The sequence below is a fragment of the Anabrus simplex genome, chromosome 2 (assembly GCF_040414725.1).
Source record: "Anabrus simplex isolate iqAnaSimp1 chromosome 2, ASM4041472v1, whole genome shotgun sequence".
Classification (NCBI taxonomy): Eukaryota; Metazoa; Arthropoda; class Insecta; order Orthoptera; family Tettigoniidae; genus Anabrus; species Anabrus simplex.
Window position 1 is genome coordinate 828414329 of NC_090266.1, and position 1153433 is coordinate 829567761.

The 1153433-nt window shown below is 41.1% G+C and overlaps 2 protein-coding genes across 2 annotated transcripts; one reads left to right on the forward strand and one right to left on the reverse strand.

Annotated features, from left to right (window-relative positions):
- Positions 1-128964: 128964 nt before the first annotated feature.
- On the reverse strand, positions 128965-152624 carry LOC136863124 (synaptic plasticity regulator PANTS). Its single transcript, XM_067139466.2, has 3 exons — positions 152397-152624; positions 146197-146361; positions 128965-129359 (listed from the first exon to the last, which is right to left on the reverse strand). The coding sequence occupies exons 1-3, from the start codon at positions 152445-152447 to the stop codon at positions 129132-129134; spliced, it is 444 nt and encodes a 147-aa protein (XP_066995567.2). The 5' UTR covers positions 152448-152624; the 3' UTR covers positions 128965-129131.
- Positions 152625-201020: 48396 nt separating this feature from the next.
- Positions 201021-730212, forward strand: LOC136863702 (protein phosphatase 1E). The gene is made up of 7 exons (XM_067140060.2): positions 201021-201365; positions 464156-464259; positions 659577-659782; positions 668555-668743; positions 675337-675486; positions 687079-687172; positions 730043-730212. Exons 1-7 carry the CDS (start codon positions 201196-201198, stop codon positions 730210-730212), a joined length of 1083 nt encoding a protein of 360 aa, XP_066996161.1. The 5' UTR covers positions 201021-201195.
- The last annotated feature ends 423221 nt before the right edge of the window (positions 730213-1153433 follow it).

The following is a 1153433-nucleotide window of genomic DNA, read 5'->3' on the forward strand; positions in this document are numbered from 1 at the left end:
ATGAGATTAATTACATGTAAAGTTTGAAAAGGTACCTAAAAAAGACATTAAAATCTGTATGAAACAGTAATCAATTCATTAGTCATTTTTTAAAAATGAAATACCTATCACATTCTTATTTTATTCCAGTACCTAGTATTAAAATTAAGTGATCATTTACTTCAGCCTTCATTTCTAATGAGTGCAGTTGGCCACATTATGTACGAATTTCTCGTGAAGACACGTTCTCCCCTTTCATTTTGAACCTGAGTATTTGTTTACACCAGTCAGAGTCGTGAGCCAACGGATAATGCCCGTTGACTTTGACAGCGCCTTAGAATGTCTTCGAGAGCACTGGCTAGTGTATGTTGCGAGAAATTGATACAGAAGTTGATCAGTCATATTCAATATAAATGCTGGAGTGTATAATGCTGCCAGAAAAAATATTGTGCACTAAATGACTTATAATAACGGATGAGTCAGCGAAAGGGTTCTCGTTGTAGTCACAGGACATTACACAGTTCAATACAGGATGTTTTGAGAGACATATAAGACCTGTCATTACTGTAGGGTGCTCACTATATGCTGTCATTATTATTATTATTTATTTATTTATTTTTTTTTCCTACCGTTTGTTCCCGCACCTTTGGAATCGCGGGTACGAACTGCGTCGCACGTGTGGATTTGGTCCTGTTTACGGCCGGATGCCCTTCCTGACACCAACCCTATAATGGAGGGGCGTAATCACTATTATGTGTTTCTGTGGTGGTTGGTAGTGTGATATGTTGTCTGAATATGATGAGGAGAGTGTTGGGACGGACACATACACCCAGTCCCCGAGCCAGAAGAATTAATCAGAAGCAATTAAAATCCCCGACCCGGCCTGGAATCGAACCCGGGACCCTCTGAACCCAAGGCCAGTACGCTGACTATTCAGCCAACGAGTCAGACTATTATTCATTTATTATTGAAAACTGTAAATACTACAGTACATTAAATAAGTGTGCTAATAGAATTTCTCTGGCGCAGATCGATGTCAACTGAGGTATTTCACAATATTTTCTTCATAATTGGCTGAGAGATTTTGTGCAGTGCTAGTTTTCCTCTGAAAACTGAGGTTATTTCATTCAGAAATACCCAGGAGCTAGTGGGTTCGAACCCCACTGTCTGCAGCCCTGAAGATGGTTTTCCATGGTTTTCCATTTTCACACCTGGCTGTACCTTAAGACCATAGTCTCTTCCTCTACACTCCTAGCCCTTTCCCACCACTTAATTACCATAAAACCTATCAATGCCAGTGCAACGTTAACCAGATTGTGAAAAATTTATTATTATGTAGAAACTCATGTGAGCAGTCCATGCCTAGCCTCATAACCTGAAATTTTTAACTCTCTTTCTTTCAACCGATACATTTCACTCGTGACCGCATATCCAAACTGTATATCGTTGTTGCCGGGATGAAACCTCCTATGTGTTAATATTTTTGGAGATATACTGACCTGCAGCACATATGTTATGAAGAACAAGAATGCCTTGACAACAGTCACACAATATTGGACCTTAGCTGACAGAACCTTACCGGCCAAAGTTCTAAGTTAAAATATTTCACATAGGAGGTTTTGTCCCGGCAACGACGATATGTTCAATCTCATATATTTACGTACTGTATCTGGTTTTCAATTTCATTATTACACACACTTACTCAATTATAACCACTTCTGATCCACTGTCTAAAAAACATCCACCCATCCTCTGAATGTGGTTGTAGTAATCACTAGTGATGGGCAATACTCTCACTTGAGACTCTCGCAAGATTCTCGAGACCGATTCTCCTGTGCTGTGATTTGTGCAACGTCTCAGTAGCTACAAGTGTAAGCTTGATAGTATATCATCAGTGGTTATTGTGCAAAATAGCGTTCTCATATAGAAGCGTGTATGCCGATAAATTTTGTCAAAAGCCTGCACCAGACTGAGTGGCTCAGACAGTTGAGGTGCTGGCTTTCTGACTCCAACTTGGCAGGTTCGATCTTGGCTCAGTCCAGTGGTATTTGAAGGTGCTCAAATACGTCAGCCTCGTCTCAGTAGAGTTGCTGGTACATAAAAGTACTCTTGCGAGGCTAAATTCCGGCACCTCCCCGTCTCCGAAAACTGTAGAAGTAATTGGTGGGACATAAAGCAAATGCCATTATTATTAATATCAAAAGCCTGCTGCGTGAGGTCTGATTCATTCATCTTATACAACCATGAACAATGTTTGGAAACTATGACTAAATATTACAAAATGTATAGGTAATGTTTAGTAGCAGTACCTCAGTGTATTACATAAAACAAAAAATCAAAACCAGACTATACCCTGTAATTGTGTAAATGTTTCAGTTGAAAGAAACCAACAAACATTCAAGATCGACCTTCTTTTCGCTATTACAATGCTGTTGTTTATGCCCTGTTTGATTATGATATTATTTTGCGGCATCAGTGAACGGAACCCAAAAATCGCGTACCGTATGTAAAGAACTGAGGCCAAACTTAGTCCCATACCGTACCACGCTTGGTATAAAAGAAAAATAAATTGTGAATATTGTTAAAACTGTACCACCATACCCAGCCTGTACTCAGTGTAATTTGTTATTAGTACGGTGTCCATAATCCGGGAGTTTTAAGACATAAACCACGGTTTTACTGGGTGTTATGACCAACTTAGTCTTATCTTGAGGAATATTGGGTACAAAAGCATTATTTATTAGTTTACTCATATGAGTTCTCGGATCATATTACAAACAATAGGTTTGACTGCAAACAAGACATAAGCATATGTCATGAACTGCAGGGTGAAAGCCAGACAATGAGGAGATCAATAACATTAATAATGATCTGAGAAACGATATTAGCAGGTAAATGTCTCCCACATGAGACCACATTCCAATATTCTTTATGTTAGATAGAATACGATATTAACACACATGTACTGTACAATAATAATTATGTAATAGAAATCTTTCATTAATTTAACTAATAATAATTTTGTGTGGCTATTTCTAGCCGAATGCAGCCCTTGCAAGGCAGACCCTCCGATGAGGGTGGGCGGCATCTGCCATGTGTAGGTAACTGCGTGTTATTGTGGTGGAGGATAGTGTTGTGTGTGGTGTGTGAGTTGCAGGGATGTTGGGGACAGCATGAACACCCAGTCCCCGAGCCATTGGAATTAATCAGTGAAGGTTAAAATCCCCGACCCGGCCGGGAATCGAACCTGGGACCCTCTGAACCGAAGGCCAGTACACTGACCATTCAGCCAATGAGTTGGACATTAATTTATATGCTCCACACATTTACAATATCTTTGTGCGAGCAAACTGCTCTCTGGAATTAACAAATAATGGTGTGAGCCTCTTCATGACAACACAAATTAACCAGACCATCTCAGACATACAGTTCTCATTTAAAAAATATGTCTTTTTATCAGCTTCCCCCGTAACCTATTTCTGCCTTTATGAACAAGGAGGCTGTGAGCTTGCATCTGGGAGATAGTGGGTTCGAATCCCATTGTCGGCAGCCCTGAAGATGGTTTTCCGTGGTTTCCCATTTTCACACCTTAATTAAGGCCATGGCCGCTTCCAACTCCTAGGCCTTTCCTATCCCATCGTCGCCATAAGACCTATCTATGTCGGTGCGACGTAAAGCAATGAATAAGGAAACTGGTCTTTTAAAATACCTGTTCACTCGAAACTGATGTAGCCAGTATAGAGAAGTATATCCTGGCTCAAACACACAATATGGGGTATCGGTTCTCATTATAGTGCCACTTTTCTAGAGAATTGTCACTGAACATAGGCTTTTCCAATGTTACATTGTATCTCCACAGCAGTATAGGCTGCAGCGTTATGGCTTCTGTTTTTTCTGCTACTATGGCATCATACGATGCCCATACTGAAAAATACATCAGATGATGATGGGTGTGCATTGCTCACTGGCTGAAGTACGTGGAACATGACTCAATTTATTGGTCAGTATAACTGCACACTCTGTCTTCTAATACTCCACTGCCATTGTCGCGTGACGTGCATCCATGAATGGTAACGTATTGAAGCAAGGGTCGAGAATGTTCATGATTGCAAATAGGAGATTGGTTTCAGAGTCACCTACATTTATAGTTATAGATTCCCACAAATCGCTCTCAAATTGCTGTGCTACCTCTGTTTCCAGCCTCCCCTTTACAGTGCCAAACGAAGTTCCATGTTGTTTGTTCTAAAGAACTAAAATGCATCAGCAGAAATACTTCTGGGATGATCCGGCACTTAAAAACACACATCATCATGAAGGGGAATCGTCACAAAGAACACTTCCAGCCCTTTCTGCATCGCAAGAAGCTACACAATTGTGAGGTATCAAGGTAGGTGAATATGCTATCTACAGTTATTAACAAATTTTACAGGGTTATTTACCTAAGATGGCCACCTCAAATAACTCGTGAAACGTTTAAGATACAGACTTTCAGTTTTCGCTTTCATTTGTAGTATTAAGGGGCTCATAGTTGAACCTGCGGTACTTTTCCAAGTTGTCAATATCTACTGAGATAATGGTAATAACTTTTTTTTAATAGAACTACCCTATTTTCTACACCTTGGCTTAAACATACAGTCATTATGAATTCAGCACTGCGATTATCTTGAAAATCTTAGGGTGATGGGATTGGTATAGCTGGAAAAGTGTTTGGATTCATTGTGAGGAGGGGAAGGTGGTTTAGGGGGGGGCTGATCCCGGTCGAGGGCTCATCGGTAGATGAACTGGAATTGGGTAAGTAGTCTATTTTGGGGAAGGGAAAGCTGTCATGGAGGTCTGCGGTGGGGTAGTGGAATGGGAGCCGGAATGGGAGCCGGAATGGGAGCCGGAAGGCATGGCGTGCAGTGCATCGTTCTATGGAAAGAAGGGTGCGATAGAGGTTAGGGATTTGGCTATGGGTGCCCAGGTGGTGAGTCCGTTGGTTATGGGTGATCAGACAAAGGACTTGTTTGTGTGGAGGAGGAGGATTTGAGACCCCACCGTGTGCCATCCAGGTAGCGCACCAGTCGGGCAATGTTGGCCATCTTGGATTTGAGGTGTTGGAAGTGGTGATAGAATTTTAGGTGTTGGTCAAAAAAGATGTCGAGATATTTTAAGGTGAGCTGGGTGTGGATACGGGTGTCCCAGATTTTGAGTTTGAGGTGGTTGGGATTGTGGCAGAGGATTGCTTGGGTTTTATCGGAGTTTAGTTTCAGGTGCCACCGGTCGCACCAGGAGGGGAAGGTGGTATTAAGATAGGTTTCGATGGTTGGACTGAATATAAGGGGACAAGGATAGCTGTATTATCTGCGAACTCTAGGAGTTGGATGGGAGCAGAGGGTTGAGGGATATCTGCTATGAAGAAGATAAAAGATTAACGGGGAGAAAGAGATCCCTGAGGGACTCAGAGTGTGAGTGGGAAGGAGGGGAAGAGTTGGTTGTTTATGGATATCTAGATTGAGCAGTAGGTGAGGTATGAGGATATGAGGCAGATGTAGGAGTAGGGGGAAGGTGAAGAATCAGAGTTTAAAAAGGAGCGCAGAGTTTCAGACAGAGTCGAAGGTGATTAGGAGTGTGGTTAAATTTAGTGGACGTGGTTTGGATGAGACAGAGGAGTTGGTCTTCGGTGCATAGTTTGGGTCGGAAGCCAAAGTGGGAGGGGGGTAGGAAATTGTTGAATTGCAGGTGGGGGGTGGAGGCAGCAGATGAGGCTTTTGGCTAGGACTGTGATCATGTGTATGGGACGGTAGGAGTTGAATTTTGAATGGGGTTTACCATATTTAGGGAATGGGAGCATTGTGGTATGTTTCCAGGAGGTGGGATAGAATCCTGTGTGAAAGATGGTGTAGAGGTCGGCCAGTAGGGTAAAGAGGGTTAACGGAGCATGTGTGATGTGGAGGGAGCGGGTTTTATTGGGTCCGGGGACAGTGTTACGGGATTTAGACTGGACTGGTTGGTGTGATGGGGGGGGTCTAATCAGTGGTGGGAGAGTGTGTGGGTGGTTTGACGGAGTGATTGGTGGGAGGAGGCTTAGGAAATATATAGTGTGGTATTGGTAATGTCGAGTTGGATGGTAAAGCGTTGGGAGAAGTGGCGGGCCAAGATTTCCAGTTTCTCCTCGGTGTTGGCTGGAGGTACACCATGATGGATTATGGGGTATTGGGGGGTGGATTTAGTCCCGATGAGGCTATTGAGCTTTCGCCACCGAACTCGATGGCTGCAGTCGCTTAAGTGCAGCCATTATCCAGTATTCGGGAGATAGTAGGTTCAAACCCCACTGTCGGCAGCCCTAAAGATGGTTTTCTGTAGTTTCCTGTTTTCACACCAGGCAAATGTACCTTAATTAAGGCCACGGCCACTTCCTTCCCACTCCTAACACTTTCCTGTCCCATCGTCGCAATAAGCCCTATCTGTGTCGGTGCGACGTAAAGCAACTTGTAAACGAAAAAGGAGCTTTTGCCAGAATTTGGTGGGATGAACATAGGATTATTCTTCCATCATCCGCTTCTCCCATTATTTTAACGATATGGGTTTGTTTCCAGTGTGCTTTAAATTTTGGTACAGAATTGTATGTTCCTTTAAAATGCAGATGAAAGCGGACTGGAATTCCACATTTGTCTTCTGCCATGTTGAGCACTAAACTATCCGGAAGTCATCGAAGTCTTATATACATAGCACGTGCACGACCTTGATCGGTGACACTGAGTGGCTGGACGTGTGGCCAGGTATAGGGATAAGGGAGCAATCTCTGTCACTAAGGAGGGTTTGGAGATTGTTCATTTCACAGTGGGATCTTAAGGTTAGGTTCAGGTCGGCTAGTAGTGGGAGGTGGGGGAAGGTACCACTCAGGTGTGTTATGAAGCCTAGGGGGAGATGGACATGAGACCGATGGTAGATGGTGACTAGGTGAAGGATCTGGAAGCGGAAGTAAATTGTGATGGCTGAGAGCGGATGTGCGGGTGGCTACTGCAAAGCCCCCTTGGCTTATGTCGAGCGGGTGTTCTGCTCTGTGGATGGTGAAGCCAAGAAGGTAGGCGGATTGATAGGGGCGGAACATTTTGAGTGGTAAGCTGCTGCATCAGAATCCAGCATCTCCACCGCCCTACACTCCCCGTCCCAGCCCAGCCTGCCCCCTGCTTACTCCACCTACAGATACTCTCCCAATCCTTTCTTCGAGAATTCACGACTACCCGGATACCCTACTACCTTTGCCTACACTGAAAATTTTTTAGAACCATTACAAACTACTTGCATTTTGTTCCCCGAATAAGCTACGCCCAGATGGGTATCAAAGACCATTTGCGCTGTCAATTGGATCTATGTCAGGATATAGGGGCGACTGAAGGATAAGACATTCTGAAGTACCATCGCCACAAAGAGGATGATAATTTCAGAACTTGGGGAGAGGAGAATGGAAGAGGAGGCTGGAGTAGGGAGATCTTAGGAGATAACTGGTATGATAGATTCAGGTTGGGAGGATAAGGTGCAGGTTTTCCTTACATTTATAGGAGAAGGCAGGTTAGGGAAGAGCATAATTTAAACATTTTGATGTAGCCTTATTGGAACAAACTGAGGTGGTATGGTCCTGACTACAGATGGCGCATACCTGTTGAATGTAGGGGGTGCCAGGCTGGCACGTGTCACAGCGGATCCTCTGCGGCAGTGCTGAGCGTGACGGCAACACCCATAGATAACAGCACTGTCCCAAAGCAGCACGTACAAGGTGTTCATGTCTTTTGACAGGATCCGTATGAGTGATGTGGGGCCTTTGTGGATGCAGATAATTTTGAATATTTGGTGGCCCTCGAGCTGGAGTTGAGCAGCCACCATATCGTCAGTCCAGTCGCGATCCACACCGTAGGCAACCACGGATATAATTAGTGAAGGTCGAGATGGTTGCGCTGGACGTTGTGCAAGCTTATGGTGGGTGAGATTAGTGGCACGGGCATGAGGCCTAAACTGCTCCACCCTGATGGTCATTACTAGATGATTATAAAAGGATTTTGATGTTATAATAGCCATCCCGGGTATGGTGAAGTTCGAAGTTGTATTTCGTGTAGCTGAGAGTAAACCGTGTGAGAACCTGGTCATCATCATCAATGTCCCACTCCAGTCGCCCGGGTGTGGTTAACAAGCCTCCTCCACTTCTTTCTGTCTTTCCACTTTACCTGCGCCATTACTTCCGCCACATCCAATCCAGCTTCTCTAATGTTCTTCCAAATCTGATCCATCCACCTTCTTCTCGGTTTTCCAACTGGTCTCTTTCCCTTAACTTCTCTTTCCAATTCTCTTCTTGCTACCCGTTCCTTTAGCATTATCTTTACATGTCCGAACCATCTCAGTCTTGCCTTCTGCATGTTCTGTACTAACGGTTTTATATTTAGCTCTTCTCTGATTTTAACCCTCGACTGGCGTTGTGAAAACTTTGGTGTGTAAATGACGTTTTGGGGTCGAAAATGATACCATAGAATGGATGACCTCAAACACCCTTTATTTAAGTTTCAAAAATAAATACATGTCAATTATATTTCCTTATACCTTTTGCATCACCTACAATGAGAAATTAATATCTTTACTGATTATACAATGTGAGATAATGCACAGTTGTTTTACTGTCACCGATTTTAAAAGAAAATCGCACTCCCATGTATTAAACTTAAATGAAAACAAATGTTAAATGTTCATTGCTCCAAAGCAAATTCAAAGGTACATTTAAATATTATAGTATACAAAACTCATAAAACTTTTGAATTTCACAGTCATTTACATCATTTTCACAACCACTTCTGGGTTGGAAGTTTGACAATAATGTTTTGACTTTGTCGTCTCACTTGCCTATTGGGTTCGGTAGCTGACCACTTCTATCTGTTCCTACCAGAGAAAGATGACGGCTGGTTATGGACGTCTAGGTTGTCCATGAAACTTCCCTCTTCGTCTTCCTCACCTTCTTCTTGTTCCGAATCCATGTTGTGCTCGGTATTGTAATCTGGATCATTTTCATCTGAGAGATCGCTGTCGTCACTTCGTTTGGCATCTTCCTCTGAAACACTGCGATCCTAGGATCACACACTGACATGCCAGGGAGAGATGTGGAAGCCATAGCACAGCTTACACGAAGAAAACTTACCAAACACGCACTTCGAATGAAATATGAACATTTACAAAATTTTAAGTCACGACAAACTTTGTAACACAAATGTCGTTGTGGGGTCGTAAATGGCACCACACAATATTTAAATCAAGTTCCTGAGAAAACCAATATTTACTAAACGCTACAACTCCAGATAGTAAGTAACAGCTACAGTGAACGGCGATAGCCAGAACGGAATACGGAGGGAGCACCAGGGTTATACAATGTCACTGGTATCTTTAAAGTCCCCACAACACCAGTCGAGGGTTAATATTTTGAATTCTATCTCTTCTTATCTTTTTAACCGATGTTCTTCAAAATTTTGTTTCTACTGCTTGGATCTTACTATCTTGTCTCTTATTAACCAGCGTCTCTAGTCCATATCTTACAATTGGTATGAAATACTGTTTATATAATGTTAATCTGGTGGATGCTTCTAATATTAGCTTTCGCTGTGTCTATGTACATGAGTTTTACCACATAGAATGGTGCAGCTGGTATGGGTGATGGATGGACTATACTGCATTGGCGTATGTGTGGTCCCGGGGCTGGATTCTTGGCTACTTCAGCGAAGTTGCGTACATGAGCAGGTATGTCAGTTGTAGAAGTGGAAGGAGGTGGTGATCATGGCGGCAGGTGGAAAGGTGACACGATATTCCTTCCAGAGAGATTCAGTTGTTGTTTGATGCCTGACACCAGCGACTCTATGGTATGATCCTGGACGGAGCTCGGTGAGGTATGTGTAGAGCCTGTGGTGGTCGAGGCTGTTTCCCCACACACTTTCCTGCGTTCTCTGTCTGGTACTGGTGATTCCACATATTGTATTCCACGGGCTTGTTTTTGTTGGTCAGTATCCATAGTATTTGGAGAACCTTTCGTAGACCTTGGAGGACCGGGCGAGTTGGCCGTGCTGTTAGGGGCGCGCAGCTGTAAGCTTGCATCCGGGAGATAGTGGGTTTGAGACCCACTGTTGGCATCCCTGAAGATGGTTTTCTGTGGTTTCCCATTTTCACACCAGGCAAATGCTGGGGTTGTACCTTAATTAAAGCCATGGCTGCTTCCTTCCCACTCCTAGGCCTTTCCTATCCCATTGTTGCCACAAGACCTATCTATGTCGGTGCAATGTAAAACAAATTGTTAAAAAAAGAAAACCTTGGAGGTGTTCGGAGCGGTTGACTCACCCGGAGCAATGCAGAATAGTTTCAATGACCCTAGAAGTTTCTCGAAGCTTCCACATGTGAATTGAGAGATACTTGTAGCAGCAATGTACTTCAATGACCAACGGCATATATAATATCGGCTGTATACGGTGAACTACTACTACTAAAATGTTTTCATTCCTCTCCTGAAGGGGGAGGCAGGCCTCTTAGATGGTGACGCCATCTCTCAGGCCGGGTGATTTGTTACGGTGAAGGAGATGCTCAGAGATGTTGAGGGGCTTGGCGGCCGTGGCCTGAACCAGAAACTCTCCTGGCATTCGCCTTGGTGCAGGAGAGTGGAAATCCATGGAATACCATTTTCAGGACATCTGATGGTTGGGGCCAGCCATGAGGTCCAGCCCAGTCCCATCTCTCGAATGCAGAGGCATAGAGCTGTGGTCTCCCCTCTGCTCGGTTGGCCGGTCAGAGTGCAGAGCTGTTGGACCATGAATCAGCCGTGGCCACTTATGGGCAGCGATGGTGAACTACTACTGCTAAAATGTTTTAATTCCTCCCCTGAAGGGGGTGGTATCTTAGACGATGGCACCATCTCTTAGGCCGGGGGATTTGTTATGGTGAAGGAGATGCTCAGAGAAGGTGAGGTGGTTGGCGGCCGTGGCCTATACTAGGAACTGTCCCGGCATTCGCCTTGGAAAAGGAGAGTGGAAAACCACTAAAAACCATTCTGAGGACAGCCGACGGTTGGGGCCAGTCGTGAGGTCCAGCCCTATCCCGTCCCCCGAATGCAGAGGCGTAGAGCCGTGGTCACCCCTCCTCTGCTCGGTTGGCCGGTCAGAGTGCAGAGCTGTTCGACCACGGATCAGCCGTACCCACTCTGCATCTACCGACCTACGGTGAATCAATCAATTAAGAAGTTATTTAAATTGCTATACCGCGTGGGGTAGGCGGTCCATCAGCTGAACGAGTGCGAAGTAGTGCGATTTTAAGTAAAGGGAAGTATGTTTGTACATACATAAGGGGATAAGTAGGATATAGATGTGTCCTGGTGCAGAGATCACCGCAACCCCCAAGTGAGCTCCAGAGCAAGCCCGCACCGCACTTGCCATAGTCTCCCCCCTCCACGCTACACCCCGTTTATTGATCAAATTAAATACATTGTGATACATACATTTACCAGTTGTGGCTGGTGGTATCTGAAGCTGGGTGTTGCACCAAAATTTTCAATGTCGCATTTTTATAGCTTACAGAAATAACAAGTGACTGTATTATCATTAAGTAATGATCTACATTCCTACTAAAACTGAAATATATCTTTCAATTTCAACCCAGGAAATAAGAGGCTAATTATACACTATAACTACAGTTACTCTCAATAATAATGTTTATGGCTTTACGTCCCACTAACGACTTTTTTACAGTTTTTGGAGACGCTGTGGTACCGGAATTTAACCCCGCAGGAGTTCTTTTACATTCCAGTAAATCTACTGACATGAGGCTGATGTACCACCTTCAAATACCACCAGACTGAGCCAGGATCGGACCTGCCACGGTGGGATCAGAAGGTCAGCGCCTCAACCGACTAAGCCACTTAGCTGGCACAGTTACTTTTGCCTAACTTGAATTGAAAATTTCCCCTCTGGTTTTTCATTGAAGCAAGATGTTGGTAATGTTGTGGGTGGTCTGGTATGGCGTGGAAAAGAAATTACTCAGCAAGTTGGTCGCACAGTTAGCATCGCGTAGCTACGAATTTGCATTCGGGAAATAGTGGGTTCGAACACCACTTTCAGAAGCCCTGAAGATGGTTTTCCGTGGTTTCCCATTTTCAAACACGGCAGAGGCTGTCGCCACGGTCGCTTCCTTCCAACTCCTAGCCATTTTCTATACCATCGTTGCTGAAAGACCTATCTGAGTCAGTGCAACGTAAAGCAAAAATCGTAAATTTAAAAAATGGCAATAAAATTACCTTTGTGAGAGGAGAGAAAGTAGAAATGAAGTAATCTCCGCAGAGTGGCGCTATCTAAGGGGGACATTTGGAACTGTTTCTCAATAGGGGACTTACTAGTCCCCTGTAGCTCTCTGAGACCGGTACCGGAGAGCATGCTACCTGATGCTATACAGACGTAGGCTCATCCCTGCTGAAGTACATTGCACCACGCTGTCCACTAGGGAGTTGCTGTAGCTGTCAGCAAATTCATTGGTACGTGCTCTGCTTCTGTTTCTTGCACGTCATCATTCCTTCTTCTGTGTTGTGCTGGTGCTGCACTTCCTTCTTGCGCCAAGGCTTCCAGCTGGGATGACGAGTAGTTCTTTCTCCAACCATCGCCTATGATGAAAGGTCTCTTGCCCCTTATGAACGCTGTAAGGCCCTCTCTTCTTGTTCTCCCCAGGTGGAATCTAAGAACTCTTATCTCCTTTCTTTCTTCAACTCCCAGATCTCTCTGGATCCAAACTTCCGACCCTTTTAAATTCTTGGCATTCCAGAGGATTTGATAGGCTTTCATCCCGGATACCAATTGTACCTTAATAGGCCTATTCCCTTGGGTCCTTCCTATTCTCTGCACGTCACCCACATTGGATTCCGTGCAATTTACTTTCACTCCTGCCGTGAGCACTTCCAACACAGTAGATAGTGACGCCACTTTATCCTCGCTCCTATTCTCTTTAATCCCATATATGAACAGGCATCTGCTATGTTGGGCAACCGTTGACCTGTGGACCTGCATCTCCAGCTCCTGTGTGCACTGCTCCAAGACCAAGAGATGTTCCTTTGCAATTTCTGCATCTTCCTGGTATTTATCCAGGGATTCTTTTATACCTGCCATGTCACACCTTAGGCTATCTTTCATATAAAATTAAAAAGAAAATGTAGAATAGTAAACAGGAAAATCAAAGAGGGTAGGGAGAGTAGAGAAACTAGAAAACAGCTAATGAGGGAACTGAATAGAGTGAAAAAGGAAGCAAAAGAGAATTATATGAATGGCATACTTCAAGAGGGTAATGACCACAAAGGGAAATGGAAAAAGCTGTATTCATATATCAGGAATCAAAAAGGAAAAGGAATCCAAATTCCTACAATGGTGGGAGAAGGGGGTGAACACTATTTAACAGATACTGAGAAAGCAAACCTATTTAGTAGGGAATTTAGAGATTCAGTAGATGATTGTCAAGAGTTGGAAACCGAAACAGAAGATAGAGAGGGAGAGAGACAGAGGGAAACAAGAAGCTTCTCATTCACAAACGAAGATATTTTCAGAGAAATCCAACTGCTTCATCAAGGAAAAGCAGCAGGGAGTGATCAAATTACTGGGGAGGTATTAAAGACAATGGGGTGGTACATAGTGCCTTATTTAAAATTTCTCTTTGACTATGTCATAAATAATAGTGTAATACCAAAGGAATGGAAGGAATCTATAATAATACCAATTTATAAAGGAAAGGGTGATAAAAGGAAACCAGAGAACTACAGACCAATCAGCCTGACCAGTATAGTTTGTAAAATTCTGGAGAGTTTAATATCGAAGTACATCAGAGGGATATGTGATGATAAAAATTGGTTCATGAGGAGCCAGTATGGATTTAGAAAGAAATTTTCTTGTGAGGCACAACTGGTGGGATTTCAGCAGGACATATCAGATCAGTTGGATTCAGGAGGTCAGTTAGATTGCATAGCCATAGATCTTTCCAAAGCCTTTGATAGAGTGGAACATGGAATATTATTAAAGAAATTGGAGGGAATAGGATTGGACGTAAGGGTTACACGTTGGATAAAAGCATTTCTAAATTCAAGGGTTCAGAAAGTCAAAGTAGGAAATAATGTATCGCAGGAAGAGAAAGTTTGGAAGGGAATTGCACAGGGTAGTATAATCGGTCCGTTACTTTTCTTAATATACGCAAATGATTTAGGGAACAATATAACATCAAAAATAAGATTGTATGCAGATGACATAATTGTTTATAGAGAAATAAACAACATTGAGGATTGTTCAGAATTACAAAGGGACCTTGAAAGTATCCAACAATGGGTTGAAGAAAATAATATGAAGGTTAATGGAGGCAAATCAACTGTTACAACTTTTACAAACAGGAGCTTTAAAACTGAATTTGAATATACTTTGGATGAGGTAGTTATCCCAAAAGATGGCAAGTGCAAATACTTAGGTGTGAGATTTGAAAGTAATTTGCACTGGAAGGGTCATATTGATGACATTGTTGGGAAAGCATACAGATCATTACATGTCATAATGAGGCTACTTAAAGGATGCAACAAAGAATTAAAAGAAAAAAGTTACTTGAGTATGGTTCGTCCATTATTGGAATATGCAAACAGTGTTTGGGATCCTCACCAAGAATACCTAATAAAAGAAATAGATAGTGTGCAGAGGAAAGCAGCAAGATTTGTAACAGGGGATTTCAGGAGAAAGAGTAGTGTATCAGAAATGTTAAAGGAACTTGGGTGGGAAACTTTAAGTAAGAGAAGGGAGAAAACTAGACTTACAGGATTATATACAGCCTATACAGGAGAAGAAGCATGGGGAGATATCCGTGAGAGGCTTCAGTTGGAAAATAATTATATCGGCAGGACTGACCACAAATATAAAATTAGAAGGAATTTTAGCAGAAGCGATTGGGGTAAATTTTCATTCATTGGGAAGGGTGTGAAGGAGTGGAACAGTTTACCAGGGGTAGTGTTTGATCCTTTTCCAAAATCTGTACAGATATTCAAGAAGAGAATAAACAGCAACAGAGAAAATAAATGAAATGTTAGAGGGCATTCGACCAGTGCAGGTTATTGTATATAAAAAAATGTGTGTGAATAAATTAATTCCATCCCCTGGTCTAAGGAGTTTGGACAGCCAAAGTAGGGGACTGCCTGTAGGGGTGAAGTACAGTGGGGACTTCGAGGGCCCTGGGACCGCTACGGTAGCTGTGAAGGCCCTTCAGGAACTCTGAAAAGTGGTGGCAAAAGGGGCTCTGGTTAAGACGCAGCAGGTCGTTATGCTACTTAGGATCCAGAACGGGTAAAAAAAAAAAAAAAAAAAAAAAAAAAAAAAAAAAAAAAAAAGTAAATAAATAAATGCAATGTAAATATTAATGTTATACCAGTTGTATAGTATCATTTGAAGTAATTCCACATACTGTATATCAGTTGACTATATTTGTAAGTAGGACAGGATATATTATAAGTAGAATTTTGTAAACAATATAAATTTATTAAGGATGAGCTGTGTGTTTAATAGAAAACATTGTTAGCGTAAATTGTATAATATTGTATTATAGGAAAAAATTTTCTTCTCTTGTTAATTTAATATTTAGTGCTTGACAATAATGTATTTTAGTGTACCATTTGCCACCGAGGTAGACACCTCATTTGCAAATAAAGAGATTTTGATTTGATTTTATTTGATTTGATATCCTGAATGTCCTTATTCTGTGCCATGATGAGCTCCCTCATTGTGTCTGTTTGGTTGACCTCTTTTATCACCACCTTAATCTTTTCGGTATCCTCCCAATTCAGTGGCCCAGGATTGCTTTCCACTCCGCAAATTACTAATAGCACCGCAATCACTCGCTGCCAACACCATTTCAAAGTATTTTACATCACATTTTAGTCCACATACCTGGTACTTTATGCGGTTGTTCCATCGGCCGATGCCCACTCTACTTGGCCTATAGCTACGAAAGAGCTACTTCATATACCACGTCACTCATACCACCTATCCCACCCAAAGCCCTTTCCTTACTTAAACTTTCTCATGACATCTATCACTCATATGTATGAACCCAGGACCCTACAACCTTACGACAACACCATCAGACCATGAGACATGCACGATCTTGTATCAAAGCTACGAAACATAAACAATGGAGAATTTCCTGTTCTGAGCTTTCTAATATGTACGACTCAAGAAAATCTCACCTCACCCCCCTTTGAATGACAAAGAGAAAGCTGATGTATTTGCTCTCCACTGTACCACTATCTTTTCTCCTTCTACTAACCCTTTACATGACCACCCTGATGGACCCACAATATATCAATACTACCAACCTGATCTCCCCCCTTACAACCATCATTTCTCCATTTTCCTACTATTGATTATACACACCCTCTTAATGCTCCTATCACTCCACAACAAATCCTTAATTTTCTCCGACACCATTGTAACACAGCCCCCTGAAGTGATTGTATTACTTATCGTCATCTCCGTGAAGCCTCCATGATCCTTATCAACATCCTATCCACTATTTATATTACTATGCCTTACACCGGTGTTTATTCCAAACAATGCGGTAAAGCAAACATCCTGCTTTTCCTTAAATCCAACAAACTTCCCTCCGACATTTGCTCCTACCAACCTCTCTCTCTCTCTCCTTATAGTATTGTCCAAAATATTTGAAGGTATCTTTTTTTTTGCTATTTGCTTTATGTCGCACTGACACAGATAGGTCTTATGGTGACGATGGGATAGGAAAAGCCTAAGAATGGGAAGGAAGTGGTCGTGGCCTTAATTAAGGTACAGCCGTAGCATTTGCCTGGTGTGAAAATGGGAAACCACGGAAAACCATCTTCAGGGCTGCCGACAGTGGGGTTCGAACCCAGAGAGATCAGAAAAGCTCACAGCCGCGCGCCCATAACCGCACGGCTGTAGGTATCCTTCCCAAGAGAATGTCTAAATACACTGACTGCCAGAGCAAATGCAACACCAAGGAGGAGTGGTTCGAAAGGGATGAAAGTTGGGGAAAAACAGAGACGGCACGGACGAATAATTGATGTTTATTTCAAACCAATATGCAGGTTACACAATGCGCACGGCATCGACTCAGTAGGATGTAGGACCACCGCGAGCGGCGATGCACGCAGAAACACATCGAGGTACAGAGTCAATAAGAGTGCGGATGGTGTCCTGAGGGATGGTTCAGCATTCTCTGTCAACCATTTGCCACAGTTGGTCGTCCGTACGAGGCTGGGGCAGAGTTTGCAAACGGCGTCCAATGAGATCTCACACGTGTTCGATTGGTGAGAGATCCGGAGAGTATGCTGGCCACGGAAGCATCTGTACACCTCGTAGAGCCTGTTGGGAGATGCGAGCAGTGTGTGGGCGGGCATTATCCTGCTGGGCAGCCCCTGAAGGTACGGGAGTGCCACCGGCTGCAGCACATGCTGCACGTAGCGGTGGGCATTTAACGTGCCTTGAATACGCACTAGAGGTGACATGGAATCATACGCAATAGCGCCCCAAACCATGATGCCGCGTTGTCTAGCAGTAGGGCGCTCCACAGTTACTGCCGGATTTGACCTTTCTCCACGCCGACGCCACACTCGTCTGTGGTGACTATCACTGACAGAACAGAAGCGTGACTCATCGGAGAACACGACGTTCCGCCATTCCCTCATCCAAGTCGCTCTAGCCCGGCACCATGCCAGGCGTGCACGTCTATGCTGTGGAGTCAATGGTAGTCTTCTGAGCGGACACCGGGAGTGCAGGCCTCCTTCAACCAATCGACGGGAAATTGTTCTGGTCGATATTGGAACAGCCAGGGTGTCTTGCACATGCTGAAGAATGGCGGTTGACGTGGCGCGGGGCTGCCACCGTTTGGCGGCGGATGCGCCGATCCTCGCGTGCTGACGTCACTCGGGCTGCGCCTGGACCCCTCGCACGTGCCACATGTCCTTGCGCCAACCATCTTCGCCACAGGCGCTGCACCGTGGACACATCCCTATGGGTATCGGCTGCGATTTGACGAAGCGACCAACCTGCCCTTCTCAGCCCGATCACCATACCCCTCGTAAAGTCGTCTGTCTGCTGGAAATGCCTCCGTTGACGGCGGCCTGGCATTCTTAGCTATACATTTGTCCTGTGGCACACGACAACACGTTCTATAATGACTGTCGGCTGAGAAATCACGGTACGAAGTGGGCCATTCGCCAACGCCGTGTCCCATTTATCGTTCGCTATGTGCGCAGCACAGCGACGCATTTCACATCATGAGCATACCTCAGTGACGTCAGTCTACCCTGCAATTGGCATAACGTTCTGACCACTCCTTCTTGGTGTTGCATTTGCTCTGTCAGTCAGTGTACTTATATTCCTTAAACCTCATCCCCTCCTCCCAAACTGGTTTTCAGTCTCATTTTTCCACACAAGATCACCTCTTTCATTTCACCTCCTCTCTTACCACCTACCTTAAACACTCATTGACCTGCTGTTCTGATAAACCTGGATGTTGACAAAGCTTTTGATAGTATGTGGCATCCAGGCCTTTTTTACAAACATTTACTGCTCCCCACTATCATACTTAGTTTCCTTTATAACTACCTTAACTCCTGCTGCGCTGATGTAATTATTCACGGAACCCATTCCTTCACCTTCCCCGTCACCTCTGGACATGCCCAGGGCTCGCCCCTCTCCTATACTCCTTGTTTACGTACGATGTTCCATAATCATGTGCTCGCTTATGCCTGTATCAACATGCTGACGACCTTGCGGTTTTATCCCTATGCCATACCCGTGCTTCCCTTCAATCTAAACTCGAAAAATACCTTAATACCCTACAACTTTGGCTCAACACCTGGCACCTCTCCGTTAATCCTAATAAAACCCAATTCATAGTTTTCTGCTCCAAATCCCACATATGTCGCCCAACCCATAAAATCCAACTAACTATGCATAATACACCTTTCGTTGAAACTAATCAACTAACGTACCTAGAAATCAAATTTCAAAATAACCTTAAATGGAATCTTCACCCCAACAAATCCTAAATATTTACAAATCCTTTATTTGCCCAGTAATCACATATGTTTCCTTGACCTAGATTAATACTCACCCCTTGGACTACTTGAAACTACTTAAATATGATACAGATGTTGATTCCCACAGGGACATGAAATATTTGTCCTGAATGAGTAAATTTATAATACCAATATAATGGTCCGTTATTGGACATTATAAATTTTCCAGCTAACTCATTCTTGGTTGCCTTTGTTTCACCCTCATGTGCTAAGTTGGGCTCATCAGTTGGCATACCGTAATGGCACCACCGATGCCATCTGTGAAGTGTTTGTGATGCCAGTGAAGTTATTATACTCAGGCTCCTTTTCCTCAGCTACCGATTTATTTCATTACATCCAGTGTATTTTATATTTTTCTTATCATCTACGTCATTACAAATCGTTCTTTCTTTAACATTATCGACAGTGTCTCACAGTGTTTTTCTATGTTTTCTTTTTGTTCTTCTTCATTTTTCCATTTCTTTCAGTCACTGATATAGATGGCATTATTGTGATACTTATGTTCTCCTGTTATTATTAAATTTGTTCAGGCACCTGTTATACTCCAACCCAGAAAGTAAATAATCATTGTATATAGGCTACTTTTTATTATGCTACTTATCAGGACTATAACAGCTTGTGAATTTGTTTTGTTTTGTATCCTTATTATTGTATAAACGGTTTTATTTGTTGATTCTATCCTAGTGCCACAGACGAGGCACAAGAGACAGTCGTTTATATTGTGAGAAGCTGTCAGTGTTTATTTGATTGAATGAATGAATGAATGAATATGAATGAATACTGATCTGCATTTAGGGCAGTCGCCCTGGTGGCAGATTCCCTATCTGTTGCTTTCCCAGCCTTTTCCTAAATGATTTCAAAGAAATTGGAAATCCATAGAACGTCTCCCTTGGTAAGTTATTCCAATCCCTAACTCCCCTTCCTATAAATGAATATTTGCCCCAGTTTGTCCTCTTGAATTCCAACTTTATCTTCATATTGTGATCTTTCCTACTTTCATAAACGCCACTCAAACTTATTCGTCTACTAATGTCATTCCATGCCATCTCTCCGCTGACAGCTCGGAACATATCACTTATTGCAGGTTATAAATTTCATATTCTTTGTCCGTATTGAAGATCTACTTGTATTGAATAGGTGGTAATTAAGAAAATTATAAGAATTTGTATCACATACCACTTAGTCAAGCAGCTCTTCTTCTTTCTCTCAATTCTTCCCAACCCAAACTTTGCAACATTTTTGTAACGCTACTCTTTTGTCGGAAATCACCCAGAACAAATTGAGCTGCTTTTCTTTGGATTTTTTCCAGTTCTTGAATCAGGTGATCCTGGTGAGGGTCCCATACACTGGAACCATACTCTAGTTGGGGTCTTACCAGAGACTTATATGCCCTCTTTCCTTGTTGCCAAAGAAGCAGCACAGAGACTTAATTTTGACTTTTTAACAGCTTAACGTTTTATACAAGTGCCATAGAAGAGGCACAGCTACTGCTATCTGTAACCCACTCCTATGTATATATCAGGGGCGGTGCGTGGTATTGTTGTAGTGTTGCGCAACTCCCAATAATTTTACACTTCATTTATCGTCTTTTCTTCTATTGTTTCAGATTAATAAACTTAACATACGTTCGAAAACATGTTAAAATCAACCATCTTTGGTTGTTTGCTGTACTAATGCTTCGCAACGGACCAATAAACACTGCTGGCTTCGAATCTAACTCCGGGGGGGGGGTGCTTTCCTACGGCAACTCCCTAGTGGACAGCGCGGCGCAATTTACTTCAGCAGGGATGAGCCTAAGGTGAGTTGGCTGTGTGGTTAGGGGCGCGCAGCTGTGATCTTGCATCTGGGAGATAGTGGGTTCGAATCCCACTGTCAGCAGCCCTGAAGATGGTTTACCGTGGTTTACCATTTTCACACCAGGCAAATGCTGGGGCTGTACCTTAATTAAGGCCACGGCTGCTTCCTCCCAACTCCTAGCTCTTTCCTATCCTATCGTCGCCATAAGACCTATCTGTGTCGGTGCAACGTAAAGCCACTAGCAAAAAAAAAAAAAAAAAAAAAAAAAAGGAAAATTATAGAAATGTGTTTAATAGTGATGTAATTTTGTATGCCAACAGCTTCTCTGGGTTTATCCGCTCGGAAGAGGTGATACTGTGAAAAATGTGGCCGTTGCTTAGGAAATAGAAAAATTTCATTTAAAATAAAAACTTCGGGGTTATACAGGGAGAGGGAGATATCCAATGGAGCGTGATTGGCTTGGACAGATTAGTGATGGGATAATCAAATAAAATAATCAATTGAGTTTCAAATATCATTCAGTTGTAGTGATGACATAATCAAACACTTTTAATATTTGAATATTCTCCAACCAATTATCTAAATAATCAAATAGTTTTAAAGATCATTCAGTTGTATTGCATAGAATAATCGGATGCATCATAAATAAATTTTTCGATTTCAGTGAGTCGGATGCATAATTGATTGAAATAAGTGAATAGATGAACTCTTATGAAAAACAGAAATATGCCTTTTTTTTCCAAATGTATCTCCAAATGTTGAAAGTAAATGAGTGTATTAACTGTGTTAAAAACATCTGTAAAATAAAGTTCCTTTTTTAAGTAAATGCTGTCTTCTGGTCACACAATGGAACTAAGCCCTAGTATTACAAATTGACAATCAAACAATATAAGGTGTGATTAATTCATCCATATAACATAAAAGATAATCACAGGGTGAGTTCTTTAAGTATAGACAAGTGCTTTAAGTGTCTAGAACTTGTAAAAATATAAGGGAATAATCCTAAAAAATTATTAAATTGAATGAATAAATAAATAGAAAATTGTTTGATTTAAGTACACATTCTGTTCATTGTATCAGGACCCTAATAAGGGCATTTGTAGAGAAAAGGGCAAAGAAAAATTTGAATTTCATTGACTGCAACTTTATTAGACTTGATGAAATATCTTGTACAGAACAAGAAGTCTTGACAACATGACAGGACTTGAAATAACGAGGTTTTACCAAAGCAAAATTTTAATAAAACATATTAGGCTACATGGTGTCCGACTCGTTGGCTGAATGGTCAGCATACTTGCCTTCTGTTCAGAGGGCCCCGGGTTCGATTCCCTCCCGGGTCGGGGTTTTTAATCGCTTCTGATTAATTCTTCTGGCTTGGGGACTGGGTTTTTGTGTCCGTCCCAACACTCTCCTCTTCATATTAGCACAACACACTACACTACCAACAACCACAGAAAAAGGCAATAGTCATTACATCCCTCCATATAGGGTTGGCATCAAGAAGGGTATCCAGCCGTAAAACAGGGCCAAATCCACATGTGCGATGCAGTTTGCACCCGCGGCCGCACAGGTGTGGGAAAAGCGGTAGGAAAAGAATAAGAAGAAGGCTACATGGTAGTTTATTTTACTTGTTATACATTATTGGGGTAATTGGGTCTGGAGGGACTCAGTTACCCCAAAGGGATGGCCCAGTTACCCCTTTTTTGAAAATTTTCTGGGGTAACTGGACCACCCCTGCCAGACAAACAATAAGCTCAGGAATGATTATTATCGTATTTATAGATAAAACAATTCATTATGTTTATGCCTAACTGGTAATAAAGAAAGAGCAGAAGCCCGTAAAACATTAGAAAACACAATGTTGTTTCAGAAAAATTCTTATTAAAAATTTAGGACAAGAAACAAGCAATTTTTTAGCAATACACAGATCAACATATTACATACCATTTAAGGCAAGTTTTTGACATTATATATTTTTTATTCATATGGTTCATGGTGTGGGTTACTGTAGTCACGTCCTAGTTCGTGAACCATGGGCAATGGCTGAGTGGCCTAGTAAGTGGTCCTGAGAGTCGGGATACCAGTCGCTATGGAAAGGGAGTGGGCATCTCGGACATATTCTGAGTCATGACCCTCCATGTGCTCAGGCGGCTAGGACTATACAGTCCACCAGTGGTCCATAACCCGTCAGAGGAGCGATCCTCACTTGGACTCTGTGTAAGTAGGGTAGCATCCTGCTTCATGAATTTACCAAGCTCAGAACATTTTAAGCAAGCCTCGGACATATGGGAGTAATGGAGTCCCACTCCCATTTGACAGGCGAGGGACTCCTTGGAATAAACTTGGCGAAAAAAATGGAATTCGATGGGGAGCTATCAATATTAATGGGGCGTATGGAAGAATGAAAGTAGAACCGGCTGAGTCAGCTAAGAGGATGCATATGGATGTGATAGGAGTAAGTGATATTTGGGTAAGGGGAGATAACGAGGAACAGATAGGAGATTATAAAGTGTACTTGACGGGTGTTAGAAAGGGAAGGGCAGAGTATGGGGTAGGGCTGTTTATCAGGAATACCATTGCGCGCAACATAGTTTCTGTTAGGCACATAAATAAGCGAATGATGTGGGTAGATTTGGCAGTTGGAGGAATTAGGACGAGAATTGTCTCAGTGCATTCACCATGTGAGGGTGCAGATGAGGATGAAGTTGACAAGTTTTATGAACCATTGAGCGACATAGTGGTCAGGGTCAACAGCAAGGATAGAATTGTGCTAATGGGCGATTTCAATACGAGAGTCGGAAATAGAACTGAAGGATACGAAAGGGTGATTGGTAAATGTGGGGAAGATATGGAAGCTAATGGGAATGGGAAGCGTTTGCTAGACTTCTGTGCTAGTATGGGTTTAGCAGTTACAAATACATTCTTCAAGCATAAGGCAATTCCCCGCTACACATGGGAGGCTAGGGGTACCAGATCCATAATAGATTATATCTTAACTGACTTCGAGTTCAGGAAATCTGTTAGGAATGTACGAGTTTTCTGGGGACTTCTCGATGATACAGACCACTGTCTGATCTGTAGTGAGCTAAGTATCTCTAGGCCTAGGGTAGAGAAAGTGAAATCTGTCTGCAAACGAATCAGGGTAGAAAATCTCCAGGACGAGGAAATCAGACAGAAGTACATGGATATGATTAGTGAGAAGTTTCAAACAGTAGACAGTAAGCAGGTTCAGGATATAGAAACAGAGTGGGTGGCATACAGGGATGCTGTAGTAGAAACAGCAAAGGAATGCCTAGGAACTACTGTGTGTAAAGATGGGAAAAGGCAAACATCTTGGTGGAATGATGAAGTGAGAGCAGCTTGTAAATGTAAAAAAAAGGCTTATCAGAAATGGGTCCAAGCAAGGGCCGAGACAGACAGGAATTTGTATATAGATAAAAGAAACAGAGCAAAACAAATAATTGTTGAATCCAAAAAGAAGTCGTGGGAAGATTTTGGTAATAACCTGGAAAGGCTAGGTCAAGCAGCAGGGAAACCTTTCTGGACAGTAATAAAGGATCTTAGGAAGGGAGGGAAATAGGAAATGAACAGTGTTTTGAGTAATTCAGGTGAACTCATTATAGATCCCAGGGAATATTTTGAACATCTTCTCAACGTAAAAGGAAACTCTTCCTGGTGGTGTTGCGAACAGCCAAGCTCATTGGGAGGAGGAAAATGATGTTGGTGAAATTACGTTTGAGGAAGTGGAAAGAACGGTATATAAACTCAATTTTCATAAAGCAGCAGGAATAGATGAAATTAGACCTGAAATGGTGAGTATAGTGGGAAGGCAGGGATGAAAATGCCTCATAGAGTAGTAAGATTAGCATGGATTGTTGTTAGGGTACCTTCAGATTGGACAAAAGCAGTAATTGCATCTATTTATAAGCAAGGGAACAGGAAGGATTGCAACAACTATCGAGGTATCTCATTGATTAGTGTACCAGGCAAAGTATTCACTGGCATCTTGGAAGGGAAGGTGCGATCAGTCGTTGAAAATCAGCGTGGTTTCAGACCACAGAGAGGCTGTCAGGATCAAATATTCAGTATGAACCAGGTAATTGAAAAATGCTACGAGAGGAATAGGCAGGTGTGTTTATGTTTCGTAGATCTAGAGAAAGCATGTGACAGGGTACCGAGGGAAAATATGTTTGCCATATTGGGGGACTATGGAATTAAAGATTGATTATTAAAATCAATCAAAGGTTTTTATGTTGTCAATTGGGCTTCAGTGAGAATTGATGGTAGAATGAGTTCTTGGTTCAGGGTACTTACAGGGGTTAGACAAGGCTGTAATCTTTCACCTTTGTTGTTCGTAGTTTACGTGGATCATCTGCTGAAAGGTATAAAATGGACTGGAGGGATTCAGTTAGGTGGAAATGTAGTAAGCAGTCTGGCCTATGCTGACGACTGGTCTTAATGACAGATTTTGCCCAAAGCCTGCAGTCTAATATCTTGCAACTTGAAAATAGGTGCAATGAGTATGGAATGAAAATCAGCCTTTTGAAGACTAAATTGATGTCAGTAGGTAAGAAATTCAACAGATTGTCAGATTGGTGATACAAAGCTAGAACAGGTCAATAATTTCAAGTATTTAGGTTCTGTGTTCTCCCAGGATGGTCATATATAGAAAGTGAGATCGAATCAAGGTGTAGTGAAGCTAATGCAGTGAGCTCGCAGTTGCGATCAACAGTATTCAGTAAGAAGGAAGTCAGCTCCTGGACGCCGGATGCATCTATCTTTACATCGGTCTATTTTCAGACCAACTTTGCTTTATGGGAGCGAAAGCTGGGTGGATTCAGGATATCTTATTCATAAGTTAGAAGTAACAGACATGAAAGTAGCGAGAATGATTGCTGGTACAAACAGGTGGGAACAATGGCAGAAGGGTACTCGGAATGAGGAGATAAAGGCTACTTTCGGAAGGAACTCGATGGAAGAAACTGTACGCATAAACCAGCTTCGGTGGTGGGGTCATATGAGGCGAATGGAGGAGGATAGGTTACCTAGGAGAATAATGGACTCTGTTATGGAGGCGACGATGGTTAGACTCAGTTTCTAACAATTTAAAGATAAGAAGCATAGAACTAAATGAGGCCACAGCACTTGTTGCAAATAGAGGATTGTGGCGATGTTTAGTAAATTCACAGGGGCTTGCAGACTAAATGCTGAAATGCATAACAGTCTATAATGATAATGTATGTATGTATATAATTTAAAAATCCCAGGCTATGTTCTATAAGATTACTGCAGCAAATGTCTGGGGTAGGTGGACCTATTCTTGTACATTCTATTGATTTAGAAAAAATATTGGTAAGATCAATTTTTTTATTTAAATGCACATTCTGTCCATTGTATCAGGACCCTAATAAGGGCATCTGTAGAAAAAGGGTAAAGAAAAATATCCAAGTAATAACAAAATGTATTATATTTATAACTGTATTCAAAGAAACTTGTTTCTTACCAAGAAATTACAAAAAATTCAAAGAAATTTCAATCGTTTCTTACTATGAAATTACAAAAAATGACAATATAGGACAAAATAAAATAAATAAATTACAAATTAAGTAATTAGACATAAAAAATAAATAAAAGTTTAAACAATTACTATTTGAGTCCTCATACATTAAGGAAAACTTAGTGGATACTAGTTCGATCACTGAGGTTGCTGCAAAAGCAATCGTATCATTAAACTGAGTCGAAATCTTGTTATCAGTTGTGGATGTTTCTGTACGGTGTCAAGCTCTCTAATGTAGAATTCTTTATTGGTTTCTTTGAATTTCATTGACTTCAAATGTCTTTTATTAAAAAAACATGTAGCCTTCATTCTCTTCCTAAACCTTTGCTTCGTATAACCTGAAGCTATTGCAAAACTCACCAGGTTCAAGTGTAATTCTGTCTTCATCCACATACCATACTCTGAGAAGCTTTCAAGATAGTCTTCTTCACTTTCTTGGTTAGCATAAAAATCTCAATCATTTTTACTAGGAGACCCGTAATGAACTTCTTGTGATTTTGAATTTCCTTTTCTTTCCTTTTCTTTCCTTTTTTCTCAGAAATTTTATCTTTTCTTGCTTACCGTACTTAACTGTACTTTTTTTTTTTATTAGACTTGATAAATATCTTGTACGGAATAAGAAGTCTTGACAACATGACAGGACTGGGTATAACAAGGTTTTACCAAAGCAAAATTTTAAAAATCATATAAAGCTACATGGTAGTTTATTTTACTTGTTATACATTATTGGGGTAATTGGGTCCGGAGGGACTCAGTTACCCCAAAGGGATGGCCCAGTTACTTCTTTTCTGAAAATTTTCCGGGGTAATTGGACCACCCCTGCCTGACAAACAACAAGCTCAGGGGTGTATATTATCATATTTATAGATAAAACCATTCATTATGTTTATGCCTAACTGGTAATAAAGAAACAGGGAATTACCAAGAAAGGGCAGAAGCCCGTAAAACATATGAAAACACGACGTTGTTTCAGAAAAAATTCTTATTATAAATTATTGAACCTCTTAGGGCTACAAAATGGCTCCAAATCAAGGTTCTTGAACACTACTAAAGGTTGGGCCCAACGCGAGACGAACTGCTATTGGTTAACGAAATGACATCACCGTAGGAGCAAAGCAGCCGAGCCTTCAACGCGCGACACGCAAATCAGTAGGCAACTCACAACAACAGCAAACATTACATTTTCTTAGAACTAACAGTAGATCAGATGTAAAGATTGCTGCTGTTATAAGATAGAAAGAGAGTACATCATAGGGTAACCTGCCCAGTAATGGACACCCTTAAGGAAATTTTAACTTTAATAATATTTTGCTACTCTCCAGTCATTGTCAGAGATAATTTGATACTTGACTGTGATACCTACTGGCTTCTCTCATCAGTTCTGCTTATCCTTTTCCTCCTCTATATGTAATGTTTTACTGAGTTTACATTATGTGACCGTTCACATCGTAACCTATAGTATGTCATGATACCCAGGAGATGAAATATGCCGTCATTCTACGTCATTCTACGATAAAAATTGTCCAAGTTAGGATTTTTCCACCCGTTCCGGGACACGAATGACAGCACGTTGCTCGGGCGACACAATTCTAGTTGTTGGTAATCAGCAGCGAGGCATCGCAGGAGCGCTTGTACTTGAAGTTTTCTCACTCCAACCGCGAGCGAGATGAAAAGAGACGCGTTATCACGTGACTGAGAACGTAGGTCACTAGCAGAGCTCATGGAGGATATACATCGTAAGAATTAACATTATACCTTAGTTCCCTCATCCATTCACACTGCCAACTCGCCGAATTCAATTGTTTTTCACTAGACAATTAATACAAATCTCACAGTACTCAACGGATAGTCACGTGCTAACATTCTTTTGAATCAGAGAAGTTTACACATAATTATGAAGACGAGAAGTGCTCTACATAATTGAAAGAATGGTAATTAAGCTGTAACAAGGGTGCGCCGTACCGGTAATGATTACCGGTACCAGATGTTGGGTCTTAACCGCGGCAACGAGCTCAAGGATTCCCCTAGCACACGTCACCATCCATCGACAGAGACCAAAGGACGCTCTTAAGATTGCTCGAGAATCCACGAAGCTATTTTAATAAGATTCACTCGGTGAAAATGGGAGTACAGGAGCTACAATTTGATACCCCGTTCGCATTGTTGGATGCGCTTGTGAACGGTTGGCTGTTGAGAGAGCTCTTGCATTATTGTAGTGAAAAGGTAGTTAAAACCTATTAAAATTATTTAAATTTTGTGTGAACGTGTTCCATTTAGTGCTATTTATATATTGCTGTTTAGTGCTTGTTGGTAGAAATTGGGAGTAGTATTATTTATTTGAATTTTATGACAAGTAATTCAATTGGTGTTCAGTAGATTACGTTTTCTAGGTTAAGTAGGCTAGCTAGGTGTACTTTATTTCGAATTTAGATTTAGGAAATACTTTAGGTAATAATATTAACTTTTAACACAATATTTTAAAATATCTGTATGTTCTTTGGTATAATACTTACTAAGGCAGATTACCGTATCATAAGGAGTTGTAACTCATTGTAATTTCCGCCGCTACTTTTCCGGTATTTCGTACAGATATCCGTTCAAACTATCACGAAGGTAATAATTGATTACATTAAATAACACGATACGCTTGTAAACTTCGATTTAAAGAGAAGTTAAAGAGAATTCACGGTAATTTCACTGGATAATTACGGTACTTAACAGTTTTTTGGATTGTTGACGATTGTTGCTACATGCACATGATAGTTGTGTAAATAAATACAAAGTCAGCTGATTCATTATTCTCATAATTTGTAGTCTTAGTTCCCTGTATACTTTGTACTTTTCACCTTCGTTTATTCATCGAGTAGAAGTTAATAATCAAATTCCTATATCCCAATAATATTGCATTTCAAGCCCCCGGCGTGGTTTGGACAGAAATTATAGTAGACAACCTCTTATTCTCAGCATTTAAGGACACTTTTATTCTCCGTCCAGTGTAGTAGGGAAAATAATACTAATCCACCAGCGGTAAAAGTTCATATATCCACATTTCAGCTGAAAATTGTAGTGTAGATACAGTATATTTAGATAGTGCCGTATCTTGCCTGCTATATTCGTGTGTTATCTTTCGTGTGTATCTATTAGAGCGTAGTTCTAATAATAATTTGTCTAAGCATTTAGCTTTGTTGGTAATCTTTGAGTACAGTAGTTCTTGCAAATTTCATTTCTTTTTGTGTTTAGTAGTGACATTCGGTACCGGTATTGTAATTAGGATACGTCTGAAAGTAGTTTAAAAATTACTGTAGTGTACTGTACAGTAGTATACGAGTAGCTTAATATCTTATCAGAATTAGTGTGCTTATTTTATTATTGCAAAATATTTGTGTAGTACTGGTGTAGTACAGGTATCTGTGGAAACTCTTATAAAATTCTGTTGTAATTAGGATAGGCTTAACTGCAGTTTGGAATTGTGTAGTTCTTGTGCATTCCTTTAGATATTCAGTAATTAACAGTAGTTTTTATCCTGTTAGGGGTTGTAGGATAAAAATAGAGTAGTATTGTAGTGTAGTCGTATATTAATTACCTTATTGTTGTGTGATCTTTGAGTACTATCCCAGACAATATATCCCTCCGTTCATTTATTTTTTGCAAATAAGCCATTTTAATTTTATTTTCATTTTTTCCGTAAAGAATGGCTAAGGAGCGCGAGTGTACGAACTGTGGGTGTGGCGAGGCATTGAGGGGTATGAGGGAGGATTTGGAGAGTTTGACGGAGATAATTAGGATTCTCACAGAAGATAGGAAGGAAGATAGGACTCCCTCAAACAATGTACAGGTTACAGTTGGTGTACAAGAGGGAGGGGAAGGAAAGGGGGGGAGTTGTAGAAGACAGGTGGTCTAATGTTCTAAGGGGAAGGAGATTGCACACTAAGGGCTCTATTCAGGATCAGAATTCAGGACAGGTGTGTCTGCGAAATCGGTACGAGTCACTCCAGGTAGAACAACAGAGGGAAGATGAGGGACAGGGAACTGTTGCTGAGATGTGTGGAAGTAGGATGAACGGAAAAGGTAGGAAAGGGAAATGTAGAGTAGAGGATAGGAAAAGACAGATGGAACAGGGTCATGGGAATGAGAAAAGGAGGAGGAAGTAGCTTCTGCAGCTATCAGGAAAGATAGGGCTGACCAGGAGGGGAGGGGATCAAATGAGGTGGGTAGGGTTTTGAGGCTCTGGCCATGGGGGATTCCATCGTTAGACACGTGGGGAATATGTGTGGAGGAAAGGGAACCAGGGTAGAATGTTATCCAGGAATTAGGTTGAGGCAGATGTTGAGGAAAGAAGAAGAGAGGGAGGAGAGGAAGGAGAAGGTAGTAGTGTTTCACGTTGGTACCAAAAACGTAAGGCAAGCTGATATAAGTACCAACATAGTTGAAGATGTGTGGGATCTGGTAAATGCAGCATGGGTGAAGTTTAAGGAACCGAGCTCGATAGCTGCAGTCGCTTATGTGCGACCAATATCCAGTAATCGGCAGATAGTAGGTTCGAGCCCCACTGTCGGCAGCCCTGAATATGGTTTTCCGTGGTTTCCCATTTTCACACCAGGCAAATGCCGGGGCTGTACCTTAATTAAGGCCACGGCCGCTTCTTTCCACTTTCTAGGCCTTTCCTATCCCATCGTCGCCATAAGACCTATCTGTGTCGGTGCGACGTAAAATAAAGCAAAAGAAAGAAGTTTAAGAAAGCGGAGATTGTTATTAGTGGAATAATGTGTAGGAGGGATACTGACTGGAGAGTGATTGGGGATTTAAATGAGACTATGGAGTAGGTATGTGGGAAACTGGGAGTGAAATTTCTAGATCCTAATGGACGGGTAGGAGATAGGGATCTGCACTCAGATGGCCTTCACTTAAACCGCAGCGGTACGTATAAGTTAGGAAATTTGTTTGGAAGGGTAATAGTGAGGTACATTCAGGGAATCGGGGTGGCCTAGGCAGCGGTGATAAGGGAACAGGGAACTGGAAATCAAGTAGGGATGACATAAAATTGTTAGTGTTGAACTGTAGAAGTATTGTAAAGAAAGGAATAGAATTGAGTAATTTAATAGATATGTATTTACCAGATATTGTAATAGGAGTAGAATCATGGCTGATATAATAGATGCAGAAATTTTCTCATGGAACCGGAGTGTGTACCGTAGAGATAGGATAGGAATGGTGGGAGGGGGAGTATTCATTCTGGTGAAAGAAGAATTTGTAAGCTACGGAAAAGTTAAAGATGAGTTACATGAAATTCTAGGTGTAAGGCTCATTTCTAAAGATAATAGGCAACTTGATATATTTGGAGTGTACAGACCGGGAAAGGGTAGCACTGACACGGATTCAGAATTATTTGATAAGATAATCAGCTATGTAGGAAACGACAAGGAAAGAAATGTGATTGTAGCAGGAGATCTGAATTTACCAGATGTCAATTGGGAAAGAAATGCGAACGACAGGAAGCATGACCAACAAATGGCAAATAAGTTAATATGGGAAGGACAGCTGATTCAGAAAGTGATGGAACCAACCAGAGGGAAAAATATCCTGGATGTGGTGCTGATAAAACCAGATGAGTTCTGTAGACAAACTGAAGTAAAAGATGGTATTAGTGATCATGAAGCTGTTTTTGTCGTAGTTAAAAATAAATGTGATAGAGTGGAAGGTCTTAAAAGTAGGACTATTAGGCAGTACCATATGGCTGATAAAAATGTAAACAGACTCTGCGATGTCTTTAAAGAAATTGTTGAGGAATGCGAAAACAGGTTTGTACCTTTAAGGGAGGTAGGGAATGGTAAAAACCCACCTTATTATAATAGAGAAATAAAGAGACTAAGAAGGAGGTGCAGACTGGAAAGAAATAGAGTTAGAAATGGCTGTGGAAGTAAGGAGAAATTGAAGGAACTTACTAGAAAATTGAATCTAGCAAAGAAGGCAGCTAAGGATAACATGATGGCAAGCATAATTGGTAGTTATAGAAATTTTAGTGAAAAATGGAAGGGTATGTATAGGTATTTTAAGGCAGAAACAGGTTCCAAGAAGGACATTCCAGGAATAATTAATGAACAAGGGAAGTGTGTATGTGAGGATCTTCAAAAGGCAGAAATATTCAGTCAGCAGTATGTAAAGATTGTTGGTTACAAGGATAATGTCCAGATAGAGGAGGAGACTAATGCTACAGAAGTATTAACATTTACATATGATAACAATGACATTCACAATAAGATACAAAAGTTGAATACTAGAAAAGCGGCTGGAATTGATAAGATTTCTGGGGATATACTAAAGACAATGGGTTGGGATATAGTACCATATCTGAAGTACTTATTTGATTATTGTTTGGTCGGAGGAGCTATACTAGATGAATGGAGAGTTGCTGTAGTAGCCCCTGTGTATAAAGGAAAGGGTGATAGACATAAAGCTGAAAATTACAGGCCAGTAAGTTTGACGTGCATTGTATGTAAGCTTTGGGAAGGCATTCTTTCTGATTATATTAGACATGATTGTGAAGTTAATAACTGGTTCGATAGAAGGCAGTTCGGTTTTAGGAAAGTTTATTCCACTGAAGCTCAACTTGTAGGATTCCAGCAAGGTATAGCAGATATCGTGGACTCAGGAGGTCAAATGGACTGTATTGCGATTGACCTGTCTAAAGCATTTGATAGGGTGAATCATGGGAGACTACTGGCAAAAATGAGTGCAATTGGACTAGACAAAAGAGTGACTGAATGGGTTGCTATATTTCTAGAAAATAGATCTCAGAGAATTAGAGTAGGTGAAGTTTTATCTGGCCCTGTAATAATTAAGAGGGGAATTCCTCAAGGCAGTATTATTGGACCTTTATATTTTCTTATATATAAATGATGTGAGTAAAGGAGTGGAATCAGAGGTAAGGCTTTTTTCGGATGATGTTAATCTCTATAGAGTAATAAATAAGTTACAAGATTGTGAGCAACTGCAACGTGACCTCAAAAATGTTGTGAGATGGACAGCAGACAATGGTATGTTGATAAACGGGGTTAAAAGTCAGGTTGTGAGTTTCATAAATAGGAAAAGTCCTCTCAGTTTTAATTACTGCGTTGATGGGGTGAAGGTTCCTTTTGGGGATCATTGTAAGTATCTAGGGTTTAATACAAGGAAAGATCTTCATTGGGGTAATCACATAAATGGGATTGTAAATAAAGGGTACAGATCTCTGCACATGGTTATGAGGGTGTTTAGGGTTTGTAGTAAGGATGTAAATGAGAGGGCATATAAATCTGGTAAGACCCCAACTAGAGTATGATTCCAGTGTATGGGGCCCTCACCAGGATTACCTGATTCGAGAACGGGAAAAAATCCAAAGATAAGCAGCTCGAGTTGTTCTGGATGATTTCCGACAAAAGAGAAGCGTTACAAAAATGTTGCAAAGTTTGGGCAAGGAAGAATTGAGAGAAAGAAGGAGAGTTGCTCGACTAAGTAGTATGTTCCGAGCTGTCAGCGGAGAGATGGCGTGGAATGACATTAGTAAACGAATACGTTTGAGTGGCGGTTATAAAAGTAGGAAAGATCACAATATGAAGATAAAGTTGGAATTCAAGAGGACAAACTGGGGCAAATATTCATTTATAGGAAGGTGAGTTAGGGATTAGAATAACTTACCATGGGAGATGTTCAATATATTTCCAATTTCTTGGAATCATTTAGGGAAATGCTAGGAAAACAACAGATAGGGAATCTGCCACCTGGGCGACTGCCCTAAATGCAGATCAGTATTGATTGATTGATTGATTGATTGATTGATTGATTGATTGATTGATTGGTTGATTGGTTGGTTGGTTGGTTGTTACTGTACGTCACGTATTACCGGAGCGCATTTTGAGAAAGAGGCGTGTTTGCTCCCCCTCTGCCAGCTTCAGGGTATCTTGCCTATATATTACGGAGCTGCGAAACAGACATCACCAGTTCATTTTCAGTTCGTTATCAGTTCGTTACCAGTTCGTCGTTACTTGTGTGTGAGTTCTTTGTGCAGGAAACATTCTGAAGTGCGAACAGTACACTACAGTGATATATTAAATTCTGTGATTTTATGTGGAAGTAACCACAGTCTGGTTAAGCTATTTACGTGTACAGTGTAAGGTACAGTGCGCCGCTAATAGATTTAGTAGAAACGGTATGAAACCATGACGATCGTTGTACGTGTGACGAGGAGGTCGTGCATCGAGCCTCATATATGGCTAAACTAGTACGGCCCAATTAACATAAATAGGCAAGTATTTAGCTAAGTGTGTGGAGCGAGTGTATCAGAAACGGACGTGAAATATTTAGGAAAGTGAATGAACGGCCCATTGTCGGCAATGTATAAGGGCAGTGTCTCGTCAGATAAATTCCTAACGCAGTAAAGAGCTCGACCTACGTATGGAGTATGCCTGAATTATTGTTATGTAGTACGAGAGTGTTAACACATTAGTAGCGTATCCAGCGACATTTCTAAGTGAACCAGTGAAACTTCAGGGCCTAGAGTAACTATCAATAAGAAGGATAGGTAGGTGAGGAGGGAATAATGTCAGGCTTCAGAGACATAACCGTCATTAGGCTGGGGTGCTCGTGTCATTGAACAGATCCAACCATATATTTAATCTGTGATGTTTGATATAAACTAACGCATTCACATGAAACAACTTCCCCTCATTTACATAAGGAGTCTACAAGAACGTCGGAGTGAACGAGATATCTAGCTGTCTGTCGGAATTTCGCCCTGTATAGCAGAGAGAATGAGACATCTAGCTGCCTGCTGGAATTTCGCCTTGTATAGTAGAGATCGTCCGGAACTTCGCACGAGATCAAGCCGTCATGTTCGTGACTCACCAGGTGGTCATCAAAGGACTTCACATCGTTGAGGGCGTCATGAAGACCGAGTAAATATATGGGTGTGCCCTCCTGCAAGCTGTGTTCGTGGTCGCTGAAGGATGAGTACATTTTCTACTACTATTATTATTATTGGAATTTCGTATCATAATGTAAATACAAAGGATAAATTTGCATGTAGATGTTACATAGGTCGCTAGTATGCTATTTCAGCGGGTTGACAGCATTTTATTTGATGGGTTTTTATAGGAGATATTTCTTCATAGTTGAGGCAACCATATTTCTTTTCTGCTTATGTATAAGGGTTTATAGTGCATGACGTAGATTTAATAAACTTAGATTAACTAAGTGTGAAGTGTCGTAAAATAATAGGGCGCAAATATTCTGTATAAATGACTCCGATCATCATCGATTCACTACCTAACAGGAGTCATCACAAGCTTTTTCAATTTGTTGATTGGACACTCCATATAATGAGATAGGAAACCCTCGTTTAGAATTGTAAGACGTCGGGGACAACGAACGAGATATGAAATTGGAATATACATTGCATGCCTTTTTGGCTCGGGAGTGCTTGGAATGACTTGACACGTGCAGTAGATTAATCTTCAAGGTGGCTTGTTTTCGGCGTATCGAGGGGAAGGAGACAGCTCATTGTCCAGGCTGTAGCTCGGACTTGGTATTGTGAAATGTAGATGAAGCTCCTTTCGAGTTAAATTGATTAGCGCGAAGTATATGCCGCGGCATAGATAAAATAATTAAGGCCGTAGGTTGATACAAGGTGTAATGAGTCGGGATAAGCCCCCAGGAAAGGAATGATGTATTTCGCTGTGAAGAGACAGGTTTAAAGGGGCCTAGACGGGCCACCCGTTGTGTTTTGGAAGTGAACCAAGTCACAGCTGGCGTGATTTATGATACCCGGCAAAAGGACGAAGACGGGCCGAGCGCTCGCTCTGTTTGTGAAGGGTAGAGGAGTATTATCTGTCGTATTTCCCTCGAAACAATGATTGATGATGATGATTCTTCTTGTTTAAAGGGGCCTAACATCTAGGTCATCGGCCCCGAAACAATGATTCCAAGCTACCATTTATTGTTAACACCGTTGATTAAGCTCCAATGTTCTGAGATGAGCGATCCCACTAGTTCCTTCTTTAACCATTAAAAACGTATAGGGTTACAGGTTAACATATTCCATGTCTCAGGAGACCCAGGTTCATTTCTTGGATACAATGAAAGTTCGTGCTCACTGTTACTACCGACAGATGGATTGAACCTCCTGCAACTACATCTAGTGTATTTAAAGTGCATATGTTTTGTCTATTTATTACAGGAAGTGTAAATTGTATATTCATGAGAAATTGTATGTTTGAAGTCGCTCTATTGTTCGTAAGCAGAATTGCGACGTTGTATATAATGTCATGTTGGGGTATTTGCTGAAATCCTAATGAAACAAGCGTGTGTATTATATCGCATATTCAGCAATGGTTAATTTAGGGAAATGACGTGATACGACCTTCAAATATTTCGAAATGTAGTCATAGAAACATACAATTTACTTCAGTTCATCCGATGTTAGGGCATCGTAACTTGGTATAATTTGAATATATTAATTCTCGACAGATAAACAGAATTATAGCAGGGTATGTCCATACTAATTAAATATGTGTAATCGTGATAGGCAATGCGCAATGTGATAAATGCAAGTGCAGAGTGTAAATAATTCAAGAGGAGACGCCTCTCTAAGATTGAAATAATTGAACGTAGAATGAGGTGTAGAAAGAGACTACCAAACATTTAAAACGTCAAGATCACTCTAAATATTATTTGTAAAGTGTATTGTATGGCATATCCATGTGATTAAGATGTGTTTCACTAGTATAGTAAAGTTGTTATATAAGATATAGTTCATCTTCTCATTAGTAATGAACTAGTATTCCTCAATTAATTAATATTCCCCTACTATAGAAATCATTAGAATATTATCGCCCCATCGGACGGTCCATTCAGACCCGTAATGTTCTACCGACTTAGCTAGCGTACTATTCTAGTAGGGGAGATGAGACTTCGATACCGGCTTGAGTTCGAAGCTCATCGGAAGTGCTCCATTCTAATATATTTATGAGCCACGATATTTTGTTTTTGTACTGAAGCCTTGGACAGGTATAATATCTGTTAAATAAATACAGAAATTATAATAGTGGACACCTTGAAGGCCAATAGTGGACACCCAATTTTGGAGATTGGTTGGGAATGGAGGAAAGTCAACTTTATGAACAATAAATACCACTGATGTTAAAAATTAGAAAAATGAACTTTTATTGACCCTCAAGCTCAAGAAAAATGTCACCTTATCACTACAAAGAATGTTTCACTGACACTCAGTACCTCTGAAGTAATGTCGTCCCCTAACAATTTGGTATGGTTGCACAGTTTTCAAAATTTGACTTATATTTACACATTGAATATCATCAATATCAGGAAAAATGTCAACATTATCAACCTTGGTGGATTTTCTCAAAAATTTTGCAGTTACTAATCCTCCATCTACTTCCACCACCTCTCCGATGAAGACTTTCTTCACGTCCCGTTTATTCTTCTCATTATACACAAATACTGCAACAATGAAATTGCCTTTTACTTCTACAACTCCATTGAAAGTTTGGGAAGATACTACCTCGTCTTCATCCTCACTAATCGTAAGCTCGGAAGCATCAGACTCATCGTACACCGAAAAATTTACATTTTCAACAATCTCCTCAATGATTTTTCTCTTCTTGACCTTAGCTTTTTCTGCCTTCTTATCATCCCTGTCCTGCTTTCCCCTCAGTTTTCTCTTTCTTTATCCACTTTCTCTCGTTCTTTCTTCTCAAGGTAACTAACGAAAGAATCTGATGTAACAACAGAATGTAGACTTAGGCCTAGTATCCTTCTAACTATTTTGTCCTCCTGTTTGGGGTAGAAGAAGCATTTTTAGAAAAGAGATGGAGTTTTAAAGTCTTTGAACCTTGGTTGTTGTTCTCTTTTTTTGATCTCCAGAGGTTGTACTGCAACAATGCTTCTTCCTTTCCTTGCCAATCATTTGGAAAGCACTCATTAAAAGTACTCAGTAGTTCATCGTTGATGTTCTTCTCTAATTCCATCAAGAATAAATCACCTGATAGTTCTTTCTCCAGTTGCTTCTCATTATCTCCACAACATTGAACTTCAATGCATTTCGTGTAGTATATTGCATTTGCATCTATTGGGTAAACTCCACATTGTCTAAAGCCATTAATAATGCCCTCTTTTGTAGCATTTTTGGAAAACCGTGGACGGAAGTTGAGCAAAGGTGTGTCTGGTGACTTCTTGAGGGAAATGCTCATACTTCCACACTTTCACAACTTTCGACCAATCTGTCTTAAGAGGCTTGAACACACTCACATCAGCAGGTTTTAGAATGTGAGTGCTGTTGGGATGGAGACTCTCGAGAATTACTCCCAGACTTCGACGCAGTTCCTTAGTGTGTAAAGTTAGATGCTAGCGGTGTCCATCAATGAACAGAGGAATGGGGGAAGTGACACCTTCCTTCTTTAGAGAGGGGACAAAGTGATTCCCGATGTACTAAAAAAATCTCTCCTGTCATCCAACCCGATGAAGTAGCACCGAATCTCCAAGCTGGAGGATGATTTCGGGCGATGGTACAGGGGATCCGCACATATGGATATAATACCATAGGTGGTACAATCGAACCTGCAGCTGAAAATGTAGCCATTACTGTCAACTGTTCCTTGCTGTTTTTTTTCCACACTCTAAAAATCATTCTTTACCTTTAGTCCAATAACCTTTCCATGCTTTGGGCAAAGAAGAAAGCCCATCTCATCCGCGTTAAGAATACGAGTGGGGTCTTCTAAAATATGAAAATAGCCTTTTTCTTCTTCTTCTTCTTCTTCTAAGTAGACTGCAAGGTCATTGAACCAACTTTTTATTTCTGCCTCTGAGACTTCAGCGCGTGAGCGTGTTAAGGCTTCGGCAGTTTTTTTCCTTTACCTCAGTATACCGAGACAAGAACAACTGCCACCACTTCTGACCAGGAATGTTATCCTTGAACAATTGTTTTGAAGGACGCTTAGGGAGTTCTTTTTCCTTGTCGTCCAGAAATCTTTTCACCGTCATAAACACCATGTGCCGCGTTAAGGGAAACCATTGTTTAGCTAGGTCGAGCATCCATTTCTTTATCTTCGACTCCAACTCTACACCAAGAATTAGATCTGGCCCAATTTTCCTCTTCTCTAGGCTTTCTCTTGATAATTCTCTTATTAAAGTGGACCTGGAGTAAACGAAAAGAACTAGCTTAGTATGTAACTTAACTGTTCAGTTGTTAGGTATCAATATTTATATATTTATTTTCGAACACAACTGGGAATTTCGAATGCTCGGCTGTCCTCCTTCTTCGACATGCCATTTCTCACTGCTTCAATGGCACATTTCAGGTTATACTCTGTGTAGTTGATGAAAACCCTTCCACGATGACGCTTGTTCATTTCTGTTCTGAAGTAAAACTGTGGAAAACGAACAGTATTTAGGAAATGAAAGAGTTTAGCAAGTGTGTCCACTACTGGGATTTGTCTTCCTGAGATGGACACTCCTGTGTCCATTACTGGAATTTTCGCTAAATTAACCTACCAGTAGTGGATACCCTCATAAAAATGCTTCAAAGTCAACACTTTGAAATTTTTAAATGAAAACATGAACATTTATATTATTTTCATGTGGATGCCATGTTCTAAAGCATAACCAAACAAAAATCTAAATGGATGCGATTGGATTTCAGTAATTACTCACCTTAACCTGGAAGACATGAAACACATGCTATCATAAGCTGTCAGCCGTATTTATTCTCCTTCCTGTTGCAGGTGCATCAACTTACTTTATCTAATACCAACATTTCATTTGTAACACGAATGGCAACATACTAACGAACACCTCAAACCAAAATTAGTCATAATATTGATTTTGTGGGCCTTTCTTGCCGGCTTGTGTCCATTACGAGTTAGTTTTCGTTATTTCTATTACGAATAAGGCGAAAATGTCATATGTGAATACCTGACGGTACGCTGACCAACGCTTGAAATTTACTAACTTTTCCAAGTTCCTCTACAGTTTAAGGACGGTTATGCGCTTTCAAATTGTGAACATAAATATTTAGAGATATTTATTGCATAGTGGAATATTTTCCGAATTGGCAGCCAGAAGTAACAATCCCAACCTAAATTTCACCTCGGTTGGTTGCGGATGTTCATAGGAATGTCCGAGTCCTCTTATCTGATAAAATAAATTTTCCAGACAGTCTTGGTTGAATCGAGCAGTTAAAATGTACTTTATGTTGAGAGATTAGAAGTGAGGCCAAATAATGAACGGATTGTTGTCATAAAACATTTCGGAAATGGGACCAAACGACTCGATTTACCAACTCTCATCCGTCCACAGCATGTGTTCAGCTGTCTTAGAATTCCTTCTTGGACTTAATGATCATTACCGTACCCACTTGCGAGCTTTTTCTTATCATTAGGTGTTCTTGCATTGAGGATAATGTGCCATTTCACTGTTATAAGAAGTTCCGTCCGTAAGAAGGACAAAGATGGAGTCCAGGTCTCCGAGAATAATTAACGTCAAAATATCTGATGATACCGCGAGCGAAAGCAAAAGTATTCACCTCAGGCGTTAGAGAAAAGAATTTAGATCCAGAAGGCAGTGAAAAAGAACGAATGTGAAGATTGTTACTAACAATTATTGAGAAAATAAATAAGAAAACGAGATTGAATTGCTACTTCTAAATCAGAGTCGAAGACGGAAAGCAACTACGTCAGAGTTTAAAGAAGGTATCGACAAGAGATCGTTTCAGTGGAAACAAAGAACAGACTTATTGGGAGCTGCGTCGCAAATCAAGCAGAAGATTATTAATTTCGTTCCGCGAACTTTAAGATACGTGGAAAGTCGAGAATAAACTACGACAAGCTTACGTCACGGCAGTCTCTGCTGACGTATTACTCGATATCACCCAAGTTAAAGAATTACAGAAGTGGGGATCCTATAATAACTCCTAGAAAGATAAAGGAGAAAAATCTGTTCATTTCAAATCATAGAATTATACTACCCCAAGAAGATTGTCAAGTAGATCAACTCTTTCAAAAGAAACAATCTTTCGCATTAGACAGATTATCACAGCTGTTCATGATGGCAATGCTAATTGATACTGTTTGCTATGCTATTCCAACTATTCCAGAGATGAGCAAGATGTTCTAAGAAGATGATAGGCCAGACTGCCGAAATGGGTGCCGTCGGATGACGTTGCCTGCCGAGAGATGACTAAGCCCAGAGGAGAATTATGCCAGTATTTCCCATTCACCTAGGGAAGTAAAAGGAGGCGTATCCGTGTGTCCTATCAGCTGGACATATGCCGACGACTGGAGCTGCTGAATTCAGATAAGTCTTACTTTTAAATTAGTGTAGTTATGTTTTTTTATTCATATGTAAGTGTAATATGATTTGTTAATTTGTTCCGTGCGAAATAATGAAGCGACGAAAGTGGTGTATTAAATTAGAGCAAAGGTAGATAGGTAATCTTCGTATATGAATGACAAATCCATAGATAGGTGGCCAATCAGTGATGAAAGCCTACGTTCAAGATATGATCCATGTAGTGTGAAATACTGAGTTTGTTAAGGTGACAGTGAATCATATGCTATGTCAAAAAGAGACTTAGGTATGCGTGTACGTTGGTTATGACCAAAGAATGTCAAGTTAGGAACCAGCAGTAGGATATGCTTGCTAAATAGACAGATGTGTTTACAATAATTTAAGGTTATGACGGAATTAAGGTCATAATGTCGTGAAATATGTCCATGAACCGTGAGTAAAATAATAAAGGCCACGATTGAATGAAGTGGACGCGTATTTATTAAAGGAGACAGAATATAGGTTTGGAAGTATAATAACGATTATTTTAAGAGAAGTTGATATGAGATTGATAATTTTGAATGGTGGTAGTTATTGATTCTTCGCGAATATGAGCACGGTGATGTAGTAGTGGACTTAATGGTTTCAAGTTGAGTTTTTATTAAGTGGAAATGAATATGTAGCATTTATATGTACTATTTCTCTTACGAGCAAGCATGAGAAAGTTCAAGTAGGATTGGAGTGACACCTGTTGGTTAGCGTACATACTTGGTAGTACCAATGAAGTCTCAGTTAGGAGGATGAGCTAAACACATGCACTGTGTCACAGATGTTTTCTAATTCTGATCTATTCTCAGGCGAAAGGAAATGTAGTAACTTCTTAGGCAACATCCTATCACTGATGACTGACTGAAAATCTAGGAATTGTATTTGATGGTCGAGTCTTCGCACAATGCAGACCACATTAGCTAGTATATTTCAGATGAAACTAGTAGAGTAGTCGTTAGAATATAAGTCGCACGTATGTTCAACTTAAAATGATGAGAAGATTCAGATCTTAGAATGGTATGTGGAACTTACTGGTACTTATTGAACCATTTATAAAAATTACATTAATTTAAAAGAGGACTTATCAATATTCACGCAGAAGAAGAAGAGAAATAAGAAGCACGAATATTCAGAATTGTAAACCAGTTATTTGTAGAAATATTAGGGAACTATCCTCCCAAGTTAACATTTATAGGTATTTATTTATATGTTGTGTGAAAGATAGGAATAATTATATGTTAACAGATTAATATGAGCTCCGAGTGAGAGCCAACAGTGCGCTCAAAGACTTCATAGGCAACAGAGAAGAATTCCAATTCATGAGATATGGTTTTAGGCCTAAAATGCGTCCTGAATATCTTGAAACCGCCCTCAATCTACACTTTAGCTTGTAAGGTATCATGTTGTAAATATTTTTCTTTGCTATGGTGCACCCAAATAAGTTTTAATTACTCAAATAAGTTTTAATTACCCAAATAAGTTTTTAATTACCCATACAAGTTTTAATTACCCAAACATATTTAACTTAATTGCTTCAGTCTATTAATTTTTCACTTTATTTCGACTTAATCAGTTCTGTAAAGTCTAAGATGGTGAATTTGACATCTTTGAACTTATAATTTTTAATTGTTAATTGCGAGCTGAATTATAGTAATGTTCAGCTGAATAATTGGTTATACGGATTTCAATAATTTGCCGTATATTACATTCTGTCCTTGATTTTTGGGTCAGTCAAGATTTAAGCACTTAGTGCAATAGATTTCAACAGATTCATTTTAAAGATGACTAACTCAAGTAGCATTTCTTTATAATGCATAGTGGGTGCCGGACGTGTCAATTACCGGCAGATTCAAGATGAACGTTGCTTGCATGTATCTTTACCCGATACTGACATTGCTTCGATTGCTCCTTACGCAGAAATGTGGATGTATTGATTGAAAAGTTGATATGGAGAGAGGCTAAGAGAGGAGGTAAAATGATTGACTATGCGTTCGGGTAGAAGAAATAGATAGATTTAAGAAATTAAGGCCATGTTCGCTAGAAATGGACGAAATAATCAGATGATCATGCAGTTTCCTCTATTAAAAATTATTTAGGGAGGATAGCAAAACGTTCGACATTTGGATTGAGACAAGTATATAATAAACAAGATATGTAAAAATGTAAACAGTTCTTTCAATGTGTTTCGTAGCGTAGAGACTTAGATTTAAGTGGATGAATGCTGCAACATCTTGATAGCGTAAGAAATTCAATAAGCAACGTATGAGGGTTGTTTCTATGTGTGATTTAAGATTTCTTTGGCTCCATATGGTATGTCTTTCTCATATTCGGAACTCATAGCCCAAATGATAGAATTATGTTAGTTGGAAGGATCGTAATTAAGCTGGCCTGGATAAAATGCGTCCTCAGGGAGCCGGGGACGGCGCATTTTAAATTAGCGCCGCAACGTGTTGCAATTCAAGAGAAAGACACCGTGGGAATGTAATAAATGGTCGTCAAGTTTAAGAATTTGACGAACAATGAGGTTGTAATTCAAGAGAAAAACGTCGTGGGACGTCAAGAAAAGAGTCATTAATCACATAGAAACTGACACAATAAGATTGCAAGTGGAGAAAGGTCACTACACATGAGGAATACTATACTATAATGTAAATTAGAACGAAAGGAAATACCGGAGTAACTTAACAGAGGAATGGATACTAGAAATAATAGGAAAATGATCGGGTAGTTAGAGAGAAAACATAGAGATATTGCAGAATTTGGTTTGGATCGAATGAAAGAGTTATCAGCCGACCTAACCGTGGTAAATTGGAGGAGAAGATGATACAGTAAGAGAAGGAACAGAATTAGGGAGAAGAAGTAGTTGATCGAGGCAAGGAAATCAGCAAGATGTGATAGTAGGAGACGAGTTCGTGAACTCAGGATTTGAAGGACTGAGAATTATCTCTTGATTAATAATAATAATAATAATAATAATAGTGTGTTAATATTAGTAGTATGTTAAGGAATGTTGTAGTTTGTAAGAAGTAGATTTTAAGAAATTATATTTTTTTTGAGTTTCTTGCAAGTATTGATTTAGAGTGAGGATTCTCAGGAATTGGAATCGAAGTTAATGGAACGAATATTCATGCTTCTTGACTAGAATGGGAGGCAAGGTCATCTTTAGGTACTTAGGCCTATTTATTTGTTGAATATACACTGACTGACAGTGACAATGCAACACCAAGGAGGAGTGGCTCGAAAGGGATGAAAGTTAGGGAAAAACAGAGACGGCACGGACGAATAATTGATGTTTATTTCAAACTGATATGCAGGTTACACAATGCGCACGGCATCGACTCAGTAGGATGTAGGACCACCGCGAGCGGCGATGCACGCAGAAACACGTTGAGGTACAAAGTCAATAAGAGTGCGGATGGTGTGCTGAGGGATGGTTCTCCATTCTCTGTCAACCATTTGCCACAGTTGGTCGTCCGCACGAGGCTGGGGCAGAGTTTGCAAACGGCGTCCAATGAGATCCCACACGTGTTCGATTGGTGGGAGATCCGGAGAGTACGCTGGCCACGGAAGCATCTGTACACCTCGTAGAGCCTGTTGGGAGATGCGAGCAGTGTGTGGGCGGGCATTATCCTGCTGAAACAGAGCATTGGGCAGCCCCTGAAGGTACGGGAGTGCCACCGGCCGCAGCACATGCTGCACGTAGCGGTGGGCATTTAACGTGCCTTGAATACGCACTAGAGGTGACGTGGAATCATACGCAATAGCGCCCCAAACCATGATGCCGCGTTGTCTAGCGGTAGGGCGCTCCACAGTTACTGCCGGATTTGACCTTTCTCCACGCCGACGCCACACTCGTCTGCGGTGACTATCACTGACAGAACAGAAGCGTGACTCATCGGAGAACACGACGTTCCGCCATTCCCTCATCCAAGTCGCTCTAGCCCGGCACCATGCCAGGCGTGCACGTCTATGCTGTGGAGTCAATGGTAGTCTTCTGAGCGGACGCCGGGAGTGCAGGCCTCCTTCAACCAATCGACGGGAAATTGTTCTGGTCGATATTGGAACAGCCAGGTTGTCTTGCACATGCTGAAGAATGGCGGTTGACGTGGCGTGCGGGGCTGCCACCGCTTGGCGGCGGATGCGCCGATCCTCGCGTGCTGACGTCACTCGGGCTGCGCCTGGACCCCTCGCACGTGCCACATGTCCCTGCGCCAACCATCTTCGCCACAGGCGCTGCACCGTGGACACATCCCTATGGGTATCGGCTGCGATTTGACGAAGCGACCAACCTGCCCTTCTCAGCCCGATCACCATACCCCTCGTAAAGTCGTCTGTCTGCTGGAAATGCCTCCGTTGACGGCGGCCTGGCATTCTTAGCTATACACGTGTCCTGTGGCACACGACAACACGTTCTACAATGACTGTTGGCTGAGAAATCACGGTACGAAGTGGGCCATTCGCCAACGCCGTGTCCCATTTATCGTTCGCTACGTGCGCAGCACAGCGGCGCATTTCACATCATGAGCATACCTCAGTGACGTCAGTCTACCCTGCAATTGGCATAAAGTTCTGACCACTCCTTCTTGGTGTTGCATTTGCTCTGTCAGTCAGTGTACATTTTCTTTCCCGGTGCAGTGTTCAATTCTGGTGTTAAATTGCTGTGTATAAAGCATCCACCTAACTACTCTTTCACTGGTCATCATTGCTTTTAACCCAAAAGTTAGTGCCTTGTGATCCGTTCTGATGATCACGGGGTATCCATAAATAATCCGTCTCCATTCCTGCAGTGCATGTATTATGGCAAGGAGTTCGAGCTCCGTCGTTGTATAATGTAGCTCGTGTTTTCGCAGTTTTCTGCTCGTAAAGGCTAAGTACGTTCGTTTCTTATTCTCCTCTACCTCTTGGTATAAACATGCTCCAACACCAATGTTTGACGCGTCTGCCTGGACAATAAAATCTTTTTCGAAATCAGGGTACCCTAGTTTGATACTTTGCCTAAGCAATTCTTTCATTTTTATGAATGCATTTTCAGTTTCTTCGTTCCATTTACAGCGGTTATTTGCCTTTAACATTTCCTGGAGCGGTGCAGCTATCTCTGTATAACCTCTACAGTGGTCTGAAAAGCATCCAGTCATACCTAGGAATTGTCTTATGTGCTTCACTTTAGAAGGACGTGGGAAATCACAAATTGCTTTGATCTTTACCGGGTTTGGCTTAACTCCTTCGCCGTCTATTATATGTCCAAGAAAAAGCACTTTATTTTGGCAAAATTTTGATTTGGCTAGGTTAATTTTAAATCCGGTTTTCTGCAGGTTACTCAGCAATTTTTCTAATATTTCGCAGTGTTCCTCGAAAGTTGTACTGCCAAATACTAGATCATCGACATAACAGTTGACAAATCCTTTTACTTCATCTGTTAGGTTCTTATCTAAGGCCCTTATCAAAACGGCAGAACTATTCTTCAGACCAAAGGGTAATCTGCAGTAGGCGTACGTTGGTTATCAAACATAAACCCTGTTAGTATCCTTGACTTTTCTTCCAGCACGATGTGATGGAAGTACGATGTCAATCTAAGCTTGAGATGTACTACAGACCTCTAAATTTTTTTATTATATCCTTAATCCTTGGGACCTTATTGTACTCTGGGATAAGTCTTTCATTGAGGACCCTGGCGTCCACACACGGTCTGAGTTTTCCGTTGCTTTTCTTTACTATTACCAGCGGATTTAAGTAAGGTGTGGTTGTCTTTACTATTATTCCGTCAGCCATCATCTCCTGAATAATTTTTCTTACTTCTCTTAAATACCTTTCTGGTACATCGTATAACTTTCCCTTATATGGCGTCCAGTCGTTAACTAATATTTTGTACTTAAAGTTGGGTATTTGACCCGGTTTATTGTCGAAAACCTCGACATGTCTTTTCAAAATTTCAAAGATCTTCCGCTTTTCTGTGGATGATATTGTAGTTTCGGCCATAGTTTTCCAAATTTCGGTTTTCTCTTCCTCCTCCTCTTCGATAGCCATTATCTCTTCGAACCTTTCAATCAGTCTAAATCTATCTCTTGTTCATATATGTCTTTCTTTTGATCTCGGCCTTCCATGATTTCAGGATCAATTTTCTCCACCATAATCTTCAAGTGTTCCCTTTCGTCCGTAATGTTGTTAAGTTGAATGGTTTCTATAGATTGCGTTCCACCACTTTCTGTTACTGGGAACCGGACTTCTCGTTTTTCCATATCAATGGTCATTCGAGTCGTTAACATGAAATCTATACCAAAGATGATATTATATTTTATCCTCTTCATAATCATAAATGGATGTTCAAATTTTTGCTTTCCTATCATGACTGTAACATATGCTTGCAGCTTGCAGTCAACAGATTTATCAGGGATTATTCCTCTTATTTTAATTCCTGATACAGGGATTGTAGGTATGTAGATTCTTTTAGTAAGCTCTTGGAAAAACCTTGATGCCATTACACTAATACTTGCTCCAGAGTCCACCAAGCAATGCAACTTTATGTCGGCCACTGTTACTACAATTACGGGTAAACTAAATTTTGTTCTTTCTTTGCCTCGACCATTTTCGTCAAGCAGATCACCAGGTCGAATATCCCAGTGGTCTACTTGCGCAATTATCCAACTACGAATTTTGTCGAATCTACCATTTCTTTCGCTATATGATATCTCCTCAGTTCTTAGTTGGAAATCGGCTTTTTTTCCTTCAGGTGGCTCCGAATTTCCTACAAATTCAGGAGTATTTGGATTGAGTCTCCCCTCTTCTGCCTTCCTTCGTTTATATGACTGCAATTCGAGGATCTCCGCTCCCTCGATGTCTCCATTTATGTCTTTGTCTTTTATTGCTTCTTCCCATCTGTTGTTATTTCGTCTTTCCTCTCGTAGTTGTATATACCTTCGGTTTTCTTCGTTCCTGCGATAATTATTTTGTCCTCTTTGATTATTAAACCATGTTCTGTTTCTAAAATGCTGTTGGTTCCTACTGCCTCGAAATCTTGGATTACTCGTATAATGTGGATTATGTCTACTACTATTCTGTCCATATTCCGCATTAGAATTTCCACTGCATTGGCAACAACATCTCTTTCTGCCCTTCTCTCTTTGTTCGTCATGGTCCTCTGGTCTATTCTTTGACTTGTGATTTTCCCTATGGTTCGTTTCCTCGGGACTAATGATGTTTATTGCTTCTTCTTGGGCCGTATTCCGTACATTTCTATTCAATGGATATGAGGATGTCATATCGATCTGCCTTAGCTTTCTCTCCATATCGACTGCGGTTTCAACATCTGAGGCTGCTAATAACCTCTGCACCTCCGGTGGGAATTGTCTCGCTTGGTGCTGAGTCTAAGTCCTGAAACCTATGAAACTGAAAAGAAAAATAGTCGCTGTATCGGGTTTGACCCGTTGACGAAAACTTTCTTGCGTAAAGTTCGATTCTTAGTTGTTGTTGAATTTCTGGACTCCAAACTTTTCTTAGGAACGCTGCCTTAAATTCCTCATAGCTGTGGAAAGAATATTTAAAAGCTTGGAACCAGATGTTCGGGTTTCCGTCTAGATGTTTTTCTATCACGCGCAGCTTCTTATCCTCTTGAATTCTACCTTCGCGAAAATGTTCCTCAATATCTCTGAGAAATTGCTTAGGTGATATTTTTGACGTGTTGTCAAAATGCTTTGGGCGATCGTCGTAAGTTTTTATGACGTTTATTATGGTTGGACTTTCATTCTGACTGCTTCCATTTACTAAGTCTATGCTTTGCCTAGTTGGATCCAGTGTTCTTGACGGTGTGGTCTCCCTCTCATTAATCTGAATTTCTATCGCTTTTTGCCTGTCGCTATAATTTGAAATAACGGATTTCGTTGTCTGGTTTTCTATCCTAATTCCTTGCATCTCCTTTCTAATCTGCCTTAATTCCTCTTCCGTTTTCTCCATCTTCTGGTCCGTTTCATTCTTACCGCTCTCGATCCTCTCTTTTAATTCATTAATTTTACCGGCCACCGTGCCAGCAGCCTGATCGAATTTCTCCTCCAATTCGTGATGTCTGACCTTCAATCCTTCCATGCCGCTTGTTATTTCCCTCAATTCGTCCCATTTCTTCTCATTACTGACTTTTAGTTCTCGGAGATTGTTGGTCAGTTTGCTAATCTCCTCATCCTTCAACTTCTTGATGATTTGCTGGCTTTCAGTAACCTGTCCTTTAATCTTGTCCATTTTTTCGTGTATCTGCTTGTTTTTATTTTCCATACTCTGAGTCATTTCGGTTAGCCTATTCTGTATTTCCAACCGAGTTCTTGTATTGTCTTCCTTTATTTCCTCCTGTTTCCTTCTGAGTTCTTCTGTCAATTCTCTCAGTTTATCCTCTTGCTTTCTATTCAGCTCTTGCAATAATTCTTGCTGTTCCTCTTTCCTCTCTTCACGTTGTTTTTGTTGCCACTCTTCCTGCTCCTTTCTTCTTTCTTCACGTTGTTTTTGTTGCCACTCCTCCAGTTTCTCTTCTTGTTCTCTACGGAACTCCTTTATGAATTCTTGCTGTTCTTTTTTCTCTCTGCCCGTCTCCTATCCTTCTCTTCTTCTTGTTTCTTTTCTTTCTCTTCACGTTCTTTCTTCTCCTTCTGTCTTTCTTCCTCCTGTTTCTTCATATATTCTTGAAACCATAACGGTATTCCTTCCTGCCTTTCCTGCGCTCTTTTCATTTCTTCTTCTTGTTCCCTTCTGGTTTGCACTCTTCCCTGAGTTGCCATTATCTCGTCAATTTCAGTAATATTTCGAGTAATTTTCTAATTTCCTAGCCAACTCTAATTTTTTTAAAGTTCTCTAATATCACACAGTATCAATAAATATGTGAAATATTTTTCAATTTCTTATACTAAGATACTCTTAAAGCTAGCAATCAAGTCTTATATACTAAATATTCACTTAGTTTCTCAAATTATTTAAAATATAGACCTTCCTGAAGATTGACATCATCCTACCAGTTGAAGTATGAGCAACTTCCCAACGAAATCATCTCATTTTCCTTTGAATTCATTTCAGAAATAGTTTCCCAAAAAGAAAAATAATTATCCACCATGTGGTATTCATCATTCACTTACATACTAACTATTAATCCAAATATCAAGAATACATTCAATCATATTTTAAAATAAAGAATGAAATGTGAAGACCTACAATCATTTCAATAAAAATATAAAATGTCCTCCTATCACTCCAACTAACAATCTACTTCTGAAAAATATTCCTACTTAAATATCATTTTCTCAGTATTTAATTATTAGCTTCTCATCCGAGCCTATTTTCTTGACAAATCTCCAAGTATCTTCTTCACCAACCGCATGTTGAGCTCTTTTGTTTCCCTCAACGTTTCGCGATATCATTCTCTTTTGACCTCAGCACCGAGTGTCGAAAATAACTGGCTTATTTTTGGATGTCTATTACATTGCAGTCTTCGGTGCCCTTCTCCATCTATCTCTTTATCAACTACTACCTTTCTCTTCAGACCCCCATGTTGGTTCAGCAGTAAGTTATCGGGCTATTTTCTCGGGTCTAACTCTCAATTAAATAATCGTTCCCGCGGTGTCTTTCTCTTCTTGTGCCAGGTTGAGTGACATTTAGATAACTGGCTTATTTTTGGTGACTGATACGTTTCTTTCTCTGGTATCTTTCTCTTTAATCGCCCCACGTTGGAGCGGCAATTAAATACTGCACCCTACGGGACAGAGTGACCACATTATTTTTCCCAACTAGTTAGTTACATATCTCAGGGTATTCATGCCTCCAGAAAAATGGTTAATTTGTTTATGTTTTGGTTTAACGTGCGTTCAAAAAGAAAATAATGACACCATATGCGGTCCGGCATTACGTAATTCAACGCTCAGTAGTGGATTTGCGTACGGAAACTTCAGTCAACCTTTCGACAAACACATCTGCTTAACGAGAACCTTACTCACTAAGTATAACTACAGACTACCACTACAAATGAAAACTCATTCCATTCTAAAATAAATCAATCAAGAAACACATTTATTAAATTATCAAGACTTGCGAAAGAAATGGTTAATGTCAAATATTGCTCATGATCTTCCAATTGTCAACCTAATAAATAAATATTCTAATTCCTAAATCAAATACTCTAAGTCAGCGCTGGCTTATTCCTAACTAAGTTTTCATATCTTAACATTCTGGGTCGCGTATTCCTGAAATGAATTGTTGCTTTGTTTCATCTTCCTATTAAAATTTACATCTGGTCATTTAAGTATACGGTATATCATAGTCTTCTGATCACGGTCAAAATTCGGTATATCAGTAAATTATTCCATCACTCACGGTGATAATTATACACCCTCATCAAAAATACAATCATTACATTGTTCAAATTATCGTGGAAATGAACTGAATATGAATAAAAGTGTTCTGAATACTAATATGAGTGACCTAAGTTACATTGAAAATTATCTGAGTTCGTTGGTGCAGACGACAGTGAAGAAAATGAAATATTGAATGACGCACTAAGCTTCTCGGTCCAATTGCCACTTAAGTATGGCTCCTAACTAAATATTCGCTCTAATAATATTTCAGATTAACGAAGCATCGATGATATCCTACGTAAATCTCAAATAATTTCCCTACTCTAGCTATATAATTTCTTATGTAACGTATTCCAGTTCAATATGCACGTAGCCAATAAGCATTTTTTTCATATATGGGTGTGCAAGTGCCTACATTAAGATATTTCAACACTACGTTACCATACTAGTCACATCCTAGTTTGATCTTCCACGCCATTAGCATTCATACAGAATACGACACAGTCATGCATCCATATACCCATCACCGGTTGTTATAATAGTCAAACCACTTTCACACTTCATTAAAATATGCGTAATTTTATTGTCCATACCTTGCTATAGTTTCCCCCTGGGGTATACTTATATTCCGTAGTCGCTTTACTTGTGCTCCTATATCGCACATTATATATATGTATACGTTTTACTTCCTGTTAATCTGCGCAATAATACATTTAAAGTATCATATATACTTCATTATTTCATTACTAACCTTCGTTTCAACCCATATTTAATTCATTTAACATCTATAATTATCGCGTTTAACTTCCAATATTAATTAAACACAACGATACGTATCACTCCAATAGCGCAGAATTCGTTCCTCAAAACGCATTTTGTCATACAATTTAACATATAACCCCAAATTCAGTATCTATTTTTTAATATAATACCACAGCAAAGAGTATGGTAATTTAACTTAACCAATTCAAACATGCGTCCCTCTGTGACGTAAACTGGGTTTGACTGGTATTACATCATTCATGGATCTTCCTAACTAACCGGGATTCTATGAAACATATGTTACACTACGTCGCACTTTTAAATCGTATTCTTACTTCCTTGGATAAGATGATATAGTAAATACGTTACCAATCTGTCACGAGATATCGTCTTAAATATTTCACACTGCACTTTCTTGTATTCACTGCACACTTAATTATCTCACGTTCAGGCTATTCAGATCTATTGCATATACTGTTAATACTCTACATAAGAAATTATACTACTTAATACTATTACTTAGCTCGCCATTCAATATCTCGGGCCTTAGTTGCTCTTCGGTCTGGTCACAGGCCTTGGATTGAGAACTGGGCAGGTTCTCCATCACTGGTATCTCGGGTAGAGTGACCTCCTCCAGACGGGTCGGGTGGTTTTAACTGCCAGGATGACATCTCCCGCCAGGTTGGTCTATGCCGATTTAGCAAGCCATTATCTGTTCAGGAACACAGTAGACAATATCCATCGATACTGGAAAATGTGAATTCATCATGGTTCTGCGAAGTATATATATATTTTTATAATGATTGCCTCTTTATTTAGGCTATCGTTGCTATTATTTCCACTTAATATAGCTCAATTTCAAGCTCTCGCGACTCAATCAACTTCTTGTTTCCGAAGGATTTTGCGTCTAAGTATTTTGACGACCTTTTCAAAATTTCTGGATTTTATTTCTTCTTTACTGTATTTCAACGTTTATCTCTTCGTTTTCTTCAATATTACCGACCTCTGAGCTTAAAATCCACGTTAGATACTGCAAATCTTGCTTATTTTTAGAGCGATGTTCAGGAAGTCTTATCCTTACGAGGTCATTTTTTAAAGTCAGTTTCTATAATAATCCGATTGACCCTTCTTATTTTTTTAAAACAATTCTATCGATTCTACACCATTGTACACCGCCTTCATAGTGGTAGGTTTAAGTTAGTCATGGCCTTCTGACATATATAAGTATCGATATCCTACTACACATTTCTTTGCCTTGGCTGGCCTCTATCTTCCGTAGGCGCCATTTTGTAATACGTCCAGTAAATGCATCGGGTACAGTATTTCTTTCTCATATTCGGAACTCATAGCCCAAATGATAGAATTATGTTAGTTGGAAGGATCGTAATTAAGCTAGCCTGGATAAAATGCGTCCTCAGGGAGCCGGGGACGGCGCAATATCAAATGAGTCATTTAGAAGCTGGAAGAAGGAAGCAGTATGGTCCTTACCAAGCACAAGGAAGCTGTATGATTAGAAAAAAGCTGGAGGCGAAGTACACTCGCTGGTGCGTCCTTTCTTTTACATTTATGTGTTGCAACGAATTTCAGACTGATCTTCATCTTACCGTGGTCTAACGCAAGCTACTTTTCAATGGTTTGTTTCGTAACAAGGATGTTTTCTGGAAGAGTCAGCCCGTCATCTGTAAAATGATTTCTCATTAGGCATTTCTCTGGATTTCGGGGATTCGGAAAATATGTGTTGGTATGAGTAACATTCAGTTATATCCACACAGCTTGATTTTAACTCCTAGGTCGGATACAATGGCAACAACACAATACCCTGCATCTTCTAGGGAGCATATCACCTTGTGCAGCAAAGCTACTGTCATTTGCAGGTCATATTAAAAAACAATGGTTCTTTCCACGCAGAAAACAGTACGCGAGCCATTGCTACCTGTACAAGTACATTGCTGTGTGGACCAACAATGCGATCTTCCTCTTGGTCATTGCGAACTCTACTGTCGACGTTCATTTTATCAAAAGAGAGTCACACACACGCGCTCAAAACTACAATAGTGTCCAAGAGTTAAGCATAATCACTAAACGAGGCCATACCGCCTGATAGGAATGTCAGACGGATTGCTGAACAAACGTAAGCTCAATCACACACCATATGTCACACAACTTGTCCAAAATAACCGTGTCAGAAAGGTTCGGATAGCTAAGGTACACCTTTGACAACAACTAACAAAACTTGGCAGTGTCTTCCACAACAAAATATGCTGTTAATAGGGTGTATGGTTACCCCCAACGCCACACATCCTCCGCAGCGACGTGGCATGCTCTCCATCAGATGGTCCAAAAGCTCTTTTGGCTTCGATCCCATTCCTCCGAAAGGCCAATGCGAAGGTCTTGGAAGGTCCTTGGTGGAGGCTGACGGCATGCAATTCCCCTCCCCAATGCATCCCATGCATGTTCTATAGGATTCATATCCGCAGACCTCGCTGGCCAGTCCATGCGATGAATGTCTTCCCCAGCCAGAAATTCATCCACGATAGCAGCGCGGTGCGGTCGGTCATTATCGTCCATTAGGAGGAAGTCTGGACCAACTGCACCTCTGAAGAGTCGAATATTTGGCCTCAGTACCTCATCCCTGCATCTCCGAGCATTAACAGTGTTCCTCGGACCACCCATGAAGAAGTGCAGGTCCGTACGGCCATTCAACATGATACCGCTCCACCCCATGACGCCACTACCACAATACTGGGCCCGTTCCACGATGGTCCTGTGGTTGTATCGGCTAGCCGGTTCTCTCCAGATAAATGTGCGACGGGAATCGTTTTGCAAACTGAAGCGGGATTCATCTGTGAAGTGCACACGCCTCCATTCATTCATGGTCCTGTTCCGATGTTGACGGTTCCACAGTGATCGGGCCCGTCTCTGGGCTGGAGTTAGTGGGACGCACACCGCTGGCCGTCGGGCAAACAGCCCTGCTGTTCTGAGCCTCCGGTACACAGTTTGCTGGGAAACAGCAACCTGTGAGACGGCTGCAAGCTCCGCCGACAGTTGTCTTGCAGGTGCACTCCGATTTCGTCGGACGGTTAAGGCCAGATATCGGTCCTGCTGTGGGATGGTTACCCTTGATCGACCTGGTACTGGCCTACGACTAACATCTCCTGTGTCTCTAAATCGTCTCCAAAGCCTGGAAATGATACTTTGTGGCACGTTCAAGGATACGGCGACTTCGGTCTGTGTCTGGGCTGCTTCCAGGCGGCCGAGCATTCTACCCTTCAAAACGAGGTCGAAATGGCGTCGTTCTGCCATTATGTTATCACGTTCACCACGAGGCTATACTCCGCGCATTTTAACAGGGCAAACAAGACTGAGGGAATACGGGGTGCAGGCACTGGCTGTGTTTACCGTGCGGTTACGCCGCTAGTGAAAGCAGGGAACACTCCTTTCCTATACAGAGCGAACACGTAAGGTTGGTACGTGCATATGTCGTGCGATTTGCGGTCTTTTTCCCGTTGCCCTGCTTACTCGTAACTTATGCTTAACTTTTGGACGGCGGTGTAGAAAATTTGACTGTTTGAGCTTTTATTAGTGGGAGTACGTCATTGAGCATTCCTTTTCGGCAGTGGAATGTGCGATTTACCCATCCTTTCATAGTAGATATCCCAGACAAAGGGAATCCTTTATTACGTAAATAAATGTAACATTTGCGGGAAAAAACACGCAATGCTACTGCCTTGCATATATCTTCTCTGGTCCACTTGGTCTGCTTCTTATCATTCATTAACATTTTAAAGTTGAGTCCTGGAAAGCAGTTTCCTCAAAACGCGATTAATTTCACTCTCCACCTTTCTATCTTTTTGACTCGATTTTTCCCATAGCTCTTGTTTTGTTTTCTTCAGTTCTTCATGCAGGTATTTATTCAGGTACTTCATCTGTTTTCAAGATCTTCTTGGAAGGTAAATGCAGTAATTCTGCTCTTAAATCGCGAATATAACTAGCTTCCGTAAAATGCCGCAAACACACGGTAAAAATAGCTACATTGAAGACATCCTTCATTTTACATTTTTATATCCAAACTTTTCGCAGGTCTCAAGCTTTAGGAAATGAATAATACACGATATCTGTTCCTTTCGTCTTTCTGCTGTATGACAGCCAGTTACTGCACATCCATGCATTATTGTCAGTTATTTCGAACAGTCATCATCTGCTATAACACATTTAAGAAATGTTATTCACACTCAAAATTTCGCAGAAAAAGAAAACTTTTGGGTATATACACTACAATGATTCTATGAACACAGAAATTTCACACGCAAATATATACACTACAATGATACTATGAACACACATAAATTTCACACGCAAATATATAGGCCAACACTACAATGAGACTATGAACACAAAATTTCACTCCAGCTACTATTACACTGTTCACGCAACTAACGAAAAGAAAATAAGTTCACTTCGCTGCACGAAACACAGCAACCTCATCAGAGATCTCACAGAAACGAACTACGGTACACACATTACGCAAAATACTGTAGGCCACTATACAAACCAATTGCATTATTCGGAAAGAAATTACACATGGATATTACGTGGAAATCACTGTTTTAAATAAGACAGACAGCGGTAAACAACGAAGTAAGATGCACGCACGGTTGTATGCTGCAGTCATGGTGCTCCTATTATGACGTCACAAGCAGGACTAGGGCTCTCTAAAGACTAGGTATGCTCGCCCGCCATTATGGTTCATTCCTGCACTACGTTGGGAAGGCAGTTGACCGCCCCAGCCTTGTATATCCTTTTTGTTTACTGTTCTCTAAGCCAGAAAATAACGTTAAACTAACATAATGTAAAAATACACATTCTCTGTATTACTCAAACGGTTACTGAACATAAATGTTAGTTATATTTCGTACATGATTGTGTAGTTTTAATCGAGACGGTGATTGTAAAAGCAAAGTCGACAAGTCGTTGATAATTTGCCTTTTAACAAACAAACAAACAAACAAACAAACAAACAAACAAACAAACAAACAAACAAACAAGAATTAGAAAATATAGATTACTAATTTTTTTTTGCAAGCTGATTTACGTCGCACCGACACAGATAAGTCTTATTGCGACGATGGGATAGGTAGGGGTTAGGAGTGGGAAGGAAGCGTCCGTAGCCTTAATTAAGGTACAGCCCCAGTATTCGCCTGGAGTGAAAATGGGAACCACGGAAAACCATCTTCAGGGGTGCCGACAGTGGGGTTGGAACCCACCATCTCCCGAATACTGGATACTGGCCGCACTTAAGCGACTGCAACTATCAAGCTCGGTGAGCTTACTAATAAATCGGTTTATTATTATTATTATTATTATTATTATTATTATTATTATTATTATTATTATTATTATTATTATTATTATTATTATTATTATTATTATTATTATTATTATTATTATTATTATTATTATTATTGATAAGTAGAATAGGTTGTTCGTAACCTATGCGTCTCGGCACCGTCAAATTAAACGATGGACACCGTGGTTTTGATATAGGCCAGACGTCATCACGCATTTGCTCTAGGGAGCCGGTGTTACTTGCACCGCTCTGGACGGCTGTTTGTCACGTGACAAGAGAGAAGTTGACAGGCGGGTTGCATACCGTGGCCGTACTGTACTTGCCGCTTGGAAATGTTACCATATGAACAACAGCTATACTAATAATAATAATAATAATAATAATAATAATAATAATAATAATAATAATAATAATAATAATAATAATAATAATAATAATAAATATAATAATAATTTGGAACAAATCGTCGCCATAAGACCTATCTGTGTCGGCGCGACGTAAAGCCCCTAGCAAAAAAAAATTGGAACATAGATCATGTGAGACGAACAGGACACAGATTACAGAATATATCAGGACAATAAAACTATTCATTGACAAAGAAATATACAGCAGTGTGCAATATGTCCTGAATAAATACGTTTTCACGATTAACTGAAGCTTTGGGACACGTACGTTTACCGAAAGAAATACAATATGTGTGATTTGAAAACATTCTTTGCACTCTCGTTAAAATACATTTCAATATTTGTATGATATTTATGACTATGACAACAAATTAAACACACGAACTGAAACATATCACTGGTGTAATCCTCCTTCACGGGAACTTTGGGCTCGTTTAGATAGTAATGTGTCAATGTTTGGTACTATCATTTGCGTACTGGCAAGTCGCAAAACACATTTCAAGTTTTCGTCGGTGAGCCTACTTCTGTGTCTAGATTTACAAATCTTGATTAATGAAAACATCTGTTCACATAAATAAGTTGATCCGAATATACTTAAAATATGTGCATTAAATTTGTGCAATCTAGTAAATCTTTCCCGTGAAAAACGAACATAAAATTCAGTCAAACTGTGTGTGTATGCAAACTTGGCTTTCATTTGAGTATCGCACAGTAAATTAATTAGATCTAGCTGCAGATCTGGTCTAACAGTTTGCACATCCACTGAGAAGGGTGTAGCGAACACCTGCGGGTCCTCTTCTAATGCCTCAATATCGTGAAACCTACTCTCAAATTCTTCACATAGTGACATTGAAGCCTCTTTATATTCTTCTAATATTTTACCGGAATAGTTTGGAGCTAGACACAACTCTGCAGTCAAAGTGGGAAAATGTGTTATGTCTTCATTCACGAACTGACTTTCCCACAGTAGTACTTTTCGCTTAAGTGCTTTAGCATGGCCAAAGAGGCGAATAATGGTAAAATCCCTACCTTGTAGGGAGAAATTAAGATCATTATGGTGGCTAGTGAGATCTACTAGAAATGCCAAATCTCATACCCATTTTTCATTTTTCAGTTCTTCTAGTGGTTCACTGTGCTTTTCAATGAAGATACCTATTTCTTTCCTCAGAGCGATGTAAAATTTTCCTCTACTTAACCACCGCACGTTCGTATAATACGGAATGTCACCATACTCATTTTCATTGTCGCGAAGAATCTCTTGAAATTCTCTGTGGTTCAGTCCCCTTGATCTGGTAAAGCTAATCGTTTTAGTAACTACATCCACGACAGTTCCATGTTGGATTTGCTTTGGACATAGATTTTCTTGGTGTATAATGCAGTGCACAGGCAGAAGATCATGTTGAATGTTCATTTCTTTTAATTTGTTTTGGAGACGTCCTACCAGACCTGTATTCTTCCCACACATTGCAGCTGCCCCATCTGTTGTTATGGACACTAGTTTTTTCCCATGGAAGGCCGAAACTCTCCACTATCACTTCAAGACTTCCAAATATATCAAAACAGGTTGTGGTATGTTTCATTGGCACTATATCTAAAAGTTCCTCCCTTGCCATAAAGTTAATGTTTACGCCTCTGATAAAAATAGCAAGTTGGTGGTAGTTGTCATTTATATCCGTGCTGTCATCTATCGCCAGTGATATGCTATGGAATTCTTTGTGGTGCTACATAATTGCCTATGAACGTCATTAGCTAGGTCCTTTATTCGTTGCATAATTGTAGAAGAGGATAAGGTAACACATTGAAAATCATCCACTTGTTCTGGACACACTGCCTCAGCTGCCAGAAGTATACACTCCTTCACAAACGCACCTTCACTGAAGGGTCTCAAAGTACGCCATATCTGCAAAGCAATCTTGTAGCTGGCCCGAATAGCAGGTTCACTGGAATGCATATCCTCCTCTTAAAAATAATGAATTACAACATAAGTACATACATAAGTAGATAAGTACCTAAATAAATCATCTCTGAGGAATTATCAAACGTTATAATACAAACGATGAGAGAAACTCACTGTATAAAAAGGGTTGAGTAGGATAATATGAAATATATGTACCTCCTCAAACGTGTTGTTTTTACATTCTTCTCGTAAAGCTGTCCTTTCCCGGCGTTCATATTTATCATACTTGTTGTCATTACACAAGGAATAATGGCGCTGCAGATTTTCTAAAATGTGGTTCAATATTTTATTACATAGTAAACATTTTGCTGTGTAATTTTCTTGAACTATTAAATACTCTTCTTCTCAGGAAGGTTTGAAATTTGTTGGCGTCGACGACCTATGCTGTGCTGAACTCTCTTCCATAGTAAATGCAACATCTACTGACTAAGCTTGAACGCCGTGTGATGCGAGGATAAAGGCGAAACGCACTACTGTCATCTCACATGAGTTCACGCGTATCGTGTCGCAATCTAACCTGTCCATAAATATGTGCTCTACCTTTGCACCACTGGCCTTCAGTGCGTTTTACGTCATGCACTTCCCCTGCTTCTTCCCCTACTTGCTCGCTAAGCTGCTCTCGTTCCTCTAAAGCGGGGACCAAACTGGCTCCGAAGGCATCTTGCTCTCCATTGACGATGCCTGATATAGGCTACTGTCATTCTTAAGTCGTGAAATTAGACGTGGTAATCGGTCAGTGTCGAAGATATATACATTGTGAGATGATTTTGATAACACATGATCTCAGTCGGTATTTCATACTTGCGTAAAACTGACTCAGCACCATTCTCAAAATTGTCAAAATAATAAGAAAAATATTCATGGAACAAAGATAACGCTGAAATGTGATGTATGAAGACGAACACACCCAAGTAACTGTGATGTTTTAAGCTTATATCTTTCTTCTAAAATTGAGTCACTTTCCTTGTTTACCAGTATTTAAAAAAGGACAATCTATGCGCAAAATAAACTTAATTTTTGGTGAGTGGTATGAATCTCATCAGCTTATGCAGTTGTAATGAACAGAGGATTTTAGTTTATTCAACCGAACCTTCATGAAACAAATGTTGTTATAAATTACATTCAGGAAGAAAATAGGAATAGAGTAACAACTTCTATAGCTGTATCTTCTCTCCCAACCTGAAGTATTGCACTGATAATCAGTTACCAGTGACTTGTAAGGGGAGTGACCCACGAGCTGTGGAGAATATTGAACATTTTTTTTACTTTGGCAAAGTTAACAGTAAGTGTACCTGTTATTTTTTTTACAGAGATTCCTCTGGTTTGATGAGAAGTATTATGATTTCTCAACACGACTTACCTTATTAAATTTCAAGGGTTTGAAACATTGGTTAAATTGCTCAGGCAGCACATTTTTAAAAATATATGAAATTTAAGTAATATTTTACAAATTTACTGTCTCCTTTTATTACAGTATTTACAAAACAATAACATTCCATTCCCTGTGTACATTTTAACTCATATATTTTACCTCGTTTCTGTACATTCTTGTTAAAGTCCACAACAGCATAGGATCGAATTTTGAAGAAGTGTCTAACAATTTCTTTTAAATTATAGCATGTTGGAAAACATGCACTGGTACATTTATCATTCAAAATTTTCTCCTTTACAAGATTTGCACCATTTTTTATTATATAATGCTTAAAGTCCCTATAGAAGACCTCACAGTTACAAATTAATTTCGAAACTTCACAATTTGGTTTCTTTAGACCACCCAAATTAAAAAAAATACTAATGTTTCAGAGCTCGACTCAGAAAGCTCATAGTTCAAAAACTGTCTGCATATAGCACAGATCTTGGTTTTCAATAATGTATTTGCTGTACTACCAGCAATGTCAAACGAATTATTTCTGTCATATGAAGTTAGTTTTGACAAATATTGTAATTGTGGTGTTTGGATGTTGAACTCCTGTTGCTGGACTTTAGGGGCAAAACTGAATATTGAATGATCCACCGTGACAGTATTAAGGGCTGTAGTCATGTCAGTGGGAGTTGGATGCAGGTTTAAGACAGCAGTTGAAGTAGAAGGTGTTGTTGATCATGATGATGATGCTTGTTGTTTTAAGGGGCCTAACATCGAAGGTCATCGGCCCCTAATGGAACGAGATGGACGACATGATAAATGATAGTTTAAATTTTAAAATGTATCCACTGACTAGAGTAAAAAAATGGTGAAGAAAAATGAGTATGAGATTAAAACAATCAGTGGATCTAATTCGCAATGCCTTATTTTCTAATAAAATAAGAGAAAATACAGGAAACGAAGGAATAAGGCATTGATTGGTAGTACAGATATATCTACATAATTTACATTAGACGTTAAAATAACACATTAAAATACGCAACACAAACTAAAATGAAATTAATGGGATAAAAGCGCAATTGACACAAAAACACTAGGACAAAGGACATCATTACACACGATAAAACAGACCACTATCCCTCATAAAGCGGATGACGAGATCTGCTGACTGCTCGTCATCTTGCAAGATAAGCGAGATTGTACTCTGGAGGTTAAGACTACGACGCAGATCAACCAGGTCCATACACTCCGTAAGGGTGTATACCACGGTAAGATGATCGCCGCAAGTACACACCCGGAGGGGGTTCTCCTTTCAATAGATGGGAGTGAGTCAGGATACCGTGGCCGATCCTAAGACGACATAATACCACTGCTTCCCTTCGAGAGGCCCAAAGTGATGTCCTCCATACCTTCGTAGTACATTTAACCGCTCTCAGCTTATTTGGAAGAGGAGTGACCTGTCACTCCATCTCTCAATGAGACATAACCAGATGTCTCAGCTGAGAGCGAATATCACTTGCTGGAAACTTGAAAGGCAACCGGGGCAGTGTTACTGCCTCCTTGACAGCCTTATCTGCTAACTCGTTTCCCTCTACACCCATGTGGCTTGGGAGTCACAGAAACGTGTTTCTGGTGCCGGCATCCGAACACCCGGCCAGCAGGTCCTGGATCCGCTGCATTAGAGGATGATGAGGGAAACAGGTATCAATAGACTGTAGCGAACTCAAGGAGTCAGTACACACAAGAAAGTGTCGGCGCTCATCGGACAGTGCGTACCGCAGAGCTTCACAGATAGCATAGAGCTCTGCTGTGTACACACTACAGGCTTCCTGGAAAGAAAAAGAAATCTATCAGTGTCGACAACGAACGCACAGCCCACTTTAGTGTCTGTTCTCGAGCCATCCGTGTAAACGACGACTGAACCAGGATACCGGCCAACAACGGACAGAAGGAGCCTCCGATAAATCGAAGGATCCTTGTCTTCCTTCCGGTCAGTGTGCAGATCCAGGACTATTTCAGGACGTCGTACTATCCACGGAGGTACCCCACTTGGTTGTCTGACAAGGCAAGGAACCGAAGGTACGTGAAACAATCTGTGACTGTTATTCAAGCGTATTCCAACCGGCCGCGTTGCTCGAGGACAAGCAGCGTATAGCAAACTGTTGCCATTTTTGAATACGCAACGATAGCTTGGATGAAGTGGCATCTGTCGCAAATTTGCAGCATACGAAAGGAGCATTTGCTGGCGCCTCAGGTGTAATGGCGGCACGCCAGACTCAGCGAGCAGGCTAGCAAGGGGGCTTGTACGAAAAGCACCCGTCGTCAACCTAACCCCTCTGTGGTGGATGCTGTTCAGCTTCTCAAGGACGCATGGTCTTGCTGAGCCATATGCTGCACTGCTATAGTCTAGCCGGGATAAAATATGTGCCCTATAGGATCGTAGGAGCACCTTGCGGTCAGCACTCCAATGTTAGTGCTGCTAAGAAACTTCATGATATTCAGCTTCCTAGTGCATTGCACTTTTAACTGCCGCACGTGTGGCTCCCACGATAATTTACTATCAAAAAGGAGCCCAAGAAATCGGTAAGTGTCAACTACGGGAAGAACGACATTTCCTAGACTAAGTTCAGGAGGAGGGTGAAGAGTACGTTGACGACAAACTTGGACAACAGAGGACTTTGCGGTGGAAAACCGAAAGCCATGTTCTAAGGTCCACTGCTCCACTCTCCTAATAGCTTGCTGTAATTGTCGCTCTGCGACTGCCATATTGCGCAAACTATAGTACAGAGCAAAATCGTCAACATATAGCGACGGTATTACTGCTGAACCAGCAGCAGCGACAATACCGTTTATGGCAATCGCGAACAGAGTGACACTAAGAATCGATCCCTGTGGGACTCCATTTTCCAAAACGTGGTATTGCGAATATGTCCTCCCTACTCGGACACGGAATAGACGGAGGGACAATAAGTTCGCAATAAATACCGGCAAGTTACCTCGGAATCTTCATTGATGCAGGACTGAAAGGATACCATGTCGCCATGTGGTGTCGTAGGCCTTCTCTTAAGTCAAAGAAAACAGCTACCAAATGCTGTTTGCGGAGAAACGCATCCTGGATAGAGCTCTCCAGGCGTACCAAGTGGTCAGTGGTCGAACGAGCGGTTCGAAAACCGCATTGGTACTCGGACAAGAGTCCTTGTTTCTCCAGACACCACACAAATCGGCGATTTACCATCCTCTCATATAGCTTACACAGGCAGTTTGTAAGACAAATTGGTCAGTAACTTCCTGCATACTTAGGATCTTTGTCAAGCTTAAGGACAGGAATGACTATGCCCTCTCGCCACTGAGACGGAAAATCACCCTCTATCCAGATTCGGTTGAACACACGAAGGAGATATAGTAGACTGTCATCACTAAGGTGTTTCAACATTTGGTTATGGATGTTGTCTGGTCCAGGAGACGTGTCTTTGCAAAGCGCTAAGGCGCTGCGAAGGTCCCTCTCCGTAAAGGGCACGCTGAAGTCCTCTGAAGCTTGAGTGGCAAATCTAAGGTGATGTCGTTCTGCCTCCCGCTTCAGAGCGAGGAAGTCACGATGGTAATTCCCGGAGCCAGATACATCCATAAAATGACTAGCTAGATGGTTAGCAATCGAGAGTGGTTCAGTGACGACACTGCCTGCAATGGAAATTCCCGGTACAGAAGATGATCCTTGGTTACACGAAATACGTCGAAGTCTAGTCCACACTTGAGATGATGCAGTATGTGACGTCACAGACGACACATATCTCTCCCACGAAGCTTTCTTACTTTGGCGAATAAGAACTCGCGCCTTAGCGCGGAGTTTCTTAAATGTTACCATGTGTGCCACAGCAGGCTGCCTACGATAATGTTTATGGGATCGACGGCGCTCTTTGATAGCTGCTGCAATTTCTTCGTTCAGTAGAAGGTGTAGCAGAGGCCATGGAGGCATAATGCAGATCAATAACAGAATGAGAAATGGGTTCAACAATATCAATGGGTGTGTGATACTGATCGATAGAAGTTGAAATTAGTGTAGTAACATCAATGGAATGCAGATTAACGGTAGAAGTTGAAGTGATGTCTGAGGAAGTAGAATTAATTACTGTAGATGCAGAAGAAAATGTAGCACTGTCAATGAAAGAGGGCATAGGTGGTATAGGAAATGAGGCAGAAACTTGTGCAGATGGAATATTTTGTGGTATATGGTCAATTAAGAATGAATCACTGTCACTAAAATAGGAAGATCTCTTTATATCTGAGATAAACTGTTATAAGTTTCAATGCTTTGAGGCACTGTAGTGCAGAGGGACAAGAACCAGCTTTTCTCCTAACTTGTGAGAAAATACACTGACTGACAGAGCAAATGCAACACCAAGAAGGAGTGGTCAGAACTTTATGCCAATTGCAGGGTAGACTGACGTCACTGAGGTATGCTCATGATGTGAAATGCGCCGCTGTGCTGCGCACGTAGCGAACGATAAATGGGACACGGCGTTGGCGAATGGCCCACTTCGTACCGTGATTTCTCAGCCGACAGTCATTGTAGAACGTGTTGTCGTGTGCCACAGGACACGTGTATAGCTAAGAATGCCAGGCCGCCGTCAACGGAGGCATTTCCAGCAGACAGACGACTTTACGAGGGGTATGGTGATCGGGCTGAGAAGGGCAGGTTGGTCGCTTCGTCAAGTCGCAGCCGATACCCATAGGGATGTGTCCACGGTGCAGCGCCTGTGGCGAAGATGGTTGGCGCAGGGACATGTGGCACGTGCGAGGGGTCCAGGCGCAGCCCGAGTGACGTCAGCACGCGAGGATCGGCGCATCCGCCGCCAAGCGGTGGCAGCCCCGCACGCCACGTCAACCGCCATTCTTCAGCATGTGCAAGACACCCTGGCTGTTCCAATATCGCCCAGAACAATTTCCCGTCGATTGGTTGAAGGAGGCCTGCACTCCCGGCGTCCGCTCAGAAGACTACCATTGACTCCACAGCATAGACGTGCACGCCTGGCATGGTGCCGGGCTAGAGCGACTTGGATGAGGGAATGGCGGAACGTCGTGTTCTCCGATGAGTCACGCTTCTGTTCTGTCAGTGATAGTCACCGCAGACGAGTGTGGCGTCGGCGTGGAGAAAGGTCAAATCCGGCAGTAACTGTGGAGCGCCCTACCGCTAGACAACGCGGCATCATGGTTTGGGGCGCTATTGCGTATGATTCCACGTCACCTCTAGTGCGTATTCAAGGCACGTTAAATGCCCACCACTACGTGCAGCATGTGCTGCGGCCGGTGGCACTCCCGTACCTTCAGGGGCTGCCCAATGCTCTGTTTCAGCAGGATAATGCCCGCCCACACACTGCTCGCATCTCCCAACAGGCTCTACGAGGTGTACAGATGCTTCCGTGGCCAGCGTACTCTCCGGATCTCTCACCAATCGAACACGTGTGGGATCTCATTGGACGCCGTTTGCAAACTCTGCCTCAGCCTCGTACGGACGACCAACTGTGGCAAATGGTTGACAGAGAATGGAGAACCATCCCTCAGGACACCATCCGCACTCTTATTGACTCTGTACCTCGACGTGTTTCTGCGTGTATCGCCGCTCGCGGTGGTCCTATATCCTACTGAGTCGATGCCGTGCGCATTGTGTAACCTGCATATCGGTTTGAAATAAACATCAATTATTCTTCCGTGCCGACTCTGTTTTTTCCCCAACTTTCATCCCTTTCGAACCACTCCTCCTTGGTGTTGCATTTGCTCTGTCAGTCAGTGTATTTTCAACAGCATCTTTAGTAAACCTGTGCAGTGGCACAAATTTATATCCTTCATTTAAAAGTTGCTCTGAAATTGAATGCAATGACAATGTTGACATAATCATTCCTGTGTTCATAGGTTTCCAGCCATTACTTACTGAAATATTTTGAAAGACCTCTACAAATCGACTAAGGAATTGAAATTTTACATTTTTGTTTTTACCAGTCTCACCTGCCTTTGCAAATTTCGAGGAACATATTGAAAACCACTGTGCAATTAACTGACAAAAATATGCTATAGTTAATACTTCAGGGGACAACATTTTTAATGTTACAGCCAACTCCAGTGCTGCTGCTGTCTTTACTAAAAATAAGCGAACAGCTGAGCCAACATTCATTTTACTAAAATGACTTGGCTCCACATCAACTCTCTGCAAATGAAGTAATCTAATTTCCTTATTATTAATCAATTTCCAAGTGCCATAGCTGTACAATACATTTTCCAGACACAAAGCTATTCAGAAGCCCTTCATTTCCTACAAGTGACTGAGGGAAATGGAGACCTGCATTTAAAACTGCACTTTTCAAGTTTTTAAGCAGATGGCAAACGTCTGGTACTACAAAAATTTCATTATTATTAATACTGAACTTGACATTCCTTAGACTTTCATTTTGTGTCACATCTACACCAAAAGCAGCACACACAGCTCTGTTGTTACTACCCATATCTGAAGAGATAGAGATAACACAAAGCCCACACAGCTCTGCAAAATGAATAAATCTTTCAATAAGTTGATTTTGTAAAACACCTTTGGTTGAAGGCCCTGTTACTTCACATGCTATTACCTGTTTCCAAGCACTTTTTACACCTCTGAGTAGAACAAGAATAATGTGGTAACCTAAAGACTCAGTATCACCAAGAGTAATGTTACCACGAAATGAATACTCTTGCTTATTAAAATCGATTGACGTACTTATTTCCATTTCATTGATGGGGAGAGTACACACTCTGTCTAATACATCAAGAGCTTGCACTTTGCATCTCAAAGGCTCAAGAAGGTCTTTAACCCGCCATCGGTATCGTTGTTAGGTAGCCCCTAACAAAAACTTTCCTTATTAAGAAAAGTTTTTTGGTTTAAGACTCAAACTTTTCAAACTCCAGGTATTCTCAAATGAGTTTATGAGTCACATGTTTTCCTTCGTTACGCGATGATTCACGCACACGTGTCACGTGGAGGAGTGGGGGACGTGCGTTCTGTCTGGAGTGTTAGTCCGCGCCTCGCTACGATACCGGTCGCGTCACAGGCAGTGTTAGGAGCATTCTAGCCTCGATACCTTTGGCGTCACAGTTTTTGCGCATTCCGTGCTGGTGTAATGTTTTAGTAAACAGTATCACAGTGAAATTATAATGGCTAACAGGCCTAGTGAATCTCTTATTTTGAGCTGGATTGAAGAATCTTGCCCTGGAAATCGTAAAGCCACATCTGTTGAAGACGTGCTTTAGTCGATGTTCTGTCAATTGGTCTCAGAAATTCCATCAAAAATATCTTTGGTCAAGAACTTCCCGTCAGAAATGCGACACCAGCAGCCCCAGGTAAGTATTGCTAACAGTTCTCACTTCTACAATTTTACAAGTATCTAATTGAACACTTTGTAAAACTTCTTTTTATAATTATTACCAAAAAAAGCTATGGTGTTTACTGTATATATTTTCAGACGTTCCCGGGCGGAAACCAAGATGCGCCTACTCCCAGTTCGAAAAAAACGATTTACGTCAGCTCGCTGTGATGCGTGCAAACGCTCAACGTGCAAAGAGCACACTGGACTAACAAAAGTAGTATGCAGTGAATGTTTTTCGCAAGAAGTTGAAAGAAATGCGTGAACAGGACAATGATACAAAATAATGAGGTTTACAAATCATGTTAACGTTTGTTTTGTACTGTAATATGTATTTGTAATGCCAAGGATTTTTATTACTTTTCATAATATTAAGTAATAGTTATGTAAATTTATATAAATAGTTAACATAAAACCAGTCTGTTAAAACAAAATTATAATTACCTTCTAAAAGAACGAAGACAGTGTATGAGTCGAAATTGTAGTAGCAAGTACTTAGGTAATAAACAATTGTGGATATATACAAATATGTAAGTATATATACTAAATAACCAAATACTAGTATAATTTATTCAAACTGCCGAGAGGAGCTCGTATATGAACTAAAATCATATACCAAGCCGATGTTAGGGAGCCCCTATACACGCTACCTCTCGCGTAAGGGCGGACAACGATACCGATGGCGGGTTAAAAATAGCAAACTCTATTCTTAAATGTCTAATTCGTTTAGTGAGTGTGCTTTAAGAAGGGATAGGATAATTTGTGCTATATAAATAACTGTAGCCATGAATACCTAAACTGAACCTAAGCTTTAAACCATAAACAATGGATTCACTGCTCCATGGTGAAGGCGTGTGTTCTAAGGCTGAGATATGTTCATCATTAAGAAATGTCTTCATTAATGCATTTTTCTTATGAAGTTCACTTCTTAATGAGTTGATTGCTGCCTGCAACTCTGCTATTGTAAAACTAGTAGAAGATTCAAAGGCTTCACCATTTGATGAACAGCTGTCTTCATTCTGAAGCTGTTGTTCAGCAACATTCCCCTCTGAATGTTTATTTTGACCCTGTGAAGTCTTCTGAAAGAGAATATAAATGTTATTATAACAAGGAAGCTTATAATGAAACTGAAGTAAAAGTGATCTCACATATCCTCCTTCTGCTACGCATTCTTTCTGTCAGAATAATTAGAGACTGGCTCATTTAAGGCAATCAGGGAAACTACACATTTATAGGCCTATTTATAATTATTTGTTAAACAATACATCTGTGCTAAAATGTATTGGTATACATACCTTATACTGAGACTTTCTGGTAGATAAATGTCTCCTGGGAGGATTTGAGACATGAAACAATGCAGAAATTGCATTGGGCTTCAGTTTTTTCCAACCATCTGCTCTCTTATGTTCCCACAGATTATCTTCAAAGTGTACCTAAAAGGGATAAAACTGCACATGAAGATTATGAATCTAGATCTCTAACTGAAAGTAGCTTGCCCTGGATTTATAGTTAGCATCTCTCATACAAGATAGTAATTTTTTTAATCTATGGATCTACACAGCATAAATCAATATATATAGGCCTAACGTTTACCTTGTTGTTGTACCTACTAGTGCACCAATACCTCCACTATAAACAAACCTATCCAATATTTGATTTTAAGAGTGAAAGCAGAGAAATTCATTGTTTTATGTATTTTTAACTATCCTCTGAATTATCATATTCACTCCGAACTTGATAAAGAAAATTCACTTTTATGAATAAATGTATTATTATTGTTGCTAGAATGAATTGATGTGTCCACTACAATGAAAGATTAATTTGGACTCATTTATAAATAATACTGGAACCTCAGTTGAATCATCTACTACAAAAGGTCATGAACCAAAACTTACAATGGTTTTTCCATCTCCCGACTCATATATTTGTTGTAAAACATTATTGTACTGGTACCTACAATTTTGTAACTGATTTGAAGTACCAATTTTCATTTCCTAGCCCTGATTAAAATTTTCAGTCATGTTACACAGGTACCGGTACCATAAAATCTTAAGTGTAGGCCTATTTATTAACAAAACAAAATCCTCAAACATTTACACCTTACACCTTGCCTACCTCCACATCGAAGCTATCAAGGGCTTATGCTTATTGAGACAATATTTAAAATAACATAGTGGTAGGGTACAAAAATATTTTGATTGATTGATTGATTGATTGATTGATTGATTGATTGATTGATTGATTGATTGATTGATTGATTGATTGATTGATTGATTGATTGATTGATTGATTGATTGATTGATTGATTGATTGATGTTTGTTGTTTAAAGGGGCCTAATATCGAGGTCATCGGCCCCTAATGGTATGAAATGAGACGAAATGAAATGACAACTTAAAACGTCCAAAATTCTCAACTGACCAGAATCCAAAGCGTGAGGACGAAGAATGAATGTATGGACGGATATGAATTTAAAACGATCAGTGGATCCGACCCACAGTGCCTCACATGCACAGAAGCTGGCACAAAACAATAGTATTACTGACCAAGGGACTGCTTCTATAGCACGATGCTGAACTGATTATGCTTACAGTCGAAACGGGTCCAAAATCTAGGTCATCGGTCCCTCATAATGGTATTTATCGCTAGGAAAGTAGAACCATGCTATGTGTAATGTTGTGGTAGGCCTACTAATCAAAAGTAGCATAGACTCGCGGTATTCCACACATTATGGTACTATTCACAGGTGGTGTAATGCGCACATGTAACACACACCTATGGTGTTCCGCACATTGCGGCGCTATTTACAGGCAACTTAATCCTATGGCGTTCTTCACATAAGTGGACTAACCACAGGGACTTGTACTATCCTGTGGAATTCCTCACATAGGGGGAACTGAGCATAGGTAAGGCAGAACCATGGTGTCGCTCATATAGGGGTACGAATCACAGGTACTGTAGGACCCACCTCCTGATTCACACACTGTCGCTACTAATCACAAACCTATTGCGTACCTAACATAGTTGTACTACGCGCAAGTAAATGCGACCCATGGTGTTCCCTGCGTGATAGTACTACTTACAAGTAGTCTCATGGTTCTCATTGGATCATCCCTTGGTCGCCCCTTTTAGTCGCCTCTTACGACAGGCAGGGGATACCGTGGGTGATTCTTCCTCTGCGTCCCCCACCCACAGGGGGATTTTGTGTTTGGTCCGCGAGAGGTATTTTATTTCCCTCAAGTCCGCCGGCAAGCCGGTTAGGACCCCACTATCCGCCACCTGGGACCCGCTACGTGGGAGTATCACCTCTCCCCCTGCTACGCCAGCGTAGTAGGTTCGTGGGAAAAAAATTAATGGAAAAATCTTTACTTAGGTGGACAGAAGTATGACCTTTCTAAGTATGCTATTTATCAGCGTATAATAAAATTTTATTCTGAATTAGGCATATTACGAGCAAGTTTTAGTATTTTTGATTAGGCATTATACCCATGCAGATTGCCTCTCTTCTAAATCTATGCGGCTATTATCGGTAGTTTGCCCTTTTTCATTAGACCAAAGCTGTATCAGAATGTTGATGCATAGGAAGTGATGATTGCTCGTACTGTGTATACTTGAAAAGAATACCGATAACAGAGCTACAGCGCTAAAAAATAAATGACTCTTCTCAGCATTAATCATTAAAGAGGTACAGTACTTCTATCTCAACATTTAATGTGAAATAACTTACCGGTACCTCACAAAGCCTCCAAGTTGATGTTGGTTTCCATCTGCCACGTCTACAGTTTTGAAGCCAGATTACTTTCCTAGAATTTTCAGAAGGGAATGTAAACAACCCGTATCCTGAACTAGACACATTACTAAAATTAGGTGCAGAACAACCACAATTATGTAATAAATATACACACTTATATAGCACTATTCTGTCCAAGCATGTGGTGATTAAAGCAATATGTTCAATGTGATGAAGCGAGCGCTCGTAGGTGAAACTAGAGTTTGATCACATGGCCCATTGCGCATGTATGAACAAAAATGGCGGCTAAACATGCTCATCTTATAGAGCCTCACAATGCAGACGTAACCGTAAACTTAACGACGTAACGTAACCGTAAAATTAACGTAAAATTTGTGGTATTCACAATGGAGGAACGTAACATTAACGTAAAGAGTACACAGCAGCCAATCAAAACACTGCCATATTATTTAGCACGGAACTCGGGTTTTGGACTATCTCGCAGTTTTATATTTCAATACCTTGATGGAATCAAACAACGTGGTAGCGGAATTCATATTACTTCAAACATCTATTGCTTTGCTCCTGGGAAAAGGCGATCTAAACAACGGTGCAGAAAATGGGTTCATCCCTTGAATCAAAGAAGGTTACCGTACCTCAGTGCGATTTCGGTAATTTAATGTAAGAAATGACCTTCATCAGTTCGTTTTGGGCATGTGGATGAAACCTGAACTGTTTGCCTTTCTTACGATTTACTTCCCCTTTTTTAATAAAAAAGAAATGTAAGGTCTCCTTTACCGACATCTATGCCCCTATCTATCACACCCCGATGAGATGTTTGGATCTATTTGTTTGGATGATATCGTTTTCGTAAACTAGTAGTCCGTATAATGTTAAGAAATATCAGGGACACTGTTTTTTTATGACAGGGATTATCTCTCGTCCGTTCGCCAGCGCTGCGAGCTTGTCTCCTGCCATATTCAGCCTTATATTTCATCTTAGATAGGGCTCCATTTTCAATTTGTTTATAACTATACATATTACTATTTCGATCATAAGCATACTGTATGTTTCATTTCGCTGATTTCATTGCTACAGGATATTTATTTCCACCTATAATTTTTCGGTACAGCGTCTTTGTAATTCTTTCTCTAAAGATTGTTTTGAAAGAGAATTACAAGTGTTTCGTCGAAAGAAGTCATTATATCGTGCACAAAATACAATGTTTACCTCTGCTCTGATTGGCTGGTTCTTAAAGTTAACGTAAAATTAACCGCAAGAGCTTGGAGTTTGCAATCCCTTAATTTTACGGACTCGCAGTTAAGTTTACGTCGGCGCATTGTGAATGGTTCCATTAGATAAGATGGCCGCTAACTGCTGAGTTAACGTTAATTTTAAGTTTACGTGACGTTGCGTTTGCGTTGTGAATGAGGCTTTAAGCAGGACGAGTGAAAACTAACATCTACTGCGCAACCTGTCTGGGCCACCCGTGCTCCAAATGAAGTAATGTCTGTTGTTCTAGAGAGAAACAAAGAAAATGAAGGCGTGCCAACCAAAATAATATTATATTTCCCACAAATATGAATAACCTCTGGCCCAGTTACCCCTGGGCCCAGAAACCCCGGACCACCTTACCTACTTTAATTTTATGCCGTCCGGGTCCATGGATAAATGGTTAGCATGATGGCATTTGGTCCAAGCGGTCCCGGGTTCGATTCCCGGTCGGGTCGGGGATGTTAACTTTCATCCTTAATTCCTATGGCTCGGGGAATGGTTGTTTCTGCCGTATTCAGCCTTATACTTCATCTTAGATAGGGCCCCATTTTCAAATATTTTTATAACTATACGTATTAATATTTCGATTATAAGCATACTCTATGTTTCATTTCGCTGGAGGTTTTATGAAGTTTCCAGTGCGTGTATAGTTTCAATCTTCCCCATGAATGTTATTGTGGGATATGTGAAGGTGAAGCTAACGTTCTGATACTGAAGGTATTTGTACAGTGGTATTTATATTTAGTTTATTTTTTCTGTTATACAACACATTTATGTTAAATTTATATTTTTCGGGTGCAATAATTGGTTCTCTAGCTTTGGTATGGTTGAAGGAAATTCAAGAGTATTTTTGTTTATATTTGCAAGCTCTTACAGAGAGTTTTATGCTTTACGATTCTTTTTACAGAAGTATGTGCCTTGTTTTATTGTTTTGGCTAGGCCAGGATTTGTAGCTCTTCCGTCATTTTTATTTTCTCTTTAATACCATGTACCGTTGTTATACAGAAGTGTTTTGACCCAGATACAGGTAGTTTTAAAATTTGTGTTACGCTTCATTAAGTTTCAAGTGCGTGTAAAAGCAAGACCAACTACAATATCTCAGACCTTAACCGACCTATCGAAACTGTCCATAATGGCGGCAGCTCGAGTGCTAGCATGCGTTTGTTTTCATTTGTGTAAGCCGTGTTGTTACCAAATATTTATGGAAATTTGAATATTATTAATCGTACATGATATTTATTTATGGTCTTAAGAAGATTATAGATCCTCTTTCAGTGCCGTAAGAAGCTGTTTGTTTCACAAAGAGCTTATTTTTTCCAACAATGTCGGTGGTGATTAGGTTAATTTTGATTCTCGTGTTCTTCTCCGAAAGTACTTTCTTTATTTTTCGTTACCTATGCAATATGTTTATAGTTCAATGTGCTGTGTGCCTGGATGTAAGTAAGAGCTCAGTGTTTCCGTTTCCAATAGACCTAGTATTAAGGCAAAATTGGGTTAAGAGCATTCGTAAGGAAAACTTCGAAACGAATCATAGGACTAATAATGTTGTGTGCATTAATGATTTTATCATTTTTGAAATCAAATGTATTCTGAGGGAAGACATATACCTATAGATGGTGGTGATCTAATTCCAGTGCCGCGCAAACTTCCGAAGTTAAAACTAATGATGCCTATCCTAGCATTTACCCTTTCAGCCAACGTACCTTATTACAAAGAAAATTAAATCAGTCGCAGAAAGATCCGGAAAATCATGACCAAGATTTATGATTTAGAGACTAAATTAATCTTAAACGGTGGTGCAAGAATGATGTAACTTAATTAATTTTCAACGTTTTACAGTGAACATGCGTAAACTAAACCTAACCCCATTTCCCGTGAGTTAACGTGAGGATTAGGCCTATATTCTTTTTTATATAAAATACAATTATGCCATCAATTCTGACGAGTTTTAAGGTAACGAGTGCTTTACATGGTCAAGTTTATCATACAAATATCGCTTGTACCTACTCAACAATACAGGTGGATTTTGGAGGGTTGAAATTTTGTTGGGGAAATTTGTTTGCGTGTTTTACATAATGGGGTGTGGTTAATGGTGGTGTTACATTGTATTTCATGTAAGGTTAATAATGTACTTTGTTGACATCTATAGATCGTATTTGCTGACCGGAGATTCATATGTGAAATATTTTTATACTCTGTTTCAACCTGATGTTTATACAGTAATTCTCCCTTCATTTTTTCCCCTCTGAAATTTCATTTAGACTTACAATACGCGATAACGCTACTTATGGTGTTTAATTATTCATATTTTGAGTTAGTGAGTTGCATTTCATGAGGTTCGACTTGTGATATTTTCTTTAGGTGACTCGGAATAAACATGCATAACCTTTCCCTCAACCTCTCATATCGCACGCCGATGTCCGCCATGTTTTTTCTGCATTAGGGTCTGATGTAATTGTAGTTGGTCTTGGTAAAAGTTTATAGGGTTTATTTTTGACAGGTTTTTGATAATTTCATTTGAAATTGTATATGATATTTTTTAACATTTCTGTGAATTTGTTTAACAGCATCTTTGATTCTTGGATTCCTCTTTGTTTAAAACTTCATGTATATTTTATAAAGCAATTTATGTTCGGGAAACAAAAGGCAGATATTCACAAAAGTAAAAACATACTTTTTAAATTTTTAGAAGTTAATATTATGTAACATTTTGTAATGTGTTGCTATAACAAGATAATATAATTTTGGAATGATATTCTGCATTATAAGCTGTTTTGAAGTTCAAATTCAACTTTACCTGCTCCAAAAATGGTAGAAGAGTGATTAAAGACTCCGTTTCAGCAAATAGCTTAATATGATAATAGTGGAAACTCCTGCGAGAAACTGGCGACACCGCTTCTGCGTGTCATCTAGCGGTTCGAGAGGCCAACTACTCATGCTACTGCTGTCAGCCGTATATGCCAGAAGTGTCTTATTTGTACTTCAGATAGTTTTGTGCTTGTTAGTATCACGATTTTGGAAATGACAGGAAGATGATTTATTTGTGCTATGTATGGGTGTTTTAATTACAGAAGGCAAAGTGATCGCAAGTCATTTTACAGATTTGCTAACAACAACGTTCTGTGATGTTTACGTGCCTGTATTTTTCTTCTATTTATGAGAACACACTTTATTTAAAATATTGTTATGATTAAACCTATGCTTTTAATCGATTTTTAGGTGTACTCAGTGGGTTGTGAAGAGCAGAAGAGCAGATTTAGATGAAATTCAGAGGACCAAAGGACCAGAACATTTAAATCAAAGCTATGTAGTGTGCTTGGACCACTTCTCAGAAAAGGATTTCAGAAACAAAAATCTCTTAAGCCAAGGGTAGGTATATAATATTATATTTTCTTCTGGTTTTGCTTATGAACTTGCTTGAAGTACAAATATTGCATTTTTCCATCATTATAACTTTTATCACTAGTGAATGCCTGATTATTAAATCTTTATGCTTGTTACAGAATTTGGCCAGGTGCAGTGCCATCACTGATATGCCACAATGTCAAACAGACAAACTTGAGGAGTAGCCCGAAGAAAAGGAAACGAGAGCATGCATCTAACCCAGAAATTTTAGATGAGTTACCGGTACCAACAGAAAGTGCAGTCCAGGAAGATGAAAAAGTGCCCGCAGAAGAGAGACTGAGTAAATGCTGTTCAAACTTAATGTTGAAATATAGGAATTCTCAGAAGTTGCTATCCAAGTACAGTTCAGTGAATAAAAGTTTGAGAAGAAAATTGTCTGTGCTGCAGAAAAATCAGTCAAAGTGTAACTGTGAGAAAAGTGTTATGGATAACAGTGTTCCTCAGATCTTTATAAATTTTCAACTAAATCAAAGGAACCGTAAAGCTCAGGGTCGAAGATATTCAAGTACTGACAGAAATTTTGCCTTAGCTTTGCACTATTGTTCACCAAAGTCATACAAGTCCATGCAAAAGCATTTTTCTTTGCCAAGTACCAGGTCATTAAGAAGCTGGTTACAAAATGCTCAAGTGGAACCTGGAGTAAATAAAATGGTTCTAAGCTTGCTGGAAATAAAAACTAAGAACTTGAGAAGGGAGGAGAAGGTTATTTCACTGGTATTTGATGAAATTTCCATCAAGTCATCACTGTCATATGATCCTCAGAAGGATCAGCTGGAGGGCTATGAAGATTTTCGTGTGGATACTTCTGTACAGACAATCACAGCTCCCATGCGCCCAACAATGTAACCAGGCTATGGTATTCATGATTAAAGGTTTGTACCTCAATTACAAACAAATAATTGGGTACTTCCTAACAAACAATGCTATGGCAGGGCACTACGTCAAAGAGCTGGTACTATTTATTGTCAGTCAACTTCAGGCTGTAGGGTTAGTCCCTAAAGCAGTTGTGTGTGATCAAGGGAGTAATAATATGAATGTTTGGAAACTGTTAGGTGTTACTGTAGAGCAGCCATTCATTGAGGTAAATCATGATAAAATTTATTTTTTTCATGATCCACCTCACTTAATCAAGTCAGTGAGAAACAATCTGAAAAAGTATGACTTTGTTTCTAGTGATAAAAATATGAAGTTGGTCTCACATAAGAGAATTTTAAAACAAGGAATAAAAATGATTCCAAGGTTAGCCCCAAAGTTAACAAAGAGATGTATCACACTTCCCCCTTTTCAAATATGAGGGTATGTTTAGCCACCAGGGTCCTCAGCCATTCTGTAGCTTCTGGAATGACGGTTCATGTGTTATTCAATTCTTTGCAATCAAGTGCTGCAAACACTGCAGATTTTATAGAAATGTGTGATACTTTGTATGATATCTGTAATTCTTCAAGTCTCAGTAGCCCCAAAGAGTACAGGAGACTCTTAAGCAATGACTCAGGGCATATGAAAAAACTGGATGAAATTTGTGATTGTCTAAAACAACTCAAAGTTTTGAACAACCGCAAAGGCAACCCTCTCTGTATTCAGGGTTGGATAGACAATATTTCTGCACTGAAACTATTGTGGTCTGAATTATATAGTGATTATGGTTTTGATTATTTTCTAACAAGGAGGCTCACACAGGACTGCATTGAAAACAATTTTTCCATCATCAGAGCAAGAGGAGGTAACAATGTAACCCCAGAAGCAACAAAATTTTGCAGTGTCATAGGGAGTGTTATGATAAATCAATTGCTCTGTGCTTGTGATGACAGCAATTGTGAATCTGATGTTGCAGACTTTCTACTGACTCATAATGATGTGATGAATTGCAATTTTGATGCTAATGTCACTCAACAGTGTGAGTTAAGTGATCAGGTAACAGATTATGACCATGATATAATACAGGAAAATGCAGACCAATATGTCATGGGCTGGGCATGTAGCAAATTTCCCCATGCTGAGTGTAGGGATGTATTGCCATCTTATGATAATGATTATAGCATGGGAAACTTGCACATAGAAATGAAAAAGTATGACAATTCTAAAATGATGTTTCCGAATATTTATGGGGGAAAGTTAGGTGCTAAAATATCAAGAACATTTGAAGATAGTTTTTGTAAGTTTTGTTAGAAAGCACAGATGGGATTAGAAGAAAATTAACTGACAGTTTTTTGTCATTGAATGAATGTAGTGTAGGCATATGTAACAGCTGTGCAAAATTACTGACTGACAAGTATTTCGAAGTCCTTATAAAGGCATATGTGAATATAACCAATGACCCAACAGTGAAAAATATTGCCTGTAAAAATACCATGTTTAAAACGATATTGCATGTGTGATTTTCTCTTGAAGACTGTAGGCCCTAGTCATAACATGACGATCTAATGTTTTAATTAATTAATTAATTAATGCTAGTTGCTTTACGTCGCACCGACACAGATAGGTCTTGTGGCAACGATGATATAATGTTTTAATTTGATAATACATTTGTTTTATTCCTATCACTGGTTCATTCACATCAACATCAACCTTTTTCCATCCCTATATCACGTTACAAGAATGGCGCAAATGTTTTAAAAACTGTATTTCGTTGGGTTGGAAGTCGAAATATATAGTGTTTGAATAGCGCGTTATGTTAGTGTTCCCTGCGAGCCGCTAGATGGCAGCACTACGTGCTGTCGCCGCTGCTCTGCGTGCTAAGTGAAGAGAGTTTCCACTATTGTCATATTAAGCTATTTGGTTTCAGTGAGTCAAAAAGCCTAGTTTCCAGTACTACGTGACTTTCAATCTTGCGATATATAATATAATGGCGTATGGCCTCCGGAGAGGCCTGGTGCAGGTCTTTTTCTAGTAGACGGCCTTTGAGGCGACCTGCATGTCTGTGAAGATGAGGGCCCTTCCTAGGATGATTTCTAATGTTGAATACACCACACACACCCAGCCCCCGAGCTAATAGAGTTAACCAATTAAGGTTAAAATCACAGATCCGGCCGGGAATCGAACCCGCGACCCTCTGAACCGAAGGCCAGTACGCTTACCATTCAGCCAACGAGTCGGACAATCTTGCGATTATAAGCCACGACTCATCATATTTTACGTGGACTTCGAATAACACCAATATGCAATGACCGGCCATCGAACCAAGTTCATTTTCGTGAGGGGGCAGCGATTACATCACTGAGCTAACACGCTCCCTCAAACAGTAAATTTTAGTCAATTTAGTCAATTTTCTTAACAACGGGACAAATTGTTGATAATTCGATTATTCCTAAGAAACTGTTCATTCGATTGTTTCAGCAGAATCATTCACTCGGTTGGAGCGAATGAATGTTAAAATAACCACTTTTCACTCGATTATTTCGAAAGCATTCACTATGCAATTGCCTCATTCATTCGAATGCAGTTTCGAATGAATAATCGAAAAAATAAACGAATGGAAATAATACTCACTATTCGATTGCCTCATTCTTTCGAATGTAGTTTCAAATGAATAATCGAAACAATAATCGAATGGAAACATTCACTATTCGATAGTCTCATTGATTGAAATGGAGTTTTGGATGAATAATCGAAAAAATCGAATGGAAAAAAGTATTCGCTATTCGATTGCCTCATTTTTCGAATGGAGTTTCGAATGAATAATAGAAAAATAGTCGAATGGAAAAATACTCACTATTCGATTGCGTCATTCATTCGAATGAATAATTGAAAAATAATCGAATGGAAAAATTAATCGAATCATGGAATAAAATAATAGAATAAACGATTGTTTTGTATTCGATTATCCCATCACCAGGACAGATCGAATGTTAGCATAGTATGTCTTAATTACCATTAGCTAATTAAAGGCATTGCATTAAGGGGAAAATGCAAAATGCATCTTGTTCCCCGAATAAGCTACATCCAGATGGATATTAAATACCAATCGCGCTGCCAATTGGATCTGTGTCAGGATATGGGGCGATTGAAGGGTAGGGTGTTCTGAAGTACCATCGCCACGAAGCGAATGATATTTTCAGAACTTGGGTAGATGAGAGTGGAAGAGGAAGCCTAAGTGCGGAGATCTTGAGAGATGACTGGTAGGATAGATTCAGGTTGAGACGATTAGGAGCAGAGAGCAGTGGAGAAGGCGGGGTGGGGAAGAGTACAATTTACACATTTAGGTGTAGCCTTATTGGGACAAACTGAGATGTTATGATCGTAGCGACAGATGGCTCATTCCTGTTGTTTAATGTAGGGTGAACAAGGCGGATGATCATATCTCTAGCACCGGTCTTCGTCTACGGCGGCACCGAGCGTGACGGCTCCACCCGGTAGCGACGCCCGTAGATAGCGGCACCATCCCGAAGCAGCACATCCAAGGTGTTGATATCCTTGGATAAGATCCGGATGAGCAGCACGTCCAAGGTGTTCATGTCTTTTGACAGATTCCGGATGAGTGAAGTGGTTCGTTGCGGATGTGGACGATTTTGAAAATTTGGTGCTGAACGTCCCCCTCATCGTCGGTCCATTCGCGCTCCACACCGTAGGCAGCCACTAACATAATTGGTGAAGGTCGAGATGGTAGCGCTGGACGTCGTGCAGGCTGTTGCTGGGTAAGATTGTTGGCACGGGTGTGAGGCCCAAACTGCTCTACCCCGATGGTCGTCATGAGGTGATTGTAAAATGGCTTCGATGTTTTGATGTTGAAATAGCCATCCCAGGTGCGTTGTAGTTCGAAGTTGTATTCCGTGTGGTTAGGTGTAAACCGTGTGAGAGTCTGGTAGATGCTTCTGGTATTTGCTTTCGCAGGGTCTATGTGCATGAGCTTTACCACATAGAATGTTGCTGTTGGTATGGGTGATAGATGAATGACGCTGCAGTTGCGTATATGTGGTGCCAGGGCTGGATTCTTGGCTACTTCCGCGAAGCTGGGTACATGAGCAGGCATGTAGGTGGTGGAATTGGAAGGTGGTGGTGACCGTCGCGGCAGGTGGAAACGTGCCACGATATTCTTTCCAAAGGGATCCAGTAGTTGTTTGATTCCTGGCACAGGCGACCCGATGAGATTATCCCGGACGGAGAGGACGGAGCGGGGTGAAGTATACGTAGAGCCTCTGGTGGTTGAGGCTGGTTTCCCACAGACTTTGTTGCGTTCTCCGTCCGGTGCTGGCGATTCCACATATTGTATTCCACGGGCTGGTTTCTGTTGCTGAGTGTCCATTCTTGGAGACCATTTCGGAGATCTTGGAGGTGTTCGAAGCTCCCGACTGTGAATATTGGAGAAGAGTCTCGACGATTCTATAAGTTCCTCGAAGCTTCCACACATAGATTTACAGAAATAATCGTAGCAGTGATAACCTGTGATGACCAACGATACATATATATGTAAGGATACGGTGAATCAGCTGGCCCCGCGGTGTAGGGGTAGCGTGCATGCCTCTTACCCGGAGGCCCCGGGTTCGATTCCCGGCCAGGTCAGGGATTTTTACCTGCATCTGAGAGCTGGTTCGAGGTCTACTCAGCCTACGTGATTACAATTGAGGAGCTATCTGACGGTGAGATGGCGGCCCCGGTCTAGAAAGCAAAGACTAACGGCCGAGAGAGTCCGTCGTGCTGACCACACGACACCTCGTAATTTGCAAGCCTTCGGGCTGAGCAGCGGTTGCTTGGTAGGCCATGGCCCTTCGGGGCTGTTGCACCATGGGGTTTGGTTTGGTTTGATATGTGAATCACATATTGGAAATATATTCCCTTATATTTGCTACTCGCTTAAGTTTCTTTGGGTGGGAGGGGGTTGTAACCCCTGATGGTCCTTGGTTGACCCCAGGAGGCCTGGGGGAACCTCGCACTGTCCTTAACAGAACCTCACACCAATTAGGAATCATTCCAGGAGGTGTAACACAACGATGAACCGCTTGGTCCACCTGTCTGCACAATTATTTTTTTAAGCGCCCTAGGGCGCCGTGTCAGTTTCTGGTCCAGGGTCTCTTGTCAAACGATGGTAGAGCTGAGAGAAATATGTCACCAAGTTATTCCCAGGTATCCCACTAGGGCGCTGCTCTGTCCAGGAGCGAGCTGTTGACCTTGGCTGTACCGAGCAAGTTGGCCGTGCGGTTAGGGCCGCGCAGCTGTGAGTTCGCATCCGGGAGATATCGGGTTCGAAAACCATTGTCGACAGCCCTGATGACGGTTTTCCGTGGTTACCCATTTTTACACCAGACAAATGCTGGGGCTGTACCTTAATTCAGGCCACAGGCGCTTCCTTCCCACTCCTAGGCTTTTCCTATCCCATCGTCGCCATAAGACCTATCTGTGTCGTGCGACGTAAAGCCAATTGTAAAAAATTGACCTTAGATGTCATATGATGTTGATTGTAGAGGCTACTACTACCACTACTAAAATGTTATCATTCATCCCTGAAGGGGGCGGCAGGCCTCCTGGTCCGTGAACGCCGTCTCTCAGGCCAGGAAGATGTTCGGAGAAGGTGCGGGAGTTGGCGGCCGTGGCCTATACTAGGAGCTATCCCGGCATTCGTCTTAGTGCAGGAAATAGAAAACCACGGGAAATCATTCTTAGGACAGCCGATTGTGGGGACCAGCCCTTCTCCGTCTCCCGAATGCAGAGGCGTAGAACTACGACCACCCTACCTCTGCTCGGTTTGTCGGTCGGAGGGCAGAGCCGTCGTGCCACGGACCAGCCGTGACCACCTGTAGACGGAAGCCCACTCTGCAACCGCCGACATTGTAGAGGCTATCCATCTATCTATTTAAAATTTGATTCCTCTCCTGAAGGAGGAGGCGGACCACCTAGGAGGGAGCACCTACTCTCTGGCCAAGAGAGTTATGGCGGTTTAAAGATGATGTGCTAGATGTGGGAGAGGGCAAATAGAGATGATACGGGTGGGAGATTGGATTGTGGGCAACTTGGCTAACGAATCTTGAGGTAATATATATTGTTCTGTACTGCACACATTAGACATCAGTGGCAGAACGTTGAAACACCTCAGAGGTGCTCAGTAAGGATTTAGTAAGTCGGAATGACATGACTAAGGATGTGGCATATGACAAAGAAAAACAGAATAAAATTCAAACATTGACATGGTTTATTTAAACATAAGAAAAGTATTATTTTGTCATCCTTTCTAGCTATGATGACGAAAATGATCGTTAATAGAAAATTAATTGTTGCTCTTGCGTTACAGAAAAATAGGTCCAATGAGATAGTACATTGAACTTTTTCCTCTTTCGCCCAAACAAATTCGTAATTACATATTATTTTCGATTGGTATTTAAGCAAACCATATTTTTTATATTCTATTAAATGGAAAAGATCTGGGTTCTCACGATTAAATCTGAAATATCAGAAAAAGAAGAATAATTCAATTGGTAAGAAAATCGTACTAGATCACAATAATTATATTGAAAATATGAATTTACTGTAACTGTTTACATACATAATTTGATGCGATAACGTTATTTTAAAACTGAGTCGACGCAATGGAATAAGTATCTGTTCATTATTCTGTTTATCTCTGGCTTAATTAAATTAAAGAAGTAATTTCAAGTTCTGAAATGTCACTTTAATTGGTCCACTTAAATTAAACAAAATCTAAGCTCTGACAACACCACAGTGCAAATCTAGACGCTGAAATATAGAAAAAATGACGTTGCATAATCCGCAATATAACACATGTGAAACAATGGAAATATATGATGATATCACTATAACTCACACACACCAAAACTACAACTCTAAACCCAACACAACATCTACAATATATATTACAATTTTTACAAAATTAGAGAACACGCAAAATGACCGTTATGCTCAAATACAATCACATATCCGTAGCTTTCCTAGATGAATATCTGCGTCATTTAAACACAAGTAATTGAACCGGGATGAAAGTAATCGAATTCACAGTTGACGTGAATAAACGTGAAAAATCATCAAAGTAACGAAAAGATCGGAGAATTCTGAATATAATATTATTATTGGACACAAGTATACCGAAGTCATAGTCAAAATCGTACACGCGCAGTCTCTGACGTACCCACTCTGCCCACAGATGTGTGAAAAAATTATTTTTCTTTGCTAGTAGCTTTACGTCGCACCGACACAGATAGGTCTTCTGCGACGATGGGACAGGAAAGGGCTAGGAGTGGGAAGGAAGCGGCCGTGGCCTTAATTAAGGTACAGCCCCAGCATTTGCCTGGTGTGAAAATGGGAAACCACGGAAAATCATTTTCAGGGCTGCCGACAGTGGGTTCGAACCTACTATCTCCCGAATACTGGACACTGGCCACACTTAAGCGACTGCAGCTATCGAGCTCGGTGACAAAATTATGACGTGGCAGGTCACCTTGATATTAATATAAATAAATGATATCTCATTGTTTCTCCATAAACAATATCCTATGGGTGCCAGCCTTCAAGCTTATGGCTTGAAAACGATAGTTGATAATTCATAATGATAAAAATAATACGTAATGAGACTCTAAAAACTCCCAGGGGTGAGGTGACGGAACACAAAACATTAAGTACACTAACTTGGAAATGAAGGATCATTAATTATAATTTCAGAAAATACAAATTCAAACAACTATTTACTAGGATGAAAAAGTGACGTAACGGCGTATTAACGGAATCTGAACTTACGGAAGCAAAAGGAAAATTAAATGAAATAAACTCTAAATAAATCAACTGTTGCGCGAAGACTTGCAGTAATTTATGCCATTAACTCACCATTTGTAGACTCTGTTATCTGGATGCCTCGCATCTCAGTTGCCCTGTTTACCGGGCCATGGCGTGGGCAGAGAGGAAGGTGGCCCGGCGCCATGTCCGATCCCCATCCAGGCCCACGCCTTGGCGCACTTGGCCTCATTCTCCGGGATCGGAGGCTGGGTTCGAGGGACCCCAAGGGGGCGGATCGGTGCGGCTGGCCCTAGTGTCTATTGGCATATGGCCCCGGAACCGACAGCGCCCACGCTCGTCAGGCCAGTGCCCGGTCGAACTGATCCCTTGAGAAATGGACTGGCGAGAATATGACTCATGTCTGGTGCATGATACCTTTTCTCAAATTAACACAATCATCTTGACCTATCCAGAAACCACATCCTTGCATGTACTATCTAAAACTGTTCAGGTTTTACATGTAGGCTCTTTCTCTTCCTGCCTACGTGGATTTACCTGACCCTTAATACCACGCCTCAAAACAACGCTACCAACACAAACTCTGGTCTCTGTCTTACACTGGGACATGCAGATACTCCCTGTATAATTTCCCACACCTCACTGCTATCTCCCTTCACCTTAGACATTAATAGCATGACGGAGGCAATGTAGATTAGTGTCTATAGCCACGCGGTGGGAGCGCCTTCGCCCCCCCCCCCCCTCGCACCGAAATGAAAAAGAGACAAAAGTGAGACTTTTCCCACAGTCGAACCTGTACGGTTGACTGCTGGTGGTTGTCAGTGCTACGATACGTGGAAGTTATAGAGTAGAAGTTTTCGATACTGTGCAAAACCCTTACTATATTCCTCTGTCTACGGACTTAGCCGTGCAATTTGCGAGTTCGATATTTTGAATATTTTCAAGTGACTAAAATCTTGTGTATCAGAACTTACACTTCTTACGTTCATAAACTGAGCAGCGATACTTAGTTTTCACGAATAAAACTTTGAAACACTAGTAACTTTCTTAGCATGACAGTGGTAGTCTCCGTGTAAAATATTTCACATTATTTGTGAACTCAGGACATTGTGTGAACGTACAAAGCAGTGACGTGTCCGCCTCGGGTCGGCTTCGCACAGCGAGCATAACCATATATGGTAATGTTCCGATCCATCTGTAAAACGTCTATTTGGAATTAAGATATAATTATTTTTGCTCCGCAAAGGTTGAGGTTATAATAACAGCTGCAAAGTATCGAATTATTGAGCAAATCTACCAAGTACCTTAGGAGTTATAGAAGTGGATTATATCCACGTATCGAGACGCTTCATCGGCTCCAGGTATAAAAGCAAGGCGATCTAGGCTACAGACAGGAAAAGGACGAGCTGACAGTCGTAGTGAAAGGACGTACGTGCCTCTCGCTGCGCTTTCTCTCTCCTTGCCAGGCGCTCTGTACTTTTCAAGCATCAGCCAGGCACTTGTACTTATTAGTACATCTTCGAAGGAGCATTGTCTGAGCTGTAGCACTTTTCAGTGCTCGCTCTTTCTTCTGTTTCAGGATTTCTTACAGGAGGACCAGGATGGAGAAGCCGACCCTACCAGTGAGACTGGTCGACTACGACTACGAGGGAGCCGTCGAGAAGCTACTAGACGCGATCGACACGGTGGATGCCCCTAGCTATGAACGCCCGAGGCTGGCGGTGTTCAACCGGCTGGGGGAGGACGACCACCAGGGGACGCTCCACGTATTCGACAACCTCAATGCGACCGCGGAGTACATCGGAGAGCCACTCCTGCCGATCATCGGCATTATGGTTGCTACCTGGGCGATCATCATTCGCCCTAACGACGCAGCCAGCTTCAAGGTCTACGAGGAGCGCGCGTCCCAGCAGTTCCAGGTTTCCCGGCTACCAGGACTCAGGGAGCACCTGGACGTCTCGGGCTACCAGGAGGCAGCTACGCAGACGGAGCCAAGGACCGAGGACGACGGCGGCACTCCCGAGCGCCGCGACGGCGTGGCCCCAGTTGGAAAGCGGTACTTTACGAAGTACACGCAGACCAACAAGGCCGCCAACCAGGATCGTCGACCACCTACCAAGACGAAGTGGTCGCAGACGCAGGCCTACCAGGAGGGGCCTGTAACCCGTGCGCAAACCAGGAGGGTGCCCGTGATGGTGGATGGCAGCACGGCAGTCGACAAGGACGCCCCTTGGCGTGCTGAGGCCGCCGTCCAGGCCCTGCCAGTCAACATGTCGTTCGAGATGCAGACCTCGATGTGCACCCCACAGGACAGGGAACGCAGTCGAGTGTTAGCACTGACCGACGCCGCCGCCGCCAGCCAGGAGGAAGAAGCAGATGGCAACGCAGCGGAACCACCAGCCACCCCGGGGTCACCAGGTCGGGAGGAGCGCCACCAGGACGAGGCCTTCTCTCCAGCCGAGAAGCAGCCCCAGGGAAGAAGAAGAAGACACCGTACCAGGAAACAGAAGGCGACGCTGGCTCATCAGGAGAGGACCGTCCAGCCGCAACCCAAGTCTGCTCCCAGGACAGCAGCCGACCGAGGAACCAACCCGGAGAGGACCTCAGCGTGTAGCGGCAGTCAGGTGAGAGTAAAACGTCCACCTCAGCAGCTCTTGCAGTGTTTCCGCTGTCTGAGGTGGGGCCACCGTCAGGTCAGCTGTGGGCTCGAGGTGAGGTGCAACCGCTGTGGTGGTGATCACCACTTCACGGCCTGCGCAACACTTAGGGAGGCACCGGTGTGCGCCAACTGCTCGGGGGGCCACCCGGCCTCCCATCACAGTTGCCCTATCTACCGGGCCTTGGCGCGGGCAGAGAGGAAGGAGGCCCGGCGCCATGACCCACCCCCTTCCAGGAGGCCCCCGCCTCGGCGGGCTTGGCCTCATTCTCCGGGATCGGAGACTGGGTACGAGGTACCCCCAAGGAGGTGGAGCCGTGCGACAGGCCCTAGTGGTACTCAACGCATGGCTCCGCAGCCGACAAGGACCGCGCTAAGTCATAGCAGTGCCCAGACGGACTGATCCCCAGACGATGGAATGGCGAGGAATGGGTTTATGATTTGTGCATGTTACCTGTTCCTAACTAACACAACCTCTGGTCTTTTTCCAGCCCACATCCTTGCATGTGCTATCAAATGGTGTCAGGCTTTATATGTAGGCTCTTTCTTCTTTCTGCCTATGTGGTTTTTCCCTGACCCTTCAATACCATACATCAACACCACCTTACCTAACACAAACTCTTGCCGTGGTAGCGAGTCTGACTCGGAAACCGGCAGATACTCCTTGTATCACTTCCCACTCTTCCCTGCTATCTCTTTCTTCTTCTTAGAAATAATAGCATGTCGGAGGCCATGTAGATTGAGTCGATGGTCACGCGGGGGGAGCGGGCTTCGGCCCTCCCCCCCCCCCCGAAAAAAAGCTACAGACGGACAGTAATACTCCACCGTTTCTGCATGTGCGGCAGACCGAAGCTATGCACATCCGGGGCTCAGTATTTCGGCGAGACGATACTCTCACTCTATAGTGCCCGGTTTCCAGTGGAACATATTATTTTTCTTCAGGTTCCATATTAGGACTTTATTTTTCTGTAAGCTTTAATTATGTATGTGGTAAGAGTTACGTAAGTGGATCTGTGGGGTGCTCACAACAACCCAACTAAAACTTGCACTATTCTTTTACAAAGCCCGGAAGGACGTGGGTACGAATCCCCGTCAGGAAGTCGTAAAATTTAACAAACGAGATTTCCACTTCCGGAGGTGCATATGGCCCTGAGGTTCTCTCAGCCTACACCAAAAATGAGTACCAGGTTCATTCCTGGGGCAAAGGCGGCCGGGCGTAGAGCTAACCACTCTACCCCATCACGTGCCGCGGTTAACAATGGTGGAAGGCTTTACCTTCCCATCCTCCAAGGGCCATTATGGCCTGTACGGAGGTGTCTTTGTGTTTATTCTTTTACAAATGTTAATTTAAGACCAAATATACCAAACTCAGTCTTTATTACTACCTTACAAATATGATCATAAGATATTTGGCACCACCGTTATAAAAATAAATACCTTACTGATCTCCAGTCCCAAAGTCATAATATTCTGTTTTCGTACTGCATATGAATTATAAAGCTCAATTCTTCATTACTTCCAGACAATTATTTACAAACACAAATATGTAAAAAAACAAGTTATAGAGCCCCAGAAACAGTATTTCACTTCTTGAAGCTAACACACAAAGAAGTACCCTTCAAAAATTGGCATCCTTTTCGTCACCATCTGAACATGTTTCTTTGTTGCAACAGTCTGCACAGATAGTTTTCATTTGCAGCAGAAAAAATTACTTTTCTTGTCTGATGACCTGGGACATACTCTACACCTTGCCGATGAGCGAGGTTGTTGTTCAGGAGTCATTGCTGCCTCGGGCGGATTGGTTAGTTTTGCTGCCTTTAAACGAATCTCCTTTCGAACAGTAGTCACTGCTGATCGTTTTCCCACTTGGGAACGTACTAGAGCCTAGCCCAACTCCCTCAGGAGCTATCGTCTGGTCAACTTGGATGAATCATTATTGGACATGAAAATTACTTGTGCATTAATGCCTGCAATATCCAGCATGCGAAAAAATACCACCAAAGGCCGAGGATTGGTCCTTCTAGCTACGGACAAATGTTACAGACATTTTGTCCACTGTGTCAACACCTCCTTTAGTAAGGTTGTAGAAGGTTATGATCATTGCCTATTTTAGTTGCCCTGATGAAGGATCAATTTCTGCGCTGTTAGGATGCATGATTGAAATCATTAGAACGTTCCTACCTTTCTTTGGCACGTATGGCATTGCAGTTATTTGGTCATAATAAGCGAAGAGTGTACTGTTTATTTCTCTTTCTTTGATATCAGTGAGTTCCTTGGGGAGTCGAGGTTTGTTTTTTCACTGTACCTACGAGAGAAAGTCTTTCTTCAATCAAATCCTGAGCAAGTTCTGTACTCGTAAACCAATTGTCTACAGTAATATTTTTACCTGTTCCTTGAATCGACTCTAAAGGTCTCAGCACGATGTCTCTGGGCGAATTTGACACTTATAAAGGCCCTTCATGCTGCTTCCCCGCAAAGATTTCCATTGCAGTAGTATACCATGTCCTGGAGTCACACGTCGTTAGTATTTTAATATCACATTTGGCGGGTTTGCTAGGTATGAAATGCCTAAAGGGGCATTTCCCCCGAAAAGGAGCGAGCTGTTCATCGATAGTAACATATTCAGAGAGGGAGTAACAATGTTTACAATTTTCTCTGAAAATTGTGAATACCTCCCTGATGGCTGCTAATTGTCCAATTCACTACGCTGTTTACGATCATGAATGTTGTCAAACCTTAGCTCATCAAAAATGAAACCTGTCCGGTGACATAGCGGTATGGAATATTTCAATCCCTAAGCCACAACTTGAGAAAAGTTCCTCCAAGTTCAGTTTTGCTGCCCGATATGAACCGGCAATAAACAGTAGCCCAATGAAAGAACGTATTTCCATTTCATTTGTCTTCCTGCACTTGCTCTTATTGGTGTAATTTAACTGAATGTTATCAATATAAATATGTGTGCACTCGGTTACAGTACGAATTATAAGATCACTTACGAGTACATTGAAACAATCAAGTGGAGTAGCACAATTCTTTATCATTAATTTTGTACCTGGTAGATGAGTTATTATGTTTTGTTTCCGGGAGCGGACATTACCAGCTGCTGCACTTCTTCCTCATTTAGTTTTCTTGTCCTTCCCTAGCATGTACTTTGGTGTTCTTTTAGTTGATGGCCATAGTATGGAACCCAGAGTTCACCGTAAAGTGATGTCATCAGGCCCATCAGCATCAGACTGTTCACTTTCAGAAATGTGCTCACTAAATATAGGGTTATAAGTTTCACAATCATCAGATTCCCGTAACTCATCAGAATCGTATTCTGAAACCTCATCTAGAAGCTTCCTGATCCGTTCCTGCACTTCATCGAAAGAAGTATTAATTTCACACATTCCCAACACAATACAGAAGCGACAGCTCAATTTGCGAAGTAGAAGCCAACTAGACACGATGTGTAACGTAACTGGGTATGCGGGGTGCTGACAACACCCCAGCCTATGAATGCTATTGTCGGCAATAATGGATACAACTTCAAACAATGCAAATGACGTTATATTACACCAAGTTTATTCAAGAAGGTACTGAGTTCGTCAACAGTGTAGCCAACTTCTGTCAGAAAAAAGTGAATATTACACGTGGGGTGTTCTCAGCACTCCACATACCCGGTTAAAGGAACATATTTTTTCCAAGTGTAACAATTTCTCCGAGCGTTGTGAATTTTCCAAGTGTCATATTGAACTTGTGTTGTCATAATAGACTGTGGGATCATAGAATATTTCTGAGTGCCACATTTGAACTTGTGTTTTCGTAACAATTATGGGAACATAGAATATTAATGTCATGTTTGAACTTCAGATCAAAAATTAGATGGAAGGCTTTTCCGGCATTTGCTCTATTAACCAGCGTTTCGTCTTAGGTCTGACACTAGACTCTTCAGAGTGGGATGTGTCAGACCCTACCCACTGACGCTGGGGTGTATGCAGGTGAACTTATCAGAAGCTTATTTATGAAGCACAGTCTGATAACTGCATACGGGAGATAAAACTCCACAATGGAATTAATGCCCGCCTAGCAATTCCAAATGGAAATTCTAAGTTCCCATGAAGGGAATTAGATTCTTTTCCACCAATAGAGTATATCAAAAATCAGATCAAAAATTAGATGGAAGGCTTTTCCGGCATTTGCTCTATTAACCAGAACTTAGAATTTCCATTTGGAATTGCTAGGCGGGCATTAATTCCATTGTGGAGTTTTATCTCCCGTATGCAGTTATCAGACTGTGCTTCATAAATAAGCTTCTGATAAGTTCACCTGCATACACCCCAGCGTCAGTGGGTAGGGTCTAACACATCCCACTCTGAAGAGCCTAGTGTCAGACCTAAGACGAAACGCTGGTTAATAGAGCAAATGCCGGAAAAGCCTTCCATCTGATTTTTGATATGCTCTATTGGTGGAAAAGAATCTAATTCCCTTCATGGGAACTTAGAATTTCCATTTGGAATTGCTAGGCGGGCATTAATTCCATTGTGGAGTTTTATCTCCCGTATGCAGTTATCAGACTGTGCTTCATAAATAAGCTTCTGATAAGTTCACCTGCATACACCCCAGCGTCAGTGGGTAGGGTCTGACACATCCCACTCTGAAGAGTCTAGTGTCAGACCTAAGACGAAACGCTGGTTAATAGAGCAAATGCCGGAAAAGCCTTCCATCTAATTTTTGATCTGATTTTTGATATGCTCTATTGGTGGAAAAGAATCTAATTCCCTTCATGGGAACTTAGAATTTCCATGTTTGAACTTGTCGTAACGTTCCGAGAGAACAGAATTTTTCACTGCCGCATTTAAGCTTACGCATAGTTCCTACTTCATAATAATTATTCACAGACAATGTTAAACATTCCTCAAGTGCAGTTAAACTTTAATAAATAGACAGTGTTGAACAGTCTTTGCGTGCACGTAATTTCAATAATTATTTACAGACAGTGTAGAACATTCTCCGAGTGCCATTAAATTTGTTTAATAACACCTGCTAATATGTCCTGAACTTGCGCGAACTGCAAATATTACATCCAAAGTTGTGTTCCAATCAAAAAATTTACGAAGCCAGTCAGTTAGGAACAGTGATAATACATGTTAGCGACCTAATAGAATATTTCAGACTGTCGTGCCAATCAGCGGGCTTACGTCGCGAACTTGACATTGCAAATTCGTACATAATTTTCCCAGGTACCGGTATCAATTCGGCTAACATGCAACGTGTGATCAGTTACTCAGTTCAATTGTTTTCTTTTCAAGTGTCAATTCCATGAACCTTTGACATGTGTGATTCAACGAGTTGTTTGAGCCAAAGATTCAAGGGTCACTTTCATTAAAATTTGGCGTATCACACTTACAATGAATCAATGCAGTAATTAAAGCAGGAATTAATTTATTCGACAGTGATACAAGTGAGTTGAATACGATGCGGGGGACTTGTGTGCTCGTCACGCCTCACCACTCACTATTCTCATGCGAGATAGAACCCCGCAACGTGTGCACCTGGAAATTCGAGAACTTCCAGATCCTCCAGAAATTCGAGAAATCCTAGAACGTCGAGAACTTCGCATCAAGGACGGGTGTGGCCCTGTCCAGATCGAGCCCGGTAATCGTCCCGAACTCCGAAGGTTCCAGTCTGCTACAACGCATCAACTCAACTTGTGTACAAGGCGGTGAATTTGTTTCAAATGAACAATAAAACGAGATTTTCAAAATAATATAAATTCAATGAACTAATACCCCCCTCCGTAGCAACTCCAATGCTTACGTACCACCCCTTATAAATATGCCATGCTCTTCAAGCTAGTATCTGCAGCTAGAGACATTTTTCCTGGTACAGTACCTATCCATACACTTCCATTTTTCGCTAAAATTTGTATGACTGCCAATTATGCTTGCCATCATGTTATCCTTTGCTGACTTCTTTGCAGATTCAATTTCCTAGTAAGTTCATCAATTTCTCCTTACTTCCACAGCCATGTCTATTTCTTTCCAGTCTGCACCTCCTTCTTAGTCTCTTTATTTCTCTGTTATAATATAGTGGGTCTTTACCATTCCTTACCAGCTTTAAACGTACAAACCTGTTTTCACATTCTTCAACAGTTGCTTTAAACCCAACACAGAGCCTCTTTACCTTTTTATGTTCCGTTTTCCACCGATTATAATTACTTTTTAAAAACTCCCTCATACCTCCTTTATCAGCCATATGGTACTGCCTAATAGTCCTACTTTTAAGACCTTCCTTTCTATCACATTTATTTTTAACTATAACAAAAACAGCTTCGTGACCACTAATCCCATCTATAACCTCGATTTGTCTATGGAGCGCATCAGGTTTTACCAGCATAACGTCCAGAATATTCTTCCCTCTAGTTGGTTCGATCACTTTCTGAATTAGCTGTCCTTTGATGTAGATGTTGATTCCCATACGGAACCTAAAATATTTGTCCCGAATGAGTAAATTTATAATACCAATATAATGGTCCGTTATTGGACATTATAAATTTTCCAGCTAACTCATTCTTGGTTGCCTGCGTTTCGCCCTCGTGTGCTAAGTTAGGCTCGTCAGTTGGGACTTAGCACACCAACATTCAAATAGCACAAGATAATGTGAGTTATTATATTTATTTATTTTACATTATATATCTTCTTAGCTAATGGTATGTGCTTCCCTTACTGTAAAAGTCACGCGCCGCCACTGCTTCTGAGAGAATCATAATTTTCTCCCTCTAACTCTCCAGCTCCTCCCTCATACACCTTAAAGCTTGCCCAGACCCACAGTTCCTACACTTGCACTCCGTAGCCATTCTTTACTGAATAATGAAAAGAAAAGGAAAATAAGGTAACTTATTCTCAGCAAAATAAAAATGAAAGGAAATAAATATTGTCTGGGATAGTTCACAAAGATCACACGACAATAAAGTAATTAATATCGGCTACTACTACACTATAATACTACCCAGTAATTTTGTTGGAACAAAATATGTACAGGAGCTCTCCTTATTAATTCAGCAATTTCCAAATGGACTCGTCTTGGGTGTCAAAATCAGTAGCCTCATGTTTCCGACAAGATGTTTCATCAGCTGAACGTCTCCCCTTTCGTAGCCATGACTTGACGTATGGTTTTGGGTTAAATATATGCACAGGAGGTCCAACGCTGCTTATGAAAATAAGTCCGCTTGATTTTGCAACCAACAGCCTATTTCTCTTTTCGGTGTGGATCTCACTCATGGTACTGAAATTTCTTTCAGTTTCTGTCGAAGAGTTGGGAATGGTCTGTACAGGCTTGATTAAAGGCATCAGCTCCACTGGAATTGCCTTGGTCTCGACATTCTTTACAAAAGCATTAATGTATCTCCTCTTGTCTGACTTGTGGAATAATTCACAACGGTTGCCAACACACTCATCACCATAGCAGATATCCAAAGTAGAAGTGGAGGACCAATTATTTTTGTATAGTACCTTTGAATCTGGGAAGCGCCGCCGTCGTCGTCCTCGGTACTCGGCTCCGTCTGGGTGGCTGCATCCTTGTGGCTGTCCCAGGCGTCCAGCTTCTCCCTGCGTCCTGGTAGCCGGGCGACCTGGTACAGTAGACCTCGAAGCGGCGTGCGTCCTTAGGGCGGATGACAACCGCCCAGGTAGGGATCACCTCGCCGATGATCTCGGTGATCTTCTCTCCCAGGAACTCAGCGATCACACTAAGGAAATCGATTATGTCGCTCGTTCCCCGGTAGGTGTTCTTCCCCCACCGGTTGTACACCACCAGCGACGGGCGTCGAAAATCGGGGGCGTCCAACAATCTGAGCACCGCTTGTAGCTTCCCCACCGCTCCCTTGTGGTTGTAGTCAGCCGGTCCCGCTGGAACTGATAGTTTCTCCATCCTGGTCCTCCTGTAAGAAATCCTGAAACAGAAGAAAGAGCGAGCACTGAAAAGTGCTACAGCTCAGACAATGCTCCTTCGAAGATGTACTAATAAGTACAAGTGCCTGGCTGATACTTGAAAAGTACAGAGCGCCTGGCAAGGAGAGAGAAAGCGCAGCGAGAGGCACGTACGTCCTTTCACTACGACTGTCAGCTCGTCCTTGTGAGTATACACGGCGAGTCGTTGACCTTATATACCTGTAGCTGGCTGGCTCGCTGCTACAAGCGACGAAAGTGGTTTCATCCCTACCTTAATATCGCCGAAATTACTGAATAGATTGACTTCAAATTTTGGCTACTACCATTTATAAATGCGGGCTTCACACTGGTGTAGCTCATATTCTGTAACTCAAGCCATTTATTAGTTATTAAAATGTTTCTAGACCATTCCATAGGGGTGGGTCTGCAACATATGGCGATTACGTCATTCAGCCGGTTCCTCGTTCCGTAGCATCGTGCTGTCCCTCTCACTCCTGCAGCAAGCAGCGGAGTCGAGAACATTCGTTCGTAAGGCTGTTACAAATGCTAAAGCGTAGCAGTTCTTTAACAAGTAATGAATTATAAATATAATATGCCAGGCCATAAGCATTCCTGGTACAATATTCTCGATTGTATCTTTTGTGCACTCCCGATTTAGATTCCATGATGTGTATAATTTATGGTGTAAACGAATTTTGTTCCAGAATTGGGCCAAATTTCTCCAGAGCTTCCTTCAAACCGAACAAGTGACTGTGCGGACACTTCCGTCCCACTCCTAATCCCTTTCTATCGCATCGTCACCATATAAACAATCTGTGTCAATGCTACGTAAAGTAGATTGTAAATAAAAGTTTCCTTCAAAGCTATAAAAAATTGTGATAGTAATTTTCCATCTCAGCCGCTTTTCCCATGCTATGGTTTTGCTTAAGGCCGGTCTCCACTGATTAACATTTGACACCAACATGTTAAATTTAACATGTTACAATTGACATGTATATTGTGATTGTGTCTTCCCATTGACTTTGCATGTTAACTCAGAATTTTGAGGTTAACACTTTTAACATGTTACCGTGTTTTCCGCTAAGTGGAAAATATGTCAAGTCAATTCATTGTTCGTGAGATGTCGGCACAGCTTCGGCAACTTCCGTGCTGTTTCCATTCCCACAGATAGCCTGAACGACACAAACTACGTACTTCTCGTGAAGTAGGATTATAGTTACAACACTCCGCAATACTCATTATCTTTGTTATAAACTACAAATACAGTACGCGCTCGTATGTCCTTCTCTCTGCGCTATATCGGTACTAAAGTTTATAGTCAGAAATGCAGTGGAGCAAGGAGATTACTCTGGACTTAATGATATAATAGAAAGGCCTTGTTTGTGGGATGTCTCATCAAAGGAATTCAGAGATAAAGCGAAGAAAGCCGATAGTTTTCAGGAACTCGAAATGATCTAAAATTGTTCCCGCAAGTGCATCGAAAAAGATACTAGCGTCCCTCCGCTTCCAGTACGGTACAGTCGAGAATTGTAAAAAGTTCAGAAAAGTCGGGGGTGGCAGCGAAGTTTATACTTCAAAGCTTTTGAAGCAATGAGCAGGATGAGTGAAGGAAATGTGCCTAATAAAACTGCATTTCTAAATCATAACAAGAAGCAACATTGGCAATAACAATGGCCAAATACTCTTCACATTTTGTCTTTTTGCTAGTGGTTTTACGTCGCACCGACACAGATAGGTTTTATGGCGACGATGGGATAGGAAAAGCCTAGGATTTGGAAGGAAGCGACCGTGGCCTTAATTATGGTACAGCCCCAGCATTTGCCTGGTGTGAAAATGGGAAACTATGGAAAACCTTCTTCAAGGCTGCCGGCAGTGGAATTCGAACCCACTATCTCCCAGATACAAGCTCACAGCCGCGTGTCCCTAACTGCACGGCCAACTCGCCCGGTAATCCTCTTCATCTGAGTCCATTGTCCTTGTCTGAAAGTACTAGACACCAAATAAATGTAGGCCTATTGCCACAAATTGATATAATAAACTACCTGTATGTAGAAAAAGGAAGTCAGGTTTAACATGTTTATTAAGTGTGGACACAATGTTAAATGAAACAGTATTCAAGATTTAACGTTTAACATGTTGATGGTGTCACCAGTTAACATTTAAAACTTTTAACATTTAACATATTGTTGTAAAATGTTAATCAGTGGAGACCGGTATTTATGTGGACCTGACCCAGTTCTACGGCCGGTGAATTGATGTACTGAACTATTATATTATATTGCTGTGGTATTTAGTCTTAATGCACGTCTCATTTTTTACAAGCAACACACAACGTTACACTACTACCACCCTGTCCATGAGCCAAACAAATTAACTGGACGTGGCTGAGATTCACAGCCCTCTGAACTGAATGATGCGACGCTGACTTTTCAGCCTAGGAGTCAGACCACCCCAGGCTCAACTGCAGCTTTGCGAATTATCCAGTGTGTACTGATTATTCCACTCCAGTTATTCATTATAATAGAGATGGGCAGTCTAAGACGGGGTCTCGAGATTTCTCTAGAATAATGCAAGCCAAGACCGACTCCAATACACAAACCGTAATATAAAAAATGGCGGCCAAAGTAGCCGGACTGCTGGGACTCGCTAACGCGAAAATATCACGTACACGTTATATTAATGGCGCTAATTTAACATGAAAAATGTAACACCATAGGGAAAACCACTCTTGCAAGTATGAAAACGTTTTGGCAACAACTACCCATCACATATAATCAACCAGAAGCACATGCATTCTACTACAATAAATGGAAAACCCCTAACTAAAAAGGAACAGCAAGCTAATTATTTAGAAATTTCACTTAGAACAGTTTTTGAACGTTAAAAATTAATTATGGTGCAAAATACCTCAATTGTTCATACTCATTACAGATATGAATTCATAACTTGTTGCTTTTTGCTCTGAGGGATTCAAACATGTTAATAACTAGCAAATACTCATACTAATAACAAGAGCAACATTCTGTCTCTCTATAGAGGTGGGATACAGTGGCTTTCTTGATAAGTTTGGAGCCAGTTTTAATATAATACTTTTTTCAGAATGGAATAGGTCTCTAATATCAGATAACTTTGCCTCAACATCTGTGTACTGAAAAGTAGATTGGTTTGCAGTAGAATGTAGCAAGCTTTCTATTTTTGGGGTCTCCTCAGAGTTAACCGGCCCCGTGGTGTAGGGGTAGCGTGCCTGCCCCTTACCCGGAGGCCACGGGTTCGATTCCCGGCAAAGTCTGGGATTTTTACCTGGACCTGAGGGCTGGTTCGAGGTCCACTCAGCCTACGTGATTAGAATTGCAGAGCTATCTGACGGTGAGGTAGCGGCCCCGGTCTCGAAAGCCAAGAATAACGGCCGAGAGGATTCGTCGTGCTGACCACACGACACCTCGTAATCTACAGGCCTTCGGGCTGAGCGGCGGCAGGTAGGCCAAGGCCCTTCAAGGGCTGTAGTGTCAAGGGGTCTGGTTTGGTTTGGTTCTCCTCAGAGTTAGGAATGACAAAATTTGACTGGGTTGGTTTAACCAATTGTTTCAACAAATGTGTCTGGCTCCATGGCTAAATGGTTAGCGTGCTGGCCTTAGGTCACAGGAGTTTCGGGTTCGATTCCCGGCAGGGTCTGGAATTATAACCATAATTGGTTAATTCCACTGCCTCGGGGGCTGGGTGTACGTGTCGTCTCATCATCATTGGTCCGAATCGTTGGCTGAACGGTCAGCGTACTGGCCTTCGGTTCAGAGGGTCCCGGGTTCGATTCCCGGGTGGGTCGGGGATTTTAACCTTAATTGGTTAATTCCAATGGCACGGGGGCTGGGTGTATGTGTTGTTTTCATCATTATTTCATCCTCATCACGACGCGCAGGTCGCCTACGGGTGTCAACTAGAAAACCTGCACCTGGCGAGCCGAACCCGTCCTGGGATATCCCGGCACTAAAAGCCATAGAACATCTCTCTCATCATTTTAGCTTCATCACGACGCGCAGGTCACCTAGGGAGTCAAATCTAAAGACCTGCATCTGGCGAGCCGAACATGTCCTCGGACATTTTTTCAATAAATGCACGCTGTCGAACAGAAGAAACAGAGATTTGGAGGAATTAGCTGGGTTTGGAATGCATGGTTTTAGAGTACCACCATGCCAGAGCTCAAGCATCATGCTATGTTTGTCTGGTATCAAGCAGGCTACATGAAACTGAAGCTCGTTCATTTAAGAGTCAATTACAGTTTTTGCATTCATATTTCTCACAGGGCAACGACCTATTATATCTTTAGTGCCTGAATGTAAAGAGGAAAGCATGAAGGCCTGAACCGTAGTGGCAGTGTCTCCTCCTGGGCCATTTTCAGTCATCGCTATTATTTTCTCTGCTACATAAGTGAGTTTGGAATTGACGTAGATCTCATCCAGCAAAACAGTGATAAATTTTTCATTATCCTTCAGGAGCTAATTTTTCTCTTTAAAATTATTTTTGCATAGGGCCCATACCAGAACTGTTTGGACCTATTTTGTACAAGAATTTTCTTAGATAAACATGGTGAGGTAGTGTTATGTTTGTTCTTCTCAAACATTGAGAAGATGTAAGAAATACCTGTAGCCCATATTAAAAGTTGAGCTGAATATTTAATTTGACAAGCAAAAGCAAGTTCGAACTATTCTAATGCAAATTTGATCTTTCCTGTCCCCTCTACATTCATATCAGCATCGAGTAGGAAGCACTCCTTTGTAACATTTATTAGTGAAGTTACTCTTTCAGAGATGGATACATTTTAGAGGTTACAATTAGCAAAACAACTCACCAGATTTTCCAGCTTGCTCCATCTATCACACTTGTAGGTTTTGTTTCCATTACACTCCAAGATCCAGGCAACCTTTTCCACAGGCAAGCACAGATTCTTGTAAAATACATTTACATCTAAATCACTGGACACTTTGAAGCACATAGACACTGATGGAACATCTCGATATCCATTATCATCTATTTTAATGAAACTAACGTAGGGTTCCTTCACAATCGTCGTGAATGTGTTTACCTGCCTATTCTCAATTTCACATATGGAAGAGTCAAAATTGGAAATAGTATCATATTCACACCGTTCATTAAAATTCTCCACATCTCTCCGTAATATCTGCTGCACACGTTATTCAGGATATTTCCTTCCTTTACTAAGCCTCACTGCTATATATGATGGTTGACTAGGGAAAATTGTGGGGTGAGCATCGTTACTCAGTTTTGGGTATTTTCGAGGAACACGAATCATTGACTTCGAAATTGTCACGGTGTATACTCCTGATCCACTTTCCTGTTAATGTTTTTTTCCTTAGGAAACTTAAACATGGTAGTACCAGACCCATTTGTGTAGTTTGACTTACAACCCGGCACACAGCATGACCGACCCATGTCAAAATAAACACATTCTCGCTGTACTGCGCATATTTACACATTCTAAATGTCCACAGACTCATAAATACACGCCCACTCTTAAATTCTTCAAAGAACCTAACGTTTATCCTCAACTTTCATAAAATAACGCCGACTGAACACGATAACAACAAACCAAACAAACCCACGTTTCCAACAAATCCGGCTACTCAATTCGCCATCTTGGAACGATTGAGAGTAGCATTAAGGTCTGAGTATTGGAGTCGGTCTTGGGCATGCCAAACAAGCACTGTTTCTCGCGAGAGATGTAGAGAGATTTCGAGAGCGTTGTCTCCGCATTTTTCGGCAAGCAGCATGTCGTAGGCCTACAGGTAAACGGAGTTGAATGTTGTTTGTGCCGAGTATGCGAATAACCAAACACGGGCATTCTGTTAATGAACAATGGCTTAGAGATGAGGAAGTCAATTTATATGTACCATCAGGATATGAATCAGTGGCAACTTACTGTAGAAAAAAATTGTACATGGAGGCGCAGGAATTTTTGTAAAAATCAACCTCAATATACATGATACTGCATTAAATCTTGATAGATTTTGTTTAGAACAATCATTTGAGGCAGCTCTCTAATATAAAATTGATAATAATTATTTCTTTATATCGTGCTCCTAATTCAGATGTTAATATTTTCACACAAGGGTGGGAACAATTAACAAAACACTTAGAAAAATACAAGAATTTCAACATTACCTTTATGGGGGAAATTAACATAAACATTCTGTGTATGTATGTATGTATGTATGTATGTTCAGTCTTCAGCCCTAAGGATGGTTGGATCCTCAAAAGCTCTGCCATCAGCTATCATAGATGGCCTAGGCATCACTGAAGAAGCGTACTAGGGAAATGAGGAGTGAGGTAGTTTCCCGTTGCTTTCCTCACCGAGCCAGAAGTTGCTATTACATATCAGTCTGTCAAGCCCACTGAAATGTATGCACCAACCGACTCTATGAGCAACGTTTTGTTCAGTAAAATGGCTGCGCTTAAGTTTTTTAGTTCTTATTTGAGTAAGCATCAACAGCGTGTAGCAGTAAGCGAAAAGGCCTCTAAATGGAAAATGAAACTTAGCGGTGCCCCACAGGGCAGTAACCTAGGGGCCTTACTTTTCTGTATTTATATCAATGACATAAGGTAAATCCGGTACAGACGCCGCTCCGGTGCAGATGTCGCATACACTGTAGACACAGGTTCCCATCGTTAGAGCTATACGGCACTGTATATGGATTTTCGGTTTGTAAGGTGTAGTGATTGTTTAGAATTGAAACACTGGGAAATTTTATATCATGTATTTATTTAAGGTTTTCTGTGGGTGTATGTTTTCTGTATGTGAATTTTGGAATTATTTGATTTTCATATGGCTTCAAGATTGTTTCATTGTCGTGGGAAAAATTGAAGTAAAATGTAAAAATGTTGGCACATACTGTAGTACACGCGCTAGATCGGAATGGGACGATTCCTGAGTTTCCGGTTTCATCATATTGCATTAATTTCGAAGTTTCTGGATACTACGCAATGCTCTTTATCAGCACTAATTACTGGTCCCTAATTGGGTATAATAAAACTTGTTGTGATTGGTGGGTGAAGGAAAAGAACGGACGCTCATTGGTTGTTTTACGATTTCCTAATTTCCGGAGAGAAGCGCTTCGCTAGAGCCAAGCTCTTCCAAGGCGTCTTTGAATCGTGACCACTAAAGGGAGAAGTTGCCTTTTGCAGGTGACGGGTCTTCTAGGCCCCTCCAACAGCTAAGCACTTAGTTGGTTTTCATTTCTCAGGTTATCTTCAAATGCAGTATTCCGTTTAATTTAATTTGCCGGAGCTTACCCGTTTTTCCTTCAAACGCCAAAATTTCAGTAAAATGGCTTAGCCTGCTGGCAATTCATGTCAGAGTTGTGTTAAGAGACAGTTCCCATCCCGTTTCTTGATTTTGTAAAATAGATATTCAACGCCTTTCGATGTAACCGTAAAATGTAAATTTCCCCTTCGGACTGTCTCATTTATCCCGTTTCATCTTGGTGTATTCCCATTTAAGACGGGCACCCTTTCTCAGAAGTGTTTTTGAGGGGTTGCCTCCTAAAGGTGCCCTGCACTAGGATATATATATTATATGTTGTTTCCCGTTCTTACATATTTATGACTGTATAATGTTACTTTCCTTTTTTCCCGTCAGTATTGTTTGATTTAAATGTTTGGCCATGAACAGTGGAATTTGGTGTGAGATGTTCAGACCTAGAGGTTTAAATAACCTAAATTTTACCCTCGGGGTAAATTGTAATCATTTTTAATAACATTTTCGATTTTTAAATGTATTTTGTCTGATTATTTGCGCTCTAATTTGAATATAAATTATGAATTTAAAATCACTATTGATTTCGCTTCTTCAGCGTTGCCAATACCTTTCACCGCCTGGATATGGTTCCCAGCCGCTAGCCAATTATCCTTTCTTAGCCGTCATGTTGGTTAACCTGTTTGTTATCGTTTTCGGTGTTTAATGTGCGTATGGTTTCAATTTCATACATATTATTAACATGTCTCTTTGCGTTAATTAGTGTTGGTGTGTAACAATGTGGTTACACAATGGTAGCAAAAATTATTATTATTATTATTATTATTATTATTATTATTATTATTATTATTATTATTATTATTATTATTATTATTATTATTATTATTATTATAAACTATTACTTGTAACCTTACTTATTCAGGAGGTTACAGAATGAACCACGCTCTGCTACCAAATGTAACGTTGGTTAGAGCGCGTACACAAATAAACAATAATAATAATATTAATAATAATTCAAGAAATCTGTTAAGAATGTGCAGCTATTCCAGAAATTCTTTTGATGATACAGACCACTATCTGATCTGTAATCAATTTAGTATCTCTAGGCTTAGGACAGAGAAAGTGAAATCTGTCTGCAGACGAATAAGGGTAGAAAATCTCCAGGATGAGGAAATTAGACAGAAGTACATGGAATGATTAACGGAGAGTTCCAAACAATAAAGTAATCAAGTTCAGGATATAGAAAGAACGTAGGTGGCAAATAGGGATTCTGTAGTAGAAACAGCACGGGAATGCCTACAAACAACTGTGTGTAAGGATGGGAAAAAGCAAACATCTTGCTGGAATAATGAAGCGAGAGCAGCTGGAAACATAAAAGGAAGGTGAATCAGAAATTCTGAATCCGAGGAATCACGGGAAGATTTCGGTAATAACTTGGAAAAGGTAGGTCCAGGTTAACCTGGATCCGCTCAAGATTTTACTTTTTGATAATCAACTTGTAACTTCTAGCGTAGGATAATGTGCATATGAAGATCCCGGAAAAGCTTTTATTTTATTTATTCGACATGTAACTTCCGAGAAAAGGCCCGTGTCATATATGGCATACTGGGCGGTAGTGCTGTTTCTGTTTCATATACGGGAATTTGGTTGTTGTTATTCCGCATTTGGGTTATTGATAAGCCTTCATCCAATACTTTCTTTTGTAAATAATCAGTATACAAGTTTTTCTTCAATATTTGCATATATTACAAAAATAATGTTTGTCTAGGACTATTAAAAATACTTAGATGTATGATTTTTGGTGCTAGGGATAATTTTATAGGAGTTTTAAATGACCTGAGTTATTAATTGTATGAGCAAATGAATTTGTATTTTAAATAACAATGTTAAAATCTCACGAGCAACCCAAATAACTTATTACATCGTGAGCCAATCAGGTAGTCTGTACGAGGAATTATAACAGCGGTATGTACAAAGATAAGTCACCTGTTCATATGAGTACTGCACTAACGGTGGTGTTCTGAAAGGCAAGTACACACTACTTATTAGCTCTGCGCGTATGATAATCAGTAAAATAGTCTACACATAAACCTACATTGCACTTGGTACACTGGGGTCTAGGCCTAGCAAGGCAATTTTCTGACGTGCATCTTCTTCGCTCCTGGAATTGTAGAAGGCCAGTAATGCATTCCATCGTACCGAAGTTCTTGCACTGCATTATGTCCAAAACAATGAGATTTGCAGATCAAGCGAGCAGCTTTGTAGCGTGTAAGATAAATCCAAACAATTGCTCTTAAAAAATCAAGGTGAGAAATGCCTTCTCCAGATATGTGTTTCAACTGCCATGCATTATGCATTCCTACATCGACGAGCCAGGCAAATATTGCCCACCACCACTTTTTTCCTCATATTCCGACTCGCACATCTGCCAAGTTACGATACATATGATCAGTACCTTCCATACCCATATTGTACTGAGAAATAATGTATGGCTGAGACACTCAGTATTTTCCACCTCTAGCCTGTCCTGTTTTTTCACATAAAAAGATGCCTGTTTTTCAGGGTGTACTCCATAAAATTAAAATTATTATCCACCCAACAGTAAACATGAGCACCTTCCTACAAACTCTTTAGGTAATCATACGTACCCCATTTTTCTTTCTTCATGATTGCAGAAGATTCCAGATTACAATCCTTAGGAAATCAATTTTCTCGAAGTGTGCTCATAGCACTGTATCCCCATGCACCAAGATGTGTTAGTAATCCCATTCCAGTAAAGAGATTATTGAAGTATAATTTGAAAGACAAATTTTTCAGATCCGGTCGAAGATTATCCAGCACTGTTATAAGGGGGGGGGGGGGCTGCGCACTTCGCAAATTCTGCTTCATACTGGGCATTCGCGTTAGGATTTTTTCCTTGGTATACTTCAAAATCTACAAGATATCTATGGCCTTGAAACCAGAATAGGTTTTCTTCTTATAAACTGTTAGCAGGAATGCCTCCTGAAATATGGCACCATACACTCATCATATGATACAGTGCTCCTCAGCTTGAAAGTTCCATAAAACGAGCACGTAGGAGGTCAATCAGAGGTTTCAACTTCCACATTTTGTCGTTGAAATTTGGGCTCGTGTTATCAGCACAGTGAAGGAAACGGCAAATTTCAAGAAACCTGCTTTGACGCATAGCACTTGCCACCACAGAATGGTGCACATCACATACATCCTCCCAATATGATCTCTTTGAAGGAACGGTATTGTATCCAGATAAAATCAAAATTGCAATGAAAACTTTCAATCATACACATTGATTTTAATTTATTTCAAATTTAAAATTTACGTAGATTTAAAAAAACAAGGTATCTGTTTGAGATGTTCTTAAAAAGATAAATATGTAGTGTTTTCACCTAAGCAATGTAACACAGCTGAAGATATTCCAAATGGAATGAAACGTGTACTGTGTATGATTACTTGATTTGCTTAATGCAAATATAAGTATCAGATAGAAATCCTTTTACTGTTATTGTTTCTTTGTAAATAGGATTTGATACGGGAAATGAAGCTGATTTCTTGCAAACATACTTTAGTCGCCTCTAATGACAGGCAGGTGATACCGTGCGTATATTCTTTGCCTGCGTCCCCCACCCAAAAGAGTGTGTGTGCTTGGTCCACGAGAGCTGATTTCGCTCAAGTCTACCGGCAAGCCGGTTAGAAACCCCGTATCTGCCACCTGTGGGATGCACCACGTGGGAGCATCACCTCCCTTCCCTGCTACGCCAGCGTAGTAGGTTCGTGAAGTAGAACGAGACCAAGACGATGATGGTTAGATTCAGTTTCTAATGATTTGAAGATGATAGTTATAAAACTAAACGAGATCCTATAGCCAGTTATAGATAGAGGATTGCTGCAGCCTTTAGTAAATTCACACAGGCTTGCAGACTGAATGTTGAAAGGCACAATGATCTATAAAGGAGTTTGTATGTATGTATGTATGTATCTAGTGTCCCCGATACAGTTGGCGAGTGCCTTCAGTTCAATCTGCAAACGTCTAATATCTGCCGCTAGGAGTGCCTGGCAGTCGTTCAAAGCTACCGCACACCTGTTGTCCTTGTTTTCATTCGCCGGCGATAAATAAAAGAAGAAGACTCAATAGCTGATTGTCATGAATTTAACCGCGCGCGCATTAGGGTGCCTCTTATTTTTCAAAGTTTTAATTTTGCAATGCATAGGTTATTGTTTTATTCATTTGGGCCTAGAACCCCGAATTTTTTTTCCTTATTTGGAACAGTGCAACCTGTGCCGACTCGCACGTAAACATGTCCATACAAGTTGCGTCACAAGAGGGCGCGCGCGCTCATTGTTATTGTCCATTAGTTTTCACTTATCGGGTAGCTAGCACGGATTGTTTTACATTTTGAAGATGTCAGTGGAACTAAGGAGCAATAAAAGAAGTATTTTCTTGGTTGGTGAAGTAAATCACCAAATAACACGCAAAATTACCATCTAATCGTCAAGTTGTCGCAGTTCTATTATTCAACATACGAGAGGTTAAGTTGACTGTTAGTGAAAGCGAAAATCTTGTCATTCAGGAGTGCAATATATTCTGGGAAAAGGCTAGAATACCTACCAGAGCTGTGCTTAATTGTGTTAAGAAGTTAGTGGATCATTATCAGGTCTGGCGAGAACAGCAAAAAGATTCAGAATTTACATAGGCGCCGCGAGCAGAACTTTCAACTTGAATTAGATAATTTATTCGATATCGCACATGGTGATGCTCTTACATACATACATACATACATACATACATTCATTATCATTATAGACTGTTATGCCTTCCAGCGTTCAGTCTGAAAGCCTCTGTGAATTTACTAAACGTCGCCACAATCCTCGATTTGCAACTAGTGTTGTGGCCTCATTTAGTTCTATCTTATCTTTAAATCGTTAGAAACCGAGTATAACCATCGTCGTCTTGGTCTACCTCTACTTCTCTTACCCTCCATAGCAGAGTCCATTATTCTCCTAGGTAACCTATCCTCATCCATTAGCCTCACATAACCCCACCACCGAAGCCGGTTTATGCGTACAGCTTCATCCATCGAGTTCATTCCTAAATTAGCCTTTATCTCATTCCGAGTACCCTCCTGCCATTGTTCCCACCTGTTTGTACCATCAATCATTCTTGCTACTTTCATGTCTGTTACTTCTAACTTATGAATAAGATATCCTGAGTCCACCCAGCTTTCGCTCCCGTAAAGCAAAGTTGGTCTGAAAACAGATCGATGTAAAGATAGTTTCGTCTGGGAGTTCACTTCCTTCTTACAGAATACTGTTGATCGCAGCTGCGAGCTCACTGCATTAGCTTTACGGCACCTTGATTCAATCTCACTTACTATATTACCATCCTGGGAGAACACACAACCTAAATACTTGAAATTATCGACCTGTTCTAACTTTGTATCACCCACCTGACATTCAATTCTGTTGAATTTCTTACCTACTGACATCAATTTAGTCCTCGAGAGGCTAATTTTCATACCATACTCATTGCACCTATTTTCTAGTTCCCAGATATTAGACATTAGGACCAAATCGTCAGCATAGGCCAGACTGCTTACTACATTTCCACCTAATTGAATCCCTCCCTGCCATTTTATACCTTTCAGCAGATGATCCATGTAAACTACGAACAGCAAAGGTGAAAGATTACAGCCTTGTCTAACCCCTGTAAGTACCCTGAACCAAGAACTCATTCTACCAACAATTCTCACTGAAGCCCAATTGTCAACATAAATGCCTTCGATTGCTCTTAATAACCTGCCTTTAATTCCATAGTCCCCCAGTATGGCGAACATCTTTTCCCTCGGTACCCTGTCATAAGATTTCTCTAGATCTACAAAACATAAACACAACTGCATATTCCTCTCGTAGCATTTTTCAATTACCTGGCGCATACTGAAAATCTGATCCTGACAGCCTCTCTGTGGTGTGAAACCACAATGGTTTTCATCCAGTTTCCTCTCAACGACTGATCGCACACTCCCTTCCAAGATGCCAGTGAATACTTTGCCAGGTATACTAATCAATGAGATACCTCGATAGTTGTTGCAATCCTTCTTGTTCCCTTGCTTATAGATAGGTGCAATTACTGCTTTTGCCCAATCTGAAGGTACCTTACCAACACTCCACGCTAATTTTACTACTCTATGAAGCCATTTCATCCCTGCCTTCCCACTATACTCCACCATTTCAGGTCTAATTTCATCTATTCCTGCTGCCTTATGACAATGGAGTTTATTTACCATCCTTTCCACTAACTCAAGCATAATTTCACCAACATCATTTTCCTCCTCCCCATTTGCTTGGCTGTTCACAACACCACCAGGATGATTTCCTTTTACATTGAGAAGTTGTTCAAAATATTCCCTCCACCTCTCCAGTGATTCCCTGGGATCTATTATGAGTTCACCTGAATTACTCAAAACACTGTTCATTTCCTTTTTCCCTCCCTTCCTAAGATTCTTTATTACTGTCCAGAAAGGTTTCCCTGCTGCTTGACCTAGCCTTTCCAAGTTGTTACCAAAATCTTCCCAGGACTTCTTTTTGGATTCAACAACTATTTGTTTTGCTCTGTTTCTTTCATCTACGTACAACTCCCTGTCTGTCTCGGCCCTTGTTTGGAGCCATTTTTGATAAGCCTTCTTTTTACGTTTACAAGCTGCTCTCACTTCATCATTCCACCAAGATGTTCGCCTTTTCCCATCTTTACACACAGTTGTTCCTAGGCATTCCCTTGCTGTTTCTACTACAGCATCCCTGTATGCCACCCATTCACTTTCTATATCCTGAACCTGCTTACTGTCTACTGTTCGAAACTTCTCACTAATCATATCCATGTACTTCCGTCTAATTTGCTCGTCCTGGAGATTTTCTACCCTTATTCGTTTGCACACAGATTTCACTTTCTCTACCCTAGGCCTAGAGATACTTAGTTCACTACAGATCAGATAGTGGTCTGTATCATCGAAAAATCCGCGGAAAACTCGTACATTCCTAACAGATTTCCTGAATTCGAAGTCTGTCAAGATATAGTCTATTATGGATCTGGTACCCCTAGCCTCCCATGTGTAGCGGTGAATAGCCTTATGCTTGAAGAATGTATTCGTAACAGCTAAACCCATACTAGCACAGAAGTCCAGCAAACGCTTCCCATTCCCATTAGCTTCCATATCTTCCCCACATTTACCAATCACCCTTTCGTATCCTTCAGTTCTATTTCCAACTCTCGCATTGAAATCGCCCATTAGCACTATTCTATCCTTGCTGTTGAACCTGACCACGATGTCACTCAATGCTTCATAAAACTTGTCAACTTCATCCTCATTCGCACCCTCACATGGTGAATACACGGACACAATTCTAGTCCTAATTCCTCCAACTGACAAATCTACCCACAACATTCGCTCATTTACGTGCCTAACAGAAACTATGTTCCGTGCAATGGTATTCCTGATAAAGAGCCCTACCCCAGACTCTGCCCTTCCCTTTCTAACACCCGTCAAGTACACTTTATAATCTCCTATCTCTTCCTCGTTATCTCCCCTTACCCGAATATCACTTACTCCTAGCACATCCAGATGCATCCTCTTTGCTGACTCAGCTAGTTCTACTTTCTTTCTTCCATAAGCCCCATTAATATTGATAGCTCCCCATCGAATTCCATTTCGTTCGCCAAGTTGTTTCCAAGGAGTCCCTCGCCTGTCAAATGTGAGTGGGAACCCATTACTCCCATAGGTCCGAGGCTTGCTTAAAATGTTCTGAGCTCGGTAAATTCATGAAGCAGGATGCTGCCCTACTTGCACATAGTCCAAGTGAGGATCTCCCCTCTAACGGGTTATGGACCACCGGTGAATTGTATAGTCCTAGCCGCCTGAGCACAAGGAGGGCCAGGACTCAGAATATGTCCGAATTGCCCACTCCCATTCCATAGTAACTGGTATCCCGACTCTCAGGCCACTTACTGGGCCACTCAGCCGTTGCCCATGGTTCACGAACTAGGACGTGACTACAGCAACCCACCAACATGAACCACGTGATGCTCTTGAAATAATAAAAATCGAAGAAGATAAAATATTTTTCCAAAAGCAAGGTGAGCCGGGGTACCTAGTGGGTGTTGACAAAAAGTTGGCTGAAATTGAAGAAAGGGCCAGGCTGAGAAAACTCGGAGAAGATAAAAAGAGAATAAGGAAATGCCTTCCGCGAGCTCATTGGAATCGACAACTTTACAGACCTTCGATACACATGAAGACGCAGAAGAACAATCTACAAGCTCTGAAGAAAGCCTGGAAGAATCTCTGCCATCCACACCTCAATCTGAAAGTTCTTTAGCTACGTCGACAAGAAGACGAAGAAAAGATTTTATCACATCTAAATTAGTCAACTAAGCATCAGAGATTCTGTTTATATAATTCAGTCTGTAGTAAAAGCACTTGGTCTTAGTTCTAACAATTACCCTATCAACAAAAATTATATTCAACACATTCAAACACAAATGAGAAAAGATAGAGCGGGATCCATTAAATCCGATTTTCAGAATAACGTGCCGGAAGTAGTTACTGTTCATTGGGATGGAAAATTGTCACCTGCTCTGGACGTAAGACGTTCTAAAGAAGAACGCCTACCAATTATTATTTCATATGACGAGGAAGAACAACTTCTTGCTGTTCCGAAGTTAGACAACTCTTCTGGCAAAGAGCAAGGAAAAGCAGTATCAAATGCCCTTCATGACTAGAACCTGGATGATAAAGTACAAATAATGTGCTGTGATACAACAGTATCTAATACAGGACGCTTGAACGGAGCTTATGTGCTTTTAGAGCAAAAGGTAGAAAGAGAGTTTTTATTCTTTCCTTGCCGCCATCATATTTACGAACTGGTGCTCAAACGTGTGTTTGAATCAAAGATCCAACAAATCACTAGCACCGTGCACTGATTTAGTCCAACAACACCTCTGTGAGGCAAATATTGAATTGGTGACGTTTTTTAACAATGAGCTGGCAAAATCGACTGTACGAGATGATTATTGCGAGCTCAGAGCTTGCTATTGTTTTTCTGGGTGGATACATTAAAAATAAATAAAAATCAGATCTCCTGGTGCAATGCATCAAGCACAATGGATGGGAAGAGCTATTTACTCCTTAAAAATGTTTTTACTGCAGTCCCCGTTTAAAATGAGCGCTAAGGACAAACAAGCTTTACAAGATGCTTGTTTATTCATTGTGGCAGTTTACGTGAAGCCCTGGCTTGTATGTAGTTTGGAGATAAAAGCGCCGAATCAAATTTTTTGTTTTTTAAAGACCTCAAAAGGTTACGAGAAAGTTGACAAGTTGATTTCCAATACGGCTTTAAAGAAGTTCAGTCAGCACTTGTGGTAATTGTCAGAGGAAATAGCCATCCTTTCAATTTTTGATGATGAAGTTGTAGAAAACGTAGAAAAAGAAAGCTTTGGTGAGTCCGGAAAGAGATATGTTCCATCGAAAGAAGAGATGTCTGGCTATCTATATGGTACCTAGTAGACTAGTTGTGTTTAATCTGGTATTTAATTTAGAACTTATTTGTTTTGTTTATAGTCACTACGAGTATTTTTGATTTTGTTTCAGAGAAATCGTCGAACGATTTTGTTTCTGTCAAGAGTAACGATTTATTTTCACGACGAACTTCACAGTGGTTTCCTTCAAGAAATTGTATCTTCATGGAAAGACAACGTGGCGTTTGTGGAAGCTAAAAAGAAGGTTTCTACCTTAAAAGCAGTTAATGTCACAGCTGAAAGAGCTGTTAAACTAATGACAGACTTTCATGGTTTGATTACCGCAGATGAACAGAAGCAGTTCTTATTATATTGTGTGCAAGAACATAGAAAAATGTACCCAGACTGTAAAAAAGGGACTTTGAAGATGAAATATCCGACTGAATAGCTATAAAAATTGTATCTTTTTTGTTACTTACAAGAAGAGCATTATGAAAATTCCTGTTTTCATTTATATTTCTCTAAAATTGTTGTTTTGAGTGATCATCTACAACTACATTTAAGAGACACTTTAAGCAGCTATTTCCTAAAACTTTTAGGCCCCGTCGGCATGGGTTAAAATTAATGTAGGAAGTTGAAATTCTGTACTTGGGTAACTAATAGACTAATAAACACAATAACGGGCTATGCATTTCAATAAATGAAAAAAAGAAAGACCTTTTAAGGGACGCCCTAGCACGCGTATGCGCGTACCTAAGGTAAAACTTTTTCACTTTTATGTGTGAATAATTATTTATCTGAAACATTCTAAGTGATGTCTTTGTTAGCCAATCACATATTACTTTTGCCTGAGACGTCAGCTCATAGCTAACGTCAGTAGAAGGTAGTACATTCTTATTCTCACTCGAAATCTTCACGTCGTCTAAGCAAGTTAAGTCTCTTCTCTACAAATGTGTTACCATATTCAGCATGTCAAGAAGAGATCGCAATTCTTTTATCAGTTTCACGTGTACATTTTCACTTTGGAAAATCATTGAGACAGCAATGCAACATGTGTCTTCAACTAAATACATCTAAGGGGACCTGTGAATTCTTCATCATCTGCAGAATGGAAAGGCATCACTTAGACTGAATGGGAAATTCTGAGAAGGGAAAACAGTGAATTCCACATGCTGAAATCAAGACATCCACCATAAACAGACAGCTGTATTTTATTTAGTAGATTTGTAAACTGTTCTCACACGTTTTCTCTTTAGAAGTAGAATTTCTAATACACTGGAGTAACTGTAGATGGTATATTTCTATTTCAAAATTTCCTGTATGGTTGTGGAGTAGTTCCAATTGAGCCTGTGTGTCCCATGTTATCACAGTCTTCTCCTAAGACAATTTCCATCTACGATCGCCCAGAATATAATAAGTATTTAATCGATGTAATAATCGTAATCTGTAATGCTAAACAAGACGATATTTCAGAATTGTGATATTTAGTGGATTTTACTACATCAATCACGATGAAAACCGTGCTGAATTGAGACGTATGTCGACCACGAGGCATCAATTTCTTGAAATTTCTCTGGCAACTTAAAATATGAATAATAATAATAATTCCTAAGGAATAAAAATAGGAGTTCTGGGAATTTTAGCAATTCTAATGAAATAATTATTATTATGCGATGTGCATGTATATCCACTTGTAGTCATGTGATATGCTCATTTTGTGGAATTTTAGGATAGGAATGCACTGCTGGAATAGTATGGGAGGTTAAATAAACTTATTTGCGTGTATTTAGGCAGTGAGCCCGTGATATTGTGGTTACATGTTAGAAATTGTGTATCTTAGTTGCCATTTGACTAAGTATGACGGACATTGCCATGATTTCATTAAAACTAGGATATTTTCTATTTTATGTAACTGATGTGTATCATCATAGGCTGATGGTTTGATTGATTATGATTTATGTAGAAGTGGCATCCTAAATATCAGTCACAATTATCGAGTTGCAAGAGGGATACAAGAATGATTAGTCATCAATTGAGATGTGATCCGTCGGAAAGCATCTAAGAATCAAGACTTAAAAATAAAATATAAAGCATTGCAAATATTGAATTAAATTTTGGGACCCTGTAGTTCGTCAATTTGTAGTTAAGTTATTCTTATTTTGTGCATGTGATCTACAGGTCAACGTTGTGTGATTTTAATGTATTCTTGTATGCCATTTTCTGAAATGATGTGAGTTGTTGCTTCACTGCGGAGTTTGTCCAGCGTTGGATAGGCATATTCTAAAAATGGAGAGAAACATTTGATAGAAGTTACCTTATTTATTTTGTGATAATTATCCTGTACATAATTAATCTACCGGGCGAGTTGGCCATGTGGTTAGGAGCGTGCAGCTGTGAGCTCGCATCCGGGAGATAGTGGGTTCGAACCCCACTGTCAGCAGCCCTGAAGATGGTTTTCTGTGGTTTCCCATTTTTACACCATGCAAATGCTGGGGCTGTATCTTAATTAAGGCCACGGGCACTTCCTTCCCATTCCTAGGCCTTCCCTCTCCCATCGTCGCCATAAAACCTATCTGTGTCGGTGCGACGTAAAGCAAATAGCAAAAAACATAATCAGGGGAGATCAGTGGTGGGGTATAGATGTTTGAACAAGTCAAGCCAAACCAGATAAATTTATAATGGTCAAACAAGTCCAAGTGATAAAATTAAATCACTGGGCAAGTTGGCCATGCGGATAGGGGCGCGCAGCTGTAAGCTTGCTTCCAGGAGATAACGGGTTCGAACCCTATTGTCAGCAGCCCTGAAGATGGTTTTCCGTGGTTTCCCATTTTCACACTAGCAAATGCTGGGGCTGTACCTTAAGTAAGGCCACGGCTGCTTCCTTCCCACTTCTAGGCCTTTCCTATCCCATTGTCACGATAAGATCTATCTGTGTCGGAGCGATGTAAAGCCAAATGTAAAAAAAATTTTAAAAACCTTAATGGCCAAAACAAGTAAAGCCTAACCCAAGTAGAAATTGTAATGGTAATAACAAGTATGACAAGTCAAATTCAGAGGATTTTGTTAGCTGTTATCGTGAATTTATACGCCAATGATTCAAGCTATTTAACTCAAGGAATGAATAGGCTAACTAATTTATAATTCAATACTTCCCAATGATGATTAAATGATGATTAAATCATTAATGAACTAGCTAATGGATAAGTCAGCAAATAAATGAGCATAGGAATGTCAGGTTTAGGAATTAATTAATGAATTCGTTAATCACTCAATGTGAGATTTGCTGTTCCAAACCATGATGTAAAGAATGAGACTAGCAATTCAAACAGATTAATGAATTAAGGCAGAACTACTGTCATTTTGGACTTGTGTCATGTTGAATATCAGCTTCAAGATTAATTGCTAATAAATAGACTCTTCAATATTTACAACAGTTATAAAGGTAACTTAAATCACAGTGAGGCACCAGTTGAATGAGCTAGGAGATCAGAAATCAGTGTATTCTGAGGATTAAGTTCATTGATGTCTGTTGAGAGATTTGTAACATAATGGCTATATGCATAAACGATTTGGGATGGACTGAGATTTGCATCAGCAAGTGAAGACAGAAACTGATATTTAATTTTCCTTCAGAGACAAAGAGCTCATGTTTATTATTTCTTTTTTTTCCATCTTGGTGAGGTTTTATCATGCTCTACTACAATAAAGTTGTAATTTTATTTGTGTCTTGTGCATTTTATTACAAGGATAGGTGTTCCTTGATAATTCCTTTCTTATACGTACGCTCGGACGCCCCTGGTGCGAGTTGCATGAGATTGACTGACTAGTACAGGTCACAATTGCAGAGTTTTCTGACGTTCCCACCTAATCAATACTGCATATGTTGTAAAAATATATATAGAGGAATAAACCACCAATACAGAAAAATGAAACACGACTTGTATGGGCACAGTATGTATGTATGTATTGAAACGGTAACACCCTACGAGCATTCACGTTTCATTCTTTTATTAAGAGAAGCTCGCTAACACCCGGCCGTAAGCATTTAAAACTTGCGCCGAGCGCACAGGCATAATGGGAACTGCGAGCAAGTTCGCGACGTTCCAGAACACCGGCCAAGGACAAGCGACGTCACGCAGAAGGTTCCTTCGTGTTCCATTGCTGCATGAACGAAATATAAGCGAGTCGCCAGCCTGGGGTAAGGCAGAATTTAAGCAGAGAGCCTGCAGTAAAGCAGAAAGAGAGTGTGCGGTATGCGACGGCAGTGTGCTGAAGGCAGAGAGCGGAGTGAGTCGGCAGTAAGCCGTGAGTCAACGAGTGTGTGCAAGTAAGCACGTCGCGACATAATTCGTCTCTCGGTCCGGCTGTATATTTGAATTCGTTTAGAGACTGTGTTCTCGCCAGCTTGAATTCATTTAAAGACTGTGTTCTCACATAAACTGTGCCCGCTTTGAATTCGTTTAAAACTGTGTTCTTGCATTAATCGTGTCAGCCTTGAATTCGTTTAAAGACTGTGTTCTCGCCAGCTTGAATTCATTTAAAGACTGTGTTCTCACATAAACTGTGCCAGCTTTGAATTCGTTTAAAACTGTGTTCTTGCATTAATTGTGCCAGCCTTGAATTCGTTTAAAGACTGTGTTCTCGCCAGCTTGAATTCATTTAAAGACTGTGTTCTCACATAAACTGTGCCAGCTTTGAATTCGTTGAAAACTGTGTTCTTGCATTAATTGTGCCAGCTTTGAATTCGTTTAAAGACTGTGTTCTCGCCAGCTTGAATTCATTTAAAGACTGTGTTCTCACATAAACTGTGCCAGCTTTGAATTCGTTTAAAACTGTGTTCTTGCATTAATTGTGCCAGCTTTGAATTCGTTTAAAGACTGTGTTCTCGCCAGCTTGAATTCATTTAAAGACTGTGTTCTCACATAAACTGTGCCAGCTTTGAATTCGTTTAAAACTGTGTTCTTGCATTAATCGTGTCAGCCTTGAATTCGTTTAAAGACTGTGTTCTCGCCAGCTTGAATTCATTTAAAGACTGTGTTCTCACATAAACTGTGCCAGCTTTGAATTCGTTTAAAACTGTGTTCTTGCATTAATTGTGTCTATCCGTTGAACTGTGTTGCATTATGATCTTAAGTGCCAGTGTTAATCTGAAAATCACGACGTACGGGAATTTGGACTATCATTTATTTCAACAAATGTATTATGCTGGTGGAGTACAGTGCAGAGACTGTACTCGATAAATTTAATTTTCTTTATGAAGTGCTTGATCACCGCACCTCGGAAGGTTCTAGATTGTTTCATTTGCGTATTATTCCAAATACGAACTGTGACTCTAACTTTATCCTTGCTGCAGTGGGAACTGTTTCGGCGTGCTTCGCCATAGGGAAGTGTCACACCAGTACCCCATGACGTCAAATGTGGAAGCTCCACATTTCCCCGTTCCTGCCTCTGGTTCGAGTCATCAACACTAATACAAACACCAACGACGGAAGACAACGCCGACGCCGACCGCAAGACGACGCAGCCGCCGCGGGACAACGTCCTCTTCACGCCCTCAGGGACAAATCTACAATTCAGCTATAAAAGGTGACATAATTATTTGCCTATTTTATTGAATAAACTGAAGGATCCACTTAATCATGAATTTTTCTTTCACTACCCTTCTCTCTTACTCTCTTAGCATGGGCCGTACACGCCTTGTCGTTCCTCATGCTCTCCGATATACTGAAGTACGGGCGTTCCTGTTACAGAGAGAAGGTAGTGAATAGTGGCACCCGTGACGTTGGGGCCAGATTAAAGAGAGTAAAGTGATAAAAATTAACTTTGAAATCAGTGATATCTTAACTTACCAATTCAAATAAAAGTGCATAGTACGTACGTTAATTCCAGTTCAGTGAATATGTTAAAATTTTACGAAGTTCAATTCAATGACTTTGACGAAATTTTAAACTTTTGGCACAGAACTCTGATCAAGTTTATGGCACAAGTGATTATTTTTCTCTTTCTCTTGCTATGTAAAACATTTCAGGCATAATATTCATGCACAGGCTTATATAAATCTTGATATTTATGTTGGTGAAATTTTGAACTTTACCATTGGACAATAATGGTGATATTTAATTTTATGCACAAGTGTTTGATATTTTGTGTTGGTGAAATTTTGAACTTTACCATTGGACAATAATGGTGACATTTAATTTTATGCACAAGTGTTTGATATTTTGTGTTGGTGAAATTTTGAACTTTACCATTGGACAATAATGGTGATTTTACGTATGAGGTGAATGATTGTATTTTCTGCATTTTGTGAAAATAACGACATTAATATGGAAAATATACTAGCTGCCATCGAGGCTTTAAAAATCAGTCTAAATGACAGGATTACGGAAAGTAACACTAATCTCGGGCGTAGGATTGCTGAATCTAATAACACTTTAGGAGCTCAACTTAAAGAATCTAACGCGACCCTGGAAGCCACTAAGGCTAGTATAGGTCAACTTAGGGAGGCTAATGAAGCAACTAATCGTAGTATCACTCAACTTAGGGAGGCTAATGAAGCAACTAATCGTAGTATCACTCAACTAAGGGAAGCTAATGATGCCAACATTGTAAAATGAACAGAATCTGTTGATCAAAAATTTGCGGAAGTTAATAATAATTTGGAACGTAGGCTCAATAGTGCAGGTGCCGAAATTGAAAAAAGATTTAAAGAATCTAACAAAAGAATGGATTCTAAGTTTACGGAAATAAATGAAAGATTAACACGTGACTTAGAAACCATTAAGCAAGACATAAAATCACAAGTGGCGGAGGACTTAAAACTTGCTTTCCCGTCTTCTTCTCAGGAAGTCCTTAAAGAAGTAGAAAGCTTAAAGGAAGAATTTCAAGAGTCCCATGCTCAATTATCTCTTGCGCAAACTAAAATCGCGTCTATTCAAGACAAACTTCATGAATCTGTTAAAAATAATTTCATGAAGTTGGGAAACGAAATTACTCTTCTGAAAAGTCAGCAAGAGGAGGCCGATAAACGTGTCAAGACTCAGTTAGATAATGCTCACACGCAGATTACTCGTATCTGTCGCGATGTAGCAGAAGTCAAGACCGACATAGAGAAGGAGGTCAAGGAAATTGAGAATTCCGTACAGGGGAAAATTAAAACCCTAAAACTTGAACTCCAAGGGGGTATAGAAGCTCTCAACAGCAAAGTATCGCAAATCGAACAGGATGTTTCATCATCTAGCCTTCACAACACTAGTGGAGAATCCATGAATGTTTCCACAATTTTTAAAATAACTGAGGAAAAACCAGCCAAATTTTCGGGAAAAGAGGAGTATACTGCTAAGGAGTTTCTCCTCAACCTCGAAGAATTCTTTCAAGAAAATCACGTTAAGACCGACCGTCGTTTACGAATAGCATCTCGATTGTTAGAAGGCAAGGCGTTAATGTGGTTTACCGCTTTTAAATTCAGTATTAACACTTACGAAGAATTTAAGGAAGCCTTACTTAGACGATTTTGGAGTGCTGAGGCTCAGCACCTGATAAAACTTCAATTATACTCTAGAAAGTATAACACGTCCGTAAATTCCTCGCGATATTCAGATTATCTTATATCTCAGCTTAAAAAGATGCAGTTTTTCGACCCTCCTTTACCGGAGCAAGAACTTATTCAGGTCATAACGCTGCAATTTCCACCAAATGTTCAGGAAATATTGGTGGCAGCAAACGTCCAGGACTTGGAGCAGCTCGATGATGTCCTGAGGAAACTCGATACTGCGCACACTCAGAGCGCAGCAAAAGCAGGTCGAACCAAAGAAACTACAGCCAACTTTACGGAAATGAAAACTCCGGTTCAAGTAAATCCAGAACCGCGAGAAGAAAGAGAAACTCGCCGAGATATTCCGTTTCGGTATAGAAGATCTAGGAATCGCCCCTACGAAGGGAGGGCTAAGTTTCAACCTGGACCTTCATGGAGGCAGGCAGCTAATCAACCCAATGATAATAGGAACTCCCAGCGGGAAGAATTAGAGAAACGTTGGAGAGAGACTACGGAATATGTAAGGAATAAGAACAGGGAAGAGGGCTTACCTGGAGCAGCTTCTTTGGAATACCAGGCAGAGATACAGAGAAGAAATGAGAGAACGGAAATGGATCCAAGAGCTACGGGTACAAAAAAAAAACTTTGTCGAAGCAATAAAGAGACTGCCTGAAAACCCGGAGGGAGGAGAAGTAGTATGTAGCGCACTCATTAACCATTGGTATTTAGAGGATGCAGATTTACTATATGAGGATTCAACACCACGACAGCCTCAGATACAACGCGGCTTACCGATCATTATCATTAAATTAGGCAATATGATTGTCCACTCTCTAGTAGACTCGGGATCGCAAGCCTCACTAATTTCGCAGAAATTAATAGATGTGGCGCAGGAGACGACCTACATCTCCATCTTGCCGGTTGCTCAAGTTAAGGTTAAAGGCATAGTTCCTGACAAAGCTATTAAATGCAAATTCCAAGCGTTTCTTGAGTTAGAAATTGGTGGTGTTAAGTTCCAACATCTATTTTTGATCTTGACGCAAATGAAATTCGACTTAATTCTTGGATCAGACTTTCTCATTCAACATGGGGGAATCATTGATTATCCCGCTAATGTGATTAAATTTTTTCACGTCGAATCTGTAGGGCTACAGTTGGTTACTTATAATGACGTGAAGAATCCGGAATGTGAGACCCCGGTGGGCATAGTAGAAGGCAAGATGAGCGAGGCTCCGCCTGTCGAAGAAAGCGTCCACGAAGAGGGGCGACCCGAGGAAGTGGGACCCGTAGAGTACCAGATGGCGTCCATTATCGATGATGAGTTTAACGAGGACCACTACAACTTCACGCTTTACGCCAATGTAGCTGAAAGCCCAGATTACGATGATGATAAAGTAATAAAGGCAATCCAAGAGCTTTTTAAGAAGTTTCCAGATGTATTTTCTGAGAAACCTGGAGTCATTAAGGGTTTCAAGCACCACTTAGATGTTACTGACACATCACCTTATAAGAAACGGCCTTATCCGATACCCATGAAGTACTTGGAAGAAGCACGGGTCATCATTAAACAGATGGAGAATGATGGAATCATATCAAAATGCGTCACACCTTACATTAATCCTCTGGCTATAGTAAGAAAACCAAATGGTAATCTGCGCATATGCCTCGATGCGAGGGCCTTGAACGATAGGCTTGTGCTAGAATATGACCACCCTCCCCTACTCCGGGATGTAATTAGGAGACATGGACATGGCTTCTTCATATTTTCACATTTTATTGGATGAAGATAGTCGGAAATTTACCGGATTCATCTTTGATAATGTCACTTATGCCTTTACTAGACTCCCTTTTGGCATTAAGAACTCTGGTGCAGTTCTTATCAGAGCCTTAGAGGAACAACTCTCCGATGAAGTAAAGGCAATCACCACCATTTATGTGGACGATATCATCATCGCGTCCGAGTCCCTGGAACAACATGTACGAGATGTTCATAAGGTGTTGGAGGAATTACAGACCAAGAACTTTAAAATTAACGCCAAGAAAAGCCAGTTTTTCAAAACTGAAGTTTTGTTTTTAGGCCATCTTATTGGAGGGAATGGGATCAAGCCCAATCCGGCTAAGATTCAATGTATTCTAGAATTTCCTAAACCCACAAGAATGAAACACATCAGGCAATTCTTAGGCCTCTGCCAGTTCTTCGCGCAGCATTGCCCTAATTTTACTGAAACGGTAGCACCCCTGCAGCAGTTGTTGAGGAAGAACAACAGGTGGAAGTGGACTGATGTCTGCGATAAAGCATTTGTGGCGACAAAACAGCTGTTGAAAGACAATGTTCAACTCGCCTATCCTAATTACGAGCTACCCTTTTATATTGAATGTGACGCCAGCCACGTAGGGATCGGTGCTGCTCTTTTCCAAATTGATCCAAGGGAACCTGAAGTTCGCATCTTTCTCTCGTTCATGAGCCGCAAGTTGAGACCCCATGAAAAGACTTATACGATAACAGAGTTAGAAGCCCTTGCCGTAGTACATTCTCTCATTTACTGGAAGAAAATAATCTTTGGATATCCGGTGATTATTTGCACAGATCATCAAGCTCTGACGTTTATTCTCAAGTCAGACATTACAAGCGAACGGATAACCCGATGGGCGCTGTTTGTACAGCAATTTGATATCACTGTTGTTCACAGGCCCGGAAGGAAAAATATCCTAGCCGACGCATTAAGTCGGAATCCGACAGATGAGGTTTCGATCCATGCGATTGAAGTCATGAATGAGGAAGACGAAGAGTTCTTGCGACGACTAAAGTATCTAGCGCAAGCTCAAGGAAGAGATCCTCTAAGCCATAAGCTGATTCGTTTTTTAAAAGGATTTATCCCTCAAGACGACGACGAGTATCCTCGTATATCTAGGATAGCTCAAAATTTTTGCTACCATGATGGCCTACTTCACAAGTACGTCGACCTCGCTAGAACAACAGATCGTATTTATGCCCCTCCTCGAATAAGGACTGCTATTATATGGCATTGCCATTCCATTTCTGGACACGCCGGTACGGACAAGGTCCTAAACCTGATTAGAGAAAGGTTTACCTGGGAATACTTACGCCGTGACATCCGTAACACCATTAGGACTTGTGATATTTGCCAAAGGATCAAGCCCAATAACAGGCTCCTCCGGGAATATCCACGACCTCTAATACCTGAAAAACCTGGCCAGATCTTCGCAATGGACCTATATGGACCTTTACCCAAGGCGTTACGTGCCAACAGATACATTGTTGTCACCATAGATGCATTTTCTAAATACACTATATTGCTTCCAATTCAGAAGGCAAATACCGGGAACATTCTCCGCAGGATTCGTCGAAACATAATTCCCGAGATGGGCAAGCCGGAATTTCTCTTAACAGACCATGGAAGTCAGTTTACCTCCATGGAATTCCAAGTTGCACTGGAAGAACTTGGGATAAGGCATATCATGAACTCCATCCGACACCCGGAAGCCAACCCAGCCGAACGGGTTATGCGCGAAATTGCCAGATTCTGTAGATTGTATTGTGGACAACAGCATTGGAAGTGGGTTGAAGTTCTGCCCATTATGCAAAGGATCGTCAATACCACCATGCATGAGTCTATTCAGGACATCCCTTTGAGTGTACATAAAGGCCTCACCCCTGACAGACCTTGGGATCGAGTTTTGCCTGATCAACATGACGCAGCAGTGAGCCAACAAGCTCGCATTACCAAGGCACTTCGGCAATTACGACATGCTGCTCAAATCCGAGAAAAGAAGTTACGACATCACAAGTTTCGACAACCCTTACAAGTGGATGACCTAGTATTAATACGCAAGCCTGCAGTTTCACACCCTGACCAGGGAATTTACGCCAAATTTTGTCCCTTGTTCATAGGACCCTTCAGGATACTTACCGCACTAGATAATGGTGCCTACGAAGTAGGAAGGGCAGATAGCGACGTTGAGGGAATCTTCAACTCGGCCAATCTCAAGAAATACTTTACTAGGAGATGAGCGAAAAGAAAATCGCCCAGCAACTTTCTTTTTCCCGAGCAGGGGGGGAGATGAAACGGTAACACCCTACGAGCATTCACGTTTCATTCTTTTATTAAGAGAAGCTCGCTAACACCCGGCCGTAAGCATTTAAAACTTGCGCCGAGCGCACAGGCATAATGGGAACTGCGAGCAAGTTCGCGACGTTCCAGAACACCGGCCAAGGACAAGCGACGTCACGCAGAAGGTTCCTTCGTGTTCCATTGCTGCATGAACGAAATATAAGCGAGTCGCCAGCCTGGGGTAAGGCAGAATTTAAGCAGAGAGCCTGCAGTAAAGCAGAAAGAGAGTGTGCGGTATGCGACGGCAGTGTGCTGAAGGCAGAGAGTGGAGTGAGTCGGCAGTAAGCCGTGAGTCAACGAGTGTGTGCAAGTAAGCACGTCGCGACATAATTCGTCTCTCGGTCCGGCTGTATATTTGAATTCGTTTAGAGACTGTGTTCTCGCCAGCTTGAATTCATTTAAAGACTGTGTTCTCACATAAACTGTGCCCGCTTTGAATTCGTTTAAAACTGTGTTCTTGCATTAATCGTGTCAGCCTTGAATTCGTTTAAAGACTGTGTTCTCGCCAGCTTGAATTCATTTAAAGACTGTGTTCTCACATAAACTGTGCCAGCTTTGAATTCGTTTAAAACTGTGTTCTTGCATTAATTGTGCCAGCCTTGAATTCGTTTAAAGACTGTGTTCTCGCCAGCTTGAATTCATTTAAAGACTGTGTTCTCACATAAACTGTGCCAGCTTTGAATTCGTTTAAAACTGTGTTCTTGCATTAATTGTGCCAGCTTTGAATTCGTTTAAAGACTGTGTTCTCGCCAGCTTGAATTCATTTAAAGACTGTGTTCTCACATAAACTGTGCCAGCTTTGAATTCGTTTAAAACTGTGTTCTTGCATTAATTGTGCCAGCTTTGAATTCGTTTAAAGACTGTGTTCTCGCCAGCTTGAATTCATTTAAAGACTGTGTTCTCACATAAACTGTGCCAGCTTTGAATTCGTTTAAAACTGTGTTCTTGCATTAATCGTGTCAGCCTTGAATTCGTTTAAAGACTGTGTTCTCGCCAGCTTGAATTCATTTAAAGACTGTGTTCTCACATAAACTGTGCCAGCTTTGAATTCGTTTAAAACTGTGTTCTTGCATTAATTGTGTCTATCCGTTGAACTGTGTTGCATTATGATCTTAAGTGCCAGTGTTAATCTGAAAATCACGACGTACGGGAATTTGGACTATCATTTATTTCAACAAATGTATTATGCTGGTGGAGTACAGTGCAGAGACTGTACTCGATAAATTTAATTTTCTTTATGAAGTGCTTGATCACCGCACCTCGGAAGGTTCTAGATTGTTTCATTTGCGTATTATTCCAAATACGAACTGTGACTCTAACTTTATCCTTGCTGCAGTGGGAACTGTTTCGGCGTGCTTCGCCATAGGGAAGTGTCACACCAGTACCCCATGACGTCAAATGTGGAAGCTCCACATTTCCCCGTTCCTGCCTCTGGTTCGAGTCATCAACACTAATACAAACACCAACGACGGAAGACAACGCCGACGCCGACCGCAAGACGACGCAGCCGCCGCGGGACAACGTCCTCTTCACGCCCTCAGGGACAAATCTACAATTCAGCTATAAAAGGTGACATAATTATTTGCCTATTTTATTGAATAAACTGAAGGATCCACTTAATCATGAATTTTTCTTTCACTACCCTTCTCTCTTACTCTCTTAGCATGGGCCGTACACGCCTTGTCGTTCCTCATGCTCTCCGATATACTGAAGTACGGGCGTTCCTGTTACAGTATGTATATAACATAGCATTCTTCCCACAGATATTAACTAGTTTTCAGATAAAAGAAACAAAATCAGACCATAGTGAGAAAACACCCTAACCTTAGCAAAAAATGTGGAAGTTAATGGTGTAGCTACTGAATGTTTGTAGCAAAACTAAATTTGAGGCTTTAATACTCTACAAAATGATTTACCTTTAAAAGTTCAGTCCTGAGAAATGTTTAGAAGCAAAAGTGGCTTTCCCAAAGCCTTGATTTCACAGGTTTTCTTCTAAGGGAAGATCTGAATAGTTAGTGTGCTGGGGAAACCTAGCACAGTTTTGTGCAAAACATAAAACACCTGTTTTAGGCTATTTCTATAAAAACATACCTAATACACATTCACAATAACACCGGTTTTCACGAGTAAAGAAAAATCTCCACCACAGGAAAGCAACCTTGTAACTACTAGTGAGAACTGTTTTCTTAGAAATACATAGGCCTGTCGTCTCCCACGCTCTTTTAAGGTCTATTTACACATATCCATGATGTTTCAGTGCTACATCTGGTTAGTTCTTCAAAATTTCATCAGTGTCAGTGATGAATAGTATTGGTTCTTTGAATATGACTCACGCATCCGCACATCTCGGGCACAATGCCATATTTTTTTGAAACAATATTTCTGCTGTTTTACGGACATATTGAGTCTGGAATTTGTGCATTTTTTAACAAAAATTAAAGACGAACAACTTATTAACTGCTTTGTAATTTTCCTGTTCTTTTTTATTCATTGCAGCTGAAGTACATGGATAGCAGTTTCAAAACTGAAATTTGGAAGAAGAAGGGAAAGAAATTAAAGTAGATATATTACACATAAGTTATATTTTTCATTTCAAAGTACTTAAGCGATTTGAAGAAACTTAACTGGCGACATGTTAAAACAGCATTTAGGCATTCTGACATATTTTTTAAAAATTGTCCTATCATCAATGAGTTAGCTGTACTGGGTAACGAATTCTTCATTCCGTACTCAATGCTCCCGTGCCTCATGTAACGACTTTCATTTCTCCACCTCACGCTGTTCTGCTTTTTATCATCCAGAATTATAGTATGTTCAATCACATGTAAAAAGAAACATCGTACATTCAAGAGAACTGCTGAAATTAAATCTAAATAAAAATGGAAACCTGAAGGACTGTTATATGTTGTATGCCATTTATCCATTTAGCATAGCCATTTTGCTGTAAACTTCACCATCTCATAAAACACCAACTTCAAGAAACTGAAACAATACTGACAACTTTGTGTAGCCATCACCAAGATGTCATAAATGCCATTGGAACTTAACCAACAAGTCATGAAAATGTACAAAGAGATCTCTAAGCATTTACAGAACAGTGAGGAAACCTGCTTTTATTCTGTTGTTTTCAAAAAAGTTTGAAAGGAGCACAATGCAAGTGTGAGAAAGTAGAATACTGTGAGTAAAGATAAGAGTAACTGAACAAGAACGGAAGTATGGAAGCCACAACTTTCTGTAGGGATCTCTGCATTTATTTTAAGCCCATTTTTCTTGCCCCTCTTGACACTTAGGGCTATTTTAGAACTTTATGCTGGTTCACTCAGCAGAACGAACCACCAAGCTTGGCTGGCTAGGGCTCCCTTATGCTCTAACTAAAGAAAGACAAATAACCACCAGTCTGCTCCGTGATTTTGCTCTTAAGAAAATAACAACCAGGAAAATAAGTGGCTTCTTGGTGACGGGATTCGGTGAACCACTGAACCTAACGAGACGCCATCCCTGTAATGAACACAAAATCACTTAAATTTTCATATGAATCCTTTCCAGTTTAATGATTCAGTCCTTAAATTAATATCATACAAACAATAAATTCAACTACAAAAAATGGTTTATCTGCACACACATAAATAAGAGGAAATGTTCTCTGTGATATAAGGCACTAATTATGAAACCACACAAAGAGTCCTCTCAGATGAAGGTCTAGATTTTCCTTCTTTCATTTCTCTTGATTTATAATCTAGATATGAATTTTCGTATGCTTTTTGCATCTTTTCTGGCAGTGGTACATTCCAGTTTTCTGGGGGCTCCTTCCTTTTTTCCCATACATCATTTCTGTAATGGGCACTCAAACGGTTGTAACGTCGCTGCTTTTCACTCTCTATTACTGCCTTCTGCAAAGATTGAAGATTACAAACATAAGTAAAATATACATGAATTTTTACTTCTACAAAAATGGCACAAGAAATCATTTACCTGAAGTCAAACACCATTCAGTTTACATATTGACCGCAGCTTCTAGTGGATTATTGCCTTAGATGGGAAGTACAATATAGCATATGCTAAACAGAAAACTTTTTTGTAAAAACAGAAAATTATTATAAATACTTGAATCAAGACAATAGTCCAGCTATATAAAGAAGCAATAGTTCATGAAACTAACCAAACATGAAAGTTCCAAGAATTCACTGCATTCCCTTCAATTTAATTTAATGGGATGATTAATCCTTTCTCACTCAGCATGCCGATCTATTGGTGCGAGAGGGTATGGCGAGAGCACTCACAGAGCTGATGTATTAGCTTATTTAGCTGTTTTGGTCATTTGTGGCACTGTTGGATTTCAATAGATGATCGAGATGGTAGCTTAAAGCAGTAGGTTTCATTTTACTCAACAGATCGAACCACCAGTCCTACAAAATGTTTTGATTTTCAACAAATGAAATATGTTGACAGGGATGTTTTGTTTTCGTGGTTCAAAGTCTATTTTTGTTTGGCTTGCAAATAGGTTAATTTTAACTTATGATCAGTTTTGTTAAGAGTTTATATCGTTTTGTTGATATTTTGCGTTATCAGATTTCCCCAAACCAAAATGACGTATATTTTTGTTATTCCTATCGTACGGGCATCAGCCTTTTTAATTGCTGGGCCCAGTTCAACGCTGAATGATTCACGAATGCTTGAATATTTAAATGCTTTAAGACAATGGTACAGATTTATTACCAAAAGTGATCTTGTGTGGGAAGTGATGACTGTACTCATGAAGATACATACTCCCACAGTTACAGCTGCTCACAGTGTATAACAGTGAGGATGATGTCATCAGTGAAAGTAATGTGTGCAGTGAATAACTTAGTGTTATACTTCAGGAATGAATTACAGTTGACAAGTCATGCTGATATCAGTTTATTCAGATTAAATGTAATTTTTTTCAGCATTAATAGTAAAATATTCAGACAAAATAATGTGCAATATTTTTGTCATTGAAAACCAATTTTTCATTCTTCAAAGTGTATTTTCCAAAATTCAGTAATTTTTCCATGTTTTCCTGGCCACCTTTCAAGCAAACTAAAGTGGAGAATAGGGTATAGGTCAGGGGAAGATACGGATGAAAGGGGCTGCACCTATGGTGTTATCACATGGAAGGAGAGGGGCAAGGAGGCACACATTACATGCCTCCAGTCAGCACGAGTTACGGCAGTGGTATCGCCAATGCGGAGCTGTCATACTCACTCAGTAGATGTCTTGGTTACATGGGTGCACTTACATAGTCCATTTAAAACAGCATTGAGAGAATTTTATCAGCGTGCCTCGCTATCAAAAACAGGGTATGTGCGTAGTGTGTGCTAATTATTAATTCTTCAATCCCCTTGTACGTTTGTTGGTTTATTCTTACTCGTTACTGGATATTATTCTGTGTACATAGACCTTTGTGCAATGGATCCGAACAAAAACTCACCAGACTGTTACCAGCTGAAAAAGAAGCACAAAATGTTGTGCCCAGCGAGAGAAAAATGATTTTGTCCGTTTATGAGCATTTCCGAGTGAAAACTGCTGCCGACGGGATTACTACTCTTCATGAAACAGCGAGGCAGACAGCTGAGGCAGTGGGAGCTTCATATACAACCATGCTCAAAGTAAAAGCAGATTATAAGAACAGAAAAGGGATGCAGGCCCCTCCAAAGCATAGAGGAACACAAAGGAAAGTAACTTGACTACAGAAGTATGAATTCTTTACTTGAGCGGCAATGAGGAGAAAAGATCACGTGTTGTAAAGGGAGAATGATCTTAACACTAAAAGAAGTGCTACCACTTGTTAATGAGGACGATCTTCCAACGTTCTCTAAAACTACCATGCAGAGACTACTGTTAGATATGGGATTAAAATACATAAGCGAAGGAGACAATTCATTGTTAATTGACAGAAAAGACATTGTCGCTTGGTGTTGTAGGTATTTACGCAGTATTCGCAAGGTAAGGGCCAACGGGAAAACCATAGTTTATAATACCAATATAAATGGTCCGTTATTGGACATAAATTTTCCAGCTAACTCATTCTTGGTTGCCAGCGTTTCACCCTCGTGTGCTAGGGTGGGCTCATCAGTTGGTACCTAGCACACATACCAATACGCTGGCTAGTGCATACCGTGGAGGCCACTGCGTAGGCTAACTGGAGCCACCAGCAGTGCCAATGCACTAAGAGACTTTGTCTCATCAGCAAAAATTGATGCCTGCTTGGCCATCAGATGATATAGATGTTGATTCCCATAGGGAATCTGAAATATTTGTCCTGAATGAGTAAATTTATAATACCAATATAAATGGTCCGGACATGGGCAAACATCGGCCATACAAAGTCCAGGATTTGGGTTGATGCATCTATTAAATCAGCCAAGCAGGCATGGAGGGAGAGCCTCACATCAGGCAGCAAAGTGCCCTCGGGCAGAGGGGGCGTGTATTGCTGATCTATGCAGGGACTAAATGTGGGTTCATGGATGGAACAGAACTTATATTCGTGGGCAAGAAGATAGGTGACTACCATGGGGAACTGTATGGTGACCGGTAGGAAGAATATTTCACAAAGCAATTATTACTGAACATACCGCCTAATTTGGTTATATCCCTAGATAACGCTTCATATCACTCAGTGAAAAACAAGCGTGTGCCCAAAAGTAGTACTATTCTGGCTTGGTTGACAAAGAAAAATATTCCCTGGAAACCTTCTATGAATAAACTTGACTTGTGGAACTACTCGATAAAGTTTGGGCAAATTATAATGCCAACTATTGCATTGATAATCTGCCAGCAGCCTAAAGTCAAGGGGTGTTACACTTTCCTCCATATCACTGTGTACTAAATCCCACATATTACCAGGCGAGTTGGCCGTGCGGTTAGGGGCGCGCACCTGTGAGCTTGCATCTGGGAGATAGTGGGTTCGAACCCCCACTGCCGGCAGCCCTGAAAATGGTTTTCTGTGGTTTCCCATTTTCACATCAGGCAAATGCTGGGGCTGTACCTTAATTAAGGCCATGGCCGCTTCCTTCCCATTCCTAGTCCTTTCCTATCCCATCGTCGCCATAACACCTATCTCTGTCGGTGCGACGTAAAGCAACTAGCAAAAAATGTCCCATATAACTTGTGTGGAGCCAAGTGAAGATATACACTGTGGCTAACAATAAAACTTGCTCAAAGAAGTGGAAGAATTAATGCAAGAGGGAATACGTCAAGTGACTTAGGAACAATGGCAAAATAATGTAGAACACATGAAACACACAGAGAATCGCATGTGGGAAGCCAATGGCCTCACAGAAAGTCTTCACAACAAAACTGACATCAACCTCAATGATGACAGCTCCAGCTGCAGTGACGATACTTCGTGTGCTGACCACGACACTTGATTCCGACTTAGGTGTGCAACCACTTGATACAGATTAATTACTGCTGCATAAGGTTAGCTGACACAGACACTACAACATGCTGCATAATGATATAAACATAGTTTATGTCATTCTAATAATCCGATGAAATAGCAACTCTTCGGCTTATCCTAGCTATATCTGGGGTCACAGCAGGCATCTGAGATCATAGTTTTGGTTTTAGGTGGGGGGTTGAAGACCGGATGCCCTTCCTTAAGCCACGTGATTCTTGAGATGAAAATCTCGACCCAGAATGGACAGGGACTTGAACCTCAGCCTTCTGGGTGGGGAGCCAGCACCTATGTCACGCAGCCAACCACACCCCCAATCCAATAATAATAACAACAACAACATTAAATATTTTTATTTATAAAAATAAGTGGTTCGTGGTGTGGGTTACTGTAATAATAATAATGTTATCTGCTCTACGTCCCACTAACTGTTGTGCATGTTTATCAAGAACTCAAGGGAGACTTCATTAGTTAGTCGGAACATAAAAAATGATGAACTCTTCTCAGAAGAACTCTTAAGGTTTCACATTACTTTTTCCTGCCTGCTGGCTCTTCAGAAATGTATGCGCGTGTGTTTTGTATTCATGAATCATTCAAGATGAATATTTTCGCACTACAAGATATGTGGTTAAGGTTATTTTTAATATATATAACTTTCCCTGTTTTTATCTCCTTGTAAGATATGTATTGTTTAATTTCCTGTTGTGTATGTTTATCAGGAACTCAAGGGAGACTTCATTAGTTAGTCAGATCATAGAAAGAACCATGATCTCTTCTCAGAAGAACTCTTAAGGTTTCACCTTACTTTTCCCTCTTTAGAAGTGTGTGCGCGCGCGTTTTGTATTCAGGAATCATTCAAGGCAAATATTTTCGCACTGCAAGTTATGTGGTTAAGTTTATTTTTAATATGTATAACTTGCCTTCTCAACGATGCATGTGTTTCTACATTCGTCCCTGTTTTCATCTCCTCGTAAGATGTGTATTATTTAATGCAACACCTTGTATTAAAAAACTGGGTTATATGAAGGAGTTATATCATGTTCAAAATCATGCTTTCACGTCTCTGCACAATATTTAAAATAAAAATTTTACCGTTGGTCTTTAGAGCTATTGTTGAGAGTGAAGGTGAATTTCCTGTTATGTATGTTTATCAGGAACTCAAGGGAGACTTCATTAGTTAGTCGGAACATAGAAAAAATGAGGAACTCTTCTCAGAAGAACTCTTAAGGTTTCACTTTACTTTGTCCTGCCTGCTGGCCCTCCAGAAATGTGTGCGCGTGTGTTTCTTTTTTATATTCAGGAATCATTCAAGAAGAACACTTTCGCACTGCAAGATATGTGGTTAAGGTTATTTTTAATATGTATAACTTTTGTTTTCTCAACGATTCATTTGTTTCTATATTCGTCCCTGTTTTTATCTCCTTATAAGATGTGTATTGTTTAATGTAACGCCTTGTGTAATATAAATGCCTACATCTTGCCTGTTTCCCACATTTTGGCTGATGATGACGCAAACACAGCGTCGAAACTAGTTCCAAGTGCAAATACATGTTATAAATAAATATAACATTTCTGTATTGGAAAGGTGGACCGTTTAAGTTTTTTCTAACATCCTTTCTCAGTTCAATACGGACAAAATGAAATTCCTATGTTTAAACTAACTACTTTTACGGTCTTCGGAGATGACCGAGGTGCCGGAATTTAGTCCCGCAGGAGTTCTTTTACGTGCCAGTAAATCTACCAACACGAGACTGTCGTATTTGAGCACCTTCAAATACCACCGGACTGAGCCAGATCGAACCTGCCAAGTTGGGGTTAGAAGGCCAGCGCCTTAACCGTCTGTGCCACTCAAGCCCGGCTGGGTTACTGTAGTCAAGTCCTAGTTCGTGTACCAGTTTGTGAAAGTCGGGATACCAGTTACAATGAAGGGGAGCTGGCATCTCAGACATATCCTGAATCATGGCCATCCTTTTGTTCAGGCAGCTAGGACTACATTATCCACCAGTTGTTCCTAACCTGTTAGAGGAGAGATCATTACTGGGACTATGTTAAGTAGGGTAGCATCCTGCTTCACAGAATTTTCACCGAGAACCCTCAGAGCGTTTTAAGCAAGCCTCGGACCTATGGGAATAATGGAGTCCCACTTCCACTTGACAGGAGAGGGACTCCTTGGAAACAACATGGCAAATGAAATTGAATTTGATGGGGAGCTATCAATATTAACGGGGCTTATGGAAGGAAGAAAGAAAGAACTGGCTGAGTTAGTACAGAGAATGTATCTGGATGTGTTAGGAGATAATGACATTTGGGTCAGGGGAGACAATGAGGAAAAGATAGGAGATTATAAAGTTTTCTTGATGGGTTTTAAAAAGGGAAGAGCAGTATGTGGTGTACGACTGTTTATCAGGAATACTACTGCATGCAACATAGTTTCTGTTAGACGCATAAATGAGTGAATGATGTGGGTAGATGTGGCAGTTGGAGGAATTCGGACAAGAATTGTCTAGGTGTATTCACCATGTGAGGGTATAGATGAGGAGAAAGTTGACAAGTTTTATGAAACAGTGAGCAAAATCATAGTCAGGGTCAACAGCAAGGACAGGATAGTGGTAATGGGCAATTTCAATGCGAGAGTTGGAAACAGAACTGAAAGGATATGTACGGAAGATATGGAAGCTAACAGGAATGGGAAATATTTACTGGACTTCTGTGCTAGTATGGAATTAGCAATACGAATATATTCTTCAAGAATAAGGCTATTCACCACCACATATGGGAGGGTAGGAGCACCAGATCCATAATGGACTAAATCAAAACAGACTAAAAATTCAGGAAATCGGTTAGGAAAGTGCAGATATTCTAGGGATTTTTTGATGAAACAGACCACTATCTGATGTGTAGTGAACTAATCTCCAGGCCTAGGACAGAGAAAGTGAAATCTGTCTACAAACGAATAAGGGCAGAAAATCTCCAGGACGAGGAAATTAGAAGTACATGGATACGATCAGTGAAAAGTTCCAAACACTAGACAGTAAGCAGGTTCAGGATATCGAAAGAGAATGGGCAGCATACAGGGATGCTGCAATAGAAACAGCAAGGGAATGCCTAGGGCAAACTGTGTTTAAAGATGGGAAAATACAAACAACTTCGTGGAATAATGATGAGAGAGCAGTTTGTAAACATAAAAAGAAAATGTATCAGAAATGGTTGCAAACAAGGACTGATTCAGACGGGGAATTGTACGCAGATGAAAGAAACAGAGCAAAACAAATAATTGTTGAATTCAAGAAGAAATCATGGGAAGATTTTGGTAATAACCTGGAAAGGCTAGGTCAAACAGCATGGAAACCTTTCTGGATGGTAATAAAGAATCTTGCAAAGGGAGGGGAAAAAGGAAATGATAGTGTTTTGGGTAAGTCAGTTGAATTCATAATAGATCCCAACAAATCGCTGGAATGGTGGAATGAATATTTTAAAAAAATTCTCAACGTAAAAGGAAATCTTTCTGGTGACGTCGCGAACAACCAAGCTCATGGGGAGGAGAACAATAATGTTGGTGAAATTATGCTTGAGGACGTGGAAGGATGGTAAATAAACTCCGTCATAAAGCAGCAGGAACAGATGAAATTAGACTTGAAATGGTGAAACATAGTAGGAAGGCAGGGATGAAATGGCTTCATAGAGTACTAAGTTTAGGTTGGGATGTTAAAAAGGTACCTTCTGATTGGACAAAAGCAATAATTGCACCTATCTATAAGCATGGGAACAGCAGGAAGGATTGCAACAACTATTGATGTATTTCAGTGATCAGTATACCAGGCAAGGTGTTCACTGGCATATTGGAATGGGGGGTGCGATCAATGGTTGAGAGTAAGTTGGATGAACACCATTGTGGTTTCAGACCACAGATTTTCAGTATGTGCCAGGTAATTGAAAAATGCTATGAGAGGAATATACAGTTATGTTTTGTAGATTTAGAGAAGGCATATGACTGAGTACCGAGGGACTGCCCAACAGGCTGTCTACTATAAAAAGACCTCTGGAGAGGCCACACACCATTATTATTATTATTATTATTGCAAAGCTGTTCATCCAACTTACACACCACCCCCTTGTGTCAACAGCTTGCTGTGTGTTGTGAAGTAGCCTAAAATAGGAATTGATATGATTCAATTACAACCATCCTTCCATATAGTGTTGGCATTAGGAAGGACATCCGGCTGTCAAACAGGGCAGAATCCACATGTGCGACGAACTTCATACCCGAGACCCCAGAGCTGTGGGATAAAGCGATAGGAAAAAAAGCAGCAGCTGATTCAATTACAACATAGAAGTAATTTATTGCACCCCCAGCTTCCAGAGTTCCCATTACTTTCTTGCAGATTCCTTTCATTCATATGCTGGCAGATATTAATGCATATTATTCTGGGCCTTCCTCTTCTTTGTCTCTGTGGATGTATCCATTACATCATCACCATACGACAGTGATCTTCATCCATGTGTAATAATAATAATAATAATAATAATAATAATAATAATAATAATAATAATAATAATAATAATAATAAAGGGTATAGAATAACGTGGAAACTATATCGGCTCCACCAATACCATTATAATTTCTCTACAAGTTGGTGTTTAAAAACCAGCTTTATTATGCCTTAATAGGGAACATTCTCATTTTGGAAACTTGAAAATTCTTACTGAAGAGAAGTCCGTAATTTTCCTTTGCTGTTTTCTTTGTAACACTGCACACTCTACAAATTTCTCTACCATACCGACAGCAACACACACCCCCTCACCAACTTATGACTGTCCTTGAATAAAGCTGTGAAATCTGGCCAGGACTGGACCAACCAGAAAGCCAGGAATTCCCATCTTACACACCATCCCATCCTGTCAACAGCTTGTTGAGTGTTGTGAAGTAGCCTATAGCAGGGATTTTAAACTGCCATGGTACGCAGCTAGTCAGGGTTTTAACTAATTTTAGGTCGTTGAACAAGAATCCATTGTCTGTTTCTATGTATCAAGTCACGCTTTCTCACAATAGGTATATCAAAATAGGGGATAGACTTGAATATTGAAAATAAAAAGTACTGATGAAAGTTGATAACTTTGGAAAATTTTATAAATGTTTTATACTATTTATATTTTTAAATGGTTGAATGTTGTCTTGAATTATTATATACAATGAATAATTATTGAGTATAAAATGACAATTTATGAAATATTTAGCATTTATTGTAATATAATACTGATTTACAAAAAAACGCATGGACAACTCTGAGACAATGACACTTCAGCAATTTATTTTGACAATTCAGTGTGATTTACAAGTGAAAAATATAACTTTATTTGTATCTTTATGAATTTATAAATGTGAATGAAAAAAATAAATGAATTAATGGTCCTATATGTCCCCTTGGAATGAACGCTTGGCTGCTCAGTGCCTGACTGCATCTTGTCTTCTCTTTTCAAACACCAACATTAGTCGGCCATCACTGGTACATCCCACCTCCCCTGGTATCTACTTTCTGCCTCCTTGATATCCTGCTGGAACCTCTCCCATATCTTCACTAACAATGCCAAGATTTTCCGGAAAGTGATCGAGATGAGAATGAAAGAAGTGCAGTTTCAGACTCATTCTACATCCCAACTCTTTCATATGCTCCAACATTTTTCACTAATTTTTCTTACTGTTCATCCTTTACATTTCCTAGGAACTTCGTCATGATGTCTCTCATTGAAATCCATGCAGCAAGTTCCACGTCATTCATCGTCTGTTCGGTTTCTTGTCTTTCAGAAGCTTTCTAATTTGTGGTCCATTAAAAATGCCTTCCTTGACCTTTGCATCTGATAAATGAGGAAAATTGCTTGCAATGTATTTGAAACAGGGACTACTGTTGTCCAAGGCCTTAGCAAACTGCTTCACAATTCCCAGTTTGATGTGTAGCAGTGGCAAAATAATGTTTTGTGGGTCAACTAAGGCAGCATTTGTAACATTTTTTTACACCAGGTGTCAAAACTTCTCTCTTGGGCCTAGCTCTGCTGTCCCATTCACATAAATAACAAGAAAATTTAGTGAAGCCTGCTTGTTGTCCTAATAGAATATCACACACCCTCAAGTCACTACACACATCCTACCTGTGCTCATGATATATGATTTTGTCTAAGACAGTTTGCAATTTGATACAATTTTCTTTTAGTGAAACGGAATGTGCCACAGGAATCAAAGCTAGAATGTTTCCGTTATGAAGTAGCAATCCACAAACAATCTCCATTCTTCCAGATTGTAATCCCTCTCTGGCTGTTCTATCAATCCTGGAATGTGTCAACACTAGGTCAGATCATCTTCCTTCTTGAAATACTTCCTGAACTCCGTATCTCCATGTCTATACCAAGAAGAGGTAGTTCTAGCAGTTCACTTTTTTCCTTCATGAGACCAAGGTTTCATATCAGATTATCAACACCGAGTGTTTAAACAACTGTGGACTTACTGTATGTGTGGTTGGTGAAAAATCCATATCAACTTCCTCGTCATCAGAATTTGAGGACCCCTCAGAGTCAGGTAAACTGGTAGGAGGTGAAGACATTGGAATTTCCAGTCCACGAGGAACACATCTCATCGCAGACTTTAAATTTGGGTATACAGTACTATCCTTCTTTCTCTTATTGAATCCTGCTACTTTACACCGGCAAAAGTAAAAGTTACTGTTATGGTCCTGGGGCTTGTGCCAAACCATCCCTATCCAAACTGGAAGGGCCTTACATTTCCCAATGCTCCACTGTCGTAGGTTTTCCAGGCACGTTTTACAAATTACGTCGGGAGTCCATGACTTGTCCAATTCTCCTAATTTTGCCTTAAAATATGCATAAATATTAACGTTCAACCGATGCAGTTATTGGACTACTCTGTCCCTTCCTAATATAATACTCATACACGTAACAGAATGAGTCTGGCTTATTCACACATCATCTTCTAATTCCTGACACACTTGCCATTTTCACAACGCAACACAATTAAAAAAGGTCAGACTTCCGCCACACTCAGGAAGCAACTGACTATCACAGGACTTCACCGCATTGCCGTGACCACGAGCAAAAAATAAACTCTGTTTTCAGACTAATTCAATGGAGAGGATGAAGTTGGTGGTGGAGGTTTGGATTGACAAACACACGCAACAGTAACAAAGCAAACTGCGGCCACACTAACAACAGCCAATTCGCTGTTATCACGAAGCAGCACATAGCCGCAATGACACATTTTCAGACAGTACATGGCAATTAACACAAAAACCACATGTGTTACAAAAGAAACAATGACATTTCTGATATCAGGAGAACTTATTTAATTAAAATCACTTATCAGATGCTTTGCTGCAAAAAACATGCTACATTGTGAATTTAGAGGTTGCTTATACTTACTGTATATATATATTTTTTTTTTTGCTAGTTGTTTTACGTCGCACCGACACAGATAGGTCTTATGGCGATGATGGGACAGGAAAGGGCTAGGAGTGGGAAGGAAGTGGCCGTGGCCTTAATTAAGGTATAGCCCCAGCATTTGCCTGGTGTGAAAATGGGAAACCACGGAAAACCATTTTCAGGACTGCCGACAGTGGGGTTCGAACCTACTATCTCCCGAATACTGGATACTGGCCACACTTAAGCGACTGCAGCTATCGAGTTCGGTCTTACTGTATATAAGGAGACTACTTAAGTTCAGGTTCCTTCTAGATGAACATTTTTTTTTTTTTTTGGAGGGGGGATGACTTGTACGCATATGAGTGGAATGTTCCGGATAATTTTGAGTTACAGAAACATATTTTATAATTGGGCTTGGTACCGAGCTCGATAGCTGCAGTCGCTTAAGTGCGGCCAGTATCCAGTATTTGGGAGATAGTAGGTTCGAACCCCACTATCGGCAGCCCTGACGATGGTTTTCCGTGGTTTCCCATTTTCACACCAGGAAAATGCTGTACTTTAATTAAGGCCACGGCCGCTTCCTTCCCACTCCTAGCCCTTTCCTGTCCCATCGTTGCCGTAAGACCTATGTGTCGGTGTGACGTAAAGCAACAAGCAAAAAAAAAAAAAAAAAAAAAAAAAAAAAGAAGCCTGAAATCTTTGAGTTATAGAAAATATATAACACGTAAAACATACAAGATTCCGTTGAGAAAGGAAAATCCCATTGAGATATTGATAATTAAAGTTATAGAAGTTTGACTGCATTTCAGTTCCTTCTTCTTGACCTTTTCCTAATTACCTTGGGTCTGCTCTTTGTATGGATTTAACCCAATTTTAATGCCAGATTATTTTTGTGGTGCCAACCCTAAGTGGAGGGATTTATTCATTATTGCTTGTTTCTGTGGTGGTCAGTAATCTGATGTGTTCTATGCAAAGTTACATATTAAGACGAACACAAAGACTCAGCCCCCAAGCCCGAGTAAACCAGACACCGTTAAAATCCCCAATATGGCCGGGAATCGAACCTAGGTGGCTGACTACGCTGACCATTCAGCCAAGGACCTAGACTTGAGTACTCCACAGAATAGAAATTATTTTTTGATTGCTCCTTCACCTTGAATAAACTTACTTAATTAATCAATCCTCTTGTACCTGCTAGAGTCGAGGTTTGGCAGAGAGATTACCATGCTTTCTTGTCTTGCATCCCTGATTGGGCTACTGTCCATCTCAATCCTCTTGATTTCAAACTGTGTGGCCAAACCACAACTGGCTCTCTCGATTATTGATGCTAGGGGTTTAATGCCTAACATTTTCCCGATGGTGGTATTTCTGGCATGATCTCTCCTGGTCTTTTGTTCGACTCACGTCAGGTATCTCATCCCAGCAGCTTGTAGCTCATTTAGATGTCGAGTGCCTTCAGGACTCGATAGTATGTATCGGCACGAAGACTGACTTGTAAACTGCCGGCTTGATCATCTTGGTTACTTACCTCATGTTCACAAAACTGCAGCATAATGAGTGGTAAAGGCTTCCTGCTGCAGGGATGTGGTTATTTAGTTCTACATCCATCTTCCCATCTTCAGAGTGTGTGACTCAAGTACTTGTTCCAGTTCCTTGCCACCTAAGTTCCTGTTCAATTCTCTTGTACTAGACACTTTTACTTTCTCTGTGCTTGTAACCATTCCAATGTTTTTCATTTCCTTGTTCCTAATATAAAAGTTATACTAAAGAGCTCTAGGTGACTTTGCTACGATAGTAACGTTATCTGCAAGTACCAACTCTGTGATGAGACCCAGCTTGAAATTGCTGACTTTAAATTTATTTCTTTGCTTTTCGCATCTCCTCATGATTTAATCCAAAAGGACTATAAACAAGTACGGAGGCAGTTTGTCTCCTTGGCACACACCACCTGTTGTACAAATTCTTCTGACTTTCAGTTGGATGTCCGTATCTCATTTCTGAACCTTTTATTGAAGCTTCTTATTGCTTGTTGAAGAAAACATTTTTTCTCTTTTTGAGGACATGCCACATTACTTTCCATGGTACCCTGTCAAAAGCAGATCTAAGAAGCCAATGTATGTGTCTACTGTGTTGTAAGTTCTGCTCACATATCTGGTGAAGGGTGGAGATCAGGTCTCAAGCTCATATTGAGAAAGGAGAGAGTATCTGGCTTGCACCTAAGGAAACCATAGATAATTGCTTGTCTCAGGAAGTATGTGCGATTAAGAGTTAGGCAGTGAAGCCGCCAAATGGCAAGCCTGGATAAAAATATTCTAGCCACCCTTTGTTCTAGAGAAGTACATTATGGTAACACATTCAAATCACCCCATCACTTACTTCCCACCCAACTAACTGTAACCATAAGAACCATAAGAACACCACCATGTAAGGTTTGTCCTTCAAGATTTTAGCCAATAAAGCAGTATGCCAGTACTCTGCTATTCCAAAAACAACCCAACAAAAATAAGAACAAAGAGAAAGCCAGATTGATACACTGAATACAATTATTTCTTACTTCTATCTTCATGGTGGCATTGCAATCAACAAGAAAACTGATATGTTTGAACAGATGTACTTGTTTTACAATAATAATATTAATGTTATTGGTTTACATCCTACTAACTACTTTTAGAATGTCTGTAAATCTACAAATACAAGGCCGGCATCTTTCAGCACTTTCAAATACCATTGAACTGAACGAGGATCAAACCTGCCATACAACTCTAGTAACATGGACCAGTACTTCTGGTTTTCAAAACAGAAATAGAATCCAGAATTTCATTTGACACTGAGGACCTAAACTGATTTTGGTTCTTTTTCACCAAGCTGAACACACATTCACACTTAGCATTGATGCGCGGTAGAGTAAGAACAGAAAGCATTAGCCTGGATATCCTATCATATTTAGGAACACCATCAGCTCCACGAATGTTCATCAAGCAAGCCCATTTGGTGTCATCTGTCAGATTCTCACCCTGAACAGTAGCACAGTCATCAATCTGAAGAGCTACAAATTGATTTTGAAGCAGATTCATTGCATCCTCAACCGACTCACTGTCCTTTCTCGGCAGCAATGATGGAAATATTTCTATAAAGAATTGAACACAAGAAAACTGGGCATCTTCAATTTTTGAAACATCTGCAACCTTTGCATGTTTCAGTACTTCATCACTGAGAGGGAATTTGTTAATAATATAATCAATAACATGATGTGCAGAAGTAACCCGTGGTAGATGAAAAGAATGTTGATTTATCTCTATCATTAACTTTCTTCACCAAGTTAATGGTCTCAAGGCCAATGACTAGCTCATCATTGTCTCCCTAACTCTCAATAGAATGGTATGGAACTTTTAATAAAAGGGAACTTTTGATCACTTTTGGTTTAACAAATCTGGAAAGCAGCTGCTTTAACAGGTTCGGCATTAGTTCTAGCAGTTTATGAATGTGAGGGGAAGCACTCTGAAGTGTAGAATTAAGATTCTCAAATAAAGGAATGACAGCATACAGGAAGGCACAGCATGCCTTATTTATGCCTGATGACAGAAGCATAAAAAAAATTTCTTCACGATTTTGAATAATGTTCTTATTCTTTAGCAGAGGAGTAACAGATTTTGAGACACATGCAAATCTTTCGGGAGCGACCAATTCTGACGACCCAGTAGCTTTCCTCTTTTCATGGTCTTTGTAACTATCAGGCTCGGCTTTTGGGATAGTAAATAATGTTAAGCTTGTAGTTGATGCAGACTAAGCATTAACAAGCACCTCATATTTAAAGAAACCAAGTAGCGGATCCCATTGCTCTAACAGCCTCTGCATACACCTCCCTAACATTAGCCATCTTGTGCAAACATGTCCCAGTATCTTCTTTGTTTCCTTGTTATGAAGCTCTTGGAATTTCTTAAGGTGTTCCTTCCTCTTACAACTCTTTTCTAAATGATAGAAGATGTATGCTAATTGTTCATCAACTTTATCAGGCATACTGCTTGCACCTTTCTCAGCAGCCAAGTTAATCAAATGGCATGAGCAACCCAGTACAAAGACAGATGTCTGTGCTTCCCTTAAAACAGCAGCAACTCCATTCTTATTTCCAATCACGACTGGAGCATTGTCAGAACAGAACGCTACACAATCTTGAATTGGTATTTTGTAACACTCTAACTGTGAAATTACCAATATTACGTCCTGCTTTGCCACAAAACAGGTGACGGCAATTGGGCAAAACTTAGCATTACTATTATTGCTCCCATCCACAGCTAAAGAAAATGGTTCAATTTGATGTAACCAATGAGTTCACTTCTTGAATCCCTAGCCATTTCTTTCAAAATGTGTGTGGTTTTCGTACGACCACAGCCATATTTTTTTGCAATTTCTGAACCTGGAAAGATTTTCCTAAACAGAGCACCAGCATGATCAGCAGCAGCTAACGGGATATTATGTTAATGTTTAATTGAAGTGAACAAGCACTCCGCTCTTACTATATCAAGGTCGGCTCCAAAAGAGGTAGAAAACTAATTAATTTTCTGACTGCCATCCTTAAATTTTGTATTGGAGATGTGTTTAACAGATTTGATGTGACTTACTAGTTCGGTTCATTCTCCGTGAGAAACGTTTATATCACACGAGCACATGGAACAGAATACGAATGTATTGCCTTTCTGTGATCGTATAAAACAAGGAAATTCAGCAGAGTGTCTGTCTGTTAGGTCATCAGCCCAGAGGCTAGTTGTATCCTCAAATAGCACCACCAAAGGTTATGCGGTTATAAGGAAACCCGAAAAACCAATGGCAGCACCAAAATGAGGCGTACTAGGCAAGATGAGGAGTGAGGTAGTTTGCCATTGCTTTCCTCACTGGGTCAAAAAGTACTATTGCAGCACGACTGACCCTATGAGCAGCACCTTTCATAACACTCAGATGCACTAGTCATGCTCTGAATGTCATTACTCAGCACTACCCATACCCCAGCAACTTCCATATTGTCACAGCCATGGATGTTGACTGGGACTTCGGTGGAAGCTACACTTTACTCTGGCCTGTGCCAGAGTATGCCTCGCAAAAGATTGATAATATTGTTTCCTAGTTGAACTCATTATGAACACCACTAAAAGTACTAAATCGCTTACAAATTCGTCACACAATTCCACGAGTTTCAGAACTACTGCCAATGTTATTCACACCCACACACAAACAAACAAAGCCTTTCAACTAATACGAAGCAAGTCACAGTTACTAAGGTTGTTATATATAAATTAACAGCCTGCTACTTTTCAATGATTTCTTTTCTTCAAAATGACAGCCTGCTACTTGCTTGGGAACATCTCAGTGAATTAAGTAGCAGTTGAGCTCGAACAGGTGATAAAAGCACGGTGATAATCGATAATGTGATTATCGATACATTTACCAGTCAAATTTCAAACACTGCATCTCGTATTACCAGCTACTACCGAAAGTCAAACAAATCCGATTTGACCACAAAAAGCGAAAACAAGCGTGGATATTCAAAATCTGTACAATAACGTTGTTCATCCACACAACCGTAAAACACACTCAAAATCCGTACATTTTACAGAAAAAATGGAATACTTGGCAGGTATGATTCTGGATATGGATCAGATAAAGCATTCCAAGACTTGAATTAAAACAGTTACCCAGAAACTATTTGGAGGAACTGAGGAAAAATATAGAGCAAGACCACACTCAGCTTGTTTGCTATTAAAACCAAAATTCTACACTCAGATATCCAGCTTTCCATCCTATTGCCTGGGCTGTACTAATGAATAGAGTTACTTAACCACAGTCAATGATACAAAGATGGTGCTTATATGGCTAAACTCATTACTTACACAGGATGCTATGCTGCCTTTACTAACACATTGTTCACAATTATTGTAGTCCTTTTTCCACTGTGAACAATCCAGTATTTCACCAAAGATGAAATACTGATGAAAACGTGCTTTGATGCTGGTACAATCTTTATATTCCTCATTGTACATTTCACATGGCCGTATCTGTAATGAAAAATACAATGAAGTTCACTTTTATTACAAAGCACACTGATGATGTAACAAAAGGTGGAGTAAGAATCCTGCAACCAAACAATGTGAGAGAGAGAGAGAGAGAGATTCTGCTGATTCAGAAACATATAAATAAGCAATGACCTGTTAATTGAAAGAAAGTTTTTTTAAAAATGCTCCTTAATGCTAACTACCTTATACCACTTATGTTTCAAAAGAAAAGGGAACATGGATTGATGACGAGAGAGCTTATTTGAAGATGGCTGGTGTAAGATGTGGAGAATATCCTTGTTCTTTTTGTTTTCATGTTTGTCCTTGTCTTCTCTTTCTACTGCTCCCTCTTCTTATGCCAACCTGTCATTGTATTCATTCTGTTATGATTCTCTTTATATGACTTGATTTGACACTGGTTTGTTCCTTCCTAATACAAAAATAATAAATAAATCCCACTGGGATCCTTTTCTCCTTTTTTTTTTTTTTTTTTTTTTTGGTTACATGTTCTAAACTTTTACTATCTGCATTTATCTTTATCTTATGTTTATTCTGTTTTCCTGTGTTTATCCGGCTTTCTTCTTATCCAACACTTCCCACATCAAGATGAAGATCTGTCCTCAATGAGTGGGGACGTCCACCCTCCTAGAAAAGCTGGGAAGCAGAAACGTGCTTGTCAGGGGCTGAGAAGAGTTGTATGCACAGTCATTAAAAAAAAAAAAGGAATCAGCGCATGGCATTGTTTAAGTTCCTTGCAGGTAAACTCTTCACAGAAACATCTTAACCTATAGGCCTAGACATGATGATGTTCATTGTTGCGTATCCACAAAGTTTGTATCTACATGGGAGGGGAATTATATTCTGATAATTAGAATTATGCCAATATCTTTAGTTGAAAAAGATTTTCTATATTTTCTTATTAACCAACATAACAAACTTATCTTGAATTTATTAAAGTACCAAAGATACAGAATAATCAAGGGTAATTGACAAGCTTCGATATTTTCCCGGGATATTAGGCCGCATAACTATAGAAGTATGTGTGCTCACCAGCCTGTGTCATTTTGTCTTGACAACGGCTACAGTAGTATAGCAGAAAAGACGACAGTATTAAAATGTCTATGCGGCCTGGTATCCCCCAAGAAACATCAAAGCACATCGACTGACATCGGCCGTGAAAGCCTGCACCAGTAAAAATGTTTTAAATTTTGAGTGTGAGTTTAGACATTAGTAATATACAGAGAATTTATTTGAATGTTGTCCCAGCTCTGTGAATAAATGCTTAGTATGGTGACCTTCTGCCCAAAGTACACAGAGTTTGATTCTCAGCCGGGTTGGTGATTTTCGTCTTCACTGCATATTTCTGCTGTCTTCAATACCAGATTTCATTCTAGGTCGGGCCCTATCTCACAGACATGCAGGTCACCCATGGGTGTCAACTCTAAAGATCTTCATGTGCCATGGCTATAGAGCCAAGCTCTGCATTCAGGAGACGAGTGGGTTCGAACCCCGTCATCGGCTGTCCTGAGAATAGTTTTCAGTAGCTTCCCATTTCCACTTCCACGCAAATACCAGGACAGTTCTTATTCATAGACCAGGCCACAGCTCATTCCTTCCACTTCCTTACTTAATTCCATTCACCATCACTAATTTCACCTTCATTAGCACATCAACCGAGGTTGGCAACAGGAAGGCCATACATGTCACGTAATTTCATCCCACCTCATTCCTGACCATGCCTCAGGAAACTGGATTGAACTGTACGTAGACATACATACATACATATATTACTTAAATGTTTACGAGTCAATTATTGTCTCTGATCATTTTTCACAAGTAGGGAGCTTAGTAGTCAAACAAAGGACGTTATAAACAATGCCTTCTGTAGAGATTGTAATTTCATTCTTTAATGTTCATATCCATTACATAGTGAAAATTTTACACAGTTAAATCTATTTATCTATTTCACTACGTCTTGTGATGGCAAGAAGAAGTGGGTGGCTACAGGTATATGCAGAGTTAAAAAAAAAAAAGCTACAGTAATCTTGAAAACATTGTAAGAGAAGTGATACAGATTCTATTGAATCACACTCAAAATATTATTTAGAAACGTAGAAACAGCAACTATGCAGATAGAATGAAGCATAGCTGTAAATGGTTGTTTTGGAAGCTACACGGTGTGCGGTGCTTCAGAGCGAGTGAGAAAACCATGAAAGTTTGGTCAATGGGATTAACATTCATGATGAGAAGAATGCAATGTGTAGTTTGACATATTAAAAAAAGTTACTTGGCAATAAATAGGGTCCAAAGGCAGGTTATGCACAACTGAAAAATGTGGTAACATTTAAACCATAAAAGGTGACTTACCAAATTTCTTTACACATAAGTGCTCTGTGTCAAGAATGCAAGATATCAGATGTGAAGATCAGTGGATGCTGCATAAAAATCTGTGTGTGAAATAGTTTTCAAACAGTAGTTTGTCAAAAAAAGTAAATATTTGAGCCAGTAAGTAATTCAAAGAAGTGTAATGTAAATACAAATTGGTCTGACAAGGTACCAAAGGTGACCCCATTCAGTGTCACAGGGGAGCAGAACACTATCCTGATACAGTGATATAGGAATTACTACCATCAGGGTAGTAACATTTCATTTGAAGCCAATGGTTTCCTCTTGGTGTGCAGATTTGTATGTTAATGACTGAAGCCTACTTGCAGCAAAATTTCTGCATAATAAAAAGATAGGCAATTATGTGAGAAGTGAAATTTAAGACATATTTCCATTGAAATTTCCTATGAAGAAGGACTACTTGATGTCAATAGAGCCTATCCTTGTCTTCTCACCACATCAATACAGCTGACTTAACACGATGTGATCAGTTACTAATATCTTCTTGAACTGAATGCTGGGAGCAGTCTATTCCCAAGCACAGTACATCAATGATATGTGTATAGAAGTTGAATCAGAGATAACGCTTCCTGCAGATGATGTTATTCTGTACAGAGTAATAAATAAGTTACAAGATTGTGAGCAACTGCAAAGTGACCTCAATAATGTTGTGAGACAGAGAGTAGGCAATGGTATGATGATAAACGGGGTTTAAAAAGTCAGGTTGTGAGTTTCAAAATTAGGAAAAGTCATCTCAGTTTTACTTACTGCGTTGATGGGGTAAAAGTTCCTTTTGGGGATCATTGTAAGTACCTAGGTCTTAATATAAGCAAAGATCTTCATTGGGATAATCACACAAATATGATTGTAAATAAAGGATATAGATTTCTTTGCACATGGTTATGAGGGTATTTAGGGGTTGTAGTAAGGATGTAAAGGAGAGAGCATATAAGTCTCTGGTAAGACCCCAACTAAAGTATGGTTTCAGGGTATGGGACCCTCACCAGGATTACTTGATTCAAGAACTGGAAAAAATCAAAAGAAAAGCAGCTCGATTTGTTCTGGGTGATTTCTGACAAAAGAGTAGCGTTACAAAATTTGGGCAGGGAAGACTTGGGAGAAAGGAGACTAGCTGCTTGACTGAGTGGTACGTAATACCAATATGAATGGTCCGTTATTGGACATTATAAATTTTCCAGCTAACTCATTCCTGGTTGCCAGCGTTTCGCCCCCGTGTGCTAAGTTGGGCTCATCAGTTGGTACTTGGCACACCCACCAAGACACATGGCTACTGCATACCGTGGAGGCCACTGCATAGGCTACTTGAAGCCACCGGCAGTGCCAATGCACTATGAGAGACTTTGTCTCCTTACCAAAAACTGATGCCTGCTTGGCCATCAGATGATATATACATGTTGATTCCTTATATTGGTATTATAAATTTACTCATTCGGGACAAATATTTCAGGTTCCCTATGGGGATCAACATCTATATCATCTAAGTTGTATGTTCCGAGCAGTCGGTGGAGAGATGGCGTGGAATGACATCATGCCTCATCCCAGCTACAACGCTCTGACTCTGCAGTTACCGTATACATTCTAATCTCTCCACTGCAGTTCACAACACAAACAACTCTATCCTATTTCACCAGACCACCAACAAAAAACAATAACTTCATCCCGAGGTCCCTCATACTTTTTTCCACGGAATAATATCAATTTAGTCTCACCGGCATCTCACACCGATGTCTTCACATAACATTCGAAGCTACAGAAGTCAACTAAAAGAATAAGCGAAAGTTTCAACCCGCAACATATTCCTAATAAGCAATTACCTACAAATAACTGACATCATTGTTGCCATTCAAACGCACTGAATACCCATGAGTCTCCATACACACTGACCAGTCTCCATACCGATCTCGGTGCTGCAACCAGACAACTTTCAGCTTGATGCATATAAAACCTCATTTGGCTATGGAATATTTTTTTACCCCCGGTGATTTTAACTAAGATAAACCACTCTGCATTTTTCTGAAATATCAATGCTACATTCTTCTTCCAACCTTTAAAACAACAAGACGCACTTGGTACTAGATTTTTTTATATCCTTGCTCACCAAGCTGCTCTTGTGTAAATATGTATATAAATTGTAAAATTCTCAACTGTTCAATTGGACAATGTAAATACTGTATAGTTACCAAGCATTGACATTACTTTTTGGTTACAAACATTGACGCCGAGCACTACACCCTTTCTCCCCTGATTGTTATAATGTAAATATTTTTAAAACCTTATTCTCAACTGTTCAATTGGACAATGTAAATACTGTATAGTTACCAACCATTGACATTAATTTTTGGTTACAAACATTGATGCCGAGCACTACACCCTTTCTCCCTTGATTGTTATAATCTAAATATTTTTAAAACTTTATATTTTCCTATGATTGCGTCAACTGTTCTCCAGAGCACCACTGCCGAACTCTACTATTTTAATTTTACACATTGGTGCTGACTTCTCATTCTATAAACCATCACTATTGTACAACTGTTTCTCATACTTAATTTTTGTAATGTGTATTAATAATATGTATTAATCTGTGCATGTCAACTTCTAACCATGTACCTGATTTTTGCCTTGAGGAGATAATTTGACTGACGATGCCCTCAATGAAGGGCGAAACATGTCTCAAGTGGATTCAATAATAAATTCCTAAATTGTATAATTTATATTTATTGAATAGGTGACAAAACAAACCTTTTAGCATCCTACATGACATCAGTAGACGAATAAGTTTGAGTGGTGTCTTTAAAAGTAGGAAAGAACACAATATGAAGATAATGTTTGAATTCAAGAGGACAAAATGGGCCAAATAGCCTATTAATTTATAGGAATAAGTTACTGAGGGAGATCTTCAATAAATTTCCAATTACTTTGCAATCATTTAAGAAAAAGTTAGGAAAACAACAGATAGGGAATCTGCCACCTGGGCAACTGCCCTAAATGCAGATCACTAGTGATTGATTGATTGATTGATTGATTGACTGATTGATTGATTGATTTACAGCAAAGCTAAATACTCTTACAACTACAATAGAATATATTTAATATTGTTAATGCTTTAAGAATTCAGTCATGAAGCGGGTACAGTACCGTGATTGTGCAGACATGAGATTTATGATATGGTACCAGCCACTCATCAGGGAGCTCGATAACATTTAAACTTTTCCGAAGATACCATTCTTCTTTAGCTTCCACAAAAATAGTTCCAAAAATATACTCAATAGAAATGACCTTGTGTTTAGGTCCCGAGCTTCTTTCTTTCAGACATTCACAGCCAAGAGAAATCTCTCATACATGATGACATACATACAATGCTCAAAATCGCTTAACAAACTTATTAGTGCGGTACTATCATAAGGCATTACGGCTACTGTGTGTAGGAATCGGATTGGCTTTATGGAATGAAAATTAATAAATTTGTACGATTGCAAATAAAATAAAAATTGGTCCGGTAATGTGAGAGAAACTAAATTAGCAAATTATTTTGTTAGGTTTTTTTTTTTTTTTTTTTTTTTTTTTTTTAGTACGCTAAATGCCATAGTACAATACCGTGACTGTACACACATATGAGATTTACGATACGGTACCAGCCATTCTTCAGGGAGCTCCATAACCTTAGACTTATCCGAAGATACCATTCTTCTTTAGCTTTCACAAAAATAACTCTACGGGTTAACACTATATGCTCAATAGAATGACCTTGTGTTTAGGTTTCGAGCTTCTTTCTTTTTTTTTTTTTAGGCATTCATAGCCAGGAAAAATCTCTCATTCCCTTCGTTCGTCCAATCGTCAACCACACACCAAACTCTACACAAAATTTGCGGGAGTTAAAGGGACGCAGTGTTGCCAACTCCTAAGTCCAAATTCCCCCCCAGATCACTTCCAAAATCCCTCTAAATGGGACAAAAACCCCCCAAATCATAATTATTATTTTCGTCACCATCATATTGATTAACCCTTTGTTGCCTGAATAGTGAAAAATAATAAGTATACTTGATTTTTTCACCTTATTCTAATGGAATATGTTAAAATAGTAAATGCTAGCACTTTCAAATCATAATTTTAATTTTTGGTATGTTTTTGGGGCCTGGTACTTTTAAGTACCGTCAGGCATATAGGAGGCTTCATATTTGGGTAGATAAGAATGTTCACATTTTGGAATTATATCACATTTATTTTCTCAAAATATTAGTAGAACATGCTTTTCATACCTAAAACTATTACAAAAATGTAAAAGCAAAATTTAAAGCAAATATGTGTAATAAGAGTGAAGTTTCCTAATATTATTGTTCATATGTAGAACATCTTGCAGACATCCTATACAGCTGACACATTATGATACTCTCCAAAGCAGTTTTTTTTCATTGCAGCAAAGAAAAACACTACATGTAGTAAACTTTGAATGCGGTCTTGACTGCACCTTCTTTCCCGAACACACCTCACATCGACCACGGTTTTTTACAAAAACAACAAAATGATTTCCACGATTACTTAGTCTGACATCACTGGGCACAGAATATTCTGTTTTCCTCCTTTTTGGTAGACAAGTTTGCTCTGGTGACTTTGGTGATCTCATATCTCGTGAAAGTTTTCCTGGAAGAGGAATGTCTTTCTGGTTCATCAGTCCTAGGGCCACATTACGCCGGAATGCCATTAGAGGGACTTTTTCATGCAGATTACAGTATATAATGTAGGCATTGACAAATGCTATCTCAATCATTCCCCTAAATAATCTATGCCACCATTTTTGGATCGACGGCCTAACCATATACAGTACGCCTCGAAGTCTGTCAGCATGGTCCACTCCACCCATGTGTGCATTGTAGTCTTGCAAAACAACCGGGCAATCTACAGTAACATTACTTCCATCCTTCTGTTTCCTAGAAACAGTTGTGGCTTCTGTTCTAAGTACCTCGCCATTTACTAGCTACATATCCACACCAATTGCAAATTTCATTAATTTGGGTATTTTATTGCATTACAGAAGCATACTAAGGCCACTTGCAGGTCGAATGTAACAATAGGAGCTAAGAAATAATCAGTCATAATGTCATTTGTTTACAGTGGTAACACTATGACTACACTCCTAAGAATAAAACGATCTCCTGCGTTTTTCATCAATACCAACCTCAAAAATGAAATATCTCTGTTTCAAGAATTAGTTACTTGAAAGACCATGAGGAAAATACAAGGGTAGGATTTACTGAATAATTCCAAAGCCATGAAATATGAGATGGTACTTTAAAGTGCCGTCAGGCAACAAAGGGTTAAACACAATATTTTAAAAAATCTACAGAAATACTACGGTACACAAAAGGATGATTGGAAACATACAAGAAAATTATTAGAAACCCTGCATGCTACTGTTGAAGAGAAAACTACTCACAAGTTTGTCTTTCTTGTATTCCTGCTGAGTGATCCTCAAAATTTGCTCAGATCCTCTAGCACCTCCTCTTTTTCACTCATTTCAACGTTTTTGTAATGATACATGGACTCACTGAACTTTTTAATCACTCGAGGGGATGGTTGAAAACGAGTACAACACATTTTTTCCTTATTAAATAATAACTAGATTCAAGTAGAGAATTTATTAGTTCTAACGATATCCTGTTCCTTAATTTGTTTGTTATAATAGAAAATACTGAAAATGCGCGCTCCATTGTGGCATTTGATACTGGTAACCTTAGCAGCCTAATTGTAAAGTTACCAATATTAGAGAAACGATCATTTCCAGATGCATCTTTATCCTGAAGAACCTCATCCCACAAAGGCGTAGTACTTGATGTGTTGTGCCATTGTTTATCTTGGGAGATTGTTCCACTCTGAGACAATGTCATCTATATTCCCAGCCACTTTAGGACCACTGAAATTGGAGACTAGTTGAAGTGTTTCATGTTTCTTCTGTGATGTTGCTGTGGAAGGATGTAGCACTGCCATCGTCTGTAAAATTGCTATATTTTCTGGTAATCTTTTCTGCAGTTCCTTGCACAAGTCAATTAAGAACTTCTTGCATCTTTCATGAACGTCGTTGCGTTCATCAGGTTTCGGAATTTGCACCGAACATTCAAAATCATATCTTAAATACATACCTGAAGTATGCATCACGTACTTCTCAAAGTCAAAGTATGGGAGATCTACATCCTTCTGCTTTTCCAGCTGAGTGGGTACAACAATTTTTTCAGTACTGATTTAAAGAGTAGAAAGACATCCTTCAGTGCTTTCTCTGCGTCAACTCGCTCACTTTGAAATATCATATTAATCCTGCATATAGCTTTTAACTCAGTTTTGAGGAACACCAGAAGGGCTTTATAGGCTACGTAGAGCAGTCCATTATATTATAAAGTTGTTCAGACATGAAATATTTGTCCTTAATTCTTGCTAAGGAAAATAGCAATTTCAGATCTTGCCATTGTTCCAGAGTTGTTTCAATGGTAGCATATCTCGCGAGCCACCGAGTGCCACAAAGCCCTTGAATCCTTTTGAGGTTGCGATTGTTATTCATTGTTTTAAACAGTTGTTTGTAATGGCCTAGTCTCTTAGGGCTCTAGGAAAACCACTTGCGGGTCTCCCTGATTAGAAACTCCAACTGACAAGGAACAGTTTTAGTAGCTTTCTCGGCACAAACATGAAGAGAATGACATACTTCATGACGATAAGGTCAGGGACAGTGCATTTCAGAAGAGCTGTTACAGAATTATCGATCTCTACCATTACACTTGCACCATTCACCCCAATGCCTACTAAGTTTTCAAGTGTAATGCCATCACTTTCAAGCTATCCTTTCAGTGAATAGTAAATGGTTTCTGCATCACAAGTACCGGTAGTCAGTTACAAAATACAATAAAATGTAGAAACAATGTCTTTTCAACAACATAAATGTACCGTAACATAAAGCTAAGCATCTTTTGAGTTGTAAGATCGGCACTTTCATCAATAATAATAGAGTAAGGGAATTTTCAATTTCGAGAACCAAATTTTCTTGCAGAGAATGACATATAACGTTCTTAATAAGCATGGTGTTTTTTGTTCTATGGATCTTTACACTTTGTAAAGTAGTAGAAGTAGAACACTCTAACAGAGAAATAAGTTCCCCCAGATGATCAACAATCTTAATGGAAGAACGTTGAGCTACATAACCAGCAATTTTAAGTTCCTGCCAATTTCTACAGGTTTGATCTCTTGGCACGATTTTGTAACCCTCTCCATCTGAACTTCATCGCAATGCTTTTTCGTTTTTGCATGATCTAACAAATCCTTTTTATGGGCTGTGAGTGTAGCGTGGAAATATCTGCAGAATGCTTTGGCCAGATGCGTCGGGTGTTAACCATTCTGAAAAGTGATGAAGAGATTTGTTACTCACTAACCATCAAAGATGAAAAAGAACATATTTATAACCTAACCATAACAGCAAAACTGATCCACTGTGTCCGTGTACTGATGAGCGATTTACAAACATCTCAAGACAGCTGTTTATAATGACTTAATTTCTTAGGACTGTAGGAAAATCAGTTGTGGGTTACCAATGACACCTCGTGTCTAGCTAGCAATATTGTACCGTATTTTTAAATGTACACTTTTCTGTTTGAGATGATGACAGAATAAATATCTCATGAGAGCATTTTGTAATGTGGTATTTAACATCTTTTAAGTATACTCAAATTTATTAAATTTCATATATAACTTACCTTACAATACGGGAAATGTTTCCCACGTCTTTGTATACTTCTGTACGTATTTCTTCTTCTATTTGGATGCCATTATATATTACACCGGTACACATTTACAAAAAAGAATACATCACTCCACAGAATTATTAACACATCAAGCAAATAACATTACAACTGCATGAAGAGCACAGTCACAGTGAAAACTGCTTCGAGTTACGCTATCAGACTGTTACATTCACGTACTGCGGGGATTTTCCTCCTACATGACATTTTTTCGACAAAACAGACCAATGAACTATGTGCGAGACCCGAAGTCTCTGATTCCCCTTAACATATACTAATAGGAATAACTGCTGCTGCGGTTATCGAGGAGAAGGAGATACAGAGAGAAAGTGAGAGATATGCATACTTGTAATGTTTTGATGTACCGTATCGGTAGTTTGTAGTTCTTATTAATTGAAAAAATCAGTAGATTTCATATAAATACACCTATCCGCTGGTAGTCAACAGAAATGTAAAAAATAAGGCGGCTGTTTGGTTCATAAAAGAGACAAGAAGAGGGAATCCCGAGGCACGTGAAGGGATCGTACGTTAAGAGCTGCTAGAAGAGAAAATAATGACGTTGCGTGATTAACTGCAGTGTCTGAGACAGGCTGGCCAACAGTGAAAAATTAAACCTCAAGATAAATTTGACACACTAGCGGACCCAAGCATACTACAGCAATGAAATAAATTAAATAAATAATTACAGAAATAAATAAAAAATAAATATGTTATTTGCACAGCCCCTCAAAATTCCTCAAAAAATAATTTTCCCCCTAAAATTCCCCCCGACTCTTTTATCCCCCCAACTTGCCCTCTAGGACGATTAAATCCCCCTAAATTTAGGGGGAAAACCCCCATGTTGGCAACACTGAAGGGACGTACGTAAACAGAGTTACTTTCTCGATGCTCTCAAAGATATGCTTACAATTTCTGAGCTCCTGTTATCCCGGGATATACTGTGTATAGCAACAAGTTGGTATACAGGCATGACAAATAGAAATGAATATTGTGATGACATCTTCTGTGCGCGAATGAAGCCCTGGAATCGCGAGAGTAACAATGATCGGTGGAAAACGGTAAATAAAAATGAAAACAGACTCTGGGATGGGTTTAAAGCAATTGTTGAGGAATGTGAAAACAGCTTTGTACCTTTAAAGATGGTAAGGAATGGTAAAGACCACTTTATTATAATAGAGAAATAAAGAGACTAAGAAAGAGGTGCAGATTGGAAAGAAATAGACTTAGAAATGGTTGAGGAAGTAAGGAGAAATTCAAGGAACTTAGTAGAAAACTGAAGCTAGCAAAGAAGGCAGCTAAAGGCCGGTCTCCACTGATTAACATTTAACAAAAACATGTTAAATGTTAAAAGTGTTAAATGTTAACTGGTGATACCATCAACATGTTAAATGTTAAATGTTAAATACTGTTTCACTTAACATTGTGTCCACACTTAATAAACATGTTAAACTTGACTTCCTTTGTTTATATACAGGTAGTTCTTCATATCAGTTTGTGGTAACATATTCAGGTGGTGTCTTCTATTGTCAGTTTATCATATAAATTTGTGGTAATACATTTAGTTTGTGTCTAGTACTTTCAAACAAGGATAATGGACTCAGATGAAGAGGATTTGGCCTTTGTTATTGCCACTGTTGCTTCTTACAAGATCTTGAGAAGGAAGGGAAGTAGAATGTGGGTACGACAATATCTCAATAAAAGGCACAATGTGGATGACATTCTGAATGAGCTAAAAGTAGAAGACAGGTTCGGTTTTAAAAACTTTCTGAGAATGGCCGAGCGTGATTTTAATGTAGTTTTGGAAAAAATACTTCCTACCATAAGAAAGGAGGACACACAGTTACGAGCAGCTATTCCACCTCACCTACGTCTTGGGATAACTCTGCGTTTCCTAGCCTCAGGAGATTCTTACACGAGCATCATGTATTTGGTGAAAGTGTCCAAGCAACAAATCTCGAAAATTATCTTGAAGTATGCGAAGCAATTATGTCATCTTTAGTGGAAGAACACATGCAGGTAAATTTAACACATTGTTATCATTGTGAATAATTTTATGGAATTTGTATTTAATCAAATACACAACTATCCTTCATTAATTTTTTTGCAACATAATGTAATTTCAGTAGACGGTACCGGCCTTTTGCACACTGCAAATTTTTCTTCTTCGCTTCTTTAATACTCTTCATTATCTCCAGGGCCCTGTTTCTTAAAACTAAATAATAATATTAGAACTCATAAAAATAATTGTTAGTTAACCAAATTCTGGTCCATAAAGATTTACATATGATTAATAAAATATCTTCACTAATAATATTACTTCATTAGTCAGCTGATCCAAATGGAGGTTAGAATCGGTCTGTTGTATATGTTTTTGGTTTGGGCTTGTTACTAGCAGTAGGCTAATGCTTGACTACAACCGACTATTAATCCACATGTTCGAGAGGCTCACTTGATATTTTCGTTATTGTGACTTTGATACACATGAAAATGGATAAAAGAAGTGTAAATAATGTGAGGGAAGTAAGTTTATTTGCGGAAAGTGATTGAGTTAAAACGTCAACTATTCACAGCCTTTTGCACACTATAACCCTCCTTGTTCCTTTTACTTTTTTTAATTTCATGTGCTCTTAAAAATATCTGAGATGGACTAGCAAAATCTTTGTTTACTTTACTACCCCCTGTTGGTGGGGGCGGTAGAATAATAGCGACAGTATCCCCTGCCTGTCGTAAGAGGCGACTAAAAGGTGTCCCAGGGCTCTCAACTTGGGAGCGTGGGTTGGCGAACACGGGGCACTGAAATGAGTCCTGCCATTTCTTCAACTTACTTGTGCCAGGCTCATTTTCATCTTTCTTTCCGACCTCCCTTGTTCAACACTTGTTCTTTTCCGACCCTGACATTATTAGGTTGAGAGGCCAAGAGAGTCTTCCATTTTCACGCCCTTCGTGGCCCTTCCCTTTCTTTGCCCGATACCTTCATTTTCAAAATGTCGGATCCTTTTCATTTTCTATCTGATTAGTGTTATTATAGATGATGGTTGCCTAGTTGTAGCCTACTTCCTCTTAAAATAATAATCATCACCTCCATCGTCTTGGTTTACTTGTGATATAAGCCAAGATTTCAAAGGATACCTGGAGTGTCCGAGTCGAACTGCACTAGAGAAACACAATGATACTGTGTATCACTACTAACCGGTGGAGTGCAATGCGAAGCTGCTATTTCAAGGTTATGCTTCATTCCTTGCAGTGGAACGTTCTATAACCAATCCTATCAAGCAAATACTCAAAAGTTCTGTAATCTAACCTAAATCTCCCATTGTATTCATATGTTTGTTATATGCTAGTACAGGCTGTCTTTGACGTAACATTTATTGAACGGTGAATACCTACACTCGTTGCTTATCACTATTTGAATCAGAATCGAACATTTCGGTGATCTTCACGATGTTATGCCAAAATATTAAAATACCACTCACTTTGGTTTCACTAATAATATTAAATTATCAGTCAAAATACACTCACGGAAATAATCCTAATAATATGAGTAACTTTTATTAGCCATTTTGTCTATGAAACAATTTACTAATATTATTAGGAATATCTACTAATAATTTAGACTCAAAAACTAATTACTAATATTATTGGTTTCTTACTAATAATATTAGTGAAAGATGTTTAATGAAACAGGGCCCAGACCGCCAGAGAGATCTTCATCTTGAGAGTATTTCCTCTTTATTAGACGCCTGACTGCAGTAGACTCTAAAAAAGTTTGAGGATGAGCTACCTCCTCAGTCTCCCTTACTAGATGATCATTACCACTGCAGTGTTCTCCCTAGGGCGTTTTTAATGGGCGAACCGCCCTGCCGTTTCTACACACCGTCCGGCTAGTATAACATAGATATGTGCTCATTACATAATATTAATACTCATTCCTGACACCCGGCAGACAAAAATTTCTGGGGAGAACACTGCACTATCATCACCTACCTCGTCCATTCGAAGAGACTGTTTCCTGCATTATAAAAATAACAACACAATTAATGCAGTTACAGCTATATTTATTATATTTTGTACAGTATATGCATATGATGTCAATATTTGTTTCAGGTAACATTCTCAGAAGAATACTGGTCAGAAAAGGAAAAGGAATTTCGTGAAAAGTTGAATTTTCCTCATTGTGTTGGTGCGATGGATGGAAAACATGTGGTTCTCCAAGCACCAATCAACAGTGGAAGTCTCTACTACAATTACAAGAATCACTTCAGTATTGTTCTCCTAGCACTTGTGAACGCTTCATATAAGTTCATTTTTGTAGACATTGGCTGCCAAGGACGAATTTCTGATGCTGGAGTATTCAGGAATACAACACTATATACGTCACTTGAAAGCAATGGCCTAAACATTCCGCAAGAGAAACCATTACCAGGCAGGCTGAATTCTGTACCGTATGTCATAGTCACCGATGAGGCATTTCCACTGACAAGAAATATCATGAAACCATTTTCCGGAACACATGAGAAAGGATCAAGAGAAAGAATATTCAATTATAGGCTTTCAAGGGCTCGAAATGTTGTGGAAAATGCTTTTGGAATTCTGTCCTCAGTGTTCAGGGTTTTCAGAAAACCTATGGCAGTTTCAGTGAACACTGCAATTTCTGTGGTGATGGCAAGCACAGTCTTGCACAATTTTCTCCGTCGAAGTACTTCGTCAAGGGCAGCGTATTCTCCAACAGGCTCATTTGACTATGAAGATACTGACACTGGTACCATCATTCCTGGAATGTGGAGGAATGAAGGAGGAGTGGAGGGTCTTCGTCCTTTATGAAGGATACCAAGGAGAAATACACTTCCCTCTAAGGAAGTTCGCGAAGAGTTTGCAGACTTCTTCACTACAGAATTAGGGAGTGTGTCTTGGCAGAACAGAACAGGATGACCTGCAAGGTCATAACACAATCAGATCTTTTATATTTCCTAGGTACCCAGCAGTGGCGGTTCGTGACAAATTGCTCTGGCAGGGCTGTGCCGCCATCTCTTTCCCCTCCCCAGTCGGTCCAGTTTTCACTCACGAATACCACAATACTTTTAAATAAATAATAATAACAATAATACGATGACACTGGCTGAATAGAAATCTGCTTGCACTACAATATTAACTACACTACAATCACATTTATGCACACACATTAACAGGCTAACACCTAATGTAATCCCGACTACTATGACACTGCACTGTTACACTGATCACAATCACAAGAGATAACATTCACGAAAACAAATAGAGCACTCCCGAATTTTCTCTCTCTTTGGTCAAATTTCAAAGCATGACAACATATTTAACAATTAGACCACCCTAGAAATTAGTGCCGTCACATTATGGTTACATTTCGAATCTTAATTTTAGCTTCTTAAATGAACTGAATCGTTTAAATAGTCAGTATAATGGAATTCATTGTTTTGTAAAATGTTTTTAAATTAATCTCTAACAACATGGTGGGAAAAAGCCTAGGTACATTGCAAAGTGGTTGGCGGTGTGCAGAGGGCTCCGCTGTTCAGCGCTTGCACCCACCTGCACTCTTCCTTCCCCTGACAAGCCAATATTATCCTCCCAGTCTCCTCTCGCACCCTGCACACTTGTTAACTTGTGGGACCTACTGAGGGCTCTGCCAGACAGACGTAGAGTACACGAACATTTTCTTGATCCCTGAGCTCCATAGTGCTGAATGGGAACTTGGGATCAAGAAAAGGTTCGTGTACTATACACCCGTCTGCACTCTTCCTTCCCCTGACAAGCCAACGCCATCCTTCTGGCTCCTCCTGCACACTTGCAAAGTCTGGGGACCTACTCAGGGCTCTGCTGCCACAGTCCGAGCGCCTCACGATTAAAGAGAAAACATCGTGCTTGCTGGACAGCAGCCACGGTCTGAAAGCCTTTGTAATTTTCTTGAAAATAGAAAAGGAAAATGTTTACAGCCAAAATAATAAAGACAACATCGTAGAACTGAATATCACACCACTTAAGTTTGACTTCGCTACATTTGTCCATCTCTTTATGTAATCAATCACAGAGTGAAATAACATTAAAATATTTTTTTAAAGGAGTCGGGGTGGCGCCAAAAAGCCCTTCATGTACGAACCGCCACTGGTACCCAGTGCATATAAACAGGGGACTTCATCTAACGTTCAGAAAATTACTAATTTAGAAGAAATATTCTCTTCAGATCAGTGAAATCATACGTGATATTGTGTGATTTGAGTGCATAGTGATTGCAAATGAAACTGAATGTAACATAGTACATACATTTAGAACATGTAAGTTATTGCATTATGAGTTTTTTCTTTGTTTTGTTTCTATTTCAAAGATTATGTTTCATTGAGTGCAAGGAACATTTTTACAGCCAATCTGATGCGTATGTGGAATGCTGATGCACTCTTTCTTCAAACATTGATTTCTTGTTCCAAAAATTTCACACATTTTAATGTTATGTATGGAATATTAATAAACTTACCTCAAGAATGATGTTCGTTCGTGTCTTGTTGAGACTATTTCCTCCCCTCACCATACTCATCGCCTTGAACGCAAATCACTTCTAAAGGTACACTTCAATTACAAGTAACTATTCTCATTTTGGCTCCGTATTGATGACGACATATATCACAAATATTAAAATAATTACTTATAGATCCACCTGTGCAATACAATACAATCCACTATTTCATGTGGTTAAAATTTATACAGAATACTTAAATTCATAGGTACATGTTTCACTCTTTTTATGGGCATCATCAGCCTATATCAATCTTAAAGTTATTGGATATGGGATATTTCCAATCTTATAAACTATAGAATAAAATGTTGAACAATGATCTCATAAAATGTTACTGATCAGTATTTTTAACAAACTTTCTGTGCATTGTCCTCATTTTAGATGTTATTGTATAACATTTTATAAGATCATTGTTCAACATTTTATTCTACAGTTTATAAGATTAGAAAGATCCCATATCCAATAACTTTAAGATTGACATAGGCTGATGATGCACATAAAAAGGGTGAAACATGTACCTATGAATTTTAAGTATTATGTATAAATTTTAACCACATGAAATAGTGGATTGTATTGTACTGAACAGGTGGATCTATAAATAATTATTATAATATTTGTGATAAAGGTACACTTCATCTTCACTGCTCCCAGACTAATTGCTTTTTTTGTAATGTTTGTAGTTCCCAGCTATACTGAAAACTTCAGGAGGCAATATTTTTCTCCAAAGTTTCTCAGGAACATTGAAATAGGGACAGCTGGGGTCATGGGCGCCCATATGACAGTTTGTAGGGAGGGGCCCAGACCTGGGGGCATGTAGTATTTTTATTATTTTGGAAGATAAATGGTGACTTGTATTCTGGGGTAGAATAACCTACGGTATACCCTGCGTGTTGGTTGAGCACGGTACTACCACTTCTACGTAATACTGACTTTTAAATAATTTTCTTGAAAGGGAAACACCTGACTACATTAGATTTTTGCCTTTCCCTGAGACCTAGAGGGGGGGGCGCAGCCCCACCTTGCCCCCGAGTATGGGCGCCCTTTTAAATTTTTAAATACTAGGGCACTAAATCTCAAAGTGGAAATTTGGCACAATGTTAAATTGTTGTAATTTGGTACCCACAGTTCATTCCCAGGAAGAAATTGTATTAAAAATCTTAAGCAGACCCTACACGATCAATAAAACTGTCAGTACAGAAAAATATTGACAGTAATACTGACCGCGTGTGGACTGGAATGATGGAATGAAGGCCAGTACTGAAGCAGATCCGGATTTCCTGATCTGCGAGCGTCAGTACTGTCGAGTGGTGGGGATACTGACAGTTATACTGACCGTGTGAGTGCGCTTGTCATTATTTCTGTCAGTATCAACGGAGCAGCGGTGAACGACAAATGCGTTTCTCACCAAGGCCAAGTAGAGGTGCTTGTAGAACCGTCAAGTAGGCCTATTGCAAAAGTTTATGGAGCTATATGAAACGCTGCCAGAATAAACGTATGTACTTAACACAATACTTTACATGTTTCCACAACTGCTGTACTGATGGAAACTGGTGACATTATAGCGGAAAACTTTAAATCTTCAAAATTTATACCAGTTGTAAGATACCTCACTGTCACCGCTAATCTCTCTGCCACCAATAAACAGCACCGCATGTTTGTATTTTGCCTTATTACGAAAGGCTCTACCAATCTTCAAAATTTATACCAGTTGCAAGATACCTCACTGTCACCGCTAATCACTCTGCCACCGATAAACAGCACCGCATGTTTGTATTTTGCGTTATTACAAAAGGCTCTACCATTCGTAGTAATTTTGCAAAAGTACCCTCACGCGTTCGGAGATAGTTCTGATGATCTTCTGCTTCGGTATATTGTGTTTCCCTCAACACTTCATATGAGAATACTCTTCTCTTTTCCTAAACCAATCTTTAACCCATCGTTTACGTTTAAAACTGCGTTTCGTGCAGTACTAATACGATAGCTACAAAATGCCCGTCTTTTACGATCCATTTTGATAGAATACCGCAATTACATGTTATAAATCTCATTCCGCAGTGACGGTTATTGACTTTATTTGTAAAGTGAGAATGCCGCAATGGTAAGCTATGGCACTGGTACTGACCAAAATATTGACAGTAATAATGATCGTGTAAGGTCGCTACAATATTGATGCGTACTGTCAGTATTATTGACTCAGTATTACTGATCAGTAGTACTGACCGTGTAGGGTCTGCTTTATAATTGTTTAGCAATTCCACAGAAACGTTGTCCCACAATTTCCCCTTGGTTTGGGCCAATGTTAGAACAGGCATGGGAAAAAAGAGGGATACAATGTTAACTCAATGACAAATCTTGTTTTGACAGATAACGAGGCAAAAGTAAGATAGAGCTTATGTATATTATTCGACTGATTTTTTAAAACAACCTTTTTACCATAATATTGCACTACTTTTGTTAATTAAACAGATTTTTACTGCTAAAAATTACCTGATACTTGAAGATACAATAATCACGTTCAATTACTTCCAAAACAGAGAAAAATTGAGATAAATAATAACCACTGTCCATACATATAGCTCAATTAAAATATAAGCCAACATTGATATCCTCCAAAAATTCCAAAGAAAAGCAGTTAGATTTGTTCTGGGTATTGCCAACAAAAGAGTAGCAGTGCAAAGTTTGGCCTGGGAAGACTTGGGAGAAGGGAGGTGAGCTGCTCGACTAAGTGGTATGTTCTGAGCTGCCAGTGGAGAGATGGCGTGGAATGACATTAATAAGACGAATAAGTTTAGTGGTGTCTTTAAATGTAGGAAAAATCACAATATTCAAGAGGACAATTTGGGGCAAATATTAGTTTATAGGAAGGAGAGTTAGGGTTTGGAATTACTTGCCAAGGAAGATGTTCGATACAGTCCCAATTTCTTTGCAATCATTTACGAAAGGCTAGGAAAACAAGAGGTAGGGAATCTGCCACCTGGGCGACTGCTCTAAGTGCAGATCAGTAATGATTGAAATACTTCCCATATAAAAAAAACTTCACTCACTGCACATCATCGATATGCAATGCCATAGTGCACGCAATAAAATACAAGTTGGACAAAAAGAACACGCTACTATTATAGTCTACAATATGTCAAAGTAATCCAGTGACCTACTTTTTCTGCATTACATCTATGGCCTCTGTAAATTCATAACAGATACAATCTCCAGTACACACAAATTTAGGTTGTGGCAGTTTCTTAATATTCACATGGCTAATTGTCACATCATCTTCATCAGGTCTGAATATTGAAACACAGCACCTGCATTAATTGATTTTCAGCTTTCTTGCTACTTGAAATTTCATCAAAACAAAACCTGACTTTATCCTATAAATGTCCCCGAATTACCCCCAAAAAGTCCCACAATTGCCCCGAATATGAAAAGAAGAATTTCCTGCTTAATATTGATCCTACAAATATATGGTTTTAGAGGCAATTTCTGAAATGTCTCTTTAAATTTGGATTAAGAGAAATTAATTGTATCTACCACAGATTGTTTCTCAAATTACAAATATTTCTAACAGAAAGCTAATTCTTTTATGCTGAAAACAAATGTTAGTCTCATTATTTTTGCTGCTCATAACATGGTCATTTTAGTCATCTAGTCATTGTCTGCGATCCTTATACGTTCTTATATCATGTACCTTGTAAAAGTATCGCAAGAAACATATCTCAAAAATTATTCCTGAAATATGTGAAGCAATAATATATTTCCTGAAAGAACACATGCAGGTAGGTAACTTACATTTCCACAAATAAATTAATAACTCAGAAAATTTCAACAAACCACATTTATTCATCTTGGTGTTGGTGTTGAACAACATACGTTATTCCACCAGAAAGCTGGCCAATTTTTGCTTCATAAATTAATTTTTGTATGTTAAATTTTAAAGTCTCCCTCACTATGGGGTCATTTATTTGCTTCAACTCCGAAGCAACTAACTCTCCAAATACATCGCACTCATCCCTATTTGCTGTGTGCAACATTGACATGCGACTTTCCTTGACACATTTCAAAGTCTCTATAGCCGTCGCAAGAAATTCGTTCTCACTCTTCCTTTTAACAGGAGGCTTTATAGGGTTGAGTGCGATTGCAGGACTTGAACGGCTCCCTGTTGCCTCGTCCTCGCCTGCTGTCCCCACGGCACTGGCATCATCGTCTTCTTCCAGGGAAATAGACTGAGTGTCCTCTTCCTGTATAATGAAAAGAAACAGAAACTTCATTTCAGTGTACGCCTATTCATTATAATGCAATCTGTACATGTAGTTTTTACCACTTTCTTTCAGGTAGAGTTGAGTGAGGTATACTGGGCCAGAAAGGAATAGGGATATAATAGAGTTTGAGGGATGTTCCATCATTCAACACATTGTAAAATATATCGGATACTGACAGAAAAATCAAAGGAAATAGACTCCAACAGACGCGATGATAGATCAAAATTGGACCAAGGAGCTTCAGGAGCAAAGACATCTGATAACCAGATATGCAATGCACGGTTTCCACCATAAGATTTGCACAACACCACTTCCTGAATAAAGACTGTATGTGCTCTTTGTGTGGGAACAGATGTGAACAATATCACCTCCTTAAGTGCAAAAAAAAAGAACAAAATCTGTGACTCAGTATAGCATAGACTAATATTAGATACACTTTTGAGTGATCCTTATTACTATTATTAAAATACATTATATTTATTGGGCGAAGACCGGTTTCGACTCCCTTGGAGTCATCATCAGTTCTTGTTGAATATCAAATCAAGGGGAATCTGATAACAATCATCATTAGGGTTGCCTACATACAACTCGATTGGTTGACATAAGACATCATAATAAAAAATTAATACACATAATGGCGATTGTCTAAAAACACATCAATGGGTTGCAAACAGGGGCGGTCGTACCTTATGTGCTGAAGTGCTGCAGCACATTGCCTACTTGAAAAATATTATCTACAATCAAATACAGTGCATTGATAGACATCAGCTACAGAATAGGAAATTATTCAACTCCTCTCACAACCAGGTAACTACACGTGCTCTCCACACTGGGTGGCTGTGAGATCACAGGTCAGCGAGAATTTCTAAGCGTTTAGCCAGAAACCAGGAAGTCTGCCTTTTGCGCATGCATGCCCAACTTTTACAATATGCTGTGGAAACAAAGCCAAGACTTCACTTCACAGCGATTCTTTGTTCGACCACAGAGAGGCAGCACTTGCATTACAACCAAAATGAGGACATGGCAGGTGGCACCCTCTTGACACGGCGGTAGTATTTAAGAGGGGATCACTCAAAGCAAATGGGAAAACAAAATACTCTAGAGCTGTTCCTGCCAGGTCTTTTAATACCAAAGGGGATAGAATACTACCAACTTGCCCATTCCATAGTCTCATTTATAAATCGATGAACTATGAAAACTGAACTTTTTATGTTGTCAAAACAAGGACATGATATTGTGATTGTCTTTAATTAAAAATGTCTAGTTTATAAATGTCACTAGAAAAACATAACATGCAATTTTACATTACGACATTGCTGGTTTTATTTCAATGATGTTGGTAACATTGGAAAGTTCTATCACACCAAGTGTTTGAGTTCGTGAATATTTTTCCATTGCAGGTGCAGCTGCGTGTTTCATTATATAGTTTTATATTTTTTTAAATGAGGAATGTGTGTATGTGTTGGGGTTGTCTGCGTGTTTGTTCAGTGTGGAAAACTCAGTGGAGACCCTCTTGAAAACCACATACCGGTATGTTTCTAAATATTTTTATTTTGTGGAGGGGGGGATGGGTTACAGCACACAACTGACTTTCTGCACCAGCCGCCACTATTTTCAAAACATACACCTTGAATTGTAACGTACACATGGTATGCAATACTTGGAACTTAAAAAAGTATTTAGTTCTGGTTTAAACCGTTGTGTGTTCATGGAACACGGAACACTGGAAACATATGCACTGGTTGAAAATATATACAAATCGACATGAAACACATGGTGCTTTAAGAATGTTCTTGGACTTGTTCTTGTTTCTAATTAAAGTGGATGAAATATATACACATTGAAATGAAATGCACACAAAGACATAAACTACTTATTTCACTTTAAAAGTTATTGGTTCTCGTTTAAAAATCTGTCGTGTGTTTGTGGAACACGGGAATACACTTGTTTGTCTTGTTTCAATCGCCCAATAAATTTAATATATTTTACAGTGTGTTGAATGGTGGAACATCCCTCAAACTCTATTCTATTAGTTGTACGTCAACATGGAAATGAAAATCATAACCTACGAAAGGAATACGGATTTCGTGTGAAAAGGAATTTTCCTCATTATGTTGGTGCAATTGATTGGAAACATTAAAAACATCATTAAAAGATCTCTAAAAAATTGACTGAATTTATGACATAAATCATTCTTGTGAAATCATCTTGCGGGCACCTAACATCATGACAAATTCATCATCAATCTCGTAGACACCAGTGATATTATGAACTTTACTGCAGGGTGGCCAAATTTTATAAGTGGGAGTGAATCTAGAGGGAGGGGAGTTGAGGCATACATTAGGCCTATACGATTCACTCCAAAACAACAGATTAAAATTGCACGAAGGCAAACCAACGCCTAGCAGGCAGAAATTACCATACGTTGTAATTGCAGATGAAGCATTTTCATTGAAAAGGAATATTATGACGCCATTTCTGGGTCATTTCACAAGGTGTCTTGAGAAAGAGATTTAATTATAGACTTTCAAGGGCTCATTATATTGTTGAGAATGCCTTCGGAATCCTCTCATCGGTGTTCAGGTTTTTCAGGAAACCTATGTTAGGTGGAGTGGAGCCTGCAATTTCTGTGATTAAGGCAGGTAGGCCTACACTTCTGCACAACTTTCTTAGACGAAGCAGTGCATTAAGTGCTATTATTCTCCAGCAGGGCCATTTGACTTTGAAGATACAGACACCGGTATCGCTATCCGTGGAACGTGGAGAATTGAAAGAGAAGCGGAGGGTCTTATCCGAAAGGTTCGAAGGAAGAACACTTCCTCTGCAAAGGAGGTGGGAGAAGAGTTTGCAGCTTTCTTCAAAACAGGGCAGGAGATGGTAGCTTGGCAAAACAACATATCTTTAGGTTAGGTTAAGTTAAATTATATTTTAGGTTAAGTGAGATTATATTTTTATATACAAGGAATAGTACCTTGACAGAAGAATGGAAGTTAGGTTAAGTGACTAAGTTTTCTGAATACCAGTGCTCTTGCAATTAAGCCTAACAAAATATTTCAAGCAACATTTTACACAAGATATTTCTTGTTCATATTATGATTCAGAAATGCAATCAAACTTACCTCTGGAGAAAGCAGATTGATGCGAGTTTTAGTAGGCACATTTCCACCCCTCATCCTGCTCATTGCTTCAAATGCGAACCACTTTGAAGTATAAACTTCGTCCGCTCCAGCCCCCGATTTCCTACTTTTCTGAACTTTTGCAGTTCTCTACTGTACTGGGAGCGGAGGGACGCTAGTTTTTTTTCAATACACTCGCGGGGACAATTGTACATGATCTCCAGTTCCTGAAAACTGTCGGCTTTCTTGGTTTTGTCTCTGTACTCTTTCGATGAAACATCCCACAAACAAGGCCTTTCTATTATATCGTTGATTAAGTCCAGAGTAATGCCTTTGCTCCACTCCATTTCCGACTATAAATTTTTGTTTAGTGCAGAACAAAGAGACAACGACACACGTGCACGTACTGAATTTGAACAAAGACAATCAGAGCGTTGTAAATCCTACTTCACGTGAAATAGTGAAGCCAAGAGATTGCGAACGAGAAACACGTCGCGTCGTTTGTGCTATCTGTTGGCATGGAAACAGCACGAAAGGTGCCGAAGCTGTACCGAAATCCCACGAACAACGAGTTGACTTAACATGTTTTCCACTTGGAGCGGAAAACACGCCAACATGTTAAAAGTGTTAACCACAACATTCCTAGTTAACATGCAAAGTCAATTGGAAGACACAATCACAATATACATGTCAATTGTAACATGTTAAATTTAACATGTTGGTGTTAAATGTTAATCAGTGGAGACCGGCCTTAAGGATAACATGATGGCAAGCATGATTGGCAGTCATATAAATTTTCGTGAAAAATGGAAGGGTATATATAGATGTGAGGATCTTCAAAAAGCAGAAGTATTCTGTCAGCAGTATGTAAAGATTGTTGGTTACAAGGATAATGACCAGATAGAGGAGGTGACTAATGCCACAGAAGTATTAAAATTTATATACGATAACAATGACATTTACAATAAGATAAAGTTGAAAAATAGAAAAGCAGCTAGAATTGATAAGATTTCTGGTCATATACTAAAGACAATGGGTCGGGGTATAGCACCATATCTGAAGAATTATTTGATTATTGTTTGGTTGAAGGAGCTATACCAAATGAATTTGAGAGTTGCTATAGTAGCCCCTGCGTAAAAAGGAAAGGTTTATAGACATAAAGCTGAAAATTACAGGCCAGTAAGTTTGACATGCGTTGCATGTAAGCTTTGGGAATGTAGTCTTTCTGATTATATTAGACATGTTTGCGAAATTAATAACTGGTTCGATAGATGGCAGTTCGGCTTTAGGAACGGTTATTCCACTGAAGTTCAACTTGTAGGATTCCAGCAAGATAAAGCACATATCTTGGATTCAGGAGGTCAAATGGTCTGTATCGCGATTGAACTGTCTAAATCATTTGATACAGTGGATCATGGGAGACTACTGGCAAAAATAAGTGCAATTGGACTAGACAAAAGAGTGACTGAATGGGTTGCTATATTTCCAGAAAATAGATCTCAGAGACTTAGAGAAGGCGAAGCTTTATCTGACCCTGTATTAATTAAGAGGGGAATTCCTCAAGGCAGTATTATTGATGATGAAGACGAAACATACACCCAGCCCCCGGGCCAGAGAAATTAACCAATGATGGTTAAAATTTCCGACCCTGCCTGGAATCGAACTCGGAACCCCTGTGACCAAAGACCAGCACGCCAACCATTTAGCCATGGAGCCGGACACTTCTGACACTTAGAAATTTTGACGCGAACACATGTACTGCTTAACACGATGATCATCGGGAATCTGCCGGGCAGAGTAACGGACTCGAAGAGATATCCACAGTTGACCCGCACTGTGACAGCTGGGAGTACATGCAGATAATGATTTACGCTAGCCTAGCGAGCGTCTTTTATATCCGGAGGCCGGGCCGTGTGGTGACAAATTCAACAATCGTCTACATTCAATTACTCGGCTATCCTACCGCCGATTTTGGTGAAACGATGATTTCATCAGAATTTTTATGTCATATTCCGTTCTGGAGATAATGAAATGGAAGAAATGGAATGTTCAATGGCTACATCATCTGTCCTTGGCTCTCTGGCAGCGATCGAGTTGCGCGCATAGCCGCTACATCCTTCACCCACGAGCACAGTGGTATTTTTAAACCTCTCGTATGTATAGGTGTTGTTACGAGTAGCGCTAGAAATACTTTGATAGGGAAAGTTGCGGTGACATTCCCGTTCCAGTATGTATGTATGTATGTATGTATGTATGTATGTATGTATGTATGTATGTATGTATGTATGTATGTATGTATTGCCCCCTTCTTACCTGGCTACTCAGCCGGAGAACGAGAGTCTCAGTCGCAGACTGTTCGTTTCTGGCTATGCAAAAATGTTTAAGGGCAGGATTAGCTTAAGGACTAGCGACAATAAGAATAATCACTAAAATAAGGTTTTAACATTCATTAAACTAGCACCCTCCACAAAAACTCAAATGTTAACAAAATCTTGTATTATGTTTTTGGTTTCTTCTCAGCCGGTTTCTTTGAAAATTCGGAATCTCTTCCCCCAAAATCAACGGATATAAATATCTGTAATTATATAGATAAATATTAGCCTACATTGACTGAAATAAATAAATAATAGATTAAATTTTATGATAAGGCCTTCTCTGATTAAATCAGATTATTTTGAAAATTAAATAAATATTTCTTCGACCCAATAATCGACAATAATCGACAAGAATAGGATTAATTCTTTCTATCATTAATGCAAAATATCAAAATAAAATTCTCCTGTCGAAATTCTTTTCACAATATTTTTTCAAATCTTAAATTCATTAATCAGAATATTTTTACAATTATCATCTTAAGATTCTTCCTAAAATTTACATTAATTGTACGCAGCGTCTTTCATTAATATCACCTACGTTGAAAAATTTTAACTATGTAAGGGTTACAACAATGACTTCGTGAGTTCCATCCACGGGCCTGACCCTTGCTTATTCACTTCTTTCTGATACATCAAGCCCTATTCTATCTTATTTTGAAATAAAATTTACTAAAGATTCACATCTCCGTAAGATATAATCGACACAAAATCATGAAAAATCGTTCAAAACACACGCAGTGGGTAAGAGATCAAGTCAAATGTCGTCAAAGAAAATATCACAATTCACAAAATATTGGTAAATCGGACACACCACACTCACACTAGGGCACACGGGAATATTATATAATATTTACAACGAATACTAGTCCTTGATTATTATTTTTAAATTTTAATCTAAATCATGGAAGATTTCAGATGACGGTATCGGCTAAAGAAATACCATTGCGACGAATTGGTATGTGATGACGTCAGGATTATCACTTCAATAATGAAACTAAATTCAACAACGATGTCCAAGAAATGTTAGAGATATAATTCACTCGAAAATATCATACAGAACGCACTTATCGCCGGTTAAAATAAATATTCGCGTCTATGGTCCATGAGTTGCAACATTATTATTATCCTCCTAATACCATGACTATCAATGAACACGTGCTCCAGTTGAAGAAATTATGTTCAGCAACATATTCTCTTCTCCTTAGTCTCAACTAATGGATCCAAAAATCAAACACCTAGTAATTGATCCAGCATCATTTGTTGCTCTGGTAGAGCACCACTTTTCAATTTCTTCGCTCTTATGTTTCCAGTCTCCCACTGTAATACGTCCAACACCATAATCTGAAACCACTTTTTGAAGAGCTTTCCCTTTGTGCAGTCTCTTTAACCCACTCAACTTGTCTTCCACAGAAACAATCACCTCCTTTCCTTTACTCGCCATACTCAAAGAGGATATGCAAACTATAACATCCGCGCCCAACCAATACTACACTGAACAATCCTATCGCATGACTGCCAGAACTTGTCCCACAGTCGCACACTCCACACCGGCTGTCCGAGAATTGCCTCCACCTAAAGTTCAAATTAAGCCTAACAGTGTCAGATAACACGGAATGTCGGATAAGCGAAGGTCGGTTGAGCGAGACTCTACTGTACTCAAATACATCACCCTCGTGTCGGTAGATTTACTGGCACGTAACAGAACTCCTGTGGGACACAACTCCGTCACCTCAGCACCTCCAAAAAAGCATAAAAAGTAGTTAGTGGGACGCAAAACCAATAACATTATTATTATTATTATTATTATTATTATTATTATTATTATTATTATTATTATTATTATTATTATTATTATTATTATTATTATTATTATTATTATTATTATTATTTACAAATTTTCTGAATTCAAAGTCAGTTATGATATAATATTACCTACCCATCTGAAGCACTGAATAGCCTTATGCTTTAACGCTAGAATGACTAAGCTTCTTTTCAGTTTAATCAAACCAGAGCACATCCATTGGACCCTTGTATCATCACGGTATTTTCAGGAGTATCTCACAGCACGTTTTCGATAGCTTTGACTACTAAGACACATATCTGATGAACCAACCTTACCACCACCACCACACCCATAACAAGAACAAGGCAATATATATTCCATTTAGATATAATGCTTCTAATGAAAAAGTGGTCAATTTTAACCGTGATCTCCACTTAGCACTTCTACTGCATTTTATTTTAAACTCCCACGTATTATCTCTAACATCAAGACCAATGTTTCTTGGGACTGTTAATCTAACTATAATTACATCTCCAACAAATTATTGATTGATTCCTAAGTCCACAAATATTACAAGTATAACAACTGTAACAGATACAGTAAACTCAACAATGCAATAAATGCAGAAAACGTGGAAATGATCCGTCAGGATTCGGCCGTATTCCAGGCTCACATCTGCTTAATTAGAGCACACATTAATGTCATATAAGAGCAAACAATATTTACACTCATGACCTTATCTTATCTTTTAACACGAGGTGAAGTTAAATTACACTGGGCAACAAAATTTAAATTTTTGTTTGTTAAATGGAAATGAAAGGGTGTTTCTGGTACACTTTTTTCTGCTGATTTCAAATCTGTTTTTAGAATTTTTCTATCACGCACAGTTTTTGAGTAATTTTCAAAAATTAAAAAATGTTAAAAATTGTCATTCCTACTAAAATTTGTTATCTTAACTTAAATTGAATTTACATGCATTTTAATTTACATACATTTTTTCCTGCTGATTTCAAATCCGTTTTTAGCCAGCATATTTGGACCCCATTTTCCCTGGTAACGGCTTTCAAATTCGACGATGTCTTGATGGAAACGTTCCCCGTGTTCGTCTGAGACAGCGCCGAGATTTTCAGGTAAAAAGTCAACATGCGAGTCCAAGAAGTGTATTTTAAGAGACATATTACATCCCATGTGTTTATAGTTTTGTAGAAGTTCACTAATATGTTCCCTGTAATTCTCTGACCTGTAGTTTCCTAGAAAGTTTGTGACCACCTTCTTAAATAATGACCATGCAGCTAGTTCGTATGTTTTTAACTTGCTTTCAAACACTGTATCTTTCATCAGTTCTTTGATCTGAGGATCAACAAATATGCCTTCCTTTAGTTTAGCTACAGATATTTTTGGAAGTTTGGTTTGGAGAAATTGAAATGCATCCGTACTATGATCAAGTGCTTTTACAAAATTCTTAATCAAACCTAGTTTTATGTGTAATGGGGGCAGTATGATTTTATCAGATGCAACAAGAGGCTGATGAACGACATTTTCCTGTCCTGGAGTAAATGACTGTCTTTTTGGCCAGTTCTCTTTTATATAGTGATTATTTCTATCTCGACTATCCCACTTGCATAAAAAGCAGCAAAATTTCGTATATCCTAACTGCAAACCAAGTAAGAGAGCTACAACTTTCAAATCTGAACATATCTGCCAGGAATACTTTTCATACTGGATAGCGGATAGTACCATTTTCATGTTCTCATATGATTCCTGTAAGTTAGCTGCATGGGCTACAGGAACTGATGGAAATGTATTTCCATTGTTAAGCAGTACCGCTTTCAAACTTTTTTTTGAAGAATCAATGAATAAACGCCATTCTTCTGGATTATGCTGCTGCCCTACTAACTCGAAGAGACCTGTAACATCATTGCAGAAAACTAGTTCTTCCTTTTTAGAAAAAAAGATGCTCAAATTCCTTTTGACGTTGGCGGAAGAAGCAGACTTTGGTATCTTTCTCTATAAGGTTCCAGCCTTTTAGTCTTGAAGCGAGTTATTCTGATTTGGCTTTAGACAAATTAAGATCACGAACCAAATCATTTAGATCTGATTGTGTAAGTAAATGAGGCTCAGAAGAAGCAGCAGAACTTTCTACAAAGGGTTGGTCATCATCCATTTTATCATCACATAACTCTTCACCAACATCAACTTCTTCATCTCCATGCATCAACGATCTATCTAGTGGTGAAGGTATAGGAAGCCCTGGACCATGTAGAACCGGTCTGGTTGCTGATTTCAGAGACGGATATAAAACTGTATGTTTTGACTTTGAAGATATACCAGAGATATTAGTCACACAAAAATAGCAATCGGTCAAATGATCCGTAGGTTCCCTCCACTGCATCGGAATTCCAAAAGGCATATGGCGAGTCCCCTTCATCCATCCAGTCAGTAGAGTTACACATGAAGCACAACATATGTTAGGGGCCCAATTCTAATTCAGATCCATCTTGCAATCAAAATACAACTCATAAGCTTCCTTAATTAAAGTAGTAACACTTCGCCTCTGCGCTTTAAGGGTTAACTCGCCACATATATTACAGAAACTATCTGGTTTATTTTTACAGTTGCGAGGCATTTTTTACACAATAAAATAAAACACTACTGTATATTGAACACAAACTATCTCCTTTCAATAGACTTTGGAAGCACAACTCTATGCAGACAGTCGCATGAAAGAAATCTCTAATTCAACTGACAACTGCAATGTTTTAAAGTTTCTAATTGCTGTGGCAACAATGAATAATATGGAATTATGTACATTTTTAAGAGAATAAAAAGTAAAAAAATATAGTAAGAGTATGATAAACCAACAATTATAACAGTTTATTAATCTTTGTTAATGGTAGCATGCTAACCCGTAAATATGAAAACAAAGATTTGAAATTACAAAAAACTCTGGGTGATGGGGAGTTTCTAGTTTCGTATTCGTAATCAGCACACAAACGTACATAAGAATCACCATAAATTATATTTAACAAAATCATTGTTGACTAGTATTATTATTATTATTATTATTATTATTATTATTATTATTATTATTATTATTATTATTATTATTAATCGTGCGTGGTCACATATCCGCGTATGCTAAAGCTTGATAAAATTATCTGATGACTCTAACACGTTTAAAATCCGTCCAAATATCGCAATATCGTTGACGAAAATTTGACGTAAAGAAACATACTAATATTCTGTCCCACATGACTTTAAATAAATTATTATTTAATTTCAAATTAATTCATAATTATCGGAGAGGTCTATTATTTTTAATATACTCCTATACTGCGGAATTGGGACAGTAAGAATACATTTCGAAGACATCCACGCTGCACTGACTATCTAATAGAGTCCGATACACACTCACACACAATATCAAACTACCTCGCACCAAGGAAAGAAGAAATGAAATATCTAAGTACTGCAACACTAACAGAAATGTATGCAAATGAATAAGGAAGAGTAATGTCTACATTTTATGTACACAGATTTACAGATTTAATTTTAATTAATATGGTACTTAAGTGAATGTTGAAGCTGGATTTTGACCGATGACCTCAGACATGGGACAGATCACCCACCATCGAACTCCGTTCCCTCCATGTCCGAAGTCGCCTCACATTTTAGAACACCATAGCAGCTGCGAGGACAAACATGGAATAACAATGGGCTTCCTTCGGCTGGTATGCTGGCATCTTGAAATTATCTCGAGCTCCACAGAGTCTTCCTCTTCTGTTTCGCGGAATAGAATAAGCTGAAACTAACAAACAAGTCTTAGAATGTGTCCAGAACACACACGCAATGAGATATGTTATGAATTAATACGTACCTTCTCCAATGGTCTTCTAAATTCGTAGATCAAATTTTTATAATAATATGAACTGCCAAATAATCGAATCCAGGAAGGTCTGTTAATTTAGTGTCGGCAGATTTTCCAAGTAGCAGCAAGTCATAAGGAGCAGTCAGAATTGGACGCAGGCTAAGACGATGATGAACAGTAGAATGAGCAGTTCCTTTGGGAAACACCACATTATAATTGTCTTGAGACGAGGGTGTGTTGCCGTAATCGTTTCTAATTGGTCCATAGCTTGCACTCGAGCAGGTGTTATAATTTTATTGGTGGTACAGTTAGATGTAGGACGGCCTTGACATTATCGATCGACTGGGTTTGGAAATCTCCCCCGCCGGTCACGTGGCATACAGCTGGCTATCAGGCGTATAAAAAATATCCAGCTCTCCTCTCTCACCTTGGAAATTCCGGTTCCGAGCTGCTCGCCTCACGGTGATGCTGAACTGGGAAAATTTACACCCTGGCTGGTGAACTAATATTTTAACACCCTGAGATATTAAAATATTCCTTCTTTTACCAATTTTGAAGGGTACATCATGTATTTATGTATGTATGTATGTATGTATGTATGTATGTATGTATGTATGTATGTATGTATGTATGTATGTATGTATGTATGTATGTATGTATGTATGTATGTATGTATGCATTATCCGCACACTTTATGTTGGTGCATTTGTGTACGGGGGTGAGGAGTAAGGAGGGAGCTGTCCCGGTATCGATAGTGCTGCCTGGTGCTGCCAACAGAATGAAAATGAAATCTGAATTGAATCGAGAACATGATCGATCAATATGAAATTTCTAAACCGTTATCATCTTAAGCCAACAACTATGTCACATACACATTATATAACATTATAAAACATTTCTCGATGCGAATCTTGTTCCTACCAAGAATTCTATACTTTGGCTTTGTTGTGTAAACAACAACAGTACTAGTACGTAAAGTGTACGCCAGATGTCGCACAACGATACTTAAGCGATTCATAGTTTGTGTTTCAAAGGTTGCCAGTACGAATCTCAAAGATCGCCGAGGTCGACCGATTCAGCACTAGGGTGTAAATGCACCAAGATAAAGTGTGCGGATAATATGTATGTATGTATGTATGTCTGCCCCTCAGCCCCATTTCTTGATATGGGATAGGGGATAAGGTGAGATGAATTTTTTACGGCCGAATGACCTTCCTGACGCCAACTTTAGTTGAGCAGCAAATTAACATGAAATCAATATTGATGACTGAACCTTGGTAAGGAGGAGGAAGGAATCGGATGTGGTCTATAAATACGAACTTTCACGGAATTTGCCTAAAAGTGAAAATAGGAAACCACAGCAAATCATTCGCAGGACAGCCGATGGCGAAGTTCGAACCCAAGGGTCTTTCGAATGCAGAGTTTGACTCAATAGCCATAGCGCTTTAACAAGCGCCATCACTCCGATCGGTTTGTTATTAGACTGATACTTATAAACGTGAAGATAATTACACATCTGTAAGCTTAAAGGAGCGTTTTCCTAATTTATGGACAACTCTTCTCTAGGAATTGATACGAGAACACTCATCAGAAAATCAAAAGTCTATATGGGACCAATTAAAAATTGTTTGTAATTTATTTTGTTGCAAAGTTCTTGACGTTACATTCCTGCAGAAACCAACTGCGTACAAAGAAGTGATCTTACAGACTGAAAAATGGTAAACTCAAACCAGGGTTAGTCTGCCTTCAACCGGGACGGAAGATGGCCCCTAGCTCCTAGTCGCACGCAAACTTTATCTCGCAAAAATTGTAAATTGCAGGTGATATAGGGCTTGAATTGAGAAATTCATTATTAGATTCGTACTGTAGTGCTTGCAGTGATAAAGACGTTATTAGATTCGTGGTGAAGTTAAACGTGTGCAGTTAACTCAAGTATACTATCAGTATTCTACTGGAAAGCTTTCATAATAGCTCTTAAAACTTTCCCAGGCCAGCCCGCCGCATGCCGCCAGCATAGAGGAACTCGTTAAGTAAGCCGTAGCCGAACAGGTACAGCTCCAGGAACTAAGAGCAGAGTACAAGGAAAATGTCAAACTATTACAAGATCAGCTTCAGGCTAAGGACAGGGAACTTTTGAATATCAAAAGTGACTTTAAAAACAAGCAAGATGAACTAGAGTAATTGCAGCGGCGGCAATGTATCCGTATTTTCGGCATTCCGGAAAAGGAAGGCGAAGATTTTGATGTCATCGCAATAAGCATTGCAAGAGAACTTGGTGTCGACCTTGACGTTCGAGACATTGACAGTAGCCATCGCATTGAAAGACGACTGGGCGCGAAGCCACGACCTCTAATAGTGAAATTTGTTCTCTACCGGAAGCGGAGTGAAATCTTCCACAAGAAAAGGGGGCTTAAGGGAACGGTGGTCGCAGTAAGAGAGGATCTGACTGCAACAAGGCTCGCAGTCCTTAAGGGGGCAACTTCGATGTTTGGTGTACGCCAGGTATGGAGCATTGATGGAGTAATCAACATAAAAGTTGGATCAAATAAGTATAGAGTGTGCACCATGGAATAGTTAAATTAACTAAAGTGATATGCGGGAGAAAGAGTCACAACATTTTTGTGACTTTCTATTGTAGTTTAATTGTAGAGTTATCCTTGCAGTATGTAATAATGTTTAACTTCAATTCTCTATTACAACGTAATTAGTAATATAGTTTACTTCTAATTGCCGTAGTAGTAGATTGGTGTTAGTAGCAGTAAACTGGATCCAGTGCTTTATTTTTGTTGTATTTATTTCCACTTTTATCGTTGCTATATTGCCATTATCGTATTGATCGCTGTAAATTGTTCTTTTCCATTTCCATTATTGTCGTAATCACCTCCAATATAACTGAGAACAACGTTCCCCAGACCTTAGTCCACTATTTTTTTATTTGTGGGGACACTTAAAGGAACATGTTTATAGTACTCCACCCATGGATGTACAAGACCTAATAACTCGCGTGCATGCTGAATCGACAATGGTGTGTTGCGTAGGGTCCGGCAAAGTATGCTCCAGCGAGTGGCGAAGTGTTTGCAAATGCAAGGTGGTCGCTTTGAACATCTGCTGTGAAGTGAACGTTGCTCGTAAGTGTACGTAGCGGCTCTGTGAAGATAAGACTGAACGTCACACGTACACTATGGAATTATTGTGCGTAGCGTAATGGGCAATTCAATGTAGCCTACCTACTGTACTGTATTGTGTTTCCTTGTACCGCATTGGATAGAGATGATGTTACTTTGTCCACTATTATGTTCTATGTATTGGCTTTATTTGTGCCATGGACGAAACAAAGTGGTCGTTTACGTCTGTAAGAAGTTCATGTTATGTTTGAAAGTTTAAATAAAGGTAACTGTAACGGTAAGACAGACCATAGTGTATTGCATAATGGAGGTGTACATTGGATACAATTTGATACATTAACTGAAAAAAATTGGCGCGAATGCGACTCGAACATCGGCGCGTGTTTACAACCGGCATTACCTCGTATCTCTCAGCTAACGAGACAGCTCCGGCAGAGCGCCGAGTTAATGCGACCTGTGCTTGGCCACGCTTCACGCCGTAATAGCGTTGCCAAAGCCTCGTTTCTAAACTCGCATTTCTATTAAACCTATTGGTGGGACTAGTTTTTGCAAGATAAATTTTTGTCGTGAATTTCGATGAGGAACCGCATGCCGACCTCCACGTGCGGCATTTTTGTTTACCCTGTACAAATGCTTTATCAACCTTCTATCTTTCCAATCTATATCAGTATCGTTCAGAATCTTCATCGGCATACACCAGTCAATTCCATCAACTGTTTTTCCCAGTCGACAAAACAAACATATATTTCTCTATTTGCTTCCAAAATCTTTCTGCCGTCATCCGCAGACACCCAATTTCATCTCTGGTCCCTCTTCCTTTCCTGAATCCAAATTGATCTTCTCCTATATTCTTCTCTATTTTCTTTCCTATTCTTCTTAGCACTATTCTGGTCACAGCCTTAGTGATATGAATTATAAAACTAATTGTCCTATAATTCTTACATTGATTGGCGTTGCATTTCTTTGGTAAAGGAACCATTATGGTTTTAGTATGGTAGTATCTGTGTATATGTGTTGTTAACACATTTTATGCCGACTGCGTAATATAAAAGAATGTTGTATTGAATTCATCAAATAGTATATCTTACATTTAACTTTCAGGTAAAGTCATCTCAGACCACAAGGACAAAACCACCCAGTGTACACGTTCCTAAACTCCGGTACTAAAACCAACTGAGCTACCTAAAATATCAAGACATACCACGAAGATGTCATTCGGTAACTTTGGTGTTGGATAATATGCCATCTGGGGAAGATGAGGTCCATTAATAATAAGAGACTATATAGTCCAGTAGGACCCCAAGAGCATACTATGAAAGGAATGTTGTTGGTAAGAGGCCCGGAGGGAGGCCTCGTGATAGTTGGGAAAAGCAAATTTTCAAAGATCTTGCCAAACGTGATGTAAATTGGCAGCAAAAGTAGAACATCGGCTGTGGATGGACGGGACGAACTGGACGAGGCTCGTAAACACCAGCACCCGGCTTGCTGGAGCGGAAAATCTATAATGATGATGATGGTAATACGTGGGGGACCTCGATTTTCTCTTTGCAACTGAACGTCTCCGACCTCCGACGCAACACTTCTTCATTTTTGATCGGCTGGGTGGCTATTCATCCCTACTGTCAGCTCCCCGTCGACCTAATAAAGCATATAGGCCGACTCCGCACTGGAAGTTAGCCTCACCATCATGACCAACACCACCACCACTACCACTCCAACCACGACCTCCGCTTTTACCTTTCTTCCCATTCCTATCACAACTGTTACGTCCTCCCACCCTTCACCGAATGTTACTTCGACACTTCCTCAGCCAGCATATCCTGATCCACCCCGTTTTCTTTACATCCCTCTCCGCTACTTTAATCACTCGCCAACCACCGCCGAAGAAAGCTCTACGACGCCGCCAGCAACGCAGCCACCGCCTCAAGCAGATGCCGCACAACAATCACCATCGCCTCAGCTACAACCTGCCCACAACATCATGTATAGTTGTGTCCTCCGCGGCGTGGATCCCCTCATTTCTGACGGAGACGTCATCCACGAGCTCAACCACGAAGGTATCCCTGTCCTGCGAGCCTTCCGCATCTGTAATTCCTCGGGACCAACATACTTAGTCCGTCTTCATCTGCAAACTGAAGAGGAAGTCCAACGCCTCATCACCAACGGCACACGCCTCTATGGTCGACAACTCACCGTGGAACCTTCCCCCACCCCTCTCAGACCCTCACACACCACACGTCATCGACCCTGAACTGCCCCCCCCCATATCGACCTCTACCACAAGTCAGTCAACCCCTTCCTTCAACGACCACCTTCATCCCATCACCTCTAACAGCTGACCTACTCCGACTTCTCACCACCTCCCAATGTAATATCTCAGCCACGCTTTACCTCTTCATCTCACACATTGGAACTCCAGTTTGAACCTTCACTACTCCCTAACCCACATCTCCTCAGCCAAGAGGCCCTCATCACTTCTCCACCTAATATCAATTCGCATTACCCACCTTCTTTATTTCTCACACCTCCCAGATCTCTTTACTCCTCCCGGCCCGAGAGATCGCGTAACGATCTAGGGGGCCCGTCCCGCCTGATGGTGGGAAATGAAAACTTCTCGACAGACAGACTGATAATGCGTTGGGTAATACATTGTGTTTGTAACTTCTCATGTCACACCGTTCATAATCAACCACATCACTCAACTTCAATTATTTTTACACATTAAGTTCACAGAACTAAAACAGGTCTTCTGCACAAAAGGGAACCAAGTTAATGCATATATTATGTAAGTTTGTGATTAACATGGTATTTCATATTCTTTCATCTTGCAAGGCACTTCACCATCACCAATGAAGAACCATTTGAATAACTCTCGAACAAGCTTCGGATATGCAGGTGCATTCCGAAATGCGGTTGTTTGTAGCGGCGTCAATGTCTCGGCTGGTGACATCCCTTCTTCAAACTCCATTTCCTCCACGGTATAAGTCGGGCAAGTTTTCCGAAGAAAATTGTGCAATACGCAACATGTGAATACTACAACATCTATTCGATCCAACGATAAATTTATACTGCTATGAAAGATCCTGACACGATTAGCCATGATCCCAAAACTGCTTTCTACGATTCTCCTAGCCCTCGATAAACGGTAGTTGTAAATTCTGCGATCCCTTGTTTACGTTTTTCACCATAGGGCTTCAAAAATTCGCTCTCAAAGCAAACACCCCCTCCTTAACGGAAGGATATGGTAAACTATCCCAAATGCCAGAACAAGGCTCTGGATGAGGGATGTTGAACTGGTCCATGTTCAGTTTTTCAAAAAATTCAATGTTTTCAATGCGCCACCATCTGATACCCGGCCGTTAGTGCCAACTTCGCACCAAATAAATTCATAACCATTTTCCCGCTAAAAAAGATTTTATTGGAATTGATTCGAAAATGAACGTTATTGAAGACACCTTAAAGTGTGAGAGATGTGTAATACTGGAAAAAGTCGCTCATCGGCGGGATTCGATCCAGTGATTCCGCGCTTAAGAAGGGGAGCGCTTGCCGCTGCGCCACGAGCTCGTTGTGCGTTTCGTAAACGTAGCTTGCACATAAGCGCACTGGAATATATAATTCATTAATTTCTCGGAAACGGCTGAGAATTAAGCCTTACCACTTGTACCTGCTTTACGCCTGATCATGCCCTACACGAGTACCAAAGGTGGTTCGAATCCATGCGCCATAGGCTCCCCTTGTTAGGGCAGGAAAATGGAAAACCACGGAAAACCATTTTCAGGGCAGTCGGCGGTGGGGACTGGCCGTGAGGCCCATCCCTTTCCCTTCTCCCGAATACAGAGGGGTAGAGCCACGGTAGGGCTGTGTACACCCCTCCTCTGCTCGGTTGGCCTGTCAGAGTGCACAGCTCTTGGACCACGGGCCAGCCATGGCCACTTGTGGGCCGAGATCCACTCTGCATCTACCGACGTCTTCACTTTTTTGGCAGACTTTTTCTCTCTTCGTTTGGATCATGTGTGAGATATACAGGGTGATTTCTTCCACCGGGTACAAACTCTAGGGATGGATCGTGGAGAGGATACGGAACAGAAATGGTCTAATTAACGTATGTCCGGAAATGCATGGTGCCCATGCTAGCGACCATGTATTCAATCATACTTTGTTACAGACACTAAATACGTCCAATACGCGCTGTACCATGCCGCCACAGTCACAGTATCGGTGGTTCCCTCCTAGAGGGTGGTACTGTTCCTCACACGTCATGCCCTAGCGCCCTCTCCTGCTATAGTCATTGGTACCGTTGTGTCCGTGTCACTTCCCGTGCTGACTCAGCGGGTAGTGGATGTGTTACAGCGTTGTGTACAATGGTTCAATAGTCGACTCGAGAGCTTGCCGTCATGGTGTTTACTTATGGCAAGGCAAATGGCAACGAGCGGCGGGCAGCACGGTTTTATCGGGAGAGCTATCCCCGCCGACAACAAACTCAGCATTCAATGTTTGCAACAGTGTTTCGCCGTTTGTCTGATACAGGGGCGTTTAAGGAACCAGGAAAACATGAAGGATGTACCCGCCCTGTTCGGACACTAGACTTGAAGAAAAATGTGATTAATACTCTGGAAGGCGAACGCCGTGTCAATGCCAGGCACTTGGCCTGCCAGTACAGGTTAAGCCAGACGACCGTGTGGAACATTCCCCATGACAATTGTTACTACCTTTATCACGTACAGCGTGTGCAGGGCTTACTAACGACAGACTTTCCATATCGGGAGCGGTTTTGTCACTGGTTTATTCACCAGGCAGCCACGATTCCGGGATTTGTGGAATCCATCCTATTCACAGATGAGGCCACCTTTACGCGGAGTGGTATCTTCAACTTTCATAACAGTCATCTGTGGGATTGTATGCAGAACCCCCATGATATGGTGCCAGCGAGTCATCATCAGCGGTTCAGCCTGAAAATGTGGGCCGGGATAATTGGCGACCGTGTTTTAGGACCAGTCTTCCTTCCACGTCGCCTAACAGGTCGGAACTATCGGTGTTTCTTGCGGGTGACTTTGCTTCCCCTGATGGAAGACGTACTACTGATGATTCACAGGGTTATATGGCTGCTACATGATGGTCCTCCAGCCCACTTCGCCGTGAACGTCCGGACGCATCTCAATCGTGTCTTCCTTGGTCGATGGATCGGACGATGTGGTTCAGTTGCATGGCATGCTCGTTCACCAGATCTCAACCCATGCGATTTATGGTTATGGGGCCATCTCAAAAGTTCCGTATCCTGTCCTCGATCAATCCCTAGAGTATGTACACGGTGGAGAAAATCACCCTGTAGGTAGTTAAGAGAAAATTTCATTTTCCCAACCTACTTCCCAGTTATCTGGGATCGGCCCTAATGTGGATTCAGCCCTGTTTACGGATACCAGATGCCCTTCCTGAAGACAGCGCTGGAAGGGGGATTTATTTGATATTGCGTGTTTCTGTGGTGGTTAGTAATGTGATATATTTATAAGACGATGGAGGTGTATTAGGACGATCACAAAAACCAGGTCTCTGAGCTTGAAGAACTAAACAAACGTGGTTAATATCCTCGGCCCTTCCTTGACATTAATTCGGTGCCCTACGCCAATACAGTGACAATTCAACCTGGGAGCCGGGCTTTCAGACATACTTAGGAGCCTGAAATAAACATTATTAAGGTAAATTTGAATAATTTATAGTAAATAATTCAAATAACCGATGTGTTTTGGTAAACAAAATATTCAGTGTTTAGTCTCAAATTTTCCAGTGTCTTACTAGATTTCATCCAGAATAGTTGTCACACATACATGCTTATAAATAAAAATAATGATTTTTAAACCGTTCGTGGTGGCCACTAAACAGTTACATAATTTTGAAATTTGTAAAACACTTACTTGTGTCAGCCGAATAAAAAAAGGACAATCCCTGACTCAGAAGCAAGAAAAGAAATGAACGCAAAGGTAAACTCTAGTCTGAAGAAAACACAACAGATGAGGGGGTGGGAGAGCACCTTTTTCCTGGCATACATATTGTGCCATTTCACTGTTATAAGAAGTTCCGTCCGTAAGAAGGACAAAGATGGAGCCCAGGTATCTTAGAATAATTAACGTCAAAATGTCTGACCACACCGCAAGCGAAAGTAAAAGTATTCACCTCAGGCGCTAGAGAAAGGAATTTAGATCCAGAAGGCAGTGAAAAAGAACGGTTTTTTTTGCTAGGGGCTTTACGTCGCACCGACACAGATAGGTCTTATGGCGACTGCTGTTACGTATTATGCATGAAAAAGAACGAATGTGAAGATTGTTACTAACAATTACTGAAAAAAATTAGAAAACGAGATTGAATTGCTACTTAAAAATCCGAGTTGAAGACGAAAGCAGCTACGTCAAAGTTTAAAGAGGGTATCAACGAGAGATCAGCTCAGCGGGAACAAAGAACAGACCTATTAGAAGCCACGTCGCAAATTAAGCAGAAGATTAGTAATTTCGTGCCGCGAACTTCAAGATACGTGGAAGGTTGAAAATAAACTACGACAAGCTTACGTCACAGCAGTCTGTCCTGACGTATCACACGATATTACCAAAGTTAAAGAGTTACAGAAGTGGGAATCCTGTAATAACTCCAGGATAGATAGAAGAAAGAAAATCTGTTTGTTTCAAATCATAGAAATATACTACCCCAAGAAGAATATTTGACAAGTAGATCAGCTCTTTCAAAAGAAACAATCTTTCGCATTAGACAGATTATCACAGCTGTTCATGATGGAAATACTAATTGATCTTGTTTGCTATTCTATTCCAACTAGTCCAGAGATGAGCAAGAAGTTCTAAGAAGATGAAAGGCCAGACTGCCCAAATGGGTGCCGTCGGATGACGTTGCCTGCCGAGATGACTAAGCCCGGAGGAGAATTATGCCAATATTTCCCATTCACCTAGGGAAATAAATGGAGGTGTATTCGTATGTCCTGTCAGCTGGACATAAGCCGACGTCTGGAGCTACTGAATTCAGATAAGTCTTACTTTTAAATTAGTGTAGTAATGTTTATATATTCATATGTAAGTGTAATATGATTTGTTAATTGGTTCCGTGCGAAATAATGAAGCGACGAAAGTGGTTTATTGAATTAGAGCAAAGGTGGATAGGTAATCTTCATATATGAATGTCAAATCCATAGATAGGTAGTCAATCAGTGAAGAAAGCCTACGTTCGTGATGTGATCCATGTAGTGTGAAATATTGAGTTCGTTAAGGTGACAGTGAATTGTATGCTATGTCAAAGAGAGATTTAGGTACGTGTGTACATAGGTTATAACCAATGAATGTCAAGTTAGGAACCAGCAGTAGGATATGCTTGCTGAATAAACAAATGTGTTTACGATAGTTGAAGGTTATGACGGAATGAAGGTCATAATATCGTGAAATATGTCCACGAACCGTGATTTAAATAATAAGGGCCACGATTTAAGGAAGTGGACACATATTTAGTAAAGGAGACGGAATATATGTTTGAAAGTATAATAATGATTATTTTAAGAGAAGTTGGTTTGAGATTGATAGTTTAGAATGGTGATAGTTATTGATTCTTCGCGAATGTGAGCACGGTGACGTAGTAATAGACTTAATGGTTTTCATGTTGAGTTTTACTAAAAGGGAAATGAATATTCAGCAATTTCATGTACTATTTCTCTTATGAGCAAGCATAAAAAGTGCAAGTAAGATCGGAGTGACACCTGTTGGTTAGCGTGCACACTTGGTAGTGTCAACGAAATCTCAGTTAGGAGGATGAATTAAGCACATGCACTGTATCACAGTTGTCTTCTAATTTTGATCTATTCTCAGGCGAAAGGAAACATAATAACTTCTTAGGCAACATCCTATCACTGATGACTGAATGAAAATGTGGGAATTATATTTGATGGTCATGTTTTCACACAATGCAGACCACATTAACTAGTATATTTCAGGTGAAATTATTAGAGTAGTCGTTAGAATATCTAATGTCGCACGTATGTTGAACTTAAATGATGAGAAGATTCAGATCTTAGAATGGTATGTGGATCTTACTGGTACTTATTGAACCATTTATAAAAATTACATTGATTTAAAAGAGGACTTATCAATATTCACGCAGAAGAAGAAGAGACAATAAGGAGTATGAATATTCAGAATAGTAAACCAAACCAGTTACTTGTAGAAATATTAGGGAACTATCCTCCCAGGTTGATATTTATAGGTATCTATTGGTACGTTGCAAGAGATAGGAATAACTATATGTCAGTAGATCAATATGAGCTCCGAGGAGAGCTAATAATTAACTCAAAACTTCATAGGCAATAGAGGAAAATTCCAATTCATGAGATATGGTTTTAGGCCTAAAGTGCGTACTGTATATCTTGAAACCACCCTCAGTCTACACTCTAGCTTGTAAGGACTCATGTTGTAAATATTTTTCTTTACTAGGGTGCACCCAGCTAAGTTTTAATCACCCAGCTAAGTTTCAATTACCCAGCTAAGTTTTAATCACCCAGATAAGTTTTAGTTACTCAATATGTTTTAATTACTCATACAAGTTTTAACTACTCAAATATGTTCTAAACTATTTCACAAGTTTTAATTATCCAAACATATCTAACTGAATCGTTTCAATCTATTAATTTTACACTTTATTTCGATTTGATCATTTCTTTGAAGGTCTAAGATGGTGAATTTGACATCTTGGACTCATGATTTTTAAGTTGTTAATTACGGTCTGGATGATAATAATCTTCAGCTGAATAATTGGTTATACGGACTTCAATAATTTGCCGTATATTACATTTTGTCCTTGATTTTTGGGCAACCAAGATTTAAGCACTTAGTGCAATGGATTTCAGTAGATTTAGTTTAAAGGATGACTAAATCGAGCAACATTTCCTTTATAATGCATAGTGGGTGCCGGACGGGTCAATTACCGGCAGAGTCTAGATAAACATCGCTTGCATATATTTTACCCGATACTGACATTTCTTCGATTTCTTCTTACGCCCGAAGTATGGAAGTATTGAGTGAAAGGGTGACATGGAGAAGCTAGAAAAGGAAAGAAAATGATTAATTATGTATTCGAGTAAAAGAAATAGGTAGACCTAAGAAATTAAGGCCATGTTTGCTAGAAAGAACTAAATAGTCAGATGAACATGCAGTTTCCTCTATCAGATTTTTCTTTTAGGGAGGATAGATTAACATTCGACCTTTGGATTGAAACCATTATATAATAAACGAGATATGTAAAAATTTAAACAGTTCTTTCAATGTGTTTCGTAGCGTAGACTTAGATTTAAGTGGATGAATGCTGCAACAACTTGATAGCGTAAGAAATATAATAAGCAACGAATGAAAGTTATTTCTATGTGTAATTTAAGTTTTCTTTGGCTCCGTATGGTATGTCTTTCTCTTATCCGGAACTCACAGCCCAAATGATAGAATTATGTTAGTCGGAAGGATCGTAATTATGCTAGCCTGGATCTTATGCGTCCCCTCAGGGAGCCGGGAACGGCGTAATATTTTAGTTATTTTTTCCACCTAAAGTGTTACCTTAGCAGTAAATAAGTTGGCAAAATGGAGCGAAGATAGTCATCACAAATCTCATGATCGTATTGTTCTAAATGCCAGTTAACCTTTTGATTGTTAATAGTAATAGATTGATCGTGATTTCTCAACTTACTTATTCTAACATTACAACACGCCCGCAAGTGTTATGGAAACAAATTATAAACTATATTTAACCCATAATTCTACCTTGCTGAAATTTCAACTACAAGATGGAGTGCATCCATATTTTTATTGCAAGCTTATCTCGCGTTCAGTGGCATGACAACTCACAGCAGGAGGCCAGCGACCAAACATCGAACGAGGTCGGAACATTTCGGAAGACCTCAAGTAATTGATAATGGAATTCTGGGTTATAACCCTCATTGCGAGAGATTTCGGCACTATCATTACTCATTAACGAGGAAATAAGTAATTAAGAATTTTGAGAATATTTGATGAAGCTAAAGTCCACAGGGTGTAAATGTATTTAATTAGGCTCGGAGAGAAGTTGGCATCCATCTTGGCCGAGAGGAACACACGCTTCAAGGACATGCTGTCAAAATGCGCGGGAACCCTCATGCATGAAATTAATTCATTACGCCCGTTAAGGAAACAGGAAACATCAGGAAATAACACCATCATGAGTGGAAAAATAGGTGGAATCTCTGGGATGAGTCTCGAAGAAATCGGTCCAGTGGTCATCAAATGGAATGATTGCACCACAGTACATAACGTCAAGCAAAACGTCCCTAGAGAATGCATAAATACCCCCCTTCTCAGGCAAGAACGTCAGTCATCATTCAATTATCCGAGAGTGTGAATCTGCGTCAGGTGACATTAAGAAAAAGGCTTAAAGAGGGCCAAATAGACTTGTAGAATCTCTAAAGCCAGTTGGCTTGAGGGATGAAGTGGTAAATGGTGAACGGAGACGAATTAAATATTGTAACATTGTATCCACGATATCCACCCCGGTCGGGGAAGAAAATCATAACTTAACTAATTGTAGAATTCCTGAACTTCTGCGTAGGAAGACAGTAGTTTCATAGATAGCCCTTGTGAATCACTGCGGACGATGCTATTTTGATAATCGGTAAGGGAGGATTGGTGTAATCTGGCGGAGATAAGCTTTTGTCTCACACTCAGTCACATCTGTGAAACACCTGGAGAGGAAGGAGTTGAAGATTCTGCAAACTACATTAGTTGAGTTCTCGACATGAAGCGGGGTGGTTTAATTGTATATGTGTACAGAATAAAATGTATTGTAAAGTGTTATATAAAATAATTAATGTGTTTTGCTTCAAGACGAGTGCAGAACCAGCGAATTTATAAGGTAGTATAGCGAAGAATGTGTCCTGCAATTATGAGAGGCTAAGTCCCGAGGTGGCTGGCGTAAAATGAAGCCAACGACGCAGTTACAGGTCTGCCAAACTTAAGTATCATACTTTGTAGTTAGAAATGTAAATGCTTGTCCCTTTAAAATAATTAATTAATGAATCATAACATCGCGTTGTATACGTGGCGTGTGAAAAATTTAAGTGTTGCGACGACGAGGACATGCCTTGTTGTTATTCTAGTGTGGAGCCGAATCGTCTGTTATTTATGTCAGCGTGCGAGACTTTAAAGTGTGTTTAAATTTCTTTAACAAAATTAAAAGTGAGGTTAAATATTACAATGAAAATCAATGAAATAATGTTCGGGCCGGTAAAAGTTACAGTAATGATAACGATAAATAACCGTTTTGAGTGTGATAAAGTCAAATAACGATGTATCAAAAATCATAATCGTAATAAGTAATAATAATATTATGCACGTCAGGATAAAATTGAAATAAAAATGATGCGTTTAGCAGTTAGGTAAACGAGATTTGCGTTTTATATCGAAATCCAGTGAAATATGAAGTTAGGCATTTTGGGAAATTTAATTTTTTGACACCATGTATTTGTGACATAGAGAATCACAGTGTGCTATTTTGCTCCTGAGGTCAGGAAACATTTCGAGAAGTTAATTATGAGATCATTATAAAGTTGTTTGGTCATGCGATCGCTTGTATTTAAAAAGTTTCAAGCAAGAAGGAAATGGATTGTAATGTAAATGGAATATTATGAGAATAGTTAGGAAGATGTTAAAGCCAGAGTAAGCCTGTATTTTATGATTGATATAGAATATACAGGATGCCGAGGATAAGAAAAAGACTGCGGCAATCCAATAAATCCTGCTTTATTAGGTCCCATGTTCGAGTTCATTTTTGTAGCGAATTTCACTTCATGTGTTAGAGTTTCAGCGAGGATCAGATTATATATCCGGACATTGCGTTAAAGTTTTGATTTCGCCTGGCAGTAAGAATGATGTGTGGATACCATAACGTTGGCTCAACGATAGATTTAGGATGCCGGGTGTATTATATAACTTAAGGATGAGTAGATACTGTAACGTTGGCTCAACGACAGGATTAGGGCGCCATCTGTACATAGTCAAGTCATAAGTTAGGCATTTTTACGAATCGACTTGAACGATGTTGGTGTTTGCAGCAGTGGATACGAATGTGAAATATATTAGCAGGTGCTATTTAGGCCGTGTTTCGGCATAATTCTTACTAGCCGTAAGGTGGTCCCATAACAGCGTTGCATCAGTAGCGGCGTGAATGTAAGGGTTGTCCCACGTGGAAACCTGGCTAATGGAGACTGATCTCTACTACTTAGCCGCGTGAGTAGAACATTTGATGAACATTAGTTTTCTGATTTTCTTTACTTTAAGATTTATTGTTCGGGTGTCCGGTATATTATGATAGTGCTGTGTGTTGACAGTTCATTTATGTAGGATTTACACTACTAATTCGGTTTCGATTCGTCAGCAATTAATATACTTTATTTTCATTTTTCGTTATTCACATTATTTGTGTGAGACGTTGATCTACCAATCACTTGTAGTTTGGTTTAATGGGACAAGTGTAGGTAGACAGATTTATAATTTTATTGTAGTCGTAGTTATAGAAAATTGGAAAGATTTCCTCTTGTTTGTTTTATATTGTGGACTGTATTTTAACGAATTTAACGACGTAACTGTTTCATAACCTAAAACTTGGTTTAGTAAGAACATTTTCAAGTGATTTACACTGACTGACAGAGCAAATGCAACACCAAGAAGGAGTGGTCAGAACTTTATGCCAATTGCAGGGTAGACTGACGTCACTGAGGTATGCTCATGATGTGAAATGCGCCGCTGTGCTGCGCACGTAGCGAACGATAAATGGGACACGGCGTTGGCGAATGGCCCACTTCGTACCGTGATTTCTCAGCCGACAGTCATTGTAGAACGTGTTGTCGTGTGCCACAGGACACATGTATAGCTAAGAATGCCAGGCCGCCGTCAACGGAGGCATTTCCAGCAGACAGACGACTTTACGAGGGGTATGGTGATCGGGCTGAGAAGGGCAGGTTGGTCGCTTCGTCAAATCGCAGCCGATACCCATAGGGATGTGTCCACGGTGCAGCGCCTGTGGCGAAGATGGTTGGCGCAGGGACATGTGGCACGTGCGAGGGGTCCAGGCGCAGCCCGAGTGACGTCAGCACGCGAGGATCGGCGCATCCGCCGCCAAGCGGTGGCAGCCCCGCACGCCACGTCAACCGCCATTCTTCAGCATGTGCAAGACACCCTGGCTGTTCCAATATCGACCAGAACAATTTCCCGTCGATTGGTTGAAGGAGGCCTGCACTCCCGGCGTCCGCTCAGAAGACTACCATTGACTCCACAGCATAGACGTGCACGCCTGGCATGGTGCCGGGCTAGAGCGACTTGGATGAGAGAATGGCGGAACGTCGTGTTCTCCGATGAGTCACGCTTCTGTTCTGTCAGTGATAGTCACCGCAGACGAGCGTGGCGTCGGCGTGGAGAAAGGTCAAATCCGGCAGTAACTGTGGAGCGCCCTACCGCTAGACAACGCGGCATCATGGTTTGGGGCGCTATTGCGTATGATTCCACGTCACCTCTAGTGCGTATTCAAGGCACGTTAAATGCCCACCGCTACGTGCAGCATGTGCTGCGGCCGGTGGCACTCCCGTACCTTCAGGGGCTGCCCAATGCTCTGTTTCAGCAGGATAATGCCCGCCCACACACTGCTCGCATCTCCCAACAGGCTCTACGAGGTGTACAGATGCTTCCGTGGCCAGCGTACTCTCCGGATCTCTCACCAATCGAACACGTGTGGGATCTCATTGGACGCCGTTTGCAAACTCTGCCCCAGCCTCGTACGGACGACCAACTGTGGCAAATGGTTGACAGAGAATGGAGAACCATCCCTCAGGACACCATCCGCACTCTTATTGACTCTGTACCTCGACGTGTTTCTGCGTGCATCGCCGCTCGCGGTGGTCCTACATCCTACTGAGTCGATGCCGTGCGCATTGTGTAACCTGCATATCGGTTTGAAATAAACATCAATTATTCTTCCGTGCCGACTCTGTTTTTTCCCCAACTTTCATCCCTTTCGAACCACTTCTCCTTGGTGTTGCATTTGCTCTGTCAGTCAGTGTATCACTTTTCTTTAACTTCAGTGTTGGCATTTCTTCCAATTGCATACCAGTAATGAATTAATGTTTTTCCTGCATTTCGCAGGTTCTTCCCTCAGATCGATGTAATGTAAGATCCCATCGGATCAAGTGTTGTTGGCTCCTTCTGGACAATCTGTTTGCGGTGATGCATATTCATCATCGAGATTCCTCTGTAACTTAAGGGTGTCAAGAGATGACAATACATGGTGGAATTTTGTTTTTTGATTATGACAATTGCTGTTAACTTGTAATGAACACCATAATTTCAAGTAATATTTCGGAACCTATCCAAAGCCACTGATAGTCGCTTTGGTTCGATTAGAGATCCATTCGGGGATGTTCCAATATCCGATAGGATAGTCGACTGGGGGGTAACCTTAATTAAATTTAAATATGGAATTCTACTTGTTGAAGATCAGATTTTCCACGGATCGAGTGAGTTAACTCTCAGTTTTCGCTTGGATCAATGTTGCCCGATTTTCAGTTTTTTTTTATTCTTTCCGGTTTTTGCTGTACGGGAATGTTACACTACATTTGCATCCTTTGGAAGACAATAATAAACAATCTCAAAATATAACATTTACCACTCACGTTATGCATTACGACTGCGCTAAAGCATATTGAAAAATTTAAGTGATTTTTCATGCCTATTTAATAAATAAATTATCGTGATTTACATTGAATAAATATTTTAGTAAGCACATTTTTGCTCCAATCGTTTGGTCGGTGAAGTGACAAAAAAAACCTCCCAACGAAAACAGTTTTTGTGGTAGTTAAAAATAAATATGAAAGATAGGAAGGTATTAATATTAGGACTATTAGGCAGTACCATATTGCTGATAAAACAGAAATGAGGGAGTTTTTAAAAATTAACTATGATCGGTGGAAAACGGTAAATAAAAATGTAAACAGACTCTAGGATGGGTTTAAAGCAATTGTTGAGGAATGTGAAAATAGGTTTGTACCTACAAATGTGGTAAGGAATGGTAAAGATCCACTATATTATAACAGAGAAGTAAAGAGACTGAGAAGGAGGTGCATGTTGGAAAGAAGTAGAGTTAGAAATGGCTGTAGAAGTAAGGAGAAATTGAAGGAACTTATTAGGAAATTGAATTTAGCAAAGAAGTCAGCTAAGGATAACATGATGGAAAGCATAACTGGTGGTCATTGTCCGACTCGTTGGCTGAACGGTCAGTGTACTGGCCTTCGGTTCAGAGGGTACTGGGTTCGATTCCCGGCCGGGCCGGGTATTTTAACCTTAATTGGTTAATTCCAATGGCACGGGGACTGGGTGTATGTGTTGTCTTCATCATCATTTCATCCTCATCACGACGCGCAGGTCGCCTACAGGAGTCAAATTAAAAGACCTGCACCTGGCGAGCCTACTGTCCATCTCACAACATTATTGAGGTCACTTTGCAGTTGCTCACAATCTTGTAACTTATTTATTACTCTGTATAGAATAACATCATCTGCAAACAGCCTTATCTCCGGCCCGGCCGGGAATCGAACCCAGTACCCGGCACTAAAAGCCATACGACATTTCATTGGTGGTTATACAAATTTCAGTGAAAATTTGGAACGGTATGTATAGGTACTTTAAGGCAGAAGCAGGTTCCAAGAAGGACATTCCAGGAATCATTAATGAGCAAGGGGAGTGTGTATGCGAGGATCTTCAAAAGGCAGAAGTATTCAGTCAGCAGTATGTTGGTTACTAGGATAACGTCCAGATAGAGGAGGTGACTAATACTAAAGAAGTATTAAAATTTACCCAATGACATTTAAGCTACAAAATTTGAAAACTAGAAAAACAGCTGGAATTGATAAAGTTTCGGGGGATATACTAAAGGCAATGGATTGGGATATAGTACCATATTTGAAGTACCGTACTTATTTGATTATAGTTTGCATGAACGAGCTATACCAAATGAATGGAGAGTTGCTATAGTAGCCCCTGTGTATAAAGGAAAGGGTGATAGACATAGGCTAAAGCTGAAAATTACAGGCCAGTCAGTTTGACATGCATTGCATGTATGTTTTGGGAAAGCTTTCTTTCTGATTATATTAGACATGTTTGAGAAATTAATAACTGGTTTGACAGAAGTCAGTTTGGGTTTAGGAACGGTTATTCCACTGAAGCTCAACTTGTAGGCTTCCAGCAAGATATAGCAGATATCCTGGATTCAGGAGGTCAAATGGACTGTATTACGATTGGCCTATCTAAGGCATTTGATAGGATAGATCATGGGAGACTACTAGCAAAAATGAGTGCAATCGGACTAGAAAAAAAGTAATTGAATGGGTGACTATATTTCTAGAAAATAGAACTCAGAGAATTAGAGTACGCGAAGCTTTATTTGACCCTGTAATAATTAAGAGGGGAATTCCTCAAGGCAGTATATTGGACATTTATGGTTTCTTATATATAGTCTATATCAATGATATGTGTAAAGAAGTGGAATCGGAGATAAGGATGTTTGCAGATGATGTTATTGTATACAGAGTAATAAATAAGTTACAAGATTGTGAGCAACTGCAAAGTGACCTCAATAATGTTGTGAGATGGACAGTAGGCAATGGTATGATGATAAAGGGGGTTAAAAGCCAGGTTGTGAGTTTCACAAATAGGAAAAGTCCTCTCAGTTTTAATTACTTCGTTGATGGGGTGAAAGTTCCGTTTGGGGATCATTGCAATACCAAGGAAAGGTCTTTTCTTTGTAAGCTGCTTTACGTCGCACCGACACAGGACTGCCCTTGAGGTGGGATCCCTTGCTGAGTCCGAGGGAAAACCAACCTTGGACGGTAAACGGATTAAGGAAGGTGAAACATATTTTGGCTCTAAGTAACTTTGCAGATTGAAATATGAAAATTATAAACAAATTATCGTCTGTATGCGCAAGTTGTAAATTAATGAAATTCACGTACCTATAATATATAAACAAGAATGAACTATTGAATATGACACGCGAGTGGTATGATTTTTAATAATAACATTTTCATGTTATCGAGTCGCTGTAAAATTTTGTTTAAACGTATCAAACCTGTAAACGTCTCTTATAACAGCTTTAGTGTAATAATAATAATAATAATAATAATAATAATAATAATAATAATAATAATAATAATAATAATAATAATAATAATAACAGTTTCCTCCATTTTTAAATAAATGACAGAACTCTTTATTGACTTAAACTTTGCACTTCACCTAACGCGTTGATTTGTAAATGGTACTGCTCTAAAAGTTTGAACTTATTTTATTCGATTAAATATATTTCGCAACTAAAAATATAGCGTTTTTATTTGCTGATGACCAGACGAGTTGGCCGTGCGGTTAGGGCCGCGCAACTGTGAGCTTGCATCCGGAAGATAGTGGGTTCAAACCCCTCTGTCGGCAGCCCTGGAAATGATTTTCCGTGGTTTCCCATTTTCACACCAGGAAAATGCTGGGACCATTAGGGCCACGGCCGCTTTCTTCCCACTCCCAGGCCTTTCCTATCCTATCGTCGCCATAAGACCTATCTGTGTGCGTGCGACGTAAAACAAATCAAAAAAATACTGATGGTGGTGGTTATTGCTTTAAGAGGGCAACGTCCGCATTCGTAGCGTAATGGTTAGTGCTACTAGCTGCCGTCATCATAGGTCCGAGTTCGATTCCTGGTAGGCCTACTGCCAGAGATTTAAGAATGGCAAGTGTGCTGGTATGAGGATAAAATGACTCGTGTTTCTCACCTCCACTGGGGCTGTGTCTGGAATGAGCTCTACCATCTCGGGACGAGGACAGGAGTTTTGTCCGGCTTCATGGTTAAATGGATAGCATGCTGACCTGCTCCAAGGAGTCAAGGGTTTGACTGCCGCCCAAGTCGAGTTTTTTAACCTCCATTGGTTAATTCTTCTTGTTCGGGGGTTGGGTGTTGGTGCCGTCTTCTGCATTACAATGCATCTTAGGTAGGGACCATCCTTGCAGATGCGCAAGGCGCCTATAGGGCGTCATCACGAAAGACCTGCACCACGCCTCTCTGGAAGCCATACATTATTATTATTATTATTATTATTATTATTATTATTATTATTATTATTATTATTATTATTATTATTATTATTATTATTGGGCATCCAGCCTCTATTAAGACTGATCAGAGGGAAAGTGGTAGATTCCTGACCTTCGAAGAATGAAGGCGTCAGCGAAAGGAAGGGACCGTCCATTAAAGGGGTGGAAGTGAAAGACTCCCTAGGCTTTGGAAACCTAATGACATCGGGGTCGGAAGAGAACAAGTGCCGACCAAGTGTGGTCGGATAGAAAAGATGAGTGTAAGGAGCTTTATAAAAGTACGTGAAAGTAATGCCAGACTCAGCTACGGGAACTGTGGTTGCCAACCCATTCTCCCAAACTGAGAGCCCCAGGTCCCCCTTCTGGTCGCCTCTTACGACAGGCGGAGGATGCCGCGGGTGTATTCTACCACCTCCGTCCACAGGTTTTTTTTTTTTTGCTCCTATAGCTTTTGATTTTGGAGTCCTCCCCCCTCACTCCCGGGGGACAATCACAATTCCCCCCCCCCCACACACACACACACACAAACTCCTGGATACGGCCTTGACGACAATCAAATCAGGGATTAGAAAGGAATAATATTGTACAATGATTTCTTGAAATGTTATGGAGAATGGCTGTTTAAATGATTCGTAATAACAAACTCATTCTATACACTTAAGTACACGAGTGCTGTATTCAATAGACTCAAAATAAGACCGAAGAAAAATTCGATACACTCACTATCTTGATTACGCTTGGTTGAGGAGGGCGGCAAACTCGCTCTGGCGCTGCAAGGATATCAAGTGGTGTTAGTTCCCCTGTTGGGCACTAGGTGGTACTGCATGTATTCACTTCCCAGGCATCCACATTATGAACATCAAAATATAACCAACGATTTCTGTCTTATGTTTGGTTTCTTATAAGTAACACATGATAGGTATTTTGAATGTAATGAAGTAATGTAGAAATACTTCATAGTCTTGGTTCATAGAGCATACTTGTGTGTTTCAGTAGTGCGGTATTAATTTCAAAATGGTATTTTATTTTATGTACTAGTGATTTTGTCTATACTCTGCCCAGCAGGACAGCCTCAGTACTTGGGGGAGTGTTGCAAATCAAGTAAATAACTACATAAATAAAATAAACATAATATAGTGTAGTTAATTTTTGTAAGATTGGTAGTGGTGAATATAAACACTTGCGTCCTCGGTGAGAGCGATGCAGCAGAGCAGTTACTCAACGAGTGTGAGACGAGTCGGGCGTAGCGGGAGTGTGCTGATTGCATTTGTCACTTTGTTATAAATTATCACGTGTGACTTGCCTTAAATATCCTCAGGTGTTTGAGAGCAATCTGAAGCTATTTGACATATTGCTAGGATAAAGTATTTTAGTTTAATTAGTGCTTGACAAAAATCTACGCATTGTTATGCCATGGCAGATACGGGTGATTATTTGGAAGTCTACAAAAGGTTTTTTGATGATTTTGCTGCCACTATAAATCCTGATGATCAGCTACCTGTTAAAGTGGCAGGATATTACCTGTGTGACACCGAATTAGTGGGAGAAATTGTCGACTGGACTCTCCAGTACCTAAATCAAAAGTGAGTAACATATACTGTTTTCTGCTATTTATACAAGTTGTTTTAAATCCGGCATTATCTAAATACACGAGACAGAAGTATGCTTATGTTAATGATTGTTATAGTGTAATTTGGATGCAGTCATTCGCTTCTGAAACGTTTTAACTCGATTCTTAAGACTATAAGAAGTTGTAAGACAATATATCAAGCTGGATATTGTTTGGCTTACAATTTATGATGATGATGATGATGATGATGATGCTTGTTGTTTGAAGTGATATAACAGCTAGGTCAGCGGCCCCAATTTATGTATTAATCCTTGCTTTGTTTTCAGGCTTTAATTTCTCTCAATGCTATACATCCTGCCTCCATTTATTCTTGTAGGATATTTACAGCTGTCTATTCTTCGATGTTTTGTTATTCCTTGTTACGTTAATACTGAACGTAATCGTTGTTGTCGAAATCAATATTGATTATTTAGTAAACATAGTAATAAGAACACATTCACTCCGCGTGGTGCCCATCCTACCGCACGGCTACCGAGTACCGGTATTTATATCTTTGTAAGTGTTGCTCATGTCAATCAGAACGCATGTCATGCTTTGGCATGTTGTTTATGTTTAGCAAATCACATACCATGCCGTTCGCGGCATCTGTCGTAATTGTTATATTTGATAATTCCGCATTGCCGTTTTATATTCAATACTTCCAAGTAATCACTGTGCCGTCATTCGTTAGGAATCATTTCCCATGACTGGTGTTGTCATTCTTATTACTGTGCACATATTGATACCAAATCATCCTTATTTGTATCAAGAATCACGTAAAATATCTCCGCTAAAGTAAAGAACAAACTGTAGATATTTAGGTTTCATTTTTATCGTATGCGCAATAATATGAACTGATAACTTCCGAAGATCGGCCCCGCGGTGTAGGGGTGGCGGCCTGCTCCTTACCCGGAGGCCCCCGGTTCGATTCTCGGCCAGGTCAGGGATTTTTACCTGGATCTGAGGGCTAGTTCGAGGTCCGCTCAGCTTACGTGATTACAGTTGAGGAGCTGTCTGACGGTGACATGACGATCCCGGTCTAGGAAGCCAAGAATAACGGCCGAGAGGATTCGTCGTGGTGATCACATGGCACCTCATAATCGGCAGGCCTTCGGGATGAGCAGCGGCCGATTGGTAGGCCATGGCCCTTCGGGGCTGTTGCGCCATGGGGTTTGGTTTTTTGATAACTTCCGAAATATGGAGGCTCATATTGTCGTAGCGGTTAACGCATATCAACACCTAGATGTGTGATATAAGACGAAATGGAATGCCAGACGCCTGTGGTTCGGATTCCTCATAAAACTGCTAGCACCGCGACTTTCGATTGTAAGAAATAAAATCGCGTGAAACTTCAAATCTACTTACTTTGCTTTCCGTGAAGAATGGTTACATGATCTGTCCGTATGAGGGATGGGAATCACTGTGGATTTTACATTTGTCGAAGTCGTCCTCACAAGGCTCTGTAGTAGCAAATTTGGTGCTAAATTTGTGCTGTTCGGAAGAATTGTCTGTTTAAAATTGCGTTCATACAAATAATTTACCTTTGCTGTTATAACATAGTCTTTACTACTACTACTACTACTACTACTACTACTACTACTACTACTACTACTACACACACACACACACACATAGTCACCCCACCCTTATTGCTCTTTTGATTAAAGACGTCTCAAGTCTCTAATATGAATCAACTTTTTCTCATAAACTTCCACCAAAATCATTTAGGAATTCAAAACATATAGTCCTAAAATGATGATGATGATGATGATGATAATAATAATAATGTTTGTGTCATCAGTCCGTAAACTGGTTTGATGCAGCTTTCCATGCCACCCTATCCTCTGCTAACCTTTTCACTTCTACGTAACTACTACATCTTCTCTAATGTGTCTGTTATATTAATACCTTGGTCTACCCCTTTTTACTGCCTACACTTTCCTCAAAAACTAACAGAACAAGTCCTGGATAAGATGTGTCCTATCATTCTGTCTCTTCTTCTGGTCAAATTTCGTCAGATTATTCTCTCACCAACTCGATTTAATATCTCTCTATTCGTGATTCGATCTACCCATCTTCACCTTCAGCATTCTTCTGTAACACCACATCTCAAAAACTTCTATTCTCTTTCTTTCTGAGCTAGTTGTGACCCATGTTTCACTTCCATACAATGCCACAATCCAGACTAAAGGCTTCAAAAACATCTCTCTATATCAATATTCAAGGCGAGCAAACTTCTTTTCTTAAGAAATGCCTTCCTTGTTTGTGCTTGTCTACATTTTATGTCCTTACTTCTGCCATCATTAGTTATTTTACTACCCAAGTAACAATATTCATCTACTTCCTTTAAGACTTCATTTCCTAATTGCCTGACTTCATTCGACTGCACTCCATTATGTTTGTTTTGGGTTTATTTATTTATTTATTTACCTAGGCATTTATTTATTTTCGTTTACTTCCTTTCCAAGACTGTGTACATACCATTCAGCAATTTTTCCGGATCTTCAGCAGATTCGGATAAAATGATAATAATAATAATAATAATAATAATAATAATAATAATAATAATAATAATAATAATAATAATTCTCTCCTTCCACTCTTTTCTGTTTACCAACACTATCGGAACCTTTTCTGCATGCAACTAGTAACCATGCTGTAGCACAATGAAGTACTGTAAGTAAATTCCAATTCTACTCGTCCTAATCAGGGGCGAAGCGTCAGGGTAGACATACCCTTGATATTTTGTGAACGAAATATTATCTAGTTAATCAATTATTTTTTATAACATTAATTATTTCCACATACATGGCATTATTGTATTCCCCGCTTTACTTATTTTCGTCTCACTTCGCCGGCAATGCTAGGCCTCGCGTCAGTTACACGAAGCACGTAGACGAAAGTAGACGCTGTCCATTCTGTGTATGTTCCCTTCGATTTTCAACGCTTTCAGATTAGAGTTGGGTCGATTCGTGAACGAATCGTTTATTCGAACAACTCATAATAAAGAATCGTGTGAAGCGATTCGCGGTGTGAATGATTAGTCGTTCAAATGAATCGTGGAATTTGGAGTCGCGCGAGTAAGAATGAATCGTCGTTCAAATGATTTGTTGTGAATTTGGAGTCTGTGGTTGTAGCCAACTCTGCACAGAGTTGATAGCGACTATTACCGATCCGTCCCGAAGTTTGCGATGCGAGAGATGAGGGTTATGGTGAAGACATACGTTTCTAACACCTATGACCTCGCCTTCGCGCTGTTTTAACAAAGGTATTTCCGGCCCACAGTACAGGTCACCTACAGTATCTATGACAGAGATGAAACATAAATTTTACATTTTGGCTTCGTAGACTTTCGAGGCCGGAGGTATTGCTGTCATTCAAATTTGAATTCCGGGTTGTTGGACAGCGATTATTTCATAGTCGACTATTCATCATCGTTCCAGATGACTTAATCATTAGCATTAATTATACAGTTGGCAAAAGAAATGAAATTGCGTATGGCTTTTAGTGGCGGGAGTGTCCGAGGACAAATTCGGCTCGCCAGATGTAGTAGGTCTTTTGATTTGACACCTGTATGCGACCTGCGCGTCGTGATGAGGATGAAATGATGAAGAAGACGACACATTCTACACCCAGACCCCGTGCTAGCGGAATAAATGGTTAAAATTCCCGACCCTGCCGGGAATCGAACCCGGGACCCCTCTGATTAAAGGCCAGCACGCTAACCATTTAGCCATGGAGCCGCAGTGGAAATGTGCTGGGCCCATACAGTTGGTAATAAGTTCGATTTCCAAATATTTTGTACGGCTACAAGGTACTGCATTAGAAAAGAGAGAAAATATTAATGCAACTGCATGATAGTGTTTGAGTGAGATGGCCGAATCGCCTGTTAGAGGGTACAACAGAGAACAGGCAGAAGGGGATAACAGTAGAATCGGAACAGTGATGTATGAAAACAATGAGTACGTACTCGTAGGCCTACCTTATGTTGGAAGATTTAGTAGACACATGATGCGAAATATATACTTGGAATTTCACTTAAGTTTATAAATTATAATTGAGGATATGAGGAACACTGTCTTCGATAATTTTGTGGACGTAAGGAGTCATCTCAACAAAAGTGTGAATTTTCCCTTATATGTGCTGCTGTGAATGATTTATTACGTATTTACCTTTTGGGCATAACCTCAGATCAGTCAACTTTTCGTAATTTATTTATTTTCCGAGATGTCAAATATCCACATGTGATAAGTCATTCGCTTGTTGTTTATTGCTCGTGGACAGTGAATATAATTTGCTTCGTAATCCATATCAGCATGGCATTTCATCTACATGTTGACATCAGTGGCATCCGGCAACAGTCTGGCTGCAATCAGGCGAGGTAATGACAGTTCCTACTGTAGACAACCACGTATTAACGGGTGGCTCTTGCCATGCGTTCGGAAGTATCCCGGTCGTACTCCAACGAGGGGACGGCGGGCGGATACATGATGTTCTATGTTTATATCATTTTTGACTCCCTCGATGACGGCAGAAATATTGGAATATACATTGATGGTGTAACATTACGACACGTGTCGATGATTTCCATCCCATCTCTCAGTTTTAGGCCTATTATTTACTGCCCGTGAGCTCACGAAACTTCAAAATGCGTGAGCTACTTATTTATTTTGTATATCCTATTAATTTATAATTTTTGGTGAAATGAAATGGCGTATGGCTTTTAGTGCCGGGAGTGTCCGAGGACATGTTCGGCTCGCCAGGTGCAGGTCTTTCGATTTGACGTCCGTAGGCGACCTACGCGTCATGATGAGGGTGAAATGATGATGAAAACGACACATACACCCAGCCCCCGTGCCAGAGAAATTAACCAATGGTGGTTAAAATTCCTGACCCTGTCGGGAATCGAACCCGGGACCCTTGTGACCAAAGGCCATCACGCTAACCATTTAGCCATGGAGCCGGACATAATTTTTGGTAAAATCCAGCACTACGAATTACGTTGCTTGACAAAATACAATAAATGAATTTCAGTTAGAGATTCAGTATACTTTAATGTTGCTGCTGATATGGTATTTACACAGAGTAATGAGTGACTTGTGAAAAAACATTTCAAACATCTATGGGTCTTTGGAATCGTTCTCCGTCCGGCTTGAACGAGTCGCGGTAAAACTGGAAAAGAATCGTGAACGAATCGTAAGAATCGATTCGTAATGTATGAATGAATCGTTAGAATCGATTTTTGAAAAATAATCGTATTCCCCAACTCTATTTCAGATAAAGCAACACTAACTCTATCTGTAGAAGCTGACTGTGGAACTATGACTTTTCTATAGCGAAGTTTCTCCGCCCAGTAGACAGACTTACCAGCGTCTCTTCTTGCTCTCATTGGCTAGTATTTGGATCTCAGTTGTAAGGGTGTTATTATCGGCTACCATCTCAGACATGCTTTTAGTGTAATTAATTTGAATTTACTTTATTATAAGACACGTCTAAAAATAAAATAATAATATTCAAATACGAAGTATAGCAAACTTACTCCTAATAAATGAATGACAGCATCAAAACTCTTGAAATACAAGCATTTTATTGCCCACCAATATTAGTTACGGTTTTGTAATCTCAACAACTATTGGCTTACGGTCCTTAATAATGAACTCCAGAGTGTGCATATGGAAACAACAAAATTACGTAACTTGATGCTATATATTCCGTTAACGTCAGTTTCTAGTGAACGCGTTAAGAATGCCTCAAACGAATTAAAACCTATTTAAGAAATTCGATGACCAACCAGAGACTGTCTAACTTGAAAACTCTAGCTATAGAGAAGGAACTGCTGTGGCATCTCAGCAAGACGCCTGACTTCAAGACGAGAATAATAGATATATTTGCGGAAATGAAGGACAGGCGGATTGAACTCATTTACAAGAATATTGTTTAAGGTGACTTCTACGAAAATCTATTTATTTCTTCTACATAACAGTAAGATATATAGATATTTTTATTCTAAAAGTATGTTATTTGAGAACCCCCGCTGCCTATTTAGTCTATATTTAAAAATAAAACGAGTGCACGTAGCGTTAAGGTTGTTATAGGGTTTGCCTTTGTTTCAGAGTCATGAATATAATATTGAATTCAGATTTGTATGAGTCGAAAACAAAATTCCATATATAATTTATTAAAATAGTTTAAAATACACTGACTGACAGAGCAAATGCAACACCAAGAAGGAGTGGTCAGAACTTTATGCCAATTGCAGGGTAGACTGACGTCACTGAGGTATGCTCATGATGTGAAATGCGCCGCTGTGCTGCGCACGTAGCGAACGATAAATGGGACACGGCGTTGGCGAATGGCCCACTTCGTACCGTGATTTCTCAGCCGACAGTCATTGTAGAACGTGTTGTCGTGTGCCACAGGACACGTGTATAGCTAAGAATGCCAGGCCGCCGTCAACGGAGGCATTTCCAGCAGACAGACGACTTTACGAGGGGTATGGTGATCGGGCTGAGAAGGGCAGGTTGGTCGCTTCGTCAAATCGCAGCCGATACCCATAGGGATGTGTCCACGGTGTAGTGCCTGTGGCGAAGATGGTTGGCGCAGGGACATGTGGCACGTGCGAGGGGTCCAGGCGCAGCCCGAGTGACGTCAGCACGCGAGGATCGGCGCATCCGCCGCCAAGCGGTGGCAGCCCCGCACGCCACGTCAGCCGCCATTCTTCAGCATGTGCAAGACACCCTGGCTGTTCCAATATCGACCAGAACAATTTCCCTTTCCCGTCGATTGGTTGAAGGAGGCCTGCACTCCCGGCGTCCGCTCAGAAGACTACCATTGACTCCACAGCGTAGACGTGCACGCCTGGCATGGTGCCGGGCTAGAGCGACTTGGATGAGGGAATGGCGGAACGTCGTGTTCTCCGATGAGTCACGCTTCTGTTCCGTCAGTGATAGTCACCGCAGACGAGTGTGGCGTCGGCGTGGAGAAAGGTCAAATCCGGCAGTAACTGTGGAGCGCCCTACCGCTAGACAACGCGGCATCATGGTTTGGGGCGCTATTGCGTATGATTCCACGTCACCTCTAGTGCGTATTCAAGGCACGTTAAATGCCCACCGCTACGTGCAGCATGTGCTGCGGCCGGTGGCACTCCCGTACCTTCAGGGGCTGCCCAATGCTCTGTTTCAGCAGGATAATGCCCGCCCACACACTGCTCGCATCTCCCAACAGGCTCTACGAGGTGTACAGATGCTTCCGTGGCCAGCGTACTCTTCGGATCTCTCACCAATCGAACACGTGTGGGATCTCATTGGACGCCGTTTGCAAACTCTGCCCCAGCCTCGTACGGACGACCAACTGTGGCAAATGGTTGACAGAGAATGGAGAACCATCCCTCAGGACACCATCCGCACTCTTATTGACTCTGTACCTCGACGTGTTTCTGCGTGCATCGCCGCTCGCGGTGGTCCTACATCGTACTGAGTCGATGCCGTGCGCATTGTGTAACCTGCATATCGGTTTGAAATAAACATCAATTATTCGTCCGTGCCGTCTCTGTTTTTTCCCCAACTTTCATCCCTTTCGAACCACTCCTCCTTGGTGTTGCATTGTCACTGTCAGTCAGTGTAGAATAAAATATCTGTCTACCCCCTTACTTAGATCACGCTTCGCCACTGACCCTAATTACATGTAGGTGAACTAGACCCTGCGATTCTTTTTGCAGAATTCCTTGGTGACGTCAATGCAGAAGTCCTCATGTGGTTTCATTTCAACAAGAAGATCCTTTTCTCTATACATCATTCCTAATGCAGAGAGACGATTCTGATTTATAAAGCTCGAGAAGATCGCTGTGGAGACCACTGGTTAATAGGAATTTCTGGATTTGAGCCACAGTCTTATCTTTGAACTGTTCAGAAGTGAACATTGCCCTCAATTCGGACTTAGTCGTACTATATCAAAATATTTCCCGTAGACTTCAATCAATTTACTGAATTGCTCCTTAGGAAAATCGCCAGAAAAAATAAAAATATCTTACACTCAAGCATTTCAGTGAAGGACAAATCTCCTAATGAACAGAAGCGATATTTTAGCTGTGCTAGAATAATATCATGTATTTCCTGGTAAACCCTCCTCTACTCATTTTTAACCGAAAGTGAAGTTTCTTCCTTTCTTCTTTTCATTGGTGGATCAAATGTCTCTTCTGTTCTGTCCCAGACATTAGCAAATCCACTGTTTCGCATTGTTGACATTTCAGTTTGTAATGAATTCATTTCGCTGGTGTAAAATGCGATGTCTAGGGTCTTAGATTGAAGGATGTTGGGCCTATATGTGACACCAGTCAATGAAAACATTTCATTAAAAATATTCAGAACAAAATTGAACTGAAATTCCGTTAACTTCGCAAGAAACCCGCTTGCCTCATTGATTGTAATGCTATCCCAGGTTCCTCCAAAATACTTTCGTAAAGCTCTTGGAGAGGAGCACGATATTCCGCGATGGTCTGTATTAATTCGGCTGGAATAGTTCTACCTTGTTGGAGGTAGATTGGGAAACCTTTTCTTGAGGACACTGTCCAGCAGGTTAGTTCTCTTAGAAGAACTGCTAAAAATGTCGCAAAACCACTCATCGTTGCGATGAACATACGGCATTCTTTCGCGCATGACACGGCTTGAGAAAGAATTAAATTAGGTTTGTGCGCGTAGCAGTGAGTGAATACAGCCTCAGGAACCACTTTTAATTTAGCTTGCACACCATTCAGCTGGCCTGCAAGCACCGTCGCCCCATCGAAAATCTGCGCAACCAATTTTTCACGGCAGTCATAAAGTTATCCAGACACTCAATCGCAAGTCTCGCCAATGCATTCGCTGTCCTATCAGAACTCACATTATAGGAACCAAGCAATCTTTCAACAACATGAACGTATCTGAGAGCCAATCAGTTTTACTGTAAGTTTCTGGATTGAACGCAGGCCGTTTTAGACTCATCCATCGTTAATACATAAAACATCGAACACGAGAAATAGCATAGAAACAACACACAATTAATGCAATCACTAATCAACAAAACACACAATGAATGAACTCCCTAGTCAGCCAATACTCGAGCCCAGGAAGTCCACTGACTTAGCAAATGTCATGGGATAGTCACCTAATAGCGTGTGGGGCCTCCTCTGGCCCTGCGAACTGCAGTGAGACACCGTGGAAGTGAGTCGACAAGTCCCTGGTAGTCCTCTGGCCGCAGCTGACACCAAATCGTTTGCAGAGCGGCCGCCAATGCTGGTCTGTTCGTGGGTGCAGGATCCATGGCACGGAGCCTGCGTTCCAGGACATCCCAGATATGCTCGATAGGGTTCATATCGGGGCTCCTGGGTGGCCATGGCAGTCGTTGGACCTCCGCTGCATTTTCCTGGAACCATTCCCGGGCGACGTGGGAGCGATGTGGCGGCGCGTTATCATCTTGAAACACCGCAGAACCGTCTGGGCGCTGGAAGACCAAAAATGGGTGGAGATGGTCTCCGAGCAGCTCAACATACCGCGTACCATTCAAAGTCTCTTCCAGAATAACTAGGGGGCCCATTCCATACCAGGAAAATGCACCCCAGACCATAACAGAGACACCAGCACCCTGGACCACACCTTCGAGGCAGGCGGGATCCATCGCTTCATGTGGTCTGCGCCATACACGGTGCCTCCCATCGGCATGGTGCAGTTGAAATCGTGATTCGTCCGACCATATCACGTTACGCCATTGTTCCAGTGTCCATCCCTGGTGACTGGTGACAAATGCGCGTCGTTGTGCCTGATGACGTTGGGTTAACATTGGCACCCGTGTGCGGCGCCGGCTCCCATACCCCATAGAACCCATGTTCCTACGGATTGTCCACTGGAAGACGTGTCTAGCACGACCTGTGTTGATTTGTTGTACGGTTGCCCGTCTGTCACTATTGACAATCCGTCTCAGATGTCGCCGGTCACGGTCATCGAGGGTGGCTGGACGGTCAGTCGTTCGTCTGTTGTGGACGGTGACACCCGCATTCAACCATTCACAATACACCCGGACACGGTTGATCGTGTGAAGCCGAATTCCCGCACCACTTCCGAAATCGCACTTCCCATCCGTCGGGCACCGACTACCATACCCCGTTCGAACGGTGTCAGCTCACGACGACGTTCCATGTTACACCTGTCACATGCACAGCCACTGCTCACAAGGTCTCCTATACAACTGCCGCATCATTGCTCCGCTATCCCATGACATTTGCTCAGTCAGTGTATATCACCCCATTTGCACTGGTGACTTTCGTCACGTTGGATTCTCTCTAGGGGTAATCAGTGGTTTCAGGGATTTATACTTTACTTTCGGGCGAAATGTGCATGGGAGCATAAGAATGGGTAACATTAGACTGTGATATTACTATTATTGTGACTATTTATAAACTACTGCATTTTTTCGTTATCAAATAGGTAAAATTAAATATTCTGATGAACTGGCCGATATGGGTTTGAAGGTCACGACAGACACAGAAGCTACTGAAAGGTGGAAGTAGCTAGATCCCCGCGAATGACGAATACGCGATAAGAATTAACTCGTCTGCCATTCAGATCACTTGCGCCCGACGGAAGATAAACATCTAGTGGTCACACCGTGCGAAGACTTCTGCGCCAGTAATGGACAATGGATATATAAATTAATACATTCATTAGGAAATCGTTTTTACTTCGCAATACTTCCCACTCTTTCATGCGGTACGGAATGTTCTCCCCTAAATATTTTAAAATCATTAGCTGACACTTCGCAGGTAATCAGCCTATTAAGTGGTACGAAATGTCCGTGGTATGAAATTTCCTAGAACCCACTAAACTAATAGCATCTCGAATAAAACTGCAGTTGCAACAGATCATCGGACAATGGCTATCGTGTTGGAAATCAGGTCAAAATATTATCTCCAATCTGTTAGTGCTGAGAAACATAATTCTATTACACGGCAAAGCCTCATTAAACCTTCCTCCCACGACACTCGTAAGTTTGGACTACCATAAGGCCTCCGATAGAATAAAACATTCGTATCTATGGTCCACAATGCAAACTTTCGCCTTTCCATCTAAATTGATTGAGTACATTAAAGGACTGTATAGAACAGCCACCAGTCATCTAACTGTGAAAATACCTATACGGAAATCAGTTCGTCAAGGATGTCCCCTCTCTATGCTTCTGTTCATCGTAGCGCTAGAACAAATCTTCACCGAATAAATCAGCGTATAACTGGCCTGACACTCAGTGCACAAAAAGTGACAGTACGAGCGTATGCTGACGACGTTTGTGTTATCTTAACAGAACCATCCGACGAACAGCGAACTCGAAATATAATCCACGAATTTGAGGAAGATTCAGGATCGAAGGTAAATAAGGAAAAGTCCGGAATGCTGCTTCTTGGCCGACATCAATCACCTGTACCTAATAGATCACTGCCCATTGCAACTAAGTTGAAGATCTTAGGAATTCTTTTCCAACAACATTTTAAAGATATGCTAACCGAGAATTGGATGTCGATAACTAATAAAGTTTGCAACACCTTGATGCAGCAGCATATCAGGTTTCTGAATTTCATCCAAAAAGTATGGCATATTAATGTGTGTGCTTTATCCAATATATGGTACTTTGCACAAGTTCTACCTGCAGCAAAACAAATAACACAGCGTAAAGAACTTTGTATAGGCCACTGCCTTTGGAGAGGTTCTCTGTTTTGGGTGAAATGTGATCAGCTGTACTTGCCCATTACACATGGAGGAATAAACCTAATTTGTGTAGAGCTGAAATGCAAGGCTCTGCTGGGAAGAACGATACTTAAATCACTATCAGGGTTGTAAACTCGAACAGAACCGACATTTCTTCAACCTCCTGAGCTGATGTAGAAGTGGTCGACATAATCCCACATGGTGTCAGGATATTTCGTACCACCGACATTCCGTACCACTTGATTTTAGAGGATATTTTGTGCCCTACTTGCGAACGGTTTCCCCGTAATCACCAAATATTTACGCGACGACAAACCGTACCACTTGATGACAGATAGGAATTTCATTTCACGTATTGCGCTAGCGGGCATAATGAGCCTGACAGGCACACTTTAGAAATGAGAGACAAAAGTAATTTACAACATTTGCTGAAGAAAATGTCTATATTAACTTAATAATATTGCCCTTTAAACTATACTTATGCTTACATAAATATTATCATAAGAAAGTCGATTTTTAGTATAAATCCTGAAACAAAGCAGTGCAATAGAAATATAGGCCTATATCGTGTTCGGGCGCGATGTGTCTGACGAGTACAACGATGGATAATATTACTGTTATTGTGAATATTAAAAAACTACTGCATTATTTCATTAGCAAGTAAAATAAAAGATTCTGATGAAATGGCCGATTAGGACTTGAAGGTCACACAGAATTGTGCCCGATGGGAGGTTAACATCAGTAGTGATCGCACCGTGCGGCTTTTATAATTTTGGAATATATTGTAACATGGAGTTGTGCACTACGACTAACGGCGGTTTGTGTGCGCACATGGAGGGATACGCACATAGGATGAAGCGTCAGTCGATGAACGATGTTGTTGCTTGGATTTGTGTAAAGCAACAATCGGACAAATATTGTGCGATTATAAAATCAAGAGGAAATAAAATTATAAGTGGCCCTTCAAGCAGTTGCGTGTGTGGAGTTCCGAACCATGCGCAGCTAGAAGTAAATAAACGGACGCAACTCGTGAAAAAAAAAAAAAGGGTGCGGGAAGAAGAAACACCTATTTCAAACATTCACACCCAGGCTCTCGGCGATCTTCACTACAGAGGTTAGTGTAGTTTCTTATCCTGTAGATTCTTACAGAAATTATCGCTAAAATTTTATATTTTATTTTACAGCACAATACACCCTTAAGAGTAGATATCGTTCTGCATTTGAAATTTGTTATAGCGAAATATTACTCATACATAAAAAATAGTAAGTATAAAGTGAAGATATTAGTTAGGCAATTAGAGTATATAACCTTTTGTAAGACTCATTCAAAGATTAGAACTATTAAAGTTAGTTATCACATATTTATACAGATACTGTATTTGCACTACAACTAGACTAAGCCAAAAATTACTTAAATTACACTAGTAAAGCAGTTTGTGTATAATCTGGATTACTGAAAAATATATGGGGTTATTATTCGTTGTAAGCGAATAACTGGATGAGCCGAAATGGCGATTACCAGTTTTAAAATCTTTGTCATATCGTGTCAATATATAAAAGTTTTTCAGCGTCAACTCTGTGTATGTTTTATAATAATTGTTATAAGTTAATACTTTATTATTATTATTATTATTATTATTATTATTATTATTATTATTATTATTATTATTATTATTATTATTATTGTCTAGTGTTTGCTGATGATATTTCTTCCTTTCTTAATCTATTTACCCTCCAGGGTAAGTATTTCCCTCGGACTCAGCGTGAGATCCAACCTCTACCGCCTCAAGGGCAGAGTCCTGGAGCGTGAGGCTTTGGGTCGGTGATACAACTGGGAAGGGGGGCCAGGTACCTCGCCCAGGCGGCCTCACCTGCTATGCTGAACAGGGGCCTTGTGGGGGATGGGAAGATTGGAAGAGATAGACAAGGAAGAGGGAAGGAAGCGGCCGTGGCCTCAAGTTAGGTACCATTTCGACATTTCCCAGGAGGAGAAGTTGGAAACCATGGAAAACCACTTCGAGGATGGCTGAGGTGGGAATCGAAACCACCTCTACCTCCCGAGGTTGAGTGGATCCCGTTCCTGCCCTAGTACCACTTTTCAAATTTCGTGGCAGAGCCGGGAATCGAACCCGGGCCTCCGGAGATGGCAGCTAATCACACTAACCAGTACACCACAGAGGCGGACTTGCCGATGATATGGCACTAATTGCCAAGGACATATCTGATGCACAGAAAGAGACTGCTATACTGGAAGAGCAGGCAGCAAATGGAGGACTTAAAATTTCGTATGAAAAACTGTTACAAATATCAAAAATACTCCATCTGAATTTACCATTGATATGAATAAAATTGCAAGAGTATAGGAATTTAAGTACTTAGGTGAATGGATACCTGAAAATGGCAATGAAAATAAATCAGTATCTTCAAGAATTCAGAAAATGGAAATTGCTTTTTAACACACAATGAATGTTTATAACAAAACATGCTTGTCCTGAAACAGTAAAATTCGTCATTACTTAACAGTCTTCAAACTTGAAGCTCTTTATGCTTCAGAAACGGACAGTTTACATAATAAAAAATTAAAGGGACAATTATAAATTAAATGAAGGAAATCATGAGAAAAATCTTTGGGCCCAGAATTAAAAATGGGATACACTACCCCAAACCCAAGTCGGAAATAATTTTGAAATATCTAACTTACTGAAAAATGGCGTATGGCTTTTAGTGCCGGGAGTGTCCGAGGACAAGTTTGGCTCGCCAGATGCAGGTCTTTTGATTTGATGTCCGTAGGCGACCTGCGCGTCGTGATGAGGATGAAATAATGACGAAGACGGCACATGCACCCAGCCCCTTGTCAGCGAAATTAGCCAATTATGGTTAAAATTCCCGACCCCGCCGGGAATCGAACCCGGGACCCCTGTGACCAAAGGCCAGCACGCTAACCATTTAGCCATGGAGCTGGACTCTAAACTTACTGATACAATGAGACTGCGACGAATTCAATTTTTAAGCCATTTGGAAAGAATGAATAACACCAGACTTGCTTATCGAATACACATTTTCTGTAAATCACACGTACGAGATCAAAATGTTATAAGCAAGTAGAGAAAGACCTCTCTGTATTAGGATTACCAAATATGCAGGATAGAAATGCAATCAGGAAAACTGTCCAGACAAGGGGATTTGATTAAGATGGGAAGAACAACACGACGTACTTGGTCGGAGAAACAGAAATTACAACAATCGATGAAAATGAAGTATTGGTTAAGGAGGAAAGCTCAACAAATGTTGATTCCGCGTCGTCCTAAGTGACCCAGTTGCGCAGAAGAGGAAGAAGAAGAAGAATAATGACTGTCATTCTTTTATAGGGTACGACTTAGTTGCGAAAATGCCCAGTCAGCATGAGATATAATGCGCAAGGGAACACCAGAGAGCCGAACAACCGCAAAGAAGTGGTTTTCGATGAAGATACCTTAAAGATGGGTGACGGAACTTCTTTTCTGCAGGCCGATGATGGAGAAGAGAACAGAATAATACTTTTCAGTGGTGACAAGGGCAAAGAGATTTTGTAATGTTTTCAAATCTTTTCATGGATGGTACCCTTAAGTGCATTAGTAGGCCTATAGGGTTTTCTTAGAAATACAGCATTCATGCGGATTTTGGGACTAAGGATGAAGAAACTAACGTCAACCCCATTGTGTTTGCCCAACAAGAAGAAAGAAACTTGCATTCGATTGTATCAGTCAATCCGTCAAGCTGTTCCAGAGTGGAATCCAGAAACGGTGAAAGTGGAATATGAAATGGCGGCCATGGCTGCGATTCGAGTAGTTCTACCTTCGGCACATTGAAATGGATGATTTTTTCATATGAAAAAATGTCCTTGGTGCAGAGTACAAGAAATAGGGCTCTCAACTGAGTACTTTGAAAACGACGATATACCGGTACGTCTGCACGTCGGAATGTATGCAGCCCTGGGTTTCTCAAAACCAGAGGATGTTCAAGATGGCTGAGTGGAGATTCACTCTGAAGCCGCAGAGTCTGCTAAGTTAAGTCTGTTTATTACTTCGTTGATAATTGACTGGAGAATCCGGCCTGTCCAATAGAAATGTGGAATTGCCACCAAAGGCGTCATAGGACAACAAATTCTGTCGAGGGCTGGAAAAAAAAAAAAACGTGGTGATGTGTTTGGAAGGAGAGGGAGAAAAGGCCAGCTGCGCCTTCATGAAGTACGAACTGGGCATTGAAAGTTCATTGAGAAAGAAGAAATTATGAACGCCTTGGCAGAATAATGAAGCGGTATGCAGAAAATGGAAACCTGAGATTCTGCTTGAGAGCTCTGTCATGTGTGCAGAACTTGGAATGAAACATACCATGACGAACTTGCTATTCGCTTGGATACAAAAACACTAAAAATTATAAAACATAAGGTACAGTGGACACACTAAGGACATTTTTCAAGTCATATTTTACTGTATTATTATTTGTATATTACATCACTTAAAAAGAAGTATTCTTATAGAGGGGACCATCCTTAACATTAATTTCTTACTTTGCAAACACAACTGCACCATGGAATATATATTTAAATAAAATTTATTCTTGAGGATGAAAATGTATAAATAGTAGACACCGAAAACATTTAGATGTTTAGTTATGGACAGGCTTCTGCGCCGGTAGTGAATACTTTCATTAGAAAATCGTTTTTACTTCCCAATACTTCCCACTCTTTCAAGTGGTACGGAATGTCCTTTCCTAAATATTTTAAAGTAATTAACTGACACTTGGCAGGTAATCAGCCGGTCAAGTAGTACGAAATGTCCGGTGGTACGAAAAGTCCTAGAACCGGCACGCACATCCTGGTTTCCGAACCATCATTGGTATCCCTGGCAGTCTCCCGCAGGACCGAAAAGAAAGAAAAGGATTTAACTCGACGAATAATTTCTACACTTACAGGATTACAGAAACCATTACCGATTGAACAAAAATTCCCTCGAAGAAAATGGAAAATGGTGTGGTCAAGTGCTAACAACAAACAAGTACCAACACAGTGGAGATCGTCATTCTACTTGGTAATTAATGACGTCCAACAACAACACAGCGCTTTCGTCACAACTTGTCTGTAGATAATAAGTGTGGACACTGCGGCAAGCTCGATACCACAGTGTACCGAGTAACATCTTGTCGGGAAGCGCCACCTGTCTGGACATGGACTGTCAATACAGTGCGGAAAATACAAGGTGGTTTGTCTTGGTTATTGAATGAGCAGTTAATGATTGGAGAATTTCAACTGGCGGAAAAATCAGAAGTGAATGCTGTAATTTGGTTGACAGCGGCGGCAGTGTATTGGAATTTGACATCATACGATAAGAGTGGATTTGCATTGGTGGACATTATCAGATCAGTCAACACTGCTCGTTGGGAAATTATTAAGAAAACCGCAATATAGAGAAATTTGAGAAACATTTATTTAATTTCAAATTTTTTATTTTATTTCATGTATTTTACACGGCGTTGTAATGAGAAATGACAACATTGAGATGGATTTGTATTTTTTATTATTCTAATTTTTGTATTATTTCTTTCTTTAAATTTTAGCGTGCAGTTTGTGTTTTATATTAGTCTCAACACTCTTATACAGGTGTGCCTATTGTTTTCACCTCACTACATTTCTTTAAACTGTCGTGTTGTTTTTTTTCTTTTTAATTGATTAATTTGAAATGTGATTTGTAATTTGGAATTTTGGAATTTTGGAAAGGTGAATAAACAAAAAACAAAAAAAAAGAGAAAGGAATGTGGGATGGTGTGTACGAATCCCACAGTCGCGTGGCTGCCCTGAAGGTGGTGGTTTTCCGTGGTTTCTCATTTGCAGACCAGGCAAATATTGGGGCTGTACCTTAAGGACAGGGCTGCTACCCTACCAGCCGAAGACCTATCTGTTTTGGTGTGACATTAAACAGATAGAAAATAATATCGGAAACGGTACAAATTATGATATTATTGCGAGTTGAAACTATTAGTACGAAGTCCGGAACTACTCAGTATGAACGGTTACAGGCCTCTAGGAAGCCAAGTATCCAGCGGAAGGATTATTAGAGCCAGGAAGTGGATGTTAAAAGTCCGACTCATTGGCTGAATGGTCAGCGTTGAGGCCTTCGGTTAAGAGGGTCCGGGTTCGATTCCCGGCCGGGTCGGGGATTTTAATCGTGTTTGATTAATTCTTCTGGCTCAGGGACTGGGTGTTTGTGTTTGTTCCAACACCTCATATTCAGACAACACACTACACTACCAACCACCACAGATACACTCAATAGTGATTACATCCTTCCATATAAAGTTGGCGTCAGGAAGGGCATCCGGCCAAAACCACATGTGCGACACAGTTCGCACCCGCGACCCCACAGGTGTGGGAAAAGCGGTAGAAGAATAAGAAGAGGTGGATGTTAAAAGTATTAGTGGGGAACCGTGCGGTGGGGGAAAAGTTCAACTGTTCAGATCTTAAAAAAAAAGCTACAAGGCTTATCATGAACATAAGTCACCGGGCGAGTTGGCCGTGCGGTTAGGGGCGCTTGCATCCGGGAGGTAGTGGGTTCGAACCTCACTGTCGGCAGCCCTAATGATGGTTTTCCGTGGTTTATCATCTTCACACCAGGCAAATGCTGGGTCTGTACCTTAATTAAGGCCACGGCCGCCTCCTTCCCACTCCTAGTCCTTTCCTATCCCATCGTCGCCGTAAGATTTAAGACCTGTCTGTGTATGTGCGGCGTAAAGGAAATTGGAAACAAATTTTAAAAATAATAAAATATACATTTTGAATGCATGTTCCTTCTTTGACAAGGCTAACAGTTTGCCCATTGATTTGGTATTATCAGATAAAGCATACGCCAACACTCACGCAAAAACAGTTTTTCCTGAAAATCTGTCTTCGAAGATAACGCATAAGATAATTTTCAAGAAAATTTAATTTTAGGCTCACTTAGTGGGCTGTATTTTAATAGGACTAACAGTTCGGGCACCGTATTCACTTTTATGGGTCCTGGACATAGAATTTTTTAAATTTACTTCGCCTCTATTTTACTAGTTGTTTTTCAGATAAGATATCGTAATTATATAATTATGACCTAAATATAATCTGGAATAAATAAGCTTTGTAATGGTGAGATAATTACTGAAATCTGTTGAGTGGCTCCCGAGATTACCCTCCATATACAAGCAAACTCACAGTCCTTCTCCCTTTTTAATATTAATATAGATGTGCTTTAATTTTTCCGATGTCCGGCTCCATGTCTAAATGGTTAGCGCGCTGGCCTTTGGTCCAAGGGGCCCCGAGTTTGATTCCCGGCTGTGTCGGGGATTAAAACACCTTCATTGGTTAACTCCGATGGTTCGGGGCTGGAAGTATGAGCCGTCTTCATCATTAGAATTCATCATAGCTAGGGCCTCATTCTCACAGACGCGCAGGTCTCCTATACGTCGTCAACTCGAAAGACATGCAACAGGCCTCTCTGGAGGCCACATGCTGTTATTATTATTATTATTAATATACGAAGGTCGAGTCATAAGTCATCGCAACAGGAGACAACACGGAAAATCTAAGATATGCATTTGGAAATATAGGGCATGTACTTCAGGAGATTCTCGTACGAAAATGACAGAACACAGGCCATTGGTAAACATTGTTTTATTATGGTATAGACTGCAAATACACAATACTACGTACAAAGGACAGGTCTCCACTGGTTACAGACCTTCGAAATAATCACCCAAGGTTTCCACTGTGCGTTACCATTATCCGTACATCTTTGTCCATGGACACTGAACGGCCTGAGGCGAGGCAAATCGGTAGTTGATGCTCTACCCCTTTGAACATCTCCATCCACCTCGCCACTGTTCTATAGGGCATGGCATGCACACCTAATGCTTCCCGCAGCTCTGCATGGCATTGGCGTGCATTTCTGCCGCGGAGAACTACTATTTTAATATACGATCTTTGCTCCTGCTTGTTGACTTCCATTTTGTGACGTTCTCACTCACGCACTGTACTTAGGGTGCATGCTTAGACCCACACTGTTTTTTACATACACCACCTAGTGGCATCATACGCAAGTACATATCGTTCGTTTCCAAATGCATATCTTAGATTTACCGTGTTGTCTCCTGTTCGCGAGAAAAAAATAGTTGCCATGACTTATGACTCGACCTACGTATATATGCGAATAAGCCCGTTTGGACTACACAAAGTACTTAGAAGCGTGCATTTGTCTTCCTTCGTGCCCATATTTCCTTCATTCTTTTACTGTGGGCTTCCTTTGTGTCTTAAGACCAGGTGGTTCCAGTCTTCTTCTTTGGTCTTTCCCCTTGGTCAGCTTGCCATTTGTGAATTTTGGATGTGACCAAAGGCCAGCAGGCTAACCATTTAGCCATGGAGCCGGACAGTGGCCAGGATGATGCACACCGTTTATTTGCGATGCACATGAAAGTCTCGGTGACGGCATACGACTAGGCAAGTGTGTTAATCTCCTTCCTAGTGTATCTGTGGTGGACATGGGTAGGAGTGCAGAGTTAAGTACGGAGCTTAAGAACACTATACATAACTGCCACTTCAAGGATTTTAATTACGAAAAATTGGACAGCTGGTCAATAGAACACATTCTACGGTGCAATACGTGGTTGATAAATTTAAATAGAAAGGTACTATTAGGAACACTCCAAGGAAACCCAGGAGAAGGTGTTTAACTGAAACGAAAGAACATTTTTTTTTCGGCTGCTAAAGTCAGATTCCAAATTAAGTGCACCAGTATTGATGCAACTCATGGAGGAACGGCCTGGAAAGAAGATCAGCAACTCCACCATCCGGCGGATCCTGTATCGGCATGGGTACTATGGATGAATCCCTTTAAATTAAACCTTTTCGGGTCAGATGGCATCCGCAGAATATGGAGAAAAATTGGTACGGACTATGATTTGGCAAATACACTCCTAACAGTAAAATACGGTGGTGGGTCTGTGATGCTTTGGGGCTGTATGTTAGCCAGAGGTGTGGGTAACATATATTTCATTGACGGAATAATGAATAAGGGGGCTATAATACAATCCTGAGGGCAAACGTGAATAAGAGTGCCGAAAAAATGGGGATGCCACCTGTTCATATGCTCGAGCATGATAATGACCCAAAACACACTGCTGACATTAATAAGACGTGGTTGATCTGGAACATTCCTAAGCAGCTTAGAACGCCTCCACAGTCCCCGGATTTAAATCCCATCGAAGATCTTTATACTACGAGTACGTTAAAGACAAATATCCGCAGGCAACGTGTGCGTACTAAGGAGGAACTTAAAAGTGTGATTCTTCAGTAATGGCAGAAAATCAGCTCTGACATGTGCGAGAAATTAGTGTATTCTATGCGACGACAATGTCAGGCAGTTATAAAGGCTAGGGGACATTCCACTAGACACTAACATGTTCCTGGAACCCTTTATTTTTGTTTACTTCAAGTGTTCAGTTTGCTTGTACGAATAGGAAAGATACAAGCTTCGCTTTTATTAGAAGCTGTATGTTTTGTTAACATGGTTGCAAACAGATATAGTAGATATGTTTTCTGAAGGCTTTGTCGAATATATGTTCAGTGAATACAATCCTTTTCAGTTTATTCTTTTCTGGCAGTGCGTAGAGGTACTAAAGCAAACAGCCCGTACGAATAGAATAGGTACGTACTGTATTGATCAGGCTGATGCAGAATGATATTGTATGGCATGGAAATAAGTTAGTTAGCTCATCTCAAAACATTTCTCCACATTTGGTCTAATATTATTATGTCACCATCATTTTTTCTAGTGATTTAACGTCGAATACAAGTTTACAGCTACGCGAACCGTTTACACCACTATTATTATTATTATTATTATTATTATTATTATTATTATTATTATTATTATTATTATTATTATTATTATCTTGAAGTGCCGGTAGGCCTACTAAGCACACACGGCTGCTGAGATGACACAACGTTTGGAGAAATTTTATAACATGACGATAAACCAATACCCAGATCAGCCACGTTGATGACATGGGAGAAAATCCATTATTTCCCTATGCAATCATTCGTCCTTCTTTATTCAAATCTATACGTATCTGGTTACTGTTAGGTAGAAATAATGTCGAATGGGACAGCGAGAGATAGCAAGGAAAATAGATGTATTAGGTAATAATAATAATAATAATAATAATAATAATAATAATAATAATAATAATAATAATAATAATAATAATAATAATAATAATAATGGTTTCATGCCCTACATATTTTTGTGGAACTTATTCCAATTCATTACTCAGTATGATGTATAAAAAACGCAGCATTTTTTCGGCATAGGCTAAACCGATACAACTTGCTTGGAACTGAAAATTGCCTATTCGTTAGCCTACTGCTGAATGTGTGTAGCCATGAGGACACAGTGTTTGTAACAGTGCGAGTTGGCAGTCGGCATTGTGAACTGATATCCTTTCAGCAGTGTAGTTTACTGGACGTCACAATGGTCCACAAGCACGTTCCTTGGGTCCGCCCAACAAGTGTTTCCATGGGCCTTAAATTGCCTTTCCTGGTCGGATTCGTTACCCTTGTTACAGCACTTAATGTTTACACCTACGCCATACAGCGTCTGCTTACGTCATATCATTAGCACTCTTAGTCTGCAGGTCCAGGGCTTTCGCTTATCATTTAATTCTCACTTTTTTCAGGCCCAAGTATCCTTTCCTCTTTCAGCTGTGTTGCAGAAAGTAGTTTCAATTGTAAATAGTTACTTTATTGACGCACTTCAGGGGCTGTGGATATCATTGGTAATCAAAGTCCCGTGTCTTTGTGTTGTGGATCCTCTCTGATAATTTGTGTCAATTTGGTTCGTGTAGTAAAATGTAACTGTCCTTGAACCTAGAATTAGATAGTGACCAGGGACGTGCAGTGAAGAGTTATCCCAGTTTATCTGTAAAGTGAAAGGTGGCAAAAATCGTACTCAGGGTTGCCATTGGTCATCGTAGCCCAGGATCAAACTCTCTAGCTTTTGCTCTCCTGCCATTTAACTAGTCTCGGCACCACAAGTGTGCCTTTTTTGCAATCTGTGGGAACTTAATTCTCTGGTGGATCGATATTTAGTTTCGTGAGATCTTTCCGCGTTATTAGTTAATATAAAAGTTATCCATGAAATGTATAGCAAAGCAAAGTCACCTCAGTACAGGCCATGAAGGCCCTTGGAGGAGTGGAAGGTAGTAGTGGGGACGGAGCGGTTCGGTTCGGAGCAAGTATTGTGACGTCATTACTCGGTTAAACCGAGTACAGAACCGAGTACAACTTTATAGCGGTAAATTTAAACTTTATGTTGACCTTCTAAGCTACAGTTTAAATTCATAAAGAAGATTATCAATTATTATCAGTGGTACAATGCTCCGTACTATTTATTATTGGTTATTTGCACAATTTTTATAATGTAATATAAATTTAACAGGTAACGTAACAAATAGTTAATTACAACTCTGTGCTTAATATGAGGCATATCAAGTAGACATAAATAAAGAAATAAACATACAAATGAATAAATACATACAATAAATATTAATGCATATGGATAAACGTACCGTATTCCATAATGTGATCATTGACGAAACGAAATCTAGTGCTTTGAAATGTGCCTAAACTCATATAATGTCAAACATTTCATTTATAACTATGTGGTAAGGAGTTAAAAGAAAAATTTGTTAAGGTAACATCAGTAATGGAAATAAGTAAAGTATACAAATGAACCCAATTCTTCATCTTGTGACAAGCATTAAAATCAAGACACAACACTTTGTGCACAGACAGTATGGGAAGTACCATTAGTGTTCTGTATTACATGGAACAGGTGTTATATAGGAGGAATTTCCATTCAGAAATATCAGAGTTTCAGCTCGTTTTGCAGAAAGGGACGGTCTTCGGTCTGAAAGAATTTGTCCAGCACATGAAAACACCTCCTATGCGGGCACAGATGTAGCCGGTACGCTAAGGTAAGCAAGTTCACTTAAGGGTAAATGAATATTGCAATTTCACGATCGCATTGTAATCGAAATCGACTTTCAACCTATTAGGTCGTGTTACGTACATTTAGTACGTGTTGAAGAGATGTTAAGTACAGAAAAAAAGGCCAACCGGAGACCAGTGGGATCCTAACCCACAACCTCTCGACGTTGCGTTGGTAGCTCTACCAATTGAGCTATGGTAGCCTAGTTCTCTTTTGTTCTGTTGGAAAGGATCTAAGTGACAGGTCTGGCTCTATCCTATTATAACTCTCAGTGACTGCATGTCTTCGCATACAAAAGTAGCCAAACTCCTATGAAACTTATTTTTTTCCTGGACTGTCTCATCCAAACGTAAGAATGGAATTACTTTCACGATGTGCAACTGTATTTGTACCATGTCCTTACGATGCGCCCGCTTTATGTGAGTCCATAAATTTGACGTTCCTCCACCTGCACAATAGATTTGATTGCAAATTTTACAAGTAGCGGATTTTCTACCTGGATTGCTAATAAAATACTGCCATGCTTGGGAGGACTGTCATGGCAGTATTGCTTATTTCTATTACATATATCAGTAGACAATATAGCGCAACAACTTTAAACAAATGTATATATTATAAGGAAACACAAATAGAACAGACGTCTCAGTCTGGAGTCCGAACAACAGCGCAGTGGTGTTGCGCAGCGCTATACGGTGTATTCGAGTTGAATCGGTGCTCCGCTGTGACGTCATGTAAACCTGAAGAACCGAGTTACTCTACAGTTCTACTCGCTCCGTCCCCACCACTAGTGGAAGCTAAAGGCTTCCACCATTATTAACCTCGGCACGTGATGGGGTAGAGTGGTTAGCTCTACGCCCGGCCGCCTTTGCCCCCAGGAATTAACCTGGTACTCATTTTTGGTGTAGGCTGAGTGAACCTCAGGGCGATATGCACCTCCGGAAGTGGAAATCTCGTTTCTTAAATTTTACAATTTCCTGACAGGGAGTCGAACCCACGTCCTTCCGGGCGAACCGAGCACGCCTTTACCGCCTCGGCCAGGCAGCCCCTCCATGAAATGTATACTTCATGTAATACTATTAAGACCACGCATGTGTAATACATACACAAGAAAACAAACATTTGCGTTCAGGTCACGGTTAACAACTACAAATTGTACGAACATAACTATGCTCAGAGCGATATATTATGGAGAAAATTATATTTTAACATTGATACTTTCACGGCCCGTACTTGTAAACATGATATTAGGCTTTGGGCTTATGCTGTGTCAAGAAAATAAGGTGAAGTTCTTTACGTTTCGTAGACAACTTTGCTCTGCGTCTTCAGAAGAAAATCTCGACTGTTCACAAGCAAGACTTCTCCAATAATGAAAGTTTGAATTTAAAAACGATTTACCGTTGGTCATAGTAAATTATTGGTCATAGAAATTATAGTTACTTAGGCTAGAACTTATCATAATTCACAGTACTCAGTATACTAAAAGCCCCTAAATTATCACAGTACTGTGTTTACAGTTTGTGTTGAAATAAGGAAGAGTCATATTTTACTTATTCCGAATCAGTGGTGTCAGAACAATCTGATGACATCGAAATATGTATGGTCGGTTCTGTTAACAGTTGTACAATTGGTGGCATCGTTTCGGAGCGTTTAGTCTATGAAATAAATTTGTATTTGTGTCAGCTCTTGACTTTTCTCTTGTAAACAATTCTCGATATTTTCTAGTATCTTTACCCATGCTTCCTGCGCTTCTTCTGATACCTGACCAATCAGTAAAGTACTGCTGGCTACGATATCTGTACCATGGAATAATACTTTATGAACACTTGCGGGCATAGCGTACCAAGATTAACCTCTCAAGTATGATTCTAACGTACCCCGAATGTATTCAGCAAATTTTCAATGTCAGCTGAGAAACCACTATTCAGTTATTTTAATATTACACTAAATCTCTTCATTAGTTCTACATTTACTCCTCTTAGCTCAGCAGATATTTCAGCATTCCGAAAAATCTTTCGTGCTGTATTGCCATCATTCGTGTTGTTTCGGCATATCTATCAATAAATCTGTCCGGAACCATGGCTAAATAGTTAGCGTGCTGGCCTTTGGTCACAGGGGTCCCGGGTTCGATTCCCGGCAGGGTCGGGAATTTTAACCATCATTGGTTAATTTCTCTAGCACGGGGGCTGGATGTATGTTGTCTTCATCGTCATTTCATCACGACGCGCAGGTCGCCTACGGGAGTCAAATCAAAAGACCTGCACCTGGCGAGCCAAACATGTCCTCGGACACTCCCGGCATTAAAAAGCCATACGCCATTTCATCTTATCAATAAACCAAGAGTACTGCAGAACCGTCCGTGTACGCGTTTCTTATTTTCGCTTACTTTCTTTTCTGCACCTCGAGCCTACGCCTTAACATCTGTATGATATAATTATGGAGTATGCAGTCACAGAAACGTATTCAGGAATTAAGGGGCGACAGTCCAAACGTTAATAATAACAATAATAATAATATTGGCTTTACGTCCCACTAACTAAGTTTACGGGTTTCGGAGACTCCGATGTGCCGGAATGTAGTCCCGCAGGAGTTCCTGTATGTGCCAGTAAATATAGCGACACGAGGCTGACATATATGAGCACCTTCAAATACCACCGGACTGAGCTAAGACCGAACCTGCCTAGTTGGGGTCAGAAGGCCAACGCCTCAACAGTCTGAGCCACTCAGCCCGGCTGCAAAAGTTACAATTTGTTTCACGTCGCACCGACACAGATAGGTCTTATGGCGACGATGGGATAGGATGGCCTTGAAGTGGGAAAGAAGCGGCCGTGGCCTTAATTAAGGTACAGCCCCAGCATTTGGCTGTTGTGAAAATGGGAAACCACGCAAAACCATCTTCAGGGCTGCCGACAGTGGGGCTCGAACCCACTATATCCCGGATGCAAACTCACAGCTGCGCGCCCCTAACCACACGGCCATTTCGACCGATTCCAAATGTTAAAGAATGTGGATCTCTTATTTCCTTTCTTGAAATAATTCTTAGAGATGACGGTGCAGGGTTTTGCTAGATTATTGATTTGCGGTCGTTAGTGATACCGTAAATTCGTATAGGCGCTACGGAAATCCTGAATAAACTTTCACCTGTAGACTTCTCGCCCGAAAATATCTGCCGGCACCTACTTTGTTCTGCACAGTCACAGCCCCCCTTAACCACAATAGTTACATTAACATCGGGCAAGGTTCGTAGGCCATCTTCTTGAGCTTTACGAAGCCGTGTTATAGTATGTTGAACATGGGACTGCACTGGAATTTCAGATGACGTTTCTGTGACTGTGCTGTATAACATAGTTGCTTCGATTGTTTGACCTTATTTTACGATGGATAAATATTGTAATTTGCTTGTTGTGCCTGATCACGCTCAGCTTTGTGCTGATTCTTCGAAAGATTCGCATCAAATATTAGAGCCAAATGTTTGATCCGTTGATATTCGCAGGACGCGCGAGGGATAATTCGGGCTTTCTTGTACTTGGTACCGCTTGTGGGAGAAGCATTAGAATATATTTGACGATCGCAGCAGAATCGCTTTTCCTGTCTTTCGTAGTTTGATTGCGATGGGTGCCTGTATCTCCTCAAGACTAGTCGTAAAACGGGGCCAGACTGAAGCACTGTGGACTGCCCAGAAAACAGCAGTGACAGATGCACATCGTGTCTCGGAGTTCAGTTGAGTAGTACTGTTCAGAAAGGAGACATATCCTCTCGTAGTGTGCTGCAGTATCTTCGACAGGGTTTTAAAGTAAGCTTTCGAAGCGTAACTTAACTGCGTCACCCAAATAGTTGCATCATATTATTTATAACAAAAAGTGAGGTTAAAGTAAATTACTTCACGTTATTCCGCGGTTATGTTTGAATAAAGTGCTAGTGTACCTTTTATCCTACTGAAACCAACACGACATGCTTGCGCAAAATTGTTCTTTTTATCGAATGCCTCCTGACACTTCATATCGTGATTCCTTTGACGTGTGGTTGGGGCAATCGTCACTGCACGATTTGAGGTGGTATTAACGTGTGTGATGGATGCATTATATAGGTGTTGCAGAGTTGTCTAAAAGTTCATTAAACAGTTTAAAGCACACTATGGGGATTGCAAACTTGAAGATAAATGGAGTAAAGCAGAAAGATATCGCCAACGTTTGGAGGACAATGCATCATGGCTACAACACGAATTCATTTTTCCTGATATTATGGTGCAATCCGTGCCTGGTTTTCCTCAAGTACTGCAGCAGGTCTATTCCTACTGATTAAGGCATTTAAGTTTTCGTGTTTGCACTCTTGAAGTAAAATCTTTAAACACCTTCTCCGGCCTACCAGATCTGACTGTTCCGGCACATCGGAGTCTCCCAAACCCGTAAACTTAGTTAGTGGGACGTAAAGCCAATATTATTATTATTGTTATTATTTTCTAAATGTAGTCGCTATCACTGCTGGACTGAGATTTTCGGGTCTCATTCGATACAATTATCCGTTCCTGTCGCAGAGAAGTCGTAACGTATTGCTGAAAAATATGGTTCTCGGTCTCTCTTTATTGCGGAAGTATTTAGTTAAAAAGGTATTGGAAACACCTGTTGCATTCCCTTGTTTATCGGTTTAAAGTGACAGACCTTACTAGATGGTTCTCGAAATATTTAACACTAGATGTGTATTTTGTTGATGCATTTCAAACCGTACTAACTTGTATTTTATTTTTTTGAAGCACAGGTGATGGAGAGGGTGTAAAGGTTGCATTTCATATTGGGAACTAAAGATGCAGCGTAATGAAAAGAAAGAAATACACTGCCGAAGAATATGCAGTATCTTGAAGTAAGTTGTCATTGTACACCCACGAGCAGTAGATATTCTCATTCACTTTCCAAGGCTGTTACCCGTCACGTGATGTATTTCCATTCTCGATGTTGCGCTATATGAGCCTTAGCTGGTGAGAGGGACTTGTGTATACAGGGTGAAGCGTAATTCGCGCACTCGGGCGTCGCAGCGCGACTCCTCACATGCCAGCAATAAAAAAATGTGTCTTACAAAATTTCGTCTTGCGAGTATATCCGGCAGAAAAACGACGTTGAAGAGTAGCAATCTGGCAACACTGTAACCACATGTAGGGTAACTACCTTTGTCAGCGGAAGGTAGTCGTACTGTACAGTTGGTCCAGTGGGTAGAGTTTTTGGTTGGCATGCAGGAGGTCGAGTGGTCGATCCTGGGTTGAGGCGTGTGTTTTTTATTTCGTAAATGTAGTCCAGGTGGTATGGAATCTGGCATCTTAATCGTCAACAGCGATTGCAGTGGGTCCTCTAGAAACAATTTGCCCTTACATACTACGATCCTAGAAATGGACGAACAATCGTTTTCATTGGTCAGCTTTAAAAGGTGCCCTTTCCACGTCGTGGGCGTGAATTTATTCGCACCACTTCATCTACTAGATGTGAAACCTGTTTTCTTTGTACCCTCCTCCAATGGTCCCATAGATTAGTACCAACTATTATTCTTGCCTCGTTCGGGTCCATTACATTTCGTTAGGGCCTTACGTTACGTTACGTTGTTTCAGCGTTACAAAATGTTGTAAATGTAGGATACATGTGACCTCAGAAACGGTATCTTACTGTATTACAGTAGGTAATGTCAGATGGAAATTAGCAAATAAAAAATGCGCCTCAACCCAGGATCGACCACTCGACCTCCTGCATGCCAACCAAAAACTCTACCCACTGCACCAACTGTACAGTACGACTATATTCTGCTGACAGAGGTAGTTACCCTACATGTGGTTACAGTGTTGCCAGATTGCTACTCTTCAACGTCCGTTTTCTACCGGATATACTCGCAAGACGAAATTTTGTAAGAGAAATTTTTTTATTGCTGGCATGTGAGGAGTCGCGCTGCGACGCCCGAGTGCGCGAATTACGCTTCACCCTGTATATCAATAAGGCTCATTGCGGTATTATAGGCATCCTATCCTAGTTAACGACCTGCAGGCCTTTGGTAACAGCAAATTACAATGTTACCGGAGTAGCAGATCCTCTTTCTCCCCACCACACCAATAATTTACAAAATATTCCAACTACGATTCTTGTCATATCATTACGACCATCTCATAAGGAGATCTACTAGGACATTGTACATGTAAAACACTTCATTCCGAACTATTAGCTGGGGTGACTGCCATGGCTTTGACAAACGATCCTAGATTTTCATCGCATGTAATCCGAACCACATACATCACACTAGAAAACTGTTCCTATACCGTTCAACACCAAGTCATTGGGTCTTTCTATAAAAGATCCCGGCAATACTACTACAGGATAATATCAGGACTCGCAGTCTGGAATGACGAATACTACCACGAGGCTCTCAGGACTTAAAATACCTGGACCTAACTTACAACATATCCTCAACACAAACCAACCAAACGGTAACGAAGTTGACTTCTCATAACATCCTACTTTAGGAAATACAACATCTTATAGCGGAATGAACGCGTTTCCCGACATATCCATCATACTTTCGACCAGATCAACGATCGAATACTGGACCTACCACTCCCTGACAAGTCCCTCATTATCCATCTTAAACCAGAATTTCTGACACTGTCTTCCTAAATTATATGCTACACTATTAACTACGTGGTGGTAATGACCTTTAACTTTAGGTTCGAGGAAAGAAACATCATACCTTCTCTCATATATACAGAATGCTTTGACATACAAAAAAATAACGCACATGGCGTGACGTAGATTACCCTATTCCCTGAGGCATTTAATATCACAAAATTTCACAAATACTGACATGGGAAACGACTCTGCACATACAGGCAAGAGTAAGTTAAGTAAAATTTATGGGCATAATAAACCCAGTAATGTAAGAGTGGATCCGTCATGCATTTTTCCTAAACCGTTGTGTTAATCTTCCTCTTCTTCTTCTTCTTCTTCTTCTTCTTAATCTGTTTACCCTCCAGGATCGGTTTTTTCCCTCGGACTCAGCGAGGGATCCCACCTCTACCGCCTCAAGGGTAGTGTCTTGGAGCTTCAGACTCTGGATCGGAGGATACAACTGGGGAGGATGACCAGTATCTCGCCCAGGCGGCCGCACCTGCTATGCTGAGCAGGGGCCTTGCGGGGGATGGGAAGATTGGAAGGGATAGACAAGGAAGAGGGAAGGAAGCAGCCGTGGCCTTAAGTGAGGTACCATCCCGGCATTTGCCTGGAGGAGAAGTGGGGAAACCACGGAAAACCACTTCCAGAATGGCTGAGGTGGGAATCGAACCCACCTCTACTCAGTTGACCTCCCGAGGCTGAGTGGACCCCGTTCCAGCCCTCGTACCACTTTTCAAATTTCGTGGCAGAGCCGGGAATCGAACCCGGGCCTCCGGGGGTGGCAGCTAATCACACTAACCACTACACCCCAGAGGCGGACGTTTTGTTAATCGGTAGGTTCTTATCTCTTAATATCCTGCGACGTAGTGCACTGAATTCGCAACAGAACGTTAGCAGCGAAGAGTATTAATATTAGCATTAAAAATTCCCAAGGAAAATGCATTGGGTACGCAGAAATGATCAGAACCTTTACTCGTGAACGGAGTAGAGGCATGAGCGCGTAACTTATTTTTTAAAAAAAATTCCTGTGGCTATTTCTAGCCGGGAGCAGCCCTTGTAAGGCAGACCCTCCGCTGAGGGTGGGCGGTATCAGCCATGTGTAGGTAACTGCGTGTTATTGTGGTGGAGGATAGTGTTACGCGTGGTGTGTGAGTTGCAGGGATGTTGGGGACAGCACAAACACCCAGTCCCCGAGCCAAGGGAATTAACCATTTAAGGTTAAAATCTCCGACCCGGCCAGGAATCGAACCTGGGACCCTCTGGACCAAAGGCCAGCACGCTAACCATTTAGCCATGGAGCCGGACGCGTGACTGATGACAGTACGTTATCGGCTGTTTGCATGTGTGTGTTGTGTAGTTGGCAAGCAATACAGCAGATTGCATTTCATGACTCAATACTGCAGGGGAGGAGAGTGGACAAGCGGGGCATCGGGAAGGAAAATTTTAAAGCATCATTTCCTGTAAGTTAGTAAATTAGTAATGTTCACAGTATGTAGCAAACCAAATCAAACCCCACGGTACAACAGCCCCGAAGGGCCACAGCCTACCAAACGACCACAGCTCAATCCGAAGGCCTGCATATTACGAGGTGTCGTGTGGTCGGCACGACCAATAATTTCGGCCATTATTCTTGGCTTTCTAGACCGTGGCTGCCATCTCACCAGAAGATAATACCGCAATAATTGTAATCACGTAGGCTGAGTAGACCTCGAACTAGCCCTCAAATCCAGTTAAAATTCCCTGACCTCGCCGGGATTTGAACCCGGGTCTCGCTGTAAGAGCCAGGCACGCTACCCCTACAAAGCGGGGCTGGCATCCGCAACATGCACGATACATAAACAATCAACATAAATCTATTATCATTAAACATATCTCCTCAGTGGTGTAAGGACTCTAATGTCGAGCTATAAAGGCACGGTCATTTACGTCAGGAATTGTAAATAAGGTACAGGAGATGTTTTGTATGACTTGTGCTGTATAGAACGCGAACCTTTTCTTGACACCTGAGCTCCCTAGTGCTGAATCGGAACTTGGTATCAAAAGGTTCGCGTACTATACATTTCTGAATAACACCTACCAAAACACAATAATAACGTACGGAACTACGTCGGACTTAGTTTTATTAGCCTACATGTTAAGATACGCTGTTGCAAATTTAGCCTTGAATACTCGTCAAACCGAGCTCGATAGCTGCAGTATTCGGGAGGTAGTAGGTTCGAACCCCACTGTCGGCAGGCCTGAAGATGGTTTTCCGTGGTTTCCCGTTTTCACACCAGGCAAATGCTGGGGCTGTACTTTAATTAAGGCCACGGCCGCTTCCTTCCCACTCCTAGCCCTTTCCTGTCCCATCGTCGCCATAAGACATATCTGTGTCGGTGCGACGTAAAGCAAATAGCAAAAAAGAAATACTCGTCAATACCACAGGACGTGCTTGCAATGTTTACTTTTATTACATGACTTATGTCATTTCAGTAATTGTTTTGCAGAGTGACGAACTTTGACATGCGTAAAATGTACTCTATTTACCGATATGCTTCAAAAAACAAATGCAGTGTGCTTACCGGAAACCGGGAGGAGTCTTAGTACTAGGATTTAAGTTCTGTACGCCCGTCGGCTCAGTATATCTTAGTGCATGATAATCAGAATAAAGACGCTACATTATCCGGGCATGGTGATCAGATGCTGCTCTGTGATAGCCGCCATTACTAGCAAGATTGCATGTGAACGAGAGAGACGTCGGTGTGCTAAGGTAGCACACGGCCCAAGGTTATCAAAACTAGAGAGCTTGGCCAGCCACGCGCTGTATAGGCTAATAAACTGGCGGAAGAAAATATCCAAACACAAAGAAGGGGTTGTGCAAGATTAACGAACGCTGGTAGGCATGTTTATACATTTGAAAGATGACGTTGATTCATATTTACCGCAAATCGCATTAGCGTGGCGCTAGTAGCGGCTCCATGACGTTGCACATCAGGTTTGCTTTAAATACGGGCTGTACAGTGCGAGAGCGTTAGTGGCCTATGAGATTGGACGGAGTGACTGTGAGAGGGTCAAGAATGGCTTTATGATGACGAAGTGGCCAGTATCAACAGCTCACTACGGTTGAACGGGGCTGTATATTAGGGCTACGTGAAGGTGGATTTTTCTTCCACGCTGTTGCAGAACGACTTGGTAGGAATGTCTCCACTGTGCATGCGTCCTAGCAGCAGTGGTTACGTGAAGGTACACTCGCATGAAGACTGGGCTCTGGACGTCCCCGTGGCACCACCGAGAGGGAGGGCCGCCGTATTCGGCGGATGGCTGTGGCGCAGCGGACTGCGTCTGCAACAGCAATTCCAGCGGCAGTTGGCACCACAGTGACGCAACGAACTATTCGAAATCGGTTACTTAAAGGACAGCTCCGAGCCAGACGCCCTGCAGCGTGCATTCCACCCACCCCAAACTACCGCCGCCTGCGACTTCAGCGGTGTTAAGCGAGTGCTCATTGGTGGATGGAATGGAGGTCCGTTTTTTCCGATGAAAGCCGGTTCTGTTTGGTACTAGTGATGGCCGTATATTGGTTAGGAGGCCAGGTGAACGCCTGCATTCCACCTGTCTGCGGAGTCGATACACTGGACCTACACCGGGAGTCCTGGTCTGGGGAGCAATTTCCTATGACAGCAGGAGCACTCTCGTGGTTATCCCACGCACCCTGACTGCAGATGTGTACGTCCGTCTGGTGATTCGACATGTTGTGCTGCCAGTCATGAGCAGCATTCCCGGGGGTATTTTTCAACAGGATAACGCACGCCACCATGCCTCTGTTATAACCCAACGTGTTGTACAGTGTGTCGACATGTTACCTTGGCCTGCTCGATCCTGCGATCTGTCCGCAATCAAGCACGTATGGGACATCATTGGAGGACAACTCCAGCGTCATCCACAACCGGCATTAACCGTCCCTGTATTGACCGACCAAGTGCAACAAGAATGGAACTCTATTCCACAAGTTGACATCCGGCACCTGTACGACAAAATTGCATGCACGTTTGCATGCCTGCATTCAACAGTTAGGCCATTACACCGGTTATTAATGGACCAGCATGGCACATTTGCGATGGCTTTTCTCGCGCGGATATTAACCTTTAGTCTTGTACCTTAAATCAATTAAATATGTTACCTCGACAAATATATTGCCAAATGTTCCGTATTCTACATTCCTTATTTCATCGTGTTTGGATATTTTTTCCCGCCAGTATAATAAAAATAATGTTATTGGCTTTACGTCCCACTAATTACTGTTACGGTTTTCGGAAACGCCGAAGTGTCGGAATATAGTCCCGCAGGAGTTCTTTTCCGTGCTAGTAAATCTACCGACACGGAGCTGACGTGTTTGCGCACCTTCAAATACCACCGGACTGAGCCAAGATCGAAACTGCCAAATTGGGGTCAGAAGGTTAGCGCCTAAACCCTATGAGCCAGTCAGCTCCGCGTTGCAATGGCTAACAGAGAAGTTGCTCACGATTGAACCTACATTTCTTTGTCGATTTTCTGGTGAGTTTTCACTAGGAGGGAATAAATTACCTTAGAGATAGATTTTTGTTTCAAAACACTATGCTCTCTTACAATTTCCGTAACTTATTTTCAGACACCCTGTATGCCAAAAGTCACGAATGTAATTTAGAAAACAAACGAACACTTCCGGAAAACCACAGTGACTTCAGATTTTCTAACTGGTCCACAAGAAAACTTCCCATTCGTGACTCGGACATGAAAAATAAAAGGAATATTTTGATATGGATATAACCATCAGATTTCTCTCCGCTTACGCAGTGACACTGTCCAAACACACGTGTGTCGTTATCCCTGCGGTAGTTTACCCACACGTAAATGGAACATCGGGAATTACACATATTCATACTGCTAAAAACATGGTTAATACACCATGTACACAAATGGAACAATGACAGCAAAACCACATACAGTACTACACTAATGTTCAAAAGTTAAAAATAAGTTACGAGTAAGCAGGGCAACAGGAAATAGACCGCAAATCGCACGCATATGCACTTACCAACCTTACGTATTCACTCTGTATAGGAAATAACTGTTTCCTGTTTTGACTAGCGGCGTAACCGAAGGTAAACACAGCCAGCGCCTGCGCCCCATATTTCCTCAGTCGTGTTTGCCCTGTTGTAGTGTGCGGAGTGTAGCCTCGTGGTGAACATGACAACATAATGGCACAACGACGCCATTTGAATCCCGTTTTGCAGGGTAGAATACTCGGCCGCCTGGAAGCAGGCCAGGCACAGACCGAAGTCGCCGTATCCTTGAATGTGCCACAAAGTGTCATTTCCAGGCTTTGGAGACGATTTCGAGACACAGGAGGTGTTAGTCGTAGGCCAGTACTAGGTCGACCAAGGGTAACCACCCCACAGCAGGACCGATATCTGGCCTTAACCGCCCGACGAAATCGGAGTGCACCTGCAAGACAATTGTCGGCGGAGCTTGCAGCCGTCTCAGGGGTTGCCGTTTCCCGGCAAAATGTGTACCTGAGGCTCAGAAAAGCAGGGCTGTTTGGCCAACGTCTAGCGGTGTGCGTCCCGCTCACTCCAGCACAGAGACGGGCCCGTTTACTGTAGAGCCGTCAACATCAAAACTGGACCATGAATGAATGGAGGCATGTGCTCTTCACAGATGAATCCCGCTTCAGTTTGCAGAACGATTCCCGTCGCACATTCATCTGGAGAGAACCGGGTAGCCGATAAAACCACTGGAACATCGTGGAACGGGACCAGTATGGTGGTGGTGGTGGCGTCATGGTGTGGTGCAGCATCATGTTGAATGGCCGTACGGATCTGCACATCTTCATGGGTGGTCCGAGGAACACCGTCAACGCTCGGAGATAAAGGGATGAGGTACTGAGACCACATGTTCGACTCTTCAGAGGGGCGGTTGGTCCAGACTTCCTCTTAATGGACGATAATGCCCGACCGCACCGCGCTGCTCTGGTGGATGAATATCTGACAGGGGAAGACATTGATCGCATGGACTGGCCAGTGAGGTCCGCGGATCTGAATCCTATAGAACATGCCTGGGATGCATTGGTGAGGCGAATTGCATCCCGCCAGGGTCCACCAAGGACCCTTCAATACCTTTGCATTGCCCTTTCGGAAGAATGGGATCGACTGCCACAAGAGCTCTTGGACCATCTGATAGAGAGCATGCCACGTCGCTGCGAAGCATGTGTGGCTGTTAGGGGTAACCAAACACCCTATTAACAGCATATTTTGTTGTGTAAGACATTGCCAAGTTTTGTTAGTTGTTGTCAGAAGCGTACCTTAGCTATCAGAACCTTTCTGACACTGTTTTTTGGACAAGTTGTGTGACATATGATGTGTGATTCAGCTTCCGTTTGTTCAGCAAACCGTCTGACATTCCTATCAGGCGGTATGGCCTCGTTTAGAGATTATGCTTAGCTTTTGGACACTAGTATACATATTGGTAATCTTAAGTCACAGAACTGGTGTTTAGATTCCTTCCTACATCGTGATTCGCTGGCGATCTCCTTTATTTTAGACCATCATAATCACATCCATGATTTTCATAGAATACATTAGCTCTTCCATGTGGGCTTTCATTTTCGTATTTTCTTGCTTTGACACACTTTTAACAACCTGAAAATAATCACCTGTAAAAAAAAAAGTTCACACGGGATATTCTCCTCCCTTGCTGTACGCTGAGTTGCGTGGCTTCACGTTGGAAATCTCTTGGAACAATCCTAGAAATCAACATGGCCTCCCTGGTTTTATTGGTTCGGGTACCTCCTCCAGGTTTCTCTATTGATGTAACATTGACAACAGGACAGTTTCTTCACTTTTAAATTTTCACATACAAATTATATTCAACTGGCGTGGGAAAATCTGGCCATCACGACTCTGGTACTGAAACCTTTGTGGTTGCCAGATTTTGGCATGTAAACTGCACGGTGCGGCGCGGCGTTAGTCGCGCTATTTACTGTCTGTCTACGACGATGTCATGCAGTGGTTTGACTTGGCGCGCATTTCCAAAAATCCTCCTTCTGCTTAAGTTTGAGACATTAAATTTCACTGGTGATCTGCGAGGCTGACGTATTGGAGCACCTTCAAACACCACCGGACTGAGCCAGGATCGATACCTGCCAAGTTGGGCTCAGATGGCCAGCGTTCTACCGTCCGAGCTACTCAGCCCGCTTCTGGGTGTTCATCCTCTCTGATCAACAACAGTCTACTGCATGTCATATCTGGTCAGTATTTAGGTACAACTCCTGGCTGATTTGTAATTTACCGGGCGAGTTGGCCGTGCGGTTAGGGACGCGCAGCTGTGAGCTTGTATCCGGGAGATAGTGGGTTCGAATCCCACTGTCGGGAGCCCTGAAGATGGTTTTCCATGGTTTCCCATTTTCACACCAGGCAAATGCTGGGGCTGTACCTTAATTAAGGCCACGGCCGCTTCCTTCCAACTCCTAGCCCTTTCTTGTCCCATCGTCGCCATAAGACCTGTCTGTGTCGGTGTGACGTAAAGTCACTAGGAAAAAATTGTAATTTATTGATGTTTCCTATTCACCTTGAAATCAGACCAGTAAAGAATCCTCCTCTCTTGTGGAGTAGGTAGGTGGAGCCTAACAATATGGGCCTGCCAGTAGAAATTCGAGGACCTGTCAGGAAAAAGGAGTAGAGTGCCATGCGCAAGATTTATACAGTACTTGATTTCCATACCTCCTTTGTGTTGGAAATCATGGTGTTAATAGGCACACTGTAAATTTTTATTAGCTTATCGTAGTAATTTTTGGTGTTGCTGGAACCACCTGTGGCTCATTTTGGGGTTTGGCCAGGTGTTTATTCCTGATGCCAGGACATTTTTCAGATAACCTCGCCCGTCTGAGTGGAGAACCAGTAGCTAAGCCTCGCCCTATTAGAATTACATCAAGGAAAATGAATCAAGGCCTTCATAACATAATTTCGTTTGTTGTGCTGTTATCAAGAACTATACTTATTTCGTAATTATTATTTTATTTTTGTCAAAGTGTTACCAATATCTTAGTTGTAGCCATTGGTCTGGTTCGAATTACAGGGTGACTCAACTAGGCTGCTATAATAGTGAAGCTGTAGTAGTTCCAGAGCTCGTTCCATGGTTTATATTTTAAGTAAAGCGAATTCTATTAAACGTTCCCGGACCATTTATGATATATGAAAGGTTCCTTCGATGTTACACTGGAAATATATTACTGAATTAATGTCAGAAATGCACTCCAAGCTTTCTCTAAGAACACAGATTTTAAGAAAAATTAAAATTTACGGTGTAGAAACAATATAAAAAGATGCTCATATATAATAGGCTGTCAGTGAAATTTGATCTTTGAGGACTGAATGGGAGTGTTTACTTTCTTTCGAAGTCTCGTGAAGGATAATATTTCAAACATTGAAACCAATCATTTTTGAACAAAATATGGGTGAAAATTAGTTGGCGTTACGTTGTAAAGTGGACCTTCCTAGTATAAAGTTGCTGGTTTACGTACCATTTGTACTTGCAAACATTGTGTAATTGACTTTTCCTTGAAAATCGGACTGAATCATACCTCCTATTCACATGGTAAACAAAAGGTGAAAAGGTTACCGACTCCACAGTAATGTGTCATTTTTTCATTCCACATTTTTATTTATTAACCTTTCCAAAATTACAAATTACAAATCAAATTTCAAATCAGTCATCAATTAAAAACAAGAACCAACATGACAGTTGAAAGAAATGTAGTGAGCTGAAAACCATGAGCACGGCTGTATAAGAGTGTTGAGACTAATATAAAACACAAAGTGAACTTTATAATTTACAGAAAGAAATAAAAAATAGAATAATAATCGTTTGAAAAAATACAAAGCCAGCTCATTGTTGTCAATTCTCATTACATCACCGTGTAAAATAAATAAAATAAAATAAAAACATTATTTAAAAATGAAATAAATGTTTCGCAAATGTCTCTATATTGCGGTTTTTTACCATTTCCCATCGAGCAGTCTTGATTGAGATGATAAAGTCCACACCGAACTCGATAGCTGAAGTGCGGCCAGTATCCAGTAATCGGGAGATGGTGGGTTCGAACCCCACTGTCGGCATCCCTGAAGATGGTTTTCCGTGGTTTCCCATTTTCACACCAGGCAAATGCTGGGGCTGTACCTTAATTAAGGCCACGGCCAATTCCTTCCCATTCCTAGGCCTTTCCTATCCCATCGTCGCCATAAGACTATCTGTGTCGGTGCGACGTAAAGCAAATAGCAGATAAAGTCCACTAACGTCCGTCCACTCCTATCGTATAACGTCAAATTCCAATGCACTGCCGCCACTTTCAACCAAGTTGCAACATTCACTTTTCATTTTTCCGCCAGTTGAAGTTCTCCAATCATTAACTGCTCATTCGATAACGAAGACAGACCTCCTTGTATTTTCCACACTGTATTGACAGTCCATGTCCAGACAGGTGGCGCTTCCCGACAAGATGTTACTCGGTACACTGTGGTATCGAGCTTGCCGCAGTGTCCACACTTATTTTCTTCAGACAAGTTGTGACGAAAGCGCTGTGTTGCTGTTGGAACGATGTCGTTAATTACCGAGTAGACTGATGATATCCACTGTGTTGGTACTTGTTTGTTGTTAGCATTTGACCACACCATTTACCTTGAGGGAATTTTTGTTCTCTGTAATCCTTTCAGCAGGTAAGTGTAGACATTCTTCGTCGAATGAAATTCTTTTCTTTCTTTTCGGTCCTGCGGGAGATTGTCAAGTATACCAATGATGGTTCGAAAGCAGGATGTGTGTGCCTATGTCGACCACCTCTTATATCAGGCTCAGGAGGTTGAAAAATTGTCAGTTCTGTTCGAGTTTGCAACCCTGATAGTGATTTAAGTATCGGCAAGTACAGCTGATCACGTCTCACCTGATTCAGAGAACCTCTCCCAAGATAGTGGCTTATACAAAGTTCTATACAATTTTTTTTTTTTTTTTTTGTGCAGGTAGCTTAGTACCATATTCTGGATAAAGCAAACACATTAATATGTCATACTTTTTGGATGAAATTCAGAGACGTAATATGCTGCAGCATTAAGGTGTTTGTAACTTTATTAGTTATCGACGTCTAATTATCGGTCAGCGTATTTTAAAAATTTTGTTGGAAAACAATTCCTAAGATCTTCAACTTAGTTACAATGGGCAGTGATCTATTAGGCGCAGGTAATTGATGTAGGCCAAAAAGCAGCATTTCGGACTTTTTCTTATTTTCCTTCGATCCTGAATCTTCCTCAAATTCGTGGATTATATTTAGAGTTCGCTGTTCCTCGATTTGTTCTGTTAGGATAATACAAACATCGTCAGCATACGCTCGTACTGTCACTTTTTGTGCACTGAGTGTCAGGCCAGTTATACATTGATTTATTCGGTGAAGAAATGGTTCTAGCTCTACGATGAACAGGCGCATAGAGAGGTGACATCCTTGACGAACTAATTTCCGTATAGGTATTTTCACAGCTAGATGTCCATTTATAATGGTTGTGATGTTTGGGACATCACTGTACATTTTTAATTATTGAACTATATATTTAATTGATAAGATGTATATATTTAATCACTGATAGGTCATTTTAAAATTAATATGTATATATAGGGTTTTTATCATCCATTTCAATCATCATTTCATTTCTTTGTATCGCGGCTATAACGTATTCTGAACGAACAAATTATTGGGTAAAGTATTTCAACATCACGCATATTTATAACTTGCAGTAAATTTTCCAATAGCCGTTGTGAGGTGACCAGAGTCAGCAGGCTAATTTCAGCCCAGTTCCAGGAAAAGTACGTCATCGAGGTTACGAGAGACCTTACCCTCTCCACCTCATGAAAAGACAGTTGATACATTATTAACACCCACTTTTCAAACTCGGCTTGAGGACACTTTATTTCAGCGGGAAAGTTCAGCCTATGTGAATGAACGTAATGAAGCAACGTGATGGATGCACAGCTATACATCGGAGAAGGGATGAGACCTCGAATCTTACTGGACCATGTGATATGGATGTTGGAAGGAGACTTGTGAACCGATAAATACCACCGACAAGGGCTGGAGAGGACATTCATTCGGACAGCCGGACTTTCTCATTTATATACTTATTCATTCTACGTCTACACATCGGAGAAGATTTTAACTTAGTTCACTTCGCATCTGAGTATATTCTACTCAAAAGTTACTCTCATTGGGACTTGTTATCTCAATGACGAGAGGTAGTCAACGGGAGACCGGTTCTGATTGGTATAGGGGAGCAGAGCTTTTATTATGAGTTTAGCTACGCTACTTTTCCGTAATAAGGAAGAATATAAGTGTATTCTCTCCATGAACATAACCCATGGTGGTTTTGCACTTAAAATTAGGACTCATTACGACTTTATGTAAGGAGTACAATAGGAAGTGTTAAAGACAGGAAATGTGGATGTAGGACTGGAATCTAACAACAGATGAGGCAGCCTGTACGAGAAATCCACCCATCTTCAGCTTCAAGACAACAGAGTCTACATTTGGTGAGCTTATGGCATAAGTTACTGCAAGTCTTCGCGCAACAGTTCATTTTCTTAGAGTTAATTTCATTCACTTTTTCTTTTGCTTCCGTAAGTTCAGATTTCGTTAATACGCTGTTACGTCACGTTTTTCATCTTAATAAATAGCAATTTTAATTTGTATTTTATGAAATGATTATTAATGATCCTTAAATTCCAAGTAAGTGTACTTAATGATTTGTGTTCCGTTCACCCCACCCCTGGGAGTTTTTTGAGTCTCATTACGTATTTTTATTTATTATTATTATTATTAATTATCTACTTTTGTTTTCAAGCCATAAGCTTGAAGACTGGCGCCCTTGGGATACTGTTTCTGGAGAAACAATGACATATCATTTATTTATTTTAATATTAAAGTGACCCGCCACGTTATAAATTTGTCATACATCTGTGGGCAAAGTGGGTACGTCACATGGTTCTTGAGGTGGCTGTTCTATACAGTCCTTTAATGCACTCAATCAATTTAGATGGAAAGGCGAAAGTTTGCATTGTGGATACAGATGTTTTATTCTGTCGAAGGCCTTATGGAAGTCCAAGCTTACGAGTGTCGGGGGAGGAAGGTTCGATGAGGCTTTGTCGTGTTAAAGAATTATGTTTCTCAGCACTAACAGATTGGAGATAATATTTTGACCTGATGATCCACACGTTGTCATTGTCCGATGATCTGTTGCAACTGCAGTTTTATTCTAGATGCTATTATTTTATTGAATATGTTGTAATCTGTATTTAGAAAGGTGATCGGCCTGAAGTCTTCCATTCCTAGAGGTCTTGTGGTTTTGGGAATTCAAATAATAATTCCGGACGTGAAATCTTCCGTTAAAATGTGTGGCCTCTGTAGTATCTCTTGGTACACTTTCAACAGGTCTTCCTCTATTATGTCCCACATTATTTTGTAGAATTCATAAATTATTCCATCTGGTCGTGGAGAGCGATGACGCTGTGCATGGGCAAGTGCAGAGAGTATTTCCTCCCAGGTAATATCTGCAATGAAACTTGATCCATCTTCTTTATTCATTGTGGTAGACCGTGCTGTTGGATGCTGTAAAAGTGCTGATTAAGGTGTGGGTCGTCATTGAATAGGGGTAGGCCTTCATATCCGACTTAATGTGACCATGCTCATCCCGCAGTTTAGTAATTGCTTTTTTCTTCCCTTTAGGTCTTTCAGTCAAAATGTGAAATAGTGATGAACGCTCTTCTTCAAATACTGAAGGTACTTTTGCACGGATGGGTGCCCCTTTCAAATGATTCTCTTGAATATTTAATGATTGTGTGTTTGATTTCTTTCATTTCATTAGTGACATTCTCTCCACTGGCTCGCTGTCGTTGAAGCTGTTATAAAACTTCATAATAAAAATTCAAATATTTTTCTTTTCCTTTGCCCGTTGTTTGGAAATCTTTTGAAAAAATCGTTTAATTTCTGGTTTAACAGTATGAGTCTACCATGTCACGTGATAACGGTATTTAGAACGTTTACTACGCAATTTCAGCCATAGGGTTCGAAAATCATTTTTAACATCTTGGTCGTACAAGAGGGACGCATTAAGTTTCCAGTATCCATGCCCATGTGGACGTGGTCGTACTGTTGTTGAGTAAGCGAAGATGAGAGCATATGGTCACTGAATGACACCGGTATAACCCCAGAACTGTGTAGCCTATTTATCATCTCTCGTCATATATATGCCCTATCGATTTTGGAAGCTGACCCGGCCTGGTAGAATGTAAATTGGACGTCTGTTCCATGTTTAAGTTCCCATACGTCATGTAAGTGCAATCTCTCAACAAGGATTTTTAGGCTGCGACAGTTACTGAAATGTCGTGTGATCGCGCGGATTTATTACACAGTTAAAATCACCGGCCAAAGTTATGCACACAATATCTGATGTCATCTTCATATAATCGCTCTCTGTCAAGACGCCCTTGGGAACCTGATGGAGCATAAACATTAATCAAAAGTGTCCTCACATTTCACAGCAATAAGTCTACCATTGGGATGAAACTCCGCTTCGGAAACAGTCAGCACTGCTCTATATATTATAGCCGTACCTCTAAGTGAGAGACCAACATTTACTTAATATTCGTATCCCGACAACCAGTCTAAGTTTGGTTCAGTAACTTCTTGAAGAAATAGGATGTCTATGTCATGAACCCTGAGAAAATCCTGGAGGAGAGCTCTCGTTGTCGGACTTTTGACGCCGTCTATATTCTATACTGAGAGTCAACTCAAGACCTTAGCGGTCCCTTTGATGTTAGTCAGTCTTCTGGTTGGTAAAAAGGCTTCCGCAGCGACAAATAGTTCCCTAGGTTTGTTACTTGTTCCTGAAGTCAGGAGCTTTCTTCAGTTTGGTTAGATATTCTGGTTAACTGACTCGATGAATTAAAATTTTTGCCCTGTATAAATATGGAAAATATATCACAGGTTGTATGTTATTCGGGTTCGTTACCAACTCTTATATTTCATACGTAGATGGCTATGAATAGTTATTGTTCTCAGTGGTGTATGTAGCAAAATAATAATAATTTAATATGATATTGATTATCTTATTGCACTGTGTACTTAGTAAGCTTTGTTCGAGTTCATTCCATTGCTGACAAGTTCGCATAATATGTGCGACGTTGAAGATGGATCCAAGAAAACTGTTGGCAGTACTGGCTGCAACAGCGTGTTCAATATTCATAATGGCTGCCAGCTGTGAGCAAGACGTGTGTGATGCTGTGACGCTTGAGTCCCCTGTGAAATACTTTAAAGCTAACAAAAGTGGAGAAAAATAAAGAAGAAAATCTAAACCAAATTGTTTTAAACGTTTACAGTAGCCTGCGAGATTAGAATCCACTGTGGACTATGGAAGACGTGAAAAAGACCGCGCAGCTGATCGGCGTTTCTGTGTACAGTGTTTACGCCGCTCGCTTGGAATTTAAACTCCACGGAAAATCCAAGTCTCCAGCGAAAGATCGATGTGTCAGCTCAGCACTCGCCGTAAATAAAACAGGAAGGGCCTTAACACGGTATGGGAACGGGATCCTTGGCGTATTCGATGATGATGATGATGATGATGATAATAATAATAATAATAATAATAATAATAATAATAATAATAATAATGTGTACTTTATATTCGTAACCGCCTTCTACCTGCAGAAATGTTGTCATGAGAATCATGAGTTCGTTTTTACCTTCCGAATGACAAGACTATTTACAACATTCCTGGAAGCATTGTATTTTGCAATCCCACTCACGGGTGGGCGGAATCGTATACTTATGTTAAGTCTCCATGTGCCTCACACAAATCGCATTATGAAATAAAAATAAACCTTGCTTCTCTTGCCTCGGTATTCGTCAGTAATCTGTAGGTTTTACATGGTCAATAAAGGAATAAATAGGTATGGTACGTAATCAAAGTACGGCTATGTGAAAGGAAGTGATTTCGTTTGATGCTTCACTATTTCAGAATGAAGTACTATACTTGTCAGATGGACGTACGGCGTTAATGATAAGCTGGTTGTGGCGGAGATGGAGAACAGTGATGAGACGGGAAGGGGGAACAGAGGACGTGCTCACATGCGGAAGGATACTTTTCCTAAGCTCTTGACTTGAATTTCAGTATAGGTGGTGACACAATGTAGGAGAGTCATCTGTAGAAACAAGGGGAGATTCAGAGTAATTGTAGTAAAACTCATCCTGGTAAGAGGATTTGATTAATCTGATCTGGTCAATACACTTTCACTCATACACTGGTGTCCACTTTCTGTTATAGAAGCCGACTGCGTAAGATGTTAAGCTTTTGGGTGATGTACGGTTTTGATTCGTCACGTGCAACGTATTTGTTGACAACTTTCATCTGTAAGTTGTGAGGGTCCTTGTTACTGCCTGTCGTATTCGGGGTAGTCTTGTCACCTGCTAGCGAGGTCACTGCACTTTCACTAACACTCGGTCCTGTTGTTGTGTTAGGATCAATTACAAGGTCAGGAATGGGAGAATTTTCCGAATCTGGTGTAAACTCCATGTCTTCACTGCGCAAGAAGCAGACTTCGTTTGTTTGTTGTCTGTGATTGGATGGTTTTAAAAATCCGGGTGTGTATACTGTTTTATTAATTGAGTGTCTCCTGTTGTTATATGGGTGTCTTCCTGTTATTCCATATCCTCAGACCATATTTTTCTTGGCATTGGTGTATTTACTGCATGTTTCATTCTAACTGGATTCTCTTCGGCTGCCGCCTTATTTAGTCTCCTGTGGTGTCTGAATGTTTCCCCCCTTCTCAAAGTTGTCACTACAAAATTTCATGATTGTTTCTCCCGTACTACGAGGTAATGAAGTGTCCTCTATGCTGTCGGCTGGTTGGGAGGTTTCTTGAAAGTCGTGTTGTTGTTTATGCGAAGTGTGACATAATCTCTAATGCGGTTGAGTATTCAGGCGAGAGAGCTCCGACTTCTGCATCTGATGTGTTGCTTAGTGTACTGCTCCCTTCAGACTCGGCCACTGCAGAGCTGTATGTTTGTTTTCTACTCAGCGTGGGACAGGCTTTCCTATTGCGACAGTCTATTTGTAGGTGTGTTGTTTCATTGCAATAGAAACATGATTTTGATTGTCCTTCGTACGATAGTAGAATCCTACAATCATTCAGCATAAGCTGAGACGGGATAGGGTACTTAATTTCTATTTCTACAATTCGTATGCCGTTACTTACATCGGCGAATTCGTAGGCTTCATTCCACTGTTCATCCTAGATGTCTTTGACGCTCCTTATGTAGAGAGAGCTCGTAAAACGCGATCGTTGCTTCTTTCTGGAGGGAGGTTGAATACACGTACTCGTTTAGTTAAAGTGTCCGCTGCCGAAATCGTTACTTTATTGGTACCACCATTAGCTTTACGAAAAATTTTCACTCCTTCGTGACGTGCTAGGTTTTCATAAAGAGTCACATATACTAGTTTTATATACACACCATTTTCCCCGTTATTTAACTGTATTGCAAATACTTGGTCTCTGTTAAGTTTTAGTTCGTGACTAATCCAACGATGGATTTCTAAAGGCGAAGGCCTATTAATCTTGTCTTCGAAAATATATTTTATGGCGTTTTTCCTGATACTTGCCATGATTTTACATACAATTTTCCAAAGATACACAAAATATATATTAGGAACACACACACTCGCATTATGCGACAACCACACAGTACCTACACGCCGCTTGCCGTGTTACTTCGGCCGAGGTTACGCACGAACTGGCGTAATGGGTATTCCTTCACTTGCGTAATTCGGGCAATGAACATGTCAGTGTGGAGGGATATTTACTCCAGAGGTCCAGTGATTCATTTTTCGAGATTCGGTTATTGCTTATATTCAACTCCTTAGAACTGTGTGTGTTATGAAGCGGTCTGATAATATGCGGTATTATGATGTTCGTAGTAGCGTATACAATACGTCAGAAGGTGTGTTTAGATGTACATATGGCCGTAGGATTGGAGTAGGCACCCCATAATTAAATAACATGCAGTTCCAGTACTTTCCGACAAGTGTGAGTGTAAGTTCAGGAAGAACAACGCCGAGGACAGTGTGACCCGGGGCACTTCACTTTAGGGCCTATACTACGACTGTTAGATAAACAGCCAGATGTGTAGGCGCGCGGCTGTGAGCTTGCATCCGGGAAATAGTAAGTTCGAATCCCACTATCGGCAGCCCTGAAGATGGTTTTCCGTGGTTTCCCATTTTCACACCAGGCAAATGCTGGGACTGTACCTTAATTAAGGCCACGGCCGCTTCCTTCCAACTCCTAGGCCTTTCCTATCCCATCGTCGCCATAAGACCTATCTGTGTCGGTGCGACGTAAAGCCGCTAGCAAAAAAAAAAAAAAAAAGATATGTAGACTGCAGTTTTGCAAACTAGAAGTTTATTTTCTTGCATACATATTTGTGCGGAAGATGTAACATTTTGTCCGCCTCTGTGGTGTAGTGGTTAGTGTGATTAGCTGCCACCCCCGGAGACCCGGGTTCGATTCCCGGCTCTGCCACGACATTTGAAAAGTGGTACGAGGGCTGGAACGGGGTTCACTCAGCCTCGGAAGGTCAACTGAGTAGAGGTGGGTTCGATTTCCACCTCAGCCATCCTGGACGTGGTTTTCCGTGGTTTCCCACTTCTCCTCCAGACAAATGCCGGGATGGTACCTAACTTAAGGCCACGACCGCTTCCTTCCGTCTTCCTTGGCTATCCCTTCCAATCTTCCCATCCCTCCACAAGGCCCCTCTTTAGCAGAGCAGGTGAGGCCGCCTTGGGGAGGTACTGGTCCTCCTTCTCATTTGTATTCCCCCGACCAAATGTCTCACGCCCTTGAGGCGGTAGAGGTGGGATCCCTCGCTGAGTCCGAGGGAAAAACCGACCCTGGAGGGTAAACAGATAAAAAAGAAGAAGAAGAAGGCATAGGCAGTGACATTTTGTTTTCCTCCTCTGTCTGAACTTAGGTCGACACATTGTTGAGTAACTAAGTAGGTCGACTATTTGTACTCTGTAAACTCTCTTAAATGCAGATTTGATCAATGATCTTGTATTTTCCCTCCGTCTTGTTGAGAAAAGCTCAGTTGTTAGTGACTTACCCATTTGCCTTTCCTCAGTTGGTGAAACTACAGTTGCTTGCTGCGAATGAGTCACTATATGAACGTATTACTCACGTAGCGTTTAGGAGTGACCTCTTTAGAAAGGGCAGCTGTCAGCTGTGGCCATCAGCTGCCCCCTGGTGCTTTAAATATCTTTTCGCTTCAGAAACTCTTGCTGATGCTCCCTATTGTGGACTGATAGGTACATTATGCCTAAAGAAGTGTGACCAGATTTACAACATTAAAAAAGGCACTAATTATAGCCGATATGAATCGGCGTCTTATCAACACATTAAGCTACTAAACGTTTATACAGAGTGATTCAAAGTGTTGAGCAGAAACTGAAATAGCATATAGAAGGTTGGAAATAGGAATGTAGAGTCTAGAGTCTACCCCCATTATCCAATTGTTTTACCTTCGTACCCCCGAAGTACGAAGTATATTGCGATTATACCAGAAATAACAAATGATTGTTGCTGGTTGCCAGACAATATTAACTATAATAATAATAATAATAATAATAATGATAATAATGTTATTTGTTTTATGTCCCACTAACTACTCTTTTACGGTTTTCGGAGACGCCGAGGTGCCGGAATTTAGTCCTGCAGGAGTTCTTTTACGTGCCAGTAAATCTACCGACACGAGGCTGACGTATTTGAGCACCTTCAAATACCACCGGACTGAGCCAGGATCGAACCTGCCAAGTTGGGGTCAGAAGGCCAGCGCCTTAACCGTCTGAGCCACTCAGCCCGGCAACTATAATTATTATCATCATCATTATCATCATCTTCCGCAGCTTGTCCCGGGTCCCTGCACGCACTGAGGCACGAACGAGGTATGGCCGGGGATTTAAGGTAGCATGCCCTTTCTGACACTAAGTGAAAATCCCACTCCAGCAACACCAGGAATGAAACAACTATCACAGGGATGACAGGCGAGCAGCTAAGTCGCTACACCACCCTGTTCCCCAGTAATAACAAGAAATAACAAAAAATTAAAAAAGAGTTATGCAGCATAAGTAAGCATTTTTATAAACTTAATAAATGGGAGCTACAAACTGACACACATTTTTTTGCAATTGGCTTAACGTCGCACCGACACAGATACTGTAGGTCTTACAGCGACGATGGGATAGGAAAGACCTAGGAGTGGGAAGGAAGCGGCCGTGGTCTTAATTAAAGTACAGCCCCAGCATTTACCTGGTGTGAAAATGGGAAACCACGGAAAACCATCTTCAGGGCTGCCGACCGTGGGGCTCGAACCCACTATCTCCCGGATGCAAGTTCACAGCTGCGCGCTCCTAACCGCACGGCCAATTCGCCCGGTTACACATGTTTTAGAATGAGTAGTTCGGAAAGGGAGCTCTGTGTAAGTAGACGAGAACACTAAATCGGAACAAGATTTTATTGAAAATGAGCAGCTTCAACTTATTTCTGAAGTGCTCACTGAAAACGGTTAGAAGCTGCGATAAATTTGCGCATCCCTTGAGACGACCACACTTAGAATACCACTGGTCTAGGACTTTATCTTTGTTATTATGTGGTCCATGGTGTGGGTTACTGTACTCACGTCCTACTTCGTGAAAAAAGGGGGCAACGGCTGAGTGGCCTAGTAAGTGGTCCTGTGATTCGGGATACCAGTTGCTATGCAATATATTGGGCATCTCGGACATACTGTGAGACATGGCCCTCCTTGTACTCAGGCGTCTATGTCTGTACAATCCACCGGTTGTCCCTAACCCGTTAGAGGAGAGATTCTCACTGGGACTTCGTGTAGGTAGAGTACCATCCTGCTGCACAGAATTTATCGAGCTCTGAATATTTTAAGTAAGCCTCAGAGCTATGGGAGTAATGGAATCCCACTTCCATTTGACAGGCGAGTGACTCCTTGGAATCAACTTGGCAAACGAAATGGAATTCGATGGGGAACTATCAATATTTATGGGGCTTATGAAACAAAGAAAGAAAGAAATAAATAAAGAGGAATTGGCTGATTCGGCAAAGATGATGCGTCTGTGTGTGTTAGGCGTTAATGATCTTCGGATAAGAGGACATAACTAAGAAGTGATAGGACATTATAATAACGGGTGTTAGAAAAGGAAGGACTGATTGTGGGGTAAGACTGTTCATCAGGAATACTATTGTTCGCAACATACTGTAGTTTGTTACGCACGTAAATGAGCGATTGATTTGGGTAGATTTAGCAGTTGGAGGAATTAGCACGAGAATTGTATCAATGTATTCACCTTTTCTTTTCCTTTTTTTTTACAATTTGCCTTTACGTCGCACCGACACAGATAGGTCTTATGGTGACGATTGTTTAGGAAAGGCCTAAGAATGGGAAAGAAGCGCTCGTGGCCTTAATTAAAATATTAGCCCCAGCATTTGCCTGGTGTGAAAATGGGAAACCACGGAAAACCATCTTCAAGATTACCGACAGTGGGGTTCGAACCCACTATCTCCCGGATGCAAGCTCACAGCTGCGCGCCCCTAACCGCACGGCCAACTGGCTCGGTAGTATATTCACCATGTGAGGGTGCAGATGAAGATAAAGTTGACAAGTTTTATGAAGCACTAAGTGACATCGTAGTCAGGGTCAACAGCAAGGATAGGATAGTGCTAATGGGCGATTTCTATGCGAGAGTTGCGAATAGATCTGAAGGACATGAGAAGGCGATGGGTAAATACGGGGAGGATATTGAAGATAATCGAAATGAGAAGCGTTTACTTTACTTCTGTGCTACTATGGGATTAGCAGTTAAGAATACATTATTTGAGCACAAGGTTATTCACCGCTACACATGGGAGGGTAGGGACTCCAAATTCATAACAGACAATATTATAACTGACGTTGAATTCAGGAAATCTGTTAGGAATGTTCGGATATTCAGGGGATTTTTTGATGATGCAGACCACTCTCATCTGTAGTGGACTCAGTATATGTAGGCCTAGGAATGAGAAAGTGAAATCTGTCTGCAGACGAATAAGGGTAGAAAATCTCCGGGACGAGGAAATTAGACGGAAGTACAAGGGTATGATTCGTGAAAAGTTCCAAACAATAGGCAGTAAGGAGGTTCACGATATAGAAAGAGATTAGGTGGCATATAAGGATGCTGTAGTAGAAACTGAGTGTAAAGATGGGGAAAAAAGCGAATGTCCTGGTAGAATGGTGAAGTGAGGGCAACTTGTAAACGTAAACGTAAGGTGTATCAGAAATAGCTCATAATAAGGACTGATGCATGATGATGATGATGATGATGATGATGATGATGATGATGATGATGATGATGCTTGTTATTTAAAGGGCCTAACATCTAAGGTCATCGGCCCAAAGTACTGGTGCAGACTGGAAATTATACGTAGATGAAAGAAACAGAGCGAAACAAATAATTGTTGAATCCAAGACGAAGTCATGGGAAGATTTCGGTAATAATCTGGAAAGGATGTCATGTGGCGGGGAAACCTTTGTGGACAGTAATAAAGAATCTGAGAAAGGGAGGGAAAGAGGAAATGAATAGTGTTTTGGGGTAAATCATGTGAACTCATTGTAGATCCTAGGCAATTACTGGATAGGTGGAAGGAATATTGAAAAATCCTCTCAACACAAAAAGATTTTTTCTGGGGACGTCGCGAACAAGCGAGCTCGCGGGGAGGACAATTATATTAGTGAAATTACGCTTGAGGAAGTGGAAAGGATGATAAAAACTCCTTCGTCATAAAGTTGCAGGAATAGATTAAATTAGATCTGAAATGGTGAAATGTAGTGGGAAGGCAGGGATGAAATGGCTTCATTGAGTAATACTATTAGCATGGAATGTTACTAAGGTGCGTTCTGATTGGACGAAAGCAGTAATTGCACTTATCTATAAGCAGGGGGACAGGAATGTTCGTGAACTATCGGGGATATTTCATTTTATCAGTATACCAGGCAAGGTGCTCGTCTACCTTGGCCATGTGCAGATATTCTTCTTGGCATCGATTCCACAGGAGGAAGAAAAACCTGTCGAGAGATTCTAACCCATGTCGTATGAGTAGCTACTCACAGCTTCCTGCTATTTGTAGGTGCATGGTCTTGGGTGAGAATGGATCTCATCATCACGTCCCATAAATGTCCGACAGAGTTCATGTCAGGCGAAAGAGGTGGCTGCAGCAGTTGTTGAAACTCTGCAGAACGCACCTTGAACTTATTATGGACAACTGGAGCCCGATGACCCTGTGCATTATCCTACTGGAATATATCGTCGTTGTTGGGGTACGTGAAGTCCATGAAGGACTGCAAATAGTCACTAAGCAGTTCAAAGTAGCAGTCACGGATCAATGACCTGCTCAGGTGGATGGGCGAATCCAGCTCATGCCACGTGAACACATTCCACACCTTTATGGAGCCTGTATGGGCTGGGCTTTTTCTTTGACAACTGGGGTCTTGGGCGTAATAGGGCCTGCGCCATATCCGAACCCTACCATCAGCGCGAAACAACTGGAACAGTGACTCACCGGGCCGAGTTACATGTCGCCAGCCCTCCAGGGTCCAATTAGCAATGTCCCGCCCCATGTGAGACGCTGTGCCCGGTGCCGTGGGATTAACAAGGTTACTTGGTTGGTCTTCTCTTTCCATATCCCACTGACGTTAAATAATACTGCACTGACCTTATGGATGTGCGTCTGGTACCTCGTGCATTGTAAGGAGATGTGATTTGAGCCAGCGTGGCCTGTCTGTCACCACGGAAAATTCTAGCCAGGCGCTACTAATCGCGATAATTAAGCATCCGAGTTCGGGCCCGCGGTGTCACCCGGCGGCCCTGGGTTCGATTCCCGGCCGGGTCAGGGGTTTTTAATTGTAAATTATTAAGTCGTCCTTAACTTTCCTTTACTCACATTCGACACTTTACACTTCCGCCATTTACAAAATACATGCAGGATATGGTGCAAGTAGGGGCAAACGATCTTTCTAGGTCGACGCCCCGAACAAATTGCATTTAAAGAAACAAAAAACAAAAATTCGTGGTCAGCCACTGCGCTGTTCACTTTGGATGGATGTCGCACAACTTCGACAGTGGAATGTTCATCGATATGTGCCCCATAATTAGAGGCATGATTTTTTCGCATAAACGATAAACGCGACAAATATATTTTGAAGCGATTTTGCGATATCTTTACGAATCATATCTTACTGGTTAAGGAAATATGGGTATTATGTTCACGAATTAAAGCGATAAAGCCATTTTAAAGCGAAATTCAATTATATCGCGATGAGTGCGATATTACAGCGAAATCTGAGTGAATAACGAACTTGACATTTTGTTCCAAGATTATGTATGAAAAGGAAAGGAAAGCGACAAAGATTTATCAACAGGAAAGAAATATGTTATTATTATTCTGGAAAATCTCTTAAGACATGGCATCAAAGAAAAGGGGTTGGCTCCAGGTTTCTTGCCAAACGAAATGTTTGGAATGTTGTTCTTGTGGTTGTTGGTAATCCCACCCCAGCCTGTCTCCTCACGGCACTGCAATCCTGGAATCCCTAATGACATCTACAAGCAGCACAATTGACTGATGTATTTCGGCTTCGTGGTCAGGTAAAATTAAGAAAGTGATCACAGACAGTAGCGAAGATGGGTCGCTCAACAAGTGTTACGGTGCACAGCAGAGTGAAACAGCTTGCGAGTGAAGGTTTGTACGTTTCGGAAAGCAATATTTTAATGTGTAGATTTTGTAATGTTCGTATCGAGTAGGAGAAAAGGGATACTGTCACAAAACATTGTTTTAAAAATAAGGAGCATTCAGAACGTAAATTTAGCACTCCAACAGTGAAACGGCAGGCAACAATAGAACTCTCATTAAATATGCAAAAGAAAGCTAAGAGTGAAAAAATAGAATTTATTCACGAAACAACAGCGATGCTACTCAAAGCCAACATTCCGCTGGAGAAGGTAGACGACCCTGCAGTCCGGAAATGGCTTCAAAAGTATGTAGCAGGTATGTACAGTCTATCAATTAAACCTCCACAATCAACGATCAGTGATAGTAATTAAACCTTTAATGATTCATTTTAGAATTTCATTAACGCGAAATTAAAGCGATACGGCAATATCTATTTCGCGAAATAACGCGAAAATTAGTATCCTTCTCGCGAAATCGTTCAAAAATTAATGCGAAAAAACCATGCCTCTACCCATAATCATGCCACGTCGCCTTGCCAGGACCAACACAGACGGTGTATACACTCACTCTCGAGATAACACATCACAGCTGATACAGATTTGGGCACTTCCAAGACGTTACGGTACGGTGATACCGCCGACTATTACCTTTAAATACTGCTATCCCATCACTTCCTGCATGTCAGTACAGTAATGCAAATAGTGAACCTATGCAATAGAAGTTGTCTTGCATCTTGATCACAGATTCTACCTAATTGGCAGCAGTTCGTCCATGCTGTAGTCGTCACACCATCTCTCTTTACCTTTGTTCATCATCGTTTACATTTAGAAATTGCGTTTTACTGCATGATCCAAATGTATTTCGAGTTAGATCCGTTCTAGTCTGGATATAACGAAAATCGGTTCAGAAATGTAAAAAATGGAACAGTTTACTAATGAGCTTGTGTCTGCTTCACTGCGAGATTGTACAGGTTTTACAAACCGTTGCGACTTCTCGTGACGCACACATAGATGGCGTCTACCACACTCTTCCATTTCGTTATACGTGTGTTTGCCTGCTACATTGATGTACTCTGTGTTGCACACGGGATGGAGAACTTCCCAACATTCTTTTGTTTATGGTTGGAGGATGTATTGTTTTTATCCGTGCAGTAGCTTAAGTATGACATTTACTGACTGTATATGGCTATGCGCAGCCATTGTAAGAATGTTGAATGTAGCCGAGAACTCAACGGGATGAGTTCAGTAATATCATGGAACTCCCGTTTCGGTAACAATCTTCTCTACGTGTGTGTGCGGTCTCTTTTCCGCTTGCTTCTCACCAAGACAGGAATGGTTCGAATTCCTGTCAATGCAGGTGGAATTTTTGGTTTTAGAAATCACGTTCCTGTGGGTCGGATTCCACATGAAACTGGAGGTCTCGCGGCTATAATGACGATATCAACCGTCCTTCTGTTGGAGTGTTCTTTAAGAGGCATTTAAGTATTATTAATCCTTACAACTTGCCATCGAACTAATGGTTTTCAAATGATATGAATAAGCTTAGTCTTACCTGTGTTGGTGTTACGAAAGATCTTCAATCATGCATGAAGTTCTTAGAAAGCCGTATTCGTGGGTGAATAAATAGGGTGTATTCCAATGTGTGGTATATTTAGAGACGGGGCAGTACTTAAAGCAAGGAAAGAATGCCTGGTAAGCATCAGTCCGTAGCGTAAAATCTTCCATAGTAATAGGTTGTCTTTGTACATGGGATTCTTTTCTTAATATTTCATGACGTGCGGTGTTGTTCTCTTTGAGAAGATTTTTTTTTTACAATTGGCTCTACGTCGCACCGACACACGATAGGTCTTATGGCGACGATGCGATAGGAAAGGCCAAGGAGTGGGAAAGAAGCGGCCGTGACCTTAATTAAGATACAGGCCCAGCATTTGCCTGGTGTGAAAATGGGAAACCTCGGAAAACATATTTCAGGGCTGCCGACAGTGGGGTTCGAACTCACTGTCTCCCGGATGCAAGCTCACAGCCACGCGCCCCTAACCGCACGGCCAATTCATCCGGCACTTAGAAGATTGAATGTAGTCAGAGAAATGGGTAATAAAGATATATTTTCCCTGAAGCAACACATTTACTTTATTTAATCTTTCTGTCATACTTATTGAAATACCAAACGAGAGTCCGGCTCCATGGCTAAATGGTTAGCGTGCTGGCCTGTGGTCACAGGGCTCCCGGGTTCGTTTCCCGGTAGGGTCGGGAGTTTTAACCATAATTGGTTAAATCCCTTGGCACGGGGGCTGGGTGCATGTGTCGTCTTCATCATCATGTCATCCTCATCAAGACGCACAGGTCGCCTACGGGCGTCAAATCTGAAGACCTGCATCTGGCGAGCCGAACTTGTCCTCGGGCACTCTCGGCACTAAAGGCCATACGCCATTTCATTTTTTATCAAACGAGAAATCCACTCTCTGTCCTTAAATTGGGGAATACGATACTTCATTTCTACAAGACAATTTTGCATTTTCTTTCGACTGAGCCCCGTACTTCGCTGGAGTACGAAATATTTCTATAGTGTACTCGCTCCGAGGTGCTGCAACTCTTTCCAGGGTCAATCCTCAATGGAGGTGAGCTGCGTGTACATTTTATCCACATACCACCCCTCTTGCCTTTCTTAAATTTTTGACAGTATTGGGAATCGAAGCCGGTCTTCCGACGACGACAGCTAATAGCGCGTACCTTTACGCTGTGGAGGCGGACAAACTCCTGTCCTCGTCTCGAGGTGGTGCAGATCTTTGAGCTGCGTGTAACACACATACCAGCCCTCCTGCCATACTTATATTTCTGGCAGTATCGGGAATCGAACCTGGTCCTCGGGGACGGCAGTTACGTTACGGAGGCGGACTGCAGAGGGGGCTGATGTACCGAATTAAGCCAACAAGTGGTGATGGTGGTGGTTATTGTTGATTTAAGAGGGCGTACTGGTACACAGATAAGCTAAAACATACACGGGAGTCTTATCTACAATTTTGCAGCAGTTTAGTAAACGATTTCATTATTTATACTGCTGTAAATGGTTTTCACTATCCTCGCCATTGCTTTTACTCCCTCCGTTGTAATTGACGTGAGTCTGTGGTGGAACAGGATGCCCACGAACACTTCTGTCAAGCCTATCCCACACATGCTCGATGGGATTAAGGTCGGGACTCACTGCTGGTCATTCCATCTCTTGAATGTCCAGTTCTCGCAAGACGGCTCTGGTGATGCGCGGCACATGAGACCTGTATGCAGCAACCAACACATGCTGTAGCAGTATCTGCTCGATGTACCCCGCAGCTGTAAGATTACCACGGACGACGACAAGGTCCGTACGGCCATCAATACTGATGCCACCCCACATCATCACAGTACCTTGTCCGAATCGGTCGCCTTCCTGGACAACATTTGGCATGTACTGCTCACCACGGCGTCTCCATACACGTTGACGTCCATCATACTGTGTCAGGAGAAATCTGGACTCGTCTGTGAACAACACAGGTCTCCATTGGCGAAGTTGCCAGTTGACGTGGGTACGGGCAAACAGAAGGCGAGCTGCGCGATGTTGCTGCGTTAAACGGGCCGCTCGAACAGGACGTCTGGGTAGTAAAGACAACTCTCTTTAATCTGTTCCTGACTGTCCGGTCAGACACCGTGACTCCAGTGACCCTCCTATGGTCTTGTTGTAGTTCTCTGGCAATTGCTGAACGAAGCCGCAACGCACAGATGGTCAGATATCGGTCATCATGTGGGGTTGTCATGCGTCCATGACCTTGTCCAACCCTCCTTGTGAACTGTCTTGTCTCATTGTAGCGATTCCACAAGCGTTGAATAACTGACGGAGAGACCTTGAGATTCACAGCAAGACGACGGGAAGTCCATCCTTACTGGAGCAAAGTGATGGCCCTTGCGACTTGAACCTCGTTTATATGTCTCATGGGATGTGCTGGATTACGTACAACGTGCTCAGATGTCCGCAGTAGTCTGTATGCCTCACAACGACACACGGACGCACAGCTATTCACTTTGTTTTGAGGGGTCATCAGACAGTTTAATGCATGGCTACGCCTACAGATAGAGTATAACTTCGATTTGACATACCCTGAGTAGCTAAGGTCTCAAGGTATGCTGTACGACCATTGGAACCCCATCTACCAAATTAACGTTCATATTCCAGACGTTACAAACTATGTTACCCTAATTTTTTTGAACTATATTAAATCACAAGCGAGGAAGCAACTTACTGTAAAATTGTCAGCACCTTTAGCATGAAACCTGATTTTGATTTTTGATTATTATTTTAAAATTCGAAGTCGGTTGCTATTTTGAAGTGACAGAAGCCGGTACTTGTTGTAATCTACCATGTTTGGATAATATGAGTGAAGTTTGGAACTATTTCCATTTGGTTCCTGTCAGTGATAACCGTGCCATTTGCTGCATTGTTTAAGAGTTTCTCGGGGCCGATGACTTTCGATGTTAGGCCCCTTAAAACAACAAGCATCATCAACATCATCATCATCAAAGAATTTCTCGTGAGGGGGAGAACAGCACAGCACTAGCAACCTGAAGAAGCATGTTCCCTCAATTCATAAAGTTGTTTTACTGAAAATGAACATCCCAACAAAATAACTCGAAACAGTGAAAATGTAACAAGTGAAGAAATGACAGTAGAAGAGTCTGTGCCCATTTATTCTATTTCGAAGATATTGTTCTCTTTATCAACCTCATCGCAATGCTCAAATACCAGCCTGCCTACTCTCACGTCTTTTCTGGAGGGTAAATCCAATTTTAAAGCGGGAAATAATTGATCGAAGGAAAATAGCTTTCATGAAATGGCGTATCGCTTTTAGTGCCGGGAGTATCCGAGGACAAGTTCGGCTCGCCAGATGCAGGTCTTTGATTTGACACCCGTAGGCGACCTGCGTGTCGTGATGAGGATGAAGTGATGATGAAGACGACACACACACCCAGCCCCCGTGCCAGTGAAATTAACCAATTATGGTTAAAATTCCCGACGCTGCCGGGAATCGAACCCGGGACCCCTGTGACCAGAGCCCAGCACGCTAACCATTTAACCATGGAGCCGGACGTAGCTTACATGATATGCAAAGATAGCCAACCATTTAGCATTGTAGAAGATTAGGGATTTAAGCAGTTGATTCAGCAACTTAAGCCTACTCGTAAGCACTTATCAAATGACATCCTCCCCGAACTGTATCAAGAAGTAGAAACAAGCGTAAAATGTGAGCTCCGAAATGCAGATAGCATAGCTGTTACGTCAGATTTGTGTATATCAGCAACTGACGACTACTTGAGTATCACCGTTCACTTTGTAGACGAGGACCACGAACTTCAACATACTGTATATGCATTGAAGTGGTACCATTTGAAGGAAGGAAAGAGAGACATAGGTGAAAATATTGCAAATTTCTTGAAGAAGTCGTTGGAAACTTGGAGTTTAATAAATGATATAGTGCCTGTGATTCATGACAACGGTCGTAATGTAGCAAGTGGCATGACTTTGGGAAAATGTCCTCATTTGCCATGTGTAGCTCATACACAGTCTTGGTTGTACAGCCGGCCAAGCAGGTTGTCTTGCCGGCCCGCTGCTAACTTGGCGAGGACGGTAGTGTGAGTGTTTGTTCATTTGAAGTCGAAGTTATTGAACGAGCACAGTGAGGCAAAATGGCATCCAAAATTGCACGGCAAAACAGAGCCTGAAAGTTGTATTCGGAAAGGAACAGCAAAGACCAACAGCCCACGATATTCACCAGTGGATAGAAGACGTTCTAAAGGTACAGTGCATAACACAGTCTTGTTTGTACACCAACTTATTGCAACGAAACAACGGTTAAACTTTTATATTCAATTATTGTCATGTATTTTATTGCAAATATCGTAATAGATACACTAATAAACAATATAAATAATTAAAAGAACTGATCTGTGATCTTAAAATTTAACACAAATACAAGCAATGTACCAAAACCGGGCGTTTCATCATGCAACAATCTTGTTTGTACACTTACAGAAGAAAACGAAAAGTTCACTCAAAAACACTTGATAATACCCCGATGAGTATCCTCTGGCATTGAGAACAGCCTTCTACCTTCGCTGCATGGAATGAACCAGTTTTTCACATCTTTTTGGGTCGGTTTTACCACATTCTTCGTTGACTATACTTCTTAACTGCTCTAGTGATTGAGGTTTCCTTGCATGAACCCTTCTTTTTAAACCGACCCACAAATATTATATGGGGTTCAAGTCAGGGGATTGGGCAGGAGTTGGCAGTTGCATTGGTACGTTCCATATCAGCCACTGCTTGCAAATATCAGCTGTGTGCTTGGGGTCATTGTCTTGCTGAAAGATGTAGCGAGACCCCAACCCAATTTTAACTGCACTCTGTTTGACATTGTCCTTTAAAATGCTTAAATAACCCCATCTGCCCATGATGCCACTGATGATTTCTATATTTCCCACTCCAAAAGACGACATGCACCCCCAAATCATAATTGATACACCTCCATGTTTTACGGTGGGTAGGCGCTGGCCTTCTAACCCCAACTTGGCAGGTTCGATCCTGGCTCAGTCCGGTGGTATTTGAAGGTGCTCAAATACGACAGCCCCGTGTCGGTAGATTTACTGGCACGTTAAAGAACTCCTGCGGGACTAAATTCCGGCACCTCGGCGTCTCCGAAGACCTTAAAAAAAGTAGTTAGTGGGACGTAAAACAAATAACATTATTAACATTATTATTATTATTATTACGGTGGGTAGCGTATTTGCAGGTTTATTAGCTGTATTTACTTTTCTCCCTACATAACTGTTTCCATCCGAACCGTATAGAGATATTTTGGTGTCATATGACCAAATAACTTTGTTGCAGAATGTGCAATCCTTGTTTTCATACTTTCTGCAAACTTTCATTCTGGTTTGTCGATTTTCCTTACTAACAAACGACCTTTACCGTGGTCGTCTACCGTGATTATCATATTTCCACAATACCCTACGAATTGTCTGACTTGACATTTTCTTCTTCGTACTTCCTTCCTGCATTACGCGGATCTTAGGCGCACTTAATTGTGGATTCTGTTTTACTTGTTTCACAATATAACGTTCATCTCGCCTATTCAGTATATTTTCTTTTGCTTTTCTTGGCAAATTCTTTGTGGTTCGTCTATATCTGAATTTGTTCAACGCATAGTGTATTGTGGAATGCGGTTTATTTACTTTGCGTCCAATTTCCCGCAGAGAATACCCTTACGATCCGAGAGATACAATTACATTTTTTAGTTCGTCATTTAACTCCGTTCATTTACCCATTATGTAACACATGGTCTGGTGCACTAACTGCGAAACTATACACACCAGCTAGCTAGGAGTGTTCCCGAGTGAGTACAAGGTAGTGAACGTGTACAAACAAGACTGTTGCAGGCAAATAGGCCATTACACAACACATTTCACTCCTATTCTTTTAAAATGATGTACCGAGAGTTTTGATCGCTGACATCAAGTTCTCAACACCTCGTGCACTGACTTATCCATGTCTTGTGCATTGGTTATGTACTATTTAGAAATTATAAAGACATCATATCTGCTAAGTGGGGTGTACAATCAAGACTATGCACTGTATATGATGATGAACTACAAACAATTCAACTAGTTGGAAAACAGAATGCAGCCTATCTCAAATTTAATGACAGAAGCTACCAGAAGTACTTACATTCCTTTGGAGGTACAAATTCTCTTTCATTAATGAATGGCGATTCAGTGACAGTTACAATCATGCCCGGTGAAATAGAACTTAACACTGTACGCTTAATGAATATACCGCCGGAAGTATCGAACGAGCGGGTACACTACGTTCTGCAGAATTATGGCAAGGTACAACAGATAGAAAACGAGAAGTGGTCAAATAGATACCACTATCAAGTCGATACAGGTATAAGGGTAGTTCAGATGTCAATTGAAAAGCCTATTCCTTCAACCCTCAATGTAGCGGGTTATGAGGCATATGTAACCTATCCCGGACAGGAGCAATATTGCTTTTCATGTGGAAGTTGTTCTCATATTCGGACTAATTGTCCCACTAGATTTACTAACACCAAACCATCGACGGCATCTAGATCACGCTTCACATTGAGCGATCAATTCAAACCTCCCTCATTTGACAGCGCACGGTCAGATACAGAACCCGCTCTCACGGATGTAAACAAACCAACGTCCGTACAGAGCAGGGTAGCGAACGGTGCATTGGAAAGTAGCAAAGATAGCAACGTCAACCTTACAACACCTGGCTCAAGTCATGACAATAAGTTAGAACATATGGACATAGTAAACACACCAGTGTTAACAGCCGATTCACAAGATACGGTATAGCTAACGCACCTGCAGGGGACCAACTTCCATTAGCTTCAAATGACAGTACAGACTCAGATACCGTATCAGTAGAAGAAACATTAGATATCAGGGACATACACGTATCAGATCAAGGAACCATAGAAGAAAATAACGCGATCACAAACACACTGAGACAGGAAGACCAACAACTTGATACAATGGCCATCACTCTTCAGCATTTGAAAAGGTCTGAAGCTGAGAGCCAGCGCCCTCCGGAAAGTACGTTATCTTCGTCTGATATGGATAGGTCTGTGATCACTGAACAGCATCCTCACACTCTCGGATCGTGGAACAGTCAGATGGACCTAGAGGAGGAAGTATTGCGGAGGGAGGACCCAGTAGCAGAAATATCGCTTGACGTAACAAAATGTAACCCCGGTCAGCAAGAAGTAAGCAAGTTAGCTAGTAAACAACGAAATCATCCGTATAAGACAGGAACGAGTAAGCAAGGATTACCTCCCCCGACTACGAAGAAATAGTTTGACAGAATATCAATATGTGGACTGCATTCTATTTTTCTCTCTGTTGTAGTGTCATGACCCTCACACTAACAGTGGGGACAGTCAACTTCAACAATAATTCATCACCAACTAAAATGCATGCTCCACTGAAATTTCTACAGTGTCATGATACAGATCTTGTAATGCTACAGGAGGTCGCCATCAATGATTTTTCTTCGGTATTAAACTATAATGCCTATGTAAACACTGGTAGTGATAACCTTAGGTACTGCTATCCTTACTAAGTCAGGTATTGAACTGCAATCCATAGAGAAGCTTCCCTCTGTTCGTGGAATGAGTGGCAGATTTCAAGATCACCTGTTGTACAATATTAATGCACCATCTGGGAGTAATAAACGCCAGGAAAGGAACGAATTCTTCCAGTCGGATTTAACATATTTACTTCGCTCCTTGCCTACACATTATGTGATGGGGGGTGATTTTAACTGTGTATTGCGTGCAGTAGACTCTACAGGTCCCTTTAAGCCGAGCAGCAGCTTACAGACCTGTTACAAATCTCCAAATGTGTGATCTTTGGGTGCTAAAACATAATACCCCAGGATTTACTTTCTTTTCTTCAAATTCAGCAGCAAGACTGGATCGATTTTATGTTCCTCAAAATTTAGCTAATGACATAAGTCGTTTAGAAGTAGTACCAGTTACATTTTCTTATCATGAAGCTGTTATCCTACGTATAAGATTAAATATAAATTTTATACCTAGAGGACGCTCTTACTGGAAGACGAATGTAACCTGTCTTCAAAATGCTAGTATCCTTGAAGAGTTGAAATGGCTTTGATCAGAATTGAGTAAAAGAAGGATTAGATATCAAGATTGTGCTGATTGGTGGGATCGGTATATAAAGCCGCAAATTAAATATTTCTTTAAGCGAAAATCTTACGAACTTTATCAAGACGAAGAACGTCTAATAAACCTTTATTTTAGGTGTATTTATGACTTACAAGAAAACTACCAGCCATCACCAGAGAGAAGAAGTAAAATCAGCCGCTATAAAGCAAAAATACTTGCTATATATCATCGACTGCAGGGACTCAAAATACGCAGTCGGGTCAACAAACCAATCGAAAATTCGGCTGATTCGGACTCCTGCTCATATTGTGCTCAACGTGACTCAATACTTTAGACTGACCACTTGTCTGAGGGTCTGACGGTGTATATGCAAGCCAAAGCATTTCTTCACCAACTGAACTTCACAATAGAGAGAGAGAGAGAGGACCAATTCATACGACCAGATTACCTCCTTACCCCAAGGACAAAGCACAATTCTTCACTATGGGTAATTGGACACACTATCCATTTTATAATGAGTAATGACTACTGATGGACAGCTGGACAAGGAACTTTACGGTGCATACCTGAAGAGAACAAGATGGAAGTTTGTTGCTCCCCGAGTCAACGACGTGTGTGGACATTATCTTTTTTTTTGCTAGGGGCTTTACGTCGCACCGACACAGATAGGTCTTATGGCGACGATGGGATAGGAAAGGCCTAGGAGTTGGAAGGAAGCGCCGTGGCCTTAATTAAGGTACAGCCCCAGCATTTGCCTGGTGTGAAAATGGGAAACCACGGAAAACCATTTCAGGGCTGCCGATAGTGGGATTCGAACCTACTATCTCCCGGATGCAAGCTCACAGCCGCGCGCCTCTACGCGCACGGCCAACTCGCCCGGTAGACATTATCTAAGTGCTTTGTGATTAGTAGTACTTTGTTGATGGTGTCTTTGTTTGGTTTTGTTACAGGAATTGCGAAAGTGCCGCAGGAATTTCCGACACATTACAGACTCTAAAACCTCAACAGAGAGAAATTTGAATACAGTACAGTAATGTCTTTGTGTAGAATACTCTGTGAAACTAGTTTGTATCACTTCTTAGGTATGTCTAACATGTAACATGTAAACAGCATTTACAAAAGACAATCCAATCCGTACCGAAATTACAACATTTCTTTGAAGATGTAACATTAAAAAATCTGTAACTTATTTATTTGATCAATAACTCTGTAAAAAATATACACTACTATTTGTTCTAAAAGATGGACTTTTCAGTTCAAAGAATATTGAGAACCCTCGTTGCGTTTTGTAGAAATTAGTAGGAAATTTCAAACATTCCTCAACATACACAAATATCTTCAACTCTGCACAGAAACACCTTTCTCTACCACAATATCGCCTATGTCAAGATGAACCTACACGGTGGAATTAACTCTTCGTATGCTGAAAACACTTTAAGAATGGAAGGGAGCCGTTGTATTCGCATCTGCCGATCTCACCCTTCCAGTAAATCTTATAGTATCGCAGTTGGAACATACTGATTTATTGATCAGTGGGTTAAGAAGTTTTGATCAAGCAACACTCGTCGTAAATTCTCTTACAGTGACAGCGTTCAAAACAATCCCTGCTGCGGACAGTGTCGTATCTCATCTTCAGAAGCCATCACACAGTGGATCAGGAACTGTGACTGTAAAACAGTCATTGCTGGATGCAATTAATATACGGTACAAAGACATTGAAGAGAGCGAAATCGCAACGCAGTTGGACCCCCGCTTGAAAGGACGAGTTTTTCTTAGTTCGCGTGCTTTCACTTCTGCTACAAACTGCTGCAACTTGCTAATCAACAAGAGTCCTAAATCTATGATTCATGAAGTAAGCTTGTAACTACATTTTATTATGTTACATATTTGGTGAAGTGGGAGATTGCTCTTAAATACTCACTGTAAGTAGTACCGTAAATATGACCTTTTAAAGTTTTATTTCAGATAACCCATTCATGGGAGCCAGCAAAACTGCTTGGTATTTTGGTGAGGGTGTCCGCCTCTGTGGTGTAGTGGTTAGTGTGATTAGCTGCCACCCCCGGGGGCCCGGGTTCGATTTCCGGCTCTGCCATGAAATTTGAAAAGTGGTACGAGGGCTGGAACGGGGTCCACTCAGCCTCGGGAGGTCAAGTGAGTAGAGGTGGGTTCGATTCCCACCTCAGTCATCCTCGAAGTGGTTTTCCGTGGTTTCCCACTTCTCCTCCAGGCAAATGCTGGGATGGTACCTAACTTAAGGCCACGGCCGCTTCCTTCCCTCTTCTTTGTCTATCCCTTCCAATCTTCCAATCCCCCCGCAAGGCCCCTGTTCAGCATAGCAGGTGAGGCCGCCTGGGTGAGGTACTGGTCATTCTCTCCAGTTGTATCCCCCGGCCCAATGTCTCACGTTCCAGGACACTGCCCTTGAGGCGGTAGAGGTAGGATCCCTCGCTGAGTCCGAGGGGAAAAACCAACCCTGGACGGTAAGTAGATTAAGAAAGAAAGAAAGAATTTTGGTGATGGTACGGCAGAATTATGCAAGATAATGACACAGCAAATTACTTGTCAGTTAACACTTCTGAAGATGAAATCACCACATACATGAAAGATTTGTTATTTCCCCCTTTCAAGCGTTTACGAATATGGAAAACAAATGCAGAGTTTCCAAAGCTGCTAAAAGTAGCTGCGAAATACGTATAGCACAAGCAACAGTATTTTCTGAGATTTTGGTTAGCACAGCAGGACTCGCATGTGACAGATAAAATAAGTTACCGTTATATCATTAATTTGATTTTTTCTTCTTCTTTATCTGTTTAACTTCCAGGGTCGGTTTTTCCCTCGGACTCAGTGAGGGATCCCACCTCTACTGCCTCAAGGGCAGTGTCCTGGAGCTTCAGACTCTGGATCGGGGGATACAACTGGTGAAGAAGACTAGTACCTCTCCCAGGCGGCCTCACCTGCTAAGCTGAACAGGAGCCTTGCGGGGGATGGGAATATTGGAAGGGATAGGCAAGCAGGAGGGAAGGAAGCGGCCGTGGCCTTAAGTTAGGTATCATCCCGGCATTTGCCTGGAGGAGAAGTGGGAAACCACGGAAAACCACTTCCAGGATGGCTGAGGTGGAATCGAACCCAACTCTACTCAGTTGACCTCCCGAGGCTGAGTGGACCCCGTTCCAGCCCTCGTAACACTTTTCAAATTTCGTGGCAGAGCCGGGAATCGAACCCGACCTCCGGGGGTGGCAGCTGATCACACTAGCCACTACACCACAGAGACGGGCATTAATTTGATTTTGATTTTTAAATACTGTCGAATACTTTTTTAACATTTGGTTTGTTGAAAGATGTTTAACTAACCAGTAACTAGAACTACATACCAGAATATATTTAATTTATAATTTTACATATTATGATTTTTTAATATAAAACTGCCTACTTAATTAATAATATTGTACGTAGAAATTTGTATTTAATATTATGTTACCAGAATGAATGTATCGGATTATCGAGTATCGACAAAAACTGGCATCGACCCATGTCTAGTTTATATCAAGGATTATGTTTAAAGAATGATTATGGATGGATGGGAGGTGTACAGAGCGATGCGTGTGATGAACAAAAAATGCCTGGTATTTGGTGCTTGTACTGCAGTATTATGCAAGAAAATTATGCTTGCCTTTAAATTGCTGATGCTCATTATGATCTCCGTTGTCTCATACCTATTACTTTAATTTCGCTGATTGCGCTTGCCGAGTTCATTGAAGCCGCCACACACTGTGACACCTCAGCATAGTTATATTGCCCATTCTGTTGGCATCAGAGGTTTTAATAATAATAATAATAATAATAATAATAATAATAATAATAATAATAATAATAATAATAATGCTATTTGCTTTACGTCCCACTAACTACTTTTACGGTTTTCGGAGACGCCGAGGTGCCGGAATTTAGTCCCGCAGGAGTTCTTTTACGTGCCAGTAAATCTACCGACAAGAGGCTGTCATATTTGAGCACCTTCAAATACCACCGGACTGAGCCAGGATCGAACCTGCCAAGTATCAGAGGTTTTACTTTAGTACCGGTCTTACTGAAGATCGGGATATGTACTTCAGTTGATTTCTGGAAATACATTTGTTAAACGAACTTTTCTTATTGGAACTACGAACTAATGATCTCGAAACGAAATATCATAAAATAACAATACAATAATAATTATAGTCTAAGGTAAAGTCAAATTAATCAAATCCTTTAAGGACAAAATGGTAAAAATAATTGTTTGCAGTTCTGTAATCCCTGAATGCATGATAATAATAATAATAATAATAATAATAATAATAATAATAATAATAATAATAATAATAATAATAATAATAATGTTATTGGTACTCCCTGCGGGTGGGGGCCTCAGGCGAAGAATACATCCTTGGTGTACCTCACCTGTCGTAACAGGTGACCAGAAGGTGTGACCTAGGCGCGGACATTAATGATGGCATTGGAATAATGAACTGGACCCCCTGTGGGTGGGGAGGGTTTGAATACAAACACAGGCGACTAAAATTTTCGTGTTGCCAACGGCCCCCTCTCGAGGGTTAGTTGTAAACCGATCGAAATCATCATCATCATCATCATCATCATCATCATCATCATATAATTATTATTATTATTATTATTATTATTATTATTATTATTATTATTATTATTATTATTATTATTAAGCTCTGTATATGCTATCGGGCACATTCCTACACGGCTGATTTGAGGACGCGATTTCTGGTGCTCAGTGCCAGCTTGCCATCAGTATGGGCACATTAGGGAAGCCTGAGGTGACGAGGTTGGCTAAGGAGAGACAAGCTGGGTCAGGGGGGTTATCCAGCAACCAAAAGTCTCCGTGGCTAGCAGTAGTGGGATAGAACTAAGGAGTGGGAGCTGAATGTCAGCCCGTCCTAGGCAACGCTTAACATCGGACTCCGGCAATACCTGCTATGATCAGGTGGGTGGCTGCGAAGTCGGCTATAGAAACCCTTGATCGGAACGGCTGGCATTTGGGGAGGATGTTTTCGAACATGGCTTCCAACAAACGTCGAAAGCCTGTCCAGGGTGGTCCCCCACCCAAGTCTTTAACTTTTGTTTCCCTGCGGGGCGCAACCCCGTGGGAACATTTGCAGCGTAAAACGATGGTAATTCAGCCTCCCTGGGTTCCTGGTTGCTACCAGAACCGATGGGTTTGATTTCAAGCTTGGCAAGACTATCTTGTTCAGTAGACACATCGAAGGTGTCTACGACGAACTTGAAGACCTCAAGAATATGTGCAGTGGTAGTTTGTTACTCGAGACGCGCACCGCAAGTTGAGGTTGATCGGTCACCGCGACCTGATCTTAAACACTGACGGTGAACTGATGGAAGACATGAAGAACCATGTCGTCACACACGTCCGGCCCATTACGCGCAAGTTCAACGGTGAAGATGTTGCCTCCGGTACCTTCATTGTCTCCTTCAAGTTGTCACTTTTTACCCGAGAAAGTCAAGGGAACAACCTATTGTTGCGATGTGAGGCCGTACATCCTGCCTCCCGTGCGGTGGTATAACTGCCGAAGGTTCGGACACATGGTATCTCGTTGTTCGAATTAGTCTGTGTGTGTGGTACATGTGCGTGGAACAGCGCACACCTCCGCACCGACACGGATAGGTATCTTATGGCGACGATGGGACAGGAAATGGCTAGGATTGGGAAGAATTCGGCCATGGCCTTAATTAAGGTACAGCCCCAACATTTGCGTGGTGTGAAATTGGGAAACCAAGGAAAACTCTCTTCAGGGCTGCCGACAGTAGGGTTCGAACCCTTTATCTTCCGAATGCAAGCTCACAGCTGCGCTACCCTAACCGCACGACCAACTTGCTCAGTACTGAAGGGAGAAGACCCCTCGGTGTGTACTTGCGGTGGTCAGCTGACCATTGTGCGCGGACCTGGTCGATCTGCGCTGTAGTCTAAATCTTTCGAGTACCACCTACCTCATTCTACGAGATGACAGTATACCTCGTTATCCGTTTAATGAGGAATAGTGGACTGTTTATCGTGTTTAATAAGGCAGGTTCTATTTCTTTATTTTATTTCTGTTAACTGCGCTTTTATTCTGGTGCCTACTTTTATCCGTCTTTGTTCGTCTTTTTGATATTGTTTAGCTTTTTTTTTTTTTTTTTTTTTGCAAGTTGCTTTACGTCGCACCAACACAGATAGGTCTTATGGCGACGATGGGATAGGAAAGGCCTAGGAATTGGAAGGAAGCGACCGTGGTCTTATTTAAGGTGTGAAAATGGGAAACCACGGAAAACCATCTTCAGGGCTGCCGACAGTGGGGCTCGAACCCACGATCTCCCGGATGCTTTTAATTTTAATGAAATATGATTTTGCTTATAAGTCAGTGCTTTATTCAATTTTATTGCATTTCACTTTATGTTTAACCATTTTATAGGAAAGTAAGGCATTGCGGACTAGATCCACTGTTTATTTTAAATTCATAATCGTTTCCCTTGTCATTTTCAGTTTTTAAATCCTAGTCAGTGGGTAAATTTTAATCTATTATTTCATTTCGTTCGATCTCGTACCGTCTATGACCTAGATGTTAAGGCCCTTGAAACAACAATCATCAATGTTATTGGTTTTACGTCTCACAGACTACTCTTTGCGGTTTTCGGAAAGTCGAGGTGCCGGAATTATGTCCCGCAAGAGTTATTTCACGTGCCAGCAAATCTACCGTCACGAGGATGACATATTTGAACACCTTCAAATGCCACCGGACTGAGCCGGGATTGAACCCGCTAACTTGGGCTCAGAAGGCCAGCGCTCTTCCGCCTGAGCTACTCAGCCCGGTGCCATGGGTGAAATGTAAATTTTCAGAGGTAAATCTGGGTGTCTTCCTGAGAGAGTTTGTGACTTGAGAAAGAAACTATGTTGTTGGCCTCAGAAACTCTTGCACTGAGTGAGTTACCTGCATGGTACGGGCCGTGTAGCCGTAAACTTCCATTCAGGAGATTGGCAGCCCCGAAGATGGTTTTCCGTGACTTCCTATTTTCACACTAGGCTTTAATTAAGGCTACGGCCGCTTTTTTCAATCGTCGCCATAAACCTGTCTCATAAGTTAGTGCGACGTTAAACCACTAGCAAAAAGAAACGCCCTTGTGCTTCCGTGAATTCTATACCTTCACTGTTGCTTTACTAGAAGAGATCTGGAGATAGTAGCAAACTTTCCCGTCGACTAAGTGCGTGTCAATATTATCTGATAAGTTGCGTGGATGTGTTCAGTAGTTCTTTCTTTTTAAAGTTTGCTTGATGTGTTTTACCGATGATTCTAGCTCATGAGTGCCTGTAATATTTGGTCTACTGTTTTAATTAATTCTACATTGATATGTAATGTCAGGCGAATGATTTCAAACAATACCATTCTGTAATGAGTGATTTGGATTGGTGCTGTAAGGATCTAACATGGCGATCATCGACCCCTTCTTTTATAGAGACAATTTCAGTTAACAAAGCGTTGAAAGATTGCAAGCTGTATTATATTATTGATATGTGGTGACTTTTTTAAAACTTCTTCTGTGGTTTGATTTATTAAGGTCAGACACAGCACTATGTACGTGACTTGTGAATGTTCATATCACCGAAACGGCTTGTGAGTCTACATTTGGGGTTCCCATTATTTTTTGACAACGCCAGACTTGATGCAGAAGGTATCGGATATTGAGAAGCATCCCGGTAATATGAAAGGCGCACAGTCTTCGCTTAGTTCTCCCCCGATGCATGGCTTATGCACAGCCATATGACAACCTAGGCCGACGCCATGTAATTGATTGCAGGTAGTCTAGGAACATCCCGGAAAAATAGGTGACTTCCTTAAAATTAATTACATTTAAAAACTAATTTTCGTCTGAGGTAGCAACCAATAAATTGTTCTCCTCAACAGTAGGAGCCTTTGTTAAACCCGTCACTCGACGCTGATTAATTCCCCCTATCACTTGCCACCCTATTATTCATATCCAGTCGCTGTGAGATGAAATGCCTCATCTAACTGCTACTTCATGATCACCAGGGAGAGGATTTCTATGTAAATACATATACATTTGGGAATCTAAGATCAATTATATTTTGTATTATCTTTACTAATCGTGACGTGTGGAGTTGAAAATGCTGTGTTATGTTTATTTTCCATATTTTTTCCATATTTTGGAATTTAGCACGTGTGTTCCATATTCTTAGTAAAAAAATTAATATACTCCGTATTTTGGCTAAAAAGTAGTACATTCTAATTCAATTTGCAGTCCTCTCAATAATGGAGAACCAAATTAAAATGTATATTTAAACATGTAATATTTTAACTTGTGTGCAGCTCAGTCATCGGCAGTGTGGCAGTGGTTTTCCGATTGTTTCGTAATTCGGGCATTCCCTTTCATTGTTTTATACCTTCATCTAGTTAAGTCAATCAATCATTCAATCAATCCATCAATCAGTCAGTCAGTCACTACTGATCTGCATTTAGGGAAGTATCTCAGACGGCAGATTCCCTACCTGTTGTCAGCGTCTATGGTATTCGGTACGGTTCGCGATCTTTTGCATTCTTCTTCTGTAATTAGTCTTTCTCTTTAGTATAGTACACTGTAGCGTAGTTTACAGTTTAGCATAGCAGAAGTTAGTATAAGTTTAATACACAGTTCAAAAAATTAGGGGAACATGTTTTGTAACGTCTGGCATGTGAACGTTAATTTGGTAGATGGGTTTACAATTGTCGTACAGCATACCTTAAGACCTTAGCTACTTAGGGTATGTCAAATCGAAGTTATACTCCATCTGTAGGCGTAGCCATGCCTTAAACTGTCCGGTGACCCCTCAAAACAAAGTGAATAGCGGTGCGTCCGTGTGTCGTTGTGAGGTACACAGACTACTGCGGTCATTTCGTTGTACGTAAACCATCACATCCCATAGACATCTTAACGAGGTTCAAGTCGCAAGGGCCGTCAATTTGATCCAGGAAGGATGTACTTTTCGTCGTGTTTCTGTGGGTCTCAATGTCTCTCCGTCAGTTATTCAACGCTTGTGGAATCGCTACAATGAGAAAGGCCAGTTCACAAGGAGGATTGGACAAGGTCGTGGACGCATGACAACCCCACAGGATGACCGATATCTGGCCATCTGTGCGTTGCGGCGTCATTCAGCAATTGCCAGAAAATTGCAACAAGACCTCAGGAGGGTCACTGGAGTAACGGTGTCTGGCCAGACAGTAAGGAACAGGTTAAGAGAAGTGTCCTCACGACCCAGACGTCCTGTTCGAGTGGCCCGTTTAACGCAGCAACTTCGCGCAGCTCGTCTTCTGTTTGCCCGTACCCACGTCAACTGGCAACTTCGCCAATGGAGACCTGTGTTGTTCACAGACGAGTCCAGATTTCGCCTGACACAGCGTGATGGACGTCAGCGTGTATGGAGACGCCGTGGTGAGCAGTACTTGCCTAATGTTGTCCAGGAAGGCGACCGATTCGGACAAGGTACTGTGATGGTGTGGGGTGTCATCAGTATTGATGGCCGTACGGATCTTGTCCGTGGTAATCTTACCGCTGCGGGGTACATCGAGCAGTTACTGCTACAGCATGTGTTGGTTGCTACATACGGTGATGGCCCTGAATTCGTACTCGTGCACGATAATGCCAGGGCTCATGTAGCGCGCATCGCCAGAGCTGTCTTGCGAGAACTGGGCATTCAAGAGATGGAATGACCAGCAGTGAGTCCCGACCTTAATTTCATCGAGCATGTGTGGAATAGGCTTGGCAGAACTGTTCGTGGGCGTCCTGTTCCACCGCAGACTCTCCAAGACCTCGAACAGGCTCTCATTGAAGAATGGGACCTGATACCCCAACGTGACCTCTATCGACTTATACGGAGCATGCCACGTTGGTGCCAAGCTGTGATAAATGTTCGTGGAGGACATACACCATACTGAAGCTCTCCAGCTGTGATAAAAATCCACCCTGGAGGACTGTTGTCATTTTGTTTTCGCCCCTATTTGGACTTTCCGTTTGTAGTCTGAAAATGAACGCGAATCCATTGCTGTTCTTTTATATACTTCAACGGTTAGGAATAGATGTTTAGTTGGTAATATACCTTAGTGTGAGGTATTTTTTGTGCAGCATGGCATACGTTCAAAGACATGTTCTCCTAATTTTTTGAACTGTGTAATTCAGTGTATAAATATAGCTGTAGTTTTATTTACGTCCATGTATTGGTTATTAGTGTACTTAGTTCGTGTGTGTTCACCATGCCTCAGTGTAGTTCAGAAAGACATACGGCAAGAAATCGAGTGGTGCGGGATACTGGGACAAGGCACGACCTTGAGAAGCCAGACCCGTGAAATTGTGTCCTACGTGCGCGAGTACGTTGAGAAAGAAAAGGAGAACGGTGCTACATTGCTTCTTTTAGCACAAGCCGTAGCGGTTGGAAGCGAGAAAAACTACGCTGAGGAACAATCTTCTGGGTCCTCTAAGTTTGAAATGCCGGGCAAGGAAAGGAATCGGGCCAAAACAGTGACGAGTGGAACACAGTGAGATGATGATGATGATGATGATGATGATGATGAAGTTAATAATAATAATAATAATAATAATAATAATAATAATAATAATAATAATAATAACTAGCTGAAACCCGTCAAGACATTACGGTCAATGGGATAAATATTTATTGCAGGATGTCCTTACATACGACATTCCTAGCACTTTATTATTACTTGTTTACGATTTTCCTTACGTCTCACAGACACATAGGCCTAAGTCTTACGGCGACGATGGGGTAGGAAATAGCTAGAGGTAGGAAGGAAGTGACCGTGGCCCTAATCTGGTTTAGTTTAGGCGCCGTTGGGAAACGTTCCGATTTTTAAGGATGGTTTTCCGTGTTTTCCCATGTTTACATCAGGTAAATGCTGGCGACAGAGGGATTCGACCCTATTATATCCCGAATGCGACTGATAACTACGTGACCCAAACCAAGCAGCCCCTTGCTCGGTGTATTCCTTGTACCTCAAACCTTTTACCTTTTGGCACTATTGCAACTTTAAAATATCGCACTCTTGACATGCTGGCCATGGCTAAAATATGGCTGAGGTAAATAGAGACCTACATGTACCTTGAGGTTTATTGATCGTGATACAAAATGCTAAGCGAATTGGAAATTGATGCCTCTTGAAAGGAAGTGGAAATGTTTTATCGGAAATTAAGTCAAATCGAGGGATTAGAGCTCTAATTCCAGCTTTATCTTATTGTTTCCAAATCAAAACAATTTTCGTACATACTACTTAGGCCCTAATCGGGTTCCTTTTAAGAGCCGTTGGGAAACGTTCCGATTTTTAAGGAGCATAACTATGGCTGCAATTTTTAGAATAATAATATGTGGACGCAAACCATTAATTCCAAAGAATTGAAGAACTATGTAGGAAACAGGAGTAGCTAGCTTTTATCTTCAGCATTCTTTTTTGACGCTAGTGTATGGTTTTGAATTACTGGGTATAAGCCCAATGACTTTCAAATTAATTAATTAATTAATTAATTAAGAATGACAGCTTTCGAGAAAATGATGACATCTTTCGCAGAAATGAACGGTTTGCTATAAATTTCAATTACGATAACATCATGTGCTAAAATTCTGGCTGGTAGTTCAATAACATTTGATCCGTCACCAGCTACAAAGGGACAGGCACCGTTACTGATTTCTTGCAAAACAAATCAGTGAATTCCGTTTCTTTTCTGGTTTTGCCCGCAGATTTTTATATAAGTTAAGTGGCGTATTTTGAAGAAGGTTCAAAGAGGAGATTATTTAGTACAATTATAAATACGGTCTAGAAAACCAAGAATAACGGCCGAGAGAATTCGTCGTTCTGACCACACGACACCTCGTACTCTGCAGGTCTTCGGGCTGAGCACCGCTCGCTTGGTAGGCCATGGCCCTTCGGGGCTCTTACACTATAAGGTTTGGTTTTATAAATAAATAAATAAATAAATAAATAAATAAATAAATAAATAAATAAATAAATGTTTGGCGATAAGCATGTGGCAAAACAGACAAGACCTTTATGAAATATCTCTCAGGAACAAGAATTTTTCACCAGAAGGAATGAAATGTCGGCACATACGGTATATTTTAGAAGACGATTCATGCACATTAATGAATATTTGCCATTGGGGCTTTATCCCGCATTGAGCCGTGCTAATCGAATATCGCCAGTTGCTTTGGAATTTAATTTTAAACCAGACACCGAATTCTCATTTAAATTTAGAGGAATGTTGAATGTAATGTGCACTGTTCAACAGCTGGGCAACAGAACAGTGGTTTTCCCTGCCCACGAAGTACCAGCTGACCAGTAAGACACTGACTGAGCAATCGTGCTTACTCCCCTACAACCTCCTCTGTCATGTCTGCTGTTCAGCGCTCTCGCGTTTAAAGACACTCTGCTAATATACAGGCCAAGAGCTTTCGCCAGAATGCTTTACGATGTCCATCGGTTAAGCCGTTCTCTCAAAATCGTGTTTTAAATATATAGATAATAATAATAATAATAATAATAATAATAATAATAATAATAATAATAATAATAATAATAATAATAATAATAATAATAATAATTGTTCCGAGGTATCTGTGGAACAGCAGAGGTGAAAGAAGGTGCGGGGGTGAACAGGTCCCAAAATACGAAATTAAAGTTAAGATAAAATTTAACAAGGTTATATTTTCTTTTAAAGATTAAGAAATAACAAATAGAACAGGTACTCAGTAGCCGAAACACAATTCGAAAATGTACAATTACAGTGATTACAGGATTTGGGCTCCGAGAGCCAGACACACAATTCTTGAGCTATAAGCCCAACTTTACGATATACACAATTCAACAAAGGGGCAGAAGACCCCTATCATGCCCAGGAGCACTTGCTCCCAATTACACAGTAAAGCCTCCTCGAGGCGCGCAGAAAACAAAATTTTTAGAAAGAGCAACCTGCTCTTAAGTACGAGCCTATCCAAGGCCACACCAAACTCCACTTTCAAGTTGTCCTCCAAGGACATGAAAACAGGGGTAAAATACCCAACCTACTGAGGCCTATTAAGTAAGGAAACAGGTTAATTACATGGCCTCTAAAATACCAACTTGAGAGGAGGTGTTCTTGCACTCCTAATACACTTTATATAAAACCTACTTGGCACTAGGCCGTTACAGCAAGGGCTAATCCCATACTAAAGAGGTGACTTTTAGAAGACGATAATTTACATTACATTAAGGAAGAAACGGTTGAGAAAATAAGTTCACCTCAACGCAATATGAGTGGGAGCTCGAGAGGGTTAAGCACTCTCTATCCCAATATGTAGTTTAAAAGATAGGATTGATACTAGGTGTCTTTACATTTTAGGGGAAAAGTTACATGGTAGAAAGGCTTCGGATCTGCCCCGAGAGTTAAACTGCTGAGCTAGCAAGAAAAGAAGTTATTAAACGGCCATTACCTGGTGGCTGAACTGCTGCCCGAAGAAAGAGGCGCTTCCCGCCCCCTGCTACGTACTTTACACACTGATAGATGTTACTGAGACCCGAAAATCAGCAGTTTATAAACCCTCGCGGAAAGTTCGAGGCGTTTCAGGAATGAGAACACCCTCCCACAAGAATTTTATTGGCTAGGGTTAAGCAACATATCCAAGTTGAAGAAGATACACCTGATTGGTCATAAATTAATTAAAGAAATTCGGGATTGGCTAAATTCAAACCTGGCGGAAGGAAGGGGTTAATATTGCCGACATAAACAATAACTGAAAGAAATTTAACAAAGAACAAACTTATGAACACAAAATTTCTTCAAAAACATAGCTCTTTCACTTCGCACTAGGGTGCACAATTGTAGTTCTTCAGTAGTGTCCTCTAGAAGAGAATGTTCACACTTCCTACCACAGGCAAAACAAAAATACATCGAAAACGACACAGTTCAGAAACTTCAAAATTTACAAGTAGGGACATCTGAGAAACTTGAGAATTAACACAGTAGATAAAGTTCAAGTTTCCTCCAGTAGAGGAGTTTCAACTGGCGCAAAGTTTGAATTAGCGGCGTGGAGGTGTACCACCCGGTACAATAATAATAATAATAATAATAATAATAATAATAATAATAATAATAATAATAATAATAATAATAATAATAATAATAATAATAATAATAATAATAATAATAATAATAATCCTTAGTGTTTTACATTCCTTCACAGGCACCGAGAGCCGGAAATTAGTCGAGAAAAGAAATTATTTTACGTGCTGGTAAATCTTCGCTTTGTTTACATGTTTCTCACATCTAAGGGCTCGTAAACGCCTACCGATTGTATCAAAATGTAGAGAATGAGAATGAGCGCCTAACCGACAGTACTTCTCAGTCCGTCGCTGGAATTCAATTGTTGTACTTTGATCACAAGAGTTATTGCTTATTTTTTACTAGAGGTTAGATAGGTCTTATGGCGACGATGGGATAGGAAATGCCTGGGAGTTGGAAGGAAGCGGCCGTAGCCTTAATTATGGTACAGCCCCAGCGTTTGCCTGGTGTGAAGATTGGAAACCACGGAAAGCCATCTTCAAGGCTGCCGACAGTGGGATTCGAACTCACTATCTCCGGGATGCAAGCTCACAGTCGCGTGCCCCTAACCGCACGACCAACTCGCCCGGTGATCACAAGAGTTGAACATGTTAACAACTGCGATGCAAAATTTACGAACCCATTTAGACAAGCAGTGAGGTAGGGAATGTGGCTCGCAGGGATTCAGATAGGGATACAAACGGGGCAATGTTGTGTCCGGCTCCTTGGCTGAACGGTCAGCATCGTGGCCGGTAAATCTGCCGAACACCATGTTAGTGTATCGAAGCACCTTCAAATACTACTGGGCTGAGCCGGGACCTAACCCGCCAGTTTGGGCTCAGAAAGCCACTCTGCCTCGCCTATTTTGCTGTCGATTTTGCTTAAGATTAAGTCCTCCCGTGTGAACCATGTGGCCTTGCCGCGTTGGGGAGGCTTGCGCGTCCCAATGAAGCAGATAGCCGAGTCAAAGGTGCAACCATATCGGGCGGGTATCTGTCGAGAGACCGGACTAACGAATGATTCATCGAAAGATGCGTAGCAGCCTTTCGGAAGTTGCAAGGGCAGCGGTCAGGGTGATTGATTGATTGATTGATTGATTGATTAATATGGCCTTGTAATAATAAACATGGATTAGCTGTGTTGATACTGCGACACGGCCGAAAACAACTAGAAACTACAGTCATAACTAACTTCTTAGGTCATGCAGCTCTCTTTCTGCATGACTGAATGATGTACTGATGATGGCTTCCCCCCGGGTAAAATATTCCGGAGTTAAAATAGTTCCCGATTCGTATCTCCGGGTGGGGACTACACGGGAGGGGACAATCATCAGGAAAATGAATACTAACATTCTGCGAGTCGGAACGAGGAATGTTAGAAGTTTGAATCGTTGTGTTAGGTTAGATAATCTGAAAAAGGAAATGAACAGACTAAAGTTAGATAATGTTATTGGCTTTACGTCCCACTAACTACATTTTTACGGTTTTCGGAGACGCCGAGGTGCCGGAATTTAGTCCCGCAGGAGTTTCTTTACGTGCCAGTAAATCTACCGACAGGAGGCTGACGTATTTGAGCACCTCCAAGTACCACCGAACTGAGCCAGGATCGAACCTGCTAAGTTGGGATCAGAAGGCCAGCGCCTCAACCACCGTCTTAGCCACACAGCCCAGCATGAAGTTAGATGTAGATGGTATAAGTGAAGTACGTTGGCAGGAAGAATAGAATGTTTGGTCAGGCGAATACAGAATTATTTTATTTGAGTCATCAGTCCATAGACTGGTTTGATGCAGCTGTCCGTGCCACCCTACCCTGTTCTAACCTTTTTATTTCTACGTAACAACTGCATCCTGCATCTGCTCTGATCTGCTTGTCATATTCATACCTTGGTCAACCCCTACCGTTCTTACCACCTACACTTCCCTCAAAAACTAACTGAACAAGTCCTGGGCGTCTTAAGATGTGTCCTATCATTCTATATCTTCTTCACGTCAAATTTAGCCGAATCGATGTCCTCTCACCAATTCGATTCAGTATCTCTTCAACCGTAATTCGATTATCCATCTCACCTTCAGCATTCTTCTGCAACACCACTTTCAAAAGCTTATATTCTCTTTCTTTCTGAGCTAGTTATCGTCCATGTTTCACTTCCGTACAATGCCGCTCTCCAGACGAAAGTCTTCAGAAACATCTTTCTTATTCCTATATCAATATTCGAAGTGAGCAAATTTCGTTTCTTAAGAAAGCTCTTCCTTGCTTATGCTAGTCTGCATTTTATGTCCTCCTTACTTCTGCCACCGTTAGTTATTTTACTACAGAAGTAACAGTATTCATGTAATTCCTTTAAGACTCACTTCCTAATCTAATATTACCTGCATCACCTGCCTTCGTTAGACTCCATTAAATTTATTGTCATTTTGTACCCTTACCCAAGACTTCGTCCATACCATTCAGCATCTTCTCGAGATCTTCTGCAGTATCAACACAAAATCAAACATGGGAAATGCAAGAGCTGGTTTAATAAAATGGATAAGAAAGTAGGGCAGCGAGTAAGCTGGGTAAGCTACTACGACCAGCATAGTGAACGAAATATTGTTATCAAGATAGACACCAAACCAGTGCCCACCACAATAGTGCAGGTCTATATGTACTAGTTTTGCAGGTGAGGAAGAAATCGAAAGGATATGTGAAGAGATAGAAGATTTAATGCAATATGTAAAAGGAGACGAGAATCTACAGTAACTATGATCGGAGACTGTAATGCTGTGCTAGACCAAGGAAGAGAAGGTAATACCGTACGAGAATTCAGACGTGGACAAAGGATTGAAAGAGGAAGTTGGCTGGTTAAATTCTGCACCGATCATAATTTAGTCCTTGTTAATACCTGGTTCAGACACTACAAACGATGGTGTGGGCTGTTAATGCTGATGAAATGGGAGACCCATTTTTTATGTCAGAAATCGATGGAGCTTTGTGAGACCTAAATAGGAACAATGCACCTGGAATTAATGACATACCTCATAATTACTGACTGCCTTAGGAGAAGCCAACATGGCAGGGTTACTCCATTTTTATGCAAGATAGATAATACAGGAGAAGTGCCATCTGATTTTAGACAGAATGTTGTTAGACCTATTCCAAAGAAAGCAGTTGCTAACAAGTATGGAAACTACCGCGCCATTAGTTTAGTATCTCACGCTTGCAAAATCCTTAACTCGTGTTATTTACAGAAGGAATGGAAAGACAAGTTGAGGCGGAGTTTGGAGAAGATCAGTTTGGCTTCAGAAGAAATGTAGGTACACGTGAAGCAATCCTGGCTTTACGTCTGATCTTGGAGGACCGAGTTAAGCAAAACAAGCTCACGTGCATGGCATTTGTAGATCTAGAAAAGGCATTCGATAAATTTGGAGATTCTGAAGGTGACCATGATCAGATACCAAGAAAGAAGAATTATCTACAATCTGTACGAAAATTGGTCTCCATTGATAAGAATCGAAGGCTATGAAATGGAAGCAGCAATCTAGAAAGGAGTAAGGCAAGGCTGCAATTTGTCCCCACTCCTTTTCAATGTTTATATTGAAACGGGAATGCCATGACGACATTCTCCGTCAAAATATTTCCAACGTAACTCGTGCTAACACCCGTCTATAAAGCTGCGTTTACACTAGCGAAACTCCCTCGCGAAAGTCGCTCGGGTGAAACTTACTCGCTTCGAGTGAAATTTCGCACTACCCAAAACAGAGCGCAATTCAGAGCGAAAAGTAGCGCGAGTGGGGCGAGCCGCGTTCGACAAGCCTGAGCGCTTTTGTTCTTGTTTTGCAGCCAACATGGAAACTTGTTTTGTCCCTCCAGCCGCTGCAGCCGCGTTTTCCATCATATCAATGTCATTTTTTATCGAGAAAGGGAAGAAGAAAATCGGCGCCCTCGACGATGGTGGAACAAACAATTATTCCTTGGAAGAAGCCAATATGGAAACAGCCTTATGAGAGAAATGGTACAGGAACCCATTGATGATACAATTAAGAACTTCGTCCGCATGACTACCCAAGATTTTGAACAACTCGTTTCACTGATCAGTTAAAAAGTTGAAAAACAAGACACAACATTCAGAGAAGCAGTAACAGTGAGAGAAAGTTTGGCTGTCACACTGCGTTTCTTAGTAACTGGTGATTCGTACACAAGTTTGCAGTATTTATTTAAAATATCGAAGTGCGCAATATAAAAAATCGTCCCAGAAGTTTGTGATGTGTTGATTGAACCACTTCAGTATTATGTGAAGGTGAGGATAATAATTAATCGCATTTCAAACAGTAAATCGACTCGGTATTATATATGTATTTTAAAAAGGTCAAATGAACAAATAGGAATGCTAATTAAAAATCACATAATATTAATTCAATTTAGAAATACATTTCGTATCCAAACCGCACCCATTTAAAAATAGCGTTTATATATTTGTTAATTGTTGCTGATCAATACAAAAAAGGATGAAAATATAAAGTAAAGATAAAATAATGGAAGAAAAAATAAATCACAAACCAAGTAAAATTAGTCACAAGCGCAATAGCCCATCTAAATATGACGAATCCAAATGTTCAGGGCTTGTGCCTTCTGAATGTGGTGTTGTCTGCCCACTAGTGGAAGTTCTTTACAATGACCCAAGAATGCTTCAAAATAGGTACCGGTAGGTTAAAAAAAGTAATGAAATGACACAATTTTGCATTATAAACCAATAGTAATAGCTTACCTGATCCAGTGACTCTGCTCTTATTTTCTTTCGATCTTTCACTTCGATATGATCCCAGTAGCGCTTTCATCTTCGCTTTCACTGTAGAGATAGGAAAGTATAGTTGAGAACTAATTTCCTTCCACGCATCTTCTCTTTTATTGCGATTGAAATAGTTTTTGTTTTTCGGATTCCACATAAAATCTCTATTTTGTAGAGCTCGATGAGCTGCAAGCACTGTTCTTGATTCATCCCTCGCGCAACTACGGGGACCACGTTTACACTGAGAGAAATTCGATGAGCGAAACCCTTTGATGCGCGGACAAAAATCGGCTGACCTCCGGCTCGCAGCGAGGGCCCTCACTCGGCAATTACTCAGGGGTGAGGGAGCGTCTACACTAGTCGCAATTCCCTCGCGAAATTATTTCGCGAGGAAATTGCGCTTAGTGTAAACGCAGCTTTAGAGTTTGAAAAGACCGCTGTGTGCGCAGGCAGCGGAAGTGACATAGAGGCATGCAACCGCTCGCTGCAGAGAGCCAGCCAAGCCCAGGTGACGTCACTATCGAACTTTCCATTTCTTCTATTTCAGTATCTCAGGAATGGAATATGCTATCAAAATTATAATCACGTCATCATGTAGCCCCTTATCACAAATGATAATGATCTAAATTTCATAAAAAATCGGCGGAAGGATAGCCGAGTAATTAAAGGTAGAATTTCGTGAATTTGAAACCACATGGTCCGGCCTACAGATATAAAAAGGAGCCCGCTGGGCTAGCAGAAATCGGTATCTTCGTGTATTCCCAGCTGCCACAGTGTGCGGGCCAGCTGTGGAAAGTTATATTCGAGTTCGTTACCCTGTCCGGCTGAGTGCCGATGACAGACGTGTTACAAAGTACAAGTGTTCCAGTTTAAATTTCAGAGTGTCAGAGGCGAATCTAGGACTCTAATTTCGTGTGAGATAGGAGGTGATAAATTACCTCAAGTTGTCAATAGTGATTGACTTGAAAAAAACTGTGTCACAAGAGTAATAGAATTCGTTTCGTAAAGTGCCGAACTGAAAGGGCTTAAATAATTTACATTCTTTCTACAAGTAAACGATCGTGAAGTGACTTACATTCGTTTCAGTTCGTAAAGACTGTGCATTAAATTATTTCGCAGGACTGTTTCGCACGAACAGAACTTTAACTTATTTCACAAGACTGTGCCTTCGTAAGGGGATTTATTTGCAAAACTGTACTTAACTTATTCTCGTAAGGCTGTGCTTTAGAATATTTCACAAGATTGTGCCTCTGTGAAAGAACTTAATTCCTTTTCATAAGAATGTGCCTTCGCAACAGTATTCATTTCGCAAACTGTGCTTTAACTTGTATTCATAAGACTGTGACTTCGTTACAGCATTTACCGTATTTTCAAGTATTACGTAAGACTGTGTCTCAGTAACATAATTTGCTTCTTTTCGTTAGACTGTGCCGAAGTAACAGTGTTCATTTCGTAAGATTGAGCCTTAGTGTCAGAGAAGGTTCCGGACTTTGTAGATTGTGTTGCCCCATTAACTTAAATTTCGTCGACGAGTGTATCGGACGGCAATTATTTCATATTTTGTACTGTGTTAATCTTTCTTTCCATAATAAACTGCGATACTAAATTAATTTGAATTTCTTTGATCGAATGACTAACATATTATTTTCGTTGAACGTTAGGAACTGTGGAACTAGTAGATTATACGAACAGTGTCGTGTAATAATCTTCAGTGCAGTGCGGTAGAGAAGTGTCGTATCAGATCCTCTGTGCGAAGTCTACACCCTTTTTTATTCCCTTCATAGGATCTCAGTGGAATAAAGTCAACATTAATTATTGCACGCTGCACGCTGACATCACCAGACGTCAGACTCCCGGGTTCGAGTCTCAACAGAACTTCAAGGGCCGTCAACCGCCGTGGGATAACGTGGTGCCATGGTGCTGAGAGGAGTTCCATGGTGAGGGGGAAGGAGTACGACAACGTGGGACATCACCGACGCTGACGCCGAAGGACAGCGTCTCTCCCTACCTCTGCCTCGACATTCTAAGCCCCTATTGTTCGTCTGTAATAGGTGATATAGTTTGTCTAACTTGGATAAGGGCAAGGTTCAACTTACTAGGAACTTATTATATTACCGGTTTTACTAGCATGGACCATACACGCCCTGGCGTCAACCCATGCTCTCCGCTTACCGTATTACGGGCGTTCCGGTTTATAATAATTATAGAACAGGCTGTAAAGGAAATCAAAGAGGGATTTGGGAATGGAATCACAATCCAAGGTGAGAAAATCGAAACTCTGAGATTTGCCGGCGATATTGTTGTTCTATCTGAGTCTGCAGAAGATCAGGACAAATTGTTGAATGGTATAGACACAGTCTTGGAAAAGGAGTACGAGATGAAAATAAACAAATCCTAAACAAGAGTAATGGAGCTGAGTCGAACGGAGTCAGGTGATGTAGGAAATATTAGATTAGGAAATGAAGTTTTAAAGAAAGTAGATGAATATTGTTACTTGGGTAACAATGGCAGAAGTAAGGAGGACATAAAATGCAGACTAGGACAAGCAAGGAAGGCCTTTCTTAAGAAAAGAAATTTGCTCACTTTGAACATTGATATAGGAAATAGAAAGATGTTTTTGAAGACTTCCGTCTGGAGCGTGGCATTGTATGGGAGTGAAACATGGATGATAACTAGCTCAGAAATAAATAGAATAGAAGCTTTTGAAATGCGGTGTTATAAGAAAGCTGAAGGTGAGATGGATAGATCGAATTACGAAAGAAGAGGTACTAGAACGATTTCGCGAAATGAGGACACATCTTAAGGCACCCGGTACTTGTTCATTTGGCTTTTGAGGGAAGTGTAGGCGGTAGAAACGGTAAGGGTAGTTACGAGTATGACAAACAGATTAGAGTAGATGTTGGATGTAGTAGTTACGTAGAAATGAAAAGGTTAGCACAAGATAGGGTTGGATGGAGAGCTGCATCAAATCAGTCAATGGACTGATGACCCAAACAACATATCCCTACTGTACGTAAATTCTGACGTAAACTTGTTTTATGTGGCGTATGGTGGTGTAATAAATTGAGGCTGGCATCGGATAAGGAAGTGATTGTGACTTTCGGGAAAATATTACTTTCCAATACTTGCCTAAAGTTGAAATAAGAGACTATATCGAAGACGTCTGACAGTAGAATAAGAACGCAATTGTTCCCAGAGTCCATTGCCTTAGTCACACTGGTCTGCTCTATAATGCACTTACTGTAGCTATCCTGATCTGTGGACATTATCGTTCGAAAATACAGTACGTATGGCGGGATACTAGCCCATAAGATTGTTCATTCAGCTTCAATCGCCATATAATCGCATCATTGATTTAGTGTCTGGTAAATAGGCCTACAATATATCATAGTCTTTGAGGAAGGCCGATTGTAGGAATATTACAGTGGGATGATGAAAGGAATGTGAATATTTTTCATGGTCCAGGGCGAACAACGTACGACCGACCTCAATTCTGTAGACGTCTTTTATCACTGAGCTTGCGGTGCGTCTAGTTATAACGGTTTCTTGTATTTTTCTTTCGATTGTGGCATATTGGTTTACTTGAGAAATCAGTTGGTAGAGGATTAATGTGTTATAGTCTTATTTCTCATTTGTTGTCAGGATAGTTGCGTGATGTTTATTTCCGCTTGTGGTTTCCAGTGTGTGAGTTTCAGATTTGATGGTAGATTAGCGGTTGTCAGTTGTTCGTTCCATATCAAGGGATACGAGCCATTCATCTTCATATACCACATTGCCGTTTGCCTACAACTGCCGTTCTACACATGCGCTTTAATTGATACACTCTTACGGAACTTTGGAGTCAAGTTGAATGTTTTGTTCTTAACCTATATGACTTGCAGTGTCCAAAACGTGCACTCCTCTCAAATTTCTTCGCACTCGTTTTAATCATATGCCGTTAGTATATCTTAACCCATTGGAGTCGTTACTCTAGTTTATTTTTATTGGGGACGTATCAATTTGGCTACAAATTTTGAATAGGGCACGGGACCTTAATGATATTGATACGCTCTTTTCTCAGTAGAGAAGTCTGTATTTTGAGGAAATCGTTATTCCTTTCAGAAGACACAAACCGTCTCTTACTTATGGAGCTATTTATATGACGATTCAGAAGGGAGAACTCTAAAAAAACGTGCATGAACACATTCAATTTGTACGGCTGGGAGAAGGAGAATGTAGTGTATTGTAGAGACAGCAACCTGGTGTTGAAATTAATTAAGAATAAATTACAAATATGGACTTATTTTTAATTAACGGGCACATTTCTATTCTCACAAATAGCACGTAAGTGTTTAAGTTTAAAGGATTGTTATAAATTCATAGGTTAAGACTTTATTTTTAAAAGAGTATAAAAGATCTGATCTCAGAGTAGGACACTGGGCTTTAATGGTGTTCATTCAAGTCCTTCTTCTTCTTCTTCTTCTTCTTCTTCTTCTTCTTATTATTATTATTATTATTATTATTATTATTATTATTATTATTATTATTATTATTATTATTATTATTATTATTATTATTATTATTATTCCTGGCCTTATCTCAAGTAATTGAGGTCGGAAGTACATACTGATTTAAGCCCAGTTTTGCGGCCGTGTGCCTTTCCTGACGACACCAAACCTCTATGGAGGGATGTATTCACTAAGGCTATTGGATGATAGTACTGCCAAGTGATTCATATGTAATTCATATGTAATTCAGTCACTAACTTCATATTTAGATGTTGAATTTAAAAGCGTGTTCAATAAGATGCGATCTTCGACATGATATTTCGCCAACCTCGACATCCTAAAAAATGGTGTTCATATTACTACTATGTTGGATTTATGCAATGTCGGTTCGTGACATTTTACTCTGGCAGGGCTGTACCGCCATCTCTTTTCCCTCCCCAATCTGTCCAGTTTTCACTGACCATCACCACCATACTTTTAGATGAATAATAATAATAATAATAATAATAATAATAATAATAATAATAATAATCGATGACACTGGCTGAATAGAATTCTGCTTACTCTACAACATTGATTAATTAACTAAACTACAATGGCATTTTCGCATACACATTAATTAACAGCTGATGCAATCCAGACTATTATGGCACTGCAGGGTTTCACTGATCACAATCACAATTGATAATAACAATATTCATGAAAACAAATAAACAATACACTCCCGGATTTCTATCTCCTGGCTCAAATTTCAAAGCATGACAACTACAATTAGTGCCGTCACGTTACGGTTATATTTTGAATCTTAATTTTAGTTTCTTTATAGAACTGAATTGTTTAAACAGTGAGTATAATGGAATTCATGATGTTGTAAAATGTTTTGCAATTAATTTCTAACAAAATTAATATAAGACGTGGGAAAAAAAACCTAGGTACATTTTAAAGTGGTTGGGAATGTTGCTGAGGGCTTACACCCGCCTGCACTCTTCTTACCTCTGACAAGCCCATATCGTTCTTCCAGACTTCTCCCACATCCCGCACACTTGCAAACTCTTGGGACCTACAGAGGGCTCTGCCGGACAAATCACCCGCCTGAACTCTTTCTTTCCCTGACAAGCCAACAACCATCTTCAGGGCTGCCGACAATAGTATTCGAACCCACTACCTCCAAAGTACAAGCCCACAGCTGAGCCCCCATAACCGCAAGGCCAACCCGCTCGGTGTTAAACATAATTAAGCAAGGTTAATCATAATTGAGCAAAGTTAAGCAAGTTAATGTTAATTGAAATGCGACTTATTTATGCTATTTGCTTTACGTCGCACCGACCCAGATAGGTCTTATGGCGACGATGGGATATGAAAGGCTTAGGAATGGGAAGAAAGCGACCGTGGCCTTAATTAAGGTACAGCCCCACCATTTGCCTGGTGCGAAAATGGGAAACCACGGAAAACCAGAGCTGCCGACAGTGGGGTTCGAACCCACTATCTCCCGGATGCAAGCTTACAGCTGCGCGCCCCTAACCGCACGGCCAACTCGCCCGGTGAAGTGTGAATTATGTAAATGAGAATGTGAATTTACATTTCCAATTTAGAAGACAAGTTTGTTAATTGTAATTTTGTTGCCACAGTCACGTGATATTTATTGGTGAATTATTTATTTAATTAAAGTCAAATTCCATCATGCCGTAGGGATAACTTACACTTCAGGAAAGTTAAATCTTCATAAAGCGAGCTCGATAGCTGCAGTCGCTTAAGTGCGGCCAGTATCCAGTAATCGGGAGATAGTGGGTTCGAACCCCACTGGCGGCAGCCCTGAAGATGGGCTTCCGTGGTTTCCCGTTTTCAGACCAGGCAAATGCTGGGACTGTACCTTAATTAAGGCCACGGCCGCTTCCTTCCCATTCCTAGGCTTTTCCTATCCCATCGTCGCCATAAGACCTATCTGTGTCAGTGCGACGTAAAGCGAATAGCAAAAAATCTTCATGAACGATGCCTACTCGAGTAAAAATGAAAAAAGGTCATGAGTAAAGTAGGAATCGAAATTTCATTGCTCTACCGAGTGTAATTCCACACAGCTACTTAAAGCGTACAGGTTTACGCGTTATAACTTTTTATTCACTAGGAGACCGGAAATACACTCTTCGAAGAATCGCTCATGTGTTACCAGCATTACGACCCTATTTTAAACCCTTATTCTACTGTGCTCTGTACTCTGGTTGTTAGAAGGTACAACCACCGTCCTCATGTTATTGAAAATGTTAGGAAACACTATCGTGAATTTTTCCTTTGTTAATAATATGGCCATTAGATACAGCATTCCGTAAGATTGCCCAGTTAGATAGAGATACGTGTATTGAGGTTTGCTTGCATATAATTCATTTAATTTTGTTTGGCTATAACTAGCTTGGTGCAGCCGTTATAAGGCAGGCCCTCCGATAAGGGTGGGTAGCATCCTCTATGTGTGTTGTGAACTGCGTGACAGTATTATTGTTGATAGTGTTGTGTAGAGAGTATGAGTTATAATAACGTTGGAAACTGAGGAATAATTCCGAGCCACCCTCAGTCTCTGTTTATTAGAATGTGCCAGCACAACTGCTAGGAAAGTTGAAATACTCTTAGTTCTGCGCTATACTAATTTTTCTTAGTGGCAAACGAAAATTAATGCTGATCAAAGTCATTTTCCTAGATGGACGGGGTCAGCTCGATCTGATGGAATGTTTCATGAAGAGTCGATTGATGTGAACAGGAATTGTTTATGATGTTTACCTTACTATGTGTTTTCAATATTTTCACAACCAGAACAAAAGTGAATTACATTTACCAGTACGAATTCTACAATAGTCAAATTATCCTGCTCATTTTACTTACGGAGTACACAAGGCTGATGGTGACGATATCCCAATTTCCTAATTGGAGTAATATCAGTCACAATGTTTGTATAGTGTGTGTGTGTCTCTCTTTCCCAGACGAATATAACAGCTCTTAGTAATTACATGCACTAACTGGATTTTGTAAGTATTTTTCAGTCAATGACATTAATTAGTGAACATTTTATATACTGTCTTACGCTACCAACATCGAACTATTAATAAGCCAGTAAAATTTAACATTTAAAAAAATTGTTTTAGTTTCTTTTCTTGAAAATATATTTCATGATTTTTACCATCGCTTAGAAAATCAAACTACTTCCTCCTCGTCCTTTATCAGCATAGTTCTTTGTTGCGGACAATATAATCCTTGTGAATTACAGAGTTCATTTCGATCATTGTAATACTTAAGACTAATCAGCTGTGAATTATATTTTATGTAGCTTATATACCTTTGCTCAGCGTCAAATACTCTCTGCTGGTACAGTATGTAGATTTCTCACGCTTTCAGTACTTCACTAACAGTTCTCTTCTCCTTATGCATTATAAATTAAATAGCTAGAATACAGCTATTTAACGTACCATGAACCACAACCTGTTTCAACTCAACCTAAGGAAGACTGACAAGAACTAATTGTGCATGGAAGGTAAATATATGAGAAAAATACAGTCCTGATGAAAGGGAAATTCCAAGAATAAGTACCCACCTGATTGCATTGCAGAACATACAGTATAGACCTATTTGGACAAAGCCATGGCCGGATGTAGATCTGGTGTTGATAAATTTAAACATGCTGCCGACCTGCAAAACAGCCTGCCTTAGGATAACCAGCACAGCTTAACACTTGTTATCTCAAATACATGTCAAATTTTACAGTAGTATACTGCAGAAGCAGATGTGTTCACTCAAGACCAAACATACTTTTGAAATATGCCCTAACAGGAGGAAAACCCCAAAATATGTACTCTTTAAGATAAAACTGCTCCAAATATGCAACTGCAAATGCATAACTATCCGAAGCCTGATTTTAATACTATGTTCTTACATTAACTTAGTATTTCTTTTTTAGTTTAAGTTTCTCTTTCACTTTGTTTTAAAATCATTGTATTTTGTATTCGATGTAGATGTTACCTAAAAAGGCTTATTAGTGTGAGCGGCAAATTTTAATTAATAAATTATCGTTTTCTCATGTGTTTCTCAGAATATTGCCTTCTAGTGTAAAGCTACTTTTCCGCTGTCTTGTTGTATAACTTTTAGTCTGAATGAGATAATGCATATTTACACGAATTTTATGACCCCGAGAACAATGGTTATTTGTGTGTTATGACTTAGGATAATTAACATCCCTATTCTTCTTTTTTAGGTGAGTATTGGTGGTGGCTGAAGAAGATCGTCTACTGTTTGTAAGTTTGAATTATTGATGTTATCTTGAGAATCCAGGACTATTCGGGAAATAGATGCCGTTGGTTTCTTAATCACAGTCTATGTGTGAATTATTTCATCTCGTACTTCAGGATAGTTCTGTTTTCTAACTGAAATACTTGACGACAGGGATCAAAATAAGTATAAAAGTGAAGGTGTGTGTTTGGTGTATTGATGATTGCGTGTAATTGACAAACTCGGCATGGTTAGTGAAATAATTAAGATGATTTGAATTTAGACGTTACAAAAATCGAATATAATAATGGTATTCAGATCCATTCTTTTTATTACTTTGAGCTCAGCGAGATATTGTAACTGGGGACAATCCCTAGGCTGGAAACGAGATAAGCAAGGGTTATTGTAAATATGTTTATCGTATGTAAGAGAAAATGAAACACAAACGGAGTGACCGCGCGTGTTAACGCGCTACGGCTATGGACTCGAGCTCTGCATTCGGGAGATGCGTGGTTTCGAACCCCACAGTCGGCTGTCCTGAGACTGGTTTTCTGTGGTTTCCCATTTTCACATCCAGGCAAATGCCGGAACAGTTCGTATTCATAGGCCACAGCCGATTCCGCCCACTCCCTTACCCAATTTAATCCACCATCATTCATTTCATGTGCATTAGCTTCTCAACTGAGGTTGATGTCAGGAAGGGTATCCGACCGTAAAATGCATGTCATTTAATTCATCTTACCTCATTCCAGAAACCGTATGAAGAAACGGAACTATGGGGTAGATATACGTACATACTGTATTAAGGGAAACGTTTTAGAGCTTCAGTGTTAGGAAGACATGTTTATAGACTTTTATGTACAGCATACTATTATGTAGATATCGGGAGTAATATCATTCAGTAAATAGCTGCCTCTAAGCGGTTCATGTATGGTTTAGAGCTGCGGTTCCCAACCTATTTCTCCTCGCGTACCCCTTATTGCCCAGTTCGCTAAAGCCTAATCATATCGTCCATTTTTACCACATTGCTAAATCGCCACATAGGGCAAAGTTTTACCTAATGATTGTAATAAGATGAAAGTTCAGTTGTCTACTACATAAAACACAGGTATGTAAATTTTGTTTGAAGATGTATTGTTATTGTCGATTATTTTATTAATAATGTGTAATGATCACTTATAAAATAATAATAATAATAATAATAATAATAATAATAATAATAATAATAATAATAATAATATTTGCCAAGAAGGATCCTTCACCATTTAAAATAAAATAAAAATAAGGATAACGTTAAAGTGCCACGGCAAAGAATCATAAAATTAAATGGCATGAAGAAATATCAACAGGGTTGGGTCATAGTCTGATGATATCTTTAAATTATGCACAGAAAGCTCAGAAATAGGTAAGATTCTATTTATATGCTTAATATTCTAACAGTAAAATATATAATGAAGCCGTTGCAGTCGCTGGAGGTAACGGACGATTAGCAGTTTACATAAGAACAGAAAACTTTCTCAAAGTTACTAAGGTGACAGTGGAGGACTACTATGCTCATAATTTATCTCGTTTGTTCATAACATCACCAGTTCACAATCATTGACAAGTTTACGCAACGTAAATAACATTGCACATATATACGCATGATTGAAAGTGCTTTGATAGAATCTGAGGATGTTCTGGTAGAATGAAACACGTCATTCGTTGTTTAACAGTGTGTATTATGTACAGGTATATTATAGTGTTTTTCACAGGATGGAAAGCTTTAAAGGTAGATTAACTGAGGGGACACTGAAAAGTATGGCTTTCTTCTTAACAAAACATTTTATTCGGCAGTATCTTAAATTAAGTACTGGTACAAAAATGATTAAAATCGCATTAAATTTCGCCTCTTGTCTTGTACCATTTACAACAGTGTCGAAATATAGTGCAATTTCAGTAGTTCCTACACTTTACTACGTTTCGAAGGTAGTGGCTAATAAAATAATGGCCATTACTATGTATAGCTCGCGGGATTAGTACAATGCCCTGAAGAAAAGATGTGTGACCGAACTTATTTTATTTACTTATGCGGATATTGGAACAGCTAGTTTTGTTGCAGGCACCTATTATTCACATTGCAGATACAGTACAAAAGAAGTCTCACAGAGGCTTCTTATATCTTTGAACCAGTCTCACGAGTTATATTCACGGGTAGTTTTTCGAAAGTTTGGGAGTGTCAGCGGGGCATTCTTATTTTGCATTTTATTAAAAGCTAAACAGTTTTAATAGGGTTGTATTTTACAGTACCTTATATTGTGTTATCAAATATAAATAAATCAGTTACGTATTATGTGCGAAGAAAAGACATTTAAAACATTCAGGATTTAATGTCCTGTCGCGTGCAGAGTACATTATTGAAATCCTTGAGTCTGTTTTGACGCACTTAGTATTTTGAAATCAGCTTCAAATGCTGATGACCGAGCGAGTTGGCTGTGCGTTTAGGGGCGCGCGGCTGTGAGCTTGCATTCGGGAGATAGTGGGTTCGAATCCCACTGTCGGCAGCCCTGAGATGGGTTTCCGTGGTTTTCCATTTTCACACCAGGCAAATGCTGGGGCTGCATCTTAATTAAGGCCACGTCCACTTCCTTCTCACTCCTAACGCTTTCCTATCCCATCGTTGCCATAAGTCCTATCTGTGTCGGTGCGACATGAAGCCAGTTGTAAAAGAAAAATATTGATGAGTACACTCTTAAATCAGGGCCCTCATTGAGCTTGTTCACCTATTTGTTTTAATGTAACAATACGAAGAGACAGCTCTCTCCATTAGTTAAGTATTAGTAAATGGTACTTAGAGGTCCATATTCCTCATTGAAGCTTGCCCAGAAATTTCCAAGGGTTTTCTTTTCGAAATCCGACTTGAATGGAGGATCTGTTGAAATTTCAATTAAATTCTCTTTTTCATTAAGGAATGCTTGGCAGTCTTGAAGTTCTCTTCATTAAACGGGTTTGCAATCCAATGCAGTTGCCTCCGTCTTTAGTTTAGGGAAATACTGCCTAGAAGAAACCACGAGGCTTTTCAAGTGTAATTCTGCGTTTTTATCTCTTGAGATAGGTCCAGGCTATTATCATTTAAGGAGCCGTGGAGTGTTTCAAAACTTCAGCTTGATTATTTTCACCGCAGGTTTTCCCAAAGTTAAATATTTTTAATGCGGACTCAGTTTTGTTTGAAGCATTAAATACTGTTATTGACATTATCTATAACTCTTAAGTTGAGTGTATTTATGTCTGAAAAATATCAGCTAAATAAGCAAGTTATTAGAGTTCATCACTGTCGTGAAGCTTTGAAGGCACTTAAAAAGGGCGTTCTTTAAACAAACACTTGCAGTTCATGCCCGAGTTCGAATGATCGTGTGAGAACTTTTCCTCGATAAAGTCACCTTACTTCGGTGTGCGAAAACAATGTGGCGTGAATACCACCAGTCTCCCCGCAAAGTGCCTTAATTTTTTTTTTTTTTTTGCTAGGGGCTTTACGTCGCACCGACACAGATAGGTCAAGGGCCTTAAATAGTCTGGAGTTTGTTGCGTTGGCTTTGGCAAAGTTTACAACTTTTATTGCTTCATTACAAACATCATTCATTTTAGTCGGCATTTTTTGTACGCTAGGCTATGCCTATGGATGCAGCAATTGATCTAAGCTACATAGTGAGCCACTTCTCTTATATATCCACAAAGGCCTACGTAGCAACTTTCCGCAATCAGTGCAAATGTCACACAATTAGCCCAACTAATTTCCTTTCAGAGAAATGGTTAAAAATCACGTTGAACATGTCTTTCCCTGTAGTTTGCTCAATCATTGTATGACAGAGTAAAATATTTTCTTCAAAATAGTTATTGTTATTAAGATACCATCCAGTAACAAGTACGATGATAGGCTAGCAACGTCTGTGCTTTCATGAACTTTAGAAAAATTTAACTTTTTTGAATTTTGTATTACAGTTTCTTCAATGTTGAATGACATATCTTTAATTGTTGGTGAAATTGTGTTATTTGAAAACGGGATTGTTTTAATTTTGCGAATACAGTATATTCCTGTCCGAACATAAACTGTTCAGCATCTTTGATACACGGAGCTTGAAATCCTCAGCAGTTGTGTGATAGCTAATTATGTAAGAGGCTTCAACAGCATTTTCATTGTCTTTATTACCTGCTACTAGGTATGATAAAACATATGCATACTTTTATAGTTTTTGACAGTCACTCGAGAAAACTAACTTCTCTCTTTTCATACTTAGCGTGTGGCCACCGTGGCGCATAAAAAAGAGGGTTTCACGCTACCTTAACTAAAAAACTTGCCCAAATACAACACATAGTGGATTTGGACTTTCCTCCACCCCACTAAATTAAAAATCCGTATTTTAAGTACTCATATGAATATTTCCGTTGCTTCTGATCAGTTTCGGTACTTGAAATGTGTTTTCCTTTCATCACTTACTTGCGTAACAGCCATGTCCTGGAAGGCGTTGGAACACTTGCACTGAGTGACACTTGCACATATCCTCGATTTTCACATACTCCGGCATTAATAGACACGTACAGTACTTCTCATACCCTCGATTGAAGAGCTGGCCTACCTCCTCGGTGTAAATTGTTGAAATCATACTCTCTATTTACGATACCTCGCATTTTTTGGAACACTTTTTCTCACTTATTCGCCGCTTCATCCGGATTGTAAAAGTGACTTGCCTCGCCTAAAACTACAGTGAGTCAAAGTGAAACTCATACACCACTGTAACTAGTAAAAATAGAAATGGCGTATGGCTTTTAGTGCCGGGAGTGTCCGAGGACATGTTCGGCTCGCCAGATGCAAGTCTTTTGATTTGACACACGTAGGTGACCTGCGCGTCGTGATGAGGATGAAATGATGATGATGACGACACATACACCCAGCCCCCGTGCCAGCGAAATTAACCAACGATGGTTAAAATTCCCGACCCTGCCGAGAATCGAACCCGGGACTCCTGTGACCAAAGGCCAGCACGCTAACCACTTAGCCATGGAGCCGGACACTGTAACTAGTATGTGGTTATGAATAGAAATGTGGACAATTTTAATTTATATTCGCATTTTATGTGTGGAACAATAAAGGTATGTCTTGAATTGTTAAGTCACCACAGGCTAGTTGGCGTATCCCTTAACTTAGCAAGATATCACAGATTCTTTGTCTATATGTTGCTGGGCCACGTCAAAATGTAACTCATACAGTCCTACATGGGCAGATAAGAGGGCAGTATAAATGCTGTATGTTTGTGTTTCGACACCACATTTAGTTTATTGTAGAGAGTTTTGAAGTACAGACAAGTTCTGGTGCTATCATGGGGCGTCAATGAGGAAGAGAGAAAAATCACTCCGATAAATTGGTAATAATTATAATAATGTTATTTTGCTTTACGTCCCACTAACTACTTTTTAAGGTCTTCGGAGACGCCGAGGTGCCGGAATTTAGTCCCGCAGGAGTTCTTTTACGTGCCAGTAAATCTACCGACACGGGGCTGTCGTATTTGAGCACCTTCAAATACCACCGGACTGAGCCAGGATCGAACCTGCCAAGTTGGGGTTAGAAGGCCAGCGCCTTAACCGTCTGAGCCACTCAGCCCGGCGATAAATTGGTAAACTTGCAAACAGGAGTCATGCAACTGTACAATGCGTTATAAATAGATATAAAAGTACACGTGGCATTGAAAATAAAGACAACGTGAGTGGGAGAAAAATTTTCAACCTCAGGGAGGAATGTTGGATAGTAAGACAAATGAAAAAATATCCAGCGATTAGCGCTCCGAAACTGGCTGTGATGGCTGAGGAACATACCACATCCAGAAACTATTCGACTTATCCTAAGAAAAGTAACAGGCATGGACGAATAGCTAGGAAAGTCATTTGTTAGCAAGATTAATGTGAAAAAAAGGTTGAGCTTCGTTAAAGAGTGTACATAGAAAAATATTTTTGGCTTCTGGAAGACCGTTATTCTTGCAGATGAAAACAAATACACTCTCTTCGGATCAGATGGAAAGGTTAATATCTGGAGGAAACCAAATGAAGATCTGAAACCTAGCTATCTACGTTCAAGTGTCATACATGGTGGAGGTATATAACTGCCTGAGGTTGCATGTCAGCTAGTGGACCAGGGGAGTTGACTTTTATTGATGGGACCATGGATCAACATGAGTATCTAAATATACTGAAAGAACATTTACGACCTAGTGCTCAAAAGCTTGGAATACTTGATCGATTTAAGTATTACCAAGATAACGACCCGAAGCACAAGGCTCATGAAGTACGGATGTGGCTGCTGTATAATTCCCCAAACGGACTCGAGACACCTTCACAGTCACCGGACTTAAATGTGATAGAAAATCTATGGAATTACTTGGAAGTAGCGATAAGACAACATTAGATTTCGGAAAATATGATCTGAATATGGCTTTATGTGAAGAATAGAAGAAAAATAGATCCATCTTATTGTGAAAAGTTGGTACAATCTATGCCTAACCGTTAAAGAAAAGTGCTAAAGGGTATCCTACAAAGTATTCACTGTTAAAAACATTATCTTATTAGAGATCGCTCAGGCACTACATGAAGGTGTATGAGTTTTACTTTGACCTGTTTCATGCATGTTTAAGAATAATGTATTAATTTTTCTTTGTAGGCATAAGAAATAGGAGTTGATTTACTTTATACCTTAGTAGAGAAATGTGTATTTGTTAAATAGGAACCAAGACTAAAATAAAGTAATAGTTATATTTTTGTAGAGTCCAAATAAACAAGCTTTCCTCTAGTGTATGAGTTTCATTTTGACTCACTGTGTATTACTTTTCCTTGTTATTCTTCCTTTACAGCCGGGCTGAGTGGCTCAGACGGTTAAGGCACTGGCTTTCTGAGCCCAAGTTGGCAGGTTCGATGCTGGCTCAGTCACGTGGTATTTGAAGGTGCTCAAATACGTCAGCTCCGTGTCATTAGATTTATCGACACGTACAAGAACTCCTGTGGGGAAAAAATTTGGCACCTCGGCGCCTCGAAAACCGTAAAAGTAGTTTGTGGGAAGTAATCCAATAACGTTATTATTATTATTATTATTATTATTATTAATTATTATTATTATTATTAATTATTATTTTTATTCCTTTACTCTTACGTTTCTTGAAATCTGCGTGGAAATAAGTCACTTGATCTTTATTGGTATAGTCCACAATGTACTGATGTCCATTGTAAATCAACAAAGGCTTCCCGTTGGTGATATTGGTGAACTTCCGTAGCTGTAGTACAATTATCACCGGTTCAACACGGAACACTAGATGTCACCCGGTATAGTTAGGGACAAAACATGACTGCCTCAGTTCCTGGAAGCGAGCTGGAAGCCAGTAGTCACCTGCACCCTGCTGAGTTAACGAGTTGATCCTTGTTTGTTGTGGAGAGGCTGCCAAACCACTTTCTTCCTCACTCTCTGTAGTGTTTACCCTTTCTTCGTGTAGAGTGCAGAAGCTGATTTGGCAACTCTGGCTGCAGTAGAGGTAGCAAATCCTATAAGTCGCTAATAGACACCAAGCTGCCGCTGGAAAGTAGTGGTGTGAGGCTAGGTCGTCATGATTTGTCCCCAACTATATCAGCTGCAGCAATGAAATCTAAAAGGCTTCTATTTATCTTATCTATGTATCTGCTTCTGCTTTGTAACTCTCCTTAGGCCTCCATGCAAGTGTCATTGTTTACCATACCCATGCTTAGTAATTTGCAGGAATGTTTGGCGTTCCGTGCAAAATGTCAACACATTCCATCTCCGTGCAAGTGTCACAGCACTGATCACCATATACTGCAGGGTGATCGTTTTTCAGAGTTCCAGTTTTTAACCACTTAGCTATAACTGGTTACCAAGCCAAGCCAAACCAAACCAAACCAAACCAAACCAAACGAAACCCCTTGGCGCAACAGCTCCGAAGGACCACGACCTACCAAACGACTGCTGCTCAATCCAAAGGCCTGCAGATTACGACGTATCGTGCGGTAAGCACGACGAATCGTCTCGGCAGTTATTCTTGACTTTCTAGACCGGGGCCGTCATCTCACCGTCAGATAGCTCCTCAATTGTAATCACGTAGGCTGAGTGGACCTCGAACCAGCCCTCAGGTACAGGCAAAAATCCCTGACCTGGCCGGGAATCGGACGCGGGACCTCCGGGTAAGAGACAGGTATGCTACCCCTACACCGCGGGGCCGGCATAACGGATTACACTGAATCAATCACTACTGATCTGCATTTAGGGCAGTTGCGCAGGTGGCAGGTTCCCTATCTGTTGTTTACCTAGCCTTTTCTTAAATGATTGCAAAGAAATTGGAAATTTATTGAACATCTCCCATGATAACTTATTCCAATCCCTAACTCCCCTTCCTATAAACGAATATTTGCCCATTTGTCCTCTTGCATTCCAGCTTTATCTTCATATTGTGATCTTTCCTACTTTTAAAGACACCACTCATACCTATTCGTCTATTGATGTCATTGCACGCCATCTCTCCACTGACAGCTCGGAACACACAACTTATAAACATTAAAATAAGTCGAGCAGTTCGTTTCCTTTCTCCCAAGTCTTCCCAGCCCAAAACTTTACAACATTTTTGTAACATTCCTCTTTTGTCGGAAATCACCCAGAACAAATCGAGCTGCTTTTCTTTGGTTTTTTTCCAGTTCTTGAATCAAGTAATCCTGGCGAGGGTCCCATACACTGGAACTTATATATCCTCTTCTTTACATCCTTACTGCAACCCCTAAATACGCTCATAACCATGTGCAGAGACCTGCACCCTTTATTTACAATCGTATTTATGTGATTACCCCAATGAAGATCTTTCCTTATATTAACACCTAGGTACTTACAATGATCCCCAAAAGGAATTTTCGTGCCATCAACGCAGTAATTAAAACTTAGAGGACTTTTCCTACTTGTGAAACTCACAACCTGACTGAATAATAACGTATAAGAAAAATTTCACAGTTATGTCAACTTTTATACAAATGGTACACAGACCTATATTCTCTTCATACACTAACATACTATCCGACAACGAACTTAACTACTTTCTAAGAATTTTAGCCGCGCAACGTCATACAGAAACACTAACTACTGTTGAGTTGAGGGGGTTTTCAATCGGTTCTAGATATTCCCGTTTTCATAATGTCTGTGGGTGTTTCGAGGAAGTTCTGGAGAAAGAGTAGAAAGTCAAGTAAAAACTAAGCTAAAGTGATTTGCAATTAGAAGACTAAACAGAAGTTAATGTAACTTGCGTACTGAAAAAATAGATTATGATTGGTAGGGGCCGGGACTACAGTTAACTTAGATGGGTGAAAGGGAAGGGGTTGTGCCCGCCCGCCCACAACTGTCATTGAGCGAGCACAGGCGCGTTGCTTGTGGCGAGTAGATAGGCAGGACCGGTTCACACTATGGTGGATGTCAACTCAAAAACTGAGGGAAGTATCGTTCCGCGTGTGCGAACTTCGCCTCTTTCCCGTTCTCAGTCTCGGTTCTGCCCGCCAGCACCAAATTATTCCGTCGAGCAATAATGTTTCACTCTCGAATAGTGTAGCATCAAAAGAAATTACTTCCTTTCACATCGTTGTATTACGATTACGTACCGGTACCGTGTCTATGTATTCATTTATTGTTTGTACCAGTTACATGTTCATATCATGAAACCAACAGGTTACTGACGAAGAATGAGGCGGTGAAATTACGAATGTGAATTGTTCTTCCTGCAAGAGAAGCAAGGTTTCTTTCTATTTCATAATGCGATTTTTGTGAGGTACATGGGGACTTAAAACAAGAAATGTGATGGCATAATTTTAAGATGCTGCTCTCGAACAACGACTGTCAGCGGTAGTTCCTCACTGTTCAGCAAGCTGAAAACCTACCTGTGAGTGCGACTGCAGACTACAGTGTGTTTCCAGGAAAGTTGTAAATTGTAGTCTCGTCATTCGGAAGGTAAAAACGAACTCATGTTTGGTTCAAGCCGACAACTTTCCTGCAGGTGGAGGGCAGTTACAAATATAAAGTAAAGTATTTTACGTATTTCATTTCTCTTTGTTATTAATGCTATTTTTCGAGTGTGTTTGTCAGACAGGTGCATCCTATACCCCCATGCCGTGTTAATACCTTGCCTGTTTTATTTACGGCGAGTGCTTAGCTCTCGTTGAGCTGGCACATACTAACAGATAACGAAGAGACGTTTTTTCTCCCATAAATATGGCCTGCAGCTTAGTTGAGTCACATTTAGCTTCACGTCCCTTATAGTTCTCATTCCTTATTTACATATTTCAGATACTTTCGTAAAACTAAATTTTCAGCAGCTATTAAGGGGACGCATTGTTGGAAACACTCACGGCATATATAAACAACTACAGGGCAGCGTATAGAATATATTACCTCAAGAAAGTACAGCACCGGTCAAAAGTTTAGAACCACATTTAAAAAATCATGAAGTTCCATCTAGAAACTAAAAGTGTGCTACTAGACCTCTGTATATTTTTTCCTGAGCTCTCGCATCTAATATGATATACGTCACCCGATTTCATGGATTTATGCCAAGTATTGTAGAAGTTATACATTTTTAACTGTTGGAAGGTCACATCAGGAAGTTAACATGTTTGGAAATATTATGCAATATATACTCTAATTGGTTTCAAGTATCACCACCAAGATTCTTCTATAGGCTTAGCAATAGTTTAGGATCATTTTAGTATACATATAAAAATTCCGAAAAAATGCGGCACCGACTTTGGGGCGTTTATTTATTTTTTTCAAACCAGCGCTAAAATGGTTAATTTTTCCATGTTCTTGTCATATGTCTCAGTGTGAGCTATCGGCATCAGAAATGTGTTTTTGGATGTCATCCGCAGAGTGCAAATGGAACTATCAGGGTATACAAGTCTGAAGCCGATGGCTCGTCCTGAGACCTATGGCCGTACATGACAAGGGCAAAGAAAAATCTACCATTTTGGCCCTGGTTTGAAAAAATAAAACACGCTAAAAGAAAAACGGTGCCGCATATCTTCGGAATGTTTATATTTATACTAAAATGGCCCCCCACCTATTTCTAAGTTTACAAAAAAAATCTTGGTGGTGATACTTGCAACCAATTAAAGTATGCAGTACATTATATTACCAATATTACCAGTATTTGGACTAACTCAATCAAATCACGCGACATATATCTTATTAGATGAGAGAGCTCATAAAGAAAATTAAAGAGGTCTAGTGGCACAATTTTAGGTTCTATATGACATTTCGTGATTTCTTTATGTGGTCCTAAACTTTTGACCGGTACTGTATACAAATACCTTTCGAGACAAAATATAATCTGTATTGAATACAGTATAACTCAAGAGTGCCGTTGCTGATATTCGTCCATTTACTCTGTTCCACAGAAACTACCGCTCGACGATTCACCGTCACTTTCCGACAGTCGGAAGTTCGTTTCTAAGAAAGAAGCATTGGACTCTCCTACGAATACCACTTAGAATAAAATCAGAGTATTGTGACACACTACCTCTCTTCCCTTTGTACGCCGGTCTGGTGGAATCCCGAGTGTTCGCACGCTGTTGCAATACGACGACCCGCACTCCGAAATGTTCGCGCTCATCCCACTCCTGAATTGTGTTCTGAATATAGAAGGACACCAGGTTATGTTAAACGATTTCTGAAGAAATAGAAAAGGAATAGCTGGCAACAATTTTTCTCCGCGTTAAACAACGATATGAACATTTCTGAAGTGTGGCGTAGAATAAAATGTTTGCACAATACAAATTCCGGACGAAGGAAGGATACTGCTGATACATCTTGGCTAGAAGAGTATGCAGATAGAATTGCTCCGCCGCCTAGCGTGCCTCAGCCAATAAGCTTCAACTTTCACCGATTGGACCATTTTCTAAGCACACCATTTACTTTTCCAGAACTACAGCTTGCAATTAAAAACTCATCGAATACATTACCAGGTATAGATCAGATGAGGTACCCAGTGATACACCATCTGCCCTTAGTCGCTTTGAAAATGCTTATCGATTAATGAACTCTGGACACACCAGGTTGTACCACTTCTTGGACTACTCAAATTGTAATATCTATTTTAAAAGCAGGAAAGGAACCGGGTAACCCCCTCTCCTATCGAACGATCGTACTTTCATCCTGTATAGGCAAGATTTTTGAACGAATGATACAGCACCGACTAGTGTGGTGGTTGGAAGTGCACCATCTCCCAAGCCCACAACATGGATTTCGCAAGAATCATGGGACGTATGACAATACGCTGTTCTCACCTCGGCTATTCACTCTGCATTCTTAAACAAACAGTACCTCACTGCACTCTTCGTAGCTATATCGGCGGCGTACGACGAAGTCCAGATTCCCATTCTTCTCTACAAGCTTCTGGCACTGGGTCTTCTTGTTAATTTCGTTGCGAGCCTCTACAGTATGCTACAAACGAGATGGCTGTACTTACGACATCATCCCACTTCACTCGGACCACGGAGATCCACAGAAGGTATCCCTCAAGGTTCAGTCGTCTGTCCGATATTGCATGCTTTATATACACGAGATTTGGAAACGGTTATTCCGACAACAACATCGATTATCCAATATGCTGAGGATGTCTGCTTATTTACTGTGGCGCCCTCTTTTGATTTCACAAAGCGTATGTTACATCAGGTGGTACTGGGCTTAGAACATTGGCTCCAGCGAAATGGACTTGAAATATCCGCAGGTAAATCGTCGATAGTGATATGCACATGCAAAATAATGTATCCACCTATTTACAACGTCATCTTAGGACTACACAGCTTTTTAATCAAACCTTCTGTCAAATTCTTGGGCCTTTTATATGACACGCGTTTAACATGGACAATCCATACCAACCAACTTACCTTAACAATACAGAAATTCATAAATATACTACGAACTTTAATACGATCTTGGTGGGCTGCGCACCCTGGTGTTTAGTCGCCAGCTGGGGTTGCGGAATCTATCTCGGCTTCTGCCAGCTGGAGTGAGCTACTTCAGGGTCAGTCGCTGGGCCTCTTTTGGTAGCTTGGTGGAGAAAGCTATTTAAACCAATGGTTTACAAACATGAGTGGCTGGAATCCGCGTACCCCAAGTTAGGAACCGCTGTTATAGAGGAAAATCAGAAAAGGGAATTTAAAGAGTGAAGGTCACATCGCAGACTTCTTGCAAAACATTAGAGGAAAAGGAAAGACCGGTTAAATATAAGTTTCCTTATCGCTTCTGACAAAATATACTGCGTAACTGAGGGAGCTAACTCATGCTCCGTAATGGGATTGGGAAATTACGTCATTCGGAGGTGTTGGGTTCGAACTGCGGCGCAAGCAAGGGCTAACCTAATGTGGTTATCTTCAAGAAACAAACAAATGTTTACATATCCATAAATAATGGCCACTATAAATCGGTATTAAAATAACTAGCCATGGTGCACAAAGGAAACGGATAGATCATGGCAGTCGTGAAATTACGACGAAATATGAAATGATTTGTGAACCTTACGCTTACGAATAATTTATAAGGATGTGCGGGATTAAGTAAAGACTTTGGTCTAATGTTGGCCGTTATCCAAATGTTTTGCCTTAGTTTCCCATTTCAGTTTCAGGACAATTATGCAGACGGTGCCTCTCTCATCTTCTGTCTTCTTTGTCGAACTCACCATGCTTCCTGCCCTATACCTTGTAAAGGAGGATGAGATCACTGTCTTTCTGGAGTATTCAGATCGAATGTGTCAGCTGCTAGAAACTTTCAGTAGAAGACGCTTGCGCTGACAACGAGAGTGTTTCGGTTGGACCAGACCGTTTGGAATGAAACTTGGTAGGATGTGATAAACTTAAATGGTATGAGTCATTCTGCCATAAAATAACATTTACGAATTAAAAATTAGTAGTGTGCTTTTACAATTCTAAGTGGAACGTGACGTATCGAAGACATCGACTGCAATGAAGTTTAACGATAGGAGTGATACATTGAAATATTGGACCAAAGCAGGGGTGTAAACTATCACCTAATTTTTTAATACTTTTGGTTAATGATATACTGTATTAAAAATAAAGAGAAGGAAAATATGATAAGTACATGTCTTAACGATAACGAAATTTCTGGTGTGGTTTTGTAGACGATATATTTCTGCTCTCTGTAACATCAGTTAGTATGGAAAGCAGCATTACAAAAACGGCTGATTGCAGAAAATGGAATTAAATCATGAACATTAATAAAATAAGATGAATTGTGTATAAAAAGGAAATACATTTAATGAAGGAAAAGTGGTGGATAGAGGGTACAGAATTTGAAAAAATCAATGAAATAGAATGGTTAGGAGTTATATTAGCATGTAACAATAAGTGGTGTGAACAAATAAGACGATCGAAAATGAAAAGGTTGGTCGCTCTATCTATAACGAGATGTTGGGAGAGGAAGGTAAAAATTATTGACTATGAGCTACATACAAAACATCGTAGGACATTATGTCAACATCATATGAAACATTTACACGAAGATTACTAGGTAAAGAAGGTGAAAAGGATGCTAAACAAAGTAGGAATGGGAGATTGCTGGGATGAAGAGATTCAGAATGAAGAAAAGATGCTACGTAAGGAAGTGCCTACAAAAGTTGAAGATACTGGGGAACACGTGATCACGTCAGAATGTAAGACAAAAGGAACATTAGACCTAGTTGAATTCTGCGAAACTAGACAAAAAGATTACAGTAAGGAGAGAAAGACTTACAAGTAGAGAAGTAACAGGTATGGTGGGATGATTAATGGGTATATACAAAAACAAAGGTTGAAGGGGGGGGGAGATGCAGAGATTCGTTGTTTGACATGTGGAGATACAAAGGTGGAGACATATCTGTCAACGGGTCCATAGGGAGATAAAGTCACTTAAAGTCAAATATCTTGGTAGTGAATCTAATGCTAAAATAAAGTTCCACACAATTGTCAAAGTATTAAACAGAGCTTGGAGCACAGCGGGAAAGATTATAAACATATTTTGCCTTGTGAAACATATGTGGCAGAGGAAAATGAAAGAACGTAAAGGAAGCACGTATCTAAATGATGAATGATAAGATAGATCTTTCTCCTAAAACATATAGCACGGTTTAAAATCTAGTAATTAAAAATACTAATGTGTAAAATGGGTGTAGAACACTTCTTAGATCTAATTATAACGTTTAATGTAATGATAGGCAATCGAACCGGAATAAAAATTATTTAATGTATATAAAAGAAAACTATTCGGATTACAATGAAATAATAATCTCTTTAGTTTCTGCTGGTCCAGAACTAGGGGAGAGAGTATTCTATTCTTGCAATGAAAGTTGGAAAGATGAAGAATTAAATCATCAAAACATCGCAACACGCCTGCTGTTGTTATTTATGCTGTCCAAGACATGATAAAACGAGCGATTCTGAACAGGAATCCGTCAATTTCCTCGATCGTGGTGCCAAATATGTTAACAGAATACAGGTTTATAGGTGACCAAGACTTCTTGCTGCATCATACTTCAGCTTCAATTATAAACGATACAGAAGTATTGGAACACTATTGTTTTGAATTACTGTATTCATATACTATACGTGTTAATAAGATAGGTTTTTAGAGCATGAAATTCTGGTCATTTTATTAAAACCTCCTTTTCGGTATAAAATAATTTTTATAAGTTCAAAATAAAACTATCGTTATATTTCTATAGTGTGTATGCGAGGTCATTGGCCATCAAGCCGCCCAGCTATTTTTCAGCAATTAATTATAACACTACGGATGGTACGGCAAATTGATAATTACCATTAAATTAAGGATATGTTAATTGACCATTTACCCGTGTTTCATTGAAATCTATCAGGTTGAACCCAGACTGTTCCCTTGTGAGCGCGAAATCAATCTTGGAGAGAAGCCTGGGAAGTAATATTAATTGGTGAAATTATCAGAGTCGTTTGGGGAACATAAATTATTAATATATTTGAATTTGGTTCAACTGTGTAATTCGTTTCCTTAGCTACTGCGAGTAGGCATTTGGATATGACGTCATCTAGGCTGCCTGCATGCCAAATTCGAGGTTCCCTTTTACTCTAAAGAATCTGGATTTGTATTTGGCGATTTTTACAGAGTTGTGATTAATTGTCGGGTAAAACGCCGATATCATACGAGATTAGGGTTAGAACGGTGTTCACTCAGTTTCGTGAGACCAATTGAGGAACTCTCTTATACGAGAGGCAGCGAGCCCGGTTAAGGAAACCAAACAATATGGCTGAGGATTTCATACTGACCACGAGGCACTCCAGCATCCGCAGGCCATCTGGCTGGGCAGCAGTCATCTTGACAGGCCAAGGCCCTGTAGCTGTTGCGCCACGGATATAGTTTTTCTTAATGGAGGGAAAGGAATCGACACGGTATCAGGTTCAGTCAGTGCATTTATGTGGAGTTCATACCATATATTGTTTCACTGAATATGGCGTGCGCCGTGGCTATGGTAGTTGCGTGAATGTCCCATAGACAAAAGTTACAGGTGCACTTGTCTGATTTCTTTCATATTATTTCCACTAAACCAAACCAAAACCAAACAACTCCGTAAGGCCATGGCCTACCAAGCGACCGCTGCTCAGCCTGAAGTTCTGCAGATTACGAGGTATCGCGTGGTCGGCATGACGAATCCTCTCGACCGTTTTTCTTGGCTTTCTAACTCGCTGTCAGACAGCTCCTCAGTTCTAATCACGTAGGCTGAATTGACCTCGAACCGGCTCTCAGATCCAGGTAAAAGTCCCTGACCTGGCCGGGAATTGAACTCGGGACCTCCAGATAAGAGGCAGGCACGCTACCCTTACACCGCGGGGTCGGCATTATTTCCACTAGATGTGCTTATATTGCTCGTTCGGGCTTCTGAAGCAATGGATCTACTTACGTACATGCCGGGGAAGGACTTGGATGGTTTGATTCTAGAACACTGAGCGTTTCGTCCGTTATTCTGTGTTTCAGAGTCAAATAAAAAAAGTACACTATTATGAGATTTCAAGTTCTGGGACACATTTCTCAATTAATAAAATTTTCACGCCCCAGTGTCAATGTATAGCCAAGTTGAAATACTGGATCTTGTCAGATCGAGGAAGCTTGTAGTTTTACATGCCTGTGATCATTTCGCTGGATTGTAAAAGTTCAGCTACATTGTGCATTGCCTTTATTTCAACAAGCGGTTGTATGCTGTTGGTTGGTTCAGGAGAAGAAAGGAACTGATTACCCTACTGCAAATTAAATACAGCTCAGAATGTCCAGTTGCTTTGCTGTGGCTAGTAAGAATGTCGGCAGTACGCGGTGTGTGTTTTTAAGTCACTAGTAAGCTGGCTTGTGGCACCGCTTGTTTGGTGACTACATCCTGTGCCCTGGTCTGTGAAGTCGAATCCCAGCTCAGTCGGTTCTTATTCAAGAGATTGAATGTTGGTTTTCGGCGTTTCTTATGGTCATAACCGATTATAAGGACGATGAACAGATTATTATTATTATTATTATTATTATTATTATTATTATTATTATTATTATTATTATTATTATTATTATTATTATTATTATTATTATTATTATTATTATTATTATTATTATATGGTTCATGACGTGGGTTATTATAGTCACGTCCTAGTTCGTGAACCATGGGCAACGGCTGAGTGGCCTAGTAAGTGGTGGTGGTGATGATGATGGTGATAATGATGATGATGATGATGCTTGTTGTTTAAAGGGGCCTAACATCTAGGTCAGGGATGGCGAACCTTTTCCAGCCAGTGTGCCAATTTAAGTCTGGTTTATTATTCTCAACTGTTTACTATGCCACTTGTTATTTTCTTTTAAGGAATGGCTACAACCCCTCCCCCCACCCACCGACTTTCTTTCTTAATTCCCAATTATGTTTCATAATGTTATTTATTTATTTATTTATTTATTTATTTATTTATTTATTTAACATATATCTTGTGAACACATTTGATTGCATGTTTCGTGATTGCATTTTGCAGATACATCAAAAATACATTTTTCAGTATGTAGGTTTGAAGAATACCTAACATTACTTGTAAAAATATATTGTAACATACTTCGTCATCAAATATTATTAGATGTAACAATTAAAAATACTAATATTGCTAGTGGACTGTAAGTGAAATATCGTTCTCACACTTAGTACCCATGTAATTTATATTAGGTCCATAATTTCTTGTGTTCAGTAACACACAAGAATCACTTAGGTATGAACCTAGTCGGCTTCTAACTGTTGACTTCACAAAGTTCATTGTAGAAACTAGCTGTCCGTAGGCATATGATGACCCAAACAAAGTAATGCTGTAGCAAGTTTATTCATCACCTAAAATTGTATGGGAGGCTGTCCCGTTGTTCACGTATTAAGTTGTCTGGCTTCTGGTGAGAGTATTCACCATCAACAGCACAGTCTATTTTCACACATGATTCACCAAGTTGTACGAATTTGTTCACCCATGTACTGCTTTCTTCACATTCAATCAACTCCATTTCTAAATGGTCAGTAAAATTGACCTTAAGGTCACTCATTTTTGCAATATGAGGTTTTATAATAAAGTGCAATGTTCTCTCCAAATCTTGAAATTGAGAAAATCTCTTGGAAATTAATTGTTTTGAATTTTGTGAGACGCCCACATACTTCTTACATACATACTTGTTGTGCCTTCAAAAGTTAAATGATTTGCAAAATTTGACATCAGTTCAAGTTGTACTTTAAGTGAAGGAAAGTACTTAAAATTCCTTGTTTCAACATTCCTGACGAATACACGTTTTCTCTGGAATGATTTTATGATCTCAAGCAATCTATCTGCAGTATGTCCCTTTCCTTGCAGTTCCTTATTCATAACATTGTATACTGCTGTAAAAGCACGGAGAAACATTCGTTCTCACAACCAAATAGGATCCGTTAGTTCTGGGAAATCTTCGTACTTTTCTATCATGAAGAAGCGAATTTCGTCCAAGAGTTTGACAAGCCTCTGGAGTACTTGCCCACGACTCAGCCAGCGAACATTATTGTACATTACAAGTAGGCCACAGTGAGATTCCACTTCGTCTACCATTTTCAAGAACTGGCGATTATTTAGAGCACGTGCTGGTATGAAGTTTACAACTTTATTTACTAACGAGAGTACTCTTTCAAATGACTGCATACCTTTTTTCTTACATAGGGTTTCCTGGTGTAACATACAATGGAACTGTAAAAAAGGGTGTTTAACTTTTTCTTTAAGAAATTTCGCAAATCCATTATGAATACCCACCATACTTGAGGCAATATTCTGTAAGTCAAACCCCATTTTTAAAACAAGTTCTTGCTTCACATCCTTCATTATATCGTTACCTATTGTCGTATTTCGTAAACTGAACAATTAATTAATTCCTCTCTCGTCACATTTCCACAAGGGATCAGACAAAAGGCATACTGAATACATCTGAGTGTTATCCGAATCAGCTTTCAGCTGCTCCGAAACATCTTCACTCATTCATATTATTCTACACTTGACAGTATTTCGGCTGGCTGGCATTTCTTTAATTCTGTTAATTATTTTTTGTTTCTTAGAAAAGTATCGGACGTCAATAGAAAGTCTCACCGTCAGAAATCGGTTTCCCATGCTCTAATTAATATGAAGTGAGGCGGATGGAAGCAACCGCACTGATATTATTCCTTGTCCTGAAAGACGATACAAAACAACTAGTTTGTTTTGTGTATTGTCGTCTTTCTTCATTTGGCATGGAACGGACGTTTAAATGATTCGTCTCGAAATGGCGCTTTACATTAAATCTGCGGGACATGACGGTTTTCATGCACAGGCAACACAAAGCTTTATTGCTTCTATCACTCCGAATTCCCTTTTCCACTGTTCTTGAAGAATCCGGCCACTACCTTTGTTAAATTTCTGTTTTTTTTCGGCACTGAAAACATGTTTGTGAGACCGCATACAAACGACATCCAATAAACAGTAACACACAACGAATAATTAGGCTCTACTGGCTACCACACACAAGTCAAACTTCGCTCACTGACTGACGGCCAGGTTTTCTATATTTATTTCTCACACGTGAAACACTATGACTATACGATCCACGGGATATGTACAGTCTGTAGTACAAGACGTATATAAAAACTTTAATATGTTAATGTGGCGTACCACCGAAATTGTGTTCGTGTGTTACTAGGTGAAACGCGTACCATAGGTTCGCCATCCCTGATCTAGGTCATCGGCCCCTAATGGAACGAAATGAGACGAACTGTAATGACAATTTAAAAGTCCCAAATCATCCACTGACCAGAATTCAAAACGTGATGAAGAATGCATGGCTGAATATCAATTTAAGACAATCACTTGATCCCACCCGCAGTGCCCCACCTTCCCAGAAACTATCCTAATAGTTATTATTGACCAAAGGACTACTTCTAAAGTACATTCTTGAAACGATGATGCTTGATGTCTAAAGAGGGCCAAAATCCAGGTCAACGGCCCCTCATAATGCTACTTATGGCTAGTAAAGTAGAACCATGGCATTTGTCATGCTGCGGTACTAATCAAAAGTAGCGTAGACTCACAGTGTTCCACACATTGTGGTACTACTCACAAGTATCGTACGTCGCACAGGTAACGCAGACCTATGGTCTTTCTCACATAATGGGGCCACTCATAGGCAACGCAAACCATTGGCGTTCCTCACATAGGTGTACTAATCACGGGCGCCGGTATTCCCGTGGCGTTCCTCACATAGTGGGTACTAATCACCGGCAACGCAGACCCACGGTGTCGCTCATGTAGTGATACTAATCACAGGCATTGTAAACCCACAGTGAAACCACTCTCTCCTGCTACTAATCACAAACCTGCTGTGTACCTAACATAGTGGTACTAGTAAAGACCCTAGTAATGATGGATGATGATGATGCTTGTTGTTTAAAGGGGCCTAACATCGAAGGTCATCGGCCCAGACCCTAGTAAGTGGTCCTGAGAGTCGGGGTACCAGTTGCTACGGAATGGGAGTGGGCATCCCGGACATATGAGTCATGGCCCTCCTCATGCTCAGCGGCTAGGACTCCACAATCCACCGTGGTCCCTAACCCGTTGGAGGAGAAATCTTCACTTGGACTATGTGTAAGTAGGGTAGCATCCTGCTTCAATCATTTACCGAGCTCAGAACGTTTTAAGCAAGCCACGGACCTATGGGTAAAATGGAGTCCCACTCCGATTTGACAGGCGAGGGACTCCTTGGAAACAACTTGGCGAACGAAATGGAATTCGATGGGGAGCTATCAATATTAATGCGGCTTATGGAAAAAGAAAGAAAGAAAGAAAGAAAGAAAGAAAGAAAGTAGAACTCTCTGAGTCAGCAAAGAGGATGCATCTGGATGTGCTAGGAGTAAATGATATTCGGGTAAGGGTAGATAACGAGGAAGATATAGGAGATTATAAAGTGTACCTGACGGGTGTTAGAAAGGGAAGGGCAGAGTTTGGGGTAGGGCTGTTCATCAGGAGTACTATTGCACGCAACATAGTGTCTGTTAGGCACGTAAATGAGCGAATGATGTGGGTAGATTTGGCAGTTGGAGGCATTATCTCAGTGTATTCACCATGTGAGGGTGCAGATGAGGATAAAGTTGACAAGTTTTATAAAACATTGAATGTCGTCGTAGTCAGGGTCAACAGCAAGGATAGGATAGTGCTAATGGGGGATTTCAATGCGAGAGTTGGATATAGAACTGAAGGATACGAAAGGGTAATTGGTAAATGTGGGGAAGATATGGAAGCTAGTAGGAATGGGAAGCGTTTGCTGGACTTCAGTGCTAGTATGTGTTCAGCAGTTCCGAATACATTCTTCAAGCATAAGGCTATTCACCGTTACACATAGGAGGGTAGAGGTACCAGATCCATAGAGACTATATCTTAACCGACTTCGAATTCAGGAAATCTGTTAGGAATGTAGGGGATTTCCGGGGTCCTTCGCTGATACAGACCATTATCTGATCTGTAGTGAACTAAGTATCTCTAGCCCTAGGATCACTAGGCAGGTGGAGGGAATATTTTGAAAATCCTCTCAACGTAAAAGGAAATCTTCCTGGCGATTTCGCGAACAACCGAGCTCATGGGGAGGAGGAAAATTATGTTGGTGAAATTACACTTGAGAAAATAGAAATGTCAATTAACTCCACTGTCGTAAATGAGCAGGTATGGATGGAATTAGACCTGAAATGGTGAAGTATAGTGGGAAGGCTGGGATGAAATGGCTTCGTAGAATAAGAAGATTAGCATGGAGTGTTGGTAAGGTACCTTCAGATTGGACAAAAGCAGTAGTTGCACCTATCTATAAGCAAGGGAACGGGAAGGATTGCAACAGCTATCGAGGTATCTCATTGATTAATATAACAGGCAAAGTATTCACTGGCATCTTGGAAGGGAGGCTGCGACCAGTGGTTGAGAGGAAGTTGGATGAAAACCAGTGTGGTTTCAGACCACAGAGGGGCTGTCTGATCAGATAGGCCAGATAATTGAAAAATGCTACGTGAGGAATAGACAGTTATGTTTATGTTTCGTAGATCTACAGAAAGCGTATGACAGTGTACCGAGGGAAAAGATGTTCGCCGTACAAGGGGACTATGGGATTAAGGGTAGATTATTATAATCCGTCAAAGGCATTTATGTTGACAGTTGGGCTGCAGTGAGAATTGATAGTAGAATGAGTTCTTGGTTCAGGTACTTACAGGGATTAGACAAGGCTGTAATCTTTCACCTTTGTCGTTAGTAGTTTACATGGATCATCTGCTGAAAGGTATATAGTGGCAGGGGGAGATTCACTTGGGTAGAAATGTAGTAAGCAGTCTGGCCTATGCTGACGACTTCGTCTTAATGGCAGATTGTGCCGAACTCCTGCAGTCTAATATCTTGGAACTTGAGGATAGGTGCACTGAATATGGTATGAAAATGAGCCTTTCAAAGACTAAGTTGATGTCAGTAGGTAAGAAATCCAAGAGAATTGAATGTCACATTGGTGATACAAAGCTGGAAGAGATACATGGTTTCGAGTATTTAGGAGGTGTGTTCTCCCAGGATGGTAATATAGTAAGTGAGATTGAATCAAGGTGCATTAAAGCTAATGCAGTGAGCTCGCAGATGTGATCAGCATTATTATGAAAGAAGGAAGCCAGCTCCCGGACGAAACTATCTGCACATCGGTCTGTTTTCAGACCAACTTTGCTTTACGGGAGTGAAAGTTGGGGGGGGGGGGGGACTCAGGATATCTTATTCATAAGTTAGAAGTAACAGTCATGAAAGTAGCGAGAATAATTGCTGGTACAAACAGTGGATGATTTGGGACTTTTAAATTGTCATTACAGTTCGTCTCATTTCGTTCCATTAGGGGCCGATAACCTATAGTTCAGTTATTATGAGTTTCGACTTGACGTTTGAGCGCTGCCTTTTGGCGGAGGGTAAGTGAATTAATCAACAGCCAATCATAGGCAGCCGATCGCTCTGATAGAGCGCGTTAGACTCCAGTTCCTGTTAGCGGTGTTGTCGATCTGTTGTATACTGGTAACTACGTGCTATCAGCTGTGTGTTGTATTGTGCTCGGTTCTTTTCGCGGTCTTTGTGTGTCTTTGTGCTAGGTTTTTGTCCGTTTATATTTCGTAGTGTAGAGTTTATAAATGTATTGTTTAGTATTTTTAATAGTATAGCGCGTTATATTGTAGTGAATAGTGTGTAAGAGGTGATCTATTTTATATAGTAGCTTAGTTTAATATTTTGTTCGGTAGTTATATAGTAGGTTAATTTTCGGCCCGTGTGTGAATTTGATATTGTCATGTCGACGCCTACGTCTAAGAATGAAGTTCCTATGAGAAGAAAGCCCTTCGGACGCGGTACTCCACTAAGGACCCAGGCCCGGGAAATTGTTTGTAATGTTAGGGAGTCATTCTTGACAAAGCACCAACAATGGCGGCTAGAAAGAATGAGTTTATTAAGTGGTTGAAGGAGCACAATACTTCAGTTCGCGATGACATGGGGAAGGGAGATCTTACGCATCTGTTGAAACAAAACAAGCCCCAGTGCCCAGTTTATGTGGTGGATAGCCAGAAGGAGCGGGCATAAAGTAGTTCACCTTCCACTATACCATTACCATTTTAACGTCATAGAACTGATTTGGGCCGAAGTGATGGATTATGTAGCTGAGAATAACCGACTCTTCACAGTTTCGGAAGTTGAAAGACTTATTTTCGAAGCCGTAGGCCGTATAAGTGTGGAGGACTGGAGCAACGTTGTGAGATGATTAAGGCTTGGGAGAATGGAAGTCTCACAGACGATTATGTTGAAGACTTCATTATCTCTTTAGGGTCAAGCGAGAGTGGAACCTCAACAGACGATGACAATGCCGATAGTGACTTAGAAATGAGTGATATATTCGCTTTGTAGGATTATTTCCTTCGTTACGGGAAACTGAATCTAACAGCAACGCGAGATCTTATAGATGGTGAGTAGAAATTTAATTTTCTCACGTTTTATCTGTTCGAGCATTGACATACACTGACTGACAGAGCAAATGCAACACCAAGGAGGAGTGGTTCGAAAGGGATGAAAGTTGGGGAAAAAACAGAGTCGGCACGGAAGAACAATTGATGTTTATTTCAAACCGATATGCAGGTTACACAATGCACACGGCATCGACTCAGTAGGATGTAGGACCACCGCGAGTGGCGGTGCACGCAGAAACACGTCGAGGTACAGAGTCAATAAGAGTGCGGATGGTGTCCTGAGGGATGGTTCTCCATTCTCTGTCAACCATTTGCCACAGTTGGTCGTCCGTACGAGGCTGGGGCAGAGTTTGCAAACGGCGTCCAATGAGATCCCACACGTGTTCGATTGGTGAGAGATCCGGAGAGTACGCTGGCCACGGAAGCATCTGTACACCTCGTAGAGCCTGTTGGGAGATGCGAGTAGTGTGTGGGCGGGCATTATCCTGCTGAAACAGAGCATTGGCGGCCGCAGCACATGCTGCACGTAGCGGTGGGCATTTAACGTGCCTTGAATACGCACTAGAGGTGACGTAGAATCATACGCAATAGCGCCCCAAACCATGATGCCGCGTTGTCTAGCGGTAGGGCGCTCCACAGTTACTGCCGGATTTGACCTTTCTCCACGCCGACGCCACACTCGTCTGCGGTGACTATCACTGACAGAACAGAAGCGTGACTCATCGGAGAACACGACGTTCCGCCATTCCCTCATCCAAGTCGCTCTAGCCCGGCACCATGCCAGGCGTGCACGTCTATGCTGTGGAGTCAATGGTAGTCTTCTGAGCGGACGCCGGGAGTGCAGGCCTCCTTCAACCAATCGACGGGAAATTGTTCTGGTCGATATTGGAACAGCCAGGGTGTCTTGCACATGCTGAAGAATGGCGGTTGACGTGGCGTGCGGGGCTGCCACCGCTTGGCGGCGGACGCGCCGATCCTCGCGTGCTGACGTCACTCGGGCTGCGCCTGGACCCCTCGCACGTGCCACATGTCCCTGCGCCAACCATCTTCGCCACAGGCGCTGCACCGTGGACACATCCCTATGGGTATCGGCTGCGATTTGACGAAGCGACCAACCTGCCCTTCTCAGCCCGATCACCATACCCCTCGTAAAGTCGTCTGTCTGCTGGAAATGCCTCCGTTGACGGCGGCCTGGCATTCTTAGCTATACACGTGTCCTGTGGCACACGACAACACGTTCTACAATGACTGTCGGCTGAGAAATCACGGTACGAAGTGGGCCATTCGCCAACGCCGTGTCCCATTTATCGTTCGCTACGTGCGCAGCACAGCGGCGCATTTCACATCATGAGCATACCTCAGTGACGTCAGTCTACCCTGCAATTGGCATTAAGTTCTGACCACTCCTTCTTGGTGTTGCATTTGCTCTGTCAGTCAGTGTATTTTTTTCTTGTAGCCTTATCCTAAATGTGTTGTGTATTATTGATCTTATGGGAATCATGTATGTTGCTACAAAGAATTTACATTTCTGTTCGTGTTGTGTATCCTAAATCAGCTGTTTGTATTCGTAGCAGTTTGGCACCACCGGCTGATTTCCGGCTAACTGTCAAGTCGAAACTCATAAAAACGGAACTATAGATCAGGGATGGCGAACCTATGCTACGCGTGTCACTAGGTGACACGCGAACACGATTTCGGTGGTACGCCACATTAACATGCTTGCAGAATGAACGCTGAAAGGCATAACAGTCTATAATGATTATGTATGTATGTATGTATTATTATTATTGTTATTATATTATGCTCGACCGTAGATAATATATGATCACAGATTTCAGAGATAGTTCACTCCCACTCGAGTTATCAGGTCTGCCTTCGAGAAATCAGTAATTTCAAAATTAAATGAACGTTTTCTGCGCCAAGGCCCTGCCTCAATAGGGAGGTCATTTTTAAAAATATGTCTGGCTTCTGAATCCGCATAGTTAGCTTTATTGTTAGCTGGTTTTTATATCTGCGTCTAGATAATTTACTTATATAACGCCATCGTAATGTTGAATAGATATGATTGGAATGTTAATGAAGATACGAAAAGAAAGACGCAATTAAAGACTGCACACATCCATACTCATACTGGGGTCGAACCACATTACTTAGAAAGGTCAGTGCCATATCCCTGATGTACGCCGGGCAGATATGTGAACGCCGAGCATAGAGTGACTGTTAGGGATGAGATAAGACAATGTTTGTCAATCTCTGGAGCCTCTTCCTTCAAAGCGAGAACCAAAACACATTCAACATTGGAGTTGTGACTTTTAATATTAAATGGCGTGACGTAAAATTTTACGTGGAAAACAAAACCATTGGAATGGTATTTCCCGTTTCGAAAATTTGAGATGAATTGACCGAGATTCGAACCACGATCTTCTAGTAAGAAGCTAGCGACGAAGTTTCTTAGATACCTTGCTTGCAAAGGCATTGAGGCTCGTCGAGGTGTGAAGGGTGTAATGATTTTGAATTATGAGGTTAATATATTCCTAACTTGCGTCTTTACTCTATGTAAAGTAGTTGATTTTCTGGTGTACAACTCATAATAAAATATTTGGTGATACCCTGTGTGATGTGAGTAGCTGAATATTATATTTCCTTCGCAGATAACTTGTAAGGTATGGAAGACAGTTTCATATGTAGAACGCTGGAGGATTGGCCGCGGGTCTACATGTTAGCATTGTAGTTTGTCTTGCGCTAGGCCCTAGTTCAGTTATCGTAATTTTAAGACTGACTTGAGGGTCTGGTCTGAAATGGAGTGCACTCAAACTTCGATAGTAACTTGAGAAGAAAAATTAACGTTAATGTTCGTTTCTCCGTGGTTTCCGCACTTCAACTCCAGACAGGTGCCAGGATGGAACCCAATATATTACATTGCCACTATTGTTTCTTACCTACTCTCATACCCCTCGTATGTATGCAGCCACTAACGCTGACACCACATCCACTCACGTTATCAGACTGTCTTCACACACGTTAAGTACATGGGGCTATTGACCACGAGGTCCCAGGTTCCTTACATTAAGGAACAACAGTTTTTTAAAAACGCTATTTATTCAGGGCGTCGACCTAAAGAAGATCTTTTGCCCCTACTTTGCACCATATGTTACGAACCTGCGTGTATTTGGAAATTGCGGAAGTGTAAAGTGTTGAATATGAGAAAAGGAACAGTAAGGACGACACAAACACCTAGTCCCCAGGCCAGGGATGTTAATCATGTACAATTTAAAAAACCTGACGCGGCCGGGAATCGAATCCGGGGCCGCCGGGTGACAGGCCGACTTGTTGCCCACTACACCGCGGGGCCGGACTAAGCAACAACAGTACTAATGCTAATTACGTTTAAGGCAAGTGGAAGCAAATTTCTCCTTTCTGCTAAAATTGCATTGAATGTAGGCTTCGCGTCTATGCCCATGACATGTGCGTTGAAATCCACTTTGCCATCATCAGTTCGTATCCCACTTGTGATGTGCACTTACCTCAACTTACAAATTCTTTTCATGGACTGATAAACTGTTTTCACGAATCATTTTTGGTACAATCTTTTTCCACTTTTTATATCTCTGCGCCTTCTCGTATGTTGCACTTCTCTCCAGATGAAACAGCGCCATCGGCTGGACACCTTCCCAAATTTCCTCGGCTTAGCGCCTTGTCTTATTGTTCTTCGCCCTTGTTTTCATCCAGCATCTTTCTTTGAAGTCCGCCTCTGTGGTGTAGTAGTTAGTGTGATTAGCTGCCACCCCCGGAGGCCCGGGTTCGATTCCTGGCTCTGCCATGAAATTTGAAAAGTGGTACGAGGGCTGGAACGGGGTCAACTCAGCCTCGGGCGGTCAACTGAGTAGAGGTGGGTTCGATTCCCATCTCTGCCATGAAATTTGAAAAGTGGTACGAGGGCTGGAACGGGGTCAACTCAGCCTCGGGCGGTCAACTGAGTAGAGGTGGGTTCGATTCCCATCTCTGCAACGAAATTTGAAAAGTGGTACGAGGGCTGGAACGGGGTCCACTCAGCCTCGGGAGGTCAACTGAGTAGAGGCAAATGCCGGGATGGTGCCTAACTTAAGGCTACGCCTGCTTCCTTCCCTCTTCCTTGCCTATCCTTTCCAATCTTCCACCCCCACCAAGGCCCCTGTTCTGCATAGCAGGTGAGGCTGCCTGTGCGAGGTACTGGTCATTCTCCCCAGTTTTATCCCCCGACCCAATGTCTCACGCTCCAGGACACTGCCCTTGAGGCGGTAGAGGTGGGATCCCTCGCTGAGTCCGAGGGAAAAACCAACCCTGGAGGGTAAGCAGATCAAGAAAGAAAAATAATCTTTCTTTGAGAGTGAACATATTGTATAATACTGCATAAAATGAATATATGCAACATTCTATCGGATGTTTTTTCTTTTACTTATTTTTCTTTTTACTTCGACTGATTTAGGGACTAATATACTTAAGAAACTATTGCAAACTATTCACCCGTATACATGTTTGCTATCTTCATACATCTGGACAACTTTTCAGATCTTTCAGATGACTTCCTGCGTCACACCTGTTGCTTTTTCTTGCTAGATCGTTCTTGAACGTTTAAGTGACGTAATTTACCTCTCTCCTCACTTGTGGTTACGCCCCGTTTTGCTGCCTAAATAATCTGACAGAGACAGTCTCCAAATTGTTCACTATTTTGCCAGCTCACTGGACGGATGACGGCGACCTTCCGCACCGCAGGAATGGTGCGCTTTATTCTGTCTGAGAGCAGTGTTATCGTAACCTTCGTGGCGTGCAGTTGCTTGTGTGTTAGCTCCGTGTGACTCACGCTCACGTATCGTACGGCAGTACGGACTTAGTCGTTGTGTGGACATTTATTCGTGCCTTTCAGTGACTACGTCTACTAGTGTGTAGCCTAATGCCATACCTTGCATCTTAATGAACAGTTATTGCTGTGGAAGGGGGCCTGTATGAGGAGGGCGCTCCTCCCCCCATATCACTGTCTAATGTGCCCATACCAAACAGTATACAGTAGGTGTCTCATAGCCTCGGGAGTGCTCTGGTGGTTCTAATTCCACCACCTACCTACGACTGTAATATAGAGGCGAGTTTTCCATCTGTTGTGGCGGCAAACAAGCCAACATTAGAAGAACCTTCAGGTAATATCGATAAGAAAAAAGCAGTTGCACCAGAAAACGCTACAGGTAATGTTTCACAACAGATATATTCTCCCAGCGATTCAGGGTCTAGCTCAGCTTCTAGTCAAGGTGATAGTGTTTCCGACTTGAATGCGGTACCAGCTGTGCTTCCTCCTCAAAATAGCGGAGCACCGCCTCGGCTCAGTGCATATGATTATATCAAAGCTAACCGGTATCACATTGATTCTTCAGGGCCATATTACATCTATGTGGAAGGGAAAGAAGGAAACATAGGTAAACTACAGCCGATGGCGTTTGGTAAAATGATTTATCGGAGTGTCCATCTCAACGTCGAAATAGCAAAGATATTTCTTCCATCGGGAAAAATCGTCTTCAAATGGAATTTCATTCAGCACAAGCAGCGAACTGGCTCGTTAGTACTACTTTCCTTTCCCCACACCAGTTAAAAGGTTACATTCCGTCTCACGTCATAACACGACAGGGTGTCATTCGAGATGTGCACACAGAAATAGAGGAAGACGAACTATTGCAAGTGATAGAATCTTATGTTAAAATCAGACGAGTCCGTCGTGTATAGGCGCATACTGAAGGACAATGATTCAACTGATGTTCCAATACGGACTGGTGTGGTTACCTTTGACTCTGACTCTGCCATAGTATGTCAATGTATGGGGCACGTTGCGAGGTTTCTCCATATGTGGCTCCAGTACGTATTTGTTACAATTGCTTGCGCTCCGGGCACATTAGTAAACACTGTCGCTCTCAGGGTAGATGCAATAACTGTGGTGTGTTAAACGCTCCAAACCCCTGCTCACCGCCTCAGCCTCAGTGCGTACATTGTCAAGGTCAACAGAGTTTCCTCAGTAAAGAGTGCTCCGAGTATAACAAGCGATTAGAGATAAACGAGGTTTCAGCCAAATACAACATGCCATTCAAGGAAGCTAAGGAAGCTGTTATGAAAAAGTCATAATGCGAAGTTGTTCAGCCACTACCTCTCACACATGAGCAAGATTTTCCTCCCTTACTAAGACAACAGAATCACAAAATTACCGTTTTTCAACGTCGGCGACTTCCTCCGGAGTTACCCAGAATGTCTATCCCCCACCCGCCGGTATTTTACCATCCCCATGAAGTTAGTGGGGGTCCAGTGGGCCCAAACCCTTATCCACCTCAGCCGCACGTAATAGCACCCCATAGTGCAACTCCCTTGCCTGGCAGCTCTTCTCGACCACCGCTTACCTCATCAGAATCCCTTATTACTGGCATCCTTAACCTAGTTACACAATTTCTACACGGTATTCTTCTATAAAATCGTGGGATCCCTTCGGCATCGGAACTGCGCGAAATGATAACACAAAACATTCATAGAAGCTTTTAAAATAAAAATATTTCAGTGGAATAGCCAATCAGCGCTGGCTCATAAACACAGTCTTCGAAAAGAATTACATGATCGGCACATCAACTTGGCAACATTATCCGAGACTTGGTTTCGCGCTGGTATGCCAGTTATGTTTCCTGGATATCGTGTTCTGCGTTGAGACAGAGATTATGGATATGGAGGAAGTGGTCTCTTAATAGACAACAATATTCGTCACAGTGCAATATCCCTTAGTTTTCTCAGAGTTCTTTCATTCCAAGTGGTAGCGGCTCGTATCTTCCTCCCCACGGTGGCATTTGCATTAATCTATACATTGTCCCTCAAATATTGTATTTCAACCAGGCGAATGGGGCAGTTTATTTAACCAACTGGAACATCCATACATTATATGTGGCGACCTGAGAACCCATAGTGTAGCGTGGGGGTGTGCTTATACGGACCGTGCTGGAATAGCCCTTCAGGATATGATGGATGTCTACCACCTGGTCATACTCAACGACGGTAGTCCTACCCTTATATCTTGGCCTGGACATCGACCTTCGGCAGTGGATGTAACTATTTGTTCTCCAGCCGTTGCTGCCAACCTAACCTGGGAGGAACGACGATACTCTTTGGGATCTGATCATCTTCCTCTGAAATTCATTTACAAAATAGCTACGCCTTACCTGCAACCTTCTACCCTACCACAAAATGGAATACCAAACGAGCAAATTGGATTGCCTTCAGCGAGAACATAGACTCCTAACTTCGCACTGCAACTCTCCCTACCGACTCACTTAAAAATACGACTGTTTAATACACGTCATAAATGATGCAGCTTCGGTTAGTATCCCAGTGAAACAGCCTTTCTGTTTTCCGAAACGTACCCCTACGCCGTGGTGGGACACAGAATGCTCCCGAATGTTAACAAGAAGAAAACTTGCTTTTAAACAATATCGATGTCTTTCTTGCTGGGAAAATTATTCTAATTACCAACGCATCAACGCACAGGTCAGAAGTTTTTTAAAACAGAAAAGGTGATCCAGTTGACGAGGATACTGCGAAGAAATTAGCAGAGAAACCCCGCTTACTACAATCTGGAATAAAGTAAGATCCTTAAAATGGGGTGGGGAGTAGCTCCCCACCTTCTTCATTTCCGTCTGATTTCGTCGAGGCTTTTCATAGTCATATTGTTCCACCGACTGTGCCGCAATTGCCCGGTTGGCGCTTTTCACCCAACTGGGATCGCTATCATTTTCTGTTACGGCCATTTACTTACACGGAACTCCAGCTGGCGTTAAAACATAAAAACAACACTGCCCCTTGTAAGGAATACATCCAGTACTCGATGTTATCCCATCTCCCTCGCCCAGGGTATGTTCTGTTACTAGACATTTTTAACAGCATGTGGATACGGGAAGAATTACCTTTGGACTGGATTACTCAAATTGTCATCCCTATTCTGAAACCTGGAGAGGACCTTAGTGACCCTTCTTCTCATAGAGCAATTGCTCTTTCCTCGTGTGTGGTAAAGACTCTGGAAAGCACGACATGGTTAGAACACCAGCAGCTGCTTCCTCAATCGCAGTATGGATTCCGCCGTGGGAGAAGAACATTGGACCATCTCAGGATATTCACTTCTGCAATAGGACATGCTTTTGCCATTAATGAATATCTTACGGCTCTCTCACTATATATCAGTTCAGCTTATGATAACGTCAGTATACCAGTTCTCTTCAGTAAGCTTCAAACATTCCATATCCCTCCAGCTTATATGTATGGTCTTCAGACATTGTTATAAGAACGATCTATCTACGTACGAGATGGACACAGTCGTTTACATGGCCCTTGTCGAGTGTGTAAAGGTCTCTTCAGTTCTCTTCAGTAAGCTTCAAACATTCCATATACCTCCAGCTTTTATATGGTCTTCAGACATTGTTACAAGAACGATCTATCTACGTACGAGATGGACACAGTCGTTTACATGGCCCTCGTCGAGTGTGTAAAGGTCTCCGCAGTGTGCTGTGCTCAGCCCGCTTTTGTATACAATTTATACTGCTGATCTTGAGCATCTGTTCAGCCCCTAGATTCACGTTTTACAATACGCGGACGATGTGTGTATTTACATTACTTCCTCTAGCTTCGAGGTTACAGCTCTTCGTTTACATTATGTGGCCTGTGATCTGGCAAAATGGTTGCATAATAATGGTCTTGAATTGTCTCCATCGAAATCTACTCTGGTGACTTTTACCCGGAAAGGACTTTACCTCAGCTTGGTGATATCCATTTAGGACCATTCACACTTCCAGTGAAATCATCATTACGCCTATCGGGTATGCTCTTTGATAGTCGATTGTCTTGGAGTTGCCATATTGCTCACATTCTTCCAAGAATTGAACGAGCGATTAATAATCTCCGCTTTGTGACCCGTACCTGGAAAGGAGCTGATCCTGTTATGCTTTTGACCCGGTATCGTTCTGTAATACGCTCCATGATCGATTATGGGAGTTTTGTTGTATGGAAATGCTCCTGCATACGTCACCAAGCAACTCGACACCACACAATTTCGGGCGATCCGCATCTGTTTGGGTGCTAGAAGATCCACACCAACAAATGCTCCCCAAGCTGGAAAATTATCTTTGCAGATGCGCCGAGAAATGGTAGACAATAAATTTCTGTTACAACGTTCTGCTATTTCACTGCGTCCTATTCTTTTTGCCCTTCAACGGTTGGCCTATATCGAGGAGAGACATGGACGACGCTCACGATACAAGCCACAGCTCCTGTTACGCTGTTACAACGCACTGAAAACGATTTTCTCACTAACTCTCAAAACACGAACCATGCCTGGATTTGAAGCCAGCTTTCAATGTTCTTTACATGGACTGCCGATATACTATCTACCTAGACATCTCACCACAGAAGCTCATACACAGAACTTCATTCCGGCTCTGATTCGCTCCATGTGGCCCAATACTACTTATATCTTCACGGATGGTTCCAAATTCTAAGACTCGGTGGGATATGCATATTACTGCCAACAAGCGGGATAATGTGGTAGCTTCAAACTGCCGCCCGAAACCTTTATTTATACAGCAGAAATTTTATCTGTATGTGCTGCACTTCGTTTTTGTCAAAACAAGCGATTCGATTCCGCTCTCATCATTACGGACTCCCAAAGTGTTATGAAGAAATTTCAAAATCTCCAGTGGAATCTCCAAACGCATAGTTACTTGTATGAAATCGCGGAGCGAGCTTTTAACATCTACTCTTCAGGTTGCTCCATAGCATTTCTTTGGGTCAAAGGACATAGTGGAATTTTTGTCAATGAAAAAGCCGACGTACTAGCCAGACGTGGTGCATCCGAAGGGCTACTTACAGCACTGCAACTTCTATGGATGGATTTTATTCCCACTGTTCGACAACAAACTCGTCACAAATGGTCTACGGAATGGGAAACATCTCAACTGCATAAAAGTAGAGCTTATGCTCTCGTACAACCCAACATCCCTCCTAAGCCATGATATTATAAGTTTCATCGGTCACGAGGTCTAACGGTTTCAGTAATCCGAATGCGGCTCAATCATGGATCGTTCCCTTCACATCTCCATCGCATAGGAGTTTTGGCTTCACCGCGCTGTCGATGTCAGTATGCGGAGGAAGAGATCTCAACCACATTTTGTTTAAGTGTGGCCTTTATGATGCTTCTCGAAGCCGCTTTTTATCTGAATTATCTGATCTACAAGTGCCGTTCCCGACCAGCGCTGCATTGGTGTTGCACGGTGAAGATAATTCAGTTCTCAATGCTGTGATGGACTTTTTGAGAACCGCAGAAATAAGAATTTGACTTTGTGCTCTTCCGCATAGTTGCCAGTGTTTTGTGTTTTGTGTTGTTTTTTGTGTTTTGTTTGCTCTCCCCCTCTTCTCTCGGAAGAGAGATTCAGTGTAGTGTTCTCTACTTGAAGACTGTGGACGATTTGGTTTTCATTCTTATATGTACTTTGCACTGACTACTTATATTTTTGTATGTGTGCTGTGAGTGTTCCTTGTACATGGAGGATGATCAAATGTTGTTCCAACAAAGGTCAATTAATAATAATTTTAAAAAATCTGTCTGAGAGAGAGAGAGGTTTAATGTTTAGTGTGAAGTTGGTTAATAGCTCGATATCTACGTTTACGGTTTTTGAAAATAAAAAATTAATTACTTTTGAATTGCTGAGGATTGAGCCATTGTTCGAGCTCATTTGGATAGGATTGACGTCGGGAATGTAGAATTCGGAGGTTTGTTTCGAGGACAAGTATTTCAGTATCGTCGGTAAATTAATACAATCTAAAGGGGAGGGGAGGGGTGAGGGATATCGATATAATAACAGTAGATAGAGAATTGATGACAACGGATTTACCTGGGAAGCGCCTGCTTTAGGAGGAAATGAGTGTGATAGGTGTATCTTAATTTGAATGGATTGGGAGGAAAGGAAATTGGCAAGTAAACGTATTATTGTAATGGGAAGAGGGAGGTGGCAAAGTTTGAAAACGAGACTCGAGATCCAAACCTTGTCAAATGCTTTTTAAACGTCGAGACTGATCAAGGCTGCTCGATTCCTTGGTTTTAGGTACATTGTTGAGAATGCCGAAATATGAAACACGTGATCATGTGTGGAATACTGTGGTCGGAAACCTGCTTGTGATTGTGGTATGAAGTGGAGGGAGTTTAGGTAGGCGTATATACGTCGGGCTAGGATTTTGTTATTTTTTATTTTGGATAAGGCAGTTGTGAGACTTATAGGCGTATAGGAGCTTATTTGAGAGGGTAATTTATTAGGTTTCAGAAAAAAAGATATGTAGCATGTCTCCAGTGGGGAGGGAAAAAACCGGTTTGGACAATGGTTTTATATATTAACTGAAGAATGTAGAAAGGAGTAGGGAGCTTCTTTGACATGTCTGTGACGAATCTGGTCTTCTCCAGGTGCATTGTTGTTTTAGGTCCTGAGTACGTCCTTTATGTCTTGTACTGTAATGGTACTATTTAATGGGTTTGTAAATCATGAGCAGGAGGAGCACTGAAGGAAGGACTAAGGGGTTGTTGCGTTATATCCGGGTGTGAAAATGGTAAACCACGGAAAACCATCTTCAGGGCTGCCGACTGTTAAAAATGTACCGTTGGTCATTGGCCAACAGAAGTGACCTGCAGAAATTATGTAAAATGTAAGTGTATGTAAATTTACCAGCTCAAGGCTGGTCGGCTGTGTGCTGCAGGCTGCGAGAGACATACTCTGGATAGTGTGCAAGTACTAGAGGCTCGGTTCAGTAGATTCACAGACTTATAAATGGACCCGTTTGGAGGAAAATGCCGCCACATCTGGCGTCTTTTAAGCCTGTTAGTATTTACAGAGACATTGAAGCTGTAATCACTGTCTTATAAAATCAGAACTTAACCATTGGGCCACTGAAGCCGACTTAGAGACGTATCATTTACTGAAGTCAAATCAAGTTCATTTTTTTGCGGGAAAATAAATGAAATATATACGTCTGCTTACAAATCCAACGTTGAGGCTATTGTGATCACTGAACTGAATCTTGAAATATTTCTAACGATGTAACACATAGATCTAAACGAATCTCATACCTTCGTGTAATGCTCAGGTCTTGATAGTTGTGTGATGCAGTCGTGAGAAAGTTACAAGAAAGTTAATTATGTTGATAGTTGGGTAAAACGCTCTCCAACGTGATTGATGCCGTGTGACCTGTGATCTGAACTGACTTAAAGAGCCAAGGTAAAAGGCACGTCTACCTGTCTTATCTCTCTAACTCGAACAAGAACAAAAGTCAGCGGAAGTAACGACAAAAGTAGGCCAGTGGCAGCGGACGAGATCTGTAAACCCAGGAAAGACAGCTGGAACGTATAGCACTTCCCACACCTATCTACTGTTATTGCAGCTGAATTCTGATCAGCACTAACACTTCAAATGGAGCCAGGCGCCTGCAAATTTCTATAATACGCGACCAATGAGTTGGTGGGGCTACAACTTTGTATTTTTCTTATTAATAATTGTGAATTGACATTATGAATTGAACTTATGCATTTAAGACGCAGAGCCGAGCCAGAAAAATGAACCAGACGAAGTTAAAATCCCGACCCAGCCGGAAATTGAAACCGTTGTTTTCTCAAACCTAAGGCCACTACGTTGACCATGCAGCCAAGGAGCCGGTCCTGAGTAGGTTATCCAATGATTATACGTAAGATCACCTCTTTGGCCTCCAGTAAGCGTTGTAACCTGGAGTCTGCTTCGATCTGTGGCTCTGTTGGCTGGATAAGTTGACAACGAGGTTTATTCTGCCTTTCCAGGAGGTATCTTATCGGATTACGTAGTGACCGTGGTCTAGTAAACTGATGTTAACGATGATGGAATCCTTCGTACTGACCTCTCGGCACTCGCCGTGGAAGGCAGCCGTCTATTGATAGGTCGAGAGCTCATTACACACGTAGTGCCGAATGATTTTCCTTACTTTTAAGTTCCATAAAACTTTGTTTATAACAGTCCCTAATTATAAACACGTGAAGGAAAAAATCTTTCTACATCACCCGCGAATCCAATGCTAGATAACAGCGAGGTATGAGCAGCCTTGACATCCAGAACTATTTCCTCCAATGGGATACAGAAGCCACTGTCCCACTAGGGGACCTCTCCGCACCGCACGTTATAAGGCACTGGCATCGCCATTGAACTCTCGAAACATGGTAAAAGATCACCTGAACAGACGAGTCAGAGTACCTGTTGGTACACGCCGATGGCACACTACAAGTGCGTCGCTAAGCACAAGAGGCAATGGATCCCTCTTGACAGCAGGGTTCAGTTCAGTCTCGTCTGGAGACTGTTCACGCGAGATGAAATGTGGCCGCAGATACACCTGCCAACGCCCCTCCGGGCGAACGACACAAGAACCAGCTGTCACATCATATTCGTCAATTTGTTACCCTTCAGTAACCTGCAGCAGACCTACACCTAGAGCAATACATTGCACTCGCATTTTCGCATCCGAATTTTGTCCCATGGCTTCGATTAACACTCCATATAGCGGGCGAGTTGGTCGTGCGGTTAGGGTCGCGCAACTGTGAGCTTGCATCCGGGAGATAGTGGGTTCGAACCCCACTGTCGGCAGCCCTGAAGATGGTTTTCCGTGGTTTCCCATTTTCACACCAGGCAAATGCTGGAGCTGTACCCCAATTAAGGCCACGCCGCTTCCTTCCCACTCCTAGCCGTTTCCTATCCCTTCGTCGCCATAAGACCTATCTGTGTCGGTGCGACGTAAAGGAAATTTAAAAAAAAAACACTCCATGATCTCCCAAAGTAATCTGACCTCAGGTCTATTAAGTACATCTGGGAGGCTGTCGACAGGGATGTTTGCACCCTGGACATCTTTCGGACAAATCTCTGCGTATTATGGGAGGCTGTGCAGCGGTGTGTGGATCAGGATGGCTTCCTAACTTTTCCAGTGTCTTGTCGAGCCCGTGTCCTCCTAAACCGCCGCCATCATCTGGGCGAAAGGTGCTCCCACTCGCTACCAGCCAAGTATTTCTAATTCAAATGCTCATCAGTGTAAAATATCAACAAACAGAAACAAGAATATTGTAGGTATACAGGTAGCTTATTAGAATTCTAAAACAGGCCTAGAGTCTGTACGACCGGGCGAGTTGGTCGTGCGGTTAGGGTCGCGCAGCAGTGAGCTTGCATCCGGGAGATAGTAGTGGGTTCGAACCTCACTGTCGGCAGCTCTGAAGATGGTTTTCTGTGGTTTCCTATTTTCACACCAGGCAAATGCTGGGGCTGTGCCTTAATTAAGGCCACAGCCACTTCCTTCCCATTCCTAGACCTTTCCCATCCCATCGTCGCCATAAAACCTATCTGTGTCAGTGCGACGTAAAGCAAGTTGTAAAAAGAAAAAAGGAGTCTGTACGAGACTAATCTAACTACTGTAAATATTCATACAGGGTGTAGCAATAAGGTACAGCCAAACCTTCGGGACACATTCCTCACACATAGAAGAAGCAAATATGTTTCATGGCCATGGGTCCAGAAATTATTTCTATGTTAGAACTAATTTTCGACAACTCTACATAGTACATTAATAATGGGAAACACACAGGGACAGAACGTACCAGCATAGCACATAAAACTCTTTCATACATGAAATGTTCAAAATGCCTGCCGTTAGCATTGATACCGTCATACGCAATACTCCAGGAATAAATCCTCACATCTGGGATTCGATGCGACGGCGGGTTGATGCGTTTATCAGTGCTATGATAACATTCTCTATGCATTCGATAGTCGCTCCTGGGTCATTGTGAAGGCGAACGAGCTTTTTCTTTACTCGCTTTAGTGCTGAAAAGGATCTTCGAACTAGGTTGGGTGGCATCTCCTGTATATGGGAAACTGCGTGTTTTTGTAGCGGATGATAGTGTTGTGTGTGGTTTGCAGTGATGTCGGGGACAAATACCCAGTCTCCGAGCCAGGAGCCATTTAAGGCTACAATCTCCGACCCGGCCTGGAATCGAACCCGGGGTCCTCTGAACCGAAAGTGACTACATTGACCATTCACCCAAGGAGCCGGTTCTAGACTATTGTACATGTTACTCATTGTAGTCTGTATTTGAGAAAACTCTGCGAATTATAATGAAGTACTCGGAGTTGAATTGCTGTAAAGCAAACTTTTCCGGTTTTCTTTTGCCTAGCTCCAGTCATAAGTTCAGGGGGGTGTCTTTGGGGCTGTCAGCTCAATATATGAGAAAGAAGAAATTATTATTGACATCCATCACTGGTGTCTTTCAGAACAGGACTAACGGCTCAAAACTACTGATTGAATTATTAACTATCTTATGAATAATATTGGAAAATTCCAACCATTGTAATCTCTTATAAGTGAGAGTAATTTCTCACACATTTCAATCATATCGTAACCGGGAATTGTGTAGCAACGATGTTTTTATTAATCTAGTTATGGATTATTATATTCAATAGGTCTACAGTTCTCCTAGAGAGTCAAGTACATCTTGCCCGTTTCATAGAAGTTAAGACTGTTTGGATGTAAGAAATTCTTAGAAAGTGTTTTCGTCGATTGCTTCAGTTTTAAACAGTTTCCCCGCAAAAAATATTTAAATGTTACAAAAATGGTAGTCTATTGGCGAAAGCTCTGGTGAGTATGGTAGGTGAAAATCTCATAGTGTATGATATGTAGTTTTTGACTCTTGGTCTTGATACACGTGCTTCTCGCGTTGTCATAAAATAGTATAACTCCATTTCTGTCGACCAGTCTAGGGCTCTTAACGCACAATTACTGATATATTTCATCCAGCCGGATGCAGTAATTCTTAGCATTAACGGTTTCACAAAATTTCAGTAAGGAATAGTGAATACCGTAATACTCCTGCACACCATCAGTCTTCGGTATGTTCCTCGGATGGAGGTGTGTTATCGGCACATGTTTTGAGACCTCATAGGCATGTAGTCGTTGTGCAGATCGGCGACTATTATCATAAAATATCGATTTCCGTCACATGCAATTATTCTGTTATAAACATTCTGAAATGTTTTGTTCCGGGAGAGCAGAGAAGTAGGAACATCCAAAGCATACCACGGACTAGAACAGAGAAGACTCCATACACACACGAGAGGATATTTAAACCGTACTACTCGGTATACTGGCGCCATCTGGCGTTGTTGTTGTTGTTGTTGTTGTTGTTAAATATTAAGATCTCTTCATCCCGAAATCTGACGTTTCATTTGCAACAATGTGACACATTCTTTACATCGAAATTTTACTAATAATGTTATTGGTTTTTACGTCACTAACTTCTTTTGAAGGTTTTCGGAGTCGCCGGGGTGCCGGAAGTTTGTCCTGCAGGAGTTCATTTACTTGCCATTAAATCAGCCGACACAAGGCTGACGTATTTGAGCGCCTTCAAATACCACCGGACTCAGCCAGGATCGAACATGCCAAGTTGGGGGTCAGAAGCCCAGCGCCTTAACCGTCTGAGCCACTCAGCCCGGCCAGAAATTGTACTGTGACTCAAAATGCTACATTGTAACTACTGGTTAAATTAAGACCAAACTCTGCTAAGGGGTATACATGTGGAATATGGAGCGAAATGAAAGTCAGCAGAGGAATGAGGGAGCCTCATCAATCATTTTACATCCAGTTAATCGGCAAGAGGTAAATGTTCAACTAAAAGTAAAAGTTGCAAGGAAATTAAAAATACGCTGAAACCCGTCAAGACATGACGATCAATGGGGTTAACATTTATTGAAGGATTTCCTTATAAGTAGTATAATTGGATGGTTCGGCCGCCACCTCCTCCTCCGTCTCTCGGGAGAGGCCTCCACCTCCCGCGGGAAATTTGAATTTTGGCAGGAAATTTGAATTTTGGCGCGAGATTTGAATTTGTAAACAAAGCCACGTGCTTTTTGACAGCTGTCATCGACAACAACGCATCGCTAACCTCACTGCTGCCATCTTGACGGGCCTAAACCTCAGTGGTACCAACTTAACCTCACAAGCGCGAGATTTGAATTGGTAAACAAATCCACGTGTTTTTTGACAGCCACGTGCTTTTTGACAGACAACAACGTATCGCAAACCTCAGTGCAGCCATCTTGACGGGCCTAAACCTCACTGCTACCAACTTAACCTCACTAGCGCGAGATTTGAATTTGTAAACAAATCCACGTGCTTTTTGAAAGCTGTCATCCGCCATCTTTAAACTACAGAGCACCGTGCTGCCCTCTTTATCGCAGTAGCTGCAAATTCGTTACCTGTCATCCGCAGTGCTGCCATCTTGGCGGGCCTAAACCTTAGTGCTGCCAACTTAACCTAACTAGCGCGAGATTTAAATTAGTAAACAAATCCACGTGCTTTTTGACAGCTGTCATACGCCATCTTTAAACTACAGAGCACCGTGCTGCCCTCTTTATCGCAGTAGCTGCCAATTCGTCACCTGTCATCCGCAGTGCTGCCATCTTGGCGGGCCTAAACCTTAGTGCTACCAACTTAACCTCACTAGCGCGAGATTTGAATCGGTAAACAAATCCACGTGTTTTTTTTGACAGCCACGTGCTTTTGGACAGACAACAACGTATCGCTAACCTTAGTACTGCCATCTCGACGGGTCTAACCTTAGTGCTACCAACTTAACGTCACTAGCGCGAGATTTGAATCGGTAAACAAATCCACGTGCTTTTTGACAGCTGTCATCCGCCATCTTTAAACCACAGAGCACCGTGCTGCCCTCTTTATCGCAGTAGCTGCAAATTTGTCACCTGTCATCCGCAGTGCTGCTATCTTAACGGGCCTAAACCTTAGTGCTACCAACTTAACCTCACTAGCGCGAGATTTGAATCGGTAAACAAATCCACGTGCTTTTTTGACAGCTGTCATCCGCCATCTTTAATCCATAGAGCACAGTGCTGCCCTCTTTAGCTGAAATGTGGTGGCGGATAATTTGAAAAATGCTTTTTGACAGCAGCCATCTTTAATCCAGAGAGCACCGTGCTGCCCTCTTTAGCTAGATACCTTTGAAATGTGGTGGCAGGCAATTCCACGTGACAGCAGCCATCTTTAATCAAGAGAGCACCATGCTGCCCTCTTTGTGGCGGTGGCAAATTCCACGTGCTTTACAAATTCACTTGCTTTTTTCTGACAGCTGTCATCCGCCGTGACGTCACAGCCACGTGCTCTCCTTTAGTAAACAAAGCCACGTGCTTTTTTGATAGCTGTCGTCTTGACGGACCCTAACCTCACTTTGAAGGACAATAGAGCGTCGCTAACCTCACTGCTGCCATCTTGACGGCGGTAAACCTCAAGGCTGCCACCTTATGCATGTTATAGTGCGGAATTTAAAATCCAACAACAGAACATTGCTAACCTCACTCTTGCCATCTTGATGGGCTTAAATCTTACTGTTGCTACCTTGGTAATACGCTTTTGTGTTAGTTTACTGTTAATCGCTAAGCTGTTCACATCATCGAAGTAGAGAGTAACAAATGTTAAGCAGATTTAAAGAAGAATCTGTTAGCAGAAGATAAAAGTCCGTCATGGAAAAACCTATTTCTAGGTATATTTGCGAAGAGTGTGGAAAAGCATTTTCCCGAAGCTATCACAAGAGACGTCATGAGATATCATGTAGGACAATTTTTCAATGCAAACATTGTAGAAGAGAGTTCAAGAACGCGTACAACGCTCAAAGTCATGAAGCCGCGTGTAATGTAGCTTCATCGGGAACAAAATACAAAGAGCTCAACCATATTCAAGCGAACACTGATTTATGTTTAAAAAGTACACCTCTGCGAGAGATTTTTAATTCTCCCTTGTTGTCTAGGCCTGCTGCAAGTTCTGTTACTAAGCACAAACTTCAAGATAAAGAGAGGCAAGATCATGATTAGGATAATAAGGATAATGATGTTGATCAAAACAGTAGTAAAGGGAAAGTAGAAGAAGAAGAAAATCTTAATGTTTCATTGCCATTACAGCTTGATGATTTTACTTCATTTCCTAAGCCTACTACACGTTCTGTCGCAGTGCAAACATCTCAAGAAGAGATGCAATGTAAAGAAGAAGGAAATTTCAACGCTTCATCGCTATCGAAACAATTTAAGTTTGTACCTAGTAACGCTACTGCTGAAGCACGTATTACATCCAAACAAGTCCCTACACATCAACTGTCTGCATATAGACTCAAAGTTCACAACAAGCCTCTGTTACCCTATGTAGATATAAGATACTGTAAAGACCCCAACGTACTCGTAAAACGTTTACAACTGCTAAGAGCCTATCATGATGCTGGTTACATACAGTACAAAGAAGATATTTTTGAAATAGAGCATGAATTACGTCGTGCAGGTATTATTAAATAAGCGCTTGCCCTCACCTAATTCACCCATCTGTAGTATATAGTCGATCGAGTAGCTATATTCGTATAGATTATTTCCCAACATTCTCCCTTCCTTAGGGTGTTAACTCCGCCTCTAGTTGTAGAGCCGGTCTCAAGTTCGGATAGAGAGGAGAGGCACCCTAGCCCTTTAGCCCATTAGCCCTTTAGCCTATTAGCCCTACAAGGAATGTGCGGTAATCTAATCTTCTTAGAACAAAGGTATCCCCTGACATGTTCTAAACACATGTTGTATCGAGTACAGTGTTCTATTTTAGTCTTGATCACTTATTTAGTGTTCTAAACACTACAATCAATGTTCCGATCACATGATAAAGTTAACGGCATAGAGTGCAGTGTTCGATTCTAGTCTTGTCATGTTTCTTTTGTGATTTGCAAGTCTAAACATGCATAATGACGTCATCACTGCAGCACGTGCTTACTCTAGCTATCCCGATGCAGGTTTAAACTTGTTCGATAGAGCTATGCCTTGACATAAGAGGAGGCCTTAACAGCTTATGTATAGCCGCTATTGTTTAAAGATAGCTGCTGTTAAGAAATAGCACGTAGAATTTTTCAAATTACCCGCCACCACATTTCAAAGGTATGAGGTTTAGTGCTGTAAAGATACCTGCACGATGCAAAGCTAGCTTTCTTCATCAGAGCAGCCACCATCTTGTGTGAGCACCTCTAGGCCGTATCATAAGGAGCTGTGTATAGTCACCGTCTTATCGCTGCTACCTTGCGCAAGCACCCCTAGGGAGTCTCATAAGAGCAGCAGCCATCTTGTGCAAGCGCTCTTAAGCTGTCTCCTAAGAAGCTATGTATAGCCGGCATCTTGTAGAATTAGATAGCAGCCAGTGCCAAAGGGCCTAAGTAGGAATCGATCCGTCGATCTCATCATTAGACTATGTATTTCTTATGCTATCATGTTCCTGATACTGCAAACCTAGGTATTAGGTGGAAAAATTTTGTCCGTTTTGCTCTACGATGCACCGTTTTCGAGATATTTAACATTTTGCATTTAAGCCCCAAATTTAATGAATCGAACTAGCACGACACGTTAGCCTCTAAGTTAGCTTTCTTCATAAGAGCAGCAGCCATCTTGCGCAAGCACCCTTAAGGCGTCTCATAAGGAAACGTGTATAGCCGCTCTCTTGCGTCCGCCATCTTGCGCAAGCATCCTTAGGGCGTCTCTAGCCATCTTGTGCAAGGACCCTTAAGCCGCCTCATAAGAGCAACCGCCATCTTGCGCAAGCATCCCTAGGGCGTCTCATAAGGAGCCTTGTATAACCGCCATCTTGCGCAAGTATCCCAAAGGCGTCTCATAAGAACCTATGTATAGCGGCCATCTTGCATAAGCACCTTTAAGGAGTCATGTATAGCCACCATCTTGTGCAATTAGCGTCGAGAGATGGCTACTGTAGAATTTTTATTTTAAAATTATCCGCCACCATATTTCAAAGTTATGTACCTAAAGATGTAGCACTGAGGTCTGCGATGTAAGATGGCGGATGACAGCTGACAAAAAGCGCGTGAGTTTGTTTACTAAACAAGAGCACGTGGAATTTTTCAATTTGCCGCCACCACATTTCAAAGGTATCTAGCTAAAGAGTGCAGCACTGAGGTTTGTGATGCAAGATGGCGGATGACAGCTGTCATAAAAAAAGCACGTGAATTTGTAAAGCACGTGGAATTTGCCACCGCCTCAAAGAGGGCAGCATGGTGCTCTCTTGATTAAAGATGGCTACTGTCACGTGGTATTGCCTGCCACCACATTTCAAAGGTATCTAGCTAAAGAGGGCAGCACGGTGCTCTCTGGATTAGAGATGGCTGCTGTCAAAAAGCATTTTTCAAATTATCCGCCACCACATTTCAGCTAAAGAGGGTAGCACTGTGCTCTATGGATTAAAGATGGTGGAAGACAGCTGTCAAAAAAGCACGTGGATTTGCTTACCGATTCAAATCTCGCGCTAGTGAGGTTAAGTTGGTAGCACTAAGGTTTAGGCCCGTTAAGATAGCAGCACTGCGGATGACAGGTGACAAATATGCAGCTACTGCGATAAAGAGGGCAGCACGGTGCTCTGTGGTTTAAAGATGGCGGTTGACAGCTGTCAAAAAGCACGTGGATTTGTTTACCGATTCAAATCACGCGCTAGTGACGTTAAGTTGGTAGCACTAATGTTAGACCCGTCAAGATGGCAGTACTGAGGTTAGCGATACGTTTTTGTCTATCAAAAAGCACGTGGCTGTCAAACATGTGGATTTGTTTACAAATACAAATCTCGCGCTTGTGAGGTTAAGTTGGTACCACTGAGGTTTAGGCCCGTCAAGATGGCAGCAGTGAGGTTAGCGATGCGTTGTTGTCGTCGATGACAGCTGTCAAAAAGCACGTGGCTTTGTTTACAAATTCAAATCTCGCGCAAAAATTCAAATTTCCCGCCAAAATTAAAATTTCCCGCGGGAGGTGGAGGCCGAACCATCCAATTATACTACTCTTATATACGACATTCCTTGTACGTACACCGATTTTTTGGCAGTTTTCTTGAATAAATAATGTTACTTGCTTTACGTCCCTCTAACTACTTTTACGGTTTTCGAAGACATCGAGGTGCCGGAATGTAGTCCCGCGGGAGTTCTTTTCCGTGCCAGTAAATCTACCGACACGAGGCTGACGTAATTGAGCACCTTCAAATACCACCGGACTGAGCTACGATCGAACCTGCCAAGTTGGGGTCAGAAGGCCAGCGCCTCAACCGTCTGAGCCACTCAGCCCGGTGACACAACGATTTTCTTTACGTCACATCGACACAGATAGCCGTCAAGACATGACGATCAATGGGGTAAATATTTATTGAAGGATTTCCTTATATACGACATTCCTTGTACGTACATCGATTTTTTGGCAGCTTTCTTGAATGGCTGTCCGCCTCCGCAGCGTAACGGTTAGTGTTACTATCTGCCGTCTTCGGGGGCCTGTGTTCGATTCCCGGTACTGTCAGAAATTTAAGAATGGCAGGAGGGCTGGTATGTGGTTGAAATGGTACATGCAGCTCATCTCCAATGGGGGTGTGCCTGAAAAGAGCTGCACCACCTCGGGATGAGGACACGAGTTTACTTACTGGCCTTGGCTGAAAACTGGCTGAGGTAAATAGAGACCTTCACGCCCCTTCAGGTTTATTGATCGTGTTACCAAGTGCCAAGCGAATTGGAAATTTTTGCCTCTTGATAGAAAATGAAAGTGCTTTATCGGATGGTATTGTCAATTCGAGGTATTAGAGCTCTCTGTCCAGCTGTATCTTCACTTATTACTTCCAAATCTCGACAGTTTTCGTACATACTTCTTCCGTTGGGAAACGTTCCGATTTCTAAGGTGCATAACTATGGCTCCAATTTGTAGAATAAGAATATGCGGAGGCAAACCATTAATTCCAAGGAATTCAAGAATTATGTAGGAAATTGAAGTAGCTGGCTTTCATTTCCCGTATTAATCTGTTGACGTTAGTGTATGATTTTGAACTGCCGGGTGTAAGCCCAAAGACTTTCATATTAATTAAGAATGGCATCTTTCGAGGAAATTATGACATCTTTCACAAAATGTGAACGTTTTGCTATAATATTCAATCACGATATCATGTGCCAACATTCTGGCTGGTAGTTCAGTATCATTTGATCCGTCATCATTTACAGAGATGTAGTCGCCGTTAATGATTTTTTGAAAAAAATCAGTGAATTCCAATTTTTTGTGGTTTTGTCCGCATATATTTTTATGTAATCATCGTATTTTGAAGAAGACTCAAAGGGGAGATTATTTAATACAATTATAATTAAATAATTATTTCGGGAATAAGCATGTGGCAAAACAGACAAAACCTTTGTGAAATCCCCCCCCCCCCCAAGAACAATAATTTTCCCACCAGGAGGAATGAATGTTGTCGTTACCTATGATATAGTTTAGAAGACGATTCACACACATCAATGAGTTACTATTTACCATTGGGACTTGGCTCCATATTGAACCATGCTAATGGAATATCGTCAGCTTCTTTGGAATTTAATTTTAAGCCAGACACCGAACTCTCATTTAGAGGAATTTTGAATGTAATGTGCACTGTTCAACAGCTGGGCAGCAAAACAGTGGCTGTTCCTGTTGACGATTTACAGCTGACCAGAAAGACATCTGACTGCGCATGCATGCTTATTCCCCCCCCCCCCCCGTTCCACCTCTCCTATCTAGCCACATTCCTCAGCGCTCTCACGGTTTAGGCGGCCTTGAAATACCGACGAGCGCTTTGGCCAATCAGTATGCTATATTATTCTTTAATAATTTAAAAATATATAGCAAGAAATTTTTGTGCTTTTAAAGATACTTTCTAAAATTACAGGCTAAGAACTTTCGTCAGAATGCTTTGCGATGTCAATCGGTTGTTCTCTCAAATTGCAGCCACAGAAATCAGCCTAGTATTTCAAATATATAAACATATTTAGCAAGAACTGTTTATGGATTTAAAGACACTCGGAAAATCTACAGGCCAAGATATTTCGTCAGAATGCTTTACGATGTCAATCGGTTCAACCGTTGTCTCAAACTCATGGTCACAAAAATCAGCCTAGTATTTTCAATATATTTATTTTTTCTTAGTATCTTGTTTAGATTTCAGGACATATATTCCGTTTTATTCCTAGCAAAAAAATAAAAATAAGAGACTACTAATTATCAAATACATTTATATGATAGTTTCTGAGGAAAGGTACACAAAGTTTCAAAAAATATGACTTACTGAAAATCCAAAAACAACATTTGACTGGTAGCTGATATTCAGCGTGCAGAGTAATATTTAAATCTAATTCTATTGCCTCAAATATAACTTCAGCACAATAATTGATACACAAAATTCTTCAGGAAAATATTTTTGAGCTTACCACACTTCCCGGTTCCCTTAAGGCCATGGCCGCTACCTTCCTAAGCCTAGCCCTTTCCCATTCTTGCGTCGCGGAAAAACCTTTAGTGTTAGTGCAACGTTAAACTACTAGGATAAAAGGAAATTGCTACCCAAACCTGAAAATGGCAGTTTGATGGGTCATTTATTGTTTTACATTAACTAGTGTTGTAGTGCGCGTCCATTGTTCTGGGAGATATTTAATGTGGCCTCCCAGTACCTTGATATATTATTGTAAATTCACAGTTTTCCTTCAAAGAGTGCTATGGTGGACAGACTGAACTGGGGGTCGATAGAAAGCATGGCCCGCCCCTTGAGCCTTGTCTGATATCATGTTGGGAGATGACTCTGCCTGGCCTTCCTAACGATGATTTACCATTTACCTTCTGCAAAAGATGATGAACGTTTAGGTAACTTAAACAATAATATAGCTCCATTGAGTAGTCCTGTGACTGTTTATGGTACATCCTAATGTGTTGTAGGAAGATATCCTATACGTACCTACATACATACATGCATGCATAAATACATACATATATATGCATAAATACATACATACATACACATACATACATACATACATACATACATACATACGTTTCCAACCGAGCGAGTTGGCCATGCGGTTGGGGTTGCGCAGCTGTGAACTTGCATTCGAGAAATAGTGGGCTTGAACCCCACTGTCGGCAGCCTTGAAGATGTTTTTCCGTGGTTCCCACTTTCACAGCAGGAAAATGCTGGGGATGTACCATAATTAAGGCCATGACCGCTTCCTTCTAACTCCTAGCCGTTTCTTATCCCATCGTCGCCATAAGACCTATGTGTGTCGGTTCGATTTAAAGCAGATTGTAAAAAAATTCCATTAAATATAATTTTTAAGCATTCAGTTTGCAAGCCTGTTTTAACTACAGTAAATAAGTTCCTCCGGAACTCTCTAATCGCTCCTAATTCTGTGATCTCTTCTCCTTCCACGTCTCATCCTTAAATGCAAATCGTTTCGTGTATCTCCCTCGGCTTCTCGACTGAGTCCATTGGTCTCCTAGATGACCTACTCTGCTATCCGTCTCAGTTGACTTCGCCGCTGAGACCGGTGTACGAGTATATTCACGGCATTATCCAGCATGTTCATTTTCAATGTAGGATTTATCTAATCAAAAATACACTCTGGCCATTGTTCTATCCTGTTCGTAACGGCAGTGAATTTCGTTACGTAAAGATAATGTCACCCCATTCTCAAAAATGGAAGTTCAAACTGTAATCAACTCAGGGAAAAATAAGAAAGCAGCTGGCCCAGACGGGATTCAAAATGAGACCCTGAAAATCTCTGTGGAGCTGCTGATCGACGTATGGACTGACCTTTTCAATAAAGGAAGTACCACATGACTGGAGGAAGTCGACGGTCAAGGTCCTATACAAAGGAAATGGAGAAGAAACTGACCCAAATTCTTACAGAGGAATAGCTTTGGAGAACAACATTTTCAAATTATTTTCCAAATTACTCACCAAAATACTCACAGCAACTGTAGACTCACAAATACCCGAACAACAATTTGGGTTCAGAGACGGATGATCCACCCTTCAAGCCGTAAACAACATACTAAGCGACATCCATGAAGCACTAAGGCACCCCAAAAGCAAATTCTATGCCGTCTTCATAGACTGCGCCAAGGCTTTCGACTGCTAAGCAGGGAAAAACTACTGCAGAAACTGGGATCCATGCTGGGAGAAAGCGCTATGACAGAAACGATAAAAAAACATACTGACGTACTAAAAACGTACTGACGTACTACAAGTTAGAAATCAAATATGGAACCGCAACTTAAAGAGAAGTCATTCACACCAACGGAGTCTTTCAGGGCGACCCATTGAGCCCCAATCTATTTAGCATTGCCACTGCAGACGTCACGAAGGTTCTAGAGAAAATCACCTCGGTTTCTGTGTATATGTACGCAGACGATATGGTCCTAAGATTAACAAGCAAGACCAAACTACAAGAATCTCTGAACGAATTATGTCAGTGGGCGACAGAAAACGAATTAATGATAATTCAGAACAAGACAGTGCACATGGTATTCTGAAAAGGGGGTAAGCCAGCAGCTAAAGATAAAATGACACTGGAAGAGAAAGAAATACATGTAGTAATCTCGTACAAATATCTTGGTATAGCCCTACAAACAACATGCAAGTCTTTCAGGATACATATCGAGGAAAGACCACTGCCGCCATCGGGGGAATATATGACATTACAAACAGCCATGACATTATTCCTCGCGAAAATATGCCCAGTCCTAACGTACGGCCAAGAAGTGATCTCGGAAAAACTATGCCTAACGGGCCTAAAGATAGTAGCGAAAGTAAAAGCCAGATGCCTAAAAAGAGAGTTACGAGTAGCAAACACAACCCCATCTAGACGCGTATACGAACTAGCGAGAGAGCCATTCTCCGTAGAGGAACTACGACTCCAGTTATCCTTACCACCCACCAATTCAGCGAGGGCGCTTGTCGAGACCAGGGAGAAGAAACGCCAAGAAATACCCCTATAGCCTACTTCTACTCCGCAGACGCGATGATTGACAGAAATGGGCGAACGAAAATCAGAAACTAAGGAACGTTCTCACCAGACTCGCAATCCACCGATTCCACCGCAAAACGAGAAATTTCACGATCCACTGCACTGTGTAACAAACTTTGTGAAAGATATCATCTAACTATAGGCTATATTCTAAGAGGGGAAAACTCCTTTGTGGAGTGTAGTATACACATTTGTGCGTATGATAATTAAATAAATTACGACGCAGTATTAATAAACAGTGCTAAACGTGTATATGAATCTATATAGTGAATGTATAATGTACAACCAAATTTGCAAAAGACTAAAGTCATGTAGCTGCAACTCACTAGGGGGATTCTCACAATGTATATGTATGTTATTTGTAGACTAGTTAATGCTCTGTAGAACGCACCTTAATAAATTATTTATGTAGAGATATCCGTGTTCCTCCCAGTTACCGCTTCCGTACTGTAAGCTTGACCTTGAACATAGCGATGTAAGTATATTTTGTGCTGCAAACCCACATTTTTCTTACAGAATATGGGAGATCATTTCTCTGAACTCACTATGTTGCCTTTCCTTAGTTCCTGCCTGGCATTCAGTACTACTAGATTCCTTCCCAACCGATATTTAGCGTAATAGTAACTGTAATGTAAGTGTTAGGCCTAAGATTAGGATAGATGCCCTTTTACTCCAAGTTGGCACTTGGAGTGTGAACTTTTATGTAGAGTGCATGTCCCTTTATACCTTCATAAAGGAATGCAGAATAATATACTTTATTTCATAGTATGTTGAATTTCATGCGTTTAAAAGAAATGAAAATTTACAGCCTGTTTCGAGTCGTTCAGCCGGGTCAGGAATGAAATGAATGAAGCCCCCATTCAACGGCGAGGATAGGAATTGCGCTGGCTGCCGAAGCCTGTCGCTCGTCTGGGCAATGATTAATTACTGTCAGATGAAATGAAATGATATCAGAGAGTGATGCTGGAATGAAAATCACAGGAAAACCGGAGAGAAACCTATCCCGCCTCCTCTTTGTCCAGCACAAACCTTACATGGAGTGACCGGGATTTGAACCATGGAATGCAGTGGTGAGAGGCCGGCTCGCTGCCGCTTTAGCAACGGAGGCTCTTTCATGCGTTTACATTCTTCAGAGTAATGTGGGAAGTGGAACTTTACTATACTGTAATTACTTGCAGCACTCGTCTTCTAACATAAAAAGATATAATCAGAAACCTTTTCCAGTGCATGTAAAACAGTTACTTAAATACTTACCATATGGCTACACTGCATCATGTGGGCGAGTCAGTACATCTGTCGACTGATTCTTGAATGCTATAGCATCGACTGTTTGGATGGTGGGCACTGAACTGGGCACAATGTGTTCACCAAGATATTAATTAAATGAAAATAAAGATGACATTCAAGACAGTATGAAATAAAAGATTGTAAGTTTTTGTTGCTAGCTTTTTACGTCGCACCGACACAGATAGGTCTTATGGCGACGATGGATAGGAAAGGCCTAGGAGTTGGAGGGAAGCGGCCGTGGCCTTAAGTAAGGTACAGCGCCAGCATTTGCCTGGTGTGAAATGGGAAACCACGGAAAACCATCTTCAGGGCAGCCGACAGTGGGATTCGAACCCACTATCTCCCGGATGCAAGCTCACAGCCGCGTGCCCCTGACCGCACGGCCAACTCGCCCAGTTTTTTTCTATTTATTCGGGGCGTCGACCTATAGAGATCTTTTGCCCCTAAGATTGTAAGTTACTGGGACGAAAGTGTTTCACGTATTTGTTTAGAAACATCTCAACTCAAATGCAAAACCTCTCTTTCGGCCCTTGTAACGTAAATAACTATTGTAAAACACGCCTTGGCGACTTAATAGCTCTTATAAGTGTATAGGCCTATTCCTAGAAAATGACTTTAGGTACATATTTTGTATTCTTTAATGTAAAGATGCACATTTTACTCGTAAGTGCAATATTTAAACAAAATAATTTACTTGTAACTGTAGCCTAATTGTTTATCAAGTTTCACTCTGTCATCTGTTAGTAGTGTAACGACTAAGAAATGAAATTTCCACAGTTCTTCTGGGATTCCTGGGAGAAGGAAAGTTGACGATGTACCTCTGCAACATACAGTTACACTGATTCTTCTGTAAATTCGTGTGGAATTAATGGTCTTTTTCTCTTCATACAGTTATCTTGTACTCCTAAATATTTATTAGCAAAATCAAAGCAAAGGCATCTCCTTACATGCCGTGAAGGCTCTTGGAGGTGTAGATGGTACTCCTCGTAATCTTGGCACTTCGTGAGATAGAATAGTTAAGGCCGCCACTTTCCGCAGGTGTTTTCTTACGTCGCACAGTGTGCCGAATCCCCGATCTAGGTGGAAAAAATTAATAACGTCGTTAATAGTCCTGGGATCCTATTAAAAGTTGGCACTATACCGTTTTCGAGGTCGCTGAATTCATATCTGGCATCGTCTAAAGTGTACGATGTTCGGGGGTAAATATATAGGGGTGAGGGGCAAGGGGAGATTTAAAAAATGACCGAAAGCAACAAAAAGATCGTCCATTTACGGGAGTAAAAACACGATTTGGATGTGTATATTATAGTTTATAACAGTGGTAAACATACTATTGAAAACTGGATAAAATATGAATAACAATGAGAATTTCAGTCCAGTATTCTTGTTACACCTTATTCGAGGGAATAGACGAAGGCATTGTATGTAAATTCTTCCAGATTGAAAACGTATTTTAAATACGTAGTTTTAGTAAAACACACCTTACACACGAAAACAATATTATATATATTATATTTCCATATAAAAAAGGTTAAGATTACACTCAGATACATTTCATAAAAAACGTGAAAGGATCATATTACAGTATTTGCAAGTAATTGCTTCATCAATCTCATCCTGTTCATAATAACAACATGTCCAATGTTCAGTCGTCCCCTGATTCGTCTGTAGAGTCCAGAGAATCGTAGTCGTTGCTATACTGGTCTTCTTCATTTGATGTGAAAGGATCTTGGGAGTCAGTAAGTAACTCAATAGCTTCCATAGGTAGATCACCAGGAGTTTTACGTGGCATTGTTCGGTACTTATTTATTAAGGGATTTGATATAATCAACAACATCTTAAGCTGCTACATTTTTGAGTATGAAGTTAACGAATCCTCCGACAATATTTATTTCTAGCTTCTTGAGCTTCTTCAGATAAAGTTCCTATTGGCACAAGAAAATGTTTAATTACTTGAGTAATGTGTACTAATATGGTATGCACAGTTACGGGCATATAATTCCATGGATATAGTTTGACATACAAAGCCGCAGTTTGCGCACGAAATTCTTTGAATTTATTCACATTTATTTCAGAGCCAGAAGAAAGAGCAGCTAGTAATACACGATATCTTTTTATTAAGCCTTCATCTTTTCCCGCTTGATCGAAAAGAATCTTCAGCAGCAAACGCGACTTCCTCCAAACTATGCGATTCGATAATATCTCAAACATTTTGCTTCTTCGTCTTTATGGAAGAGTCCTTAAATGCCTTAGGGTGACGGCCGGCTTTGTCAGGGACACAACTTGTTTTCAGATCATACGCTGGATCAATGTCGTCTTGTTCACTTAACACGATCAAATCCGTCACATTTAATCTATCACATAATTTTTCTCGGAATCGTTGTTCTCTTCTTCCTGCACTCTCCCATTTTTGTTGATATTACGGGATATCAATTTAATTTTGTTTCTTAGCTCCAGAAATTGAGTGTCAGTAAGATTTGTAGGCTCTAATTTATCCATAACATATTGAAATATGATTTCTAAATGCCCCTTTTTACGACATGACCGCCACGCGTTGAAATATTTTTCTCGCGGTAACGCCCACATAGTCACTGAAAATAAGAAAATAAACCATCATGCACATTCGTGCGCAACCAAACCACTACAGATCCTGAATCTACATTAAATTTCCCATCGAATGACGTTTAAAGTAAAGTGGCACTATGAGGCACTCATAAAGTTTTTTTCGAGCAAATCGTAAAAACAATCTAATTTTCTACAACTGCTTCCTTTTACAACGCACTGTAAATAACTTGTTTACTGCAGAACGCTTGTATTATGCTTAAAATGAGAACACATACCTCTTTTCACTATTCCATGAACCACAGAATACAACACCTCGTTGAACTTACTAGAAACACAACGTTCGGTTCTCTCCGACACCTCCTATCAACTGAGTTGATAACTGCAAGGAAGATGTTTCAGCACCTGTCCCCTCCATCCTACGTACCAGAAAGCGAAAAGAAAGACTGAAGGTCAACATCTGGTTTGTTTACTATCGAATGAGCCAGGTTGCGCTTTGATTGGCGACAGTGAATTTTTTCCACCTAGATATGGGATTCGACACACTGTGCGTCGCATCGACACAGTTAAGTCTTATGGCGACGATGGGATAGGAAAGGGCTAGGTGTGGGAAGGAAGCGGCCATGGCCTTAATTAAGGTACAGCCCCATCATTTGCCTGACGTGAAAAAGGAAAACCACGGAAAACCATCTTTAGGGCTGCGGGACCCTAACCTTACGACCAACTCACTCGGTGTCCGCAGGAGTAACCTGATACTCATTTTTGGTCTGTGCTTAGTGAACCTGTGGGCACTGTGCATTAATCATTAGCGCTGTTCAGAAATAAAGCATTAGATGAGACTTCGAGATACTTCTGTTTGCGCTTTCTCCCATGATTCCTATGCGACTCATTATTGCAGTTATTTGATAAATGCTTGTTGAAGGAAGTGAGGGATCAGCCTAATAGTCTCTGTTATTGTAACGTTTGTAGGCCCTACGTATAACTGGGAACTAAGATTAATACATACCAGCATTTCTGTACAATTGAAATGGTAAAACTATGGAAAACAGTTGCATGGACAGCAGAGGGAGGAATTCCTCCCTTCTCAGTTCTAGCCACGAATAATGTCATATACAATATCCGATGCATCCACACACGTTATCAGGAATGCTTCATACTCATTATGCTATGTACACAAGGTTGTTGGTCACGATGTCCCAGGAAACAAGAGGTTACTGCAAGCAACTTGGGTGGACTGGCTCTGTTTTCAATTGTTACGAGGGAAACTTTCTGAGGATATCGAGATTCCTGTTAGCCTTGAGTGTCGGTTACAAGTACGTATCCTCCCAAGTTCCTTGGCACTGAACTCGTTATGGACGATGAAGTCTTCTTACGACAAGAGTACTTTAAGTAACACAGTCAAACGTCTTTCTTGTGTAAGTCTTTCTTTATCGTTCTTGTGACTACTGTCCCTACAAATAAATTTCGGCGGTAGGTCATAAGGTTTGTAACTCTTCAAATCCAAGTATCAGTAAAACGCATATTTCAATATTTCTAACAATAAAATCCGATACAAAGAGAATGCTGATTTCTTGCTGCCCACTTTATAGGTTTGACATCCTGGACTGCACGCATTTCATTGTTTAAATTCAGAGTTACCATTCGAGCTTCATGACTGATGATTTGTATGCATTTTAAACTGAGTTATTTGTAATGCTGTAACTAAAACTGGTATGATTCCGAACGTTAAATTTGATTCTTGAAAGATTATCTTTATAATGAAAAATGTCCGGCTCCATGGCTATATGGTTAGCGTGCTGGCCTTTGGTCAGAGGGGTCCCGGGTTCGATTTCCGGTAGGGTCGGGAATTTTAACCATCATTGGTTAATTTCGCGGCTCGAGGGCTGGGTGTATGTGCTGTCATCATTATTTCATCCTCATCACGACGCGCAGGTCGCGTACGGGAATCAAATCAAAAGACCTGCATCTGGCGAGCCGAGCATGACCTCGTACACTCCCGGCACTAAAAGCCATACGCCATTTCATTTCACAATGAAAAATGACCTTGTAAAGACAAGTCATTCCCATAGTAGGACTCTAACATGTAGCATGCATAATGCAGAGTACGGTACTGTCTTACTCCCCACTTGCTTCCCGATTCCTGTAATACAGATTTGGATAGGTTCAGAATGAACCTAAATAGAATGCTAGCTAATATCATGTACTTCGATAAATATCTGAAAAAAATATTTAACCATTTTATGTATGAAAATCGCTCATTGTGTGGCTCATGGTCTTCATCTAATTCAAACATTACTGAACAGTCCTCAATCACATGTGAAAATGCCCTTTGTTATGTCAGTGCTGTCAATTGCGTATATATATCTATAATGTCTGTGCTTTTCTGGAATGCGTTATTCAGCATGCTACAGGATAACGAGTGTCAAATCTCCCTTTAAAGTTAAAACAAGCTTAAATTTTGTAGTCGTTTCATGGTTTGATTCTCTGCGCTCGCACTACATTCTTTTTATATTTATCTGGATAATATGGCTTGATCACTCAATCGCTCACGCAGTCTTAGCTATCTATATATATAAAATAAGAGTTTTGTCTGTACATTGCTCAGAATTTGAAAAGAAAGGTATTTCTGTATCGATCATGTCCACAGTAACAAGGAAATGCACTTTTTACTTTTCCGTAATGTCTGTCTGTCTGTCTGTCTGTCTGTCTGTCTGTCTGTCTGTCTGTCTGTCTGTCTGTCTGTCTGTACACACATCACTAGAAAACGGCTAAAGAGAATTTAATGAAAATCGGTATGCAAAATCGGAGAATAAGTCGCTACAATCTAAGCTATAAATAATTTTATTCACACTTATAGAAATGGTAGTTTAGGGGAAGGCCTAAAATTTAATGTTCAAATATTTATGTTATTAGTGGTCCTATCTCATTGAAAACTGGTATACAAAGTCGGAGAATGAGTCACTACAATTTAGGCTATAAATTAGTTTATGTACACTGAATGAAATGGTAGTTTAGGGGAAGGCCTAAAATTTCTTCTCAAGTATTTATATTATTAGCGGTCGTATCGATAAATACTACGTAATCAATGTTATACAGAATTAAATTTCCGACTATTTATATCTTATACCTTTTTACTGTACCGGCTATGATAACACACATATTCATGAATTTGTATTTTTGTTGCCACGTCCATATCAACACCGAGCCACGAGAAAATGGGTTATCCGAATTTAATGAAAATCGGTATGTATAGTCGGGGAATAAGAAACTACAGTGTAAGATATAAACAATTTTATTCACCCTGGATGAAATTGTAGTTCAGGGGAAGGTGCCTACAATTTAATTTTTAAATGCCTATGTATTTGGTCCTATCGAAAAGTACTACATAACAAAAGTTACAGAGAATACAGTTTCCGATCCTTTATGTTTTATTCAGTTTTATCGTACCGACTATGATAAGAGTGGTATTTCAGAGTCGGAAGAAAACTAAATGTGAAGGCCTACAATATCGAAAGCGCGTAACATTGATCAACAATAACATTACATTGACCATTGTTTGATGTTGTTGTTAGTTGCTTTAGGTCGCACCGACACAGATAAGTCTTATGGCGACGATGGTACAGGGAAGGGCTGGGAGTGGGAAGGAAGCGGCCGTGGCCTTAATTAAGTTACAGCCCCAGCATTTGCCTGGTGTGAAAATGGAAACCAGGGAAAACCATCTTCGGGGCTGCCGACAGTGGGGTTCGAACCCACGCAAGCTGACACACACGTGACGCAAACCACTTAGCCACGTAGAAAATATGTTTGGTGATTTCCCCGTCGGGTTTCTAGGGTAACGTTAAGAGGTATGCAATTTAATACAATCTTGCTCACAACGTGTACACTAGAATTCCGTATGCTATGAGAATTCCGTAGCGAAGCACGGGTACATCAGCTAGTTTTATCTAAGAGAGGACCTTGCATAGATAGATAGCAAGTTACAATAGATAGAAAATTGTGCGAAGTGATCGTGGTTAACGCGCAGCGCAGTAGGCTTGAACTCATTCGTCTCTCTCTTCCATGGATACTGCTCTGTTGTCACAACAGAGCTGTCCTGGTCCGTTAATGAACATGTAGAAACTATCTGAACTCTTGATCAATCAAACAAATAAGAACTGTACAACAAATCGAGACGTTTATCATAAAACAGAGTGTGTTGGAAATATATGTTTGCCTGGCTTGTTAGTGAGAAGTTTGCATCTGTATTTTATTCAGTCAGTCGGAAGGTGGGTGAATAATTCCAGGAAATCCTGGAAGTGTTCGTCAAGTCTTATTGGAATGTTGTTTAGTTTTCGTTAGTTTCGGATAAGAAAATGCAGATTCATACAGGAAAGAACTCAATATTTCCTGGCCTGTAGTTCTCTATTTACAATTTGCTTTACCTACGTCCCACCAACACAGATAGGTCTTATGGCGACGATTGGATAGCAAAGGCCTAGGAGTTGAAAGAAAGCGGCCGTGGCCTTAATTATCGCACAGCCCCAGCACTTGCCTGGTGTGAAAATGGGGAAACCAGGGAAAACCATCTCCAGGGCTGCGGACAGTGGGGTTCGAACCCATGCAAGCTGACACACACGTGACGCAAACCACGTAGCCACTTGCTCGGTCTGTAGTTTTCTCTTCGAAAACCTATAGCTCATTCCACGTTAAGGAAACAGTATTGCTCTTATGGACCTACAAAGAGTGAACACCCCCGCCCCCCCTCTGAGACACCCGTACCGGGCGAATTGGCCGTGCGGTTAGGAGCGCGCAGCTGTGAGCTCGCATCCGGGAGACAGTGGGTTCGAATCCCACTGTCGGCAGCCCTGAAGATGGTTTTCCGTGGTTTCCCATTTTCACACCAGGCAAATGCTGGGGCTGTACCTTAATTAAGGCCACGGCCTCTTCCTTCTCATTCCTAGGCCTTTCCCGTCCCATCGTCGCCATAAGACCTATCTGTGACGATGCGACGTAAAGCAAAATAGCAAAAAATAAATAAAAAAGGGACACCCGTAATTCCTCGTGATTAGGAGATATTATACTGTACGTTGTAATACTTTATGAAAGATAGATAAAAAGAATGATAATTTTTGGCCGTGAGTTATTAAAATAACTCAATAACATTTTCTTTTTCATAAATGCATTTGTAGGGAGGAAGCACAATAGCGGGAACAGCTATCGCTTCGTTGGCTTCCTTCATTTTCATTCTTCTGCCGTGCTCTAGTACAAATCTCGTGTAGTCCCTCACTCTGTGAACTGGCGGCAGCTCACTTATGTAGTGAAGTCATCTACAGCGTTTATTTGTTGCATGTGTGTTTTATGCTTTAAATCAGTGCGTAATTGTCTTGTGTTGAGTGGGAGTTACGCGATGAGCCTACGTGTGTGATTTATTTCTTTAACATTAATACTGTGATATTTTGTAGTCATTTACAGTATTTATTTGTTACGTCAAGTCTTTATTATCTGGAGAAATTTTTTAAATGCAATTAAATGAATCCCTCACCCCTCGACCCCATAAACGTTATTTGTTAATTTTCTCCCCAATTTGCCTTACATTTCAACGCTGAGGTTTCTTATGTGCCGTGGTTTACCTCTGATTCTGTACAAAACAAATATAACCCCTGTAAACACCCCGTCCCCTTTAGTTCATACACATAATGTGTAGTTTCTTCTGCTTTTTGTCTTGAACTTAGATACTGAATTTCACAGATTTTTGTGCCGCCGTTTTCTCGTGAAGGTGTTGAGCAAAGCCGTTCGATATGGCAACCCTGTTGTCATAAAAGCAATACTGTTTTCTTAACATGGAATGAGCTATAATTACTGGCAGTGTCAACGAAGTCTCTAGATTCAACTAGTTGGAGTGAAAAAGCAACCTGTTTGGACACATCGTTCAACAAAATTGTTCCCTTCTTTTTCCACACAATCTTTCTGTTTGCCGGACGGCAGTGTTTCTTGACAGTTGAACATCATTTAACAGCAGTTATGATCTCTGTTTTATATTTAAATCCTCGAAAGAGATTATCAGAATAGTATGTAGATGATATTGCAACGAAACATAATTCGACGAAAGTACACGATTAACCAACCAACCGACCGACCGACCAACCAACCACCCACCGCGCTACAGTCCCGACTGGCCTTGGCCTACAAACAGCTGCTCAGCCCGAAATATTGCAAATTACGAGTTGGCACGTAGTCAGTGCGACGAATCCTCTCGGCCGTTATTCTTGGTTTTCTAGACCGGGGCCGTTATCTCGATATCAGATAGTTCCCCAACTGTTCCCACCTAAGCTGAGTGGACCTCGAACCAGCCCTTAAGCCCCATTCACAATGCAAACGTAACGTAACGTAAACTTAAAATTAACGTTAACTTAGAAGTTAGCGGCCATCTTATCTAATGGATCCATTCACAATGCGCCGACGTAAACTTAACTGCGAGTCCGTAAAATTAACGGATTGCAAACTCCAAGCTCTTGCGGTTAATTTTACGTTAACTTTAAGAACCAGCCAGTCAGAGCAGAGGTAAACATTGTGTGTTGTGCACGATATAATGACTTCTTTCGACGAAACAGTTGTAATTCTCTTTCAAAATAATCTGTGTGTATAGGCTATGTATGATAGAAGGAAAAAGAATTACAAATACGCTGTACCGAAAAATAATAGGTGGAAATTAATATCCTGTAGTAATGAAATCTGACAATAAATGGCGGGAGACAAGCTCGCAGCGCTGGCAAACGGACGAGAGAATATCCCTGTCATAAATAAAACAGTGTCCCTGTATATTTCTTAACATTATGACGGACTACTAGTTTACGAAAACGATATCATCCAAACAAATAGATCCAAATATCTCATCGGGGTGTGATAGATAGGGTCATAGATGTCGGTAAAGGAGACCTTTTACATTTCTTTTTATTACAAAAGGGGAAGCAAATCGTAAGAAAGGCAAACAGTTCAGGTTTCATTCGCATGTCCAAAACGAACTGATGAGGGTCATTTCTTACAGTAGATTACCGAAATCGCCCTGAGATAACCTTCTTTGATTCAGGGGATGAACCCATTTTCTGCACCGTTGTTTAGATCGCCTTTTCAGGTACCGTAGGCCTACACAGCTCCCAGGAGCAAAGCAATAGATGTTTGAAGTAATATGGATTCCGCTACCACGTTGTTTGATTCCATCGAGTTATTGAAATATAAAACTGCGAGATAGCCCAAAACCTGACTTCCGTACTAAATAACATGGCAGTGTTTTGATTGGCTGCTGTGTACTCTTTACGTTAATGTTACGTTCCTCCATTGTGAATACTACAAATTTTACGTTAATTTTACGGTTACGTTACGTCGTTAAGTTTACGGTTACGTTTGCATTGTGAATGGGGCCTTAGATTCAGGTAAAAATTCCTGGCCTGACCAGGAACCTAACCAGATCTGCTACCACTAGACCGCGGTGCCTATCTTGACCATTTCACATCGTCTGTTCATTAAGTTGTAATTAACCCTCCAAAACTGTTAGTATTCCTCACTCGCCAGAAGTTCCGTGGGGGTGCGGCAGCGGGGTGTAGTAAAATATTCTCCTCCCTATCGACGGTTGTCATGCACTAAAGTGAATGCCGGGACAGTTCCTATTTCAGGCCACGGCCGCCCCCACCTTACCTTCTCCGCAAATCATATCACCGATACAAATCTCCCTGGGTAGAGAGACTGCGTTACCGTCTAGGAGGCCCGCCATACCCTGTCCAGTTATGAAATGAAAACTGTAAAACTCTTCCTCAGCAATAAGGTAACACCGAGCAGAATGGCTTCGACTTCACAGCTCTACATCCGGGAGGTGGTGGACTGGTCCCACCATCGGCTCTCCTGAGAATAGTTTTCCGTGGTTTCTCATTTTCACTTCATGGCAAACGCTGGGACAGCTCCACGCGACGGATGATCTCTTCTCCTTCGTCCTTTACTTCACCTCAAGTCGCTACACGTCTCTTGACCTGGCAGAAGACGTCAATCTCTAAGAGGATGCGAAAAGAAAACAATGATAATTGTTACCGTGTTTTTGTGGATCACAGACGGGAAAGAAGGTGCGGGCATGAATGGTGGATGTACGAAAATCGAAAGGTTGATTTACAATTTTAAAATTGGCAGTTTTATTTCCTTAACTTTTTTTTCAATTCTTAATACTTTGACAAGTAATGTTAACAATCACTTACAGAAGTTTAGCTCGTAAGCTTGAAAAACACTTTTAGAGAGGTCTAGAATAATCAGGTAACAATTTTACAGGCCGAGCTTGAAGCTCCCAATTTCAATTTTTACCTGAGCACTACTGCTCCTTTAAATCAATAGTGAAGGAGACGGATCTCCCAATTTCTGTTACATCAACAGGAAGTGCATTGTTGCTCTATCAATTTACACTTAGGAATCTGTTTTCGAAAATTCACATTTTCCAGGCCTATCAGAGGCACAACCTACATTGAACGGTATTCACTGTCTTAACTGCTCAACTGTCTGATATCTTTCACATGAAAAACATGAAATAGAGTTTAACAGGTATTTTTCGTGTGGCTATATCTAGCCGAGTGCAGCCCTTGTAAGGCAGACCCTCCGATGAGGGTGGGCGGCATCTGCCATGTGTAGGTAACTGCGTGTTATTGTGGTGGAGGATAGTGTTATGTGTGGTGTGTGAGTTGCAGGGATGTTGGGGACAGCACAAACACCCAGCCCCCGGGCCATTGGAATTAACCAATGAAGGTTAAAATCTCCGACCCGGCCGGGAATCGAACCCGGGTCCCTCTGAACCGGAGGCCAGTACGCTGACCATTCAGCCAACGAGTCGGACTTAACAGGGGTAACAAGTGTCCATTCTACAAGGCCTTCGGTAGAAACAAAAGGTTACAGTTACTGGCCTAAAAACCAAAATGGTGAGGAGGTGAACACTAGGGCTCCTTAAAATTTACATAAATGCATAAACCCTATTTAGGCTTATGGCCCGACGTTACAGAAGCTAAGCCTATACTACGGAGGTGACTAGGTGAAGAAAAATATTTAAGTTAAAGAAATTACAAGATAGAAAAGTTTACAAAATCATAGTCACCTCAAAATCAAGTTGAGGGGGGAATACGAGAGGGTACCTCATTCTCTATTCCTTGATTTCGGTTAAGTTCTTTCGGCTTGTTTGAAATTTACATTTAGAGTTTGGAATTTACATTTTTAGAGAACACAGTTACAATACTAAATATTTGAAACCTTCTCCTCGAGCTAGCTTTGAAAGACTATCAGATTTTAAACAGGATCTGCCATTACCTTGAGCTGGTTGATCTCACGAAGATGGATGAAGCGGCCCCCTCCTCCGTTACGAATACACTCTAGACTGGAGTGATCACTAAGACAACCTGGGCCGAAAATGTGCCAGCTTTATAGCCGAGGGGGAAGTTCCAGAAAACTCTGGGCTAAGGCCCTGATACACCCCAGTTCTCATTGGATAATCAAATAAATATCAACATTTTGTCATTGGTGAATAAACACATGTACAAAATTTTTGATTGGCCAACGCCTTAAGTTGGCGAGAAGAGATAGAAGTGTTGATAACTTTTGAACATCAAAAAACAAATGCTAAACATTCCAGTTTAGGAAACCTTTACATACGAAATTTATCTAGAATTTTAGTAGTTTCTCTTTACACCAGAGGGCACAACATAAGTTTAGAGTAGCGACATCTGTTGAGAAATGTTCAAACTTCTTGTACTAGTTGTTGCAAGGTTTATATTTCAGATGGCATTCTCCAAGGCGCTTAATTTAAATGCGCGGGGCGGGTGTATGTCCTGTATAATAATAATAATAATAATAATAATAATAATAATAATAATAATGAGGAGGAGGAGGTAATATTCTTATCCTTCGTCTTACAGCGCTGTCAGTTAACATTTTTTCGTACACTACGATCTGTGGCCTGTAAATACTCTCCGTGAGAAAGTCCAGCACCGTGCTACACCGAGCGGTTCGACTGGACTGAATCGCAGTTGCGGGTGTCACACCAAGACTTTTTCTCAGGGTTTCAACCCCTTTCCTCATAGGGACTTGACCGGGTGGGTTGGGTTCGCACCTGTTGTGATCCCCTTCTCACCTAAGCCCTCATCGGCCCTCTCCTCCCACCTTCAGCCTTCGAGCTGGAAGGAAGTTCTTTCTTCTGTGCACCTTCCAACTCTAGTAAACATGTATCCATTTACGCTCTAAGTCTCTATCGCCGTGAGTACAGCCACCACTACCACCACCAGCGTTACAACCTCCGCCATTGGTATCGTCCAGTCCGTTGCCGAAACGCCCGCTGTGGTTTATCACTCCGCACTGATGTCCTCCTACGTTGATCCGAACTACATGGCACGATATCTCCCTGTGCCGCCAGCCATGCAGCGGAAAGGCAGTCGCACCCAGTACAAAGGAACGGCTCCAAAACTGCCCGTAACACAAGAACTAGCAATATGCCGCCTTGCAGTGACACCAGATTCATCACCAACCGCCAGCTCTACACATCTGGGACCGACCGCCAAGGACAGTGAGTCCATCCATCCTCCCCTAACCACCACCGCCATTTATGATCTCCCAATCTCCGGAACCCGCCATCCTCGCAACAACCCACGTATCCTCTAGCCCTCGCCAGCGGGAACTCGTTCATTTCTTCTACTATACCCCTCCGCCGAATACCGCTCACACCACGCCATATTCTACATCCTCCTGAAGTTCAACATGTGCCGCGAGGACATCGCAGATATATGCAAAACATCGAATGGGACTATTACCAAACTCAACGGGTAAGTGGAAACACAGTCTATAGGAGCAGCCCAATTCACCTTCACCATTTCCTTTCAACCGCTTGTCCAACCACAGCTTAAAATGCCACGTAGACACAGGGTGTTCAGCTGCGTCGTGCTGGACCTCATCATCAACGAAGAGACCATCCTAGCCGAACTTAATTGCGGTGGACGTTCCAGCCAGGCACGTATCTGGGTCGACCTTTATGGTGCGAATCCTTCTGCTCACATTAGGTGACTTCAATAGGGTGCTAGCAAGTGGCATGCCCATACATCGCCATCATCATGAAGTTGAAGCCTCACGTGCCGCCCCACCACAGCACATCCGCTGCGAGTGATCTCTCGCATACAACCTGATTGCCACCGCACAGTGCATAGCTGCGACTTCAACATGAGGACAATGCTCGCAGCAACACTCAATCACAAGTGCCCCAACATCCAACAGACACCACGCTGAAATACCAGCGGAGAGACATACTCAACGTATGCTCGTTGCTGCAAAGCTCGCTCCGCACCTCCTCCAAACAAACGGTTATTAGTTGCACCCATCCGAAGAACCACCCACCCACCCACCCACCCACCCACCCACACACACACACACCCACACACACACACACACACACACACACACACACACACACACACACACACACACATATCCCTCTTGAGACCACACCCTTACAATCGTCCCCTTGTCCCAGCCCATCTTCAAGCCGCCGCGAACCAAGCCTTAAATGTCCATTTCCAGGCGTCGTACGCCGGCCTTAACATCTACATAACCTCTTGAGACACTTTTCTAACCTGTACGCTCAGTGGATGGGTGGGTGGGGAGGGTAACAATCTTTATCTCCGGGTTCTAATTTCATCGATCACTTCAATTTCGAAGGTTCATACATTTCTTTCATTTTTCTTTTCTTCTATTTACCTTGTTCTCTTCTTCTTCTTCTGCTATTACTTCTTCTTTCTTCCGATCTTACACTCATCGACCAACCCATCTATTCAACCCCGACCGAGCTCGATAGCTGCAGTCGCTTAGGTGCGACCAGTATCCAGTATTCGGGAGATAGTGGGTTCGAAGCGCACTGTCGGCAGTCCTGAAGATGGTTTTCCGTGGTTTACCATTTTGACACAAGGCAAATGCTGGGGCTGTACCTCAGTTAAGGCCTCGGCCGCTTCCCTCCCACTCCTAACCCATTCCTGTCCCATCGCCGCCACAAGACCTATCTGTGTCGGTGCAACGTAAAGCAACTTGTAACAACAACTACAACAACTACTACTACTACTACTACTACTACTACTCAGCCACGCATGTAACTGTTCATTCAGACATTTGTCATCCAATCTCACCACTCTGTCATCCTTCCATATATCCATCATCATCGACAGTCACTCATGCGCTCTGTCAACAATTAGCCACCACATCTCACCAAAATTTCCCTCTTCTCCTTAGCCAAGAACCACCACCTCAATACCACAGTAAATTGATTTAGTTCGTATCCACCTCACTTTTCATCACATCGCTTCAACTACTCCTTTTCTTCTGGTCAGAAAGAGGGCGGTACCCTTTAGGTAGACCGCCTTTCCCCTTCAGGGTAAGGAATGCAAACTATGATGATGATGATGATGATGGAGAAGAACATACTGTATAAACTGAAATGGTCGAAGAAAAACAGTCTATGCATCTTGCTTATAATGATAAAAAACGCTCAAATGAAAATGATTAAACTCCCTTACGCTCGTTTCATAAACATACTTGCGTCTTAATAAATTCCATTATAGGCTCTTTACATAATCTATATATATAAAATAACTTGGCATGACTGACTGACTGACTGACTGACTGACTGATTCATCATCGCCGAGCCAAAACTACTGGACAAAAAGAAATGCAATTTTGGGGATACATTCATATTAACATGTAGGTGCTCGCTAAGGGAGGATTTTTGGATATTCCGTTTCTAAGGGGGTGAAAGGGGGATGCATATTTAAAATGAGGATATCCATATCTCAAAAACTTAAAAGTTTACAGATGTAAAAATTGGTGTTTTGATTCTCCTTTAAAAATAAACACGTATTTTTTGTTTTCGGAAAATCCCTTTAAGTGGGGTGAAAAATGGGGGAAAAGGGGTTGAACACCTTTTATGAGGAGACTTATATCTCAAAAACTGAATGTTACAGACATGAAAAATGAAATTTGGAATCTCACTTGAAAATAAAGAAACACGTATTTTTGTGTTTTTGGATAATCCGATGAATAGGGGGTGAACAGGAGTGACAAACGGGGTGAATTTTTAAAAAATACTCTATCTGCAAATTATCACAGACACGTAACATATTACAGATTTGAAAACTGGTATTTGGAATTTCCTGTAAAACTAAAGAAACATAAATTTTTTCTCCGAAAATCCACTTAAGGGGAACTGAAAAGGGGGGTGAATTTTTAAAATGAGCGTATCTAGAGTATATCTCAAAAACTTAACATGTTGCAGACGTGAAAATTGGTATTTGGCATCTCCTTTAAAAATAAAGAAATACGCATTCTTTGGGGAGGGGAAATCAACTTAATGGGTGGGGGTGGAGTGAAAAAATATTCGAAATCTTTTCATGAGGATACTTATATCTCAAAAACTGAAGATGTTAAGAGGCATGAACTTGGGTATTTGGATCTTCATTCAAAGTAAAGAAACACGTGTTCTTTTGTCTTTGGAAAATCCACTTAATGGGGTTGAGTGAATTGAAAAATTAGTTGAATTCTTTGCATGACGATACTTATATCTCAAAAGCTAAAGATGTTAGGTATTTGGAATCTCCTTTAAAAATAAGGAAACACGCACTTTATGGGAGTGGGGAATCACCTTAACGGGTAGGAAAGGGGGGGGGGGAGGGTGAAAAAGGAGTTGAATTACTTTTATGAGTATACTTATATCTCAAAAACTGAAGATGCTACAGACGTGAACATTAGTGTTTGGAATCTCCTTTAAAAATAAAGAAACACGCATTCGTCTTCTTCGCAAAATCGACGTAAGAGGTGTGGGGTTGAAAATAAATAAATAAATAAATAAATAAATAAATAAATAAATAAATAAATAAATAAATAAATAAATAAATAAATAAATAAGGAGGTAAGATATGTTTATGAGGATACTTTATCTTAAAAATTGATTTCTTAAAAACTGATGCTGTTACAGACGTGAATGTTGGTACTTTGAATTTCCTTTCAAAATAAAGAACCCGTATTTTTTTGTTTCGGAAAATCCAGTTAAGGAGCGGAAAATAATTTGAAAAGCGGGTGAATTTTTAATGAGTATCGGAACATCTACATTATATGTCAAAAACTTAACATGTTAGACGCAATAAACATGGTATTTGTAAAGTTCTTTAAAAATACAGGAACATGCCCCTTTAAGTTTTCGGAGAACGCACTTAAAGGGGGGGGGGGGGTGAAAAGAAGTGATAAATAGTTTAATTATTTTTGATGAGGATACTTATATCTTAAAAACTGAAGACGTTACAGACGTGAAAATTGGTATTTGGAATCTCTTTTAAAAATAAAGAAACATGTATTTTTGCTTTCGGAAAATACACATAGATGGGTGTAGATGTCGGGGTGGGGGAAAGACTGACCATATGGTTGAATTCTTTTTGTGGGGATAATTATGTATATCTCACAAATCGAAGATGTTGCAGATGTTGGAATAGGTATTTGGAATCTCCTCTAAAAATAAAGAAACATGTATTTATTTTTTCGACTTGAGAGAAAGCTGTTTCTCACATGAACAGTTCTATGTCGCATGGTGGTCTTAGCCCCAAAAGGTAATACCACAAACATGGTTTACAAAGAATTACTGGGGTAAATAAAACTCAGTTTTTGGGTGAGTTTTTATACTTTAGGAATTTTCAGATGATGTCTCAGTACAATGCCGATGAACGATTACTTTGATCAAATTACGAAATCCACGCGAGCGAAGAAGCGGGTAATTGCTAGTACAGTAGAATATTAAAGGGGCTACGCAATGCGATTATCAACCTCTCTAAGTACGGGGGTACTGGGCAATGACATGGAATAGCACCTAATGTCGTTGTGGTCGGAAGGGATCAAGATCGACCAGAGGAAAACAAGGAGTAAAGATGGCACAAGGAAGTGGAATACGTGCCCGAATCGGCTGGAGCTCATTTTTGACTCACATTCCTTGCTGGGCATGTATTTTTGGGGGAGAGAGTTGTCTTAGCATTAGGCCTTGTTTTTAATATGAGGATTGATCCAATGACCTCTACTGTTGTGGTGTCTATACACGTGTTGTTTAAGATAGAACATGGGAATAAAGCTCTGGAACTGGAATTATGTGCATAACTTAACGTTGGGGGTGACCTTGAAGAAACCAATCTGTAGTCTCGACAGCCGCGAAAGTTCTTGCCTCAGGTACGTGAGTTATTATGCGGGACATCTTTTTTTTCAAATCATTTTACGTCGCACCGACTCAGAGAGGTCTTACTGCGACAATGGAGAGGACAGGACTTGTACTGGAAAGGAAGCGACCGTGGCCTTGATTAAGGTACATTTGCCTGGTGTGAGAATGGAGAAACCACGGAATGCCATCCTTAATGCTGCCGACAGTGTCTCCTGAGAGAAAGCCAATAGATATATATGCACTACTATGTAGTTCGGTGGATATATATGAGACCCAGTGGATAACCATAGACCCCTAATAAATTGCTATATTTATCTTAAAAGGATGGACCTGCCCAGTAGGTAAAGCAAGCAACTAATTTCTTAAAAATAGCAGGCCAGTGTAACTTAAGGTTCCCTTCAAAGCAGTTTAACATTTTAAAAGTATATTTCCTGTCCGCACTGTCACCACAACAGACGCCATTGTTCGGCTTGTAATACTCGATTCCCGATTAAAGCTCCCCATCGTGTATAGCAGAGGTGCTCACGCTGGGCATTTCGTTCCGCGGGCACACAGCACTATAAGCGAGTGGGCAGGCGATGAGCTTATGCTATTCAGCCACAGTGACGTGGTTACGTCACAGGCCGTGAAGATTGGGCGAAGTTCTCCCAGTCACTCTCGATCACTGCGGCTATACCCGAGTTTGAAATGGAGGCGGAAAATAATGAAAGATACAGGGCAAAAATCCACGTCATTTTCAATTCACGGTGCAAGGAATAAGTTACTTCTGTTCATTGCAGTTTATGTATTTCGATCGAATAAAGTAAAAAGTTAAGCCTACAAACTCAAATGTTTTTGTACTGTACATAATGAATTAAAATTTTCACTATTATAATTTGAGAAATATTTCTAAAGGTGGATAAGCTGTGGTTTGTTGTCCAGATGACCACATCTAGAATCCTCCTAAGCCGCTCCACCGAGCCTGGCAACTTACTCTTAAAACGGGTCGTAGGAACCAAGAGGCCGAAAACACATTTCAAACACTGTGGCCCTCGGCTCGCTTACTTAATGGGAAAAGTTTCCTTAGTCCCCAGATTAACAAAGCTTTGTGAAGATTCTCAAGTCTCCGTATTCATCCTCACTTCAAGTTGCGATAATGTCCAATACCAAGCGCGTAAATGCTTCAAAATCCTAAAATATGTAAGAAAATGACTCAAGAAGTTTAAAATAGTCTAACAAATTTCATAAAATGACCAAAAATAAATACGTATAATTTTGGAAAATTACCTAAAAATACAAAATGGCAAAAAATGGCAAAAAAAAGGCCTAATAAACTAGCATTTCTACAATGTGGGAACTATAAGCAAGTTTTCTGTACATCGTCGCCGTAAGACCTATCTGTGTAGGTGCGACGTAAAAAAAGTTTTTTTTGTACAAGTTAGCAATGTCTGTTGTGAACCAATTAAACGATAACATGTCATGTTGATAACACACACCAGAGTTACCATCATTGGTACGTTACCAGTGTTGGACTGAGAGGTAACGTGGTAGTGTATGCCAGAGATACCAACATTGGAAACTAGGATCGAGAATTAACTTGATAGTGTACACCAGAGCTACCAACATTGGTAACGAGGACTGAGAGTTAACTTGATAGTGTACACCAGAGCTACCAACATTGGTAACGAGGACTGAGAATTAACTTGATAGTGTACACCAGAGCTACCAACATTGGTAACGAGAACTGAGAGTTAACTTGATAGTGTACACCAGAGCTACCAACATTGGTAACGAGAACTGAGAGTTAACTTGATAGTGTACACCAGAGCTACCAACATTGGTAACGAGGACTGAGAATTAACTTGATAATGTACACCAGAGCTACCAACATTGGTAACGAGAACTGAGAGGTAACGTGATTGCACTCACCAGAGCTACCAACATTGATAACGAGGACTAAGACCTCTTAGCACACACGAGATTTACCAACATTTGTAATAGGGGCTTAGTTTCAACAATACAGTATACACTGGCGGAAAAAAAATATCCAAACACCAAGAAGCGTTTGTTGTACCGGGCGAGTTGGCCGTGCGCGTAGAGGCGCGCGGCTGTGAGCTTGCATCCGGGAGATAGTAGGTTCGAATCCCACTATCGGCAGCCCTGAAGATGGTTTTCCGTGGTTTCCCATTTTCACACCAGGCAAATGCTGGGGCTGTACCTTCATTAAGGCCACGGCCGCTTCCTTCCAACTCCCAGGCCTTTCCTATCCCATCGTCGCCATAAGACCTATCTGTGTCGGTGCGACGTAAAGCCCCTAGCAAAAAAAAAAAGAAGAAGCGTTTGTACTAGATTAACGAACGTTGGCAGGCGTGTTTATACATCTGAGGGATGACGTTGATTCAAATTTCCTGGAAATAGCATTAGCGTAGCGCTAGTATCGGCCGCATGAATTTGCACATCAGTTTTTCTTTAAATACGGGCTGAACTCTGCGAGAGCGTTACTTACCTGTGAGATTGGACGGAGTGACAGTGAGTGGGCCAAGAATGGCTTTACGACGAAGAAGAGGCCAGTTTCAATGGCTCATTGCGGTTGAACGAGGACGTATAATAGGGATAGGTGGATTTTCCTTCCGCGCTATTGCAGAACGACTTGGCAGGAATGTCTCCACTGTGCATGCATGCTGACAGCAGTGGTCACGAGAAGGTACGCTCGCAAGAAGAGCGGGCTCCGGACGTCCCCGTGGCACCACCGAGAGGGAGGACCGCCGTATTCGGCGCATGGCTTTGCCGCAGCAGACTGCGTTTCCACCAGCAATTCGAGCGGCAGTTGGCACCACAGTGACACAATGAACTATTCGAAATCGTTTTCATGAAGGACAGCTCCGAGCCACATACCCTACGACGTGCATTCCACTTACCGCAAACCACCGCCGTCTGCGACTTCGGTTGTGTCAAGCGAGAGCTCATTGGAGGATGGAGTGGAGGTCCGTTGTGTTTTGCGATGAGATTCGGTCTGCCTTGGTGCCAGTGTGTTGGTTAGGAGGAGGCCAGGTGAGCACATGCATTCCACCTGTCTGTGACAGCAGGATCACTCTTGTGGTTATCCCACGCACCCTGACTGCAGATGTGTACGACCGCCTGGTGATTCGACCTGTTGTGTTGCCATTCATGAACAGCATTCCCAGAGGTGTTTTCCAACAGGATAATGCACGCCCATATGCCGCTGTTGTAACCCAACGTGCTGTACAGAGTGTCGACATGTTGCCATGGGCTGCTCGATTCCCCGATCTGTCTCCAATCGAGCGCGTTTGTGACATAATTGGACAACTCCAGCGTCATCCACAACCAGCATTGACCGTCCCTCTATTGACCGACCAAGTGCAACAGGCATGGAACTCATCCCACAAGCTGACATCCGGCACCTGTACGACGCAATGCATGCACGTTTGCATGCCTGCCTTCAACAGACAGGCGATTACATCGGTTATTAATGGACCAGCATGGCACATTTGCGATGGCTTTTTTCGCGCAGTTATTAACCTGTAGTCTTCTACCTTTAATCAATTAAATATGTTACCTCGAGAAATATATTACCAAAAGTTCCGTATTCTACATTCCTTATTTCATGGTGTTTGGATATTTTTCCGCCAGTGTAGTTTTGTTTAAAAGGGAGCCTAACAGTTGTATATGTGTATGTCCCTCCATATGTGCCGTGAGGAAGGTGCCCGTATACACAAATATAGGCCTAGTTGAAAAGCAATACATTGCCTGTACAGTACATCTCGGGTACATTGAATGCCTGATATGATCTGCACCTAACGGACCTGCCATCGCGAGAAGGATCTTATGTTCACCATATACGAGTTTCTTTGGTTTTTGAATTTTCAACCATTGTTGAATATATTTGCTCTAATTATTCCAATGGAGTTTATTATTGTTACTGTTTGATGTAAGAATCGTCAGTCCTGTGTACTTAGTTATTGTGAATGCATTCAGAGACTGGGAACAGAGTACCTACTGATTATTGCAGGCAGGGGCATTCTTATCGGAAACCTGAATAATAGCTTAAACCGAAATAAACCGAGATTTTAGTGAAGTAGTTTAAAATATAATCCGGGTCATTGGCTGAATGGTCAGCGTCGAGAGGGTCCAGGGAACCATTCCTAGGCCCGTCGACGATTTTAATCGCGTCTGCTTAATTCCTCTGACTGTTGGACTGTGATTTATCCAAACACACCTCCCTTCATATACATACAACACACCACACTACGAGTCCGGCTCCATGGCTAAATGGTTAGCGTGCTGGCCTTTGGTCACAGGAGTCCCGGGTTCAATTCCCGGCAGGGTCGGGAATTTTAACCTTAATTGGTTAATTTCGCTGGCACGGGGGCTGGGATTATGTGTCGTCTTCATCATCATTTCATCCTCATCACGACAAGCAGGTCGCCTACGGGTGTCAAATCAAGAGACTTGCATCTGGCGAGCCGAACATGTCCTCGGACACTCCCGGCACTAAAAGCCATACGCCATTTCATTTTGTCACCACACTACGAACCACTAGACAAATACGCAATAGTGAATACATCCCGCCATATAGGGCTGGCGTCACTACTACTAAATTGTTTCATTCCTGCCCTGAACGGGGAAGGCGGGCGTCGTAGATGGTGACGCCATCTCCCAGGCTAGGAGATTTGTTGTGCTGGTGGAGATGTATGGAGAAGGTGAAAGGTTGGTGGCCGTGGCCTATACTAGGAACTGTCCCTGCATTCTGCTCAGTGCAGAAGAATGGAAAACCTTTCTCAGGACAGCCGATGGTGGGGACCAATCTCTCTCCGTCTCCCGAATACAGAGGTGTAAAGCCACGGTAGAGCCGTGGCCATCCGTCCTCTGCTCGGTTGGTCTATCGAAGTGCAGAGCTGTCGGTCCACGGATCGAACATCCGTGGCTACTTTTAGGTTGAAGCGTACTCTGCAACCGCAGACCCTGGTGTCAGAATGGACATTCGACTGTAAAATGGGGCCAGTTCGACACAGTTCGCACCCGCGGCCCCACCGTGGTGTGGGAAAAGCGGTGAAGGAAGAAGAAGAATTTCAAATGTAAAAGAATGTAACTATACTAAAATATTGTAATTAATTGTATGTTTACTATAGTCTGAAGTACATATAAACTCTTACCAGTATTTGTCTAAGAATCAGCAATCGCTCTGCACTTGTCTCTTAATCTGCCGGTTCGTTCCGAACAACGTGGTGCGTGCGTTGCGGGTTGCTTATGAAGTGGTTCGGAGTTTGCCCACGTATGAGGTTTAATATAACCTGGCGCAGGTTCGTGCGATTTTATATTAAATGCTATATACAGTGTTATAGATACCGAGAGAAATGGCCGCGCGTGTTAATTCGCTACGACTATGGAGCCAAGTTCTGCATTCAGCCACAGCCGATTCCTTCCACCTCCTTACTCAGTTTCATTCACCATCCTTCATTCCATCTTCATTATTATCTCTTCAACTGAGTTTGGCGCCAGGAAGGACATTCGGTCGTAACAAAATGCCATATCATTTTATATCTCATCCCCAACCCCGTATCAGGAAACAGGACAAGGAGTAGACACATACCCTACATATTATACATAAACAAAATGAAAGGTGCATTAGATTGCCTGACAATGAGTGTCGGTATTGGTATGATTAGTTGTAATTCATGTAGGGTTTGGATTGAGAGACGTATAATCAAGACTAGAAGAAAGTACCATCCCGTGATTTTTCTGATGCGCGTGGGTAATTTCATGTTTAAGATGAACACTGGAATCAGATTTTCACGCCCAATTGAAACTGATCCCGAGATTGTTACGCTTATATTCAAAATTACAGCATTGAATGTACAGTTTTAACCTGAGTAGTCCGATTCTTTTTATACTTGTTCTTCTTTTTCTCTTCTTCTTCTTCTTCTTCTTCTTCTTCTTCTTGGCCTTTTTCCAATTTCTTGGAGTGATTGGTGATTGTAGTATAATATAACAGCACATGTTTATGTTTTCTCATTTCATAAAATCATGCTTCGATGCCGCAAGACGGTTTTGCCTGTGTATAGTTCACAAGGCTGAGCTTGAAGAGTTTGGAAGAACTCGCCTGGAGTGTTGTCTGAAAGCCTGTCATGGAGGTTGGTAATGCTAATTTGTGCGTTTGTCAAAAACACTCTTGTGTTAGGAAAAACGGTTGAACTCACCAGTTAGAATTCTTATGTTTCTTAAACTGGTTGCCTTGCTTGTAAATGTATGCGTATAAATCTTCTTCCAGAAAGAAAAGAAGGTTTTTTTTTGCAAGTTGGTTTACGTCGCTCCGACACATTTAGATCTTACGGCGACGATGGGACAGGAAAGGGGTAGAAGTGGGAAGGAAGCGGCCGTGGCCTTATTAAGGTACAGCCCCAGCATTTGCCTGGTATGAAAATGGGAAACCACGGAGAACGATCTACAGGGCTGCCGACAGTGGGGCTCGAACCCACTATCTCCCGAATACTGGATACTGGCCGCACTTAATTGACTACAGCTATCGAGCTCGGTGAGGAAAAGAAGTAGAGCATCTTCTCAATATTTTACATTCTTCTTCTTCTTCTTCTTCTTCTTCTTAATACGTTTACCGTCCAGGGTTGACTTTTCCCTCGGACTCGGCGAGAGATCCTACCTCCACCGCCTCAAAGGCAGTGTTCTGGAGCGTGAGACTTTGGGTCGGGGGTACAACTGGGAAGGAGGACCAGCACCTCGCCCAAGAGCCGTGACCTGCTTGTGGGGGGATGAGAAGATTGGAAGAGATAGGCAAGGAAGAGGGAAGGAAGTGGCCGTGATCTTAAGTTAGGTACCATCCCGGCATTTGCCTGGAGGAAAAGTGGGAAACTACGGAAAACCACTTCGAGGATGACTGAGGTGGGAATCGAACCCTTTCTACTCATTTGACCTCCCGAGGTTGAATGGACCCCATTCCAGTCCTCGTACAAGTTTCGTGGCAGAGCCGGAAATTGAACCCTGGCCTCCGGGGGTGGTAAATAAATACACTACAGAGGCGATCTCTTACGCTCTTTCGTGTTATAATTTGAGTAAACTGGCATTCACATGATGGTGGTTATTCCGCAGCCATCAACTCGCTCTGAAACTGATTATTTAGCTGTTTAATTTCTGGGCGTAGGAGTGCGTTGCTATGGCATTCCGGTATTTGAGAGCTGTCTTGTTCCTTGTTAATTAGGGCGTGTTGTTCACCACCGTGCACTGAGCTCCTTCATCCAACCACGCACAATGCTCACCAACATCACTCACTCTCCTTAGCGATGATTTGCGTATCTCTGTGTTTCTTTCAATGGCTAACATTACGATAGACCTTATAATGAAATATGACGCATGCATACTTTGTCACTGATTTTTTCTATTTTCGAAACATATTCCAATGTATTTCATTTCGTGTAATTGAATTCAATAGGATCTTGTTTCGGATTAGAGAAAATAATTTTTAAAAAAATGTATATATAATATTCATATGCCTGCTGTCATTCCTGATGGGTACAGCAGTTTTGCATCCATCTATTGGCAGAGGCCAGAGCAAAGTGTAGCTTCCACCGAAGTCCCAGTGTCATCCATTTCTGTGACAATATGGAAGCTGCTGTCGTATGGGTTGTGCTGAGTAACGACATTCAGAGCACAACCATTGCGCCTGAGTGTCATGAAAGGTGTTGCTCATAGGGTTAATCATGCTACAATAGCACTGTCCGGTCCAGTGAGGAAAGCAATGGCAAACTACCTCACTCATCTTGCCTAGTACGCCTCATTTTGGTACTGCCATAGGTTTTTGTGGTTATTCTATAACTGCATAGCCTTTGGTCATGCTGTTTTGAGGATCCAACCAGCCTCTGAGCTGATGACCTAACAGACGGACAATATTCTTACAGCTTTATCTTCACACATGTGCTTTTGTGTTATAATAAGACGAGGTATATCTGAAACTGTGAATCTAGTTTAATTTAGCCGAAGTACAAGCTTCAAATGATTATCGGCAGTAATATGTATCACAGGTAAGGTTATCTTCTTCAAAATACCTACATTGCTCGAGATCATACTTCTCAATATTGGATTCGTGTTACGCTACCTCTCGGCTGTACAACAACGTAGGAACCGCATCTGGCTGCCCGCAGCACGGGCCATACTCTCACTGCTTGCCCTGAGCGCCAAAATGTATCTACCAACCACGACTGCCCTAGTGTGGGATTTGTAATAAGCTATTACTGCCAAATGTGCTACGACGGACTTTTCTTCGACAGCGTGATTTTTATGACTCTGTACTAGTATGGACGTGGATTTCCTTTTTTTTAGTATAATAGTTATTGTGGCCATTAACTTCAATCAATCAATCAATCAATCAATCAATCAATCAATCGATTGGTCAATCAATCGCCACTTATCTGCATTTAGGGCAGTCGCCCAGGTGGAAGATCCAATTTGTCCTCTTGAACTCAGCCTTATCTTCATATTTTGATCTTTCCTACTTTTAAAAACACCACTCAAACATATTCGTCTACAACATTATACGCCACCTCTCCTCTGATAGCTCGGTGTCACCACTGACAAGCATGGTGCAGGCATTTTACGGCAGGCCCTCCGATGAGAGTGGGCAGCGTCTGCGGTATAGCCTATAAGAAGCTGCGTGTTAATTGCTTGGAGGTTAGTGTTGTGAGAATTGCAGGAACATTGGAGGCAGCATAACTACCCAGCCCTGAACCAAAGAATTAAACCTCCACGACGCGGACTGGAATCGAACGCAGGACCCCGAGGCCCATTGAGCAATCAGCTGCATAGGTCTAGTCGGCAGGAATGAGTTGATAGGTTTTAGACAACGCTATGCTGAATGATTTCCGGCAATCGATCAAAGAGCTTGTAGGGTTAAACAATCATCTGGTAGTTCGACTCGTGGAGTGTCCGAGTGCAAGGGTTTGAGAACCCATACCGTTGTAAACTGGTCAGGCTACTTCATACTGTATAGGGAAGACACGGTTCTTATTTGAAGTTACGACATGTTCCTTTTCATTTGGAAATTGAGTTTACCCATGGGATTGGTGAATTCGGTACAGTGCTAACGGCATTTGAACACAAACTTGGTTAATCTGGTATCGCTCGTGCCACAAGCTGTGTTTGAAGTCAATCTTTTAGAGATAAACATTCCTCTGCACAGAAGGAAGTAGTGGAGGACTGTTGAAATGACAGACGCGGAAGGGTCTACTGCGGGGTAAAAAAGTACGGTAGGCCTAATGGCGAATATTATACATGACTCAGAAGGGAGAATCGCTATTTAGCACACATTTTATCACCACAGATTTGAAATGCATCTAAATAAGTTGTTATTAAAGTTAAAGATAGCAACAAATTTGCATTTCTCGGGCTGTGTAAGCATAGAGTAGTTCGAAACGTACTGAAGGTCGTGCGCGTCACGGAGAGACTGAGCAGGAGTTCAGAGGGGAGCCTTGCTACTGCGCAGTCTGTTTACAGTACTTGTGTATAAATGTATGATGTATACCTAGAAACTTGATGAATTTGATAAAAGCCTAGTTCCAGCCAGACATATTCACATCACTGGTGATTACTGTATATTCCAGTGAAGTCTGCATTTATCCATGAACTTGGTAGGTTTAATTCAGTGCAAGCTAATTTTTTTTTCTGGTTGTTTTACGTCGCACCGGCACAGATAGGTCTTACGGCGACGATGGGACAGGAAAGGGCTAGGAGTAGGAAGGAAGCGGCCGTGGCCTTAATTAAGGTTATATATTAACCGTGTCGAAATAAATACGCAACCTTCAGCTTCAACCACGGAAAACCATTTTCAGGGCTGCCGAAAGTGGGGTTCGAACCTACTATCTCCCGAAATCTGGATACTGGCCGCACTTAAGCGACTGCAGCTATCGAACTCGGTCAAGCTAATTTTATCCACAAAGTTGATGCGTTGGGTTTGAGTATAGATTGAATTTCTACATCATAGGCTTGTATTCCCGAGAGGAGATCACAGAAAATTCAAAGATGATCAACGGTGGGATCTGAACCATAGAAAGGGGCCATTGAAGCTTACCTCAAACTCACTGAAGTACGCTAATCAGAGTATACAGATGTTTATGACCTCCTACTTGTTATCCACCCCGCATTAACCGAGGGACAACCTGAAGCGGCGTTTCGAAAAAGTAAAGAAAAACAGAAAGCAAGCCTGCAGTTTTTTTTTTCTACTTGCTTTACGTCGCACCGAAACAGATAGGTCTTAAGGCGACGATGGAATAGGAAAGGACTGGGACTGGGAAGGAAGCGGCCGTGGCCTTAATTAAGGTACAGTCCCAGGATTTTCCTGGTGTGAAAATGGGAAACCACGGAAAACCATCCTCAGGGCTGCTGACACCGGGGTTCGAACCCACTATCTCCTGCATGCAAGCTCATAGCTGTGCGCCTCTAACCGCACGGCCAACTCGCCCGGTGCCTGTAGTTTTACTTGCCTGTCAGCATAACCACGTAATCACCAGTTTTACGTGGATTCTGAAACACAGGTTCGTGATATTCCATTTGAAAAAATGCGATATACATTGCCGGGATTCAAATCGGACCAGCTTGATGAGAAGTCAGTGACGATGGCACTCGGCTCCACGCCGTTCCTTCTTCCCTCTTTGAACTGTGAATATCCCTACCGAAGTATGAAATGGATCCCAAAATCTAAATCTTTACACTGGGGGAGTAGTGAAGCCACTTACCTACTGACCCCAGATTGTTTTTCAATTGGCTTTACGTTGCACCGACACTGATAGGTGTTACGGCGATGATGGGATAGGATAGGCCTAGAAGTGGGAAGGAAGCGGCGGTGGCCTTAATTAAGGTACAGCCCCACTGGCGTGAAAATGGAAAACCACAGAAAACCATCTTCAGGGCTGCCGACAGTGGGGTTCGAACCCACTATTTCCCGGATGCAAGCTTACAGCTGCGTGCCCCTAACCGCAGGGCCGACTCTGCCGGTCCAGAAATAATAATAATAATAATAATAATAATAATAATAATAATAATAATGTGTTAAGACACCAGAATGTCGATTTTTTACTCGTGAATTTTTTAAACTTGTCAATAAACCTTATCTAGATCTTTCGCATTTAGGCATTCATATATTAACCGTGTCGAAATAAATACGCAACCTTCAGCTCAAGAGATGACCACCCTAATGCGTTCCTTAGCCAACCATGTTTTCTTGAATGGTATTCTTATTTCGTTGTGATGTCCCCCTCCGTGGGTAAATGGTTAGCATGCCAAGGGGTCCCGGGTTCGATTCCCGGCTGGGTCGGACATGTTAACAATTGGTTCCTCACAGACTCGCAGGTCATCTATAGGGTGTCTACTCGGAAGACCGCGCCAGGCTTTTCCTGAAGCCATACGCTGTTTTTATTTATTTATTTATTTATTTATTTATTTATTTATTTATTTATTTATTTATTTATTTATTTATTTATTTCGTGTGATGAAGTGTATTCCTCTAACAATCTGAAATGTACAAGCTCGAGTAGAAACAGGGTCTTGAATTGGATTACCTTAATCCAAGGCACACGTGGGATCGAATTATACTCTGTTACAGGTTTCTTCCTCACGTTTTGCTTATAATAATGGAATCGCATGGGTCATGCAGCTGTAAGCGTACATTCGGGGGATGGTGGATTCGAACATCATTGTCGGCAGCCCAGATCGTGGTTTCCCTATTTTCACACCACGCAAATTTAGACCACGACCGCTACCTTCTCAGTCGTAAACTTTTTCAAATTCCATCCCCGAAAACATATTTGAGTTAGTACGACCTTAAACACATAGATGATAATAATAATAATAATAGATGAATTTCTTGTTGACATTCTTGGGAAAATATATTATTCAAATACTGCATATTGAACTACTTTATGTATTACTTAGTTTAAATTTAAGATGTAGGAACAGTGCCTGGCGCGAAGCTTCACATGAATAAATATCAATGTGTTATTGCCTTGGTTCAGTTTGGTGCACATTATGCTTACGGTAGTACCGTAGAAAACTTTTTTTTTACGTCATTGCTTTTAACGACGTAGTGGATACGAGGGCGAAATCTAACGGTCCCGTTTATAAACACTGTATTTGAAAACTCGCTTAGTACGACATATCACGACGTATTTTAATCAAATTTTTGGACAAATGTATCTGCTATAACGTCCAATATTGATTTTTGTCTGTTACGTATTTGGGAATTGCTGACAACAATGTAAAGCTTATTTTCAAACTCTATTTTTTTAGTAGAGTTTGTGTTTGAAATCAGTCTGTCTGTTAAATAGTCAAGGCAAGCATCGCTGTGAAGATGTCGCAAAAGAGAGGGAAAATGTTTAATACTGAAGAAAAATCAAACACAATACAACAATAAGAAAGTGGGGAAACAAACGTTAGCGTCGCGAAGGAATTGGGGTTTATCACACACGATTTCTACGATTTGGAAGGACAAAGAGAACATTTAATTTAAGCCAAGATCGTTTGCGACATTATTAATCAATTTACATTGTTGCTAAGTTGTCCTCACTTGTTATAGTATATTTTGCTGGCATATTATTGCCGTATGTATGTTTAGTCATCAGCCGGAAGGCTGGTTGGATCCTCAACAGCTCCGCCATCAGCTGTCATAGATGGCCTAGGCATCACTGAAGAGGCGTACTAGGGAAATGAGGAGTGAAGTAGTTTCCCGTTGCTTTCCTCACCGAGCCACAAGTTGCTATTACACATCAGTCTGCCAAGCCCCCTGAAATGCATGCACCAACCGACTCTATGAGCAATAGTTTCACACCATTCATAGCAGGGACTGGCTGCATAAGGAATGGCATTACTAGCATCCCTCACACCTCAGTCACTTTCATATTGTCAAAGTCAAATACAAGACAGAGAGAGATCAATGAAAGTAACAAAATTGCTCTAGCCTATACCAGAAGACATAGTGCACTGTTAACACTAGGTCCCGCCAGCAAAGGCATATTATTGCCGTACGTACTCTATAAAGATTAGAAGAAAAGTTCCTCTTAGCCCCAGTCCACAAACACTGTATTGCCAATTCAGGACTTATTTCACTTATGTTTTTGAAGTTTTAATTGGCGGTTCCTTCGGAGTCGTTATAACCGGTATAGACTGTAGTTAAAAATGTTCACGAAAGTGAAAGAAAGAAAACAACGTGCACTCCAGTGTGATTCAATGGAAGTTAATTTTATGGGATTATTCCTTTGTTTAGAATAGAAGATAATTTGCAATGTACCACTGGTGTAGTTATTGATACCGTTTGGAGACTAGAAGGATTGCATTCAGCAATCCCCATATGCTTGCGCTGTTGACGAGTTCTGTCTCTCTCTGTGACTCATCTGGTTTTCGTTCATAGAAAATACCATACCACCAGGTGTGACGCAAATCTTAGTCCAGGAAGGTGTCCGGCCCCGCGGTGTAGTGGGCAGCGCGTCCGCCTGTCACCCGGCGGCCCCGGGTTCGATTTCCGGCAGGGTCAAGGGTTTTTAATTGTGATGATTAATATTCCTGGCCTGGGGACTGGGTGTTTGTGACGTCCTCAATCTTCCTTTCCTCACACACATTACACACTACCGCCATTCCAATTACACGCAGGTTCATACAATATGGTGCTAGTAGGGGCAAAAGATCCACATGGGTCGACGCCCCGAACAAATATCATTTTAAAATAAAAATAAAAAGTATCTCAATATTCTTCTACTTTATATGTTTACCCTCCAGGGTCGGTTTTTCCCTCGGACTCAGCGAGGGATCCCACCTCTTCCGCCTCAAGAGCAGTGTCCTGGAGCTTCAGACTCTGGGTCGGGGATACAACTGGGGAGGATGACCAGTACCTCACTTGCTATGCTGAACAGGGGCCTTGCGGTGGATGGGAAGATTAGGATAGACAAGGAAGAGGGAAGCAAGCGTCCGTGGCCTTAAGTTAGGTACCATCCCGGCATTTGCCTGGAGGAGAAGTGGGAAACCACGGAAAACCACTTCCAGGATGGCTGAGGTAGGAATCGAACCCACCTCTACTCAGTTGACCTCCCGTGGGTTCCAGCCCTCGTGCCACTTTTCAAATTTCGTGGCAGAGCCGGGAATGGAACCCGGGCCTCCGGGAGTGGAAGCTAATCGCACTAACCACTACACCACAGAGGCGGACCTCCAAAATCTATATATATAAAATAAGAGTTTTGTCTGTACATTGCTCAGAATTTGAAAATAATGGTATTTCTGTGTCGGTCATGTCCACAGTAACAAGGAAATGCCCTTTTTTCTGTTCTGTAATGTCTGTCTGTCTGTCTGTCTGTCTGTCTGTCTGTCTGTCTGTCTGTCTGTCTGTACACGCATCACGAGAAAACGGCTAAAGAGATTTTAATGAAAATCAGTATGCGAAGTCGGGGAATAAGTCGCTACAATCTAAGCCATAAATAATTTTATTCACGCTGATAGAAATTGTAGTTTAGGGGAAGGCCTACAATTTAATTCTCAAATATTTATATTATTAGTGGTCGTATCGATAAATACTACATAAACAAATATAGAATTAAATTTCTGACCGTTTATGTCCTATACATTTTTGCCGTACCGGCTATGAAAACACAGAGTCATGCATTTGTATTTTGGTTGCTACAGTAAGTCCATATCGACGCCGAGCCACGAGAAAATGGGTTAACAGGTTTTAATGAAAATCGGTACATAGAGTCTGGGAATAAGAAACTACGGTCTAAGATGTAAGATGTACTCCTAGGAAACAGATTAGTAAAAGGGCATAGTTTTTGCCCTGGGAGTCTCCAGTATTCGACTCTCACCCCGCCGAGAAAAGACGAAGTGTGTTCACGAATCACGGTTGTCTGCGGCTTGGTCATTCCAGCTCTGGAACTTTGGACTGTTAGATCGGCAGTGTAGTCCTGTTCGTTAAAAGTGAGAAACTATGTGGTGTTTCATTTGATCGAGTATTTAATATGAAAGCATTGCTTTTAATCGCGCCATTCCTACTGACGTCATTGTAATGTATATTCATTTCAGTTCGGAAAGCCGCTAAGACAGTCTTTCCGATGATGTACAAACGCAGGTGGAGAGTGAGTGTCTACCATTATAATGAAAACTCTCCGACCTAATTGTGACTGATGGTATGTAAGTGGGTCTACCATTACTGTGAAAATTCCCTAACTCAGTCTTCATAATGGTAGACTCCCAGGGCAAAAAACTATGCCGTTTTACTAATCTGTTTCCTAGGAGTACCCGATGAGTAGGAAAATGTCAGTTCGCTACACTGGCGACGGGAAAATCTATCTGGCTTGGAGGCAAATTTTCCTTCCAAGTCAGAGGAGAAACGCCCTCTTCACTGATAATTTGGCATAAAATGAATGTAGAATTTAATAAAAAGTGAAGAGGAAGAAGCTTTTCTTAAGAAACGGCTCTTTTCACGGTTGAATTTTGAGTTATTTAGGGAATTGTGGTGCTATAATTTGGAATAGGCCTAAATTGTTATTCTACACCAGGCCATACTACCACTACCACTACTAAGTCAGCCTCTGCTTTAAGTATGTACATTGCTCATTCAAAACAGCGCATCAGAATAGCGATCGAACAACTGGAATACTATGAAGAACCAGTGTGTTATGTACCAGCTGTATCAGACAATGTATGCTAAAGAAGAAAGTTTCCTAATTCCCCGTCTATTTCCCGCCAATATTCAGTCAGGCTATTATACTCGGTACGCAGCAGTGATCCCATCTGTCGGAATTGAGAGGCAGCAAAACAGACAAATAACATCACAACAAACAATGGTCAATGTAATGTTGATCAATGTTATGCGCTTTCGATATTGTAGGCCTTCACATTTAGTTTTCTTCCGACTCTGAAATACCACTCTTATCATAGTCGGTATGGTAAAACTGAATAAGACACAAAGGATCGGAAACTGTATTCTCTGTAACTTTTGTTATGTAGTACTTTTTGGTAGGACCAAATACATAGGTATTTTAAAATTAAATTTTACGCGCCTTCCCCTAAACTAAAATTTCATCCAGAGTGAATAAAATTGTTTATATCTTAGACGGTAGTTTCTTATTCCCAGACTCTATGTAACGATTTTCATTAAAACCTGTTAACTCATTTTCTCGTGGCTCGGCGTCATTGTAGCAAACAAAATACAAATTCATGACTATCTGTGTTATCGTAGCCGGTACGGTAAAAATGTATAGGACATAAATGGTCAGAAATTTAATTTTATACAACTTTGGTTATGTAGTATTTATCGATACGACCACTAATAATATAAATATTTGAGAATTAAATGTTAGGCCTTTCCCTAAACTACCATTTCGTTTAGCGTGAATAAAATTATTTGCAACCTAGATTGTAGCGAGTCATTCTCCGACTTCGCATACCAGTTTTCAATGAGATAGAACCACTAATAACGTAAATATTTAAGAATTAAATTGTAGGCCTTCCCCTAAACTACCATTTTACTCAGCGTGAATAAAATTATTTATAGCCTGGATTGTAGCGACTTATTCCCCGACTTCGCATACCGATTTTAATTAAATTCTCTTTAGCCGTTTTCTCGTGATGCGTGTCCAGCCAGCTAGCTAGCCAGACAGATAGACAGACAGACAGAAATTACGGAAAAGAAAAAAAAGTGAATTTCCTTGTTACTGTGCACATGACCGATACAGAAATACCATTTTTTCAAATTCTGAGCAATGTACAGACAAAAACTCTTATTTTATATATAGAGATATAGATATAGATAGATATCTATATAAATAAAATTGTAGGGGGTCCGCTGTCTGTAATTTCTTTTGTTTTTCCAATTTTTCAGATATTTATCCGTTTTAGGTCAACTCAAGACCGAATCGGTGGTTTTTACGTTTCGTGTCTGTTTGTTTGTCTGTTTGTCTGTTTGTTTGTTTGTCTGTTCCACCATCACGTCGAAACGGCTGGATAGATCTCAACCAAACTTCATATTTAGAGTAAACTCATCCCTGGGATGGTTTCGATATGCATATCATTTTAAAATCTTTCAATACTCGGGGGGTTTATAGGAAAACCAGAATGGTTTTTCCACCATCACGTTGAAACGGCTGGATAGATCTCAACTAAACTTCATATCTAGAGTATACTCATCTCGGGGAAGGTTTCGATATGCATATTATTTTAAAATCTTTGAATAGACCGGGGATTTATAGGAAAACCAGAATGGTTTTTCCACCATCACTTCGAAACGGCTGGATAGATCTCAACCAAACTTCATATTTAGAGTATACTCATCCCGGGGAAGGTTTCGATATGCATATCATTTTAAAATCTTTCAATAGACGGGGGTTTATAGGAAAACCTGAATGGTTTTTCCACCATCACTTCGAAACGGCTGGATAGATCTCAACCAAACTTCATATTTAGAGAATACTCATCTCGGGGAAGGTTTCTATATGCATATTATTTTACAATCGTCGAATAGACGGGTGGTTTATAGGAAAACCAGAATGGGTTTCCTCCATTTTCTCTTATACTATTGATTTTCTGTAAACTTCGTTTACCGTACGTGAAACGTCTCTTCATTATAAACAACTTTCGTTATGTTCATAATTTACCTTACTCTTCACATGACGGAGAAATTTACAATTTTCCGCTGGTATCATGCTCTGCATTGAGTGACCGACAGACCGACAACGAAACTACAGGTTACCATGGCAACGTCTCTGACTGCATGCCAGCAGGGAAGTAACGTATTGCCATTTTCCTCATCATGCTTTTAAATTCGTGGTTGTTCCTTGGGTAGAAGGCAAGAGAGGCGTCAATCGGCCTATCTGCGGGATATTGGCGGAATATCGTTGGATATTATAACCGCCCTCGAATAGATTAAGTAATAACACCATTAGTCATCTTCTTATTATTTGTTTACCTAAGAATCACTGACCTAAATTTCTCCTCTGTTACCGCTTTATTATATCCATTACTCACACTAGCATAATTTATTGAGGGGCATTTGATTTTCCAATACATTCACTTGGCATTTACATATTTGTCGTTATCCGGCTGTCCGCAGTTATAATCCATTTTCTATTACTTTCAACTTTCTTAACTGTATTATTTCTTCCTTAATTACGCCGTATGTACTGTACCAGGAAAAGTTGTGGGCAAAGGGCATGAGTAGGACCTCAGGGAGTGGAACTGGGTTTTGGAGCCGATACAGAGAAGGATAGTCTCGCAGAGCGAATAATAGATGGTAAATAATTTTTTTTTAAACAATTTATTAATTTCTCACCCTGCGGTATGATTGTTGACTCAAAATTTATATTGAAATTAAATGTTGAAAATAATCTTCTTGAAAAAAAAAAATGGCATAAATATCATTGGTTTCAAAGTCTTTCATATGTGTGAATTTCCACCTAAAGTCTTTTTAAACCTAAGCACACTTTTATAATGGTAAATGAATATGAGAAATTATTAAAAGTTTTCAGTTCTCAGTTCGTCAATCTCGTTATACAACACACTTGAAATCCTACAGTCTTCCTACGAGAAATGAAATTTAAATTAAATTTATCACTTTTGAGAAATTATGGAAATTGTTCACACGCGACACTGAAGTTTCACTGTTCAAAATAAATGAAAAAGTTGAGTCAGTTTATTACTCACTTATGACAAGAACTGTTGTTACCAAATGTCGAAAGATGGACATCTGGAATGTTCCATGTAGAAGCAGGATCGGCGATGTTGACGTTCCCGATGAGGTGATGACAGCTGGAACTGTTGAGTTTCGCACACGAAAATTCATTTAGTGCGACTGGTTATCACTTACACTGTTGAACACTATTTATGGCGTATGAAGAATCACAGTCCTTTCTGTACTAAATACTATTTACAGTCGTTATTGAAACGTTCTTAATCACACAGTTCACACTTGAAGAAAAAAAAGAAAGCAAGTCGATAAGCACAGTCTGTGAACACAGTCATTAAGTTAGATTTTCTGCTAATCCTGTTATATTAACTCAGAAAAGTTCTTACTTTTTCATTCAAAATATTGATGTGACGTGAATAAAGAAATATAATGCAATACTCGAGAGAAAAAAAAATAAGTTCTGGTGATTCTTAAGTATTAGGCTCTGTAGAAGTTTAATGTTACTTGACGTTGCCTAAATCCACACGTAATGAAATAGTTAATATTTGTACTCCAATAAGTTCACTCGTGTTACAGTCTTAAATGTCTTTTTAGGATTATATTGTAATCGCGACGCGACATACTAACTGCAGTGCGACGTCCTTTATCGGCGATAGAATTTCGCGTTCTGGAGATACGACGAAAGTACTTCTACCGTGACTGCGCGAACATACTGTACTGTACTGTACTGCACACACTGGTTTGCGGGCTATCTGGCCTTGACATATATAGATACCAGCGCAGGGAGGGGTGGCAGCTCTCCCTCGGCCATGTGACCGCAATTACGTAATTTCGTTGAGACTTTAAATTGTTATAACTCAACAACCGTTTGATGAATTAATTTGAAATTTACAGGGATTAACTTTTATGATGTTTGCTATAATTCAGCGTTTGTCCCGTTGAAATTGGTTAAGGTGTTAAAAAGCTGTTAAAAGAAAAATTCTTTCGAGAAATATCTCTAGGGGAGGTGAGCTTCGAGCGACAGGTGACGTCACTTGACTCCGCCTAGCGTACTCGTAGGGTCTGGCACATACTGGAACATTCTTTACATGGATGTTCGTACGTCGGTCGGATCTTTAATGCTGAAAATAACATTTCTTTCAATTAATATGGACCAGGACCTAGGCCTTCCTGGTACAGTACGCGAGTGCTACAAACTACTGGATGTATTTCCACCAAGACTCATATTTAGAATACACCTGTCCTTGATAGGTTTTGGGCAAATATTGTTTCTAAATCCCTGAACTGACTGGGGGTTTATACGAAACCGAAACAGTGATTTTGCACTTCCACAAAATATACACAACCAAACTTAATGGAAATCTACCTACCTTGGTAGATAATAATTTCTAAACCTTTTTTCTCATGTGCATCATTTCGATACGAGGATTAATAAGGGAGATATCATTAACGGACCGTTTTTCTGTACAAGTCCCATCGGACTTAACTCCCGAGCGGGTGCGTGTAAAGCGTACTCCTTACAATTTGAAAACTACTGAAGACATTCGAACCAAAATTTATATTTAGCATCCACCTGTCCAAAGGTAGGTTTTAAACGTAAATAACATTTCATGTTCCGGAATGGACTGGCGGTTTATAGGGAACCGAAATGGTGATTTTACTCTTCCACAACATATACAGAACAAGACCAACCTGACTGGAAATCGACCAAACGTGATGGAATTCCACCTCTAAACCTTTTTTTCATGTGCATTCTTTCGTCAGGAGGATTACTAAGGGAGATATCATGAATGGTCACTTTTGCAGGTTACTGTAAGTCCAGCGGACATAGCCCAAAAGGTGTTTTACATGGAGCAGATTCCTTATCTATATAAATCAAATCGTAACGACTGTGTGCCTCTACACTGACTATTTTGGCGAAATTTTCGTACAGCTTTCCGTTTAAGGGGTAATAATGACCATCTCCATAATTTTTGGTTTAGCTTCCTGAAAGTACTAATTTTTACCCGCCTCGCCCAAAATCCAAATTGCGCCATAATCTGCCAGAAGAAAAAGAAGATAATTGAAATTTGACAAAATTATACGTTTAAGCCTGTAACGAACGGAAAACTTCCTAGATCATTAAATTTTTCACTTTGAATCCCCGAAGAATATCGAAATACGCAGGCAATTTTAATGATGGTGCAGACCTTCGGAAATTCCTATCCTATAACGGATTGCACAATCTCCGTTCAATTTGGAATGATCTACAACCGTGGTCTTATGACTTTTTGCCGTATCTGTATCCCTTTTACGTTTGGTTTTTCTCTTTAATCGATGTTAAGTCAATTTGGAATTTTCACATGCATAATTCATACTTTCAATTACTTATATGAAATACAGAATCATTAAACTCTTCACGAAAATTGGCCCACCCAGTAGCCATATGTGAGCCAAATGCTATGTATGTATCCGAAAAGTAATGTAATGTGAGATAATCTTACAAAACCTTTACCCTGTTCCACGTTTCTAATTCAATCTGACCCAAGAATAGATGACATATCATAGGACCAGCCATTTAGGCCACTAAATCCGGCGTGTCTTATGGTATAATCCTTTGTCGATATGACGTACGTTTAGTAGCAGTTAATCTGTAAATGAAGGTCTTCAATATTGTAAATACGCATATACTTTCGTATGTCGATCTATATATATTCACTGATGTCGATTTTTAGCGATCGAGAAAGGGTGGGTCTGCTATTGTAATAAGTACTCCCCACACCGACTTTGACTGGCAGTAGGAAAGGGTTCCTTCTCCAACTCCTGTGTAACTGTCATTAGTAAGGAAAGCCTACAATTATAATGAATAGTTCCCTTCTCGATTTGACTTGCAGAAGGCAAGTGAGCATGCAGTTTTGTTTAAAACTCCCCTACCCGATTGTGTTTGGCAGTAGGCAAGGGTGCCTATCATTATAAAGAAATGTCCTCATCTAAAATGTGACTGGCATTAGGCATAGTGGCCTGCTATTTTGATGGAAACTCACCAACTTGGTGTGACTGGCAGTAAGCTGGCTGGCAGTAGGAAAATGGGCCTGGCATTATAATGATAACTGCACAACTCAATTTCGAGTGATAGCAGGGTAATTGCCTGCCATTTAATAAAAACTCCTCAACTGAAATCTGTCTGGAAGTAGGAAGGGGGCTGCCATATTAACGAAAACTCCCCAAATCGATTTTGTCCGCGTAGTAGGCAATGGGGCCTGCAATTATTACGTAATCATCCCAACTCGATTGTGAATGGCAGTAGGCAAGTGAGTCTGCCGCTATATCACAAATCCGTAACAAACACTTTACATTGGAAACAACGTACGGGGAACTCCCCATGCTCTTTCTCGGATAACGCTAAGAGACATGCAATTTTAAAACAATCTTATTTACTGCATGTACACTATTTACTTCGATAACCGAATACAATGTAGAATACCGTAGCGAAGCACGGGTACATTCGCTAGTAATCTATATAAATAAAATTGTAGGGGGTCCGCTGTCTGTAATTTCTTTTGTTTTGCCAATTTTTCAGATATTTATCCGTTTTAGGTCAACTCAAGACCGAATCGGTGGTTTTTACGTTTCGTGTCTGTTTGTTTGTCTGTTTGTCTGTTTGTCTGTCTGTTTGTTGTTTGTCTGTTCCACCATCACGTCGAAACGGCTGGATAGATCTCAACCAAACTTCATATTTAGAGTATACTCATCCCGGGGAAGGTTTCGATATGCATATTGTTTTAAAATATTTGAATCCACGGGTTTTATAGGAAAACCAGAATGGTTTTTCCACCATCACGTCGAAACGGCTGGATAGATCTCAACCAAACTACATATTTAGAGTATACTCAACCCGGGCAAGGTTTCGATATGCATATCATTTTAAAATCTTTGAATACACGGGGGGTTTATAGGAAAACCAGAATGGTTTTTCCACCATCACGTCGAAACGGCTGGATAGATCACAACCAAACTTCATATTTAGAGTACACTCATCCCGCGGAAGGATTCGATATGCATATCATTTTAAAATGTTTAAATAGACGGGGGGTTTATAGGAAAACCTGAGTGGGTTTTCCACCATCACTTCGAAACGGCTGGATAGATCTCAACTAAACTTCATATTTAGAGTATACTCCTCCCGGGGAAGGTTTCTGTATGCATATTATTTTAAAATATTTGAATAGACGGGGTTTTACAGGAAAAACAGAATGGTTTTCCTCCATTTTCTCTTATACTATTGATTTTCTGTAAACTTAGTTTACCGTACGTGAAACGTCTCTTTATTATAAACAACTTTCGTTATGTTCATAATTTACCTTACTCTTCACATGACGGAGAAATTTACAATTTTCCGCTGGTATCATGCTCTGCATTGAGTGACCGACAGAACGACAACGAACCTACAGGTTACCATGGCAACGTCTCTGACTGCATGCCAGCAGGGAAGTAACGTATTGCCATTTTCCTCATCATGCTTTTAAATTCGTGGTTGTTCCTCGGGTAGAAGGCAAGAGAGGCGTCAATCGGCCTATCTGCGGGATATTGGCGGAATATCGTTGGATGTTATAACCGCCCTCGAATAGATTAGGTAATAACACCATTAGTCATCTTCTTATTATTTGTTTACCTAGGAATCACTGGATCTAAATTTCTCCTCTGTTACCGCTTTATTATATCCATAACACACACTAGCATAATTTATTGAGGGGCATTTGATTTTCCAATACGTTAACTTGGCATTTACATATTTGTCGTTATCCGGCTGTCCTCAGTTATAATCCATTTTCTATTACTTTCAACTTTCTTAACTGTATTATTTTCTTCCTTAATTACGCCGTATGTACGCGAATGCTACAAACTACTGGATGTATTTCCACCAAGACTCATATTTAGAATACACCTGTCCTTGATAGGTTTTAGGGAAAATATTGTTTCAAAATCCCTGAACTGACTGGGGGTTTATACGAAACCGAAACAGTAATTTTGCACTTCCACAAAATATACACAACCAACGTTATTTTAAATCTACCTGTCTTGGTAGAAATTAATTTATAAACTTTTTTTCTCATGTGCATCATTTCGATACCAGGATTAATAAGGGAGATATCATTAACGGACCGTTGTTCTGTACAAGTCCCATCGGACTTAACTCACGAGCGGGTGCGTGTAAAGCGTATTCCTTACAACTTGAAAACTACTGAAGACATTCGAACCAAAATTTATATTTAGCATCCACCTGTCCAAAGGTAGGTTTTAAACGTAAATAACATTTCATGTTCCGGAATGGACTGGCGGTTTATAGGGAACCGAAATGGTGATTTTACTCTTCCACAATATATACAGAACAAGACCAACCTACGACCAAACGTGATGGAATTCCACCTCTAAACCTTTTTCTTCATGTGCATTTTTCATAAATGGTCACTTTTGCAGGTTAAGTCCAGCGGACATAGCCCAAAAGGTGTTTTACATGGAGCAGATTCCTTATCTATATAAATCAAATCGTAACGACTGTGTGCCTCTACACTGACTACTTTGGCGAAATTTTCGTACAGCATTCCGTTATAAGGGGTAATAATGATCATCTCCATAATTTTTGGTTTAGTTTCCTGAAAGTCCTAATTTTTATCCGCCTCGCCCAAAATCCAGATTGCGGCATAATCTGCCAGAAGAAAAAGAAGATAATTGAAATTTGACAAAATTATACCTTTTCGCCTGTAACGAACGGAATACATCCCAGATCATTACATTTTTCACTTTTTATCCCCGAAGAATATCGAAATATGCAGGCAATTTTAATGATGGTGCAGACCTTCGGAAATTCCTATCACATAACGGATTTCACAATCTCCGTTCAATTTGGAATGATCTACAACCTTGGTCTTTTGACTTTTGCCGTATCTGTATCCCATTTACGTTTGATTTTTCTCTATTAATCGATGTTAAGTCAATTTGGAATTTTCACATGCATAATTCATACTTTCAGTTACATATATGAAATACAGAATCATCATACTCTTCACGAAAATCGGCCCACCCAGTAGGCATATGTGAGCCAAATGCTATGTATGTAGCTGTCACATAATTATCCGAAAGGTAATGTAATGTGAGATAATCTTACCAAACCTTTACCCTGTTCCACGTTTCTAACTCAATCTGACCCAAGAATAGATGACATATCATATGACCAGCCATTTAGGCCACTAAATCCGGCGTGTCTTATGGTATAATCCTTTGTCGATATGACGTACGTTTAGTAGCAGTTAATCTGTAAATGAAGGTCTTCAATATTGTAAACACGCATATACTTTCGTATGTCGATCTATATATATTCACTGATGTCGATTTTTAGCTATCGAGAAAGGGTGGGTCTGATATTGTAATCAGTACTCCCCACACCGACTTTGACTGGCAGTAGGAAAGGGTTCCTTCTCCAACTCCTGTGTAAGGAAGGCCTACAATTGTAATGAATAGTTCACTTCTCGATTTGACTTGCAGAAGGCAAGTGAGCATGCAGTTTTGTTTATAACTCCCCTACCCGATTGTGTTTGGCAGTAGGCAAGGGTGCCCGCCATTATAAAGAAATGTCCTCATCTAAAATGTGACTTTCATTAGGCATAGTGGCCCGCTATTTTGATGGAAACTCACCAACTTGGTGTGACTGGCAGTAAGGTAGCTGGAAGTAGGAAAATGGACCTGGCATTATAATGATAACTGCACAACTCAACTTCGAGTGATAGTAGGGTAATTGCCTGCCATTATAATAAAAACTCCTCAACTGTAATCTGTCTGGAAGTAGGAAAGGGGGCTGCCATTTTAACGATACTCCCCAAATCGATTCTGTCCGCGTAGTAGGCAATGGGGCCTGCAATTATAATGTAAACTTCCCAACTCGATTGTGAATGGCAGTAGACAAGTGAGCCTGCCGTTATATCACAAATACATAACAAACTTTTTACATTGGAAACAACGTACGGGGACCTCCCCATGCTCTTTCTCGGATAACGCTAAGAGACATGCAATTTTAAAACAATCTTATTTACTGCATGTACACTATTTACGTCGATATTCAAATACAATGTAGAATACCGTAGCGAAGCACGGGTACATTCGCTAGTATAGATATATAAATAAAGTAACAGTTTTGTTTGTATATTGCTCATAATTTAAAAAGAATGGTATTTCTGTATCGGTCGTGTCCACAGTAACAAGGCAATGCAATTTTTTAATTTTCCGTAATGTATGTATGTATGTATGTATGTATGTATGTATGTATGTATGTATGTATGCATGCATGCATGTACGCGCATCACAAGAAAACGGCAGAACAGATTTTAATGGAAATCGGTACGTAAAGTGTGGGAATGAACCACTACAATCTAGTTTATAAATCATTCTATTCACGCTGAGTGAAATGGTAGCTTAGGGGTAGGACTAACATTTAATTCTCATATATTTATGTTATTAGTGGTCCTATCGGTAAATATTACCTGACCCAAAATGAGGTTATATACAGTTAAATTTCAGATAATTTATGTCTTACACATTTTTACTGTACCGGCTATGATAACAGAGATATTTATGAATGTGGATTTTTGTTGCAATTCCATATCAACGCCGAGCCACGAGAAAATGGGTAAACATAATGTAATGAAAATCCGTATATAAAGTCGGGGAATAAGACACTACAGTCTAGGCTATAAATAATGTTATTCACCCTGGATGAAATGGTAGTTTAGGGGAAGGTGCTTAAAATTTATTTTTTAAATGCCTATGTTATTGGCCCTATCGAAAAGTACTACATAATAAAAGTTACAGAGAATACAATTTCCTATCATTTATGTTTTATTCACTTTTAGCGTACCAATTATGATAAGAGTGGTATTTCAGAGTCGGAAGAAAACTAAATGTGAAGGCCTACAATATCGAATGCTCATAAAATTGATCAACAAAAACATTACGTTGACCATTGTTTGTTGTGATGTTCTCTGTCTCTTATGCTGCCACTCTTCTCCGCTAGATGGCATTACTGCTGCGTATCGAGTATAACAGCCTGCCTGAATATTGGCGGGAAATAGCTGGGGACTTGGATAACTTTCTTCTTAAGCAAGCCATTCCTCTGCTTCATACATTTTTTGTTACTGCTGGTACGTAACACACTGGTTTATCACTGTATTCCAGCTATTCGATGCCTACTCTTAAGTGGGCACACTGATGTGTGCAATGATAGTGTGCCCACTTAACGCAATAATGGCAGAGGAGTATTCACGGCTCACGGCTGCCTGCGGCCTGGTCATTCCAGCTCTGGAACTTTGGACTGATAGATCGGCAGTGTAGTACTGTTCGTCAAAAGTGAGAAAATGTGTTTTTTTTCATTTGATCGAGTATTTCATATGATAGCATTGCTTTTAATCGCGACATTCCTACTAACGTCATTTTAATGATCTATATTGATTTCAGTTGGGAAAACTACGAAGACAGCCCTTCCGAGGATGTAAAAAAGCCGGTGGAGAGTGAGAGTGTGCCATTATAATGAAAATTCCCCAACTTGATTGTGACTGATGGTAGGCGAGAGGGCCTACCATTACAATGAAAATTCCCTAACCCAGTCTTCAAATGAGAAAAGACGTATGGTGACTTCCCCCATTGTGTTTCTGGGGTATGCAATTTAATGCTATGCAATTTAATACAATGTTACTCACAGTGTGTACACTACCCAACCTAGAATTTTGTATAATATGTAGAATTCCGTAGCGAAGCGCGGGTACATCAGATAGTATTTACTAAGTAAACGGGACATAAATGGAAAATAATTAAAAGTTTCCCACTGAGGTAACTATGGTTATGGAGGTCAGTAGTAATGAAAAACTAATCCAGTTGAGATGTGAGTCCTTTTGTATGCATATAACTATTCACAACTGAAGTACTCGCATTCATATCCCTTTGTAAGCAAATGTTGCATATTTGCCCGCGAGTGATTTATATTATTATTATTATTATTATTATTATTATTATTATTATTATTATTATTATTATTATTATTTATTAGCTCACTACAGGACTCACTGTCCCAATTGTATTATGTAAACCAAACCAGTATACAAGTAAAATAAACAAACATACTTAAATGAGCAAATTAGACTCCAAAGGATTCCAGGTATTTGGCGTTTGCCATTAATCGTAAGGCAGCTCACAATAATGACGGAATTTTGAAATAATAAGAGTAATACCTCCCGCCGGTGGTGCTAACCGCTGGCGTGAGGAAATTCAGTTATTATAGGGAATCATGAAGTTCCTCACGATGCTGAAGGGATGAACAAAATGAAGTACCTAATATGATATGAATGATTATCATGATCCTGAAAGTATGTGCAAACTAAATTAAAATAAGTAGCACAGCATTATGCAAACTAATGTCTGTTCCCTACACGGGGCCAGCCGACCTGGTATTACAATATACTATTGTCGCTTGGCCCCGATAGATAGTAATTTCTATTACTGTGGTTATTTCCTCTTTCATTCTTTAATGCTGAAATTTTTCATTATATGCTGTAATCTAATTCGTCCTCATCCTTTCATTAATACATTTGATTATTTTTATGTTTGATTTTGGGTTACGATTGAGACAGGGTATTTAATAATAATGTTATTGGTTTTACATCCCACTAAATACTTGTACGGTTTTCACAGGGTATTTAAAATTTGTTTACTGTATTTCAGATCTGGTGAGTCTGAATTCAGACCGTTATCTGTCCGTCTTAAACCAAAAGTCACGGTTCTCTTTTTGCATTCCTTCTTAGATAATTCGTAGGTTTAGTATACAGGTGGGTAAAGCCGCAGAGTTATAAACCCAGATTGGTCAGTTCGGTACCGGTTCAGTTCAGTGTTATTTGAAAGTGATCGAATAAGTCACCCTTGTTGGAAGATTTACCAGCACATAAAAGAAATCCTGCAGGAGAATATTCCGGCACCTCGACTTCTCCAGAAACTGTAAACGATTTTAGTGGGACGTAGAACCATTATTATTATTATTATTATTATTATTATTATTATTATTATTATTATTATTATTATCATCATCATCGGGCGAGTTGGCCGTGCGGTTAGGAGCGCGCGGCTGTGAGCTTGCATCCGGGAGATAGTGGGTTCGAATCCCACTGTCAGCAGCCCTGAAGATGGTTTTCCGTGGTTTCCCATTTTCACACCAGGCAAATGCTGGGGCTGTACCTTCATTAAGGCCACGGCCGCTTCCTTCCAACTCCTAGGCCTTTCATATCCCATCGTCGCCATAAGACTTACCTGTGTCGGTGCGACGTAAAGCCACTAGCAAAAAAAATTATTATTATTATTATTATTATTATTATTATTATTATTATTATTATTATTATTATTAAACCAAAATTGTCGTTTTACTTCTTCTTCTTTATCTGTTTACCCTCCAGGGTCGGTTTTTCCCTCGGACACAGCGAGGGATCCCACGTCTACCGCCTCAAGGACAGTGTCCTGGAGCGTGAGACATTGGGTCGGGGGATACAACTGGGGAGGATGGCGAGTACCTCGCCCAGGTGGCCTCACCTGCTATGCTGAACAGGGGCCTTGCGAGGGGATTGGAAGATTGGAAGCGATAGACAAGGAAGAAGGAAGGAAGGAAGCGGCCGTGGCCTTAAGTTAGGTGTCATCCCGGCATTTGCCTGGAAGAGAAGTGGGAAACCACGGAAAACCACTTCCAGGATGGCTGAGGTGGGAATCGAACCCACCTCTACTCAGTTGACCTCCCGAGGCTGAGTGGACCCCGTTCCAGCCCTCGTACCACTTTTCAAATTTCGTGGCATTGCCGGGAATCGAACCCGGGCCTCAGGGGTGGCAGCTAATCACACTAACCACTACACCACAGAGGCGGACGTCGTTTTACTTGACTACAAATATCGCTATCATAATCACAGGACCTCCAGTTTTATGCGTAATCCGTACCACAAGGACACGATTTTTCATTTCAATATTCCCACATCCCACAAGCATTGGCTTTGGTGAGAACTGACGATGTCAGCCGGCTATCACGCCCTTATTGCTATCTTCACTGAGACTGAGTTTTACTGCAGCACCTTTGACCCTTTGAATAACACCTTTGAAATAATTAATAGACACTGACCGTACTGTTAATGCCAATTTTCAGCACCAATTGTACATCAGCAGCTTCCATATTATTTCAGCCACAATGAAACTGAGACCTAGTCCTGCTCTTTGGCTGAATGGTTCAGAGGGTCCCAAGTTCAATTTCTGGCCGGGCCGAGGATTTTAGCAGCGTTTGGTCCATTCCTTTGGCTTGAGGATTGTGTGTTTCTTTGTCTTAGTACTTACATTTTCATTCCTACATAACCGGTCTCGTTACCAACCACCACAGAAAAACGTAATCATTGAATACATAGGTTGGAGGCGTGAAAGGCCAAAGGGCGCCCAGTCGTATAACTGTGGCGTGACCACATGTGCGGCATAGGGCGCAATCCTGACCCATCAGGGTACTGGAAAAGCGGCAGATAAAATTTAAAAAAGTAAGAAATGATTGAAACTGAGACAATGAAAGGTATATTTTGCTCGTGACAGAACCTAGAGACAAATGCACGAAGTTCTTCGTCCATTAGGAGATTGCAACAGGCAGCTGTCTGCTAACGTAAAAGTGGTACAGATTAGCGAACCTCACCGCTCGCAGTGATCGTTCCGCATAGCGCTACTGTATTCACTGCATGTTAGAACCGAGCATTGTACGTAGGTAAAGGAAAACATCAAGGACCATCATCGTCTGTCTGTCTGTCTGTCTGTCTGTCTGTCTGTCTGTCTGTCTCTGAAATATTTCTAACTTACGGGTGTTACTTCGTATGTTGAGACGTCAGCCCGAGGGCTATTTGGAGCTTCTTCAGGTCCACTCTCAGCTGTCATAGAAAGCCCAAGTATCACTGAAGAGGCATAGGGGAAAAACGGTGACGTAGTTTCCTGTTACTTTCCTCTCTAACCTAAGAACCAAGCCCAATTAAGCGCATATAACAAACGACGCAACAGAATTCTTCACTGGAATTAAGAATGGCTCTACTAACGTCGCTCATACCTCAGTCACTTGCGTATTTTCAAAGTCTAAAAACAGACTGAGCCACATTATTGAAGTAGCAAACTTGTTCTAGCCCATCCCAGAAGGCAGAGGGGTTATTCAGGAAACATTATTAAGTAAAATAATAATAATAATAATAATAATAATAATAATAATAATAATAATAATAATAATCGTCATCATCATGGTTTTACATTCCACTGCCGTCCACCGTCGTTGGAAGGTCTACTTTACCAGCAACAGGGGAGACGAACATTTTCTCGGATACTCCCGACACTAAATGCCACACGATAGAGATATAAATAAATAAATAAATAAATAAATAAATAAATAAATAAATAAATAAATAAATAAATAATCCACTGACTACTTTTACATTTTCAGAGACGCCGAGGAGCCGTAAATTCCTCCGATACAATCCGATAAATCTGCCATAGTTTGAGCAACTTCAAATACTGCTGGACAAAACCGGGAATGACCCCGGCGATTTGGGCTCAGAAAGCCAGCGCTCTATCGTCTACGCGATTCAGCCCGGCATTATTAGAATAAGTGACTTCCCATAAACAGTTGAATACATTCTCAGAATTGAGGACATTTCCTGAATATGTAATATTATTGCGTATAATATACTTCCCGAGCGAGTTGGCCGTGTGGCTAGGGTTGTGCAGTTGTGGGCTTGCATTCGGGAGAAAGAGGGACCGAACCCCACAGTCGGGAGCCCTGAAGATGGTTTTCCGCGGTTTCCCATTTTTACACCAGACAACTGCTGGGGCTGTACCTTAAATAATGCCACGGTCATAAGACCTATCTGTGTCGGTGCGACGTAAAGCAAATTATAAATATACACAGTTCAAATAAATTAGAAGGAAACGTGTCTTTGAACGTATGCCATGCTCTACAACACAATACCCCACAACCAGGTATATTACCTACTAAACCTTTATTCTTTACCGTTGAAGTATACAAAAGAACATCGATGGATTCGCGTTCATTTTCAGAACACAAAGGGAAATGTCCAACTAGGAGTGAAAACAGTGATAACAGTCCTCCAGGGTGGATTTTTATCACAGTTGGAGAGCTTCAGTATGGTGTATGTCCTCCATGAGCATTTATCACAGCTTGGCACCTACGTGGCATGCTCCGTATAAGTCGACGGAGGTCACGTTGCGGTATCAGGTCCCATTCTTCAATGAGAGCCTGTTCGAGGTCTTGGAGACTCTGTGGTTGAACAGGACGCCCACGAACACTTCTGCCAAGCCTATCCCACACATGCTCGATGGGATTAAGTTCGGGACTCTCTGCTGGCCATTCCATATCTTGAATGTCCAGTTCTCGCAAGACAGCTCTGGTGATGTGCCCTACATGAGCCCTGGCATTGTCGTGTATCAGAACGAATTTAGCTCCAACACCGTATGCAGCAAGCAACACATGCTGTGGCAGTATCTGCTCGATGTACCCCGCAGCGGTAGATTACCACGGACGACGAGAAGATCCGTACGGCCATCAATACTGATGCCACCCCTCACCATCACAGAACCTTGTCTGAATCGGTCGCCTTCCTTGACAACATTTGGCATGTACTGCTCACCACGGCGTCTCCATACTCGTTGACGTCCATCATGCTGTGTCAGGGGAAATCTGGACTCGTCTGTGAACAACACAGGTCTCCATTGGCGAAGTTGCCAGTTGACGTGGGTACGGGCAAACAGAAGACGAGCTGCGCGATGTTGCTGCGTTAAACGGGCAACTCGAACAGGACGTCTGGGTCGTGAGGACACTTCTCTTAACCTGTTCCTTACTGTTTGGTCAGACACCGTGACTCCAGTGACCCACCTGAGGTATTGTTGCAGTTCTCTGGAAGTTGTTGAACGACGCCGCAACGCACAGATGGTCAGATATCGGTCATCCTGTGAGGTTGTCATGCGTCCATGATCTTGTCGAACCCTCCTTGCGAACTGCCTTGTCTCATTGTAGCGATTCCACAAGCGTTGAATAACTGACGGAGAGACATTGAAATCCACAGCAACACGACGAAAAGTCCATCCTTCCTGGATCAAAGTGACGGCCCTTGCGACTTGAACCTCGTTAAGATGTCTCATGGTATGTGCTGGTTGACGAACAACGTGCTCAAATGACCGCAGTAGTTCTTCTTCTTCTTCGTAAAAAGTTAATGGGCACTGATTTTTACCCAGTTCCTATAACTGTTATAGTTCTTCCTTATTTCACTCGCTCAGTTCCACACTTAAATTTATATACTATTTAACAGCTCATCTTTGTAGTATGTACAACACTGGGTTTAGATAAACAAAGAGGTGAGGGAATCAAGTACAGTGGCTCAAAAAAGTATTCGTCTGCCCATAGCCGTGGTATCAACGGAACAGTATAGTACAAATAATGGTACATATAATGGAATAACACGTATGTAGATATGTAGGACAGTCAAGTACATCAGTGGGTTGAATATGGAGCCAAGGAGATTCACGCTGTTTGCAAACGGACCAGTAATGCAACAGCGTGCGTCATTTCACGCCAAAGAAGTATTGGTCTGGTAAACAATATCATCGTGATATCGTGCTGTCTGCCGCAACTCGGGTTCATTATGTCTGTGCTGACACGTTGGAAGGTAATATTCAGCATTATTTCCGCGTACAGCTAGCAATGAGGAGGAAAATGAAAGAAACAACCATGGAAGAAAGGAGGATTGCAGTGCGACTATTTCAAAAAGGTAAATCTTTCAAGGACATAAATGCAGTTTTTGGAAGAGCTGTTACAACTGTTAAAAATATTGTGTACAGGTACAAAAGAACAAAGACAACAGAAAACAGACCAAGAAGTGACCGCCCCTCGAAGTTATCAGTACAAGACAAACGGCAAATTGTGCGTGAATGGCCCAAACTCCTCAACTAAGTATGCCGAAGATAGCAACTGCGTTACAAGAAGATGTAGAAGTGCAAGCATCATCTGAAACCATCCGAAATGTGCTACGCGAAAAAGGATATGTGGGCAGAAAAGCCCGTAGAAAGCCGTACAGCAGTAAGGCTAACAGGAAGAAGAGATTTGCGTACGCTAAAGAGCACAGAAATTACAGCTATGAGGATTGGAAGATAGTCGTTTTTACCGATGAGAGTAAATTTACCCTCTTCAGGTCAGAGAGACAAGTGACTGTGTGTAGGAAAACGAATTCTGAACTTGAAGAAAAGAATCTGACAGCTATGGCGAAACATGGAGGTGGTTCCCTGATGGTGTAGGGTTGCATGAGTGCGAATGGTGCCTTTATTGAAGAGACTATGGATCACAAAGCATACATGAACATCCTCAAGACACGTCTTCCATCAAGTGTACAAAAAATGGGACTCTCAGCAAAGTATTCGTTTACGCAAGATAACGATCCCAAATACACAGCCCTGAACACGAAGCTATGGCTGTTATATAATACACCTTGTTGGATAGAAACTCCACCACAATCTCCCGACATCAACCCCATCGAGATTTTGTGGCACTATTTGGAGCAAAACGTGAGAAAGCATGCAATATCAAACAAAGCTGACCTGAAAGAAGTCTTACTCACCGAATGCAATAACATACCAAAGCAAACTATGGAAACCTTGGTACGATCGATGCCAAATAGGTTAGATGAGATTATAAAGAGGAAAGGTAGACCTACCAAGTACTGGAACGTTCAAGAAGGATCAAGAAACTGCGTTTTGTTAATTCAGACCAATACTTTTTTGGTGGCAAGCAAAAATGGTTGTTTTAAGTTATGGTTTTTTAGTTATATGGAAATGGAAAAATTATCTTTTTATACAATGCACATATTACACAAGATGGTAAATTATCAAGGATTCTAGTACATGTCAATTTTTATCACCATTCCATACAATTCCTCGTCCTCACATGTATCATATCTCGACAGCCCAATATTTTTTTGAGTCACTGTATCTACTGGGAAACATAGGAAGAGCTGACTATAAAATATTACATTGAAAGTCGGAGTGAGGGAAGCCTACCTAACCTAGTGTCTATATACACAGGAAAAACACAAGGACACAACCGCAGTAGTCTGTGTACCTCACAACAACACACGGACGAACCGCTCGCTATTCACTTTTTTTAGGGGTCATCCGACAGTTAATGCACGGCTACGCCTACAGATGGAGTATAACTTCGATTTGACATACCCTGATTAGCGAAGTTCTTAAGGTATGCTGTACGACCATTGGAACCCCATTTACCAAATTAACGTTCACATACCAGACGTTACAAAACGTATTCATCTATTTTTTTTACTGTGTATATATAGAGTGGCCAATCAAGATACCTTGGCTTTTTTAAAAGCATTGCTCAGAATGGTGAGTATTTATGGTAAGGTGGAATTTATGACAATGATCCCATCATTCACGATGTGGTTTTCCGCAATTAATTCCATATAAATAATTGAAGGGAACTTTTCCGTAGAGGCCATCCACTTCCTTCCAAATTCTAGGTCTACATGTCATCATACAGTAGGTGTTAGCTTGCTTGCATGTCTTTGCACTTTCCTTCGCCCTGACAGTGTGCGACAACCGAATGAGGCTTCACCGTTTGTCCCGTCACTTAACTGGGCATAGGTTAAGTAGATTAGAATTGAAACTCTAGGAGTGCTTTCCAGCGACTCAATCTGTAATCTCATATTTCGTTGTTATAGGTGCAATGACGTATAAAGATATGCAGTATTGATTTTTCGTAATAATAATAATGTGAGTAAACGTTCATTGATATTCTTTAATTTCTGTTGAAAATTGCTGACTTCAATCAATCAATCAATCAATCAATGCTTTTCATTTATGGCTGTCTCCCAGGTGGCAGATTCAATTGTTTACCTAGTCTTTTCTTAAGTATTTTTATAGAATTTGGAAATGGTAAACTATGCTAAACCCTTACTCCTCGTCCTATAAGTGAATATTTATGCAATTTGTCCTCTTGAATTACATCTTTTTTCATATTTTTTATTTATTTATATATTTTTTCCTATTTCATATTCTTTCCTACTTTTAAAAGTTGCGCTCAAGCTTACTCGTCTACTAATGGCATTCCACGCCATCTGTCCACTGACAGTCAAGCCTGCCGTTTCCTTATTCCCAAGTCTTCCCATCCCAAATTGTGCAACATTTTCGTAACTCTACTCCTTTGTCGGAAATCACCCAGAACAAATCGTGCTGCTTTCCTTTGCTCCTTTTTCAGTTCCAGTTCTCGTATCTGTGGGTCCTGGTGAGCGTCCCATACACAGGAACCATACTCTAATTGGAGTCTTACCAGAGACCTATTAGCCCTCTCCTTTACATCCTTACTGCAACCTCTAAACACCCTCATAACCATGTGAAGAGAATCTGTAACTTTTCATTATAACCCCTTTAATGTGATTACTCCAATGTAGATCATTCCTTATATAAACAACTTGCTATTTTGCTTTACGTCGCACTGACACTGATAGGTCTTATGGCGACGATGGGAGAGGAAAGGCCTGGGAATTGGAAGGAAGCGGCCGTGGCCTTAATTAAGGTACTGCCCCGGCATTTGCCTGGTGTGAAAATGGGAAACCACGGAAAACCATCTTCAGGGCTGCCGACAGTGGGGCTCGAACCCACTATCTCCCGATTACTGGATACTGGCCGCACTTAAGCGACTGCAGCTATCGAGCTCGGTATATTAACACCTAGGCACTTACATTGATCCTCATGAGGTACTATTACCCCCATCAACACAGTAATTATAATTGAGAGGACTTTTCCTCTTGGTGAAACTTAAAAAACCTGAATTTTCATCCCGTTCACCATAATACTATTTTATGCTGTCCATCTCACAACATTATCTAGGTCTTTTTATAGTCGCTCACAATCCTGTAACTCACTTACTACTCTATACAGTATAACATCATCCACAAATAGCCTTATCTGTGCTTCCATTTCTTTATTCATATAATTTATATATACGTTAAAAGAAAACATAAAGTTCCGATAACACTGCCCCGATTTCCGACAAAAGAGTAGCGTTACAAAAATGTTGCAAAGTTTGGGCTGGGAGGACTTGGGAGAAAGGAGACGATCTGCTCGACTAAGTGGTATGTTCCGAGCTGTCAGTGGAGAGATGGCGTGGGAGGACATCAGTAGACGAATAAGTTTGGATGGTGTCTTTAAAAGTAGGAAAGATCACAATATGAAGTTCGTTGTGGACACTTCACCCACTCTAATTCTCGAGTTCTATTTCTTGGAAATGTAGCCCACCCATACAACCACTCTTTTGTCTAGTCCAATAGCCCTCATTTTCGTCCGCAACCTCCCATGTTCTACCCTATCAAAAGGATTGGATAGGTCAATAGTGATACTGTCCATTTGTCCTCCTGAATCTACAATATCTGCTATACCTTGCTGGAATCCTAAAAGTTGAGCCCCACTGGAATAATCTTTCTTAAACCCGAATTGTCTTCTTCAAACCAGTTAGTAATTTCACAGACGTGTCGAATATAATCAGAAAGAATGCTTTCTCAGAGCTTACAAACAATGTCAAGCTGACTGGCCTGCAATTATCCATTTTATGTTTATCACCCTTTCCCCAGTACACTGGGGCTATTATTGCAACTCTCCATTCGTTGGTATCACTCCTTCATGCTAACAGTAATGAAATAAAATTTCAGATATGACACTATATCTCACATACCGGGTGGTACAGCTGCCCATATTTTTCCCAAACATATACAACCAGCTAGGAATTAAATGTCTCGTAGTCCTATCTTGCGCAACATCTTACAGCCATTTTATGTGCGGTTAGTCCGATATAGACTTTCCCGCACAATGCAAAAACCGTACAAGAGGCAGTAAGTGAGGCCCATCTCAAAAATATGTACTGTACCATTTTATGTAGGGCGGAGTCCAATTCTCCAGTCATTTATACGAAATGTTACTGTACCGTACAAACCATAGCCACTCCTTGAGCTGTCGACAGAGAATTGTACACCTGATTGGTTCAAGAGGCCTCTTTCTTTTGACAAAACAGTGTGGTCACAGTATCATAGAAAACGTGATAGATTAGGACCAATTACAACCATGTCAATTCACCGCCATTTTGTATAGTCTCATCACATCGAAATTGATAGAAAAGGGGTTTTCACAGTATTCTATAATCTATGACACGTAAATGTTGTACAGCAGATGTGATAGCTTACGCCATGTAATTACTACCGTTCATAGGCATGTTAGATGTACCTGGATAAGCTACAGGGATCAGTGAGCTTTTGAAATGTTAATGAGTCATGCGTTTTTTAATTGTTATTTCGTACACATCTAGGCATCCTTTATGAAAACTTGACTTTTCTAAACTCTCAGATATTCTTCTTAGGAAGTTATAACAAACAGATCTAGTAATTATCGCCACGTAAGCACCGACTACAGACAAATTCATTGTGAATACCGCCTGAAACATAATGCTGGACTCATTTAACCAAGTAATGGTACGTACTCTACTCGTAGGGAATGGTTGCAACTATCTGGGCTTAAGAGAGACATGAATTTTTAACACGCTGTGGTGTTTGCAGCAAGGTAAATTTGTCTGCACTTTCGAGTTCAGAACTTGTAACATGCAAGATCAGTTTCGAAGCGATAGCGTAGATTATTCCATTAACACAGAGATACGAGACCTATTCTTCGTTGCCTGGAGTGGCAACATGGTACTAATCGCAGACTGCATGTGATTTTTCCGGAGGGTTAACAGTTCGAATATAGCTGCGAGCTTTGCGTGTTTATTTTTATACTCTTACTGCATTCGTGCCAACGGCCATAGCCGTGTTGAAACACCGGATCCCGTGAGATCTCCGAAGTTAAGCAACATTGGGCGTGGTCAGGGGTTGCCACGCCCTGTTGGTGGGAGGTAAGGGAATGGAGGAGCGAAAAGGAACTGGGCACCCTACCGCACGTGAACTCCGGCTCAGGAACACCTCTGCAGAGGTTCGGACCTGCCTTCGAGCAGAATAACCAAACAAACAAAACTGCATTCGTAGTTAAGGTTTAACTTATTAAGGTTTAACTTCCTTAAGTCTCAAAAGTCACTTTTCACCTTTAGAAAGAAAGCATACATCAAACAAGAATAAATACATGCGACTTTTATATGGCAAACGGCTGCAACGAATGCACTTATTGTCAGCATTATGACACACCCATTCAACAAAACAACTGCGCACCTTCGACTCGAAGAACGACTGAACTTCATACGTAGGTCATGTGAAACAGCACATAGTAACCATTACAGCAAAGTGCAGGCAGGTTCCACCATATACGCTGCAGCAAGCAAGAATGACTCACCTCTACAGTACTCAGATGTGCATTAACGAAGGAGGTGGTCATTTTGAACATTTTCTTCATTAATCGAATGGCCATGTACAAGCCCATTGCACCTCTGTTGGTAATAGCTCATTTTACTGCAAATAGCTGTTTTAAGAGCTACGTAGAAATGAACATAACAGGGTACATGCAACATGAGAACTGATCGTGATTTAGATCTGTCTTCAACAACGCGACTCACACGAACATTTAACAACGAAATAAAACAAAATCGTCCTATATCAGAAACGAACCTCCGACTAATGAGCACAGATTTCCTCCTCCAACCTCAAGTACGCTCGGCTATCACGAGCTGTCGTTTGCCAGCGTTATATCAACACTACTTCTAGTCGTTTAGCCATCATATTCTCTGTATATTAAGTTTCTGCGATACAGAAGTTTCACGATTCTTTACAATCATTAGGTATTTTATCCTTAATTCTCATTTCGTTGACACGAATAAACGAATTATAGAAAGCGTTGTAAGACCAAACATCGCAGTGAAGCGCCAGTGTCAATGTCTTTAGGTTAGCCTATATTCTGCGGGTTGCATAAAACTGAATGAATAGGGGCAGCTGTATCATTCGGTACCTTCTTCTTCTTTTACTACCGCTTTTCCCACACCTGTGGGGTCGCGGGTGCGAACTGCGTCGCACATGTGGGTTTGGCCCTGTTTTACGGCCGGATGCCCTTCCTGACGCCAACTCTATCTATCTATCTATCTATCTATCTATCTCTCTCTCTCTCTCTCTCTATATATATATATATATATTGAATCCATGACCTTTGTGCCCTAAGAACATTATGCATAGATTAACAATTAAATTAAAAGTTGGATTCTTGATAGCATGGATTTGACACGTGACGAGGGGGTGATTACCTTCGGTCCCACGCTTTGGGGTACGTGACGTCAGACACACGTGTCGACGGCGGAAGAATCTCAAGTCATTTTTGTGAACTATTTCAAAGCGCGTGTACATGGCGTGACCCAAGCCAAGTCAAAAAAATTTAGTGCCTATCAAAGGAGGTCAATCATCTCACAAATCGAACCCGTATACATTTTAAATGTCCATGAACACTACCGCCAGAAATGTAGCAAGCATGTAGTCACTTTCAAAACTCTTGAAATTACAGTTTAGTTAAGTCAGAAAATTTATAGAAATTTTCTTGGCGGCGAAAGGAGATATCCGAAGAGAGGGGGTAACTGCTATAAATATGAAGGGACGCCATGACGAAGTCTCCTTCTCCGGCATTTGTGATACAAAGCGGACGAAAAATTGTTGAGCTGCTCTGCGAAATCAAACAACAAAAGTAGACTGAGTTCAACTGCAGATTTTAGCCATTGTGGCTAGGTCTTGACTCCATGAGGAGATAGTTTTCTTGAGTGAAATAATTGTACCAGATAGGACGGTCAAAGTACTGAATAAATTCTAATGTGATTAAGTAATTCGTGTGCGGAAATAATTATAGTCCATCGTGTGCGCTCAGCAAACAAGTGAAGGGTATTTTCTTTTTTTTAATGCTTTATTCCAGGAAACCTGAAGAAATATAATAATGATCTGTAAAGCCATGAATGTAAAAATGGCTAAATAAAATGCCAGGGTCGCAGGTGAGCCCTATGACGAACAATGGTGTGACTACATGAAGTAGGTGACTTTCCATCTTACTACCTATTATATCTTGTTTCATGATCTCTAAAAGTGTATTTGAATGGGGATATACGACGCAGTGGTCACCCCTACTAAGTTTTGTAGATGTGAGAATACGACTAAAAGAGTCATTTGTTTTATTTTCCACTTGGATAAATTTTTGAAGTCTTGCGAGTGCCGTATAATGTTGTAAAAAGTTATTGAATAGGGTTTCGAAGTGATATCACGTCCAATGTAGATCGTCATCCGTGTGAGTGTACTGCCTATATTTTGTGATGTCAAATTAAGATGTTCATTCGACGTAAAATTCTTCTGTCTGCAATTTGACGTTAATAATGTAGGAATCCATGGTTACTCATTTTCAATCGAGTGGAAGCGCGCTGTCGGGTGAGAATCTAGGGTGATGAATTTGGTCACGGAGAGAAACGTTTTTCTAGGCCCATTTTAAACTGTGTCTGACTGACAATAAAAAGATCTAGTAGAATGTTTGTCATTTTTTCGTAAGAATCAAGTTATTAAATACGATATCATTTATGCTAAGTTATTCATGATTAATGCATTGTGCGATATTAGACGTCGAGATTTCTAGTAAGGATTTTATTCCAGTTCTTTGTCGATGATAATTGTGGAGCTGGGAAACAGAGGTTAGTTTTGTTGATATGAGATTTGTGAATCAGGTTGGACCTGTCATTGAAGCCGGGACATGGAAGCCCGAGGAATGTTTTATATGAGTTGAGATGAGATGTGCGAATCAGGTTAGAGTCCTGTCATTGAAGCTGGGACATGATAGCCCGAGGAATATTTTATAATGTTGGGAATGGAAAGAAATACATAGAAATCCATAGCGGTATTAATTTGCGACGCGTACAATTAGTGTGGGCATCTTGAAGCATAATCTGTGCATTTTAGTGGTTAGAATATCGTATTTGTTTAATTATGTCGGCAGAGTTTAAAGGTGAGCATTTTGAGAAGCCAGTCAACTGGAACAAACCATGTGTTTCATGTTACTGCCAAGCGAACTTGGGGACGAGAGGCCTCAGCTGAGAGGGTTACACCATATGGTAACGGGACAGGCGTGGAATTGAGATTGTATTCTCGGACGGGGAGAACGTTAAAATGCTGGATTTAGTTGAAATTCATAGCCGGTAATAATCTGAGTATTGTGGAATAATGTAAAATTTGTTCAGATGGGGACGTAATGAACATTTGAAACCACGAACTTCGAGTATAAGGAACAGAGTAACCAAATTCAGGGTTGTCCAAAATATAGAGCGATGGTTGAGATGATTGGTTTGTCTGGGAGGGGTGTGCAAAATTCATAAATGGTATGACGGGATATGACATCGTAATTATATGGCGAGTTGTTTGGTTTGTACGTAGATTATTAGGATATCCAAGTGTTAATAACGGTTAGGACTAGATTAGATTTTAAAGTGTGAGATCATGAGACAAGATATGTAACTGGACATGAATTATGTAACAATTCTTTTCCAGCCAGATAAATATCACAAGATTGAATTCACATCACAGCTGCGTAGGAATTTGTGAAGAAACCAGAGTCCGCGGAGATAAAATTTACTGTTCTTTAACATTTCGTTAAATCATTTAAATGTATTTAATTATCAAATTCAGTGAAACCGCATTTTGAAATAACTTTAATCAAGCGAATAACTTGGAGATGCATTCTGGAAATTTTAGTTTGTTTTCTGGGGAATATTTAAATGTAAAGTAACGATTAAGGGGACATATCCGAAGGAAATGGATTTTACTGCCACACAGTTTGTGAGCATTGCTATTGTTGTAATTATTGAACTTTGATTGATTGAGCAGTGAATGTGCTGGGGATAGTAGAGTGGAAACTTTGGTCATCAACCGATGTAACTTAATTGTGTTTAGCCTTCAGCCTAGAAACTTGGATGGTCAGGGGGTCATCAACCTCAGTGACTTAGATTAGGGCCATATGCCATTGTAGCATCATTTCCTTGCGGTCATCATCCACAATGACTTTAAAGTAACTTAGAAGATTATATGTCGGTCCATGACATAGACGCATGTCACATCGATTCAATTAAGGGTCCATGCCATAGAACCACTGTGTGGCACACACGGATTGGACGGCCTTAATTATACCCAGAGTCCAGAGTTCGTGTTACGAGGGCTGGACCATAACGAATCACTATGATGGTACATGTGGTCTCACGTGGAAGCCGAATTTAAGGATTTCCAGACTTTCCTTTCTTAAATGATTAATAATTGAGACAATGGTTTCTAGTATGAATGCCCGTCAGGCAGTTACGTTAAAGTCTCACACCAGTGTTCTGACATTTATGTAAAAATGATTGTGGTGTCCAGTGGACACAATTGACTTCTATGATACCGTTGACATATCAGATTGCTTCAGAATTTTCCTGAATAAATGGGAATCTTTTAAACAGACCTTTCATTCCAGTAGATAGATTAGAATTACTGAACCCTACCTTTACCTCAGCAAGTGACGAAGAACCCGATACGACCCAAGAGACAGATCTCATGAACTTTGCTGATAGGTAAGGAAGGTAGGTATCCCTCAATATGGACCAAAGGGTTCTATATATATATATATATATATATCTGGAGGGATGTAATCACTATTGCGTGTTTCTGTGGTGGTTGGTAGTGTGGTATGTTGTGGTATGATGAGGAGAATGTTGTGTCGGACACATACACCCAGTTTCCGAACCAGAAGAATTAATCAGAAGCGATTAAAATCCCCGACCGTCGTATCGGGAATCGAACCCGTTACCCTCCGAACCGAAGGCCAGTAAGCTGTCTATTCAGCCAACGAGTCGGACAGAAATCTTATGAATCCCAGCTGTTTTTCTCGCTTTCTGGTTTTTCGTTTAATACAATCTCTGGAGATAACGTATGCATTTGCGCGGTGCTACCAGTTGCAAATTGTTATGCGAACGATGGCAATACTGTAGCTGATGCGTGACCGTCTATCTTACTGGGCATTTAAAAAGCTGGTCCACCGGGTGAGTTGGCCGTGCTTTATCATATTGTGATCTTTCCTACTTTTTTTTGCTAGGGGCTTTACGTCGCGGCGACACAGATATGTCTTATGGCGACGATGGGATAAGAAAGGCCTAGGAGTTGGAAGGAAGCGGCCGTGGCTTAATTAAGTTACAGCCCCAGCATTTGCCTGGTGTGAAAATGGGAACCCACGGAAAACCATTTTCAGGGCCGCCGATAGTGGGATTCGAACCTACTATCTCCCGGATGCAAGCTCACAGCCGCGCGCCTCTACGCGCACGGCCAACTCGCCCGGTTTCCCTACTTTTAAAGACACCACTCAAACTTATTCGTCTACTGATGTCATTTCACGCCCTCTCTCCACTGACAGCTCGGAATATACCACTTAGTCAAGCAGCTCGTCTCCCCTCTCCCAAGTCTTCCCAGCCCAAACGTTGCAACATTTTTAACGCTACTCTTTTGTCGGAAATCACCCAGAACAAATCGAGCTGCTTTTGTTTGGATTTTTTTCAGTTCTTGAATCACGTAATCCTGGTGAGGGTCCCATACACTAGAACTATACTCTAGTTGGGGTCTTACCAGAGACTTATATGCCCTCTCCTTTACATCCTTACTACAACCCCTAAATACCCTCATAACCATGTGCAGAGATCTGTACCCTTTATTTACAATCATATTTATGTTACTTCCCCAATGAAGATCTTTCCTGATATTAACACCTACGTATTTACAATGGTCCCCGAAAGTAACTTTCACCCCATCAATACAGCAATTAAAGCTGAGAGGACTTTTCCTATTTGTGAAGCTCACAACCTGTCTTTTAGCCCCGTTTATCATCATACCATTGCCTACTGTCGATCTCACAATATTATCGAAGTCATTTTGCAGTTGCTCACAATCTTGTAACTTATTTATTAGTCTGTACAGAATAATATCATCTGAAAAAAGCCTTCATTTTTCATCTAAAAATGTCAAATAGGGTAATTGTTACATAAGGCATAGGTATCGGATGGATGCTCAAATTTTATCAGATTGTTACATAATTGACCTGAGTTTGCTATGAACTGAGATACGAGCTAACATAGCATGCTTGATTTGTATATACTTAAGTTGTAAACGCTGATGAGCACTTATGAACACTGTGTTTCTTACATGAATTCTGTGAGTCAAAATTTTATGATTGAATATTTCTTTAGATCAGCTGAACAGACTTGCTTAACATTTACATAATAGCATTTTACACATTCATATGTTTAACCCGATCGGATCTGCATGATTCTCGGACATTTTACCCTAGTTATTAAAGAAATATCTTTAAGTCTACAACTTTACACCTACAGTCTTATTTATTTACACTTTACAGAGGCCTGCACAGTGATTTAATTATTGAGTTGCAATTTGCTTGGATACTGTAAGCCAAATGTTGATTTAAGAGACGTAACCAAGCTGCCTTCGTTCCCTCAGGTTACTGACCCCATATTTACATTACAGTGTGGGTGAATCCTCCCATACCGAGCTCGATAGCTGCAGTCGCTTAAGTGCGGTCAGTATCCAGTATTCGGGAGATAGTGGGTTCGAATCCCACTGTCGGCAGCCCTGAAGATGGTTTTCCGTGGTTTTCCTATTTCACACCAGGAAAATGCTGGGGTTGTACCTTAATTAAGGCCACGGCCGCTTCCTTCCCACTTCCAGCCCTCTCCCGTTCCATCGTTGCCATAAGACCTATCTGTGTCGGTGCGACGTAAAACAAATAGCAAAAAAAAGAATCCTCCCACGTTGTCTATAAAACAAACTAAATGACAAGAGAAAGAATCATCTAAGTCTCGGTTATTCTAATTCTACCATTTAAATACACTCCTGGAAGAGAAGACACCCTATCATAGCTAACCTATAGTATTTACACAGATAAATAAAATCACGTACCAATCTGGTTGTTATTTACTTCTAAAATGCTGACCGCACCTGTCCTTCAAATGACCGAACATTACTGAATGATCTATTTCATTCGTCACAGTGGCTGTGGTAATGTCTCACTGTGGATGGTGTGTGCGACCAAGTCCACTTATCTCATATCATGTTCAATATAATACTTTAAGCAAGTCTGAAATGTCGCTTAACTTTAGCGTCAAGGAGTCAGATCAAAAATAAAATAGGCATGGAAATACATCTGGCTGTAAGATCCTCGTAAACTATCCAAAAATCATCCTTCCATGATCAAATTACGAATGAAAGCTCAAAGAAAAAGATCACGGACATAAATATTACAATTTAACCTCCGTAGTAAAATGTTACCGTGTCAAGTATTTATCATTTGGTTATTATTACATTTGCCGTTGATGGTATTATTAATATTATTATTCACTTGTCGAATTTTAAAGTATAAAATAATTGGGTATCAATTTGACTGCTTCATATCAGAGGACACAATCTGGAATCAACTTAATTTCAACTAAATCTTCCCAGTGCGTCTGGACGTTGATTATGGCGATCATTATATCCTGTCTTCGAGCATTTATAAGCAGACACCTGCCTTCCCATATTACAAAGTGGCTAGTCCCTCTTTATTTCATTTCTTATTTTCAACGTAGATTATTATTTCTGTTTCTCTCGTATTATTTCCTCGGCGCTTTATTTATATTCTTTCCATCCTTACTCGTAGACATTGGCTCTCATAACGACGCGTTGCTCGTCACTTGTTAATCCAGGAGTATTTTCACTGGTATCTCAAGGTTACATTTTCCTCTTACGGGGATTTCTTTCTCATTTTGCTTCTTGCTCGATATTTTCATTGTTATCAGAACTTAACTCACTTCTGCGCGTCCGGTCAGCACTGTAGCAGTTAACTCACTGTTACGTAAACAACACCAAAACATTTATCATTTATTTCTTAGAAGTTCACAATTGTTTTATTACTGCATAGCTATCAATGACAAATCATTCCATGGACATCAGTATCCACCTATTCTGACGTTACGTTGAAAACTTCGTAAAATCCATAACAAATCATATTATTATTATTATTTTACCTCATATTATTATTCTCACATGACTTAGAAATTATTGACACAGTAGATATAATTTTAGATTATTAAGCGACACAGTAGATATCCCAAAATCTTGAATATAATGAAATCATACACGTTAAGCAGATAACGATTTAATGTCGGGCCTTCGACATAATTCACGACATGCCCGTAATTTATGGTACGTGACATAACATTTACATTTAAGGTGATTTTAGCTGTCCTTTCTAAAACATAAGATAAAAAAATTGACATAATTATATCTATCGGATGACAGCGTTGTCACGGATATAGTTAATTACTTGCTTATTATTAAAACAACATTTCAATGATCTGGTACTCACATAATCTAAGCTGCGTCGTCGGCTATCCCATGCCGTGCCCTCGGTACCTTCCTTGGATGTAAGCCGTGTTACATATTAGTGTTGTCATGGTGAGGATTGGGGTATATCCAAATTGGCACATTATTTATACACTGATAACACGCGCCTTATTTTATGCACACACGTTACACCCTTCTTCAACTTGATTCTTTGCTCGAATACTAATTGTTATCCTAACACACTTCCGGTGATAATCTCACTCTATCATGGTTGTGTGACGCTGTCCTAGTTTTGCCTAATTTCCTATCAGCTGGTCACTTCTGCGGGAAAAGAAACGGCCCTTTAAATTCGCGGTCAGCAGAATACCTGTCCCAGTAGGCTTACTGTCTCAGTTATAAACCTTCCGTCACCGGGCGAGTTGGCGGTGCGCGTAGAGGCGCGCGGCTGTGAGCTTGCATCCGGGAGATAGTAGGTTCGAATCCCACTATCGGCAGCACTGAAGATGGTTTTCCGTGGTTTCCCATTTTCACACCAGGCAAATGCTGGGGCTGTACCTAAATTAAGGCCACGGCCGCTTCCTTCCAACTCCTTGTCCTTTCCTATCCCATCGTCGCCATAAGACCTATCTGTTTCGGTGCGACGTAACGCCCCTAGCAAAAAAACCTTCCCTCCGAATACGTGATTCTAACTCAACTTCCGGTGATAACACGGAGCGTCACAAATTAATCCAGTGGCTTCGACAAGTCATTAATAGGTGACTGTTGTTCCTTATTTTTCTGGTACCACGGCACGGAGATGAAAGTAGGTGTACGATCGTACCGTTTGTATAATTCACTTGGCGTCGGTTCGATCAAACTAACATCGGCCATTTGTTTGATGGCGCCACTTTTTTCACTTCCGCTTGCCTTCGTCATCAACACGTGATCAGTCGCACACAACGATTATATTTCACCTACGTTGTAATTAATTTAACTGAGTCCACCAAAAATTATATTCACTCCGATACAGTCATTAAGCACTGTTGATGGCAATCTTACACAGACTCCCGAAATAGACTAAAAATTCTCAGCAGGAAATTTCGGCGCCTAAAAGTTGAGCAATTTGATTGGCTGAGCCACTTTTCTACGGGGCCTACTCATCTAATTCCAAATATTTCGGCTATCCTCTGTCATTTCCGGACATCTCAGGTTTTACAGTCTAACAAAGATGCGTGGAAAATTTAGAAAGTTTCGGTTCCCAGGGTGCGGCGAATGTAATAGCCTGTGCAGGGTGTAGCTCCTTGCTAAGTGCATTTATGACATAATTGTTTAACAGCTCCTAACAGTACGTGCTCTACCTCCGCTAAGGTGGCTTAAAACTTCTACGGCGGTGGGCTGTGATACTTCTGCAGTTCTTGCTACGATTGCCGAATGATACTTCGCTTTTACTCAGATATTAATGAATTAAATATTCCACCATATCGCCTAAGGCAATTTGGGTGCAATACATACATACATACATACATACATACATACATACATACATACATACATACATACATACATACATACATACATACATACTGCCCCCTTATTCCCGGTCGGCTCAACCGGAGAGCGAAAGTACCAGTCGTGGACAGTTCGCTGACAGTTCGCTGACAGGCCTTGCTTGTTTTTAAAGGGCAGGTAAGATACAAGAACTAAAGACAATTAAAACATTTAAAACAACAGGTTTGGCATTTAGTAAAACTAGCACTCGAAAAACACAAAATTAACAAATAAATCTTGATGGATTTTGTTCAAAATTCTTCTTTACAAGTTGTCTGATGTATTACACCTTCGTTTTCCACTCATATCGAAGCTTGAATTTAACTGAAATATACAATAAATATCCATTAGTCCACATCTGGCTTGAATAAGGAAATAAAATTATGCTAGGAGAACGTCCTGATAATAATGGTTGGATAATTAACAAATTACAAGAAAATTAAGTAGCAATACGTTTTCCAAGGCTCGTAAATTATCCTATGCCATCCTAGGCTATCCTAGGTTGTCCTAAGCTGTCGGAAATTATCGTATGCTATCGTGATAGCGTCTACATTCACACAAAGATAGTTTACATTTTATGAAGAAATTAATTAATTATGGTGTCATTAACTTTCACAAATACTATCAGAAATATTATAACATTGTCCTACTCCTCGTGGATAAATTCCATGAACATTATTACGTTTATCTAGCGTGAGTTCCACTGAACTATGCTTTTGAAATATTTTAATTAAATAAATTTACTGAGGCATGTCTATTCAAGACTTTATCACCATTAAATACATTCACAGGAATTGTTATTTCCACGAAACTCCTTCTAAACTGCTCTGAATAATATGTGGCATTCATCGACCCACCTTATCCGACGCCTCAGAAATGAAATTAACAATCTTTAGAAATTTTGGGTACCTTGCCCACACGATTGAAATATTACGCACTTATTCATTTTTGGCTGGTCCCTTAATGTTAATTTTACCTACATTTTAAATAAAACTTACTAAAGGTTTTAACCATCTCAATATAAATCATCACAAACAACGCTGGAAATAACCTGGGCCCGACATGGTGAACACGTGGCCAGGTCAGAACCACATGTCAATAAATCACAGAAAATCACTCACTCCACAATCACACAAATGATACACGGTTATTATTTACATATATTACAATCGGATTCTGGAATTTGACTATTAAATTCTGATTTTTATTATCTTACTCATGGTATTTTAAGATGACGGTATCGGGTAAATATCACTCGCGTCCCTCACAGAAATGTGATTAAATATGGGCAATAACTTATTCAGAAATAACAGAGTTCTCACAACGTTGATCATCAAGAATATCAACGGTTCAATATTCAGAAGAATTGTCGACAACTAACCCGCACATAAATATAGATTAAACATTAACACCATCGAACCTGTGGTTCATGAGTCACGATGAAATAATTATTACTTTTAAATCTTACTCACGTCATTTAACATGTGCTCCAAAACTGGCAAAAGACATGGTTCACTAGATACATACTTCCCAAATAAACTATATAATTAATCCCTCAGGATTCTGCCGTATTCCAGGCTCATATTCCACTTAATAGTGCACACATCAAACATTACACAATAAGAACACGTAACCTTTATAACTCATGACCATTAACTTTTAGTTTAACCCGATCTACGATTTGATTATTATTATTATTATTATTATTATTGCTGGATATCAGTTTCACAAAAATCTGAATTCGACACTGAATCTGATGACACTAACTCGCATAAAATTCAATAAAAATAAGTGAGATGAAATTCTCTCTGAAATTCAACATGTTAAATGTGACGTAATTTTGTCCCACACGGTTCAAACATTTGAAAATATTCTCAGAAACAATAATCTTTTATCGGTGAGGTCCATGATTTTTAAATAGCACTGTAAGCTGTCGGATGGACATTCAGAATCATATTAGAAGACACACATAGTCTAACTACACTAATAGAGTCCAACAAATCATACACTCACAACGTAACAACACTACCATTGCCCATAGGAAGGAAGAATGGAAATATTGTCAAAAATTTTCTATTCTAATAGATACACTACCATTAATGAATAAGTAAGCATTTCTACAAAGATGAACAGAAATATCATTATAAAATGGTACTTAAATTTCTGATGAAAGTGGATCTCTCCGTCGGTGACTGAATCTGCTGACATGGTGATCTGCTTACATGGCAGTCTGCTTCCAGGCGCTATCTCCCCATGTTAGATAATGCCTACATCTTAGTTCATCATGTTGACAGCAAAGTTGATATCCATAATCCTGCAGATTGCTCCTTCGGACGATGGGTGAAACATCCTGGCGAAGATTATCGAACAACGTAGAGGTCCCCTTCTCTCTTGACTGGATAAGAGCTGAAACTGACACAAAAACTTTAGACTGTATTCTCACACACAGCCACGTGGAATTTATCGAAGAACAGTACGTAACTTAGTTCTCGAAAATCTGAATCACTCGACGACTACCAGAAGATAAGAGATAAGAAAGCGTTTATTTCTAAAACACGGGTATTTAAGCATTTACACCGGGTGGGTGTGTCTCTCTGTCGTCTCGTAATTGGACATCTTACTTCCACCTGATAGGTTCTCATAATTCTAGATGTTACTGTCTCCAGAATATTCCACATGCGCTGCTAATTAGAGTGGCCTTGAAAGTTTCCCAGTAGGTGAAATGACTCAGCTCGCCGGTCGATTGAAACATCAGTACTGTGCTCGCTGCCTGTCCAAACCAGTTCTCTATAAGAAGACACGACTATGTTGGCATATACTTGTAATATATCACCCTCAATGAAAGAATGATAACATCCCATTTCAACATTCAATGAAATGTTCATTGTAGGCCAAATTTGAAGGGGACAATACATACATACTGTAACGGGAAATGGTTTCATGATAAGCCACGACTAGTTATTTAGAAGAGTTTAAGATATCTCAATCACGGGGCACACTGGGTGTAGACCTGGAGCTGGGTACAGAGAGAGATCCTAACTACAATGAGTTCAGATATTTAAAATACTGAACTTATTCACATAAGGTTCACCTTACAAATGTGCTGGTTACAGTGATGTTGTCTCCACAGATACTCTTTGTTGAATGGCGAGCCAACCATAGAAACACGATTTCTCGTGTTCAGCAACGAAACCATGGAAACACGATCCTTCGTGTTCAAGAACCGAACCATGAAACCACGATCCCTTATAGGCAGCAGTCGAACCATAGAAACACGATCCTTCGTGTTCAGCAACCGGACAATGGAACCACGATCTGTTGTAAGCAGCAATGGTCGTCGTTGATTCTAGAAGGTCTCGGCGCGGGGTAACCACACACTGATTATGTTACGCGAGTATCCACAGTTAACTGCCCCCCGAGTTTGGAATGATTTCACGTAAATCACAGCACTTCGTAATCGTAACGTTATATTGAATTATTGGCTCAGTTCTGACTTATATCCAGAATGTTAGTTCGGTAAATGAAATGCACTTGCGTGAAAAAATTGTGGTGGTTTCCTCACACAAAGAAAAAAGTTCGAATCCCTTCACTTGCGTGGTGTCTTCCCACTAAACTGGAAATGAACACTGTTCCTTTGCACTAATAACTGCACAGTTTATTCCTCATTACATCAGCAAATATAGTGTTCGACGTAATAACTTTCATTTAGAATGATTCCTAAACGTTCTATAATGAAATGAAATGTCTGTAGAGACCGACCATGAGCACTTGTGAGATAAAGTGTCAATTAGCAAATCACAGTTCAAATGGAAATATCACTGCATTCTACACGAATGGCTAAAGCGATCTATGGCTGCACTCGTGACATTAAGTGTCTATTCGCAAAGTACAATTCACTTGGAATAGTCTCGTCTTATAGGTGGGACTTTGTAGCACGCGGCGAACCACCATCGTCGAGGTGTAGACCGCTGTTGAACTGTTGGTGAACTGATGACAGTACCCAGAGAGGTGCCCTTTTATATATAAACTATCTGATGTATCCGTGCTTCGCCGCGGGATTCTACACTGTGTACAGAATTCTAGGTTAAGTAGTGTACACGTTGTGAGCAAGACTGTATTAAATTGTATAGCTCTTAACGTTACCCTAGAAACGCGACGGGAAAATCACCAAACGTCTTTTCTCATATGAAGACTGTGTTAGGGAATTTTCATTGTAATGGTACGCCCGCTTGCCTACCATCAGTCACAATCAGGTTGGGGAATTTCATTATAATGGCAGACACTAACTTTCTATCTGCCTGTTTACATCGTCATAAAGACCGACTGAAACGAACATAGGTCATTACAATGACGTCAGTAGGAACGGCGTGAGTAAAAGCAATGCCTTCATATGAAATACTCGAGCAAATTAAAAACCACACATTTTCTCACTTTTAACGAACAGTACTACGCTGCCGATCTAACAGTCCAAAGTTCCAGAGCTGGAATGACCAGGCCGCAGACAGCCGTGATTCGTGAACACTCTTCGTCTATTTTCGGAGGGGGGATCGAATAGTGGAGACTCCCAGAGTAACTATGCCCTTTTACTAATCTGTTTTACCGGGTGAGTTGGCCGTGCAGTTAGGGGTGAGCGGCTGTGAGCTTGCATCCGGGAGATAGTGCATTCAAATCCCACTATCGGCAGTCCTGAAGATGGTTTTCCATGGTTTCACATTTTCACACCAGGCAAATGCTGGGGCTGTACCGTAATGAAGGTCACGGCCGCTTCCTTCTCATTCGTAGGCTTTTCCTATCCCGTGTCGCTGCGACGTAAAGCAAATAGCAAAAAAACCAACCTAATCTGTTTCCTAGGAGTACTCGATGAGTCGGAAGATCTCAATTCACTACACTGGCGGCGGAAAAATCTATCTGACTTGGGGGCAAATTTTTCCTCAATGCCAGAGGAGAAACGCCCTGTTCATTGCTAATTTGAAATAAAATCGATGTAGAATTTAATACAAGTGAGGATGAAGAAGCTCTTCTTAAGAAACGGCTCTTTCAGGGTTGAATTTTGAGTTATTTATTGAATTGTGGCGCAATAATTTGGAATAGGCCTAAATTGTAATTCTAGATCAGGTCATACTACTACTGCTACTACTACTACTAAGTGAGCATCTGCCTTAAGTGTGCACACTGCTCATTCAAAACAGCGTGTCAGTGTCGGGATCGAATAGCTGGAATACTATGATCAATCAGTGACTTACGTACCAGCAGTATCAGTAAATGTATGAACCAGAGCAGTGTCATGCTAAAGAAGGAAGGTTTTTTAACTCCCCAGCTACTTTCCGTCATTATTCAGACAGGCTGTTATACACGGTACGCATTAGTGATCCCATCTAACGGAGTTCAGCGGCAGCATAAGAGACAAAGAACATCACAACAAACAATGGTCAGTGTAATGTTATTGTTGATCAATGTTATGCGCTTTTGATAGACTATTGTAGGCGGCCACATTTACTTTTCTTCCTACTCTGAAATACCACTCTTATTATAGGCTACGTCCAAGATGCACGCTGGTTTTCTGAGTCAGACAGTCGGCGCCGAGTCGGCATAAGTATATCCTTAGTTGCTAAGCGGGACTGGCTATAACGCACCTGCGTGCAGGAAGCCTGCGCACTGGTAGTCTGACTCAGATGTTTACCGGAATGATTAGTTCTTTCTGGTTTCAGACAACCTGCCGCGCAGACTGTTGATTTTCGTGTTGAGTGTGTTTGGCATTTTGTTAACGATGCATATCGAGGATTTCATTTCAAAAGTTCTACTTAATTCTCCAATATGGGATAAGCGAATTAAAGATTTTTCCAATAGGAACATCGCCTGTGTTCAATTTTTAACAAAATAAAATAAAACGTGTCCGAACTCATTCTAAAATATTCGAAAAATCTGTTTTCGTCGGCAAGTAACTGGGAAAAAAGGTGTTTGTACTCCCCGTAAGTAGATCTTAATTCATTAACTGAATATATATCACTTCTCATTCGTTTAAACTTGGTTTTAACATTGTCACTTAGCAACAATAGAGCTGCAGCCTGTTCTCTTGTTAGTTCCATGCTACACTGATCAGTTGTATCTCATATCTTTTCTTTTGTGGCAGCTCTGTCTGCGCTGACAACCAGCTTTCATAATGGCCACATCCCACCAGCCGCTCGGAGTCAGACAGCGCCGACTGTCAGACCCAGAAAACCAGCGCGCATCTTGGACGTACCCATAGTCAGTACGATGAAAGTGAATAAAACATAAATGATCGGAAATTGTATTCTCTATAACTTTCGTTATGTAGTACTATTCAACGGGACCAATAAAATAGGTATTTAAAATTAAATTTTAGGCGCCTTCCCCTAAACTACAATTTCGTCCCGGGTGAATAAAATTGTTTATTACTTACACTGTAGTTTCTTATTCCCCAACTCGATATACCAATTTTCATTCAATTCTGTTCACCCATTTTCTTGTGTCTCGGCGTTGATATGGACTTAGCAAAAAAATACAAATTCATGAATATCTGTGTTATCATAGCCGGCACGGTAACAATGAATGACATAAATGATCGGAAATTTAATTCTGTATAACTTTAGTTATGCAATATTTATCGATAGGACCACTAATAATATAAATATCTGAGAGTTAAATTTTAGGCCTTCCCCTAAACTACCATTTCGCTCAGCGTGAATAAAATGATTTATAGCCTGGATTGTAGTGGCTCATCCTCCGACTTCACGTACCGATTATCATTAAATTCTCTTCAGCCGTTTTCTCTCGATGCGTGGACAGACAGACAGACAGACAGACAGACAGACAGACAGACAGACAGACAGACAGACAGCCAGACAGACAGACAGACAGACAGACAGACATTACGGAAAAGTAAAAAGTGTATTTCCTTGTTACTGTGGACATGATCGATACAGAAATACAATTATTTTCCAATGCTGAGCAATGTACAGAGAAAATTCTTATTTTATATATATGCAGATGGCTCTGAAGTCGTGTTTTACAAAACTTTGAATATCACCGTAATGCCTGGATCGATTTTGGAGAAATTAACTCGAGGAGACGTTTCAAATGTGTACTATAAGATGCCGTTGTTTCTAAATTGATATCACAATTGGTTCAGGATTTACAAAATTTCTTGGACGGGTGTTTGGAGAATGCATGATGTAACTTGTCCTTGGCAAACGCTTGGCTAGGCGATGACGCAAGCAGCGTTGTGCGGGTCGACTACTTGCTCCTGCGGGCTTTGATTCTATCAGTGCTCGAAAAATACGCACGCCAATATCAGTTTTTTATGGTGTACAGTATTTAACCTTTTCACTCCCAAGTTTTTTAAACCTTATGCATGTCCCATACAAGATTTTTCTTGATGTTTCGACGATGGTTGAAATAAGCTAAAAATAACTTGTATTAGCTACTGGACAGTCATGGTACGACAGCATTAGCAATAGTTTTCTCTTGGTACTTTTACCAGAACTTGACAAATGTTTACAGCTTATTCTACTACAGTTTATCTTCACTATACTCATAAAAGTTAGGTTCATCATTATTATCTAACATTTCTAAAATATAATCTTCCTTCATGCTTTCTTTACACTTCTGCGCACTCATCTCAGAAGACAGCTGTGAAAGAAAAGCACAAGGCACATAATTATTGTCAAAATACGGTAAGGCAATTTAGGAATTTTTCGTCGTCTGAACAGAGCATGTGATGAACTACAAAATTACAGCGTCAGACTGGACTCGGAAGTGGAGAAGAGTGCAGTGCTTGAAATCGGAGTTATATCGTGTTTGGGACAGTGGGAGAGATGCTGACATCCGTACTTTATGTACGGTCAATACCTGTACAATACATCTATATTATATATATATAAAATAACCTGTCCTGACTGACTGACTGATTCATCATCGCCGAGCCAAAACTACTGGACATAAAGAAATTAAATTTTGGGGATATATTCACATTAAGATGTAGGTACTAGCTAAGAGAGGGTTTTTGGATATTCCGTCGCTAAGGGGGTGAAAGGGGGGTGAAATTTTTAAATGAGAGTATCTATATCTCAAAACATTAAAAGTTTACAGATGTAAAAATTGGTATTTAGAATCTTCTTTAAAAATAAGGAAACACGTATTATTTTGTTTTCAGAAAATCCCAATAGGAGGGGTGAAAAAGGGTGAAAAAGGGGTTGAATGCCTCTAATGAGGATAGGGTAAAATTGGCAAATATGGGCACCATAAGGTATAAGTGGAGAAAAGGAGCACTAAAACAACTTCCATTTTCCTGGTTAAAAAAATCCTTGAAAACTTACAACCATTTCCATTCGAATAAAGCTTGAACCAGCCTCTATCCCATAGTGGTTAACGTACTGTGCAGCTTCACAGCAAACCCTGAAACTGCCCATATTTGCGAAACACTTAAGGTAACATGGGCATATTTTCTGGCAATATGGGCACAAGTTATTAAATCATAATTAGAGCCACTGAAATGGTTATATTCAATTTGTATTATAACAAGGTGGTTGTATTGAGCATACATATATGAAATAAAGGTAAATATATATTATAATTAAACACTGATCATGAACAAATGCTACCAAGGAAGTAGAACTAATACCATTATTAAGTTATCAACTAGGAATCGCTTGAATTGAATCAGACAATGTAAGTAACATAAAACTGGCCAAAACTGTGTGTAATATGAAAAGTAAAAGGATTAATCTAACATAAACAGTCACATGAGAGCACTCTGAGTCATAAATACTGACATTTTTTTTTAACTGCCTTCATCACAATAGAAAGAATCGCCTTCCATCTCTACGCACTCCTCATGGAACCACTTAGCCCACTCCTGCCCTTCACACTCATCATAATAATGCCCCTTACACACAGGAAAAATACAGGAAACTATGTTGCTCCTTATGGCTTTACGCTTTGCGGCCAAACCTCCTCTACTAGCTCCTGCGATAGGCCTAGCCCTTTTCTGCGCTGAAGCCAGATTTTCTTCACTTGTAATTTCTCTTGCAGAACACTTACATCTTTCCCGGTTACTAGTCGTCATCTTCAGTTTTGGAACTGGACTAATTTTTTTCCTTTTTCACATACAACATGGCTACCCCTCGTGTTCATTTGGAGTCCTGACTCGTCGGCATTAAATATTCTGGCCGGCTTGTTTACCAGATTCAAATCCTTAATATTTTTTATCAAGAATTTAAAAAAATCCCTACACTAATGCTCGATTAATAGAGAGATTCTCTTCTTTTCGAACAATGAGTTTTGGATGTCTCTTTAGAAATGAAAACATCCATTCCCACCCTGCCATTTTGCTGGCTTTATTAAATCGGTGATTAACACCAAGTCTTTCCATGAAGTCAAAAGCCAGACACCTTAGTTCCATCCTAGTAAGCCCAAACCTATATCGCTGTCGCAGAATCAGGTAATGTTCCAACTCAGTCTCTGCCTTAGTCCCCTTTTCCGGTTTCCGGCCGAGTCTCGGCACCTCGAATTCATCTTTCGACAAATACCGCTGCAAAGTTTGTCTAGGCACATTATAAGTTTTAGATGCTTGTAACTGATTACAGTCGCCATTTCTTACTGCTGTTACAACACGCGACATATCCTCTTTATCCCATTTCTGTCGGATACCCGCTCGTTCATTCCCATTTTGCACCATCTGAAATATTTTTAAAAAAATAGTTTTTGCGAAATAGCTGCATGCTACTGTATATTAATCGATTAACATGAAAACGTAAAGATTGCCGTAGAAATAAAAAATAAGTCTATCTCAGAGCCCGTCACGTAAATACAATGTAATTTGATTATGCCCATATTACCTACAATTTCACTGCCCATTTTTCCCTTAGTGCCACATTTCAGAAGTTGGCATTACTGGGAAAGAACTCCCAAGCGCGTACCCTCTCGCTACAACATACCCTACACTAACCTTGCAAGCTACCCGTAATAACATTTCTTGAAAAATAAACTTATTTTGCGTGTAGTGCCTTAAGTAAATTAACTAAGTTATAATAACGGCCCGAATTTGGAATAGTAGACTGGTCTACTTACCTCAAAACATGTTCTTTTCAGCTCCCTTTAGCACAGTAGAAGACAACCTTTAATATACTGAGCAGGCATGACACTTCAGGATCACCAACCTAGCAGAAGGCATGCTTCTACTCGCTACCATTCCGTGAAATATGAAAAATTTCTTAAATCTGCCTATATTACCTTAGTGCCCATATTTGCCAACTTTACCCTACTTATATCTCAGAAATTGAAGATATTACAGACCTGAAAATTGGTGTTTGGGTTCTCCTTTAAAAATAAAGAAACACGAATTTTTTTTAAGGATTATAGATGTCAAATTCGTATTTAGAATCTCCTTTAAAAATAAAGAAACACGTATTTTTTGTTTTCAGAAAATCCCAATAGGAAAGGTGGAAAAGGGTGAAAAAAGGGTTGAATGCCTTTAAAGAGGCTACTTATATTTCAGAACCTGAAGATATTACAGATTACAGACCTGAAAATTGGTATTTGGAATCTACTTTAAAAATAAAGAAACAGGTTGTAACGGTTCAAATCCCGTTACAAGATGATATCTGTATTTTTATTATTTTATTATTTTATCTGTATTATAATTATTATTATTATTATTATTATTATTATTATTATTATTATTATGTCAGTATTATTATTATCTGTGATATTGTTACTATTATTGTAATTCTCAGTCTTATTAAATTCGATTTTGCAATGCCTGTTGCTTGCAAGATTGTACTTAGATGTATGCATATATACGTATGTGTAGAATAACACTCAATACCTGTACAGTGAGAATTGTTGTATATATCAGAGATTGGATGTGACGTTGGTACATTGTGCAAGATTGGTGGCGATTCTGCCAAGTCATTGCTACGCCATGGCTACGTCATCGTATTTAGTTAGCACTGAGCTCACTTTCTTTGAGAAACCCAACGAGCCGGCGGCGATTTCACCATTGTATGTAATATTTGCCGCGTTGTGGGAGTATGTCATTGTTATTTCTGGAGATTACGTAGCTGTGTCAACCAACGTCTATAAAAGGTGGGTGCATATTGTAGCGTCAGTCATTACTTAAACGGAAGCAGTACAGTGAAGAAGTCTACTAGATGAAGAGACCTCAGTCGGTCAGTCAACAAGTGTGAACGAGAGATGGAGAAGACTCAGTGAGCCATTAATTATTGGTCATTGAGAGAGTGAGGCCAAAAGTTAGTTGGTCACTTAGTTGAAGACACGGACGCAAGGGCTTACCATGGAGTCAGAGAGGGCAACCCTGGACCTGCCAAGAGGTAATACCATATTGACTTACAAAGAAGTCAGATGATATGGAGAAGAAGCAGTCACCAAGTTAGGCTTGACACATCTACAGTAAACACCAGATCAAAGGAATACGTCGTAATTACACTAAAAGTGTTGAAGGTACAGTCAAGTGAATCAGTGAGGGAAATATTTCGTATAAATTGTTAAATGTCCGGTCAAGAAGAATTCAAATTCATGCCTAGTTTCTTTCAGTTGCAATGTCATAATTTCATATTCTCGTCTGTTTTATCGCAACAAGACTCACTATTTTTTGAAATATTATTTAAAGAATATATATTGTTCTATCAAACGAATTCATAGTTTTATTTCATTGAGAGTAATATATCTTAACCTCAAAATTAATGGGGAAACCGAACGCCAATCTCCTTTTCCCAGAACTTATATGGGATGTTGTCAAAAGTAAGCTTATTACCCCACACCCTAGAGATAGTCAAGAGTCTCATTCTATTATTGCTGCACTGAGTGGCAGCTGGCGCCTTTCAAATAACGTATGTGTATGTAAGCAGGTAACAAGTAAGTGTGAGTACAAGTTCCGACCAGTGTGTATTTTATTTAATGAATGTTAATTTTCAGAATTTCCATTCTAAATGTAAATATTCAGATTTTTCAAGTTAAATGCAGTTTTATATATGTTTGTAAAATTAGTCGACGAGTTAGGAAAGTAACAAGGTAGTTTTTCGTTTTTGGAAAATCCAAATAATGGGGGGTGAAAAGTGGGGTGAATTTTTAAAATGAGTGTGTCTACGTCTTAAAACTTTGAAAGTTTTCAGGTGTAAAAATTGGTATTTAGAATCTCCTTTAAAAATAAAGGAACACTTTTTTTCTGAAAATCCCAATAGGAGGGGTATACAAGTGTGAATATTGGGTTGAATGCCTTTAATGAGGATACATATATCTCAGAAACTGAAGATATTACAGAACTGAAAATTTGTATATGTGATCTCCTTTAAAAATAAGGAAACATGTATTTTTTGTTTTTGGAAAATTCAATTAATGGCGGTTGAACAGGAGTAATTCGGGTGAATTTTTTGAAAGACTATATCTACAGAATATCTGAGAAACGTAAAATGTTACATACGTAAAAAGTGGGTATTTGGAATCTCCTGTAAATGTAAAGAAACATAGGTGATTTGTTTTTGGAAACTCCACTTAAGGGGAACTAAAAAGGGGTGCAATTTTAAAATGAGAATTTCTACAGTATATCTCAAAACTCTCAACATGTTGCAGAATTGAAAACTGGTATTTTTTATCTCTATTAAAAATCAAGAAACGTGTATTTTTAGTTTTTGGAAATACCACTTGGGTGGAGGGAGGACGGTAAAAGTGACTGAAAATGGTGTTGAATTATTTTAATTAGGCTACTGATATCTCAAGAATGAAGATGTTACAGGCGTGAAATTTGATATTTGAAAACTGCCTTTAAAGTAAAGAAACACGTACTCTCGGAAAATCCAATGAAGGGGGCGGCGGTGAAAGAATTGAAAAATTAATTGACTTAATTGTATGAGAATACATACATCTAAAGAAAACTAAAGTTGTTACAGACGTGAAAATCGGTATTTGGATCTCCTTTAAAAACAAAGAAAAACGCGTTTTGGGGGGGGGGGGGAAACCATCTTGGGGGCAGGAGTGAAAAGGAGTTGAATTCCTTTCATGAGGACACATAAATCAAACCTGAAGAAGTTAGAGTCGTGATAATTGGTATTTAGAAGATCCTTTATTGTTAAAGAAACAAGTATAAATTTCACTTGGGGGGGGGGGGGGGAGTGTGAAAGGAAGTGAAAGAAACTGAATTATTTTTATGGGGATACTTATATCTCAAAACTGAAGGTAATAGACATGAACATTGGTGTTTGGAATTTCCTTTAAACAATGACAGTGGCAGCAGATGTAATTTACCGCCAAGTAGCGGTTTTGCATATTGCTGTGGGGTCCAGAACATCTATAATATTATTAATAATATAATAATAATAATAATAATAATAATAATAATAATAATAATAATAATAATAATAATAATAATAATAATAATGTTCTGGACCATCGTCGAATGTGCGGACCACGCTGGAAACGGGTCCTGGACGGGTAATGACTAAGAATGCAGTCCGGCCACGGGTTCTGTACCGCCAAGGCAGTCAAGAAGACACCACGCCGGATCTCCTGAAGGATTTGATCCATATTAAAAATACTTATAGGAAAAGATGACAAAGATTTAGGGACCCAACTGACCGGGTGGAATACCTGGACCTAGCGCGGGAAGTACAAAATCGATTGCTGGAAAGAAAGATTGAAAAATGGGAGGAAACTTGCCGTAATCTTAAAAAACGAGCCAGATCGCAAATTTTGGTGGATTCTCTTAGAAAACGAGTCAGATCGCGAATTTCAGCGGATTTTATATAAAACAATAAGCATTCAATTATAAATTTCAGTATAATACCGTAGCGAAGCACGGGTATCTTGCTAGTAGCTACATAAAACATCTGCATTACAGACCGTTAAGCTATTCAGCGTTCAGTCTACGAGCCTATGTGAATTTACTGACAGGCAGACGCGTTGCCCCCTACACCGCGGGGCCGGACACTACTGTCCATACTCCACGAGGCTCATTCAAGAATAGCCTTGCCCAGTCTGTGCCAGATTGCTCGGGACTGTTGACAGCGTCTATTGATCGATGGAGGGATTCTGGATAGTAAGGTCAGTATGTTTCTTTCTGAATACCTATGTCCGTAACAAGTTTCAAAACAAAATAACATGTATAGGCCTACCACTCCGAGAAATCCATCCCAGCGATTGTTTGACAGATCGTGAGGCGCGACTGTTCGTGAACATCGGCTCCACGCCTCCCTCTGCACCCCCACCCCCGCACTCCCCTCATATTTCAGATCACCTGTCGTGAGTATCTGTGAGAGGATCAGAAAAGAAGACTGAAGAAACACATTAGAAGCCAGCAACAAGTAAAGTCTACTTTATTAGAAGAATGGAACAAAATAGAACTCGAAGCCACATGGAAAGTGGTTGGAGCAGTGCTGACTAGCTCAGACGGTAGAGCGCTGGCCGTCTGACTCCAAGTTGGTAGGTTCGATCCTGGCTTAGTCCGATGGTATTTATTTCCTCTTAAAACAAAAATCGCCACTACCACATCCGGTGGTATTTGATGGTGCTCAGATACACCAGCCTGGTGTCGATAGATTTATCGGCACCTGCGGGAAAATATTCAGGCACCTCGGCGTTTCCGAAAGCTGTAAAAGTAGTTAGTGAGACGTAACTATCAATAATATTGTTTAACTGGTTGGACCAACGGGAAAACAAATGGGAGCCATTCTCCTGAAAATGGAGAATGTCCTATGAATAGGAACTGTCCCGGCATTTACCTGGAAGTGAAAATGGGAAACCACAGAAAAAGATTCACAGGAAATACGACGGTGGAGATCGAAGCCTCTCGTCTCCCGAATTCAGAGCTTGGCTCCAGAGTCGTAGTGCGTTAGCACGCGTGGACACTCCGCGCGATCCAAACATATACTTAAAGTATTGTTTAATTAGAGACAAAAGAACCGTTCACAGAAACAAATAGCTAATTACCTGATATTTACTACTGGTAGCCAACTAGCTATTCGTCGTTGCTTTACAACGTGAGGAAAATCATTCAAGTAACGAATGGGGCAATGAATAACAGCTATCTCTTGTGCGATGTTCTCCGGACACTCTATTCATGTATTCGGTGTGTATTGTAGCTTATGTTAGGTTCTAACTACACCGATGTGTCGGTATGCTGTTACCTGTGAAACAAAGGTATGTTTTACCGCTTTATTGTACTTTATTTCTAGGATGGTCTAATAAAATACACACGTATATTTACACACACAAGATTTCTATTCGACCATGAATGACCCGCACTCATTAATTACTGCCTACTCCCCTTCGCACAGTACATAGTCCGGTTCGTTTGTATTACCAGCGACGGCTATAATCCTTATTGCCAGGCTCGTCTTACTTTCACTTCTGGTCGCCAGTCCGGTCACCTACATGTGGAGAGATACGAACCAGGGCTGCTGATACCCTCACAACACGTCATTATCCCGATGATAGGTTGCTAGAATATTCAGGGCTCAGCTATAGGCGAAACAGTCCATTTTCTTGCTCAAGGAAATGCAGGCTAAAACCAGACGAAGAGAACAATCCACGGGGAGACCGGCTATGCCCTCAGGTTGGGAGCTTACAATTGACACACTAGTCCCTTCCAGGAAGTAACGAAGGGGGTAACGATACGGCTGGCATCTAATAATACTGCGAAACATGTTTAGGAATGTCATAGGGTTATAACAATACAGCGTTCGAAATACACAGATATATGTTACACAGATGCTGCTGCTGATGATGATTTTAACAAGCCAAACCTCGAGGTCATCGGCCCCTGGATAGAGATTTTATTTTCATAAGTATCTCGAGGAAACTCGTAGATTGTGAGCATGTTAATGATCTTCTTCTTATCATTAATGTTATTCCTGGAGGTTTTCCCAATTTCTTGGGGCCAGTACTTCATGTGGATTTAACCCTCTTTTGTGGCCTGATGCCTTTCCTCACGTCAACCGTATGTGGAGGGATGTACTCACTACTGCGTGTTTCTGTGGTGGTTAATAGTATGGTGAGCTGTGTGCAGATGAAGAGGTGTGTAAGATGACAGTCTCCGGCACGCTGATAATTCAGACTTGGAGACGGACGTCGCCGTCAATATAGTAATGTAAAAAATGACAATAAAAAGCCGGGGTAAGTAACTCACAAGGTAGACCGCTTCTCTTCTGATGCGAGCTCAAGTTTGCAAGTTCGATCCCAGCTCATTCCGGTGGTATTTCAAAGTTCTCGTTCACCCCAGTCCCTTCTCTTTAGATTTACCGGCATATAAAAGGAATCCCGCAGGACAAAATTACAGCACCTCAGCGTCTCCAAAAGTCATTAAATTTGCTAGTGGGCACGTGAAGTCAAGAACATCATTATTTTAGCAGTAGTAGTAGTTTGAAAAATTTACGGAGGTTTCATTTTAAAAAGAAAGCTCGTACCTGCTCGTGACTGTTGATATCGGCCTTCAATTTTACGTGGAATCCGAAACCCGCGGACGTGACATTTCGTATGAAAAATTGAACATGCATTGAACGAGATTCGAACCGCAGTCGCTACGGTGAGAAGCCAGTGATGCTGGCACTCGGCTGACCGTGCCGCTAACCACCCCCGTCTCAGGCGTTCTTTTTAACAACCTGCTATAATATAGCTTACTCCCCATTTCAATTACGAATTCTACGGACAATTTAGTTTTAAGATGATTATGGTTTTAAATGTACTTCGTAGTGCCTATTTAACTGCCTATTTTGGCATTTTATGGCGTCTTGCTTTCCTGTCTATATTTAGCTATTTTAGTGCCTATCAATCGTCAACCTACGTATAAGTGCGTATTGCGCGTAATGCGCGTCCAACAAATAGAGATACCCGTGAGGGGTATAATTACTATTCCCCTCGATTTCTCTCATTTAACTTTGGAACATATCTTCCGGCACTACTCATGCTTGTCAGCACGGAGTCCAGAGTTTTCTGGCTCAATTTTTGTCTCTTTACTGCACATAAAATACTTTTGCGTAATAATTCAGCTGAATCATATCATCTGTAAAATGGTCCGGCTCCATGGCTAAATGGTTAGCATGCTGGCCTTCGGTGAAGTGGATCCCGGGTTCGTTTTCCGGCCGGGTTGGGAATTTTAACCTTCATTGGTTAATTCCGATGACTCGTCTTCAGCGTTAGAATTCATCATAGATAGGGCCTTATCCTCGTAGACACGCAGGTTGCCCATACGGCGTCAACTCGAAAGACCTGCAGCAGGCCTCCTCGGAGGCCACACGCCATTATTATTTTATCTGTAAAATGCACTGGTAGAGAAGGGCTATTAGAGGGAGACGGGAGATAATTTGTTGAGGGACGTGGCTCAGTTTTCAACGACTGAGACAGGAAGAATACATTTTGTACAACGAAGTAGTTTTTAGTTGAGGAATATGCTATTGGTTATTACAGAATTCCATGGTGTGTAATGAAGCAGAGAGCGTTTGAGAAAAGTATGTTACTAGGATTTCTCAAGAAAATAATATGCTATAATCAGTATCATAATTTGAGTTGTCTTTAACGAGCCCATATTACTGTACTATTTAAAATCGCATCATCTTAATATAAAATATAACAGTGTAGAATTTGTAGTTTATAGTTTTTACATTGCCCTGAAAAAGCGAGCAGATGTGGGCAGCAGATTGTACATAATGGCAGTGGGAAGGCAGAACATCACATGCTGCAGTGCTACCATTGATCTCAAGAACTAACGAGTTGAAACAAATGGCTGTTGCTCAACCCCAAGTACAGTTTACAGTAACTCCCCCTTAAACAATATTTTTTTCTTCATCTTTCCAGCCCGATCGATATTGGCTACCGCTTATTTCCTTCTGACCCCTATCCCATTGAAGTTTCTTGCCCTCGGATATCCACGACCTTATTTTCTCAACCATATAGTCTCTGCTGTATTCCTTACAATGTGATATGATAATTTTTTCCCTCGTTTCTCAGGACTAATAATCTTGATACTAATCTTACTAAGCGTAAATATTAACACATCAATCTTCCAGTATAGAATATTTGTGGTATTATTTCATACTTACAGGTAACATCTCTTCTTCCCAATGCGTTGCCCTCATTGTAATATATGGGCTGTATAAAACTCTTTATTTGTAATCATTATAATGTTCTAATAATTGGATCATATCCAATGCCAGTTACATGATTTCTAACTCGATATACTTATTTAAATGACTTGTCACTGTCGGTGGAAGGCCTTGTAACATCAAAACTTGATGCGAAGAAGTGGGTGCAGGAGGATCGAGAATCTGAAAGCTAGATGACGCATAGGAAAGCAGTTCATAGAATGAAGACCAGATGGCAGCAGCAAGCATTGAATATTGTTGCTGCTGTCTTATCAGTTCTCACTACACAGATGCAATAGGATCGATGACTAATGAGCCGTGAATCGACTCACTGTATCGGTTCAGTAACGTGAACGGAATCAAATGAATCGATTCAGTAAAATGAATCGCATATCCCTTTACTACAGCTACACAGGTTATCAAATGGACTTCACCATGTACGTACTCTACCTTTTTGACCCAGATGTCTCAAGGAGCATTTGTAGCTTATTGTTGTAATTTTGAAAAATAAAATGTCATGAAATATTCGACGTCCAGACGGCGCTTGTGTATTGTGTGTCCATCACCACTGTACTTTTCTGAACACTTGCAACGAATTGTATCTGTAGTTTTCGCTATTAGGAGGACGGCAAAACGGGATGATTGTACGGAGTTCTTCTGTGTAGTTGAATTTGATGGCGGCCGTAGTGTTCGATGTGATCGTCCCACTCTCGGAACCCCGTGTATTTAAATGAAGCGCCTTGAAGAACGCTATATATCATATAAAAATTGAAACAACTCGTGCAAGAAGTTGATCAACAGATGTCACTACTAACGTGATAGAGTAATGTGTTATTTTAAAATTTCCTAAACTGACTGGATTTTTTGGGTTTATCACAGTTTGCAAAAAGTTTGAACTTTTCTCCATAGATGTCTCCATTTAAGAATTGATGGTGTTGCACTCTGGTGCAATGTGGAATAATTAGAAATTTAAAGAAATTTTGTGTTCATAGGTTTTCTGAACTGAATTGCCTTTCTTCGTTTTCGATACCTCAAGGTTTGCAACACTTCTTACTCATTCTGGCCAATCAGAAATTTTTTGTTTTTAATTTTTCAGTCAATCATAGGCTTCATGTAACTTTTCAACTGTCCAATAAAGTGAGTGGGTGTGTCTGGTTTTAGTCCAGAGCCTTCTCGAACCTTCCTCTCGGGTATAAAAGCTGACGCCTTTTCGAGTTAACTTGTCTTATTGATCGTCGTGCTATTGAGTGTGTGTGCTAAGAGAGGAGGCGGGGTCCCATTCTTCGGCAGGCAGAAAATCAGCTAAGGTAATGGCTACCATTTTTTATCTCAGTAGTTATCTCCGGAATCTGACTCGAGGAGAAGGTTCCAATCTTTAACTATGTAACATTCAATTTCCTAAAATGTAAACTTTCTTCCTTCTCATGTAAAGGTTCAAGTAAGTCATAAGTACTTAAACTGAAAACCGGGGATAGAGAGTGCGTTACCCTCTCGAATTCCCCTTCCATTAATCTTGAGGTGACTATGATTTTGTAACCGTTTTGCTTGTAAATTGTAACTTAACTTGTCCATCTAGTCACCTCAGTAGTTTAGGATTAGCCTCTGCATCGTCGGGCCACTATCCCAAGTAAGGTTTTAATCCTTGATTTCTAGGATTGCAAGTGTTCGCCTCCATACATTTTGATTTTTGGGCCAGTAATTGAACCTGTTATTTTTCAAGAAGGACCGGTAGAATGGGTACTCGATACCCCTGTGTAAACTTAAAAGGTAGTTAATATAGTCTTGTAAATTGTAGGTTGTGCCTAGAGAGGCCTGAAATTGTAATTTTATTGAGCAAAGACGCTGTAATCCGAATTGTAAAATTTAAGGGTTTGGAGGCGTAGTCTCCTGGGTAGAATTGTGGTGCATTGAGGCCTTTATCTTGTAATGTAATGGATATTAATTTGTGTAATATTGAGTGGTGCCTTTGGAAGGCCGTAACTTGTAACCGTTGGAGCAAGTGCTCTTCAAAATAGTGATTTAGAATTTCCTGTGAAACAAATTGGGAGATTCGTCTCCTTGCCTATCTAACTAAACGCAACATTAGTGATGTTGGAACCTTTGTAAATTATGAGCTTGAATCTCAAATCGTAACTTACCAATTCTTGGTTTTCTGCTTTTCTGTTTTGTACAAAACTACTTCACCTTTCTTCTTGACTAATGCTGTGTTTGAGCCTTCTCAACCTCCTATGCCGTCACCTAGTATGTCACCCGGTTTCAGTAGTTTGCCTCACCCATTGGTCATATTGCTTAAGGGCATTTCCAAGTTTTCAGTAAATTTCACTAATGAAGTCATTTCCTTCCTAAGGTTCTTAGTAGAATTTCAAGACCAAGAACTGATGTCATGCACTCTGGTGCAAACTGGAATAACTAGAAATTTAAAGAAATTTTGTGTTCATAGGTTTTCTGAACGGAATTGTCTTTCTTCGTTTTTGATACTTCCAGGTCTGCAACACTTCTTACTCATCCCGCCAACTTTGGATTCTGGCCAATCAGAAATTTTTTGTATTTATTTTTCAACCATTTCTACAATAGGGCTAGGGACCTATTTTATCTAAAATTGAAGGAGGATCATGCTAAGGAAGCCAGTAACCTATTGGAACACCTCTCTGATATGTCGAATAGAGTTAGTCAATTATTGACCGGGGCCGCTACTCCTAAGGCCGGCCAAGTTCCTATGGTAAATTTATCTACGGAAGAGGATCCTAGTAAATCTATTGAGAGTAGGAAATCTGTTGCCACTCAGCTTCTTGTAACTTTTCGACCGTCCAATAAAGTGAGAGACCGAGCTCGATAGCTGCAGTTGCTTAAATGCGGCCATTATCCAGTATTCGGGAGATAGTAGGTTCGAACCCCACTGTCGGCAGCCCTGAAAATGGTTTTCCGTGGTTTTCCATTTTCACACCAGGCAAATGCTGGGGCTGTACCTTAATTAACGCCACGGCCGCTTCCTTCCCACTCATAGCCCTTTCCTGTCGCATCGTCGCCGTAAGACCTATCTGTGTCGGTGCGACGTAAAACAACTAGCAAAAAAAATAAAGTGAGAGGGTGTGTCTGGTTTTAGTCCAGAGCCTTCTCGAACATTCCTCTCGGGTATAAAAGCTGACGGCTTTTCGAATTAACTTGTCTTATTGATCGTCGTGCTATTGAGTGTGTGTGCTAAGAGAGGAGATGGGGGCCTCATTCTTCGGCAGGCAGAACATCTGCTAAGGTAATGACCACCATTTTTTATCTCAGTAGTTATCTCCGCAAGCTGATTCGAGGGGAAGATTCTAATCTTTAACTATGTAACAGTCAATTTCCTAAAATGTAAACTTTCTTCCTTCTCATGTAAAGGTTCAAGTAAGTCATAAGTACTTAAACTGAAAACCGGGGATAGAGAGTGCGTTACCCTCTCGAATTCCCCTTCCATTAACCTTGAGGTGACTATGATTTTGTAACCGTTTTGCTTGTAAATTGTAACATAACTTGTCCATCTAGTCACCTCAGTAGTTTAGGATTAGCCTCTGCATCGTCGGGCCACTATCCCAAGTAAGGTTTTAATCCTTGATTTCTAGGATTGCAAGTGTTCGCCTCCATACATTTTGATTTTTGGGCCAGTAATTGAACCTGTTATTTTTCAAGAAGGACCGGTAGAATGGGTACTCGATACCCCTGTGTAAACTTAAAAGGTAGTTAATATAGTCTTGTAAATTGTAGGTTGTGCCTAGAGAGGCCTGAAATTGTAATTTTATTGAGCAAAGACGCTGTAATCCGAATTGTAAAAATTAATGGTTTGCCTTGAGTAGGCTGTAAGGGTTTGGGAGCGTAGTTTCCTGGGTAGAATTGTGGAGCATTGAGGCTCTTTTTATAATGTAATGGATATTACCTTGTGTAATATTGAGTGGTGCCTTTGGAAGGCCGTAACTTGTAACCGCTGGAGCACGTGCTCTTCATAATTCTGGTTTAGAATTTTTATTCTATTGGATTTACGTCGCACCGACATAGATATGTCTTATGGCGACGATGGGACAGGAAAGGGCTCGGAGTTGGAAGGAAGCGGCCGTGACCTTAATTAAGGTACAGCCCCAGCATTTGCCTGGTGTGAAAATAGGAAACCACGGAAAACCATCTTCAGGGCTGCCGACAGTGGGATTCGAACCTACTATCTCCCGAATACTCGATACTGGCCGCACTTAAGCGACTGCAGCTATTGAGCTCGGTAATTCTGGTTTAGAATTTCCTGTGAATCGGATTGGGGGATTCGTCTCCTTGCCTATCTAACTAAACGCAACATTAGTGATGTTGGGACCTTTGTAAATTATGAGCTTGAATCTCAAATCGTAACGTAGCAATTCTTGGTTTTCTGCTTTTCTGTTTTGTACAAAACTACCTCTGTACCTGAAATCTTGTTGTTTGTTTAAATGTAATATCTGAAAAGAAATATAACCTTTATTTTAAAGTTTTAAATTAATCTTTGACTATGTAGATAGACCCATTCAAACCCGCACCTTCTTTCACCTCTCTGTGATCCACGGAAAACACGGTAACACTGAAGGCCCGGATTTTGATTAGCTAATAAGTGTCGTAAATTCCCCTAAAATCCCTCAAAATGACTTAAATTGTATTCTTTTTTAATTTTTTATTTAGTCAGTTTACAGTCCAGGTTTCTCCCCCGGACTCAGCGGGGGATCCCACATCTACGGCCTCAAGGACTATGTCCTGGAGCGTGAGATATTTTGTCGTGGATACAACTGGGAGGAGGACCAGTAACTCTCCCAGGTGGCCTCACCAGCTATGCTGAACAAGGGCTTTGTGGTGGATGGGGAGACTGGAATTGGATAGGCAAGGTAGGAGGAAGGAAGCGGCCGTTACCTTAAGTTAGGTATCATCCCGGTATTTGCCTGGAGAAGAAGTGGGAAACCACTGAAAACCACTTCGAGGATGGCTGAGGTGGGAATCGAACACCCCGTATACTCACTTGACCTCCCGAGGCTGAGTGTACCCCGTTCTAGTACTCGCACAGTACCACTTTCAAATTTCGTGGCAGAGCCGGGAATCGAACCTGGGCTTCCGGGGCTGGCAGTTAATCACACTAACCACTACACCGCAGAGGCGGACTATGACTTAAAATGAGCGAGAAAATGACCCAAAATACGAAGAAACATATTTATCCAAAATAATACATTTGTCCACTTTACCTTTAACTCGCTGTGGATTGAATACAATAAAGTGTCATCAAATAATAATAATAATAATAATAATAATAATAATAATAATAATAATAATAATAATAATAATAATAGGTACAGAAATACCTGAGAGAATAACATTTGTATTTCTTTAACGCAGTTCTTACAGGTAAAATAACTGACCATATATATATATAGTCATAATTAGGATATTATGCAATCCACCGATATTCCGGATACCACATGTTTGTCGCGACCTGTATGCTGTTGAAGGGTAAACCTTTTATCTGCAGCCCCTTTCACTTCGCATATTTCTCAAGAAAGTGTATGACCATCTGCAGAAAGAAAAACATTTTCCGATTTGAGGATTAATGTTCCTTCAGTGGACAACTTTAGATGGCTTTCTCTTTGCCATCCTAATATTGAAGTGAATCACTCACGAATAAATAAAACTCACACTTTTTAAAATGAAATTAACCAACACGTATATGTATGCTACTTTGCAGGCATTTCAACACCTTACTGAAATGTGATGTTGTACCCACTACCAAAGATAATACTTCCCCTTCTGATTGTAGGCCAATTCAGATTAGAAGTGATGTCTCATCACACATCAGGGATGTGGATTTCCAAAGAATACGGATGAGGGTTGTAGAAGGCTACTTCATTTCACAGTTTTCGAACTGATTATTACGTCTTTTAATGTTTGAGTATTCTCATTTATTGAAAGCTCAGATAATTATTCAGATGTATTAATTACCCAATGTAAATGCATAAAAATGACTCAGTAATAGCCCTGCATGAAGAAAATGACTTAGAAACAACAGAAGTAATGTAATTAATTGCTGAAAAAATAATTAGATAAAATTGAAAAAATGACCTACAAGTAAAATATGATTAAAATGACTTAATGAATATTCGTTTCTGTATTCAGGGGGCCGTGATCAGGAATTATGTATAGGTTAAGTTAGCGGTGTGTACGTTGCACCAGTTAAAAAATGACATGTTATCAAAACCCAGGCCCTGCTGATCATCATGCTCTCATGACTAATTGCTACATCGGTTTCTTATCATGAAAGCATCCGCTTCTGGAATGCATACAGTGACGCATCATGATTTGATACAGGACTGTATGTATAATAATCGCAAGTTTTCCTCGTGCCGACTCGGTGCGTTCACGCAACTCATGATTTGATCCCTGGCCAAAGCATTCGAGATTTTTGAAATATTGAAATTTTAAGGCGATGTGGCTGATGATCAGTAGTTCCAACGCTGCTTATAAACTATACATGATACAGAATGAATGCGACAACGCTTAGTATGTTGTGCGCGAAGAGAAACTGATCAATTTCCAAGAGCGAACCTATCTCCGGAAATCCATGGTTTGGGGGCTGTGGGACGTCAAATGTTGACAACGCTTCGGATAAGGTGATTGATGTTCGTTCCACGTGTTGTCAAGAAACCTCCACCAACCCAACAAGAACACATCGTGCATTAAAGTACAAAAGGGGTTAAAATTTTCGACGTCCGACTACATTGGTGGCACAGAGTGTGGGGCACTTGGTCAAAGACGTGTGGTTGTGCGCTTAGTATTTCAGTAGCTGCGCGGATTCTTGCGATTCTTTGATGACACAGGAGTCTCGTACACTATATCCTTGATAGTCTGTCTCTCTGTTAGGTCAACAGCCCAGAGGCCGGTTGGATCCTCAAATAGCACCACCAAACGCTATGCAGTTATAGGTAAACCGAAGAAACCAATGGCAGAGCCCAAATGAGGCTTACTGGGCAAGATAAGGAGTGTGGTAGTTTGTCATTGCTTTCCTGACTGGATCAGATGGTGCCACTGCAGCAGACTGATCTATGAGTAAACACCTTTCATAGCTCCCAGACACTACTAGTGCTCCGAATGCCATTACTCAACACTACCCATACCCCAGCAGCTTCCACATTGTCACAACCATGGATGAGACTGGGACTTCGGTGGAAGCTACACTTTGCTATGGCCTATGCCAAGAGACGGACATAAAAGTACTGCATCCACCAAGAAATGGCAAAAGGCGGCCTTGATACTATACCAAACAAATAACATCTTTGACCATGTACCCCAATCTTTTCTCCGACAATGTAGACTCTTTAATCAAGATGGAGGTCGATAATTCGAACCTGGTCTTTAAATTTAATGGAAGGTGTGATGCACTGGTTGGGTTGGTGGAGGTTTCCTGAATGCGCGGCTGTAGCTTGCATCCGGGAGATAGTGGGTTCGAACCCCACTGTCGACAGCCCTGAAGATGGTTTTCCGTAGTTTCCCATTTTCACACCAGGCAAATGCTGGGGCTGTACCTTAATTAAGGCCACGGCCGCTTCCTTCCCATTCCTAGGCATTTCCTATCCCATCGTCGCCGTAAGACCTATCCGTGTCGGTGCGACGTAAAGCAAATAGCAAATATCCGAAGCGTTTTCGAATTTTGGATGCCCCACGGCACCCAAGCCATGCATTTTTTGGACATGGGTCTCCTCCTGAAAAATTATCATTTTGCCGTCCCGCACAACATGCTATGCATTCATTCTGAACCACTCTGTATATTTGCTTTACGCCTTTTTACTTATTCTTAATTGTTTGTGATCGCTTCAAGAGCATCTTTCCAATCCATTTGAATTAAAAGGTATGGGATAGCTAAAATATGCATTTAGTAATATTTTTGGATGTGATGTGTCTAAACATTTGGGCCCTTTTAACTTTCCTGCCGAAATGAAACACTACTCTCTTCGTGGAGGGGCAGGTGGGAAGGTTGTGAGAAATAATTAGGAGCACGTATTTGATAGCTCTGTTCGTATGAACTTGGATCACAAAGGACTACGTGTTTGAGTTAGTTTGTAGCTGATTTCAAAGAGAGTTGCGTGATCCAGCCAACTAAGTCGAGCTCTCGTCTCTGATGGCATGATAACCGAGTCTCTACGTCGGAATAACTCGATTTCCAAGAAATTCACCTCTGCAATATCGACGGAACATTCAACTCGCAACCCTTTGTCATTATTCAGTTGGAGAAGCGGACGACTCCAACCTATTATAACCGCCGTTCAGTAAGTGGAATAGGAACTAATCACTCATGCATGTCTACACCCCGTCGATGGAAATTAACTATGATATCGCGTCAAAAGGAGGAAAGTCTTTCACATAGTAGGTTATAGATTATTTCAGAGCGAGTAGACTGCGCGGTACGGGTCACGTACCCGTGAACTCGCATTCGGGAGATGGTGGGTTCGAATACCACAGCCAACAGCCCTAAAGATGGCTTTCGTGGTTTCCCATGTTTACACCAGCCAATCCTTTCGGTGCTGAAATCCTTCCATGTGTTTGCAGTTGGCGCAATGTTAAACCAGTAGGGAAAAGTTGTTGCTATAGATCTTAAGAGACGCGGTAGTGTTTTTCTGCGAGGGGTTCTTAATGCGCCAGATATGCCTCACTTAAACACCGGTCTCAGCCGCAAGTGAACCTGCTATCTTAGGAACAGAAGGACGACTGACTGTATCTCTGAGGTCGCCTAGTTAGACTGATTAGAGTCCTGGGCATGAGAGTAGAGATCTTATTACAGGGCAAGATGGCCGTGCGGTTAGGGGAGCGCAGCTGTGAGCTCGCATCCGGGAGATAGTGGGTTCGAACCCCACTGTCGGCAACCCTGAAGATGGTTTTCCGAGGTTTCCCATTTTCACACCAGGCAAATGCTGGGTCTGTACCTTAATTAAGGCCACTGCCGCTTCCTTCCCATTCCTAGGCCTTTCCTGTCCCATCGTCGCCGAAAGACCTATCTGTGTCGGTGCGACTTAAAGCAAAAAGCAAAAAAGGGATTGTGGTTTTCTAAGACTTTCTCTACACTTACTCTATATTAATACTACAAGTACTCTTCTTCTCAATCAGGTAAACCTCTGAACCATGGACTAAAGTAATTAATTTACAGTAGACTGCTGTGGACAACACAAATGCATAGGTGCGTTTACGTTGTGGAACGGTTGCAGCACGAAACTGGCCTCTTGTAGCAACAACAGCATATAATCAAGATACGTAAATCGTGCTTTCTGTCCCTATCGGATGAAGTGCCATTGGATTTAACGCACCCTAACTCTCTCTGGACTCTGATTTTTTTTACAGTTTGCTTTACGTCGCACCGGCACAGATAGGTCTTATGGCGACGATGATATAGGGAAGGCCTAGGGGTGGGAAGGAAGCGGACATGGCCTCAATTAACGTACAGCCCAGCGTTTGCCTGGTGTGAAAACGAGAAACCACGCAAAACCCTCCTCAGGGCAGCCGACAGTGGGGTTCAAACCCACTATCTCCCGGATGCAAGCTCGTAGCTGCGCGTCCCTAACCGCTTGGCCAACACGCCCGGTAAGGACTCTGAATTAGCTGTGGTATGGTGGTGATTGAGCAGTGCTAGATTCTCATGCACTACTAAAGGCAATAACCCAAAGCAAATTCGAAAGTGTGACCAATGAATTGAGTTCCGACCAGGGACATAGAATAAAACTGTTTTCAGCGACAGTGATTTAGAATATTTCTATACTAATATTATAAAGAGTTTGAGAGTTTCGTTGTTTATGGAGGGTAATATCGGGAACCATTAAACCAATTTCAGTAATTCCTTCACTGTTAGAATGCTAAGTTCTTCCAGATTGGTATAGGCTGTACATAATTGCTATCTTATCTGCAAGCCGTTTAAGTGGAAAACGAGCAAGTCGATATAATCGCGTGTCCGTAACCCTTAAAGGTGAATACCCTGGCTGAACTTTTATCGATATATCAAATAATAGGGGTAAAATTTTGTAGGTCCTAATGAAATCTAAAGAAAGTACGGGGCAGTATGTGTTTACTTTCAAGTGCTTTTGTGAAATTGGGACATCTTGTGGGTGATAAATAAATATATTCTAAATATATTCTATTCTATTCTTACCGTTCATCAAACAGCAAAATGTATGGACCATTATCTTAAAAGCGTGAAAGGTCTTCTGAAAATGGGCCACACAACAAGCGAGAGAATTATGGTTTGGAAAGAGATTCACTGAATCCAATCATTGCTCTGGTAGGCCTAAGAATTTAACTGATAGACGACCGAACTCTACAGCTTACTGTGTGAACCAATCGTCAGACATTCTTGTCAGATATTGGAGAGGGCTTTCGTTGTAGGTCAGGGACAGATAGGTGAAAGGACTCTGTTTTCAGGATCGTGCTGCTGTCCGGAAGCCACTGATCACACGAACGAATCCGCAACATCGCTTAGAGTGGTGCAAATCACGTTATTGGCCTTTGAAAGGTTTTGCGGAGTGATGAGTCATGATATATACTATGGCACGAAGATGGACCTGCTTCATCTTCCCATAAAGCAATCCGACAACCTGTCCTGAGCAGCAACTACTACGATGTATTCAATATACTCTCTACTAGTCAAACCCAGACAGCACCACCTCCTGCAGCTACCTCCCTCCCATTGACCAGGCCCAGAGACATCCATCCACCCCGAGCCAAGCTACCATCAGCAATGCTTCTCAACAGCCAGCCATGGCCAGAAAGGCCCGACTAAGGATTCCACCAGTCTACGTGCAGGACGTAAAGAACATTAACGAGTTCACTGCACTCCTCCGCAGGTGCACTATCAGTTGAAGATCTTCCATGACGGGGTTAGGGTTGATATCCGTACCAAAGAGGGCTATAAATTACTGAAAAATCTAGGAAACTATAGTCAGTAGCACACCAGACCTCTCCTCGAGAGGCGCCACCGTAAGGCGGTAGTGAGTGGACTACATCCCATCCAAGACTTGAATGAGATACATGCCGAACTCTCTTCTCGTGGCTTCGACGTAGCCTCAATTGAACAATTGACCTCACAGATGTCTAAGAAAAAGATACCTCTATTCCTTGTAACCTACAATGGGACTAACGTCCAAGAGTCATCCGTTTATGAGGTTAGGTATTTAGTGGACACCGTTGTCTCAGTAGAAAGGTACCATGGTCCCCAGGACCCGGTACTGTATTACATGTGCCAAAGATTTGGACATGCCTCTACTGGTTGCCACTGCATCCAGAAATGTGTCATCTGCTCTGAGGCACATAACGCTTCTGACGAAGCTAGCAAGAGGGGTTCACCCTGACTTGCGATAACTGTGGCAAAACACACGGCTAACTACAGGAAGTGCAAGACGTACCTTATGATCATTCAGGTCAGCAACAACCAGCTCCCCAAAGTCAAGAATGGTGCCCCAGCTCCTACCACTATCCGTAACGCAGCTTACAAGAAGGACGGTGTCTCATTTACGCAAGCTATGAACCCGAAACCTCAATCCTCCCGTCCAAGCACCTCCACCTCCTCCACACCTCCTGACCTCTCACCTGAGAACTTCCCCTCTTTCCCCTCCACAAGTACCCTTCCACATGTCAACACCGCCGCAAGCGCAAAATATTCCTCTGACTACATTGAGCCCCTCAAGGTGTTAAGAGACTCTTCAGTAAAGGACATCATCTCTCTCATTATGACCACCCTCTAACGCTTTCGCTCAGCCACTACGACTGAAGAAAAAATTGAGGTCGTTCTTGAAGCAGCCCTCTCTTTGTTCGATGATGGGAACTAGGCCGAACGCACGACCGCAGCACTTAAGAATCCTCTACTGCAACGCCGAAACTCTAATACACAAAAACCGACGAGCTCGCTCTATGGGCTCCGTCACTACACACAGAAATCATCTTGGTGGGCGAAACCCACCTAAAACCCTCCCATAAAATACATAGGCATTATACATAACCATATCCTGTACCGTAACGACCTCCCCGGAGGCAGACGTACCGGCGGTTCGTGGATGTTCATAAAGAAAACACTGACACACATGCATTCCCACCCCTGTCGGCCTCATCTCACTCGAGCTCACGATAATAGAAGTAGAGGCCAGTAGAGAACACTTGGATTTTCCATCGTGTTACCTACCGCCTAATGTGGCGCTTAATCCAGAGGACATTAACAAGCTACTGAGAGTCAAATCAAGATTAATTCTCGTAGAAAACCTCAACTGCAAGCACACTAGATGGAAGAGCCGAATGCACATTGCCAGGGAAGAAACCCTCGCCAGGTACTGCTATAGAAACAACGTCCTTATCCACTCTACCGATTAACCAACATCCTCTATGACCCTTACTACCTGACGACCTCGACATAGCCCTCTTCAGAACCTAAACCTCTACACCAGCCTACTCACCCAAGACTTCCTAGATTCCGACCATTAACCAGTCCTACTAACTCTAGACGTCTCAGCTACACAGTTCATGGAAAATCCAGTGGAAGCAGTCTTGAGTAGTCAGTATACACCTAGTTGAAGACCCTTCTAAGCGAATACAAGGATTCGATCTTCTCAGACGTCATTGGAGGATCATCAACCTGATCCGAACCGGACAAGGCAGATGTGGATATCTGCTAACGAATGGGAATGGGCTACCTCTGTAAATTGTGACTTTGGTGCCTCGTTGCAGACTGTCCATCACATTGTTGCTGACTGCCCTCTTTGTGCTTTCAGAGGAACGATAACGGACATCCATCATACATCAGTTAAAGCAATAGAATGGGTCAGAGCACTAGACCTAGAATTGTATGATTGTACGTGCTTGTGACTGTGCGCATCTGTCCACAAACTTTGTATATAAAATATACATGTAAATAACTTTGATTCATCATACGATAAATAAATGAATAAATAGCCTACACACGATAGTGAAGTCATCTCACTTCATGTCCGCTCTGTAGACTGGCATCTCTACCGTAGTATCCTGAATGAATCCATCAACGGCAAGCCTTGCATTCGCTGTGAAACGAAACCAGCGATATTCGCCTGAAAGATCTCTAGAATCGCCACAGACGTAATCAACGGCTTCTGATAGATCACCGTAGAGTTGCATTCCAGTCTAGGCTCTCTGAATTAAGCGCCTCTGAAGTCTCGGTTTATTGCATGGCTCGAAGGTTTTCTGGTACTACGACAGGCATACCCACACTGCACGGAAAACAGGGGCTAGCTTACACAGACGAGGAGAAGGGCGAAGCATTGGCAGACACCTTGGATACAAAGTGCTCTCCCAATGACGAACTTCTAACAGAGGTGCTCACGCTGGGCATTTCGTCCCGCGGGCACACAACACTGTAATCGGGCGGGCAGGTGATGAACGTATGCTATTCAGACACACTGACGTTGTGGTTACGTCACAGGCCGTGGAGATTGAGAGAAGTTCTCCCAACCACTCTCAATCACTGCGGTGATACCAGAGTTTAAAATGGGGGCAGAAAATAATGAAAGAAAGAGGGCAGAAACCCACGCCATTTCCAATTTACGTTGTAAGAAATAAGTTACTTATGTTCATTGCAGTTTACGCATTTCGATCGGATACAATAAAGGATTAGGCCAACAACCTCAAATATATTTGTACTGTACATAATGAATTACAATTTTCAATACAGTATTATATTTTAAGATGCGCTTTATAAACATTTCTAATATAATATGGAGTTATGGTGTATACTCTGTGGATTGTGGTTGCTTGGGTTTAAATTATTTGATAAACTCACCAACAATGCAATCATGCTTACCGGGAATGAAATCAGTTAGGTTATGTATTTATTTGCATACTGTATACCTATTTGATAGATCCATGTATATTGTTGTTGTTGTACATTAATCTTGGATAGTCAATATTTGTGTCCGCACTCGTGGTGAAACTCCCTCGTCATTTAGAGGCTTGATAAGTTTTAAATATGGTACTATTTTCAGAAATTTACTGGACAGGGAAAATCACATAACACTACAACACTGTACAAAATCAAGCATTAATCCTGTTGAATTGTGTAAATATATTACGTTTTGCTGAATGAATAACAGGCAATTTTACATTTTTAATGGAAATACCGTCATGCACATCCAAGGAGTTTTAAATCGTAGCTTGTACGCTTAAACTCTGTATCTTTGTAAATTGTAACGCAAAAATTATAACGTGCCAGTTTTCATTGAATGTATAAGTATGAGAAAATAAAATTGACTGTTTATATCAAGTGCAGTATAAATCAGGGGCTGCCTGGCCGAGGAAGTAAAGGCGTGCTCGGTTCGCCCGAAAGGACGTGGGTTCGAATCCCCGTCAGGAAGTCGTAAAATTTAAGAAACGAGATTTCCACTTCCGGAGGTGCATATGGCCCTGAGTTTCACTCAGCCTGCACAAAAAATGAGTACCAGGTTAATTCCTGGGGGAAAAGCCGGCCGGGCGCAGAGCTAACCACTCTACCCCATCACGTGCCGCGGTTAACAGTGGTGGAAGCCTTTACCTTCCACTCCTCCAAGGGCCTTCATGGCCTGTACGGAGGTGTCTTTGTCTTCTGCAGTATAAATCAAACCGGAATATGTTGAAAAGTCTGTTTTCTTGCGATCATAGCGGGTCTTTAAAATTTTTAATACTGTACCCAAATTAATTCGTACTATCCATGGTTGCTATACTAGGAAAATTAATGTGGTGGTTCCCGTTGCCTTCCACATCGCAGTTTTACTGCCATTCAAGTCTTCCTGACCATGCCAGTAAATTTTCAGTGACAGTCCAGTAGACTCCTTTTAGTCTAGTCCTGCACTATGCTGATACTGATAGCGCTGCTTCCACTACCAGGAAGAGAGACTCCTCCGCCTTTCCAGCCGTTGGGACATATCCTCATCCAGCGACAAGGCAAAGCCTTTAGATAATGATGATGACCCGAATTAACATTTCGCTGTGTAGTGGAGGAGAGCTTCACGACACTGCTTCACTTCGCTGCCAAGTGTGTTCGCTCTCTCACTTAACTGTGACGTGTGCATGCTACGTAAGCTGCCCGCATTTACGTCACGCCAGCCTGGCCGCACTGGGCGCCCAGGTGAGCACCTCTCTTCTAAACGATGGCTTCGTAGACGAGGTGGAGGAGAGTTTGCTCGAAACATACGACCCGCGCCCGCCTATGGACTTCAAATTTGTAACACCTGCTGAAGTCGCACCCTACATCCAGAGGCTGATGAAGAACACGGGCCTGGAAGAGACTTCAGCAGCGTTTTCAAAGAACCGTCCCAAGAAGGCTGTTACATTAAAGCGCTATTCATGAAGTAGCAGGTATCCATGAACCCGGGAGTCTCGGAATCCCCCGACCGACAAACTTCAAATGTCTTTCTGTGACTTCTGTTTCAAATTACCGGAATGAATCCTTCTCAAGACCACAGCTTAGGTACGGTTTATAGAAATGCTCTCGCTGTACAATCACCACAGGAACACGGGTTATCTGACTGTACATACAAGTATTGATCCTACACTGTTTCAGAACCTTGTAATGAAGCTCCATGCAATTCCCATTCTTCAAACATACAAAACTAGTACATACATGTAAAGAAAAAGTCAGATTTCTTTTATTAATAATAGTTTTAACTTTGCTGTTGGCCAGTTTCAGATTGATGTAACGATCTCCACCTACTGTGATAATGCGTGTACTCATCTAGTCTTCTTTTTAGGCTATGTGAATATAGATCGGTTGAGTAGCGTCGTTCATTAGACTGTCGCCTTCGATATTCAAGGTTGCTGAATTGAATCTTGGCGCAATTGATAAACCTTGCAGCATTTGAGAGCGATTAAGTACGGAAAATCAATGTCATTAGATTTACAAGTACAGTAAAGTAACTCTCTTCATTCCACATTCCAGCACTCTGACCTATCTTAACATTCTATTGATTTTGTAAAGAATATTGGGAAGCATGTTCAATTAAAGCAAGTTTTTAGTAATCATATTATAATGCTTTTATTTCGGTTGTTATTGTTATAGCTCAACACTTACAGGTCTCTTCTGTTGCCAGCATCTTATCTCGTGGTACTGTGTGTATTCAAATGCGAGTAACTGCAGTCGTCTCGGCTTTCCTACAACTCTCTATAAGGTACCATCCTGAGGTAAGCGTGAAAAATATGCTGGCATACAATGATAATCTGAATGTCACCACGACTCGCTGTCAATCCATTCAGCTGGTGGACATCCGGCTTTTTGCGCCCAAGTTGACGGGTTCGAACTCGGTTCATTCCGGTGGTGTTTGAAGGTGCTCAAATACTTCAGTTTTGTGTCGGTAGATTTACTAGCATGTAAAAGAACTCCTGCGGGACAAAATTCCACCTCTTCGACGTCTCCAGAAACCGTAAGAAGGTAGTTAATGAGACGTTAAGTATTTACAGACAGTATTTACACACACTGTATACTATTTACAGCTTCTGTTACCAAGTGCGTTAATGGTACGCATACCAGTGGAAACGTTCGGTTATGGATATTGCGCACATACTAACCACTAATGTTCTACATCGTAATTGTTCGGCTGCCCTTGACAAATGCAGTGTAAACTCTCTTGAGAAAGTTAACTTGAAGATTGTTTTGAACTACCGTATAAAATAATATTATTTATTTAACGTCCGTTCTAACAGCGAACGTCTTTTACAGAAATCGGGGTGCCAGAATTTTGTCCCGCAGGAATCCTTTTTTTTCAGCTGTCAACTGCACGGCATTGTCGTAATCAAAATGCCCTTAAATATCATTGACTTCAGATTTCATTGAAACGACTATTTTGGGAACACAAGGCCAACAACTAACCGACTAGGCTACAGGTTGGACAGTTCGAACTGTTCTTTCGCATTATGTTAGTATGCGAATTGCTAAATTAGAGCTGGCACGTTGTTGTTGTTGCTACAAATACAGTGATTCAGACACACTGTATACTAGGCTTTGAATCCATTTTTAAATTCGTGACAGAGCTAGAAATCGAACCCAGGCCGACCGGACCGAGAGTCCCGTACGTTCACCTCTTGACCTTGGTGGTCGTGCGTAAAATTCTGTGGACGCGTACAGACATATGGTTAAAGGATTGTAATGGTAACAACCGTTCGTATAACATAAGACGATCTGTAAAGCAATGAAGTTTCCTCTAACTTGTAAGAAGAATTTTCTAGCGCCGTCAAATAAGAAATCGACTGTCTCCGCTGCAACATCGGGCAGGCAGTCCTAAGGATATCGATCGCGATCGTGTTGCTTTCGCACTGCTCCCATAATTCCTACTGAGATTGCGAATTCCTTTCCCTCCCTTATACAAAGTATTCTCCGAAAGTATCATAGTAGCAGTATATTTTCGCTCCCGATTCTTTCACTTGGCCACTATATACATCTACCCAGGTCATCTTGTTCCTAAATAACTTATTGTAGATCTACATTTTCATAGCTCTTTCCTTCGTTCCGTATCACTAGATGACTTCTGTCTTCACTCCTCGAGTGAAGTACACAGCTTAAATCCATTCTTGTTCGTATTGATGCTAATCTGCTTCTGTACTCGACCATCAATAAAAAATGTAGGTTACTGCGCCCGTTTAGGGGTAGCAGAGAGCAGGAGACACCCCAGGGGCGCTCAGTAAAGATTTGGCATAAATGGCTATAGTATTCCCAAGTGGCAGGAGAATAACAACAGGTTCAGCAATTTAAAAAAAAAAGTCAATATCACTGCAAATTGAACACATAATTTATTAATAGAAAAGGAAAAAATTCTTGCCTTCCTGACTAACTGTGATGATGAATATGATCACTACGTTAATTTTAACTTTACCAAGGCTTTTGAAGTAACATAAAAATATTCCAAACAAATGGGGTGGTACAGGCAAATTATTTATCGTAATCAGTCTAACGGAATTGATTGATAATCACAATTTCGTTTTAGTAGATTTTAAACAATTACATGAATTGAGTCTGTACAAGTGAGGCTTTCGCGGTAAATATAAAATATTTAAATATTCGTAGAACTGAATTTTCTTGTGATGAGATTAAGAGTGAAATTACATGGTGGGAATTTACAAATGAAATGATATTATAATTTAATTTTATTTGAATATGCTTTCAGAATAGTCAAAATTAAATCGAGACGTCAACTATATATGTTCCGAATGATTGTCGAATATTTAATTACGTAATTAATCCTTTAACGTTAAGTGGGCATTTCAAATAAACTGAAATAAATAACAATTCTTCCAAAACCAAAATTAAGCAACGCTGGAATATGGACAGCAACGTAGATCGTAATCTCCTACACATAAAAGACAAATGACCTGCTTACATGGCATAACACACATTTCTGAAATAAATCACACTTCCAAATATCTCCAATAACTACAGATATATCTCAACTCTACAATCTAACTACTACTACAGAAGAGCTATCTACAATACCTACAAGTTATGAATCAGTACTCATACTCTCCAATCAACTTAACTTCGAAGTGGCTATGCAAATGATGAGCATGGAATTTAACACGTGGTCCTGGGTTCGTGTGATTATGAGTTAAGTTCGCTTGAAATTGAACTAACAAATGTTTTAAGTTATTAATCATGGAAGAATTTATGCCGTAATCCAAATATTCCTAGGTAAATATCCAGCAAATACACACGTAAATTTTGACAACTGTCAATAACTTCACATCAGGATAAATTCATTTTCACAGTAATGAATTCAGGATTTAGGAGTACAACTGCAAGACTTGTTATTATTAAAAGACTTTGCTAATGCGACCATGATCACGTGTACACGAAGACACTACTATTTATCACCTCTGACATTCAAATATTGAAGAAATATCACGTCACTAAAAACACGTCAGAATTGAATTATCTGAGGACAGTTATCACATCCATTAATAATCCATTAATTCAATAAGTCCACTCAAAAGACTCACAATATCGACCACTGTAATCCATTACAATATCTCACATAAGTAGTATAATTGGACAGTTCTGGCGCCTCCGCCGCATCCTCAGCCGCCGCCGCCGCCGCCCGCGGGAAATTTGAATTTTGGCGGGAAATTTGAATTTTGGCGGGAGATTTGAATTTGTAAACAAAGCCACGTGCTTTTTGACAGCTGTCATCGACAACAACGCATCGCTAACCTCACTGCTGCCATCTTGACGGGCCTAAACCTCACTAGTACCAACTTAACCTAACTAGCGTGAGGTAAACAAAGCCACGTGATTTTTGACAGCCACGTGCTTTTTGACAGACAACAACGCATCGCTAACCTCAGTACTGCCATCTTGACGGGCCTAAACCTCAGTAGTGCCTACTTAACCTCACTAGCATGAGGTAAACAAAGCTACGTGTTTTTTGACAGCCACGTGCTTTTTGACAGATTTGTAAACAAAGCCACGTGCTTTTTGACAGCTGTCATCGACAACAACGCATCGCAAACCTCAGTACTACCATCTTGACGGGCCTAAACCTCAGTAGTGCCAACTTAACCTAACTAGCATGAGGTAAACAAAGCCACGTGTTTTTTGACAGCCACGTGCTTTTTGACAGATTTGTAAACAAAGCCACGTGCTTTTTGACAGCTGTCATCGACAACAACGCATCGCTAACCTCAGTACTGCCATCTTGACGGACCTAAACCTCCGTAGTACCAACTTAACCTAACTAGCGCGAGGTAAACAAAGCCACGTGCTTTTTGACAGCCACGTGCTTTTTTGACAGCTGTCATCCGCCATCTTTAAACTACAGAGCACCGTGCTGCCCTCTTTCGTCACCTGTCATCGGCAGTGCTGCCATCTTGACGGGCCTAAACCTTAGTGCTACCAACTTAACCTCACTAGCTCGAGATAAACAAATCCACGTGCTTTTTGACAGCCACGTGCTTTTTTGATAGCTGTCATCCGCCATCTTTAATCTATAGAGCACAGTGCTGCCCTCTTTAGCTACTTACCTTTGAAATGTGGTGGCGGATAATTTGAAAAATGCTTTTCGACAAGCAGCCATCTTTAATCCAGAGAGAACAGTGCTGCCCTCTATGTGGTGGCGGCAAATTCCACGTGCTCTTGTTTGAAAACAAACTCACGTGATTTATTGACAGCTGTCATCTGCCATCTTTAATCTATAGAGCACAGTGCTGCCCTCTTTAGTTTGAAATGTGGTGGCGGTAAATTCCACGTGCTCTTGTTTGGAAACAAAGCCATGTGCTTTTTTTTTGACAGCTGTCATCCGCCATCTTTAATCAACAGAGCACCGTGCTGCTATCATGCGGGCAATTTCATCACCTGTCATCCGCCATCTTTAATCCACAGAACACCGTGCTGCCCTCTTTACGGCTACTACCTTAAGCATGTAGTAGCGGGCAATTTGAAAAGTTCTGTTAGCTGTCAGCCGCCATCTTTAATCAAGAGTGCACCGTGCTGCCATCTTTAGTTGAAATGTGGTGGCGGCAAATTCCGCGTGCTCTTGTTTAGTAAACAAACTCACGTGCTTTTTTGACAGCTACCATCCGCCATCTTTAATCAACAGAGCATAGTGCTGCCCTCTTTAGTTTGAAATGTGGTGGCGGCAAATTCCACGTGCTCTTGCTTGGTAAACATAGCCACGTGCTGCTGTCATCCGCCATCTTTAATCCAGAGAGCACCGTGCTGCCCTCTTTATCGTAGTAGATGTAAATTCGTCACCTGTCATCCGCAGTGCTGTCATCTTTAGCTAGATACCTTTGAAATGTGGTGGTGGATAATTTAAAAAGAAAAATTCTACAGCAGCCATCTCTCGGCGCTAATTGCATAAGATGGCGGCTATACATAACTCCTTAAGTGTGCTTACGCAAGATGGCTGCTATACACAGGTTCTTATGAGACGCCCTTGGGATGCTTGCGCAAGATGGCAGTTATACATGGCTCCTTATGAGATGCCCTAGGGATGCTTGCGCAAGATGGCGGTTGCTCTTATGAGGCGGCTTAAGGGTCCTTGTACAAGATGGCTTGAGACGCCCTAAGGATGCTTGCGCAAGATGGCGGACACAAGATGGCGGCTATACACAACTCCTTATGAGACGCTTTAAGGGTGCTTGCGCAAGATGGTTGCTACTCTTAGCTTAGAGGCTAACGTGTCGTGCTAGTTCGATTCATTAAATTTAGGGCTTAAATGCAAAATGTTAAATATATCGAAAACGGTGCACCGTAGAGCAAAACGGACAAAATTTTTCTGCCTAATACCTAGGTTCGCAGTATGAGGAACAAGTAAAACATAGTCTAATGATGGGATCAACGGTTCGGTTCCTACTTAGGCCCTTTGGCATTTGCTCTGTTTTAGCTTGTATTGAAGCGAGTCTTCGTAACATGATCAGGTCTAGCTATGGTAGAGAGTATAACGTACCGTGCTGGTTCGATTCATTAAATTTGGAGGCTTAAATGAAAAATGTTAAATATCTCGAAAACGGACAAAATTTTTCCGCCTAATACGTAGGTTCATAGTATCAGGAAGAAGAAAAAACATAGTCTAATGATGAGATCAACGGTTCGATTCCTACTTAAGCCCTTTGGCATTGGCAGCTATCTATTTCTACAAGATGGTGGCTGCTCTTATGAGACACAAGATGGCTTGAGACGTCCTAGGGATGCTTACGCAAGATGGCGGACACAAAATGGTGACTATACATAGCTCCTTATGAGACGGCCTAGGGGTGCTCGCACAAGATGGCGGCTACTCTGATGAAGAAAGCTAGCTTAGAGGCTACTGCGCAAGATAACAGCTGCTGTTATGCATGCGGTGGAGGGCAATTTGAAATTCTATGTGCTTAATCAACAGAGCACCCTGCTGCCCTCTTTAGCTGAAATGTGGTGGTGGATAATTTGAAAAATTCTTTTGACAGCTATCATCTTTAAAAACAATGGCGACTATACATAGGCTGTTAAGGCCTTATCATTCTCCTCCTCCTCCTCCTCCTCCTCCTTCTCTACCTCCTCCTCCGCCTCTTATGTCAAGGCATAGCTTTATATCGAACAAGTTTAAACCTGCATCGCGAAGGCAAGCGTGTGCAGCGATAACATTATTGTACATGTTTAAACTTTCGAAACATAAGAAGAGTAGAATCAAACGCTGTACTCGATACGACATGTGATCAGAACATTGATTGATGCGTTCAGAAAACAAAATAAGTGATCAAGACTAGAATCGAACACTGTACTCAATACATCATGTGTTTAGAATATGTCATGGGATACCCTTGTTCTAAGAAGATCAGATTGAAACATAACAAGACTAGAATAGAACACTGTAATCGATGTTGTTAACTTCAACATGTGATCAGAACATTGATTGATGTGTTCAGAACACAAAATAAGTGATCATGACTAGAATCGAACACTGTACTCGATACAACATGTGATCAGAACATTGATCGATGTGTTCAGAACACGAAATAAGTGATCAAGACTAGAATCGAACACTGTACTCAATACAACATGTGTTTAGAACATGCTGCTCTTAGCGACGTCGAGCTAAGGATTGATTACGTGACCGTGACGTCACAGCCACGTGCTCTTGTTTGGTAAACATAGCCACGTGCTTTTTTGACAGCTGTCTTCTTGACGAACCCTAACCTCACTTTGGAGGACAATAGAGCGTCGCTAACCTCACTGCTGCCATCTTTACGGCGGTAAACCTCAAGGCTGTCACCTTATGCATGTTATAGCGCGGAATTTAAAATCCAACAACAGAACATTGTTAACCTCACTCTTGCCATCTTTAGGGCGGTAAACCTCAAGGCTACCACCTTATCCATGTTGTAGCGCGGAATTTAAAATCCAACAACAGAACATTGCTAAACTCTCTGCTATCATCTTGAAAAGTTCAGTGTTCCAAACACTAGTTCGAAAAACGTAACTCATCGCACCTCGGGGATTTTATTACGTAAGACGTAACCCCTAGGTTCCATTCCTTGTTCCGAACATGAAACCATTTACAAATAAAGATTAATTTTCTACACTTAACAAAGTACAAGCGTTCTTGCTGATAGCGATCGACGAGGTTGTTGCTCCTTTAGCCCATTAGCCCTTTAGCCCATTAGCCCTTTAGCCCTTTTGCCCATTAGCCCTTCAGCCAATTAGCCCTACAAGGAATGTGCGGTAAGGAGGAGGAAGAGTCCTTTCATCCTTTTTGCCCTTCTGATAAGATGTAACCCCTGGGTTCCATACCCTATCACGATTTTTTTTCAGCCATGTTTATGTGATAACTTGTTCGACTGATTTTTACACACAAGACGAATGATGGAAGGTAAATAATTTGAAGTTATACTTTGGCTATATCGTTTACCGAGCGAGTTAGCTGCGCAGTATGGGTACAGTGTGTTTTTGATTTTTACACTATGCAAATCATTGAAGTTGTAGTTTTGCAATATTGCTTACTGAGCGAGTTAGCTACGCGATATGTGCACAGTGTGTTTCCATAGTTTTTGATTCTACACTAAGCAAATCATCAAAATTGTACTTTTGCTCTGAACACATCAAACAATATTCTGATCATATGTTGAGGTTAACAACATCGATTACAGTGTTCGATTCTAGTCTTGTTATGTTTCATTCTGATCTTCTTAGAACAAGGGTACCCCCTAACATGTTCTAAACACATGTTGTATTGAGTACAGTGTTCGATTCTAGTCTTGATCACTTATTTCGTGTTCTGAACACATCGATCAATGTTCTGATCACATGTTGTATCGAGTACAGTGTTCGATTCTAGTCATGATCACTTATTTTGTGTTCTGAACACATCAATCAATGTTCTGATCACATGTTGAAGTTAACAACATCGATTACAGTGTTCTATTCTAGTCTTGTTATGTTTCAATCTGATCTTCTTAGAACAAGGGTATCCCATGACATATTCTAAACACATGATGTATTGAGTACAGTGTTCGATTCTAGTCTTGATCACTTATTTTGTTTTCTGAACGCATCAATCAATGTTCTGATCACATGTCGTATCGAGTACAGCGTTTGATTCTACTCTTCTTATGTTTCGAAAGTCTAAACATGTACAATAATGTTATCGCTGCACACGCTTGCCTTCGCGATGCAGGTTTAAACTTGTTCGATATAAAGCTATGCCTTGACATAAGAGGCGGAGGAGGAGGTAGAGAAGGAGGAGGAGGAGGAGGAGGAGGAGGAGAATGATAAGGCCTTAACAGCCTATGTATAGTCGCCATTGTTTTTAAAGATGATAGCTGTCAAAAGAATTTTTCAAATTATCCACCACCACATTTCAGCTAAAGAGGGCAGCAGGGTGCTCTGTTGATTAAGCACATAGAATTTCAAATTGCCCTCCACCGCATGCATAACAGCAGCTGTTATCTTGCGCAGTAGCCTCTAAGCTAGCTTTCTTCATCAGAGTAGCCGCCATCTTGTGCGAGCACCCCTAGGCCGTCTCATAAGGAGCTATGTATAGTCACCATTTTGTGTCCGCCATCTTGCGTAAGCATCCCTAGGACGTCTCAAGCCATCTTGTGTCTCATAAGAGCAGCCACCATCTTGTAGAAATAGATAGCTGCCAATGCCAAAGGGCTTAAGTAGGAATCGAACCGTTGATCTCATCATTAGACTATGTTTTTTCTTGTTCCTGATACTACGAACCTACGTATTAGGCGGAAAAATTTTGTCCGTTTTCGAGATATTTAACATTTTGCATTTAAGCCTCCAAATTTAATGAATCGAACCAGCACGGTACGTTATACTCTCTACCATAGCTAGACCTGATCATGTTACGAAGACTCGCTTCAATACAAGCTAAAACAGAGCAAATGCCAAAGGGCCTAAGTAGGAACCGAACCGTTGATCCCATCATTAGACTATGTTTTACTTGTTCCTCATACTGCGAACCTAGGTATTAGGCAGAAAAATTTTGTCCGTTTTGCTCTACGGTGCACCGTTTTCGATATATTTAACATTTTGCATTTAAGCCCTAAATTTAATGAATCGAACTAGCACGACACGTTAGCCTCTAAGCTAAGAGTAGCAACCATCTTGCGCAAGCACCCTTAAAGCGTCTCATAAGGAGTTGTGTATAGCCGCCATCTTGTGTCCGCCATCTTGCGCAAGCATCCTTAGGGCGTCTCAAGCCATCTTGTACAAGGACCCTTAAGCCGCCTCATAAGAGCAACCGCCATCTTGCGCAAGCATCCCTAGGGCATCTCATAAGGAGCCATGTATAACTGCCATCTTGCGCAAGCATCCCAAGGGAGTCTCATAAGAACCTGTGTATAGCAGCCATCTTGCGTAAGCACACTTAAGGAGTTATGTATAGCCGCCATCTTATGCAATTAGCGCCGAGAGATGGCTGCTGTAGAATTTTTCTTTTTAAATTATCCACCACCACATTTCAAAGGTATCTAGCTAAAGATGACAGCACTGCGGATGACAGGTGACGAATTTACATCTACTACGATAAAGAGGGCAGCACGGTGCTCTCTGGATTAAAGATGGCGGATGACAGCAGCACGTGGCTATGTTTACCAAGCAAGAGCACGTGGAATTTGCCGCCACCACATTTCAAACTAAAGAGGGCAGCACTATGCTCTGTTGATTAAAGATGGCGGATGGTAGCTGTCAAAAAAGCACGTGAGTTTGTTTACTAAACAAGAGCACGCGGAATTTGCCGCCACCACATTTCAACTAAAGATGGCAGCACGGTGCACTCTTGATTAAAGATGGCGGCTGACAGCTAACAGAACTTTTCAAATTGCCCGCTACTACATGCTTAAGGTAGTAGCCGTAAAGAGGGCAGCACGGTGTTCTGTGGATTAAAGATGGCGGATGACAGGTGATGAAATTGCCCGCATGATAGCAGCACGGTGCTCTGTTGATTAAAGATGGCGGATGACAGCTGTCAAAAAAAAAAAGCACATGGCTTTGTTTCCAAACAAGAGCACGTGGAATTTACCGCCACCACATTTCAAACTAAAGAGGGCAGCACTGTGCTCTATAGATTAAAGATGGCAGATGACAGCTGTCAATAAATCACGTGAGTTTGTTTTCAAACAAGAGCACGTGGAATTTGCCGCCACCACATAGAGGGCAGCACTGTTCTCTCTGGATTAAAGATGGCTGCTTGTCGAAAAGCATTTTTCAAATTATCCGCCACCACATTTCAAAGGTAAGTAGCTAAAGAGGGCAGCACTGTGCTCTATAGATTAAAGATGGCGGATGACAGCTATCAAAAAAGCACGTGGCTGTCAAAAAGCACGTGGATTTGTTTATCTCGAGCTAGTGAGGTTAAGTTGGTAGCACTAAGGTTTAGGCCCGTCAAGATGGCAGCACTGCCGATGACAGGTGACGAAAGAGGGCAGCACGGTGCTCTGTAGTTTAAAGATGGCGGATGACAGCTGTCAAAAAAGCACGTGGCTGTCAAAAAGCACGTGGCTTTGTTTACCTCGCGCTAGTTAGGTTAAGTTGGTACTACTGAGGTTTAGGTCCGTCAAGATGGCAGTACTGAGGTTAGCGATGCGTTGTTGTCGATGACAGCTGTCAAAAAGCACGTGGCTTTGTTTACAAATCTGTCAAAAAGCACGTGGCTGTCAAAAAACACGTGGCTTTGTTTACCTCATGCTAGTTAGGTTAAGTTGGCACTACTGAGGTTTAGGCCCGTCAAGATGGTAGTACTGAGGTTTGCGATGCGTTGTTGTCGATGACAGCTGTCAAAAAGCACGTGGCTTTGTTTACAAATCTGTCAAAAAGCACGTGGCTGTCAAAAAACACGTGGCTTTGTTTACCTCATGCTAGTGAGGTTAAGTTGGCACTACTGAGGTTTAGGCCCGTCAAGATGGCAGTACTGAGGTTAGCGATGCGTTGTTGTCTGTCAAAAAGCACGTGCCTGTCAAAAAACACGTGGCTTTGTTTACCTCACGCTAGTTAGGTTAAGTTGGTACTAGTGAGGTTTAGGCCCGTCAAGATGGCAGCAGTGAGGTTAGCGATGCGTTGTTGTCGATGACAGCTGTCAAAAAGCACGTGGCTTTGTTTACAAATTCAAATCTCCCGCCAAAATTCAAATTTCCCGCCAAAATTCAAATTTCCCGCGGGCGGCGGCGGCGGCGGAGGAGGAGGCGGCGGAGGATGCGGCGGAGGCGCCAGAACTGTCCAATTATACTACTCACATAAAACCCGTGGTCAGGAAAATCACAAAGTATCACACAAGAAATAAGACTCAATTTGTCGAAATCGATCTCGAAGGTCAAATCTAACACTCTTAATCATATACTTTTACTCATATACTCCAAAATTAAACGATTACCTGATCTCTGAATTAATATCCCAAATGACACGAAGATCAATCACCACGAGGCATAAATGTAAGCTCCAGATATTACCGAAATATTGATCTAAAATGGAAAATATTACCACATACATTCCTATTGAATATGTCAGTTCACAAATATAATATTCTTTAAATGTTTAAGGATGATCACGATGACACACTGATAAACTTTCAATGATTTACCACTGTCATGAGTACGTAACACGTGGTTACGAAAACCTGCAATTCCCTATGACTCAAATATCCAAACGGAAATCCACATTTCAACACATTTCATCTGGAGAGTAATTGATAGAAGAAATTAATTAATTAATTAATTAATTAATAGAGCAAATTATAGGCTACAAGACCACACCACAAGAATAAATAAGAGATAGACAACTACATAGAACAGATATCTAGTATGAGATGTAATCGACTTAACTTAAACTGTGGACTTCACGTTGAGTGATGGGAAGTCGTCCTTAATTGACATGTTTTTTTTTTTTTTTTTTTTTTTGCTAGGGGCTTTACGTCGCACCGACACAGATAGGTCTTATGGCGACGATGGGACAGGAAAGGCCTAGGAGTTGGAAGGAAGCGGCCGTGGCCTTAATTAAGGTACAGCCCCAGCATTTGCCTGGTGTGAAAATGGGAAACCACGGAAAACCATTTTCAGGGCTGCCGATAGTGGGATTCGAACCGACTATCTCCCGGATGCAAGCTGACAGCCGCGCGCAATTGACATGTTTAAGGTGGATGTCCCTGCATTTATTCTCCGCTGGCGACTGTCTGATGACTTAGTAGCTCATAGTGGAATACATGTTGAACACGGTGATGAAATCCATCCTTGTGTTCTGCTCATTGTAGAGATCCTCTTCACGGCCGCAGATCCATAGTAATTCACTGAAACTTGTACAAGACAATTAGAAATAATACTGGGCACAGTTCCTTTCAATATTATGGAATGATACCTACTTTCTTACTAATAATTAATCACATTCGACGTCTGTTGGTTAAGTAGTTTTACGTTTGTGTTGTGGAAGCAAGCACACTTCTATAAGCTCCCGTCTGGCATCGAACAGTTCGCCTCACTGTCCACTGCGGCCGTCGGGTCGGAATGAGAGCTCGTAGTGACGTTCTGAATCGAAGTGAGAGTCGTAGCGACGTTCTAAATCAGAATGAGTATGAACACATGTTCTGTTTCGTTTAAGTAGAGCACTTCCCCTCACTAGTGGTCGGAAATACAGGTCCAATTCAGATACTGAATTCTTTTATAATCGTCTGATTTAATTAGCGGTAAAGTCACACGTAACTTGTCCGAGAATGAAGTATAAATTATATTCTTAATGTTGTAACTTTAAGTCAACTAGGATTGATAATCAGAATTTTAGCAATAGGATTTCCAAAATTGGCTTTTTTCATCTCCTAACGCATGCAATATTACTTAGTTATTACTGTATGACCTAGTTTCATATTGACCGAGCTCGATAGCTGCAGTCGCTTAAGTGCGGCCAGTATCCAGTAATCGGGAGATTGTGGGTTCGAGCCCCACTGTCGGCAGCCCTGAAGATGGTTTTCCGTGGTTTCCCATTTTCACACCAGGCAAATGCCGGGGCTGTACCTTACTTAAGGCCACGGCCGCTTCCTTCCTGTTCCTAGGCATTTCCTATCCCATCGTCGCCGTAAGACATATCTGTGTTAACTCTTCCTGGTGATATCTTACATTATCCTTTCATTTATTAGGTGAGAGTCAGTTGTTAGGGTGCATGGTTTATTTATTTATTTTTGTGTCGTGCAGGTCTGTCCCTTCTCGGCCACGGCCGCTTCCTTCCTGTTCCTAGGCATTTCCTATCCCATCGTCGCCGTAAGACATATCTGTGTCGGTGCGACGTAAAGCAAATAACAAAAAAAGTTTCATATTGACGCATGCATTTTTAATTACGATAGATCGCGCTGTTAACTCTTCCTGGTGATATCTTACATTATCCTTTCATTTATTAGGTGAGAGTCAGTTGTTAGGGTGCATGGTTTATTTATTTCTTTTTGTGTCGTGCAGGTCTGTCCCTTCTCGGTCGAGAACATCTCGCCGCTCCACTGAGACAAATAAGAACACGTGTCACGCCGACAAAAGAGAGGCCAGGTGTTGTACACTCAAATAAATCAATAATTGGTCATTTGGGTAGAAGCATACTGGCACAGTAACAGAGCCACTATTGCTCTCAACACTATAGCTCATCTCCTACAGATCAAGGTATTACTCAACATTGTAGAGATTATAATGCTGTTTTAATTCCCTTTCTCTCCCACCCCACACGACGTCTCCCATCTTCTGAACTCTCTGACCACCGTCGTAGTTTCATAGAACGGAACAGCTCCAGTATTCTAGCCCCCATTTAATACTGCCGAATGGATCAGTCATTGTACTCGCATTCTGAAGTGAACCCATCATCCAGGCATCGAATCGTCGCACACCTTTGTGTTCCATGACTTCTTCTAGACCTCCCTCACTTCCTTGTGTTCATGGTTTACTTCAGTTATTTCATTCCCACCTAGTAGTACCAGCGGACTGGAGATAATTTTTCCCGGTAGATTTTGGAAACTTAGCAAACATTTTGGCGAACGCTTTGAGGCTCTTTTCAGCTACAACAATGACTCCAATTCTGATCAAGCTGACAATATCTACAACTCCATAAAAGAACGACCACATCTTCCAACATCTATCATCCATGTCATCTACAGGGTAAGTCTCTCTTCTATGGCAAAAAGCAAGGAGGTGATTCGGGAGGTGATAAGGAAGATAACAAAGCTAAGGTGGATAGTCCAATTCCCTACAGTCTTTGTACCAAAACTATATGCTGCTAAGATAGCAATTGCGCATCTAGGCCTGCATCTGATGACGCTAGAGCAACTATCACTTCTTAGTAACACTCATACACCATTCAAGTGTAGATGTGGATAGTGGGTGTTCACGAGAACTTTTCGCACTGCAGCCTATCGGCACACTGTTGATGGTGTGTAACGGGTTGTACGCTGAACAGAGCGAGAAACGACGTCACAGGAGTTGCTCGAAGTGATCTCCGTCGGCACTCATGCTAGCTGCTTGCTGCAACGTGCTGTCTCATGGAGCGGACTACCCTGCTTACCAACAAAGGGTGACGTCTGATATTACCTGCAGCATTCTGTATGCTATTGAGGAAGTCTTCATGGGAACGAACGTCCATGGCGTGTATCGACTCTTTCATAGAGTCCCACAGAAATAAATCCAGAGTTGTTAAATTAGAGTGTCTGGGAAGTTAGATCATCAGGTCCATCAATACCAATCCATCTTCCGGGATAGTTCGTGTTCAGCCATTGACGATCATGGTAGGAGTAATAGCGAGGGGCACTGTCTTGTTGAAACCACATGTGGGGGTGTACATTGGGAGGAATTTCCTACAAAAATCCCGGCAATATCTCTTCAAGGAAGTGGAGATAGTGATACTATCGAGACGTCCTTCCAGCAGGAAGGGTTTGATCAAAGTATTCCACACTGTTATCGCCCAGACGTTAATTGAAATTATTTCCTCATAGGAGGAATCTCGCACAGAATGATAGTTCCCCAGAGCCCATACGTATGCTGTATGCCATCGCTCATGAATTGTGTTTCTTCCGACCTCAATACTTGGCTAAGAAAATCTGGCTCATCACGAAGTCTATACAGCAGTAACGTAGAGAAAGGGAGCCATTTTTCATCATCCCCAAGCTGGGGTACTTGCTCAGGTTGTAAATGAATTTGTGTAGTCCATTCTCATATAAAATACGCCATGCCGTACTTTGTGATATGCCGATTTGAACTGCGCCGTGGTGAGTGCTGATCTAAGAAGTAGTTTACATCGTCTCGTTCTATTTCAACATCCTGTCCACACAGCTAATGATCTCCCTCTTACTGTACCTACTTCTGGTACGTTGCGTTGCACTATGTCGAACAAATGTCGTGAGGTTGCTATCTGTTTTGGAAATCGATGTCTATATTCCTTTACGGCTGTTATGGCATTACATTTTCACAAACCGTACACGTAATGAATATCAGCGTATTCCGCGTTTATGAACGTCGCCTTCGTTCTCTGCGTTCTGTGTGAGACACTGACAACTGTTTGGCTCACAGGGAAAAAGAGAAAGAGAGAACACTTCCGCCATGCCGCGCAGCACAGCGAAATTGTCATGTTTTATGTTCACGTTTTCAACGAGCGTGTGTTTTGGTGCTTCATGCGTGCTATAATGAGCAAGGATCGAGCAGCGTAGTGGTAACTTCGGCATTTAAACTTTGAGATCTGTTTCGCTTGCTAGAGGCAACGCAACGCAAAACGCGTTCTCCTCCTTAGCCTACTATTCTTCTTATCAGTGCCCCAGTCACCTTCCTGCGTTTTGCTATCGAGGAAAGGCCATCCTGTTTAATCACTGAACGATCGTATTACTTTTGTAGACATTTATATCGCCCAACTCATACTCTAAAACACTTTATCTGGAGCAGACTGCCTTCGATACTGCCATCTCAATGAATCACTCCCGTCTTTTATTTACATTATTTATTACCCATTGTAAGGAGCCTCCGTGGCTCAGACGGCAGCGCGTCGGCCTCTCACCGCTGGATACCGTGGTTCAAATCCCGGTCACTCCATGTGAGATTTGTGCTGGACAAAGCGGAGGCGGGACAGGTTTTTCTCCGGGTACTCCGGTTTTCCCTGTCATCTTTCATTCCAGCACCACTCTCCATTCTCATTTCATAGCATCTGTCAGTCATTAATAAATCACTTTGGGAGTGGCGACCCCATCGTACTAACAGCCTATATATGACTCATTCATTACATCCCTGACCCGCTCAATGACTGGAAAACAGGTTGTAGTTTTTCATTCATTACCCATTGTAACGTTATTCTTTGAATAGGATACATTCCATCCAATTGGACAACTGCTACAATGCTACTCTTTTGCATACCGAATAAGCCTCCTTGCTTGCCGAGCGACCGAGTTGGCCGCGCGGTTTGCGTTACGTAGCAGTGAGGTTGCATTCGGGAGAGAGTGGGTTCTAACCCCCTCTGTCGGCAGCCCTGAAGATGTTTTTCCGTCATGAACGATGTAACTTACTCCGAAGACTTGCAGGTACTATGTATGGATCGAACCACTTGGCAGATCTGCTTAGAATCCACCACTATCAATTAGAACGTGGGATAACTCGAATTGTTGCCGTTGACCCTTCTTAATACCCAAGAGTCTTCCCTTCCCAAAATTCTCCACCAGTCTTGATGTTCTACCCTGCCACTTGATCACAGTGCTCGAATCTATCAGACCACGTCTTTCTCGCTCGTACCAGTCACTCTAGGTACTGAGGTCTGTTTTACCATCTCTGGCGTACATACTAATGATGATTCCACACCAAAACCCCACAGACCGACCTGCCCACTTCTGTTTCAGAATCTGTCCTCGTAGTCTGATTGCACATATCACAGGAATAACATCTCAATTCCCTTATTGAAGCCCCGGCAAGATCCAGTAGCCATTCAATCCAGACAAAAACTAATTACGACGCATTGGTCTCGTTCTCATCAAAATAATCCCTTACCAGAAATATTTTATTTTCCGTTTTGTTGTCATATTTTTACAAACCTGCTCTGAATGGTGGATCCAAATGGTGTAGCAAACAGCTTGCCTATCTTCCGCTAGTGACAGCTCACACAACTGAAACATGCATATGTATGTATGTATGTATGTATGTATGTATGTATGTATGTATGTATGTATGTATGTATGTATGTATGTATGTATGTATGCAATCTATAATTCCCTGTAAATAAATACGGGGGAAAATATTACCCATCTTTCAGCGTGTCCTCTGGGTTCATAAAATTGACAGATCTCTTGTTTTAGTCTTATTTTTACATTTAAATGTTGTAAAATCTCTTGGCCCACTATATTATTAGTAAGGAATGAAAGTTCAAGTAATAATAATAATAATAATAATAATAATAATAATAATAATAATAATAATAATAGAATATTTTGCACTTTTAATTCTAAGGATATATTGTGGAATGTGCCTAAAGGTGTTTTTCACGATTAACGCTTATATCAGAACATTTTTCAGGTGACTTCCTGTATTACTTCCGAAGAAGAAGACTCCACTCCAACTACTTCCAAACAAGATCTAAATCCTTACCATTGTTTCATTTGAGGACACCGATCAGTGTTAACTTGTGCCGCTGTGTAGGATTAAAATACTTCTGAACTATTATTTAATGGTTTAAGAGTGAACATTTGTGTAATTTTACTTCTTTTAGTGCATTGTTGTATCTGTGACCAGTATGCTGTTATGAAATGTACAATATATACATCTGCGTAGTACTTACCTGAGGCATCCGTGTTCTGTTTCAGAAACTGTCCTCCCAGTCTGGTTGCACCAATCACAAGAATAGTAATAGAAGAAATAAAGTCGATATGCAAGGGTCAACCATCGGCGTTCAGAACTCAGGACAACTGTAAGTACAACGACACTTAAAACTCTTATCTCTTTTAGCGTTGCCTCACCGTCTCACTACATGTCACGATGTTCAGCGAACACGCTATGACAGTACCAACTTGCTATCAGAAAAGTTTAATCTGATCATTGGAGGGAACCATTTGTTAATTTATATTTTGAGATATCAAAACCCCTAATCTCATTATTATAATTGTTTATCGAAAAGTCCCATTTATTCCTGTACAATTTCGGAATAGCTCAGTCCGAAATCAAGGGTGGGGACGGTACCATAAATTCTCCGCATTTAGAGGATAATTATTCGTCATCGTTCGTTATTCGTCATTCTTCAGTTTAACTTGAATGTTACCTAATACTAAATCTAATGTCCTGAAAACCGGGCGAGTTGGCCGTGCGCGTAGAGGCGTGCGGCTGTGAGCTTGCATCCGGGAGATAGTAGGTTCGAATCCCACTATCGGCAGCCCTGAAGATGGTTTTCCGTGGTGTCCCATTTTCACACCAGGCAAATGCTGGGGCTGTACCTTAACTAAGGCCACGGCCGATTCCTTCCAACTCCTAGGCCTTTCCTATCCCATCGTCGCCATAAGACCTGTCTGTGTCGGTGCGACGTAAAGCCCATAGCAAAAAAAAATGTCCTGAAATTACAATTTTGAATATTGTTACGTGATGCTGGTCCAAGGTATGAGATGAACTGAAACAGACGACGACTGGTCATTGATCCTTCATTAAAGTTATAACTGACATTAATAACTGTAGGTATGTTGAAATCACCGACAATAAGGCAGCCAGATGTTATAAGACCCTCTTTATGTTTACAACGTAATTGAAGTATCCATATACAGAAATTTTATAAGACGGAGTAATGTACACAGCATTTATGAATAACTTAGGCGTATGACCCTAAATGTAAAGAGTTATTGATTCACACTGTTGATCGTTATAATTAGAACACAGTTTGGATTTGTAACCCTTTTCGACAGCTACTAAAACTCTTATCACCTCTAGTCTTCCCAGACAAAAGCATATCCGTGTCATTTCTGAACACTACATAGCGATCATCGCAGAACTCACGGTCCATAATATCCTGATCCAAAAAATTCTCTGTCAGTACAATTACATCATAACCACTACATATAAGATTTTTAAGAAATATAAAGGGCACTAGGAAAGTTTTGCAATACGCAAAAACTGTTCGCTGGACACCCCTGTTATGGTGAGGGATGAAAAGAGGGGTGAAAACTGGTCTAGAAGACAGTAAGGCGCGACCTTCACACCAGTTGTTACCAAGCATTGGGATTGAAAGCAAGTTAAGATGTCAGTATGGTCTAAAGGTGAATATCGCGCAATTATCCGCTACAATTTTGCTCGTGGATTAACTGTTGACCAGTGCGTGGAGGAAATGACTCCTGTGCTGGGGAAAGACTGTCCACATCAGACAACAATTTTCCACTGGTACAAAGAGTTCTAGAGGGGAAATTTTGGGGTTTAACGATCCTCGTTCTTGGCGACCGTCTGAATCAGTGACTGAGGAAAACATTGAAGCTGTGAGGAAAATGTTGCAGCAAGAGAGGCGGTTGACATATCGGCAGGTAGAAGAGACCCTCCACATCCCTGCACCAGCTATTCATTCACTTCTACACGACCATCTCCATGTTAGAAAGGTTTGTTCCCCATGGGTGCCTCATTCACTTTCGGCGGAACAAAGGGCACATCGAGTGAAATGGTGGCGAAAGATGCTAAAACAGTTTGAAAATGGGACTTCGCGTAACGTCAATAGCATCGTTACAGGTGACGAAACTTGGCTTTATTATTACGATGTCCCAACAAAATCCCAGAAAAAGGTGTGACTGTTTGAAGATGAGGGTACTCCTGTGACTGTGCGAAAGTCAAGGTCAGTGAAGGAAAGGATGATTGCAGTATTCTTCACTAAACGGGGCATCCTGACTCGGGTTGTGCTAGAAACACAAAGGACATTTACTGCGAAGTGATTCAGTGAGACTTGTCTTCCTCAGGTCATCCAGGCTATCAAGCAGCTCCGTCCAAGGTCACGGCTCAACACTTGGCTCTTGTATCACGACAATGCTCCAGCACATCGCGCTAATGTAACAATGGATTTTCTTGCCAGATCAAGGTTGACTGTGCTTGATCACCTTCCATACAGTCCTGATCTTGCCCCATGTGACTTCGCACTCTTCCGAGAAGTGAAGATGGGGCTGAAAGGGCGGCGTTTTGCATCCGACGAGGAGCTCCTGGCAGCATGGAATCAAGAGTGTGAAAATGTAACCGAAGAAAAGTGGCAGAGTTGGTTCAGTGACTGGTTTCGACGTATGAAGAAGTGTATTGAGTGTGGTGGAAATTATTTTGAAAAAGTCTAAAGCGTTCACTCACATTGAAAAACTTTCCTAGTGCCCTTTGTACAGCAGTTTTTGTTCTTAGGCCACGATAATAAATGGTTAATTCATTCACAGACACTATCAAATATCAGTAAAAGATTTATAAATACGTCTACTAGAAAATAAAAAGCAAATATTTATACACATATAATTCCGTAATTTCAAAGAAAACAAATGTATATGCAAATGGATGGCTATCACAGCGTACTCAGGTCCTCATTATTACTGATAACATGTATAGGACTTCCATCTACCTTCCTAATCATGATCTTTCCACTTCTACCAACCCAGAGGTATTTATAGTCCTTTTCGCATTGCAACTGCTTCGGCTTTGCAAATAAAACTATTTTAGCTGGGGCAAGTGACTGATTGATATACAGTAGATTGGGTTGGGAGTTGACATGCCGAGCTGGGTTGTGGACAAGGTTCGCTTGACCTTCCGCCTGGCGAGTAATTGTTCTTTATGGGCCCTTCTAACAAATTTGACTATAATTCCAGAAGTTGGACGATTAGAAATCTTTTTAAATCGACGACAAACATCAACCATGTCCTCATTCAAATCTAAGTCTAAAGCCTTGCCTATATTGATGACAGTCTGCACAACATTCTCGTTAGGAGACTCGGAACACCAAATATTTCCAGTGTTAAACCTTGAATATTGTTCAAGGTCATCACACCTCACGACAAGATTGTTTACCATGTTCGTCAGTCGCCTATTTTCGGTGACCAAATTGTCTATAATAGTTTGTTGCCTGTCTATTATTCCCTGTTGTTTACTAGTAAGTTTACTGTTTTCATCCAGTCTCTCATGACAAACATTACTTCAATTGCCTAGTTGTCGCTCGATGTCAGTAGTAGACCTGTTTACACTGTCCAGCTTCTCTTGCAGAGTTAGCAGTAGTGTAACTGTTCCCTCTCGTCAAAACTCTTGAGGAGATGAAAGTTATTATCTTGGGACACATGAACATCAAATAAACTATTTGTGGCTTGCCCGCAAATTGCCACGCAAATAGAAACAATTAACATTCCATGGTTCCCCATTTCTCTATGTAATGTTTGGGCGCCATGGTTACAGTTTTAAATAAAACTGTAAACCAAAATTTATATTTACTAGCATAGAGACTTATATTGAAATCACAGGGTTAGGATTTTAAATAATTAACCATTAAGTATCGCTTAAGAAAGAAAATTAACGCAATATAAAATACAAATGAATTTATTATACAACAAAAATGAGATGAATCTGAAAAGTTTCCTTAAAGCGTGGAGGAATTTATAATTTACTGAATTTACTATTGCTTGCTTTATCTAATTGAAGCTCACCAATTGCAGCTTCCGTTGAAGTCATCTGGTTTCCGTGGTTACTCGTTCTCTTCTTCTGGATGTAGACTTTGCTCCATGGACATCCTTCCTTCCTTATTTGATATGGTACGGGCTATCTGGACTAGCACTCCCTGCTTGCCTAGTCTTTAAATTAGACATTGGCCCTATACTTGTAAAAACTGATCAGCGTTGATCGTATGAGGAGAAAATTCAGAGATATGAATTTTTCCATATTAATAGAAATCTCAATCCAACTGAGCTATACTATTTATACGATACAGACTTGTACCAAAATTCCGTAGACTTGAACTAAACATAGTTCTTCGTCCACAATATTTGCTGAAAATAATACAAGCCGTAAGCTTCAATCCAACTGAGCTATACTATTTATACGATACAGACTTGTACCAAAATTCCGTAGACTTGAACTAAACATAGTTCTTCGTCCACAATATTTGCTGAAAATAACACAAGCCGTAAACTTGTTTCGTCTCACGTAGATCCGATAACATTACCGCAGCTGAGTACTGTATCGAAGCGATAACACATTGTACAAAAGTAACTATGTCGCGAAGCGACCACACACTGTTTCAAAAATCAAATCACGTCGTTCAAAGTAGATGTTCACAGTAGAAGTACTAGTGATGGAGTATCTCGTAGTTACGTTGTAAAGTTGTAAGGTCGTTAGGTCCCGTTCTCGTGTTGAGAATCAGTATATATCCGGGCTCACCCCCACTCTTGGTAACAGTTCAATCTCAAAACTCATATACAACGAAGTATCTGATTCGATAGATCGAAGCATCAACTCCCCTTCTCTTCCTCGACAAGTCCAGAAGGCGTGGCGATGATATAGCTGACCAGCTTGCAAGCCTCGCGCACGGGTCGCTGTTTACTAGCCTTGGTCATGAAATAAACCCATGACTCACGCAAAATCCCAAGCTTCAAGAATAACCCTCCGTATACACAAATATGAGATGAAATGAAAACAACTATGTCTCAACATATTGACCGTATTTACAATATAATGAATTCTTATCCTACATAATATAATAATTTAAATACTAAAACGATGTTATTATATATACAATATGATTCCAAAATGCCTTGATTACAAATGATTGACGTTGAATAAATATGTTATTACAAATAATTGCCGATGGCGGATAAACTTGATATCAAATGATATCGCGTAACATGATATTATATTAAATTAGTAGGGCTGGAGAAGCCTGGACGGTTACAGTAGTTTATAAATATCACCAACAAATGGCACCACTACCGCATCACTATGTAAACTCACACGCCTATGACAACATATACTCCACATCCGCTTCCTTAAGATTCACACACTTGCAATGAACCCAATTACTACACTAATTGCACTGAATTTTTGCTGTTGCGTCTTGCCTAGGCACTGCCTTTGTACATTCCAGGCAGGTACTCACCGCTACACTCTTTCGATATATCGACTTGACAAAAGAACGTGACAGTGGTGATACCCCGACCAACGAGCACAGAATAACATAGAGATTGCAATGTGGCGTCTGAGTTGAAGTCAGTGGACATAAGCGGCCGCCATGTTGTTTGTACCAAAACGTTGGAGACCAGTTAGTGTAAGTTCACCTACTTACACTGTTCACTTACAGTGCGCCACATGTGAAGTAAATAAAGGAATTTGTGTTATGATTTTAAAATGCCGACTTGTGTAGCGTATGGATGTGCAAACAGAGCTTCAAAGAAAATACCAGGGATAACTTTTCACAGGTAAGCAATATGTTTTTGCGAATATTCAGTGCCGAATTGTTTTCCCCTTGCACATGCAGTATAGGTTAAGAAGCCCCTTTATCATTTACAGTTTTCCTAAATATAATGAACGACGGAAGAAATGGATAAGAGCTATACGAAGGGAAAATTGGTACCCCACACCTTTCAGTACCATATGTTCAGCTCACTTTACTGAACGTGATTTTGATCGTACTTCATGGGAATGGACTGTGACATCTATGTTTGCTGCTTTCCCAAAGTACCTACAAATACAATCAAAGGTTAGTTTCTCTTCATTTTAGCCTCTGATGTGAGAAATATGTCGAAATACATATTTTTTAGTGTAAGCCTACTATTTCTTAAATTTATTTTACAGGAGAGGAGGGTCCATAAAATCATAAAGACTGTGGAAATGCCTTCATTAGATTCCTTTACAGCAGTCCAGGAAGTACCTGTTGTGGAAAAATCTATCTGTAATAAAAGTGCAGAAACATGTTTTAGTGCTCAAATAGATCACATGAAAACCAAAGAAATTGCGAAAACCAAAGAAATTGCGTACAGAAAGAATGGCAGGAGGGTACTCGGAATGAGGAGATAAAGGCTAATTTAGGAATGAACTCGATGGATGAAGCTGTACGTATAAACCAGCTTCGGCGGTGGGGTCATGTGAGGCGAATGGAGGAGGATAGGTTACCTAGAACATTAATGGACTCTGGTATGGAGGGTAAGAGAAGTAGAGGGAGACCAAGACGACGATAGTTAGACTCAGTTTGGATTTAAAGATAAGAGATATAGAACTAAATGAGGCCACAGCACTAGTTGCAAATAGAGGATTGTGACGACATTTGGTAAATTCACAGAGGCTTGCAGACTGAACGCTGAAAGGCATAAGTCTATAATGATTATGTATGCATACATTACAAAATAATCCTTGAGATGAATTAATTAATTTCATCAAGTGTACTAATGTAAAAATATTTTTCTATTTTTTTATATGATTTACTTGGCTCAACAATTCTATAATAATTAGGCCTATTTACCTCATACTTACTGGTCTTCCAGGATATCTTTATTATTGACCGTGTACTATTTTATTTATAGGCCTACAGACTGTGTATATTTTTATTGTGTATGATATTTTGTGTGGATGTGTACTGTATATGGTATCTATATAAATATTCATGGTCCATAACCTGTCTTATTCTTTCTCTAAAATAGGTCTTTATGAAAATGTTCCATTATTTTTAGCTGCACCTTGCAAATCGGCAATTCGTTTGGGCTAAATACGATCTGATATAATAACAGGCTATTTGAGCTCATATTTCCGAATTTTAAACTACCGGTATTGCGATTAAAACAGTGTTCTGGACTGCCCCGTGCTTATCATTATGACTAAGGCACTTTTCTATTGCGTTACATACGTTCACCAATGAAATAATTTTACAGAAACCTTTTAAAATGACAGACTCTGATAGGAATTAACGTGACTCGGATAGGAATTAACTAGCACTGCTGGTAATGCCAACATGGCGATGCGCGCAAAACTCGGCTTCAGCGAGCCAATGCATTGCGGTAGGCATTGCCATCTCTATGTTATTCTGTGCTCGGTGACCCCGACACTTCAATTTAATGAGGTTGGCAACTCTGATGTTCTAATGTTTACATACATATTATGACTGTAAAACAGCACGATTAAGGATTTATATGAATATCTATCGATCTAATTTGTGTATTGAATAGTCCTATGCAACTTACTGCAGCAGTATAAATTTGTTGTAGGCACCTAACTTCAATATACACCAGAAAATAACACAATTAAAACGGAGCAGGAACCGACACGACCTCAGCCAACCATGACGTCACTCAAAATTATTATGACAATTATGAATTTTTTTTTTTGCTAGTTGCTTTACGTCGCACCGACACAGATAGGTCTTTTGGCGACGATGGGATAGGAAAGGCCTAGGATTTGGAAGGAAGCGGCCGTGGCCTTAATTAAGGTACATTTGCCTGGTGTGAAAATGGGAAACCACGGAAAACCATCTATACATTAACTCCTAAATTTGTGTTATAACTGTGCGTGAATAAGGAAACATCATTATAAGATGATACTGACTGCGCTCTTAACTATGACACAAACAAAGGATTGATTAAACCTTACTACCGACAACTCGCGTGTACATTTAGTGTAAACTACACAGTTCAAAAAAATTAGGGGACATGTTTCGTAACGTCTGGTATGTGAACGTTAATTTGGTAGATCGGGTTTCAATGGTCGTACAGCATACCTCGAGACCTTAGCTACTCACGGTATGTCAAATCGAAGTTATACTCCATCTCCAGGCATAGCCATGCATTAAACTGTCAGGTGACCCCTCAAAACAAAGTGAATAGCGGTGCGTCCGTGTGTCGTTGTGAGGTACACAGACTACTGCAGTCATTTGGGACGTTGTACGCAAACCAGCACATTCCATGAGACATCTCAACAAGGTTCAAGTCGCAAGGGCCGTCACTTTGATCCAGGAAGGATGGACATTTCATCGTGTTGCTGTGGGTTTCAATGTCTCTCCGTCAGGTATTCAACGTTTGTGGAATCGCTACAATGAGACAGGCCAATTCACAAGGAGGATTGGACTAGGTCGTGGACGCATGACAACTCCACAGGATGACCGATATCTAACCATCTGTGCGTTCGGCTTCGTTCAGCAACTGCCATAGAACTGCACAGGACCTCAGGAGTGTCACTGGAGTCACAGTCTGACCAGACAGTACGGAACAGGTTAAAAGAAGTGCCTTTACGACCCAGACGCCCTGTTTGAGTGCCCCGTTTAACGCAGCAACACCGCGCAGCTCGCCTTCTGTTTGCCCGTACCCACATTAACTGGCAACTTCGCCAATGGAGACCTGTGTTGTTCACAGACGAGTCCAGATTTCTCCTGACACAGCATGATGGACGTCAACATGTATGGAGACGCCGTAGTGAGCAGTACATGCCAAATGTTGTCCAGGAAGGCGACCGATTCGGACAAGGTTCTGTGATATTGTGGGATGGCATTAGTATTGATGGCCGTACGGATCTTTTCAACGTCCGTGGTAATCTTGTAGCTGCGGGGTACATCGAGCAGGTATTGTTACAGCATGTGTTGGTTGCTGCATACGGTGTTGGCCCTTTTTCGTACTCATGCACGACAATGCCAGGGCTCATAAAGTGCGCATCAACAGAGCTGTCTTGCGAGAACTGGACATTCAAGAGATGGAATGGCCAACAGTGAGTCCCGAACTTAATTCAACCGCGCATGTGTGGGATAGGCTTGACAGAAGTGTTCGTTGGCGTCCTGTTCCACCACAGACTCTCCAAGACCTCGAACAGGCTATCATTGAAGAATAGGACCTGATAGCGCAACGTGACCTCCGTCGACTTATACGGAGCATGCCACGTAGGTGCCAAGCTGTGATAAATGCCCGTGGAGGACACACACCATACTGAAGCGCTCCAACTGTGATAAAAATCCACCCTGGAGAACTGTGATCACTTTGGTATCGCCCCTATTTGAACATTTCCGTTTGCGTTCTGAAGTTGAAAGCAAAACCATCGATGTTCTTTTGTACATTTCAACAATAAGGAATAAAGGTTTAGTTGGTAATATACCTGGGTGTGAGGAATCGAGTGCCCGTTTAACGCAGCAACATAGCGCAGCTCGCCTTCTGTTTGCCCGTACCCACGTCAGCTGGCAACTTCGCCAGTGGTGACCTGTATTGTTCGCAGACGAGTCCCGAATGGCCGATATCTGACCATCTGTGCGTTGCGGCGTCATTCAGCAACTGCCAGGGAACTGCAACAAGACCTCAGGAGGGTCACTGGAGTCACGGTGTCTGACCAGACAGTAAGGAACAGTTTAAGAGAAGTGTCTTTATGACCCAGACTTAAGTCTACACTTGGATATCCTTCCGATTCTAAGTTGTTAACTGGAACTTGTCCTTTGTGAGCTCCTGTTCTGTCAGCTGACTTACTTCAATTTCCTCCCAGGGTTGTGAGCCGGCCTAATTAGCGCGCTCCCACTCCAAGGTCGACTCGTAATGTTTACGATGGGTGCCTGGTCGTTAAACCCTCGCTTCTCGGAATTTCTCTACCTGTGGGAATTCCTCGGTTCCCCTGACAAATGTTAGAAACAGTTCGTACAGTTGTTAGCACGACATTCCTTGCCTCATCCCTGCTCAAATGAATGGAATAAAAAGTCATTACTTACTACAGGCTGAGCCTGTGTCCCGTCTGCAGAGAAAAGTTTATGAGGCGAGATTATAACTAGACTTGGGATTTTAAGGCGAATGCCTATTTCGTTCCTTACGAAATAACATGATTTTTTTAATATGTTGACGTTTCATGATAAATCCCTTACATTAATAGAGTTTTATAGTGCCCCAAAATGTCTATTTGGACCTTTAGAGCCTATTTTACTATTTTAGTGCCTAAAATTGCCTATTTTCTACATTTAAAATAAAATTCAACTTCTGTAATTTTTACAATCACACATTGGACATCCCTGGAACGAGCAGAACGGCAGAGGATGGGTTTTTCACAGAAATGTGCTCTTCCCAGACAACTGTCACTAAAGGAATGCTGAGTGAAGGGTGGAGGTGGAGGATTAGCTCAGAAGAACAACAGCAAGTAGTATAGGACGTACTATGTCGAGTGACCGGGTGAGGGGGAGGATTATCTAGGAAGAACAAGGAGCAGGTAGTAAGAAGGGACATACTGTGTCAAGTCGCCAGTGAAAGAACATCTGTTTAAGTTAATATAGTTCATCATGCCTAAAACGAAATCATCTAAGAGTGCGCTTATACAACAATGGCTTGTAAAATTTTTAAATTTCATATTAATCTAGAACTAAGGTTTTGATATTGGCTCCTCTAATTAATTGTAGAGACCTAGTCCAGGCGACCTGGGTTCGATTTCCAGTACCGGCAGTAATTTAGAAATCTATGAGGTCTGGAACGGTGTTGACCCAGCATCGTGAGGACAATTGAGAAGCTACAGTGTGCAGGGGTCACGGAGGCAAGGCAGTACAGCTGAGGGATCTATCGTGCTGACCACACGCCACCCAATATCTGCAGGCCATGAGCTGGGCAGCAACCGTTATTGAAAGCCAAGGCCCTTCGGGGACTGTAGTTTTCTTGTTCTTAATTAACTTTAGAGTAATAATGGTTTAATTTAAATAGTTCACAATTACACATTTTATTCAATAGCTCACTTTTCTATTCCTCATCTTAGTCTCTAATTGACATCACTTTATTGTGCTTTAGATTTCACATGAGAAAAAATGCCACCTTCAGCAGCATGCAGATACTGCCAGTCACAAAGCGAAAGCAGCCATGAAAAGTAACATTAGACAGACTCTGCTCACACAAATTATATCTCCTACAACCCATAATGGTTTCTGTGCTGATATGTGTAGAGCCCTAGTTACAGCAAATATCCCCTGGAATGCTGTGCATAATCCGGTTTTCAGATATTTTTTACAGAAATACACCGAACAGCACATCCCATCAGCATCTACATTAAAGAAAAACTACTTAGATATTTGTTACAATGAGGTCATTTTGTCAATCGGGAGGATATTGGGGAGTCTTGCATATGGTTGTGTTTGGACGAATCCACCGACTCTGTTGGCAGGTACATTGCTAACCTTGTAGTAGGAAAACTGGAACCCAATCAGGCATCTACCGCTCACCTTCTTTGCTCTAAACAGCTTGAGAAAGTCAATAGTCAAAGTATTGCATACTTCATCAACAAGGGGTTGCAATTGTTGTATCCTGGGAGTGTTGATGATTCTAAAGTCCTTCTCCTTGTCACTGATGCTGCTTCCTACATGATTGCCACTGCACCTCTCCTCAAAACTTTCTATCCTTCTTTAATTCATGTTACTTGCATGTCCCATGCCTTGCATAGACTCGCAGAAACAGTTAGGGCCGAGTTTCCTGCAGTAAATACTCTCATTTCAACAATGAAGGAAGTGTTCTGTAAGGCTCCATCAAGGATAGCCATCTTTCGAGAGAAACTCCCCTCTATTCCCTTTCCACCACAGCCAATCATCACCCGTTGGGGTTCCTGGATGGAAGCTGCCCTGTATTATGCAGAACATCTTGAGGAAATCATGACTCTGATAGACAATTTGCCTTTAACGAACAAGTCTGCATGTGTTTCGTCTGTCAAAGAGCTGTTAAATGATTATTCCAGTGTTCAGAAACACATTGCGTATATTCAGGCAAATTTTTCATTTCTCCCAGTCACCATTACAAAAATGGAGGAAAAAGGAAACGGTCTCAAACAGCAATGTTCTGTAATTGAGGAAGCTGAGAATAACATACAAAGTGCTAGGGGTAAGGTAGGGGATAAAATAAGAGACACGTGGTCTAGTGTACTGCAGAAGAACCCGGGTTATTCAGTGCTGAATAGGGTACGTCAGGTAATGGATGGGGAAAAGGTAGACTTACCAAGTGAAATTGAATTGAAAAATGTAGGTAAATGTTCCTATGTCCCTGTAACATCTGTGAGTGTGGAGTGCTCTTTTTCTGCTTTCAAAATGATTTTAACAGACAGAAGACACAGCCTGACTGTGGAAAATTTGGAGAAGATTATTGTTATGTACTGTAAAGCAAACTACGAACGAAATTACTGTAGGAATGTTCCTCACAAATAATAAACACATACTCCATTCGCGTTTACACCGTTATTGGATGCCTACAGTGCTGTAATTGTGTACAGTGATTTTAGTATTAAGGTTTTAGATCAGTACTGATAATGATATATCATATAATCCATAATTTTTTGACACATGACTTTTTTATATTGTTTTTGATAAATGTCTTTTTTATTCTGTCTTAATTTTGCAGTTATTTCGGTTAAGAATAGGGATACCACGTTTGTTCAGGTAAAAAAGTATCACGTTACAGTTTAAGTGTACAGTATATTGTAATATTTTAAAGTCTATTTCCTGCCTATCCACGCATTTTTAAAACATGTTTTAAGTGCCTATTTTATCTTTTAAAAGCCTATTTACTTGTTTTAAAGGCCTATATTAGGCGCTTAAAACTAATTTTTTTAGAGCCTAAAATCCCATGTCTAATTATAACATAGCTCACTGCTGAAATAAGGCTTGAAGTGTCAATTCCTCCCACAAAATATTCTATTCAGAATAACGTCTTTACTAGAAATCTTCCCTTGGATCCTTAGATCGTTGGTTTAAAATCGGAAGGGCCGTACCAAAGTCAAAGTTACTGGACATTGTCCTGTGTCTGACTACACATTATTTTCAAAGTACAAGACAACTCACTCACTGGTGGAGACCGGTCACAATTGACGTCTTAAGAAAGTGACGACTCGCAGCACAACTGAACTGTCAGGACGGAGTCCTCTCTCGATATTAACCTTGACTTATGGTGGAAGGATACTGCTGTGCGTTGTGGATTGAGCTACTCGGACATTCACTTTCCATACCAAAAGTCGTATCACTTCACATTTTTGCCTTGCCTAACTCACAAAAAATCACTGGGTTTTGACAGATATATCTTGACTCATAAATCGATCCTCCATTTTTACATGTCTTTGATGGCTAGGGTGGTGATAAGTTTCTTGGTGCAGTTGTTGATGTCGGGTATCTAGCGCCAAGATGTGGCGTTAGCTTCCAGTCCATGCGTCGCTACTACGCGCTTTCTAATTATTAATTACCCGTTACACAGTTAAAGTTTCCACTTGCACCTAAATTATCATATTTTAACCTGATGTTAGAACCACACAAATACTTCTTTAATTTCGGTCACATTTCACAGATCAACTGAATATTCCTGCCCGCTAGTTTGAAAACTGGAAAAACCGAGCTCGATAGCTGCAGTCGCTTAAGTGCGGCCAGTATCTAGTAATCGGGAGATAGTGGGTTCGAGCCCCACTGTCGGCAGCCCTGAAGATGGTTTTCCGTGGTTTCCCATTTTCACACCAGGCAAATGCCGGGACTGTACCTTAATTATTTTCTATTTGCTTTACGTCGCACCGACACAGATATGTCTTACGGCGACGATGGGATAGGAAAGGCCTAGGAATTGGAAGGAAGCGGCCGTGGCCTTAATTAAGGTACAGCTCCGGCATTTGCCTGGTGTGAAAATGGGAAACCACGGAAAACCATCTTCAGGGCTGCCGACAGTGGTGTACCTTAATTAAGGCCACGGCCGCTTCCTTCCACTTCCTAGGCCTTTCCTATCCCATCGTCGCCATAAGACATATCTTGGTCGGTGCGACGTAAAGCAAATAGCAATTAGCAAAAAAACAATATAAACTGGAAAATGGCGAGCTTTCATTGGCTCAGAGGTTTTCGATGTTCCTCTGCCTGGACGATTCAGAGATAAATAAGTGGTGTTGGGTATGTTTGTTGTGATCTTTCTCTGTTTAATTCCTGCTCCTTTGTCAACCTCCACGGGGATGTTCCCGCGTTTGCTTCCTTATCGCAGCTTTCACCTGCAGCTGCATTGGATGTTAAGTGCTGTCTTTTCAAAGGTAATACTTTTATGATCAAAACAAACGTGACATTTGGAGACTTGGCTGGCTTAAAAGCTCTGCTAGGGAGGTCTTTGAGGTTTGGCCGCCTAGTTTGGTCTGAAATCTGCTGTACCGGCTGCAATACAATTTAATATTATTGAAGCCAATGTTTTATTCTAATCAGCTCGATCAGATGGGTGCAATGCTATGATCTGTAATTAGTGAATTCTTGAATGTACATTTGTGTATGTAACTTGAACAGTGAGAATTGACGCAAATAATTTGTTAGAGGTTTTACATCAGATGAAATTGCTTCTTCATCGCGTGAAGTACATGAGGAAGAAAGAGATTGCAAACACTAATTTCAGTTCGTTCAAGAGAGTTGGAACTGAAATCCTGGGGATTGAAGATCTGGTACAAATGCCTTCCGGGGAAACTATTGATGTCGAGCCGATTTGTGAGCCCTTAAATGACTGTATTCCTTTCCATTATGTCGAGAGGCCATTGAAAATAACCAGGTTTCACTTCAGAAGGATCCAGGAAAGCAGCTGTATATTTCATTATCAGAGATGTTATGAACAATTAGGAACAAAATATGAGAAACTCAGGTTCATATGGGAATACCTATGGTGCAATTTTTAAGATGCAAGGGTTTAATCTAATGGCTGTGCTTGAAATTAATATAAGGCTGTTAACGTGCATCAAAGCTAGAGCGCTTGGACTGATTGATTTCAAAGCTGGATCGTCCTGGGTTTGGAATTTCAAGGCAATCCACAAGATTGTTAGTCGCAAAGTTTCGCGCTTTGTAACTTACAATCAAGCTCAAACGCGAAAAGAGATTGAGGTTTCTATTTTTGCATTTGATATTGAATTCACTGACATGACCATTTATTTATCAGCTGAAATTCTGAATACGGACTAATCTGGATTTAATTAGGAAATCACAAAGACCGCACATTATCTAGCATCGATGAAAGGAGACACGCTTGTCGGAGTGAAATCAGTGTCTACAATTCACCCCATTGTGTCGATGGAAGGTAAACTTCTCTCAACTTCATATTGCCTTACGTGAGTCAAGTGGCACATTTGGTTTCCGTGTGCAACAGAACATGCTGCTATATCTTAACATATATATAACTTGTTCAAAAGCAGGTGAAATGCACAAGAGTATTTTTGAACAATGGCGGGATAGCTGTCTCTCTCCTAATGTTGGAACAAATTGTTGTCTGGTTCTAGACTAATATTTACTCCAACAAAATCAGTTCGTAATTCCGGATAAACACAGACAGGTGCCCACCATTCCACCTGGTGTAACTTCTCTTGTTCAACAATTGGATGTATACATTTTTTCATTGGAAGAAGTTCAACATACGTTTTTGTTGGCGAGGTTTACACGAAAACATTGATATTGACCTCTAGAGCGTAACGCTATCATCAACCTTCATGCGCTTACCCATAATCATTTCAGTGCCCCAATATTCAGTAACATGATTAAGCATGCCTGGAAGAAAGCTGCGTTTCCAGTTGTGTGATCGTTGGTTGCTCCTGACAATATTATATGGGACTGCGGATTAGAGTTGCTCAACTCCCAGACGCACAAGTACATTATTCATCCAATGTGCTTGTTGTCGTTTACATGTGTGCCTAACAGATTTCTACATGAAGACCCACAAACATGTGCAAGTATATGAACGGACATCTAAAATGAGTAGAATAATCATCATTTACTCCTGAGTAAGCAAAACGGTCATCTCCGTACAGATCATGAAGGCTCTTGGAGGGGTGGAAGGTAAAGGCTTCCACTATCCGTAACCCCGGCACTGGATGGGGTAGAGTGGTTAGCCCTACGCCCGGCCGTCTTCGCCACCAGGAATTAACCTGGTACTCATTTTTTTGTAGGCTGAGTGAACCTCGAGACCATATGCACCTCCGCAAGTGGAAATCTCCTTAAATTTTTCGACTTCCTAACGGGGAATCGAACCCACGTCCTTCCGGGTGTACCAAGCACGCCTTTACTGCCTCCGCTAGGCAGCCCCTTTTATTGCTGAGTACCATGTCGTATTCATTGATATACCAGTATCTATCTATGCACATAAAAATGTATAATTTCAGCTATGGGCAGCTAAAATTGGTACAATAAGCATTGATTACTGCAGAACTTCCCATCGTATTTGATTTTATACCATTATCAGTCAGGCACTTCGTTAGTGTCCCCTGTCAGGACTTATTGTAATATTCTAGCACATAACCGGAGTGTGTTTTGTGGAAAAATTGCTGCTGAGATACCAGTGAAAGTTATCTTGACCTGAGATCAAACCAGATTTATCATGTTTCCTAACCCTGTCTTGAAATATTGCCTAGCATGTTTCGCTACGAAGTTAGGTAGGGATTACATAAGATTCGTAGGCGTATACAGTTTAAGGAAATATTAACTTACGGCAAACTATTGTACCTCGCTCCTCGTCTTGCCTAGTACGCCTAATTTTAGTTCTGCCATTGGTTTTGGTGGTTTCCCCATGACCGTATAAAATTTGGCGGTGCTTTTTTGGGTCCCTCCTCCTCCACCCACCGCCCCCAGCCATCGGGCTGATGACCTAACGGACATAATGGTATCTTAAAGAACCATTAGACTGTAATATCTTCGTGTTATTTTTTCGTGTGTTTATCTTTCGCTACTTGTTAATCGTTGCATCAACTCAGGTTTACGGTGACGCTGGGGTAGGAAAGGCCTTTGAAATGTGAAGGTAGCGGCCATGACCTTATGCAAGATACGGTCCTGGCATTTGGCAGCAACTTACGGTGGGGTGCTCACCGACCATTTCCCGAATGCAAGCTCATAACCACATGGCCCTTACCACAATGCCAAATCGCTTGGTCTGTTGATTGCTGATAAGTTTTAGACACAGCATGAAGGGAATGTTAGTGTTAATTACAAACTTGTGTATTAACTGTTTTCATGATCTTAGGATAAAGGTAATTTAACTTCATGATCTGCTGTATAATTAAGCCTATACCGTTAAAGTATATTCAAAAGTAGTCTCCGCATTTAATCGGTATATGAAAAGATTAGAAGTGTGTAATCTGTATCACGTGATGGATATTATTGTTTGATTTGAACTTCTATTGCTTTGGTTTGAAATGAATAATTTAGCTATTACTATGAAAGTGTTAGTTTACTCATAATTGCCTAATATCTCATAATCCATTATTCAGGAGCTGCTGTAAATTAATCAATTAGCAGTTAAACTTGTCCATAAACGAATAAATGTCGTTCGGTACGTGCTTAATAAGGATTTGGTACATTTAATAGCCCTCAGTTATACACCCATTACCTAGCAAGTGGCTGCCCTGTTTGGGTCACGTAGCTATCGGCTTACATCTCGGACGTATTCTGAGTCATTGCCCTCATTGTGCTCAGGCGGCTAGGACTCTACAATCCACCGGTGGTCCCTAATCGCTTAGAGGAGAGATTCTCACTGGGAACATTCACAGAATTTTTCTAGCATGGAATATTTTAAGCACGCCTCGGACCTATGGGAGTAACGGAGTCCCACTTCCATTTGACACGCGAAAGACTCCTTGGAAACAGTGCGATCAACGAAAGGGAATTCAATGGGGAGATGTCAGTATTAATGCGGCTTGACGAAGAAAGAAAGTGGAACTGGCTGAGTGAATGAAGATGAGGTGTCTTGATGTGTCAGGGATTAATGTTGTTCGGTTAAGGGGAGAAAACGATGAAGAGTTCGGAGATTATGAAGTGTTCTTAACGGGTGTTATAAAGAGAAGGGCAGAGTGTGGGGTAGGACTGTTCATCAGGAATACTATTGCACGCAAAGTAGATTCTGTTAGGCACATAAATGAGCGAGTGATCTGACTACATTTAGCAATTGGAGGAATTAGCATGAGAATTTTATCAGTGTCACCATGTGAGAGAGCAGATGAGGATGAATTTGACATCGTAGTCAGGGCAGACAGGAAGGATAGGATAGTTCTAATATGCGATTTCAATGCGAGAATGGGAAATAGAACTGAAGGATATGAGAAGGTGATGGGTACTTGTGGGGAAGATTTGGAATCTAATAGAAGTGGGAAAGGTTTACTGGACTTATGTGCTAGTATAGAATTAACAGTTAAAAATGCATTCTTCACCGCTACACGAGGGAAGGTAGAGATATCGGATCCATAATAGACAACACCATAACCGACTTTGAAATTAGGAAATCTGTTAGGAATGTGCGGTTATTCCGGGGATTTTTCGATGATACTGGCCATTATGTAGTGAACTAAGTACCTCTAGGCCTAGGATGGAGAAAGTGAAATATGTTTGCAGACGAACAAGGGTAGAAACTCTCCAGAACGAGGAAATTGGGAGTACCTGGATTTGATTTGTGAAAAGTTTCAAGCGATAGACAGAAAGGAGGTTCAGGATATATATAGAAAGAGAATCGATGGCATACAGGGATGCTATAGTAGAAATGAAATAGCGTATGGCTTTTAGTGCCGGGAGTGTCCGAGGACATGTTCGGCTCGCCAAGTGCAGATCTTTCAATTTGACGGCCGTAGGCGACCTGCGCGCCGTGGTGGTGGTGGTGGTGGTGGTGGTGGTGGTGGTGGTGGTGGTGATGAAGACAAGACTTACACCCAGCCCCCGTGCCAGCGAAATTAACCAATGATGGTTAAAATTCCCGACCCTGCCTGGAATCGAACCCGGGGCCCCTGTGGTCAAAGGCCAGCACGCTAACCATTTAGCCGTTTAGCCATTTAGAAATGGCAAGCGAATGCCTAGGAACAGAAGTGTGCAAAGATACGAAAAAGAAAACGAACTTGATGAAGTGATGAAGTGAGGGCAGTGTGTAAACATAAAACAGGTGGTGTATCAGAAACGGCTCCAAACAATGACTGATGCAGACAGGGAGTTGTACGAAGATGAAGGAAACAGAGTGAATTTAGTAATTGCTGGATCCAAGAAGAAGTCGTAAGAAGATTTTTCACTTAGCTTTGTCGCTTTACGTGTTTTCTTAGGAGTAACCAGTTTCCTATCAACCTTAAATTCTTTCCTAGCACGGTAAATGCTCGCCTTAGAAATACCTGTTACATCGGCTACTGCACGTGTTACTTCATCCAGAGTACTTCCAGGATTTATTAAACGAAACTTGTAGAACACATTCAACACATATGTCTTCTCGCCGTTCGTTAGTGGTTTTTCTTTTTATATTTAATCACAGGCTGGTCTGGTTCACAAATGGTTTACAATTACGGCACTTTCTCACTTACATATATACTGCACGGACGTTTGCACTTACAACTAATTAAAAATTATAAATGAGTTGTGCATTATTTTTATTCACAGTAAACAAGCAAACAAGAAAACTGGACACATGTGCTTCGGATCAGCAAACCTGAGCTACTGAGCTCAAAGAACAATATTTGCGAAACCGATCGTCGTTTCACGCGAACTCTTCCGTCAAGTGACTTGCCTACCTACGTCGGGGAGATGTAACGTATTTGCACTGTATTGCTCATAATGAGCAAAAGCATCTTGTTACATTTCTTCCAAACTACGTATGAAAGTTGAGCAACGTTAATTTTTGTGCAGATGTTCGTACAGGGAGTGCAAACCTAATACCAAATCTCGCACAGACCGCATACTCCAATTCTCAAACATGGTGAGACAGACTGTAGGTAACCTATCCTCCTCAATTCGCTTCATATGACCCCATCACCGGAGCCGGTTAAGGCGTACCGCTTCAGCCATCGAGTTCAGTCCTAACTTAGCCTTTATCTCCTCGTTCTGAGTACCCTCCTGCCAATTCTTCCACCCGTTTTTACCAGCGATCACTCTCGCAACGTTCATATCTGTTACTTCTAACTTACGAAAAAGAAATCTTGAGTCCACCCAGTTTTTACTCCCGTAAAACAAAGTTGGTCCGAAAACAGACCGGTGTAAATATAATTTTATCTGGGAGCCGACTTCTTTCTTACAGAACACTGTTGATCGCAACTGCGAGCTCACTGCATTAGCTTTGCCACACCTTGATTCATCACACTTACTCTGTTACCAACCTGAGAAAATACACATTCTATATACTTAAAATGAATGATCTACCTGTTTCAGTTTAGTATTCACAACCTGAAATTCAGTTCTCTTAGTTTTCATCACTCCTGACATCACTTTAGTCTTGAAAACGCTCATTTCTAGATCATACTCATTGCACTTATTTATTGCAATCCTTCCCATTCCCTTGCTTATAGATAGGTGCAATTACTGGTTTCGTCCAATTAGCAGGTACTTTACTAATATTCTATGCAACTCTTATTACTCTGTGAAGAAATTTCATGCCTGCATTCCCACTATATACACACATTCCAGGTCTAATTTCATCCATTGCTGCTTTTTTATGATTAAGGAGTTTATTTACCATTCTTTCCACTTCCGCAAACATCATTTTCATTCTCCCCATGAGCTCCGTTGTTCACGATGTCAACTGAAAGATTTTCTTTTACAGCACGCTGAGAAGATTTTCAAATTATTTCCTTTTACTATCCAGTGATTCCCTGGGATCTTATATGAGTTCACCTAGTTTAACCTAAACACTATTAATTTGCTTTTCCATCCCATAAGATTCATTATTACTGCTCAGAAAGGTTTTCCTGCCGCTTGACCAAGCCTTTCCAGTGGGCGCTTATTGAAAAGAATGAAATAGTGTTGTGAAGAAGAAAGTATTTACGTCAGATTGAGAGATTTCGTGAAGAGAGTAGATCTGTTTATTTCCTCGATGAAACGTGGGTCATTGCAGGACACACTACTACGAAAATTTGGAAAGATGATACTGTACAATATAGTAAAGATGGATTTCTTAAGAGATCATCGTGTGGGTTGAAATCTCCTTCACCGAGCTCGATAGCTGCAGTCGCTTAAGTACGGCCAGTATCCAGTAATCGGGAGATAGTGGGTTCGAGGCCCACTGTCGGCAGCCCTGAAGATGGTTTTCCGTGGTTTCCCATTTTCACACCAGGCAAATCTCGGGGTTGTACCTTAATTAAGGCCAAGGCCGCTTCTTTCCACTTCCTAGGCCTTTCCTATCCCATCGTCGCCAAAGACCTATCTGTGTCGGTGCGACGTAAAACAAATAGCAAAAAAAAAAAGGAAATCTCCCTCCGGCAAAGGAAAAGGCTTGACGCTCTCCACATAGGAAATGAAAACGGTTTGCTCAGGCGAAACAGTCTAATGAACGAAAGAGAAATGTTTTGGAACAGGTAGCACTTCAGCATACACGTGCTTGCGATTGCTTTCTTCGACTCTAAAACATGGTGAGACAGACTGTAGGAGAATAATGGACTCTGTCATGGAAGGTAAGAGGAGTAGAGGGAGACCAAGATGACGATGGTTAGACTAGGTTTCTAACGATTTAAAGGTACGAGGTATGGATCTAAACGAGGCCACAGATGTAGTTGCTAGTAGACAATTGTGGAAACGTTTAGTAAATTCGCAGAGGCTTGCAGACTGAATACTGAAAGGCATAACAGTCTATAATGTAATGTATGTATGTATGTATGTATGTATGTATGTATGTATGTATGTATGTATGTATGTATGTATGTATGTATAAACAGATAAGGCACATTGCAGAGTGAATTGGCCGTGCGGTTACGGTCGCGTAGCTGTGACCTTGCATTCAGGAGATGATGGGTTCGAATCCAACTATCGGCTGCCGTTAAGATGGTTTTCCGCGGTTTCCCACTTTTACACTGGGGTTGTACCTTAAACAAGACCATGGCAGCAGCTGCCTTCCCAATCCTAGCCCTTTCCCATCATTGCGTGGCCGAAAATCTTGGATGTGTTAGTGCAACGTTAAACCACTAGCACAAAAAAAAAAAAATCTACTGAATAACTTGGTCAATATTATCTATCCGAGTCGACAGTATAAACCGTTGTGAAGGTGAGATTTGATTTCCAATGTCACTGCTTCTTACTTAGGCAGTATCGGAACCAACCACCTCGAAAGAATTGTAGGTTGAACCGAACAGGGTTGAAATCGTTTCGCAACACACAGAGAACCTTAGAGTCTATACGTGTCCCCAGTGTCGTTATTGCCAGCGAGTATAGCATTCTCATACCACACCGTCTTCTTGTTAGCAGCGTAGTGTCGTAAACCGATTCTCTGTCTTTTTTTAGAGCACTTTTATGTCGGTTCGCGCCCGGAAACGCGACCAGTGTTCATAATATGCTTTATGGAGCGCTGAGTTGAGGTATTACGTGTTTAAAATACGATTGCACTTGACTATATCAAGAACTACTGCGTGTTTACATCCGGTGCTCTGTCATCGGCTCTGTCACCAGGTACAGTTGCACGCTAAATCTTTGCAGTTAGTCCTTGGTTTTTTAAATGCTGTTTATTCGGGGCGTCGACCTAAAAAGATCTTTTGCCCCTACTTTGCACCACATGTTGTGAACCTGCGTTGCGTGTATTTGGAAATGGCGGGAGTGTAAAGTGGTTTTTGCTAGGGGCTTTACGTCGCACCGACACGGATAGGTCTTATGGCGACGATGGGACAGGAAATAGCTAGGAGTGGGAAGGAAGCGGCCGTGGCCTTAATTAAGGTACAACCCAGCATTTGCCTGGTGTGAAAATGGGAAACCACGGAAAACCATTTTCAGGGCTGCCGATAGTGGGGTTCGAACCTACTATCTCCCGAATACTGGATATTGGCCGCACTTAAGCGACTGCAGCTATCGAGCTCGGTATGTAAAGTGTTGAATGTGAGGAAAGGAGCATTAAGGACGACACAAACACCCAGTCCCCAGGCCAGGGACATTAATCATTTACAATTAAAAACCCCTGACCCGGCCGGGAATCGAACCCGGGACCGCCAGGTGACAGGCGGACGCGTTGCCCCCTACATCGCGGGGCCGAACAATAGTCCTTCGCTTTGTTGCAGGACTGTGTGGCTCAGACGGTTGTGGCGCTGGCCACCCCAACTTATAGAATCACAGTTGTTTCAAGTCCCGGGGCACCTGTTCCAGTCCTAGACCCTCCAAGTTACAGCGTCGTTCACATTCATAAAAACCTCAAGAACACATGTTAATAAGTTTTCCCGCAAAACGTCACGGGGCTGATGACCCACGTTGTCCCTAACCTATAACGTAAAGTAAGTCAATGTTTTTTACAGTAACCCTTCTTATACATAGATTACTTAATACAGTGCTTGATATTTGTCTATCCATATTCGACCACCACACTGTCATGTTTTTGGATTGTACATCACGGGCACAGAAAATGAGCAAGGTTGTTAAAATTACTTTATACCGGCAATTAACGTCCTCGCTCTCGTACTTCATTGATTTGGAATTGGTTACTCCATCCAGCAGAGCAATTGGATTTTCGAACCCGTTTCTAATAACTTCGTTATGCTGAACGAAGTGTTTCAAATAGTGGTTAAAAGCCAGAGTCAGGTCTCGTCCGTTCAGACCTAACCTTCGAAGGAAAGGAAGGTCGAGACTTCGTCTAACCGTAACCTATCAAATTTATCTACTTGTGCTGGAGTGCGACAAGGTTTCATTCTTTCCCCCCTCCTATTTAATGTATATAGTGAGTATATTATGAGGGAGATTCTCGAGGACTGTAGTGACGGCATCACAGTTGGTGGCAGGAAAATTAACATCTCATATATGCAGATGACACTGCGATCATTGCAACAGATGGTCATGAACTAGAAGCCATCATGCGGAGGTTAGACGAGGTTAGACGAGCGAAGCAGAGAATATGGTCTTGAAATCAACAATAAAAAGATCAAAGTGATGATTGTAGACCGTTTTAATGACAACAGACCTGCCATAACAAGAATTGCGGATTATGAGGTTGTCAGTCGCTTCGAGTATCTAGGATCTATTGTCACAAATACTGGAGACTGCGAACCTGAGATCCGCAAGCGCTTGCGAGAAATTCAACAGAAAAACTTACTCGCATCTGGAAGGACACCTCCATCACTTCCAAGACAAAGCTCACCCTCATGCGAACTCTGATCTTCCCTATCGCGACCTATGCAGCAGAAACTTGGACGATGAAGACAGCGGATCGCCGCAGGATTGATGCTCTAGAAATGTGGTACTATAGGAGATTACTACGAATACCACGGACAGCACACCGTACTAACGAATCTATCCTGGAACAGCTCGGCATCAGAACAAGACTGTCGACCCTTATCAACCAAAAACAACTCGGATGTTTTGGTCATATTGCCAGAAGACAGGAGGCAATGGAAATACTTATCATAGAGGGAAAAGTCGAAGGCCGAAGACCTAGAGGACGTGCGCCGTTACAATGGATGGACCAGATCAAGAACTTGATCAGGATGAGCTTACAGCAAGCAAGTCACCATGCCCAAAGCAGGGACTCCTGGAGGAAGATCACCAAAAGGATTGTCGCGTGATGCTACTACACCCTTACGAAGGGTTGGACTAAGAGAGAGACTCATCAATAGTAAAAGTTAATCTATATTTATCTTGAACCATCCCATAATATTTGCTCCGTCGTTGTTGAGTTTTCTTCGTTTCAAACAGTTTGAACTTGCTTGGAATAGCCCCTTCAAAATCAATATCTACGGCGTAAAAATAAAAAAAAATAGACTGTTCTCGTGACATGAACCCAAATCCTCCACTATCGGGACGGATGCATTAGACTATTTTACTAGGACAGTCCTCCCTTAGGGAAGCATATTTTAACACTTTGATATTAAATAGCTGTCCACAGAATGCTCTGCTGAAAGTCCGACTCGTTGGCTGAATGGTCAGCATACTGGCCTTCGGTTCAGAGGGTCCCGGCTTCGATTCACGGCGGGGTCCGTCCGAACACTCTCCTCTTCATATTCACACAACACACTACACTACCAACCACCACAGAAACACGCAATAGTGTTTACATCCCTCCGTATAGGTTTGGCGTCAGGAAGGGCGTCCGGCCGTAAAACAGGGCCAAATCCACATGTGCGACGCAGTTCGCACACGCGACCCCACAGGTGTGGGAAAAGCGGCAGGAAAAGAAGAGTACTCTGCTGAAAATTGTTGATTCTTAATCATTCACAGAACGCAGAACAATGATTTTGAAATCAGTGGGACAAAGCGAAACGCGAAACGAGTTAGGCAGTGTTTTCCACTCTCTCCTTATCTCTTCAACATGTTCATCGAAGAATCCGTCTCAGTCATAAAAGAGAAAACAGCTAAGATTAAAATTAATGGTAAACAAACACATTCCATAGGATTCGCTTATGATATTGCCATACTGGCAGAAACAGGCAAAGGGATGCAGAGTATGCTCAACATATTAGCAGAAACCTCAGGCAAATAGAACCTCGAAATTAATGCAAAGAAAACAAAACCCACGGCAGTATGTAAATCCAGGCAAACACCTATAACATACATCAAAATTGTCCCTGATAAAATTGAAGAATTGAAACATTCATGCTACCTTGGAAACCTGATCACTAGTGATAGTCGGTGTCTACCGGGAGTCATGAAAAGAATAGCAGTGGCAACGAGAGCAAGATAAAAAGCATCTGCTGGCCAACAGACATATACTGTAGATATTCGAACTCGGAAGGCCCTTACGAAAACCTTTGGATGGAACGTGTTTCTGTACGGTTGTGAAAGCTGGAGATTTGGAGAACAGAATAGAAAGAGGTTTGAGGCAACTGAAATGTCAGTCTGAAAGAGAATGCAGAGGATAAGTTTGATTATAATGAAGAGCAATACCCGAAATCCTTAGAAAGATAGGAGAAATGCGGAGTCTGGTCACTGAAATCGAAAACAAAATAGCCTAGTATAACAAATTATTCGTCACATTCTGTGGTGTGAGGAGTTCCTTTGTAACATCATTAAAGGAAGAATTACCGGGAAAAGGGGAAGAGGACGACCCAGAACGTCTTGCTTCAACATCCTGCTTCTGAGGATGAACAGCAAGACTTACGCTGAGTTGAAAAGACTAGCTCAAGATATACATCTTTGGCTGAGGCTACAAGGCTTATCCTTTAGAATATGATGATGATGATGATGATGATGATGATTGATGATGATTCACTTTCGTTGAAGCATAAAATTCGATGCTAGTTCATCTCCTTCGTTGCCATTCCCAGTGATTTTTCTTTCCCCGTCACTACGCTTACTGTAACAAGCTACGCGTATGTTTTATCAAAATAAAAAGCTGATTTGACATTGTCAGGTAACAACCTTAGAAATATCATAGTATGTATAGAATTGCCAGTTAAGTACCCATATTGAAATACCGTATCATGAGATTTCCGTAGTTGAGCAACGTTGGACGTGGCCAGCTCGTCGATGGAGAGACCGCATGTTTGTGCTTGATGTAAGGGTGGAAATGAACTGTTCATTCTACTGCAAACCTCCCTTCGTTTGAACAAAATCGGTAACCCAATGGCTGTGTCCTCTCCTTGTCAACACTAGCATCATTGACACTACGTTAAGTTTGTTCATTTGGCGTTTAATCCGAAACCATTCCTCTCCTAGTCTCCTGATATCTTTTGCGTCAGGAAGTAAACGAGAATTGCTAAGTTCCTTATCAGAATTGTGGGAATGGTGTTGATTCTTGTAGTGTGTCCTCAGCCAAGGTTTGATCATCTGTTGTCTAACACAGCTTTGTGGTCTGCAGGCGAGGGAATCATTACGTCACAACGCGCCCATTGTACTTCATGCTGGCTCGTCCCCCTAAAGAGTAAGGTATTGTTCAGAGCACTACCTAGGTCAGTGATACGCAGATGCTGGGAAACTGGCAGCGAGCTGCTACGCGGGCAGCGGGCACATTGCATTGGCACAGGGGTGTGACACCACAATCCGCTGTGCTCTCGTGTACTGTAGGTTGCATTCGTAGTTAGTTCCACAAAGAGAGGCCAGACCCTGCGTCCAACCGCTTTCAACGAGCTTCAATGTACCTGTTGGGGGACACTCACCAGTAACTCGTCCATGAGGGTTTAGGTCAATACACTTTCGTTTTCGGGGGGGGAAAAGAGGTCAAATGTCATGACTCAGGATCCACTTCGGAGAAAGTGGAGGTGATAGAACACTAATTTACAAATTTTACTTAAACATGTCAGGTCCGCAACCTAATCATTTACGAAATATTGATGAATCCAAGATTCCAATGCATTGCATATGTTCTTTGAGAGTTACATCGCAGTCAGCCAGAGTGGTGGCCTAGTGGTCAATCTTTTTGTCTGAGAACTTCGAAGACGTGAGTTCGAGTCCCGTCGCAGCGATATTCCTTGTACAAAATAAATTAATATCTGAGGGAACGTGAAGATAAAAATGGGAACAAAAATATTACCGGTACGCAAAATTCACTGGAGTATGCCTAATATTTATATTCGCATTGTTATCTTCATGTTGCCTCAAATAATAATTGATTTTGTACAAAAATATAAGCTACGACGAGACTTGAACTTTCATCGTCGAAGCTCGTAGACAAGAACGGTGACGACTCGGCTACCGCTCCGCTTAACTCTGATGTAAGTCTCCAAGTATAAATGCGATGTATTGGAATCGGGGGATTCATCAATTTTTCGGAAATTATTAGGTTGTGGACCTAACATGTTTATGGAAAATGTGTTCGCCTTTTAGAGTTCTATCACGTCCACTTGGTCCGAAGCGGATCCTGCGTCATGATATTTGTCCTAATTTTTTTTCGAAAACGAAAGCGTATTGACCTAAACACTTATACACGAGTTACTATTGAGTGTCCCCCAACAGGTACATTGAAGCTCATTGAAAGCGGTTGGACGCAGGGTCTGGCCTCTCCTTGATAGTTAACATAATGATGGTTAGTGCGGAAGGTTCAGAGCGGAGACTCCTGACTTCGTCGTCGTTTCGAAATGAATGGGAATTGTTGTCCTTATTTATGCACGCTCAAGGGATGGCAAAGTGTTGAACTTGTCATAAAAACTGGAACCAATTGAAGAAATTCAGTCTAAAACGTTATTATACATTTTATCATGATAAAAGTAGTTAGTGGGACGTAAAGCAAATAACAGTATTATTATTTTATCATAGTAAAGATTACGATCAATATAAAGATGAGGATAGTCTAGCACTAATAAAACGACTAAAGGAGGAAATGATCATCCAGGGGGTAGGTATTATACTCACGTAATATTTCAGAGTATATGATTAATTTATGCCTAATCATATTAGCCTATTAAATAGGGTTCAGAACTGAATACGCACTAACTACGACGATATCATTCTGTTACGCATTATTAGAACATTGCTAGATGGTTCGTAAGTGCTATTATTAAAAACTAAAACTGAAATTTTACATAAATAAGAATTATTTGAAGTAAGGGTAAGTTAAGTTTACGTCAGTCTGTATACCTTCAGGACAATGAAATAAATGTAAACAATGAGCCAGCCGTCCACCTCTCCTTCAGAATTTCTCTTCAAATGGCAAAACGATTACGAAGTTCATCAGAATGAGATTTGACCAAAGATTGTTTAAAAATGAGGGCGGAAGAATTTATTCCAAATCTAATTTAAAAAATATGAATCAGTAAACCTATCATGATGGACTGTGAATCAACGAATTCAAGATCATAGCAAGGAAGTACGAGTTGTTATTGGCAGTCCTCTGGCGCACTGGCAGGCGTGTCGTCTCAAAACTCACGAGTCTCAAAACTCACGAATTCCACAAAGAGGATTAGTAAGAACAGGTTTCTCTACCTGGGCCAGTCTCAAAACTCATGAGGAGGGCCAGTTCTTCTTTGAATGGATAAATGTGCACCATATTAGGGATGGAATAATGGAATACTTTTAATAATCCAATAACTTCCATCCGTTTATTTAAGTAATCGAATGAATAATCAATTTAAACAATCGAATGAGTTTCAAATATCATTCAAATAATATCGCACAGAATAATCGGATGCGTCATGAATAATTTTTTTCGGTTTAAGTGTGTCGGGTAGACAATGTATTGAAATAAGAGAATAGATGAACTCTTAGGAAAAATAGAAATACGCATTTTTTCCAAATGAACCTCCAAGTGTTGAAACTAAATAAGTGAATTACCTGTCTTGATCTTTAATGTCTCTAAATACCGGGCGAGTTGGCCGTGCGGTTAGGGGCGCGCAGCTGTGAGCTCGCATCCGGGAGATAGTGGGTTCGAATCCCATGGTCGGCAGCCCTGAAGATGGTTTTTCCGTGGTTTCCCATTTTCACACAAGGGGAATGCTGGGGCTGTACGTTAATTAAGGCCACGGTCACTTCCTTACAACTCCTAGCCCTTAACTATCCCACCGTCGCCATAAGACCTATCTGTGTCGGTGCGACGTAAAACCAATGGCAAAAAACAAATAATATCTCTAAATAAAATTCCGTATTCAAGTAAATACCGTCTTCTAGCCGCATAATGGAACTAAGCCCCAGTACTGCCAACTGACAGCATGCATAAATGGTTATTATGCTGGCCTTTTGTCTAAGGGATCCAGGGGGTCCCGGGTTCGGTTTCCGGTCGGGTGGGAGATTTTAACTTTCATTAGTTAATTCCTATGGCTCGGGGACTGGGTGTTCGTGCCGTCTTCAGCATTAGACTTCATCTTAGGTAGGACCTCATCCTCACAGACATGCAGGTCACCTATACGGCGTCAACTCTAAAAGACCTGCGCCAGACCTCCCCGGAGGCCACATGTCATCATTATAAACTTATGTGAAAGGTAAATATTGCATTATATTAGCTTTAAAACAACAGCAGAATATAATAATAATAATAATAATAATAATAATACACCTCGATCTCTTTCTTTCACCAGCCATTATTTTTCCCCTGTGGGTTGGGGTGGCAGAATGACATCCACATTATCCCCTGCCTGTCGTAAGGGAAGCGTGAGTCACCGCGCACCTCATCCCTCCTGCGGTCATTGCAAGCATCTGCTGTCCGGAGTCTTGAATTTTGAGACTCATCAGAATGTTTACTTTAGATACCAGTTTGTTGTCGTGAGTTTCGATACTACTTGTAACTAATTTTAGCCCGTGAGTTTTGAAACTCTTGAGGTTTGAGACATAAACCTGGCAAGCGGCAACTCGCGGGTTGTTCTAGTGAGCCTGCATATGCCTGGTCTGGATGATAAAGTGTTGTGCTTAAAACACACGAAATAACTCTACAGGTTTTAGATGTAATTCTTAAATAAATTATTATGTCTCGTAATTTTCTTGGCCGTGCGGTTAGGGGCGCGCAGCTGTGAGCTAGCATCCGGGAGATAGTGGGTTCGAATCCCACTGTCGGCAGCCCTGAATATGGTTTTCCGCGGTTTCCCATTTTCACACCAGGCAAATGCTGGGGCTGTACCTTAATTAAAGCCACGTCCGCTTCCTTCCAACTCCTAGCCCTTTCTTATCCTATCGTCGTCATAAGACCTATCTGTGTCGGTGCGACATAAAGCCACTAGCAAAAAAAAAAAAAAAAAAAAGTGTATTGACCTAAACCCTCACACACGAGTTACTGTTGAGTGTCCCCCAACAGGTACATTGAAGCTCATTGAAATCGGTTGGACGCAAGGTCTGGCCCAGGGGGGTGAATCTCTAATAGGGTTTTTGGTTCCAATCTGTAGCTAGCTTCAGGTAGTTTCAGTCTCTTTTTCTAGATGGCGCTGGAGGTCATTCATAACGTGTAAATAGTTATATACACATTCTGTAGATGGCACGCAAGTAAGCATGAAATGAGCGTTGTTAATAATTAAAGGCAGTTTGTCTCGAAGTGAAGTAGGCCCTATTTAAAGTATTTCAAGTCTAACCTCAATCAGTGGGCACTTCTCACAAATTAATTAGTCATAAAACGTCAAGCATTGTGGAGATAATATTGCTGAATTGCATCAAATTCGACTTTACCCAATCGATTAACCTTGTTCGTACTTACATAGATTTTAATCGATAGTTCCCATGATGCTACAGTATTTGTGTTGTTTGAATTTCAAGTGCTCATGTGCTTGTGATGTAAATCTTAGTTCCTTGTGCTTGTTTATTTGAAATATATCTTCGCCAGTCCTCCTGAAATCCTGTATTTCCTGTTTGAGTACACAGCAGGGGCTGAAAGCTGAATGGTTCTATTAATGTAGTTCTATATATTTCCTGTCTCAGTGCATTTAATTCTGTTATTTTTATTTTCATGTGGTACTTGGATATTGATGTGATACCCCATTGTCTTGCATATGGTGTGCTCTGTTGTCTTGCTTTCGAAGGGATTTCTTATTTGTTATAATATCAGCTTTGTGTTAATGTGTCAATCATTAATTTTTTGAAGTTAAAGTTGCTTTGAGGTGTGTGGTTATGTTCTCAGTAACATAGTATGCCATACGAACTAGGGGTATCAGATCATTATTTACAACATAGTAAGTACTTGGAAATAAAAATATATGAATTACAATGTATTGGGCATGGAAGTAGTAGAACTGCATTATTATTGCCTTTTAGGGGTAGGGCGAGGGGCAGGGAAAGGAGGGGGGAGGAGCGGTAGGTAGAGGTGAGTCGGTACTGCTGTACCGGTACGCGTCACCTATTCTCCGAATGGAGCAGTGACAACCTGCTCCAGAAGCCTCTTCTCTACCGGTCCACTGCTACTGTGACAGTCTTGCGCTGCGACTCACAGTTGGCTGCTACCGGTCCACTGCTACTGTGACAGTCTTGCGCTGCGACTCGCAGTTGGCTGCTACCGGTCCACTGCTACTGTGACAGTCTTGCGCTGCGACTCGCAGTTTGCTGCTACCGGTCCACTGCTGTCTGCTACTGTGACCAAACTGTGACGGTCTTGCGCTGCGACTCACAGCGTCCTGTACCGGTCCACTGCTGTGACAGTGTTGCTACTGCTATCCGCAAACGGTCCAGCGACACAGCCGTCGTCGTCCCGTACCGTTAGGGAGGATGTGACAAGAACAGGACGGAGACATACCGGTACGGTGTTCATTATTTAATGTGAACGAAAGAAATCCACAGTAATCTACTTCATCACTAAAACATTTCTACAAATAATAGTAATAATAATAATAATAATAATAATAATAATAATAATAATAATAATAATAAACCAAACCAAACTCCATGGCACTACAGCCCTCGAAGGGCCTTGGCCTACCAAGTGACCGCTGCTCAGCCCGAAGGCATGCAGATTACGAGGTGTCGTGTGGTCAGCACGACGATTCCCCTCGGCCGTTATTCTTGGCTTTCTAGACCGGGGCCGCTATCTCACCGTCATATAGCTCCTCAATTCTAATCACGTAGGCTGAGTGGACCTCGAATCAGCCCTCAGGTTCAGGTAAAAATCCTGACCTGGCCGGGAATCGAACCCGGGGCCTCCGGGTAAGAGGCAGGCACGCTAACCCTACATCACGGGGCCAGCAATAATAATAATAATAATAATAATAATAATAATAATAATAATAATAATAATATCATTCTGGTGGATTTTAATTTATCATTTGGTAAATTATGTGAGTCAAGTAAATACTAGCACAGCGCTTCGCGTAATCGTGTGGGTGCGTGATGCCATGTATACTTTAATTTATCATTTGGTAAATTAGGTGAGTCAAGTAAATACTAGCACAGCGCTTCGCGTAATCGTGTGGGTGCGTGATGCCATGTATACATTTCCTAAGTAATAGCATTTGAGTGCATGACTCATTCACACGTGCGGAGCATGAATTCATATTTTTGGAAGGGTTATCGGAGACGCACACGCGTCCTGTAAACCTGTCAGGGAATAGAGATTGGTAATTTTAATTTAATTTCCCTGTGATGTTATCGATGGACAACATTTGGATGTTCCCACCAGGATGGCATCAACTTAAAGAACCTTTAAATATTTTGTTCGAAATCTTACAATAATGAATAATTCATTTGCTTACATAAATTGACAATGTATTGCATTACATCTTCCTGTTGTGATTTCATTTGCAAGTTGCTTTACGTCGCACCGACACAGATAGGTCTTACGGCGACGATGGGACAGGAAAGGGCTAGGAGTGGGAAGGAAACGGCCGTGGTCTTAATTAATTAAATTTGCCTGGTGTGAAAATGGGAAACCACGGAAGACCATCTTCAGGGCTGCCGACAGTGGGGTTCGAACCCACTATCTCCCGAATACTGGATACTGGCCGCACTTAAGCAACTGCAGCTATCAAGCTCGGTGATTTAATTTGCAGTAGTTATTCATAGGTTTGCTTTCGCTTGGTAGGTCATGACCCTTCGGCGCTGTTGCGCAATGGAGTTTGGTTTTATTCATACATTTTACATTTTATTTGACAGGGTCCGAGTTGTAATTTTTTCAGGCGGGCCCGTATAACACAATGAGAGCAGCTCTGGCCCACAACCTTAGCCAGAATTGGTTGCAATCGTTACTGTGCTCTTGATGAGAGGAGACGGGTAGTGTCGTGTTTGATATCGTGTTTCTTTTGACGTCAGGTTATGTTTGGTATGTCAATATGTCAAAAGAAAAAGTTAAATGTACAGTCAGATATTTCGTAAAAAGTGGTTAAAGAATTAAACTTTAAAAGACTAGTTAGTTAAGCATCCTAGTAATCCCAAACACGGACGGTGCACCTATTGGTAGTGCAATATAAATGCGAAAGTGTTAGACATTATCTTTTTCCGTACTTATCAAAACCAATGAAAACAGTAATGAAAGTGAAAGTAACTTTCGAAACAGATTTGAGAATTTCCGGATGTGCTTTGCACTTTGAACTGCCAGCATATATTTTGAAAGAGAGTAGTACCATGTGGCTTCATATGCAACCGCAGGACGTCAGATCTGCAGATCTGTTTCAGAGCATATAGTGCGGTGAGTGTTGAGTTAATCCCCTCTATTAACACAGTTGATATATGCTCTTTTACTTCAGTTCGAAATTTAGCAGATTTTGAACTAAAAATTGGTGGAGAAAATATTTATGGGCTGGCAACAGTGTTCCTCAGCTCCATTTGTGCTTGTACCGGTTGTCACTGGACCGGTAGCGTGTCACCGCGGAGCCATGATCCTCAGCTCCATCTATTGCTGGACCGGTTTGTCACTGTACCGGCAGCGTGTCACCGCGCTCTGCATGCTATACCATGCTCCTCAGCTCCATCTGTGGCTGGACCGGTTTGTCACTGGACCGGCAACGTGTCACTGCTCCAGTCGTGTCACTGGAGCAGTTGGAGCAGTGACACATTTTCTCTGGACCGTCACACCTCTAGCGGTAGGCATACCCGGATGTGCGTCTCTGCGCGGGATGTTAAATCTCCGCGCTATCTGTTGATAGTAATACTAAGGTATTGCACCAGAATGCACACTGTGGCGCTATCTCGGAAAAGAGACTAAAACTACTAGCGCCAAGCGGCTTGGAACCGAAATTTATCATTGAGTTTCATCTCTATTCTATTCTATTCTATTCTATTCTATCCTCTTTGGTCTGGCCTCTCCTTGTGGGACTAACTACGAATGCAACCTACAGTACACGAGAGTACAGCGGACTGTGGTGTCACACAGTCGGCTCCAAGACAACACAGTTACGTAAATGTAACACTGAAGCACGATAAGAGTACAAAATAAGTTATAAAGATGTGTGAGTGCGTTATTCTGATGAATTTATATATTAAAAATCAAGAGCGCTAGGTGCGTTAATACGGAAGTGTTAATACGAGAGCGCTAACTTTTTCGCGAAATAAAGGGAACAAAGCATTCAGCATAGAGATATACCCTTTATTTGTATAAGATTGCTAGTTGCTTTACGTCGCACCGACACAGATAGGTCTTATGGCGACGATGGGACAGGAAAGGCCTAGGAGTTGGAAGGAAGCGGCCGTGGCCTTAATTAAGGTACAGCCCCAGCATTTGCCTGGTGTGAAAATGGGAAACCACGGAAAACCATCTTCAGGGCTGCCGATCGTGGGGCTCGAACCCACGATCTCCCGGATGCAAGCTCACAGCCGCGCGCCTCTACGCGCACGGCCAACTCGCCCGGTTGTATAAGATTGGTCGAAGTTTCCGATATTCCTATACTGGCTTGATCACTGGAGCCACGAGTTAAATAGCCATTTAAAACTCGTTCTAAAATCAAAGAAGTGCATTCTTTTATTTCCAAATATACGAAAACCTCCGTGTATTAACTAGATTTTTTGGTGCACTTTTTCCTATATTTTCGTGCAAACAGTATGTAAATTTTGAAGTGGCAAAACATATTTCAAAATGTTTAACTTATAATACTCCCGACAAGTTTAAATGACAGCTCAAAATTTTACAATTCAGTTTTAACAATTGAATTCTTTTTCAATAACTACACAAGAGCAGTGTTTTTTTTTTTTTGCTAGGGGCTTTACGTCGCACCGACACAGATAGGTCTTATGGCGACGATGGGATAGGAAAGGCCTAGGAGTTGGAAGGAAGCGGCCGTGGCCTTAATTAAGGTACAGCCCCAGCATTTGTCTGGTGTGAAAATGGGAAACCACGGAAAACCATCTTCAGAGCTGCCGATAGTGGGATTCGAACCTACTATCTCCCGGATGCAAGCTCACAGCCGCGCGCCTCTACGCGAACGGCCAACTCGCCCGGTTAGAGCAGTGGAATCCTGGGTTATATTACCTACAAGTTTCATTTTGGACTATATATCTGACGAGAAGGATGAATTCAGCACCCAAAATGGCTGTCAGTGAACTCCAGTAACAAGTCACTTAAAATTGAATTTCTTCACTGAACACAGTCAGATGTGAAAATCTACGACACCGACAGTTTTTGCGAGTTCGCAAACAGTGACCACATTCTGAAATAGTATTCACAAGGAACTTGTCCTACTTTCATCCTTACCTCTATTACCAGCTAGAAGAGTTGGTCCGAGCAGAGCCGAGTGGGACCGATGCACTGTGCACAGGCACTCGGCGCCTCAGTTTGCACGCGTGAGATTTTGTGCGTTTGAGAGGCCCTGTCCTAGAGAATGAAATCAGACGACTGGTACCGGCAATTTCAGAGGCGGAGATACGAGTGTCTCGGAAATTTTAACCCGATTCAGTGTTTGTATCCAGAACGATGGGTATCATTTTCAACAACTGCTTTGATGAAAGGTAAAATCTACTACATTAGTATTACACTTCATTTAGGCCCGTGTTGCTGCAGGTTACTGCTGCGTTTAGCAGTGGATGGCGAGCAATCTGTTCCTCGACATCCTATGCATATTACGGTAACTTTTCGCTGCCCATCCCTGTGTTTTATTACGAAAGGCCGTAGTAGGCCCACAGGACATGATAAACAAAGTTTGGCGCTGATTCTTCCGCACACGACTCAGTTTTTCTTTCCTTTTTCTTCTTTCAAGGATATATTTTTTCTTCAACAGTTTTAGAAACTGTTCTTGAATATAAATCTCCGAGAAATCCCTTCCTGCATTCCTAAGCGTTCAGGAAAATATGTGCTGTATTCTGTCAGGCTACCATTTTATTAGGATAGCATTGCATATTCCGCATCCAAGCAGTCTATAAATAACATTATAATTTTGTGTGTACATTTGTTTGCCTCTTCTTCGTTTTTATATCGGTTTACGTAAACAGAAGTCGCAGGAAGGTTCAGTTAAATTTTTGTCCGTCCGTCCGACTGTTTGTTTGTTTGTTTCTTACGACATTACGAAGAAATGACTTAGAATTTCTTGGAAATCGATTCTGGGATAGCAGGGTTGTATATTGAACTGTAATTATTTGATTAGTATAAGTAACTTAGCAATATTCAGGGGACCAAAACAGAATATACCGAGCGATTAGGATCGCGTAGCTGTGAACTTGCATTCGGGAGATGATGGGTTGGCCTCCCTAAGGATGGTTCTCCGTGGTTTCTCATTTTCACACGAGGCAAATTCTGGGTCTGTACCTTAATTAAGGTCACGGACGCTACCTTCTCAGTTCCAGCCTTTTCCCATCCTTGCTTCGCCGAAAACCTTCGATGTGTTAGTACGACGTTAAACCACTAGCAAAAATGTCAAATGTCTGCGTCAACGTAGCTGTATCACAAAACTGCACGTTATGAAAGTCGTGCAAAATATAATTTCCAGTCTGTTATGTTCCATGCATTTCTGCCGTGTGATGAGAAATAACGGAGATATTCGCAGATATTATATTTCTCACAAACTTAAAAAAGATGGGAAAACCAGTGTCCAGTAATTTAAGCCCTGAATATCATAATTGCACAAGTCCACTTTTTGACGCTACAGGAAGGGGTTTCCCATTAGAAAATGTACCGTGTATGCCCCTGAGTGTTGCGGCTAGCTGCAACGTAGCTGAGCAGTCTGTCACAGACACCAGTGTCGTGAAGATGGCAACACGTCGCGAGTTAATCCACTTTTAGCGTGGGATGATCATCAGCGCCCGGCGCATGGGTCATAGCATTGCGGAGATTCCACGCGAATTCGAGTTTTCAAGGTCAACAGTGGCGTTCTTCAGTATCGCAGAGAGAATGTTACCACCCGCGTAAACCGCCGCACGGGAAGACCACAGGCGTTTAACGAACGGACTTCGCGTCGCCTCCGCAGAACCATACTGGGCGCTCTACGGGCTACTGTGAGTCAGATCACCGCCCAGTTGAATGTTGGGAGTCAGGAAACAATTTTTACCAGGACTGTAAGAAGGCAATTGCACCGCATAGGCTTCACCAGCCGACGACCAACTTGTGCCCCTTTGCTGACACCTCAACACAGAGCTCAACGTCGTGCATGGACCCGCGAACATCGGCAATGGACTATGGAATGGTGGCGGCGTTTGGTATGGTCCGATAAATCCCGGTTCCAGTTGTATCGAGCTGATGGGCGCATGAGAGTGTAGCGTATGCCCCATGAAGCTATGGATCCTGCGTATCAACAAGGTTGTGTCCAGGCGAGAGGTGGCTCAGTTCTGGTCTGGGCGGCGTTCTCATGGTCGCAATTAGGCACCATTGTCCGTCTGCAGGGAACGCTGACTGGTGCACGTTCTGTGGACATTCTTTCAGATTATCTGCATCTGGTCCTAGAGTACCCTGATGGAGATGTTTCGACAGGACAATGCGCCATGTCACAGCTCTGTGGTGCCATGCAGGTGGTTAGAGGAGCACTCCAGCGAAGTTTCGACCATGGCCCTCCAGATCCCCCGATCTTAATCCAGTCGAGCATTTATAGGATGCTGTCGACGCTGGCGTACGCTCCATGAACCCCGCGCCAACTACACAAGATCAATTGTGGGTAGCAATGCAAGATGCGTGGGTCCAGATCCCTCCAGAACGATTCCAATACCTTGTAAAGTCGATGCCTCGCCATATTGCTGCCGTTTTTAGGGTTCGCGGAGGAGCAACTCGTTATTAACATCACATTCAGTGTCTTCCTATGATTTTTGGCCACTCATTGTATATCACTGAATTCTTCTCACTGAGTTCTATTCAGTGATGTGCAAAACAACACGAGGTTCAAACATTCAGCCTATGTTATGTTGTAAGTTACAAAACTACAGTACACAAGTGTAGGACTTGTGTTGTTACGGAAGTCACCCAACCATACAAGACTCTGCGTATCTGAGCAGCATAAGAGCACAAGAGCGTAGCGCTGCACGGAAATTGTCATGTGGCTAAACAATTTTATAACGCAATGAAGGAATGTGAAATGTTGAGAAGAGAAGGAGGGATTGAATATTGTAGGTCAGAAGCCATAGCCCTTGACCATATGTAGAATATTCCTTACCCTCACATCCCAATCACGGAGGTGTTCTACGCAAGACAGTTGTGACTCTTCAATTCCGGAATACACCGCTTTTCTGATGGGACCACTTCAATGCTCCATAAACAGAGTTAGTCGGAAGGAATCCCAGAAGTTATCTCCTTCTTGGATCTCTTCATAACGAACTTCATTGATATCAGTATCAAAATACCCTGTGTGTTTGAGATGCGGGTGTAGCACAAAACAGAAACAGCACGGTTAAGAAATATTTCAGCCATTTGACACAAAAAGGTAGATTAAACTACATTCGTTGCATGTATACGCACGAACATTACTGGTGTCCCGACATTAACAATCAACACTGCCCCACTCCAGTACTGAATAGGAGTGGAGAGAGTGAAGGGGTAGTGTTGAAGGCCACTCCAGAACCGAAAAGGAGGGGAAGGGAGTGAACGGGTAGTGCTGAAGACTCAGTGTGTGTATTCCGTGGCGGCCTACATTTCGTTATACTGTAACATTGTTTTTTTGCTATTTTATTTAAGTCGCACCGACAGAGATAGGTCTTATGGCGACGATGGGATAGGAAAGGCCTAGGAATGGGAAGGAAGCGGCCGTGGTCTTAATTAAGGTACAGCCCCAGCATTTGGCTGGTGTGAAAATGGGAAACCACGGAGAACCATCTTCAGGGCTGCCGACAGTGGGATTCGAACCCACTATCTCCCGGATGCGTGTTCACAGCTGCGCGCTCCTAACCACACGGCCAACTTGCCCGGTCTGTAACACTGTAGGATGGCTCGTATCGTATCACAAGTGAATCGAGGCCGTATTATTTGCATGTGGGAGGCTCACATCGTCCCCCAAGCAATAGCTCAAGCAATACCATGCAGTCTTAGGACAGCTTGGAGATGGGTAGAAATATTGCAAGAACGATGTGAAGAAGGATTGGTAGATCATAGGACGCATAACAAGGCTCCTAGAAAAACTACTCCGGAACAGGATGTTGGAATTGCTCAAACTATGGACAATTCTCCGTTTGCAACTATAATCATAATAACTATAGTATTAAGAATAATGGTATTTGCTTTACGTCCCACTAACTACATTTACGGTTTTCGGAGACGCCGAGGTGCCGAAATTTAGTCCCGCAGGAGTTCTTTAATGTGCCAGTAAGTCTACTGACACGAGGCTGACATATTTGAGCACCTTCAAATACCACCGGACTAAGCCAGGCTCGAACCTGCCAAGATGGGGTCAGAGGGCCAGCGCCTCATCCGTCTGAACCACTCAGCCCGGCGTTTGCAACTATCGGTAATGCGATTGCCGCATTGGAATTGCCAGTAAACCGGACTACCGTGAGTCGCCGCCTCCACGCGGCAAGTTTACACAATCTCCGAGCTACGAAAAAGGGGGCGACTTCTTCCTATGCACAGAGAACTTTGCGTCGGCTTTGCACTACAAGAAAGTGTTACTCCAGGGCAGGAATGGGAAATTATAATTCGGTTGCCATCAGAAGGTATTTTGCTCCGATCCAGGTAAACAGCTGAAGTGCATGCAGTTGGAAAGCGTAGAAGGTGCCGTTCTTCCTAGTGTTCTAGCTATTTACCCCATGGAAGAAGTTCCCGTTATCAGGTTTGTGCAAGATAACTGCTCTGTTCATACTGCACCTGTAACCAAAGCTTTTTCAAACAGCATCCTGACGTTCAGGATCTTGACTGGCCTCCCAAGTCGACGGACTTGAATATAATAGAACATGTTTGGGCAAGAATAGTAAACATGTGGGTTCCAGATTAGGTGAGGACAAGAGCGGCTCTGTTAATGCACTGCCATCGAGTTCGGGCGAATCTAAGGAATGAACCAGATTTTTTCCAACGTCTGACAGATTCCATTCCCAAGCGGTTAGAGCAAGTGATAAACAGGAACGGGGCATGTTCTAGAAGGGAGGAGGAACTCGTCACTTACACTTGTTGTAAAGTCAGTATTTGACACAACTCTTTAGTTATTTAATACCCTTTTCAAGTTAGTGTTGTGTTAATTTCCATTCTTCTTTTCTTGAAATTATGTATCTATAGACAGTGCATTATGTTTATTATTTTACCGTACGTTTATTTTATTTATATATTTTCTAGAAAGATGCGATACGTTGATATTTTTATAAGATATTTCTGTAAAAATTTGTTAATTTTATAATAATTATTTATGTTGAGATGTTCCAGCAATAGCATTTTTGTTGTATATTTTAAAACACGACTTTGTATTTTATGGAAATGTCCGACTCGTTGGCTGAATTGTCAGAGTACTGGCCTTCGGTTCAGAGGGTCCCGGGTTCGATTCCCTGCCGGGTCGGGGATTTTAACCTTCATTGGTTAATTCCAATGGCCCGGGGGCTGGGTGTTTGTGCTGTCCCCAACATCCCTGCAACTCACACACCACACATAACACTATCCTCCATCGCAATAACACGCAGTTACCTACACATGGCAGATGCCGCCCACCCTCATCGGAGGGTCTGCCTTACAAGGGCTGCACTCGGCTAGAAATAGCCACACGAAAAATTTTTTTTAATGGAAATTGAATTTTAGTTGTATTAAATTATTTTCAGATGCATTTTCTTATTGCTCAAGACGTCCGACTCTTTGGCTGAATGGTCAGCGTACTGGCCTTGGGTTCGGACGGTCCCGGGTTCGATTCCTGGCCGATTCGGGAATTTCAACCTTCATTGCTTAATTCCAGTGGCCCGGTGTTTGTGCTGTCCCCAACATCCCTGCAACTCACACAACACACACAACACTATCCTCCACCACAATAACACGCAGCTACCTACACATGGCAGATGCCGACCACCCTCATCGGAGTGTCTGCCTTAGAAGGGCTGCACTCTGCTAGATATAGCCACACGAAACAAATAAAAATTGCTCAAGACGTAAAATGTATCTTCAGTTATTTTTATAAAGAAATGCTTACACAGTTATAATACTTCATACATCAATATCTTATTTTAGCATATTCATTTCCTGTTTATGGAATTGATCGTAATTCTATATCCGAGGTGGTAAATTATGATGATATAACCTCAGTAAAGTCCAGAACAAAGTTACCAACCAGTAAATGATGTTTTTACGACCCGATATAACGCAACTACAAAATATTTCTAACTAGTATCGAATACTTTTCGGTTTAAAACCTCTTTTACCTCTTGATACTGTAATTATCAGAGTAGGTTACCTAATTCTGTACTTCAATACATCCGCCACTGTGCCCTTTTCAATCACAGCGAAGTAGTGATGTGCGCGAGTGACGCTTGGACTCGCGAGAATCGAGTCTGGCGAGTCCGAGTCTCTCCGAGTAACCCGTGCGAAATACTCGAGTCTCCACGCTGACGTCAAAATCCGTAACTGCGACCTGTTGCCGAGCAGTCGGAATAAATACTCCAATCATTAAGTACTATTACAACAGCTAAGTAAATGATGACCATAACGTGAAACACACGAGTGTAAGACCATAACATATTCGTTTCGAAATGCCATTCGTTTAGTTTGTCACACAATGACATTCTTCTTTTTCTTCTTTGTCTATATTTAGTTTGGCTATTTCATACAGCGCCTCTGTAGCGTAACGGTTAGTGTTATTAGCTGCCATCCCTGTGGGCCTGGGTTCGATTTCCGGTATCGCCAGAATTTTTAGAATGTCAGGAGGGCTGGTATGTGGTTGAAATGGTACATGCAGCTCACCTGCAATGGGGGTTTTCCTGAAAGGAGCTCCACCATCTCGGGATGAGGACATGAGTTTGCATGTTTGCATTATATCGCCCATTGGGTTAGCCCTTGGTAATTTGAGATACGGAGTGAAGATTAGGAACGTAATTTAACTAGACCTATTCATTGTAGGTATTACATACTTCCTCCAGGGTGGTGGTGGTGGTGGTGGTGGTGGTGGTGGTGGTGGTGGTGGTTTTAAGAGGAAGTACAACTAGGCAATCATCCTCTATATAACACTAATCAGGTAGAAAGAATGGAAGGGATCCGAAACGTCGAAAAATTAAGGTATTGGCCAAAGGAAGTCAAGAGCGTAAAATAATGCTCGTTATAATAGAAATCGATTAGTCGAAAATGATTTCTGTCCCGTCTGATCTCGAAAATTTCACACTGTGTGCCGGTAAAATGAAATGGCGTATGGCTTTTAGTGCCGGGAGTGTCCGGAACATGTTCGGCTCGCCAGATGCAGGTCTTTCGTAAGCGACCTGCGCGTCGTAATGAGGATGAAATGATGATAAAGACAACACACACACACACACCCAGTCCCGTGCCAGCAAAATTAACCAATGATGGTTAAAATTCGTGACCATGCCGCATTTCGAACCCGGGACCTCTGTGACCAAAGGCCAGCACGCTAACCATGTAGACATGGAGCCGGACTGTGCGCCAGTGATATTGTGGTACATAAGCACCTGTGTCCACACGTTCCTTAGTTTACGTTACAGTAAGGTTTTGTTGTGTAGGCCTATACATTCATGTAAATATGGCATAAAGTACGTGTTCGACTGTATATCTTGTTGTGCAGTAGAACAACGCATGCCCTAGTTCAACGTCCACAACGTTATTTCCGTTTCTCTATGCTTTGAGCGTATTTATCGTGTGACAGATAATAACGCAGTTGATTATGGAAAAATTGAATTTTTGTCCAAGTTCCGTGGGACACGTCGTGCATGTCACTGCAATGTTGTGTGTAATGCGAAAAACTAAAGAGTAATTTTACTCGTTTTGATAGGGCAGAAGTTAAGGGAGGTCATCAACGTCAGAGCGCCACGCCAGTGCTCAGAGATACAATATGCGACCTGAGAACCATGGAGAAATTCGCACAACTTCGGGCCAGTAACTGTACCGTACAATAAAATCGGAAGTCGTCATCATTCTCTCTCGACTTTGTTCAGCGTCATCATAATTCACGTTACTGCCACTCGCTGTCGTAGGAAAATATCATTTTAACATGTCTCATTAAACGTGCGAATAGAACCATGTTACTTCGCATAAATTCCTGAAGGCAACATGTAATCCACTGCGAATTCCCGTGTGAAGAACAGGTACAAATGCTAGTGTTTAATAAATCTATATATATATAAAATAAGAGTTTTGTATGTACATTGCTCAGAATTGGAAAAGAATGGTATTTCTGTATCGATCACGTCCAACGTAACAAGGAAATGCACTTTTTACTTTTCCGTAATGTCTCTGTCTGTCTGTTTGTCTGTCTGTCTGTACACACATCACGAGAAAGCGGCCGAAGAGAATTTAATGAAAATCGGTACGGTATGTGAAGTCGGGGGATGAGCCACTGCAATCTAGGCTATAAATCATTTTACTCACGCTGAGCGAAATGGTAGTTTAGGGGAAGGCCTAAAATTTATTTCTCAAATATTCATATATTAATGGTCCTATCGATAAATACTACATAACTAAAGTTATACAGAATTAAATTTCCGATCATTTATGTCATATATTGTTACCGTACAGGCTTTGATAACACAGATATGTATGAATTTGCATTTTTGTTGCCAAGTCCATATCGATGCCGAGCCACGATAAAATGGGTTAACAGCATTTAATGAAAGTCGGTATATAGATCGGGGAATAAGAAACTACAGAATAAGATAGAAACAGTTGCATTCACCCTGGATGAAATTTTAGTTTAGGGGACGGCGCCTAATATTTAATTTTTAAAATACCTATGTTATTGGTCCTATCGAAAAGTACTACATAACAAAAGATAGAGAATACAATTTCCGACCATTTATATTTTATTCCGTTTTACCATACCGACTATGATAAGAGTGGTATTTCAGAGTCGGAAGAAAACTAAATGTGAAGGCCTACACTATTGAAAGCCCATAACATTACATTGACCACTGTTTGTTGTGATGTTCTTTATCTCTTATGCTGCCGCTCAACTCCGATAGATGGGATTACTGCTGCGTACCAAGTATAACAGCCTAACTGAACATCGGCGGGAAATAGCTGGGGAGTTAGAAAACTTTATTCTTTAGCATGTCATTCCTCTGGTTCATACATTTTCTGATACCGTACTGCTGGTACGTAACACACTGGTTCATCATAGTATTCCAGCTATTCGATCCCTACTCTGACGCGCTGTTTTGAATGAATAGTGTGCACACTTAAGCCAGAGGCTCACTTAGTAGTAGTAGTAGTAGTAGTAGTAGTAGTAGTAGTAGTAGTATGACCTGGTCTAGAATTACAATTTAGGCATATTCCAAATTATAGCAACACAATTCACTAAACAACTCGAAATTCATCCCTGAAATGAGCCGTTTCCTCTTCACTTTTATTAAATTCTACATTCATTTTATTCAAAATTAGCAGTGAAGGGGGGATTTCTCCTCTAGATCAAATAGATTTTTCCGCCGCCATTGTAGTGAATTGAGATTTTCCGACTCATCGGGTACTCCGAGGAAACAGATTACTAAAAGACTAAGAGTGTTCACGGATCACGGCTGCCTCGGCAGCGTAGTACTGTTCGTTAAAAGTGACAAAATGTGTGATTTTTAATTTGATCGAGTATTTCATGTGAAGTCATTGCTTTTACTCGCGCCATTCCTACTGACGTCGTTGTACTAAGACAGTCTTTCTGAGGATGTAAAAAGGCAGGTGAAGAGTGATTGTTTGCCATTATAATGAAATTCCCCAACCTGATTGTGACTGATGGTAGGCAACCGGGCCTACCATTACAATGAAAATTCCCTAATGCATTCTTCATGATATGAGAAAAGACGTTTGATGATTTCTCCGTCGCCTTCTAGGGTAACGTTAAGACCTATGCAATTTAATACCGTCTTGCTCACAACGTGTACACTACCTAACTTAAATTTCTGTATACAATGTAGCTGCCTGCTGTCATTTCTTGATGGATACAGTACTTTTGCATCCATCTCTTCTTGGCACAGGCCAGAGTAAAGTGTAGATTCCACCGAAGTCCCAGTCAACATCCATGGCTGTGACAATATGGAAGCTGCTGGGGTGTGAGTAGTGCTGAGTAATGACATTCAGAGCACGACTGGTGCGTCTGAGTGTTACGAAAGGTGCTGCTCATAGGGTCAGTCGTGCTGCAATAGTACTTTCTGACCCAGTGAGGAAAGCAATGGCAAACTACCTCACTCCTCATCTTGCCTAGTACGCCTCATTTTGGTGCTGTCATTGGTTTTTGGGGTTTCCTTATAACCGCATAACCTTTAGTGGTTCTATTTGAGGATCCAACCAGCCTCTGGGCTGATGACCTAACAGACATACAATGTAGAAATCCGTAGCGAAGCACAGGTACATCAGCTAGTAATCTATAAGATTATAACATATAGTATTGAACAGGTGGAAATGATAATATTTTAAATTAGAACTATTTTATATTCAATCAATTGCATGAAATGTTGTTTTGAAAACCCGTACATCATGACTCGTCGCATTGATGACCGTCTAATCTCTAAAGGAAAGTGAAAACAGCATGAATGGCCTTATAATGTAAACCTCTGCCTCTTCTACACAGCACCTTTAATTGCTAATTTATCTTCAAGAGAATACCTCTTGAATTTGGACTTTCTGGAAGTAAAAGCTGTACTTTACCAGAAATGTATCTATGGCCGGCAGTACAGAAATGTTGTCCTCAACGCTGTTTATGTATGGCTTTGGACAACTATGAAAACAGATTGTTGACATACAAAGAAAATGTTTAAAAAATTAAAAACTGAAAGATAATTTCTCTTTAGAGATGACATACATTAGCATAAAAAATAACTCACTAATTTGATAATTTATAAACTTAAATTGTGTTGATTCAAAGCTTTTATCTGGCCCGTATCGCTAAAATTTTGTAATTCCTAGTTTTAAGCGTAATTTTCCTCATTATATTTTCTGGTTTATTATATATTTTTGGGTTGCTCAGTTAATGAAATAAGTGACTTGCTGACTGATGAGTTAACTGTTGCAGTAATACGGTAATGGACTTAGCTTAGAAATTTGATATATGCTTATTTAATTTTTTGTAAACTGCGTTTCTGTTAGGGCCATTAAACAAGCTGCGATGTCTACTTCCTGGCGACATACAATAATCATGTTCACGAAAAATAATCATACAAAAGTAGTCTTGGTTATTCATATAAAATGAAAAGCATTTTGTGCATATCAATTATATAGGCCTCGTTACTTGTCTTCTCTAATATTATAGTTCGCAAATATAGAAAACCATGCGTGACACAAAATTTTAGGTTTAAAAGTGTGACTTTCTTATTCCTTAAACCATGCAAACGGGAATTTTATTCCTTGTTCATTCCTGTAAGCAATTATCTCGTTGGCGTATTAGGAAGTATTGCGATAGTTACATCGACATTGTTCACGGACATCTATGACCCTTGCTGAAATCCTTGTGAGCAACTGTTCAACAGTGCAGGCTCTGGAGACAAGAGAGATGCTACTCCCAGAGGATGATAATATTGCATTTTACGTCTTGGCTCCGGGTAGGGGACTGGAGGAGTTTATCACCTTCCCATTACCGTGCTTTCGTACTTGAAGAGAGCAGTTTTGTTGAACACGGGAGTATGACGTCCCTCCCCATACTTGGTGCCCTGAGCACTTATTGATTTGAGTCCTAAGATTCACTCTCAGGCCAGAAAAGCGTTGACCTCGTTCCAGCCTGCATGCTGGTTAACCACCTAACGTCTCTCATTGTCGAACTACAGAATTTTCTATTGTTGATTTTTATTCATCTCCTCCTCATTGTAATAAATGATGATGATAATAATAATAATAATAATAATAACAATAATAATAATAATAATAATAATAATAATAATAATAATAATTTACATAGAACCGAGCGAGTTGGCCGTGCGGTTAGGGGCGCGACGATGTGAGCTTACATTCCGGAGATAGTGGGTTCGAACCACACTGTCGGCAGCCCTGAAGATGGTTTTCCGTGGTTTCACATTTTCACACCAGACAAATGCTGGGGCTGTACTTTAATTAAGGCCATAACTGCTTCCTTCCCTGTCCTAGCCATTTCCTATCCCATCGCCGCCATAAGACCTATCTGTGACAGTGCGACGTAAAGCCAGTTGTGAAAATAATAATTATTTTTATAAAAAGATTTTAATGGGTGCACCTTTGAATAAATAATTACATTGTTGATATTTAAATGAAAATCACAATTTGCTCCAAATACAGCTGTATCAAAGATTATACCGATCTTCATAATTCTTGTAATTCGAGTGGAGGTAATAAGGAAAAACGCATTCTTAAAAATAGCGGCTTTTCATGCTCGAACGCTGATTGGGCACTAAATGGCCAAACTACTTCCTAAACCTACAATTAAGTGACTCTATTATTGTATGAAAGTAGCTAGTTGTCGTTGGAGTACCACTCATTAGTCGAGTCATTTCACTCCATTCTGCCGATGTATTGCACCCGTCCACCTCCCGAGTCCCAGACTAGCATTTATCTCAGGGGTGTCGGTTCATTATTTAAATCATCAAATATAAATATAACGGCATAATAGAACACGGGGATGAACGGAGCAACTTAAAATTAAAATGGGGAAGGCTCGATTGTAACTTGAATTTAAGGACTCCATGATAGGACTAGGAAGTGACTGTTACTTTAAAAAGGGCATCATCTAACTACAATAAAAAGATTATGAGAGTGGTTTCCTTTGAAATAAATTGCCAGAAGGAGCGGTTTATTACGCCATCTGACGTATGAAACTTTGATACATTTGGCAACGATATTTGAATTTCCACACATGTTACATACATAAATCACTTGCCATACCGCAAGTGGTATCAATATCTTGCTGGGTTGCTTCTGAAATAAAATGACATTTTGGAGGTATAATTCACGGATCGATTCCATTTGAATCGAACCGTCACTCAAAGATATAGCTTCCTTCTATCGGGAGCCCGAGCATAACCCATGTTACGGTCGGCTTCCCGATTTAACTAAGATGATGTACTCCGGCTATATACATTTTTCCGAGACCGGTACTCGGACTGGGTAATGTTTCTCGTGAATTGCGAAAACTGGATTCCACGGACAGTTCCTATCTTACGATATCCAGCTGGTGCCATACCACTGAATTAGCATTTATATTTTATTTACATGTGATTTGAAATGTTTCAAAGTAGCCTCACTAGACTACTGACACAGATGAGATAACGAGAAGCGGTTGGGAAATACCGTGGCAATGGCCCCCCTCGCATCGCGAGCGAAGTAAACAAACACGCCAAGTTGTAACATCGTCCCATACGGAAACCGTACAATAAAGAGGTACCAAATGACTCTAATATTATCATTCTCATATACGAACTTACGAATAGAGGGATGTTGTCACCAAACAATTTAATCCACGATCGTCGGAATATTCATGACATTATCATCCGTGAAATTATTATTATTATTATTATTATTATTATTATTATTATTATTATTATTATTATTATTATTATTATTATTCAACGGTTCCTGGCACTGTCACGTTTGATTAATATCATCATTATTATGCGGGATGCAAACACAAATGGTTATTACTGTTATTATTATTATATCCCTCTCGTGGTTATTATTATTAATGAATAGGTGACTCAATATTTATTATTATTATTCACGTCACTTAAGAGATTATTATTAATGGACCGGTCACTTCCGCCAAAATATATTAGGATATCGGTCGCAATTACAAACATTTCACTGATCAACCAACGACATCATTACTGTTATTATTATGACAATTATTATTAATCTGACCGCGATGATTTAACATCGTCCTTACATTATTATTATTATTATCGGTTGCATATTATCATTTAGATTCCCGTTTAACATCTTTATCAACGCTCATTTAATTAAGGCGGTCCAATCCTTTATCTGCAATATTTATTATTATTATTATCACGACATCATGATTGTCCTCGCTCGTCATTACAATGAATACAATATACGACCATTTCTGTGGAATCTGAACTCTCATTATCCTTAGATCCGTTGTATCTCAACGAATAGCTGTGCAGTCTATTTATTTCGTACATGCTGTCACGGGTTCGAATGCTCCCCGCTATGTAACTCAGTCTTTCTCTGTGACACTGCCCGTACATTTTACACTCATATCAATATCCTGAGTGTCTCTCGTACGGAATTTATTTTCCTCCCTATCTCAATATTCCTCGATTCATTTATTTCTCACAAAATTATCAACTGACTTATTTATTCATTTCTGACATCGTACGACCTTTTATTATCTGACTGCAGATTCTCTCACATTTTCTATCTCATTTTGATCTACGCTTTAGTTCATTATCCACAAATAATCGTAACATCTTGAAATTATATTTACCAAATTTTGACAATCATGGTCTCGTAATATTAGTCCTACGTGTTCCGGCTAATGAATCGCAACTATAAAAACACGACATTTATACGTAAAAAAATATTGGACCGTAATATAAACCACACGTCCATTAACATGTACGGATTATTAACACCGATCTACATTTCAATATTATTAATTGACCAAATTAAATTATCTCACACTTTAATTCCGAATTAAAAACGACCTCCCGTCATTAAATGATTCCCGATAAACTCAACACCTGATCACATGAATTTATTATTACGCACCGCTCACTAAATATTCCAATATCACATGAATTATTTATATCCAAATTATATTTTAAAAAAAATACCTTCTTCAAAAAAAGTAGTTATATTATTTATTTATTATTATTATTATTATTATTTAAAAAAATAATTATTTTCGCCTGTTACACGGTAGTCCACTCGTAATATGTTTAACGCATAACCCCTTTTACAAACTCGATTTATTCTGGCACTAAACACTCCAGATATGATTCACTTGGAAATTATTATATTAATCGCATCTCACAACTTTAACAACTTCACTTTGAAAATATGACCATATTAATTACAAAAAAACACAACTGGTATGGCGAAGCTGGATTTTCCTTCCATGTCATTAAATGGCTCGTTAAAAATGACAAACATAAAAACACATATCGGGTCTTATTTAACTAGCATAACCAAAATCAAATGTAAAGAAAATTATTGACTACAAAGAAATATGAATGCATGCATGACTTAACGTACTACACTATATATACAAATTTACATCTCCCACAAACTGAATACATAAAAGACCCGATTATTTACATTATTATTATTTACTACTGTCCGTGCTACAAATTTAGGATGGGGTCGTTAAGCGACTCATCTTGTTACAGAAGGTAACCAAGTATAACCAAATTATTCCCATTTTTCCCATCACGATAACATTTCCCAAATATTATTTACAGTTTAGTACTCATCTTAGTTATCGGTATTCCATTACAGCTTTGCAGACGAGAGGCTCCATCCGGCCCCTCTCTGCGTTTTACTCCTCCATTCTTGATGGCGTAGTTTCACAAAAGATTTCCTGGCACATTATCATTTTACACTCATATCTTGATTACCACAAACCTTCACCATTTACAACGTTAACACTGTATACTTTAACTTGGATACAACAAATTTCTATCCTAGACCCAAGAATTTAATATATTTACACTATTTAATCTTCGTCCAACTACCGCACAATGGACCTGGACACGTACGACGAGGTGTCAACTTTTACGCCCGTCGCGATACGCCCGATTTATACGGCATTCTTGACGTGTTCATAATATCGGTTCGGTATAGCAAAGTACAGGCTACTCTTCCCTGAAAGTACTGTTCGTCACACAGTCTGTTATGCACGTACTTATGGTGATATAATTTATACTACTCTCTTGCAGTGTAATTACTTTACATCACTGATATTCACAAATGACAAACACTGTCCTACGTTAACTATTTCTAGTTCCTGTTGCTTGAGCGCGATCACATTTTACAAACACTGGCGGATGCTCGCGCCATTAAATGACTGTACGTCCGTAGAATTCTAAGTTAGCGGCGACCAACAGTTCAGCTCCCGATATTCAATTCAAGTGTACCACGACCGTCAATTCAGCTCCAGAGATTCAAGACAAGTGTGCTGGCGACCGTCAATTCAGCTCCCGATGTTCACTACAAGTGTGCTGGCGAGAATCCCTTGCCCCGTATATATGGATGAAGCCTTTTTCCCGCGGATTCGTTGACGTCATACCCCTGAGGGAGGGGGTGGATTTTTAATATCGGTACTTGCACTCCGAATTGGAAGTTAAAATTTACATCAAATTAATCCACTCCGCTAGCATATCTGCTGGATTAAATATGAACTCCAGGTGATCACAGATTTAGGAGATACGGGTGGATTTAGCTCCTCACATTTCGCGCCTTAGTAAGCGTCCCTTACAACGTGGTCTTCTTTCAGCCAATGAGATTCAAGCTGTCTGGTTTCCAAGAAATCCAGCCTTCAATTTATTTAATTTGCCAATAAGTATTGATTATTTTTCCATGCGTGACCTCTAATAAATTCAATACATCCATCCGTGTACTCATAATAATTTATTACTGATTAATTTTGTAGTTACGAAAATATCTCATCCATCATTCCTTAAGATGGTATCCCTGAGCCTCCCATTAAATTTTTACGATTGGCCGGCAAGCGGTCACGTGATTTAAATCTCCACCTGCTCGAACTTAGGCCAGCGAAAGTACATGCAGCCGCTGTAATTTTCCACGAGGTCACGGAATTTCCGTCCTACCAAAAATATCCCAAGGTATTACTCATGTGGTGAGTTTCCTTTGTATGACTCTCCCCCTTCTCTTTCTGACCAAGACTTATTTGTGGACTCTGTATTTCCTTGTTCGCCAACTAATGATATTCCCTGCTGTGAAGTAGCTAAAAGTTGTCGTGTTGAGCTAATCCGTCAGGCTCCAGTCTGTCGTCCTTCCTTCGCTCTGATTTCGACATTACATAAACGAAATATTTTCAACTCCACTTCTGTATTCCAATAAATGTACCATATATTATTTTACCAATCAAATCATGACTGACTATGGGCCTAAGTCACTCGGGTTCAGTATATGCGCACATCCGCCTAAGATACCTTATTAACTGTACCAATAGTCCATATATTTCTTTATATTGCCAAACTCTGTTCATTTGGCTGGACTTTTTCTCAGGTGAAACGAACTTCGCAATTATATATTATGCTTGTAGCTTGTTGTGTAAAGGGGCCTAACATCTAGGGCACCGGCCCTATATACGAATTGTATTCTTTACACATGGCTTTCTGCTTTCTTAGGGACTTCGTTTCGTAACCAATGCGTACCTTTTCCATGGAGTTTATTTCGAACTGCTTTTTAATCGTTAACAACATTCTCGAATAGAATGACTTATTACTCCTCATACAAATGTTCTAAAATCTTGATCCTGTTTTAAGTTTTGGCACAGACTGATTTCTGCCGCTACAATCAATATAAGCTCTATAAGTAATATCGGCATCAAATTTCACTGCAGTCAGTTTAATTAAGTTGCGTTACAGCTCCCATCATAGAAATTGAATGAAAATTCGATCGAATCACATCATAACAATCTCCCTTTCTCTTCGAGTTCAAATAATACAGTAGTTTAATATCAAAGGTTATTTTGAGGAAATTGAAGAAGTTTATAAATGGAGATGATGCCCGTGCACTTGCAAGTAAAAGCAGGGCAGTACTACTTCATCTTAACATTTTAGTAATACGAGTAAATCGATAAAGTTTGTCACAAATACTGTTACAAAATACCCACCAAATCCCACGATATTTCCCGTGGCAGCATCTGGTGGCATATAGGGGGGGGGGCGCTCTTTTTTAAACAAGCGATTCTGTAGCACCCGGTGTCTCGTAATCATGAAATGATGTGATTATGAAAATCGGATCGCGGCAATAGCACTGCACAAGGTATGAAGACAGCCGTCGGACATCTTTGATATTCTTATGAAGATTGGCATAAGCAGAATGTTCGTCATCAAAAAATTGAACACTTCGGTGAGATCGAGAGTATATCTGACCATTCAAGGTCTGTTAGGACACCACACTACGTTAATACCGTGAAATAAAGAATTCGCCAACATCCTGTGCAAAAACAGGCCAAACGCTGTACGTTTGCCGCTATGGCTACGTCATTGCTTTCCTCGCTATGTAAACAATTGATTTCTTGGATGAAATTTTGTAAAAGCCAGATCCGTTCTTCCATGTCAGACGACCACTCCAAAGAGTGCCCAGAACCTGACTCCAAACATTGAAAATTTCATCAATAACCAAAAAAAAGTCAACGTCTCGAAGCCGTCCCGAATAAATGTGACAAACATGTCGTTTGCGTTTTATTAATTATTTTGGGCTATGGTAGGTCCATCAAACTTGTTTAGGTATATACGTTATTCATGTTTCATAATATTCAGTGTATTGTGTAAATCTCCATTACGTTAACTATGTATTTGTTATTCACATGAATTGTTCGCTGAGTTCGACCTGAATTAAGGGCTGTTTGTGACCTTGTAATCCATGAGTATTATTACTTACATATAATACTTCTGTAATTTTATTGTATTCGCAGCACGTGTTGCAAACGTACGTTCTGGAAACATTTTCACGACATGTTCAGGAAGGAAACTGTTTTTGGGCTGCGCCGCCTCATGACGATTAGCGATCTTCGGCGGGAAGGTCGTGTATAGTATTATTAGGTGCCAGCCCTGTGGTAGTCCCGTTAGGTATTTCTTGGTAGGGACTAGCGAGTCAGCCGACCGGAGATCTCCCAGCCGGCTTGGAGGGCATGGCTGGCATTTCCGTGTATTGTTCTCGTCGCCTGGTTTACGCGCGAGTTTCTGAGAGATACAACGAGAATGTTCCGCCTCTAGCCACATCGTGAATATTCTGGTTCCCATCACCCGAGCTATAAAAAGGGAGGCTAGCCGCGGACAGTCGGTCAGTGTTGAGATCCGTGGTGAAGTCATTGATGGTGCTGGACTCTGGAATCAGTGTTGGACTCCCTGGTGGAGTCAGTGTGTTGGGGTTTGGTGGTTGGGCTGAGGGCGACAGAGGTCTTGACTGCCGCTAATGTCCCACCGAGGTCGGAACGAGGAGCTGTGGTTGTTGGTATCGGAGTGTCCAGACAGTAGCTGCATTGAAGACGGCGTGCGGAATGGACGACTGTGTACTACCTGAGAGTAATGTGTGTTTGTGTATTTCTGTGGACTGAGGATCGCCGTGAGTCAGCGAGGGAAGCCGCTGTCGTGAGTGTGAGGGTAATTGGACCTGTGTTAATATTCGCTGCTGTGAGTATCGTCCTGCTGTTGGATACTGCTGAGCTTTTGCTGTTTAGTTGCTCACAGCATGTGGTTGTGTGAATTACTGGACTGTCTCTTGAGTCGAAGCAAGGCATAGTCATCGTGTGTTGTGTAACCCGTAGCCCTGTGTTCAAATTTAGCGGTCTACACACAGCTGCTTTAAGAGGTGACTGGACTTGGGGAAGTGAAAGTAAGGATTAACCGCCCCCACATAACAGCAACAGGCCGGACCGCCTGCTGTGTCATAAGGAAGAGAGATAAATAGACAGCAATTAGTAAGTGTGGCCATTCATGATTGATTCGAATTGTGTGGGTATATACGTGTGTGCACATTTATTGGATCAGCGTGGAAAAATAGAATAATAAAATAGACGGAGTTTTATTTGTAAGAGTATTTCCTTCCTGCACTTAGCATGCGCTAACTTCCACAGTGACCGAGCTCGATAGCTGCAGTCGCTTAAGTGCGGCCAGTATCCAGTATTCGGGAGATAGTAGGTTCGAACCCCACTGTCGGCAGCCCTGAAAATGGTTTTCCGTGGTTTCCCATTTTCACACCAGGCAAATGCTGGGGCTGTATCTTAATTAAGGCCACGGCCGCTTCCTTCCCACTCCTAGCCCTTTCCTGTCCCATCGTCGCCGTAAGACCTATCTGTGTCGATGCGACGTAAAACAGCTAGCAAAAAAAAAAAAAAAAGAAAACTTCCACAGTGTAGCCTGCGCGCAAGCATGGCCCACTGTTGCTCGTAGCTGTTGCCTTTAGGCCAGTCCAGTTGTGCAGGCATGCCTTAAATCAAACTTTGTTCATTAGACGGAATTGAAGTTCCCAACAGGACATCTTTTTTCTTTCTTTTCTTTCTTTCTTTCTTTCTTTCTTTCTTTCTTTTCCAATTTGCTTAACGTCGCACCGACACATATCGGTCTTATGCCCGTGGCCCTAATTAAGGCGCAGCTCCAGCATTTCCCTGGTGTGAATATGGGATACTTTCCTGTCCCATCGTCGTCATTAGACCTTTCTGTGTCGGTGCGACGTAAAGCAACTAGCCACTATTGGATACAAGGGTAAACCATCGACGGGGCTGCCGACAGTGGAGCTCGAACCCACTATCTCCCGAATGCAAGCTGACAACTACGTGACGCAAATTGTATAGCCACTCGCTCGGTCTCAACAGGACTCTGCTCTAGCACAGGCTAATCAAGAATGGTTGCAAGCAACTGTTCCTGACTTTCATTTCCTTTGCTGATTGGCCGTCTAGTGGTGCAAATCTCATCGCATGGATTACGGATTGCGGCCAGTGCTTGAGGGAAAGGTTTGCAAGAAGAAACATCATAATATTGACAGCCTAAGAATATATTTTGCTGTGAGCATGTATCCGGGAGGTAGTGGGTTCGAACCCCATTGTCGGTAACCCTAAAAATGGTTTCCCGTGGTTTCCCATTTTCACACCAGGCAAATGCTGGGGCTGTACCTTAATTAAGGCCACGGCCGCTTCCTTCCCACTCCTAGTCCTTCCCTATCCCATCGTCGCCATAAGACCGGTCTGTGCCGGTGCGACGTAAAACCCCAAAACCTCATGGCACTACAGCCCTTGAAGGGCCTTGGCCTACCAAGCGACCGCTGCTCAGCCCGAAGGCCTGCAGATTACGAGATGTCGTGTAGTCAGCACTACGAATCCTCTCGGCCGTTATTCTTGGCTTTCTAGACCGCGGCTGCTATCTCACCGTTAGATACCTCTTCAATTCTAATCACGCAGGCTGAGTGGACCTCGAACCAGTCCTCAGGTCCAGGTAAACATCCCTTACCTGGCCGGGAATCGAACCCGGGGCCTCCGGGTAAGATGGAGGCACGCTACCCCTACACCACGGTGGGTGCGACGTAAAACAAATTGTAAAAAAATAGATCTTAAGACTACTGTTGCCTATTTTCCCTTGAGCATCGTGCGTGACGCTATCGATGCCTGGTCAGGGAGATTGAAGTTACGTGTTCGAGAAAAAGGTGGTCATTTTGTGTAGTATAACTACAAATCCCTAGTATAAATACAAGTTCTTTCATACCTAATAAATTAATTTCTCTTTTCTGATCTGTACTCGATATTTGTTACTACAAAAAGGAACCGTACTTATGGCCAGACGAGGTAGTACATGAAAATAAGCACAAAATGTGGACCTGATTCATCGATGTATAATACGTTTACACTCATTTTTGCTCAGTAAACTAAACAAGGAAACCATTTCTGTAAAAAATTATATCATTAATTTTTCAGATGGAGTTTTTCACATCAATATTGGCAACATCAATGTTGGGTAATACGTCCACTTGCTTGGATACCTGCTGCTTGAATCCGTCTTAGCATATAATCCTTAGACCTCCTTCTTCTTAATCCTGGTGGGGTCGGTGTGCGAACAGTGTCACCCACATGGGCTTAATCCTGTTTTACGGCTAAATCCCCTTCCTGACACCAACTCTGTGTAAAGGGATGTATTCACTATTGCGTGCGGTATATTATCATGCATTGTGTGTCAAGTACGACATCAGCTTGACTAACTTCCTAAAGCCATCTCATCAGGTTAGGGCCTACATTCTCCTGTGAAGCGCATATTTCTCACAAAAGTTGAAAAGTGATTTAATAATAATTTTCAGTAAAAATGTTAACTACTTTCATAGAGAAATATGTAATGATGCCGCAGTTTTATACGTTTCATTCAATTGTTTTATTTTCCAAATACTTGATTTCCTAATGGTATTTATTTATTGACTTGAATTTAATAATCCATATGTGCTGTTTAAATTTACAAAGTTACATTTGATTTCGGAGGGGATCGAACCACTCTAAGGTGCCTTCACCCCCCCCCCTGGTATAGCCTTGATTGGAGGAGAATATTGCAGTTGAGTCTACGTCTGCCTCTGTGTTATGAACCCCAGCTCGCTACCGTAATATCAATTTGTGTTTTTCTTTAAGGGGATTCGGAAAGCCCTATCTTGATCATGTTAATTTGACAGAAGATATGCCCCGTTATCTCAGGAAGTATTAAGTTTAGAGCTTTGATATTTTGACTACTTATATTTACATCCTTTCCATAAGTACTGGACCAGGATGGAATGGTTGGAGCAAACGATTGTAAAGTTATGAATTTGTTTAATGAGTTCCAAATTTTTTACAAAAATGTCATTAAAATTATATGTAAACCAGAAACTATACATGTGAAGTGCTTTTACCTGGTCCAGTAGCTGTATGATGGCACAAGGTGGCTCTCTGCAAACAATGAACTGCCTATCCAGTGTAGTTTATGAAATAATGGGTCAAATATATGAAAAAAATTAATCTTCAGAATACGATTTCAGAGTAAAGCAGAATGTTCACTCACACATTTACTCACAACAGTGCCTAAAATGCAACTCTGTTTGATCGAAATTATTAAAATGTTTGTTAGGGCAGTGCTGAAAACCTCTGCACATAACATTCAGGAATAGAACAGTGAAAACCACAGCCTTCTAGATTAAAGGGTTCCAGATATTTTCAAAAAGAAACATGTGTAAGTTTCCCAATTTGACACTTATGCATTGATATTTTAAAATACGTCTTTTAAATGCTTCCATGTGTCGTATTAAAATAAATTATACACCATTTTAATCAGCAGAGTCCAAATAATTGAATGAGGCAACATTTGGAAAAGTCATTATTTAATTTTTTTTGTTTCCGACTCCCCATAATCTTTCGAGCGATCTGTTGATTAATCCCGTATTCTTTATCGCGCCATAATCTGTCACCAGATATAGGTTGGATTATTTTACTGCCCGCACACAACATCCTTAAATACACCATGGCAAAGATCGCAATTCATCTCGGTATAAAATATGACCTCCCCTGCCTTGCCACGGTGGGGAGGCTTGTGTGTCCCAATGAAGCAGATAGCCGAGCCTCAGGTGCAACAATATCGGACGGGTATCTGTCGAGAGACCGGACTAACGAATGGTTCATCGAAAAGGGGGTGGCAGCCTTTCGGAAGTTACGAGGGCGGAAGTCTAGACGATTGACTGATATTGCCTTGTAATAATACTTAACATGGCTTAGCTGTGTTGATACTGCTACACGGCTGAAAGCAACGGGAAACTACAGCCGTAACTAACTCCTGAAGACATGCGGATCTCTCTGTACGAATGATGTACTGATGATGGCTTCCTCCCGGGTAAAATATTCCGGAGGTAAAATAGTCTCCCATTCGGATTTCCGGGTGGGGACTACACGAGATTGGGTAATCATCAGGAAGATGAATACTGACATTCTGCGAGTCGGAGCGTGGAATGTTGTAAGTTTGAATCGTTGTGGTAGATTAGAGAATCTGAAAAGGGAGATGGATGGACTAAAGTTAGATGTAGTTGGTATAAGTGAAATACGTTGGCAGGAAGAACGGGATTTTTGGTCAGGCGACTACCGAATTATCAACACAAAATCCAGAATGAAGACCCTATTCCATATTCCTTACTCCCGGCTTTCTCTCACCCAAAGGTCCCTTTCTATACGCATTCCAGCAATGTTTAATACATTATCTATCAACAAGAACCTAGACATCTTTGTAACGTTTCCTTCCTTCCTTCTTGCCTTCTTAAATATTAATTTTAAGCTTACAAGACAATGTTCTCAGTGATGTAGGCTCTACAGTGATACATCATTGTTTTGAAATACAAGTAGCCGGGAATTGATTTTATTCCCAGCTGTGTCTAGTTAAAGGACGGCGATTACGTTGCTACATAATGTGGGCCAGGTCATGACTAGAGACAGCCATGCTTTAACGCCTCGACTACTCTGTGAGAATCTCTCTCTCACCGTTGGATAGTCGGCGAATTTTAGGAGGGAAGCATTCATCGCCACGTTGCTTCTAATAGTAACGGAGCTAGTGACACTATTTCCTCTGACAGCCTGCAAAAGGAGATATAGCTTCAGAAGCAGGCTATAAGACGTCGTTTGGCAAGGGTAATAAAGTCACCTTGAAAGTCAATTTATCAACAATTTAGGCACAGATTAACGATGTCACATTCCATTATGGTACTGAAAATTCTGTGATACAAGTGAAGAGCTTTCTACGTATAGTCTTGGAGTAAAAGTGGAGACGACACTTGTCGAATGGCATTTAGTCACTAAACTAACATATTACAGCCTTGATATTCCATGTCAAAGTTATCTGAAGAGCCATCTCATTATGGCAATCGATATTGTGACCGTTCATCGCTTAGAGTCGATGTTAAAACGTTGCCGTAATATTACAATAAATAACAATACCATCAAATTACTAAGAAACTGAGAATGGACGTCATGAGCTATTTCAGATTCATAAATTAGGTTATCATTCAAAATTCCACAACATTCTAAGAGAAATGAATAAGTTTACATATATGTTACTAAAGGAAAAAATTAAACAACGGTTTCTCTAAATTCATATCTAATAATTTGTCGTGAAAGAAAATATGTAAATATCTTTTCAAAGTGTATCAGTCAGAGAATGCGAAGTTTTGCAACCACCTTCCTTTCAAAATTGAACTTACACTCTGGTATGGAGAGGAAGGAAGACAGAATTGAGTGGAGATCTGACCACAGTGAATATAATTGGTTACCACTAGTGTATTTTTATCAGCTATAATCCACACCAACTCTTGATGAATATTGTAATAATACAATCAATTAATCAATTAATCAATCAATCAATCAATCAATCACCATTGATCAGCATTTAGGGCAGTTGCCCAGGTAACAGATTCCCTATCTGTTTTTTACCTAGTCTTTTCTTAAATAATTGCAAAGAATTTGGAAATTCATTTAACATCTCCTTGGTAAATTATTCGAATCCCTAACTCCTCTTCCTATAAACGAATATTTGCTCCACCTTGTCCTCTTGAATTTCAACTTCATCTTCATAATGTGAGCTTCCCTACTTTTAAAAACACCACTCGAACGTATTCGTCTACTAATGTCATTCCACGCCATCCCCCCACTGACAGCTCGGAACATTCCACTTAGTCGAGCAGCTTGTCTTCGTTCTCCCTAGTCTTTCCAGCAACATTTTGCAACATTTTCGTAACGCTATTCTTTTGTCGGAAATCACCCAGAACAAATCGAGCTACTTTTCTTTGGATTTTTTTGCTATTTGTTTTACGTCGCACCATACGGCTCCATGGCTAAATGGTTAGCGTGCTGGCCTTTGGTCACAGAGGTCCCGGGTTCGATTCCCGGCAGGATCGAGAATTTTAAACATCAGTGGTTAATTTCCCTGGCACGGAGGCTGGGTGTATGTGTCATCTTCATCATCATTTCATCCTCATCACGACGCGCAGGTCGCTGACAGGCGTCAAATCAAAAGACCTGCACCTGGCGAGCCGAACATGTCCTCGGACACTCCCGGTACTCAAAGCCATACGCCATTTCATTTTTACGTCGCACCGACACAGTTAGGTCTTATGGCGACGATGGGATATGAAAGGCCTAGGAATGGGAAGGAAGCGGCCGTTGCCTTAATTAGGGTACAGCCCCAGCATTTGCCTGGTGTGAAAATGGGAAACCACGGAAAACCATCATCAGGGTTGCCGACAGTGGGGTTCGAACCCACTATCTCCCAGATGCAAGCTTACAGCTGCGCGCTCCTAACCGCATGGCTAACTCGCCCAGTCCTCTCTCAATTAGACCTGGTGGGAGGTCGCTGGCCATAAGTTTTTTTTTTTTTACCAGCATTTCCGTGAACGTTCGTATGTGTTTACTAACATTTATTCACCTGTAATTGTAAGATGGGGCACAAGAAGTGAATGAATGAATGAATGAATGAATGAATGAATGAATGAATGAATGAATGAATGAATACACTTCTCTCCCAGTCACGGATGGCCACCAACTGAGAAGAGAGTATTCGTTTAATTAATAATAACTAATACATGGAAGTAATTTTGGATAGTACTAAAATATCAGAGATATTCCAGTTAGCGAAATATTACAAGAAATATTTATTGGGTACGTATCATATATTTTAAATATTTTTTAGATTTATCTTAGAAGTCATGTATTTCCTAGACCCCATCCAAGTTAGTCCTGTATATGAATGGACGAAGACAATGGGCAGAATCCCCGCCCCAGTCACGGGTGACCACCAACTGTGGGAGAGAGCAACCGCAATCATGTGCAACTAGTTTTGTTAGTTTTAAGAAAATACCAAACATATTTCAATTAACAAACTGTCACAAAACATGATTAACTATAATTTTCTGATGCAGTACCTATTCCATAAACGTTATACAGATAGGTATCTTTGATATTTGGACAACCTAAGCCTTCTAAGATATTCCCTGGCCTTTAACTAACTTATCGAGTGCAGGATACCTCTTCCTTAACTACATGTAATTTTCTCTCTTTTCACTTTCTTTAGATATTTTCCCATATTCCTCTGACAGTGTTGCATAATTCTGTTGTTCTTCTTGGTTTCTTCCATTCTCTGTTCAGTAGCTTAGCAAGTATGTAACGTTCAGGTTCATTTTCAATTTGACCTATCTCTTCCGCATCTATATATTTTTCTCTGATATTTCTCGTTTCTTTACAGTCTTTAAGCAGGTCTATCACTTCCATATGTGTATTACATAAAATATGTTTATTTTCGTATTTTTTCTCGTAACGCTTTATTTTTGTAAACTCTCATCAATCATCAGATTATTCCTCTCATTTCCGTTTTTGTTAACATTTGCTTCCTTATTGCCATATTTTCACTTATTTTGCACAATTCTCTTGCTATCCTTATTATTTGCCTTTCTGTTTCACTCTCTGGACTACCTTCTTACACAATCTCCTGTCATTCCTTGATAAATTTCTTACCCAGTAGCACCCCATTCCTATGTCTTCCAGTAGCTTTTTCACCCCATCCACTCAGTAGTCCTCGTTTTGATGTTTCATTTGGTGCTGATATGCTATGCCTAGAATTTCACCTCACCTCCCCACCTTTTTAATCTCAACCTGTTTGTTATTTTTATGCTAGCCAACGCACTTACTCCCTTCATTTTTGCTCCTTTTATCTGTTCTGACCATTTACCATTGCTGCTTGTAATCGTCCTAAGCATTCAGTTATTTAACACCTACTAGCTTTGTTTTACCCATCTACCACTGTTCACTCTTTGAAAACTTGTCATCCCCAGACCATTACTCTTGTTTACTGTGGTTTAACCTTTAGATTCCACTCTTTACAAGTGTCCCGAGAATTCAAAAGTCGTATGTTAAGCTTTTGTCCGGCCCCTTGGTGTAGGGAGCAACGCGTCCGCCTGTCAACGCGCGGCACCGGGTTCGATTCCCGGCCGGGTCAGGGGTTTTTAATTGTAAATGATTAATATCTCTGGCCTTGGGACTGGGTGTTTGTGTCGTCCTTAACGTTCCTTTCCTCACATTCAATACTATACACTTCCACTACTTCCAAATACACGTAGGTTTAATAACAAATAGCAAAAAAAAAAAAGTTCAGATTTCCCAGGAAGGAGTGCGGAAATCAGTGAGGAGGGATGGTCGCTATAAACGTCGGGATTCAGTCTTTCAGAAATCTGAACGGCACAGCTTCCCAATCCTGTCGTGGATAGTACTCTATTGCGCAGCCCAAAGTTACGTGACACGGACTGTAAAATAGATATTGTAGTAACAAACTGATATCAAATACGTCCACTTGACATTCTCATTTCCGTTTGTACTGTAAAAACGTTGTTGCTGCTTCCATCATTTTGGTCAACGTTCACTTCTTGTGGGTTGATTGAGGAGGAGTCTCTTCTGTTACTGTATACTATGATTGGGTCGGTGGTGAGGAAGCGACCGTATTGACCTGGAGTTGAAATGAGATTGCCACCTCTGTGACAGGGTTGTCAACTCTGAAAATCAAAATTACCGGCAGTCCCCTCACAAATTTCCTGTGATCCAAGCGTCTTCAGTTTGGCCCATACAGTGTTTGAAATTAATGAAAAAAGATTTTTTGCTATTTGCTTTACGTCGCACCGACACAGATAGGTCTTATGGCGACGATGGGACAGGGAAGGGCTAGGAGTGCGAAGGAAGCGGCCGTGGCCTTAATTAAGGTACAGCCCTAGCATTTGCCTGGTGTGAAAATGGAAAAGCACGGAAAACCATCTTCAGGGCTGCCGACAGTGGGGTTCGAACCTACTATCTCCCGAATACTGGATACTGGCCGCACTTAAGCGACTGCAGCTATCGAGCTCGGTATGAAAAAGAAAAGAGTTTTGTAAATTCACTAAACTTGCTAATGGATAGGCCTATATCGTGCAAGAAATGATAGACTACTCAGTATTCAAAATCGTATTACTGGGACTACTTCCATTAATTGTTATTTGCTCTTTATACTCCTTTAAAATTCTTAAAACAATTGAAGAATAATTTTAATTTAATCCTTGAAATGTTTGGAACCTGCTGAAAAGTTAGATCTGGGAAATTAAAGTGACTTTTAAAGTTTATACTTTGAACTAGAGGAAACTGATTCGAAATTGTTTTTTCAGCAACTCTATAAAATTATATAATTTTAAATTTTCTCCTGTACACAGTTCGGCTTTCAGTATTGTAATGACACACACACAGTTGTATTTATTAAGTCCATAAATTGTTTATGACTGTAAAAATTACTCAACAAGGCCATTACTGACTAGGATAGTAAATCTTGTTGAACAGTTGGTTGTAATTGAGGTGAGTTACCTGATGCACATTTTCTTTCCTTTTTTAGGAGAGGTTCGGGGAGGGGGGAGGGGGCGGGATTTGACCGGACCGTTTTTTTTATATAATACCTGGCATTACATTTGTCCACGAGACATTTGGTGAACAATACTGTACATAGAAATTTGAAAGAATTAAACACAATACACAAAAATACCCAGACAATTATATAGTTACATTCAAATAACTGTTCATTTTGTCCACAACAGTCGGGATCCCTGTAGAAGAAAATCACAAACACAAAAATAATACTAATGATAAGAACAGAGATAAGAAATACACTGAATTGTTTGCACACTCCACTGCAGGATTTGGAGAGTGTGTATTACTTCATATTTTAATGTCACTTTCCTTCAGAAATGAAGCAATTTCGTATATTTCCTGTTGATTCTAATTATTGAAGAGCCTCCGTGGCTCAGGCGGCAGCGCGTCGGCTTCTCACAGCTGGATACCGTGGTTCAAATCCCGGTCACTCCATGTGAGATTTGTGCTGGACAAAGCGGAGGCGGGGCAGGTTTTTCTCCGGGTACTCCGGTTTTCCCTGTCATCTTTCATTCCAGTACCACTCTCCATTTTCATTTCATAGCATCTATCAGTCATTAATAAAATCACTTTGCGAGTGGTGACCCCTATATATGATTCATTCATTTCATTCCTGACCCGGTCAATGACTGAAAAACAGATTGTGGGTTTTCATTTTTCTAATTTTATTATTGAACACTAGTTGGCTGTGGATCTCCAAGCTGCACGAGAGCTTTGATGAAGTCTGGTCTTGATGTTCAGTTTTCCTGCATTCAAAAATATGTTCTTTACATCCTCACCATTTGCAGCTCTACAAAGACAGTTGGATGTAGTGGTGACACCTGTGCTGTTTAGAGGTGCTGGAAATAACCTATGACTGAACCCCATCCGTATAATGGTAATCCATCCCTGGCCTGTCGGAATGTCTGTATACCATAGTTGTCGCGGTATATTTGGCTGAATAAATTTGGCTTTACAGGGAGAGATTTGTACTTTGCATGGAGTGGCAGTCAATTTACATTGGCTGCCCTATTATCGAATAAAAATTAAAATACCGGTCATTGAGAGGGACATAAAGAAGTTTGTATCGGGTACCGTCCTTAATCAACATAGAAGTAATATTTCTCGCCCTGCTGGTAAAATACAGACAGGCCTTCGTCTTAGTTTCGTTATAATGAGGTTGACTCTTAAATTCATGACAGAAACAGAAATAAAGCCCGAGCCAACTTCGAAGCTACTACGCTAACCTCTAGACTCTAGACTTCGTACAACATACATGGTTACAAGAAGGTAATAGAGTATTATTGAAAATTGTCTAACACCAGTTGTAGAATTACTCACATTGGGAGTGACACGTGCTACTGAGGTGGGGAGAATGAGTCACTCCGCTGTAGTAGCATTGGCGCTACACTTCCAACAGCAATGCAGCTGCTGCTAGTGTCATTTCGCTCTCTTCTTTCCTTTCGTAATAGTATGCATTTATTTACAAAATAAGGGTTGTCCCTTCATTTGTGGATTTATTCGTTTTGTGTAGCGTCCAGGAAGGGTGAGTGGTGCTGAACTACATGTCTAGAACAGGTATTCATAGCAGCTCCAAGGAGGAATGACTTGTGTGCCTCTTAAGTAATATTTCCAATGGGCATAGCGTAGAGTAGTGGTATTCAAACTTTTTGGTTGGCGTACACTCAAAATTCAATGGTTTTACTTTCGTACCCCCGAAGTACGAGTATTAAGCGATTATACCAGAAATAACAAATGATTGTTGCTGGTTGCAAAATAATAATAATTCGCAGCTTATCCCGCTTGCTCAGGGTCCCTGCACGCACTGAGGCACGAAAGAGTTGTGGTCGGGGATTTAAGGTCGCTTGCCCTTCCTGTCACTGCGGGATTCTCAACTGAAAATCCCACCCCACCAACACCAGAAATCAAGCTGTGGTCGCCGGGATGACAGGCAAGCAGCTAAACCGTTACACCACCCTGTTCCCCAATAATAACAATAGTATATTATATGTAATCGTCACTGGGCAAAGGACAGGAGTAAGATTTACAGAAGTAGTCCAAATTGAGCGGTCAGCAATGGCCGAAGAACTGTTCCTGGCATTTTCATTGTAAATGATATCTAGAGGCACCTGTTTGTGGTGAAAATATTTGCCTAATTTCGTCATTTTAAAAAAGTTATTTCGGTATGTTTTTCACTATATTTATTTGATTTCGTCAAAAATTTCGCTAAATTGTATTTCCACTTTTCAGCAATAAAAGTTAAACTAAAAGATAGTTCCTAGCACATTTGCAGTAAAACATCATACATGTTTTATATTTACATATGTGTAAGAAAAAGGGATAATCTTGCTTCTGTTGAAAACGTTTACTACATCTATTGCTTGGACAAATTTCATCCTGCCACATTAACAAGTAAGGCCTAGCCTACGTACATAATTTACACACCTATCTGTAAAAGGCAAAGATACATTGAGTTATATACTGCTGGGAATCATGGCTGTTCTCCTGTCAGACATTATATTACACTACAGTATATTACTGACTGGGATCCTGCTGCAGCTTCCACGAAATGCCCGTATATTTACCTGCTCTACTTTAATTACAAACTAGATCCCTAAATACTGTGTATGGTTCAAGATATTCTGATGTTGAAAGTTCTCGTAGGATGGGAATTTGCTTTATTAGATGGGAGACTTCATCATTTCCTAAATCACCTTCCCAATATGCTTCTTGGTTCAAAGTGTGATTCCACAAAATTTCGTCAATTTCGCGATTTTGATTAAAAGTAAATTAGTTTCGCGTCTTGAGCTAAATTTGTAAAGTTTCGCAAAAATGTCACGATTTCGCTCTTTACGAAAAACGGCGCCTCTAACGATAGCCTATTTATTCGACCATTGGAGTCTTCCATTCCCTTCTCAGGCCACGCGCCAAGACTTCACAAGACAGATAAAGAGACGTGGTTTTCTCGTGAGTGTCTACCAACTACGCAATAATTACTATTGTTAGTGGCTTTACGTCGCACCGACACAGATAGGTCTTATGGCGACGTTGGGATAGGAAAGCCCTAGGGAGAGGGAAGGAAGCGGCCGTGGCCTTAATTAAGGTACAGCCCCAGCATTTGCCTGGTGCGAAAATGGAAAACCACCTTCAGGGCTGCCGAAAGAGGGATTCGAACCCACTGTCTCCCGGATGAAAGCTCACAGCCGCGCGTCCCTAACCGCATGGCCAACTCGCTCGGTGATTGCTATTGTACTGTATGAACCGCTACTGAAAAAATTGAAGTGAATGAGTGGATTTCGAAACAAATTTGAAAAGGAACAATTCAGCATAAGTAAGCATTTTTATATACCTAGTGAATGGGAGGTACAAACTGAATGCAATGAATAATTCGGAAAGGGGATACTAAATCAAAACAAGATTTTATTGAAAATGAACAGGCTCAACTCTTTTCTGGACTGCTCACTGAAAACAGACGTTACGATAAATTCCCGTACCCCTTGAGATGACCCCGTGTACCCCTAATAGTACGCGTGCCACATATTGGGCATGTATTACACCCTTGCGGGTCTCGAATGGAAGACCCGCGCATAAGAATGCCTCCACATAACTGGGTAAACACCCACGGATGAGACTAGAGTAAGGGGGGCTCGACTAGCCTAACGAGCTTCGAACCGATTCCCTTCCTACTTTCTGTGCTAGCCGGGCCAGCCCGAGCACTTGGGGAGTGGTTACGTTCGAAAGAAAGAAAAAACAACAACAAATACTTAAGATGGAGCCTTATGTATATAATATGAAAGTAGGATCTCTGGGTTCAAATGCCTACTGGATACTGCTTAGCACTGCTACAAATGACAAGAATCATAAAATAGGGGTTACGAATAGTAATTTATTCAAATATGACATATTAAAGAAATTGATACAACTCTATACAATGAACTCTCCGCACATGGGAGGAAAAGAAAATAATGATCACTTTAAAATATGAATCGCCCATGGGCGTCGTCTGCATAACGGTGTAATTGAGGTTTTGCGATTGCTATCGTTCATCTTTCCTCATTAGTTCATACCGTTCATGACACTTTTATATTATTCTGTCGATCACACCGAGAGATGATCTGATGTCCCTACTCACATATTACTTCCTGTTCTTAGCACGAAAATAACCGGGGCCTACGCTACATAATTACCATATTAAAAGAAACATTTGCATAATACACAGACAAACACACATACCATTTAGCTAAACCCCGGACTTCCTCATCTATCACCAAGACCACACAACGTTGTACGAAGGTTCTGTTTGAACTCAAAAATGTATGCACATTAATTACTAAACATACACAGATATATATATACAGGGTGTTAGGTGTATACGTGCAGATATTAAGCTAGTCGGCTAAGAAAAATACATCTTATAATATATGCTATGTACTTTTTACCTTGTCCTATTAGTTTTCCCATAACTGAGCCAAATATTTCAGGACCTAATGTGTTTTGAACGGCCGTAGCAGGATACGCCGGTGATGTCATTCTGTCCACGCGTAGCGGAAGTACAGTAGCCGAGTATAGGGCTTGTTGAACCTGTTTCTTATCGCAGGCCAACACATGTTGTTGTGCACTTCCCCTAAAGGCTTGGCAAGTAGAAGAGGATGACTCACGTGCCAGGTCACTTGCTGTACTCGAAAACCGGTGTAGGGTACTCTGTGTGAAAAGTACACAGAATCCTTACAGTGACGTCGAAGATCCGTACAAGCACATCGTGCGAATCAAGTGTTGTGTATTTGTGTGCGATTGTTAAGACGTCAATGGCATTACTCAGTGATCCAAGCTGACAAAATGAAAGGAAATGGTTAATAAGTAAATGAAATATGGGCGCAACATTTCTGTGCTGTTAATGCGACAGTCTACGATGAATTTCTGACAATAGACAATGCGGGTTGTCTATGCTTATTCATAAACTTTTTAGGTCATTGAAAGGACGGTGGACACTGAAAGAAAAGGCTATAAGTATTCAGTGAAATTGTTATTAATGAGACAAATTTCAAAAACCGTAGTTGCATCCATCGTGAACATTGCTCGAAGGAAAAAGACCTACTGTGGAATTGCCGCCGGGCATTTCTAATAGAAGGCTTATTCTTCATTTTCCTAATCTGTTTACCCTCCAGGGTTGGTTTTTCATGGGACTCAGCAAGGGATCCCACCTCTACCGCCTCAAGGGTAGTGTCCTGGAGCGTGAGACATTGGATCGGGGATACAACTGGGGAGAATGACCAGTACCTCACCCAGGCGGCCTCACCTGCTATGCTGAACAGGGGCCTTGCGGGGGTATGGGAAGATTGGAAAGGATAGACAAGGAAGAGGGAAGGAAGCGGCCGTGGCCTTAAGTTAGGTACCATCCCGGCATTTGCCTGGAGAAGGGGGGAACTAGGGGAAACAACTTTCAGGATGGCTGAGGTGAGAATCGGACCACCTCTACTCATTTGACCTCCCGAGGCTAAGTGGACCCCGTTCCAGCCCTCGTACCACTTTTCAAATTTCTTGTCAGAACTGGAAATCGAACCCGAGCTTCGGGGGTGGCAGCTAATCACACTAACCACTGCACCACAGAGGCGGACGGAAGGCTTATTACTGAACAGTAAGTACCGATAGGTAAAATGATGACTGTAATGGACCCGTTTAATTAGAACTTCCGTAAAAATAATATTACTACTACTACTACTAATAATAATAATATCTTTACGTTCCACTAATTAATTTTCACGGTTTTCGGAGACGCTGAAATGCCAGAATTTTTTTATCGCAGTATTTTTTTATGCAAATAAATCTACAGACACGAGACTGACGTATTTGAGCACCTTCAAATACCACCGGAGTGAGCCAAGACCAAGCCTCCCAAGTTGGGTTCAGAAGGCCAGCACTTTACGCAGTGCTGCACCAATCATCTTGCCGGGCTGAGTGGCTCAGACGGTTGAGGCACTGGCCTTCTGAGTCCAGTCTTGACAAGGTGCTCAAATACGTCAGCCTTGTGTCAGTAGATTTACTGGTACGTGAAGAACTCCTATGGTACTAAATTCCTGCAAATCCGCGTCTCCGAAAACCGTGAAAAGTAGTTAGTGGGACGTAAAGCCAATGACATTATTATCATCATCTTACCTGCACAGTTCATAGGGGTATCTTACCTGGAGTTCCTCATAGGTACGTTATTAGAGCTTTCAGAGGACGCTCCGTTTCGACTACGCCGAAACATGTGGTTTTTATACGATGGTCCACCACCTGATATAAGCCGCTTACTGCGTGATCATTCGGATCAGTCCTTTGGTCTATGGCGAATAGGACGACATGGACCCATCAAATGGCCCACCAGATCTCCAATGAATATTACGGAAGACTGGATTCGGAGAAGTGATTTTCTTTTGTTAGTTGCTTTACGTCGCACCAACACAGAGAGGTCTTATGGCGACAATCGGACAAGAAAGGCCTAGGAATGGTAAGAAAGTGGTCGTGGCCTTAATTAAGGTTCAACCCCCGCAATGCCTGGTGTGAACTTGGGAAACCACGGAAAACCATCTTCAGGGCTGCCGACATTGGGGTTCGAAGCCCCAATCTCCCGGATGCCAGCTCACAGCTGTGCGCTCCTAACCGCATGGCCAACTCGCCGGGTACGGAGAAGTGAAGCCTGCAGAGTAGTCCAGGGAGGTCACTTGAACAATTGCTACGTGTTTCACGTTGGTATGTCAGATGTTACACCATTTCTGCAGCGTATTGAGTTGGGAGTTCAGTTCTCAATCGATGTAGTATTTTGAGTCTCGATAGTTCGATATTCTCATAAATCCGAGCAGAAAAATTGAAGTACCGGTAACAAAAATTATAAATCTAAAGTTTCAGTTCGCGATTGCCTTGTACGTGGCGCAAGCTGAACACAACACACGGAAGACGTGCTTGTTAAAACGCTAGATATTGACCTTGAACACAGCATGGCAGTTCTTCATTCTACACTGTACTGGTTTGGGTACATTGCGTGTGTGTGTCTGCTGATGTGCATATTTGATGTTTATACACAAAACCTGTTTGTTACACTTTGTCCTCTAGTGCTAACCACAATACGAAGATACACCTGACTCATCGCAAAGAGACCTGGTTCTGGTCTTACGCATACTATCCTGTAGTAAACTACTGCGAGCGATGTAGGCACGGGTGAAGTACATTTCATCTTGTTTCCTCCTACACCACGCATATTTTACTATTTTCTTCCCTGCCTTTCAGCTCCTAATGACGTGATAATAATAATACCGGTAATGTTATTTGCTTTACGTCCCACTAACTACTCTTACTGTTTCTGGAGGCGCTGAGGTGCTGTAATTTAGTCTCGCAGGAGTTCTTTTTACGCGCCAGTAAATCTACCGACACGAGGCTGACTTATTTGAGCATCTTCGAATACCATCGGACTGAGCCAAGATCGAGCCTGCCAACTTGGGGTCAGAAGGCCAGCGCCTCAACCGTCTGAGCCACTCTGCCCGGCAGCAAAAATATTATTATTATTATTATTATTTTTATTATTATTATTATTATTATTATTATTACCGGGCGAGTTGGCCGTGCGGTTAGAGACGCATGGCTGAGAGCTTGCATCCCGGAGATAATGGGTTCGAATCCCACTGTCGGCAGCCCAGAAGATGGTTTTCCGTGGTTTTTCATGTTCACACCAGGCAAATGCTAGGGCTGTACCTTAATTAAGGCCACGGCCGCCTCCTTCCAACTCCTAGGCCTTTGCTATCCCATCGTCCTATAAGACCTATCTGTGTCGGTGCGGATAGGTTTTATGGCGACAGATATAACTAAGGACTAGGATCGGGAAGGAAGCAACCGTGGTCTTAATTAAGGTACAGCCCTAGCATTTGCCTGGTGTGAACATGAAAAACCACGGAAAATCATCTTTAAAACTGCCGACAGAGGGATTCGAAGCCAGTACATCCCGAATATTGGATACTGTTCGAACTTTAGCGACTGCTACTATCAAGCTCGGTGATGATTTAAGAGTGGATTTCTGCCGCTGGTTAATTGATCAAGCACTCAATCCAGAATTTCTGTCAAGTGTATTAGTGACACATGAGGCAATTTTTATAGAAGGAGTGTTTAATATTTAGTATACCAAGGCAACCTCTAGCACCGGCTCTCAATTAATATCTGGATGGATGCAGTGGGAAGTCTGTCTCTTTGACCAATCGTCTTTTTATTAGCGCTATTTTGCTTTACGTCCCACATACTATTTATACCGTTTTCTGAGACGCTGAGGTGACGAAATTTCATATCGCAGGAGTTCATTTACGTGCCAGTATTTCTACGACACGAGACTGACGTATGTGTGCCCCATCAAATATCATCAGACTGAGCCAAGATTGAACCTGCCAAGTTGGAGGTCGGAAGATAAGGACCTCAACGGTCTCAGACACTCAGACCGGTACCAATCACCTTACTTGCATAAATTTGATCGGTGTAGCTTTCCTTATGGTGACGATGGGACGGGAAAGGGCTAGTATCGGAAAGGAAGCGATCGTGGCATTCATGACGTTACAGCCCCAGCATTTGCCTGGTGTGAACATGGAAAACCACGGTAAACCACCTTTAGGGCTGCCGACAGAGGGGTTGGAACCCACTATATTCCACTCATGAGCTGTGGAATATCCCCATTCAATAGGACAAGGCAGTTTCCAGCACCGGTTCTAATTAATATCAGGATGGCTGTAGTTGGAGGTCGGTTACATCTTTTTATTAATGTTATCTTGCTCCTGTACAGTAGATACAGTACGTTACTGGAGCTTTCAGAGGACGTGTCGGTTCGACTACGCCGAACCACGTGAATTTTACACGATGGTGCAGACATTTCCTCAACGGTAGACAGGACGATGTGGAACTATCAATTGGCCAGCCCTTATTCCAGTGGATTGTTATGCCTGGGGGGACATGAGAAACAAAGTATACCAAACTGAGGTAACCACTTCGGATGACCTCCGTGAACGTATGTTTAAGCACCAAAGGATATTCTGAACCACAGTGGTGTCTTGGCTCGAATGACAAGTTGCTTTACGTCGCACCGACACAGATAGGTATTATAGCGATGACGGGGCAGGTAAGGGTTAGGAGTGGGAAGGAAGCAACCATGACCTTAATTAAGGTACAGTCCCAGCATTTGCCTCGTGTGAAAATGGGAAACCACGGAAAACCATCTTCAGGGTTACCGACAGTGGGGTACGAACCCACTATCTCCCGAATACTGGATACTGGTAGCACTTAAGCGACTGCAGCTATCGAGCTCGGTGTACCAGTAAATATACCGACACGAGGCTGACGTATTTGAGCACCTTCAAATACCACTGCACGGGGCCAGGTTCGAACATGCGAAGTTGGAGTCAAAAGGCTGGCACCTCAACCGTTTTAGCCACTCAACCAGGCAGGAAGCACGAAATGTAGGTACGTTTAATTTACTTAATTGTATAATATGTCCATTTTTCGTTTGAAACAAAACGTTCGATGTGCTTCGATAATTCAATTCTGATTCTACTCATATGGATATCCTATGCCATGCATTTGTTCGTTGGCGCAAGGAACTGTCTTCCTTCTTCTACCTTTACGCAATGCACAACGGGGATCGTACCGCATTTCACGTCCCGGCGTGCGTATCCCAACCAATAATTATATCACATGCTCGTACAGGTCGCGCACCGACACAGGTTTTCAGGTCATTTCCATACTCACTAGACCACAGGGCTGACGACCACAGATATCCCTATCCCCTAAAGGACGTAACAGCAAATGAACCAGTATTAACGCTGAGAATTCAATACAACTCCAGGGTCCGAAACCGATAACTAGTGTCGTCTGAAACCCCTAAGACGGAAACTAAATACTAACAACAACAAACCAGTCTGGCGATAATGTAACGTAACATGTTGTAGACTGGTAGCCTTCAGCTGTTACCGTAGGTCAGTTGCTCGTAAACATAAAACCAGTTTGGCAAGTATATTACGTAACATCTCGTGGCATTGAATAGGGAGCGCTCAGCTGTCACAGTAGTAGATTTGCTCTTAAACATAAACAGAACAGAAACCAGTTTGGCAGGGATGGCGCGTGACTTGCCTGTTATCAAAGGAAAGCTATTCATTCACAAGAACAAGGCATACTACCTATTCTAAAAACATCGTACCCCTTTGCTCTCGAAAATAACTTCCGAGGATTACTAAAAGTTTGATATATAGTGGTTCGTCACATCGTTCTCTATTGCTACAATAAATATCTGCACGTATACACCTAACATCCTGTATATATATATATATACACACTTCATGCATAAAGGAGAGCCATTCCTAGAAAGAAACAGCATGATTACCACTGTCTCCGGCCCAAGGCGCAAGCTTGGGGCAGCTCGCTCAAGGGGGCCATCCTGATCCACGGCCGAACTGGCCGACTCCCGACCGAGAGGTACTGTGGATTCCTGAAAATCCCTAGACTAGCTACAGTCTCATATTACCGGATATTTGGGGAGATCCCTACTCATTTATTAATTACCTTCTACATCACCGTGATATTATCATTGACGGCAGTGTTTTAGTTGAACCATTTAAACAACAGTAATTTACGGGGGAAGCCCATAGCCTCAAACCTTAACTAGAATAGCACAGCGGGACCAGCTCTGTCGTGAGGGTCGAGGAGCAAACACTCACAAAAAAAGAAGGGAAGGTCATTCGCTACTACATCCATCACTCATTCATTAGCCACGGCAGATTCTTGACCCCTCTCAATTACCTTGGCCAGCCGGGGCACATATCCCTGGCCCATTTCATTTGTTTATATCATCTTACCGCTGAGTTCCCAAGAAATACACTTTTATTCTCTCCCTTCTCATTCTTACCGCTGAATGCCGACTGTGGGCACGATCACTTCTAACTCATCTCATCGTAAATTCCTCGGGCATTCGGCCCTCTCATTACGTCTCATATCGCGTTTCTTCCTTCCTTGGGCATAGGGCTCTCATGACTCCTCAGTCAACCTTTCCCATACTCCTCGCTCCTCGCACAGGAAATATATATATATTTAAATCTTTTGACCAAAGATTAGAGACTCCTACCTCTGTGTCTCACCCCGGCTATAGATAAAAAAAATACACTCCAGACAATTCTGGCCAATTAATCAAAAATCAAGGGAGACTCGCACATGGTCGCTCACAACTACCTAAATAACACAGCATATACCTCTCCCGGTCGGGATTTCTTCTCTCTTGCTGTACATGCACTGATTATATGTGTAAGCTAGGCATGCATTGTCTGACTGACCCATGAGTTTCCCCAGTATATACGATAGCCACATGGGACAGTAACTAACAACATTTTGACATGGTTTTCCCTGCTCGCCAGCATTATTGTTCCAGCCACCCCTAAGGGGGACTCAAATATTCTCCTAACCTTGTTCCCATATTTGCTAGGACATTCTACATATTACTAAAAATAACCCTCACGATAAGCTAATCATTAAGAAAAAAATGGGTCGTCCGGGAATTCAGCTCCCTTGAATTTACTTTAACATTATAAACATCAATAAAATTTCCATATTAGGACATGCATTATCTTACAATATTTTGATATTTACAAAAGAAAGCTAATCCTATCTCCGGTTACATTATCATGCTTAAGAAATTAGATTTGGACATCACTAATCTGTTTGGTGGCCGTTGTTTTTCCTTCCACGGGAGACCCATGGTGGAGTTTACTCCTGCATGACCTCGGCGCTGGCCTCGGGCGTGCTGTCCTGTGACCCTGGTACACACAGGTCCGACATTCTGGCTGGCTCGTTCACTGCTGAAATCTTAAAGTAATCCAAGGGGTAACACTCCACAACTCGTCACACGGTCCTGCTGTCACCACGACACGAACACAGAATCTACCCCACGAACAAGCAGGTCATGCCACTTACAGCGAGCGCGTTCACAGCATGAATCGGGTAGCTCACAACACCTGAGCCCCTGACTTAGAGTAGCAACTTGGGTGATACCAATTTACTAATATCACGGACTCATTTAGGCTGGCATTATACATAGTCGAACCCGCTACTCGTTTATAAACTCTACTTGCAGCTTATTTTACTGACACGCGTCACAGAAACATCCGCCAGGCTCGTTTGGCTTCCCGTCCGCACTTCACAAAGGCTTCGTATCTCTCCGCCGCGAAGGACACAATAGCACTGTTTTAATACGCTGACAATAGGGTTCTGACCGTAAAACTGGGGCACAACGTGACACAATGTCCCCTCTCAACGACCCGCTAAGAACTGTCTTCAGCGAGGGTCAGCTCAGCCTTTATGGTATACGCACCGGAAGATAATGGGCGTAAACGATTCACGGTTCATTAAGGACAAGAGCTCCTTTCACCCCAGGAATTCAGACCATTTAAATAGTGGATTATGTAGCCCTCTTTTTCCTCTTCTTATTGACCCGGGTGCGCTTAACCAACGATCGGCAATTATCCCGTAATTCGACTCCCGCCTTTAATTATTTCATTAGCGTCCCTCGGGAGTGGAGTCATCTTTTGAGCGCGACTCTTAGCTTGGGTGACGCTGTTGTATTCACATGTGTTTGCAATCTGTTAAATCTGGACATCTGGTGACCTCATTTCTTCCCCTGAATAAGTATTACATATTTTTAGTCTGGGAAACGCAGAAAATTCAGCCCTATTCATTGGTGTGTCTCACATAATTTTCCTATGTGTGGATCAAAATATCATCCCATTTTTACGCGCCAAAATCCGACGTTGGCACCCGTAACACGTGCATAAAAAACCGGAAGTTCCTTATGTTAGCCTGGAACTCTGGGAAGCTAAGCCACACCTCGGGGCGTATCTGACTACTCCAGCATCGCGTCCTCTTCTAGCTCTCTCTGCAAGTTGAGAGGGTCTTTCCGCGGGGGCTTGGCGAAAGTAGTCACTGGTGATGTTCGCGTAACTTGTAGACCTGCTCGGTCAACTCTGTGTAGCACAGATTAATTAAAGCGTTCCTAAGACCGGTCCTCTCAGAGCATTCTGGACAATCTTCACAGGCTGATGCCTTGGACTCGCTCCCTTCTTCCAAAACAATGTGATTCACGCCATTTTCTTCTTCATCGGCTTCCATTTCTTCCATTTGATCCGGGTTGTCCTCGTCATCCTGGGCTTCTCCTGGTTCTTCTTCATCCGGACCTTCTTCAGGGTGTTGTCCTGGGGCGTGGTAAAGTTTGAGATTCGCAGCATTGTAAGTGGCCTCTGTTCTCCCGTCCATTGACTGTACTTTGTAGGCATTATTCTCTAGGTTCTGGATTATCCTATATGGCCCGATGTAAAGTTCTGCAAACTTTTGGTAGTACTTCCTCGGAGGGTCGGACATAGCTGGTCGTTTGACTAAAACTAGTTCTCCCACACGAAGTGGCCGATGAAATCTCCGGTTTCGATGACGTCTGAGCCTCTTCTCTGCCTGGGCTTTGAGATGGTCCAAAGCTATCCTCACACGAAGTTCAGCCGAAGGCCTGGGATGTTGTGGGCATATGTAACGTCATATGTAACAAATAGCATACAGTATCTTCTCATCTTCGCCATTTGACGGATCACCGAGAAGTACATCGAGTGTGGAATAAGCGTGCACTTAATTTCCATTGACCCGGGTAAAGTGTTTGCCAGCATCCCTCGAATACGAAACCCTGGAGAGATATCGTAGGTCACAATCTCATTTCATTAATCCAGACCACTTACCGGAAGGGATAGGCCCACAAAGGAACGTGAAACACTGAGTTTGGGAAGTTTGGACCAGTGATAGACCCAAAGCTAGGGTGCATTCTTTGTCCACTTCTGTTCATTCTCCTCCTCAAGAACATCAACCGAGCGAGTTGGCCGTGCGGTTAGGAATCCGAACCCCACTGTCAGCAGCCCTGAACATCGTTTTCCGTGGATTCCCATTTTGTCGCTTCCTTCCTACTCCTAGATCTTTCCTATCCCATCGTCGCCATGAGACCCACTGTATGTGTCGATGCGACGTTAAGTCAATAGTAAAAAAAAGAACATCAACAAGACTTTTAATTAATGGATTAGATTTCGCTAGGACAGGCCCGAGGAGAAATTGTTGTGGAGCATACAAATCTGTGACCAATTACTGACTAGGTGACGATTTATAATTAATTGTAGGAAGAAGATTGCACATTGGAGTTGAATCAGGTGTTTAAATATCTAGCTGCCGGGGTACAGCAAGGTGACGGAATAGATGCTTAATTTACATTTCGTATAATAACATGGGGCCGGCCTCGCGTTGTAGGGGTAGCGTGCCTGCTTCCTACCCGAAGGCCCCGGGTTCGATTTCCGGCCAGGTCAGAGACTTTCACATGAATCTGAGGGCTGGTTCGAAGTGCACTCAGCCTACGTGATTAGAATTGAGGAGCTATCTGACGGTGAGATGGCGGCCGCGGTCAAGAAAGCCAAGAATAACGGCCGAGGGGATTCGTCGTGCTGACCACATGCTACGTCATAATCTGCAGGCCTCCAGGCTGAGCAGCGGGCGCTTGGTAGGTCAAGGCCCTTTGGGGCTGTTGCGCCATGGGGTTTGGTTTGGTAACAACGTAGGAATACATTTTTAATTCTCTAAAACGAGCCTCACAGGCAGTCCGCTCGTAATTCTTCCTTTCAACCTTGCTTAGCAACTGTGAGGCGCAAATCTTCATCATCACACCAGAAATGGTAGCAGAAAGCAGAAAATATAAATAATGCATAAAACTGAGTGAAGGACAGTCAGGATGAGGATTAGAAATCAGACGATCAAAGTCTGTCCAAGTTCCTCGCAGGGCCAAACCACGCTGCATTAAATGGAACTATCTCAGGCTGATTGAAACAGCCGTAGGCTGTTTGCGCCAATCAGCTAGTCCATTTTAAAAAATACTAATGGCGTTCAGCCTGGGAAGACAATGCGGCCAGCATAGAATAGAGTACGGATGGTTTTGCTGTTGGGAGTACTTCTTACATGACGGTAGGATATGGTTCAAGTCAGCTATTTTTCCTGGATCTTACGGGCAGTGAGGGATGCCCAATACCGTGATCCTGTGAGGATGACTCGGATAACATCCATGACCCAGACGCATTGTTAATAAAGATGAAAGGTTTATTTGTGTTAGTTTCAATTTCTTGAACCAGACTTGCGTTGGGATGGTGGCCTTTATTTTAGCATAGTGCTTTCCTAATGCAAGCCGCGACATTTTCGAGTACTCAGACCATTCCCTATAGGCCTGTTGCTTGATTGGGGGCAGAAAATCAGAATATGGTAACTGTTTGAAAAGGCGGTGTTCACATGCTGTGACTTCTTTTGTTAACTGGTCTACTGTCTCCTTCATCGTTATACCTGCGTGGCCTTTGATCTATAGGACATATACTTCCTGAGCTGCTTTCTGGGTGGTAAATTTTAAGTTCAAAATGGCTAATACATACTGGTGAGTAGACAGGTCATAATGTGAATTTTGTAGCTTTCGAAAGGCAGCTAGTCCTTGAACTGCCGGTAGAGTGCAGTGATAGAACACACTGTTTGTTTCAGTCAACTTTGGAAATTCAACGTGAGGCAGTTAATGATGGACATGCAGTTCTTTAGGGGAAGATTTCTTTTACACGAAATATTGAATACGCGTTGTAAAGATAAAATCAAGTACAATACATTACAAAATGTCTGTCTAAGTACAAGTAAATATCTGTTCAAGTGGAGTGTGACGCTGAGAAACTTGTCTGGACGAGCAGGAACAGTTCCCTCTATCAGAGCCTTCCCAGTATCCCTCTTCTTCAATTACCCTCTGGTACATTCATTTGTCAGAGCCTTCCTAGTAACCTTCCCCTTCCAGTTACCCTGGTACAATTTTACAGCTTCTTCAGAAGACAGTGTGCACTGTAAAATCTTGCACATAACGTATCTTCGTAATTGTACAGTTCATTTTAAGGAGACAAATATATGTTATTGGTTTTACGTCCCACTACTATGCCTACTAGAAGGAGAAGAAAATATACATTTAATGATTTTTCCCCATAACATGCGCTTTCATTTTATTTTATTTTGTTTCACTTCCCATAAAATCACCAGTAGATTTTCGTTTGTGAGGATGCCTTTTGAAAATTGCCTAATCTCGTTCTCGATTGAAAGTTAAAAATAAAAACTTGCAGAACTCAATGTTGTGTAATTAAGAAACGTATCTTCGTAATTGCACAGTTCATGTTAAAAGGACAGTAATGATGTTATTCGTTTTACGTCCCACTAACTTCTTTTGGCGGTTTTCGGAAACGCCAAATTAAAAGGACATTGTGCTGTTTGCTCAGTTCTTTTACGATTGAAGGGATGAATCCACAGCTTTCGGGATTGTTTTTAATTTAAAAGCAACCACCGCCACAACACTGGCGAATTGCCTTCTTCCTCAGAAGACATCTTGACAGCTGACTCACTGCGTCTATTGTATATGTGCGCAGTTGTTCGAAAACCACCGCAAACCAGGCAGTTTCAGGCACTTTGTTTGCCGCAATGTGGTTTCAGCTTTATGGTTTGACCACACACACATATATACAAAAAAGATGGAACTAGACTTCGACAAGATATATGAAACGAAGATGCAGTTGATCCAGATCGTGTGGAAGACTTAAAGGAACGTGGGAAGGGAATAGGGATAATCAATAGTACTGACCAGAAATGGGACAGGTTGGTTCCCTATGAAACCTGTATACCGCAAGGTAGAAGAGGAAGCATATTAAGGTTTCATTTTTTGTAATGTACTGTAGCTTAGACATACAATACAGTATGTCTGTAATGATCAATTAGAGGCAAATGGGACTCAGACAAGGATTTGTTGTTCAGTATACAGTATCTACATTCCTTGTGTATGTACATGTTGCTATTTATTTATTTATTTATTTACCCTCTCACTCTGTCACGTCGAGAAAGTGTGCCACGTTTGTTTTGGCTAATACGTAAGGGAAATTAATCTTAAAGCTATGATTTTACTTTCAGGTTTACTCCAAGTACTGCACATACTGGATTATAACGAGGTACCTTCTAGCTTGGGGCTCGAATATTTACCAATAAATAGATGCTACTGACGCCATAAGTAGCGCAGAATATCAAACAGATTCTAATCACGTTCATGGAGCTGACGATCTGAAGAGAATCAGCACCACCACTACCACATAGTTTGCCATTTTAAAATAATCTTCGATAGTTTTCGAACGGAAGATTCTGATAGTTGTGAAGGAAACAAATTGTGTTGCAACTTGTCTAGTTTCCGGCCATTGAAGGGGAGAAATCTCTTCGAACCTTGACAGTTATGACCTTGCTGACATGAAGTAGTATATATTAAAAACACGAAATAGGTTACTGCTATTTTGGTTCCAGCGTGAACGTTTTACTACCGATGTGTTTCGAACCTCCCCGGACCTCAAATTGGCAGCCATCAACACAGAACAATAAAAACGGTAGCTACTTCCCGTTGTAGTTGAACGTGCCGCGGTGTACTTCCAAGCCGGAAGAGAACAGTGTGGAGCATGATTCTGTACACCTACAGTATAATGTAATGTCATTCACCCACGCTAGTCCCGCCTATTACTTTCTGCCTTCATAAGCTTTGGGGAGCGAGTGATTCAAACACAGGCAGCGCTTTCAGTTTAATACACTGTTATGAAGTAAAGCTCCGTTTTTTTAATTATTGTCATAGTGCTTATTGATTGCGTGATCATTCTCCTAATGATTTAACGTCGCACTAACTCCGTTAGGATTTCGGTGACGTTGGGATAGAACTAGGAAGGAAGCGGCCGGTACAGCCAGCTTTTGCCTGGTGTGAAAATGGGAAACCACGTAAAACCATATTCAAGGTTGCCGATGTTGGTTCGAGTTAGGTTTGGGAAGGATGTTGCCATGGTGATTAGAAAGGCGCCGTTCCAGAATATGCCTGGAGTTGAAATTAAAATCTCGACAAAGTAGTTTTAAAGATGACCTCTGTAATATTCGAGCCCAATTGTCTCCCTCGTCCTATAAGTACTCGCCAAAATGGCACTGATTTCACCTGGCCAGTCCTCCGAGTGAGCGTGTAATTATTCGTCTAAAATTGTGACCATTGTCGTCGTCATCATCAATGATTTTTCAATCCAGTATGGACCACAGCCTCCCGAACTATAGCGTACCCAGGATCGGCCGATTGGGGGGGAGGAGTATTAGTTACAAAATGATAATAATAATAATAATAATAATAATAATAATAATAATAATAATAATAATAATAATGGCGTGTGGCCTCCGGAGAGGCCTGGTGCAGGTCTTTTGATTTGACTCTCATAGGCGACCTGCGCGTCGTGATGTGGATGAAATGATGAAGACGACACATACACCCAGTCCCCGTGCCAGGGGAAAACAAATTATTGTTAAAATTCCCAACCCTACCGGGAATCGAACCCGAGACCCCTGTGATCAAAGGTCAGTACGCCATGGAGTCGTACACAAAACGATGGTCGAACATAATGTGCGTGTGTGATGCGCGCGTGCATTACTTGTAATTTTAAGGACACTGATACAAGTGAATTCTGTTGATATTCAGATTGCAGTACACTATAAAACCTTACATTAAAATACAAGTTGCTTTACGTCGCACCGACTCAGATAGGTCTTATGGTGACGATCGGAGAGGAAAGGGCTAAGAGTTGGAAGGAAGCGGTCTTGGCCTTAATTAAGGTACAGCCCCGGCATTTGCCTGGTGTGAAAATGGGAAACCGCGGGAAACCATCTTCAGGGCTGCCGACAGTGGGGTTCGAACCCAATATCTCCCGGATGCAAGCTCACAGTTGCGCGCCCTAACCGCACGGCCAACTCGCCCGGTACATTAAAATACTGAACAAGAACAATACGATCAAGGTCATTACAGCGAATTATATGTTCAGTTTACATTCCAAAATCCAATTTTCGAGGCTTCTTAGGAAATAGATTCAATACATCTGTTGGTTCTAGTCTCTGAATATTTATTCAGTTTACTGTTTATTTTCTTTGTGTAAAAATTCTATTGGCGGGGGGAGGGGAGGCGTTCTGACCACCAGTAACCCCACCTTGGCTACGCCCCTGCTCCCGCAGAACCTTTCTCAGACATATCTCCACTGCGGCCTTGCCCCTAGTTTCTAGAACTGGGATCTTCCAGTTCTATTTGTTCCATCTGGTTTGCTGTTTGTTGTGTCATTGTGAAACATGTCCTGTCTACACTTCCTGACGCAAAAAATGATCGGGTGATCATTTCGAAATTTCCGAGTACAAGCACAGCACACTGTCGTAGATATTACTTAGTTAATATCCGGAGGATTACCTCTTCTTTGCCAATAAAACGACAAACTTCTATGCTTTTAGAACAAATAAGAATTATAACATTCGCTACAGATTACCCTGGATGCTTCTTGCCACTTTCCTAACACATTGGCAAAATATGCATTAAAGAGTAAGGCGAGAAATATTTTATTACGAAAAAATATAAAGCGTGACGAGGTACACAATATTTGACACTGATTCTTCCGTACAATACTCCGCTCAGAGAGGTGCACATAATCTGTCCATGCTAGCCGAAATATTTTGATCTATGTAACAATAGCACGTAATCGAATGTGTTGATCGAGTTCAGTGTTATGCCACACTTTCCATTTTCTTCTCCCTTTAACTAGTCCATATTTTTCCGGTATATTTTCTCTGGAATTATGTTAGCTGCTCCCAGGCTAGATTCTCACCGTCTACTCTGCTATTACATCCCGATTTGATTATCTGGCACTTGTAAGTGTAAATTTGTATTCTCGTCCCGAGGTGGTGCAGCTCTTTTCAGGCGCACTCCCAATGGAGGGGACTTGCATGTACCTTTTCAGCCACATTCCTCCCGCCAATACAAAATTCCGGGCAGTTTCGGGAATCGAACCCTGGTCTCCGAGGACGGCATTTTGGTACATTACATCACTCCAATTTTTAGAGGAAAATTCCGTTACCGTGACGTATCCTACAAACAATGGCAGCGAAGGTGCACTAATCAGACTTAAAATTTTAGTAGAAGTTGAAAGCTTAATGTGCAGAGTGGGTATGGACTGTATTTCTCGGGCCGCCGGGCTGAGTGGCTCAGACGGTTGAGGCGCTGGCCTTCTGACCCCAACTTGGCAGGTTCAATCCTGGCTCACTCCGGTGTTATTTGAAGGTGCTCAAATCCAACAGCCTCGTGTCGGTAGATTTACTGGCACGTAAAAGAACTCCTGCAGGACTAAATTCCGGCACCTGGGCGTCTCCGAAAACTGTAAAAGTAGTTAGTGGGACGTAAAGCGAATAACATTATTATATTTCTCGGGCACTTCACCAATTTATTCGAATCAATACCGTAGACTACAAGAGTTGGTCCAGGTTGAATTTCCCTGAAGAGCAGAAGGTTGAGGTAATAGTGATGGAAAAATCGTATTTTTAAACTTGTTAACCACCTACTGAGTAACAAATAAGCCCCAGATCTCTCTCGGACTGCCCGCAGCCATTAGGAGTAGGATTGGATGTCGTTGGTCAGCACGGGAGAACTTTCTGACTGTACCGGGAATCGAACTTGGGGCCCCGAGGACGGCAGCTAATAGTGCTAACCGCTACGCTACGGAGGCGGACGCTGAGTGGCTTAGACGTTAGAAACACTGGTCTTCTGGACCAAAGTTGGTGGGTTCGATTCCAGCTCTGTCCAGTGGTATTTGAAAGTACTTATATACTCCAGCCGTGTGTTGGTTTTACGGGCACGTAAAATAGCTCTCGTGGGACAAAATTCCGACACCTCGGCGTCTCCGAAGAGCGTAAAAATGATTAGTGGGACGTAAACGCAATAACTTTGTTGTTGTTGCTGCTGTTGTTCCTGGTGGTGGTGTTGCGTGATAATGTGGCTGTCAGCTGTTGTTACTGAGGTTACTGATCGCCAAACCCTGATCAATACCTCACATCAGCCTTATATTAGACTGCCCAGCTTTAACGATTACGACATCGCTCTCCACCAAGGCAAACACTCGGGTTTGAGAGCCTGTTATGTGGATTGTCCTCTGTGAAGCCATCGAATCGGATTGCCCACTGCAACCAGACATAGGAGAAAGAACAGGACGGAACATGCTAGAGGCCCTGCGGAAGGCATATCAGGAATCCAGCGAGAACTTAGAACGCGGGCAATGGGACAAGTTACAAGACTTCTCCTCTCTGGAGAGTAACTACTTCGGCAAGACGAAACTCGTCAAACATCTTGTTGTTGTGATGATGCTTGTTGTTTAAAGGGGCCTAACGTCTAGGTCATCGGCCCGTCAAACATCTTATATATGTGGATGATAGCGCGCCGTTCAATGCTCACGAAGCAACACGAAGTGGACCAGATGCTCGAAGAAATGAAGCTGCAGCAAGTAATACAATCCTCGGAAAATCCTGGGAACTCCCCGATAGTGTTAACAAAGAAGGGTGGCTCTATTCGGTTTTGTGTCGACTACAGGAGAGTGAATTACATCACGAAGAACGACAACTACCCGTTTCCCCGGATTGACGAAAGTCTGGATACAATATGAGGATCGAAGTGTTTCTCTTCGCGGAATCTGAAGAGTACTTGCTGGCAAAGGGAATTTCATTAATTCTTGGGCTGTTCAAGTAACTGTCATTTGGTTTGTGAACGCCCCGGCAATTTTCGAGAGGCTGATGGAGTCCGTGCTCAGAGGACTGCACTTGAAGACGTGCTTGATCTTTAGAAGGCCTATTTGGATGCGGTCAGCGTTCTAGAACTTTGAGGAGATTTTTGGAAATCGGAGAGCAGCCCAGCTGAAGTTAGGCCCCAAGAAATGCCAGCCCTTTAAAAAGGATGTACAGTACCTCGGCCATATTGTTTTGAAGAAGGAGTCCGATCCAGATAAAACCATTGCGGTGAGAAAGTGACCAATACACAAGGGCAATTCGCAGCTTCGAAGTTTCCTTGCACCTGCTGCCATCGATATATCTGAGGATTTGCCAATATTGCCAAACCGTTGCATCCTTACCGTGAATGATCGACGATACATATGAAAGGAGGAATGCCAGGAATCTTTTTACCGCCTGAACCATGCCCTGTATACAGTACCGGTATTGACATATCCTAGAGATGGAGCGAAGCTTTGTTCGACATGGACGCCAGCGAATTTGGTATTGGGGCGACCTGTTTGTAGTGGTGGACAACAAAGACAGGGTAGTGGCATACTTCAGTAAGGACCTCTCTAAACCGGAAAGGATTATTGTGTCATCCGGAAAGAATTACTGGCGATTGTGAAGACCATCGAGGATTTCCATAAGTATCTGTATGGTCGAGAATTCCTCATCAGTAGTGACCATGCAACACACAGGTGGCTCCTAAATTTCAAGGACCTATGGTCGAGAATTCCTCATCAGTAGTGACCATGCAACACACAGGTGGCTCCTAAATTTCAAGGACCTGTGGTCGAGAATTCCTCATCAGTAGTGACCATGCAACACACAGGTGGCTCCTAAATTTCAAGGGCCACAGGAAAGACAATTTGCACGGTGGCCGAAGAGACCGCAACAGTACAGCTCTGTGAATCAACACCGCAAGCATCAGCTAACATTCGACTCTCTATCCCGAAGACCATATCTAGAGGATTGATATACGAGGTTTTCATCTGAAAACTGCAGCATATGCCGTGTGCGTAGTTTTCTCGTTTGTAGCTAGATGGCTGTGAAAAGCAGGATGTCACGATTTGAGATTTCAGAGACTGAGGTACGAGGAATTCATAGTGCAGTACACATATTTCAATTTATAGAAAATAAAAATGGAGATACGAGGTTTTCACTCAAAGTAGATAGTTGCAAAGAAGGAAATAGTGACAGTGATTACTAGTTGGTAAAAGTGAATTATCACCGGGCGAGTTCGCCGTGCGATCAAGGATGACTCCAAATTAAGAAATAATGAAGATACAGTATAGACCAGATGCATAGAATGAAAATGAGAATTAATCTTCGTGAGATGCAGGAGTGGAAGGAAAAATTATAAATCATAAAAGGAATAGCAAGACTGCTTAAAAATGGGGGAAATAGAGCAACTGAGAAGAATATGGAAGAAGAATGCCACAGAAAAGAACAACAACCAGTCTAGAGGAATACCAACGGAAGAGAAGCGGATAAGGAATGCGGAAAAAAAGAGTGATTGCAAGAAATTAAGAGGGAAACACTTGTCAAAATGTAAGAGCGTTTTATGTGAGAGTGAAAGATATAAAAGAAAGGAACTGGGCGAGTTGGCCGTGCGGTTAGGGGCGTGCAGCTTTGAGCATGCATCCGGGAGATAGTGGGTTCGAACTCCACTGTCGGCAGCCCTGAAGATGGTTTTCCGTAGTTTCCCATTTTCACACCAGGCCAGTGCTGGGGCTGTACCTTAATGCAGGCCACGGCCGCTTCCTTCCCATTTCTAGGCCTTTCCTATCCCATCGTCGCCATAAGACCTATCTGTGTCGGTGCGACTTAAAGCAAATTGTAAAAAAGAAAAAGGATTTCAACCTAGGGCTGCCTTTGCGGAGGTCAAGAGGTATGTTCGATCATTGGGCGGAGCATTTGAACACATTCATGAGAAGTGAATGTAGGAGTGAGGTAGTAGAATACTTTGATGATGAAGTGCAGGTATGGAATAGAGGAGAGGTGAACAATGAATTAGTCCCAGATCCTGCATTGGAGGAAGTTCAGGAATCCATACGGGATCTCTGAAAAAATAAAGCTCCAGGTGAAGGTCGTATAACAAGAGAAATGATGGGGGAGAAAAGCTTGTAGAGTATCTATATGAGCTTGTTAAAGTAATGTGGTTAAAGGGATACAGCAGCAATACACTGTCCCATACACAAGAGGCATGACAAAGCAGAATGTGTGACTTAGTGTATTCTATATGATATTAGCAAAGATCATAGTAGGTAGGGTGGAGTTTTTTTAGATACGAGTGTGGATTTAGAACCAATACAACACGGATCCCTTTTTTTTAGAATTTGTTTTACGTCGCACTGGCACAGAGAGGTCTTATGACGACGATGGTATAGGAAAGGGCTAGGAGTGGAAAGGAAGCGGCCGTGGCCTTAATTAACGTACAGCCCCAGCATTTGCCTGGTGTGAAAATGGGAAACCATGGAAAATCATCCTCAGGGCTGCCGACAGTGGGGTTCGAACCCACTATCTCCCGGATGCAAGCTCACAGCTGCGGGCTCCTAACCACGCGGCCAACTCGCCCGGTACACCACAGATCAGATGTTTATGTTTACGGTTAGACAAATCCTGGAGAAATGTCATGAGAATAATGTAGATGTGCATCAATTGATTATTGACTCAAGCAAGCGTACAATAATATCAGAAGGGATCAGTTGTGGATGGCTGTGAAAGACGTGGGGGTGCCCAAACTCACATGACTGGCTCAAATGATGCTCCGAAGAACAGTATGTAAAGTAAAGTTTGGATACAAATTATCAAAGAATTTCGAGGTTAACCAAGCTTTACGACAGGGCGACATGCTCTCAACTCTTCCATTCAGTATTGCATTGGAGAGAGTCATGAGAAAGGTACAAGAGAGTAATCCAGGAGGAACAATATTTAATCGAACGACGCAAGACTTAGCGTATACGGATGACAAAGTTTTGTTATCTAGAAGAAGACAGGATCTTGAAGGAAAATGGAGGAAAGTAGAACAATATGGTGCTGAGATAGGACTGAAGGTTAGTAAATCAAAAATTAAATATATGCTATCATCAAGGACAGATAGAGAAGAGAAGACAACTGTGCAACTTAATAGTTACAATTATAAGTCCTGTCGGAGCTTCAAATTTCTTGAAGTTGTTATTACAGATAATAAGAACATAAGAGAAGAGATGTATACAAGATGTATACAAGAATAGCTGGTGGTAACAGGAGTAACTTTGTTCTGGGAAAAGTATGAGGGCACAAAGTCTCAGTAGAAACTGTAAGTTAACAGTGTATAATACTGTTGTGATACCTGTAGTGGTGTACGGTTCAGAGACCTGCACAAATAAGGAGACCGGAAAGGAAAATTCTTTGAGAAATGTATGGTCCAGTGAATGTTAAAGGATTTTGGAGAGTGAGAAACAATGGAGAGATTAGAAAGCTGTAGAGGAGACCAAATATTGTTTCAGAAATTAAAAGCAACATACTGCGATGGCTGGGCCGTGTGGAAAATATGCTAGAGGATAGGAGCATGACAGGGAAATAAGCAAGGGACAGAGTCGTCTGGGCAGAAGTTGTCCAGGAGGCCAAGACCCTTCCAAGTGCTGTAGCGCCACGGAGGGGTGGGTGGGTGGGGGGGGGGGAGTGAGTGAGATATGAGCATACTTCATGTTCCTCCATTTGAAAGGAAGATTGGGATTTTACCCCTTCAAGACCTCACTTTGCTCAGTTGTGCGTTTGAGACTTCCTTTCCCATCCTCTTCACGGAACCTCAATCTTATTCTTTTACTGACAAGTCCGCAAGAAAGACTCGAATGATTTACAGAGAAGCAGACATTCACGATCAATTTGAAGAGCTCTAAGTCTCCCAAAGAGTATCGCTGCTGCGCACACTGGGTGGTGTATTTAAAGGCTTCGTCGAAAGAAGACTGCGAATATTGGATTGGATGAATTTCAGCGTGGTTTGTCGCGACAGTATTTTCATTATGCGCCAAGTAATAGGGAACATGCATGATCCGGGGTTTTAATTAAAAATATGCTAATCTGATTCAAAATTTCATGCAGAATTCAAAAATGTGATCAGAATGTACAAATAATAACTCCAAACATGATAAAAATCTACGAAAATGTCACGCCACGCAAGTACGCGATCTCATTGGTCTGACGTCATCGTACAGGTTGACTGAATTAGCAGACGAAATAACACATAGTGCGCTGTGAGAAGCAGGATACACTTCGCGTATTTCTACTTTACGTTAGTGTCTAGTATGATTAAATTCGAGGTCTATACATCGGATAATAATCTGAGTGGTATATTTTAGACTTAAAATGAATCCTGCGCAGACAGTGAGGCAGAAAACTTATAAATGGTGTAGAGTTCCGATGTGCAATAGCACATCGCATACCATACCAAACAAATTGTTTATACATGTTCCAAAGACGCTAAAACTAGGGAGAAATGGATTTTGGCGAGCCGGAGAAATGCTGGTGAAATATCGGGAAAGTCTAATTTTTTTGAAGATTTTAACGTAAGATGAATTTGTTTGAATTTTCAAATCACTTTTCCATGTCCGCTGTTCTAGTGGTAAAACTTGAAATTTTAATGTATGATGCTTTATTTAAATGCTTCAATTACATCTTGGAATATGAAAGTAATAAACAGTGCATTAAATAATGCTGATTATTGAAGTATTCTCCAAACCTAACCTATGTTTTGGGTGATCCATGTCAAGATAATAAATCAAAGGGGTTATGAACCATTTTGACAGCTCTAATTCTACCAATATATCTTGGCATGGGACAGTTATGTATGTCTTTATTAATGAGCTTAATTGGTAAAGAAATTTAGGCTATATCTAAATACTCTATAATGTAACAAAGAATAGGCGTGTATATCATGAAAGGAAACAACGTGAATTTAACAAATGTATAACTCTACACGAAACCAATGCTTGTTTGTTGGGGTCTTATAAGTTAACAATGCTCAATTATAATAATTACCATAATATTAATGAAATAAATACCATAATTGCACACAGGTGAAAATAGTGATGTAGGTGTTTAAAATCTTATCCAACTTAGCCTAAGTTTTAGGTTATACAAGCCAAGTCAATAAACCGAAGGGTAAAAATACCGCGCGAGTTGGCCGTGCGGTTAGGAGCGCGCAGCTGTGAGCTCGCATCAGGGAGATAGAAGGTTTTGAACCCCACTGCTGGCAGCCCTGAAGATGGTTTTCCGTGGTTTCCCATTTTCACAACAGGCAAATGCTGAGGCTGTACCTAAGGCCACGGCCGCTTTGTTCCCATTCCTAGGCCTTTCCTGTCCCATCGTCGCCATAAGACCTATATGTGACGGTGTGACGTAAAGCAAACAGCAAAAACAAAAAAAAAAGTAAAAGTCACAGCACCCAAAGACATTCCTGTATTGAGCGACTAAAATGTCACCAGGACACTTTTCTTTCCTGATATGCTCAGCTTGTTAAAAGCCAAATGTAATTAATGTTATTGGCTTCACGCCCCGCTAACTACTCCTACGATTTTCGAAGACGCCGATGTGCAGGAATTTAGTCCTGCAGGAGTTATTTTACGTGCCAGTAAATCTACCGACACGAGGCTGACGTATTTGAGCACCTTCAACTACCACCGGACTGAACCAGGATCGAACCTGCCAAGTTGGAGTGAGAAGGCCAGCACCTCAACCGTCTGAACCACTCAGCCCAACTTGTGAAAACTAGATGAAGTCATATTTATCTTTATCATGTTTAACTTTTTCCCTCCACAAAGATATTTAATTCTCTTTCATGGGCCCCGGTAGTGGGTAGGCCAGTTGCCCCAACCATAAATATATATTTTTTCAGAAATGATAGGTTATAGACCTACAGTACTATGATGATCTTTCTTTCCTTCTTTCTTTCTTAATCAGTTTATCCTTCAGGGTTGGTTTTCTCTCGGACTCAGCGAGGGATTTCACCTCTACCACTTCAAGGGCAGTGTCCTGGAACGTGAGACTGAGTATCGTGATGAAACTGGTGAGGAGGGCCATTACCTCGCCCAGGCGGCCTCACCTGTTATGCTCAACAGGGGCCTTGTTGGAGGATGGGAGGATCGGAAGGGATAGACAAGGAAGAGGGAAGGAAACGGCCGTGGCCTTAGGTGCCTGGAGGAGAAGTAGGAAAATACGAAAAACCACTTCGAGGATGGCTGAGGTGCGATTCGAAACCCTTCTAAGTTGACCTCCCGAGGCTGAGTAGACCCCGTTCCAACCCTCGTACTATTTGTTTTCAACTTTCATGGCAGAGCCGGGAATCAAAACCGGGCCTCTGGGAGTGGCACACATTAACCACTACATCACAGAAGCGGACTAGTACTATAATGCTACCTATATGTTTATGTTAGTGCTGAAATCCGATTTCTTACTTTACTAATGCTGAAAGCCCGAAAATGTAATGTTATTCTTTAATAGGGGAATCAGTCTAGAAGGAAATGTTGAAAGTGATGTGATATCTATCCAGGTTCGTTGTTATCCTAATACTATGGGTTACAGTACATTGCACGTATATAAAAGACGCCACTTACAAACTTGCTTGTTATCCGCTAATTTCTGCGGCCACAAAAGTCACATTTTTCAAGAATGATGACATCTACACATGGTAGATTGTCTGACTGTGCTGTTTTGAACCTTTCTTCTGTCATTTCGAAGTTATTCGCGATCATGAATAATAAACAATCGGCTTTTAGCAACGGCTGATGCACAACGGCTGATGCACAACGGCTGGTAGAGCTCCATGCGGTACTGGATCGTGACGTCACAGCGCGCTGCTTACGTCAGAGGCCGTTTCACTCGCCTTGCGGAAAGGCACTATTAAATATTTTTTTAATGGTATAAAACAAGGCAACATACCACAATGTAATACTTTTACGTACTATTTCATTGGTGTACTTTTCAAAAAAAATATTTTTGAAAATGATGCATGTTCCCAATTGAAAAATACTGTCAGAGGATGAGAGTATTTTTGTTGTGTAGATCTAGAGGACACTTGCGGTTAATTTCACATAAGTATTGCACAATGATATTTAACATATTATAATTATTATATATATATTTAAAACACTAGGCAGATTTTTGTGACCGCTAGTTAGAGAGAACGGCTGAACCGATTGACATTGTAAAGCCTGTAGAATTTCAGAGTGTCTTTAAAAGCATAAATATTTCTAGCCGTATATTTTTAAATTATTCAAGAAGAAATGTAGCATTCTGATTGGCCAAACCTCTCGGCAGTACTTCAAGCCTGCCTGAACCGTGAGAGTGCTGAGCAGGTGGCACGATAAGGGAGGGGGAAGAGGGCAGGCACGCATGCGCAGTCAGACGTTTTTCTGGTCAGCTGTACTTCGTGGACGGGAATAGCCGCTGTTTTGCTTCCCAGCTGTTGAACAGTGTATATTACATTCAAATGTCCTCTAGATTTAAATGAGAGTTCGGTGTCTGGACTAGAATTACATTCCAAAGCAGCTAAACATATCTGATTAGCACGGCTCAATGTGGGTTAAAGCCCCAATGGCAATTAGTCATTCATTAACGTGTGTGAACCGTCTTCTAAAATATATCATAGGTAACGACATTCCATTCTTTCTGTTGCGAAAATTATTGTTTTTGGGGGTAGATTTCATGAAGGTTTTGCCTGTTTTGCCACATGTTTATCGCCAAACATTTGTTTATAATTGTATTATTTTCCTCTTTGGACCTTCTTCAGAACATGCCGCTTACATAAAAATATGCGGGAAAAACCACAAAAACATGGAATTCTTTGATTTTTCTGTAAGAAATAAGTAACGGTGACTATCTGTCTGTAGATGGTGACGGATGAAATGTTACTGAACTACCAGCCAGAATTTTAGTACATGATGATATCGTGATTGAAATTTATAGCAAAACGTTCACTTCTGCGAAAGATGTAATCATTTTCTCGTAAGTTGCAATTCTTAATTAATGAATTAATTTAAATGTCATTGGGCTTATACCCGGTAGTTCAAAACCATAAAGTAGCGTCGACAGATTAATACTGAAGATTCAATAAAGCTACTTCACTTTCCTACATAATTCTTGAATTACTTGTAATTAATGGTTTGCCTCCAAATATTCTTATTCTAAAAATTGGAGCCATAGTTATGCTCCTTAGAAATGTGAACGATCCAGAGCGGCTCCTAAACCGAACCAGATTAGGGCCTAATTGTTAGAAGTATTTACGAAAACTGTTTAGATATGGAGATAATAAGTGGAGATAAAGCTGGACTGAGAGCTTTAATCCCTCGAACTGACTTAACAACATCCGATGAAACACTTCCATTTTCTTTCAAGAGGCATCAATTTCTAATTCGCTTGGCCATTTATATCACAATCCTTATGGTACATGAAGGTCTCTATTTACCTCAGCCAGTTTTCGGCCATGGCCAGTTAAATGTTGCAATGTCAAGAGAGCGATATCTTAAATTTGCGATATCGCTGAAAGGTAATTGTACAAGGTATGCACTGAGCAAGTGGATCCGTGGTTTGGGTCACGTAGCTGTCAGATTGCATTCGGGAGAGAGTGGGTTGGAACTCGACTGTCGGCAGCCCTACAGATGTTTTCCATGGTTCCCCATTTTCACACCAGGCAAATGCTACGGACTAACTTGCGCCAACCCCTTAGCTGCTCACTGTAATGCGCTGAGCTACTTTGGTCGGTACAGAAAATTATCTACACTAAAGACCATGCCGAAGTAATGATCTGCGTTGTGGAGAATTCCCGCATGCTGAAATGACCTACTTCACAAACGTGTAAATGAAGGAATACAGAGTGTGGAATTGGCATTAGGTGGAGTTCATACAGTATTATCCCTAGAGAGAGGCAAGATAAGAACATCGCCCTTGACACACGCCGATTGGTTCACAATTTGGTTCACCTTACGCCCACCGTCACAAAGGTCTTTTATAGCGGCGATGGGACAGGAAAGGGCTAGGAGTGGGAAGGAAGCGACCGTGGCCTTAATTAAGCTACAGCTCCAGTATTTTCCCGGTGTGATAATGGAAAACCACGGGAAAACATTTTCAGGGCTTCCGACAGATGGGTTCGAACCCAATATCTCCCTAATGCAAGCTCACAGCTACGCGACCCTAACAGCGTGGCCAACTGGCTCGGTGTGGTGAAACTCAATGTCTCAGTGACTGGGATAAATTTTGTCTCAAAACGGGCTTGTCCTTTAACGATAATTCCTTTCAAAAGTTTCGGCAGTCACAAGAGCGAGTGAGCGAGGAAGCGTATTATATAGTTAGCTAGCAAGCAGCGATTTTTCCACAATGGATCTTTCTTTCCTCTTAAAGAACGGAAATATGGTGTGCTAGCAGACATCCTGCGCAATCACGCATTTCATTCTTTATTGATCGGAAGCCTTAATTGTAAATCGAGGAGTGTCATGACGTCGTAAATATGTTATCAATCTCTGCTTTTCAAAGGACTTCTTGTTAGAAGTCCATATATACATGGCTGAGTGAAGAACCATTCTTGTTGTCTGTGAACTCTGTGCGAGACTGAGGGCAGAGATCAGCAAAGCCTGCTACATTTCATATGAAGAGAGCTCTCATTTCTGGCTTTAGAGAAAGAAGTACGGCGAACTACTTATCGCCTGTTGACTATCCATCGAAGGCTCTTTGATTCCTCTTATTTGACCCTTCCTATTCCAAAATGTAACCAACAATTTGCTCTATCCGTTATTATTATTATTATTATTATTATTATTATTATTATTATTATTCGAGTATCATCTGTTATTCTGTTAGGCTCAGTAACTCGGACGGTAGAGCGCTGTCCTTCTGAGCTCGAGTTGGCGAGTTCGAGCCTAGCTCACTCCAGTGGTATTTCAAAGCACTCACGCACGCACACAAAAGAACTCCTTAGGGACAATATTCTGGTACCTTTCTGTCTCCGAAAATCGTAAATGTATTCAGTAGCACGTTAAACCAATGTCATTAGTAGGGCTGGGATGTTTAGGACCTAAAAATAGCCCAAATAAACAAGCAAATATGACCTCAAAAGTGACAATATATGACGTAAAAATTACAAAATATGACCCGAAAATGATTAATATAAATATGGCCATTTTAAAATAAGTTATAAGTCGAAACGGCAATTCCCTTGATACATATGTGTTAACTGTATTCTTTATTCTTACTTTCCTATTAATTTTCTGAATATACATGTTTAGCAGTTATTCTCATTCTATTGTCCTTGATTCATTTACCAAACATTTGTGAATACATATCGTACCTATAAAGTACTAAGTTCGTTAAGATTATGAGATCACACAACATTTTAAAAGTCAGAACATGTTTGCTCCCTGAATTGGTGGTTTAAAATACGAGAAAATTAGAAATCAAAATATTTTTAAAAACATTTTGGAACGCTAAAAGCGCAGGTTTCATTAAGATCACCGAAATGCGTTAAAAGTTTAAATTGAGCACCACGAAACGAATTAAGTAGATGTCTTTCAATACGTTATGGTAGGGCGAGGGCATATAGTGTAAACTCGTATACCTTTTTCATTCTTCTCATCTTGAAACGTACCGGTACCTTTTCCTCTAAGAACATCATTTTCTTTGCACACACAGCGAAAACAGCCATTTTGATTAAGCACGTTTTCAAGTTTCCGTTTTGCACTGTCGTCAACTACTGTGATTGTTGTACTGAAAGTTCAACACTTCTCACAATTTCAATACTTGCATGAATTTCTAAGCTAGCAGCTTATAAACGAGTAATTGCACTCGATATAATTCCAAAGTTGGACTTCATATATATGCCAGACTTTCTGACAAACTGTTGGAAAACAATTCCTGCGCAATCTTGATAAAAGGGGCAGAGTATTCCACTTGTATTAACTGCGGATGTGATACCGAGAAGCAGTTTTGTGAATACTAGTTCGAATTAGGTAAGTTGAAGATGATTTTGCACAGCTACAGCTGTCGTCAAGCCGGCGAAATATGATGTCTCTAAGAAAATAGCTAAAATATGACCTTATGTAAAAAACAGCCAAAATATGCATTTATATGATAAATAAAACTCACTTGATTGCGACGATAATCACTTGATTTGCATCAAAATCCCATCAGGCAAGAAAACAGAGACAAAGAAAAATATGACTTTTTTTAAACATCCGAGCCCTAGTCATTAGTATGTTTTGTAACCCTAATGGAAGGATTGGCGTACTAGCTCCCTCCTGCTTGACCCAGACTATTCCCCACTCTGATTCGAAATTACATCTCTTTTGAGGGACTAGAAGGGAATGTATTCAGGTTCCGGTAACTTATTAGAGGAAATAAATGTGTTAAAGGTCCCACTCTCGGTCATCCTGTAAGTGTTTTCCCGTAATTTCTCCATTTCAACTCCAGAAGAATACCTGGTTGGGACGTAACATATGCGCCACGGTGCCTTCATTACTAATCCTAGACCCTATTGCAGATATACACACCTGAACAGCACAGCTTATCCGGCAAGACTTAAACGCACTCTAAGTAGACGGGAAATGTATCAAACCCTTCATCAGGCAACAACATATCGCCGTGACGGTTGCAGACTATCGAATGTGAAAAATCACATTATTCTTTGCCCCGGAGGTGACACGTGCATTGGCAAAATTGTTGAACACTTAGTCAGTTTAGAAATACCTAGTTTATTGTAAAGTGTCGAATATTGTCGCTTCTAACAATGGTAAAGTATCGAAAGTGGCATTCGTTACTCTGATTTGGGTGCTACCCGAAATTCTTGCATCATCAGTAAACACTAACGAAGAGACTCTAATAGTTGTTCGTAGCAAAGGTGTACAGTTTTATGTAGTTCTATGTACGTACATTCAGGCACAAAAGTAAATAACAAGTGGTATTTTATAAGTTCCTTGCGGGTACACTATTCTCAGAAACAATTGTACATATATATATTGTTACGAGTAAAACACTGACTTTTCTGTTGAACTAATTTAATCTAGGGTGAACTAATCAGGACACACACATAATACTCTACAATGAATGACAGCACTTCACTAATTACTGGCTATTTACAAAAGTCTGCAGTCCTTACAGAGAGTCTTTGGCTGACAGATTTAAAAGGGCGAATTTCCGTAATCTTGACTGACAGGTTTCACCTTTCACTTCGCCGCGCACACACACCACAGTCTCTTCACACAGCAGTTCCATTTACTTAGGTTCGAACGCACGTCCGTTGGCTATCATTACTCACAAGACTGTACATTTGACTCGACCCCGGCTAACTCATACAATCAAGTCACGTGACTGCTCCACACACTGAATTCTCCGCTCACAACCCGTATCTGACGACTCACCATAAACACTCAAGAAGACAACACAACATCCTTTTTTTATTGCTGCTGGCTTAACGTCGCACTAACACATCGAAGGTTTCCGGCGACGCAAGGAAGGCTAGAATTGGGAAAGTAGCGGCCGTGGCTTTAATTAAGGTACAGGCCCGCCATTTGACCGGGCTGCCGACGGTGGGATTCGAACCCACCATTTCCCGAATGCAAGCTGTGCGGCCCTAACTGCATGTGGCCAACTCGCTCCGTAAAACAGTCTCTTCGAGGCGAGCCTGCTTTTATATACGTGGTGATGAATTTCTAGTATCTTCGGGGTTCGGCCAGAATTCGAGTGTTTAAGTTTCGACTTCCGGAAAATTCACGGGGACACCAGACGAAAGGTACAACAGAAGCAGAGGTTCTTTGGAACCCGCAAGCAGGCCGTTATCTCCCCAATCTAACTCGCTCATCCTTTCTGAGAAATACCGAAAGGAGCTTCAAGAGAGCTGACAGTCGCATCACCACGTAACAATATCAGGTTTGTTGTGGGTATGCACACTCTTTGTATCTGCATGGCAGGCGAATTGTATTTTAATTATAATTAAAATTATGTCTGATAACATATCAAATGCAAGGAACATAAAACACCATGCTTTAATTTTTTCGAGCGACTTTAATTTTTTGTTTTCACAATTTTCTTTATGACGTACCGACACAGATAGGTCTTATGACGATGGGATAGGAAAGGGGTAGGAGTGGGAAGGAAGCGGCCGTGGCCTTAATTAAGGTGCAGACCTAGCATTTGCCTGGTGTGAAAAAGGGAAGCCACGGAAAACCATCTTCAGGGCTGCCTACAGTAGGGTTCGAATCCACTGTCTCCCGCATACAAGCTCACAGCTGCGCGACCTTAAACGCACGGCCAACTCACTCGGTTTTCGAGCGATTATTACGTATGTAATACAGTGTGTCCTTGCAAAGTTTCCAAGATTTATAGAGGAGGCAGCACACAACAAAGGAAGGAAGAAAGGTCCTATGAACATCTGTCGCAAACCCAGTATCTTCGGAGTTATGGTCTGCTACCACTACTATCAATAATCACGATGTTCCAATAATTTACGGAGGGTCGTATGCAACGAAAGGTGGAAATATGTTGCTACGTAGCATTGGTCGTAAACCTACTAGCGTGTCGTGTTAGGGTCTTATGATGGAGCACTGGTCCATTTTCACCGTAGGTTTAGGCGACACCTAACACTGGTCTTCCGTGAGCGATGGATTGGTCGGGGATGGCCAATACCTTGGCCTGCCCGTTCTCCTGATCTTAACCCATTATATTTTTATATTGACATGTTGCTGGTGGACCTAGTGTTTACAGTGCACTATGTCTTCTGGTATAGGCTAGAGCAATTTTGTTACTTTCATTGATCTGTCTCTGTCTTATACTTGGCTTTGACAATATGAAAGTGACTAAGGTATGAGCGATGCTAGTAATGCCATTCCTTATGCAGCCAGTCCCTGCTATGAATGGTGTGAAACTATTGCTCATAGGATCGGTTGGTGCATGCATTTCGGTGGGCTTGGCAGACTGATATGTAATAGCAACTTCTGGCTCAGTGAGGAAAGCAACGGGAAACTACCTCACTCCTTATTTCCCTAGTACGCCTCTTCAGTGATGCCTAGGCCATCTATGACAGCTGATGGTGGAGCTGTTGAGGATCCAACCAGCCTTCGGGCTGATGACTAAACAAACAACATGGTGTAAGTAATCCCTGTAAATGATGTGGATACACTACAGGAACGCATATTCAATGCATGTGTTGCAATTCGGCAACAGCCGGAGGTGTTCCAACGAATGCGCGATTCCATGCGACGTAGGGTGGAAGACTGCATTGCAGTGACGGCGGTGACATCGAGCACATGTTGTGGAGAGTAGATCTTTTTTTTTTGCTATTTGTTTTACGTCGCACCGACACAAGATAGGTCTTATGGCGACGATGGGATAGGAAAGGGTAGGAATGGGAAGGAAGCGGCCGTAGCCTTAATTAAGGTACAGCCCCAGAATTTGCCTGGTGTGCAAATGGGAAACCACGGAAAACCATCTTCAGGGCTGCCGACAGCGAGGTTCGAACCCACTATCTCCCGGATACGGGAGTAGATCAAAGACATGGTGATCATTGATGGTAGTGATAGCAGACCATAACTCCGAATATATTAGGTTTGCGACCAATGTTTACAGGACCTTTTCCCCTTCGTTTGTTGCGTGCTGACTCCTCAGTTATTATTGGAACCTATTTCAAGGACACTCTGTATACATTGGATTTTGTCGTTCTCTTGCTGTAGTTTATCATTTTCAGATGTTGGAAGTTCTTTACATCTCGGCTTTTTTAAGGTAATGTATTTTATAATTTGAAAACTTTAAATTTAAAAAAGAGCTATATTATGTTTAATTAGAGAGTTTAAAATGTAATCAATAAATTCGAAGTAAATTCAACAATTCCACATTTTCAGAACAATTAAAAAGCATAGGTACACAGATTTACAACTTTCATGTTTCTAGAAGATACGTTTAAGTAACTTTCTTTTGTTAAGAAGGAATCCGTAATTTCCAGTGTTGACTTAATTAAATGTAACTAAAAATTTTTTTCAGTCTGTCAAACGTTTAAGTTCAATATATTATATAACGCTATAGTGTTATATGCATACGTATATTGAACGTGGGTGTTTGACAGACTGAACAGCTTTTAAGTTACGTTTAATAACTGTAAATTTGAGTGTTATTAAATAATAAAACTGTGTTTTGCCTCATGTTTCTTAAATGAAATAATTCACATTTTACATGGTGGTGTGCTTTTTACTTAACTGCTGATTAATAAATGTTGGTTTTGAATTCGATTCCTGTTGTGATCCCATTTACACAGCACAAATTGTACGCGATGTTTTGCATATTCGGTTGTTTTCTTCCAACTGTTGTGAAAACGGCGTTTGCTACTGCTAATGCAAAGTACCGAAATACACTTTGTTAGTTAACAATAATTTTGCAAAATGTAGTTAACGTTACATGAACTGACGTTCAAAGGCACTATGATGGTAAAATAATGATCGTTGAATACGCTGAACTTCAAATTACATCTATAAATGTTTCTGCACTTCCAGAATAATGGAAATGTTCACATTCGATAGTCTGCGTTTATCACGACGAGTTGTCTTTATGATGTCTGTTAATTTATTGACTACAGCTATGACTGAGCCTTGAGACTAGAAATAGTTGCCATCCTTGCATTTGCTTAGATAGAGAGTGCGTGAGGGTGAACAACGAACTTAGAGGAAATCTACGCTCGAGATGTCCTTTACCAGCACGGGGATTCGAACTTCGGCCCTCGGAACGAAGCAGCTTCCCAGCCTGCCTATCTTATTCAAGTGAATGCCATATGTCTTAGACTAATCACGTCCGAATAGTCTGAATGCTCATTAGAATACGTTATTAAAGTGATTATGTCAACTCCGCTGCAGGGAATCACTGATGCACAACCTTCAGATGATCGCGTACCCTCTACAAATGGGGCCATTAAGCTCCTACGTTACTCCTCCGCGAATCACATCACGTTCTTACACACAGTTTCATCCAATCTCTTTCTCCTAACTTGTTCTTTCCACATGGCGAGATTTCTCTTCTATTCCTGACATCGTTTAGTACTGGCAATTATTCTCACTCATGAGTCGGGAATGTTGGAACTATCAACTTATTTGATGACAGAACGGTATGCTAATTCTCTTGCCAAGATGGTGGTCTCATTGCACTACTGCAATATCGCCAATAATTTTAGCGTTATCCCCGGCATTGGTAGCAACGTAAGGCTCGAGTACATAGTCGAAGGAAGTTTCCTTTTTTACCGATTTAGTGGCGCAGCAACAGACTGACTGGACGTTGGAATTTCGTCGTACTGTACAGGAGTCTTCTGACGTGCCCGAACCCAACGACGCGGAGTTGCCATTTTCAAATTCTCTTGAATGCCATCAACTTTACTCGTGATCGAACGTACTATCATAGACATAGAAGGCCAATAATTAGTGACTGCCCCATTAAGGTTTGCTATATTTTATTGAGAGTAAGTAGCAGTTGAAAGACGGGACGAAGTGATAGTTAGAGCTCTGCGTGGATATACAAAATAACCGCATCCACACTTCCTTCGTCCGCATCCGCAAATGGTTATCCGCATCCACACTTCCTTCGTCCGCATCCGCAAATGGTTGTCCGCATCCACACTTCCTTCGTCCGCATCCTCAAATGGTTATCCGCATCCGCGAATTGTTATCCAGGGATATTGTAAATATTAACTATAGTATATAACACCCAAGGTATTCAAACGGATAGATCTGTTAATATAATACAAAAGCCTGATACCTGACATCAGACCCCAACAGTCACAGGTTTATAAGGGATTCTCTTTTGCGACAACTACCTTTGTTCCTCCCTTCCATTAATTGTGGGCAGGAGCCAGTTGGCCTTTGGTCATATTTACGGCTTTATGGTCTCAAGGCTCTTTATATACACTGACTGACAGAGCAAATGCAACACCAAGAAGGAGTGGTTCGATAGGGATGACAGTTGGGGAAAAACCAGAGACGGCACGGTCGAATAATTGATGTTTATTTCAAACCGATATGGAGGTTACACAATGCGCACGGCATCGACTCAGTAGGATGTAGGACCACCGCGAGCGGCGATGCACGCAGAAACACGTCGAGGTACAGAGTCAATAAGAGTGCGGATGGTGTCCTGAGGGATGGTTCTCCGTTCTCTGTCAACCATTTGCCACAGTTGGTCGTCCGTACGAGGCTGGGGCAGAGTTTGCAAACGGCGTCCAATGAGATCCCACACGTGTTCGATTGGTGAGAGATCCGGAGAGTACGCTGGCCACGGAAGCATCTGTACACCTCGTAGAGCCTGTTGGGAGATGCGAGCAGTGTGTGGGCGGGCATTATCCTGCTGAAACAGAGCATTGGGCAGCCCCTGAAGGTACGGGAGTGCCACCGGCCGCAGCACATGCTGCACGTAGCGGTGGGCATTTAACGTGCCTTGAATACGCACTAGAGGTGACGTGGAATCATACGCAATAGCGCCCCAAACCATGATGCCGCGTTGTCTAGCGGTAGGGCGCTCCACACTTACTGCCGGATTTGACCTTTCTCCACGCCGACGCCACACTCGTCTGCGGTGACTATCACTATCACTGACAGAACGTCGGAGAACTCGACGTTCCGCCATTCCCTCATCCAAGTCGCTCTAGCCCGGCACCATGCCAGGCGTGCACGTCTATGCTGTGGAGTCAATGGTAGTCTTCTGAGCGGACGCCGGGAGTGCAGGCCTCCTTCAACCAATCGACGGGAAATTGTTCTGGTCGATATTGGAACAGCCAGGGTGTCTTGCACATGCTGAAGAATGGCGGTTGACGTGGCGTGCGGGGCTGCCACCGCTTGGCGGCGGATGCGCCGATCCTCGCGTGCTGACGTCACTCGGGCTGCGCCTGGACCCCTCGCACGTGCCACATGTCCCTGCGCCAACCATCTTCGCCACAGGCGCTGCACCGTGCACACATCCCTATGGGTATCGGCTGCGATTTGACGAAGCGACCAACCTGCCCTTCTCAGCCCGATCACCATACCCCTCGTAAAGTCGTCTGTCTGCTGGAAATGCCTCCGTTGACGGCGGCCTGGCATTCTTAGCTATACACGTGTCCTGTAGCACACGACAACACGTTCTACAATGACTGTCGGCTGAGAAATCACGGTACGAAGTGGGCCATTCGCCAACGCCGTGTCCCATTTATCGTTCGCTACGTGCGCAGCACAGCAGCGCATTTCACATCATGAGCATACCTCAGTGACGTCAGTCTACCCTGCAATTGGCATAAAGTTCTGACCACTCCTTCTTGGTGTTGCATTTGCTCTGTCAGTCAGTGTATATCGTAATTCTCTCATACCACTGTCAAGGGTCACCTAACGACAAGCAAAAATAAGAGTATACTTGAGTGAAAACTTTACATCCTGGGGTATACGAAGTTCCCTGTACTTGCGGTAAGGTATACATCGGCCAAACATGTCGGTCCATTGGTACCCATATCAAGGAACATGAACGTAATATTCGTCTCAACCAGCCAGACAAATCGACAATAGCTGAGCACGCTCTATCGTCGGGTCATTATGTCATGTTCCAAGATGCTCGAGCTCTTACCCACACTAGACTCTACAGGTCCAGGATTATACGGGAAGCTGTGGAAATACGTAGAAATCCTAACAATTTCAACAGAGACACTGGCTATCAATTAAGTAATACCTGGTTGCCAGCCATTAAGTATTTACGTAGGTAGTTCCCTTCCCTGTCCCTTCCCTGTTGGTATTTCGTCTCGGTGTTTTCCATATTCGTACGTTCCTCATCGCCAGATGTTTCATTCCAGCCTTGTGTCAATGTCATACACCTGTCAATGTCGTATGCTAATTACATATTTAATGTGACCCCTTCGACTGATTCTGATGGTTCGGTCAGCTTCCGCTTCGAACGTTAGCGCTGTGCCACGTCCGAGGAGCCATCTGGTGACGAATGAACGTACCCTTTCCACTTCTATTATAACGTCTGATTTCAAAAATTCATTGTTTAAGAAGCCTTTCTCGTGGACAGTCGAAATTTTCTTCTGAGGACGCAGAGCACAGTTCTCTGCTTGTTTCATCTTATTTTCTTGACACGGCATAAGCCCAAAAGCCTATACAGTATCATGTCTAAAATGAATAAACTTCATTGTCCGCATCTGCGAATTGTTATCCCCAGATATTGTAAATATTATCAGCAAAATTATCCGCACTGCCATACAGTCTGCATCCGCCAATACAGTAACTTCGCGGGTCCGCATTCGTGCAGGGCTCTAATGTTAGCTTTGAGTCTGGGAGCGATCGTTCAGAAGCAGATTAATTTCCTCAGATAGGCCGGACCATTATTTTGGAGAGATAAAGCTAAAGAACGTTTAATGAAGGATCTCTATAACTATACCGTCAAACACCATATGAGGACAGTCAGATTTGGAACTGGGGAAGGTTTTTTTTCTTAGCCTTCATTGATAGAAATGGGTTGACCTCATGTGAAAGCTGATATAATCCAAGAAGTTTACTGTTGATGTGCTTTCTGAACGTTGTGGGATGGAATTTCAGTTTAGGCCAGGGGCTATTCTCATCATCATCATCATCATCTGTTTACCCTCCAGGTTCGGTTTTTCCCTCGGACGTAGCGAGGGATCCCACCTCTACCGCCTCAAGGGCAGTGTCCTGGAGCTTCAGACTCTTGGTCGGGGGATACAACTGGGGAGTATGACCAGTACCTCGCCCAGGCGGCCTCACCTGCTATGCTGAACAGGGGCCTTGTGGAGGGATGGGAAGATTGGAAGGGATAGGCAAGGAAGAGGGAAGGAAGCGGCCGTGGCCTTAAGTTAGGTACCATCCCGGCATTCGCCTGGAGGAGAAGTGGGAAACCACGGAAAACCACTTCCAGGATGGCTGAGGTGGGAATCGAACCCACCTCTACTCAGTTGACCTCCCGAGGCTGAGTGGACCCCGTTCCAGCCCTCGTACCACTTTTCAAATTTCGTGGCAGAGCCGGGAATCAAACCCGGACCTCCGGGGATGGCAGCTAATCACGCTAACCACTACACCACAGAGGCGGACCAGGGGCTATTCTACTTTGGAAAATAGATCTGCTGAATTAATAGTTAACAAGATATTTTTGTCCAGCTGCATTACTATTCATTTCCTCCTCAGGTTTGTTCTATCAGCAAGAAGAACACCATGTTACTACTGTTCATACTTCTTCTTCTTCATCATCATTATTGTCATCATTAGCTTGAAATCCTTCGGAGTTTCAATTCCTTGTAGCAGGCCTAGGTCATGCGACTTACAATTAGTCGTTTTAAAGACACGTAAAACTACAAACTTGCTTACCTTGGCGTGTAGCATTTTGAGAATACATTCATATTAACATGTAGGTGCTCGGTAAGGGAGGATTATTGGATGTTCCGTCGCTAAGGGGGTGAAAAGTGGGGTGAATTTGTAAAATGAGGATATCTGTATCTCAAAAACTTAAAAGTACACAGACGTAAAAATTGGTACAGGTATTTGGAATCTCCTTCAAAAATAAAGAAGCGCGCATGTTTTGTTTTCGGAAAATCCCATTAAGGGGGGTGAAAAAGGAGAAACATGGGTTGAACACCTTTTATGAGCACTCCTATATCTCAAAAACTGAGGATGTTACTGACATGAATATTGAAATTTAGAATCTCTTTTGAAAATAAAGAAACACGTATTTTTGTGTTTTTGGATAATCCGATGAATAGGGGGTGAACAGGAGTGACAAAAGGGGTGAATTTAAAAAAGACTATATCTGCAAATTATCTCAGACACGCAACATATTACGGATTTGAAAACTGGTATTTGGAATTTCCTGTAAATGTAAAGAAACATAAATATTTGTTTCGGAAAATCCACTTAAGGGGAACTGAAAAAGGGGTGAATTTTTAAAATTAGTGTATCTACAGTATATCTCAAAAACTTAACATGTTGCAGATGTGAAAATTGGTATTTGGAATCTCCTTTAAAAATAAGGAAACACGTATTCTTTGGTTTTCGAAAAAAAAAAAACTTAACGGGGAGAGGGGGTGAAAGAATTGAAAAATTAGTTGAATTATTTGTATGAGAATATATATATATATACACACCAAAAAATCTAAAGATGTTACAAACATGAAAATTGGTACTTGGAATCTCCTTTAAAAATAAAGAAACGCGCATTTGGTGGAGGAATCAACTTGGTAGGGGGGATGAAAACGGAGATGAATTCCTTTTACGAGGGTACATATATCTCAAAAACTGAAGATGTTACGGTCGTGAAAATTGGTATTTGGAAGCTCTTTTAAAGAAACGGATACTCTTTGTTTTTGGAAAATTCACTTGAGTGGGGGGGGGGGGGGAGTGTGAAAGGAAGTAAAAAAATTGAATACCTTTTCTGGAGAAAATTATACCTCAAAACTGAAGGTTACAGACGTGGAAATTGGTATTTGGGATTTCCTTTAAATATAAAGTGACACACATTTGTTGGGTGGGGGAAACCAACTCAACGGGCGGGGGTGGAGTGAAAAAGGTGTTAAATTATTTTCGTAGGATACTTATATCTCAGTAACTGAAGAAGTTAGACATTCAAATTTGTATTTGGAATCTTCTTTCAGAGTAAAGAAACACGTAATCTTTTGTCTCTGGAAAATCCACTTAAGTGGGGGGGGGGGGGTGAATTAATTGAAAAATTAGTTGAATACTTTGTATAAGGATACTTATATCTCAAAACTAAAGATGTTACAGACGTAAAAATTAGTATTTGGCATCTCCTGTAAAAATAAACACACATTTGGGGTGGGGGCGAATCAACTTGGGGGTGGGGGCGGTGAAAAAGGAGTTTAATTCCTTTTTAGGAGGATACATATATCTCAAAACTGAAGATGTTACAGTCGTGATAATTGGCACTTAGAAGCTCCTTTATAAATAAAGAAACAAGTATTTTTGGTTTTCAGAAAATTCACTTAAGGGTGGAGGATGAAAGGAAGTGAAAAAAATGTAATTCTCTTTATGAAGAAACATATCTCAAAAACTTAAAGTTACACACGTGAAAATTTGTATTTGGAATCACCTTAAAAATAGAGAAACACGCATTTTTGGAGAGGGAGGGGGGATCAACTTAACAGACAGGGTGAAAAAGGATTTGAATTATTTTTATGACGGTATATATACCGGTATCTCAAAAACTGAAGATGTTACAGACGTGAAAATTAGTACTTGGAATCTCCTTTAAAAAATAAAGAAACAAGCATTTGTTTTTCTCGGAAAATTTACGTAAAGGGTGTGGGGTTGAAGATAAGTACAAGGAGATGAAATATATTTTTGAGGATACTTTATCTTAAAAACTGACGCTGTTACAGACGTGAAAGTTGGTATTTTGAATTTCCTTTGTTTTCGGAAAGTCCACTTAAGGCAGGAGAGGGGTGGAAAGAAGAAGAAGAAGAAGAAGAAGAAGTTGAATTATTTTTATGAGTATACATTTATCTCAAAAACTGAAGGCCTTACAGACATACAGACATGAAAACTGGTATTTGAAATCTCCTTTAAAAATTATGAAACACGTATTTTTTGTTTTCGGAGAATCCAATTAAGGGCCCGAAAAGAATTGGAAAAGCGGGCGAATTTTTAAAAATGTATATCTACATTATACTGTATGTCAAAAACTTAACATGTTAGGGACAAGAATTTCGGTATTTGGAAAGTCCTTTAAAAATACAGGAACATGTACCGTTTTGTTTTCGAAGAAGACATTTAACGGGGGGCGAAAAGAAGTGAAAAGCAGTTGAATTATTTTTTATGAGGATACTTATATCTTAAAAACTGAATATGTTACACAAGTGAAAATTAGTATTTGTAATGTCCTTTAAAAATAAAGAAACATGTATTTTTGTTTTCGGAAAATACACTTAGAGGGGGGTGGGGGGGAAGGACTGATCAAGGGGTTGAATTATTTTTATGGGTATACTTATGTATATCTCAAAAACTGAAGATGTTACAGATGTGGGAATATGTATTTGGAATTTATTTATTTATTTATTCTATTTATTTATTCATTTTATTTATTTATTTATTTATTTATTTATTTATTTATTTATTTATTTATTTATTTATTTATTTATTTATTTATTTATTTATTTATTTATTTATTTCAGTTCTGTGTCGCATGGACGTCTGAGCCCCAAAGGGTAATACCACAAACATGGTTTATAATGAATTTCTGTGGTAAATTAAACTCAATTTTTGGGTGAGTTTTTATACTTTAGGAATTTTCAGATAATATCTTAGTACAATGCCGAGGAACGATTACTTTGATCAAATTACGAAATCCACCTGAGCGAAGCCGCGGGTAATTTGTAGTGTGTTAATATAAGGAAAGATCTTCATTGAGGTAATCACATAAATGGGATTGTAAATGAAGGTTACAGATCTCTGCATATGGTTATGAGGGTATTTAGGGGTTGTAGTAAGGATGTAAAGGAGAGGGCATATAAATCTCTGGTAAGACCCCAACTAGAGTATGGTTCCAGTGGATGGGACCCTTACCAGGATTAATTGATTCGAGAACCGGATAAAATGCAAAGAAAAGCAGCTCCGTTAGTTCTGATGATTTCCGACAAAAGAGTAGCGTTACGAAAATGCTGTATAGTTTGTGCTGGGAAGATTTGGGAGAAAGGAGACGAGCTGCTCGACTAAGTGGTATGTTCGGAGTTGTCGGTGGAGAGATGGCGTGGAATGACATCAGTAGACAAATAAGTTCGAGTGCTGTTTTTAAAAGTACGAAAAGTCACAATTTGAATATAAAGTTGGAATTCAAGAGGACAACCTTTATAGAAAGAGGAGATAGGGATTGGAATAATTTGCCAAGGGAGATGTTCAATAAATTTCCAAATTCTTTGCAATTATTTAAGAAAAGAGTAGGTAAAAAAAGATAGGGAATCTACCCCCTGAGCGATTGCCGTAAATGCATATCAGTGGTGATTGATTGATTGATTGATTGATTGATTGATTGATTGATTGATTGATTGATTGATTGATTGATTTGCAATAGTTTTTGTTGTCGTATTCTGGAACTAACATTTGAGCGTTTCTTGCCTGTTGTAACTTAGGGTAGTGAGAATATCTGTGACAGAATACCCTTTTCACTGATAAGTCCATCAAAAATAATCCACGAAAGAAAAGCATTTTTTTCATTTGAAAGAACGCAATATTTCGCGCGTATTATCCATACAAACCAGTTTTCGTTGAAAATATGGTGATTATCAGGTAATTTTGCGAATTTTATTCATTTCAGATAATTCGCGGTCAAATTTTCCACAGTTTAGCACTTTTTAGAAAGAGTTCTGTACTTTCTATCTATATAATTACGTTTTTTAACACATCTTGTGTACATCGTTAATACAAAAAATTCACACCCCCTACGTATGTACCTCAAGTCAAGCGACGTAACAGAACAGTACTTACTATAAGCAACCCCTGAGCAGTAACGCGCTAGCTTTTGGTTCGAGGGGGCCCGGGTGCGATTCCCAGTCGGGCTATGGTATTTTAACCGCAAATGGTTAGTTCCAATGATTCGGCGACTGGGTGTTTATACTGTTTCTATACTTTGTATTACTCAGACACAACACAATACGTTCCTCCCCTTCAGTACACGCAGTTGCTCAACCACGCTTCACACAGATATTTTTTCCGAAAGAACGGTTTATATTCAGGCTATACTAGCCACAAGGAAATGGGAACTGCTTATAGGCTACGATACTTCCATAGCCTCAGTTTACAGTTCGAAAGCTGTCATAGACGTTCCTTTCCTACTATAATAAAGGATGTCCCAAAAAAATTGTACTTACTCTTCGAATGCTAGTAAGTCATGGACTTGTTTTTGTTTGTTCTCTGTGTCCCAAAAAAGTACTCACTCCTCGACTGTCAGTACTTTAAGTGCTCACTTTTTATTGACAGTCATCGGCTGTTGAAGCGAGTCCATTGGAAAAGTTACCTTCCAACATTAACCCACTCTCTTAATGAAGACGATCCTGACCGGAGAGCACAGTTTTGTCAATGGTACCTGCATGAATGTGCGGAAAATTCAACCTTTACAAACTTAATTACCTGGAGCGATGAGGCCACATTTAGATTGAATGGTACAATTAATTGACACAGTTCCAGCTACTGGGCTCCTCAGAATCCACATATCACTGTGGAACGCCATTTGAACTTACCAGGAGTTACAGTGTGGTGTGGAATAACAACAAGGGGCCTCTTAGGACCATTCTTTTTTGACAACACTGGGCATGCTACAGACAGTCGGTGCGCCACGCGCTGAAGTGATGTTTGATGATTAAGAAATTTACTTCCATCAAGGCGGAGCACCTCCCCACTACCATAATGAAGTACGGGCCAATTTCGGCGCAGCTTTTCCGGAAATATGGGTTGGACGAAGAGGGAGTGCCGAGTACCCCCTGCGTTCACACGATTTGATGCCCATGGATTTCTTCTTATGGGGGTACGTCAAAGATAAAGTTTGTCACAAAACCAGCAACAGTCCGTGCGTTGTAAGAGGAAATTGAAAGACATTGTCTCCAAATTACAAATAAATTGCTTCAAACAGTTTATGATTCCATTCCTGCACGTTATCAGCTCTGTCTGGATGATGATGGTGGTCATTTGAGAAGAAGAACGGTGCAGTAAATTTGTTTTCTTCAATTGAAATCATTCCATATATCCTAAAGGTCATTGTATTTGTTTTCAATAAAAGGTGAGTATGAGTTACTAACAGTCAAAGAGTGAGTACATTTTTTGGGACACCTTGTGTTTTGAGTTATAGGTAAGGATGTAGAACTCATCTAAAATTACGTCATGTTACGTGTTCCACTTGAGAATCGCCAGCTAGTACGTAAGCTCATATACTATATATCATGCAGCTGTTCAAGTGCACCTTTCGTACCTACTGTGGACCTCTCATTCCTAGGTATTCCAGCCAGGGACCTGCCTTATCTCAATTGGTTGTTTTCAACTTTCGTACCATGCTCTCCATTGTACTTGTACTGCCTTCAGTCGTGATTACAGTGTTTATGTCCAGTTGTTTATCATTCTGCTGGCGTCCTGTTTTAAAGTACGCTCGTGTATGCATGAGATAGGTACGAACAAAACTGTATAGCCTTTCACGGGTTCTTGTGCAGTATCCTGAGTCCTTTAAAGGGAATGTAACCGTAGGGCGTTAGCTGGTTCATTTTCAGGGCTGTTGTGGTGTGTGTTGAGGCTGAAATAGGAAAAAGAACTTCCGGAGTGGAAGTTTTAAACGTTCTGGGGGAATAAACATCCTGAAACCCTGGATTTGAACTTCGAATCACCGAACGGCGCAGCTCTGCTGTCTAACGCTGTAGCACCCTAAAGTTCGGTAGAGTACACAGAGTACCATCCCATAGCTTCACGAATACCGTCCACTCCTTCATACGGTCCAAGTCCGAAGACCATGACTTATCTCTGTCTGAAGATTGGTTTGAATTCTATTCCCGTCTCTGTCACGTATTTGATTGAAGGGTCCTCAACTCGAACACAACAGAGAAGAGATGTTACTTGTGAAATTTTAGTGCGTTTTGTGGATTGGTAGTGGGGTTTGTTGTTAGTAGATGAAGAGATATAGCTTCGAACACCACTCGGCATCCCTGAAGATGGTTTCCGTGGTTTCCCATTTTACACCGGGCAAATGCTCGTGCTGTGCCTTGATTAAGGCCACGGTCGCTTCCTTCCCAGTCCTAGCCGTTTCTTATCCCATCTTCGCCATAAAACCTATCTGTATCATTGCGACGTAAAACGAACTGTAAAAATTAAAAAGTGATGTATTAAGACAGAGTAATTAATTATACGCAGTAACGTTTCTTACTCGGCAGGAATCGTACCCGGGGCGCTCTGAACCTCGTCCAAGGAGCAAGTGGTCTCCTGTTGAACTGACGTTTATTTCCTGGTGTTCTTCATATTTATCTATTACGTTTTATGTCGGTTGTATTTAAACAAGTGAATTTTCTGTGACACTTAAGGGCAAGATGTTCCCTCTTGACCGCTGCTTCGAGGAATGCAATTCCAAGGTCGTGTATCAGCAGTGCCGGACCGGTGGCACGGAGGAGGTGGTAGTGGAAGCTTTATGATGTTGGTTAACATGGCACATACACAATAAAAGGATGCCCTGTAGCTGCTTACGGAAGGACTTCAGAGCACCATTACTTGCATGCACTGGTGACTCACAAGCGGAACTTTCCTTTTATTTGCCTTTAATTAGCTTTCCGTCCCCCTCCGTTGGTGTAGTGGTTAGTGTGATTAGCTGCCACCCCTGAGTCCCGGGTTCGATTCCCGGCTCTGCCACGAAATTTGAAAAGTGGTACATGGGCTGGAACGGGGTCCATTCAGCCTCGGGAGGTCAACTGAGTAGAGGGGGGTTCGATTCCCTCCTCAGCCATCCTGGAAGTGGTTTTCCGTGGTTTCCCACTTCTCTTCCAGGCAAATGCCGGGATGGTACCTAACTTAAGGCCACGGCCGCTTCCTTCCACCTTCCTTGCCTATCCCTTCCAATCCTCCCATCCCCCGACAACACCCCTCTTCAGCATAGCAGGTGAGGCAGCCTGGGCGAGGTACTGGTCGTTCTCCCCAGTTGTATCCCCGACCCAAAAGTCTCACGCTCCAAGACACCGCCCTTGATTCGGTAGTGGTGGTATCCCTCGCTGAGCCCGAGGGAAAAACCAACCCTGGAGGGTAAACAGATTAAGAAGAATAAGAAGAAGAATTAGCTTTTCTCGGGGCTCGCTATTCAAAACTATATACTATTCTGATACCGGTACTTAAGATGATGTCTGTCTTTGAGATCCTCAACCCGATAATAATAATAATAATAATAATAATAATAATAATAATAATAATAATGTCCGACTCGTTGGCTGAACGGTCAGCGTACTGGCCTTCGGTTCAGAGGGTCCCGGGTTCGATTCCCGGCCGGGTCGGGGATTTTAATCGCTTATGATTAATTCTTCTGGCTCGGGGACTGGTTGTATATGTCCGTCCCAACACTCTCCTCATCATATTCAGACAACACACTACACTACCAACCACCACAGAAACACGCAATAGTGCTTACATCCCTCCATAGAGGGTTGGCGTCAGGAAGGGCATCCGGCCGTAAAAACAGGGCCAAATCCACATGTGCGACGCAGTTCGCACCCGCGACCCCACAGGTGTGGGAAAAAGCGGCAGGAAAAAAAGAATAATAATAATAATAATAATAATAATAATAATAATAATAATAATAATGGTTTTACGTCCCACTAACAACTTTTACGGTTATCGGAGACGCCAAGTTGCTGAAACGTTGTCCATCAGGATTTTGTTTACTTGCCAATAAATCTATTGACACGAGGCTAACGTACACTGACTGACAGAGCAAATGCAACACCAAGAAGGAGTGGTCAGAACTTTATGCCAATTGCAGGGTAGACTGACGTCACTGAGGTATGCTCATGATGTGAAATGCGCCGCTGTGCTGCGCACGTAGCGAACGATAAATGGGACACGGCGTTGGCGAATGGCCCACTTCGTACCGTGATTTCTCAGCCGACAGTCATTGTAGAACGTGTTGTCGTGTGCCACAGGACACATGTATAGCTAAGAATGCCAGGCCGCCGTCAACGGAGGCATTTCCAGCAGACAGACGACTTTACGAGGGGTATGGTGATCAGGCTGAGAAGGGCAGGTTGGTCGCTTCGTCAAATCGCAGCCGATACCCATAGGGATGTGTCCACGGTGCAGCGCCTGTGGCGAAGATGGTTGGCGCACGGACATGTGGCACGTGCGAGGGGTCCAGGCGCAGCCCGAGTGACGTCAGCACGCGAGGATCGGCGCATCCGCCGCCAAGCGGTGGCAGCCCCGCACGCCACGTCAACCGCCATTCTTCAGCATGTGCAAGACACCCTGGCTGTTCCAATATCGACCAGAACAATTTCCCGTCGATTGGTTGAAGGAGGCCTGCACTCGCGGCGTCCGCTCAGAAGACTACCATTGACTCCACAGCATAGACGTGCACGCCTGGCATGGTGCCGGGCTAGAGCGACTTGGATGAGGGAATGGCGGAACGTCGTGTTCTCCGATGAGTCACGCTTCTGTTCTGTCAGTGATAGTCACCGCAGACGAGTGTGGCGTCGGCGTGGAGAAAGGTCAAATCCGGCAGTAACTGTGGAGCGCCCTACCGCTAGACAACGCGGCATCATGGTTTGGGGCGCTATTGCGTATGATTCCACGTCACCTCTAGTGCGTATTCAAGGCACGTTAAATGCCCACCGCTACGTGCAGCATGTGCTGCGGCCGGTGGCACTCCCGTACCTTCAGGGGCTGCCCAATGCTCTGTTTCAGCAGGATAATGCCCGCCCACACACTGCTCGCATCTCCCAACAGGCTCTACGAGGTGTACAGATGCTTCCGTGGCCAGCGTACTCTCCGGATCTCTCACCAATCGAACACGTGTGGGATCTCATTGGACGCCGTTTGCAAACTCTGCCCCAGCCTCGTACGGACGACCAACTGTGGCAAATGGTTGACAGAGAATGGAGAACCATCCCTCAGGACACCATCCGCACTCTTATTGACTCTGTACCTGGACGTGTTTCTGCGTGCATCGCCGCTCGCGGTGGTCCTACATCCTACTGAGTCGATGCCGTGCGCATTGTGTAACCTGCATATCGGTTTGAAATAAACATCAATTATTCGTCCGTGCCGTCTCTGTTTTTTTTCCCCAGCTTTCATCCCTTTCGAACCACTCCTTCTTGGTTTTGCATTTGCTCTGTCAGTCAGTGTATTTGAGCACCTTCAAATACCACCGGACTGAACCAGGATCAGACTCACTAACTTGGGCTCAGAACGCCAGGGCTCTACCATTCGAGCCTTTTTTTTCCCGGTCCCCTGTAGTTATATTAAAGATGATACCGGTATTATTATTATTATTATTATTATTATTATTGTTACCGTGTTTTAGCGGTAGTTAAGCATGAAAGAAGGTGCTGGGTGGTGAATAGGTCTCAAGCTACTAAAGAGAAATTAAATTTTAAAATTTAACAAGGTTATATTTTCTTTTCAAAATTAGGTAACAACAAATAGAACAGGTACTTAGTAGCCGAAATACAATTTGAAATGTACAATTACAGGGATTAAAGAATTTGGGCTTCGAGCCCTGAAAACACAATTCTTGAGCAACTAGCTCAACTTTACGATATACCAATTTCAACAAAAGGGGCAGAAGACCCCACTCAAACCCTGGAGCCCTTGCTCCAAATTACACAGCAAAGCCTCCTCGAGGCATACGACTCTCAGTTTTAGAAAAGAGCCACTCGCTCTTAAAGTTAAGCCTCTTCCAGGCCACACCAAACTCAACTTTCAAGTTGTCCTCAAAGGACATATACACAGGGGTAAAATACCCAACCTACTGAGGTCTATTAGGTGAGAAAAGATTAATACATGACCTCTAAAATACAACTTGAGAGGAGGCGAACTTGCACTCCTAATACACTTTGCTTTTAAAACCTAATCTGGCTCTGGGCCACTAACGCAAGGGCTAATCCCATACTACAGAGGTGACTTAGAGAAGAACACTTTACATTACATAAACGAAGAAAAGTTTGAGAAAATAAGTTCACCTCAAAACAAATGTGAGTGGGAGCTCGAGAGGGTTAGCACTCTCTATCCCAATATGTAACTTTACAAGAAAAAGAAGAAAAGAGTAGTTACATGATGGAAAACGCTTCGAACCCGCCGCGAGAGTTAAACTGCCGACCTAGCAAGAAAAGAAGATATTAATAGGCCATTACCTGGTAGTAGATCGCTGCCGAGGAAAGAGGCGCTTCCCGCCTCCTGCTATGTACTTAATACACTGAAAGATGGAACAGAAGTGGCCCGGAGACCCCAAAATCAGCAGTTTATATCCCCTCGCGGAAGATTCTAGGCGTTAGGGGAAATAAAACACCCTCCCACAAAATCTTTATTGGTTCGGGAAAAGAAACCCCTACATAGAGGAAAAAGAAACACATTATTGGTGGAAAATTAATTAAAGAAATTCGGGATTGGCTAGATCCAAACTAGGGGAAAAAGAGGGGTATACAGCCAACTTAAACAATAACAGAAAGAAATTTAACAAGAAACAAACTTTTGAAATAAAAATTTCTCCAACAAAATAGTTCTTTGATTTCGCACTAGGTTGCACTATTGTAATTCTTCAGTAGTGTCCTCTAGAAGAGAAAGTTCACACTTCTTACTTCAAGCGAAACAAAAACACATCAAAAGTGACACAGTTCAAAAACTCAAAATTTTCCACGTGGTGACATCTTCTGAGAAAGTAGAGAATTAATAGAATAGATAAAGTTCAACCTTCCTCCAGAAGAGGAGTTTCAACTGGCGCAACTTTTAAATAAACAGAGTAGAGGTGTACCGCCCGGTACAGACCTCCCCCCCCCAAAAGTTCCTCCAAGGGGTAACACAGAAGAACATAAGCTTTGTTTCCAAAATAAGGTCCAAGTTTTGATGTTGATATTAAGATAAATTGCGGAAGCATTTATAAGATTTTAGTAATTTGGTTGGTTGCAATTTCAAAATTTTGTTGTTGCCGGTGCAGTAGAGTTTTTATGTTTGTAGAATTTGTATTTCTGAAGATAAACTTTTACTACTTAAAGGTGAAGAAAAATTTTGCAATGTCCGCCAAATATTGTTGTTAAATTCCCAAATGTAATTATTGCTTATGGTGACTGTCCATGTAGTTGATGTAGATTGAGTCGGATGGCCAGACCGGCCGTTGCAGCTTGCGTCCAACGGAGGCCGCTCGGACCCCTCAAGTACCCTGAGATACCGCTCGCCCGCACTATGAGGGGAGCAGAGGTGTTGAAGTACGCCGCGCCCGCGGTGAACAGATACAGGCTGCGGGCATGTAGCAGGTCGTGCGCCGCACATCAGCCTTGGCCGGGAGGTGAGCTCCGGCTCGCCGTGCACATGTCGTCCTCGCTGGAGAGGAGGGGGCCCATCCCCCTCCCCAGTCGCTGCACGGCGCTGCGCGGCTGCGGGGGCGCTGAAACATTAAAGCTAGGCGGCAGAATTGTGTTGGACAATTATTTTCTTTGAGGGTACAGGCTTGTAGAGAGAGTGAGGGGCCAGCGGCGTGCAGATATTCATGGTATTCATTAAGCCACTGTGTAGAGAGGAGCAGGAGACGGGAGCGTGGTAATGGCCGTGGCAAGAACAGGATGGCAGTTTAACGGGTCGGGGCAGGTTTTACATAAGGCTTACATCTAAAACCAAAATATTACAGAAGGGGCAGAATGCCTTAAAAGTGAAACTCAAAAAAAAAATATAACCTTCATATCCTTTCAAAATAATATGGAGCAAGTTAACACAGAAATTACACCGGTTTCACCTGGGACAGGTGAACTCTAAATATCCTCTCGGTGGCTGGATTACTTAGCAATAAGGTAACAGGCGTAAGAAAATCGAGAATGATACAAGGCCCATGAAATCTGGGGGCAAGCTTGCCCGCGGGAACAAAATTTTTGACCATAACCTGGTCACCTACCTTCAAAGTGGTGGGTCTCCGTCCACGATCATACCTTTCCCTAACCTTTTCATGAGACACTTTAAGATTAGCTTTAGCCTTCTTCCAAAGATCTTTAATGTTGTCCGGATCTATTGTCTCGGGCAGAATGTCATTCAGAGACCAGAGGTTAGAGAGCGGCGTGTTGGGAACGAACTTAAACATCAAAGAAGCTGGAGTAAATTTGTGAGATTCATGAACCGCCGAATTCAAAGCAAAAGCTAACCAATGCAGGGACGTGTCCCACCTAGAATGATCTTCATGATGATAGGCAATAAGTGCGGACCTGAGATTGCGGTTAACCCGTTCAGCCAGAGATGGTTGAGGGTAATAAGCAGATGTAGTTACATGAGAGATGGACAAGTCAAAACAGAATTTACGAAACAGATTTGATGTAAAAGCTTTAGCATTATCAGATACAATGTATTGGCACGGACCAAAAGAAGCAAAAATAGAATTTAGGCAAGTAATGGTGGACTGAGCGGTAGCCAGCTTAGTCGGAAATAACCAGGAAAATCTTGTAAAACCATCTACACACACAAAGATGAACTTGTTGGCATTACCCTTTGACTGGGGGAAGGGTCCCACATAATCGATATACAGGCGTTCCATGGGGCGCGACGCTTGATGAGAAGACAAAAGGCCTACTTTAGTGGACATGGTGGGTTTACTGATCAAACAAGATTTACAAGCTTTTACAAGTTCTCGAATTTCACCGTCCATACCTTTCCATATGAACATTTCACGAATCTTTTCACGAGTTTTAAAGATTCCAAGATGCCCCCCCAATGGGGTCTCATGATAGTATTTGAAGATCATAGGTACAAGAACCGCTGGAACAACAACTTTCATCAACTTATCATGCCTCGAAGGGCAACATAGAACACCATTCCTCAGAACATAAGGGACAACATGTTCCCCAGAAGAAAGGGTTTCCATTATAGGAGCCAGCGTCGGATCTTCACGTTGGTATTTCTCAATATCCCTAAAAAGCATGGGAGCACCTGTTAAGATGGCATTAACACCAGATAGTATGGACTCGGAAGGTGATGAACTATCGACCGGTTCGTGGGTCTCGACGTCGTTATGAAACATACGGCTGAGTCCATCAGCAACAACATTTTCGGTACCTCTGATATGTCGTACATCAAATTGGAAGGCAGAAATACGGATGGCCCAACGGGCTATACGACCAGTACGACGCGGCCTACCTAAGACCCAGCTTAAGGCTTGATTATCTGTCTCCAGGTCGAATTTGACATGTTCCAGATAGAGACGGAACTTTTCTAAGGCGAATAAGACTGCCAACCCTTCGAGCTCATAGATGGAATACTTGGCTTCTTGAACCGATAGAGTCCTAGATGCATAGGCGATGGGACGCCTCCCTAGTTCAGTCTCTTGAAGAAGGACTGCAGCTACAGCTGACGACGACGCGTCCGTTTGGACGATGAATTTCTTCGAGAAATCAGGCATAGCAAGTACAGGGGCATTACAGAGAGCTAATTTAAGATCTTCGAAAGCGGCTTGTTGAGAAGGTCCCCACTCGAATTTGATGCCTTTCCTACGAAGAAGGTTTAAGGGCGCCGCTCTATTAGCGAAGTTAGGAATAAACTTCCTGAAGAAATTCACCATACCAATGAATCTAGCGATACCTTTGATGTCCTTAGGAGGTTTAAAATCACGGATGGCCTGTGTTCTAGAATGATCGACTGCTACACCATCAGGTGACACAATATGCCCTAGGAATGACATAGAGGGCTTAGCAAAGGCAACCTTGGACAACTTAACAGTTAACCCAGCCTTACGAAGGCGATTGAGAACTTCTCGCAAATGATCTAGATGTTCTTCAAAGGTTTCGGAAAATACGACGACATCATCCAAGTAGTGATATAAGTACTCAAATTTGATGTCGGAAAAGACCCTATCTAGTAGCCTAGTGAGCACAGCTGCTCCCGTGGGGAGCCCGAAAGGCACGCGGTTGTATTCATATAAATTCCAGTCCGTGGCAAACGCTGTAAGGTGTTTAGACTCTTCGGCAAGGGGAATTTGATTATAGGCCTGATTCAAGTCCAAGATAGTGAAGAACTTGGCCTTACGAAACCATGAAAAGCAAGAATGAAGGTCGGGAAGGGGCACAGATTGCAACACCACCTTCCAATTGAGAGCCCTGTAATCAATGACAGGCCTGAAGCCTCCTTGGGGTTTCGGGACTAGAAAAATAGGCGATGAATACGCTGACTTAGAGGGCCTAATAATACCATCCTTCAACATCTGATCGATGATTTCTTTCAGAGCCTTCATTTTAGGTGGAGATAGCCTATACGGTGGAAAACGGACAGGAATTGAATCCGTGACCTCAATTTTGTATTCAATAAGGTCAGTAACACCAAGAGTATCAGAGAACACCTCGGGAAACGACTGACACAGTTTCCGAATACTATCAGCCTGCTCCTCAGGTAGATGTCTAAGGTCTAACAACATCTCATCCTGGGTAGGCGAAATAGATGAACATGATACAGAATTACACTTTAACAAGGGAATTCTACAATTGGACGCAAATTTGAATATGCACGACCTACCCTGGAGATCGAGCACAAGACCAGTGTGAGAAATGAAGTCCGCTCCCAATATGATGGGGCAAGACAAACGCTTGGCCACAAACAATTTGATCTTCCATGTAAATTTAAAAACCCGAATTTTGACATGTATGGAACCTAGAGTTTCTAATGGAGATGAATTAGCCGAAACATATTGAACAGGAGAAGAGACATAGTCAGGGAGTTTACAAACAGATTTCAATTTAGAATACCAATCAGCCGAAATAATGGAACAAACACTGCCTGAATCTAAGAGAGCTGTTATAGGCTCGTTATTTAACTCAATCTTAAGAAAAGGAACAGGTGCGGGGGTATCCGCCGCAATCCTAAGACACTCTTTAGGGCATTCAAAAGATGAATTTGAAGGCTGGTCGTTCTCTGCATTTACAACCTGTTTACTAGGGGCTAAGTCTCGGGAAGATGGATTAGTCGGCTCAGCCGACGCCACTAGTCACTTTTTATTATTGGAATAGCTGGAATTTGCACCAGAAGTTGAGCAGGAGGGGGTGCTATTTGAGTTTGGGCAATTCTTGGCGATATGTGAGAAGGCCCCACACTTAAAACAGCCTTGTGATGACCCTACTCCATTCCTTGTCCCACTTGACTTGATCAGAGGGCACTTATTCCGCAGATGGTCAGGCGACCCACAAGCATAACATTTACGGGGATTGACTGGTCGGCGAGGTGGAGGCCGAGTGTTACTAAAGGAAGGCGGGGGTTCTTTCGCGACACGCAAGGAATCGGCATACCTAACTCCTTCCGCAGAGACGGCTAATGCTTCCAGTTCAGAGAAGGTTTGCGGGCACGCCGCGAAACACAAATATGACCTGTAGGGTGGTGAAATCCCTTCAACAATAGCTTGCACGATCTGATCCTCGGGGAAGTGGAGAGCAAACACCCTAGTATAAAACTTAATATCTTGGATGAAGTCTGCCAGGTTTTCATCCAAGCGCTGTACCCGATAATAGTATTTCTGAATAAGGGAGGACCTGGCCCTAGCCGGGATGAAGTTAGCTAGCAAATGGGCGTGGAAATCCTCAATAGAAGATTGCTCGGCAATGGCTCTAACTATTTTGTCAGATAGAACACCAATAGCATAAGGATAGATAATTTGCAAAATTTGACATGGGGAAAGAGAAAACACAAGGGCATGATCCTGAAATTCCACTAGAAATCTTAAAAATGAAATTACGTCACTGGTGGTGTTGACGGAAAACTTAGAGATACCTCTAAGCAACATTGCCAATGGATGAGGCAAGCTGCTGAACCCAGGTGACATAGTCGTTAAAGGTTTCAAGGGCAAGGAAGTTAATTCAGAGCGGATGTTACTCAATGACGCACGGCGTTCAGATTCGTTGTTCGATGGGGCAGAGATAGTTTGAGCAGCAACGGTTATCCTATTGACTTCTCCCTGAGGAGGCTCTTCCTCGTTACCTACATTCACCGTGGCGGGTTGATCAGTTTTGGGAGGAGCTTCGCCGGTTAGCAATTGAGTGACCTTATTAGACAATTCAGAAATAGTTTCAAGGAGCGTATTAGCTTGCTTCCTCTGAACGTCATTCACCTTTAGAGACAATAGATCATTAACTCTATTTGCAAAGTGATACAGCCTGCCTTGCACACGCTTAATTTGATTAGGAGATGGATCGTTTTCATCAAAAAAGCTGACTACCGATGCTAGCCCAGTAATATTCTCGACAATCGTGGAAAGAGAGTCGTCAATTTCTTTCTCTCCCAAATTGGGGATGGAAATGGGCAAATCAAGGGACTCTCTAAGCTTGTTAGTGTCTATTGCAACCGTGCCTCCAGATTGAACGTTTCTGATAGTTAACTCATATATCAACTCCTCTTTGCGCAAGTAGTTAAGGAGGAGAACATCGCGAGGGCCGGGCATGATGACAGAACAATTTTGAAAAACTCAAAAAATTCCAGCAACTGAGAAAATTGTTAGAGTTCGAATCAAGGCAATGTTTAGCCGTCAAAAGGGGCTAAATTGAGACCCATTCAACCACGCTCTGCTACCACTTGTTACCGTGTTTTAGCGGTAGTTAAGCATGAAAGAAGGTGCTGGGTGGTGAATAGGTCTCAAGCTACTAAAGAGAAATTAAATTTTAAAATTTAACAAGGTTATATTTTCTTTTCAAAATTAGGTAACAACAAATAGAACAGGTACTTAGTAGCCGAAATACAATTTGAAATGTACAATTACAGGGATTAAAGAATTTGGGCTTCGAGCCCTGAAAACACAATTCTTGAGCAACTAGCTCAACTTTACGATATACCAATTTCAACAAAAGGGGCAGAAGACCCCACTCAAACCCTGGAGCCCTTGCTCCAAATTACACAGCAAAGCCTCCTCGAGGCATACGACTCTCAGTTTTAGAAAAGAGCCACTCGCTCTTAAAGTTAAGCCTCTTCCAGGCCACACCAAACTCAACTTTCAAGTTGTCCTCAAAGGACATATACACAGGGGTAAAATACCCAACCTACTGAGGTCTATTAGGTGAGAAAAGATTAATACATGACCTCTAAAATACAACTTGAGAGGAGGCGAACTTGCACTCCTAATACACTTTGCTTTTAAAACCTAATCTGGCTCTGGGCCACTAACGCAAGGGCTAATCCCATACTACAGAGGTGACTTAGAGAAGAACACTTTACATTACATAAACGAAGAAAAGTTTGAGAAAATAAGTTCACCTCAAAACAAATGTGAGTGGGAGCTCGAGAGGGTTAGCACTCTCTATCCCAATATGTAACTTTACAAGAAAAAGAAGAAAAGAGTAGTTACATGATGGAAAACGCTTCGAACCCGCCGCGAGAGTTAAACTGCCGACCTAGCAAGAAAAGAAGATATTAATAGGCCATTACCTGGTAGTAGATCGCTGCCGAGGAAAGAGGCGCTTCCCGCCTCCTGCTATGTACTTAATACACTGAAAGATGGAACAGAAGTGGCCCGGAGACCCCAAAATCAGCAGTTTATATCCCCTCGCGGAAGATTCTAGGCGTTAGGGGAAATAAAACACCCTCCCACAAAATCTTTATTGGTTCGGGAAAAGAAACCCCTACATAGAGGAAAAAGAAACACATTATTGGTGGAAAATTAATTAAAGAAATTCGGGATTGGCTAGATCCAAACTAGGGGAAAAAGAGGGGTATACAGCCAACTTAAACAATAACAGAAAGAAATTTAACAAGAAACAAACTTTTGAAATAAAAATTTCTCCAACAAAATAGTTCTTTGATTTCGCACTAGGTTGCACTATTGTAATTCTTCAGTAGTGTCCTCTAGAAGAGAAAGTTCACACTTCTTACTTCAAGCGAAACAAAAACACATCAAAAGTGACACAGTTCAAAAACTCAAAATTTTCCACGTGGTGACATCTTCTGAGAAAGTAGAGAATTAATAGAATAGATAAAGTTCAACCTTCCTCCAGAAGAGGAGTTTCAACTGGCGCAACTTTTAAATAAACAGAGTAGAGGTGTACCGCCCGGTACAATTATTATTATTATTATTATTATTATTATACCCACCTACCTGATGGACTATTGTATCTTTCAACAGTTAGTCTGCAAACCTCCGGGAATATACTAAACGCCTCCATAATTCTCACTTTGAAATTAGCTCTATGGTTCATCAGCTTCTGTGAATCTTACCTGGACCGGATATCCTTAAAAATCGAGCTTATTCGTTGTCTCCTAAGTCTCCCTCTATTTTTCCTCTCCTAGACCGAGTCCATTTTATTCCTCGGTAACGTAATCATCTCTTTCGTCGCGAATAACCCTGCCACTGAAGCCGGTCCGTACTCACAGCTGCATTAACGTTTTCATTCCTAACTTAGCCTTTACCTCTTCATTGCAAATTCCCTCCTGCCATAGTTCTCACCTGTTGGTAACAAGAATCATTCTAGTTACTTTTTCGTCTGTTACTTCCAGGTTATGAATTATGGCCCTAGTCCATCCAGCCTTCCTTCCCGTACAAAGATATCTATCTGAAATCCGATGTACGTTAAGAATAAATTCTTTAAAAACTCTTACCGGGCTGAGTGCCTCAGACAGTTGAGGCGCTGACCTTCCGAATCCAACTTGGCAGGTTCGATCCTGGGTCAATCCGGCGGTGTTTGAAGGTGCTCAAATCGTCAGCCTCGTATCGATAGATTTACTGGCACATAAAAGAACTCATGCGGGACTAAATTCCGACACCCTGGCATCTCCGAAAAACCGTAAAAGTAGTTAGTGGAACGTAAAGCCAATAAAATTATTATTACGGTAATTATTTTAAGAACTCAATTCCTTATTTACAAAATATTTCGAGATCATCAACTTCTTGCCGTACATTAATGCATCATACATACTTCTTCGTTATAGACTACTACGCCTTTCAGCGTCCAGTCTTCAAGCTTCTATGAATTTACTAAACGGATCCAAATTCCGCTATTTTTATCTAACCCTCTGGCCTCATTTAGTTCCATACCACTTATCTTTAAATCCTTAAAAACTATAACCATCATCGCCTTGATCTCCCTCTACTTCTGTTACCCTCGACGAACAAGTCTAGTATTCTCCTACATAACCTATCCTGCTACATCCGTCTGACATGACTCCACCATGGAAGCGTCTATGCATGCATCGAGTTCATTCCTAACTTAGCATGTATCTCCTCATTCCGGGTACCCTCCTGTCCTTGTTCCCATCTGTTAGTACCAGTGGTCATTCTCGGTACTTTCATGTCTATTATCTATAACTTATGAATTAGATATCCCGAGTCGACTTCTTCTTACACAGCACCGTTGAACAAAACTGTGAGCTTACAGCACTAGCTTTGCTGCACCTTGATTCACTTACACTAACTATAGTACCATCGTTCCTACATTTCTTCTGAAGCCAAATTGATCTTCTCCCAACTCGGTTTCAACTTGTCTTTCCATTCTTCTGTAAATAATACGTTTTAAAATTTTGCAGGCTTGAGATATTAAACTAATGATACGACAGTTTTCACACTTGTCAACACCGGCTTCTTCTTTTCTTTTTTTTTTTTATTTTTTTGCGGGGGGGGGGGGATAAGTATAACAACATCCTGCCGAAAGTCGAATGGCACTTCGCCTGTATCATACATCTTACACACTAAATGGAATAACCTCGCCATGCTGGTTTATCCTAAGGCAGTTAGTAATTCTAGTAATTCGGAGGGATTGTCATCAATTCCAGGTTAAATAATTTCGTGTGGCTATTTCTAGCCGAGTGCAGCCCTTGTAAGGCCATGTGTAGGGAACTGCGTGTTATTGTGGTGGAGGATAGTGTTGTGTGGTGTATGAGTTGCAGGGATGTTCGGGATAGCACAACAACACAGCCCCCGAGCCACTGGAATTAACCAGTCAAGGCTAAAATCGCCGACCCTGCCGGGAATCGAACACGGGACCCTCTGAACCGAAGGCCAGTAAACTGACCATTCAGCCAACGAGTCGGACATCAAATCCAGGTGCCTTGTTCCTATTTAAGTCTCTCAAAGCTCTGTCGAATTCTGACCTCAAAATTGGGTCTCCCATTTCATCAGCCGATGACGGAGATGACTTTGCTTTACTTTTTCTATATCATATGCCTTCTCTAGATCTACGAAACATAATCAGCTGTTTATTCTTCTCGTAGCATTGTTCAATTTCTTGGCGTATGCTGAAAATTATTGTTATTGCTACTACTACTGTATCATTCCTGGTTTGTTGTCAGTTACCTGCGTTGGCACTTTGGCTTGATTTAGCCCATTTTTACGCTATGATGTCCTTTCTGACACCAACCCTACTTGAAGGGATGAATTCACTACAGCGTGGTTTTGCGGTGGTTTCTAGTATGATGAATTGTATGTACATGAAGATGAATATTAAGACGAACACAGTCATTCAGCCTCCGAATTAGAGGAATTAACCAGATGCGGTTAACATCTCCGGTCCGGCCGGGAATCGAACCCAGAACCCTCTGAACACAAGGCCATTACGCTGGCCATTTAGCTAAGGAGCCGGATGTTGATGATTATGATGATAATGATTATTATTATTATTATTATTATTATTATTATTATTATTATTATTATTATTATTATTATTATTATTATTACATTCATTTCAGCCAAGTGTGGGCTGCAGTTACACAACTCCTTAACTGTCGCATCTTTCTTTCCTCTTTCGACAGTATTTCTTCATTCTCTGGCTCGCTCATGCTCGTTCTTCTTGTGAGAATGCCCTATCTGTACTCTTAGGTTTCTCTTCGGACAGATTCTTTATCGACACTTTTTTTTCTGATCAGTTCTCCAGTTTGGTACGTCTTCCGCCTTGAACCGCACTTTTCTGGATTTGATGGACTGATTTCACCCATCGAACTTGTATTCCTGTTCTTCTGGAAGGCCAGGATCTTATTTACTATCTTTTCTAGCTGCATTATTTTGACATGTTCATTGAGGTTTAGATCTTTTCAAACGTTTGGTTGTCGTACAGAATGTAAATTCGCTGGCTATTAATGTTTTTGGGTCCTAGGGTCTTCCTTAAAATCTTTCTTTTACTGTTTATGACTGTCCATCGTTCGCAATTGTGTCTACAACTAACGGGCATTCCGTTGTGAATGCTGTGCTATCTTCAATACATCCTTTGCAACACCACAGTTTCGTCTTCGGAGGTGAGACATTCAATTCAATTCTTTTGATGACCTAATGTGATTCCGTTCGGAAATTTGTACTGGCTCTTTTAATATTATTATTATTGTTGTTGTATACGTATGTCTACGTTTTAGCCCTGTGTCTTTTGATGCATGATCAGGGATGATGTGAAATTAATGTATATGGCAAGTTTTACCGCCGGACGCCAAACTCGGTTGAGGAGATACAGTAATGAAGTTAAACTAAATGGCGGTTGGATGAAATTGTGTACGGAGGTGAAAGGATTTGGCTGTGGTGTATGAATAGGAACTGCCCCGGCATTTGCCCAGAAGTGAAAATGGGGAACCACAGAAAACCGTTCTCAGGTCAGCCGACGATGGGCTCGAACCCACCAGTCTTCCGAATGCAGATCTTGGCTTGGCTCCATAGCCGTAGCACATTAACACGCGCGGCCACTCCGCTCCGTATTATTATTATTATTATTATTATTATTATTATTATTATTATTATTATTATTATTATTATTATTATTACATAAATCATCTTTGTAGGCTATTATAGCTTTCAGCATTCAGTGTGATCATAAATGGGGGTTCACTATATTAGCTTTGCTACATCTTGCTTCGATTTTTCTCATTGTACTGATATCCATGGCGAATTAAGATCTTAAATACATGAAATGGACCACTTTGTCCAATTTTATATTCCCTTCTTTATTGTAGCGGGCCCCGTGGTGTAGGGATAGCATGCGTGTCTCTTACCCGGAGGCCCCGGGTTCGATTACCGGCCAGGACAGGGATTTTTACCTGGATCTGGGGGCTGGTTCGAGGTCCATCCAGCCTACGTAATTAGAATTGAGGAACTATCTGACGGTGAGATAGCAGTCCCGGTTTAGAAAGCCGAGAATAACGGTCGAGAGGATTCGTCGTGCTGGCCACACGACACCTCGTAATCTGCAGGCCTTCGGGCTGAGCAGCGGTCGCTTGGTAGGCCATGGCCTTTCAAGGCCTGTAGTGCCATGGTGTTAGGTTAGGTTAGGTTCTTTCTTGTAAGATTCCGTATCAGTTAAACCTTGGAAATCACTTACGTCGTGGAAATGCTCATTTACCTTTAAATTTCAAAACATTAAAATAGGCCTATGGATGTTCAACCCAGTCTGCCATTACGGCCAAAACATCGGCATAACCCAGTCTATTTCAATAATATTCCTACAATGTTGTCAAAGTGACCCAACAACCGTGTTTCTGTACTGCGGTTATCAAATATATAATGATTCAGAAAGCGGCAGATGACGTTTCCTCGGCTACAAGATGTTGCAATATTCATTCGTAGAACACTGATAGGTTTGGATAGGAAAGGGCTAGGACTGGAAAGATAGAAGCCGAGCCCTTAATTAAGGTACAGACCGATCTGACGACGATGGGGTTCGAACCCGCACGCAGTCCCTCCAGTGCATGTTTACAGCTGCACGTCCTGTACCACGTGACTAATTCGCTCGATCTTGCTATTTCGTAAAATTAATTGGTGGGTTCTAAATCCACTGTCGGCTGTCCTGAGAATGGTTTTCTATAGTTTCCCATTTTCACTTGTAGGCAAATGCCGGAACAATTCCTATTCACAGGCTATAGCCAAAACCTTCCACCTCTTTACACAATTTCATTCACCATCATTCATTTCATCTTGATTAGCTCAACTGAAGTTGGCGTCACGAAGGTCACCCGGTCGTAAAAACATGGCATATAATTTAATCTCACCTCATCCCGGACCCCGTATCAGTAGACGGGACTAAGGGATAGACATGTATTATACTCGTAAAGAAGAGCAAAATAGTTTAGTGTATTTTATTGCAAGGTTACATCTTGACTTTCTTAAACTTCTTTTTGATCAGCATACGCACTATAACTTCAATTTTAAACAACAGTTCGGTGGTGCGAACCTCGATCACAACAGCTTTCGGCAGTTATTTTATATGTGTAGTTTGCCCCAGTTTCTTCCACACTGTTTTTAGTTTTAATGGTATAGTAGCGCCTTATATTAAGGGCTGTGCCGTCTTTAAAATCGAGCAAGCTTGTAGTTTTACGTGAGTGTTTGCATCGTGATATAGCCGTAGGACCTATAGTTCACCTGAAATCCGAATCACTGGGACGTAATATTTCATTCAAAAATCCCACATGCACTGGCCGGATCGGTAAGAAGCCAGTGACGATGTCACTCGGCTATCACCTCCTTGTGAGGAGCTTTCTTAACCCTATGGCCAGTAAATTTTGACCTATCTCTCGTGTGTGTGTGTGTGTGTGTGTGTGTGTGTGTGTGTCACCATAGTGACACAAGTCATCACACAAGCTCAGTACACACGGAGAAGTACAGAGTTCTGTTAATCGAAGATGACCGAAGTCTCTTACATTATGCAGCAACAACAACAACAAATAATATAAGTGCTGAGGTTCTGTGCTGATCTTTGCGTGCAATCAGGAAATCGTGTGTCCGGTAATTTTTTCGCTATTTACTTTACGTCGCACCGACACAGGTAGGTCTTATGGCGACGATGGGACAGGAAAGGCTTAGGAACGGGAACGAAGCGGCCGTGGCCTTAATTAAGGTACAGTCCCAGCATTTGCCTGGTGTGAAAATGGAAAACCATCTTCAAGACTGCCGACGGTGGGATTCGAATCCACTATCTCCCGGATGCGAGCTCACAACTGCGCGCCCCTAACCGCACGGCCAACTCGCCCGGTTGTCCGGTAATTATGCCAAATGCTACATCCAGCTTTACCTTTTTAATTGACTGGTAATTCAGCTCATAATTTGTAAAACAAGACTGAATATTAGACAGCATATTGTAGTCTACATGCTGATGATAATGAAGGTGGTGATCGTTATTTTGTTATGATCGCTGAGGGTAGCATCAGGGCCCATATGAGAGTTTGTAGGGAGGGGGGGGGGGGCAGACCTGGGGGTACGTAGTATTTTTAATATTTTGAAAGATAAATGGCGACTAGTATTCTGTGGTAGAATAACCCACGGTGTTCTCTGCCTGTTGGTGGGGAACGGTACTACCGCTTCTACGTAATACTGACTTTTAAATCATTTTCTTGAAAGGAAAACACCTAACTAGACTAGATTTTTGCCTTTCCCTGAGAGCTAGGGGGGGGGGGGGCGCGGCCCCACCTTGCCCCCGAGTATGGGCGCCCTTGGAGGGTAGGCTCACTGAAAGGAAGTATACAATCGTGGAGTTTTCACAGTTCTAATCTATATATATAAAGTAGCTTGTCCTGACTGACTGACTGACTGACTGACTGATTCATCATCGCCGAGCCAAAACTACTGGACATAAAGAAATGAAATTTTGGGGATATATTCATATTAAGATGTAGGTGCTCCCTAAGAGAGGATTTTCGGATATTCCGTCGCTAAGGGGGTGAAAAGGGGGGTGAAATTTTAAAATGAGTGTGTTTATATCTCAAAACTTTAAAAGTTTAGAGATGTGAAAATTGGTATTTAGAATCTTCTTTAAAAATAAGGAAACACGTATTTTTTTGTTTTCAGACAATCTCAATAGGAGGGGTGAAAAAGGGTGAAAAATGGGTTGAATGCCTAATCAGGATACCGGTGCTTATATCTCAGAAACTGAAGATATTTCAGACCTGAAAATTGGTACTTTTGATCTCTTTTAAAAATAAAGAAACACGTATTTGTTTTTGGAAAATCCAATTAATGGGAGGGTGAAAAGAGGGTGAATTTTAAAAATGAGTGAATCTATATCTCCAAACTTTTAAAGTTTGCAGATGTAAAAATTGGTATTTAGAATCTTCATTAAAAATAAAGAAACACGCATTTTTTTGTTTTCGGAAAATCGCAATAGGAATCGTGAAACGGGTGAAATAGGGGTTGAATGCCTTTAATGAGGCTACTTATATCTCAGAACCTGAAGATATTACAGACCTGAAAATTGGTGTTTGGGATCTCTTTTAAAAATAAAGAAACACGTATTTTTTTGTTTTTGGAAAATTCAAATATTGGGGCGTGAAAAGGGGGGTGACTTTTTAAAAATGAGAGTGTCTACATCTTAAAACTTTAAAATTTACAGATGTAAAATTTGGTAGTTAGAATCTCCTCTAAAAATAAAGGAACACGTATTTTTTTTGTTTCCTGTAAATCCCAATAGGAGGGGTGTAAAAGGGTGAAAAATGGGTTGAATGCCTTTAATGAGGGTACTTATATTTCAGAACCTTAAGATAATACAGTACTGAAAATTTGTATATGTGACCTCCTTTAAAAATAAAGAAACACGTATTTTTTAGTTTTTGGAAAATCCAATTAATGGCGGTTAAACAGGAGTGACAAATTGGGGTGAATTTTTTGAAAGGCTATATCTACAGAATATCTTGGAAGCGTAAAATGTTACAGACGTAAAAAGTGGGTGTTTGGAATCTCCTGTAAATGTAAAGAAACATAGGTGATTTGTTTTTGGAAACTCCTCTTAAGGGGAACTCAAAAGAGGTGAAATTTTAAAATGAGAATTTTTACAGTATATAAAAAAAAACTTAACATGTTACAGAAGTGAAAGTGGTATTTTTTATCTCTATTATACATAACGAATCGTGTATTTTTAGTTTTCGGAAATACCACTTGGATGGTGGGGGGTGTGTAAAAGTGACTGAAAATGGTGTTGAATTCTTTTAATTAGGCTACTGATATCTCAAGAATGAAGATGTTACAGACGTGAAATTTGATATTTGCAATCTGCTTTAAAAGTAAAGAAAGACGTATTCTCGGAAAATCCAATGAAGGGGGGGGGGGTGAAGGAATTGAAAATTTAATTGACTTAATTGTATGAGAATGCATACATCTAATAAAAACTAAAGTTGTTACTGACGTGAAAATTCGTATTTAGATCTCCTTTAAAAACAAAGATAAACGCGTTTCGGTGGGGAAACCATCTTGGAGGGTGGGAGTGTAAAGGAATTGAATTTCTTTCATGGGGACACGTAAATCAAAAACTGAAGAAGTTAGAGTCGTGATAATTGGTATTTAGAAGATCTTTTACTATTAAAGAAACAAGTATTTCTTGCGGGAAAATTCACTTGGGGGGGGGGGGGAAGAGTAGTGTGAAATGAAGTGAAAAAAATTAATTATATTTATGGGGATACTTATATCTCAAAACTGAAGGCAATAGACGTGAACATTGGTGTTTGGAATCTCCTTTAAACATAAAGAAACAAGCCTTCTTTTATTTTTTGGGGGGGGGGCGGGGGTGGCGGTAAATAAACTTAACGGCGGTGGGGTGTAGAAGGAGGTGAGACCAATTGATTTTACTGTTCTTAATGTACTTATAAGTATCCTCCGTTGCTCAGGCGGCAGCGCGCCGGCCTCTCACAGCTGGGTTCCGTGGTTCAAATCCCGGTCACTCCATGTGACATTCGTGCTGGAAAAAACGGAGGCGGGACAGGTTTTTCTCCGGATACTCCGGTTTTCCCTGTCATCAGCCATTCCAGCAACACATAATAGTAATAATAATAATAATAATAATAATAATAATGTTCCGGACCGTCGTCAAATGTGCGGACCGCGCTGGAAAAGGCTCCTGGACGGGTAATGACTAAGAATGCAGTCCGGCTGCGGGTTCAGTGCCGCCAAAGCACCCAATATGACACCACGCCGGATCTCCTGAAGGAATTTATACATATTAAAATGATTATAGGAAAAGATGGCAAAGATTTACGGACCCAACTGACCGGGAGGAATACCTGAGACTAGACCGGGAAGTACGAAATCGATTGCTGGAAAGGAAGATTGAAAAATGGGAGGAAACGTGCCGTAATCTAATAGAAAACGAGTCAGATCGGGAATTTTGGTGGATTCTCGCAGAAAACGAGTCAGATCGCGAATTTCGGCGGATTATATATCTAAAACAATAAGCATTCAATTATAAATTTCAGTATAATACCGTAGCGAAGCACGGGTATCTTGCTAGTCAGCTATATGTGGAGAGACGTCGGGCAGTCTGTTGACTGCGTTTGGTGTCTGCGTTGTGCTTAATGACTTTTAACATTTCCATATGTTCCGTCACTAACTCCCAACACCATTCAACACGGTCTCCAAAAGACTGTCGGCTGTCGAGCACTGTTAGGCTGTAGGATATGCTTTAGAAATGCCATGCGTTACAAGTAAAACAGTCGTTCGAATTTCAGAAACTGACGGTCGCAACAAATACCAGAATGTTACTTTATTCAAATCTCCAACGGAACATCCAGATTTGTTCCTTTTTTGTTCTTTTAATGCCTCTTTTTGACATCTGACATTATTTTTCATTAGCCCAGTGTGTTAAACCTAATTTATGTCAGCCCCATGGTGTAGGGGTTTAATTCCTGCCTCGTTCAAGGATTCTAGTCCAACCTATACCGAGGGCTGTAGAAAGGGGGTTCACTTAGTCTCATGAGACCAACCAACTTCCACTCCTCACTAGTTCGCTGGCGTCATAGTTCGTAGTACGCCGTGTTGCAGTCATAACACAGAAACATAACAAGGAGTGATATGTGTTTTCCGTTCATTAAATGACTGTTTTGGTTAACGAGTATACTCTGAAAGCACTCAGGTCAAAATTATGAAAGCTGTTGTAAATTATAAGAAAAACTGCTTCTAACATGCGTTATTATAAGGTTCAGTTTTAATACATTGGTTAAATTGATAAAATATTCTGGTTATAATAGGCGAATCGTGATATAATCACGTAAACAAAATGAATAACAATGAACGAACCCTCAGATACAGCAAGAGTTAAATAATATGATTGGTTAAGAATTAATGTTAATTTGCATACTTTTGTATTTTTATAAGTGTGTTTTAGTTTTCTTGTGGAAGTGAGTCCTTTCTTGTGGGATAAGACATCGTCGCGTCTCTTCTTATAGTTGGAAAGTAAAATGTTACACAAACCACTAACAATTTTGTTTATGCCTTTAGCGATATCACTTCCCCTCCATGTTTCGCTGAGTTCTGAACCTTGAATTTTATGCGCTGTGGGTCTATTTAACACTTCCTACTGATTCACACTATGTATAAGAAAATATTTCTCCTAGAGTTGGAAACAATTGGGTAGAATGCAGTACTTTTTATCAAGTAACTGGGTACCGTTAACCCTCCTCTGTTACTCCAACCACTAGTTGTTCACAGTCCTCACATACCAACTTAGGAGACATAATTGAAAGCTGCGTAGCCCAAAATATAGAGAAGCGCTGAGTTATCAATTTACTTCTCATCTACTGGCAATAAATTGTTAATAATATCTTCAGTGTGTTCGTCCATATTGCTGATTGTACGATGTAGACTTTCTTCACTAGAATTCTCGGAATTGAAATACAGGGATTCACAATGTACTGTTATCATTCCATATCTTGCAGATTTTATTCCAAGTTTTTGTCCTATTTTTTTCTGCATCAGTTATATGAGTAACACTAATGTAATTTCCACCAGTATATTGTCCGTACATGCTAAATCGTTTTGCTAATTTGTCAGTCTGAAATTTCCCATCTTTTGTTTGGGTTTTTGTACTCTTGATTAGAACTCTTCCTGCGCCTATAGTTAAAGAGTCATCGCCAGGCTTAGTAGCTCAGGCGGGAGAGCGCTGGCCTTCTGAGCTCAGATTGGGGTCAGCCTCGTGTGGGTAGATTTACTGGCACGTTAAATAACTCATGTGGGACAAAATTCTGACACATCGGCTTCTACGAAAACCGTATATGTAGTTGGTGGGACGTAAAACCATTATTATTATTATTATTATTATTATTATTATTATTATTATTATTATTATTATTATTATGTAAAGAGCCACACTTCAAAGTCACGCGTAGTTTGATCCAATTTTGTGCCCAGATGAGAACATTTTCAAGGTCCGGCTCCATGGCTAAATGGTTAGCGTGCTGGCCTTTGGTCGCAGGGGTCCCGGGTTCGATTCCCGGCAGGGTCGGGAATTTTAACCATAATTGGTTAATTTCACTGGCACGGGGGCTGGGTGTGTGTGTCGTCTTAATCATCATTTCATCCTCATCACGACGCGCAGGTTGCCTGCGGGAGTCAATTCAAAAGACCTTTACCTGGCGAGCCGAACTTGTCCTCGGTCACTCCCGGCACTAAAAGCCATACGCCATTTCATTTCATTTCATTTCATTTCATTTCAACATTTTCAAGGAACTGGAAATTGAATTCGGAAATGGAGCAGAAGGGATCGCCAAATTTGTTCATTCACCGAATTCCTTTTTTGCTACTTTTTGTATTGACCGCCATTTTCATATGATGCCAATGAACTTTGCTGTGGCCTTATATCCATTTACAATTGAATGGATGAAAACCATAACGGTATAAGTAGCATTTTGTTCATTCAGAGAAAAGGCATTTAAACATCTTAACACTCATATAAAGCATGCTATTTGTATTTATACCATCCATCATTAGAGCGCAGAATATTACCGCTACCACTTGTATCTCTTTGCTGGTGAAAGGATACATCATCTCGGAGTTACATCCTGCACTAAACTCATTTTTTTAAATGTCACTTATACCGTTATGGTTTTCATCCATTCAATTACAGATGCCTTAGTACTTTGTAAAAAGTCCTGAAGGCTAGTGACACCGGTTGCCTCTCTATGCTGCTAGGATATAGAGTTTTATAATTCCATTTGTTCCCCTTTTTCAAAATCTTGTTGCTCTTCTTCCTAGAGATTTCTCTAAGGTGGTTAAACTCAGATTTCATTAACAATTCCTCACTTCCGACTGCGGTTTCAGATTCAAATTCAGGAAACCTAAGAAGTTTTAGATAGATCCCTTAGGTGTATCAAATTGTTTCTTACAGTTTTAGGATGTGAACAGTTATCACACATCTTTGTATAAAAAATAAGAGTTTTATCTGTACATTGGTTAGAATTTAGAAAGAATGGTATTTTTATATCGATCGTGTCCACAGTAACGAGGAATGTGTGTGTGTGTGTGTGTGTGTGTGTGTGTGTGTGTGTGTGTGTGTGTGTGTGTGTGTGTGTGTGTGTGTGTGTGTGTGTGTGTGTGTGTGTGTGTGTGTCACGAAAGAATGGCTGAAGATAATTTAATGAAAACCTGTATCTAAAGTCGGGGAATGAAGCAGTACAATCTAGGTTATAAAATCATTTTATTCACGCTGAGTGAAATGGTAGTTTAATGGAAGGCCTAAAATGTACTTATCAAATATCTGTTTTTTTTTTGTTTGCTAGTGGCTGTACGTCGCACCGACACAGATCGGTCTTATGGCGATGGGATAGGAAAGGCCTAGGAGTTGGAAGGAAGTGGCCATGGCCTTAATTAAGGTACAGCCCCAGAATTTGCCTGGTGTGAAAATGGGAAACCATGGAAAACCATCTTCAGGGCTGCCGACAGTGGGATTCGAATCTACTATCTTCCGGATGCAAGCTCACAGCCGCGCAATATCTATGTTATTAGCGGTCCTATCGATAAATACTACGTAACTAAAGTTATATAGAATTATATTTCCAATCATTTATGTGTTATAAGTTTTTACCGTACTGGCTATGATAGAGATATTCATGAATTTCGATTTTTGTTGCTAAGTCCATATCAACGTTGAACCACGAGAAAATGGATGAACATTATATAAGGAAAATCGGTATTTAAAGTCAGGGAATAAAGCACTTCAGTCTAGGCTATAAATAATTTCATTCACACTGGATGGAATGGTAGTTTAGGGGAGGTTGCCTAAAATGTAATTTTTAAATACTGCATATTATTGGTCCCATCGAAATGTACTATATAACAAAAGCTATACAAATACAATTTCCGATAATTCATATCTTATACAGTTTTACCGTACCGACGCCCGGCTCCATGGCTAAATGGTTAGCGTGGTGGTCTTTGGTCACAGGGGTCCCGGGTTCGATTCCCGGCAGGGTCGGGAATTTTAACCATCCTTGGTTAATTTCTCTGGAACGGTGACTGGGGGTATCTGTGGTATTCATCATCATTTCATCCTCATCACGACGCTCAGGTCGCCTACGTGAGTCAAATCGAAAGAGCTGCACCTGGCGAGCCGAACATGTCCTCGGACACTCCCGGCACTAAAAGCCATACGCCATTTCATTTTACCGACTATGATAATAGAATCCATGAATTTAGACGTTTGTTATTTAGTCCATATCAACGCCGAGTATTGCTAACATGAAAATATTGTTCATTCGTGTTAACTGGCGATGGTTTTTATCATGATCGTCTTAAGGTGTAAAACCGCGTGGTCATCGGTCCATATAGACGAGGAAAATTGTGAAGATGATTATAAAACATGAGAAAAAATCGCAAAGGAGCGATCGCTTGAAGAATAAGACAAGAGGGAGTCATGAGAGAAGAACGGACTCCCTATACATTGGATGCCCCAATATCCCATAGTCGGAAGAAAACTAAACGTGAAGGCCTGCAATAGCGAAAACTCGTAAAACTGATCAACAAAAACATTACACTGACCACTGTTGTGATGTGATTCGTCTGTTCTGCTGCCTCTCATCTCCGATAGATGGGATCACTGCATTCCTGAACATTGGAGGAAAGTATCTGGGAAGTTAGATAACTTTACACATGCTGTATGATTGCGCCGTCAACGACGCGTACTACAGCTAGTACAGTGTACAGAATGGTCAATATTAGGCATAAGCCGTATACATTCGTCGTCTGATGAAACATACTGTATTTAGATTTACCTTATTATTGTCAAAAATTGCACTCAGAACGTTCAAATTGCTTGCTTTTGCTTGTTGTTTAAAGGGACCTAACATCTAGGTCATCGGCCCAACTTTTAAATTACAGTCTTCTACAAGTTGAACAATTTTCACGGTTATGTGCATCATTTCTGATTCTGAGACTGTTATCGCGGGGTGCAAAGCAACTACATTTTGAAATGAAGAAAATGCTGAGGGTATTAGGTATGCAAGAACAGTTTTTGCTTCTACAGGTTGATCGCGATTTTCTGCGTAACCTGTATTTATTTTTTCGTATATAGTCTATTCCTTCGTTCACATGTGTTTTATCCAATTGCAAAATATCCCAACTTTCTGTGCCACTTACTTTTCCGCCGAAGACTTTAAAAATCCTGACATTTTCGTTCTCCTGACTTGGTGAAATATGTAAAGAACTAGTGAGTTCTTGAATATATTTGGGGTGTGGTTATGTGATAATTTTGTTGGCCCTAATTGACTTATAGACAGTAGGTAAATAAGAAATGCTGTCAAAACCATCCCTGTGGAATAAGAATTTTTAGATGTGAAAATTAAGGAAAATTGTTTGGATGAGGAGAAGACAACTTGGTCAGCTATAATTTCATTGCCATTTTTTATAAGAGCGTCTTTTAGGTTCTGAAGGATAGCTTTCATAGTTTTCACTAATGTACTGTAACCGTACCACAGGGTTACAGACTTCATTCAGCATTCATTATAACATTATCATTATTGACCCGATTCACTAGATTTTGTATTCTGATTTTCATCATTTACCGTAGATTGTAGTATGAGTTATATCAAGCATCTTATGCCATCTAATCATTCGATAAGGGAATTCTGTTTGTAATCATTATGAATGTAAATAAGTAATATTTGCTGATTTGAAAACAAAGTCATATTTTAAGTTGTAACTGTAAGCAGTAGAGCTGGCATGACATTGTGCAGCCAAGGCTATATTTAACCGATGTTGCCATAAGCAAGAAAGTTTCCGTTGACACGGACAGTTTGTAACCGTCCATAAGCTTGGGGAAGCTATCAAGTCTCGTGACAAATTTTGTATCGCGCGTGGCCACGTGGCTTCGAGCTTGCTTCCGTATTCGCTAGCTACCGTGTATCGGTGTGGAAGGGATGACGACGTAGAAGGGAGATGCGTGAACATGACGAGTTTATTTAAGTCGATGTAAGGAGAGGATATTAGAGTCGTCTAATATGAGCGGTAATTTGTACTGATCTGATGGAGAAGCAGCAGCATCTACAGTAATTGCGAGGTAGAACGTCTGAATGCTAGTTTATTTCAGTATATTCACCAGAGGCTTGGTGCCATTGTCGGTAGATATATAGGCAGTTTATATCAAACTTCATAGATAAATGCAGTTAATAGTCACTAGTGTACTTCGAATTCTTAATTTAATTCTATTACGTAATTCGCTAACTTCGTTCGAGAATTGAATCATACTGTAGATACATCTAACATTGCATAGAACTGTTGTATTTATATCAACAGTCTCTATATTAGCTATCAGGACGTGTGAAACTAGAGTGGATAGCATACCTGAATACTACAGATTCTTCAGTAAAGTCTTCCAATTTCTGACCATGAATATGAGTGGACGTGACCACAATGGAGATCATTACACTTGGACAGGGAAAGTAGGTCAACTTCAGGTACTCAAGAAGATGAGATAACAGACTACAGCTTCCAACTACAAACCGGACGGGGTGGTTCCAGGAGTACGAATTTCAACAGCGGTGGTTGTAGACATAAGGTAATTACAGCATCAGACATGTTATGCCTAAACAACCTGAAGAAGAAATTAACCAGCGGCGATATAAAATATAATTCACGTTTAATGCCAGTGGCTTCTGAAATTGATATCAGGTTTCCTGATATGTAACAATAAATCTCACAGGGCATTTATTATATTAGTCAATTAAAGTAATGCAAGTTAATTGTGATGTAAAGTACAGCCATGAGTTCAGTTTTCTTGTAATAATAGTAATTGATTCCATTTCCTAGTACAATCCTCAATTGTGGAAATGCGACCACAATCTACATCCGTCCTGATCCATATTCCTGTATATTGCCAGGTGTGTGAGTTTATTACCCCACGCCTTGAGAATAATAAATGTAATAAGTATGCTCTCCGAATTCGTCGCTTATTACAGTGGCTGGCGCTCAACTAATTTAAAGAATAATTGTGTGAATGTAATTAATAGTAATAGTAGTGGTAGGATAAACCACAGTATTTATAGGTGGAGGGTTGTGGTTTTCATCACTTAATTGATTTATTAAGTATCGCAGACAGCTCTACTTCTGTAACAATAGATGTGGCCCTAGAATTTCACTTAGCTCTTAATAACTGACTTCATACTTCTGTAAGAGTGCGTTACTGCTTTCTGGTTTAGTTGCTGCTGCTGTGATCTAGGGTTTATCATTGTAGCTTTCGGTTCCTGGCTCTGTCACAGGAGACGTAGAACCTGGTATGGAGGTTGGGAACATTTTCGTTTCGCCTCTTAGGACAACCCAAAAGAATAGGCTATAAAAGCAATCGAGCGTATAGTTTTCCGTGATTGTTAATATCGTGATCAGAGCCACGGGACCTTGATGCTACCACAAAGACGCACACAAGACGCTGTCGCTTATGTACACTGTTTTATTTACAAGTTACACACACACACGCACTAATAAACTGCCATCTTGAAACAAAACACTTCTACGAAGAAGTAGAAGTAGAAGAAGACTGCCACAATAGCATGTCAACGTACTACCTATCACAACATGAATTCACATACTCGATTAACGACTTGTACTCACAACTCTTGTTAAACAACAACTCAACTCTACCCTCAAGACTGCCTCTCCATATATGTTGCCTGGCCAGGCTTATAGAAGAATATGACACAACATGTTTTCTTGTTATTTCGAGAGTCTCCAATAGCCTATTTACAATGAAAGGAATTTTCTACGCAATTCCAGTCGCACATTGCGTTGTTCTGGACTTATTACTAGAACCCGGATTGTATGTAATTACATATTCTGTTCCCCGTATATGTAGCTACAAGAAAAGCTAAAATGTCGGCGAATCCCACTAAAAGGACCACTACCGGGCGAGTTGGCCGTGCGGTTAGGAGCGCTTAGCTGTGAGCTCGCATCCGGGAGATAGTGGGTTCGAATCCCACTGTCGGCAGCCCTGAAAATGGTTTTCCGTGGTTTCCCCATTTTCACACCAGGCAGATGCTGGGGCTGTACCTTAATTAAAGCCACGGCCGCTTCCTTACCATTCCTAGGCCTTTCATGTCCCATCGTCGCCATAAGACCCATCTGTGTCGGTGCGACGTAAAGCAAAAAAAAGGACCACTATTTCAGGAGTTTAAAGTTACATATATTTACATATTTCGATGCGTAATAAATATTTGTATAAATATTACATATTTTAAATATTTTGAAGGATATTGCGCATTTGAAAGAAAACACAATTCTTTTTTCACTAATTTCACATCGATTTGAGATTTTTAATTAAACACTTGAAAACAGTTTATAACATCTAAAAATAATTTAAAGTGAAGTATTCTGTCAAGGAATCGCATCCCTTAGCTATGTGGATGGTGTGTACATCCCTTAAAAAGTGACGGTACAGTGTGATGGGTGGATCAATGACATTTCATTGCTACAAAGTGAATGTATGACAAACGTATTGGGTGCAGCTCCCTGAAAATGAGAACGTACCTTCCAGCATCATTCCTCATTTGAAATACGCGCCATTGACTTCATGTGAATTGAAAGATTCTTTTCTATATATAAGGATATACTAACAGGCAGGAGGCATTCGATGACAGCGGAAAATTTGTAGAAAAATAAGTTATTAATTCCACCTCCAAATGAAAATTAGAGGTTGAATAACATCTGCACTTTTAACCTTTTTCGATTTTGTTTCCTTTTCTGTGTACAAGATAGATATTAGGTTACATGTTTTTATTTATTACATATTTAACTACATATTTTGTCAGTTTTAGCTAGATATTTGTGTACAGTACATAGTTCTTATTTTGATATTACATATAATCCGGGTTTTACTTATTACAGTGTGTTGCACAATGTTGCATTGGATTATGCATCATATATACAGGTAATCTGCCTGCTGTCTTTTCTTGATGGATACAGTACTTTTGCATCCATCTCTTAGCACAGGCCAGAGTAAAGTGTAGCTTCCACCGAAGTCCCAGTCAACATCCATGGCTGTGACAATATGGAAGTTGCTGGGGTATGGGTAGTGCTGAGTAATGACATTCAGAGCATGACTAGTGCATCTGAATGTTATGAAAGGTGTTGCTCATAGGGTTAGTCGTGCTGCAATAGTACATTCTGACCCAGTGAGGAAAGCAATGGCAAACTACCTCACGCCTCATCTTGCCTAGTATGCTTCATTTTGGTGCTGCCATTGGTTTTTGGGGTTTCCTTATAACTGCATAACCTTTGGTGGTGCTGTTTGAGGATCCAACCAGCCTCTGGGCTGATGACCTAACAGACATACAGGTAATAATAAATTATATGCTATTAATTACCTGTTCTTATATTAAATAAACTCATATTAATATACATGCAGCAGATGTTTCATGACATAACCTCACAAATAATACGACCACGATTTATACCAAATAAAGTTCGTACACAACTACGTAGATAATAATAATGTTAATACTAATAGATGTAAACAACTTCATAGCCACACCTCACTAGTCATAATAATAATCATAATAATAATATTTCCATTATTTACCCATGGGTTAGAGAATATTGTTTCCAAGTTATGCTAGCCTATTACACATGCGTCAACCTCTAGTTTTAGACGGAATCTGAACTACAGGGGCATTACTTTTTCATTTCAATAATCCCATATCAGTTGCCTGAGACTCGAACCGCGCCCGCCTTAATGAGCAATCAAGGACATTTCTACTCGGCTATCACACTCCCCTTTCCCTTATCCTCTCCTTCATTAAGGCCACGACCGCTACCTTCCCAATACTAGCCTTTCCCTAACTTCGTGGTTTCGGAAGACATCCTTAATCATCCTTAAATTAGTATTCTTTAGTTTTATTTTCTGTAGACCGGGTGGAGTTGCCGTGCGTGTTAACGGCTTCGGCTTTGGAGTCAAGCTCTGCATTCGGGAGACGAGTGGGTTTGAACCCCACCGTCGGCTGTTGTTTCTGTTGTTTCCTATTTTCACTTCCAAGCAAATGCGTGGACAGTTCCTATCCACAGCCAGTTCCTTCCACCTCCTTCACCATTCCAGACTACATACAAGACAACCTCTTCGCTTTGACAAAAATACTGTACGTTATGGGAGCATCTATAATAGGTTTCCATCCTACTACCTAAAGTTGCGCATGTAGTTCTAGGCTCCAGGACACGTTGGTTGTCGGTTTTCTCCTCTCATGAAATGGCTTGTCATACAGGTGTTGCAACTGTGATGACATCTGTCATGTTGCTCCATAGATAGGGGTGTGATTTTGTAGTGTTTATTTTACGTCAATTTTGGTGCTTATTTTTCAGAAAATTCAATGCTTATTTAACAACTAGCTGATGTACCCGTGCTTCGCTACGGAATTCTACGTTGTATACAGAATTGTAGGTTAGGTAGAGTACAAGTTGTGAGCAAGACTGTATTAAATTGCATAGCTCTTAACGTTACCCTAGAAACGTGACGGAGAAATCACCAAACGTCTTTTCTCATATGAAGACTGCGTTAGGGAATTTTCATTGTAATGGTAGGCCCGCTTGCCTACCATCAGTCACAATCAGGTTGGGAAATTGCATTATAATGGCAGACACTCACTCTCCACCTGCCTTTTTGCATCCTCAGAAAGACTGTCTTACTGGTTTTCCCAACTGAAATGAATATAGGTCATTACAATGACGTCAGTAGGAATGGCGCGAGTAAAAGCAATGATTTCACATGAAATACCTGATCAAATGAAAAACCCACACATTTTCTCACTCTTAACGAACAGTACTACGCTGCCGATCTAACAGTCCAAAGTTCCAGAGCTGGAATGATCAGGCTGCAGACAGCCGTGATCCGTGAACACTCTTACGAGGGAACACATACATGTGTTTCACTGGGATTCGGTTGAAATTTGGTAGGAATATTCGTGGGAGGCAGTAGAATGCTAAGGTGAAAACTGCATGTCCCCAGCGCAAGTTGATATGCCAAAATAGAACAAATAAATAGTCGTAAAATTAGAAGTGCCGCGGGATTATCGGGGTTTGGCGGAGAGGTAGGGAGGAGCGAAGCAGCGGACGTGAGCCAACCGGGCTGTGTCGAGCTGCGCCAGCAGCCAGGCAGCGTATAGTTAGCGCGTTCCCCTTAACTTCCCGATTAGATGTGCAAAACGTAAATGTGAAAACAGCACATGAAACAAGTGTACAAAGGACGATGTTTGAACAACGATGCCAATAAGGTTTGAAGAATTCACGCCCGCGTTCTTGTTACTCGTAATTAGTGCAATAGTGATTGTTTACAAAAAGGTGTACAAGGCACAGATACTGTGTGCACCATGCACATCTTACAGCGCTGTCTCTTTCACAAGTATTACATTGCTTATAGGAAGGCTCTTCTTTGAAACAATAATCGACTGGATTAACAAATTGTGAAGGTTTCTTGTTAACATAGCCACATTTGTACCAACTGTACTGCCACATGCTACGAAAACGCGGCGAGGAGAACTGGTTGTGCGTCAAAAATTGCACTTTTAAAATTTTGTTCCTTAAATGTACCTTGATGTCTAACGAGTTGAACAAAATTAAATCGTACAAAATACGTATAAATTGCTTCCAAATGCGGAAGCCCAAAACATCTAACGGCTGGATAAGTCCAGTGGCTCCTTTCGGAATTGGCTGAACATTAATGATTTTCTTACTCCCAATTTTAGCATTTAAAATATTTTCGTCTTTCTGTCCGGTCCAGGAATCGAGAACTAAAACACTGTACTCTGGTACTAGCTCACAATAAACATCCCGTAACCATTTCTGTACAAGTTCATTGGTCAGTTTTCCAGACTTTGAAGGCAGAGTGTACACATTTGGTGCGGTAAATAGTTATTTTTTCTATATTAGGACCAAATTTGCCAGTTTTTTCTTTCAACACCACTAGCAACTTCGTCAGGAGTTGTCCATCTGCCGAAATTATTGGCTGTATTGTGTAGCTATGAGTTAGTGATTTCATAGATTGTGCTTCCGCTAATACGATTTTTTCTCCTCGTTCATTATGGGTCCTGCCAGAATGGAACTCTTCATGAAAACCAGACTGATCAGTATTAAACACGCACTCTGGGCCGTGACTTTCTATTAATTGCGACACTTCTTCAACAAACAGTGTCGCGTTAAATTAGTATCTTCTTGTTCAAATTGGTACTTTTTAGATACGAATTTGCAAATTTTTCTTGATCCAATTTTGAATTTATTTTAAAAACTCATTACCCAGGAATGAGACGCTCGAAACGTGTCGTAGTTAACTAGACGAGCGTGCTTTAAGGCCCATTTTTTAATATTTATATCGTGAACAATTTTGTTTCGTTGTCTACTTTCTTTGAACTTTTGATAAGTCTTCTTCGTAACATATTTATTTTTTCTCCCATTGTACCACCGTTTTCCAGTTGTTGCTCCCACCTGCAAAGCTCTTGCCGGAACTTTAATTTACAAAACCTGTGTTTCACTGATGCGAAGCTCCTCTGTTTCCCACCTTTGTTTCGCCAATATTCGACGACCTTCTTCTTATAAGTTATTGGGATTAGGCATCGTTCAGCCGTTGTTGTGGATGCAGGGTTAGGAGCAACATTTTTGGAGACGAGGTCAAATAACGGTGTTTCAATATTGTCTTCCTCGAAATCAAAGTCATCATCTGACATATCCAATGTGCCATCCAGTTCCACTGTCATATCGGTACCCAAAACCCTGTCGGCAATTAGACCTGTAAAACGGAGACAAGAACGCAATTCCCGTTGAACGCTTGTTTTTCTCGTAAAAGTAAATATATATAAATACATTGATCTACTTACGATATAATTCCAATCCCAAATTCCTTTCATCTTCAGAAAATGGGGTGTCTTTTTTGTCACACTCTGCAAAACAATTCTGAAGGCATACTACTACATTCCACGGATGGAATGACTTCTGTAGTGGGCGTTTTTTTTATCTAGGTGTAAAAAATCAATTATTACCATACATGGTTAAAGTAAATATACAGTCACCATTCATAAAAATGACTATAAGAACGTCAGATTTTACATGTCATTGTAAGAACATTGTCTCATCGGACGACTAATCAATGTGCACCTCCTGATCTGCTTTGACGTTTCTAATCGGGAAGATACGAGGTATGTGCGAAGTGCGGTGTAGTAAAGAAGAGTGGCCGGGAGGGTGGGGGTCGGTGGTCATTCATTCGACTCGAGCGAGCAGCCCGACCATACGCTGCTCACGTCTGCTCCTTCGCTGCCCCCCCCCCACCCCCTCTGCCACACCCAGGTACTCCCGCGGCACTTCTAATTTTACGGCTATTTATTTGTTCTATTTTGGCGTTTAAACTTGCGCTGGGGACATGCAGTTTTCACCTTAGCATTCTACTGCCTCCCACGAATATTCCTACCAAATTTCAACCTAATCCGAGTGAAACACATGTATGTGTTCCCTCGTTAGTCTTATTTCGGGGGGGGGGGGGGGTTGTATCTGTTTCCTAGGAGTACCCGATGAGTCGGAAAATCTCAATTCACTACAATGGTGGCGGAAAAATCTATCTGACTTGGAGGGATTTTTTCCTTCACTGCTAATTTTGAATAAAATGAATGTAGAATTTAATAAAAGTGAAGAGGAAGAAACGGCTCTTTTCAGGGTTGAATTTCGAGTTATTTAGTGAATTGTGGTGCTATAAGTGGTATATACCTAAATTGTAATTCTAGACCAGGTCATACTACTACTACTACTACTACTACTACTACTACTACTACTACTACTACTACTACTACTACTAAGTGAGCCTCTGTCATAAGAGTGCACACTGCTCATTCAAAACAGCGCGTCAGTGTAGGGATCGAATAGCTCCAATACTGTGCTGAACCAGTGAGTTGCGTACCAGCAGTACGATATCAGAAAATGAATGAACCAGAGGAATGACATGCTAAAGAAGAAAGTTTTCTAACTCCCCAGCTATTTCCCGCCAATATTCGGTCAGACTGTTATACTCGGTACGCATCAGTAATCGCATCTATCGGAGTTGAGCGGCAGCATAAGTGACAAAGAACGTCACCACAAACAATGGTCAATGTAATGTTATTGTTCATCAATGTTATGCGCTTTCAATATTGCAGGCCTTCGCATTTAGTTTTCTTCCGACTCTGAAATACCACACTTATCGTAGTCGGTACGGTGAAATTGAATAAAGCATAAATGGTCGGAAATTGTAATCTCTCTAACGTTTGTTATGTAGTACTTTTCGATAGGACCAATAACAGGTATTTAAACATTAAATTTTGGGTGCCTTCCCCTAAACTACAATTTCATACAGGGCGAATAAAATTGTTTATAACTTAGTCTGTAGTTTCTTATTCCCCCACTCTATATACTGACTTTCATTAAATTCTGTTAACCCATTTTCTCGTGGCTCGGCGTTGATATGGACTTCGCAACAAAAATACAAATTCATGAATATCTGTATTATTAAAGCCGATACGGAAACAATGTATGACATAAATGAACGGAAATTTAATTCTATATAACTTTAGGTATGTAGTATTTATCGATAGGACCAATAATAATATAAATATTTGAGAATTAAATTTTGGGCCTTCCCCTAAATTACCATTTCACCCAGCGTGAGGAAAATGACGTACAGCCTAGATTGTAGTGGCTCATCCCCCGACTTCACATACCGATTTTCATTATATTCTCTTCAGCCGTTTTCTCGTGATGCGTGTACATACATACATACATACATACATACAGACAGACAGACAGAAATTACGGAAAAGTAAAAATTTCCTTGTTCCTATGGACATGGCCGATACATAAATACCATTCTTTTCAAATTCTGAGCAATGTACAGACAAAACTCTTATTATATATATGTAGATTTTGTTACTTATTTTGTGGAAATACCAGTTACGACACAATATTAAAATCAAAGTCTTCTCCGTACAGGCCATCAAGGCCCTGGGAGGGGTGGAAGGTAAAGGCTTCCACTATCCGTAACCTCGGCACTTGATGGCGTAGAGTGGTTGGGTTTACGCCCGGCCGCCTTTGCCCCCAGGAATTAACCTGGTACTCATTTTTGGTGTATGCTGAGTGAACCTCGGGGCCATATGCACCTCCGGAAGTGGAAATCTAATTTCTTAAATCTTACGACTTCCTGACGGTGATTCAAACCCACGTCCTTCCGGGCGAACCGAGCACGCCTTTACCGCCTCGGCCAGGCAACCCCTACACAATATAATCCAAACATATATTACAATAACAAAACATGCTTACTGACCTTTATTATTGCATCTTAAATACACATTTATAAGCACAGACAAAAAGAAACCATCATGACGCTGAATGAAAAGACTTAAAACAGTTTCCACATTTCCATACGACAAGCTAACTCGTCCCATCATCATTCTCATGTCTGGCTCCATGGCTAAATGGTTAGTGTGCTGGCCTTTGTTCACAGGGGTCCCTGGTTCGATTCCCGACAGGGTCGGGAATTTTAACCATCATTGGTTACTTTCGTTGGCATTGGGGCTGGGTGTGTGTGTCGTCTTCATCATTTTATCCTTATCACGGCGCGCAGGTCGCCTGCGTGTGTCCAATCGAAAGACCTGCACCTGGCGAGACGAACATGTCCTCGGACACTCCCGGTACTAAAAGCCGTACGCCATTTCATTTCATTTTACCATAATGCATTTCTACTTCATGATAATCTCCTCAACTGAAGTTGGCGTATCAGACCCCGTATCAGGAAACGGAACAAAGGGTCACGTGCGTGCGCGTGCACACACACACACACACACACACACACACACAGTGTATTATTTTGCATTTTATTTTGCGTAACTTTCTATTTCAACATGAGCTCGTACTTTACTACAGCACAACTTCCTGTTCAGTTCACGCATGGGTTAGCTTAATAATAATAATAATAATAATAATAATAATAATAATAATAATAATAATAATAATGTTCCTTCAGTTGCTGTAGATTTATGAACCGGGCTGAATGGCTCCGCTGGTGTATGCCACTCTCGTGTCGGTAGATTTCCTGGCACGTAAAGGAACTCCTGTGGGACAAAAGTGCGGCACCACGGCATCTCTGATAACCATAGAGCAGTGATTAGTGGGGTATAAAACCAATAAAAGTATTACTACGGATTTAAGATACGCTCCAGCGAATACATTTTGCCCTGGAGATGTATTCTTTAACGTACATGTAAATCTATTGATACGGGTTTAAGCTGTCTAAAATAGTGTTGGCTACCGAAAGCATGATTCGAAGCAGTGTATCGATTCATTCAATTGTCCGAGTGAATCGATTCACAGGAACGGCGAGCTCACCGCACACGATTCAGCTTACTCCCAGCGGACAGTGCTGAGTGGCCCACTCACTGGACGTTGACGGGGAGCCGAGCTTCCGCTGCAGCGAGACATACAGTGAGCCATGGCACACCGAAAGAATCGTACGCAGTCACGGATCACTGAGACACAACACATACACGGTTCATTATCGGTACAGTGGACATTAGCGGGGAGCCGAACTTCCTCTGAAGCAATACATACAGAGCCATGGTACACTGAAAGAATCGTATACTAATGGACTCTCGAGCTCAGCTCATTTGAAAATAATACCCACTTGCATTCACTGTCCTCTTCTTACAGGGAGGTTTAAATAATAGATGGATTTATTTGCAGTGTTAAAAAGGTAGTCAAAACATAATTCTAAAGTAGCTAGTAAGTAGGTAGGCTATTAGGTTATACTATTTATTAGTTTAATGAATCTTAGTATGATAACTTAGTTGACATTTGACAATTAATTAAACTCGACTCTAGTCTGCGCTGTGACTAGGAGTCATGCTCATGACCACTCAAAAGTACCTGTTTTATATTGGGAAGAACGACTCAGTATTCTCTTAGTTCGTATGTCACATTGTTGCACAAGACTTCAATCATAGGTGGACAGTAAGTGAGCCGACTGACGCAATAACTTAACCAACGGTATGTTGAATCAGAAAACCAGTGGGCTACTGTACATCTCGGGTAGCCTATACAAAATATGACAATTTCAAAAAAAAAAAAAAATTCCTCTGCTGATAAGAAAAATACGTATTTTCAAAAATGACTGAGCGAGTTGGACGTGCGGTTAGTATCGCGTAGCTATGCGCTTGCATTCGGGGGATGGTGGGTTCGAATCCCACCGTAGGCAGCCGTTAAGATGGTTTTCCGTAGTTTCCCCATTTTCACACCAGGAAATGCTGGGACTGTACCTTAATTAAGGCCATGGTTGCTACCTTCCTAATCCCAGACCTTTCCCATCCTGCGTCATCGGACACCTTCGATGTATTAGAGTGACTAGCATTTTTTCTAAGAAAGGAGTTCGTAGTATGAAGACCAGATAGCTGCAGCGAGCACTGAATGCTGTTGGTGCTGTCTTACCAGCCTACACAGATGCAGTAGGAGCGGACTCTAATGTGCCGTGAATCGGATCACTGTATCGATTCAGTAACGTGAACGGAATCAAATGAATCGATTCAATAAAATGAATCGAATGTCCCATCACTACTCTAAAATGTCAAATGCCAACCGATTGCGCCATGATACGATCCTGCAGTATTGATCATAGAGGGCGAGCGCTTCAATCAATTATCTTCCAGATCCACTCTGTTCAGCTTCATAAGTTGTATGCTGAATTTGCTTTAAGGTAGTTCACAAGGCTTTAAAGTGGCTTGGTGGCTAGGTGTAGTACAGTCCCAAAACCTATTTAAATATAAGAAAGTAATGTGGTTCCCGATATTCAAAGCTTATTGTATTCAATTTTGCACCTATGCCGACTATATCATTGTCGAGAGAGAGAGAGAGAGAGAGGGGAGTTCTGTAATCATTAACATAATATATAATCATTCTTTCTTGTTTTAAGCGCCTCGTAAAGTTTGCTTTCGTGTTCTCGTGTGACAGTAAGAATTCTTATCTGTAACTGACTTCGTCAGGAACTAGTAACAAGTGGTTTCTCTCGTTGCCATATGATTCACTTAGCAAACTTCAGAACTTGGAATTCGCCTTGTGAAATAAAGTAGGAACTTAAAAACTTAGTCAAACTGCTTGTAGATACATAACTAGCTCGTCATATGTTCCACCACTGTTCCTAAAGTTATTTTATACAGGGTGATCGGTGACGGATTTAACTTTTCTGTGCCCCCAGCAAAAAAAGAAAAAAACGTAGTCAAGTGTTTGAAATAACTACCTAATATGGTACACCGTACAAATAATATTTAATGTTACTCAAAATCTGGGTTGTCAGAACCCGAGAACTTGAAGATGGATGTAAACACACCAATCATAGAAATGTTCATGTTTAGCCGCCAGTCAATGTAATGCAGAGGTTATGATATATGATAGAACAACATTTTTTTCACAGCCAAGAACCCCCAGTTTTCCAAGAAAATGTACAACTTGGTAATGTCAGATAAACCACCCCTCTTCAGAGATTATGGTTAACAGGAAGGGTATATGAACATGCTGTAACCCAGTAGTGATATTTCGGACAACAAACTGTCATGTATGTTGCTAGAGGTTTTAACGTCACACTCTTCTTCTTTAGCGTTTGTCCCGCCTGATGGTAGGGTCCGCTGTGTGGATTCGTTGTCTCCACTTAATTCGGTCTCGGGCCATGTCTGGGTGTAGTCTAACAGCTTTCAGGTCGTTGTGCACTGTATCGGTCCATCGCTGTCTTGGTCGTCCCTTGGACCTCTTTCCAGCCACTTCCAGCTTATACGCTTTGCCAATGTATTGTCTGAACGCAACACATGCCCAAATCAGCGCTTACGGTTTTCCTGCATTTTCTTCTGGATCGGTGCAACACCAAAACCTTTCCTAATATCGTCGTTTGAAATATGATCCAGTCTAGTGATACCAGCTGTCTACCTAAGCATCTTCGTCTCCATGACGCTTAGTTGGCGTTCTACCTCCTTTGTAGCTGGCCAACACTCGGTGCCGTAGAGAGCGACAGGACGGATACAGTCCGGTAGATCTTAGATTTCAGATGATCCTTCATCCGACGGTCGCAGGTGACGCCCGTTGTCATTCGTCACTTCAGCCAGGCTGCGTGTATCCTAGTGTTGACCTCGTCAGTAAGTCGGCCATCGTTAGATATTGTGGAACCAAGATATTTAAATTTCTCTACTCGTGGTAGATCTTCACCGTCAACGTGGATTTTTGCAACTTTTCTAGAATCTAATGTCATGTATTCTGTCTTCTTTTTGTTGAGGTGCAGGCCGTATTGCGCTAGTCGGTTGTGCCACTCTTCTGTTTGGCGCTGGAGATCAAGCTTATTCTCAGCAACCAACATGACATCATCAGTATAGAGAAGTGTCCATGGTATTGGCTTGTGCAGGTCCGATGTAACAGTGTCCATCACAAGTATGAACAGCAGTGGAGATAAGGCAGGGCCTTGATGGACTCCTACAGTGATAAGGAAATCATCGGACGCTCCTGCGGCAGCTTGAACATAACTCCTTGGTTCTACGTAGAGCTTATGTACCCACTTAACAAGGTGCTCTGGAATGCTATGTTCTCGTAGCGCTAACCAGATTAGGCCATTTGGCACCTGATCAAAGGCCGTTTCAAGATCCAGAAAAGCGAGATGAAGCGGCTTAATCCTTTCGCGGTGTTTCTCAACTAACAGCCGTGCAGCGTGGATTGCATGGAATGTTCATACGAAAGGCAGTGAAGCCGGTCGCAAAACCCAAGCAATATGGCTGAGTATATTGTCACGCTGACCACGTGGAAGTCCACTATCTGCAGGCCATCGAAATGAGTAGCAGTCATCTTGACTGGCTAAAGGCCTAATGGAATGTTGCGTAATGGATATGTCTCTGTCAGTCACATGTGCATAAGATGTAGAATTTGTAGGGTCGCCTGTGTTATTGTTTACATTGATGCTTTCGCGCCCCGTAATAATGTATATGAGATTCCTTTTGGTTTTCAGCCTTGTGAAACGATTGAATTCAATTGACGAATTGATCGTTGCTCTTTTGATGAAATGCTACCCTCATTGGTCACCAGGTTGTTCATGAAGGGGCTATTATGTTCAGAGTAGTAGTTCATGTCGCCATATTTGCACGGACGTCCGATTTCTTTCGGCAATAGACAATAAAAGGGTAATTAGGCTCATAAATATGGGGAATCATCTTCTTACTGGCTCTTTTCCAGTTACATGAGGTCGGCACTTTGTACAGATGTAGCCCAATTTTACGGTCGGATGAATTTCCTGACACCACCGTTGTGTAGAGGGATGTATCCACTATTGCATCTTTCTGTGTTAGTTTGTAACACGATGTGTTGTGGAGAAGATGATCAAGATGTACACAAACACCCAGCTCCCTAACTAGAGAAATTAACTGTACCCAGTTAAAATCCTCGGCCCGGCCGGTGATCGAATGCGGGTCCCTCTGAACTGAAGGCCAGTACGCCAACCGTTCAACAAAGGGGTGGACAACTTGAAACCGGTAACTATTCCCTCATTACCTGGGAGTGAGTATTGGAAATGTTTCGATTTGGAAATAATTCGGGAAGATCTTATTCAAAGCAAGCACCGAAACTCATCAGAGGATGTTACAGTAAGAGTTCTAGCACCGGCATGATAACTGACTGGCAGTGTCGCTGGTTTATCATCAGCATGACCGAGGTTCGAATCCCGACCAGGGCAGGGGGAAGTTTTGAAATGAAAAGCCATATCCCTGTGGTTCGGTGTCCACGTAAAACTGGACGTCCGTGTTGATCACGATATCAGCAGTCGTGTAAAACTTGTTTTCTTAACATTAACCTAGTACTCATTTATGTTGCTGGCGCTGAGAGTACTCTAGGGGCCATATGCCCCTCCTGAAGTAGAAGTCTCATTTGGAAACTCCTTGGTTGGGAATGGAATCAACGTCCTTTCAGTTGAACCACGCACGTCTGTGCATCGCTTCAGCTAGGCCAACTCCTCCGTACGCTCTGCAACCTGTCTAATTACTGTTGTTTCTAGGAAATGTGAACTTGAAAATCTCTGTAGGAAATTAAGTCCCAGTTAACAACTGGTTTTCATCGGCCTGCCCGCTACATTGAAAATAATTTAAAATGTTTCCTGGTTAAAATTTAAAACAAATTGTTTCACGAATTCAAACGTAGAAATTTCTCCCGTTGCCATGAGGCGTCATTTTCTTCTCTCTCATAAACTGTTCCTTTTCATTTAAATTTTTAGTCTGCTTTCGTACACTCGTAGATAAAACGTAGACTTTTGATTGAAAATCTTTCAGTACGTTAGTGAAATTGAAAATCGATGGGTGTGCGTTGTAGTGTAAAATCATGAACTGAGGCGAAAGTAGAAATATTCACATACACTGACTGACAGAACAAATGCAACACCAAGAAGGAGTGGTTCGAAAGGGATGAAAGTTGGGGAAAAAACAGAGACGGCACGGACGAATAATTGATGTTTATTTCAAACCGATATGCAGGTTACACAATGCGCACGGCATCGACTCAGTAGGATGTAGGACCATCGCGAGCGGCGATGCACGCAGAAACACGTCGAGGTACAGAGTCAATAAGAGTGCGGATGGTGTCCTGAGGGATGGTTCTCCATTCTCTGTCAACCATTTGCCACAGTTGGTCGTCCGTACGAGGCTGGGGCAGAGTTTGCAAACGGCGTCCAATGAGATCCCACACGTGTTCGATTGGTGAGAGATCCGGAGAGTACGCTGGCCACGGAAGCATCTGTACACCTCGTAGAGCCTGTTGGGAAATGCGAGCAGTGTGTGGGCGGGCATTATCCTGCTGAAACAGAGCATTGGGCAGCCCCTGAAGGTACGGGAGTGCCACTGGCCGCAGCACATGCTGCACGTAGCGGTGGGCATTTAACGTGCCTTGAATACGCACTAGAGGTGACGTGGAATCATACGCAATAGCGCCCCAAACCATGATACCGCGTTGTCTAGCGGTAGGGCGCTCCACAGTTACTGCCGGATTTGACCTTTCTCCACGCCGACGCCACACTCGTCTGCGGTGACTATCACTGACAGAACAGAAGCGTGACTCATCGGAGAACACGACGTTCCGCCATTCCCTCATCCAAGTCGCTCTAGCCCGGCACCATGCCAGGCGTGCACGTCTATGCTGTGGAGTCAATGGTAGTCTTCTGAGCGGACGCCGGGAGTGCAGGCCTCCTTCAACCAATCGACGGGAAAGGGAAATTGTTCTGGTCGATATTGGAACAGCCAGGGTGTCTTGCACATGCTGAAGAATGGCGGTTGACGTGGCGTGCGGGGCTGCCACCGCTTGGCGGCGGATGCGCCGATCCTCGCGTGCTGACGTCACTCGGGCTGCGCCTGGACCCCTCGCACGTGCCACATGTCCCTGAGCCAACCATCTTCGCCACAGGCGCTGCACAGTGGACACATCCCTATGGGTATCGGCTGCGATTTGACGAAGCGACCAACCTGCCCTTCTCAGCCCGATCACCATACCCCTCGTAAAGTCGTCTGTCTGCTGGAAATGCCTCCGTTGACGGCGGCCTGGCATTCTTAGCTATACACGTGTCCTGTGGCACACGACAACACGTTCTACAATGACTGTCGACTGAGAAATCACGGTACGAAGTGGGCCATTCGCCAACGCCGTATCCCATTTATCGTTCGCTACGTGCGCAGCACAGCGGCGCATTTCACATCATGAGCATACCTCAGTGACGTCAGTCTACCCTGCAATTGGCATAAAGTTCTGACCACTCCTTCTTGGTGTTGCATTTGCTCTGTCAGTCAGTGTATATTGGTGGTTCTGTTTGTAGAGGCGGAGGGAATCTGATATAATGTATGTACATTTCAACACCGAAGAGAGCGCTCTATCTAATTTAATGGAAAGCACAATATTGGCATGCATAGCGTATTACCTGACCAACCCAGGACCTAATTTACAGAGATCGAGGTCCCAGTTTACGTACCTAACAGGTGAGATCGTAGGCTCACCGGGATTCAGTTCACCTAGCCACGTTTCGTTGTTTAATTTAGGTATCAGCAACCTCCGTGTGCGTAAAAAAAAAAAAAAATGTCTGAAATACCGAGTTGTCATAGCGGCTGTTTCTTTTAATCAGTTTATTATTATTTATCTTGAATAAGCTGTAGGTTTGGGGAACGTGCCCCGCCACCACTACCCTAACGAAAACCCTTACCTCTCCTTTTCCAGAAGCGCGCATGGAAAAACATTCAAATTTCTAAAAAAAAAAAAAAAAAAAAAAGTTTTTCAAGTTTCTTAACGTCTCACCGACACAGATAGGTTTTATGACGACAATGGGAGAGGAAAGGGCTAGGAGTGGGAAGGAAGTGGCCGTGGCCTTCATTAAGGAACAGCCGCAGCATTTGCCTGGTGTGAAAATATGAAACCACGGAAAACCATCTTCAGGGCTACTGACAGTGGGGTTAGAACCCACTATTTCCCGAAAGCTGGATACTGGCCGCATTTAAGCGATTGCAGCTATCGAGGTCTGTGTACAGATTTCTGATGGTGGCTGATTCAACTTGTTTGCTACACGGTCTCTTAAAGAACAACTTCCACCCTAACATACAGCATCGGGCTGCGAGCATTGAGGATGATATTACGCAGCCACACCCTTATCCCCACTCTACTTTCCATTACGATGACATCACTAATTATTAGGGTTAGGAAGTTTATGACCTAAAGAAGTACGAAATATGCAAGAAAATATGCCCTAAAAACTAGCTATTTTCACACCAAGCAAATGCTGGGGCTGAACCTTAATTAAGGCCATGGCCGCTTCCTTCCAATTCCTAGGCCTTTCCTGTCCCATCGTCGCCATAAGACCTAGCTGTGTCGATGTGACGTAAAGGAACTAGCAAATAACTAGCTAAATATGGCATAAAACAAGGTAAAATATGACTTCAACATTTTAGCGATAGGTAGCAAGTTTAGAGTACCGTATTACTAACATTTCTTTTGCTAGTGGCTTTACGTCGCACCGACACAGATAGGTCTTATGGCGACGATGGGATAGGAAAGGCCTAGGAGTGGGAAGGAAGCGGCCGTGGCCTTAATTAAGGTACAGCCCCAGCATTTGCCTGGTGTGAAAATGGGAATCCACGGAAAACCATCTTCAGGGCTGCCGACAGTGGGATTCGAACCCACTATTTCCCGGATGCAAGCTCACAGCGGCGCGCCTCTAACCGCACGGCCAGCTCGCCCGGTATTACTAACATTAAACGTGTCGAAAAGTTATTAGCGATAATACACCAGACACATTTAATCATGCAGACTGACAGAGCTGCAGTCTTCAGGCGCATTTCTCATTCTGTTTTCCTAAAAACTAACAGTCCGCCTCTGTGGTGTAGTGGTTAGTGTGATTAGCTACCACCCCGGGAGGCCCGGGTTCGATTCCCGGCTCTGCCACGGAATTTGAAAAGTGGTACGAGGGCTGGAACGGGGTCCACTCAGCCTCGGGAGGTCAACTGAGTAATGGTGGGTTCGATTCCCACCTCAGCCATCCTGGAAGTGGTTTTCCGTGGTTTCCCACTTCTCCTCCAGGCAAATGCCGGGATGGTATCTAACTTAAGGCCACGGCCACTTCCTTCCGTCTTCCTTGTCTACCCCTTCCAATCTTCCCATCCCCACGCAAGGCCCCTGTTCAACATAGCAGGTGAGGCCACCTGGGCGAGGTACTGGTCATCCTCCCCAGTTGTATCCCCCGACCCAGAGTCTGAAGCTCCAGGACACTGCCCTTGAGGCAGTAGAGGTGGGATCCCTCGCTGAGTCCGAGGGAAAAGCCAACCATGGAGGGTAAGCACATTAAGAAGAGGAGGATGCTGAAGGAGAAGAAGAAGAAGAAAACTAAAAACAGCAAAGCTAAGTATTAGCATGCTTCTTTTGGTATCTGTCGGTGTACGTTGATACAGACTCGCCTTCTCGGAATCACGTCTTCTTAACCTGCTACCTCTTTGTTACGGAAACAGAAAGAAAAATACATCTACTGTAGTATTTTGAAATCCTATTTTTGAAACTCGATGCAGATTACATGTACCTCGCTAAAACGACGCCCCAATTTAAACAAAAATACTCAAAATGTAACCTAATATGATTTTATATTTCTAAAATGAGCAAAATATGACAAATGAATAAAAATAGCCTAAATATGCATTTATATGAAACATAAAATCGCTTTAAACGGGTTCAGAAATCCATCATTCTCAGTTGTTTTTCAGATTTCGGGTAAAATGAGCTCAGCAGAGAAATATGACTTTTCATCAACATCCGAACGTTACTAATTCAGTACTTGGAAGAAAATGACTTTGAAATGTATTGTGCTCATGTAGAGATGTGATTTAACCTAGTGATCTTCATGAATGAATGAAGATCGTCGCCATAAAACCTATCTGTGTCGGTGAATAGCAAAAAAATAAAATAAAAAATGAATGAATGAATGAATGAATGAATGAATGAATGAATGAATGAATGAAGAGGATAGAAATCGACTCCAATCCGTGATACTTTATGTGCAGTAGAATGAAACAATGAACAGGTGACCAAGCAAGCAAGTAAGCAGACTTTCAGTTTTACGTGACTGTTTATATCATGATCGTAGCCACGGTACTTGCCGTTTTACAGCGAATCCGGACCACAGGGACGGGACATTTATTTTCAAGAATCCCACTTGCACTGGCCAGGTTTCGAACTGCGGTCGCCTGTGACAGTGCCACAATGCTCTCACGCGCCTCTGAAAATGTGACCGCTCTCACATCCGAACCCGAATTCGCCTCTCTGCGAATAGATGCAGTTACACGACTACGGTAAACAGTCAGCACATGAGAGAACCTCATTCAGCTATTTGATACTGAGACAGCTGTTTCTATGGTGACTCCATCGTCCTTGTGGAATCGGTTAATGCACTCGTGCTTTCTTTATCATTTAAAAAAGTTATCATCTAAAACATCATTAAATCATTAAAACTGAGTAACCATTGTTACATTGGTCTCCCTTTACGTCTCTCACCTTCCATGACCAAGTTCATTATTATCTTAGGTAACATATTCTCCTCCATTCGCCTCACATGACCCCACCACTGAACCTGATTTAAGCGTACAGCTTCATCTGTCGATTATTCCTAAGTTAGCCATTATCTTCACATTCCAAGTACTATCGTTCCTGCCATTGTTCCCACCTGTTTGTAGTGCAGTCATTCTCCCTAGTTTGTCTGTTACTTTAACTTATGAATGAATAAGGTGTGAGACCACAGAGAAATAGAGGATTGTGTAGATGCTTAGCTAATTCACCGAGACTTGCAGACTGAACAACGCTGAAAGGCATAACAGAATATATTGAAGATGAACCATTTTCATCCACCAGGCGTTGTATAAGGCAGTGGAACTATCCTATGTGTCTGTTGCCTGTTCTAGTCCGGTCACGCATTTACGTAAATACCGAACAGGTTAGCTCAGTGCGTTGCGGAACGGCCAGTTACGGCTGCTATCACTGTACTCGTGAGGCAGGCGGGTTCGAATCCCACGTCTTTTAATTTTTTACTTTTGTCCTTTCCTTACATTTTTAATTTTTCCATCTTTTTCCGTTTTCTTATTTTATTTGCTTGTCTTTCATTTTATTTTCTAAGGACGACACACACACCCATTCCCCGAGCCAATGGAAATAACCAATTAAGGTTAAAATCTCCGACCCGGCCGGGAATCGAAGTCGGGCCCCCTTGAACCAAAGGCCAGCATGCTAACCATTTAACCACGGAGCCGAACACCACGTCGACCATCCTCGAAATAGTTTTCGGTGGTTTCCCATTCGATCTCCAGGAAAAATGTCGGAATGGTACCTTTCTCAAGGCCACGGCCGCTTCCTTCCCAGTCTTAGCCCGTGCAATTACACTTACACCCACAGACAACACACTCACGCACAGGTACTGTACATGTAGCTCACCCCTGTGACATGTACCGGCAAAAGCAGCTGCAGAACTGCCGAGCCGAACATGTCCTTCGACACTCCCGGCATTAAAAAGCTGTACGTTAAAAAGTAAAACTAGGTGTTTGTGTTCTCGGTTGTTATAAGTTTGTTCATCATGTACTCTCTCACTGTTGTTTCCAACCAATGATGCATGCCCTCAAATGCAATATGACATTCGTACCGTGAACATAAGTTTGTCTGAGTTTAAATATGCTTACAAATTGGTGTTGGCTGTGTGGTCAACCAAGCTCGAAAGCCAAAATGTATTTTTAAAACAAGGCAGTTCTAACATTATGTTGATGTTCTAACTTGTGAAACAGCATAAGGCGTTGAAAGGTTATTGCTATTTTGCCTCTTGTCTATCTTCTCATCGTGGACTGATTGTGAGGAACACAGTCGAGCTCCCTGCCACATGTTCGTGTTGTGTACATTCAGGGAGGTTTAAATGATGTATTACGTCATGCGTGCGTCATGAGGCCTGTAAGGCAGTCAGAATGCGGCAGGTGGATACGGTACACGCCCACTTCTTCCTGCACGGCGCAGAGTGGCGTTGCCCTAGTCACCCCGCAGTTCACATTCCCCTCCTTTGCAATGGGACGCGCGTGTGTAATTCAGAATTTGAAAAAGAAGTGGGAGGGATGAGCAATTTTCAACAATCTCTCCGTATTGTATTAATGCGATGTCGTCGTGCTAGAAGTTTACTACTGTTAACGTATACACACGCACGTGTGTAAATTCAATGACCCCATACTCACATGTATCGATTGTACCGTACACTTCAGTCCTGATGTGTAGGACTTAAATTGGAATTATGAACATAGAAGCGCTAACGCAGTGCTCAAGATTCCACTAAATTTGTCACGCGGTGATGGTTCCAGGACAGATGATAGTGTTGATAGTCTACCACCCTGGTCTAGATGTTAGGATAGTGGCTTCCCGCCCACATCGCTCGGGTTCGATTCCCTGCTCTGCATCGAATTTAAGATTGATTTGATTGATTGGGACGGCTCAGATACAGTAGTGAACTAACTCCAAGTCCACGGCGGGATGGTGAACTGAAGGCTAGTTGCTTGGATACTGGATGTTAACATTGAATGACCCAATTGCAAGTCACGGAGACTTCTGATGGCTGTACGAGTATGGTTTTTCCTTCTCTTGAAAGATTTCCTCACTCCCTCCAGGAAAATATTGAGATTTTACTTCAGTATTGTAACGTTTAAACTTTTCAGACTGTCGAACACTAATTGTAACCCCTATAACACTATAACATACCTGTAAAAAAAATACCATTTATTATGGTTCTAGGATTCCAAATATGTTCAGTTTTATTACATCTGCTTTTTTATATTTTCAGGTATGTTGTAGTGTTGTAGGTGTTATAATTAGTATTCGATTGACTGAAAAACTTTAAAGTTACATTAACTGAATCGAGGCTAAAAAGTATGACTTCCTTCTTAACAAATTTTACTTCAGTACACGCAGGGCAATATATGCAGCGTGATCATTTTTAGCGGTTCATCCAATATGTTCAGTCTTAACTTTATCAATTCACTTCACCACCATGACCGACTGAGTTGCGCTCCTGTTCAGATGCTCACCTCTTCAGCACAGTCGGTTGGCATTTAGGAGTGCTTAAATACAAGAGACTCATGTGATTAACTTTCATGGCATATTATTTTAAAAACTGTTAGGAGTTATATTGGCGTAATGTATTATTATTATTATTATTATTATTATTATTATTATTATTGTTGTTGTCTCTATCTATTCCTAGCAGAGCCTTTTCCTGCCCCATCGTCGCAGTGAGACCTATCTATGTCAGTGCGACGTAAAGCAACTTGCAAAAACATATATATTCCTGGCAGAAATCATTATAAGCATCTTCAGCTTATCAGTAGCTGCCCTCGGTTCGGTCCAAGTATCCCAGAGAACTCGAGATGATTCCAGGATTCCAAACAGGAATGTTATTTTTCTTACATTTATTTTCCCCTACTGATATGAGTTTCATACCATGTCGTCTATACTTCCATGCACTTTGCAAAGTGCAGACTTGCTGGAGGGCCTGTTATAACAACTAAGGACTAAGTCAAATTACTCATATGATTTCCTTTCAACTGAATCACACAGTGGGTTCGAACACCACTATCAGCAGCCCTGACGATGGTTTTTCGTGGTTCCTATTTTCACACCAGGCAAATTAATTAAGGCCACGGCCGCTTCCTTTCCACTCTTAGGCCTTTCCCACCCCATCGTCTCATTAAGACCGATCTGTGTCTGTGCGACGTAAAACAAAATTATATTTTAAAAAAAGGAATCACACAGTAGGCCTACAAGTTAATGTGATATTATAAACAGAGTCTGTGTAAAAATGACCAGTAACGGCGACAACTTTTGGCCTTATATGTCTAATTTGAAACAAGAACGCATTTTGCTACCATAACTTACTTCATTGTAATTTTCGAAAAATATTTATACATCTTCATTATAGACCGATATACCTTTCACTGTTCAGTCTGCAAGCCTCTGTGAATTAACTATGTGCCTTCTTAATCCTCTATTTTCAACTAGCTCTGTGGCCTCATTTATTTTCACGCCTCTTTTCATTAAAAACTGAATCTACCCATTGCCGTCTTTGTCACCCTTTGCTTCTGTTACCCTCCGAGTCCATTATTCACCTCTTCCATCCATCTCATAGGAGCCGATAACCTAGATGTTCGGCCCCTTTAAACAACAATCATCATCATCATCATCATCATCATCATCAACCATCCATCTGAAGTGACTCCACCATCGAAACCAGTTCATACGCACAGCTTCATCCATCGAGTTCATTCCTAACTGAGCCTGTATCTCCTCATTCCGTGTATCCTGACATCGTTCCCTTGTTTGTACCAACAATAATTCTCACTAAGTTCATTTCTGTCACTTCCAGCTTATGAATAATATATCCTGTTGCGAAACGTGGATCCTCCGTGGCTCAGGCGGCAGCGCGCCGGCCTCTCACTGCTGGGTTCCGTGGTTCAAATCCCGGTCACTCCATGTGAGATTTGTGCTGGACAAAGCGGAGGCGGACAGGTTTTTCTCCGGGTACTCCGGTTTTCCCCGTCATCTTTCATTCCAGCAACACTCTCCATTAAGATTTCATTTCATTTGTCATTCATTTATCATTGCCCCAGAGGAGTGCGACAGGCATCGGCAGCCGGCACATTTCCTATCCTCGCCGCTAGATGCGGGCTTCATTCATTTCGAAACGTACAAAAACAATTTATTTGATTGATTTTATTTTCTGTAATATGTATTCTTGATGCCATACTCATGTTAGCCCACCTGTTCATGCTAGGTCTATAAAACCTAAAAATTATTCAGTCCTGTATATTTCCTAGTTACTTGTCACATATCCTGGTCATGTTTTGATCTGAAATCACACGGTCCATGGCCGTATTCTAGGGGTTATCAAAGAAGCTTCTCACCCCGATGCTCCAGGGGAGTGACGACTGATTTGAAGAACTGGAACGAGGTTTACTCGTTCTCAGATAACATACTGTAGTTGGGGAGATAAGTGGTTAAAATTCTACTCTCGGCCTTCCTCCAGCTAGGCCTTATAGGCGAGGGACTTACTAGAGGCCATGGCCACTTCCTTCCCAATTTTAAGCACAATTAATTACAAATACACACACCACCAGTTACGTCGAAACTATGTTTTAATTACATAACATTTCTCAGAAATAAATCTATTTGCCCACAACGTTTGGAGCACTAGGACACTGATAACACTGTTCAGTGTAAAGGGTTAAATACGTTTTTGTACTTCTTCATTGCCTTATAGGGGCCTACTCCCTTATTGGCCACTAGTATAATAGTTTTATACTGTGGGTTTCATAATGTCGTTTTTATCCTTAAAACAAATGTCACCGCCACCAATGCTGTCTTATTCTATCCTTTACCCTATTGTGTACTGAACACTTAATGAAAAGCAACTTTCAGTATCGGTGCGCAGCCTGTTATCGACCCGAGACCCATACCGTCCCACGTGAATGGCCTTATGTTTAAAAAATGAATCTGGAAAGACTAATCCATACTAGAAATCCAATAAGCGATTCTCGGTACTTTCTCTCCAAACTTGTCCATTTCCTGGTTTTCTTTTCTTTTCTGGCGTTAACATTTTCATCGGTACCACAGTATTATTGATCACCCACCAGTGAAGTGTTTAGGGTAGCTGAGTTCGATATCCAGCTCTGTTATTAATTTCTGGGCCTAGTACATACATACATACATACATACATACATACATACATACATACATACATACTACTACTACTACTACTACTACTACTGCTACTACTGGTTGTTGAACGCCCATCGTTTCTGTTAACGACTTTAACAAAAACCACGGTGTTGGAATTTCGTCCAGAAGGAGTTATTTAACATGCCAGAAGTCACTGACATAGAGTTAACCCATCTAAACAGTCTTAATTGTCACCTATTTTTAACCATGATCGAACCCGCTGTCTTTGGAAGAAAAGGTTGCTATCTAACAGACTGCGCCATTAAGGTAATCTCGTTCTTCGTGTTCCGCCGCTTAGTAGGAAGTGTATCCCACCAAAATTCACAGCCAGATGTTCTCGTAGTATCCAGTATTCGGGAGATAGTAGGTTCGAACCCCACTGTCGGCAGCCCTGAAAATGGTTCTCCGTGGTTTCCCATTTTCACACCAGGCAAATGCTGAGGCTGTACCTTAATTAAGGCCACGGCCGCTTCCTTCCTATTCCTAGGCATTTCCTCTCACATCGTCGCCATAAGACCTGTCTGTGTCGGTGCGACGTAAAGCAAATAGAAAAAAAAAAACAAAAAAAAAACTTACGCGAACGTAACTAATCCTTATAATGTAAGTCATCAGTCCGCGATGCAACTGCCTATGCTACCTATACTGTTCTAACCGGTGTTCTCTCTGCGTAACTACGAAGTAGTTCAACTTATTTATGTTCAAATATACCGGGCGAGTTGGCCGTGCGGTTAGGGGCGCGCAGCCGTGAGCTTGAATCCGGGAGATAGTGGGTTTAAGCCCCACTGTCGGCAGTCCTGAAGATGGTTTTCCGTGGTTTCCCATTTTCACACCAGGCAAATGCTGGGGCTGTACTTTAATTAAGGCCACGGCCGCTTCCTTCCCACTCCTAGCTCTTTCCTATCCCATCGTCGCCATAAGACCTCTCTGTGTCGGTGCGACGTAAAACAAATTGTAAAAAAAAAGAAAATATGTTCAGATATGTTTACCTGGACTCTTCGTGCTATACCTAACACAGAGACTTCGTTCCAAAACTAGGTCAGCGACTACTGGCTGATTTTTAAATATATTTCCTTTCAGTTTGTCTCTTATTGTAGTCAAACTTCGCCGAACTGATCTCTTTCCACCAACTTGATTAAATATATCTTCGATTCCCGGCCAGGTTACGGACTTTTACCTGAATCTGAGGGCTGGTTGGAGGTCCACTCAGCCTACGTGATTACAATTGAGAAGCTGTCTGACGGTGAGATGACAGCCCCGGTCTAGAAAGTCAAGAATAACAGCTGAAAAGATCCGTCGTACTGACAACACGACACCTCGTAATCTGCAGGCCTTCGAGCTGAGCAGCGGTCGCTTGGTGGGCCATGGCCCTTCAGGGCTGTTGCGCCATGGGGTTTGGTTTGGTTTTCTGATCTAGTCTGCCCATCTCATCACCAACGTTCTTCTGAACCCGAGAATTTTACACGAACTTTTCTCTTCTTCCTATATCATGTTTCACTTCCATTCTGTATTTCACACGGGCACTTTCAGAACCGAATTTTTAACACCGTGCATATTTTACACGATAATTCGTTTTAAAAGTAAAGTTTTCCCCCAGTGCTTGAGCTAGACTACAATTCATGTACCCCTTCCTACTTCGAAACACATATTAATAGCCTCAAAAATTAAGAAACCGCGAAGTCAGAGGAGCAGGGTTGGATGCAGTTATAGCGAGCTCAAATGTCACCAGAACGCATACAAGATGACGTAACAGCTGCAGTCTTAGCGAGTAGAGACCAAGCATAGCAGTGCAGCAGGTACGGTTTATATTGGCGACCACATGGCTTTGTCCAAATGTAAAACTCTACTCTCTTCCAAATGTTTTTATTCAGTAAATGCAATCAGACTATAACGAGATAAAGGACAAAATCTAGTATTTAATTTATTTAAGCTGATGCTGTATTGGAAACACTGGAAGGTATCAAATACACTTCATTATGATTAGGCAGAGATTTAGAAACCAGGTGTTGAATTGCAAAACTTTCCCAGGAGCAGACGTGGACTCTGACCACAACTTGTTGGTCATGAAATGCCATCTGAAGTTGAAGAAATTGAAGAAAGGAAAGAATGCAAAAAGATGGGATCTAGACAAGTTGAAAGAAAAGAGTATGAGGGATTGCTTCAAGGAACATGTTGCACAAGGACTAAATGAAAAGGCTGAAGGAAACACTATAGAGGAAGAGTGGAGAGTCATGAAAAATGAAGAAATGAAGAAATGCTCAAGAAATGTTAGGGAGGAAGAAAAGATCAACTAAGAATCAGTGGATGACTCAGGAGTTACTAGACCTGATTGATGAACGACGAAAATACAAGAATGCTAGAAATGAAGAGGGCAGAAAAGAATACAGGCGATTAAAGAATGAAGTGGATAGAAAGTGCAAGGTAGCTAAGGAAGAATGGCTGAAGGAGAAGTGCAAGGATGTTGAAGGCTGTATGGTCCTGGGAAAGGTAGATGCTGCATACAGGAAAATCAAGGAAACCTTTGGAGAAAGGAAATCTAGGTGTATGAATATTAAGAGCTCAGATGGAAAGCCACTTCTAGGGAAAGAAGACAAAGCAGAAAGATGGCAGGAGCATATCCAATAGTTGTATGAAGGTAAAGATGTAGATAATTTGGTTCTGGAACATGAAGAGGCTGTTAATGCTGACGAAATGGGAGACCCAATTTTGAGGTCAGAGTTTGACAGAGCTGTGAGTGACCTCAATAAGAACAAGGCACCTGGAATTGATGACATTCCCTCTGAATTACTGACTGCCTTAGGAGAAACCAGCATGGCAAGGTTATTTCATTTAGTGTGCAAGATGTATGAGACAGGAGAAGTCCCATCCGATTTTCGGAAGAATGTTGTTATACCTATTCCCAAGAAAGCCGGTGCTGACAGGTGTGAAAACTACCGCACCATTAGGTTAGTATCTCATGCCTGCAAAATTTTAACTCGCATTATTTACAGAAGAATGGAAAAACAAGTTGAAGCTGAGTTGGGAGAAGATCAATTTGGCTTCAGAAGAAATGTAGGAACACGTGAAGCAATCCTGACTTTACGTCTGATCTTAGGGGATCGAATCAAGAAGGACAAGCCCACGTACATGGCATTCGTAGATCTAGAAAAGGCATTCGATAATGTTGATTTGACCAAGCTATTTATGATTCTGAAGACGATAGGGATCAGATACCGAGAACGAAGAATTATCTACAATCTGTATAAAAATCAGTCTGCAGTGATAAGATTCGAGGGCTTAGAAAAAGAAGCAGCAATCCAGAAAGGAGTGAGGCAAGGCTGCAGTTTGTCCCCTCTCCTTTTCAATGTTTACATAGAACAGGAAGTAAAGGAAATCAAAGAGAAATTTGGAAAGGGAATCACAGTCCAAGGAGAGGAAATCAAAACCTTGAGATTTGCCGATGATATTGTTATTTTATCTGAGACTGCAGAAGATCTCGAGAAGTTGCTGAATGGTATGGATGAGGTCTTGGGTAATGAGTACAAGATGAAAATAAGTAAGTCCAAAACAAAAGTAATGGAGTGCAGTCGAACGATGGCAGGTGATGCAGGAAATATTAGATTAGGAAATGAAGTCCTAAAGGAAGTAGATGAATATTGTTACTTAGGTAAGAAAATAACTAACGATGGCAGAAGTAAGGAGGACATAAAATGCAGACTAGCACAAGCAAGGAAGAGCTTTCTTAAGAAAAGAAATTTGCTCACTTCAAACATTGATATAGGAATTAGATGTTTTTTAAGACTTTCGTGTGGAACGTGGCATTGTATGGAAGTGAAACATGGACGATAACTAGCTCAGAAAGAAAGAGAATAGAAGCTTTTGAAATGTGGTGTTACAGAAGAATGCTGAAGGTGAGAGGGATAGATCGAATCACGAATGAAGAGATACTGAATCGAATTGGTGAGAGGAGATCGATTTGGCTAAATTTGACGAGAAGAAGAGATAGAATGATAGGACACATCTTAAGACGCCCAGGACTTGTTCAGTTGGTTTTTGAAGGAAGTGTAGGTGGTAAGAACGGTAGGAGTAGACCAAGGTATGAATATGACAAGCAGATTAGAGCAGATGTAGGATGCAATAGTTACGTAGAAATGAAAAGGTTAGCAAAGGATAGGGTGGCATCAAACCAGTCTAAGGACTGATGACTCAAACAACACAATAATAATAATAATAATAATAATAATAATAATAATAATAATAATAATAATAATAATAATAATAATAATAATAATAATAATCTCCAGGAGAAACAGCCCTGAGATTATGAATGTCAAGGTAAAGAAAGGCATCAGTGTGGCCTGAGATCACTATATGTCTCTGATCAAATTCAAACCAATTCCTGCAAACATAAGGAAGACAACTAAACAGATCACACGCTTCGACAACGATAAACTTCGGCAGAGGATCGAGGAGTTCCAGGAGAAGGCTAAACAAAATGACTGTGACTTTAAGAACACCAAAAGTCTCCAAAGACGTTGCAGAAATCAAGAGAAGCAAAAAGCATGCCTGGTGGAATGGTACCTACGAATCAGTCCTCAAAGAAAGACTCAATGCGTGGAAACAGTACTACTCTACGAAATCAGAAAATGGTTGGGAAACCTACAAAACCCAACGTTCCCAAGCAGCTAGGGTGTTCAGAACTGAGAAACGTAAATACGAAAAATCTCTGATTGAGAATATAGAACAAAACTTCAGAAAGAATGAAAGCAACGAATACTACAGAGCCTTCAAACGCAAACTCACTGGCTATAAACCACCATCTCTATGCTTTGAGCGAAAAGATGGCACACTGGCGACGTCAAATGAAGAAAATTGCAGCATTCTGGCAGACTACTTCAAGAATTTACTTAATTGCTCTAAACCGCAAAGCCCCATTGAGACAAAGGAACCCGTACTCAGGTACCCAGATTCCAGACCACCCGACAGAGATGAAATCAAGCGCCACATTGCCCGTCTCAAAAATAACAAAGTGCCGGGGCAGACTCAGTAGTAGCAGAACTATGGAAATATGCCCCAGAGGAATCACTTGATATCTTGCAAAAGCAAATAGAAGAAATTTGGAGCAAGGAGACCCTACCCGAAGATTGGAAAATAGCTTTGATCCATCCATTACACAAAAAAGGCAGCATGAAGAACATCAACAACTACAGAGGAATATCTTTGCTGCCCGTGACTTACAAAATTCTATCACTTGCCATCCTGGAGCGTGTGGAAGCACAAGTCGAACATCAAATAGGTGAATACCAAGGAGGGTTCAGAAAAGTCGCTCAATAGCCGAACAGACCCAAAATCTCAAAACAATCATCTGATATTGTACACTAAGGTCCAAGCAGTATATGTCTGCCTTTGTGGCCTTTAAGAAAGCGTACGACTCCATTGACCGGGAAGTCCTGCTAAACATCTTAAATGAATTTGGAGTTGATTTGAAACTGTTGGCATTAATTAGAGCCACCCTGACCGATACAAAATCCAAGGTGAAGTTCCACGGATGTCTTTCGCATTCCTTTGACATCAAAACAGGAGTCCGACAAGGTGATGGGCTATCCCAGTTACTCTTCAACTGCGTTCTTGAAAAGATCATCAGAACCTGGTGGGTTCCAATTACAGTCCATTAAGAATAGGAACCAAATCCAAGGGGATCACAACAGACTGCCTAGCATTTACCGATGATATTGCTGTTCTTTCAAACGACGTAGAAACCGCTAGAGTTCAAGTTGAAACGTCGAAGGAAATTGCCGAACAAACTGGTCTGCAGATATCGTTTGAGAAAACAGAAGTAATGACTAACATTAAAGAGGCCCCACCAAAACTCCATACAAAATACGGGGACATCACCCGAGTAGACAAATTCAAATACCTGGGTGAGATCATCATGAAAAATGGACTGGACAAAGAAGCACTTCAGGAGCGAGTACGCAAACTGGAAATAGCCTACCAAACATCCCGCACAATCTACAACAATAAATGCCTTTCCCAAAACAGCAAGATACGTCACTATGAAACAGTTCTGAAGCCAGTAGTTCTATATGCAGCCGAAACCCTGTCTCTAAATGCCAACAAAGGACTCCTTGAAGAACTGGAGAGAAAAAAGAGCGCAAAACTGTGAGAAGAATCTTGGGATCAAAGTACAGAAATGGAATCCATCCAAGAGATCCAACGAGGAAGTCTACTGCAAAATAGAAAAAATTACCGACACAATCAGGAAAAGACGGGCACGATTTTACGGTCATCTGAAAAGAATGGACGGAAGAAAGCTAACTAAAGAGATCTTTCACGTTTTTGATTCATACCCCGAAACCACAATTCCCTGGTTTAGAAATACCAAAGAGGACCTGCAAATGCTACATATCTCAGCTAAAGACGCCCGTGACAGAGACCGCTTCCGCAAGAAAATGTTGACCAACGGGCTAAACCGAGACGAACAACCGAAGAGAAGACACGGTGCTCCTTGGACAGAGGAGCGTAAGCAGGCCCACTCACAAAGAATGAGGGAAATTTGGGCTCTAAAGAAGGCCAAGTTCAGTTTCAAATGCAAGAAGACTTAACGTGGTCCTTGATGGGCCCAGCGAATTATATAATAATAATAATAATAATAATAATAATAATAATAATAATAATAATAATAATAATAATAATAATAATAATAATAATAATAGGTTCGAACCCCACTGTCGGCAGCCCTGAAGATGGTTTTCCGTGGTTTCTCATTTTCACACCAGGCAAATGCTGGGGCTGTACCTTAATTAAGGCCACGGCCGCTTCCTTCCCATCCCTAGTCTTTTCCTGTCCTATCGTCGCCATAAGACCTAAGGTCGCCATAAGGTGAAATTTCAACACGGGAATAAATTTTATCACCTTTGATTTTGTTATTATTATTATTGTTATTATTATTACAACAAAAATAATTTAAAAAATTAATCAAAGCCGTCGTTATTCACACAGTCACTCTCCATTCACTGCCTTCTTATAACTGGTGTAGCGAGAGGCTAAACGATTGCTAAAGCCACCAGTGGCTGTTTTTTACAATGCTGGTTTAATTAATAACTTCCAAGTTTTGGTATACATAGTAAGTGCAGACATTGTAGACACCCTTAGCGTTGTGAACTTTAGTTTCTCATGGAATACGCTTTATTTTCGAGTTCAGGCTCTGAAACTTTTTCGGGAATTTGACCTCTGAGTGCAATAAACAAACTAAACTTCCACTATAACATGACTAAGAATCCGCAATGAAACTGCGACAGCCGGCTGGTCATCCTTAGAATGGTTTCTCTTCGAGATTTTCTCAGTCACTCTAATGAAATATTGATGTGTTACATTATTCTAGGCTCGGCACATTATTTTACGCTTCTTGAATGAAGTTCGTTCTATATATTATGTATATTTCCTTATCTATCATGTAACATTTATATATATTACAATTGAGGAGCTAGATGCAATAACAGCGTAAGTCTGCTTACGCTGTTATATTGCATGAATACCGTTTTTTGATTTCCCAGTCCCTTCACTACAACCTAGTCTAGGTCTTAGTTCGTTAGGGTGCCGCTAGAGGTCAGGAGCTCACTAAAACCAGTACCATGCGCTACGCTGTTATTGCATGAAGCATGCTTCAAGAGCGGCACGTTCAGTTGCCGCCAGTTCTTTGGCTGGAGAAGATGTCAGCGAGCGGAAGAGAAGGTTTTGTGGCTGGTGCAGACAAAAGGGTTGATGTTCTTTCGCTAATGAAATACTTAAAACCTGAAAATGTTGAGTGGTATGTGAAATCATGTCTGTGTGTAATGACTCCCTAGAGTCTGCTAATGCAGCATGTGAAAGATGAATCATCCTGATTTTGGTCAATGATGCGGTATTTAAGTATTTTGAACAAGTAAGACATACAATGTCTAAATCCTAATTATATACTTTGTGATCTATTTTTGGTTTCTTTTCATTTCTTTTAAGTTTAGAGAATTACTTTGTAAATGAAAATAGGAATGAACGTTGTTCAGAAAGCAATGTTTCTGTTTTTATAACATTTCAAATATTTGTTGGGGAAGGTGGGGAATTACCGTAGCCTAATACCATAGTTGGGAAGAGCACTGTAACAAACCTCGTTCGGCCCTTTACACAATAAAGAACTATAAAGGTGAATATTAAATACCGAATAAAATGATTTTTTTGCCTTTCTTAGTTGACAATTCTTTTTTTATGAATTTGTTCTTAATTTTAGTAAGTTTAGACATTTTTGAGAACTGAGGTGTAATAAACTGCCACTTTTGTTCCTCTATAGTGGGCGATCATGCTTTCCTAACTCCCTGATCAATACTGGTGTATGGCAAAATATAATATTGCTCTTCATGCAATAACAGCGTGTAAAAGGAAATTTGAAATAACTCTGTCTTTCTTATAGCCTATGCTAACAGATCAAGAAAATTATTTGGGAAATACATTTCCTGGCTCTTTTAAATGTCTTTAAATGAAATTCAGGTTGATTCCTAATATTACTTTTAACTCAGAGCATTTATAAACTTCAAGCTTCTGTTTCTCAAAATAACGTAAATCTGCTTACGCTGTTATTGCATCCAACTCCTCAATTTTGCTTTATGTCGCACCGACGCAGATAGGTTTTATGGCTACGATGTTATAAGAAAGGGCTAGGAGTGGGAAGGAAGCGACCGTGGCCTAGCATTTGCCTGGTGTGAAAATCGGAAACCACCGAAAACCAACTTTAGGGCTGCCGACAGTGGGATTCGAACCCACTATCTCCCGGATGCAAGCTCACATCTGCGCGCCCCTAACAGCATGGCTAACCCGCCCGGTCATTTTTATATCTGGATAAACACATGAAACTTCGGTATGCCTTGGTAGGTATGTTCATCACTACTTTACATATGTTCCATCAACATTATTATTATTATTTGCCCCAACGCTGCAGCAATTTATCGAACTCCTATCTAAAATATTGCGGGCTTAACATTATTCTGGATATGTGGCTTTCAGCATCAGTTTGGAAACGCCGACCTTTCAGCTCCTTTTCAGTGCTTGAAACAGATGAAAATCGCACGGCGCTAAATCAGAGCTGTGGGAGGATGAGACAACTGCTCCATTTCTCCCCATTACAGTGCTTGAAACAGATTACAATCGCACGGCTGTGGGAGGATGAGACAACTGCTCCATTTCTCCCCATTACAGTGCTTGAAACAGATTACAATCGCACGGCTGTGGGAGGATGAGACAACTGCTCCATTTCTCCCCATTACAGTGCTTGAAACAGATTACAATCGCACGGCTGTGGGAGGATGAAACAACTGCTCCATTTCTCCCCATTACAGTGCTTGAAACAGATTACAATCGCACGGCTGTGGGAGGATGAAACAACTGCCCCATTTCTCCCCATTACAGTGCCTGAAACAGATTACAATCGCACGGCTGTGGTAGGATGAAACAACTGCTCCATTTCTCCCCATTACAGTGCTTGAAACAGATTACAATCGCACGGCAGTGGGAGGATGAGACAACTGCTCCATTTCTCCCCATTACAGTGCCTGAAACAGATTACAATCGCACGGCAGTGGGAGGATGAAACAACTGCTCCATTTCTCCCCATTACAGTGCTTGAAACAGATTACAATCGCACGGCAGTGGGAGGATGAAACAACTGCTCCATTTCTCCTCATTACAGTGCTTGAAACAGATTACAATCGCACGGCTGTGGGAGGATGAAACAACTGCTCCATTTCTCCCCATTACAGTGCTTGAAACAGATTAAAATCGCACGGCTGTGGGAGGATGAAACAACTGCTCCATTTCTCCCCATTACAGTGCTTGAAACAGATTAAAATCGCACGGCTGTGGGAGGATGAAACAACTGCTCCATTTCTGCAATTTTGGCCTGTGTTTGTGCAGCCGAATGGGAATGGGAGTTGTCATCGAGCAGGATGACAGCAGCTGAGAGTAGACCAGGGCGTTTGTGTCGAATTATCGATTTCAGTTTCTCCAAGGTTTAGCATTACCGAACGGCATTGATGATGTTTCGTCGTTCAAGAAAGTCAGTGAGCATAATACCCATGGTATTATAGAATACAGAGCACAGCACCTTACCTGTCCTCGGCGTCACTTAGAACGTCTGAGTTACGGGAGAAGCCGGATTGTTCCATTCCGTCGATCTCCTCTTGAATACGGGAGTGAATTGATAATAATAATTTCGTGTGGCTGTTTCTAGCCGAGTGCAGCCCTTGTAAGGCAGACCCTCCGATGAGGGTGGGCGGCATCTGCCATTTGTAGGTAACTGCGTGTTATTGTGGTGGGGGATAGTGTTATGTGTGGTGTGTGAGTTGCAGGGATCTTGAGGACAGCACAAACACCCAGCCATTGAAATGAATCAATTAAGGTTAAAAGCCCCGGCCCGGCCGGGAATCGAACCCGGTACCCTCTGAACCGAAGGCCAGTACGCTGACCATTCAGCCAACGAGTCGGACAGTGAATTGATGAATGAATATCTCATCTCATCCCCTGTCACAGTGCGCATGACGAAGGCATGTTAGTTTTTCTAGTACAGTGCTACCATCGAGACTGCAGCCTGTTCTCATCTGACATTGGTCAAGAATATGCTGACGGAGAATCAAATGTACACTAACTTTGAGGTATCTCAAGTCATCGTGTGTAATGTTGTTAACTGTTGTAATAATTATGTCCACTATCATCGCTATATTAAGAACCTTGGATAACTTCACTCTCTTTTGCGATTTCTCTGCACTAATCGCAGTGATAGGACAACCGGATCGAGTTTCTTCAAAAATATATATCGTCGCTGGAAAGGTAAAAGGTTGTATTCCACAAAGCTCTTCCTATCAATTATTCTCCTTAAGACTGGTCACGCCTCCCAGCCACATATAGATATGCAGTCCATCAGGGCAATGCCCGTTGTGTTCGTTTTCCTATGTCGACGATTAAACGAAAATGAACCTTACATGCATTGTACACTAGGAGTGCGTAAATACGTAATGCAAACGTACATTCCTACTGTACGGTACTGTAAGGTTCATTTTCCTTTACACATGGGCATAGGAAAATGAACACAACAAAATTTGTTCTGATGGACTGCATATCCATACGTGGCTGGGAGGCGTGACCAGTCTTAAGGAGAATAATCGATAGGAAGAGCTTTGTGGAATACAACCTTTTACCTTTCCAGCGACGATATTATCCATTCAGCAAACATTTGCGGTAACTTTCGCGCCATTTGTACATATATTACGGAATCACCATACACCTTGTGGTGTATAGCTATTTGCCCATTCGTCTCGGATCACGCCAAGCACTTCTTCCTGACATCACGTCTCTAACATACGAGCACCTGCCACGATGCAGTACTCCTACTGGCGCGAGCCCGCTTTTATTTTACAACACACAACTCAATGGATGCATGTTCGTGTCTAGGGGGCAGGTGACACTAGATAACCTTGTGCATACTATTACTGTACTTCAATACTTTTGTAATGACTTTTATGGGGCAGGAAACATTATCTATTGAATAGACTACGTAGTTACGCGCTGTACTACAGAAACAACTACTACAACAACACAGATTAGTGGGCAGGTTCATCATAGGCTATATGAACTGGAGGTTGATAACTTTGATGACGCTTGCTTGGAAATGAAGTAACAACAGCTACAGCAACAACAACATTGTAGAGCAAACACTAAGAAAATACACTGTAGTAATTCATCCTGATGCATCACAAAATATTCTAGATTTTGATGTCATCTTAGTTAAGAGAATGCGACAGAGAATAATTTAACCTGCCTAATGCCTCTCAACAAACAGGTTACAATGGCATACAAATTCTTTGTACAGAAGCGCTTTATTATGCATTGATGAGTTTCGATCTTTATACCAGGTAATTTGCTGTCAGAAATACCAAAGCATATCAGATGAGGTCTCTAAAGCGATAGAAAGGTCACAGTAACTCTCAAGACACGTTTTGGTTAGAGAACAAATAAATGCACAAAAATAAACATCACAATTTGAGCCATATTTTGTCAGCAATTACTATGGTAAAGAGCTTAAGGGTGTTAAACTCTCCAGTGGATTTTATAATATTGTATGCGTATTGAGACCTCAGCCGGAAGGCCGGTTTGATCTCCAACAGGCCCATCATCAGCAATCGTATAAATCCTTAGCATCACTAAAGAGGTGTACTAGGGAAATGAGGAGAGATGAAGTTCCCCGTTGCTTTCCTCTTAACTATCATTATGCACACCAACTGACCCTGTAAGCTAAATGTTCACAGGGACCGACTTCATAACGAGCGGCTTTACTAATACTGCTCATACGTCAGTCGCCGGGGTTCTTGACTGAATGGTTAGCATCCCGGAGAGGGTCCCAGATTCGATTCCTGGTCAGGTTGGAGACTTTAGCCGCGTCTGATTCATTCTCCTGCTCCTTTGCGTCTGTCCCAATATACATCTCTTCCGAAACACGCTAAATTATCGCCGGGCTGAGTGGTTCACAAACAGTTGTGAGCTGGCCTTTTGAGCCCAACTTGTCAGATTCGACCCTGGCTCAATCTGGTGGTGTTTGAAGGTTTTCAGTTATGTCAGCCTCGCGTAGGTACATTTACTGGCACGTAAAAGAACTCCCGCGGAGCAAAATTCCGAAACCTCGGCATCTTCCGACAACTGTGAAAGTAGTTAGTCGGACGTGAAATCAATAACAAGCAGTACCCTACCAACCACCACAAAAACACATAATAGTGAATAACTCCCTCTTCATGGGGTTGACGTTACGAAGGGCATCCGGCCGTAAAACAAGGCCAAGTCCACATGTGCTCAACAGTTCGCACCTACAATCCTGCCAGGACGTGAGAAAAGCGGCCGAATAATAATAATAATAAGAAGAAGAAGCTCATACTCAGTCATTTTAATATCGTCAAAGCCGAAAATCAAACTGAGACAGGTCGATGAACGTTTCAAAGTCGGTGCTTGAAGACACTGTAAAGACGTTCGTTTTCTTTTTTTTTTTTTTTTACAAGTGGCTTTACGTAGCACCGACACAGATAGGTCTTATGGTGACGATGGCCTTAATTAAGGTACAGCCCCAGCATTTGCCCAGTGTGAAAATGGGAAACGACGAAAAGCCATCTTGAAGGTTGCCGACAGTGGAATTCGAACCCACTATCTCCTGAATGCAAGCTCACAGTTGCGCGTCCCTAACCGCACGGTCAACTCGCTCGGTTGAAAAAAACAATATCTCACAAGAGATGCATCTGGGCAGTTTATACTATTTTCGTAACGTGCTGTAATGAAATTTGGGAAGCTTGTAGGTCCTGCTGCTTAGTGTCATCACCGTTAAATAGCACTCCTTAGGACTTCTTTTTTTAAAAATTTGCGTATGACGTTTAATGCCGGGGGAGGTGGTGGTGGTGATTATTGTTTTAAGAGAAAGTACAAGTGCCGGGAGAGTCGGAGAACGTGTTCGGCTCGCCTGGTGCAGGTCTTTCTGTTTGACGCCGATAGGTGTCCTTAGTGTCTGGGTGTCAAATGATGATGATGATGATGATGATGATGATGAAATCTATCCACGGTGTCAGACCACATTCATTTGACGCCTTAACGAACATGGCAACCATGTGGGTTTGTTATGAAATATGGTCAAAATGATGTAATGTATGTCCTCTTTCAAATTACTTTTACAAACGTAGCATGTGAAGTTCTTAGACAGTTGGTCTTAGACAGCAGTGTGTCATTTCTGCTGATGGTTCTGTTTATTAAATAATGTTTAGGCTACATACCCCGAAGTAGGGATTGGTTGGGTTGAAGTTGGTATTAATGGAGGAACATACTTGACAGATGGGCACTGACTTCTATGATTTATCTCGTGAACATTATTTTTTCATTTTCTAAATCAGGATGGTATTCTTTAAAATGGATGATACGCGAAAAATCGGATTATTTCTTTCTTTCTATCTATCTTCTTTAGCTTATGACGTTTAGTGCCGGGAGTGTCCGAGGACATTTTCGACTTTCCTGGTGCAGGACTCTCTGTTGGACTCCCAAGGGCGACATGCGCGGCTGGGTGTCAGGTGATGAAAATCAGGTGGAGAGAGGGTCTGCACATAGCCTACATCTGTCGAATAACTCGAAGGAGTCTGCTCAAGGCTTAACGTCATCATCAGCAGCGTCATGCGTCCTCACCTCATATTGAACACTGCGGAGAGAAATCCAGGCATTTGGCACGCAATCTAGTGATTGTAAATGACCACTTCTTCTACGTTGCCAATCAGTATTCTGATGTTTTCTTTTCTTTTTTTACCAGCGGGACTCGAACCGGCTAACCACGTCGTCAGACCATACAGACTTGGCCACAAGGCGAACCTCCGTTCATCACCAACACCTTATATAGCGACATGTGATGAGAAAGATAGATCACATAAACTTACATTTCACTTCCATTTGCTCCCTACTGCGTGAATGATCCAGCGCCACATGTTAGTGTTAGGCCGCTATTAGCCGTGGGTAACAAGTTGCGCCAATAGTTGCCAGAGGATTTAAGTACCAGGCGATCAGTGGCGCAACTTGTGAATAATGATTCAATTCACACCAGGGAATAGTCAGTTGAGAAAATGGTGTCCTACGAAGAACTTCTTCTCCTTGCTCTTCTATTAAAAAAGAAAAACCGAAGGGTTAGGAAAATGCGGAAACATCCTATATTTGTTTCTCGACTGAATATAGGATTATATTATACATTGTTCGACAATCTAAATGAGGATGACAGTAAATTTTTCAGTTACCTGCGCATGTCAGAGTCGTCATTTTACGAATTGCTTGGCTGCATAAAAGAAGAAATAACGGGAAACGACACAGGACTAAACAGGTGTTTTCCAGCTGAGCTGTAATTCACTAATAGCCTATAGCCATATAATATACCACTGGTACTTGTAAATGTAAACGATTATAGAATTTTTATGAGTATTACATATTTCCATATAAGAGTAGTGAACGTTTTATAATACTCACCTAGAGTATTCTTCTCGCCTACGGGTTTTGCTTCGAATTCTGGAATAAAGTTCTTTAAAATTCTGTTCCAAGAATTCATTTTTTCTATTTTGTCAGCGTAAGCTTCAGTTCTGGTATCCCAAATGGTCGGTTTCCTTTCTACCTCAAAAATGAAGTCTTCAGTATTTATTCGACTTTCAAATAATTTTACCATCTTCTTCATTTGCCGTTGTAGTTTATTTGATGTCTCCATGTTCAATAAATAAACTATCACAATAAGTAAAATATTCACTCTACCACGGCACGAGACCAAACAAGGTAATGAAGAAAGATAATGGTTAGGCGGATCGCTGACTCAATTGCGTTCCATCTTCCGCATTACGTCAAGCTGGTGTGAGAACACGAACTTGAGTGACGTTTCCCTATGTGCGGACAGGTACATCAGGTGACTAGTTGCGCCACTAGTCAGTCGCCCACGGCTAATAGGCTACATTTACTGCAGTGCCCCATTACGCATTTGAGCAACTAAAAGTCGCCAGAGCAGTTGCCGGCTCAGATGACGGCCGGCGACTAGTTGCTCAGTTGCGCCACTAGTCGCCCACGGATAATAGGTCTCATTTGATTCAATGGTCCGCGACACGCCTGAGCAACTAGTTGTGCCACTAGTCACCCACGGCTAATAGCGGCCTTAGAATTTCATTAGATAATAAACTGGCATATTAATTCATAGTCGACGTGTTGCATGCAAAACATTTCGGGCAGTTTATACTCTTGAGTAACCTTGAGGAAGGTCAAAATATTTTATCCATATGATCTTCAGGGTATAATCGAAACGGCAAGATTTATTAGTTGGTCATAGTCAGTCCTGTTCAGTACCCATAAATATCCGAAGAGGAGAAAATCCGCGTGACCCGCCGACGGGTGTTTCAGCCAAGACTCGCAGTTGTGCAAGGTGGACGAAAACTTTGCCGTCTGATACAAATCAAAAGAAGACCCACATTTATATACTGTAGATTGCTGTGAATTTTAATGGTACGGTATGTGTTGCATCATACAAACCAGGAATCCTGTAAAGTAGCCACAGGTTTGTCGGAAGTTCATCGGTAACCTCTGTTCACCCCCGAAATTGGCGGTAGTTTTTTTTACAATTGGCTTTACGTCGCACCGACACAGATAGGTCTTATGGCGACGATGGGATAGGAAAGGCCTTAAAGTGGGAAGGAAGCGGTCGTGGCCTTAATTAAGGTACAACCTAGCCTGGTGTGAAAATGGAAAATCATATTCAGGGCTGCCGACAGTGGGGTTCGAACCCACTATCTGCGGTTGACAGTAGAGTGCACTCGAGCATTTTATTAGGATTTCACCATAGAAGAGTGAAGAAGGTCTCTGGCCCAAGTTATCGATTTTTCATGTGGATTTCTGGATTCATTAAAATATATAACGCTTACGTGGGCAGAAATAGCTCTATGTTGAACAGTAGTAAGAACAAAAATTGATTAAAATATGCAAGATGCTTCGAGCATTGTTCTTTGAACAGTAATTCCACATGTACTATTGCCGAAACATCTTTGTAGATCATATGTTGCACCATCCGCCGTCAGCTCGCGGTTATGTGAGTGGCCTCTTTTGATATAATACTGCACCATGCCACTTTGCTTAAAGGTCAGGGTATTGTCGTGGCCTTCTTATTCTTCAGATCTTAATCTTACCGAGCACCTGAGGTATGTCCAGATCTCTTACTTCACAACTTAACAGTAGTTGAAGGAACTACCTGATACGTACAGAGGTCTTGTATAGTCCACATCTCGTCGGTTCAATTGCAGGAGTAAGTTGCTTGTTAGACTGATAATCCACTATTGTGTAATCTGGCGAACCCCAATACGGCTGGCCAACCAGATTGCCTGTAGATAATGGAGTGCCACATAGTCAGTGTGACGTATCTTTAGTTGTATTGTTTGGCTTCGTGGCCGGAATGTAAGAAAAACTTCATTAAATGTTAATGTCGAGCACTAGAATAATAATTGATTTTGGCAGCATGAAAGCTAGTTAAGTAAGTCGTGCTTATTTTTGAGGTATTGATACAGTTACTTATTCCACATAAGTTACTAAAATGTCGTTACATTACAAGTCTTACAGGCACGACTTGGAGCAAGTACTGTACATTTCGGATTGAATTTAATCTGATATTGTATGTGTTGATCCTATTTCCTGGACAGCACTTTCCAGTGAGCAGTGTTGGGCGTAAAAGTTGATTTCATTGTATTAGGTTAATTTCAGTGAAAAATGGAAGGGTAAATTTGGGTACTTTAAAGGAGAAACGGGTTCCAAGAAGGACATTCGTCCAGCAATCATTAATGAACAAGGGGAGTGTACATAGCCTATGAGGATTTACAGAAGGTAGAAGTATTTAGTCAGCAGTATGTAATGATAGTTGGACATAAGGATATTGTCCAGGTAGAGGAGGTGACTAATACTAACGATGTTCTTAAATTTACCTAAGATGATAAAGATATTTACAAGAAGATCCAGATATGAAAGCTAGAAAAGCTGTTGGGATTAATGAGATTTCTGGGGATATAATGGGCGAGTCCCAGAATAGTACGGAAAGATCTTAACCTGCTTAAAATTGCACCACGGTGGGTGCCACCTGCCCCCACTGATGTACAAAAGTGGACACTATGTATCATGCTCTGACCACTTGGTACGCTACCGTCAAGAAAGCGAGCAAATGCTGGAGAGAATAGTGACCGTGGATAAATTTTGGGCCAGGGCGTATGTACCAGAGCTCAAACGTCAGTCTACAGAATGGCGACATGTAGGCACACTACGAAGACAGCAGTTCCGGCAAAATCCTTCCACCGTGAAGCTGATGTTCATTGTGGCTTACGACGTCCGAGGCGTGATTCTGTGTCACTTCGTTCCACATGGTACAACGGTGACAGCAACGTACTACATAACCTTCATGCAGGGACAGTTACGTCGTGCCATTAGGGACAAACGTCCGGATCTTCTCAACAATGTCATCCTTCTCCATGACAACGCCAGACCCCATGCAGCATAGACTGTGTGGAGGCAACTTCAGCACTGGGGATGTGAAGTATTGGAACAGCCGCCATGCTCGCCAGACCTGTCTCCATGCGATTTTAACCTCATCCCCAAAGTGAAAGAGCCATTGCGTGGGAGACGTTTGGGACACGAGAGGACATTGCCAATGTTGTGAAACATGAGATTGCAAAATTCACACTTTGTGAGGCGACTGGTATCCGCCGCCTCCCTCATCGTTGACAACATGTTGTGGACAATCTAGGGGACTACATTCAATCAGTCAAGATCAATCACTACTGATTTGCATTTAGGGCAGTCGCCCAGGTGGCAGATTCCCTGCCTATTGTTTTCCTAGCATTTTCTTAAATGATTGCAAAGAAATTGGAAATTTATTGAACATCTCCCTTGGTAAATTATTCCAATCCCTAACTCCCTTTCCTATAAACGAATATTTGCCCCAATATGTCCTCTTGAATTCCAACTTTATCTTCATATTGTGATCTTTCCCACTTTTAAAGACACCACTCAAACTTATTCGTCTACTGATGTCCTCCCATGCCATCTCTCCACTGACAGCTCGGAGCATACCACTTAGTCAAGCAGCTCGTCTCCTTTCTCCCAAGTCTTCCCGGCCCAAACTTAAAAACATTTTTGTAACGCTACTCTTTTGTCGGAAATCGCCCAGAACAAATCGAGCTGCTTTTCTTTGGATTTTTTCCAGTTCCTGAATCAAGTAATCCTGGCGAGGGTCCCATACACTGGAACCATACTCTAATTGGGGTCTTACCAGAGACAAATATGCTCTCTCCTTTACATCCTTATGTAGCACAAGGATTTCATTTCTGACAGTTTCGTCGCTTTATATCCTACAGCTGGCAAACCTGCTCGCCATTATTCATACATTCCACAACACCTTACGCTCCCCACGCTCATTTGTATACTTCCATTTGTCTGGTAGATCCGCATTCGAGCGAGAAAAGAAATAGTTACCAGGACTTATTCCCCAACCCTCGTATTTTAGATTCAGGAGGTCAGATGGACTGTTTCGCCATTGATCTATCCAAGGCTTTTGATAGGGTAATGATTGAGAGGGTTTCCCGCAAGGCAGTATTGTTGGAACTTTGTTTTCTTATATATAAACTAGCAAGATACCCGTGCTTCGCTACGGTATTATACTGAAATTTATAATTGAATGGATATCGATTTATATATAATCCGTCAAAATTCGAGATCTGACTCGTTTTCTGAGAGATTACGGCAAGTTCCCTCCCATTTTTCAATCTTCCTTTCCAGCAATCGATTTCGTACTTCCCGGGCTAGGACCATGTATTCCACCCGGTCAGTTCGGTCCCTAAAAGTTTGCAATCTTTTCCTATAAGCATTTTTAATATGGATCAAATTCTTGAGGAGATTCGGCGTGGTGTCTTCTTGGGTGCCTTGGCAGTACTGAACCCGCGGCCGGACTGCATTTGTAGTCATTACCCGTCCAGAACCGTTTCCAGCGCGGTCCGCACATTTGACGACAGTCCAGAATATTATTATTATTATTATTATTATTATTATTATTATTATTATTATTATTATTATTATTATTATCATTATTATTATTATTATTATTATTATTATTATTATTATTATTATTATTATTATTATTATTATTATTATTATTATTATTATTATAGATGTTCTGGACCCCACAGCAAGATGCTAGACCGCTAATTGGCGGTAAATTCCATCTGCTGCCATTGTCATTTTTGACATTGTGACCAGCACCTATGTAGCGCGTAGGCAAGTACGCGGAAATTCTGGCGATACGAATGACATACTTCCGTGCATTATTGACCTTATTATAGAGGTGAACAATTGGACAGTCAATCTCATTCCTATCGTTTATTTCAAATGTTTTTAATTTTTATTTATATGCCAGGAGAATCTACTGTAATCAAAGAACGTTCTCCGAAGGAAAAGATGGCTCTTGAAAACGAACCCAGGAAAGATTAAAAATGATCGGTTTATGCTCAGAATAAGTACACCGAAAATCCACAGCCTGTTTCCAGTCATTCGACAGGGTCAGGAATGGAATGAATATACAGTAAAATCAATTGGTCTAACCTCCTTTTACACCCCACCGTCGTTAGTTTCATCCCCCCCCCCCCACGCAAAAAAGAAAAGAAGGCGTGTTTCTTTATGTTTAAAAGAGATTCCAAACTCCATTGTTCACGTCTATAACCTTCAGTTTTGAGATATAAGTATCCCCATAAAAATAATTCAATATTTTCACATCTTTCACACTCCACCCCCCCCCCCTAAGTGAATTTTCCTGCAACAAACTCGTTTCTTTAATTGTAAAGTATCTTCTAAATACCAATTATCACGACTCTAACTTCTTCAGTTTTTGATTTATGTGTCCTCATGAAAGGAACTCAACTCCTTTTCACTCCCGCCCCCTCCAAGATTATTCCCCCCCAAAACGCGTTTTTCTTTGATTTTAAAGGAGATCCAAATACAAATTTTCACGCCTGTAACAAATATAGTTTTTATTAGATGTAAGTATTCTCATACAATTAAGTCTATTAATTTTTCAATAATTTCACCCCACCCCCTCATTGGATTTTCAGAAATTACGTGTTTCTTTACTTTTTAAAGCAGATTCAAAACATCAAATTTCACGTCTGTAACATCTTCATTTTTGAGATATCAGTAGCCTAATTAAAATAAATCAACACTATCTTCAGTCAATTTTACCCCCCCCCTCCACCCAAGTGGTATTTCCGAAAACTAAAAATACATGTTTCTTTATTTTTAATAACATAAAGAATACAATTTTTCAATTCTGTAACATGTTAACTTTTTTGAGATATACTGTAGAAATTCTCATTTTAAAATTTCACCACTTTTAGTTCCCCTTAAGTGGAGTTTCCAAATACAAATCACCTATGTTTCTTTACATTTATAGGAGATTCTAAATACACACTTTTTACGTCTGCAACAATTTACGTTTCTCAGATATTCTGTAGATATAGTCTTTCAAAAAATTCACCCCAATTTGTCACTCCTGTTCAACCGCCATTAATTGGATTTACCAAAAGCAAAAAAATACGTGTTTCTTTGTTTTTAAAGGAGATCCCATATACAAATTTTCAGTTCTGTAATATCTTCAGTTTCTGAGATATATGTATCCTCATTAAATGCATTCAACCTATTATTCACCCTTTTAAACCCATCCTATTGGGATTTACAGAAAAGAAAAAAATACGTTTTCCTTCATTTTTAAGGGAGATTCTAAATACCAATTTTTACATCTGTAAACTTTTAAAGTTTTAATATGTAGACACACTAATTTAAAAAATTCACCCCCCCTTTTCACCCCCCATATTTGGATTTTCCAAAAACGAAAAAATACCTGCTTCTTTAGTTTTAAAGTAGATCCCAAATACCAATTTTCAGGTCTGTAATATCTCCAGGTTCTGAAATATAGTTAGCCTCATTAAAGGCATTCAATCTTTTTTTCACCCTTTTCCACCCTTCCTATTGGGATTTTCCGAAAACAAAAAATACATGTTTCTTTATTTTTAAAGGAGATTCTAAATACCAATTTTTAATCTATAAACTTTAAAAGTTTTGAGATATAGATACACCCATTTTAAAAATAAGCCCTCTTTTCACCCCCCCCCCCATTAATTGGATTTTCCGAAACTAAAAAATACGTGTTTCTTTATTTTTAAAGGAGATTCCAAACACCAGTTTTCAGGTCTGTAATATCTTCAGGTTCTGAAATATAAGTAGCTACATTAAAGGCATTCAACCCGTTTTTCACCCTTTTCCACCCTTCCTATTGGGATTTTCCGAAAACAAAAAAATATGTGTTTCTTTATTTTTAAAGGAGATTCTAAATACCAAATTTTACATCTATAAGCTTTAAAAGTTTTGAGATATAGATACACTCATTTTAAAATTTCACCCCCTTTTCAGCCCCACCATGAATTGTATTTTCCAAAAACAAAAAATACGTGTTTCTTTATTTTTAAAGGAGATCCCAAACACCAAATTTCAAGTCTGTAATATCTTCAGTTTCTGAGATATAAGCATTCTCTTTAAAGGCATTCAACCCTTTTTTCACCTCTTTTTACCCCTCCTATTGGGATTTTCCGAAAACAAAGAAATACATGTTTCTTTATTTTTAATGAACATTCTAAATACCAATTTTTACATCTGTAAACTTTAAAAGTTTTGAGATATAGATGCACTCATTTAAAAAATTAACCCCCCTTTTCACCCTCCTATTAATTGGATTTTCCAAAAACAAAAAAATACGTGTTTCTTAATTTTTAAAAGCGAACAAAAGTTCCAATTTTCAGGTCTGTAATGTCTGCGGTTTTTGAGATATAAGTACCGGTATCCTGATTAAATGGCATTCAACCCCTTTTTTACCCTCTTTCACCCATCCTATTGGGATTTTCTGAAAATAAAAAAATACGGGTTTCCTTATTTTTAAAGAAGATTCTAAATACCAATTTTCACATGTGTAAACTTATAAAGTTTTGAGATATAGATACACTCATTTTAAAATTTCACACCCCCTTTTCACCCCCTTAGCGACGGAATATCCAAAAATCCTCTCTTAGCGAGCACCTACATCTTAATATGAATATATCCTCAAAATTTCATTCATTTATGTCCAGTAGTTTTGGCTCGGCGATGATGAATCAGTCAGTCAGTCAGGACAAGTTACTTTATATATATATAGATAGATTATGTGAGTAAAAAACTGTAATCACAAATACAACTTTTTGTAGATGATGTTATACTGTAAAGAGTAGCAAATAACTAATGAGCTAGTACAAAAAAAAAGAAGAAGAAGACCTCGACATTGTTGTGAGATAGACAGCAGATGGTAAAACTGTAGGTGAAAAGTCAGTTGTGAGTTTCACCAAGAGGAAAAGTCCTCTCTGTTTTAATTACTATGCGGATGGTGGTGAAGGTACTTTATGGGGATCACTGTAATTACGTAGGTGTTAATTAAAGAAATATATTCATTGGAGTAACCACATTAATGAGATTGTAAATAAAGGTTACTGATTTCTCTTTGTTTTACTTCGCACCGTCTTATGGTGACGAAAGGGGTATGAAAGGACAAAATTTGGAAGGAAGCGACTGTGACCTTAAGATACAGCCCTTGCATTTGCCTGGTGCGAAAATGCTATTTGCTTTACGTCGCACCGACACAGATAGGTCTTATAGTGACCATGGGATAGGAAAGGCCTAGGAAGTGGAAGGAAGCGGCCGTGGCGTTAAGTAAGGTACAGCCCCAGCATTTGCCTGGTGTGAAAATGGGAAACCATGGAAAACCATCTTCAGGGCTGCGACAGTGGGATTCGAACCCACTATCTCCCGGATGCAAGCTCACACCTGCGTGCTCCTAACCGCACGGCCAACTTGCCCGGTGGTGTGAAAATGGGAAACCATGGAAAACTATATTCAGTACTGTCAACAGTGGGGGTTCGAACCAACTATCTCCCGAATGCAAACTCAAAGCCAACTTGACCGGTAGGTTACAGACCTCTTCTTATGTTTATGAGGATATTTAGGGGTTGTCGTAAAGATGTAAAGGAGAGGGCGCATGTCAGTGTTGAAATCCCAGTTAGAGTTTGGTTCCATTTTATGGGACCCGCACAGGTTTGGTTGATTCGAGAACTGGAGAAGATCCAGAGGAATGCAGAATGATTTATTCTGGGTGATTTCCGAGTGTGGGTTGGGAAGATTTGGGAGTAAACGGCATGTTCCGAGCTGTCTGAGGGGAGAAGGTGTGGAATGGCGTTAGTAGAAGAATAAGGTTGGATGAAACTTTTAAAACTGGGAAAGACCATAATATGAAGATAAAGTTTGAATTCAACAGAACAAATAGGGGCAAATATTCGCTTATAAGAAGAGGAATTAGGTATTCGAATAATTTACCAAGGGAAATGTTACACAAATTTCCAACTACACTAGTGTCCAAAAGTTACGCTTAGGCATAATCACTAAACGAGGCCATACCGCCTGATAGGAATGTCAGACGGACCAAACGGAAGCTGAATCACACACCATATATCACACAACTTGTCCAAAAGAACCGTGTCAGAAGGGTTCTGATAGCTAAGGTAGTAGTAGTAGTAGTAGTAGTAGTAGTAGTAGTAGTAGTAGTAGTAGTAATGTTTTATTTTACCTGGCAAGATTAAGGCCTTCAGGCCTTCTCTTCCATCTAACCAGGAACCGGAATATACATATATTACATTGTATTACTTACAATAACTAGATCTAATTCAAATTAAATTGATGATAATAATACAAGGATGGTGAGATTACATTAAGATGAAATAAATCAGATATAATAAAAGGATAAATTCTTAAAACTAAAATCCTACATGTAAAAAAAAAGAGGCCGTACATAAAATTTGATTTTAAAAACAAATCGGATAAGAATTTTAGACTCTCTACCAGGACATCCATAACAATAGAATGGTTGTAAGTAGCAGCATCAAATTTACAGATGATCCTTACTGGTGCATGGAATGTCTCCAAAGTGCTTCCTTGAAAGTGCGAATAGCGCTTTACCCCCTGATACTTTCGGGAAGGAGGTTCCTCTCACGGCAGGCAATTACTGTGAATGATTTATCGTAGATGACAGTTCTATGGGTAGGTAAAGCAAGGATGGAATTATTAGCGGATCTGGTGTCAGGACTGTGATAAGAGGATAGGTATTTGAAATATGAAGTAAGGTAAAATGGCTGTGAAGAATGAAGAATTTTTTGGAGAAGGCATAAGGTATGCACAATGCGACGGATTTCTTTTGACAACTTAAAAAACTTGGCAATGTCTTCCACAACAAAATATGCTGTTAATAGGGTGCATGGTTACACCTAACGGCCACACATGCTTCGCAGCCACGTGGCATGCTCTCTATCAGATGGTCCAAGAGCTCTTGTGGCAGTCGATCCCATTCCTCTGAAAGGGCAATGCGAAGGTCTTGGAGGGTCCTTGGTGGAGGCTGACGGGATGCAGTTCGCCTCCCCAGTGTATCCCAGGCATGTTCTATAGGATTCAGATCCGCAGACCTCGTGGCCAGTCCATGCGATGAATGTCTTCCGCAGCCAGAAATTCATCCACTAGAGCAGCGCGGTGCGGTCGGGCATTATCATCCATTAAGAGGAAGTCTGGAGCAACCGCACCTCTGAAGAGTCAAACATGTGGTCTCAGTACCTCATCCCTGTATCTCTGAGCGTTAAGTGTTCCTCGGACCACCCATGAAGATGTGCAGGTCCGTATGGCCATTCAACATGATCCCACCCCACACCACGACGCTGCCGCCGCCACCACCACCACCACCACCACCACCATACTGGTCCCGTTTCACGATGTTCCTGTGGTTGTATCGGCTACCCGGTTCTCTCCAGATTAATGTGCGACGGGAATCGTTCTGGAAACTGAAGCGGGATTCATCTGTGAAGAGCACATGCCTCCATTCATTCATGGTCCAGCTGCGATGTTGACTGTTCCACAGTAAACGGGCCCATCGCTGTGCTGGAGTGGGCGGGACGCACACCGCTGGACGTCGGGCAAACAGGCCTGCTCTTCTGAGCCTCCGGTAGACATTTTGCCGGGAAACGGCAACCTCTGAGACGGCTGCAAGCTCCGCCGACAATTGTCTTGCAGGTGCACTCTGATTTCGTCGGGCGGTTAAGGCTAGATATCGGTCCTGCTGTGGAGTGGTTACCCTTGGTCGACCTGGTACTGGCCTACGACTAACATCTCCTGTGTCTCAAAATCTCTCCAAAGCCTGGAAATGACACTTCACATTCAAGGATACGGCGACCTCGGTTTGTGTGTGGCCTGCTTGGGGGCGGCCGAGTATTCTACCCTGCAAAACGGGGTCCAAATGGCGTCACGTCGTTGTGCCATTATGTTGTCACGTTCACCACGAGGCTACACTCCACACATTATAACAGCGCAAACACGACTGAGGGAATATGGGGCGCAGGCACTGGCTGTGTTTACCTTGCGGTTACGCCGCTAGTCAAAGCAGGGAACACTTTTCCTATACAGAGCGAACACGTAAGGTCGGTAGGTGCATATATCATGCAATTTGCGGTCTGTTTCCTGTTGACCTGCTTACTCGTAACTTATGCTTAACTTTTGGCCACTAGTGTACTTTGAAATCATTTAAGAAAATACTACGTAAACATTTGTTAAGGATTCTGCTACCCGGGTGACAGCCCTGAATCAAGATCAGTGGTGATTCATCGTTGATGTTGTTGTTAATGTTGAATAAACCTCCCAGCTGATAAACGGCTTCCCTATGTTCTCTGCATACTTATATATCAAACAGGGTTCTCCGATTTATTTGGTCATTTCCCTCGACTTCTAATTTACAGTATAGCCTACATGGATTGTAATGGTCATGTAGGCCTACTTATCAATTGTTTCTCCGTACTGAAATCGCGCTCCACTATCCTAAAAGCAATCTTTTCTTTTTCGAAATTCTTTTTGCAATGCTTTAAGACAAATGATTTGAAATAATAGTAATTCACTTGGCTTGTCAACTGCCAAGGGAAGAATGGCAAGGCTCCTTTGCCTAATGAAGTTCATGCAGAGCTGCTTAAACTCCTGGACGACAAAGAAATCAGTACTCTGAGAGAACTCTTCAACAAAACGTACTCCACCGGAATAATCCCAGAAGATGGGCATCCGTCCTCTTTTATCCCTCTGTCGTAAGTCATATTCTGAAAATATTCTTGAAGATTATCACGCCAGGATTCGCTCTTACTGTGTTCGAACACCACTGTCGGAAGCCCTGAAAATGGTTTTCCCGCAGTTTCCCATTTTCACACAGACAAGTGCTGTGGCTGTGCCTTAATTAAAGCCACAGTCGCTTCCTTTCCACTCCTAGCCCTTTCCCATCCCATCGTCTCCATAAGACCTATCTGCGTCGGTGCAATGTAAAGCAAAATTTGTAAATTTAAAAACAAACCTGGAAATTTAATTACCTTTGCGAGAGGAGAGAAAGTAGGAATTAAGTAATCTCCGCAGAATGGCGCAATCTAACGGGGACTTTTGGAACTGTTTCTCAGTAGGGGACTTGCTAGTCTCGTGCAACTCCCTGAGACCGATACTGGCGAGCATGCTACCTGAAGCAATACAAGCTTTGGCTCGTCCCTGCTGAGGTAGGCCTACATTGCGCCGCGCTGTCCGCTAGGGAGGTGCCTTAGGAAAGCAAACCCCCTGGGTTTAATTCGAAGCCGGCAGCGTTTATTGTCCGTTATGAAGCATTAGTACTGCTAACGACCAAAAATAGTTGATTTTAATATGTTTTAAAATATATGTTAGGTTTATTAAACTAAAAAATTAGAAGAAAACACAAGAAATTAAGTGTAAATTTATTGGGAGTTGAGCAACACTGCAAAAATAGCACACACCGCCCCTGAAAGCCGGCCAGACGTAGAGTTACCGGTAACCACTCCGTCCCACTTCGTGCTGAGGTTAACTTCTATTCCTCCAGGGGCCATTGCTTTGGTTTATTCCATAACTGTACCAGTTTCAGACAGTTTCTGCACACATGTTCACCAGCATTATGATCAAGGATTTTTCTATAATGAGAACAAGAAAACGTTGTAAATTTGAATATGACAGGTAGGTGGGTGTGTCTCTATAATCATAAGTTACTTGAAGAAGCTTTACTTGTACTGTTGTTAGGTCTGTAGTAGAAGAGTGGCACTGGTGGAGAATGTAACTATTTTATATTTTGCAAATGAAGTGTAATATTTCTGTTTCTAGACATACCGGTACTGAAGTTCTTATGTTTTCAGTCCCTGCACTCAGAGATGTGATTATTATTGCTTTATAGAGAATTCTGTATTGTATTGTCCAGCTCACTGACTGCCTGCTGGGCTTTGGTCCAAGAGGTCCCGGGTTCGATTCCCTTCATTGGTTAATTCCGATGGACCAGGGGCTGGATGCATGTGCCATCATCACAATTAGAATTCATCCTTACAGATGCGCAGGTCGCCTATATCACCTATATCGCGTCAACTGAAAAGACCTGCGCCAGGCCACTTTGGAGGCCACACACTGTTACTATTTGTACCGTATTGTGTGTAATTATTGAAATTTATATTCCTATTTATTGCAGATGCTGATTGTTGATTTTCTAGAATATTGTATTTGCTTTTTATTGATTTTCTGTCAAGTTAAAGATACCTGATTTCATGTTTTTGTTCCTAATAATGTGTTAACTTAAAAATGAGTACAAAATTTTATTGTTCCACCTTCTCAATACTTAAAATCATTTAACGTTTATCAAAACATTACAATATAATAATAACAGGTACTAGTTTCGGTCCGTTTTTGGACCACCATCAGCCTAGCCAAAATTACAAGCAAAAGACATAATCTAAAAATGAAGTGATGCGGATGAACAAGGGGATGGGATGGTGATGGAATGACATACAAAAGTAAAAACCTTATACATGTTTTACAATAAATATGACCAAGAATATGTTAAAATTAACAGATGAATAAAAGCATTGTGATGTCGTATAAAATCATTTGATGGCACAGTCTTAGGTTGACGGTTGAACTTGTGTTGCACACTTAAATTCGAGTGAAATCTTATGTAAGTTCTTATGTTTCTGGAAGGTTCTACAAGCGAGTTCCACAATGGCGCAGAGGGAATTGTCCAATATGACCAGTATAGACTTGACGAATTGAGAAAGATGGACTCGTTCTATGTAGCATAAACGATTGCTGGTTTTTTTTTTTTTTTCCAAAGGTAGTCTCAGTTCAGTCGGAACCCAATGAACCTGAAGAACAAAATTGGAATTAACTCAAGAGATCTAATAGAGAAAATACAAGGGGAGGGAGGGGGGCGAAATAACGAGTACTCACCTTGCGCTTTTGTAGAACAAGCTGCTGGAATGAGTGCAACGGACAGAGTGAGCATCACGTGGAATAGAACAGCAAAATAATAATAATAATAATATGTTAACCAAATGAACATTGGAATAGTTCTAACAATTTCTTATGAGAGCAATTACTTTAGTAAGTGTCCTTTTCACATAATCTAATGTTAAATAAGTGGTGGACAGTATTGAAGCCTGAGAATAGACAGGTAACCTGAGCCTTCCCAAAAAGTGTTCTGAAGAAATAAAAGTAAATACAGTATTTTATTTGAATTTAATAATCTGTACCACTTAAATACATGCACAGCAAACATGTATAGCAAGGCATGAACCTTCCAAGCAAACAATGGTTCGTTCTCTTCAAAAAGCCATGATATATATATATATATATATAATATTGGTAATAAGACCATTTAGTATGCCTGATGGAAAGTAATATTTTAATTTTCACAATTTTCTGCTATTAAGTATTTTACAGCAATTAAAAGTGAGTGTTATGCTCACTGGAGCTGTCATGGGATTTGAAAGAAAAAACACTTTAAATTTATCTGGACCTATTTACATTTTTCAGTTTGTATTGTTAAGATTTCTTTTCCTTCATATTTTATAACCCAGAATATGCAGTGATGTCCAGATTCAGTCCCTTTGAAAGGAAATCACTTTGGATTTGCTATTTTATCATTGGGATGTTTGTGTTTGAGATTTCCCTTAAATTATCCCAGTTATGGATTTTTAAATGTTCATTTGGTAGTCAGTGTTGAAACTTCTCCTCAACTGTTATGAAAGTAAACAAATATTTGAATTGTGTTGCAGCATATCAACCTCTGAAGCTGATGCAGGCTGTAACCCGTAAAGTGAATGAAGTTTGTCTGAGGTACCGTGATAATGGATGTATGAGCACACTGCCGCCTCCAACACCTGGACCTCCCATCTCCACGTGCGCAATAAAGAATGTTCGTCGTCGCATGGAAGATAGACATGTCATCATTGAAGATTTTCATGGTGTTTTCAATATTGAGGTACCAGTTTATCTACAGTTTAGTGTTGTTGTGACTGTTCAAGGTTACTGTTTGCTTATTTCTTACTTTGTTCATAAGGTTCATTAAAATGTCCTGAATTCTCACAAAATACTTGGTATAGGCTATGTTACAAATATTTATTTGACAGCTTTTATAATTTTTGTGTATGGGTTTCAGTTCCATATTTAAAAGGTATAAAATTGTTCAAATGTAGAAAGAGCCTCTGATAATTCAGTGATTTTGATAAAATGGGAAAACTGACAAATAAATAAATAACTTAATTAATGAAATATTGTAAGAGTAGGATGAAATAAATGGCTGTACTAGTGCCGATTACTCTTAGATCTACATCCAGTAAAACATGTCAGCTGTATTCCATCCCCATCATATCATCATAATGACCATCTTGAATCAGCTCCAGTTTCCCAGGTACAATGAATGAGCGCTCTCCACTTATCTCTGTCCATGTATGTGTCCTCTTCCAGAACCTGCTGCAAATCCAGACCTCACCCAGATAGATCACTTCTAATCTGATCGTTCAGTCTCTTCCTCGACCAACCTCTTGATCTCTTGCCTTCGAGTTCCTTCTCAAACCACACTCTAGCTGTTCTTTGTGGGTTCATTTCTTTGAGATGACCAAACCATTTAAACCTGGCTTCGACACAGATCTCTCTAAGGGGTTATTTCACTTGGACAAGATGGCGTATCTCATTGCTTCTTGTTTTGTCCCTCCTTGTTTTCTGAATCATAGTTTTAAGAACTTCATTTCTTCTGCTTGTAGTTTGCTGATATTTATGTTGGTTTCATGCAGCATCCTAGTCCAGTCTAATGTGACCTTCTCTACTCATGTGAGTCAACACATAAGGGCATATGGTGATTGGTGGTCAACTGCATTGACAGACAAATAAACATTAAGCACTCAGAAAGAGTAATAAAAAAAAAGGAATGGCGTATGGCTTTTAATGCCAGGAGTGTCCGAGGATAAGTTCAGCTCACCAGATGCAGGTCTTTTGATTTGACGCCGACAGGTGACCTGCGCGTCGTGATGAGGATGAAATAATGATGAAGACGACACATACACCCAGCCCTTGTGCCAGCAACATTAACCAATTACGATTAAAATTTCCGACCCCGCCAAGAATCAAACCCGGGACTCCTGTGACCAATGGCCAGCACGCTAACCATTTAGCCATGGAGCCGGACAGAAGGAGGCATGAAATGAAATAAAAATACAAATGTCAAATGGTAATTAAATTATTATAAACTCACTGGCATCTATTCATGGATGTAGGAGCAGTGGCACCTGTTCTTGGTGGTCCTAGTATGACATAGCATCTCCTCTGGTTCCTTACATTCTTGACTGTTGATAGGTCTGGGGAGCATGCAGGGAGCTACTCATCATTATATAGGCACCTCTGAGACACTTGAGCTGTGAGTGGGTGGACATTGTCTTGTTGAAAGTTGATATATGGGTGTCCTGCCCTGTGAGTCAAGACATAAGGACATATGGTGTCATCAGCATACCACTGCTCAGCCATAGATAGCACAATGGATATCCATTTCTTTACTGTCTAGTAGAGTAAAACAGGACAATATTGGCGTGCAGGTAGCGTAAATTATGTCAAATGGAAAAGCGTACACTTGTTAGTTGAGGCCATACAATTATAATTTCTTTCTTTATAACATAAAAACTTTCCAGTTTGTCAGACACACAAATTTCAATATAAATTTTAACACTATAAGCATACATGTAAAAAAAGTACACACCATTATACAACGAATGACATGTTTCGTTCTACAAGAAAATCCTCACATTCTATCAAATCACTTAAATCATGCGTATTGCACTTGTCCAAATGGTACTTTATGGGAACAAATGGATATTTGGTTTAATTTGCATTCTTTTATTCATACATACGCATGGACAAGTTAACAGCTGATAGCCAGGCCGTCCCGTTGAGGCAAGTAAGCCGGAACTGGGTCGAGCAGTCAAGGACACATGAGCTACATCACAACAGTATGCTAACATCATGCAAGGAAACTGGAGAAGGAGGTGTCTGAATTCTAGAAAGATCCGTATTCTCGTAATGAGAACAAATCATAGTTAAGCTGCAATCTCGAGCGATAGCAATTCTAATCGGGAGATTGTGTCACTTAACCAGACGTAACGAGAGTTGTAATGTTAAGATGATGAGAAGGAATGAACATTCTTCTTTTTCCTCTCTTTGAAAATGTTAGAAGCTACATCTTGAAACTTCAAATACGTCTACGCAATCTTATGGACTTTGTCTCTAAATGTCTTATGAATTCGTATTCCAACTGCGAATTAGAATTTCATTCTGCGATTTCGTGTGGATTACTTCATTCTGAAGTAAACTTGGGAACATTTTGAGTCGTTGAGAAGAAATGGTTATTTCACAAGCGAGCATTTGAATCCGTTGAATACGAAGTGGATCAACATAGAAGATAATCATTGCGTAAGTCAGCTAGAGACAACTTCAAGCAGTTTATGGCGAGAGTTATGCGAGTGTAGGACATTGAATCAAGATATTGAATGCAATTGATATTAGCTAGGAGCCAGTGAATGAATGGAGCGTTAAATGTTCTACATCTTTGCGTCAATCAAGAAATAGACAAGTTAAGTATAATAGTGCATAACTTAGTGTTGTAAATACAAGTGGATCAGATTTTCAATTTGAGTTTTAGTTTCAGCCTAACTACGAGAGCAAGATCATCAGTCATGGATCAGCGAGGGAGGATCTTGTCAAGAATTTCGTGGAATTATTGCCATAACTTCGTATGGCCTGACTTCGTGGACATTATGTACGTCTAAGCTGTAATTGTGTGAGCCAATACAATGAATTTGTACTATCCAACTTAATCAAGAGATGAGATCTGTCTTCACATCTACACATCCCAGCTGAATCTGTCTGCATTGGAAAACATGAGTACCAATTAAATATTATTTTTTCATTTCTGTAAATTTTCATCAGATTGTATTCTAGATTCATTAATTTCTTTACTATTAGATAAATTAGATCTTTTCTTTCATCTTGGTGTTGGTTAATTATAGCATGGGTGTTACTAGTTCATTAGTTGAGTATGTGTGTGAATGAAGATCTTCAAAAATTTATCACTGGAATAATGAGGCCCTAATAAATAATAATAATAATAATAATAATAATAATAATAATAATAATAATAATAATAATAATAATAATAATAATAATAATAATAATAATAATAATAATAATAATAATAATAATAATAATAATACTTTTGCAAGCCGACATGAAAGCAATGGCCTCAATTAAGATATTGATTGTAGTTGAGACATATCCTAACCATTGAATCAGATCATAACATTTATTTCATTCCTTGGCAGCCACATGATATGTATTTCTTCGGAATAGTTTTCTCATGAAATAGGGAATAATAATCAGGAAAAGAAAAGTTCAAGTGAAGTAGGACGGGATAATTAAACATAAGTTGTTGAGAGTTAAATTTGGTTGTAAGTGATTGTTGAAATGCCACAGATGCCCAGTTCGACTGAAATTATTGGAATGGATTCATATGGCAAATGTGGTGCATGAGTGGGCTAATTCACATGGTGGATTGAATTATAACCTCGTGGTGACTACTAGGGTACACGTTGGTCATGTATCATAATAATCATTTAAATGATCTCAACAACAATTAAAGATTTGTATGGGGGCCGATGACCTTCGATGTTAGGGCCCCTTAAAACAACAAGCATCATCATCATCATCATCATCAAAGATTTGTATGCTGTGAATAAGTATTGGTTTCATGCGATTGAGTGTATGTTATCTGAATTTATCCCTTATTCACATTTGTATTTTCGGAATTCTGTGCGTATTCACTTAGCGAGAGATTCTGATCATGTTGAACCCAGGATTATGATTTGTGATGGATTATGCTCTAATATTTCCAACAAATGGTTTAATACAGTAAATTCAATTTTGTTTGATGATGAACTAGATTGATGGTGGTGATGGCAGAGTGATTTATGTCTGATATGTGATTTTTTCATCTCATTCTTTGTTTCCATCCATTTACTAGGAGTTGTGTGTGTCGTCATTGTAGGGTCATCTACATAATCTGAGGGCTTATAATCCAAAAAAAGAAAATATTAATAAACCTACATCATGATAAATTAATTCCGTAATGAAACCCTTATCTGATATGATAGTGTGGATGTGATGTTTTTGAAATCTTGTGACATAAGTTTGTGTTTATTCACATTTGGATTTTCGGAATTCTATGCGTATTCACGTCGCGAGAGATTCTGATCATGTTGATCCCAGGACTATGATTTGTGATGTATTATGCTCTGATATTTCCAATAAGAGCCTCCGTGGCTCAGATGGCAGCGCGTCGGCCTCTCACCGCTGGATACCGTGGTTCAAATCCCAGTCATTCCATGTGAGATTTGTGCTGGACAAAGTGGAGGTGGGACAGGTTTTTCTCCGGGTACTCCGGTTTTCCCTGTCATCTTTCATTCCAGCAACACTCTCCATTCTCATTTCGTAGCATCTATCATTCATTAATGTTATCACTTTGGGAGTGGCAACCCCATCGTAATAATAGCCTATATATGATTCATTCATTACATCCCTGACCCGGTCAATGACTGGAAAACAGGTTGTAGGTTTTCATTTTCATTTCCAACAAATGGTTTTATACAGTAAATTCAATGTTGTTTGATGATGAACTACATTGAATACAATCGAGCGAGGTCTCCAAAGAATCTGGTAAGAATCTGATAAGGATAGAAGTTGATAAAAATGAAAGTAGTAAGTAATGGAAAATGTATTGTAAAGGAATTTGAGCTATAGGAATATAATATTCCAGTCCCAGTTGACTTATTGATGTGAATGAGAGATAAAAGTCTCGTATATAAAAAAGAAAAATGATACAATTAATATTAAAGAATGAGTGTAGGGTTAAAATGCAACATAAAGTGACGATAGGAGTAAATGTTGCCTATAATTAGTTAAGAAGTAAAAATGGTGACTTAGGACATAAAAGGAACTTAACTGAGAAACTTAAAATAAAGCATACAATAATTAAATCATTACAGATGTAACTCAAATCTTTGTGTGGGTATGAAATGTACAGTAGTGTAGGCAAAAATTAGGACATAGAAATAAAAATAATAATTTAATTTCTTAAAGGATGTAATAATAATAATAATAATAATAATAATAATAATAATAATAATAATAATAATAATAATAATAATAATAATAATAATAATGATGATGATGATGTGTTGAACTCTACATGGTTAATGTACTACTGAGTAAGTAGGATGCTCAAATTCTCAAAAAACAGAAAAGAAAAAAAAAGGTGTTGATTGAAATGAAAGGAGTTTTATGGAAATGTAACATTGTTAATTGAGAGAGGATAAGAATTTTCACTAATGTTGAAATTTTTTATTTATTTACAGTCGTTATGATTCGCCTTTGATGCCTGGAAGAAAAGTATACTGATAAAAAATGCATTATTTTGTTCATTTGTGTATAAATCGTAAGGAAGTTCAAGAAGTATAAGCACCTGTAAACTTTTTTTTTCTACTTCATATTCAAGGAAAAATTTCAAAATTTAGTTCATGCAAATGATGTCCAAAATTTTTCTTTGTGTTCATTAAATGTCCATTTTCTTTGTTTTTGTGTTATTTCTTGTGCAAGCCATCTCCTATCCTGCCACCAGTGGCCTGCGGATATAGCAAAATTTAGGCTCTACGAACGTTCCACCCCTTGGAACTCTCGTGCAGCTGGCTGAGCGACCCTGGAAAAGGGGACAGTATATACAAGGGTTGGGGCAAAAGTCATGGCAACTATTTTTTTTTCTTGAAGGTACGAGTCCAGTTGGAAAATGTGATATATACAGACGAAAAGACAAGGTGTTAACTACATGTGTGGACAATGAATAGCACTGAAATATCGTAACACACTAATTTATTACAGTAGTATACAGGGCAATATGGCCTTCCTGGTGCAAAAGAATGACAACACAGTACACATAAAGTAGACATGACAAACCTGGGCCTAAAGACCCTCAAAGTCATCCCCTGCTACTAATACCACATGCTGCCAACGATGTGGGAGGCGCTGAATACCATCTGCCTCAGCATTTGCCGCACCATGTGTGAATCGGGTCACCTGTTGGCGCACAGCATTAGCAATGTCATCTCGCGTTGCAAACCGCCTACCACATAGTGGTTCCTTAATCTTTCGAATGTGATCAAAGTCACAGGACGAAATGTCGGGAAAATAGTGTGGGTGCTCTAATTCTTCCCATCCCCAATGACTCAGTAGCTGCCCTACACACTCTGCTTTATGTGGTTTTGCATTGTCATGCAGGATTATTGCACTGTTCACAAGATCCGGACGTTTCTCCCAAACGCCACGTCGTACCTGTTGTACCTGTCGTACCTGTCGCACCAGGAAGTCCCTGTAGTACTGTGCGGTCACTGTTCTGCCATGTGGAACGAAGTGGCAAACAATGACACCCCTGACATCATATGTAACGATCACCATCAATTTGACTGGGGAAGGATTCTGATGGACCTTCTGCCTCCTTGGTAATCCAGCATGTCGCCACTCCACGGACTGACGTTTCAGTTCTGGTTTCTATGCCCTGACCCAAAATTCATCGATGGCGATTATTCGTGACAAGAATTGATCGCCGTCCTGTTGCCAGCGTGCAAGGTGGTCGGAGCATATTGCATAGCGCACCCACCTTTGAACTTCTGTCAGTGCATGCGGTACCCACCGCGATGCGATTTTGCGCAGTTGCAGCTCATTACGCAATATCATGTGGACAGTGTGTTTCTCGATGCAACTTGCCCTCTCTAACTTCAGTAGCGTCCATCGTCTGTCTTCATCCAGGAGCTGCTCAATGACGGCACGTGCCACGTCGGTCCGCACACTGCCAGGTCGTCTCGAACGTTGCTCATCACTGGTTGACACACATCCTTGCTGAAACTTTCCTACCCACCGTGCTACTGTATGGTATGGTAGGGCATTATTCCCAAGGGCTTCCACTAATTCACTTTGACATTCCATCTTATTTCTCCCCTGGAGAACGGCTATTTTGATGTAAGCATGCTGCTCAACACGGGTTACTTCCATCTCGCACGACACTCACCAGCTGACTGATTTCACAGCCCTCACTGCGCTACGACCAGCTATCACAGAGCCATCTGCTGTTCTGCATACACACTATGCCTGCAGAATTTCCACTCGACACATATACGTTTATGATCTGTTCACGTATCTACAAGAAAAAAATTGTTGCCATGACTTTTACCCCAATCCTCGTATGTACAGTATTGTTTACATTGCATAAACTTGTCAGTGATGGAGAGTTAGGTAAAAGCATGATCAAGTATGAGTATTCAACCATTACCGTATTAACTTATTGAAATACTTCTGTACTTATCTACACTGCTGAAGCGTAGTCCGTTATCTCCAACCACTATTTCAGGACAGGTATTTCAGTAAGTTAGTACAGTAATGGTTGAATACTCATACAATCATTATTTGTTAATACTTGTTCATATTTTCATTTAACTCTCCATCATTGACAAGTTTACACAACGTAAACAATACTGTACTTATATACGCATGATTTAAGTGATTTGATAGAATCTGAGGATGTTCTTGTAGAACAAAACATGTCATTCTTTGTATAATAGTGTGTATTTTTTTACAGGTATGTTTATAGTGTTATAATTTATATTAAAATTTGTGTGTTTGACAGACTGGAAAGTTTTTATGTTATATTTTACCAAGTCACTCACCACTGGAAAGTATGGCTTCTTTCTTTAAAAAAATAACAAAACATTTCTCCCTTTTTTCTTTCTTTCATTCTTTCTTTTTTCTTTCTTTCTTTCTTTCTTTCTTTCTTTCTAAGTCTTGTATGAAATGCTTGAAGCAACTTACAGTTCGTAAACACAGATTCCGCTCTTCCCACCATGCAGTTTCCTAGTGCAGTTTAATGTCGCCTATTCTATTAGGCTTGCAGTGGCTGATTACCATTAAGAGGAGACAAGAACACACACTCTCTCTCTCTCTCTCTCTCTCTCTCTCTCTCTCAGGATTATGCAAAATGCTAAGTTAATGTGTATTTTAATGATGGTCAGTTTTAAAATAATGTTTTCAGAGATGCTCGTGCAATTGACTCATACTATCCTGGTACCATATTATTTTATTATTGGATTTGTATGAGGACAACAGGATATCTTTCTGCATGAGTTGATCCATACAGGGAATAATAATAATCCCATGGAACTATAGCCCTAATAGACTTTGGCTGTCAAGCAACCACTGCTCAGCCTGAAGGCCTGCAGATTATGAGGTGATGTGTGGTCAACATGACAAATCTTCTTAGCCATTATTCTTGGCTTTCTAGACTGGGATACTGGGGATAGTATATCATTTTTCTGACAATTTTCACATAACTTTTACCAACAACTATGGTACTAGTACTGGTAAAGCTAAAATATGAAAGGAACATGTTATTTATTTTAAATGCAATTTTTTTAAATGTCAAAAAATTGTTTTTTAAGTAATTCAAATTCATACTATTCAGTTAAGTCATTCAATCTCAAAGAAATACATTTTTCTCACCTTGAACTATTGCCTTCCTTTTTGTATTGAACTGATACCTCTTGTTCTTTCTGAACTACTGATGTACATTCCAAAAATGCTCCATCATCAAGATCTTCATTACTTGTTACAGGATAGAAATCCAGCAAGTTATTATGCAGTGTTTGATGGTCATGCTGGCACAGACGCAGCAGTATACAGCGTCAGCCATTTGCACCAGTTCCTGGCTGAGAGTTCGTACTATCCAACAGATCCAGAAAAAGCCCTCAAGGATGCTTTCTTCCGGACAGATAGCCTCTTCATTGAAAAATCTACTAAAGAGGTGAGGCCTGCTGTTAATTTACACAACTGTACATAAGTCCAAAAGGAAATTGTAGTAGGACTTATGAAATAACCTTGAAAGACTAGATCATGTGGTGAGGAAACTTTTCTGGAATATGATGGTCCGAGAAAGAGAGGGAAAGAAGAAATGAGTAATGTATTGGATAAGTGAGATGAACTTTTATGTTGCATTAACACACATAAGGCTTTTGGTGATGGAGGGGTGGAGAAGGGCTATGATTAGGAAGGTAGTAGCTGTGGCCTTTATTAAAGTACTGTCCCAGCATTTGTCTGGTGTGAAAATGAGAAAGCACAGAAAATCATCTTCAGGACTGTCAGCAGTTGGATTCGAACCCACCACCTCTTGAATGCCACCCACAGCTTTGCACACCCAAACTTCATGGCTAGCTCACCCAGTGGTCAGATGAACTCGTCCTAGATCGTGAGGAAGACAGAAGGATTATGTTGAAAAGGTGTTCTGTGTAAAGGGAAAATTTCAGGATAAATTCTTGAATTGCGAGTTGCACCAAGATGAGAAAAATAACGGTAATAGAATAGCGCATGAAGAATTGGAAGCTGTGGTAAATTAGTTACAGATCTCGCCACGTAGGGTTGGCATCAGGAAGGGCATCTGGCCATAAAACCAGGCAATATTTACATAAGTGACACAGAGTAAGGAGTAAAATGTAAATTAACTGCAGTGCCATAAAGCAGCAGGAATGATGTAATGTAGTGACAAGATAGGGATTTCAGTGAAAAATAGCATTAGCATGGGGATTCAGTTGGATACCTTCTGATTGGACAAAAGTTGTAATTACACCAATGTATAATCACTGACACAGAAATAATTTCACAATCATCAAAATCTCTCTATAATCAGTATACTAGGCAAGTTGTTTACAGGGAATGTGGTCATTGGTAGAGATAAGATAAAAACCAGTGCAGTTAAAAACAGAAAAGGAGTTGTCAGGCCCAGACCTTATCTTGAGTATGTTCCAAGCAATTTTCGAAAATGCTACGAGATGAATCGTCCTTATATTTCGTAGAGCTAGGGAAGGCATATGACAGAGTATTAAGGGAAGTAGATGTTGGGCATACTTAGGCATAGTGGGATAGTATGTGCCGAGCTGAGTAGCTCAGGTGGTAGAGTGGTGGCCTTCTGAGCCCAACTCGCTAGGTTCGATTGTGGCTCTATCAGGTGGTATTTGAAGGTGCTGAAATACGTCAGCCACATATCGGTTAATTTACTGCCACATAAAAGACTCCTGTGGGACAAAATTCTGGCACTTTGCCATCTCCAAAAATGATAAAAATGGCATTAGTGGGATGTAAAATTAAAATAATAATAATAATAATAATAATAATTATTATTATTATTATTATTATTATTATTATTATTATTATTATTATTATTATTATTATTATTATTATTATTATTTTAATCAAAACACTTCAAATTTTTAAAAAGAATGTTACACATTGTAAATCATAGAGCATTATTTTATTATTATAGCTAATTTCTTGGAATGATGGAATGATTATTTTCTGTTGCTGTCATGCACTAAAAATTACACATTACTAAATAAATTTATTATTGCTTATATGTACCAAAATGTTACCATCTTTACATAATATGTAATATTACTAAGAATATGTAAAAGGACTCCCAAGCTTAACAATATCAGAACCACAGTTCGTCAACATTTTTCATTTTCAGTTGTCAGGAAGTAAAGGAATGGAACATGTAATTACATAAGAATCCAGGCCCTAGTAATTGCAAGGTATTTTACGGAGTTGCAGCATAGCAGTCTACAAGCAATTTCTTGGACTAACACAGGTTTTTGGTAGAGTAATACTGAGATAGGAAAGGATTAAAATTGGAAAGAAGTGGTCTTGGCCTTAATTAAGATACATGATTAATAGTGTGTTCCTTTACAGGTATTTTATTGTGTTATAGGTGTTATAATTAGTGTTCAACAGACTGAAAAACTTTAAAGTTACATCTTTCCTTATATTAACACCTTGGTACTTACAGTGATCCCTGTGAGGTACTATCACCCCCATCAACACAGTAATTAAAACTGACTTCTCCTCTTGGTGAAACTTACAACCAGACAAATGCTGGGGCTGTACTTTCATTAAGGCCACGGTTGCTTCCTTTCCATTCTTAGCCCTTTCCTGTCCCATTATGACCATAAGACCTATCTGTGTCGGTGTGATTTAGAACAAATTGCAAAAAAAACTTACAACCTGACTTTTCACCCTGTTTACTAGCATACTGTTGTCTACTGTCCATCTCACAACATTGTAGAGATATTTTTGTAGTCTCACTCACAATCATGTAATTTATTTACTACTCTATACAGTATAACATCATCTACAAAAAACCTTATCTATGATTGCTGTTCTTAAGAAAACTTAAATGTCCAATAATACTGCCTTGCGGGACCCCCTTCTTAATCATTACAGGATCAGAAAATGCTTCACCTACTCTATTCTCAGAGTTCTGTTTTCTAGAAATTTAGCCCCCCATTCAGTCACTCTTTTGTCTAGTCTGATAGCCCTCATTTTCATCAGTAGTCTTCCATGATCTACCCTATCAAAAGCTGTGAACAGGTTAATAGCGATACAGTCCATTTGACCCCCTGAATCAATAATATCTCCTATATCTTGCTAGAATCGTATATGTTGAGCCTCACTGGAATAATCTTTCCCAAACCCAAACAGCCGCCTTCTATGAAACCAGTTAGTAATTCTGCAAATGTGTCAAATGTAATCAGGAAGAATGCTTTCTCAGAGTTTATGTGTAACACATACCAAGCTGTATCACCTGTAATTATCCACTTTATGTTTATCACCCTTTCCTTTGTAATCTGGGGCTACTATACAAACTCCCCATCCGTTTGGTACAGCTTCTTTTTTTTTTTTTTTTTTTTGCTAGTTGCTTTACGTCACACCGACACAGATAGGTCTTACGGTGATGATGGGATAGGAAATGGCTGGGAGTGGGAAGGAAGCGGCCATGGCCTTAATTAAGGTACAGCCCCAGCATTTGCCTGGTGTGAAAATGGGAAACCACGGAAAACCATATTCAGGGCTGCCGACAGTGGGGTTCGAACCTCCTATCTCCCGAATACTGGATACTGACCGCACTTAAGCGACTGCAGCCATCGAGCTCGGTGGTATAGCTTCTTATGCAAACAGTAACCAAATAACTAATTCAGATATAGCACTTATCCTAACCCATTGCCTTTAGCATATCCACAGAAATCTTATCAGTCCCAGCTGATTTTCTGGCTTTCAACTTTTGTATCTTTTTATAAATATCTTCATTATTATTATTATTATTATTATTATTATTATTATTATTATTATTATTATTATTATTATTCACTTCCTCAAACTGAACATTATCCTTATATCCAACTATCTTCTGCCTTCTGTAGTCCTTACATATACTATCTGCGCACTTTTTATCGATAGATTTGTGTACGGGTTTGAGGAGAAGGAGGTAGCAGTTCCGGTTCCAGTAGTACTGCCAACTGAATGGAAATGAAATCTGAAATGAATCGATAATATGATCGATCGATATGAATTTTGCTAAACCTTTGTTATCGTAAGCCAACAACTGTGTCACACACACATTATATAACATTCTATAACATTTCTTGATGCGAATCTTATTCCTAGAGTGAATTCTATAGTTTGGCTTTGCTGTGTAAATAACAACAGTACTAGTACGTAAAGTGTACGCCAGATGTCGCACAGCGATGCATAAGCGATTCATAGTTTGTGTTTCAAAGGTTGCCAGTACGAATCTCGAAGATTGCCGAGGTCGACCAATTCAGCACTAGGGTGTAAATCTATCCAGAAAAGGTGCGCAGATAGTACATTCATTAATGATCCCTGGCATGCCCTACCTGGAACTGGTTTCTGCCTCAAAGTACCTATACATATTCTTCCATTTTTTTTCCTAAAACTCATATCACTGTCAGTTATATTTGGCTTCATGTTATTCTCAAATATTTTGCTAAATTCAATATCCTAGTAAGTACCTTTTAATCTCTTCTTACTTCCACAGCCATTCCTAACTCTATTTCTTTCTAGATCATAATTACTTTTTTTAGAAGTTCCCCATGCCTCTCTTATCAATGATATGGTGTTGACTAATAGTCCTACTTATACAACCTTCCTTTATTTTAAACTGCAACAAAAACAACTTTGTGGTGACTTATACCATCTGTCACTTCAGTTCCTCTATAGACCTCATCTGGTTTTATCAGCACCATGTTTAGAATATTTTTCCCTCTAGTTGGTTCCATCACTTTCTGATTCAGTTGTCTTTCCCAGATTAACTAAGAAAGCATGGTGTATGTCATTCGTATTACAGTACTTCCCAATTAACATTTGATAAATTGAGATCATCTACTACAGTAATGTTCCTTTCTGTGTTGTTCCCCATATTGCTGATTTTCTTATCAAATCATTCTGCATCAGCATCACCCCTTCCAGGTTTGTACACCACAAAAAAAACAAGTTACCTATTATCTTTAGAGATGAGCCTTTCACCTTGAATTTAAAGTTTCTCATCCTTAACTTCTTCATAGCTTACAAATTCTTCTTTCACCAGTATGAATACTCCCCCTCCTACCATTCCTATCCTGTTTCTATGATAAACATTCCAATTCTGTAAGAAAATTTCCTCGTGCATAATATCATTTCTCATATGTGGTTCAGTTGCTATTACAAAGTCTGGTAAATATGTATATATCTCTTAAATTATTTAATTCTACTTCTTTCTTTACAGTACTTCTACAGTTTAATACTAACAACTACTGCAATCATAGAACTGTAAATGGTCTGGTTTATTTGAAATCATATGGTTGGTGCTTGATTAGGATAATGCATATACAGGTTATTAAACATAACTTTACATTTATGTATTCCATGTACCAGTATTACAAAGTTTAATACTAGTAAATGCTGCACTGTAATCACTTGCAATTGATCAAGAGGCTTTGATTGAAAGTATGCCAATGATCCACTCTGTCCACAGCTGGTCCATTGCCTGCCTAATTTCTTCTTCTTCTTCTTTTATGACCACATAGGATCACTTTAGTCAGTCCGTCGTTCAGGTCTCTTTGAAGGGATTGTTTGGGCTTTGCGGTCCTCCCAGTACTACTTCAGACGCTCCAATCTTCATGCCCTTTCCTCAGTTGAAAATGTGCATGTTGTTGGTTTGTTTTGTGTAATGGTAAAGTGGAGGTTTGTATTCTTGAGTTTTGTATTCAATTTTCTCTTATTTGTGGTGTCTTCTGTTGTAAGGCCTATTTCCTTCAGATCCTCTCTTACTTCTCTGATCCATTTACATCCTGTTGTGGTATTTTTTGAGACGAGATTGTGTTGTACTAGTTGTTTCAGAAGTCTCGAATCCTGCATCCTCATGATATGTCCAAAGAATCCCAGTCTCCTCTTATGCATAGTATCTGTAATGGGTTCTAGCTCTTTGTACACGACTTTGTTAGGTATTAACCGCCACTGTACCTCTTTCTGGTATTTTTTGTTGATGCAGGTTCTTCCAATCCTCCTTTCAATTTTCTGAAGTCTGTCAGTCTTTGATTGTTTATTCAGGTAAAATAGTGTTTCTGCTGCATATGTAGCTTCTGGTTTTATAACTGTGTTGTAGTGTTTTATTTTTGTATTTATTGATAGACATTTCTTTTTGTAGATATCCCATGTTAATTTTTGTGCTTTATCTAATCTATTTGTTCTTATTTGGATTGAGATTTTTTCATTTAGGTTATGTGTTATTACTTCTCCAAGATTTATTTATTTTACAGAAGAAATTTCATTCACAAATTATTGTGCATTGAACACAAGAATTTCCAGAATGGTAAGTAATATAAGGTGGGCTTGTGATATGACCAGCATGTTCCCATGACTGAATAGCTCTAAGCTAAGTGGCTTGTCCAAACCTGGATGTTGGTGACCTATTCAGTGCCTCCAGCTAAGACAAGGGATCACTGAACAGGCATCCTGAGGGGGAGTTTACTTCTATTAGGGTGGCCAGATGATTTCCACTCTTCTAGCCAACAGTACATATGCTGACCAAGCCCACTATTGCTTAATTTCAGAGATCTTGCACGATCTGACGTTTCAGTGTGGCTACGCTCCTGGCCATCACTTTATCTCCATGTAGATTGTTCTATTGGCTCAGTGTAAGAGACTCTCTTTTCAGAAACCCTAACAATAGTAGAAAATATGCAGGAAATGCAAAATATGAAATATTTCTGTGGTTTGCATTGTAGTATCTGAGAAAACACTGGTTCCATATAATGACTCTCCTCCTGGCTTGTTATTAATCCTTTGGGAAAGAATTCATGCAAGTTCATGTATGAAATGTAAATTGGTGCAAATTATTTTAAGTTTCAGTAATAAGATTTAATTGTAATACTCTTTTATTTAGAAGAGAATGGAAATAATTCTCTAATTTGTAATGTGTAGCTAATGACCCATAATGTTAGAAATATTGTGCAAAAGAGTCCTTTATCTTTTATATTGCTTTTTACATAGAATTCATTATTTTTCTTACAGCAACTGCGGAGTGGTACAACTGCCGTCTGTGCATTATTGAGACCAAAGGAAAAGAAGTTGTATGTTGCATGGCTGGGAGACTCTCAAGCTCTCCTAGTTTGTGAAGGAAAAGCCGTCCAAGTCGTTAATCCTCACAAGCCAGACCGTCAGGTATATACTTGTTACTCCATAATCTTATATTTGTTGTCACTTTGTGATTTGTGATATCTCTCATGAAGTTTGGAAAGTATATAATTTTAAGTATTTCCTGACCTTAATGTTACCAAAACTTCATTTTTACTGAATCCTTTAATTTTAATTGGCAATTTAAAATGCTGAGTATTAAAGTATGGATATAGTTGCATGTCAAGGCATTACCAATGGTGGTCAGTATATCAGTGGTAGGAGCCAACCCTTTTTCTTGCAATTTTAGTAAGGCAAATAGAACACGAGTAATCCATTTGATATATGCAATTTTCAGTGCCTTTCTTCTGTTCATACAGTTTTTTAACTTTTGCTGATGATTTAACATTGCACCAACTCAGGTAGTTTTTTGGTAACGATGGAATAGGAAAGGGCTAGGATAGGAAGGAAGTGACCATGGCCTTAATTAATGTACAGCCCCAGCATTTACCTGGTGTGAAAATGGGAATCCACATAAAACCATCTTCATGGGGTGCCAATAGTGGGATTTGAACCCACCATCTCCGAAATGCTAGTTACAGCCACGTGGCCTGAACTGCACAGCCAGCACACTCTGTAAATAATACAATTCTGTGCTACCAAATACTCGTGTGCCAGTTCTTTAATTGGTGTTTATGAAGCAGCATACTCTAGACCAGAGATGGTCAGCTGGGTGCCCGTTGAGGCTAGGCTAGCCCAGTGCGGCCAGGTTGGCGTGATGTAAATGCGGGCAGCTTACGTAGCAAGCATACGTCACAGTGAAGCGAGAGAGTGAACACACTTTGCAGGGAACTGAGAGAGCATTGACGTTCGATTGTGATTACGAAGATCTCCTCCACTACTCACTGAAGTGTTGATTAGGATACATTACTTAAAATAAAACTCTATAATCTCAACAAAAGAACTGACCTTTTGAAGATATTAGAAACATTCCGTATTGACAGTTTTCACTTCACAAAATGAATTTAATATGTCCTCCTATTCAATACATGCACATCTCCATCATTAGATGGAGTAATAATAGTCATGCATGTTTCAACTCATTTGAGCCATCTTCATTGAAGAAAGGTTAAAATTATTTACATAATTGATGCTAAAGAATGTGTTAAAACATAATGAAGAAAAGAATGAGAACAAATGAGACATGACAGAATTAAAACAATAAGTTATTATGGCGAGGTTGTGGACCTCTTAGTCTAAAACTTGCAGTGTGTTACAATTAAAAAACGAGGACAAAATCACTGTGCTAAAATTCAAAATGACAGTCTGTCTTTGTTGAGTCACCATCCAAATAGTTAAGAGGACAGCAAAAATTAGAGAAACGTAAGTATGAGAAGAAAACAAGTGCCAGGTAAACTGTATGTGACACATAGTGGAAACCGCCAGTGAAGTTCAGATTTATTAAATTTTTCATTACAGATTTGAACGTCATTGGCGGTTTCCACTGTGTGTTATGCACATTTTAAATGGCAATTGTTATCTTCTCAAACATAGTTTCTCAGTTTTTCGCTGCCCTCCTGACCATTTAGAAATAAGGCGAACATAGCTGAGCCAATATTGGACATGATGATTGAGAACGGGACCGCTAAATTTTGAGAAGGTCAGGCCTTTGGAGAGTGCAACTATTTAATAAATTTGAACTTCATTGGTGGTTTCCACTATGTGTCACATACATTTTACCTGGCACTTGTTTTCTTCTCATACTTAAGTTTCTCTAATTTTTGCTGCCCTCTTAACTATTTGGATGTTGACTCAATGAAGACAGAGTGTCATTTTAAATTTTAGCACAGTGATTTCATCCTCGTTTTTTAATTGTAACACACTGCAAGTTTTAGACTTAAGAGGTCCACAACCTTGCCATAATAACTTATTGTTTTAATTCCGTCATGTCTCATTTGTTCTCATTCCTTTCTTCATTATGTTTTAACACATTCTTTAGCATCAATTATGTAAAAGACTTTAACCTTTCTTCACTGAAGATGGCTCAAACAAGTTGAAACATGTATGACTATTATTATTATATCAAATGATGGATCAATCAATCAGTCGCTACTGATCTGCATTTAGGGCAGTCGCCCAGGTGGCAGATTCCCTATCTGTTCTTTTCCTAGCCTTTTCTTAAATGATCGCAAAGAAATTGGAAATTTATTGAACATCTCCCTTGGTAAGTTATTCTAATCCCTAACTCCCCTTCCTATAAATGAATATTTGCTCCAATTTGTCCTCTTGAATTCTAACTCTATCTTCATATTGTGATCCTTCCTACTTTTAAAGACACCACTCAAACTTATTCGTCTACTGATGTCATTCCACGTCATCTCTCCACTGACAGCTCGGAACATACTTAATCGAGCAGCTCATCTCCTTTCTCCCAAGTCTTCCCAACCCAAATTTTGCAACATTTATGTAACGCTACTCGTTTGTCGGAAATCACCCACAACAAATCAAGCTGCTTTTCTTTGGATTTTTTCCAGGTCTTGAATCAAGTAATCCTGGTGAGGGTCCCATACACTGGAACCATACTCTAGTTGGGGTCTTACCAGAGACTTATGTGCCCTTTCTTTTACATCCTTACTACAACCCCTAAATACCCTCATAACCATGTGCAGAGATCTGTACCCTTTATTAACAATCATATTTATGTGATTACCCCAATGAAGATCTTTTCATATTAACACCTAGGTACTTACAATGATCCCCAAAAGGAACCTTCACCCCATCAACACAGTAATTAAAAGTGAGAGGACTTTTCCTATTTGTGAAACTCACAACCTGACTTTTAACCCTGTTTATCATCATACGTGTATGTATTGAATAGGAGGACATATTCAATTTCCTTTGTAAAGTGAACTGACCTTTTCAAGATATTCTGGTTTGATTTATACTGTATTTGATCATTCAAAGAAAATTGACACGTTATAAATTTTGTGTTACAATCTTACAAAGGTACAGGGTTTAAGCGTACAAGCTGCGATTTACAATTCCTTGCATGTGAACGACATTATTTTCATTTAGAAAGCAGTTAAATTCCTGTTATTCATTAAGCAAAGAGCAATATAAATACATAATGCAACAATGATTTTGCACAGTGTTGTAGTGTTGTGTGACTTTCCCTGTTCACTGGATTTCTGAAAATAGTATTTGATTTAACATACATCCGATGATAATAGCTAGCCTCTAAATGGCGAGAGGGAATTTCATCACGAGTGACGACATAGATATTTTGCTATCCAAGATTTAAGTGCAACAGCATTGTAAATGTACATTTCTACCAGATAGATGTACAGTATGCCTACAAATAAATAACCTGACTGATTTTATTCCCAGTAAGCATGATTGGATTGTTGTGAGTTTATCAGATAATTTAAACCCAACCAAACACAAGCCACAGTGTATCCACCTTAACTCCATATTGTATTAGAACTGTTTCTAAAGCACCTTTTAAAATGTAATAGTGAAATTTGTAATTCATTACATATATTATATACCGGGCAAGTTGGCCGTGCGGATAGGAGCGCACTGCTGTGAGCTTGTATCTGGGAGAAAGTGGGTTCAAATCGCACTGCCGGCAGCCCTGAAGATGGTTTTCCATGGTTTTCCATTTTCACACCAGGCAAATGCTGCGGCTGTACCTTAATTAAGGCCACGGCCGCTTCCTTCCAACTCCTAGGCCTTTCCTATCCCATTGTTGCCATAAGACCTATCTGTGTCGGTGTGATGTAAAGCCACTAGCAAAAACAAAAATACATATATTATAAAAATATTTGAAGTTGTAGGCCTAACTCTTTATTGTATCCGGTCAAAATACATGAAATGCAATGAACATAACTAACTTATTTCTTACAACATAAATTGAAATTAATGTGGATGTCTGCCCTCTTTCTTTCATTATTTTCTGCCTCCATTTCAAACTCGTGAATCGCCGCGGTGATCGAGAGTGACTGGGAGAACTTCGCCTTCACTCTGTGTGACTTAGCCACAACGTCACTGTGGTTGAATAGCGTACGTTGATCGCCTGCCAGCCTGCCCACTTACAGTGCTGGGTGCCCGCGGGACAGAATGTCTAGTGTGAGCACCTCTGCTCTAGATATTGTTATCCAGCCACCAGTGTCTTTTGGTAGACTGATCAACATATTAGACAAGTGGGCTATGTTGTAACAGTGTCTATTAATAGAGTTTATTGACATATGAAACTGAAGGGTTACTTGCACCAGTCTCATCTGTAGATGGAGACTAGCACTTAGAACAAAAGAGTCCACTCATAGGTAATTTCATATTAATCCATATTGAAGAGCAATATAGTGTAAAACAAAAGCTGAAGGTTTCCACCTATTCAATAGTGTTTGTTGTAATGTTAAAAAAGTTACATATATTTGTTGAAACTAGTTTCGGTCTTACCAGAGACCATCGTCAGTCAAAATCAAAGTAAAGGCAAGACATTAATTAAAAATAAAAATAAAAATAAAAATAAATATGTACATATTTGAAGTCTCCGTGGCTCAGGCGACAGCACGCCAGCCTCTCACCACTGGATTCCATTGTTCAAAACCCAGTCACTGCATGTGAGATTTGTGCTGGACAAAGCAGAGGCGGGACAGGTTTTTCTCTGGGTACTTCAATTTTCCCTGTCATCTTTCATTCCAGCAACACTCTCCAATATAATTACATTTCATCTGTCATTCATTAATCATTGTCCCAGAAAAGTGCGACAGGCTTCGGCAGCCGGCACAGATCCTATCCTCGCTGCTAGATGGGGGTTTCATTCATTCCATTCCTTACCTGGTCTAGATAACTGGAAATAGGCTGTGGATTTTCATTTTCATACATATATATTGACATATGAAACTGAAGGTAGTCTTTGTTTTACACTAAAAGAGTCCACCTCCGTAGCATAACAGTTAGTGTTATTAGCTGTAGTCCTCTGGGGCCCGGGTTCGTTTCCTGGTACTGCCAGAAATTAAGGAATGGCAGGAAGTGTGGTATGTGCTTGAAATGGTATATGCAGCTCACCTGCTTTGGAGGTGTGCCTGAAAATGGCTGTACCAACTTGGGATAAGGACACAAGTTTACTACTTAATTAGAAGAAAGAATATTCCAACTTCTACAACTCAGCCCACAATAGATTGCCAGACATTTGATATCAACCATTGAACAGTGCATTCTATCCTCAAGGAAGGTAGTCTTTATCTGTATTACTACACTGGATTTCAGAACATGTTTCCTGATAAATGTCCTCGGCATGTTGAGTTATATATAACAAATTCCAACTTGTACGTTTGGGAAGTTCCACCTTTCCACCACTTTAAAATCTCACGATTTTTCTTAGATTAAAATAAACATTAATTTATTTTAAATTTAGTCAACGCATGTTTCATTTTTCATAGAATACATCTTCAGCTGTGATCTTGAATAACAGTTAAAATATACACAAAAATGCTAGTTACATAAGTAAAACACGATATTAAAAAAAACTTGTCCTTGCCTAGATAAAAGGTCTAAATGTCTAAAGAGTCTTCGGTTTTCTCTTCGTTGTCACTATTTGCCACCTCTTGATGTAAAAGATGTGTTATTCATGAAATGCCACTTAAAAACTATCCTAAGACAAAGGGATCTTAAAATTTCTTAATGAATAAATGAAACAGTAGTGTACAGCTGCACAAGTTCTTGTAACATTCAACACTTGATGTGAATGGAAAGGGGGAATTTTCTTGTCAGATAAAATGGACTAATTGTGTTCAAGATGGTCTCGCAGATCATGCGAGCACACACAGATACAACACTAGGAGGAAAGCAGCTTTGAGCACATTAGGAGGTCCGGTGTGAGTCAGCCGTGAGGGATGTCAGGTGATTAGGATGCAAGCACATCACAGAGAGTTGCTGTCCAACTTGAACACAATTGGTTCATTTCATCTGATAAGAAAATTCCCCCTTTCCATTCACATCAAATGTTGAATGTTACAAGAACTTGTGCAGCTGTACACTACTGTTTCATTTATTCATTAAGAAATGTTAAGATCCCTTTATTTTAGGATAGTTTTTAAGTGGCATTTCATGAATAACACATCTTTTACGTCAGTAGGTGTTAAATAGTGACAACGAAGAGAAAACCAAAGGCTCTTTAGACATTTAGACCTTTTATCTAGGCAAGGACAAGTTTTTTTAAATATCGTGTTTTACTTATGTAACTTGCATTTTTGTGTATATTTTTACTGTTATTTAAGATCATGGCTGAAGATGTTTTCCATGAAAAATGAAACAAGTACCAATTAATTTCAAAATAAATTGATGTTATTTTAATCTAAGGAAAATCGTAAGATTTTAAAGTGTTGGAAAGGTGGAACTTTCCAAATGTACAAGTTGGAATCTGTTACATGCAATAACTCTACCATGGATCAAGATGAAATGACCTGTAATGTGGAGTTCTGTTAGTAGACACAGAATTACACAGGAAATGAATTGATAGAAGCTTCCTTCAAGACATCTTAGGGATTGACAAAGCATTGTTAACTCTTGATTTCATATTTAGTAACCACAATTCCTATTTCTGGGCCCATGAAAATCCACATACGAGTCATGAACTGAGTCACCAAGTGCACTGAACATTAAGTGTTTGGAGAAGTAGTATTGGTTCTAGAGTAGTTGGACTATACCCTTTTGAGGAGTGTCTGAGAAATGGAATAAATAGTGTATACATCTCAGATGAACCTCCTGTGCTTGCCTGTTGTGACTCTCGCACTATCTGCGTTAACAAGTGGCACATCAAGCAATCTGGCTCCATATCACCTACAGAGTTCCACTTTTCCTTACATGCTCTTGTAATTGTGCATTTGTTGATTAGAAGTCTAAATGGACGTGACAGACTACAAGCAATAGTTTTTTCCAGTGCTGCTCCTCGAAGACTCTGAAATATTGTAATGCTTACTCTCCGTGCAGAGCTCATTGGAGCTGTGAGAAGAAACAGGTTCTGCTACTCTGTTAACATTTGCACTTGCTGGTTTCCAAAGTCCTACTGGTCATTAATGAGGATAGTGCACCTATAATACATTACAGGTAATTTGATGGCAGAAAGACAGAGTGCCTTCTCATTGCTGTTTACCTACAAGATATGCAGTCGGGCATCAGTTTGGAGAAAGGTGAATTGGGCAAGGTGGACCTATCTCGTCGGCAACAAGATTGTCCTATGGATCCTACCCCTGGACAATTTGTTATAGAGACCCCTTAAGGAATTAGTCCATGGGGAAGTTTTAAATCATTTGTCTGGCTTCTGGCTGAATGGTCAACACACTTGCCATTGGTTCAGAGACCCTGTGTTCAATTCTTGATTCAGCTGAGGATTTCAACTATGTAATCAAGGACTGGGTGTTTGTGTTCTACATACAACACACCACACTACCAGCCACCTCAGAAACATGCAATAATGAATACATCCCTCCACATATGATTGGCGGCAGAAAGGGCATCCGGCTATAAAGCTGAGCCAAATCCACATCAAGTGCTGACCCCAATAAATTGGGTAAAAGCTCAGATGGAAGAAGTAGTATTAAATTATCTGTAAAATATAATTGCTTGATGATCAGAGAGAGCTGTTATCACTAGGGCTCGGATGTTTAGGAAAAGTAATTTTTTTCTTTGTCTCTATTTTCTTTTATGATTGGATTTCGGTGCAAATCAGGTGATTATCGTCACAATTAAATGATTTTAATTCGTCATATAAATGCATATTTTGGCTATTTTTTGCCATAAGGTCATACATATTTTGAGCTGTTTTAGTAGAAACGTCATATTTCGGTCATATTTCGGCAGTTTGACGACAGCTGTAGGTGTGCGAAATCATCTTCAACTTACCGAATGCAAACTAGTGTTTACAAAACTGCTTCTTGGTATCACGCTGTTGATACAAGTCGAATAGTCGAATAACCAACCTGCCGTATTCGGGAACCCGGTCTCCCAGGTAGAGACAGAAATAATCCGGAAAATCCCATCCCAGCAGTGAGCTAATTACTTCTGATAATCGCTCTCTTGTCTTAGTTCAGATATTAGAACCTCAACCTCCTTTCACTTACACAAGCGTTAGTTCACAGTAAATCGTATCCCAGCACGCATTCCAGTATCCCTAAGGAAAAGTCTTCTACTAGTGTTAAGTTACGAAGCTTTGTTAAGGAATTTGGAGAAGAATATTTCTGTACAGACGGTTTAGTTCTATTTTGCAAGTTGTGTGAAGTGAAAGTCGTGGCTGAAAAACGTTTTAATGTGCAACAACATCGTAACACGAAACACGGCAACAATGTCAAACGACAACATGTCGATAAGAAGAGGCAGCAATTGATATTCGATAAGGCTGTTACATCTTCAGCAATGGACAGATGTTCAGATTTTTCAAAGGAACTTTGTGAGATGATGGTGTCTGCAAACATTCCTGTAAACAAGGTGAACAATACCCATTTCAAGAATTTTCTGGAGAAATACACTAAAAAATCTGTTCCTACAGAATCAACACTGCGAAAAAACTATTTATCGCGTTGCTATGAAGATACTCTAAATCGAATATGACACAGTGTAGCAGACAATAAGATTTGGATATCTATTCATGAGACGATGGACACTGCAGGCAGATATATAGGGAATGTAATTATTGGAACACTCCATGCTGATCGCCCTGGGGATATTTTTCTACTAACCTCAGAAGTTTTAGAGAGAGCAAATCATTCAACGATTGCAATTCTTTTTGATAATGCACTAAAAATTTTGTGGAAGGATGAAATTAAGCGGTAAAACGTTCTTCTCTTTGTTACCGATGCTGCTCCGTACATGGTGAAAGCTGCTGAAGGCCTCAAGCTATTTTATCCAAGAATGATTCACGTTACTTGCCTTGTGCATGCTCTGCATAGGGTGGCAGAAGAAATTCGTGGACATTTTCCTGAAGTCGATAAATTAATATCTAACATCAAAATTTTTTTTTTTTTAAAGCACCACTGCGGGTTGCGACTTTCAAGGAGTTAGCTCCTTCAACGCCACTCCCTCCACAGCCAGTTCTTACTAGGTGGGGGACGTGGCTCGATGCTGCCACGTATTATTGCGGAAACTACTCCATTATCAAAAACGGCTTCAACAAAGATGATGCCTCTTCTATCAAGATTGCCCAGGAATTGTTTTCCAACAGTTTGTCAGATAGTTTGGCATATATTAAGTTGAACTTTGGAAATATATCGAGTGCAATTACTCGTTTAGAATCTGCTGGCTTAGAAATTCATGCAAGTATTGACATTGTGAGAAGTGTTGAATTTTCAGTACAACAATCACATGGAATAGTTGGTGACAGTGTAAAACAGAAACTTGAAAATGTGCTTAATCGAAATGATGGTTTTCACCGTGTGTGCAAGATAAATGATGTTCTTAGAGGAGAAGGTACCAGTACACTTCAAGACGAGTGCATACTGGACAGCAGTGATTTAACATTATTTAAATACCGGTATGCACCAATAACGTCTTGTGATGTAGAAAGGAGCTTCTCCTCTTACAAGAATGTGTTAAGTGATAATCGGAGGTCTTTCGCGCCTGATGCTTTGAAGATGAATCTTGTCATACACTTCAATTCCATCCGCGAAGAAGAATGAAAAAGGTATGTGAGTTTGCATTATAGGCTATAGGCTCTGACGCCCTACCATAATGTACTGAAAGACATTATTTAATTCGTTTCTTGGTGCTCAGTTTAAACTTTAACGCATTTGAATAATGTTAATGAAATCTGGGCTTAAACATTCCAAAATATATTTTTTAAATAAATTGATTTCTAGTTTTCTCGTATTTCAAACCACCAATGCAGGGTGCAAACATGGACATTTACAATGTTGTCTGATAATCTTAGCGAACTTAGTTCACAAAAGTTTGATAAATGAATCAAGGGTAATAGACTGTGAATAATTGCTGCACATGTATGTTCAGAAAAGTAATATTAAAGAAAGAATAAAGAATTTAGTTAACAAATATGTATCAGAGAAATTAGCGTTCCAATTTATAATTTATTTTAAAGTGCCCATATTTTGATTAATCATTTTTGGGTCATATTTTGTCATTTTTACATCATATTTCATCACTTTTGAGGTCATATTTCCTCATTTTTGAGGTCATATTTGCTTGCTTATTTGGGCTATTTTTTAGGTCTTAAACATCTGAGCCCTAGTTATCGCCATTAGCAAAGTGCAGTTGCAGTGTGTGTTGTGCTGGGAAAGTTTGACCATTGATGGAGGACACTTTGTGCAGCTCTTAGGTTTAATTTTTTGTTTGTTTGTGCTATGGAAAGAAAATTACCTCTTAAAAATATCACCATGATGATGTTTGGAAATGACTTGTCAATGGTGTCATTGCTTTTTTCTGAAGTCAAACTAACCAATTTTTGTACATGCACTTCCCAGAGTTTTGACTAGGCAATGTTTTTGTATAGTACACATGGTACTAATCTCATCTAAGCTTTCATTAGATGGTACTACTCTCCTCGTTATGTTAAAATGGATAGATAAGTAGTATTTTAATATCCTCCCATACAACGAACATAATAGCTTGCACCATGTAATTGCCAATGTTAGAATGTTCAATAAAGTCTAAAAACTATTGCAAAATGCTGTGGGCCGATGACCTTCGATGTTAGGCCCCTTAAAACAACAAGCAGCAACAGCAAAATGCTGTAAAACCCAAGTGAGAATGAAGGTCACCCAGCACCTATCCTCATGATAAAGTGAAAACGCTTTACTGAAATTAAAGGTGGAGAAATGAACAACCATAGTGTGAACCTTCATCATTGGTCCTGAAGTATACCTTATTACCACTACTGCTTCTTCTTCTTCTTCTTTTTCCTACCGCTTTTCCCACACATGTGGGGTCGTGGGTGCGAACTGTGCCGCACATTTGGATTTGGCCCTGTTTTACGGCCGGATGCCCTTCCTGACGCCAACCCTATATGGAGGGATGTAATCACCGTTGCGTGTTTCTGTGGTGGTTGGTAGCGTAGTGTGTTGTGAGAATATGAAGAGCAGAGTGTTGGGATGGACACAAACACCCAGTCCCCAAGACAGAAGAATTAATCAGAAGCGATTAAAATCTCCGACCCGGCCGGGAACTGAACCCAGGACCCTCTGAATCGAAGGCCAGTATGCTGACCATTCAGCCAACGAGTTGGACCTTATTACCACTTCTGCTAAAGATATATTAAATCCTTAAGAGAATAATTAAATAGTATAATCAGAAACTTGTGTTTTATTTGATGTTATCTGTCAATTTATGACTCCAAAATCCTTGTAGTAAAGTATGTGTGTACACCGAGATTTGCTAGTGTTTGCCTCGCATCCTTCTTTCATGCAAATTGATTGAGAGAGGCTGTCCATCATAGCAGTACCAACTGTTCCCAAAGATGCTCAGCATTAGGCCCTTACTTTGCAGATAATGTTGTTTGCAAGATAATGTTTGCTTTTGATTGTCAGCTTTAATGAAAGAGGGAACTTTCCATTTATCAGGAAGTTTTTTAGCATTAGTTTTCATCTCTATATCCTGTGAAGAAGATGATATGATACTGTGTGTTTGTTTCAGGATGAGCGACAGAGAATAGAAGATATGGGAGGCTGTGTTATCTACTGGGGCTCCTGGAGAGTAAATGGGCAGCTGGCTGTCTCAAGAGCAATTGGTTAGTGAAAATTTTAAGTTATCAGAGGATTGAGTTCTATAATATACACTATATACACTGCCTGAAAAAAAAAAAAAAAAAAAAAAAAAAAAAAAAATTGAAGCACCCAGAAGGAGGAAACAAAATGAAACCTCCCGTGTTGAGAGGGTATGTGATGTTATTGCAGTGATTAAAAAATTGAGTCAACTTTACAAAGAACTTGGCAGTACGAGACCACTTATCAGTACGATGTTTGAACCCTGTGGCCGGGATGCATGCACTGATTTGGTTGGAAAGGGTGTCTGAGCTTAACTGATATTTTAGAATAACGGTGACAGGCATATCTGTGACACAAAGATATCTGTTACTTTTATCTGTGATTCAGTCACAGGAAGCACGAACATATGATTATCGTCACGGTCACTCTTTGGTCGCGGACGACCAGTATGGAAATACTTCTAGTTGATACGATGACAAAGTCGGGTAGTATTTTTTGGAAAATTCGGGACATAAGAATTGGAAAAATTATATTCACATTTATAATTTGAAGTTTTATAAATGCATAGGGAAAAGGTTGTTAACATGATGTGCAATAAATTAACAAGCGGAATATGATTAACCTGCCTCCGTGGCTCAGGCGGCAGTGCGCCGGCCTCTCACCGCTGGATACCGTGATTCAAATCCTGGTCACTCCATGTGAGATTTGTGCTGGACAAAGAGGAGGTAGGACAGGTTTTTCTCAGAGTACTCCGGTTTCCCTTGTCATATTTCATTCCAGCAACACTCTTCATTAACATTTCATTTCATCTGTCAGTCATTTATCATTGCCCCAGAGGAGTGCGACAGGTTTCGGCAGCCGGCACATTTCCTATCCTCGCTACTAGATGGGGGCTTCATTCATTCTATTCCTGACCCGGTCGAATGACTGGAAACAGGCTGTGGATTTTCAATTTCAATATGATTACCCATGTCGTGTCTCCGGGATACCAATTATTTACAGTACATACTTAACCCTCTACTATATGAATTATTTTTCGTTTTCGTTTGGTGAAGAAAACTTTTTCAAGCTTTAATGTTCAACATACATTAAGTGTTTTAGGTATACCAGCAATTCTTAACTGGGGTATGTGTTTAATTGTCTGTACAGTAGAAGGTGTACCGTAAAACTACCTCTGTTTACAATCTGTATCCATTTATACAGGTGAAAAGTTATATGTTGCCTTATGGCGATGCAGTAGAGGGTTAATGTACACTAGGTTTAAAAATAAAAAGACTAAAAGTAATAAATTTATGAACTTAATACAAAGATTCCTCCCATGTAAAGGGTTGTTCAGCAAAGTTGTCCACCTCAAATAACTCGTGAACAGTTAAAGATATTAACATTTTGTTTTCACTTTCAGTAATGGTCCCAATGGGCTAATAATCAGACTTTGTAAGTACTGTGTCATGACATTAATATTTTCTGGGATCATGATACTAACTTCACTTTTCTAAACGGTACCACACTGTTTTGTACATATATCCTTAAATCTACAAACATTACAAATTCAGCACCGTGATTATTTTGAAAATCGAACAAGTACTTCTCGAAAAAGTATTATGTATTCAAACATGCCTCATTTGCCAGCTGAGGACCAATCTGTTTGATTCGTGGTATGTATGAAACATGAGCTAGCTATTGACATATAGAGTTGCTAGACAGGTATTTTCTCTACTGTGCTCATAAATACACTATGATAAGGTAACTGGTAAATGAAAAACAGATATAGACCTTGAGGTACAGTGGATAACATAGCTCTGCGAGCGTGAGTCAAGTACACAACTTAAACGATTTTTTGTCACAGATACTTCCGTGACAGCGTATCTGATATATCGGTGACAGAAAAATATTGGTTACAAAGTAACAGGCTGTGATTTATCGACCATCTCTAGTCATAAGGCCATTGTATCCTCTCCTGAGGCAAGCTGGCCAGTGACTGTTGTAACTTCTCCTTGATATCCTGGACACTGGCAATGGGATAGAGTTTACGTCCTAGCTGTTCCCACGTATGTTCTATCAGGGACAGATCTGTGGATCTTACTGGCCATGGGAGTAATTCAACATCATGCGGACAGTTCATAGGGACACGTGCTGTGTGTGGAAGGGCATTGTCCTGTTGAAAAATGGCACCACGATACTATCACATGAGAGGTAACACATGAGGAAGCAGGATGTCCGTGACGTATCGTTGTGCTTTCAGAGTTCCCTCAATCACTACCAGCCATGACCTGAAGTCACACCCGATGGCTCCTTACACCATGACACCAGGAGTAACACCGCTGTGCCTCTCCAAAGTGTTGGAACAGTGGGACCTCTCCCCAGGTCGCCACTATACTCACAGACGATGGTCATCTGGGGGTAGCGCAGAACTGCAATTCATCGCTGAACACAATGTGATGCCATTCAACAGCAGTTCGCACTTCCCGGTCACGGCATCACTCCAAATGCAACTGTTTGTGTTGTGGTGTTAACGGCAGCCTACGCACGGGACGGCTGCTGCCAGTCTCCGACCAGTGGTGCAGGAAGACACAGAATGTTGCAGGGAGTCCGTTACTTGTTCTCGGATGGCAGCGCAGATGTGAAGGAGTTACGATGTGCTTGGTGCACAATACGATAATCCTCCCTTGTGGTGGTCAGACGTGGTCAACGAGAACCTTGACGACGAGTATGCTTGCCCTCATGTTTCCATGCAGTCCAACATAGGGCCACTGTCACATCCAAATGCCCCACTAATCTGGATATTGCACAATTCAACCAGCCAGTCAAATGGAGACCCAAAATGAGGCAACCTTCAAAATCTGTCAGGTGCTGATAACCCTGTCTCTTACGAGTATGTGGCATCTCCGTGTCCTTCACAGTGGTCACACAACATCTGATGTTGTTCACGCCCATTATATACCCTACCAGGCCTAGCAACAACACTAAACACGAATGAAACTAATGGACTCTGGTAGCCGTTCTACCTGTCACAGTGAATTTCATCTCTAATCATTTACAGACCTGCTGATGGTGTGTACATGTACAAAGTTTTGTTGACATCTGACCATTTTTCATGGGTGCTTCAATTTTTTTCTCAGGCAGTGTATTTCAATGTAATATTTTCTACAAAAATATTTTCTCAGAATATTGTATAAATTCTTTTTCCAAATAGTAGTATGAAGTACAGCATTTTTCCTGATCTGCAAATTTTTTATTTCTTCATATTTTATCTTTAAAGTTTACAACTGGTGCTTTAATTTCTACACCTGTTTTAAACTTTCCTTTTCCTCTTTGACTCTTTTGTGGAGATCTGTGCTGTCTTCATATTCAATTTACACATGTGATTATTAACATGTCATAAAGCACAAACCTCATAGGGTAATATGGGCAGGTAGTTAAGCACTAAAGTAGGCCAAAATTGGCATTGGAGAAGGAAAATGGAGAGTGAAATAAGCACAAAATATCTTACCAGTGAGTTGGCTTACCTGCTGTTTCATGTTGTGAGTTACTGTAGTCATGAACCGTGAGCAACGGCTAAGTGGCCTAGTAACTGGTCCTGAGAGTTGGAATTCCAGTCGCTGTGGAATAGGACTGGCCATCTCAGACATATTCTGAGTCATCGCCTTCATTGTACTCAGGCTGCTAGGACTATACCATCCATCCCTAAACTTTGTTTGGCTCCATGGCTAAATGGTTAGCATGAGGCCTTTGGTTCAAGGGGTCCTGGGTTTGGTTCTCGTTTGGGTTGGAGTTTTTAACTTTCGTTAGTTAATTCCTATGGCTCGAGGGCTGGGTGTTGGTGACGTCTTCAGCATTAGATTTCATCTTAGGTTGGGCCCCATCGTCACAGATGCATAGGTCGCCTATACTGCATCAAATCGAAAGATCTGCACCAGGCCTCTTTGGAGGCCACACGCCATTATTATTATTGTCCCAAAACCATTAGAGGAAAAGTTCTCACTGGGACTATGTGTAAGTAGGATAGCATCCTGCCTTACAGCAATTTAAGAGACCAAGAAGGAGGTGCAGATTGGAAAGAAATAGAGTTAGAAATGGCTGTGGAAGTAAGGAGAAATTGAAGGAACTTACTAGGAAATTGAATCTAGCAAAGAAGTCAGCTAAGGATAACATGATGGCAAGCATAATTGGCAGTCGTACAAATTTTAGAGAAAAATGGAAGGGTATGTATCGGTACTTTAAGGCAGAAACGGGTTCCAAGAAGGACATTCCAGGAATCAGTAATGAACAAGAGGAGTGTGTATCTGAGAATCATAAAAAGGCAGAAGTATTCATTCGGCAGTATTTAAAGATTGTTGGTTACAAAAATAATGTCCAGATAGAGGAGGTGACTAATGCTTAAAAAAAGTATTAAAATTTAAATATGATAACAATGACATTTACAATAAGATACAAAAGTTGAAAACTAGAAAAGCGGCTGGAATTGATAAGATTTCTGGGGATGTACTAAAGACTATGGGTTGGAATATAGTACCATATCTAAAGTACTTATTTGATTATTGTTTGCATGAAGGAGCTATACCAAATGAATGGAGAGTTGCTATAGCAGCCGCTGTGTATAAAGGAAAGGGTGATAGACGTAAAGCTGAAAATTACCGGCCAGTCAGTTTGACATGCGTTGCATGTAAGCTTTGAGAAAGCATTCTTTCTGATTATATTAGACATGTTTGCAAAATTAATAACTGATTTGATAGAAGGCAGCTTTGGTTTAGGAAAGGTTATTCCACTGAAGCTCAACTTGTAGGACTCCAGCAAGATATAGCAGATATTCTGGATTCAGGTCAAATGGACTATATCGCGATTGACCTAAGGCATTTGATAGGGTGGATCATGGGAGACTACTGGCAAAATTGAGTGCAATTGGACTTGACAAAAGAGTGACTGAATGGGTGGCTATGTTTCTTGAAAATAGAACTTGGAGAATTAGAGTAGGCAAAGCTTTATCTGTCCCTGTAATAATTAAGAGGGGAATTCCTCAAGGCAGTATTATTGGACCTTTATGTTTTCTTATATATATATATCAATGATATGTGTAAAGAAGTGGAATCAGAGATACGGCTTTTTGCAGATGATGTTATTCTGTACAGAGTAATAAATAAATTACAAGATTGTGAGCAACTGCAAAATTACCTCAATGAGATGGACAGTAGGCAATGGTATGATGATAAACAGGGTTAAAAGTCACATTGTGAGTTTCACAAATAGGAGAAGTCCTCTCAGTTTTAATTACTGCGTTGATGGGGTGCAAGTTCCTTTTGGGGATCATTGTAAGTACCTAGGTGTTAATATAAGAAAAGACCTTCATTGGGGTAATCACCTAAATATGATTGTAAATAAAGGGTACAGGGTATTTAGGGGTTGTAGTAAGGATGTAGAGGAGAGGGCATATAAGTCTCTGGTAAGACCCCAACTAGAGTATGGTTCCAGTGTATGGGACCCTCACCAGGATTACTTGATTCAAGAACTGGAAAAAATCCAAAGAAAAGCAGCTCGATTTGTTCTGGGTGAAATGAAATGGCGTATGGCTTTCAGTGCCGGGAGTGTCCGAGGACATGTTCGGCTCGCCAGATGCAGGTCTTTTGATTTGACACCCGTAGGTGACCTGCGCGTCGTGATGAGGATAAAATTATGATGAAGACAACACATACACCCAGCCCCCATGCCAGCGAAATTAACCAATTAAGGTTAAAATTCCCGACCCTGCTGGGAATCGAACCCAGGACCCCTGTGACCAAAGGCCAGCACGCTAACCATTTAACCATGGAGCCGGACTGTTCTGGGTGATATCCGACAAAAGAGTAGTGTTACAAAAATGTTGCAAATTTTGGGCTGGGAAGACTTGGGAGAAAGGAGACGAGCTGCATAAGTAACCTTGTTTTACTTAAAATCTATGTGAATTTAAAAAATTGAAATAAATTAAAATCAGTGTGGATGGTTGAATGGGGTGGTGAAATGGGAGGGAAATGGATTTACTTATTTTAGCCTATTTTAAGACTGTATCTATTCATTGGAATAATGAAGAGAACATCCTTGTAAAATATAGAACAGTGACAAAGGAAAAATTATTTTTCAAAAAAATTTTAATAGTAAACAAGCAGAATTCATATGAGGCATTCAGAAGCCAAGCCAACTAACTCCATCAAATACAAATGTTCAGTACAAACAGTTGAAGTTATTGATCTGTAAAAATCTCAATTTATTTTTCAGCATATTTACCATACACTCATTTATATTCTTACAATTAAGGTTACGTATTCACCACTTTATAAATATATAAAAACATTTCAATGTATCTGTCCCCCCTAAAGAAGCCACTTTCTATGGAGTTAGTCACATTGCCAACTGAAAGTTTTTAAGCGTAAGGAATTTCATGTTTTTATCCGTAATAAGCATTAAGGAACCGAAGACCATTCGTATACCAAATGAAGAATTTTATATTTTGACCTGCAAGAATCTCTTTTCACACAAATTAGTTTCAACCTAGCATAATAAGATGTAAAATTTAATTGTAACATCATTCTATTGCCTGTATATAAGGAGTTAAGTATGATAATATGCTGTTCATTGTTTTGACCGCCAAGTTTCTATACACTTTTCAAGCCGCTGATGATGGTGTTAAAAATTGTACACTGAAACATGTCCTGTAATTTGTAATAAATAATGTTGTAAACATCAGATAACAACATTGTAAATGTATTGAAAAGGTGGAACCTACTATAAGCTTATTTAATTGTGAACTGAAAGTTTTGACATAATATTCTGAGCGGTTTGTGTACAAGTCATTTTAATAAACAAATATGCACAAACAAAACCCTCTTACATGACAATGCACTCGTATTATTGTAAGTCATTAGGTAGTAGTTAAAATACACATAAAAAGTGCCTAAAATACAAATACGTTATTTGTTGCCTCTATTCTACATACGTGATGCAGTCGTCGTCACTGACAGGTTCATCCCTTGCAGTCTTCAAGTTTTTATAGTAGTGGTGATGAATAGGAGGTATAAAGTTCAAGAGGTCCATTACATGTTTCTTTTTTGCCATGGAGATCGGTCTGGATGTGCTATAAAGAAGATCTTGTGGAACATTAGCTAGGCTTTCTAAAGGACGTCCGTTTCCATTTTACTTCTGGATATTATCTTTTCCAAAAGGCATTTTTGTGAAGAAAGTAGTTTTAAATTTGATAGTGAATGGTTCAGCCTTCTCATTGTCAGCCAGTTAACTGGTTCACCTTCGACACTTTGTTTCCTGTTGGAGATACACTCTTCTAGTTTTGCGTTGAATAGAAGTTTTCATGGTTCATTTCTGTGAGGATATATTTGTTTGTTTTCCTGCAACCAAGAATGATATACCAATCTCTTGGAGAACAGATGTGGCTACAAGTTTTTGTTGTTTTTCAACAAAAGAAAATGCTGTGGAGTTAATCACTTTGGCCACTGAAACCACTGGTAAAATGTTCCATTGCCAGAGCAGATAGCAGATTCTGGTGTCGAAACATTTAACTGTGGAGTTAGTTGTTTTGGCCACTGACAAATATTCAGTGATGCTACCCAACCATGTTATTACTTGCACTTGTCAAAATTTTGGAGTTAGTTGGCTTGGCTTCTGAACACCTCATATATAGGGCCCGGATTTTTTTAAAATGCATATGCGCATATGCAATTGCATATTTTGACATATTTTGAGGGTTAGTGCATATTCTAGACGTAACAGCATATTCCGGTATATAATGTCTGAATTTAAGGATAATTACAAGAACTACTAAAATAAATCTGTTTTGTACATCCCTAGCTAGTTGCCTATTTTATGTGCATCCCTCGCTAGTTGGTATTTTCGACTGTCTGTGTAACGGCACTTTACTTTCACAACTGAAAATGGCAACAGATAGCTTAGGTGTGGGTAGGCAGGCTGGACTTCCCTGAATTCCTTTCTCTACCACAGCAGATAATAATCTCAGGGGGCTGGGCACTTGGTCAGGACATAAGTATCTTCAGTTCACTAGTTATGTTCCATTTTAGTGCCCTGCATCTCATTTCTAAAAGTGTTAGTTTTTAAAAAATGCCTAAGGAAAAGAGCAGCAGAAGAGATTTACTAAATCAGTGGGTGTCGGGTAATAGGGACTATTCAACAGATGGTGTCATCGTGTTCTGTCAAGTTTGCTCAAAGGAAGTGAAATGTGAAAAGAAATTTCAGCTTGAACAGCATTCAAAAACAACTGCACATATTAAAGCAAAGGAGGAGAAGAACAGCACACCACAACTACTACTTTTTACACAGGTAAAGCCCAAGTCCTGTAGTCTTAATACATTTTCAAATGATCTTTGTCGGGCTTTCGTATGCAGCAACATTCCATGGAATAAATTAAACAATCCAGTTCTGCGATCATTTCTCGAGAAATATTGCGTAAATCAAAAAATACCAGATGAATCAACTCTTAGGAAAAATTACCTACCTCCGCTATATGAATCTACCCTGGAATTGATCCGTTCTGATATCGGAAGGAACTGTGTCTGGATATCGGTGGATGAGACAACGGATTCGTGTGGCCGTTACATAGCAAATTTCGTGGTTGGTAAATTACATCCATACGAACCCGGTAAGCCACATCTTCTTGCTTGTAAAGTACTAGAGAAAACCAACCATAGCACAATAGCAAGATTTGTAAATGATTCTCTGCGACTATTGTGGCCATCTGAAATTGAGACTAATTGTTGTAAAGTTCTTGTACTACTCACAGATGCAGCTTCGTATATGTTGAAAGCAGCAAAGGCCCTCCAAGTATTTTATCCAAAACTCATACACGTAACCTGTTTAGCGCACAGATTACACCGCATTGCAGAAGAAATACGCGCACAGTTTCCAGCTGTTAACAATTTAATTGGATGTGGGAAGAAAGCACCAGCTCGTGTCCAGCTCTACAAAGATTGTCTACCTGAAGTTCCTTTGCCACCTGAACCTGTCCTGACTAGGTGGGGGACATGCTTATCTGCAGTAATCAGGAACATTTTAATGAAGTGAAAGAAGTGGTTACAAAACTTGAAGATGAACATATTGCGTGTGTCCGTGATGCAAAAGGTGTGTTTGAAACCGCTACTGTTTATCAAGATGTGAATTTCATTCATGCACATTTTTCTAAACTTCCAAAAGCCATTGAGATCTTAGAATCTTCTGGTACTCCCCTCCATGAATCACTTGATCTCGTTGAAAAAGCTGCATCTTCGTTGAATTACGCTCCAGGCGAAATTGGAGAGAAGATTAAATGCAAGTTAGAAAAGGTGTTGAATTCAAACCCAGGACTGAAGAAGATTAATTAGTCAATACTTGAGTGGAAGTAGGGTATCCTTGCCAGATGTATGCTTCGAAACGTTGGTGCCCATGTATAAGTACTGTCCAATTACGTCAGTTGATGTAGAACGATCATTTTCAGCCTATAAACTCATTTTGACGGACAACACACATAGTTTGTCTCCAGAAAACATTGAAAGACTACTAGTTACCTATTGTGTTTTGCAATAAATGATACCTGTAAATAGGTAAGTGAATAAAATTGCATGTTTTTAAGAGCATATTTCCTTATTTTCCGTGCATATATTGTAACTTTTTAGTGCATATTTGCATGCATATTTTCAGGTTTTTTAGTGCATATAAATCCGGGCCCTACTCATATATCATAGTGAAAAGTGCTTGAAACAAAAACATTTTTTATAACATCTGTTCCAATGAATAGATAAAGTTGGAATTCAAGAGGACAAATTGGGGAAAATATTCGTTTATAGGTAGGGGAGTTAGGGATTGGAATAACTTACCAAGGAAGATGTTCAGTAAATTTCCAATTTCTTTGCAATCATTTAGGAAAAAAAAAAAAAAACAGATAGGGAATCTGCCACCAGGACGACTGCTCTAAATGCAGTTCAGTAATGATTGATTGATGGATTAATTGATTGAAATTTATAGATTTCAGAATATTTTAACTCTCCAGTACATGCTTTTCGACCGTAGATGTCTTTTTTTACAGTCCAGCGAGTAGTTACATGACCAGTTATTACTTGACCATCCTAGTTCGAGCCTCTCTCTTCCAGTCTGTTTCAACACTGAACTTTCAGTTTGCTGTCTGCTCACTCCGGGGATATTTTAGTTATTATGCAGTGCTTTCCACTGCAGTCGTGTGCTCTGTTGTGATGGTCTGCTGGGTTGTGCACTTTAAACTTTCATTTACTTTTGCATTCATACAGGGAGTATATTTTAAGACTTCATCACAGAACGAGATATAGGAGCACAGAGAAACTGTGACAGTGATCGCAGTGCCGGCAGTGGCGAGCGGTCATATTCATGGACCGTGTTGTTATGTGAATTGACTGTATGAAATGAAACCACACTCTGTCACCCTTAAAAATAAAGTTCGGATCCATGATACTGAATGAGTTCAGTATGATCGTAAATGTAATTTTGTTGCATTATGTGCTGATGAATGTGAAATATCTGTTTCCTGAGCTAATCTCTGAAGTGACTTATGTGGACTGACTTGCAGTCTTGCCTGTATATCTTCTAACCTCTCTTGTGTGAGAGCTGTTCTCCTTCGCCGTTTTTGCTTATTAGTTATGGAACCAGTATTACGCCACTTGTGAACGAGTTGATGCACATAAAAGTAACCTTGCAAACACATCTTAAAAGTCCAATCATTACTAGCGAACTGAGTGACAGAGCTAAACATCCTGCTGCCTTAGCTGTGAACACATGCCAGGCTTGACAAGTCGTATGGCACCACTTGGGGATTCGCACGGCCTGTGAACAGAAGTGGGAAGTCTTAAACTAGACTCCCTGTATATTCCATGTGGGTGTACCCTGAAATGGATCAAGAAGAAGTGAAAAAGCTAAATAACTTGCTTGATAGTGTTGATAAGGAATATAGACAGAATGAACCACTAGTGAGAGACCAATGTGCTGCCAGAAAGAGACTTTTTCATGAAGACAGTGAAGATGAGAGTGAAATGTTATCTTCGGAAGAGGAGGAAGATAAGTCCAATACTGACACAAAAGAGAGTGAACGTGACACGGAGGCTGAAGATTTGGCTGGTACTGAAGGAGAAGAAGATGGAACTGAGGATAACTGTGTCAGACTTGAACTCCCTCCTTGTCCACTGGAGAGACTTGCAATCTAAATGGAACATGCACTCCAGCGCTTATTGGGGCCAAGTGAGGAGAGACAACATCGTAACATACATCCCTGGCTCGAAAGGTATGGCTCAAAATGTTGTATCTCCTATAGAAGCGTGCAAATTACTTTTTCCTGACAGTATGGTAGATCAAATTGTAAATTATACAAATATTTGGATTGAAAAACAACTGGGAAATGAGAGTAGGCCGCGTGATGCTTCAAGCACAAATATAATTTAAATCAAATCTGTGATTGGTTAACTTTATTTAGTTGAGGTACTGAAGTCATCGCATCAGAACTTAAAAGATTTATGGGCGCAAGATGGAAGTGGAGTTGAACTTTTCCGCATCAATATGGGCATAAATAGATTTCAGTTTCTATTCTGAGCTTTACAATTTGACTGAATTTCTGATAGGAGAGAAAGACAGAGTGTTGATAGATTCACAGCTGTCAGGGAAATAGAGGATTTCATCAACTGCTGCAAAACAAATTATTCTTTGAGTGAATATGTAACGGTCGATGAAATGTTGGATGTGTTCTGTGGTAAATGTTCCTTCTGACAACACATTGCTAATAAGCCCACAAATAAGGCTTGAAAATATTTGCCCTTGCAGACTCCAGAACATTCTACAGGCAGAATATGGAAGTAGGTATATGCCAGGAAACAACAAGAAGGTCCCTATAAAGTGAGCAGCAGCAGCAGCAAGGATGTGGTTGAAAGTCTTATTCAGCCAATTTGTGGATCTGGTCAAAACATAACTGTGGATAATTGGTATATGTCTGTACATTTAGCCCATAGTACACTAGCTAACCATAGGTTAACTATTGTAGGAACTACCAAAAATACAAAAAGGAAATTACTTCCCTCTTTGTACAAACCAAAGACAGGCTACCTTAAAACAGTTTGTTTGGTTTTGGAAACATAGGAACTGTGCTGCCATATGTACCCAAGAAAAACAAGGTTTTTGGTGTTGTCAACTATGCACAACATTGATGAGAAGGATGAAGAATCTGGTGGTGCTCGAAAAGCAGAAATGCTCATCTTTTATAATCTCATTAAGGGAGGAGTGATGTGGTTGATAAGCTAAAAAGTGCACATTCTGTTTCACGTGTAAGTCGCCGATGGCCTCTAGCCCTGTTCTACACACGTCTAAATGTTGAAGGGATTAACTTCTTCATCATTCTGTAAGCAAAGCGTGATATGAGTAGACGTATATTTCTGTAAACACTTTCAAATTAATTGTGCAATGGTTCGCGCCCCACTGTCGGCAGCCCTGAAGATGGTTTTCCGTGGTTTCCCATTTTCACACCAGGCAAATGCCGGGGCTGTACCTTAATTAAGGCCACGGCCGCTTCCTTCCACTTCCTAGGCCTTTGCTATCCCATCGTCGCCATAAGACATCTGTGTCGGTGCGACGTAAAGCAAAAAAAAAAAAGAATTGTGCAATGAATATTTACAGTATTGCCTCAATCTAGGCTGTATCCCCAAACGAATGAAGCAGATACTTCAGTCCTTACTTGGTTCAGAAGCGACCTGAAGAAAGGCCCCAATATCCTGAAAGATGTAACTTTTGTGACAGGACCAAGAACCGGAAAACAAAGACTACTTGGGTAACCTGTTCACACTTTATCTGGCAGTAACACACTCTTCACTTGTAAAGGTTGCACTTTGGGAAGAGAAGAAAATGATGACAATGACTTATAATTAGTATGAACCCAGAAACTGTCACTACCACGAAACAGACTTGAAGTGATTAAAAAGTGTATAAATAGGGAATATATTGGGTCTTTGCATTTTGTAGCTGAAGAAACTGAATGGACAAGGACATCTCTTCCTAATTTTCACTGTACATATCTACTTTTAGGATCCAGTTTTCTGAGTTTTATGTAATTACACTGTCTATATCAATGCTGTTTATAGTGAAACAGAATATATATGACTTTAACTATAGATGTGATAACTTTTTTAATATTAGTGTTTTATGCATGATTAATTATATGTAAATGAATATAAATAAATGGCTATGCACCTTACTTCCACCAAAAATAAATTTAGAAACAACAAAATATGAATTAAAAAAATGCTACCTAATAATACTGTGAAAAGTAAATTGCAGTCTTGTCCACCATGTGCAGGTACTGAGGTAACACTATCCCATGCGTGTTCTGGAGGGTTAAACAAGAGTCAGATCTGTGGGAGTGACTGAGTCTCACTTTCATTTGACAGGCCAGGGACTCCATGGAAACAACTTGGTGAACGAAATGGAATTTGATGGGGAGCTATCATTATTAATGTGGCTTATGGAAGGAACAAAGTAGAATTGGCCAAGTCAGCAAAGGGGGTGTGTTAAAAATTAATCATGTTTGGGTAAGGGGCAACGCCGTGGATGAGATTATGAGATTTTCTTAACAGGTATTAAAGAGAGAAATGTGTGTGGCCAATAAGGTTGTATATCAGGAACACCATAGCTTGCAAATGAGCGAATGATGTGAATAGATCTTGTGGTTTGAGGAATCAGGACAATTACAGACTATGAATCTCATGTTAAATCCATATTGACGTCCAATTGGATGTAAAATACATAGTATTGACTAGGAGGATTAAAATGGTTTTGTACAGTTTTGTAAGAAGGATCAGGACAAGCATTGTCTCAATATATTCACCATGTGAGGAAGTGGACGAGAATGAGGTAGGCACATATTATTAAGCACTGAGTGACAGTGTGCTAATGAGCAATTTCAGCATGAGAATAGGAAATAGAACTGCTGAATATGGGAAGATAATCGGTTAATGCAGGAAAGATAAGGAAGCAATTAGAATTGGGTGGCATTTACTGAATTTCTGTGCTGCTTCGGGACTCTCAGTTGCAAATTTGTTCTTCAGGCATAAGGCTTTTAACCATTATGTATGGAAGTTTTTTTTTTTTTTTTTGTTTTGTTTTTTGCTAGTTGCTTTACGTCGCACCGACACATATAGGTCTTATGGCAACGATGGGATAGGAAAGGCCGTGGTCTTAATTAAGGTACAGCCCTAGCATTTGCCTGGTGTGAAAATGGGAAACCACAGAAAATCATCCTCAGGGCTGCCGACGGTGGGGTTCAAACCCACTATCTCCCGGATGCAAGCTCACAGCTGCACGCCCCTAACTGCATGGCCAACTCACCCGGTATGTATGGAATAATACGGGCACCAGGTCCATAATAGGCTTTATCATAACCGATGTTGAATTCAGAAATTCTATTAGGAATGTGAGTGTATTCCAGAGATTTATCTGTGATACAGATTACTATCTGATCTGCAGTGAGCTAAATATCACTAGGCCAAGGGTAGAGAATGTTACTTCTGTTTGCAGATGGGTAAGTATAGAAAATATTCAGGATGAGGAAATTAGACTTAAGTACATAGATATGATTAATGAAAGGTTCCAAAGAATAGACAGTAAACAGGTACAGAATATGAAAAGAAAAATGGGTGGCATAGAAACCAAACCAAACGAAACCCCATGGCACTACAGCCCTTGAAGGGCCTTGGCCTACCAAGCGACCGCTGCTCAGCCCGAAGGCCTGCAGATTATGAGGTGTCGTGTGGTCAGCACGACGAATCCTCTCGGCCGTTATTCTTGGCTTTCTAGACCAGGGCCGCCATCTCACTGTCAGATAGCTCCTCAATTCTAATCACGTAGGCTGAGTGGACCTCGAACCAGCCCTCAGGACCAGGTAAAAATCCCTGACCTGGCTGGCAAACGAACCCAGGACCTCCGGGTAAGAGGCAAGCACGCTACCCCTACACCACGGGGCCAGCTGGGTGGCATAGAGGGATGGTATAATAGAAACAGCAAGGCAATGACTTGAAACAGCTGTGTGTAAAGATGGGAAATAGTGAACATCTTGGTTGAATGATGTAAAAGGAGTGGCAGAAAAACCTTTGTGGACTGTTATGAAGAATCTTAGAAAGGGAGATAAAAGGAAAATGAATAGTGAATTTGATAAATCAAGTGAACTCATTGTAAATCGTAGGGAATCACTGGACAGATGGACGCAATATTTTGAAGATCTTCTCAGCGTGTAAGGACATCCTGCTGTTAAGGTCCTCAACAGAGGAGCTCTTCGGTAGGAGAACAACAAAGGCAGTGAAATTATGCTAGAGGAAATTGAAAGGATGGTAAATAATCTATATTGTCATAAGGCAGCAGGAACAGATGAAACGAGACCTGAAATGGTGAAATATAGTGGGAAGACAGGGATGAAATCGCTTTATAGAGTAATAGGATTAGCATAGAATGTGATTGGACGAAAGCAGAAATTGCACCTATCTATGCGCAAGGGAACAGAGAGTTTGCAACAACTCTAGAAGTGTTTCATTAATCAGTATTCCAGACTAGGTATTTGTAGGTTCCTGGGAAGGAGGGTGCGATCAGTGGTGGAGAGCAAGTTGGATGAAAATCAGTGTGGTTTCAGACCATATAAGGGCTGTCAGGACCAGATTTTCAGTATGCGTCAAGTAATAGAAAAATGCTCTGTGAGGAGTAGACGGTTTTGTTTCCTAAATCTAGAGAAGGAATGATGTTAGTTGCACTGAAGGATTATGGAATTATGGAATTCCCAACAGCATCAGTGGTGGAGAAGGTGGACTTTGGTACGTCAGCAGTGGCGGAAGAGGGAAACTTGTAGCGTCTGTACTCCAGAGGAGCGGCTACAGAAGGCGTCTGTACTCCAGTGGAGCGGCCTAAAATAACGCCTGGCAGTAGGTATAAAATACTTTTGGGAGTGGCGACCCCATCATAATAATAGCCTATATATGATATGGTACTAATAAATCAGTCTCGCCCTGCGGGTGACGTGCAGTTCTCAGGGTACTGGGGGAACTGTGAGGAATGGATCACCAGTAACCAATATTAAAATAGGACTAGTACATCTTATGACCCTGACAGGAAAGGCAGAGGAAGTAGTAGAATTGATGGAGAAGGAGAAGGTGGAAATGATGGGGCTGAGTGAAGTGAAATGGAAATGGAAATGGAAATGTAACGGAAGGAAGAAATTGAGGAAAGGGTACACATTATACTGGAGTGGTGGCCAAGAGGCAATAAACGAAGTGGGATTAAACATTTCAAAGCAATTGGAGGAGTATATTGAAGTGGTAGAACGTATGAATGAGAGATTAATGAAGATTAGACTAAAAATGAAGAATGAAGTGATGGACTTCATACAAGTGCATGCACCACAGATGGGAAACATGGAAGAAGATATTGAAGGGTTCTTGGAGAAAGTAGAAAGAGAAATTTCAGGTGTGGAAGTGGTTATTATGGGAGATATGAATGCACAGGTTGGAAACGAGAGACGTGGAAAGGAAGAAGTCATTGGACCCTATGGATATGGGGAAAAAAATCGTGAAGGACAGGAACTAGTGAACTTCTGTGAAAGGAATGTACTGGTAGTGGGGAGTACATGGTTTCAAAAGAAAAACAGCAGGAAAATTATGAGATATGGGTGGGGTGACAGAAGAACAAAATCAGTAATTGACTACTTTTTGGTGGAAAGGACAAATCACAAGAAGTTGATGGATATGACAGTTGTACCAGGAGAAGCATTTGATGGGGACCATAGAGTTGTGGTGGCTTAATTATGATTGGGAAAAATGGAGAAAACTAAAAGAGATAGGAGCAAGTAAAATAAAAGTATGGAAATTGAAAGAGAAAAATGTACAGGAAGATTTTCAGGAAAGATTGAAGCAATAAATCCCAGTTACTTAAGTGGAAACTGTAGAAGAGGAGTGAGCCAATTTTAAAAAAGGCATTTGTTAGTGCAGCAGAGAATGTTTGTAGCAGGACGTCTACAAGAGTGAAAGAAAAGGAGACACCGTGGAGGAATGAGGAATGGAACCGAGATCAAACAGAAGAAAGCAAACGGAAGTATCTTAACAGCAAACAGAGATGTAAGAAGGTGGTAGGAGAAGAAAGAAAGAAGAGTTGGGAAGAATTTACACAAAAAGTGGAAGTGGATGTAAGTTGAATGACCTGTATAAGCAGAAAAGTATCAAGAAGAAGAAGAAGAAGAAGAAGAAGAAGAAGAAGAAGAAGAAGAAGAAGAAGAAGAAGAAGAAGGATGTAAGTGGCAGTAAAAGGATGCTGTATGGACTTATAAGAAGTAAGAGGACAGAAAAAGTTATCACAAATCTAGTGAAAAAGGAAGATGAAACTGATGTGATTTGGACACGGGATATTTTCAGAAAAATAGGCACTTTTGTTGACTTAACCTTCAGTGGCCATCTACACTCTACAGTTGTGATAGGCGAGCATTGTCTCTGACTGTTGACTTGTGGGAGTTAGGTGTCTTCAGTTGTGTAAAGGGGAGAACATAAGCACTGCAACTTATGAGACAAACAACACACACTTGGCCAAGTCCAATATAGAAATCAAATAAATGTGTGCACTAGCAGTGATTGGGTGGATAATAATTTCATGTGGCTATTTGCAGCCAGGTGCAGCCCTTGTAAGGCAGACCCTCTAATGAGGGTGGGCAGAATCTGCCATGTGTGGGTAACTGTGTGGTATTGTGGTGGAGGATAGTGTTTCGTATAATGTAACACAAGTTTAGGGATAATGTCCGCAACATGGTCAGCATCCTAATTCTTTCGAATTAATAGTGATGCTGTGCAAGCTGTCCAAACACTCGTAAAATATATTGCCCCATAGACTGTGTTCACAGGACAGTTTTTGTTCCAATACACTTTCAACTTGCACGAACACATTATAAACTGCTCTTGAAGGATGGGTGAGGAAAGTGCTGTCAGTGCTGTATTTATTGCTATAGTCCCTAATAAATGTGAAGGCTGTGGCAAGTATTTCTTCTGTATGCTTTCCGTGAAGCAGGCTGACTCATTTATGACATTTTGTGACCTTGGATACATTGTGTACTATATATCCTCCTAGATAATAAATCAAGCACTCCTTTGCAAGACTGTGGCTACCACTGTTAATTAGACCTAAATTATTCTCCCAGTCTGGTAAGAGGTCATCCATGTTCTCAGTGAAGTCTAGTGCTTGTCTTATTTTATTTTGTGCTTTTTCTACTACAGCCTTATTTGTTTCTTCTTTCTTAGCCAGTGTTCTCATTTGATTGATGAATGATGTCAATCTCAGTTCAAATTTGGGCTCACAATTACTACTCGATGACAGGGCAAGTTTGATTGGGATATAAATAGACTGCAACATGTGTAAATTCAGAAAATCTATTGTTGAAGGGTGGTCGTCACAAACTTAATGAGCGTAGTATACCAAAGTGCCATTCTAGTGGATCTTGATTAAATTTGGCTGTGAGCACATATCGGAATCCATTATTCCATAAATACTCGGACACCTGTATGGCGCTCTCAATTGTTACTCTTAGGTATTCAAGAGTTCTTTCTGAAGCAAAAGTATTATTCTTCCCACTGAAATTATCACTCCATTTCAGTAAGGTTTGATGCCCTATTGAATCTTTATAAAGAGCCCCTGCTGGTGTAGAAGTTATTTAATACATCTATTAGGATGTTTAATTCCCTTGTGAATGTTTCTGTTGGTTCGCTGTCTTCAAATCCCTCCGAGTTTATCTAACTAAAGAACTTTATGCCATTTGCAACAGAATTACTAAATAACTGAAAAGCAAGTCTCACGTTCATGTGCTGAAATGAAGTGGGGTCTGTATGTGCAGACGTTAGCTTTTGGCAAACATTCAGACCTGCAAATTTATGGTAGTTATCCATTTCAAAAAACTTGTCGATAGAATTTAAAGTCCACAACTTCGTTATTGTAATAGACTTGCCTTTTGTCATGAAAATTATTTCTGATGCACTTCATTATATGTACAGCATCTGAAAAGGCCCAAAGTCTCCTTATAGAATCAAAAGGATTAGAAATAGAGCACTTGACCTTCCCTTCTTTTCCATTTATTTCTAAATATTTCCACACCATTTTATTAGACTGACTTCCATCTGAGGTGAAACCTATAATTCTGGCGCCAGTTTGCTCCAGTTGTAAGACCACCTGGATTAAAATTCGTGACAAAATATCATCAGGTGTTGAATTTCGTCTTGCATACACAGCGCCTGAACCCAATTATGAAATAGGGGCACAAACATGAACACTAACGCATGATTTGAGAGTTTATTTTTCCCGTGTTCTTGGGTGTGTTCTCCTAAATTCACAAATCCATCAACTTAGTTTTTGTTAAACTGAACCTCTTCTCTCAGTTTCACGTCGTCATATATGAGAATTCCTGTGCAATTGTTTTCACTCTTCTCATCACAGAAATAGTTCTTAGTAGCACTAGTGGCATGGGTGTTCACCCCGTAAGGGCACTTAAGACCTTTAACTAATTTTCGCAGGTGAGCCTCTGAAGGAAGGGGAGGCATGTCATGCCTTAAACAGTGTCTATAGCCCTTAGGTGATTTAATTTTAAACAAGAGACTATCTAAAAGGAATTCATTATCATATCTCATCCCTTTCTTATTTTTTAGCTGACATATTTTTAGCATGGTGTCAATAATCACCTTTTGCTTTCTGCTTAATGTTGGCTCACTTGAATAATTTGGCTGTAATTTGAAATCTCTTAGTTGTTTCTCCAGCAACAGAATCTTAGCATTAGCTATTTTCAGTTGAATACAGATAGTCATTTTATTATGTCCCTGTCTCCTCATTTTGTTTCTAAATTAATTTATTGTCTTTTTAGCTGTGTGTGAATCTATTTCATTTATTTTAGCACTCGCAGAAAAAGCATTGAAATTTAATTCGCGGTGAGGCCTGTGTGATTTGTTTCTTGAACCTTCCTCCGTCTTTGGAGGCTGTCTTTTACGGGGTGATTTTCGTTTGTTTAATTGTTTCATGAGATATTGTGGCAAATTTGGGAACATATGAGGGACAGCACCAGTTTTCAGTTTCAATCTATCTCTAAGAATTTCTACCTGTTCACCTTGTATTACAAATGTATCTGATTTAACAATAAATTCACCAGAAAAATGTGAATCGCACACATAACACTTATCAGAAAGCTTTTTGTCCTTTCTGGGAATCGCTTTTCCCCATTTTGAAAATTCTGCTTTATTTTTAGGTGGTTTGAAGAAGTGTTTACCTTTCGTAGTTTTGTAGCCAGGATTACATCCTGGAACAAAGCAAGTAGGCATTTTTTTCCTCGTCGGTATTTTTGTAAGTTTTATAAACTCAGCAATATATTTACACTAAATAAAATAATACCATCATCAAATCACATGCTCTTTACTTTCAGTTAACAATAATTCACGACAATTAATTTTTTTCCCTCACAGAACAACACTACCGAACATAACCATATTACAACTGCAGATACCAACCCTCAGATCTCAACGGTGCTGCCCCTAGCAGACGATTCATCAAAGTCCCTATACTAGCCAAACAGGGAACAACTTAAGATCTCATACTTTCTCTTCTACTCATTATTTTATTATTGAAAAATGCGCACATGCCGTGCAGAATACTATTACATTACATTTACATTACATAGGCCTACACATTACTTTTCTTTGCTATAAGCTACGATGGATTTCTGTCTATTCCTGCATTTTACAATATGGTATCTATCACAGAATTCCAAGCACAACTCACACACACATTTGTCATTTGGTTCGTGAAATAATTTGTTGCAGCACACCTTGTGGTGGAAACCATGGATCACCAATCTCGTCGTCACGTGTCGCATATCATGATTAGCTTCCATCCAGGTACTGTCTTGCATAGCAGATGTTGCATAGAAGTCCTCTGGCATGTTGTTTTTCTTCTCATGCAGATCTTGTATAAGCTGTTTGAAGCTGGTACTAGCTTGAAGTATGAGCTCGCATCTCAGATCCTCTATTAAGAAGGTCTCCCTGGTAAGCTCATACACTAGCCTCGATCTTGCTTTCTGCGGGACTCCTAAAATTCTCTTCAGGTATATAGCCGTTACTCGCTCCAATTCTGACAGCTGTTTGTACGTGAGATATTCTGCCACTAATTCTAGGCCATACGTCAGAACAGGTAGTATCTTTAACCTAAACAAGTCCATAGCTGTGCTGATCGATAGTTGTGTGATGTTCCTGATTTCATTCATAGCCCTAGTGGCCGCCACTGCTCTAGATCTTATATGTAAACTGAAACTCTTTCCCGTTGTTTGAATTGTGATACCTAGATATTTAAAATTGTTAGCCCTCTTGAGTAGTTTGCCATTGCATTTGATGTTCTCTGCTTCAGTGAGTCTTCCTCCTTTCCTAAATACTACCAATTCCGTCTTCTCTTCGTTTATCTGGATGTCGTTTCTCTCTGTCCATTCACATAGTGTGTTTAGCGATACTTGCAGTTTATCTATATCTGTCGCTGCGATGGCCATGTCATCAGCGTATACATATGTGCTTGTTCCTGCCATTCCTTTGGTGACATCGTTCGTGAGAACATTAAACAGGATAGGGCTGAGTGGATCGCCTTGGAGGACACCGTTCGTCTGCGACAGCCAGTCAGATATGCCTATTCCATCATCTATCTGTATGTAGTTTTCTGCCAGTATATTCGATATCAGGGTTGTTGTGCTTGTTCTTCCAGTTAGTTCCTCCAGTTTATCTATTAATACCTTTCTGTTGACCGTATCGAAGGCTTTTGAGTAATCAACAAAAAACACATATAGATTTCCTTTTGGTCTTTCTATCGTCTGTTTTATTTGTTCCAACAGGTTTTCTACTGCCAGAGTCGTGAACCTTCCCTTTCTAAAACCAAACTGTTCCTCTGGTAGAAGGGGTTCTAGCTTCTCTGCCAGCCTTTTGGCGAGGATTCCTGTTAGGAGTTTCAGTAATGTAGATTCCAACGCTATTCCTCTATACGCGTTTGGGTTCTCTTTGTCTCCTTTTCCCTTGTATAATAGCTTGATTGTTGACTTTCTCCATTCGTCTGGTATACTTCCTAATTCTAAACATTTATTTAGAAGGGAGGTCCATATCGGTAAGTATTCTTGTGCTGTCTGCTTTAAGTGTTCACTTCTTATTCCATCTACTCCTGGTACTCTACTTCTACTCATTATGCACATATATTGACACATTAATTAATGAATGGGATCAGAATGAGTCAGACATCACTGATTTGGTGTATTAAGTACTTCAGTGTCATTTTATGGTAAGATGCTTCACTACACACAGACTTAGGAGGATCGTGTTCGAGCTCTTATTCAGCATGAGTCTTTTAGGTTGTGAAGCAGTTATCAGATGGGATGTTTCACCTCGAAGCACCAAGATATGGATAAATTGGTGGCAATTGACAGCAAAAATTGGTCCACGTCAAGGGAAAAGTTTAAGAAGGAATTCTACTCCTGAATATTTATTATGTTATTGTTTTAAACAACTCCCTAACTACTTTTACGATTTTTGGGAATTGCTCAAAATGCTTGAATTTTGTCCCTCAGGAGTTCTTTTGCATGCCAATAAATCTACTGACATGAATTTGGTGTATTTGAGCACTTTCGAATCCCACCGAATTGAACTGGGATTGAACTCTCCAACTTGGGAGAGTGTCATTTTATCCCCTGAGCTACTCAACCCAACTTTCTACTCCTGAAGAGTGTAGCTTGGCTGCAATCTTAGAGAAGAATCTATTTTTTAAATGCAGTACAGACTAAGGATTTCAGGTTCCTTATGGGAATCAACATCTATATCACTCCTAAACTGTCACTCAAGCCATAGGCTAGTTCATGATAAGTCTCACAGTTCATTAAAGCGGCCTCACACTTACAGTCCAGGCGCGCGCACAACATGGTCACACAAGGCTGTACACAGTACAGAGATCACGTGCGTGCTCACACACACACACACACACACGGCAATCTTCTTTTGCTATCCCTCATCCCTCACAGCGCTGCATCGACGCTGTAGCAGCTATATCCAGTATTCAGCAGTTCATACCTCACAGCACCGTCTCGCTGATTGCAATCTTCGCTCAGTATCGCTGCCTGGCCAAGTCCACCACCGAACTGTCTTGGGCTTGACCATCTGTCGTTATATATGGAGGCCAATCATTCCAGAACAGTCCCAAAGCTGGATACATCCACAAACCTTTCGAGATAGAAGGCTCCAGGTTAATTGCTCTCGTTGTTTCCATTTAGGCATTGTGCCGCCACAACTTTACTTGCCGATGAGTGGTCCAGTTGGAGGGAGTGGCCGGGCCATATGAGTGATGTCACTGCTACAAGCGCTGGCTAAAGCTCTGTCCAAAGTCACACATTAGCATGGCAGATGCTATGGCCATTACAATATATTGGTCTCGAGTAGTGAGACAAAACAGATATGTTGGTATAGAGTGTTGCCAAAAGTTGGTATTAATCCATGTGTAGTATAAAGTAACAATTTTTAATCATTTTTACTTCTAAAGTATTTGTTACCAGTGATTTCATTACTTTTACTCAATTACTTCCTGGCTATTCATGCATGCTTATGCTTGGCAAGGACTTTCTCGCTCGACCTTGGCCGCCAGTGACGGTTCAGTTGCTGGCTACCGCTCGTGCGTATGTATGGCAGAATACGCTGCTCAAAATCATTATCATGCATTTTACTCACCATTTTTACAGTTTATGCTGAAAATGTTCCCCATGCGCTGTCAAACATAATCGGCTTCTCCTAATGAAGTTTTCAGGTACTCTACCAAGTTCTTCAGCACTGATGGATGCAATTGCAGCTCTTATATCGTCTTTAAGTTCACCTAGCGTGTGAGGGTTGTTCCCATAAACTACATTTTTTAACATTCCCCACAAATAAAAATCACATGCCGTTAAATCTGGGCTACAAGGGGGCCACAGGTTTTTACTTATGATCCTTGTACCAAACACGCTTCAGTAAGCAGATAAAGACCTTTACGTCTATTTTTATTGTTTACTGAACCTGTACGTTTGAATTTCTTGGCCAGTTGTTTTATTGTCCGATTGATAGGAATGGGTCTCCCTGGAAATTTCGCTCGAAACTTTTCTTGTCCTAGCGCATGATTTTCTGCATTTAATGTAAGTATTGTGCAGATATACACGTTTACGTAATGAATATTTCACATACATTACAGCACTATATACAATCACAATAATACACTATACAATACGACATACAGTATGCAGTAGCTTCATTGAACACCCTACTATCTCGAAGCTCAGCTCTCAGCAACTGCAGAAGTGCCGGAAACCACGCGCGCCAGCGGCCGGTAGCGGCCTGTCATCGGCGGCCAAGGTTGATCGAGAAAGTCCTTGCCAAGCATAAATAAAGACCCTGTACATACATACATACATACATACATACATACATACATACATACATACATACATACATACATACATACATACATACATCTGTTATGACTGTTATGAATTTCAGCATTTAGTCTGAAATATACACTTAGTACAGTTAAAAACAGATGACGATTATACTTCGCAACTAGCTCTGTGGCCTCATTTAGTACCATACCTCTTAGTTTCAAAGCATTAAAAACTGAATCAAACCATCATTGCCTGGTCTCTACTTCTCTTACCGTCCATGGCCGTGTCCATTATTTTCCTAGGTAACCTAGCTTCCTCCATTCATCTCATATGACCCTACCACTTGCTAAGTGAGCAACTGCGATCAAGATGAGACCAAACTGTCATAAACGACCTCTCGGTAATGATAACCTATATTTGTCGAACAGTCCTTCTAAGGACTATGAATTTCAAACACGGAAGATCGGCCCACAGATCAACATCTGCCAGTTTAACATCGAAGGCATTAGTAGAGCCAAGAGTGAGTATTTATCAAGCATTTTACAGAAGCACTCAGTTGACATTGTCGTACTACAGGAAACACACACAGAGAACACTCAACAGTTATTGGTAAGGGGAAAGATACCAGGATTTAAAATGATAGCAGCTCATGACCATGCTAAATATGGAATTGCTACTTACATTAGAAATATCATTTGCAATTACAGTACCCTACCAGTAAGCGATCATCCAACCTATTTCTCCATCTCAGTACAAATAGAAGATATCATGGTAATGAATATTTACAAGCCACCCAATGAAACATGGCCTGATCCTATTCCCATAATACCCTCTCATAATAACATCATCCTTGGCGATTTCAACAGCCACCATACATCTTGGGGCTATAAGCAAGACGATGAAAATGGAACTAAGGTCTCAGAATGGGCTGAAGTAAACAACCTTGCACTGATATATGACCCCAAAGATAAGGGAACGTTTCACTCTGGCCGTTGGAAATGTAACTACACACCAGACCTTTGCTTTGTCTCGCACAGTTTTATGTCACCATCTTGCCGGTTTAGGAGACAAGTGCTCAAAAAATTCCCACACAGCCAGCATGGCCCCATAATCTACCAAATAGGAATTCAGATCCCAGTTATACAATCTACACCCAGACCTTGCTGGAACTTTCAGAAAGCAGACTGGGTTGCTTATGTCAAGACTACTGATGCCAACATCAGATGGATTAAATCTGTCCCAGAGAACTACATGAGGTTTGTTGGCTTAATAAAATCAGCAGCAAAAACATGTATTGCCAGGCTGAGTGGCTCAGACGGTTAAGGCGCTGGCCTTCTAACCCCAACTTGGCAGGTTCGATCCTGGCTCAGTCCGGTGGTATTTGAAGGTGCTCAAATATGACAGCCTCGTGTCGGTAGATTTACTCGCACGTAAAAGAACTCCCGCGGGACTAAATTCCGGCACCTCGGCGTCTCCGAAGACCGTAAAAGTAGTTAGTGGGACGTAAAGCAAATAACATTATTATTATTAAAACATGTATTCCTAGAGGATTCCGTAAAGACTATGTACCGGGATGGAGTGAAGAGTCCAGCAGACTTAGTAAGGAATTTGAAGAAAATAGCAGTCACGAGAAAGCAACAGATTTACTACAATCACTTGATCTTGCTAGAAAAGAGAAGTGGGTAAGGACTGTAAAAGACATGAATTTCACCCATTCTAGCAGAAAAGCATGGTCACTTATTCGAAAATTAGATTCCACATCCATACCACCAAAGCAACATTCCCCAATAAAGGTAGAAGCAATAGCAAATCACCTCGTTTCCACCTCTAAAACAACAAGGAATAAACTGACCACGAAATGGGTTAAAACTGAGCTTAAACAGGCAAAACGAGAAACACAACCGAACGCGACCTATTCACATCACAAGAGGTTGACGAAGGATTAACATCACTCCGAAATGGCAAAGCTGCAGGACTAGATGGAATCTACCCAGAACTACTAAACAGCTGTCGTCCAGCTACAAGCTGCGTTCTTCAGCTCCACACTTCAGTCAGGAAGACTTCCCCCAATCTTCAAAGAAGTCAAAAATTATTGCCCTTCTGAAACTAGGAAAGGATCCAACTCTCCCACAAAGCTATCGACCTATAGCTCTACTCTGCGTCACCTACAAGTTATTAGAAAAACTGATACAAAACCGAATAGCACCAGCTATCGAAGCATTCCTTCCAGTTGAGCAAGCAGGATTTCGACCAGCCCACAGTGGGTAATTTCTAGCATCCAGCCGGCCAAAAATAATATTTTCAACCCTTCTCTTTGGTGCGCATTTTCTGTGAGTCGTGTTTATAAGACTCTTGGGTGCAGTAATTAAGTATTGAAAAGTCGCGCTGTCTGATTATCTAATTTCACTGAAGGCCTAAAGTGACTCTCCTCCGTTAGGGCATCATATTCTGGCGAGGCGAGCGCGCAGTTATTATTATGTGAGGGCTCAGTAAAGACGTCAGAACTAAATGTTTCTTTAGCTTGCAACGTGATTATATTAGATGAAGGTATGTATTTTTATATAGTATGTAGCATTTTCTGAAAATTACTATATTTTTGTCCGAAATATGCACTTAAAATTCAGGTACATGGTGTCCAAGCGCTATCTAATTATACAAATTTGAGCTGACTTTCAAAATGGATTGCCTTTGATTTCCGCAATGAAAGTGTTTTGGACGAGTTATCTATACTTTAATGAATATAAAACTGTGACTTTTTGCTGCGACCAGGCGCGACCATGAGAGTAATTCATTTTTTTCAGAAGCCATGTACTCTGTAACCCGGAGGTCGGTTTTCGAGCTGTTGAGGAACAGCAGGGAATATAAGCGGAACGATGATATTGTGAATGTTGTAATTGAACATTTAGGCTTTGAGGATTGTTCCGAGGATATATCTAAGCCAATAAGGAAATCTATCAGTATTTTGTGTGCTAAAATTCGATCACGCTGGAAAAAAATATAGTAGGAAAAGGGGCAAATTGCTGAAGTACAATAAAAGTTGGTTCGAGCAGAGAATGAGCCTTACAGAAGGACGTGCATCACAACAATTTCAGGATGAGCCTGCCATTAGCCTACTATAGCTCATTCCATGTTAAGAAAACAGTATTGCTCTTATGACAACAGGGTTGCCATATCGAACGGCTCCGCTCAACGCCATCACGGGAAAACGGCGGCACATAAATTCGTGAAATTCGGTATGTAAGTTCAAGACAAAAGGCTGAAGAAACTAAGCTACAAATTACTTTTATGAACTGAAGGGGGCGTGGGGTTTACAGGGGCCACTTTTGGTTTGTACAGAATCAGAGGTAAACTACGGCACCTAAGAAACCTCAGCACTGAAATATAAGGCAAATTGCGAGAGAAAATAGACAAATAATGTTATGGACTTGAGGGGTGGGTAATGTATTTAATTGCATTTAATAAATTTATCCAGACAATAAAAGCTAGAAAACAGACGCAGTAAATAAATACTGCAGATGACTACAAAAGATCACAGTATTAATGTTAAAGAAATAAATCACACACGTAGGCTTATCGCATAACTCTCATTCAACACAATGCATTTAGACACTGACTTAAAGCCCAAAATACACACGCAATAAATAAATAAATACTGTAGATGACTTCACTACAGAAGATCAGGGAGGAAACGCGTCTATTGGTTGAAATCCGAAGCAAAGTGTTGGCAATACCAATGATGGAAACCGCTAGAAGATTCTTTAGAGAGGTTTCCACTTCTGCGGATATTACTGGAGTAGATATAAATTTAATAAACCATGCACGTGCCATCGTAGAAACTCTTTCGTGTGGGTATGCCATTGATAAAGTGACATTTGGCATGTACGCAAAGGAAAATATACAATTGTACTTACAAAAATACAAATTGTACTACATGCCTGTAACTTTGCACAAACTCTTGGGTCATGGCACTGTATTATACCTATTGGACACCTCTCCGAGGAAGACCAAAAATAAAGAAAATAGGAAACCTTCCAGAAAGACACAAATACTGACCTTTTCCATAGGCTGCTTATATTACCGGCTTAGGGAAATCAAGGAGGAGGAAGTTGATTCCGCTTTCACAAGAACTGCTCAACCTACTCTCTGAGCCTCCTGTATCTGGTTCTGCCGAAGGAGATAATGAAAGTGACGATAGCGATTCTGATGTAACTGCATCTAATGAATAAATTGTTTGGCAAGTGTATGTATTCCTGTATCTGTTTTTAAACATTCTAAACAGCATGTCCCACTATTAACATCTATTTAATTTCTTAAAGCTATAACGAAAAATGATTAAAATTACAAAGATTACTAATTCTATTCCTGGCATAGTAATTTGTTCTTTGTACTTGATTGACCACACACCAATAATAGCAGTTACGCACTAAGTTTTATGTAAATCGGTCCATTAGTTTCCGAGATACGATTTTTGTTGCAAGTGACTAATCTCATGTTTTAATCCGTATTGAAATCTGTTGATATGCAATAATAAAGTTTTATTATGAATCCATCTGTTCAATACAATATAATGTTGTTACATTTAAAATAACTTCATTAGTTAAAAAGTTATATATGGGACATGTTTCGCTCCCTTATAGAGCATCATCAGCCAAATCTGAATCTCAAATAATTGTTATTTACGTAAATAAAGACTTAAGAACTATTAGAACATTTTTGACAAACTTAAAACTTATTCTATTAGAAAATCATAAAATATAAAATCTTTGTATACATGGCTTAAATACATGTGCTTAATAGGAAGACACATTAAAATTAGTATATTTAGTACTCTCTCTTCCATAATTTTAATGTATCTTCCTATTAAGCACATGTAATTAAGCCATGTATACAAAGATTTTATATTTTATGATTTTCTAATAGAATAAGTTTTAAGAGTGTCAAAAATGTTCTAATAGTTCTTAAGTCTTTATTTACATAAATAACAATTATTTGAGATTCAGATTTGGCTGATGATGCTCTATAAGGGAGCGAAACATGTCCCATATATAACTTTTTAACTAATGAAGTTATTTTAAATGTAACAACATTATATTGTATTGAACAGGTGGATTCATAATAAAACTTTATTATTGCATACGATTTTTGGCCGGCTAGATTCCTGAAATTATGCACTGTGCGGCCGTGACGGCAGCGACCAAGTACTATCCTTGACCACATATCTGGAGGTTGGTTTTGAGAAGAAATTGAAAAGCGTCTCTGTCTTCTTAGATCTTACAGCTGCATATGACACAGTCTGGAGGGAAGGTCTTATGCTTAAACTGATTAAAGATGTTCCTTGCTTAAAAATTACTACACTAATTGACAGAATGTTAAGCAACCAACTATTTCAAGTTCACTCAGAACACAACAGAAGCAAATTCCACAAAGTCAGCAATGGTCTGCCTCAAGGGTCGGTTCTATCTCCTACTCTCTCCAACTTATACATCCACGACCTGCCTGAAACAGTGTCCCGAAAGTTCATATATGCGGACGATATTTGCCTTATAATTCAATGACCCAACTTCGCAGAAGTTGAAACAGTTCTTAACCGAGACCTTGAACTGTTGGATGACTACTTTCAAAGATGGTATCTTCATCCCAACCCACAGAAAACAATGACATCTACATTCCATCTGAACAACGCAGAAGCAAACTGCCATCCAAGGGTATTCTTAAGGGTCATGAACTAGAACACTGTGCCAATCCCAGTTACTTAGGAGTAACATTGGACAGGTTTCTTACGTACAAAAATCACCTGCAGAAAACCGCCAACAAACTAAAAAGTCGTAATGACATTCTCCAAGGACTGGCTGGAACTTCTTGGGGAGCGGATGGAAACACATTAAGGACAACATCTCTGGCCTTGGTCTATTCTGCAGCAGAATACTGCTCTGGTGTCTGGCTTAACAGTGTTCACACACAGCTAGTAGATTCACAACTTTGTCAAACCATGCGGATCATAACTGGTACACTTCGTGCTACACCGACCCAATGGTTACCGGTTCTCAGCAATATACTACCTCCACATATCAGGGGACAGAAGGCCCCTTTTCAGCTATGGACCAGAATGCTGAAGAATGAACATCTACCTGTTCATGAGGATATCAGACAGAAATGTAAACGCCTTAAATCTCGCCAGCCTGCTTGGAAGACTGCCGTGAAGATAACATCCAGCGACTTCAACCCCACCTCTAAATGGTTAACAGAGTGGTCTTTATCCCCACCTCGGGCAGTAGTGGATATTAATAACCCATCCACAAAACTGGCAGGCTTCGATCTTCCACGCTGCACCTGGAGTAGACTAAATCGCATGAGATGTGGAGTAGGTCGAACAGCATCTACTTTACACACCTGAGGCTGGTCAGTTTCTCCATACTGTGATTGTGGGGAGGTTCGACAAACAATGAAACATGTAGTGTAGGAATGTCCACTCCGTGCTTTCACTGGCACCATGGAAGACCTCGACTCAGCAATACCCGAAGCAGTGAAGTGGGTGGCAGGTTTGGACATTCACATTTAGTGAGATGTACATCACTCGCACTCATTGTGTATATACGAACTGTCACAGTTGATAGGTGGATAGTGATGTAAATATATTGTGTTTTCTTCTTGTTCTTTCAAATTTTGTAAATTGCTTTCTTTGACTGTATAGATATAATTTGTAATTACTTTGTACTCATCTTTCACTGGTTGTGTAAATAGTTTATAGGTTGTCATTATTCATCATACGCCAAATAAAATAACCCTACCACTGAAGCCAGTTTGTCCATACAGCTTCATCCATTGAGTTCATTCATAACTTAGGCCTTATTTTCTCATTCCAATTACGATCCTGCCATTGTTCCCACTTGTTTGTGCCAGCAATTATTCTCACAACTTTTGTGTTTGTTACTTCTAAATTATGAATAAGATATCCTTAGTCTACCCAGCTTTCACTCCTATACAGCATTGAATACTTCTGCCTTCTGAAGTTCCTCTCATACACACTCCCCTTGTCCATTACTGATTCCTGGTATGTCCTTCTTGGAACCTGTTTCTGCCTTAAAGTACCTATACATACCCTTCTATTTTTCACTAAAATGTGTATGACTGCCAATTATGCCTGCCATCATGAAAGCCTTAGCTGGGCTTCTTTGCTAGATTCAATTTCCTAGTAAGTTCATTCAATTCCTCCCTACTTCCACAGCCATTTCTTAATCTGTTTCTTTCCAACCTGCACCTCCTTCTTTGCCTCTTTACTTCTCTGTTATTACATAGTGGGTCTTTACCATTCCTTAGCATTTTTAAAGGTATATACCTCTTTTCACATTCCTCAACAATTGCTTTAAACCCATCCCATGGTCTGTTTACATTTTTATGTCCCGTTTTCCACCTATAATATATGATATATTATAAGTTTATGTGCAAATGAACATATTATTGACATATGAATTCGAAACAACTTCTTACATTTCATTATGATTGGAGTTCGTTTTACGGCCTAGCGCATGTTCCCACGTATTTCATATTTGCGTGAATACGTAAGATAGTCTACATATTAGCAAAGTTGTCTGTTTAGAAGACTGTATTTTCTCTTTCTCAGAAGTCTTTTGTGGTAAATAGAGCAATAATTTTACATTTGAGTAAATTTTGACAAAATTTATCAATTAAAATAAAATTTCATAAGAGCTCCCATTTTCATTATTGTAATTATTATTGTTGTTGTTATTATTATTATTATTATTATTATTATTATTATTATTATTATTACTGAAAAATTATTATTTTTATATCGTACTCATTATTGTTGTTGTTTTGTAATTGCAATACACATTTTACATTATCAACATAGGGTAAATATAACAGTTTTTCAGAAAACTGTACTTGCTTATTTATCCGTCAGACCTTTCCTCTATTCGCAAAACATGGTATAATATCTAAACAATTTTAAGATCTCAAGTGATAGTTGGACATGATACAAACAGCAAATATCTCCTACAGGTACAGAGATATAATGTTTTAAAAATCCTTAAAAATGCCCAGTCCCAAACATTTGTTAGGGATATTAAGGCCCAGATTGGAATGGGTTAAAGAATCCCTCATGCCTGTTTTTTGAGCAATATGGTACTGCCTAACAGTCCTACTTTTACGACTTTTCTTTCTATCACATTCATTTTTAACTATGACAAAAACAGCTTTGTGATCGTTAATACCATCTATTACTTTGGTTTCTCTATAGAGCTCATCTGGTTTTACCAACACCACATCCAGAATATTCTTCCCTCTAATTGATTCCGTCACTTTCTGATTCAACTGTCCTTCCCAGATTACCTTATCTGCCATATGTTGATCATGCTTCCTGTCGTTCACATTACCTTCCCAATTGACATTTGGTTTACTGAGGTCACCCGCTACAATCACGTTACTCTCTGTATCGTTCCCCACATAGCTAATTATCTTAACAAATTATTCCAAATCAGCATCTGTGCCACCCTTTCCCGGTCTGTACACTTCAAAAAAACATCAAGTTACCTATTATCTTTAGAAATTAGCCTTACTCCTGGAATTTCATGTTTGTCATCTTTAACTTTTTCGTACCTTACAAATTCTTCTTTCACCAGAATGAATACTCCCCCTCCTAGCATTCCTATCCTATCTCTACGATACACACTCCAGTTCCGTGAGAAAATTTCTGCATCCAATATATCATTTCTCATCCATGACTCAACTCTTATCACAATATCTTGTAAGTTTATTTCTATTAAATTGCTTAATTCTATTCCTTTCTTTACAGTACTTCTACAATTCAACACTAACATTTTTATGTCATCCCTACTTGACTTTCAGGTCCCTGTACCCTTATCACCGCTCCCTAGACCACCCTGTTTCCCTGCATGTACCTCCCTATAACCCTTCTAAACAAATTTCTTAACTTATATGTACCAGTGCGGTTTAAGTGAAGGCCATCTGAGCACAGATCCCTATCTCCTACCCACCCATTAGGATCTAGAAATCTCACTCCCAGTTTCCCCACGTATCCAGTCCATAGTCTCATTTAAATCCCCAATCACCTTCCAGTCAGTATCCCTCCTACACAGTATTTCACTGATAACAATCTCCACTTTCTTAAACTCCACCTTTGCTGCATTTACCAGATCCCACACATCCCCAGCTACATAGGTGCTTTGAAAAGTTCTCAGAATGTACTAGAATTAAGTGTCTTACCTCGGTGGAACTGCTTTTATTTTTCAACATAGTCTCCCTGTAGACTAATGCATTTGATCCAGCGATGTTCCAATGCCTTGATCCCATCTCGAAAATGAGATTCCTCCAGGCCTGCAAAATACCTCTCCAATTTGGCTGTCAGTTCTTCCCTTGTAGAAAATCTCCGTCCACCGAGGAAAATTTTCAGCTTGGGGAATAGATGAAAGTCTGATGCTGCCAAATCAGGTGAATAAGGTGGATGTGGCAACAATTCGTACCCCAGTTCATGAAGTTTTGCCATGGCAATAACACTTGTGTGCGGCAAAGCGTTGTCCTGATGAAAGATGACCTTTTTCCTTGCCAATCCAGGCCTTGTTTCGCGTATCTTTTCCTGTAGTTGGTCTAGGAGGTTTGCATAGTATTGCCCCGTAATTGTTTGGCCAGTAGGAAGATAATCTATCAGCAGAATGCCTTTTGCATCCCAGAAAACTGAGGCCATGACCTTTCCGGCCGAACGCACTGCCTTTGCTTTCTTTGGTGGTGGTGGATCAGCATGTTTCCACTGCTTTGACTGCTGTTTTGTCTCTGGGGTATAATAGTGGACCCAAGTTTCATCTGTAGTCACAAACCGGCGCAAAAGATCTTGTTGGTTGCACTGAAAACGGGCCAGACTTTGTTCGGACATTTCCAATCTGGTGCGTTTATTGTCCAATGTAAGAGCCGCGGCACCCATCCTGCGGATAATTTTTTCATACCCAATTCTTTGGTTAAAATATAATATACCCATTCAGAAGACATCCCTACAGCTTCAGCAATCTCCCGCACTTTCAGTCGACGATCCTCCATGACCATTTTATGCACTTTTGCGATAAATTCTGGGATCGCAACACTTTTTTGGCCGTCCACTACGCGGATCATCATCCAAGCTCTCCCGACCAAATTTAAACTTGCTAGTCCACTTGGCAACAGTTGAAAATGAAGGAGCAGAGTCCCCCAGTGTGTTCTGAAAGTCGCCATGAATTTCCTTTGCTTTCATACCTTTCTTTACAAAGTATTTAATCACTGCTCGAATCTCAGTTTTTTCCATTGTCACAAATCACTACATGGGAACAACAACAAAGAGTCGTCACTACCACACTCCTGCAGCTAGAGCACTGACGCGCCACGTGTTCACTCACAAAGGATGTGTGATTATTGCGCGGGAACCTCGTTGCTCTAGGACTGTCATCTAGCGGTGATTCCGAGAACTTTTCAAACCGTCCTCATATGTTCGTACTATTTAACAGGGACTTGTACTCCTCACCAGCAAATTTAGAGAAGTCTTTCAAGGAGTGAGTTCTGACAGTGTAAGTAACAAAATATTGAAGAAAATTACCTCAGTGTCAAAAGGCAAAGCATCTGCTGCTGACTGGATTCTATTGTGCAAGACGTGATCCCCACAGCGAACACCAACAAGAGAATTTCATAATCTTGCTAGTGGGTTTCGTTAGGTATTCTGTCTACTTTTATTGTCAGCTGCCCCCAAAATTTGTGGTTGCATAACCTGCAGAAAATGCAATTACTTCGTCCATCAATCCATATTTTGTTAAAATTGTTTCAATTTGGATATTGACTGTTTCGTTTGGAACATTGACCATACCCAACATTTTAACTTTCACGCCGTAATCTGGAACATAATAGTGAACCAGTAGTGGAATTATTTTTGTTGCATTGTGATTTAATGCGTCTGCTATTATAGAATTATATTTTTCTTTCTTTAATTCATCAAGCAATCGAGTTGGCCTCGTGGTTAAGGGCATGTAGCTCTGAGCTTGCATTTGGGAGATGGTGGGTTCAAACGCACTGTCGGCAGCCCTTAAGATGTTTTTCGGTGGTTCCCCATTTTCACACCAGATAAATGCTGGGGCTATACCTTAATTAAGGCCACAGCCAATACCTTCCCAGTCCTTGCCCTTTCCTATCCTCGTGTTGCCGAAAACATTTGATGTGTTAGTGTGACATTAAACCACTAGCAAAAAAAAATAATCAGCTATTAATTTTTAGAGGGGCTGCCTGGCCAAGGCGGTAAAGGCGTGCTCGGTTCGCCCGGAAGGACATGGGTTTGAATCCCCATCAGGAAGTCGTAAAATTTAAGAAACAAGATTTCCACTTCCGGAGGTGCATATGGCCCTGAGGTTCACCCAGCCTACACCAAAAATGAGTACCAGCTTAATTCCTGGGGGCAGAGGCGACTGGGTGTAGAGCTAACCACTCTACCCCATCACGTGCCGAGGTTAACATGGTGAAAGCCTTTACCTTCCACTCTTCCAAGGGCCTACATGGCGTGTACGGAAGTGACTTTGTTTTTATTAATTTTAAGGCATGGGGCAAGAGGAAAACGCATTTAACACAAGTACCTCACATTTAGTTCTGGCACAATAACAGGTAGCAAGTTATTACCATCTCGTTGCACTCCTGTCAGGTAAAACAGCCCTATGCAGTGCTCTTGGAATTGTGGAAATACATATTTTTGTATCAATCTTAAATTCTTCGGCTGCTATCAGAAATAAAATTAAAGAATTGAAGGAATATTTTGTGCATTTTGCTTCTTGATTAAAAACCAGTATATTTATGTGTCGTGAAGAATTTTCTCAGGACTACAGGACATTTGTGTGAAAACCAGGCTGTCTGGTCAGCATAGCCAAGGCTCATGGGGTTTGGTTTGGTGATCCGCATTAGTACATCAACATCCAAGGATTTTGCTGGTAGTCTTTGCAGTGGTGTTTTTGAGAAGCATGGACATGGGCTGGACAGATTAGTGAGGATAATACAATAAAAAGTCAGCTCGTAAAAGCATGAATGCTTATTTTTTTTAAAAACCAGGAGCTGATGAAGTTACAGCTGACATGATTAACGCTGCTGGCCCACCAGGAATACATTAGCTGTATAAAGTTCTCAGAACAGTATGGAAGGATAACAAAATACTTGAAGATTTCTTTCTTTAAGAAAGGGAGTAGAAGGAAAAGTGAAAATTACAGAGGCATTACCCTCCTATCACATGACCTCAGAATTATGGAGAAGATCATTGAGCCAGAGTAAGGGATATACTAGAGCCTATCTTAGAAGAGGAACAATATGGGGTGTGATAATGTTCCTAGATCAACTATTTGGAAAAGTCTTAGAAAACTTGGTGTACCGGAGTACCTTATTAGGAAGATCCAAATGCTATATACTAATTGCAAAAGCTGTGCCAGTATTAGAGATGGTCACTCTGAATGGTTCAATATGACCAAAGGAGTACAACAGGGAAGTGCCTTATCACCTCTTCTATTCATAGCAGTCATGGATACCTTTTTAAAGGAACTAAAAGGGAAAGGTAATAAAGATCTTCAGGCTCTGATGTTTACAGACAATGCGGCAATATGGGATGAAACAGAGGAGGGAGTGCAAAATAATCTGAATGCATGGTGTAAGAAGTTTGATGATTATGGAGTGAAATTGAACCCATCAAAAACAGTAGCATTGAAAATCAGCAGACATAATACAGAATACAACATAAAAATACAGGACCACCAAGTTGAAGTAGTACACCAATTCAAATATTTAGGAAGCGTAATGGCTAGTAATAATAGAAAACCAAAAAACCAAACCCCATGGCACTTAATGCCCTTGAAAGGGCCTTGGCTTGCCCAGCAACCGCTGCTCAGCCGGAAGGCCTGCAGATTATGAGGGTTCATGTGGTCAGCATGACGCATCCTCTCAGCTGTTATTCTGGGCTTTCGAGACCGGGGCCGCAAACTCACCGTCAGATAGCTCCTCATTCTAATCACGTAGGCTGAGTGGACCTCGAACCAGCCGTCAGGTGGAGAGAAAAATCCCTGACCTGGCCGGGAATCGAACCCGGGACCTCCGGGCGAGAGGCAGGCACGCTACCTCTACACCACAGGGCTGGCTAGTAATAATAGAGCTAGCTGAGATAGGAATAACAAACAGAGTAACCAAAGGCTCTAACTTTTACAGTATCGTTAGACACCTACTATGGGATAAAAAGGTTCTACAAAGAACAAAAATGATCCTGTACAAGTCATATTTCATTCCCATCCTTACATATTCTCTGGAAACCTGCACACTAACATCAAAGGATTGTAGTAGGATTCAAGCCTATGAAATGAAATTCTTTAGAACTGCCCTCCAAAAGACACGACTTGATCATGTCAAAAATGATGAGATCCGATCTAACCTAGGTCTAAATTAATCTATAGAGAAAAGACTTAGGTCACCTAGACTTAAATAGTTTGGGCATGTTAAACGAATGAATAGCACAAGGTTACCATGTGCTTATTTGGAAAAGAGAACAACAGGTGGAAGACCAAGAAGAAGATGGATGGACCAACTGAGGGAAGACGTGGAGAGAAGAGGATGGAATTGGGAATCTGTCATGGACAACAAAATCTTTTTGAATAGGCAACTTTGGAAGACACTCGTTTACAAACACCCTACCCGGCTCGCTGGAAGGGCAAACCAATGATGATGATGATGATGATAAATACAATAAAAATCTGGTATGGCTATAGCAAGGCAGAGAGTACTAGTAAGCTTAGCTTACCTTCAACTTTTCCATTGTTGCTTGGGGTTGAAAAGAGGAGTACTGTGATAATTTGCACCAAGATACCTAATAGTTTCATCAGGTCTTATTGACGATGTGATTGTATCTGATGTTATCACGTGGTTCATATCGAATCGTACCATGTGCTATAGGTATGCATATGAATGTATTTATATTTACATTCATCCTAATCTCTTCAAATTTGTGTATTGCAGATTTTGTGAGCTTTAAGTCTGCATCTGTATCCTTCGTAGTTGTCACAGTACCATTGTGATGTTATACAATCTCAGTTCAGTTAGTTGATCAAAGTCTTCTAAATATCATTTTGGAGCAAGCTCTTGGAGAATTTGATGTTATAAAAATCTGGAAAGAGTGGTGAACTTCCATGACTCCCCATCCTTTAATCATTTGCTTGGATTTTTGTTGGTTTCTCTCTATTTATGTAGTATTTCCATGTTTCAGTTCTATTATAAGGGTTGATAGTCTTTTAGGTATACCTAGAGGAGACAGGGCATTCTTCAGGCAGTTTTCTCCTATGTTGTCAGATTGCTTTTGCAATGTCCATTGATGCCAATACATCATCGTTCTTTTCAGATATGGCTGAGGAAAGTATTGGTTCTAGGATAGGAGGTGTTAATCTCAGTGTCAAGAGAATAGGTGAAGCCACATTGATATTCACATAATTCTGATGATGATGATGATGATGATGATGAAGTTTTTTGTTTAAAGGGGCCTACACATAATTCTGCCAATATTCATAATCGTTTATCATGAACACATAATTCTTCGGAGGAGAACAGTTCATAATAGATCTCAGTTTGATAGGTCCAAGGTATCTCCACCTTTACATATCAACACAGTTTTAGATGTTTTCAAGCATTCAGGGACAACAGACCTTACTACCGCGGTGTATGCAATGTGCGATATTAAATCATAACATGTATAATTTTTAACTGTACTCCTAACATTTCATCATTGTGTTTGTCTGGCTCCATGGCTAAATGGTTAGCATGCTGGGTTTTGGTCCAAGAGTTCCTGGCTTCAATTCCACGTTGGGTCGGGGATTTACACTTTCATTGGTAAATTCCTTTGATTTGGGGGCTGGATGTGTGCCATCTCCAAAGTTAGAATTCATCATAGATAGGGCCCCATCTTCACAGATGTGCAGGTCACTCATGGACGTCAATTTGGAAGACCTGCAACGGGCATTTCCAGAGACTATACACCGTATGTTATCATTGTGTTGATTCTGAAATTGTCTTTCCATCTCTTCTTAAACAATCCAAATTTTGGGTAAAGGTTGAGTGACAGGCTTTTGAATAGAGAATTGGAAAGGAAGAAGAATTCCATCACGACTTGAATTATTTTTTCCCTGCAGGTTTTGATTTTAGATATTATAATGATGTATGAAAGGGGCTCTCTCTCTCTCTCTCTCTCTCGTATCTTTAACACTCAGTTGTGTGTTTAAGTTGTCTAGTCAAAGTTCCATTCTGGAAGGTCATTCTTTTCTCTGCAAAAATATGTTTTATATCTTTCAGAATTCTATCTATGTATTTAACATGGGTAACATTATCTTTCTAAATTTCAGCAAGAGAAAGTGGAGACATGGACAAACATGAAGACGCAAAGGACAAGGACAGTCCTCACATCTTTGCACATTGCCATCTTCGAATGTAAATATAAGGGCCATTCAAAAAGAAATGAGCCGGAGGCTATAAAATGAAAACCTGTAAGTATTGCCCATCATGTTGAGGCACTTACCCACTGCGACACAAGGTGGTGAATGGCCGTCTCGTAAAATTCTTGGGGCTGCGCTGTGAACCAGTTCCAAACATACTGCTTGATGTCAGTGTCTGAGGTAAATCATTTGCTTCTCAGCCTTCTTTAGCTCACAATGGATTTTTAGGGTGGCGACGACCCTGCATACTTCCACTGGAGACTTTGTCGTTTTGACTCGGGTTCGGAGTGATGACACCATGTCTCGTCTCCAGCGACCACTCGTGACAGGAACTCATTCTCTTCCTTGGCACAGCGCAGCAGATGTTCAAGAGAGAGGTCCATTCGATTTGCTTCCTGTGTTGATTGAATGAGGCACCCATTGGGCACACGTTTAGCAAAATTTCAATCTGTGCTTAATGATGGCGTGAACACTTCTGACCTCTGCGGTAATAGCTGCTACTGTAACTCGCCTGTCTTACATAATTAGGGCATCCACCTGCTGGATAATAGCATTGGTAATGCAGTGTGACATCTGGCTCTATGGCTAAATGGTTAGCATGCTGGCCTTTGGTCACAGGGGTCCCGGGTTTGATTCCCGGCAGGGTCGGTAATGTTAACCACCATTGGTTAATTTCGCTGGCACAGGGGCTGGGTGTATTTATCGTCTTCATCATCATTTCATCCTCATCACGATGCGCAGGTCACCTACGGGCCTTAAGTCAAAAGACCTACACCTGGCGAGCTGAAAATGTCCTCGGACACTACCGGCACTAAGAGCCATACGCCATTTCATTTCATTTCAGTGCAGTGTGGCATTCCAGACCGTGCATCATCGGCCAACAACATGCATCCTTCCCTGAATCACTTGACGCCTTGACCCTTGCAATGGACATGCAGTGGTCTCCGTACATTTGTGCGAATCTTCGATGAATTTTCATTCCCCTCACTCCTTTTGCTGTTAAGAAACGCTCTGCACCCCTGTACTCTTCTTTCGAAGCCTCCATCTCACCATTTTCAGCACGACCGGGTGCAGTGGACAATCAACATGCTCGCTCTGTCGTCACGTGGTGTGCACCCTTGCCCTCCAGCGGTGATTGTAGAACCTCAGCACTGTTATGGGGACCGCACCTTCTTCTGCAGGCAATTGCATTAGGATCCTTTCAGTGGTTTTCATTTTATAGTCTCCAGCTCATTTTGTTTTGAATGCCCCTCATAGTTCTGCTCATCAATTCCAATTCTTCTACAGCCATTTCTTCTCAGCTTCATCAAGAAGGCAGGCATCAACACTATTGACTGAACTTCAGTCCATGTGGAAAGTGTAGGGTAAAAGGAAAGCCAGATAAACATAGGAAAAGGAAAGAGACAAAAGAAGAAGGTGAATAGAGGTGGATAATGGTTTGGAACACAGAACAAACAAAGAAGCAGAAAAGAAACCCAACAGATCAATATTAAGTAATAGAAAGGAAATAAACGGAGTGGCAAATAAGTCATAAATAGAAATATGAAGAATATGTAACAGCACACTCACAATGAGAGGTCAGTGTGGGAAGAGAGAACAAAGACAAACACAGAAACATCAAAAGATGAGGACAACTTTCACATCTTCACACTTCTAGATGTGCTCTCTCTTCGTTCTTCTACATCTGTTTCTTCTCAGATCCCAACAAACTCATTCCTGCTTCCTAGCTCCATCAGGCTATCTTGACCGATCTTTGATCTTGGTGTCCGAAGTGTACGATAAGAAGAAAGCCAGACAAACTCTGGTAAAGGTAAGAGACAAATGATAAAGATGAATGCAGCGGCAAAAGACTAAGAATGCAGAACAAACACCGAAAGAGAAAAGGAACTCAATGGGGTTGAAGAGAAGAGAACCCTCCTATATGAAGAAGTATGTAAAGTTGTGGAAATTGTCGTAATCCTTTTGTGTTTTCATGTTAGCTCCTCTTCCCACAATGATCTATTAGTTTGTTTATCTTTTTATGTGTTCCTCTCGTTTTATAAATATGACTTGACAAATAAAAGTTAGTGAACTATGAAAGGTAAGTGCAATATTCATTAATAAATACCCAATTATTTGGTGATTATTGATGTATGCATTGAGTCTTGCAGTGAAGCTCCTATAGTTTGTGGGATAACACAACAGGATAGGAGCCACTTGGTTGGACAATTCTGAGTAACTTCTTGAGGCCAATTACATATTCCATATTACACAGACTAGAGATCTTCTAAAACTACTAAGCATGCACTACATCATGCTTTGATTATTACAAGTGATCTTAAGTTGAGCACAGTTCTTGAAACACAGAGTGAGGAGTCCTGGCTCTGTATTCCTGAGACTTACCAATAATAGCCAAATGCAACCCTGCATACCTGCTGACTGATTGGAATTTCCTTCAATTGGGTGTTCTCTGACAGTAAGCTACCTATCACTTCAACTCAAGATATAGAGAATTAATTTTCCCACCTTACCCTTGTATTTGTAATTCTGTTAAGCCCAGTATTTTAATTTTCCATGTTTTCCATTTCATTTCTACAACCACTTTCAAAATGTGCACTTTACTGTCTAGTTATACTTGCACAGTAATACAAAGCAAGTTGGCCAGGTGGTTAGGATCGCGCAGCTGTGAGCTAGCATTCAGGAAATGTGGGTTCAAATCCCACCATCGACAGATCTGAAGAAATTTTCCGTGGTTTCATATTTTAACACCAGGCAAATGCAAGGGCTGCTATATCTTACTTAAGGCCTTGGCCACTCACTACCTTCCCAATCCTTTCCCATCCTTCCGTTGCTGAAAATCTTTGAGGTGTTAGTGCGACGCTAAACCAGTAGCAAAAAGAAATTACACTTAATGATATTGGATTGCTTATTGCAAATGAGAAAACTAATCACTGGTTGACTTATGATTTTTCTCATAGGTGATGCTGACTACAAACCTTACGTGACTGCTGAACCTGATGTGAGGGCTGTTGATCTGACTGGAAATGAAGACTTCCTTGTCTTGGCATGTGATGGATTATGGGACTTCGTGACAGAGGAAGAAGCTGTTGCAGCAGTCTATGACCAAGTGCGCCAAAACCCAGGTTAGATTTATAGTTTACGTCACATTTTACAGTTATATTCCATTGCCTTTTTGGGATGGTTCATTTTAGTTAGAAATTTGTACTGCAACATACATGTAAAAGATATAATAATTTATAGGCAGAGATACGGGAGGGCACATGGAACATTATGCTACCTCCAAACAAAATGAGGTCCTAAAAGATAAGTTCGGCTCCCCAGGTGCAGGTCTTTCGATTTGACGCCCGTAGGCGACTGATGAAGACGAGACATACACCCAGCCCCCGCGCCAGCGAAATTAACCAATGATGGTTAAAATTCCGGACCCTGCTGGGAATCGAACCCGGGACTCCTGTGACCAAAGGCCAGCATGCTAACCATTTAACCATGGAGCCGGACACTAAATGACTACTTTTGTACAAAAGAATGTACACCTCTTTATCTTCCTCCATAACTCTAGGCAGTTTCACTTTTAAAGTGAAGTCAAGAGATACACGGAAAGAATGAGTCTTCCTTTAGTCAGTGAGGTTTTGGTTACCCATATGTGCAGAATGCAGCTGATTTCTATTACATACTCACTCTTCACAGGAATGATAAATCATTGATAGCACCTCTGACCCAGCTAACTGTGTCCGTATCTTTTATAAGCACAGTGGCTTCCCTGTTACAAGATATGACCCAAGTCACAATTAAGTTCTCCATTGTTGACTGTTTAATCAGATATAATTCTCCCAGCAATTACTTTAGGGTAATTTTGCTATTTAAAATCAGTTAAATACAGAGTAATAAATTTAACTCAACCTTGGTACATCTTACCTGCAGGGCCGGATTAAGAGGGGGGCTAAAGGGGCTACAGCCCCGGGCCCCGCGTGCCAAGGGGCCCCGGCTCTTGGCCGAACCTAAAATTGTATAAAAAGGGCTGCTGCTCCACCTCCGTGCATGTGTATGAATAGTTACGCTCGCAAAATATCGAACACGCACTCTTCCTTCCTTCTTATCAGTTGTCCGCGTTAGTATTTCGTCACTGCTAGAATCAATTACCGTCCGGAGACATGAATCCTCTCTACTTACGCACTGTAATTATTGTAAAGGTTATTGTTGACGAAAATTTCAATCTGGCAGCTTGTGAGTACGGACAGAGGGGGAAGGGGAGGAAGTGAGTGGGAGGGGACAGGGGAAGCACGGTGGAATGTGCATGCTATACTATATCTTTGCATCAGGAAGAGAACTTCCAGTTCACCTCTGATTATTGAACCATTCTTAAGTTACAACTGTAATGTTTTTGTAAAATGGATAGAAAATATCCTAGTGGTGCCAAAAAATGTATGTTCTGTTTTGTATGTCGATTTGATAGTGATGATGAGACAAATGTAAAGTATGTTTTGGCATTATGAAATATTAACATGAAAAATAGAGAAAAATTGTAGTCTATTTCAATACTTCCCTATTCATCAATTTAAGTGGAAGTAGTTCTATAACGACTTCGGTATGCTAGTCTTACGTGATGTTACGAAGAAGGGGCCCCACATTTTTAAATAGCCCAGGGCCCCCAAACACCTTCATCCAGCACTGCTTACCTGTACTTCATATTCAGGATGTCTCCTAACAAGGAAATCACACAAAGATTCTCATCCACTTCTTTTGCAAGTGAACAAGCTCCCAATATTACATTGATGTATAAGATCGGAGATGTAATGAGCATGCAGTGTGTGAGAAAATCGATCATGAAGTTTCAGAGACACTATGCAGTGGAGTTGGACAAGAGATGTGTTTATGACCAGATTGTTCGAAGGCCCCTTGACATATGATATGTATATACGAGTGCTTGTGACATTATCAGCATTTAAATGGCATTGTAGGCCTCATATTTGATGTTGCAAGAAAAATGTATGTCAGGGAGTATGGCTATGTTCTACACAGGGTAATTTCTTGCAGTGTGTTCATCTAATAAATGCTGAAAGCTCAAATGCACACATCAGTGAGCCCACCTTCAAAGAATTATTTTAATGGCTGTACAAATAAACCTGAACGTTCTGTCTGGTATTGACTCTAGAAAAAAAAAAAAAAAAAAAAAAAAAAAAAATATATATATTCATTCAAGTTCCAGAATCTTGGCACTGTAAATTGGTAGTTAACATAGGCTTGAAGTTTTAGAGAGTGGTGTGTACGGCAAAAAGTAATGGTGTAATTCACCAGGTGTATGAAAGCGCTGTCTGCTGCAGCGGTGCTTCTTGTCCAGGCGCTAATTACTGCTGTTGCAATGGTGTGTGGAACCTTGGGCCTCAAGGGATGAATGGCTTGCCGTCATCTTCCCAACAAATTCCACTTCTACTTGCAGCACCACGATGGTTGCATCCATGTGTCTGGGCACCATAGTTCATGCCTGGCTGAATCCTGCATTATGCAACATCATTCGAGCCCAGTACCTAGAGTTACATTATAGCGTGCCATTGGATTTTAGTCCTGCTCGTATCACTAGTACACTGAGCAGCATCTGTAACGTCATGGCATTAGTGGACCCTCTTGTTTTTGTGTATCTTCCTGGCCAGTCCGGGGCCCTGTACCAACAGGACAATGCACGACCACTCATGGCACACATTACCCGGCGGTTCACCTCGCTTCCGTGGCCAGCAAGTTCGTGAATTTCTTACCCATCGGAAATGTGTGGTCCATGTTTGGGCATTGACTAGCTTGCCACAGGACTGTTGCAGCTTCAATGGATGAACAATTTACTACAAGAAATGAACAAAATAATTAACCTTCTAAGAACAACCTTAAAATGCACAGCACTTACTTAACACACTGAATTCCTTACACAGGAAAATCAGATGCACAATGGAAGCAGAAACTAACAAGATGATCAACTTTTAGCCATTACAATCAGTAGGAACAATACAGAGGCGTAGCCAATGGTGGGTTACTGTGGTTTAGAACCCTTCCCCCATGGAAATTTGACTGAAAGAAAATAAACAGAAACTGACAATAAACTAAATAAACATTTAGAGATGTAATTATAGAACCAACAGATCTGTTGAATATATTTTCCAAGAAGCCTCAAAAGTTTATTTTAGAGTGTCAACTGAACATATCATTCGCTGTAAAACTGTTGACCTTGATCATATTGTCCTTTTTCTGTACAGTATTTTAATGTAAGAATTTTTAGTGTTCTGCAATTTGAATATCAACATAATTCACTTGTATCAGTGTGTTGCATGCACGCACCACACACCACAAGCACCTTCATTTTGTTCTATCATCATTTTGTAACCATAAACCCCCCCATTGGCCGATCCTGGCTACGCTACTGAAATAATATCGACCTGTCATACAAAATGTACAGAAAACCCTCCTGGACTTCACACACAATAGACAATGAATCCAACCACCTGAACACACACAGATTAGCAGGATTGAATACAATGATACACAGAGCAATATCCATATCAAGGAGCACAACAGAGTTCAAAAACTAAATGCAACAGAATGCAAAACAAAACAACCACCCACCTGATACATTAGATCGATTATGAAAAGAAATGAAAAACACCAGGAAAGACACATCTGAAAACAACAAATACTGTACCTAATTCTCAATTACATAAACAAGTACACGTAAGAGAGAGAACGTTTTCAAAAAGCATGGTATAAAATTTGCCCTTAGAAGGAACCGGAACAATATGCTACAAAGACTCGTCAACAAATGCAACCTAAACAAAAAAGACCATTTCCCCAAATCAGGAGTTAATGAACTCAAATATCAAAAAGCAAACTGCAACGCCACACATATAAGCCAAACAAAATACAATGTCCATACCAGATACAAAGAACACGAAAAATGCTGTCAGATACAGTTGCCATTAAGTCTTGGGAGAAGACGTGTGTGTGTGTATATATATATATATATATATATATATATGACAGCTCCCACCATTTCAGACATCAACACAGATATAAAAATTTTACACATCACAAGAAAGCAAACCAAACCAACCTCAACAGTCACACACATCTGAAATATTCCCCCATTTTCATGCTGCTAAATTATTCAAATTTGGTAAAACAACATTTCACATATTTTGCATTAGCTTCTTAATTAATCACACTGGAGGTCACTCTGACATCTGGAATGTATGGTAGGTTATACCTGTCTGTACTAAATTTTATGAATTTAGGCAGAGGCTCGCCACTCTAGACCATTTTGCAGGCTATTATTTTTATGACTAAAAATAAAAGTTGTACAAAGTACTCTTTAATTCATTCCTACACATTTTTCTTCCAAAATCATTTGATTTTGTTACATGTCAGCACAAATAGACTATGGCCAAGCAGCACACCTCTCCCCCCCACTGAACAGAGTGGTTCCCCCTCCTCTCCTTTACCACTCCTACAGACAAGTTTGTGTTAGCAAACCAACTGGATCAGTCCAATTGTTGTCACTTGAGGTAATGGACGTGAAGATGGTTATAAGATAAGCACAGAAAACTTCCTCATATTAACTTAAAATGTCAATAGCAGACTTCTACATTCATATAATTTGTTCATAATATCACTAATACAAATTCATTGACAAGTTTACGCAACGTAAACAGTAGCGTACATTTATACGCATGGTTAAAAGTGATTTGATAGAATCTGAGGAAGTTCTTGTAGAATGAAAAAACAGGTCATTTATTCAATAATATGTATTTTTTTTTTTTTACAGGTATATTGTTCTAAATGTTATAATTCATGTTTTGACAGACTGAAAAACGTAAAAGTTATGTTAATTGACTTGACAATGGAAAAGAATATCTTCTTTCTTAATAAATTTTATTAGAATGTAAGAAGATGATTACAGTCATGTCCATAACTTCTGTTTGGTACCAGAAGAATTGTAGACCAAAGTCTGTTGCACACTAAAGTGGAAATCCCTGACCAGGAATATGGTGGATTTTAAATCAGTCTTAAATAAAGCCACTTGAAACAAATTATCACTGAAGCACAGGTTATAATCACAGAAGAATATTTTCTAACATAGATAATTATAAATTAGCTTGATAATACCTTCCAACAATTCAACTTGTGAAGAACTCTTCTCAGACGTGTTCCAACTTAATAATTGGCTTCACTCTACCAGGACATTAAGCAACAGAACTGGAATGAATAAGTAACAAACAAAATCAAATGTGGAAGGAAGGAACCAGTATAGTAATATATACAGGGGAGGCAGCGATAAGCTAGTGCTCTCTGCGGGGTAATCAGAGGAGTAGATTGCCCAAAATCCATTGGTAGGCACGCCAGTAAGCTGTAACAGTCCGGATGGGTGTTCGGATTCATTACGGTCGGCCTCAATTATTAATTAACAGGTAATTAGGAATGAAGTTGAAAGCTAATGTAGATCTTGCCTTTCATCAAAGCAGCTGTTGCAAATGATGTCCGTTATTCTCGATGTTGCATCGGCGTAAAACATTCTGAAACACTTGTCGTATCCTTGCCTCTGAAACTTCATCTATAAGTCATCTGATTTCATTCTCCAGGGCTTCAAGAGTATGCGGATTGTTCTTGTATACTTTCTGTTTTACAGTTTCGCACAAATAAAAATCACAGGCACTGTATCCCACTGAAAGTAGGCATACCGCTTTTCTTCCTCGGTTAACATTTCAAAAAATGTAACATAACTGTGTCATAAAAGGAAATAAGGCCAATTATTCAGCATGCAGTAATGTCTCGCTCAACACTGACTTTCTGATCATAAAAAGGAATTGCATGCAATACGTGACGATTGTCAGTGACCCAATACCTTGAACTCTAAGAATTCACATACCCACTTACATGGAAATAAGTTTTGTCTGTCATAATTTGCAAACAGTTATGTTGTACAAGTTGTTCAATACTATATATCACCGTAGTGATATGTTCGTCATAGCTATCTTGAACCTGTAAATACTTCAAACTGTAAATATTATGTATTACTAATGTATTTATGTGTAATGTGATGTGTTAGCCATATGCTACATAAATAATAAGGGGCTGCCTGGCCAAGGCGGTAAAGGCGTGCTCGGTTCGCTCGGAAGGACGTGGGTTCGAATCCCCATCAGGAAGTCGTAAAATTTAAGAAATGAGATTTCCACTTCCGGTGCATATGGCCCTGAGTTTCACTCAGCCTACACAAAAAATGAGTACGAGGTTAATTCCTGGGGGCAAAGGCGGCCGGGCATAGAGCTAACCACTCTACCCCATCAAGTGCCGAGGTTATGGATAGTGGAAGCCTTTACTTTCCACCCCTCCAAGGGCCTTCATGGCCTGTACGGAGATGACTTTGCTTTTTTTTTTTTACATAAATAATAAATCACCATACTGATAGCTAACACAGATAACATTAATTAACAAGTACAGGAATGCAGCACTAATAATGTGCATTCAACAACAAATTAAATTATAAACTAAATATTCGTTCTGTACACTTACCGCTATCCACACTCACTGCACTGCCTAACCATGCACTCTATTCCCACCAAACAAAGCAAGCACTTCCCGAGTCCACATATGCAGCAACACCTGCTAAAGTACCGTAAATTTTGCTCTGCCTCTCCCTGTACAAGGATAGACATGACCAATGATCAGTGTGGGGAAGGGGAGCAATAGAAAGGAGAGACTCGCATAATCAAAACATGGAAGAACTAGGACAACTTTATATCCTGTGTTCTTCAGATAGGGGAATTCTCTCACTATCAATTTCAGTTCATCCACATCCATTTCTTCTCATTTACAACCATCTTGTTTCTGCTTTCTAGTATGATTTGGTTTGCCATTCTGGATAGATCTCTTCTTTCTGTTGCTCCTCCTTCCAACGCTGACCTCTTATTGTATTTATCCCTGTTCCCAACTCTCTATGATTTATTTTATTCATCACTTTACTTGACTTCCATTTTTGTCAGCTGTTGCCCTTTTTATTTCTCTCCCTATTATCCACCGGTGGTCCATAACCTGTTAGAGGAGAGATCCTCACTTGGACTATGTGTAAGTAGGGTAGCATCCTGCTTCATGAATTTACTGAGCTCAGAACATTTTAAGCAAGCCTCGGATCTATGGGAGTAACGGAGTCCCACTCCCATTTGACAGGCGAGGAACTCCTTGGAAACAACTTGGCGAACGAAATGGAGAGGAGTTATCAATATTAATGGGGCTTATGGAAGAAAGAAAGTAGAACTGGTTGAGTCAGCAAAGAGGATGAATCTGGATGTGCTAGGAGTAAGTGATATTCGGGTAAGGGGAGAAAATGAGGAAGATAAGAGATTATAAAGTGTACTTGATGTGTGTTAGAAAGGGAAGGGCAGAGTATGGGTAGGGCTGTTTATCAAGAATACCATCGCACGCAACATAGTTTCTGTTAGGCACGTAAATGAGCGAATGGTGTGGGTAGATTTGACAGTTGGAGGAATTAGGACGAGAATTGTCTCAGTGTATTCACCATGTGAGGGTGCAGATGAGGATGAAGTTGACAAGTTTTATGAAGCATTGAGTGACATCGTGGTCAGGGTCAACAGTAAGGATAGAATAGTGCTAATGAGTAATTTCAATGCGAGAGTTGGAAATAGAACTGAAGGGTACAAAAGGGTGATTGGTAAATGTGGGGAAGATATGGAAGCTAATGGGAATGGGAAGCGTTTGCTGGACTTCTGTGCTAGTATGAGTTTAGCAGTTACGAATGCATTCTTCAAGCATAAGGCTATTGACCGCTACACGTGGGAGGCTAGGGGTGCAAGATCCATAATAGACTATATCGTAACTGACTTCGAATTCAGGAAATCTGTTAAGAATGTATGAGTTTTCTGGGGATTTTTTGATGATACAGGCCACTATCTGATCTGTAGTGAACAAGTATTTCTAGTCCTAGGGTAGAGAAAGTGAAATTTGTCTGCAAACGAATAAGGGTAGAAAATCTCCAGGACAAGGAAATTAAAAGTACATGGATATAATTAGTGAGAAGTTTCAAACAGTAGACAGTAAAGCAGGTTCAGGATATAGAAAGAGAATGGGTGGCATACAGGGATGGTGTAGTAGAAACAGCAGGGGAATGCCTAGGAACAACTGTGTGTAAGGATGAGGAAAGGCAAACATCTTGGTGGAATGTTGAAGTGAGAGCAGCTTGAAAATGTAAAAAGAAGGCTTACCAGAGATGGCTCCAAACAAGGGCCGAGGCAGACAGCGATTTGTACGTAGATGAAAGAAACAGAGCGAAACAAATAGTTGTTGAATCCAAAAAGAAGTCGTGGGAAGATTTTTGTAATAACCTGGAAAGGCTAGGTCAAGCAACAGGGAAACCTTTCTGGACAGTAATAAAGAATCTTAGGAAGGGAGGGAAAAAGGAAATGAACAGTGTTTTGAGTAATTCAGGTGAACTCATAATAGATCCCAGGGAATCGCTGGAGAGGTGGAGGGAATATTTTGAACATCTTCTCAACATAAAAGGAAATCTTCCTGGTGGTGTTGCGAACAGTTAAGCTCATGGGGAGGATGAAAATGATGTTGGTGAAATTATGCTTGAGGAAGTGGAAAGGATGGTAAATAAACTTCATTGTCATAAAGCAGCAGGAATGGATGAAATTAGACCTGTAATGGTGAAGTATAGTGGGAAGTCAGGGATAAAATGGCTTCATAGAGTAGTAAGATTAGCATGGAGTGTTGGTAAGGTACCTTCAGATTGGACAAAAGCAGTAATTGCACCTATCTATAAGCAAGGGAACAGGAAGGATTGCAACAACTATTGAGGTATCTCATTGATTAGTATACCAGGCAAAGTATTCACTGGCATTTTGGATGGGAGGGTGCAATCAGTAGTTGAGAGGAAGTTGGATGAAAACCAGTGTGGTTTCAGACCACAGAGAGGCTGTCAGGATCAGATTTTCAGTATGCGTCAGGTAATTGAAAAATGCTACGAGAGGAATAGGCAGTTGTGTTTATGTTTCATAGATCTAGAGGAAGCATATGACAGGGCACCGAGGGAAAACATGTTCGACATACTGGGGGGCTATGGAATTAAAGGTAGTTTATTAAAATCAGTCAAAGGCATTTATGTTGACAATTGGGCTTCAGTGAGAATTGATGGTAGAATGAGTTCCTGGTTCAGGATACTTACAGGGGTTAGACAAGGCTGTAATCTTTCACCTTTGCTGTTCGTATTTTACATGGATCATCTGCTAAAAGGTATAAAATGGCAGGGAGTGATTTAGTTAGATGGAAATGTAGTAAGCAGTTTGGCCTATGCCGACGACTTGGTCTTAATGGCAGATTGTGCCGAAAGCCTGTAGTCTAATATCTTGGATCTTGAAAATAGGTGCAATGAGTATGGTATGAAAATGAGCCTTTCGAAGACTAAACTGACATCAGTAGGTAAGAAATTCAATAGAATTGAATGTCAGATTGGTGATATAAAGCTAGAACAGGTCGATAATTTCAAGTATTTAGGTTGTGTGTTCTCCCAGGATGGTAATATAGTAAGTGAGTTTGAATCAAGGTGTAGTAAAGCTAATGCAGTGAGCTCGCAGTTGCGATCAGCAGTATTCTGTAAGAAGGAAGTCAGCTCCCAGACGAAACTATCTTTACATCGGTCTGTTTTCAGACCAACTTTGCTTTATGGGAGCAAAAGCTGGGTGGACTCAGGATATCTTATTCATAAGTTAGAAGTAACAGACATGAAAGTAGCGAGAATGAATGCTGGTACAAACAGGTGGGAACAATGGCAAGAGGGTAGTCGGAATGAGGAGATAAAAGCTAATTTAGGAATAAACTCGATGAATGAAGCTGTACGCATAAACCGGCTTCGGTGGTTGGTCATGTGAGGAGAATGGAGGAGGATAGGTTACCTAGGAGAATAATGGACTCTGTTATGGAGGGTAAGAGAAGTAGAGGGAGACCAAGACAACGATGGTTAGACTCAGTTTCTAACAGTTTAAATTAAGAGATACAGAACTAAATGAGGCCACAGCACTAGTTGCAAATAGAGGATTGTGGCGATGTTTAGTAAATTCACAGAGGCTTGCAGACTGAACACTGAAAGACATAACAGTGTATAATAATAAGGTATGTAATGTAATGTAATGTAATGTAATGTAATGTATGTATGTATGATACCTACTCCTTCCTTTAATTTATAAAGATTTTTTTAGTATGGGACTATGATATCTTCAGGGGAATGGTTCCTGTTTATTTTCTCTTTCCATTAATTTCTATTTACCTCAGTTACTAGGGTATTCCTCTGTTTATCCTGAAATTTTTTGATTAAAGCTGGGTAGTGTTGTCTTCAAACTTATAAGTAAATCGTATTGAGTTGCTTAGATTGGAATCTCCTTCCCTACATACTTCTTTAGCTGCAAATTTTGTTCTCAAATCTTATATCAAATGACACCTACTAAGACCAGAATTCTGAATTTTATCCTTGCTAATTTTTGAAGATATTGGGAAGAATATATGTGTATATATACAGTATTCATCATGAAGTATTCATTAAACACTATTGTACTGAGAGGAAATACAAACACATCATTTGTTGCCCAGTAACTAAAACAAACGAATCATTTATTGGAAAATTTGTTTAGCCAAACTAGCAAAAGAGAACACAGGTCCTGACTATTCTGATAATGCTGTTCATAGCAAAAGCTCATATGCTACATTGTACCTACAACTCAGTTGTTGTGATAATATCAAACACATCATCATTATCTGTCTTCACTTCCTAGTTTATATAGCTGTTCTTGTATTTCTTGAAATGTCATTTAATTAAACAAGAAGTAATAATCATCATGGGCATGATGATGATAATGATGATCTAATAATCTTCCCTCACTCACCTACTTGTCGGACTGAGTAGTCCACATGATTAGAGCACAAGATTTCTGAGCCCAGATTGGCAGGTTCGATCCTAGCTCAGTCTGGTGGTATTTGAAAGTACTGGCAGATAAAAGAACTTTTGCAGAACAAAATTCCAGCTCCTCAATGTCTACAAAAACCATAATTGTAGCTAGTGGGATGTTAAATAAAATAATAGTTATAACAACAACAACAACGACAACGACGACAACGACAACAACAACAACAACATGGTTCATGGTCTTGATCACTGTAGTTCATGAATCATGGGCAGCAGCTGAGTGGCCTAGTTAGTGGTCCTGAGGGTGGGAATACAGCTGCCATAGAATAGGAGTGGGCATCTTGGAATCGTGGATATATTCTGAGTCATAGCCTTCCTTGTGTTTAGGCGGCTAGGGCTAGACGATTCACCAGTGGCCCCTAGCCCATTAGAGGGGAGAGATTCTCACTGTGTACGTAGGGTAATACCCAAGCTTATAATATTTTAAGCAAGTCTTGCACGTATGGGAGTAACAGAGTCCCACTTCCATTTGACAGGTAAGGGATTTATGGAAACAACATAGAGAACAAAATGGAATTTGATGGCATGCTATCAATATTAATGGGACTTACGGAAGAAAAAAGTAGAACTGACTGAGTCAACAAAGGGGATGCATCCAGATGTGTTAGGAGTTAATGATATTAAAGTAAAGAGAGAGAATGAGGAAGAGATAGGAGATTATAAAATGTTCTTAACAGGTGTTAAAAAGGGAAGGGCAGAGTGTGGAGTATGACTGTTTATCAGGAATACTGTTGCACACAACATAGTTTCTGTTAGGCACATAAATGAGCCAATTATGTGGAGAGTTGTAGGTTTAGCAGTTGGAGGAATTAGGACAAGAATTGTCTCAGTCTATTCACCATATAAGGGTGCAGATGAGGATGAATTTGACAAGTTTTATGAAGCACTGAGTGATGTCATAGGCAGGGTCAACAACAAGGATAGGATAGAGCCAATGGGTGATTTCGATGCAAGAGTTGGAAATAGATCTGAATGTTATGAGAAGGTGATGCATAAATGTGGGATTTCTGTGCTAGTATGGGATTAGCAGTTATGAATGCATTCTTTAAGCATAAGGCTATTCACTGTACTCATGGTGGAGTAGGAGTACCAGATCCATAATAGACTATATTATTAGAATTCAGGAAATTTAGTAGGAATGTGAGAGTACACTGGGGATTTTTTGATGATACAGACCTTTGTCTGATCTATAGTGGACTAAGTGTTTCTTGGCCTAGGACAAGAAAAGTGAAATCTGTATGCAGACTAATAAGGGAAGAGACTTTCCAAGATAAGGAAATTGGATAAAAGTACATGGATATGAATAGTGAAAAGTTCCAAACAATAAACAGTAACCAGGTTCGGTATATAGAAAGAGAATGGGTGGCATACAGGGATGTTGTAGTTGGAACTGCAAGGGAATGTCTAGGAACAACTGTGTGTAAATATGGGGGAAAAGCAAACGTCTTAGTGGAATGGCTGCTTGTAAATATAAAATAAAATGTATCAAAATGACTCCAAACAAGGTCTGCTGCAGACAGGGATAAAAGAAACAGACCTGCTGCAGACAGGGATAAAAGAAACAGAGAAAAACAAATAATTGTTGAAACTAAGAAGAAGTTGTGGGAAGATTTTGGTAATAACCTTGAAAGGCTTGGTCAAGTGGCAAAGAAACCTTTCTGGACAGTCATAAAGAATCTTAGAAAGGGATGTCAAAAAGGAAATGAATAATATTTTGGGTTAACTCATAGTAGCTCCCAGGAAAAACTGGATAGGTGGAAGGAATATTTCAAAAATCTTTTCAGCGTAAAAGGAAATCTTTCTGTTGTCATTACAAGGACTAGTTAGTGAGACTATTCTTGAAGTGAAGAAGTGGAAAGGATGTTAAATAAACTCCATTGTCATAAAGCAGCAGGAATAGATGAATTTAAACCTGAAATGGTGAAATATAGTGGGAAGGCAAGAATGAAATTGGATAGGATGGAATGCTATTAATGTACCTTCTGATATGACAAAACTAGTAACTTTCCCTATCTATAAGCAAGGGAACAGGTAAGATGATTTGTGGCATTTGGGAAGGGAGGGTGCGTTCAGTGGTTGAGAGTAAGTTGGATGAAAACGACAGACCACAGAGGTGCTGTTAGGATCAGATTTTCAGTAGATGCCAGGTAACGGAAAAATGCTACGAGAGGAATAGTCAGTTAAGTTTGTGTCGTGGATCTAGAGAAGGCATGTGACAGTGTGCAAAGAGAACAGATGTTCGTCATACTGAGGGATTATGGGATTAAGGATAGATTATTAAATACAATCAAAGGCATTTACGTTGATGATTGAGCTACACTGAGAATTGATGGTGGATTGCGTAGGTTTAAGGTACTTACAGCAGACAAGGCTATAATCTTCCATTTTTGTTGTTCATAATTTACCTGGATCATCTACTGAAAGGTATAAAGTTTCAATGGGAGATCCAGTTAGGTGGAAATGCAGTAAGCAGTTTGGCCTATGCCAATGACTTGGGCATAATGGCAGACTGTGCAGAAAGCCTGCGATATAATATCTTAGGATTTGAAAATAGGTGCAGTGAGTATGATATGAAAATTAACACATCTAAGACTAAGACTAATGAAGAGCCTGTATAAAAACCACGCAGCAACCGTAAAGGTAGATGGTGATCTCTCAGGCATTTTTAATGTGACGAATGGAGTAAGGCAAGGTTGTATATTATCACCTCAACTCTACAACATCTATGCAGAGTGTGTCATCAAAAGAGCTCTGAATGGCTGGAATGGTGGAATTTCGATTGGTGGCAGAAAAATTAATAACCTACGCTTTGCAGATGACACTACCCTCATCGCTGGTAGTGAAGAGGAACTTCATGACTTGCTTGTAAGGGTGAAGAACACTAGTCTTCAGTATGGTCTAGAGATAAACATAAAAAAGACCAAACTAATGGTAGTTGATCGGCAAGGTGAAATCCAACTTACGGGATACCTAAAAGACCTGGATATAGTTAAGGAATTTGTATACTTGGGGTCTGTCATCAACGACACGGGAAACTGTGATAAAGAGGTAAAAAGACGTATTGTCTTAGGTCGTGCTGCAATGGTTAAACTTACTAAGATCTGGCAGAACCGGGCAATATCAAAAGCCACGAAGATGCGCTTGGTAGAATCACTAGTGTTCTCCGTCTTTTTGTACGGCTGTGAGACCTGGACCGTGAATGCTAAAGACAGAAAGCGCATTGATGCCTTTGAGATGTGGTGTTGGCGGAGAATGCTACGTGTATCCTGGACAGAAAAAAGAACTAATGTTTCCATTCTGGAAGAACTCTGCATCAAGAAACGTCTATCTTCCCGTGTGAGTGAACGTTACCTCCAGTTCCTTGGCCACATTTTGAGACGAGACGGAGAGAACTTGGAAAAGGTAATTTTACAAGGCAAAATTGAAGGCAGTAGACCACGAGGAAGAACAGCAAGCAGATGGATAGATCAGGCGAAGAAGATCACTGGGCTACCACTTCAGGTCATACTAACGAAATGTGAAAACAGCTCTGGATGGAGACATCTTGTCAAGGTTGCAACAAGGAAATGATGGAGTTATGAGGTCACGACGCTCAGTAATGAGCACAACGACTAATGATGATGATGAAGACTAATGTGACGTCAGTAGGGAAGAAACCTAAGAGAATTGAATGTCAGGTTGGTAATACAAAATTAGAACAGGTAGATAATTTCAAGTAATTAGTATGTGTCTTTTTCCGGCATAGCAGTATAGTAAGCGAGATGGAATCAGGGTACAAGAAAGCTAATGCAGTAAGCTTGCAGTTCTGATCAACAATGTTCTCTAAGAAAATAGTCAGCTCCAGGACAAAACTATCTTTACATTGGTCTGTTTTCAGAGCAACTTTGCTGCACGGGAGTGAAAACTCTGTTGACTCGGGATATCGTATCCGTAAGTTAAAAGTAACCGGTACGAAAGTAGCAAGAGCGATCACTGGTACAAAAACAGGTGTGAACATTGGCAGGAGGTTATTCAAAATTATGGGATAAAGACTAAGTTAGAAATAAACCAGATAGATGAAGCAGTATGCATAAACTGGCTTCAGTGGTGGGTCATGTGAGGTGAATGGAGGAGGGTAGGTTATCTAGGAAGATAATGGCTCGGTCATGGAGGGTAAGAGAATTAGAGGGAAACGAAGACTACAATGGTTAGACTCATTTTCTAATAATTTGAAGATGTGAGGTATGGTCTAAATGAATCCAAAGAGCTAGTTACAAATAGAGGATTGTGTAGGAGTTAAGTAAATTCACAGAAGCTTCTGGGGTGAAATTCATAAGAATCTATAATGAAGATCCCGACAAAGATGGGTCTTATGGTGATGATGGGATAGAAAAGGGCTGGGAATGGGAAGGAAGCAACTGTGGCCTTATTAAGGTACAGCCCCAACATTTGCTTAATGTGAAAATGGGAAACCATGGAAAACCAGTTTCAGGGCTGCCAACAGTGGGATTCAAACCCACTGTCTCCAGAATGCAAGCTGATAGCTACGTGATGTAAACTGTGCAACCACTAGCTTAGTTTATTATTATTATTATTATTATTATTATTATTATTATTATTATTATTATTATTACTACAGTCACCAACTTCTGTAGCGGCTCCTATACTTTCAGAAATGTCGAGGTAAATTATTATGACCGAGTAAGTTGGCTTCTCGGTTTGGTTAATGTTGCTATCAGTCGGCATTACGGAGAGAGTAGGTTTGAACTCCACTGTCATCAGCCCTAAAGATGGTTTTTTGTTTTTTCTCTTTTTTTGCACCAGGTAAATGCTGGGACTGAACCTAATTAAGGCCAGGGTTGATTCTTTCCCAATTCTAGCCCATTATCACTATTAGACCTGCCTGTGTCTGTGTGACATAAACCAAATGGCAAAGGAAAACCTGCCTTTGTCTGTGTGACATAAACCAAATGGCAAGGGAAAAAATGAAATAATGATGTGTTTTACATGAGTTCAGAGTGCTGGAATATTTATCCGTAATTTGCTAGTTAATCTTCTGCCACATTTGAGCATTCTTGCATGAAAGCTAAATGTGTTGGGATTCATCTTGCAGCTTTGTGCACAGGAGGCAAATGTCTAACCAGCTGTATTCTCTCTGCTGATCATTGAATAGCAAACTCTTGCCTTTTGCTTAGATAAGAATGTGCTCGGATAAGACTCATTCATGAGCATGTGGAATCTTGTTTGTGCTCATATTCTTCTCTTTGGAATTCTATTTTTATTGCTACATAGGTCAAGTACAAGTTGCATTGTGGCGCAAGCTGGGGGTCGGATTGACAGGCTGAGAGAGAGTGGGAGGAGGTCTAAAATTAGAGCAGCCATGCCAGCCATGCCAGCCATCTCATTGTTTATTTGCTCAGCTTGCTCTAACTCTTTCTGGGAATTCTCAAAGCACATGCAAGAAAAGAAGTGAGCAAGCAGTGAATTTTACTCTCATAGCTTAGCATTTGCATAATTTTGAAGGAATGCACCTGTAATTTTGTTTGTAATTAAATAAAATGTAATAAATATACAAAAATCGGTATATATGGCATTCTTTAGATATAAACAGGTTTCTACCATGCTAGAGGCACTTACCAGCGAGGAAAACTTCTCCAAAGAGGAAATTAGAGCCATTTTAATCCATTCAGACACAGTGTCCATTCTGGATTCCATTACTCTCTAACGCTTCATCTCAGTTTACAACTTTGATATGCCCTTATTTATTTCTGAATCTACCAATCTTTGTGAAAGTAAAAAAGACAAATGGATATTAACTTGCAAGAATAGTAAATTATGCATCAAGTAAGACAATAAAATGCCCTCAAATATGTAAATAATTAATGTTTTTAATGTTATAGAACAGACAGTTATCTTGAATATAAAATATCTTTTATATAACATGGACATAAATGGTTAAAAGTGGGCAATAGTACCTTTGATTGCACTTTATATGTGACTGTAGATATGCCAAAATTTCATTAAAGGGGCCGATGACCTTCGATGTTAGGCCCCTTAAAACAACAAGCATCATCAGCAAATTTCATTAAAATTTAACATGTTTTCTTTAAAAATGTATGGATATGCCTGTAATGGGTAATTTACTTAATGAGCTATCCCTTTAGGCACTGCATTGCTCTTTCCATAATACTTCGGTATTTATCAAATATTGCAGTACATGTATAGCGATATTACTTTGTACGGGGTTGAGGAGTAAGGAGGGAGCTCTCCCGGTTCTGGTTATACTGCCAACTGAATGGAAATGAAATCTGAATTGAATCGATAATATGATCGATCGATATGAATTTTCTGAACATTTATTATCTTACGCGAACAACTGTGTCACACATACATTATTTAACATTATATAACATCTCTCGATGTGAATCTTGTTCCTAGCATGAATTCTATTGTTTGGCCTTGCTGTGTAAACAACAAGAGTACTAGTACGTAAAGTGTGCACCAGATGTCGCACAGCGATGTATAAGTGATTCATAGTTTGTGTTTCAAGAGTTGCCAATACGAATCTCGAATATAACCCAGGTCGATCGATTCAGCACTAGGCTGTGCATGTATCACTAAAAGGTGCGCATACAATACAAGGTGTTCATAAGGCTGTTGTTGTCAATAGACTTAACCTAACCAATATACAATTCTGCAATTCTCGTGGTTAATTTGTAGTGGACGTAGGGCCAACCACTCTCTCCCACTTAGTGCTGAAGTTGTTGGTAGTGAAAACTTTACCTTCACTCCTCCAGAGGCCTTCATGGCTTGTTTGCTTGTTAATTCTACTTTCAAATATAAATTGTTTTACTGCTCATGTACGTGTAATGTTATTGCATTGCAGTATTTAACACCTACTTAACCTGTTTCCTGTCAAGTGTCAGATATGACAGTAAAATCTCAACTATGCTCTGATTAATTATAGGAGTGTGCTGGCTGGCAAGGCCTGTGGCACACCATTGGGTCAGTGACAGTTGAATGATTATGGAGTATCACAAGAATGAAATTGATAGTGAATACTGGAAATCTCTGAGAAAGTCTGTTCTGTATCTACAGGTACTTTGTTCAACTCAAATTTCTCATGAAGTCTTAGATTTGCAGTGTTGTAAGGCTAATGTCTAACCATTTGATCCATGGAGGGGCTGTGCCATATAATTTCAATATACATAAATATGGTGTGAGGAAAAAAACATCTTGTGGAAAAAATCTATAGAGTTCAGACTTGAGAATAAGTTTATGTTAGTCCAATCTGACAAACATTAATGAGCATCTTCGGTATGATGGTAGAAGAAGAAGTGCATGGAGAAATATTACTGTAAGCCTGTTTTGATATGAACCTACAGATGTGTTTAAAAGGAGTCAGAAAATTTGTACATAAGACCTTCTCCATGTGAACTCTGGTCAGAAAGAGAGATGAAAATGTTAGTAATCGAATTGTATCTCATTTGTTGAAATTGTAGCAGCACAATATGTCACCACTGCATTAGATTATTCTTAAGCCAACCCATATAAAACAATCTTCAAAATGTAAAATTTCTAACCAAAACCTCATATAGCCTTGGTGATATTTTAGAGTTTTCAGTACTTATTAGCCATTTTGAATGTGGTCAAACTACATTCTTATCTTTTACACCAGCAGAATCCCCAATGCATGTAAAAAAAGAAAAGTTGTGATAACAGAAAGTGAGGCTTTTTCAACATAAATTGAATTTTGAACAAAATTTAATTACTAGATGACGTTTGGCCTGCTTTGACCATTTATTGCAGTGTAACACTACCAAAGTTTTATCCTCCATAATTTTATGTATACCATAATATAGAATTCTCCTTCTGTTCCCAGGGTAGTGGGTTTGGCTGAGTTCGGTAGCATTTGAGGGTGTTTGAATGTAACTACTCCTTGTCACTGGTTTTCAGCACATTGAACTTCTGGAGAAAATTACACACCCCAGTATCTCTTAATATCTACGGCAATTTAAGGCACAGTAAACAAAAAACATTATTATTATTATTATTATTATTATTATTATTATTATTATTATTATTATTATTATTATTATTATTATTATTATTTCCATGATGCATCACTTTTTCCCCCACTCATAACATTAGGCTTCATATGTGACGTTGCCATTTTTTTAAAAAAAGGCAAACCAAGCACCATGGCGCAACAGCCCCAAAGACCGAGTTCGATAGCTGCAGTCGCTTAAGTGCGACCAGTATCCAGTAATCGAGAGATAGTGGGTTTGAGCCCCGCTGTCGATAGCCCTGAAGATGGTTTTCCCTGGTTTCTCATTTTCACACCAGGCAAATGCCGGGGCTGTACCTTAATTAAGTCCACGGCCGCTTCCTTCCACTTCCTAGGCCTTTCCTTTCCCATCGTCACCATAAGATCTATCTGTGTCGGTGTGACGTAAAGCAAATAGCCCAACAAAAAAAAATAGCAGCCCCAAAGGGCCATGGCCTACCAAGCGACTGCTGCTCAGCCCGAAGGCCTGCAGATTACGAGGTGTCGTGTGGTCAACACGAGGAATCCTCTCGGCCGTTATCCTTGGCTTTCTAAACCGGGACCGCTATCTCACCATCAGATAGCTTCTCACTTGTAACCACGTAGACTGAGTGGACTTCGAACTAGCCCTCAGATCCAGGTAAAAGTCCCTGACCTAGCCGGGAATCGAACCCGGGGCTTCCGGGTATGAGGCAGACACACTACGCCTACATGGCAAAGACAGCTGTTGTTTCTATACATAGTAAAATTATAACCGTTTGCAAATCAGCCATACAACAGGATAAATACAGTAGTTTTGATTGCTTGACCAAATGGGATGTTCCCTCGTTGTTTGGAATTTTAACCCTCAATGATTTATTTTCGTAAATAGCTAGACATATAATCAACTTAAATTTAGTCTTCTTCCTGGCTTTTTCTCCATTTTATTGCGGTCGGCTCTTGATGTGGATTTGGCCCAGTTTTTGAGCCGATGCCCTTCCTGACGCCAACCCCATGTGGGGGGATATGTTCACTATTGCTGGTTTCTGCGGTGGTTGGTAGTGTAGTGTGTTGTATGTAGTTGAAGAGAAGCACTTTAGGACGAACACAAACACTGAATCCCCGAGCCAGAGGAATGAACTATATGCAGCTGAAGTCCTCGGCCCGACCGGGGGGTCGAATCCGGGCCCTCTGAACCGAAGACCAGTACGTTGACCTTTTAGCCAAGGAGCCAGACTTAAATTACTCAGTGTGTTATGGGAATACTTACGGTCTTAGCACCGCCGCCGCCACCATCACCACAGTTGATGAAGCAAACTTGGTCTCTGAAGCTATGTAGTCAATTTTTTCAGTAGTGCTAACTTTTCAGTTGATCTGTGTGAGCTTGCATTCGGGAGATAGTGGATTCAAATCCCACTGTCGGCAGCCCTGAAGATGGTTTTTCATGGTTTGCTATTTTCACACCAGGCAAATGCTGGGTCTGTACCTGAATTAAGACCAAGGCCGATGCCTTTCCAATCCTAGCCCTTTCCCATCCCTCCGCCGCCGAAAACCTTTGATGTATTAGTGCGACGTTAAACAAGTTGAAAAAAAAAAGTTGATCTGTCAATATTGTTGTATGAATTGTATTTACAGAGAGCTATGGAGCCCTCCTTTACTGTATGGTTTTATTAAAATTTGGCTGTCAACCGAGCGCAGTGGCCGCACGTGTTAACGCGATACGTCGGGGGAATCAAGCTCGGCATTCGGCAGACAAGCGGGTTCGGACCCCACCGTCGGCTGTCCTTAGAATGGTTTTCTGTGGATTCCCATTTTCACTTCCAGGCAAATTTCGTGACAGTTCCGATTCCTTGGACTTCCTCATCCAGTTTTTTTTTTTTTTTTTTTTTGCTAGTGGCTTTACGTCGCACCGACACAGATAGGTTCTATGGCGATGGGATAGGAAAGGCCTACATGTTGGAAGGAAGCGGCCGTGGTCTTAATTAAAGTACAGCCCCAGCATTTGCCTGGTGTGAAAATGGCAAACCACGGAAAACCATCTTCAGGGCTGCCGACAGTGGGATTCGAACCCACTATCTCCCGGATGCAAGCTCACAGCCGTGCGCCTCTAACCGCACGGCGAACTCGCCCGGTCCTCAACCAGTTTAATTTCCTCAGTTGAAGTTGGCGGCAGAAAAGGCATCCAGTCGTAAAACATGCCACATAATTCCATCTCACCTCATACCCGACCCCTTATCAGGAAGCGGGACTAAGGGGGTAGACATGCATTAAAATTTTACTGGCACATGGCTATCGAACACTTATTTTCTTTTACCAGTTTGATTGTCCGACTCGTTGGCTGAATGGTCAGCGTACTGGCCTTCGGTTCAGAGGGCCCCGGGTTCGATTCCCGGCCTGGTCGGTGATTTTAACCTTCATTGGTTAATTCCAATGGCCCGGGGGCTGGGTGTTTGTGCTGTCCCCAACATCCCTGCAACTCACACACCACACATAACACTATCCTTCACCACAATAACACGCAGTTACCTACACATGACAGATGCCGCCCACCCTCATCGGAAGGTCTGCCTTACAAGGGCTGCACTCGGCTAGAAATAGCCACACGAAATTATTATTACCAGTTTGATTTATAAACATATTTTCTCAAATAAATGCCATTAACGCTCTTTATTTTAGGTTTCAAAAAGATATAGTTCATTCAATGTAAACACAGGAAGAAAAGCACAAGGGAACTAAAATTCCGAACCACACACAGTTCCTTCGGCCGCCGATCACTACTCGGAGTCATCGTCGGAGAGATTCGTTTTCCTGCCAGGCCTCACAGGTCTGCAGAAATACTGCAATTTATGGTAGTGAAATATCGAAATTCCAGATTCGAAACCGCAGTGTCAAGATTGGGAAAGTTACATACCCACTGCTGTGCATGATATTATAGAGAGATGTTCAGTTTTTTACTTGGCAGGGTACGCTCGAAAATCTATATATATATATATATACTAGCAAGATACCCGTGCTTCGCTACGGTATTATACTGAAATTTATAATTGAATGCTTATTGTTCTAGATATATAATCCGACGAAATTCGCGATCTGACTCGTTTTATGCGAGAATCCACCAAAATTCCCGATCTGACTGATTTTCTATTATTTTACGGCACGTTTCCTCCCATTTTTCAATCTTCCTTTCCAGCAATCGATTTCGTACTTCCCGGGCTAGGCTCAGGTATTCCTCCCGGTCAGATGGGTCCGTAAATCTTTGCCATCTTTTCCTATAATCATTTTTAATATGGATAAAATCCTTCAGGAGATCCGGCGTGGTGTCATATTGGGTGCCTTGGCGGCACTGAACCCGCGGCCCGACTGCATTATTAGTCATTACCCGTCCAGGAGCCGTTTCCAGCGCGGTCCGCACATTTGACGACGGTCCGGAATATTATTATTATTATTATTATTATTATTATTATGTGTTGCTGGAATGGCTGATGTCAGGGAAAACCGGAGTATCCGGAGAAAAACCTGTCCCGCCACCGTTTTGTCCAGCACGAATGTCACGTGGAGTGACCGGGATTTGAACCACGGAACCCAGCTGTGAGAGGCCGGCGCGCTGCCGCCTGAGCAACGGAGGATCCTTATAAGTACATTAATAACAGCTAAAATCAATTGGTCTCACCTACTTCTACACCCCACCGCCGTTAAGTTTATTTAACGCCACCCTCCCCCCTCCCGAAAATTAAAAGAATGCTTGTTTCTTTATGTTTAAGGGAGATTCCAAACACCAATGTTCACGTCTATTACCTTCAATTTTGAGATATAAGTATCCCAATAAAAATAATTTACTTTCTGCACTTCATATCACAATACTCCTCCCCCCCCCCCCCAAGTGAATTTTCCCGCAAAAAATACTTGTTTCTTTAATAGTAAAGGATCTTCTTACATACCAATGATCACGACTCTAACTTCTTCAGTTTTTGATGTATGTGTCCTCATGAAAGGAATTCAACTCCTTTACACTCCCGCCTTCCAAGACGGTTTCCCCACCAAAACGCGCTTTTCTTTGTTTTTAAAGGAGATCCAAATACGAATTTTCACGCCTGTAACAACTTTAGTTTTTATTAGATGTATGTATTCTCATACAATTAAGCCAATTAATTTTTCAATTCTTCCCCCCCCCCCCCCCGCTTCATTGGATTTTCCGAGAATACGTGTTTCTTTACTTTTAAAGCAGATTGCAAATATCAAATTTCACGTCTGTAACGTCTTCATTTTTGTGATATCAGTAGAATAATTAAAATAATTCAACACCATTTTCAGTCACTTTTACCACCACCCCCCCCCCCCCTCCATCCAAGTGGTATTTCCGAAAACTATAAACACACGTTTCTTTATGTTTAATAGAGATAAAAAATACCTTCACTTCTGTAACATGTTAAGTTTTTTTTAGATATACTGTAAAAATTCTCATTTTAAAATTTCACCCCTTTTGAGTTCCCCTTAAGTGGAGTTTCCAAAAACAAATCACATATGTTTATTTACATTTACAGGAGATTCCAAACACCCACTTTTTACGTCTGTAACATTTTACGTTTCCAAGATATTCTGTAGATATAGTCTTTTAAAAAATTCGCCCCAATTTGTCACTCCTGTTTAACCGCCATTAATTGGATTTCCCAAAAACTAAGAATTACGTGTTTCTTTATTCTTAAAGGAGATACCATATACACATTTTCAGTTCTGTAATATCTTTCGTTTCTGAGATATATGTATCCCCATTAAAGGCATTCAACCCATTTTTCACCCCTTTTACACCCCTCCTCTTAGGATTTACAGGAAACAAAAAAATACGTGTTCCTTTATTTTTAGAGGAGATTCTAACTACCAATTTTTACATCTGTAAATTTTAAAGTTTTAAGATGTAGACGCACTCATTTTAAAAAATTAACCCCCCCCTTTTCACCCCCCAATATTTGGATTTTCCAAAAACGAAAAAAATACGTGTTTCTTTACTTTTAAAGTAGATCCAAAATACCAATTTTCAGGTCTGTAATATCTTCAGGTTCTGAAATATAAGTAGCCTCATTAAAGGCACTCAACCCATTTTTCACCCTTTTACACCCTTCCTATTGGGATTTTCCGAAAACAAAAGAATACGTGTTTCTTTATTTTTAAAGGAGATTCTAAATACCAATTTTTACACCTATAAACTTTAAAAGTTTTGAGATATAGATACACTCATTTTAAAAAATCACCCCCTTTTCACCCCCCCCATTAATTGGATTTTCCACAAACAAAAAAATACGTGTTTCTTTATTTTTAAAGGAGATCCCAAACACCAATTTTCAGGTCTGTAATATCTTCAGGTTCTGAAATATAAGTAGCCTCAGTAAAGGCATTCAACCCATTTTTCACCCCTTTTCACTCCTCTTATTACGATTTCCGAAAACAAAAAATACGTGTTTCTTTATTCTTAAAGGGGATTCTAAATACCAATTTTTACATCTATAACCTTTAAAAGTTTTGAGATATAGATACACTCATTTTAAAATATTACCCCCCTTTTCACCCCCCTTAATTGGGTTTTCCAGAAACAAAAAAATAAGTGCTCCTTTATTTTTAAAGGAGATCCCAAACACCAATTTTCAGGTATGTAATATCTTCAGTTTCTGATATATAAGTAGCCTCATTAAAGGCATTCAACCCATTTTCACCCCTTTTCACTCCTCCTATTGCGATTTTCCGAAAACAAAAAAATACGTGTTTCTTTATTTTTAATGAAGATTCTAAATACCAATTTTTACATCAGTAAACTTTAAAAGTTTCGAGATATAGATTCACTCATTTTAAAAATTCACCCCCTTTTCACCCTCCCATTAATTGGATTTTCCAAAAACAAACAAATACGTGTTTCTTTATTTTTAAAAGAGATCAAAAGTACCAATTTTGAGGTCTGTAATATCTTCAGTTTCTGATATATAAGTACCGGTATCCTGATTAAAGGCATTCAACCCATTTTCCCCCATTTTCACCCTTTTTCTCCCCTCCTATTGGGATTTTCTGAAAACAAAAAAATACGTGTTTCCTTATTTTTAAAGAAGATTCTAAATACCAATTTTCACATCTATAAACGTTTAAAGTTTTGAGATATAGATACACTCATTTTAAAATTTCACCCCCCCTTTTCACCCCCTTACCGAAGGAATATCCAAAAATCCTCTCTTAGCGAGCACCTACATCATAATGTGAATATATCCCCAAAATTTCATTTCTTTACGTCCAGTAGTTTTGGCTCGGCGATGATGAATCAGTCAGTCAGTCAGTCAGTCAGTCAGGACAAGCTATTTTATATATATATAGACTAGCAAGATACCCGTGCTTCGCTACGGTATTATACTGAAATTTATAATTGAATGCTTATTGTTTTAGATATATAATCCGCCGAAAATCGCGATCTGACTCGTTTTTTGTGAGAATCTTCCAAAATTCCCGATCTGACTCGTTTTCTATTATTTTACAGCACGATTCCTCCCATTTTTCAATATTCCTTTCCAACAATCGATTTCGCACTTCCCGGGCTAGGCTCAGGTATTCCTCCTGGTCAGTTGGGTCCGTAAATCTTTGCCATCTTTTCCGTTAATCATTTTTAATATGGATAAAATCCTTCAGGAGATCCGGCGTGGTGTCATATTGGGTGATTTGGCGGCACTAAACCCGCGGCCGGACTTCATTCTTAGTTATTACCCGTCCAGGAGCCGTTGCCAGCGCGGTCCGCACATTTGACGACGGTCCGGAACATTATTATTATTATTATTATTATTATTATTATTATTATTATTATTATTATTATTATTATTATTATTACTATTATTAGTTGCTGGAATGGCTGATGACAGGGAAAACCGGAGTATCCGGAGAAAAACCTATCCCGCCTCCGTTTTGTCCAGCACGAATGTCACATGGTGTGACCGGGATTTGAACCACGGAACCCAGCTTTGAGAGGCCGGAGCGGTGCCGCCTGAGCAACGGAGGATCCTTATAAGTACATTAATAACAGTAAAATCAATTGGTCTCACCTCCTTCTACCGCCAACCCCCCCCCCAAGAAAAATTAAAAGAAGGCTTGTTTCTTTATGTTTAAGGGAGATTCCAAACAACAATGTTCACGTCTATTACCTTCAGTTTTGAGATATAAGTATCCCCATAAAAGTAATTTACTTTTTTCACTTCATTTCACACTACTCCCCCCCCCCCCCCTAAGTGAACTTTCCCGAAAAAAATACTTGTTTCTTTAATAGTAAAGGATCTTCTAAATACCAATTATCACGACTCTAACTTCTTCAGTTTTTGATTTATGTGTCCTCATGAAAGGAATTCAACTCCTTTACACTCCCGCCCTCAAAGATGGTTTCCCGCCCAAAACGCGTTTTTCTTTGTTTTTAAAAGAGATCCAAATACGAATTTTCACATCTGTAATAACTTTAGTTTTTCTTAGATGTATGTATACAATTAAGCCAATTAAGTTTTCAATTCTTTCACCCCCCCCCCCCCCCGTTTCATTGGATTTTTTGAGAATACGTGTATTTTTACTTTTAAAGCAGATTGAAAATATCAAATTTCACGTCAGTAAAATCTGCATTTTTGATATATCAGTAGCCTAATTAAAAGAATTCAACACCATTTTCAGTCACTTTTACCCCCCCCCCTCCACCCAGGTGATATTTCCGAAAACTAAAAATACACGTTTCTTTATGTTTAATAGAGATACAAAATACCATTTTTCACTTTTGTAACATGTTAAGTTTTTTAGATATACTGTAAAAATTCTCATTTCAAAATTTCACCCCTTTTGAGTTCCCCTTAAGTGGAGTTTCCAAAAACAAATCACCTATGTTTCTTTCCATTTACAGGAGATTCCAAACACCCACTTTTTACGTTTGTAACATTTTACGATTCCAAGATATTCTGTAGATATAGTCTTTCAAAAAATTCACCCCAATTTCTCACTCCTGTTTAACCGCCATTAATTGGATTTTCCAAAAACTAAAAAATACGTGTTTCTTTATTTTTAAAGGAGATACCATATACAAATTTTCAGTTCTGTAATATCTTTCGTTTCTGAGATATATGTATCCTCATTAAAGGCATTCAACCCATTTTTCCCCCTTTTACACCCCTCCTATTGGGATTTACAGGAAACAAAAAAATATGTGTTCCTTTATTTTTAGAGGAGATTCTAACTACCAATTTTAACATCTGTAAATTTTAAAGTTTTAAGATGTAGACGCACTCATTTTAAAAAAATTACCCCCCTTTTCACCCCCAATATTTGGATTATCCAAAAACGAAAAAATACGTGTTTCTTTATTTTTAAGGGAGATCCCAAACACCGATTTTCAGGTCTGTAATATCTTCATTTTCTGAGATATAAGTAGCCTCATTTAAGGCATTCAACCCTTTTTCCACCCCCTTTCACTCCTCCTATTGCGATTTTCCGAAAACAAAAAAATACGTGTTTCTTTATTTTTAATGAAGATTCTAAATACCAATTTTTACATCTGCAAACTTTAAAAGTTTGGAGATATAGATTCACTCATTTTAAAAATTCACCCCCTTTTCACCCTCCCATTAATTGGATTTTCCAAAAACAAAAAAATACGTGTTTCTTTATTTTTAATGAAGATTCTAAATACCAATTTTTACATCTGCAAACTTTAAAAGTTTGGAGATATAGATTCACTCATTTTAAAAATTCACCCCCTTTTCACCCCCCCATTAATTGGATTTTCCAAAAAAAAAAATATGTGTTTCTTTATTTTTAAAAGAGATCAAAAGTACCAATTTTGAGGTCTGTAATATCTTCAGTTTCTGAGATATAGGTACCGGTATCCTGATTAAAGGCATTCAACCCCTTTTTCACCCTTTTTCACCCCTCCTATTGGGATTTTCCGAAAACAAAAAAATACGTGTTTCCTTATTTTTAGAGAAGATTCTAAATACCAATTTTCACATCTGTAAACTTTTAAAGTTTTGAGATATAGACACACTCATTTTAAAATTTCACCCCCCTTTTTCACCCCCTTAGCGACGGAATATCCAAAAACCCTCTCTTAGCGAGCACCTACATCTTAATATGAATATATCCCCAAAATTTCATTTCTTTATGTCCAGTAGTTTTGGCTCGGCGATGATGAATCAGTCAGTCAGTCAGTCAGGACAAGCTACTTTATATATATAGATATATATATATAAAGAGTTTTGTCTGTCCATTGCTTAGAATTTGAAAAGAATGGTATTTCTGTATCGGTCACGTCCATAGTAACAAGGAAATGCACTTTTTATTTTTCCGTAATGTCTGTCTGTCTGTCTGTCTGTCTGTCTGTCTGTCTGTCTGTCTGTCTGTCTGTCTGTCTGTCTGTCTGTCTGTCTGTCTGTCTGTCTGTCTGTGCCGATGACCTTCGATGTTAGGCCCTTTAAAACAACAAGCATCATCAAACACCATGTATGTATGTATGTATGTATGTATGTATGTATGTATGTATGTATGTATGTATGTATGTATGTACACGCATCACGAGAAAACGGCTGAAGAGAATTTAATGAAAATCGGTATGTGAAGTCGTAGGAAGAGCCACTATAATCTAGGCTCTAAATTTATTTACTCGCGCTGAGTGAAATGGTAGTTTAGGGGAAGGCCAAAAATGTATTTCTCAAATATTTATATTATCATTGGTCCTATCGATAAATACTACATAACTTAAGTTATATAGAATTAAATTTCCGATCATTTATGTCATTCATTGTTTACGTACCGGCTTTGATAACACAGATATTCATGAGTTTGTATTTTTGTTACCAAGTCCATATCAACGCCGAGCCACGAGAAAATGGGTTGACAGAATTTAATGAAAGTTGTTATATAGAGTCGGAGAATGAAAAACCACAGTCTAAGTTATAAAGAATTTTATATTTCGTCGCCATAAGACCTATCTGTGTCGGTGCGACGTAAAGCCCCTAGCAAAAAAAAAAAAAAAAAAGAATTTTATTTGCCCTGTATGAAATTGTAGTTTAGGGGAAGGTACCTAAAACTTAATTTTTAAATACCTATGTTATTGGTCCTATCGAAAAATACTCCATAACAAACGTTATAGAGAATACAATTTCCGACCATTTATGCTTTATTCAATTTTACCGTACCGACTATGATAAGAGTTGTATTTCAGAGTCGGAAGAAAACTAAATGTGAAGGCCTACAATATTGAAAGCGCATAACATTGTTCAACAATAACATTACATTGACCATTGTTTGTGGTGATGTTCTTTGTCCCTTATGCTGCCGCTCAACTCCGATAGATGGGATTACTGATGCGTACCGAGTACAACAGCCTGACTGAATATTGGCGAGAAATAGCTAGAGAGTTAGAAAACTTTCTTCTTTAGCATGTCATTCCTCTGGTTCATACATTTTCTGATACCGTACTGCTGGTACATAACTCGCTGGTTCATCATAGTATTCCAGCTATTCGATCCCTACTCTGACGGGCTGTTTTGAATGAGCAGTGTGCACTCTTAAGGCAGCCGCTCACTTAGTAGTAGTATGACCTGGTCTAGAATTACAATTTAGGCATATTCCAAATTATAGCACCACAATTCACTAAGTAACTCAAAATTCAACCCTGAAAAGATCCGTTTCTTCCTCTTCACTTTTATTAAATTCTACATTCATTTTATTCAAAATAAGCAGTGAAGAGGGGGTTTCTCCTCTGGCTTGGAGGAAAAAATTGCCTCCAAGTCAGATAGATTTTTCCGACGCCAGTATAGTGAATTGAGATTTTCCGACTCATCGGGTACTCCTAAGAAACAGATTAGTAAAAGGGCATAATTTTTGCCCTGGGACTCTCCACTATTCGACCCCCCACCCCTCCCGAAAAAGGACTAAAATTGTTCACGGATCATGGCTATCTGCGGCCTGGTCATTCCAGCTCTGGAACTTTGGACTGTTAGATCGGCAGCGTAGTACTCTTTGTTAAAAGTGAGAAAATGTGTGGTGTTTCATTTGATCAAGTATTTCATGTGAAATCATTGCCTTTACTCGCGCCATTCCTAATGACGTCATTGTAATGACCTATGTTCATTTCATTTGGGGAAACCACTAAGACGGTCTTTCTGAGGATGTAAAAAGGCAGTTGGAGAGTGTGTGTCTGCCATTGTAATGAAATTCCCCAACTTGATTGTGACTGATGGGAGGCAAGCGGGCCTACCATTACAATGAAAATTCCCTAACGCAGTCTTCATATGAGAAAAGACGTTTGGTGATTTCTCCGTCGCGTTTCTAGGGTAACGTGAAGAGCTATGCAATTTAACACAGCCTTGCTCACAACGTGTAGACTACCTAACCTACAATTCTGTATACAGTGTAGAATTCCGTAGCGAAGCACGGGTACATCAGCTAGTTATATACTAAAATTATTCATTGGACTCTGTACCAAGGTGATGCAATTTCTTACTGAAATAAAGGATAACGGCTCCAGCAGGAACGTTCGGTTTTTAACTCGGTCATTCCTAAGTGTTTTTGAAATATATCACAGCAACTGAGACTGCAGGGGGAAGTTTGGACGAATAGCTGACTTTCTGCCTGCCCTGTGCTTGAAAGAGTCATTTTCGGTTAGTGAGGAATAGCTTATGAAAGACTTCAACTTTTGCCTTCAATTTCATACTCGATATGAATGCGTCAGTGAAAGATGTATGATGTTACAACTGATTAAGTGAATGCTTGCACTATGCGTCGCGCTTGCGACGTTTGGCATTTCTAGGGTTAACCTACCTCTATCAATCTGAGGCTGAAATTTTAACTCTAAGGCACCTTTGACACGATCCACTGCTTCTCAGACACTCTGTTTTTCCTTTCTGTCCACTTCCGGCAACTTGCCATCAACTTCTAGTCCCCACCACATCTTTTGAGCCTCAGTTTGACTTTGGACCATGGACGCGAACGATATCCTTGGGATTTATATTTTTACGAAAAGAAGGTTGAGGAGAAAGAAGAGTACCGTACTAGCGTTCATTGGATTCATCCATTGAATTCATATCGCCTAGAACGAGGAGCTCATCGTTTTCTTCTAGATGAACTTAACAGTGATCCAAAAATGTTATTTAATTACTTTCGTATGAGCGGGAATTCACTTGAAGAATTGTTGTCAATCCTTGAAACAAGTTTATAGCGTCAGGACACCAACATAAGTGATATTTCGTACTGCAATTACCGGTATTGTGTTTCAGCAACTATGAATGGAACCAACATGTTGAGACAAATACTTGGAACTTGTGGCGCACACAATGTTGACCGTCTGAACGAACTAACCTGATTCAGTGAGCTATCAATCGCCAAGAGTGGAAGAGACTTCAGGCCGGTTCACAGCGGCCTGCTGTTGACGAAAGTGGAGGGAGGTAGCGCCCCCCGAAGTGTCTCGTATGATGCTCCGGACCCCTTTCTACACCTCTGGTGGAATGGGGTGGGGTGGCGTGGAAAGCAGTGGGTCGCGTGAAAGGGGCCTAACATTGAGTAGGCCTATATATTTGATTTCCCCCATGCTCCTCCGTCTTCTCTTTTGGCAAATGCTGGGTTAATAGTTTCACAATCCCAAACCTCCTTTCCAATATATTATAGCTACACCACTTTTGACCTACAGACAATTAGATATCTATATATGCTGGTGGTCAGGGTTGATGATTTCTAAAGTCCTCGTTATGAACTCACCGATCTGCTGGCTATAGCAAGTCATGTGTTGTCTCCGCAAGCTGCACCTGGAATTCCCTATCGGCTGAAATTATGAGCATGTCAAGTACCATTACACTGAGTAATCGCTTGATTAGGAGCACCTGGGGCGTGTCACTTCATGACCGATGCAATACCACGTGGTGACACGCCAAAAACGGTTAACAGAGAACGTGCTGACCTCTCCTTTGCACGTCAGACGGTAACATTCGGCAGTGATGGGTTACCGAGGCCAGTAAAGCGACTTTGACCGTGGGCTCGTAATTGAGGTCCGGAGGTGTTATGCCAATATCTCGATAATAGCTGTTCCATTAGCTGTTCCCCTGAACCAAGAGTGGAGAGATCGTAGACAGACATCGAGCAGAAGATCACACTGCGGCCAGCCCCGAGTGATGGATGAACGAGGCGAGCGTTAGGTGCCATGACTGATCTTAAAGGAACAAAGCTCGACAGTGGAACATTTGACCCTCAGTACAATAGTCGGCCGGTACGTTCGGTTACCACAATGATCATGCGACTTTCCTTGGGTCGACTCGGGTTCGGAAGCCGTAGACCAACAATTATGCCCAGGCTGACCCTACGCAATTGCAAACGACGCCTCGCGTGGACCCAAGAAAGGCGTCAGTGGAACTTGGGCGTATGAAAGGGTGTTATATGGAGTGACGAGTCCCGTTTCTTGTTGCACCGTCTGACACCCGAGTCCATATCTGGCGTAAACAGCGGGTGTCGAACAGACCGCTGACATGTCCTGGGTCCATTTGTCATCGTACCACACACTTTGAGTATTGAAGACTTCAGGAACTTGTTAGCTGGCAATCTGCACCCATATTTCCAGGCAGTCTTTCCAGACAACAGTGCCATGTTACGAAGGGACTACGCACCGTGTCACGGGGCTCAGGTCACTACAGATTGGTCGGAGGAACATGATAACGAATTCTTCACTCTGCAGTGGCCCCCAAATTTCCCGGACTATAACCCCATCGAACATGTCTAGGATATGGTGGAGCGCGCTATGAGGGCTGCTCCTACACCTCCACAAAATGTGCGTCAGCTACAAGAACTTACGTAGCAGACAGCTTGGAATTGACACGGTCGACATGCATCACCTTGTGGAATCTTTCTCCTGATATTTTTAAGCCGCAATCGCCAGCCAAGGGTCCACACCCGTTACTAAGTAGGTGTTCCTAATGAAGTCGTCGTCCTGTGCAAGAAGCAATGCAGAAAATGATTGTTTAAAATTACAGTGGCTTACTGTGTAAGAGATATACATTAAGAATGAAGCAGTAAATTAACTTAGAATAGTTATTTTAAACCTGCTTTGTATACTGTAGTAAGTTACAATCAATTACTTGTAAGATCTCTGTAATGTGTAAGTAAAATGATTTTAATGCAGGTGAATATATGGTCGGACAGAACAGCAGCCTTGATAACTGGAGTATCACCATGTAAAGCAAGACATGCAGTAAATTTTGGAGCGCTTTCACCCACTTGGGAACAACCATTCTCAGCAAGTGACTCCCAGGACAGGTGCACTTGATATCCAATGTCTTTTACCATCATTGTAGCGAGAAAGGCGTTTAGGTATTATAGTATAATGTATTAAATTTACTTTGTTTCTGTACTCTGTGAACACTAGGTATATGTCTTTCTTATCACAATGTTGGTAGCAGACGCAAGACATGAAGTGTTCTTGTCCCGGGAATAAAATGCTGATGATGGCCATTCACAAATGATTTCAAGCGCTCCAACAAGGTCAGTCATGTACCATTAAAACAGCAGTGAACTCCGTGTAATTTCTTGTTGGGTGAGGCATAGTGTTTGCAGTATACTGTGTTCTCGGGTATGGAATAGAACAGATTGGTTACTTTTCATTAACCTGTTTCAATCTTATCCTTGCTTTTGACAGTGTGAAAGTGAGTGAAGTATGAGCTATCCTATTAACGTCATTCCTTATGCAGCCGGTCCCTGTGATGAATAGTGTGAAAGTGTCGCCCATGAGGTCTGTTGATGTGTACATTTCAGTGGGCTTAGCAGACTGATAATAGTGCCTTCTGGCCAAATGAGGACAGCAACGGGTAACAACCTCTTCAATGACACATGGACTTTGACTTTGACCTGCAAACATTCCAGTGAATATAATTTATGTCTCTGTCTGTTAGGTTATCACCCAGAGGCTGGTTGGATCCTCAAATAGCACCACCAAATATTATGCGAATATAGGGAAACTGCAAAAACCGATGGTGACGCCAAAATGAGGCGTACTAGGCAAGATGAGGAGTGAGGCAATTTACCATTGCTTTCCTTACTGGGCCAGAAAGTGCTATTGGAGCGCGACTGACCCTATTAGCAACACATTTCATAACAATAATGTACACATAACTCACATTATTCACCACCACCCATCCATCAGCAGCTTCCACAGTCTCACAGCCATGGGTGAGCCTGGGACTTCGGTGGAAGCTACATTTTGCTCTGGCCTATGCTAAGAGACAGAGTCTAAAGTACCCTACTGCATCCATCAAGAACTGACAACAGGCGGAATATATTTTATATTGAAACAGTAATCTCTGATAATACGGTAATAATAATAATAATAATAATAATAATAATAATAATAATAATAATAATAATGCATGGCCTTCAAAGAGGCCTGGTGCAGGTCCTTCAAGTTCACGCCTATGGACAACCTTCGCACCTGTAAGGATAGGGTCCTACCTGGGATGAAATCGAATGTTTTTTTTTTTGCTATTGGCTTTACGTCGCACCGACACAGATAGGTCTTACGGCGACGATGTGACAGGAAAGGGCTAGGGCTGAAAAGGAAACGGCCGTGGCCTTAATTGAGGTACAGCCCCAGCATTTGCCTGGTGTGAAAATGGGAAACCACGGTAAACCATCTTCAGGGCTGCCGACAGTGGGGCTCGAACCCTCTATCTCCCGAATACTGGATACTGGCCGCACTTAAGCGACTGCAGCTATCGAGCTCGGTAAAATCGAATGTTAAAGACGGCACAAAGATCTAGTCCATATACAGAATAATTAACCAGTGAAGGTTTTAATTCCGACCAGCCGGGAATCGAATCCGGGACCACTCGGATAAAAGGCCAGCATGCTAACCGTTTAGTCATACAGCAGAATCTTTGCTTGTTTTGGGTTTAATTATACTGAATTAGATCATTTTAGATGCCCCTTGTCACCAATTCATTGTGATTGCCTTTTGGTATCAACGCCACTGAGTAATGTGTACAAATGAGTGTTAAGTATGAAGACACTAAGGAATCTGTTCGCTTTGTAGTTAGGGTGGAGCAGAGTGCGTGCAGGGAAGACGACAATTATTGCACCCAGAAGGACAGCCCCCTCCCTTTCCTAAATAACCTCCCTGTCTACTGTCAGCTTCTCCCTCTTTTGAAAGATGGTAAGTAGAACACTCGCCTTACATTCAAGAGAGCAGTTCCATGAAATTGTGATGGGGCATTATATCTTTAGCGAGGAAGGGAGATCAGATAGCCGTGCTGCCGCCGTCTGGTTGGCCCCAGTTCGACGCAAGTAATTTAAGACTTGCCAGTGGCTTTACGTCGTACGGACACAGATAGGTCTTATGGCGACGATGGGATAGGAAAGGGCTAGGAGTTGGAAGGAAGAGGCCGTGGCCATAATTAAGGTACAGTCCAAGCATTTGCGGAAAACCATCTTCAGGGCTGCCGACAGTGGGATTCGAACCCACTATCTCCCGGATGCAAGCTCACAGCCGCGCGGCCAACTTGCCCGGTAATTTAAGACTAGTTCGGAGGTAAGGAAGAGGGTGAACTCAGTATCGGGAACAATGTTGGTTAAAATCTTGCATCCGGGCATCCTAGAATGGATATTCCGTTGGTATTACAGTTCTAAGTGGATGGCGGGACAGTTCATAGTATACTGACCATGAAACCTTGCTTTCTGCAGAAATACTATTCCCAGTTAAATTCAAAAATAAGCCAGTTCAGACACCATAGCAGCGCAGGCTGTACGCACTAAGCAGATGGAGCTGTAGCCACGATGTTAGTGTTGCTACAGTATACGTCTGTGGCGGCATTCGGAAACTGAACGCATCCCATATATGTACGCTCTCTCGTGCACAATGTAATAACGTACCCTATCTGTTTATGCATACTCTACAAGACTAGTGTCGTTAAGTGTGTAACCTATATACTCTTGGTGTGTAACATGGCTTTGTGTTGTGATCATTAAATACTTTATGCCTGAGAATGGATTAATTCATTGTGGTGTAATAGAGCCTCATGCTTAATCCTGCAGACTAGAACGCTATAATTGGTGACCACCGACTGAAACGAAGATTGCCCAGGGCCTCCACAGGTTCTTGGGCATAATCAGTTTCTATCGGCGTTTCCTGCCACGTGTGCCTGAACTGCAGGTGCCGTTGGTGAACGTCTCAGCCGATTCTAAACTTAAGGGCTCTAAACCTGTCCCTTGGACTTCGGAATTGCAAAGTGTTTTCCACGAATGTAAACAAGCCTAGCTCAAATCACTCAACTCCCTCATCCATTGCCAAATGTGCCTCTAAGCCTCTTTACAGATGCATCAAACACTCAAGTCAGAGCATGTTTGCAACGTAATATTGGACACCATTGGTTGCCTCTAGCATTTTTCAGCAAGAAGCTTGCAGCGCGTCAGTCTACCTGGCCGGCCTATTACAGGAAACTATTAGCTGTGTATGAGGCTGTCCAGCATTTCCTCTATATACTGGAGTCACAACATTGCACCATGGCGAATAGAATACCTAGCGAGATCACTCACCGAGTTTAAGCTCGCTCCCGCACAGCGGCGTTAGTGGAGCCAATCACCAACAAGGTCTGTCAAGGGAGGTCAAGTCACGAATGCTACTTATGGAGCCGCCATATTGCGTCTTTAAGCGAGCGTAACCAAAGGCAAGTGTATTCGAATTTAGACGATTTCTGTACCGTACATTAAAATAAAAACAAAATACCAACTATTTTTCATAAAAAAATTAATTTGGCATCTATTGGTCATGTATATATAACTGTATAACACTTAAATGATATGAATACATTCACAGCTATTTGCATAGGAAGATAATTAACAGAGCTTGAAATTCTTTTTTTGAGAAACATGAATCAACAGAAAAACTCATGTTCTTCTCTTTTACTTCCTTACAATTTGGTCTTACTGTGTTTCTTATTAATATCATCTGTCAAGTACGTAGTCTTATTGACAGAAACATAGAAATCTGTACAGTACCTGTGTCATATTATGATTACCGGGACATGAAATACTGAACTTGAAGTACTGTGTTTAAAGTAATAAACGACGGTTGTAATAAATTACCTTCAGCGTTTTCTTTATTAAGAAAGTAATTGCCGATATCTACTGCGTTTCTAAATGTTACCCCAGTATGCTGACAAACACTGAATGCCTCTTGAGTTGAGTGCATTAAATTATGTATGCTAACTGTTGTTATCTATTCATATGGTATTTCTTTGGGTTCTAAGGCAAAAATATTCTGCACATATGCAACAAGAGTGATGTTCTTAGCTACTCTTAACTAGTTTATTGATAACCCATGCAGCTGTATTAGTACAAAGTGGTGGTGGTGATTATTGTTTTAAGGGGAACTACAACTGGACAACCATCCTCTATAAACACTAATCAGAAGAAAACAAATGGAAGGGGACCTACACTTCGAAAAATGAAGGTATCGGCAAAAGAAAGATGAAGGCCACAAAGTGCGTGGAAATGAAAAACTTCCTAGGCCTTGAATGCGCTAATGCCGTCGCGGTCGGAAAAGAACAAGTGTTAACCAGGGGAGGTCGGATGGGCTAGAATAGTGAAAACCATGTAAAGACTCAGCTAAGGGCCTCGTAGTCACAACCCAAAATAGATTTCCCCCCGTGGGTGGGGCAATAGAACAACACCTACGGTCTCCGCTGCCTGTCATAAGAGGCGACTGAAAGGGGCGTCAGGCGCTCCTAACTAGGGAGCGTGGGTTGTCGACCACGGGACTCTTAGCCGAGTGCTAATATTCATGCAAATGCTAATACTAATACTAATACTAATAATAATAATAATAATAATAATAATAATAATAATAATAATAATAATAATAATAATGGTTAAGAAAATTAAAGCCATTGGTAGACACGATTCCATCAGAAATAGAAATTCAGTCGCTATTAAGTTGAGTTAGGTTAGGCTATTTTAGGGATTAGGTAGGTAAGGGTTATTCTGCCCGAAGGCAGGTCCGAACCTCCGCAGAGGTGTTCCTGAGCCGGAGTTTACATGCAGTAGGGTGGCCAGTTCCTTTCCGTTCCTCCATTCTTAGGGATTACATTAGGATATAAATTACAGTAGTAGGTCAGTGCGAGTGAAGCGAGTGTTGTGATCTTTAAGTATTTGTCCAGCCATATAATGTACCCTATAGAGCATTTAAGATGAATGATTAGCTGTAAATAATAACTACAGTACAGTATAAGACTGCTATTATCAATAAAATTGTTGTAATGATGGCCACCTGGACATAAATTGTTGGTTTGAAGTGATATGCTCGTTCTTTGTTTTGATTATAATTGGTAAATGAACAGGAACAAGCATTTCAAATATCTGTGAAACATTTCTATCTTGCATGTAGGGTTAGAAAGATACTGTCTGTAGTTTACATGAAAAGGAATGGAATGAAATGGCGTTTGACTTTTAGTGCCAGGAGCGTCTGAGGACAAGTTCGGCTCACCAGGTGCAGATCTTTTGATCTGACTCCCGTAGGCGACCTGCGAGTCGTAATGAGGATGAAATGAAGATGAAGACGACACATACGCCCAGCCCCCGTGCCAGCGAAATTGACCAATTATGGTTAAAATTCCTGAACCTGCCGGGAATCGAGCCTGGGACCCCTGTGACCAAAGGCCAGCACACTAACCATTTAGCCATGGAGTCGGACACATGAAAAGGAAATTTTCATAAACATCAATACTACTATTACACACTTCCTGTTACTTTTCTTGCTTGTTTTGAAAGACAATTCTCTTTCTTTGGGAGGTTTCCTATTATATGTCAAAGACTTAGGTGGACTAGGGACGTTGAAAATTGCTGGGATGGAATTCCACTTGAGTAGATTCCGTCCATCTGCCCTCTTTAGTTCAAATTGCGATACTTCAAAATGATGCTAGAAGAAAATACATAAGACCTATAAATATAGAACATCGTTCATATAAACATACTATTATTCAGGAATAATACGAATGTATAACTTGACTAACCTAGCACAAGAAGAATTATCTGTAGGTTGACATTTGTCACGCCTACAGTTTTGTACCCACTGAGCTCTCTTCTGCTTATCTCTCGGGAAGCGAAACACTAATTCCGTCAGTTGTCTTATTTTGACAATTTGGTGCGGTGCAGTATCCCGTTTTTCCTTCAAAATACAAGTAATAACTCGCATTATTACATCGGGCACGCCCACATTACAACGATATTTGAGACCCAATATGGCCGCCACCGCAAAGGATTGTGGTAGCGTCACCAGACCTCCCTAGACAGACCTTGATCGCCAACGCTACACGGGACACTGTTTTATTATCGGCACACTTTATCTTGGTGCATTTGTGTACGGGGTTGAGGAGTAAGGAGGGAGCTGTCCCGGTTCCGATAGTGCTGCCAGCTGAATGAAAATTAAATCTGAATTGAATCGAGAATATGATCGATCGATATGGAGTTTCTAAACCGTTATTATCTTAAGCCAACAACTATGTCACATACACATTATATAACATTTCTCGATGCGAATCTTGTTCCTAACATGAATTCTATAGTTTGGCTTTGCTGTGTAAACAACAACAGTACTAGTACGTAAAGTGAACGCCAGATGTCGCACAACGATGCTTAAGCGATTCATAGTTTGTGTTTCAAAGGTTGCCAGTACGAATCTCGAAGATTGCCGAGGTCGACCGATTCACCAGCATTAGGGTGTAAATGCACCAAGGCAAAGTGTGCCGATAATAGTGAGGTTACACACACACACACACACACACACACACACACACACACACACACATACACACACACACACACGAAAACCTTTTTTAAACAGAGCACACTTAACATTAAACATTCCGTGTTCTTAATCTGCCCCTGTAGGGAATTAATCCTACCTTTATCGTCGCCATAAGACCTATCTGTGTCGGTGCGACGTAAAGCCCCTAGCAAAAAAAAAAAAAAAAAAAAAAAAAAAAAAAAAATCCTACCTTTGACTGAGGAAAGAGACATTTAGCTCGCATTAAATCATGAGTTGCGCGTACTTTGGTCCCCATTTGAGAGACGCCATTGGCTTTGGGCATCGGTAAGAGAACTAGACTAGCCGTGAATTTGACTACAACTAGGCTGACCTTGAACCTTACCACGCACTGCTGCCATCACTGCTTCATTCACATCGTGATTCTTGTTCCTTATCCTCTTGATACTGTCTTCATTCCTTTTCTTACTGGGTGCCGTTCGCGATTTACCTCAGTGGACAGGTACTGCGGTCAGTTTGTAAAAATATGAGCGGGAGGAGCCCGGAAGAACGATGTTGGCTTCTCAGGGGTAGGAAGAGTGCAGGCGGGTGTATGCGGCTTGTCAGGGGAAGGAAGAGCGCAGGCGGGTGTAAGTGCTGAACGGCGGAGTCCTCAGCACATCGTCAACACTTTGCAGTGCTCCTAGGCTTTTCCCTCAACGTCTTATATTAACTCTTGTTAGAGATTAATTCCAAAACATTTTACAAAACAATGAATTCCATTATAGTGACTATTTAAACAATTCAGTGCTATAAAGAAGCTAAAATAAAGACGACGTGACGACACTATTATTTGTACTGTGATCAAATTGTTATATACGTAGTCATGCTTTGAAATTTGAGCAAGGAGAGAGAAATTCGGGAGTGCACTGTTTATTTGTTTTCATGAATGTTGTTATTATCACGTGTGATTGTGATCAGTGAAGCAGTGCAGTTCCATAATAGTCGGGATTGCATTAGCTGTTAGCCTATTAATGTGTGTGCATAAATGCCATTGTAGCGTAGTTAATTCATTAATAATGTTGTAATGCAAGAAGATGTCTATTCAGCTAGTGCCATCGGATTATTATTATTATTATTATTATTATTATTATTATTATTATTATTATTATTATATTTCTTTTTTTTTCTAGTTGCTTTACGTCGCACCAACACAGATAGGTCTTATGGCGACGATGGAATAGGAAAGGGCTAGGAGTGGGAAGGAAGCGGCCGTGGCCTTAATTAAGGTACAGCCCCAGCATTTGCCTGGTGTGAAAATGGGAAACCACGGAAAACCATTTTCAGGGCTGCCGACAGTGGGGTTCGAACCTACTATCTCCCGAATACTGGATACTGGCCGCACTAAAGCGACTGCAGCTATCGAGCTCGGTATTATTATTCATCTAAAAGTATGGTGGTGCTGGTCAGTGAAAACTCGACCGATTGGGGAGGGGAAAGAGGTGGCGGCACAGCCCTGCCAGAGTAAAATGTCACCAACCGCCTCTGCTTTCCACCTCACACGAGGAAGTTAAACGTTTTTACCATTCCCAACGAAACACTCCGCCTTTTTAAGTTCATCGAATTCCTGAAAAATGCAGGTCACATATTCTGCCTTTGGTTGACAATTGCTTAACTTCCCACAGGAATTTCGTCCTCTTCGCAAACAGATTATTTTCTTTTGACGGTTTAAAAATCGTCCATCATGAGGCTGCCCTCCGTAACCCTATTTACAACCAGGAACGAAGTAGTAGGACATTTTCTCGAAATAACAGAAAACTAGTTGATTGCACACACAAGGCACTGCACAGATATTAATATGCCGTTATGCCTTTCAGCATTCAGTCTGCAAGCCTCTGTGAATTTACTGAACGTCGCCACAATCCTCTATTTGCAACTAGTGCTGTGGATTCATTTAATTCTATACCTCTTATCTTCAAAACGTTAGAAACTGAGTCTGACCATCGTGGTCTTGGCCCCTCTCTACTTCTCTTACCCTCTATAACAGAGTCCATTATTCTCCTAGGTAACCTATCCTCCTCCATTCGCCTCACATGACCCCACCACTGAAGCCTGCTTATGCGAACAGCTTCATCCGTCGAGTTCATTCCTAACTTAGCCTTTATCTCCTTATTCCGAGTACCTTCCTGCCATTGTTCCCAAGTTTTTGTACCAGCAATCATTCTCACTATTTTCATGAAAAAGAATAAGATATCCTGTGCCCGGCTTTCGCTCCCGTAAAGCAAAGTTGTTCTGAAAATAGACCAATGTAAAGATAATTGCGTCCGGGAGCTGTCTTCCTTCTTACCGAATACTGTTGATCGCAACTGCGAGCTTACTGCATTAACTTTACTACACCTTGATTCAATCTATCTTACTATATTACCATCCTGGGAGAACACACACACCGGGCGAGTTGGCCGTGCGGTTAGGACCGCGCGGCTGTGAGCTTGCAACCGGGAGATAGTGGGTTCGAATCCCACACAACATAAATACTTGAAATTATCTACCTGTTCCAGCTTTGTATGACCAATATGACATTCAATTCTTTTGAATTTCTTACCTACTGACATCATTTTAGTCTTCGAACGGCTCATTTTCATACCATACTCATTGCACCTATGTTCAAGTTCCATGATATTAGACTGCAGGCTTTCGGCACAATCTACCATTAAGACCAAGTCGCAGCATAGACCAGACTGCTTACTATATTTCCCCCTAAATGAATCCCACCCTGCCACTTTATCCCTTTTAGCAGATGATCCATGTAAACTACAAACAACTAAGGTGAAAGATTACAGCCTTGTCTAACCCCTGTAAGAACCCTGAACCAAGAACTCATTTTACCATCAATTCTCACTGCAACCCAATTGTCAACATAAATGCCTTTGATTGATTTTAATAATCCTACCCTTAATTCTATAGTCCCCTAGTATGGCGAACATGTTTTCCCTCGGTACCCTGCCGTATGCTTTCTCTAGATCTACGAAACATAAACTCAACTGTCTATTCCTCTCGTAGAATTTTTCAATTACCTGGCGCATACTGAAAATCCGATCCTGATAGCCCCTCTGTGGTCTGAAACCACACTGGTTTTCATCCAACTTCCTCTCAACCACTGATCGCATCCCTCCCTTCCAAGATGCCAGTGAATACTTTGCCTGCTATGCTTTTATTTTTTTCCTTTACGTCGCACCGACACAGATAGGCCGTATGACGATGATGGGACAGGAACGGCCTAAGAATGAGAAGGAAGCGGCCGTGGCCTTAATTAAGGTACAGCTCCAGCATTTGCCTGCTGTGAAAATGGGAAACCACGGAAAACCATATTCAAGGCTGCCGACAGTGGGGTTCGAATCCACTATCTTCCGGATGCGATCTCACAGCTGCGCGCCCCTAACCGCACGGCCAACTTGCCCGGTGCCTGCTATACTAATCAATAAGATATCTCGATAGGAGTTGCAATCCTTCCTGTCCCCTTGCTTGTAGATAGGTGCAATTGCTGCTTTTGTCCAATCTGAAGGTATCTTACCAACACTCCATGGTAATATTACTACTCTATGGAGCCATGTCATCCCTGCCTTCCCACTATTCTTCACCATTTCAGGTCTAATTTGATGTATTCCTGCTGCTTTATGACAATGGAGTTTATTTACCATCCTTTCCACTTCCTCAAGCGTAATTTCACCAACATCATTTTCCTCCTCCCCATGAGCTTGGTTGTTCGCGACACCACAAGGACGATTTCCTATTACGTTGAGAAGAAGTTCAAAATATTCCCTCCACCTCTCCAGTGATTCCCTGCGATCTATTATGAGTTCACCTGAATTACCCAAAACACTGTTCATTTCCTTTTTCGCTCCCTTCCTCAGATTCTTTATTACTGTCCAGAAAGGTTTCCCTGCTGTTTGACCTAGCCTTTCCAGGTTATTACAAAAATCTTCCCAGGACTTCTTTTTGGATTCAACAAGTATTTGTTTCGCTATGTTTCTTTCATCTATGTGCAATTCCCTGTCTGCCTTGGCCCTTGTTTGGAGCCATTTCTGATAAGCCTTCTTTTTAAGTTTACAAGCTGCTCTCACTTCATCATTCCACCAAGATGTTCGCTTTTCCCATCTTTACACACAGTTGTTCCCAGGCATTCTCCTGCTGTTTCTACTACAGCATCCCTGTATGCCTCCCATTCTCTTTCTGTATCCTGAACCTGCTTACTGTCCAGTGTTCGAAACTTCTCACTAATCATATCTATGTACTTCTGTCTAATTTCCTCGTCCTGGAGATTTTCTACCCCTATTCGTTTGCAGACAGATTTCATTTTCTCTATCCTAGGCCTAGAGATACTTACAAGTAAACCTTCTCTCCTTTGATATCGATATGCCGGAAACCCATATATTTTCTGAAAGCTTATGTTACAAGTAGAAAAACTATGAAATCCTAGGGCCAGAGGGATAAGCGTTTAAGAGCTTTAGGACCCAAAAATTGTCCGTAAAGTGGTGGAAATATGACACCAAATGTTGCTAAAATGCTCGTTTCACGTGTTTATATGAACTAACTAGCAGTTTCTCGCTGGTTCCGCCCGCAATGTACAAAGTAGTCTGTTGTTCGTTACTATCCTCACAGATGTATTTGCAAAGTTTCGAGTTAATGAAATAAAGCACATGATCTGCTGTGGTAATATAATGTAATATTATGTCAACAAAACACTTGAAAATGCATCACACAAAGGAATTGAATTAAACGTTCCTTGGAACAACACTACGCGCCGAACTGTTAAAAAGTCCTTCAGGGATCTTCGTCACGGAGACAAATGTACTCATAACATTTCACAGAATCTACCAATTTAAGTAGTTGTCACCGCAAAAGAAAGCTCTTGATCCACTGAGTGTTTTTAGACCAAAACGAACTGCGTACCTCAATTAGAACGAAAGATGTGATTGCTTCAATGAGAAAAATTGTTGAAGAAATGAGACGTCATATTGAATGTGCACTCATAACTTTCCTCAGAATCAACCAATTTGAATAGTTAAGAGCTGAAATAAAAGAGCTTGATCCACTGAGTTTTCGTACGCTAAAACGAACTCCGTACCTCAATTAGAACCAAATATATGATTGCTTCAAAGAGACAAAGAATTGATAAATAATAATTTGAGAAAGGCGGAAGTTAAATGATTTATAGTACCTGATGACAAATCTGTGCATGAATACCTTTTAGTTAAAAAGAAATGAAGGAAATCGACCAGATAGAATGGCCAGACTGACTGACTTTAGTTTTCATTTTTTTTAAATATGTAGATAATATGGTAAGAAGGCAGAGATCTCAATATAAAGGAAGAAACAACTCATTTAAAAGGAACAGTATACGTTGGGATGTTGAAAATGTGATTTTTCTTGACTTCAAACAAAATTTATTACACGAGACAATCAGTGTGCAATACATCAAATAAACAGTGAGACCGGCAGAAAGGCAGTTCACAATGGGCACATTTTATAAAAGCGATAGCCTTAAATTTTGCACACGCATCATTTGTCAATGAATCGAAGCAGTAATCCATTGGCGCAGTCCACATTTCAGGTTCGTCGTGCAAGTATCCACCCTTATAAAAAGCATACTTATTGAAGTTCTTGAAATGAGGAGCGCTGAACTGATATAGGGAAAAAGACTGCAAAGCCAGAAAACTATCGCGATGCCAAATGTGCTCCTGTGTCTCGATAATGATTGTGTCCGTTATATGACGAACGAAAGACTAGTATTTTCTAAATAAATAAAAAAAAGAATATCCAGAGGCTCCCCTGTACAACCTTCAAGTACCAGTTCTTTTTGTAGGAGATTACCATCAGGTACTTCGGAAGTAGGCATTGCATGATCTTCCTGTCATCAGGTATACTTGGCCAATATGTCACGCGCGGGAATTTTCCAGATGGCTCGGATATAAGCACATACGTTGGCCGCAGTATTTCACATTTCATTGAAATCACAGGCATAATAATTAAACTGTGATGTATTGCAGAGAAAGATCCAACAACAGTGCGAACAAATGTTGTTCCTCTGGTTCGGAAGGTTCGATGGCCATGTAACTCTTTGTCAAATCTACTGTGGTCAGCATTGAAGACATGTGTCGATGGAAAGTTTTCTGTAACGATGAGGTTGCGAATATTCGCAGCAAAATCATCGCTCGCCTGTGACAAGATTGCCTCCTTATCCCACCAATTCTTGCCAACTTTGTAGGTTATTGCTCTGTCAACAATATTATTCCGCTTCTTGAAGCGATATACCCAGGAATCAGAAGCTTAAAAATATATTGTATTTTGCGGATCCATCGCTCTCGTAAGTTGCATGGCCGACAGTCGCAACGTCCGATTGTGAATAATTGCTCCTTCTGTTTCCTTTTCTTTGAATTTCTGCAGGACTGCCTGATTGGTTTTTTGGCTCGACGGAGTATGCATTTTTCTCTCCAGATTGTACAGAATGTTCATGTTCTTAATTTTCTTGAACTGGTTCATAACTGACGCATGCGACAGACGTTTCGTGCGAGGTTCGCCTGTCATAGGATCTGTGGTCCAGTACACTAAAACGCGCTGCTTGTAAGCAGTCCAGTCCCCTTCTGTCATATTTGCTGGACCGTCATGCTTTAGCCTTTTGGGCGAAGACACATACTCGGATGCCGATGAACTCGAAGTACCGTAGAGGAAAGCGACTGCTGCGACGAGCATTGCTGTTCCGTATCGACACCATCATCTCCGAAGTCCATTTCCTCATTCCATTCCTCTCCATCGCCTCCAGCAAATCATACTATTCGAATCTATTCCACGATTTCCATATCATTTTCCAGGAGAGTAGTTATGTATTCTATCATCTCCGATTCGTGGATGTTCGGAGACCGATTGCTTGTTCCGAATCGGGAGACCAAGGCAGCCGCAACGACTTTAGGATCCATCTGCATTGTAAGAAGAAAACATACAATACGTTAGTACTTGACAGTAACATCACATCATCACCCACAACGTATCATTAAAGTGTGTATAGTGAGACTTTCCTAATACTCCGACTAACTTTTGGGACATGTAAATCTGAATTTAATATGGAAATCTGAATATCTGCATTTAAAATGGAAATTATGAAAATTAACATTCATTAAATAAATTACACACTTGTCGAACCTTGTACTCACACTTACTTGTTACCTGCTTACTTACACATACGTTATTTGAAGGGCGCCAGCTGTCACTCAGTACAGCAATAATAGAATGAGACTCTTGACCATCTCTAGGGTGTGGGGTATTAAGCTTACTTTTGACAACATACCATATAAGTTCTGGGAAAAGGAGATTGGCGTTCGGTTTCCCCATTAATTTTGAGGTTAAGATATTTTACTTTCAATGAAATGAAACTATGAATTCGTTTGATAGAACAATATATATTCTTTAAATAATATATCAAAAAAATAGTGAGTCTTGTTGCGATAAAACAGATGAGAATATGAAATTATGACATTGCAATTGAAAGAAACTAGGCATGAATTTGAATTCTTCTTGACCGGACATTTAACAATTTATACGAAATATTTCCCTCACTGATTCACTTGACTGTACCTTCAACACTTTTAGTGTAATTACGACGTATTCCTTTGCTCTGGTGTTTACTGTAGATGTGTCACGCCTAACGTGGTGATACATCCTTGCGACTGCTTCTTCTCCATATCATCTGACTTCTTTGTAAGTCACTATGGTATGACCTCTTGGCAGGTCCAGGGTTGCCCTCTCTGACTCCTTGGTAAGCCTTGCGTCCGCGTCTTCCACTAAGTGACGGACCAATCATTTGGTCTCACTCTCTCAATGACCAATAATGGCTCACTGAGTCTTCACCATCTCTCGTTCACTGGCCAACTAAGGCCTCTTGATCTAGTAGACTACTTCACTGTACTGCATCCGTATAAGTAATGACTGACGCTACAATATGGAGCTACCTTATATAGACGTTGGTTGACACAACTACGTAATCTCCAGAAATAACAATGACATACTCCCACCTACGCGACAGATATTACATACAGTGGTGAAATAGCCCCGCGGCGACGAGTCCGTGCGCGCATATCTAAATAAATACGATGACGTAGCCAAGGCGCGGCGATGACTTGGCAGAATCGCCAGTGGTGTCGCAATATAACAACGTCACTTCCAATCTCTGCTATATATACAACAATTCTCACTGTACAGGTATTGAGTGTTATACTACACATACGTATATGTGTATACATCTAAGTGCAATCTTGCAAGCAACAGGCAATTGCAAAATTGAATAAAACGGATAATTACAATAATAGTACAATATCACAGATAACATAATAATAATACTGACATAATAATAATAATAATAATAATAATAATAATAATAAAAATAATAATAATAAAATACAGATAAAATAATAAAAATACAGATATCATCTTGTAACGGGATTTGAACCGTTACAATTCGCCTCCCTCATAAATAAATCGAAGAACAAAGAATCGATTGATTTATGAACAACATAATATAAATATAACACTGACACATATAAACACTTTAAATGAATATACAACAATAATTTTCTTTTTCAGCATCCATACATTTTATAATACATCACATATGAGAATTTTTCTCGCACATTGCCATCGTAGATAACTGTTCAGTGTCCCATTCTCATACAATTCACAAGAGCATAGCCCTTAATTTAACACACACAAATAATTTTAAATGATTACACTACATTCTTCTTTTTTTTTAACATATCAAAACTTTTTGTGAAATATCACTTATATGAGAACTGTTCTCGCATATTGTTATCGTAGATAACTGTCCAATGTCCTGTTCTCCGTTTTTTTTTGTCACACAGTACATGACAATGTAGCACTTATTCTTCCAATACACCAATACGACACTTGGTTCACACGCAAATCGCAGATGTTAGTTTTATTTTGCCAGTTTCTCACAAAATATAATCATCTTACTCTTATTTCAACAAATCTCACGTGAAATACTTCCTTACATATATAATATTATAAATAACGACAATATCCCCTTCCTGATCTATTATAAGAATATGCACACTTCCCGATACGGTTCACAATAGTGAAATACCCCTGATACAAAATAATAACTTCAACATATTTCCCGCCTCTGCAGATGATGAAATGGAACTTTGAGTAGCACTCTGTCACTCAAACGAATCAATTTTGCCCTTATTAACTTACATATCTCAATAGATCACATCCTTCTTGGCAACAATAATTAAAGGATCAATACTATGGCTACAAGATGGTTCAATTATTCCGTAATCCAACATAATGTTTATTTGTTCTTAGACGTCACTAGCATTTTTAAGTTGAATGGGGTACTTACCTCCCACAAACGATCAATGGTCAGTTACTACAAATTTATGTTCATATACGTGTTCTTCCTCACTTACCACTAAATACATCTCGATGCTTACCTAACATCGAACACAATTACTCCTCCCGTAATTCACTCAAATTACCTCACGTCACTGCCTCATACCGACGATCCCTCAGATCCTGGTCGTTATAGACACCTGACACACTTCAACAAATTTCCTCTCACTAGGAACACCTTCACTTACCTCTCATATATTTCAAAGAACACACGTCACCAACACACTTACCTCAGACCATCATAATTAACACGTACTTCTTTGCTAGATTACTCCCAGAACAAACACACACTACCTAAATTAAAGTCTACTCTACTTCCATGATTTGCAACCAAGTCAGCTCCCATAATAACCGAATACACAAGTTTTGGTACAACAAGGCGTAGCTGAAACTTACAATTATCTTCAATTTACTGGTACCGCTATCTTATTTACTCACTGTGACTTACCCAACGGCTGTTATAAGATCTGATAGTACCTTCATATCACAATTTCCATAATTGGAGTTACTACCTCACTACGTACATCACATTCTCGGCATTACAAGTACTTACATCACTTACCAGAACACTTCTTACGTCTAACTTACTGCTACCATTAATTACTGCATGATCTACGAATACGTCATTACTTAAATATATCACTTAACACTACTTAGGCCACAATCACACTATACTCTTAAATCTACTTTCACTACATAACTACTTATAATAAATAACAGTTCATCTTCTACCTTCAGCCTGTCCACTTACCTTACCCGATTCCCTGTGAATCTGAAATACTCTGAGTCGATAACGACACCTGGATAACATTCGTATTAAGACTATCATAGTCTCTCTGGTAACTCAAATCCGTACGCCTCCCATCTTCCGATTCTCTCTGATTACTCCTCTGACCTTCTCTCTCATAACTCAAATACATACGCCTCCCATCTTCCGATTCTCTCTGATTACTCTTCTGATCCTCTCTCTCATAACTCAAATACATACGCCTCCCATCTTCCGATTCTCTCTGGTTACTCCTCTGACCCCTATCACCATCAACATAACTCTTAATCCTCTGTGGATCATGATCACCCCCTCTCCTCTGATACACGGCTAACATTTCCCCCCCTCTCTTTACTATACTAGTTTCTCCAGACATCATGCGCTCTCTCTCGCGCGCGCGTAAACATTCTTCCCAAAGCCTGTCAATGAGCACTTTAATCTCTCCTAAATTAGACATATTATTCCAGTATACTCGAAACCATATTCTACTTTCACCGATAAAAACATTCGACAAAATCTCCAACACATATTCCCATTCAATAATATTATTCCTCAACTTACTTGCAAATCTTTTCTCAACTACTTTTACAAATTCTACAGAACTGAACTGTTCTCCAGAAAACTTGGTTAAATCACGATCCCTACTGAACAAACCACTCACTACTATCACCTCACCCGCCGACTTACCTCTACCTTTCTGCCGTACCACTCCCTGGCAACTCAAAATTTCTTCTTCCGCTCCTCTCTCATCCTTCTCTTCCTCTATTCTCACGTCTTCCTTCAATTCTTCCTCTCTTTCTCTTACCCGCTGTGATAGCGTTTTCTGTTCGCTCCGTAGTTCAGTGACCTCCACAAGTTTGCTTTCAATCTGCTCGATTCTACTAACCTGTTGCCCCGTATTTTCCCCAACTGCATTGTAACTCTTGTCCAATCTTTTCTCGACTACGTCATGAATTTCTTCCCGATTACTCGAAATTTTATTACTTAACAGTACGATCTTGTTTGTACATGTTCCTTTGACATGCTCAATTTGAGTATGAAGCTCGCTCCGACTCGACTCCATTTCTTCCCTAAGGTCAACACACTTTTCATTTGACTTACTTTCTAACTTAGATGTTTGATTATTTATCTCTAATATCTTAGAATCTATTTTACTAATGATCACATTACAATTTTGGTTATTGCTGCTACTTAATTGATCCATTTTGCTACTCACAGAGTTAATATGTTTATTAACATTTTCATTACAACTAATTAATTCTTTCATCTCTTTCTTATTATTTTCACTACTACTACCAATCATTTGTTCAGTTTTATCACTTATCTCTTTCTTACTATTTTCGTTCCTAATATCCAACATTTCACTGATCTCGTTTATTTTGGCCAACAACAAAATAAGAAGTTGTCGTTCCCTACCCCCTGGGACTTCGTTTTGAGTTTCAGCGTGCTTCTCAATTTCTGCACTTTTCTGAATTACGTCAGAAGCTTCCATCGTCTTCACCTGTTCCCTACTCTGAATTTCACCTTGGATGTCCGCAGAAGCAATGACCTCGTCGTCACATGACTTGTTACTGTCTTCCTTGTCCATCTTTGGTTCACTAGTGATAGTACGCGATCTCAAATTAATTTCCCTCTTCAAATCCCTTGACATATCCCCAAAATACAAATATATATTCCAAAATTATAGTCCTGAAATTTACCGGTAATAATTCCGTTGGCTTAAATGTGCATACTTTTCCCAAAATGAACCTATGATATGCTGTCATTCAGAACAGATTCTGAATTTATTCGAGTCCCACGTTGCGTCGACACATTGAGACTTTCCTAATACTCCGACTAACTTTTGGGACATGTAAATCTGAATTTAATATGGAAATCTGAATATCTGCATTTAAAATGGAAATTATGAAAATTAACATTCATTAAATAAATTACACACTTGTCGAACCTTGTACTCACACTTACTTGTTACCTGCTTACTTACACATACATTATTTGAAGGGCGCCAGCTGTCACTCAGTACAGCAATAATAGAATGAGACTCTTGACCATCTCTAGGGTGTGGGGTAATAAGCTTACTTTTGACAACATACCATATAAGTTCTGGGAAAAGGAGATTGGCGTTCGGTTTCCCCATTAATTTTGAGGTTAAGATATTTTACTTTCAATGAAATGAAACTATGAATTCGTTTGATAGAACAATATATATTCTTTAAATAATATATCAAAAAAATAGTGAGTCTTGTTGCGATAAAACAGATGAGAATATGAAATTATGACATTGCAATTGAAAGAAACTAGGCATGAATTTGAATTCTTCTTGACCGGACATTTAACAATTTATACGAAATATTTCCCTCACTGATTCACTTGACTGTACCTTCAACACTTTTAGTGTAATTACGACGTATTCCTTTGCTCTGGTGTTTACTGTAGATGTGTCACGCCTAACGTGGTGATACATCCTTGCGACTGCTTCTTCTCCATATCATCTGACTTCTTTGTAAGTCACTATGGTATGACCTCTTGGCAGGTCCAGGGTTGCCCTCTCTGACTCCTTGGTAAGCCTTGCGTCCGCGTCTTCCACTAAGTGACGGACCAACCATTTGGTCTCACTCTCTCAATGACCAATAATGGCTCACTGAGTCTTCACCATCTCTCGTTCACTGGCCAACTAAGGCCTCTTGATCTAGTAGACTACTTCACTGTACTGCATCCGTATAAGTAATGACTGACGCTACAATATGGAGCTACCTTATATAGACGTTGGTTGACACAACTACGTAATCTCCAGAAATAACAATGACATACTCCCACCTACGCGACAGATATTACATACAGTGGTGAAATAGCCCCGCGGCGACGAGTCCGTGCGCGCATATCTAAATAAATACGATGACGTAGCCAAGGCGCGGCGATGACTTGGCAGAATCGCCAGTGGTGTCGCAATATAACAACGTCACTTCCAATCTCTGATATATACAACAATTCTCACTGTACAGGTATTGAGTGTTATACTACACATACGTATATGTGTATACATCTAAGTGCAATCTTGCAAGCAACAGGCAATTGCAAAATTGAATAAAACGGATAATTACAATAATAGTACAATATCACAGATAACATAATAATAATACTGACATAATAATAATAATAATAATAATAATAATAATAATAATAATAAAATACAGATAAAATAATAAAAATACAGATATCATCTTGTAACGGGATTTGAACCGTTACAATAGATGGACATATACCCGTAATGATTAATTGGCAAATGATGGGTGTGCAAAGTGTATGGGTGTGCTTTTGTAAAATGTGCCCATTCTGAACTTTTTCCCGTCTCACTGTTTATTTGATGAATCGCACATTGATGGTCTCTCGTAATAGAATTCATTTGAAGTCAATAACAAGTCACATTTTGAACATCCCAACGTATATTGTTTCTTTTCAACGAGTTGTTTCTTCCTTTATATTGAGATCTCCACCTTCTTACCATATTATGGTTCATATCAATACATGAAACGAGCATTTTAGCAAATTTTGGTGTCATGTTTCAAACACTTTACTGATACTGTGTGAGTCCTATAGCTCTTAAACGCTTGTCCCTCTGCCCCTAAGGTTTCACAGTTTTTCTACCTGTTACATATGCTTTCAGGAAATATATGGGTTTCCGGCAAATCGGTATCAAAGGAGAGGTTTACTTGTTAGTTAACTACAGATCAGAAAGTGGTCTGTACCATCGAAAAATGCCCGGAAAACCTGTACATTCCTAACAGACTTCCTGAATTCGAAGTCGGTTAAGATATAGTCTATTATGGATCTCGTACCCCTAGCCTCCCATGTGTAGCGGGGAATAGCCTTATGCTTGAAGAATGTATTCGTAACTGTTAAACCCATACTGGCACAGAAGTCCAGCAAACGCTTCCCATTCCCTTTAGCTTCCATATCTTCTCCACATCTACCAATCACCCTTTCGTATCCTTCAGTTCTATTTCCAACTCTCGCATTGAAATCGCCCATTAGCACACTCCTATTCCCTGCTGTTGACCCTGACCACAATGTCACTCAATGTTTCATAAAACTTGTTAACTTTATTCTCATCTGCACCCTCACGTGGTGAATACAGTGAGACAGTTCTCGTCCTAATTCCTCCAACTACCAAATCTACCCACATCATTCGCTCATTTACGTGCCTAACAGAAACTATGTTGCGGGCAATAGTATTCCTGATAAACAGCCCTATCCCACACTCTGCCCTTCCCTTTCTAACACCCGTCAAGTACAATTTATAATCTCCTATCTCTTCCTCGTTATCTTCCCTTACCCGAATATCACTTACTCCTAGCACATCCAGATGCATCCTCTTTGCTGACTCAGCCAGTTCTACTTTCTTTCTTCCATAAGCCCCATTACAATTGATAGCTTTCCATCGAATTCCATTTCTTTCGCCAAGTTGTTTCCAAGGAGTCCCTCGCCTGTCAAATGGGAGTGGGACTCCGTTACTCCTATAGGTTCGAGGCTTGCTTAAAATGTTCTGAGCTCGGTAAATTCATGAAGCAGGATGCTACCCTGCTTACACATAGTCCTAGTGAGGATTTCTCCTCTAAAGGGTTAGTTGCCACGGTGGACGGTATAGTCCTAGCTGTCTGAGCACAAGCAGGGCCATGCCTCAGAGTATGTCCGAGATGCCCACTCCCATTTCATAGCAACTGGTATCCCGACCCACAGGACCACTTACTAGGCCACTCAGCCGTTGCCCATGGTTCACGAACTAGAACGTGACTACAGTAACCCACACCATGAACCAGACTTCCGGAAAGACTTTCGGAAAATATCAAAACAAACAAATTCCCTCGACAGGCGTTACCATGACTTCACGCACGCACACTATTACCTACGTTGACAATTTGGCACATGTGTTGTTGAAGTTGGTTCGTTACGATTGCAGCGCCACGCTCCGGCGGGGCCACCAACGGCAATGCTAAGAGAGCGGAGTGATCACACCTGGTATTCTATTAGTCATGACAGTACCATATCTACAGATCACTAGACTCTGCTTTATGTATTTTCTCAACGCAGAGGAAAACTATCCCAGCCCAGTTTAATCAGTTGTCCTTCATATTCCAGTTCACGACTGATACTCGGCGTATAAAGAGAGCAGATAATGTCGTCGCCAATACGATGACTCTTGTTGAAGCCATTTCAATACAAGATGATTGCGCCGCGCTGGCTGAATCACGCGAGAATGGTGACGAACTCCTGAAGACTAGAACCCTATACGTCCCAGATTTTCCGGGACAGCACGCTATTCACGACGTACGGCTATAAATGTCCCGGATTTGTTCAAAATTAAATACAGGATTTTTCTTCGTACATTATCGTAAATTATCATGCATTTATGCAATGGGTTTGTTTTATTTATCAAAACAATTAAAGATTCGGAAGCAATTCGCCGGGTGAAATGGTCGTGCGGTTAGGGGCGCGCAGCTGTGAGCTTGCATCCGGGAGAGAGTGGGTTCGAACCCCACTGTCGGCACCCCTGAAGATGGTTTTACGTGGTTTCCCATTTTCACACCAGGCAAATGATGGGGCTGTACCCTAATTAAGGCCACGGCCGCCTCCTTCCAACTCCTATCCCTTTCCTATCCCATCGTCGCCATAAGACCTATCTGTGTCGGTATGACGTAAAGCCACTAGCAAGAAAAGGTATTTCTCCCCACAACATTATCACATAGCGGTTTTCGCGGGCGCAACGACCATGTATCATATTTAGTCGTTAAGGGAGAAGATGGGGTAACAGTCGGTGGCTTTCAGCGTACTCGGTCACGAATGCATCCAAATTAAAACATGTAGCACATGTTGAGACCTTAGCTCGAAGGCTGGTTGAATCCCTAACAGTCCTTTCATGAGTTGCCATACGTAGCCTAGGTGTCATTGTAGAGGCGTGCTAAGTAAACGAGGAGTGAATTGCTTTCACTCCTGAACCAGAGTACGTTAGATTATTACATATCAGTCTACCAAGCCCATCAAAATTCACACACAAACTGACCTTGTGAACGACACGTTCATATCATTCATAATAGAGATCAACTGTATAAGGGGCCGCTTCTGTGGTGTAGTGGTTAGTGTGACTAGCTGCCACTCCCGGAGACCCGAGTTCGATTCCCGGCTCTGCCACGAAATTTGAAAAGTGGTACGAGGGCTGGAACGAGGTCCACTCAGCCTCGGCAGGTCAACTGAGTAGAGATGGGTTCGATTCTCACCTCAGCCATCCTGGAAGTGGTTTTCCATGGTTTTTCCTCTTCTCCTCCAGGCAAATGCCGGGATGGTACCTAACTTAAGGCCACGGCCGCTTCCTTCCCTCTTCCTTGTCTATCCCTTCCAATCTTCCTATCCCCCACCTAGGCCCCTGTTGAGCATGGCAGGTGAGGCCGCCTGGGCGAAGTACTGGTCATAATCCCCAGTTGTATCCCCCGACCCAGAATCTGAAACTCCAGGACACTGCCCTTGAGGCGGTAGAGGTGGTATGCCTCGCTGAGTCCGAGGGAAAAGCCAACCCTGGAGGGTAGGCAGATTAAGAAAGAAAGAAAAAACTGTATAAGGAATGGCATTACTAGAATTGTTCATAGCTCAGTCATTTTCATTTTGTGAAAGCCAAGGATGAGATTGAGACAGGTCAATGAACGTTCAGCCCATACCAGAAGACACAGCGCACTGTGTCTCGCCAGAAATTGATCGGAAGAAAGTATGAATAATGAAAGTGAATGTCCGTAAAAGATGTGTTACGCATTAAATTGTAACACTAACCCCATCGTAAACAACGGTAGTGAAGAAATTAGTTACCTTGTTAGGATTTAGAAGCTTATTTAGCTTCACTAACTAACCATTCATTATAACCCCACACATAAATGAACTGTTCGGAATCATTCTGGTTTATAATGATATTGGACCATGAAGTGCTGGTAAACTGGAAACTGAAGGAAGTGCCAAATATACATTGGCAAGGTTAGTGTTGTCCCAACTCGTTTGACAAAGTTGAGAGATTCATTAGGATTGTGCTGTTCGGAGCATGTCTGCTCCCCTAGCAATGAGAATCACCTCAACCCTCCCCCTGTGTCTGCATACACCCCACGCCCACAAGTGAGCGTGCTCTTGGGCGGGGCAGCACCACACTATCAGCGCCCATTTGGCATGTTCCTTCACCAATAAAGGGGACCTGCTGCCATCTTAATGAATGTTAGCTCAACATTCAACATCAATACAGGTGAAGAACGAAATTACTGGATTATCCTTGTTCCCTAAACAAGTTGGTAACAAGATATATGTTGGTATGGTATCGATGAAAAAAATGAAATGAAATGAAATGAAATGGTGTATGGCATTTAGTGCCGGGAGTGTCCGAGAACATGTTCGGCTCGCCAAGTGCAGGTCTTTTGATTTCACTCCCGTAGGCGACCTGCGCATGAGGATGAAATGATGATGAAGACGACACGTGCCAGCGAAATTAACCAATGATGGTTAAAATTCCAGACCCTGCCGGGAATCGAACCCTGGACCCCTGTAACCAACGGCCAGCACACTAACTATTTAGCCATCGAGCCGGACATGGTATCGATGTAATACGCTGACTATCGTCATGTTTCTTTGGGATAGAAATGTCTTTTCCATGTGTATAGCATGCCCGGGAGACAGGCTTTCAGCATAAAAGGTAAACTGCTGTCCATATGAAGAAAGTGTTCAAAAGAACGATTCTTGCTGCCGACACTATAGTCAATTCGTACTGTCCCATTTTGTGTGTGTTGTAAAAAAAGTTATTTCAGTACAGTGTTTTTATAATGCTCCATAGGAACGGCCGTGACCTTAAGTTAGGTACCATCCCGGCATTTGCCTGGAAGAGAAGTGGGAAACCACGGAAAACCACTTCCAGGATGGCTGGGGTGGGAATCGAACCCACCTCTACTCAGTTGACCTCCCGAGGCTGAGTGGACCCCGTTCCAGCCCTCGCACCACTTTTCAAATTTCGTGGCAGAGCCGGGAATCGAACACGGGCCTCCGGGGGTGGCAGAAAATCACGCTAACCACTACACCACAGAGGCGGACGAGCAATTTTGTTACTTTCATTAATTTATCTCTGTCTTATCCTTGGCTTTGACAATGTGAAAGTGGCTGAGGTATGAGCGATGCTAGTAATGCCATTCCTTATGCAGCCAGTCTCTGCTGTGAATGGTGTGAAAATGTTGCTCATAGGGTCGGTTGGTGCTGCATTTCAGTGGGCTTGGCGGACTGATATAGGATAGCAATTTCTGGCTCGGTGAGGAAAGCAGCAGGAAACTGCCTCACTCTTCATTACTTTGGTACGCATTTTCAGTGATGCCTAGGCCATCTATGGCAGCTGATGGCGGAGCTGTTGAGGATCCAACCAGGCTGAGGACTGAACATACATACTGTACATATATACATACATATTATTTGATTTTCGGAATTCTCAATCCTACAGCTTACTAGTCCAATTGCGGGGTGATATTATAGCGGAATGAATCTTGACTATTGCAAATTTTTACACTTTCTTAGTCGTCCTTGAAATGTGTTCTTCTTATCCTTCTTCGCTTTGCCCATTCGAAAAGCATGTTGGAACTTGTTGATTAGCCTGATGTATTTCGCCTTCTTATCCTCCCAAAATATCGTCATGAATTCGCTATGTTGTTTCTTGTGTTCTTCTGACCGTTTGTTACGATTTTTTTCCCCCTAGGTTTCTCTGTAAATTTGTGCTTAGTTACTAATATTCCAAAGGCTCCAAGATTTCTTAATATTATTCCACTTTCTCCGCACACTGATTGGATCATGGGTGAGAATTATGTCGCACATGTGGACATGGCCCCGAACGATACAGGAACCAGCTGCCAGAATATATCCACCCATTTGTTCACCTCCAACACCCTGTAAGAGATATGTGCCTATAACAAGACAATGCGCCGGCCGGCCTATCGCCCCCCGAATTCTGAACACCCACGGACATGAGGATGCTTGCTTGGTTGGGCCCCAAAGTTTTCGGATTCAATCGTACTGAGTACATTTAGATGCTGTCGAGAGGGGTGTTCCGAACTTCGTGCGTTATGGGAGGCTGTACAGCGGTCGTGGATCGGTAGGGTTTCCAAAGCGAACAGTGTCTTGTAGAGTCCACGGCCACGCCCCATCGCCGCCGTCATCACAGCAAAATTAAGTGCTACACGCACCTAGCTATGTATCTCTAATTCAATTGCTCACCTGTATATGAAGAATTTTAATTATTTTTTTCACAACTTGCTTTACGTCGCACCGACTCAGGTAGGTCTTATGGCGACGACGGGATAGGAAAGGGGTAGGAGTGGTAAAGAAGCGACTGTGGTCTTAATTAAGGTACATCCCCAGCCAGCATTTGCCCGGTGTGAAAATGGGAAATCACGGGAAAACGCCTTCAGGCTGCTGACCGTATGGTTGGAATCCACTATCTCCCGAATGCAAGATGGCTCAAACCACGCAGCCACTCGCTCGGAACCGAGACAAGAACAAGCACACAGTCCGTGAGTCAGAAGAATTAACCGGATGTTGCTAAAATTCCCGACCCGGCCAGGAATAGAATCCGGGACCCTTTGAATCGAAATCCACGACGCTGACCATTCTGTTAAGGAACCAGACTACTGACTATATTATTATTATTATTATTATTATTATTATTATTATTATTATTATTATTATTACTCTGAAGTATATTGGTAGATTATTATTCAGACACGAATTTATTTGTTTTCACATAATTATAAGAATATTGCATTACATACTTGTCGGTTCCCTTTGCCTCGTGGTATAAACGTTCTGGGAAACGCTGCTCTGACCTGAAGAGGCGACAGTTCCGTCATTGAAATCTTACCGTGCCTTATAAGTATAAATTGATTTAAATGAAAAAAATACGGACTGGGATAGCTCAACTGAATACAGTAGCTAAACTCTGTGGGTGTTTTCATAGGTTTTGAAACAGGAGGTTGAAATACCCGAGTCGACCATTTTTAGTTGATTTTCGGCGGTTTCCTTTTCTTAAAGTCCTTCAAGTTCTGGGATAGTGCTTTTCTCAAGATTACCTACTGCTGCTTCATTACCAATCCTTGCCATACTTAATCACTCACAAATACGATTCTTACATTAGCGCGCAGAGAGAAAATGCCGTTGGCCCCAAACTGCACCATCAGTAACATTACCTTTTAGTGATGGACAGTCTGAGACGAGATTCGAGATGTTTCAAGGCTACCGCAATGACCTGTCGCTTGCGAGAGGTGTCCTAGAGATCTCAAGTGCGTTGGTCCCAGCATCGTATGACGAGCAGCGTGTAGGCTGCTGTAGGTGGAATATTGTTTGTGCCGAGTTCACGATTAGTTATTTTTTTACAATTTGCTGTACATCGCACAGACACAGATAGGTCTTATGGCGACGATGGGATAGGAAAAGCCTAGGAGAGGTAAGGAAGCTGCCGTGGCCTTAATTAAGATACAGCCCCAGCATTTTACTGGTGTGAAAATGGGAAACCACGGAAAACCATCTTCAGGGCTGCCGACAGTGGGGTTCGAACTCACTATCTCCTGGATGCAAGCTCACAACTGCCCTAACCCCACGGTCAACTTACAAGTAGTTACATCTACTGTTTGTGACGTGATCCGAGAACCTGGCCGAGTAAACTAATGCATGATGCTTTCATGCACAGTATTCCCCAAAATAAGGCTAGACTGGCCGTAATACTCTTATTCGTGGTTACCCATTAAAGCAGTAATTTATGTCTTATAACTCTTGGACTATAGACGTCGAACTAACTACGTCATGACTAGAGGCCGTGTTTGGTCGCATTAACGATATTCCCGATTTGTTTGTCTTAAACCGTGCGTGGTTCTTGATGTGCGGTACTTGATTTCTTGGGTTCGTTGATGCCGTAAGAAGAGATTATCATACTGAAATACGGTATAAACAACGCGTTTTTGAGGTAGCAATGTTAGCGTTGTAATGGCGAAAAAGAGCCTATTTTGAATGTTCGTTGTCTTTATACTGAAATATTTACACGAATAGCGGGGCCGGGCTGAGTGGCTCGGACGCTTGAGGCGCTGTCCTTCAGACCCCAGACTGGGCAGGTTCGATCCTGGCTCAGTCCGGTGGTATTTGAAGTTGCTCAAATACGTCAGCCTCGTATTACGAATAGCGGGTACAGAATTTGTTTGGTTTAGATGCTCTGTTTTATTGAATGTACCGAGGTATTGGTACCGTACATTACACGTTTTGTAATATTTAGTCAGCTGTTCTAAACAATAATAAATATAATGTTGTTTATATGTCCCACTAACTACTTTTGGCGGTTTTTGGAGTCGCTGAGGTGCCGGAATGTTGTCGCGCAGGAGTTCTTTTACGTACCACTAAATCTACCGACACGAGGCTGATGTATTTGAGCACCTTCAAATACCACCGGACTGAGCCAGGATCGAACCTGCCAAGTTGGGGTCAGAAGGCCAGCGCCTCAACCGTCTGAGCCTCTCAGCCCGGCACTGTTCTAAACGTTGTGCATGGTTGTCGATTCAGAACTCGGGCAGCATCGTTTTGACAACATTTATCAGTGTACACATTATGATCGTGTTTCCACATGAGGACGTTATTTTACACAATAACAGCCGATGATATATTCTATTAGCTACCACCCTTGAAAAAGGGTGAAAATGGGATTGAATGCCTGTCATGGTGATATTTATATCTCAAAAACTGAAGATATTACACACATAAAAATTGGTATTTGGAATCTCCTTTAAAAATAAACATGTATTTTTTTGTTTTTGTAAAATCCAATTACTGGGAGGGGGGGTTATTATTATTATTTCGAATGGCGTATAGAGGGTACAGAGAAACTACACTTAAAAAACTATATACACTTAAAGTAGATAGAACAACAATCGAACAAAGGATCAGTGGATGGTAATATAACTTAAAATTGAATGTCCAAAGAATTTAGCCGATTCACTGCCTCTTCACTTGCTGCATGAAGTTCGTGGTATCCTCCCTGGAAGCTCCGAAGTGGGGACATCATTACAACACGGTGGACTGTCTGAGCCACGTGACCGCAGTCGCAATGTCCCCACTTGTGGAGCCACAAGTTGCATTTCCAAGACCGGTCCGCACTCTGTTCAACGAAGCCCAGATTCTTCTTGGCAAGTTGAACCCAGGGGTCAGATATCAACCCTAGCTGGTCAGGGTTTAAAGCAGCCCACTCTTCTCTCTAGGCATTATTCATGTTGTACTGTGATTCAACCAGCCTCTTTCCTACTTGTCATGATGGATGTCGAGAGTTTAATCTTCCATGCTTCTGAGGGTTGCAGTCCTGATGAATCGGCAAGAGTGTATTTGCAGTAGGCCTACATTTTAACCATTCCTTCTTCAGAGCAGTTAGCCTTCGAAGGTGAGGAGGATGGATGTTAGTTAATACTGGCAGCCATTTAAGTGGTGTGGATTTGAGTGTGCCCGACACTGTCGTCGTGGTATAATCCAGTTGGACATCAACTTTTCCTGTGTGTGCGCTGTTGATCCATACAGGGCTGCAATAATCTGCAACTACAGTAGGTATACTAGGGCAAGAACTGTTGTTCGGAGGACATTAGCATTTACTCCGCAACTAGTGCCACTGAGTTTGTGAAGGATGTTGTTACGTGTTTTAACCTTTGCTGCTGTTCTGCAGAGTTGTTCATTATACGTCAAAGAGCGATCCAGCACAATACCCAAGTATTTTGGATGAGCACAGTATTTTAGCTGTTGGCCTCTGAATTGAACTTTTAGAATGTAAAGAGCTCTCCTGTTGTCTAGATGAAAGGTACTAATCTCTGTTTTGTTTACGTTGGATTTCAATCGCCAGGTGGTGAAGTGTCTATTCATTTTTAGGAGATCTTGTGTGAGAATGGCTTCAGCGGTCACAAAATACGTGGACTGTGCTGTTAGGGCTATGCCATCAGCATATATAAACTTTCGGCACGAGTAGATGGAAGATCTGCCGTGTGGAGATTGAAGAGAAGTGGAGCAAGAACAGAACCCTGCGGCAATCCATCATTTAATCTGTAGGATCTGCTTATGTTTCCATTGAGATGTACTTGAATTAGGCGATTGCATAGCATGTTGTTGAGGAAGGAAGCAAGGGTCTTGCAAGGGATAATTTTCAGGAACTTCAGGATCATCCCTTTTCGCCGGACTGTATCATAGGCTGATGATAAATCCACAAAGACAGCAACCGTTTTCATTTTTACCTGAAAGCCCTGCTCAATATAGCTGGTTAATGCCAAACCCCGATCACAGCAGCTCCTGTTAGGTCTGAATCCTGCCTGTTCAACTGGAATGTACTGAAGTACTGTACCTGAGATTCGGTTATAGATCAATCTCTCTAGTAGTTTGTAGCAGATACTCAGTAGAGGAATAGGTCTATAATCTTCCGCATTGCAGCCGCTTTTCCCAGGCTTCACAACAGCAACTACTTTAGTTATTTTAAGAAGAGGTGGGAGTCTTCTTTTCATTTGGATGTCACTAAAGAATTTAGCAAGCCATTCCCCGAGGAATGGGGTGTAAACAGGAGTGACAAATGGAGTGAATTTTTTGAAAGACTATATCTACAGTACATCTCAGAAAGGTAACATGTTACAGACATAAAATTGGTACTTGGAATCTTCTGTAAAAGTAAAGAGACAGAGGTAATTTGTTTTCGGAAAATTCAGTTAAGGGGAACTAAAAAGGGGGTGAAATTTTAAAATGAGCATCTCTACAGTATCTCAAAAACTTAACATGTGACAGAAGTTAAAATTGGTATTTTTAATCTCTATTAAAAATAAAGAAACATGTATTTTTTGTTTTCGGAAAAACCACTTGGTTGGGAGGGGGTTAAAATGACTGAAAAGGGGGTTGAATTCTTTTTATTAGGATATGATATCTCAAAAATTGAAGATGTTACAGACGTGAAAATTGGCATTTGGAATCTCCTTTAAGAGTAATGAAACACGCATTTTCGGGGGAAAATCAACTTGGGGGCCGGGAGTGAAAAGGAGTTGAATTCCTTTTATGAGGACACATATTTCTCAAAAACTGAAGATGTTACAGTCGTGATAGTTGGTATTTAGAAGATCTTTTATTAATAAAAAAAGACGTATTTTTTGTTTTCGAAAAATTCACTTAAGGGGCGGGGGGTGTGACAGGAAGTGAAAAAGTGAATTCTTCTTAAGGGGATACTTATATATAAAAAACTGAAGGTTACAGACGTGAAAAATTATACTATATTTCGAATCTCCATTAAACATAAAGAAACACGCCTTCTTTTTATGGAGGGGAAACATTTTTTTTTGCTATTGGCTTTACGTCGCACCGACACAGATATGTCTTATGGCGACGATGGGACAGGAAAGGTCTATGACTGGGAAGGAAGCGGCGTTGGCCTTAATTAAGGTACAGCCCCAGCATTTGCCTGGTGTGAAAATGGGAAACCACGGAAAACCATCTTCAGGGCTGCCGACAGTGGGGTTCGAACCTACTATCTCCCGAATACTGGATACTGGCCGCACTTAAGCGACTGCAGCTATCGAGCTCGGGGGGGGCGAATCAACGGGGTTGAATTCTTTTTATGAGGTTTCTTATATCTAAAAAACTGAAAATATTAAAGAAACACTTATTCTTTTGTTTTCGGAAAATCCACTTGAGGGGAGGGGGTTAATGAATTGAAAAATTAGCTGAATTCTTTGTATGAAGATACTTATTATTCATCATCATCATCATCATCTGTTTACCCTCCAGGTTCGGTTTTTCCCTCGGACTTAGCGAGGGATCCCACCTCTACCGCCTCAAGGGCAGTGTCCTGGAGCTGCAGACTCTTGGTCGGGGGATACAACTGGGGAGTATGACCAGTACCTCGCCCAGGCGGCCTCACCTGCTATGCTGAACAGGGGCCTTGTGGAGGGATGGGAAGATTGGAAGGCAAGGAAGAGGGAAGGAAGCGGCCGTGGCCTTAAGTTAGGTACCATCCCGGCATTCGCCTGGAGGAGAAGTGGGAAACCACGGAAAACCACTTCCAGGATGGCTGAGGTGGGAATCGAACCCACCTCTACTCAGTTGACCTCCCGAGGCTGAGTGGACCCCGTTCCAGCCCTCGTACCACTTTTCAAATTTCGTGGCAGAGCCGGGAATCGAACCCGGGCCTCCGGGGGTGGCAGCTAATCACGCTAACCACTACACCACAGAGGCGGACTACTTATTATTCAAAAACTAAAAATGTTGCAGACGTGAAAATTGTTTTTTTGGAATCCCCTTTAATAATAAAGAAACACGTATTCTTTTTTCCGGAAAATCCACTTAACGGGGTGAAAAAATGGAAAAAATTAGTTGAAAATATTGTATGCGGGTGCTTATTTCTATAAAAGCTAAGGATGTTACAGACGTGAAAATTGGTATTTGGAATCTCCTTTAAAAATGAACACGTATTTATTTGTTTTCGGAAAATCGACTTGGTGTGGGGGTGAAAATAAGTAAAGAAAGAGTTGAATTATGTTTATGAGGACACTTATATCTCAAAAACGGAAGATATTACAGACGTGAAAGTTGGAATTTTGAATCTCCTTTAAAAATAAAGAAATAGGTTTTTTTTTGTTTTTTTTTTGTTTACGGAAAGTCCACTTAAGGGGAAAGGTGTGGAAAGAAGTGAAGATGATGTTCAATTATTTGTATGAGGTTACTTATATCGCAAAAACTGAAGATGTTACAGACGTGGAAGTTGATATTTTGAATCTCCTTTAACAATAAAGAAACACGTATTTTGTTCTTTTCGGAAAATCCACTTAAGGGGCTGAAAAGAATTGAAAAGGCGGGTGAATATTTTAAAATGAGTACCGGTATATCTACAGTATATGTCAAAAACTTAACATGTTGCAGACATGAAACTTAGTATTAGGAAAATCCTTCAAAAATACAGGAACACGTATTTTTTGTTTTCGGAAAAGACACTTAACGGGGGTGAAAGGAAATGAAAAAGAGAGTTGAATAATTTTTATGTGGATACTTATATCACAAAAACTGAAGATGTTACAGACGTGAGAATTGGTATTTGGAATCTTCTTTAAAAATAAGGAAACATGTATTTTTTGTTTTCGGAAAATCCGCGTGAGCTTGCAGTATAGTATGAAGAGAAAAGTGTTGGAACAAACATAAACATCCAGTCCCCGAGTCCGAAGAATTAATCATACCCGATTAAAATCCCCGACTCGCCCGGGAATCGAACCCGAGATCCTCTGAACCGAATGCCGGAACGCTAACCATTCAGCAAATGAGTCAGACTTACAGATTCACTGATTGCTCAGAATTATTACCGGGCAACAACGTGGCGGTGTGGCCGCCTGGGTGAGGTACTGGTCCTATTCCCCTGTTGTATCTCCTGACCACACAAAGTCCCACGCTCCAGGGCACTGTCCTTAAGGCGGTAGATGTGAGATCCCTCGCTGAGTCCGAGGGAAAACCAATCCCGGAGGGTAAACGGATTAAGAAAGAAAGAAAGAAACAAACAAACAAACAAACAAACAAACAAACAAACAAACAAACAAACAAACAAACAAACAAACAAACAAACAAACAAACAAACAAACAAACAAACAAACAAACAAACAAACAAACAAACAAACAAACAAACAAACAAACAAACAAACAAACAAACAAACAAACAAACAAACAAACAAACAAACAAACAAACAAACAAACAAACAAACAAACAAACAAACAAACAAACAAACAAACAAACAAACAAACAAACAAACAAACAAACAAACAAACAAACAAACAAACAAACAAACAAACAAACAAACAAACAAACAAACAAACAAACAAACAAACAAACAAACAAACAAACAAACAAACAAACAAACAAACAAACAAACAAACAAACAAACAAACAAACAAACAAACAAACAAACAAACAAACAAACAAACAAACAAACAAACAAACAAACAAACAAACAAACAAACAAACAAACAAACAAACAAACAAACAAACAAACAAACAAACAAACAAACAAACAAACACTCCTACCGAGATCTGGTGAATGATCTTCGCACACCACAGTGCGTAATAATAATAATAATAATAATAATTCACAGCCTGTTTTCAGTCATTTGACCGGGTCAGGAATGGAATGGAATGAATGAAGCCCCCATCTATCGGCGAGGATAGGAATTGTGCCGGCTGCCGAGGCCTGTCGCACTCTTCTGGGGCAATGATTAATGACTGGCAGATGAAATGAAATTATATTGGAGAGTGTTGCTGGAATGAAAGATGGCAGGGAAAACCGGAGTGCCCGGAGAAAACCCTGTCCCGCCTCCGCTTTGTCCAGCACAAATCTCTCATGGAGTGACCGGGATTTGAACCACGGAACCCACTGGAGAGAGGCCTTCGCGCTGCCGCCTGAGCCACGGAGGTTAATAATAATAAGCTTATAATAATAACAATAACTGAGTGGATCGAATCAGATGGACTAGATACAGAAGCCTTAGCGGCCAGAGCAAAAAGAATGGAGGTAGCTTTCCAAACTACCCGTAACATATATAACAAAAGGTGAAAAGGTGCTTTTCCATAAATACCAAAATTCATCATTACAACACTGTCATCAAGCCGGTATCTCTGTATGCGTCAGAATTCCTTATCCTCTCTGAGAAATGTGCGCTCGTTAAGTTAGAGCAAAAAGAGAGAAAGATTCTCCACAACACACACCGCCCAAGCTACAAAAACGGGATATACTGTACATAACAAAATACAGACAAGAAATAAACTCTAAGATAGAGAAGATCACGGGCACAATGCGGAAATGCAGGGCTCGCTTCTACAGTCATTTACGACGGATGGACGACTGTCGATGGACAAAAAGCATTTTTAACAATTTCGACTCAAAACCAAAAACAACAATTCCCTGGTGCGTTAACTTCAAGAAATACCTAAAAAAATGGGCTTACGACCAGAAGACGCTCACAAACGAGAACTCTTCAGAACAAGCATCGTGATTTTTGGGACTTTTCCGAGATGAGAAATGGTCAGCTGGTACAATGTAGTCGGATGAACGCCGTGCTACACACAGTGAGCTAATGAAAACCTACTAGATCAATCGATAATTAAATAAACGCCAGAATGTTTAGTGAAACTTATCGTGGTCCCTAGTGGGCCGATTAGCGAATAATAAATAAAATACATATTATTAGTAATGGAAATAATAAAAGGAGGAGGAAAAGTTAAACAGAGAATCTTCAGTTTCTCCGTGTCTTTCTCCATGTCCCCAGTCCAACGGCGTGCGTAACGATGATGTTAATAATAATTATTATTATTATTATTTATTATTATTATCATTATAATCTGTATGTTACCAGGATGAGTACTTCAGATGGTAGAGCGCTGACCTTCTGAGCTCAAGTTGGCGTGTTCGATCCCGTCTCAGTCTGGTGGTATTTGAAAGTGCTCAAATACGTCAAATACGTAGATTTACTGGCACGTAAAAGAACTCCTGCGGGACAAATTTCCGGCATCACGGCTTCTCCGGAATCCTTGAAAGAAGTTAGTGCGACGTAAAACCAATAACAATGAATCTCTGTTTTTCAAACAGACAAATAAACAAATAAGCAAATACTTGTTGCTCAGTGGTGTGCTTAACCATGATGTATACTTGTTACCATGCACTGTATAATCACAATCACTGAGCGCGTGTCTCACTAGCACAAGTACAGAACTCTACTAACGACCGAACCTTTAAGGACAGAGCAGAGGATGGGACAAAGCTGTTGTCTACCGCGAGCTAGCTCCTTGCTCGTCTCTTGAGTGTGAGGTAAACTCTTGTTTGGCGGTCACTGTATAAGCTTTTGCACTACTTTCTGGTCAAATATTACTTCATGATAAAATTAAGGAAATGTCCATTAACATAACCAATATAAACCATGTTATCGTGTTCACAAAAGCTACAGGTGTGTTCAGTCGGAATCCTAGTAGTTACGTATTCTGGAACTGCATAGTGCACGTGGCAGCCGGAGGCTGTAACGTTGTCGCATAATATAATGAAGACGTACATCTGCGATGTTCACGCCGAGTGGCCTTGGCGGGCATCGAACCCGGTGCGGTCTTTGTGACCGTCACCCTCCACTGTCCCGGCCAGCCCGTTGCGCATGGAACACGAGATCTACATCGCGCTCTCTGTTCTACCTTGGTGCATTCCACAACACTCGACCTACATCGTCATCCAGGTCGAAACATTCGTCTCGTCCACTGCCAAGTCAAGTTTGATGGAAATTACATCTTCAATCAGTGTTCCACCTGTGTGAATATAACGCTCTTTGCCTTACTACGGTGTGAGAGCTTACTAAGTAGCGAGGTTCTCATTGTTATAGGTACCCAATACCGTTTCAGGTACTCTGTACCACTCTGGACATGTATGTCACATGCTTAGGAATAAATAATAATAATTAACCAATAACAAAAAAAAAAAAAAAAAAAAAAGAAAGAAGCTAGCTTTAACTTAAGGTACACTGTACCCTAAAGCAGAAGGATTTGTGGTGGAAATACAGGACATTATCATAGAAATTCACAGTTTCGGAAAGAAGCGTACATCATTAAAGGCCGTGCATCAACTGCATGTCGGAAGTGTCGAAGAAAAACGGAAACGATTGACCATATACGGACAACATGCCCAATATTTGCACAGTACTACGTTCGGAGACATGGCAACATAGCTAAGATAATTTACCGAGAACTGTATGTGAACTAAATACCGATATGGAGCCATATTGCACATTCCAACTACAAGCTATAACTGAAAATCAAAACTATAAAATGTGTTGGAATTCCTCTGTCATCACTTCTAGGACAATAGCTGCTAACAAACCTGACCTCATTGTCACAGATGAACTGGCGTATGGCTTTTAGTGCCGGGAGTGTCCGAGGACATGTTCGGCTCGCCAGGTGCAGGTCTTTTGATTTGACTCCCGTGGGCGACCTGCGCGTCGCGCTGCTGCTGCTGCTGCTGCTGCTGCTGCTGCTGCTGCTGCTGATGATGATGATGATGAAATTATGATGAAGACGGCACATATACCCAGCCTCAGTGCCAGCGAAATTGACCAAGGGGTAAAGTTCCCGACCCTACCGGGAATCAAACCCGCGACTGTGACCAAAAGCCAGCACGCTAACCAATTAGCCATGGAGCCGGACATTGTCAGAGATAAACTGTATAATAAAACGTGGATCTGTTGTGCCGAACTCCCATAACGTGAAAAGTAAAATCCAAGAAATATCCAGCAATTACAAGGACTTGGCGGGAGAAATCAACGCCTCTGTAAACTGCAGATGGTTAATCTTTTGTATCATTTATTGTAGTCTGAGCACCTGGAGTCATACTAAAATGGCTACAACCAGCTCTACACAAAATTATTCCACTATGCAACATCTACAACCAAGGCCCCTGTTCAGCATAGCAGGGCGCCTGGGCGCCTGGGCGAGGTACTGGTCATCCTACCCAGTTGTATCCCCAGATCCAATGTCCCACGCTCCAGGACACTGCCCTTACGGCGGTAGAGGTGGCATCCCTCGCTCAGTCCGAGGGAAAAACCAACCCTGGACGATAAGCAGATTAAGAAATAAAGAAAGAAGTAAATAAATAATAATTATAATAATCGCCCGGCTCCTTGGCTGAATAGTTAGCGTACAGATCATCGGTTCAAAGAGACCTGGGTTCGAATCCCGGCCAGGCCTAGAATTTTAATAATATAATAATAATGATATTTGCTTTACGTCCCACTAACTGCTCTTTTACGGTTTTTCGGAGACGCCGAGGTGCCGGAATTTGGTCCCGCAGGAGTTCTTTTACGTGCCAGTAAATCTACCGACACGAGGCTGGCGTATTTGAGCACCTTCAAATATCACCGGACTGAGCCAGGATCGAACCTGCCACGTTGGGGTCAGAAGGCCAGCGCCTCAACCATCTGAGCCACTCAGTCCGGCACCCAGAATTTTAACTGTGTCTGGTTAATTCCTCTAGCTTGGGGACTGGGTGTTTATGTCCGTCTTAATACATTTCTCCTCATCTGTGTACAGCACACCACGCTACCAACCACCAAAGAAACACGCAGTAGTGAATATATCCCTCCAATTAAGGCTGGCGTCAGGAAGGGTATCTGGCCGTAAAATTTGGCTAAATTCCTATCAAGTGCCGATCTCAATTAATTGGGATAAAGGTCAGGAATAATATTAATAATAATAATGTTGTTGATTTTACGTCAACGGGGTTTCTGCGGTGGATCGAATGAGGATCCAATCAGCCTACGGGAAGAGGACACAAACAAACAAACAAACAAACAAACAAATGAACGGTAATGAAACTCGAGGAAATTCGCGCGATGTTTATGCTTACTACTCTTCTTGCAAAGAAGGAAAAAAGAAGCAGATGGAGGCAAGTATGGTTTCGCACTGGAAGTCTAATTCGGGATCTTCAAACAGGAGTCTTTAGGCTCATGTTTTCGAAATTTATTCAAACACCCAGAGAAGTTTTATAGTTATTTTCGGAGTATTCAGAACAACGCGAGTCCCACAACTCAGGACGACCTTGGACTGCATCAATTAGCGCCTCAACATCCAAAATGCCGGGCTGAGGAGCTCAACTTGCCAGGTTCGATCCTAACTCAGTCCGGTGATATTTGATGGTGCTCAAATACGTGAGCCTCGTTTCGGAAGATTTACTGGCACATAAAAGAACTCCTGCGGAACTAAATTCCGGCACCTCGGTGTCTCCGAAAACTGTAAAGGTAATGAGTGGGACGTAAAAGCAATAAGATTATTAACATCGAAAATGTGCGTTTCGATGCGAAACTTGGCGACGGATCACGAAGAGTACAAAACCGCTGAGCGGCACATGTTGCCTCGCGGCCTGAGTTACAGGAAGCCTAGTCTGAAGGAGTCGAGGAGATTCTCTTGCCTTCCCCGACACCTGTCGTGTCTCACAGAGACTCTGCTCCCGGAGCCTAGTGTGAAAGGGACATTAATGCTTACCGACTGCGCCATAGTTCAATTCCGCCACCTTCGATATAGAAGGTGGGCGCCTAACTCAGTACATTACTTAACAAGTTCGGTTGAAGTTCATGAGATAGTCCCACGTATAGTGTAATTTACATTAATACTTTTTTTTCAAAATAAACATAGGTACCTAAATTCCATGTTTGGCTGTGCTTACCTGCCTTCATATTGTGACCTTACACGTATTTCTGATTCAGAATTAAAGTTGTTAATGTTATGCCTCGGCTGGTGTCATGCGGAGATGCAAGAAACTCCACTCAAGGGACGTGCAAGTTCGACGAGTCTGGTCACAGTGTCTCACCGAGATCTGACCGACTGACGTACGAGAGCGCATATTCAACAATTACTTAAAACTATACCATTCTATGATACTAAACTTAGCCTATGAATGAGAATTTTTAGAATGATTCTTTTCCTTGGAAGGATATTCCGTGTAATGAATATAATTTTACGGCACATAATTACAAATTAATTGAAGCAGCAACATAAATGGATGTGTAGTTGAAATTGAATATAATGATTAATTATGAATGTCCAAAGTCCCTAACTTTTGTTGGTTATAATATGTCACAATAAGAAACTTTTATAGTATAATTAAAACATGTTAGCTCCGTTATTAACCTTAAATTCCAACAAATAAAATAAACCAACATACGAGTTGCTGAAGGCTTCATTTATGTTACAAATCCGTTATTCACATCTTTTATTTTCTGGTTAATAAAATGAAATTAGAGAAATTCTTATTCTTTGGCATCTGTATTCGTCGACCCCAAAACTTCATGTCTTTCAGTATTCCGCTACCTTTTAAAATCATCACCCGAATTCAGTAACATCTTATTAAAAAAAACTTGGATGCTCCAATGGCATGTTCACAATGTTGTCGCTTATACCGTATACGATCAAGAAATAGGACTACGTTGTGATCCCCCTCGAAATTAACTAAGGTTGCGTAATAAATTGGAAATCAACCTCCTTTGAAATTCTGCAACAGCTGCATCTAGACAATAAATTCATTAAAATAAGGTCATCACCAATAATAATAATTCAAAAACTCCCGATAACCGCATATTCTCCGTGAAAAATCCTAAAAAATCTACATTCAGTGCTAATTACCAACTCTGTGATCTACCAGAAGAATATCATTTAGCAGGAAATCAAGCTACACACTGTTCAAAATAATATCTACACATCTCATCTGCGACATGGTTCACATCTACATGGTGTCGTTAATTATCGAAGATTCTATTTCAGTTCTTCACATCTGCGCGTAATTCGCTTACATTAACTCTTAGGTTATCGCATCTTTGGCGACTATCACATAAGCAACTTCAGTATTCTTCGAAAACATCAACACACACAAAAAAAAAATACAATCATGCCTAAGTACACATCACTCATTACCACCATGAAATTCATACGCATGGCGAACATTAATCCTTACCTCAATAACATATTACCGGGACTTTAATGCATTAACCCCAATGAATTATTCTCCATCAAACAGCACATTAATTATTCGCTTCATTTCGACGATCCTATTCCAAACCTCTCTCATTTCACATGCGCGTCATGCTTAATAAATTCTCAATTCATCCTCCAAATACTCAAGCACATTATTTCTCTAAGACTACCTCATCCATGCATACCCATACAATCAATAGCGATGCGATAATACTATCATCTTACTCGCGAAAGCTACGCATATGACGTGAAAATATGAACTTAGATTACTCTAATTTACACACATGTTAATCATCTTATGGTCACCTTCGTATAAAACATATCTGTGCAATAAATTACACACTGAGGTTCACTTACAACATTATCTTAATAAAATGCAGCGACCATGTCTAAAAATCTCCTGCGTAATGTCTACTGTTCCCTTGGATTCAAAACATAGCACACGGCAGATTATAATTTGTCCTGAATTATTCATGACGAAAATCACAACATTCCCTGCCCATTATGAAATAATGATCGACGACCATACGGTATCATTCAAGTTGTTTACCTATACCTATACTCTCTTACACGGCAGAGTTGTAAAGTGGTATGCCATGACCTTGGTTGAACAACAGTTCTCCCTCAGTTTTTTTTTTTGCTAGGGGCTTTACGTCGCGCCGACACAGATAGGTCTTATGGCGACGATGGGATAGGAAAGGCCTAGGAGTTGGAAGGAAGCGGCCGTGGCCTTAATTAAGATACAGCCCCAGCATTTTCCTGGTGTGAAAATGGGAAACCACGGAAAACCATTTTCAGGGCTGCCGATAGTGGGATTCGAACCTACTATCTCCCGGATGCAAGCTCACAGCCGCGCGCCTCTACGCGCACGGCCAACTCGCCCGGTATTCTCTCCCTCAGTAGCCACTATCCTATCTATTTAGTGAAATAATTTACCGGCAAGCTCAAATGTAAATAATTGAACTATTGTTGAGTACCGACACAATGGAAATAAAATACCTGTTTATTACTGACATAATTGAAGATTGAAGTGGGTTTTTTTACGTCGACGATGGGATAGGAAAGGCCTAGGAATTGGAAGGAAGCGGCCGTGGTCTTAATTAAGGTACAGCTCCTGCATTTGCCTGGTGTGAAAATGGGAAACCGTGGAAAACCATCTTCAAGGCTGCCGACGGTGGGGCTCGAACTCACTATCTCCCGATTACTGGATACTGGCAGCACTTAAGCGACTGCAGCTATCGAGCTCGGTAGAGAGATTGAAGTCTGACACCACAAATTGATTCTACACTAATTTAAGCAACTACATAGCAGAATAGACGAAAGACATTTATTTTTGGTACTTATCGAACTGATGGCTTCGGGAAAATGACAGCTCCCGTCTCTCGGGTCTTAATTTTATCATTTGGCATCCATCTCAACACTCTCCAGGTCCTTCAGGACCACTTTCTGAGTTTAACTCATCATTATCTGGTAGTTACGCATCATAGGACGACAATGTGGCGACATCGTAATACCTGAAACTTGTAATTTTTTTCTAGTGGCTTTACGTTGCACCGACGCAGACAGGTCTTATGGCGACGATGGGGTAGGAAAGGCCTAGGAGTTGGAAGGAAGCGGCCGTGGCCTTGATCTAGATACAGCCCCAGCATTCGCCTGGTGTGAAAATGGGGAAACCATGGAAAACCATCTTCAGGGCTGCCGACAGTGGGATTCGAACCCACCATCTCCCGGATGCACGCTCACAGCCGCACGCCTCTAACCGCACAGCCAACTCGCCCGGTGAAACTTGTAATATGAAATTAGCACAATGTCATATACATAAATAACATTGACAATATACTGAGTTAACACTCGCCTTATTACTTGAGAGGATAAGATATATCTTTATCCCTTTACAATAAATAATCCATACTATTCGTACAGTATTTATACAATTAAAATCAGCTTTTGATCCAGCTTCTTCGTAGCCGTGTGCGATGCTTCTGATGACCTTTAGAATATTTTTATTATCCGCATTGTTCTTTCAAAACAAAGTCCAATTCTAAAATACAATAATAAAAGTCGGTTTGCATTTCATAAATCTTCCGAATTCTGTAACCTGTAATCTCCCCTCCAGACGACTTTGATGTTTAACGCATAACCTCTTTGATACAGAACGCTCTTTTAATCACTAGTCTTGGCAAAGGAACATATTTAACAATCCATCGCCTTCATAGCTCGACGTACTAATCGCCTATGTCATAATGGATCTCCATTCTCGAATTATATCATAATAGATAGACAATGTATGACCACCGTATGTGAATTGAACTTGGCCCGTTTGATCCCACCCATTCCATGGCCTCCACAACACATTTTCGTCATTGAGATTTCATGCCATCTATTGATATTTGTTCATCTTCTGCTGAAGAAAATGCAATATTTATTCAATATTATCTCATCGTACTATAACATTCCGTTACCGACCGTAACTTAATAAAATACCACGGGGTTCTGAGCTTGTGATTTCACCGGTACCTTGAATTCGTTATCTGTTATTTATTCAGCTGAACGAGTTATCTCATCTACTGATGTACCTGGACGTATGATTTCATTAATTTTACATTGCAATAAACTTCCAATGTTCTCTTTATCTCTGATCAAGCAGCCATTGGAAGGTTATAATATTCATGGCAGATGAGTGTGTGTTGGCCCCATGATATAGTATGTTGCTTCTCGCTAAGGGGGCGGGTGGTTCAGAACTCTACCTGTGATTGCTGCATTTTTAAAATTGTGGCTCGGTTGTCACATAGAACTACAGATCACATGATTGCAATATTAACAGTCACTAAAACTATGATACAAGCTTGTTTTGTTTAAAACGGTGTTACTATCTCATAAATGGACGTAGTAATAGGGCATTAGTATCTATCTTTAGTTTTTCGCTGAATTGTTGAAGAGAAGTACTCTAAATGAAATAAAATATTGCCTGGATTTTATTAACCTCTAATAGGGAAAAATATGTTAAAAATGCTAAATCACATACTTAGTTTTACTGGTATGTCTTTTACACGGCAGAGTTGTAAAGTGGTTTGGTTGAACAACAGTTCTCTCTCAGTAGCCACTATCCTATCTATCTAGTAAAATAATTTACCGACATGCTCAAATGTAAATAATTGAACCATTGTTGACTACCGGCGTAATGGAAATAAAATACCTGTTTATTACTGACATAATTGAAGATATTTTCTGAGTTTTTTCAAAAATTAATAGGGCCGATGACCTTAGATGTGAGGCCCCTTTAAACAACAAGCAGCTAGGCTGAGTGGCTCAGACGGTTGAGGCACTGGCCTTCTGACCCCAACTTGGCAGGTTCGATCCTGGCTCGGTCCGGTGGTATTTGAAGGTGCTCAAATACGTCAGCCTCATGTCGGTAGATTTACTGGCACGTAAAAGAACTCCTGCGGGACAAAATTCCGGCACCTCAGCGTCTCCGAAAACCGTAAAAGAGTAGTTAGTGGGACGTAAAGCAAATAACATTATTATTAAATTAAACAACAAGCAGAAATTAATCACAAAATCCAGAGAGTCGTCGTACCTGTGTGGAATATATTCCACCCTAACTCATTCACTAGATCATATTACATAAACAGAGAATCGTTCTTACTATTCTTGTTATTCTTTTCTGCAGCTTTTTCTACACCCTAGTAGGTTCGTCCTGTTTTACGGCCGGATGTCCTTCCTGACACCAACCCTATGTGGAGAGATGTATTCACAGTTGCGTGTTGAGCTCGATAGCTGCAGTCGCTTAAGTGCGGCCAGTATCCAGTATTCGGGAGATAGTGGGTTCGAATCCCACTGTCGGCAGCCCTGAAGATGGTTTTCCGTGGTTTCCCATTTTCACACCAGGCAAATGCTGGAACTGTACCTTCATTAATGCCACGGCCGCTTCCTTCCCACTCCTAGCCTTTTCCTGTCCCATTGTCGCCATAAGACCTATCTGTGTCGGTGCGACGTAAAGCAAAAAAAAAGTCTTACTGTGGTGATTGGTAGTGTAGTGTATTGTGAATAGGAGTGCGTTGGGACAAACATCCGAGCCAGAGAAATTACGCCAAGGAGACATTACTGAATCTATATATGCGATGCCTGTCTTTTGGTTAAATTCGTCTGAGTGATAGCTGTGTCCATTTAATGTTAAGCACTTTAAAATTCTGTAGTTTAAAAGGTTAGTTAATTATTCCGCCATTGATCTATGCATGTTGAGTAGTCTGCCTGAAGGTTAGTCGGATCTTAAACAACTCCGCCGTCAGCTGACATATATGGCATAGGCGTCACCGAAGAGGTATACAAGGGAATTGAGGAGTACGGTAGTTTCCCATTTGCTTTCCTCACTGAGCCAGAAGTTGCTATTACATATCAGTCTGGCAAACCCACTGAAATGTACGCACCAACCCACACTATGAGTTACATTTTCGCACTGTTCATAACAGGGACCGGCTGCGTACGGGACAGCATTACTGCCATCGCTCATACCTTAGTCACTTTCATATTGTCAAAGCCAGGGGTTAGAATAATACAGGGAAATTAAAGAAACAAGTGTGTTCTATTCCATACCGGTGACTGTCAGCTAAGGCAAGCCGGTGACCTATAAAGAGTTAAAGACGGAGACTTTACCCCATGTCTAGACCTGCTGTTTGGAGACAGCTGTGCTCTTCTCAACCCAATTTCCTCAAGCACGTCTCGGATATTCGATACGGATCTGGAACAGGATGCACTCGGTCTTCAGAACACAACTGAATAGAGAAGTTCGGTAAAATGTTACTCTGGAACATCCTAGAAAAGAGTCTACGTGCTTCCTCCCTCCTTACTTCAAGTCCAGGGACACTACAAGTGTATTAAACATACTCTATATTCCACGGACGCTAGAGCCCTTATTTTAATAGAGATGTATCACGCAAAACTTGTCCGCTAGGCAGCGTAATGGTAATACACGGTATGCGCTTCTAGCTTCTCGATTGTTTTACATGAGACTTATATGGAGTATTTCTACATTTATGTATAATCGAAACGAAAGTATTGCTTTAAATGCATGAAAATGAGTTTACCTTATTTTGCTGATGTTTTGAAAGAGATGGGAAATAATATAGGTGCAATAAAGATTGCGGATTTGAAAGCGTAATTGAAGGAAAAGAGCGGAAAATTATCCGGGAAGGAAGCGAGTTGACTGAAAGGGAACAACTAAAAGTAGCAACCTTTTCTTTTAGTGTGTTTGTTAAGATTGAATTCTTTAAGTGCAAATAGCCGTTTGAAAACATGCGTAATATATATTTTAGGTTAAGGGTGTACATGAAGCACGATATTGGTACGAGTGCAGTATCAGAGGCTACGTCCAGTACTTCTGAATAGAATTTCCCTTCAGCGCACGAGTTTCAAGACCTTATTTCAGGTCATAAGACAGATATAAATACTTAAATTTGGAATTGATGAATTATTTCGTGTTCAGGAAGTCTGAAATTGATGGTACTCCAGTGTCAAATTATAGGGCACTCTGTGATTAAGAGTACACCACTGCACACGGTGTTATGGATGCTTCCCTACTTCTAAATCTTCTTGCTCTCGGGATAATTTCGAAGGTGCCGGGTGCCACTTCATGAAAATATCGGAGGTACAGCGTTCTCCTTAAGTCTTCGCCTTTCACCTAAAATTGTCGAATAATACTGAAAATGAAAAACGTCAGCCTGTTTCCAGTCATTCGACCTGGTCAGGAATGGAATGAATTAAGCCCCATCTAGCGGCGAGGATAGGAATTGTGCCGGCTGCCGAAGCCTGTCGCACTCCTCTGGGGCAATGATTAATGGCTGACAGATGAAACGAAATGAAATTGGAGAGTGTTGCTGGCATGAACGATGACAGGGGAACCGGAGTACCCGGAGAAAAACCTGTCCCGCCTCCGCTTTGTCCAGCACAAATCTCACATGGAGTGACCGGAATTTGAACCACGGAACCCAGCGGTGAGAGGCCGGCGCGCTGCTGCATAAGTCACGGAGGCTAATTGCATAATAATAAAGAATGTTTTTTTTTAGTCCTACTTACTACTTTTACGGTTTTCGGAGACGCCGAGGTGCCGGAATTTTTTCCTCCTGGAGTTCTTTTACGTGCCAGTAAATCTACCGACACAATGGTGACGTGACATATTTGAGCACCTTCAAATACCACCGCACTGACCCAGGACCGAACCTCCCAATTTGACTTTAGAAGGCCAGCGCTCTACTCATCCTGGCTAAAGTTGTTGAAATAGATTACAGTATATTAACTAATCAGAACTTATTATAAAATTATTTCTTACTTGGAATGAATTATCCCATTCACTCGTTTCAGTAATGACAAATTCTTCAACTGCATAATGCTTTTTAGGTTTTCTACGAAGCGCATGCAACCACCTTTTACGGAAGGGCTCCTCCTTAGGAAATTGATGGTTTGAGTACGATTGACCTTGATTTTGGAACACTGGAAAAGTGCAATTGTCACGCAAAACAGTTTTCTTTTCTGGCATTGCGATATATGAAAACTTTAACTTCATCAATTAATTAGGCAACTACCATTGAAAACGTAGAGGAACAAATGACGATCGACAAGCACTTACCGTGTACCACTCGTGAGACATCTATCGGTAGTGTTTCAGTACATCCCTATTGTAAATACACACAACAGTACAGACAGACTTCACATATGGGATATGCTCCAAGCTTTTTACATGAAGTAACTTTGCCTAACACATATATCACACAACTCTGAAGAGACTCTTATTACAGATCCAAGGTGTTCGGGACTGCCTCGCCGAGGCGGTAAGAGCGGAGGGAGGAACGTAGGTTCGGCACCCCATAATAACGCCAAGTAATTTAGAAACGTTACTACCGCTTCCAGAGGAGTTAATGACTCACCCTGCTACACAAATCATGTTAATTCCTGGGAGCAGAGCCAACCACTCCACTCCTCTTTGTGCCCAAGTTATCTTTCTTTTATTTCTCATTATATTTTGTTTCCATTTAAAAATACCACATAACCGTGACATCCGGCGCTGTCGCGCTATTTCCATTCATATATAGGCTGCTACGTTTAATAGACTATATAGAAGTATTTTTCTATGGTAGTCTGTGTGAAGATGCAGGTGACAATAAGTATCCAGAATACAACAGATTAACCTATAAATTACTAGCCTGCAGCATTTATGAACAAAGGAAATGAAATTAAATAATATATTATTAGACTACCGTATATTTTTATAATATAAAGTAAATGTGAAAATAAGAAAGGTCTGTGAAAATGTTCTGGTGTTTTCCAATAAAGCAATCATAAAAAATGGAACAAAACATCCAGAGTGACATCTTACTTGTGTAGAATAAATTCCAACTTAACATATTCTTCCGATCATATTCGGTAAATGAATTCTTCCTCTTCTTCCTCTCATTTCCCACACCCTGGCGGGGTCATATATGTGGCCTTGGCCATGTTTTACGTTATACCACTGCCTCCAAAGTAACACAGAGAATCAAATAATCTGTACACGCAAGCACTCCAAGTTGTCCCCCTGATATGAATCAATGACAAATATGCATATAATGTGTGATTCAAATTATTTTTGACTCAGAGCTCTTGTTTTATAAATTTCTGTGAATTCTTTACCATGTGACTGTTCCGTCTTGTGTGTGAACCTCCTTGTACCGTTTTATTGCTCATTGTTTTAAATCAGTCTCATTGTAGTTACTCGCCGTAACCGAGGAAATATCGGCCAGGTTCCATGAACTTTAGTTTTTGTTGCTGCATATTGAAGGAGGAATTTCTGCCTCATTTTTTGTCCTAGAGATCCGTTCTAGAGAGAAACGGTATTTTTTCCCGGACACAATGAAAGCTATTTCTGGTCTACTTGTAATTATGCTCACATCATCGTTCATTTGTGGGTACTTACTTGGATGACTATCACAGTACTGGCTATATCAGTAAAAGTTACATATTATTCAGTTGCTGTGAGTAGTGACTAGAGAATTGAGTTGTTAGAAATGGGTTTGGTATTATCTTCGCCTTAAGTACATCGTTTAAATCTCGCACTATATCTGCCTTAAAATTACATACTGCATAGGTAGAGCATTTTTGACCCCATATATATTCTTATCGTTCTTGAGTAAATTTTATGATAATTATGAATTATTATTCTCACTTCTGCATGGCTAATTTGAGTTGTACGTAATTATTACATGTTTCTAAAAAAAATATTACGCAGACTGTTACAAATATCTAAATGTATCGGTCTTTTGAATGGAAGATTTTTATCAGTATATTGTTCACTACCCTGAATCACAGTCGTCCGATTTGACTTGGTTTGAGTCGCACGTTTTACAAATGAACATTCTGCGGATTCCACATTACTTGTTTAATATTCTATCTTTGTTGCATGGATGGCATTCACATCTCCTTTTCCTTACCATTTTAGTTTCTTCCTTATTCTTTTATTAGAATGTTTAAGCTTTTAGTGCCGGGATGCTCGGCTCGCCAGTTTTTCAGCTGCTCTTACTGGTACACCCCATCGGGGTGAGCTACATGTACCACTGTGTGAGGGTGTTGTCTGAAAATTCAGAGTTGTTATACTTTTACATACCTGCCAACTTTCCCGATTTAGGCGGGGGACTCCCGATTTTCGACAGTTTTTCCCGCCTCCCGATTATTCTATCATTTCTCCCGATTTTAGCTTATTTTTTGGTGAACTTCAAACATTTATTTTCAAATCCCGCAGTTTCAGCTTTTTTACGCCAGTGGACGGAAATCCTTCACTCATTGGCCGCTTTCAAACGAAACATCGACGTTTATGAATGCGAGAAATGTTCGCGAATGTACGAAGTTTATTGAAACCTTTATATCGCGACGCGTGTATCGATTGTCAATCTCTCGTTCTGGCGTTCTATGTTGGTGTTCGTTCACATCAGTTTAGTCGATTCCATTCTCTTTGGTCGCTTCTAGAGACTCGTCGCTAGATATTGAGTGTTTCTTAGTAATTTAGTGACAGAATTTCAATGATAACTAGTATAACTACTAGTGACTTTTCTAGAGATTTTACGAGCCATTTGGAGACAATTCAGACTAATTTTTATTTATCTCGATATAAATAAAACAAGAGTTTTATCCGTACATTGCTCACAATTTAAAAAGAATGATATTTGCGTACCGGTCGCGACCATCCATAGTAACAAGGGGATATGCACGTTTTAATTTTCCGTCATTTCTGTCTGTACGTACGTGCGTACGCACGCTCATCACGAGAAAACGGCTGAAGAGAATTTAATGAAAATCGGTATATAACGTCGGGGAATAAGTCGCTACAATCTAGGCCATAAATAATTTTATTCACGCTGAGTGAAATGGTAGTTTAGGGGAAGGCCTAAAATTTAATTCTCAAATATTTATGTTATTTTTGGCCCTATCGATAAATACTACATAACTAAAGTTATATATTATAAAATTTCCTATCATTTACGTCTTATACATTTTTACCGTACCGGCTATGTTGATAGAGATATTCATGGACTCGGATTTTTTTGCTAAGTCCATATCAGCACCGGGGTACGTGAAAATTGGTGAACAGAATTTTATGTAAAGTCGCGGAATAAGGAACTACAGTCTACGCTATAAATAATTTTATTCACTCTGTTCAAAATGGTAGTTCAGGGGAAGGTGCCAAAAATTTAATTTTTAATTACCTATCTTACTGGTCATATTGAAAAGTACTACATAACAAAAGTTACAGAGAATACAATTTCCGATTATTTATGTGTTATTAAGTTTTACCGTACCGACTACAATAATATTGGTGGCGATGGTGATTAAATTGTGAAGATAATTATAAGAATGAGAAAAAAGTCATGAAGGAACAATTGTTTAAATAACACAATAGATTGTCGTGAAAGAAAGGAGGATTCACTTGACATTGGATGCTCTAAATCACAGATTTGGAAGAAAACTGAGTGTGAAGGCCTCCAATATAGAAAGCTCATAAAATTGATCAGCAATAACATTACATTGACCATTGTTTGTTGTGATGTGCTTTGTGTATTCTGCTGCCATTTATCTCCGATAGATAGGATTACTGCTGCGTATTGAGTATAACAGCCTGCCTTAATATTGGCGGGAAGTAGCTGGGGAGTAGGGTGTTAGATCTCTCTCTTCTTTAGCATGCCATTCCTCTGGTTCATAAATGTTATGATACTACTGTTACGTAACACACTGGATCAGCATAGTATTCCAGCTATTCAATCCCTACTCTGAGGCAGTGATTGGAATGAGCAGTGTGCACACTTAAACGGAATAATTACACAGGAGTATTCGCGGCTGTCTGCAACCTGGTCATTCTAGTTCTGAAACTTTTGAACTGTTAGATCGACACCGTAGTACATTTCGCTAAAAGTGAGAAAATGTGCTGTTTTCATTTTATCGAATATTTAACATGACAACATTGCTTTTTATCGCAACATTCATACTGGCGTCATTGTAATGACCTATGTTGACTTTTGTTGGGAAAACTATAAGGACAGTCTTTCTGGCAATTCCGTAGCGAAGCACGGGTTCATCAGCTAGTTATTTGATCCAAATAGCATTGCGCTTTGCATTATCGCACGGGCACTTGGTGCAATATATTAATCTATGCATTTGCTAAGTAGCCTGATGGCATCTAAGTGCATGACTGATTCTCACATGCGTTCATACTATTTTCAGCAGGCTTATCAGGGACCGATCATCTCACTCACATACTTTCTGTGAGGGAATAGAGATGTGTAATTTTTAGCCTTGTAGTCTCGTATAGCTACAATCGGGCTTTGAGACAATAAGTATTATAAATATATTGTAGTACTGTATTGTGCAAGACATGTAGAATAAGCAGTTTTGATCAATTGTATCTCCTGATTTTTCCTGATTTTCATATCAAAATCTCCTGATTTTTGGTTTTGTAAAGTTGGCAGGTATGCTTTTAGAATGAATGGGAGTCGAAAGGTACCTCAGATCCGACAATAGTGGATGGTCTATAGACTCGAACGTGAACACTCCCGATTCTTGAGCAAGTGGTTTGAAGTATCGTCACACCACTCTGCGTAGTGTATTGTATGGACTAGATCGAAATACCACCTGTCTTGTTGAGCTAATAATTACTGAACATAGGCTACATTGAGACGCCACACCATTGGGTCCACCCTTATTGCACATTGCAGCATTGCTACATTGCACATCACAGGATCGCCGTTATTGTTATTAATGCAACAGGACAATGAGTCTACTTTAAATACAGCCTACAAACTGTTGTAGAAGTGGGGAAATGTGGTAATGTTACAGACTTCGAACGTGGCATGACTATAGGAGCACGCGTTGTACGAAACCATTGTTTGTTTGTTTATTTGTTTGTTTTTAACTTTCATCAGTTAACCAACACTGATAGAAATGTAGGGTGTCGTCCAGGTGGCAGATTCTGTATCAGTTGTTTACCTAACCTTTAATTAAGTGATTTCAAACATCTGTTTGGTTAAATTATTCCAACATCTAATTCCGCTTCCTTCTCTTCTTCTTTTTCCCACACCTATGGGGTCGCGGGTGCGAACTGTGTCGCACATGTGGATTTGGCCCTGTTTTACGGCCGGATTCCCTTGCTGACGCCAACCTTATGCGAAAGGATGTAATCACTATTGCGTGTTTCTGTGGTGGTTGGTACTGTAGTGTATTGTCTGAATGTGAACAGGAAAGTGTTGGAACAAACACCTAGTCCCCGAGCGAGAAGAATTAAACACGATTACAATTCCCGACCCGGCCGGGAATCGAACTCGGGATCCTCTGAACCGAAGGCCACAACGCTGACCATTCAGCCAGTGAGTCGGACTCTAATTCCACTCCCTATGAACGAATATTATCCCCAATTTGTCCTCTTGAATTTCAACTTTATCTTCATAATGATGATCCTTCCTATTTTAAAAACCTCAATTCAAGCTTATTCGTCTACTGATGTAATTCCAAACCACTTCTGCACTGACGTCTCGAAGCATACCGCTTAGTCGAGCAGCTCGTCTCCTTACTCCCACGTCTTACCAGCCCAAAGTTCGCAACTTTTCGTAAATACTTTTTGTTGTTGCCGAAAATCACCCTTTTCTTTAAATCTTTTCTAATTCTCGAATCAATTAATCTTGCTGAGTGTCCCATACTCTAGAGCCATACTCTAATTGGGGTCTTACCAGCGACTTTTACGCCCTCTCCTTTACATCCGTACTACAACCCCTAAATACCCTCATAACGATATGACGAGATCTGTAACCTTTACTTAGAGCCTCGTTAATGTGATTACAAACCTAACTTTTCATCCCGTTTGCCATCATATCATTGTCTTCTGCCCATCTCACAACTTCGTTGAGGATTTTATTTTTTGTAGTCGCTCACAATCTTGTAACTTATTACTCTATACAGTATAACACCGTCTGCAAAAATCCTTATCTGTGATTCCATTTCTTTACTCATAGGCCACTGGTTGCGCGGTTTGTGTCACGTAGCTGCAAGTTCATTCTTATTCTCCTTAGGAGTTATGGGCGCATTTAACAAACAAGAGTAGTTATGAGCTCATAACTGAAGCAGCTACTAATCAAGAATCCCCAAAATTTGGAATTCGCAGTAACAAGCGCTGGATAGGCGGTCTGACCTCTGCACCATTTACGGTTAAAATATCCGATCCGCTCGGGAATCGAACCCGGGGCTCTCTGAACAGAAGAGCATTGTGCTAGCCATTCAGTCGAGGAGTCGAGCTTGTCACATACTGTAGTGACGGCTCTTTAATGTCAGTTATAATGCCATCCAGGGATGAGTTCCTTGTTCACTAAGGATTTTGATTAGAAATTAATTGGCCCAATCTGAAGGGTACACCAAATCTCTTCAGATCCCATACAAGTCTAATGTCACCATCAGTATGTCAACGGCAGCCTGAAAGTATCCAAACGTGGTTGATTTTTTATTATATGGTGTATACATAAGGAGAGCAAGCAGAGTTTCACTCAATTTGGATATATGACAGTATTTCTGCACAGCTTAGCGTTTGCCTTTTTTACTCTCCCCCTCGTGTCTGAATTCCTTGTGTTCGCATACAGGGTCAGCATTCTCAGTTGCGAATGAAGAGACGCTGAGAAGCGTAGTTTCTAAATATATACCCACCTTGTTAGTTAGCATGACAGGAAACGCTCTACAACATCGTCCCATCTATGCAGGAATCTCGGTCCAAACTCGCGTGTATCGTTCTCGCCTAGAGTGACCAGTCTACCATTCCTAATTAGCTCTCTCTGTTGGAACAGGTATATGGGGTGTTGCTCATACTGCTCTGATATTTTAACAGAATTTGCAACTTACTTACGTATTGCATTCACCGCGAGGATTTTCCATGATTATTAATTTGCACGCAGCAGCAAAGAAAGGGGCTGCGCAGTTTTTAGATCCAGTCTTTGAATCCCAGCTGATACAGTGAGTGTGGCTTGTCTCCACACTAACTGTAAGAAAATGCTGCGGTGTTTCCTTTCTCCAGCTCCTTTCCCAATTCTGAACTATAATGTAATTACACACCGAGCTCGATAGCTGCAGTCGCTTAAGTGCGGCCAGTATCCAGTAATCGGGGGATAGTGGGTTCGAGCCCCACTGTCGGCAGCCCTGGAGATGGTTTTCGTGGTTTCCCATTTTCACACCAGGCAAATGCCGGGGCTGTACCTTAAGTAAGGCCACGGCCGCTTCCTTCCAATTCCTAGGCCTCTCCTACCCCATCGTCGCCATAAGACATATCTGTGTCGGTGCGACGTAAAGTAAATAGCAAAAAAAATGTAATTACAAGAACAGTTGCACACACTCCTGAGATGCTACAGTAACACGTATTATCAGACAGATCTCGTACATGGGTTTTGTAGATGTAGGAAAGGCATTTATTTGAAAACGTTCAGTGGATCAAGCTGTCTGAAATTCTGAAGGTAATCGGAATCAGCTACCGAGAAAGAAGGGTTGCCTACAATCTATACAAAAATCAATCTGCTGGGATTGGAATCGAGGTCTATGAAAAAGAGGTAGCTATTCAGAAAGGAGTGAAGCAGGGTTACAGTTCTTCCTCGCTCCTTTTCAATTACATAGAACAGGCTTGAACAACATACTGTCCTCGAGTCACATGCGGCCCGCAGTGCTATTTCATTTTCGCCCGTCTGCCTGATTGAAATTATTTAATCGTAGGAAGCGGGAATATGAAATTAGACTATCCTGGTTACGAATTACATTTTAACTAAGACTCTGCATGCTTACATTCATGTGATTGTTACAATCATGTGTCCTTCTACTCGCCAACAAATTGTACTAGGAGATATTCCTACTGTCTTATTTAATACCACATTATTAAAATCGCTTCGAGGTTTTGTTAGTGCTAGTGCCGCTGCGTGGTAATTCGAAGTTACACTACATCTCCGTGTTTACGACTGGTTTCATATCTGCGAAGGAGAAGGAATTGTACTCGCATTACACAGTTAACCGTGCTTTGACTGGTTTTGGCAGTGCGGTGGTTGGTTGTAGATGGAGCAATACATTACATAACTATTATCATACTTTGCATTGCTGTGAGTTTTCATCAGTAGGGTCTTGTAGTTAATATTGTCAGTGTCAACACAATGAGAAGAAGCGACCATGAACTTAAACCAAACAATGTTCATCATTAAGTGGAATCAAATTAGACACTAAATGAAGTGCTGCCACTTCAAACCTATCACCAGACTTTGATAAAATAGTGGCAACAAAGAAATGCAATGTGACACATTGAATTGTTTAGAATAAGTGTGATATTCTCAGTCCAACTCTTTGGCTAAATGGTCAGCGTACTGGCCTTCGGTTCAGAGGATCCCGGGTTCGATTCCCGGCTGGGTCGGGGATTTTAATCGCTTCTGATTAAGTCTTCTGGACCGGAGACTGGGTGTTTGTGTTCGTCCCAACACTCTCCTCTTCATATTCAGACAACATACCACACTACCAACTACCACAGAAACAGATTACATCCCTCCATATAGGGTTGGCGTCAGGAAGGGCATCTGGCCGTGAAACAGGGCCAAATCCACATGTGCGACGCAGTTCGCACCCGCGACCCCACAGGTGTGGGAAAAAGCTGTAGGAAAAGAAGAAGAAGGTGATATTCTCAATGAAAATATAATAAACTTTGTATCTATATTTAAATGGTTTTCTTATTGAGAAATTTTGCAGACATATCTGTTTTTTTAAATAATAAAAATACAATTTACTTGTAACATTCTAAAAAATTAAATGTGCATATTAATTACTATTTCGGTCACTCCATGTGAGATTTGTGCTGGACAAAACGGATGCGGGACAGGTTTTTCTCCGGGTACTCCGGTTTTCCCTGTCATATTTCATTCCAGCAACACTCTCCAGTATCATTTCATTTCATCTGTCATTTATTAATCATTGCCCCAGAGGACTGTGACAGGCTTCGGCAGCCGGCACAATTCCTATCCTCGCCGCTAGATGGGAGCTTCATTCATTCATTCATTCATTCATTCCATTCCTGGCCCGGTCGAATGACTGGAAACAGGCTGTGGATTTTCATTTCATTGATTAGTATTTCTGTATATCTACTAACTTACTTAAGTTTTATATTAGTCTGAGATTCAAGCTCAAAGGTGATCTGGCCCTTGGTCAGGTGGTCCGAGTTCGACTTGACCCTCAAAGGCAATCAAGTTCCGTGGGCCTAATATTGAACAAGTGGTAATGGGAATAACAAAGAAATTTGGAAAATGAATCAAAATTCAAGGGAACGTAATCAAAATCCTCAGAAATGGCGATGATAATTTGTTACTTATTTGAGTCTGCAGATGCTCTAGAGAAATTGCTGAATGGTATGGACACAGTCTTGGAGAAGGAGGAAAAATGAAGTTAGGTACGCAGGAAATATTAGCTTAGGAAATGAAGTGTTACAAGGAAGCGGTTGAATGTTGTTACTTGGTAATAGAATAACGAAGGACTGCAGAAAGACATAAAATGCGGGCTAGCACAAGCAAGGAAGGCCTTTCTTAAGAAAAGAAAAGAAAAGAAAAGAAAAGAAAAGTGTTCACATCAAACATAGGTATGCATATTTAAGAGATGTTTTTGAAGAGGTGAAGCGTGGCATTCATTGTATGGAAGTGCAAGATGGACAATGACTACTATAGTGCATAGAGAAGGAGAAAAGGAACTTTAGAAATGTGGCGTTAAAGAAGAATGCTGAAGATCAGATGGATGAATGGGGTCATACTATGAAGAGATAATGAATCGAATTGGTGAGAGATGAACGATTTGGCGAGATCTGACCAGAAGAAGAGAACAATTAATTGGTCACATCTTGAGACACCCAGGACTTGTTTAGTTAAGTGTAGGCAGTAAGAATAGTAGGGACAGACCAAGTCATGGATATCACAAACACATTAGAATAGATGTAGATTGACTGAGCGAGTGGCTACGCGGTTTGAATCACTTAACTGTGGAGCGTGCATTCAGGAGATTGTGGGTTCGAACACCCTGTCGGAAGCCTTGAAGATGCTTTTCCGTGGTTTCCCATTTTCACGCCACGAAAATGTTAGGATTGTACTTCATTAAGTAAGCCATTGTCGCCATGAAACCTGTCTGTGTTGGTGCGACATAAAACAAACAGTAAAAAAAGTAGAATGCAGTTACATAGAAATGAAAATACTAACTCAGGGCAGGGTGGCATTAAGAGCCACTTCAAACTAGTCTGTGGACTGATGGCCCAATCATCATACTCATTAGGTAGATTTTACATGCCATAAGCACATGGCTGTGATAACCAAGGTGTTATGGTCCCTAAAGTAAATAACAACAAGCTACTTGTTACTCATTACGTTCCATGTAATTTATCTGAAAGAAGAGGAGGAATCTTTTAAAACTACAAGCATACTCAAAGAAACGAGAAAACAAACTCTACAAATCTCTATGAAATTAGTAGACCTTGCATGAACAATGAGGGGAAAGTATAAAATTAAGAAAAATCTCTACAAGACTGCAAAATCAAAACTTAGACCATACAGAATGGTCTATGGAAAGGTGAAAATTTTGTATAAAATTCAAAGAACAGAACAGCAAAATTTAAGCCACATAAATGGAAGCAAGTGAGTAATAATAATAATAATAATAATAATAATAATAATAATAATAATAATAATAATAATAATAATAATAATATTGGTTTTACGTCCCACTAGCTACGTTTACGGTTTCCGGAGACGCCGAGGTGCAAGAATTTTGTCAGAAGATCAGCGCTCTATTGCCTCAGCCATTCAGCCTGGCGAAAAATTAATATGTGAGGTGGTGGTGGTGGTGGTGGTGGTGGTGGTGGTGGTGGTGATTGCGTCGGAGGTGGTTATTGTTGTTTTTAAGGAACCTAACTTAAAGTTTGTAGCCCAAAAAGTTCTGTTACGTACATTTACGTAGAAACATTTTAAATCCTGAAACAGCATGCGTAGTTAAAGGAATGGGATATTATACACTGACTGACAGAGCAAATGCAACACCAAGGAGGAGTGGTTCGAAAGGGATGAAAGTTGGGGAAAAAACAGAGTCGGCACGGAAGAATAATTGATGTTTATTTCAAACCGATATGCAGGTTACACAATGCGCACGGCATCGACTCAGTAGGATGTAGGACCACCGCGAGCGGCGATGCACGCAGAAACACGTCGAGGTACAGAGTCAATAAGAGTGCGGATGGTGTCCTGAGGGATGGTTCTCCATTCTCTGTCAACCATTTGCCACAGTTGGTCGTCCGTACGAGGCTGGGGCAGAGTTTGCAAACGGCGTCCAATGAGATCCCACACGTGTTCGATTGGTGAGAGATCCGGAGAGTACGCTGGCCACGGAAGCATCTGTACACCTCGTAGAGGCTGTTGGGAGATGCGAGCAGTGTGTGGGCGGGCATTATCCTGCTGAAACAGAGCATTGGGCAGCCCCTGAAGGTACGGGAGTGCCACCGGCCGCAGCACATGCTGCACGTAGCGGTGGGCATTTAACGTGCCTTGAATACGCACTAGAGGTGACGTGGAATCATACGCAATAGCGCCCCAAACCATGATGCCGCGTTGTCTAGCGGTAGGGCGCTCCACAGTTACTGCCGGATTTGACCTTTCTCCACGCCGACGCCACACTCGTCTGCGGTGACTATCACTGACAGAACAGAAGCGTGACTCATCGGAGAATACAACGTTCCGCCATTCCCTCATCCAAGTCGCTCTAGCCCGGCACCATGCCAGGCGTGCACGTCTATGCTGTGGAGTCAATGGTAGTCTTCTGAGCGGACGCCGGGAGTGCAGGCCTCCTTCAACCAATCGACGGGAAATTGTTCTGGTCGATATTGGAACAGCCAGGGTGTCTTGCACATGCTGAAGAATGGCGGTTGACGTGGCGTGCGGGGCTGCCACCGTTTGGCGGCGGATGCGCCGATCCTCGCGTGCTGACGTCACTCGGGCTGCGCCTGGACCCCTCGCACGTGCCACATGTCCCTGCGCCAACCATCTTCGCGACAGGCGCTGCACCGTGGACACATCCCTATGGGTATCGGCTGCGATTTGACGAAGCGACCAACCTGCCCTTCTCAGCCCGATCACCATACCCCTCGTAAAGTCGTCTGTCTGCTGGAAATGGCTCCGTTGACGGCGGCCTGGCATTCTTAGCTATACACGTGTCCTGTGGCACACGACAACACGTTCTACAATGACTGTCGGCTGAGAAATCACGGTACGAAGTGGGCCATTCGCCAACGCCGTGTCCCATTTATCGTTCGCTACGTGCGCAGCACAGCGGCGCATTTCACATCATGAGCATACCTCAGTGATGTCAGTCTACCCTGCAATTGGCATAAAGTTCTGACCACTCCTTTTTGGTGTTGCATTTGCTCTGTCAGTCAGTGTAATTGAGTTTCTATTATCTGCATCGCAGGTATAGTAACAAATGTTTAGCATGATAATATATTACAAGTTAAATACCAGTCAGTACTGTGGCCAGTTCGAAACACCCGATACCATGGGGATTGATTGAATAGGAGCGGTGAGGAACTGACCATCATACCAGAAGTAAACGACTCAGGATGCCTTGACTTAGTTGCGAACACAGCTCAGCCGTCAACGTACAGGGCTGAATAAGAACTTTCATGATGTTTGGACGATTAAGGGTACCCTGTTATAATACCTAGTTGTGCGCGAGAGAGACTTGATGTATTAAAATGACCACGTCAGTGGATGAATGTTTGTAAGTTAACTTCGATTTTCAGCGAGGTGGTACTTTTACTATAGAGAACAAGAGTTATCCGCGAGAGCCGATACTGCTCACTGTGATCACGGTTGATTTCCTATTCATTAAGCGGCCGTACTGCACGCCTCAATGACCGAATAGAAGGCACCGAGGTAGTTCACCCTTGTCGTTCGTTTGAACAAGGCACAAACTTGAGTTCAGGTTCCTCGTTAATTCAAGTTCAGCACAATTTTCTGACGGCATTAATGACGTCGAATTTTACACTATAATGAACGTGTGTGATAACATAGACAAAGTTTTTAAATAATAGGATCTACCTCTGTAGCCATGCAGTAAGTAATGCAAGCTGTAGGACGACTGGGAAGCAATACTGCGCACCGTGATTTTTGGCGACTATGCTGAGTGAAAATTTTCCTAGGATCTCTTCATTCGTATTCCAGAAAGATACCCTTATGGCGTGGAACGTGATATTATTAATTAAAGTTAATTTTTTAGTGTATGTAACTAATTATTTGGGCATAGAACTCGATTGGATAAAATAAGATGTAACATTTCTCGAAACTACTGTAAACTACTGTAGGAGAACTTCTGACCTTGTCGGAAATCGAACTTTTATCTCCAGACGTTGCTGTTTCCTAAACAAGGTCTACTTAAATGTTCTTTTGTCTTTTATTGATCATTTTTGACTTATCATGGTCACCTTGGGATCCACTGTTTCTCCCATGCGGCCGTCTGAGTAGGATAATTGATTAGGAGTTCGCCGCCTATACTCTAGCTTGTGGGATCGAACCCAGAGCTGTCGATTAGTATCTGAGGGTTCTTAAAAGTGACAGACCTGTGTCTGTAGATTTATGAGCTCGTTAAAGATTACCTTACCAAGCGAATAGCTGTGTGGTTTGGGTCATGTAGCTGTCAGCTTGCATTCGAGAAATAGTGGGTTCGAACCACACTGTTGACTGCCCTGAAGAAGGTTTTCCGTGGTTTACCATTTTCACACCAGGCTGTACATTAATTAATGATGCCACGGTCGCTTCCTTCTCACTCCTAGCCCTTTCCCATACCATCGTCGCCATAAAACCATCTGTGTCGGTGCGATGTGAAGCAAACTTTTTTAAAAAGATTATCCTTTCATTGAAACATTCCTGCACAACAATGTCTGCTAAAACAGAGCCATTGAAGGGACGTTAAACATACAGCGTATTTCATTTTTTCCCTGAGTGTTGGGTTGAAAAACTTAAGAGGGACACTTCGTTGAAAAACCGACGTCGTATGTAAAATAGTTTCAAGATGTAAGGACTTCAGTATAATTCCTTTACGAATCTGTGTCACTGTGCGTGAAATTTGTTTGAATTCTTTAGTAGAAATAACAAAGAAAATATGGTAGGCCTATATGACAGTGCTCTCGTAAAATTTCGTGGAAGTTCGTAATTGAAAGGTCGCGTCACTCAAATATTCATAAATGTAAACGCCGAAATTGATAAGCGGGCAGCGTAAATGACGTAATATCAAAATTCCTGTACACAGTAGCTGAGGTTATTATCATTATTATTCTTGTTACGGAGTTTCAGTGGCTCACACAGGAATAGGAAGCATCTGGAATGAATGGCTGGACAAGGAATTAGGCTACTTAGAACAGCATTTAACATAACAAATTTTGAAATTTTATTTCTTTCCTTTTTAAAAAAAATGAGAGGTAGAAAATATGAATGAATAACAAACAGTAGAACAGGGTATTAACGAGCTCGTCAGCTCTAACAGTATCGGGGACTTAGAAGTCCGAACATACGGTGCAAAACTTGCGATAATTACAAGGTTGTTAATTTACATAGAGAAGAGCCTAATTGCTCTGGACAGGTACAATGTTTTACAAGAGCAAAATTTCCACCTAGCAGGTACATTCCACAGGAGTCTGAGCTCCAAAATACCATAGTCTAGCCTCGCAGATGCAATCAGTTTCCTTTGATACACTTACATTGCACTAGGCAACCCATCGTGTGACCCCACTTCAAAGTGTTCGAACACAGTTACCCCATGGTGGCTTACCAATTACTCCACAATAAGATTAATCGCTGTTTGCAAGGGGAACCAAAACCAAGAAACATTTACCCTAAGGATAATACTGCATAAGCAGGGGCATAAGTGCCCATACTACATGGCCTAAATAGTGAAAAGGAAAGGTTGCATAAGGTATAACCGGCCGCAAACAAACGGCAAGGAGGCGAAAGACTGCACTCCTTACATCAATTACTAAAAACCTAAGTGGGCTTATGGCCCAGCGATACAGGGGCTAATCCCATACTACAAGGGGTGACTAAAGGAGGAACATTTAAAGCTGAGACGAGATTTACAAAATTTTAAGGTTGAAAACCCTTTTTCACCCAATGCAAGGTTGAATGGGAAACGACAGAGGGTCATCACTCTTTGTTCCCTTGCATTACATATTTCCCAGTAGGGAACAGAAACAGAGTCCTCAGACTTCGACGAAAATTCTACATTTAAACCACCAGATTACAAAATTACATTAAACGAAAAACGGCTGAAAACTTCCCCTCAAACTACCCGCAGGTGCTATGACATATGTGTGTCAAGCCGCACTCCCAGCACTAGAGCAATTCAGACAAGACGGCCCTAAAGTGCCCTGCTTTTATAATTTCCTAAGGGGAAGCTTCCAGAACAATTTGCTGATAGGTTGGTTTCCTGTACACACCCCCGGTTTTAATTGGCTAGAGGTAGATGACAGTCGAGGAGGAACCAGCTGAAGTGTTCACGACTTCGGTACACAAAAAAGCAATCCTCAGGAAAAGGTTTACCAACTACTAAAATAAACATTACTCTATCAAGTAGTTACTTTTTTTAGTCCGGCAGAGGCAGCAAACAAATCGATGGTAGAGCCATCTAACTGTAGAAGACGAAATTTTTTGGTAGTTTACAAGTTCAAGTCCGTTGGCATAGATGGCCGTAAAGAATGCGCGCAGTTTAACTAGCTAGGGAAGATGTACCACTGGTACTATTATCACTATTACAATCTGTTTGTAACTCGCTACTTTCATGCCTGTACTTCCAACTTAGGAATAATAATAATAATAATAATAATAATAATAATAATAATAATAATAATATAATAATAATGTTATTGGTTTTTGCGTCCCACTAACAACTTTTACGGTTTTTGGAGACGCTTAAGACAGATAGGAACACTGGCATGAGCATTCACGGAATGAGGAGATAAAGGCTTAGTTCGAAATGAACTCGAAGGATGAAGTTGTACACAGAAACTGCCTTCGGTGGTGGGGTCATGAGGGGCGAATGGAGGAGGATAGGTTACCTAGGAGAAAAATTTATTCGAACATGGAGGGTAAGATAAGGAGGGGGAGACCAAGACAACGATGGTTTAGACTCAGTTCTTAACGATTTAATGATGAGAGGTGTGGAGGCAAACGAGGCCACAGAGCTAGTTGCATAAGAGAATTGTGGAGGTGCGTAGTTAATTCACAGAGGCTTGCAGACTGGACGCTGAAAGGCGTAACTGTCTGTAATGTAGGTATTCGTGTATGTGCTATTATTATTATTATTATTATTATTATTATTATTATTATTATTATTGAAAGGGGCAAGCTTATAGTTTTCCATGAATGTTGATATCGTGATCATAGCCACGGAACCTCCAGTATTACGTAGAATTTGAACCAAAGGAACGTAACTTTTCATTTCAAAAATCTCACGTTATTGGTTGAAATTCGAACTGCGGCCGCCTTGTTCTCGGATGCCAGACCTTGTATTATTATTAGTAGCATTTCCGGCTCCATACCTGAGTGGTCTGCGTCTTGGTCGGGGCCCCAGGTTCGATTCTCGGCTGGGCCAAGGAATATTAATCGTAACGATTAATTCCCTTGGCTCGGAGTCTGAGTATTCTGTCCCTAATATTCCTATTACTTAACAGTAGCCTATATACCACACACACACACACACACACACACACACAATTCTCCGCCCCATTAAAACGCAGTTTCCTGTCCACAGCAGACGCCGCTCACTCTCGCCGGAGGGTCTGCCTTACGAGGGCTGCACCAGGCTGGCAATAGCCACACGAAATATAATAATAATAATAATAATAATAATAATAAATAACGCAGTCGTAGAGGCGCGCGGCTGTGAGCTTGCATCCGGGAGATTGTAGGTTCGAGCCCCACTATCGGCAGCCCTGAAGATGGTTTTCCGTGGTTTCCCATTTTCACACCAGGCAAATGCTGGGGCTGTACCTTAATTAAGGCCACGGCCGCTTCCTTCAAACTCCTAGGCCTTTCCTGTCCTATCGTCGCCGTAAGACTTATCTGTGTCGGTGCGACGTAAAGCAACTAGCAAAAAAAAAAAAAAAAAAACTTATAACGCAGTCTGTGGTGTCATACACTTTAGAAACCTATTTTTCCTTTTTTGTTTCTCATTCCGAATGCCTGTAAATCAGTACACTAGTCATTACCAAGCGAAACTCACTCGTTTGCTAAGTACACGGGATTAATGATAACGATGTCCCTAGCCCATTAATGAAATAACAGCGTTAAATGTTGGAACATTAAGTAGTGATGTTCTCACGACTCAGGATCGTTCCTGGTCTGTTTTAGAGGCTAGGCCATTGTGTTGAATGCATACGTACTGTAGAAACAGATGGCTACCATCAGTTATTTTCAACTTGGAGTACCTTTTCTTAAGAAACGTTTGCTTTCCTCCCTATTCTTCTCTCAGTTACAAGTAACCAAAATAGACTCTCGCCTGCTCACGAAGCTAGAGTTGTTGATCACAATATTCCAACCTCTAATTTACACTTTACAGTGGAAATTAAATTTATAAAAGCCGTATTTTAAATTGAACTCTTAGTGAGTGGAAAAATCGCGTTGAGGGAAATAATTTCTGTGAGAATCGTTGGCTGGAAGAACCGCTTCTGTACGGCGCCTTATTTAGTTAATTTTCTTATATTAGGTGGTGCTAAGTGTCAATTCGCTGCGGTATACTAAAGATATTAGGCTCGGTGTAAAAAAGAACCAGATGGTTCCGTTTTTTCAGTTTGTAATTATTTCAAGTACGAGGCAGACGTTGAACAATCGCTTAGCAGCGTTGCCAAATCACTGTTGTGTAGCGGAGGGTCGTACAATTAGCTGAAGTTATTCGCATACACTAAACTGATAGATTCACCGTCGCAGTTTGAACCGATAATGGTGTGAATGTTGCTTAACAGAAGCAGCACTAGACTATAAAAGCATTAACTTGTGAATAAGGAAACTTGTTGTACCCTCTGCAGAGGAGCTAAATGTGTCCCCCACTGAATACTAAGTTGAAATATTACAATCACTGAAGCCCAGTGATTCCCGAAGTGTGCAACGCGCCTACTCCTATAGGAAAGCTATGGGGTCATCGATTTCGTTCAAACTTTGGGAGCTTGATCTACGGAAAAAATAAACAGATATCTGTCCGAGGGTTTGTGCCACTGGCCCTTATTTAACGAGAAAATGACCCTTTAAATGTTACTGCCTGCATACCTGTTGGTAATTTGCCAGTGATTGTAGCATGAGCCTCCGTAGCGCCGGCCTCTCACCGCTGGGTTCCGCGGTTCAAATCACAGTCACTCGATGTGAGGTGTGTGCTGGACAAAGCGAAGGCGGGTACTCCGGTTTTCCGCTGCCCATCATTCATTCCAGCAACTCTCTCCAACATCTCTTCATCTGTCAGTCATTAACATCTTCCGACTATCCACCGTGTGATTAGTTAGCTTAGTTGGAATGTGCACGCACCGTCTGAGTTTATAACGTACGTGGATGCGGGTACAAATCCTGAGTAGGAATATTTTGCGTTTTAATTTTTATATCACCCCTAATGTTGTGGGGTGGTTATTATTTATTTATTTATTTATTTATTTATTTATTTATTTATTTATTTATTTATTTATTTATTTATTTATTTATTTATTTATTTATTTATTTATTTATTTATTTATTTATTTATTTATTTATTTATTTATTTATTTATTTATTTATTTATTTATTTATTTATTTATTTATTTATTTATTTATTTATTTATTTATTTATTTATTTATTTATTTATTTATTTATTTATTTATTTATTTATTTATTTATTTATTTATTTATTTATTTATTTATTTATTTATTTATTTATTTATTTATTTATTTATTTATTTATTTATTTATTTATTTATTTATTTATTTATTTATTTATTTATTTATTTATTTATTTATTTATTTATTTATTTATTTATTTATTTATTTATTTATTTATTTATTTATTTATTTATTTATTTATTTATTTATTTATTTATTTATTTATTTATTTATTTATTTATTTATTTATTTATTTATTTATTTATTTATTTATTTATTTATTTATTTATTTATTTATTTATTTATTTATTTATTTATTTATTTATTTATTTATTTATTTATTTATTTATTTATTTATTTATTTATTTATTTATTTATTTATTTATTTATTTATTTATTTATTTATTTATTTATTTATTTATTTATTTATTTATTTATTTATTTATTTATTTATTTATTTATTTATTTATTTATTTATTTATTTATTTATTTATTTATTTATTTATTTATTTATTTATTTATTTATTTATTTATTTATTTATTTATTTATTTATTTATTTATTTATTTATTTATTTATTTATTTATTTATTTATTTATTTATTTATTTATTTATTTATTTATTTATTTATTTATTTATTTATTTATTTATTTATTTATTTATTTATTTATTTATTTATTTATTTATTTATTTATTTATTTATTTATTTATTTATTTATTTATTTATTTATTTATTTATTTATTTATTTATTTATTTATTTATTTATTTATTTATTTATTTATTTATTTATTTATTTATTTATTTATTTATTTATTTATTTATTTATTTATTTATTTATTTATTTATTTATTTATTTATTTATTTATTTATTTATTTATTTATTTATTTATTTATTTATTTATTTATTTATTTATTTATTTATTTATTTATTTATTTATTTATTTATTTATTTATTTATTTATTTATTTATTTATTTATTTATTTATTTATTTATTTATTTATTTATTTATTTATTTATTTATTTATTTATTTATTTATTTATTTATTTATTTATTTATTTATTTATTTATTTATTTATTTATTTATTTATTTATTTATTTATTTATTTATTTATTTATTTATTTATTTATTTATTTATTTATTTATTTATTTATTTATTTATTTATTTATTTATTTATTTATTTATTTATTTATTTATTTATTTATTTATTTATTTATTTATTTATTTATTTATTTATTTATTTATTTATTTATTTATTTATTTATTTATTTATTTATTTATTTATTTATTTATTTATTTATTTATTTATTTATTTATTTATTTATTTATTTATTTATTTATTTATTTATTTATTTATTTATTTATTTATTTATTTATTTATTTATTTATTTATTTATTTATTTATTTTGCTCAATCTCTTGCTCATCAGTTGAAACTTGTTTATAATACTAAGTGATATATTGAATAAGTAGCTATCTCAGCATGTGTCATTGAATCTGTGAGCGCTGACTTGCCTGCAGTGATCGCACTGTGTTTCGATCTTGGCCATGGTCACTGTCCTGATGATGTGTGTTGTTTAAAGGCGCCGATCAGCTAGGTCTTCGGCCCTCACTGTCCTGAGAGAGCTGGTCGTGCGGTTAGGGTCGCGTAGCCGTGAGCTTGCATTCGGGAGATAGTGGAGTCGAATGTCACCGACGGCAGCCCTGAAGGTGGTTTTCCATTTTCACGCCAGGAAAATGTTAGGGCTGTTTCCTAACTGAGGCCATGGCCGCTACCTTCCCAATTACAGCCCTTTGCCATCCTTACGTCGCCGAAAACCTTCGATGTGTTCGTGCGATGTTAAACCACTAGCAAGAAAAACTATCCTGAGTGTTAATTTCTCTGGTTTTGTTTCTTCCCTTACTACAGGAAAATGCAATAGTTCCTAGGATGAGAGTGGATCTCGAACCAGTCCTCCGGTTCAGATGAAATAGCATATTTAAATTATTATTGTTATGTATGCTACTGCAGATGACACAGTAAAACTGGTTATCAGAAGGACTCAATGTTATGAATAAGATATCTTCCATAACTAAAACAACAAATATTTGCTCCTGTAAAAGTAACATTTTGCGATTTAACCTGCAATATGCTTTATACACTGAGTGTTTCTTTAACTCCCATATTGATAGACCTTAAAATATATTAATATACAACGAAACATTTTGACGTTTTTGACATGTGTACTGAACTTAGTGTGTCTAGAACCAAAAGGATGATTTTGTTCTTGAAACGCGTATGAATCTGAAGAATTAAGAAGAGCGCGTGTCATTTACGTTTTTTCCATTACAAAGTATGTTTCAGAAGTAGACACTTCATGAAAGTTTTGCATTATAGGCCTATTATTCCATCGTGGTATAATGTGAAATGTGAAAGACACTGAACGCGATCATCTATGACTGTTATTCCCTCTCTGTACAATAGGGAATTTTATTTGTCATCTTATTAAGATGGCGATCATGTCTGTAAGCTGTTTCCTGTGTTTTCCGTTTTGTAGACATGTTCAGTTCAGAGAATGAAAGTACAGTAATATTGTTATGTATATGATCGTCCTTTTGTCCGTACTTTTTGGACATTAACCTATTTGGTTTTTAAACCGGACAGGACACACAATAACCTACTGTGTGTCGGGTTCAGTTTAATTTTTGTCTGTCTCTTACAGCGTCACGAGAAAACGGATGGTTGGATTTTCATGAAACTTGGTATGTAAGTTTAGGATAAGGGCATGTGGGATCTTAGCTATAAATTGTTTTAAAAAACTCAGCAGGAAGGGGGAGCTTCAGAGGGGGCCAGCATAAAACTCGATGTATCTCTCGTACGGTTGGTTTTGCGGGAAAATTTCTGATGACAAAATTGATTCAGAATATTACTTACAAACTTTCTCCCATACAATGAAAAATAAGGGAAATGTCAGTGGCGGTCGTCTGAAATTTTAAGCCCAAGAGCCGGTAACTAACTCTATGAATTACGTTCGCAAAATACTTCTCTCCAACTCCGAGTAAACTCAGAGCTCACTCTCTCCGTTTAAAAAAGCAAAGAGTTAACTCTACAAGGTGTTCAGAAAATGCATTCGAGTTAACTCAAGAGTATACTGTTTTTACTCCGCGTAAATAGGCAGGTAGATTTAACTCGACATGCGCAGTAATGTATTCATTGGTAGTTGTCGACAAAGAAGGGCGTTATATATTTAATGAAAAAGGAGATATTTGCGTGAAAACGGGAAAAGTAGGTAGCCATTTGATAATCATCGGAAATAACATGATTGAATTTTTATAAGAATACCCATGTTATGAATGATCAGCTGATTTATTAACCTCAAATGTCTAAGATTTATTTGGTAACGTCATCACCCGGTTGTACCGAGTGAATGTACTGTAGCGGCACTTTTAAACACGTTATTGGTATGACAATGTAAAGGTTATTCACCCTTCTCTTCAAAGCCCTTTTCTCACAACATAACTGTTTTGCCGAATACAGCAATGTTTTTCTCTGCTGGAGAAACCGACTTGCTCATTTCATCCTTGTGATGTCGCTTGATATAATCCCACAAATTTTATATGCCACCACCCATCACGTGAATGCGGCGAGGATAGGAATTGTGCCGGCTGCTGAAGCCTGTCGCACTCCTCTGGGGCAGTGATTGATGACTGACAGATGAAATGAAATGATATTGGAGAGTGTTGCTGGAATGATAGATGACATGGAAAACCAGAGTACACGGAGAGAAACCTGTCCCGCCTCCATTTTGTCCAGCACAAATCTCACATGGAGTGACCGGGATTTGAACTGTAGAACCTAGCGGGGAGAGGCCGGCGCGCTACCGCCTGAGCCACGGAGGCACTGGCTTATATGATCACCTTTAAATAATGCCCGACTTTGCCGGGATTGAACCCGCTTACGTGGGTTCAGAAAACCAGCGTTGTACTGTCTGAGCCACTCAGTGCAGTTTTAATGGTACTTATTGTTGGCAATATTTTATTAAAATTGATGTCCGGCTCCATGGCTAAATGGTTAGCGTGCTGGCCTTTGATCGCAGGAGTCCCGGGTTCGATTCCCGGCGGGGTCGGGAATTTTAATCATAATTGGTTAATTTCGCTGACACGGGGGCTGGGTGTATGTATCGTCTTCATCATCATTTCATCCTCATCACGACGCCCAGGTCTCCTATGGACGTCAAATCAAAAGACCTGCATCTGGCGAGCCGAACTTGTCCTCGGACACTCCCGGCACTAAAAGCCATAAGTTACGTCATTTCATTTCATTAAAATTGATCAAAATGTTTACTTACAAATACTGCACTACATGGATTTGTTCTTCTGTCTAGGTTAGTTCTGTATGACCATTTCGTAGGATGTATTAAGACATTTTAATAAACACACCTACCGTGTGAATATTCTCTTCTTATCGTTGACAAGCTCATAGATTGTACCCAGACAATTTTAAGACTATAATCTATCTGATATTTAGTCTTATTGCGGCCTCTGTTCATGTCTTCGGTTCTTGAGTTCTAGAAATGGGAAAATGTCTAGGGATCAAAGGACTTGATACAAAGGTTGTTCAGTTTAAACATAGTCAGAGCTGGTACCATTGTAGATAACTGACGGGACAATAGAGAGTTGGTTTGTTGTTTGTAGTAACAGTTCAAAACGTTGTCCGACTCGTTGGCTGAATGGGCAGCGTACTGGCCTTCGGTTCAGAGGGCACCGGGTTTGATTCCCGGCCGGATCGAGGATATTAATCGCTTCTGATTAATTCTTATGACTTCGGAACTGGGTGTATGTGTCCGTCCCAACACTCTCCTCATCATATTCAGACAACATACCACACTACCAACCACCACAGAAACACGCAATAGTGATTACATCCCTCCATATAGGGTTGGCGTCAGGAAGGGCATCCGGCCGTAAAACAGGACCAACTCCACATGTGCGACGCATTTCGCACCCGCGACCCCACAGGTGTGGGGAAAAAGCTGTAGGAAAAGAAGAAAGATGTAACAGTTCAACCTGTTGTCAATCTTAGACGCGCGTCCGCTAAGTAGAGGTAAAAGTTGAAGCAGTATTCGTATTAAATGGTTACGTCCAAACGAATACAACGTGGTATGATTCAACCAGGAGAACTGTCACACACTCTGCTTTTGCTCAACGGTGATTCATATCAACATGTTGACAACGCGACGATTGACAGTCGGCGCTATTTTTACTGGGGTCTTTATGGATCATCCGCCTCGCGGTGATGAGAGCCAAGCAGTACAGTCGTCGTCCCACTCCCAGTATACAATATGAAAGCCATCTGGTTGATGGGTCTAAGGTTCTTGGTTTACATTTTACAATCAAGAAAGTGTTAGAAGTTCTGAGCAGAAAGTAGTTAGACAGAAATTAAGTACATTTCACACTTCTTTTTCTTATTCTACTCCTTTCCTGGCCGTTTAAGTACACTTCAGACGTTTAAGAAATATTTGTATTCATTTAAGTATCGTCCATAATGTTTTATGACTTAGGTCCATTTATGTACTAGTTTACATTCACTGAGATCATGCGTGAGGTTTCTCTTCGACGATAATGGGAAAGGGTAGAGTAAGGCCAGGGAAGGTGGTGGCTGTGACCTTAGAAAAAGAACGGACTTGAAATGTTGATACACAGTGGTTATATTAGCTCACGTAAAGCACGTACAACTGTATTGGTCAGTGGTAAAGTATTGTGCGTTGGATCCAAAATTAGGCAGAGATATACGGAAAAGAGTCAGTTGGGCCCGCCATGTCGTCCGATGTCGTTTTTTTTTTTTTTTTTTTTGCTAGTGGCTTTAGGTCGCACCGACACAGATTGGTCTCATGGGGACGACGGGATAGGAAAGGTCTAGGAGCTGGAAGGAAGCGGCCGTGGCCTTAATTAAGGTACAGCTCCAGCATTTGCCTGGTGTGAAAATTGAAGTCCACGGAAAACCATCTTGAGGGCTGCCGACAGTGGGATTCGAACGCACTATCTCCCGGATGCAAGCTCACAGCCGCGCGCCCCTGACAGCACGGCCAACTCGCCCGGTCGTCCGATGTCGGCATGCAATAGATCTTTGGTGACATATTCCATATTTACCCGACGAAATGAATTAAAATTCAAGAAGAGGTCGCGAATTCTCCTATCTGGTAGAAAAAAATCAGATTGTCGAAACTGATATAATAATAATAATAATAATAATAATAATAATAATAATAATAATAATAATAATAATAATAATAATAATAATAATTTTTTTATTATTATTAATGAAAACCTACAACCTGTTTTCCAGTCATTGACCGGGTCGGGGATGTAACGAATGAAGCAGATATAGGCTGTTAGTACGATGGGGTCGCCACTCCCAAAGTGATTTATTAATGAATGATAGATGCTATGAAATGAGAATGGAGAGTGTTGCTGGAATGAAAGATGACAGGGAAAACCGGAGTACCCGGAGAAAAACCTGTCCCACCTCCGCTTTGTCCAGCACAAATCTCACATGGAGTGACCGGGATTTGAACCACGGTATCCAGCGGTGAGAGGCCGACGCGCTGCCGTCTGAGCCACGGAGGCTTTCTTATTATTATTATTATTATTATTATTATTATTATTATTATTATTATTATTATTATTATTGTTATTATTTCGTTATGCCCATAACGAACATGCCCCCATACGGACAGCACGAGTAAAACGAAACCAATCACCTTGGCTGACGCAAGACATAGGGCAAAATTGGAGGAAAGAAATGCAGCTTAAAAAATAATATTATTTACAAAAATCAACCGCAGACAATTACGAAAAGTACAAAAAATCACAACAACCCAGACCGTCAGGAATGCTAAGGTACGCCATACACATAACACCTTAAAAAAAAAAAAACAATTCTGGCAGTGTTTGGAAAATTCTTCGGAACATTGGTTTGACAAAAAATAAAACCGACGAAGACAACACTGACTTGCCATTTGTCGAATTATATTTCTGCTCACAAAATTCACATACAAACGAACGAACTAAAAAGGAAACAATCGACAGACTACATGCGAAATAAAGCACGATGGGGAATAATTTTATCTTTCACATGTAACTGTTAATGACGCCAGAAAAGCAGTTCATTGGCGTAGTTCAGGGTAGTGTTCTAGCGCCACTATTATTTTTGCTGTACTTAAATGACCTATCAGAACACATAAAACGTGTAAATACCATTTCTACGCAGATGACATTCAACTATAAATGCATGCAGATCCGAAAGACATCCAACTAAAAAATAACAAACTAAACGATGACCTGGAAAATATAAAAGACTGGACTGAAAATAATTATCTTAAAGTCGAGTCATTCAAATCGGAAGCAATCATAATAGGATTTTAAAAACCGGGCGAGTTGGCCGTGCGGTTAGGAGCGTGGCTGTGAGCTTGCATCCGGGATATAGTGGGTTCGAATTCCACTGTCGGCAGCCCTGAAGATGGTTTTCCGTGGTTTCCCATTTTCACACCAGGCTGTACCTTAATTAAGGCCACGGCCGCTTCTTTCCTACTCCTAGACCTTTCCTCTCCCATCGTCGCCATAAGACCTAACTGTGTCGGTGCGACGTAAAGCCACTAGCAACAAAGGATCCAAAAATAATCGTACCAAACTGAAAAGTGTTAAAATTCCTCCAAACCGATTCCACACAACATCAATACAAATAAACGAAAATGTAAAGAACCTTGGCCTCATTTTTGATAAGTACTTCAACTGGACGGAGCACACGACGAAAATTTGCCAAGGAGTATTCTTTCCTTTGCACTCCCTTAAAAGTTTACGGGATCTCCTTTCACTAAATACGAGAACGTTATTTGTTCAGAGCTTAATTCTACCCATCCTCGATTATGGTGACGTAATATACAACAGCCTAAACTTAACACTTAACGTTAAACTTCAGCGGGCCTTTTATATTAAATATGCCCAGGTATTTTAATTTATCGTTTTGTGTTGAACAGCTGTCGTGGTTATATTTGGCGGAGGGAAGAAACCTTCACTCGATTCCGCTTGTCCACAACGTCTTCCGTACAGACACACCAACTTATCTGAGAACGGATCTCAAATACGTGTCATCTCCAATCTGTATACCTGCAAAGTCAGGAACCTCTTCCCTGCTGAGATTCCAAATTTACCGCACTACAGGTTACGGCAACTCACTCATACTTGCAAACTTACGCTCCTGAAATGTATTTAAAGAGAGATGTTAAATGGTACATAGACTTAAGAAATTAGTATGCAATGTTTTATTTGTAACTCTCATTCGTTTATAACTATTATTATTTATGTTTAATTTCATAATTAATTATACAGTATGTAATTAGGAACCTTAAGACTCTGTAATTTGTACAATGTAGCATATATAAGATGATTTGGCATAACAAAAGGCTTCATAGCCACGCCATATAAGTCAATTATTATTATTAATAATAATAATAATAATAATAATAATAATAATAATAATTCATAGAGCACATTGGAACTTGTTCATTGGCTTGATGACTTTCGCCTTCCTATTCTTCCAAAATCTCTTCACGAATTCACTGTATTGCCTCGTCTGTTCTTCTGACCACTTTGTACCAGTCCTGCTGCTAGTTTTGACCAAATGTGTGTTTATTTAATGAGCTACCGAATACTCTGCGGTTTTTTCATGATGTCTTCCCTGATGTTCAATTCATTCAGGTCCCCTCTTGTTTCCTCTACTTACTTTATTCTCCTGTTTATTACATTGACTAACCTTTTGTGAGTCTATTATTATCCATCCTAAGAATGTGTCTAAAAATGTCAAACGTCTCCTCCGTACCGTATTGATGAAACTGTCTGTGAAACTATAGAGGTTTGCTGTTCGCTTTTGTTCCAAAAACATTATTATTATTATTATTATTATTATTATTATTATTATTATTATTATTATTATTATTATTATTATTATTACAAAGTATCCTATTGTTTGGTTTAACGGCCAGCTTGTAGCCTTCGGTTCTGAGAGTCTCGGGTTCAATTCCCGGCCAGCTCGGGGATTTTAGCTGTCTGGTTAATGCCTCTGACTCGGAGACTGGCTGTTGGTGTTTGTCCGGACACCCACCTCTTCATACACACAAAACACACTACACTACCAACCACCATTGCTACTTTAAATACTGAATGCATCCCTCCACATAGGATTGGCGTCAAGAAGGGCATCCGGCTGTAAAATAGGACCAGTTCGCACCCGCGACCACACCACGGTGTGGGAATATTATTACGAAATAATTACTTTACAAATACTTTTTTTTTGCTAGTTGTTTTTACGTCGCACCGACACAGATAGGTCTTATAGCGACGATGGGATAGGAAAGGCCTAGGAAGTGGAAGGAAGTGGCCGTGGCCTTAATTAATGTACAGCCCCAGCATTTTCCTGGTGTGAAAATGGGAAACCACGGAAAACCATCTTCAGGGCTGCCGACAGTGGGGCTCGAACCTACTATCTCCCGATTACTGGATACTGGCCGAACTTAAGCGACTGCAGCTATCGAGCTCGGTCTTTGCTTTTTCATCACAGAGTACTGAGATATTAGCATAACATGCGGGAGAGGCTCCACTGTTCACAAACGTCGATAGTAAACTCATCGAACTTAATGTGCGCTAAACGAGTTCTCTTGTTGCGCCGCAGCGAGTAAACAGTACTGTCCGTTCACATAACGCTATTGACGTTACTTCTATAAGTGTGTTCGCAAGGTTGTTGGTCACTGATAGGAGAGTGAATAAGGGGCAGATCACATAACCAGAGTTCGAAACAGGACATACAGTACCATCTCCATAACACGACCGTTCACTAATCGGGCACATGCAGTAAACCGACATTTTTTTTTTCCGACCTGGAGTACAATGTTGAAATATCTGTATTTGAATTATGTTTTGTTTTCCAAGAGATTAAGAGAAAAATTCTTCAAAATATATCTTCAGTTAAAGAAATAAACTACAGTTGACATCTTACTTTCTGAAAATAACAATGGGTAAGGTACTTTCCTTTCTCAAAATACAGGGCAGGAATTGAACCCGAGACTCTTTTACCGAAGGCTAGGCCGCTGATCATTCAACCAAACAATCGGATATTTTGTAATAATAATAATAATAATAATAATAATAATAATAATAATAATAATAATAATAATAATAATATAATGGTAATAATACGCCCCATGGCATTACAGCCCTGAGGGGCCTTGGCTTACCAAGCGACCGCTGTTCAGCCTGAAGGCCAGCAGATTATGAGGTGACGCATGGTTAGCATGACGAATCCTCTTGGCTGTTATTCTTGGTTTTCTAGACCAGGGTCGTCATTTCACCGTCAGATAGCTCCTCAATTGTAATCACGTAGGCTGAGTAGACCTCGAACCAGCCCTCAGGTCCAGGTAAAAATCCCTGACCTTGCCAGGAATCGAACTCGAGGCCTCTGGGTGAGAGGCAGGTACGGTACCCCTCGACCGCGGGGCCGGCAATAATAATAATAATAATAATAATAATAATAATAATAATAATAATCATAATCATAATCATAATCATAATAATAATATACCGAGCTCGATAGCTGCAGTCGCTTAAGTGCGGCCAGTATCCAGTATTCGGGAGATAGTAGGTTCGAACCCCACTGTCGGCAGCCCTGAAAATGGTTTTCCGTGGTTTCCCATTTTCACACCAGGCAAATGCTGGGGCTGTACCTTAATTAAGGCCACGGCCGCTTCCTTCCCACTCCTAGCCCTTTCCTGTCCCATCGTCGCCATAAGACCTCTCTGTGTCGGTGCGATTTAAAACAACTGGCAAAAAAAAAAATAATAATATGAGCTGAGCTGATCTGTATCAAGTTCGACAATCAGAATATCAGATAGCAGAAGCTATAGTCGCTGAAAAATGAATGCGCGCATGGCATTGTGTGTCCCTGGCATTTGACATTTAATCTGACTTGTGGATACCCACAACAAACCTTGTATCTTCAGGTTCAGTTGTTTCTGATATACACCGAGTAAGTTGGCCTTGGGGTTAGGGGTGCGCAGCTGTGATCTTTCATTCGGAAGGTAGTTGGTTCGAACCCCACTGTCTTTCCCATTTTCAAACCAGACAAAGGCTGGGGCTGTAGCCTATAAAGCCACGGCCGCTTCCTTCCCACTCCTACCTCTTTCCTATCCCATCGTCGCCATAAGACCTCTCTGTGTCCGTGCGACGTAAAGCATACTGTAAAAAAATGTGTTTCTGAGATGATCGTATACAAAACAGTATGTTCATTTCTCTTTTGAGCTAAAAAACATGTCTTGTGATAAACGTACAGTAATGAAAGTGGATCACATTCACACGGTTGCACTGTAATGTAATTATTCAACAGTTAGGCATATACAGTATTACTCTTCATTTATATATACTGTAGTCAGTCGCTGGAGCTTCGAAAGCATGCTGCATCATATTTTGTTCTATTTTATTTGTCACCGAATGTCGCGTGATACGTTTACAAAACTTTAAACATGGTATAGAACGTGTTTAATTTGTATACACTGCCTGACAAAAAAGTTGAGCACCCAGAAGGAGTGGTTGAAAGTGAATGAAACTACATATGCTGAAATACCATGTGCCTTTATTGAACTGATTACAATATGGGATGAAAGAGATTAGGCCGTTGGCAGTTACAGGTGGAATGTTGGTGCCAGGTCAGTAGGGTGTCAGATAGCATATTTGCCAACCCTTCCGATTTACCCGGAAACTTTCCGGTTTTTAACTCGTCTTCCGATTTTCCGATTTATTTTTACTTCTTCCTATTTTTGACCAATGTAACTTCTAGTACGGCCAATACTCTTCCCCTAGGATAAATTCTTATGTGCTTGTGTAATTTATGGAAACTCATTTTCAAGCGTATTTATTTGCTGCTTTATTTCGTGAGTGTTTCGTCCGGCGCATTCGTGTATCGTATTTCCCGCTCACCACAGCAGCGTGTCCGCTTTATACCGTGTCGTCTCAAAACTCACGAGTCTCAAAACTCACGAGTTCTAAAACTCACGAATTCCAGGAAGAGGATTAGTAAGAACAGGTTTCTCTATCTGGGCCAGTCTCAAAACTCACGAGCAGGGTCAGTTCTTCCTTGAATGGATAAATGTCCACCCTATTAGTGATGGGATAATGGAATACATTTAATAATCGAATAACTTCCATCCGATTATTTAAATAATCGAATGAATAATCAGTTTAAATAATCGAATGAGTTTCAAATATCATTCAGTTATTCCGCGCAGAATCGGATGCGTCATGAATAAATTTTTCAGTTTAAGTGTGTCGGGTAGGTGATCTATTGAAATAAGCGAATAGATGAACTCTTACGAAAAATAGAAATACGCTTTTCTTCCAAGTGAATCTCCAAGTATTGAAACTAAATGAGTGAATTAACTGTCTTGATCTTAAATATTTCTAAATGAAATTCCTCATTCAAGTAATTGCCGCCTTCTGGCCGCATAATGTAACTAAGTCGCAGTACTATCAACTGACAGTTTCTTTTAACTTGCAGCGGGCAATACTGCATACCTACAGTACTTTAATATTGTGTCGTCCGGCTGCATGCATAAATGGTTAGCATGCTGGCCTTTGGTCCATGGGGTCAATGGGGTTCCGAGTTCGGTTTCTGGTCGGGTCAGACATTTTAACTTTCATTAGTTAATTCCTATGGCTCGGGGACTGGGTGTTCGTGCCGCCTTCAGCATTAGACTTTATTTTAGGTAGGGCCTCATCCTCACAGACGTGCAGGTCGCCTGTACGGCGTCAACTCTAAAGAACCGAACCAGACCTCCCGGTGAAAGGTAAAAAAAAAAAAAAAAAAAATCAGCTTTAAGACAACAGCAAAATATTTTAATAATAATAATAATAATAATAATAATAATAATAATAATAATAATAATAATAATAATAATAATAATGTCCGCCTCTGTGGTGTAGTGGTTAGCGTGATTAGCTGCCACCCCAGGAGGCCCGGATTCGATTCCCGGCTCTGCCACGAAATTTGAAAAGTGGTACGAGGGCTGGAACGGGGTCCACTCAGCCTCGGGAGGTCAACTGAGTAGAGGTGGGTTCGATTCCCACCTCAGCCATCCTCGAAGTGGTTTTCCGTGGTTTCCCACTTCACCTCCAGGCGAATGCCGGGATGGTACCTAACTTAAGGCCACGGCCGCTTCCTTCCCCCTTCCTTGTTTATCCCTTCCAATCTTCCCATCCCCCTACAAGGCCCCTGTCCACCATAGCAGGTGAGGCCGCCTGGGCGAGGTACTGGTCATACTCCCCAGTTGTATCCCCCGACCAAGAGTCTGAAGCTCCAGGACACTGCCCTTGAGGCGGTAGAGGAGGGATCCCTCGCTAAGTCCGAGGGAAAAGCCGAACCTGGAGGGTAAACAGATGATAATAATAATAATAATAATAATACACATCGGTTTCTTTAATTCACCACGGGATGGCAGAATAACTTCCACAGTATACCCCGCCTGTCGTAGGGGAAGCGTGAGTCACCGCGCACCTCATCCCTCCTGCGGTCATCGCAAGCACCTGCTGTCCAGAGTCGTGAATTTTGAGACTCATTAGAATGTTTACTTTAACAACCAGTTTGTAGTCGTGAGTTTTGATACTATTTGTAACTAATTTTAGCCCGTGAGTTTTGAAACTCGTGAGTTTTGAGACATAACCCTTTATACAGCGGGGGATTCGGAGCGGCAATCGTCCTGCAAGCAAGCAAGCAAGACAGGCTGGCGCACGCTAGCGACTCAGTTAATCGGGATGAAGGAATGAGTTTGTTATTGTTCGGGCGCTTGTTAATATCGTTTCTATGCGTAATTTCGTGGGAGTTGTAGGCCACTTGTTTTTTCTTGCATTTCTATGCTTTCCCCCACTGCCAAAGTCGTATGTTAATAATGTATGGGACATATTGAATTGTTTTGTATGTGGTAGTTTCGCGTATTTAAGTGCATAATTTTAACGAGTTGAATTTTTTTAAGGGGGTTGTGTCGGTGACAGTTTCAGGTACTTTATTTTCTCGTTATGGCCAAAAAATATAACAAACATTGTCTCAAGTGTTCAGAGATGCATATAAATTTGCGTTCATTTTACCGTCTTATAAAGAAACTACCGTATTCTCTCGCGTAATTAACGAACGCCCTTGCATAATTTACGCATCCCAATGTTTTTGGGTCCAAAGTGGAGAAAAAGAAATGTTCACATATTTGACGTACCCACAACTTCGAACATCCATCACGCTGCTCCGGATGCGTTTCGAAATAAAGATGTTAACTACAGTGCTCAAGTAGCAGGCTTCCTATTGCGAAAGCTGGCATTCCAAATACAGGGCAACGTGAACGTGCTGTTATTAGCCGGCAGGTAATCCCACTGTACTAGTTTTACGAGTGTTTCGGTTACGGGACATCCTGTGATCTCAAAATTGTTTCAGTCCACAGTATTCGAGTAATACTGCATCATACTAACTCGCGATGATCAGTTACACCGAAAAATACGGGAATAGGGCAGCGGGCAGCAAGTGTTCAATGCCCAAATGAAACTTGCGCTACCGCGGTAACAGAAGTGCACTTCAAGCGGCCAACAAGTCTTGCAAAGCATTTCGTGGACCAAAAAACGGCAAGTTTCCGCAAGTAGAGGAGGATCTGCTTAAATATATGATCTTGTTACTCAACGTTGGATAAGCCATTTCTCACGAAATGCAGTATTTTAAAGAATGTGAAATAACCGCAGCACATGGAATCAGTGTCTCGGATTTAAAGGTTAGCCGAGGCTTGATTAATTTTATGAAGAGAAATGGATTTCCGTTTCGACGGAGAACAGCATCATGCCAAAAAATGACGAATGATTTAAACCATTTTCATCGCTTTATGATTGAGAAGCGTAAAGTGAAGGAATATTTGATCTCCCTTATAGGAACCGCAGGTCCGACGGCAATCAGTTTCCATATGCCACGAAGTCAAACAGTCGATAAGAAAGGAATATACAGTGTTACCGTGCGCGCTACCGAAAGCAAAAAACAACGATGCACTGCAATGCTTGCTGGAACAGCTGATGTCAGAAAGCTTGCACCTCACATTGTTCTAAAATGAAAAACAATGTCTAAAGCAAAATTTCCGCGAGTGATCCACGTTCGTATTCAATAAAAAGGGTGGATGGACACGTCATTCGTACAAGATTGGATGCGAACGGTTTGGGGTAATGTAGCAGGGTCCCTCCTTCGATGCCCGGCACTTCTCGTGTTGGACAGTTTTCTTTTTTTTTTGCCGGTATGTCATTGTTGTGACATTACATGAATTGTACTTTTGTTAGTTCATGTTTATTTCAGTTCAGGTCGTATTGTCAGCTCGTAATGGGAAGAATATTTTCCAGTGTCGGTACTTCAATCCCACGTGTCTAACTTACCTGATGTACCCTAATTAACTTTTCAGAAAAATTCTCACGCCGGAATTTTACGCCAAATGACGATGAGTTGAAGCAGTTGTGTTTATATTGTATTTGATGTATCTTTTAAATGTGAATGAATTGTAAATATCTGAATTCCTTGAATAATTTATGCATCCAAAGTTTTCGCCTGTATTTTTCGTCAAAAAAGTGCGTTAATTACGCGAGAAAATACGGTATTATGCATTTTGTTGCGCGTGTCGGTGTGACGTAAATATTATTATACGCAAGTGTCATTAGCCGGCCCCGTGGTGTAGGGGTAGCGGGCCTGCCTCTTACCCGGAGGCCCCGGGTTCGATTCCCGGCCAGGTCAGAGATTTTTGCCTGGACCTGAGGGCTGGTTCGAGGTCCACTCAGCCTACGTGATTAGAATTGAGGAGCTATCTGATGGTGAGATAGCGGCTCCGGTCTAGAAAGCCAAGAATAACGGCCGAGAGGATTTCGTCGTGCTGACCACACGACACCTCGTAATCTGCAGGCCTTCGAGCTGAGCAGCGGTCGCTTGGTAGGCCAAGGCCCTTCAAGGGTTGTAGTGCCATGGGGTTTGGTTTAAATGTCATTAATGAGAATGATTAGGTACATTTTCTTGTAACCATTTTTATGTTTTGGTAGTTTAAGATTTTAAATTTAATGGTCAATTCGCATTGTAACTGTAGATATATATGCCTTTTATCTTTACCTTTTTTCACCTAGACTGTGGTGGAATATACCGGTATGTGATGAAATCCAAGAATTAAAAAAATCTTCCTATTTTTGGTTTCTAAAAGTTGGCAGGTATGAGATAGCCTTTGGATCCTCTCCTGAGGCAAGTTCGTCCACAGTTGTTGCAGCTGTCCCACCAGATCCCGCAGGTTGGTACTGTTACAGAGACCCCTTCCAATGTCCGGCGACCTTGCTGGCCACAGAGGACCTCACCATGCTCCAGGCAGTCCATAGACGCACGTGCTGTGTGTGGACGTGCAATTTTTATAGGAACACTGTTCCAGGGTGCTGTGAGATAAGGTGTAGGACGTGCGGACGCAGAATGTCTGTGCCGTTAAAGTCTGCCGAAGCACTGTTAGAGGTGACCTGAGCGCATATCTTATGGCTCCCCACACCATGATGCCAGGAATTACGCCTGTGTTTCTTTCCACAATATGGGCAGGATCTTTCCTTTACGCCGCCGAACCCACACACGATGCTCATCGGAGGTTATGGAGAAGAGGGAATCATCACTGAACATGACGTGACACCAGTCGTCCTCTGTCCATGCCTCCCGGGCAAGGCACCACTCCAAACGCAGGCGTTGGTGTTCTGATGTCAATGGCAACCGACGCATGGGGCGGTAGGACCCCAATCCGGCAGATGCGAGTCGCCGAGACACTGTGCTGTAACACACAGGATGTTGTAGAGTCTCCATTGCATGTTCACGGATGGCGGGTGCCAAAGTTATTGGATCCCGCAATGCTTGTCGCATCATACGACGGTCCTCCCTCGGGGTGGTGTTTCATGGTCGATCCAAACCTGCAGTACATGATTGAGTGCTCTCATGTACCCATTGAGTCACACATCGGACCACTGTGACATCTGAATGGTCCACATGCCTCGCAATTGCACGATACGACCAACCAGCCTCATGCAGTCCCACAATGCGGCCTCTGCCAAATGCTGCCATTTGGTGGATAGTCTGTCTAATGCGTCTGCGAGGCGTCGCGGGTGCATCGTACTGTACGTAGTCCTCTCTGCATGTCTTGCTTAACTGTCTGACTCACAGCAGTTGACTGCTAACCACTTATCAACTACAGGACGGTGCCATCGCGAATGCACTCTGGTGGGCGTTCTACACATTACAGATCCTTGTAAATATAATCACTTACTCACACATCAATGATATGCATGTATACCGAAATGGGATAATATTGGTCCACTCCTTCTGGGTGCTAAACTTTTTTGTCAGGCAATGTAGTATTTCGTGTGGCTATTTCTAGCTTGATGCAGCCATTGTAAGGCAGACACTCCAACGAAGGTGTGCGGCATCTGCCATATACGGAAAAATGCGGGTTATCTTGGGTACAACGCAACCACTTAGTCCCGGCTAATTAATTGTTTGAGATTAAAATCCCCGATTAAGCCGGAGCTGAGCCCAGGGCACTCTGAATCGAAGGCACTACTCTGACCATTCAGCTAAGGAATCGAACATATGACTGGTCATACACTGCCGGAAAAAAATATGCAACATCCTCAAGGACTGTGTTCAGTGGCACCAGGTTATAACATGTGCATACTGAAGGTTTGTTGTGTTAGTTATTCATTTGTCATGGACATCGGTGATCAGATGACGCTCAGAAGGTCTGTCCGTGCGCACTAGGTTTAGACTTTACAGACAGTAACTGCGCTGGAGTTAGAGGTGAACACTGTTTGCAACATTCATTCTAGAGTACAACCATGCCCCGCCGACCAGTACGTGCTCCTGTTGAACAAATGCAGCCATTTCAACGGGGTCACATTTTGAAGGGTTGCTGCACATGTTGAGCACAATGTATCGGTGGAGTGTCGGTGCTTTCAGCAGTGGTCTATGGAACATTCCCACATCCGTAGAGCAGACTCCGGACGTCCGCATAGTACAGACGACGCATGCCAAGATCGATGCATTTTGCGAGCAGTGGTAGCCGACCGAACATCATCCAGGAACGAAATCCCGTCACATGTTGAACCTGCTGTGCCACCAAGGACCATTGGGACCCGTCTGTTTGCAGCAGGATTACGGTCACGTGTGCTTCTGGCCAGGCTACCGCTGACACCTCGACACCGCCAAGCACGGCTACTCTGGTGGCGTGAAAGGGTCGACTGGACAGGTGAATGGCGTTCTGTTGTCTTCAGTGACTATAGTAGATACTGTCTGTATGCGTGTGATGGACGTACACGTGTACGGCGTCCACCTGGTGAGTGGCCTGCTCCACGACACCTAGGTCCCAGCTGAGGGGCCATCAGTTACATCTCGCGGTCACAATTGCTGGGTAACGTAACCCGTGTCCACTACATTGCACAGGTGGTTGTCCCCGTGCTACTGTCATTTCTTCGACAGGAAGGTGATGTGCTTTTTCAGCAGGACATTGCACATCCACATACAGCTGCTGCGAAGCAAGGTGCTCTACGTGGCGTACAACAACTGCCCTGGCTAGCAAGATCGCCGTATCTCTCGCCAATTGAATACGTATGGGACATGATGAAACGGGGACTTACGCGTTCTCCAGAGCCTGCAAGAAATATTGACGAATTGCATCAAAAGTTGCATGATGCTTGGGACAGTCTATCGGCACCTTTATGATCGTTCGAATGCGCTAATACACGCCTGCATTGCCGCCAGAGGGGGTACACTGTGTGTTGATGCGACTGTTTGGGCACCCTTTACTGTGACATGTGTGTTTCATTTGGTCTGAAATTGTAATCATAGCCTATACTCGTGCAATGATAAACTACCTGTCACATCGCTTGTGAATAAAATTACCTTGTCCTTGAGAATGTTGCACGTTTTTCTGACAGTATATTATTAAAATACAATATAAAAATAGTGACTATCACTGTGTCCACTGTCAAGTCAGTTTCCGTACTGTATGCCTTTGGTTCTCTTAGTAGACCAGGAGATGTCCGTAGTGGTTATGCAATTTAGTTATATCTACTAGCTTTATTGCGTGTTTAGGGTCTGTAACCGGAAGAAGGGGAGTATATTGATTTCAGGCTGTTTGTTGTTGTTAATAATGTTATTTGCTTTACGTCCCACTAACTACTTTTTAAGGTCTTCGGAGACGCTGAGGTGCCGGAATTTAGTCCCGCAGGAGTTCTTTTACGTGCCAGTAAATCTACCGACACGGGGCTGTCGTATTTGAGCACCTTCAAATACCACCGGACTGAGCCAGGATCGAACCTGCCAAGTTGGGGTTAGAAGGCCAGCGCCTTAACCGTCTGAGCCACTCAGCCCGGCGGTTGTTGTTGTTAATCGTAAGTGTATTCTCATTCGCACGAAAATTGGCCGTCGCAGAAGATGACTTTCTTTCAAAATCCTCTTTTTTGAAATAGGTTGAACATATTGTGCAGGTGGTAGGATTCCGAGTATCATGTTTTCGGCAAAAGTCTATCTACAGTTTACGAATATTCCCGCGTTTCGAGAAAAAGCAAAATTAAATATTTCTTTGTCGGCTTTATTTTTTTATTATCTTACTAGCGAATGTACCCGTGCTTCGCTACGGTATTCTACATTGTATTCGAATATCGAAGTAAATAGTGTACATGCAGTAAATAAGACTGTTTTAAAATTGCATGCCTCTTAGCGTTATCCGAGAAAGAGCATGGGGAGGTCCCCGTACGTTGTTTCCAATGTAAAGTGTTTGTTACGGATTTGTGATATAACGGCAGGCTCACTTGCCTACTGGCGTTCACAATCAAGTTGGGAAGTTTACATTATAATTGCAGGCCCCATTGCCTACAACGCGGACAGAATCGATTTGGGGAGTTTTCGTTAAAATGGCAGCCCCCCTTTCCTACTTCCAGACAGATTACAGTTGAGGAGTTTCTATTATAATGGTAGGCAATTACCCTACTATCACTCGAAATTGAGTTGTGCAGTTATCATTATAATGCCAGGCCCCTTTTCCTACTGCCAGCCAGCGTACTGCCAGTCACACCAAGTTGGTGAGTTTCCATCAAAATAGCAGGCCACTATGCCTAATGCCAGTCACATTTTAGATGAGGACATTTCTTTATAATGGCGGGCACCCTTGCCTACTGCCAAACACAATCGGGTAGGGGAGTTTTAAACAAAACTGCATGCTCACCTATCTTCTGCAAGTCAAATCGAGAAGGGAACTATTCATTACAATTGTAGGCCTTCCTGACTAATGACAGTTACACAGGAGTTGGAGAAGGAACCCTTTCCTACTGCCAGTCAAAGTCGGTGTGGGGAGTACTGATTACAATAGCAGACCCACCCTTTCTCGATCGCTAAAAATCGACATCAGTGAATATATATAGATCGACATACGAAAGTATATGCGTGTTTACAATATTGCAGATTAACTGCTACTAAACGTACGTCATATCGACAAAGGATTATACCATAAGACACGCCGGATTTAGTGGCCTAAATGGCTGGTCCTATGATATGTCATCTATTCTTGGGTCAGATTGAGTTAGAAACCTGGAACAGGGTAAAGGTTTTGTAAGATTATCTCGCATTACATTACTTTTCGGATAATAATGTGACAGCTACATACGTAGCATTTGGCTCACATATGGCTACTGGGTGGGCCAATTTTCGTGAAGAGTTTGATGATTCTGTATTTCATATAAGTAATTGAAAGTATGAATTATGCATGTGAAAATTCCAAATTGACTTAACATCGATTAATAGAGAAAAATCAAACGTAAAAGGGATACAGATACGGCAAAAAGGCATAAGACCAAGGTTGTAGATCATTCCAAATTGAACGGAGATTGTGCAGTCCGTTATGTGATAGGAATTTCCGAAGGTCTGCACCATCATTAAAATTGCCTGCATATTTCGATATTCTTCGGGGATAAAAAATGAAAAATTTAATGATATAGGATTTTTCCATTCGTTACAGGCTAAAACGTATAATTTTGTCAAATTTCAATTATCTTCTTATTCTTCTGGAAGATTATGCCACAATGTGGATTTTGGGCGAGGCGGGTAAAAATTAGGACTTTCAGGAAACTAAACCAAAAATTATGGAGGTGGTTATTATTACCCCTTAAACGGAAAGCTGTACGAAAATTATGCCAAAATAGTCAGTGTAGAGGCACACAGTCGTTACGATTTGATTTATATAGATAAGGAATCTGCTCCATGTAAAACACCTTTTGGGCTATGTCCGCTGGACTTAACCTGCAAAAGTGACCATTCATGATATCTCCCTTATTAATCCTCCTGACGAAAAAATGCACATGAAAAAAAAGGGTTTAGAGGTGGAATTCCATCAGGTTTGGTCGATTTCCAGTCAGGTTGGTCTCGTTCTGTATATATTGTGGAAGAGTAAAATCACCATTTGTGTTCCCTATAAACCGCCAGTCCATTCCGGAACATGAAATGTTATTTACGTTTAAAACCTACCTTTGGACAGGTGGATGCTAAATATAAATTTTGGTTCGAATGTCTTCAGTAGTTTTCAAGTTGTAAGGAATACGCTTTACACGCACCCGCTCGTGAGTCAAGTCCGATGGGACTTGTACAGAAAAACGGTCCGTTAATGATATCTCCCTTATTAATCCTCGTATCGAAATGATGCACATGAGAAAAAAAGGTTTAGAAATTAATTTCTACCAAGGTAGGTAGACTTCCATAAAGTTTGGTTGTGTATATTTTTTGGAAGTGCAAAATCACTGTTTCGGTTTCGTATAAACCCCCCAGTCTGTTCAGGGATTTAGAAACAATATTTGCCCTAAAACCTATCAAGGACAGGTGTATTCTAAATACGAATCTTGGTGGAAATGCATCCAGTAGTTTCTAGCACTCACGTACATACGGCGTAATTAAGGAAGAAAATAATACAGTTAAGAAAGTTGAAAGTAATAGAAAATGGATTATAACTGAGGACAGCCGGATAACGACAAATATGTAAATGCCAAGTGAATGTATTGGAAAATCAAATGCCCCTCAATAAATTATGCTAGTGTGAGTTATGGATATAATAAAGCGGTAACAGAGGAGAAATTTAGGTCCAGTGATTCTTAGGTAAACAAATAATAAGAAGATGACTAATGGTGTTATTACTTAATCTATTCGAGGGCGGTTATAACCTCCAACGATATTCCGCCAGTATCCCGCAGATGAGCCGATTGACGCCTCTCTTGCCATCTACCCAAGGAACAACCACGAATTTAAAAGCATGATGAGGAAAATGGCAATACGTTACTTCCCTACTGGCATGCAGTCAGAGACGTTGCCATGGTAACCTGTAGGTTCGTTGTCGGTCTGTCGGTCACAAAATGCGGAGCATGATAGCAGCAGAAAATTGTAAATTTCTCCGTCATGTGAAGAGTAAGGTAAATTATGAACATAACGAAAGTTGTTTATAATGAAGAGACGTTTCACGTACGGTAAACGAAGTTTACAGAAAATCAATAGTATAAGAGAAAATGGAGGAAAACCACTGTGGTTTTCCTATAAACACCCCGTCTATTCAAAGATTTTAAAATTATATGCATATCGGAACCTTCCCCGGGATGAGTATACTCTAAATATGAAGTTTGGCTGAGATCTATCCAGCCGTTTCGACATGATGGTGGAAAAACCATTCTGGTTTTCCTATAAACCCCCCGTCTGTTCAAGGATTTTAAAATGATATGCATATCGAAACCTTCCTCGGGATGAGTTTACTCTAAATATGAAGTTTGGTTGAGATCTATCAAGCCGTTTCGACGTGATGGTGGAAAAAACATTCTGGTTTTCCTATAAACCCCCCGTCTATTCAAAGATTTTAAAATGATATGCATATCGAAACCTTCCCCGTGATGAGTATACTCTAAATACGAAGTTTGGTTGAGATCTATCCAGCCGTTTCGACGTGATGGTGGAAAAACCATTCTAATTTTCCTATAAACCCCCCGTCTATTCAAATATTTTAAAATGATATGCATATGGAAAACTTCCCCGGGATAAGTATACTCTAAATATGAAGTTTGGTTGAGATCTATCCAGCCGTTTCAACGTGATGGTGGAAAAACCATTCTGGTTTTCCTATAAACCCCCCGTCTATTCAAGGATTTTAAAATGATATGCATATCAAAACCTTCCCCGGGATGAGTATACCCTAAATATGAAGTTTGGTTGAGATCTATCCAGCCGTTTCGACGTGATGGTGGAACAGACAGACAGACAGACAAACAGAAACATTTTTATTTATATAGATTCATAAGTTATAAGTAACAGACATGAAAGTAGCGAGAATGATTGCGGGTACAAACAGGTGGGAACAATGGCAGGAGGTTACACGGAATGAGGCGATAAAGGGTAACTTAGGAATGTAATAATGTTATTTGTTTTACGTTCCACTAACTACTCTTTTACGGTTTTCGGAGACGCCGAGGTGCCGGAATTTAGTCCCGCAGGAGTTCTTTTACGTGCCAGTAAATCTACCAACACGAGGCTGACGTATTTAAGCACCTTCAAATACCACCGGACTGAGCCAGGATCGAACCTGCCAAGTTGGGGTCAGAAGGCCAGCGCCTTAACCGTCTGAGCCACTCAGCCCGGCAACTTAGGAATGAACTCGATGGATGGAGCTGTACGCATAAACCAGCTTCGGTGGTGGGGTCATGTGAGGCGAATGGAGGAGGATAGGTTACCTTGGAGAATAATGGACTCTGTTATGGAGGGTAAAAGAAGTAGAGGGAGACCAAGACGACGATGGTTAGACTCAGTTTCTAACGATTTAAAGATAAGAGGTATAGAACTAAATGAAGCCACAGCACTAGTTGCAAATAGAGGATTGTGGCGACGTTTAGTAAATTCACAGAGGCTTGCAGACTGAACGCTGAAAGGCATAACAGTCTTTAATGATAATGCATGTATAATGTATGTATGTATATTTCTTTGCGGTTTAGTGTACATACTCGTATTTTCCCATGTGCTATGATTTAAAAGAAAACAATATTCAGCCCGTCTTCATAGTTCGACCATAAATGCTCAAAGTGGATTTTAACAGAAATATACATAAAAGAGGTGAAATGTATGAGACTGCATAATCGGAGAAGAGAGAAACGTGAATGAGGAATGGAATGCGACTTTTTATATGGAAATATTGTAGTTGAAAGAAGACTGTAAATTAATTAAAAGTTATATAAATTTGACATACCTTTTTTTTAAATTCATGCTTGCTGCCCGAGCACGTTGAATACTGTTGCAAATTTTGAAGTTTAATAAGGTTTAGTTCTGTTGAGAAATCCCCAAACCAGAGGAAACCCGTTTCTTAAACTGCCGATGAAGTAAAGTAAACTCGTTTCCATCCAGCCTCGGGATGTCAACTCAAGGTACGTCGAATACAAGGTAGGGATCATGGGAGAGATGCGCAGTAGCAAAGCAGAGCTGTGACGTCACGCAAGACCCTCGCGTTGAAGCTGCCCTGAGTGAGGTGGGGGTAGTTAGAATCGCTGTGCACGCAGAAGCTAGGAGCAAATAATACACGATAGTAACATATCTGTGGTGAGTAAGGAAGCGTGTGTGTTTATTTTATGTGATAAAATATAATAAGCAGTAATAATGTACACTTTTCAGTATAGTTTGTTGTGCCATCGCAGGCTGCACAAATCATAGCAGGCACGCGAAGGAAAGAAACATACGCTTTCATGTATTCCCTAAAGCCACTGACCTAAATAAATGGTGACAATAAGAAGTAATCTAGACATTATTGAAAGCTATCTTTCTCACCTTCGAGAGTTCGGAAGATTTTATGACCACCCTCTTCCGACAGCTGTGACACAAAGGGTGAAATCATCAGCATCAATGCATCCGAAGCGATAAGAAATTCTAACTGTTCCCCGGAAGATTATGAAACATTATGTCCAAATATGATATATGCTACTGATGAAGTCGATCAAAACTCAGATATCATGTGAGTCTAAGGCCAGCGTTGAGCCCACAACATTCTTTACCGGAGGATGAGAAAGGGTTCGTTAAAGCCCTTGAAGAACTAATGGAAGAGCTCGAGGACAGTCGCGAAACTGAGGATCGTGATGAGCTGCTTGAAGACTTCACTGGATATATAGCTTTTAGGGTAAAGAAGAAGAACCTCGATACAGAAAGCGATTATGGAGAGAAAACAGGTCAACCTACAAGGGGTGGAAATTAGATTTCAAAGACGTCTAGAGACAGTTTGATGCGGCCTACAAAGAGATGGTACACCACGGTAGTGCAGATGGAAATTGAGTTCAAATTTTACCACGGGAAAGAACTGAAAGAGGGTTCTAACATCATCACAAACCTTACGAATATCCTGAAGAAGAAATTCCCCGAAATATACGAGTTTGCAAGTTGCTTCGTGAGAATCCGTTCTTTTATTCGAATGAACGCTTTAAACAAAAGTTCGACATTCAGGAGACCGGGTTTCACTTAATAGAGTACTGACAAAGAAAGAAGAAAAAGCAAAGAAATTCCACTGATGCTATAGATAAGTGTGTTTGATAACACACTGTTCAAAAAAATTAGGGGAACATATTTTTGAACGTATGCCATACTCCACAAACCAATACCTCACACCCAGGTATATTACCAACTAAACCTTTATTCTTTACCGTTGAAGTATACAAAAGTACATCGATGGATTCGCGTTCATTTTCAGAACACAAACGGATATGTCCAAATAGGGACAAAAACAAAGTGATAACAGTCCTCCTGGGTGGATTTTTATCACAGTTGGAGAGCCTCAGTATGGTGTATGTCCTCCACGAGCTTGGCACCTACGTGGCATGCTCCGTATAAGTCGACGGAGGTCACGTTGCGGCATCAGGTCCCATTCTTCAATGAGAGCCTGTTCGAGGTCTTGGAGAGTCTGTGGTTGAACAGCACGCCCACGAACATTCTGTCAAGCCTGTCCAACACATGCTCGAGGAGATTAAGTTCTGGACTCGCTGCTGGCCATTCCATATCTTGAATGTCCAGTTCTCGCAAGATAGCTCTGTTGATGCGCGCTACATGAGCCCTGGCATTGTCGTGCATGAGTACGAATTCAGGGCCAACATCGTATGCAGCAACCAACACATTCTGTAGCAGTATCTGCTCGATGTACCCCGCAGCGGAAAGATTACCACGGACGACGACAAGATCCGTACGGCCATCAGTACTGATGCCACCCCACAACATCATAGAACCTTGTCCGAATCGGTCGCCTTTCTGGACAACATTTGGCATGTACTGCTCACCGCGGAGTCTCCATACACGTTGGCGTCCATCACGCTGTGTCAGGAGAAATCTGGACTCGTCTGTGAACAACACAGGTCTCCATTGGCGAAGTTGCCAGTTGACGTGGGTACGATCAAACAGAAGGTGAGTTGCGCAATGTTGCTGCGTTAAACGGGGCACTCGAACAGGACCTCTGGGTCGTAAGGACACTTCTCTTAACCTGTTCCTTACTGTCTGGTCAGACACCTGACTCCAGTGACCCTGCTGAGGTCTTGTTGCAGTTCACTGACAGTTGCTGAACGACGCCGCAACGCCAGATATCGGCCATCCTGTGGGGTTGTCATGCGTCCACGACCTTGTACAACCTTCCTTGTGAAGTGGCCTTTCTCATTGTAGCGATTCCACAAGCGTTGAATAACTGACGGAGAGACATTGAGATCCACAGCAACACGACGAAAACATCATCCTTCCTGGATCAAAGTGATGGCCCTTGCGACTTGAACCTGGTTACGATGTCTCATGGGATGTGCTGGTTGATGTACAACGCGCTCAAATGATCGCAGTAGTCTCTGCACCTCACAACGACACACGGACGCACCGCTATTCACTTTGTTTTGAGGGTCACCTGACAGTTTAATGCATGGCTACGCCTACAGATGGAGTATAACTTCGATTTGAAATACCCCGAGTTGCTAAGGTCTCAAGGTATGCTGTAAGACCTTTGGAACCCCATCTACCAAATTAACGATCACTTACCAGATGTTACAGAACATTTTGACCTAATTTTTTTGAACTGTGTACTTTTTATATCAGCATTATTCTTTGTGTATAACACACCTGTTAATTTTTTAGAAAGGCAGTTTATTATGTTGTATATGAAACCAGTGCTAAGAATGTTAATATACAGCCTCATTAATTTATATAGCCTATCCAATGTTAACGTGGAATTTGTCCGTTCCTGGCACTTGGGAGAACAGTTCCCATTCTGCAGTGAGAGTCTATGGTGAAACAGGACGCCAACGAACAATTCTGTCAAGCCTATCCCACACATGCTCAATGGGATTAACTTCGGGACTCACTGCAGGCCATTCCATCTCTTGACTGTCCAGTTCTCACAACACAGCTCTGGTGATGCGCGCTGCATGAGCCCTGGGGTTGTCGTGCATGAGTACGTATTCAGGGCCAGCACCGTATGCAGATGGAGTTCAACTTCGATTTGACATACCCTGAGTAGCTGAGGTCTAAAGGTATGCTGTACGATCATTGTAACCCCATCTACCAAATTAATGTTCACATACCAGACGTTAAAAAACATGTTCCCCTAATTTTTCTGAACTGTACGCCGTGGAATGCATTTTCTGAGGTGGTGTTAAAATATCTATGAAGTTCTCTTATCTTCTGTGGCTAAAACAGAATAACAGAATATTACGTCATGCAGTAGACAAGGCGCTGAGGGTTCTTGATAATGTCACCGACGGCCAAGCGTGGGGGGAGACCTGAGCGTGAGCCCTACCTCTTACTCTAACTACCTTGAGGTCAACCGAGTGGAGGTGGATTCGATTCCCACCTCAGCCATTTTCGAAGTGATTTTCCGTGGTTTCTCACTTCTCCTCCAGGCAAATGCCGGGATGGTACCTAACTTAAGGCCACGGCCGCTTCCTTCCCCCTTCCTTGTCTATCCCTTCCAATCTTCCCATCCCCCACTAGGACCCCTTTCAGCATAGCAGGTGAGGCTGGCGGGGCTAGGTACTGGTCCTCCTACCCCGTTTTATCCCCCGACCCAAATTCTCACACTCCGGAACACTGCCCTTGGGGCAGTAGAGATGGGATCTCTTGCTGAGTCCGAGAGAAAAAACAATCCTGGAGGGTGAACAGATTAAGAAAGAAAGAAAGAAAGAAAGAATATCGTCTCTGAAAACCATAAAAGTAGTTAGTGAGAAATGCGTAAAATCAGTACCATTGTTATTACAAACGAAATGCTATCTGGTTCTTGATTCATTTTCACTCAGTTGGCAAAATCTGCGTTCATCTCCGGATAAACACTTAATTAAAACCGAGTGAGTTGCCCGCTTGATGAGGGTTGCGTAGTTGTAACTTGCATTCAGGGGATGGAGGGTTCGAATTCTACAATCGGCAGCCCTAAAGATGCTTTCCCATTTTCACACCAGACAAATGTTGGGGATGTATCATATAAGGACATTGCCGCTACCCGTTGCCCTTTCCTATCCTTGCGTCATCGAAAGCCTCCGATGTGTTGGTGCGTCATTAAACCACTAGCAAAAAAACAAACAAAAGACTTGATGAAACATGTCTGGAAGTAAAACTGCATTTCCAGTTGAATTTGATATTCTTTTGTGATCCTAACAAAGTTATATTGAAAACTGAAGATTCGAGTTGCCCAACTTCGAAATGCACAATCGAATCTGTCATCCAGTGTTGTTGTTGTTGTTGTTGCGGGGGGGAAATGAGTGCAGTCTCCAGCTGAACTTCGCGTGTTGTTCAATATTATACCAATATCGGTCAGACACTTCGCAAACATTCTTTGAACTGTCGTCCACGGGCCATATCTATCGCTTTAACCGGTCTCCGAAAAAAATTAGAAAGTTATTAACCTTTAGTATCAAATAGCTCTCGCATATAATAAGTTGCCTGGTGTTTACCGTGGTTTAGAATGACTCTGATTCTCATTTTATTGCTTAAAATACATTCTAAATATTTCCCTGTAGAAATGTGGAATTTCTGATAGGCGAATTTTCTTCAGCTTTCATTGTTGTATATGTATAGTGTGAAATATATGAGATTTGTCGGTAAAATATTCAAGTTCGGCCTATAATGAACTTATCTATTGAATACATTCCTGACTGAATAGTACTGATCGTGTAGCTGACTGCTTACATTTGGTATTTATCGGCTGGAACCCCACCGCCGGCAGCCTTTAAGAAGGTTTTCTGTGGTTTCCTTTCTTAACACCAGGTAAATGCCGGGACTTTACCCTAAATAAGGCCACGGGCGCAACCCTCGCAGCTCTAATTCTTCCTATCCTGTAGTTCCTAAGTGTTTTTCCGGCAATGCAATAGTCCTCGGACCTTTTACTCCCATCGGTCTTTGCAAGAAAATTACCAATGTTAGTTATAATTGAAACAGTCTTCGGCTACTCTTCCCACCCGTATGTACACAAATTTGATTTTTCGACTGAAAAATATTTACCTCCACCCGGGAATGCTTTTGGTAACAACATTTTGTCTCCTAATCGTCAACAACTGGACCCCAGTGTTCTAAAGTAAATTAGCTGAATATCTCTTATTCACGAGGAGAGCCAGTTTAGAATAATCGTATCGAGATATTACACCACCAGTTCGTGAAGCGGCACGTCCTTCATTGGCTGCCAAACTAAGAAAATGGTCACCGCAGGTTTCTTGAATGACTAAGATACCGCCAAGAAAAATACTTTTTTTGCTAGGGGCTTTACGTCGCACCGACACAGATAGGTCTTACGGCGACGATGGGACAGGGAAGGCCTAGAAATGGGAAGAAAGCGGGCGTGGCCTTAATTAAGGTACAACCCCAGCATTTGCCTGGTGTGAAAATGGGAAACCACGCAAAACCATTTTCAGGGCTGCCGACAGTGGGGTTCGAACCCACTATCTCCCGGATGCGAGCTCACAGCTGCGCGCTCCTAACCGCACGGCCAACTCGCCCGGTAAATACTTCTTTCATTGCTTCTGCAGTCGTTCCTGATAAAGCGAAGTAGTGTTCTGAGTAGTCAATCTTAGTGATGTCAGAGATTGGTGAAGTATACCGAATTATCTTTTACCTTATTCATAATGGACTGGGTGTAAGTGTAGTAAGCAGCTTGGCCTGTGCCAACGACTTGTTTTTAATGGCAGATTGTACTGCAAGCCTGTAATCTAACATCTTGGAGCTAGAAAGGAAGTGCAGCTAGCATGTCCAAGACTAAAGCGATGTCATTTGGGGAGAAACCTAGGAGAACTGAATGTTAAGTAGGAAACAAAACTGGGACAGGCGGATCATTTAAAGTACCGGTACTTAGGACGTGTATTCTCACAGGATGGTTGTATAGTAAGAGAAACCGAATCACGGTGTAACATAGCTAATGCAGTGAGCTTTCTGTGAGAAAGTGGACCGGCTTTGCTGTACGGGAGTGAAAGCTGGATGAACTTAAGATATCTTGTACATAATTATAAAGTAGCAGACTTGAAAGTAGCGAGAATGATTGCTGGTACGAACAGGTGGGAGCAATGGAAGGAGATTATTCGGTATGAAAAGATAAGGGCTAAGTTAGGAATGAGCACAATGGATGAATCTGTGCGTAGTGGGGGTCATGTGCTGCGACTGGAGGAGGATACGTTATCTATGGGAATAATATTCAGCCATGAAGGATAAGAGAAGCAGGGGGAACCTAAAGTGAAGATGATCAGACTCGGTTCTTAATTATTTAAACCCGGCTGAACCCAAGTTGACAGGTTCGATCCTGCCTCAGTCCGGTGGTATTTATTTTACAATTTGTTTTACGTCACACCGACACAGATAGGTCTTATGATGACGATGGGATGGGAAAGACCTAGGAGTAGGAAGGAAGCAGCCGTGGTCTTAATTAAGGAACAGCCCCAGCATTTGCCTGGTGTGAAATTGGGAAACCACGGAAAACCATCTTCATGGCTGCCGACGGCGGGGCTCGAACCCGCTATCTCCCGGATGCTAGCTCACAGCTGCGCGCTCCTAACCGAGGGCCAACTCGCCTGGTCCGGTGGTATTTGAAGGTGCTCAAATACGTCAGCCCCGTGTCGGTATATTTACTGGCACGTAAAAGAACTCCTGCTGGACAACATTCCGGCACTTAGGTGTCTCTGAAAACCGTAAAAGTAGTTAGTGGGACGTAAATCCATTATTATTATTATTATTATTATTATTATTATTATTATTACTATTGGCGTCAGAATTTAGTCCCGCAGGAGTTCTTTTACGTGCCAGTAAATCTACAGACATGAGGCTTACGTATTTGAGCATCTTCAAATACCACCGGACTGAGCCAGGATCGAACTTGCCAAGTTGGCGTCAGAAGGCCAGCGCCTCAACCGTCTGAGCCACTCAGCCCGGCCATTATTATTATTATTATTATTATTATTATTATTATTATTATTATTATTATTATTATTATTATTATTGACAGACTGAATGGCCAGATGGTGGAGTACTGGCTTTCTGAGCCCAAATTGGCAGGTTCTGTTACTCAGATATGGGAGCCTCGTGTCGCTAGATTTATCAGCAGATAAAGCAATTTTTCTTCTTCCTTTTGATCCTTTTTGCCAATTACAGTTTTATGACCGGATGCTCTTTCTGTCGCCAACCCTACATGAGGAATTAACCAGACGCGGCTAAAATCCACAAAACCGCCGGGAATCGAGCCAAGGGCCCTCTGAACCAGAAACCACTACGCTCACCATTGACCATTCAGCCTAGGAGCAATAATAATAATAATAATAATAATAATAATAATAATAATAATACGATGAAAATCCACAGCTTGTTTCCAGTCATTCGTCCGGGTCAGGAATGGAATGAATGAAGCCCTCATCTAGCGACGAGGACAGAAATTGTGCCGGCTGCCGAAGCCTGTTGCACTTCCCTAGCGCAATGATTAATGGCTGGCAGATGAAATGAAATGATATTGGAGAGTGTAGCTGGAATGAAAGATGACAGGGAAAACCCGAGTAGCCGAAGGAAAACATGTCCTGCCTCCGCTTTGTCCAGCACAAATCTCAGTGACTTTCTTCAGATTATCGCAGGCATTTCTGGGGGTCGCTGAAGCCACCCAGATCATTTTGGTTTTGGCTTGAGATTTTAAGACCAGATTCAGCCTTCCGCAGAGGAAGCCAGCAACTAAGCTACTGTATTATTATTATTATTATTATTATTATTATTATTATTATTATTATTCTTTTGAAATATAATCCAAACTCAGCCATTAGAACGACTTCTTCTCTTTGTATTCGTTATTTACATCTTCACTGTTGAAATTAAGATCTCCATATGCTTGTCCAGCTGAATCTTGAAGAGCAAATAATGTTACGTAATGCCACAAGAGCTTTAATTTAGAGTTTAGAAACTGCGTCGGAATTGCGTGTCTTCACGTGTTTACTCTATGTACAAGCATTTGTAAGAGAGCTGTTCACAATAACTGTTCTTTTTAGAAGGTCTGCGAGTAAGGAACTCTTTTGTAATAACTGTTATTGTCCTCTGACTCTCTGTGTCCAGACCCTTCAGTTGGCCTTGCAGCATGAATATGAAGTGGAGAAGAATACTGACACCTTTTCTGAATCTGGAGTATTTCGATTTGAGATGAACCAGAGCGTTGCCTGTGACCTCTGCTAGAAGTTAGCAGACCATCACACGCACTGGAGCTTGGGGCTGACACTCCTTCAACTGTTAACGAGTTCAGCTTTTTTGTTTTGCTTGTATTTAGCATTCTTCGTGAAAGTAATTTCCTCTAGGTTGACTGCTACAATCTTAATATCGGACCGTTCATTTCCCTGACTTTCTGTTCCTTTTCTTCTTTTAGTAGGCTGCGAGGAAGTGTCGTAAATGTGGCGTTGTATTCGCCGAAAACCTTTCCATGCAGATTGGTTGCTTTAAACATTTTAATATACAGTAAAATGAATTCGGACCGGGCGAGTTGGCCGTGTGCGTAGAGGCGCGCGGCTGTGAGCTTGCATCCGGGAGATAGTAGGTTCGAATCCCACTATCGGCAGCCCTGAAAATGGTTTTCCGTGGTTTCCCATTTTCACACCAGGCAAATGCTGGGGCTGTACCTTAATTAAGGCCACGGCCGCTTCCTTCCAACTCCTAGGCCTTTCCTATCCCATCGTCGCCATAAGACCTATCTGTGTCGGCGCGACGTAAAGCCCCTAGCAAAAAAAAATGAATTCGGCTATTGAATGTCATTTACATCATCACGCTGTGTCGAATTTTTTTCACCAAGAATAACGTAAGAGAGAATTTTTCTGCTTCACACTGATTTGAACTACGGGATATGGATGAAAGAAAATACACAAATTCTCCAATGGCCATGTAGCACTTCAGAACTGTGGTTAACGCCTGTTTAGTTACTCTACTCTACCCAGTCCGTCTATAAAACAGGGACTGAATTCAGTGTACAGTATTTACTAACGTACAATAGTTTAAATAGTTTAATTAGTTTTAAATAGTTTAAATCTATTAGATATAATGAAGGTAATTACATGATTTACTCTATCACAGTAATCCTTTTTATCAGGCACTTCATTGTTAAGAACTTTTAAGTACGAGTGATAAGTAATGGTGCAGAAATATTATTTGTATGAAAATGGTTTTATTTTATTGTAGACTACTATGCCGTTCGTCGAATTGCCTCTACGATGCAACTACAGTATGTGTCTTTACAGACATATACATGTATATTCCGCGTCCAGTTCTCTCGCCAAGCAATCATTAAATACCGAAACTAACCATCGTCTCCTAGGTTGCCTCCTGCTAATTTGACCCTCCAATGCCGATGACAATTTTCTCTCAAATAACCAGGTAAATCATTTAGATCCGGTAGACAGTGGGCTCGAATCCCACTGTCGGCAGCCCTGAAGATGGTTTTCCGTGGTTTCCCATTTTTACACCAGGCAAATGCTGGCGCTGTACCTTTATTAAGGCCACGGCCGTTTCCTTCCAAAATCCTAGGCCTTTCCTATCCCATCGTCGCCATGAGACCTATCTGTGTCGGTGCGACGTAAAGCCACTAGCAAAAAAAATCATTTAGAACGATCAGGTGGAAAACCATTCTTGAAGAACGCTTATTGGATCACCACGGTGTACAAATATAATCATCCTGATTGGTTTACCACACCCAAGAGGTCCCCCTTCGTATTGGGTGGGGGTGAACTATTGTGATCAGTGTAGTGACTTGTTCTTATCAATCAATCAATCAATCAATCAATCAATCAATCAATCACTACTGATCTTCATTTAGGGCACTCGCCCAGGTGGCAGATTCCCTATGTGTTGTTTTTCTAGCCTCTTCTTAAATGATTTCAAAGAAATTGGACATTTATTGAATATCTCCCTTAGTAAGTTATTCCAATCCCTAACTCCTCTTCCTATAAACGAATATTTGCCCCAATTTGTCCTCTTGAATTCCAACCTTACCTTCATATTGTGATTTTTCCTACTTGTAAAGACACAACTTAAACTTATTCAGCTACTAATGTCATTCCACGCCATCTCTCCACCGACAGCTCGGAACATACCACTTAGTCGAGCAGCTCACCTCCTTTCGCCCAAGTCCTTGAACAGTTTTGTAATGCCACTCTTTCGTTGGAAATACCCCAGAAAAAATCGAGTTGATTTTCTTTGGATTTTTTCAGTTCTTGAATCAAGTAATTCTTGTGAGAGTCTCCTACACTGGAAGCAAACTCTAGTTGGGGTCTTACCAGAGAATTATATGCCCTCTCGTTTACATCCTTATTACAGCCCTTAAACATCCCCATAACCATGTGCAGAGATATGTACCCCTTATTTACAATCCCATTTATGTGAATATCCCAATGACGATCTTTCCTTACATTAACACATAGGTACTGTACTTACAAAGATTTGCATAAGGAACTTTCACCCCATCAACGCAGTAAATAAAGCTGAGAGGACTTTTCCTTTTTGTACAACTCACAACCTGACTTATAACCCCATTTCTCATTATACCCAGGGCCGGATTAAAGGGGGGCTAAAGGGGCTGCAGCCCCGGGCCCCACGTGCCAAGGGGCCCCGGCCTTTGGCCCAACTTAAAATTGTTTAAAAAGGCCTGCTGCTCCACCTCCGTGCATGTATATGAATATTTACGCTCGCAAAATATCGAACACGCACTCTTCCTTCCTTCTTATCAGCTGTCCGCGTTAGTATTTTATCACTGCTAGAATCAATTACCGTCCGGAGACACGAATCATCGTTACTTACGCACTGTAATTATTGTAAAGGTTAATTGTTGACGAAAAATTAAATCTGGTAGCTTGCGAGTACGGCAGAGGGGGAAGCGGGGAAGAGGTCGAGGAAATGAGCGGGAGGGGACAGGGGAAGCACGGTGGAATGCGCATGCTATACTATATCTTTGCATCAGGAAGAGAACTTCCAGTTCACCTCTGACTATTGAACCATTCGTAAGTTATACAGCTGTAATGTTCTTGTAAAATGGATAGAAAATATCCTAGTGGTGCCAAAAAACGTAAATTAAAAGAAAGAACATTTGAAGGAAAATGAAAAGTTGCCGAAAATATCAACATTTTTTGACAGGAAGTCTATAAGTGCATTATGAAATATTAACATGAAAAATTGTAGTCTATTTCAACACTTCCCTATTCATCAATTTGTGGAAGTAGTTCTATAACGACTTCAGTATGCCAGTCTTACGTGATGTTAGGAAGAAATATTTTGAAATAGCCCAGGGCCCCCAAACACCTTAATCCGCCACTGATTATACCACTGCGTACTGTCCGTCACACAACATTATCGAGGTTAGTTTGCAGTTGCTCACAATCTTGTAACTTATGTATTACTCTATACAGAATAACATAATCCGCAAAAAAGTCTTATCTCTGAATCCACTTCTTTACTCATATCATATATATAAGAAAATATAAGGGTCCAATAATACTGCCTTGAGGAATTCCCCTCTTATTTATTTAAGGGTCAGGTAAAGCTTCACCTACTCTAATTCTCTGAGATCTGTTTTCTAGGATATAGCCACCCATTCAGTCACACTTTTGTCTAGTCCAAATGCACTCATTGTTGTCAGTAGTCTCCCATGATCCACTCTATCTAATGCCTTAGACAGGTCAATCGCGATACAATCCATTTGACCTCCTGAATCCAAGATATCTGCTGTATCTTGCTGGAATCATACAAGTTCAACTTCAGTGGAATAACCCTTCATAAATCCGAACTGCCTTTTATTGAACCAGTTGTTAATTTCGCAAACATGTCTAATATAATCAGAAAGAATGCTTTCCCAAAGCTTATATGCAATGCATGTCAAACTGACTGGCCTGTAATTTTCAGCTTAATGTCTATCACCCTCTTTCCTTTATACACATGGGCTACTATAGCAACTCTCCATTCATTTGGTATAGCTCCTTCATGCAAACAATAATCAAATAAGTACTTCAGATATGCTACTATATCCCAACCCATTGTCCTTAGTATGTCCCCGAAAACTTATCAATTCCAGCTGCTTTTCTAGTTTTCAAATTTTGTATCTTATTGTAAATGTCGTTGTATTCATAGGTAAATTTGAATACTTCCTTAGTTTTAGTCACCTCCTCTATCTGGATATTATCCTTATAACCAACAATCTTTACATTCTGCTGACGGAATACTTCTGTCTTTTGAAGATCCTCACATACACACTCCCCTTTTTCATTACTGATTCCTGGAATGTCCTTCTTGGAAACTGTTTCTGCCTTAAAGTACCTACACATACCCCTCCATTTTTCACTAAAATTTGTATGACTGCCAGTTATGCTTGCCACCATGTTATCCTTAGCTGACTTCTTTGCTAGATTCAATTACCTTAGTAAGTTCCTTCAATTTCTCCGTACTTCCACATATCTAACTCTGTTTCTTTCCAGTCTTCAGCTCCTTCTTAATATCTTTACTTCTCTGTTGTAATATAGTGGGTCTTTACCATTCCTTACCTCATTTAAAGGTACAAACCTCTTTTCACATTCCTCAACAATTGCCTTAAACCAATCGCAGAGTCTGTTTACTTTTTTATTTACCGTTTTCCACACCGAGATCGACAGGTGCAGTCTCTTAAGTGCGGCCAGTGTCCAGTATTCGGGAGATAATGGTTTCTAACCCCACTGTCGTCAGCCCTGAAGATGGTTTTCCGTGGTTTCCCAATTTCACACCGGGCAAATGCTGGGGCTGTGCCATTATTAAGGCCAAACCGCTTCCTTCCCACTCCTAGCCCTTTCCTGTCCCATCGTCGCCATAAGTCCTATCTGTGTCGGTGCGACGTAAAGCAACTTGTAAAAAAAAAAACGTTTTCCATCGAACATAGTTACTTTTCAAGAACTCCCTCTTGCCTGTTTAACCAGCCATATGGTACTGCCTAATAGTCCTACTTTAAAACCTTCCTTTTTATCACATTTACTTTTAACTACGAAAAAACCAGCTTCATGATCACAAATACCATCTATTATTTCGGTTTCTCTATAGAGCTAATCTGGTTTTACCAGCACCACGTCCAGAATATTCTACCCTCTAGTTGGTTCCATCACTTTCTGAATCAGCTGTCCTTCCCACTATTAACTTATTTTCCATTTGTTGATTATGCTTCCTGTCGTTCGCATTACCTTCCCAATTGACATTTGGTAAACTTAGATCTCCCGCTAAAATCACATTCCTTTCCTTATCGTTTCCCACGTAGCTGATTATCTTATCAAATAATTCTGAATGAGCGTCAGTGCTACCCTTTCCCGGTCTGTACACTCCAAAGACATCAAGTACTTATTATCTTTAAAAATGAGCCTTACACCTAGAATTTCGTGTATGTCATCTTTAACTTTTTCGTAGCTTACAAATTCCTTTTTCACCAACATGAATACTCTCCCTAATACCACTCCTACCTATCTCTACGATGCACACTCCAGTTCCGTGAGAAAATTTCTGCATCCATTATATCATTTCTCATCCATGATTCAACTCTATCACAATATCTGGTAAGTATATATCTATTAAATTACTTAATTCTATTATTTTCTTTACAGTGCTTCTACATTTCAACACTAACATTTTTATGTCATCTTTACTTGGCTTCCAGATCCCTGTACCTGTATCACCGCTCCATAGACCACCCCGTTTCCCTGGATGTACCTCCCTATAATCCTTATAAACATGTTTTCCCAACTTATACGTACCACTATGATTTAAGTGATTGCTCTCTGAGCGCTGATCCCTATCTCCTACCCACACATTAGAATATAGAAAGCTCTATCCCAGTTTCCCGCATACCCACTGCATAGTCTCATTTAATTCCCCAATCACCTTAGTCGGTAATTCTCCTACACAGTATTCCACTGAAAACAATCACCGCTTCCTTAAACTTAGCCCGTGCTGCATTTGCCAGATCCCATACATCCCCAACTATGTTGGTACTTATACCTGCGTGCCTTACGTTGTTTGTACCAGGGTGAAGCACTTCCACCTTCACCTATCCCTCGTCCTTCTCTTCTACTTTCCTCAACATCTGTTTTAACCTAATTCCTGGATAACACTCAACACTGGTTCCCTTTCCTCCATACACTTTCCCCACGTATCTAACAATGGAATTCCCCGTGACCTGAACCTCAACCATATCAACCTCACTTGATCCCCTCCCCTCCTCGTCAGCCCTATCTTTCCTGACAGCTGCAGAAGCTACTTCTACCCTCCCTTTTCTCCCTCCCATAACCCTGTTCCACCTGTCTTTTCCTATCCCCTACTCCACATTTCCCTTTCCTACCTTTTCCCTTCCCCCTACTTCCACACTTCTCAGCAACAGTTCCCTGTTCCTCATCTTCCCTCTGCTGTCCTACCTGCAGTGACTTGTACCGATTTCTCTCAGGTACCTGTCCTGAATTCTGATCGTGAATAGAGCCCTTAAGCTGCAATCTCTTTCCCCTTAAAACATTAGACCACGCATCTTCTACAATTCCTCCTTTCCTCCCCATCCCTCTTTTACACCTATTGTATTTTGTACATTGTTTGAGGGAGGTCTACCTTCTGTCCTATCTTCTGAGAGAATCCTAATTATCTTTCTCTAACACTCCAACTCCTCCCTCATACTCCTTAATGCCTGGCCACATCCACAGTTCCTACACTTGCTCTCCTTCGCCATTCTTTACAGAAAACAGAAAAGAATAAGAAAATTGCTTATTCTGTGCAAACAAATTAAAGGAAAGAAATATTGTCTAGGATAGTACACAAGGATCACACGACAATAAGGTAATTCATTTACTGCTACACTACAGTGCAGTTATTAGTGGTACTATACTTTTATCCTTCAACACCCTAACAGGATAAAACTGCCGTTAATTATTGAATACCAGAAGGAATACACAAGAATTACAAAATTCTAAACTGCAGTTAAGCCTACCCTAATTGCAACAACAGAATTCTGGTAAGAGAGTTTCAACAAATACTTCTACTGTACTATACAAATATTTTGCAATAATAGAATATGCACGCTAATTTCTAAAAAGGTTATACAATACACTACAACAATTTTAAACTACGTTCAGACGTATCCTAATTACAATGTGTTATTACTGAGCACGAAGTCCGACTCATTGGTTGAATGGTCAGCGTACTGGCATTCGGTTCAGAGGGTCCCGGGTTCGATTCCCGACCGGGTCGGGGATTTTAACCTTCATTTGTTAATTCCATTGGCTCGGAGGCTGGGTGTTTGTGCTATCCCCAACATCCCTGCAACTCACACACCACACATAACAGTATTCTCCACCACAATAACACGCAGTTTCCTACACATGGCAGATGCCGCCCACCCTCATCGGAGGGTCTGGCTTACAAGGGCTGCACTCGGCTAGAAATAGCCCCACGATAAGAAAACTGAGCACAAACAGAAATGAAAATTGCAAGTTTGAAATTCGAAAGTTTACCAACAAAGCTAATTGCGTAGACAGATTATTGCACACACACGAATATAGCAGGCAAGATACTTTCTTATATACCGTATCTACACTACAGTTCTCAACTGAAATGTGGTTATATGATTTCTACAGCTGGTATTTGTTTACTCAACTACCATATACTCGTTGATCTCGTCGGAATGAATCAAACAATCGTCAACAATCCAAAGACTTTTGAGTAATTCTCCAGTGAAGTACCGTGTATTCTTGTTAACTTCCTTTTTTGAATCGAAGTTTACAGGCGTATCGTGTTATTTAATTGAATGAATTATTACCTTCGTGATAGTTTGAACGGATATCTATAAGAAATACCGGGTGTATGAATGTAAAAACTACGGAAGTTACAACTCCTTGTGATAATCTGCCTTTGTAAGTATTATACCAACGAGCCTACAGATATTTTTTAATGTAACAAATTAATATTCTTACGTGAATTATTTCCTAAACCTAAATTCGAAACCAAGTACACCTAGCTAATCTACTGAACACCTACTGAGCTACTTGATATAAAATTCAAATAAATATAACTACGCGCAATTTCTTCCAATAAGCACTAAACACCAATATTTGAATTTGAATTTTGAATTTGAATTTTTATTGAACTGAACATTACAGGCTTTCGCCCAGTTACAATGTTCCAATATGCAATTCAAAATAAACACTCACAGACTATTTATAGCTAGGCACTAACTACTTACTACTTAACTACTTCTAAATCTACTTTGTAGCATCTTGTACATGGGCGGATCGCCAGCTCCACATGCAACATACCACCTAACTAAACTAACTACTTTACTACATGAATATATACTAAATCTATCCTAAATCTGTCTGGCCGCGACATCACCTCTGGTGAGGAACTCCTACCACCCTTCCCTGGGATGACACGACCAGATATGTCTCATGAGGCTCGGAAACCGATAACTCATAGACCCCTTAAGCTGTCAATGTTATTTCCTCACCACTCCTTCATGTAACAGCCCACATATGTGCGGATTGCCTAGCTCTACATGTAGGCTGTCACACCTGTATTTCACTGCCGAGACGGATTCCATAACTCGGCTCATCTTTCACTGTCTCATTGACAACTTACTTCCTCTAACCTAACACTATTCATTACTTTACTCTACTCTACATGTGCAGACGTACCGAATCAACACTTTAGCTTGAGATAGGTCAGGCCTATCTCCCCTTCTTCCAACTCTACTGTAAGTCAGCAGCCAAAAACAAACAAACTAACAAAACCAAAAATAAAACAAAAATAAAACGGGCAGACAAACAACCAACAACCTCATTAGAAGGTATACAGTACGTCTTGCATATCAATGAATTGAATCTACTAATTAGAAATATACAATACCTAAGGAACAAAGAAACAAAACTGAACAGATATAAAAAACGAAACATAATACTAAACTTATAATTATTGTCGCCCTTACTTATTAGTGAGTTATACTATATAATGTTCCATATCTGTGAATAAATCGAATATATTAATTCCACACGACCGATTGAAAACAATGAACAGACATCACCCCCTCCCCCCATCCAAGGATGGCCACCAATACGGGGAGAGACCGTCCGATCATCGCATCCATCACTATCACATGTCACTGGTTCTGTTCAGTTTCGAACAAACACCAATATATAAGTAGCACTAAATGGATCACATACAACAACATTAAATAATTTCAATAGGTTTTAACTACTTTATCACCGGGCAAGTTGGCCGTGCGGTTAGGAGCGCGCAGCTGTGAGCTTACATCCGGGAGATAGTTGGTTCGAATCCCACTGTTGGCAGCTCTGAAGATGGTTTTCCGTGGTTTCCCATTTTCACACCAGGCAAATGCTGGGGATGTACCTTAATTAAGGCCACGGCCGCTTCCTTCCCATTCCTAGGCCTTTCCTATCCCATCGTCACCGTAAGACCTATCTGTGTCGGTGCGACGTAAAGCAAAATAGCAACAAAAAACCCTACGTTATCACTACAATAATGCAAACGCTCTCTCAACAGCCGACCATTCACAAGCGCCATTCGCTACTCGAAATACAAGTTAAATGTCTGCTTTTATCGTTTTGCATACTCTGACGATGACCACTTTGTGAAATGTAACTCCTGTTTCCTATGACAATTTCCCTGTTCAGAAGCGAATTATTTTCGCTCCACTGTATGGTAAGATTTCCATCATTCTTCTGTGGAGACGGTTTTCCATTAACCATTAATTTGTGAACTATAGTCAGTGTCGAATAGGAAACTATTTCCGTTACAGTCGTTTTTATGAAGTAAATAAATATACTGTAGTTTGGCCTGGCGCAAGTGGTATTTAATGCTGTGAAATTTTCCGCGGAGCGCAGTGCATTGATTGGGTGGGATAACGTGGCCCCTTGGTTGGACAGTTGTGAGTAACCTCTCGACGACAAAACGCTTCCTATTTGACACAGACTAATTAGTATATCAACAACATTCTGCTTTGTGCGGACCTCAAACGGGAGCGAGTTCCTCGTGAACTGAATTCGAATCGGTTACAGACAAAATAATTCGGTGTTTCGTGAAGCCACTCCTGGTGGAATGGAAGTTGAGCAGTCTCCCGAGTACCTCTAAAGTTGTGAAACAAAGGAGAACAGGTATCTCACCCATTTGTTTGGAATTTAAGATCGAAACTTTCCGGAATTCCAGCTCATGTCTGTACTTAGACCCATAGTGCTGACAATTTGACAGACCAAAAGTTTCATTAGGTAATGTACAGTTAACAATGAGATCATTGACTGATCCAGGAAGTGAGTTCTCTGTCTCTCGTTTCGATATAGCAGGATTAAATATTACCTGCAGTTTTCTCCTGATTACCATTAGTTGTTTCCTCCCATTAGCTACCTTTGGAAGAGTTTTACCCTGCTGTTGGTTTTACACCGCACCGACTTTACAGATCTTGTGGCACCTATGGCGTAAGACTATGGAGAAAGGATCATGGTCTTAAGTATGGTACCCCTCCAACATTTGTCTGATGTGATAATGGGAAACCACAGGAAACCATCTTCAGGGCTGCCGACAGGTGGGTTCGAACCCACCATCTCCCGAGTGGAATCTCACTGCTACGTGACCCAAACCATGACACAGTGCTGTAATCTAGTTCTTCGACACTATCGTCGTGTAAAATTTTGCTGGCACAGTATCAGAGCGCCTGTTTAGCAACCATGTAGATTGGAGTTTGAGTCTCCAGCAAGTCCAGGCTTTTCATTTCGGTAAATTTGTCGAAGATTCCTTTCTATATTATGTATAATAACGGTAAGAAAAATATAATATGTCGGTTTTACGCGAATCATCATTCTTTATCGGTACCCTTAATATGTCTGCACTTGTGACTTGTGGCGTTAGGGACGGTAAAAATATCGATTTGAGAACGCGAATGGTTGATGCTGTTGATCAGAATTTGTGTTGGTTTAACCTCGCACTAACACATCGAATTTTTTTTGGCATTGGAAGGATGGGAAAAGACTAGGACTAGGAAGGTAGCGGCCGTGGCCTTAAGTAGGGTTCAAGCCCAGCATTTGCGTGGCGTGGAAATGGGGAAACCACGGAAAACAGTCTTCAGGACTGCCGAATATGGGAGTGAAATCCACGAACTCCCGAATGCGAGCTCACAGCTACGCTAACTTAACCGCGCGGCTAGCTCGCTCGGTAAATGAATAGTGTTTGTCCTCCTCTTCTAATGGATAACGGGTTGCCATGCTCAGTGTTGTAGACGACAGTGGAGTGTAAAGTAGAAGATGACGCACCAGTGCGCATTCTTCTTTACGTAACGACTGTAGAAGACAAACAAACCTGGGATATAGTCATAAACCAGTCTCACATATATACAGTCACTCCCATAAATATTCGGCCACTGATAAAATCCGCGAAAAAGTCATGACAGTAACGCAACCATGAACAGAATGTGAAACCAAATGTGTCTAAGTAATGGAACTCATGTGTTTGCTTATACCGAAGAGGAATCACGGAGCACTGATGTACAGTATGCTGTAAAAGAAAGGACATTGCTCACATGGGTAAATGAAACGCCTCAAATAAATTCGGTCACCCGGAAAGGGCGGGATTGTCGCTATGTTCGTTGACAGAGAAACGCTCTGTTCAGTAGTGCGGTGACGCAAGGCGCGTCGTGCCGAAGTCATACGCTGTAGTGTTGCGGACTGGTATCAAATGGGGTGCAAAAGTCAACACAATACCACGTTTGAAGAACGCCTGCTCGTGATACTCCATCATGCTCGAGGTAATTCGCTAGCATAAGCAGAACAACAGTCGGAGGTACAATAAGGCGATTCAAAAAAGAACACAGAATTCGTTCAGTTTCCCAGACAGGCAGACAAAGAAGGCTGTCAGAACGAGAGTAGTGGTTTGTGCTTCGGAATGTGAAACGAAATCCGAAAATTAGTGCCCAGAAACAGGCAGGAGCAGTTTTAGAGGAGTGTGGAAAGAAAGTGGGTACTGAAACCATGCGAAGAGCACTGCGAAGGAATGAGTTATTTGGGAGAAGAGCTAGGATGAAAGCATACATTAGTGTGGTAAATAAAAAGATGCAGGTAGAGTTCGCAAAACCCTACGTAAGCAAACCCAGCGCTTGGTGGGAAGATGTGTTATTTGTTGATGAGTCAAAGTTCAACGCCATTGGGTCCGATGGAAAGCAATTGGCGTGGCGGAAAGGTAACGAGAAACTGAAAAGTAATTTACAAGCAACGGTAAAACATGCTGGGGAGTGTGTGCGATGGTGTGGGTATGTGTTGCATCAAACGGAGTTGGTGCACTGAGTTTCACTTAACATACTTTGACAAAAGAGGACTATTTGGCTACCCTCAAAAACAATTTGCGACAATATGAGGAACAATTTGATATACAGCGTACTTTCAAGTTCTACCAAGATAACGACCCCAAGCACAAGTTACATTTTGCTAGATAGCGGCTGCTGTACAACTGCCTGAAGGCTTTGGAGACTCCACCACAATCACCCGACCTGAACCCCATCGAGAATGTGTGAAGTCAAATGAAAGCAGCTCCGCAATTGCGGCCGCCAAGTTACCTCACAGACTTGAAGAGAAGACTGCTACAAGAAATGGGTGGTATTAAGTCCTGATTATATCAAGAAAATTATTGCCAGAATGCCGAATCGACTGGAGGAGGTCATAAAACATCAAGGTGACCTAAAAAGTACTGAATGTGTAATAGGGTTGTGAATTATGCGAGTTTATGTTGCTTTTTGTATAGTGGCCGAATATTTTTGAGGCGGCACTGGAATTATTGCTTTTATTTAATGTACGACAGATGTTGTACTAATGACTGTCAGAAGAGTTTGACTTACATCACAACGTTTGTAGAACGTGTTATTATGTTTTTCTACAAGTTTCGTTGTCTTATATATTATCATTATAGTGTAAGAATAACTAACCAATAAAAGTGTGTCAAAAATCAGAGTGACCGAATATTTATGGGAATATCTGTACGTTCGTGTCCCCACCGAAAGCCTGTCCGAACGTGAAGCAAGTGGAACACGTTACCGCAGAGATTCCTTACAAGTTGACAAATTGTGCATTTTCAGTTTGGCGAACTTCCAGGGGACATAACCTAATGAATACATTGACAGTTTGTTTCGTACATTTGGAAGTAATTCTTAATTAAATATTCTAACGGCGTAACTATGGTGAAACAACGGATCCCAAATCAACATTCGGTATGGCAACCAGGTTCAGGATGCCTGATCAGTTGCTCCCTGGAGACACTGACTAGGCGGCCAATGTTCTGATTCGGATAAGGCCCTTGGATTTGATTTTAATTAATTCAGAAAATGAAAACCTACAACCTGTTTTCCAGTCATTGACCGGGTCAGGGATGGAATGAATGAAGCAGATATAGGCTATTAGTACGATGGGGTCGCCACTCCCAAAGTGATTTATTAATGACTGATAGATGCTATGAAATGATAATGGAGAATGTTGCTGGAATGAAAGATGACAGGAAAAACCGGAGTACCCGGAGAAAAACGTGTCCCGCCTCCGCTTTGTCCAGCACAAATCTCACATGGAGTGACCGGGATTTGAACCGCGGTATCCAGCGGTGAGAGGCCGACGCGCTGCCGTCTGAGCCACGGAGGCTCCCTTAATTAATTCAGAAATATTATGTAAACCTCTTTTCATAAGTGGTAGCCTGTGTACTGTATAATCTCAGAAAAGAACAACGTCTCCAAGGTAAAAAGTTAAAAGCAAAGCCATTTCCGTACAGGCCGTGAAGGCTTTGGAAGGTATAGGCTTTCACTATCCGTAACCCCGGCGATAAGTGAGATGGAGTGGTGAACTCTGTGGTCCCAGGAATTCATGCGGTTCTCAGTTGTGGTGCAGAGAGTGACCATCAGGGCTATGTACCTCTCCAGAAGTGGAAATTTCGTTTCTAATGTTTTTCGGATTCCTGGCAGAGATTCAAACCCACGTTCGTTTTGGGTGAAGGGAGCACGTCTGGGCAGCCTCTAAAGTCTGAAAAATAGCCATACCAAAATGAATATTCTCTTACTTCGAACAACACCGTATAAGAAATCACGAATTATTTTTAAATTTCACTCGCGGGTCTATTTGCAATTACGTCCTAAATAGCGCATTCAGCTAAAATTAACTTTATGAAGAAGTTATCTGTAAAATTAAAATTGTTTACAGTGGCCGTTTGCACGCTACCTCAACTTACGTAATTGAGTTGAGCAATGGGCGAAAGTGTCAGTGTCGGCCATCTGAGAAGTGTCTCTCCAAATCTGGTTACTTAGTACTTAACATAGAAGCCAAAGGCACTTCCTTCCCAACTTTAGCCCCAGTTAATTACAAATGCAAACAGTTGTATAGAAATCATATCGACCCATGTCACCATCTTCTCACTCACTAAGTACAGGAGACTAATGATCAAGATATCCCAAACCATTCACATGAAGCAAAAACAAATTGTGTGCTCTATTCTATGCAGTCTTTAAGAATTTTCGCGCAGAACGAGCTATATTTGACTGACATTTGACCTATTTCGTTCACTGTAATTGCAATTCAGTTCAAAATAGATCCTTAGAGAATAGAAAGGAAATTATCTCACTTGAACGTTTATTTATGTACTTATTTATTTATTTACTTATTTATTTATTCTTTCTGCTATTGTAGATTGTAGACAAATGATACCAGAGACAAAACCAACCACTCTATATATTACAAAGATGCCGTCAAAGTCATCAGTAATGGTGAACGTAAAAAAAAAAAAAAAAAAAAAAAAAAGAAGACTATGGTTCTCTCTACAAATTCTCTCTACAGCTTACTGAGAGGAGAAAATGGAGACAAATTACCATTGTTGGACACGCTATTTCTGATATGATATAAAGGACTTTTTACTATTAAAATCCTAGAAATTATGTACAAAGTAGCAAATAATGTCTTAGCTCGAGATGAAAAATATTTTATGCTCTTAAAAACAACTATCGAGGTATCTCATTGATTAGTATACCAGGCAAAGTATTCACTGGCATCTTGGAAGGGAGGGTGCGATCAGTCGTTGATAGGAAGTTGGATGAAAACCAGTGTGGTTTCAGACCACAGAGAGGCTGTCAGGATCAGATTTTGAGTATGCGCCAGGTAATTGAAAAATGCTACGAGAGGAATAGGCAGTTGTGTTTATGTTTCGTAGATCTTGAGAAAGCATATGACAGGGTACCGAGGGAAAAGATGTTCGCCATACTGGGGGACTATGGAATTAAAGATAGATTATTAAAATCAATCAAAGGCATTTATGTTGACAATTGGGCTTCAGTGAGAATTGATGGTAGAATGAGTTCCTGGTTCAGGGTACTTACAGGGGTTAGACAAGGCTGTAGTCTTTCACCTTTGCTGTTCGTAGTTTACATGGATCATCTGCTGAAAGGTATAAAATGGCAGGGAGGGATTCAGTTAGGTGGAAATGTAGTAAGCAGTTTGGCCTATGCTGACGACTTGGTCTTAATGGCAGACTGTGCCGAAAGCCTACAGTCTAATATCTTGGAACTTGAAAATAGGTGCAATGAGTATGGTATGAAAATTAGCCTCTCGAAGACTAAATTGATGTCAGTAGGTAAGAAATTCAAAAGAATTGAATGTCAGATTGGTGATACAAAGCTAGAACAGGTCGATAATTTCAAGTATTTAGGTTGTGTGTTCTCCCAGGATGGTAATATACTAAGTGAGATTGAATCAAGGTGTAGTAAAGTTAATGCAGTGAGCTCACAGTTGCGATCAGCAGTATTCTGTAAGAAGGAATTCACCTCCCAGACGAAACTATCTTTACATCTGTCTGTTTTCAGACCAACTTTGCTTTACGGGAGCGAAAGCTGGGTGGACTCAGGATATCTTATTCATAAGTTAGAAGTAACAGACATGAAAGTAGCGAGAATGATTGCTGGTACAAACAGGTGAGAACAATGGCAGGAGGGTACTCGGAATGAGGAGATAAAGGCTAATTTAGGAATGAACTCGATGGATGAAGCTGTACGCATAAACCGGCTTCTGTGGTGGGGTCATGTGAGGCGAATGGAGGAGGATAGTTACCTAGGAGAATAATGGACTCTGTTATGGAGGGTAAGAGAAGTAGAGGGCGACCAGGACGACGATAGTTAGACTCGGTTTTTAACGATTTAAAGATAAGAGGTATAGAACTAAATGAGGCCACAACACTAGTTGCAAATCGAGGATTGTGGCGACGTTTAGTAAATTCTCAGAGGCTTGCAGACTGAACGCTGAAAGGCATAACAGTCTATAATGATAATGTATGTATGTATGTATGTATGTATGTATGTATGTATGTATGTATGTATGTATGTATGTATGTATGTATGTATGTATGTATGTATGTATGTATGTCTTAAAAATATGTACTCATAAAAGGGTCCTCCACATTTCCATGAGTTTAGTTCATTGTTGCTGAAATTTTAAAATTCGACCTGCGTACAACTGGACTGACTTTAGGTGAAGAAGTTATCCTAGTGGTGCCTTGATAGTGCTGTTATCATCAAATAAGACTCTGCAGAAAGCCTTCTGCAGAGACCGAAGAAAGAAGTTGAAGTCGAACTACGCAATGTCCAATTAATATGGTGGCTGTTGTAACAGGTCTCAATCTCGTGCAACTTTGTGCAGGTGACCAAAGATACGTGATGTCTCATATTATCTTGCGAAAACAGAACAGCCTTTGTGTTCATTAGGTTGTGTGTTTTGGTGTAGTTTCGCCTACAGGTTGCAGTACATAAATAAATTGATGGTATGTTTGTGTCAAACGGCTGATAGTAAAGAACGTCTGAAAACCCGCCAGACGCAGAACATCCTTCTATAGTGGTGGAAATATTTATGCCGAAAATAGAACATGCAAACATCTACAGTATATTCGGTACTCATTGTGAACATTAAGCTTGTTTTGCTCGTGACTGTGCTTTATGGACAGACTCGAGCAAAAGTACCTTGCAGAACAGTTACAGAACAGCTCTCTTTCATTCGGTAGTCGCTAAATTCCAAGATGTTCAGAATTTCATGGAACATAGGAGAGTCTTAAGAGGTTATACACCGGGCGAGATGGTCGTGCGCGTAGAGGCGCGCGGCTGTGACCTTGCATCCGGTAGATAGTAGGTTCGAATCCCACTATCGGCAGCCCTGAAGATGGTTTTCCGTGGTTTCCCATTTTCACACCAGGCAAATGCTGGGGCTGTACCTTAATTAAGGCCACGGCCGCTTCCTTCCAACTCCTAGGCCTTTCCTATCCCATCGTCGCCATAAGACCTATCTGTGTCGGTGCGACGTAAAGCCCCTAGCAAAAAAAAAGTTATACAGTGGGTAAAATAAGTACTCATATATGTATGTAATTATCGGTAAGCGATTTATACCAACACTACAGATGCACTACAGTTTGACGTAATTAATTGTGACGTACCATGGGTGTACGCACTGTATTCCTTGACATATAACAAAGTATTTTTTAACGATACACAGAAAGGTTTTCATACAGTTGTATCGTAGTCATGCTAACAAATTCAAAAACTCGCATGCTGCTGTCCAGTATGTTGTGAACAAATACAAACGGACAAGATCTACGGCAAATATGCGAAGGCCTGGACGTCCTAGAGCTCTAACAGACCGAGAGTCGCGATATTTAGTACAACAAGCGCGCAAGAACGCGGGCGTGAGCGCCTGAACGCTTGCAGAAGACGTCCCAACAGCAACAGGCAAGGAAGTAACACCTCAGGAAATAAGGAAATACATTCACGAAGCTGGATTAAAAGGCAGAGTGACAAGAAAATAACCGTTCATGGAACTCTGGAATAAGGTTTATATTCTTGAATGAGAGCAAGTTCAACCTTTTTGGATCTGATGGGGAGAAGGTATGTGTGGCGAAAACCAACTCACGAATTTGATCCTAAGAACATTGTACCAACTGTCAAGAATGGCAGAGGTCATGTCATGGTGTGAGGATGCATGAGCTATACTGGGGTGGGAGAACTGGTTGTTGTTGAGATAATATGAGTGTCACAGAATATGTGAACATGCTCCATGATAATTTGCTGGTCACTGTCGCGAAATGAAATCTCGAGGACTCGTTTGTTTTTCAACAGGACAACGATCCGAAGCATTCTGCTCATATAACAGAAGAATGGCTGCTGTATAATGTTAGCGAGCAACTTGCAACGCTTCCACGTCCCCAGCCTTCAGTCCCATAACAAAACCTTGTGGACATTATTAGAACGGAGAGTAAAGAAACGGAAATGCTCGTCAAAAGAAGGCTTTATCGATCATCTGAAGAAGGAATGGTCAAAAATTGATGCCGAAACCACATCAAACCTTGTAACCTGCATGTCACGAATGCTTCAAGCAGTTATAGATGTCCGGGGAATGCATACGAAGTACTGATTGTCAAACTGTGCGCGTTTGAGGACAGTGTTTCAACATCTATGAATATTAATTTTGCGGAAAGGAAATTATATTGGTTTTGTTTTGTTGTAAACGCTGCATAATTTCTATCCGTAGGTGGTTCTTCACACTTCTTTAAGAAATATAGGCTAATTCATGTACTGGGGCATTAAGTATTTGTGTTTTTATTATACCATAGCAAGATACTCGTGCTTTGCTGCGGTATTATACTGAGATTTATAAATGAATGCTTAACATTTTATATATAATCTGCCAAAATTCGCGATCTGACGTCAAAGTTCCTCCCATTCTTCAATCTTTCTTTCCAGCAATCGATTTCGTACTTCCCGGGCTAGCTCCAGGTATTCCGCCCGGCCAGTTGAGTCCCTAAATCTTTGCCACCTTTGCCTATAAGCATTTTTAATATGGACAAATCCTTGAGGAAATCCGGGGTGGTGTCGACTTGGGTGCCATGGCGGTACTGAAGCCGCGGTCGGACTGCATTCGTAGTCATTACACGGTCAGGACCCGTTCCCAGCGCGGTCCGCACATTTTGACGACGGTCCAGAAAATTATTATTATTATTATTATTATTATTATTATTATTATTATTATTATTATTATTATTATTGATGTTCTGCACGCCGCAGCAAGATGCAAGACCGCTACTTGGCGGTAAATTAAATCTGCTGACAATGTGACCAGCATCATTGTCGCGCGTAGGCAAGTGCGCGGGATTTCTGGCGGTACGAATGATATACTTCCGTGCATTATTGACCTTATTATAGAGGTGAACAATAGCACGGTCAATGTCATTTCTACCGTTCATTTCAAATGTGTTTAAATTTTTATTTATGTGTCACGAGTATCTACTGTAATCTAACTTCAAGTTCTTCAAAGGAAAAGATGGCTCCTGAAAACGAACCGAGGAAAGATTAAACATTATCGGCTTATGATCAGAATCAAGTACATTATGAACAGTAAAATCAATTGGTCTCAACTCTTTTTCACTCGACCGCCGTTGATTCCCCTCCCTCCCCCCCCCCTCCAAGGAAAGAAGGCGTGTTTCTTTATGCTTAAAGGAGATTCCAAATACAAATATTCACGTCTGTACCTTCAGTTTTGGGATATGTTACCCCATAAAAATAATTCACTTTTTTCACTTCCTTTCACCGAGCTCGATAGCTGCAGTCGCTTAATTGCGGCCAGTATCCAGTAATCGGGAGATCGTGGGTTCGAGCCCCACTGTCGGCAGCCCTGAAGATGGTTTTCCGTGGTTTCCCATTTTCGCACCAGGCAAATGCTGGGGCTGTACCTTAATTAAGGCCACGGCCGCTTCCTTCCACTTCCTAGGCCTTTCCCATCCCATCGTCGCCATAAGACATATCTGTGTCGGTGCGACGTAAAGAAAATAGCAAAAAAAAAAAAAATCACTTCCTTTCACCCCACCCTCCCAATTAAGTGGATTTTCCGGAAAAAGTACTTGTCTCTTTATTAGTACAGGATCTTCTAAATACCAATTATCACGACTGTAACATCTTCAGTTTTTGAGATTTGTGTCCTCATAAAAGGAATTCAACTCATTTTCACCCCCGCCCCCAAGATGACTTCCCCCAAAAATGCGTTTTTCTTTCTTTTTTAAAGGAGATCCAAATACCAGTTTTCACGTCTGTAACAACTTTAGTTTTTATTAGATGTAAGTATCCTCATACAATTAATTCAATTAATTTTTCAAATCCTTCACCCCCCGCTTCATTGGATTTTCCGAAATCAAAGGAATTCGTGCTTCTTTACTTTTAAATCAGATTCCAAATACCAAGTTTCACGTCTGCAACACCTTTCGTTTTTGAGATAATAGTGTCTTCATACAAATAATTCAAATAATTTTTCAATTCTATTCCCCCCCCCCTTTTAGTGGATTTCCGAAAACAAAAAATATGCATTTCTTTATTTTTAAAGGAGATTCCCGTTACCAAATTTCACGTCTGTAATATCTTTAATTTGTGAGATATCAGTATCCTAATAAAAAGAATTCAACCCCATTTTCAGTCATTTTTACCCCCCACACAAGTGGTTTTTCGAAAGCAAAAATGCATGTTTCTTTATTTTAATAGAGATAAAAAATACCATTTTTCGCTTCTGCAACAAGTATTTAGGTATATTTTAGATATGCTCGTTTTAAAGTTTCACCCCCTTTTTAGTTCCCCTTAAGTGGAGTTTCCGAAAACAAATCACCTATGTTTCTTTACTTTTACAGGAGATTCCAAATACCAGTTTTTACGTCAGTAACATTTTACGTTTCTGAGATATACTGTAGATATAGTCTTTCAAAAAATTCACCCCATTTGTCACTCCTATTTAACCCCCATTAATTGGATTTTCCGAAAACTAAAAAATACGTGTTTCTTTATTTTTAAAGGAGATCCCAAATACCAATTTTCACGTCTGTAATATCTTCAGTTACTGAGATATAAGCATCCTCATTAAAGGCATTCAACCCATTTTTCACCCTTTTCGACCCATTTTCACCCCTCCTAGTGAGATTTTCCGAAAACAAAAAATACGTGTTTCTTTATTTTGAAAGGAGATTCTAAATACCAATTTTTACGTCTGTAAACTTTTAAAGTTTTGAGATATACTCGTAGATACACTAATTTTAAAAATTCACCCCCCTTTTCACCCCCTTAGCGACGGAATATCCAAAAATCCTCCAAAAATTTTCCCTTAGCGAGCACCTACATTGTAATATAAATGTGTCCTCAAAATTTATTTTAGTTATGTCCAGTAGTTTAGGCTCGGCGATGTTGAATCAGTCAGTCAGTCAGTCAGTCGGGACATGTTCTTTTATATACAGTGACGTGCTTAATTATTCGGACAGACATGATTTATTAAATTTCCTTTTTATTAGGCACTAGCAAGATACCCGTGCTTCGCTACAGTATTACACTGAAATTTATAATTGAATGCGTATTGTTTTAGATATAAAATCCGCCGGCATTCGCGATCTGACTTGTTTTCTGCGAGAATCCGCCAAAATTCGCGATCTGACTCGTTTGCTAATAGATTACGTCAAGTTTCCTCCCATTTTTCAATCTGTCTTTCCAGCAATCGATTTCGTACTTCCCGGGCTAGGTCCAGGTATTCCACCCGGTCACTCGGGTCCCTAAATCTTTGCCATCTTTTCCTATAAACATTTTAAATATGGATCAAATCCTTCAGGAGATCCGGCGTGGTGTCGTCTTGGTTGCCTTGACGGTACTGAACCCGCGGCCGGACAGCATTCTTAGTCATTACCCGTCCAGGACCCGTTTCCAGCGCGGTCCGCACATTTGACGCCGGTCCAGAACATTATTATTATTATTATTATTATTATTATTATTATTATTATTATTATTATTATTATTATAGATGTTCCGGACCCAACAGTAAGATGCAAGACCGCTGCTTGGCGGTAAATTATATCTGCTGCCATTGTCATTGTTGACAATGTGACCAGCACTATTGTCGCGGGTAGGCAATTGTGCGGGATTTCTGACGATACGAATGACTGACTTCCGTGCATTATTGACCTTATTATGGAGGTGAACAATTGCACGGTCAATCTCATTCCTATCGTTTATTTCAAATTTGTTTAAATTTTTATTTATATGCCAGGAGAATCTACTGTAATCTAAGAACGTTCTCCGGAGGAAAAGATGGCTGTTGAAAACGAACCAAGGAAAGATTAAAAATGATCTATTTATGATCAGAATAAGTACATAGAAAATATACAGCCTGTTTCCAGTCATTCGACAGGGTCAGGAATGGAATAAATAAAGCCCCATCTAGCGGCGACAATAGGAATTGTGCCGGCTGCCGAAGCACTCCTCTGGGGCAATGATCGATGAATGACAAATGAAATTAAATATTGGACAGTGTTGCTGGAATGAATGATGACAGGAAAAATCGGAGTAAAAGGAGAAAAACCTGTCCCGCCTCCATTTTTTCCAGCACGAATGTCACATGGAGTGACCGGGATTTGAACCACGGAAACCAGCTGTGAGAGGCCGGCGCGCTGCCGCGTGAGCAATGGAGGCTCCTTATAAGTACCTTATGAACAGTAAAATCAATTGGTCTCACCTCCTTTTACACCCCACCCCCGTCGTTTAAGTTTATTAACCCGCCCCCCCCCCAAAAAAAAAATTAAAGGAGATCGTGCTTCTCTATGTTTAAAGGAGATTCCAAACACCAATGTTCACGTCTATTACCTTCAGTTTTGAGATATAAGTATCCCCATAAACATAATTCACTTTCTTTCACTTCCTTTCATACTCGTCACCCTCCCCCCCCCCCCCCCAAGTGAATTATCCGGCAAAAAGTTATTGTTCCTCTAATAGTAAAGGATATTCTAAGTACCAATTATCACGACTCTAACTTCTTGAGTTTTTGATTTATGTGTCCTCGTGAAAGAAATTCAACTCCTTTTCACTCCCGGGGTTCCCCCCAAAACGCGTTCTTCTTTGTTTTTAAAAGAGATCCAAATACCAATGGTCACGTCTGTAACAACTTTAGTTTTTGTTAGATGTATGTACTCTCATACAATTAAGTCAATTAATTTTTCAATTCTTTACCCCCCCTTTTATTGGATTTTCCGAGAATACGTGTTTCTTTACATTTAAGGCAGATTCCAAATATCAAATTTCACGTCTGTAACATCTTCATTTATGAGATATCAGTAGCCTAATTAAAAGAATTCAACACTATTTCCAGTCACTTTTACCCCCCCCCCATTTTACCCCAAGTGTTATTTCCGAAAACTAAAAATACACGTTTCTTTATTTTTAATAGAGATTAAATAATACCATTTTTACTTCTGTAACGTGTTGAGTTTTTGAGATACTGTAGAAATTCTCATTTTAAAATTTCACCCCTTTTTAGTTCCCCTTAAATGGAGTTTCCAAAAACAAATCACCTAAGTTTCTTTACATTTACAGGAGATTCCAAATACACACTTTTTACGTCTGTAACATTTTACGTTTCTCAGATATTCTGTATATATAGTCTTTCAAAAAATTCACCCCAATTTGTCACTCCTGTTTAACCGCTATTAATTGGATTTTCCAAAAACAAAAAATACGTGTTTCTTTATTTTTAAAGGAGATCCCATATACAAATATTCAGTTCTGTAATATCTTCAGTTTCTGAGATATATGTATCCTCATTAAAGGCATTCAGTCCGGGCGAGTTGGCCGTGCGCGTAGAGGCACGCGGCTGTGAGCTTGCATCCGGGAGATAGTAGGTTCGAATCCCACTATCGGCAGCCCTGAAGATGGTTTTCCGTGGTTTCCCATTTTCACACCAGGCAAATGCTGGGGCTGTACCTTAATTAAGGCCACGGCCGCTTCCTTTCAACTCCTAGGCCTTTCCTATCCCATCGTCGCCATAAGACCTATCTGTGTCGGTGCGACGTAAAGCCCCTAGCAAAAAAAAAAAGGCATTCAGCCCATTATTCACACTTTTACACCCCTCCTATTGGGATTTACGGAAAACAAAAAAATAAGTGTTCCTTTATTTTTAATGGAGATTTTAAATTTTAAAAAAATTACATCTGTAAACTTTTAAAGTTTTAAGATGTAGACACACTCATTTTAAAAATTCACTACCCTTTTCAACCCCTCATTATTTGGATTTTCCAAAAACGAAAAAATACCTGTTTCTTTATTTTTAAAGTAGATCCCAAATACCAATTTTCTGGTCCGTAATATCTTCAGGTTCTGAAATATAAGTAGCCTCATTAAAAGCATTCAACCCATTTTCACATTTTTCCACCCCTCCTATTGGGATTTTCTGAAAACAAAAAATACGTGCTGCTTTATTTTTAAAGGAGATTCTAAATACCAATTTTTACGTCTATAAACTTTTTAAAGTTTTGAGATATAGATACACTCATTTTAAAATTTCACCCCCTTTTTCACCCCCTTAGCGACGGAGTATCCAAAAACCCTCTCTTAGCGAGCACCTACATTTTAATATGAATATATCCTCAAAATTTCATTTCTTTATGTCCAGTAGTTTTGGCTCGGCGATGATGAATCAGTCAGTCAGTCAGTCAGTCGGGACAAGCTATTTTATATATATATATATATATATATATATATATATATATATATATAAGTAATAATAAAGCTCTGATATAAATTAAATACAAGTTTCTGTAAGGAATATAATAACTAAACGTCAATCATTCCTCTAATGAACACTGTCAATGAAAATATAGTTATACATACATACATACATACATACATACATACATACATACATTATCATTATAGACTGTTACGCCTTTCAGCGTTCAGTCTGCAAGCCTCTGAGAATTTAATAAACGTCGCCACAATCCTCGATTTGCAACTAGTGTTGTGGCCTGATTTAGTTCTATACCTCTTATCTTTAAATCGTTAGAAACCTAGTCTAACCATCGTCGTCTTGGTCTCCCTCTAATTCTCTTACCCTCTATAGCAGAGTCCATTACTCTCCTAGGTAAACTATCCTCCTCAATTCGTTCAATTCTTCTATTAACTTTACTAAATAAAATCCATTAAATAAGTAAAGAAAACACAAAAAACCTCACATGACCCCACCACCGAAGCTGGTTTATGCGTACAGCTTCATCCTCGAGTTCATTCCTAAATTAGCCTTTATCTCCTCATTCCGAGTACCCTCCTGCCATTGTTCCCACCTGTTTGTACCAGCAATCATTCTTGCTACTTTCATGTCTGTTTTCTAACTTATGAATAAGATATCCTGAGTCCACCCAGCTTTCGCTCCCGTAAAGCAAAGTTGGTCTGAAAACAGACTTATGTAAAGATAGTTTCGTCTGGGAGCTGACTTCCCTCTTACAGAATACTGCTGATCGCAACTGCGAGCTCTCTGCATTAGCTTTACGACACCTTGATACAATCTCACCATATTACCATCCTGGGAGAACACACAACCTAAATACATTAAATTATCTACCTGTTCTAGCTTTGTATCACCAATCTGGCATTCAATTCTGTTGAATTTCTTACCTACTGACATCAGTTTAGTCCTCGAGAGGCTAATTTTCATACCATACTCATCGCACCTATTTTCAAGTTCCAAGATATTAGACTGCAGGCTTTCGCCACAGTCTGCCATTAAGACCAAGTCGTCAGCATAGGCCAAACTGCTTACTACATTTCCACCTAACTGAATCACTCCCTGCCATTTTATGCCTTTCAGCAGATGATCCATGTAAAGTACGAACAGCAAAGGTGAAAGATTACAGCCTTGTCTAACCCCTGTAAGTACCCTGAACCAAGAACTCATTCTACCATCAATTCTCACTGAAGCCCAATTGTCAACATAAATGCCTTTGATTGAATTTAATAATCTACCTTTAATTCCGTAGTCCCCCAGTATAATGAACATGTTTTCCCTCGGTACCCTGTCATATGCTTTCTCTAGATCTACGAAACATAAACACAACTGCCTATTCCTCTCGTAGCATTTTTCAATTACCTGGCGCATATTGAAAATCTGATCCTGACAGCCTCTCTGTGGTCTGAAACCACACTGGTTTTCATCCAACTTCCTCTCAACGACTGATCGCACCCTCCCTTCCAAGATGCCAGTGAATACTTTGCCTGTTATATTAATCAATGAGATACCTCGATAGCTGTTGCAATCCTTCCTGTTCCCTTGCTTATAGATAGGTGCAACTACTGCTTTTGTCCAATCTGAAGGTACCTTACCAACACTCCACGCTAATCTTATTATTCTGTGCCGCCATTTCATCCCAGCCTTCCCACTATGCTTCACCATTTCAAGTCTAATTTCATCTATTCCAGCTGATTTATGACAATGGAGTTAATTGACCTTTCTATTTTCTCAAGTGTAATTTCACCATCATCATTTTCCTCCTCCCCGTGAGCTTGGCTGTTCACAACACCACCAGGGTGATTTCCTTTTACATTGAGAAGATGTTGAAAATATTCCCTCCACCTCTTCAGTGATTTCCTGGGATCTATTATGAGTTCACCTGAATTACTCAAAACACTGTTCATTTCCTTTTTTCTCTCCCTTCCTAAGATTCTTTATTACTGTCCAGAAAGGTTTCCCTGCTGCTTGACCTAGCCTTTCCAGGTTATTACCAAGATCTTCCCATGACTTATTTTTGGATTCAATAACTATTTGTTTCGCTCTCTTTCTTTCATCTACGTACAAATCCCTGTCTGCCTCGGCCCTTGTTTGGAGCCATTTCTGATAAGCCTTCTTTTTACGTTTACAGGCTGCTCTCACTTCATCATTCCACCAAGATGTTCGCCTTTTCCCATCTTTACACACAGTTGTTCCTAGGCATTCCCTTGCTGTTTCTACTACAGCATCCCTGTATGCCACCCATTCACTTTCTATATCCTGAGCCTGCTTACTGTCTACTGTTCGAAACTTCTCACTAATCATATCCATGTACTTCTGTCTAATTTCCTCGTCCTGGAGATCATTTTCTACCCTTATTCGTTTGCAGACAGATTTCGCATTCTCTACCCTAGGCCTAGAGATACTTAGTTTACTACAGATCAGATAGTGGTCTGTATCATCGAAAAATCCGCGAAAAACTCGTATATTCCTAACAGATTTCCTGAATTCAAAGTCTGTTAAGATATAGTCTATTATGGCTCTGGTACCCCTAGCCTCCCATGAGTATCGGTGAATAGCCTTATGCTTGAAGAATGTATTCGTAACAGCTAAACCCATACTAGCACAGAAGTCCAGCAAACGCTTCCCATTGCCATTAGCTTCCATATCTTCCCCACATTTACCAATCACGCTTTCGTATCCTTCAGTTCTATTCCCAAATCTCGCATTGAAATCGCCCATTAGCACTATTCTATCCTTGCTGTTGATCCTGACCGCGATGTCACTCAAGGCTTCTTAAAACTTGTCAACTTCATCCTCATCTGCACCCTCACATGGTGAATACACGGACACAATTCTTGTCCTAATTCCTCCAACTTACAAATCTACCCTTATCATTCACTCATGTACGTGCCTAACAGAAACGATGTTGCGTGCAATGGTATTCCTGATAATGAGCCCTACCCCAGACTCTGCCCTTCCCTTTCTAACACCCGTCAAGTACAATTTATAATCTCCTATCTCTTCCTCATTATCTCCCCTTACCCGAATATCACTTACTCAGAGCACATCCAGATGCATCCTCTTTGCTGACTCAGCCAGTTCTACCTTCTTTCTTCCATAAGCCCCATTAATATTGATAGCTCCCCATCGAATTCCATTTCGTTCGCCAAGTTGTTTCCAAGGAGTCCCTCCTCTGTCAAATGGGAGTGGGACTCCATTACTCCCATAGGTCCGAGGCTTGCTTAAAATGTTCTGAGCTCGGTAAATTCATGAAGCAGGATGCTACCCTACTTGCACATAGTCCAAGTGAGGATCTCTCCTCTAATACGGGTTATGGACCACCGGTGAATTTTATTGTCCTAGCCGCCTGAGCACAAAGAGGGCCATGACTCGGAATATGTTCGAGATGCCCACTACCATTCCATAGCAACTGGTATCCTGACTCTCAGGACCACTTACTAGGCCACTCAGCCGTTGCCCATGGTTCACGAACTAGGACGTGACTACAGTAACCCACAAACATGAACCATAAATATAGTTATTAAAAAACAAAATCAAAACCAAAGCCAAAACCAATATTGCACACAATTATTCTGACACTTTCGTTTTTACTTATGATCCTAATGGTTCAGGGTCTGGTGGGCTTTCCTTTCATTTTAATTACTTCCCTAAGTCGACTTGGCATGCTTTCCATTAATTTCCGGGTATAATCGCGAGATATCTTCTGCCACTCTTCTTGAAGTCGATTCTTCAGCTGTTCTCTAGATGTCAGTGTTGTTTTCCTTATTTCTTTATCAAGTTTGTAACAAAGATTCTCAATCACATTCAAGTCTGGTGATTAAGGGGCAGGATGAAGCACCTTTGGGCAGTTAAACAATAACCACATCGTTACATTCCAGGCCATATGCTTTGGATCATTATCTTGATAAAACTTAAAATGTTTACCAACCCCCATATTTTCGACACTCTTTTTCATATTATCCCTCAGTATCCTAAGGTATTGAATGTAGTCCATTTTACCCTCAATAAATATCCAATTCACCAACTCCATTCATCGACATGCACCCCCACACTATTACATGTCCACCGCCATCCTTCACAGTTACTTTCAGAGTTTTCTCTTGAGCTCAGTATTAGGACGCCGACAAACTGTTATCCTCTCATCAGACTGAAATATGTTACATTTATTCTCATCAGCAAATATAACGTCATTCCACGCATTGCCCTCTCTAACATGCTCTTTGACAAACAGCATTCTCTTTCTTCGATTTATTTGATTTATGAAGGGCTTCCTTCTTGCAATTAGGCCGTGAAAGTTACCTCTTCTGAGCACTCTCCGTATTGTTTCGGGATGCACTTTCTTTTCGGTGTCTACGGCAATCTCCGTAACGAGTTTTGGAGCATTAAACTTGGGTTCCTTTTTTGTTTTTCTGATAATATAACACTCTTCTCTCTCAGAAAAGTTCTTGGACGTCCCGTATGCGGTAGATGTTCAATCCTATCTTCCTCCCGGAAACTTGTGATAATATCAGAGACTGAACTTATCTTCATTTGTAACATTTCAGAAATTTGACGACAACTTTTACCTTTAGCATGGAGAAAGATTACCGCTGTTCGATTGTGCTGTCTCTTCCTCTGCGGCCCATTTTCTCTAAGTTGTACACAGTATTCTAACTCACTGAATGTCTACGTTCATACTATCCATGGCCCTTCTACACACGACCTCTGCATGGCAACTGACGTGTGTCCGAATAATTTTGTTGAAGCACGTTAACTGCGTTCTGAGGTTCCAGGGTCACTGGTTCTCTTCTGTTTTCTAGAAGTACACATTCCAAAGCCGAGTTGAATCCGTCAAACTGGGTTCTGTCAGGAACTAATTTGCGTGTACAATATTATTGAAATTGAAACTGTATTCCGGATCCAAATGGTCACCCTCATTGGAGGACGGACGATTTATTTCTTTAATAAATCTCTCTCTCTTCTCTGAAACATAGGGCCAGTGTGTAGCAAAGGCTATAATTAACGTGTCCGAATAATTATGTGATTCACTCTATATAGATGTGTGACAAGCCGCACATACAGTGTATGAATACTCATTTTACCCCTGTATTTGGATTTACGCAACTAAGTGTCATAAACTATCACCATTTAAACACTTTTTTTTCTGTGGAGAAAGAAAGCACTGTACAGTGCCAGTTTTTGTGTTACTGATTTGTATTAGTAGCTGAACATCAGTCATCTTGATACAGTTTTGCTGTTTACTTGCCTCTGTGAATCATCAAACGGAGAATGGGGCACAAAGGTCGTAATACAGTGTTTGAGTAACGATAGCTTGCTATATTCTGTCATGAAATGAGAGGTTCTAGTAGGACTATTGCCTAATTTCTAGAATACGACTAGTAACATACGAGGATATGTTCCTGTGAATACATAACAGAATCCTTGTTGCAGAGATATTGACTGATTAATCTGCGTTAATGAGGAAGATGTCTGTGACAGGGAAGGTGGAGAAAACTCCAAGATTAGACACGCTCAAAACTGGTGTTAAAAGAAATGAGTAAGGTGATTCATCCTGAGATTATTGGATGGGTTCCTAGATGTTCTGAGAAAAAATCCTGTATACATGAGGTGAACATGAAGAAGGGGGCAGCATTTGCGAAGGTTTAGGCCTACGTTAAGAAAGATTGCCACACGAGAGTTCTTCCGTCTGATGGGAAGACATTAACTTTCGAATATTCCATATTCACCATTCCTTAATTACTTGTCAAAACTCCAGCACTGAATGTTATAGCACTACATGCCTTGCATGCGACGTAAATTTTAAAGCACATTATATATTATTTCTGAGCTTCTGTGGCTCAGGCGGCAGCGCGCTGACCTCTCACCGCTGGGTTCCGTGGTTCAAATCCTGGTCACTTTATGTGAGATTTGTGCTGGTACTCCGGTTTTTCCTGTCATCATTCATTCCAGCAACACTTTCCAATATCTTTTTATTTCATCTGTCAGTCATTAAGCATTGCCCTAGAGGAGTGCGACAGGCTTTTGCAGCCAGCATAATTCCTGTCTTCGCCGTTAGATGGGGGCTTCATTCATTCCATCCCTGACCCGGTCGAATGACTGGAAACAGGCTGTGGATTTTTCATTATGTATTACGTATGGTCTTGTTTTAATCATTGAAACTGTGCAGTGTATTGTTCGGTATGCTGCAGGGTAGTGTAACGAGAAAACAGAGACCTAGGCCTACTTATTTTAGGTGTGCGAACATGAGGACTGAGAATAAAAGAATACAGTCTATGCGATTGTCTTTGTTGCTTTCTAAACTGTTTATAAATGTAAGCTAGCCATAGATATGTTAAATTATATTTCATTTTAATGTTACTTTCATTTATTGATCTCTCTCTCTTTCCAGGTTTGTAAGCTACATTTTCCTCCTACATCATTTGCTGCACATTCTGAGCATGTAAGTTGAGTATACACATTCCCTCTTTGTCATGAGTTCCCATGTTTCTGGCTGGACTGTGTTGATAATATTACTTATCATGTTAGAAAAGGACATTTCAGTTCCTAATGTAACGAAGAACGTACAGAAGGGCTGCTGAAGGTAGTAAAAAGGTGTTCATCCCTATGTGCTCAAGGCTTCTCAGTTGATTGCGCCAGGAATCCTTTGAAACACACTTATTTGATTTTGATGATTGTTACATAATGGGAAAATAACGAGCTCATCGACCTCATAGAATAGTTTATTAACAGTGAAAGAATACAACAATATTTGCTTCTGTATGTATAATAGCTAGGGGCTGCCTGGCCGAGGCGGTAAAGGCGTACTCCGCTCGCCCGGAAGGACGTGGGTTCGAATCCCCGTCAGGAAGTCGTAAAATTTAAGAAATGAGATTTCCACTTCCGGAGGTGCATATAGGATTCACTCAGCCTACACCAAAAATTAGCCTCAGGTTAATTCCTGGGGGCAAAGGCGGCCGGGCGTTGAGCTAACCACTCTACCCCATCAAGTGCCGAGGTTACGAATAGTGGAAGCCGTTACCTTCCACCACTTCAAGGGCCTTCATGGCCTGTAAGGAGATAATTTTGCGCTTTGCTATGTATAATAGCATTTAATATTTTATCGGCCTTAATTTTATTTATTATAAATATATAACCAGTCTATGATGGTGGTGGTGATTATTGTTTTAAGAGGAAGTACAACTAGGCAACCATCCTCTATATAACACTAATCAGAGGGAAAAATTGAAGGGATCCGATACTTCGAAAAATGAAGGTATCGGCCAAAGGAAGACAAGGGCCACGAAGGGCGTGAAAATGAGACTCCCTAACCCTCGCAAACCTAATAGCGTCGGGGTCGGAAAAGAACAAGAGTTGACCAAGAGAGGTCGGATAGGATAGGTGAAAGTGAGGAGCCTGGCACAAGTAAGTGGAAGCAATGCCAAGACACAGCTAAGGGCCCCGTGGTCGCCAATCCACGCTCCAAAGTTCAGAGCCCCTGGGGCCCCTCTTAGTCGCCTCTTACGACAGGCAGGGGATACCGTGGGTGTTATTCTACCGCCCCCACCCACAGGGGGTCCAGTCTATGACCCAAACAACGACAGCAATAATAATAATAATAATAATAATAATAATAATAATAATAATAATAATAATGTATTGTTATGTCTGTACTTGATCTGATAGGCGAGGGATATTGATTTGTACTATTTGTGTTGAGGCAGAGTCTGTATGCCATCTTCATTTTTTCTCGCCTTCTCCATAATGATAGCTTTCTTGTCGATGTTTGAAGTTACAATTTCGTCCATGCACTTGAATGCCGTTACAACTACAGTATGTAAGATATGATGCCAACAAAAGTGAAAAAGAGAACGTGACTTGACTATTTGACTATGGAGATAGATCATAGGCCTATCTGTCTGACCTACGGATTAAGGCGATATACGGCACAGAAATTTTCCTTCCAGACACTTTCAGCCGTATATAATGAATTGGGCGTTTTGCTTGTTTTTTTTCACGTGCCTGTGAGAGAACTGGTGAGATGGAGAGAGAAATGGAGTCATTAAAACTTCATCTCATCACATTAATCACTCCTGTCAGTTTCTCATCAAAATAGCGGCAGTTGGCTCTTTTCACTTCCGCTATTGAATAGAATGGAAGATTCACGCCCATGGAGTCATCAGTGCGAAATCCTGTTCTTCACTGTGTACAGTTTCGTGAGGAATGTAATTCATGCACTTTTGTACTTACAGCTGATGAAAACCAGATAGTTGTGGGAATGATGCAAACAAAGGATCCTTTCGTGGTTCTGTACTCAAATCAGTCGTTCTGCGCGTAATTGAAAGCTGAGTTGACGTAGTGGGTTCAACGTAAATGAAGATTGCGAAACTAATCGCGGCAAGGTTGAAAAGTGAACACATTTCAGAATTTGATAATCTAATGAAGTCTTCCCCTCTTCCTGGTTTTGAAATAATAATGATAATAATAATAATAATAATAATAATAATAATAATAATAATAATAATAATAATAATAATAATGAAATATCCACCGCCTGATTCCAGTTATTCGACCGGGTCAGGAGTGGAATGAATGAAGCCCCACCTAGCGGCGAGGATAGGAACTGTGCCGGCTGCCGAAGCCTATCGCACTCCTCTGCGGCAATGATTAATGAATGATAGATGAAACTAAATGATAATGGAGAGTGTTTCTGGAATGAAAATGACAGGGAAAACCGGGGAACCCGGATAAAAACCTGTCCCGGCTCCGCTTTGTCCAGCACAAATCTCACATAAAGTGACCGGGATTTTAACCAGGGAGCCCAGTGTGAGAGGCTGCCGCCTGAGCCACGGAGGCTCATAATAATAATAATAATAATAATAATAATAATAATAATAATAATAATAATAATAATAATAATAATAATAATAATAATAATAATCGCGGTATAATATCATATACCGTATCCATAAAATTTGGGCGAAGTATCAGTTTACCCAAAAATGATCCCGGTCTCTGTCCGAACAAAACACCGTTAGTAGAAGATTCTGAATTATTTTAGTGTCCGCCAAAAAAAATATTAGTTTTTATTTTATATATAGGATACTTGCCCTCCTTTGTCAGTTACTTCTTATTTAGTTGCAAGTGTTATATACTATATTACTGTATGGGTTTGTTCGTTGCTATTCTCATCAGTTCGGTCACGGCTCGAATTTCCCTGTAGTTAAAACATTTTAGAAAAACTCAAATACCGGGCAAGTTGGCCGTGAGGTTAGGAGCGCTCAGCTGTTTGCTTGCGTCCGGGAGATAATGGATTCGAATCCCCTGTCAGCAGCCCTGAAGATGGTTTTCCGTGGTTTCCCATTTTCACATTTCGGATATAAGTGCCTCTTCGACACTCCTCAAACTTTTCTTTATAAACACTAGGCCTATACATGAGACAAATCGCCGCTTTGGCTAGAAATGAAAGTGCTATAGATTTTCTATAACTTCTCTTAATAATCGTTATTCTTAACTCTATAATCTAAAAATGTGAGTTTTATACAGTTGAAATGGCTCCTTAATCCCATGAAACAGGATTTGTATACTGCAGACTAGCATATTAAATTACGGTATTTAAGAGTGAAAATGTGAAAAGAAGGACTTGTATGGGCACAGAGTAATACAGCGATACATTTTAAAGTACAACCTAAATCGTTGAAAGAATCGTTGACCTCGGAGTTAGGGCCCTGAAATCAACAGTAAGAAGTATTTTCTTGTCGAGACGTTTGGTGAACATTCATCGTAACATAGTAACTCTGTCAAACATCTAACGTTACAATAATTGTAATTATTATTATTATTATTATTATTATTATTATTATTATTATTATTATTATTATTATTATTATAAATAAAATAAATAAATAAAAAATAAAATAAAAATAAAATAAATAAAAATAAATAAAATTATTATTATTCTAATTATTAGAATAAGGTGGCGAAATGAAAGTGGAAATAAGTGAACGACTGCTGCGGATATTTCAGATCTATAGCAAGTTCTGGTGAAGTTGTGCCACATTTATTTTTTACACAATCGTTGTACTGTAAGAGGATAGTGTGCGGAGAATCCGCCTCCAGATTTAACTGCAAGGCTCCGAAATCGTACCTGGAATCCTGGTACGCATGCATGACGGATAGCTCAGCCGGACATCCCTGAGCCAGCTCGGAGATGTGGCGGGCTCGTAAATTCATGCAGTTTCTCGACCCGCTTTAAAGCTGTATTGTTTCACTCACCTGTCAGTCACTCACAAAAGTAAATTGCATGATAACACAAGTTCTTTGTACACCAAGCACAACGAACTAGAACTTCATTGTCGCACTGTTCTTCACACGTTTCTTTCCTCTTCTCCAAACAATATTTCGCGTGCACTATGGGAGGTCGCGCTCTTGTGTAATTCGTTGAAAATCATGAATATTTTATCATATCGCGAAATAGTGGAGATGATAACTGAAAATGTATGAAAGAGAGCAGTTTAAGGATTGTGTCTCTGGGGTGAACCCCACCTTTAACATCATTACGAGAAGTTAGAATTTCTTTTAATTGGCGGTCGAAAGCTTACCACTGCCGGAAGAAGAATTTGTCCAACGGTTGAATTATGCCCGTAGTACGTGGAGGAATCTAAAGCAGTTCTATGATAATCTATCCACTGTATGTGGGTTCTTCAGAGAACGGGAAAAAGGCTTCTCTAGACCATATTTTCAGTTTTGTTTTCCCGGCACTGACAACGATGTTATCTGATTTAAACTTTTTTTTTTTTTTTTACCAGAGAACCGAATGTTCAGGTTGGCTCCTGCTGTACAATAAATAATGTATGGAACAAAGAACCATCCGTACTGATGATGTTATTATGGTGTATGAATGTGTGAGTGAACTAACCGATTGGGCTATCGTGTGTGTGTGTTTCTCACCTACAAAAGATAGAGTCCTTCCCGATCGCATTTCGCTCTCGAACCCGCTTTGATCAGAGTTGTAAATGGAGGACGAGGTGTAATGAAAAATCACTTTTTTTGCTATTTGTTTTACGTCGCACCGACACGGATAAGTCTTATGGCGACGATGGGATAGGAAAGGCCTAGGAATTGGAAGGAAGCGGCCGTGGCCTTAATTAAAGTACAGCCCGAGCATTTACCTGGTGTGAAAATAGGAAACCAGGGAAAACCATCTTCAGGGCTGCCGACAGTGGGGTTCGAACCTACTATCTCCCGGATGAAAGCCACAGCCGCGCGCCCCTAACCGCACGGTCAACTCGCCCGGTGAAAAATCACTCTTGAGTTCTCTCCAGAAATTCTTCTGCAGCCTTATTGTTTTGTTTTTCGTCCTGGATATGTGAACCGGATACAAATTTCGTAATTTTCCTACTGCCATTTCTATGTTTTTTCTTGAAACGGCTATTCCAGGCATGAGAGGCGAGAAATTACTCTTCTCGATAGATAGTTTACGTGCAATTTCCAAAGCCCACAACGTAAATCTTCATCACTTAGGCCTACATTTCGCCTTCCCCTTCTTACCTCCTGGGAACGGGAATAGAGCTTTTCATACATTACTTTTTATGTTCAGTTGAACTTACCGACATACCCGTATTTTCCAACTGCTTCTTCCGCTGCGACATCACTAAAGTATTTGCGGTCATGTGAAAGTGGTAATCGCTTTTTACCACCTTCGTTAAGCCAGAATCTTGCAGCCTTCCTCTTGTACTTCATACTGATGTTTTCTCGCGCACTTTTTACGGGACTAGGAACATAACTAGAACCGGACGATTTGCACGGCGACGGACTCGTAGAATCACTAGATTTCGAGGAATCGTATTCTAGTTTCGAACTCTGATCCGGAACTTCACTTGCGATGGCAGAAGGCTTGTTTTTTTCAACGGTCCTTGCACCGTCTTACAATGTTTGACTCCTGTCTCCTTGCTCGTCAGTGACCCTGTTGCTAGGTCGTCGCATCAACGGCCATGATACTGCGGTGTGGAAAGCAAGGGGAAACTACCACACTACCTTCCCAAGAGAATCTCTGATGGATATGGAAACGGGTACAAATAAATATCTTCAGAGATCACGATCCTCAGGATTGAGGGACCGATATAGACAGACAGACAGACAGACAGACAGGAATCAGTTGAGTCCTTTTCACCGTCTCCGCTGTGTACATCAAAATAAACCTCCTCAATACGTTGCACTCCTTTACGATTATTTTCCAGAACGCTAATCGTTTAGCCATGGAGCTTAGGATTAGAATTAACTCTGGATGTCATCATTGTTGGCTGATGATCCTTTCATTAAGCTGCATCATTCGTACTATTCCCTATCAAAATATCGTTTTCTTCGTCCTTTTCCGTAGTGTAGTGACTGTCATTACTTACATGTATTGCAAGGCCGACGTAACAGTGTCTACCTGAAACGAGAATGTAGGTTGTGTGAAAACGGAAGCAACTTTGGTATCGCAGAAAGCACATCTTCTTAGATGTCTGTCTTGTCACGTTCCCGCGCCACTAGTTCTCACGCCAGTACAATGAGACTGTATCCTCGTGCCACATAATCCTCATTCGGAATTTTTCTAGACTCTTCAAACCACATTCAAGGCTAAATATTGTGACACAGGAAGAGTAAGGTGTAGAATTGCGGATAGAGGACTTCCACGTTCCGTGTTAGTGATCAAATTGTGAGATTAGTGTTTTTGTCTTCTACTTCGTTCATACCAGCTATGATCATATTAACCGGTACTGTAGATTTTGAATCTTGTTGTCTTAACAATTATTTAGTTGAATTTTAAAATCTGAACGCCCAATTTTGTATTCCCAAAATAGCTCCCTAATTCAGTTTTGAACATGCTAGTAATTCTTAAGAATAGGGTATAAAATTATCGTTTATAGCCGTTTCAAATGTAAATGTTGAAAACAGAACTCATATAGTTGCAGGTCAGGGGCGTAGCCAAGTTGGGATTACCGGAGGTTAGGAACCCCCCATGGAAATTTTACAGAAGGAAATAGTCAGAAAATGTCAGTGATAAGTGAAAGTCGACTCAAAGAGTTGGCTCTTTTGAATATTCATAGATACAAAATTGTAAAACCAACAGATCTCTTGAATCTATTTTCTAAGAAGCCTCGAAAGTTGGATTTTAGATTGTGATCTGAACATATCATTCGCTGTAAAACTATTTACTCTCATCATATTGTTCGTGTTCCGTATTTTAACGTAAGATTTTGCAGTGTGCCGGTACTGCAATCTCAACGTCAACGTACTTTACTTGTATCAGTGTACTTAGGACTCTCGCGCATGCGCACACAAGCACCTTCATTATGTTCTGTCATCATTTTTTAACTATATACCCCCCCCCCATCGGTCGATCCTGGCTACGCTTCTGTACAGGTTGATAAATCAGTAGATTTTAATTTAGAGCGTGGACAGTAGAACCAACGCTGATGGTCGGTAATACATAGGATTTCATACTTTCCTCTCTCCGATAACATTGAAGTTAGCCCCTGAAATCAGCATTAAGTCATTAGAGCCCAGAAGTTGTTTTAATTGTCTTGTAATGTTTTCAACATTACATCTACAGGGTGGTCAAAACAACGTGAACCTGGTAGATGAGTGTTAGAGGGTTGGTCATTCCGATAAATAATTTGAAAAAATGCCCGCCTCTGTAGTGTAGTGGTTAGCTGCCACCCCACCGGAGGCCAGTGATCGATTCCCGGCTGTGCCACGAAATTGGAAAATTGGCACGAGTTCTGGAACGGGGTTCACTAAGTCTCGGGAGGTCAACTGAGCAGCGAAGGGTTCGATTCCTACCCCAGCCATCCTCGAAGTGGTTTTCCGTTGCTTCCCCACTTCTCCTCGAGGCAAATTCCGGGATGGTACCTAACTTAAGGCCAGGGCCGCTTCCTTCCGTCTTCCATGTCTACCCCTTCCAATCTTCCCATCCCCGCCACAAGGCTTCTGTTCAGCATAGCAGGTGAGACAGTTTGGGCGAGATACTGGTCTCCCTCTCCAGTTGTATACCACGACGCAATGTCTCACGCTCCACGACACTGCCCTTGAGGCGGTAGGGGTAGGTTCCCTCGCTGAGAATTCGCCCACATTCAACCGTACTTGCACACATCATTCTTGGAATGCTAATTTTTACAAGTTAATTACATACATCACATAATATAGGTTTCTATCTGTAAATACATATATATATATAAAATAACTTGTCGTGACTGACTGACTGACTGACTGACTGACTGACTGACTGACTGACTGACTGACTGACTGACTGACTGACTGACTGACTGACTGACTGACTGACTGACTGACTGACTGACTGACTGACTGACTGACTGACTGACTGACTGACTGACTGACTGACTGACTGACTGACTGACTGACTGACTGACTGACTGACTGACTGACTGACTGACTGACTGACTGACTGACTGACTGACTGACTGACTGACTGACTGACTGACTGACTGACTGACTGACTGACTGACTGACTGACTGACTGACTGACTGACTGACTGACTGACTGACTGACTGACTGACTGACTGACTGACTGACTGACTGACTGACTGACTGACTGACTGACTGACTGACTGACTGACTGACTGACTGACTGACTGACTGACTGACTGACTGACTGACTGACTGACTGACTGACTGACTGACTGACTGACTGACTGACTGACTGACTGACTGACTGACTGACTGACTGACTGACTGACTGACTGACTGACTGACTGACTGACTGACTGACTGACTGACTGACTGACTGACTGACTGACTGACTGACTGACTGACTGACTGACTGACTGACTGACTGACTGACTGACTGACTGACTGACTGACTGACTGACTGACTGACTGACTGACTGACTGACTGACTGACTGACTGACTGACTGACTGACTGACTGACTGACTGACTGACTGACTGACTGACTGACTGACTGACTGACTGACTGACTGACTGACTGACTGACTGACTGACTGACTGACTGACTGACTGACTGACTGACTGACTGACTGACTGACTGACTGACTGACTGACTGACTGACTGACTGACTGACTGACTGACTGACTGACTGACTGACTGACTGACTGACTGACTGACTGACTGACTGACTGACTGACTGACTGACTGACTGACTGACTGACTGACTGACTGACTGACTGACTGACTGACTGACTGACTGACTGACTGACTGACTGACTGACTGACTGACTGACTGACTGACTGACTGACTGACTGACTGACTGACTGACTGACTGACTGACTGACTGACTGACTGACTGACTGACTGACTGACTGACTGACTGACTGACTGACTGACTGACTGACTGACTGACTGACTGACTGACTGACTGACTGACTGACTGACTGACTGACTGACTGACTGACTGACTGACTGACTGACTGACTGACTGACTGACTGACTGACTGACTGACTGACTGACTGACTGACTGACTGACTGACTGACTGACTGACTGACTGACTGACTGACTGACTGACTGACTGACTGACTGACTGACTGACTGACTGACTGACTGACTGACTGACTGACTGACTGACTGACTGACTGACTGACTGACTGACTGACTGACTGACTGACTGACTGACTGACTGACTGACTGACTGACTGACTGACTGACTGACTGACTGACTGACTGACTGACTGACTGACTGACTGACTGACTGACTGACTGACTGACTGACTGACTGACTGACTGACTGACTGACTGACTGACTGACTGACTGACTGACTGACTGACTGACTGACTGACTGACTGACTGACTGACTGACTGACTGACTGACTGACTGACTGACTGACTGACTGACTGACTGACTGACTGACTGACTGACTGACTGACTGACTGACTGACTGACTGACTGACTGACTGACTGACTGACTGACTGACTGACTGAAAAAGAAATGAAATATCGGTGATACATTCATATTACAATGTAGGTGCTCACTAAGGGAGGATTTTTACATATTCCGTCACCGAGGGGGTAAAAAATGTGTGAAATTTTAAAATGAGTGTATCTATATCTCGAAAACTGAACAGTTTGAAGACATAAACATTGGTATTTGGAATCTCCTTTAAAAATAAAGAAACACGTATTTTTGTTTCGGAAAATCTACTTTAGAGGTGATGAACGGGAGTGACAAAGGGGATGAATTTTCAAAATGAGTATGTCTCAAAAACGTAACATGTTACAGACGTGAAAATTGATATTTGGAATCTCCTTTCAAAATAAATAAACACTTTTATTTTGTTTTTGAAAAATCCACTTAACGGGATGGGGTCTTCTTTTCTAGCCTATTTCAATCCACTGCTGGATATAGGCCTCTTCCATATGCTTCCATCATCTTCGGTCTTGAGCCACTTGGAACCAGTGTGTTCCAGCCAACAGCTTTATATCGTCGAGCCATCTCTTCTGGGGTCTTCCAATGCCTCTCTTGTGTTTCCATGGTCTCCAGTGAACAATCCTAGAGGTCCAGCTGTTGTAGTCTTGTCGAGCTACGGGGTGGGGTGGGTGAAGAGAAATTAACTTAGTTGAATTCTTTTTGTGGGGATACTTATACATCAAATACTGAAGATGTAACAGACGTGAAAATTGGTATTTGGAATCTCCTTTAAAATTAAGGATACAGTTATTTTTTGATTTCGGAAAAATCCTCTTAAGGGGGTGAAAAATGTGAGAAGGTGGTTGAATACCTTTTTGAGGATACTTATATCTCAAAAACTGAAGATGTTACAGTCATGAAATGTTTTATTTGGAATCTCCTTTAAAAATAAAGTAACAGGTATTTTTTTTTGTTTTTGAAAACTACTTCAGGGGATGGGGTGAACAGGACCGATAAAAGGGGTGAATTTTTAAAATGAGTATATCTCAAAAACGTAACATGTTACAGACGTGAAAATTGGTATTTTTAATCTTTTAAAAATATAAAGTAACACATACTTTTTTGTTTTCGAAAAAATCAATTGGGGGTGGGGTAAAAAGGACTGAAATAGGGGTAGAAATATTTTTATTGGGATACTGGTATCTCAAAATCTGAAGATATTATAGACGTGAAAAGTGGTATTTGGAATCTCCTTTAAAAATAAAGAAACACGTATTTTTTTTTGTTTCGGAAAATTTACTTAAGAGGTGACAAAGGGGACGAATTTTTAAAATGAGTATATCTCAAAATCGTAACATGTTACAGACATGAAAATTGGTATTTGGAATCTCCTTTCAAAATAAAGAATCACGTATTTTTTGTTTTTGATAAATCGACTTAATGGGGTGGGGTGGGTGAAAAGGACTGAACTTAGTTGAATTCTTGTTATGGGGATACTTATACATCCAATACTGAAGATGTTACAGACGTGAAAATTGGTATTTGGAATCTCCTTTAAAAATAAGGAAACACGTATTCTTTGTTTTCGGAAAAATCCTCTTGAGGGGGTGAAAAACGGTGAGAAAGTGGTTGAATACCTTTTTGAGGATACTTATATCTCAAAAACTGAAGATGTTACAGTCATGAAAAGTTTTATTTGGAATCTCCTTTAAAAATAAAAACACGTATTTTTTTTGTTTTTGAAAACTTATTTAAGGGGGGGAGTGAACAGGACCGACAAACGGGGGTAAATTTTTAAAATGAGTATATCTCAAAAACGTAACATGTTACAGACGTAAAAATTGGTGTTTTGGAAAGGGGGGCGGGGGGAACTGAAAAAGGTGTTGAATTAGTTTTATTAGGATACTGGTATTTCAAAATCTGAAGATATTATAGACGTGAAAATTGGTATTTGGAATCTCCTTTAAAAATAAAGGAACGCGTATTTTATTTCGCAATTCCATTTAAAGGGGCTGTAAAAAGGACTAATAATAATAATAATAATGTTATTTGCTTTACGTCCCACTAACTACTCTTTTACGGTTTTCGGAGACGGCGAGCTCCCGGAATTTAGTCCCGCAGGAGTTCTTGTACATGCCAGTAAATCTACCGACACGAGGCTGACGTATTTGAGCACCTTCAAATACCACCGGACTGAGCCAGGATCGAACCTGCCAAGTTGGGGTCAGAAGGCCAGCGCCTTAACCGTCTGTGCCACTCATCCCGGAGTAAAAATGACTGATGAGGGGTTAAGGATACTTATATCACAAAATCGAAGGATGTTACGGACGTGAAAATTGGTATTTGGAATCTCTTTTGAAAATAAAGGAACACACATTTTTTTGTTGGGGGGAGGGAATCAACTTCAGGGGGTGTACAAGAAGTTGAATTCTTTTTATGAGGATATAAATAAGAAGTGGACTTAAAACAATACACCCCTAAGGGATTTTGACTGGGCGATGAGAAATGAAGACAAAATATACGTTTATATGAAACCGTTTGAATTACGAAGTTGAAATATCATATGATATATTAGGTGTTAAATAACAGAAGGTTTGAAACAAGTTTAACCCCTCAGAGAGTTAAATGGGGGTTAAGATCCGAAAACAAATATATTAATTCCTTCCTCCGAAACAGTTTAACGTACGAAGACAAAATTCCAAATAGCGGTATATATTTTAAATCCTAGGTGTGAAATAGGAAATAATTTTTTTAACGTTCCGCCGCTAGTATTAAACGAGGTTAGCTCCGTAAACTAAATTATTCATCCCTCCATAACCGTTTGGCGTACAAAGTTATAATTGTACGAGAAGGGTCTTCTTGTATGTCCTAGTATACTTCAAAACATTTCTCCCGTAAGAGGTTTAGATGGTGGTTGACTCTGAAATACACAATATCCATTCTTCCGAAACCGTTTTTATGAAGGGTTGTCTTCTATATTCTAGTTGTTAATAAATATTTCAAAACATTTACCTTTAAAAGAAGTATTAATTCCTCCATTACTGTTCGACGTACAAAATCAAAATTTCACATGTTGGTCGCTTTTACGTCCTAGATGTTAAATCAGATGTGGTTTAAGACATTCAAATGCTTCCGTACGGGTTTCAAGTGAGTGGCAGATTATAAAATAAATAATAATTTCCCCAAAACCGTTTGACGCACGAACTGAGGACGTATTTTACAGCCTCATCTGACAGTGGACTTTCCAAAATGTAAAACTTTGAATAATTACCTACTTTAATTTTAAAGCCGTAGCGCAGCACGTGTATCTTGCTAGATTATAAATAAATGTTATTTACTGCGCGGAGGATGTGAGGAAGAGAAAGCAGGATTCCATTGTTGGATGCGCTTGTGAATGGTCGGCTGTTGAGAATGCTCTTGCATTATTGTAGTGATAAAGTATTTAAAACCTATTGAAATTGTTTAATTTTGTACATTGCTGTTTAGTGCTTGTTGGTAGAAATTGGGAGTAGTGTTATTTATTTGAATTTTATATGAAGAGTAGTTCAGTTGGTGTTCATTAGATTACGTTTTCGAGGTTAAGTAGGGTAGCTATGTGTACTTCGTTTCGAATTTAGGTTTAGGGAATAATTTAGGTAATAAATTAACTTTTAAAATTATTTTTTTAAAAATATTTGTAGGCTCGTTGGTATAATACTTACAAAGGCAGATTATCATAAGGAGTAGTAACTTCCATAGTTTTTACATTCGTGAAGACAATAGACTCGGTTTTATGTGTAGATATTCTACCTGTCCAAGGCTCCAGTACATAAACAAGTTAGCGTGGTTCATAAATTTGATATTAGAATGGAGCACCTCCGGTGAGCTACGAACTCAGCCCGGTTGTCGAAGTCTCACCCTTCCCTACTAGAATGATTCGCTAGCTGAGTCGGTGTTGCATTTTCGGGTCTGACTGGACCGTCCGATGGGGCGATAATCTTCTACTAATCTCTATAGTAGGGGAATATTAATTATGAGAGGAACACTAGTTCACTACTAATGAGAAGAGAAACTATATCTTATATAACAACTTTACTATACTAATGACATCTTATTCACATGGTATTTAAGGTGATCTTGACGTTTAAATGTTCGTTAGTCTCTATCCACACCTCATTCTACGTTCAGTTATTTCAAACTTCAGAGGCGTTCCCTCTCGAACTATTTACACTATTTCAGACTTAGAGAGGTGTTTCCTCTCGAATTATTTGCACTCTACACTTACACTTATCATTTTGCGGACACATTTAATTAGTATGGGCATACCCTGCTATAATTCTGTTTACCTGTCGAGAATTAATATATTCAAATTATATCAAGTTACGATATCCTATGATCGGATGAACTGAAGTAAACGTAAAAGTTGAGGGCATTGAAGTAGACCCATTTTTTGGTTTTCTGTACAGCAGAACCTAGGAGAAGAGGGAGGATGTTATCTCTCCAATTTCGATACCCAGCCCTCAGAATTTGCCATATTTTGGCACAACTTTTTCCTGAACCAATGAATTAGAATATCATGACAAAGAAAATATTCATGTAGTTCTTATGGCATATACTTATTTGTCATTAAAGCGAACAATGTTGTTCATTTCATTAGGTACGAGATGGAGGTTAGGAAAGCACTATTCATGTTTTCCAAACATTTCTTCAATTAAGTCTCCTAGGGTAACTTTCTTTACCAATCTATTCCGTATAATATACTTTATAAATTATTAATCTAAGATAACACTACTCATAACATAATCATAATAAATCTAATAATTACCAGTTTTTTCGTCCCAATTCTCGACGCTATAGAATGCCGTACAAAATTCACGGTCTCACTGTTACTATATCCAGGGAGTCTAGAATTATACAACACTTTGTTTCCATACACTAGGCAAATTAATGTTTCGATTTCATCAACTGGCCACAATGTTACGTCCGCCATTATCGAACGACTGCGATGAAAAACGGACACGTTTATTTTCACAAACCAGTCGATCTTCGTCGCTCGTAGTTAATCGCTGACGATCGATGCTATGTGACTGGTGCCACTGCTCTCTGTAGGTTTGTTTCCTTAGTCGGTTGATCGCAATCTTTCGATCGATCCTGTGTGACAGCCCCTTAGTGATTCCAATTGGAATCATAGGCATGGAGAGAGGTAAAGCAATTGTTGATGAATGTGAAAACAGGTTTGTACCTTTAAAAGTGGTCAGGAATGGTAAAGACCCACTATATTATAACAGGGAAGTAAAGAGACTAATAAGGAGGTGCAGATTGTGAAAAAATAGAGTTAGAAATGGCTGTGGAAGTAAGGAGAAATTGAAGGAACTTACTAGGAATTTGAATCTAGCAAAGAAGTCAGCTAAGGATAACATGAAGGCAAGCATAATTTGCAGTCATACAAATTTTAGTGAAAAATGGATATGTATATATAGGCATTTTAAGGCAGAAACAGGTTCTAGGAAGGACATTACAGGAATCATTAATGAACAAGGGGAGTGTGTATGTGAGGATCTTCAAAAGGCAGAAGTATTCAGTCATCAGTATGTGAAGATTGTTGGTTACAAAAATAATGTCCAGATAGAGGAGTGACTAATACTAAAGAAGTATTAACATTTACCTATGATAGCAACGACATTTACAATAAGATTCAGGAGTTGATAACTAGAAAAGCGGCTGGAATTGATAAGATTTCTAGGGATATACTAAAGACAATGTGTTGGGATATAGTACCATATCTGAAGTACTTATTTGATTATTGTTTGGATGAAGGAGCTATACGAAATGAATGGAGTATTGCTATAGTAGCACCTGTATAAAGGAAAGGGTGATAGACATGAAGCTGAAAATTACAGGCCAGTCAGTTTGACATGCATTGCATGTAAGCATTGGGAAAGCATTCTTTCTGATTATATTAGACAAATTTGCCAAATTAATGCCTGATTCGATAGAAGGCAGTTCGGGTTTAGGAAGGGTTATTCCACTGAAGCTCAACTTGTATGATTTCAGCAAGATATAGCAGATATATTGGATTCAGGAGGTAAAATGGACTGTATCGTGATTGACCTATCTAAGGCATTTGATAGGGTGGATCATGGGAGACTAATGGCAAAAAAAATGAGTACAATTGGACTAGACAAGAGAGTGACTGAATGGTTTTCTCTAGTATTTCTAGAAAATAGATCTCAGAGAATTAGATTAGGCGAAGCTTTATCTGACCCTGTAAGAATTAAGAGGGGAATTCCTCAATGCAGTATTATTGGACCCTTAATGTTTTCTTATATATGTATAAATGATATGAGTAAATAAGTAGAATCAGAGAAAAGGTTTCTTGCGGATGATGTTATTCTGTATAGAGTACTAAATAAGTTACAAGATTGTGAGCAATTGCAAAATGACCTCGATAATGTTGTGGGATGGACAGTACGCAATGGTATGATGATAAACGGGGTTAAAAGCCAGGTAGTGTGTTTCACAAATAGGAAAAGTCTTCTCAGTTTTAATTATTGCGTTGGTGAGTCGAAAGTTCCTTATGGGAATCATTGTAAGTACCTAGGTGTTAATATAAGGAAAGATAGTCATTGGGGTAATCAGATAAATGGGATTGTAAATAAAGTGTACAGGTCTCTGCACATGGTTATGGGGGTGTTTAAGGGGTTGTAGTAAGGATGTAAAGGAGAGTGCATATAAGTCTCTGGTAAGACCCCCAACTAGCGTTTGGTTTCAGTGTATGGGGCCCCTCACCAGGATTACTTGATTCAAGAACTGGAAAAAGTCCAAATAAAAGCAGTGATAATTCTGTGTACGCTCTGCTTTTATTTTCTCTGTGTCGAGAACCGAATTTACCATCTTGGAATGCGTTTGTGCGTATATATTACAATGATAATTTCCTAGGGTCCTGCGTAAGAAAGGCCGCGTCTTTCTATAAAATTGCTCGTAAACATAACGCTCTTTTTGTTTTGTTTCGTAGCATCTTAGGTCGCAGAACGCAATACTGTGATCGCGAAGCGAAGCTGGCGCCGCTCTGCGGCAGAACCGCTGAAACACTTGAAGTAAACACACCTTCTCTTCTATACGGTATGCTTAAACAATAGTATGAACCCATTGCATGGCTGTGGTGGTAGAAGAAAGAATTACTTACCTTTTACACGCGTGAGGATGGAGCAAATTTCTAATTATAAACATGAGTGCTCTATGTTAATTATTTTGTAAATAATATATAATTGATATTGTAGATGGTGTATCTGAAGCAAAAATAGAAGGAGAGAAAGAGTACAGTTGTCAAATTATTAAACAAAGAGCTTATCACATCGAGGAGGACTGTGAAATTATTTTATTATTAGCTTTTAGTTTTTAATCGTGATGTTTAAAGTAGTAATATACAAATTAACTACAATAAGAATTATTTAAACGCATCTATCAAAACAGTTTGGATTTAAATAAACGAATACTCTCCCCTCAGTTTCAGGTGAATCGGAACTGGGCGATGGGAGTATTCTATTCTATGTTAGTTTGGTTTATTCAATTCTGTTTATGCATTATAGTAACATAAGCTGTACAACACTTCTGAGTTCACAATGTGCATTCAATTTTCCATATTTGCCGTTACTGCAAGAGGTGTTGCGTATTGATATTGTGATTCTATCAATGTAAACAATGATACAACTGATTATTGTTCAAACAAACCAAAAATGAATATTACTCAATGTTGTTTTGCAGTGATGGCTGAACATTACATTGAACTTTCTTCTGTCACTGAACCTTGTGTTAATCTGTATAACCGTGGTCGTCATCTTCTGTTTGTAATTCATTTTCTGCTTTTGGTGTACGAATAGCGAGCGCATCGTTGCCTGTAGCGTAAGGTACAGTAATATGTGTTTTGAGCTTTTCTTTCTTTATGTCACTTGGTCCAATTTAGTTTAAGACAATACAGTTTGGTGTGGATGAGGATCCCATGATACTAAAACGGTAATATTACGTATACTGCACCTTGTGAGCTGATTGCATAAAAAGTGCCATGAAATATGTTTGTTAATGTGGTGAAAATATTAAAGTAATGTAGATTCCTTGTACTAATTTAATAACCTCTCTCTCTCTCTCTCTCTCTCTCTCTCTCTCTCTCTATCTCTCTCTCTCTCTCTCTCTCATTGAGTGCTGGCTAGACATTTGATTATCACTTGTTGCAAAATAATTGACTTTGTTTACTATATTGTCTCTGTATTATTTACGTACTTTGATTTACTTTGATAGGCATAACATGTACTATTATTATTTTAACACCGAGTGAGTGGGTAAGAAGTGCGGGTCTTGTTGTTGTAAACTTGTATTCAGATGACGTCGGGTTAGATCCCCGTCGTCGATAGCCCTGAAGACGGTTTTCCATAATTTCCCCATTTTCACATCGTGTAAATATATGTAATGACCACGAATGTTTCTTTTCAAGTCCTTAGTCATTTCTTATCCCAGTCCTGATAAACTCACATGTGTTATTGTGAGGCTAACTAGCTAGCAAGCGAAAAAGAACAATATTTAGGGTGGCATTGTGGAATAATATCCGCGTATCGCTGCGTTGGGCCACATATTACACAGAGCGAGGTCGTTCGCTGAAGAAACAGCGTACAGTATTACATCTCGCTTGTTTGCTGGAACCATTTCCTTCCCACTTTAGAGTGTAACTGTTGCAGAAAGATTTGCTTCTTCTGAGGTTAGTGAAAGGACTTCCTCTTCCAGAACAATACGATCGTGTCTATTGTTTCCTTTTCTAAAGCACGGTGTGTTGTGATCTGCCTAAGGGCAGGTGGGGAGATTGTCTGCTTCTCTGAACTCGTCTTTATAAGATGGAATCGTTTTTAGAGTAGAACGAAATTGTTTCATTTAGTTAACTTTAAAAGGCTTGGAACACTCGTAGAAAGACAAAAAACACTCATATTTGGTCGTCATGCATACATACATACATACATACATACATACATACATACATACATATATACATACAGTACATACATACATTTTAATTATAAACATATATTTCAACACTAAGCCTAGGTCTAAAAGTCCTTCTGCTTCCAATTCTACCATTTTGAAGTAGCCTAATTGAATACCTACTCTAACCATCATATCCCAGGTCTCCCGCTGTTGCAGTAGATCAATTTTAACTCTCGTTAGAAACCTCCTGTCCTTTAATCGCACTTGAACCGATTCTTATGTAAAATTTCATCCAGTGTGTTCATTCTTTACTCGAAAACTCCTGTCTTCAGTATAAATGCCCTTCTAAAATTACTTATCCAGCTTATTAATATGATGAACTGGGCCTACCCCGCTTTCCAAAAAAAAAAAAAGTAATCCCATGGCTGCTATTGCCATGCATCATTTGTTCCACTTAGCAAAGTCAACGTTAAGACTGAGAAATGTAAGGATGATTTGGTCTTTAACTCATTTATTTCCAGTAAAATACCTTAGACCGTAATCCGACTCCTTGGATGAATGGTCAGCGTACTGCCCTCCGGTTCAGGTGGTCTCGGGTTCGATTCCGGTCGGGTCGGGGATTTTAACCGCTTCTGATTAATTCTCCTGGCTCGGCAACTGGATGTTTGTATCTGTACCAACACTCTCTTCTTCATATTCAGACAGCACACCACACTACCAACCAAACACGCAGTAGTGATTAAATCACTCCATATTGGGTTGGCGTCAGGAAGGACATCCAGCCGTAAAACAGAACCAAATCCACATGTGCTACGCAGTTCGCACCCGCGACCCCAGAAGTGTGAGAAAAACGGTAGGAGAAGAAGAAAAAATACTGTAGATCGTAATTGAAAACTCACTTTAATATCGTAGGTTTTTTCCTTCAGCCGGGCTGAGTGGCTGAGACGCTGGCCTTCTGACCCCAACTTGGCAGGTTCGATCCTGGCCCAGTCCGGTGGTATTTGAAGGTGCTCAAGTACGTTCACCTCGTGTCGGTTGATTTACTAGCATGTAAAAGAATCCTGTGGGATAAAATTCCGGCACCTCGTTGTCTCCGAAACCCGTCAAGATAATTAGTGGGACGTAAAAAGAATAACACTATTAGTTTTTCTTAACCTTGATTCACTTCCTTCCTATCTATGACATCCTGGACCCTGTGATTTGCGGTTGTTACTAATTGCTTCTGACCTACTTAATATTTACATCGCATATCAAGTATTCGTTCAGATCCAAGTACAAGGTGAACGTAGGTCTGAGTTGGAGTAAACCTTTGTGTATGACTCGACATTGTTGGATGGGGTCACATGTTGGGAATGTATCAGAAGAGTCTACTCAGACTTGACTGTGAAGAGTAAGAGTGGTAAGGGGTAGAATATTGAATACATTGTATGTCTAAAACCCCAAGTCCTGTTTCCTGATATGGGGTCGGGAATGAGGTGAGATGAAATTACAGGCTGTGGCATGTTTTTTATTCGGGCTTAATTAAGGCCATGGCCTCCTCCTTCCCACTCCTTGTCCTTTCCTATCCCATCGTCGTTATAAACCTGTCTGTGGTATTGCGACGTAAAACAGATTGTAATTGGCACCAACCTCAGTTGAGGAGCTAATGAACATGAAATGTGGCCTATTAGTAGGAACTGTCCCAGCATTTACATAGAAGTGAAAATGGGAAACAACAGAAAACCATTCTCAGGACAGCCGATGGTGGGGTTCGAACCCACTCTTCTCCCGAATGCTGAGTTTAGCTCAGCAGCCGTAGCGCGTTAACACGCGCGGCCGCTCCGCTTGGCCCATATTGAATACATATAGCGAGATAAATTGAACGATTGGAGAGACCATAGTTTTGTCTGTAAGTAGGGGATCATGAAGATGCTGTGTTCTCCCACACATACTCCTAAACTGTACGCTATATAATTTGTAATTCGTGTGTCTATTGCAGCCAGATGCACCACTTGAAAGACAGACCCTCCGGTGAGATTGGGCGACGTCCGTCGGATATGGGAAACTGAGTGTTATTATAATGGAGTGTTGTGTGTGGTGTGCGAGTTGCAGGAATTTTGTGGACAGTACACTCAGAACCAGAGCCAAGGAAAATGAGATATTTTTTTTTTTTTTTTTTTTTTTGCTATTTGCTTTACGTCGCACCGACACAGATAGGTCTTATGGCGGCGATGGGATAGGAAAGGCCTAGGGATGGGAAGGAAGCGGCCGTGGCCTTCACTAAGGCACAGCCCCAGCATTTGTCTGATGTGAAAATGGGAAACCACGGAAAACCATCTTCAGGGCTGCTGACAGTGGGGTTCGAACCCACTATCTCCCGGATGCAAGCTCACAGCTGCGCGCTCCTAACCGCACGCCAACTCGTCCGGTGGAATTGTGATTAAAATCGACGACCCACCCGGGAACCGAATCCGGGATCCCGAGGCCGAAGAACAAGACACTGACCACTCACCGTGGAGCAAGGCAACTAAACGCTGAAAGAACATAGAATGATTTTTCATTGTTTCATATGCCAGCTCCAGGTTTCCCACTGGTCATGGCCAGTTCTTTTCGAATTCTCAGTTTAATTAACTGATTAACGCCCACAAGACTGATATGTTCGCATAAGCAAAAATATCAAGTGAGTTGGCCCGTGAGGTTTGGGTCGCGTAGCTGTTAGCTTGCATTCCGTAGATGTTGGGTTCAAATCCCACCGTCGGCAGCCCTGAAGATGGGTTTTCGTGGTTTCCCATGTTCACGCCAGACAAGTACCTTAATTAAGGGCACGGCCTCTACCTTCCCAGTCCTATCACTTTACCGTCATTGAGTCTCCGAAAACCTTCGATATGTAAGTGTGACGTTAAACCACTAGCAAAATTACATAAATAATATTCTTCTTCTTCTACCACTTTTCCCAAACATGTGGGGTAGCGGGTGCGCACTGTTTCGCACATGTGGGTTTGGCCCGGTTTTACGGACGGATGCCCTTCCTGACGCCAACCTTACATGGATGGATGGATGGATGGATGGATGGATGGATGGATGGATGGATGGATGGATGGATGGATGGATGGATGGATGGACGGACGGACGGACGGACGGACGGACGGACGGACGGACGGACGGACGGACGGACGGACGGACGGACGGACGGATGGATGGATGGATGGATGGAATCACTATTGCGTATTTCAGTGGTGGTTGGTAGTGTGTTGTCTGAATATGAAGAGGAACAAACACAAACACCCAGTCCCCGAGCCAGAAGAATTAATCAAACACGATCAAAATCCCCGTGACCCTCTGAACCGAAGGCCTCGACGCTCGCCATTCAGCCAATGAGTCGGACATAAATAGTAGTAGTAAGAAGAAGAAGAAGAAATATGTTCCGTCCCACAAATTACTTTTACGGTTTTCGTAGACAGCGCGGTGTCGGAATTTTGTCCCGAAATAGTCCCTTTACTTGCTGGAATAATAATAATAATAATAATAATAATAATAATAATAATAATAATATGATGCGACCTTAGCTCTACTGAAGTCTACTCTCTCTGGATAGTTCTTAGTATCATACCGATCGAGTTGGCTGCTTGATACGGGCCGTGTAGCTGTTAGCTTGCATTCGGGAAATGGTGGGTTCCATCCCCACCATTGATAGCCCCGAAGATGTCTTTCGGATTATCTCAGTTTCAAACCAGATAAATGCTGGCTCAACTAAGGCCACGGCTACTTCATTTTCTTTCCCATCCCAAACTCACCGAAAACTTATCTGGGTTAGTCGGACATGAAACCACTAGCAAAAAAGAAAAGTTCTGATCCGTAATCTTCAGTCCACTACTGACCTTCGGAGGGAGCGGACCCTTGAAAATGCCGGCTGCAGTTCCCGCTGAAACGTCGGAAGCTAGGAACCCAATTAAACCACATACTACAAGCCCGGATATTTTCCTCTATATTCACCGTGGCACCGGTCGTGAAAGTCCAAGCTGTAATGTATATAATCCTACATTCAGGTGAATTAATTCATATTCCATTTCTGCTTAAAGTGTTCTTTTATATTGTTGAAGTTGGTCACTTGCCCAGTTATTTTAAAATTTCCCACATGTTAACCGATTAAAAAATCCAAGTTGATGGATGTCAGAAAGCGTTCCAACGAGATCACAATAAGCATACGTAATTCAGTGTAATTGATTATGTTAATTGTGACGTAACTTAACGTTTTGAAATTCAACACTAACACAGCTCGTATTTCAGAACACGATATATCCACGTGCTATGACATCAAAGGAGGCCTCACTGGGAGTCTTTGCGAAGACACGGGGCGTCGAGTCGGAACATGTAATCATAAGAACGATCAAAGGCTTAAGGCAAAACACAGTAAATCATGCATCAGATTGGTCTATATTGTGCAGCTTTTACAGGAAACAAAGCAGAAATAGCAAACACCAGATTAACAAATCTAATCCATCGTTCTGTAGACTGCATGCTTTCAGAGAACCGTCTATGAATAAAGGAATTAGAGGCAAGAATGGAAGCGTGGTGCCAATAAGCTGCGACGTTTGAATACAGAATACATGCGGTAGCTACACAAAGTAAGACTTGTCAACAGTTTCAGGTTAATACCTCAAAATGAAGCGTTATTCTAAGGGAATGTATTATTACAGGCTTTTATTGAGACCATCAGCTGTTAAATGGAAGGAATTTAATAATAATAATAATAATAATAATAATAATAAAAATAATAATAATAATAATAATATACTCGTACAACTTCATCATTTTAGGATTTATTGTTACTGTACGGCTTTCCTTTCATTGTTCATTTTACATGATCGAGCCTCTTGCTCGATTTCTAAACAACTATTTGGCAATATTTTTAAAATGTAGTAAGCTTGAATTTCAATTTAGCTTCTCTAGTCTCAACATTCTACGTTTCCTGTCTGAATTTTTAGTTTGTAAGCAAGGTAACTTGTAGGATTACGTAACTGTTGATATCGTGATCAAAGTCACAGGACCTCCAGTTTTATAGTGCGTGACTTTCCGTTTCAAATAATCTGTGTAATATATTATTATTATTTCCTTGAGAATTAATTATGCAGATAAAACTTAATGTAAAAGAACAACAGGAGAAAAGTTATACAACTATGAGTCAAAGCTGTTTTGAAGAAATTTTCGCAATTTGTATTGCATTAAGCAGTAATGTAAGAGCTTAACAACAGCGCTACACATAAATAACAATGACAAAAACGTATTTTACTTTGCAGTCTTTTCTTGAAAACCTACTATTTCGTGAAAAATTTCAAAGCCTGCTGCAGGCGAAACATTCCTATTTTAAATTCCACGATTTCCAAACGAAAGTGTCTCATAGCTCATTTTTTATTGTTTTTATTTTACTTCATTTGAAACAATTCCCTACTGGTATACCTGGGATTTTCTTGTTTACTGTACAGCTCTTCCCATGCTGAAAACACCTTCTTTTTTTCCCTGACCGTATCCGATCACAATGACTATTGCACAGTGTTTTGCTTTGAAGAGATAGTGACAGAACATTCTTGGCATTGCAGTCTACGTGATCGATCACCCGCTTGCACCTATCCATCACTTCATCTCGTGTGCCATCCAGCATCCGCAAACGCTCCATTTCGTATGGTTTATTTTGCTTATGTATCGTTCCCCTTAGCTGAATAGTCAGCGGTTAATGGGCCCTGGGTTCGATTCTTGGCACATTAGTGCCGACCCCAGAAAACTGGGGGGGAAACGCCAGGAGAGAAGAAGTTTGCATATGTATCATGTGACGCTATTTGAAGCGCTCACAAACCAAACACTGTAGGTCAATACTACGCTGTTTGTAGTGACACATATGCGGCTTCAGAACATCTTTGAAACGAACTTTCTGTCCTCCAACTTTCTTCTCCCGTCCAGTAACTCACCATACAAGATCTATTTAGGTACCGGCACTGATGGTCTTGAATCCAGATCACATGTTCGTCCACCCAATTGATTTTGAGTGAGGGACGTCTCAATTCCTGGTAAGTTTGCCCTTCGAAGTACCCAAGTATTTCTGATGTAATCATTTCCACTTGATGTGCAGGATTGATGTGAGACAATTCAGGTGGAAACCGTCTAACATCTTTTTATGCTGTCGGTAGGGACACCCAAGTTTCGGAAGCGTACAGAAGAGACGTAACAGCCTTCTACACAGTCAGTTTTGTGTGTAGCTGAAGACCATGGGAATCGTGCACCAGATTTGGACTAAAAATCAGTGTGACAGAAACTGAAGTAATGGCCTGCGAGACTGACTTTGAAGTGGATGCGATGCTGATGCTGCTGTGCTGATTCGAAAGTTAATTTCCACGTCCAACTGGTTTCAGGATGTTGCAGTGCTACTCATGTATTTCGATCTCTACATAGATTTCAGAGTTACGCCATCAGTGTTGTTATCTACTACCACATGCACTTCACGGTCAGTCTCGCAGGTCATTACTTCAGTTTCTGTCACACTGATTTTGAGTACAAATCTGGTGCACGATTCATTAAACCTGGTTATACTCTTCTGAAGTTCTTGTCTCGTATCTACAACAATGGCCACATCATCAGCAAAAATCATCCGGTTTACAGTTCCAAACTGCACTTTCCTGTTGGTCCGGAGTCTCCGTAGGTTGAAGATGCCTCGATGGCATCGTTACCAGAAGTGGACACTGTCAGCATTTACCAGTACTTCATTTATTACTGTTGTGAAGTAGATGGAAAACGGTGTTGGAGAAATAAAATACCCTCTTTCCAGTCCACAACTGACTTCAAACCCTTCCGAAAGCATACATTTGACCAGACTAACCAAGGAGAGGAATGTTGGGGACAGCCGATCTTCTGAAGCTCCATCCAAAGAGCGTCACGCGGTACACGATCCAAATTCTTTTCAAGGTCCATGAAGCAGATGTACAGATCACGTTGTTGTTCCAGATTTTTTTTCTTGTAGTTGACGCAGGGAGAACACAGGATGAACAGTACCACGGTTCTTACAAAAGCCATACTGAGTATCGGGGAGTATCGTTTCAGCAATTACTTCCAGCCGATTGAGCAGTACTCTCGCAAAGTCTTTCCCAAGCACGCTGAGTAAAGGTATTTTACCATAGGCGTTGCAGTGAGAAGCATCGCCCTTTCCTTTGTTGGTTGGGCAAATAAGGGAATATTTGAAGTCAGCTGGTTCTCTTCCTTTCCTCCACATAATCTGGAAAGCTTGGCTACCGTATTTTAGGATTTCTCCAGGCATACCATTTTTTTCTGGGGACCTTCTTTGCTTTGCTACTCTTCGCGATATTGCAGCTGTTATGTCCTGCATCGTTCACACCATGGGCAACTTCATGGTAGAGCAAAGTTGCAATATAGTTGAGATGTTCACTACTGTCCGTGTTATGCTGTACTGTGAAGTGTTCTACCCATCCAGTGAGGATTTATTTAGGCTCACTCACCCACGGTGTTCCATGTTGTGAAGTAAACGGTACTCGTTTGTGATGCTGTGGATCGTAGATTTTTCTAACAGTTTCCTAGAATGATGTGCGATGTTGGTCTGCGAGAGTCCGGATCGTTTTTGCCTTATCTGGCCACCATTGGTTGTTCAGCTTCCTCCTCATCGTTAAACAGTTAAACCGAAGTCGAATCCTGAACCGGTTGAACCACTAGCGCAGAAGACAATCGCGTCTGGACATGTGATCATTTCTCAACTGACTGAACCAATCTGACCGACGACAATCGCTTTATACACGTGTTCATTTCTCAACTGACTGAACCAGTCTGACCGACTACAATCTCTCTATACACATGATCATTTCTCAACTGACTGAACCAGTCAGACTGCCAACACTCGTTCTGTACATGTGATCAGTTTTCTTCCGACTGAACAAGTCAGACCGATGACAGTCACTCTGAACACGTGATCATTTCTCAGTTGGCAGTCAGTCAGACCGATGACATGACAAGTCAAACCGAAGAGAATCACTCTACTCTACTGATGATACTACTTAATATAGCATGAATTGCTCTGTTCGGGTCTGTGGAGATGCAACTTGAGCTGCATGGCATCCTCTCCCCTGTCAAGAGCCTCCTCTGAGCTGCCGACTGGAACACTATGAAGGTGCCTAGACTTGTTTCTTTTGTGCTGCATGGCCTGCGAGAATGTTCTTTAGAATAGCCCGTTCCTCCCTTTGTGAGCCAGACCGAACACTCCCATTATTGCTGGCAATTAAATTCTCTTCGTTCCCTCTCACTCAATCCTATATTTATTGGTTTTTAATTACTTTCCAGTCTGTTTGTAGCCGTAATGGGCCAGTAATGTTACCCTGGTATTACCATTAAATATTTATTTAACGGAGAAGGGAGTTAACATACCTCATCAGTGCTCTGGTCGCACCCCCACTTTCTCCTTACTAATAAATCGTAGCTTCCCGTCAGGTTGGCCCAGATTCGATTCCTGGCTTTGTCCTGAATTTAACACTATGATGGAGTAGACTCAACCTTAAGAGAACAACGGGACTTAAATGAAGTGGATTGAAATCCCAGTTTTGACCATGCTAGAGGTCACTTTCCGTTGTTTCCTATCTTCACTCGAAGTAAACGGTGGGATGTCAGCTAACATCCGAGTCACACTTGCCTCTAACTCATTACAGGTACAGATATCTCATCCACATTATGTTCCTGCCCCTTATATTAAGCAACAACTGTTTTAAAATCTGCTCATGAATAGCGTAGGGCTGTGTTTTGCAAAGTTTTCCATTTCACGGCGCCTTACTAAATGGCACCTTAGACAAAAGCATACCTAATAAATTACACCTTGCTATTAAGTACGATAGATAAAACTAACTGAAACATGTATATAACACTAAATAAAATATAACAAACATACATTGAATTTGCATCATTAAACAAATCCAACCAATCATGGTTTGTGGAACAGATGAACCTGTTGGTTGCCGACCATTTTCTCAAAATCTAGGGATCAGACTGAACATAGCAATGCCACAATCCCATTTTTATTTACATTGATTTTCTCTCGATACTTACTCTTTCACACAGCGACCGCTAAAACCCAGCTTCGCACAAATTCGAAGTCGTAATGGTATTAAAATTCGCTCAACTACTTTGAAAACAATATAAGTTACAGTATATCTGTTATTGATGCACAACCAAACTGTAAATAACTCTCAACATATTTATAATATTTACATTTCTTTACATTATGCAAACTGGCTGACGGCGTACCCTCCTTATTTCACTCTCACAATTATTACTATTCAATAAAAACCGGTCCATTTTTAATACAGCAAGAAATGCCCTTAAAAATCAGTTGACTTAGCAGTATGCTTAATGAGATCACAATTCCATATACTTTACTCCACACCATGCGAAATTGATAACTATTTACTACAAACACAAGGAAACGTGAAAGTTCGCTATGCTTAAATCCATGAACATAGATGATTATTTCTGAACCTCATCTAGTAGAGACTTAAGAGCAAAATCAGTTACTAGTTGAGGTATTGTGCTGTACCAGGACTGCATCCTTTTAAATTGCCCTGGAAACTGAACAAAATCTGAACATTTTATAAAATTTCCCGGCGCTCCAATCAGCAAGACCTCACAGTGCACCCTTTGAGAACCACTAGCGTAGTACCTAAGAGGTGACCATTGAGTGGTACGACAAAATAAGTGCTATTAAAATTCCAGTGCAATTGAGGGTGTGTAACGTTTAGTGGAGGAGGTGGATTGGGAAGGGAATCTCGAGGAATGTGAACAAGAAAACAAGAGCAATGACAGCAAATTAAGGTGAAATTTTAAGAATCAAGTTGGCTGAAAGTTTGGAATAGAAATGTAAACATATCAATCTACATTACATCTTCACCGCTGTAGAACATGCGACAAAGTCTGGAAGTGAAAAGTATTGCAAATCTATCGATAAATCTTAATTTAACTCATCTTCAACATGTGTAATTAAAATGTAGGCCTACAGTTAGTTGACATTTGTACAATTCGTTTTCATTAAAAGCATGTGTGCTTATCAAGTTTCTGTAAAGGTTGCCTTTCTTGGGATTGGTTGACGGATCACACTGCTGTTAATACCAGTTTACTAAATGAACTCTTTTCTTCACAGTTTCGTATGGACGTGTGCAAACTTTATGAATGTCTTCACAAAGTCCGATTATGTTATACGACCCGAGGCTTATGAAAGCTGTGTTTGTGTAATCAACCGTGCGGCACAGTCATAGTCTGAGCTTTTTGTGGTTGTTTCTTTGTTTTGGCATGTAGCCTCCGGAGAGGCCTGGTGAAAATCTTCCGATTTGACACCTATAGGTGACCTGCGCGTCATTGAGGACAGTGTCCTACTTGTGATGAATTCTAATGTTCGAAGACGGCACATAGACTCAGCCCCTAGGACAGGGCCTCTCAGGGTGTATGCGCCTGGTGCATGCACTGTGCACGGTGCAAAAGACGACTTCGCTTGGTTGACCAGAGTGCAGACCCCCACTCCTCAATTTGGAGTAATAGCGCTGTCTCTCTCTTTCCCCATGCCTGTCTCGCTCGCTCCCCCCGTCTCCCTCTTCCTCACTTGCTCGGTAGCACTCCAATTCCGAGCTGAGTTCAGCAGAGTTGAGCCGAGCTTAGCCGAGTAGCCCAGAGACGAAGCGTTGGTCCGAGCCGAGCCGAGCCGAGCGGGACCGATGCACTGTGCACGGCAACTCTGCGCAGCTGTTTGCACGCGTGAGATTTTGGGCGTTTGAGAGGCCCTGCCCTATGGCATTGGAATTAACCAATGAAAGTTAAAATACCTGACCCGACCGGTAATCTAACCCGGGGCCCCTTTGACTAAAGGCCAACACGCTCAAAATGTAACCATGGAGCCGGACTATAATCCGATAACACACTACTACAATTTGTTTTACGTCGCAGATAGGTCTTATGGCGACGGTGGGATAGGAAAGGACTAGAATAGGGAAGGAAGCGACCGTGGCCTTAATTAAGGCACTGCCCCAGCATTTTCCTGGTGAAAATGGGAAAACACGGAAAACCATCTTCAGGGTTACTGACCGTAGTGTTCGAACCCGTTGTCTCCCGAATGCAAGCTGACAATTATGTGGTGCAAACCGCGTTGACACGCACTCCTTCTGGTAAAACAGAAAAGACGTTTATACAGCGTATGTTTTTAATATATGCCTAGTGTACCTTATATAAAGTGAAAATAGAAAAGAAATTTCTGAACGTGATAAATACGGAAACTGATATCTATATGAAACTTACTTCCAAAACCTTGCTTGTTAGAATTTGTTCGATATGCATTTCTGGTAGTTAAATTGAATTTTTAATATCTAATTCGACGAACATTGAATAAAATTACTTATCTCCTCCCCGTGAAAATATTGCTGCTAACCGATGAAGATTCGTTTAACTTTCAAGAGTGGCTCTCCTCCACCCAAAATGATCCTCATTCAGATAGCTGAAGGAATATAGCTTTAATACCAGTGATTTTAATTTTCCTTTGCGTAAGTCATGAGTAGGACTAGAATGTCTATGTAATATCAGGATGTGGAATATGTTATGTTGAAAAAATAGACAAAACATGCGTCAGAAAAAAATAATATGTAATGCTGAACACGAGCAGAATTATACTAGGTTTTGTTGTTTAAAGGGGCCTGCAACACTTTGATCGTGATCTGGTAGATTGTGAGAAGAGATTTAGTGAATTGCGAGCTTTGAGATGAAGTATAGGTTTATAGAAAATATTTAAATCCCCGAGGAAAATCCCCACGCAAAATTTACATTTTATTATTATTTTCTTTTGCTGGTGGTTGAACGTCGACGAGCACAAGGAAGGTTTTCGGCGACGCAAGGATGAGAAACGGCTAGGACTGGGAAAGAAACGGCCGTGGTCTTAATTAAGATAAGCCCCAGCATTTGCCTCGTCTGAAAATGGGAAACCACGGAAAATCATCTTCAGGGTTGCCGACGGTGAAATTTGAACCCACCATCTCCCGAATGAAAGCTCACAGCTACGTGACCCTAACCGCATGGTCAACTCGCTCGACGGAGAAGTTGGTATTACAGTTTGTCTTTCATTTCATTTCATGAATAGGTTCTACAGTGGCTAAAAATATTACTTTCCTCACATGCGTATGATAATAATTTCGTGTGGCTATTTCTAGCCGAGTACAGCCCTTGTAAGGCAGACCCTCCGATGAGGGTGGGCGGCATCTGCCTTGTGTAGGTGACTGCGTTTTGTTGTGGAAGAGGATAGTGTTATGATGCGCATGATGTAGGACATCCTAATTGTCACTTTAATCCATTGTAAACAAAGGGACAAAAACTAAGAATAATGATACCATGATTTTTCGTAGTATGAACTGATGTCGTCAGGATACAAAATTAGGCACTGAGCCACAGAATTTTGTGTTTCCTATGCTGAATCAGTGATCTTAATCCATGCGGTGTTCATATCTTCCATATCCTGACGTGATGTTATTTTACGCAGGTGTTAAACTGAGTATAATGTTAGGGATACTCGTATCTTATTATGCAATATCAGACAGTAATATGTAGGCCTAATATGGGGCAAATTTATAATAATGTGTAAAATGACACTACTCACAGCACACAGTGCGCCAAAAGAATTTTATCCTCAGTTGCAAGTTAGCGTTTAGTATGTAAAGATATCTGCAGCCGAAATAGCTGTATTTAAATCCAGCTGTAAAACTTGTACCGAAAATTATGTGACCGTTCCTGATTATATTTTCCTGTTTCTGTTAAACGACAGAATCAACATGGTCGTAAAGGACACAGCTGCACCAACTTGCTGGCCTTGTTCCTTTATCTTAGTGTCGAAAAGTCTGTTCTCCTAAGAATAAATCTGCGTCTACGGTAGGAGGTTGGTGAATCAGTAGCACGCGTGTCAGCAGCCACACAAAACAAACAAGGCGACATCTGCTAGATCTCCTCTCACCATGGCCGGTCGCCTTGCCGAGAACATACAGGGTGTTTCTAAATTCCCATGACAGACTTTGAGGGCTTGCAGTGGGGACCAAGGTGGTTAAATTTATCATAGGAACTTGTGTTCGGAAACGTACCGTCTTCCCGCTATCCGCAAAAAATACCACAGCACACGTTCAGAGCTCCCCCCGTTTTCGGCGCTCTGTCCGACTCATGTTGCTTGTTGTCTGGGTCCAATTACAGTTGGGGCTCGATGCGACGACCACCGACGTCAACACAGACACGGTACCTCTGCACAATGTTCTCATGCACACGATCACCAATCCCTGATCCTCCAACATCCGCCGCAGCGATAACCCGCGCCATTAGATCTTTCTCGGTTTCCACAGGGGTCTCGTAAATCAAGTTGTCATGTGACCCCACAGGTAGTGGTCTAGCGGTGTCAAGTCGGGTGAACGTGCAGGCCAAGAAATCGAGCCACCACGACCTATCCACTCTTGCCCAAATTTTTGGCGCAGATGAATTATTGTACGTACAACTTACTGCTGTGTACGTGGTAAAAAATTATTGCTGTACTGTAGTATGAACGAAAATCACAAGTACAACAGCAGGTACAACATGTCTCCGTGCGGATCACACACTCAGCTGAATGTCAGCAAACCTGTAGGGGTATGAGGCATCACGTGATCGTTCAATGACGTACGTACTCTAGTCAGTGGCGCGTACAATGCAGGAGATTTGAACATATGCTGTGGTGGGTTTTTTACGGGTAGCGGGAAGACGGTACGTTTTCAGACACAAGTTCCTATGCTAAACTTAACCCACTGCAAGTCCTTAGAGTCTGTAATGAGAATATAGAAACACTCTGTATACGCTACAGATATTTGATCTTGCTAACTTGCTCTATTTCCCTCGTAGGGTACTGTCCGCTTATTTTATTAACATGTCAGTGTATTTTACATCGTCTTTTCGATGGCACATCGCATTCCAGTGTCAGCTACTGTGCTAATCAATGGCGGATGTTGTAATAGGAAGCAAGTTGTGCGTTCTTCAACCGGTCCTTTTCCTGCCTTACAGGACTTTAATTCTAGTTCCTAGCCTTTAATAGAATGCCATGCTATTAGGCAAAGGCTGGGACTGTACCTAAATAAAGCCTGGGCCGCTACCTTCCCATTGCTAGCCCATTCCCGTTCTTCCTTCGCCGGGAACTTTTGATGTATAGCCTAAGTGCAATGTTAAACAACTAGGAAAAGAACGTTATACTACTATACTGATCCATCCAGGGCACTGATACCCTATAGTAAGAGACTGCGGTAGCCATGCAGTCATGTGTCTTCTTCATTTTCTTTCTTTCTTTTTTTACGTCGCGCCGACGCAGATAGGTCTTATGGCGACGATTAACATCCCCGACTCGGCCGGTAATCGAACCCAGAAACCTCTGAACTGAAGGCCTCAGCATGACCACTCAGCCAAGGACTCGGTCTATTTATTATTATTATTATTATTATTATTAATGGTTTATCCCTGTGACTCAGGGACTGGGTGTGTTGATATTAATACACACATTAATTTACTCACAACACACAACACTATCATCTCCTCAGAAACACACTAGGGATTGTATCAGGAATGGCATCGGGTCCTAAAACTGGACCACATGCAGTCCTGATCCCAAGTAATTCGGAAAAGGCTTGGGAGAAAGTAATTTTATTATTATTATTATTATTATTATTATTATTATTATTATTATTATTATTATTATTATTATTATTGCTCCGATAAAGCAAGTTTGCCTTTTTACGTGACTGTTAATCTTGTGATAATTAGCCACGGAACGTACAGCTTTACGTACAATCCGAATGAGAGACATGATCTCTCATTTTGAAAATTCTCATGTACTTGGACCGGGATACAAACGACGGCCGTCTGGGTGAGGAACATGTGGTGATGCCACTCTATCACACCTCCCTTGTTGCTGTTTCAATAGTGGACCAAAAGTACCTTACTTCCTGTGAAATGCGTCTTGATAGCGTGTATTATCGTAATGTCTGTATTAATTTGTGTATCTGTATTTTATTTGGGTTGGATTGTTAAATGCGGGCCCCGCGGTTAGCGTGCCTGGCCCTTACCCAGAGGCCCCGGATTCGATTCCCGGCCAGGTCAGGGATTTTTCACTCGCATCTGAGGGCTGGTTCGAGGTCCACTCAGCCTACGTGACTACCATTGAGGAGCTAGATGACAGTGTGATAGCGGCCCCGGTCTAGAAAGCAAAGAATAACGGCCGAGAGGATCCGTCGTGCTGACCATAAGACACTTCGTAATCTGTAGGGCTTCGGGCTGAGCAGCGGTCACTTGGTAGGCCATGGCCCTTCGGAGCTGTTGCGCCATGGGATTTGGGGTTTGGTTTAGATTGTTAAATAGTATTGGAATAAGGCATTACATCAGTTTTTCCTTCGATGCTCAGGATAGCCGCCAAACGTTTTTGTGGCTTGCAACCGAACCACTCAGTCGCATCTTCCTAGTTGTCTTAACGTACTGTACAGTATTGTTAATTACTTCTTTCATTCTGAGTCTTGGAACATTAGGGTCGGCTACACTCGTACGTGTGTAAAACATGTCTGAAAAACTTTTTTCACCAAGATGTCCGTCCTTATGGAAACATTATTATTCACTGATATTATGATATGAAGTCAGACCATCCCTTCTATGATTCTTTCATTTCTCCATTTCATGTCTATGGAAACGCTGTAATTACCCCTTTCTGAAGGCCAGTGGTAGCGCTAGTTTATTGTGGAGGAGGTGGTATGTATCCGTCGTTGACGAGTTAGTTCTTGTAACGACATCTAACAGCGTTGAGTGGCAGTAGCAGAGACAGTGCACACCTCAGCTAACAATGTGTAATGTTATTGTTGATAAGTTTTAGAACTTGGGACATTGTAGGCCATCACATTTTGTTTTCGTCCTCACTTTTGTAATTTCTTTTTCGCTAATCTTCCTTACGAAGAGTGGCTAATGACCACGCGATTTTGCGGTTTATAAAAACAATCGCGACGACAACCACTACCATCGCCAGTCAGTTCGTTACCATGACGTCTAAAACCACCTATGTACTGTTGGATTATGACTACCCCGACCCGGTAGCATGAGCGCGCCTGGAGCGGGGAGGTTAACAAGTGACATGCTGGTAGCAATGTACATAGGTTGTTTGGGAGATAAATACAAATATTTTTTCTGCTGATTATTGGTTGGACCCTGAATACATATTACGTTAAAGTAATATCTTATTTCAAACGTAATAGAGTGAAGTTGAAAATATGATGTTTGTAGTTCAGATAGTATTTAATGATCGACTAAGGGCTTTGCTGACATACATTACAATATTTTCCAGTGTGAAAATGTTCGCTTCGTGATCGTAGAACGTTTCATACAGCTCACGCGTGCATACTAGCTGAAACTGCAGTGAAGTGATGTAATTAGAAATGTTTCTTGCACATCGCCCATGCAGAATACGTCCTGAAGCTGCAGTGTAGTGACGTGTACAGCTGCAGTGCAGTGATGTACTTAGAAATGTTTCTTGCACATCGCCCATGCAGAATACATCCCGAAGCTGCAGTGTAGTGACGTGTACAGCTGCAGAGCAATGATGGACTTAGAAATGGTTCTTGCACATCGCGCTTGCAGAATACGTCCTGAAGCTGCAGTGAAGTGACGCGTACAGCTGAAGTGCAGTGATGTACTTGGGGGCAAACGAAGCTACTACCTACCTCACCAACATTGCACTACTTCTTAACATGGAATGAGTATTATGGAAGACGACAACAGGTGAGCTGAACTTTCACAGGAGAACCCGTTCTTAAACTCGGCGCAGCTCATGCACGCTACGCATATTCCTGGATGTCCACGCACGGTCCGTAACCGATTACGAGTAGCCAGATTCCATTGCAGAATAGCTGCCGCCTAAGAATCTCCCTCCATTGGACAGATGGTCGATCGGTGCGCCTTTGCCGAGATGGAGTGAAATCGTAATTGGGATCATTATGATCTTCTCTAACGAGACTTCTTTCAGCTCCGGCGAGGTCGGGCCGCTTCACGTGTACAGGCCACGTGGCGGCTGACTCGACGAAAGATGTATAGTCGACTGTTCGTGCAGTGGCCGCGTATCTGTATCGTGTTCGGGGTGGATATCATCAAATGGGGCTGGAGTGCTTCATCTGATAGACGACCTTATTACATCGGACCAATATTTGGACAGTCTGCAGAATATTATGGTTTCGAGCATGAGAGAGTGCTATCCAGATGAGGTAATACAGTTCGTGAGAGACAGCTCCCCAGTCCACACGAGCGGTCGTGTTCAGGGCTGATTTCCTGAGCAGGGCCCCCATTGAACTGTTCAGTTGGGTCCCTCGAGCTCCAGACTTGAACCACATTGAACATATGTAGGCAAGATGGAAACACCATATAAATAAACACTGGCCCTACGCCGCGTTCACATGAAACTTTGTGGGGCGTTATGTTGAACGCATGGGACGAGATCGCCCTCGACGAGGAATACTTTAGGAAGCTTGTTGAGTCAATGGCACGTCGGCTCCGACAAGTTGTTAAAGCCGTTGGATACTGGGCGAGTTATTCATTTGTGTCTAAAACAATCCTTTTCAGGACTAATAAAGTTAAAAGCACAATGCCAGAGTTCACAACGAATAGAAATACACAAGGACTTGGTTAAAGGAACACTAATTGTTAAAAAAAAAATATTAATGCGTAGAGTAGGATTCGAGCCCCGGTTCTCACATTGACAGGCGAGAACGCTTCTTCGGAGCCAACTGGCACTCGCACGAGCACGCTTAATATTGTAAGTATATTCCCCGCTGTGCACGGCACGTATCATATAGACGACTCTATAACAGTCCTTCGAGGGACCAGTGATGATAAACTACGCGCTCATTGCAAACATTCGGAGTGGAAATGCAAAGACTGTTAGTATGGTGCAGTTTAGACAGTAGAGTAACGGAGTCGCGAGAAAGAAGAAATGTGGATACCAGTATTCAAATCCTGGATCTCCTGGTTGATAACCGAGGACCTTTCCCGTACACTGACACTAATTAGGATTCTCAAGAGGAAAGGAAGGAAAGTAAGTCTCCCTCAAACAATGTATAGGATACGGTACGTGTACAAGAGGCATGGGAGTAGAGTGGCCAGCTGTTGAAGGAAGGAATGAGGGACAAGACAGTCATCATTATTATCTGATCCTGTAATCATTAAGAGTGGAATTCCTCAAGGCAGTATTATTGGACCTTTACGTTTTCTCATGCATAAGGAACTGAAATCAGATAGGATTTTTTTGTGGATGATGTTATACTCTATAGAATACAGTAAGTTGCAAGATTGTGAGCAACTGCAAAAAGACCTCAACACTGTTGTGAGATGGACAGCAGACAATGGCATGGTGATAAACTGTATGAAAAGTCAGGTCGTAAGGTTCACCAAGAGGAAAAGTCCCGTGGGTTTTAATTACTGTGTTGATGGTATGAAAGTTTCTCATGGGGATCACTCTTAGGTATCTGGGTATTAATATAAGGAAAGATCTTCATCGGTGTAATCACATAAACGTGATTGTATTTGAAGGTTATGGTTATGAGGGCATTTTGGAGCAGTAGTGAGGATGTAAAGGAGGGGGTAAATAAGTGTCTGGTAAGACAACAACTAGAGTATGGTTCCAGTGTATGGGATACTCACCAGGATTACTTGATTCGAGAACTGGAAAAAATCCAGTGAAAAGCAGCTCGATTTGTTCTGGGTGATTTCCGTCAAAAGAGTGGTATTACAGAAATGTTGTAGAGTTTGGGCTGGGAAGACTTGAGAGAAAGTAGACGAGCTGCTCCACTAAGCTGTCAGTGGAGAGATGGCGTGGAATTACATTAGTTGACGAAAAAAGTTTGAGAGGTGTTTTTAAAAGTAGGAAAGATCACAATATGAAGATAAAGTTGGAATTCAAGAGGAGAAATTGGGGTAAATATTCGAACTTAGGCCAACTTTTTTACATGAAAATGATTTAATTTCTATTAGGTAATATATTATGTAATAGATTCTCATCAACTTAGAATGTTCTTCAGTTCCCAACTTATTACGAGGCTTAGCTGTTCATTCTTGGAAATCCCTTGAAGAGGTGCGTAAAACTGATCCATATTGGTGTAACCTGTGTAAATATACCGTTAAAGCTTGGATAGGTTTCACTATACAGTATATAATATAATAACTCGTGATTGGAAGATGTAATGTCTTGGACATAATGCATGACTGAGCTGACGAGAAGCATTAGCTGGCGGAACGAGATCTCTTCTTAATTTCGATCCTCAGGATACCAATAGACTGCGTGCTGCGCATCTTCATTCTGTAATGGAAGATAATCACATCGTTTTACTCCGATCGTGAAACGTATTCTTGACTATTTATTCGAACTATCGAATGGAACAGTCTAACGGAAATATCCGAATAGCATCATTAGCTGTCTGGTACTTCAGTTGAGGTTTTCTACCCTCAGAAATTTATTTCCAGCTAGTGTCTTTTGCAGCTTAAATGTGAAAGTCATTAAAGAGGAAAACGTCACAACATCAACGTGAAATAACCTACGTTACTTCACGATTATAAATCAGTATTTCTACTTCTGTCATTAAACGAAACGTAACGTAAGCGATCTTTAAAGTGACTCGTTCTTCATTCCCTGTTCATGGTGCGAGTAAAATTCTGCACCGAACTGTTCAATTTTCGTGTGTTTCTTTTTGTATTCAGTGTGATTGTGAAATCAGACTGTGTCACTTTTCTGTTGTTGTGGCCAAATGCTGATGATCAGGATCATTAGGCTGCTGAGGTTGGCTACTCACCCTCTATGGTGAGCGGTGAAAAGTTCAAGGAGTGTTCCTGGTACAAGCGTGACACTGTGGACCGAGAAATGTTAAATATTCCCACACAGGGCCGGATTTAAGGTGGGGGGGGGGGGGGGGCTAAAGGGGCTGCAGCCCCGGGCCCCGCGTGCCAAGCTGCCCCGGCCCTTGGCCGAACCTAAAATTGTATTAAAAAGGCCTGCTGCTCCACCTCCGTGCATGTATATGAATATTTACGCTCGCAAAATATCGAACACGCACTCTTCCTTCCTTCTTATCAGCTGTCCGCGTTAGTATTTCATCACTGCTAGAATCAATTACCGTCTGGAGACACGAATCCTCGCTACTTACCCACTGTAATTATTGTAAAGGTTATTGTTGACGAAAATTTAAATCTGGCAGCTTGCGAGTACGGGCAGAGGGGCAAGGGGGAAGAGGTCTAGGAAGTGAGCGGAACAGAGGAAGTACGGTGGAATGTGCATGCTATACTCTATCTTTGCATCAGGAAGAGAACTTCCATTTCACCTCTGATTATTCAACCATTCGTAAGTTACAGATGTAATGTTCTTGTAAAATGGATAGGAAATATCCTAGTGGTGCTAGAAAACGTAAGTTCTGTTTTGTATGACGATCCGATAGTGATGATGAGACAAATATAAAATATGTTTTGGCATTATGAAATATTAACATGAAAAATAGAGAAAAATTGTAGTCTATTTCAACACTTCCCTATTCATCAATTTAAGTGGAAGTAGTTCTATAACGATTTCAGAATGCTTGTCTTACGTCATGTTACGAAGAAGAGGCCCCACATTTTTAAATAGCCCAGGGCCCCCAAACACCTTAATCCGGCACTGTTCCCACACCTTAGGAAACTGAATGGCCCGTACACATTACAAGAGCATTATCATACCCTCTTCAAACTCCGATAACGTTCATAATTTTCCTGGCCGGTGCTCAACTTGAGTAGTGAGAAAACACTTCACAACAGATAGAGGCCTGGGCATTCCCGAACTGTTCCGGAAAGGGCGCACCTCTTAACAGTTTAGATGATGATGATGTCTTACGTCTGGAGACATTAGTAGTGCTGAAAGCGGTCAACGTATCATTAGATCTGTACCGTACCGGATTTCAATCCCGTAACCGTGAACATAGGAAACGAGCGCGTAACCAATCACGCTCTGCAACCGGTTCAAGGATTTTCGCAGATTGACATAGCATTTTCAGGAGCACACGGCTGTTCAATTTACATAGGTAATCTTATTACATTCAGATATATGTTTTTATATTACAGATTCTGATGCACTTAGCCAAGCGTTACATTTTATTACGCATATTACGGACTGGTAGGTGGAAACACGAACTGCCCTCGAAAAGTAACACATAATGACATAACCTCCTCAGTGTAGAAATATCGTAACACATACGCCGCTCAATATAGGAATAATGGAATTAACATTATCATGAAGTGAATGAATTGTTCTCTCTCGTGTTACTTGATCTTTCTTGTGGGTATCAGAAATTCATGTGTTTATGTAATGTTCACGAATTACATTTTGATACCTAACGAAGGTACTATTTCCGTTCACATGTTTGTCTGAGAACTTATTCTCGTTATCAAAAGATAACGATTAGAGAGATCCTGTCGGCTGATTTAAAATACTGATCGGGATTAGATAACATTCATATGTGGCATATGATATCATATACATCGCGACAAGCGATTACATTTGTATATTAAATATGACATATTCGGGACAGATAACTCCATTATGAAAGAGTTATTGGATAACTGGCTCATGTAATAGGTTGATGTGATGTCGTAGGAAACCTTAAACCAACAAGTGCACAGTGTTTGAAATCGGTAGAAAAAAATAAATCACTATGTGAAATTCTGCGCTGAAATAAATATAGTTAATATAAAAACGTACCACGTGTTATTTAAACATTCATGATTAAACACAGCGATATTCAGCTGAATCATATGGAGCTTTTGAATATCGCTGTGTTTAATCCTGAATGTTTAAATAATTTCTGCTTCGGTTAAAACTCATGTTAAACCATCATTGTCTCCTTTAATTCATTGTATCGCCACTTTTAAACCTTTATCGGAAATAAATAAGTCATATTTCCTACTTTTTAAACTTTCATCTATCTCTTTCGCACGTCAAATTAACTATGACATAACCTCATTCTCGTCAAAAGAAGTTAGTAAAGCCCATTCCAATTACCCTCTGCATGAAATGTCGTATGGCTTTCAGTGCCGGGATATCCCAGGAGGGGTTCGGCTCGCCAGGTGCAGGTCTTTCTATGTGACTCCCGTAGGCGACCTGCGCGTCGTGATGAGGACGAAATGATGAAGACAATACATACACCCAGCCCCCGTGGCATTGGAATCAACCAATTAAGGTTAAAATCCCCGACCCGGCCTGGAATCGAACCCGGGACCCTCTGAACCGAAGGCCAGTACGCTGACCGTTCAGCCAACGAGTCGGACACCCTCTGCATGAAGTATAGTTACACCATCCCAGAGCTCGCTAAAAGCTGAATCACATGCAAATATTAAATTCACTACGGTGATCGAGTTGCTTTAAGGGCCAGTAGAATATATCATGGACTGTTTTAAAGAACATGCTGTCTACTGATGAAAATGTTGGTAGGCCTATTGTGTGTTGTTTGTTGTTTTGATTTATTTAAGAAGCTTGCTGTAACTCTTGTTCGGTGAGATATATTTACTCTGGGATCTCGAGTGTCCTCTGTTATTTTCTCTCCAGTGATATTCTAATAAACATCCATTTGTTATTGCGCCGGCCATGTGAGACAAGTCTCACCACGTTTCTATACGCCTGCATGGTAATAGCTGAGATTTTATTTGGGTCTAATCAAGTTAAATGGATAATCATTCCAGTATGATTATAATATATGTGTGCTTGTTTTTTCTATGAATAACTAGGTAAGTAAATTCATTCCCTAATCCCGAGCTCTTTTCAGGCACACCCCCCAATGGAGGTGAGCTGCATGTACTTACCACATACCAGCCCTCCTGCCAATAATTTCTTGCAGTATCGGGAATCGAACCCGGGCCGCCGAGGATGGCAGCTAATAGTGCTAACCGTTACGCTACGGAGGTGAACAATAGCATGGTAATCGCACCATAATGATCTGTGTTTAATGTTCACCGGGCTGAGTGACTCAGACAATTCAGTCGCTGGGCTTTTTGAGCCCAAGTTGGCAGGTTCGATCCTGGCTCAGGCCGATGCATTTGTAAGTGCTCATTCACGTCAGCCCCGTGACAATAGATTTATCGGCACGTGAAAGAACTCCCGTAGGACAAATTCCGGCACCTCGGAGTTTCCTAAAACCGAAAAAATAGTTAGTAGGACGTAAAACCAATAACATTATTATTATGTTTAAGAGATGCCAGTATGATAATATTTGTGACTTACGTGTAGTTAGGTTAGCCGTAACTGTGTGTAGATAGAGTGGGTTTGTGAAAAAAAGTGCCACGGTTCTCTTAAATAGGATACTGTTTTAGAATTTTCTAGACCTTTCTTTGGCTATAAACGTTGGAAAATGTTGCTCCCAATCACCTCTTGCCTAATTCAGAGGGAGTGGAGGAAATTGAAGTAGGCCTATACTGTAGTTTGGATCTTAGTTCGTGGTGGTTTTAACTGCATTAATGAACACAGTATTTTAAAATTGCTGCATCATAGATAAAGACACGAAACTTGATAAAACTGTGTCGGATTATATACTTATATACTTGACCCACAGTGACATGAGTTATTGGCGTTTCGGCACAGAAATAAAAACTAAACGTAAATCGACATTTAATGAATGAAACGTCCATTATTAGCGGCGTTTAGTCGAAACAGAAACTTCCATGAGTCAACAAACGTAAAAAAGAAACATGTATACACGAACGTCTTGCCTGCATACGCAAGGTGCGAGAACAAAAATGCTTCACGTATTTCAGGGTTTTCATCACTGGGAGAATTGGACTCGTGACTAAATTCAAGATATGCTCACTTGCTGCTTTGATAGTTTTGCTAGTGTATGTATATGTTCGAGCATAGTACTTGAGCCTGATCCTGTAATTCGGTTTCTACATCTTCCGAACCGTCACTCAATTGAAAATGGGTCCGCAGAAACGTGAAGCCTGCAGCAGACTTGTCAAGGGATTCTGACAACCATGTCTCCATCATCACCCTATTTGTTATTTTAAAGATTCTGAAAAATAAAGTACAGTATTACGATATAGCGCAGGTTGCTGCAGGAAAATCTTAAATAAACGCTTAAATATCATCACCCGTGAGGATTAGAGCTATAAATCGCTATCATTTTGGGAAAACCCTTAGTAAAGATGGCTTCATGTGCAGGATGTTGTTATCTGAAGTTCAATTGAAGGCGGTCCAGTTTTACAACAATTCGTCCGTACAACTAGCAAATGCTCAAATATAGAATACTCACTCTAGTTCACAAATTAAGAGCGGAGAATTGTCGTGTACACTGTCACTTCCCTTGCAACAAGCGCCCGAAAACAAGACACATGTAACTTTGTATTTCCTGTTGCGCCAACACACTGAGTGACTTTTGACGAGTCCTGTTACCGTCTCCGCGGAGGGGCATTTGGGTGTTGACTTTATCTTGTTACCTGCATTTAGTCTTGAACCATTTTCGACATACTCCGTTTTTCTATCTTTGTCTATTAGAGATGGGACTGCATGACCAAACGATTGGCGTATACAAGTGAGCATTCTTCAGTATCTTCGTTAGATGATTTCCATTTGGCGTGGATCCCCTTTGGTGGCAATATAGAAACCGACCTGACGAAACACTGTTCTGAGCCATGAATCTTTAAAACAGTTACCGCCGGGGAATGCTGAGTGGTCGTTCAGGTGAATGATGTCATGGAAATGAAGTCCCATCTCATCCGAAAATATACCTTATTGGAGACAATTCTGGCTATCTTGTAGGCCATGGAATGGTATCGATATCGTTTGTTTGTTTGTTTGTTTGTTTGTTGGATGACTCAAGTTGTAATGAGACTATCATTAACATTAAAACAATGTACTTTTGCATCTGTGTCTTGGCACAGGCCAGAACAAAATGTAGCTTCCACCGAAGTCCCAGTGTCATCCATGGATGTGACTGTGTGGAAGGTGCTAGGGTGTGGGCGGTGCTGAGTAATGATTTTCGGAGCATAACCAGTGCGTCTGACTGTTATGAATGATGTTGCTCATAGGGTCAGTCGTGCTGCAACAGTACTTTCTGGCCCAGTGAGGAAAGCAATGGCAAACTATCTCATTCCTTTCTTGCCTAGTACGCCTCATTTTGGCACCGTTATCTGTTTTTGCGGTTTCCTTATAACCGCATAACCTTTAATAGTGCTATGTGAGAATCCAACTGTTCTCTGGGATGACGACCTAACAGACAGAGAAGATAGTGTGGGTGTAAAGTGTGTTATTGCTGTTGATTACGATGCTGGGGCACTTTGGTTTGTCTGTATTGCGGTCATTTATGACTACTCATGTGTTTTTCTATTACTAGATATCAAAACCAATGCCCCCTATATAGTATGTTTTACATCTCTTTAGTTGCTATTAAGCTTCAGAGACGTCCGAGTGTCAGAATTTTGTACTGAAAAGGGGGTTCTTAAGAGTGTATATAAGTCTAGTGACAAGAGTCTCTCTGGGTTTAAGCTTTATTTGATGTCAGTGTGATAGGATTCGATCCCGCAATCTTGAGCATTGGTAGCGAGCGGTACCAGGTACGTCACCCAGCCGGTCTAAGGTGAAGTGGCTTATTCTATAGTGTTTGATTATTTAATTATTGCTTGACCAAGCGAGTAGACCGTGCGGTTAGTGGCGCGCAGCTGTGAGCTTGCATTTGGGAAATAGTGGGTTCGAATCCCACTGTCGGCAGCCCTGAAGACAGTTTTCCGTGGTTTCCCATTTTCACACCAGACAAATGCTGTGTCTGTATCTTAATTAAGGCCACGGCCACTTCCCCCCAATGCTAGTCCTTTCCTATCCCATCGTCGCTAGAAGACCTACCGATATCTATGACGATGTGACGTAAAGTAAATTGCAATAAATAAATAAATAAATAAAATAAAATAAAATAAATAAATAAATAAATAAATAAATAAATAAATAAATAAATATTGCTAGAAAAAGAAATCGTTCGCCTGGTTGCTGTGGATAAACGTTCTCCCGAGGAACCTACATGCCCACCACGCAGCAGTCTTGTGCTTTGCCTTTCGTCTTCGATTACAGTTAACTGGTTTCCCCTCGTGAAGTATACCTGGCTGTTCCTGTTATCGTATTTTGCTAATCACTGTTGAGTGACGGACGTTTCTCATAAAATACTTCAAGGACAGTGATAAGCTTGAATATTTCTTCGGAAACACGTAACACGTTAATATTGATTGAATCGATTCTCCGCTTCCCCAAGAAGGTGACGATCAAATATTAAGAACATCTTGCAAGGATCTCTAGATGAAATAGTCCTAAGGGGAATATGGCGCGTTGGATACTGCTCCTTGGTCAAGAGTGGGCAGCTATTACATGGAGTTGCTGCGATGAAAAACAATTTCCTCAGTGGCTACCTTCCGACCATCAAAGTAGAAAAGAGTGTTTCATGAAATTAATTATTCACTATATTCAATCTCTAGTTCATTCCTTCCATCGATCGACCGATGCCTTTCCGTGAGAAATTTGCAGACTGGAACAGAACAAACGACTTTTGACATGCTCGAACAGTTACTAGAGTTCCTCCGTGAACTGTAAAAGTCTTCCTTCATGCTTGTGAACCGTTTTTTCATTAACGATAACTAAACGTCTTAAATTCCCCTTAGTTGTTATATATTCCATGTCTGTAATCACTCTGATTAAGAAGATTCACTCGCAGGCCTGTCATAGCTGGAGAAGGAGGTATGGGATGTGATGCAAGGGGAGATGTTGGCAAACACTCTAAACTGTGTGACGGGCATGCAGAACACCCGGGCACGAAGTCGAACAAATTTCCAAAGCAATAAACCCGTACGGTAATTACTTGTGCAAAATTGTTGTCATTATTGTGGCTTATTGTGGTTTCGCGGCTAAAATAGTTAAGGTGTATTCTCTGAGGATGGCGACTGGTGAGAGTACTGTATTTTCCATTCTGGGACTCTTGCCTCATTAAATTTTTTATTGTTTTAACGTCACACAAACACTTACAGTCTTTGGTGACTTTTATATGGGGAAAGGGCTAGGACTAAGGCTAAGATGGTAGCAATTGTTGCATTAATTAGCGTATCTCACCGGCATTTGCGTGGTGTGAAAAGGACGCTGACGGGAGAGTTCGAATCCACCGTTTCCCGAATGCAAGCTTACAGCTGCACGATCAGTGCCATGTAGCCAGTTTGCTCGGTGTTCTCCTAATCATAGCCCCAATTAAGTACCCTTCCAAGCACAGATTTCACACACATTGATGATGGATGACGTCAATGTTCTTAGCTCCAAAATATATTAAATCATATTACTACTACTACTACTACTACTACTACTTACGAATCATAAAGGTATTAATAATAATAATAATAATGTGATTTGTTTTACGTCCCACTAACTACTTTTTAAGGTCTTCGGAGACGCCGAGGTGCCGGAATTTAGTCCCCCAGGAGTTCTTTTTACGTGCCAGTAAATCTACCGACACGAGGCTGTCGTATTTGAGCACCTTCAAATACCACCGGACTGAGCCAGGATCGAACCTGCCAAGTTGGGGTTAGAAGGCCAGCGCCTTAACCGTCTGAGCCACTCAGCCCGGCCATAAAGGTATTATTTATTTCCATGCACTCCTTAATAGCAACAAATTCAAACGATGCTGCTTGATAGTAATCTGCTTAGCTGATTCCTGCGATCTCAGAATGTAGTTCTTTCTTCTCATTTTCAGCTGGCCTAGACTGTCTTTAATTATATTATAAGGCACTAGAGAAACGCGTGATTCCCCTACAGTTTTCTCCATTCACTATCACCTGTAATGCTGAACGACACGTTTGACAGAGTGAGATGCGTAAGGTTGCAAGGGAAGAGTTTCTTCTTCTTCTTCTTCTTCTTCTTCTTCTGTTTACCCTCCAGGATAGGTTTTTCCCTCGGATCCCACCTCTACCGTCTCAAGGGCAGTGTCCTGGAGCTTCAGACTCTGGATCGGGTATACAACTGAGGAGGATGACCAGTACCTCGCCCAGGCGGCCTCACCTGCTATGCTGAACAGGGGCGTTGGTGGGGGATGGGAAGATTGGAAGGAATAGACAAGGAAGAGGGAAGGAAGCGGCCGTGGCCTTAAGTTAGGTACCATCCCCGTATTTGCCTGAAGGATAAGTGGGAAACCGCGGAAAAGCACCTCCTGGATGGCTGAGGTGGGAATCGAATCCACCTCTACTCAGTTGAATTCCCGAGGTTGAATGGACTCCGTTCCAGCCCTCGTACTACTTTTCAAATTTCGTGGCAGATCCGGGAATCGAACCCGGGCCTCCGGGGATGGTAGCTAATCACACTAACCACTACACCACAGGGGCGCAAAACAAGAGCTTAGAAACTTTTAAATTCCGAATCATCGAGTTTATTTTCTCATTTCAGTGTATAGAGTAATGACTGTTCTATTACATCCTAGATGAACACTTTCTACTCACCTTACTCCCTATGTACTTCTCAAGGAATTCATAAAAAAAATATTTTACAGTACACTCAATTTTACAAGAGAAAAAAGCAGACATCAAGGTTCGTTGGATGAGTCAGCCTGGCTTCAAGACCAACTGTTCATCTCTGTCAAGAAGGCATTTAAATAAATTTACATTCCTTTTGCAAGTGCAACTTTCAAACGGAATACGTGTCCTACAAATGGACTTTGCTACTGGATCCTCAAAATGAATAGCTTTCAAGTCAAGAGCTACACGCAGCCTGCAGGAGTGCGCTTAACCCTTTAAGCTCGTTTGTCGGAAATGTTCCGACATAATACATACTCTAAGATAAACGTGTTTTAACCGAAGAATTTAAGTAGCAAGCGATTCTCGGGCAGTGCCTAGACATTAGAAATTCCATAGCTTTCTCAATATAATTCCTAGCATGATTTGGGCTGGCAATTCGCGGAACATATCGATTGCTATGTTTACAGTTGGAAGGCGCAGAATAGCCCCAGGCAAATCAAGTTGACTGAGCAGTACTGATGGTGGTGGTGATTATTAGTTTAGGAGGAAGTACAACTAGGCAACAATCCTCTATGAGCAGTACTGACATAAGCGCGATTGTGAATGATATGAACTGGAATGAAGGTGGATTTTCTTTCGGAACTTGATTCGGGAAGTAAGTATCGGGGCGCTTAGGAAATATTCCTTGAATGTGAAGTTGAAGAAGGCTCCAGTTGCTCTGACTGAGTAACCTACAAGCCTATCCCCGCTGATTTGATGAAGTTCTCGCATAATTAGACACGTGAATACAAGCAGAGACATTTGTAAACTCTGTGTAAGCACATAAGATCATTTATTCCAGCTCGAGTTTTGCAAAATAGATTGCTTTAGCCTTAAGAACACATAGCAGTATAGTCATACCTTTCCAGAAAAATAAATACGAGTAGAGGTAGATATGTGATCAGTCCGACTCATTGGCTGAATGGCCCTCGGTTCAGAGGGTCCCGGGTTCGATTCCCGGCCGGGTCGGGGATTTTGATCCACTCTGATTAATTTTTCTGGCCCGGGGGCTGGGTGTTTGTGTTTGTCCCAACACTTTCCTCTCCATATTCAGACAGTACACTACACTATCAACCACCACAGGAACACGAAATAGTGATTACATCCCTCCATATAGGGTTGGTGTCAAGAAGGGCAATTGGCCGTAAAACAGGGCCAAATCCATATCTGCGACACAGTTCGCACCCGTGACCTCACAGGTGTCGGAAAAGAGGAAGAAAAAGAAGAAGAAGAGGTAGATATGTGATCAGCTAAACAAATTCGAGTGGCAAGGGCTAATCCTCAATCCGCTACCTCGTCATTTGTGTTCCCTGAAATAAAGGGATGTGGGACAATACAGCCGGGAACATTTTACACCGATGACATCTCTGTAACATCCTATATATGTGTATAGCTCAGATGATAAACGTGTCAGACTGTGGACTTGAACTTGTCAGTGGTCAGTTCGAATCCTGTATTTTTGAACGGAATACAAATGAATCGTTCTTTCAGAAACGACACTTATCCAACGTACCAAATTGTTCAGAAAACAGGAAAAACTGTCTGTAGTGTGTAATGTCATATCTATCCTTCCGATATTTATTATGCATATTCTACTGTTGAAATGACTATGACCGATAGGTTGTTTGTATGAATTAGTCCAATACGTTCCTTTACAGACTTTGTTGAAAATGGTGGAGACGGGCTGTTTCTGCAACAAACACCATTATTGAGAATATAAGGAAGTGTAACATTGATTTTAACGTCATTTCAATTTCAAAAGGAACTTTATTAAAGAAAGTACAAATTTGGTACTGAGGAAATACAGTGTTTAAAGCCATTATTTAATAATTATTTGTAAGACTTACTTATTTGCACATATTATGATTAGACCACATTGTATAGAAAAATAAACAGAAGAATACTCCTTTTACGTCCCTTTCCAAAGTTCGTAAAACAAAACAACACAATATAGGCCTAATACAAGTAACATGTAAGTCTCTTATCTTTGAACAATACTTCTCACTTCTATTGCGCTGATGTTGTTCATGCAAACAGTTCATTATAAAACTCATGGTGTTCTTCTGGTATGTAAGATTCCAACTTCTTTATGTCTGCTAATTTATTTTCATTCAGTGGAACACAGCCTTGTGGATAAGCAAGTCTAGTTGGTAACACAGGGAGACTGGTTGCAGAAATAAGCAACTTGAAGGTATGAATGCACAGTTCATCAATACAGTATTTTCCTAAGACATGATTTGCCTCATACTGAAATTCCATAAATTGATTTACATGAAACGCGACTTTTGCGTCTTTTTTCACACCTCTTCCTAGCGACTCACGTGAAGTAAAAACAACACCTCTCCAGGATAAGTGTTCTTTCTGCACAAAACGGAAACTTTCATTCGCGACTGACAGGCAGAGGTATATGGTAGAAGTGTTTTTTTTTCTGCACAAAATGGTAGCCCTTCGTGCATTAATCATGGCAGTATTAATAACTCATATAGTGTCAAAAAGTGGAGAAGTGCTGTTTCTGCAACAAACGATTCAAATGCCTCAAATGGACTGTATTGTAGGATCCTCAGAGCAAATAGCATTCAGGTCAAAAGCGCATAGCCTGTTAACAATCTCACAAGCAAATAATTAGTTCTTCACACATTTAACATGATCGCGAGTTCTTAGACATGTCTCGTACACATAAGAGCGCGACTGATGATCATGGTTTCTCTTGTACATAACTTACATTTTGTGCTATTTGCTTTACGTCGCACCGACACAGATATGTCTTATGGCGACGATGGGATAGGAAAGGCCTAGGAAGTGGAAGGAAGCGGCCTGGTGTGAAAATGGGAAACCACGGAAGACCATCTTCAGGGCTGCCGACAGTGGGGCTCGAACCCACTATCTCCCGATTACTGGATACTGGCCGCACTTAAGCGACTGCAGCTATCGAGCTCGGTAACTTACATTTTACAACATGAACTCATTTTAGTTACTAGGAAGAGGAATAGAATGAAAAACTCTCCTTAAATTCAGCCAGAAAAGTAATTGTTAATTCTTCTTTGTGGCCTTTTGCCGATTCCGTGGGGTCGCTAATTAATTTTGATTTGGTCCAGTTTTACGACTGGAATGTCCGTCCTAACGTTCACCATACAGTATGTGGAGGGGTGTATTCACTGTTGCGCGCTTTTATAGTGGTTGGTAGTGTGGTATGGTGTGCCGTGTGTAGATAAAAAGAAGTGTATTAAGTCGAACACAAATTTCCAGTGCAGTGAAAATCCCCGGTCCTGCCTGGAATCGAACCCGGGGCTCTCTGAACCGAGAGCCACGACGCTACCCACTCAGCCATACCAGAAAAGCAATTGTTTATTATTATATATTTTGGAGAATCACGGTTATCAGCTCCGCGGATTTATTGTGAGTGTGTAATTTGTTAACTTGTGTTGAGGTTGTTACTAGAGCTGAACGGAGAAGCTCGCTGAGGGAGATTCCAGCTCAGGCTGGCTGACTGATAGGAAGATCTCCGTAAGGCCCGTGTAGTAATTTACAATAATAATAATAATAATAATAATAATAATAATAATAATAATAATAATGTTATTGGCTTTACGTCCCACTAACTACTTTCACGGTTTTTGGAAACTCTGAGGTGCTGGAAGTTAGTCCCGCAGGAGTTCTTTTACGTGCCAGTAAATCTACCGACACGAGGCTGCCGTTTTTAGCATTTTCAAATATCACCGGACTGAGCCAGGATCGAACCTGCCAAGTTGGGGTCAGAAGGCCAGCGCCTTAACCGTCTGGGCCACTCAACCCGGCGTAGTAATTTCTTAAAGACCAATTTCCCTTGACTGATGGAATGAAAATTGATTTTGGTTTTTTACAGAAACGCGTACGTAATCTAGCTTGAACTTTCATGTCTGACGAATAATTATGATACCTTTGTCTGAAAACTGAACTCGATATTACGTCCATTTTCAGCTTGTATCAGTGACTTTTGGTCCACCGAATCTTTAACAATAGATTATAATATACATTTCTGCTAAAGCGAAATTGAAATAACAGATATTGAAATAATGTCATCATTATTAATGACCTTCCATTCTGAATACATAGATATTTATACCAGGAGTAGCTTTCTAGTATTCCTTGTTAATAGCATACTCGTCCGGCTACTTGACAGAATAGTCGGCGTAGCAACTCTCGGTTCAGAGGATCCCGGTGTTGAACCTTGGGCAGGCCAGAGATTTTCGCCTCGCGTGGTTAATTCCTCATTTGCGGGGACGGGGTGTTTACATTTGTCTTAATACATTCCTATTCATTTACTCATAACACACCACACAGCCAACTGCCACAGAAACACAAAATTGAAGGGCGTCCGGCCGTAAAACTGGAGTGAGTCTACTTGTGCAAAGTAGATTGCACCCGCAGTCCCCGCAGGATGTAGAAATGGTGTCAGAAAATGAGGAAGACTCGTCAGTAGTATACTTAAGGACTAATATCGTCAGATATGCCCATTGGTGCACTGAACTAAGGTGCTGTAAACGAGGGAACTAGAGAGTGAAGACGATGATTACAGTGGGAGCATAGTGACCCACAGATATGACACTTGTTTGGCATATGAAAAGTAAGTAACCGGGAAAGGATGAAACGAAAGTAAAGTATTGAATAGAAATACACTTATTAAATACACCATTCTTTGTTGTTAAAGTATCAGAGCAGAGTCTATATTTCAGAAACTGTTACGTCACAGCTATTTCCACGGAGTGTTATCAGTTATTGACTATGTATTCCATAGGTGCAGCAGCGCTCAAAATTAATTTTACACAAATTATTGAAATACTTTTGACGGTCTGGTCGATGCCCTCGGGTCATATGAGGAGTTTATTTGAGTAACTCTATATTATGGATCGAGAAGCAATCTATTGTATAATAAAACTAACGACAAGAAACATATGTACAAATACCTGAGGCTAGACTCGAACCAGCGGCCTACTTAGACCTAAGTTGAAAGGCTAACGCCCAGCCACCCGAGCTACGTCGGCCGGCGACGAACACACTTTTACTTTAGGAGAGAGTACAACAGCTAACCATGATAATTATCCCATTTCAGCACTGTGTGAGCCTTCTCTCAGTTACCCGAATGCCGGCTTATCCACGAAGCGATCGATCATTTCCTCAACTCAATCAGGAGAATTTGTTGGCTCGGTGGCCATAATCTGTTTGCATATACACCAGTGGCTCAACATTCCATCGAATGATTTCGGTGGAAGCTACACTTTACTCTGGTCTCTTGGCACAGGCCAGACTAAAGTGTAGCTTCCACCGAAGTCCCAGTCAACATCCATGGCTGTGACAATATGGAAGTTGCTGGGGTATGGGTAGTGCTGAGTAATGACATTCAGAGCATGACTAGTGCATCTGAGTGTTATGAAAGGTGCTGCTCATAGGGTCAGTCGTGCTGCAATAGTACTTTCTGACCCAGTGAGGAAAGCAATGGCAAACTACCTCACTCCTCATCTTGCCTAGTACGCCTCATTTTGGTGCTGCCATTGGTTTTTGGGGTTTCCCTATAACCGCATAACCTTTGGTGGTGCTATTTGAGGATCCAACCAGACTCTGGGCTGATGACCTAACAGACAGACAGGTGTGGGTTATGCATTTCGCTGATCGCAAGGCTCCTAGTACATCTTCCAGTATGTTCCAAGGAAACCCTCAGCTACGCTAGAAGATATCTTCGTGAAAATATTACAGTTCTCACAGTACGTCTGTAATGCCTCGGCCTGGCAGCTCCCAACAAGTATAGCTCATGTGTTATTAAATATGAATCTCGCCAGTAACACTTGCCATAATGTAATAAATATTCTCACAAAATCTTCCTAGGCTGTACACACCATAGCAAACAACGTTTTCAAACAGCATGTATCGTGAATATTTTTATGTTTGTACATTTTAACAGTAGATTTACAGTATATTAAATCAAGTATGTGGGTCGCGTTTCTGCAGTGGTTTACTGTCACAGGTTCGAATGACTTCGGGTGGGATTTTCTGTAGGACCAGCACGTAGTTCTTAAATCCTGGACCAAGGAACCTGGGTATTCGGACGACTCTACGTAAACGTGGGAAGATGACGTTGAAAGATAAAATCATGGACAGTTTGCATCATCTTGAAAAAAAAGCGTGCAGGCTACCTAATTAAAACAATTATATTGTAAATTAGAACGTATCTCTGTTAATACTGACAGGAACAATGTGTTATTTTTATGTAATACTCATCAAGTCACCTTATAATTTGCTTAACTTCCAGTGAACTACTATCAGAAGGCGTAGATCTGGTTGCCTGAAAACTCGAAGACGACGGATTCCGTTACCGGTCAGTCTGGACTGAGAGCTGGAATGGAGAACACTCAGCCTCGTGAGACCAACTGAGGAGCCGATGATATGAGAGGCACCGCACCTGGTCACGATATAGTGAGGATGTCGTCTCACCGACCACGCGCTACTCCCATATCTGCAGGTTATCTGCAGCAGTCGCCTTGACAGACCAAGGTCCTTAAAGGGCTGTATGTGCCATGCTTTTTAGATGAATGTTTCTCGTGCATCCAGTTTGTGACATCTCTCCTGTATGTTTTGTTCTGACCATTGTCAAAAATACAAATGATTAATTAATCAACAGATTATACATATCATTTTATGTTGTACGATTTTACACTGCATTAGTCGGCATTGCTTCATCTTCACTCAGGTTTTGGACCATTCAAACACTATCCGGATGGGAATTAAATCTGTGAGAATTGCTTTCTTTAAGGCACGTGTATCACATGTTCTGATGACCAAATTCTTCCTGGTACTTAAATGAAGCAGCATCATCTTGGCTGGGTTGAGTAGCTCAGACTTTAGAGCGCTGGCCTTCTTTCCTCAAGTTGTTGGGTTTGATCCCGGCATCGATCCCGACTTCGTCCAATGGTATTTGAAGATGCTCAGATTTGTCGGCATCGTGTCAGTAAATTTACCGGCGCGTAACAGAATTCCTGCGGGACAATTCGGGCGTCGCTAAACTGCAAGGTAGTAGTTAATGGGACGTGTAACTATTATTATTATTATTATTATTATTGTTGTACCGGGCGGTACACTTCCACGCCGCTAGTTTAAAAATGTGCGCCACTTGAAACTCCTCTGCTGGAGGAAGTCTGAACTTTATCTACGGTATTAATTTTCTACTTTATCAGAAGATGTCACTACCTGGAAATTTTGGAGTTTTTGAACTGTGTCATTTTCGACGTATTTTTGTTTTGCTTGTAGTAAGAAGTGTGAACTTTCTCTTCTAGAGGACACTACTGAAAAACTACAATGGTGCACCCTAGTGCGACGTGAAAGAACTATTTTTTTGGAGAAATTTTTATTTCAAAAGTTTGTTTCTTGTTAAATTTCTTTCTGTTATTGTTTAAGTTGGCTGTATACCCCTCTCTTTCCCCTTGTTTTGTATTTAGCCAATCCCGAATTTCTTTTATTAATTTCTGACCAATCGGATGTATCTTCCCCCAACTTGAATATGTTGCTGTATCCTACCCAATAAAGAGTTTGTGGGAGGGTGTTCTCATTCCCCTAACGCCTCGAACTTTCCGCGAGAGTATATAAACTGCTGATTTTAGGGTCTCCGGGCCACTTCTGTTCCATCTTTTCGTGTGTAAAGTACATAGCAGGGGGCGGAAAGCGCCTCTTTCTTCGGCGGCAGTCAACAACCAGGTAATGGCCGATTAATTACTTCTTTTCTTGCTTGCTCAGCAGTTTAACTCTCGGGGCGGGTCCGAAGTTTTTCCATTATGTAACCTTCCTTAAATGTAAAGGAACTTGTATCTATTCTATCTTTTAAACTACATATTGGGATAGAGAGTGCTTAACCCTCTCGAGCTCCCACTCATATTGTTTTGAGGTGAACTTGTTTTCTCAACCTATTCTTCCTTAACATTATGTAAATTTGTCAATTTCTGAAGTCACCTCTTTAGTATGGGATTAGCCCTTGCATCAGTGGCCTAGAGCCAAATTAGGTTTTGAAACAAATACATTAGGAGTGCAAATCGCCTCCTCTCAAATTGTTGAATTAGAGGTCATGTAATTAACCTTCTTGTCATTTAACAGACCTCAGTAGGTTGGGTATTTTACCCCTGTGTATATGTCCTGAGAGGACAGCTTGAAAGTAGAATTAGGTGTGGCCTTTGACAGGCCTGAATTTTGAGAGCAAGTTGCTCTTTTCCCGAAAATTTTGTTTTCTGCGCGCCTCAAGGAGGCCTTACTGTGTATTTTGGAGCAAGTGCTCCTAGGTATGAATGGGGTTCTCCCCTCTCTGTTGACACTTGTGTTTGGGGTAAAACTGAGCTGATTGCTCAAGGATTGTGATCGCGGGGCTCGAAGCCCAAATCCTGTAAATACTGTAATTGTACTTTTGTTGCCTTGCTACTCTGTACCTGCCATATTTGTCATTTCTTGATTTTGAAAAGAAAATATAACCTTGTTAAATTTTAAATTCACTTTAATTTCGTAGCCTGAGACCTATTCACCACCCCGCACCTTCTTTCACCTCTAACTACCACGGAAAACTCCGTAACAATTATTATTATTATTATTATTATTATTATTATTATTATTATTATTATTATGCATATAATCTGACTTCGCTCCTAGGTAAAAATTTCCGCGTACTGGCCTTCGGTTTAGAGGATCCAGGGTTCGATTCCTAATCGGGTAGAGGGTTTTAACTTCATATAGTTTCCTGGTTCGGGGACAGGATTTTCTTCTTAATATACTTCTCTCCGTCTAGCTACAACCGATCATACTACCAACCACCACAAAACATGCAATGGTGAATACAGTACATCCCTTGACGTCAGGAAGGATATCCGGCTATAAAACCGGGCCAAATGCTCCTGAGATGACGACCCCGACAAATTGGGGAAAAGGCCAAGTGGAGGAGGAATAAGAAAAAGGAAAGTAAGGAGAAAAGTGCATGTAATCCGACACGAGACAGCGTTTTTACAAAAGTAAGAATTAATTTAAAACACAGAAAGAGGTGTTAAAGAGCAGCGGGGGAAAGAGCCGTCTCGTCCGTATCAAGTTATCTAGGTGATTGTGGCACATACGGTAGTATATGTTTATCGTATGTGGTCTTTCGGCCGCATGCGAGATGCATCTGTTGTCCTTTGTGGTGACAAATTACTGGCATATGGCAGCCGCTCTGAAGATGGTTGCTGACACGCAAGATGCCAGCCAGGTTCTTCTCAGGTCACAATTTAACGGCCTTTTAATATTCTATTAGTTCTGAGCTATGTTATAACTTATATTGCTGGCTGTATGATTACTTCAGTGTAATGATTAGAGCTGTGAAAAAGTGATATTCAGTACCGTTCATTCTTTTAAGCGTTATTGGTGTCAACTTGTTCAGGTTTTCTGTGACGTTCGTTAAGTACATACGGTAATAGTTAAAAGCTCATCAGTATTGTTCTTGCTCGTCGTAATAACTGTGTACATTACAAATACCATATCTTTATTTTGCGTTGGTTGGGTAGGAGTCATCACTGTCTTGTACTCTACAATTTTTGTAACCTGTTGAATTGATTAGCTCACAATAGTAAAGCTGATGTCCTCACTTTTAATAATAATGTTACTGAGTGAGTTGGCTACGCAGTTCGGTTACGTAACTTCGAGCTTGCATTCGGGAGATGATGGTTTTCCGTGGTTTTCCATTTTCATGTTAGACAAATGCTGGGGCTGTACCTTAAATTAAGGCCACGATCGCTTCCTCCCAACTCCTAGCCTTGTCTTATTTTATTGTCGCCATAAGACCAGTCTGTGTCAGTGTGACGTAAAAGCAGTAAAGAAAATAATAACATTCGAAATTAAATTCACGCTTCCCCTCCCCCTCTGGCGCTACAGCTCTGATGGGTCTTGGCCTACCAAGCGATCGGTGCTCAGCTTGAAATCATGCAGATGACGAGCTGACACGTGGTCAGTGTGACGAATCCTGTCGAACGTTATTGTTGGCTTTCTAGACCGGGGTCTCTGTCTCATCGTCAGATAGCTCCTCAGTTGTTTTCTCGTAGGCTGAGTGGACCTCGAATCAGCTGTTAGATCCAGGCAAAAAGTCCCAAACATACCTGCGAATCGAACCCGGGGCCCCCGAGTAAGAAGCAGGGTTGCAATCCCTAGACCACGAGGCCAGAAATTTCACAATAAGGAACCATAATTTAATTTCAAAGATTGGGAATATAATATCAACAAGAAATGAATCTATTCCAGCTCATCAGACTTCTACAGTCGTAAAATTACCAGCGTTTCCCCCGAGTGTAGCAGAGGGCTCATCACCTCTCCAAGGAATTTCTTGTTGGTATAATAATAATAATAATAATAATAATAATAATAATAATAATAATAATAATAATAATAATAATAATAATCATAATGATAATGATAGATATATTTTTTTACAATTTGCTTTACGTCGCACCGACACAGATAGGTTTATGGCGACGACGGGGCAAGAAAGGGCTAGGAATGGGAAGGAAGCGGCCGTGGCCTTAATTAAGGTACAGCTCCAGCATTTGCTTGGTGTGAAAATGGAAAACCACGGAAAACTATCTTCAGGGCTACCGACAGTGGGGTCCGAACCCACTATCTCCCGAGTTCTGGATACTGGCCGCACTTAAGCGACTGCAGCTATCGAGCTCGGTCTTAATAATATAATATGTTGTATGTTGGGTATTCAGCCTGAAGGCCGGTTGGATCCTCAACAGGTCCACCATTACTGTAGCTGTCATAGATGGCCTAGGTGTCACTGAAGAGGCGTACTAAGGAAATGAGTAGTGAGGTAGTTTCCCGTTGCTTTCCTCACTGAGCCAGAAGTTGCTATTATACACTGACTGACAGTGACAATGCAACACCAAGGAGGAGTGGTTCGAAAGGGATGAAAGTTGGGGAAAAAACAGAGACGGCACGGATGAATAATTGATGTTTATTTCAAACCGATATGCAGGTTACACAATGCGCACGGCATCGACTCAGTAGGATGTAGGACCACCGCGAGCGGCGATGCACGCAGAAACACGTCGAGGTACAGAGTCAATAAGAGTGCGGATGGTGTCCTGAGGGATGGTTCTCCATTCTCTGTCAACCATTTGCCACGGTTGGTCGTCCGTACGAGGCTGAGGCAGAGTTTGCAAACGGCGTCCAATGAGATCCCACACGTGTTCGATTGGTGAGAGATCCGGAGAGTACGCTGGCCACGGAAGCATCTGTACACCTCGTAGAGCCTGTTGGGAGATGCGAGCAGTGTGTGGGCGGGCATTATCCTGCTGAAACAGAGCATTGGGCAGCCCCTGAAGGTACGGGAGTGCCACCGGCCGCAGCACATGCTGCACGTAGCGGTGGGCATTTAACGTGCCTTGAATACGCACTAGAGGTGACGTGGAATCATACGCAATAGCGCCCCAAACCATGATGCCGCGTTGTCTAGCGGTAGGGCGCTCCACACTTACTGCCGGATTTGACCTTTCTCCACGCCGACGCCACACTCGTCTGCGGTGACTATCACTGACAGAACAGAAGCGTGACTCATCGGAGAATACGACGTTCCGCCATTCCCTCATCCTAGTCGCTCTAGCCCGGCATCATGCCAGGCGTGCACGTCTATGCTGTGGAGTCAATGGTAGTCTTCTGAGCGGACGCCGGGAGTGCAGGCCTCTTTCAACCAATTGACGGGAAATTGTTCTGGTCGATATTGGAACAGCCAGGGTGTCTTGCACATGCTGAAGAATGGCGGTTGACGTGGCGTGCGGGGCTGCCACCGCTTGGCGGCGGATGCGCCGATCCTCGCGTGCTGACGTCACTCGGGCTGCGCCTGGACCCCTCGCACGTGCCACATGTCCCTGCGCCAACCATCTTCGCGACAGGCGCTGCACCGTGGACACATCCCTATGGGTATCGGCTGCGATTTGACGAAGCGACCAACCTGCCCTTCTCAGCCCGATCATCATACCCCTCGTAAAGTCGTCTGTCTGCTGGAAATGCCTCCATTGACGGCGGCCTGGCATTCTTAGCTATACACGTGTCCTGTGGCACACGACAACACGTTCTACAATGACTGTCGGCTGAGAAATCACGGTACGAAGTGGGCCATTCGCCAACGCCGTGTCCCATTTATCGTTCGCTACGTGCGCAGCACAGCGGCGCATTTCACATCATGAGCATACCTCAGTGACGTCAGTCTACCCTGCAATTGGCATAAAGTTCTGACCACTCCTTCTTGGTGTTGCATTTGCTCTGTCAGTCAGTGTATATCAGTCGGCCAAGCCCACTGAAATGCGTGCACCAACCGACCCTATGAGAGACATTTTCACATCATTCATAGCAGGGACTGGCTGCATAAGGAATGACATTACTAGCATCACTCATACCTCAGCCACATTCATATTTTCAAAGCCAAGGATAAGACTGGGACAGGTCAATGAAAGTAACACATTTATTCTAGCCCCTACCAGAAGACATAGTGCACTGTAAACACTGCATCCTGCCAGCAAAGGCACAAATAGTAGTAATAGTAGTAATAATAATAATAAATAATAAGTAGAAGAAGAAGAAGAAGAAGAAGAAGAAGAAGAATTGTACGTCCCACTGGTCGCTTTGACGACTTTCAGAGACACCGAGGTGCAGAATTTTGTATGCAGGAGTTATTTTATATGCCAGAAAATCTACCGATACGAGGATTACGTATTTAAGCACCTCAAATACCACCGGAATGAGCCAGGATTTTACCCTCCAACTTGGACTCAGAAGACCTGCTCTCTACCATCTGAGCCACTTAGCTCGGCTCATCACTGATGCAAATACACTGACTGACAGAGCAAATGCAACACCAAGAAGGAGTGGTCAGAACTTTATGCCAATTGCAGGGTAGACTGACGTCACTGAGGTATGCTCATGATTTGAAATGCGCCGCTGTGCTGCTCACGTAGCGAACGATAAATGGGACACGGCGTTGGCGAATGGCCCACTTCGTACCGTGATTTCTCAGCCGACAGTCATTGTAGAACGTGTTGTCGTGTGCCACAGGACACGTGTATAGCTAAGAATGCAAGGCCGCCGTCAACGGAGGCATTTCCAGCAGACAGACGACTTTACGAGGGGTATGGTGATCGGGCTGAGAAGGGCAGGTTGGTCGCTTCGTCAAATCGCAGCCGATACCCATAGGGATGTGTCCACGGTGCAGCGCCTGTGGCGAAGATGGTTGGCGCAGGGACATGTGGCACGTGCGAGGGGTCCAGGCGCAGCCCGAGTGACGTCAGCACGCGAGGATCGGCGCATCCGCCGCCAAGCGGTGGCAGCCCCGCACGCCACGTCAACCGCCATTCTTCAGCATGTGCAAGACATCCTGGCTGTTCCAATATCGACCAGAACAATTTCTCGTCGATTGGTTGAAGGAGGCTGCACTCCCGGCGTCCGCTCAGAAGACTACCATTGACTCCACAGCATAGACGTGCACGCCTGGCATGGTGCCGGGCTAGAGCGACTTGGATGAGGGAATGGCGGAACGTCGTGTTCTCCGATGAGTCACGCTTCTGTTCTGTCAGTGATAGTCACCGCAGACGAGTGTGGCGTCGGCGTGGAGAAAGGTCAAATCCGGCAGTAACTGTGGAGCGCCCTACCGCTAGACAACGCGGCACCATGGTTTGGGGCGCTATTGCGTATGATTCCACGTCACCTCTAGTGCGTATTCAAGGCACGTTAAATGCCCACCGCTACGTGCAGCATGTGCTGCGGCCGGTGGCACTCCCGTACCTTCAGGGGCTGCCCAATGCTCTGTTTCAGCAGGATAATGCCCGCCCACACACTGCTCGCATCTCCCAACAGGCTCTACGAGGTGTACAGATGCTTCCGTGGCCAGCGTACTCTCCGGATCTCTCACCAATCGAACACGTGTGGGATCTCATTGGACGCCGTTTGCAAACTCTGCCCCAGCCTCGTACGGACGACCAACTGTGGCAAATGGTTGACAGAGAATGGAGAACTATCCCTCAGGACACCATCCGCACTCTTATTGACTCTGTACCTCGACGTGTTTCTGCGTGCATCGCCGCTCGCGGTGGTCCTACATCCTACTGAGTCGATGCCGTGCGCATTGTGTAACCTGCATATCGGTTTGAAATAAACATCAATTATTCTTCCGTGCCGACTCTGTTTTTTCCCCAACTTTCATCCCTTTCGAACCACTCCTCCTTGGTGTTGCATTTGCTCTGTCAGTCAGTGTATAATGTGCACTTTGAAAAAGGTTCGATTTTTAACAATAATTCGGTTGTGTGTTATAATGGTTATTGTACATTAAATATCCCTTGCCTTATTCTGTGGAAACGGGATACACTCAACCTCTTGAGTGCAGTTGTAGGACTACCTGATTTGAGTCACAACTAGAGGATTCGATCTCGGGATCCCGACCGCTTTTCATTCGCGTAAATTTCGGGATTCAATTTCCTGATCCAGAGATTTTCGGGATTGAAGTCATTTAAAAAAAGTTGTAAAATAGACTGCGTGAAGCGAAGCGCTCGGAGCGTTTTACCTGTCAATGTGTCAGCCATCTCGTTTTATCTGTCAGTTTGTCTCTGACTTCAGCCATGTTGTTTTGCTAGCTGATTTTAGTAGCGTTTGCGCCAGCAGACTGAGAGGTTATTTGTGAAAAACAGCGCTTCTTATTACGTGAGTTGAGTAGCATCTTTTATTGTTTTTTTAGTTAATATGATATATAATATAATTCCGGCAATTCTGAGGAGTTATGTTTATTTTGCAGTATCGCAGATTTTTCTCTTCATAGGTATTTATGACAGACTATACTGATTATGTCTCTATCTGAAAAAAAAAAAAAAAAGATTTTTCGTCAAACATAAGAAACGGAGATGCAACGTCGGTGTGGAGCCATCTTTTTGATCGCTAAAGATAACAGCGCAGTGTAAATACTACCTGGCTATATTAAAAACCTTAGGAGGGTTAACCAAAATACTACATACATGAACGTAAATATTCATTCGCAGAAGAAGTTTTGGTGTTTAGGCTTTATTCGCATTGATGTATCTTTGAAGGCGGAGACATGTATTGATGTTTTCAAAGACCGCCTTTCTCAATTCGATATTTCACTGGACAGCGAAATCGTGACAGCCGTAACTGAGGGTTTTTATTTGTTTTGTTTTTTTCCTCATGGCATTCACTTAGCCGTTTGCGATTTACATTATAAAGAAAGTATACCCTGAATACCAGATGCTCCAGAAAATGAGTCCACTGAGCTCCACGATGCAGACTCAGATGATGATGATGATGGCGAAGACCTTGAATCAGGATTAACCTTGAAGAAAGAGAAAATTGCCCGGATTTGACGAATGACCAGAACATCAAGGATGTAAAAAAAAAAAGAAGTTCGCGAAGTAGTTTTTAAAAGAGCGTCGTTGAAGAATGATACCATCCTGTTCAGTCGGAAGAGTCCGATTTCGAACTCATCGATGAAATCATAAAAGTCTTGGCTCCAGTCAAATTAACTCTAGAAGCTCTGTCGCACTGATGCGAATTTATGCACAGCTAATGCTGCACATAAGTTTCTTTTTAAGCAGTTAGATGACAATAGCTCCGATTTGGCTTCTGAATTCAAGATACATTTACAAAATCGCGTGAAAGATCGCCGAAGAAATGAGTTCAGTGGCGTTTTATGTTACCTACAAAATCCTCACAGTGACAATGTGGCGTTGGCGTTCGATGATGAAATAACGCGAACACGTTCAAGTCCGAGCAAAGTCCTGATAAAAAAAACAGATTGTTTATTTAATTGAGGGGTTAAATGGTTAAAGAATGACGAAGAGGAAGAACAAAATATACAAGTCGATTAGTTAGAGTGATTGAATTGGCTAGGTGCATATCGTAAAATACGTTGATTTTTAACTAAATTTTGATTTGTTGATTAAGAGCTGACTTCTGTAAGACTTTCTTATATTTTATTTGTAATCCTCCATAACGGAATAGTCCCGGGATCCCGGATTGACTAAATATAATCCCGAAATCGCGGGACTAGAAATAAGGACCGGGATCGAATTTTCTAGTCACAACGAATACGACCGCTAATGCTAAGCAACTTGGCGGAAGGAATCGCACACTGATCACATGTGACAGCTGTTTGGCTGCGCAAAAGTTGTCTTGGCAGGTATTATATTATATTATATTATATTATATTATATTATATTATATTATATTATATTATATTATATTATATTATATTCTTCTACCACTTTTCTGATACCTGTTGGGTCGCGGGTGTGAACTGTGTCGCACATGTGGATTTGGCCATGTTTTACGGCCGGATGCCCTTCCTGGCGCCAACCTTATAGCGAGGGATGTAATCACTGTTGCGTGTTTCTGTGGTGGTTGGTAGTGTGGTGTGTTGTCTGAATATGAAGAGCCAGAAGAATTAATCAATAACGATTAAAATCCCCGACCCGGCCGGGAATCGAACCCGGGACCCTCTGAACCGAAGGCCTCAACGCTGACCATTCAGCCAGTGAGTCGGATTATATTATATTATATTATATTATATTATATTATATTATATTATATTATATTATATTATATTATATTATATTATATTATATTATATTATATTATATTATATTTACACACGGTTCGTACAGTATGTTGCTACAAAAACAAACGAAGCAGAAGGAGGTAGACTATGTTGTGTGATCGTTTAGGCGCTCGTCTCCTACGCTTAAGGTAGAGGCGTTGAATTCCCTCACGGTCGGTTAACACATGTTAGACTTGGAATACAAAATACCTATGGTAGTTGATATACTGAGATATTTATCAGGGAAAAATTCTGGCACTCTGGTGCCTGTTAATATCAGTAGTTGAAGGGACGTTAAACATTATTATTATTATTATTATTATTATTATTATTATTATTATTATTATTATTATTATTATTATTATTATTTCTTCGATTTCGGCCATCGATGGACCACGTACAATGACTACCTCGTGTATTTTTCTCCGTTCTTGATTTCGGTCTCTCCTGTATTCCTTCATCCGTTCACTGTGTTCCTTCCTTCGTTCATCGGCCTATCTAGCATTTCTGCTAAATCGTTTCTCACTTCGATGAACCAACTTATTTGTGCTTTGGGGTTTTCCTCAGAATGGTCAAATATATTTTTAATTCGGACCAAGTGACCATAAAACGAAATTGCTCATTGTCGGCAACCCTGAAGATTGTTTTTCATGGTTTCCCATTTTCACACCAGGCAAATGGGGGGGGGGGGGCTGTACCTTAATTATTAAGGCCAAGGTCGCTTCCTTCCCACTCTTAGCCCTTTCCAATCCTATCGTCGCCATAAGACCTATCTGTGTCGGTGCGACGTAAAGCAAATTGTAAATAACATTTATGTATGTTCAGTCTTCAGCCCTAAGGCTGGTTGGATCCTCAACAGCTCTGCCATCAGCTGTCATAGATGGCCTAGGTATCACTGAAGAGGCGTACTAGGGAAATGAGGAGTGAGGTAGTTGCCCGTTGCTTCACTCACTGAGCCAGAAGTTGCTGTTATATATCAGTCTGCCAAGCCCACTGAAATGCACGCACCAACCGACCCTATGAGCAACATTTTCTTACCATTCATAGCAGGGACTGGCTGCAGAAGGAATGGCATTACTAGCATCGCTCATACCTCAGTCACTTTCATATTGTCAAAGCCAAGGATAAGACACAGACAGATCAATGAAAGTAACAAAAGTGATCTAGCCCATACCAGAAGACATAGTGCACTGTAAACGCTAGGTCCTGCCAGTAAAGGCATAAATAACATTTAAAAATGTTATTTTCCTGAGGGCATCCGATAATAATTCGGTGTGGCTGCATATTTCTTATCAATCCTCCTCATCCAAGTGCTCTCAAGTTTTCTTAGTTCAAGTATCTTCAGTAGTACTTTCTTTTCCTTAATCTCTAATTCATCAATTTCTGCTTTTTTTGTTTGTTTAAGATTAAACATTCCACTGTATAAAGGCGGAAATGCATTCCGGTGTTATGACAAGTGTTCTGTTGAATTTGTGCTTTTACAAGAAGTATTCTTTTTAATTGTAAATGTCTTCGGTTAGTTGATAAGCCAATTCCATTTTCTCAGCTCTATTTTTGTTTGCCTCTTTATCTTGGCTGTTTGGCTGTCTGATTTCCACTAGGTATTTGAATTTATATACTCTACTGACTCTGTCGTTTCTTATGTGTAGGAATTTTGGAGCATTATTTTTGCTTGTTGCAAATTTTATCTTCTCAACGTAAATTTGTAACTCTGCCTTTCCCGCTGTTCAGTTGCTGTTTCACTGTTGCCTGAAAATATTGCTTGATCGTTTACAAAATCTAGACAGTTAAGTTTGGTGTTTAACTTTTTATATCCTAATCTAATGTCTTTGATCCTTTTTTATTGAATTCTTTGGTTATTATTACTATCATTATCATCATCATATAGGAGGGAGCATATTTAAAATCATCAAGAATACAATAGCATGCAATTTAATTCAGAAGTAACAAAGAAAAGGGCTTTGAACCTTTTGAAACGCGCCACTAATACTATTGATTCACTTCCTTTGTTTTTATATATTTTTTATATAGGAAATACTCTGAGTGAAAGATAATTATAGCAAAGGTTATTCCGTATCAAGTAGCTGTGCAAGTCTATAACATTCGCTGGTTTACGTTTTATGATCGCTGGCCATAATTGCTACCAATCAAGTAAGGTATGGCGCAGTTTGTCTTCCAATACGATGTAGGCCAAGTGTTTTGTTCTTGTTCTTCCTTATTAGTGTGGGACGTTCATTTAAAATCCAGGGGTAGTGTAGTTATTACGAGTAGGCCTATGTTGTAGTTGATTTAACTACTACGAGTTACCTGCTTAGCATCTGCATGAAATCATCAAATATTACTCTATAACATAGCTTTTCAGTGTAGAATACCTATCAAATAATAATAATAATAATAATAATAATAATAATAATAATAATAATAATAATAATCGCCTAATATTCATTTAACTGCTAACAGCCTTAAGAAACTCAAGAGTCAGGACTTTTTGTACTGGAAGGAGTCCATTGATAACCTATTCAAACGTTTTTTGTTTTATTAAGCACCATTGAATGTTGAGCTATTGCGCACGATTTGAACCCGTAGCCTCCACAGCCATGAACTCCGCATAGACTAGCTAAGAAATATTGTCAAATATTTATTTTCAGTTTTCAAAATATTTGCCTCTGCATTAGGTACTTCTGTCCGGCCCCGCGGTGTAGGGGGCAACGCGTCCGCCTGTCACCCGGTGGTCTCGGTTTCGATTCCTGGCCGGGTCAAGGGTTTTTAATTGTAAATGATTAATATCCCTGGCCTGGGGACTGGGTGTTTGTGTCATCCTTAATATTCCTTTCCTCACATTCAACACTTTACACTTCCTCAATTTCTAAATACACGCAGGTTCATAACATAATGTGCAAAGTAGGGACAAAAGATCTATCTAGGTCGACACCCCGAATAAACAGCATTTAAGAGTTGTTTGTTTTTAATTACTTGCTGTAAATATCTTTTTGGCTGCCTGGTCAGCGTACTGGCCTTCCCGGCCGGACAAGAATTTTATTTGCGTATGGTTGGTTCCTTTGGCTCGGGGATTGGGTGTTTGCCTTCGTCCCAATACACATGTCGTCATCTACATACAAGACACCACACTATCAACCACGACAGAAACAGTAGCGGCGATTGGGAAATGGAAACGGGGGGCGAAAATATGTAGACAACAAAAAATACCTGGATGCAATGGATATAGCCATGGAGGGGGGGGGGGGGGTTATCAAAATTGAAAATAAAAATTGCTAATAAAAAAATTTTTTATGCTCTCTGAGCGAATTTCGATAGAGACGTAAAGTCTACCAACTTAAGTGCGGTAATAAAAGTACTATACAATAACACTTTCACCAAAGGAACAAAAATTACGCATGTATTACAATTAAATAGAAGTACGGTGTGAGTATACAATTGAACAGTAATTTAGTATTTGGCTACACAGTAACACACTAGATAGAACTGAGCAGGCACATTGACTGAGTGAGACTGCCAGATTGACGAATACGGGTAACCTTGGTAAAAATATGCCCCTGACAACCTTCGTCGCAAAACATGCAGTGCATTGCTCCACGAGTCTGCACTCTTTGGTTTGCCGCGAAGAACCACATTTTGTGCCCGTTTCAGGTAAATATTTTTCTTAATAATAATAATAGAAATTAAAGGAAAGAATTAGCTGAAAAGACAATGGGGTTTGCATATTAAAGAAAATAATTTCCAGTTTCAGATGGCTAAAATGGAATAACAGTTTAATTTTTGCTCCCCCCTAGTCGCCGCTACTGGACAGAAGTACGCAATATACGCAGGTTCATAACATTATCATCATCATCATCTGTTTACCCTCCAGGTTCGGCTTTTCCCTCGGACTCAGCGAGGGATCCCACCTCTACCGCCTCAAGGGCAGTGTCCTGGAGCTTCAGACTCTTGGTCGTGGGATACAACTGGGGAGAATGACCAGTACCTCACCCAGGCGGCCTCACCTGCTATGCTGAACAGGGGCCTTGTGGAGGGATGGGAAGATTGGAATGGATGGGCAAGGAAGAGGGAAGGAAGCGGCCGTGGCCTTAAGTTAGGTACCATCCCGGCATTCGCCTGGAGGAGAAGTGGGAAACCACGGAAAACCACATCCAGGATGGCTGAGGTGGGAATCGAACCCACCTCTACTCAGTTGACCTCCCGAGGCTGAGTGGACCCCGTTCCAGCCCTCGTACCACTTTTCAAATTTCGTGGCAGAGCCGGGAATCGAACCCGGACCTCCGGGGGTGGCAGCTAATCACGCTAACCACTACACCACAGAGGCGGACGGTTCATAACATATGGTGCAAAATAGGGACAAAAGATCTATCTAGGTCGACACCCCGAATAAACAGCATTTAAGAGTTGTTTGTTTTTAAATATCTTTTTGGCTGCCTTGTCAGCGTACTGGCCTTCCCGGACGTCAGGAAGGGCATTTGGCCGTAAAACTGGACCATATCCGCGTCAAATGCCGTTCCTAATACATTAGGGAAAAGATCAGGAAGAAGAAGAAGAAGAAGAAGAAGAAGAAGAACAAGATCATTCTTGTGAAATTATTAAAACTTTTACCAGTCACAATTTTTATTAAATGTTAATTCCACAACGTTTTTCAGAGACTTTGCTGCATCGTCGGGTGACTGGTAACAGTTTTAATTATTTCATAAGAACTAATTCACAGTCACGGACAAGGTTTACTTACAAACATCGTTATGTTTAAGAACGAGATTAATTGCGGTAAGTTATTTTTAACTCTCCTGTATAGAATCCATTCCGATTTTACCGACCTTTTACTAGACATTTGGCTGTAATAGTAGGCTGTTCTCTGTACTGGACTTCGGATTGGCAGTACAGTTTACCCTCTCGTGTCGATACATTTCAATGTGCAAGTGAGTAATAAGTGGGCAGACTGGAGGTTCCAGTTATAAGGGACAGTATTTCAAAAGTAAAGTGTTTTTTATAAGTATATATAGTATTGAAAAAAGGTTAAAAGAGTATATATCAGTGGCAGATCTACGGAACGGGTAAGGTAAGGGTGTATTCTGCCCGAAGGCAGGTCCGAACCTCTGCGGAGGTGTGCCTAAGCCGGAGTTTACGTACGGTAGGGCGGCCAGTTACTTTCCGCTCCTCCATTCCCTTAACCCCCACCAACAGCGCGTGGCAACCCATCCAAATCTTGACCACGCCCAATGTTGCTTAACTTCGGAGATCTCATGGGATCCGGTGTTTCAACACGGCTACGGTCGTTGGCTACGGAACAGTATATTTCTTTTTAAAAAGTGAGACACAGTAGGGGAACCTGGGGTAATTAGAACATACCGGGCGAGTTGGCCGTGCGGTCAGGGACGCGCAGCTGTGAGCTCGCATGCGGGAGATAGTGGGTTCGAACCCCACTGTCGGCAGCCCTGAATATGGTTTTCCGTGGTTTCCCATTTTCACACCAGGCAAATGCTGCGGCTGTACCTTAATTAAGGCCACGGCCACTTCCTTCTCATTCCTGGGCCTTTCCTGTCCCAGCATCGCCATAAGAACTATCTGTGTCGGTGCGACGTAAAGCAACATAGCAAAAAATTAGAACATTATCATATAAATACCATATGTAGGAAAATAAATTACAAAATTGATACGGTAATTAGAAAAGAACTCTTGCACAAATTGAGTAATACTCTGTAATGTGTGGGAATGCAGAAATATCATTAGTTACTTTTTGGTATTTATATGATAAAGTTCTAATTACCCCGGGTTCCCCTATAAGGTAGTTGAAATCCCTGGTTCAAAGGTAGTTGCTCACAGATTACCGAGAGGAGTCCAGCTCCATGGCTAAATGGTTAGCGAGCTGGCCCTTGGTCACAGGGTTCCCGGGTTCCATTCCCGGCAGGGTCGGGAAATTTAACCATCAGTGGTTAATTTCGCTGGCACGGGGGATGGGTGTATATGTCGTCTTCATCATCATGTCATCCTTATCACGGCGTGCAGGTCGCCTAGGGAGTCAAATAGAAAGACCTGCACCTGGGGAGCCGAATATGTCCTCGGACACTCCCGGCACTAAAAGCCATACGCCATTTCATTTCATTTACCGAGAGGAAACTGTTGACATTTTAGTTGGACTCTTTGTATTGTTTATTATTTGATACTTACTACACCCTGCAATCAAAAGAGTTTACCTAGAGAATTAAAACATATGAACTTCTAGTATTACTTTTCTTTACGGCTCTCATTCAGGGTATCCTGTCCTCTTTAACGTTGGCGTTATGAGTTGATCTCTTCCTCGAGTTCCGCTCGAGATCCTCTGCAATCTACGGAGGAAGTTATTAAAATCGAAATTGCGAAGCGTTCTGCCGTTAGTTTGATGGAGAATGAGATGCCACGTGAAACGCTGCGATGTGAAGTTCGTGAGCGATTTTTATGGACTTTATTGACTATTACCCTGACACACCGCGCTTTGAAAATGTTCCTGTATTTTTCACCTTTTGCAAGATTAGATATTCAGACGTAATTCTTTTGGAATAACGGGTGGTGGTTCTTAATAGGCAGTGAAATATGAGTATAATGAAACGCTGAGTGAGGAAGTTTGCAGTAAAGTCAGTGAACACCTGCGCGAGAGGAAGTGAACCGTTACGATATTTCAGCCTTGGTCCTATGGTGACTGAAACTGCTGATTTGCAGCAATGAGAATGATTTGTGCTGGCGATAAGTTTTACTGCTAGCGCGTGAAACAGTAACGAACATCATAAGAAACAGAATGAAGCCTTTAAATAGTTCATACTTTGCACGGAGTATGGGTAAACAAGGTTAAATGATTAAATTTCGTGTTTTAAGGCACAACTCTGACATCCGCATGCTTATATTTCATAATGTGACCGGAAGTCGAACTAGGGCTGAATGAATAACTTATTTCATGCCTTGGTCTGTTTTTCTATTTGTTTTACGATTGCAGGCTAACAGCTACACACCTTGAACTATGCAGTAAACTCGCTTAGTATGCCTTGTTCTGTTTATTCTCGAATATTCAAAGGATTTAAAGTTAATTTAATTTTTTGCCTGTGTTCAATGTATTAGTTGTTTTAAGATCTTCGCTAATTGGCTGATGATGACACTTGAAATGTGTTGAAACCGGTCCCAATAAACAGGTTGTAACTACTTTTTAGTTCAACTTACTACGGAGTATTGAAAGGTGGATCCTTCCCTATAATATTGTACATCTTCTTATTCAAAGGATGTTTCCTTTGTTGTATTCTTTGATCTCTGTCTTAAAGTACGTAATTTAAGATTGGCAGAGAGGTTGGTATGTGATTAGAATGTGCATGCAGCTCGCCTCCCTTGTGAGTGTGCCTGAATAGAGCTGCATCACCTTGGAATGAGGACACAAATGTACAACCTGTCTTGAATCTGGCTCGATTGGGAAAACTTTTTTTTTTTTTGCTAGGGGCTTTACGTCGCACCGACACAGATAGGTCTTATGGCGACGATGGGATAGGAAAGGCCTAGGAGTTGGAAGGAAGCGGCCGTGGCCTTAATTAAGGTACAGCCCCAGCATTTGCCTGGTGTGAAAATGGGAAACCACGGAAAACCATCTTCAGGGCTGCCGATAGTGGGATTCGAACCTACTATCTCCCGGATGCAAGCTCACATCCGCGCGCCTCTACGCGCACGGCCAACTCGCCCGGTCCTCACATTCAACACGCAGGTTCATAACATACGGTGCAAAAGTAGGGGCAAAAGATCTTTCTAGGTCGACGCCCCGAATAAATAGCATTTTAAAAAATTACTTGGCATGGAAGCCATGGATCCTTGACTGAATGGTCAGTTTAGGAACCTTCGATTCAGTAGGCTACGTGTTCGATTTCCGGGTGGGACGGGGATTTCCACAATCACTCTTCGAAAACACTGAGTTAGTGTGGTATTTCAAATTCGGGCACATGTTTTCCAATCTCATGTAGCTAGTACTGATTCCACTACAATACAGTTATCAGACTCATATGCTCACAGTGTTGATGAGTAAAGATGTCGAAGGTCCAAATATAAATCAATACAAACTGTTACTCAGATTAGATGTTCAGACGTTCGAGTCCTGATTTTCTGAGCCGAAGTATTTGAAGGTACTGCAATACATAAGCCTCGTGTCGATAGATTTATCGGTACGTAAAAGAACTCCTGCGGAACAACATTCCGGCACCTCGGCGTCTCCGAAAACATTAAAAGTAAATACAATCAATAACACAACACTACCACTACTATGGCTTTGCTGGCAGGACCTAGTGTTTACAGTGCACTATGACTTGTGGTATAGGCTAGAGCAATTTTGTTACTTTCATAGATCTGTCTCTGTATTATCCTTGGTTTTGACAATATGAAAGTGACTGAGGTATGAGCGATGCTAGTAATGCCAATCCTTATGCAGCCAGTCCCTGCTATGAATGGTGTGAAAATGTTGCTCATAGTGTCGGTTGGTGTATGCATTTCAGTGGGCTTGGCAGACTGATATGTAATAGCAACTCTGACTCGGTAAGGAAAGCAACGGGAAACTACCTCACTCCACATTTCCCTACTACGCCTCTTCAGTGATGCCTAGGTGCCTAGGCCATCTATGACAGCTGATGGCAGAGCTGTTGAGGATTCCACCAGCGTTAGCGCTGACTGAACATACTACTACTACTACTACTACTACTACTACTACTACTACTACTACTACTACTACTACTATGTGGAATCACAATTATTTGGTATTATTCTCGGTCTTTCAAAAACGCACTGTGGGGTTATAAGTATCAAAAAGCAAGGCGTCCCTTTTGTTTTACATTTAATTGTATATTGTGATCTTGTCCACAGGGCCTCCAGATGGATTCCGGCCAAATGTGACGTGATTTTTCATTTCCAAAGTGTCACAAACATTAACCGGGATTTGAACCTTGGTCGCCTATGTGAGAACCATGTCACATGACTAGTTAGGCCATGCTGATGGGTACAATATCCATTCCCAGCCCAAATATGTAGGCTACAACAGAAATTGCAGTTGAGTAATATATCTGACAACAATCAAGTACAGAAAGTGTAATTGCTGAGTGCCACATTTTACCTGGACACTGAAATAAAACTCGAACAGTATACTTCATACAGTATATTTGGAATAGCGATACTACGCAAAATGCTTATAACGACTTGTAATTTCGTATTTTCACTTTTCACCAGCTGTAAAATAATTTTAATATGTTTTGAGAACGAGATAAAATTCAAAATGTTCTTAAAATGCGATACAAATGCGACACGGAAGATGTTTCAGATAATACTTTCATTTTGTCTTCTGCAAACCGAGGATTTTGTGCACCCTTGGACTGCCTACAAATGCTGTTGGTTGTTAACCTCAAACACCCACAATTTGTCCAAGAAGCTCTGCAGTATGCATTGGGTTCCTACCAAGATTGCAGATGCTGAAACATATTTCAGTACAGAGAGTTTAATTGTAAGTGATACGAGAACGCGAATGATAGAACAAAATGTTCAGGTATGTTCTATGATTTCCTTCAACAGTGTCACTGATCCATGAATATGACTTAATTTTGTATACTTCCTTTCCATTATATTGATTTTGTATCATTGTAAATTTGCTTCTTTTTCTGTTATGCCTTAGCTCATATCAATTTAAAACAATGCTCAATTTCAATCTCAAATTCCAGATTTTTCTTCAAAGCGCTATGAAACGCTAAATTACAAGTGCACAGAAACGTTATAAAATGTTTAATGTACAAACCTAAATGCTAAATTCGTGATTTCAAAACACTAAAAATCGCCATTCCTAAGTGCAGTACACACGTAGGTAATTTTTGTCTGTGCAGTCGCTTAAGTGCGGCCAGTATCCGGTAATCGGGAGATGGTGGGTTCGAGCCCCACTGTCGGCAGCCCTGAAGATGGTTTTCCGTGGTTTCCCATTTTCACACCAGGCACATTTCACTTTTTCACTGTACCTTAATTAAGGCCACGGCCGATTCCTTCGACCTCCTAGGCCTTCCCTATCCCATCGTCGCCATAAGACATATCTGTGTCGGTGCGACGTAAAGTAAGTAGCAAAAAAAAAAAATTGTCTTTGGTAGCTTATATGAACTTCTTTGCTTCGAAGCCGCTGGTCCTACTTTTCATTACCATTCAGATAACCTCCTTGCTCCTCTCCTCCACTCTCCTCTCCTATCCTATCCTCCCATACTATTTTTTCAGATAGTCACCATTGTTTAAGAAGTACTGTATGATCTTTTGAGTTGGATTACTGTGGGGAGGGCGCTGGTTTTCCTTGGCAATGTTCTCTCGGAAGATGATGGTTCGATTCACCATGAGGAAGAGTAGACATGATTCTCTCAATTTCTGGAGAGGCTTGTCGAGTGTTAGGAAGAAATGTGAGAAAGTCTCTCACTGTAGTTCCTTACCAGTTACGGCAAGCCATGCAGGCGTAAAACTGGACCAAGTCCCATGTGCGACCCCACCTGGGAGTGAGAAAAGGCTGTGGGAGAATGTTGTTGTTATTATTATTACTGAAGCAATAATACAAATCTTATTGCCGGGCTGAGTGGCTCAGACGGTTAAGGCGCTGGCCTTCTAACCCCGACTTGGCAGGTTCGATCCTGGCTCAGTCCGGTGGTATTTGAAGGTGCTCAAATACGACAGCCCCGTGTCGGTAGATTTACTGGCACGTAAAAGAACTCCTGCGGGACTAAAATCCGGCACCTCGGCGTCTCCGAAGACCTTAAAAAGTAGTTAGTGGGACGTAAAGCAAATAACATTATTATTTAAAAATCTTATCATATTATCTCTAGTGCGTGAAACCGAAACGCGCAGCCACTATCCACTTTCGTCTACCTCGCTTAGCCGGAGACGGAGTGCTATAAGCACAGGCTCGTGCTATAACGAGGGCAAAAGCCATCCATCATTAGCCTTTCTTGACAGCGCTGCCTTTTAAAACGTTCGAGCTTTCATGCTGATTTGTATGTCTCTACTCTGTCAGCAGATTTAGCGGGGAATTAAATTCTTGTCAAGCGGCTCCCAGGAGTAGTGAGACTATGGCGAGACTATAGGTCGCGACTGGCGACAAGTATTTGGGACGTAAAGGACAGCGACGAGAAATAACTCCAGAAGACGTCAGTAATGGCGAGAGAAGTTGACGAGTGCACAGATTTCTGCTGTATTAACTGTATTTCCTGGTGAATTAATGCTCCTAATGAGAAGTGGAATACCATTCGAAGTTATCTTTGACGAGGAGAAGAAGAAGAAGGAAACCGCGTACTACCGGTAGTGAGTGTCCGGCTGGCCATCGTGTTTCACCCGTGGTGCACGAAACAAGGAAAAAAGCACCGGAAATACACTGTCAGCGCTGTTTAAAGTACAGTATGTAGGCTACCTTTGCCATATCTATCACAACAATACGGAAGATGGGGAAAATGTTCCACTTACGGCCAGGAGGAGGAAAAGTAATAAAGAAATTCGTCACGAATGGGTCGAGAATAGACTCATACAAACAACTTGTAAGTACTGGCAACAGCAGTGCTGAACCTTGTATAATTTAAATCTTTTCATTTTGCTCATCCCAGTTCTTCGAGTACGACTACACTCAGTAAGGTCTAGAATGCACCACCAGGCAGCAAACATACCGTCTACCAGAGCTGCTAATCCTTTGAGGGGTCTCCATACCACCACCACCCCCCTTCCACCGTGCATGTCTCATTACCAGACCAGTGTTGCACACCGAATTACTCGAAATATCCCGTCAGTACTGACGAAATTCTGCAATGTTATGCCACACGACTAAAAATTTCATGGGGATTTAAATACAAACTCACAAACAAATAAACAGAAACGAAGCATATTTCTCATATTTAGTATATAATGTAAAATTGAATGGAGATGTAACGATATCGACGGCATTCGTGGAGATGTTTTGTAAACTACAAATTGTATGCCACTTCGTGTAAAGTAGAGGAACACCATAACTGAAAACTAAATAGATGTTGTAGTGTTTCCTTTTTAACATTTTTCACAGTGGCATGCACATACCAGACTTCTTGATATGATCTCCAGTTTTTCGATAGTTTGTAGTTTTTAAACGTCATTTCACACGTTTTTTTTTTGCTAGTTGCTTTACGTCGCACCGACACAGATAGGTCTTATGGCGACGATGGGACAGAAGAGGACTAGGAGTGGAAAGGAAGCGGCCATGGCCTTAATTAAGGTACAGCCCCAGCATTTGCCTGGTGTGAAAATGAGAAACGACGGAAAACCATTTTCAGGGCTGCCGACAGTGGGATTCGAACCTACTATCTCCCGAATACTGGATACTGGCCGCACTTAAGCGACTGCAGCTATCGAGCTCGGTCACACGTATCTAGTGAACCAGTGTCTCCGCTTTTAAGCATTTCCTCTTCTTTGTTTAGACATCACGTATTGGAGAGAAATATCTTTCTACTCCTACCAGGAGGCTCCGGATTTTGAAAATTAGTTGGGGTGCTCTAACTCACAGTCAAAAAAAAAAAAAAGAGAGGGGACGGAGAAGGCCACGGAAAATGTCGAAATTTAGCCCTTATGAAAATGCAGTTTTAGGTGTTTTCGAATGAGCAACACTTGTTGGAAAACACAAACTACTGTTTTAGGCGCTTTTTTAACAATAATGAATGAATACAAACAAAAGTCCTCATAAAATCCACATATTATGGTAAGGGTGTGCTTTAATCATGAAGAAGTAAGAGATTTTACATTTTAAATACAGTATATGTGAATTAAAAGGATGGAAGCTAAAGAAATACAAATTTTGTCTTTAAAATCTTAAGGTAAAAAAAATAGTTTGGTTTTCTCTTAAAACGGTACCAAACTGAGTCTAAAAAAAGTAAATCGCCTCAAATTTGCCGCTTATAGTAATAAAATAGAAACTGTAAATCTTAAGTCTTTAGTACAAATTAATTGTTTTTAAAATATCTAATTATCACTCATAAAGAGTGTGTTCCTACGAACTGTCGATCGTTTGATGAAAATGTTCGCCATAGTTTCGAGGTTCAATTTATTTTTTATTTCTTGATTATGGCTGTGCATTATTTTGTTTTCGTTCAATTTACCTTGCGTCATGGTACTGCACATGAAAGGTTTTAGGCTTCTCAGAGCTGAGAAACAACTTTCTGATGTACATATAAGAACGATAACACGTTAAAGCGATCTTTAGCAACTTAACTACCGTACCTCTGGGATTAATTAACGTTGATGAAGTTTTGGATGAATCACATCTAATCAATAAAATAAAATATACGTATACCTCACTTGTGACTGAGTATAAAGGAAACAAACATTTCTTTGTGGGCTCCTCAGCTCCGCCGTTGATACTGTACTTGGCAAAAGTACCTTGGTATTGCTACGGGGAAGAACTACAACGAAAAATTAGGATTCCGAATTCTTTCGCGTCTGTTGTTATCTTTTTTTTTTTTTTTTTTACAATTCCTCTCCCTGTTTCTGGGGGTGCTGATCACCCTCACAAAAGTGTTGGGGAGTGCTCGAGCACCGTAGCACCCCCTGAGTCGGCGTACCTGACTCCTACATTTCTTCAAACCAAACAATAGCGACAATATAATTCAGTTAAGTTGACTACGGCTGAAAATAGGTAGGCCTACATTACTTCAAGAGTTTCAATTTTAATTCGTGAACATCAGAAAAGAAGGACGAAATGTTATTTTCATAAATTACTAGCCGAAACACGTCAAAACACGAAGGTCAATGGGGTAAATATTTAGTGAAGGATTTATATTGTATGGCTGTAAATAAAGTGGGAGCAGTATTGATAGAACGCACTATTTAATGAATTAACAAGTACAATTGCATTACATTCCTTCATTGTAGTCACTCCCAGATCCTAGTCACTGTTGAGGGTTTGTCCCTCAAGCACAGCATGCGTAAGAACAACACCCTTGTAGGCGTATACCATAGTCAGCATATGCTTCACCCGACTGGATAACTGTCGAAATTTCTGTGGATGTGGTAAACCTGGGCTACGCGATTCATTCGATTGACGCTGACCACTCACGATGTCAATCTGATCTTGGGGAATAGACGGCCGACCTGTGCGATGCAAATCCGCAGTCTCATTCCGACACGGAACGTGTTGACCCATCGTGCAACCGCCCTATACGGTAACTCATTCTCTTCACAGGCTTCACGCAATCCTCGATAACATCCTGATGCTTTTTTGCCACCGGCATCCGCGATTTAAATCCCCAAACGCTTCTCACCTTTCGAAAACATGCTTTAAAACGGTGAAATCGACACTCTTCACTTCAACGCCACAGAGCAACAACACTCCTTACTGGATGCCTGTCAAGTGCTCACTACACATCGACAACAGCGCCACCTGACCGCTCCCATATCCTATGTGCGCATGCCCGATCTCCTGCGAGTGTCTGGACTACGTTGCCACTACTTTATTTACAGCCCTCGGATATAAGACATTCTTTGTACAATTAATTTTTGGCAGTGTTGCAAATTTAAGGATGTCAAAAGTTCGCACTCTTTACATTGCAACACATGCCATGGCTGAAACTTGCACGCTCCAGTGTTTTCCCTTGAGCTTTATTGATCGTCATACGAAATGCCAAGCGAATAGGAAATTCGTGCCACTTAAAAGAAAACGGAAGTGTTTTATCTGAAGGAGTTAAATCATCTCGACGGGTTATAGATCTCTGCTTATTTTGAATATACAGTGCACTGATCGACATTTGGGAAGAAAAATGGTGGCTATTCCTGTCCACGCTACTAATATAACACGAAGCCATAAATTGAGCCACTTTTGTATTAAGCATCTGTATATATACGTTTTTCCAGTGCGCAGTGGGTCCATCAATGAAAAATGCATTCTTGACATTTGTGTTGTTTTGTTGGGGCAAGTCAAGGATTTCATTAATATAATTGAAAGTTGCTTCTGGCTTGCTATGAGTCCAATGTCAGCCAAATCAGATTTGAAAATTGGCACATCAGCAGTTTGCTCATAGTAAAGGTACAATCCTTCGGCTTTCCATAACATGTCATTAGGACACAGAGGATCGACTCACTTTCCTAACTACCGGAGTGGAAGAAGTTCACAGCCTTAGTGTTAAAATTACGACATGGAGAAAAGGACTTTTACATTTCTCTAGCAAATATAGGGAGAGCTACAAAGAAAGAGTAACATCTCACATCGTATGCCATAGCGCTTTCACAGTCCAGGTGGCCTTGAAGTACTGACGAGCGCTTTGGCGGATGAGAATGCTATATTTTTTCTTTATAATATAAAAATATACGGCAAGAAATGTTTATGATTTTAAAGACATTCTGCAAATCTGCAGGCTAAGACCTTTCGTCAGAATCCTTCACGATGTCAATCGGTTCAGCCGTTCTCTCAAAATCGCTGTTACAAAAATTAGCCTAGTGTTTTAAATATATAGATTGTGTTTCCTACAATTTGATAGAAATTAGTACGTAAAAAGTCGCTTTGCGTTCTATATTTGTCCTTTTGCGCGGCTACCATCACCCCAGCAGTCAAAGTCCGTGTGGCGTAACCATACACTCTGTTGCCTAGTATAATCATATGAGTACATTCTCTTGTTCCTGGCTAAAATCCATTTATTATTTTCTTTGTCGTAGATAGACTCAATTTCGTTATCTTAAGTATAAAAGTCAGGCCTTGCTAATGACTCACCGAAGGAACTGTTTATCATAGGAACCTTGCAATAAAAATCTTATCACCGGGCGACTTGGCCGTGCGGTTAGGAGCGCGCAGCTGTGAGCTCGCATCCGGGAGATAGTGGGTTCGAACCCCACTGTCGGCAGCCCTGAAGATGGTTTTCCGTGGTTTCCCGTTTTCACACCAGGCAAATGCTGGGGCTGTACCTTAATTAAGGCCACGGCTCCTCCATTCCACTCCTGGCCCTTTCCTGTCCCATCGTCGCCATGAGACCTATCTGTGTCGGTGAGACGTAAAGCAACTAGCAAAAAAATCTTATCGTATTTATAATAATTATCTTGTAAAATATGAGTTGATCAATAAAAGTCATATTCGGGTCATAGCTTCGTAGCTTGCCTTGTTAGAGACTTTATTCGATGACTAATATCCTTGTGTAATCATGGTTTTTGTGTATTTGTTTTAAATTAGCATTTTGTCTCACCGACATAGATAGGTGTGAAACTTGGAGACCACGGAAAACGATCTTCAGGGCTGCCGATAGTGGGATTCAAACCTACCATCTCCCGAATGCAAGCTCACAGTTGCGCGACCCTAACCGCACGGCCAACTCGCTCGATAATCACGTAATTAATGTTGAACTTTCATCCAGTAATGTTCTAATCGAAGGTATATATTGAGTAGAATGGTCAGGGTACCATAACATCTGCTACTTATAGCTTGTTGGCTACGCTGGAAGACTGCACTTAAAACTCTAAATTAAATATCCCTTTTTTTTCTTCAAACTCTACGACTTTTTATTTAAAGGTTATCAGACTACCACAAGAACTTCGACTATGGATGGTAGCATGTACAGTACTTGAAACTTTAAATATAAACTACCATCTGTAGGACTTCTTATATAATGACTCTTCTGGACTGGAGTTGAGACTCGGATCCAAACCCAAGTAACCATTTTTGGAACTTACTCAAAATTGAAAAAAAATGTCACGGCTGGCTACACGACATCGTCCTGCGCAGCGGAATTCTACTACAGTTATCAGTTCTGCTATGAACCTTTCTTCTGTATGTAGATACATTTGCTTAAAGTTGATCTCAGGTTCTTTGATCTCCAGACGTAATTGTTTGTTCCTCGTGGTGGCATTGTTCAGTGACCCAGTCTATCACTGCGCACACAGCCTGTCAAGGCATTCAAGTTTTCTACACAGGTGTAGTGTTAGCTTGAAAATGATCAGTGTGTATTATAGTCGTGGCAGTAGTGGTATGTGAAACTGTTTCAGCTCTGAATTGGGATTGGCCCACACCTTGAAATTACGTATAATTTCAGCATTGTTATTGCGAGAGTTTGAGGGAGAACTACACGTTGTGCAGTCTCCAATAGATCTGTGTATGGCTTCGCCGTCCTGTCATGGGATGTCCCTTGGAGCTGGGTCTATGGTGTCCACCTTACTCGTTCTCTGATCTTGTGAGAGGTTTCCTAAGCAGTGGTGTAAATATTTGTGTATGGTGTGTAGTGCAGTGCATGACCTCACTTGCAGCCGTGCGCAGTGATGTCAGATGGCGTGCGCTGGGAATGGAAGGCTGCGTCATACTTCCCCTGTCTATGGTATTACTGTCGCCAGGCCTTGTAGGGTGGTCACTAGCTTCCGTCTTGGTCAGTTATGTACATCATGCATGCACGGTAAGAGACTTGCGTATATTCCTAGCAAGTCTTGAGTCCTAGCTGCAAAATCTTGCCTGATCGACAACAATTTACCTGATTCTGTACGGACTGATGATTTGTAGTGCAGGGATTGGCATGTGTAACCTAATTGACAGTCTCAGAAAATAATTCATGTTATTATTATTATTATTATTATTATTATTATTATTATTATTATTATTATTAGCTCGATACTACGTGGTAGCTGACTCGTCAAGAAACACTGCCAGGATTGAATACTGGAGAAAAATACGTTAACTAAACTCTGTAAATGAATAAACATTAAATAGTAGTGGTCAAGAAAATACTGTCTTGTAAATTTCCAACAACTCATACCAAACTGCAGGTGTCCCTTTAATTGTAAAATCTTCTCCCGACCCCCAGCAATTAAGGTTAAATTCTGGTGGTCGGTATGAGGCCTTAAGGGATAAACTCCAAATCGGAATGCTCTTGCAGACCAGCGTAGAATACAGAGTTCCTGCACAAAATGCATAAGTGACTGTCATTCAAAGAAATGAATAGCGTTCTTCCATTTACATTAAATCCCTATCCACAATGTATCGGATCATGCCAGATCGAGTTTCTACTCAGCCTTTATACTTTGTGTCCTCATCATCGTACTCTTATTTCGTCATGTCTTCAGAGCTGCCGACAGTGGGGTTCGAACCCACTATCTCCCGGATGCAAGCTCACAGCTGTGCGCCCCTAACCGCACTGCCAACTCGCCCGGTATTGATATAATTTAGAAAGCCGAGGCACAATAGCCCAATGAGGGCTTGTCCTGCCAAGATGACTGCTGTCCAGCCAGGTAACCTGCAGATACTGAGTGCCACGTGGTCGGCTTGATGACATCCTCCGCCGTATTACTTGGCTTTCTTGATCGGATCCGCTGTCTTTCGTATCAACAACTCCTCACTTGATCTCACCAGGCTTAGTGAACCCCATTCCAACCCTCAGTCAGAATTGGGGAATTGATCCCGTCACCTCCGGCTAAGAGGCAGAAAGGCAACCCCTACGCCACGGCATTGAACTTAAATAATAATAATAATAATAATAATAATAATAATAATAATAATAATAATAATAATACCGAGCGAGTTGGCCGTGCAGTTAAGGGCGCGCAGTTGTGAGTTTGCATCCGGGAGCTAGTGATTTCGAGCCCCACTGTCGGCAGCCCTGAAGTTGGTTTTCCGTGGTTTCCCATTTTTACGCCAGGCAAATGTTTGGGCTGTACCTTAATTAAGGCCACGGCCGCTTCTTTCCCACTCCTAGTCCTTTCCTGTCCCATTGTCTCCATAAGACCTATCTGTCGGTGCGATGTAAAACATTGAAAAATAATAACAATAATATGCATTGTCGTCATCATCATCATTATCATTAGTCGTTCTACTAATTGCTGAGCATCGTGACCTTTTTTTAATAATTTTAGTGTTGCATCCCTGACGAGACGTCTCCTTCCAAAGAGGTTATCAGCTTTTCTTAATACGTATAATCTGTAGACTGATATTCTTCGCTTAATGGGACCATCTACTTGCTGTTCTTCCTCATGGTATACTGCCTTCAACCTTGCCTTCCAAAATAGTATTTTCCAAATGTTGTCCCTCCCTTTTGGAAATGTGGCCAAGGAACTGGAGGTAACTTCCACTGACACGGGAAGATAGAAGCAAATACAGTAGAGACAATACGCGACAGTCGGCGAGATATCGAGGGACAGCTATTAGAGCTCTCTCTAGCGGGTAGACCTGAGAACTACTGATTCTGTCATAAGAGCACGTGTATTTGTGTGTGAAGTTTTTGGTGTTATTTATGCGTTTTCAGTGAGTTGACATAATTAAATAGTAGCGTGCGTCATTCCTTGATATCTCCTCTCAACATAAAGGTAAAGGTATGTGCTGTGTGTGGCTGCAGTAACTATGAAGTACAGAAGAATGCGCAGTCTTTCACTACCCTCGTGACAAGAAAATGTAAGTAATATTGTGTTTGCATATATATTCTTCCAGTGACAAAGATATTTTTATAGTACTTCATAATCATCAGACCTGCTCGACCCATATTTTAACTGGCTTAAAATATAATACGCATATTTTATTGTATAGTGCTGCAGTTAACCTTCAATACTGAGGTGGTGTTGTAGGTGTGATCTGTGGGTTTTGAAATGTCACAGAAGTGATTTGGATAAGGTGTACAAGAAAGAAGGGACGTTACGCTTATGTAAGAATTATAAGATCTGTTCAGATCATTTCCAGGCCAGCGACTTTAAAAATCTTCGACTATACAGCCAAGGGTATGTTACATTTTTACTCTACAGTAATTGTACGTAAATATTCCTCAAAGCATCACTATCGACAACATTTTCATACTTTTCTTTCTTTTATCCCCTCTTCTCAGATTAAAGCTGGGATTTTATAGATTTTCTTTCTGTTAGTAGGCTTCATGTTAAGAGGAAAATTGTTCAGCTTTTAAATGTTAATTCATTGCACCATGTGTGTAAGGGATGTGCCGATATTTTTATTGACAAGTGTCTTAATGTGATGATACAATGTTTTTAAATGAGAAAAAAGACAAATCTAACCGTAAAAGTTCAGGCAGGAATGCTAAGGCAAAAAAGTAATGCATAAATGAAAGATCAACCCATTCCACAGCAGTCCATTTCACATCTTGTTTATATGTCTAATTTCAGGTATTTAAATAATAACCTTTTAAATAATTCTTCATTCATTTATCCAGAATTGCTTTAGCAACTTCGAAGTTAATATCTCAATAATACTTTATTTCTAGACGTAATTTATTTATCCATTTTCGTATATGCATTTCCATTGATATTTGAATTTAGCGCGACTTTTCATGTCAAGTCACTAGGAGCGCCACCGTCGAATTGTCTCCCATTTTAACAAGGCTAAATCCATAAGTGTCGCGTTATTGTCTCTACTGTATTTGGTAGAAGTTCCTTTATGCTCAGTTCGTGTGGGCCTATAATTGAAGCATGTTCCTTCTTTCCGTCCAGGGTAGGTTATTATTCTAAGCCAGCACCACATCTCAGAGGCATCGATTCGAATTTTGTCATTTGCTTTCACGGTCCAGGTATCACAGCCATAGAAAGAGAGAACAAGAGAACACTGTTGATTCAACCAAACGCACTTCGTAACGTTTGATAGTGCTTTTGATATAATAATAATAATAATAATAATAATAATAATAATAATAATAATAATAATAATAATAATAACAACATGCGTTTAACAACATCTCTTTTGTTATAGATTATGTAATATGATCCTACTGAACACAGTCGATATTTCCATTGCAAGATGTAGGTTGCTAAAACAAATCATGCCGAGCGAGTTAGAAGCGTGGTTAGCGTCACGTAGCTGTGTGCTTGCATTTGGGAGACAGTGGGTTCGAATCCTACCGTCGGTAGCCTTGAGGATGGTTTTCCGTGGTTTCCTATTTTCACACCAGGCAAATGCTGGAGCTCTGTACCTTAATGAAAGCCACGGTCACTACCTTCCCAGTCCTAAACCTTTCCCCTTTCTTGCGCCGTCGTAAACCTTCGATGTGTTAGTGAGACATTAAACAGCTAGATAATAATAATAATAATAATAATAATAATAATAATAATAATAATTCCTGGCGTAATGTGACAAGGAGTTTATCCTAGCTGAACAATGTACTAGAGTATTTGGATTCTCGACATCTCTGTCCAGAAATATTGCAATATTTATATCCTACATTAGGTCGTCCACGGAAAATGCTTTGGTTGTATAGGCCTATATGGTAAATCCATCCAAGCTAGTGATTTACAGTTATTTTCCAGCTCTTGGGTTGCATTTTGCGTAGCTTTCCATGCAGTAAAGAGACCGCGCTTGTCGATACATTTGGTTGTTATCTTTCTATTAACATGTTGGCAGCACTTTTCGTGATTTGTGGAAGTTGGAACTATTGTTAACGTTCATATTGTCGTATCGTGAATGTCACTGCAAGTAAATTTCGGAATGTAATATTTAATAATATTTTATTTTCCTTTAGGATTCTACAAGGCTACTAGGGTACTATCAGGTCAGCAGAATAGTGGGTGGTATGTACGACGATTGTACTTTACTTACTAGCGGTTTCACGTAGCACTAATTCGGATTTTCGGTAACGATGGTGCAGGAAAGGACTACACCTAGACCAAGCAGGACCGTCGGAGTCGTTCTCGGACCAATCCCGCCGAGTGAAGGCGATACGGAACACTGTTCTCGTACCACTGTTTCATTCGCATTTTAGCCTGCTGAAAGTAGGAATTAGTCCGCCTCTGTGGTGTAGTGGTTAGTGTGATTAGCTGCCACCCCCGCAGTCCCGGGTTCGATTTACGGCTCTGCCACGAAATTTGAAAAGTGTTACGAGGGCTGGAACGGGGTCCACTCAGCCTCGGGAGGTCAACTGAGTAGAGGTGGGTTCGATTCCCACCTCAGCATTCCTCGAAGTGGTTTTACGTGCCGCTTCTCTTCCAGGCAAATGCCGGGATGGTACCTAACTTAGGCCACGGCCGCTTCCTTCCCTCTTCCTTGTCTATCCCTTTCAACCTTCCCATCCCCCACCAAGGCCCCTGTTCAGCATAGCAGGTGAGGCCGCCTGGGCGAGTTGTATCCCCAGTTGTATCCTGCGACCAAAAGTCTGAAGCTCCAGGACACTGCCCTTGAGGCGGTAGAGGTGGGATCCCTCGCTGAGACCGAGGGAAAAACCGACCCTGGACGGTAAACAGATTAAGAAGAAGAAGAAGAAGAAGAAGAAGAAGAAGAAGAAGTGTTAGACTATTATACATACCGGTATATTAAAACATGGCGATATCAATATACCAAATGTTATTGAACAAGGCCTACATGTTTCATATTTTCCTGGTACCTGTCTTCCTTTGTCAGATGAACATCTTAGTTTATCTATGAATGTTCTTCTGTCTGTCGAAACTAATTTATTTATTATAAAATACCTGAAAAATGAAACATTTAACAACATACCAAACCTGAAAATTAATTTAACTTCAGATTTTTCTTTCTCAGGTTTCATTAATACCCAATTTTTTGTGATAAAAGCCACGTTTCAGCGTTCTCTACGTACATTAAAAGTAAAGTATGAAACTAACAGTGAGGGAGTCCGGCCTCGCGGTGTAGGTGGGGGGGGGGGGGGACGCGTCCGCCTGTCACCCGGCGGCCCCGGGTTCGATTCCAGGCCGGGTCAGGGGGTTTTAATTGTAAATGATTTATATCCCTGGCCTGTGAACTGGGTATTTGTGTCGTACTTAACGCTCCTTTTCCTCACATAAAACACTCTACACTTCAGCAGTTCCAATTACACGCAGGTTCATATCATATGGTGCAAGCGCCCCGAACAAATAGCATTTTTGAAAAAACAGTGAGGGAACAATTATCGAATTAGCATTTATGAGATTCGTGAATATTTTCTGCCTAAACCTTTTACTGATATTTTGGAACTGTTATTCGGAACATAGTATTTTTTCGGAACCGAAACAACCGGAACTGTTCCAGAAAAAGAACAACTTCGCCCATCTCTACTATAGAACTGCCATGTATATACCATGCTACCAGCATGCCACGTGTTACACTCCTCTCTCCAGCCGCGTTAAATGTTCCAGGATTGGGATGTTCATAATGCAGTGACTCATCTGTGTTTACTGATAATTCTATTCTAAATTGATAGAAAACACTTTATACTGAAAACGAGATTTTGACTAGAACAGAAATCCACGCTCTACAAACCTATTTTACTAACACGTGCAGTATTTGAAAATATCAAAATATTAGGTTTTTAATATTTCTGCGTCGTTTATAATGGAAGGTAAAATATTATTTAGGGCTACTTGTGTACTCGTACAAGCGCGCATGCTGTTAATACGGTGTTCTGTGAGCAAAAACCAAGAACCTGCCGGATTCCTGCTCATAATCACTCATTTGCTCACATCGTTTGTAACAGGGGCAGGCGTTCAGATGACCTAACCTACGAAGTTTCATTGCAGTGATACCTTCGTTACGTCACGTTCCATTTAAGACTGCTGCAACAAATTCCTATTTTCTAAGTTAAGTGAATATTATTTTTCGGCAGCATGACGACTCTGAAATGAAAATCCACCGCCTGTTTCCAGTCATTGACCGGGTCAGGAATGGAATGAATGAAGCCCCCATCTAGCGGCGAGGATAGGAATTGTGCCGGGTGCCGAAGCCTGTTGCACTCCTCTGGGGCAATGATTAATGACTGACAGATGAAATGAAATAATGGATGGAGAGTGTTGCTGTAACGAAAGATGACAGGGAAACCGGGAGTACCCGGAGGAAAACCTGCCCCGTCTCCGCTTTGTCCGGCACAGATCTCACATGGAGTGACCGGGGTTCGAACCACGGAACCCAGCGGCGAGAGACCGGCGCGCTGCTGTCTGAGCCACGGAGAGTCAGCATGACGATTGTCATTCAGTTTAAGATGGCTTAATTGTTCATCCTACCAAGTTACATTGCAGTCGGTCTGGTCCACCTCAGTAGCAGGAGTAGCGAAATTTTTCTAGGAAAAAAGGTGCTTTAACGTGTACTAGCACGGTTCTATCTTGTTTATGCACCTTAGACTGGATCCTACAGCTATAAGCATAAAAGGCGCTGTACGCTGTACAACCAGTCGTTACTTATAAAGACTGCATATTAGTTTGGAATTCGACGAAATGCAGAAATCCAAACAGTCCAGGTGACGGCACAGCTTGTGGCGTTGCACACAGTGCGCTACACTGGACATGTGTACAACATGAGTAAAACTGTTCAATGAGCACGAGCCTTTGAACTTCGTATTTATCCGTTATTGACTCGTAAACCATTCAGCATGCTTCAAAAACAGACTGACAGAAGTTTGTTAGTTGCCTCCTGCATTCGATACTTTGTAAGACATCATTCTGCACAGAAACCTAAGTAGAAGAATTCTGTTATCTTACAAATAATACTTAAGAGATTTAATAAATTTGTGTTGTTATTTAATAAATGCATTAATATTGTCTGTGTTTGAGGGCACCAGGACGCGAAAACTCGTCAAAAATTCACATTTTGGTTTTTTACTTCTTTGAATGGATTAAGCTTCCCTGAATCAAAAAATGTATACTAATGTACAATTGAATTAGGGATAGCTGCACTTTGGCGAAATATCAGTGTAGTAGACCAGGTGATTGTGATAGTACGGAGACCGTTCATGTTTCATGAAATGGGAGCCCTGGTACATCCTTACAATGTGTCTCATCGACGAAAGATACAGGAACCTGTTGTCAGAGTATGTCCACCCATTTGTTCGCCTCTAACACCCTTCAGGAGACCTGTACCTATAGCAAGAAAATGCACCGTCCTATCACCCCCCGACTTGTGGCTGACTGGTCCGATGAGCAGTCACGGATATGAGGATGTTTGCCTGGCCCCCAAAGTCTCCCGATCCAATCCTATTGAGCACATTTGGAATGCTGTCGAGAGGGATGTTCGCACCGTGGGTGCTCCGGCTGATGTCCGTGCGTTACAGGAGTTTGTACAGAATATTGCTATTAACGCTTCTGGTGTTTTATAGAGTCCAATGCCGCATCGTGGCCATCAGGGTTAAAAGAGGTGCTAAATGTAACTAGCTATGCATTTCTAGTTCAATTGCTCATCAATGTATAATATGCATATATTCCTGCAAAAAGGCAAGTGCAATGTAAATGGCTATTTAAATGTAATGGTACCACTGCCACTTCCCCTTCGCTATCAGCCAACACTGCAGTTCCGAACGTGACGTTTTACATCCTTAGACACACTTTTCCCAGGAACTGCAAGAGCTAGAGCAATCAAACTCAATACAGTTCTTGAATTGCCTAAAAGCTAGAAGGTAGGCTTGCAAACGGTTTGTACACTGACTGACAGTGACAATGCAACACCAAGGAGGAGTGGTTCGAAAGGGATGAAAGTTGGGGAAAAAACAGAGACGGCACGGATGAATAATTGATGTTTATTTCAAACCGATATGCAGGTTACACAATGCGCACGGCATCGACTCAGTAGGATGTAGGACCACCGCGAGCGGCGATGCACGCAGAAACACGTCGAGGTACAGAGTCAATAAGAGTGCGGATGGTGTCCTGAGGGATGGTTCTCCATTCTCTGTCAACCATTTGCCACAGTTGGTCGTCCGTACGAGGCAGGGGCAGAGTTTGCAAACGGCGTCCAATGAGATCCCACACGTGTTCGATTGGTGAGAGATCCGGAGAGTACGCTGGCCACGGAAGCATCTGTACACCTCGTAGAGCCTGTTGGGAGATGCGAGCAGTGTGTGGGCGGGCATTATCCTGCTGAAACAGAGCATTGGGCAGCCCCTGAAGGTACGGGAGTGCCACCGGCCGCAGCACATGCTGCACGTAGCGGTGGGCATTTAACGTGCCTTGAATACGCACTAGAGGTGACGTGGAATCATACGCAATAGCGCCCTAAACCATGATGCCGCGTTGTCTAGCGGTAGGGCGCTCCACAGTTACTGCCGGATTTGACCTTTCTCCACGCCGACGCCACACTCGTCTGGGGTGACTATCACTGACAGAACAGAAGCGTGACTCATCGGAGAACACGACGTTCCGCCGTTCCCTCATCCAAGTCGCTCTAGCCCGGCACCATGCCAGGCGTGCACGTCTATGCTGTGGAGTCAATGGTAGTCTTCTGAGCGGGCTCCGGGAGTGCAGGCCTCCTTCAACCAATCGACGGGAAATTGTTCTGGTCGATATTGGAACAGCCAGGGTGTCTTGCACATGCTGAAGAATGGCGGTTGACGTGGCGTGCGGGGCTGCCACCGCTTGGCGGCGGATGCGCCGATCCTCGCGTGCTGACGTCACTCGGGCTGCGCCTGGACCCCTCGCACGTGCCACATGTCCCTGCGCCAACCATCTTCGCCACAGGCGCTGCACCGTGGACACATCCCTATGGGTATCGGCTGCGATTTGACGAAGCGACCAACCTCCCCTTCTCAGCCCGATCACCATACCCCTCGTAAAGTCGTCTGTCTGCTGGAAATGCCTCCGTTGACGGCGGCCTGGCATTCTTAGCTATACACGTGTTCTGTGGCACACGACAACACGTTCTACAATGACTGTCGGCTGAGAAATCACGGTACGAAGTGGGCCATTCGCCAACGCCGTGTCCCATTTATCGTTCGCTACGTGCGCAGCACAGCGGCGCATTTCACATCATGAGCATACCTCAGTGACGTCAGTCTACCCTGCAATTGGCATAAAGTTCTGACCACTCCTTCTTGGTGTTGCATTTGCTCTGTCAGTCAGTGTACTTCCCTAAAATATAAGTAGTGTGTTACAAATCACACCCTAATGTTTTAGGATCACACACATTCTTTTTCAGAGCCCATTTTCATGGGGTAAAATACGCTTTGGATAATCTTGTATGTCTTATTCTTAGATAGCAGTGTTGTTAACTAGCACAAAAAGAATTAGGACTCATAATGTAATATATTCCATGAAAATTGTACCTAAAGTTGAGGCAGAAGTTTGAATTTTTAAAAGTGATTTGTTGCTATTTGGATTCTTGCTTATGAACTGAGGGAGGTGGATAGTGGATATTACGCAAGTATTTTGCCTTACTTGATGTTACAATGTGAGCAAAGTTTGGTAGTCCTGGAATGAATAGTTTCTTAGTCATGAACCCTAACACATGCTGGTTTGACGTCCAGGTTTAAGACTGGCGTCAATGAATCATCGTCCGCTTCTATGATTCATAGCTGTTTTACTAATTTTAAAAGGTATATCCCGTTAGTCCCAGTTTAAATGAAGAGGAATCTTGAAGTGTAACACCAGTAATGATTTTTTGGGAAATATGTGTGTTTAGAGTGTTAATTTGATCAAATTGAGGTACATTTTTCACGGAAACTATGCTTAAAACTTTCATGAAAGTGTTTAATTCATTTTACTGTATGGGAAAGTATTACAAAAAATACAATCATAACGGTTGAAACTTTCAAGTTTCATTACTTACTCAGTATCTCGTGAGAAATTACTTTCAATTTACGCTTTTATGAAATTTCACACTGATCGTGTGGAGAATCTCGAGTCAGTAGAGTATGTAGCTCCTCAGGAACATGTGCATTTTGTGAAGATTCCGTTTTCAGAACTGTGATATGACTTTGTTGAATTCAAAGCTGTTTAGAATGTACACACTGAACAAAATTAAATATATATATTCAAAAATTGTAATTCATGATAAAAGGAAAGAAGAAAGAGAACTCTCAGATTATGAGTAATACAAAAAGGAGAGGTGAGTAAGGTATTGCAAGTAAGACCGCTAGAATGATGTTTCAGCGTGACATTGACAGAAATACAGTGTGATTCAGCAGACCCTTCCAATATCGTTTGCTAGAGCCCAAGAAACGTGCACGTGATTATAGGGGTGGTATTCCCCTGTAGGCGTACTGTATGGTACTAATGTTCAGTGAGCACATTTTTCACACGATTCTGAACCCTAGCGAAATGTTATATCATCCGTTCGCAAAACATGACGCCTTGAAATCATGTAGCAACGTCATTTTACCATGTAACTATGTTAATGTGTCGTGCCTCGTGACCGGGTGTAACGAAAAGGGGAATTAATGCATAAAACTAGGTAACAGTGCAGTAATTAATGTCTTAAACACCGAACAGGACGGCGTATGTACGCTGCTCGTAAACACAGGCCCTCGTTTTCCTCATTCAAACAGTAGAATGACGCTATTATTCATCTTGTGCCCTGCGCATACTCCGCTGGATAGGGCCTGAATGTAATGTATGCTGTCATTCGGCATGTTCTCCACGGAGGAATACGTTGACATGATCCTCATTTATGGGGAAGAAAGACAAAACGCGTGCGAGGCACTACGTCTGTACCAGGAACGGTATTCCGACAGGTGACACCCGGCTGCTACGACATTCCACCGTGTTGAAAGACGCCCAAGGACAACAGGCGTGATTTCCAACCAGCCACCAGTCCGCGATAGGCCCGTTACATCGGGTGAAACAGAAGAGGCCGTTCTGGAGGCAGCTCGTAATAATTCCCACATCAGTACAAGGGCGATTGCACAACAGGTGAACACCAGCCAGCCGTCCGTATGGCGAATACTGCATGAACATAAATTTCACCCATACCATCTTGAGCTACACCAAACTCTCCGTGTGCGGGATTTCGAAGTTCTAATGGAGTTCTGTCGGTGGCTATTAGGCAGGCTGAACAATGATGCAGCATTCGTACCGCATATCTTGTTCTCGGACAAATCGCGCTTCCACATTAATGGGAACGTCATTCGTCACAACATGCACTATTAGAGTTCGGACAATCCTCACTGGGTGCGACAGGCGGTCCATCAAGTACGATGGGGAGTTTTGTGTGGAATCTTGGGGGGGATCCCCTGATTGGACCTTATTTCATTGACGGTCATTGGACGGGCCCACGCTACCTGCACTTTCTGCGTCAGAAACTCCCACTGCTGCTGGAGGATGTGCCCTTGAACGATCGTTTGACGATTTGGTTGCAACAGGATGGAGCTCCACCACATTCGACTTTGCCCGTTCGTTACCATCTGACCCCTTTAACCCCTTTAGACTACTTCTTGTGGGGACATTTGAAGAACGTCGTTTACACTCAAGCGCCGGATAACCCCGACCAGCTCCGGCAACTCATCACGGACGCCTGCCGAGCAATTACACCTGGAATGCTTCAGCGCGCAAAACGATCTATTGGACACCGGGCCCGAATGTGCATAAACCAAAACGGTCATCACATCGAGCATTTGCTGCGTTAAAACATTGTTAGGACAGTTATGTTCCTATTATTTGCGGTCTGTATGTGTCCGGCCTGCTAACTAATCGGCCCTTCCACACAATTTGCATGAAAGCGGGTATTGAACTTAAGTTGCGTGCGGTAAGTGTTAAACAAATATTTCAACAATTTATAATCTTCGCCCCAGACTCGAGCCTCCCACCGACATGCAAGCCCGCTCCGCCACGCCTTTACCTACTACACTATGGTTCCGTACGGCAGCGGCACAGTGGGCAGCTTATAGCAAGTATTAGGTTTGCTGGGCCACAATATCAATTTAGTGTTTCGCCGGCATGCCAGGTTCAAATGATGTAGAAGGCACACGCATGTCTTCCAGTGTTTAATAAGAGTATAATATTACGGCGTCCTATCGTGGTGAGGAGGCAAATACGAAGATATCCGGTTGTGTTGTCTGAGCATACCGACAGGGCAGATGTTTCATAATGGAATGAATATTGTGGGTTGCATAAAACTGCATTGGAAGGGGCGGCTGAATCACGCTGTATAGTGTATTTTAATAATGTTATTAGCTTTATGTCCCATAACTACTTTTACGGTTTTCGGAGACGCCGGTGTGCCGGAATTTAGCCCCGAGGGAGTTCTTTTACGTGTCAGTAAATCTACCGACACGAGGCTGACATATTTGAGCACCTACAGATACCACCTGATTGAGCCGGGATCGAATCTGCCAAGTTGGGGTCAGAAGGCCAGTGCCTCAACCGGCTGAGCCACTCAGCCAGGCTGTATTTTAATAAGTAAGCACCTGTAAGAAATTTGAAAATCTAAACACTCCTTAACATATTATCTGTTATGGGTAAATAATTCCGTAACTTTTATTTTAATGGTAATTTAATTCTTAGATTATACTGACAGTAACTATAAAATATAATAACAGATGGATCTATTATATATTCATTTGTCTAGAAACTGTAAGTATTAATATTACGACACCCTATATCTGCAGTGATGAAGGGTTTTTTTTCTAGGGGCTTTACGTCGCACCGACACAGATAGGTCTTATGGCGACGATGGGATAGGAGAGGCCTAGGAGTTGGAAGGAAGCGGCCGTGGCCTTAATTATGGTACAGCCCCAGCATTTGCCTGGTGTGAAAATGGGAAACCACGGAAAACCATTTTCAGGGCTGCCGATAGTGGGATTCGAACCTACTATCTCCCGGATGCAAGCTCACAGCCGCGCGCCTCTACGCGCACGGCCAACTCGCCCGGTAATGAAGGTTTTACTGTAACTTGAAAGGTTATGCGGGGTGTAATAACAGAGTGGTAAAGACACTGGCTTTTCACTAAGGTGGCCGTGGTTTGAATATCAACCCATGCATTGGGATTTATGAAATGAAAAGCCGCGTCCCTGTGGTTCAGATTCCATGCAAAACTTGTGGTCCCGAGACTATGATTACGGTATCAACAGTCACGTAACACTACAAGCTTGCTTGCCTCTTTTTTTTAAAAGAATGTGTAAAAAGCTGTACGGGAGAACACGTAAGTAATTTACAATTGGGTAACTGCTCCTTGTTCGTTCTTTAATGATTTATTCATTCACTGAAGACATGCTGAGATATTAATTCGCACATAATAAACACGGTATTGATAGTGCTGATGCCATTGTACTCTATTGGGTCAAGTAGTTCATCAGACTAACTGAATGACGAGAATGAACTCTTTATCGTAAGTTTTTAACATTATAAAACTACTGATCTCAATTCTGATTTTGTTTGAGGACAGTTTTCAATAATACATTCGAATGATCGCCAGGCTTGTGATTTAGGTAATCTAATAATAATAATAATAATAATAATAATAATAATAATAATAATAATAATAATAATAATAATAATAATAATAATAATTGTACCAGGTGGTACACCTCCACGCCGCTAATTCAAAACTTTGCGCCAGTTGAAACTCCTCTACTGGGGGAAGCCTGAAATTTATCTACAGTGTTAATTCTCAAGTTTCTCAGAAGTTGTCCCTACTTGTAAATTTTGAAGTTTCTGAACTGGGTCGTTTTCGATGTATTTTTGTTTTGCCCGTAGTAAGAAGTGTGGACATTCTCTTCTAGATGGCACTACTGAAGGACTACAATTATGCACCCTAGTGCGAAGTGAAAGAACTGTGTTTTTGGAGAAATTTTGGGTTCATAAGTTTGTTCTTTGTTAAATTTCTTTCAGGCATTGTTTAAGTTGGCAATATTAACCCTTTCTTTCCGCCAGTTTTGAAATTGACCAATAAAGAATTTCTGTAATTAATTTTCCACCAATAAGGTGTTTCTTCTTCGTCTAGTGTAGTAGTTTTTGCCATTATCCAATAAAAGGCTTGTGGGCGGGTGTTCTCATTCCTGAAACGCCTCGAACTTTCCACGAGGGTATATAAACTGCTGATTTTCGGGTCTCCGGGCCACTTCAATAACATCTATCAATGTGTAAAGTACGTAGCAGGGGGCGGGAAGCGCCTCTTTCTTCGGGCAGCAGTTCAACTACCAGGTAATGGCCTTTTAATAACTTCTTTTCTTGCTAGCTCAGCAGTTTAACTCTCGGGGCAGGTCCGAAGCCTGTTTACCATGTAACTTTCCCCTAAAATGTAAAGACACTTGGTATCAATTCTATCTTTTTAAACTACATATTGGGATAGAGAGTGCTTAACCCTCTCGAGTTCCCACTCATATTGCGTTGAGGTGAACTTATTTTCACAACCGTTTCTTCCTTAACGTAATGTAAATTGTCTCCTTCTATAAGTCACCTCTTTAGTATGGGATTAGCCTTTGCATTAGAGGCATAGCGCCAAGTAGGTTTTAATAAGGCGTATTTGGAGTGCAGTTTCGCCTCCTCTCAAGTTGGTATTGCGGAGGCCATGTAATATTTCTGTTTCTTCACTGAATAGGCCTCAGTAGGTTCGGTATTTTTACCCCTGTGTATATGTCCTTGGAGGACAGCTTGAAAGTAGAGTTTGGTGTGGCCTTTGATAGGCTTGAACTTAAGAGCGGGTCGCTCTTTCTTAAAATTTGTTTCTGCGTGCCTCGAGGAGGCTTTACTGTGTAATGGGGAGCAAGAGCTCCTGGGCATGATTGGGGTCTTCTGCCCCTTTGTTGAATCTTGTATATAGTAAAGTTGGGCTCATTGCTCAAGAATTATGTGTCTGGCTCTCGGAGCCCAAATCCTGTAACACTGTAATTGTACACTCTCGAATTGGTTGTTTTGCTACTCTGTACCTGCCATTCTTGTTATTTCTTGATTTTGCAAAGAAAATATAACCTTGTTAAATTTTAAATTAACTTTAATTTCGTAGATTGAGACCTGTTCACCCCAGCACCTTCTTTCACCTCTGCACATCCACAATACTCCGTAACAATAATAATAATAATACAATGTGCTTACCTTCTCTTCAATTAAAGGCTTGAATTTTGTCCTGAAGAGATTTTTTTAAATTGCTAGTAAATCTAGTGACGGTGACTAGCTCGGACGGTAAAGCACGGGTCTTCTGAGCCCAACTTGGCAGGTTCCATCCTGGCTCATTCCGGTGGTATTTGAAGGTGGTCAGATAAGTCAGCCTCGTGTCGGTAGATTTACTGGCCCGTTAAGAACTCCCACGGGATAAAATTCCGGCACCTCTGCATCTCCGAAAACCGTAAAAGTAGTTAGTGGGATGTAGAAACCAGCAAAATTACTTATTATTATCATCTCGTATTTAAAAACTATTAAATGCCTACCGCCAGTGCAGGCATTCGATTTCACGAACTTGCATATAGAACGCGAACGCCTAACCAGTAACTCTATACAGCCGATCTTTTAGCTAATGGTCTGTGAATATACCTGCACATAAAACATAAACCTTTACGTTGTGAATATATAGGACCTACGATTCGTATTTTGTCACTATAAATTTTCGCATAATAATTTAAAGAATTTCTGATCCTCCCTAATCCTCTATACGTTATTCCTATTACTTTGTGAGCGTACACAACGTGTGTACCACTGTAAAGGACACATGAAAACTAACTGAATGAATACCTAGTTTATAGAAGCCTTAATTTAGTGACCTTTGGATGATGGGCTACTCTGTCCCTTTCAAAATAAAAATGTGAATATCCGAAATTAGTTGTTAGTATATTGTTAGTAGACATTTTTCCGAACTAAATTTAATAACTTTCTTTCTTAATCCGTCTACCCACCAGGGTTGGTTTTTCCCTCGGACTCAGCGAGGGATCTCACCTCTACCGCCTCAAGTGCAGTGCCCTGGAGCGTGAGACTTCGGGTCGGGCGATACAACTGGAAAGGAGGACCAGTACCTCGCCCAGGCGGCCTCTCCTGCTATGCTGAACAGTGGCCTTGTGGGGGATGGGAAGATTGGAAGGGATAGACAAGGAGGAGGGAAGGAAGCGGCCGTGGCCTTAAGTTAGCTACCAACGCGGCATTTTCTGGAGAAGTGGGAAACCACGGAAAACCACTGTGACAATGGCTGAGGTGGGAATTTAATTCCCTCTTCTCAGTTGACCTCCCGAGACTGAGAGGACCCGGTTCTCGGGAGTGGCAGCTAACCACACTAACCACTACACCACAGAGGCGGATAATTTAATAACTACTAACCAAACCCAACCCGATGGCACTACAGCCCTTGAAGGGCCTTGGCCTACCAGGCGACCGCTGCTCAGACCGAAGGCCTTCAGATTACGAGGTGTCCTGTGGTCACACGACGAATCCTCTCTGCCGTTATTCTTGGCTTTCTAGACCGGGGCCGCTATCTCAAGTCATATAGCTCCTCAATTCTAATCACGTAGACTGAGTGGACCTCGAACCAGCCCTCAGGTCCAGGTGAAAATCCCTGACCTGGCCGGGAATCGAACCCGGAACCTCCGGGTAAGAGGCAAGCACGCTACCCCTACGCCACGGGGCCGGCAATAACTACAAAGGTTAAATTAATGTATATGCATGTGCTGTTTTAGAAAATTGTTGTATATTTTTTAAACCTTAAACCATTGAAAACTGGTAGACGATTCCGACTGTGGTGGTATACGCGGCCTCTTAAATTGAGAAGCTGCGTGTCATTAGATGTGGGCCCAGGATGATAATCCATGGCTTTCCTGATCACGTTCTCGCGTAATCCCGACGGATTTTGATGTGGCGGCAGTGGCATTAAATGCGATGATCTTTCATACCCTCTTTTAACGGTTTTGAGAATACCTTAGTGTTTAGTAAGCCATTATTTGTTTCGAATGTAGCAGGCCTATTTCATATTACCTCCTCGTGCGTAACGAGAAGCCTATAACCAAACTCAGCGTCGGAACATCCATACTCGTTTGTTATTAGTAAACATTGGAGTTTCTCGTATTCTCATGAGACATTTCCGGGAGCTCCACTGCCAGCATAATGGCACACATGTTTGCTACGTAATACTTACAAGAAGTTCATGACGCATGTGTGTGACGCAGCTTAAACGCCTCCAGCATTGTTTAAACACGATTGTCCGTAGTCATTGGTCTACTGGAGTAGATTATTCCTTCCAGGAATTATACCGTATAAGTAGGGCTTGAAAGACTGTTAGTTCTACTGCCGGCTAGTGCTGTGTTCTTTGAATTTCAATGACCAATTTTTTGTCTATAAATACTTATCGGCATGCTAATACTTATTATTAGCCTAAGTGTCGTGACTTACCACAACAAGAAAGAACAGTAATCAGCATTTTAGCTACTGAACTGTCTCGTATTGAAATTGAAAAAGCACAAATCTGTCACACAGAGCTTATTAAGAGCACCTGGCCATGAGGTTTGAATGTCTTAAGGCCAGTTTTGTAGGTTCACGTGTAAGAAACTATTTGTCCCGAGACTTCCTAGCTTCGCTCACATTTTGTCACGTATGTATGTTCAGTCCGTCAGTGCTAACGCTGGTGGGATCCTCAACAGCTCCGCCATCAGCTGTCATAGATGGCCTAGGCATCACTGAAGAGGCGTACTAGGGAAATGAGGAGCGAGGTAGTTTCCCGTTGCTTTCCTCACCGAGCCAGAAGTTGCTATTACATATCAGCCTGCCAAGCCCACTGAAATGCATACACCAACCGACCCTATGAGCAACATTTTCATACCATTTATAGCAGGGACTGGCTGCAGAAGGAATGGCATTACTAGCATCGCTCATACCTCAGTCTCTTTCATATTGTCAAAGCCAAGGATAAGGCAGAGACAGATCAATGAAAGTACAAAGTTGCTCTAGCCCATACTAGAAGACATAGTGCACTGTAAACACTGGTCCTTCCAGCAAAGGCATACTTTTTATCATAAACTACGAAAAAATATTTGCTTAGTATCACCAATCAGTCATCCTTAGTTTATTAATAAGGATGCAAATAGTAACAATAACATTTAAAAAATCAAATTTCTGTCACAATTTTAGGTTCAATTTTCTGAGAAGATATTACTTGCTAGTTAGTAACACTAGTTTGTACAATGAAGGCTTCTAAAGGAAAGCATTTGGAGGGAGTTATTGCCATACTAATATTTTAGGGAAAAATTACATTGTGTAAGTCTTCCTTGCAGCGTTTAGGTGGGCTGTTCCCAAACTTTTGACCATCGCGGCTCTCTTTCCCTTCTGATCATGTACTGGTGGCGCCCTCATAGCAATTTCGATCGTATAAGTAGGTTATTATACGCTTATTCTGGAGTTGTTTTTATGTATAACACTAATTCGGGTAGAAAAAAGAAGTTCAGTAACAATAAAAATATAAAAGCGGTTTAATGTAGCCAAGAAACATAAGTATAAATTACAGTGTACTTTGCTCTTCAATTTTACAGTTCTTTACAAATTCATAGTTAATAATTTCACTTACGCAGACAATACAACAAAATTATTACTTTTTAACAAAGAACAGTTTGTAATCATACAAACGTATGGGATTTTCTTATTCAATTTTATTGTCCTAGTGAGAAGGACGAGCCTATCCATTGTATCCTGGTGTTATTTTATATATTGCAACCTTTTTCCATCTTCACTTTAGCTCTACGCTTCAATTGTTTTACTGCTGTTGCACAAAAGCGGGACTGGGTAAGACCTAGCGAACGGAGTCAAGGCACCGAGTGTGGAAAAGCTTATATTCATTAATATTAACTCACTGGACTCCCTGGTGGGAATTACAAGATGATAAAAGGACAGCAGAATTAACAGTATCCTGTAGAAAGTCTTTAATGAAATGTCGTATGGCTTTTAGTGCCGGGAGTATCCAAGGAGAAGTTCGGTTTTGATTTTTACACTTCCTGAGAGAAGTGTACTTAAGAATTAAAAAATTGATAGCTGAGAAGGAGTGTTAGTGTTGCAACTATATTTAAAACATTCCGTTGCATGAACATACTCAAATTACTATATATTTTTGGGTTCAGGAAAGCTTACTCTATTCAAAGGAATTAAAAACCAAAATGTGAATTTATAATGACCTTTCACGCCATGTTTCCCTTAAGAGCTTTGGCCTGGGCATCGTGGTCAACGTAACGGTATCTTCTGCCGTATTGCTTGCCTTTCTCGGGCCGGTATGAGTGCGCTCAGACGGTTGAGGCGCTGGCCTTCTGACCCCAACTTGGTAGTTTCGATCCTGACTCAGTCCAATAGTATTTGAGCGTGCTGGTATTTGTTTTGCTGGCTGAATGGCCATTACTTACCTAATGCAAAAAAAAAAAAAAAAAAAATCTGCATGGTACGAACAATACTGTGGACGGGTGCACGAAGACATATTCTAAGTAGACCTCTGTTCACATGTCGAAAATGCTAGGAGTCCACCTGTAGACGTGATAGCTCTGTTACGTTGTCCTCTCAGTAGGGTGTCTACAGTTCCGATCTCAGTTAGTGCATGTTAGACTTTCGCGGTAGAAAGTCACGTTCTTGTGATTAAGAGTGTATATGTAACACTTCATGACGTATGACAATGATACTGCACGGTATCAGCTGCCAGTTGACGACATCTGGGCCACTCGCGTGTCAAGTTTGACGTTTCGTTATCGTACCGCTGTACTAAAATTCACTCAACATTCCTTGTAGTGAGATAGAATCATATGTTGAGAAGGTCCTGATGAAAGGACTCCTAATCTATTCCCAAGTGCCTTTCGCACCAGCCTGAATCCTGTGGGGTGGACCTCCGAGGACGGCTGTTAGTAGCTCTAACTTATAGTAACTATGACAACGGCTGAGTAAACGTATGCGCTGTACAATTGATAACGCTGCCCGTATATCGGTTTAGAACAAGTAGTTCCTCCAAAAGTAGTGTTGGAGATATCCAGCCAATTCACGTTCAGATTCATCTCTATGGTATTTAGGTAGATCATACGCATCCGTCTCGCTCATCTTCATCGAAATGAAGTAGTGGATTCTCCGATGTACGACAAGGACCAAAAGGAAACTGCCGATCTTAACCGCATCATCCTCAGTTGCAGTAAATGTCGATATGCGCAAAGTATGAGAAACTGCCTTCAAAAACCCAGGATCGTACATGCGATCTGGGACACTCGACCACAGATGCCGACGGCTTAAGGTATGATAACAAGGTGAAGAGTCACATAAAATTTCAAGTTTGCCGCAGCGCAGTCGGTACAGTCCAAGTTAGCAGGTTCCTTTCCGGCTCAGTCCGGTGGTATTTGAAGGTACTGAAATACGGTAGTCTCTTGTAGGTAGATATGCCGGCACGTAGGTGAATTCCTGCTTGATTAAATTCCGGTGCATCGGTGACTGGAAACCGTTTACGTTGTTAGATGGACGTAAAACCAAAGTCATTGCTAAAATTCGAAGTTTAATCATTTATTTCAAGTCCTGAGACGTGTGTCACAGCAAGTTAATTATTTCTAGGGCAATACCTAGTTCTGCGATTTAAAAGTGAATTGTGCCCGGCTGAGTGGATCAGACAATGGAGCCCTGGCCTTTTAGGTCCAAGTTGTGGGGTTCAATCCTGTTTAGTCCGGTGGTATTTGAAGCTGCCGGAATACGCCAGCCTCATTTACTGGCATGGAAAAGAGAACGAAAAGATTCCGGCACCTCAGCGTCTTCGAAAATCATGAAAGTAGTTAGCGGGACGTAAAACCACGATGAGTTGCAGTGAAGCAAATACTATACTATATTTTGAATATTTTCCTGTCATCTTGAAGCGTACAAGCGCACATCTAGTTCTATCTTTTCGCGTTTGTATGATATTTTTGTGAATGGCGCGGTTGGTTGATTGTTGTACTTCTGTTCCTAAGATAGCGGGTTCGATCCTGCTGTGGTTGGTGGCATTTGAGGACGATCAAATGCAACAGCTCCGTGGTACTTGTTTCCAGCAAGTTACGGAACTCTTACGGGACAAAGTTCCGAAACCCCAACGTCTCTTAAAATCTACAGCAGTTGATGGCATATTATATAAATAACATTATTTTCATTGTAAATGTCCCCGTTAAGGATTCTTCTTATTCCTGTTATTATTATTCTTATTCTTCTTCTACCACTTTTTACCCACACCTGTGGGGCTGCGGGTGCGAACTGTGTTGCACAACTGGATTTGGCCCTGTTTTACGGCCGGATACCCTTCTTGACTCTAAACCTGTGTGGAGGGAAGTAATCACTGTTGCGTGTTTCTGTAGTGGTTGGTCGTGTAGTGTGCTGTCTGAATATGAAGAGGATAGTGTTGGGACGAATGCAAACACCCACTCTCCGAGCTAGAAGAATTAATCAAACGCAATTCAAATCCCTGACACGGCCTGGAATCGAACCTGGGACCCTCTGAATCGAAAGTCTCAACGCTGACCATTCAGCCAAGGAGTCGTCTCCAATAAGGATTTCCATGTATAATTTAAGTGAACGAAGTATAAGGGCTGCTTCCTTTGTGTGTTTCTTTTTTAATAATCTGCAATCAGTAATAATGATAATCATCTACCGTTTAACAGTGGATGGTTAAAGGAAATGCCTAAGACGTGAAGTTTAGTTTAGAAAATTGCTCTTTGGCGTATCAGGAAATCTACCGCCACTAGTCTCTCGCATTTGAGAACTTTTTTAAGTGCTGACCAACTGTGCTAGTATTCGATCCTGGACTCTTCGACACAACAGACGAGTGCCTAAACATCTGTACAACACAGCTGGCTTTCACAATCTGTTTGTTATGAAATCCCATTCCGTTGTTGCGAGTTTCCCGTTTCTGTCTGAACGTGGCTGCGTGTGTTCTCCGTCGCTGCCGGTGGCCCCCCTGTTTGGTTCAGTGCACGTGCTTCCTTTAGCACGCAATAAATAACACGTTTAGTCCGCTAGCTCCTGGTTGTATCCGCTGCGACTCCATTTGATCCTGACGCAAGAGAGTACGACACTCGTCTGAACAGAGTGCGTAGTGGCTATGGGGGCGGTCACTTGAGACGAGGAACGTCAATAAAACTACCATTTTACGGTGTTAACTTGGTTCATATTCCTTCTAGCCATTTCCGGATCTAGAAATGAAGGGGGTAGTTCTCGATCCGTCAACCTGGGAAGCTCAACCAGTTAAAGCACGTGCTAGTGTAGTGATTCAACACTTCAGAGGGCTGGTGGATTTGAATTAGAAGTCCCGATTTTAGCGGAATTGCCCCTTACCTCAGCCTCTTGCCCCACGAGAAAAGTGTGGCTGGGCGCTAAACACTCGTTGAAAAAAAAAGTGTCATTTCCATATATTATTGACTAGCAAGATACCCGTGCTTTGCTGCGGCTTTAAAATGAAAGTTATTATTCAAAGTTTTACATTTTGGAGAGTCCACTGTCAGCTGAGCCTGTAAAATACGTCCTCAGTTCATGCGTCAAACGATTTTGGGGAAATGATTATTTATTTTATAATCTACCACTCACTTGAACCCCGTGCTTAAGAATTTGAATGTTTTAAACCATATCTGATTTAACATCTAGGACCTAAAAGCGTCCAAAATGTGAAATTTTTATTTTGTACGTCGATCAGTAATGGGGGAATGAATACTTTTTAAGGGGTAAATGTTTCGAAAAAGTCATTACCATTAACATCTTTAAAAAAAAGGAAACGGTTTCGGAAGAATGGATATTGTGTTTTTGAGAGTCAACAACCATCTAAACCTCTTACGGGATAAATATTTTGAAGTACACGATATTTTACACCTAGGGCATAAAAGAAGACCCTTCTCGTAAAATTACAACTTTGAACTCCAAACGGTTATGGAGGGATGAATAATTTAGTTTACGGAGCTAACCTCGTTTAACACTAGGGGCGGAACGTTTAAAATATTTCCTATTTCACACCTAGGATTTAAGATATATACCGCTATTGGGAATTTTGTCGTCTTACGTTAAACCGTTTCTGAGGAAGGAATGAAAATATTTGTTTTCGGATCTTAACCCCCATTTAACTCTCTGGGGGGTTAAATTTGTTTCAAACCTTCTGTTACTTAACACCTAGGATATCATATGACATTTCAACTTCGTAATTCAAACGGTTTCATGTAAACGTATATTTTTGTCATCATTTCTCATTCCCCAGTCAAATCCCCTTAGGGGTGTATTGTTTTAGTCCACTTCTTATTTGTATCTCATAAAAAGAATTCAACTCCTTTTACACCCCATTAAGTTGATTTCCTCCCCCCAACAAAAAATGCACGTTCCTTTATATTTAAAGGAGATTCCAAATACCAATTTCCACGTCCGTAACATCCTTCGTTTTTTGTGATAAAAGTATCATCGTACAAAGAATTAAATTCATTTTTCAATTCATTTACCTACCCTTAATTGGATTTTCCGAAAACCAAAGAATACGTTTTTTCTTTATTTTTAAAGATTCCAAATACAAATTTTCATGTCTGTAACATCTTCAGTTTTAGAGATATAAGTATCCTCATAAAAAGAATTCAACCCCTTTTCAGTCTTTTTTACACCCCCTTTAAGCGGTTTTTAAAGAATATAAAAACACGTGATTTTTTATTTTTAAAAGATTCCAAATACCACATTTCACGTCTGTAATATCTTCGCATTTTGAGATACCAGTATCCTAGTAAAAATAATTCAACCCCTTTTCCCCCCTCCAAGTGATTTTTCCGAAAACAAAAATTATGTGTTACTTTATATTTAAAAAAGATTTAAAATACCAAAGTTCACGTCTGTAACATGTTACATTTTGAGATATGCTCATTTTAAAAATTCACCCCCTTTGTCGGTCCTGTTCACCCCCCTCATACCCTTAAGTAGGTTCTCCAAAAACAAAAAAATACGTGTTTCTTTATTTTTAAAGGAGATTCCAAATAAAACTTTTCATAACTGTAACACCTTCAGTTTTTGAGATATAAATATCCTCAAAAATGTATTCAACAACTTTCTCACATTTTTTCACCCCCGTTAGAGGATTTTTCCGAAAACAAAAATATGTGTTTCCTTATTTGTAAAGGAAATAAAATAAAATAAAGTTTTCACGTCTGTAACACCTTCAGTATTGGATGTATAAGTATCCCAATAAAAAGAATTCAACTAAGTTCACTTCTATTCACCCACCCCACCCCACCCCCTTAAGTGGATTTTTCAAAAACGAAAAAATTACGTGTTTCTTTATTTTTAAAGACGATTCTAAATACCAATTTTCATGTCAATATCATCTTCAGTTTTTGAGATATAAGTGAAAATGAAAAATGAAAACCTGCAACCTGTTTTCCAGTCTTTGACCGGGTCGGGGATGTAATGAATGAACCATATAGGCTATTATTACAATGGGGTCGCCACTCCCAAGGTGATATTAATGAGTGATAAATGCTATGAAATGATAATGGAGAATGTTGCTGGAATGAAAGATGATAGGGAAAACCGGAGTACCCGGAGAAAAAACTGTCCCGCCTCCGCTTTGTCCAGCACAAATCTCACATGGAGTGACCGGGACTTGAACCACGGTATCCAGTGGTGAGAGGCCGACGCGCTGCCGTCTGAGCCACGGAGGTTGAGATATAAGTATCCACATAAAAATAATTCAACCCCTTTTCCAGTCCTTTTCACACTCTCCCCCCACTGAATTGTTTTCTTCCGAACACAAACAAATACGTGTTACTTTTATTTTTAAAAGACATTTTAAAATGCCAATTTTCACATCTGTAACGTGTTAAGGTTTTGATATATAGGCTACTGCATATATGCTGATTTTAAAAATTTAGCCCCTTTAACACTTCCCCTTAATTGGAGTTTCAGGAAACAAAAAATGCGTGTTCCTTTTCTTTCACAGCAGATTCCAAATACCAGTTTTCACGTCTGTAACATGTTACATTTTTTGGGATATACAGTACTCATTTTAAAAATTCGTCCTCTTTGTTACTCCTGTTCACCACCCCTTAAGTAGATTTTCCGAAACCAAAAATACATGTTTCTTTATTTCTAAAGGAGATTCCAAATACCAATGTTTGTCTTTAAACGGTTCAGTGTTCCCTTTAGCGACGGAATATCTAAAAATTCTCCCTTATTGAGCACCTACATTGTAATTTGAATGTAGGTATCCCCAAAATTTCATTTCTTTATGTCCAGTAGTTTTGGCTCGGCGGTGATGAATCTGCCAGTCAGTCAGTCAGTCAGTCAGTCAGTCAGTCAGTCAGTCAGGACAAGTTATTATGTGTATATAGATTACATTATAATAACTTATTTTTCGTATAACATCATGCAGATGCAGATACATCACGATGTTCAGCCATCTTGATTCTACAGCAGCGTCCCAGATAGCAGCAAAGTCTCAGTTAAGAGCGTTAACTGCCTCTCCAACTTCAGCATAACTAAACTAGAGAATAATCTCCCAGATAGCACATAAACGAAAGTCGCAGTACGCGTTTTGAACCGAACTTCCAAATAAATGTGCAAATTGCCGCATAAATTTAAACTGTACTTTTATGTGGCTGTTGTAGTACAGGCCGTAAGTCCGCAACGTCCGGCCAACATACTGAGTGTGAAAAGACATCCCAGCTGCAAACTTGCGACTTACCGTGAGAAAGTGCCATAGTTTGGACTTCTTTCCATGGTTTAGTTTATTTCTCCAACCAGCTACACTTCACATTCGAATTAGTGGATTGATTCACGGCAAAACTATTATTACCGTTCAATTTAGAACATGTTAATGGCAGCTTTTCCAAGTTTCCTTGAAATCTGTGTAGTCCAGTCCTTGTTAGTGCCGAAGGTTACGGATAGAGGAGGCCTTTACCTGCCATTCCTCCAAGAGCCATCGTTGCCTCTTCGGGGACGACTTTTTGTAAAACTAACTTACTGCTTCTATTCTAACGATGCCTTTCACATCAAGATCGCCGTGAATGTCAAGTTTTCTGGCAGTTTGTCTTATTTCATGCAGCTCCTGTAAGACAGACCCTCCGACGAGGGTGGGTGGCATCTCCCGTGTACAGGGAATTGCGTATCATGTGATAGAAGGATAGTGTTTTGTGTGGTGCACGAGTTTCTGGGATGTTGGGGACAACACAAACTTTCAGTCCCCAAAATTTCAGATTAAAATTCCCGACCCGTCTGGGAATCGAACCCGGGCCTCTCTTAATCGAAGGTAACTACGCCAACTATTCAGCCAAGGAGCCGAATTGTATGTAATATTTTCAGGCTCGTACATTAATTGCGCGATACACCTTCAGCTATTCACAATTGGTAGACACTATTTACGAGTATTCCAAACACTCGTCCATCATCACGACTATTAACAAATCAGGTCTTGTTTCTTTAAAGTACGAGTTATAAGGGCAGCCTCCGTGGCTCAGACGGCAGCGCGTTGGCCTCTCACCGCTGGATACCGTGGTTCAAATCCAGTTCACTCCATCTGAGATTTGTGCTGGACAAAGCGGATGCGGGACAGGTTTTTCTCCGGTTTTCCCTGTTCTCTTTCATTCCAGCAACACTCTCCATTCTAAATTCATAGCATCTATCAGTCATTTATATAAATCACTTTGGGAGTGGCGATCCCATCGTACTAATAGCCTATATCTGCTTCATTCATTACGTCCCTGACCCGGTCAATTACTGGAAAACAGATTGTAGGTTTTTCACAAGTTATAAGATTCCCATCCACCGCAAGCTTGTCTATAAACTCTTTTACGTGTCTGCCCTTTAGTCCCGTGTCTTGATACAGGATCAGGGATGAGGTGAGATGAATTTATATGACAAGTTTTTATGGCAGGATGCTCTTCCTGACGCCTACAACCTCTCTTGAGCAGCTAATGAAGATGACATGAATGATTGTAAATGAAATTGGTTAAAGAGGTGGAAGGAGTCGGCTGTGGCCTATGAATAGGGACTGTCCAGAGATTTGCCTGGAAGTGAAAAATGGGGAACCACAGAAATCCATTCTCAGGACAGCCGACGGTGGGTTTCGAACCCACGCGTCTCCCGAACGCAGAGCTTACCTCATAAGCGTAGCGCGTTAACACGCGCAGCTACTCCGCTCGGTTGCCTATAAATTCTTTTAATGTGAGTACCGGACGAGTTGGCTGTGCGGTTAGGGGCACGCAGCTGTGAGCTTACATGCGAAGATAGTGGGTTCGAACCCCACTGTCGGCAGCCCTGAAGATGGTTTTCAGTGCTTTCGCATTTTCACACCAGGAAAATGCTGGGGCTGTACCTTAATTAAGGCCACGGCCGCCTCCTTCCCACTCCTATGCCTTTCCTATCCCATCGTCGCCATAAGACCTATCTGTGTCTGTGTGGCGTAAAGAAAATTGAAAACAAAATGTTAGTAATTTGCTTTCCCTGTGTGGAAGGCAATTGAATCACCCTGATGAGTTATCAACGCCTTTTGCAAGATATTTCTGTTTGAACGTTGCCTCCGAAAGCTAGTTAGTAAATCCACGTAACGTACATTTAACTCACGCAGTGTTATTTCCCTGCACCTGTGTGACCATTAGCTTGGTGCTTCGTAACACTAGGTTGTAGCTCAGGTATTGTTCTGTAGACTGTGCCGTAAGTCTAAATACGTGCCGTTGTGTATGGATCTCTCAGCGGTCGGCCTCTATGGCTAATTGTCTCTCGCGCCCATCGTTATATCAAAGTTATCTTATCGAACTTTCATTGTTGGAACGTACTGTGTTCCTTGCTTTCATTCCTAACCCCCATCATTTTACACATCCATAGAATGAGTCTGCTTGTTCTTCAGTAATTATAATGGTGTCTGTTTGCCATGTAGAGAGGTAACTGCCTGCCTGGATAGGTGAGTTATATAGTTCACTTCACATGAGGATGGAGAAGTTGTACTATGCAGAGATTAAAGTTTCGAATCGCGATCCTCATGGTGGTTATCCTGAGTTTGTGTTTCCTCGTGATTTCAACGCCCGCTTTAGACAAAAAGCAAGAAAGTACCTTACTTGAAGTTCCGGGACACCTACCCTTGTCGGGTTGTGATAGCCGAGTAACACTGTCGCTGGCTTCTCGCCAAGGCGTCTGCGGTTCGAATCCCAGTCAATGCGTATGGTATTTTTGAAATTAAAAGTAACTTTCTTGTGGTTCGGATACCACGTAAACATATAGGTCTCGTGGATATGATCGTGATATCGACAGTGACTTAAATCTACAAGCTTGATTTGCTATGCTTTACCTAAAAGGGCGATTCTGCTACAGGCCAAGGAGACCCCGGGGAAGCGGAATATGTACATTATGTACACATCAAAAGCCCGGTCTCATATGTTTGACAAACTCGGAAGGTAAAAGAGGTGTTATATCAGAAATGTGTAGAATAAAGATGAACATTGATTTCTTCACTCATTGTTGCACCTTGGTAGGTACAATGTTACTATTCTTCTGTAAAAACATAAACATTATACAGACATATATAATTATTTGTGAAGTTCATGGAGCGGGTCCTTTTTGTGATTCAGTATATTAGAGGTGGTTTGTGAGATTCAATGCGGGATATTTCTGCTTAGAAAATGAGCCATGGCACTTTAGAAGAGATTCACATTTTGGTGGAATATAATATTGTTACTTTTGGAACGTTGGTGCCTCACGAGGTTACCCTAGGATCTTTCCCAACTGTCGTCTTGCCTGAAGTTGAGTTTGTTTGTATGTAGTAAACCTGTGTTTGCATACCCAGTTGAAATGATCATAAATGGAAATCCTATTAAATACCGATGTACATTTACAATAAGTTCGTTCTTTCTTCTCAGCACCGGTATATGTGATCATCTGCTGGTGATTCATTTTGTCACCAGCGATTTAACGCCGTACTAACACACGATTTTTGGCGATGCTGGGTTTGGGAAAGGTCTAGAACTAGGACGATAGCGGACGTGGCTTTAATTAAGGTATAACCACGGTACTTTCCTGCTATGGTGATGGGAAACTATGGAAAACGACCTTCTGGGCTTCCGGCGACACGCTTCGAACCATCACCTCCCGAATGCAAGCTTACAGCTGCAGTACTCATACCGCGCGGTCAACTCGCTCAGTATGGTTCCTGTTAGGGTCTAAATTTGTTCATGAATATGCTTTATTATGTGTATTATTGTGAAAATTAATCTGTGCCCCGGAGGTAAAGGGCACCGTGTCACAAATATGCAGTTTTATATTAGAGCTAAAAGAATGTTTTTCAGCGGTTGTTTCACTCGGTGGTCTTTAATGAAAAGTTTCGTGAACAACTTGTACATAACATACAGTACAAATATCTTCGACTTTTTGACACCCACTTCTCAAATTTTGATTATCTCTTTCAGTTGTTTTGGAAGTATTCTGAACCTGTTGCCTTTTATCTGAAACTAGCTAGCCCGTTTATTATTGCGCGTAGGAGATAGTGTGTAGCACCCTGGAAAAGAATTTTTGAAAATACAGTAAACATATGTCAAAATCTCAATTTCGAAAAAACATGGACGTAATGCCATTCATCTCCGTTGTACAGGACTTTGTTTTTTAAAAAGCCACGAATTGAGTGAAACAGTGTCCTAACACGCAGTTCTAGTAGTGATGAACAGAAATCCTACAAAATTATTTTGTGTAATAATTCTTTGCACTTTTTTATCTTTCGTGTTTTGATGAGAGGACTCTTACTTCATTTTGTTTGTCTGTGGCAATGAAATTTAAGAGACCAACCGAAACTATGTCAAAGTGGTTACGGAAAATGATCAGATTGCTCTCTAGATAGAGAATACAGTATAAAATTGCTCCAAGGAGTCCGAGAATACTAGGGAACTTCAGCAATTGCTGGGAGATTTCTATCTGGCTACAGCGAGCTTTGAAATGATTGGAACATACAGATAAGAATCTGGAAAAATAAGAGTTGACTACATTCCTTGGTTTGATTGCATTCTATATACAGACCTAAGAGCTATGCCACCTTTCTTCGGTTTGCCTGTGATCAGATAAGCAAGCTTCTTTACGTCAACACGTGATACAGATTGTTCTAAAATGTTAGATTTTACATTTCCTCCAGTAAGCATTTTTATCGGTTAACTCTAGAGCAGAGAGTAGGTGAACACTATCTGATCTTAAAGCCACCCTTTTCGTCTTCATTCTGTGGAGCTGACAGGTACACTGCTACTCCCATAGGGATTATTTTAAGACGTGTAGGTATACTTCTTCTTCTTCTTCTTTTTCTTCTATGTAGCCTTTTTCCAATTACGTGGGTTCGGCACTTTATATATGAATTTAGCCCAATTTTCTGACGCCAGGCCTGTGTGGAGGGGTGTATGTATTCACTGTTGTGTGTTTCTGTGGTGGTTTGTATTGTGATGTGTTGTATGCAAGTGAAGGTGTGTATTAAGACGATCTCAAACACCTAGCCCTTGCCCCAGAGCTAGAAGAATTAATCAGACACGGTTAAAATCCCCGCCCGGCCGGGAATCGAACCCATCCATAAACCCTCCACTCCGCTGACCATTCAGCCAAACAGCCGGACAGAACGTTTATCTACTCTACAAAACATGCAAATGCACCGTATTTTTACCATAAGATCTCGATTTGTAAATAATAATAATAATAATAATAATAATAATAATAATAATAATAATAATAATAATAATAATAATAATAATAATAATAATAATAATAATAATAATAATAATAATAATAATCGTATAGTCTCAACGGACGCCATTCAGACTGCTTGCGTGTCGATTTCTACATTCCATTTCTCGCCACCAGATGGTACAGAACCTGGAACTCTTTTTGGCGACCTGTTGCTGATATTTAATCAAGTTGGCCATGTAAACACTGAATGCGTTACCAAGTGATCTTTTATTTATTTATTTATTTATTTATTTATTTATTTATTTATTTTAATTACTTTTTCTTTCTTTCTTTCTTTCTTTCTTTCTTTCTTTCTTTCTTTCTTTCTTAATCCGTTCACCCTCCAGGTTTTGTTTTCCCCTCGGACTCAGCGAGGGATTTCACCTCTACCGTCTCAAGGGCATTGTCCTGGAGCGTGAGACTTTGAGTCGGTATACAACTGGGGAAGAGGACAAGTACATCGCCCAGGTGGCTTCACCTGCTATGCTGAACAGGGGCCATGCGGGGAGATGGGAAGGTCGGAAGGGATAGAACAAGGAAGAGAGAAAGAAGCGGCCGTGGCCTTAAGTTAGGTACCATCCCGGCATTAGCCGGGAGAAAAAGTGGAAAATCACGGAAAACCACTTCGAGGATGGCTGAGGTGGGAATCGAACCCCCTCTACTTAGTTAATCTCCCGAGGCCGAGTGGACCCTGTTGTAGCTCTCGTACTACATTTCAAATTTCGTGGCAGAGCCGGAAATCGAACGCGGGTCTTCGGGGGTGGCAGCTAATCACACTTACCATTACACCACAGAGGTGGACCATATCGTTCCTAATGCCACCATATTGCAAAGTTTTTTGAGGTATATATTTAAATCCCTGTGCTAAATTCCCATGCAAGCCATGGAAGAAGTTTGAATTGCATTCTGACTTTCACTTTCTTTCTTATGAACAGCTTCTACGACCAGTACACCACAGAGGTGGATAAATTAATTAATTATTAATTAATTTATCCATTTATTTATTTATTTATTTATTTATTTATTTATTTACGTGTCGGTGCGACGTAAAACAAATAGTAAAAAAAGTCCTAATGTCGGCAAAATAACTTACGTTTGCAACATTCGATTTGGGCATAATTAATTTCTTTCGACCTTAAAGCTTGCAGGAAAGTTCAGTAAAACAAAGCAGACCCATCTCCATGCTGGCCTTGAAGATTGAAAAAATGAAGGCTTTCACTAACATTAACCTTGGATTTACCGGCCGTCTTTGCCCCTGAAATTAACCTAGTACTAATTTCTGTTGTGGACTGAGTGAATCACAGCGTCATGTACTATTACAGAATTGAAATTCTCTTTTCTTAATGTTTCGACTTTGTAATGGTGAATCGAACCCATATCCTTCCGACTGAGCCATGCACGGCGCAACTACCCCGAATAGGCCGAAGCGCAGGTCTTATAGTACAGTATTATGAATAATTATAAAGCATATTTTTCAAATTTGTTATTAAAATGATAGCGTACTCTTGCGACTGAACAAATGTTAAAAATTATCCTAAACAGGTCGGTTTTAAAATTCTGTCTTCATGCACATGCTATAGTATCGACACAACTTCGTAAGATTGGATTTCTCGCTGCGGGAAATGCTAGGGCAATGCATTGTTCAAACTTCCGGTTCAGTTGCCTTCAAATTATTTCAGACAAAGCAAAATAGTAGATTACCAGACAGTTTCTTCATACGAACGAGACTCAGAACTAGTCTGCCCCTGAAAAGAACTAACAACTACAGTACATAATTACTGGATATTTGCTGACGCTCCCCATGGACGAACCCCCTCCAACACATAACCTCGCGTATACTGAAAATAAAAAGTTATGGACCGCAGCTAATTTAATTTAACAACGGATAATACTTCTCGCTTCAGTTATGTCGTCTGAACCCGATGAGGGCCGAGCGAACAAGAATATTGTTGATTCTTTTTTACACCTCTAGTAATCCGTGGCCATCAGTTGTACGGATAAGTGCTGTAAGATGAGTTGCATCATTGTTAGATCTACGATCCTAGTATAATAATAATAATAATAATAATAATGACAGTGTTTGGATCGAGGAATGCTGACCGAGCCCCGGGCTTGGAAATAGGTCACTGTCGTATCATAATAAAGTTATACTTTTTAGGTCCCACTAACAACTTTTACGATTTTCGGAGACGCCGAGGAGCCGAAATTTAGTCCCGCGGGAAATCGTTAACTTGCCAATAAATATACTGACACGAGGCTGACGTATTTGAGCACCTTCAAATACCAACGAACTGAGCCGGCATCGAACCTGCCATGTTGGGGCCAGAAGTCCAGCGACTCAACCGTCTGAGCCACTCAGCCCGACTAACCCGTACGGTGCATGATACTGTTGCTTAATACATAAGTTCACCCACAATTCTGGCTCGGTCGAACTGGAAAATACGCATTGAACATGAAACGTAAGTAGGGTTGGTTTTTTCCTCGGACTCAGCAAGGGAACCCACTTCTACTGCCTCAAGGGCAGTGTCCTGGAGCGTGAGATTTTGGGTCGGCGGGGGGGGGGAGTTCAACTGGGGAGGAAGACCAGTACCTCGCCCAAGCGGCCTCACCTTGTATGCTGAACAGGGGCCTCGTACGGGGGATAGGATGGGAAGATCGGAACGGATAGGTAGGGAAGAGGGAAGAAAGTGGCGTTAAGTTAGGTACCATATTGGCATTTGCCTGGAGGAGAATTGGGAAACCACGCAAAAAACCTTCGAGGATGGCTCAGATGGGAATCGAACCCCTCACCCTTTACTCAGTTGACCTTCCGAGACTGAATTGACCCCGTTCCAGCTCTCATACCGCTTTTCAAAGTTCGTGGCAGAGACGGGAATCGAACCCGTGTCTCCGTGTGTGGCAACTAATCACACTAACCATTACACGACAGATGCGGACCGTATCGTTCCTTATGTCACGGCACGGGTTCGATTCCCGGCTCTACCACGAAATTTGAAAAGTGGTACGAGGTCTGGAACGGAGTCCACTCAATCTCGTGAGATCAACTGAGTAGAGGGGTTCGATTTCCACCTCAGCCATCCCCGAAGTGGTTTTCCTTGTTTTCCCACTTCTCCAGGCAAATGCTGGGATGGTACTTAACTTAAGGCCACGGCCGCTTCCTTCCCTTTTCCTTGTCTATCCCTTCCAATATTCCTCATTCCGCCAACAAGGCACCTGTTCAGCATAGCAGGTGAGGAGGCTTGGAGGAGGTATACTGGTCCTCCTTCCCGGTTGTATCTTCAGGACACTGCCCTTGGGGCAGTAGAGGTGGGATCCCTCGCTTAGTCTGAGGGAAAACCAACCCTGGACAGTAAACGGATCAAGAAAGAAAGAAAGAAAGAAAGAAATATGGTGCAAGTATGTAACATACTAATATGCAACAGGCAGATTGAAAGGAGTATAATATGTAATGTCATACAGATATTAACCTTACTAATCACCCAACAATTTAGACACCACATCCACATAGGTTGTTTAGCAGACAGGCTCCACATAAACTAAAAGCACGAGACTGTTAAGCACAATGTTTTAAACCGCGTGTATAATGTAGCAGTAGGTCAATTTAACTGTTGACATCGCAGGGAGTTGAACTTGGGATATACGAATGGTGTAGCATGTCAATGCTATAATGGAGGTTGGCCGTGAATCTGGGTTAGAAAAGAATGTGCTCACAGTTGTTTTGGAGTCGAGACCTGTTTAGTCATAAGGTCTATGTAGAAACACTCTGATAATCTCAGGCCTGCGGTGGTGCTATCTTCCCGTGTGAATGTTAGTGGTAATGACTCCGTGCAGATTCCCACGACTTGCTCGCTGCAGTGGCTCATGCGGTCTTGGTTTAGAGTAGTGATGGGATAATCGAATATTTTTAATAATCGAATAACCTCCATCCGATTATATAAATAACCGAATAAATAATCTAATGAGTTTCAAATATCATTCTGAATAGTCGGATACATCATGATAAAGTTTCCGGTTTAAGTGTGTCAAATGGAACAGATGAACTCCTACAGAGAATAGAAATATCGAATACAGCAAGTTCGTCAATTTTAATTGCGCGTCCGGAAGTAACAGAGTAACCTCATTTTCTCCGCCAATCCGATTGCACCATCGTTCTTAACATTAAACGAAGAACATCCCTGATCTTTTTGTCGGTATAGTTCTGATACACCCAGTATAACTAATTGTGTGGGGTTTTTTTTCAATTTGGTTTACGTCGCACCGACACAGATAGGTCTTATAGCGGCGATGTGATAGGAAAGGGCTAGGAGTGGGAAGGAAGCGGCCGTAGCCTTAATTAAGGTACAGCCCCAGCATTTGCCTGGTGTGAAATTTGGAAACCACGGAAAACCATCCTCAGGGCTGCCGACAGTGGGGTTCGAACCCACTATCTTCCGGATGCAAGTACACAGCTGCGCGCCCCGAACCGCATGGCCAACTCGCCCGGTAAATGTGTAGCAAACATAAAAAGAAACCATTGACATTATTATGATTATTATTATTATTGTTATTATTATTTTTATTAGGGAGATTTACAAACAAAAACTAACAACGCCCTGACAAATAGAGTCCATTAATGACCTTGGCCAGCGGATGTTGTGACACGTGGTCGTCGTGACGACGTCCTTAGCCGTTATAACTATTTATGTCCGACTCGTTGGCTGAATGGGGTTCGATTCTCGACCGGGTCGGTGATTTTAACCTTCATTGGTTAATTCCAGTGGCCCGGGGGCTGGGTGTTGGTGCTGTCCCCAACATCCCTGCAACTCACACACCACACATAACACTGTCTTCCACCACACTAACATGCAGTTACCTACACATGGCAGATGCCGCCCACCCTCTTCGGAGGGTCTGCCTTACAAGGGCTGCACTCGGCTAGTAATAGCCACACGAAATTATTATTATTATTATAACTATTTATTTATTTATTTATTTGAACACGTACCACGACCACATGCCGGAATATTGTTCCCTCAGGAATCCTTTAGGTACCGGGAAATCTACCTACACCAGGCTGGCGTATTTCATACAAGTTAAGCTCAGGCCAGCGCTCTACCATCTGAACTACTTAGCCTGGCCGTACATCTCCCTAATATACTATAAATCTTTATTGTGGAAGTTTTTTGAAAAACATTCTTGCTTCCATCTAGAGAGCTCTTAACGTGTCTTATGTTTTACTTATTTTTCTAAATTTTGTAATATTGTGTAAAAAATATTTACTGTTAACAAAATAGCTGAATTTTAGCTTAGCCGGTACACATGGATTTGTGAAACAGATTCGAAACCCACCATCAGCAATTCTCGAAGTGATTTCCCAAGTTTTCCCACTTCACCACCAGTCAAATCTACGGATACTTCCCTTGCAACACAGACACAATAGCAACCAATTTTATCAGTCATAATTCACATACTCAGTGCTAAGAAATGTTGATTATAATATCTAACAGAATGCATAGTAAGTATTTCTTGTTTCACACTTTTAAATGCAAGAACAATGTGCGTCTGAACTGACTTAGTTAAACGTACTGTTACGTGCTCGTGCAGCAGTCAGCCCTGTTTTAGCCCCCTTCGGCATTTCCTGGAAGTGACGAGCGAATCAGGCTGGCAGGTAGCTGGCCGTCCTGAGGGCATGAGACGGCCTCATCCTGTATTGTGATTTTTCGACTGGTGTCTCAGTGGAATTTTTGGCAGACGAGGCTAACAGGTTCCTATCCTGAGCGCTCCCCGTGGATACCAGAACTTCATCACCAGGCCTATCAAAGCAAACTTGCCGCGGATATATTCTTTTAGACAGTGTTTTTGTTGGAATATTGGAGCAGAGTACTGTTAGCGTTGGGAGAGTGTCATCGGGGTGAAGTGATGGTAGCGTTGGATTACACTCTGACCTGTCTGTGTCGGTGTGACGTAAAACAACTTGAAAAACAAAACAGGTACGCATCTGTGGTGCTGTGATTAGTGTGATTAGCTGCCACCCCCGGAGGCCCGGGTTCGATTCCCGGCTCTGCCACGAAATTTGAAAAGAGGTACGAGTTCTGGAACGGGATCCACTCAGCCTCGGGAGGTAAACTGAGTAGAGGTGGGTTCGATTCCCACCTCAGCCATCCTCCAAGTGGTTTCCCGTGGTTTCCCACTTCTCCTCCAGGCAAATGCCGGCATGGTACCTAACTTAGGGCCACGGCCGCTTCCTTCCCTCTTCCTTGTCTATCCCTTCCAATCATCCCATCCCCCACCAAGGCCCCTGTTCAGCATAGCAGGTGAGACCGCCTGGGCGAGGTACTGGTCATCCTCCCCAGTTGTATCCCATGACTCAATGTCTCACGCTCCAGGACACTGCCCTTGAGGCGGTAGAGGTGGGATCCCTCACTGTGTCCGAGGGAAAAGCCAAACCTGGAGGGTATGTAGATTAAGGAAGAAAAACAAAACAGAAAGAAATAAATCTTCGAATATTCTTCTTCTTTTCCTACGCTTGTGGGGTCACGGATGCGAACTGCGTCGCACATGAGGATTTGGCCCTATTTTACGGCCGGATGCCCTTCCTGACGCCAACCCTATATGGAGGGATGTAATCACTATTGCGTGTTTCGTTGATGGTTGGTAGTGTGGTATGTTGTCTGAATATGATGAGAGAGTTGGGAGGGACACAAACATCCAGTTCCCGAGCCAGAATAATTAATCAGAAGCGAATGAAATCCCCGATACCGCCGGGAATCGAAGAGGTAGAGTGCAGAGCTGTTGGACCATGGACCAGCCGTGGTCACTTGAGGTCCGAGACCCACTCTGCATCTATCGACGTGGGGTTTTAAACACAAAATTATCGTTAATGGAGTGTCAGATCAATACAATGTATAGCCATCTCGGGCCATGAGGCGTGCTTGAACACGTCGCGCCATACTCAGCATCATCAAAAAATCCAATTTGTTTTGGGGCAGATTATACCACACTCTTGGATAGCGGCTTCAGTCAGTTGCTGAATGTTAGCAGGAGGTTTAGGATGGTGGGTAATTGTTCTTTAAGATCACACCATGCATGTTTAGCACAGTTCATGTCCGTAGAATATGCCGGACACACCAGTCGCTCTGTGATATGCGTCTCCAGGAACTGATTGATCACTCTGGCTCGAGAGACACGAGCATTATCATCCTCTAGTATAAAACCCTCAAGTACAGTAGCAACAGATCTGTAATTACAGGTTGAAGGATGTTGTCTCTGTATACCAGACCATTCATATTATTTTGGATAGGAATTGAGAGGCATACGTCGACCAACCATGATCCATCCCAACACATGATGGTGACTGAACTCCCTTGCGCTGGTTGTGTTCCAGGATAAGGGCTCATTCCATCTCTGACCGGACCGTCTCCAGACTCCGATGCTACTGTTGTACGGTGCAAGTTTATGGTTACCTCATCAGGAAAGAGCGTACGCTTCCATTGTTCCTCGTGCCGTGGGCTATGAGTTGTTGCCCTCCACACTATAGCTGCCCATTTCATAAAATGCAGAAAAACATAAAAAAACATATTTTAATTGAATATATTTTCAGGCGTCCGCCTCTGTGGTGTAGTGGATAGTGTGATTAGCTGCCACCCCCGGAGGTCTGGGTTCGATTCTCGGTTCTGCTACGAAATTTGAAAAGTGGTGCGAGGGCTGGAACGGGGTCTACTCAGCCTCGGGAGGTCCACTGAGTAGAGGTGGGTTCGAATCCCACCTCAGCCATCTTCGAAGTGGTTTTATGTGGTTTCCCACTTCTTCTCCAGATAAATGCCGGGATGGTACCTAACTTAAGGCCACGGCCGCTTTCTTCCCTCTTCCATGTCTATCCCTTCCAATATTCACATCCCCCACCACGTCCCCTGTTCAGCATAGCAGGTGAGGCCACCTGGGCGAGGTACTGGTCCTTCTCCCCAGTTGTTTCCCCCGACCCAGAGTCTGAAGCTCCAGGACACTGCCCTTTAGACGGTAGAGGTGGGATCTCTCGCTGAGTCCGAGGGAAAAACCAACCCTGGAGGGTAAGCGGATTGAGAAAGAAGATATTTTCAGGCATAGTCTCATATTAAATGTTTTTCTTTTCAGTTAACTTCTAATGGTATATATCCTGAATTAGTTTCGACATACTGAAGGACCTCACAGCTATAGATGAACTTACTCTTCGAGCACTGTATAAACAGAAAACTCGATGTGCTTATCTTACGGTTGGTTTAACAGGAAAATTGCTCACTACAAAATAGATTTGGTATAATTGCTTACAAAATGTTTGTTCTGTCTTTTTTCCGATAACGTGAAAAATAAGGCAAATACCTGTGGTGGTCGTCTAAAAATTTTAGCCCAACAGCCGATAACTAACTCTATGTAGATCATCCCGGCGACGTTCTAAATGCTTTGTACATCATATTTATAATTTCAGTAGTATAGATCACTTTTGCGGCGCTCACAAGTAACTGATCGTGACAAATGGGCATTCAAAAGAATGAGGATAGACATTACCAGTGACGAATTGCACTCTCATTTCATAAATATCGATAATTTCTTTTTTTTTAATGAGTTTAAAATATTGTAAAAGTGTGCGATTTGCAATTACTGTTGTAGGAAAATACGTGCCATCATTGCTGTCCACTTCACATTTTGGCCGCTGGGACGCCTGTTTTATGTCATTATAACATGCTGTAATTATCAGTTAGGTAAATAATAATAATAAAACCAAAATTGCTTCCAGAACATTCGTCATTATAATAATGCACTTGCATTTGCTTCCGTTCAAGTGGGTACCATAAATGTTATAAAAATCAAGGCTTACGTTAAGTGGTAAGTAAGACTGTCTAATACTGTACTGATTTGTGTATTCCTTAGTTCACCAGTACCGAGCTCGATAGCTGCAGTCGCTTAAGTGCGGCCAGTATCCAGTAATCGGGAGATAGTGGGTTCGAGCCCCACTGTCGGCAGCCCTGAATATGGTTTTCCGTGGTTTCCCATTTTCACACCAGGCAAATGCCGGAGCTGTACCTTAATTAAGGCCACGGCTGCTTCCTTCCACTTCCTAGGCCTTTCCTCTCCCATCGTCGCCATAAGACATATCTGTGTCGGTGCGACGCAAAGCAGTAGTTCACCAGGAGGCAACTCCACCACATACTTCATGAACATGCGAGATTTCTCGCACGGGTCCTCTTGTCTTTATATATGTATTTGGTTTATATATGAGAAGATGAATTTGTCCGACTCGTTGTCTGAATGGTCAACGTACTCGCCTCCGGTTCAGAGGGTCCCGGCTTCGATTCCCGGCGGTATCGGGGATTTTATTCGCTTATGATTAATTCTTCTGGCTCGGAAACTGGATGTTTGTGTCCCTCCCAACTCATATTCAGACAACATACCACACTACCAACCACCACAGAAACACGCAATAGTGATTACATCCCTCCATATAGGGTTGGCGTCAGGAAGGGCATCCGGCCGTAAAATAGGGCTAAATCCTCATGTGCGACGCAGTTCGCATCCGTGACCCCACAAGCGTAGGAAAAGAAGAAGAATATTCGAAGATTTATTTGTTTCTGTTTTGTTTTTCTTCCTTAATCTACTTACCCTCCAGGTTTGGCTTTTCCCTCGGACACAGTGAGGGATCCCACCTCTACCGCCTCAAGGGCAGTGTCCTGGAGCGTGAGACATTGAGTCATGGGATACAACTGGGGAGGATGACCAGTACCTCGCCCAGGCGGTCTCACCTGCTATGCTGAACAGGGGCCTTGGTGGGGGATGGGATGATTGGAAGGGATAGACAAGGAAGAGGGAAGGAAGCGGCCGTGGCCCTAAGTTGGGTACCATGCCGGCATTTGCCTGGAGGAGAAGTGGGAAACCACGGAAAACCACTTGGAGGATGACTGAGGTGGGAATCGAACCCACCTCTACTCAGTTTACCTCCCGAGGCTGAGTGGATCCCGTTCCAGCCCTCGTACCTCTTTTCAAATTTCGTGGCAGAGCCGGGAATTGAACCCGGGCCTCCGGGGGTGGCAGCTAATCACACTAATCACAGCACCACAGATGCGTACCTGTTTTGTTTTTCAAGTTGTTTTACGTCACACCGACACAGACAGGTCTTATGGCGACGATGGTATAGGAAAGGCCTAGGAGTGGGAAGGAAGACATTGTGGCCTTAATTAAGGAGCAGCCCCAGCATTTGCCTGGTATGAAAATTGGAAACCACGGAAACCATCTTCAGGGCTGCCGACAGTGGGGTTCGAACCCACTATCTCCCGGATGAAAGCTCACAGCTGCGCGCACCCAACCGTACGGCCAACTCGCCCGGTAACTGAGTTTTATTTACGTTCTCTTGTGAAGGGTAGTGGTATAACGCTTGCAACCCTGGATCCGAAGGATGAAGGGCCTTCCCTTTTATATTCAAATTAAGGACTTCTCAGGCGATCCCTTCTGCGTTAGATATTTCTTGTTATCTATTATTACGGAATCTCTTGGAATAGAACACTGCATGATAAGACGTTATCTTATCGTTTGTGTTATTGCTACACAGCACCATCACACCCTTTTAGTAGAACGTCATTCACTTTTGTACGTAAATTTAATTAAACTTCAAATGAAAAAACCAACATGGACAGCCCATGGTGGATAGCTGTAAATGCAGTTGAACCTGCTTTTATACGTAACTCTGTTCTGCGTAATTCGCATTTGTACGTAATTTTCTTTAAGTCCCGGAAAAATGTAATTTAAAAGCGTATTAATTAAACCTTATTTATAGATAATCCGTTTATACGTAATTCGCTGTATATACGTATTAAGTATCAGTGAGTTTTGCGTAATTGTAATGAGCACGTGCTTTTTTAAAAGAAACTGCTATTTTTTTGCTATTGGCTTTACGTCGCATCGACACAGATATGTCTTATGGCGACGATGGAACAGGAAAGGGCTAGGACTGGGAAGGAGGCGGCCGTGGCTTTAATTAAGGTACAGCCCCAGCATTTGCCTGGTGTGAAAATGGGAAACCACGGAAAACCATCTTCAGGGCTGCCGACAGTGGGGTTCGAACCTACTATCTCCCGAATACTGGATACTGGCCGCACTTATTAAAAGAAACTACTGTATTTACGAAGTTTCCTCTTTATCGGCGTAGGCGGAAGTAGAGCGGTCGGGTTTCGGTGCTGAAACCGGACACAACGAGTTTCGCCGAGTTACATTGTTGACCCTTACTTACTGGCGGCTTAACAAAGGCCAACCGAGCAAGTGTCCCCTTCGCTCTCTATCTCGCCCCTCCTCTACCTTCGTCGTTTTTTGCCTTCACAATGCCGCCAAATATTAAGATACATTATAAGCAAAGTGGGCGGTTTCGGTGCAGAAACAAAAGGAAATACAGTAAATTTGTTTCAATATGAGAATTTATTTCGTGGGAACAACGGAGAATTAAAATGTCCATGGTGCTGGTATCTGGTGTTTACTGTTGAACAGTACTTCTGTCATTCAGTAGCCTTTGATTAGCCATGGAGAACAGAAAAAGTTATACCCTAGAAGAAATAGTAAAATTTATGCGAGATGTGGACGCTAATCCACACAAAACAAAAACTGAAATTGCTTCAGACTTAGGTATGGATTAAACCACGCTATGTACAGCCATCAGTAAAATAAACGCTATTTTGGATGTGTTCATAAAACTGGGTTCAAAATCAGCAAAGCGCAGCAGTCAGCAAGAAGGAAGGTGCGTAGATTTGGAGAAAGCACTTTTCACATGGTTCCAGCAAATGCGGGCTGCAGCTCTAACAATTAGTGGCGACATGCTGAAGGCAAGGGCGATAGATTTAGCTAAAATGATGAGTATCACTGCTGATAGGATGATTGCAAGGATTCAAAGATCGTCATGGAATCAGAGGGAGAACAATTTGCGGTGACTCAAAAGCTGTGGACGACGTCACGGTGCAACACTGGAAAGAAGAGGTTCTGCCGGGTATCGTAAGCGATTATCAGCCTCCAAACATCTACAGTTGTGATGAGACCGGCCTATTCTACAATCTCCTTCCTAATAAAGCATTAGCTGAAAAAGGTGACTCATGCCATGGAGGGAAGAAATTAAAATTCGTGTAACAGTACTTCTCGCCACCAATGCAGATGGCTCTGACAAACGTCTTCCACTTGTGATATGAAAATCGGAGAATCAGGGGTGTTTTAAGGGTGCGGAAACAAAACCTATGGAATATGAATCCAACAGAATTTCTTGGATGACTATGCTTCTAATTGAACAGTGATTGAAAAACTAAAATGAAAAAGAAACAGAAGATCCTTCTTCTTATGGAATGATGTGCAGCACATCCACCTCACATCGATCCGGAGAATGTCCGCGTGGAATTTTTCCCTCCTAACTGTACCAGTGTTTTACAACCGCTTGATTTGGGCATCACTGAAAATTTCAAAGTGCATTATAGAAAAATGCTGGTTCAGCATTTAATAACACTGAGTGATGCAGGAAATGAACCTCTCACCAATAATTTGCTACAAGCCATGGACTTTATTTCGACTGCCTGGAAGCAGGCGTCATCCTCTACAATAAGCAACTGTTTCCGCAAAGCTGGTGTCTTACTAGAAGAGGCTGCCTCTAATGATGATTATGGGGACGTTTTGTCTGGCAATGCGCTAACGCTACCGGAGGTTGTAGAATTCGATACTTTTGTGCATTTCGATTATAATCTGGTGTATGTGGAGAACTACCGGATGAAGAGATTATTGCTGATGTATGCCAACAACACGGTGGTCATGGACCAGTTACAAGCGATAATGGCAGTGATGGAGGTGACTTGAATCTTGAAACACCTGAACTGAGTGAAGTGTTAAGTGCAATCGATGTGTGTATGCGTTACATCAGTGCGAAAAGTTGTAGTGAAAATGCTTTGAATTCATTACAAAGTTTGCAAAAGGAGGTTTATACTCTTAATGCAAGAAAAGTGAAACAAACCAAACTATCTGATTTATTTAAGGCTGGACGAAGTTCAAAATAATATGTTCTATCTTAATGTATTTATTATTTGCAAGGATTTACACATGTAGGTCTATTCCATTGGTTTTTCAGTAAATGTGTGATGTGTTGTGTCTGATTTCTAAGTAATTCTGAGTTACAAGTAGTTTTTTCTCTTCCCCTTGATATACGTATAAGTCAGGTTCAACTGTGGTTCAAACCTGAATTTATTGTTCATCTCTTTCTACTGTGAAATTCAACGTATTTATTTTAACTCTTCCAAACCCATGAGCTTATTGTTTCTAGATGGTACAGACTATGAGAGTATGAAATGAATACAGTTTGCTAATTCCCTGCAAGAATTTCAGTAATAATGATATATTTTTATTTAGTGGACATATTTTGAACCACTATTTACTCCATCCCGCGGTAAGATATCGGACTACCGGGCGAGTTGGCCGTGCGGTTAGGGGCGCGCAGCTGTGAGCTTGCATCTGGGATATAATGGGTTCGAGCCCCACTGTTGGCAGCCCTGAAGATGGTTTTCCATGGTTTCCCATTTTCACATCAGGCAAATGCTGGGGCTGTAACTTAATTAAGGCCACGGCCGCGTCCTTCCCACTCCTAGGCCATTCCTATCCCATCGTCACCATAAGACCTATCTATGTCTGTGTGACGTGAAGCCAATTCCCTATTATTTTTATTATTATTATTATTATTATTATTATTATTATTATTATTATTATTATTATTATTATTATTATTATTATTATTTTATGTTAGTTACCTGAGATTGATTCTCTAAAATAGTTCAATATTTTCAAAAGTTGTTTATAAACTCTAATAATATAGTCAAATGTTCTTGGTGTAGCGCGTTAATTTAACAGAAATATATCATCTTTGCTTTTTTCACAGAGGTTACGAGTAAATATAGATATAAATCTTCTTTCTTAATCCGTTTATCCTCCAGAGTTGGCTTTCTCTTGGACTCAGGGAGAGATCCCATCTCTACCGCCTCATGAGCAGTGTCCTGGGATGAAACTGGAGGAGGACCAGTATACCTAGCCAGGCGGCCTCACCTGCTATGTTGAACAGGGGCCTTGTGAGGGGATAGGAAGATCGGAAGGGATAGACAAGAAGGAAGGAAGGAAGCTAGTTGCTTAACGTCGCACTGACACAGATAGGTTTTATGGCGTCAATGGGACAAGGAAGGGCTGGGAATGGGAAGGAAGCGGCCGTGGCTTTAATTAAGGTACAGCCCTAGCATTTGCCTGGTGTGAAAATGGGGAAACTACGAAAAACGATCTTCAGGGCTGCCGACAGTGGGGTTCGATCCTACTATCTCCCGAATACAGGATACTGGCCGCACTTAAGCGACTGCAGCTATCGAGCTCGGTAGGAAAGGAAGCAGCCGTGGCCGTAAGTTAGGTACCGTCCCGGCATTTGCCCGGAGAAGAAGTGGGGAAACCATGGGATACCCCGTTCCAGCCCTCGTACAACTTTTCAAAATTTCGTTGCAGAGCCGGGAATCGAACCAGGGCCTCCGGGGGTGGCAGCTAATCACACTAACCACTACATCACAGAGGCGGTCACTTTCGCTACATATTTCATTAGTTCCAAATTTCTTCGTATGCGTAGATTCCAGTCCTAATTTGTTTCTTGACCTGAACAATTTGAAGAGGAATAGCGCTAAACAAACGAAAGCACCAGGAAACAGGTAGAACACCGCGCTAAATTTCACTACGTTTTTAGTAACTTTATTGCCAACGCAATAAAAATGTTTCTACATCTTCCGCATACCAATACCGTAGTTAAAATCCGTTGATAGTACGCAAAAAATATTTAATTTCTAGTTTGCATAACTGCAGCTTATGTATCTGGCTGTTTACCTGACAGTTGTAACCTTTCTTTCTTTATTTCTTAGTCCGTTTACCCTCCAGTGTTTGTTTTTCTCTCGAACTCAGCGAGGGATCCCACCTCTACCGCCTCAAGGGCAGTGTCCAGGAGCGTGAGACTCTGGGTCGGGGGTATACAACTGTATAGGAAGACCATTACCTCGCCTAGGCGGCCTCACCTGCTATGCTGAACAGGGGCCTTGTGGGGGAAGGGGAAGATCGGAAGGGATAGACAGGGAATAGGGAAGGAAGCGGCCGTGGCCTTAAGTTAGGTACCATCCCGGCATTTGCCTGAAGGAGGAGTGGGAAACCACAGAAAACCACTTGGAGGATGGCTGAGGTGGGAATCGAACTCCCCTCTACTTAGTTGATCTCCCGAGGTGAGTGGACCCCGTTCCAGTCATCGTACCACTTTTCAAATTTCCTGGCAGAGCCGGAAATGGAACCCGGGCCTCCGGAAGTGTCAGCTACAGCTAATCACACTAACCACTACACCACAGAGGCGGACTACAGTCGTAGTACAGGCCTTTATTCGAATGAAAAATACTCCAGTCAATTCATCACTCTCAAAAGTAAATGGACGACCTTTTTTAACGTCAAGCCAGCCAGTTCACCCAGGGCGGAATTTTTTTTTTTTTTTTGCTACGGGCTTTACGTCGCACCGACACAGATAGGTCTTATGGCGACGATGGGATAGGAAAGGCCTAGGAGTTGGAAGGAAGCGGCCGTGGCCTTAATTAAGGTACAGCCCCAGCATTTGCCTGGTGTGAAAATGGGAAACCACGGAAAACCATTTTCAGGGCTGCCGATAGTGGGATTCGAACCTACTATCTCCCGGATGCAAGCTCACAGCCGCGCGCCTCCACGCGCACGGCCAACTCGCCCGGTGGGCGGAATTTTAAATTTGCTCTTAAGCTTAATTAAAGTCAGAGTAAAAATGGAGAATACGTTGGTGATAAAAAGATTTTTCTCAAACGTGTAAAAATAACTCACTCCGTTCTATCATTGTTAAAACTGTATATAAATTATAGCACTGTATCGTATTTAAAGGAGACCCATGCCAAGTGTTTACGTGTGTGGCCATTTCAATTCTTTTGAATCTGAATGTTGGGCTTGATTGTGATAGACGATCCTCGTTCATGGGAATTTTCCCCCTCACCACCTCTCTTTCAGAGAAATGTCTCTTCCTTTTAGTGTTCTCGATAATCTGATCTGTCGTAGATTCTTTTCCTACGGAGTGAACGTGCTTAAGGAAGTGTATACGAACAGGTTTCCAGTAAGTGCTGCCTGTGTCTCAGGTTACATTGCTTACATTTGCTGGCGGCGCTGTTCGCTTGCTTACTCCAGACTGTCTAGACCAGGGGCGGGGAACCGCCTGCAGTGCGAGCGATACCAACCCGCCAAATGCATTTCATTGTAGGAATGTAGGTGAAATTTTCAGTGCCTTTAATGAAATGTTCTATTCAGGTACCTACCACTAAATCAGCGTAGCGAAATCACTAATTAAGCTAACGAAGGAAAATCAGACAATTACATACCTACCAACTGCGTAGTGTAGTTGGTTAAACGCTTGTCCCTGTGCTCAAGTAGCCCGATAGAATCCCTGCACTGTTGGCTGGTATTTAACAGTAGCTAAATATGAAAGCTGTAATGCGTTTTGACTCTTTACTTTCTTTCCTAATCTGCTTACTCTCCAGGGTTGGTTTTTCTCTCGGACTCAGCGAGGGGCCCCACCTCTACCACCTCAAGGGCAGTGTCCTGGAGCGTGAGACATTGGGTCGGGGATACAACTGGGGAGGATGGCCAGTACCTCGCCCAGGCGGCCTCACCTCTACTCATTTGACCTCCCGAGGCTGAGTGGACCCCGTTCCAGCCCTCGTACCACTTTTCAAATTTCGTGGCAGAGCCGGGAATCGAACCCGGGCCTCCGGAGGTGGCAGCTAATCACACTAACCGCTACACCACAGAGGCGGACGACTCTTTCTAGTATTTTATCGTTTTCTTCCAAATGTTCCAATCTATGATATGAATAAGCGAAGTTAAAATAATACATGATATCGAATAAAATAAAAGAAGCCAGCAAATCCGCAGGTTCTTTATGTTCCATTCTTGTTAATTTAGACACCTTAATTTTGGGATCGTACAGAAAAATAGAAAGAGATTACTTCCTCCTCGTCCATGACAAACGTTATCATAAATTCTCACTGAAATCACGTTTCCCGAGTGTATTTCTATTATTGTCCTACTTGATGTTAACGAGCCGTAATTTGTTGTATGTCTGTGCTGCCTAGGCCTGTGTGTGCATTTAGTTTAGTTCGCCACGTGACCTTGTCTCATTGTTATTGATGCGCTGTTTTTGCTGTAAGGTAGTATCAAGGAAGTTTAAACTTCAGAACGAGCCCGAAACAACGCTCACCTGCACCGTATTGTTGTCTATTTCCAACGAGGAAAATGCACATGTAATGATATTAAATTCGTGATTATAAGTATATATTTATCTCCTTGTCACATAATGGAATATACTGAGTAGTCCACCAATCACTGAAAATGTTCTTTTATGTTATTCTCAATTTACAGACAACCTAGAAATATCGGTCCCTGTTCCTGTACAGGATTAGTACAGCGAAACATTTGAGTTTAAGCCATACAATACGGACGGAAATCGTTAGTGCCAATGGTAATTCATTGATAGAAACTGTAATGAATGCATGGAACGTTCACAGTTGCGAATCACACTTACGTCAGAACGGGAATTGTATATTAAGGGTGCGGTTACGGAATATCTCGCTTCTACTAGTGTTTTAACATACTAGCAGACGCTTTCGCGCTGGTTTTCCATGGGTGATTGGATGTCACTGTGAGTGAGTGCTTTACAGCGATAGATTTCTCTGTAGGTGAAGAGTTACATGTAGAATATATGAAAACAATTTTCTGAAATCTGGATATTTACATAGACGAAGGTATTCAGTGCACCCAATTTATGAAAATCGACGTGAACTCGGTGAATTCCGTCATTTGCATAGAATGCCTAAAGACGTCGAACAAAATTTCTCGAATATTATCAAATGAGGTCAGTTATATTTTATTATATTTTGGATAATATGAAGGACCTTATTACAAGGAACAGAAAAACATTATATTTCAGCAGAAGAGAAACTTGCAGTAACACTGAGGAAAGGGAATTGATGAAATTAACATATTTTGGAGTGTAATTTTATTTTCTATATTTCTTTCATATTAGATATAATTCTTTTGAAATGTTAAAATCTGAGTGAAATGAAATCAAATTGCCTTCGTTTATTAATTTTTCCAATCCAAGATTACCACTCTGCTGACAAGCTTCGACTGGTGCGAGGAAACAGATAGCGGACCGTTTCACTTGCTTTACTGGCGCAATCTAGCGCCAGGTAGCGTATGATAAAATGAGCAATGTTTATACAGTGTAGCACTAGCTCGCGTGGGTAGCCTCTAGTTGTTCTGTAACCGCAGCCTAAGCCTATAAACAGGTAACATATAGACTGTGAACTTCATACTGATTGCTAAGCGTCATTCTTTCTTTTTTTGCTAGTGGCTTTACGTCGCACCGACCCAGATAGGTCTTATTGCGACGATGGTAAAGGAAAGGTCTAGGAGCTGGAAGGAAGCGGACGTGGCCTTAATTAAGGTACAGCCCCAGCATTTTCCTGGTGTGAAAATGGGAAACCACGGAAAACCATCTTCAGGGCTTCCGACAGTGTGATTCGAACCGACTATCTCCCGAATGTAAGCTCACAGCCGCGCGCTTCTAACCGCACGGCCAGCTCGCTCGATAAGCGTCATCCTAGTTAAGGCGATAAAAGTATGCACCTCTGTGGTTAAGAAAGCAGGGCGTGCAGAGGCTGTTTCAAATCCCAGGTTTTACTGTCAATTTACTGTGTACATGGTATGAGTGCATACCTACTTCTTTTCAAAGAACATGTTTATTTGACTCGGGAAAGATTCGTTTGTATTGGATGTTACGTAGCGTGTTTTTGTGAAATCGTGATTCATCCGAAAAGTGGACTGTTGATAATAAGGTTGCATCGCTGCTCATTTTGTGTAATATTCTCTGACAAAATATTCCCCAAGCATCGAAGTCAGATCGTGAAACTTCCGATTTAATTGCAGATGGTGCGAGTGAAATTTATTGTTACATAATACTTGCATAACGGATGACCGTCTGATGTTGGTCTGTTGTACTAGTGCCTGTGTACCAATATGTGGTACATTCCGGACTGCGTCTAAAAGAAACTCTTCATTATGACCAGACGTTATAGGAGTGTCCCTAACAGGGTTTTCCTCGTAAGTGCCCCTGCTGAATACAGACGTTGTGAAGGCTCCGGAACGTACCGGCTGTCGGTTTTCTTCTCTCAGGGAATCGGTTGTGATACAGGCGTTGCGACTGTATTTTACGTCATAGATGAGGAACATGTCGACATTTTCGTCACTGGAATATGTCACGAGTGTGGATTAGTAAAACCAGTTATATTCGCTCCCACTACACGAATGAATGAATGAATGAATGAATTGATGAATGAATGAAGAAGCTTTGTATTGTGAATTTTTAATAACATAACGCTGTGCTGTCGTCTGATAGGAAACACTCTGCCATACAAGGATACAATGAAGCTGCGACAACTGTGAAAATATCTGCATATTGAAGGATACGAATCGTGTATCCATTTTAGATATCGAATACCTTACTGGTACTTTACACCGGTTTATCCACAATGACGACGCACTTCTTGTTCATAGGAAGCGCGCTTCTCGTGCATGCCCCTTTGACCTCAACATTAAATTAAAGTTGAATTTCCGTGCCATGCCTCTGATTCATGTTTCACAGCGTTCGTTTAGGTTCTGCTTCAACAGATCACTTCGGACAACCCAGTAACTTCATCATATTAGCGATACTTTTATTATAACAACACGCAATAAACCATATGTTTGTGGAATGGTCCTTTCATTTTGGCGGGAATATTGTAATATAGTCCTTTTTCCTGTGCACGTTTGGCTCGTTTCACGTTGCTGACATGTAGGTAGCAAGCAGAGAAGTATGTATGTTGGGTATTCAGCCCGAAGGCTGGCTTGATCCTCTGCAGCTCCGCCAACAGCTGTCATAAATAGCCTAGGCGTCACTGAAGAGGCGTACTAGGGAAATGAGGGGTGAGGTATTTTCCCGTTGCTTTCCTCACCGAGCCAGCCGTTGCTATTACATATCAGTCTGCCAAGCCCACTGAAATGCATGCACCAACCGACCCTATGAGCGATATTTTCACACCATTCATAACAGGGACTGGCTGCATAAGCAATGGTATTACTAGCATAGTAGTATAATGGGAGAGTTCTGGCGCCTCCTCCGCCGCACGCCTCCGCCCGCCTCCTCCTCCTCCGCCGCCGCCGCCCGCGGGAAATTTGAATTTTGGCGGGAAATTTGAATTTTGGCGCGAGATTTGAATTTGTAAACAAAGCCACGTGCTTTTTGACAGCTGTCATCGACAACAACGCAACGCTAACCTCACTGCTGCCATCTTGACGGGCCTAAACCTCACTAGTGCCAACTTAACCTAACTAGCATGAGGTAAACAAACCCACGTGTTTTTTGACAGCCACGTGCTTTTTGACAGACAACAACGCATCGCTAACCTCAGTACTGCCATCTTGACGGGCCTAAACCTCAGTAGTGCCAACTTAACCTCACTAGCGCGAGGTAAACAAAGCCACGTGCTTTTTGACAGCCACGTGCTTTTTGACAGATTTGTAAACAAAGCCACGTGCTTTTTGACAGACAACAACGCATCGCTAACCTCAGTACTGCCATCTTGACGGACCTAAACCTTAGTGGTACCAACTTAACCTAACTAGCGCGAGATAAACAAAGCCACGTGCTTTTTGACAGCCACGTGCTTTTTTGACAGCTGTCATCCGCCATCTTTAAACTACAGAGCACCGTGCTGCCCTCTTTCGTCACCTGTCATCGGCAGTGCTGCCATCTTGACGGGCCTAAACCTTAGTGCTACCAACTTAACCTCACTAGCTCGAGATAAACAAATCCACGTGCTTTTTGACAGCCACGTGCTTTTTTGATAGCTGTCATCCGCCATCTTTGAGCATCGTGCTGCCCTCTTTAGCTACTTACCTTTGAAATGTGGTGGCGGATAATTTGAAAAATGCTTTTCGACAAGCAGCCATCTTTAATCCAGAGAGAACAGTGCTGCCCTCTATGTGGTGGCGGCAAATTGAAAAATTCCACGTGCTCTTGTTTGAAAACAAACTCACGTGCTTTTTTGACAGCTGTCATCTGCCATCTTTAATCTATAGAGCACAGTGCTGCCCTCTTTAGTTTGAAATGTGGTGGTGGTAAATTCCACGTGCTCTTGTTTGGAAACAAAGCCATGTGCTTTTTTGACAGCTGTCATCCGCCATCTTTAATCAACAGAGCACTGTGCTACTATCATGCGGGCAATTTCATCACCTGTCATCCGCCATCTTTAATCCACAGAACACCGTGCTGCCCTCTTTATGGCTACTACCTTAAGCACGTAGTAGCGGGCAATTTGAAAAGTTCTGTTAGCTATCATCCGCCATCTTTAATCAAGAGAGCACCGTGCTGCCATCTTTAGCTAGATACCTTTGAAATGTGGTGGCGGCAAATTGAAAAATTCCACGTGCTCTTGTTTGGAAACAAACTCGCGTGCTTTTTCGACACCTGTCATCCGCCATCTTTAATCAACAGAGCATAGTGCTGCCCTCTTTAGTTTGAAATGTGATGGCGGCAAATTCCACGTGCTCTTGTTTGGTAAACATAGCCATGTGCTTTTTTTGACAGCTGTCATCCGCCATCTTTAATACAGAGAGCACCGTGCTGCCCTCTTTATCGTAGTAGATGTAAATTCGTCACCTGTCATCCGCAGTGCTGCCTTCTTTAGCTAGATACCTTTAAATGTGGTGGCGGATAATTTAAAAAGAAAAATTCTACAGCAGCCCTCTCTCGACGCTAATTGCATAAGATGGCGGCTATACATGACTCCTTAAGGGTGCTTACGCAAGATGGCTGCTATACACAGGTTCTTATGAGACGCCCTTGGGATGCTTGCGCAAGATGGCAGTTATACATGGCTCCTTATGAGATACCCTAGGGATGCTTGCGCAAGATAGCGGCTGCTCTTATGGGACGGCTTAAGGGTCCTTGCACAAGATGGCTTGAGACGCCCTAAGGATGCTTGCGCAAGATGGCGGGCACAAGATGGCGGCTATACATAACTCCTTATGAGACGCTTTAAGGGTGCTTGCGCAAGATGGTTGCTACTCTTAGCTTAGAGGCTAACGTGTCGTGATAGTTCGATTCATTAAATTTAGGGCTTAAATGCAAAATGTTAAATATATCGAAAACGGTGCACCGTAGAGCAAAACGGACAAAATTTTTCTGCCTAATACCTAGGTTCGCAGTATGAGGAACAAGAAAATCATAGTCTAATGATGGGATCAACGGTTCGGTTCCTACTTAGGCCCTTTGGCATTTGCTCTGTTTTAGCTTGTATTGAAGCGAGTCTTCGTAACATGATCAGGTCTAGCTATGGTAGAGAGTATAACGTACCGTGCAGGTTCGATTCATTAAATTTGGAGGCTTAAATGCAAAATGTTAAATATCTCGAAAACGATGCATCGTAGAGCAAAACGGACAAAATTTTTCCGCCTAATACGTAGGTTCGTAGTATCAGGAACAAGAAAAAACATAGTCTAATGATGAGATCAACGGTTCGATTCCTACTTAAGCCCTTTGGCATTCGCAGCTATCTATTTCTACAAGATGGTGGCTGCTCTTATGAGAAACAAGATGCCTTGAGACGTCCTAGGGATGCTTACGCAAGATGGCAGACACAAAATGGTGACTATACATAGCTCCTTATGAGACGGCCTAGGGGTGCTCGCACAAGATGGCGGCTACTCTTATGAAGAAAGCTAGCTTAGAGGCTACTGCGCAAGATAACAGCTGCTGTTATGCATGTGGTGGAGGGCAATTTGAAATTCTATGTGCTTAATCAACAGAGCACCCTGCTGCCCTCTTTAGCTGAAATGTGGTGGTGGATAATTTGAAAAATTCTTTTGACAGCTATCATCTTTAAAAACAATGGCGACTATACATAGGCTGTTAAGACCTTATCATTCTCCTCCTCCTCCTCCTCCTCCTCCTCCTCCTCCTCCTCCTCCCCCCTCCTCCTTCTCTACCTCCTCCTCCGCCTCTTATGTCAAGGCATAGCTTTATATCGAACAAGTTTAAACCTGCACCGCGAAGGCAAGCGTGTGCAGCGATAACATTATTGTGCATGTTTAGACTTTCGAAACATAAGAAGAGTAGAATCAAACGCTGTACTCGATACGACATGTGATCAGAACATTGATTGATGCGTTCAGAAAACAAAATAAGTGATCAAGACTAGAATCGAACAATGTACTCAATACATCATGTGTTTAGAATATGTCAGGGGATACGCTTGTTCTAAGAAGATCAGATTGAAACATAACAAGACTAGAATAGAACACTGTAATCGATGTTGTTAACTTCAACATGTGATCAGAACATTGATTGATGTCTTCAGAACACAAAATAAGTGATCATCGAACACTGTACTCCATACAACATGTGATCAGAACATTGATCGATGTGTTCAGAACACGAAATAAGTGATCAAGACTAGAATCGAACACTGTACTCAATGTAACATGTGTTTAGAACATGTTAGGGGGTACCCTTGTTCTAAGAAGATCAGAATGAAACATAACAAGACTAGAATCGAACACTGTAATCGATGTTGTTAACCTCAACATATGATCAGAACATTGTTCGATGTGTTCAGAGCAAAAGTACAATTTTGATGATTTGCGCAGCTAACTCGCTCGGTAAACGATATAGCCAAAGTATAACTTCAAATTATTTACCTTCCATCATTCGTCTTGTGTGAAAATCAGTCGAACAAGTTATCGCATGAACATGGCTGAAAAAAAATCGTGATAGGGTATGGAACCCAGGGGTTACATCTTGTCAGAAGGGCAAAAAGGATGAAAAGACTCTTCCTCCTCCTTACCGCACATTCCTTGGCTAAAGGGCTAAAGGGCTAAAGGGCTAATGGGCTAAAGGGCTAAAGGGCTAATGGGCTAAAGGGCTAAAGGGCTAAAGGTGCAACAACCTCGTCGATCGCTATCAGCAAGAACGCTTGTACTTTGTAGAAAATTAATCTTTATTGGTAAATGGTTTTATGTTCAGAACAAGGAATGGAACCTAGGGGTTACGTCTTACGTAATAAAATCCCCGAGGTGCGATGAGTTACGTTTTTCGAACTAGTGTTTGGAACACTGAACTTTTCAAGATGGCAAGAGTGAGGTTAGCAATGTTCTGTTGTTGGATTTTAAATTCCGCGCTACAACATGCATAAGGTGGCAGCCTTGAGGTTTACTGCCGTAAAGATGGCAAGAGTGAGGTTAGCAATGTTCTGTTGTTGGATTTTAAATTCCGCGCTATAACATGCATAAGGTGGCAGCCTTGAGGTTTACCGCCGTAAAGATGGCAGCAGTGAGGTTAGCGACGCTCTATTGTCCTTCAAAGTGAGGTTAGGGTTCGTCAAGAAGACAGCGTTGCGTTGTTGTCGATGACAGCTGTCAAAAAGCACGTGGCTTTGTTTACAAATTCAAATCTCGCGCCAAAATTCAAATTTCCCGCCAAAATTCAAATTTCCCGCGGGCGGCGGCGGCGGCGGCGGCGGCGGCGGAGGAGGAGGAGGCGGGCGGAGGCGTGCGGCGGAGGAGGTGCCAGAACTCTCCCATTATACTACTTAGCATCACTCATACCTCAGTCACTTTCATATTGTCAAAGCCAAGGATGAGACTGAGACAGGGCAATTAAAGTAACAAATTTGATATAGCCCATACCAGAAGACATAGTGCACTGTAAACACTACATCTCGCCAGCAAAGGCATAGCAGAGAAGTATCAACCTTAAAGGATTAAGTGTTAGATGGGTTGCATATCTTCATGAATTTAAGGGGCTGGTGAACATGTACAAATACGGTAGAGATAATACACGACAGTCTACGAGATATGGAGGGACATACATACATGTAGAGTCACTGTAGAGGGACAGCGATTAGAGCTCTGTCTAGCGGAGTGACCTAGAGTTAATGATTCCGTCTTAAAAGCACGTGTATTTGTCTCTGAAGTTTTTGGTGTTATTTATGCGTTTGCAGTAAGTTAACAAAGTAAATAGTAGCGTGTGTCATTCCTTTATATCTCCTCTCAACATGAGTGGAAAGATATGAGCTGTGTTTGGCTGCAATAACTATGAAGTGCAAAAGGATTCGCGGTCTTTCTTCCGTTTCCCTCGTGACAAGAAAATGTAAGTAAATATTGTGTTTGCATATATAATCTTCCAGTGACAAAAAGAATTTTATCGTACTTCCTAAACTTCTGACATGCGCGACCCATATTTTAAACGGCTTAAAATATAATAAGCTTATTTGGTTGCATAGTGCAGCAGTTAACCTTCAATACCGATGCGTTGTTGTAGGTGCGAACTGTGGGTTCTGAAATGTCAGAGAAGTGACTTCGATAAGGTGTATATGAAAGAAGGACGTTACGCTTGAATAAGAATTATACGATCTGTTCAGATCCTTTTTAGGTCAGCGACTTTACAAATCCCCGACTATACAGCGAAGAGTATGTTGAATTCTTACTCTTATTGTACGTAAATATTCCTCAAAACATAACTCTTGATATCATTTTCATGCTTTTCTTTATTTGATCCCTCTCCTCAAATTAAAGCCGTGATCTGCACCAACACAGAATCTCTAACAAATGAAACATCAAATGCTACCGATCCTTCCAAAAGGGGTAGACCTTCAAAGAGAAAAAAGAGAGGAATGCGCCGATTTGTTTATTGGAAAGTGTCTTAATTTGATGATACAATGTTTTCTTAAATGAGGCCATAGACAAATCTAACCGGAAAAGTTCAGGCAGGAATGGTAAAGCAAAAAAAGTATGCATAAATGAAAGATCAAGCCCTTTCACAGCAGTGTGTTTCACATCTTGATTCTATGTCTAATTTCAGTATTTAAATAATAACCTCTTATATAATTCTTCTTTCATTTGTCCAGAATTGCTTTAGTAACTTTGAAGGTAATATCTTAATAACACTTTCTTTCTAGACGTTATTTATTTATCCAGTTCCGTATATGAATTTTCATTAATATTTGAATTTAGCGTGAATTTCCAGATCACGCCACTAGGAGCGCCACTTGCGAATTGTCTCCCATTTAACAAGACTAAATCCGAAAAGGTCGTGTATTGTCTATACTGTATTTGACGTGTATTTGAACGTAGCCTTTACGAAGAAACTACGTGGCTGTTGTTGTAGAAGTAGATGATAAGAATCTTAAATTCTTCGACGTTTCAGTCAGGCCTTATGGGTCACTTTGAATATCAGGATTATATTCGTTATTCGGACACGCGAGGAAGAGTGTGGAACCGTGTCTCACAAAACCGTACCGCCATTTTAAAGTATAATGTGTGGTGTGAAGAGAAAATATGAGACAAGGAGCCTTGTGCGGGGAGTGACTCATTAAGGAGGAGCATAGACACTGGCGACAAGACTGCTAAGCCGCGTTATGGCTGTGGACTTGTTATTCCTGTAAAAGGTGCGAAACAACACTGTGATGGTCAGGTTTTTATCAAGGAGAATGTGGTTGACTGTCTGGAACCTCGGGTACTTCTGTGCTTCCGATATGTCCACTGGATGCGTGATAGTGTGATGTAAAAGTGAAGAACATTGGTTTTTTATCGCACTACCACAGTCCTTACCAGGAAGAAAGAGACTGATGGCCAAAAATTTATCGGCCTACTAATATGAACCAACAACGACATTCCCAGAAATATTTTGTTACAGGACCTCCAAATTAGGGGCCTCGTTTGGCCAAGACGACTGCTGCCCAGGTATTGGAGTTGTACAGGGTCAGCATAATGAGATTCTCAGCTTAATACTGTACTTACGTTGCCTCACGAGATTGAGTGAAGCCCGCCATAGCGGTTGGACTGGGTTGGAATCCAACCCCGGGCTTCCGGGTATGAGGCAGGCATGCTACTATCTCCTTGTCATGGGGCTGGCGTGATGCTAAGAAATTTACGCTTATTTGAATAATTTTTTGACTTGGAAGGAATAATTAAGAAGGAATATTTTATTGGGAGTTTGCCGGGGGACGTGATTACCGTAATGGCCTAGCGGCTGCCTTTCCATCCGGACGGCTTAGGTTCGAATCCTTGTCGAACTGGGATTGGAATTTTCACCTGAAAATTCACATGGCGTCAGGAAGGGCTTGCGGTCTTAAACCCCTACCAAAACCATGAGGCAGAATGGCTCCAGGGACCCCAGAAACACCTGGGATGGGAGTTGGTCCTCATGGCTTGTATACAGGTATGCTATTAAAAGAAGGAGAGGAATTTTCATTTTTGCAACTAAGGAAGTCATATTTTTCTTACCATGTTCTAGAGGCAAGCATTGTCCACAGAGCAGTAAGTTTCTTGGTGACAAAACCCTCATTCCACGACTGTGTTAAATGAGAAGATGCCGAGGCAGCTTGTGTGTTCCAGAATTTCACTACTGATCATGTTCTTTTTGCTAGTGGCTTTACGTCGCACCGATACAGATAGGTCTTATGGCGATGATGGGATAGGAAAGGCCTAGGAGTTGAAAGGAAGTGGCCGTGGCCTTAAATTAAGGTACAGCTTCAGCATTTGCCTGGTGTAAAAATGGGAAACCACGGAAAACCATCTTCAGGGCTGCCGACATTGGGATTCTAACCCACTATCTCCCGGGTGCAAACTCACAGCCGCGCGCCCTTAACCGCACAGCCAACTCGCCCGGTACTGATCATGCGAAGTATCTTCGTAAGTAATTAAAATATTATCCCCCACCCCCCCGTTTGGGTGGGCGCCGCAGACGAAGAATATATCCACGGAATCCACTGCCTGTCGTAAGAGCTGACTAAAAGGGGCGACCAAGGCGCGGAAATGGATTAATTGACTGTATCCACAGATAGTCCTTGCCTGTCGTAGAAGGCGACTAGAAGGGAGGGTCATGTGGCCATCGGTCCCCTTTTCAGGGTTAGTTCTAGACAGATCAAAATTTATGTTCGTGCTGCTTGGGAAAGGGCCCCTTACGTGCGCGATTACGCTCAAAAGCCCAGACCATCCACAACCTATCGGGTGAGAGCGTTTTGTAGCCAGTAGTATTCGCCTGTCGACACAGGTCCCCGCACAGCCGAATGTCAGAGCATGAATTATCTTCATTTTGTTCTTATTAAACTCTCTATACGCTATGGGGCACATGCCTATATGGATGATTTGAGGTTGTCTCGATATTGTCACATAATTATGGAGAGTAGTAATATTAGCCGGCACCTAAACACATAAGGGGCTGCCTGGCCGAGGCGGTAAAGGCGTGCTCGCTTCGTCCGGAAGGACGTGGGTTCGAATCCCCGTCAGGAAGTCGTAAAATTTAAGGAACAAGATTTCCACTTCCGAAGGTGCACATGGCCGTGAGGTTCACTCAGCCTACACCAAAAATGAGTACCAGGTTAATTCCTGGGGACAAAGGCGGCCGGGCGTAGAGCTAACCACTCTACCGCATCAAGTGCCGAGGTTGCGGATAGTGGAAGCCTTTACCTTCCACCCCTCCAAGGGCCTTCACGGCCTGTACGGAGATGACTTTACCTAAACACATACCAAAGTGAGGTTTTTACAAATGAGCTGAGATGTTGCGAAATTAATACTTGTAACATTATTTTTTCATCTTTATTTTTATTTAAATAATATTAAGATGAATATATTCTGATCAGTTCAGGGCCCACCATTGAAACAGTCGATGTCACTCGTGAAATGGTGGCAGCCCTGAAGATGGTTTTCTATGGTTTCCCATTTTCACACCATGCAAATGCTGGGCTGTACCTTAATTAAGACCACGGCCGCTTCTTTCCCACTCCTAGCCCTTCCCTATCTCATCTATCTGTGTCGGTGTGACATAAGCTTGTAATGTAGCTTGTGCGGAAGGGCGCTGCCCTTCTGAGCCAGACTAGGCAGGTTCTATCCTGGTTCAGTCCGGTGGTATTTGAAGGTGCTCATATACAGTATGTGAGACTCGTGTCGGTACGTAAATGAACTTGTCCGTATGCTGGTTTCTGGCCCTAATTTTATGTTTATGATCACTTCTCGATAAGTATGAAGGAGGTTCCAACCTATTCCTAATACTACTCCAGGCAGCACTTTCCGTATAGCTCTTATAAAGACCACATGGTTTAATCCATGGCAACGACTACTTTCGATGGGTGTCCTGAGGCCATTCATCTCAATGTTAGACCCCATCAAATAACAATTAACAATCATTTCTCTCCTGATCGTGGTCTTCTCTCGGGTTTTTTCCACACTTAGGAGAATGCCTATTTCCTTTTGTCAGGAATAGAATAGACTAATTGCAGTGACGTTCAACAACGTACTGTTGAAGTGACTACTACAGAACACGATTGAGATCACTCATGCGCCACTGTTAAAATAGTCATTTGTAGTGGTTATGAAAAAAGTGTTGGCTCGCAAGGTGCTCGAGGCTAGATCAACAGCTGCAGGTAGCATTCGCCGGTAGAGGCTATTCTTGTAGTTGCGTAGTTGCATGCGAATTCATTACCATCTCAAGGCCACTTTTAGAAACATTACTCCTTTGACTACGTTGGCTCTAAAGGAGTTTATTGGCTCTTAATGACGTCTAAAATTAAACATGAAAGTATCTCATGTTGTGAAATTACCAATTACTTGGCCCGATGATTAACGAAGGGAATTTACGGAAGTATGTAGCTGTAGTTCTATAATAATCGATCTCCACACTGGATGTGTTTTTACGTGTTGGTTGTTTGTTCTTTGGGATTTAGATCAGAGCTCTTATCCTCTACAAACCATCTCCACAGAGAGCATTGTAATGCTGATGCAGACAGTGATCATCAAACTGGGCTGAGGAGCTCAAACGGTTGAGGCGCTGGCCTTCTGACCCCCAACTTGGCAGGTTCGATCCTGGCTCAGTCCGGTGCTCAAATACGTCAGCCTCGTGTCGGTAGATTTACTGACACGTAAAAGAACTCCTGCAGGACAAAATTCCGGCACCTCGGCGTCTCGGAAAACCGGAGACGTGGTTTCCCATTTTCACACCAGGCAAATGCTGGGGCTGTACCTTAATTAAGGCCACGGCCGCTTCCTTCCAACTCCTAGGCCTTCCCTATCCCATCGTCGCCATAAGACCTATCTGTGTCGGTGCGACGTAAAGCCCCTAGCAAAAAAAAAAAAAAAAAAGAAAACCGGAGAAATGTAGTTGGTGGGCCGTAAAGCCAATAACATTATATTATTATTATTATTATTATTATTATTATTATTATTATTATTATTATTATTATTATTATTATTATTACATCACTGTGGACGAGACTTGGAAAATGAACTTCTGGGCTTGCCATTAAGAAGAAAATTGAAGGCAGATCTTGTACCTTCCCCAAAATCTTCCTAACTGACATGAAAATGACACCGGGCCTACTCGTTCAAGAAATGGTGATGATTAGGTAACAGCATTTGAATTATCTTTCTTTAATTACAATTTGCTGTATGTCGCGCCGACACAGATATGTCTTATGGCGACGATGGGATAGGAAAGGGCTAGGAGTGGGAAGGAAGCGGCCGTGGCCTTAATTGAAGTACACCTCCAGCATTTGCCTGGTGTGAAAATGGGAAACCACGGAAAACCACCTTCAGCGCTGCGACAGGGGGTTCAAACCCACTATCTCCCGGATGTAAGCTCACAGCTGGGCGCCCCTAACTGCATGGCCAACTCACCCGGTATTTGTTATTATTATTATTATTATTATTATTATTATTATTATTATTATTATTATTATTATTATTATTATTATTATTATTATGTCTTACCTAATGTGTTTGCCCTCCAGGGTCGGTTTTTCCCTCGGACTTAGTGAGGCATCCCACCTCCACCACTTCAAAGGCAGTGTCCTGGAGCGTGAGACTTTGTGTCGGGGGATACAGCTGGGAAGGGGGACCTGTACCTCGCCCAGGCCTGCTGTGCTGAACAGGGACCTTGAGTGGAGGGATGGAAAGATTGGAAGGGGCAGGCAAGGAAGAGGCGAGGAAGTGGTCGTGGCCTTAAGTTAGGTACCATCCCGGCTTTTGCCTGGAGAAGTGGGAAACCACAGAAAAGCACTTCGAGGATGGCTGAGGTGGGAATCGAACCCTCCTCTACTCAGTTGACTTCCCGAGGCTGAGTGGACCCCGTTCCAGCCCTTGTACCACATTTCGAATTTCGTGGTAGAGCCGGGAATCGAACCGTGGCCTGCGGGGGGTGCAGCTAATCACACTAACTTCTACACTACAGAGGCGGCTATTGTTACTATTAAAATAATTAATGTATTGGTGTCCTGAACGAAACATTTCTTCTAAAATGATTGTCAGTAGATTATTTCTTTTTTCTGCGTACATTTGCATGTTCCTTAAGCCGTAAATATTAGTACTGTTTGATTTTCTACTTGTACCCATAAATTAATACATCATGTATAGTTATTGTCTTCCAGGAAACTAAGACTTGGCCCCAGACAACGGGAATATACACGATTCTCGAGTCTGTCGACTACAGGAAAGGAGAAATCAGTCGCCCAATAACCGAAATACAGAGACGAAGAAAGGAAAATCTTTCAATAAGAAAATGTAATATGGCCCTGAAAAAATCTCCAACTCCTAAATACGAGTAAATACGTGCAATCCAAAGCTTAAGACAGGTGTAAAATAAAGCGTGCCTGGTCTCAATGTTTTCCTCCAGGTCAGAATCGCTCCTTGATGAGGAAGAACAAGACAGCGAAGTTTGGTCTCTAGGACATTGCATATGCTGTAATCATAAAATGATTTTCTTTTCTTGCTGCTTGTTTAATTCTCACTAACCTATTGAAGGTTTTCGGCGACGAAAGGATGGGAAAGGGCTAGGATTGGGAAGGTAGTGGCCGTACAGCCCCAGCATTTGCCACGAAAACCATCTTCAGGGCTGCCAACAGTGGGATTCGAACCCACTATCTCCCGAATGCAAACTCAGAACTGCGCGACCCTAACCGCAGGGCCAACTTGCTCGGTAAAATAACTTTCTCTCCTAAACCTCCTGAGGGTGGGAGTGGTAGGATACATTCACGGCATCCCCTACCCGCCGTAAGAGGTGACTAAAAGGGAATCCAAAGAGGCTTTCAACTTGGGAACATGGGTCGCCAGACCACGGAACCGCTAGCTGAGGCGTACTGTTCCAAGCTCCTCACTTTTGTCTTCCGTATCCAACCTTCCTTGGTCAACTCTTGTTCTCTTCCGACCCCGACCGTATTTGGTTGGCGAGGCCCTTCCTGGTCCTTCCCTTTCTCGTGCCGATATCTTCATTCCTTCGAAGTGTCGAACCTCTTCCATTATGTACTCTGATTAGTACTAAGAGAAGATGATTGTTCAGTTGTACTTCTTACTAAAACAATAATCACCACCACCACCACCACCACTCTCTCTCCAAATTTGCAAAAATAGAGGTATCCTCTACTTTGTCGCTCAACCATTGAAAAATGGGGAAACACCAGACATTAATAAATTTGGTTTTTCTTTTATCTGTAAGTGCCTTTGTAGTGATACCTAGACTTCATTTCATTATTACAAAATGGTGTCCGGATACTTTTGATCGGCCAATATATATTTAAGCTCTCTATTTTGTCTTGTTTCCAATAGGGAACCTGAAAAGTTTGGTGTGAATGGGTGGGTATAATTGGTCTGCCTAACTGCCTAGATTATTATTAACATTTACTGTATTTCTATTCGTGGAAATTTATTGTAATGAGATTTCTATCAATCACTCAATACTGATCTGCATTTAGGGCAGTCGCCCAGGTGGCAGATTCCCTTTTGCATTTCCCTTTGAAGTATAGTGTGTTAAGACAGAAAACCACAACGATAAAAAATTGATATTTGCTTTTAAATAAATTAAACATTAAGGTTAAAACTTAAAAATTGGCCTTCCATATGGAATAATAATAATAATAATAATAATGTCCGCCTCTGTGGTGTAGTGGTTAGCGTGATTAGCTGCCACCCCCGGAGGCCCGGGTTCGATTCCCGGCTCTGCCACGAAATTTGAAAAGTGGTATGAGGGCTGGAACGGGGTCCACTCAGCCTCGGGAGGTCAACTGAGTAGAGGTGGGTTCGATTCCCACCTCAGCCATCCTCGAAGTGGTTTTCCGTGGTTTCCCACTTCTCCTCCAGGCGAATGCCGGGATGGTACCTAACATAAGGCCACGGCCGCTTCCTTCCCTCTTCCTTGCCTATCCCTTCCAATCTTCCCATCCCTCCACAAGGCCCCTGTTCAGCATAGCAGGTGAGGCCGCCTGGGCGAGGTAGTGGTCATTCTCCCCAGTTGTATCCCCGACCAAGAGTATGAAGCTCCAGGACACTGCCCTTGAGGCGGTAGAGGTGGGATTCCTCGCTGTGTCCGAGGGAAAAGCCGACCCTGGAGGGTAAACAGATAATGATGATGATGATGATAATAATAATAATAATAATATCGCTTGTATCTTCAATAGAACATCACCTTAACATCGTTTACCCCAGTAAATAGTTGGGAGAAATTAACCATTGATTTCATAGCCTAATACGTTGATACACATTCCATTAGGCCTATAGGACGCGAAAATTACAATTGTGTTGGTTAGATACCGGAACATACTTCTTGTGAGTGTAATTATCTCAGATTTTTCCCGCTTCATCTTTATCCCACATCCCCAAGGATCTGTTCCCCAGCCCTATGTCCAAGTAATTGATTAATTAATTCTGCAGTAATCGCATGATTCTTGACAGCATTCATAGGCTACCGGTGCAAAATGTTATATAAAATCAATTCCAACTTGTAAAAATATATTGGTGAGGTATAGTTTATTTTTGTTCATGTAGGCCTATTGTTGTGGTTGTTTCCAGGACTGTGCATTTCGACTGAAAGTCCGAAGAATGAAATCTTGTAATTTATTTCAAAATAACTTAAAGGATTAAGATAATCTCTGATAATGCTGTAGATGCACACTGTACATTGCGCCTGTTGAATTACGGGTAAGGTGAATTTGGAAGTAGTAAAAAAGTTATCTCGTGTCCTCATCCCGAGGTGGTGCAGCTCTTTTTAGGCACAACCCCATTGGAGGTGAGCTGCATGTGCCATTTCAACCACATACCAGCCCTTCTGCCATTCTTAAATTTCTGGCAGTACCGGGAATCGAACCAGGGCCCCCGAGGACGGCAGCTAATAATACTAACCGTTACGCTACGGAGGCGGTCATTTGGAAGTAGTGATGCCATCCGTATTTTAAAAACTTGTCGTTTGAGTTCTTGGAAACTTCCCAAACGCAATGTATCTAGTTGTACCCCCCTGATATGACATCACTTGCATTCTTGCAGGTATGAAAGTTGTCCAGAAATAATCGCTAGTCTGTAAGAAACATTAGGAATTATGCTGCATCGGTGGATGAAGTTTGTCTTCTCTTGAGCACGAGCTCCTTGTATGTACAAGTCAGCATAGAAATGAATACAGGCGTTACATGGGTAGATTCAGTAGATCTCTTAGCTTTAAGGGTCACTTTCTGTGTTAGGAGGCAGTGAAAATATAATTTCAAAATTGTCTCATGGGTCGCCGATTGGTGTCACTTCAAATCATCTCCGTTAGATCATATTTATTATTACTATTATTATTGTTGTTGTTGTTTTTTTTTTAGGATTCCGTGGTTGATAGAGGTGTAAGAAGCTGCTGGGGTGAATGGGTGGACAAGGAATTAACGAGAGCATAACTTAACAATCATGAAATTTTACTTCTGTCCTTTTTTATTTAAAATTTAATAAATGGAAGATCAGAATAACCAATAATAACTTATAATGGCATCGTCAGCTCCAACAAGAGTGACTTAAAGTCCAAAAATCAGATACAAAACTTCAGAGAATTACAAATACTTATTTCAACAGAAAAGAGCTGGATTTCTCCTGGCAAGTACAAAATTTACAAGAGCACTATTTGCTCCTATCCTTCACACTACAAGGGAGTCTGAGCTCCAGCTATATCACAGCCCAGCCTCACAGAGGCATCAGTTTTTAATAGCGTACTTACCTGTCGGTTGTTCTTAATTAAAGTATTTACACATCGTTGCCCTGATGTGGGCTTATTCATCGCTCAACAGTTTGTTACACACTGTTCCAGAAACAATGACAGAATAAATAGGGGCAATGAGTGCCCATACTAAATGGCCTTAATGTAAAAAGAAAAGGTTGAACATGATTGGTCATGAACAAATGGCTAGGAGGCGAAACACTTGCACTCCTAGAAGTTTTTTAAAACCCTAAATGGGCTTATGGCCCAGTGATACAGAGGCTAAGCCACACCGGGTGACTACGTGAGAAACATTAAATACCGAAAGAGTGTTAAGAAATGTAGAGGATAAGAAACTTTACTCACCCCATACCAAATTGAATGGTAATCAACAGAGGCTAGTCATTCTTTGTTGTTCCCTTGCATTACATATTTCCCAGTAGGAAATAGAACAGAGTCCTCAACTGGTCGAACATTCTACAGACCTAAGACGAAACGCTGGTTAATAGAGCAAACGCCTGAAAAGCCTTACATCTGATATGATTCTACATTAAACCACCAACTTAGAAATTTACATGAAATAAAAGAGGTTGAAACCTTCCCCTCAAGCTATCTGCAGGAGCTATCACATGTTTATGAAAATTCTGCCATTACCTTGCTTTGCTGGGCCTTTCTTAACGACGCCCGCGGCCCTCGTCTCCGTTAAGACACGCCGCACTCAAGTAACTGGAGCAAGATGATGACGAGACGGCCCTAAAGCGCCCAGCTTTTCTAGTATTTCGAGGGGAAGTTTCCAGATCTCTTTACAAATAGGCTGGATTCCTGTGCACACCCTCAATTTTAATTGGCTAGCGAAAATATTTACACATTTCCGATTGGTTGATAGCTATTGAAGAAGGAAGAAGCAGAAGTGTAGACAACTTAGATACATTAAAAAACAATCCTAAGAACCAGGTTGACAAATCTCAATATTACAAATTTCTTTATGGAATAATTATAGTTTAGCCAGCGAGATGGAGCAATTAAACCTATGGTAGAGGCATCTTACAGTTAAAAACCCAAGCATCTTGCATGAAATCAGTTCAAGTTGGATTACGTAGATGGCCTTATGGAAGGCGAGCAGTTTAACTGGCGGGAGAAGGTGTACCCCCGGTACAGTTATTATTATAATTATTATTATTATTATTATTATTATTATTATTATTATTATTATTATTATTATTATTATTATTATTATTATTATTATTATTATACATACATACATACATTATCATTATAGACTGTTATGCCTTTCAGCGTTCAGTCTGCAAGCCTCTGTGAATTTACTAAACGTCGCCACAATCCTCGATTTGCAAATAGTGTTGTGGCCTCATTTAGTTCTATACCTCTTATCTTTAAATCGTTAGAAACCGAGTCGAACCATCGTCGTCTTGGTCTACCTCTACTTCTCTTACCCTCCATAGCGGAGTCCATTATTCTCCTAGGTAACCTATCCTCCTCCATTCGCCTCACATGACCCCACCACCGAAGCCGGTTTATGCGTACAGCTTCATCCATCGAGTTCATTCCTAAATTAGCCTTTATCTCCTCATTCCGAGTACCGTCCTGGCATTGTTCCCACCTGTTTGTACCAGCAATCATTCTTGCTACTTTCATGTCTGTTACTTCTAACTTATGAATAAGATATCCTCAGTCCACCCAGCTTTCGCTCCCGTAAAGCAAAGTTGGTCTGAAAACAGACCGAATACTGTTGATCGCAGCTGCGAGCTCACTGCATTAGCTTTACGACACCTTGGTTCAATCTCACTTACTATATTACCATCCTGGGAGAACACACAACCTAAATACCTGAAATTATCGACCTGTTCTAGCTTTGTATCACCCACCTGACATTCAATTCTGTTGAATTTCTTACCTACTGACATCAATTTAGTCTTCGAGAGGCTAATTTTCATACCATACTCATTGCACCTATTTTCTAGTTCCCTGATATTAGACTGTAGGCTTTTGGCACAATCTGCCATTAGGACCAAATCGTCAGCATAGCCCAGACTGCTTACTACATTTCCACCTAACTGAATCCCTCCCTGCCATTTTATACCTTTCAGCAGATGATCCATGTAAACTACGAACAGCAAAGGTGAAAGATTACAGCCTTACAGGAGCTTTCTATTCGACGGATTTGTTTGAAGCCAGTTCTCCTTGAATGTTGTGTATAGTTTGTCGTTAGGAGTATGTTCAGTTCACTCTGTTTTTCTTTAATCCAGTAAGTTGTATCTGTAGGAATGTATTTTCTTCCGCTTACCCTGGCGAAGAGGACTCGGTGATCTGCATTAAGATGAGTGTTCGGAAATTGACTCCACTGTAAACTCGATGCCATTTAAATAGGTGTGGAACATTTTTTTACCAGATGCTTTAGTTTCACCGACACAGATAGGTCTTATGGTGACGATGGGATGGGGGAAGGGCTAGGAGCAGGATGGAAGCGGCCGTCGCCTTAATTAAGGTACAGCCCCAGTATTTGCCTGGTATTGAAAATGGGAAACGACGGAAACTATCTTCAGGGCTGCCGACAGTGGGGTTCGAACCCGCTGTATCCCGAATGCAAGCTCACAGCTGAGCTCCTCTAATCGCACGGCCAACTCGCTCGGTAGATTTCTTTTCTTTTTTTTTCCTATCTGTTTTACGTCACGTTAACTCAGATAGGTTTTCGACAACATATGGAAGAGGAGGAGGTTAGGAATGGGAAAGTAGCAGCCGTTGCCTTAATTAAGGTACCGATCCGGCATATTTTGACTGGTGTGAAAATGGAAAACCGCGGAAAGTCTTCAGAACTGCCAATCATGGAGTTCTAAGTCACCATCTCCCGAGTGCTAGCTTACAGCTACCCACCGTGTATTGTATTGCATAGCCAACTCGCTTACCCAGTCTCATTTATATTTGAGTTGTGAACTATATAGTTTGTGTTGCAAGGCGAAGGACACGAGTTGAAGACGAAAAGGGCTTCTAAAGTAGACAAACTTGCTCTACTTCTTGACAAAATTAAGTCCATAAAGATTGTCGCTATAAATAAAACTAAGGCAAAACTTTGAGGGACAATTTTGTATAAATAATATCCTCATGGACTCCGTTCTGCAACGTGAGCAGGGGTGAGCGAGTAAAAGGCCAGAGTAGTCTTAGATTATATACACTAAAAAGGAAATCGACTCCGCTGAAGGAAAAGAGAATCAGAAATCAGGATAAAAATTGTTTACACATTGTTGAAGTCATTAGCACAAACTAAGCACCTCTTAAAATAGATGAATATTTAAGGGTACGTTTTATGTATTGGTATAAAATAAATCTAAACTTCTCGGAGATTTTATTAGTTGGTAGATAATAACTCTTGCACGATTCATGATAAATGTTTAACTCTTGCATAATTCCTCGTTACTAAAGGGCAATTATTTTTACATATTTGCCTGTTTTATTGCGTGAGAGATCAGGGAAGGCCAATAGTACGTATGCGCTTGTGATTAGTAGACTATTTAATTCAAAAGTGCAAGTACAGTCGCCCAGGAAAAAGAATGAGCGCATGGTATTGTACGTATAAGTTCCTCAGAGGTAGACTTTTGTCAAAACCAATTGTACCTATAGATATAATACACAGTTCAAAAAAATTAAGGGAACATGTTTTTGAACGTATGCAGTGCTCCACAAAACAATACCTCACACCCAGGTATTTTACCAACTAAACCTTTATTCTTTTCCGTTGAAGTATACAAAAGAACATCGATGGATTCGCGTTAATTTCCAGAACACAAACGGAAATGTCCAAATAGGGGCGAAAACAAAGTGATAACAGTCCTCCAGTGTGGATTTTTATCACAGTTTTAGAGCTTCAGTGTGGTGTATGTCCTCGACGAGCATTTATCACAGCTTGACACCTACGTGGCATGCGCGCCTCTAATCGCTTGGCCAACTCGCTCGGTAGATGTGAAAAAGCAGACCACCGTTTACTCTTTCCCTTTCAGTTTTTTTTTTTTTTTTTTTTGCTACCTGCTTTACTCACAGTTGGCCATTCCATATCTTGAATGTCCAGTTCTCGCAAGATAGCTCTGGTGATGCGCGCTACATGAGCCGTGGCATTGTCGTGCATGAGTTCGAATTCATGGCCAACACCGTATGCAGCAACAAAGATATGCTGTAGCAGTATCGGCTCGATGTACCCCGCAGCGGTAAGATTACCACGGACGACGACGACAATATGATCCACACGGCCATCAATACTGATGCCACCCTACCCCACACGTCACAGAACCTTGTCCGAATCGGTCGCCTTCCTGGATAACATTTGGCGTGTACTGCTCACCACGGCGTCTCCATACACGTTGACGTCCATCACGCTGTGTCAGGGGAAATCTGGACTCGTCTGTGAACAACGCAGGTCTCTATTGGCGAAGTTGCCATTTTCATGTCTGTAACATATTCAGTTTTTGAGATATAAGTATCATCATAAAAAGAATTCAGCCCCTTTTTCAGTCCTTTTTACAGCCCCCTTAAGTGAACTTTCCGAAAACAAAAAATATGTATTTATTTTTAGAGGGGATTCCAAATACCAATTTTCACGCCTGTAATATATTCAGTTTTGGAGATGCCAACATCCTAATAAAAAATAATTAAACCCCTTTTCAGTCATCTTCCCCCCCTTAAGTGTTTTTCCGAAAACAAATATGTTACTTTTATTTTTAAAAGAGTAAAAATATCTATTTGCACATCTGTAATATGTTAAGATTTTGAGATATACAGTAGGCTTACTGTAGGTATGCTCATTTTAAAAATTCACCCCCTTTAGCACTTCCTCTTAAGTGGATTTTCAGAAAACAAATTTGCGTTTTCCTTTACATTTACAGGTGATACCAAATACCAATTTTCACGTCTGTAACATCTTACGTATTTGAGATATATTGTAGGTATACTCATTTTAAAAATTCACCTCCTTTGTCACTCCTGTTTACCCCCTCTTAGGTGATTTAAAAAAACAATAAGTACGTGTTTCTTTATTTTTAAAGGAGATTCCAAATACCAACTTTCATGACTGTAACATCTTCAGTTTTTGAGATCTAAGTATCCTCGTAAAAGGTATTCAACCCTTTTTTCACCGTGTTTCACCCCCCTTAAGAGGACTTTCCGAAAACAAAATAATACCGGCTTCCTGATGTTTAAAGAAGATTCTAAATACCAAATTTCACGTCTTTAAACTGTTAAGTTTTTGAGATATAGATACACACATTTTAAAAATTCACCCCCTTTTCATCCCCTTAGCGACAGAATATCCACAATTCCTCCCATAGAGAGCACCTACGTTGTAATATAAATGTATTCTCAAAATTTCATTTCTTTATGTCCAGTAGTTTTGGCTCGGCGATGATGAATCAGTCAGCCAGACAGACAGACAGACAGACAGACAGACAGACAGACAGTTAGTCAGGACATGTTATTTTTTATATATAGATTCGCATCCTTTCTGTTATAAACAGCTGTCCGCTTAACATAGTTTGAGTTCGCTTTTCCAGACATGCTTCCTACTTGATGAATAATGGGACTTTCATTGCTTTTCAGTTTCTCTGTAACTTCAGTCTACTGTAGATTTGTGGAGGAATAGACCAACTGTCGTAGCAGTAGTTCAGGTACCTCACCGCCGGGAAATGTCATGGTTTATAACACCGATTGATGTCCGACCGCCTTTGGCCCAGGAATTAACTGGCTGAGGTAATTCATTTCTGTTATAAACCGAGTGGGCCCTCTTCTAGAAGTGGTAGTCTTTGAATTCGACGAGTCCTTAACCTTTAATTAGATATGTGGGTAAGGGTAAGTGGGCAGGTGGGGTACTCGCAACACCCCAACTAAAACTTGCACTATTCCTTTACACATGTTAAATAAAGACCAAATATACCAAATTCAATCTTTATTACTACCTTTAAAATATTATCATAAGATATTTGGCACCACAGTTATAAAAAAATACGTTACTGATTTCCAATCCCAGAGTCATAATGCTTTGGTTTCGTACTGCATGTAAATTTTTAAGCTCAGTTCTTCATTACTTCCAGACAATTATTTACAAACGCAAATATATATATATATAAAAAAAAAACAAGTTATAGAGCCCCAGAAACAGTATTTCACTTATTGAAGCTAACACAAAAGGAAGTACCCTTCAACAATGGCCTTCCTTTTCGTCACCATCTGAACAAGTTTCTTTGTTGCAACAGTCTGCACAGATGTTTTTCATGTGATTCAAACACATGAACTGATGACATTTGCAGCAGAAAAAATTAGTTTTCTTGTCTGATGATCTGGGACATACTGTACTGTACACCTTCCCGATGAGCGAGGTTGTCGTTCAGGAGTCACTGCTGATCGTTTTTCCACTTGAGGACTTACTAGAGCCTGGCCCAACTCCCTCAGGAACTGTCGTCTGATCAACTTGGATGAATCATTATTGGACATGAAAATTACTTGTGCATTAATCCCTGCAATACACAGCATGAGAAAAAATACCACTGAAGGCCATCGTTTGGTCCTTCTAGCTACGGAGTATGTTATAGACATTTTGTCCACTGTGTCAACACCTGCCTTTAGTAAGGTTGTAGAAGGTTATGATTGCGTTTTTTAGTTTCCCTGGTGAAGTATCAATTTCTGCGCTGTTGGGATGTATGGTTGAAATCATAAGAACGTTCGTACCTTTCTTTGGCACGCATGACATTGCAGTTATTTGGTCACAATAAGCGAAAAATGTACTGTTTATTTCTCTTTCTTTGATATCAGTGAGTTCCTTGGGGAGTTGAGGTTTGTTTTTTCTCACTATGCTGTACCTACGAGAGAAAGTCTTTTTTTCAATCAAATCCTGAGCAAGTTCTGTACTCGTAAACCAATTGTCTACAGGAATATTTCTACCTATTCCTTGAATAGACTCTGAAAGTCTTAGCACGACGTCTCTGAGTGAATTTGACACTTGAAAAGGCCCTTCAGGCTGTTTCTCCGCATAGATTTCCATTGCAGCAGCATACCGGTACCATGTCCTAGAGTCACACATCGTTAGTATTTTAATACCGTATTTGGCGGGTTTGCTAGGTATGAACTGCCTAAAGGGGCATTTCCTCCGAAAAGGAACAAGCTCTTCATCGATAGTAACGTATTCAGAGAGGGAGTAACAATGTTTACAATTTTCTGTGAAAATTGTGAATACCTCCCTGATGGCTGCTGACTTATCCAATTCACGATCATGAATGTTGTCAAATCTTAGACACCTCACCAAAAATAAAAATTTGTCCAGTGACATAGTGGTATGGAATATTTCAGTCTCTAAGCCACCACTTGAGGAAAGATCCTCCAAATTCAGGTTTGCTGCCCGATATGAACCGGCAATAAACAGTAGCCCAATGAAAGAACGGTTTTCCACTTCATTTGTCTTCCTGCACTTGCTGTTATTGGTGTAATTTGACTGAATGTTATCAATATAAATATGTGTGCACTCGGTTACAGTACGAATTATAAGATCACTTACGAGTACATTGAAACATTCAAGTGGAGTAGCACAATTCTTTGCCATTGGTTTTGTACCTGGTAGATGAGTTTTTATGTTTTGTTTCCGGGTGCGGACATTGCCAGCTGCTGCACTTCTTCCCCATTTAGTTTCCTTGTCCTTCCCTAGCATGTACTTCGGTGTTCTTGTAGTTGATGGCGATAGTATGAAACCCGGGGTTGACCGTAAATTGATGTCATCCGGGCCATCAGCATCAGACTGTTCACTTTCAGAAATGTGGTTACTAAATATACAGTTATCAGTTTCACAATCATCGGATTCCAGTAACTTCAGAATCATCTTCTGAAACTTCATCTAGAAGCTTCCTCATCCGTTCCTGCACTTCATCTAAAGAAGTATTCATTTCACACACTCCCAACACCATACAGAAGCGACAGCTCAATTTGCGAAGTAGAAACCAATTAGACACGACGTGTAACGTAACTGGGTATGCGGGGTGCTGACGACACCCCAGCCTATAAATGCCCTTGTCGGCAGTAATAGACACAACTTCAAACAATGCAAATGACGTTATATTGAACCTTAGCCTACAAGGAATACAAAGCCTGCTCATTCGCAGTGCACTCTTCAGAAACAGTGTCCGCCTGGCAGTGCGCGTCTTGACCACTGCAGCGCTAGTATACCACCTCACATCAGCACTCACTAGCATTGATAACGGGAGTTGAAACTAGCACAAATTTACCTCTACACTATACTTCCTGTATATTATATACGTTACTGAGCAGAATGAAGTAGAAAATAATAAATGTTCACCTTTTACCCCTAGCTGTGGATTTTCATTTCAGATAACACACATAACTGTCGAAATTTGTGTCTGGCATTTAAAAGGACATAAGGTCTGCACTAGATATTTTTACTACCGCACCGTAGATTTTCAGTGAAAAGGAACGACTTTAACCATTTTCCTTGATATTTTCTCCTCATAAATCGTTTTTCTTCTCAAGAAGTATTCTCGGCGATACTCATCTGTGATGCCATTAGCGTAGTTAGTGACAGAGGGGCGTAGATACTTCTCGAGTATTATTCTGCTTAGTTCCTCAGGATGATCACTTTTCCCACGCTGTAGAATAGGATTTTTAGCAACACGTGGCAACAGTATTTCGGTTAATGTTTGTGCTATTTTTGGACTGTCCAGCGTTACCGATAACATTTCGTCCCTTATTTGCCTCAGTTTCATCAGCAGTGAAACAAAACTTGGCTTTGGATACCTGAGACGTGAGACCACCTCTGTCTTTGATTTTTATTAATGACGTTAGTGGAGATGGACTCTGGATACTAATAATTTTATCAACACACTCTTGACATGGCATGTGGTCTTCGACAACTCTTACCAAATACCCTCCAGTATATGCCATTGCAGCACTCGACGGAGCGGTCACTAGTGTTCCATAACTTATTATTGGTACTTGGTACCACCTACACAACAGAATAAGGACATTATTATTATCAGAACAGGAGCAATAATAATAAGTAACCTAATTTTTGCCGTCACAGGGTCTGCGTATTTTCTGTACCATACACTGTCTGTTTATTGCTTTAATCCACAATTTCCTAGTTGGCTCTTGGCAAGGGAATTCATGGAAAACTTTATTTCTAGAGCCTTGTTTAAAAAACGGTACGCAGCAGTATACCATTTTAATATAATTGACGTATTTTAACAATACATTTTTCCCGTTTGGTCAGTGTGTGAATTAAGCCGAAAGTGTCAGGTTCCAAGTCGTCCTCAATTTACAAGAGTTTCCCCATTTCACATCGTATGGTAAAATTATATTCTGTGACGTTTGCAGCAAAGAGGAGAGGGAAACTTGTTTTATATTTCCCCGTAACGAATTATACTCAATTTAGCAAAATCAGCATGGTATTTTAAATAATGCATATTAAGATACGTAAAATTTCAGCTGCGTAAAAATATTGTAGAGCCTATTTGAAAGTATGTTTTAGGCAGCTAAAATAACATTTTAGCACCTAAATGTCCGAGGTCTAGTAATCACTATATCAAGTTCCTGTGCTGGTTGGAAGTGTAGTGTGTTGTCTGAATATGAAAGGAGAAGTGTTGGAACAAGCACAATCACCAGTCCCCGAGCCAGAATAATTAATTAGACGTGATTATAATCACCCATTTGGCCGGCAATCGAACCCGGGACCTTCTGAACCGAAGGCCTCAACGGTGACCATTCAGCCAATGATTCGAACTAAACAAAATCATTATTGAGTTTCATTATTTCTATCGGTATTAACATTCAACTTTCGTAATAAACGTCACCAGTAAGCATACAACGTGTAGAAATACCGCCAACCGTGGTGTTCATGTGAGGTTGAATTGCAGCGCCTCTAGCGGCAAATATAGCATCCACAGGGCGGACAGCTATGAGTGGCTATTGGGCAGGCTTTGTATTCATTGTTTTTTTTTTGCTAGGGGCTTTACGTCGCACCGACACAGATAGGTCTTATGGCGACGATGGGATAGGAAAGGCCTAGGAGTTTGAAGGAAGCGGCCGTGGCCTTCATTAAGGTACAGCCCCAGCATTTGCCTGGTGTGAAAATGGGAAACCACGGAAAACCATCTTCAGGGCTGCCGATAGTGGGATTCGAACCTACTATCTCCCGGATGCAAGCTCACAGCCGCGCGCCTCTACGCGCACGGCCAACTCGCCCGGTTGTATTCATTGTAGGCTAAGATTGAACTCCAAGCTTATTCAAGAAGGTACCGTTCCTCAACAGTGTAGCCAACTTCTGCCAGAAAAAACAAGTGAATATTAGATATGGGGTGTTCTCAGCACCCCACATACCCGGTTAAAGTTTAACAGGTGAATCGAACCCACGTCCTTCTGACAAGGGAAGTTTTCGTGGTGTTACACTCCGATTTCGTTCAAAGTTTGCATGCTGGTAGCTGAGCTAGTGCACATTCCAAAAGCGAAAACATTACGTGCTTAGATTAATATTCAGTGGCGTTTATTTAACGTCGAAGGTAGTAAAAATACACCCGAAAATGTGCAATGGGTCGTGACTGAGGTAGGCTTGACAGCAATGAGTCACAGTCATACAGTTGACTGTCAGATGAATCGACTGGCTGATAATTTAGGGATAGCCCCGTGGCGTAGGGATATTATGCTTGCCTCAGAACCGGAGGCCCCGAGTTCGATTCCCGGCCACGTCAGGGACTTTTACGTAGATATAATGGCGTGTCCGATGTCCACTCAGCCTACGTGATTACTGATTACAATATAAGGGCTATTTGATGGTGAGATAGCGGCCGCGGTCATAAAAGCCTAGAAGAACGGCCGAGAAGATTTATCGTACCGACCATACGACACCTCGTAATCTGCAGGCCTTCGGGCTGAGCAGCTGTCACCTGGTAGGCCATGGCCATTCGGGGCTGTTGTGCCATAGTGTTTGGCTTGGATAGTAGGCACAACGTAAACAAAATCGTCCACTGGTACGGTAGGGTGATGGTGTTATATTTGGTAGCATAGCACACTTTGTGTTTACAAGCATCAAGTTCTAGACGATCAACTAGGGCACGAAAGCTCTACATCAGTGTACGATGTTGCCTGTATTACTCGTAACACTCAAATGTCCGTTGCTATACGTCCGAGCGGAAAAATAAAGTTAGGTACTCAACAATCGACACCGTCGCGAGTTAAACCGTACTGTACCAGTAGATATTTTTATCCGCATTGTGCCTTCCATGATAATCCTCAATTATCAGCCCGTCGAGGTCAGCCGGCAGTCAACTGTGTGACTGTGACCCATCGCTGCGAATCTTACCTCAGTTAAGAGCAACTGCACGGCGCATCTCAGCGCGTATTTTTACCACTTTAACGTTAGAAACAACATTTAATATTCATCTGGGCACATACAGTTTTCCAATTTTGCAATGTGCATTAGCCCAGTTACCAGCATGCAAAATTTGCACGGAATCGGAGTGCAACACTTGGAAGACTTCCCTTGTGAATTACCCAAGCACGCTAGTATTGTCTCGGCCAGGGAACCTCATTTCCTATCCACAGACGTAAATTAAATGAAAATCCACAGCCTGTTTCCAGTCATTTGACCGGGTCAGGAATGAAGCCCCCATATAGCTGCTGCCGAGGCCTGTCGCACTCCTCTGGGGCAATGATTAATGACTGACAGATGAAATGAAATGATATTGGAGAGTGTTGCTGGAATGAAATATGATAGGGAAAACCGGAGTACCCGGAGAAAAACCTGTCCCACCTCCGCTTTGTCCAGCACAAATCTCACATGGATTGATCGGGATTTGAACCACGGAACCCTGCGGTGAGAGGCCGGCGCGCTGCCGCCCGAGCCACGGAGGCTCTTACGTAAATTAAATGCGATTCGTTTCTGGAGAGAAATAGTGACAGTGAAAGTGATAGTGGAAGCAGGAACACCTCATCTGCATCATCTGAAAGAGAACATGAACAAGATGTATTATGGGGCCGATTTTGAGCCCCGAGTCTGATTCCCTTCAATCCAGTGAAGAGACACCGCAGTCGCCTAGCAAATCTACTAGTTCAAGCTATGCTTCCAGTCCACAGAAGAAACTGAAACAAACTGTAGATCTTGCGTGCAAGAGAAAAACTGTACATTTATAGTTAAATAGGGGGGGGGGAGGGGAGCGGCTTTCATTAACCACTGTTCGCAAAAGTAGTCGTAAGGTGACGTCACTACGACAACTCTACAGGTGGAAGAACCAATTAGAATCTACATCAGTAAGCCCCATTGAACACAGGAAATTGATGCATACAAAATTATTTTCTCACTTTACAGAAGCAAGAAGACTGAAGCGGAATGTATGTTATGAAGACCTGCGACTGTGGTAGGCCTTGGAAATTTCAAGAGAGATTTCAGTGGAGCGAATTAATTTTAGCGCATGTGCTAGTTAGTTGAGTAGTTTTAAGAAAAAGTACAGAATAAAAAGTAGAAAAATTACGGAATTTGTATCCCGTACGTATCTGCAAGAAGAAGACTAAAAATTTGTAGTCGCAAAGAAATTTGTGGAAGCAGCTACAGAGCGATTTTTAGTCTACACCCCTTCTTCAATATACTTGTACAATACTGATCAGAGTGGTTTCGTGCGCGAAATGAAAGCGAATAGGACTCTATCGTTTGTTGGTGAGAAACATACCGAAACAGTTGCTCAATGTTAGTACACCCATTCGTACACAATTATGCCTACAATTAGTATGGCCGGTACTCTTTTCCCGAAATTATTCATTGTTCTACAGGAGGCAACTGGAACTTTCGGTCCGAGATTTTCCAAACATATGTTTCATGCGAAAAATATAATTGTAACAGCCACAAAATCAGTGAAATGGGGAAAAAGGAATTAAAATATTGGTTTCAAGAATCCTCCTTCCCATTTGCGGAAGAGAAGTGTTTGCTATTGCTAGATTCCTGGACTACTTATAGTGATAAGAGCTGTCTTGAAGACATTCCTCCCGGCAAGAATATAGATATTCTCCAGATTCCTCTCGGCACTACAGGGAAAATACTGCCCTTGGACAAATTTTTCTTCCGGCAGTGGAAGGCTTTGTATCGCCGCTTAACAGACATTGCGCCGACTTGTGAAGACTTTCAGTTTAATGTTTATCAGATAAACAGCATACTGAAAATGGAGCCCTTGATTCATTTTCAGTTTTCTTCCCCACGGTTCAAGGACATGTTTAAATATTCGTGGTTCGCAACCAATTATACAACGGGGAGACCTCCCGAGTTCAAAGTGCCTGCGAAATATTGCCTTCAAACAAGTAAAGAAAACTGAAAATAACAATGTGGCCTCTCAATGCATATTCGTTGTGCATGGTGCTAAAAATATTTGTGTTTTTATCATGCAATTAAGGCACCTCATTTACGTTTCACATTCATTCCGTAACAATAAAGTGACCTTGGCATGTGTGGCAGCATGCCAGTTTTTTTTCCCCCCTCTCTCTCTCTCTCTCTCTCTCTCTCTCTCTCAAATGCCTGATCCAGACCTGAGTGTTGGTGACATAGTCAGAGGCCGGAATTTACTTACGGTAGGGTGTTCAGTTCCTTTCCGCTCCTCCTCTAGCCAACAGCGCGTGACCACCGATCCATCTGCTGACCACGCTCAGTGTTGCTTAACTTAGAAGACCTTACGGGATCCGACGTTTTAGTATGGCTACTCCGTTGGCATACACATTTAACAAACATGATTTTCGTGAAAATAGTATTAAGACTGCTTACAATTTGCTCTACGACGCTCCGACACAGATATGTATTATGGCGTCGACAGGATAGGAAGGGCCTAAGAGTGGGGAGGAAGCGGTCGTGGCCTTAATTAAGGTACATCCCCAGTATTTGCCTGCTGTGGAAATGGGAAACCACGGAAAACCATCTTCAGGGCTGCCGACAGTGGGGCTCGAACCCACTATCTCCCGGATTAAGACTGCTAGCAGCAGCAATAGTTATTGTGATTTCAGACCATTTCGAAACAGAAGACTGATGTATAGAAATTTACTAGCCTGTCGAACCCCGCCACACCTCCGCGACAATGATATGGAGTCTCCCTGGAGAGAACCTACACCGTTTCCATTTTATCCAGCACAAATCTCGTGTGTGGTCACCAAAACATGGACCAAGCTTCAAGCCGTGGACTGGTGGCCCTGGCGTCGTAACCATTTGGACAATACCTGATAGAGATTAGGATTGGCTGGTAGTGGTGGAAGTTAACAGTTGGGGCGGGGGGGTGAGAGGAGGAGCACGACGTTGTTTACAGTTAAGGAGAAATTAAACCGAAGAGTTGTAAATTGTGTAAATAATTGAGACGATTTTCAGTAATTCATAGTTAATAATGCTTGCCGTTTCCCCGTCAGATTTAATTTATTTGAAAAAAAATGCCGAAGAGTGTTATTTCTTATGGAGAAAATTGTAACGAATACTGGTTGAGTTAAAGGTAGTCTTAATTCTTCCTTTGTGTAGTTCATGTGTTTTCAGATCGCCGCCTGCAGGTCGGTTTAATATTTTATGTTATAGAACCGTTACGTGGTATAGCCCGGGTTCTTTGATCTTGTAGTCAGCCACTTCGAACCTTGTTGGTGACGACCAGGTTCCTTCACTTGACATAACCTGTTCTCGATGCAAGCCGTCTGAGTCTTGGACGTAAAAGGAATCTCGCTAGCCATGTCTTACAGTGTACCGTTAACAAAATTAGTAATTGGGTTGTCTTGTACCATATGCAGATTGTACTGTTCCTACGAAGTGCATATCCTACATATTTCTCTTCAGAATTATTAATGATTTGTTTACATGGAGTGAACTTCCCAGATGAGATTAATGTTTTGCGTATTGGAAAACTAAACATGCATTCTTCCGCGTTATTTTTAACTTATGTAATGAAAATCCGTTTCAAGAGATCGTTCAAAGGTACACGATTACTGATGTTGGAAGCCCGGGAGTTCTTGAGCATCAGCACCATGCGTTTGCTAAATTCTAGTAAAAATAACTAGGAAATTAATTATAGCTTTATTTAATGCACAGATTTAGGCACTTTGATTGTCCGACTCCTTGGTTGAATGGTCAGCGTTGAGGTCTTCTGTTCAGAGGGTCCCGGGTTCGATTCCCGGCCGGGTCGGGGATTTTAATCGGGATTTTAATCTGGTCGGATTAATTATTCTGGCTTGATATTCAGACAGCACACTACACTACCAACCACCACAGATACACGCAATAGTGATTACATCCCTCCATGAAGGGTTGCGTGAGGAAGGGTGATTATGATGATGATGATGATGATGATGATGCTTGTTGTTTAAAGGGGCCTATCATTGAAGGGCATCGGCCCCCGTGAGGAAGGGCATCCGACTGTAAAACTGGGTCAAATCCATATGTGCGACAAAGTTCGCACCCGCGACCCCACAGGTGTGGAAAAGTGGTAGTAGAAGAAGTAGATTTAGACACCTTGATTATAATCACAATACGCATTTGATTAAATTTACGGATAACCGAACGTTAAATTATTAGGAAAAATTCAAATTATAACAAAGCAATGAACAATCAACATTACATACAAATGTGTTATTATTACAACAAAAGTTCGCTACGACACTGTTGAAGGACCTTAGCAAGAAAATGCGTCTACTGTAAAGCAGACTATTGTAGTAAAGGAAACGTTCCTGAAGTGCCTGAGAGATGTCTCATTTTTCTTCTCCTCCACTTTTTCCACACCTTGGTGAGATTGCGCGTGCGATTTTTATCTTATATAGGGACATGGTGTGGTTTTACACCCAGATGGCCTTTCTGACACCAAACCTGTTTGGAGGGGTGTATTCGCTATTGGGTGTTTTTATGTTGGTTGGTAGTGTGCTGTATTGTGTATTAACGAAGAAGAGTGTGTTAAGACAAACGCACGTAACCAGTTCCCGAGCCAGAAAATTCACCATACGCTGCTAAAATCCCCGACCAGCCCGAGGATCGTACCCAGTGCCAAATATACATGTTTATGGACCTTGTTTAGAAAATCCAGGAAACACCAGAAATGTACGTTCATCTCGTTTTCAATCAACTTATTTTCCTTCCACCATTGCTTTCCCCACCTCCCCCAAATGCATTAATACTGTAGATACATGTCGAGATTTTTGTCCCACAGGAGGCCTTTAGTGTGGGGTCGTGATCGCTGAGTGAGAACATCTCTAACTTCTCACCAAGACTGACGAGATTTGAATCTCGGCCAAAAATTGTAGGATTTTTTTTTTTTTTTTTTTTTTTTGCTAGTGGCTTTACGTCGCGCCGACACAGATAGGTCTTATGGCGACGATGGGAAAGGCCTAGGAATTGGAAGGAAGCGGCCGTGGCCTTAATTAAGGTACAGCCCCAGCATTTGCCTGGTGTGAAAATGGGAAACCACGGAAAACCATCTTCAGGGCTGCCGACAGTGGGATTCGAACCCTCTATCTCCCGGATGCAAGATTACAGCTGCGCGCTCCTAACCGCACGGCCAACTCGCCCGGTGTAGGATTTTTGAAAGGGGAAGTCACGTACCTGTGATTCGGATCCTACCTAAAACTGGAGATAGGCCTACCGTGGCTGTGATCACGATAACAACGGCCAAGTAAAACTGCGAGCTACGTTTTTAATAAGCTTTCTCGTGCTGCAAGTCAACGAAACGGAGTTCAATGACACCGGTCTCAGGGGGATTAAAACCCATTATCTTGAGAACAGAACACCAACGGCTAAACGATTGCGATTCTGGTTAATGAAAATGAAAATCCACGGCCTGTTTCCAGTCATTCGACCGGGTCAGTAATGGAATGAATGAAGCCCCCATCTAGCGGCCAGGATAGGAAATATGCCGGCTGCCGAAGCCTGTCGCACGCCTCTGGGGCAATGATTAATGAATGATTAATTAAATGTTATTGGAGAGTGTTGCTGGAATGAAAGATGACAGGGAAAACCGGAGTAGGCTACCCGAAGAAAAACCTGTCCTGCCTCCGCTTTGTCGATCCTGGTTAATACCTTTCCATATTTCCTATCATGAATCGCCAAGGTGTTGGTGTTTGTTTGTTTGTTTGTTTGGCTTATTACTCAGTGAGAAGAACCATTGTATGTCCTACAGGTTATTCTCCTGGTGCTGGGCTGAGTGGCTCAGACGGATGAGGCGCTGGCCTTCTGACCTCAGCTTGGCAGGTTCGATCCTGGGTCAGTGCGGTGGTTTTTGAAGGTGCTCAGATAGGTCAGCCTCATGTCGGTAGATTTACTGGCACGTAAAAGAACTGCGGGACTAAATTCCGGCACCTCGGTGTCTCCAAAAACCGTAAAAGTAGTTAGTGGGACGTAAAGTCAGTAACATTATTATTATCCTCCTGCTAAGAATCGACTAGGGTGAGTATGAAGGAGTCCGGGACAAAACTGCATCTAGGACGGCTGCCTAGATTCACCTTGCTCCAAGTTCAAAGCACTTAAATATTTTACTTCCTGATCTACTCACAGTCCGTGTCATAACTTGCTCGGCATTGAAGGTGGGCGTACGAAGCAGAGAGCGAAGAGAAAGGAATGTAGACCTGGGCCAAGCAACATAGTATAGCTTATGCCTCTATTTTTAGTTTTAAAACACACCAGCATTTTAATAAAATCGTCAAGCTCCAAAGAGAACTGCAGTTCGGGGTCCATTGAGAACTTTTGAGTAGCTCCACCTTGAAGTATGCATGTTCCTACGTTATGTAAGTAGATCGTATTATTTGGGGTTAACGATCTTTCTCTTATCGACATTGTAATTCTCTGACCCAGACCTTGTGTATACACGTTATCCAAAGGTTATTGAACAGTGGATAATGCGCAATTGTTGGATTGCATGATGAACGTCGTCACGGGAGATTGCGATGTAGTATTTACCAAACATTTGAGTATATTTGAAAATGAGAATGAACGATAAAACTAACCGATCCAGGGAACAAAGGATACTTATTTCTGCAGTGCGTCTCCGTTTTTAGAGATGCGGCATGAATTTAAAACTCTCAATGTCCCCATGCTGAAAAAATTCAGATGATATGGAATTTCTTGAGTTATTGATATATTAATTTTCATTATATTAACGCTTGCAAGTTTCGAGAATGAATCATCACATATATCAAGCTAAATTAAAGGTTTTGCATTGGGCCCCACTCATGTAGCTAATACCTGATATATAGTCCACGATCGCTTCCTTCCCTATCCTAGTTCCCGATTAAAATTAATTAAAATACGTTCTCTGAGTACACTTGACTGCTCAGTTCCAAGCAACTTACACTAAGCAACAGCAACAACAACCAACCAAACAAACAAACAAACACCAATATCTTTGTGATTCGTTGTAGGGAATAGGGAAGTGTTATTAACCAGAAGGTTGGACGTACCCAGAAAGGTTATGCAAATGTAACTAAAATAATAATAATAATAATAATAATAATAATAATAATAATAATAATAATAATAATAATAATAATCTTTGCCGTGCGCGTAGAGGCGCGCGGCTGTGAGCTTGCATCCGGGAGATAGTAGGTTCGAATCCCACTATCGGCAGCCTTGAAGATGGTTTTCCGTGGTTTCCCATTTTCACACCAGGCAAATGCTGGGGCTGTACCTTAATTAAAGCCACGGCCGCTTCCTTCCAACTCCTAGGCCTTTCCTATCCCATCGTCGCCATAAGACCTATCTGTGTCCGTGCGACGTAAAGCCCCTAGCAAAAAAAAAATAATATCTTTACGTTCCACTAACTACGTTTTGCGGTTTACGAAGGCGTCGAGGTACTGGAATTTTGTCCTGCAGAGCTTTTTTACCTGCCACTAAGTCTACTGACTCGAGGCTGGCACATTTGAGCACTTTCAAATACCACTGGACTGAGCCAGGATCGAACCTGCCATGTTGAGGTCAGAAGGCCAGGTCCCACTTTCCGGCTCCTTGCTGAATGGTCACCGTACTGGCCTTCCATTCAGAGGGCACCGGGTTTGATTCCCTACCGGATCAGGGGATTTTAACTTTATCTGGTTAATGCCTCTAGCTAGGGGACTGGGTATTTATGTTCTTCTTAATACATATCTTCATTTAAATACAACACATTACACTACAAACCACCACATAAACACGGAATAGTATATACTTCCCGCTACATAGCACCCGGTCGTAAAACTGGGCTAAATCCATACAACGTCCCGAAAGTAGGAAAATGAAGAAGAAACTCCATATGTTATAGTAAATAGTTTCTTATTACAGAACATCTAAATAGGGTTGCCATGTTTCTCTTTCGCCAAATCAGGAAAAAAGTATACCGCACTGGATCGGGCAGATTGTCGGAAAAAAGACATGTTTCATGGAACAAATAATTTAAGGATAGTGGTAAAATAATTACTGCACGACCAATACGTCAATTTCTCATACTAGAATTAGGGTTGTATTTTTTAATATACCAGTTGTAATTTTCAGAAGACTGAACTTGGTCAAGGTACTTCAATTTCAATTTTTTTTTCACTGCACGTGAGATTGTAAAATTCAGTGTAATTTGCATGGCCATGTTATACTGAATATGAAGAATTGCACTAATAGATGACAGAGTTAATCTGTTTCTGTCTTCAGTTCACGGGGCATGTATCAAAGAAAACACCCTTTGTACATTGGCATTATGCCTTGGAAGAGAGAAGTAAAATTGTGTTATTTTCAGAAGCTCAGAATATTGCTCTTCTGGAACACAACTTTAGAAAAGGCCACCCATTTTTTATGTGCCAACAAAGTATCAAAATTACTTACTGTTTGATTCTCAGTAACGAATGGTTTCGGTATAACAATTTAATCAAGCAAACTACCTTAATTGAGCTCACAATTGTTATTTTCATGAGGCCACTTAAAAGTATATTCTACCTCATCCCACGGTATTGATGGCCTAGAAAAAAAGATTATTTATTTAATTGACCTTTGTTGTAATAACATTTGGTCATCTTCCATGTACAATGAACACTCACAGCACACACAAAAAAATATGAATAGTCAGTGCAAAGTACTTATCAGAAATAAAAACCAAATAGTCCACATTCATCAAGTACATAAAACCACACTGAATCTGTTTTCCGGGAGGAGAGGGGGATAGCAAATAAAACACTAGTAACAATGCGAAGAGCACAAAGTCAAATCCATGGTCCTCAAAAAGTCCATCACAGTATTGAGAACTGGACGTTTTCACCTTGCAACACCAGTGCAGCGCTGGTCGGGAACGGCACTTGTGGATGACATAGTTCAGATAGAAGGCAGCTGCGAGAAGCGTTATAAAAGCCACACTTAAACAAAATGTAGTTGGAATCGTCATCCTCCGCATACTGACATCGTAGAAAAAATGATCCAGCTCGGAGAGGGACTCTGGCTCATTTCTCCGAATAACTCACAGTAATTTCATAAAATGACGTACAATCATCTTGGAATATTACAAGTTTTGTTTTAGGTAAGTCTGCTAACAGTGTCTTTACTTGCATTCTAAAAAAAAACCTATATTCTGTCTTTCTCTCAAGTTTTAATCACATCCAACAAAATTATTCTAACTTCCTTGATTTATGTGTATTTTTTCTTCTTTCAATTCTTCATATAGACTTTTGAAACAGACTCATCTGTGCACTTACGAACCGTAAATAGGCCTCCCCTACTTCATCCGAGAAAAAAATCAGATGAACTGAACTTGTAAACTTGTATCCGAAGATAAAAAGTCAGATTTCAGTGGCTCAAACATCTTCAAGAACCTCTCATTCGCTGCGAACATACAGTACTTAGCCACCTAATGTTTACTTGGCTCAGTAGATCCTGGTTTATTACATTTACACTCATGTTCATGAAAAACAGATTACCTTGAAAGACTAGAGATAGGAAGTTCACATTCACAGGACATGTGTATTCGCATGTTCGAAGAAATGATTAGCATTTGAAACACATCGGCCCTAACGTTCAAGATCCACATCGATATCTCGGCGCACCACCAACAACTGGTAAAATGTTTTTGCGGCTCTCGTTGTCGCTGTAAACCGAAGGTAAGGGATCAGTGTGACTTGAGCAGATGTGCAGGATGCCTCGAAGACGTATGCGAGAACCGTACTATCAAATGAGTGAGTTGGAAAGAGGGCGCATTATTGGCATAAGAGAACGTGATGCATCCATCCGGGAAATTGCTGCTCGTGTGGGACGAAGTGTGTTCGCAGTGCAACGGGTGTGTACAGAATGGTTCGCAGAACGTCGTAGAACACGACGAGGCGGGTTTGGTCGCACCACCCAGACAACTTCCCCGAGATGATCGACACTTCATCCGAATGGCATTGCGTCCTCCTCGGCTCTGGCGCAACAGTAGAATGGTGTAACGCATCGTACACTATCAGGAGTGACAGTCCGTCGTCGTTTATTACGGTCTGAGTTACCGACGCGTCGTCCACTTCTCCGCCTACCTTTGACTACCGTGCATAAACATGCTAGACTGCAATGGTGTATGGAACGACGTCACCGGGGACAGGAATGGCAGCAGATAGTTTTTTCGGACGAATCCAGGTTCTGTTTGTTTGCAAATGATGGCCGCATTTTGGTTCGCCGCTGACAGGGGAGACACATCACATTGACTGCATTCGCACAAGACATACAGCGCCAACTCAAAGGCCTTAGGTGTGGGGTGCTATTGGGTATAACCACAAATCACAGTTGGTGCGTGTCCATGGCAATGTGACCAGTTTGACCTACGTGAATGACATCCTGCGACCCGTAGCGATACCCTTTCTGCACGGCACCCCAGACACCGTCTTTCATCAGGACAATGCGCGACTACATGTTGCTGCACGAACACGTGCCTTCTTGTTGACACAGGATGTCAGACTGTTGCCCTGGTCCGCCTGATCATCGGACTTGTCGCCAATCGAAAATGTGTGGGACGTGGTGAAACGACGAGTGCGGCGTTGTGACCCAATGCCAACCACCAAAGATGAACTGTGGCAACAGGTGAATGTAGCATGGATGGCTATGCCCGAGGGCGCCATTTGCGCCTTATACGCGTCGATTCCATCACGCATGGACCAAGTTATCAGTGCCCATGGACGACCCAGTGCCTACTAGGCAACAGGACACATGCTGAACCTAGGTGACTGAAATGCTAATCGTTTCTGAAGAACATACTAATGAACATGTCCTGTAAATACGAACTTCCTATCTCTAGTCTTTCAAGCTGTTCTGTTTCTTATGGACATGGGTGTACAAAATCACAATATTCCACGAGTGTTGCAATTCTGACAGCGTAAATGGAGAAGTAATTCTAGACATTTGCTATAATAGATTCGACATCAGTTGAACGGCTGTTCACACCCGTTTGATGGAGTTATGCAGAATACGAGCAGGACACTCTATCCCTGCAGTTCGTCTGATTAAAAATGTTATTCTCGCCTCTTCCTGCCAAGACACCGAAATTGGTATTTATATTATCTCCTCCCACGTGAACTAATATTCCCTTCAGTCCTCTTATCTATCAGGACACTGTGGAGGAATTCTGAAGCTGTGTCAAAATTACCATTTCTCAGTTTCTCCAATTCTAAACGTTTTGACTGTACACCCTCTTCTTTGTCAAATAATTGTACCATAACTGGAAACAGTTTATGATTTCTAGCGTCTGTACTGACCACAATATAGTTATAACTATCAAGGATTTCCTTCAAATTAGATTCAGTGCAAGGTCAAATATATATGTTTTTGCTATTGGTTTAACGTCGCATGGTTCATGGTGTGGATTACTGTAGTCACGTCCTAGTTCGTGGAAAATGGGCAACGGCTGAGTGGCCTAGTGAGTGGTCCTGAGAGTCGGGATACCAGTTGCTACGGAATGGGAATGGGCATCTCGTACATATTCTGAGTCATGGCCCTCCTTGCGCTCAGGCGGCCAGTACTACACAATCCACCGGTGGTCCCTAATCCGTTAGAGGAGAGATCCTCACTTGGACTATGTGTAAGTAGGGTAGTATCCTGCTTCATGAATTTACCGAGCTCAGAACATTTTAAGCAAGCCTCGGACCTATGGGAGCAACGGAGTCCCACTCTCATTTGACAGGCGAGGGACTCCTTGGAACATCTTGGCGAACTAAATGGAATTGGATGGGGAGCTATCAATATTAATGGGGATTATGGAAAAGAGAAAGTAGAACTGGCTGAATCAGCAAAGAGGATGCATGTGGATGTACTAGGAGTAAGTGATATTCGGGTTAGCGGAGATAACGAGGAAGAGATAGGAGATTATACAGTGCACTTGACGGGTGTTAAAAAGGGATGGACAGAGTATGGGGTAGTATTGTTTATCAGGAATACTATTGCACGCAACATAGTTTCTGTCATTCACGTAAAAGAGCGAATGATGTGGGTAGATTTGGCAGTTGGAGGAATTATCTCAGTGTATTCACCATGTGAGGGTGCCGATGAGGATGAAGTTGATAATTTTTATGAAGCATTGAGTGACATCGTAATCAGGGTCAACAGCAAAGATAAGATAGTGCTAATGGGCGATTTTAATGCCAGATTTGGAAATAGAACTGAAGGATGCGAAAGGGTGATTGGTAAATGCGGGGAAGATATAGAAACTAATAGGAATGGAATAGGAATGGGAATCTTTTGCTGGACTTCTGTGCTAAGATAGGTATAGTAGTAACGAATAGATTCTTCAAGCTACACATGGGAAGCTAGGGGTACCAGATCAATAATAGACTATATCTTAACCGACTTAGAATTCAGGAAGTCTGTTAGGAATATACGTGTTTTTCGACGATTTTTCGATGATACAGACCACTGTCTGATCTGTAGTGAACTAAGTATCTCTAGGCCTAGGATAGAGAAAGTGAAATCTGTCTGCAAACGAATGAGGGTAGAAAACCTCCAGGACGAGGAAATTAGACTGAAGTGCATGGATATGATTAGTGAAAAGTTTCGAACAGTGGACAGTAAGCAGGTTCAGGATATAGAAAAAGAATGGATGGGATACAGGGATGCTGTAGTAGAAACAGCAAGGGAATGCCTAGGAACGACTGTGTGTAGAGATGGGAAAAAGCGAACATCTTTTTGGAATGATGAAATGAGAGCAGGTTGTAAACGTAAAAAGAAGGCTTATCAGAAATGGCTCCAAACAAGGGGCGATACATGCAGGGAATTGTACGTAGATGAAAGAAGCAGAGCGAAACAAATAGTTGTTGAATCCAAAAAGATGCCGTGGGAAGATTTTGGTAATAAACTGGAAAGGTTAGGTCAAGCAGCAGGGAAACCTTTCTGGACAGTAATAAAAAATCTTAGGAATGGAGAGAAAAGGGAAATGAACAGTGTTTTGGGTAATTCAGGTGAACTCATAATAGATCCCAGGGAATCACTGGACAGGTGGAGGGAATATTTTGAAAATCTTCTCAACGTGAAAGGAAATCTTCCTGGTGGTGTGGCGAACAACCAAGCTCATGGGGGTGGAAGAAAATGGTGTTGGTGAAATTACGCTTGAGGAAATGGAAAGGATGGTAGATAAAAAACTCCATTGTCATAACGCAGCAGGAATAGATAAAATTAGACCCGAAATGGTGAAGTATAGTAGGAAGACAGGGATGAAATGGCTTTATAGAGTAGTAAGATTAGCGTGGAGTGTTGGTAAGGTACCTTCATATTGGACAAAAGCAGTATTTGCACATATCTATAAGCAAGGGAACAGGAAGGATTGCAACAACTATCGAGGTATCTCATTGATTAGAATACCAGGCAAAGTATTCACTGGCATCTTGGAAGGGAGGGTGCATTCAGTGGATGAGAGGAAGTTGAATGAAAAACGGTGTGATTTCAGAGCACAGAGGGGCTGTCAGAATCAGATTTTCAGTATGCGTCAGGTAATTGATAAATGTTACGTGAGGAATAGACAGTTGTGTTTATGTTTCGTAGATCTAGAGAAAGCATATGACAGGGTACCGAGGGAAAACATGTTCGCACCGAGCTCGATAGCTGCAGTCGCTTAAGTGCGGCCAGTATCCAGTGTTCGAGTTATAGTGGGTTTGAACCCCACTGTCGGCAGCCCTGAAGGTGGTTTTCCGTGGTTTCCCATGTTCACACCAGGCAAATGCCGGAGCTGTTCCGTAATTAAGGCCACTTCCGCTTTCTTCTCACTCCTAGCCCTTTCCGGTCCCATCGTCGCCAAAAGACCTATTTGTGTCGGTGCGACGTAAAGCAAATAGGAAAAAAAAAAAAAAAAAAAAAACCGTTCTCCATACTGGGGGACTATGGAATTAGGGGTAGATTATTAAAATGAATCAAAGGCGTTTATGTTGACAATTGGGTTGCGGTGAGAATTGATGGTAGAATGAGTTCTTTGTTCAGGGTACTTACAGGGGTTAGGCAAGGCTGTAATCTTTCACCTTTGCTGTTCATAGTTTATATGGATCATCTGCTGAAAGGTATAAAGTGGCAGGGAAGGATTCAGTTAGTTGGAAATGTAGTGAGGGCCGGCCCCGTCGTGTAGGGGTAGCGGGCCTGCCTCTTACCCGGAGGCCCCGGGTTCGATTCCCGGCCAGGTCAGTGATTTTTACCTGGACCTGATTCGAGGTCCACTCAGCTTACGTGATTAGAATTGAGGAGCTATCTGACGGTGAGATAGCGGCCCCGGTCTCGAAAGCCAAGAATAACGGCCGATAGGATTCGTCGTGCTGACCACACGACACCTCGTAATCTGCAGGCCTTCGGGCTGAGCAGCGGTCGCTTGGTAGGCCAAGGCCCTTCAAGGGCTGTAGTGTGATAGGGTTTTGGTTTGGTTTTGGAAATGTAGTAAGCAGTCTGGCCTATGCTGACGACTTGGTCTTAATGGCGTATTGTGCAGAAAGCCTGCAGTCTAATATCTTGGAACTTGAAAATAGATGCAATGAGTATGGTAGGCTATGCAAATTAGCCTTTCGAAGACTAAATTGATGTCAGTAGGTAAGAAATTCAACAGAATTGAATGTCAGATTTGTGATACATAGCTGGAACAGGTAGATAATTTTAAGTATTTATGTTGTGTGTTCTCTCAGAATGGTAATATAGTAAGTGAGATTGAATCAAGGTGCAGTAAAGCTAATGCAGTGAGCTCGCAGTTGAGATCAACAGTGTTCTGTAAGAAGGAATTCACTCCCGGAGGAAACTATCTTTACATCGTTCTGTTTTCAGACCAATTTTGCTTTACGGGAGCGAAAGCTGGGTGGACTCCGGATATCTTATTCATAATTTAGAAGTAACAGACATGAAAGCAGCGAGAATGATTGCTGGTACAAACAGGTGGGGACAATTGCAGGAGGGTACTCGGAACGAGGGGATAAAGGCTAAGTTAGGAAAGAACTGGATGGATGAAGCTGTACGCATAAACCGGCTTCGTTGGTGGGGTCATGTGAGGCGAATGGAGGAGGATAGGTTACCTAGGAGAATAATGGACTTTGTTATGGAGGGTAAGAGGAGTAGAGGGAGAACAAGACGACGATGGTTAGACTCAGTTTCTTTTTTTTTTTTTCTTTTGCTAGTTGCTTTACGTCGCACCGACACAGATGGGTCTTATGGCGACGTTGGGACAGGAAAAGCCTAGAAATGGGAAGGAAGCGGCCGTGGCCTTAATTAAGGTACAGCCCCAGCATTTGCCTGGTGTGAAAATGGGAAACCACGGAAAACCATCTTCAGGGCTGCCGACAGTGGGGTTCGAACCCACTATCTCCCGGATGTGAGCTCACAGGACTCCGTTTCTAACGATTTAAAGATTAGTGGTATATAACTGAATGAGGCCACAGCACTAGTTGCAAATAGAGGATTCTGGCGACGTTTAGTAATTTCACATAAGCTTGCACTGAAAGCTGAAAGGCATAACGGTCTATAATGATAATGAACGCATGTTTAACCTCGCACTAACGCATTGAAAATTTTCGGTGACGGATGGATAGGAAAGGGCTAGGATTTCGATGGAAGCGCCTGTGGCCTTAATTACGGTACAGCCCCAGCATTTGTTTGGTGTGAAAATGAGAGACCACGGAAAATGTTCTTCAGGGCTGTCGGCGGTGGGATTCGAACTCACCATCTCCCGAATGCAAGCTCAAAGCTACGCGACCCTAATTGCTCGGCCAACTCACTCGCTTCACATTATTTGACACTACTTCAGATGTTGTCTTGGCACTAGAAAAATGTTTTTGCTATTTTAGTATACGAATATTTCCCGAAACAATTTGTTTGTACACACGTTTTTACTGTATGTAAAGCAAGCGTTGCCTGTTCTGGACCTACTTTCCCGTCTTCGGATTTGTTTTTCTTTTCGTGAAAAAATCTGACACTCGTTTACTGGATAAGCGAGACTTCACAGCATTCATGTGTTTCTCAGTAGCGATGTGGTCTTTTATATCACTTCTTCCCACATGCCCAATCGAAAAGTAGCAACTGTGAATATGGTCATTTTTATAACTTAGGTTTTTTTTTTTTGAGAGAACAGCTCCTTTCATTCGGGCATAAAACATTTTAATCTTAACTTACGATATACGTCTAATGTCTAAATTGGCATTTTGCTTCGATGCCCGTGAGACCACGCAGTTCTGATGGACATTCATATGTGTGATGAATACTGATCTTAACATTTTTTCTGCCGTTTCAACGCCATCACATCACACGTGTCATTGAGAAATGAAATGGTTTATGGCTTTTAGTGCCGAGAGTGTCCGAGGACAAGTTCGGCTCACCAGATGCAGGTCTTTTGATTTGATGCACGTAGGCGAACTGAGCGTGGTGATGAGGATGAAATGATGATGAAGACGACACATACACCCAGCCCCCGTGTCAGAGAAATTAACCAATTATGGTTAAAATTCCCGACCCTGCCGGGAATCGAACCCGGGACCCCTGTGACCAAAGGCCAGCACGCTAACCATTTAGCTATGGAGCCAAACACACGTGTCATTAATATACTCTGACGAATATAAAAATGTTTTTTGATTCTGGCGATAAATACAATTCTGCACTAGGCCGTATATGTAATTTCGTGTAGCTGTTGCTAGCCTAGTACAAACTTTGTATGGCAGATCCTCCGACGAGGGTGGGCGGCTTCTGCCCTGTAAAGGAAACTGCGTGTTAGTGTGGTGGAGGATAGTGTTATGTGTGGTAGGCTATGTAAGTTTTAGGAATGTTGGGAACAGAACAAACACCCGTTCCTCGAGTCAAGAGAATTAACCATGTAAGACTAAAATTCTTGACCCGGCCGCGAGTCAAACTCGGGGCTTTCTGATCCGAAGGCTACTACGCTGACCATTCATCGAAGGACCCGGACAGTTCTTAGGGGAACATGCTGTTTAAATCTATTGGTGAGTGGTCAAACGTAGCATTTGATACTTTTGGCAACAAGTGGATGTGAATTGCAAGGCCACTATCTCTCTCGTACAGGTTACCTCGTGACACACTGAACTGTCCATGGGAGGTGTTGTTTTGGGTTTGAAATTGTTAAATGTAAGAATCCTTATACTACGGGACCAAAACGTGAATGAAATGTAAGCGAAAAGAAAATGGGCGGGCACGGATGTGGATCCAGAAATGCAGCGCTTTAATCCGGAACTGATTGCTCCGCGATCTGTTGTACAACACGGCAGGAAAATGGTCTCCTGATGGCGGGAATTTAACACTATTTTAATTTATACTATAATACACACTCCATGAGCCTCCGTGGCTCAGACGGCAGCGCGTCGACCTCTCACCGCTGGATACCGTGGTTCAAATCCCGGTCACTCCATGTGAGATTTGCGCTGGACAAAGCGGAGGCGGGACAGGTTTTTCTCCGGGTACTCCGGTTTTCCCTGTCATTTTTCATTCCAGCAACACTCTTCATTCTCATATCATAGCATCTATCAGTCATTACTAAATCTCTTTGGGAGTGGCGACCCCATCGTACTAATAGGCTATATATGATTCACTCATGACATCCCTGACCCGTCATTGGCCGGAAAACAGGTTGTAGGTTTTCATTTTCAATACACACTCCAAGGGTAAGTACAAATCCGGGATTTTTATTAATTTTTACTAAACCGTCCAGAACAATTCTTCTACTTTTAAATCCAGGACAGTCTCGATTTTCCGGGACGTATGGTAATCCTAGTCGTAAATGTGCGTCTAGCTATTCGCTTGGTATGATTTTCTGGTTGTTCAGAATAAGCGTTTCTTCTGAATAACTTCACAGAAAACTTTTAACACAGGGTTGTATATGACTGTTAATCTTGTGGTTGTAAGTCACGAGACCCACAATCTTAAATGGTATCAGAACCAGGAGGATTCCCATTTTCTTTTTTAAAAATTACACGGTGATCTAACCGCAAAATAAGATGGTGTGAAGATTGTAACTATATCACGCGAAGTCCAAATCGGAAACTTGTCTGAAAAGGGAGCGTGAAGTCCATAGACAAACGTGAGAGCTCCACGTGAACCCTCATTGCTGCCTCTTGTTACTGTTGCACTGGTTATCGCTGGAGCCTATCACACAAAGTCCATATGCTTATGTGAGATTATCACGAGAACAAAAAATAAGTGGTGGCAGCTGCGTGGCAAGCAAGCGACTCGCAGTACAGGTGGCATCCGTGGTGAGGAATCCCTCCGGCAATGGTCGGTCCTTAGGAGAACATGCTGTTGAAATCTGTCGGGGAGTGGTCAGATGTAGCAGTTGATACTTTTGGCTAAATGTGGATGTGAATGCTACGGCTATACACTGTATCTCTCGTACAGAAGGTTACCTCGTGACACACTGCACTGTCCGTGGAAGTTGATTTTTTGGATTTGGAACTGTTTTCTATTTTGTCACAAAGTTTATTCGTATATACATTGGAAATGGTTGTTATATTCACGGTACGGTATCCCTAAGCTCAAATTAACGATTATCACAAATTAAGGTATAACTATAATTTTGTGTACGGGTCACATGCTCTAGTAAAAGTTCAGGATTGTTACCGCATACGGTTTTTAAATATCACAGCTAGTTGTACCTCCATAGCCTTGATCACATCATTTTGGACTCAGATTAAGTCGATCAAGATATTTCAGATGTCCATGTCTCAGATGAATTTCCTTGCATATATATTTCAAGAATTAAAGATGAGGTAGTGACTATTTGTGCTATGACTGTATGAGAAAGTGTTATGATTCCCTCTGATTGCTGTAAATGATTATTTTCCAGAGCATACTATGAGCAGATGAGATGAAAATGTACCTATCGTAAGCAGCAGCATCGGGCGAATTGTCTTCGTGAATCGAGCCCTCGCATTTGGGAGATGGTGGGTTCGAACCCCACTCTGGGCAGCCCTGAAGATGGTTTTCCGTGTTTTCCATTTTCACACCAGGCAAATGCCGGGGCTATGTCTTAATTAAGACCACACTTGTTCGGTTCCGTAGCGGCCCTAGAACTCTCCTATCTTAACGTCGCCAAATAACAGTTTTTTAAGAGCAACGTTTTTTTGGCTATTGTTGAGTAATGGCATTCGGAGTACGACTAGTGCGTCTTAAGTGTTACGAATAGTTCTATTTATAGGGTCTGTCGTGCTGCAATAGCGCTTTCTAGCCCATTAAAAAATCAGTTGAACACTACTTCACTCCTCATGTCTAGAAGGCCTCATTATAATACCGCCATCGGGTTTTCCTGTTTCCATAGACCTATAGCTGCATTACCTTTGGTGGTACAATTAGAGGATTCAACCAGTCTTCGGGCTGATGGCCTAACAGGCAGGCAGACAGACAGACAGTTATTTGAGAGTAGATAAAGTGGTAATAGGTTGATCAGGAGAGCAGGATTTCGGTTGCAGCTAGGAGGTAGCAGACTGTCGATATTTCCGTATCAGAGCTTTAGGCCAACCGAAGGGAATCGAACCGTGGTAAAAAGCTACTAAACTAACTCTTAACCAACGGCCGAGGCACCGAGAACTACTTTTACTACACTTATCAACCGGACGGTGTACTTTCAATATTTTAGCCAATCTCCTTTAAAATAAAGAAACAAGTATTTTTTTCTTTTGGGAAAATCCAATTAATGAGGGGTGAACAGGAGTGACAAACGGGGTGAATTCTTAAAACGGCTATATCTACAGTATATCTCAGAAATGTAAATTGTTACAGACGTGAAAACTGGTATTTGCAATCTCCTGTAAAAGTAAATAAACATAGAATATTTATTTTCGGAAAATCCACTTAAGGGGAACTGAAAAAAGGGTTGAATTTTTAAAATGGGAATATCTACAGAACATTTCATAAACTTAAAATTTTACATTCTCACGATCGAGCTCTGATTGTATAAAAGCAACGCGATGAATGATACGAAGTTTATGAATAAATGCGTGTTCTTAAAACCAAACCCCATGGAACTACAGCCCTTGAAAAGCCTTGGCCTACCAAGCGACCGCTGCTCGGCCCGAAGGCCTACAGATAACGAGGTGTCGTGTGGTCAGCACGACGAATCTCCTCAGCCGTTATTCTTGGCTTCCTAGACCGGGGCCGCTATCTTACAGTCAGATAGCTCCTCAATTCTAATCACGTAGGCTGAGTGGACCTCGAACCAGCCCTCAGGTCCAGGTAAAAATCCCTGACCTGGCCGGGAATCGAACCCGGGGCCTCCGGGTAAGAGGCAAGCACGCTACCCCTACACCAAAATGCGTGTTCTTGCTGTGACGTAATAGTTATAACGCACTCAGTCTGTAATGTATTGACGAATTTATAATCTATATATACAGTATAAAATAACATATCGCCAAGCTAAAACTACTGGACATAAATAAATAAATATTTTGGGGATACATTTATATTAGAATATAGCTGTTCACTAAGGGAGGATTGGATATTCCATCGCTACGAGGGTGAAAGGGGGGGGGGGTGAATTACTTAAATGAGCATATCTCAGAAACTTAAAAGTATACAGACGTAAAAATTGGTAAATTTGTTTTTTGGAAAACCGAAATAATGGGGGTGAACAGGAGTGACAAACGGGGTGAATTCTTAAAAACACTCTATCGGCAGTATATCTCAGAAACGTAAATTGTTACAGACGTGAAAAATGATATATTCAATCTTCTGTAAAAGTAAAGAAACACAGATAATTTATTTAGGAAAATCCACTTAAGGGGAACTGAAAAGGGGGTGAATTTTTAAAATTATATCGGCAGAACATCTCATAAACTTAACCTGTACCGAGCTCGATAGCTGCAGTCGCTTAAGTGCGGCCAGTATCCAGTATGCGGGAGATAGTAGGTTCGAACCCCACTTTCGGCAGCCCTGAAAATGGTTTTCCGTGGTTTCCCATTTTCACACCAGGCAAATGCTGGGGATGTACCTTAATTAAGGCCACGGCCGCTTCCTTCCCAGTCCTAGCCCTTTCCTGTCCCATCGTCGCCATAAGACCTATCTGTGTCGGTGCGACGTAAAGCAACTAGCAAAAAAAACTTAACCTGTTACAGGCGTGAAAATTGGTATTTTTAATCTCTTTTAAAAATAAAGAAAATAAAGTTTTCGAAAAAGCCACTTAAGGGGGGTAAAAAGGACGGAAAAGGGGATTGAATTCTTTTTATTTGGATAGTGATATCCGATATCTCAAAATCTGATGGTGTTGTAGCGGAGAAAAGTGGTATTTGGAGTCTCCTTTAAAAATAAAGAAATGTGTATTTCTTTGTTTTCGGAGTATCCACTTAACGGGGGGGGGGGGGTGAAGGATTTGAAAAATTAGTTGAATTACTTGTATGAGGATACATATATCTCAGAAACTGAAGACGTTACATTCATGATAACTGGAGTTTGGAAGCTCCTTTTAAAGCAATTAAACACGTGTTTTTTTAATGGAAAATTCACTTAAGGTGAGAATATGAAAGGAAGTGAAAAATAAAATTATTTTTATGGAAATATTTATATCTAAAAAACTGAAGCTTATAGACGTGAGAATTTGTATTTGGAATCTCTTTTAAAAATAAAGAAACACGCATTTTGGGGGGAAAAATCAACTTAACGGGGAGTGTGGGTGGGGGTGAAAATGTAGTCGAATTATTTGCCTGAGGACACTTAATATCTCAAAAAATATAGATTTTATATACTTGGAAATTGGTATGTGGAATCACCTTTAAAAATAAATTAACACGTATTCTTTTGTTTTAGGAAAATTACTTAAAAGGAGGAGGTTAAAAGAATTGAATAATTAGTTGAATTATTTGTATGAGGATACTTCCATGTAAAAAAAATTATAATGGTACAGACGTGAAAATTGGTACTTAGAATCTCCTTTGAAAGTAAAGAAACACGTATTATTTTGTTTTCGGAAAATCGATTTAAGTGGGGGTGGGGGGTGAAAAGAAGTAAAGGAGATGAATTCTGTTTATGAGGATACTTATATCTCAGAAACTGGAGATGTTTCAGACGTGAAAGTTGGTATTTTGAATCTCCTTTAAAAATATAGAAACACGTACTTATTGCTTTCGGAAAGTCCACTTAAGGGGAGAGAGGGGTGGAAAGAAGTGTTGAATTCATTTTATGAGGATAGTTATATCTCAAAAACTGAAGATGTTACACACATAAACACTGGTATTTGGAATCTCCTTTAAAAATAAAGAAACGCATTTTTTCGGAGGATGCACTTTAGGTTGTGAAAAGAATTGAAAAAGCGGGTGAATTTTTAAAATGAGTACCGGTATATCTGCAGTATATGTCAGAAACTTAACATGTTACAGACGTGAAGCTTGGTATTTGGAAAGTCCTTTAAAAATGCATGCATTTTTGTTTCTGGAAAAAAGCACTTGACGGGTGTGAAAATAAGTGAAACATGAGTTAATTTTTTTTTATGAGGATACTCATATCTCCAAAACTGAATATGTTGCAAACGTGAAAAATTGGTATTTGTAATCTCATCTAAAAGTAAGGAAACATGTATTTTTTTGTTTTCGGAAAATCCACTTAGGTGCTGGTGGTGGGGGTGAGGGGAAGTACTGATAAGGAACTTGAATTCTTTTATGGGGATACTTTTATCTCAAGGCTGAAGATGTTAAAACTTGGAAATAGATATTTGGAATCTCTTTTAAAAGTAAAGAAACATTTTTATTTTTTTATTCGACTTGAGACAAGACTGTTCCTCGCATGCACTGTGATATATCGCATGGTCATCTTAGCCCCAAAAGGCAATACCACAAGCATGGTTTACAAAGTGTTTCTGGGGTAAATGAAGCTCAATTTTTCGGTGAGTTTTTATATTTTAGGTATTTTCAGATAATGTCTTAATACTGTACCGAAAAACGCTTACTTTTAACAGATTACGAAATCCACGCGTGCGAAGCTACGGGTAATTCGTAGTCTTTAATATAATAATGCATCTTAAGGATAACGACAGGTTTACATTTCCATAGTAATCATTGTCCCCGCCATGAGCGGCACGGGAAGAACCTGGCTGAACTCTGTCGCTTTCTTAGACTGCTCTGTGACTCTCACCCAGCATAGCTCAACAAAATAATAATATTAATAATAATAATGTGGTCAGCCTCCGGTTCAAACGACCGTGGGTTGGATTCCCGGCCAGGCCGGGATTTTAACAGCGTACGGTCAGTCCCTGTGGCTCGCAGACTGGGTGTTTGTGTTCGTCTCTTCACGTCCGTACAACGCCCTACACTACCAGCCACCACAGAAATACCCAATAGTGAACACATCCCTGCACATTGGGTTGGCGTCAGGAACGACTTCCGTCCGTAAAACTGGGCTAAAATTCCATTAAGTACTGACCCCAGTAAATTTAGGAAAAGGCCACGAATATAATAATAATAATAATAATAATAATAATAATAATAATAATAATAATAATAATAATAATAATAATAATAATAATAATAATAGCTCCTGTCATACTGGATGATTGAAGCATACAAATTGCATTTTTGATAGAGATGTATTTTTAAAAAAGCTGCACAAAGCACATTGTCCAGAATAATTTAGAGCGCTGAACTTTCTCCTCAGCGGCTTTCAGGCTCACACTTCTAAATATGTGGTTTTTGAGATCCTATCACTTCCCTCGGTACTTGTGTTGGTTTTTCTGTCGATCTGATATTGTGCCTTTCTTACAGTGTACAGTATGATCAGTACTGGAGTATTGTCTGATTGAGCATTTCTTCTCCATATCTTTTGAGTAATAGACTACTGTCTTTAACACTACGAATTAAATACAAACTGTCCACAAATTATTGGACCATTCTATAATATTATTATTATTATCATATCGGCGCTGGCCTTCTGAACCCAACTTGACACGTTTGATCCTGGCTCACTTCGGTGGTATTTGAAGGTGCTCAAATACGTCAGCTTGTGTCGGTAGATTTACTGGGACCGGGCGAGTTGGTCGTGCGCGTAGAGGCGCGCGGCTGTGAGCTTGCATCCGGGAGATAGTAGGTTCGAATCCCACTATCGGCAGCCCTGAAGATGGTTTTCCGTGTTTTCCCATTTTCATACCAGGCAAATGCTGGGGCTGTACCGTAATTAAGGCCACGGCCGCTTCCTTCCAACTCCTTGGCCTTTCCTATCCCATCGTCGCCATAAGACCTATCTGTGTCGGTGCGACGTAAAGCCCCTAGCAAAAAAAAGATTTACTGGGACGTAAAAAACTCGAGCGGGACAAAATTTCGGCACCTCGGAGTCTCCGAAAACCATCAAAGTAAGTTAGCGGGACATAAAAACAATATCGTTATTATTATTTATTATCATATCACTAATATCGAGACGCCTAGACATCTGGCGTGTTACATGTGGGGCATTTGAGGTCGAACTTCATATGGTAATGTATTTCATGCATTTCTGTTCAATACCAGATTAAACATAGTATTACGGCGATGATCGTCGCTGCTGCGTTATTCTCTTCCCAACCTGTGCACTTTTCAGTACTACGTAGCCGGTTTGTGCGCGGAAATGCACGCTGTCTAGCGGAACTAAAGGTCGCTCGAACGTGAAGGATTGTCTAAGGATTTACGGATTGCGCTATTCTTCTTGGAAAGGTGCCAGCGGGAAAAGTGTTCAATGACGGATGTGGTTGCTGGCGGGTGTAATTAGTGTAAAGAACAGTAAGTCATTGTTCTATTCCACGTATATAGTTGAGATCACTTGAACTTCTAGGTCAGGTGTTAGTAACATAATTTACCTATTAATAATAATAATAATAATAATAATAATAATAATAATAATAATAAAAGCAAACGCAAGCTGTTTTGCGTGATTGTTTATATTATGATCATAGCGACAGAACATTCAGTTTTACCTGGAATCCGAATCACTAGGACCTGACTTTTCATTTCAAGAATATCACTTGTATTGGCCTTGTTAGAACAGCGACAGCCTTGGTGATAAACCGGTGTAAAAGCCACTCGGCTGTCGCTCCCCGATAATAATAATAATAATAATAATAATAATAATAATAATAATAATAATAATAATAATAATGTTATTAGATTTAATGATGTTAATGTCCCTTCTTGCTTTTGCTGGCGAGACCTAGGGTTTACACTGCACTATGCCTTCTGTGTGGGCTAGAAAAAATTTGTTTGGCCTACTTTCATTCACCTGTCTCAGTCTCGTCCTTGGCTTTGACAACATAAAAGTGACCGAGGTAAGAGTGATGCCAGTAATGCCATTCCTTATGCAGCCAGTCCGTGTTATGAATGGTGTTAAAATGTTGCTCGTAGGGCCGGTTTGTGTGGGCATTTCAGTGCGCTTAGTGGACTGTTATGTAATAGCAACTTCTGGCTCAGTGAGGAAAGCAACGGGAAACTACCTTACTTCTCATTTCCCTAGTACATCTCTTCAGTGACGCCTGGTCCACCTAGGACTGCTGATGGCAAAGCTGTTGAGCTCCAAACCAGCCTCCGGGCTGAGCACTTACCATACATACATACAATGTCCCTTCAATTGCTATAGATTTTAGGAGACATCGGGTTGCCGAATTTGTGTTCAATAGTAGTTCTTTAACGTACCGGAGGCTAACAAATGACGTTGTCCCATTTTAACTCCCTCGGCATCGAACCTGCTATTTTGGGAACAGAAGCACAACGACTAATCTGTTGCGCCACTAAGTTTAGCGAACGCATGTAATAACAGTCTACTAACTTATTTTACAGTTTTGGAGACATCGAGGTACCGTACGGAAAGTTTTTGTCGCAGGATTTCTTTTACGTGCTGTTAAATCTGTCGATACTAGGCTAGCGTATGTGCGCACCTTCAAAGGTCACTTGGACTGAGCTGGTATCGAACCCGCTAGCATAGGCTGAGAAAACCAGCGTTCTACTGTTTGCGCCATTCAGCCAAGCGACGAACGTATGATTGAGAACTCTACTTCTTTTTTTCTTCGGCTTCTGCTTTTTTCCTCGCCCATTCCCTAAACACTTTTTTTGAGTCGGCACCGTATGTAGATGTGGCCCAGTTTTACGAGCGGAGGGCCTTCCTGACGTCAGCCCTATATGGAGGGATGTATTCACTATCGTGTGGTGTGGTTTGTTGTATGTAGATAAAGAGAAATATATTAAAATGACCACAAACACGCAGTCTTCTACCTCAGGAAATTAACCATACGCAGTTAAAATCCCCCTGTCAGGCCGAGAAATGAAGCCAGGGTGAACCGAAGGCCAGTACCCTGATCATTCAGTCAAGGAGCTTGTCAACGCACGGTGGAAAATATAATATCTTGTTGCTTATTCACGGTATCCCTATTCTATTCCAAGCCCATTGACTTTGGCTGAGTTGAACGTCTTACACTAGTGGTTATTTCTGAACTCGAGTTTTTTAAGACAACGATTGTTTGTTTCATTTTAGTGACTAGGGAGAATTAAAGACGTCAGTCCTTGTACGTATGTTCGGTGGCATGTGATGCCATGGTATTTACTATGAATAATTAGTATATTAGTACATATATCACACCCTCGCGGTATATTTATTTTTCCGTCTATTCTGTATTCAATTATACATTTCATATATTAAATGTAGAAGCTGGAAAGATGCCCATAGTTAGATATTGTCTGTGTGTTTATGTATCCGACCTCAGCGACTTACTACACCGTGTCATTTGTATCTCTGCCATGAGCTCCAACATGGCTGCTGAACCCAGTTCTTGTTTTGAAGAGACAGTGGTAAGTGGTGCACTGAAGATTATTGCTCGCATTGTAGGTGTATATGATCTGCTGCTTCCGCCTATTCTTCATTTCATCCCGTTATTCATCCAGCATCTGCTGACGCTCCTTTTCGTAAACTTCTATTTGTGTACGTATCATGTGACGCTATTTGGAACGATCACAAGCCTAACGCTCAAGGACAGTAGGCCTGCTACGGTGTTTGTTGTGACCCAGCTTCAGGTCATCATTCAACCGAAGTTTCTGCCCTCCAACCTTTCTTCTCCCGTCCTACCTTGCATCCGGATCACACGTCCCGCCCACCGTAATTTGAGTGAGCAGTGTTTCAATACCTGATACGATTGCCCTTCTAAGCACATCAGTATTTCTGATGTAATCATTCAACTTGATGATGCGCAGGATTGATCTGAGGCATATAAAATAGAAACGATCTAACATATTGATATAGATAGGATACCAAGTCGCAGAAAATGTTGATAGTTAGTGGCCCATGCACTGCAGGGTCAGTCTCGCATGCCATTACTTCAGTTTTTCACACTGATTTTGATTCCAAATCTGGTGCGTAATTCGTGAAACCTAGTTACACTGTTCTGAAGTCCTTCCCTCGTATCTGCGACAATAGCCACATCAACATCAACAGCAAATATCAACCTATTTACAGTTACAAATGGCACTTCCATATTCACTCGGTGTCTCCGCAGGTTGAAGAGGCCTCCGTCATATCGATACTGGAAGTGGACGCTGTCAGCATTTTTCAGTGCATCATTTATCATAGCTGTAAAGTAAATGGAAAGCAATGTTGGAGCACGAAAACACCCTTGTTCCAGTCCACTGTTGACTTCAAACCCTTCTAAAAGCGTACTACTGACACAGATTTTACATTGAATCTGTTCATCGAGGCTCTTGACCAACGAGAGGAATGCTGGACGACAGCAGATCTTGTGAGGTACCATCCAAAGAGCATCAGGAGGTACACCATCCAAATCATTCTCAAGATCCACGAAGCAGATGTACAGATCAGGCCGTTGTTTCAGGCTTTTTTTGTAGCTGACGCAGGGAGAACACTGAATCAGTAGTACCACGATTCTTACAAAAGCCATACTTAGTATCAGGAAATATTGTTTCAGCAAGTAATTCCAGCTGGTTGAGTAGCACTCTCGCAAAGATTTTTCAAAGTACGCTGAGCAAGTATACTCCACGATAGGCGTTGCAGTCTGATGCATCGCCCTTTTTCTTGTAGATTGCGCATATGAGGGAAGATTTGATGTCATCTGGCATCGTACTGTCTCTTTCCTCGTCATATCCTGGAAAGCTTGCCATATGCTGATAAGGAGGGCGTGGCCACCATATTTAGGGATTTCTCCAGATATACCATTTCTCCGGGAGCCTTCTTTGCTACATTTCTATATATTGTCCGTGTATACCATACTAGCAGTTATCCGCGGCTTCCCACGCGTGGATTTCGTAATTTGTTAAAAGTAATCGTTCTTCGGTACTGTTATTCAGACATTATCTGAAAATCCCTAAAGTATAAAACCTCACCGAAAAAATTGAGTTTCATTTACCACAGAAACTCGTCGTCAACCACGTTTGTGGTACTGCCTTTTGGGGCTAAGATGACCATGCGATACAGAACTGTGCGTGCGAGAAACAGTCTTCCCTCAACTCGAATAAAAAATAAAAATGTTTATTTTTAAAAGAGATTCCAAATACCTATTTCCACGTTTGTAATATCTTCAGCTATGAGATATAAGTATCCCCATAAAATAATTCAAGTTCTTTATCAGTATCCCCCCCCCCCCGCCACCAGCACCTAAGTGGATTTTCCGAAAACAAAAAATACATGTTTCTTAATTTTTATATGAGATTTCAAATATCAATTTTTTACGTCTGCAACATATTATTCAATTTTGGAGATAAATGTATCCTCATAAAAATAATTTAACTCTTTTTCATTTCTTTTCACCCCCGTCAAGTGCTTTTTCCGAAAACAAAAAGTACATGCTCCTGCATTTTTAAAGGACTTTCCAAATACCAAGTTTCACGTTTGTAACATGTTAAGTTCTTGACATATACTGTAGATATACCGATATTCATTTTAAGAATTCACCCGATTTTTCAGTTCTTTTCACAACCTAAAGTGCATTCTCCGAAAACAAAAACATGCGTGTTTAATTATTTTTAAGGGGGATTCCGAATACCAGTTTTCATATTTGCAACCTCTTCAGTTTTTGAGATATAACTATCTTAATAAAAATAATTCAACTTCTTCTCTTCTTTCCACGCCTCTCTCCCTTTAAGTGGACTTTCCGAAAACAATAAATACGCGTTTCTGTATTTTTAAAGGAGATTCAAAATACCAACTTTCACGTCTGTAGCATTTAATATTTTTTAGACGTACAGTAGGTATCCTCCTACAAATAATTCAACCAATTTTTCAATTATTTCAACCTCCCTGCCCCCGTTAAGTAATTTTCCAAAAACAAAAGTATACATGTTAATTTATTTTTAAAGGAGATTCCAAATATCAATTTTCAGGGCCGTAACCTTCAGTTTTTGAGATATAAGTATCCTCATAAAAATAATTAAAATATTTCACTCCCTTTCACCCTCCCCCTTAAGTGAATTTTCCAAAAACAAAACAAACATGTGTTTAATTGTTTTGAAAGGAGCTTCCAAATACCAGATATCATGACTGTAATGTCTTCAGTTTTTGTTATATATGTATCCTCATACAAGTAATTCAACTAATTTTTCAAATCTTTCACCACCCCCCCCCCCCTTTAATGGATTCTCCGAAAACAAAGAAATACGTATTTCTTTACTTTTAAAGGAGAACTAAAGTACAAATTTTCTCCGCTACAACATCTTCAGTTTTTGAGATATTAGATATCAGAAAAGTTCCAAATAAAATGAATTCAACCCCTTTAAGTGGCTTTTCCGAAAACTTCAATTTCTTGATTTTTAAAAGATTAAAAATACCAATTTTCACGCCTGTAACATGTTAAGTTTATGAGATTTTCTGTAGATTTTCTCATTTTAAAAATCCACCCACTTTTTCAGTTCCCCTTATGTGGATTTTCCTAAAATAAACTATGTTTCGTTACTTTTACAGGAGATTGCAAATACCAGTTTTCACGTCTGTAACAATTTACTTTTCTGAGATATACTGTCGACATAGTGTTTTTAAGAATTCACCCCCCCACCCCCACCCCCACCCCCACCCCCACCCCCACCCCCACCCCCATTGATTGGATTTTCCAAAAACAAAAAAATACTTGTTTCTTTACTTTTAAAGGAGATTCTAAATTGCAATTTTTACGTATGTAAACTTTTAAGTTTCTCATATATCGATATGCTCATTTAAACAATTCACCCCTTTTTCACCCCCCCTTAGCGATGGAATATCCAATCCTCCCTTAGTGAGCACTTACACTCTATGTATTACCGGGCGAGTTGGCCGTGCGGTTAGGGGTGCGCAGCTGTGAGCTTGCATCCGGGAGATAGTGGGTTCGAATCCCACTGTCGGCAGCCCTGAAGGTGGTTTTCCTTGGTTTCCCATTTTCACACCAGGCAAATGCTGGGGCTGTACCTTAATTAAGGCCACGGCCGCTTCCTACCAACTCCTACATTTTTCCTATCCTATCGTCGCCATAAGACCTATCTGTGTCCGTGCGACGTTAAGCCGCTAGCAATATATTTATTTATTTATTTATTTATTTATTTATTTATTTATTTATTTATTTATTTATTTATTTATTTATGTATTTATTTATTTATTTATTTATTTATGTCCAGTAGTTTTGGCTCGGCGACTATGAATTAGTCGGTCAGTCAAGACTTGTTATTTTATATTCTGTATATAGATGTGTTCAGTATTTGAGAAAATCAGATCAGTTAATAACATGAAACTGTGCGTGAGTCGGAGGAGAGCACAGCAGCTCGCCGAATCTTGGACGTGGCAATTCCATGGACGTTGCCCTTGTAGCAAGCCATCTGTTAACGCGGGAGGTTTCTCTCTCCGGATTGGACAGCTTTACCCACCCTGTGTACGTCATGACAAGTTGAATGGGGAGAGTGGATGCCTATATGGGGTGGAAGGTAACTGATGCACCAAATTAACATAAGTAATAGATGTTGGGGAATGGTTCACAATGTCGCAAGTTTTAGGTCTGTAGCCTGCACCGTCGTCGAGGAAAGTCCTGTTTTGGGAATTGCAAGAACTGCAACGCGACGTCCGGCGGTAGCTACGGATGAGGCTGCCGGGGTACGTGCCAAGAGTTTAATCCGGTTGAGGCGTGCTGTTGCATCTTCAGGATCAAGCGTTAGCTGTCAACAGAATCAGTAACAATATGCATATCCTCTTTTCAGAGGAACGACTTGCACTAGTTGATTGACATCGAGTTTTGCGGCAGTACAAGGCGTAACTGCACGCTTTAAACTTAAAGTGTAATGAATATTCGGTAACTACTCAACAATATGACATTAAACATAACTTGGTCTGTTCCAATGATGATTCCTGACCCTTATTTGTACCCTGAAGATGAAAATGGGAAACCACGGAACATTATTCTGAAGACGACCGGCAGCGGGATTCAAACCATTCAATGGCAATCTGATATTGCAGCAAACTCGCCAGAATAGCTTTGGAGCCAAAATTTCAGGGCACATTCCTCACGCGTAGAATAAGAATATTTGGTATATAGTCCGGAAACGCTTTATTTCCACGTTAGAACTCATTTTCTACAATGCAACATTGCACATGAACCCTTCACTCTTTCTTAATTGAAACGTTCAAAATGCCCTCCGGTAGCATTTAAACATGCCTCAGCCCGCCGCAACATTGATTCCGGATGCGCCTATTCTTAAATTGGATTTTCATGGTTTTTCCTGCTTCGGTTTGAGCCAAATGCTTGGATAATATTAATCTCGGTGGCCATGATCGCCTCGTTCCCAATCTTGAGTCCTTTAGTTCACGGGCTGTTTACTTACATTAGATGTTCTGAGCCTCTGTATCAGGCAAGGCAGACTGAGCCATTGGCAACAGGAAAATGAAAAGGCGTACGACTTTTTTTTAAATGCTGGGAGTGTCCGAGGACATGTTCGGCTCGCCATGTGCAGGTCTTTCGATTTGACACCCGTAGGCGACCTGCGCGTCATGATGAGGATGAAATGTTGATGAAGACGACACATACACCGAGTCCTCATGCCAGAGAAATTAACCAATGGTGGTTAAAATTCCCGACCCTGCCTAGAATCGAACCCGGGACCCCTGTGACCAAAGGCCAGCACGCTAACCATTTAGCCATGGAGCCGGACGCTGGCAACAGTCATGGCCACGCTGTTCTACCGTGGTTGGTTTCAAGGGCAACTCTCCGTAACCCGCACCACGTAGTGAAAGGTGGGACAAGAATTTTGCCTGTTGTGATGGGTAAGTTTAAATCAATATAAAACCAAATATTACAAGAATTGAGGGTCAAAACAATCCAAAGAAAATGAGTAAAATCGTAATACATACAGGAAAGGGGTTTTTTCCTCTTTCTTTAATTTATTAATACTTAAAAGGTCCAGTTATTAATTTATATTTACCTACATTTTCTATTGCCGGCCCCTCGGTTTAAGGGTAGCGTAGCTGCATCTGAGCCGGAGGCCCCGGGTCCGATTCCTGGCCAGGTCAGGGATCTTTACCTGTACCTGAGGGCTGGTTCAAGGTCCACTCAGCCTGCGTGATTACACTTGAGGAGCTATCTGACGGTGAGATGGCGGCCTCGGTCTAGAAAGCCAAGAAAATCGGCCGAGAGGATTCGTCGTGCTGACCACAAGACACCTCGTAATCTGCAGACCTTCGGGGTAAGCAGCGGTCGCTTGGTAGGCCATGGCCCTTCGCGGCTGTTGAGCCATGGGGTTTGGGGTTTGGTTTGCGTTTTCTATTACCTGACTTTAAATAAATGTAAAATCTTGTTTATTTGTGATTTCTGAAGGCCATTTATTTATTACTAAGTCCGGCTCCATGGCTAAATGGTTAGTGTGCTGGCCTTTGGCCACAGGAGTCCCGGGTTCGATTCCCGGCAGGGTCGGGAATTTTAACCTTAATTGGTTAATTTCGCTGGCACGGGGGCTGGGTGTATGTGTCTCTTCATCAACATTTCATCCTCATCACGACGCGCAGGTCGCCTACGGGAATCAAATAAAAAGACCTGCATCTGGCGAGCCGAACTTGTCCTTGGACACTCCCGGCACTAAAAAAAACCATACACCATTTCATTTATTGCTAATCACGAGTGACTAAAAGCATGGACAAGATTCAAACCTGGGTGTCTCAGCTCTCCAGCCTGAGGGTGTCGTAATTCACCCGAAACGCTTGCCTTTGAACTCGAGACCAACCTTATTAACACAATCCGATGAGTTGTTTAGTCAAATATTTTCATGTGAATGTGCATGAAACAAAATGTTTATGTAATTGATGTATGCTCAGTATAATTTCAAGTATTAAACATACACTCATAATCATAAAAAACAGAACACCTTGAAAGACTAGAGATAGGAAGTTCATATTCACAGGATATGTACATTATTCTGTTCTGCAAAACGATTAGCATTTCAGTCACCTAGGTTCAGCATGTGTCCTGTTGCCTAGTTGACAGTGGGTCCTCACTGGGCATTGATAACTTGTTCCATGCCTGATGGCATCGACGCGTCTAAGGGGCGAATGGCGTCCTGGGGTTTAGCCATCCATGCTGCATTCACCTGGTTCCACAGTTCATCGTTGGGGTTGGCATTGGGTCATAGCGACGTACCCGTCGTTTCAACATATCCCACACATTTTAGATTATTGGCGACAAGTCCGGTAATCGGGCGGGCCAGGGCAACAGTCTGACATCCTGTGACAACAAGAAGGCACGTGTTCGTGCATCAACATGTGGTCGCGTATTGTCCTGCTGAAATATGGCGTCGGGGGATTCGTGCAGAAAGGGTATGGCAACGGGTCGCAGGATGTCATTCACGTAGGTCAAACAGGTCACATTGCCATGGACACGCACCAGCTGTGATCTGTGGTTGTACTCAGTAGCACCCCACGCCATAAGGTCTTGAGTTGGCGCTGTGTGTCTTGTGCGAATGCAGTCAATGTGATGCCTCTCCCCGTGTCTGCAGCGAACCAAAATGCTGCCATCATTTTCAAACAAACAGAACCTGGATTCGTCCGTAAACACTATCTGCTGCCATTCCTGTCCCCAGTGATGGCGTTCCATACACCATTGCACTCTAGTATGTTTATGCACGTTAATCAAAGGTAGGCGGAGAACTGGACAACGCGCCGGTAACCCAGACCGTAATAAACGGCGACGGCCTGTCACTCCTGATAGTGTACGATGTGTTACACTGTTCCACTATTGCGCTAGAGCCGAGGAGGACGCAGATAGGTCCTGCAATGCCATTCGGATGAGGTGTCTATTTTCTCGGGAGGTGATCTGGGTGGTGCGACCAGACCCATCTCGTCGTGTTCTACGGACTTCTGTGAACCATTCTGTACACACCCGTTACACTGCCGACAAACTTCGTCCCACACGAACAGCAATTTCCCGGATTGATATATCACGTTCTTTCGTGCCAATAATGCGCCCTCTTTCAAACTCACTCATTTGACGGTACGGTTCTTGCATACGTCTGCGAGGCATCATGCACATCTGCTCAAGTTACACTGATCCATTACCTACCGCTTGTAGCGACAACGAGAGCCGCAGGCACATTTTACCAGTTGGTGGTGGTGCGCCGAGATATCGATGTGGACCTTGAACCTGAGGACCGACATGGTTCAAATGCTGATCATTTATTCAGAACATACTAATACACATGTCCTGTGAATATCAACTTCATATCTCTAGTGTTTCAAGGTGTTCTGGTTTTTGTGAACATTAGTGCATATCTTTATAAACAACGTAACCCCCAGCGTCTCTCTTTCCACAAGAATATCATAATTATTTTTACACCTCAAAACAACTGTGGAATATTGTGGGACTGGGTACGGTATGTGGTAGTTCGTGTCTGGTCCTGTTGTAAGTGGTAGAGAGCACTGTATACACGCAATTAATTAATTTGCTTGTTAACAATAGAGTAGATGTCGATACGTACGGTCTGTGTTGAGCCTGGGGTGAACTTTGCCATTTCACGTGAAAACTGGGAACGGTGTATACAGTGCATTACGTTTTTCACCTAGTGTTTACATTTCTCTTGCAATGCGTATATTCCATTTCGATCAAGCCATAATCGCGGCATTCATTCAGGTGGACATGCACAAGCCGTAGTATCACGCATCGTACTATTTACCGAAAGTGTGGTGTCAAAAACGTGGAAAATGTGCCGTGAGACCAACGATGTGACGGACAGACCGAGGGAAGGTCGACTGAAGGTGACAACTCCACGCCAAGATAGGTATATCCGTGTAACAGTGAAACTTCGACTGCTCAATAAATACCAGATGACATCCTGAGGTCAACCGGGGTCCGTTTTTCTGCACAAAGTGTACGCAGTCTGGTGCATAGTGCCCAATGAAGGTAATTTGCACCGATTCGACGTATTCCACTAGAGAATCACCATCGTGTTGAGAGGAGAAGATAACCATCCAACATCTTAATTGAGGGTTGGATAAATGGTATAATGTCATGTTTGGCAGATGAAACACGGGTATCACTTAGGCCAGGTAGATGACGACAGATGGTGTGGAGACGGAAAGGATGCGGTGTAAAATATCAGCATTTTCATGCATTTTGAGGTGATGGTGTAATGTTTTGGGCTGGAATTACGCATGACCGTAGTACACCGATGATACCAATTCGAGGGACATTAACCGCGTAGCGGTGTACCGATGAAATTCTTCGACCATTTGTACATCTATTTAGGATGAATTTGGTGCTGACTTCAATTTTGTCGACGACAATGCTCGTCCTCATCGAGGTGCATCAGTGAGAAACTTCATGAGAGAGGCGGGTATAAACCATATGGATGGGGCATCTAATTCACCGGACAAGAACTGCATTGAGCATATTAGAGACAGGTTGAAAACGGCTGTTTTTGAACGTCCACAACCTCCGCAAATTTTAATATTTTCATTATTACTGCTTGTTTACGTCAGTTATTCGAAAAGAAACACGTGAGTTTGTGAAAGTATACATATCCATGTTGTGTGTCTCCGCGATACAATAAACAACCTTTTCAACTTTATTATTGCATTGCGTCCTTGTATTCCAAACTTATTTTGCGGCGTATATATTATTACTTTGAGGGGAATAATTTATGCAATGAGGGTTATTATTATTATTATTATTATTATTATTATTATTATTATTATTATTATTATTATTATTATTATTATTATTATTGTTGTTGTTGTTGTGTAACCATTTGATGACTACCAAATAAATGATAATAATAAAATAAAATATAAATAAATAACATTACTCAAAAACTTAATAAAATTAATAAGCATAATTAACCGAAATGTCCGTAGTATGGGCGCCAGAGTTCACCAGAATGGATCCCTCGAATTTAGATAAGAGCATGATAAACTGTATATCCCAGGGCGTGTACATAATGCTGCGTACTGGTACATCTGCTGCAGGCCCTACCTAACCTCCTGAAAACGACTAATTAGGTAGGAACTGCACCTAGGTTCATCAATAACACTGATTCTAAAATAGCTAACTATATTTTTAACAAATTCCGTGCATGAGCACCTCATCAACATACAACATTATACATATAATACACATATAAAATATTGCTGGAAGACTCCATATTTACAACAACAACAATAATGAAAACAGTGGGAAAACGAAAGCGAGAACTAAGCTACCATTCGTAGATAGTCCGATGAACAATGTACATGTATGAAGATAAATACCCTTCACTGTCTCTATATCAATACTGCTTACCGATTATCATAATCGGCAGTTATCACATCACACAGATACTGTACCTTGTACTACTGTGTTTACATATTTTTAACACTTGTTGTAAAGATATATACACACGTCTGTTGATCCTCAACATAAATTATGGAAAGTCTGAGATAGCTTTCACCAACATATAATGCTAGGCCGCCACAAGTGCTACAATACTTAATGCGCAAGCACTCTCCACAATCATCCACTTTCCACGAACATAACAAGACTACGCTCCACGAACGTTTGAAGTCCAGTCCATTGCAGCCGTGTCACTCCAGTACCGTGTATCAGCACTACTTCCTTCTCGTACAGTGCGTCAGTTGTAGTTCTCTTATCGTGTTACTGCTTGTAGTTGTAGTAGTCTTCCTTCTCGTTCCTTTACAATATCCCCGGTTGCCACCGTATGATCAACCTTTATAGACATCAACATCCCCCTCCTCTCAGATGATACTTCTGGATTGGTGCTTGCCAGCCAATCATGAGTGACCTCTTGTCAAGACCAAGTCCTGAACTTCTCCTTGCTTCCAAGAGATAAACAAACTCTGGGGTTTATTACATGAGTCAACGAACTTCCCTAATACAACAACAAGCTCAACTCATCAGGCTGGGATATATACATGACTCATGGAATATCCCGACACAAGTACATCACAACAAACACTGGGGTAGCCACATGACTCATCCAAATTACCAGAGTTATTAAAGCAATGTTTTCCCACTCGTGCAAAACAAATTATTCATACCTACATATGTGGATATCTTCCAGCTTACAAATATAAATGGCAAAATATACAAATGAAAAACTGATAATAATAATAATAATAATAATAATAATAATAATAATAAAAATAATAAATCGAATACTGACAATAATATCTATAAATTCTACATATAACTCAGGGGTGTGATATATGTACTATCACAATTATTATTATTAAAGTTTCTCCGTAAACCCATAATGTGAAATCTATTTACATGTGAACGGACACACTATTCAAGTTTACAGACAATATGAATTACGCGTAAGAAGTTGCATTTATAAGTATCTCGAGGTTATTCGGAGACGTCTGTTGGTACAGCACGCTGATCCGGGGTAAAGTACCTCACCAGCAGCCGTTTGCCATGACTACCATGCTAGCAGCAACCCTCGCGTAATGGCCAGCGTCTCTGACATGCTAGCTCTTAATGAAACAACTGAAACTGTCGGTCCCAGACGCACGATATTAATACGAGTTTGTTTATATTTTTTCACGTCTACCACAAAACTAGGCTTGATATTCGCTAATACACCGAGGGTGATAAGTGAAAATTTATCGTGCTCTAAATTCGAAGGATAAATTTTGGTGAACTCTGTCTCCCAAATTACGGATATTTCAAATGATTTATTTCGGGTGTATTTATTTCAGTTAAGTTCAAGTTGAGATCTTTTTTTTTGCTGGGGGCTTTACGTCGCACCGACACAGATAGGTCTTATGGCGACGATGGGATAGGAAAGGCCTGGGAGTTGGAAGGAAGCGGCCGTGGCCTTAATTAAGGTACAGCCCCAGCATTTGCCTGGTGTGAAAATGGGAAACCACGGAAAACCATCTTCAGGGCTGCCGATAGTGGGATTCGAACCTACTATCTCCCGGATGCAAGCTCACAGCCGCGCGCCTCTACACGCACGGCCAACTCGCCCGGTAAAGTTGAGATCAATAACTGTTAAATTTTCAAATGACGCCCAACTGGGAGGCAGGTAGAATCACTAAAGTTAAACAGTAGCAGAGAACTAACGACCCGCGGGTTAGTCCACTTCGAAAGGGTAAACATCTTTTTATACCTAAAGGAATTATTCTGTATATGAGGATACAGTTAGCTGTGTTTCCGCATTTCTCGATCAGTTTACGTGTTTGATATATTTTCACATCCATTGTTTATTGCTTTATGAGGTTCCTGCCTCCTGCAATCTAAGCGAATACGTCACATTTAGCCATTATTCTGCAAAACCTTGAATTTATTTCGATTGCAGATTGAGTTGACCTGCAACACGCTGATGGTCTTTACTAGTACCGTACCCAGGATGAAATCTACAGTAAGTCATTCCAGTCTTATTTCTCTGGCCTTAAATCGTAGACCAGACCACGACTTGAAGTTCAAATACACTCTTTTAAGCACATAATTGAAATTCCTTCGCTATGGAGCCAGTTCTCTTCTTAAGCAATGAGGTCATATAATTCGAGTTAAAGGGATTCCATCTTGTTGGCACGAACACATTAACTTGGTCTTTAATGACTCATAACAGCATAACTAGTACCAGCGAAGGAATGACATATGCAATTCTACTTCTGAAGAGATAAACACCAGCATACGGAGAAATTCTACATCATGTAATTGACTTCATTTGAATGTTAGGTCACTTATCAGTTGTTTATGAGGTAGGAAATTGTTATTTAGTAGGGGCGAAATCTATAGAACGTGATTACAACATAATCTAAGGAGTCACAACGACATTGTCGCTAGAAAGGAGTATCATATTAATGAAGGCATAGTAGTTATGCATTGATCAAGGAAATTGACAGATTTATACTATTCCTTCTTCATTTATTTTACTTCAAGAAAGTAATAATAATAATAATAATAATAATAATAATAATAATAATAATAATAATAATAATAATACCAAGCTCGGTAGCTGTAGTCGCTTAAGTGCGGCCAATTTCCAGTATTCAGGAGATAGTGGGTTCGAACGCCACTGTCGGCAGCCCTGAAGATGGTTTTCCGTGGTTTCTCATTTTCATACCAGGCAAATGCTGGGGCTGTACTGTAATTAAGTCCACGGTCGCTTCCTTCGCACTCCTAGCCCTTTCCTGTCCCATCGTCGCCGTAAGACCTAATTGTGTCGGTGCGACGTTAAGTATCTAGTAAATAATAATAATAATAATAATAATAATAATAATAATAATAATAATAATAATAATAATAATGATAATGATAATCGCATGGTTTCAGTTACCGTTGTCAAACATTTCAATTCGACGTCATTTAGGCTGCATGCGCGTCGATTTCTAAGTTTAATTTTACTCTAGCAAACGACAGAGTAAACCAGGCCTTTTGAGCAATATATGGCTATTTTGATTGATTGTGTCGGGTAAACACCATAGGCGTCACGAGAGACCTTTCAGCATGCCAAACTGGAGTGTCGGATGGATTATTTGTTTTGCCTTTCAAAAATCCAACTACCTATGCCTTCTTTGAACCCGCGATCTTGAGTTACGGAGGCCGACAATCGAGCCCGGTATCTTAAGGAACAACAAGTCGACGATTCACCGCCCGTGCCAGTGAGGTCGGCAAATTTTGCATTCAATTTAATGAAAAATATTCGTTATGTATTTGCGGAATGCGCTCAGTAACGTGTGGAAACTGTTCAGAGTACTAGTGTAGTCACATTCAGCTCTTTTCTGCTGATCACAGTTCACAATGCTAATAGCCTCTGGATCCTCACTCACAGCTGGGATTGATTTATTCTTCTTTTCTTGCAATATCAGTTTGTTCCTACGTTGTAACGTCTTTAGTGGATGTGTTCAGTAACCATACTCGTATGCTTATAGGGCTTAGGACAAGGGATTCAAGGCATGACATAATTGTTAAAGTGGGGTCTTTCATACAGAATGTAACAATAAGGCACGGCCAAACATTCCTCACGCGTAGAAGAAGAAAATATGTTATATGGACATGGGTCCGGGAACGCTACATACATCATGAGAAGCACGCAGGAACAGAACAAACCAGCATTGCACATGAAATGTTCGAAATGCCCTCCGTTAGCACTGATATATGCAAAACCACGCCGTCACATTGAATCCCGGATACGCTGATGCCAATGCTAACGGCGGGCATTTTCAATACTTCGTATAAGAAAGAGTTTCATGTGCTCTGCTGGTATGTTCTGTTCTTGTACATTTTCCATAATTAGTGTACTATGTAGTGTTTTAACATGGAAATAAAGCCTTTCCGGACCATGTCCATGTAACACATTTTCTTCTACGTGTGTGAAATGTGTCCTGAAAGTTTGGCTGTACCTTATTATTACACGCTGCATATTTCCTAATTTTGAAGGGGACTGCACCATGAAAATGTAAGCGTACATGTAGGACCCGATCAATTCTTCTGTTTCAAAACGAGCAGATATGATTGCTCGAGGACTAAATTCTGGTACGTGGATAATCACGTTGGAAAGTGGGACAATACATGAGAAGTAGATCAAGTTTTGAGTGTCACATCAAAGGAGACAGAAAATCATGTATCCAATGTAGACTTAACCTCTCTCGTCCGTTAGAACACATCTATCAGACGGAAACTATACGATCTTTGCATAACTATTGGATATTTGGCCTGACTTAGAAAATCTATTGAAAGAATATACATTTCGTATATATGAAATAATCAAACCATAACGGGAATTCATAATTCACTGAACGATGGCTTGAGTTTTGAAGTCCTCATGGGAACCAAGCAGTCTGGGGAAGGTAGAGGTTTGGCATGACTGATATTTAAAAGGAAAATCGTCCTGGTGCTGCCCCGTAAGGCAGACACTCCGAAGAGAGTGGGCGGCATTTGCGTGTATGGGAAGCTGCGTGTTGTTTGTTGTGGAGGATAGTGTAAGAATTGCAGAGATGTTGGGAAAAGTACAAATACCCAGTCCCCGAGTCAAGATTAAAATCCTCAACCCGGTCGGGAATTGAACCCGTGGTCGTCTGAACCGTTGATCATTCCGCCAAGGAACTGGACGGCAGGATTGGTGAATTTGGTGTTTTGTTTTGGATGAGTGATCAGTGTGTTCGTTAACATCGGTTAAGTGTGGAATATGTTACATATTTTATGTGTTATTATAACTCGCCATTCTTCTGTGCATACAGAACAGCAAATAATGAACAAATCCTTACAAGTTGGACCGAGTAGGTTATGCGAAACAGCACTGACCTTGGCGGTGTAGATCCCGGCTTAGTCCAGTGGTGCTTAAATACGTCAGCCGTATGTCAGAACATTGACCGGCATGTGAAAGGACTCCTGTGGGACAAGATTCGGGCACCTCGGTGGCTCTAAAAATCGTAAAAGAACGTAGTGGGGCTGAAAAGCAATAAGAGTAGTAGTATCCTCATAAGCGTATGGTATCCTTCCTCTCTCCTCTGGTATGGTAATTATACTGTAAGATATAGTTTGTATTGACATTGCCCCACCATATATTGCGATTTATTTATGTCCTTTATATATTTTTCTTGTAAAATAAGATATTCATGCATGTGAACGTCCAGACACATGTGACGCTCTAGGCGATATATCGTTGTGATAAAGTTCTGCTTTATTTCTGTCTGGCGTTTTAGGGAGTAGTTTGATTGGTAAAGGCCATAGTAGTGGTTCCTGCGTGGCTGATATGAGAGCTTAATAAGCGGACCCAACACAACTTGAAATATTCCCCAGTTCTTTGAGTGGTAATGCTTTTTATGGGTTTGAGACATTGTAGCTGGAGTGCCTCAACATTCTGGTGACGTCTGTTACTGTATGTTTGCAAGGAAGTAGGGCTAGTGGTGGTAAGAAAGAACACATTGTCTTGAAGAGGTCATTGCCGCAGCATTGTCAGGTGTAGAAGTGAGGAGATCTCGGTTAATAATTCCAAGTATGTTAGCTTCGAACGAACCTAGTTCTTAAGCAAGCAAGCAAGCATAAAGCTTCGTGAGATTATTACTCATTAGTCATGAGCCACGGGATGTACACAGTTTTACGTGGAATCCGAACCATTGGGACATGCCTTTCCTTTTCGAAAATGTCTCTTGCATGGGCCGATATTCGAAGCACGACTACTTTGGTGAGAATGCAGCCACGAAACGTCTCACATTTTCTGAAGTCCAGGAAAACTGCTATTTTGGTCGGTGATAAAAAAATTAAATTCGTTTGAAAAAAGTAAAGTGTGAAAATAAATGCGAAGTTCTCGGGAAGTGGTACATGTCATCTGGTTGCCACGTAGCCACAATGTTATAAATGAATCTGTCACGACTAACATATCACTCGATAACATTAGAGAAGTCCTTAACTGACAAACGGTCACTTCTTGCAATAGTTGGTCATCTCTTTTGTATGATGGGGTCGTAAGGAAAAGGAAATTGCGAATACTACCTACGCTGGTTCGTCATCCGTTTCCCTGGAATACTACGAGTATTTTATTCTTTTTGACTCACTCCTCCGGTTTACTATTTCCCATCGTGTTTTCCATCATCGTCGTTCTGTCTATAGACTACTCTTTGATGATTTTTTGTTATTATTTAGCTGCTAGTAAAATATTCTGTACGGTCATGAAGATTGTACGATCGTCGCTTTTAAAACAGGCCAGTGTAGTAGGATATATCTTCATTAACGATGATGCGTCGTTCCTTTTTTATAGCTTTCGTAATATTCTGGTGCATCACACTTCAGGCGAAACACGTAACGCGTGGTGCGTGATGCTATATTTTAAGTGCTTGTAGGCAGCGACGAGGTCAGCTACGCCATTTTTAAAGCGACATCTACGTAATCAACGAGAGTAAAAAGTAAGAATTGGGCTCTTTTCTACTGTCCAGACTTGATTCACGGCCACTAGGCATAAACAATTTCTTTGGTGATGGTTTGATACTGCCTGCTGCTATCGCCGAGGTTTTAGTATATAAACTATCCGCCCCGCGTTTTTTATGCTCTGTCATTGTAGAGGTTTGCATCCTTCGCCTCCCTAGGAGGGATTTACATGGTTTCCTACATCATCTCCAGGCGAATGCCGAGATGGTTCGTAACATAAAAGCCACGGCTGCTTCCTTCCCGGTGTTAGACTCATTTAATTACATACACACATCATTTTCGTATAGTCCGGCTCCATGGTTAAATGATTAGCGTGCTGGCCTTTGGTCCAGAGGGTCCCAGGTTCGATTCCCGGCTGGGTCGAAGATTTTAGCCTTAAATGGTTAATTCCTTTGGCTCAGGGAATGGGTCCCCAACATCTCTGCAACTTATACACCATACATAACACTATCCTCCACCACAATAACACGCAGTTACCTACACATGGTAGATGCCGCCCACCCTCATCGGAGGGTCTGCCTTACAAGGGCTGCACTCGGCTAGAAATATCCACACGAAGTTAAATTCACTTTCGTATAGGCTATCAGACCGACAACTCGTGAATTAAATACACTGAATCGTCGAGGCAATGTTCCATCCCTACATGAAGTAACAACAACAGTTCTAAAAAGTTTTCTCGTGGGTTTCCTGAGGACGTAGGGACCCAAAAGCTCTTTTATTTTTAGTATTAAATCACGTTTATATCTGTTTTAAGGCGTGTTGTCCTGTCTATGAATGAAACTTGGCTCTACTGACTGATGAGATTACCGACCTTCAGGAAGTCTGGTAGGAGATACCTGCATTGAGTTTGAAGAGAAATTTCTGAGCGTTGCTTTTCGTAGAAATACCACAAATACTTTTAAGTACATTAGTTATTCAACAAAGTGTCCTGTCTTTTTTCATGACTTTAAACACATGTTTACGGCATCGTTACATGTAAGTCTGGAGTGGCTTACAGATGTAGTCAGTCACCAGCATGCTTCCTAACAACAGCGAAATCACCAAATAATTTACCGTTCAAACCATAATGCAAAGACGGAACAAGTTCGAATGGAGGCATATTAATAATGATAATAATAATATGTCTAATATTATCATCATTTAGACTTTCATGGCCCGTTTAACTATTCATGAAGTATATTTTGGGCTTATGCCGTGTAATTAATTATAAACACACTCTACTAGTTTCAAAAGGATCCTTGCCTTTCTTCATCAGGAAACAACAGAGAAATGAAACGACGCATTAAAGGTTGCTAGGAGAAAGCAACAAGGAACTTAGAATGGTGCCCTAAGATGTAAAAGGGACGCCATTTTAGCCCCATGCTAGAGACAACGAATGGCAACAGTAAAGCATAATTCTCTAATGGTTTTGATAATAGGTAGCCATGTCCCACAGGATTTCTTTTCCGTACTCAATAAAACTTCCTACACGAGGCTGACGTATTTGAGCACCTTCAAATACCATCGGCTGAGCCACGTTCGAACCTGTCAAGTTAGGCTTAGATGGCCAGCGCTCTACCGTCCGAGCTACTCAACCCGGCTGGAGACGTATTCTGTCAGTGTGTCGTGTGCACGGCATCCTAAATATAACCTGACTCTTGTAAAACCTTCAATTATTGTCGTTAATATATTTGAATTCTCTTTTATTAAATGCTGAGTATGACTATATCCTGTAAAAAAGTATTGTTCATTTTTAGGCTATAACCTCAAATACGTATTGTGAATACGTCTAACCTCAAAATCTGTGTAGTCGAAAAGTATAGAAAAATTTGTAATATTCATATATTGGGTATAATCCACTATCATTCTGATACGTATGGAGGTTTCTGGAAACTTACAGTAATGATTTATTATCCAGTTACATGTGGAAATATTAGGAATTTCGTAGACATGTCCATGTGTGTTTATAAACGGTAATCGAACGTTCGAGTTTGATCTCCTCCAATCGAGAGGCCGGTCGATCGATTGTCCGTTATGTGTTCCATTTAGAGTGTTGCAACTTGGTTGCAAGAACATTTCCAGAAGTCGATATGTCTAGCCTGTTTGTCGAACAGTATATATATCGAGCTGATAGACAGAATCAGTCAGTGTTGGACTCGGAGTCAGTGTTGGATTCGAAGTCAGAGTTGGGTTCCGTGGTGGAGTCAATGTTGGACTCGGAGTGAGTGTTGTCAGTCGGTGGACTTGGAGTCAGAGTTGGGCTCTATGGTGGAGTCAATGTTGTGCTATGTGGTGAAGTCAGTCAGTGTTGGACTCCGTGGTGGAGCCAGTGTTGGGCTCCGTGGGGGAGCCAGTGTTGGGGGAGTCAGTCAGTGTTGGACTCCGAGGTGGAGCCAGTGTTGGTGCTGGGCTCGGAATGTCGGACTTCGTGGTGAAGTCAGTGTTGGGCTCCGTGGTGGAGTCAGTGTTGGGCTCGGAGTGAGTGTTGGACTCCGTGGTGAAGTCAGTCAGTGTTGTACTCCGTGGTGAAGTCAGTCAGTGTTGGACTCCGTGGTGAAGTCAGACATTCAGTCAGAGAGAGAGAGAGAGAGAGAGAGAGAGAGAGAGAGTGTGTGTGTGTGTGTGTGTGTGTGTGTGTGTGTGTGTGTGTGTGTGTGTGTGTGTGTGTGTGTGTGTGTGTGTGTGTGTGTGTGTGTGTGTGTGTGCGCAATAAGAGGATGTACAGTGTAGTTTAGAGTGAGTTGCCTTGTGATGGTGAAGTGAATAACCAGTGTGATAACTGGTTGATATATGTAGTTGAAAGGATCGATAGTAAATTGCTTCAGTGTGTTTCCCTGAATAGTGTTGCGTTGTGTACTGTATAATTGTGTATAACTGTGTGTTGTTAAGGAATAGACGTAGCGGCAATAAAGTGGTTTTATGTAAGGAGGTGAACGTATCTCGTGTGATATTTATTTACACCAAAATAAAGTAGCATTGAGAACGGTAAGTGTGAGGATGAGGGTGAGGTGGAAGGTGGGGGCTGTAGACATTCGAGCCAATCTCGGGTAACTTTCTGTGGGTGAACAAAAACATGAGAGACCTCGTGTTATTTTCATGAATACAATACCCCTTCTATTTAGTAGTTGTGGTATTTCCACGTGATTGTTTAGGTATACCGGTAATTATTCCAAGGTAGCGTAGTATTAGTCCGAGTTGATCACGTGACTGTGTAAAGAAAACCTTTGTAATTCCATAAGATACAAACCATAACCTCCTTTGAATTATATTCCGTAAATCACCTGTGAACTGTTGATCCACGTATTACTTCCCGTCCATACACCTTACAAATTTTCTGCAAGTCTGTACAGTGGTTTCTCCATTTTATAGGGAATAATATTTGGCAGAAAACGTATTTTTCATCCAGATTTGTAACTCAATGTGAGTATTTAATTGAGTCGCCTTGGTATTCATCATCTGACCACAAACATTTGAACCGAGCAAGTTGGCCGTGCGGTTAGGTGCGCGCGGCTATATTCTTGCATTCGGGAGATAGTGGGTTTCCGTGGTTTCCCATTTTCACACCAGGAAAATGCTGGAGCTGTACCTTAATTGAGGTCACGGCTGCTTCCTTCCCTCTCCTAGCCCACTCCTACCCAATCGTCGCCATAAGACGTATCTCTGTCGGTGCGACGTACAGAAACTGTAAAAATAAGAAATCACAGCTTTATTTGTCGAGATCAGGAAAAAGGTAAGCAGATATCGATGGTAATTATTATGAATTTAATATGGCTTAAACCTTTAAATATGAAAACAAATGTAAAGATGGGTAAAGCCATGGAAAATAAAACATAACTTTTAACATAGTTAAGTCATTAAAAGTAAACACAGCGAATGAAGCCTTAATCAAATTTGCAATTGTTGACTCCCATACATGTTGGTGGCTATGCAGTGTCCAGTAAATTAAACCGCGAAAATGAAACCCATGGATTTCATCCCATCAATAAATTCACGTGTATGAGCCATACGAATGACTCCCAAATTATCATTCGCGCGTATTCCACGTTAGATAGTAAGCCACTTCTGGGCTATGAACGACACCAGCTTCTTCTTCTTCTTCTTCTTCTTCTTCTTCTTCTTCTTCTTCCACTGTTTTTCCATCATCCTGTTGGGGTCACTGGTGCAGACTAGTGTCGTGCAAAACACGCTCTATGCTCGGTTCATGTTTGGCGAGAATGGCTATGACCGAGGCTCGCTTCTCACAGGCGAGGCGAGATATGTTCGTTCGAGCTTGCCCCTTCATACTCGCTGCTTCACGCGCTGTCTCAGGCACAGGTAGACGTGCTCGCTTCCCCTCGTTCTTGTTTAGCCGTACTCTGCTGTTTGTCTCGCGCACCTTTATCTATGGAAGCATTCGCTTTTGCCTCAATTGTGGACTTATGACTGGGCATGTAACTGTCAATAGTTAAACTCGTATTTTTAGACTGTGATTCTACAATATACTGAACTCGGGCGGCCTCGTATATATAGGTAAGTAATACTGGAAAATAATGTAGCAAATATCGCTCCTGTCAAAGAAATGGTTAATGAATTTCACGTGCTGCCATGTGTATTCCTTCTGCTTAAAAACAGACTGTAACATCGTATAGAGACTATTCCACGTCGTCATTACTTCTTGCTGTACCGTTGTTTGAAGCTGGGCAGCAAGACCGCTTTTTTTTCAGGTACATCACTACTGCCTTTGCGGCGTTTATTGTGTTTGCAGATACTGGGGCATCTTAGTAGTATAATTGGACAGTTCGGCCGCCACCTCCACCTCAGGCTCCCAGTGGCCACCTCCACCTCCACCTCAGCCAGAGGCCTCCCAGTGGCCACCTCCACCTCCACCTCAGCCAGAGGCCTCCCAGTGGCCACCTCCACCTCCACCTCAGCCAGAGGCCTCCCAGATGCCTCCTCCACCTCCCGCGGGAAATTTGAATTTGTAAACAAAGCCACGTGCTTTTTGACAGACAACAACGCACCGCTAACCTCAGTACTGCCATCTTGACGGGCCTAAACCTCAGTAGTGCCAACTTAACCTCACAAGCGCGAGGTAAACAAAGCCACGTGCTTTTTGACAGCCACGTGCTTTTTGACAGATTTGTAAACAAAGCCACGTGCTTTTTGACAGCTGTCATCGACAACAACGCATCGCAAACCTCAGTACTACCATCTTGACGGGCCTAAACCCCAGTAGTGCCAACTTAACCTAACTAGCATGAGGTAAACAAAGCCACGTGTTTTTTGACAGCCACGTGCTTTTTGACAGATTTGTAAACAAAGCCACGTGCTTTTTGACAGACAACAACGCATCGCTAACCTCATTACTGCCATCTTGACGGGAATAAACCTCGGTGGTACCAACTTAACCTAACTAGCTCGAGATAAACAAAGCCACGTGCTTTTTGACAGCCACGTGCTTTTTGACAGCTGCCATCCGCCATCTTTAAACTACAGAGCGCTGTGCTGCCCTCTTTCGTCACCTGTCATCGGCAGTGCTGCCATCTTGGCGGGCCTAAACCTTAGTGCTACCAACTTAACCTCACTAGCTCGAGATAAACAAATCCACGTGCTTTTTGACAGCCACGTGCTTTTTTGACAGCTGTCATCCGCCATCTTTAATCCATAGAGCACAGTGCTGCCCTCTTTAGCTACTTACCTTTGAAATGTGGTGGCGGATAATTTGAAAAAATGCTTTTTTGACAGCAGCCATCTTTGAGCGCCGTGCTACACTCTTTAGCTAGTTACCTTTGAAATGTGGTGGCAGGCAATTCCACATGACAGCAGTCATCTTTAATCAAGAGAGCACCGTGCTGCCCTCTATGTGGTGGCGGCAAATTGAAAAATTCTACATGCTCTTGTTTGGAAACAAACTCACGCGCTTTTTTGACAGCCGTCATCCGCCATCTTTAATCAACAGAGCACAGTGCTGTACTCTTTAGCTAGATACCTTTGAAATGTGGTGGCGGCAATTTGAAAAATTCTATGTGCTCTTGTTGGGAAACAAAGCCACGTGCTTTTTTGACAGCTGTCATCCGCCATCTTTAATCAATAGAGCACTGTGCTGCTATCATGCGGGCAATTTCGTCAGCTGTCATCCGCCATCTTTAATCCAGAGAGAACAGTGCTGCACTCTATGTGGTGGCGGCAAATTCCACGTGCTTTACAAACCTATGCGCTTTTCTGTCATCCGCCATCTTTAATCTAGAGAGAACAGTGCTGCACTCTATGTGGTGGCGGCAAATTCCACGTGCTTTACAAACCTATGCGCTTTTCTGTCATCCACCATCTTTAATCTAGAGAGAACAGTGCTGCACTCTATGCGGTGGCGGCAAATTCCACGTGCTTTACAAACCTATGCGCTTTTCTGTCATCCACCATCTTTAATCTAGAGAGAACAGTGCTGCACTCTATGTGGTGGCGGCAAATTCTACGTGCTCTTATTTGGAAACAAATTCTACTCGCTCTTCAGCTGTCATCTACCATCTTTAATCAAGAGAGCACCGTGCTGCCCTCTTTGTGGTGGCGGATAATTTGAAAAAATTCTTTTCGACAAGCAGCCATCTTTAATCCAGAGAGAACAGTGCTGCCCTCTTTAGCTACTTACCTTTGAGGCGGTTAATTTGAAAAATTCTTTTCGACAAGCTGCCATCTTTAATCCAGAGAGAACAGTGCTGCCCTCTTTAGCTACTTACCTTTGAGGCGGTTAATTTGAAATATTCTATTTAACAAGCTGCCATCTTTAATGAAAAGAGCATCGTGGTGCTATCTTGCGGGTAATATTTTACGTCACAGCTGTCATCCACCATCTTGCATTGCTAACCTTAGTGCTGCCCTCTTTAGCTACTTACCTTTGAAACAAAAAATCTATTTGACAAGCTGTCATCCGCCATCTTTAATCCAGAGAGAACAGTGCTGCACTCTATGTGGTGGCGGATAACTTGAAAAAATCTTTTTGACAAGCAGCCATCTTTAATCAACAGAGCACCGTGCTGACATCTTTAGCTACCGCCATCTTACATCGCTTACCTCGCTGCTGCACTCTATGTGGTGGCGGTAAATTCGAACAAGTTTAATCACGCATCGGGAAAGCTAGAGTAAGCACGTGCTGCAGTGATGACGTCATCATGCATGTTTAAACCCGTTCGTTGACCAAAAGCTTTAGTCTTCGGGAAACAGTGATAGAGTGTGGAGTGCAAACATGACGAAAACATTAATAGTTGATGTGCAAGGCTTTAAAGTAAACGGAAACAAGTTTGTGTTTAAAGAGGTGGCTGTGTTAGATTGCTGTGTGTTGTGGGCACCAAAACTTGTTAGTTTAGTATTTAGTCCACCGTTCCCTTACTGTTTGCAAACAGATGAAGATAAAAAGCAGACTCAGTGGATTGAAAACAATTTAGGTTTGAAGTGGGAAGAAAAAGGAATACCTTATCGTTTTCTACCTTTAATGATGAATGCACATTTGTCAAGAGCAGATCTTGTTCTTTTAAAGGGCTGTGAAAAGAAAGAATGGTTGCGTGATTTTCTACCATCATCATGTGAAGTTATCGACATTCATGAATTGGGGTGCCCATCATTTAAAACTCTTCCGAAAGAGCATAGTAGAGAAACAACTAAACAGTCTTTACAACATGTATGCATGCTCTTTGATTGGTTGTGTCGCAGTGCATGCCGGGAAGTGAACAACATATGTAAACTGCAGTGTCGAAATAACCTTAGTGTAAAAGAAACATTTGTAGAGTAAAGACATCATGTCATTTCTAACAGATACTAAGTGTAACGCAGTTGAAAAGGCGATCGTAAAGTTTTATGCATGCAAAAAGAAACTAAACACTTTTACTGAAGAAGAGTTAAATGCATTACCAAAGGCATTTTTGGTCAATGTAGCTGCGAATGCTGTAAAGAAGATTTGGGATAAGGTGCCTCGTGAGTGGACTCAAGATCCTGTTTTGTCAGAGCTTCAAACGTGTAGTTTACATCATGAACAAGTGAGTTTAGCTAGAAGACCTTCTGTGAGACAGTGCCGTACATGTCAACTAATTAAACTGTATCACGGACCTAAAACTAACGAGTTGTCTTCGCTTATAAACACTTATCATGGCTGTGGAGAGAGTAAACAAGGAAAAGGTGAAGAAACGTGCTGGGAGAAAGATGAGGAAGCATGTTGGGCGTGGACTCATCAATAGAGTGATTGATCTTCTTTTCTTCGTGCTTCATCTCCCCTGCGGCCCTAGAACACGTTCGCCTGACATGTAGTTACATGCTGCCTGCATAGAGTATGTCGTGTAGCTGTTAAAATCTGCTTCGTAAAGTTATGCTGTGTGTTATTACCTAGTGCTTTAGCTGCTCAGAAGAATATAGCAGCACTTGTCGTTGTTGGTGTAATAAAACGAAAACTGAGTGTCAAAGACTGTAACATGAACAAAGGATAAAAATGTATGTATATAGTCTAAAATAAATATGAATTGTCAAAACATATTACAGGTGTTGTTTAATCCTACAGCATGTCCTAGTGAATTAGAAGAAAGGAAACGTAGAGGATTAAAAGAAAACACACATAAGATTTAAAGTACATCCTCTTTATTAATCCATGAATTAAAGCTGTTATTAAAACCAAGCTATTTAACATACAGTTTATTACTACGACGTCGAATAACACGTTCAACTAAATAGTGATCAGGATATTTTGTTTTCTGCAGTTCTTCGATGTAGAATCCTCCTTCAATAGGCTGTCCTCTGAGATCGCGAAGTAAATACGTAACTGGATTAGTAAGCTTAACACTTCTGATTTGAAAAATTTCAGTGCTCCAGTTAGGTGTGTATCCTTTTGCAAAGATAGACTTGTGTTTGCTGATGCGAACGAAATCACCTTCTTTAAAGCGATAGCGACGTGGATCAGCTGTTTTGATTACAAGATGAATAGCATCTAGACGAGGTGTATTCTTTGTAACAAGACGTGGCTTTGTTCCGATAGTGCGATGAGGTGTATCGTTGTAGGTAGATAAAAGTCTAGGTAGCAGATCAATCCAACGATATGAACCTTGCGCTGTAAATTCTCGCCACATCATTGTTTTGAGTGTACGATTAAAGCGTTCTACAACACTTGCCTTGAGATTACTGAACGTAGAGTAGTGTTGAATGCCAAGTAACTTGAGGTAAGAAGAAAAATCCTTGTTGTAAAACTCTTTACCTTGATCAGTTTGAAGAAGCCTTGGGCAGCGTTTCGATTCTTCAACAATATGTTTAAATGCTTCTTTAACTTGAGCTGCTGTTTTAGAACGCACGGGTTGTGCAAAAGCAAACTTTGAGTACACATCGATAACAGTAAGTAGATACTTATAGCCCTTATTACTAGAAGCATATGGAATCATTTCTACTAAGTCTGCTTGCCAGAGATCATCTTTTCCTCGTGTAATAACGCGTCTGCGACAGTAGGTGCGACGTGCTGGTTTATGTAACTCATGTGCGATGTTTACCTTTACAGGTGAGATCTTCTCTTGACGAGCCATTACAAAATAATACCGGCATAACGTAGTTCTCTTTCTATTTCTAGAATTTCTGATCCGTGACCAGTGTGACCAGCCTCTTGCGATGCTCTTAAAAGTTGTAATCGTTCAACGAGTAAGTTTGGGTCATTCCAGTATCTTACATCCACATACGGCAACAAAGGCTTGTAGATAACGTCTAGACTACGTGCAGTCGGAAACAGCTTAGAAATAAACTCACGATACTTGTAACTCTTATTCGCATTTACAGCTTCTGTTCTCTTGTAATTACGTCGTGTTGCATCGGTAGCAAAAAGTATTGCTTTATACTTTTTAAGATCATCTTGTAAAATTATATCCTTGTCAGGTATTCGTGAGAAAAGAAGTTCTAAGAGTCCTTTCGTAGGTTTATAGGTAACACCTTTTACAATGAGTTTGTTGCTATTAATCTTAACATTTGAATTTCCTATCCGGAAACAGTCATCTTCGTAGCGAATACCATAGGTAGTGTCAGTTTGTCCTGTAAAAAGTTTTTCTATATAAGGTGCAAAGAGAGATCCATAGGTATCTTGAATAAAAGTTCTAAACTGATTGCGATACTCTGGTGTAATCATAACCTCAGACAAAGATGGTAGATTTTGCGTCGATGTAGTAGGTGTTTCTGCAATAACATCTGTAGTTAAAAACTCAACACGCTTAGATGGTGATGCATCATTAAGTTCTTCTTCTTCTTCTTCCTTATCTTCCTCTTCTTGATCTACATCCTGCTTCTTCTCTTCCGTATCTTCTTCATGCTTTTCTTCTTCATGCTTCTCTTTATGATATGATGTTTGCATAGAAGCAAAACTTGAAGTAGACTGCGGTAATGAAGTAGAATTAAAAATTTCTTTGAGTGGTGTACTTAGTTGTGTTTTTAAAAATAAATCCGTGTCTGCTTGAATACGTTTAAGCTCTTTAAATTTCCGTCGAATATTGTTTCGAGCTTGGATGATATGTTTTGTGATCTCCTTGCTAGATGTTAACATGATGGTGGTTTTTAATCAAGTAGTTACTGTAATTCTGTGTTAATGCATATAAAATGATCGAAACCCATGCGATATCGTCCATGCTGTACATCACTTTCTTTATCAATAACTAAAAAGCTGTAACGGTGTAATGACCAACATTTAGCACACATACGTTTAAAGTCATCGAATGTCATATCAGTGTTAACATGATCGTCATACACATGTCGCATGTTGCGCTCATCTTGCCGAAAAAGCACAATAACATTTGCGTTGTCGCGTATCAACTGCTTGGGCACACGAGAATAGGTTTGGCACAAATAGATGCAATCAACATATTTATGTCGACCCATACTAAAGAATGCACGAATAACGTTTTGCTGTTCTGTTGCGACATCATCAAAGATCATTAGAGAATTAGGAAGCACATCGTCTGGTGATGGTACTTGCTCATGTGAATTAAATTTAAAATATCTTATTCCATCTTTAACTAGATCGTGCATTACAGTTTGTAGAATAGTATATAGCGGCTGATAGAGTGACTTTGCGAAAACGTAAATATTCTCGAAGCGTACACCATTTACAGAAGTAATAAGTGTGAGTAAAAGATTTGTTTTACCGCATCCCGACGGACCTGATATAATACATCGAACAGTAAAAGGAAACAACGTTCCATGACGTTTTCTTGTAGTTGTACTAGAACTAGGTAGGAGATGTGGTACAATGTCGGTAACAGGTAGCGTGTCTTGCTGCTTTATAATCTTCATGATAACTGAATCATAAAGTACGTAATAGTAATATATATATTAAACGAAACAAGAGGCAACGGTTAGTTTATGATTTGCTCTTGACTAGTAAAGTCGTGTCCAGCATGGTGAAACAACGATATCCAAACGACATGAAGAAGAAGAAGAAAGTAAAAACTGTTGGATGGAAAGATGTTATAAAGGCTGCGCAAAAAGCTATTCGAGGGGAATACAATCCTCGTGTGGCTATTACTGAGGCGTTACGCGCAGCAAGAGCGAGAATTTCTCCAAAGTGCAGAGCAATATTTAGTAAACGTGCGCGAATTATTCCTGTACCAAAACGAGGAGGATTTCTTCCTGCGCTGTTTGCTGGCTTAGCAGCTTTAGGGTCATTGCTAGGTGGTGCTAGTGCTGTAGCGAGAACTGTCAAAGCTGTAGAAGAAGCGAAACAACAGTTGAAAGAGAGTGAACGTCATAACAAGACGATGGAGGCAATTGCGTTACGAGGCAAAGGTGTGAACATGAAGCTAGCGCCATACAAGAAAGGGCTTGGTATCTACATTTCTCCAAAAAACGTCTACTGAATGCACTGCCATATCGAGCTCTAACGCATGATGAAGTTTTTACGTTTGCTAAACAACTAGGAATTCATTATTTTCGAGGAGTGTATATGCGCGATCAACTACCAGCACGTCCACGTGAACGTGAAAGTGCCGTAATTAACTTGGACGACAGTCGTGGACCTGGAACTCATTACGTTGCTTATGTAAAACGTAAATCTAAAGTATGGTATTTTGATAGCTATGGAGATTTACCTCCTCCTTTTGAGCTCATACGTTATTTCGGAAGCAGTGCAGACATTGTTTACAATAAAAACCGTGTGCAAAACTTTAATACACGCATGTGCGGACGATTATGTCTTATGTTCTTATATCAAACCCAGACAGTAGAGAAAGTGTATTAGTATCTACGTGATGACGAACAGTGAAAGAACGTTTGCTGTACGTAGAGAAGGACCTGAAACAACCATCTATTTTAATCCACCAATCGAACTTGGTTATCAGCCGCATAGTCTTGGACTAGTATCGTTTGAAAGCTACAATAAAATCTATAATGTGCGTGATGGTTTAAACAAGTTCTATTACGATGAGTATGTGCTAACACTACCCTCAGGTAGTTATACAGTAGATGATATTCACAACTATATTGAAAGTACGTTAATTGATCAGTTTGGGGAAGATAGTTTTAGTAATCATAATTACAAGTTCTCAATCACTATAAGCAACATTACGCATAAATGTGTTATTGAATCATCATTTAAGATTGACTTCAAATCACAACCTGATTCGATTGGATCACTGCTTGGATTTTCATCGAGGGAGCTCCTACCGAACGTACGTTACGAGTCTGATCAACCTATAAAACTCTTCGATGATTATAATGTGAACATTACTTGTAATATTATTACAGACTTGAATAGTAATCTACAACCTTCGCACGTCCTGCACGACTTTATTGTTACAGAGGAACGTGGATATACTATTTGTGAGAAACCAGCAGTAGTTCTTTATCATCCTGTGTCTGTAAAACTCATTAGCAACATTACTCTTAGACTTGTAAATAAACATAATCAGCTTATTCATTTAGATCAGCACGCGTACGTAGCTTACAAACTACATCTTAAACCAGTATGAAAACCATCTATAAAACACGGTGTACATTCCGAAGACATACTACATGTGTGGAGAGACTCATCGAGTTAACAGATACCCATAAGCAGATACTCCAAGATTTAGGATATACGCTACTACAACAGAATGGAAGAAATGCTAGACATTACGAATACAGTAGAAAGTCGTGAAGGTGTAGTACGAAGTGAGCTTCATTCCTATCAACCTTTTACGTTTGGATTAAATAACAATGATGAAATTCATTTTATTATTAATCAACAAGATGTTTACACCTTACCGCACGAAAGCTACCTCTATATTGAAGGACGATTAGAAAAGTCTGATGGAAGTGGACCAAGCACTTCACAACTAAACAACCATGCTCTAGCTTTTCTCTTTTCTGAAGCGCGATATGAAGTAAATAATGTTGAAATAGATCGAACGAAGAATGTTGGTATTACAAGCGCAATGAAACTCTACCCTTCTTTCTGTGATGAAGAAAGTAATCTTTTGCGGATGGCTGGATGGTGTCCAAAAGCTACTAACAACTGGATGATTAATGAGGATGGAACTTTTACGGGTATGTTATCACTGAAACATATTTTTGGATTCGCAGAAGACTTTACACGTATTATAATCAACGTAAAACAAGAGCTTATTCTAATCCGTGATCGAAGTGATTACAATTCTCTTAAAGCAGTAGAAACACCTGTAGAATCGAAAATAACACTGCATCGTATACTGTGGCGGATCCCACATGTAACCTTATCTGATCGTGAAAAACTTCGATTGCTCAAGATTGTAGAAAATGATACACCATTACCTATACGTTTTAGACGTTGGGAGCTGCATGAATATCCCGTGTTACCACCTACAAACAAGCATAGCTGGGCTGTTAAAACATCACGTTTTACTGAGAAGCCCTTGTACATTATTTTTGGATTTCAAACTAATCGTAAATTCAATCACGAACAAGATAGCTCACTGTTTGATCACTGCAAATTAAGACACGTTAGACTATATCTCAATGGAATTACGTATCCCTACGAAAACATCGATATTAACTTTGAGAAAAATAAGTTTGGGATGCTCTATGACATGTTTTGTAAATTTCAATCATCGTATTATCAGAAAGAAGATCGTCCGCTATTTACACCTCAAGAATTTAAAAATAAAGCACCGATTGTAGTTATAGACTGCTCTTATCATGAAGAATCTATAAAAGAATCTCCAGTTGATATTCGTTTAGAATTTGAAACATCTGAAAACATTCCTGCTAACACAGCAGCCTATTGTCTTATTATTCATATGAGTGATGTTACTTACCATCCGCTAACGAATATTGTTACGAGACTATAAATAAGAATAGATCTTTATCATTTTCATTAGTGTGTGCTTCGACATCGTACGCTATGGAACAAAACTGTAAATGTGCATGCTGTTTGCATGCTCATACGCAACATCTTATTTATGTTTCACGAGTGAGTGAGGCTATTAAGATGTTCTATAAACGTAGATCGTCGATGCCGAAACATCTTATTCAATACTTACCACCAGGATTTTTATATACGTACGCTGCCTCTTACGTACATAATTTTTGGGACATCCTTCCTCTACACAGTAAGATGTCAATCGAAGTAGCTTTATGCAGAACTTGTGAACGACATTACAAGCATCGAGGAGAAAATGGTGATGATGATTGGGATGGACCAAATCCGAGGATTGAACACTGTACACAGTGTATGAATGAACTTTCTCTAGTACCTCATGATGATGATGATGATGATGATTCCGAAAAGGAATAACAGCAAGGTAAGAAGTATATGATCTTCTCTGTAAAGCATAACATACTTAGTATAATATATTTCTAAATGCTTTGTTTAATTTGAATGTTGCAGGAGGCATTTCAGAAGCATACGTTGTTAAGAAGCACACCAACCTTGTCAGCAGCAAAAACGAACACTGTTGTAGTACATTTGTAAATAAATATTTGATCGCATTCAAAAAATGTTGTACTTATTGCATTGCTTTACACCGACTTACTCTTAAGAAAAACGATCAGGTCTAAACATGCACAATGACGTCATCACAACAGCACTTGCTTACTCTAGCTTTCCCGATGCATGTTTAAACTTGTTCGAATTTACCGCTACCACATTCCTTTACACCGACTTACTCTTAAGAAAACGGACAAGTCTAAACATGCATGATGACGTCATCACTGCAGCACGTGCTTACTCTAGCTTTCCCGATGCGTGATTAAACTTGTTCGAATTTACCGCCACCACATAGAGTGCAGCAGCGAGGTAAGCGATGTAAGATGGCGGTAGCTAAAGATGTCAGCACGGTGCTCTGTTGATTAAAGATGGCTGCTTGTCAAAAAGATTTTTTCAAGTTATCCGCCACCACATAGAGTGCAGCACTGTTCTCTCTGGATTAAAGATGGCGGATGACAGCTTGTCAAATAGATTTTTTGTTTCAAAGGTAAGTAGCTAAAGAGGGCAGCACTAAGGTTAGCAATGCAAGATGGTGGATGACAGCTGTGACGTAAAATATTACCCGCAAGATAGCACCACGATGCTCTTTTCATTAAAGATGGCAGCTTGTTAAATAGAATATTTCAAATTAACCGCCTCAAAGGTAAGTAGCTAAAGAGGGCAGCACTGTTCTCTCTGGATTAAAGATGGCAGCTTGTCGAAAAGAATTTTTCAAATTAATCGCCTCAAAGGTAAGTAGCTAAAGAGGGCAGCACTGTTCTCTCTGGATTAAAGATGGCTGCTTGTCGAAAAGAATTTTTTTCAAATTATCCGCCACCACAAAGAGGGCAGCACGGTGCTCTCTTGATTAAAGATGGTAGATGACAGCTGAAGAGCGAGTAGAATTTGTTTCCAAATAAGAGCACGTAGAATTTGCCGCCACCACATAGAGTGCAGCACTGTTCTCTCTAGATTAAAGATGGTGGATGACAGAAAAGCGCATAGGTTTGTAAAGCACGTGGAATTTGCCGCCACCGCATAGAGTGCAGCACTGTTCTCTCTAGATTAAAGATGGTGGATGACAGAAAAGCGCATAGGTTTGTAAAGCACGTGGAATTTGCCGCCACCACATAGAGTGCAGCACTGTTCTCTCTAGATTAAAGATGGCGGATGACAGAAAAGCGCATAGGTTTGTAAAGCACGTGGAATTTGCCGCCACCACATAGAGTGCAGCACTGTTCTCTCTGGATTAAAGATGGCGGATGACAGCTGACGAAATTGCCCGCATGATAGCAGCACAGTGCTCTATTGATTAAAGATGGCGGATGACAGCTGTCAAAAAAGCACGTGGCTTTGTTTCCCAACAAGAGCACATAGAATTTTTCAAATTGCCGCCACCACATTTCAAAGGTATCTAGCTAAAGAGTACAGCACTGTGCTCTGTTGATTAAAGATGGCGGATGACGGCTGTCAAAAAAGCGCGTGAGTTTGTTTCCAAACAAGAGCATGTAGAATTTTTCAATTTGCCGCCACCACATAGAGGGCAGCACGGTGCTCTCTTGATTAAAGATGACTGCTGTCATGTGGAATTGCCTGCCACCACATTTCAAAGGTAACTAGCTAAAGAGTGTAGCACGGCGCTCAAAGATGGCTGCTGTCAAAAAAGCATTTTTTCAAATTATCCGCCACCACATTTCAAAGGTAAGTAGCTAAAGAGGGCAGCACTGTGCTCTATGGATTAAAGATGGCGGATGACAGCTGTCAAAAAAGCACGTGGCTGTCAAAAAGCACGTGGATTTGTTTATCTCGAGCTAGTGAGGTTAAGTTGGTAGCACTAAGGTTTAGGCCCGCCAAGATGGCAGCACTGCCGATGACAGGTGACGAAAGAGGGCAGCACAGCGCTCTGTAGTTTAAAGATGGCGGATGACAGCTGTCAAAAAGCACGTGGCTGTCAAAAAGCACGTGGCTTTGTTTATCTCGAGCTAGTTAGGTTAAGTTGGTACCACCGAGGTTTATTCCCGTCAAGATGGCAGTAATGAGGTTAGCGATGCGTTGTTGTCTGTCAAAAAGCACGTGGCTTTGTTTACAAATCTGTCAAAAAGCACGTGGCTGTCAAAAAACACGTGGCTTTGTTTACCTCATGCTAGTTAGGTTAAGTTGGCACTACTGGGGTTTAGGCCCGTCAAGATGGTAGTACTGAGGTTTGCGATGCGTTGTTGTCGATGACAGCTGTCAAAAAGCACGTGGCTTTGTTTACAAATCTGTCAAAAAGCACGTGGCTGTCAAAAAGCACGTGGCTTTGTTTACCTCGCGCTTGTGAGGTTAAGTTGGCACTACTGAGGTTTAGGCCCGTCAAGATGGCAGTACTGAGGTTAGCGGTGCGTTGTTGTCTGTCAAAAAGCACGTGGCTTTGTTTACAAATTCAAATTTCCCGCGGGAGGTGGAGGAGGCATCTGGGAGGCCTCTGGCTGAGGTGGAGGTGGAGGTGGCCACTGGGAGGCCTCTGGCTGAGGTGGAGGTGGAGGTGGCCACTGGGAGGCCTCTGGCTGAGGTGGAGGTGGAGGTGGCCACTGGGAGCCTGAGGTGGAGGTGGCGGCCGAACTGTCCAATTATACTACTCATCTTCCACAAGAAATCTCGTTTCATCGAATACGTGCGCAAGTGCTGTATTTATGCAGTGAGCAGCACAAGGCCGACGTCTATGTTCTTCGAAAGCTTTCTTTTTGTTTGAACCCTGATCTGTTACAAAAACATTTCTTAATAATCACACTGAGGTATGTTTAACTCGGACATTCTTTCGTGAACTTCCTCAGTTATACTTGCACTTGTTTTCTTTGTATTTGGAAATTTTGTAGTAAAAAGCACATCACTGATCAGCTTCCACTGTCTGTCTATACACAGCGTAGTTAGCGTCAGATAATGGGTTTGGTTGTATTGGTCAGTCCACATGTCAACAGTAGCCGAGCAACATTTGTCGTGCATAGCAAAAATAATCAGTGGCATTATTTCGCTTCGTATTTCATCTGCCTTTGCTTGGACGTGAAGGATGCGGTAACACATCAACAATATCTACATTTCCAACATTAGCACCGATATTAATCAGTTCTTTAAAGCTTTCTCCGGCAACAATGTTAAACGGTTCGAAATCTTTGGCACACATGAAATCACACGCTCTAGTTATGGTTTGCTTTGTAATGCCGGGCAATACTTGGCGAGAAAAGCCAGGATTAAATTTGCAAACGTGTTTTTTAATGAGTTGTACCGGGTTTATAATTATGTTAACACTGCATTGCACATTTCACAGGAAACATACCATGTCTGTTGAATATCTGCAGTGACCACAAGCAGGAACTTCTTCCAAACATCAGAACTGAGCCCATCTCTCTTGATTAGTTTATATTCACTGCTTTGAATTTTAGTCATAACGCTGTCCGTCGATTCACGTGGCATCGTGAACTTCAGATCAAAACAAAAGGGTAATTCAACTATTCCTTCGCCCTTTTATAGCTCCGAATTCCCGGGCTTTGCTGTATGTGAACTAGGGATTCCCTATATCTGGGAATACCACATTGCCTGCATCCTCAGTAAAGCAAGCCAGGCCATTCTCCCTAGTCAGCAAGCTTCGCTCCGAACATGACCTGTCGAACGAATTTGAGCAAACTCAGGCATTATAGCTTACACGCTCCAATCATGCGTGATACTGGTTGCATATGCAGCTAGGCACATGATGTTCTGTCTTGGTTACCCGTCTCAAGTTCGAACAATGCACGACACTAGTGCAGACTGAGTCGCACATATGAACTTGGCCATGTCTTACGGCCGGCATGTTCTTCCTGACAGCCAATCTTATGAACAATAATTGATAAAAAATTTGTCGTAATATCGTATTCTATATACTCACCGACTGTTGGTTTATGTAGTTCAAATTCACGTCGGCGATTATTTCTAATTAATCTGTCAGAGTATAGTATTATTATTATTATTATTATTATTATTATTATTATTATTATTATTATTTTTATCATCATCATCATCGAAAATAAACCATTGGCGTGACATCCCTGACGGGTCTTGGCCCATCAAGCAACTACTGCTCATCGCGCTGGGCTGACTAATATTATGCACAATAATTTTTAAAATATTTGTTGTAAAATCACACTCTTAATCACTCGCCGATTTTGTTGCTTTAAGTCATTGAAGTTCATATTGGCGATTATTTAAAAGTATACTGTCAGGTGATCATCATCACCATCATTATCAACGCTAAAATGCTACATTAACAATAACGATAAAAGCCCGAGACAATATTTAAATGCTTGCTCGCTAATAATGTTCTTGTATTTATTGCACCACAAGTTATCAGGGGAGGGATGTGGAATTATAAATCCAAGCAGTTCCAAAAACAGTTGATAGACGACGTTTGGGCATCAACGGAGTCGACAACAGAGTCGAGAGTGTTCCAGAGGCGGCAGTCTCGACTCTTTGCGACTCCATTCGTACCACGACCGCACTTACCGATAGCGAAATAGGTAGAGTGCTGTGTGTTCGTAAGTGCGGTGTACTAGTAGATTGAATACTTCAGGGTAGCTCGGTGACTTCGAAAGTGAACTAGTTTTTGGTCGCAACATCAGTAATGAATCGATCAGGGACATTTTAATCCTTCTCAGATTGCCTTCATTCTACTGCTGATAATGTGATTGTGAAATGAAAACATGAAAGTATAACTACAGAACCACGGCCGGGTATGCCGAGTTTAATAATAGTAAAAAGGGCTCATCGAGCTTTGAAGAAGAAGACGATGCACGAAAATCGCCAGCCATGGAGAAAATCGATCATCCGTTAGTCCCCCAGTCCTGCTAATTTTCCAACCAGAGCTATTGCTTGAGGATCCGTGATTGACCAAGCGCCTGAGAGGATGGCTGTTTAGTTACACCTGCAATAAACGCCAGCACCACCTCAACGCTAAGCACCACATGAAGTGATGTAAAGAGCGACTGCTGGAAACGTATAATTGATTAATCACATTGTACAATGTTGCAGTCCGATAAGGGGATCTGAGTGTGAAAAATGACTGGAGAACGATATATCCATTATGGGTAGTGCCCATTGGAATTTCTGGTGGCGTCTGTCCATTTAATTGATTTGGTCGCTTCATAATACTGCGCGGAAGGGTATAAGGATGTTTTGAGAGAATACTTAAATGTCTTCTGTAGGAGCCCAGCTTGGTGATGACCATTGTGTGTATCACCAAGCTCTACAGGCATGGTTCTTCTGGATACTAAGGTTCCATAAATGGACTGGCCAACCCAGAACTCTGACTTGGATCCTACAAAACACTTTGGAGGTGAATTGAAACACCAATTTTGCCCCAGATCTCTTACGGTTTATATCATGAACTGCTCTGGATAAAGTTCTTCAGGAATAATATGGCTACCTCTCCTCCACAGACGTTCAAACGTCTGGTAGGAAGTCTTCGCGGTCGAGTTAGAGCTGCCATAAAGGCAAACCGTATTAATGTCCACTACTAGGAAATGTCATTAGGAGAGTCTGATTACAATTTCGAGTGCGTATCACGATACAGTATATTTTATGTTTTCGTTTTTCTCTGTGCTTCATTTGTAATTGTGATGAGATTATTTGTAGCTGTGTTACAGTTATTGCATGGGAACATGTGTTAAGGTGGTATCCCTCAACCAGACTTAAAATGGTAAATTCTCGACCATGCTAATGATATAGACCAGTGTTTTTCAATGTGTGGTACACGTAGAACCTATGGTACTTGAGGTGCTGTCCGGTGGTACGCAGCGAGGTGACTGGGTACATTTTTAAAACATGAATACAATTTTAAAAATGGTATAAATATTATTTCTAGAATGTGGTCTGTAATATCTAATGGGATAATTCTACCACCTATTGGCAGGTGAGATAACTGAATTTTCTTGCTCTGCCCTCTTTGGAATACTTGTGCTCCTGCCATCGGAAAATCTTCACTTCTTGCTTCTATCTGATCAAGACGCTTTACCAGAAGAATTGACAGCCATTGAATTATCATGCGATACTACTCATAAAAATGACCTTCCTAATATCCTCTTTTGGATTAAAGCACGATGTGGCTACCCCGAGCTCGCCGAGAAATCAGTCAGTTCCTTGGTGCCCTTTTTAACAACATATTTGTGAGCAAGTATTTTCACGACTTGGTTCATCGAAGACAAATACCGTAACAGACAGTATGTGGAGGCCGACCTAAGATTAACACTTATTGTTAGTAAAATACAGCGTAATATAAATGAATTGGTTTCAGTGATGCAAACTTAAGTATCTCATTAGAATTGTGGTTTGTTATAACTATTCTACTCACTTGTTGATATTACAATAAATATTGTATTACTAATTACTTCTTCTTCTTCTTCTTCTTCTTCTTCTTCTTCTTCTTCTTCTTAATCGGTTTACTCTCCAGGGTTGGCTGTTACCTCGGACTCAGCGAGGGATCCCACCTCTACCGCCTCAAGGGCAGTGTCTTGGAGCTTCAGACTCTGGGTCGGGGATACAACTGGGGAGGATGACCAGTGCCTCACCCAGGTGGCCTTACCTGCTATGCTTAACACGGGCCTTGGTGGGGGATGGGAAGATTGGAAGGCATAGGCAAGGAAGAGAGAAGGAAGCGGACGTGGCCTTAAGTTAGGTACCATACCGGCATTTGCCTGGAGGAGAAGTGGGAAACCACGGAAAACCATTTCCAGGATGGCTGAAATAGGAATCGAACCCACCTCTATTCAGTTGACCTCCCGAGGCTGAGTGGACCCTGTTCCAGCCCTCGTACCACTTTTCAAATTTCGTGGCAGAGCCGGGAATCGAACCCGGACCTCCGGGTGTGGCAGCTAATCACACTAACCACTACACCACAGAGGCGGACATTACTAATTACTTAACAAATAATATGTTACTTTTCAGAACACGATTGGGTCCTTAAAGTGTACCTCATTGTCTTTACAATTTTAGTATTGGAGTCCCGTAAAAGAAGTGGAACAAAGAAGTGCAACTGGTCCAAAAAATTCAGTAACTCTGCTATAGACCAATCACCTAAAGTCTCGAAGATAGGTAATTTACGCCTTAATCTACGACGATTACTGATCGAGAACTTCCTTTGAATTTGTTTTGCAGGAGCGTTTTTATTTATTCTGCAAATGCGACTACTTTGCGCGCACGTGGAAATTGGATAAATTATAGTAGTAAAAGAAAGTTGTTGGCTTTCGTTATACTGCAAATTGATCACCCATCAGTAGTTTGCAAATGGAAATGGGTAAGTATGTCCTTATGGTTAGTGGAAGAGCTGTTCCTCGCAGCTGTGGCCATGATTCCTCTCAAGTACTCATCGTAAAAGCTGTGTAGTGTTTAATAGGAACTGGACAGTGGTGATCATTTAATTTCATTAAGTTGATGAAAGAGATGATGGTATTATCTTGTTATTTTGACAGATTAGTTCTGCGGTATCACGCCTAACCATGAGCAGTTTGCTCCCCTCCGGCCCATAACTGTCAGGGAGCAATCTCGTTGATCTACCGGCCAGAATGGCTCAGCATGTTTATAAGTGCTGTCCATGAAAGTTGCTTTCCGTGGATTCGACTCACAGATGCGTTATAATTCCAGCACTGACCATCCTAGAAATAGTGTTGTGCAGATTCTCATTTGAAATCCAGAAGTTTGACTTTATTTGTGTTTTTCTCGCTGGCCATACTGCTTATGTGCCAATTCTCAGCTTCACGTATCGGTACAAACGTGGATTATTTTTTTTGCTATTTGCTTTACGTCGCACCGACACAGATAGGTCTTATGGCGACGATGGGACAGAGAGGGGCTAGGAGTGGGAAGGAAGCGGCCGTGGCCTTAATTAAGGTACAGCCCCAGCATTTGCCTGGTGTGAAAATGGGAAACCACGGAGAACCATCTTCAGGGCTGCCGACAGTGGGGTTCGAACCCACTATCTCCCGAATACTGGATACTGGCCGCACGTGGATTATTAAACATGTATCATACACACAGTTACTATATGGCGGTAATATCACTAACTCCAAACAAACACTTTTAGCTGATATTCGTATATTTCTGATTATTTAATAGTGAATAGGTGTACATATGTATTTAGAACACAGTTGAACATACAGTACGTGTATGCATTAGGAAAAGTGAATATGTGATAGGGAGAAACGTGAAGCATCTTTTAGTAGGAGAGGAGTTCGAAGCGGTGCCACACAGTTCCGATTACTTTACAGTGCGTCGGATAGGCTGTACCGAAACATACTTAATTTAATCTAAAATGTATACAGTATCTGCTATGGGCAATATACAGGATTATTTAGCTAAGTTGACGACCTCAAATATCTTCTGATCCGTTTAAGATAAAGACATTCTGATTTCAAATTCCAGTGTCCTGATCTCCTGGATTTCTTCTCACTGAGATAGACCAGACAGTTTCTATCTCGAAGGGAATGAAAACCAGGGCAGGCAATGCACCTTCTCGAGGTGTGCTCTCTTCCGCGCCATGAGCTTCTCTTTCACATGTACCACACGCAGACTGATTCGAACAACGAGTTACCATATGACCGAACCTTTGGCATTGATACACTGCATGGGAGGTGGGGTATGGCCTCATATCGGAACGCCGGGTTGTAACCATGACTTTTTCGGGTAACACTGACAACTTGAAGGAGAAAATCAGGGCACCGGTGGCAACGTCTTCACCCTTGGCTTTGGGCGTGATGTGCTGGAAGTGTGTCACGTCACTGTTCTTCATATCTTCCATGAACTCATCCTCAGTGTTCAAGGTGAGATCTCGGTGCAAGCTGACTCCGTGAACCAGATTCAAGGATTTATGTCTTCTGCTTTGTCGGGGATTTTGCCAGAGTTGTCGCTCTTAATCCACTGATCAGCCTGAACTGCATTGCGCGTCTTTAATAGCAAACTAACGTTGCGCATTTTCTTGGGATCCTAAAGTTCTCCGTAGAAATGTTCAATGTGTCCACTGAACAAAATAGACTTCACGTGCTTGGGATATTGTCCATCGGTTCTGGTAGTAACCAGGAACCTGGGGAACTTGGAATCCCTACTTTCACGCTGCGCTTGTTCCCAGCGGTTGCCCCATTATAGAATCAAAAGTTAACACTTGTGTGGTGGACCACACTAAACAGGCTTGGAACGTTTTGAAGCCATGTCCGAAATCATTCTCCCCGAATGCTACCCACTCCGATCAGAGGCCTCTGTATTCGAACCAAGCAGCCATTGCAATACCCGCCTGGTCATAGCAGGTATTGCCCGAAGTCCGATTTTGAACAATGCCTAATATTGGTTGACTGAGGCAATGAATACCAGGTCTCCCTTCCTGATGTCATTCATAACAGCATGTGCCACATCGCGTGTACGGTGTGATAAGTATAGATAAATAAAAAGTAAATTCATAATAATATACTCTTCTGGCATTCGGCTGTGCGGGGACCTGCGTTGTTAGGCGCATACCACTTCCGAGTAAATGGCGCTCCCACCCGACGGGCTGGGGATACCGTCTGAGCTTTCGTGCGTAATAGCACACACAAGAGGCCCTTCCCCAAGCAGCACACAAATCATATTTTGATTCGGTCTACAACCAACCTTCAAGGTAAATAGAAAATAAAAAGGGAACCGATGACCACATGACCCTTTTAGTCGCTTTGTACGACAGGGGGGGATTACCTGTGAATGTATTCAAACCCTCCCATCCACACGGGGTGCAATTCATGATTCCCAAGCCACACTCTATTTCCGCGGCTAGGTCACCTCTTACGACAGGCAGGGGATACCGTGGGTGCATTCTTTGTCTTCTTCCCCCACCCACAGGGGGTAAACTAGGACTTTATATCATAGGACTAGTTCTTCTTCTATAGTTGTACACTAATTTCAGTCTGTTCACACTCTGAGAACGTTGTCTTAGTGTTCTTGAGTTACAGCATATAAACTGAATGATTTTATCTCGAAGCAGCCATGCCATAGTATTCAATTAGGGCAGAGATATACAGCGTATCTTTGGAGATCGAATCAGGTTGTGTTGCACGAGGAGACCAAATGCGTCACTTGATTCACGTAAGACGATAAGCCATTCATCCACCGTGTTTATTGTCGTGTACATTTGTATGATTCCTTTATCATGACTTATATACAGCTACCGCTATGGCTGACTAAAATGAGCAGATGCGCAAACGTTCCTTGTAAGATAGGTTCTTCGGACATGCTACAGAAAATACATTGATTTTATCACTAATGAGTGATGTACCACGCTGTTTTATATTGTTATGTTGAATGATGTAAAACAACAGGATCATATTCTACCATACGTCAGACCTCCTGTGGGTGGGGGCTGAGACAAAAATACACCCACGGTATCCCCTGCCTGTCTTAAGAGGTGACTGAAAGAGGCGACGAAGTGATGTTGGAAGTAGAACCATGAGACTATTGGTGGTTAGTACCATTACGTGAGGAACACCATGGTTCGACGTTACGACTAATACCACCATGTGAGGAACACCATGGGTTTACGTTACCTAGGAGTAGTACCATTATGTGAGGAACACTACGGGTCTGAGAGTTGTCTGGGATTAGTATCATCGTGTGGGTCCCACCGAGGTGGGGGAGCGGGCGCTTGATCCTTGTTCAGAACATGCTCCGCGCTGCGCTGCAATGTGCTGTTTCCCTAGTGCTCAGAATGGATCTGTGTTATCTATGACTGGTACCAGTATATGACGAACACCATGGGTCTACGTTGCCTGTGATTAGTACCGCTATATGAGGAACACCGTGGGTTCGTGTTGCCTGTGGGTGGTACCGTAAGGTATGATAACACCGTGGGTCCACATTGCCTGTGATTAGTACCACTATATGAGCGACACCATGAGTATATGTGGCCTGTGATTAGTGCCACTATGTGGGGAATACCACGGTTTTAACCAGCTACCTTTGTTAGACCCACTGCGTGGGGAACACCACGGATCTAACCAGCGACCGTTGTTAGTCCCACTATATGAGTAGGTACCCGTATGCGAGGTCTATGTTACCTGTGAGTGGTGCCATTATATGTGACATACCCTGGGTCTACGTTACCTGTGATTAGTACCATCATGCGAGGAAAACCATGTGTCTGCGTTACCTGTGATTAGTACGACTATGGGAGGAACACCATGGTTCCGTTTTACCAGTGATTAGTACTATTATGAGAGGCCGCCGACCTGGATTTTGGACCCCTTTGGACAACTTCTCAGAAAATAAGTCATTGTGAATTGGATCCACTGATTGTTTTGGATTCATTGTCACTTTTCATCATCATTCGTTTTAGATTCTATTTAATGGATACATTTTGAGGGTTTACTTATCGTTTCATTTCGTTGCTCCTCGTACCATTAGGGGTCGATGACCTAGCTGTTAGGCCCCCTTAAACAACAAGCAAACCTCATCGTCTTCATACGTCAGATTGTGTGAAGGCGTGGTCCTTAGATAAGTATCCATAGCTTCTGGTTTACAAATTTATTGGTTGAAAACTAGTGTGTGTCCGTTGAGAAGATCAATGCCTTGCATTAGTCACGTACTTAACTAGAGAGGGTGATGTCATTCTGTACAAGCGTCACGAATAGCAGTGTTAACTCTCTATATGGTAGAATACTGGGGCTGTCAACACACATGTAAAATACTACTGTGTGCTGTGTGTTGTTGTATAGTATGGTAATAATTACAACAATATAATATTCTGGCATGCATCTGATCAGGGAGAGTGTAAGTGGTTGTCGTGGAAATTTTAACGTGATGAATTGATCTAGGCTTCAGGGCAGAAACAAAGGCTGTTGAAATACTTTAGGAGATAGAAAGGATATGAACGTAAGAAGAGGAGATGTGGTTACTGGACTTTCTGTGTAGATTGTAGTAATTTTCATCTACATGAGAAATATTTATGTGCTGACCACTTTTCATTGATCAGTCTTTAGGTCTGTTCTATCATACTAACGTACAACTTCTGATAAATATGTACTGTATGTTCTCTTTACACTTGACGTGGTAAACTTTCTGCACTGGCCCGATCAGCTATAGCTAGCTGTACATGTTGTGTTATGAATATTGCAATATTATCTATCCAGCACTCTAAATGCCATCTGGAGTAATATGATAGAATCTTCGAAATTTCTACTCCTTCGTAATAATGGATGGAAGATTGATCATGTTGCATCTAAACTTAGTAAGGATTGTACGAGACTTCCGACATTCTAGGACTTATTCAAGAGCTGATCACGCTTTAGATCATACCACCACATCTAACTTTCCATTATAGACGACGCATTTAGACTGTTCTCAGTTTTGAAAAACAAAACCCGTGTATGAAAGAGGAAAATACGATGGAAGACTCGACATTTATGCCTTGCGGCAATGACGTTCCTTCCTTCTACAAATGTCTCGCGACATTTCTGATTAACTTCAGAATGACTATGATTTCTTTCATACACACTGCCCACATACATCTGTCTGTGACCTGCACTGTGGTTGGGGAGACCGCATAACTGGGACGATAAAGTTGCTCTCGGTTGTTTTGGGAGGATGCGGGTTCAGTTTTTCGTTAAGTCAAGAAATTTAGAAAACGAGACTTCTTCTCATTGGGAGACACATGACCGTGGGGTTCACTCAGCTTATAGTAGAAATTAGTAGCTGGCAGCTACGGTAGGCATAGAGATAATCTCACTAGCCCACTTACTGCCGATGCTGTGAATTTTTGACGTATTTACCTTCTACTCCTCCATAGACCTTCAAGGCCTCTGCGTAGATGATTTTCGTTTGCTTGCTTTGTGTATGTGGTAGTGCTGCCTACAGAAAATGTACTGGGACCTAAATTAGTAACATGGCATAGTTAGAATGCTTGTAACCGAGCGAATTGGCCGTGCGGTTAGGGTCGGGCAGCTGTGAGCTTGCATTCAGGAGGTAGTGGATTTGAATCCTACCGTCGGTAGCCCTGAAGATGATTTTCCGTTGTTTCCAGTTTTCGGTCGAGGCAAATGCTGGGGCTGTACCTTAATTAAGACCACTCCGCTATCTTCTCAATCCTAGCACTTTCCGAAACCCTCAGTGTGTTAAGGCGACGTTAAACAAGTAGTACGAGTAAAAAACCAATACAAATATAATACTTGTAGATACTGAATACTTAATTGTATGAACGATATAGACGTATGAGTTGGGAGACCTGACCTTTGCGATAATGTCACTCATGCCAATCGCAAAGGTCACGCCACTGAACTGATTGTATGATTTTACTTTCAAATGAAACATACCGATCTACTACTTTTATATTTGAAACATTCCAGAGTAAGTCACGTATTGAAGTTTTATTATGGCCTGATTGTAACGTTTGAGCACTGTAATTAATTTAACGTTACTTAAAAGCTTTTCAGTCTGTCTAACACACTATTGTAAACACATACCTGGAAAAAATACACGCTGTTAAACAAATAATGACATGTTTAGTTCTACAAGAACATCCTCAGATCCTACCTAATCACTTTAAATCATGCGCATATATGTATAATATTATTTACTTTGCGTAAACTAGTCTGTAGTTATGGATTTTTGATGTTATGAATTGCTGAAGGTAATGGACAATTTTCCATAATTTACTGAAGTGGCAGTAGAGGACTAATACATTCAATATATGTTCCACCGAAGTCCCAGTCAACATCCATGGCTGTGACAATATGGAAGTTGCTGGGGTATGGGTAGTGCTGAGTAATGACATTCGGAGCATGACTAGTGCATCTGAGTGTTATGAAAGGTGCTGTTCATAGGGTCAGTCGTGCTGCAATAGTACTTTCTGACCCAGTGAGGAAAGCAATGGCAAACTACCTCACGCCTCATCTTGCCTAGTACGCCTCATCTTGCCTAGTACGCCTCATTTTGGTGCTGCCATTGGTTTTTGGGGTTTCCTTATAACCGCATAACCTTTGGTGGTGCTATTTGAGGATCCAACCAGCCTCCGGGCTGATGACCTAACAGACAGACAGATTTGTTTATAACATCAGTTCATAATCATTAACTAGTTTAAGCAAAGTAAACAATATTGTATCTATATGCGCATGAATTAAAGTGATTTGATAGAATCTGAGGTTGTTCTTATAGAACGAAACATGTCATTCTTTGTTTAAGAGTGTGTATTTTTTCCACGTATGTTACAGCATTTTATACAGGGTTATTCACCTAAGATGTTACACGGAAATAACATCTAAACCATTAACGATATCGGTATTCTGTTTTCATATTCGTAAATGATACCCAGGGGCTTGTAAAATTATGTGCTACGTATTGTTATGGGGTGATAAATAACCGAGATAATGGTACTAACTCCATATTTTTTAATGGAACGGCACAAATTCGTGCAGCTGGTCGAAAAGTTCAACTGCGTACAAGTTCAAATATGTATTTTCAAAATCGGACAGTTACTTTTTGAAATATCAGTAAGAACAACACGCGCGGTTTTGCATGCCGCATCAGACAGCGTGCAGTCGGGCAAGGACATATTGACGCGCAAGGAGTTTCCTGGGTGTGATTCCAGCCACAGAATGGATACCAGGCGTGTAAGCATATCATACACATGGTTTGCAAAGTGTGCATGACAGGCGAACTCATGACAGGACAGGGAGGGTTAATGTTTTTAAAAGGAATGATATAATTAGGCCTAGTTTGACTTCAAAGGAACATAACGAAAGCTATAATTGTCACTGGTTTGAGTGTACAGTACATACTACTGTATTAATTGAGAAATAAACATAATACAGGACACCTGAAGAGCTCCTTCTAAAAAAGGTAGACTTCATTGTAAATGATCCTAAGGGCGTGGGCACGGGAACATAACAACGTCTCGTCAGTGTAATAGTCCTTTCCAAATCCTTCCCATTCCCATCCGTGGGGGAAGACGCCGAACTGAGTGCAACCTGTTACACATGGATTTCAAAACAAAACCAAAAACTGTAACCTCCCTTCCCAGTTGTGTGTTCGCCAGTCATACAATAATGTTGCACACCCAGGGTATGTTACGGTACTTCACATTGAAAACGAAAACCTACAACCTGTTTTCCAGTCTTTGACCGGGTCAGGGATGTAATGAATGAATCATATATAGGCTGTTATTACGATGGGGTCGTCACTCCCAAAGTGATTTATATTAATGTGTGATAGACGCTATGAAATGAGAATGGAGATTGTTGCTGGAATAAAAGATGACAGGGAAAACCGGAGTACCCGGAGAAAAACCTGTCCCGCCTCCACTTTGTCCAGCACAAATCTCACATGCAGTGACCGGGATTTGAACCACGGTATCCAGCGGTGAAAGGCCGGCGCGCTGCCGTCTGAGCCACGGAGGCTCCGGTACTTCACATTATGTGTACGATAGTTTACAGTACATGCCTGGTATCCGATCTGTGGCTGGAATCAATGCCAGGAAACAGCTTGCGTGCCAATACGTCCTTGGCGGACCGCACGCTGTCTGCTGGGGCATGCAAAAGCCCAAATGAGGTTTTTATTGATATCTCAAAAATGAACTGTCCGATTTTGAAAATACTTATATATTTGAACTTGTACACAGTTCAACTTTTAGACCAGCTGTAGGTATTCATGCAATTCCATTGAAAAATATGGAATTAGCACCAATATCTCGGTTAATAATCACCCCATGAGAATAAGTAGCACATTATTTTTGAAGCGCCTGGATATCATTTACGAATATGAAAACAGAATACAGACATTTTTAATGATTTAGATGTTATTTCCGTGTAACATCTTATGTGAATAACCCTGTATATTATGTTTACACTAGTGTGTTCGACAGACTGAAAAGCGTTTAAGTTACAATAAGTAAGTTGACACAAGAAAGTATGGCTTCCACCTTAACAAAATAACTGAGTGAATTAATTTAGACCAAACTGTGTACAATGGCTGTAATAGTCCTAAGGGACACGTATAGAATCATAGAGAAGGTTGAGTTACTGAGCGAATTGAATATAATTGTTTTAAGCTATAGGGAAGGGAGGAGGACAAAATAATATTACTGATTTTACGTTTTCACTAACTACTTTCATGGTTTTCGGAAACGCCAAGGTGCCGGAATGTTGTCCCGCAGGAATTTTTTACGTGCCAGTAAGTTTACGGACATGAGGCTGAACGGACTGAGTCGGGATCTACCGTCTGAGCTACTCACTCCGACATGGAGTATAGCAGTGTCACGTGCAAGAATGGTAAACATATCTATTCTTCAGTTTCTTATTTCAGAGGGTCGTAACGCCGTCTTCAAGGTGGTTTTCATTCTAATAATCTCTAAACCATCCTGCGCAGCCCAGAGCCTCGGTAGACAAATAAATGAGGCATTAGCTTCCTAATGAGATGGATATACACATTTTTCTCGGTCTTGACAGTGATTTAAAAACTATCCCCCACCATTCTGGTTGCTCCTGTCTGTCTGTCAGTCAGTCAGTCAGTCAGTCAGTCAAGTAAACAGAGTGATTCCGCCACTCGGCGGTTGCCTCAGGAGGTACCTAACTTTACCTTAACCTCTTCCGAGAGTTTTATGTGGAAACCTTACCTCCACACTCTTCAAGACAAATAAGGAAAGAGGACTATTTTTTCCTCTCCTAGAACATCAAGGTACATCCTTGAAATATTTGGTGTTCTTATATTGATTTTGATAGTGGTCATCGTGAAGGTTTCTTCCTATTCTTGGTCCATTTTCCCTTCAGGACTGCTCTTTGCTGGCACCTTATGTGAAGCCTTGTAACACTGACCCCTGCTCTAGAGCGAAAGAACCGCCTATCGAGTTGGCCACAGTGGTGCAGGCCACGCAGTTGTAAGCTTTCGTGTGGATGGTGGTGACTTCGGATCTCACCATCGGCAGCCCTGAAGATGGTTTACTCATTTCTGTATCAGACAAATACCGCGGCCGCTTCTTTCCCAGTCCTAGCATTTTCCATTCCAGCTTCCAGCGTTGCCGTAAAGCTGACTGCGACATTAAGCCGCTAAAAATGCAACTAAATAACGATAGTCGGTAAATAAAACAACTTCTGGATATTACTTACTCTTCTGCAGAAACCACAGTAAACGAAAATCCTCGGCCTGCTTCCAGTCATTCGACCTCGTCAGGAAATGAATGAATAAAGCCCCATCTAGCGGCGAGGATAGGAATTATGCCGACTGCAGAAGCCAGTCGCACTCCTCTGGGGCAATGATTAATGATTGACAGAGGAAGTGAAATCATATTGAAGAGTGTTGCTGGAATGAAAGATGATAGGGGAAACCGGAGTACCCGGAGGAAAATCTGTCCCGCCTCCGCTTTAATAATGTTATTTGTTTTACGTCCCACTAACTACTCTTTTACGATTTTCGGAGATGCCGAGGTGCCAGAATTTAGTCCCGCAGGAGTTCTTTTACGTGCCAGTAAATCTACCGACACGAGGCTGACGTATTTGAGCACCTTCAAATACCACCGGACTGAGCCAGGATCGAACCTGCCAAGTTGGGGTCAGAAGGCCAGCGCTTTAACCGTCTGAGCCACTCAGCCCGGCTGTGCCTCCGCTTTGTCCAGCACAAATCTTACATGGAATGACCGGGATTTGAACCACGGATCCAGCGGTGAGAGGCCGGCGCGCTGCCGCTTGAGCCACGGAGGCTACCCCGTAACCCAAGGGCCGTATTTATTACAGATTCATTACGCCATCTTTGTGCTCAGGACGTCCCTACCCCTACCAGCCGAATGAATCAATAGTGACATATAATGTGTCAGAGCATCGATGATCATTCATTACTTCCTATGGCTATAATTTGCTGCCACACGACGTAGACGTATGTTTGAGGACGTAAGTGCAGCTAAAATGTACGGATGGGTTACCCAAGTCCTAACAAAGTGGTGTAGCACTTTAAAAGGACTTCCACACTGGCCTCTTCGTGGAAATCCTCCGTACAAGCAACCGGATCTGACGTCATAACAGGGAATACGTGGGAGGAAACGTGTGCCGTCTAGTAAACAGCCGGTGGTATCGGGTTGCCCCTCCCCCTCTCCCCACTTCAATGCGCCACATGCTCAGCTGCATGTTCTCACGTTCACATAATCCACCCTTTATTGACATTCCGGAAATTGACGTTGCAGATTTCTCTCAGTTCGCGAATTTTACGCTCGTGTACGCCTATCAGTGTTGCGAATTTAACTTTTCTCCACTAAAAAATCTAGCTTATTTAATCCAACTTTCAGCGGCAAAAGAACAATATTCCCGTTGTAGCTTTATCCCCGCTAAATCTAGCTTATTTCCTTCAACGTGCTCATGTGCTGTCGCGTTGTGGACCCCCGAGTATGAACGAACACACACTCAATCTCTCCCTCCGTGTATGATGTGGTAGAAATTAGCTATGATGGTGGCTCACCACTGGTCCAGCGGGAGCATGGAATGTGCCTTTATGATGTTATATTATATTATGACATTCCTTCTCATACTTCAGTTTTACTATCGTCCGATCACCTCACAAAACTTACTTATTTGTGCCAGGCTCCTCACTTTCATCTATCCTATGCCACCTCCTTTGGTCAACTCTTGTTCTTTTCCGACCCCAACGGTATTAGGTCACGAGGCCTAGGAAGTCTTTAACTTTTACGCCCTTCGTGGTCCTTGTCTTTCTTTGGCCAACATCCTCATTGTTCTAAGTGTCGGACCCCTTCCACGTTTTCTCTAATTAGTGTTTTATAAAGGATGCTTGCCCAGTTGTACTTCCTCTTAAGGCAACAATCACCACCACCACCTGTTAGGACTAGCTCGGTATACATAATTAAATATCCATGGTTTGCGGTTATAGTACTTTGCTAACTGAACAGAACAATTTCATTCTCTACCCGGTCAGTAGTGCTATATATATTCGGCTTATATTTTAATTTTTCTACTTCTGATTTAGCTTTTTCTAGTTTATATTTGATGATGATCTAGCTTATTAAATGCAAATTGTGTTGGCAACACTGACGACTATGTAGCGCAGTTGGTAACACACTATCCACTCGTACTGATCACTGTTGTATTCAGTCGCAGCATTTAGGATTGTCGTTGTTGTTTTAGTCGGCTTACTGGTACGTTGAGGAACATGTTTCAATAATGTTGTTGGCTTTACGTCCCACTGACTACTTTTTCGGTTTTCGGAAACGCCGAGGTGCCGGAAGTTAGTCCCGCAGGAGTTCCTTAACGTGAATACAAATCTACCGACACGAGGCTGACCTATTTGAGCACCTTCAAATACCACCGCTCTGAGCCAGGCTCGAACCCGCCAAATTGGGTTCAGAAGGCCAGCGCCTCAACCGTCTGTGCCACTCAGCCCGGCAGGGAACATGTTTTAGGGCAAAACTTCGATACGCCACCGTCTCTTAATTATGAACTCTCAAAAGGACATAAAATCAGTATTAATATTACAGAAACAAGCAACTTTGGAATTTTATGTGATTGTCAATCTAAATACATGCATTTAAACACAAGTCTACCTGTTCTGCAGAGCTACGTGGCCCTGGAGTTCACTCAACTTACACCAGAAATAAGTACTATGTAAGTTCCTGGAGGATAAAGCCCTAGATAGCTAGACACTTTAATCTTCCTAGTTGCTAATGTACGAATAACGGGAGTAATCCAGAGTCTTTATGGCTTGTCCAGAGATTATTATTATTATTATTATTATTATTATTATTATTATTATTATTATTATTATTATTATTATTATTATTGCACTTTGTTACTTAATTGGAGGTCGCACCAACACTCTAGGGTTTCAAGTGACGGTAGGAAAGGAGAGAGCCAGTACGGTAAAATAAATCTATAATAATACGGCCTCAGCATGTCCCAAATAAAGGCTTATAGCTGTATGACACATACTGCATAGACAATTTGCTTGGTAACTAAGGGGCTGAGCCCAAGTTGGAGAGTTCGCTCAGTCCGATGGTATTTGAAGGTGCTTACATAGCCTAGCCTTGTATCGTTGAATGTACCGGTACGTAAAATAACTTCAGTCGTGGCACATATTGACCATAAAGTCCTTGTTTTAACAAGATTACTGCTGCCTGGCTATATGTCTGCAGAATATGAAGCGTTACGTGGTCAGCGTGATGATATCCTCAGCCGTATAGCTGCCACAACCGGATCACCTACCTCAAGTATCAGGCAGCTCCTCAGTTTGTCTCACGGAGCTGATTGAACCCCGTTGCAGCCCTCAGTCCCTGGGCTGGCTGGGAATCGAACCCAGGTTCTCCGGGTAAGAAGCAGGCACGCTACCCCAACACTACGGGTCTGGCGAAAAGAACTCCTGTGGGACAAAATTTCTCACATTTCTGAGTCTCCGGGAACCGTAAGAGTCGGTAGTAGGACGTAAAACAACAACAATAATAATAATAATAATAATAATAATAATAATAATAATAATAATAATAATAATAATAATAATAATATTCTAGAAATAATGACAGTATTTGTTTCAGCAGTCCTGCTATCGCATCACCTCTTGTAGCTGTACTACTGAAACCAAACTACTGATATCTGATACTGTTTACTCCTTTTCTTTCTTTCTTTCTTTCTTTCTTTCTTTCTTTCTTTCTTTTTTTCTTTCTTTCGAGCGAGTTACTGCGCGGTTCGAGTCACATAGCTGTGTGCTTGCATTTGGAAGATGGTGGATTCGAATCCCACCGTTGGCAGCCCTGAATGCGGTTTTTCATGGTTTCCTAACTTTTTACCAGGCAAATGCTGGGATTGTGCCTTAATTAAGACCACGGCCACTTCCTTCTAATCTTCCGTCGCTGAAAACTTACGATGTGTTAGCGCGACGTTAAAACACTAACATTATTCTTTCTTTTTTCTTTCTTTCTTTCTTTCTTTCTTTCCTTCCTTCTTTGACAGTGGATTTATCTTCAACTAACCCTGGTCAAATGTACGATATTTGGAGCCTTCTAGTGATTGGATACACACGATCATCGGTCTCATGTGCGTACAGAAGATGTGAGTAGACCGACCTGTGTAGTTCAACACATTTAAGTCGTAGCACATCAGGTATTGTGATAAGTCGTATGACTTCTAAAGAATAATGTCGATGATTTTCCATTTCTACTTTTGCAAACGCAATTATATAAAGTGTATCTTGCTCAAGGCTGAGACCAATATGTTTCGAATCGAATCCTGACGTCAAACTTCAGTTAATTACAAGTGAAAACATGAACAAAAATTTAAATGGTGCCTGGTAATGCAACTTATGTTCTAATATATTTTGAGCTGTGACTAGGAAAGGTATCCTGGAAATTTAAACAATCTATTGGTATTCAGCTAACAGAAAAATTAAAAGCAGTTTTCTTGCAGTTCTGTACTAAATAATGCGTGTTTTCCTTCTTTCTAGTAAGGCGGGCATTTATTACTTGGGCCTGGTATCGAAATAGGTGGCCCACGACTTGAAATAAAGTGTTATCCCAACATTTTCTTGGAGTGCTTGCGTACAAATCCAAGTGAAGCACACGCTCGTGATGACCCCTGATGGTGCCTGTAGTCACAGTGTAACGTCCTAGCCCGTTCGTAGAGGGGTGAAAAATCTCTAATTGTAAGATAATTTCCAGCAGTGTTTACAAGCGTTAAGAATAGCATACATAACGAATCAAACAAAATATCGTTACATTCAGTCGCGTTACGGCACTTCCCATTGGGACGAATCCTGTTGAACTCAGGAGGTAGGTAACTTCGATTCCCACCCATATCCATCCTATAGACGCTCTTCTGCGGCCTCTGGGAAAATGCTTTAATAAAGAATTTCTGCAAACTCAAATAATTACAAACACACATGCCAGAACAGCTGATCAAATATCTCAAACGTCTAGAAAGAGCCGAAACAGAATATATATTCCTGTTCCATGAAATGAAAACTCCTTCCCTGCCAAGGTCGAAGTAAAGCGTACAATAGAAACACGTTTGTTATTAATAAAGAATGGCCCGTCCAGTGGAAACGAAGTCGCACGGAAATGTTTGCTAACATGAAATAAGTGTTTGGTTAGTTGTTTGTTTATTTATTTAGGAAGAGAAGGCACACTATTGTGACCGGAAGTTGGAACAGAATACCATGATAAAATATTACAAAGTTCGCCCAAGAAAAGAGTGGCGAATTGATCCGTTGCCTTAATTCATGAAGGGTGGTCATAATACCTGCCGGACCCGCGGTGTAGGGGTAGCGTGCCTGCCTCTTACCCAGGGGGGCCCGGGATCGATTCCCGGCCAGGTCAGGAATTTTCACCTCTTCTGAGGGCTGGTTCGAGGTCCACTCAGTCTACGTGATTACAATTGAGGAGCTATCTGACGGTGAGATGGCGGCCTCGGTCTAGAAAGCCAAGAATAACGGCCGAGAGGATTCATCGTGTTGACCACACGACACCTCATAATCTGGAGGCCTTCGGGCTGAGCAGCGGTCGCTTGGTAGGCCAAGGCCCTTCGGGGATGTTGCGCCATGGGGTTTGGTTTTTTGGTCATAATATCTAGTATATTAGCAAACTGAGCTGTCTGATCGGTGATGTTAAAATCACAGTACTTCAGCAAGCTTACGCTTATATGATTTTTGGTATTCTGATTATACTCAAGGGACCTGCAAATTTACTTGGAGTCTGAACCATAGGGACGTAATTTTTATTTTACAAATCTCACATGCATTGGCCGGAATTCGAACCGTGGCCGTCTTAGTGAAAAGATGGGACTTCACAACTGCCACGAGATGCGTAGCGTAGCACATGTTGTTCGTCAGCACTTAGACCCGTTTCTTGATACGGGGTCTGGAATTAGGTGGGATGAATTTATATTGCGTGCTTTTACGGTCGGATGCCCTTCCTGACGCCAACCTCAGTTGAGGAGCTAATGCGTAGCGTAGCACACGTGTCGCATAAATTAAAATCTGCTTAGCTCACCTCTGGAGGGAATCCCTGCAACATTACCTGTTTCACATGTGCTTAAAGATGATTAGATGATTAGTATTATATGTATTCACTATTGATTACACATTGCTTTGCAGTACCTGCTAACGTACGTTATGAGGAATCTATCCTACTTCGAGGTCGGAAAATCCCGATATCATTAAACGCGCCGCATGACGTCTAGTTCACGTACACGACAGTAACTGTTAATGGAAAACCTTGTCCACAGGAGAATGATAGATCATTAGGATGGTGAGAAGAACACGTGCCTCTGAATAAATATATGATCTATAGCGATACGAGCTACGTTTCACTAACTGGTCGTCGTCCGAGTTCCAAAAATCATCTAAACACAGTTTTAGCGTTCTCCGTGCGCAGCAAATAAACAGCGAGTCATGGCTCTGATCGCGAAAGTTAATTATATCTCGTAAATGAAAAGAGAACTCATTCGGTATGATAGCCCAGTCAATACGATCATATTTTTTTATAGCATGGTGATTCAGTATGTGTTCTTCAACAGTGGGTAGTGCTTTGACTACTTGCTGTACGTCGCAGCTACATAGACAGGTCTTACGGCGACGATGGGTTATGACTGGGAAGAAAGCGGCCGTGGCCTCATTAAGGCTCAACCCCAGCATCTGCCTGGCGTGAAAATGGAAAAAAACCTTCTTCAGGGCTGCCGATCGAACTCACCCTCCCGAATGCAAGCCAACAGCTACGTGACGTGGCGCTTTTAATCATATCAGCAACATTACCTAAGCTTCCCAACATGGAAGTGGGATAGGTTCCTAAAGTAACATATGTTCGTGACCGGAAAGAGGCGACGTAATTTTGCTTGCAGCTGAATTTTGTGATAGTGTTCGCATTATTCGTAACCAATTTGTTAGAAATCGCATTGAGTTCGCGATGTTAGAAACTTAAAGTAACTTTTCCATTATAGACTACCCATGTACTCTAATTCATAATATTCTAAAACTATGAACATTTATATTATTATTATTATTATTATTATTATTATTATTATTATTATTATTATTATTATTATTAGCGTATTCCCCCAATAATGGAAGACGTTAAGCAAACAACTCAATCAAGCTTTCTTTGGGTTCTTCTTGTTCTTCCAATAGGCTTTCATTCTCTCTGAGAAGGCTTGTTTACGTTCTTCCGACCATTTCGGTCTGCACTGTTTTTGCTTTGGTTGCTCTGATGTAACTTCCCACTTGTTGAATTTGTGTCTGAAGGTGTCTCTTTCTAAAATGTCTGTTGCACATATGTTTGCGTTTTTGAGGTCCTTTCGAAGTTCGTCCAGCCAAGGTGTTGAATTCTTAAGTGAGCTAACATAATTTAATATTCTTTTTGACAGTCGATTTTCTGGTAATCTTGTGAGGTGTCCAAAGAATTTCATTCGTCTTTTCTTAATGTCAGTTTCAATGTTTGAAACTTTTTCTGTTGTTTTGATTGATTGTAGCCTGTAACCATCTTGGGTATATCTTGCTCCTAGGATTTTCCTGATGATCTTCCTCTCTTGCTTTTTTATTTCTAATTTTTGTTTACTGTTAAGTGACAATATTTCACTTGCGTAAAGGACTGTTGGTTTTATGACTGTGTCGTAATGCCGAATTTTTGTCTGTCTTGACATACATTTTTTGTTGTAGATGTCTTGAACTAACCCTAATGCCTTCTTGACTTTTTGGAGACGGTTTTGCTGTGAGATCTTCTCAAGGCCTGTCGGTTCGATGAATTCTCCGAGGTATTTAAAGTACGAGACCCGGTCGATTTTACTGTATTTTGTTCTCAGGCTCGTGATATCTGTCTTTGAACAGAAGAATTTAGTTTTCTCAAATGAAATCTGTAGTCCCACTTTTTCTCCAGATTCCTTAAGTATCTCAAGCTGCTTGATGGCAGTCTCCTCATCCTGTTAAAATCGCCAGATCGTCCGCAAATGCGAGGTATGGTACGTAGAGGTTGTTTTTGGGAAAGCCCAATCGGATCGGTTTCCAAGATTCACGTTTCTTGAGTTCCTTCTCCCATTCTTCCATAACCTTGTCTAGGACGACGTTGAACAGAATAGGAGAGTCCATCACCTTGTCTCACACCTGTTTGAATGTCGAAGGGTTCTGAAATTTCTCCCATAAATTTCACTTTAGATTTTGTGCCCGTTAGTGTTTGTTTTATGAGTTCTAGGGTTTTGGGATCTAGTCCTCTCTCTTCTAGAATTTGGAATAATAATAATAATAATAATAATAATAATAATAATAATAATAATAATAATAATAATAATAATAATAATAATAATATCCAGGGGCTGCCTCACCGGAATTTATGTGCTTTCTCGGCTTACCCGGCTGGACGTGGGTTCGATTCCCCATCAGGAAGTCAAGAAATTAAAAAGAACGCACTTCGACTTCTGGGGAGACACGTAGTCGTAGGGCTGCAACAGAAATGAATACCATGGAAATGGACCCAACAACTTGTTTTTACAAGTTGCTTTACTTATGGCGACGATGGGAGAGGAAAGGGCTAGGAGTGTGAAGGAAGCGGCCGTGGCCTTAAGTAAGGTACAGCCCCAGCATTTGCCTGGTGTGAAAATGGGAAACCACGGAAAATCACCTTCAGGGCTGCCGACAGTGGGGTTCGAACCCACTCTCTCCCGAATACCAGATACTGGCTCCACTTAAGCGACTGCAGCTATCGAGCTCGGTCCTAACAACTCTATCCCAATTAGTACTCATTAAGAACAGTAGCAACGTTTGCCTTCCATTCCTCCAAGGGCATGATATATGTAAATACTAAAACAAAATAATCATCCATTTAGAATTTAAACGCGGAAGTTTGGAATACCGCGGAGAAATACACGTTGGAACAGATCGCCGAACTCTTGACCACGTGGGGAGAGATGGTGCTGTGAGAAATGAGGGACAGTCTGATCTCATGATAGCCTCTTTATAGATACAGCACGTCATACGGTCGGAAACATGTAAAATTGCAGTTTTTGACAACACGCTCAGTATAGAGTTGTCTGAAACCTGTCTGTGTTGTTATAATGGAGCAATGAGGGTAAACATTTCAGATATGTGTGTCGAATAATAATCATGTTATTGGCTTTACGTCCCTCTCACTACTTTTACGGTTTTCGGAGACGCCGAGGTGCCGGAATTTAGTCCCGCAGGAGTCCTTTTACGTGCCCGTAAATCTACCGACACGAGGCTGCCGTATTTGAGCACCTTCAAATGCCACCGGACTGAGCAAGGTTCGAACCGGCCAGCTACCCAGCCCGGCTAATATATTAATCAATGATTAACTCGTGTATCATACTTATCGTTATCGTTTTAGAAAAGGAACTGTTGGAGACCTTGCCTCAGAAGTCGAGAAATTAAACTAATTTGCGTTGAAGGTAATGATTTTTTTCCTTTTCCTTAACAAGCGCTGCAACTGTGATACACTAAAAGTGCTGTAATCTACTTCTTAGCTAATTATTTTATAGAAGTGAACCAATTAATAGTGTTTCTTAACATTTCAAATAAGGAAATGCAACTGTTTTGCAGCGTTTCGAGATGTAGAAGGAAAATACAACACTGAAATGAAATGGCGTATGGCTTTTAGTGCCGGGAGTGTCCGAGGACAAGTTCGGCTCGCCAGGTGCAGGTCTTTCGATTTGACTCCCGTAGGCGACCTGCGCGTCGTGATGAGGATGAAATGATGATTAAGACAACACATACACCCAGGCCCCTGCCAGCGAAATTAACCTGCCGGGAATCGAACCCGCGACCCCTGTGAGCAAAAGCCAGCACGCTAACCATTTAGCCATGGAGCCGGACATACAATACTGTATGTTGTGGAAAAGAAACAGGTCCAGTTACTTCACCGAACACCGGGCAAAAGGCCGGGTTGTTGACAATATTGTTTTTATCCACGACCAGAATGTCTCTAGCCCGTAAATGAAGCATTAACTACTAGGTTATATTAAGCATGAGTATGGCAATTAAAACTGAAAATATAATGCAACTGTTGCACTTGATGAATTAGGGGCCTGCTGTCTGGCCTTGGATGGGGAGTTTCTGGCCCGTGACGGGGTTGCCTTACTCTCAGTGAAGTCATAAGCTACAATTACATAAACTTTTCCTGTCTAAGTTAACATAGTCCTGGAATATCGTAACTGGATCTCTAGTTTTCCCGACAGCGTGGATATAATTGCAATGTGAAATCGGAGACCCGAACCATCGAAGTTTAATCCCAAGGGAAATATTATCATAGGAGTGAGCTGCATTAAATGTTCGTAATAACTTGTATCGTGCACTGGAAAAAACGCATGATTCACATATAGTATCCTGATTGAGATAACTGTAATGCTATATTATTGTTCTCTTTTAAAATGCCAGTATTTTAACTATATAATAATTTCATGTGGCTATTTCTAGCCGAGTGCAGCCCTTGTAAGGCAGACCCTCCGACGAGGGTGGGTGGCATCTGCCATGTTTAGGTAACTGCGTGTTATTGTGGTGGAGGATAGTGTTATGTGTGGTGTGTGAGTTGCAGGGATGTTGGGGACAGCACAAACACCCAGCCCCCGAGCCACTGGAATTAACCAATGGAGGTTAAAATCCCCGACCAGGCCGGGAATCGAACGCGGGACCCTCTGAACCGAAGGCCAGTAGGCTGATTATTCAGCCATCGAGTCGGACAAGGTTAATAAACTCGTGTATTATTATTCGGTGTGTTTATGGGTTTCCTTGCCGTCACTATTGTATCTCCGTCATCTTGCGTGTACCAATGGCACTAAACCTCCTGTGTTTCCATTAGTTCTTCCGTACAAGTTTGACATGAACACGAACGATCATCTTCAAAGCGAGTTTGCAATTTACCTTTTTCTTCCCGTTGTATTCATTTGACAGGCACGTAGACCTCTATATCCTAAATCCTTGTAGATTCATTCAATCCTTCTGGTAAACTTTAAAACTTGCTGTTTTGAAATATTTTTCCCAATATACAGAATTATACGTATACTGTTAGCCGTTTAAATTGACGCTGTATACGTTTTTGGCGACGTTGAGAAGGTGAAGGATTGGATTTGGAAGGAAGTAGTCGTGGTTTTAATTAGTGTACAACCCATACCATTTACCTGGTGTGAAACTGGAAAACCAGTTTCATGGCTGCCGGCGTAGATGTTCGAACCCACAATATCCATAATGCAAGCACGACGCGTACCATATGCCTCTCTCGCTCGTACAAGGTTGTGGAAGTATATTTTTAAGCGAATTTTTGAGCAGGTGGGTGCTGCTATCGTCACCGTAAATACTTGCGCTTCAGATATAGGCCTACCACGTTATGCCAGGGAAGGGTTAATATTGCGCACTGCGCATTGCACTCAGGTGCGCCGGCTTCGGGTAATTAATCGGGGCATGGGGGGGGGGCGTGATTAACATGAAAACGAGGAACATGTGAAATGAGGAACAACTATTAATATAAACAGTCCTACATAATAACAATATTCACAAACAAACAGAAAAAACGGAACAATAATAGAGCTTGTTTCTCACATACATTTTTGAACGAGTCTTATGTACGGAGTTTTCAACAATATTCACAAGTAAACAGAAAAATAGAACTTGATTCACAATATAGTAAATATTTTGAAGGAACGTTTTATGCACGACGGAATCACAAGTTTAAAAAATTAGAACGCGCTTCATAAATACATTTTCTTAATAAATATCATATTACCGCACGGTATATTATGCATTTCATGATACGAAATGTAAAGCTCTACCACCAGATGTACCTCCTGAAGAGTCTCTATTGGGAAATGTAGTTCTCTGAAGGAATCCCCGCTTTTTAATCTCATTTCTTGATATAAAACCATCGGCCACCTTCTCCAGATTTAACGCCTTAGCAGCCTCCAAAGACTACCAGATTCTACAATGTCTAGGAGGGGAATAATTTGGGAAGGGGGTTCCTTTTTGCTAGTTGATGGGCCTTAACGTGGAGCCTCGTCTGGAAGATTAAATGATGTCTGGTGTTACTAGCGCCATGAAGCTTTTAATTAGGTTAGTTCATTCGCGTTCACTTTCTATACGGTACATCGAATTAGGATAGTCGAGATAATTAACTAGTTGACTCTCCCCATTCCTAAAGATGACATCACTATTCCACATCCGTTCTCACTCCATTAGCGTGTCCCCACACTGTCACATAGGTCGTTTATTTTGCACTAATTCAGAAGCTAAGGCTGCGAGGCTTTCATAATGAAGATGTGGGCGGTTTTGAAGCACTCCGATCAACTTTGCAGCACGATGTAGTTGTCAACATTGCTGCCATGCTCTCGACTGTAATTGCTTAATTCTTACTAGAGCCGAGTTCATTCATAAAAAACCGTTTCTTTGTAAATAAATAAATTAAATATCAAAAACATACAATTTACAGAATATGTCGTACTGAAAAAACGTGGAAGGTATATCAATTCAGTGCGCAGACATTGACGACTTGGTTGCCTTTTATATTTTAAAAAGAAAGATATACTGTATATTTAAACATTCCTAATGTAATAGTTCATGATCAGCGAAACCAATAGGAGCTGGTGTGAGGGAAATGTAATACGTGCTGTAAGTGTGTGAAAAGAAAGAAAAAATTGAGTAATGTAACGATTGTAAGAAATACATCATTTATACAACATCAAACTGGACTGGAATAACACTGTTTCTCTGAAATCTCCTAATTATGTACCGTTGGAAGCAGCATACTCTCAGGTTAAATATTTATTTCCTTGATCTAACCTATTCTAACATCCGTGAAATGGTAATATATTTGTTGATTTTATCCGAGCTCGATAGCTGTAGTCGCTTAAGTGCGGCCAGTATCCAGAGATAGTGGGTTCGAGCGCCACTATCGGCAGCCCTGAAGATGGTTTTCCGTGGTTTCCCATGTTCACACAAGGCAAATGCCGGGGCTGTACCTTAATTAAGGCCACGGCCGCTTCCTTCCCCTTCCTAGACCTTTCCTATCCCATCGTCGCAATAAGACATATCTGTGTCGGTGCGACGTAAAGCAAATTTTTAAAAAATATCCGAAGGATATACCAGGAAAATGCCTTATAAAATATACAACTCTATTTTCCTTTTATACGAAAAGTACTTCATTATAATCAGTGCTATATATTTCTCATTACTTTAGATGGGTAGATAAAGTTACGTAGTAATCATAGCCCTTCTTGTGTAAGTTAACCTTGTCTTTATGGACGCATGCAAACAGATTGTAATTAAAACACTACATTTATGTACAAACCTTCGTTATCACACAGGACATATTATTTTTAATGTATTTTATATTGGTTTTGCATTCTTTTAAATATGATTACAACACCTATTTCTTTTACGCCAAAGATTAACATTTAGAGTAGGGCCTACTTTTTACTTCCCCTTATGTTAGTAACCGGAATGTCACTGCACAGTTGTAATTTATAAGTGAAAATAGCCTCGTCGTATGCGCACAATATCCTCGAATATTCACCATAAAGACTGAAGTAGTCTGCAAGTCTGCTACACTTAATTCATTACTTTTATTCACAATAGTAACCCCTCTAATGACTGACAGTGTTAGTATCAAGATAAATTTTAACTAATATATCAGTTTGCATTTGGGAGATAGTGGGTTCGGACCCCACTGTTGACAGCTTTTAAGGTGGTTTTCCGAGGTTTCCCATTTTCACTCGAGGAGAATGCTGGGACTGTGCGGTCGCTTCCTTCCCACTCCTAGCCCCTTCCTATCCCATCGTCGCTGTAAAATCTATCTGTGTCGCGACCTAAAGAAAAGAAAATTGTAAAAATGAAATATAACTAAATACTGGTATCTATTCCATGATGAAAGCAATAATAATCAATTACACCTTCAACTGCATGTTTACAAAATAATTTTCTTCCATGAATATGGCCATAATCAGCTATCGATCCGAGGGTTTTGTGTTAATTATCGGCTTTAACGTTAGGATGTTTTTTGTTTTCTTGAATGTGCTGTAGCTACAGCACATGAAATTTAAATTGTCTGCTCATCAAGATTCTTTATGCTTTTAAAAAGTGGAAGACCGAACGAGTGGCCGCGTGGATTGAGGCACGTAGCTGTTAGCTTGGATTCAGGAGATAGCTGGTTCGAATCCCACTGTCGGCAGCCCTGAAGGTTGTTTTACGTGATTTCCCATTTTTCACACGGTCACGGTTGCTTCCTTCCCGCTCCTAACCCTTTCCTATCCTGTCGTCTCCATAAGATATATGTGTGTCAGTGCGACGTAAAGCAAATTCAAAAAAAGAAGTGGAAGAGAGTGGAGGATATATCCGTAGGGCTTTGTGGAGAATTTCCACCTTTGTGTTGAAGTTCGTGTGGGCAGGTGATTGTCAAAGGTAGATTCCGTATTTTTCCTCATTGCCTTGATGTTTACTCTGTACTGTACTGTACTGTACTGTACTGAACTGTGAATTTCAACTATTTTGGGGAAGTACACTTTGCGAGGTCCAGATACATTTTATTTGACAAGTTAATTTTGTTTCTTCAGTTATTCCGTTTCTGGCATGTTTAGGCCTATATTAGCATGCATTGAACTACTTCCAGGTGACATGTGTCCTTGTGTTCTCATTACTGGTTATGCTGGGTTTGACGCTCTTTGTTCTGTATAGGCAGTTCTCGAGTATATAATTCCGATCGATAGCAATTGCTATGTATCATATATATCTTCGCTCACATTGCTTGTAGGAGAAGACAGGGCCAATGACATGATTTGTAATGAAGAGGAGGTCAAGTTTGAAATGTGCATTTTAAATGGAATAGTGTATAATAATAGATTTTAATGAGGTAGGATCTTATGTCCGAGTGGAAAAAAAGAGATTATCTAAGGCGTGAGTGGGCTCAGTTGTAAAGAGTAAGAAAGGTCGGATATCTAGAGAGTAGGTTTGGAATGTGTTCTGAGTGACTTCCCGATAAGAGGAGCAGAGATCACCGGGCTCACTGTGAAGAAAGTATTGTGTTAAGTGCTTATTTTAGTAACCAAGCGTACACACTCATTATTGAAGATTTCTTTGCTAGTGGTTAACATCACACATATCAAAGGCATCAAAGGCCTTCGGCGTTGCCTTGTGTAAACATGGTAAACTAGGGCTGCCGACGGTGGGATTCGAACCCACCATTTCCCGAATGCAGACTCACAGCTACGCGACACTAACCGCACGGCCAACTCGCTTGGTTATTGAAGTTTTTATATCTGTATGTATGTAGGCCTACTACAAAATTGTAATATAATTTCATAGGATTGGGAAGAATCCCCTGTTGATTATATAAACGACTTCGTTGCTTTTGCGTCGCGCCGACACAGATAGGTCTTATGGCGACGATGGGACAGGAAAGGGCTCGGAGTGGGAAGTTAGTGGCCGTGTTCTTAATTAAGGTGCAGCGCCAGTATTGCCTGATGTGAACATGGAAAAGCACGGAAAACCATCTTCAGGGCTGCCGACAGAAAAACATATCTCTGAGGAGGTAATCATTTTTATTCGGAAGCCGGTATTTAGTAAATGATTATAATGTTGTGTGTCTGTTAACGTGGGATCTACGGTAGTATGTTTAACTGACCACTATGTTTCTAGCCACATTGTGAAGAAACAGCTAGAATACGACGATAAAGCAGACGTGAGTTGTGCAGTGCTCTGGGAAAGGGTGTGCCCTGTACATCATGCGCTCATCTCATGACGAAAGTGCACTGTTATCATACAGATAGAGTTTACGCGTATGCCTAGTCATTTATAGCCTCGCTACACCACGCCCTCTGAGGTCGTTCGTGTCAGCTCTACAGCAGACAGAAATAATGGACCCTTTCTAGAACTGTTGCTTCTCCAATCTTGTCATCTCTGTACTTGTGACATGAGCTCGGATGACAAACAAGTCTAGGAAATTGGTTGGCAAACGGAGACAGGATAATCAGCTACAATGAGGGCTTTCTTCGTTGCTTTCACATCTGCAGTCTGTCATTATGTGAAAAATCGTAAATTATTCCTAATAGCAGCTTGAATAACACTGATCTTGCCTAATCTTGCATCATAGGCTATACACATTAAGTGTCTCAAGCGTCGATGCATACGCAAGCAAGTAAGCAAGCAAGCTAGCTTGTCGTTTACGTGACTCATAACCCTCAACTGGTGACGTATTCCGGAAGGAACATAACAGGTGACATGGTGTCTGAGAGACGTCTATAATTTGAGCATTTTTAATGGAATCACATTTCATTAAGGTGAGGTTTATTCATTTTATATTGAAAAAGCATATCTTGGCGAATGGTTTAACACATTTTATTACCAACTCCAGAGCACCAAAAATTTAAAAAAATTCTGAATCCAAGTGTATGTCACTTTATGAAGAAGAAATCTAGGTTTCAACTTAGATTGCATCATCGTCCCTCAAATGCATACGAATGGCTCAAAAACTACTTTCCTACACAGACTGAAACATAATCATTTCAGAAAACTTAAGTTTATCACACATTCACTGAAACTACAAAAACCTGCAATGCACTAATTTTTGCACTTTCAAAATACTCAAAAATATTACAAATATTTGTAATTTGTCTTATTTGATTTCTTTTTCGTCCAATACACACTCGAATCACATATTATATTTGTTTGCATGTTTTCACTAATCTCAAGAAAATACATGTACGGTCTCCCATTTTCTGAGCCCTTTGGAGCAAAAGTGCCCTAAGTGTTCAAATTAAGACGTGATCAATAGACATGTCATACATATCTTGTGAATCTTCGTAAACGAACAGAAATATTACTTTTGATAACTGGTTTACATTGCAGAAATATCTTCATTGTTTGATTTGAAAGAAGCAGTGTAAAGAAGTATAACTAAAAGAGCTTCAAATTCCATGTCATCAGTGTCGTCAATTTCGGAACGATCCATGCGTTTGTATTTCTGTCTCATATTCCGCATTTTGACATTAGTCTATTGAACTATAAGTTGCACCCTCTCCCTGGAAAATATAAAATCTCAGGCAGTTTTAGGTTCTATTTGATTGCCAATTCTTGCTTGAGCACGTAACGCAGGTAACCGAATTATGTTGTGACTTGGGGTGCGTACATTTCTAGTAGGTTCTTTAGCGGACCATTTATAATGGTTTTTACCATAGTAATAATGCTGTTCTGTGCATTCTTAATCTTCACCTTCACTACCTGTGCCTTCTTCTTCCGAGTCAGTACAATGATCACTTTCAATAGCAAAGTACCGGGCGAGTTGGCCGTGAGCGTAGAGGCGTGCGGCTGTGAGCTTGCATCCGGGAGATAGTAGGTTCGAATCCCACTATCGACAGCCCTGAAAATGGTTTTCCGTGGTTTCCCCATTTTCACACCAGGCAAATGCTGGGGCTGTACCTTAATTAAGGCCACGGCCGCTTCCTTCCAACTCCTAAGCCTTTCCTATCCCATCGTCGCCATAAGACCTATCTGTGTCGGTGCGACGTAAAGCCCCTAGCAAAACAAAAAAATAGCAAAGTCACTGTCCCCACCATTTTCAACATCACTAAATTCTGTATCTAACCACTGTGCTACCTTATCTTCGAACCCAGGACCTTCAGGCCTTATAGGTCGAGATGGACCAGCACGGTCTGCCATTGTTGAATTACGAACACAAATTAAAAAGCTATGAGCTCACTTCGTACAACTTAAGAATCCACACATTAAAATGTTACACAACTGGTGACGTGGTGTCTACGAAGCCACTTGGAAACTTGTCTACACTCTGAGGAGAGAACGATAATACTGAGGGCGAAGCTCTAATGATGAAACGTTTGCTGACAGAGAGATAAAAAGGTACTGCAAACCAAAAGTCTCACTTCCGATTGTGTGCTTAGGGGTGTACATGTATCTCCTACAAGGAGTCTGTCAGACACCACGTCACCAGTTGAGGGTTAATATCGCGATCATTGCCGCGAGACCTCCAGTATTACGCGGATTCCGATCCACAGGAACGTGGCTTTGCATTTCAAAAATCCCACCTGCGTTGTCCGGGATTGAAACCATGGCTGCATTGATGAGAAGGGAAGAATTGGTCAGAATGACTACAGTTTGGACATTAATGTGTAAATGCACACGACCTTTCTCTCTGTTTGGATAATTCGTAATTTCGTCATTTGACGTTATAGCATACTTAATAGTTTATATCATAGCACTTATCAAGAAACTTATTTTTTCTTCAGAAGTTTGATAAAGAATAATGTTACGAATAAAACACTGTATGTTGTATCGCTCTAATGTATTTCAGGATGGCCTACATTAATACACACACAATTCTATTCAACCATGAATGACCAGACTCTACTAATTGTTGTCTATTTACTAAGGCTAGGTTTACACTATCAAATAACTTGTGCAGTTTATTGCTGCAAATTCTTGTAAGGAACTTGCTGCTGGGTTTACACTTCATGCAAGAAAACTAAGGAAGTTACTTGTACAAATTCTTCACAAGTAACTTGCAGCAATAACTTACAGATTCTGTTTACATGTGTTACAGTGGTAGTCAACCAAAATGGCGATATACAGGCACACGAGATGTGCTGCAGCTCTCTTAATTCTTATGAATAAAGAACAAGAATCATATGAATAAGTAAATAATTGGGGTATTTATGATAAAAACGCTGCCCAGCTCCGCAAATTACGCCAGCAAAATTTACAGTGCACTGATGGCAAATGGGTAACATTTCTTTAAATTTGTGATTGTGCTATGAATGCGGTTGTAGTTAATATTAAACGTGCTAGTTTTCATTCGAATGAGGATTCCTGGAAATTTAGAATGCGAAAAATTTTATTTATTTATTTATTTATTTATTTATTTATTTATTTATTTATTTATTTATTTATTTATTTATTTATTTATTTATTTATTTATTTATTTCAAAGGAGGCACCTGAGCCAAGGCTCATAGTGGTGCAGTACAAGTAATTACATTTGGCAGCAGAGATAAGATTTGAGAACAACAGATTCTAGGATAAAAATATAATACACTCTTCAATGAATTATAATATTAAGATATCATAGTGTTATAAACCAAATATGAACAGCAGCAATATAGTATACTAAATCAGTACTTTCTAGGCTTGACATTTTTTACTTTTAGAAAATGAACAAGCTTGATTTTAAAGTTTGGTAATTTAGTGGTTTTTCGAATATGCTCAGGAAGGCTATTGAAAAACATTACAGAGTAATGCCATAAAGAATTAGTGCCAAACTTAGTAGACTTTGATGATTTACAGTGAATTTTAGTAGATCCTCTTGTACTGTATGAATGTATATCAGAATTCAAGTTGCAAAGTGTGTTGGAATGAGCTTGTCCATTTTTCAGTTTATACAACATAATAGCTGAATCTTTTTACGAAGACCATCTAGTGACAGCACATTACAATACTGGTAGACCTGTACAGTTGGTATTAAGGTGGGTAAGTTGAAGAGTTTTTTCAGTGCTCTTTTCTGCAAGAGACTGATCTTTTCAAATTGTTCTTTACTGCAACATGCCCAGATATGAATCATGCAATTCAGGTGGCTTTCAATTAGTGCATGATAAATACTCTTCAACAGTCCACGAGAAACTTTGTATTTATTAGGCTGAGTACACCAATAGCAGGAGTTATTCCATCACACAGCATTGCGATGTGATTCTCCCACGTTAGCGACTCATCTATGCTAAGTCCTAGAAATTTGGTGGCTTGAACTCGAGGTATCACTTGGTCGTAGAAACATAAGTTGATTTCCAAAGGATATGTACACAATGGTTTGTGAAATGTTATATAGTTAGTTTTAGTATGATTAATTCTTAGCCGGTTGATAGCCAAGTCTGAATTAAAGATATGCCATGTTGCATATTTTCTTCAAGATTATATATACAATTCCCTATGTAAAATTATTTGTCATCAACAAATGATGCCAATTTGCCAAACAGCAGTAAGTTCTAAATATCATTGACAAGTACAAGAAATAATATTGGTTCTAGAACAGAACCTTGAAGCACACCAGTTGTTATAGTCTACAATGTGTTTTCTGCTCCCATACAGCTAACAAACTGTACCAACAGTTAACACTGCTCCAATTCTACTCACAACAGCTTTTCCGCACACCGACTCCAAGACGGTGTGTAGTCCGCAGTAGTACACACACAGTGATCCAAGCCAGTACACAGACAGTACTCCGCTCTGTACGCGACGATACTCTGTCTCCGGCGAGACATAGACGACAACCAGAACTGTTGCCGTGAATTTCCAGTCACTTGCTCCAGCTCGGTACACAGACAGCACTCAAAGGCAGTACACACACAGTACTCCGTACGCCCAACACGACGATATTCTGATTCCGGCGGGACACAGAGACAACCAGCACTACTGCTGGCAAGCTCTAGTCACTCGCTCTACATCGGTACACACACAGAACTCCAAGGAAGTACACACACAGTATTCCGTACTTCAGCACAACGATGTTACCACACCGGTGAGACACTGACGGCAGCCAGCACTGCCGCCCCAGTATAGCTGGCGGACTGACCGACTGACTGACTATTCTGCTACTACTACTACTACTGACACGTTTTCGTTCCGTCCCTGAAGGGGACGGCGGGCCTTCTAGACGGTAACGCCGTCTCTCAGGTCAGGGAGATGTTCGGAGAAGGTGAGGGGGTTGGCGATCGTAGCCTATGCTAGGAACTGTGCTAGCATTCGTCTTGGTGCAGGAGAATGGAAAAGTACGGAAACCCATTCTCAGGACAGCCGACAGTGGGGATCAGCCCCTCTCCGTCTCCCGAATGCTGAAACGTAGGTCCATGACAGAGCTTCGGTCTTCCCTCCTCTGCTTGGTTGGTCGGATGGAGCGCAGAGCCGTCGAGCCACGGACCAGCCGTGGCCAGCTGTAGACTGAAGCCCACCCTGCATCCGCCGACTAGACTGTTCGTGGCTAGCCTCCTTTTTTATAGCTCGGGTGATGAGTACCGGAATATTTGCGATGTGGATAGAGAGGGACGGTTTTCGTTTTCTGTTCTAGAAAAAGCACGGTGGAACCAGACGAAGAGAACAACACAGGGAGAGGCCGGCCGTGCCCTCTAGGCCGAATGGAAGGCCTCCGGTCTGAGTCACTAATCCCCTCCAGGAAATACCGAAGGGAGTTACGAGAGGGCTGGAACGTAACAATATGGTATGACTGTGGCAAACTTTTAGTAGTTGAAAAATCACTCAGCGTGCCAAGCCAACCTAAACCCATCATATATCATAAACTTACACATTACACAACCACCATTGAAATAAAAAGGCCTACATTAAATAACCATTCACTGTTTAACTATTATATTCTTTGTTGTTTATTTAATAGGTACTTTAATTTTAATAAAATTATGAACAATTACAAATATGTACATTTTAAGTTCGAAACACATTATTTTGAAGGTGCTATTATACAATTGTCATAATTATGCATTTCAAGACAGAAAATACTATAATTTGAAAAACAAAACAAATAAATAAAACTTGGAACACATTTTAATGCAAGTAATCATTCATGTCATTAAATTATTAATGGGACCCTTGTTCTTGCGTCTCCTTTGTTAAATGTTCAGTGTCAGGTGTATATTTGATCACCTTCAGCTTCACACGCGCTTCTGAATGCTCAGGTGTTAGGCGACCTCTCTGTGGATATAAACAACTTTCATGTGTGAAGAAAATTGTTAACACGTGTAAATTGACCCAGGATCCGAAAGCAGAGCAAATTCAACTTTTTCAAAAAATCTGAACTTTTCAATCAGGGAAATGCAGCAGTTGAAGATGGTAGCTGACTTCACCAAATGGTTTCTTTCAATAATTGTCCGCAGTTTTACAAATTTTAAAATCCATAATTCTAATGTCTTGAATTCGATGACCGAGCTCGATAGCTGAAGTCGCTTAAGTGCGGCCACTATCCAGTATTCGGGAGATAGGTTCGAACCCCACTGTCGGCAGCCCTGTAAATGGTTTTCCGTTGTTTCCCATTTTCACACCAGGCAAATGTTGGGGCTGTACCTTAATTAAGGCCACGGCCGCTTCCTTCCCACTCCTAGCCCTTTTCCGTCCCATCGTCGCCATAAGACCTATCTGTGTCGGTGCGACGTAAAGCAACTAGCAAAAAAAAAAAAAAATTAAAAAAAATGAATTCGATGTGTTGCATTTCAAAATTGTCAACATCCGTCCATTCGAAAAGAGAAGGGTCAAATATAGCACGATCAAGTAAGTCGGGCTTGATGAGGTAAGAAATGTGTATTTTGGAAGTCTTGACCACGTTTAGCAAAGTCGCCTTGGAACGTTTCAATGTAGTCTACTTCTGAAGTTCATCTGTGTTGAGAGTAAATCAGTTTGGTTGGAACGTACATTTGGAACGTACTTGTATCTGTTAATGCTAATATCACTCCAAAATATATTTAAATTTGACGCAAATCCTTTGCAGTGCTCAAAAAGTTCAAGGACCGTTTGGCCCTGCCCTTATAAACGTAAGTTTACTTCAGATATGAAGTTAGGTCAGCCAGAAACATAAGCTTTCACAGCCATTCCTCGTCATTCAATTCCGGGAAATGAGGTTCTTTTTCTTCGTAAAATAATTTGATTCTAGACACGATACAAATGTATTCAGAACAGTTTCTCGACTTAGCTAGTGGGAGGCCTTCGTATGCGCTGTCCATTTCTTCTAGAAGTCTTCACCTGCGTATGAGCCAATGAAAAGCGAGAAACTATGAAGTTAACTACTTTGATAACGTTTTCAATTACTGAGTTCGAGCACTATGATAACATTTTCGCACATAAACTGTCCTGGTGTGTAAGACAATGACAGCTCAATACTCGACGTCCAGTATGATCATTAAGAAGTTTAACAAATCTCGTGTTCTTCCCACCGTTGCAGGACCGCTCTCAATAGTAACATAAAACAGTGTATTTACGTCAGTGTTCTGATTTTTAAAACAGCTTAAAAATAAACTTATAATACCCTCTCTCTTCGTAGTAAGCAACACAGTTCTTCATAAATTTGCTCATTATCACAATATCGCGCAACAATATAGCTGCTTGCGCCGCGGAGAAAATGTGACATCATGTGTTGGTAGAATAAGCCGATAAAGTTTGTTTTTACAGTGCGTAAGTAAAGTAATTGTCGGATGGTTGCATATGCCTGCAAATTACTATTGTGTTGAATCTCGCAACACGAGAGGTACGCTCTGTCACAAATATATGGGCCAAGTTATTATTAAAGAAACAGTGAATTTTCTTCTTCTTTTTACCGCATTGTCCCACATCTGTGGGGCGGCGGGTGCGAACTATTTCGCACATGTGGATTTGGCCCTGTTTTACGGCCAGATGCTCTTCGTGACTCCAACCCTATGGAGGGATGTTGCGTGTTTCTGTGGTGATTGGTAGTGTGGCTTGTGAGAATGCGAAGGGTGAAGTGTTGGGACAAGCACAAATACGCTGTCCCCGAGCCAGAAGAATTAATCAGACGCGAATACAATTTCCGACCCGGCCAAGAATCGAACAAGGGACTCCCTGAACCGAAGGCCTCAACGCTGACTATTCAGCCAATGAGTCGAACTTTAAAGAAACACTGAATATTGGTATCAAAATATCAAATTTTAGACCTACATTAACCCAGTATTAGGTTTTACCATTACATTTTTAGTCTCGCAATTGATCTCGCAGAAGCCGGTATATCTCGAATCCGAGACAGTATTGTATCCTTATTTGGTAAATCACTAAACAAAATTTCATCACTGCTAAGAGAAGTGTCCATGATATATTTTTCTCCGCGATCGGTTTACATTTCGAAGCCACACACCGAGCTATTTTGTACCTACATTCGGTACTATATTTTTTGTTCCAATTACTTGACTGAAAACTTTGTTTTTCGTAGCAGAAACAGTATTTTTTGTAGCTTTATTGTTTCTCTTTCTATTTATACATGGACTTGACGTACGGCACACAACACTTACACAAAACAGAGCAAACTCTTTTTACTGAACGAATCCATATTCATTTGTCCAAAAGTCTTGAAACGAGCGTATATCAAGTGTTTTCCTTTTCTAGGCCAGTTTGTGTTAACTTTATGTACGTAAACGGTAAGACGCAGTGAAAACTGGCGCCAACATAAGAATACTCATGAAAATGTACTTTGGCCTATTGTAAATGTATGTGAAAAGATCAAAGACACAGCGACACTCTCAGAAGTTATTACATAGCTCATGTCAATTTGGTATGATTAATGGACACAATGATACTTTTCCACCAAACTCACCCAACCGAGATTTATGGATATATCAGCGGAGAGGGTTGGGACCACTTTCCTCATTCAGGACAGACATGAAACAGATTTGTTCCACGACATATTATGTTTAGAAACTTGTCGGTGAACGGCTTGGTAATGGATATTTCACACTTTGTCCATGACTGCCACGAAACGACTACTACAGTTTTTGTGTCCAAAATTTCACTAATTTTTGAAGTTAGTGTTGCCTTGAAGGTTTGGACCTACTTTTCTCATGTATGTTGTTTCTTTTCTTTTTCCAGGTAAGTCCCAGCTTCTACGTGAGGACCATACCGGTGAGTTAGAAGATATGTCTCTTTATTTTTAAATCTCTCTACAGTTTGATTTAACTTTTTCATTACAACTGGGTGTGTTAGTCTGGTGATATCTTCCCTTGGTTCTTACCAAAGTGGCCGCTCTTCGAATCCCAGCCATTAAGCATGGGACTTTTAAGAGAAAAAATGCGTTCTCGTGGTTAGTAATTGAAGCAAAATTGGAGTTCCCGTGGATATTATTAGTACATAAACTGTCACATAAAATTTCTAGCTTGCATTTTGCTTTCTTTCTCACACTTTTCGTTCACGAAGTAAGTTCACTCTCACACGCGTCTTTTGTTTGTCGCTAATGTGCACTTTCCAATTTGATTTGGTATTTCGTCTCCAAACTTGTTTCAATTGGTCTGTTTAAAAGGCACCAGTATTCTTTAGAACATTTTGCCTTGCGTCTCACCAATATACATAGGTCTTAGGGCGACTATGGGATACGAAAGGCCTAGGAGTTATAAGGAAGCGGCCGTGGCCTTAATTAAGGTACAGTCCCAGCATTTGCCTGGTGTGAAAATGGGAAACCACGGAAAAACATCTTCAGGGCTGCCGACAGTGGGATTCGAACCCACTATCTCTCGGATGCAAGCTCACAGCCGCGTGCCCCTGACCGAACGGCCGACTCGCCCGGTGTGTTATGGAAGCGACCGTGGCCTTACTTAAGGTACAGCCCCGATATTTACCTGCTGTGAAAATTGAAAACAACTGAAAACCATCTTCACGGCTGCCGACAGTGGGTTTCGAACCAACTGTCTCCCGAATGCAACCTCACGGTAGAAATTCAGTAACTACGCCATTAGTTTTATAGCATTATAATGAATTGGAAATAGGAGATTAATACAAATATTATCTGGAATACCTTGTACAGGAGAAATGTGTTCATTGTGACAGCCAGTAACCCACCCACCAGTCCCCAGAAGTACATTTACTTTTATAACCTGATGTAATTTATCACGCGCCATTCTTCATAGTTGAAGCACGGAGTTGTATTACCATTGGCTGAGACAAAATAAGATATGACGTCATTCCCGATAATAAGGACAAATGCATTCCTTTACCAACCCGCGCACAATTAAAACGCAATTAAATGCAAACTATAACAAAACAGTATACAATATAGAAGAACAATGATTTTCTATTGAACTTACGGAGGATAGAGCACTTTCGCAGCGCTGAGATATTCGTGCAACCTCAATCCAGACCAATTGTTTTATCATTAGCCAGACCTAACCAATCCAGACCAATGGTTTTGTCACTAGCCGGATCTAACCTACCTAGAACAATCTCTTTGTTACTGGCCCAAATTATAAATTAATTCGGCTTTTCACCACTGTCCAATATAGAATGCGCTGCTATCGACCTACATATTGTTCATGGTCAAAGTCCAGTGGTTTTGTCACTAGCCGGATCTAACCCATCCAGACCAATCGCTTTGTTACTGGCCCGAATTATAAATTAATTCAGCTATTCGCCACTGTCCAAAACAGAATGCGCTGCTACCGCCCGAAGGAGTGCTAGAGACCTAAAAGCCACTTCGCGGCCCTAACCTGAGACCCAATTGCTTGGTCACAGACCAATGGTTTTTTCACTAAACGAACTTAACCAATCCGGACCGATGGTTTTGTCACTTACCGGACCTAATCAATACAGACCAATGGCTTTCTGTCACTAACCGGACCTAATCAATACAGACCAATGGCTTTCTGTCACTAACCGGACCTAATCAATACAGACCAATGGCTTTCTGTCACTAACCGGACCTAACCAATCCAGACCAATGGTTTTGTCACTAACGGGACCTAACCAATCCAGACTAATGGTTTTGTCACTAGCCGGACCTAACTAATCCAGACCAATTGTTTTGTAACTGCGTTAATATGATTGTGATGACGGCAATGTTTTAAGCAAAATTATATTCAAATTGCCACACTGAGTTGAGAAGGATTCAAACCACAGAAGTTCTCTTTCAGAAAATCGCTTTGCCAATTTAACTATACCTGTATGTTTATACCACTAAGATGAATACACATATTCTTTACCTATAGAATTTAGCTGGAGACGTGGGATGGCACAGAATTCGAATATTTTACCCCCCCCCCCCCCCGGTTTATAGCGGTGGCAATTTTGCTTGGATGGCTAGCAATTGCGAGGCAGCCTGTATTTTCCAAATTTCTAAGCAATGTTGCGTCTCTAGTTGTTTCATCAACGTAGATCATTGGGAGTCAGCACAATTCCACTTAAGAGAAGCGATTTCCGAAGCCATTTCTAAAATTTCTACCGCTGTCAAGTTTTTGTTTAGGCTGAGTTCTGGACCCCACTGTAGTCCTCTGCCACTTCCACTTGATTTACCTGGGAGCTGGCATTACCGGTATCGTTCATCTGAATGTTGCACACTTTGAAATCACTCTGCTCATGTCCAAACAGGAAGCTTTATTTTGCATCCACTCCGAGTCCAGTCGATGAGCCATTCTATTCCTGAAAGTGGTCTCGAATGAATAAATGAATGAATAAATAAATAAATAAATAAATAAATAAATAAATAAATAAATAAATAAATAATCATGAAATCGTAAAAATCATGCGTTCGTGTCGTATATATCACACCATGC

Bases quoted from the DNA above. Each gene is read 5' to 3' on its own strand.
- LOC136863124 (XM_067139466.2), bottom strand. From the start codon at position 152,447: ATGGTATCTTCGGATAAGTCTAAGGTTATGGAGCTCCCTGAAGAATGG. The intron at 146,362-152,396 runs GTACCGTATCGT...TTTTCATTACAG, and splicing joins AGCTCCCTGAAGAATGGCTG to ATACGGCCATGTGAAATGTA. The intron at 129,360-146,196 runs GTAAGTAATGAG...CAATCTTTGCAG, and splicing joins AAGGCAGCATAGCATCCTGT to AAGGCAGTAATAGAGAGTGA.
- LOC136863702 (XM_067140060.2), top strand. From the start codon at position 201,196: ATGGCAGATACGGGTGATTATTTGGAAGTCTACAAAAGGTTTTTTGAT. The intron at 464,260-659,576 runs GTAAGTACAACG...ATTGTGTTGCAG, and splicing joins GTTCAGAACTCAGGACAACT to CATATCAACCTCTGAAGCTG. The intron at 668,744-675,336 runs GTGAGGCCTGCT...TTTTTCTTACAG, and splicing joins TTGAAAAATCTACTAAAGAG to CAACTGCGGAGTGGTACAAC.